This window comes from Delphinapterus leucas, chromosome 15 (genome assembly GCF_059928025.1).
Source record: "Delphinapterus leucas isolate spDelLeu-1000000601 "Yukka" chromosome 15, BTC_Dleu_Yukka2, whole genome shotgun sequence".
NCBI lineage: Eukaryota > Metazoa > Chordata > Mammalia > Artiodactyla > Monodontidae > Delphinapterus > Delphinapterus leucas.
The window spans coordinates 39,837,295-40,717,130 of record NC_143143.1 but is presented as its reverse complement, the minus strand read 5'-3'; the positions used below and the strand labels follow the sequence as shown (position 1 = coordinate 40,717,130).

General features: G+C 46.7%; 2 protein-coding genes, 1 long non-coding RNA gene and 1 other non-coding gene across 10 annotated transcripts; 1 reads left to right on the top strand and 3 right to left on the bottom strand.

Moving 5' to 3' along the window:
• Positions 1-143,445: 143,445 nt before the first annotated feature.
• Positions 143,446-602,459, bottom strand: SLC24A3 (solute carrier family 24 member 3). Of its 5 annotated transcripts, XM_022594224.2 has the most exons (17): positions 601,922-602,459; positions 537,321-537,449; positions 332,719-332,795; positions 271,141-271,215; positions 267,823-267,907; positions 267,374-267,477; positions 199,179-199,253; positions 189,659-189,684; positions 183,088-183,141; positions 178,629-178,762; positions 176,517-176,677; positions 175,488-175,752; positions 169,246-169,412; positions 166,276-166,390; positions 164,579-164,691; positions 145,226-145,291; positions 143,446-143,733 (listed from the first exon to the last, which is right to left on the bottom strand). In XM_022594224.2, exons 1-17 carry the CDS (start codon positions 602,370-602,372, stop codon positions 143,584-143,586), a joined length of 2,247 nt encoding a protein of 748 aa, XP_022449932.1. In that variant the 5' UTR covers positions 602,373-602,459; the 3' UTR covers positions 143,446-143,583. The 5 variants fall into 5 exon arrangements, with proteins under 5 accessions (XP_022449932.1, XP_089752630.1, XP_022449936.1 ...); XM_089896504.1 differs by lacking the exon at positions 143,446-143,733 and having other exon boundaries at positions 143,741-145,291; XM_022594228.2 differs by lacking the exons at positions 143,446-143,733; positions 145,226-145,291 and adding an exon at positions 145,301-158,192.
• Positions 290,465-290,537, top strand: TRNAR-UCU (transfer RNA arginine (anticodon UCU)). Its single transcript has one exon. It is a non-coding gene; the product is annotated as a tRNA-Arg (tRNA).
• Positions 602,460-605,574: 3,115 nt separating the features above from the next.
• LOC115803752 (uncharacterized) lies at positions 605,575-646,231 on the bottom strand. 3 transcript variants are annotated; one of them, XR_016387861.1, is made up of 3 exons: positions 638,219-640,176; positions 637,802-637,926; positions 605,575-611,508 (listed from the first exon to the last, which is right to left on the bottom strand). It is a non-coding gene; the product is annotated as an uncharacterized LOC115803752 (long non-coding RNA). The 3 variants fall into 3 exon arrangements; XR_016387862.1 differs by lacking the exons at positions 605,575-611,508; positions 638,219-640,176 and adding exons at positions 636,758-637,395; positions 640,188-646,231; XR_016387860.1 differs by lacking the exon at positions 605,575-611,508 and adding an exon at positions 636,758-637,395.
• Positions 646,232-839,230: 192,999 nt separating this feature from the next.
• On the bottom strand, positions 839,231-841,470 carry SCP2D1 (SCP2 sterol binding domain containing 1). The gene has a single exon (XM_022594817.2). The coding sequence runs from the start codon at positions 840,979-840,981 to the stop codon at positions 840,511-840,513; it is 471 nt and encodes a 156-aa protein (XP_022450525.1). The 5' UTR covers positions 840,982-841,470; the 3' UTR covers positions 839,231-840,510.
• Between the last annotated feature and the right edge of the window lie 38,366 nt (positions 841,471-879,836).

Here is an 879,836-nt window from a genome sequence, read left to right as displayed (position 1 = left end):
TGGTGGAAGGACGATAAAGGAAACATTAAATGAAAACATGTCTGGGGATCTTAAAAGGGGTTCAGCTGCAGGGGCAGAGCGGGAAGGCACCAAAGCCACAGTAGCCACTGCCAGTTTGCTGAGGCTCTTTCATTATTAGCTGGGGAACAGAGAGGCAGCTGCACTCAAGGGCATTTCAACAAGTGGAAAAGCATAATGACTTTGCAGAGAACTGCATACGTTAGGAAGCAAGGATCTTTGGAGACAGGCACATTTCTGCCCCAAGATCGGCCCCTCCCTTCACATCCGCGGTGGGCTGTGATGACCCGTGAAATTCCATCTCGGAAAATGAGAACGCAGCGCACACCCACCCCTCCTCTGGGGCCGTCACCTATGTTAGTCGTTTCTCCGTGGTTCGGTCCCCTTAAAGGTTCAGAGGTATCTTCCCTGTGATTCTTCTCACTTGGAATCCCATTGGGATGAAGGTCAACCTTCCAAAAGCCTCCTGAGATGACTGGTGAGCTTTCTATTGCGATTCTGCTGACTCTGAGATTCACATTCTTGGGTTCAGCCGCTGAATGCAGCCCCAGCTCCAAGCCCTTTGAAGTTCATCATTTATCAGCGAAGTCCACGGATTGGAGTGACTCCAGAAGGAAAATAGGGTGCTGTCTTCAGAACAAGAAGCAGAACCACAACCACACTGTAACCTTGGGGAACAAATGATTAACTGTTTCAACCCAGAAGCACACAAAGAAAAAAGTACACTTCTTGAAACCAAGCCTAATGCCTGTAATTCTTTTTCTTCCAGACGCTTTCTCTGCAAGGAATCTGGCATGGCATAGCAGTGAAGGAACAGCTTGGGGAGTGCCAAGCCGTTCATTCCTCATCCAGACCTAAGTCCCTTTGTTTTGTTCAGAAATTTTCCGAGTACAAACCCTTTCTGATGATCCAGGACAGGGAGGGAATTTTGCCCATAACAATGGAGCAGTCTGGATTCCGCACGTTTACTATGTTAATTAGCTGCCTGAAAACTGCACACGAACACTTCCACCTCAAGTGGTCCTCAAGGAAACACCCAGTTTGGATTCTGTGCGAGACCAGCAGATCCATCACATTTCTTCCAGAGGATGCAGGTTGTATCCCCGCTTCTTCAGAAGGCTGCTCCAGGATAGAGATGAGAGCAGGTGACAAAGACAGGCGGCCAGGGGCCCCGGCAGGCCCTTCCCACAGAATGAAATCCAAGTGGACAGAACATCACACATTGTTCTAATTCTTAAAAATAAAGCTCTTAAGGGCCCCAAAGAAGTTTGGGTTTCAGGTCTTTCCTGTCGTAGCAATAGTCCTTCCCAAAGCATAGCCTCTGACACCCCAACTCAACTCAGACAGACATTTAATACAATTTATAAGGAGACATTCTTTCCACTTGTGGTTCCTACCCTTCCCCCCAAAGGGTTAGGTTACACCGGTAGTTTCATCCGAAAACCACCCCCAGTAACAGACTAGACCAAGAAACAGAAAAGGTACCGTAGTTGGAGAGGCTGTAAAATTCCTCCAGACTTATACAGTGGAAGCTTGCTTCTTGCTTGGTTTCCCTGGACGGCGGAGCGGATTCTCGAAAAAGGAGCCTAGCACATCCAGTGGATCTTTCCAGATGCTAGCTGAAAGCTAGCAAAAAAAAAAAAAAAGGAGAGAGAGAGAAAAGAAAGCCCTAATGGGACTAAAGGACACTGCAAGCACTTTGGAGCTGCCAAGCCTTTTCAATAACAGCACTGAAGGAATGTAAACGAAGCTGGTCGCTGTGGTCCGGCTAAAAGACAAAGGCAGGAAGTGAATATTCCTGACTCTCCCCCAACACCAGGCTCCCGTCACTTTGGAGGGAGGCTCGCAGTGGCTTCCATGTGGCCCCAAGAGCGAGTGCTGAGGTGAAGTCTGTCCTGAGATTTCAGCATCCAGGACTCACTGAGTCGTCCGGCTGGGCGCCAGGCTGCATGGACTGCCGCTAAGCAGGATGGCTCCCGGCCGGCTTTCCAGCCCATTCCGCTGGGAGCGCTGGGGCACCGCCACCTGGCCCTGGGCTGTGGGCTGGCCGACGGGGCTGGGACACCCAGAGCCTGGTTTTCAGTTCACTGAGCCACGGAGCTAAGTCACTGGCAAAATTCCAGCTGTTGCTCGAAATTCCAGCTTGCCAAATCTGGGCAAGATAGGTTTACATCTGAGATGGACCTCGTCCTCCCCCTGTCCACCCGGATTTATTTAGTCAGCCCATACCCTTCCCATTCCATTCGCCTCAGGTCACAAGTGCAAAGCCACAAAGCAGCAGCAGTAACACTGACACTGGCAACCATGACCCCCAAGTCTGATTTAAAAGAGACTCATCTTGTTCAGGTCACGGGGATTCTCATCACCTGCTGCTGTGAAAGTCGGCCACAGAAGCTTGCTAATCACTCCGTTCTCCCTTCTTCTTTCTAGCAGTTGAATAAAGCGAGGCAAAGCGGACTTCACTTCTTGGTAAACAAGAGCTCATAATCATTTTACAGCCAAACTGACTGAAGTAAAAGAAAGTGACTCACCCCTGGGGACCTGTCAGGTCGAGGCCAGTCCTGAGACAGGCAGGTCACCTTTTTGCCTGGTTCCTTGAGTGGCTCCGAGGACGGCAGGTCCTCCCTCTTTTGAATACTTTTCGTCTTTACTGAGAGGTAAAAGCCAGTGGGGCGGTTCTGTGTCTGGATCCAGGCAAGGTCTCTGAATATTTCCATAATTATCTTTGTATGATCACGGATTTTACAAGTGGAATAGAAAATCTCTATTCCAGCCTCTGCCTTGACAATTCAAGTTATGTAAATTTAAAATTTGTTCTTTGAGCATCTTGTATCACTGCCCAGCACCGATTATCTCTCAATCGTTAAACTTTTTTTTGTTTTTTTTGTGGTACGTGGGCCTCTCACTGTTGTGGCCTCTCCCGTTGCAGAGCACAGGCTCTGGACGCGCAGGCGCCGGACGTGTAGGCTCAGTGGCCATGGCTCACGGGCCCAGCCGCTCTGCGGCATGTGGGATCTTCCCGGACCGGGGCACGAACCCGTGTCCCCTGCATCGGCAGGCGCACTCTCAACCACTGCGCCACCAGGGAAGCCCTTGATAACTGCTTTTAAATAGAGCTAGGAACAATGCTCTTTGTCTTGACCTTCACAAGAGTAAGCAAGGATAATAAAATAATTTTTCTTCTTTTTTTAGGAAGGTGCTCACAGGTGAGACTGTGCATTTCTGCCACTCACAGGATTGGCCTGTAACAAATTCCAGGGGAGGTCCATCCCTTTCGTCCTTGGAAAACAGATGTCTCACAGAGACGCTGCAGAAACTCTGCCACTGCCCAGGAAGCCCAGGTGTGGATATCTCCACCAAAGGCAATGAACGTGCCCTGGACATAGGTGGGCAGCTCTGCTGTTGGAAGTTCCCCCTTCCCTCGGATGGGAAACTGCCTCTCTTACCTCCCACCCGATGCCCTCAGTTTACCCCTCCGGCCATCCAAGAGTTAGCCTCCCGCCTCCTTCTCCTTGCCCCTTGTCCCTGCAGGGCGACAGCTTCTCAGGCCTCAGGGCTGCTGCACTCTGCCCGCCTGGAACAGGGCTGAGAAGGGAGGGGGGTGACCCCCCACAAGGTCATTCTCAGAAGTATGTGGGTTTTTTTTGTTTGTTTGTTTGTTTGTTTGCGGTACGCGGGCCTCTCACTGTTGTGGCCTCTCCCGTTGCGGAGCACAGGCTCTGCAGCCTCCACGGCATGTGGGATCTTCCCAGACCAGGGCACGAACCCGTGTCCCCTGCATCAGCAGGCGGACTCTCAACCACTGCGCCACCAGGGAAGCCCAGAAGTATGTGTCTTTTAACCTCCTCACTTGAAAAGCGCCACGTAGTCAGTGGTCACACCCGGCACTCATGCGCAGAGACCACACGTACAATGAAGCCCCATAAGCCACATTGGCCCTGAACCCGAAGGACACCACGGAGGGAAGCCACACCCTCCAGGGCTCCCCCAGATTTACTGTCAACACGTGAGCACCTGAGTTTATAGCTTTGCTTCCCAAAGTTCTCTGGCCACGATGGTAAAAGGGTCTACACTGGTGGTTAATTTTAACTGGAGGTTATAACCTGGCGGCTCTTGGATGGAGTCTACACTGCAGATACAACAGACGAAGCAACACACTTTTTAACAATTTGAATGAACAGTCTCCAGAGACCCCGAGTCAAAAATTCATGTCCCAGTCATTTATGAGAGGTGACTTCAGGACACGCTGGTCGGGCAGAGGGGATGTGACACAGGGGAGGAAGGGCAGCAGTACAAAGGGCATCACCAAGCAAGCAATCAGCGTGGGTGACTGGGTTGGGAACTCTGAGAGCCAGTGTAGACCATGGCTCAGGTGGTCCCACCTGAGGGGTATTTTTCTGACTCCCCCCAGGGGGTCTTGGGTCACCAGCACCTCCAACATATGCCTGGTGCCGGCAAAGTGGGATCTTGGGGCGAAGAGAGCCCTTGGGCAAAGCTGGCAGTTGGAAATCAGGGCACCATGCGTGGAAATGCCAAACACCCAAGGGATACGGGAAGGTCTTGACAGTGTCTGCTACACCCGGCGGCTCAAAAATATCAGGACATTTTGCCTAAAATGTGGGTGTCTAGCTTCTCTGTCACAGTGAGCTGTCATCCCAGAATGGCCATGGCTGGCTGGCTTGGAGGGTTCTCTCTGGCTGGGATGTGAGCTCCTCCAGTTCAACAGTGCCCACAGGTTTGCTCTCTGTACCCAGACACCCTGCCTGACCTACCACACCCCTCGTAAAGCACCTGCCACGCCCAGCTCCTGCCTGATGTGCAGAGGGCGGTGATTCTGCCCATTCGGTTTTCTCAGCTGACTGGATGACCTAGTGATGTCATATGACCCAGGCTAGTAATTCACTGGCTGTTCTCAGATGAGGGAGAACCTTCTGAGCTGAGAGTCACAGGTTACGTGCTTACCCATGAAACCTGGATTGTGAGCCACATGCCAGCTTAATTAAATGAGGAGCAGATACCCTGAGTGAGCAGATATGAGAAGCCTTTGGACCACGGGGGTGGGGGGGATGGGGGAGGGGAGAGTCTTGAATCTCAGCCTCAGGCTGATGGCTTTGTACTTCCCACCAGGCCTGGCAGTGCCAGGGTCCAGGGCATCTTGTATCCTGACAATAAGGGTCCCCTATTCTTGAGCACGTGGATAGATGTATATTCCCTTCCATCAGATATGCTTTGACCAGAAGAGCTTCAGGAAGATGGCCATGAGTTCTCCAAAGCACGTAGAACTTCAAGCTGTTTATCATCATCTTATCAAATGTTTACTTCAAAGATCTCGGGGGGCCTCCTGCACTGTTGGTGGGAATGTAAATTGGTGTAGCCGCTGTGGAGAACAGTATGGAAGCTCCTTAAAAAACTAAAAATACAGTTACCATATGATCCAGCAATCCCATGCCTGGGCACATATCCAGAAAAGATGAAAATTCCAATTCGAAAAGACACATGCACCCCTATGCTCATAAGCACTATTTACAATAGCCAAGACATGGAAGCAACCTAAACTTCCATTGACAGATGAATGCATAAGGACACACATACACACACACACACACACACACACACACACACACACAATGGAATACTACTCAGCCATAAAAAAGAATGAAATGATGCCATTTGCAGCAACATGGATGGACCTGGAGATTATCATACCAAGTGAAGTAAGCCTGATAAAGACAAGATATCACATGATATAACTTATATGTGGAATCTAAAATATGACGCAATGAACTTATTTACAAAACAAATAGACTCACAGACATAGAAAACAAACTTATGGTTACCAAAGGAGGGGGGGAGGGATAAATTAATCCACAAATTATCTGTGGATTAACAGATATACATTACTATATATAAAAGATAACCAACAAGGACTGGCTGTACAGCACAGACAGCTATATTCAATATCTTGTAATAACCTAAAATGGAAAAGAATCTGAAGAAGAACATATACATGTATATGTATAACTGAATCACTTTGCTGTGCACCTAAAACTAACACAACATTGTAAATCAACTATGCTTCAATTAAAAAAGCAAAGATCTTGGAATAAAGCACACACTGATAAAGGAAAAGCTCCATTAAACCAGAACAGAACTTGCAGATGTCTCCACTGGTGGGGGTTTCCTAAGTGAGTATGAGAGAGGGAGGCCTTTGGACCATCCGAGGGAAGATGCTTCAGTTGTGGGGTGAGGAGGACGGGCAAAAGACACATTTCCCCGTCTTCTATCACGATCCCAAAGGTGTGTGTGGGCTCTGCTGCCTGGGTGGACCTCTTCTCTTTGAAAAAAAAATTAAGTTTCTGGGACTTCCCCGGCAGTTCAGTGGTTAGGACTCCGTGCTTCCACTGCAGGGGGCACGGGCTCCATCCCTGGTCAGGGAACTAAGATCCGGCAAGCTGCGCGGTGAGGTCAAAGAAAAAAAAAATTTAAGTTTCTGACTTAAAAGAAATGGAATTGAGTCGGCTTTTCTGATAAGAGCTGTGGACTGTTGTAAAGATGTTTTTACCTTATTTTAATCTGGTCTCTGTGTCTTCAAGGAAGTTTTAACTCAGTGGTTAATAAGCACAAATATTTTCATTGGAATTATACCAATATCGATCATTTTCATGGAGAAAATATTTTCTGGAGCAAACTCCATTAAGCCATCTTAATTCCTTAATCAGTTTCTTATACAGTGCAGACAACTGTTTAAAACTTTCTTCTGTCCTATTTTAATTTTGTACCTTCTTTTCTAACATAAGAAATTAAAGCTATTGAATATTAGCTTTTTTTAAAAAATTATTTTATTTTATTTTTGGCTATGTTGGGTCTTCGTTGCTGCACGCAGGCTTTCTCTAGTTGCGGTGAGCGGGGGCTACTCTTCGTTGTGGTGCTCTAACTTCTCATTGCGGTGGCTTCTCTTGTTGGGAGCATGGGCTCTAGGTGCGCGGGCTTCAGTAGTTGTGCCTCATGGGCTCTAGAGCGCAGGCTCAGTGGTTGTGGCGCATGGGCTTAGTTGCTCCGCGGCATGTGGGATCTTCCCGGACCAGGGCTTGAACCCGTGTCCCCTGCATTGGCAGGCGGATTCTTAACCACTGCGCCACCAGGGAAGCCCCTATAGTTTTAGCTTTAATGCATAGATCTATGATCCATCTCAAATTAAGTTTTGTGTATGGTGTAAAGCAGGGTTTTTTTTTCTTTTTTTCTTTTTTAACCTGTGATTGCCTTTCTCTGTGGAAAGCAGGGGTTTTAAAGTCCTTATTTTTCCATATGGATACCCATTTAATTTTAAATTTATGGAAACTAGTTTTTAGGGAATTCTGTTCCTTGTAAACTTTGTATCAGAGCTGTGATTGATCGAACAGAATTTTGTCTTCATGAAATGCTACTGATTAAAGTCCCTGCCCTGTAAGGTGGCTGTGGTTATTCTCATTATTTCTATGAAGTCGTCCCAATTTTCCTGTGTTAAATTTTGACTATATATCTTGCAAGATTATTTGATGCCTCCGTAAAATCTTAGTCAATAACAAACATGACTGTGCAGTTTTAGCTGTTGTCAGGTTTTCGTCTACCAGCATAAAATATTTCTCAGACCAAGTATTTTTCACTTTCAAAAACTACAAACAAATGTAACATCAGGTTTGGATCTATCACAGACTATGCTCAGTGCAGCTTTATCTGTTTCATTATGAATTGGCTACATTACTGGATATTTTGTATTTCTTAGAAAATCAGTGAGAAAAGTGAACGTGATTCTCCTCAGGGCCTCTGAGAGTACTCAAGCAACACCCCAGGGAAGGAAAGTGGGTCATTTGCAGAGACGTGGATGGACCTAGAGAGTGTCATACAGAGTGAAGTAAGTCTGAAACAGAAAGCAAATATATAATAATACATGTATGTGGAATCTGGAAAAATGGTATAGATGATCTTATTTGCAAAGCAGAAACAGAGACAGACTTAGAGAACAAATGTATGGATACCAAGGGGGGAAGGGGTGGGAGGGAGGAATTGGGGGACTTGGATTGACACATATACATTATTGATACTATGTATAAAATAGACAACTGATGGGAACATACTGTATGGCACAGGGAGCTCTACCTAATGCACTGTGGTAACCTAAATGTGAGGGAAGTCCAAAAGGGAGGGGATACCTGTATGTGTATGGCTGATGCATTTTGTTGTGTAGTGGAGGCTAACACAGCGTTGTAAAGCAACCATACTCCAATAAAAATTAATATAAAAAAGGAATACCCCAGCAATGGGTTATTATAATTCCAAACTCCATACCATTTATTCTTTTAATATTTTTTGGTTTGTTTAGTAACAACCTATGTCATTAGCTGACAAAAGAGTAAAGAACATACACCAAGTCCAAACGGCTACAGAAAAATGTCCTCTTTAACAGAGCATAACTCATGTTCAGCGTTCTTACTGAAATGAAATAAAATGAAATAAAACAGTCCCAGGTTAAAATGTCATGACAACCGCCTCTATGAAGGAAAAAAAAAAAAAAAAAACGACGTCATCACTATGTAATAAACTAGGGTGGAGAGTGCCTGGAATTTCATGGACTAATTTGCTTCTTTCTCCTTCATTTTGATCCTGCACATGCTGACATCTTTCCAAACTTTCCACTTCACCATTAGAATATTTATCTTCCCCTTTAATCAGTGATATGCTGGAAAATGTCCAACAGCTGGCTTCCTGGGAAATAAAAGCTCCAAGTTTTATCATTTGCCTCCTTTGTCGGGTAAATACTCCCATCGGGGCCAATTTCAAGCTACCAATGTGACAGCAGCGGGCTTGTAGAATTCACGAAAATTTAACAATCAGCTCTAGTGAGCACAGAGAACTGGCTTCAGCTCCCACTGCACCCACTTCACCCATTCTCCACCACAAGGTCTCTGAAGAGGTTGCTTTTACTTGATTCTTCATACACGGAAGTCATACAAGAGAGCAAAAGTAAGAAACGGGATCTCCAGACTGAAGCCAGTGCTTTCTCCATGAAAACACATTATTTGTCCCTAGTAAGACATGAAATATTTCTGGCCATCACCTTCACCACGTTAAATGGTACCATCAGGAACAATGAAGGAAGCTATACGCTCAGTCTGTTCTTTTAGATTTAGGAGGTGCCATGTTTTAAAGGTTGAAGAAGAGAAGAGCTTCGTTTAGCCCACAGACACCGGGGATTCACATGCCTTATTCGGAGTAGTCTCTCCAGTACCGTACACAGTGCCTGGCACGTATGTGCTCAATAAGTGTTGGAAAAGTAAGTGCATGAGATTTTACACACATGTCATTGAGGCTGAAAGGGAGGGTTTTAAAGGAATGGTTTCATCCAAGCAGAAGACGATAGGAAGAACACAGCTTCAGGAACGACAAGGCAAGCTCAAATGCCAGGAACGTGCATTCCATGCTGTCGACCCACACAACATGCTGGAAGAAACGTTCTTTATACCACCTTGAAACATAAGAACATTGGCTTATGGAGCCCATGTGTTCTCCCTGCGACTGGATTTTTCCTGTGGAGTCTGTGATCTGGAAGCCTCTCCTCTCTCTATAACATACAGACCCACTGTTCTCTCCGCATCCTCGGCCACTCATGTCCCTCAGCTCTTTCATTTCTGCACCAACAGAATCCTCAAGAGGTCTCCAGGTGTGTGTCCGAGCTAGCACAGCTTCACTTGAGACCACAAAACAAAAGAAATCCACAGAAGAGATGCCAAACTCCCAATGAAACATAACTAACCGAGCAAGTGGGCTTCTCCGTGTGTTTGTGCACGCACTTGCATCATGTGTTACGGGGATTAGACCCTTAAAATTCCCATCCTTCCTCTTAAGAAGTGGGATGGAGGACAGCTGAGCCTCCTCTGGAGATACCCTCCTTCTAAGCCCACAGATTCCACGTGGGATGCTAAGCAGAAGCGCACCGTCCAACGCCAAAGTAACGAAATACCACGATACCTTCTGTACAGAGTAAGTGCCCCATCAACATGTATTAATACTATCTCACAGCCAGAATCCGTGTTATCAAGGGAGGTGCATATAGGTATAAACAGTTGCTCTCCAAAATAATTTATTACTTTATGTGTCTGCAAAAGAGTCATGGAAACCCACAGAGGTCAGTGAGGTTCTCAGCGATGTCTGCTGCCATCACCAAAAAGGTGGGTTTTGTCTGAAATTGTGCCTCCGAAGTTCGGGCGTGTTTAAAAAGTCTGTCTCTCAGCTGACCAAGGGCACTTGCAGCTTTTGCTGGGAGAGACAAGCACAGACGACTGGGGCATTTCACAAATCCAGTTTCATGTTACTCGGTTTGGCACAAGCTACAAGTACCAAACAGTTTCTGCCGGCTCTGCAGGCTGTCTTTAAAGCTCAGGGCTTTCCTCTCAGTGGTCTACCCCTCCTATCCTCTTGGTCAGGTGTCTGACCCAGGCTTAGGGCACAGAGGCCAGACAGGCAGGCACAGTTAGCGTGGAGGCCAAGGGGGCAGGGGGGCAGCTGGATCACCCTTTTCCATCGGGAGTACTGGCGAGTGGGGACACACTCACATCTGAGGAGAGAGCTTTGGGTCATAATGACAGCATTGGGGTCAGAGTCCTGGAAAAAGAAATCAAAGGTAATGGGGTCAAATGGACTCACGGACGGATGGTCTGATTGGACAGGGCAGTCAATGTGCCATTGACCGTGTCCGGGCTCTCATGCCTTCAAGGGCATGCTGGGCAGACACCAGTATTTTCAGGGCAAGAGGACAAATGGAGACTCAGATGCTTTATGTCTGAATTTTTTTAAGTTATACATCAAGACGACAAGACGTTGTTAACTAAAATGTGTTCTATTCTTCTACCACAACAAATTGAAATTAGAAGGACTTGGAAAGCCTGGTTGCAATTTAAAATGTTCAGACTCTTCAGTATTCTGTGTTGATTGTGGGGACACGGGCCATCCTGAACCTACTCCCTGGCTTGTCACCCTTCTTTTCCCTGGAACAGCTTGGTGGACACCCCAGCCTTCCCGTCCAAGCCCTGTCCATCTCGCATTCCCTCCCAAACCCGCAGCCTATGGATATGTAATAACTACGTCTCCAGAAGCAGAGCCAGCCCTCGGGTGGAGGGATGTGGGGGAAGTCTGCACAGGCAGGGCCAGCAGGTGTGGGGCGTGAGGACAGGGATTCCAAGGAACGTGTATGTGAAGCAAGAGGCATCGGGGGATGCGGGCTCTGGGTCAGCACAGCCTTTGACCCTGTAGACTTCTCCTTCCATGGGGAGGGATGAGGCTAGGGTGAGGCTAAGGACACTACCAGAGGGCAGACTGGGTCATCCTATGGCCCACGAAAGGATGCACACGGGTTCCACCACTGCTTCGGGGCTTCTCCCACCCTCACCTGACCTTCATTTGCAGGTGTGTAAGGCTCAGTCCCAAGTGACCTGAGTTACACCCTTGTGGCACTTGGAGAAAACAGACAAGCTTGGATCCAACAGCCCTAAGGCCTCCTAATCTCTCTCTAGCTTCTAATTCCAGTTTACAAGGTCATGTTCTTTCCTTCAAAGCAGCCCAGCCATCCTGCTTCTCCTCTGCCTTCTCTCCTTCCCCAGCTATTCTGAAACACTGTAGCCCCTTCACTATGGGTCTACCACCCTGGGTTCCTCCCCCAATCCTGTCTTCATCCTAAACCAGCTGCCCTTCTCCTCCCAGCATCCTCACTGCCGAGGTCCAAACACTCCCGGTGCGCACTGACAAATACCTCTGCCCTGTGTCTGAGATCAAGTCCCTACACGCACGCTCACTTAGGGCTCGGGGATAGTCTATGACCCTCTATAATCAGCTTCTACTGACCTCGAGCTACTGTAAATAACAGAACACTGGGCAACGTGCCTGAGAACCCACCCGAGCTGCTTATCTTGGTAAAACAAGGCCTCCCTCTCTCTGGGTGGCTGTAACAGGTCCCCAACAAAGGGGAAGATTACAGGTGAATGCTTTAATCTTCCCGAAGGCCTTATCCTTTTGCTTTTCTCCATGAGGCCGAAAGTGTTTTCGTCAAAGCCGGGAAGATAGTCTATGTCTGCTTCAGTGCAGGGCCAGACCATGCTACTCACAATTCCCTTTGGCCTAACCCAGATCGTAGGGTGAGGAGTCTGGCTATACCAGAGCTATCGTCCCAACGCTGTCAGGACAGCGACCCAATGGGTGTGTGGTATTTTGACCTACAGAGGGATTTTACCCATACAGCCTCATCTCACCTGCCTGCTATGGCATCAAAGGTCCTCCATCTACAAACACGAGGCTCCCCTACAGCCGGAAGCTTCTATTTTAACCACGTCTTCTCCAGGGACCCTGTTCTCAGCGCTCGAGTGCTTCCTTTTCCTTCCTGCTCCCTATTTTTTTTTTAATTTTTATTTATTTATTTTATGGCTGTGTTGGGTCTTCGTTTCTGTGCGAGGGCTTTTCTCTAGTTGCAGCAAGCGGGGACCGCTCTTCATCATGGTGCGCGGGCCTCTCACTATCGCGGCCTCTCTTTGCGGAGCACAGGCTCCAGACGCGCAGGCTCAGCGGCCATGGCTCACGGGCCCAGCCGCTCCGCGGCATGTGGGATCTTCCCGGACCTGGGCACGAACCCATGTCCCCTGCATCGGCAGGCGGACTCTCAACCACTGCACCACCAGGGAAGCCCTCGCGGTCTCTCTTGTTGTGGAGCACAGTCTCCAGACGCGCAGGCTCAGTAGCTGTGGCTCATGGGCCTAGTTGCTCCGCGGCATGTGGGATCTTCCGGGACCGGGACTCGAACCCATGTCCCCTGCATTGGCAGGCGGACTCTCAACCACTGCGCCACCAGGGAAGCCCCCTGCTCCCTATCTTTGATTATTTTCTATCCCTCTATGATTTCACTGAGGTGTACAAAGAGAGTGGGCAGAAGTCAGTCACTCAGCTGGCAGGCTCACGCGTGATCTCTGGATCACAGCTCTTTGTTTTGTCCGCTTCCAATCCAGGAATAAAAAAAAGCAAAACCAAACCAAAAAGTGTTTGTCGGGTCCTCTTACTCCTCCCCCACCTCCTTTTCTGAACTCAGAAAGATCTGCCTACAAAAAATTACAACAAGAAGCACTCCTTTTTGGTTTCTGTCTTTGAAACGCTGACTTTCCACTCAGCATTCCTTTCCCCTGAAGTCCGCGCTCCCGTCTCTTAACGACAACACCAGGTTTGAATTCCCACTTCACTGCTCCCATCAATCACCCCCAGTCCTGCGGGGTCTCTTGTCCAAACCTCAGTCATCTTCCTCCCCACTCCCCACATCCACTCAGGCCCTGGACCGAGGCATCCTCAATGTTTTGGGCATCTTGTTGCTATCTGTGGTCCCCAGTGTGTGTCTGCTACCCTTCATCCCGCGGGTCCACCTCAAGGGAACGGCCCTTTCCAGCATCCCGCTTCCTGTTGCTGCGCTGCAGCCCGTTTTTAGGAACCTAATGTCCATGTTCCCTGGGTGAGTATTCACGGCCCCTTTTCAATCTGTTTCCAGCCTGATGTTCCAACCTCAGCAGTGATGTGTGTGCAGGCCGGCCCTGCCCCCTCCAGAATGGAGCTCCCACAAGAGTGGAGAAGGAGAACATTCCTCACTGGCACCCCCATCCTCGTGGTGTTTCACACCTGACATTTGCACACTGTCACTTCCGGCCACACCGCAAACCTGGACCAGCAAGGTGACGCGGCCTAAGTGGGCAGCCGCTGGCAGGTGAGATTCTGAAGGCATGTGATGCCTGGCGCAACAGCGATGCCTCCCCGGACCCGGCTCCCGGACCGCCCAGATCGGGCAGCTCCCAGGCGCCGTCCTGCGCTGTCTCCCAGGGTCCCCGTGAGATCAGGCTCTAGTCGCCCTAGGGTGGGAGCTGGCTTGACGACACACCCCTTCACCTTTCCTTTCTCACTTCACATCCTCTGACCAGAGGGCGGGCTCAGAGCTCACGCAGAGATGTTGGCCGGGGTGAGCATCGCTGCCTAAACCTCACCCCTCTCTCCTTGCTTGGCCTCCTTGTGACAAGTAACCAAAGGTTCTCTTTGCTGTGAGATCCCGCTGCAGCCACAGGAGATCTAAACCTCGGTTTCCTCTGACTAGCTGTAATGAGAAGTAGCCCAAAGCCATGCCTGCACTTCTTTTTGACTGTTTCTGGGCCTGTGAGCTCCAGGACCTCCCCTGCCCTCTTGTTAGGACAATTAGCCCGCTGCTTGTTTCTGCTCGCTGAATGCCTCCTTATTTGTACTCTGTGACCCACTTTAATATGCTGTTTTTATGTATCCAAAGAGGTAGCTGCTCTAACTTGCAGAGTTCTTGATTCTCGCCATGCTGGTGTGAATGGAAGCTCCTGTGACGCCCATCAGTAACGCATTTGGGGTGTCCTTGAAATATTAAAGTTTGGTCCTTACAAAAAACCGTCCCCCCAAACCATCTGCACTTGAACCCTTATCTTAGAGTCTGCTTCTGGGGGCACCCAAACCAAGACAGTCACAATCACAGACTCACACACACACACATGCACAACACACTTGAACGGCTGCTCGCCCTTCCCTGTGTCCTGTCCCCACTTTCCTGGGATCACCTCCCAGTTAATGACTTCTACACAAATCCTTGTCTCAGAGACTGCTTCACTGGTTCTCTTAGGAATCCTGCTCATTTGGTACGGACTTCACAATTAAAGGAAACATATTTGCCAATATAAAATCCAGAAAAAATACACAAACATATTTGGAATAAAATTTCTATGTCCCTGTAAATAACCAATATTCTTTGTGAGCATAACTTACAATTTCCAGGCAAAAATGGAAACAAAAGACTTACTTTGCAAACGGTTACAAATTTGCAAAAAATTTGTAAGACTTACTTGCAAATAAGTTAAAATGTTATATTACTCAGTGCAACTAATGATAAATCTATTTTAAACGAGGATGTAATTTGTATTACTAGAGAATCTTTTTTTTGTCTAGCCTTTGCAAAATAAATTCAAAGACTAAGAAGTGTCACCAGAGGACAAGTCCTCTCAGGATACCCATGCACTTTGGTCCAGTTCTGCTCCCATCTGACCACAATTAGAGCTTTTAAGAAACTCCTCTGATTTTTCTCATCATAACCCCTTGCTTGTTTCCCCATGGTAATGAGCAATTAATCCCACAATGTAAATAGGCCCTTGAATCAGTGGGGAGCTTTTATGTCATAAGCAACAGAAAACCCAATTCAAATTGGCTTAAGAATAAACAGTCACATCTCCTTATAGATGGCACATTAATTGCAAGAGGAATGATAGTAATCAAACAGTGGAGAAACTAGACCACACCAGGACCAGGTGAGCAAGATGAATACCCCACTGAGGGCAGAGAGATGCTGTGTTCCTCCAGACTCGAGATGAATACAGCATCAATTACAGGGTATCCCAACAGGAGGCAGGGAACCTGAAACCAGTCATAAGGAAACATCACATGAACTCGATAAAGGACTGGCCTGGAGTTTGCAAAAATATCAATGTCATGAAGGACAAGGAAAGGCTGGGGAATCATTCCCAGATTAAAAGAGATTAAAGAGACCTGAACCTCCAAAAACACATGATGCTGGACTTAGAGACAGAAACATGCTATAGAGCAGCGGTCCCAAACCTTGTTGGCACCAGGGACTGGTTTCGTGGACAACAATTTTTCCACGGACTGGGGGGCTGGGGGATGGTTTCGGGATGATTCAAGCACATTACATTTATTGTGCACTTTACTTCTATTATTATTACATTATAATATATAATGAAATAATTATACACCTCACCATAATGCTGACAAGAGGCAGAGCTCAGGCGGTAATGCGAGCGATGGCGAGCCGCTGTAAATACAGATGAAGCTTCACTTGCTCGCCCTCCCACCATTCACCTCCTGCTGTGTGGCTCCATTCCTAACAGGCTGTGGAAGGCTACTGGTCCATGGCCCGGGGGTTGGGGACCCCTGCTATAGAGGACGCAGTTGGGAAAATTGATTAAAATTGGTCTCTGTGGTTTAGAGTAAACTATTGTATCAATGATTAAGCTCCAGTCCTGGATGATAGGACTGCAGGGATATGAGAGAAGGTCCTATCATCCAGGACTGGCGTGATGTCTGCTATCTGCTCTCAGTGGGTTCAGAGAGGATTCAGCCTGGGGATAAAATGGTACAAATTGGTGAATCTGCATAAGTGGTAAATGGGGGTTCTCTGAACCATTCTTGCAAATTTCTTGAAGTTTGAAAGTATTTCAAAATCAAAACTTAACAATCACTGAGCAGTGAAAGCCATTAGGGGACCAAGGGGGCCAAGCCAGTGGCTCCGTGACTTCAACGAGGCCCTACTTTCCCTGGCTTTCTTCTGTCTCCTGGTTCTGCCCTCCTGGGGTCAGCGCTGCCCGTCCTCAGAGTGGCCGGGGTGAACGGGCTGGTGGGGGGCCCAGGCTTCCCACCTCCTCAGAAGGGCAAGTGAGGGCCTGTTCTTCCCTCATGTTTGAGAAACCCTGCTCCAACACACAGAATCTAATCAGGACGCCCCTGGCACTTCGAGCATAAATTCCCTAAACGCTTTGATGCAGCAGATACCCCAGGTCTTCTCCAATTTCACTCGAACCTTCATTCCCATTTCCGACACCCCCACGAGCCAACCCTCACCTGCCACCCCCCGACTCTCTGCAACAGTCCCTCTGTTTCAAATGTCCCCACCCCCCACCACTTGGTAAACACTTTCTGTTCCTCAAGACTCGGCTCAGGGAGCACCTCCTCTACATGACCTTTCCCCGCCCCCCCCAACAAGGCCTTCCCTTTCCTGGTGTCCTCGGCCCCTCCGACAGCCTCCCACGATGTACGAGTCCATGTTTCTATTTGCTACCCACAGGCCTTATGCTTCTGGAGGGCAAAGCCCGGCTATGGTCTAAGGTTCAGAAAGTGCCCACATACCCACAAACCATGGACCCGAGCATCACGTCTGCCCTGACGACACCACGTGCTCCCTGCCCAGTAAAAATCTGTGGAATGATTTGCATAAGTGAATCTGTGAAAGTGCTTACAATAGTGCTAGACACTAAATAACTCACTAAAATAAACCATTACCCAATAAAATACATCTTAATTAGGTTGGGTATTTTACTCTGGGAAGGAAAATTACCGTTATTCAAGCCACATGGAACCACTGAGAAACGCAAGATTTAGCCGAGACGTGGCCACTGCATATGTTCTAATTTCCTGTTTCTCTCCGAGAGGCCACTGTCCCAGTCTGGGTTGGGCAATGCATGATGGGCAGCCCGGCCCTGGCTTAGGAGAAAGACTGTCTTCATTTCATATGGGAAAAAGGGAAATCTCAGAAAAGCCACAAATCACAAATATCACATCGTCAAATGAGAACCGGGGGCAAACAGCCACACTCCGCAATCATCCCGGTGGCCTGGTGGGTGTTAGCTCTTCATGCCCCAGGGGGCCCCACGCCAGACACACGGACATGATGGCTTTTGCAGCTCCTGCCACCGAGCAGAGTCCCTTTCTGGGGCACCAAAGTGCCTCACAGCTGAAAGAGCAGGCCCGCTCAACCAGCGAGATGACTTTTTCAGAGCAACTTGGGAGGCATCACCCTGAAAGGTCTAAATAATCTCCGTTTGATTCATCCCTCATTTTTAGTCAGATCATGGCTCTCAAAAACCTCCCACTGGAGGACACAGCTGCAGCCCCCCATGCCTCCCGAAACTGGGCACGGAGGAGGATACAGCATGTCTTCTGGGCCCAAGAGCATGTGACCTGAATCCACTTGTCAGAAGCAATGGACAAACTAAACTGAGGGTCACTCTGCAAAAACAACTGGCCTGAGGTCTTCAGAAATGTCAGGGTCTTGAAAGAGAAAGGCTGAAGACCCATTTCAGATTGAGGGAGAAAGGACAGGTCAAAAAGGAAATGACAAATAAATGCAACACATGATCCTGGACTGGATCTAAATCTAAAGAAAATTGCTCTAAGTGGCATTACTGGGATAACTGCTGAAACTGGAATATGGACTGTATTGCATCAATGTTAAACTTCCTGAATTTGATAACTGTATTATGGTGACATAAGAACGTCCTTGTTCTCAAGAAATAAACACTGAAGTGTTAAGTAGTACAGAGACGTGATGCATGTAATTGACTCTCAAAACCTCTAGGAAAAGGGCTGTGTGTGTGTGTGTGTGTGTGTGTGTGTGTGTGTATGTGTTTGTAGGAGAGAGAATGATAAAACAGATGTGGGAATATGTTAAAAATTTATTAATCCAGGGCTTCCCTGGTGGTGCAGTGGCTGGGAATCCACCTGCCAGTGCAGGGACACGGGTTCGAGCCCTGGTCTGAGAAGATCCCACATGCCATGGAGCAACTAAGCCCATGCACCACACCTACTGAGCCTGTGCTCTAGAGCCTGTGAGCCACACCTACTGAGCCCGCGTGCCACAGCAACTGAAGCCCGCGTGCCTAGAGCCCGAGCTCCGCAACGAGAGGCCACCGCAATGAGACGCCCGCGCACTGCAACGAAAAGTAGCCCCCACTCGCAGCAACTAGAGAAAGCCCGTGTGCAGCAACAAAGACCCAACGCAGCCAAAATAAACTAAATTTTAAAAAATTTATTAATCTGGGTAAATAAATGGCATACTAGTATTCTTTGTACTACACTTGCAACATGTGTTAAGTTTGAAATTGCTTTAAAATCTGAAAGTACATTCCACTCCCTCGTTTTATAAAATAATATAAAACAAGGTTTTTAGTGACAGTTTAATATTTTTGAAGAGCTCACCGTACAACAATGGAAAACATTCAATTAAACAGAGAGGGCGGGGGAAAGCTTTATTCCATCACTTATACAAAATAAGTTAGTCTGGAAGCACAATTTGATGGGTGAGTGGTTTTTAAACGTTTGAAATTTGATATAAAATGCATTTGTGGGTGTGTGTTTTATTATTTCTTATGCAGTATTTCAGAGATGCAAAAAAGCTTTAAGATAGTATCACACACCTCACCACCCCTGAGCACTCCCTTCATTATATCCTCTTCTCCCTTTCAGAAGTTACCAGAATTCTACCGTGGCTGTACCAATTTACATTCCCACCAACAGTGTACAAGGATGGAGGTTTCTCAAAAAGTTAAAAATAGAACTACCATATGACCCAGCAATTCCACTCCTGGGTGTATATACAACCCCTACCCCACTAATTCAAAAAGATACATGCGCCCCAATGTTCATAGTGCATTATTTACAATTGCCAAGATATGGAAGTAACCTGAGTGTCCATCAACAGATGAATGGATAAAGAAGATGTGATACACACACACACACACACACACACACAATGGAATCCTACTCAGCCATTAAAAAAAGAAAAGAAAAGAATGAGGGACTTCTCTGGTGGTGCAGTGGTTAAGAATCTGCCTGCCAATGCAGGGGACATGGGTTCGAGCCCTAGTCCGGGAAGATCCCACATGCCGCGGAGCAACTAAGCCTGTGCACCACAACTACTGAGCCTGCGCTTTACAGCCTGCGAGCCACAATTACTGAAGCCCGTGTGCCACAACTACTGAAGCCCGCATGCCATAACTACTGAGCCTGTGCTCCACAACAAAAGAAGCCACCCCAATGAGAAGCCTGTGCACCACAAAGAAGAACAGCCCACACTCTCCACAATTAGAGAAAGCCCGCGTGCAGCAACAGAGACACAACACAGCCAAAAATAAGTAAATAAATTTAATTTAATTTAAAAAGAAACAAAATATATCTTAACCTGGGTGATGATAAAATGGGTATATACATATGTAAATGGTATTTACATCTCTGAGGTGCACTTTAAGTTATGTATATTGCACCTCAATTAAAAAAAAAAGAGGGGGGGAGACCTTCTAGATGGCGAGGGAGTAGGACGTGGAGGTTACCTTCCTCCAGACAAATACATCAAAAATACATCTACATGTGGAACAACTCCTACAGAACACCTACTGAACGCTGGCAGAAGACCTCAAACTTCCCAAAAGGCAAGAGATTCACCACATACCTGATTAGGGCAAAAGAAAAAAGAAAAAAGAGACAAAAGTACAGGGATGGGAACTGCACCTCTGGGAGGGAGTTGTGAAGGAGGAAAAGTTTCCATACACTAGGAAGCCCCTTTATTGGCAGAGACATGGGGTGGCGAGGGGGAAGCTTCGGAGCCGTGGAGGAGAGCACAGCAACAGGGGTGCGGAGGGCAAAGAGGAGAGATTCCCGCACAGAGGATTGGCGCCGACCAGCACTCACCAGCCTGAGAGGCTTGTCTGCTCACCCGCCAGGGAGGGCAGGGCTGGGAGCTGAGGCTCGGGCTTCGGAGGTGAGAGCCCAGGAAGAGGACTGGAGTGGGCGGCATGAACACAGCCTGAAGGGGGATAGTGTGCCAGAGCTAACCAGGAGGGAGTCCGGGAAAAAGTCTGGAACTGCCTAAGAGACCATTGTTTAGGGGTGCGCCAGGAGAGGGGATTCAGAGCACCGCCTAAACGAGCTCCATAGACGGGCGTGAGCCGCAGCTATCAGTGCAGACACCAGAGACGGGCATGAAACGCTAAGGCTGCTGCCGCCGCCACCAAGAAGCCTGTGTGCAAGCCCAGGTCACTATCCACCCCTCCCCTCCCGGGAGGCTGTGCAGCCCGCCACTGCCAGGGTCCCATAATCCGGGGACAACTTCCCCAGGAGAACACACGCGCAGCTCAGGCTGTTGCAATGTCACACGGGCCTGTGCCGCCACAGGCTCACCCCGCACTCCAGTTATGACTACCGTACCCCTCCCTCGGCCCAGCCTGAGTGAGTCAGAGCCCCCTGATCAGCCGCTACTTTAACCCCGTCCTGTCTGGGCGGGAACAGAAGCCTGAGGGCAGCCTACACGCAGAGGTGGCACCAAACCCAAAGCTGAGCCCCAGGAGCTGTGCGAACAAAGAAGAGAAAGGGAAATCTCTCCATGAAGCCTCAGGAGCAGCGGATCAAATCCCCACAGTCAACTTGATTTACCTGCATCTGTGAAATACCTGAAGAGACACTGAATCAACTCAAAATCGAGGCAGTGGACTTTGGGAGCAACTGTAGACTGGGGATTTGCTGTCTGCAACTGACTTGTTTCTCAATTTTATGTTTATCTTAGTATAGTTTTTAACGCTTGTTATCATTGGTGGATTTGTTTACTGGTTTGGTTGCTCTCTTCTTTTATTACTTTTTTATTTTAATAATTTTAAAATTTTAATTATTTTATCTTTTCTTTCTTTTTTTTTCCCTTTTCTTCTGAGCCATGTGGCTGACAGGGTCTTGGTGCTCCAGCCTGGTGTCAGGCCTGAGCCTCTGAGGTGGGAGAGTCAAGTTCAGGACATTGGACCACCAGAGACTTCCTGGCTCCATGTAATATCAATTGGTGAGAGTTTTCTCAGAGACCTCCGTCTCAATGCTAAGACCCAGCTCCACCCAACAGCCAGCAAGCTACAGTGCTGGACACCCCATGCCAAACAACTAGCAAGACAGGAACACAACCCCACCTATTAGCAGAGAGGCTGCCTAAAATAATAATAAGTTCACAGACACCCAAAACACACCACCGGATGCGGCCCTGCCCACCAGAAAGAAAAGATCCAGCCTCATCCACCAGAACACAGGCACCAGTCCCCTCCACCAGAAAGCCTACACAACCCACTGAACCAACCTCCCCCACTGGGGGCAGACGCCAAAAACAATGGGAACTACGAACCTGCAGCCTGAGAAAAGGAGACCCCAAACACAGTAAGTTAAGCAAAATGAGAAGACAGAGAAATATTCAGCAGATGAAGGAGCAAGGTAAAAACCCAGCAGACCAAACAAATGAAGAGGAAATAGGCAGTCTACCTGAAAAAGAATTCAGAGTAATGATACTAAAGATGATCCAAAATCTTGGAAATAGAATGGAGAAAATACAAGAAACGTTGAACAAGGACCTAGAAGAACAAAAGAGCAAACAAACAATGATGAACAACACAATAAATGAAATTAAAAATTCTCTAGAAGGAATCAATAGCAGAATAATTGAGGCAGAAGAACGGATAAGTGACCTGGAAGATAAAACAGTGGAAATAACTAGCACAGAGCAGAATAAAGAAAAAAGAATGAAAAGAATTGAGGACAGTGTCAGAGACCTCTGGGACAATATTAAATGCACCAACATTCGAATTATAGGGGTCCCAGAAGAAGAAGAGAAAAAGAAAGGGACTGAGAAAATATTTGAAGAGATTATAGTTGAAAACTTCCCTAACATGGGAAAGGAAATAGTCAATTAAGTCCAGGAAATGCAGAGAATCCCATACAGGATAAATCCAAGGAGAAACATGCCAAGACATATTAATCAAACCATCAAAAATTAAATACAAAGAAAAAATATCAAAAGCAGCAAGGGAAAAGCAACAAATAACATACAAGGGAATCCCCATAATGTTAACAGCTGATTTTTCAGCAGAAACTCTGCAAGCCAGAAGCGAGTGGCAGGACATATTTAAAGTGATGAAAGGGAAAAACCTACAAACAAGATTACTCTACCCAGCAAGGATCTCATTCAGATTCGACAGAGAAATTAAAACCTTTACAGACAAGCAAAAGTTAAGAGAATTCAGCACCACCAAACCAGCTTTACAACAAATGCTAAAGGAAATTCTCTAGGCAGGAAACACAAGAGAAGGAAAAGACCTACAAAAACAAACCCAAAACAATTAAGAAAATGGTAACAGGAACATACATGTCGATAATTACCTTAAATGTAAATGGATTAAATGCTCCAACCAAAAGACATAGACTGGCTGAATGGCTACAAAAACAAGACCCATATATATGCTGTCTACAACAGACCCACTTCAGACCTAGGGACACATACGGACTGAAAGTGAGGGGATGGAAAAAGATACTCCATGGAAATGGAAATCAAAAGAAAGCTGGAGTAGCAATTCTCATATGAGACAAAATAGACTCTAAAATAAAGACTATTACAAGAGACAAAGAAGAACACTACGTAATGATCAAGGGATCAATCCAAGAAGAAGATCTAACAATTGTAAATATTTATGCAACATAGGAGCACCTCAATACATAAGGCAAATGCTAAGAGCCATAAAAGGGGAAATTGACAGTAATTCAATAATAGTGGGGGACTTTAACACCCCACTTCCATCAATGGACAGATCATCCAAAATGAAATAAATAAGGAAACACAGCTTTAAATGGTACATTAAATAAGATGGACTTAACTGATATTTATAGGACATTCCATCCAAAAACAAGAGAATACACTTTCTTCTCAAGTGCTCATGGAACATTCTCCAGGATTGATCATATCTTGGGTCACAAATCAAGCCTTGGTAAATTTAAGAAAATTGAAATCATATCAAGTATCCTTTCTGACCATAATGCTATGAGACTAGATATCAATTACCAGAAAAAACTGTAAAAAGTACAAACACACAGGGGCTAAACAATACACTACTAAATAACCAAGAGATAACTGAAGAAATCAAAGAGGAAATCAAAAAATACCTAGAAACAAATGACAATGAAAACACAATGACCCAAAACCTATGGGATGCAGCAAAAGCAGTTCCAAGAGAGAAGTTTATAGCAATACAATCCTACCTCAAGAAACAAGAAAAATTTCAAAATAACAACCTGACCTTACACCTAAATCAATTAGAGAAAGAAGAAGAAAAAAACCCCAGAGTTAGCAGAAGGAAAGAAATCATAACAATCAGATCAGAAATAAATGAAAAAGAAATGAAGGAAACAATAGGAAATATCAATAAAACTAAAAGCTGCTTCTTTGAGAAGATAAACAAAATTGATAAACCACTAGCCAGACTCATCAAGAAAAAAAGGGAGAAGACTCAAATCAACAGAATTTGAAATGAAAAAGAAGTAACAACTGACACTGCAGAAATACAAAGAATCATGAGAGATTACTACAAGCAATTATATGCCAATAAAATGGACAACCTGGAAGAAATAGACAAATTCTTAGAAAAGCACAGCCTTCCGAGACTGAACCAGGAAGAAACAGAAATATAAACAGACCAATCACAAGCACTGAAATTGAAACTGAGATTAAAACTCTTCCAACAAACAAAAGCCCAGGACCAGATGGCTTCACAGGCGAATTCTATCAAACATCTAGAGAAGAACTAACACCTACCCTTCTCAAACTCTTCCAAAATATAGCAGAGGGAGGAACACTCCCAAACTCATTCTATGAGGCCACCATCACCCTGATACCAAAACCAGAAAAAGATGTCACAAAACAACTACAGACCAATATCACTGATGAACATAGATGCAAAAATCCTCAACAAAATACTAGCAAACAGAATCCAACAGCACATTAAAAAGATCATACACCATGATCAAGTGGGGTTTATCCCAGGAATGGAAGGATTCTTCAATATATGCAAATCTATCAAAGTGATACACCATATTAACAAACTGAAGGATAAAAACCATATGATCATCTCAATAGATACAGAAAAAGCTTTTGACAAAATTCAACACCGATTTATGATTAAAAACTCTCCAGAAGGTAGGCATAGAGGGAACTTACCTCAACATAATAAAGGCCATATATGACAAACCCACAGCCAACATCATTCTCAATGGTGAAAAACTGAAACCATTTCCACCAAGATCAGGAACAAGACAAGGTTGCCCACTCTCACACTATTACTCAACATAGTTTTGGAAGTTTTAGCCACAACAATCAGAGAAGAAAAATAAATAAAAGGAATCCAAATCAGAAAAGAAGAAGTAAAGCTGTCACTGTTTGCAGATGACATGATACTATACTTAGAGAATCCTAAAGATGCTACCAGAATACGACTAGAGCTAATCAATGAATTTGTTAAGTAGCAGGATACAAAATTAATGCACAGAAATCTCTTGCATTCCTATACACTAATGATGAAAAATCTGAAAGAGAAATTTACCCATTTACTCCCATTTACCATTGCAACAGAAAGAATAAAATACCTAGGGATAAACTTACCTAAGGAGACAAAAGACCTGTACGCAGAAAACTATAAGACACTGATGAAAGAAATTAAAGATGATACAAATAGATGGAGAGATATACCATGTTCTTGGATTGGAAGAATCAACATAGTGAAAAAGACTATACTACCCAAAGCAATCTATAGATTCAATGCAATCCCTAACAAACTACCACTGGTATTTTTCACAGAACTAGAAGAATAATTTTACAATTTGTATGGAAACACAAAGATCCTGAATAGCCAAAGCAATCTTGAGAAAGAAAAACGGAGCTGGAGAAATCAGGCTCCCTGACTTCAGACTATATTACAAAGCTACAGTAATCAAGACAGTATGGTACTGGCACAAAAACAGAAATATAGATCAATGGAACAGGATAGGAAGCCCAGAGATAAACCCACACACATATGGTCACCTTATCTTTGATAAAGGAGGTAAGAATATACAATGGAGAAAAGACAGCCTCTTCAATAAGTGGTGCTGGGAAAACTGGACAGCTACATGTAAAAGAATGAAATTAGATCACTTCCTAACACCATACACAAAAATAAACTCAAAATGGATTAAAGACCTAAATGTAAGGCTAGACACTATAAAACCCTCAGAGGAAAACATAGGAAGAACACTCTTTGACATAAATCACAGCAAGATCCTTTTTGACCCACTTCCTAGAGGAATGGAAATAAAAACAAAAATAAACAAATGGGACCTAATGAAACTTCAAAGCTTTTGCACAGCAAATGAAACCATAAACAAGACGAAAAGACAACCCTCAGAATGGGAGAAAATATTTGCAAACGAAGCAATTGACAAAGGATTAATCTCCAAAATATACAAGCAGCTCATGCAGCTCAACATCATAAAAACAAACAACTCAATCCAAAAATGCGCAGAAGACCTAAATAGACATTTCTCCAAAGAAGATATACAGATTGCCAACAAACACATGAAAGGATGCTCAACATTACTAATCATTAGAGAAATGCAAATCAATACTACAATGAGGGCTTCCCAGGTGGCGCAGTGGTGAGAGTCCGCCTGCCGATGCAGGGGACATGGGTTCGTGCCCCGGTCCGGGAAGATCCCACATGCCGTGGAGTGGTTGGGCCCGTGAGCCATGGCCACTGAGCTTGTGCGTCCGGAGCCTGTGCTCCGCAACGGGAGAGGCCACAGCAGTGAGAGGTCCATGTACCACACACACACAAAAAAAACCCCCAAAAAACTACAATGAGGTATCACCTCACACTGGTCAGAATGGCCATCATCAAAAAATCTACAAACAATAAATGCTGGAGAGGGTGTGGAGAAAAGGGAACCCTCTTGCACTGTTGGTGGGAGTGTAAATTGATACAGCCACTATGGAAAACAGTATGGAGGTTCCTTGAAAAACTAAAAATAGAACTACCCTATGACCCAGCAATCCCACTACTGGGCATATACTCTGAGAAAACCATAATTCAAAAAGAGTCATGTACCACAATGTTCATTGCAGCACTATTTACAATAGCCAGGACATGGAAGCAACCTAAGTGTCCATCGACAGATGAATGGATAAAGAGGACGTGGCACATATACACAATGGAATATTACTCAGTCATAAAAAGAAACGAAATTGAGTTATTTGTAGTGAGGTGGATGGACCTAGAGTGTGTCATACAGAGTGAAGTAAGTCAGAAAGCAAAAAACAAATACCATATGCTAACACATATATATGGAATCTTAAAAAAAAAAAAGTTCTGATGAACCTAGGGGCAGGACAGGAATAAAGACGCAGACGTAGAGAATGGACTTGAGGACACGGGGAGGGGGAAGGGTAAGCTGGGACGAAGTGAGAGAGTGGCATGGACATATATACACTACCAAATGTAAAATAGATAGCTCGTGGGAAGCAGCTCCATCGCACGGGGAGATCAGCTCGGTGCTCTGTGACCACCTAGAGGGGTGGGATCGGGAGGGTGGGAGGGAGACGCAAGAGGGAGGGGATATGGGGATATATGTATACATATTGCTGATTCACTTTGTTATACAGCAGAAACTAACACACCATTATAAAGCAATTATACTCCAATAAAGATGTTAAAAAAAAAAAAGAATGAAATTTTGCCATCTGCAGCAACATGGATGGACTAGGAGGGTATTATGCTAAATGAAATAAGCCAGACAGAGAAAGACATATACTGTATGATATTACTTATACATGGGATCTAAAAAATACAACAAACTAGTGAATATAACAAAAAAGAAGCAGACTCAGAGATACAGAGAACAAACTAGCGGTTACCAATGGGGAGAGGGGAGGGGGGAGGGGCAACATAGGGGAGGGGATTAAGAGGTACAAACTATTAGGTATAAAATAAGCTACAAAGATATATTGTACAACACAGGGAATATAGCCAATATTTTATAATACCTATAAATGGAGTATAATCTTTAAAAATGGTGAATCATTATATTCTACACCTGTGACATATATAATACTGTACCTCAACTATACTTCAGTTAAAAAATAAAAAATTAAATTAAAAAGCAATTACAAGAATTCTAAACTTAGTGTTCATCAGTCCCCTATATTTCTTTTCTTTTTTTTTTTTTTGCATTATGCAGGCCTCTCACCATTGTGGCCTCTCCCGCTGCGGAGCACAGGCTCCGGACGCGCAGGCCCAGCGGCCATGGCTCATGGGCCCAGCCGCTCCGCGGCATGTGGGATCTTCCCGGACCAGGGCACGAACTCGCGTCCCCTGCATCGGCAGGCGGACTCTCAACCCCTGCGCCACCAGGGAAGCCCCCCTATATTTCTTTTTATGTTTGTTACATATATGTATATGTGTATATTTTCATCATATTTTTAAAAATAAAACTTTTTTTTTTGGAAACCACTAGAACATCCCAGTGTAGCTGTACCACTTTCCTATCACATTATGTACATGTCACAGTGCTACATGGTTTGTTTGTTTGTTTGTTTTTTGGCTGTGTTTGGTCTTCATTGCTGCACGCAGGCTTTCTCTAGTTGTGGCGAGCTGGGTCTACTCTTTGTTGCGGTGCGCGGGCTTCTCACTGCAGTGGCTTCTCTTGCTGCGGAGCATGGGCTCTCGGCAGGCAGGCTTCAGTAGTTGTGGCTCGTGGGCTTAGTTGTTCCACCGCGTGTGGGATCTTCCTGGACCAGGGATCAAACCCGTGTCCCCTGTATTCGCAGCCGGATTCTTATCCCCTGAGCCACCAGGGAAGCCCAAACTTTTTAAAAGAAATCTGAATTAAGTTTGTGTAACTCCTGAGGTACTCTCAAGGAATATTATAGTTCCAAGGATTATAATCTTAGAATAACTGGATGAGCTAATCTCTCAGGCTCTTCAAAGATACTTACCCAGTGACCTTGATTCCACACCCTTGGAAAGTAACTTGAACACCATGGCAATAATCCATAAAATGTACGTCACAACACACAACCAATGATGTGCTGGGACCAGAAAATACTGGCACGTAGTAGTGACTGTATAAATCTCTTCCCCACTCTGTCTTCAATGCCTTAGTTGGCCGAAATTCACCCTGACTGGAGTATTTACACCACGAAAATAGGCAAGTACTACATACTGGGGTGCTATAAACATTTACAGCAAACCAGAGGAGGCACCTAGCTACTAGGTGCCTTTGATGTAAAAGTTTTTCAGATAGCCTTTCAGATACTCCAAAGGGAAAATGAAGAACTAAAGCTTGTTAAGATTTCATAGCCCAGACAGACTGGTATAGAAAGTGTTAAGGTGAATCCAAATGACAATTTTAGAAAAACTGTCCAAAATATCCAGATATAATCATCCAAATACAATTTACAAATTAAATTTGTCCAGTAGAGGAGAACTCCAAAGATTATAGTTTGACTGCCCTGTAGGACAGTAACTAGTTGGGTCTCTAAGTTGCGAGCCTATTTTAGCAGCCTTGCTTTGAGTTGACGATATATGCGTCAGTCTCCTGTAACCTATTTGGAATTAGCTTGGCCATTCTGCTGATGCTTTCTTAAGGGGTGAAGAAAATCTTTAGGTCATGTACCTTTGACGTCTGCAGGAGAGCTATATTTTAAAAACTCTTTAATGATCATACTTTGACAAAGGAAATACGGGCTGGAACTAAAGAATCTGGTCTTTTTTCTTCTTGTCAAATTCAGTTCTGTCAGCCAAGAGGAGGAGAAGCTTTAGAGAAGTGAGGAAGGAAAGATTCAAAAGACACCGTCTTTGATGAACTGGCCCCTTGTTTACCAGAGCCAAGCTTCATGGTTCTTGAAATGTACCAAGTCTTGCTGTAATAAGAACCAGGAAAATCTTAACCACAAACAGACAGATGTTTTGCCAAAAAGCCTGGTGCCTCTCAGAGCAAACTTAACCAAACAACTTTATGAAAGTTCAGCTGTTAACTCCCAACTCCAGAAAAGAGGACATGAACCCGGCAAACTAAATAGTGCCACCAAGATGGTCCAAAGCCAGGGTAATGTCAATAGTAACTTTTCCTGCCTGTTATAAGCCGTCGGGGTTTTGTTATTATTGTTATTGCCTGACCCCTCTTCCAGGAGACTTTTAGACAATGTTTTCCAATTGATTCCTTTCATTAAAAATTTTTTTCTTTTTTCTTTTTTTTTTTTTGGCTGTGCCTCACAGCATGCGGGATCTTAGTTCCCAGCCAGGGATCGACCCCATGCTCCCTGCAGTGGAAGTATGGAGTCCTAACAACTGGACTGTCAGGGAATTCCCTCATTAAATTTTTTTTTCAAAGATTTTTTTTTTTTTTGATGTGGACCATTTTTCTAAAGTCTTTATTGAATTTGTTACAATATTGCTTCTGTTTTATGTTTTGGTTTTTTGACCCCGAGGCATGTGGGATTTAGTTCCCCGACCAGGGATTGAACCCGTACCCACTGCACTGGAAGGCGAAGTCCCAACCACTGGACCACCAGGGAAGTCCCCCTCATTAAATTTGAATACCACAGACATACTGTATATTTGTTTATACGTTGTCAGATGATCTCTGTGACTTTTTAAATTAATTTTAATTAATTTTTTTTTTTTTTTTTTGCAGTACGCGGGCCTCTCACTGTTGTGGCCTCTCCCGTTGTGGAGCACAGGCTCCGGACGCGCAGGCTCAGCGGCCATGGCTCACAGGCCCAGCCGCTCTGCAGCATGTGGGATCTTCCCAGACTGGGGCACGAACCCGTGTCACCTGCATCAGCAGGCGGACTCTCAACCACTGCGCCACCAGGGAAGCCGTAATTTTAATTAATTTTTAAATTAATTAATTAATTTATTTATTTTTAGCTGCATTGGGTCTTCGTTGCTCGCACGGGCTTTCTCTAGTTGTGGCGGGCAGGGGCTACTCTTTGTTGCGGTGTGTGGGCTTCTCATTGCAGTGGCTTCTCGTTGCGGAGCATGGGATCTAGGCACGCAGGCTTCAGTAGTTGTGGCTCACAGGCTCTAGAGCGCAGGCTCAGTAGTTGTGGCTCACGGGCTTAGTTGCTCTGAGGCATGTGGGATCTTCCCGGACCAGGGCTCGAACCCGTGTCCCCTGCATTGGCAGGCGGATTCTTAACCACTGCGCCACCAGGGAAGCCCTATCTCTGTGATTTATACACAAAAACAGTAGGATTTTTTGAACCCCCCCCCACCTCAAAACCCAGTCTTGGCTTCATGAATTTGAGAACTGCTGAGTTTGAGCTGTCAGTAGGGAAGTTCAGGAGGTAGGTCCATCCACTGACCTGGCTCTTTATGGGGGGACACGTGCTGGAGATAGAAACATGGGAGTTGTCAGCATGTACACATGTGATGGACTGAAGTTCACCCCCAAAATTCAAATGTTGAAGCCCTAACCCCAAGTACCTCAGAACGTGACTGTATTTATGGACAGGACCTTTACAGAGGTAACTGGGTTAAAATGAGGCTGTTAGGGTGGCTGCCCCACGGCAATATGACTGGTGTCCTTGTAAGAAGAGAAGATTAGGATACACAGGGAGAGACACCAGGGATGCACACACACAGAGGAAAGACCATGTGAAGAAGCAGCAAGAGGGTGGCCATCTGCACACCAAGGAGAGAGGCCTCAGAGGAATCTGATCCACCAGCACCTTGATCTTGAACATCCAGCCCCCAGAACTGTGAGGAAATTAATTCATGTTGTTTAAACCACGCACTCCATCTATGGCAGCCCTCGCCGACTAATACAACATGGTAGCCATTGTCATGGAACAGAGGGATCTACGTGGGAGCCAAGGGCAGGTTTTATTTGAAGACATTGTGACTGTTCAACGGAGCCAGTGTGGAAAGTGGGCAGAAAAGACAAGGCCTGGAAGCTTCCTGTTGGGTGTAGCAACAGGAAGGAAGGGCTAAAAAAATGGGAGGAAAATAGGAAAGTCAGCGTTTTACACTTACTATTCTATTTGATCTCCGTGTCAGTCTCGGGATGGAGGTACCATCTTGCCCACTGTCCTACAATTAATGAGCCGTAGAGCTGGGACCAAGAGTCCTCCCCTTCTATGGCACCATATCCATTCATCCTGTTCCTGAGGGTGAAGGCCCAAGGGCACCTCTGTAGCCTCAGCCAGCTCACCCTCCTGGAAGGTGAGTGGCTACTCCCCATCTTGTTCCTGCCAACTTACTGTCCCCTAGGACACTCAGCTCCATTGCTGTTGTCCCAACATTCTAAGGATGAACTCCTGGGATGGCCTGGTGTGCAGCTGAACCACACTGACTCCGTTCGCCAGCTCCCTCCTAGGCCCACAGTCCCCCCACTCCCCTCTCCTTGTGGCTGAGCTTCAGCCTCCTCGCGAGGAATGCACCCAAGCCAGGTGAGCTCCCTATCAACGTGCACCCCTGCCTTCATCTGATATGAAAACTGGAAGTGTGCCTTTTGCTGACACAGATGGTTAAGGGTCATGAGACCCCTGGGTGGAGGAAAACCCCCAGCTGCAGTCAGTGTGGATGTGCTTCTCACTTGGTAGTCAGATTCTGTTTTTACCTTTGGCCCCTTTAATCCCGCTGTCCCCCTTTCGGCCTCACAGAGGCAGCTTTGAAGGCCTCTGGATCATCTGTCTGCCCGATCTTTCCTGCCTCTATGTAAGTTCCCCACAACAGACTTCACAATTGCACCTTACGGAGTTGTCTGCTCCACTTTTTATTCTCAAAGTTCCTTCTCAGTTCGGAGGGTATTATTCAACAGCTCCACCTCCCAACACCTGGCATGGAGGGACCTCCCACTATCATCCCAGGAAAGCCTTGCCGCCCCCATGGCCTCCGGAGTCCCTCTCCCAGCTATGGGGTCTCAGCTCAGCTGCTTGGACCTGAGCTCAACCCACTTTGGGACACGGAGTTGACAGTGGTCCTGCCTTCTCCCCACATGTCCTGTGCCTCCCGCCAACTTCCACTTGGCTCTGTCCCCAAGCCTGGGCAGTTCCATGCCAGTCCTGCCAGGGTCTCACTATGAAAAGCAGACCCAAACATTTACCCTGGACTGCAGGAAAACAGATGAGATCATGGAACTATTGACATTGATTTTTTTTCAGGAAAACTTATGGAGAACAGGAGAGGAGTGAGCGAGGGTTGGGTAGATGTTATTTCAAGGGGAGATTTTATTTCCTGAATATGGTTATGAAAGAATTGTTAAGAGGGTGGATTCTGAGCACTTAGGAAAAAAATGATGGCTGGTAGACATGAGCATGATGTCTCTAAAACATGAATTTCTTGACTTTTTAATGTTTCTGAGCAATAGGTCAGGGGTTGTGAACATCTAAGTGTTTGACTTTATGAAGGAGTTTGACAAGCCTTTCAAAATACTCTAAGAGATACAACATGGGCCAGACAGCAATACAGACAATTGTCTGGTAACCCAACCACAAAGCCTCTAGAATACATTTTTCCTTTGAGTCCTTGGACCAAAACCTAAGAGCACTGGGCCTCTTTCTGCTTCAATTCTACAAATCTGCTGAATTCATCTTCCTGACAACCTCTGGCATACTTCCCGCCTCACCCAGTTGTAGCCTGATCTGACTTCCGTCCTCCCTGATCAAGAAAATATGTTGACTTTGGCATGCAACTGAATTGTCAAGAGAAATTATCTCTAATTGACCACCTCAACGACAGGTGGGCGAAAATTTTTTTAATAGGACGTAAAAAGCAAGAGCCATATCAGTAAAACATTTAAAAGGGGCAAACCATTAAAAAGGGATGGACTTCATTAAAATTAAAAACTTTGTTCAACAAAACACATCATTAAAAAGTGAATATATAGGGCTTCCCTGGTGGCGCAGTGGTTGAGAGTCCACCTGTCGTTGCAGGGGGCGTGGGTTCGTGCCCCGGTCCGGGAGGATCCCACGTGCCACGTAGCGGCTAGGCCCGTGGGCCATGGCCGCTGAGCCTGCGCGTCCGGAGCCTGTGCTCCACAACGGGAGAGGCCACAGCAGTGAGAGGTCCGCGTACCGCAAAAAAAAAAAAAAAAAAAGAATATACAAAGAACTTATATCCAGAATATATATATTTAAAAACCCTGAAAACCAGTAACAAAAAAGACAAAACAAATTTTTAAAGGAGCAAAAGACTTGAACGTACCCTACACTAAAGAGAATATGCAAATCTAAAGCACGTGAAAAGGCGTTCAATGCTATTGCTCATCAGGGGAATCAGAATTAAAACCACAATGAGATACATCCTAAAATACCGATCACATCAAGTGTCGGCAATGACGCAGAGCAACTGGAACTCTCTTTCACTGCTGGTGGGAGTAAAATTTGGTCCAACCACGCTGGAAAACTAGAATATCTACTAATATCTATGCTTACTCTGTAACAAGGAGTTCCACATCTAGGTATACATCTAGGATAAATGAGTGTATGTGTCTACAAAAGGACAAGAATATCCAAAGCAACCTAATTTATAAAAGGTCAAACTGAAAACAACTTAAATATCCATGAACAGGAAAATGGATACAAAAATGATGCTATAGGGCTTCCCTGGTGGCGCAGTGGTTGAGAGTCCGCCTGCCGATGCAGGGGACACAGGTTCGTGCCCCGGTCCGGGAAGATCCCACATGCTGCGGAGCGGCTGGGCCCGGGAGCCATGGCCGCTGAGCCTGCGCGTCTGGAGCCTGTGCTCCACAACGGGAGAGGCCACAACAGTGAGAGGCCCGCGTACCGCAAAAAAAAAAAAAAAAAAAAAAAAAGATGCTATATTCATACTAAGAATAAGTACTCAGGAATTAAAAGGAACAAATTATTGATATATATCACAACACGAATGAATTTAAAAACATTACAATGAGCAAAAGGAGGCAATCACAGAAGTGTATATACTTTATGTCACTTTATGTGACAGCTATCAGAATAGTGGTCGCTCTTATATTCAGAAATAATGTTGACAAAAACCAGCTGGGGTGATGAAGAGGTTCTATACCTTGATCTGAGTGGTGGCTACAGGGGTGTGACGCAAAAAGTTCACTGACCTGTACATGTAAGATTTTACTTTTACTGTACGAAAATCATGTCTCAATAAAAATAATTTTTAAAATAATGAGGGCAGATAGAGGCTAAGATATGCCAGTAAAGGCCTTAAAAATCAATACAAAAAGCGGTCTCCCTTCCTGTTTCTTCCTTACTAGCCATACTGCAGAGTCTAGAATCACTCCACTCAGGGTTCTAGATCCATTTCTTTTTTTTAATATCACTCCCAACTATGAATCTTTTATTCTAGCCCTATCAAATTTCTTGTCACTATACAAAATGTGAAAATACCATGTGTCCACCATTTTTTTCTTACTGAGATTGCCTCTTTTTTTTAATTTAATTTTTTACTTTATATTGGAGTATAATTGATTCACAATGTTGTGTTAGTTTCAGGTGTACAGCAAAGTGGTTCAGTTATACACATACATATATTCACTCCTTTTCAGATTCTTTTCCCATATAGGTTATTACAGAATATTGAGTAGAGTTCCCTATTTCTGGTGACCAATTACTGGAATGCTTTAGTGGAGAAATACTAAATTTGAAAGCTGCTAAGTCACCGGTGACAGCAAAAGGCCCATATTCTACACACCACCCAGTATAGGCTAAACATTGGCAGTTAAACCATGACATGATACTTTCTAATCCCTTAGAATTTACTTCAATCTTACTGAAGAGGTCTCAAAAGCCAGAAGGTTTATCTAGACATACAGTGGTATCATATATAATTTTTCTGCACACATTGAAAGGAAAATATAAGCAAAATAAATTGATTAATATAGTCTTGAAACTCCTTCATAGACAGAGTCTGGTCTTTCAAGAGCATCATTGTGCAGGACCTTTTAAAAGAGTGCTCCCCACTCTTGTCTCTGGGAATGTCTCCCCAGCCTCTGACAATGGTGCAATCTGATGCTTGTATTTTCTTTCCTTTTTTTTATTAATTAATTTATTTAAATTTATTTATTTTTGGCTGCTTTGGGTCTTCGTTGCTGCACGCGGGCTTTCTCTAGTTGCGACAAGTGGAGGCTACTCTTCGTTGCGGTGTGCGGGCTTCTCATTGTGGTGGCTTCTCTTGTTGTGGAGCACAGGCTCCAGGCACATGGGCTTCAGTAGTTGCGGCACGTGGGCTCAGTAATTGTGGCTCGCGGGCTCCAGAGCACAGGATCAGTAGTTGTGGCACACGGGCTTAGTTGCTCCGCGGCATGTGGGATCTTCCCAGACCAGGGCTCAAACCCGTGTCCCCTGCATTGGCAGATGGATTCTTAACCACTGCACCACCAGAAAAGTCCCATGATGCTGGTATTTTCTTGATCTCACAGAAGGGGTCAATGGAAGGTTTTCAGATGACAACCTAGATTCTTATTCCTTCCTCAAATGGTCCTGAAATGCTCTGTGGACTGAAACGTTGAGGCTACAGATGTTCAGTCAGGTCCCCAAGAATAACAAGCAAGTCTGCACACACACAGGAAAGAACAACCACCACATGACCATGTGGCTAGCAGGGACTGCACCATGCCACCAGATGTGATACCCACGATTTCAGAGACATGAATACAAAGCACCTTGTCCTAAGTCACAGTCAATAACTTGAGTGGCTGGGGAATTTTGCATATGCCTTAATTCTCAACAGGATGATCAGCCTGAGGTCAGAGAAGAATAATTTCATTTGTATCTCTAAAGCTATACTTGAGTTGTACCTAAAGGAAGAATGGAGATTCAGGACGATCTGAGGTTAGAAAAGAGTAGTTCAACAAGTTGACATGGTCCCCACCTAAATGGGGATGGCCTGCCCAGTCCCCCTGTGGTGGATATTTTCCTGTAGAGGAGGTGGGAGCCTTCAGCAACCAGACCTGGATCCTTCAGGCCATTCAGATCATCCAACCATGCCCCTTGCTCTGTCTCCATGTTCATAAGCAAAATTTGAATTATGATTAGGTGCTCTCAGTAGGTTTCCTAGGAGAAAAGAATACACAGAGTGGATGGTAAGAATTACCAATCCACAGCATCTTCCGGCTTCTCATTGCAAATCAATCCACTGGCATCCTGGCTTACGGGACAGCTGCATGAGTTTAGCTGGCGGGAGTCCATCTGAGCCGTGACCACCACCTGGACACGCTGGCAGAAATCAACTTGTTCATGCTACCCACCTCCAACTCTTCACACCTCCCTTGGTCCATGCCCTTCGCCACGTGGCCTTGCAGTTCCCCTCAAGAGAGGCAGAGCATATCTCCCTGCACCCTCGACACTGGGCTTGGTTGTATGACCTGCTTTGGCCAACAGAAGCAGTGATGCGGGCACTGGCCTTAAAAGTGCTTGTGCAGTGGGATTTGCGTCCTAACGCACCTCTGTCACCGCATGAGAAAGACACATCCCAGAGAGCCCAGAAGGCTGAGAGGCACGTGCACACCTGAACCAGCCCAGGCCTGGGAGCCACGTCCAGATGAACTCCAGCCAACCTGCAGATGTGACCGCGAGAAGGAAACACTCGTGGTTGTATGCCTCTGAGTTTGGGGGCGCTTTGTTAAGCGGCACCATTTAGATGACAGCTGACTGATACACCTTCCCAGCCAGTCTCACTTTGGCTGCCACAGTGCCACCACCAACACGCAGTCACCTCACCTGGAGCTCTCAGGAGCCCAGGACTCTCTGTCCCTCTGGGTCTCGGGCAGCTGGGTAGGCCTCCCCGGAGCTGGAAACTTTTCCCAATCCCCTTTGACTGTCCCTGTCTCCAAGCTTCACCTTGTCTGGGACTCCAGAAACTGAAAATCCTTCTTCCCCCTTGGACTGGATCCTCCAGTGTCACCTCTGCACCACCTGGACTCCTTCCTCCACCTCCATCTCGTACCCCTCAAGGCTTTCTCTCTGCTGCCTTGCTGCACTGTCCTCTCCCCCTGCCCCAGTTCCCAGCAGGCTTGGAGGTCATTGTCAGAGTCCAGGGTCACTAGGCAGCCTCCCTTCTGGGGGTCATTTCTAACCCCTACACACACTCCCTTAGAAGTTGATCTCAGAGCTGGATATACAGCACCAGGAGCGAGCACCGGGTGAGAAAAGTGCAGGTGGAATTTTTGCTGAATTCAGGGTACCCCACACCCAGCCTCCTAGTAGCCTGTGCTGTGCTTTCAGCCACACCTATGAGTGTGACGGCTGCAAACAGAAGGTAAGATGACCACGGTGGCCAAAAGGTCTGTGAGAACCATAGACTACATCACTCGCGAACTGACTGATCCATGTGCTATGTCCCATCTGGAATCCAGGCAGAGTCCACACCAATGACGGGATGCACAGCATTTCTCCTTACAAACCATCTCTCTTAGGAGAAATGACAGCCTCCCCAAGCCAGACGGATGTGCGGGGACAGTGAACTGTCCCCTCGTCCTCGGGGGCCTCACTCGATTCTGCATCCGTCAAAAGGAGAGCTGGGGGGTGGGGTTAGCTACACAAGACCTGCTCAGCAAACGAAACGGAGTGAGGGTTCTCTTAATGTTAGTTTAAAGATGATGTGGGATTAAGCAAATGTCAGTGGCCTTTGTCCCTGGGCACATTTTTCCGCAGGGCCAGGCTCAAAGCTCCCCAGGGGAGGCTGTGCCCACGGCATGGCCACTTTCAGAGAACTTTGAAATTTACTTTAATGACAACAGTCGCTTGTATAACACTCAAAATAGAGGCAGGAGGAGATTCAGAAAGAAGGAACTTGTTCCTTTCTGATAAATCACAAGGATCAAAGAGGGAAAACTTGGATCTTTAAAAAACTGTTTTTTCTAGTCTCATCCATGAAACTTCACATTTTCTGGAGGCTGCTGTTTTGAGGCATTAAGAGACTTGTATTTTAATATAAAAACCACACAACCCTTGCTTTTTCTGTGCTGTGCCATTATCTGACTCTTGGCAGACTTAAAATTCTTCCTTTTAAAACGATTTCCTTTTGGAGGTCAGCTGAAAGGCCGGTTCAAGCACCACATTGATAGAACTGAACTCTTAAAAGCAGCCATTATGGGTCCCAGTAGAAAAACACTCCGTGGTGCCAGGCTTCCGAGACATCAGGCTCAAACGTGGCTTTGTGTCAACGCAGCTGGATCCACAGGCAAAAAGTTAAAAGACTGATTTAAAAATGTTTCCACTTCTGGAGGCCCCTCTCCCTGCAACTTCGACGCCGAGCAGAAGCAAAGATCTGGGGTAGAAGGATGCTCCCTGTGTCCCGGGATGCCTGCGGACGGAGTTCCTTTGCCCAGACCTCGCCCGTTTTCCAGGCTCTCTCCGTAGATCCCAGCGGGCAGGCACCCACAAGTGCCCTGAGAGCTGGTAAGCATCGAGGTCCAGAAGGGAAAGTCATACCTTTCTGACTGTTTATACTTCACTGAGAAAATCTTAAAACCGTTTATTCATTCTACAGACAAGATGAGCTCATAGGGAATCAGAATTTTTTTTTTAATTGGCAAAATCTGGTGCTTTAAGGACATGCAGCTTTAATACAGCTTAAGATTTTAACATCCACTGAATTCTGTCCCCTTAAAACTCCCCCACATGGCCGGGAGCTTGACTTTTCTCCCTGCACGATACTCCCAAAGGTAGTGACCATTGTACAGAACAAATGGACAGTAAGATAGGGTTACAGATGCTTGGGGCAAAAGCCAAATGATCTGGATGATTTAAATGGTTGACCACTGGTGGAGAACTAAAAAACTGGTTTCACTCTTGTTAAAAGATAAACTGAAGCACATCAAATCGTTTACGAGTTTATTGGGGCAAAAATCGATTCAAGTCGGGCAGCACCCGATCTAGCAGGTACAAGGGGGCTCCGAGGAGTTGTACAAAATGAAAGACTTCCTCAGGTAGAGGGAGCAGGAACAAGGAAGTTAAACCAGGTAAAAAAGTGGGTTGTTTATTGTAAGGTCACTTTCCTTTAGGGGATGGCGGGGGTCGATCAGGTAGGTGACCTCACTAGCGCTGACCACGCGATTCCTTGACTGGTTTAAGATTCCATTTCTGGGAGAGCTGAAACCGTCATTAACTCGGTTTGGTGATGTTGGGCTTCATTTGGGGGCCTGTTGTCTTGTTTTTAATACTCTTAAAGTGGGAAGAGGATGGTCACTGATTGACAAGAGCAGACGCACATCTTTGGCTCTTTTTAAGACAGCCCTTTAGTGTACATATGCACAAATATGCCAGTTATACATAAAGAGCCTGATGTATTTTCAAAAATTAGCACACTAACTTATTTTACAAAATAGAAATAGACTCACAGACATAGAAAACAAACTTACGGTTACCAAAGGAGAAGGGGTGAGGGAGGGATAAATTAGGAGTTTGGGATTAACAGATATACACGACTACATATAAAATAGACAAAAAACAGGATTTACTATATAGCACAAGGAACTATATTCAATATCTTGTAATAACCTATAATGGAAAAGAATCTGGAAAAAATATATGTCTAACTGAATATACATACAGAATATACATACTGAATAAGTGTGCTTTGCTGTACGCTCGAAACTATATTGTAAATCAACTATACTTTAATAAACAAAAAAAGTAAAAAATAAATAGGTAAAATTAATCTCTATTTACCCAACACATCTAAAATATTATCATTTCAGCATGTAATCAATATAAAAAATGAGATATTTTCTCTCTCTTCTATACTGTTTCCAAAGCCTGTGTGTTTCACATCTTAATTCACTGTAGTCACACTCAAGTGCTGGACAGTCCTTTGTGGCCAGGGCCCACTATGGTGGACAGCACAGTTCTGGAACACCCTCTGGCTCTCGGAACCCGGAGCTCCTGCACCTCTACCCCCTGGCTCACCCCCCTGCCAGCCTGGGCTCCTCCCCTTCAACAGCATGTGCCATTCGGCATAAGCGTCCCTGATTCTTTAAAAATGTGAATAGAAGGGCTTCCCTGGTGGCACAGTGGTTGAGAGTCCGCCTGCCGATGCAGGGGACACGGGTTCGTGTCCCGGTCCGGGAAGATCCCACATGCCGCAGAGTGGCTGGGCCCGTGAGCCATGGCCGCTGGGCCTGCGTGTCAGGAGCCTGTGCTCCGCAACGGGAGAGGCCACAACAGTGAGAGGCCTGCGTACTGCCAAAAAAAAAAAAAAAAAAAAAATGTGACTAGAAGAATCACATTCAGAATTCTTACAAGTTTTATTTGTAACACATCCCTGGGACAAAAAAGTGAAAGAACTGCTTATACTCACAGCTTTACAAGAAAAGGCAGAATGAGTCGATGGGGAGTATCAGAACCCTTTAAACTTTGTCGGGGGGAAACGATGCTAATAAACAAGCTAAAATAAACAAACGCTAAAGGCGTCGGAAGAAGGACAGAAGGAAAAGAGGACTTGACGGGCAACCCTTCAGAATATCTTTGGCCATTCAGCCGTGTGATTATTCTATTTAGCAATAACAGAATGTTGACTGCAGGGCAAAGCACGATACTTTTGGTTTGCCTAGTGTTACAGAAACACACAAACAAAGCTAAAGAGCTGCCACTACTTGAAGATTAAGACGCACCGCGTAGCAGTGAATTTCTGGCATCTTTCGAAAAATGACAAGGGCTGAGAACGCAGGTTGGGTGGACGGAACGGCAGGTGCCTCTCGCCCACAGACGGCGTGTGTGCTCTCTAGCGGGCCACAGTCCCCATCCTTCCGGGTCATCACACACCAGCCACGCACCTGTTTACATGACTCCCTGTTTTTGAGTCTGTACCTCTTCAGTAGACATAACTTGGAGACACCAAGATAACTTTTTGGAAGTATGACAGGCTCACATTGAAAGCAATGCAGTTACATCTTATTGGCAGTGGGGAAAACTTTAGCAGGAGTAAAAACTATTATTTATCAGGTTTATATTCTAGTGGTTTCAGTCTTGAGGGGCTTTGATCCTTTAGCTTATATATTGGTAGAATAGCTGGTCCCAGATTCAGAGGCAAGTGATTTTTTTTTTTATCCTTTAATTATCCTAGATGATATAGTGTCTACAGGCAGCTCCCAAGGGCACACGATTGCGATCACAAACTCTTTCCAATATCACTGGCCAAACTGGAAAAACACTGCACCGACATCATTTTTAGAGTTATTCTCTCTTAAATTATTATGGCCTTGGAGTTTGACACACTTGAGGATTTAACTATGATTGACAATCAGGAAACAAACAGTTTTGTCTTTTGGCATCCCCATTTCAGCTATTTGTTCCCTGAATCTTGTTTATGTACCTTTGTCATGTTGTATAGTTATAGTTTATGAGCCACGGCATTGCATGTTTTACAGAACTATGAAATGTGTTCTTTATAAAGTCAACATCTTTTACGTGAAAACATTTTGAGGGCTGAAAGTTACTTTGTCAGAATAATTTTCTACTTCTAACCGGAAGTTCCTCTCAAAAGAACTCAAAGAAAGTGGCTATGCTTCAACATGGCTTGCCATTTTGCTTTGGACATGCTGGTGGGGTGTGGTAGCATAAGGCTGACTGAATCTGTCTTTGACCAGCTGGACAGTCTACAAAGGGACAGCCTCACCCCTCTGAGTCTCAGTTTCCCTGTATTTAGCATGGGGTAAGGCCTGGAGTGGCCAATTCCTACATTACTTATTTACCAGAATTCCTTTCTTCAATTCACCAGAAAAGGGCAGAGCTGCCTTGCTGATGGGGGTGGGTGTGAGGTTGTTGGCTGGGACCCCCACCCCCCTCCTCACAGGCAGCCGTGGCTGTGGCTAGTGGCCGAGTGACGCGCTCATTCCTCTTCCAGGCAACAGAGTTTCTGAACCAATCATCGAAATGGCCTAGGGCAGCACAGCAGCCCCGCAAAGATTCCCCATCACCTTTGTCAGGTGCCTGAACAGCCCTGGACCATCTGGTGATCCACTCTCCCTCCCGCCTTTCTGCTGTCTGAACTTCACCCGTCAAGAGCTTCTCAAGCCCCACCTCCTTCCAGAAAGCTTCCTCAGACACCTGGGATATCCTACCCCCATCTTACTTCTCCCCAGGTCCCTTCTCCACCACGGAGCACTGACGTTACAGGGACCTTAGTGCAGAATCGACCAACGCCCCTGACAGAACCCCACACGGAGGAGGGACAGGGGGCCAGCCGCGCACCTCCACGGTGGGCCCAGCGCCTCCCCTTGATTTTCGACTGTGGGAGGCTCTCAAAGGTTTTGACCTTTGAAAAGGTCCCTTTCATCACACAATAAGCCCCTTCACAATGAGGAAACATCATTGTACCATCGGATCCTCTTCCAAAATGAATATGAACACTTATAGACGACAAAGAGGAGGCTCTGCCTCTACGGGTCAAATCATCATTTCAACAGTGGCCTTTTTATTCCGTAAGCTGGCACACCCTATGAGGCTGCACTGGTTACTCCCAACTCTAGGTTAAGTTATAGATTCACTTCGCTTCAGTGGAGCTGAAAGAACAAAGGCCAACTCATGTTCAAGGCCGTGATGCCAAAAAATCATAACAAAGTCCTTTTGAAAAAGTCCTTACGTGTTATGTATGAGGGACTGGATCCAGCCCGTTCGATCAAATGCCCCCAAAAGAACAGACATCTTTTAGGGAATGAGAGGACCCAGAGAAGAAAGGAGCAAGTGGTGCACAATCTCCACATCAGAGATGGTGGGGACACTCCTGAATCTGACTTACCTTTCAACAAAATACCTTGACCACATTTTAAGATTTTTAACCTGTGAGTTCCTAGAAAGAAAAGCCATCTGTTGCTCTATTGCTTTGGACAAGTCCAGGCACGAGAAGATGTCCAGGACAGGACCTTGGAAAATGTGCACGGAAAAGGCTCGGTCAGGCCCCAGGACCGTGTGCATTTGAGGCTGGTCACTCGCTACCCATCGTGGCCAGAGATGCTCTCCCAGCAATTCAGGGCGTGACTGGATGTGTAAAGACACCTCCTTAATTATCAGAAGGATTTTGGGGTTGGACTCAGGGGCATGGAGACTTAGCCTTGAGAGAGGCCTGTGAATACGCTGTGTCAACAACTAAAAAACATTCCTGGGGACTTCCCTGGTGGTCCAGTAGTTAAGACTCCATGCTTCCATTGCAGGGGGCATGCGTTGCACCCCTGGTTGGGGAACTAAGATCCCACATGCCTCGCAGCGTGGTCAAAAATGAAGTAAATAAATAAATAAAACATTGCTGTAAACTGTGGGGAGGGCTCTCTGTGGAGAGGGAATGATGATGTCTGTATGCTAAAAATCAAAACAGAACAGGGCTATCTCTTCGTTTCAGTTTGTGTCTCTCTAGACATTGCCTGCTCTGAGTCACATCAGGGAAACTCAGGCACCTGCTGAGGAACAGACAAACACCAAACCGCAAACTGCTGCCCAGGTAAGTGCTGAGAAGCCTGACCACTTTCTTCCGACGGGTGGCGCCAGGGGAAAGCCACGGAGACGGGAGCCATGAGACCTGGATTTGGCCGGTTCCACTGTTGCAACCTTGGACCAGGCATGTTCTCTATGAGTTTTGGTCCCTTTGTTCAAGAAATTTGAGGTTGAAACTGCTAGTACTGAAAAACTAGCTTTTAGTGTTTTTATTCCCTTGATTATAGAAAGAATACATGCCCACTGTAATAATCCATGATTCGTTCAGAGGATTTGTGGAAAGAGGAAAACCCTGCGGACCGCATCACACCCGAGGTGGGGAGGGGCCGGGGGACGGGGAAACAGAGATATGAGAAGAAAGCCTAGGGGAGCAGCCAGGGCCGAGGACTGAACTAGAGCCTCCAGGAGAAGGCTGGAGGGAGAAAACGGACCAGGACTTTCTCTCCTCAAACACTGCTCATGACACAGCAGACTGAGTAGCTGAGCAGCCGCTGGTAGAGGAAAAGCATTAGGCCAGGAGACATGTCTGGCTCCATTGTGGAACTGGTTTTGTGACTTTGGGTGGGTGACTGAACCTCCCCTGAGTTTCCATTTCCTCATCTGTAAAATGTAGGCAACGGTTCCTACTGCAAAGTGTGGCCGGGAGGGTAAAATGGATTAGCTCATGAAAGCTGCAGGCAAGCTCTGAGCGTCTACACGGCAAGTCATTCCCACCACGATGGGAAGGAGGCTTTCCCCCACTTTGGCCTTTATTTCCTTCATAAGTATTTGGGCAGCTACAGACCCACAAAAGGGCCTGTGTGCGCAGAGCTTTTCTCACTGGTTATTGTGTTCCTCCCGTGGAGACTGCGTGGTGATGAAGCCAAGAATAAAGCAGACCTGGGGTGAGAACGAGCGGCATGGCACAGCGAGGTGGCAAGCACAGGCCAGCGCAGGATGGGACTTGGGCCCTTCCCACTGAGAAAACCACCTCAGCCCACAGTTCCTGCTGGACTCCTGCTCTTAATAAACAGGTTGGTCCACCTACGTACAGATTAAAAAGGATCGCAGAGGCCTGCCAAGCTGAGCAGCGTGTGCTGTCAGGCCACTGGGAGGAGTTACAGGGACTAGCAGAGGATTGGGTGAGGTCTCCAGGGGTCCAGTGTATGGCGTTGGGTGGCATCCCTGGCGTCAGTGCTCCACCCAGAGCCACAGCCCACATTGGAGAAACAGGCGCTGGCAGCTGGGTGTGCCCAGATGTGCCGGGTCATCCAGTCCACTGTGGCCACAAACAGTGCCAAACTTCCTCAATAGACTTACCCAGGCCTTTGGTTTAGATCTTACCACATTTGGGACTGCGATTTCCCCAGACAAGAAAGAGACATGAAGGGAACAGCCAGCAGCGGACCCCAGGGTGATGCCCCCGGGGAAGGGAGTGGCCTCAATGACAATCTGACCAAAGTGCTGTGAAACCCCCTGCCCTTTGCAAGCACCCACTGTCCCAAAGGCCCCCACACCATCTTCATCTCCTTCCAGTGCTAAATTGCCCATAGATGCATTCCCCCCCACACTGCTCATTTACTCAATTTTTGCTCAAAACATCTTTTTTCTCCTATCTGACTTAAAAGGCAATTGCATAAAACTGTAATTATAAAACTGTGTTGGTGGGCTTACAGTATATAAAGATGTAATTTGTATGACAATATTAGCACAAAGGAGAGGAAATAACTATACAGAAGCAAATCTGTTATATATATATATATATATGTATATATATATATATATATATATATATATATATATAAATAATTTATTTTTGGCTGTGCCACTTGGCATGTGGAATCTTAGTTCCCCAGTCAGGGATCAAACCCACACCCTCTGTAGTGGAAGCACAGCATCCTAATCACTGGACCGCCAGGGAAGTCCCAAAGTTGTTATACATTATTTAAATTAAGTTGGTATTAGTCCAAACTTAATTGTTACAAATTAATATGTTAATTGTAATCCCCAGGGCAAACACTAAGAAAATAACTAAAAAAGAAACATAACAAGGGAATTAAAATGGTACACTAAAAAGTCTCTATTTAATATAAAAGAAGTCAACAGTGTAGGAATAGAGAAACAAAAAGGCATAAGACATATAGAAAACACATAGCAAAATGGCAGATGTAAACCCTACCTTACCAGTAATTATATTAAATGTAAATGGACTAAACACACCAATAAAGCAGAGATGGGCAGAAGAAAAAATTTTTCAGTGATCCAGCTATATGCTCTCTGTGATGGTTAATTTTGTATGTAACTTGACTGGGTTAAGGCATGCCCAGAGAGCTGGTAAAATATCATTTCTGGGTCTGTCTGTACAGATGTCTCCAGAAGAGATTAGCATTTGAATATGCAGACTGAGTAAAGAAGATCGCCTTCACCAGTGGGAATAAACACCATAGAAACTGCTAAAGGCTTGAACAGAACAAAAAGGTGGAGGAAAGGCAAATTTGCTCTCTCTGTTTGAGTCAAGACATTCATCTTCTCCTGCCCTCAGAGATTGTTGCTTCTAGTTCTTGGGACTTTAGACTCACACTGGTACTTACACCCCCACCCCCCAATCTCCTGATTATAGGGCCTTTGGACTTGGGCTTACGTCACTGGCTCCCCTGATTCTCAGACTTTTGAGCTTGGGCTGAACTGAACCACTTGCTTTCCTGGTTCCCCAGCTTACAGACTGCAGATTGTGAGACTTCTTGGTCTCCAAAATAATGTGAGTCAATTTCCTATAACAAATCTTTTCATATATTTATATGTCTGTCTCTGTATCTTATTGGTTCTGTTTCTCTGGAGAACCCTGACTGATACCCTATCTGTAACAGATTCACTTTCTCTTCAAAGACACAAACAGCTTGAAAGTAAAAGAATGGAAAAAGTTATACCATGCAAACAGTACCCATAAGAGAGCTGGAGGGGCTATCCTAATATCAGACAAAATGGACTTTAAGACACAAATTGTTACTAGACAAAGAACATTTATAAGGATAACAGGATCAATCCATCTAACAACAGAGCCTCCAAATACATGTAGCAAAAACTTACAGAATTGAAGGGAGAAACAGAAATTCAACAAAAATAGCTGCAGACTTCAGTGCCCACTTTTAATAACGAACAGAAGAATTAGAAGATGAGCAAGGAAATAGAAGACTGAATGGCACTAGGAACCAACAAGACCTAACAGGTATCCATAGAATGTCCCGCCCAACAGCAGCAGAATACACATGCTTCTTAAGTATATGTGAATATTTTCCGAGACAGATCATATCTTAGGTCATAAAACAAGTCTCAACAAATTCAAAAGGATTAAAATTACACACAGCATGCTCTCTGACAACAATAGATGAAATTAGAAATCAACTGCAGGAGAATTAGGAAATTTCCATTTATGTGGAAATTAAACTATGCACTCAAATAACCAATGGATCAAAGAAGAAATTAAAAAGGAAATTAGAAAATACTTTGAGATGAATGAAAACAAAAACACAACATACCAAAATTTATGGGATGCAGCTAAGGTAGTGCTTAGAGGGAGATTTAGAGTTGTAAAATGGTTATATTTAAAAGACATTAAGCCTTCAAATCAATAACATAAACTTTCACCTTAGGACATTTTTTAAAATAGCAAATTAAACCCAAAGCAGACAGAAGGAAGGAAATAATAAAGATCAGAGTGGAAATAAATAAATTAAAGAATAGAAAAGTTGAGAAAGTTGTTTCTTTAAAACATAAACAAAATTGATAAACCTTTAAGTAGACTGAAGTAGAAAAAGGAAAGAAGCCTCAAATTACTAACATCAGGAATGAAAGAGAAGACATTACTATCTACTTTACATTATTAAAAAGAATAAAAATATTATAGGAGAATATTATGAACAACTATATGTCAACAAATTAAATAACGTAGATGAAAGGACAAATTCCTAGAAAGACACAAACTACTGAAACTGACTCAAAAGAGACAGAGGTAGAATTTGTTTTAAAAAGACAAAAAAAATTCCCACAATGAAAAGCCCAGGACTAGATGACTTCACCCATGAATCCCACCAATTGTTAAAAAATTAATACCAATACTTCACAAACTCTTCCAAAATACAGAAGAGGAGGAAACACTACCTAACTCATTCCATAAGGTCATATTACATGATACCCAGACCAGACAAAGTCATCACAAGAAAACGACAATCCAATATGCATTGTGAATATAGGTGCAAAATTCTCAGCAAAATACAAGCAAACCAAATCCAGTAACATATACAAAGGTTTAAACATCATGACCAACTGGGATTTATCTCCAGAATGCAAGATTAATTCAACATATAAAATCAATCAGTGTACAAGTATTGGCAAAGATGTGGAGAAATGGTAACCCTTATACATTGCTGATGGGAATGTAATTGGTGTAGCCACTATGGAAAACAGTATAAAGTTTCCTTAAAAAAAAAGAAAAAGAACTACTGTGTGATCCAGCAATCCCATTTTTGGGCATGTATCTGAAGGAAATGAAAACAGGATATTGAAGAAATATCTGCACTCCCATGTTCATTGCAGCATTATTCACAATAGCCAGGACATGACCACAACCTAGGTGTCCACTGATGGATGAATCGATAAAGGAGATATTATTCAGTCACAAGAAGGAAAGGAATCTGCTGTTTGCAACAACACCTTAAGGGCACTATGGTATGTGAAATAAGCCGGACAGAGAATGACAAATACTGCATGGTATCACTTATATGTGGGATCTTAAAAAAGTCAAACTCATAGAAACAGAGAGTAGAAAATTAGTTTCCAGAGGCTGAGGGGTGGAGGAAATAGGGAGTGGTTGGTAAAAGGGTACAAATTTTCAGCTACAAGATGAATCAGGGGGACTTCCTTGGTGGCGCAGTGGTTAAGAATACACCTGCCAATGCAGGGGACACAGGTTCGAGCCCTGGTCCGGGAAGATCCCACATGCCACGGAACAACTAAGCCCATGTGCCACAACTACTGAGCTTGCACTCTAGAGCCCGCGAGCCACAACTACTGAGCCCACGTGCCACAACTACTGAAGCCCACATGCCTAGAGCCCGCAACAAGAGAAGCCACGGCAATGAGAAGCCCACGCACTGAAACAAAGAGTAGCCCCCACTCGCTGCAACTAGAGAAAGCCCTCACACAGCAATGAAGACCCAACACAGCCAAAAATAAAAATACATAAATAAATAAATTTATTTTAAAAAAAAGATGAATCAGGTCTGAGGAACTAACGTATAACATGGTGACTATAGTTAATATCACTGTATTCTAGGATTGAAATCTGCTAAGAGAGTAGAACTTAAATGTTCTCATGCAAAGGAAGGGGAAAAAAGAAACGTGAGGTGATGGATGTGTTAATTAACTACATGGAAGGAATCTTTTCACAATGTATACATACGTCAAATCATCATGATGCACACTTTAAATATCTTACAATTTTATTTGTCAATTATACCTCTATAAAGTTGAAAAAAATCAGCCATGTACCATATAAATAAAGGACAAAACCACATGATCATCTCAATAGATGCAGAAAAAAGCAATTGATAAAATCTAATCCATGATAAAAAAAAACACTTAAAAAACTAGGACTATAAGGGAACTTCCTCAACCTGATAAAGAGCAGCTATGAAAAATCCACAGCTATCATACTTAATGGTGAAAGACCGAAAGCTTTCCCCTTAAGATCAAGAACAAGACAAGGATGTCTGCTTTTGCCACTTTTATTCAACATTGTACTGGAGGTTGTAGCCAGGGCAATTAGGCAAGAAAAATAAATAAAAAACATACATATCAGGAAGGAAGAAGTAAAATTATCTTTATTCACAGATGACATGACCTTGTATACAGGAAATCCTAAGGAATCCACAAAAAAAAAACCCAGAACCAATAAACAAGTTTAGCAGGACAGATGATCAGTGAACAGAAATTAATTGTATTTCTATACACTAGCAATTAAAATGAAATTAAGACAACAACTCAAGTTGCTATAGCATCAGAAAGAGTAAAATACTTAGGAATAAACTGAACAAAAGAAGTATAAAACTTGAACAGTGAAAACCACAAAATATCATTGAGAGACATAAGGAAGATATAAATAAATGGAAAGACATTCCATGTTCATGGATTGGAAGATATTAGGATGGCCGTGCTCCCCAAATTGATCTACATATTCAACACGATTGCTTTCAAAACCTTTTTTTTTTTTCCAGAAATTGACAAGCTGATCCTAAAGTGAAAGAGACTACAGAACGGCCAAAATAATCTCAAAGAGAACACAGTTGGAGGATTCAACTTTGAATTTGAAACTTCCCGGTTTCAAAACTTACTACAAAGCTACAATACAAATTATATATCTGATAATGGACTAGTACCCAGAATTTATAAAGAAGTTGTTTTATTCTTACAACAATAAAGAGAGAACTATCCCAATGAAAAAATGGGGAAAGGATCTGAATAGACATCTCTCCAAAGAAGATATATAAATAGTCAATAAGCACATGAAAAGATGTTCAGTATCGCTAGTCATTAGGGAAATGCAAATCAATAACACAATGAGATAACACTTCACACACACTGGGATGGCTATAATCAAAAAGAGGGGTAATAACAATTGTTGGTGAGGATATGGAGAAATTGGAACCCTCACATTGCTGGTGGGGTTGTAAAATGATGCCGATACTAAACAGTTTAGCAATTCCTCAGAAAGCTAAACAGAGTTATCCCGACCCATCAATTTCACTCCTGGGTATACCCCAGAGAACCGAAAACCCTGTGTGCATATTCACACAAAACCTTGTACATGAATCTATATACCAGTATTATTCATAGTAGCCAAATAGTGGAAATAACCTAAATGTTCATCAGTTGATGAATGGATAAACAGTGTGGTATATCCACACACTGCAATATTATTTAGCTCTAAAAAAGAATGAAGTATTGATATATGCTACAACGTTGATGAACCTTGAAAATATTATGCTAAGTGAAAGAAGACAGACACAAAGGTCACATATTGTATGATTCCATTTACACAAAATGTCCAGAATAGGCAAATCCATAGAGAAAGACAGTAAATTAATGGTTGCTAGTGGCTGGGAGGAAGGAGGAGTGCAGGTGACTGCTAATGGTTATGGGGTTTCTTCTTAGGGTGATGGAAATATTGTGGAATTAGATAGGGGTCATGGTTGCAAAACTCTGAATATACTGAAGACCATGGAATCGTAGGCTCTGAAAGGGTGAATTTTATGACATATGAATCATATCTCAACTTTTTAAGAGTAAAAAAAAAAGGAATGGTCTTATTAAAGTTAGGGCCACTGTTCAACTTCGTTGAAGAAACTAGTTAATTAACAATAGCATCTAGTCTATTTGTCCAGGGCAGACCTCTGCTCCTCAAGACACGGAGCAAAGGCCAGCTCATCTCACAACCTCTCACCCTGTGTCGTATGATAAGACCAGTCTTAGACTGACAATGCAGAATCTGTTTAAAAATAAGTTAGAAGGTAACTAACAAAAGTATCTTCACGCTAAAGGAAGAACAGAACAGCCTCCCAAATGAGAGAAGATGTGATTTTATTTTCAAGCTAAAATCTCTGAAAATTTTTTGAGTAAAAAAGAAAAAAAAAAAAAAAAGACCTGATTTTTATGAAGTGACTGTGTTAGCAGCTAAATAAAGTGCTTTCTTTTGCTTGCACCCCCCCCAACTCAAAATGCATTCCAGATGTACTATAGAATTAAATAAACGAGTAATAAAACTAGATGAAATTACAGGCATTCATCCATCTCATCTCTGGATGGGGAAGGCCATTCTCAGCATACACCCCAATCCAAGAAAAACAAACAAAGGAATCAAAAAGGAAAAGACTGATAAATGTAATTATATTTAAAAATAATTAAAGTATCTGTACATTAACACACATCATAAACACAATTAAATGGCAAAGTAAAAGGATGATTTAACATTTGCTAGGAATTTTACAAAAAATAATATATAATTAATTCAAATAAGTCAGTAGAAAAGTCAAATTTCCCAATGGTGAAATTAGCAGAAGTTATGAACAGAAAAAAAAAAGGCATGAAAAAACAGAGTTTAGAAAAGATATGTGGTTAATTGGAAAATGTTGAAACTTGCTAGGAATAAAAATGCAAATAAAACTGACAATGTAAGGCTGTTTCTCACTTATGAAATTAGCCAAAATTAGGAAAGAGACAAGGCTCAAATTTGTTGATTTCTCAGAGCATTTATTTTCCCCTGAGGTATTTTAATTTTCTTTGAACATTTCCCCACGTTTATTGAGTTAAATTCATTCCCAAGTGTTTCCTTTTTTGCTGCTATTAAATGTAAAGGCTTTTGGCTCAGTCAGAACTGGGTTAAAACCCAGCACTGTAAGTTACGGTGTGGACGTGTCTGTGAGAGTGTGTGTGTTCAATGTTCTGTGTTACTCCACCTCTCTGAGGCTCAGTTTCCACATCCATAAAATGGGGACAAGTAGGGCTTTAAGGGAAGTACCTGCAAATGACAAGTGATAAGTGACTAATAACAGTGGTGGGATGGCCATAATGATCCTCTTTTGATATCTTCCAATTCCTCTAAAACGAATATCTATTACTTGCACAGTTATGAGTCTAATATTTTGCTGTTGTTTTCATAATGATATGATTTACATATCTTAGGGTTGCACAAAAATCAACAAAAAATTTCTTTGAGGAAATAGGTTCAGGAAAATTATAGGATGTTACCTATAAATGAAAAATCAATTGCATTATTTAATCTTAGTAACAGAGTAGAAACTGACTATCTTCCCCCATCATAATAGCTACAGAAATTAAATAGAAAAGAATTATATAACTCAATAAATAAGAACCATTTAAAATTATGTAACCCTAATGGGAAAAATGAAGAAAGATTTAAATAACGGGGAGAGAAATCATGGTCTCCTTGTTGGCAGTCCCAAAATACTACAGATGACAGTATTCCTTAATTTAATAGAGATTTAACGTAACTCCAACTAAAACACTGACATAACTGTAAGGAATGAAGCTGAATTCAATCAGCTCAGTTTTTCCGAAGAACAAGCTGGTGATACACAACGAGAATTATAAATCTCTTCATAGCGTAATTTTTAACTTGTTGATTTGAGTGTTGAGGGTAAATCCCGTTAGCTTTGGGGTGATGCTCTGAGGAAACAGTCACTCAAGAATTCACTCTGATTTTATTTAACTGAAACTAGAAAGAAATGGGGAGGGAGGGTAAGAAATCTATTATGCTCAGCATTATCATGGTGAGGAATTTAAATGCATTCGCCATTTTCTTTTTTAGTGCTTATGGTCGAATTTATTGTGGTCTTTTAAAATTAAGGTCTAATTGACATATGACAACAGTTTCAGTTGTACAACATAAGGATTCAGTATTTGCTTATATTGCAGAATGATCACAGTAAGTCTAGTTCACACGCCTCACCATACATAGTTACAGAATGTTTTTCTTGTGATGAGAACTTTTAAGATCTACCCTCTTCTCATCTTTCAAATGTGCAGTACAGTACTGTTAACTACAGTCGCCATGCAGTATATTATATACCATGACTTACAGCTGGAGGTGTGTGCCTTTTGACTCCCTTCACCCGCTCCCCACACCCCACACCCCACCTCCAGCCTCGATCTGTTCTCTATGACCTTGGTTTTAGTTTCTGTTTTAGATTCCACATATGAGATCATACTGCACTTGCCTTTCTCTGTCTGACTTATTTCCCTAAGCATAATGCCCTCAAGTTCCATCCATGTGGTTGGGAATACATTCATTCTTTAATCCACTTTGCCCAGCAGAGCACAGGACAGATTGTGCGGGATGATGACATCATGGGATGACATCACAGGAACAGGAAGTGGCCACGTTTCAACCCATGGTCTGTCCTGAACATGCTTGGTGCGGAGCTCAGATCTCCCTCTGGGTGTGCAGGATGAGGGGACCTGTCTGTCGCCCTGGACAGCCAGACAGCCCGACCCAACCTGCCTGTTCCCAGCACGGTGCTCACACACAGATCAGTGATTGGCAAGGGCCGCCCTTGGCTTCCGTCACCATGGGGGCCACACGGGGAAGCACCATGGTTGATGAGGAGGCAGAGGGAAGGGGGAAACTGTGGCAGGAGCTTTTTTTTTTTTAATTAATTTTATTGGAGTATAGTTGCTTTACAGTGCTGTGTTAGTTTCACCGTACAGCAAAGTGGATCAGCTACACGTAAACATATATCTCCCCTTTTTTGGATTTCCTTCCCATTTAGGTCACCACAGAGCACTGAGTAGAGTTCTCTGTGCTGTAAAGTTGGTTCTCATTAGTTATCTATTTTATATACAGTAGTGTGTATATATTAATCCCAAGTTCCCAGTTCATCCCACCCACCCCCGCTTTCCCCCTCGGTATTGTGACAAGAGCCTTCACTGTGGTTTCCACGGGGAAGACATGGGTGAGAAGGGCAGGCAGGCTTAGGTTTGGCTAGCTTGAATAATTTCAGTGGGCTCCGGGATACAGGCCTGTCCCAGGTGGTCTGCCGCCTGGTCCTGGGGTGATCAGGGCAGGGGGATAGTGGTCCAGGCTGGGAGAGGCCCATAAAGGGGGTGGTGGCGGTGTGGGTTCTGGATGGGTGGGTTTGCATTTGAAAGGTGCTCTCACTGGGGTGAGTGGTTGACTATTTCTAGGATGTTACTAAATCTAGGGTCAGCAAGGCCCCAGCTGTTAATGTGTCAGAACGCAGAAAATACAGGACATGGTTGATGCACTGGCCCCAAACCTGAAGAAAGCTGCTGTACAACCAAGCCTAACGGTCCAGGGCACCTGAGCGGCCCAGGCAACTCGTTATCAAGAGGGCCTGGTCAAACCCCAGTCCTGCCTCTGCTGCCCACCTGTCTTCTTCTGCATCCCTGGGGCCCCAGGCACCAAGTTTCTTACCTCAGTGAAGCAGAACTCCCCATGAAAGCCCGGCCTTGCTCTCAAACACTGTACACTGTACCTGTATATCTGTATCTTTCCGTAAGATCAGAACCCCCCACCCCCACCCCCAGCGCCACAAACCAAGCACACAGGGTGAGAGCTGCACATCCCCTCCAGCACTGCTCTCCTCCACGCCTTCTGTCTTAAAGGGGCAGGTTCTAAATACCAGATCTCTCCACAGCAGTGTGGCAGCACATCAAGTCAAGAATAAGACCCCAGACGTAGAGGATGGACTTGAGGACACGGGGAGGGGGAAGGGTAAGCTGGGACAAAGTGAAAGAGTGGCATGGACATACATACACTACCAAACATAAAATAGATAGCTAGTGGGAAGCAGCCGCATAGCACAGGGAGATCAGCTCCGTGTTCTGTGACCACCTAGAGGGGTGGGATAGGGAAGGTGGGAGGGAGGAGATATGGGGATAGATGTATACGTATAACTGATTCACTTTGTTATAAAGCAGAAACTAACACACCATTGTAGAGCAATTATACTCCAATAAAGATGCCAAAAAAAAAAAAAAAAAGAGTAAGACCCCAAAGGAGAGTCACAGGGGAGGAGCCAGCTCTGCCTTTTAGCAGGTGCATGATGTGGGTGGAGATAATACTACACGCAAGGTTGCTGTGGATTAAACTGGATGAAGAGTGCCTGCACCATTCATACACGAGTTGTCATCATCACCATCACCATCCTCCTCCTCCTCCTCCTCAGTTATAACCTCTAGATGCTGCCTTCCCAACTTATAACATTCAAGACCCACCCTAGAGCACCATCTTCTTAGAAATAAGATGTTGCCAGAGACACGGGTCAGAATGTCAGCTCAGCTGTATGACCTTCACAAGTTACTTCCCTCAGGTTCCTCGTATGTAAAATGAAGATAAAAACAGTACTGCTGGGCTTCCCTGGTGGCGCAGTGGTTGAGAGTCTGCCTGCCGATGCAGGGGACACGGGTTCGTGCCCCGGTCCGGGAAGATCCCACATGCCGCGGAGCGGCTGGGCCCGTGAGTCATGGCCGCTGAGCCTGCGCGTCCGGAGCCTGTGCTCCGCAACGGGAGAGGCCACAACAACAGTGAGAGGCCCGCAAAAAAAACAAAACAAAACAAAAAAAACAACAGTACTTCTCACAGGACAGAAGTGTTAGTCCAGGTCCTCTGAGATGAAGTTACCCAGACAGGATCAACTGTGCAAAGACTGTCTTAGAGGGATGCCTGTGGGAGGCTGGGAGAGCCATCCGGCTGAGATGCAAGTCTCCTCCCTGTGAAGGAGGGAGGGGAGGAAGGGGGAGGGGAGAGGAACACCCTAGAACACTGTGCAGCCTGAGGAAGGCTGGGGAGGCCCCAGGGGTCACGGAGGCAGTGATGGCCGTCAAAGGAGCCCCCCGTCTCTCAGCAATGGGCCTGACTCAGTATCCCTGCTGGGGTCAGTCACTGGCTGGGAAATTCGGTGACAGATTACAGAGCACAGCGGCTGGGCCCTCAGTCAGTCATGTCCCCTTTAGTTGGAAATCTGCACACGTGAAGCCCTTGGAACGGGGCCGGTGAGCTCTGTGTAAGTGGCTGTCATTGTCATGATTAATTATTACCAATTGCCAGACATGGTATCTGACAGTGGAACTAATAAACACATTAAAAAATCTATGTCAAGGATGATATGACATGAAATATTATTATTTAACTTTCTTTATGTATTTGTTTTATCTACTGTAATAACAGTTGCAGAAAAAAGCTCTTATATTTCTTTATCCTCCCTGGAACATCTCCTCTATATACAAGTTCATAGTACACGTTCAATGAATGTCTGCTGAATAAATAATGAATTTAAAATATCAGGGAATGTATACTGATATGATCTTCAGTACTAGATGGGCTTAACCTTATCTTTGAAATAAATTCATACAAGGTTCCCAGTCTGCCCTTCTTAGGAAGGTTATACATAGTTATTTTTCCAATATTTTATAATAAAAATATCAAACAAAGTCGGAAGAATTTTTCAGTGAACACCCATATACACACCGCCTAGATTCTACCATTAACATTTTACAATACTTATTTTATCACGTATTTATCCATCTATCCATCCCTTTCTCATCCATCAATCCATCTTATTTTTGGCGTATTTCAAAGGCAATTGTAGACATCTGTATTCTCCCCTAAATATATATTTCACCATGCATACAATTAACTAGAGTCCAGCCTTTTTTCAGTTTTTATTCTTTTAACGTAAAGTTTACAATGAGATTTTAAATGAATGAAAACGACTTCCAAGCACCAGGACGTTACCTGGTTGAAAGTAGCTGGCAGCTCTTCATTTCTAAGGAGCATTTAATGCTCTGGGTGGGCAGAGCATTTGCTTGGAATGTGGCACTCAGCCTCTGTTTACCTGCTTCTTACAGATGCTAGTCATTGCAAGAAGGATGGGGTCTCCAGGAAGCAAGAAGTTTACGAAGAAGCATCCATGGGACGAATGCCTGTGGCCTCCAGGGGAAGAAAGCAGGAGTCACAGAGGGAGAAGTGCAGCTGCGGTGCAGGTATGGCCAGCCCCACGGGGAGCGAGAATGGTGTGCAGAGCTGTCCTGAGTTGGGCTGAGATGGCTGGGCTTCTGTATCTCTGAGGCCATCAGTCCCTGGTCATGGTTATTGCCCTGACCATGGTGCTCTCTGCAGCTGAAGCGCCCCTGCAGGGGCTGACATTGAGGGCTGCCGGCGGTGGGCACGCCCAACAGCTGGGGGACAAGTCCCTCCTGGAAGGCGGTCTGGTGGCACACCACAGAGTCCACCACACTGTTGACGCCGCACTCATTTTATTTTCTTTATTTGGCAGCATCAGGTCTTAGTTGCTGCACGCGGGATCTTTGCTGCGGAGCGCAGGCTTAGAGCACACGGGCTTAGTTGCCCCGCAGCATGTGGGATCTTAGTTCCCTGACCAGGAATCGAACCCGCACCCCATCCTGCAATGGAAGGCAGATTTTCTTTTTTTTTTTAAACATCTTTATTGGAGTATAATTGCTTTACAATGGTGTGTTAGTTTCTGCTTTATAACAAAGTGAATCAGCTATACATATCTCCTCCCTCTTGCGTCTCCCTCCCACCCTCCTTATCCCACCCCTCTAGGTGGTCACAAAGCACCGAGCTGGTCTCCCTGTGCTATGTGGCTGCTTCCCACTAGCTATCTATTTTACATTTGGTAGCGTATATATGCCAATGCTACTCTCTCACTTTGTCCCAGCTTACCCTTCCCCCTCCCCGTGTCCTCAAGTCCATTCTCTACTGTCTGTTGGAAGGCGGATTCTTAACCACTGGACCACCAGGGAAGTCCCGACGCCTCACTCATTTTAGAGACCCATCATGGGGCAATTGCACAGGCTTTATTCCACAGCAACAGGAAATTCCAGCCAAACCATGTTTAGGGTCCTGGAGTCTGAATTAGCGGCGTGGAGTAGGTTGTGATAAACATTTGCTTGTATTTAACAGCTGGGTGGGAAATGACTCTGCAAAGGGCTGGAGTTCATGGCTGACTCTTCCATCACTAGGGTGTTCCCCATGTGCCATGGGAGGGCACTGCACCTCAGGTAGCAGGTGGTACTCACCAAACTGTGCACCAATGATGTAGCAGAGAGGGACCAGGAAAGGATTTCAGGCTTGTGCCATGTAAGTAAAAAATGATTTGAGACCTGGTGTAAAAACTAATGGACTGGGCTTCCTTGGTGGCACAGTGGTTGAGAGTCCGCCTGCCAATGCAGGGGACACGGGTTCGTTCCCCGGTCCGGGAAGATCCCACATGCCACGGAGTGGCTGGGCCCGTGAGCCATGGCCGCTGAGCCTGCGCATCCGGAGCCTGTGCTCCGCAACAGGAGAGGCCACAACAGTGAGAGGCCCGCGTACCGCAAAAAAAACCCCCCAAAAAAACAAAAAAAAACTAATGGACTGCTAACCTAGATTCAGAGAACTAGTCAAAATAAAACGTGACGCTAGCTAAAGAAGCCAGCAGTCACAGACTTTATACACAATCGTTAGGATTAGCCTTGGCTGAAAAACCAAATGGTCTCATCAAAATAATATTTTACAATGAAAAATCTATCTCCAGTATCTGAATGTCTGTGCACCCCCCCTAAATTCATGCTGAAAACCTCACACCCAAGGTGGTGGAATTAGAAGGTGGGACTCTTGGGAGGTGCTCAGGTCATGAGAGCAGAGCCCACATGAGTAGGATTAGCGCCCTTTTCAAAGAGGCCTCAGAGAGCTCCCTAGTCCCTCCCACCACGTGAGGACACGAAAGAAATCTGCAACCAGGAAGACCCTCACCTGACCACACTGCCGCTGACTTCACACTTCCAGCCTCCAGAACTGTGGGCAGTAAATTTCTGTTGTTTATAAGCCACCCAGTCCCTGGTGTTTTGCTGCAGCAGCTGGACATTATGCTCTACTCCTTCCTTTAAAACATTAAGTCCCTTCCTGAAGTGGACACCTGTCCTTTGTGGATGCCCCTCTGACCATACTACCCACATCGATAACACCTTACAAGATAATTCCTGTCTTTCCAATGGAGAATGCAGAAAATCAAACAACCAAACCCTCACTTCCTGGCCTCCGTGCTGCTGGGATGCAGTCGTGTGACTTAGGTTCTGCCAAGCAGAAGGGCTCCAGAGAGGCTTTGCTGGGAACGGAAGGGGGCAGGAGTAGAGGCAGGGCCAGGAGCCAGGCAGAGCTGGTATGGCCTGAGTGGCAGCTGGGAAGGGGTCCCCTGACTCACCAGCTTCCTGACCCTTGGTAGACTGATTCTGCTGTATCTTTCTGGGAGTCACCTGGGAAGCCCAACCCACTTCTTGATGGATCGCAGGGGCCTGAGAGCTCTGTTCCTCAACGTTTCTTCCTGTATCAACCAGCTAGGGGCGATTCAGTTGTATGCATCTAAAACCTCTGACCGATATATTTCCTGTCACCGACAAGAGTGGAAAGGGAATTACAACCTCTTTTGGACCCAACCTGTTTTGTTCTACTTTATCCATCATGCCTCCTCTTCTAAGTCCTTCCCAGCTAATCCGCACTGCCTGCCCTACAACTCTGCGTCTCCAGACCTGTTCATCTACTCTTCCCTCTTCCTAGCATGTCTGACATGATGTTATCTGCCTGTGCGCTCTTCCCAAAGCTCTTTCCGGTGGCTGCTTCGCATCCTCTGACGGGTCATTTCAACAGCCCTTAGCGTTCGTGACTATGCTGCAGTGATAACCGCAGGTAATCTGCAAGTTTGCAGAGGCACAAATCTGAATCACTAATACACCAAGGCTGGTGAATTGCCTTGGTTTTTCTCTTCCTTCCACCCCAATACCCATCAGTGCTCACATCGGCCAAACCCGGCGGGGAGCCAGTTAGCAAAGGGAGCCCGAGGAAATGTAGCTGGTTGGGTCAGTCCAGTTGCCACACGGAGCAGAGTCAGGGAAAAGCAAATTGGGATCTGGGGCAGTGGAGGCAACGACAGCTCAGCAAAAGGTCACAGGAGGCGGGAGGACCACAAGAAACAAGACTCTAATTAGAATACAACAAAAGGAGGGCATGTTCCGTCATGTTCTGTTGATAAGGAATAGAGTTTTGTTTGGTTGGTTTGGAGAGTCAGTAAGCTGTCTCTGGAAGTCAAGAACAAATAAATCACGTGGTACATATATACAATGGAATATTACTCAGCCGTAAAAAGAAAAGAAATTGCGTTATTTTGTAGTGAGGTGGATGGACCTAGAGACTGTCATACAGAGTGAAGTAAGTCAGAAAGGGAAAAACAAATATCGTATATTAACGCATATATGTGGAACCTAGAAAACTGGTACAGATGAACCGGTCTGCAAGGCAGAAATAGACACACAGACGTAGAGAACAAACATATGGACACCAAGGGGGGATAGGAGGGGGTGGGATGAATTGGTAGATTGGGATTGACATATACACACTAACATGTATAAAATAGTTAACTAATAAGAAAAAAAAAAGAACAAATAAATCTATGCATCTATGCACCAGTTCTCACGCTGGATAAAAATGGGGATGAATCGAGAAAAGTGCTACTGTAACAGCAGGATATTACAGCCACTGCCAAACACAGGAAATGAGTGATTGTTTCTGCTAAAGAAATCAGGAGGAAACATCAAAGACAAAACTGGTGGGGATTCAACTGTGCACACATATTCTCATAGTGTCATTGTGATCAAAACTGCGCCTGACACGTCCTTGACCCAACTCACTGACAGATCCAGGCCTCGGAAGGTTGAGAAGTAGTGGGAGGGGCCACCGGTCTTGACTTACTTCCAATTAACAAGGAGGAAGTGATGGGAGAAGTGGAAGCGATGAGAGAAATGGAAGTGACCAGCACCACGAGGGAAGACACTCATGTCACATTTATGTTCACGACGGCCAGGAATGAGAAACCTAGTCTGGCTGAGAATCCCGTAATTTCTTTTTCTTTCTTTTTTAAAAAAATTAATTAATTAATTTAGTTCGTTTTTGGCTGCATTGGGTCTTCTTTGCTGAGCGTGGGCTTTCTCTAGCTGCAGCGAGCAGGGGTCATCCTTTGTTGCGGTGCACGGGCTTTTCATTGCTGTGACTTCTCTTTGTTGCGGAGCACAGGTTCTAGGTGTGCGGGCTTCAGCAGTTGCAGCACACGGGCCCTAGAGCACGCGGGCTTCAGTAGTTGTGGCGCACGGGCTTAGGTGCTCTGAGGCGTGTGGGATCTTCCCGGACTAGGGCTCAAACCCGCGTCCCCTGCATTGGCAGGCGGATTCTTAACCCCTGCACCACCCGAATCCTGTCATTTCTGAGCAGAGATTCCAAAAAGTTGAAAGGTGAGTTGGAATCTTAAAAAAATGTCCTCCTTTTCAATTAAGGTGAGACGTTCTTGAAAATGGGGTTCTGACACCACAAACACAAATCATTAGTGAAGAGGTAGAAGAATTCCAACAAGCTGCTGTGTCTGCGCCAACAACTTTGCAGTGAACTCACGGCTAGAAAGCACAAACTACGAGGAACGGTTCCGGAGGCAGAGACGGGTCTAAATGAATAATGTCTACAAGCCTAAGACCCAGGGAAGGGAGTCTTGCAAATAAAGCTAAAGAAAACCATCAAAGAACTTTTTAAAGGTGTTTTTGGAACAAGATAAGGTTGACTGGCAGCAGAATAAAAGAAAACAAACCTACTCAACTCCTGTCCATTGGAGTGTTTAATACCCGTGACAGGAGCAAATAAAGAAAGAAGTAAGACTTCTGGGCTGGGAAGAGGAGGCCAGCATTAACAAGCAGGACTGGATCGTCAAGGCCACGGCACCACTGTAAGAGGGCATCTGGGTGTTCCATGGGCATCTCCATTTCCCAGCCTGGAGGGACAACCTGCCGGGCTCTGATTAAAACTAAAATGCACGTGACATAATTTGTGGTCACCATCCAGCATTCACAGGGAATTGAAGAGGTGCTGAGACAAGGTTGGTACGTAATGTTGACCCCTGGTTTCAAAATCAGAGAAGGCACTGGACTCTCCCTTATGAAGATGTGGGCTTCAGGGCCATCTTACGCATGACTTTAACTGGGATTACTGGCAAAACGGTCTATCTTTGGCCAAAAGTGCTCATCCCCAAGGGGGGTCACCTTGGGTTTCTAAAAGACAAGCTATGTCCGCTCAGGGGTGCTCAGAGCAGCTCATAGCTGTTCACACTTGCTATGTTTTTGGCAGCTGTTAGACTAGGAATGGTCAAAACCCGTTAGACACGGATCTGAATTTCAAAAAAGGAGCTGACAAGTAACGATACCTTTTTAGCAAGATGGAAAATTGTGTGTAACAGGATGACAAAACAGCTGTTAAACGTCCACACGCCCAGAGCCCCTAGTTGATAAATCACTATCACACGGGAGCAGGCCCCAAGTTTCTTCCCATGACCGTTCTGTTCAGGATGTTTTTTAAAAAGTTAAATTAGGATAAGGAGTACATCAAGGTTAAACTGACAAATGGCTTAAAGTAGAGAGAAATGGTAAATCTTCTAAGCCAGTGTTTTCTAAACATCAGTCCTGTGTGAACTGCCTTCATAATTCTCACCACATGGGCTTAAGGATTTTCTTTAAGTTGACTCATTTTAAACTTAAATTTTTAAAAAAAGAAGCTATGTATTTGATGTGTTAATTACATTTTTATACAATAAATTAAGTTCATAAGAATTAAAACGAACAATGAAATAAATGTGTAAAAATGCTCATCTGAGTACCACCTAAAAATCTTCTGGGCTATCTCTAGCGGTGTCTGTAACATGCTTTGGTAAAATGGGACCAGGTGACATCATTGGGATACAAAATACCACTCAACTGGCTGAGACAACAGGCTCACAAAATGAAATTTGGTAGAAATAAATGTGAACTCCTGTGAGCAGGGATACAGAAGGCATTAATGGAGCGCATGCTGGGGACGGTGCTGTGGGCCAGGAGCACACGTGAAAGGGACTCTGGATTGAATTGACTCTTCCTGCAAAATGATGGAGATGCCCGAGTCCCTGACGTGCATTTGGGCTCACGGGAGGCAGTTTCTATGTTGCGGCAAGTCCTGCTCCGTGAGTCCCCAGCTCTCACTGAGAATGCGGGGCCCAGCTTTGGTGGGCACCAAGGGTGGGATTCTGCCACACTGGACTGGGGTGAGGTGAACAGAATCCTGGCCACAAAAAGATGAGCTGACAGCCTGGGAAGGTTTTCCCAGGGAAGACTGGGAAGCAGGATAGGATGGGGCAGGCGGGCTGTCTTCTTACAAATAGGTTCAGCCTGCTGGGCTCAGCCTAGGAAGGACCCATCGGATGATCCGAGCTGCCTACAAACAGGATTGGCTGCCCTGGAAGGCAGGGAGCCCCTGATTGCTGGGAAGGTCAAGCATAGGCTGCTCAAGCATTTGGAGCTGAGAAAGGCTTAGTCCTGGACCAAGTTCCCCAGAAGCAGAGGTCGAGATGGGGATTCAGATGTACACGGCTTATTGGGAGTGTCTTTGGGAGCGAGAGGAGCAGAGGGGAAGGATAAAGACCCCAGCAAGCCTGTGTTCGCAGCGAAGTCTAGCCTTGGCCTGACCCCACGGGCAGCTCTGTAGCGTGAACGGAACCGCGCTTATCCCACAGGAGGCAGGGGCCTGCCTTTTACTGTCAGGCAGGTGGCTTGACCTGCCCTGTGAGGTGTGTCCTCCTAAGTGTCACTGAGATCAGGTCTCCGGAGAAGGGGGCCCCTGTGATGCCATCAGAACCCAACACCCACCCCAGCCTGTGAGGAGACCTCGGTGCTTTAGGAAGGTGGCTTTTGCGTGGTCCTCTCCACCTGGAAATGACTGGTGGCCCCTGAGTTTTTGTAACTAATGTCTGAGTTCAGTTTTAAAAAACTGTTAGAGACCATATTTGTCTTCTTCTTGGCCCCTACTGTGTCCCTGACAGCCAGAACTTGCAAAAATCTCTCTTCTCTAAGAGGCTCCTGTAATTGTTACCAAGTCCAAGTCAGGCAGGGGCAGACCCAGGTTTAAGGGGGCCCGAGGCTTATTCTATTTTGGAAGCCCCCTTAATGGGAAAGAATACAAAATTACTAATGCAAGATGCCCACAGTACACTGGAAGGGCTGGGGGCAAGGCAAGCGCCTAGAGGACCCTTGAGTGTTACTTGATACCCCAAAAATCTACGTCTGCCTGCAGTAATTTTTGCCATGTAAATGGAATATTGTACTATTATTTATTTACCTTTTAAAATTAATTCACTTAAAACCAAATATATCTAAACTCATCCTAAATAATAATCATGGTGGTATCTCAATTTGCTGCATTAGTTACATGTATTTTAAATAATCTTAAAACAAATCCCTAAGCTCAAAGAAGATTTATCTTTGGTCCATCTAAAATCATCTCAGGTTCAACCAAAGGGAGACATAATCCCTTTGGATAAGTGGTGATAGGAAACAGTCTTAGATGCTTCGTTCTCTACCCTAGGTTTCATCCCGAAAGAGTCACCTGGAAGGAGCCTAGTTCAGGCCCCTAAAGCAGGACCCTGCTCAGGTCCAGCTTTCAAAGCATGTTTATACAATTACTAACTCAGTCAGTGCTCACCCAGCCGCTAGGAGCGAAGGGAACAAAGCAGGTTCGTCCGCTTACCATCCACTCGCTTTTGCTCAGAGGTCAAACAGCTACGCAGGGAGAAAATCCAACTTAACTCAGTGTCCAGATTTCACAGCATGAACATTTTCACTACCTTTTGCTTCCTTACCATGTTCACTATCAGTCAGCTTTGAGCTTAAGATAAGAAATTCCCCCAATCAGCAACATCTCCTTGCCATGCGTCTGTGACTATTTAAACAGGGAAGGGCTCCCCGCTCCCAGGGAGTCACTAAGTGGGAGGCTTTGAGCAGTGACTTAGTCTCCTTATGCCTTAGTTTCCTCATCAGTAAAGTGGGTATTCAATGAAATAACCTGTGGAAAAGCACTTCTTAGTACAATGCCTGGAATATAGTACATCTTTAATATATGTTAGCTTTTCTAATGATTATTATCAATCACTAGAAATATTTTTTTTTAATTTTAAAGCACGGTTTACTAAGTTCCTAGGCCAAGCTAAGAAGTATCTGGGCAAACAGCCACTTCCTTTTACAAAGTACATTGTGAAGAAAGAATACACTAAATGCACACAAAGTACTTTCAAGTTAAATTATGTAGCCATAAGAATGCATATATTAGCACGAGCAATAGTGACCATCAATAATTAAAACTTCATTCTTCTCATCCAAATAGACGTACGTGGTATTTTGGCATCCAGGATTTATAATTGTGTGTATGTGTCTCTCTCATGAGTGTTGATCAGTGGGCACAGTATCTGCTACAATAAAGGTACTTAGAGAGGGTCATGGAAGGATGGCCCCGAGCAAGACAGCTTCATAGATCAAATCAGAACATTAGTTTAGAATCTATTCTTGGCTTTCAAATTTCCTTATTCCCCGTGTCTCTTCGTACTAATATGGGCTCTTCCACCTATTCCATTGATCCAGCCCCTGAAAATTCTGGCCATTCTTTGGATTCATGATAAGAAACTCATCTGTAAGCTCTGAGAAAACACAGGAAGCCCAAGAGAAAAAAAATAGTGCTGCTATCCCACCAGAGCTTCCACTAGTCGAATCTAGGCGGTTTCCACACCACCACCTCAGTCCTGGAGAACTGGTCGGCTGGCCCCGGACATGTGCTGTACTATTTCTAGTCTGCAAATCTCCCAGGAAGCTCAGACCTCTGAGCCACCTTGAAAGAAAATACACGTGGGTCCATCTTAAAGGATGGAACACAGACTAGAATAAACTCCATGGGCCTAAAGGTTCTGGAGACCATATTCATGAGTAGTCTGAAAACATCCTCCATAAACTTGCAGAAGAGGAATGAGCCTGCTCTAACCTTGCATCCACCTTGCCAGTTCTCTCTTTCCCAACCCATGCACCGAGGATGGGTGTATCTTGGCCGATGATTCATTCAACCATTCTTCTATTTAACAAACATGGTGGAGCATCTACAATGCACCAGGCTGTCAGTGTGAGATAACAGACATATTAAAAAGCTACCCTTGGAAATTCCCTGGCTGTCCAGTGGTTAGGACTTGGTGCTTTTATTGCCATGGGTCCAGGTTCAATCCCTGGTCAGGGAACTAAGATCCTGCAAGCCACACATAGAGTGGCCAAAAAAAAAAAAAAAAGCTACCCTCTACACCCAGACACGTATAGCAAGATCACTGTTAAAACTGAGATTTGTCTGGGATGAAGTGAGAGAGTGGCATGGACATATATATGCTACCAAATGTAAAATAGATAGCTACTGGGAAGCAGCCGCAGAGCACAGGGAGATCAGCTCGGTGCTTTGTGTCCACCTAGAGGGGTGGGATAGGGAGGGTGGGAGGGAGACACCAGAGGGAGGAGATATGGGGATGTATGTATATGTATAGCTGATTCACTTTGTTATACAGCAGAAACTAACACACCATTGTAAAGCAATTATACTCCAATAAAGATGTTAAAAAAAAAAAACCCTGAGATTTGTGACCAGCACAATGGCAACAGAAGATAGAAAGTGTAAGTTCTTCTGAGAAAGACCAGGATTGCTTTACAAAGAAGGCAGCATCGGCGTTGAGCCTGGAAGGATGAGTAGGCAATGGAAGGGATTCCAGGCAGAGAGAAGAGGGTGAGAAATGCCATTCAGAGGCGAGGGGTGAGCAAGTGCTTTGGGGAGACCATAAATCCAATCTTTCTCAGTATTGCTAGAGCCCCAAGGGTTCTGTGGAAGGGGAAGTGGGGTTGCACAGAACAGATCACCTTGTAGGCCAAGCAAACAAATGTAGATTTGACCCTATGGGTGATGACAAGACACCAATGGATACCTCTGAGCAGCAGATGGACATTTTGGGGGGCCAACCAAGTTGGGGGGTGGGAGGATGATCCATGCATATTAAGCATGAGGCATATATAGGTGAGAAATATTTAAGGGGGTCAGGACTTGATACATGTGGGAGGTGGGTAGAGGAAAGGGAGTCCCAGAGAAGTTTCAGGTTTCAGCTGTAGGAAACTTGGGTAGAAGGTGGTAGAATTGATCAAATTATGGCATCCAGAAAAATGGCAGGTGTAGTGGGAGAAACAAAAACAGATGAACTTTAGAGCAGTGGAATGTGAAGAGACCGTGGGTCACCGAAGTGGAGATGGCCGACAGAGTTGGGTATGAGTTTGGAGCTTGGGCACATGGCCAGGGGCACATGACAGCATTAGCATAGGCGGGATGGCTAATGGATGCACGGATGAAATCTGAGGTAAAGCCAGAGGGCTCCTCTAGATCAGAGGACAGCATCACCTGCAGCGATGTTCTGGGACCAGCTCACACCACGTCCAGTTAAGTTCCCGAAATTAAGTCCTGTGAAGCGACTAAAATAGGAAATAAAGAAAAGGCTAAAGAGAACAAACATTACTGGAATCACATTGACACCAACTGCTGTTCCTCACCGTACCAGCCAGGAGTGACACGATAATTACAACTGAACACTCCCGCCTACACTGTTGGTGGGAAGGTACAATAAGTTGGTGCAGCCGCTATGGAGAATGGTATGGAGGTTCCTTAAAAATGTAAAAATAGGGGCTTCCCTGGTGGCGCAGTGGTTGAGAGTCTGCCTGCCGATGCAGGGGACACGGGTTCGTGCCCCGGTCCGGGAAGATCCCTCATGCCGCGGAGCGGCTGGGCCCGTGAGCCATGGCCGCTGAGCCTGCGCGTCCGGAGCCTGTGCTCCGCAACGGGAGAGGCCACAACAGTGAGAGGCCCGTGTACCAAAAAAAAAAAAAAAAAAAAAAAAAAGTAAAAATAGAGCTACCATATGATCCAGCAATCCCACTACTGGGCATATATCTGGAGAAAACTCTAATTCGAAAAGATACCTGCACCTCAGTGTTCATAGCAGTACTATTTACAACAGCCAGGACATGGAAGCAACCTAAATGTCCATTGACAGGTGAGTGGATAAAGAAGATGAGCTACAAATATACAATGGAATATTACTCAGCCATTAAAAAGAATGAAATAACGCCATTTCAGCGACATGGATGTACCTAGAGATTATCATCCTGAGGGAAGTAAGACAGACAGAGAAAGACTTAGTGTCTGTGCCTGCATCGCTTTCTGGCCAGCGCTCAGGCTAGCTAGTGATCCATGATGTGAGCAACAGGCAGGGCTTCTGGACCTGCCACAAGTCACAGCTGAGAGCTGTCAGCCCCAGGGAGCTGAGAGCTCACTGAGCGTGTGGATGGTGGGTAGGGGCTGCTGCCTCTCTCCTGGACGCTGCAGACACTGGTAACAGCTGTGGTGCTACTTCCCAGTGGGGTCCCCAGCGTCCTCTTCCATCAGCACTCCCGGCCTTCAGGTAGAGAGGCCCTACTCTGATTCCACCAGGGAAGAAGGTGAGGTCCGAAGGCTGAGTTACCTCCCCGAGTCCTCACAGCTGGCCAGCGCCGGCGCCAGGGTGGAGCGTGGCCCTCGGGGTCGCCTCACCCGCGCGCCAACCCTTAACTCGTAACTGATCAGGAGGGTTACTGTGCTCTGTGTGCCCCTGAGCTCCAGAGGACCAACAGGACAGGCAACAGCAGAACCTCCAGACGAATGTTCCGCTGTCTCAGGGAAACGGAGCTGGCGATCCTTTTTACTGTGAAGGTTAAGGGCTTATACTCCCTGTATGTCCACCTAATGTTTGGTCAGGCTTTTTGTTTGTGTGACCCCATTCTGACTGCAGGGCCACCGCGCCCGGTGCTCACTTGGCTACACTGTTCGGGGTTGGCCTTTCTGCCCCTTACAAGCTAACAGACTCAAAGAAACTGAGGCCGAGGGCGGCACACACAGTTCCCCAAAGCCACCCCCGGCTCAGACCAAAACGTGATCTCCTGACACCTTGGTCAGTTTATCTAACTGGTTAACCACTGGTCCCTGCCCTTCAGCTGCTCTAGTTCCTCAAACTGGAAGGGGCTTCACTCTGAATCGGAAAATTAAAGAGTTCTCCCGATCATAGAGACCACAGCCACAGCACCCTTAGGTCAGGTGATACCAAATGGAGGGAAGATGGCGACTACACCTGGGGACAGGGGGTCACAAGCTGTCAATCAATGATGCTAAATGGAAGCTGAAACCTAGCAACAGTTATTGATATGATTAAGGCGTGACCTTGGGCATGTCTTTATAAGTCTGGCCTATAAAGCAAAATCCTTTGGCTTGAAAATTTCTGAAATTAGACTCAAATGGATTAAGTGAAAACATGTTGGAGGTAAATAAACCTGTTCCAAGTTTTTCAAAATCACATCAGTATATTGAGATTCAGCCCATCCCCAAACATTACGCACGTGCCACGGGCAAGAGGTTCTGATCAACTCTGACGTCTGTCTCCTGAGGGCGGAAGTGTGCCTGAGAAGCTTCATAACCACATGGGATCTCTGTCTTTCTTAATACCCAATCGTCTGTGTGTTATATTATAAAGATGAATCCAGGGAGTGTGACAAGCCATACACACCCCCAAACTGAGGCCTTATTCCTTCCCCAAAGGAAGACGCTGCAGCCATTTTCATCTTCCTCCCAAAGGCACGGTTGTTGGAGCTGATACCGACCGTGGCACGCAAGGTGCCTGGCTCGGCTGTGACTAATCCATTTCCCAGAGGACCTCGTGGTGTAGTGAGCTCCAGAGGAGGTGGACGGCAATAATCAGTGCTCAGGAGTGGAAAACGCAATGTGATTCACATTAACTAAAAGAAAAGGTCGAGGGAGAAAAAAACAACCAAAAATTAAAACCGCAGGCGCTCTTACACATCAGCAAATGCCACACTGAGCATGTCACTGTGACACGCTTTTTGAAGTCCAAGGAGGAAAAAAAAAGGCAAAATTTCAAAACAAAGCCGAATAAAACCTACTTATGGCAACACTGAACTAGTACAATGCAAAATGCAGTTATATAAAAAAAAAACAAATGAATTCTTTTTAGTGACGCTAGAATTTGTTATAGAAAAAAGGAACCAATACATTATTTTTCACTCAATGTCAAATAGTCCTTTATATACCTTCGTTAACTTTTGTTGAATACTATCAAACTTTAAAATGTTAACTTTTGGGCTCCCCTGGTGGCGCAGTGGTTGAGAATCCGCCTGCCGATGCAGGGGACATGGGTTCGTGCCCCGATCCGGGAAGATGCCGCGGAGCGGCTGGGCCCGTGGGCCATGGCCGCTGAGGCTGCGCGTCCCGGAGCCTGTGCTCCGCAACGGGAGAGGCCACAACAGTGAGAGGCCCGCGTACCGCAAAAAAAAAAAAAAAAAAAAAAAAAAAAAGTTAACTTTTGCTCAAAGTGTACTTTATTTTTGTAGCTAGAATTCTTGCCTCATTATAAGCCTTCTCTCAAGTAGCATCATTTAATTTCTCAATAATGAGTGATCTAGGAACGTAAAACAAAGGAGTGACAGTTGGGCTCCTTAGAATCCAATCAACAAGGAAGTAAAAAATAAACAAAAAAGAAACCTCAAAGCTACTGGGATCAATCGCTCTGGAACAACGGAAACCACTGGAAACAGTGAGTAGAGCCACGGAACTCTGACTTAAAGTAAGAGCCAATTAAGAATCCATGTGGGGACTTCCCTGGTGGTGCAGGTTAAGAATCCACCTGCCAGTTCAGGGGACACGGGTTTGAGCCCTGGTCTGGGAAGATCCCACATGCCGTGGAGTAACTAAGCCCGTGCACCACAACTACTGAACCTGTGCTCTAGAGCCCGTGAGCCACAACTACTTAGCCCACGTGCCACAACTACTGAAGCCTGTGCGCCTAGAGTCCACGCTCCACAACAAGAGAAGCCCCGCAATGAGAAGTCGGCGCGCCGCAACGAAGAGTAGCCCCCGCTCACCGCAACTAGAGAAAGCCTGCATGCAGCAATGAAGACCGAACACCACCAAAATAATAATAATAATTCATGTGGACGCAGATTTTGAGTTTCTTTATCAGTGCGTACATGGATAACTATGAATTTGAATCAGTTATAAGAAAACATGACCAAGCTTGCAAACCATCCAATGAAGTTACTATTTGGATGGGATCTGATGTATTCCCAAGTGGATTTTAATGTCAGCCTACACCAGAAACGGAAGTGTTTTGTGACCACACGAGTTGTCGTGAGCAGTTGTTATAAGCAGTGGTGACGTTAGGAGACAAATTGTCACCTTTTTTGGAAAGCGGCACCAATCAATGAAAAGGTAGACTTAGTCATATGGAAGCACGGAGGGGGGGAGAGAGAAGGAGGGAAGGAGGGAAGGAGGGAGGGGCAACGTAATCATACATGTATGCATGTTCCTGGGAGCTGAGCCCCAGGCAAAGAGTCTGGGTGGGGCCTTAAAATGTTTTATTTTTGTCTGACTTTACAAGTCTGGGAGTCTTCCTGGGCCAAGCTAACCCAATGACTGTATGTTCTGCTGTGTGAACTCCTGGACACACATTTGCAGTTCCCTTTGCCAGTGAAAACAAAACAATATTAGAAGCAGCATTTGGGGCTCAAATGGTTGGTCTCCGCATCTTGCATTTAATGCTACTATTTTCTATTCTGGCCAACTTAGAAACATTTGTAATTGGCCAAGACTTGAAGAGACCATTCATCATTCCAAGTTACCCATCAGAAAGGCATTTCATAAACATGTCTGGTTTTCCATAATTTATTGATCTTATATTTCCACATATCAAAATTCCTAAAACATGCAGAAACCACACTGCAGACAATAAAGACTATGTATTATTTTCCAGTTGATATTTTTCAATATATTTGGTTATAAAATTATGATACGAGTGACACAATGAATCATATGGACTTAAAATCTAATGTTTTTGGCAAATTTAGAATAACTTTATTTACCAAAAAGAGCAATACAAGTTTGTTATAGAAAAACTAGAAAACAAATTACTAACGTAAAGTTTTTAAAACTACAGGTCTATTTGTTAATCCTCTGGAGTACATCCTTCCAGAATTTTTATGAACCCATCTGTCTCAACCTCCTTATTGTGTTGTATTTCATTTTGTAATGCTTATTATAACCTGATATCTATGGTGTATTTATTTGCTTAATTATTTATTGTCTGTTTCTCCCACTTCCATCCATCTATTTCTTCCTTCCAAGAGAATGGAAGCCTCTTGAGGGAAAGCACTTTGCCCCTTTGCTTCACTACTAATCCCCCCTCCCATCCCTACCCCCAGCCTCAAACAGTGGCTGAGTTTGGAGTGGCATGTTAGGAGTTCATAAAGACTTAGTGAATGAATGAAACAATGAACAGTTGATACTCGCTAAATATTTGGAAAATTGAAAGCCGGTAAGTACAGGCCGACATAGCCGGCGTCAAGGAGATGGCAAGTGGGTTGGAAGGTCTTCCTTCTCCACCTCATCATCCTTATTTCCTCTGCTGTTGACTAAATCAGCCCATTAAGTCCTGTTTGAATTCAGTACATTTAGCTACAGGCGTGGATTTGGTTCACGTTCATGATGTGAGAAGTTACAGAAGAAGGAGGGGATTCGGTGGGGGGTCCTACTGCACACAGGTGTGTCTGTTCTCTCATTGCCAGAACGGGGACCGTGCAGCCCTGCCCACCCCTCCAGACCCACAGTGTGACCTGCCCACCAGGCGCCTCCTGACCACACGTGAAGGGGAAGGCTAAGGAGGCTGAGTAACTTCCACAGTAAGGAGAGGAAGGGAGATATTAATAAGCTCTATCATGCATTCCTTTATCCAACATCTGGACACGCTTTAATCACTGATTTCCCACTCATAGTGAAAAAGTGGTCAAGGAAGTATGTCTCGATTTAGTAAAGAGCCATTGTGTCGTTACCAGACAATGACTCCTTCTGGCCAAAGATTCATAGTCTGATCTCTCCCTTCCCTTGAATTATTTTAGCGAGCATGTCCACGCTGAAACAATTCCTGGGTGTACCATCCTGAAGGGGCATGGGAAGGGTGATGGGGGTTAGACTTTTTTTTTAACTTTTTATTTGGAAATAATTTCAGACTTATAGAAAAAATGGCAATAGTCCAGAACACTTACTAGTGAATAAGAAGATAAAGAACCCAACACAAACATAAGGAAAGATTTGAACAGACGCTTCACCAAGGAAGATAACCCACTAGCAAATAAGCACATGAAAAGATACTCAACATCCTTAGTCACCGGGAAATGCTAAACTCACGATAAGATGCGACTATACTTCTATCAGAGTGGCGAGCATCAAAAAAACCTGACCACACCAACTGTTTGTGAGGACAGGAAGAAATCAGGCTCCCATTGTTGGTGGGAATGCAGTAAAAGGGAGCAGCCTCTTTGGAAAACAGATTGGCAGTGTCTTAAAGAACTAAACAAACACTCACCATATGACCGAGAAATTTCACTCCTAAGTACCTACTCAAGAGAAATAAAAATCCATGTCCATATAAAGACTTGTATGTGGATGTTCATAGTAGCATTATTCATAATAATAAAACTAAAATCAATCCAAATGTCTATCCACTGTGGAATGGATAAACAAAAAGTGATATATCCAATCAATGAAATACTTTTCCACAGTAAAAAGGAAACAAACTATTGACATGCTACAGACTCGGATGACCGAGTGAAAGCAGCCAGACACAAAAGACCACACAGTGTATGATTCCATTTGCAAGAAAGTTCTAGAAAACTGTAAACGTTTACTAAAGCACTCATACCTGTACACTTAAAAGGGATGAATTTTATGATGTGTAAATTAGATCCCAATAAAGCTATTTCTATAAATAGGAACCTGTTCTAAAGATCGTTCTGTATTGTGCTTTTTCTCTACTCAAAACTGTAACTTGAAGACAGTTGCATATCATCACAGTAGTTCTTCTACCTTTTTTAGTGGTTGTATAATGTTTCATTGTATGGCTATGAGAAAACAGAAATAAATTAAATAGCCACGCCAAAACAAATGTTCTCGTTTCCCCATTCCATCCAAAGGCCTCAGAGGGATTTAGTTTCCACTGTGCTCAGATTTAAAAGCTACGCGTTCCCTCCTTCCATTCCGCAAACTGTCTGGCACACCCCATAGCAGATGCTAAGGATGCCTCACCCACGCCCCCTCAGCACCCGCCCTCCCATACATGCCATTTTTTCGACTTTAAGAAAGGTCAATGTTACTTTTCTTTAAAAATATCACAAATTACCTAGCTCCTCCAAAATAACCATCCTCTGGTACCCACAGCTCTCTTTGATCCGAAGACTGATGGCAGGGGTACGCCTAGGTGGGCAGGGGTACGCCTAGGTGGGCTGGAAGACCAAAGAGCTATTGCCCCTTGGAATGGTCCTCACCAATGATGGATGGGGGGTTGGTGGATAATGCCCCAGGGTCCTCACTCCCTGGGTGAAGTAACTCTGAGGTGAGGTCACTGCCATCTCCCAGAGCTCCCCGGCGGGCCTGACCCAGCTGCCCACAGTGGTCACATGCTTGTGAACACACCTCCTTCCGTTTCTCGTCTCACCTCTCCACTCCCCCACCATCCTTCCCACCCAGAAGTGACACACGAATTGGCTCACACATCTGGTACTTTCTGCCTTATCCCTATGCATTCACAAAGATAGAGACAAGCCACTGAGTCCACAGGCATTTTAGCAGCATTCATAAGGCGCATGCTTTGCACTGATCGGTTAATTAGAAAGCTCTGTCGGGCCAGATACGGTGCCATCATTCAGCAAGGTCTTATTACTTGCTTGGCCAACATGCAAACACAGTATAAATAACTTACAAGTGTTTGGAAAGACGTACAGGGCCAAGAACACAACAGTCAAGCCACCCTCAGCAGAATGCTTTATGACTTAGAACTCACAAAAAGCATAAAGTGGCAAATTTTTTCCATGCTCACTGGGAAAAAGTCCTGTAAATCTATTGCTGCTAATTCCAACCAACATAGAAGCATGGCTGCCTCTCCAGCTCAACTGTATTTGTGCCAGGCGGGAGAGCCAAGGTATTGATCGAGGCAAAGAAATGACATTTTCACAGAACTCAGAGCATTCTCCCAAAACGGAGGACAACATACACATATATGTAACTGACAATTTATTCATCCCACTGGCTGCTCTTATTTCAGTCCGACACACTTGAGCAACCAGTACGCACTGATGCCAAGTCAAACCATTTTAGGCAGCTGTGGGGAGGCAGTGGGTTGTCACTGAGGGAGCTGGACAACCCCAGACACCTCCCAAGTCCACGAGGAGCAAAGCCGCGGGACCAGGAGGGGCAGCAATCCCCGGGGAAGGTCTGAGCTACCAGAAGTTTCTGCAACCTGAGGCCGTGTAGCTTTTAATAACCACGTCATCTCCCATTAATAACAACTCAGACTATCATTAAAGATTTGAGGCTTTGCCCAGAATTATAACCAAAACTGCCATTGGTAAAGGCCTTTAAATTTCGCCTTGTATTTGCCCAGTTAGGCAGAAGCAGTGGGCTTTCTGGGTCCTGACCAAGGTCAACAGGAGACAACCCCCAGGACAGGCAGAGTTCACCGCTCGGCCTCTTGACTTGGGCTTGACCGTTTGACTTGCGTTATCAATACGATAACATAGAAGCAGCAGTGCAGAGGCCTCTGGGTCTCCACCTGCACCCCCTGCCTCTCCCCTGGTCATGAGAAGAGCTGCCCTGGGCTGCCGCTGTCTGTAAGGCTGGACTTAGAATGCACTCGGGTGGAGCAGGCTTGAGGCCAGACCTTGGTGAGAGGCCAAGCCTAGCTGGACCCAGGCCGGAAACAGTCACCCAGCTGAACCCAGCCTGGATCAGCCACTCCCCTTGCCCTCCAATGTGTGTTGGCCCAACCAAGGTCAGCAGAGCTGCCCAGCTGAGCCCAACCCAGATCAGCCAAGCCCCAGCCAACCTTCACTGCAGGAGCTACACAGATGCTTATTATTAGTTTTTCCACTGCATCTGGGGGCAGTTTGTTGCACAGGAAGAGTTGAGATGCAGAGAACTAAGGGGAAGTTCAGCAAGCCAGGGGAATTCTGCACAATAGGTTCTCCTTCCTTCCTTCCCTGGACAAATGGGGGCAACTTATAGGATATAATTGTGAAATTCACAATTGCTTCAAAAGGTCCCCACGATTTCGCTAGGAACACCCCAGCTTCCGTGTCCCTTGGTGGGACAATTCCCAGATGCCCCCTACATGATCTGTCACAGGTCCCCAGTGGGACTGAGCCCCGGTCACCCACAGCAGTCACCTGCTCAGGCCCCACCCTGAATGGCCTCTCCCCCTTCCCAGCCCCAGCTGCACCCCCTTATGCCCTTCTGTACTGCCCATAGAAACTGCCCATAGAAACCCTTGCACCTGAATTTTCGACTCAAACTAAGACATGGCTCATTTTACAAATAATATCAAGCACTTGAATGTGCCAGGCATCATGACACACAGGTGACTTCACCTCCCTGTACCTCAGTTTCCTCATCTGTAAAATGGGGACAAAACCAGTGCCCCTCAGGGCTGTTGTGAGAAAAGAAAGCATAACGTGCCTAGAACAGGACCTGGCTTGTGCAAAGCCTTTAATAAATGCTACTATTTTCAAGCAATTCCTGCTTCTCCTTATTACCGTCGGGCTTCCAAGCTGCATCCGCCTATTGGAAAGAATGGGTAGCACTGAGGAAAAGAAAAAGGAAAAAAAAGAGAATGAAGAAAAAGGAACACATTCCATCCTCATGAAACCACTTTAAAAGTCTCAGCCAGCTGACGGCAGCACTGCCTTTAACTAAACCATGAGCAGGGCCATAAACGAGCATCCTCCATCGACTATATTTGGTTCAGGGCGTTCTTGTGCATGGAGAGCAGGGGAAGCCTGAGAACCAGAGATGGTACAAGAGGGGCGTCCGGGGGGAGATGCCAGTGGGGTCCCGCTCCTCGGAGCACGTGGCTGGGGCGCACGAGCCCTTCCCAGAGGAACTGGGAGGAGCTGAGTGAGGAATATTTCAAACGGACTCAGCAGTGGCCCGAGGACTTGGGCAGAGGACCAGGCTTGCCCAGCCCCCACCAGAGCATTCCCGGGGCTGCTGTGAAGCAGGGTGCTCAGATCCGGCCTCGGGGGTGGGGTGGGGGCTCAGGACTCTGCCAGGGGAGGAGGCTGGAAATTCCCCACCCTGATTACCCAGGGCTCCTGATGACCTGGGGGAGGGCGGGGTTTCCCCCAGGTAGCTGCTTCTTGCTGCTGCTGAATTCTCTAGGGTGACACCTTCCTAAGCACAGTCCTCAGACCTCAGACCTCCTTCCAAGTAGCGGCCGGGGAGGGGAAGGGATGACACCCCGCTGTCCTGATTACACCTGGCTGGGCAGCCGTTTCTGTCTGACCTGCAGGCCATACAGCATGGCAGTGTTCAGGGCCATGTACCGTGGAACCCAAAGCATAGCCCAGCTTCGAACCCTGCTCCGGCCACCGCCCACCTGTGTGATCCAGGCAAGTTCCTGAACCTCTCAGCACTCGGTTTCCCCATCTGTAAAGCGATGATAACTCAGTCTCAGCCTTCTAGGGCCACTGTGGCAAAGAGATGCAAAACAGATGTCAGGAGGCTGGGGCCCGGCGGTGCAAGGTGAAGCCTCCCTGAAATGCCACGGCAAAAGGGACGCAGCAGACAGACCATTCGACCCTTCCCCTCCCCTCCAGCAAACAAACCCATCAGACAAACACATGCACTTGAAGCCTCAGGGGCAGGAAGCAGGCGGCACTGAGGCTGTCCCCGGGTTGTCGGATTCCGCGCAGGGCGCCTTCTGCTGACTCAGACGTGAAGGCGGCTCCTTGCTCTTCACCTGTGATCTGCCTGCCACCCCCAGCAGACAGAGGGAGAGAAAACTGCAGCAAAGGAAAAGAAACCCTCTTTGCTACCAACTATCCACCCTGTGCTCTGCCTCTATCTCCCCTCCCCCCGACCTGTCTCAACACCCCCTTTTCCAGACTTGGGAGCTGGAGAACTGGGGGGAGGTGTGGCACCCAGGGCTCTTCTCTTCTGTGTCCATCTCAGCCTCTCCTGCTAGCCTCTCCTCTCAATCCAGTTCCATTTTCTCATAAGTTATAAAGCACATAAGGAGTTTCATTTCCACCACCTGCACTGTAGCGCTGCCAGTGTCCCCCGCACAATGCCGCATCTTACTGGGTGTGTGCATTTCCACGGTGGCCACAGTTCTCCACCCTCCTTGCGAGCCTGTCCCTTGCAGGCTTTGCAAACCCTGCCACCAAGGGCTGGAGCCTACTGCTCATGTCTCGGATCTGAAGTGGCCTGTGACTTGCTCTGGCCAATAGAAAGCGGCAGAAGTAGCCCTGTGTCCTTCTCGAGCCCCAGCCTCAAGAAGCCGTGCACGTGCGTCCTCTTGGAGTCCTGCTGGGGGGAGGGGAGCAGAGCAGAGGTGGGTCACCTGGGCCGAGGCTTCCTTCACCTGTCAGCTCCCAGCCAACCAGTTAGCCCAGAAAACCCAGCTAGACCAGCTGACCCAGGTGGCCTGAACTTCCCACCTGCAGAATCGTGAACTAAATCCATGACTATTATTTGAAGCTACTGAGTTTTGGGGGGTCTGTTAGACGGCAAAAGCTGACAGATAGATTAGGCACTAAAAAAAAGATGATTAAGGATTTAAACTTGCCTAACATTTTGCATGCATTCATTTCTCCTTCTTAAAAAACAAAATCCTCGGGGCTTCCCTGGCGGTCCAGTGGTTGGGACTCGGTGCTTTCACTGTCATGGCCAGGGTTTGATCCCTGGCTGGGGAACTAGGATCCCAGAGGCCAAAATAAAAGAAACTAATAGCCTCATATTCTGGTCCTGAGGATCTTCCACCTACTGAGCGTAGGATCCAGTGTTAGACACTCTGGACAATGCAGAGAGAAGAGCTGTCCCCAGTTCTGGAGCTGCTGCAATGCCACGCAGACATGGAACTAAATTCAAGTTGAAAGACACAAGGCCACCGATACTATGAGCAAAGGTCGACCACGATGAGTGTGGACGTTACATGTCACATTTCAACATTCATACCAAAGTCAATTCTCTAATGCTGCACATCTGAAAATATCTTCCACTTGAATAACAACCCACAGAGAAATATCGTCTCAGAGCTCTGCCAGTTCCTGTTATTGTTTAGTTTACTGTTGTCTTTTGTGGAAGTTCTTTGTTTATAAAAGTGAAACCCAAAGATGTTTTATCTAACAGGAGAAACAAAGGAAATGACAAAGAAACCTTGACCTCAAAAGACAAACCTTTAGCACCAAGATAAGACTTCAGTATTTATACCTGGAATTTTGCACTTCCTTATATGCTACCATCATCCTTCTCAAGAAAATTCACACTTAAGGGCTCTTTGGTATTTATTTAACTTGCATTTATTCACTGTCTACTACAGGTTAGAGTCTGTGCTAAAAACTGAGAAATAGGAGACACAGACCAGGCTCTGGCCTCACAGAGCCTGAAGTCAAACAGGGATGACACAGAAACATGATTATTACTTCACATGATCTGAATCTCGTGTAACACGAGCAGATACCACGAATCTAAGCTCTTGGAGGGAAAGCAGGCAGCTTCCCGAGAGGACTGTATGTTTAAAGCAGGATCCCAGGGTTTAACTAGGATTCAAATTAAGGAAAGAGAGTCAAAGCAAACTATGTAAAGCTAGTTCTCCAAAGTTGTATTCTCTGGACCTCCTATTCCAAATGGTTTGCCTTCTCTGAGAGGGCTGTGTTTGAGGGGCAGCAAAGGCCCCAGCTCCCAGTCCAGAAGGAACGGGCCCTGGGGTAGGGGGGGATGTCACAAGCTGGGGATCAGGGAGCCCTGGGTTCCAATCCCAGCTCCTCGTGTGGCCTTGGGTGAGTCACTTCATCTGACTCGGCCTCCTTCCTCTTATTTGTAAATCTGTGTAATGAATGACATCTACCTTCAACGGTGTCGTGGTGGGTTTAAATGAGAGAGCACCAAGCAGTGACGATGTTTATCCTCTCCTGAATCTGGTGTGGGGACAGGGCTCCGTGGGGACAGTTCACTTTGTCCTCACTCCACTTGGCAGCGGTGGAGCAGCTCCAAGGCTGGGGCCTGGCGCCATCAGAAGTCTCCCTCACGTGTCAATGGGGCCCTGGAGGGGCTGTCGGCTGGAACCCCTACTCGGGGCCTTTCCACGGGGCCCGGCTGGTCTCACAGGCAGCCCTGCCCGGAGCGTTGAACGTCGGCTGGGAGCCCCGTACGCTTTGCTGATCTCGGCTTTGAGGTCACTCAATGTCACCTCTGCCGCCTTCCCTGTGAAGGTGGTCGCCGAGTCCCACCCAGACTCAAGAGGAGGGAAAGCAGACCTCCCAGCTTGAGGGGACCCGGCAAGGTTCTGGAAGAGCAGCGATACCACGGTGGCCATTTAGGGAAACTGTGATCCGCCACGGTGACCTATGCTGACGTCCCTCTGATGCTAAGTCCCTTTCATACAGAGATCTATGATTCCATGAAAAAAAAAAAAAGATGAAAAGCGGGCATGGGGAGAAAGGCAAGTGGGGGATGTATGAGAAAGAGAAAGAGGCTTTTCCCTTGGGATGGGGCCATCATCAGGACCATATGCTCTCAGTAATCAACCAGGTTCCTTGCGCTCCCTGGTGGCCCAGCTCTAAGATGAGAATGAAATGAATTAATGCATTAAAGCGTTAGGGCCTGCCACGCAGTTGGCACTCCATAAAGGTGCACGGTTACAGTTTACGCTCTGAGGCTCCTGAGCTGTCCTCATCTTGGTTGGGCCCTGCAGCCACTGCATGATAACAGAATCCCTTAGGTACCAGGAAACAGGTAAGCATCCTCCCTGATCCTCTGTCAGAGAGAGGTCACATCCACAGCAGCGCACCAAGCCAGAGCACACCATACCCCCGCACACTGAGGAACTTGGAAACCAGAGTCCAGGCCGTGGCGCACTGGGCTTCAGTCGTCACTTACCCTTCACGCCAGCATCTCTCACTCCAGCCTCCACCTGCCCAGCATCCTGGAGGGCTTGAACTGTTATCTTCTCCGGCGGAAGCTCAAAAGTCCACATGTCCTTTATCCATCTACAACACACAGAATTGGCCACTTAGCATTTGTACGCATTTTTAAAATGCCACGAAAACCACACGGGGACTTGCCCTTCACCTGGCTGGGAGGGGGTGCTGAGAGGTGAGGGCACAGTCATCCTAGGTGTCTGCGTGGGGTCGGTTCCAGGACCTGTGGATACCAAAACCCACGACGTCCAAGTTCCTTATTATTAAGCTCCATGCCTTGGGCTGGGTTACTCAATAAATATTTATATTTGACTGTACTTGGAGGCCTTTAGTCAAATGCTAACAATCGTTCTCCCCTTTGTTAACACATTGGTGGCTGTGAAGTTTCTTCTCCCAATTAAAAAAATTTTTTTAATTAAAAAAATTTTTTATCTTCACTTTCCAAGGTTCCATGTCTTTTCTCCTGGTTCTCATATCTGGGAAAGTTAAAAGCCAGCCTTTCCTTCATCAAGAATAGCATGCTTCGGGCTTCCCTGGTGGCGCAGTGGTTGAGAGTCCGCCTGCCGATGCAGGGGACACGGGTTCGTGTCCCGGTCCGGGAAGATACCACATGCCGCGGAGCGGCTGGGCCCGTGAGCTATGGCCGCTGAGCCTGCGTGTCCGGAGCCTGCGCTCCGCAACGGGAGAGGCCACAGCAGTGAGAGGCCCGCGTACCGAAAAAAAAAAAAAAGCACGCCTGGGGGGGGATGGATTGGGAGATTGGGACTGACATATATACACTACTGTATTTAAAATAGGTAACTAATGAGGACCTGCTGTATAGCACATAGAATGATGCTACTCAGTGCCCTGTGGTGACCTAAATGGGAAGGAAATCTAAAAAAGAGCGGCTATATGTGTACGTATAGCTGATTCACTTTGCTGTACAGAGGAAACTAACACAACATTGTAAAGCAACTGTACTCCAATAAAAATAAAACAAATAAAAGAATAAAAACGGAGGTGTACGTAGTACGTGAATACAATCGGCCTCCATATTGGAAGTTCCGCATCTGCAGATTCAACCCCCTCGGACAGAAGTTTCGAGAAACTGAACCCACGGATGTGGAGGGCAGACTGTACCTCAAAGGGTCTTTTCTGGGCATCCCTGGTGGCGCAGTGGTTGCGAGTCCGCCTGCCGATGCAGGGGACGCGGGTTCGTGCCCCGGTCCGGGAAGATCCCACATGCCGCGGAGCGGCTGGGCCCGTGAGCCATGGCCGCTGAGCCTGCGCGTCCGGAGCCTGTGCTCCGCAGCGGGAGAGGCCACAGCAGTGAGAGGCCCGCGTACCGCAAGAAAAGAAAAAAAAAAAAGGGTCTTTTCTTCCCATTTTGATCCCTATTCCCACCTCTGGGCCAGGTAACGCAAGAAGGGACTTGCTTTACCAGAACGTTCTCTACAGCCCTATGCCAATGCTCAGATTTCTCAAACTCCAAATAGTCTTCCACGTTAAACAAGGAACTAATCAGCAAGGATGCTGTCTTCCCCTTGAGTTCAGTGACAATTTGTTCCTTTAGCCCTTGCATTACCTCAGCTCCAACAATGTAAACAGTCCTGAAATCTTCAAGTCTAGGATTTGGAGATGGCACAGAATATGAAATTCCCAAATGAGTCCATTTCTTTTTCTTTTCTCCTAACAACACCCTCACCTTTTCAGAATTACCTAAGTGCATGAATGCAGTCATCTTGCTTACAAACAAACAGAAAACAAAACATAAATGCTAGATCAATGCTCAAGTTTCCTTTAGCAATCTAAATGTCCACTGACAGAGGAATGGATAAACAAGATGTGGTACATAACTACAATGGAACATCACTCAGTCATAAAAAAGAATGAAATCATGCCATTTGCAGTAACATGGAAGGACCTAGAGATTATCATACCAAGTGAAGTAAGTCAGACAGAGAAGACAAATATGATATGACTTCACTTATTTGTGGAATCTATGATACAAATGAACTTATTTACAAAACAGACTCACAGACTTTGAAAACAAACTTGTGGTTACCAAAATGGGGGAGGGAAAAATTAGAAGTTTGGGATTAACATACACACACTACCACATACAAAACAGATAATCAACAAGGACCTACTGTATAGCACAGGGAACTCTACTCAATATTCCGTAATAACCTATAAGGGAAAAGAATCTGAAAAAGAATAGATACATGTATATGTATAACTGATTCACTTTGCTGTGCACCTAAAACTAACACAACATTGTAAATCAACTATACTCCAATATAAAATAAAAATTAAATTAAAAAAAGCTCAAGTTTCCTTTGACCGTCACCACTAGTACCTGCAGCCTGCATCCTTGGCACACATGGACACTGTCAGAACTTGGAAGGATATCTTTCCAGATCAATTCTGTGCAAACATTTAATCTCTCTCTCTCTCTCTCTCTCTCTCTCACACTCACACACACACACACATACACACACACACACACGTGTTTCTTTTCTAAATAAATGTTTGTGTCGTCCTGCACATTGCTTATTCCATTCTCAGGATGTCTTATCAGGGTTCCTACAACAGTATAAAAGGATGAACTCATCCTTTTTTTTAAAAACTCTTTCATCAGTATTTCATAGTCTCACTGCTCTGCCAGGCTGTGTAACTGGATGCTGACCTCCTTGCCAGCACCTCCCCTGGTACCCTCCCTAGCACAGGCACACACACCCCCTCCATCATTCCCTGGGTTCACATTTTCTGGCCTGGAATAGCCTCCCTGCCCTCTCCATGCACTTAAGACTCAGCTCTAAGGCCTGGAGGCAACATATTTGATCTTGAATCCCAGTTGAATCTCTCAGACAAGTTACTTAATTGTTACTTACTTGGGTTCCTTCTGTGTAAAGTGGGGTGATTGTAATAGCACCTGCCTCAAAGGGTTGTTCTAAGGGTCAAGTAAAATAACCATGGAAAGCACAGGCCCATTTCAGGTTACTTAGCAAATGCTCAATAAATGTTAACCGCCCCCACCATCACCAACGTCAGTCACTGCCATGATCATCCTCACCTTTTTTTTTTTTGATAATAATTTAAATCCCACTCTCCTCCTTAATTCAGATTTTCCTCGGAACCCCTATTTCACGTGTAGATAGGGCTACTGAAAAATAATCCCAATAAGCTTCAAGCTCCATTTACATCACTTACAAAGTCTTCTCTTTTTAAAAATTATTTTCTTTTTTCGTGGAAAGGCATTTTATTTTAAATATAGCAGTGTGTACATGTCAATCCCAAACTCCCAATCCATCCTTCCCCCACCCCTCCCCCCGGCAACCGTAAGTTTGTTCTCTATGTCTGTGAGTCTGTTTCTGTTTTGTAAATAATTTCATTTGTATTATTATTTTTTTTTTAGATTTCACATATAAGGATGTCATATGATATTTGTCTTTGTCTGACTTACTCCACTTGGTATTATAATCTCCAGGTCCATCCACATTGCTGCAAATGACATTGTTTCATTGTTTCTTATGCTGAGTCATATTCCGTTGTATATATGTACCACGTCTGTATCCATTCATCTGCTGATGGGCATTTAGGTTGCTTCCACGTCTTGGCCATTGTAAATAGTGCTGCAATGAACACTGGGGTGCAGGTATCTTTTCGAATTAGAGTTTTCATCTTGTCCGGATATATGCCCAGGAGTGGGATTGCTGGATCATATAGTAATTCTATTTTTAGTTTTCTGAGGAACCTCCATACTGTTCTCCATAGTGGCTGCACCAATTTACATTCCCGTCAACCGTGTAGGAGGGTTCCCTTTTCTCCACACCCTGTCCAGCATTTATTGTTTGTAGATTTTTTTCATGATGGCCACTCTGACTGGTGTGAGGTGATACCTCACTGTCGTTTTGATTTGCATTTCTCTAATAATTAGCGATGTTGAGCATCTTTTCAAGTACCTCTTGGCCATCTGTATGTCTTCTCTGGAGAAATGTCTCTGTAGGTCTTCTGCCCATTTTTTGATTGGGTTGATTGGTTTTTTTTGATAGTGAGCTGCATGAGCTGTTTGTAAATTTTGGAGACTAATCCCTTGTCAGTTGCATCGTTTGCAAATATTGATATTTTCTCCCATTCTGTGGGTTGTCTTTTCATTTTGTTTATGGTTTCCTTTGCTGTGCAGAAGCTTTTGAGTTTAATTAGGTCCCATTTGTTTATTTTTGTCTTTATTTCCGTTACACTGCACAACGTCTTCTGATCTTTGCTAATAGATCAATAAGAGGTCGGGTTAATTTACTGGCCACTGTATCCAGGTGGGCTGCACAGTCACACAGAGCAAAGGGGCCCAGTGAGGAAAGGAAGCTTATCCTTTCAAGGCACAAAAAATCCAGTGCTTTCTCCATTATATTGTTTCTATTATATTAATTAAGTATAGACAAATAAAATAACTAGGTATCAATACCTTATTCTCATGAGCTTGTACAATTATAAAACCAAGCACAATGACAAATTATATAAGAACAAGAATGTAACCAATATGATTAGAAGTAACAAGATTAATTTAATGTAAGAGATGATGTTGTTTTGCTGAAACTCGTCCCTTGTGACGGGAGTATAGTGGAGTTGCATCTTCTGTGAGGGAAGGGTTAACGGAAGAGAATCAGTCAAGGGTCACCCTTCAAGGTAAGCTGCTGTATGGAGAGGCACCCACACACAGACCACCTGGGGAAATCGCAGACTCTGAGGGGAAGAGCAGGTGAAACTGCTCACACGATTCAAATGATACCAACCTCTCTTCCACTCTCTGTGCTCTCCTCACCCCAACCCACGTGTCTCTGCCTGAACCTCTGTGAACTTCATCCACTTGCCCCACTAGACTGCACTTGCCTTCACCTGGGGCAAAGCATCTATGCCCTCAACCCCCCTGTTCCCTCCTCCTATCCTCCAACAATTCCAATCTGTGGGAAGACTTGGCCCCAAGGCAAATTAAAGAAACACAAACCAGAGGCAGGACTGAAGTTACCTGGCAAGACTTGGCTACAACGCTCAAACCCTGCCAGGGTCGCACCCCTGGCTGCACAGCTAAGAAGGTTTAAGCAACAAAGCAAGCCTCATGGCCAGGTCACACCTGAAATCAATTACAGCAGAATTTCTGGGGGTGGACCCACACAGTCTTAATTTTCAAAGCCCATTGGGTGATTCCAATGTTGAGTGAAGGTTGAGAACCAGTGATCTAGTGATTAATGGCTTTCAATCTCTTTGGACATCTGCCCACAGTAATACAGTTCACATCATGACCCAGACCTACAGGCACACATACAGCACAGAAACAAACATTTTATAAAACAGTACCTAACCCTTACATCCTGATGTTTTCCAGTCCGTTCACTTTTAGTGAAAGCAATGCTGGACATGCCTATTAAAGAGTCATAAGCCACTAGTCCACTAGACGTTATGACCCATAGTTTGATAAACATTGCCTTAGATGACCCAGAATATAGTTAGATGAATTATGAACCATTATCCTTAAAATAAAAACACACTTCAAACATTCCCAAAGAGGATACATGAATCCCTGAGCATAAGTCCATACTTACAGATGCCCATTTTGAAAATCTTCATTATAGTCCACTCTCTCATTTGACAAAACAGGAAAGGCCGAACTCGTATGTCCGTCCACTCAGCGTGCACATACGTCTGTGTACGTCCTGCTTTGCCCGCTAACCATGATTTCACAACTGTATTATCAGGCAGTGTTTTGTCTACTTGAAACATCCTGAAATTATTACATTGTGGACCCCAAAACGTAGAGCTTAATTACGCTGTTTCAATGTGTGCAGAGGTGCTGGTTTTAAGTTTTCCTTTGTCCATACACCCTGGTGCATCGCACAGTATGGAGCATGAAGTAGGCATTTGCATTAATACCTGTTGACTGGGTTTTAGCATTCTGGCATAGATTTCCAACTTGGATTTAACAAAATAGTATACTAGGGAGGCTGATAAACCTATCTGGCCTTACAGAAAAGGGGGTTTGCTATCCCCAGCCATATCTCAATAGTTACCGTGCTCCTAACGTCAGGCTATAGTTGTAGGTATCGGGTGCTCTTGCCACACAAGCAAATTAGAATTCAATGTTGCTTCCAGCACCCATTTTTCACTAATGTCGCTGCATGTTGAAATATTTTAATACATTGTATTAAATAAAATATATTATTAAAATTCATTTTACCTATTTCTTTTAACATTTTTTAATGTAACTCCTAGAAAATTTAGAATATGTGGCTCACATTATATTTCTACTGGACAGCATTTCTCTGTGGAACAGCCCTCAAAGTCTTATGGGCTCCTAGTACTACTGTCTCCTATGCCTTGGTTGGTGTACTTGCTGTATTCTAAACACACACACACACACACAAAGACACATACATACAAAGACGCACAGATGTACGCAAAGACACACAAAGACACACACACAAAGACACATACATATAAATACACACAGACGTACACAAAGACACATACACACACAGACACGGACACACACACAGAGACATACACACAAAGACACAGACACAAACACACATACAAAGACACACACACACAGACACACAAAGACACACACACACAGAGACACAGACACACATATACAAAGACACACACACACAAAGACACACACACACAAAGACACATACATATAAATACACGTACATATAAATACACACAGATGTACACAAAGACACATACACACACAAAGACACACACACAAAGACACAGACATAGACACACACAAAGACACATACAAAGACACAGACACACAAAGGCACAGACACACACAAAGACACACACACACACAAAGACACACACACACACACACACACACACACACACGAGGATGCTCAGCCTAAAACCCCTTACCCTCTGCTGCTACCTCCTGCTCCAATCCAGGCTTTCCTTTAAGATCCATCTCAAAATACAGCAGGTCACCGCGGGTGCGTATGAAGGACTGCCGGCACGCCAGGCACTACGCCAATTGCTTTCCCCCGACTCCCTTACACCATCACAGCAGCCTCATGAGGCAAGCAGCATTAGAGTCTCAACTGAAAGCAGGACAAAGTGAAGTGAGCTGCTTAGCACCATGAGCTGGTCATGGCAAAACCCAGATCTGTCCCCACTGTCCCCACCTTTAACCCCCGTGGTGGCCCCTCCCCCCTCCCCAAGTCTGCTCTGGGTCCCGTGTATCATGTGTCCCTCACTCCTTTGAAGCCTCACTGAACTTGGTTAATACATCTTTGTTTACATGCCTTTCCACAGCGTGGATTACTATGTTGTACTGTCATGATCTTGACTTTGTCTGACCCACACAATTTTCTCTCAAGACCAGGATGAACTCTGCTCTTGCTTAAGTCTTCATGGAACACGGCACTTTGGGACCTCAGTCAGTGTTTGACTAAAATACAGCATATTATATATTTGAATGTCCTCCTCTCACCACCTTTTACAAATAATAAACTTTGGCTGTTGAAAAGGGAATTGGGGAAATTGGTGTGGACGCCCGCTGCCGACAGGCGGAACCTAAAAGGGGCGGCAAAGGAGAGCAGCTGGGCGTCTAAGGTCCCCTCCGGCAGGGTCACCTGTGAGGACCTTCTTAGTTTCTCTCGTTCACCTCATGCTGTCAGGTTGACCCTGTCCTTGACCTTGTCCCTAGAGGGCATCCTGACCCCCACCTACCCAACCACAGAAAACTGCCTGAGAAGAAACTGATGGGGGAGGGAAGGAAGGAAATATGTAAGGAATTAGGAGAGTAATTACGGGTATTTCCAACACACGAACATTTCTGGTAAGTCTAGAAGACTCTAACCTTTAGCTATTTTATTGTCTGAGTGGGCACACAAAAAAGTCAGAATGAAGACCCATAGTCATACCGATAGATAAATCATTCCAAATGCTGGCTTTGCATGAGAATAGTAATATTTCCCAAAACACATCTTCTGTTAACAGTTCTAGGAACATTTATCCCAAGAAATAATTTACTTTTTGGTAATATTAATAGAAGTTACAATACCTATGAAATAAGAATTCAAATTAGCTATATATTTTCTATTCCCTTTCCAAAGACTTTTGGGTAATTGAGAAATTTTAGATTACTTCCGATTACTTTAAAATAGACCTGTCAGTTAACTTTCCTTATGCAAATTTTTCTCACTTCCAGGGGAGGGGCATACCTCCTCTCCTGGTGGGTCATCTCTTACTCTGATGTGTTTTCTTTCAAAGGACAGATCAAGATTTTGTTGCCCTTTGACAATCCAAACCTTAGCACTGTACTAGCTCACTAAATTAGATTTTTTGACCTTTGCTTAAACATGTACGATTAAATTAAATAAGATCTACAGGATTGTTTTAAATAATTTTCTCGAATAAATAGGTTCACTATTATGGAAACGTCTTCTTAACTTCAGAAATGACCAGCATGTCTAGGAATGCAGATACATCCGTGGTAATTCTGCAACCATTTCTGTTTCTATTCTGCCAGTTAGGGAAAGGGCCAGCAGTTCATTTGTTTATTCACTTTAATAAATATTGGCTGGGTTTTGCTCAAGGTCTCAGCTGGACACTGCGGGGACACAGACAGGGCCCTGTTTTTAAATGCGAGCATCTGCAAGAGATGCAGAAGACGAGTGGAGTTTCAACGGGGGAGCGAGAGGAAAGGCATTTTAGAGAAAACCACTTGGCCAAAAGCAGGTGTGCCAAGGTCAGAGCATTAGGATGCCAGTTGGCCTTGGGAAGACTGGGGATGGGAGAGGACAGGCAGTCCAGGAAAGGGCCCGGACCAAGGGTGGGGCTTCCACTGTACAATGTAAACCTAGGGGAGCCACCGAAGTCTGTGTCGGGGTGGGGTGCTGGAGGTGGAAGGGCCACTTAGGGCAGATAATGAAGACCTGAACCACGAACTACGACCTTGAACTAGGAAAGACGGTACCGGACACGAGAGCTGTTACAGCAGGCAACTGCTGTACATGAGGAAGCTCCTAAAGGGCCCCCGAGAGGAAAAGGATGCCGTGAGAAGGAGTTGGTGCAGGCAGGTGACTATTATTATATTTTTGGATAAGTTGAGTCTAAGTGGAAAAGTCCAACACTAGTTGAAAAATTAACAGGAATAAATGTGTATTTCTGTTTCAGCATAGAAGCCCCCTCCCCCCAAACCCACATACACAGATAGAGAATGAAGGACAAGTGGTTAACAGCTGCCTTTGTGATCGACAAGGCCAGGGGTCAAGTTTCCTGTGTGGGAAGCAGGCATCCTGACCGCTGGCCTTATTAAAACTAGAGGAATTGAGTGGGTGTGTGATTATTTCACTTTTGGATGAGTTGAGTCTGAGGTTCCAGGGGCAGGCCGGGTGGCATCCAGAGCATGGCCACTGGACCATTAGCAATGAAATCTCGTTCCAGCCCTCTGTCTGAGGTCACTTCTCTCCATCTAGGGCATTAGGCAAGTTGCTCACCACGCAGCCAGTGGGGGAGCCACCCAACCTTGGGCTTCATCAGAAAGCTTGAGGATGGTACCCATGTTCTCAGTTGCTGCGTTTTTGGAGGGTTACCCCATTGCAGGACAAGGTGAACAGATCTCTCCAGCATTCTCTCCTATCAGTTACTTTTGCCAAAAGCAGTAGATATTTAAAGCTCTTAAACTACAAAAAAGAAAACCTGAAAATAACTCAATTCTTTACCAGTAGAAAGGTCAGTTTGTAAGCTACATCTAGAGACGTTCTGGTTAAAAATTATCCAAAACAAAACCACTACAAAAGGTATTAGGCATAGTTACTCCTTCTTCAAAACAGTCCTTATTTGTTTAGTCACTGAGGCTCCATTCATTCTAGATACCCATCACTGCATAACAGATCCCCACAAGAGTCAGTGGCTTGAAACAGCCATCATTTTATTCTCTCTCTGGTTTCTGAGGGTCTGGAATTCAGGCAGGGCTTGGCTGGGTGGTTCCGGATGAGAGTCCTCAATGTGACTGCAGCCACAGAGAAAGGAGCTGGGGCTGGAATAAAGGGCGGGAGCGGGGGTGGGGAGCGGAGAGACAGCTGGCACAGGTGGAGAGCGGCAGGGCATCTTTCTCTTACTTCTTGTAGGCTCAGACCATGCAGTCTCTTCCCATGGACCAGTCTGGGCTTCCTCACAGCGTGGCAGCCTCAGCATGGTCCAGAGAGCAAGGTTGAGGATGCATCACCTTTTCCAACTCATCCTCAGAAGTAAGGCAGTGTTATTTTTGCCACATTCTACTGGTTACAAGTGAGACTCAAACCTAGCCAGATTCAAAGGGAAGAGATGAGACTTTATCTCCTGATGGGGTGTGGGGTGCGGGTGGGCAAAGAGAACATGTGACGATGGTGCGTCCATCTTTAGAGAAATGAGCCTCCCCCAGTCTAAGGTTAGCTGTGTACGGCAGATGTCACATACAAGGAAAACATCGCCATTCTCATTTCTGAGGTATGTAAACCAGGCAAAGCATTTCTAAGCTGCTTGTCACACAGAGGAGGGGAAGAAACCATCATATCCTTGTGTTTTAGCCCCTTGGCAACTTTAAAGATAATACAACATGTGGAAAGTACTTTGTGAACTTGAAGTTGTCGTGATCATTCAATGCAGTTTGGAAACATCTCTGAAAAGTTTGTTATCTCTGAAATTCTGACATATTATCAAGGGAGATGACACTCTCCTTGGCAAGTTTTATCTTCTTAACAAATAGCACTTGACTTGCCCTTAGAAAGTACTTGGGTATTTCCTAGAGTCTCATTTAATAGAGAACTTGGAAAGTAAAAACCATCACCAAGACTGGCCTTATAAACTGTTTCTCATTGGATGAGACAGTAAGTACAGCTGTGGGCAAGGAATGCTTCCCTTGGGCTGCAGTTTAGGAAAGAAAGTGCAACACAGCAGGTGCCAGGTGATTGGTCAGTCTGCTGTCCTCGGAAGGGACGGTCCCAAGGACAACATTACCGTCTGCAAACTGAAGCTCACTTCTTCTCCTGGGTCCAGCCAACTCTCATTTCACATCTTCCTGGGTTTTGTCCATTTTAGTTCTGATTTTTTAAATCTTTGATTCAAGCTTGCCATACATAAACATACATATACACATACACAAATATATATATGACAAATATATGTACGACAACCTTGAATCAAAAACTTTTAAAAGAAAATGCTTATCTCAGGATATTTAATTAACCAATGTTGGAACACTGCCATTTTCTTCTGCTTTGGGGTATATATGTGTGTTTAGAGAGGGGTGAACATTTAACCCCTGAAACGTTTTGATTCTCACTCTTCTTTTCTTCTGATTGCAGCTCTGCGTGCATGTGGCCTGCGGCATTCTGTTCCTTTTATAATAGATTTTCTTTCCTGGACCGGCAGTGAGCTTGGACACAGACAAGGGACGGGGCCTGGGGTGGCTAACGAGGTTTCTTGATTCAAGCTCGCCCCCTGCTGTTGGTTTGGTGAAGTGCAGTTTCTTTATTGTGTAGTGCATTTCTTGGCGCGGGGGATTCTGATCTCTTTCATCTCTGCAGGACTCCTCCACTGTTCTTTCTCCACATCTTCTCCAAGGGGCAACCTTCCAAGGTTCCCCTTCTGTCTCGAAACCTCGGGTCCCACACGCATTCCAGTATTTCCACCCAGGATGAGGCTTGTCTTTCTAGGGGTGATGTTTTCTGGGCTAGGTCACCACAGGTTCCCCAGACTCCTGTCCTTTTCTCCACATTTTCTCTGCTATCTCCGCCCACTGCTCCGGACAGGGGTGGGCTCCAGAGCTGCCTGGCTGGACTTGGGTGTTTATCTCATTAATCACAGGTAACTTGGAAGTTTGTAGAATTCTGTCTCCTTGAAATATGCACGGCATCTGTAAACAATGGTTTTCTTTGCTCTATTTGTCGATTTGGGTTATTTTTGGGGAAGTTACGCAAAGATATTTGGACGTAAGCAACCAGAATTCTATTGTAACTCAGAGCTCTATATGTCGAAATGCCATTTACTGCATTAAATGTGTCCGTTCTAGCCAAACCTACATACTCTTCACAATACAAGAATGTCTCAGCGCAGCGGTATAGGTAACTTTTTAAACAAGGAACACTTTGTCATCACTAGCATGCTTTCACACACGCACCCACAAAACCAGTTGTTTAAAAGACTTCCTGACAACCAAAGCAGACTGGAGCAAAAATTCTTAAATATCACCAGCTGTCACCAAAACACCCCAACCTGCCCCGACCAGATCGGCAGAGGGCAGAGCCCCTGACACCATCTGCCACCCTGAATGAAACCTCAGGTAGCAGAAGGCATTGGGAAAGCCACATCTGGGTTTCAAGCTGCCCTGGGATATTCAAGTTTCTGCCTAAATTCAGATAATCCTCGGGGTTGGAGGAGGGTGCTCCTGGCCTCGGTGCCAGCCCAGCTCTGACACACCCTGCAGGAGACGCTGTCCCCCCAGCACCGGAGGATGTCTGTGGCTGGGGGAGAGGAGGACAGGCCCTTCCCGGGGGCACGGCAGGCCTGAGGGCTGGGAATTGCCCGCCCCCCACCCCCCCCCCCGCTCCCGCCAAACAGCCCCCATTCAGGCCTGCTGGGAGCAGGCTTCGGAATCCTGGGCCCCCCCAGCGCTCACCCTCAGCAGGGTGACCGAGTCAGGTTGACACCGACCTTGTCCGCAGGCTGATTTGACAGATCACACACCCTGGATCAGCTGCCTCCCAGCACCCCCGCTCCCCTCCTGGTGTTTCCTAGGGTTCCCCGGCCCCAACATCCCCCTCCCCCGATGAGTCACACTTGGACCTCTGCTCAGGGCCTGCTTCTAGAGGCACCCGGAGTGAGGCAGCCTCCTGGGGGAGCCTCTCCTCCAGCCTCCCAGAGCCTCCAGTGGGACAGTCATCGCCCAGGTCAGAGCAAGGAAGGCGGCCCCAAACAAGGCGAGGACAGAGGTCGTGGATGCAATACGCCCGGGTCCGGGAGGCTCCTGAGCAGGTCCCCATGGGAGTGCCGAGCAGAGTCTGGACCACTGGTGGGGCTGTGGCGGAACATTTAAAGGGCGGGTGGTGAAGAGGACCCCCGGCTTTCTCTGACCCGGGCCTGCGGACACAGCAACGTCTCTGTAAATATTTGTGGGAGGGAGGAGTTCAGCGTGAGGGAACCACACTAACGTAAACCCTGTTCACCACGGAAGCCTCTTCCGGTCAGCACTCGAACAACAGGGGAACATTTGTTGATTCCTGATGCAACAGAGAAATCAGGGCAGCAGGCTGAGCTGGAGTTGAATTCGACAGAATCCCTCCCGCTGCCACCGTGGGGCTCTGAAAACCCGACCCCGACCCCCAGCATCCTCTCTGCGGCGAATTCTTGGGTGAGGTCGCATGTGCAAGGAGCTGTCATTTGTGGAGACGTGGACACGGCTCACGGGCGCCTCCCCAGCCCCTCACTCTGCCTCAAGGCTGGCGGGTGCCCCACGTCCCCACCCCACCCATTAGAGGCAAGAGCTGGCATCCCAGCATCCAGGTGTGCAGTGGAGCCCACGAAATACTCACTGAGTGGCTGAGATCAATGCACCTGTTCACCAGGTAGGGGCCACCTTAGTGATTCAGACAAGGACAATCCACCTGGGTCCTGTTTCAGAATAGGCCACGCAAAGCTCATGTCCTACCCAGGAGCAAGGGAAGCATTTTGAACGCAGGAGAGAAAGATGAACATTTACACACAAGATCACCACTGTTTTGAATTCTTGGAGAGATCAGTTCATCAAATCAACAGTTATTTTTAAATTTCATTATTTTACAATAATCAACACTTTTTTTTTTAAAAGATGTTGGGGGTAGGAGTTTATTAATTAATTAATTTATTTTTGCTGTGTTGGGTCTTCGTTTCTGTGCGAGGGCTTTCTCTAGTTGCGGCGAGCGGGGGCCACTCTTCATGGCGGTGCACAGGCCTCTCACTATGGCGGCCTCTCTTGTTGCGGAGCACAGGCTCCAGACGCGCAGGCTCAGTAGTTGTGGCTCACGGGCCTAGTTGCTCCGCGGCATGTGGGATTCTCCCAGACCAGGGCTCGAACCCGTGTCCCCTGCATTAGCAGGCAGAATTCTTAACCACTGCGCCACCAGGGAAGCCCAATCAACACTTTTTAATACACATTTCATGCCTGGCATGGGGTTAAATGCTGGGCACACGGCCAGGAACAGGCAGGCTCCAGCTTGACCCTCCCCTCAAGGAGCTTTGTGAGAAAGGCCACTCTAGTGCAATCAATCCACTGAATATTTTATGACTAATTCTCCTGTAAATATCTACTTTGTCTAATGTGGGTCTGTGGGATCTGGTCACAGAGCCCAGATAAGGAATGCCTAACCATCTAGGCATTAAAACCTCAAAGAATTAAACAGGGCTTTATATAAAATGTGTTCTAAATCACTCTCCCTTCCTTAAGTAAGCAACCTGTCAGGAGAAACGTTAACATTTCTGTGATCATCTGGGACCTTGATCATGGGACCTCTGATGGTCAACAACCTTCAGTGCATAGGCCTGCATGAAGGCTTTGCACCCTTCACTGTGAGGAGCATTATAAGTCCAAGCACAGGTTAGGGAGACTGGCCACAGACTTCCACCTGGATACACCTTTCCCGGAAAAAACAAAACCAAGTAGCACACCATCCTCCTCTCGTCAAAGCGCGGTGAAGGGGATGTGGATGCAGGATTTCCAGGTGATGCAACACTGCTGCTTTTCTAAACAGACCCCCGAAGCCGGGACATGAGCTTCCCCAACCTCACCAGTTCAAAGCCACAGTCGGTGCGCTCTCTCTTGCGCTCTATGATTATATCTGGCAGTATGATAAGTAGGTGATCCAACAGCACTGCGTCCAGCACGGCAGCCCCTGCGGCAGAGGCCACGGCTGCTCCCCAAGCACCCACGTGCCCCGTCTGTTTCTCAGACCTTCTTGCATCTGGGGAGTCTATGGGATTGGGTTCTGTCCAGCTACATAGGGGTGGTAGTTACGTGTGTCCCTCTTAGACGTGGGATTTAACCATCCCAGTCTGCAGCCCCTTCGCCCCTCCTGCAGTGACCTTGTAACTGTGTGTTCCTGATGACTTGCTGCAGTAAAGGACAGCCTGGGGCACTGAGCCCCGACCTGCAGAAGAGCCATCCAACACGCACTGCCAGACGTACACCTTTATGTATTAAGCTCCGAAAGTTTGGGGTTTATTTACTAACCTCTCCAGACAAACGCAACCATCCGGTCAGACGTGCCCTGCGTCTCTCTGTTACTGGGAAACCTGGCGTAAAATGCACGGAGGCCCTGCCCCCCATTCAGGACCTCCATTATCGTCCTTACTGCCCATCAGACTGAACTGTTACGCACGCATAACTCTTTCTAATTCTCTCTTTTGTGACAGGGGCTGTTCTTATCCCCATTTCACACATGAAGAAACTGGAGCTCAGAGACGTTCATTCATTTGCCTCGATACACACAGCTAGCGAGTGAGGCCCCGTCGCTTTACAGCGCACGCTCTTGTTCACCACACAGCACTGCCTCTCCGCCAGCCTCTTGCTTCCGCCCCAGCCATCTCCTGGAGGCTGCGTGCTTCACCTAACTGCATTGCTCCACGGGGGTCCCACGGTGATACTCCTGTCCACACTTGGTTTGACCTGAGATTTATGACACCCTAGGTTCAAAGGAGGGCAGGGCACGGGATGTCTCAGCAAAGAATGAAACACCATGGCCCCTTGTGATTGGACTTTTTGGGAGACAGTGCTTCTTCAAAACCCAGAAATTCATGACCGTGATGGGAAGCTATCTCTGCAAACAGCCCTGGGAAACGACTGCTTCCAGGTTATTTTACTGCCTTCCTTTGAACAGAGCCCCAGTTATATAGCTGCCTCCACGATGGATGAAGTTTCTCAAGAAATATCTTCTCCATTACCAACTCACGCTCTGAATCACATTCCACTCTGGCCCAAGAATTCCATCAATGAGCTTTGGTGTTTTATATTTTCGTCTCTGAATTTTTCGGAATTGTTCTAATTGTGTATAAGTAGATAGTACCTTTATAATCAGAAATGAAAGCTATTATCTATTAAAGAGGGACTCACAGGGAGGAGAAACGCTCAACTATTACACCAGCCGTAACAGAGGTTTTTTAGGGCAAACATTCGGACTCCCGGAGTGGGGTGGGTTTTACTAGGCTTGGACTGGCTTGAGATTTGGTGTCTTCTTTCCCTCGAGGCACAAAATATGCTGGTACTGATCGAAACCAAATCAATCGCACTGACTTGAGCTCTGTAAGCAATAGCTGTGATACTTTTACAAGTGCGGTGTGGCTGCACGGTCTCGGCAGCCAAGGTTTTATTTTAGAAAATCTCTTAAGTGTTCAGGTTTGTAAATATACTCCCATTTCTAGCTTTTGGATCTGGGGATGCTTACTTATCTGGGGCTCTCGGCTTGGCTACAGTTTGACAAGCGCGGCCAAAATGAATGTTTTCCTTCCTGGAAGGCATCACGGGTCCTGGGATTTGGAATCACATTCCTCACTCAATTCCCGGCTTCCATATCTTCTCACCTTGGGACCCCAAGCCAGTGAATCACATCCGCCCGAAGTTCAGTTCTGCTGATCCATGAACGGTGGGAAGTAACCGCTCACCCCAGGATGTAGTAAGAATGGGATGAGCTGACATCGGTGGCACGTCCAGCCCAGGGCCTGGCCCAGAGAAGCTGCCCCATGAGCTGCTCACTCCGTCCCTCCTCCCTTCCACACTGGCCGGGGGCTGGCCGTGCTCAGAAGTGAGCCTCTGAAAACACAAGCCAGAAGTTTCCTTCAACACTGTTCCTCAACATCTGGTTTTGCTGACTGTGTGCTTTTTTGATATCTATCACAATCCTTCAGCTTAATGACTGGAAGACTCAGTAACATAACTGCAAGTGCCCTTAGCTGCAGCACACGATCGAGACTAACTACTGTTGTTATTATTATTGTGAAGGTCATTTTTATCTGGGCTTTGAATGCCTGCTCTCGCTTTGACACACAAGATGCAGCATTTATCTTGTAGAACTGGCTGATGTAGTGAGAATTGAGCCAGAAATCAGACACCCTCCCTGTCCGCACTGCAATCCCCTCCCAGGCCTGACACCGCTTCTTTGGACACAGAATTGCAAAGAACATCACCAGGCAGGTCTCCTTGTACCACTTTGCAGTGACCCAAGTGGATAGATCCTCCGAAACACTGCCATTAGCATTCTCACAGGGTCAACCGCTGCATGGCCCTTTTTTTTTTTTTTTTTAATTAAAAAAAATTTTTTTGGCTGAGTTGGGTCTTTGTTGCTGTGCGCGGGCTTTCTCTAGTTGTGACGGATGGGGGCTACTCTTCATTGCAGTGCGCGGGCTTCTCACTGCGGTGGCTTATCTTGCTGCAGAGCACGGGCGCTAGGTGCGTGGGCTTCAGTAGTTGCAGCACACGGGCTCAATAATTGTAGCACATGGGCTTAGTTGCTCCATGGCATGTGGGATCTTCCCGGACCAGGGCTCGAACACGTGTCCCCTGCACCGGCAGGCAGATTCTTAACCACTGAGCCACCAGGGAAGTCCCCTGTCTTCTCTTTTAAGTTACTTTAAATTTTCTCTTGGGTATTCGTACCTTTTGACTTAATATGTTCCCCAATCCAAATTCTACTCATTGTAGTGTTCCCCAATTCAAGATCCAGCCTCTCCACTGCCGGTCTTCAAGGAACCCTGGAGTCGTGGGAAAGTCGGGAAGCTTGCGCCACCATCCCAGACACTAACGAGGCAGCTCTGTGGCTTCTCTGGGCCTCAGTTTCCTTCCTTGCACCCCAAGGGGCTCGGGGCTCTCCCAGCATCTGCTCTGTGCTCGGGACGTGGCATGGGAAGTCCGCTCCTGGTTTCTAAATCTTGGCTCTGGCCCCACTTACGAACTCTGTGACTTGGGACAAGCTTACTTAACTTCTCAGAGCCTGTGTTTACCCATCTGTAAAATGGGATCAAGGAGCTTACTTCACAAACTATGTGGGGACCCTGAATGGTATGACGTAGAGAAGGTTCCCAGCACAGTGGGAACTACTTTTCTTTTAATCACAGACTTTAAAAAAATTCTCATCAGAAGAGCTCTATTCAACTTAAGGCATTTTTTTAAAAACCATAACCACTCTTGGACAAACCCATAAAAAGATAACTATGAGCAAATCAGTTGTTTAAGGTCTCAGAGTCCAGCTCCGCTGGATAACTGTTTCACTCAGGCTTTTTTCAGGTGACACTGTCCTCTGTGATGTCAAGAGCAAAAAGAACAAAGATGATGCTGTTTTGTTTTCTGGTTTTTTTTTTTTTTTTTTTTTACTTCTTTAATTTGAAAAAATTAGAAAAAGATAAGTTTGAAATTAGAGCAGGTAGCACACGGGAAGCAACAAACTAAAAAGAAAAATCGAAATAGGTAAAAACAACTAAGTCATAAAAGTACAATTTACAGTCTCTCATATCTCATAAAAACAAACAAAAACACAAAATGTCTTTCCTGCTAGATTAGACTTCTTGATCTCTCCAGAAAGGGGACAAAACGCAAGTAGTGATGTGAGATTAAAACCAAACATAACTGTTATTCATCCCAGCAACATCTAAATAAATGGCCCACAGGGCCTCAAACGTGAAGTGTGTGTGCTGTAAGAACCTGGACACATAATTTAACTTTTCTAGGACTTGGTGTTCCCCTTCTGTAAAGTTAGGTGCTAGGATTCAACGATTTTTAGGGTCTTTTGTTATCTAAAGTTCTTTGTCTACGTAAATGCTTATGCAAATTTAATTCACCATCTTGTCTGAACACAGATACTGCACCTGTTTTATAACACCTGTCAAGGAAGCATGTTCGTGTAGATAATTTATAAATTTGTAAATGCCCAGGGGCAATAATACCCCTTGCATTTCTAAAGTTATCACTTCTGTATCAGGAGACTTTATTTTTCCTTTCCAAACAAATAAACATCTATTCAGCTAGACCTCAAACAGAGACGTGGTTTTTTTCTTTTCCATTGAAAATATAGCTTCTATAGCATTATTTGCCTTTCTGGGAATTTCATTAGATTTGGAGGAAAATCACACCCCGTAAGACTGGAGTGTAGCACGTGTCGATTGTAATCAGAGGTCCCAAGTCTCCCAATATTCAATTATGTTTTTGTTTCTAAGAGTGAAATCTGACTTTAAAAAACCGCAAAGTAAAAGCCCAGGGATGCCACAAAGCAAGGCTTTGCTCCCCCTGAGCATTTTATTTGTTTTTTCACAGTACTTTTTAATTCTTGTGGAATGAAAACTGCACCAGAGCCATGAAAGAGTTCATGTGAACAGGAAATCCCCCTCATCACAAAGAAGGCTGATTCTCAGCTGGAAACAAATATAAAGTTAGAGAAAAATATTGGTGAAGTTTCTGCCATGAGTCAAGATGGCTCCAGTTTACTTGAGGGTTTAGTTTAAAAGCGTCATTTTCTGGAATCTCCAGGCTATGTTGGGGGGCGGTGTCAAATCTAATCAACAATTTATAAAAGCCTGTTTAATCCCTGTGGTGTCATTTTATGGTAACTGGAGTGTGGGATTTAAAACTTCCTGTGTGGAGGAAAAAATGTAAAGAAAGCAGAGCTCAGGTTCCAAACGACCTTTTCCTCAGTGAGACTGGGGTTACCCTAACCTGGCTCTCCACTGGTGCTAAGACCCCAGCAGACAGGTGAGCAGGGAGCCATAGGCAGAAGGGGCCCTGGTGGAGTGGGGATGGGGAAGGGGTCCCCTGGGCTTAGAGGGGAAGGAGCTTGTATGGACCAGGCCACCAGTAGTTGGTGTAACCCCACTCCTGGGGGCACGGCTCAGCCACACACTTATTCCCCATTTCCTTGTGTTTCCCCTAGCAATGCCCATCAGCATCCTTCCTTTCCCCGCCTCACCAGGATTTCCACAGCCTCTGCCTGCAACCTCAGCCCCTTTAAAGGCTTCACATTCAAACAGAATGAAAAAACAAACAAAAATCCAAAACACTTTGCTGTTAATGATGGAGAAGGATTAAAGGATGGAGGAGGATTAAAAAACACTCCCTCCTGTTTTTAAGAGCAGAAATAAGACAAGGACGCCCACTTTCACCACTTCTATTCAACACAGTACTGGAGAAGCCCAAGCCAGAGCATTAGGCAAGAAAGAGAAATAAAAGGTATCCAAATTGGAAAGAAAAGAAGAGTTATCCCTGTTTACAGATGACATGATCTTATATGTTAGAAAATCCTAAAGATTCTGCAAACAATTAGAACTAACAAAAGAATTCAGCAAAGTTGCAGGATACAAAATCAACACGCAAAATCAGTTGCATTTCTATACATTTAGAATGAACAGTACAAAAAGGAAATTAAGAAAACAATTCCATTTATAATCACATTAAAAAGAATATAATACTTAGGAATAAATTTAAATTTTTCGAAGGAGGCAAAAGACATACACTGAACACTACAAAATGTTGCTGACAGAAATTAAAGAAGACACAAATAAATGGGAAGACATTCAGCGTTTACGGATTGGAAGATTTATATTAAGATGTCAATACTAACCAGATGTAATGCAATCCCTAGCAATATACCAACACCATATTTTCTTTTGCAAAAATTGAAAAATTCATCCTAAAATTCATATAGAATCTCCAGAAACCCTGAATAGTCAAAACAATCTTAAAAAAGAAGAACAAATTTGGAAGACTCACACTTCCTAATTTCAAAACTTACTGTAAAGCTACAGTAATCAAAACAATGTGGTATTGGCATAAAGACAGACAAAAAGACCCACAGATTAGAACATAAAGCCCAAAGATAAACCCATGCATATATGGTGAAATAATTTTCAGTAAGAGTGCCAAGACCATTCAATGAGGAGAGGACAGCCTTTCCAACAAATGGTGCTAGGAAAAATGGATATCCACATGCAAAAGAACGCAGCTGGTCCCTTAACTTATACCATATACAAAAATTAAAACAGATCAAAGACCGAAGTGTAAAAGCTAAAACTATAAAACTCTTGCAAGAAAATATAGGAGAAAAACTTTAAGACATTGTATCTGGCAATGATTTCTTGGTACGACTCCAGAAGCAGACAACAGAAAAGAAAAAAAAAAAAAGATAAATTGGACTACATCACAATTAAAAAACATGTGTGCCTGAAAGGACACAAGCAATTGAGTGAAAAGGCAGCCTACAGAATGGGAGAAAATATTTACAAAGCATGTATCTGATAAAGGATTAATATCCAGAATATAGACTGAACTTCTACAACTTGACAACAAAAACAAACAACTAGGTTTAAAAATGGTCAAAAGACTTGAGTGAAAATTTCTCCAAAGAAGATATACAAGTGACCAACAAGCAAATAAAAAGATGCTCCACGTAAGTAACCATTAGAGAAAGGCAAATCAAAACCACAATGAGATACTATGTTGTACCCATTAGTATGACTATTACCCAAAAAAACCACACACACACACACACAAAAAAAAACCCCAAAATAACAAGTGTTAGCGAAGATGTGGAGAAATCGGAACCCTTGTGAACTCTTGGCGGGAATGCAAAATGGTGCAGCTGCTATGGAAAACAGTATGGCAGTTCCTCAAGAAATTAAAAATAGAATTACCATATGATCTAGCAATCCCACTTCTGGGTATACACCCCTAAAAACTGAAAACAAATATCTCTTTCAAAGAGATATTTGAATTTGCATGTTCAGAGAAGCATTATTTACCATAGTCAAAAGGCAGAAGCAGCCCAACTGCCCACCGACAGATTAACAGATAAACAAAATGTGGTATTACATGCAATAGACTATTATCCAGCCTTAAAAAGGAAGGAAATTCTGCCACGTGCTACAATATGGTTGAACCTTGAGGACATTATGCTAAGTGAAATAAGCCAGTATTTCATGTGGTAAATACATAGCATTTATGCTGTATGAAATAAGCCAATAAACAAGACAAATACTGTATGATTCTACCTATATGAAGCATCTAGAGTTGTGGAAATCAGAGACAGAGAGTGGAGTGGTGATTGCCAGGATCTGGAGAGAGAGGGATGGAGAGTTATCGTTTAGTGGGTATTTCCGTTCGGAAAGATGAAAAGAGTTCTGTGGATGGAAGGTGGGGATGGATGTACAGCAATCGGAATATACTTCATGTCGCTGAACTGTACCCTTAAAATGGTGAAGATGGTAAATTTTGTTATATTTTACAATTAAAAAAGAAGGGAAAAAAACTATAACCAATCTATTAGTTGAAATTCTTTCTTTGTTAAAGAATTTGATGGTCCACCAGCAATACAGGCTTACAAATAAGAGAGAAGATAGTTAAAGGCGGGGTGGGGCGGTATATGTGCGCCTTCACACCTCCACTGCCGCCCTTCACCCCTTTTCCTATTTCATCAACTCACTGCAAAGAAATTATTGGTAGACTTGAGGGCACAGAAAGGATGGCGGTTTGAGAATGCCTAGGAAAGTGAACTATAAACGAACTATAAACGTCACAAAAATATTTGTGTTAAGTATTTCTATTTCAGAGGGAAATTGTGAAACCAGATTTCCTGAGCATCTCTCCACAGCTGTGGTGGGAGCCAAGCTGGAGGCTCGGACAAGGGAGGCTGGGGGGAACACAGGTTCCCGGATGCACCAACTGTCACACCCACCTGCACAACGGTGGGTCCCGTGATGGAAAGTTCCTCAGCCTGCTGACTCGGAGAATCAGGCTCTGTCCATGGATACACCTGGGGCCAAACTGTTCCAGCCCTGATTAGCTTGACCTTGAGCAGGTCACTCATGCTGTCCAAGCTTCCATCTTCCCAGTGTCAAATGGGCATAAGACGAGTACCCATCTTCAGGACTGGTGCAAGCGCTTAAAAAGACAGTGCATGGTCTGTGCGGGGTACGAGACATGCACAGACTCAATAAAGGCCAGCTCTCACCGTGATGCCCAGTTCAGTCAGCCCTCAGTGCTCTACCGACAAAATCAAGAGGTCTCTTCAGCCCCAAGGCCCTTCTCCATCAGACTCAGAAACCGCGTGTTAGGGGGCGCCAGATGAGCCCCAACTATCAGAGGGGCTCTGTCTGCGGGGGAGATAAGCAGTTAAGAGGAATGAACCAGCAGCAACCCTTGAGCTGCAACATTTTCAGACTCCTGTCACCAGATCAAGAAACATAAAATTCTGCACTTAGGACCATCCTGCTCCATGAGCTAACCCTAGAACAACACCTCCATACCTCTGCTATAGACAATGTCACCCTCTCCTGGATTTAGATATACTAAAACGGCTAACTGTGGGTTTGCAGCTCGAAGCTCTCTTAAGCTCCAGACCCTGGAATCAGTCTCCTTGACACCTCCGCCTGAGTTCCCACTGTCACTGCAAACTTAACACATACAACAGGGGACTCTTCAGTGTCACGCCTTTTCCTCCCAGGTTTACCATCTCCTTCAGTGGCACTTCCGCTAGCCCGAGTGGTCAATGCAGGAAGCCCGGGGCCATCCCGGATGATTTCCTCCTTTGCACACCTCACAGCAAATCCATCATTGAGCTCTGCTGGGTCTTCTCTAAACAGTGCCTCTGATTCTTCCCGAGAACCCAGAGCCGCCCTCTGAAGGATTACAAGACTCTCCCATCTGGTCCCCTCGAGGCCACTCTTGCTTCACTGAAACCCTTTCTGTAACCAGCAGTCAGGGTGATCTTTTTAAGATAAAATCCTATTACAATCGGTTCCACCGAGTGCAGGTGTTGTCACCCGTCCTCTTGAACAATCCCAAGGTTCTCTCCTACTTCAGTGCCGGGCTTCGGGGGGTGGGGAGGGGCAGGCGTTGCTGGAGCCAGTTCAGATGCATTACGTAAGCTGAGTTCAGGAACCTGAGCTCTGCCCTCACCAGTTTTCTGTGAGAAAAAAGAGCGGAGCCTGCAGAGACCTGTGAATCCTGCCCCTGCGTGACAGCAGTGGTTCCACGGGACAGAACCTCAGCGTTTGAACGGAGGAAACTCCAAGGTCATGGTGTTGGTCAGGGGGAAAGCAAGGGCAGGACCATGCGTTTTCTACAAAGCTAAATCTATTCTTTTAATTACATGTAAATATTATTTTATGGTATTTATGTAATATCATAGAATCTTTTTTATTATTTTTAGTGTCACACCCCATGATGTTATTTTTTTTTTCATGATGTTATTTTTAATAGGCTGTGATCAGAATCTGCATTATTAGGAATTTGGAAGTTCTATTACTCATCTCCCAAATCCAGTCATTTGGTCTCTAGCACTCCCTGAGGCAGCAGAAGGAGAAGCTGTGGTTGGTTAAGGGCTGACTCTCCAGGGACCCTGGCACCCAGCGCTGCAGGTTTAACAGACAGCACACCTCCAAACCAGCAGTCGAGATCCACCCACTTCACCTGTCATTTCCTTAAGCCTTCGGCTCCCATTCTCGGCTTCCTCCACTTCTGGGCGGGTGCCGAGGACTCCCTGCCCTGAGAACAAAGCAGGAAGGCAGGAGTGAGGTGATTCCTATCGGGCGCTTTGACCACAGAGTAAACTACTCACCACCGAGAATGCCTGACTCTACTCCTGACCGTGTGCACTGGTCACACTTCTTGCATATTTGATCATTTTCCAACTTTACATCCTGTTATGGGTTGAATTATGTGTCCTGCAAAAGATCAGTGGGGTTCTGATCCCCAGCACCACACAGAATGGGCCCTTATTTGGAAATAGGGTCTATGCTGATTTCGTCAAGATGAGGTCTTTAAGTCCCTAATCCAGCGTGACCCGGGTCCTCATAAAAGGGGCAAATTTGGACACAGACACGTGCAGAGGGAAGGCCATGTGCGGACGCAGAGGGAGGACGTCACTGGAGGATGCAGGTGGAGACTGGAGCCCTGCGTCCTCAGGCTGAGGATTGCCCAAGGCCACCAGAAGGTAGGAGAGGGGCCCAGACCGGTTCTGTCCTTGGCACCTCCAGAGGGAGTTAATGGCAGCTCTAATACACCTTCGTATTTCCACAAAGAGATGCTCTGGAGATGTGATGGGTGTGGCTAAGAGTGTAGGTCCTGGCATTTGACAGAGCAGCTTTGAATTTCGGCTCTTCCATTCTCACACTTTGTGACCACAGACAAGTTACTTAACCTCTCTGTGCCTCGGGTCTACGATCTGAAGAAAAGAGGGAAAATAAAACCACTTCCTGTGTCCCAAGGGACAACCCAGGGGGTAACCATCTCACAGGCGCTCGGTGTCCCTGGCTGATGTGCTCCTCAGCTGGACCTTGAAGCCCTGGTCAGCGGACGCTCATGTCTCACGTGGCCCGTGGCGAGCTCCGTGGCGAGTGGCCCGCGTGGTCGCACAGGCCCTGCATTCAGGAAGGCCTCACTCTTGGTTTAACGCTCTGACACCTCCTTGAAATTTTTCATAATTTTTGACCAGGGCGCCCCCATTTTCATTTTGCATTGAGCCCCACAAATTATGTAGCGGTCCTGCCTGGCCCCTCAAGTCACGTGCGTGGGTTGAAACTTGTCTGTCACCGGGGTTTGCAGGGCGGCGTCCTCTTCCGGAGGACGGAAGCAACTCTCCCGGGTCTGGAGCCTTTATTAGCTGTAAGCATCCCAGTCCCTCGGCCCAGCCCTCCGATCCTTCCGGAGGCTGCATTCAAATTTCCAAATGTCTTTATCTCTGTCTTAAAGTTGAGCACTGCATGTACTTACACTTAAAAAAATCTCTCTTGCAGAAACTTTTTCCAGGGTTTGGGGAAAAGAATCAAGAGAAAGAGCTTCCAAGGCTCGTGTTCTTCCTGATTCCACAGCACGGCCCCCGTGCCCTGGGCTGGTGCAGCCAAGCGGGCAGCGTCTCCGGCAGGAAACTGGAAAGCTGCCTCACAACAGGCGAACTTTTATTTTTAGCCCAAAGGGATATTTTGGCCCTTTAGTCACCCCACCCAAGCTTCACGATTCTTTGTGCCTTCACTATTTAATTCAAGAAGCTTTTATTAAGTACCTTCTATAGATATGCCAGCACTACTCTGGGGACAAACCAGACGAACCCCCGACTTGCCCAGCGCGTGTCAGGTGCGAACAGATGCCGGGAGAACAGAGGAGGGCGTGGGTCGATTTGCTGCTTTTCACGGGGCGGTCAGGGACACCGTCTCTGCAGTGATGCTCGGGAGAGACCAGAGGCAGTGAGGGCGGGTCACGTGGGGATCTGGAGGGAGCCCATCCCTGGCTAAGGAGGAGCCGGACAGGGCTGGGACGGGGGCAGGCTTACCACCTCTTGGGAGGGCGGGAGGGGAGGGGAGACGGGTGCTGAGCCCTGGCCATAAAGGGACTTGTGGGTTGTAGAGAAGGCTGTGGGTTTTACTCAGAGTGAGATGAAAACTGGAAGGAAAGGCAGTGACATGTTTTTAGAAGTCGGCTGTGAGTACCCCGTGGAGAGAAACACTGCAGGGAGGCAAGAACAGAGCAAGGCCATGCGTCAGGCGGACACTGCAGGAATCCACGTAAGAGACGATGGGGGCTTAGAGGTGGTGGCAGTGGGCGGGCGACATGTGGACAGCTCAGGGATACTGCTTGAAGGCAGAGCAGATCAAACCTGCTGAGGGACTGGATGCAAGATATTGGGGTAGGGGGACAGTCCACGGTGTTGAGCCTGAAAACCTGGGAGAATGGAGCTACTGGATGAACCGGGGAAATGAGAGGAGAGGGCAGGACCAGGCGGGCAGGACAAGGAGTCCGCTTGGGACACATCCAGTCTCAGATTCCTACGAGCCCACTGAGCGGAGATACCCAAGAGGCCACTGGGCACGCAAGAGCGGCTGCAGTTTCGGGGAGGCTTGACTTGGAAACCATCGCGCGCAGGTGGGATTGAGAGCAGCAAGGCTGGATGAGATCGCCTAGCGGAAGAATCAACTAAAAGAGACCAAGGACTAAGCCCCAAGGCACTCGATGGTCAGGGATTAAGGAAATGGCGGGGGGGGGGGTTTGCAAAGGAGGCTGGGAAGGAGCCCCCAGCGAAGCAGGAAAAGCGAGGGAAAGTGTGGTGTTGAAAGCCAAGTATATGTAAGAAGGAAGGGCGGGTACCTGTGTCTGATGCTACTGGAAGACGGAGGGAGATGGGGACCAAAAACTGGCCACGGGATGTGGCAACGTGGAGGTCACGGGTGCCCCTGACAAGGTCAGATGGGGTTACAAGACCTTGATGGGAGCGGGTCTAGGAAAGAATGGACGGGGGAGTGGGGACAGGGAACACACCCCTGCGAAAAGGGAGGAGTGGGAGGCAGGTGTGGGGTCAGGGGAAGCTTCTCTAAAGATGGGTGATACGACGGTATGACTGTACCTGGACGGAAGTGAGTCAGGAGAGACGCCAGGAAACTGGTGATCCAAGACACAGAGGGAGCCACTGTGGGAGGGATGTCCTCGAGTATGGGGAAAAGTTGGGGTCCACTGCACCAGCGCAGGGGTGGGCCCCAGAGAGGAGGACAGACGATCTATCCATCGTGGCAGGAGGGGGACACAGCAGGTGCATCCAGGGGCAGGTCTGTTGGTAGTTTCAGGGCAGGAGTCATGGGAGTTCTAATTCTAGCATCTCGGTGAAATAAGAAGTAAGGTCATCAACTGCGAGTTGAGGAGCGCGAGAAGTGCGTGGGAGGTTCTAGAAGGGAGGACTCAGCATGAAATAGTCCGGGGCTTCTTTTTTTCCAAGCCCATTAGTGGGCTGTGAAATCGATTTAGACGGTCACCATCAGCACACTTTAAGTAAATGAAATAGGATAGGGTCAGAGAGAAGGGAAAAGGAAACATCAGAGCAGTGTTAGTTTCTGAAACTTTATCTCCCGTATATATGTGAATGTGATTTTTTTTTTTTTTAAGTCTGTCAAATCTGATCTGAAGAGGAGAGCAGATGGACTGATAAATGGAACAGGAGCCCTTGAGATCAACGGCCAGAAACCCTCAACGCGCCCGTGGTTTTCCAGCCTGTCCGCCTGCCTGGTGCAGACACAGACCAGGGTTTGGATTCAGTCGGGGGAGTCCCCTGAGAGAGACAAGAAAATTAAGGTTTATGCAAAGGAACAGCTATAACCCCAGACCCCGAGATCCAGGCTGAGAAGGACGCAGGTGAGGATGTGACGTGGACGAGGGGCAGTGACCAGGTGGCAGGGTCAATGGATTGTAGAGCATGGTTGTGGCCGAGCCAAAGCAACGCTACAGGAAAAACAAGATTCCACATCCCCTCCTCGAGACAGAGGGCAAGGCGGATCGCGTCCCCTCACCGTCCATTCGAAGACCTTTTCTGTTAAACGTTAAGTTTATTGGAAAATGCTTTATCAGTCAGAGGGTTTTCTCCTTGCTTCTGTGCTGGGTTTTCACATGGTGTGTAAACGTGCTTGAAGTCAAATGGCTTAATAGCTTGGTCCATTTTCCTAGCACTCACCAAAAAATGTTTCCTCAAAGGCAGTTTTGCTAAATTACATAATAATCATGCAGCTGTATAAGTACCTTCAGTTCAGTCAACCTTTAACAACTACTTTGCCATAATTTATTGATTTTTATCTCTGTTTCTAGAATGCTGTTTAATCTATAAAAGCATCAACATCTTTGAGAACTACGAAGTCTTGGTTCTTATGCCAGGCTCTTTTTCTCTCTCTGGAAGAACTGAATACAGCTTACCCTGAAGCCTTCCATACTTTCACGGGATGTATCATCTTTCACGGGATGTACAGAGAATCCCACAGAACAGTAAACAACAACTAAGACCCAGAACTTTAAATGGACTTATGGAAAAACAGAAGTGAAAATGCTACATTTTCAAACTATTCATTTTCTTTTACCCTTACAGTTGATCATTTTTTTTCTCTTGCAATTCTTATTTTAATGGTTTCTTGATACTTACACTAAATGAAAAATACCTTAGGAAAAAACTAAGAAATAGATATTTCTACCTTATATCGATAGTTAAAATTAGATCTAGTGATAGATCTCTTGAGAGCTTGAATCATAATGTTTAAAATCTCATCTCAGAAATACTTGAAAATGATGCGACCTACAAGGGCTTAATTTCCAAAATACAAATAGCTCATACAACTCAACAACAGAAAAACAAACAACGCAATCCAAAAATGGGCAGAAGACCTAAATAGACATTTCTCCAAAGAATACAGATGGCCAATATGCACATGAAAAGATGTTCAACATCACTAATTATTACAGAAATGCAAATCAAAACTACAATGAGGTATCACCTCACACTGGTCAGAATGGCCATCATTAAAAAGTGTACAAATAACAAAAGCTGGAGAGGGTGTGGAGAAAAGGGAACCCTCCAACACTGTTGGTGGGAATGTAAGTTGGTGCACCCACTGCGGAAAACAGTATGGATGTTCCTCAGAAAACTAAAAATAGAGTTACCATATGATCCAGGAATCCCACTCCTGGGCATATATCCAGACAAAACTATAATCCAAAAAGATACACGCACCCCTACGTTCATAGCAGCACTATTCACAATAGCCAAGACATGGAAACAACCTAAATGTCCACTGACAGATGAATGGATAAAGAAGATGTGGTAAGTATATATATATACACACACACACACACACACACACACACACACACACACACACGCACACACACAATGGAATACTACTCAGCCATAAAAAACAAAATAATGCCATTTGCAGCAACATAGATGGACCTAGAGATTATCATACTACGTGAAGTAAGTCAGAAAGAGAAAGACAAATACCATATGGTATCATTTATATGTGGAATCTAAAATATGACAGAAATGTCTATGAAACAGAAACAGAATCACGGACATAGAGAATAGACTTGTGGTTGCCAAGGGGGAGGGGGTTGGGGGAGGGACGGAGTGCGAGGTTGTGGTCAGCAGATGTAAGCTAGCATATATAGGATGGATAAACAACAAGGTCCTACTGTAGAGCACAGGGAACTATATTCAATACCCTATGATAAACCATAATGGAAAAGAATATTTTACAAAGTGCATATGTATGTATAACTGAGTCACTTTGCTGTACAGCAGTGATTAACACAACATTGTGAATCAACTGTACTCAATTAAAAAAAAAAAATCTCATCTCAGACCACGTGGTACTGTCATGTAATTCTGGCTTCTCTGTCGCAACCCTTATTCCAGCTGCTGGGTTCTCAGAAGAGCAGGTGAGTGGTCTCCTTATCTCGGGAGGGTCTGCAGGTTGAATTGCAGCCCCTGGTAGCCATGGGTTTCATTCATCTCTGAAGCCTCCTGTGATTGGCTAGTTTGAAGCAATTCACAAGTCCATGGTCTTACGCTTCCACTGCGGGGCTGGTGCAAACTACCAGAACTGGGGGGGAGGGGGGGAGGGGGAGGGTGACTACAGCACAGAAAAGATGGAAGGTGCAGGTACGAATGCGCTCAGATGCTTAGGTGTATTTAGTGACTGGCCGGGACGGTGAGGATTTATGTTGTCATCTCCTGACAGGATTAAGAAGCTCTTCAGATCTTAAAGTTCCCTGAGGTTCTCAATGTCCCCTGTCCTATACCTCACCAGTCTTCAAGGAACTGGGAGCCAACAGTGGTAGAAACCAAGGGCTAACTATGTCCACGAAGGCTCTTTGCATAGTTACAGGCATCCTGTGATTATGTTGACTATTTCCAATAAGATCTGAGGGCAGAACTGAGGGAAATCAACATGGTGAGGAAGCTTCAGAGATGGTTTCTGGTGAGCCAGTGTGACCACCATGGGCCAGTAAGCCGCACACATTATCCCTCACAGCAGAGGGTTAGTAAGAAACTCCTGTGCCTCGCACCATCCCAAGAAATGGAGGAGGGACCATCTTCCAACCACCCACCCTGCCGGCTTCTGTGGGGCTGAGAACAAGCGTCCCAGGTCAAGGTCTGCGCGGGTCCCTGTACCACTTTCAAACACGTCTTCCCTCCCACCGCTGGCGCCCCTGTCTCTGCAGGAGGACAGCCTTCAGGCTGACGGGCCCTGCTCGGACTGCGTGCGGGAGCCAGAAGCGCTTGGGGCAGCCAAAGACTGACCCGCGAGGGGGCACAACGATGCCTGCGTCCAGTAAGCCTCGGATCCGGCCACTCTCCTGGGTCCCACACTGTCTCCAGAACTTTCCTGTGAAGATGTCCCCTTATCTCCTTTTATAGACAAAGGAAGCTGAGATTCTACTTAGATCAAAAATAGAGCACAATTCCCCGCAGGGCCTGAGCTGTTCCACCCAGGGCAGCTGACGACAGCTTTCCCTCCGAGACCCTCTCCATCTGTCCACACGGTCTGGGTCTTCAGGACATGATGCTGCCCTAAGCCGGCCTCTGCTGGTCCCGCATGTGAAGCACCTGCCTCCCTGGTCTAGGAGCCCTCAGAGGGCCTGGACCACGGCTTCCCTCTCTCCACACTTCACAGGCGGGGAAGCTCGGGTCCATAGTGGAGCCACAGTGAACGACGCATTCTTCCCCCAAACGTCCACACTCCTCCTGGTTCTTGTTCTTTGCACTGGACCCTCCTCTACCCCAAACCCAGTGGATACCAGCTAACACCCACCACCCCGTCCATCCAGCTAATCCCTTCCACTGTGCTCCTGTGACACCCAGGACAGGAGGAAGTGCCCCTTCTATGTGCAACCACGCCACCCTTGAATGGAAGAAGGAGGTTGCTGCCCTCTGCCAGCCCCCTGCTCTTTGACATGACTCCACCCCCAGGAGGTACCACAGTCCCGGGGAAACAGAGTGCAAGAGAGGGGGATGGCTTTTTGGGACGCAAGTCCACCATCTTCTCAGTCGGCTGGCTTTCCAAATAAAGTCACCATTCCTTCCCCCAACAACTCGTCTCTCCATTTACTGGCCTGTCATGTGGCGAGCCGTATGAGCTTGGACTAAGTCACATGAGTGGAACACTGACCACCCTGCCCTGTCCTCACCAGTGTTTGTAAGTATCCCCTTCAAGGCCAGGGGCCCTTCGGGCCGGGAATTACAGAGGGATACCCGCAGAGGTCAGATCCCAAAGGAACCTTGGTGCCCATCCCGGAAGTCAGCCAGGACCCACACCTCCCAGCATCACTGAAACCAAAAGCAACCACATCCCTGCAGGACCAGCCCAGGTTTGTATCTTCTCCCCCAGGCATCCTGCTGCCTAGGAAATCAGTGAGGCCTGAATCTGCCCAAGAAATGCCTACAGGCTCTAATTCAACTACTGGGGGCAGAGGATCAAAAACGATGTCTCAGGTCTTCCCAAATCAGTGGCTAGGCCTAATACAATTCCAAACTAACGCCATGGAATAAAACCAATGGGAAGAATTAAGGCGAACATTGCCAAGAAAATCTGGGGAACAAAAGGAAAGAAAGATAAAGAGGCGAAAAGTGGAGTGGGATTTGCTCAGCCAAATACAGCATGTTTTACAGAGTTGGGGAGAGATGGGTTCATTCACCAAATGACGCTGGGCCTTTGGGTAAACTAGTGGGGACCAAAAAGAATGAAGTTGCATCCTTACTTCACAAACCATCTGCCAAATGATTCCAAATGAATTTCAACAGTCATCTGTAAAACTGAAAGCATCAAGGTAAGAAGAAACTGTACATGGCTCGCTGACTGAGGACGCAGAAAGGATTTCTACGCACAGGAGCCCATTAAAGAAATCCATAGGAAAAGTCCAGGCATTTGACTACATGGAAGGTTAAAGTATTTGTGTGATAAAAAGTCACGAATGCACAGCACTTAGTTGAACAAAGTCTGGATCGTTGAGACGAGGATGGTTGTTTAGATGACATCTCACTTTCTGTCGCCACATGTTGAAGGCAGCCAAACCCCAGGCTGGTTACAGAGATACGGTCTCTGGTTTTGGCCCTGCGGGGTCATGGGGGGGTCTTGGCTGATTTCTGGGGACACAGGGTCCAGGAGCAATTTGACCTGTGAAGGTGCCCCTCCCTAACCATCCAGGAGACACATCTGCCTCAGTTCATTTTTCAAAAATGTTCTTGTACTCAAACCTGAGTTTAAATGCAATGGGGAGCTAGATATTTGTAATAAAACCTGTGGTGATATCTTCAATAAAGGAAAAAAAGATTAACTCAAAATGGATTAAAGCCTTGAACATAAGACCTGAAACCATAACAATCCTAGAAGAAAACATAGGTGGCAAGCTCCTTGACATCAGTCTTGGCAATGATTTTTTGGATCTGACACCAAAAGCAAGGGCAACAAAAACAATAAACAAACAAACAAGGTGGCACTACATCAAACTAAAAAGCTTCTGCACAGCAAAGGAAACCATCAACAAAATGAAAAGGCAACCTACTGAATGGGAGGAAATATTTGCAAATCATATATCTGATAAGGGGTTAATATCCAAAATACAAAAAGAACTCATACAACTCAATAGCAAAAGAATCATACAATCTGATTAAAAAATGGGCAGAGGATCTGAACATTCTTCCAAAGATGTACAGATGGCCAACAGGCATATGAAAGGATGCTCAACATCACTAATCATGAGGGAAATTCGATATCGCCTCACACCCATTAGAATGGCTATTATCAAAAAGACAAGAGATAACAAATACTGGTGAGAATGTGGAGAAAAGAGAACACTTGTGTGCTATTTGTGGGAATGTAAATTGCTGCAACCACTATAGAAAACAGTACGGAGGTTCCTCAAAAAATTTAAACTAGAACTGCCATATGATCCATCAATTCCACTTCTGGGTATTTATCCAAAGAAAATGAAAACACTAACTTGAAAAGATATCTGCACCCCATGTTCACTGCAGCATTATTTACAATAGCCAAGATATGGAAACAACCTAAGTGTCCACTGATGGATGAACAGATAAAGATGCGGTACATATATATAATGGAACATTATCTAGCCATCAAAAAGAATGAAATCTTGCCATTTGCAGCAACATGAATGGACGTTGAGGGCATCATGCTAAGTGAAATAAGTCAGACAGAGAAAGGCAAACACCTTATGGTCTCACTTATATATGGAATCTTACAAACACACACACACAACCAAGCTCATAGATACAGAGGACAGATTGCTGGTTGCCAGAGTTGCAGGTGCAGGGGGTAGGGACGGGGAAGAAATGGGTGAAGATGGTCAAAAGGTACAAACTTCCAGGTATAAAATAAATAAGTCATGGAATGTAATGAACAGCATGGTGACTATAGTTAATAATACTGTATTGCATATTTGAAAGTTGCTGAAAGCAAATAGGTCTTAAAGGTTCTCATCACAAGAAAAAAAATTCTGTAACTCAACAGTGATGGATGTTAACTAGACTTATGGTGATCATTTCACAATACATAGAAATATTGAATCATTAAGTTATATACCTGAAACTAATATGATGTCTGTTAAAAAAAAATTCACAACCTGGGGTAAGCCTGGGCCCTGGCCAATCACAACACATGCTGGCCAGGAACTAGTGGGTTGAAAGTTCCGGGTTGTCCGGCTCATCATCAATGCAGGCTCTTTCTCTTTCCTTCCCTGGACCTGGATGTGGGCTTCTAGGTTCTACCTTGACGCCATTCTGCTTGGCCCGTGGCCTCTCTCTGGGTGAGTTCACCAACTCCCCTGCTCCAGTCCCCCACAGCACCCCCGTGACCCCCTGACTCTGCCTGCTTATTGACAATTTCTATCAGGTAACATACAGGACTTCAAAACTCAGCGGGTTGGAAATCACACTCAGTATTTCCTCCCCACTCTCTTCCTTGGCCACACATGCAGAAGGACACACACACACACACACACGCACACACATCCTCCTCTCACGAACACCCATCCCATCTGATAGGTCCATTTTTCTCAAAGCATTCCTTTCCTTGACCTCTGTGACACCACCCTATTCAATTACAGATCTCTAAATGAGCTGCTTAGATTCTGTGCTTTGGAAACATCTATGAAACAAAATGGAAGATAATTTGCTCAGCACTGGAAACCTAGAAATGTCTCCATCCAAAAGCAGACGGACGTTAAATTCACCCAGCCTGTCTCTGATCACGGCATCACCTTTCCCAAGGCTCCTCCAAACCCACCACTCTCCTCTGAATCCCTGAAATACGAACTCTGGAATCCACTGTTCATCTCCTCTCCTAAATGCAATAAAGCCTGAACAGCCAGGGTTACTGATCTGTGAAAAGTACCTCACAGTGGATTGCAGGCCCGCTCTAATTCAAAACAATTTCAAACAATGGGTGTGTCTGAATTGGGGGCTGCACCTCCTGCAGTGGGGGACCTGGATGACGGATGACGTTAACAGCCCTTTGTTTCTAATCCCAGGCACTCAGACAGTGACCGTCGCTTCCTCTTTATGAGTAAATGTAGACACGGATGCCCTACAGGATCCACAGCTCCCAGGGAGAGAAGAAGGGAGGCAACTGTATATCCCACTCAATGGGTGCCGTCAACCAAGACGAGCCACCATCAGGACAAGAGGCCCTAAGCGGCCACTCCGTAGAAACAGCTGCATCTGAGGGGTTCTCCGGGGAGGCTGGGTGAGCTCTGCCTGCTTCTGGCAGCATGAAGGGCCCACGCTCTCTAGGGCCTGTCTGCATTGTCTACCCAACTCCTCCAGTTCCCTCAGATCTGATCAAACCCGGGAGAACTGACTCGTGTTAATCAGATGCACAGAAGCTGGGGAACCAACAATTTACTCTAAATTTACAAGGGGGTTATTACTGTGCCTTTTAAATGTCCAGAACATACATTTGTTTACTATTCTGCACACCAGTGGGCCTTGAACACTGCCTAGATGTCAGAAGGTTTTGAGTGAACCAAGCAACATTTCCTCAAGTCGACCCCTTAGAACACTGGATCCGGAAGATGTTCCATGGTTCTGTGGCCAAAAGAAGCTAGCAAACATTACATGTTATGGAGTCATCCTAAAGAGTCCCAATGCACATAATGATAATAAAGGCACTGAAAAGTCCTGCAGTGGAAAGCCTGCTTAACTCTAGCATTTCTCTAAAGCATTTTACGCAAGTAACTCTAGTAATTCCTTAGTAAAACTGCCTCCTAAAACACCACTGTGTAAATTCTGCTCTGGACATACACTGCGTGGGATGTGCATCTGAGCAGGGCCACCTCTAGCAAGTCAGCAGTGGTTCAGCAAAATGATTACTGGGCCTGGAGCCCTGGTTCCAACTTTGGTGCTTTGACCTCTCCAGGCCTCTGTTTTCCCACCTACCAAATGGAATTGTTAGTATTGTTGTGAGAAACAACTGAGATATTATCTGGACAAGCATTTTATAAAGCACTGTAAAAACATTATCTGCTGGGATTTCCCTCGTGGTGCAGCGGTTAAGACTCCACGCTCCCAATGCAGGGGGCCCGGGTTCGATCCCTGGTTGGGGAACTAGAATGCTGCATGCCACAACTAAAAGACTCCACATGCTGCAACTAAAGATCCCTCACATGGCAACGAAGATCCTGCGTGCCGCAACTAAGACCTGGTGCAGACAAATAAATAAATAAATATTAAAAAAATAAAATGTCAAGGGCAATAATAGTGACATTAAAAAAATATTATCTGCTAAGGATATACTTATTGCCCTGTAACTCCTCAAAATGCTTTTTACAGGGGGATACTTCTGTTCACTTGTTCAACACCCATTCCTTAAGTGTTAGAACTTGGAGCTGGCTCTCACCCTTAGGAAGTTCACCGTGGGCAAATGGCGGCCATTGCATACTGCTCATAAGTAATACACACCCAAGGAATTCTGGTGCCGTACCAGGGAATCCTTCCCAGCTGAAACCACTAGGAATCTTGAAGGATCATCAGGAGGACTGGATATACGAGGGGAATGGGACACGGAGCAAAATGATGGAATGCAGGCCGTGTGTGCTGCTTGGGCCCAGTTGAGGTTGACCTCCCAGTGGTGACTGCCCTTGGAGAGAGGAGAAATGAGTTATCTGTCTCCTCCAAGCAGTGGGGGAGGATTTACCTCTGAAAAGAGGTATTTCTGGAGAAGGAACTCCTCTTTGTTGTGGGTAGTGGCCCTTGAATTTGGCCAAGGGGAGGAGGACCTCAGGCCGGGAAAAGGGGGCTGCTGGGAAGTTATCTCTAAACAAGCGCATACCACAGACCTGGGAGTCAAACTGCTCCCATCTTCCCCTGCATTGGAGTGGGGAGTCAAGGGTGGACTTTTTAGGGCTCCTTCTCTACTCAGATAACCTGTCTGTGGGACAGTGTCTCCAGACAAAGAGGTCACAGCAGCAGGTTGGTCTTCTCACATCCCCAGACTCCAAATGCTGAAGGCGGAGTCCCCAAACCCCAAAGCTCCTGTCAACCACCAGCCTACTTTCTAGAGTCCCAAATGTGAGTCTCCCCCCCCGGCCCCTCCCAACCCACGGCCCCCGATGCCCTCTGTGGAGGTGCCAGAGCAGGGACTGCACGATTGTTCTAGAGACACGTTGGAAAAGAGAAAATGCCCAACTTTATGTCCACTCGTCAAAATACTCTCGCATATCTGACCTGGGTAAAAAGTTAGTAAGAGTTCCACAGTCTAAAAAATAACTTAAAAGGGATAAGAATCTGAATATATATATATGTGTGTGTGTGTGTGTGTGTGTGTGTGTGTGTAATTGATCACTTTGCTGTAACCTGAAAATAACACACTGTAAATCAACTATATACTTCAATTTAAAAAAATTTCATAGTAAAACCAAAAAAACTCATGACTATATACAAAGTCGGCATTGCATATCTGCTGCATGCCACTGTCAAGCCTCATAAACCCCCAGGTGGGGTCCAGATAAACTGAGGGCGACTGGAAACACTGCTTCCATTGAACAATGATGCAAGGTCATAGGACTTGATGTAAAATGTTGATATTTTGTTCACTGTGGATTTTTTACACGCAATTTGATGTTTTTCAATATCGCATTAAAACACTATTTTTCTTAATGACCGATTTCCGCCAGATGTTTGCTTTTGCTGCAATATTTACAAAGTCCTGTTGGTCCGAAGAGTGCTCTGGGGTTTCCTTGTTGATGACAGCATGTTCCTAAGAAATCCCACTGTGCCTGAAACCCTCAGGCCTGCAAGAAACTACCGCTCCACAGCGCTCGGGTTCGTGCGCGGCTTCCTCTGCTGCCTTAGGAAAGCCCCCACCTCCACCCCCCCCCCCCCCCCGCCCCAGGATCTGAGAGCTCAGAGGAGAAGCAAGGCGCCGGTTAGGGCCCAGGGGGTCGGTCGCGCCCTGTATTTCTTGGCAACACATCACAGGCTTTAAAGCTGAATTCTGCAAACTCCCCGCCGTCCCGCGGCCGTCAAGGGGCGCGGGTGGGTGGACGCTGCGCTGGTGGGAGCCGAGGCCAAGCCCGGGGGGTGGGGGTGGGGGCGAGGAGGCCGCAAAGTGGGAAAGTGGCCCCCTTGCTTCCCGGCAGGAACCCGGGCTCCTCCTCCGCCTGCCATCAATCACCGCGACAACCCCATTGCCCCCAGCCCGGCTTCTCCCCCCGGGGGAGGAAATCCCTAGCCCGAGCGTCCGCCCCGCTCACGGGCTGAGCGCACGTACCCGGTCTGCGCCGGGCACCCAGGCGTGCGACCCCGCTCCGGGCCGCGCGTGCCGGCGCGGGGCGCACTTGACACCCCGTAGGCGTCCCCGCAGGTAGAACTCGACCAAAGTCCCTACCCTCCTCCGCCGCGCGCGCCCGCACCCACACCCCGTGCGCCCGCACCCGCAGGTTCGGCGGCCCCTCACCACCCCCACCCCGGCAGAAGTCCGCTTAAGATCCTTGCCCGGAAGCCCACCCTGCCCCCGTCCCGGCGCCCCCACTCCCTGTTCCCCCCTCCCCCGCCCGTCCCCCAAACCCCCGAGGCCGCTCGCTCGCTCTGCCCCCAGGCCTCAGGGGAGGAGCGTGCGAGGAGCGGCACCCGTGCCTCGAACCCCGCAACGCCCCCGCCCCAGTCTAGGAGTCTCCCGGCGCGCCGGGTGCGGGCACAGGGGGTGGGGTCTCCGCTGCCGCCGCCCCTTACCTCGCGCAGGCCCTCCCCGCAGGTCCCGGAGGCGGGGGCGACCGGTGGCCCCGCGGACTAGCGCGGGGCTGACTTTCCCCGCCCGGGAGGAGGAGGAGGAGGAAGAGAAGGAGGGGAGGTGGAGGCGAGGGAAGGGCTTTGTGTCTGCCTCCCGCCCTCCCTCGGCTCCAGCTCTAGTCATCCCCCTCCCCCAACCGCCCTACCAAGCTCGGGAGGGATGGGGCGGGGGAATCCGAGGGGGCGAGGAAGGCGCCTGCGCGACCGGGGCCCCCAGCGCCCCCGGTACCGCCCACCCTCCGCTGCGGGGACGCGCAGCCTCTGCGCTCACCCGGGGACCAGGGACCCAGGCTGCAGGGAGGAGAGCTGGACCAGGAAGTTGATCTAACCCGGAGCGAACTTGGCTGGCCCGGCTCCCGCCCCGCCTCGGCGCCGCCGCCCGGCTCTTCTCAGTCCCCGGGGAGGACCGGACTTTTGTTCTCGGAGACTCGGCCCAGTCTCCTTTCTATCCGCCCATCACAGGGCAGCACACACGCTTGCACCCCCTTCCCGTGACGAGCCCCGCCGCCCCCCAGCGGACCCCGATCCGCCGCGCGGTCTGGGAGCCCCAGCTGGGGGGGCCCGCGTGGGCGCGGCCCTTTGTCCCGGGTTTGGCCGCGCCGTGTCCCCGCCGCAAGGTGTTTTGCTCGTTCTCGCTGGGTAGGGGGCCGCCTGGGTTGGTTTCTGTGTGTTCAGGGCCACCCAGCCCCGGCCGTGCGGGAGTGAGAGCGGCGGGGAGGAGGGATGTGGTTTGGCTCCGCGCTGGGAAACCTTTATCACCCCTGGGGAGGCGACGCGGACAGGCGGGGAGCTGCTGGCCGGTTGTCGGCCAGGAACCAGCAGTCGTCTTTCTTCCGAGTCGGGCGGGTCCCTGGTGAGCTGCTGAGTTTTCCCACTTCCCCGCTGGGGAGAGCACCTTTGCAGAGAAATACCTAACAGCGTTAGAGTTACCGAAGTAGCTGGTGTCGCAAAAAAAAGACCAAAAACCGCAAAGACACCTGTTTCGGACAGAGCAGAAGAAGGAAACAAACGGACAAAGACCTTATTTTTGCTCCTGTTCTGCTTCAGACCAGTAGCCAAAGAGGCGACTTAGATTTCACTGGTGTCGGCTCTTGTGAATCCTGCCTTCTAAAATCCCCAAATTTATTTTTCATTTGTACTCAGCTCAGCTCCCAAGAAAACATAGCCCACTGTGCTTCTCTTCTGTTCCAAGTCAACCATTCAATAAAGAATTGAGCACCTGCTATGTGACTGGCACTGCTCAAATGTTTGGGATGAGCTGGGGAACAAAAGATTTTTGTTACTGATTAGAAACAAAGATCTCCCTGCCTTGGTGGAGCTGGCCTTCTGGGGGAGTAGGGGCAGAGGGTGAACCATGAACATCAATAAGTTAATTATCTGGGATGGTAGAAGAGGTCAGTGATAGGGAACCAAAGAAAAAGTAGAATAAGGAGGCCAAATAGGGAGGTTGGGGAGTGCTAGTGTGTGGTGCAGCGTGTGGGATCCAACAGGTGGGGTAGTCAGAGGAGGCTTGCTTGAGAAGGTGGGATTTGGGCAGGTGAGGAAGGGAATACCTGGGGAGAGAACTAGGGCAAAAGGCTCTGAGCCACTGGCTGGAAATCGTGAGGGTCTGAGTGGAGAGTGATACGGTCTGGCTATATTGCTGAAAGATGGGCCTGATGCTGTGTAGGAGCGTCTACTGTAAGGGGCAAAGGTGGAAACAAGTTAGGAGACTGTTGAGATAATCCTGGCTGGAGATGAAGGTGGCACAGAGCAGGGTGGTGGCACTGGAGCTGGAGGGAAGTATGGACTCTTATTTATTTTGCAGGTAGAACAGTCAGGAATTCCTCTGCGGTTGGATACGTTGGCAGAAGGGAGAAGTAGACAGAGACAGACCTGGTCCCACATCTCTCCTCCTTCTCTCCCTTCTTCCGCCGGATTGATTGTGTTTTGTAGACAAAGTGCCCCAGGTAAATGCTGAACAGGTATGGCCTCTGCTCATTTCTTCCTGTTATTTCCCCTGTCTCCCTTTCCAGGCACCCTCCTGAAAACTTCCTTCGTCTTGTGGACACAGGCTCAATCTGTTCCAGAACTCGGGGCCCATTTGGCCCTGTCCCCTACCCCACCCCCCACCACCGGAAAACATCTTACTGTAGAGATGGATTTGGGGTTATTCATCAGAACTATTTATTGAGGAGCAACTGTGTATGTGCAAGCACTGTTGTAGGCTCTGGGGCGATAGCAGGGAACCAAAAGATAAAACATTGTGTTCTCCTGGAACCCACGGTCTCATGGGGAGGGAGGCCAGAAACCAGATGAGCAAGGAAAATATGTGACATGGTTGATGAAACGTACCATGGAAAAAAGTTAACCTGGTTGGGGGGGTGGGGAAGAGAGGGTGCTGGGGAGGCTGCGATTTAAGGTAGGCGGTCGGAGAAAACTCCAGGAAAAAAAACCCAAACAACTCTAAAATAACAAGGCTTGGAGCCTCTCAGGGACTTACACTCGGCAGGTTTGGCCTCCTGCTCTGGGTCCCTGGAGATGGCAACGTGCGCTCCAATCAGCGGCAGAGATCACAAGTGCTCCAGGGGTACTTCTGTCAGCTGAGGGCCAGCCAGCCAAGAAAATGTCATTTCTAATGAAGTTATTTCCCTGCCAGAGTAAACCAAGCAGCACTGGTCTGGAAGCACTGCCCAGAGCTGGCAACTCATCAATTTGTTTCTCTCCTCTGTCGAGCAGGGCAAGTCGAGGTGAGCGTCCTCTGCGCACAGAATGACCTCAGAAGAGTGGCTTTGTACTCCAGGGTCTGAGCTGTACCGTAATCACGATAATAATCATGGCCATTCTTTATTTTTTCATCTGCAGTGGTAATGGGTAACATTACCTTGCTCAATCCCCATAGCCACGCTGAAATTAATTGGGGCTTTCTTTGTGACCTAGTATATGATCTATTTTGAAAAAAAATTCCATATTTATCAGAAAAGGTTTACTAAACGCCCCCCGTAATCTAGTGCATACATAGTATATAGTAGTTGTTCAAAACTTTTTACTACTGAACTTGAATTAATTAAATGTGAATTCATCTTTTATCTTTATTTTAATTCTCCATGTCGTTTATTTTTACTATTCTCTTTGCCAATCTCCTGATTGATATCCTGCCTTCTCCCCTACCCACCTTCTTGAATAAAATGGACTTAGGGCAGATGTGTTAACATCTTCCATTTCACTTGGAGTTTTGACATTTTTCTTTGAATGTTCTACCATTCGTACTCTAGCATTTTCATGCTGTTACACAGTATATAAATATTTACGCGTACTATGATTTTACCGTGGATGGCATAGTTATCAGTATAATAAACCTCCTTTGCCCCATTAAGTGTGTTTGTCCTGATTTATTCTGAAATTCATATCATGACCCCTGCTTTCTTTGTGTTTGTATTCATTTAATAAATTCTTTTGTCTATCTTCTATGTTAAATCTTTCTGCATCTTTTTATTTAGATGAGCCTTTCTGAAGCAACTGAATTTTCGGTTATATAACTGAATTTTCTGTTTAAACCCAACTGGTGAATTTGTTTCCATTTTTGCCATTTGTTCTATGGTTTGGGGGTTTTCTAAACCCCTGCCATTTCCTGAGTTCTATGCTTTTGGGTTAACCTGACTGTACTCTATCTCTTCGTAGGTTCTCCAGTCATTTGAAAAGTGTAGTTCTTGTTTTACCCAGAGTAGTTCATTCAGTCCTGTATTCAATTATGATTCTGTTCTGGGTGGCAGGCACAGTTCCAGGCACTGTGGCTATATGATAAATATATGAGCCTCAGAAGAATCTGTACAAACACATGAAAAGAACTCTTATCTCCTCTTTGCTTCCTCGTATATTTCAATTACTTTTTCACAATCACTCTTTGTTCAACCTAGTTTATAAGCACTTAGGCTTAACCACTTTGGGGGTTTTCCTGTGAAGGCCTCTTCCCGTTGCGGAGCACAGGCTCTGGACGCGCAGGCTCAGCGGCCATGGCTCACGGGCCCAGCCGCTCCGCGGCATGTGGGATCTTCCCGGACCGGGGCACGAACCCGTGTCCCCTGCATCGGCAGGCGGACTCTCAACCACCGCACCACCAGGGAAGCCCTGCTTTTAGACTTTTTATTCCTCTTTCTAATTTAAGCATTTTTGCCTCCTGACCCACCCTGGTGCTTCCCCACGAGGCCCCCTGTGATGTGCTGTGCCCCCTTCCCTTGGAAACTGTGAGCGACAAACTGTCTTTTCAGTGGCAGTCCTCTCCTGAGCTGTTGCCTCGCCAAACCTGAATAATAATAAAACCTACATTTTAAACCATCATCTTCCTCACAAAGCCTAAAATATTCACCACCTGGCCATTTATTGAAAAGTCTGCTGTCCCAGACTGAAAAGTACTGGGCCACCTGTAACTCTGAAATCACGTCACTCTTGCCCCAAGTCCGCGTCTTCCTCACCCACCATTTGCTCTGATGTTAGGCTGAAACGGCTTTTGTCAGTTGCCATTGCCAGGATGTTGCCAATTCCGTGGGCACTTCCCTCTCTTCATTTTACCCCACACAAACTGATTTCCCTCATACAATTAAGCCCCATTTTCTCTTGGCTTCTATGCCAACAGCATGTTCTCTGGATCTGCGCCTCCTCCTGGGCTGCTTCCCTTTCTTCTCCTTTGCTGCCTCTTCCTGTGACACCAGACGCCAGCGAGTCCCCCCTCCCCCTCCCGTGCCCCATCTCTATACACATTCACTCTCTCTGGGGAATTAATTAAACACTTCATCTATACCAATGATCATGAATCTGTAACCCCAGCCCTGACCTCTCACATGTTCGACAAACTTCTATACTCGACAATCCTCTTACATCTTCTACGCTTGGGAGGTAACAGCTACTCAGTGTTTTCATACCAAAGTTAGAACTCCTAATTTGCTCCCGTAAAACTCTCCCCAGACTTCCCTATCTCTGCATTTTCCTTAATTTCTTGCTTTTTCTCTTTCTCTTACCTTTTTTCTTCCAGTTTTATTGAGATATAATTGACATACAGCGCTGTATATTGAACAGTGTGCTGATCTGACTTACATACATCAATCTGATACAACAGTTTAGTGAACATCCATCATCTCTTATAGATGCAAAGTTAGAGAAATAAAAAATGTTTTCCCTGTGATGGGAACTCTCTTAACAACTTTCATATGTAACATGCAGCAGTGTTAATTATATTTATCATGTTGTACGTTACATCCCTAGTGTTTATTTATCTTGTAACTGGAGGTTGTACCTTTTGACTACTTTTAGCCAATTCCCCCCCTCCCCCCAACCCCTGCCTCTGATAACCAGAAATCTGATCTCCTTTTTCATGAGTTTGTTTGAAGTATAATCGACCTACAGCACTACGTTAGTTCCTGTTGCGCAACAAAGTGATTCGGTATTTCCATACATTTCAAAATGATCCCCACGATAAGTCTGTTTACAAATCTGTTAACCTACAAAGGCATAACTTTTGCTTTTGCTTTAGTTCGAACTACAGACACATCGATGACACCTTCCTCCTCTCCCCACAAAGCTAACCTGAATCTGTCCCCTTCTCTCCACCTCCATTGCCACCAGGCTAGGCTGAGCCACCACCTCGTCACAAGCCCAGGAGCCTTCTCCCTGGAAAACTGCATCTACTCCTGCCCGCTACGGGGATTTTCTACACACAGCCGGCAGAGTGATGTACTGCAGTTAGAGGGGAAATTTGATCACATTCCTTTCCTGCTCACCCGTCTGGCTTCTCATCATTCTTCAGGAAATCCAAAGTCTTTCTCAAGGCTCACAGAGTCCTCACACTCTGGCCTGTGACCTGGCTTTAACCCCATCACCCACCAGCCACCCAACGCTGGTCTTTCCTTTGTTCTTTGAACACACGGGGCTTATTCCGGCCTCAGAGCCTTTGCAGGAGCTGTTTTCTCTGTGGTCCTTTGCATATCTGCACCACTGGCACAGAGCGCACTTTTGAAGACTTTATAGACCCAAGGATGTTTTTATTACACCCTCACTGTTCAATGACAGTTTGGCTAGTTATAAAGTTCTAGGTCCAGAGTCATATTTATTCAAAAATCTAACTTCCTGGTCTTCTTGATCAGAACAGGCTGTTGAGAAGCCTGAGGTCAGTTTCATTCCTGCTCCACTGTAGGTGGTCTGCTTCTGTCATCTGGAAGCTGAAGAATAATAGCTTTGTCTTCAATGTGTTTGAATTCCACTATGATGGGGTCTGAGTGTTTTCCCCATCCACAGTGAGGTGCCCTATGTACCTTTCCATCTGTAGACTTTCATCTTTTTTAATTCGGGGGAAGTTAAAGACACGCCTTTAAATTTCTCCTCCTCTCCTTCTGGATCTGCGCATTGACTTCCGTCCTCTGAGCCCTTTAACTTCTCCACCTCCCATCTCCAGTCTCCCCCGAGGCCTCCTTGGAGAGGTCCTGGATCACATCTTCCCGTTCATCGGTTCTTTGCATCCATTTATTATTATTATTTTCTCGGCCACGCCGTGTGGCTTGTGGGATCTTAGCTCCCCGACCAGGGATCGAACCCGGGCCCTCAGCAGTGAAAGCATGGAGTAATAACCACTGGACTGCCAGGGAATTCCCGGTATCCATCTATTCCTTATTCCACCTATCATTTTCTGAATTATTCTTTTTCATATAATATTTCCACTTGCTTCCCTTTGGCGTGATGTCTGATTCTTGTTTCATATGGCTAATTTCTCCTTCTTAACATTTTTATCAGGCTTATTTGAAAATTTTGGTGTGGCCATTCCAGTAATTCTGCTTCAGGTGATGTATGTTGTTACATGTGCTGCCCCTTTCTGGCAGTGGTACCCCTCAGGCATGACATTCTGAAGGTACTGGCTATTCTAACTGGTATATGTACTGGGGGAGGGTCCAAGCCTGGCTCCAGGCTGTGTCACTCCTCGTGCGTGTAAGGATCTGTGTACTCGTTTTCTGTGGCTGCATGTCACATCGCCACACACGTAGCAGCCCGACACAGCACACCTGTATCATCTCACAGTTTCCGTGGGTCAAGAGTCTGGGTGCAGCTTAGCTGGGTTTCCTGTCCTGACGAGGCTTCAATCCGGGTGTTGGCGAGGGCTGCGACCTCAGCTGAGACCCCTGCTCCCTCCTATGGATTCTCTAAGCTCATGTGTTTGTTGGCAGAATTCACTCCCTTGCAGCTATGTGGCTGAGGCTCTTGGCTCGGTGGCAATAAATTAAGACCAACCAAATGAGAACAAGGAAAGGCCATTTTTTCAGAGCTTTCAATAGCAAGGGAGTCGGCCACCATTATTTGAGTTTGGCAGAGACTCGAAGGCAGGTAGGGGGTTGGGAAAGCTTTACAGTGGAGAAAAGAGGCAGCTTCAGCTCAGGTGTGCCCGGACCAGGGCTGCTGTGCTGGGGAAGCAGGAGGCGGGCTGACTTGCTGTGAGCATCCTCTGTGGCTTGTTCAGTAGCGTGTTTGGCTTTCTCTGCTTGGTCCCACGTTGGAAATCGGGACAAAATCAGGAGGCTGTCAGTTATTCATCAAGTTCTGGTTGTTTTGTCAAGGGGAGCGTTAACCTTCTCTCCCTTCATACAAAAGTTCTGGGCACTTTGGACCAATGGCTACAGAGGGCATTGTTTGTCTTCCTGGACCAGTGGCTAGAGACAGCGGTCTGATGTCCTACAAGCCTGACTTGTAAATGGGGTGGCCGCTTCCTGGTTACTATAGATAACGGCTTGGTTTCCTGGGCTGGTTGCTGCAGGTTGTGGGTCAGGGTTCTCTTTCTACCTATGGCCTGGCCACTGTCTGTTGTACAGCCGGTCCTCAGCTCCTAGAGGGGGCCCCTGGCACATGGCCTTCTCCTTAGGACGTTCACAACACAGCAATTGCTTCTTCGGGACCAGCAGAGAGCATCTGTCACTCTAATGCGTTCTAACGTCACCGAAAATTCAACTCACTATCAAGTTAAGAAGAAATAAAAAGGAATTTTATTCAATCCAAACTGAAGTTTATAACCTGGGAAGCAGATTCTCAGAAAGCTCTGAGAACTGTTCTGCCTGTTAGAAGTGGAAGGCACAGTCATACACATTTTCGAGACAAAGGATTATACATCAAAGTGACATCCAGATATTTTACGTAAAGCTCACTAAGGACACATAGTCCCAGTAAGCACCTGCAAAGCGAGCAGCACGTCACCGTGGCTCCCTACGGAGCTGGGAGAGAACACTCTTCTTTTAAGAAGTTGCATTGCGAGCATCAGAGGAAAGAAAAAAATCGATCTTTACGTTGGGCAGGCATTCCCATCTTTGAGGAGCTCTGGTTCATGTGTAATTCAGAGGCACACTGCACAGCGGGGAAGGAGGGAGGAGGCCCAAACAAATGCACAGAGAGAATTTTATGTTTAATTTTTCTTGTCCTGCCTTAAAATATAAATTTTAGGGGCTTCCCTGGTGGTGCAGTGGTTGAGAATCTGCCTGATAATGCAGGGGACAGAGCCCTGGTCTGGGAGGATCCCACTTGCCGCGGAGCAACTAGGCCGCGGAGCAACTAGGCCCGTGAGCCGCAACTACTGAGCCTGCGCGTCTGGAGCCTGTGCTCCACAACAAGAGAGGCCGCCATAGTGAGAGGCCCGTGCACCGCGATGAAGAGTGGCCCCCGCTCGCCACAACTAGAGAAAGACCTCACACAGAAACAAAGACGCAACACAGCAAAAATAAATTAATTAATTAATAAACTCCTACCCCCAACATCTTAAAATATATATATATATATAAATTTTATTTCATCACTAGTAAGACGGGGTTTTTTATATATGTTATTATGTATTCACAGGAGTGACAGCCATACCTTTGCCATGTTCTATAGGCTAGAAGCGAGTCACAGTCCTGTGCAAATGGGAGGAGAGGATTACAGGATGGAACTCCAGGGCTGGGGAGCATGAGGCCCTCTGACCCCATGTCAGACTCTGCCTACTGCAGTGGGGGAGGGGAGGGGCCCTTGAGCAGTGCCTCAAGCCCTGGAGAACATTTGTTGGTCACACCCATTACTGGCTTCCACCGAAAACATCCGCGGTCCAGGTTTCATCTTTAAATTCGTAGAAGAAGCAACACTGGGAGAAAACCATTTCCCCCAGGCTCTGCCAGCCCCACCCTGGGGTCTCGAGGAAGGAATGCCCAGGGGCTGCTGGTCCTGGGAGCCTCCTTCCAGGGACAGTCACCACAGCGGGCTTTGGTGCTGCATCCAGGATGCTGGCTGATTCCTGTGGGGAAAGGGCCCATGGCTGCTGTTGCAGGGTAGTGGGGTCCGGGGGGGAGGGGCAAGAGCAGAAATTAGAAGCTTTCTTCTAATTAAAAGTGGGAATTGATCACCTAATCTGCTACCCAGTTCTCTGTCTCTCTAATGATGTAAGTGAAAAACTCTGTTCCCTCAAATACCATCACATGCGTCCGTAGCTTTACTTGTCTCTTCCGTGGCTTCCTTCACATGCAGGATCCCCTGGCTCCTGCTACGGGGTTTCTCGCCCATTCCTCTCCACCATCCGTGCTCTGTTATACACGGGGCAGCGGGGCTCAACCTTGGCCATACATTACACGCACCTGGAGAGTCTGATAAAACCCTGAGGCCCAGGTCACAGCCCTGACCTATTAATCTCTAGGGTGAGGTGCCGGCAACAGCAGCTTTATAGCTATCAGGTGATTTTAATATGTAGCCAAAGTCCTAGAAAAGTCTAGAAGCTGCAGCCTGCAAATCAGTTCTTAGCCTTGCTATACTTGGGGATCACCTGGAAAGCTTTTAAAAAAACACTGATGCCCGGGCCCCAGCACCAGAGGTTCTGAGGGAACTGGTCTGGAGTGAGGTCAGGATTTTCCAAAGCTCCCCAGGTGATGGCAGCATGCAGCCAACGGCGAGAACCGCTGGTCCTGCATCCAGATAGCAAGGTGCCCTCAGGGAACGGGCTTGGTCCTCTGCTCTTCTCAGTAAGAAAAGGGGCATGTGCACAGTTTAAGTGTGATTGATAATGAGTGTGACGAGAACACAAGAGTGTGTTGCTTTTGTCCTGAAAGTTGAAACGATCAAGAATATTAGCTCAAGGATAGATCAGGTTCCCAGCTGTAGTCTAGTTTTCTAAAGGAGCCACTGGAATTTCCCTTTGCTATCACATTCAGCATGCTTTTGGATTTTATAAGTACTGTTAAGAGAACATCCCCCATCTCCTACATCAGGTAGTCACCTTGAGCTCGAGAAGGCGTCCCCAAACGTGCAACGAGAGGTCGTCATCCACTGGGATTGCCGAGGGAGCCGGCCGGAGCCTAAAGGGCCGATCCACTCGGCTGGAAGGAGAGAGACGGAGCAGCCAGGCCCGAGGTGCAGAGCTGGGCCCTGCAAGGCGTGTTGAACAACAAACCCAACAGATCTGGGAGAGGAGACATCGTGTAGAGGACAAACGTCATCTGATGGCCTCGGTGACACTGTCATTGTCAGCCACAGGTTTACTTTTACAGGTGCGTCCTGCTCTGTAATCATAAGTCAGCTTTCTAGACTTTGTTTAGAGGTTGATTCTACAGACTGAACACCAATGAACCACATTAACACTGATAACCGGTGCTAACTCTGCAGCCTCATCACGAGCTAAGATGAATTCTTCTCTGTGAATCCAGCGCCACTATTCCCATGACACTTAAAGGGAAATGCTTCTAGCATCAAGGGCAAATGAATTCTCTTCTCGACCCCCTTCAATGGCTCAAAATTATGCTTCATGCTTTGTTGTATCCATCAGTATCCTCTTATCTGCTTTTATCTTCAATAAATTTATCATAGGTTCAAATTTCCTGATGAATTTCATGTAGATCTCATTGTTTTTATGGATTTAATTCCTCTTGTCCACCTTTACTTTCATTTTAAGAGGACTTGGGGAGGGGAGGGAGAGAAATGTGTATGCTTAGTCTGCCATTTGGAACACGATTTCTAGAAACGTAGTATTTGGATATTAAAGGAAAGGGGGACCCCCGAAGGCAGAAAGAGGTGGAGATCCTTGACTTTCATGTCGGAGAAATGACTTGGAGAGTCTGTCCCATGCCTCTCCCTGAGTTGCTTGGTGGTTGTTGGCAGTCCTTGGCCTGTGGCAGAATAACTCCAGCCTCTGCCTCCGTGGCCATGTGGCATTCTCCCTGTGTGTCTGTATCCAAATTTCCCTTTTATAAGGGCACTAGTCATTGGGTTAGGGCCCACCTGACTCCAGTATGGTCTCATCTTTATTCGAGTATATCTGCAAAGGCTATTTCCAAATAGTGCCACTTTACAGGTTGCAGGGCGTAGGACTTGAACATATTTTGTGTGTGTGTGTGTGTGTGTGTTGTGTATCTCCAGGGGAGATACAATTCAATCTGTAACAATTATCAAAGTAAATTAAAAGATAATCAAAATAGTAAAATGTGACAAATCTTGTTATTCTTTGAACAATAGTATTGTGAAATTTTCCTAGCTTTACCAATAGCTCCAACTTTTTCAAATACAGAAAGACTGGTTTATAAATACCTAGATTACTGAAAAATTGAAAATACATGCTTCTCACCCCTGTTAAGCTCCTAATTAATGCATGCAATCGGAAAAAAGAATGAGAAACACAAGTAGCCCTCTACCATGAACGGCAAAACAAATACAGAGAAAGTGTGTTCATACAAGCATGAAAACAATCAGTGTATCACAGAGGAAGGAATGCTTCCAAACTCATTCTGCAAGGCCAGCATCACCCTGACACCAAAACCAGACCGATATCACTGATGAACATAGACTCCTCAACAAAATATTAGCAAACCAAATCCAACAATACGTTCAAAGGATCATGCACCATGATCAAGTGGGCTTTATCCCAGGGACGCAAGGATGCTTCAGTATCTGCAGATCAATCAGTGTGATGCACGACGTTAACAAATCAAAGAATAAAAACCATATGATCATCTCAACAGATGCAGAAAAACCTTTTGACAAAATTCAGCATCTACTTATGATAAAGTCAGTGTATCTCTTTTAAAAAGGAAGCCAAATTTTGTCTCTTGCTTCATCTTTTTTTTTTTTTTTTTTTTTTTTGCGGTATGCAGGCCTCTCACTGTTGTGGTCTCTCCCGTTGCGGAGCACAGGCCCCGGACGCGCAGGCTTAGTGGCCATGGCTCATGGGCCCAGCCGCTCCGCGGCATGTGGGATCTTCCCAGACCGGGACACGAACCCGTGTCCCCTGCATCGGCAGGCGGACTCTCAACCACTGTGCCACCAGGGAAGCCCGCTTCATCTTATTTTTAAGGTGACAATAATATTTAAGAATGAGCTTCTTTCATAATGCTTTAATTTCTTTCTTTCTGTAGAATCCCTCCAAATAGAAATTAACACTATATTATGTTTCAGTTTTCCACTGTTTTGTGCATGCATCACACTTACAGTGAGAAGCATCACAGAACTTTTAATGCCGTATCCAGCACTTTTCTTTTCCCAGCCCCTGTATGTACTTCCAAACCCCCAGATCCTCAAAATGCCCCTGGGACCAGCTCTACCAAGTCACTGGTTCCTGCAATAATGAGTTAACAATTCTTAGACCTATACTTGTCCCCTTCTTTTATTTTTGCATGAGAGTTATCTTGAAAAACTTTTTGAATGTGTGCTTTGACTTACTCTGTACTTTGACATACTTATGACTTTTTCTCTGTATCGTTGTTCTGGTGGTGGGATATAAGAAGTTATGTGTCAAAGCTCCAATGGTGTGCTTTCTTGTGCCAGGCCCTTGTAGGTCCCCCGGAGGAGGTGACTGACCAAATCCCCTCACTGCTTTGCACTTACATGTGGGTAGAGTCACACAAAATGCCAGAATTAAATACCTCCTTTGTTTTCATCTTGTGCTTTTTTGCAAATGAAAGTCTATGATTGCTTTAAAAAATAGCTACTGTGTAAGGGGAAGAGGGGAGATGAATATTGATAAGAAATCACTGAATCCGCTTTCTAGGGGGCAGGATTTCGAATGGCCTGGACAGCTGTGAAAGAGGCATTAAAACCCATTCCCAGTTGTATTGTTTTATATTTGGGTTGGGGGTGCCACCTAGGGAAAGGAGTAGGGGGACAGGAGGTCCCTAGGGAAGGAAAATTCAGAGGCTGTCTGGGCTAAACAGCCAGAATTTGGCATGCAGAGTAGCTGTGATTAAATTACCCACATGAGATGCCTGAGGAATGTTTTCCTTCTCACTCACACCAGGATGACTGCAGGATACCACCAACACCATGGATGACTGTTGGTGCTCCCCTGGGTGAAGAAATGATCCCAGCCGTCCCATGTTCTGGGGGCTGAGTCATCTGCTCCTCCACTCCCGGCTGTGTTTGCTTCTGGCTTCAAACCTGGGTCCCCATTATCATTTCAAAAATGATAGCCTAGGGGCTTCCCTGGTGGCGCAGTGGTTGAGAGTCCGCCTGCCGATGCCGGGGACACGGGTTCGTGCCCCGGTCCGGGAAGATCCCACATGCCGCGGAGTGGCTGGGCCCGTGAGTCATGGCCGCTGAGCCTGCGCATCCAGAGCCTGTGTTCCGCAACGGGAGAGACCACAACAGTGAGAGGCCCGCGTACCGCAAAAAAACAAACAAACAAACAAAAAGACAGCCTAAATGTCCTCCCGGTGGGACCTGTCCCCACATTCACTGCAAAAAATTGCTGTTATATAAGCCACTCCCCTCCTTTTTCTGTTTTCTGCCCCCTTTTGCTACATGCAATGACTTTCTTTGCTGAGCTATTTTTTTCCTCCATAGGAAATCTCTCATCTTGCAAGTGAAGCAAAATCTTATGGGGCTTAAAAGGAAAACTGTAGAATCAGTACGGGCTTCATTATAGAAAGGAGACAGGCCTGTTTAGTTCATCAGTACCACACAGGAATTTCCAATATTAGCAATACACCTGGCAGCATATCCAAGGGGTCCGCGTCTAAAGAGTGGGGTGAATCTGAAGATTGGGTGAGAGTCACCCTGAGTTAGATCTTGGCCCTTCAATTAAGTTCTCTGTAGTTATTCCTTTATCCAATGAAAATGAGGGCTTATTAGAACAAAAAGATGACTCTCTTGCCTTCCAGATTCACCAGTCCACCCCCAATTTCAAGCGTGTTGTTCCGCATCATCTGTGCCTGTCCCCGTTCGGTACTTCCCGTAGCATCCGCGGATGCCAGCGACAACGCACAGTGACCTCCTAGAAAAGAGTGTGTGTAAATGGCCACGTGTCCCCTGGAGAGCAGAGTAGCATTTACTGGCAGAGCTTCTCAAACTCAGATGTTCGTACACGTGACCTGGGGACCTTGTTAAAATGCAGATTCCGATTCGGGAGGCCTGATTCGAGAGCCCGCAGGAGACGCTGCTGCTGCTGGTCTGGGAAGCACCCTGTGAGCACGGCTGCCCTGAGGCACCCCTCCTATTTCCGGGCAGCCGGCCTCAGGACCCAGGAGATGCTGGGGCAGAAGGGGCGTCTTCTGGATACCATGGAAGAAAACGTACGCTGTTTGTCCACCCAGTCGGCCCCTTAATACTCTCTATCTGCTCTGCTCAGTACTGCAGCCACTAATCACACGTGGCTCTTTTAAAGCAAATTTAAATTAATTAAACAAGATTTAAAATGTTATTCTTAGTTGCCCGGAGCCACCTTTCAAGTGTTCAACAGCCACTCGCTCCTCACAGCCACCATATCAGACAGCACAGCTGTAGGACATCCACATCATCTCCGAAAGTTCCAGCTGACGGTGCCATTCTACAGGAATTCCCCAAATCTCTCGTTCCAGCCAGAGCCGCCAGGTGCAGGCCTAACCACACTTTGAGTAGCAAAGACCTACAGGACACACAGCATTCCTTTTTGGATCTGCACAATAAAGTATCCCAAATGGTCTGATCACAACTCCACGAGCTGTGATTCTGAACCAGGGACACAGGTAGAAACACCAGGTAGCCCGAAACAGGTAACCACATCGCCCAGCTGCGAATGATGGCAGGGGTGGGGATGGGTAGTCCTAAATACACCCCAGGTGATTCTAATGTGGGACCAACGACCACTGCTTTAGGACTGAACTCAGTACCGTGAGCGGCACTGACACACAGCGGGGAGGCCTAGGATTTGTCTTCCGGGCTTGCTGTCAAAATAGACACTCTCCGGGGAGGGGGGCTGGGTCTCCGAACAGTGAGCAGAAGACTTCTCGGTTTGGTCTACTTGCAGGTTTTTAGCGCCTGCATTTTCAGGTGAAGTCTGAGACACAAGATTGCAGCTTTAACAACTATTATTATTTTAAAATTCTAATTGGGACTAAGAAACTGAGGCCCCTGAGCTGCGATGTTCTCACACAGGAGGAGGTGTTTCACAAATATTGAGGGTAAAACTGAAACCTGCCTCGTTTACACTAGTGGAGAAAGGAAAACATTTTTATGGTAACACATTTCTGACACCCATCAGTGTCCCTCTGAAACTACCCTCAGTGTATTCATTGCCCCCGGAACGCCCCCTCACTGGGCAACAGACACTGCCAAGCAGGCCCATGAAAACCACGCAAACGGTTACAATTGAGCTAGTTCATCTCTATGGGGTTTGTGTCTCCAATTGCCCTTGTGTCCAGACCTTGCTGGCTCCTCTGAATTATGCCTTTCACAAGAAGAAGGATGCTATTATGGCCACCATGTCATTATCCAAGAGCTTGAAAGTTGGGTTAGAAACGTTCCCTGTCTTTATTTCATGTATCACAGAACCTGGGTCTCCCGGTACCCCAGCCCTCCCTGTCTGGGGACTTGGTGTGTGTCAGCATCACTGCTCAGCTGGTAACGAGAGTCCTTGAGGAACCCAGCTCTGCCCACCTCCAGGCAAGCGGAAGGGAGAAGTCAGGTCAGGCTGTGACACATGACAAAGTGCCAAGTGAGAATGATCAGGACCAGTGACGGATGACAAGTGGGGGGAGGAAACAGAGGGACCCGGTCTGCTTTCCAGACCACTGACTCACAACCAGGAACTCTCAGAAGAAACAGTGACACATGACGTCACCTCCCTGCAGGGTGTGCAGGGAAACTTACCACTCACCCCGAAAGGCTGTCTTGTCCCAGAATTCACACGTAGAAACTGTGAAACTTTCTGCGTAGCCAGCCCACCCAGGGTAAAATACCACCGGGCCACAATTCCTGCCTGAAACAGATACCAAAATGGAGTTTACAATTTGGAATTGGATTAGATTCCTTTTGAGAGTCATACAAACAACGCTGTTACCTGGTCATCCAAGGCACGTGAAGATCTCTTTTATATCTTCAAACTTCTTGTTCTTCCTCCTAAGGAGTGTGCTTGGTTAACATCCAGTCGGAAGGTTAAATTCCGCCTCCGAGTGTAAAGAGCGGCCTCCATTACCAAGGGGGCTTGGAAAAAGAAGTACCTAACATTCAATTAACTGTAACGTGACACACGTGAGCCTTCCGGTAGCAAAGCTGCCTGGGGAGCTAGCAGTTTACTTGATGGGTGATGCTACCACTTCTTAGCGCAGGGAGAGATTTCCTTGCCTTCCAGGGACCACCCCTGTTCCGGCAGAGCTAAGTATAAAATGTTTTATTTCTGGAAGGGAAGGCTTTGCCTTTCCTCCTTGTCCTACCCGTCCCCGGTTGGGCACAGCAATATCTAAACCCACTTCCTGCCTCTGAGCAAAGCTTTTAGTGGATATAAAAAAATCTGGCTTTTACCATGTCATTCCAGAGCCCAGTGTGTCCACTGAGGGTCCTGTGGATCAGTCAGGAAGTCCAAGTTAAGGTCTGGCCGCAGGCACAGCCATGCCCGTGATGGTCTCACCTGGGAAAGGCAATCATTTCCAGGTGGGAGCTGATCCAGGCCGACTGTGGATGCAGGTTTCTGAGCCCCAGGCAGGATCTCGAGCTGGGGGTGTCCCACTCCTATTTTATAGGCAAGACCACGATGCAGACACGTGCGACAGTCTGAAGCACTTGGGCCATGACGGCCGACGCTGGTGCAAGCCTCTTATTTCTTTTTTGAGTCATGACATCTTTGTTGGGTGGATTTGCATCACAACAACAGTGTCAGATTAGGAACTTATTTAGACATGGTTGTAATGTGCAAGCAGAAGTTTTTGTGTAGAAAATTTCTCCTCTATTCACCAATACTTTGTCTTGTTGGAGTTTAGAACAAAATCTTTTTCACCTGGAATGAAATTGGTGGTTGCCTGCTCACATCTCTCTCAATCTAATACACATGGTGGGTACATTTTCCCCAGAATCTTGGCTCTCCTGCATCTTCAACCATTTGCTTTGATCTGCTTTAGTTTTAATTTAAAGGTTGTCTTTGGCTGGGAGCAGATGCACCCTGCCAGGTGATAGAGAATGTGGGTTTTGAAGAACTGACCATATTTCTATTCCTACCTTCAGCCATTCATAAATCTTCGTGGAAGTAGAAAGAAAAAAGAATTTTGAAAGAATGAAAGAAACAGTACACGTCTGTATGTGTGTGTTTTCCATAAGCTGTAAATCAATGATACTGGTAGATGCTGGTGTAGGAAAAATGTGGCTTAATGGGCAAAAGACATTATTTACACCAGTGGTTCTGAAAGTGGGACCGAGACCCAGCAGTGCTAGCATCTGGGAGTTGGTGAGAAATGCACATTCTTGGGCCTGTCCTCAGACCTACTGAACCAAAAAATCAGGGGCGGGGCCCCCAAATCTGTATTTTACTATGTCTCCAGGTAATTCTGATGCATGCTTGAATTTGGGAAACGCTGATTTAGACAATAAGGTGAGTAAATGCGGGTAAATGCATTTTTTCATGTATGAAGTTGAATAATATTTAACTTTTAAGCAACTGGAGGGAACAATTCAACCTGAAGTGACAATGAATTTTTAGATATTATAGAACTAGTATTTCACAAACCTGTAACCAGTGGACAAAATAAATTCTCCTAACGATAAAGCAGCAGGCATCTGGGTTCAAACCCGTTGGTGGTCAGGGTAAAAGTGTCTGACCAGAGCATAGGCTTAGTACTGTATCTAGCATTTGAAGAATGAACCATCTTCACCAGTCATGGGACAGGGGGGAAATGTCTGACTTATGTATGAGAAAGAAAGATATGAAACTGAGTGGGTACATTTTATTTTCCGAAAAAATTTTAAAAGATTAGTTTTATTCTGAAAGCATGTTGCACATATGTGCATCTCTTTTTAGCAGTAACCTGTAGGCGTGGCTCAGAAGTATCCAGAAAACAACTGTAGGCATCCGGAAATTCCTTGTCAAATTTCACTGCCAGTTTTTTATGCAGTTCTCTGGAATCAGCTACTGGATTAATTGTCCCAACAAACGGGAAGATATATCGCCAAATTCAGCTTTTGATAAACAGGATAAGATGGACATTATGTAAAGAAGAAATGCGATTCATATATATTTTCGTTTGCTTATGAAATGACTTCAGTTTATGCCTTGAATAGCATATGTGCTGAAACTGTCATCTTACATCTTCCCTCTCCTCCCACCTGTTGCGAAAAGAAAGACCAAAACCAGAATGAGTATTAACTACGATTATTCACCATATTTAAAAGCTCTACAACTTGGCAAGAGTGTTTGCTAAACTGAGGTTCAGTAAAAAAGTTAATGGGACTCCTGGGTATATTTTATTAGGGAAATAAATGTCCTGAGTGCAGCAGTAAGCCATCTGAAAGATTCTGGTGGAGCTTTATTACCCTGCCCTGTGTTTTGAAATGAACCACAAAATTCAATGTGAAATCAATCCTGAGGCATAATTTATCTTGTGTACATTTTTGCTATTTCTCTGCTCATCCATGGCCTCAGTCCCTGACTTTTCCAGCATCTCTGGAGTGCCCTGAATCTCTAGATGATGATGCAATGGACACATGGCTTTTTATTTATCAGAGGAAAGTTGGCTGAATCCACCCCATTCCTGCAGCTGGATTGCTATAGACAGCTGGACAACTGGAAAACTTTCAAAGATTCACTGAATTGTTTTCATACAAAGTTTTGGTGTCAGAGAGATGGTGTGTGTGTGTGTATGTGTGTGTGTGTGTGTGTGTGTGTGTGTGTGTATGTATTGAGCAGCCACTGCAGAAAATATCAAAATAAATGAGACATTAATTAGTACGAGATTACACAAAAGCCAACATGGAGATGTCCCATCTAAATACTTCAAAATAGTTGATCAAAATGGGTCAGAATAATTGGATAATTATCTATTAATGGGATAATCATCCTATTTTGAAAAGTTTAAAGTAAATCTCGGCAAGAGCAACGTCACCATCTCTAATTTCCTTCTTCTATTTTTCCCTCAAATTTGACTATCTTCATGAACAATTAGGTAAAGTTCTAAGGCTACCCTTAATTATATTTATTGCAGGTTGACTGTTATTCCTATTTTATATACCACAACTGAAAACTGTCTGGACTTTGCATATCATCACCCCTAACCTCCCTTTTAAAAAAAATATTTAGGCTTTTCTTTGAAGCCTGGGTGCTTAAAATGAGTTCAGACTTGCCGTTTGAGCTATATAGAGTCTCAAACCCTAGCTTGTAAATTTAGGACTAAACTGCAAATGTCAGAAGCAACAGATTTAGGAAAACATAATAAGCAGCCCTCCAGGTCTTTTTGGAGGTAAATATTGTACAAACCATGTACGTATAAAAGTGCACTCTCTCTAGAAAGATGGGGCCACAACTTTCCTTTGGGAAGGGGCAAAGCCATCTGGAAACTTCCCCCATCATGGCCTCTCAGTGTATTCCAGGCCACCTAAGGGCATGTGTGGGGACAGTGACCTTTGGCAGGCCCGGGCCACGTTGAGAACACACTTTCCAGAAAGAGGACATTCTGGCAGTACTCCCTGTGCGGTCAACTAAACTATTTAGGAGGAAGTGCAAGCTTCGGGGTGCACGCCCCCCGCCCCATTCAGGGCCACAGAGATGTCCCCTTGTGCATGAGATCACAGCCTGGGAGTTTACCAAAACGAGCAAATCCCAGAAAACCGCTGAAAGGGTTCCTCTGGTGATACCATCAGGTTTGAGACACTGAAAAAATGTTCTTCCCTCAAATCCATCCCAACCTCTCCCCAGTAAATCCCAGCACAGTGAAAATAGCAACATCAGCACTTCTGCATTGCTGGACAGCCGGCCCAGTTAGAAGCACGCTCTCCATCGACAGGTCAAGACCCAAAGTGCATGGCTGAGATGTGGGCAGAAAGACGCCCGAGGCTCATTTCAGAAAGGAAACCTCCCCAGTTCCTACATCAGCAATCGTGATGCATGAAACATGGAAACAGCCTCGCCCCAGAATTTCCTCTCTGAGAAACGTAGCATGGAACTATGGTTTCTCAAGATTTCACAGCAAATGAGTTAAAAAAAAATACAAAAAAACCCTCAGGCTTTGGATCAAATGTCTTTGCTAAAGACTAAGACTAAAACTAATTAAGACCAGTATGACAGAATATTTAACGTAAAAGCATCTTATGCTTTGTAAGCACCAATCTGCATAATGATAATACCCGCTCCACGTCTAGAGTGTATTTATAAAAAGCACAAATATGGGAGTAAAACATCTTTAGATGTAAACACTCAAAACAAAGCTAAGTTTCTAGTATTTTTCCACCACCTGGCAAGAGATTTTTTAAAATAATTAAATAAAAGGCGGTGCTGTGAATTACCAGCTATGTTTCTTCTGATTCCTATAGATCAGTTATATTGAGTTTCAGGTGGAAACTTGGCTTGTTTACTAATCTTGGTCTACTTTTAGATCCCGGTAATGATTTGTTTGTTTGGTTTTTGGCCGCACATCACAGCATGCGGGATCTTAGTTCCCTGACCAGGGATCGAACACGTGCCCCCTGCAGTAGAAGCATGGAGTCCTAACCACTGGACCACCAGGGAAGTCCCCCATAATGATTTCTTGGGAGTCATCTAGAATATGGCTTATTACGATTACGTGTTACTGTCTTTCTTAAGGTATCCACTTTGGGGAAGTCTTAACTTTCACAGTTGAAAACTAGTAAAATCAGACAGGATGGTTACTTGAGCCCTGCTGGACATCACCGTCAGCTCTGGAACGCTCTTCCTCTCACGTCCAGTTGAAAGAATTCCTAACATAACGTCGCACGTATTCTACAGGACAACAGGCCCAGAGTCCCTTCAAGATTCAGAGGGGACCCATGATTTGTCACCTCGTACCTGCAATCTGCCAGACACGTACCAGCTTTCCATGTGCGTCAACCCAGAAACAGTAAACACGTGCTGACACCATCTTTTTACCTTCCCCGCATCCTCCTCACTCCAGGGGAGAAAGCAAAGGGCACAGCTCAAGGAAAGATACAGAACAGAGAAGTTTATTTTACACTATCCGTCCAAGAAAACAATCGCCGTAAACCAGTGCAAAATGTGTAACAGAATCCATGTGTGTCTTGGCTCTGAGAGCCCGAAGTGGTGATTTCCTCTCCCGCTCCTCCGGCCGGCGGGTGCCCCTCGGCGAACGCCGGCCTCAGTCTGCACCATCGGCAAACGTTTATTCAACCCATCTGTAGCAGGTTATTTTTACAATTCATACCAGAATGTGTACAAGGGACGGGGAAAACCATACCGAATGAATAAGTGATCAGTGCTTAAAGTAAATACATGGGGCGGCACGGGCAAGAATCCACAGTTTCAATAAATACAAGTATAACAAGCATGGGTGGGTCTCAACTCGGTGGAATTATCTGCGTAATAATCCAGCATCAGACAAAACCTAGCAGGGCTGCCGAGCAGTGATTGGCAACAACGTCCACAATAACTTATGCCCTTGAGCGAGTCTGCACTGAACACATTCTGCGGTTTCCAAGGTGTCCGTTCTCTTTTCTCCTTCCTGTGCCTCCCGCCCGCCCCACCCCCGCCGCCCCTCCCGGAAGGGAGCGGTGGAGCTGGGACTGCTGGGCGGCGGCGTCCCGAAGTTAGAACGCTGGCCCTAGAGCCAACGGTCAGGGTCCAGTGTACTCAGTACCGAGGGGCCACGCCTGTGCAAAGTGCGCGTCTCTCCATTTCCCAAGAAACCAGTGTCTGTACCTCCTGCGCGTAAAGCGGTGTTGGCCTCTGGGTCACTCCCTGTCACCCCAAACACCAAGCAAAGAGAACACATCTCAGGGACTCACAGGCGGGGAAGCTCCTGCCGTTGGCTGCCTAGCGCTCTCGGATGGAGAGGTTAACCGGAGCCCCGAGTCAAAGGCCTCTGGCAGGCAGGCAGGCAACAACTATTGCTTGAGAGGCTAGAAGGAACCTGGGGAGAGAGTGATGGTCAAAATGGACAGGTGGGCAGCTATCTCCTTCCCGTAAAACCCTGCGCCCCAGGGAAGGCCTGCAGGGCTTGGCGGAGACCCCCGGGTGTGACGTGTCACGCCTTTGTCCCAGGGCCTCGGCAGCCACTCCTCAGATCAGCACTAAATCCATACAAGCTCCAAAGCGCCTGGGACTCGACCCCAGAGGACACAGCTGGGACACCCGTGGGTCATCGACGGACCCAGAGCCCAGTGAAAGAAGATGCAAGAAAAACACTCAATCTCTGGAAGCAAAGGAAGAAAAAGGGGGATCCCCCAAAGCCAAACAGCCCCCCAGACCCAGTAACCTAGGAATCAGCGCCAAATATAAGGAAATCCGAAACACTCCCTACCATCAATGGACCCTCTCCTCTCTCTCCTTCCACAGTCTAGGGTCATAAATTAGGCTAGTCTTCCATCCAATAACTTAAAAAAGGACGAGGGATGTACTAAGTTTTGCCTGGCTTGGGCCAGTTAGCAGCCAGTTTTTCTAGAATCTCAGTCACTGTTCAAAAATGGAGCTTGAAAATTCACGCGGGTGTCGGAAGTCTTCACGCGGAGGAGGCGGGAAGGCGGAGCCGGGGTGGGGGGCGGGGAGGGGGCCGGGGGCGGGGCGGGGGGACCCGAGGGCGGGAGCGGAGGCCGGTGGGCAGCGCAGAGACCATGCCGCGGGGCCAGACTCTGGCGCCGGGCTCGTATTGCACAGAAGGAGGGGCCGCGGCTGGCGGCGGTCGCGGGTCAGTGGTCCCCGCACATGGGCAGGTTCACGAAGGTGAACACGTTGAACTCAGTCATGATGGAGAAGCACAGGAACACGCCGTATAGGAAAAGGCACCCGCACCCGAGCTTCCTGTCCAGCTGCCACTTGTTCAGGTGGACGCCAAACACCTGCAAGGCACAGAGCGGGGTCAGAGGGCGCGGGGCGGGGCCCGCCCAGTCCTTCTCCCTGGACTCCGCCCCCCTCCCCCTGCTCCCTGAAGCGCGCTCCAGGTTTCCCTCCTGCCTCCCCGATGGCTCCCTCTTTGTTCCTTTTGCGACCCTGTCCCCTCATCCTGACCTCTCACTGTCCGAGGGCGCCGGGGACTCACACCTAGGCCTCACTTTCCTGTCTACGCTCACTCCGTTGCGGGTCTTCTCCAACTCCTCAGCTCTAAGCCCCTCCAATGTTCTGGCGTGTCCAGCGTGGGATTGCTCCTGAACTGGGACTTGTCTTTCCAATGGCTGTCCAGACCTGTCCCCTTGGATGTCAGATAGGTGCTGCAGACTTAAGATGTCTGAACTCTTCCTCCCCAAACCTACTTCTCAACCCTTCAACAACCCAGCTTGGACAGCTGGTCAGTGGTGAACCCCGTCTCCCAGCATTGTAGGGCTTCAGTGAAGCACAGGGATGCCCCGAAGCTAGGAGGGAGCACTCCGACGTCACACACAACTTCCCTACAGGCCTGGGTAATGGGGCTGGTATCAGTGACTACCTCACGGGGTGGGGTGGGGGGTTGGTGAGCTCCAGATGGGAGAATATGTGCGTTAAGCACAGTGTGTGGCCATTACAAGTATAACCCTAAGTCATACCCACCTGAAGAAAATCCTAAACGGCGAAAGAATGGATTTATATGGGTTTTCACTTTTGTGTAAGGCAGTATTTACTTTGGTAAAACCTTGACATTGGACTTGCGTCCTGATGCTGTAAATTACTTCTCCTGCCCTTCTGAATTCCCGTTCTCTAGTATATGTATGTTCACATACCAGGTGTGATTCAATGAGTACTTCCTTGAAAAATTCAGGAGAAAACACACTGCGTCTCTTATTGTGAAAATTCAGTAACATATGTGTATGTTAACAGGCACTTCAAGTGGATCAGTCCATGTGGTGGTGTGAACTTGTTCCCACCAAACGTGTCAGTTGAGCTGGAATATTAAATCGTACAAATGGATGTGATGGCCAAGGTAGTGCAGTGGCATAAAAGTGCACTGTCAATCAAGTCTATTCTCGGTCTTTGAGTACTGGTCAAATCCATGGATTTATGAAGATGTTTAGTAACCTGGAATAGTCAGTTAATTGGGATATAACCTTCCGTCGACTAATCTTGCAGAAAAAGTGGGATCTCCCTTTGGCTTTTGATAAAAATTTGTGTTTGACATGAGATGGACCCAGCTTCTGAGAGGAGGCTGGCTCCTTTCAGAGAGGGAGAAGGCTTTCTCATGGGTTGCCAGGATCCACTTCTGGAAGAAACAGCCATGAGATGGGGCATCTGGTGGCTGACTGTCTCCATCCACCAGAAGGCCACGCCCATCTGGTGTCCGAACAAACTGTAGCCACAGAACCCACGGGGGTGGCGGGGGGGAACATGGGAACTGGAGAGTGGAGAGAGCTGCAGACCCACCGTGACAAAGACGGAGGCCAGGAGCAAGCCCACGGAGTAGATCAGTCCCCTGCTGTTTAGCCGAATCTGTAAGAAAGGATGACATGGAGTCAGGCTCCTGAAAGCATGTCTGCGGAGTGCGGGGCAGTGAGTACCAGTGAGTCCAGGGATGGAGAGCAAACGGCAGCTCCGCAGTAGAGACGGGCGATTTCCTGGACACCCAAGGTGCACCCTTGTCTGGTCCATCCTCAGCCTGATCCCTCTCAGCCTCCAGCAGGTGTCCAGTGACTGCCCCTCGGCCATTTGAATTCTCCATCCTGTGTGGCCTAATTCTTATTTCCTGGGGACCTGACCTCCAGCTTGCTCGACACACAACTTTTAGGGTAAATTTAATAACATGGGTCACGGGAGCAACATTTTGAAAAATATTACTAAACTTTTTATCTCTGTTGCATTCAAATGTCTGTGACCTTCACCCAAACTTCATGGGAAGTGGTGAGTGAGGGCTGCTATCTTAAGCAAGCAAAGAAGAGGAAAGCGTTAACATTCCATTTCTGATACTTCGTTTTGTTTGTTTTTCACAGTAATACAGTGGGGTTAACTGGCAAACTCTGAAGAAAAAAACCAATTTCTGGAATTCTTAGGGAACAGCGCTGTCCAGTACAATTTCCCGCAATGATGGAAATGTCCTACATCTGTGCTGTCCAGTATGGTAACCGTTAGGGACATGGGGCTCTTGCGCACTTGAAAGGTGGCTCAAACAATAGAGGAACAAAAATTTTAATCTTACCTTTAATTAATTCAAATTTACATTAGAAGAACCACATATGAGTAGTGGCTGCAGTACTGGACAGAGCAGATAGAGAGTATTAAGGGGCCAAACGGGCCGACAAAGATGGTAAAGTTTCTTCCATGGTGTCGAGAAGATGCCCCTTCTGCTTTGTCCTGGGTCCTGAGGCCGGATGCCTGGAAATAGGAGGGGTGCCTCGGGGCAGCCGTGCTCACAGGGCGCCCCCCTGACCAGAAGCAGCAGCATCACCTGTAGCCTTGTTAGAAACGCAGAATCTCAGGCCCCACCCAGACCTCCCAAATCAGCAAACTCTGGGGACAGGGCTCATCAACCTGTATTTTAATAGACGCTCCAGACAGTTCGGATGCACGGGAAAGTTTAAGAGAAAGTCCTAAGGGTCAATCCACTTCTGACCTCCAAGCGTCCTGAGGATGGGACTTTGACATTCATTTTTCCCCGGTTCTCTTGGAAGCTCTTATGTGCTGCAGCCAGGTTGGGGGACTACTCCCGACCCCCAGCAATGTACACTGTCCTGCTGGGAGTCAAATGCTCACCTGTGCTCACAGAAAGGAAAATGAGGCAGGTTGATTGATTTCATCACAGAACTAAGTGGTGATTATTAGTAGGAGTGGTTTGGACAAGGTTCAAGGTGCCTCTTGCCGCCCTTGCCCCAGTTCACCCCCAGGTATGGGTATGGTAGCCTGTGGGTGTCTCTGTAGATGGGTGTGTTAGTTCATCTTTTGGTGACAGGACACTGCATGCCCTAAATAGCCAACCCTTTCTGTGGGGACCCAGAAGCCTCACACATCTCACTAAGCAATGTTCTGTCAGAGGGAATGGGCAGGACTCTCCCCTGCCCACACAATCCCTGTGAGCCAACCATCTGCTGAACCCCAGCTGGGAAATTATTCCCATACCATATGCCTCCCGAAGACGAAGGGACACAAATCATATCTCCGTGCCACTAAAGCAATGGGTTGACACGGTGAATCCATCGCAGACAAATGGGAGATCAGCCCCGTCTCAGTCCAGCTGGTAGCTTAACTTCCTGCGGCCCCTCAGCCAGGCTGTGGATAGAGTTTCCCCCTCTCATCGGCTGTGTTAGTATAAAGAGGCCAGCACCCAGGCGTACATCACAAATGACTTGTACTGAAAGAGAGTCTCTTCTGAGCTCTTAATTCTCAACACAGTGTGGATTCTTCCAAGAAGGGGGCCATTGCATTCCCAGCCCAGCTCGCCCTATGAGCGCCAGGCTCCAATCCTTGTCAGCAACGAGGATTGAGTAAAGTGATTTCCTGCCCTTAAGAAACCAAGAGCCAGTGAGAGCAAAAGGCAGAGCAGGACAGTTCTCTTTGGCCAAGGCTTTTCAAAAGGAATCAGGTTCAACCAAAGCTTTGGAACTTCACCCTGTCTACATTCACATAAACTCTCAAAGGACAGTGCTGCTGAAATTGTAAGTCGTCTCTAAAGACTAAAGACAACCAACTTTTGTGGGGTTTCTGAGTATTTTTCACTTTTTCACCTTTTTCTCTGTAGCTTTCTTGGCTAATGGACTGCCACACACACCCAGGGGTGTATTTTTGTTTTTTCATTGTTAGAGACTTGGGCTCTCGACGCCTGCATCGGTTCCTTGCTACCTTACTGAACCCCTTTCCCCATGGACGTGACAGTCAGGAATTAGGGTTCTGTCACTTGCCTCTGTGCCAGCATGAACACCTCCAGCCACTGGAGACTATCGGTGGTTGGAGTCAGGGGTTGGCAAATGCAGGCGATGGGCCAGTTGTGGCCCATCGCCTGCATTTATAAATAAAACTTTATTATAACTCAGCTTATTCATTGACACATTGTCTGTGGCTGCTTTCATGCTACAATGGCAGAGACGAGTAGTTCTGACAGAGACGGTATGGCCCACAGCACTTAATGTATTTCCTCTCTGGCCCTTTCTGGAAAAAGTGTGCCGACCCCTGGTTTAGGGCATGGGCTCCAGACCCAGCTTCCTGCTCAGTCACCCACTCGCTATATAATCATGGACAAGTGACTTAACTTCCCCAGACCTCAGTTTTCTGATGTATAAAATGGGGATGATACAGTTCCCACCTTAGGGAGTGGTTCTGACTACTAACTGAATTAATCCATGTTCAGCTTGAACAGGAGCCGGTGTATAAAGTCCTCAATAAATCTGGGCCATTATTCTCCATCCACTCGTGATCTGCCTGGGCCCACTTCCCTGGCCCCCCAGATGCTACTTTGATACGGTCGTCACCTGACAGCTCCCTGGTCAATGCCTCAGTAGGTGACAAACCCCATGAGAGCAGGGACCACGGCATTTCATCCTCCGCCTGGCACGGGGCTGGGCACAGACCACGTGCTTGATACATAATCGGTGAACGATCAGGAATGCCCTTGAGGTGGCGTTTTGCGTGTGGTTTACAAAAAGGCCAATGCTTCTGTGGGGCAGGGTGGACTGGCCAGAGAGACCCTGGATAATGTTCCAGAAGCAACGCAATCCCTGCCCCCAATCCCCTGTCTCCCTTCCCCACTTTTTTTATGTGTGTATAGCTATTTTTTTTTCACCCAACACTTTATTATGAATGCTTTTAAGCATTCAGAAAAGTTGAAAGAATCAGAGCATCTTATTTTTTTAATGAACTTCAAAGTAACCTAGGACATGTCACCCCCATCACTTCAGCCTGCATCTCACTACACAGGGTTCACTAGTAGTTCACAGCTCTTACTTTTAGGTGCTGTTTCCAGATGGTGAAATTCACAAATCATAATTGCACCATTCAATGTGTTTTGAGAAATGCATACACCCACGTCCCCCAAAGTCCAGCCGTGACGTAGAGCACGTCCATCACCGCAGAAAGCTCTCCTTTGCCCTCCCAGCCAGTCTCACCCAGGGGTAGTCACTGCTCTAAGCTTCTCCATCATACGTTGGTTTAGCCTGTCGTATAAATGGCATCTCACAGGGTGCACTCTTTTCTGCCAGGATCCTTTTACTCAGCATACGATTTTTTAATGTATCCCTTCATGTTTTTCATTGCATCGATAGCTCACTTCATTTTGTTATTGAGGTATCATGGACATCTAACATTATATTAGTTTCAGGTGTACAAGATCATGACTTGATATTTGTATATACTGGGAAATGATCCCCGCAACCAGTCCCCATACATAATTGCAAACATTTTTCTTTCCTGTGGTGAGGACTTTTAAGATCTACTCTCTCAAATATGCTCAGTTCTTTTTTAACAGCGTACGTATATGATGGATTGCTTAATTATTCTCTTCTTGGAGGGCTGCTTCTAGTTTGGGGCTATTGGTGTGTATTGATTTTATAACACAAGCAAAATGAAAAGAGGCCGACAGTGGAGACAGGAAAATGAAGAGAATGAAGACAGCTCGGGACTCCTCCGGGACCTCAAAGGCACCAGCTCACATGCTGGCAGCCCCTCTCTGCCGTCAGTCACTGGTAGCCCTTACCCAGCTGGAGCAATTCACTGCCTCCCCCCATGCCCATCCTCTTTGGGAACACGCAGTTGAGTCAGATGGGGCCCTCACCTCCTTCCCATTTCTACTCTGCCCATCCCTCCCTAGGTCCTTTGCCTCTTCCAAGTTCACTGGGCCCCTGCTGGCTTTATCCCCCAGCTGACGCTGATCTCCTCCTAACTTTCCCCGTGGGGGCCGGCTTCTTACCTCCCCAGCTAGTCCCAGTGCTCTAAGGGCAGATGCCTGGGTCTTCAGTTTTCTGTCATTCCACACAGCACCTAACTGCCCCCCTAACTCCACACACTGTATGTTTAAGTGAGCATCTGCTGGTGATGCTGAGAGAGAGAGAGAGAGAGAGAGAGAGAGAGAGAGTGTGTGTGTGTGTGTGTGTGTGTGTTATGTGTAAGGCAGTGAGGCTGGATGGCAAAGAGCACAACTGGAGAGCTGGGTGGGGAGACTGACCACGGTGAAGGTTGGCTTTAAGCCTGATCTTTTTAAGCAAGAAAGTCAGAGGGCACCAAAATTACCTTTTCCCCCCCAGTGGAGGCAAACATGCATATGGTAAAAGCACAGATCTCAAGTGGACTGTTGGATGAGTTTTGACAAATGCGTGTACCCAGGTAACCCACACCCCAACGAGAATATAAAACATTTTCGTTACCCCAGTAAGTTTCCCTGAGGGCAGCAAATCTTAACCCTCCCGAACAACTGGTTTCTTGGGGGCTTGCTAAGCCAGACAACCTTAGGGTTAGCTAAGATGCTAACCTCTGGAAAAGACTTGGAGCTCCAGCTACACAGTGTGGACCCAAACTGGCGTCTCCCTGCTCTGCCTCAGAGATGCAAAGCCCAGGAAGTGCAAAGGCAGGGAGTCCCCATGGCAATGCCCTTCTGAGAGCAGGCAACACACTCGGATTGCTCAGCTCTGACATTTAACATTGTTTTTATCTCTTGCCTTCAAAACTACGAATTTTCATTCCCCAATTCCCTCTTGGCAGTTGTTGGAGAGGAAACAGGAGGCTGGCTTGTTCCCAAGTCAACAGGAAGTTAGGCTCCGTGGATGTGTGGTTTTTAGTAGGGACGCACACAGAGACCATGACACCCCTAGTTTCCCGTGTGCACGTGGCTCATAAAACAGCTCCCTGAACCCTACACCGTTTGTTTGAGGACCTAAAAAACCCCCAGCCTCAAAGACTCTGACTCTCCCCACATTACAGTTTAAAATCTCTGTATGTTTTGAGGTCAGCTCCACCCAACCAGCAAATTCTTTTCAGAAAAACAAGAAGCCCCTGGATTTTCTCTAATTTGGTTTATAACTTGGAACACATGTGGTGCGTCCTTTGCATTTTCTGACTCGGGTAGTTTGAATACTTGCTTGGGCTTTGGTTCCAAATGGATGTGTCCAGCCGTGACTTTAGGTTGTATAACATCACAGGGCGGGGATCTCTCTCCTTGAACAATTAAATGACATCAGAAAGTAAACAAGCCGACAGAAAAGCAGCACGTTAAAGGCAGCTGGTGCCCAAGTCCCTTCCGTTCCAGAGCACACACACAAACACAGGATTGCACTGAATTGTAGTGGCTACTCCTCGAGGTGGCTTGTTCTCCCTGTAAACGTGAGACAGCTGAGGTTCAGGGCAGTGAAGCTCTTAACCAAGGTAAGATTCTGCTCACCAGCGCGCGGGTGTGGGTTCCCCCGACACATGCAAGCAATTCTGTGACCCCAGCTGAGTGTCCTGCACTTTAACCTGCCGCTACCTACCTGGAAGCCGCAGCAGCTCCCACAGGTTAGGCCTCAGCTCTGCAAGGCTGTACCCGCCTCCCCCTACTTGAGATGCCAGCTGTAAGTCCAGGTTGTCACCTGTGTTTTTGACGACTGGGTTACAGTTAGGGAGGTTCCAAGAAGGAACCTTCTTCTTAGGTTCAACTAGTTTGCTAGAGGGCTCACAGAACTTGGAGAAAACCTTTACCTTACTAGATCACCGGTTTATTATAAAAGGATATAACTCAGATGGAAGTGAGGCACAGGGCAAGGTGTGGGGAAAGGGCTGGGGGCTTCCAGGTCCTCTCGGCGGGGGTGGGGGGGGCAGGCACTCTCCCTGAATCTCCATGTGTTCACCAACCCAGAAGCTCTCTGAACCCTGTCCTTTTTGGGCATTTACAGAGGCCTCATTATAGAGGCACAACTGATTAAATCAACGGCCACTGGTGACTGACTGAACCTCCAGCCCCTCTCTTCGCCCCAGACTTCAGGGGGTTGCGACTAAAAGTTCCAACCCTCAAATCACAGGGTTGGTTCTCCTGCCAAGCAGTCCTCATCCTTAGGTGCTGACCTAAAGTCACCTCATTAACAGAAAAAAAGATACCTTTGTAGCTCTCCTCAGGAAATTCTGAGGGTTTTAGGAGCCCCGTGCTACAAACGAAGAGTAAATGTATATTTCTTATCATAAATCACAGTATCACACACGGCCACGAAGCTGGTAAGGGGTCAAGCCTGCACTCAGAGTCGGCCTTCAGCCTGTAAATTCTAGACTCTTCCCTGCACCTTGCAGGGCACAGGGAAAAAGCCAGAGTTCTCTTCACCTGCTAAGAACTCTCCAAGGTGGCATCTGGGCCTTTGGCGCCCATCCTTTCTGGAAGAGTCCTGAATGCACAGCAAGAACCACAGGTGCCCGTGCAGCAGAGGCCTGGGGCCGCCCCATCCAGGTCCCGTGCTGCCCCCATCCTCTTGCCACTTTGGTGGAGCCAGCTGACTCCCCAGAGCCGGTACTGGCGTCTGTGCCTGAGGGCTCCTCCCAGAACTGCGGAAGTGCCACCCGCCCCACCAATGTCCCTCCAGCTGCTGCCGCCTGTCTTCCTGTCACACCTCCCCGCTCCCTACTGGGCTCTCCTCCTCCCTCCGCCCCCCCCGAATAAATGCCTCACCCCATCCTTGTCTCAGGATGCAGTGGTCTCTGGGGGATCTAAACTTTGATAGACCGTGGGACTGAATCTGCTTCAGGCCTTGGTGACCCAGGTCAGCCCTTTCCTGGGGGGCCGGTAAAGACCCTGTCTTCCCCCAGGTATCATCTCATTTTCCTGAACCAGCACCTGAAATCTAAAGGGCAAGATTCACCTTCAGGGGATTGGGTGGTGTCATGGTAGCCCCCAGGGTCTTGTTAGAACAGCCTCAAGAAGAACCATTCATTGCCATGTCGCCCAACGATCCCCCAGTAACCCCTCCAGGTCTGTGGGAACAGTTTGTATTTAGACGGGCCCTGGCAGTGCCTGGATTTTGCTGGTGTCCATGGTGTCAATACTCCTGCCAAGGTCAAGTGCAAGGTGCCAACCAAGGGTCGGGTGGGGAAGACCTCTGTAAGTCTCTTCTTCCCCTGGGGGTTGGGGCAGCGTTTTCAGTAAAAGGAAACACTGGTCCGGCAACTGGAGCAGCATCCAGGTACCAGGAGCCTGATTCAGGAATGCTCGCTAAAAAGACGAGAAGGAAGATGCAGAAGCATCGAGTACCGACTGGTGGGTTATGGGAGCGCCGGCTGAGTCGGACACAGTTCTGCTCTCAGAGGCGGAGGGAAGATGACCGCCCACGTGACTGCAGAGGCAGTGGACGTGGCTGGGGCAGCTTCCTGGAGGAGGTGATGGCTGGCAGACAGCCGGCCTTGGAAGAAGGACCTTGGGAAAAGCCTTCCTCCACGTGGCCACTCCTTCTGGAAACATTCTCGGGCCCCACTTCCTCCTGGTTCTCCCCCTTTCTGGCTGACCACTCCTCAGCCTCCTTCACTGGATGGTTTTTTCCTGCCTGACATCAGGATATGGTTCTGGGCTCTCTTCTCTATTTACACTTATTTCTTTTAAGAGCTTTATGCTTGAAGACCCACAATAATGCTCTCGCCTGCCAAACGGAGACCTTGCCTCTGAACTTCAGATGCCTTTATCCCACTGCCTACCTGACATCTCCACCAGGATGACCCTCAGACACATGAAACCTAATCTGTCGTAAATGGAACCCTGGGCGCTGCCTCTTAGATATGCTCCCCTCCACCCCTACCCAGGCTTGTCTTCCCCAGGTCACATATTCTCTCTTTCCTACAAATGCTTCATAACTGGTCTTGGGCCTCTGTCTTGTCTGGCTCCAACCCTTTCCCCACGCAGTAGCTGGAAGCTTCTTCCTAATGGGAAAATCACACCACCCCCTTCCTTGTCTCCATGGCCACGGCTCTCAGCGTCCTTGCCCACGTGGCCTCTCTGGGCTCTAGCTGGTTCCTGCCACTCATCCCTCTGCCTCCCCGCCTCCCACCCCCACCCTCTGCCCCCAGGCAGAGGAGCTGTCCTCGGGTCCTTCCGTGCACAGAACCTTCTAGTATCTTGGTCTTTTACTAGCTGTTCCTTCTGTTTAGAAAAAGCCTCTCACTTTTATCTCCTTGGTTTCTGATAATCTCAGATTCTCAGAATAAGTGTCACTTCCTCACATGCATTCCAGGTACCCTGATCCCTGCCACACACAGCCACATGCTGCCATGACTCCCGCATGACCAGCTCTCAGGAGAGCATGCGTCACACTTGGGTTCGGAATTGCCTGTGTGGTCATCTCCTCCCAGAGGCCGGGGCTCCAGGAGCACAGGACGGTGTCTGTCCAGCTCACTGAGGTGTCCCCAGCGATGGCGACCAGCTTGGCACACAGAAAGCAGTCAATTCATGTCTGACCAGAAGAAGGATGAGAACATTTCTGATCACTTCTTTTTACCTCTGTGGATTCTGGAATCAGGGGGGCTCTTGCTTGGAAACAGAAAAAGACAGACACCCTCTACTGCCTCCGTTCATTGCTTCTTAGATTCATTTTACATTTCTAAGCCCCAGCTCAGAAATCAGATTTGCCCTGGCTGCCCGGAGCCTGCCTGGTGACTTTCTTCCTGCGGTTGGAGCAGGCGGAACAGACATTTGTCACCAAAATGGGACAAGAAGTACTCATTTTCCAAACTGACTTTTAGAAATAGTTTTTATTGGGGGCACTTAGGTAGCGAGCTGGCTTCTCAGCAATACACAAGTACTAAGAAATGCCCCAAATCTGTAAAACTGCCTTGGTTCCTTGCTGTCAGATGCCTGAACCTAATCCTTGCACAAAACAGCTGTCTCAGTGGTAATTATCCAAAAATTATGACCTGGAAATCCATCTAGGCAAGATGGGAAAATTGCTTCAGAATTGTAGCAGGTTACCTGCTAGGGTGAGGAGGCCATTAAACCCACACAGGCTGCTGGGTGCCGATGTCAGAGCTACAGAAAGATGTCACGTGGTTACTGAAATGCTAATAGATGGAGGCCCCTGAGTGTCCTTTCGGAAATGACACCCTCTCCCGGGAAAAGCTGGAGGCGGACCTGAGGGAAGACCAAATCGCTCGTGGCCAATAAGCCTCTAAATGCGCTTTTCCATGAACCTGGAGCTATCTTTCCAAGCAACTCCTGCATCTCGGCATGAAGTTACACATTGGTGACCCTACAGTGTGCCTGGGCGCGGGGGCTGGCCCCCAAGGGCCTGATGCAAGCGGCGGAGGGACCCAGGGCCTGGACAAATGGATCATCTTCATGGAAGGATCCAGAGCAGTTCCTCCAACACTCAGATAGAAACCGCTGTAGACTCACCGCTTACTGCAGCCTTAGGCAGTGGCGGTTTGAGCTGCACCAACGCCTGTGAAATCTGGGCGTCAGGAGTTCTCTTCCTTCCCGGCTCCTTCTCTCTTTACATGAAGTTGAAGTGCTCACCGAAGCCTTAATAAGCAGACCCTGTCCTCTCTCCCAGCAAAGACTCAAACTCAGAGGCCCCAGCGACGACCCTCACGCTCCTGGGCGCCAGCCGGGAACGGCGGCCTCTGTGCCACGATTTGCTTTGGCCACGGTTCTCCCTGGCCCAGCGTGAAGAGAAGAAACCTCACTGTCCTCTCTCTGCCTCTCTCTGGCTGTGGGATTTAAGCTCTGAGGCCCTGGGTGCCTGACCTGCAGAAGCGGGCCTAGAACAGCACTGCGCTGACAGTGAATCCCTGACCCTGGCCCGCCTCGCCCCGCGCCCTGGCCTTCCTTCTGTTTTCAGACACAGCTGCCCGGGGTACCCTCTTGTTACAAGGCGCCCCCTGCCCCTCAAATCCCCCACTCTTTTTGGCCACTCACTGATCAGCACAGAGCCCACCGCCCTGGGCAGCGGGTCCAGAGTGACGGGCGCCCCTCACTGTCACATGCCCACCTCACTATCTCCACGGGCTTCTCCTCTGAAGTCAGTAGCCCCGTGTTTGTCCCTCATGGAGTCTGTCTCCCTCGACCCGACACACGGTCTAAGGGGGAGGGGCTGCCCTGCCTTGTTCACTCTGTATTCCCAGTTCCTCACCAAGTTCCCGGCACACAGTACATGCACGATACGCACTGATGCTTGTCTCACTTAGCTGTTGTCAGAATTAGATGAGCCCATGTGTGCATGGCCTCCCTGGAGTTGCTGGCGCATAGTAGGGACTCGATGGATGTTAAGCTATTCTCATTGCTGCTCTGTTTGTCCCCTGCACTTTTCTCAGGTCAGCCTGTTCCTCCCTTCTGCTCTGCTCACATGTCTTCCTCCCCAAGTGAGGTGGTGCTGATGGGAAAGTTAGGATCCATCCACCCATCCATCCAACAACTATTTCTTGAGCACATTCTAAGCACCAGGCACTGTGCCAGGCAGAGAGGAAACAATAAATGAGTAAGACGGGCACAGTTCCTGCCCTCGGGGAGATCACTCCTCTGCGGGAGGCTCAGACAAAGGGGCAAAGTCAGCCTTGATGGTACCTGCTGATGAAAAACACAGCAGCGACATCTGACTCAGGTATGGGAGGTCACAGTGGACATCCAAGCTGATACCCGAAGGATGAACTGGAGAGAGAGACAAGGGGAGTCCTTGCTGGTGGTCCTTCCCTGCTCTGTGAGGTGGTCTGGTTCCAGGGGACAATTTTCTTCGATCCCTAACTTACAGGAAAACCAAAAGACATAGCTTGGTTGGGCCAAATTGGGCCACTGTTTTGGTCTACCATTACTAGACAAAGAGGTAGCCTGCACAAGTAAAGTTTCCCAGAAAATTAAAGTCTACCTACATGCCAGCACCTTGACTGCTTCTGATGAAATTATTTCATTCTTAATTTTGTCTGGATGACTGAGAATGACCACCATGAATATCCATTATTTAACTGGACTGAAATACGGCAACACTCTCAGGAGCTACTGATGTACGAGGATTGCTCGCCTCTGCAATTGAGGAAGTAAAATGTATTCTCTATTTAAACAAGTAAAATGTCCTGCCGTGTGGATGGCGAACGCGAAGTGGACAAGGTTTTACACTCAGGCTCCAGCCACGGGGAACCGATCCGGGTAAATAACTGTCAGACAAAGTAGGGAAGAGAGGGGGCCAACAGGGATGCAGGGAAGAGCTTATGTGATGCTCAGCGTGGGCTGTACTTGGGGGCAGTGCCTGGAGGGATGAGAGGAGTCAGGCGTGTGGGCAGGACTTGGGGGGTCTGCTCATAGAGATTTCCACCCTCTTTGAATGCCCTCTCAATCAAAGAGATGAAACTATCTCAGAAAACTAAGTAAAAAGTAGCATTTTAAAGAATGCCACTTGGATCTGAGGGTGGTTTGATTACTCTGCCCCTCCCCTGATTCAGCTCACCTGGCTGCCTCTACCTGCCTCTTGCCCATTTACATTTTAGCTCTGCTTCAGGATGAAAACTTTTCCTGACAGTGAAGGTTATCACTATTTATTAAACATGGATTCTAGAATACAATGCTTTAACTGCAATATAATCATGGGCTTCCTAACAGTTACTAAGTTTTGAATAGTACTGAAAAATAAATTAACTAGGTTTTTTTCCCCAGAGAATTTTAAAAGTTCAAAATGTAATCTCCTTTTCAACAAATGATGCTGAAACCCCTATATATCCACATGCAAAAGAGTGAAGTTGGATCCCTACCTCACACCATATGCAAAATGAAATCTCCTTTGGTTTCCCTGGGGCTCATGAACTGTTTATAGATTATTGAATTTCTACTTTCAGAAGAGAGGCCTACATTGGACGCTGGTATCCCTGGAATAGAATGAAGATCTCTCTGGCACTGGTTACAGAAAGAGAAGCATTTGGATAAATGCTTCTTTCTCTGGGCTTTTCAACCAAATGTTTTCCCCCAAGAGCACTCTCTTGTGTGCCACGGCTGCTTATAAACCAGAAGTGGCCTGCTTCTTCTCCTGCATTTCCCCCTCAACTTCAAAAATAAAGGCAATCTTCAACCACAGAATTTGATGTGCTCCTTGTACAATTCCAGAAGAATGACCAGACTGACTGATGACCCAGTTATGACATCCACAGATGGAAAACATGAATTTGGACCAGACATCTAATAGGGCCTGAATTTTTGTGTTCATGATATCACCCTGTCACTAGAGTTTGGAACCTGAAAAGGGTGTGTTTTCATGGCTGTGGGTGTTACTGATATGAGAATTATGTTTAATTTTCTGTTCTCTAAAGAGTGTTCGGAGAATGTCAGGAGAGGAAAAGAGGGCATGATTTACGGCAGACGAAGTGTCTCATGGAGTTGGGAGTTCATGTTCAATCAGGAAGATTTCACAGCTGGTAAGAGGCGTTGGTTTACCTCCAGGATGAGCTCTGAGTTTTGTTTTTCAATGGTTTTCATTTCACCTTCCGTGACTGTACCCTGTAATCCCAGTAAAGAAAAAATAAACATAATGGATCTTAGGGACATTGGAAGGATTTGCGTCCCCTGCTCCTGCCTGTTCATCCCTCCTTGGAGAGACTCAAGGTGGTAAAAATCTATTATTCATGGACTGATTTTCCAGGTTATTTAGAGCATAGTTTCTTCTCATCGTTTTGCTGCATGCTTTTTAGCCACTAGAGAAAACAAAAAGTAGTTGAAATTCATGTAGGGCTGAAGTTTACTTCTTCACAACTCTGACAAGAGGAAAGTGGGAAGGTGAAACAAACAGGAATCAACCAGGTGGATTGTTGCTGAACTCAGTGGATCCATACCCAGCACTCTGAGCTGGGTTCAGGGACACAGAAGCCAGGCGGAGTCTGCGGTGCCGATAAAGATGGGATGTAAAGATGGATCAGGAGATGAAATGACAGACAGAACACGCATTTAGAAGAGGCAGAGCCCTTGGAGAGAGGAAAGAGACATCCAAGACCGAGCATGACCATGTAACGACAGAGGGTCACCTGTAGTACGGCCTAGGGAAGTCAGGGTGTGCTCACAGCAGGGCTCTTGCTTGGAGCGGGATACACAGGCTTGAGGCCTGAGCTGAACTGGGTGATAATGGGGAAGGCTGAATGACAGAAACTTTCTCTATCCTTTGCTCAGGCGGCATCATCTTGCCTCAAAAATAAATGTTGAACCAACTTTTTTTTTTTAAATGGCATTTATTTTTTAAATTTTTATTTTATTTATTTATTTATTTATGGCTGCATTGGGTCTTCATTGCTGTGTGCAGGCTTTCTCTAGTTGTGGAGAGCGGGGGCTACTCTTCGTTGCGGTGCACGGGCTTCTCATTGTGGTGGCTTCTCTTGTTCCAGAGCATGGGCTCTAGGCACACGGGCTTCAGTAGTTGTGGCGCATGGGCTCAGTAGTTGTGTCTCGCAGGCTCCAGAGCACAGGCTCAGTAGTTGTGGCGCACGGGCTTAGTTGCTCCGTGGTACGTGGGATCTTCCCAGACCAGGGTTCCAACCCGTGTTCCCTGCACTGGCAGGCGGATTCTTAACCACTGCACCACCATGGAAGTCCCTGAACCAATTTTTTAAAAAAAATATTGGTTTGGAGGGGCACCTTCCATGCCCCCAGGCCTCAGCTTGGACCTGAAGCTTCCCTCTAAGTCATGAAAGACAGCTGTTGGTGAGGCTAGCGCAAGTGCAGCGGACAATTCACTCAAGGCTTCCGTGACATTCAACACCTTTTTCGTGGCTCAGGTATGTACGAGCCCCATCCTGTGTGCTCTGAGGATGCTCATCGTCACCGAGCTTCCCGTGGTGAGAATGTGAAGGGAAAGGCTGTGTTAATAACAAAGGAAAAGAATATGCAGGTGCCATGAAGCTGCCCCTAAACTGCAGGAATGAGATTAGGATAAAATAAAATGAAATGAATATTGTCGTTTTGAAAACTAATGAGGCATGTGTAAAGAGCTCCAAAACATTCGTCTTCTCTACAGCAATTCCAACTCTGGGAAAATAATCAAAAGAAAGAGCCTCAAATGTAAATACAGTTTTGTGGTTAATTTCCGCAGCTCTTTAAACTCTGTAAGACTGATGTACTAAGATGTCTGTGGCATCATTAGTTATCACCGTGGAAACCTTGAAGCAGCATCCGTGTCCAACTGCAGCAGGATGATTAAGTAAATTTTGGCACAACGAGGATATTAAACTGCCTAATAATGATGTTTTTAATGAGACTTTTAAGGAAAATATGTTTGCTGTGTGTAAGAAGTATTTTAAAGAGCAATGTGCAAAACTGTATCGCGTGACATCAGCTATGTCAACCAGCCTAGGAAGAGAAAACTATGCAGAAATGTTAACAGTTGATATCTCTGGATTGGACTATATGATTTTTATCTCATCCTCTAAAGCTGCAGTGTCTCATGGGCAGCCACAAGTCATGTAGCTATACAAATTTAAATTCATTAAAATAAAATAAAAATGAAAAAATTCAGGCCTTCACTTGTTCCAGCCACATTTCAAGTGCTTAAATGTCTCATGGGACTAGTGGCTACTATATCCCACAGTATGGCTAGAATATTTTCATCACCGCAGAAAGTTCTATTGGGCAGGTACTGCTCTAGAGTTTTCTCTAATTAGAATTTCTCTAATTCAAGTTTCTCTAATTTTCTATGAAGACCATGAGCTATTTTTATAATCAGAGAAAAGGAAGAAAAAAGTAAAGTTCAGATTCGTGGACTGGAGGAAAAACCCGAGAGATTATCTTAGGAATGGCAAAACAGAATCAAGGTGACTTGTACTGAAAGGAAGCAGCGAGGCTTTAATGAGGGTGTAAACAATGTGGAAAATACTGCTCTCAGATTAGGTACAGAAAAGATGTGTTAACCAGAAGGGAGGTGGTCCACACGGGACCCAGGAAAAGGAGCTCAGAGGCAGGGTTCGTCAGTGCACTCAGCATGGCTGGAGTGGAGGGGGCAGCTCAGGGCGGCAGAGAGACAGGCCCTACGATATGGGTGGACGCTCGGACGGCAGCAGCTCAGCAGCCCCAGCAGAAGGTTATCCAGCAAATCCTTCCTGTTTGGACTCCACCCTCAACCGGACACCCTGGACTGCAGGACTCATCCGTGTATCCACTCCTTCCTGGGTACACAGCTCAACTAATGACCTGGAGCTCCCTTATAGCTAGATGGGAACGTATGACTTATCTGGACAGTGGGTCGGGGCAGCCAGGACATGGACCACTTCCAGGCCTCATCCAAAACCGATCTGCGCCATCCTCCGTGCCCTTGCCCTCTCGGCTTTCTGAGTGGCCGCTGGAGAAGGACTCCAAGATGGTAGAGCCACCTGATGGAATAAACCTCAATCCCTGAGTTTCTGCTTGAAGCGTCCACGGGAGCTGCCAGGATAGAAACAACTGCAGCAGATTTTGAGCAAGAAATAAACCTTCGTTGGGCTACCCCAGAGAGATTCTGTGGTTATTTGTAATAGAGTAGTAGCAATGCTTATTCTGAGAAATAAAATTCTAACTTGACCTTCCGTGGGGAAGGTATCAATGCAACAGGTCTGGTTATTCAGTCCTGCTTGCCTCCAGCGGAGCCTAGAACTCTCAGGCCGATGGGAACGTGGCCCTTGGAATGTTCTTCATGTCACTGACTGATGATGTTGGTGTGTACACTGGAAATGACGGGGCACACTGGACCAGTTTGGCAGGATGTTTGGCAAGCTTTATGATGTGTACCTGGTGTCTGTGCTGGGAATCTGAGTTTTGTGATCACGGCTGTACATGTTGCAGGAGTGTGTCTACCTGACCAGCCCTCCAGAGAGCCTCAGACTCCATCTCCTGCATGTGGCCCTGTAGTGAGGCAGGACTTGGAAGCCTGCACCTGACCTCTCTGGACTTCTCCTGATGCATCTTATTTGCCTGTGGCTTTTACTCTAAACCCTTTGCTCTAATAAACCTTAGCTGTGACTATGACCTGCTGTTGAGTCCCATGAGTACTCCTGGTGAGTCAGTGAACTTGAAGGTGGTCAGGGGCTCCCCAGATACCTCCTCCATAAGATCTTTCTCCAGGAAAACAGAGCGCAAGTCATCGGGAATAAGTATGCTTTCTATCTGGCACTTGGGTATGTTAGTACCATCTGCTGGCATTCTAGCATATACGTCAAACTCTCGTGAATTTGGTTGATGTGAGTCCATTCATCAGATTCTGACTGACAACAATGGCACTCTTAGGAATCTTGGGAAGATTATCTGGAATCCTGTGACCACCCAATGGTTGATGCTCCTTCAGGTGCCAACCTGGATGACATTTCTTCGGTGTCTCTCTTACATGCCACTTAACGTGTGATAAGATGAAGCAAGTTCACAGATTTAGGACGAGCCGTGAGTGAGGCAGAAATAAAGCCTGTGGAGAGAGATCCCATTTGGCGGCAGTGGGGGGTGGTGGGGTCCAGGGAGGAGTCCTGAATGAAGTGCCATTTGCGACAGACCTGGAGGGAGGAACATCATTTCAAGTGGGAAGAGTGACGGGGAGTATGTGCATCTGAGTCAGAGTCTGCAGGAGGAAAGACTCCAGCAGGGGAAGCGCAGGGCACCTTCAGGGGCTGTGAGTCTAAAGGGTGCTAGCACAGCTCTGTGCAATATCTGAGACAGCAGGTGGTCAGGGGGGCATGGTGTTTCGGGAGCACTGATGGGGGACCATTGAAGGGCTGGCCTCTGGTGAGCACCTGTTTACCTTACGGTCAGCCTAGGCTAAGTGGTCCTTCTTCCTGGGCTTAGGGCCCAGGACTAAAACTCACTCCTGGGCATATACCCAGACAAAACTCTGATTCAAAAAGATACATGCACCCCTGCGTTCATGCAGCACTATTTACAATAGACAAAACATGAAAGTAACCCAATGGACATTTGTCCATCGATAGATGAATGGATAAGAAGATGTGGTACATACATACAATGAAATATTACTCAGCCATTAAAAAGAATGAAATAATGCCATTTGCAGCAACATGGATGGACCTGGAGACCATCATAGTAAGTGAAGTAAGTCAGACAGAGAAAGACAAATACCATATGATATCATTTATATGTGGAATCTAAAATACAACACAAATGAACATATCTATGAAACAGAAACAGACTCACAGACATAGAGGACAGACTTGTGGTTGCCAAGGGGGAGGGAGAATGGGGTTGGGATGGAGTGGGAGGTTGGGATTAGCAGATACAAGCTATTATATATAGGATGGATAAACAACAAGGTCCTAATGTATAGCACAGGTAACTATATTCGATATCCTGTGATAAACCATGATGGAAAAGAACATGAAAAAGAATGTATATATATGTACAACCGAATCACTTTGCTGTACACTAGAAACTAACAGAACATTGTAAATCAACTCTACTTCAGTAAAATAAATTTTAAAAAACTTATTAAGGGAAAAAAATGAAAAAAAAATCAACTCACCCACAAAAAACACAGTAACCTCTAATGGAAAATTGGGTAAAGCGCATAAAGAGATAATTATCCTAAAGAAGAACCCAAAAGGCCAATACATGGAAAAAAGAATACACAGTCTCTCTGGTAATCAAAGAAAGATCAATTAAAACACAGTTAAAAAAAAACTCATGCTGCTGAATCTCTCATAAAAGTCATCAAAAACATCATTTTGTAAATCCATATATTAGGTCAGTTTGAATGTTGTCATTTTTTATTAACTGTCAAACGAGCACCCACATGATCTGGGCCTGCATGTCCCACAAGTGCATGTCAGGCCACGAGCCCCCAGGCTCACTCTGCTCCACTCACCCTGAACCCCTTCCTTCTCTCCAACAGGCCAAGTGCACTGTTGCCTCAGGGCCTTTGCACGGGCTGTTCCTTCTGCCTGCAATGCTTTTGCTCTGCCCTGCCCCAATTTTCCCATGGTTGTCTCTCTCTAGTTATTCGGACTTCAACTCACAGTCACCTCTTGTAAGGAGCCTTCCGAGACCCCCCGAGGTAATGTAATGCGTCCTCTCTCACCACGTCATCCCGCAATTTCATAGTCAGCAGAGAAGAGATCTCGGCTCCTTAGGATGCGTTCTGCTTCCTTCCAACTTCTTGTGCTTATCTTTACCCTTTGGTGAAACCTCTCTGCCAACAGGTAGCTTCAAATGAACCAAAAACATGTGGCCTTTCTGCATGGGTTTCAATTTCATCACCGGACACACCTTCCCTACCTGAAACAGCCATGAGTGAAGTAACTCGGAGACAACCATCATCTGATAAAATAAGCCACCATATTTTCTTCAGAAAATACACTTACTGAAAACACATTACACAGATAGACTGAAGCAACGCTCAGTAACACATTTAGAGAAGCACCCGACACTGGGTTGGGTGTGAAAACTTCAGAGGCATAAATAATACTGTTTTCTTCCAAATACAGAGAGAAATCTCTAACTGTAGTTTCTCCCTCCAGGGTTTTTACGTTTTTCATTGGTTGAAAAGATTCGAAAGAATCATAATGTTTCATGACGTGTGAAAATTATCTGAAATTCAAATTTCAGTTTCTGTACATAAAGTTGGACTGAAACAGCCACGCTCATCCACTTGCCATCATCCGTGGCTGCCTCAGGCCACCACAACAGAGCTGATGACAACTGTGACAGAGACCGTCCGGGTGGCAAAGTCTAAAATATCTACTATCAGGCCCTCCCCAGAAACCGCCTACCAGCTCTGCTCTCAAGTCCTGAATGTTCCCACATGAGCCTGACCTTGCGAGAACCTGACCAGGAGAATTTGTTTTCCCCTCCACGTGAGTGTTCCCACACCTCCTTTGCCCTGAGACACAGTTACGGTGGCCGAGGCCACGAAAAGCAGAAAAACCACTTACATAGGATCCGTAATCCACAGCCAGGGTCTGCAGGGCCCAGGGGAGCCCGAGGCCAATGAGGATGTCAAAAACATTGCTCCCGATGGAGTTGGACACGGCCATGTCCCCCATGCCTGCGAGGACAAGAGATTACCTGAGTGAGGGAGGTGGTCCCTAGGTGGTGCCCTGGCCCCCAATGACTCTCTCGAGCCCCTGGTCTGACAGCCAGAGACCCACGTGCCCGGGTCTCTCCCAGGCCATCCATCACTGTAGGATGATACAGATTGTAAAATAGTCTGTTGAATACACATTTTCTTTTTTTGTGTGCATTCTTTCAATAGAACAGGATGAAATATATATTCTATTGAACCGCTGAGCTTAAATGTAATTTGAAAACCAACTATGGTTCCAAAAATTCTGAAGCATCCTATAGAAAGAAATAAACTCAGCAGTCTATAAAGGGCTCCTGAGTTCACCGACCCACGGTTCACTGAACCCATGGTTCAGTGTCATCATCCATCTGCTCTACGCTGTATCCAATTCTTCTTCTAAATAACTGAGCAACATTAAGGAAAATAATGTAACCAGCAGAATTTCACAAGGACCAGTGGAGGGCACTGTGCTAAGGCTGGGAGCCACAGGTTGTGTTTGCTGAAAACCAACCTCCTCCCACACAAATCAGGCACATAAATTAGAGTGGGGGCTGGGAGGTGCACGGCCATCCAGGGGGCATCCACCTAGGGTGGGGCAGGTAAACTGTGACCTTGGTTTTGAGGGAGGAAGGGTCTGTCATACACTTAAGAGTGACCTCTGGCAGCTGGCACTTTGAGGGGTTCTGCAGTGGGTAAACCTTAGGCTATGGGGTCGGTCCTCTTGAAGCCTCAGTTTCCTCATCCACGAAATGCATATATGATTGTCTCTAGCTCGTAGAGTTATTAAGGAACATCATGTGCTTAAACTGCTCTGCTCAGCTGCGGCACTCGGCAAAGGTTAGCCATTATTGTTTTTATTACTATTTTTTTTGTTTGTTTGCGGTACGCGGGCCTCTCACTGCTGTGGCCTCTCCCGCTGCGGAGCACAGGCCCCGGACGCGCAGGCGCAGCGGCCATAGCTCACGGGCCCAGTCGCTCCGCGGCATGTGGGATCCTCCTGGACCGGGACACGAACCCGCGTCCCCTGCATCGGCAGGCGGACTCTCAACCACTGTGCCACCAGGGAAGCCCTTTATTACTATTTTTTTTTTTTTTTGCGGTACGCGGGCCTCTCACTGCTGTGGCCCCTCCCGCCGCGGAGCACAGGCTCCGGACGCGCAGGCTCAGCGGCCATGGCTCACAGGCCCAGCCGCTCCGCGGCACGCGGGATCCTCCCGGACCGGGGCACGAACCCGTGTCCCCTACATTGGCAGGCGGACTCTCAACCACTGCGCCACCAGGGAAGCCCATTTATTACTATTTTTAATAACAGAAGTAATACAACCTCCAGAGAGGATGTGGGTGCGACCCAGGAAGCGTCTCTGCCTTCCTCGAGGGTAGACCTCTGGCTTGTTTCCTTGTTATTCTGATGCCAGGAAGCCTTTTGACCAGCGTGGCACTGAAGCAGCCCAGTGCTCCTTCCCAGCTGGGATTTGGTGCCCCGCTAACTGCCCTGTGACCTCCCCCCGCCCCCCAAGTAGGAAGTCCTGCCTTCGTGCCCCAGCCCCGCCCCATTCGGGGTCCCACCTTGTCTGGCCACAATGAGGCTGGCCATGCAGTCGGGCACGCTGGTTCCGGCTGCCAGGAAGGTGATCCCCATGATGACGTCAGGAATCCCCAGCGTGTACCCGATGATCGTGACCTGGGAGAGGCGGGAAGAGGAGAGCTGAGGGCTGGCAGCAGCCCCACCTGCCCGCAGACCCTCCCAGCAAAAAGCTGAAAAGTCTGCAATCTGGGCGGTCTCTCTGGGGGCCACGTCTGCTCTCTGTATCAATACAGATGGACGAGGGAACATCTCAGGGCGCAGACGGGGCTGCTGGCAGGGGACGGGGGTGCAGTTACGGAGCCCATGCTCTCCAACCAAAGACTGGCCTCTCTTACTTGTTCCTTTGGGTGAGGCAGGCGGCTTGAGGGAGGAGAAACAGGGTTTCTGGGAAAAGGCAATATAGGGACAGTATCTGAACTCAGGATGTTCCTGGGAAACCCAGAACGGATGGCTGCCATGCTGTGCTGGGAACGCAAGCGTCCACGTCCCATGCTGGCTGCATGATGAGACTTTACAGGAGCTGGGAAGGGGCTGCTCACACCATCCAGCCTTGTAGGAAAAGCCATAAGCAGCTGATTCCTTTCCTCTCTTGCTGGAAGCCTGGGGACGTCACCTCTGCCCACGTCACCCTCTGCCCCACAGTGGCTTACGTTTATCTAGTACTCAGGCACTTCTGTTAGTGCTGAGTGATGCTCGTGGGCTTTAACTTATTTCATTCTCACCACAACCCCAGGGAGTAGGTGCTTATCTGCATTCTTCACACGAGGACACGGAGGCATCGCCCAAGGCCCATGCACTGGGGAGTGGCCTGGGGTGGGGGGACATTCCCACCCAGGCATTCAGGCTGCGCCCGCTAGCGCTGGCAGCACTTCTATTTACACAGGAGGGGCTTAGCTGGAGGAAGAACAGCTGACGAGGAGGCAGTGCCTCCATCCCATTAAATGAGCCCATTCTGGCCCCCAGTTTCCAGATGAGCAAACTGGGAGGAAAGCAGTGGGTGAGAAGGCGTGAGGAGGGGCGAGTGGCAAAAGTGAGTAAGTGGAAAGAGACCCATCCCGGGTCCGCTGGCTCCAGGAGAGGAAAACTTGCAGGAGGTGAACCGACGAGGTCATTGTGGGATGCCACGTGCCCTCCCTCACTTTCTGTAAAATTACAAGAAATGCAAATGGGCTGTGGTAAGTAGCCCACTCCTCCCAGCTCCTCTGGGACCCCTGCGCTGGAGCCTGGCCTCACTCCCTCCCCGTCCAAAGGTTTGGGGGATGTTAGTTAAATCCGTAGGGATGCCTGGCTTGGTCCCTTTCAAACAGGGAATGCACGTCATTTCCATCCGGTGCTGAACTGAATTTGGGGTGGCCTCGGGTTCTCTGCTTTCCCCTCTCCAGGGAGGAAAGTGAGAGCAGAAACACAGCGTTTCTTCTGTCTGTCCTGGAGCCTTTTGTGAAATGGAGCTGCAAGCGTCCTGGCTAACCCTTGTTTTTCCTTTCTCACCCTCAGCGGGATCTCTGCAGGAATTGGTTTGGCTCCATGGGGCTTGGCCTGGGAAGGGGCCGCTGCCCTCACCCCGTTGTTACTGTGGTTACCATGGTTACGGCTGAGGCTGGCGTTTGGGGGAAGTGATTCTCCGGGTGGCTGGACCAGGTCTCAGGGGCTTCTCCTGGTTTCCCGCTTACTCCTGGCCATTTCTCAGGGCTTCTCAGAACCTCCCCCAGAGTGGAAGGAGGCAAACAGAAGGAGGGTGAACCTCGGATCCGTCGGCTACTTTGCGTGTTAGTGGACTTCAGAGAAAACCACTGGGCCGCCTGGAGTTCAGGGACACCAATGCTACTCTCCAAACCTGGCATCCAATGAATGTGTCAAATAAAAACGTCAATGAACACAAGATGAAGGAGAAACCCCTGGCTATAAGACTTGGGTTGAAAAAAAATTATCTGTTTGTCTGTGATGTTGAAGGCATGGGATAATTACGAGTTAATTGTGTCAGGTTTACACGTTTGTTATTACCTCTAAAATAATCTTTTCAGAACCGCTTTTTAGCTCTCGAGTGTAATTCTCCAGAATTTATACTGCATCTCTACGCGATGCTCAAGCATGATTATATGCACATAATTTTGTCATGGCTTTTCATTTCTGCCCAACTCCAATTCTAATGTATTAGGTTCACCCCTCGGTTAGAAACCAGAGTCATAGATGGGAAGTGCACTCTGGGTGGCTGGGTTTCCTGGAATGGCTTTGGGGCAGAGGCTCTTTTGAGCAATGGTCCCTCAATCCATGCCAATCCTTAAATCATTGTTTCAGCTTCAGAAGGGACACTTGAGCATTCACCTGGTCCAATGACTTCATTTTCTGGTTGAAGAAACTGAGCGGAGATGAGGAGTGACTATGATGGATGGGACTGTCAGCCCCCCCATGCCTCCCACCCTTCCTCCACGCTGGCTGCCTGTGACCCTGCTGGACTTTCCACTAGAGCGGGTGGAGTATATTTCCCCCACTCCATGGATGTCGGGCTTGGCTGATGGAGTGTGGGTGGAAGTCTCAAGCCAAGGGCCTGGGAGGCACCTGTGTTTGCTCTTGCCCTCCTGCATTCCAATGATCCACCGTGAGAAGACATTCCCCAGGTAGCCACTGGTCCAAAGAAAATGAGCACACACACGGAGTAGACATGAACCCCACCTGCTGCCTGAATCAAAGGTAACCACACAGGAGCTGGAAGCAGATTGCTTAGCCAGTGCCCTCTAAGATCAGTTACTCTATGGTCTACCTGTCGACATGTGAGCAGGAGCATAAAGTCTTGTGATTCTAAACCACAGAATTTAGGGCTGGTTGTTACGCAGTGTGTTGCAGCGACAGCTGACTGGTACAGTTACTGGGCTGAAACCCCTGCGCCTACTCCCCTCTGGTTGAGAGTATTTCTCTCTGAAGAGATCCGGCACTGCACAGGGTCCTGGACTCACCATCCACACCATCATGTAGGAGAAGGCTGCGATCCACAGCGTGGAGGAAGCGAAGGTCACCATAAACCACTTCTCCCAGCGGGGCTTGTTGCAGTTGGGGACAGTGAAGTACAAGACAAAGCTCAGGGGCCAGGTGAACGCCCATTTCACTGTTTCCAGTTTGCCAGCTGGGAAAACAACAAAGGTGAAAAAAAAAAAAATCAGCGAGCTACATTTCTCTGCTCCACCGTCTGCACAGCTGTCCCCGGACATTTACATCCTAACGGAAGGCCTGTGAAATAAGCCTGACCATGTTGCTCTTTTCCCGGTAGACTCAAATGGCTTTCCACCAGCAACAAAACCAAGCGGAATAAAAAGTTATCCACTGCCACCTGCTACTCAGGCAACTGGAGCCAGGTGGAAAAGGATGAGGAGGATTCTCAGGATACAAACGGGGTGGGGGGAGAGTGAGGGGTCGGGATGGAGGTGGGGGAGGGGAGGTAGAGACCGCCAGCTGCCTCTGGGTCCTTCTCCCCATGGACAGGCAGCTACATCTTCCCAGATTCTAAGGCGTCAGCGGGCACGGCGCCACCTAGCGGAATTGACCAACATCCTCTGTCAACTTGCTGAAATCTTGAAAGACCATCTGAAAGCTCTCAAGGTTGTCAAAACACCACTTGAGTGTCTGCATCCCAAGCTGCTATGGATTTGCAAATCCATAATTGCTTCCTGGCTCTAACTACTTACTGCCATGGACAAGATGATGGATCTGTCAGTGATGACCTGATCCTACCATCTCTGAGTGCTGCCTGAGTGCTGAGTATCAGAGACACCCATAAATGCTTATTTTGGTGACAACATTACCACAAGTTCTTGTAGCCTCAGATTTGAGAAACACAGTAGTTCTCCTTTGGCCATTATTACCATCCTGCTTAAGTGCTAACTCACCTCTAAAAAGAAATATCAAGATCTCCATCTTCCAGAAAGTTCTCTGTGTGCATCCTTCTGGTCAACATCCCACCCCTCTACCACCATAGATTAGTTTTTCCTGTTCACCAGCTTCAAATAAATGAAATCATATAGTATTTTTTTGTGTCTACCTTCTTTTATTTAACATAATGTTTTCTGAGTTTCATTCATGTGTAATTCATTCCTAATTGCCCTGCAGTGTCCCATCCTGTGAATACACCAGGATTTGTTTATCCATTCTTCCGTGGATGGGGTTTGGGTTGTTGCCAGTTTTCAGGTATTACAAGGAAAGAGGCGGGGAGCTTTCTTGTAGGAGTCTTTTTGTGGGCGTGTTTCCATTTCTCTTGGGCAAAGACCCAGGAGTCGAATTGCTGAGTCATAGGGTGGGTGTTTATTTAACTTTGTAAGAAACACTAAACTGTTTTCTAAAATGATTATTCTGTTTTATATTCCCCCCAGAGATAAGGAGGTATTTTTAAAATTACATTTTGAATAGTATGAATAAAATTTATTTTATAATTTTACAATTTATTTTATAATTTTATGCTAGCATCCAGCACTTATTCATACGTCTCTTACCAGTCTCCAAACAGTTTCCTAAAACTATTTAAGAGGAAAACTGCAGAGTAAAGTTACACAACGCCACTTTTGGCCCCTGGTCTCCCTAGACGGCAGGGTGGGCTCTAGGGGGAGATGGGGGCTTTCTCATCAGACAGCGCTGGGTCCAGTCCCCGTTCTGCCGGAGTCGAGTGCCTCAGTTACTTAAATTCCCTAAGCCTCAGTTTCCTCATCTGTAAAATGTGGACACAGAAACACTGAGCTTGAGGGTTGCTGGCAGAATTAAACGAACCATTAGGATAGGGATTGGGGCAACATAAGTTTGCACGTTACCGGACTCAAAACCCTCAGAATCTTTCCTGACTTTCCATTCTTTCATTCCCCACCTCAACTCTGGCCACCTGCCCAGGGAACTCGATCCGTCTGCATCCTCCTATCCCCATGGTCTCTCCCTGGACCAGGTCCTCCATCTATGACCTGGCTGAAGACCTACATTCCTAAGGGGACTCCCAGCACTCTCACCTGCCCCACCTCCATCTGCATGCCACTGACAGCCAGAGTCTCAGAAAGCAAACTGTTCTAGAACCTTCCACTGGCTTCCAGTGCCCTCAGAGTAAAACCACATCTTCCCACAAGGCAAATCATTGACTGGTTTGGCTCCTGTCTGCCACTCCCCCTGCTTACACACTCCGCTGGCTCCAAGCCTCCTTCTGCCTCAGGGACTTTGCATCTGTGGTTCCCTCTGGATAGAGCTTGTGGCTGTGTCTGTCCTGTTGAGCAGGTGACCTCCCAACATAAACGTCACCAGACCCCTCAGATCACCCAGTCTGAGATCCCCTCCCACCCCACTCCTTGCTTTCCCATCACCTGCATTTATCTGCTTCATAGCAAATGTCTTCTATTTGAAATTAACAGGTTTATTTGTTTCCTCACTATTTTCAGTTGCCCCCAAACTAGAATATAAACTCTATAAGAACGAGTGTTTTCTCCAACTTGCTCATCACTCCGTTTTGATGCCACGAACAGTGCAGGGCGCACATCACATGCTCCATACGTATTAGTATCAACAGTAATGACATAGCTATGAACAATCTAATCAGACGGACCAAAGGAGACTATCTGTTTTTGAGAATCTAAGGGCGTCCCACTTACAGGTGCGCAATAAAGCAAAGAGAGCACATTTGTAAGAAAGGGGGGGTCCCTCTCCATGAGCTGCCGTGCATCTGTTCAGATTCAAGGTTTGGAGACGGTGAGTGAACAATGAGCACACTGGCTGTGTCCGGCTGGATCCAGAGCAACCAGGCTGTCTGGGAGTTTTCTGTGAGGGGCTTTCAAATGCTGCACCATCCAGAATACAGCCAGATCCTTGGATCCCAAATGCTTCCTGGAATTCCACACATTCCTAAAGCCTGCACTGTGGTGATAAGGGATGGATCCACCTGGGGCCCTCGGCATCCCCTCACTGACCACCCAGTCCTCCTGATGCCCTCTCAGGGGGAGGGAGAGACAGACAGAGAGAGACAGACAGACAGATAGAGAGAGACAGAGACAGATAGACGGACAGAGAGAGAGAGACAGACAGAGAGAGACAGAGACAGATAGAGAGAGAGAGAGAGAGAGAGAGAGAGACAGATAGACAGAGAGAGAGAGAGAGACAGAGAGAGAGAGAGAGAGAGAGAGAGAGAGAGAGAGAGACAGATAAACAGAGAGAGAGAGAGAGACACTTGGTTCATTTAAAATACAAACCCAGGGCTTCCCTGGTGGCGCAGTGGTTGGGAGTCCGCCTGCCGATGCAGGGGACACGGGTTCGTGCCCCGGTCCGGGAGGATCCCACATGCCGCGGAGCGGCTGGGCCCGTGAGCCATGGCCGCTGAGCCTGCGCGTCCGGAGCCTGTGCTCCGCAACGGGAGAGGCCACAACAGTGAGAGGCCCGCGTACCGCAAAAAAAAAAAACACACCCAATCAAAGTAACAAAGAAACACAAGAATGGGGAGAGAAATGACTTCAATCTGGCTCTGTCATTCTTCAGAAAATAAAACAGAGAAGAAGATGAGGTCAGAGCTATGACTGCGAGAGTTTAGCACATGGTATTGGTGAGGGGAAGTTGCAGGCAGTGTAAGTTCACACCAGTGAGTTTTGAGTTTTTTTCTCTCAGCTGCTTTAAAAATTCTGACTTGACACTGGAAGGGCATTATATCTAGAAAACGGTTTTCACTATCATTAAAAAGGATATGTTTTCTTTAACTTACGGCTCCACTCTGACAACAACAAAACAGAAATTCAGAGTATCTCTGCAACGAGCCTTTGAATGTAATGTAACAAATGTAACTCCTCAAACACACCAAGTGATGCAGAAATGTGCTTTTTATGTGATTTCGAGCACCAGGAGCGTTCAGGTAAGGATCGTCCATCTTTTAGCCAGTTGAAATTTCTGTTTCTGAACAAAGGGGTAAAAACTGTATCCCTTCTTCTTTCAGCCAGTATTTCTGGACATTTCCCCATCTTTTGTTCCATTGTCATGTTGTCTAAATACAGCCTTCCCCGGCTCGTGGTGGGTAGGTCTATTCATCAATTTAACAAATATTTAGTGAACGCCCACTACACCGCTCTGTGCTGGCACCACTTCGGGTGCTGAGGACATAGCAGCGAATTAACAAAACAACACTCCCTGCACCTGAACCTGATGTTGCAGCGATTATGTGACGTTTTCAAAATCAGCCAGAAAGTCAGGGGATGAAGCAAGGGCGTGAGCTTAGGACTCTGAGCACAGAGCACCCCGTTGAGCATCACTCTTCCTAAAAAGCACAGAACTTGTTCCCCAGTTATAGTCCTTTAAAAATTTATTTTAAAAATTTATTAATTTTTAATTTTACTGAGTTATAATTAACATACAATATGATGCAATTCAGTATTTTTATGTCTTATGAAATGGTCACTGCTTTGAGACCAGTTGAGACCATACTGAGTTATATAGTGCTGACCAAGCTTTTTAGGAAGCTTAATACTGTCAGACGGAGGAAAAGTCATTGCTCAGTATTGCAGACCCAGAACTAAGTATATACATTTGTTCTAATTATATAGGCAATAAAAATGCACGTTGTGTTAAAATGGAAAATGTAGAGAAAACAAAAAATAATTTCACCTAGGATAAACATGCTAATATTTTGGTGTATTTTGTTTCAGTTTGTGCTCCAGGGAAGTGTATTTACCTCCATACACGTGTAACTGTTTCTTTCTGTCAGTCAGTAGTAAGAAGGCTTTCTTCTCATGAGAGGTAAGAATATAAGTACAACTTATATGTATGTAGACATATAGATACATATACTACGCATAGGTATATATAATAAATACATGTATGCAACCTATATGTATGTTATATGCACATAAACATGTGTTAATGTAGGTGTATATATTATATAATACACAATATGTTAACTATGTGTAAATATTTGTGTATTAATATACACTATATTAAGTGTATACAGTATATAGAAACCATGTTACATGCACACATTAACTCAATCATACATGTGCACAGAGTACATATATGCACATACACACATACACGCATGTCCTATATATGCGTCTGTTTACACACTCCCACACAGTTACTTACTTGTTCATTATACACACTCTAGTCAAGCCCTGGTGGCAGAAACACAGGGAGCCCAGGCCTCTGCAGGATTCCCGTGGGAGGGAAACACATCCTCACCCAGTGGAGGGGCCTTTTTCAGGCCGAAGGAACTTGGCCTGAGAGGACCCTCAAGGGCCCTCTGCTGGCCTGAGGGCCTCCACCCACTCACCACTGGGACGAAGCGGCCCTGCCCAGGGGAAGGCCTGGCCGGACACTCAGCCCCCAGCCTCGAACGGAGGTTCTGGGCCCGGGAACAGAGTTTCTCAGCAGCTGGTGGAGGACAGGGGGCCACACTCGGACAAGCCCATCCTCCACTTCAGAGGCAGAACCAGGCCCTGACCTAGGCTCCCCGGCGACACAGAGGAATGAAGGTGGTTGGTGGGACCCCGGGCCTCTAGCCCCCGCCACCCACGGTGGCCCATTGAACGGGGATGAGGGAAGAGCAAAGGCCGCCTGGGAGGGCTGCTGGGCCCCCAGGGCAGGCTTTGCCAGGACAGCCTCCCACCAACTGCAACGAGGTGGGTGAAGCCCTTCTCCCCCCAGCACCATGTGCCTGGCCAACGGGGTCACGGGCTTTCCTCCTTAGCTCCAGGGGACCCCGAGGAACAGCTGAGGGAGAGCCTCCTTGAAATGCCCACATTTCAACCCATGACCGAGTGTCACCATCTTGGTCATCTTTGGACCCCCTACAATAGAGTCTTATCCGCTGTAAAAATTAACATAGGGCTTCCCTGGTGGCGCAGCGGTTGAGAGTCCACCTGCCAATGCAGGGGACACGGGTTCGTGTCCCAGTCCGGGAAGATCCCACATGCCGCGGAGCAGCTGGGCCCGTGAGCCATGGCCGCTGAGCCTGCGCGTCTGGAGCCTGTGCTCCGCAACGGGAGAGGCCACAACAGTGAGAGGCCCGCGTACCGCAAAAAAAAAAAAAAAAAAAAAAAAAAAAAAAAAAAATGAACATAAATACTTCTACATCATACAGAGATATTTCCTTGAATTTAAAATCAGAAAGGTCACCCAAGTCAAGGGCATCAACTCAGCAGCCTCAAAATAGCTCCAGACCCCACAGCCCAGCCCAGCCCAGCCCAGACGCGGGACCTCTTACAGGGGGGGTCGAACGGCGTGTACGGCCCTTCCTCGTCCTCTTCGTCCTCCTCGCCCTCGTTCTCGTCGTTCTCGTTGTCCTCGTTCTCATTCTCCGTCTCGTTGCCAGCCTCAGCAACAACGTCGTCCCCCCGCGTCCCGTTCACACCTCTGTCCAGGGCGCTGCTGGGCCCCATCCCGTTCTCCACCGTGTGCTTAATCGGGATCTTGATGGCCACCTCGGATTCCCCATTGGCATAAGCCCTGCTGTTTATCAGTCTTTGTCTCTGGAAAAAGAAAGGCACGTTCTAATACGGCCAGAGGGGCTGCAAGTCCTCACACCCAGAACACCAGCTATTGGGATATTTCCCAGTCAGCTGGCAAGGAGGTGCTTCCAGTAGACTCTGCAGAGAAGTTCTAGGGGACTCCTCAAAGTAATAACCAACTCTGGGAGGAAGGATTAATCTTTCTGACCCACTGGAACTTGCAAATCCCTTCAGAGGAGGATCCCCATGTCTCAGATGGGCACTGCTTTCCTATCAGCGTTCTTGATTCCCTGTGTGCTGGGGTGTTAACGTTTCTCCTCCAGATTGTAGGAATTCCTCAGTCCATATGTGAGAAAGCCATACACATGTGTTTGGATTACTGTATCAATAAGGCTGCTGTTCTGGAGAAAGGAACACCCAGGAAAATTCAGGTCAGAGACTCTGCATTACTTTAAACTACGGTAACCTTGATTTAGCAACTACTTCTGTGCATTCACATCGGAGGGCTTTATTCAGATGGAAGATAAAAAGAAGAAGGTAGGTAGAAGGGATAGAAGAGTTTTTCTGTATAACTGGGAGCTGGACCACGTCTCTGGACATGTGGAGGGAAGAGCAGGGACCAAGATGCACGGCTGGTCCAGAGAGCGAAGATGTTGGGAAATGGCTGCGGGATGTTATCGTGCGAAACACTGAGGTAGGTGCTTCTACCTTCAGACCAGGAAACCTTCTCCCCTTCCCAGTTTCCCACCCCGTCCCTGGCAGATGGACTGTGCTTTCCCAGATACCTCATTGATCAACATGCGACTGGCCATGGAGAGTCGAGTCTTGGGGGGAAAGTGGCTGGTGATCATGATTCGAAGACCAGCCTCAGAGAAAGAAAGCTGGTGTGGGTAGGCTGACAGCAGCTCATCTACCATGATCACTGACGCTTTGCGGTGGAAATTGGCTGGGAAAATTAAAAACATAAAATAAAAATAACATTGATACTAGGAGCAGGAAAGAGATATTCATTCACCTTCCTTCCATTCCTTTCTTTCCTGCTCTCTCTCTTCTTTTCTCCTATCTTCCTTCCCTCCCTCCCTTCTTCCCTCCCTTTTCATCCATCCAATCACCCATCCATCCATCCATCCATCCAATCATCCATCCATCCATTCATCTACCCATCCGACCATTCATCTATCCATCCACCATCCAATCAACCATCCATCCATCCATCCATCCATCCATCCATCCACCCATCCATCCATTCATCTATCCTCCCACCTACCCATCTATCCTTCCTCCCTCTCTCCCTGCCTCCCTCCCTCCCTCCACCGCTTCCTTCCTCCCTTCCCTCCTCCTTCCTTCCAACTATCCATCCAACCATCCATCCAACTATCCATCCATCCTGGAAGGGTTGTCATGATCAAAATTTGAAGAAGAGTTAAAATCTGCTTTCTACGGGGCTCATCGATACCTCTTTGAAATGACCTGAAACAATTTAAGAGTCCTTCACGAACATGGTGAGAATGAGTGATAACATAAGAGAATCCCCCTTTGTCCTCAAAGGATTCTTTTCCTGCCGCTCATATCTGGGGCATAGGAAAGACCCCAATATTCTTTAGTAACAATTTATGTCCTTCAAATGTCAGCAGTGCTCATTCTGAGCTGTTAAAAGCTGCAGAATTGACATTAGTCCAGGTGGAGGACATGGTGGGGGTATGCCCACGTTGCTGCAGCCCAGCCTGTGAGCAGGGCTGCCCGGGGGCTAGGGGTGGGGAGCTGGGCTCGATTCCAGAGGGGGCTTAGGGCAAATCTTGCGTCAGGATCTGCTGGCAGGCCCGAAAATAACTTCCGTCATGGCCCAAGCCCCTCTCTGTGGATGCTGCAATACGAGCACACAGCTCATGGGTACCTGGCCAAGGCCTCACTCCTGTTCTCCAGGCCACTAAACCATGAAATGATCTCTGGAAACACTGACTAATAAAATAGGTAGCTCTCTTTGGTTCCCTGAGAGTATTCCTTTCATGGTTATGAACTACCCTGAAGAGAAGAAACTAAATGAAATCCTTATGTGGGATGGCACTGAATACTCGTAAGTCTTTTTTTCACCATGCATATAATTAGTGAGAAAAGCATATCAAATAATTGATTTTCAAATTCTAATAAGTACCCACAGATTTCAAACTTCGATATGTATTTGAAAATAACCTATAGATTTTCTAATTTCTTTTGTTTTGCCTGAAAAGCAAACAAAATGGGACTGTGAAGAAATAAACCCACACATTTCGAGGGGAAAGTTAAAAAGAAATTAAATGAAAAATGAAACACATTCTAGGCAAACATAAATGATAATTTTCCATGTTCCTCGAAGAAAGAAAAGGATTAGAGAGCACTGTATCATCGCTTTGTGTATCAGCTACTTAATAAGTATCTATTGAATGTAAGCATTACTTTGGGGGAAAAAAGGGTAATTTCCTCTGTCATTTTGCAGCTCGGAAACTGAGCTAATGTAGCCTGAAAGTGAATTTGGATATAATAATACGCTAATAACAACTATAATTAATGGAGTATTCTGCAGACTTTATCTCCTTAACTTGTTACAAAAGTTATCCTCATTTTGCAGAAGAGAAAACTGAGGCTCAGAGAGGTTAAGTAACTTGCTTCACGGTCACTCAGTTAGAATGTGACAGAGTCAGCACTTTGACACCCATGGCCTCCTCTCCTTTACCATCTCCCCACTCTCCGTATATCACCCCCAGCACGTTTGGTCCAAGAACTTCCACTGGCTTTCAGAGTCTGTCCATCACCAGGATGAACCTGCTCCCTGCCCGATGCAGCGAGGGAGGGGGGGAGGCCTCCCTGGGGGCAGGCACACCCTCTGGGGCCTGGCGGGGGACGCAGCCCCCCAGGGTTACCTCTCTTGAGTAGCACCACGGTGGCGTCGCAGTTGCTGCTGTCGTCGATTTCAGCGTTGTTGGCCAAGCCGTTGACCATGTTTCCTGCACCCTTGGTCCTCCTCTCGAAACACTGATGTATGCAGGCGTTGTATCTGGACACGGCCATAAGCGGAAGGAGCCCATCAGCACGGCCGCACCTGCCTCCCCGGCTCCCAGCTCCCCGCAGCTCCCCGAGCCTGGACGGCCTGTGGGGGACCCTGTGCCTTAAGTTATTAGGTTATTATGTTATCCTCCTGTTTCCCCCAGAATATACAACCTGCCCATTTCCCAACTTGAGAATATACGGTAAGTGAAAATAAAGCCAACATCACGTAGATACATAGGGACACACTGCTTTCTCTGCAGAGTCTTCCATGTCAGCAGGGGGACCTCTGGGATTGAGTTCCCTTACTCGGGGTCTGTGCGTGCGTGGAAGGGCTGTTGTGAGACTCAGAGGGATGGGCAAGGTCTCCCTCCTCTGGGCCACGTCCCCAGGGCCTTTGCTGTCAGGGGCATGCTTGGTGGAGGAAGGTCAAGGCGTCACATCCGTCTCTGCTTCTACCCCGGGCTCTGCATCACGGTCCACGCGTACAGGCGGGCTGGCTGTCGAGGTCTCTGTCTGCCTTTGGTTTCCTGAGGTCATAGGCTGGGAGCCTGCGAATGTCTGTCGCTGTTGTGCCATAATTCCAGGTCTGCTACGCCCTTGGCTTTATGAAAAAATTCTGGGCTATGATTCTCCAGAACGATTGAGTGAAAAAGAACCAAAACATTGTGCAGTGCTTCTTCCATGTGTGTTGGAAGGGAGGAAGCTTAGTCAAGGTCCTAGGATGTTCTGGCAGGTAAATGTCCTGGTCCCTTTATCGTTGGTATTAGAAGACTCCCATAGAGGAGTCCTAGGAAACTCACTGGTTTTTAAAATATTTATGACATTTATGAGATGAAAATAAAACTATAAAAATATTTCTGAGACCATTGACAATTTGAACACTGACTGGATACTTACTCGTATCAAAGAATTAGCGTTCTTTTAGTTGTGATCATGGTGGTTAGGTGAAAAATGAGTCCTTTAAGAGACATGCACTGACGTTTGGGTAGGTGAACTGACATGATGTCTGGGGCTTCAGGTCACGTGGGGAGAGGGAAACTGCTAGGGGTGTGGGTGGAGGAAGCTAGCTGATGGTTGTAGGGCTCCTGGCAAGCACGCGGGGTGTGTCATGCTAGTCTGCCGACTGCTTTGCACGGTCAACGTTCTTCTTAATGGAAAGGCCTCCCCACTTTCTTTCTCTCCCCTCCTGATGGGGCTCTAGGGGAGACGTGGTGTTTCTGGCACCTTGACTCAGAATCCACTTTCCCCACAGAAATACTGACTCGCCTGGGTGTTTGCTTTAAAACTTAACAACTGTGTGTTATACATTTATCTGGATTTGGATAATAGGATAATGATACTATGTACCATAGTATTATAAGCGCTTTCTTGGAAGCAAATATTGGTTAATTACTTAACTCTTCCATCGTGTTCCATCCTACAAACACCCTTTCAGGTAGGAAGCATTGTTCATTCTGTTTTTAGAAGCAGAAACTGAGATTCAAAATGACTAAATCACCTGGCCCAGGTCCCATGGCCGGGGCTGCACAGGGAGCACTTGATCTTAACCACCAGACCACACTGCCTCATCTGGGGACCAAACCCCAGGGAAGTGACATCAAGTACAGAAATCAACCCTCGCTGAGGCCGGGTATGCCTCAGGCTCCGGTAAGCTTTCCACCTGTTGGGCCAAACTGGAATTGCTTTATGACCTTCAGACAGAATGTTTAAAGTTATTTCCAAGCCATCTACCCAGGAGGCAGCTGACGGTTCTAATACATGCTGATTTTAACGGCTACTGCTATGTTTTATACTTTTAATTGAATGTTTTAAATTTTGTGCTTGCACCCTGAAGCTATTTTATTGTGAAGCATGCAATTTTATAAATCAGATTTTATAAAACCCAGTGATTAAAGCCTCTGATTATGGAGCGGGATGGCTAAAGAGCAGAGATTTCAATTTAGAACTTAGGACTAGAATTTATGCAGAAAATTCCACGAGCACAGTAGTTGCCTTTCCCCGGTCTATTTGTATCCTGCTGGCCTGAGCAGCTGGGAGGTTGGCAAAGCTGAGGCATCAGCAGAAACACACCTCATTAGCTTCCACACTGGGCATGGTCTGGGGTAGGGAGATTGTTCACTGTGTTATCTTTATGTCCATGTGCCCCGCCGGCAACTCACGGGCATTACGATGGCTCAGTAGAGGGGTACTGTGGTCACAGAATGCACGCTAGCAAAATTCCTCAATCTTCCTTCTTTTTAGATGAAAAACACTTTTTGAAGACCTCCTTATTCCGTGTAGCCCCTGGTGAATTCAGTATGGGACATGCTTTCGTCTAAATTCAGATATAAAACCCTAGATCCACGTTGGGCTTACAGCAGACAGTCAATTCTCTGGAATAATTGACGGATTCCCTTTTCAAAAGGGAATATGAGAGCTCTTGACTCTTTGGGGTCTCAAAGCATCAAAATGTAAAAAAAAAAAAAAAAAAAGGTGAAATAAAACATGCTGAAAGAAGACGTCTAATGTTGAGGCTTCCTGACTGTGGCACCGATCCCCTAGTAGTTTTGTTCTTTGAGAGAAAGAGGAACAAGTTGGCTCGTTCCATCTTTAAAGGCTTTTCCTTGGAATCTAGAAACCGTGGAAAACTTTTGGGTCAGCTCTGGTTTTCATGGGAGCTGATGTATTGGGATGCTTAAATGCAAGGTGTTTGTGGTGAAAGTATCTGGTTTCTTTGTTTGCTACCTCACGGTAACTCCACACCAGGATAAGTTTGGGTAAGGTTCTATTCTATCGGTAGAAATGTCCTCTTCCAGTCACACGACCCAGTTACTGGGTCCACACTGACTGTGGGACAGCTCCTGAGGTGGAAACTGGGTGCTACATTGAGTGGAATGGCAGCAGATGGCTTACAACCCACCCTGGCCATCGGTCAAGCCAGCTCCTACCTTCACTGTTCCTGTGACGTTTGTCAGTGGCCATGCCGATTTCTCCCAACGGGCTCTCGGCCACCAGAATTAATCTTTGTCAGGCCTCAACAGCAAGGAAAACTTGACATGTCAATTGCAGACTGCTACCTGACGGGTCCAAATGGGCAGTTTCTGAGAGCAGTCTGCTGTCCTGCCCCCTAGAGAAGGTGATCACTCCTGCAGTCACATAGGCTGGGGAGAGCATGGACTACCTTAGAGCAAAAGGAACAGCTCCCGTGGGGCAGGAATCTGCAGCACAGAATATCTCTGCACCACTGACAACCTCCTCAACTCCGTGGCACTCAGCAAAAAGATGAACTGGCAGGTTCCAACCACGGTGCTTACATTTTACATTAGAGTACGGAAAACATCAGCGACATAACTCTTGATACAGGTGGTAAGCTGTCCAGACTCCAAGGGGAACAAGCACGCATAATGTAGTGGTTTAAAATACATCCACACATTCTGTGACACTCCTCTCTTCAAAAGGCAAAGTAGACCCGTTGAGTGAGGACTGGACTGAGTGACTCTTTTCTAATAAACAGAACATGGCAGTAGTGATGGTGTGTGACTTGTGAGACCAGATCATAAAAGGTGTTGCTGGGTCCTTCCTGCTCTCTCTTGAATCACCTGCTCTTTTGGAAGCCAACTCCCGGGTGTGGGGACAGTAGAGTGGCCCTGAAGAGAAGCCCACATGGTAAGGAACTGGGGCCTCCAGCCAACGACCAGCATCTACTCACTAGCAGCGTGAGTGGGCCGTCTTGCCCCAAACGGATGACAGCCGCCCTGGACAACCTCTTGCCTCTAATCCCAAGAGAGCACCTGAGCTAGCACCCTCCAGTTCAATTGCTCCTGGATGCTTAACTCTCAGAAACTGTATGAGATAATACACGTTTGTGGTTTTAAGCCATTAAGTTCTGTGGTCATTTGTTAAGCGGCAATGGCTGACTAATGCAATACGAATAACGGAAGTCTGTAGATATTTGATCCATGGTTTTAGTTATCTCTTATCCAGCTCTGGCCCCATCTTCCCTCCACCTATATGGAAACATAACACATTGAGCTTTACCTCCTCTCTTGTTATGAAAGTGAGCAAAAAAACAGCCAAAAGCTAGGCTGCCAGGTCCTGAAGAGGGGCAAGGGTTTGAGGGATTTCTCAAACCAAACCACGAAGCTTTGATTCTATCATACATTTGGGTTGGAAGGGTCTATGCTTTTGCTATAAGTCGAGATTGCATTGATTCCTAGCAGGCTGCCCAGGGAGCCAAGTGAGCCTCTGATGACAGGTACCCGCCCTGTCCCCTGTTCCTCTGTCCACATTATCACATAATGCTGAGCGTAGGAAAGAGTTTTGGGAGAGAAACTAAGAAAGTATTTTACTTACTTCATTATGACAATGTAGATGAGATACATCAGCACGAGGACTAAAGACTCCCACCTGTGGACAAACCAAGAATGGTCAGTTAACAGAAGCCGCCCTAGACAGATGTGCCATACTCCAGGTCCTCTCAGACACGTGTGCGATGCGAACGGCAGCTCAACCTGCCAAGCACGGCAAGCATGAAGCAGACGTGCAAACAAGTTCCACATATTTCCTGGTCTGCAGACATTTCCTAGGCTGTATCCAGGTTCTCAGGATCTTTCTCTTCCTCCCCTACTTCAAAGGAAAATGCTCCCTCTTCTCTGTTATTCGTTCACCCCAAAGAATATTTTGAACCCAGCAAGCCTTCTATAATGTAGCTGAATATAGGGCTATGTGTATAAATCTGACCGCAGCTTAAGCATTCACCGAAACTATTCAGATACAGTTACAAAGGGCAAACTAGAGGAATTGATAAGGGCAACCAAGGGATTGTTAGGTACATCAGAGCAAGACATGTGTAGAGAGAGGGAGACGGAGAGGGAAAGGAAGAATAGTTGGGGGGGAGGGGAGAGGGGGAGGGAGGGACAGAGGGGGAGAGATACAGACACCTTGGGCAGGGAAGGTGCTAGCAGGAAGGATTAGCGTGAACGAGTGGGAAAATGGTCGAGAGCAAGAAAGAAAGAAAAATAATGAAACCTTCTGGAATGTACCTTGAACTTCTGATACTTTGAATATTTCCTCTATTTTCTTTAGTTTAGTAACTTTCAGTTAAAAAGCAAGGGAACTTGATTTCTAGGTTCCTCTTTAGCTGTAGAATTTAATTAGTTAATTGAGGGAGTAATTTTGGCTTTAAGAAAAGGTTCCTGGAGGACGGTCTATGAAGAAATTCTAGCTTATGGCTTTCCTTCGCTTTTTCAAGTTCCATGTCTGGAAACTGATCCTGGGGAAATATGTGATCAAATGTAAAGAGGAGGCACACACAGGGTTTTCACTGCAGTGCTGTTTTATAAAAATGAAGTGTTGGAAAGAAGCAAGGCGGTTATCAGATGAAGGACTGGGTACGTGAGCTATGGTATGTCCACAGGATAACGAGCTACCATGCATTGGCTGAGAATGATCCTGCAGATATGCACGACCACAGAGATGGTCCTCTGTCATCCTGTTCAGTGTTTCTGCAGCATCTGAAGTTGATTGCCCACCCTCTTTATAAGACACTCTCTTCTCCTGACTTCTGAGGGCCACACTCCTGGTTTTCCTCCTGTCCCCTAATTTCTTCTCCCTCCCTTTGTGTCCCCTCTACTTCTTCAGTGTGACCTCTAACGTTCTCTCTAGGTGATGTCCTCTTGTCCTATTTCTGGAAAACCAACAGGCACGTCCACGCCACACTTCTCCCCGCTCCAGGTTCAGGATCCACTTGTCAATACAGCCTCTCCACGTGGCGTCTAGATGCAGGTCGGAACAGAATTCCTAATTCCTATGCCCCAGCTTCGTGTTCTCCAGGGCTTTGCCATGTCAGTGAACTGCACCGTCAAGCCCCACATCTGGAAATAGAAGTGGAGCCCTTCTCTACTCTCCCCCATGCCCGTCGGGACTCTGTGTCCAAAATATCTCTGGAATTGCGGGTGTCTGCCCGCTCCACTGCTACCTCCCTCCCCCACCTTAACTTCAGCCTCTGAACTGCCTTCCTCAGTGCTTCTGGATCCTGTCATTCTTCTGCTTAAGACTCTTCAATTGCTTCCCAAAAGACTTGAGAAAAAAATCAAAGGTGCCCCTCCCTGCAAAACCCGGTTCTTTTTCCTTCTTCCCCCAATCCTCTCGTGTCCCAACCTGGCCTCCTTTCATTTGCACACGGCAAGCTCCTTCCTTCTCCCCAGAGTCTTTGCACTTAACATCCCCTCTGCCAGGAATGCTTTTCCCTTCACTCCTTCGCTGGTCCCTTTCATCCTGCAAATATCAGCTTAAACGTCACCTCCTCCAAGGAGTCTTCCCTGCCTACTCCTCCTTCACTTTCTGTTTGTGTTCTTTAAACCTCTGACCAGTCTGGGATTATCTTCTTTATTTACTTATTCACATCTAATGCCTGTTTCTAGCAGTCATTGGACACCACTCCTCACATCTGATTCCCGCCTGAGTGATCTGGTTTCTCCTTAGATCAGCCTCCCTGACAGAGCGCCCCCCAAGCAGGCACCCCGCCCTCCCCAGCACAGAGCAGCACTCAGCTCATCTGCACAGGTGAGACTTCTCGAAGCGTCAATTTTCAGTTGCAAGACACCTCCAAGGGGCCTGAGCATGGTCCTTATCTCATTGAAACCAATGTACACGTGGCATAAACATAACTGGGAAAAGCGAATTTTTATTCCAGCTTTATTCTGAAGGAAGAGATACCCAAGAGCTGGAGGGAAGTCATGTGATTGCTTAGACGCATTTTTACAGACTTGGTGAGGGGTCATTGGAAAACAAGCCAACGTCAAAGAGACATCCCCATGAGGCTGAATTACATCCAGCACTTGGTGAACAGGTATATTTATACTCTCTCACTCCTTTGTATCTTTTTGATTTTTTACTCAAAGCAAGCCCTTCCATTGCAATATGTAAGAGTCTCTGCCGTCACATTTCAGGGATGCCTGTGGTGGCCGGGTTCCCTCTCCTGCTGGCCTTTCAGGTTTGCCTTGTTGGCACCCAGACTCAGGGCCCACCCAGTGCTTCCTCCTCGTCAGGTGAGGCTCTCTGAGGCCCCTCTGCTTTGTGGCCTGATTCCGTATTTGAGCATCAAGTCTTGGCTTCCTGCTCTTTGGTGTCGCCCCCCAACCGCCTGCCCCCGGGGCCATGAGTATCTCCAAACGACACCGTGATGACGTGTCTGCTCCCCCCTCGTCTCAGACATCCCCAAGGCCACAGCCGAACTGGGTTTTGCATTCTGTGTCCAGTTCTGGAACGGAGGCTGGCAGCCAGGAGGTGCTCAGGAATGTTTGGGACTTGAAGCGACTCCAACTGCAGACCCTGATGTCACACGCTCTTCCCATCTGCCCCTCCCGGCCACAGCCCGCCGCTGTCCTCCAAGGACCTGGGCTTGTGTGATCTGGGTGTGCTTTTCCCTTCCCACAAACTTCCACGCTGAACCACCTACAACTGGCCCTGGATCCTCCTGCCAGAGATTGTTCTTTTCCGTGTTGGAGGGCTATGCCCTGTCACCCCCCCACCCCTCGCCCAGAGGGCACGTCTCTACTTCCTAACCAGGGTCCAGAACCACGAAAGCCGGTCTCCAACACCATGCAGATGGACACTGTCCAGGTCGCGTCCCAGGCTCTCCTTTCTCCCCCAAAGTCACGACTCGCTCAAAGAAGAGACAAAAACAGCACCCTGCATCCTTTTGTTTTCTTGTCAGGCCTTCAGACTCACTGAAGACACATTCTGAATTCCTTCTGGCAACAGTGGGGGTCTTGCTGGGCAGGGTGAACACATACCCTACTAGGTGGCTCTCTGATGCTATCTATGTCAGATGTCTTTTGGGGCAGGTATCTGATGGAAAAGCACCCGACGGATATTCCCCTGCCTCTTCCTGCTAATGGAACCCCACTATGTTGAGGCAGTAAATGGGGACCCTTGATCTCAAGGAGGGTGGGATAAATGATTGGTCTAAAGTTGTAATTCTATTCCCCCCTGGACACTTATTGGTCAAAGCAGACCCAGTTGTGACCAAAGAGATATAAGGTGGAAAGGTGTTCAATGAAACGACATAGCCCCTCTTCTTCCTTCTTGCCTTCAATCCAAACTTGATGGCTGGAACCACAGCAGCCATCTTGGGGTCATTAGGGAAAGGTCAAGAGAAATGCAGAGCCACTGTACTACCTACATCTGGGGTACTTGATATGTAAGAAAAATAAACCACTATTTCTGTAATCCACTGTGGCTGGCTTTTCTACTACCTGCTACTAAAAGCCTTCTGATGGCCACTTCTTGGCTGAATGTGACTTGCTGTGGAATGCTGCTTGAGGAACGGTAAAGGAATCTAAACCATGCATGGTGGGGATCCCTTCCCCTTGTGTACTTGTATTTGACAAGGCTCCTTTCCTCCTAAAGAGTACTTTAGTTTCAAAATAAGCGCAACTGACATTAGTTTCCTTGCAAGGATTTGGGGTGAATTGGTTACCTGCCTTGACATTGCTAGAACATGCTGGAATGTGCTACAACAAGGAAAGGAATTCACTGTTTAAGGAATTATTGAAATACTACTGTGCTTTAATTGCAAGATTGAAGAGTCTGTCTCTTAGGACAGAAATCAGAGGAATCAGCTCCTAGACTCACTCTTTCAGCAAAATCAATACTCATGGGTGGCTGGGTAAGAAAGTTAAGAGATGTGGACAGTAAAAAATATCTTAAAGTTCAGTATATTTTGCAGTCACGTGAGGAGCTGAAATCCCTGGAAATCCCAAAGCAGTGATAGGTCAGTGGTGCAGACTTTAACTTCTCAGCCTCACTCGTGCAAAACGGTCTCCGTCACCCCATCCACATAATAACCATGATTACGTAACAGGTCGGCCGTCTGAGAATGATATTCGGTGCCGTGAAAGCTTCCCCTAGTTCTTCCCGCAGTTTCACCTGTGCATGAGTTATGATTCCAACCCACCCCAGGCTGGACCAAAACCAGCTTGGGAATTTGCGGCTCGTGTATCCGTGGCCCTCCCACCTCCTCCCTCCTGTAGGAGCCCGGGTGCCCAGGCTGAGGGGCTGATGACCTCAGAATCCGGCCTTCAGCACAGGCTCGGGGAGTAGCCTAGGAACCCAGGTTCTCTCCTCTGACATCATAGGAGGGTCAGTCTTTGGAAAGGAGAGGATACAGACTCTCTAGTTCTTGCTCCTTCCCATCTGAAACATCCTAAAGGACACCTTGAGGGTAAGGACTGACACAGGCTTGTCATGAAGCTGCTTTCATTTCCTCCTGCCGTGGTTTTCACGAGCAAAGCCAAGGAGATGTGGAGAGAGGGCTCCTTCTAAGACTGACAGACGGTAAACCACCCGCGGGTCTCCTTTTTTCAGGTTTTCTGCACAAAAGCAGCAGAAAAATTTCTGAGGTCAACTGTGATCTTAACTTGCTTTTCCTTATGGCAGCATTGTTAGCAAAGAGCAGGAACACCGAGCAACACTGAGGCACCTACTGTTTGCTGAGGCGGAGCATTGGTTGTGCTAACCATGCCATGAGTGTGAATGGGAATGCTTCTGCAAGTTTTCTTGTGCTGCACGTAATCCCCAAGGACGTGAGGGGAAAATGTCACCACTCCACGTGGCGACCAGGTCCAGGTGGATCCCACGAAGAGGTTCTTCCTGACCTCTAGCCTCTGACCTCTGACCTGCGGTGTTCCCAGGCATCTTGATCCCTTTCAGCTTGCTGATCACTGTTATTCAAAGACGACTTCCTTCTTATTTTTATGGGTCAGTATAGGGTCTATGCGTCTTAGAGCAAGTTCCCCCAGCTGTCTCCCCCCTTGCCCTCTTGGACAGAGGAGAGAGAGGCGACAGAAGTATCTTAATACCCTGGATAGTGTGTAACGTTTATGGTCCATGTGATATGCTCCCCACCGCCCCAAATTCTGAAAATCACAGAGACATCCTAGGACACAGACATGTCGCTCCAGCAAAGGGCTAGCACTCATTTTGCTGAAAATGAAGACTGCTGGGCTCTGTAATTCTTTTTCTAATTAAAGGTATAATTTATTATTATTATTATTTTCATATTCTTTTCCATTATGGCTTACTAAAGGATATCGAATAGAGTTCCCTGTGCTCTACAGTAGGACCTTGCTGTTTGTGCTTCTTTTTCTAGCTTATTCTTAGCTTTAGATAATACCACGAAAGTCGTTTACCTACAGCATCACAACTACCTGTTTCTGAGGTGTTCTTTCAGAAGAAGTAGGTGTATTTTCACATCACTCTACTTCCGCAGATCAAATATTTGAAAAATGTAACAAGAATGCATGACACACCCAATTTCTATTTCCATTTCAAACACAGTTGACATGCTCAGAACCCATCTCAAAAAAGGTGATTTGGACATTGACCCAAATGCAAATGTTCCCGTATACTTAATTTGGGCAATTTTTTAAATCTATCAAAAAAAATCACTGATTTTTCAGAGCTCTAAGATTTTCTTGAATGTTAGGCAGAACTTTAATGGGTTAAAGGTCACTGACATGCCTTCACCTCTGATTCCTGGGATATACTGAATACATGGTGTTCGGAATATGCCAACGCGGTCTGGACAACTGGAAAAGGTTCATCAAATCTTAACCATGACCTTGCCCATGACTGACTGTGGAAAGGCACAGTTGCCTTACACTGTCTAATCTGGATAAAGACAGCAAGATAACAGGGTCCCCAAAGGAAGCCCACCAGGCCAGCCCAAGGGAAACGGTCTCTGCTCCGTGAAAGCTGATTTAATTTCTTTGTTGAGATGGACAGAGGGTTCCTGAGAAACGCTAGTTGTTCCAAGCTGCCCCAACATTTCTCTTTCTTTCCTAGACCCTGACTTTGTTCTTTACCGTACTGTCTCTACCACATAGCAAGGGGAAATTGGAAGAGGAAAAGAGGTACTTACCAAGAAACTTGTTCATCATAAATGAACTGTGAAAAAAAATAAAAAGGAGAGAAGATTAGACAGACACACACACACATACACATGCACACACATGCTTTATAACTGCATGTTATCCGCCCTTGTGGCTGGCTGGTGGGAATTGGGGCTGGGGCCGGTTTGGGGTGTGAAGCATCTGTGGGCAAACTCCCCTCTGTGCTGGCTTAGTCCCTGGTCAGTGTTCGTGGAAGGAGGTCTTGTTGGCAGACTCGGGTGGGCATCAGGCCATCCCAGCCTTCCTGCAAGTTCTGTCAGAGGATGGAGTGAGAGGGAAGCATGCCCAACCTCGTTATTTGTAGAATTTCAGATCTGGAAGGGGATGCGGAGCTTGGTGGGTGCTTGCAAACATTAGTCACTTACGGGTCCCCTGGAAGCTGTCTGTATGTCTCTGCACATCGTACAGCACCTTCGAGCTTTTATGAAATCACCTGAGCTTCTATGGAGATTAGCGAGGGTCAGAAGCAGTGCAAAGGGCCAAACAGAGACCCTCCCTGATCAGTTAGGAGCCGAAGAAAACACACGACAGGACTGAGTTTAAGTCCTACTCCACATAGCATCTAAGATCACTTCTCATTTTGGGGGAAAAAGTGGTATAATCCTGGCCCTTTGATTTATACGGGAAACGGAGCTGCAGTGAACATGAGTAATTTCCCTGGGGTCGTCCAATTAGCTGCAGAGTTGGTCCTAGAACCCAGCCCTGGCTCCTAACTTCGTGTTCTTTCCATGACACCCTTATTTGCCCAGATGGTATGGTGCTGAAACCAAATGAATGCCCTTCTATTTCATTCAAGTAGGAAGCTGTTTCTTCCCACACTCACAGGACGTGACTGATCTGAGCGCGATCATCTCTGAGCAACTTTCGTTCAGGGGCCCCCTGGAGACTCTCAGGCAGAAGCATCTGGGTGTAGAGGGTGATTACTGCACCCAGGTGGTAAACTCGGCTAACAACGGGACATCGCTTCAGTCCCCGGCGATGACAGTGACCACCAGTTGTGAGAGACACAGAGAAAACCTCAAAGACCAGCAGGTGCAGCTGAAAAGGCGCACAAGAGGACCTCCCTCCAATCGCCCCAAAGGAGCATAGAGAAGGATGAGGAGAAGGGAGCCACCCTTTTCTTTGTAACTCACTCTTCCCAACAAGACACTGACAAAGACATTGGCTTCATCAGTCTTTGCCGCTTTGTCATCTGTCATTATCGGATCCAACAGGGCGGCATTTGGATGAAAATGTCAGACCAGAGTGGGAAGAGAAATAAAGAAGTAAAGGGAACCGCCCCACAATCCAGGCTGGATGGTATGGAATTCATTCCCAGGAAGGCATTCCCAGCCGCTATTACATAATTGCTAGCTTTCAAAAAATCCAAGAAATCATGGAACAGAAGCAGTGATTTAAGTTGGAAAATGTTTTCTATTAATTGAAGTTAATTCAATATCAGTCTTGGGCAGCAGGCTGGAACAATCAATTCAGAGCCACTTAAGAGAGCACAAGATACTAGTAAAGAGTTGATTAGATCACCAATTTAATGTTCCTCTCTGGGGAGGGCAGCTAACACTCCGCAATATGCAAGCAGCTCTGAAGAAGCCTTATTTTGTGCCACCTAACTGACAGGTGAAAAAAAAAAATCAGAATGGGCTTAATTGTACAAAGGATTCCAAAGTGAGAGCAGAATTTACAGGGAACACAATAGCAGAGAAATAGTGAGGCATGCCTGGATGCAAACGTGGTGGGGGGAGGGAACCAGAAACTTCCAAACGACAGAGGCAGCGATGCTGGTCCCTGACCACCTGGAGCCCTGAGGCCTCAGCTACCCTGTGGCCCACGAGTGAACACGGTCTGGGTTTGACCCCGCTGCTTCAAGAGGATTGGGTGGAAACACGAGAGCCTCCAAAAAAGAACAGTAACATTGATAAAAGGGACTATAAATCAGGTCTTTGAGAAAACCTGAATGGAAAGAGGCTTGTGTGTGGTGAGGAAAGAGACCTGCCTGCAGAGTCTGGTGGTGCCTGGAGGGGGCCTCCAGCTGACTGTCACCCACCCAGAAGGAAACCCGCACTGTTCACAGACTGTTCCCCTGGGAGACCACATCTCCGGACCACGCCGACAGAGCATGGAACCGGCCTGTCTGAAAACGTACGACGACAAAGGTGGTGACTCTCACTTGGTGTTGTCGATGGTTAGAGCGGATTTCTTATTCCTTACAGATTTTATTTCATTTGATTCTCCTAAGACGAGTGTTGCACATCCCTCCGTATTTTCATGCTCACTCGGTGAGTAAAAGAAGACAAAACAACTTCCCCACCCCTGCTGGCTGGGTGACTAGGGTAGAAGAGAACCTGAAATCACACGCCTTGCCCCACCTGACACATGAAACTGCGCCCCCAGTTCCAGCCGGTCCCCACTAGGTGGCGCTCACGTCCCGGCCCCGCATCCCAGCGGCCCGGCCCCGGCAGAGATGTTGAGATCAAGTTGGACCAAGTCGCCTTGGCGGCTCCATGAAATCTCCTGGGAGGTGGGCAAGGGCCCCTGGACAGACCGCTTCCTGAAGCGGCCTGCGGCCAGCCCACTGCCATCACGCGGCGGGGTGACGTTCTGGAGGCAGCTCCTGCCCGGTGCTCTGAGATGGGGCCGGGTGGGTCCCTCAGTTACACCACACGCAGTCCCCAGACCTGAGCGCAGCGGTCGGAGGTGCCCCACCCTTTTCCCCAGTGGGATTTTGCAAAGGAGACTTGGGAAAGCAGCTCTCTCTGCTCTGCTGGTTGTGTTTGGGGCGAGGCCTCTATTGCCCCACCCCCCGCCAGGGCCCGCGTGGGTGCGCTGATCTCTGGGCCCCAGATTTGCTGCATGGCTGGTCAGGGACCTGCTCTCTGACCCATATCTGGTTCCTCCAGAGCAACCCCCGGCTTCACGCTAAGCTTTCCACGTGTTCCGCAGACGAGCTAAATGGGAACTCACAGGAGTGAATCTGAAAAAACCCTCTTTTCCTCCAGGCCTCCGCGAAACGTTTGGGTACCATGGAAACCAGCTTTTCAGCGCTGGTGTCTGCTCTAGAATTCTTCCGAGAGAGACAGGATTCCATTAGGCAGGTGAATCCCTGGATGACCGAGCAACCCAGGGAACTCAAGGTGGAACAGCAAGGAACAGACAGCCGGTAGTCGCAGGCGAGTGGGCAGGAGAGGAGAGGCCAGGCTGGCCCCGCAGCGCACGGCGGCCCTGGGCTGGCTGGTTGTAAGCGGTAACCATGGCGCTGGGCGGCTGCTGTGCTGGAGCTGAGACCTCGTAGCTTGTACAGTAATCTCTGGCACCATCAGAATTTTAAGCAGTGAAGGTAAAAGGAGAAAATCAACACCATCATTCTCTTTCAGGAGACTGAAACCTTGAACATCTTCCCCGCGTTGCTGGGAAGGGAAACTACTCCCCCCGCCCACCCCACCCCCACACACACGGCGTAGATGCCCTCAGATGTGCCTACGCTTAGCGGAGCCCAGGCGATTCCCTCTGAGGGGAGGAGTCAGATGGAATACACTGGAAAACAGCTGTGAGGCACAGATACGGTTTCCAATTGAAGGGTAAATCATGATTCTGACATGAGCATCTCCAGCTGGCTGACCTGACGGTGCTGGGGATGCAGGAGGGTAGCAACTAAAGGCAGGGCTTGAGCAGAGCTGGACATCCCATATCAACCTGCAGGGCAGGCCACAGCAGAAGAAACAGTGATGAGAGGACCAATTTAGGATACAGGAGATGACGGTTGTTAAAGCAAAAAGTTATGTTCACTCAGCAGCGCAAAAACACAGGCGAGGAACTAAAATGTCCAAGTTGCTGTCCTCGGGAAAGAGCAAGTCTCCTGGAATCCCATCCAGCCAACCTGATTCCCGGCTCTAGGAGCAAATGCTCGGATGCCCCGGCTCCCTCCCTGACCCCAGCACCACTTAAGAGCAGCCCTGCCTCTTCACTGTGGCAGGGATTAGGGAACAGGGGGCCCCCTGGTTTGTTTGAGGAACTTGAATGTTCTCTCACATCCTTCTGTGTGAGAATCTTCTGGCTGCCAGAGTCATTCCCGTTTTGCTGGGGCCCCGAGACGTAATCGTGAACAGAAGGGCCTCAGGGTCTCCAAACTGGAGAAGAAGGAAGGGCCTGAGGGGAACGGGCCGTGGAGGACAGCGGGCACCAGAGGACAGTCAGCAGGGTACATGTCAGGCACTTTCCTCTCACAGAAAGGGCGAGATAAGGAGATTTAAGATGGAAAGACTTCCAGGAGAGGGAGGCAGACGTTCAGTCTCCAAATGTAAAGTAAGCGCTTCCTCCGGGCGCCCCTGTGAAGGTGGACTTCATGGTAGGTGGGGTAAAGCCAGACTGTACGAGGCAGGTTTTGTTGGCGGGAAAACCTGAATTCTTTGCTGGGCTGATGCAGCTGTACATCTTATCCTCCTGCTCTGGTTGGCCTGAGAGGTTGCAGCTCGCTCACCTTGAGCAAATCCCTGGATTCCTGGAGCCTTGGTGTTGCCATCTGTAAAATGGGACTCCTATCACAGCTGCTTGCGCGGTGGTGAGTATTGAACTAGGAAATCTCCATCGACCGACCCAACACTGTACTTAGTCCCGTAGGAAGTATGGAGTCTATGACTGTTAAAAGTGCCCGTGAGAATGTAGGTATACTTCCTCTGGAAGGATTTGCTCTCTACAACTGTGCTATCCAAGCTGATAGGCACTAGCCACATGTGGCCTCATACATTGAAATTAATGAAATAAGGTTCAGTTCCTTGGTTGCAATGGTTGCATTTCAAGAGTACAATGGCTAAATGGGAAAAGAATTTGAAAAAGAATAGACACATGTATATGTACAACTGAATCACTTTGCTGTACACCTGAAACTAACACAACATTGTAAATCAACTCTACTCCAATATAAAATAAAAATTTTTAAAAAAGAGCTCAAAGGCTCACATGCTTGGTGGCTATCATATTGGACAGTGCTGCCTAGGCTGTCTCCGGCAGATGGGTCAGCTGAGTTGTCTCTCTTTATCAGAGTGGGGGGTTGCACTGAGTGAGAGGGCAGTGTCACCTCGGATGAGCCTTGCTGCTGTGCCGGTGCTCAGGTTGCCCTGAGGGGCCCCCCAACTGGCCCTTCTCCAGGTGGGCAGCCCCTCCTCCCCCAAGCTGCATTTGTGAGCCTGTCTGTTATCTGGAACCTGTCTCAGAGGCCTCTCCATACCCCCTGGAAGTTTCCCTTCTCTTGGTGCTCAAAATCCCCCATCTTGAAGCAGAGATGAAGGGTAAAAATAAAGTATTCCTCTTAGGGCAGCTGTTAGATTGACGATGTAATGAATCATTTGCATTTATGTAAATTACATGATTATGTAAATTACAGTAACATTTCAATAAAAGAGACTGTCTGTCGGGTCTGCTGGAATTTGGAGAAAGAAGATGGGGAGGCTGGAGCTGCCACAGTCAGATGGGGGTGGGTCCTTGGTGTGAGAGACAGCAGCAAGAGTGTCCATGAGGGTCTGCAGACTACCCATCGTGTAGATGCACACAGGACATGCTCCGAAGGACCCAGGATGCTCTCAGAACCTAAACAGCGACACTTCTCTTGCAGAAAGAGACCCAAGTCATGGGGCGAGCTTCCTGGGCCATGTCAAGCTTCTCCAGGGCCTGATGCTTCACTGTAGAGAATGTCACCTGGGCTAAAGGGGGATGCCTGATGGGGCAGGGGAAGGGCGCTGAGAGACAGGCGCTGTACGCTTTTGCAATTAGAACTGCTTTAGATGAGAGCATGTTCTTAATTTCTTCCGCTCTCTATTTATTTTTTCGCTCTCTCTTTAAAAAACAGCAACAACAAACAAACTGGAAAATAGCAGAGAGCAAAGGTCAGGTAAATCCCAGATATCGACGTGAACTGAGTCCCCTGTCTCTAAGTTAACCGTTTGAAGCTCTGTTGGTTTCAGAACACCCGTGCTGTGCTTCTGCTTTTTGGCCTGGGCCTCTACAGCAGCTTCCATGTCAGCTGTTTCAGAATCCAGGTAGTAACGACCCCATCAGCACTCCCTGGACCCGTGGCCCTAAGCCTCCCTGGAGACGTGGTCTTTCCTGCTCTTTGGATCCCCAGCCCTGAGGGACTGTCCTCGGGGCTCCTCCCTGTGGGCAGATGTATTTAGAAGTGGCCTCTGGTCCCATTTAGTCTGGACTTGCCCTCCGGGTGAATTAGCTCTTCATTGCGGCACCTCAGGGGACTGCCTTCTGAACATTTCAGAGCCATAAAAAGGGGGAGAGGGTAAAAAAAAACCCTAATAGTTAAAATAAATTATTCAGATAATTATTGGTAATTATTTGTGGGTAGGAGGAGTGTTCTAAGTACAGGACTTTTCAGTGCCCATTGCAGAGTCCGATGGAGAAGCTTTGTGTTATACAAGGAAAACCCAAAGAAAAGTGATGCTGTTACCATGACATTAGGGAACACATAGAAAGAGGAGACTAGGAAACCTTGACGGAAAGATATGGCGTGTGGAGCAACAGCCTGGGGCTGGCGCACGGAAGAGATCTGTGGACATGGACGAACCTCCTTTGCTAAGCGCTGCTCTTCGGGTATGAGGCTGTTTTGCTCTTCAGGCTGGTTTTAAGTCTCATGTGAAAATGACCCCAAGAACGAACAGCCCTCAGAAATCCAGCCAACCAAGCTGCCATGATCGTCCCCTTTCGAGACGATCCTCGCCTGCAGCAGACGAACATCTGAGGAAATGGTGTCCAACCGTGTTTGAGGTTGAGTTTCTCCAAGCACAGTGGGTGCCGCTGGCATCAGAATCACGGGGGAAGATCCTGGTTGAAGTGAAGCTTCCTGGGTCCAACCCCAGGATCTACTGAATTAGAATCTCTGGTTTGCATGTTTCCAGGAGACATGCTGAGCGTTTCCTGTGCTGCTGAATTTGGAGGAACACCACTTAAAGTAGAAAGAACCGAGACCAAACCCTGAGGACCCAGACGTTCTCTTTTCCATTACTTCCTAACAGTGGAGAAAGGTAATTTTTCTCGAGATCATAAAAATCTAGCCTTGACGTCAGGTCGGTAAATACACAGTCCAATCTCTAGGTCACAGCAAAGAATCACTTGCTTTTGACTCTGTTGCCATCGGAGGGAACACAGAGCTGCTGGCATCCTGCGAGCAGCTGAGTCAGCTCTGATTCATCCCCAGCAGGTGATTGCTTTGCCCAAAGACCCCGCTCGGGTGAGCGTCGCCCACAGCCTGAGGATGCAAAACCGCTTTGTTTCTTCACACGTCATTAGCAACAATTACATTTGTTCTATCTTGAACACGGCCAGATAAATGTGACAGAAGACAGGTTGTTTCACACACGGTCCAGGAGGTGTCTATGTGAAAACAGTGAAACTGACACCAGCAGATCTGCCGACGGGCGCGACAGGCGTGGACGCTGCCGGGTCCGTGCTCCCAGGGGGTCTTGTTTTTTTTTTTTTTCCTTTGGTATACATTTATTTACTTATTTATTTTTGCCTGTGTCAGGTCTTCGTTGCTGTGTATGGGCTTTATCTCTAGTTGCGGCGTGCAGGGGCTACTCTTTGTTGCGGTGCGCGGGCTTCTCACTGCGGTGGCTTCTCTTGTTGCAGAGCACGGGCTCTAGGCGCATGGACTTCAGTAGTTGTGGCACGTGGGCTTCAGTAGTTGTGGCTCTTGGGCTCAGTTGCTCCACGGCATGTGGGATCTTCGACACGGCTCAAACCCGTGTCCCCTGCATTGGCAGGTGGATTCTTAACCACTGCACCTCCAGGGAAGTCCCTCCCAGGGGGTCTTGGACTGCGTGGTTCTGGCTCATCGCCTTGTCTCTAGGAGGGTGGACACCTCCTTCTGGAATTCAGTAAAATGGAGAACTGCGTTCATTGACACCATCCACTAACACGTCTCTTGAAAAATGTAATTTTCAGAAATCATCCTAAACTACCCTGACAGCAGAAGAGCAGAGTACAAGTGAGCCGTATGGGATCGGGCATCCCTGGACAAAGATTCTGCAGGGCGTGTTTGAGCAGTCTGGGCTGGGTGAACAGAGGCTTCTAGATCTGGCGGTGATCGTACCTCTTCCACAGGTACAAGAACATAGAGCTCATAGGTGTCCTTAAGTCTGCTGACCGGGAATTCAACAGACACACTGTGTTTTCAGTCCAACGTGTACGTCGGAGCACTTCTGCCCTTGGGGGGCTGGTCTCAACCCTCCTGATCGTCAATCGCCCCTGGAATGAGGGTGCTGTGGTTGTAAACCCAAGCTCTTCACTTGGAGCTGCTGTTGACTTAACTAACCCATCTGATTCCTTGGGGAAAGTCTTGTATTAAACATCACTTTTGACTTATTTGTATATAGCTTTATAATTAAATCTAATTTATAATTAAGTTAATTATTTGTAATTAAATAATATACAGGTAAGTGCTTTGTAAACAGGTAAGTAAATCCTTCAGAGGATCTATTTCCGTTCTGTGCGTAAGGAAACTAAGACCTGGAGACACTGATTTCTCCAAGGTCATTAGAGCTAGCGAGAAGGGGACCCGGGTTAGGAGCCAGGTCTCCCGATTCCCATGTGTTGTTCTGACTTGCTTCCCTTCTCCTAGACGGCTCGGCTTGCCAAGCTAAGGGATTTGGGTTTGTCCCCACAGGACATGGAGCCGCTGATCATATAAACACAGGACTGGCATTTGCAGGTGTTCTTTGTCGAGACACCGTCTGGACAGCTCTGAGGACTGACCAGGGAGGGGGTGGGCAGCTGTGATTCTACTCGTTACATTAATCCGCAATGAGCTTCATCAGTGCAGGCCAGAGACGCAAAAAGCCTCAAGGAAAACAGGCTACGGGGGACACACTGGGGAGACTTTTACAAAGTGAAAATCCACAGGACACTGATGCCAAATGCGTATGTTGGGAGTTGGGGGGAAGGTCAGTTTAATATCATTCCCAGGCTGGGTAGCTAGGGTAGGAACAGGGGCTGAAATAAAGGAGGAGGGTCCAGTCTTGGGGAAATCATCCCAAGTGTAGAGACACATTGGGTCTGGGGCATGAAGGTGTCTAGTAGAGAGTTGCTTACCCACTGCTAGGGACACAGTGTAGGCGTGTCCACGTGAAGGCGGTAATGGCAACGGGTACTGTGGGATGGGCAGGGCGTGTCCTGGGAGAGTGCACAGAGTAAGGGGGAGAAGGAAGGTCCACACCCAGGGATGCTGAAGGAAGTTACAGAGGAGCCCATGAGGAAAGTGAGTGCCAAGTGTCGGGAGAATCGTAGGAAAACAGCAGGGGATGCTCATGGAGCTGGGGGACCAGAGCCAGCTCCTGTTCTGAGCACCGGACCATCAGGCTGGGGTTCTGAGTGATCAAAGTAGCCGCCTCCACGCACCTGCTCCACTTGGAGGAGCCACACGTCACCCCAAGCTGAGAAGGATGATTGGGAGATAAGAGGCCAGGGATCCAGGCGAGGTGCCCATCACACACTTACCACGATGAGCGCAACCACGGACAGCGTGTAGTAAATGGAGTCCCTCAGCAGGCACCAGGAGGACAGAGCCACAACCTGGAGGAAAAAGGGAGAGGAGGTGAGAAGCAGGACATCGACTGTGCAAGGGACACAGCCTGGCTCCTGGAGCTGTGGCCAGTGATGACCCAGACACACAATCTAGCATTTGTGTCTCTGTCCCGGAGACCCAGGCCATCTGCCAGCTGATAGGAATTTACTTAAGTCTTTAGGCATAACAGTCTGGGTCTCCTGAAAATCGGATGCCAAGATGGGGTTGAACCTGCAAGGACTTCATTAGGGGGAGATGCCCAGGAGAGGAGACCAGGAGTAGGCCGGGGAACCGGGAGGCTGCCCAGCCATAACTCGGGTCTGACCCCCAGGGGAGAGGGAAAGCTGGGTAGACGGACAATCTGAGGCAGGTTCTGCACAGCCGAGCCAAAGTCCCATGTCTCCCAGGAGCCCGCCAGCCTCAGCATCCCTAACTCCACATGGACCATAGGAGTTACCCGACCCTGGGTCCTTGTCAACACTCTACCCAGGGCTGGGCAGCTGCCACCCTTCAGAAGAGGCGCGGACAGTTGATTTGCAGTCTCCCCCCCACTCCCCGCGCCCTCTTCTCTCCTCTCTATTGTATGCCAGGCCTTGTGGGCACTTGACCCCTGGCTTAATCAGAATTTTTAAAAGATTGATTTGCGTATTGATCTGGAGAAAACATTATCTTAGCAGTGGGGAGCTGTCCCTTTAAAGATGTGGTGAATCTGCTGAGGCCAGTGGACACCTTGCTGGAGGATAAGCAGGCTTGGCCTCCTGTGTGCAGACTTCCTGCAGGAGAAGGAGGCCCCTGGTGCAGAAGGAGGGGCGGGGCCCCGCTGGGCATTGTGGGAGGAGGGGCTGCGGGGAGGGGTGGGGGAGGAGAGAGGGGGAGGGGCCCAGGTTAAGATCCGTGCTCTGGAGAAAGAGTCACTTCTTCTCTGCAAATCCTTCAAAGTCTCTTTTGGAGCAAAAGCTGGTATTTTTCCTCTGCTCTGCAGAGTAGGTCCATTTTTGCAGACTCTCCCAAAGGAGCCTGGGAGAGTCCCAGTGCCCTGTCGGAGTTGCTTCCTGGGCTGTCACTCACAGTCCCTCCCACCTCCCTAGAAAAGTGTCAGCCACCCCAGGGCCACAGGACACTTCTAGCTGCCTTTGCCCTTGGCCTCAAAAGCGGAAAAGGACACAGCAAATGCCACCTCTCAGCTGGGACAGTGACAGGCACACGGTGCACCAAAGACAACAGGAAAAGGGATTCCAGGGACAAGGCTGCCTTTGGCACCTCTCCCCTCCCCTACTGCTGTGTGCGGCTATGAAGAAAGGATCAGGCAAAGTCAAACCAGACAGGGCTTTCTGGATTCAAATAACATGAAAGATATCACTTAAATAGAACCATAAATGAATAATGAGGCCAGCTTCTTTTCATTAACGCATTCTTCCACTGCTGTAGGGACACTGAGGTATTTTCTGTTGCTAATTTTGCCTTATATGGATGTGTATTTGCAGAGCTAAGTTACAGATGACAGGGTTGTCAAGAAGAGAACTTGTGCCACGAGAATCACTTTAGAACAAACTTTACCCTTTTATCATCTCTCCTTGGACCGTATAGTCTTAGAACCTGTGACCATCACTTATCGTCTATGGAACAGAACAAATTGGACTAGACTGTTCATTTTCCATCAGGTCATAAAACGCGGTGAATATTTTAAAATTTATTATAGTTAGGCTAATGGACTTAAAACATGTGGCAAATATCAATTCTGAATTTTCTTAAAAAATCACTTGGGCTTTTAATTAAAGATGGCAGATTGAACACATACCAGTACCTTTGCTCTTTCTTGTTGCACTATAACAGGGTAACAGCAAAAGGACTGTTTTTTGTTGTTTTTTTTTAACAAGAGATAAACCTGGGAGGAAAGGAGAATAGAAGAGCTGATCAGAGCAACGAAAGTTTGGAGGCTGAAAGCAGAAGAACAATTGGTCATTCAGCAGGCAGTGGGCCAAGCTCTAGAGGTGATGGTAAATGTGGCCTGAAAACGGGATGACCGTGAGACTGTTTAAGAATTCAATCCCAAACCTCCTCCCTCTCTTCAAGCAGACCAGTGACTGCACATCCCTCACCTTATCAGAAACAGGAGACCTGGCATTTAAAGAAGAGAAGTTCCAGAAAAAGGAGGAGAGGAAATAATCAAATAAATAATTAAAGATTCCCAGAAGTTAAGGATGTGCATTTTCCAGCACAAAGGACAAAATGATGCATACCAATGCACGTCATTGTGAATTTTCAAAAGGCCAGGACCAAAAAATGGTCCTAGAAACTACCAAAGAGAGAAAAACAGGAATATATACAAAGGATCCAAACCAGAATGACATTTTATTTCTCAACCAAAGCACTGGAAGCTAGAAGACAATGGAGGAACGCCTTCAAGATTAGAAAGGAAAATGATTTCAACCTGGAATTCTACACTCAACCAAATTGTTCATTAAGGGTGAGAGAAGACTAAAAATAAAAGTTTAATTATCTCAGAAAAAATGTAATTCCTACGTATCTTTTCCCAGAAAGCTACTGGAGGATGTGCTCCACTAAAATCAGGGAGTAAAACAATTGTTACAGAGAATTATGTTACAATAAACCATTAAACCAAACAATAAAAATCTATCATAATAAGTGAAGAAGATTTCCAAGATGGTGATGAAGGAAGATTCCAAAATGATGGTAAAAGGAGAATCCAAGATGAAATTTTTGCAGCAGGTCAGAAGACTCAGACGAAATGATGCCAGAAGGACAAAACTGATGGAAAATCTTATGATTTTGAACCCACGGAAAAGAGACTGGAGATCTCTGGGAACAGAGCATAGATACCTCAGCAAACAAACAACAAAAAAAAAGACAGTTCTAAACCATGGGGAAAACAGAGTTGCGCAGGAAAGGAAGATGAATCATTACTCATTATTGGCTCAGCTATAAACAGTGGTCACATAGTCATAATAAACACAGCATAAACTACTGTCTAAGCGAATTTATGGTGTAATTGTTTGGGGAGGACAGAGGGCTGGGCAATCGGGGTGGGCAGGGCTGAAAGAGACCTTAACCTTCCTCTTCCACACTACTGTGAAGCCATGGAGCATTCTGGAAACTGAAAAGTCAAGTAACTGCCATAGAAGCACATTATTTGCAGACACTGAGCAAGTGTCAGGAACAACCAAACTAGTGGAAAGTAGCTGCTTCTGAAGGGTGGGACGCGAAGGTGGCTGTCTTTCATAAGCCTTCTGGAAGTGGTTGCCTCTTTAAGCTCTGTGCATATAACTTTAATGAAAACAAAAACTAAAATAAGAAAGTATAATACAAGTTATCCACTTAGATTTACTCCTGCAAGAAATGCACCTCACGCTGAGCCTAGATGTCAAATCTGCATGGATAGTGATCTATTTTTATCTCTTTATAAATAGAATAGTTTTCAATGTATAGACTATCTCCAAATTTCAGCTCCAGATTCAGAGCCTACATTTACCAAAACCAATTTTTAAAAAATTTATTTATTTAAAAAATTTTAAATTGAGGTATAGTTGATTTACAATGTTTCAGGTGTACAACAAAGTGATTCAGGTATATATATATATATATATATATATATATATATATATACATACAAACACACACACGTATATATTCTTTTTCAGATTCTTTTTCATTACAGGTTATTACAAGGTATTGAATATAGTTCCCTGTGTTATAAGCAGGTCCTTGTTGTTTATTTTATATATAGTAGTGTGTATCTGTTAATCCCAAATTCCTAACTCATCTCTCCCCTCACTTTCCCCTTTGGTAACCGTAAGTTTGTTTTCTATGTCTGTGAGTCTATTTATGCAAAACCAATTTTTTCTATAGAAGCAATGAACTGGAGGACAAATAAGGAGGCAAATTAGGGAATAATTTTTTTTTGTTTGTTTTTTTAGGGAATAATTTTTCTCCACACTCTAGAAGGAATTAAAGCATCGGTGGTTCTGCAATATCTATAGTGAAAGCTGTGACCATGACCTCATGTCCACCTCTACCTTCCCTTTCTGTGACCACTAGTCACCACAGTAGTGAAGATTTACCTGACACTTCCTGCAAACAAGAGGACTGGAAGGGTTATTTCATTCAATCCTACAGCAACCCCAAAAGGTGGGCAGTGTCACCCTCATTGACCAGCAATCTGGACCTGACCAAGGTGAAGCCTTGACCACGGTCGTACAACTACCAGTGGGGTGGGGGCTTGGATCTGAACCCAGAAGCCTGGGTCTCACGGCCCTGACCCGACACTCTATGCTACAATGCGTAAACAGAGGCAGGGTAAAAGCAGATACCCATTTGTGACACCTCCCATGGAGATATTTTTTTTCTCCATGACATTAAGCCATTAGGCAGGTGCGTTAGAGATGGTAGCCAAAGGAGGGAAGAGTTGGAGGTGAGAGACCAAAAAGCAGCTACCACAGCTCCATTTAAAAATATACTGCTCTAAAGAGACTCAGGGCAAGTTATCAAGGCAGAAGGAGTGACCACAGTGACAATAGACAGGGATACAGATAGGGTGTGGACATATTCCAGGAGGGAGAGAGTCAGTTAGAAAACTGGGAAACTACTCCATTTAGCTAGCGTTTTTTTTTTTTTTTTTGTAAAAAACACCAATACGGTTCATTGTTTGCTTATGGAATATTTTGCTTTTCCACAGATGTGGATACACTGATGCTTGGTTCTAAGCCACTCTCTTTGCTCCTTGGTGAAGGGGCTTTTATCTCGAGAAGAGGCCAGCAACCATCTGACTCATTCGTTGGCAGGGAGGGATCTGTCAGCACCCCTGCATCAACACGGGAGGGAGGCTCTTTGGCATCTGTTGGCAGGCGTCACCCAACCCAGAGCGGGGGAGATGGTGATGAGAAGACAGTGCTTCCTGAGCACTTTGCGAAGTGAACAGGGGTCCTGGGAGAGAACCAACAGTGAGTAATGCTGCCCTTGACCTCATTAATCAATAATACAGATGGCACAGATTATGAGAGGCCATCCACCGGCAGACTCCTCCATAAATTAAAACCAGAGGCTCTGTTTTCCCCTATAGCTCTAGGAATCCCTCCCAGCTGGAATTTCATCTTATTTCTTTTCTATTTCTGGAGTGCATTTCACTCTTTTTCTATTGAATATATGCAGCTTCTGTTTCCTTCTTATAATTTCATGTAGCTTCAGAGTGGCAAGAGGTGAAAAGAAAAAAAAACAATCCACACTTCCAAAACAGGAAAATACCTTCTCCTTTATTCAAATGTTGAGTGATAATCTGGAATTCTCACTCCTTCCAGGAGGTTAAAATTAATTATTCATGACAAAACGATATATTTTCTGTATATGGATTTGTATTGCAAATCTATATACAGCTATTGCTATATATGGTAATATACACACATACATATGAACAGATAGCATATATAATAGGATTTAATATTTATGATTTTTCTTGATGGAGAATGGAATTTGACATTGCAGACACATTTTAAAAGGAACAAATACCCTCAACCTGTGAGCACTTTGCCTTTTTAAAAAGCCATTGTAGCAGTCAGAACACCATAATGGTTACATGACATAAAACATAAAACTGCTATCGTTTCAGAGAAATGTTATTTCACACAAATTTCATGGAAAAGGGATCTGAAAATCATAACATGAGTTTTGTTCCAAGCTTTTGAGCTGACACAGTTCCTACAGCCAATTCTTATCTCAGGAAAGACAGCCATGCGATGTGGAGCAGGGATGGGGGCTCTGGGGTGTCCCCCACATGGTATGAGGGTGACCGGTGGTGCTAGGGGTCAGAGCAGGTGAGGGAGAGGTCTTGGCACTACCGTCTGTTCCTTATTCAAGTACACTTTCAAAACACTTTGATCCTGGGAAAAGTCACCGAAATACAAATGGCTCCTGCTTTCTGGGAATTTACAGCCGAGAACGGACAGTAATAGGTCGTGATAATTGGGATTGACTTATATACACTAATATGTATAAAATTGATAACTAATAAGAACCTGCTGTATAAAAAAATAAATAAAATTAAAAAAATAGGTTGTGTAAAAGACAATAATAAGCTTTTGCAAAATACAGTGAATGTCCTCTTATTAATCTTTGCAAACAGGAAGAGGAAATGAAGTCATATTTTAAATTTTATTTTTTCTAAGAAAACCCATTCTGAGCTCTAGCTTTACTTAAGGAAGACAAATGACAAGTAAACAAGCTGCTACTGGAGATACATTTAAATAAAAACAAGGCCACATCAGGACCGTGCAGGCACACAGTAGTCTCCCGAATGCTCTTCACTGATCAAGCTGAACAATAACCACAGATGCTCAAATACCTGAAGTGCCTGGGATGCAGCAGTGCCTTCTCAATCATTCAAAACATCAGGTGCAGGAGTTTTCACGTTGGATGTAAGTGTTGCCTGCTAGGCCTTCAAAACTTGGTAGCTCAGACTGTTCTCGCACACATGAGAATTAAGGGGGGTCAGTTCCGTCTTAGGGGAGGACTGCACCAGCTGTGCTCCTGGAGCCCATTGCCTAGTCACCTAGGACCAGTTGCGGGGTCTGCACTCGCTGCCAGGCATTGCTGTGCCAACCCTAGGGACCAGCACTAGGTACAAGCTTGCTGAATAAAAGTAAGGCATTTAGGGTAATTTCATGTAAGCGGACGTGTTAGCTTGGATTTACCCAGAAGCAGAGCCTGAGGCAAGGATTCGAATGCATATGGTTTATTTGAGAAGTGATTCTAGGAAACACTGTTGGGGGAAGTGAGGCAGGTAATGAAAAGGTAATAAGCAAGTCACAGCAGCAGGAGACTGGGGCATGATCCTGGTGGGGCGCTCTGGGGGACCTTGGAGAACATGCCTCTCTCCTGTCTCATCCAAGGGGAGAGGGAGTTGGGGTATTTATCCACCTACTCCCACCAGTCATTGCTTCAGGGCTGCACCTGTATTATTGATTCCCTGGCCAAGGAGGGCCCTCAGACAGAGAAACACAGGTTCTGGCAGGGGGAAGTCAGGCCAGTGGGAACTGAAACGGTAAGGGTGAGGGTCATGGGTGGGGCACCAGCAGTGTCTGCTTTAACCCTAAACATGGATTTACATAATAATCCAATAATCAGAGTAAGCATTCCTAGACACACACACACACACACACACACACACACACACTCACACACACAGAGTTTTGTAAGCCTAAAAATACAACTCGTGTATATACCACATCTTTATCCATTCATCTGCCGGTGGACACTTAGGTTGCTTCCACGTCTTGGCTATTGTAAATAGTACTGCAGTGAACACTGGGGTGCAGGCATCTTTTCAAATTATAGTTTTCTCCAGATATATGCCCAGGAGCGGTATTACTCAGCCATACAAAAAGAATGAAATAATGCCATTTGCAGCAACATGGATGGACCTAGAGATTGTCATACAAAGTGAAGTCAGACAGACAGAGAAAGACAGACATCATATGATATTGCTCACATGTGGAATCTAAAAAGATGATACAAATGAACTTACTTATAAAACAGACCCACAGACATAGAAAACAAACTTATGGTTACCAAAGGGGAAAGCGGGGGAGGGATAAATTAGGAGTTTGGGATTACCATACACACACTACTATATATAAAATAGCATATATATACTATACAACCTACTGTATAGCACAGGGAACTATACTCAATATTTTGTAATAACCTACAAAGGAAAAGAATCTGAAAAAGAATAAATATATACATATGTACAACTGAATCACTTTGCTGTACACCTGAAACTAACACAACATTGTAAATCAACTACACTTCAGTTAAAAAAAAAAAAAATCCCATTTACATAAGGTTCTAAAGCAGAGCATATGGACTGTGCTGTTTTAAGTCTGGAATAGTGTTCCCCTGGGGCCGGGGGTAGCGTCTGAAAGGGCACGAGGGGCTCCTGGAGGCCAGGACTGTTCTCTTTCTTGATCAGGTCCTGGTGACTGGGGTGTGCTCAGTTGTGAAAAGTCATTTAGCTGTACCTATGATGTACTTCTGTGCACTTTTCTGAATCTACGTGGTACTTCAATAAACATCTTATTCAAACAAAACAAAAACGCAATTACAAGGCTAGTTGTTAACGTGAATTTTACGTATTTATTTTAACAGTAACTACTCCATCACACCTGCAGTTGGCTTATTAGTAGACTTGCCAGAAAAAATACGGGACACCCAGTTGAATCTGAATTTCAAGTAAACGATAACTAACTTAAAAGTATGATCTCAAGTATCACCTGGAAGAATATACTGAAAATATATTTGTTGCTTATCTGAAAACTGGAATTTAACTGGATGCCCTATGTTATGTGAAATCTGGTAACCCTACGTATTAGATTTTGGGCATTGGTTAATGACTTAATTTAATTAACTTAATTGGTTAATTAACTTAATTGGTTATTAACTTAATTGGTTAATGACTTAATTGGTTACTTGGTTTTGACTTTCTTCGGATAAGCACAAAATTGGAAGTTTAGTGATTTTGGAATAAATATTCTTAGGATGAGGGGAAAGCTGAACCTTTTCTACATTGTCTACTTATACTGGATATTGACGGCTGTTTTATTCCAGCCATTTGGCTTGCTCAGAGTTTTTTTTTTTTCCCCCCTTTGTTTCTTGTTAATTGTAGTAATTGCCCACATGTTCATTACAATTTGGGGGGAGATTTCTACCACACCAAGACTTTTGCCTTCTCTTGAAAAAAGCCTGAAGACCTGGCAATGGGGGGTTATTCTCGTGCCCCCGTGGAGCTGTCAGGGGAGCCCTTTTTAGGTGGATGTGCATCCTTCAGCCCTCACTGACCCCTCCCCTTCCCTCTATGTTCCTCAGCTGCAAAGGCAAGAGTCAACCACCATGTACTCCTTCCTTTCTGCTACTAATGTTCTCAGACCTGACCCCTTCACTCATTTATTCTGTATACCTGGGCGCTGCCAGGACAGGCATTTGTGCTCCCTAATCTAGAAGAATTATTTTAATTAGCCTTGACAATGCTGAACACACCAGAGGCCATTTCTTTATAACCAACGCTACATTCTGTGCTACGTGTTCCTTTGCACTCACTGGACCCCTTTTCAGAACTGTGTATTAAAAGGCAAAAAAAAAAAAAACAAAACAAAGAACTATAAAGAAACCGATTCACTGAAATCCAGTTATCAAAACATTGAGAACTCAAGATATCATAATACATGCCTCTCTATTAACAAGAGCCAGTAAACTTCCTTATTGTAAGAAATCAGTTGTTTAAGTGTAGTGATCAGTGGGAAGGGTCTGGAGTACCTGCAGTAACTGTAACATAGCATGAAAACAGCTTATGTGTCTACTGGAGACAAAATCCCAGCTCACGTTACCATGGCCTGTTCCTCATGAATAATGAAGTGAGATGTTAAATAGAAGTGGTTAGCAAAAAGAAAGATGTATTTTTTCTCATCAGGTTCACAGGCCCCTTAATCTAGTTTTTGGCAACAGAAGCCCTGAGGCTCTGCCCTTTCTCAGTCCCTGGCTTTTCGACATTTAATTACTTGTCCCTCCACCAGAAGGGGGACGGGAGGTAAGGTGGTTCTCTGTCCATCCTGGCTGTGCCGAGGAGAACTTAGGGGGAGAGGTTGAAGCTAACAGCAAAAACACTGTTCGGGGCTGTCTGTGGATTTCCATTATGTGTGCTTTCTGTTTCATCCGTTATCACAGAGAGAAACTTGGCTACATTTACAGTTTTCCTGGAAGAATTAACGTGGCTCCTACAACATGCAATCTCTTATCTCAGCCCAGTAAGTGCCAAGTGGAAGTCATTCCGCTGAGGACTGAGGAGATGCTCCCTCCACGGCTTAGTGCCATCTCCGCTAGTTACCCAAGTGTGGTCGGGACAGCCTGTTAGGACTGCAGCTCTCAGGACCCACTCTAGACCCGCTGCACCCGAATCTGCCTCTTAACAAGACCGCCGGGGGACCCACATGTGCGTTATGGTGTGAGAAGCGCTGGCTTAGGGGATGTAGAATTTTGGAGTCTGAGTCACACCTGTGACCTTGCAGTATAAACAGCAAGAGACTGGGGCCTGCAGCCCTCACCCTGGGGTGGGAGGTCTGGACAGGATGCAGTGGGCATGGGTCGCCACTTAGGGTCTTTGCGCTAGAGAGCAACTGGGTGTGTCTGAGTTGCAGGTGCAAACTAGAAACACCGCTTGCGTGGGGTTTCCTACTTCATCAATTTCTAGCACCAACCAGGCTTAAGATGCTGGGGGAAACCACCCTTTGGTACAAACCAGGCCAGAACATTCCTGCTCCCTCCCAAGCTCTCGTACTCGACCTATTGAAAAGACAATATAAAGAAATCCAAATCAGTGGTGCTGAATTTATTTTTAACTTTATACCATTTGGGTTAGTAGCCAGATACACAGAGGAGGCAAATATGTCCTCATTTTATCAATTATGAAGCCTAAAAGGACAATGTCAAGCTTGAGGGATCGTTTCACTGTCCCAATCTGTAACAGTCTTGTGCGACTAGGGTCTCCAAAATGGGGTGGGGCTTCTCTGCCTTTGAAGTGCTGATAGAAAAGGAAGCTAATACATATCATCTGAGTTCAGAAATCAGACAGCTAAGACCGTGTATTTGAGTTGAAGCTTCTGGAAGTAAGAACCTGGCTAAAAGTGCATTATTACATTAGCATTTGGTGTTTACATTACCACGATGTTTTCCAGGCTGTCAGAAAACCGGTAATGTAAGCATAAGGGGAAGATGCTCCTTTTCCTTCTCATCTCTCTGGAAATTAAAATGCTGGAGGCAAAGGGGGATGGAAAGACAGGAGAGACAGCTACTTTCCAGTCCACAGGCTTGGATATGGATTTGGAAGGGTCCGTTTCATACCTGGAAGGATCCACATTTCTCTGGCTTCATCAAGTTACAGAGGACAGGAAATGTGGATCGTGTACTTTAAAACGAAGCTTTCTACCTACTGTTTGACGAGGGTTGGAGCTTGCGTCATATCGGGAGCTCATCTGACATATTCTGTGTCCAAAGGAAACGTGGGTGGCCGCCACCGTGGGAGCGCCAGATTGGAAAGGCAGCACTTGTCGCCTCTCAGGTGCGGACTCAGGGTCACACTCTGATCTCGGGGGTGTGCAGTGATATTTTCATACCAAGAAATACTGGTTGCTGCGTCTGTGTGGCTCATCCGGCCCCAGTAGATCCATCAGGCAATTTATTTTAGGTACTTTCTGTGACTCAGGGTAGGGAGAACAGGACGCCCATGAATCAATTCCGCAGCCACGGAAAACTGAACACAAGAAGGTTTCTTTAATGGATGCTTGGAAGATAACTTCCCCCTGCATTAAAGATCTTGAGAATTAAAATACGGTAACATCAAAACACATCTAGACTTGATCTGCCTTAAGCAGTGAAGCAGAGGCTCAGGCAGCCAGTAAAACCTGCCAGCTGACAAAAGCCCCTTCCCCAAAGAGCGGACTAGTTTTTAGCCAAAATCACGGGGAGAGGTTATCTAAGTATTTATGTTAATTTCGCTTTGCAAATGACCGTGTAAATGGAGAGCAGTGAGTGCCTTAGCTGTTCCCAGGATCAGAAGTGCAATCAAGTGCGGTGTGGAAAGTAAAGCAGTAAGGATACGGTGCTTGTCCTGTCTGGAGGAAGCGGAGACATGAGGTGGGCTGGGGTGGGCGTGGGACCTCGCCCCTCTATCTGTGCCTCCTCTCCGTCCCCTGACTCTTCCCAATGCACGGCCTGCAGGCCTGAGCTTCTCCCCAGCCTCGCCCTTCGCGTGCTGTGAGCAGAAGCTCGGCCTGTGCTCATCCTCACGTCACGTCTCCACCCGGAATGACCATTGTTACCCACACCAGCCCCTCAGCAGTGTGCAAGGATCCACGCAAAAGTGTCTGAGAAGATCCTAAGATTCCGGGGTGAGTGGAAGGTCGTCCATGGAGGCATTAGGAACAAAGAGTGGCTTTACCTGGAGTGCCCTGTCTCGTTCCCAGGAAAGAAAAAGCCTCTCTGAACGATTTGGGGCTTTCAGGGACCCGGTATTGGGCTGTTCCCAGGATGTCATGGCCCGCGATGGAGCCCCTTCCTTAACAGCCAACATTTAAAAGTTGGTTCTTATGTGCCAAACGCTGCACCAAGCACTTTACCCGCCTTTTTCCTTCCAATCTTTTACTCTTGACATTTTACAGATGAGTCAACCAAGGCTAAGCAAGGTTACATAATCTGCCCAGGGGTCAGAGTTTGAAAGTGATTGAGCCACACCTTGAACCAGGTCTGAATACCTACGGAGCCCACACAGTCACCCCTTTGCCAGGGATTATTCAACTTAGCTGATCATAAGAATGACCTGCGTCTGTTTGATAATAGATTCTTGGGCCCACCCCAGGCTTTTTGAATCAGACTCTCAACTGTGGCTGCACACTGGAATCACCTGGAAGCTTTAGGAAACACTCATGCCTGGGTCCCACCCCCAGAGATGCTGAGTTAGCTGAGCCAGGCTCTGGCTGGGCCACTGGGATTTTTCAAAGCTTCCCAGGTGATTCCTAACATCCAGCAGGGGTTGAGACCACTGCCCCATCCTGCTACCACCTGTTAGGCTGAAGGGTGTCTAGATAATCAGAAATGAGAAACTACCAGGCATCCCCTGTCCCACACAGTGCAAAAGGAAACCCCACCTATGTGTATGAGATTTTGAGAAGTAACAATAGATTTTACCTATTCCTTATGAATATTTCAGAGCCCACACACTAGCAATGTTGCCATCCATCAGTCTGCTTATAAAGTAGATCTGTTTTAATATCTCTTTTAGATTTAGAATAAAAATTTACTTTGAGGGCTTCCCTGGTGGCGCAGTGGTTGAGAGTCCGCCTTCCGATGCAGGGGACACGGGTTCGTGCCCCGGTCCGGGAAGATCCCACATGCCGCGGAGCGGCTGGGCCCCTGAGCCATGGCCGCTGAGCCTCACGTCCGGAGCCTGTGCTCCGCAACGGGAGGGGCCACAAGAGTGAGAGGCCCGCGTACCGCAAAAAAAAAAAAAAAAAAAATTTACTTTGAGAGTCACATCAGGATAAAAGAAGAAGTGTGGAATTGCTGGGTGTCACTTTTAGCTGGAAAGACTCAAAGGCGGGGGGCTGGAATCATCGGAAGTTTTGTTCACTGGCGGGGCTGGTGGCTGATGTTGGCAGTCAACTGGGTTCCCAGCTAGGGCTACTGGCCTAACCTACCAATGGTCTCTCCCCGTGGCTGGGGCTTCCTCACAATGTGGCAGCCTCGGGGCAGTTAGACCACTTAAATGAGGGCTCTGGGCTCCAAATGTAAGTGTTCCAAGAGAACAGGCAGAAGCTGCATAGCCTTTTATGAGCTGGTCTCAAAGGTCATATAGCTTCACTTTTACTAAGTCACAAGACTGATAAAGTCTAATCATAGTCTGGAGCCTTAAAGTTGGATAGAAGTATTAGCAAGAAAGTTTTAATATAGTTCCCTTCAAATGAAACAAATACTTAATAAAATGTTTATTTAAAAATTTTTTTTTCTGATGTGGACCATTTTTAAAGTCTTTACTGAATTTGTTACAATATTGCTTCTGTTTCACGTTTCTTTTTGGTTTTTTGGCCCCAAGGCATGTGGGATCTTAGCTCTCTGACCAGGGATCAAACCCACACCCCCTGCAGTGGAAGGCAGCCTTAACCGCTGGACCACCAGGGAAGTCCCAGAATGTTTAAATCAAATTTCCTAAGGGCGCATTTGGTTGCCTAAGTCATGCACATGTATACAAATTACTTCCAATCTTGGGAGACAGAAGGGCCATACGCTGTTTTCATCAACTTCTTCCTATTTCTGTCTGATTTGCAATTAACAATCCACTGAAATTTGTAGGTCTTGTGTAAGATAAACTTTCAAATATATAAGTGATGATTATGGTTTAAGAAAATCAAGCAGTACAACTGACTGTGCGTGAAAATAAAAATCTTCTGCCTGCCCTTGCCCTTCACCCCCATCTCAATCCCCAGAGGTAACCATTCTAAACATTTCTGCAATGGGTTATTTTAGGTGTCACAAAACTAATACCATCTAATTTGCTTCTACCTCTATATATTGGTTTCTATTGACATCTCACTATGAAACACGAGAAAAGCAGTAGGGCAGATGGTGAAGACCAGGACCCCTGGCCAGAGTCTCTGAGCTCAAATCCCAGCCCCCACACTCCCAGGCATACGACTGTGGGCAAGCTATTATGTCTGTGCCTCAGCTTTACCATCTTGAAAATGGGGCTAATAACAGCATCCCCCTCCAGGGTTATTATGAGGATCAAATGCATTGATCTATGTAACAGGTTTAGAACTCTGATTAAAGCCTATGTAATAAGAGACAGCTACTCTTGGCGTTTCTCTTCTCCCTTGTTCCTCCTTCTCGCCTTTATACTTGAGTTAGTTCTTCTAGGGGTTATCTTAATGGCTTTATCTCCATATTAAGAAAATTAAATTGCACACAAAAAATTAGATAAGTACTTAAGGGTCTACAAGGAAAAACAGCTTCCTCACCCCTCCTTCTTGCCAGCAGTGTACACTTTTAATTATTTTCATTTTTAGTTGTTTTGTTCTTATTTCCTAATGCCAAATAAAAGGATCACAATAGCTCTTTCTAGATTTATCCATTTTAGATATCATCTATTGAATCCCACTATGAAAAATAAAGATGAACTCATTTATATCTTTCCTTACATCCCCTTATTCTCTTAATATTTGAAAGACATATTATTATTATTTGGGCTAATATATATCTGAAGGTTTTTTCCTCTATTTCACATTCCATTAACTTTTGGAAGTACTTCTTCATTCCACATCAGGTAGAGCAAGAGTGTTCACATCCCCCTTCAGCAACCTCCTCACCCACCTTCTACGTTCTAAACTTCTCTTGGGTATAACTCTATTTTTACGTCGTCAATGTTAAAAACATTTACATTCTAGTCTACCACCATCTTTTAGTTGTCTATGCTTTATCTAAAGGTTGAGTCTAAATGTAGAAAAATAATAAATAGCAGTCACATTATTACTACCAGTGAGTGAATACTCCCACTCAAATAGTGTGCTCAGAACGTAATTTTTTCTTGTGGGTCAATGCCACGACCCACTTGCCATTCAAAAGATAATATTCTTTAGTCAAGATAAAGTAGAATCTATTACCTTAAACATCATCCTTAAAAAATAACTATTCCATATTTTAGTTTGCACTATATATTCACAGTACATTTCTTGCATAGATTTTTTTGTCTTGGAGTTGGAAACTATATTTCTTTCCTTGTTGGGAGACTCAACATGTGCCTTCTTCCCCATATTACCAGCACGTGAAGACACTTACATTTTTTTTTATATGACTTGCAATTAATTCCATTCATCTTCTTGGAGACCTTAGAACCCTCTCTTTGAAAATTTGGAGCATTTCCTTTTTAGACTTGCTTGCTCAGTTGGCTTTTTAGGATTTCTTTTCATTGGACTTCTGTGTTGAGTTTGCCAACTTCTTTTTTAGATTTTACCCTTATTTTGCTGAAGCACATGCTTAAGCAGCTTCCTAAAAAAGGTTAAGTGAGACGTAAAATTCTGCTTTTGCTAGAAAATATTTTTATTTTATCTCCCATTTGATTGTTTGTTTAGCTAACTATAGAATTTTCAGTCCAAACTCATTATCTTTCCTAACATTCAAAGTATAGTTCTGTTGTCTTCTGGCATTCAGTGTTGCCAATTGAAGTCTGAAGTTAGTCCAGTTCCATTCCTTTGTACATGACCTATTTCCTTTCTGAAAATTTTAGGATCTTTGGCTGGATATTTCAACATTTCATGCAGATGTTTCTAAGTACAAGTTTACTTTCATTCTTTGTGTCTGCCACTGCGTCAGCTCTTTCAATATGTGGATGTATGTTTTCCTTCTGTTGAGAGGAAATTTCCTACTATTGTATATTTGTTGACTTCCTCTCCAGTTTCTGCTCTCTCTTCTTCTGGAACTCCAGTTAGATTTCATACTGGAGCCCCCAGATTGATCTTCCATGTTTCTTAATTTTTCTGTCATATTCCCCGTCACTTTTTCTTCCTACTCTGAATGATTCCTGTGTCTCTCAAGTCTGTTGTGCTCAGCAGTATATCAATTTTTTTATTTTAGTCCTTTTCATATTCTTAACATTTGGGAATCACATTGAAATTTTTAAAAACAAGGGGGGAGGGATAAATTAGGAGTTTGGGATTAGTAGATACAAACTACTACATATAAAATAGATAAACAACAAGGTCCTTCTGTATAGCACAGGGAATTATATTCAACGTCTTGTGATGAACCATAATGTAAAAGAAAAAAACATGCAAAATCTTGAAAAAAGTTTTTAAAAACAATTTCTTTTTACCTTTTTATTGATTGCCTAACCCCACACCTTTTAAATACCAGCCTGTTCTGGTTTTATGGCTTCAATATCCTTGTGAAACTCATGAGGATACGAATTACATTTTTTAAAGTTCATTTCTGTCACCTGAATTATCTTTAGTCACCTGGTGGACAGCTGTTCTGTTTGTCCATTTTGATCCTTCCTTTGGGAAAGATCCTCAAATGCCTGATGGTCTTTGGAGGCTTGATCATACATATGAACTAACAGCCGAGTCATATGACAACTAGCCTGAGTCTTCTTTGCAGGTGAACGGGCCTACTTCCCCCAGTTCCTCTAAATGGGAGAGCTGATTGCTAGCTCTGTGAAGGTACATAGGGTGTGCAGGTAAGGCAAGCTTCACTTCAGGGTGTGTGGTCAGTGTTGTAGGGCCCCAAAGAGGGGATATAAGACCTGAGTGTGTTTACCTGACTACTTACTTGATGAGTCTTCTATAATTCTGGACATTGTAAAGGTCCAGTGTTAGCTCAGACTTGGCGTTCTCAGCCACAAACTACAGTAGCAGAAGTCACAAGTCTCCCTAGACAGATCTTCCCCTGCTTTAAAGACCATTTTTCTGATTCTGCCTTGGGAAAGCCAGTAGTCAGTTGATGGAGATGGGAAAGGGCCAACTGATTCACTTGTTTTAGGGTTAGGGTGGTTTTCAAACATGGTCACAAGTTCTTGGACACGCCTCTCAACAGGAGTTGAGCTCTACGACCCCTCCTTGTGAATCCAGGTGGGCTTGTGGCTTTCTGACCAACAGAGTACAACGGAAGTGGATAGGTCACAAGAGGCCATAGAGTGTCTGCTTTATTTTCAGAGCCCTGAGCTGCCGGGAAAGTCATCTGAGGCCCTGGAGCTGCCATGGTGTGAGGAGGCCCCAGCCACGTGGGTGGGTGGGGGGGCACAGGCAAGTTCTCCAGGTGACGTTTCCAGCTGAGCCCAGCCTCAAGTCACCCCATCCAGGAATCTTCCAGATGATCCCAGCCATTCAGGTCACCTCCAGCCAGTACAGTATTTCCAGTGACACTGTGTATCCCTAGTATTTCCTAGTATTTCCAGTGTTCCCACAGACACTGTGGAACGGAGACAAGCCATCCCTCCTGGGATCTGTCCAAGTTCCCAGAGCACAGACTTACTGAGAATTAAATGGTTGTTATTTCACACTACTAAGTTGGGTGGCTAGTTACAGAGCAATAGATGTCCGAGGCGCAAACAGGGTCCTTTGATGAATGACCCAGATAACTCCTTCCCCACCACCTGACTCACACACCACACCCTCTGATTCTGTGCTGGAAGCTCTGATATCTCCTCCAGGACCCAGGACATCCCTCAAGTGCACCCATCTCCACCTTCATCCCTTCCTACAGGTGCTCTGGATGGAAGTTTTCCCTGCTCTGGTTCAAAACAATCACATCTGATTTCTGTCCTGTAGAAGCTCATGCAAGTTTCTAGACTATTCTTGGTGTCTGGGAAACGATGGATTCACTCCCTCTGTGCATCACACCTTTATTTCCACAAGCTTGTAGACAGGGGAGGTAAGCATCCCTCCTGAGAACCAACCAGATAAAGAGACAGATCCTCTGCTCGAAAATGGGCACATTCCACAGCCATCAGTGAATTAGAAATAGCCTATGCCTGTGAGAGAAACATATGCACAAATATGAAAAATGTAGTCAAAGGTCGCTTTTTCTAATTTCAGGGGCTGTGAAATTGATGAGATTACTTTTCTTCTATTTGGTTGGATGTTGTTTTATTTGTTGATTGTTTTTTAAAGAAAACAATTGAAGTTTCATTTACAAGCAATAAAATGCATCCATTTAAAATGTACAGCTGAATGAGTTATAAACAAATATGTATGTCCATGTAACACCCCCCGCCCCGGACCCGGTCAGGACACAGAACATTTCTGTCACCCACAGAAGCATCTCCTATCCCCCTTCCAGCCAATCACTACCTAGTCGATCGCTGATCTGGTTTCGATCACCATAGTTTAGTTTTCACAGTTCTAGAACTTCGTACAAGTGAAATCACACAGTGTGTGCATTTTTGCATCTGCTTCTTTTCACTCGGCATATTTCTGAGCTTCGTCTATGCTGTGTGTATCAATAATTTGTCCCTTTTTATCGTTGATCGTTATTCCATTTGTTTATCGACTGACTTGTCGATGGATATTTGGGATGTTTTGAGGTATGATGATTAAAGCTGCTCTGACTACTCTGGCACAAGTCTTTTGATATAGGTGAGTATCTGGATCCATCTAGTGCAAAGCCCTTCATTTCCTCCTTAGAGGGCCAAGAGTCTCCCCGGCAGAATTCCTGGTGCCAGCTGGGCGACAGGGATCTGTCAATGCGAGACCCATTTTCTCAATTCTTCTATGAAGGACAAAACTCTAGATCCCCGCAGTGAAAGGGCATGAGCCCACCAAAAGTGGTCTGTGAAAATCACAGCCAGCCTTGCTACACTGAAGAAGGTGACTCAGGCATGCCTCGATAATGAACATTTCAAAGAGACAAGCAGCTTCCTTTTACAGCATATAAATTCCATTACCGTGGAGCAAACAACACACATCCCTTTTGACTGGCAGCAACTCAGTACTTAGACCCGGCTATGAGCATAAAAATAAACGCTGAGTAGGGAACTCCAAAGGAAACGGAAGGCAAAGGAGGCTTTTTTTCCTCTTATAAACATGTGAACAATTTTATAGCAGATATAGAAAGGGGTGGGAGGGAGTGCTGGCTAACTTCCTTGAAAAGAATAGCATCACTAGCCGTTCATTGAATATTTACAAGTGCCGGGCACCATCCTAATGACTCTTCTCTACAGGCTTTAGTGCATTTCGTTCCCACGCAGCTCTTGAAGGCGGGGGGTTGTCATGGGCTGAGTCGTGTCTCGCCCCACAAATTCACATTTTGTAGCCCTAATTCCCAGGACCTCAGAATGGGACTGTATTTGGGGATAGGGCCTTTAAAGAGATAATTCAGGTAAAATGAGGTTCCTAGGGCGGGCTCTAATGCCATGTGACTGATGTCTTATTATAAGAAGAGGGAATCTGGGGAATTCCCCGGCGGTCCCGTGGTTAAGAATCCGCAGGGGGCACGGGTTCCATCCCTGGTTGGGAAACTAAGATCCTGCATGCCACACAGCGTGGCCAAAAAAAAAAAAAGTAAAAAAGAAAAAAGAAATCCAGAGGGGGGGACCACATGAAGACACAGCAGGAAAGACCTCAGAATAAGTCAACCCTGCCAACACTTGCATCTCAGACTTTTAGCTTCCAGACGTTTAAGAAAATACATTTCTGTCGTCTAAGCCCCCCGGTCTGTGGTACTTTGCTAAGGCAGCCCTGGCTGACGCATGCAGTGCTACATGATGTTGTCTGCATTTTACAGATGTGGAAAACCGAGGATCACGGTCACCTGCTAAGCTTGTGTACCCAGTCGTGGAGCCAGCTGAGAGACTCCAAAGCCCAGGCTTGTAAGCATTATATAAAAGACTGTTTTTGCCTCAAGGAATACAAATAAAATGGAAGGCGGGCCCCTATCTTGCAGGAGCTTACACCGCCCAGGGAAGACAAACTCCCACGTGGGAGGTAGAGTCTACCCGGCCCGGCTGTCAAATCCAAACAACCCAAGAAGTTCCAGGACCAGGCTGAGCGTTTTTAAAAGACTGTCTAGGACAGCGTGCCCAGAACCGTCCTGCCCTTCACCCTTTGGGCTGGGCTCAGGGGCAACACAAGGGGCTGTTTGATGGTCTCCTGAAAAACCAGACTGCCTGGGGTGGCGGCTGAACAATGGCCCACAGAGATGTCCACATCAGCATCCCAGAACCCGAGGATGTATTAGCTTCCATGCTAAAAGGGACTTTGCAGGTGTCAAATTATGGATCTCGAGATAGGGAGATTTTCCTGGATTACCTGGTTGGGTCCAAAGTAATTACGAGGGTCCCAAGAAGAGGGAAGGAGGGGGGTCAGAGGGTGTAGTGAGAAACATGATGACAGAGCAAGAGGCTGGAGTGATACAAGGAAGGGGCTGAGCCGAGGAATGCAGGTGCCTCTAGAAGCTGAAAAAGACAAGGCACTGGATCCTCCCCTGTAGCTTCCAGAAGAAACACAGACCTACTGATGCTCTAACTTTAGACTTCTGACCTCCAGACCTGTCAGAAGATCAATTTGTGTTGTTCGAGGTCCCTAAGTTCGTGGTACTTTGTGATAGTGGTGGTAGGAAACTAATACACTTGTCCTAGCATGAACCTCGACGTGCCAGGTGCCAGGCGGCCCTGACCTCGACCGATTCCACGCCCAGCAAGGGTTCAAATCAGAGTGTGCTTCAAATTCTTTTCCTGACGTAAAAATGTCCTGCTTTCCTTAGGCCAGCTGGGGTCCCAAAGCCCTGTACCCGAGGCAGTGCCTGGGGAGTGGGTGCCTTTAATGAACCTGCCTCACCCTCCATCTCTCCTAAAAATCCTGTGTGGTTGCCTGTGGTCACTCCCATTTCACAGAGGGGCAAACAGAGGTTAGAACAGCAGAGGGACTCGCCCGAGGTCCGCAGCTGAAAGTGACAGACTTAGGTCCACATTTGCCAGAGTCTGAAGCCCATGTTCCTTGTATTTTTTTAAACTCTTTTTTTTGCAGTTAAATATATATGACGTAAGAATTATCATCTTCACCGCTTTTCAGTGGCATTAGTGACTAATGTGGTCGTTAGTAGGATGTTAGTATTGTCATTTAAAGGCACAAACAATAATTTTGAAACATGGGGCATATTCTTCGGAAACGGCGCTTAAAAATGATTACTTAGTCTTTTTTTCCACTTGGGTAAATCAAATCTTTAACACTTTGAATCCTAGCTATTAAGCAAATGAACGGGATAAGTGAATTTTGTAAATGAATAGAGTATCAATTTGAAGTCACTGAAAGAGTAAAAAAAACGATGTTGTAAGACCATCACCACCATCCACCTTCAGAACTTTTTCATCTTCGCAAACCAACACTCGGTACCCATTAAACGTTCACTCTTCATTCCCTCCCCCAGCTCCTGGCAATCGCCCTTCTACTTGCTCCCTATGAATTTGACTCCTCTGGGTCCTTCATGTAAGTGGGATCATACAACATCTGTCCTTTTGTGTCTGGCTTATGTCACTCAGCATAATGTTCTCCAGGCTCACCCGTGTTCACGCTTTTAACTCCTGCATGACTTCCTGCTGACGCACAGAGAAGCCTTAGCACAGCTGCGGGTGGGGCTGAGTGGATTGGGCAGTACGCAGAGTCGAAATTTACAGAAACTCGGGACCCATTCTTGGTCCTCAAGAATGCTGTAACACTGAATTCTGAGACTGAAGTGTGGTCAGACAGTCCCTGCCTTGCCCACAGAGAGGCTTACTAATTATAACGGAATGAAAGATAATTGCAAAATCCTTCTTTAAGCCCATAATTTTCAACCTACCCTCCCTCTCCACAAATCCCACTGATGCGAGAGTACACAGAATGATGTTTCTACCACATTTATTTCCTCTGCTCTTCCTGATTGTCAAAATGGGACAGAAGGAGAGGCAAGAGGCCTTAGGACGCTATAAAATTTAAAATGTAATTTTAAAAAAGAGGAGAGTTCCTGTATTTTGGCTTATTCTAAACATTCCTGCGAATTGAATGAATTCTTCCATTCAGTTACTTTATTCTTCAGCTACAGAATTTCTGTTTGGTTCTTTTTTAGTAGTTTCTCTCTCTTTGTTGATATTCTCCTTTTGTTCATGTATTATTTACCTGATTTCATTTAGTTATCTGTTTTCTCTTTTAGCTCATTGAGTATCATTGTGATAGTTGTCTTGAATTTTTTGTCAGACAATTCATAGGTCTCCATTTCTTTAGGGTCAGGTTCTGGAGTTTTTTTTTTTAGTCCTTTGATTTGACCATGTTTCCCCGTTTCTTTGTGTGCCTTTTGATCTTCTGTTGAGATTTGGGCATCTGAAAAAAATAGCCACTCCTCCCAGTCTTTACAGATTGTTTCGACACAGGGAAAAATCGTCACCAAGCAGCCCAGTGAGAAATTCTATAGGTTTCTCAAACCTTTTCTGGGGTCGCATCTTCTCTAGGCTTGTATGTGTACTTTCGCAGCTGAAGAAATGTGCCTGTTTCTACTCATGAGCTCCCCTTGGTGTCTGTGTGTGATGCTGCAATCTCTCTGGTGCTGTGGTAAGTCATCGGGTTCACCTTCCTTCTCAGTGGCTCCCCAGGCATCCAAGGTCGCTACTGCTTTCCCTGTCAGTGATCTGAATCAGGTAAGACAGAAATTGGTCCCTTGGGCAGCACCCTAAAAAGCCGGAACACTGGACACACGTTCCACCTTCCTCTTCCCTCCAGAGGAGGGGGCAGTGGGTTGGGAGTTTTCTCCTGATCATACTGCACTGCACTGGAGGGGGATGGAGTATGGCAGGTAAGTGCAATGGACTTTCCTACCTGCCCCAATGCACCTCTTTTTAGCATTGCACTCACCTGGGGCGCTGTGACCTTTCAACTGGCTTTTGAAGTTCTCACAAAGGTAATACATGGTTCATACACCATATATAGTTGTTAAGTTGGTGTCTCATAGAGGAAGGGGTGCCTGGTCCACATTATTGTTGTTAAGTTGGTGTCTCCATGGGGGAAGGAGTGCCTTGGGCTTCCTATTCCACCGTCTTGCTACTGTCACTCTGATGCTTTCTCTACGCATCAATGATAAGAGCATTTCCACTTTTGCAGGTATTTCCTTAAGGTATCTGTTAATTGGAAGCTAACTAAAATTTCCTTTAAAGTTACTTCAAACTTGCTGCTACCTGTTCTAATCCATGTCTCCTTACGAAATCCCGTCTCTTTATCATTACCCAGTGTTTATACTTGTCCAATGACTGTGACAGATAAATATCTCACAAATCACTCAACTGAACATGCTTCTCAAGGGAAGGCACTGTGGGGCTCCTTCCACTGCTCACTAACGTAGTGGAACGATTAAAATAATATTGGTCAGGAACAACCTAGTCCTCTCTTCCTTGTATCTTACAGTGTGGGGTTCCTTTATCTACTTTATCATAATTCTCCTCCCCCAAGAATATTGAATAGTTTTCATTCTGTGCCTTTTCATCCATCCTCAGCCCATCTGCCTCATAAACACAAGAGTCAGGATTCCTCTATGTCCATAAAAGGTATAAGTGGCCTTGAGGTTTCTAGAAGCAGAATGGTCAAAAATCACGTTAAGTCTGTGAGTGCCGAAACTAAGTCCAGGAGTACCTCGTTTTATTGAACTTTGCTATTGTGCTTTACAGATATTGTGATTTTTACAAATTGAAGGTTTGTGGCAGCCCTGCGTTGAGCAAGGCTATTGGTGCCATTTCCCCCACAGCATTATTTTCAAATTAACGTAGGTACACCGTTTTTTAGACATAATGCTATTGCACACTTATCGACGACAGTAAACAACTTTTATATATGCACTGGGAAACCAAAAAATTCCTGACTTACTTTATCATGATATTCCCCTTACTGCAGTGGTCTGGAACTGAACCCTGAAAATCTCTGAGGTCTGCCTGTAAAGGAATTCTCTCCTCTTCCAAAAAGCCCAAATCTTGCAAGGTGGAGATGCTATGGTGATAGTGGGAGAGGTGGTCTAACAAAGCAGAAAACCCAGACGTAACGGAATAACAATAACAATACTTTTACATGGAAAAATGGGGAGATGGTGACTGGGAAGAATGGATTGTGTGCCACCGTACCGCTTCTTAGAAAGAACAGGAACAGGTAGCTTCATCCTTCAGTAGAAGGGACCCCATATGAGTGCCTTCATTCCCTTGGACCTTCCTTAAGTGCCTGTTGCATTCAGACTCCAACACTGACACTGACCCTTGCCTTGCAGGTAACAAGGGAGTTTGAACGGCTCTAATGGGCTTCACTCCTGGTCGACCTGAAGGTCTCCAGTGGGTCAGGCATTTCCTGGTTATATAACCTGGTTGTATAACCTGTAGGTTATAACCTGTAAAGCCTGTAGGTTATATAACCTGGTTGTATAACCTGTATAACCTGGTTGTAAAACCTGTAGGAAGAGTCCCCAGTTAGGAGTCTGGGATCCAAGTTCTTCTCTAGGATCTCCCCTAAGACCTTCTATATGACCTTTTCTCTGTATTCAACTGGCTCTTTGTGACAGCCCATGTTCATTTTGAAAGGCGGGTGGGAGGGAGAAGGATCAAATAGGCATGTTGTGTCTAGTTTTTTTTTGTTTGTTTGTTTTGTTTTTTGCGGTACGTGGGCCTCTCACTGTTGTGGCCTCTCCCGTTGCGGAGCACAGCCTCCAGACGCGCAGGCTCAGCAGCCATGGCTCACGGGCCCCGCCGCTCCGCGTCATGTGGGATCTTCCCGGACCGGGGCATGAACCCGCGTCCCCTGCATCGGCAGGCGGACTCTCAACCACTGCACCACCAGGGAAGCGCCAGATAGGCATGTTGTTAGTAGCTGAAATAAGCAAAGCCTTGTCAGAATTGGAAGACAGGCCTTGGAAGCTAATTTTTTTCCCTCTACATATTTTTTCCCTCTACAATATTGTTTATTCAGAAGCTAATTTTTTCCCTCTACAATATTGTTTATTCTTCCTCCTGATGCCTGGTGGTTAGAATACTTGTGGGTGGAGCAAGACTCCCAGAGTAATTTTATGTAAAGTTTTCAGGTTTTATGTAAAGTATATAAAGTGCTGGCGTTGACAGTTCACAAGGATGCCCTCATTACTTCAGCTTCATGTCTCTTATATTTCCCTGGGAAGACATAATCAGAACCCAGGAGGATAAGACCCAAAACTAATCACTTCCTCTCGACATAAATTGTACTGGTACCCTAAGGATGGATTTGGTTCTGTTCAATTAAACACCCATCTTTCATCACCTATGATGAACAAAGTACAAAAATGGATGGTTTTGAGAAAAAATTGGAATTTCTGTACTCTATGTCTCAGTTATGTCACAATTTTGTCATCAGGAAAAGTGACATAAATAATATTCTTGCTCTTCTTCACTCTCTTCCGAGAATTTAGGAAAGGCTCACTGCTCTGAGCTTCAGATCTCTCAGCTGAAACGTGAAAATGACAACCCTCCTCTTTCAGGACTGACATGAGGATGAACAGGATCAAGCCTTACTGTGGAGTTGGGATGTAGTTGGCACTCAAGAAACATTAATGTACCTTTCATTCTGAATTCCGATGGATTTTTATTGGACTAAGTGACTATTACTAAGTTGAAATATTTTATAAACCCAAGTAACATTAAAAATAATAACTGTTACTAAAACAAATTCATCAACACCCTACAAAGCTATGGTGGACTAAAGTATGGAAAGTGAACAAACTAGTCCCACAGATAAATGGGAAGAGAAATAGAATCCAGCAAATATGGAGAAAGGGCAATCCAAAAGAAATCTGAACCAGATGAAGAGATTAAAAATATCTGAAGTAGGAGAGTGTTGCATTAAAACTCTTGGTGGGATGAAAAGGAAAACTGGGACTCCATGGAAAAGATATATAATTTAAGGAGTTACTACTTGCATGCCAACTGTTCCTGAATAAATATACTGCTGTTGGGATAAAGGACACAATATATCTTTGTAGTCACTTGGCCTCCTAGAAAAAATGAAAGTGTAGTAACTTGTAGTTTAGTGTTACGGTTGCAGCTGTCGTTGACAGCTGTTATGAGCAGCTGCAACTCCAACCCTTAGAAAAGACCTGACAGGTGGTACTGGCTGGGGCTGGACTTTCATGGAAATTGTCTTGGATGAGACCCAGTGAATTGTTGCTGGAGTGATGTTGGATTAATAATGACCGGCTGCCATCATAGTATATTATATAATGTCAAATGCTTTTAAATGTTGACTTACCAAGTAAGACAGGGCATGCAGTGACGCCCCTACTGCATAGGGAGAAATTGAGGAAAGAGACTCATCTTTCTCTTAATTCTACCTGCACTTATACTCTTCGCATCTCAGGTTGACTTTATATGGTAAACTTTGGATGGGGACCAAACCTTATATTTTTATTTCCAATTGTGGAATATATATCCTGGATCTATGTAGTAAAGTGCACATATGACCCTAGATTATTCGAAGCTCTTCCCATCAAAAGGCAGACTCTACTCCCTCCTCCATCCCCAGAATCTGGTCTGATTTGTTGTGCCACTGAATGCAGCAGACATGCTGGGGTGCCAGTTCCAAGCCTGGGTCCTTAGAGGCCTTGAGCTTGGCTCTCAGGAGGAACGCTTCCACCAGCAAGCCGGGGCTAGCCAGCTGGAGAATGTGATGTGCAGCCTTCCCAGCCTGAGACATTAAACAAACGCAGCTGAGAGCAGCCCAGACCAGAAGGAGCATCTCACTGAGCTGAACTCTAATGGCTGACTCATAGAATTATGAACTATGTACAATGGTTGTAACTTTTCGTATAGTTTGTTACACAGCAATAGAGAATGGACATTACCCAGAACTCATACACTGAATCAGGATTCCGTGAGTATGAGCTCACTTTCTCTTTTGAAGATCTGGATAAATGGTCTAGCATAGTGTCTCAGACTGAATTATTGACCCTGATTCTTCACTCTGGAGCAACACCCCATTTCACATAACTTTGCAATTCTTCCTATAAAAGGTGGAATGTACTTTCCAAGTCCTTTGGACACTGGAATGAGATCAGAAGTGATCAAGCCCGTGATCAGTTCTGAGGTCAGTTCTGAGCCTAGAATTCAGAGGTCTGGCATATTTTTCTTACCCTATTATACTTCTGCCATCACCATGAGAAGACCTTCCCTTGAGTAGCTGCTGCTGTCTCAATCGTGGCCCCAGAATGAACAGATATGTGAGAATAAATGCTTATTGTTGCATACAGCTGAGATTTAGGGGCTGCTTGTTACACAGCAATAGCTGACTCAAACACACAGCTTAACTTTGACACAGCCAATATGTCTGTGTCAACCTCCTTCCCAGATAAGTGAGGCACCATTCTAGGCCTGGGTTCCAGGATTCTGGGCCCATGGCCTGCATAGCAGTCACTGAGTGAGTTTAGAAAAAGCTCTTCAGAGGTTAAGGCAAGATCAACCGTGCAGAGTCCTATCAAAGCATCAGAGAGTAGGGCTGGGTGGAAAGGCAGATGCCAGGTAAAGAGGCCTCAAAACAAGAGCTGGAGGCACCTAGTCAAAGCAAGTAAGTTCCTGAAGAAAAATAATAGGAGGTGAAGCCCGAAAAGACTTCCTGAGGCCTTGGCTCTTTTTAGGGAGGTCTATGTCCTGCCTCCTGACAAGAGAAAGAGCTGTTAAGTTAGTTCAGAAAAAGGGGTTTGGGGGAGTTTGGGGTTAGCAGATGCAAACTGTAATCTATAGAATGGATAAACAACAAGGTCATACTGTATAGCACAGGGAACTATATTCAATACCCTGTGATAAACCATAATGGAAAAGGATATTTTAAAAAGAATGTATCTATATGTATAACTGAATCACTTCGCTGTACAGTAGAAATTAACATAACCGTGTAAATCAACAATACTTCGATAAAATAAATTAAAATTTAAAAAGGGGGGGGCTTTTGTGGAGAATTAAGTAAACTCTTCAGCGCTGTCTCTTCCTCCCAAAACACAAGAATGTGACTGGCCAGCAGGGGTCTGCACCTGGTAGGTAGCTCAGCCCACCTGGGTGGATCCAGGTGTGGCCTCTCTTCTTAGGCACATACTCACTCTTCTTCCCCAGATATTCGGCTCACGTTTGGATAGGCCTATTTTCCATCCAGCACGGGGTATCAAGGCAATGTTTGTGCAGAAGTCCTAGAGTAGCTGTCCCACAGAACATTCTGTGATGACGGAAACAGTCTAGAATCTTCACTGTCCAATACGGTCACTGCTATCCACGAGCAGTTCATGAGCACCGGAAATGGAACTGGTATGGCTGAGGAACTGAATCTTAAATTTAAATTAAGTTAAATTTTAAATGTGGCTAGTGGCTGTTATCCTGGACAGCACAATTCTAGAGGGCAGTGTGCTGACCAACCCCAGGACATCGTGAACCTTTAATGAATATTACTCGTTAAAAATGGGAACCTAGGACTTCCCTGGTGGTGCAGTGGTTAAGAATCCACCTGCCAATGCAGGAGACATGGGTTCAAGCCCTGGTCCAGGAAGATCCCACATGCCGTGGAGCAACTAAGCCCGTGCACCACAACTACTGAGCCTGCACTCTAGAGCCCGTGAGCCACAGCTACTGAGCCCACGTGCCACAACTACTGAAGCCCGTGAGCCTAGAGCCCGTGCTCTGCAACAAGAGAAGCCACCGCAATGAGAAGCCCGCACACCGCAAAGAAGAGTAGCTCCCGTGCCGCAACTAGAGAAAGCCCGCGTGCAGCAACAAAGACCCAACGCAGCCAAAAATTAATTAATTAATTAATTTTTTTAAAAAGGGAGCCTACTGATAGGCTCAGCCTCGGCAAAGGGGGCCACGGGCTTGCTGCCTCTCCTGCAGCTCCTGCTTCAGAGCTGAGCACACCGAGCCTGGCAGTCAGCACAGAAATTTAAAAGTCAAATCTCTAGTGCCAAGAACCACGCTTTCTGAGAAAGGTTTTAGGGCATGAGAGTTGCCGCCATCAAAATCAAATGGACGAGAGAAAAATGGGCCTGTGGTTTTCAAGCCTCCAAGGCAAGTTACCCAGAGCACAGAGCGCGCAGCCAATGCTGCTGATGGGAACCCCTTTCTCTTGTTGGACGAAAACTCGGAACTCAACTCAGTGCATCAGGTAGATTCTCTTGTTTAAAAAGGAAAGCAAACCTAACCCCCAAGCCCCCCAGAAAACTTACAGCGAGCTCGTCTTTATGCTCCGGGGCTGGAAAATAACACAGCATGTTTGGAATGTGATGTCGACCTTCAGAGACTCTATTCCCCAGTTGAGCCAAAAGTGTGGTGTCTACACAGACGTCAAGAACGAGAGTGAGAATGTTCTGGATCCCACTCCCTCAAACGGGTTTTCATTTTTCAGCTCTTTCAGATCGGAAACCCTTCCTCGAGGGTGTGCACTGTGGCTGTGTTTCAGGACAAGCAGAGAGCTCTCTCCAGGCACTGGTCACTCACAGACCCTGGACGCTACCCAGACACACTGTCTCAGGTTCCCCATTTGGCATCCTCTGAAGCCTGGTCGACGTTCAGCTGTCAGCAGGCCAGCCTCCTCTCGGCCCATCTCATCCCTCCAGTGGGTCTGTGTTCACTTACCATCTCACCTGCCGCTTGAGGCATCTTCTCAGCATCCAGCCCCAGTGCCCCAGCCCGCACCCAGTCCAACTGCTCTTCTCAAGTTCCTGAAGGCTGGTGGCACTGGCCCAGTGCAGCCCCGAACCCTTCCTGCTTTCTCATCTGGTTCTCTCTCTGTGCCCTTGACCTTGCAAGTGCACAGCAGGAACTCTGCAGGAGCTCCCTAAGGAGAGGTGTCTGGGACCCAGCACCTTAGTGCATTTTCCCTGTTGTTGACGCAAGAAAGGGGCTGCACGGATGCTTGACGTCTGATGAAAGTGACAGGTCTGCATTTGCAACAAGGAGATGTGGCATTTCTGAGCTTCAGCGCCTCATGGTAATGATTCAGCAGGAGCAGACCAGCAGAGAGGAGGGTTTCTGAAGGAAAGGGGGTGGAGCAGGTGGTGCTGGGCAAGACAGACAGAGCAGAAGACGGGAAATGCCCTACAGCCTTGCTCTTTTTTTTTTTAAACATCTTTATTGGAGTATAATTGCTTTACAATTGCGTTAGTTTCTGCTGTATAACAAAGTGAATCAGCTATACGTATACATACATCCCCATATCCCCTCCCTTTGGTGTCTCCCTCCCACCTTCCCTATCCCACACCTCCAGGTGGTCACAAAGCACCGAGCTGATCTCCCTGAGCTATGCAGCTGCTTCCCAGTAGCTATCTATTTTACATTTGGGAGTGTATATACGTCCATGCCACTCTCTCACTTCGTCCCAGCTTACCCTTACCCCTCCCCGTGTCCTCAAGTCTATTCTCTAGTAGGTCTGTGTCTTTATTCCTGTCCTGCCCCTAGGTTCATCAGAACCTTTTTTTTTTTTTAGATTCCATATGTATGTGTTAGCATACAGTATTTGTTTTCTCTTTCTGACTTACTTCACTCTCTATGACAGACTCAAGGTCCGTCCACCTGATTACAAATAGCTCGATTTCGTTTCTTTTTACGGCTGAGTAACATTCAATTGTATGTATGTGCCACACCTTCTTTATCCATTCATCTGTCGATAGACACTTAGGTTGCTTCCATGTCCTGGCTATTGTAAATAGAGCTGCAATGAACATTGGGGTACATGTCTGTTTTTGAATTATGGTTATATATGGGGCATATGCCCAGTAGTGGGATTGCTGGGTCATATGGTAGTTCTATTTTTAGTTTTTTAAGGAACATCCATACTGTTCTCCATAGTGGCTGTATCAATTTACATTCCCACCAACAGTGCAAGAGGGTTCCCTTTTCTCCACACCCTCTCCAGCATTTATTGTTTGTAGATTTTTTGATGATGGCCATTCTGACTGGCATGAGGTGATACCTCATTGTAGTTTTGATTTGCATTTCTCTAATGATTAAGGATGTTGAGCATTCTTTCATGTGTTTGTTGGCAATCTGTATATCTTCTTTGGAGAAATGTCTATTTAGGTCTTCTGCCCATTTTTGGATTGGGTTTGTTTTTTTGATATTGAGCTGCATGAGCTGCTTGTAAATTTTGGAGATTAATCCTTTGTCAGTTGCTTCATTTGCAAATATTTTCTCCCATTCTGAGGGTTGTCTTTTCGTCTTGTTTATGGTTTCCTTTGCTGTGCAAAAGCTTTTAAGTTTCATTAGGTCCCATTTGTTTACTTTTGTTTTTATTTCCATTTCTCTTGGAGGTGGGTCAAAAAGGATCTTGCTGTGATTTATGTCATAGAGTGTTCTGCCTAGTTTTCCTCTAAGAGTTTTATAGCGTCTGGCCTTACATTTAGGTCTTTAATCCATTTTGAGTTTATTTTTGTGTATGGTGTTAGGAAACTATAAGACACTGATGCAAGAAATTAAAGATGATACAAACAGATGGAGAGATATACCATGTTCTTGGATTGGAAGAATCAACATTGTGAAAATGACTATACTACCCAAAGCAATCTACAGATTCAATGCAATCCCTATCAAACTACCAAGGGCATTTTTCACAGAACTAGAACAAAAAATTTCACAATTTGTATGGAAACACAAAAGACCCCGAACACCCAAAGCAATCTTGAGAAAGAAAAACGGAGCTGGAGGAATCAGGCTCCCTGACTTCAGACTATATTACAAAGCTACAGTAATCAAGACAGTATGGTACTGGCACAAAAACAGAAATATAGATCAATGGAACAGGATAGAAAGCCCAGAAATAAACCCACACACATATGGTCACCTTATCTTTGATAAAGGAGGCAAGAATATACATTGGAGGAAAGACAGCCTCTTCAATAAGTGGTGCTGGGAAAACTGGATAGCTACATGTAAAAGAAGTAAGTTACAGCCTTGTTCTTGAGTGTGGTTTCGGAAACAGTAGCAGCAGCAGCACCAACCAAGAGCCGACTAGAAATGCTGAACCTCAGGCCCCACCCCAGACCTCCTGAGTCAGAAGCTGCATGTTAACTACACCCCCAGGGATCCACGTGCACATTAAAATTTGAGAAACACTGGTTTAGAAGTAAACAGACACTTGGGACATACCTAAGGGATAGGAGTCCTACAAAAAGGAACACTTCATTTCACGTTTGGGAATTAGGTATTACTCCTGGAGGGACCAGGACCAACACTGGGCAACTGGTCCAGGACAACAACTTTCTGTAAAAGAATGCCAAGATCCAGTTCCTTATGGGGTGAACAATATGAAGTAGCCTTAGTTAAACAAAACAAAACAAACCCCTCTGTCCATAAACACAGCCTGAGGAAGTGAGGTTTAAGAGCTAAGGGGTACTGTTGAGGGGATGAGTGGGGCTAACTATTTAAGAAGCTAAGAGATATAGGGGAAATGCACCTATTTTGAATCTATTGGGTTGATAATGTCAACCTCAGGAAATCCAGTTAAGCATCCTTGCAGGACTGCTGTCAGAACAGAGAAAGCCACATCTGGACAGATGTCAATCAAGAGGGACCCTTAAGGACAGGAAGTTTGTTGGAATTTTGGGGGGGGGTTGTTAGAAAATATGTTATTTGGCTTCTTTTGTTACCTCCAGACTGTGAGGGTGAAGACTTCTTTTTTTTAATTTGGCCGCACTGCGGGATCTTAGTTCCTCAACCAGGGATCAAAGCCCGGTCCCAGCAGTGAAAGCACCAAGTCCTAACCACTGGACCTTCAGGGAATTCCTGAGGGTGAAGACTCTGGAAAACGAATTCTAAAACAGCCACTGAAGGAAGAGAACAGAAAATCTGAAAGACACCTTTCAAATCAAACCCAAACCAGAAAGAGACTGGCAGCACAGAAAGTTTTATTTTTCAAGTAAGAGACCTTTTCAGGGCCAGTAATATTTTATTCTGCAGGACACTAAGGTAGGGCCCTTGAAAAATGTCCTTGGGCTTTGGCAGCATTTACTCTGGCAGGTGCGATGAGAGCTGGAAGCCCAGCCTTCCCTACCTCTCTCTGTCTGTCTTTGCAACGCGGGCTCAGAATGAGGCCAGAGCTGCAGCTTCCTTCACCTTCCTTCCTCACTCTCCTTTCTCATCTCTCACCCAGGACAGAAGCTCAAGCCTCATTTCTCAGGTAAGGAGTGAATGAACTACCCATCCAGCTGCTCTGCCAAAACAAGACAGAAGACCCAGTAATGTGGCAGCAGGCGGGGTCTCATCTGCTTTCCCCCATCAATGTGCTGGGCGTCCCAGTGACATCCGATGACAGCTGGGGTGGACCTGCAGCTGCCTGTCCCCACCCCACCCCGGTGAACCTCAGCCCGTGGTCAAGCTGTAACGTCAAACAGCTAACGTTCTGGCGATGTCAGTTCTTATTCTTCCCGTCTCTTTCCCTCAAGAATGCCTAATCTCTCAACATCTATAAGGCTTCCCATTATAGAGCACTGCAGAACGTACTGGTTTGAAAGAGCTTTGAACTTGAGATGCTGAAGTGTGATCATTATCTCATCAAGCTTCTCCCCCAAAGAGGACTGCCAGCACACAGACTCTTAAGCATCCACAATTCATCCTTTCTTTTATCCCAAAGGGAAAGGAATCACCATTTATTCTTATTTCTAACATGCTGGAAGCTGCCCTGATGATAAAATGATCTGCTAAGGAGTTGAGGTGACGTGGGGAGGCTTTGCAGGATTATAGCTTAGATGGGCTGGGAGACCCTCAGGTGAGGCAGATTTTGGTGAAACTCCCAGTTACTGAGTTAAGGTTGCGGATTACGGAGTGAGTCAACCAGGGGAGAAAAGTGGTCTAATTCCTCTGAAAATGCAAAGGAGGGCCTTTTGGGGGGAGAGGGGGATGGGCTTTGTGACCTTTTGGTGGGTCCTAAGTGATTTTTTTCCTTCAGAATAAAGTGTCCTAAAACCATAGATATTCCCCACCCTCTGTGTTTTCCTTCTTGATCAACCTTCCAATCAGTTAAGATTTTCCCTTGCTATCATTTAATTTGCACCCATAATTTATTACTCCCAAGACAAGCTATAATGATAACTGGCTTTTTAAGACCAACTGTCATGGCCAGTAAACAAAAGTTCCTTCTGCCAGTTTTCAATAAACTCAACAAAACACAAACATAACAGGTTGTAGAGCTCTTTATCATAGATCTACACCCCAGTGTTCCAAGGGAGGGGCTGCAGCCGGGAGAAGCACCCCACAAGGCCTACCAGAAGTGGCTGGATTTCAGCTAAGTTGGGGCTCCAGCTTTGTCAGTTGAATAACAGGTTACTCCATAATGTGGTGGCATAAACCAGCCACACCCATGTTCACAGACCCCGCGGGTCCACGGTGACCACTTGTCTCTGCTCTAGTGGGCATCGGTTGTGGTGGCTTGAGGATCGGGGCGGGGGCTGGAATCATATGAAATAGGATTGCTTATTCTCATGTCTGGCTTCTGGGCTGGACACATTCAAACAGCTGGGGCAGGAAATCTGGGGCTCCTTGGGCATCTCTCTCTAACCTTGGATCATCTCTCCAGCATGGCAGCTTCAGGGTAGCTGGTTTCTTTCACGTGGCTCAGGACTCCAAAGGCCCATGTCCCGAGAAACTGAGAGAGAGACGGGGGAAAGCCCTACCGCCTTTCTGGACCCATCTGGGAAGCCATGCAACGTCACCTCTGTCTCACTGTGTTTGCTGGAAGGGAAGAACCAGCAAGCCCACAGTCAAGGAGAAGGTAACCAGACTCTATTTTTTTTTTTTTTAGCTCTTAATTTTACATTGGAATAGAGTTGATTAACAACGTTGTGTTAGTTTCAGGTGTACAGCAAAGGGATTCAGGTATACATATACATGTATCTATTCTTTTTCAAGTTCTTTTCCCTGTTAGGTTGTTACAGAATATTGAGCAGAGTTCCCTGTGCTATACAGTAGGTCCTTGTTGGTTATCTATTTTAAATATAGCAGTGTGTACATGTCAATCCCAAACTCCCTAACCATCCTTTCCCCTCACACTTCCCCCTGGTAACCATAAGTTCAGTTCTCTAAGTCTGTGAGTCTGTTTCTGTTTTGTAAATAATTTCATTTGTATCATTTTTTTTTAGATTCTGCATATAAGCGACATCATACGATATTTGTCTTTATCTGACTTACTTCACTCAGTATGACAATCTCTAGGTCCATCTATACTGCTGCAAATGGCATTAAAGAAGCTGTGGTATATATATATATATATATATATATATATATATATATATATATATATATATATATATATACATACAGTGGAATATTACCCAGTCATGAAAAAGAATGAAATAATGCTATTTGCAGACTCTATTTTTTTTTTTTTGCGGTACGCAGGCCTCTCACTGTTGTGGCCTCTCCTGTTGCGGAGCACAGGCTCTGGACGCGCAGGCCCAGCGGCCATGGCCCACGTGCCCAGCCGCTCCGCGGCATGTGGGATCCTCCCCGACTGGGGCACGAACCCGTGTCCCCTGCATCGGCAGGCGGACTCCCAACCACTGCGCCACCAGGGAAGCCCCAGACTCTATTTTTTGATGCGAGAAAAGTAAAGGGATTTGCCGCCACATGTTGAGCCACTGCAGGTGGGCAGGAGTGCTGCCCCGGGGGTCCACCTGCCATGGCTTTACACTTTGGTTTGGAGCAACTGGAACCACTCGGTACTCTCAAACAGTAAAAATAACTGACCACAGACCCTTTCCATTATCTGAGGATGGAGCTGGGCATGTCTTTTCCCAATGGATCTCTAGAGTGAAAAGGCTGTGCCTTTAGAATTCGCTCTGCTTCCCCCCAAAATAACAATTCCTGACACTGTTCTAATTCATACATAATTCATGAGTTATTAACTCAGTTAATCCTCAGAAAAACCCCATGAGGCTGGCGTGATCACTGTGCCCATTTTTCAGATGAAGAAACAGAGGCACAGAAGCATAAAAATTACTTGCTTAAGATCACCTAGTTAGTACATGGTTGTTATGAGCTGAATTGTGTCTCCCAAATTCAAGTGTTTTAGCTCTACCCCTCAGGATCTCAGAATGTGACTGAATTTGGAGTTAGGGCCTTTAAAGAGGTGATGAAAGTAAAATGAGGTCATATGAATAGGCCCTAACCCAATATGACTGGTGTCTGTCTAAGAAGAAATTAGGACACAGACACGCACAGAGGGAAGACCATATGAAGGTGCAGAAGACAGACGGCCATCTCCAAGCCAAAGAGGTCTTGAAGAAACCAGCTCTGAGACACCTTGATCTTGGACTTTGTCTCCAGAACTGTGAGAAAATCAACTTCAGCTGTTTAGGGCCCCCAGCCTGCAGTATTTTGTTATGGTGGCCCCAGCAAACGAATGCAGTGGTGACACTGGAATCTGGACCCAGGCAGCCTGCCTCTGCTGGGCATTCTTATCCAGCCCACTTGGGCGGGGCTGGAAACTGGGAGAGCATTCCTTGGGGGTCTCCATCAGTGACCCTCTTCCCAGTTTCCTCCCTCTGCCCCCTGCAGCAACCAATGCATTTTAAGACAGGCTGGCCCTTCTCCCCTGCACATTTCAAGGGGGATGCTCAGTGCAAATGCTAGAAGAAGAAGCCAATCCAAGTGAGGCAGGAAAAAAGAACACCTGAAAGGAGATCATTTAAAATAGGATGACGGGAGACTTAAAGCTCCCTGGGATATGGCTTGGAAGTCCGAGATCAAAAAGAAAAATCCCATGGCCCCTCGGAGCTTCCCCGCCTTCATTACCCCGCGGTTATGTAACCTGAAGCCTCAGCTGAACCAGGGACCAAACAGTCCCGCTGGGGCACCACCGCTCTTTTGATTAAATCTCTCTTTTTACAGCTGTTGCTGTGACACAGGCAGAAAGTGTCCCGGCCCAGCGGTGGTGCTGAGAGTATGTGGGCATGCGGGTGGTTTGTGATTCAGACCTTGGCTGGCAGACCCCCGCACCCTACCCCCGGTCCTGGACAACCCCTGGCTCTGACCTCGGAGGGGACCCCGAACCGCCCCCCACAGTAAGGCTTGGTTAGAACAGCAGGTTTCCACCCCCATTTGTCCTCCCAGATCTTCCAGAAACAAATGCCATGGATGGCGACCATGGTGAGAAAGAGACCTCAGGGACGAAGCGGGCCCCACTGGACATCTCAGAGTCCCGCAGCTTTGAGACCGGGGGCCACTTATGTTCCTTGCTGGCTGGTGGTGAGCGCAGCGGGAAGAAGGACCTGGACGTTTGGTTGCGACAGTCCCGGGGGCTTCTGTCCCAGCATCTCTGGAAACTCAGAAGTGCCCACGGGTGTGCATGCCCAGATGCACTGGCACGGTCTAGATGCCCAGACAGCATCAGAGGACAGAGTGCGGACGAAGTGGCACAAAGGATCTGCTCTAGAGGAGCCCATGACACCAGCTTCATTTGGAGCTTTGTCCCGTTAAGACTGTAAGCTCTGCGGGCTGGGGCCACGTCCACCTGACCTGCGTGCAATCCAGAGTAGTGATGGGCGACCCAGACGTTTCCCCCGCTGCCAGGCCCGCGAGGACATGGACTTCCCCTGCACGGTCCGCCACAGGCAGGCACTCAATAAATGTCGGATGAATGAAACAGCAGGTGACAGATCCATAGATCTCCCACCCAGTGGGGAGCTTGAAGCACCTGCAGAGGTGGCTTGCTTTCTCCCTTCTCTCACTCCTTGAAGAGGCCCAGGAGGGAGTTCTAAGCTACATAAGCAGCACCTGGGACAGAACCAGGTTTGGGCAACTCGGCTGAAGCAGTCTTCAGGAGGACTGCCATGCCGGAGGGGTGCTGGCATCCTTATGGGTGGGGCTCAGCACTGATTGATCAAAACTCCTCAACAGCTCCTACGCCTTCCAATACCCTCTGAATAATCAGACACTTCCTGGAACCCATTTTCTTAGGGTGATTTGAACATAGCAACTGCATTCCTAGCTCAAGTGCCTACTGTTTCGGTGGCACAGTGGGCAGATCTAGGCCAGCCGTCGCAGAATGGACAGTGGGCCTGAGAACTGGGGGGTCACGGCGCTTGCTAAAATGTTGCCGAGAACTCACCCCACCTCCCCTACCATGCTGTCCCCTGACCAGGTGCATGTGGATGCTCAGAGGTCCTGGGTGGCTCTGTCCAGAGGGTCGGAAGGACCTGCTGCCCAGCTCCAGGGTGAGGTCATCCGGTGGCCTCCAGCTGGCAGCTCCCCTGGGCTGGATCTGCCTCAGCGGCAGACAGCAGCCTTGCCCGAGGTCACGGCCTTCCTGGGTGGTACTCGTTCACTGACTGAGAGACACGCGGTGTACAAAGTGAGCCGTGTTTGTTCCAGAGCTCTTTGCCAGGTCGGCCGAGGCTTCGGAGAACCCGCACTGCAGCCAGACTTCATCTCCCTCCCCCTTCCCTTCATAGGTACTGATCCCTAAAAGCGTCTTTTTCCCCAGAACTCCGTCTTGGTGGGTGTCTCCTTGAGAAAACCCGACTGGTGATAGCATGTCATTAATTCATTTAAAATGTCTAGACTCTCCCTGATTTCATCTCTTCCTGATAGATTTTTTTAAAAAAATGAGACAAAACCCAAACATAAACCAAACTACACCAAACAATAATAAAACCAACTGGAAAAGGAATTAAACCCCCTGGTGGGAAAGATCCTCTATCCCACAGAGGTCTGTTCAAAGATGAAGCTAAAGAGCACATCATCTGTGAGATTAAAGCTTAAAAGATTACGGCTTAAAAAAGGGATTACGGCTTGGACGATGAGCAAATGAGAGGATTCGCTAATCAAAACACACACACACACACACACACACACACACACACACGCACGCCCCCAGCAAATTTCAGTTTGCGTTGTTGGAACCCAGGGGATCATTTGATCTTCCTTGAACACTCCTAGGGATTCAGCCTCAGCCTTCATCATCGGTCTCGGTGTTCTCAGCAGAGATCCAAGTCGAGGATCCATGTGGGTCAACAGAAGCCAGGCCGCAGACAGCTGCAGAGTTGGAGGAAGTTCAATCAGAATCCACACGGCATCCCAAGGGGCCTGAGAGCCACAGACCACGCTTTCCTGATTTGACAGTGTGAGCTGGTCCTCGGTTAACATGAGCCTGCCGTGCATCAGGCACCGCGTGGAAGACAGAGATATAGGAGTGCACGTGTGCGCCCAGTGCCCACAGGCGAGCTGGGCGACCCAGAAGAGCATGTGCAAAGTGGGGAAGAAAAGCAGAATGGGATCCAGAGCAAGGTTCTGAGATGAAGACCAATGTCTGGGTGAAGGGGAGTTGATGGGCCGGCGGCACAAAGGGACAACAGCCTGGAGAGGAAGGGCTTGGGCCTGGCCCTGCAGGAAGTGCATTTAGGAGAAAGATACCGCCTGGGCAAGAGCATAGTCAGAGGTCACCTTTACTGAATATTTATGATACACCTGGTGCCGTTCTAAGTGCTTTACATGTATTCCTTCATGTAACTGTCACAATGACCCCACAAGGTAAAAACTATTAACCCACTTGACAGACAAGGAAACCGAGGCACACAAAATTTAAGTAATGTGTTCAATGTCATGCAGGTAGCAAGTGGCAGAGATGGGATTCAGTCCCAACAGTGACTCCAAATTCCAAACTCTTAATCGCAAGCTTTTCAAGACGCCACTCCGACCAACCCCTACAGTTCTGCAGAATCAGCAGAGACTACAAAGGGCGATTTTCCGCTTGACCGCAGAGCCACATGGGGGTTACCAGACTCAGGGGAATATCGTAGACAGCTTGGGATGTAGAAGTGTCTTAGGTGGCAGTCTATGTTTAAGTCTAAGTTCTAAGAGTTTGGCTGTCAGGGAGACCTCAAATCAAAGTCACTGGTTAGAGGAGTCCCAGGTCTCCCAGGACTACTTAGCATCCCTGGGAGCAGCCTGGGGCAAGCACTGTCCTGGCCCAGATGCTGTGATGGATCTCAGAACACAACTGCCAGGGCGGTCAGTCAATTACAGGCCCACCTCGGAGATATCGCAAATGTAAAAGTTATATTTACACTATACTGCAGTCTATTAAGTGTGCAATAGCGTTATGTCTAAAACTTCTTAATTAAAAACGCTTTATTGCTAAAAATGCTAACCATAATCTAAGCCTTCAGAGAGCTGTAATCTTTCTGCTGGTGGAGCGTTTGAAATATTTCAAGAATTAGCAAAATGTGACACAGAGACATGAAGTGAGCATGTCTGATATGGCCCTGACAGACCTGCTCGCTGCAGGGTTGCCACAAACCTTCAGTTTGCAAAGTATGCAAGAAAGTGCGTTAAAGCAAAGAGAAATAAAATGGGGTACGCCTGTACTCCTACTGCAGTCAGAAATCTGAGATGCACGTTCTCAAGGTCGCCACTTATCCGAAGATGATCGACATTCGTCGGGGGGGCCACCTGCTCTGGCCCTATTCTCACCAACACTCATACCTACCATTTGGAGAAAGACCAGTCTTCACTGGAAACATACCAGATGTAAAATGCCTCCACCCTCATCACGCTATTGAAACTGCTTATCAGATCCATGGACACGTACAACTGGGAGACAGAGAGCACCGTGTGAGAGAATCAAGATTTAAAAAGATGTCAACAGCCTGTACTAAGAAAACAAGGGCAGTGTGAGAGGGATGAATGCAAAAACTTCTCACACCTAAATATAGAACAGGGTGGTGCGTGGGAAAATTACCCATGCACCAGCTTGGAGCTGTTCCAAAGTTCCCATGAGCCAAGAATGAGACCCAGCTGCTACACAGACCGATGCAGCCTCCAGGTGCATGAAAGGGCATTTCATGTGATGGGTAAAAGGTCAATATCTCCCCGTGCCCGGCATCGGTCATGACACACCTAGTGCACAATATCCTCCAGGTATGGACCGCGCGCTGGGATGGACACGTTGACCATGCATGAATGCATGAACATCCCGAGGAGGAACAGGTGTCTTGAGGCCAAGTTCCGGAAGAGTAGTAGGGAGAATTGAGAGAGCCGGGGCACAGTTCCCATCCCAGGTGGAGGGATCTGAGGCTGATCTGAGATCGGGGTTTCATTATTGATTAAACAGGGAAGAGATATATTTCACTTTGGTAGTGAAGGCAGAAATGGGACCAAGGAAGGAGGGAGATTTGAGCCCAGCAGCATAAAGAAGAAGTCTTCCAAAAATTCATAGAAGCACCTTGCAAAACGGTGAGCTTGGCATCACTGAATGACAAGCCACGGAGGATGGATGGACACTTGATTGTGAGATGTGTCCTTCCATCGGTCAGTTGCCAAATGGATACCAAACGCTGTTAAGGCGCTGGGGACACAGCAGGAAGTAACACTGATGAACTCACCTGCCCCATCACACTCACATCCCATGGGAGGAAGGTCTCTAACATATGAATATAGAGTAGATGATATAGCCTGTCCTGTGATGATACCTACTGTGGAGAAAAACAAGAGAAAGTGGATTGAGAGCTCTGGGTGGGGATGTGTGTGACCTTTTCAGCGGGATGACAGGAAGATCTCATGAGAGGTGACATTTGAATAACGAATGAGGGATGTGGGAGCGTGAGCATGGCTGTCTGGGCCAGGAGTTGTCCTGAAAGAAGGAAGAGCAGGTGCAAAGGCAGGAGCTGGGGTGTGTCTGTGAATCAGCGAGGAGCCCAGTGAGGCTGGCCAGAACGGAGTGAAGGGAGGGATGTGGGAGACGAGGGCAGAGGCCCCGGAGGCCACTGTCCAGCTTTTCCTCTGAGTGTGATGGGCCCGAAGGTAGGGCTGAAGCAGAGCGGTGACAGCTCCACCTTAGACCTGCAAACGTCATTCTGGCTGCAGGGGGACCACTGTGGGGCCCGCCACAGCCATCCCGAGGAGGGACGATGGTGACTCAGCCAGGGTGGCCGCTGTGGAGGTGGTGAGAAGTGGTTGGATCCTGGCTATATTTTAAAGGTAGATCCAATAGTGTTTCGTGACCATCTGGACATAGGATATGGGGTATGGAGTCAACTAAGGATGACTCAGCCCCTAAAAAGATGGAGACACCCTTTACTGACGAGCCTGTCAGAGGAGCAGATTTGCAGAAAGAGTCCAGAGCCCAGGCTTGGACATGTCTGAGATGTCCCATAGCTGACTGGGGACAGGGGTCTGGAGTCATCAGCATGGGGTGGTATTTAAAGCCACAGCCTGGACATGACTGTAGAGAGAAAAGAGAAATGGTCAGACGGCAGACACTCTGGTTTTCAGTCCAGTGAGGGTTGGGGGGTGAGGGTGAGGACAAAGCAAGCAAGGAGGCCGAGAAGGGGCAGCGGGGAGAGGGGGGAGAGCCAGGACGTGTGCAGCCCAGAAGCCAAGGGAAGAAAGTGCTTCCAGGAGCGAAGGACTGTGCTAAGTGCCGCGGTTACATCAGGTAAGAAGAGGGCCGAGAGCCAGCTTAGATTCAGGTACTTGGAGGTCACTGTGACTTTGGTGAGAGCAGGTACGGGGAAGCGAAGGGCACGGGCCTGATTCGGGTGCAATCAGGAGCCCACTCGAGGGCTACTCTACTGGGAGAAAATGAGGCCTGAAAACTCCCTGATGTCCCCTTTGAACCCGAAGATTCTAGACTCTTATGTTTTCATTTTGGAAGAAGTTCTGATTTGTGGAGGGCCGCTGAAAAGGAAAAAACGACCCCAATTCCTGAACATCAAAAAAACTTCGAAGAGGGTCTGGCCTTGACCAAAGGCTCAGCAGCAGTCAGATGTATTTCCCCAAGTCTATCCATTCCTCCAGCCGCTTTATGGATGAAAAGGACATCAGTCACTTATGGAAGCTCTTCTGCTCAGAGAGTCCTGATTGAGGAATCAGGAATCCCAGTTAAGGTATCAGATGGATGACTGTTTGCAAAGAATCTCTCGAACAGTTACAGCCACTGCCTCTCCTCTCTCTGTCCCAGGAAGCACATCAGCGATAGATTTAACCTTCACTTTCAAGACTGACAAACAGGCAGAGAAGTGCACAATCTTGCAGTGGAGACAGGCTGGATGCATACAAAGATGCATCTTTTATCCTAAACTTAGTCCATAAACTTATGGAATTAGCAGCATTTTGTGTGTTGATGAGATTTGCCCCAAAGGATTCCTTCCGGGCTGCCAGAGCCTGCTCTGCCCTCACCTAGAGCAGGCTGAAGTGCTGGGGAGTCCCCGCCCCTGCCCCGGGAGGGCAGCCCTCCACCAGGACTAACGGGAATTGATGTGCACATACCCCCATGCCCTCCCAGGGGTCCCCTGTGGGACTGAGTCTCCAGTGTCCAGAGCAGTCACCTGCTTGATAGCACACCATTGGGTGCCTTCTTTTTTTTTTTAATGTTATTTAAAAAAATTAATTAGTTAATTTATTTATTTTTGGCTGCATTGGGTCTTCGTTGCTGTGTGCGGGCTTCCTCTAGTTGTGGCGAGCGGGGGCTACTCTTCGTTGCGGTGTGCGGGCTTCTCATTGCGGTGGCTTCTCTTCTTGCGGAGCACGGGCTCTAGGCGCGCGGGCTTCAGTAGTTGTGGCTCACAGGCTCTAGAGAGCAGGCTCAGTAGTTGTGGTGCACGGGCTTAGTTGCTCCGCGGCATGTATGATCTTCCTGGACCAGGGCTCGAACCAGTGTCCCCTGCATTGGCAGGTGGATTCTTAACCACTGCACCACTAGGGAAGTGTGTGGGTGCCTTCTTTCTCTCCGTGGTCTCTCTTTCCCACCGTCCTACCAGAGTGTCCTGGGGTCCGGTCCCAAACGAATTACTTGCTCTAGAATCTTTGTCTGAGGATCTACTTCTGGGGAATATAAAAGTGGATTTGGGGGGAAGTCTTCAATATCCGGTGTCCCCTAGGTCTGTGTGATTCCTCTTCTTGGCCATCCTTACCAGGAGGAGGATAGGCAGCTGCCTGGGGGACGTACGTGGCTTTGAGCTGTGGATGAGTCAGGTGGGGAGGTGTATGTGTGAACAAGTGGGCAGGGCCCCACCCAGCTCTACCCTCCTGACTCCAGCCCAAGTTTCCTCATCTGTCAACTGAGTGAAGTGGGCTAGAGGTAAGGTCTATCAGCATTAATGTTCTATACCTTGAAGAAGAGAAAGTGTCGCTGAAAGGTCCCAAGGTACCCCTGTGTAAGTGAAATAATACAAAAACCAAAAAGAAGAAAAAGAAAGGGAGAAAAAGGAAGTGGAGGAGGAGAGAAGAAAAAGCAAAGAAAGAATAAGAAAAAAGCACCAACTTTCGGGAAGAGCTTTATTTCATTGGAACGGGAGCGACGGACGGTAGCGAGCTCACAAGGAGAACAAATAAGCATTCTACCCAATATGCAGTACCCAGTTTTCTACCCAGGTTCCCAGTATGCAGTCCAACACTGGCATATTGATGTGGTGAGTGGTTATGACCAAGATGAACAAATGCTCCCTCAACTGATGGCAAACACTGCAAAGTTCATTACTGCTATCACTTCCACCAACTCCCGAGAATACAGAGACACCCACACTGAACACTTCTGGATCTCAAAGTTCTTTTTCAGAGCAAGAAACCTCTCCCATTATTTAAAGATAATAAACATGCGGAAAGCTAGCAGAGGAAAAAGATGCCTACACGTAAACTACTTGAAACGAGAGGAAGTTGCACAAGTAAAAAAAGTGGGGTTTTTTTTGCGGTACGTGGGCCTCTCACTGTTGTGGCCTCTCCTGTTGTGGAGCACAGGCTCCGGACGCGCAGGCTCAGCGGCCATGGCTCACGGGCCCAGCCGCTCCGCGGCATGTGGGATCCTCCTGGACCGGGGCACGAACCCGCGTTCCCTGCACTGGCAGGCAGACTCAACCACTGCGCCACCAGGGAAGCCCAAAAGTTCTTTTTTTTTTTTAATCTTGAGAAATAAAACCTATGGACCTAATGTTTCCCTAAAAATGTATGTTCTAAGAGCAATCACGCCCTGCTTGCTATAATGAACGGAATTGGAATCAAGCATTGCTTGTCCCTTGGTGTAATTTCCCCATAAAATGGCGGAAGGACATGGGATTACAACGCCACCCCCCCCATGCTTTATTTTCCCTTAGTCATAGAGAGAGTCTGGGGGAAAATATTCAAGAGTTTCATCAAGTTTTCCAAGTCTCTGTCCTAATCCTTTAATATTTGAATGATTTATTTTGGAAGGATTCTGGGGCCTGTGTCATCATCCTTGTCTCATTTTCTTCTGCAACTGTGAGATCCTCAAGTATTAACGTCTTTGTGACTGGGGTGTGAACAATTCTCCAACACATGAGCTTCATGAAATCTGCATTTTTATGGGATGTTAGAACGTTCAACAAATACCCATAAACTGGACACAGGGGCTGAGGTAATGGGTGGGAAAAGATGCTATTGTTAAGTAGGGAAAGTTGTATGGGGGGGAGGCCAGTTTTTTCAAGTGCTCTGCTCATTAGTGAATATTGGTGCTTTGGGAACTTTGCCTCCCTGTGCAAACTGCTAACAGCAGGGGCTTGGATAATGAATACTGGATGCAGATCAACGAGGACCCCTGGCTCCATCATACATGATACCCTCTTTCTGGCACTTAAAAGAAGCACATCATCATTCTTCTTTCTTGAAGCCTTATTGTGACATGGTGATTTTACAGAGACAACAAAAGTACACCTGAAACATGCAGCAAGTGTTGCTAATTTGCAAAAAAAGTTACTGAGTTATGCTTCCTCATAGAACGGCATGTGCTGATGGGACACAGACACCAAAGGACCGTCTTGAACTCCTGCTGTAGAGAAATGTGTTGGGATCTTGAAAACTGTACCATTCATTTGGTAATCATTTACCAACCTATAACTTCACATTGTTTGTTGTCTTGACACATATTTACATTTCATAGTGCTAATTAATATTCACATGTTGATGTATTTTCTCGACACTCTCACCCCTGTATCACCATCACCGAAGAAGCATATACCAGAAGAATCAGTTTGGACAGACAGGTTTAGGAGTCTGTTAGAGATGATCATTGGCAGACATGAATAACAAAATAAAACTGAAAAGACTGCTATGGGAGTTTGAAGAAGAAAAGATTATGTCCACCTGGTGAAATCAGGGAAGGCTTCTTGCAGGAGGTGACATCGAATATATACTTGTAGAACAAAAATGACATGCAGTTTCAAAACTGGGGGATGGTGTGGCATGAACAGAAATGAGGAAGGGCATTCCAGCCAGGAGGAACAGCACACGAGGAGGCACTTGAATGAGGTAAGACTCTGAGGCACAATAAGCAGTGGTTCAGTTCTGTTCTAAGTGTGGATGGGTTAAAGCCAGCAAAAACGGGAAATGACCAAGCAAGGTGGGCCTTGCAGGCAAGAGATGAGGTCAAGGGGAGGTTCACAAAGTTTAATCAATGGGAAAATGGATTTGAGGAAGAGAGGAAAAAGAGTAGAAGGACAGGGTGAGGGGTCTCTGGTAGTTCAGGTGCCCAAGAGTGAAGGTCTGCGTTTGGACAGTGTCAGTGGACTTGGAAAGGAAAGGGCAGATACAACAAATGCTGTGATGGAAGAATCGATCAGATTTGACAATGGGCTGGACGTGGAGAGTCTGCCATGAGGTTGAGGCTTAAATTGTGAGCAACAGAAACCAAGGGATGCACTCAAAGCACCTGAAGAACTCGGGTGGGAGGGTGTGACGGCTGACTTTACACGTAGCTTGACTGGGTCACAAGTACCCAGTTAGTTGGTTAAACATTATTTCGGGGCATGAACGTGAGGGTGTTTCCGGATGAGACTCCCCAATGTGGGTGGGTGCCTGGGCCTGAAGAGAATAAAAGGCTGAGGAAGAAAGAATTCTTTCTCTCTGCCTGTCTTCGGGCTAGGAGGTTGGTCTCCTGCCTTCAGACTTGGACTCGGATTGGAACTTACATCGATAGCTCTCGGGGTTCTCAGGCCTTTGGACCTGAGTGTCCTACACCGTCAGCTCTCCTGGGGCCTCCAGCTTGCTGACTCACCCTGCAGCTCTTGGACTTCTCAGCCTCTGTAATAGTGTGAGCTGATTCCTTATGGTAAGTCATATACATATATATATTTGCATATATAGTGTATATGATTTATCTGTTTATATATATACATCTATCCTCTGGAGAACCCAGACTAATACTAATAGTCAATGGGTAGAGTCTAGTCCAAGGTTTAGACCTTGATTTGGAGGCTGTCCCAGAGGACCCAGGTTGGAAAGGTCTGGCAGCCCATTTGCAAACTAAGTCCTGAGGCTGCGAGAAAAGTCAAGGCCAGGGATGGAGAGTGCGGTGCCCAGCAGAGGAAGCTGAGGTCCCGAGACCAGATAGGTCTGTCCCATATGAGGGGGATGGGACTAAGGGCAGCTCTGTGGGGGAGGGATGTGCCCACTGTGGTGAGAGAAGTGAGGATTCAGGAGGAAGAAAGCATTTTGCAGAGCAGAGCAGGTGAAGAGGATGCCCCGTGGGAAGAGCTCACTGGATTTGTGTCCAGGAGATGTTTGAGGAGCTTGAAGGGAGTGGGGGCAGGAGAACAGGCATGGCACAGGTCATAGGTTCTGCAAGAATATCTCCGAGTTGACTCCTCTTTCTGGCGGCTTCCTTGAAGGTTAACTGTCTGGACCCAGGCAGCATGTCCCTCTCTTCTTCGTGCGTATGCATCTCTTTGTAAATTCAGGAAGGGCCCGGAGGGGCAGCAGAGGGGCAGGACCTACAGGTAGACCATGTATAAAGCCCACACAACGGAATGGCCGATGGGGGCTGGGCTCGAAGCACGGCCGCATGGTTCCATTCACAGTGGGATAGTAACTAGCCATGTGCGTGGGCCACACAACCACCCCCTGCCCCACTGAGCATCGGTCCGCCCGTCCCCCTGGTCGTTCTTCTGTGGTTCATGACCCTCCCGGGCTTTCTTCTCTCTACAGCCTCAGTCCTACATGCTCGGTGCCCCTTTGATCTCCCTCCCACACGTGAGGGGTGCACACATGCCCTCTATTTATGTTTATGGACAGAGAGGAGGGTAGTTAGCACCCTTCCTTGGGCTCTAAAAATTCACTCATTAGAGTCTGATGAATACCATTTGCCAAGCAGTCATTCACATTCAAATTTAGTGAGAGGTCTTGGAGCTTTACTGGAGCTTGAAATCCCCTACAGTTAAATGGGTGTTTCTGCATTTCAGCACCAAATAATTTTTAAATACTCTGAGCTATGGAATAAAATATAAAATCAATACCGACTGCCATTACTTCTACGGTCACTGAACCAATCTTTGCCAGAATCATCCCTGCTGTAAGAAGCTCAGTTAGATGATATAAGTTGCCCTGCCCCACGTTGGGAGCTCTAAGGCCTCAGCAAGCAGTACCTAAAACAAGACAAGTCCACACACACACCCCAGTGAGCAGCTCATTCACGGGGAACCCAAGCGGGCAGTCGTTCTCCCCTGCACCCCAGAACCACGTTCAGTTGAGGAGTCTGTTAGCACGGGGCTCCGGGCACGACGCCACAGGCCTGCTTTATCTCAGGACATCGAAGTGTGAGGCTGCCTAGTTCGGACGACTTTCCTTTGCTGAGTTGCTGACCAGGGCCAAACAGCAAGTCTGGGTGAGGGGCGTCATGAGGCCTCACCCAAAGGGGGATTCCAGGCTTTAGAAATGACTATTCCCAGCCTAGGGGTGCGAGCTGGGTGTCAGAACTGGCTTCAGAAAGTGGGCACAGCTGGTCAGAACCAGGAGGACCAGGGAGGGGCAGTCTCTTCCTCTGAGTTGTATGGAATCTCTAGCTGCTGCTTCCAGCTGTCATCGAATGGAGGAGCTGGATCAAAAGCAGCCCAATAAGTAGAATTTGTTTTCCTTTCAAAGCTCTTAAGTTGTACTGTTTTATTTTGGTTTGGCAAGTTCAACAGACTGATTTGTGGGGAAAACTGAAGCTTTAACAATTTGGTGGTTGTAACTTGCCAGGAAGATGTGGAAAAATCAGGTCACTAAACAGAGACTCTGCAGGTAGGTATCAGAAAGCCCATGCTGTAAGGAATGTCTCCCCCAAAGAACACGGCACGTATGACGGCTCTGGATGAGCAAATCTGACAATAATGTGAACGGCAGGCTGTGGGGTTGAACCTTCATCTCTTAATGGCAGTGAATATAAATTGCTGCAAATCCTAAGAATCAGACGACGACAGCTTCCGAAACTCATACATTGCTATGAAGTTCTAGCAGCAAGGCTACATTTTATAGAAAGAAAGGAAGGAAGGAAGGGAGGGAGGGAGGAAGGAAGGAAGGGAGGGAGGGAGGGAGGGAGGGAGGGAGGAAGGGAGGGAGGGAGGGAGGGAGGGAGGGAGGGAGGAAGGAAGGAAGGAAGGAAGAAAGAAAGAGAGGAAGGAAGGAAGGAAGGAAGAAAGGAAGGAAGGAAGGAAGAAAGAAAGAGAGAGAGGAAGGAAGGAAGGAAGGAAGGAAGGGAGGAAGAAAGAAAGAAAGGGAGGAAGGAAGGAAGGAAGGAAGAAAGAAAGGAAGGAAGGAAGGAAGGAAGGAAGGAAGGAAGGAAGAAAGAGGGAGGAAGGAAGGAAGGAAGGGAGGGAGGGAGGGAGGGAGGAAGGGAGGAAGGGAGGAAGGGAGAATGGGTGGGGGGAGGGAAGGCAGGAAAGAAGGAAGGAAGGGGAAGAGAAAAGAAAAGAAAGCAAAGACCTCTTTTGTGGAGAAAGCTTAGTAGAAGTCCTAATTGGAAACAGACTATTTAAGCTGTGGACTAAAGTGATTTTTAAAAATTATAAGAGAAAGAAATAGAAATAAACACAGTGAAAAAGTCTTTAAACATCAACCAGCTGTGGCTGAACTGGGTGAGTACGGAGCTTTAATTAAATCTGATCCATCAAACACTTCATACAAATTGTGACATCATCCCCTTGCTCATTCCATGCTATCTCAGGGTTCCCAAAATCTAGGACCACTTCAGGGCTGAGATGAAGTCAATGAGGTCTGTTGCTTTTTCCTGATACTGCTTCCCTGTCAAAAGTCTGATGCCACAGGCAGCTATGCAGGGAGGTAAGAGCATGGATTTGTCCGTGAAATGGATGTGGGCATGATTCCCTGCTCTGTCATTTGCTGGAAATCCCTGATGTCTGCTTTGTCATTTGTCAAATGGGGGTAACTCTTACTGTATTAGTTACCTACTGCTGTGTAACAAATTACCCCGCAATTTAGCAACTTAACACAATAAACATTATCTCACAGAGTTTCTGAGGGTTTGGAATTTGGAAGTGGGGTTGTTCTGGCTCACGGTCTCACTAGGTTGGGGCCACAGTCATCCGATGACGTACAGAAACTGGAAGAGCTGTTTCTACGGTGGCTCAGTCTCACGGCAGGTAAATTTGTGCTGTTGGCAGGAGGCTCAGTTTCTCTCCACGTAGACCTCTCCACAGGCTTGCCTGAGTGTCCTCACAACATGGCAAGCGGCCCAAGAGAGAAATGGATGCAGAAGCTCTAGTGCTATAGTTTTATGGCCAAGCTCAGATGACACACACTGCCTTTTCCACAATATACTACTGGCTACATGGATGATCCCTGTTCGATGTGGGAAGGGAACCAAAAGGCCTGAACACCAGGAGCCTGGGGTCAATGGAACACCATCTTGTGGACTGCCTACCACCTTTGTCAAATGTCTTCATTTTCCAAACTGGACTAAATTTACCCTGATGTTATTACAAGGAATAAATAAGGAAATGCATGAGCAGAGCCTTGCTCTCAATAAAGCCTGCCCCCTTGCACTAGGATTTGGGGCAACTCTAGTCTGGGGGACACTCAGCTTAGGCACCATGGACAGAGTCCAGGAAGTAGAGGAAGCCCAGCTTTAACAGAAATCTGACAAATTACAACTCAGAAGAGATGGCTACTTAACCGTGGAAGGTGGACCAACAAAGTGCCCCCCCCATGGACAAATATTACAATCTGCTGTTCGTATTAAACCTCCTGACGGCCCAACCAAATTCCAATATTTCCACACCCAAACTGAACTTCCCGATTTAACTCTTGGACCTGGAAATACCATAAACCTTGTTCAGACCAAGTGTTCTGATGCGGGCAAGGGAGTAGAGGAGAACGGGCCCCCGAGTTGGGGAGGCAATCACTAGAGCCAGGGACCAGCTGATCAAGATGCTCACCAGGAAGATGGTAATGCTGAGAATTTGAAGGAGAAACAGGTAAGATTGGTAATAAGACAGTGAGGAGAAGACGGCCAAGGTTAATGTATTCATCATTCAAGAACGGAACAGAGGCTGAGGGGGTGGGAGGGGCACTGAATGGAAGTCATGGAGCTCGCAAGGGATGGCAGGGAGAGGAACGTCGTGGGGAGCAATTCCTCAGGGCCAGCAACTGGGGATCTGGAGCCAACCCTCCTCCACTGCCCCCGGCATCCACGGCTGTGGTGGAGACTCACACCTGGGTGATGTTAGCAAGGTCCGCACATGGCATCTAACACCTGGAGAGATCTCGGGTAACACCCGAATTTCCGATTCCTTTCCACCGTCTGTGACGTCTCCCCAGGGAAAGTGCCCCTAATTATTTCCCTAGAACATGGTCCTGATCGCAAGCAAACCCTTCACCAGGTCTCAGGAGCCCACGCCAGGCCTGCCTGGCCCCCAGGTCTTCCTTTCCCCTGGCCCCTGCTCTCCAGCAGCACTGGCTTTCTCTCTGCTCCCATCACCTGCCTGGAACGTTCTAGATTGTCACGTGGCTCCTCCCTCATACCAGTCAGGTCTCAGCCCCAGTGTGGCCTTGTACCATTTGCCGTGGCTCCACTGCAGCCCCCTCGCTCCCTGCTGGTCACTAACATTACCCTATTTTACTATCATCAGACTACTTCTTTTTGCGGTACACGGGCCTCTCACTGTTGTGGCCTCTCCCGTTGCGGAGCACAGGCTCCAGACGCGCAGGCTCACGGGCCATGGCTCACGGGCCCAGCCGCTCCGCGGCATGTGGGATCTTCCCAGACCGGGGCATGAACCCGTGCCCCCTGCATCGGCAGGCGGACTCTCAACCACTGCGCCACCAGGGAAGCCCTAACATCTTTATTGGAGTATAACTGCTTTACAATGGTGTGTTAGTTTCTGCTTTATAACAAAGTGAATCAGTTATACATATACATATGTTCCCATATCTCTTCCCTCTTGCGTCTCCCTCCCTCCCACCCTCCCTATCCCACCCCTCTAGGTGGTCACAAAGCACCGAGCTGATCTCCCTGTGCTATGCGGCTGCTTCCCACTTCAGACCTAGGGACACATACAGACTGAAAGTGAGGGGATGGAAAAAGATATTCCATGCAACTGGAAATCAAAAGAAAGCTGGAGTAGCAATTCTCATATCAGACAAAATAGACTTTAAAATAAAGACTATTACAAGAGACAAAGAAGGACACTACATAATGATCAAGGGATCATTCCAAGAAGAAGATATAACAATTGTAAATATTTATGCACCCAACATAGGAGCACCTCAATACATAAGGTGAATGCTAACAGCCATAAAAGGGGAAATCGACAGTAACACAATCATAGTAGGGGACTTTAACACCCCACTTTCACCAATGGACAGATCATCCAAAATGAAAATAAATAAGGAAACACAAGCTTTAAATGATACATTAAACACGATGTACTTAATTGATATTTATAGGACATTCCATCCCAAAACAACAGAATACACGTTTTTCTCAAGTGCTCATGGAATATTCTCCAGGATAGATCATATCTTGGGTCACAAATCAAGCCTCGGTAAATTTAAGAAAATTGAAATTGTATCTAGTACCTTTTCCGACTACAACGCTATGAGACTAGATATCAATTACAGGAAAACATCTGTAAAAAATACAAACACATGGAGGCTAAACTATACACTACTTAATAACCAAGTGAGCACTGAAGAAATCAAAGAGGAAATCGTCAGACTACTTCTGTCTGAAATTACGTTGCTGATGTATTGGGTCCTTGGCCTTGTTTACCATCGGTCTTCCCTCCGCTAGACTATAGTCACCAGGAGAACTCAGGGGCCTGTGCTGCCACCATCACCTCCCCAAACGCTGGAGCTACCACTCCGGAAGTACGCACTGATGGAGTAAATCACTAGACCACGGTGGTGCTGTTGGGGCTCGTAAAGACCTCTGCTGCCCTTCAAAGAATAACAGTCACTGGAGTCCCAGGCCTTCCTTGGAAATCCTTACACAGACCTGGAGCGATGGGGCTCAGTGCAGACCCAGAAATGACAGAGGCGAAGGCTGGATGTTTCTCTCTGCACCAGGCTCTGTGGACGGGGCACCGAGGAAGCTGGAGCCGGCACCCCAGGAAGTTACAGCAGTTTTTTCAGATCGTATGCATGCATGGCTCCAAGGCCGTGCCAGAACCCTTGGTTCCAAAACAAACAAGCAATTTAATGAATAAAAAACTGAAAACAGAACGGAAGGGAAAACGTGGACCCAAACTGTGCAAGCTCCAGGAAACGTCTTTCTTCTGACGGCTCAAGGACTTCCTCCTCTCAAACAACGGCTAAGTGGTTTGACAACAGCCAACCTACTGGGCAAACAGGTGTTCAGACCCCCGAAGGATTTGGTCACAGATACGAAGTCATTTTGAACTATTTATGGAGTCTATTGATTCCATCTCTGATGGAGCTTGCTTGATACATGAGCACCAAAAGCCTGCAAACGACCTCAGAAATATCCACTATGGACCCCACTTGCACACTGTTCTTTTCTTTGGAAACAGAGAGACATCAGGGATCCTGAAGTTGGAGAAGTAAAAAGTCTGCGCACACCCTCATCCCTGGCTGAGCAGCCTGGACAGTCCGCGGGCAGAAGCTGCGTGGTGGCCAGGAACACACAGACCAAAACCCCACAGAATTTCAGCCCAGCACTGGCAGGAGGTGAACTTAGCCCCAGCCCTGGACAAACCGGGGCCAGAGACCTGATTATTCGTAAGGCCTCTTCTCCTTCTAAATCACACTTGGCGTCTGTCGAGGTGGAGCTGGTTGGGGGCTGGAGGCTGGAGCTGGGGGCAGGGAGAGGCAGAGAGGGCGGAAGGTGACCCACCGCTGGGGTAAGAGCAACAGAGTTCCTGTCCCCACTCTGTTCACAGCTTTGTGGGGAAGGCACTGAGGCTTTCTCTCAGGAAGGCTCACGGGGGCCTTAGAGGCGGTGCGAGAGATGCCAAAAAGGAAAGCAAACACTTCACCGGGGACACGCCTGACCTTTGCCTCCCTTACATGAGTGAAAACCCATCTAGCTGTCCCCTCAATCTTTCCTCCTCGTCCCTGAAACAGAGTTGATTCCCTTAAAAAAGAGAGAATGGAGAACAAGGGCAGGGTGGGCCGGACACATCACTCAGGGCAATGCCAGCCAACATGGGACAATGAAGGGCTCGCCCTCCGCCGCTTCGTGCTAGGGAAGCTCACGGGGCTGGGTTGGTTTTAGAAGCTGATGAAAGAAAGAGCCTTAAAATCCATCTAGTACTCCACCACATCCAGGACCCTCCATAATCAGGGCAGGTATGAACGTCGTGCAGAAAAGAGTCTCAGTTTCCAAAGGGAGACATCTTGTTTCTCACTTGGAAATACCCACCCTCCCCCGGTGTCACCCGTCTCAGCATTTTCTATAACAGGTTCTAAAACAAAAAGTGTCAAGGATGCCCTGGACATGCCCTGGACATCTAGACCAGACAGAAGAGCTGTCTGACAATCTAGGACAGCCTCTTCCTCCAATCATGAGACAAGTTCTACGACCTTCCACGGGGGCTGGTGGGGGGGCGGTGCTCTGCATTGTTTTGCTCTGCTGGTTTACAGAGTCCCATAGAGATTAAGGACACAAATTCTAGAACAAGCCTGCCTGGTTCTGAGCTCCAACTCTGCTATTCCTGGATGTGTGGTCTGGGGCAAGTTTCCCCACCTCCCTCTGTGGGCTCTGTTTTCTCGTCTGTAAAATGAAGAAAACCAGTATCTACACGATGGTAGATATAAGTATTAAAACAAGTTAATACGTATAATCTTGTATCAACTCAGCTGAGATCCCAATAAAGATTAGCTATTAATCTGAAAACTGTCTTTACTTTAAAATAAAAGTAAATAGAAAAATAGATAGGGGGCAGAAGAAAGTTGTATATTGTTTAAAAAAAGGGGTGGGGAGGAAACGAAGATGCCATGGGATGCTGGGACACCTGTTTTTAGAAGCTGCACATTGCAGTGATCAAGGTAGAGAAAGAGGGGTAAGAAATAAGGTTTACAGTATGATGACCAAGATCTTAAAATGATTAAAGCCAAGGGTCCAATGTTATCTGACAGCTGACCTAGCCCTTGAATCTCCCAGCTGCTGGCTACCATATTGAGTACCTTAATTCTAACAACTGTAGCCATAGCTTGATCTTGGAAAAATAATGACAAACAAATAAAGCCCACGAGGCTGTTTTCTTTCCCGTCTCCCGGGGAGTGGCACTCATGTATGCCCACTACAAGAAAGGAGGAGTTCCCCTCGTTGCCATGGAAAGAGCATCCCCTGTGGTTGAGTCAGGGGAGCGAGAGCCCCAGGCCCACCTCTGCTCCATCTCACTTTGCCTGTAAAAGCCAGACGTTTGGTACATGAGCTCACCTGTTGCCCCAGATGGTCCGTACACTATCTGGAAAGGTTAATGACTATTGTTGCTTTCTCTTGGAGATTCAGGTTGAGGAGGGAATAAATTCTTACTTCACATAAATAAATTGAGATTGGCCAGAATAAAAAAGAAAGGGCCAGAAAAGTATTTTGTTATATTAAAAAAAAAAGCCCCCCAAACCAAAAGAACAAACTTTTCCTTGGTCACCTCCCCTGCTTCTCCGAGTCCCTATTGTCTGATGAATTCGTGGGTAGTGATATGGCTCGTCAGGAACTCAGAGAACCTGGACAACCCCCTGGTACCACAGCCTAGTATGATCTGATGAAATATCCCTGCTTTATCTGGACCGAGGTTGGGCAGGGGGAGGGGCGGGGGAAGGGGACAATGGAAATTATGACGGGTCAAGACACGCCAGGTTACCTGCTGTGGATTTCAGCTGTTCTGATCCGGCTTCACCATATGCAAAATCACGACTACGAGCTCCTAGGTGCCAACTGTAAATTCACAAAGGCTGGTTGGCACGAGACGGGCTCTGCTGTCCAGAACTCAGGTATCCCTGTGTCTGGGATCCTGGAAGGAGCTAATAAGGTCCTTCCCCACAAGTGACACCAACAGGAGAGAGCTGGGGGGCTGCTCGGTAAGGCTGAGCCAGTTTCTTGGTGACAGAAGCCACCCAGCCAAGTAGCCAGTGAGTAACCGGTGGCCAACCAAACTTTCAATTAAAAACAATCTCACAGTGTGTTTCAGTGACCCTACCATGTTTCTGGATCTGACACACCATGGGAGACTTCAGAATATGTTAGATAAAGGGCTGTCTATTCTCTGTAAACAAACTCTCCAAATTTCTCATGACCGGTTTGTTCTCATTTGTACAGTCAGGACCCATGTATATCGCTCAGGACAAAAATCCCAGAATCTTCCCTGATTTATTTCATTCGATCACCCCCATTTCCAATCCACCAGCAAATCCTCTTGGTGTCACCTCCAAAAATATTCTAAATCCAGCAACCACTTCTTATATTTACTGCCCAGATTTCAACTCACGCCTCACCACTGGTTTCCCCACTACCATCTTGTCACCATCGGGTTCCTTTCTCCACGGAATAGTTGGAGCGAACTTTCCCAGAAGATAAATCAGATAATGTTACTCTACAGCTTAGAGCCCTCTAACAGCTTCCCACAGCACCCGAATCCCCACCAGGATCTGTCCCTGCCAGAGCTCTCTCCCAGCCACACCCCTCCCCGCTTCTTCACTAGGCTCCAAGCTGGCCTTTTCTCTGACCCTCAAACACACTGTGCTTGTTCCTATCTGAACACCCAACTAGTCCTTCCACCTGGAACTCTCTTTCCCAGGTCTCCATACGGTGCTACCTTCGTGATTTGGGGTTCCTTGGCGACACTTTCCCTGACCACCTCCCTAAAGCTGCCCCTCCCCTTCCCCTGCAGTTCCCCCATCCCATTGCCCAAAGCACTTCCTTCAAGGTCTCTTCTTCATGCTATTATGTGATCATTTATTGGTTTCCACACTTTGTCTGTGTCCCACAACTGGTCTAGGAGCTCTAGGAGGGCCGGGACCTTTCCCATCCTGCTCAACTCTGTATGCCCTGTTTCTGCACATAATAGGCAGTGAGTGGAGATCCTCAGAACACCAATCAATCTGTTTCAAGACTGTGTCTCAAGTTCTGTTTCAATCCACTGTTTCAAACCACCTGGTCTTTGGGGCACCTGAAGGCAAGTTGTGACATGCACCTACACATCTTCTAATGCCCCAGGCACTGGTCAAATAGCTCCTGGGCGTGTTTGTGTCCAGCTGTGGGGCACCGTGAACTCTCTCTCTGATCCATACAACAACCCTCCCCTTCTCTGGTATCAAGGGTATCGCATCACTTAGTAAATGCATCAAAGACTGACCGCGTGCTCCCCATGTGCGGGCAATACTCTCGGCACTGCGGACAGAGTGGGAACCAGTGGAGGGAGGCTGAGCTCTCAGGGAGTTCACAGCCTGGCACCGCGATTATCTCCCTCACTTCTGCAGCCTCCTCATGCATCCCATTATCGCCAGGCTGGGGGTGGTCAGTGCACACACCTCTTCCTGCTGCCCTTGGCACTGCTCTTTCCTCGCTCTAGCCTGTGAGGTTAGCCCACCAGCCTTTTACAACATCCCAGGGGCAATGGCAGTCTATCTGCTTGGCCGGCATGTTCCTTCTGCTCAAAGAGAAACTCAAATGTTTGAAACAGTGGCTGGAACCAGAGTCTTTCAAAAATAATTTTATTTTATTTGGTGCCATTTTCTTTATGGAGTGGAATTTAGTAGTATTTTCTCACTCCATTACACTATCAATGCTCGCAGAGGGACCTTCCCTGGAAATCCTTTATAAATCAATATCTCTTTTCCCACCCACTCTCTGTAATCCTTACTTTGCTTTATTTTTCTTCACAGCACTGACCACCCCTGGACACGTATACCCTCTCCCTATTCACTATCCCACTATCTCAGACTCTATCCCTCTCTCCATCCATCCACCCATCCAGCCACCCACCCATCCACCAATCCACCCATCCATCCATCCACCCACACATCCATCCACCCACCCATCCATCCATCCACCCATCCATCTACCCATCCATCCATCCACCCATCCATCCATCCATCCACCCATCCATCTACCCATCCATCCATCCACCCATCCATCTACCCACCCATCCACCATCCACCCATCCACCCCATCCACCACCATCCATCCACCCACATCCATCCATCCATCCATCCATCCATCCTACCCATCCACCATCCATCCATATCATCCATCCATCCATCCATCATCCATCCATCCATCCATCCATCCATCCATCCATCCATCCATCCATCTATCCATCCATCCAACCATCCACCCACCTACCCGTCTACCCACCCATCCACCCATCCACCCATTCATCATTCCTGTTGGATATTCAACACCCCACAGCCTGCTCCAACTCTGTCTTTTCTTCACTGGTGTCTCACCAGGGCCTAGAACAGTGCCTGGTACACAGCAGGCTTTCAGAAAACATTTGTTGAATCAATGAATGGACTTACTGCCCAAAGAAGAGATATAATAGACATTTCCCCCAGAACACAATCCATGGATTACTACCGTAGGTTTAAATTCACAGATGATGATATGAAGAAACAAACCACCTTGAGTTAATACTATTATGCAAAACCAGGCTTGTGACTCTAGGTACTGGATAGCCACGGGCCTCGGGGGCCGGTCACACCCAAAGCGTGAAATATGGTCTGTTCCGTCACGGCCCCTGCGGCGCCCTGTGAGGGCGGGGTGGCAGGAGGGGACATGGGGACTCCGGGGGACACCGGGCTGTGGGAAGAGATGCAGTAGCCTTCCTCATCCTCTGCACATGCACGGTCACCACTTGCTAACATTCTGGAAGCTTCCCAGTGACTTTCCACCTGGGATGGAGTTAGAAGGGCCTGATTGGAATTCTTCACCTTCCCTAGTTCTGCAGGCTCTACCTGTGAATTAAGGGCATGTGTGCTGGGGCGGTTGGTCTCTGTGCCCAGGCTGGGGGTGCCTGGGGTCACCTGGCAGTTTCAGGGAACTCAGGGGTGGATTGCGGGGCCCAAGATGCCAGACCCACCGGAACGGAAGTTCAGCAGATGCCACACATGTTACCTTGGGGTGAAGGAGGCATTTGATGGCCCACCTTCCCCTTTTCACCGGGTCACGCGCTTCTGCTTCCTTGGCGAGGCGGGTTTTACTGGGATGGGAAGGTGCTGAGCTGTGAATGGGGAGGATGGCTGTGGTATGGAGGGAGCTTAATGTACGAGACCTCTGGTCCAGATCTCCTGGCGGAGCTGGTCTGGAGGGGGATCTTCCCATTGCTGTGCTTTTAGGACCCCTACAGCCCTAAAAGCCTCCCAACTTAACGGTTCTACGACTGGCAGTTTACGTGGCCTCTCAGAGCCTCAGTTTCCTCTTCTGTAAAAACACTGTCCTCCTCAGAGAGTTCTTGTGAGGACCAAAGGGGTTGATACGTATAAAGCCGTGAGAGTAGTGCCGACGACTAGGGATGCTTGTTAAACAGAAACAATTAACCAAGCATCCGCCAGCCAGATAGGCTTCTGTCCCCGCTCCACTCACCCTTCAGCCCCCGGTTCAGCTGCTCGTGGGGCGGGGGTCTGGCTGTAACCAGAGGCAGCATGGGGGGTGTGGTGTCTGTCTGGGCATGATCATGACAAGAAAATGACATTTGTGCCCTAAAGATGGACCTTCCTCTTGGGGTGGCGCTCAGCTGGGACGGCTGTAAGGTTCTGGGCTCCTTGCACATTGAAAGCCCTCACCAGCACCGAGGGCAGCATTTCCAAGGACCTAGACGGTGACCTGAAACTCTATCCCCTTCGCTCATTTTCGAGGAGCAACGTGAGACTTAATTACACGGAAGGAAGGTTCATCCCCAGCCACAGAGACTCCTGCTGTCCTCCTCATGTTCTGAAAGGATGCATCTCAGGTCTCGTTACTGCTACACCCTTTGCGGGACGAAAGGGAAATGACCTCTCCATTTTCTCCCACACGACTGAAGAGCACCATTTCAGAGGACCTCTCTTGCAAACCCAAATGCATCCAACAAAACTAACAAAACATTGCCACGATCACTTTAAAGCATTTGTAACAGCCCTAGTCTTTGCTGATTTGGAGGTGGAAATGAATTGGACAGAATGTCTCAGAAAGGTAGTTGAGCGTCACGGTACAGACACTGCTGGACCACAGAATGAGAGGGTGAAAACCCCCCTTAAAAATGGGCAAAGATTTGAACAGACTCTTGCCAAACAAGATATATGCATGGCAAGTAAGCACATGAAAATATGTTCAACATCATGACTCATCAGGGAAATGCAAGTTAAAACCGCAACGAGGTGCCACGCATGCTCACTAGAATTGCTGAAATTAAAACAAAACAACTTGGGCTTCCCTGGTGGCGCAGTGGTTGAGAGTCCGCCTGCCGATGCAGGGGACGTGGGTTCGTGCCCCCATCTGGGAGGATCCCGCATGCCGCGGAGCGGCTGGGCCCGTGAGCCATGGCCGCTGGGCCTGCGCATCTGGAGCCTGTGCTCCGAGGCGGGAGAGGCCACAACAGTGAGAGGCCCGCGTACCACAAAAAAACAAAACAAAACAAGACAACTTGAGAATACCAAGTGCTGATCATGATGCAGAGCGGCTGGAATACACATATTGTTGGTGGGAATACAAAAGGGCTTCAGCCACTTTGAAAAACTGTTGGTGGTTTCTTATAAACATACTCACCATATGACCCAGCAATCCCACTCCTGCGTTATGTACCCCAAAGAAATTAAAGCATATGTCCACACAAAGACCTGCGACGGATCTGTATGTGTTTGATCATTTATGCTACATCAGCCCAGGGAACACAGCCATGATACTGCACAGGCTCTGCTCTGTAGTCATTTATCTGCTTTCTATGATAACCAGGGACCAAAAGCTATATATCTGAGGTGGAATCAATCATATCCTTGCCTCTGGGGAGAAGGAGGAAATGGGTGGGTGGTTCTTGAGTAATCTAAGCCAACTGGGTAACCCTAGTTCTGGTGCCACAGTGACTGGTTCAGGGATGGTCAGGTGGCCTGAGTCGGCCCAATCAGATTTTTGTTTGATGATGCCAGGTGAGGGATGAAGGGTGGGGAGATATTCTCCTCCTTCCTGGTCAGTGTGAAATATGAGGCCTGAAACTGCTACAGCCCCCCCTCCTTTTGCACCATGAGGGAAAACATGTATGAGGAAGGGAACAGAGGGGGTTAGTGACAAGAGAATCACAGAAAATGGTGCTGGAGTCTTGATCAAACCATGCCTGATGTCCATTTTCTTCTGTATTTTTCAGACACTAATAAATTTCCATCATTTAAGAGGCCAAGTTAGAGTTGGGGATTTTTTGTTACCTGAAACCAAAAACCTCTTACCTCATCTAGATGTGGGATTTTATCTCCAGAGATCATTTCAAGGAAGTAGAACAAACCAGGAACAAGTACTGTGAGCCAAAGTCAAAGCGAGCACAGGGATCTGGGATGAGGATGCAGAGGCCATCGAGACGGAGCAGCACAGAGCTGTGGGTGACCTTAAAGGAACCCTGGGCCAGGAACAACAGCATATATCAGGGTAAGATCAGGTGGGGGGGCCCTTTCAGGACCTGGCCTTGTGGGGGATCGGCCAGGGAAAAGACACCAGGGAACAGTGAGGGAGACGGCCTCAGGCAGACAGCCAGTCATTGGATGGGGGCATCAAGAGGGGACCATTTATGCTGCCTGGGCCAACTGCCCAAGGAGGGCTGCCTCTTGCCCAAGGTCAAGATTGGTCTGAGAACTGAGCAGAGCTAAGCCTGTAGATGGGGTTCAAGCAGCAGGTACAGCTGCTCTTCTGATTCAGTTGGTCTGGACTAGGGCAGGGGATCCTGCTTTCAACAAGGTCCTCTTGAGGCAGGCGGCCTGCAGATGACACTGGGAGAAACTCTCTTGTCCTGGAATGTGAGAGAATCCAGTGACTGCACCAGCTGGACCTGACCCTGGCCTTGGTCTACTTCTGCACCACAAATTCTCCTCTCCGGCTCCTCACTGGATCAAATGTTATAGCATCCTGCCTCCCAGGTGAGGCCTCTACCCGCACCTGCCCCCTTCCTTTCTCCACAGATCACTCGTTCTCTTCCTTGTGCCTTTCCCCCCCACTCTAGTGGCGGTGGCAGGCCTCCAGCTCCTATTTTTAGATTTGGCAACTAGTGGGGTGAGGTCTTCAGCCTCGCCTGTCCTCAGTCCCTGGTCTCTTGGGGAAACTGGATGCTTCTCAGAACTGGAACTTGATAGGTGATGTGTTTGTTTTTGGGTTTTGTCTGGGGAACAATAAGCCAGGAACCAAGGTGTATAGGTAACGGGGGTGGTCTGTGGACCTCTCACTGTGTTTCTTAGCCTGAATCCCTCATCTGTTTGGTGGAAGTGTAAGCCCAGCAGAGGACGATGCCATCTGATTACAAGAGGAGCTTCTACCTGAGCACTTGCTGGGCTGAGCGCTTCCATCACCCAGCTTGGGTCACCACTATCGTGCTGACATATCTATTCTTCGCTTTGTCCCGAGCTCCTACACTCAACATTTCTAAGGAACACATATGAGCTAAGGGATAATTATAAGAACCCAATAATAACATCTGGAGGTTTTTAAGTCATAAGCTTCCCATGTGGAAACAGAATGGATTTTATAGTCAGCAGATGTGGGCTCAAATCCAGGCTGAACTACTTCATGGTAGCCCTCTGCCCCCAGATACTCAATTCCCTGTCTGTAAATGAGGACGGTACTATCTTAAAAGTCAGGGGGTGTATTTCTACAAATATTTATAAAGCATGTAGTGTGGTGCCTGCAGTTTGGTGAAACTCAATAAATTGTAACTTATTATTTTTTAACATATATAGCATCTATCTGGTTTTTCTTATTTTTTCCATTTCTCTGCTGAAATTACCCATCCTCACTAATTCTTCCCACCTTTCCCTATTTAAGATAGACGGTAGGCAGTTTAAATTCTTTTCTGCCAATTCTTGTATCTGGATCATCTGTGGTTTACTTCTGCTGCTGTTTCCCCTTGGTTATAAGTTTGCTCCTGCCTCTTCTCAGGTCCTGTAAATTTATTGTTGCATCCTGGAAATTATGTACGGAAGAGTGAGAACTGAAGAATAATACTGGTTCTCTTCCCTCTGGAAATTTCCAGCTCTTCTCTCCTCTGTTGACTAAAGGGAGGAGGTGATTATTCACATGTCAGCCTGGGTTCAAATGTCAGCTCACCTCGCCTCAGCCCAATGGCATCCAGCTTCCTAAGGAAAGGCCAGTCTCAGTTCTTATCAGGGTTTGGTCTGGCATTCCAAATTCCCAATTCCCTTTGGGTGCCTCAATTTCAGGTCTCAGGAGAAGGTGGGAGATGGGGCAGATGGAATGATTTCTTTCTGTTCATCGTCGGCCCTCCCTTCACTTCCGTGTTTTTTTTTCTCAACAGATCTGGGGCGGGTGGATCAAAGCATTATTGTCCTGGATCATCTTTCAGACTCCAGGGCATCCCACCTCTCTCCACCCTTGCTGAGGCTCAGCTGACCTGTCTCCACCCAGTGAAGTTCCGGGTCCTGCCGCTCGCCTGCATCCAGACCCACCAGAGCTCCCGTACAATGGGCTCCTCTCTCTGGAAATCAGTTCAAGCCTTTCTTGTCTCCACTGTTCCTTGATATCCATATATAAGGAGGATTTTTACATTATCCAGATTTCTCTTTGTGCTCCCACGGGAGCTCAGGTCTACTGCATCCCAAGCGGAAGCAAAAGTACCTAGAATGCAGCTGTTATTTTGAACATGAAGGGCTTTCCCTATGTGCAAGCCATCCTGGCCCTGAGCTCTTGGGAGGCAGCCTGGCACTGAGGCTTGTCTTCTCCCAGGGAGCTGGAGATGAGACCCACCGGATGGCTTATGTTTGAAGGCTGAGTTTTGAGTTTGTAGCCATGCTTTATGGACCTCACTCATATCTCCCCACCTTTCCCATTTCAGGTCCTTCCAACAGCCAGCCTCACACGTCTCTTTGCTTAGGGATTTTCTCTGGACCCCAAAGTCCATCCTGCCTATGCCCAGAAAATTGGAACATTGGAGAATTCACATCCCTCAAAGGCAGTCCTTAGGCAACGATGGGGGAGGCTGGTGGGTAAACACCCCTGCTCCCTCCCCCTTGGGTGAGGTAACTTGGAGGCCGTGTTCTACACCGTCTCCCAGTCCCCCCAGGAGCAGTCAAACCAGTTGCCCACACTGGGGACTTGCTGGGAACACACTTTCCTCAGCTGCTTTTTCTTCCTTATCTCACTCCCCAACTTCCTGGCTGGACTGTCCTGGGATCACCTTTTAGCTAAACTACTTGAACTTGAACTTGTGGCTTAGATTCTCTTCTGGGCAAACCCAATCCAAGGCAGGTTTCCATTCAGAGGCACAACCTCTGGGTGCTGCCTGGGTTTGTGTAAAGGGGCCGGCACGGACAGGGTGTTAGTTGAAGAAAGGTAAACCCAGCCAAACTTAGGTGGACCTCACCAAAGAACATCAGGCACGTTTCTAGGATCCAGGAGAGCTGACAAGGGGGCTCATCACAGCCTGTAATAACCGGAATATGAAAGTCCGGTATCTGGGATTCAGTTAAACTGTTTACTGTCTGTCTGTGGTTATGCTTTTAAAGCTTAATACACTCTGAATGGTAGATTTAAATTCATAAGTACGTTGTTTTGCAAAACTGGCACGAAGTTCTTTCAATACAATCCCTGAGATACATTAGCAGGTTGCCTCCAGAGCTTGGGGTTCTCTCTTTGTTATTATTTTTTGCTCTTAAATAAAGAAACCTTGCAGGACCACAGCTCTGTAAACGTCTTGGCGGGATGCCAAGAATTTCTCTAGAAGCCACTTTCTAAGAAGCAATTTCCTTCCTGTCCCGTAAAACTCCCCAAAGTACCTTAGGCGAACGCCAAAGCACCGGTTATGTTTGCAAACTGCAAATACAGCAGACATTTAATTCCATCGAATTCATCAAAACCCTAATTGAGACAGGAACTCAAACCTTATGGCTTTATTACTTTAATTTCAGATGGGTAGCAGACTTGGTCACAAGCAGCCCTTCACGCCGGGATACATTAGAGAGAGGCCCACGGGCACTCACTGGTAATTCTCCCGGCAAATGAAAGTGTGGAGCAATGTAAATAACACTGCTAAGTGAGACCCACGACCAGATCTATTACTCAGCTCAATTCCCCAGATCCATCGCTCGCTGTACCTAACGTTCCTCTGCACCAGTGTCACTGCCCGGGAAGGCTTCTCAATAGGTAAGGCAGTGCCTGTGTCTCACAGATTTTTGTTTTCCTCCCACTGACCAGAAAACACAGAGGCAAGGACCAGTCCTCTGAGCTCATTGTTCTACCAACTCGTCCTCCTCTTGATTCTCATTTAGAAGACCTTCTCCCTGACTTTCTTGTCCCTCCTCACCAGGCATCCTGTGGCTGTTCCACTATTTCATTAAAAAGTTCTGTCAACAGCTAGGTCAAATTACTGCAGGGACCTAGGGTGGAATCTAGTGGCAGGGACCCCAGGGAACCTTATTCTTCTGAGAGCTGATCATGGTGTCTAACTTTTATTGAGCATTTACCATGTGGGCCAGGTGTTGCTTGATGCTGAACATGTTATGTTTCATCCTTACAGCGATGCTAGGAGGTAGATGCCCTTGTACCCATCCTATAGACAAGAAAACTGAGGCTTAGAGAGGTAAAGTAACTTCTCCAAGGCTCCACAGTCAGCAAATGGCAGAGTCAGGATTCAAACCCAGGCCAGTCTGATCCCCAGCCTCATGTTCTTCCCAAAACATCATTTTTCTCCCTCTGCGAAGACTTCCGGGATTCTACAAAGGTCTGAAAAAGAGAGCTGGGTGGTCTTGGAGCTCTCTGAGTGGATACAGGACAAGGAAAGTCAGAAGGGAGGGCCGGCCCCCAGAATCATCCCATGGGCTGCTCCTAACACCATCGTGGTGGTTGGTGTTTCTCTCCACAGTCACGTGAGATGAGCTTGGCAAAGACCTTCCCGGGGTGGTGGTGGGGTGAACTGACTGATACCAGCACTTGCTAAAGTTCAAGAAGCAATGTGTCTTTTCTGTTCTAACCAAGCCAGTGATTACCCTCATTGCTAGTAACTTATGAAACACAAATGCATTCAACTCATCTCCTATGTAATTAGTTGCGTGGTATTTACTCGGCACTTTCCAGCCAGTTGTTTCTTTTCTTTACGTTACTTCTCCCCCTTTGGGTCTGACTTTGCATCAGGCTTCAGGTACCAATGACTAATGAACTAGTGACAGCACTAATGCTCATACTGCTAATGGTGACGATGCTAATTAAGCCAGTGCTGACAGCCACAGGCTCTGCAGAACGTGGCTTCATCTCTGGGAGGCAATGAGAGGGCAGCCCGCACAGGTGAGAACCAGAAAGCACAGATGGCCCCGAAGGCAAAGACAGACACTCATTTTTTGCGATACTAACCACATTTATAGGAGATCTAAAAAAAACGCCACATCGTGGGTCCACAAAATCTAAGACAGAAGATAACCGACTGAAAGGATGAAGAAAGAAAATGTTCAGTCTTGCAAGTTGGGTGGAACTCAACTTGCGTATGGACCCAGCTGCCCAGCAGCTTCCTCTCAGAAGTAAGCGTCCAACTGTGGGCTCTGGAGCCGACCCCTGATGAGATCAAGGTGTCGCTCTGCCTTGCTGCCCAGAAGCATCGAACCCACCAGGCAACCCAGACAAATCAGTCGGCATAAGGAAGACAGACAGGAGTGAAAAGCAGGCGATGCAGAGGGCAGTGGTGCCAGGGCGCAGCCGGCATTATAGACTCTGGAGTCTGCCTGAGAGTTGGGTTGAGCTGGGTGCCCCTGGCCAGCTGACCACACGACGAAGGGTCTGGAAGAGGATGTGGGAGAAGGTTTGCAGGAGCTTCCTTAGCCCTGCAAATCAATCAGCTGCTCCTAGCAGGACCTGCATCCTCCCTCCACAGCCAGGAGGCTGGTGGGGTCACCCGGTGCCTCAGTACTCCATGCTGGGGACCCTCGTGGGCTAGTGGCTAGAACTCGCTTTTCCCGGAAGATACAGAGTCCTGGCTGTTTGGGCAGAGAGCTCAGGACTGTGTTTCTGAATAATCTCCCTACGAAGAAACTAGGGCATCAGAGCTGGCCAGGGTGGCCGCAGACCCCCAGCTACCCACTGCAATGCTGCGGGTGCCCAGCAGCCTCATTACTTTGGTGACTTCGGGTGTCTTCCCAAGACTTTCCAAGACGGACGCCAGACGGACACAGGCCCCACAACACCTCCTGGCAGTGGAATAGTCTCTGTAGATACAAGGCAGGCACGCAAAGCCCCTCATGACCCCCAAAGTAAGCTAAAGTGGACACAGAAGTCAAATGCTTGACCGTTGTCGAAAAAGAGAGAACTCGCCCCAAACTGTGACAAGTGCAAACTGTTTTTAGCAGAAAAAGAAAATCTGTCGTTTCCTCTCTCTCTCTCTCTCTCCTCTCTCTCTCTCTCTCTCTCTCTCATTTACTCTATTTCCATTCCTAAGACTATTTTTACATCATTCTAGTTCAGTTCAGTAACATATCAAAATGAGTGTGACACGTTCAGATTCGCAGGCTGGTTACTTATTCACATGGATCCGCGCACTCCACGACCCATCGTCACGGAGACCAAATCATGGTGCCTGGGTTTCCAGTCCCGGCTGGGCCATCCTCCTGGGGTGTGAGACCCCACGTCACCCTGCCCAAGGCCTCTGGCCCACACGTGGGTGTGCTCCAGGGAGACAGGCCCCCGACGCACCTCCACGCTGCCCCTCCCCCTCCCCATGCCACGCTCTGCCGCGGTCTTACCTGCCCGGCGAAGAGCCCACAGACGCCAATGATGCACAGGATGTTAAACACCGCGGAGCCCACGATGGTCCCCACTCCCACGTCACCCTTGGTGATGAAGACGCCTGAAACACAGACCAACATCGGCTGCCTGCTGGAGGGGGCTGCACCCAAGGCGGGTGCAGGGGAGCTTTTGTAAGCATTAGGCTGTTCTCGGGATCTACAGGAAACAGCAGGGGGTTGGAGAGAGCTTGCTAATGTCTGTTGGGCCCTCTGTCCCACAGAACCATTGGTACTGGTTCTGGAACCCACTGATGCAAAGCAAAAGCATCACTTTCATAAAATAAGAACAGCAACCCCAGCGGGTGGGAGGCTGGTGTTCTGCCCCTTGGGGTCTCAGGGTTCTCGTTTCCAGAGGCCCTGTCCTTCAGGGAGAGCAGGGCTGAGACGTTCCCCAGGTGGGCACCTACCTATGACCGATGTGAACAGCTCTGGAGCTGAACTGCCTGCTGCCATGAACGTGGCCCCAGCCACATCCTCGCTGAGGTGCAGGCGCTGCAGAGGAGCAAAAGCACAGGTGAGTCGGGACTCTCCTGGAACGGAGGTGACTGTGACTCCCCAGGTCCCAAGCTCAGTCCATCCTCAGCCTCCCCTTCTTCCCCAGCTCAGCCTCTCCGGCCCACCCCCCCTCTGGGCCACACCTCCTCTCTGGGGCAATATCAGGGAGGGGGCTACATGTTCCCTCCAATTAAAGGCTCTGACAAGATCCAGGGATCCTAAGCCAAATGCCCCCGGGGCTGCACAGATAATGGGGGGATGGGCACGGGCCATGTGAGGCAAGTGGGACTTCACCTCCTTTTTTTTTTTTTGCGGTACACGGGCCTCTCACTGTTGTGACCCCTCCCGTTGCGGAGCACAGGCTCCGGACGCGCAGGCTCAGCGGCCATGGCTCACCGGCCCAGCCGCTCTGCGGCACGTGGGATCTTCCCAGACCACAGCAGGAACCCGTGTCCCCTGCATCGGCAGGCGGACTCTCAACCACTGCGCCACCAGGGAAGCCCCACCTCCGTTTTGAAAGCTCAGTGCCCTCTGTGTTGCAAAATATCCCTAATATCCCTACTTAAAGAGACCCCCAAATACACATTTTTACGTAAAACATTCTGATTTTTTCATCACTATGCTGATGATCTTGGGCTGCATCAGGCTCCTGGCAAGCAGTTTTAGAGCCTTGAGTCTAGGAGGCTATGGAGGCTTTTGGGAGTGGGGAGGGTCACCCTCCTGAAACCCACCCCCATTCGCAATGCAGTCTTGAATCCCGGGGTAGGGGGAGTATGGGGGGTGGTGAGAATGAGTACAAAGAGATGATGAGCCCCGCCAAGATAAGCTACACAATGAACTGTCCAGGTTACCCGGTTTGTTGATCCGAAAGGTGATCTGCAAGAAGACACGTGACACTGAGGCTGGGTAGTGTGGGGAGCTTTTCTGCATCCAGTCCTGATGCAGAAAGGAAGCTGCTGGCTGTCAGGAAAGAGCCAGCTCCCTCCGGGCATCCCCGCTAAGAGTCCCTGGTCCCTCTTCCCAGCGGCACCGCAGCTGCACTTCCTTGCTCAGCCATGGAGGGGCAGCATGCCCTCGGCCAAGGCCACCAGCTCGAATGACCATCAAGAGACTGCCGCCAGAGCCCTACTGAGCATTTTGACCTGGAAACCTGGGTTCCCTCGATCTTGACTGAAAAGCTAAACGTTGCATGTGGTTCTGAGGAGACCCTAAGATGGAGGTGCTGATACCTCAAGGTGAACGGTGTGGCTGGGAGCGGTGCCAGGCATCCCGTCTCGCCGGGCAGGTACCCTAACAGCGCTCACACTCCGTGGCTCGTTTGTCCTCTCCCTGCTGTGTCCGCTCCAGCTCGGGCATTAGCTGTGGACTCCACAGCCGGGCTGATCTCCTGTTCCTCTCACTCCTTCGTTCACTCACTTTGCTTCTTCCTCCTTCACCTCCCCGCCCCTTGCACCCCTCATTCACTTTGGCCCTGGCCACCTGGCACTGGGTGCTTAGAGTCACCAGCTGGGGGGTCTTCCTGCCTCAGGACCCTTTCCATCTATCGGAACAGTCCTCAGAAGCTTTCCCAGCTCCCTCCTGATGCCCCAGCCCCCTCCTGATGCCCCAGCCTGGCGTCCTCAGGGCTCCCCACACGCAGGCACGCTGAGTCCCGCCCCGGGCTCTCCAGGCTTGGTTCACCGGCTCAGACTCTTCTCGGCTTAAATATCCGTCCTTGTAAGACGTTGCCACTGAGACCGCTGCTCCCATCCTGCCCCTGCACAAGCCCTTCCCCCATCCCAAGGCCCAGCCACTCTCTCACCTCCTTTTCCCTCTGCATCTCCAGCTCCAGCGCTTCACCTGCCCCTGTGTCTCACTCGGGAGCTGCCCCGCGTCCCACGGCCCCGCGACGCTGTGTTTCACCCTGATTCCTCCCCAAGGGCTGTGCTCATAGGTGCTATGGGTCTCCTCAATGGAGGAGAACACGTTCTGACAATTGTATGTGCATTTCCAGCACGAGGTCTTAACGTTGCTATTAAAAAAACGTGTGGGACAGAGCGTAGTTCGCTTCACGTGAGGAGTAAACTACCAAATGGTGGATTTCAGAGATCACAGCTGAGCCCGATTACAGGTGCTTCCGTGCTTTCTCCTCTTCTCCGTCAGGCGACCCTGTGCTCACGTTCAATCACTTTGGACAAAAGGCTTCCACGCGGGCCGGCATCCATCTCAGAGACCAGATCACCGATTTTCCTTTCCCACTTCCCACCTCCACTCCCGGGGCCTCTCCACGGTTGCTGTGGCATGACTCTCTTTTATTGCTTTAAGTACACAAAACTAACAGACTTCAGAACGTGGAAGAAACTGCTTCAGCTAGCAGTTCTCGAAGCGTGTCTTCCAGACCACCAGTCTCCACATCACCTGGGAACTTAATAGAAATGCTACTTCTGTTCCCCACTGTCCCCCAAGACCCAGTGAATCGGACACTGGGGGGAAGGGAGGGAAGAAAGGGAGGGTCAGCCCAGGCTGAAGGCTACGTGAAGGAGCAGGCGCTCTGGATGGACAGGAAGTGCATCTGGGGAAGAGACCCCTTCTGCAAAGGGGATTCTGAATTAAAAATAAAATAAAACAGAACGCTTCCAGATAAAGCAAACTACAATTCAAACCAGAAAAAGAGATGAAAGAAGCAAGAGAATGAAAGAGTTCTAGATATGCTAAGTGTTTTCAGATGAAAGGGGTGTAACTTGGCGTTCAGCCTGGCGTTCACCGGGCTTATTTCCTGGTCTCTGTGGCCAGTTCTTTCATCGCCTTGCCTTTCAGGCCTCTGCCTGGAGCGTCTCTGCACATACACGGAGAGGAAGGGCAGTGGAGGTATGGCTGAAGACTTCTCACTCTGTGAGGACCCCACGAATCGAATCACGAGGGAGGGTTACGGCAGCGGCAGAAGGAAAGGGCAGTGAGGAGGATGGAGGAAGTGAGGGGAGAAAGGAAGAGCCAGGCTTAGAAAGCAGGAGCTGAGCACAGGCGGTACCTTGAGTTACGCCCAATGGGGCAGGGACCACTGGCCGTGAGGGTTAAAGTGCAACTGCGGATCTGCACACTGAAATTCTAAGCAGATTGGAGATGTGTTTGCACTAATACTGCCCATGGCTCTGAAGCATGCTGGTGCCTGGCCTTCCCACCCCAGCTGCATGGAGGGCTCCCCGGGACCTCAGTGGGGGAGGATGGAGCAGTACCGGGGCTCAGACACATACCTCACAGATCTTTTCCAAGGAGGGGACAAAGAAGTCATCACACACTATCGCCAGCGCATAGAACATGTACATGGCCTGGAAGAGAGGAGGGAAGGGGTTAAAGTCAGAGTCATGACACCATGTACAAAGTCGTTGCAATGCCTGCCACCTCCCACCCTCCCACCTTGTCCACCTCCTAGGTCCCCAAACACACCACGGATGCCTGCCCCAGGGCCTTTACACGTGCTGTTCCCTCTGCCCAGAACACGTTCCCCCCACATCAACTTGGCTCCGTCCTCCATGTCCTTCAGGTCCCTGGGTTAATGTCAATCAAAGCAAGGGGCCTTGGACTCCCCTCCCTTCCCTTTCTCTTCACCCCCCCTTATTCTGCTTTGTTTTTCTTGACCTATTTTATGTTCGATTAATTTGTTTGTTGTCTCTTTCCCCCTCTAAAAGTCCATGAGGGTATGAACTTCATCTCATTGATCCCCAGCGCTCAGCACAGGGCCTGGTGCATAGTAGGTGCTCAATAAATTTATGTGCAATGAAGGAACAAATAGATGAATACTTCCTACTGAGTTTGTTCACGCTCCTGTTCCCTGCAGGACAGCCCCTGCAGTCTTGCTTCCATACCCTTGGTCAACCACAACCAAGGCATTGCTTGGAATTCTACCTTTGGGCCACAAATCCCTTCTCTACCTTAACCAACTCTATGTCTCCTCTCTAATTAATGAGATCTTATTCGCAGTCCATTGTTGGTTGACAACTCAGCATCCATCCTCCACTCCTTCCTAATAGGACCCCAGTTTTGCTCCCATGTGGAAGGTGGCTCCACCCTTTCCTCCAGGAGTAGATCACCCTGATGAGCCAATCAGGGTGCAGTATTCCGCAGGGATGGCTATTGGTTCAGGGGTGGGCACGTGACCTTGGCTGGCCCAATCAGATGGCAGGAAAGGCTTTACAGTCCTTGCCACAGAGAGTGGGTCCTCACCCTCCAGCTGTGGACCAGGAAGCTGGGAGTCCTGACTGCCATTGGCCAACAAATTGAGACAACTCTGACTTGAGATGAAGTTGACCCTGAGTCAATGTAATGACGTCACTGAGCCATTGATCACATGATCCCTGAGCCACCCCCTGCCTCTGGACTTCATAGCATAACATACTGGCAAACAGGCCCATTTGATTTGGAGTTTCCCTGTTACTTGCAGCCCCAAACTTCTAATGGGCACGGCTGCTCATCCTTCAAGTTCCAGCATCCTCAGGAGTCACTTCTCTCTCGTATTTTGACCTCCCAGCATCTTTTCCTTTGGCTAACTGCTCTGCAGGAAGGGCCTCTATCACATACCCGACCCGCCTCACCACAGGGTATGGGCACAGGGCCCAGGCTGGGCACCGGAACACGCCATTCTCCATCAGGCAGTGGTGGGTGGGCAAGAGGTCTGCAAGGGGCCGGGCAGGGGTCAACAGAGAAGCTGGGAAAGGGGGCCTCTCCCCTTGGAGATAAAAGCACCACCTGAGTCTGCAGCTGCCCTAGAGAGCCTGCCCGAGAGCGAGCTCACCCAGCAAGGAGCCGAACCAAGTGGGAGGACAGGTGGATACACACGTGTGTACACACACACACACACGTGCCCAGTGACACCATGTGGACTCTGGGCCCAGCTCAGCCTGAAACCAACGTGGACTCTCCAATTTCATGAGCTGATAATGTGCCTTTGATACTTAAGCTGATTTGCATTTCTGTCACTTGCAGCTGTCCTTCTAGAAGCCTTCTGGAGCAACTCAAGCATGAGACGATCTCTCTGGCCTCTGACTCTTGGCTGTTGCACTCATTTAGACACTCCTCCCCCTTTATGAACTGGTTCTCTTTTTCACATCTATGTGTTTGGTCTTTTAAACCAGATTGTAAGATTCTAAAGTGCATCTTAACACTTGATTCTGTGGAAGTATCAGACAAGGGGACAGGAACATATGCAACAGGGATATTCCTTCCAAAATGCTGATTATAATAAATTACCAAAGCCTAACAAAATATACCATAGGGGGTGGGTTATAGAAGTAATGATTCATCATTCAAGGAAATACTGTTAACAGGGATTATGTAAATTCATATTTAGTGACAAGGAAAGGCATTTACAATCCCTTGTTAAATAAAAAATGCTATAAAACATTGTGTACAACCTCTTTTTTGTTAAATTATCTATGTATATGAGTGCATACAGATACACACACTTATATATTGATATTTGCATATAAGAGTTTGTAAGACCATAAATCAAAATAGTTTTTCCCTTGGTTGTTGTAACTCTATCTGCACTTTATAATTCCTATCCATATTTTCTGCTTTGTCCACCTTGAATTTGTGTTTCTTATGTGATTTTTGTAGGTGGTGGGAGATTTGAGAGGTCAGGACTCTTTCTTACACTTTTCGGATCTCTGGTGAGCCTGGGAAGCCAGCTATGCCGAGAAGCCTTAAAAAGAACTTTCTACTGATTGGTCTATTCATAAGCTGTACAAAGTTTTTGCCTGTGGGGTGTTTTTTCGGGAGGTGGAGTGGAAATGTCAATTAAAAAAAATTAGTGCTGTATTTTATAGCTTTGTGGGTGAGTCAGAATATACATTCCCAAGTTGCAATGGACTCAAACCCTCTTTTGCCGTATGATTTGGCCGATCCCATATTATGCAGGCTCTATCATTATCTTTGAAGGGACAGCCAAATGCAGTAATTGGAATACAGAGTTACACACATCTGTGGATTAACCAAGAATTAGATAAGCTGTCCGTAGCTGACATACTCAACAGGCTAAAACCCCCAATGCCGCTTACAAGTCCATAAACTCTCTCCCCAAGACCATGTTCCAATATTATGTATTGATCCTGTTTCGAGGCAAGAAGCTCCATCTAACGCATGTCAGCGTCAACACCTGGATTAGGACCAGAAATGAATAGATCTGCCAGGCTCTCTGTGCTTTCAAGGGTGATGACCGTTGAAAGCCAAGTTAGCTGTGCACTAACTGAAAGCTGTGCACAAGGCAGCGTGAGGTGGGGACGCCAACGCTCAGATACCCTGGGACAAAGCTCATCTGACACCCAGGGGCCTGCCAGGCCATGGGGCTCCTTTCCAGCTGCAGAGCACCTCCTGGTATCTGAGGGCGGCATGCCACTTTGCTTACAAGAAACTCTCTTCTAACCATGTTACCCACTGGAAATCGGGTTCCCACCAGAAGAACAAACGAAACAGAACAAGATACTGATGGGGGTGCCATGTGTGTGTCGGGGGCGGAGGGATGTGGGAACTCTGTATCCGCTGTTCAGTTATGCTGGGAACCAAAAACTGCTCTTGAAAAGGTCTACTACTAATAAAAACACAAAAGCAAAACAGCATCAGGGAACAAAACAAATGGACAAAGTCAAACTTGAAGAGGCAGAAGGCCTACTGGAAGTGTGATATCGATGGTCCTGTCACTACCACTGGTCCACGTAGTTTAGAGAATGAAGCATTTGGGGATTAATTTGACCATTCCTATATTTCCAAAGGATATAATAATAGCATCATTGACAAGGATAATAATACCATCACTATTAATAATATTTGCCACTCTTCGTGGGGCCAGTAACTTAGGCCTGCTCCGGTCCTTCTCAAGGACTCTCTCACTCAGTTCTTCTAATTCCCATGGGAGGCAGGGCGTTACGGACCCGTCGCCCAGGCACCTCAGAGAGCATCGTAACTCATCCAAGGACCCTCTCCAGGCCTTCCCATGGGGCCCGGCTGCCGCCCACTGCAGAGGTCGTTTCTGATTTGCTACCCCATTTCCACTTTCTATTTTCAGTTGGAGAAGCTGTCTTCTCCAACCACACAGAGGGAGGGACGGTTTCAGAATCCTAGCCATCCACTTTTGCGGGCTGCTGTTTCGGAGCCACTGCTGTCCTTATTTATTTATTTATTTTTAACATCTTTATTGGAGTATAATTGCTTTACAACTGTGTGTTAGTTTTTGCTTTATAACAAAGTGAATCAGCTATACGTATACATATACCCCCATATCTCCTCCCTCTTGCATCTCCCTCCCACCCTCCCTATCCCACTCCTCTAGGTGGTCACAAAGCACTGAGCTGATCTCCCTGTGCTATGCGGCTGCTTCCCACTAGCTATCTATTTTACATTTGGTAGTGTATATATGTCCATGCCACTCTCTCACTTCATCCCAGCTTACCCTTCCCCCTCCCCATGTCCTCAAGTCCATTCTCTACATCCATAAATATACCATTTACATACAAGTATAAATGCGATCAGCATGAATATGGGTAAACCCTCGCTACCTCTGTATTTTGAGTGAATCCCTGTTTTCCTTTATAAATGAATGGACCACAACCAGTGTTGCAATAAAAGTCTTTAAACATATATCCTTTTGCATTTCTAGGATAAACTTCCAGATGGGGAGTTGTTAGATGATGTTCTTTAATGTTATCATTTTTACAAGGTGCGCTACAAAACACAAGACAGATTGGAAGTCTCAAAAATGGCTGAGCTGACCCAGTACCCTGGGGCCGCCCACATGGAAACTGGTCCACGTGGAAACTGCAGCCCGGCTACAGCAACCAGGGCAGGCCAATGCGGGCCATGTTCTAAAGATGAGTGACAGTGTCTGGAGAGGAGAGGGGCACCTGTGTGAGCTTCAGCTCAAGTCTCAGACCACAGGGGCTTCTCTTCCCCAGGAACCTAACAGGGCATCTGTACTTTGACATCGACCATGTGCTGACACGACCACGGGCCCTGTTTCAGGTTTATGTATCTGCCTCCCTTCTCTTGAAGGGCAGCATCTGTGTCCTTCACACCTTCCTCTCTACCCCGTTCCAAGCTTGCACAGAATGAGGGCCCCACTCACCTGGAGTGAATGGGTTCCAAGACGGGGGGTGCTCACAGAGTAGCTGGTGTCACCTTCGGAAGCTGTCAAGGGAAGTGGCCGAATAGCATGACTGGCTGTCAGTCATCCACACTCTCCCTGCTGAGGCTGTCAGAGGTCAGCTGGCGAGCAGCTCGGCCTCAGACACGGGCGAGCCCCGCTGAGCCTGGCCAAGCTCAACCCAGTTCTGCTGAACCCCAGACACCCAGGAGCTAAATAAATGTTTATTGTTGTATGTCACTGAGGTTTTGAGGCCATTTGTTACACAGCATTATTGTGGCAACAGGTAACAGCTACAACCAAGGTGATAAAAAGAGCCAGAGTGAAAACAATAATAACGAGAAGTAACTTCCAAGAAATCAAACGTTCTTGTTGCTTTGAATGACAATATATTCAGCTTTTCTAGCCTCCCTGGTACTAGCCATGCTCATGTAACACAATTTTGGGCAATGAGAATAAGGGACAGATTCAACTAAAGTCACCCTTTCTTCCTGCCTTGAACTCGGATGTGATGTCTGGAATGCCAGCAGCCATTATGTGACCATGAGACAATAAGCATGACAATACACACCAACACGTTAAGGGGAACAGAGCCCTGAGAACGCCATTCACCAGCCGATCTAATGCCAGAAACCACTTCCCTCCGTACTTCTTACTCTGTGAGAAAATGAATCCCCTATTTGCCTCAGTCACCATTAGTTGGGGTTTCTGTACTTGCAGCCATGTGCCTCCCTAACCGATATAGGGCAGAGAAGATTCATTCCGCTGGGCACGGGAGAAGGAGGTCAGAGAAGGCTTCACAGAGAAAGTGGTTACTGAGCTGGGATCTTGAAAGATAAATTCTATCTCATCAGGCAATTTTAAAGGTTGATTGGGACTAATAAAACTAGAGAACTTTGGTGACGATGGTTAAACCGAAAAATACCTAAGGTAACAGGAAATCGTCATGGCCTGTGGCTTAATGGAGGTGAACAGGCTCTAGCTGAAATGTCGATACACATAAGGACTTCCATACTGTGAGGGCAAATGTATCCCAACAGCATGACATTAACCCCGCCGTTCCATGTGGCATCTACGGTCAGGGCTTTTCACAGACAACTTCCTTGTGCCACATCACCTGCACTCGTGTCGCCCTGTCTTTAACTTCAGTGAAGGTGGTACTGGAGAAGCAATCTCCAGGGGAGATATACAGAACTCTGGCCTTGGTGGAGATCGTTCTCAATCTCCCGGGGAATACGGTTAGAATAATAACCAAAAAAATCGACCTACTTTCCTTCTCTGCCTCTTTCATAGCTTCAAGTGATCATATATGATTACACTTGGTAAAAAAGTTATTTCTTTAAAAACCGTTCTCCCCCCTGACAAGCTTGGTGTCCAGTGGCCCCATAACGTGATGGCAGGACTGACTCATAGGCCCATTCTCTGTCTCTGCTACCACCACGGCCATTGCTCTGAAAGTGCTCACTTCCCTGGTGACTAGAGAGAGAAATCCAGCCTCAAGCCAGACTTGGGTTCTGACCAGGAGGATCTGGGGGTGAGGGCTGCAGGGAAGAGGAAGGTAGCAGATGGCTAGGGGTGACCCTTGGACCGGCCATATTATTCAGGTGCTATTAATTTAGAGAGCTCTACTGCCTTTCAGTGGTCAGAATCTGCCTCAATTTCCTTGAAGACTTGACCGATGGGAGTTGGTGCATGAGTCCCAGCTCCCTTGCCCCCTGGGTGGGGTCCCTCCACACTGTCTGCCTGGGTTCCCACAGGTGAATTAAGCTTAAGGGGCCCATAGTGTTGTAAAAGCTCCATCACTCACCTCTTATTAGCAATTGTCCCTTCTCTGTCTTACTTCCTGCATTCCAAGTGACCCCTGAATTCTTTCTTTTTTTTTTTTAATATTTATTTGGCTGCACCAGGTGTTAGTTGCAGCATGTGGGATCTAGTTCCCTGACCAGAGATTGAACCTGGGTACCCTGCATTGGGAGCACGGAGTCTTAGCCACTGGACCACCAGGGAAGTCCCTGACCACTGAATTCTAATGCTTGTCTCAGGGTCTGCTTCTAGGGCAGCCCAAATTAAAACAAGAGGGAAGTGGGTTAAGGAAGACTGTGGAAGCAACGAAACGCAGTATGAAATCAAGCTGGACCACTCTCAGACACAACTGTCTTCCCAAAATCTAGTGGGGACAGTAGTGTATGTGCCTGGCCGTGAGCTTTTCTGGTTGTAATATAAGTGCCCGACATTAGGCTTTGATCCCCTAATGGATGCCCCCATGCGGCATCCATTCCAAAGGCATCCACCTCAGTAAACACATCGTCAGCTACACAGCTAGATGAGGAGACAGGTGACCCCACCCTGGAAGTTCCCTTTTCAGAAATCCTGGGTGACTCAGACAAGCGACCACTTGAGTGACCTTGATTTTCCCTACCTGCACCATAATTCCTGCTCTTATGTTTTAAATTCGCCAATAAACAGCGACCCAGAGCAACCCTAGACACCCCATCCTTGACCTCAATAAAGGCAGAACCTCAAGACTGTTCTCTCTCTCTCCCCACACCCCCTCCCCATGACCTCACTGTGTGGCCCCGGACACGCCGTGTACCCACCAGGATCTGTGAGTAATAAACCTTGTCTTTTCAAATTTCCCTGCGGATTGTTGCCGAGGTGTCCTGCAATTGTGATAGAGCCAGTGTTGAGGCTGGACTGGGGAAACGTCCACTGGAGCCGGCACTAGCAGTCCGGTCCAGGTGAGTGTATTCCCAGCCAGGGCATTGCTCTCAAAGCTGAGACCGACAGAACATGGGAACGCTCCCCTTAGTTCCACCCCTAGTCCTTCTGTAGTTGGCACCCGAAGGTCTTTGGAACCATTTCCACCTGAAGAGGATTCTCTCGCAGGGACTCAAATGCTAAAGGAAGTGAGTATATGTTAATATACCTGCTCATTGGCATAAACCCTGTAACTATGTTACTTGAAGCCTCTCACGATGCCCAGATGAAGCCCATGGCTGACGGTGTTCTCGGAGGTCAGCGCAACTGGGGTCACTGTCTCTCTCTCCTCTCTCTTCCTCCCGCCCCAGATCCCTCTTGCACAGGGTCCACTCTGAGAGTGCTTCCAGAGTCCCTGAGGACCTCATTTATTTCACTTGGTTGTCAGTTTCTCAAGGGAGTGGGGGTGATAACTGCCATTTCTCCTCAATATCCACTAAAGGCAGGGTCTGGGGACAGGTTTCTGCAGCTGGGCTGATGTCCACGTGAGCCTTACAGGGGCTCCCTGGGGGCCGGGCACACACATGCTCCAATGACCCTCACAACAATGGCTGCAGGACGGGGCACTGGGTTAATCCCGCCTCCTCGCAGAGGGGACCAAGTTCATTAACTTGGCTCAGGTCACACAGCTACTAGGTGGCAGAGGCAAGATGTGAACCCAGCGACCCACCTCTCTACTACATGCTTCTCTCTCTCTCTGTCTATATACATATAGATAGATATAGATACAGATACAAAGATATAGATATGTATAGATATATATTATAAAGAGGTACCTATATCTCTCAATATTTTTTGATTTTTAAAAATTTCATTTTAATTTTTTTATTGTGGTAAGCATGCACAACACAATCTTTACCATTTTAACCATTTTTAAGTGTAGAGATCAATGGTATTAATTGCATGCACATTGCTGTCCCACCATCACCACCACCCTCTTCAGATCTTTTTCATCATCCCGAACTGAAACTGTCTCCATTAAACACTAACTCCCCATTCCCCCTCAACCCAGCCCCTGGCAACCACCTTTCTACTTTCGTAGGAAGTATCCCTAGTGTTTCCATGAATGTGAATACTCTAGGGACCTCATATAAGGGGAGTCTTATTTGTCCCTTTGTGACTAGCTTATCTCACTCAGTATAATGTCTTCAAGAGTCATACATGTTATAGCAGGTGTCAGAATGTCCTACCTTTACAAGGCTGAGTAATATCCCCTTGTACGGATACACACGTTCTGTTTATCTATTCATCTGTCACTCGACATTTGGGTGGCTTCCGCATTTGTGGCTGTTGTGAATAATGATGCTAAGAACATGGTGTGCAAATATCTGTTTGAGTCCCTGCTTGCAATGCTTTGGGGGTAGATACCCAGAAGTGGAATTGCTGGATCACGTGGTGATTCTATGTTCTAGTTTTTGAGGAACTGCCATACTATTTTCCATGGCGGCTGCACCATTTTACATCCCCACCAACTGTGTACAGGGTTCCAATTTCTCCATGTCTTCACCAACACTTGTTATTTTCTGTTTTTTGGGGTTTTTTTTTTTTCATAGTAGCCATCCTACTGGGTGTGAGGTGGTATTATCAAGACACGGTTTGGGGTTTGGTTAATAAGTTCATTTTTGAAAAAGTAAATAAAATCCCCCCGAAGCCCTGCTGTCAGGACAGGAGACAAGTATGACAGCGCAAGAGCAATGCTTCCCGGGTCCCCCGGCAACCCTCCCCGCAAGCATGTGCACACATTTCAAGAAGTCCATTCATTCTTTCCAAAGGAAGAGTCTCCTTTGCAGAATCAGGAATGAAAACTCCCTTTCATCTATGTGGGCTTCCTTCCTTTTCAGAGTATTGCCTAGCAGAAGTCTTCACTGGGCTTACACGGAACAGGCACAGATCAGGGCAGACGGAAAGGAGGACAGTCAAGGCAGGGCTGAGGGCAGGGAGTTGGTGGCGGGTTTGGGAGTCCTTGCCAGAGGCTACTGCCCAGCGCCACGGCCTCAGCTGCCCACAGGGGCCCGCAGGGTGTGGAGATGAGACACATGGATGGGGCAGGGTCTGTGGCTCACTGGACGGTGGACGCCCATCTCAGGTGGGCAGGCTGGGCTCTGCCCTGACCAACGTTGCATGAGAATATGCGCTTAGTACGGCCAGAGCTTCTGATCTGCCAAGAGAGAAGCTGCACATCTGGACTCAGGTAACATCTCTTGATGTCGAGTAATGAGTACAGATGCTCTGCTGCCCCGAGTCTCCCTTTGCTGATTCTGCTCCAGGCACACAGGTCTCCTGGCTGTTCCCTGAATGAGCTCGGCTGGCTCTGCCTCCGGACCCTTGCACTGGCTGTTCTCTCTGCCTGCCCCACTCTCTCCGCAGCTGTCCACGTGGCTCCGTCCCTGGTTTCCTTCAGCCTTTGTTCAAACCTCACCCTTGTGGAGCCCACTGACCCTCCAATGTGCCTCTCCTGCACCCCCCACGCCCCCACTCCTGCTTCTGACCCTGCTCCACCTCCTCTATTTTTCCATTACCCAGATTATCTTCTAGCACACCAGATAATTCTTATTATGATGCTTATTTTATTGTATGTCTCCTTCCTTAGAATGTGAGCTCCACAAGGACAGGGGTCTTTGTCTGTCTTGTCCTCTGATGTATCCCTAGTGCCCAGAACAGGGCTAGCACATAGTATGTGCTCAATAAATACTTCCTGAATGAATGGTTGAATTCAACAATTGTAAAGCACTCAGCCAACCACACGAAACCTGTCAACTGTCAGCACTGTGACCTCAGGTCGGGTCCAACTGCCCAATTCTTTGATCAGGAAAATGGAACACCAACGTGTCTGCTAAATATGTAAGCACAGCATTTTTAAAATAAATTTATTTTATTATTATTATTATTTTTTGGCTGCGTTTGGTCTTTGTTGCTGTGCACGGGCTTTCTCTATTTGCAGCGAGTGGGGGGTACTCTTCGTTGCAGTGCGCGGGCTTTTCATTGCGATGGCTTCTCTTGTTGTGGAGCACAGGCTCTAGGCACGTGGGCTTCAGTGGTTCTGGCGCGTAGGCTCAGTAGCTGTGGCGCACGGGCTTAGCTGCTCCGCGGCATGTGGGATCTTCCGGGACCAGGCATCAAACCCGTGTCCCCTGCATTAGCAAGCGAATTCTTAACCACTGAGCCACCAGGGAAGTCCCTAAGCACAGTATTTGGCATTAAAGCTAAACACAGAGCACTTCACTGGATTCTCTGCGAGCTTAAAGGAAGGGTACGGAACCTAGGTTTCAGAGAGTGAGGGAAAGGGTGTGGTAAGACTATCTGGAGGAGCTGACGCTTATATCACGTCTGAGAAGATGAACATGAGTTAGACAAGCAAAGAAACCAGGACAGAACTGACTAGGCAAGGGAACAGGATGAATAAAACATGGTGTCATGAAATAACACGGTTTGTGCTGAAAACTACAGATTATTTACTATGGCTGGAGTGCAGACTGTGACTGAGGAAGCAGAGACAGATGAGGCTGCAGGAATAGGCTAAAGGTCAGTCTGGAGAGGCTCCTGTACTCTAGGCTGAGGTACCTGGATGCACAGGTGCAGAGACTATCTGTGATGATCAGGAATCACTGTTGACTCTACCGGAAAAACCTTATGATGATGGTGATGCTGAAAGTGCTTTTGATGGCGTGGTGGTGGTTGTTATGGTGATGATGTTGATGGGATGACGATGGGGACAACGACGAAGACGGTGATGGTGATGATAGTGACCGTGACGTAATGATGAGGAGGACAAAGATAATGCTGCTGCTGCTGCTGACAGCTAACGGTTTTTGAATATTGACCATTGAGCACACCGACCATATGACTAAGCACAGAACTGCTTTAAAACTTAATCCTCTCAACTGGCCCATGAGGTAGGTACTGCTGTTATCCCCACTTTTCAGACAGGAAATTGAGGCAGAGAGAATATATGCCCAGCACCAATACAAAACAGAAAGTGGACTTCAACCCCGTTTGTATGACTCCAACCCAAGCCAGTCATGGTTTGAACCCAAATTGCTTTCAGCAGCAAGAGAAGAGATGTGGTCTGAGTGCTCACGATGCTCACCGGATTGAAGATTTCTCAAGACCTCTCATGCTTCCTTGAGTGATTTCTTCCCTTTCTGCCTCTCCGACTTCTCCATGAAACTCCCCCCTCTCCCCTCGCCACTAAACCCTTGTGACATACTCTGTGAGTTCTGAAAACCCCATGTGACATGGGCTAACAGTAGGTTTGTTTGCCAGCACTGGCCTCTTCTTCAGGCTCGTTGAGAAAATGATAATGACCTCTACCTTGAGGATATATTGTAAAAAATAGAGAATTTAACTTTTCTGGAGGACTTTGAAATTCCAACATTTACTCAATTATCTGCAAGATGCTGGAACTCTTCACTTCAAGGTTGGTGAGAAACTGCTTCTTGCCTTAAAGATTTTATTAGTAACCCAAGCCGAGCCTTTCCGAGGCAAACCACAATACAGCAGGAATTTCCATGCCAGAGTCAGAGCTAAGCTTATCGTGCAATGCGGAGCCTTTGAAAGATACCAGGCTGGTTAAAGTTATCAAGATATTTGCATTCTTGCCCTTCTGTCATTTTTTTGTTATTCTCTGTCCAAACACAGTCCTGGGAACTGGTGGGCACCACAGCTGCCAGATAACATCAAACAGTGGATGGCAGGCGAATCCTGGGCAGGCAACCAGGACTTCCAAAAACAGAGTTGGCCCGAGACACGGGTGCTTCAGGCGGGCTTATCATATGGCGCCTCTTCAAACCCATGCTCTTTAAATATTTACTCAACATTTATTTAGTGGAGAGGGGAGGAGAAACTCATCTTCCATTAATAAAAAAATGTGTATAGAAATCAAGCCTCTTACTAATGCATTTCCACTGGTTCAGGCATAGTCAATATTCTGAAAAGTATTCTGCAAAGTCTTCCCCCATTTTTCCGTAATTGCTCTCCTCTTTCAAGTTTCTTTTGCAAAAGGATTACTCTTAAGTAGGCAACTTCTTGTTGGTAAATTCAAAGTTTTAATATCCAATATTTAGGTAGTAAAACACATTACGCATTGTTCAACTTTAAAATTTCAGCTGGTGATACTATTTACAACAGCCAAGACATGGAAACAACCTAAATGCCCATTGACGGATGAATGGATAAAGATATGGTACCTATATACAATGGAATACTACTCAGACGTAAAAGAGAACGAAATAATGCCATTTGCAGCAAACATGGTTGGACCTAGAGATGATCATACTAAGAGAAGGTAAGTCAGACAGAGGAAGACAAATACCATATGATACCATTTATATGTGAAATCTAAAATATGATACAAATGAACTTATCTATGAAACAGAAACGATTCACAGATGTAGAGAAAAGACTTGTGGTTGCCAAGGAAGAACTGTGGTGGCGCAGGGATGGATTGGGAGTTCTGGATTAGCAGATAAAAAGTATTATGTACAGGATGGATAAACAACAAGGTCCTACTACATAGCACAGGGAACTATATTCAATATCCTGGGATAAACCATAATAGAAAAGAATATTAAAAAAAGAATATATCAATATATATGTATAACTGAATCACTCTGCCGTACAGCAAATTAACACAACATTGTAAGTCAACTATACTTCACTAAAATTAAAAAAATAATAAAATTTCAGTCGGTGGGATGATGTGAGTGCTTGCAAAGTACCTGTGATAGAAATAGGCTGGCAGTAGCAAAAAGCAGGAAAATCTGTTTTATTTCTATTATAGGTGGCTGTTTGCTTCAGGTAGAGGGAATCAGCTCATCTGTCTTCAGTTGCGTTGTGCGGGAACCTGAGTTACGCGGCGCCCTCTTGTTTTAGTGCTCTTGGTAGGTCAGTGACTTGAGAAGGTGTTCAGGTGGCCACCCCACAATCTAGCTTTGGGCACCCAGCTGAAAGCCATGGTGATGTGCCAGGTTGGAACCACTTCCTTAACTGCGTGTCTTTACTGTGTCCTCTTATCAGAACTGACCCAGGATCATGTGCTCCGGGAGTGGAAGGAGATTTCCCATTAGTGGTGGAGGGTGACCCTGGGTCGTCCCGCTTGTGATTGGTATAAAGCGCCAACTGGCTGGATGGCTGTGGGTAGGGGTCCAGTCTGGGGCTGTGTGTCTAAGTGGGGCTTAAACTCTGGCCTTCGTTTTATCGCTTAAGATCTAGTGCAGTTAACGAAGCCGGACCAAAGCTTCATATGACAGTACTTCAGTTTCACACTTCAATGACAATCCACTAAAATCACTCCCAGGTGATTACTATGGACTTTTATCTAGGAGGTTCAAAAACTCTCTTGCTAGACAATTAGCTTAGCTGGGCACAGAGGGTCCTTCCCCTGGGCTGACGTGCAGGGTATTCCAAGGAATCCTTTGTACCTGGACAACAGCACGAATGACTGCTGGTCCTGGGTGTCCTTCTTGTGTTCTATTCATGTGGTGTGCCCCTAGAAAGCATCAGGGCTTGGGCTTCCCTGGTGGCGCAGTGGTTGAGAGTCCGCCTGCCAATGCAGGGGACGCGGGTTCGTGCCCCGGTCCGGGAAGATCCCACATGCCGCAGAGCGGCTGGGCCCGTGAGCCATGGCCACTGAGCCTGCGTGTCCGGAGCCTGTGCTCCGCAATGGGAGAGGCCACAGCAGTGAGGGGCCCGCGTACCGCAAAAAAAAAAAAAAAAAAAAAAAGAAAAAAGAAAGCATCAGGTGTCAAAACAGAGATGCTCTCAGAATGTTCTGCTAAAAATCCTCCCCATTGCTGGAGGAACAATACCACCGATAATGAGAAGGGGCCTGACTTTTGCTGCAGTTTGTAGATGCTGACGCGAACGTTAGGAGCTGGGGCTTCAAGGCAGAGAGGTAAAATTTAATCATGTTTTCACTCACCTCCCCCAGGGCTCAGAAAAAGCAAGATGCAGAGTTGCAACTAAAAACCCAAGGCATGGGGTAAAGCACGCTGAAGTACAAGAGAGAGAAATTCCCCTGGGGCTATAAAGGGACTGGAGAACAGTGGCAGCTTTGAGTTTTTGCATTCTCTCCTGGAACCTACAAAGCAGGAATGGAAGAAAGCTGCCGGCCGGTTGCTCCTGTGCTCCCTCCGTGTAAAGAAGTTGGTGGAGGCTGTGATGAACCGCGGTTATGAAGCAGGAATCAGATAGCCTGGTCCGTATCTCAGCTGTGTGACCCAAGGTGAGTGTTTCAATTTCATTAAGGTTTCAGTTTTCCTTGTCTTTAATGGGAAAGATAACAGTACCTACCTCATCTGGTGGTTTGGAAACTAGATAATGCATGCAAAATTCTTAGCATCGTAGCTGGAATGCTGCAAGCCTTCAATAAATGCTGGATAATATTACTGTTGCCAGGGTCATGATTATTTCAATTAACTTGTAAGAAAAGTGGAACCAACTGAACTGAAATGGACTCAGGCATCTTCCTCTCTTCAACTGCATCTGGGGGCCACTTAAATGGAAGCAGGCACTCAGGAAGGGTTTCCTTTTCCTTCCTCCTCTCATAAGAGCTGCTGCCTATCCACGGAAACGCAACCCAAGTTTCATATTCCAACAAACACGTGACTTAGGATTCCCCAGCGGTCAACGGGGATGGCCAACGCAATGGTAAAATCCAACCCACCCCTGGATCCGATGTTAATTACAACTGAAAAGCAGATGGTGTGGAAATCTAGGCCCATCTGTTCCCCGTCTGGGAAGTTTCCCTGGCAGAGAAGACAGAGCCACAAACAACTTCCTCTTGCCCCAAGAAAGACGGGACTTCTGCATTTAAGAAAATATCTTACTGTTTGTCATGATAAGATTGTCTCTGATCTACAGAGAAAACCACAGAAACGTTAGGTCAGACAGCCAACAAGGCCAGGTCAGTGGGACAGCCTCAGGAATGCAGACCACTTTCCCAAGCTCAAGATCTTACCACAAGTGAAGCATTTTGGACATAAGAAAATATTTGAATATGACTTGTGTTCTGGTTGGTAAAACACCCCCACGCCCACCCCAGATATAATTCCAGTTATTAAGTGGCCTGGATGAGGGAATTATTTGATTGGATTCTATTCCTCATACTTCCATTACCTGTCTTTTTAAGAACTGACAAAGAAGTAATTTTCCCTTGCCCTTTCTTTGAAGAAAACAAAATCTACTAATTGAAAGGAAGAAAAATAAACATCATGGCTCCTGTAGGGAATGCCAGTGTCCCTGGGTCTCGTCAGGTGGGGACTTTGAATCCACTGAAAGGAGCTGATAGAGAAAGCATTACCTAATGGACGCGGAAAGCACCTCTCCTCCATTGTATTTCATCAGCCAGTTTGCACCAAACAAGGTGCCTTTGACCGTGGACCTAGAGGGACACAGGGGGGTGTTTACTAGTGGTAATCCAGTGTGTAAAGAAGCGTGTGGTACGTGGAGCAGGTGCTGTTGATGCCCCTTGGAAAACTTAAGACACCCTGGCAGCTTCCTACCCAGGATGGCTTCCTACCTCACCTGGGGCCAGTGGCTCCGTGCGTTTCTGCCTGAGGCCACCTCCAGTGCTAGAGAGCTTTCCTCAGCCCATGGGCAGAGCTGCCTGAAGGTGCCCAGGATAACAACGGCACAACCATCAACAAGAGACAGGAGTCGGGGTCACCACCCCCACTCACAGCCTGCTCAGCCCCAACTGAACAATTCTGAGTCGGGTCTACACTGCTCCCCCAAGATCCACAGTGGGATTAAGCCCAGCTGCTCACCGTGTTAACCAGCTCTTCATATCCCCTTGGTTGGCTCCCCTCCTTTCCCTGTCTTGTCTCCCCCCTCCATTCCCTCGCTTCTGCTTCCAGGGCTTCACCTCAAATAAACTTCCTGCAGCCGGCGGTGTGCTGAAGCAGGCTCGTGCCAGCTCACAAGGGCCAGTTATTAAACTTTCAGCAGTGCTGTAAGTTCACTGGTGTATTGGTAGCTTAAAATTGGTCACGGTGTAGGTATTTACACCATGGAAATGAGCAAACGCTACAAACCACAGCTTTTTTTCCCCAGGAGAGCCAACTGTTAAATGTCTGCCAGTCCACCACAGTCTTCAGCCTGGTCCTTGCCTCCGGGTTTGCTTTGGAAGCGAGTAGCAGGTGCCCCACTGAACAAACCCGTGAGCATTTATGGAACAAAAGAATCAAATTTGCCATGATTATTACAAGCACTCCTTCACTGGCCAAATTAATGATTCTTCATGCACTCAACTATTGGAAGAGGATTGGCTTCTAAATTAAGAGTTAAGGAAGTAGGCAGAGAAACTGAAAGAAAAAAAAAAAAAAGCCAGAAGCTGCTGCCACTTGAAACTCATTCAAGACAAAAACGTAGAAGAAAACTTTGGGACCCTGGGTTACACAAAAATTTATTAGATAGAACACTCAACTTTTAAGGAAAACCAGGAAAGAAAAATATCGATAAAATGGACCACATCAAAATAAAATTTATAAAAAACAACAAAACTTTGCTCTTCAAAGACACTGTTAAGAAAATGAAAAGGAAGGCCACAGACTGGGAAAAAAGTTGCAAAATATATATTTATAAAGTACTTGTATCCAACGTATATAAAGAACACTTAGAACTCAAAAATAAGGAGACAAACAACACAATTAAAAACATGCAAAATATTCGAGCAGACACTTAAAGAACATAAATGAATGAGAAATAAGCTCATTAAAAGATGCTCAACAGGACTTCCCTGGTGGCGCAGTGGTTAAGAATCCGCCTGCCAATGCAGGGGACGTGAGTTTGAGCCCTGGTCCGGGAAGATCCCACATGCCGCAGAGCAACTAAGCCCGTGTGACACAACTACTGAGCCTGTGCTCTAGAGTCCGCGAGCTACAACTACTGATCCCCCGTGCCACAACTACTGAAGCCCATGCGCCTAAAGCCCGTGCTCCATGACAAGAGAAGCCACCGCAATGAGAAGCCCGCGCACTGCAACGAAGAGTAGCCCCTGCTTGCCGCAACTAGAGAAAGCCCGTGCACAGCAACAAAGACCCAATGCAGCCAAAAAATAAATAAAATAAATTTATAAAAAAAAATAACGACTCTTTAGTTTCATAAAGTTAAAAAAAAAGATGCTCAACGTTAATAGTCATTAGGGAAATGCAAGTAAATACCACAATGAGATACCTCTACACACTCACTAGAATGGTTGAAATTTAAAAGACCAGCAGTATCGAGTGTTGGTGGGAAGGCAGGAACTCTCATACATCGCTGGTGGGAATACAAAAAGGTACACGCATGTTGGAAAAATGTTAAAAGATGAACATACACTCACATACCACACCCAGGTATTTACCCAAGAGAAATGAGACCATCTGTAGACACTAAATAACTCTTGTACATGGATGTTCATAGCAGCTTTCTTCATAAGAGCCCTAATCTGGAAACAACCCAGATGTGGTTGGATAAAAATGGTGGTACATCTGTACAATGGGCTTCTACCTGGCAATAACATGGGATAAACTCCCTCTGTATGCAACCCATACACACGACTACAGGGATGGATCTCAAAAGCATTAAGTGATGAAGTTACATCACCAGTAATAAAACATACCAATGTCATCCCTACCCCCCCACCATGGGACATGCTGAAAAGAGCACCAGGTCACAGGGGTACTTCATCTGAACAGGTATAACCTCAACCAAATCATGAGAAAACAGAACACAAACTCAAACTGGCCTGGACTCTTCAAAATTAGGTCATGAAGAAAGACTAAGGATGTGTCATGGATTGAAAGCAACTAAAGAGACATACAACTAAATGCAATGTGGGGTCCTGGGTTGGACTAGAAAATGAAAACCTGGTAAAATTTGAATAAGTTCTGTAGTTAGCTAATAGTACCATACCAGTGTTAGTTTCCTGGTTTTGATTAACTGTATTCTGGTTATAGGAGAGGTTACCATTAGGGAAAGCTAGGTGAAACATACGTGGGAATTCTCTGTGCTATGTTTGCAGATTTTTCTGTAAGTCTAAAGTTATTTTTAAATAAAAAGTTTTAAAAATGGTGATTTTTAGTATGCAAATCATACCTCAATATAGGTGATCAAAAAAATAAGCAGTTCCACATTTCTCAAAATGTGACCTAGAGAGTCTGTTGTTTCTTTGAGGAAACTGAAATGAGGACATGGTAAGCACGGGAAGCTCCATCCTCATGTCTCCCCCGACCCATCTGCTACCTTATGTTATGCTTTAATCAAGCACGACCTGTTTTTCCCTGCTTTAGATACACATGTAAATACATATGTACATGCATACAGACATATACAGACACATGTATTCTGCTTATGCCTTCGTTCAAAAAGGGGGGATGTTACTGCTAAGAACTGTTAAACTTTTTCAACAATAGGATTATATTTTGAAACATTCAATTTAGGTCTAACTTTTTTGGGGAAGAAACCCATCTTTAAGAAAAATGGAAGTGGGCAGGTGGTTTGGGGGATGTCTGTTGAGTTTGAGGTGGTGATGCCAATACATGGACACAATGATGAGCTGGTAGATGTTTAGTAACCGACACTCTGGGTGCAGGGGGAGTCCTGATATGCAGCATTTGCCGATTTCCATGGTATAAGTATCACCCCCATGGCCAATGTTAGGCCACCTCCGTGATGGTGAAGTCGGGAAAAGATGTGCATGGGGGAATTCCCTGGTGGTCCAGTGGTTAGGACTCTGTGCTTCTACTGCAGGGGGCACAGGTTCGATCCCTGGTCAGAGAACTAAGATCCCACATGGCAAAAAATAAATAAATAAATAAAGAGACATGCATGGTTGACTCTTGTGAGCCAGGTGGAGCCATTGCCAGCACACCATGGGACAGATGTGGCTGGTGAAGGGGGCAGGACTCAGTATATTGGTGACTGGGAAAGAGGATCTCACGAGTGTTTGGAGGTGGAAGAGTCCTCTTTATCTGGCTGATAAAAGTCATAGAAAAGTCACGTTGTCACCATCCCAGGAGAGCAAAGAAGACGTAGGGAGAAAAGAACCACAGTTTGCCCTCACGAGTGTGTGAGCTGCAGAGTTAGGAATCATCCAGGGACCCGAGCCCCACGAGGATGCTGTGCCAAGGAAGAGCGTGCTGCCTGCAGACCCCAAAGGGCCGGGGCTCTGGACAAGCCCAGAGGCCTGCGCATCTCGTTGGCAGCACGTGGCAGAGGCCAAAAAACCAATCAGATGGTGGAGAAGGCCCTACATCTCAAGCCACTGGGAGTGAAGGGAAGACTTAAAAACTGGGTTTGGAGAAGTGTGGGGAATATTCACATGTAGTGTTTTCTAATTAGACTCCTTTTCTATAATTTTGGGTTTTGTGGTCAGTAAGGATGTAGCACAGGCCTGTCTGTGCCTTAAGAGAGAAAATGCAACACAGAGGAAGAATGGCATGAACCTAACCACTTGGGAGTCTTGGGGAAAAGCATCCCAACCAGGTGTCACAGACCTGCGGGAGAAGCGAGCTACATCTGAGTCGGCCGAGCTGCCAAGCTGAAACTGTCTTTCCTCCCTCCCTTCTTTCCTCCCTGCCTCCCTTTCTTCCTTCCTTTCAACACATTGGCTACTAAAGCAACATTTTTACACTCTAGCTAAAAGCACTGCCTCCTTCTCAATGTGACAAGATTAGTTAGGGTTTGCCAGAAGAAAGCCCACACTTATTAAGTGGCTTCACTCAGTGGTGAAATTATTCAGCTGACTTGGAATTCTCTGCCCATTTGGGTGATGGGGCAGGGAAGAGGACAATTTAATAAGACAAACTGATTGTTAACACCGAGCCCAATTTCCCCACGAGAACATACTGCTAGTGAGAAAGGAGGTGTATTTTGGAATTTTCTTTATGCTTAAGGCGCACAGTGAAGAATACGAGTGGTGGGCCATTTTCAATGCACGTGGTGTGTCTTTTTGTGCATCTTTCAGGTGGTTGGCATTTCCTCGGCTTGGGTTGATGAAACCATCGGTGTGGTGTATTTGCCACCCAGAGGAGAGGGGTCCCTGAAAGCTCAGGGCAATTCACAATGCCCTCCAGTCATTTACAGAATGACTTCAGGGGCCTTCTTTTTCCCATAAGAGAACTGGTTTGAGGAGGTCCTTTGATGCGCTGATAATCTCCATTTTATAAATAAGAAACTGATGTTCCTGGGGGGATGGACCAAGTCCTGGGCCACTGCATGAGAAGCAGGTCTTGTGAACTCTTTCCAGACCAGTGGTTTTCGGGACACCGCCTGGAGTAATTTGGTGATTATCTGCTGTCCTAAGTTAGCCAGACATCTATTTTCCTTTCCCCTCGTTGAGAATAATGAAAGAAGACATAGTGACCATTCATGAACTGTGAATCTGACAGGTCGGAATTGGATGATGGATTTCTCATCCATCAGTGTTCTTTGGCTTCAGTTTCCTTTAGTTAGGAAGTGTCCAATCACCACCGGGGCCTCCGAAAGAATTCACCTTTGCTGCCGCCGAGCCCCACCAGGATCGCGGGACATTCTCTGAGAGGTGATGTCTCTTATTTATTAGCAGCAAGTACATGGGTTCCTCTCCTCCTGTGAGTCTTTGAGCTGAACAATAAGCACAGGTTTTGCTGTCTTTTTCGGGGATGTTAACAGCTGTTTGGGGCGTTTATTAATGCCAGAGTTTGCCAAGGCTGTGTCGAACTCAAAGCAGTTTTCCAAAATTGTACAGAACTAGAAAACCACACTGCTTTACCTAACAGAAGCAAAAGTATCTGCTTAATCCAAGTACATGAGAGAGCAGCCTTTAGCAATACTGGGCAGGGCCCACCTGAGCTCTCCTGCTAACTATCAGGACCCTTTCTATGTTGCCATCTCCTTCCAAACAAGGTACACTGGCTTTGTCATCGCGGGCTGGCGGAAGTCCTTTCTCGCCTCCGTTTGGTTTCTCCAATGGACTTTCCTCTCTTCACTTGCCCAGTCCGCTGCAAAACCAGGACATGGAGAAAGTCGGGACACGTTCAGAGTTTGCTAACCTTTATCTCAGCTCCGCCTCGCTGCCTCTGGATGCTCTGATGTGTTACTCTGTGAGGATAGGAACTGCTATTTGAGGACCCCGTGCTGTATGCACGGTGTCCTGTGAGAGGCTCTGCATGGTTTCCTACTCAGGTGTAACAGCAACGCCATGAAACTGACATCATCAGCAAGCGCCGTGTTACAGGTGCAGAAACTGAGGCTCATCGAGATGAGGTAACTTGCCCAACGGCCCACAGCAGGAAGCTCACCCCAAGCCCAGCGCGACTGCTACTCCCATGACATTCTCTCCCCACCCTTCCTCTTCCCCTCTCCCTAAACTTTGCTGCAAGAGCATCTAGAGTAGGGCTAGCAAAGAGAAATATAACGTGAGCTACACATACAATTTACAAATTTCTACTTTTTTTTGTTTGTTTGTTTTGTTTTTTTGCGGTACGCGGGCCTCTCCCTGTTGTGGCCTCTCCCGTTGCGGAGCACAGGCTCCGGACGCGCAGGCTCAGTGGCCATGGCTCACGGGCCCAGCCGCTCCGCGGCATGTGGGATCCTCCCGGACCGGGGCACGAACCCGTGTCCCCTACATTGGCAGACGGACTCTCAACCACTGAGCCACCAGGGAAGCCCAAATTTCTACTTTTGAAGTCATATTTTTAGTTCAAAAAAAAGTAAAATACTATATTGCTTATATGTGGAATCTAAAAAAAATGGTACAAATGAACTTATTTACAAAACAGAAGTAGAGTCACAGATGTAGAAAGCAAACTTATGGTTACCAAGCGGGAAAGGAGGGGTGGGATAAATGAGACAGATTGACATAAACACACTACTATATAGAAAATAGATAACTAACAAGGACCTACTGTATTGCACAGGGAACTCTACTCAATACTCTGTAATGACCTGTATGGGAAAAGAATCTAAAGAAGAGTGGATACATGTATATGTATCACTGATTCACTTTGCTGTACGGCAGAAACTAACACAACATTGTAAGTCACCTATACTCCAATAAAAAGAAAACAAGTAAAAATAAGCAAGTGCAATTAATTTAATGTGTTTAAAAAGTGAATATATCCACATGATAATCACATAATTATATCACATGCAATTGATATCAACATATTAATGTGCTATCTTACATTCTCCTTTTCCACACTAAGGGTTTGCGATCTGGTGTGTTCCACACTCACCACACACCTCAGTTGGGACGCGCCACCCTTCAAGGGCTCCAGAGACACCCGTGGCTGGTGGCAGCCACGCTGGGTACGCACAAAGAATGTCCCGTTTTCCATCTTTGGGTTATTTCTTCTCAAATCGCATTGTTGCCGTTGGACCCATTCCTCTGCCTTTGTGATCAACACCTCGGATTCACTGTCTGCCTTTTCTGAATCATCTTCCTTGCTTTCCCACACTGCCGGCTGTTCTCAGGTGGTCCGCCCACCTGCATAAGTTCCCTACGACATCACCCAAAGGGGCACCGGCTTGTCTGGCTCTCTGAATGCGCCCTCTCTTTTATACCCCAACATTTTATATTTCCATGGTGTACGTTCCTGGAAACATCCCAAGGCAGACCTGCCCAGTCAACACACACCCTCTCTCTGCCCCACCCCCCTGGTCCTGGGTGTCGTCTTCACTTGCACAAGATCATTTAAGAGGCTTGGGGTGGCCATCCCACTGTCAGCTCAGGTATGGCATCACTGCACGTTAATGGTTTCATGCGCGGTCCTTTTACACACCTCGTCAGGCATTCTGTTATTAAATATTTACCGAGTGCCAATAATGTCAGAGACACATCCTGAGGGGCTGAGGAAGAGGTAAGGATTATTCCCATCTGGACTCCAGCCTGTTGAAGTTTACACAGCTGTGTTTCAGAGAGGCCATTCTAGCCTTTGATGAGTGAGAGCTCACAGCTTCTGAGCTGAGTGTATCCCTCTCACTGTGAAAGTCACCTCAGTTTCTTGCGATGCAGTCACCTTATAGTATCTGTAATCTGCATACCCTCTCCCCACAGCTTTTAAGCGTTCTGTCAATACCCACTACCACTGCCATCCATCACACACAAGTATACACACACAGGTACGCACAATTACGCACACACAGGTGGACAGGCTGCCCGTCTGCTGTAAATCGCATATGATGTGGCAGAACAACTCTCGAGATGTTAAAAGAAAAGGAAGGGAGAGGCAAGCCAGTCTGGGGTCTCTGCAAGCTCTGAGAACTGTACACTTTGGCTCTCGCCCACCACATGGACATGACAAAGTCCTACTGAGTATGCATTTATGGACTCTGGTAAGTATGTCCCCCTTCTTTCCTCTGATGATGCAAGATGACACAGGTGTAGGCTGTCACCCAATCTTGTCCCTTCTTGTTCACAGAAACTGACACCCAAGGTAGTCGGGAGGGAACCTCCCCAACAGCGAGAGTTATGAGCCCAGGAGAGTGGAGGCGGCCGAGCAAATCCAAACAGGGAATTTCAAGAGGAGGCAGAAGGAAGAAAACCAGATCTTTTGAGATGCTTAACCTCCAGGTCAGAAGTGAATGGAATCAGCTGAAATCAGATGCTGTTTCATAATGAAATTATATCAGGCCCCTTTGCTGGAGCCCAGAGATCCAGCTGGTCAACAGTGAAGGAATGAATCCTATTGGGGCACAAAATAATGGAAAGAAACGCCACTACTGGGGGAAAGTAGGGAGACCTGTTCTATTTTCCTAAACTTCTAAGGAGATGGCCGCGGGAGGAGCAGCTATGCTCTAAAGACCTCAACAATTTGGTGTTGGAATAATGTCCACATCAGTAGGATGTATTGGGTGGTCTTTCCCTCAGCTGGGAGGCAGCTGTGGAGACAGCAACACGACAGGGCTGAGTTTTACTTTGCAGACGCCAAAGCTGTCTGCAGAGATCTGGGGATGTGGGAGGAGAGCTGTTCCTATCTGCTTTTTCCTCTGCTAAAGGGAGAGGCTTAGCGGAATTTTTCTATTCCTGGCTAAAGCCTGAGCCCCAATTTTGTATCCTACGGGGAGAGGATTATTTCCAGAATGTACTAACAATGAGACATTCAAAGAAAGAAAGAAATTTTTCTCAAGATAAATCTCTAAGGCAATGGAAATCTTTTAGGTGAGAGGTAACTAAGTTGAAAATTGTTTCCAAGCCAATAAAAGAGCCAGCAGCAAGGAAGTGAGTAGCTTCTTACACAGTCAGCAAAATCATCTTTCTAGTTTTTGTTTTATGTTTTGGCTTTTGAGATTTTGATATATTTTGAGCCCCAAGAGCAGATCAGGCAGCTGAGGTCAGGCTGTTTGGTCCTCTAGGGAGTGAAGGGAAGGAGGAAAGAAGGTAATAACGTAGTGTCTCAAAAGCAATCCTAGGATTCGTTAGGAGGAAAGTTGAGAGTGTGCCCCACAGGGTGGGGGATCGGCAGGAGAATGGCCTTCCGTTGGAGTCCTTTAGTCCCCAGGAGCCAAAGGAACAGAGGGTTCCCAGGCTAAAGGCCGCCTGTCCCACCAACAAGGGCGGTGTGTCTCTAGAGGTCTCTAGAGGAGACCAGGAGGACGCAGAGTACAAAGAAAAGCAAGACTCATGGTGCGTTATAGCAACTGCACCAAGGAATTTGTTCTCCTACGCCCATCCCGAGGGCAGTGGAAAGTCATATGGATGTGTGATGGGGAAGAGGGAGTGATCATTAATTAAAAAATAATACCATTTCTGTCTTAAGTTTTGGAGATTTCATTATACTATAGATGTGGATGATCTCAACATCCTGACTCTCCATTTCTTGAATTCTTCCCGTCCAAGGGTCTTATCCTCCACCCTAGCTCAGATACCTGTGGAATCACACCATGGTAGACTTTGTCATTATTAATACCTCAAAGCCATCCCTTCCACCCTGATCACTTCCTCCACCTTCCCAGTGTATTCCTCTAACATCCCGACTCCAACAGTCCTTTCCCTAAATAGAGCCTCCATCTTGAAACCACGAGGACCAAAGAGAAGCTTTGCCAGCCAGAAAGATGGCACATCAATTACACTGCAAAGGCACGGCGCTAGCCCTTGAACTGACTCCTGGGAAATCCCTCCCTGGAGATAAATAGGTACCTATGAGTTTAAGCCACTCTTCATTGAGTTTTCTATCCCCTGTAACTGAACACAACTCCAGTGATGCAGGGCCCACCTGAGCCGTGGCTCCAGTTCTCCTGTCCCTTCCCCACTCTCATTTGCTCTCAGACCTCGCTGGCAACTTGGTTCAAATGTACCTACCACGCTCACCTTTACCCTCATTTGCTCTGAATTACTGCCTCTTTTTAAGTTTTTCAGTCCAGTTCCTTAAACTGCTCATGACTTTCAAGGCACTTCCTCTCTCAACCATACTTAGCGATTACCATTCTACACAGGTACAATGTACGGGTCTAGCAGACACAGGGAGAAGGCTCGGAGTGACATCTCCTTGTGCAAAGACCTAACTTCATTTTCACACCATGCTGCTAGGCTTCAAGTTCAAAATAAAAGGTAGAAATGAATTTCCACTTTTCTTGTCCACACGGACATGTGCACATGGGCACACACACACACAACACACCAAACCTCAAGCTTCTCGAATTGTGATTTTGTGGCTACACACGTGGCTCTCAGGCCTGGTCCATAAAGACCTTTCATATCGTGCTCCTCCACGTCTGACCCCTTCTGCTGGCTGCTGCCATGGTCAGGAAGATCTTGGAAGCCACACGTAGAAGATGGCAGAGGCCCCATGGGTCCATGCCTTTGGCTGACCTGGAAATGGGCTAACCCCACTCCTCAAAATGTTGTGTGAGGAGGAGGTGTTTTTTGTTCGGTTTGTGCCATGATGCATTTAGGGGTCTGTGGTAGGCAGAATTCTGACGACCCTGGTGATACACATACACTTTCTTGCAGTTATTCAAACACTAATATAGTTGCTGCTAAAGACAGAATTTGCCTGTATAATTAAGATCTCTAAGCAGGTGACTTTCAGACAGGGAGGTAATTCTTGGTGGGGCTAACCTACACAGGTGAGCTCTTCCTGGTGAGAGAGATTCAAAGAGCGACAGGTACCTGCCTTAAGGACATTCCCCGTTGACGGCTGATGCTTGATTTTAGCCTTGTGAGACACTGAGGAGAGACCCCAGTCACAGCGTGCCTGGACATCTGACCTACGAATGGTGAGAAAATAAAGAGGTGCTGTTTTAAAGTTCTAAGTGTGTGGCCACTTATTACACAGCAATGGGAAACTAACACAGGGTCTATTTGTCACTGTAATTGACCTCCCCTAACTGGCACATTGGCCTATTTACTTCAGCAGTGGACTGCATGTAACATCTCATTGTCAAATTTTTAGAAAATTAGTGATAAAGAAAGCTTCTAATTAATGACACAGATTTTCCAAGGCCGTTATTTATAGTGTCAGTGTATGTGAAAACAAATACCTTACATTGCAGGCCAAGCCTTCTAATTTGTGACCAGCTTGTTCCTTGAAAGCAGAGGGGCCATGCTAACTATGCAACACCAGGGAAGGACAGACACCAGCGGGTCAGAATAGATACGGCCGGATCGGCGCTGCTGAGAAGGGCCGAATGTCAGCCTGGCTTGTAAGCCAACACCTTTCATGCTAGAGCCACATTCTTCCACGTACCGGGGCTTGAACTAATCTGCAGGATGACTGAGAAAGCCATGCAAATTCAGAGGAGAAAAGAATGCAGTCAGAAGAAGTCTAGTATGACTAAAAGTGGCTGGGCATTTTTTGATGATCTGGGAGGGAAGGGGGAATCCTTGACTGTACCACAGCTCCCAATACTTGGTTGTTTTGCTAAACTCTGCAGCGATCGCTACAAAGATGTCCTGATTTCTGGGCTGTGCCCAAAGCAGATTTATCCAATTAGAGAGAGGGTGGAGCTACCACGAGGGCTGAGGTTTATTAGAAATCATGAATCTTCTCTTGCCCTGGCTCTGGGCACCACCAAAGGAACTGCAGTTTTAGCACCTGCATCTGAGCTCGGCTCAGGGTGAAGGGAGGGTGGGGGAGGGAGTTGATTTGGGCCTGGTCATTCACCCAGCTGTGCTGAACAAGCACATCTCTGCACTGGAAGGGGGCTGGGGAGGGAATATGACAGCAGCCATGTCGATGTAGTCACCTGTGAGATTCTGGTTCATTTCATTTCACTCATTTTCGAACAGCTTTATTGAGGTGTAATTTACATACCATAAAATTCACCCACGTAACTGTACAGTTTGATGAATTTTGTCAAATTTTATACAACTGTGCAACCATCACCACAGTCCAGTTTTAGAACACTTCCACCCCCCACCAAAGTTCCTCCAAGTCGATTTGTAGCCAGTCCTTGCTTCTACCCCCATATGCGAGCAACCGATGATCTGCTTTCTATATCTTTAGCTTGACTTTTCTACAAACTTCACATAACAGATCACACAGCGTCTAGTCCTTTGTACCAGGCTTCTTTTGCTCAGCTTAATGCCTGTGGGGCATCCATGATGTGTCAGGCCTGGGATAGGGTGATGAGTGAAATTGACACAGTCCCTACCTTCATGGAGAATTGAGACCAGCAGGGAGACAGATGTTAGTCAAACGATCCCATAAATAGCTGTATAATTACACATTCTGATAACTGCTATCAGAGGAAGGGGCCCTCTTGGCTCACACAGACAGGAGACGTGATCCGATCTGGGTCAGAGGAGGCTACAGAGAGGAGGTGATGTCTTAGCTGAGATCTTAGGGATACACAGTAATTAACCTTACGAAGAGGGAGAACAGACAGCTGAAGGAATGGAAGGAGGTCACAGCTGTGGGAGCACACGGCGGGGGTGCGATGGGTGGGTGGTTAAGGAAGGACATGGGGGGATGCTAGCCTCAGCCTGATCCGGAGGAGGACTCTGGAGTGTGAATAGCCCCAGAGAGCTGTCTCACCCAGAGGCAAGAGCCCATGGGTTAATGGGCAGTAGAAATGGAAAGTAAATAGAGCTGGGTACCACTTGCTTCTCACCCTGTAATGTTCATACGAGTTTCCAGAAGATCTTCCTAAAATGTAGATTCCGATTCAGTAGATCTGGGCGGGGGTCAGAGATTCTGCATCCTATCCGCCACCAGATGATACCCGTACTGGTGGTCCATGGACCGTACTTTGAGCAGCCAGGACCGAGAAGGCCAGGTAGTGAATTCAGCAAGGCAGATGGTACCAGGTTTCCAGGCTGTGCAACTACATGAAGGACAGCTCCAATTTCAGAGCAAGGAGAGTCCATAAAGGGGCCAGGTTTGGGAGGCAAGGCCTGGATTTACTCCTCTGCGCAGACAGCTTGAGAGTGAGTGCTTGTGACTATGCCACAGAGAAGAGAATCTCCGACTGGAAGAGACCTTCAAAATGATTCATCTGCCATTCCTGAAAATGAAGGGAGACCATGCTTCCCAGTTCTTGGAGTTTCCTGCCTTGTGGGGGGCAGGGGTGGGAATGGGATGGAGAATAAAGAGTGATGGGGTAGGGGAACAGGGCTTTGGTTCTTCCAGTAACTTCTGGAAAGCAGCTCTGTTATATATATTGATGAGATTTGGTTTACAATCTATTTCTAAAAAAACCAAAAAACAAAAATAGGGGGAGGAATGAAAGGATTTGGTATCATGCGGCATCAAGAGACTGTGGCCTGATTTTTGGCCGTCAGAGAAAAGTCCTCTTATCATCTTGGCCCCAGGTTCCTCCACAGGCTCAGGGGTGTGGGGAGGGTGTGGCTGGTTCCGCCCCAGCCACAAAATGCTCCTCAACAGCTACATCCTGGGGAAGGCCCAGGGCAGAAAGGCTCAGGCCAGCTACCTGCTTGGAGGATTTTAAGGAATGGTGTTTACTTCTAAGGAAATGGAAGCATCCTACAAATCAATCGGTTTGTATCAGTAAAAGGGAAAACGGAACTTAAACAGTTCTCTGTCTCTTCCAGGAACCTGAAAAAGTACATGCCTCCAAACAGCACTTCATCCCTGCTCCGTGGACATGCTGCAGGCTGTCCCTCGGTGGGGGCAGGTGGCCTCGGGATACACGGGGGGATGGGGAAGGGAGGTGGCAAAGCAGCAGGACCCAGACTCTGCATCTCCAATCCTGTCTCTGAGGGACTCGGTCATAACATCCCTTCTTTCCCAGGAAGGGCCAGGGAGTACGGCTGACCTAGATGTTTGCTTCCTTTCAACTCCACATGGGAGCAAAAGTCGGAAAACAGAAGCCCTTTTATCTGGTCTTAATTAAACACAGTCTGCATAGAGGGAGCTGCTCTGAACAAGGGTGGGAGCAAGGCCAGCTGACCCCAGGGTAGCAGCTCTGACGCGGAGCTCAGGCGTACCTGGTACCTGTATGGAAGCTGGGAGTCCTTCCTGCCAGGGTTGCATTTGTCCCCCTTCCTGTCTGAGCTACTCACCAACTCAGACCTGCTCCCGAGGGCTGCCTAACTGTGTACAGCAATGTGTGGTCTTCCCACCTGCACGGTGAGCATCTCGAGTGAACGAGCCCCTTCTCCTATTCCCCATGCGTATTCCTCACACCCCCGTCACCACTCTGAGCCTAACAAGGGAGCTGTGTGGTTCTTGAACACCATGTGAGTTCGCTCCCGCTATGTCTTGTGTTCATGATGAACACACACAGCCTTATTCCTCCTTTATCCTCAGACCCAGTGCTAGGAGGAAGCTGCAGCCCTCCTTGCCGCTCCTATCCCCCTGCCTGTTCCCCTTGGTGTCCTGCAGGGAAGCTGATCTGAGGTCAGAGTTCAAGTTACTAGTGCCCAGGTTGCTTCACTCAAAATGACCTGCGTGTGTGCCTGCTCCCTTTCTTTCTGTCCCACATGCGTATCAGGTCCATAGTGGTGACTGTGCCACCTCGGCCTTGTGCATATATTTCCACCAAACTATCAGAGTTTGGTGCTGTGGTTGTCAGATGCTCACCTAGTTCTTCATTTTGCTATTGTCCTTTGCTAGGAGATGCCCCCAGATAGGCGGAGTAGGCGTGGTGATTACCAAGCACCCCCATCACCTCCTCCTGGGAGAATTTCATCCTGGGGGCAAGAATGACACCGCTCGGGCAGACTTCCGGTTGCACATCTATGCACAAGCGCTAGGATTTCAGGTGCTCTTTCTATGCTTTTTTTTTTTCCTTTTGAGGTCTCTCGTGATGCTATTTGTGCGCCCTGCCTGGATGGCTAGAATCTCAGAACAAAGAGAAGGAATGAGAACCGTCCCCCTTCCAGGCTGTTCTAGTTTCCCCGCTCCGCAGGAAGACAGGGCGTCGTCTCACCTGGCGGGGTTTCTACGGGGCCAGGTGCACACCGGGCAGCTCTCAGCGCCCCTTGGGGGAGGAGCCTGATATGTCAACACTGTCATTTGGAATCGCTCTCCCAGCCTGTGGCTGGTCCTTTCTGACAACTTCAGATGTGGTAGATGAGGTCCTTAGTAGGTAGTTTTGATTTTGGAAAGTGGTCCAGACTCTCTCGAGGTAAAATATGTGAACCCAGCGGACGGCCAGGCTACATAATCATATTCGCGATGGAAACAAAGAATGAAGGTAACACAAGGACCCTGATTTTCTAGAGGTACTCATATACCCCAAACTCTTCCCCGATAAGGAAGGGCTCTGAAAACGCTTGGGATAAGGGCAGGTCACTGGAATGAATGTGTGGCCTCCAGGACACTGTTCTGCAGAGGGCACAGCTCAGTTCAGTGAGTACATTCTGGAATCTATGTAAAGGCAAACCGTGCTGTTTACACCAGGAATTTCACCTGAGACAACACTGGATTCTAAAGCTCAGAGCTTTGCCGTCCTCTTTGCACAGATACTACCCTTAGGTAACCAGCTGTCCCTGGAAACCTAGTTTATTTTTCAACTTAACCAACACTTACTGGTTGTCGGCTACCTACAAAGCGGGGTGCCTGGTTCTTCCCAGAACACACGATGCAGTGCTTCCTCTATGGCCGCTGAAGATTTCCCATCCCACCCAGGGCTCCCTCCCCAGGGCTCCTGCAGGAGCCTCCGGGTCACCTCTCTTGTTACTCGCCTTTGCATCCCCAGCACCAGCACCTGCTTGGCACATAACAGGACCTCAATAAAGACTTGCTGAATGAATACTTTGTGGGCCAGGTCCTTCAGAGGCTCACAATGACAGCCCAGTCTCAACATTTTCTATGCCCCCGCACTTCAAAGAAACACTCTCTTTCTCTGCAAAAATCCACCAGTGTCCAGTTTTCCCTTTCCTTGTCAGGGGTAGTGACACATGCGCCATCTGCCAACTTCACTGCTCCAGGGTTTCTGTAGAGATAGGAGCGCGATTTCACCTGGGCCTCAGCATTCAACAGCCAGCTCAGGTGTGCCTGCTCTGGGCACTGCCTCTCGATGCTGCCCCCATCTCTCCCCTTCTGACTCCACCTTCCAGCCCAGCTACAGGTCCCCCAAACCGATTGGTTGATTTGACAATGTTTTGCCAGGTGGGATCCCTTGGAGTCTCATTTGGAGGTGCCATTGGTTTGGATCCCTGCCAGACTGTAAACGCTTGGAGGCAGGAGTGGAGGCTTTATCCTCATTCTCTCCCTACTCTCCCGCCCCCGCCCCCACCCCCTGGCAGGGCTGGTTGCCTGCACGTAGTAAGAGTGTCACAATGCATGTTGACTCATCCCTTACAGCTGATGACTTGAAAACCAGGAGGATGTGGGAGAAGAGGAACTTGGATAGACCAGCTGGACACAGCTCGCCTCCCACAGGTTTGCTTGCTAAAGTCCCAACTGGTAAGCATGTCCTCCCCCCCACCCCTTTTATTTTAATGATGCTAACGTTTCTTATTTTTCAGGTGAGCATTTTATATTTTAAGGGGGACGTTCTGGAAATAATGACCAAGTTCCCAAGAAATGACTTTGATGAGGAATGAGACCACGCAACCTAAGACTGGTTCTGAGGTGCGAGGATGCTGGGATTCCAGGCAAATGGGGAAGGGGGAGGGGGAGGGGGAGGTTTCCACATCCTTGGATTACACCTCCAAACCGTCTTCCTGCAGGATGTGTCATAACCAGGGACATCACAAAGTAAACAGTGATACTTGTGAATGAAAGCTTTACATTGACTCGGGAAGGAAGTGGGAAAGAAAGAAAGGAGATGGTTGGGTGGAGCAGGAGACCTATCCCCCAGAGCATAAAACATGTGTTGGGATGGAGAAGGATTAGGGCAGCCTGAACATCTAGAGACGTCTCCCAGTGCACTGCCATTGTCAGCGTTATTACTATTATCAACTCTTTCACAGAAGTCATCATGAGTTTGGTCTAAAAGGAAGGTTTAAGCAAAGTATGTTCACACAAAAGGGAGAACAGAGTAAAAAACTGCTTTTAAATCAGAATGCGTGAGCTAATTGTATGGGGTTTCTTATACCAGCCAGCTTTCAGGTCTTCACCATTTCACGTTCTTACCAAGCATGGTTTTTCAGGGTTATCCCACAAGAAGCAGGGGAGGGGCATGGGAGAGTACTAACTTATTTGTAATTTTTAAATTACTTCAATGTTTATACATTTCAAATACATTTAAAGTGACATTGTTATTTAAAGAGATTTTCTTTTTTTTTTTTAAGATGAAAGTTACTTTATTTATTTTTATTTATTTTTGGCTGTGTTGGGTCTTCGTTTCTGTGCGAGGGCTTTCTCTAGTTGGCGGCGAGCGGGGGCCACTCTTCATCGCGGTGCGCGGGCCTTTCACCGTCGTGGCCTCTCTTGTTGCGAGGCACAGGCTCCAGATGCGCAGGCTCAGTAGTTGTGGCTCACGGGCCTAGTTGCTCCGCGGCATGTGGGATCTTCCCAGACCAGGGCTCGAACCCATGTCCCCAGCATTGGCAGGCAGATTCTCAACCACTGCGCCACCAGGGAAGCCCGAGATTTTCTTTTTATTAACACTTGTCACTGATCTTTGGTGACTGTAACAGATGAATTAGGACTACACTATAAAGGAAAGGAAGGTCAGAGATGTTTTGCTTTTTCCTCTCAGCTTCCTTTACCATTTCTGAAAATAATTTTGGAAATAAAGCAAATCGAATGCAAACTCTTCCCCATTCCTGCAGCACAGAATATCAGGAAATCCGTTTCGCCAGTCTTCATGCACTATTAACCACCCACACGTAACACATGGGATGTTTATTCCTCATTTTGGCACTGGCTTCATCCCTTCCATACTGTTTGGAATGTACAATGTGGAGGAGTTGGTGTTACCGGCCTCTGAGAACCTTCTGGTTTCACATTTCTGTAAAGGAACAGCTTTTGCATTTTCAAGGCAGATTAGAGAATGAGTTTGCATTTTAAATGAGCATTCTGGGCTGTGCAGGTTGTGCCGGAGCAGGACCACCTGAGTCTCCCACACTCCTCCTCCTGGCAGAAGGGACCACCACTTAGAAGGCAGATTCTGGAGTGTGGGAGACCCCAGTTCTGATTCTGAACATGTTTCCTGAGTGACCTTGGATGGGCTACCTGTCCTCTCTGAGCCTTAGTTTCTTCATTTGTAAAATGGAGCAGATTGTAGCAAATATGTATACGTTTTTGTTTTTTTGTTTGTTTGTTTGTTTTGTGGTATGCGGGCCTCTCACTGTTGTGGCCTCTCCTGTTGCGGAACACAGGCTCCGGACGTGCAGGCTCGGCGGCCATGGCTCACGGGCCCAGCCGCTCCGCGGCATGTGGAATCCTTCCAGACCGGGGCACGAACTCGTGTCCCCTGCATCGGCAGGCGGACTCCCAACCACTGCGCCACCAGGGAAGCCCATGTATACGTTTCTTACTGTGTCTGTGTTATGAGTACTGATGTCCATCATCCACCGGTATCGAAAGAAGATGGGTCCAGGGTCTGTGCTAACCACCTACCCACACTGTGAGGCTAACAGCTGTGCCCCTGGCAGCTTGAACTCCTGGAGGAAAAGTGTGAGTAGCAGACCCAGCGAGCTCTTGGGCCATTGGTGTGAACAGCACCCTCAGCCAGCTGAGATCCAGCGTGGGTGTGCACTCCAGGCTGCCGCCCAGGGCTGCAGAAGGCAAGAAGCGGTCTCTGTGCTTAGGCCGCATTTCACCGGTGACTCAAGGATTCTGATTTATGTTTCCTTTGTTATTGTAATGGACATATTATAATCGAACAGTCTGATAAATTTTGACACTTGAATCCACCTATGGCATCAGTAACCAGATGAAGAAACAACAGAACATGACCAGTACCCCACAAGCCCCTCATGGTCACTAACGCCTAAGACTAACCATTATCCTGACTTATATCTGTTTTGTACCTTAATATAAGTGGAATCATACAGTCCACATTCTTTTGTGTCAGGCTCAGTACCCTGGTGTGAGATTCAGCCACACTGTTGCAGGTAGTTATAGATCATTACCATGGCTGTGTAGCCTTCCACTGTGTGACATCAGCACCATTTATTTGTCCCTTCCAATACTGATGGGCATTTGCATAGTTTCCAGTGTTCGGCTATTACAAACGGTGCTCCCATGGGCGTTCTAGTACATTTGGTGCCCACACAATGTGCATTTCTGTTGGGCACAGGAATGGGATTTCTGGGTCACAGAGCAGCCCCACACTGCTGTTCAGCTTCAGTCCTTACTGCCAAATATTAATAGTTTTACTACGCGATTGCATTAATGCATAATTCCACCAGCAGCAGATGGGAGTTCCAGTTGCTCCACATCCTTGTCAACGCTTGCGATTGCCAGTCGTTCATTTCAGCCGTGCCCATGGATGCAGAGTTGGTACTGCACCACGTTTTAAATCTGCATTTCCCTGATGACTAATGGAGTTGAGCAACTCTTCATACATTTACTGGCCATCTGAATTTCCTCTTCAATGAAGTGTCTGTTCACTTCTTTTGCTCTTTTTCTTCTATGGGGTTGTCTGTCTTTTTTCTTATTGATTTGTAACAGATTTTTAATAGATTCTGAATAAGCATCATTTGCTCTGTGTGTGTGTGTGTGTGTGTGTGTGTGTGTGTGTTTTGAAAATACCACTAGGCTTGGGAATGTGCCACTGGGTAATGAAGTGTAAAAAGGAAATAAAAGGATAAGCCTGGAAGGGATGGGGGATGAAGCTAGAACTCGATTCTCTGCTCAGGATAAAGCCCTTAGCTTGGAGGAGGACAAGAGCACGGAGAAGAGTAAGAGGAGAAGTGACAGTTCTGGAAGTCTCTGGGACAGACACAGGGAATTCGGTCTTCGTCTGTGGCTAATGGAATTCTTGCTAGTAAAGTAGGCAAAAAACAAGGAAAAACAACCTTCCTTGAAAATGCCAGTCAAGAAGAGAAAGGATATAAAAGGAACCAGAAGGGAGAGTGACGAGACCCAGAGTCATGAGAAATTAGAACCCCAGAAAATTTCATATAATCTGTAAAATACAGGTGCCCCAAACTTAGCCAAAGGAGGGCAAGCAACTGTGCAGAGCACGTGCCACATTTCCCGAGGGGCCCTGTCTCTCAGGTGCCTGGAAATACGATCAGGATGAGGAACAAAGGAGAAAAGTCCTTCTTGTATAGAAGGTCTGATTTTTATAAGAATCCCTCATCATTATGGGGCTTCTGCAGGGGGTGAGGCTGTGCTAACGAAAGAGAGACCCAGTTTCAAAACTTACAATGTAATAAGGAAGAACCTTTTGTATTCTATTACAAGTTAATCACTAAAAGGATGTTGCCTATAAGCTTAAATTACACGTAATGGCCCATCTCTGGGAACCCTGCCTCCCAGGTAATGAGCATTAAGCTAAAATACCTTTGTTTAGCTCACAGGAAACATCCTGACCAGGCCCACCTGTGAATGACTGGGGGGGGAGGAAGAAATTCACAATCCCCTCCAGAGACTTACAGGAACCAGGAAACGTTTGACTTTACTCCCTTCCCTTTTAGCATAAAAGAAGCCTGAATTCTAACGCAGGCAAGAAGTTTCTTGGGGAGCCACCTTCTCGGTCTGCTGGCTTTCCGAATAAAGTCGCTATTCCTTGCACCAAAAACTCTTATCTCAAACTTACTGGCCTGTCGTGCATACGAGCTGGACTCAGTAATGTAAATGAAAAGACCATTATCTCTCAATGTTGCATTGATGTAGAGGGACATGAACACAGATAGTCCCCAGTGCATTAATATGTGGCTCTTGAAGGGGTCCTGGTATTAGCACATGAACACAGGCATCTCTGCCTTTCAGGAAATCCAAAGTGCTGGAAAGAAAAGGATGGTCTCAGCTGGTCCTCTTCTGATCCGCCCCTGCTTTCTGGCTCCTCCTGAGAAAAGCCAGGGTCATCTCTCTCTTAACAGCCAACACTCACTGAGGACCTGGGGAAATCCAGCGCCGGGCAGTGTTTTATATACATCTTCCATCTAATCCTCACAGCAACCTCACGCTGTAGGTTATATTACCTTCTTGTCTTTGAGGAGGGAATACTCAGCTCAGGAAGGCCACGTAACAGGTACACGGTCTCGCCCGTTCCTCGGGGGAGGTAGAATCCCAACACAGGTCTCCTGCTGCCCACCCGCCTAATACCGTGCGGTCCTGCCCCCACCTGGCCGCTGACATGAGGCGCCTTCTGAAATCAGGGATCCTGCTGTGGTGAGATGGGTGGTCCACCACGCTGCTCCGCTGTGGGTACAAGGGGACCGTGCTGATACCACCCAGCCTCCTGTTCACAGTAGTCAGGGTCCATCAAGTTGCCACAAACACCAAAGAGCGAGGACCAACCCCTTCCTCCAAGAGGAAATACAGGGCCAGGTCCCTGTGGGCCTTGAGTCACAATGTTTTCATCAAAGGATCAACGCAGAACCTTGTTTTATCTGTGTTTCTCTTTAAAAACACCTTATTTAACATATACTGTTGAGTCATTAGCACTGAACTCATGGCCGACAGCACTGTCACTCATGCCTGAATGGAGCTCCTCTAACGTGTATTTTCTCCGTCAGGCACATCCCAGCCTTCACGCGCAGGAAGCCTAGACAGCTCTTTAGCACTGTGCTTGGAGGCAACGGGGAACAGCAAAATCACTCCCCAAAAGCACAGAAATGAGAAAAGTGTGGCACCAAGTGGGCTGTGAGTAGGATGCTCGTTGACAGTATCAGAGCCCAGGCAGGAGGCCGAGTGTTGCCTCGCTCAACCTAAGCTGAGAATGTGTGCGCACAAATATTGATTTGGGGGCTACAGATAAATTTTAGCAAGTAGGCCAATCTGCAAATGCAGAATCTGTGAATAATGAGATCAACTGTGTATTTGTTGGTTGACTGATCCAAGGTAAAGAATCTTCTTTATTAAGTGCTATGCGCTTGAGCGAACAGTGATCTCAAGTAAAATACTGAACCAGGCAGAGCAATGACCATGCTTTCACGCTGCTACAATCACGAAGAGAAAACTTTCTTCCGAAGACTGCAGAAACCACTGGGAACAGCCGTGCAGTGTGTGCACTGCACAAGCCTTTCAGCTGAGGGGAGGGAGCTCCCAGCCTCTACCCAGTGGCTTAGTTCTACACCCTGTTTGGGCTGCTCTGCCCGGGAAGGGGCGCCGTTTTGTCATGCGTCCAGAGACTCTACACGTGCTAGTGGTGGCCTCTCGAAGTGCTCCCTGAATGATTTTCTACAAACTCCCCTGGAGGCCTATGAGGTGAGCAGGGACAGGTAGCCGCATGCTGGTATTCCTGTTGGCAGTCAAGTGGTTTGTCCTGGGATATTCCAAGAGTCACTCTTCCAATGCATGTGCTCCTTTCAAGGCTGACAAACCAAGGGGTCCTCTGGGCAGTATCCATCTGTGTCGTGTTTCCTGTAGGCAATGGGATGGACCAGCAGAGGGCCAAGGCTGCCACCTGCCGGCTCAACTATTTTCCCCATTTGGGGGTTCACTCTTGATGCTGCCATGCCTCCACCATGACTGAAGAAGCCCAGGGCCGTGGATGGCAGCTGGCTGAGGCTGGCACATGGTCAAGTCTCTAACAGACCAATTTCCAACCTGGCCTATGACGATGTAAAGATCTACCCACAGGTGACCAAAGCCCAGTGTTCCCAACAGCCTTCTGTCATTTCCACGCCGGCCTACAGATCCTGAGCAACGTATCTAATAGGATGCAGACAAAGACAAATCCCAAGTCCCAAATGACCCCCATCCTGCCTGTGTGGCAACTGCTGGTGCCTCCAACCTGTGACACCAGCATCCCTGCTCACACTCTCCTACTTCCTGGACGGACACCACGGAGAAACCCAATCACCAGCAGTACCCACTTTCTGACGCATCCAACCCAGGCATCCTCCACCTCCTCCCACTATCTCTCCTCAGAGTCATGGGCCCAGGTTAACCTCCCCCTTCCAGAGATGCTCTGCAAGCTCCTCTGGGCCTGTCCCCCCAGTCCTCTTGCTGCAACGATGAAAAGAACTGAACTTTGTCCTGGAGTGACTGAAGGAGCATTCCTGGTCATCTCTGATTGCTGGACTTTGATGCCTGAGAATCCCATTTTATTGGGAGGGAGAAGTGTAGACTCACCTCCAGTGGGGGCACGGAAAGTGGATTCTAGGGTGGTTTTAGTCTTGTGTAATCTCCATCAGCAGGCCCTCCCGCTCCCGACACCCCAAACAAACATGCCATCTAGTTCCAAAACTCTGTTTCTTTGTTCCGCACACACAGCTTCAACAGGAACCCCAGCCCTGTTCTCCCAACCAAATCACCTCCCCCAAAGACCCTCCTGCCTAGAAATTTGGAAGTCTTCATTTTCTCACGCTCATTTCTCCTTGGCTTTAGATCCACGGGAGCTGCTTTGTGAATTGCCTTTACCAGTAGGATGCAACAGAGGTGACACCATGCCAGTGGGGAGCCGAGGGCAGCTACTGACTGATCTCTTGGGACCCTGTCCAGCTGCCATGTGACTAAACCCAGGCTAGCTCGTTGGAGGATGACAAAACAGGTGGCCCCAGCTGACAGCCCGTCATCTGCCCAAAGCCAAGCTGCCTGGCTGCTGACAACTGATGACAGACACACGAGGACGTCCAGCCCAGACCGGAAGAACCACCTGGTGGAGCCCTGCCCAAACTGTTGACCCACAGAACCATAGCTAAATAAGGTGTTCTTGGTTTAAGCTACTAAAATGGAGGGTCCTTTGTTACACAGCTGAAGCTGACTGATACAACATCATTCCTTTAGTGCTGAGATCACTAATGAGCCCTGAGGGTGGTTAGTCATGGTTACTCAAAGTAGGATGTTAGCAAACTCCTGTAAAATACTCTGTGAAAAGGAGAGTTCTGTGGTCAGTTCTGAAAACCTTGCTATTATACTTTCCATATGGAGATTCATGGCCCAAATTAGCACATTAAAAGTTTGTGAGAAACCCTGCATTTAGAAAATAATCAGACAATCACTTAGCATTTCTTGAACACTTGATTAAAGAATCCTATTGTCCACACAACACCTATGGATATCTTTCTTTCTGCAGTGTCCTGAGAAAACAGTTTGGAAAATGCTGTTCCAGATCAATAAAGGAGTCTTGATTCCCAGCCTGTAGACCACAGATCCGCTGAGAAGCCCGAGTGCTTGTAAGGGGGTCAGGTGTCTACGCAGAGATGGTGGCAGGGTGGTCGCAACACCCCTCAGATGGCAACCAGGCATCCCCACACTACAGAATAGATGGGGGGTGGACCTCAGCTCTTGGCTCCCAACCACGTGGAGGCTTCCATGTACCTGCTGAGATCACAGGACTGGCCACCAAGAGGTGATGTGAAGCGGCCTCTGGAAAGGGCTGAAACAAGACAAGTGCTGCCTCCAGGAGGTGGACGAGCTGCCTGGCAGAGGTCGCCAAAATCCTCTATTTACAGAAAACTGGCACTTTGTAAATACCAAGCTGTGCTATTTATGTAGCTGTTTCTCATCAATATATGTGGGAATTCTGTAATTATCACGAGTGCTCTTCAAAGGCTTCCAGAATCTCAGACACACGACGGTCACAGATAGAGTCGGCTGAGCCCTGCAAACCCCGTGCCCTGGGCTCCTGCTCTTTCACACGGCCTGGCTGCTCGGGTAAGAGCAAAGGGCAGGGCAGGGCCCCGGCTGGAGCTGTAACCAGGGTCTGGCCTGATGGCCCCTCTCCTTGGGGTGTGGATGGGGGAGTAACGTGGGCAGACGGCAGGCACTCAGGGGTCTGGACACAGAGGGATGTGAAGCCCATCCAAGAATGCCCAGCCTGCCCTGGCACTGGACTCGAGGCTGGCGACACTGCCCTGGCAGCATGGCCACAGTCCCCGGGGCTACCCCAGAACCCCCGGGTCCGCTGGCATCTTATAGGAACTGGGAGGTTTCTAGAGCTGTGACCAGAATAAAGGCTTTGAAAACTGAGCAAACGACGTGCTCACTGACCATGCCTGGAGTCCCTTCCAAAATCATCATTTAGGTCACAGCCATGGAAGGGGGCCTCTCTCCCCACCGCCTCTGCTCCGGAGCCGTGCACCTGGGTCCAACCCCAGCTGTCACTCCTGAGCTCTATGCCCTGGGCAAGTTGCCTAACTTCTCAGCACCTCAGTTTCCTCACCTGTGAAATGGGGAAATAATCCCTGCATCCTAGGTATTATGTCACTGACCCTCTCAGAACCTTGATCCATCACCAAAACGGAAACGAGAACAGCTCACGGGAGGAGAAGCTGATGTACACACAGTGCTCTCAGAGCATCTCACCTTCCGTTACCGTGTGATGTTTCTCAGTTCACGTCTTACAAGATGTCCGACCCCTGGGAGGTGAGGACCACGTCCCCGTCCTGCATCGCTCACTTACAAACGTCTCCATAACTATTTCTTTGATTCAACCCGAGATATTTACGCAACGTTGGTCTAAACACGATGTCAGCAATTTGTTCCCTTGGACCGTTTACTCTGCCAAACCTCAGTTTACTCATTTATAAAATGGGAGGATTAAGGGAGGAGGTGTGAGGAAGACTCCGCATGCTCCTCCTCATGTGGCAGACCACCAGCCAATGCCATTCCCCCTCCCCCTTCCCTTCACAGCCTGGAGCAGACCAGCTGGACGCCGTGTTTGTGCATTGTATATTCACAAGTACCGCGGTGCTCTCTCCCGCTCTCCCTTGTCAGCATCTTAATGGGAGAGAAGAAGTCGTAACTACTTGGTTGATTGTTTTTCTGAGCTTCTGGGCAATTCTCTGATGTACCTGGACCACTGGCCAGGTCCACTGATGGCTGAAAAATGACGCGGGGGCATTAGTGGCCTGTTACCCTGGTGGCTGAGCTTCAGCTGAGCATTATCGGGGGACCTTTCTGTCCAGCTCACACCCTGATGCCTTGGGCTCGTGCACAGGTAACGGACTGCAGTATACGGACCACCGGCAAACTGATTCTGGAGTTGTCTAGCATCTTGCCTCTAACCATGAATATTATTTGGGGGGCAGTGGCTCTTGTTTCTCTACAGAAGTCCTGCTCCTTATATGAAGCAGCTGTGGGCCTTTGTTCCGCCCACACTGGTCACGTGACTTGATATAATGCCAGGACCATGGAGATGAGCCTGTTCTCTTGTGACAAGAAGGTACAGAGCCTCCAAGAGTGCCTGGCTGTACCCCAGTGCTGCAGCTCCCAGCCACCACCTGGCGAGTGTCACTTGGACAATAATATCAACGCTTCTTTGTGTTTCCAGGCAGCCCAGGCCTCCTCGGAAGGGGCTGAGTCCCAGGGAATCAGACCGTGTTGCGGCTGACCAGGGATGGACGCTTGAAGTCACTCGTGAGCCCTTTCACATTTTTCTGCACCAATTGTGGATCTTGGAGTTGGACTGAACCTTGAGAACATTTTTCTCATTTAAAGGTGAAGAGGGGCTTCCCTGGTGGCACAGTGGTTGAGAGTCTGCCTGCCCATGCAGGGGACGCGGGTTCGTGCCCCGGTCCGGGAAGATCCCATATGCTGCGGAGCGGCTGGGCCCGTGAGCCATGGCCGCTGAGTCTGCGCGTCCGGAGCCTGTGCTCCGCAACGGGAGAGGCCACAACAGTGAGAGGCCCGCATACCGAAAAAAAGAAAGAAAAAACAAAGGTGAAGAGGCCAAGATCTGAGAAGGGCAAGTGACCTACTCAAGGTCATAGAGCTGGACTGTGGTAGCTCTGGGACAGAATGACTCACTAGCACTGAGCCATCATGGAAATCAACAAGCTTAAGATACTGACCTCCTCACCCAGCCACACTCTCTCTCCTTTGGTGAATGGTGCCATCGCCCATTTACCCCAAAGACAAATAGAGAGAGACCCTCAACTACTCAGACTAACAGAGACTACTCAACTGGTTTGAAGACATTCAAAGCAGCATCGCTCTCCTGTTGATGCCCAGCAACTGCTACCTCTTTGCACCTCGTTATCAGAAATATCACAACGGGAAACACTCTAGCTTCTGCCGTATCTTACAGTGCAGGACATCTCCTTCCCTTCCCATGCTGCGTCTCCATGCCAACACCATCACTAGATCACGTAGAGACAGACACACTCACAAAAGAGCTTTCTCCTTCCTAACAGTTTTTTGTTTTGTTTTGTTTTTTTAAAACAAGGGCCAGCTAATTTTATAAGGGATGACACAGTAAATCATCTCGTTAGTCATACTGAGTTCTTTCTAGTTTGGACAGATTCCTCTCTGAACTGACTTGTCTATTTACTATAGGAAGGGAGACAAGAGGATCCACTTTTTGCCATTTTTGGTATAGAAAAATCTGGTTCCTTTGCCAGCAAAGAGTGGAGCAAAACTTTCAGGCGGCGGGTGGTTAGGGAGTGTTCGCACGTGAGAAACGAGGAGTGTGTAAAAAACGCACAAGATGGCAGGAGAGATGGTCAACGTGGAATCGAAGGAAGGGGTGCACCCAGGTACCCAAGGTGGAACGAGCTTGAAATGTTTAAGGAACATGAGGAAGGTCTGTGGGGCGGAAGTGTGGTGGGCAGGTGGGGGGACATGAATTTGGAGAGGTGGGCAGACCCAGAACATGCAGCCCGATCCCCACGTATGTCTTTAAAGCACTGCCTGGACCGTAAGGTGGAACGTGGACATGAGCGGGGCATGCTGGTCCAGGGGAGGGATGATGATGGCCATGCCAGCAAAGATAGACAGGAGACTGGGATAGAGCCACAGGTTAGAGATGGAATGGCCGGGACTTTCTGATGGGTGGGGTGGGAAGGAAAGAAACCAAAGCTGATTCCTAAGATTCCAACCTGAGCCACTCAATGGACGTCGGCAACGATTTCTGAGATGGCCAAGCCAAGGGGCAAGTGGGTTTGCAGGGGAGAATGAAAGGTTGCTGTCTTTTAAAAACTCACAGCTCCATTTCAAACTGTATTCCGACTCCATGTCAACCTACGGAGGCTCCCTCTTCAATGGAGCTCTGAGTTGCCAAGGGAGAGATTAAAAACAGACAGACATACACACACCCCTTTATTTATCCAGAATCCCACTTTAAGTAATCCTGCCTAAGATGTTAAAATTTCTTTCCTATTGTCTTTTGAAAGAGGGTTACGGTATCCATAGATAAGCATCTGTGTGTGTCACGTGTGCATTCAGATGTGCCGTATGCGCACATGAGCCTGGGGATAAAATTACCCCCTGGGACCCGCCCTCTGCAGAGGAGAGTAAAGGGTTTTGCCTCAAGCCAACTCTGTAAAACAGGAAAGCAATGAAGTCAAATGAAGCTGGGCCTGTGTCCAGGAGAGGATGAGAGGACCCAGCACAAGCCAAGACTGTTGAGCCCATCACAGCTTCAGACGCTGAAAAGCATTCTGCTAACTGCCCAACACACACGTCTGCCTTCAGCCCTGTAGTCCACAGCGCTGAGGAAAAGACAGCTCTCACAAGTTCAAGAGGTGGAAAACATAAATCCTCAGGCTTCTACCCTTGTACGGAGCGCTAATGAAACAGCTCACAAGACAGATTCCATGATTACCTTTGGAGTCCACTCCCGGGCATGGAGCAGGAAGTCCTCAGTATTCTGAGGGTACATCACAAGGATCCACAAAGAGCATCCCAGCCACAGGCCCAAGGATGAGGCCACGGTTGGACCTAACTTGCATTCTTGCTTTGTGATTTCCAGGTGAAAGAGCATTGCATCAAGAAGTCTATTTTTAAACAGCTGCTAGTATCCTTGGGAGAAAGGTGAAGCGCGCCTTAGGAAACAAGACTCTCAGAGAAAGCATCACAGGTGTCCCAGGAGCCGAGGACACACACGTTGGTTTAGGAGTAGCGTAGGTGGGCGCCATCTTGGTCCCCGGCTGACAGTAGTGGGAAGCTCGACGACTGACAGTTTATTCCAAATAGCCTCTAAGCCAGCTCCTTGGGAACGGGTCCCAAATTCCCCAATGAAAGAGGGGGTGCTTACTGAAAGGGCAAGTTACCTCTGGGGGCCCTTGAGGTTCCTTAAAGTGTGAGGACAAGAGAGCGCTAGCGATGGGAACACTTCCGGAAAATCTTCAGGAGCCTCTGAAGAGGGTGAGACACTCTCTGGATCTCAGGGAAAGGGAGGGGAGTGGAGTCCTGGTGTCTGAGACACACAGGCCTGGCTCCTTCCGCGACGTCCCAAACCCCACCTCTGCCCATTCCTTAACTGATAACACATTCGGGTGGTTTTCATACGCAGGCACTGGCTTTGGTTGCTGAAATAATAGCTCGGTAGATCGAGGCCAACACTTCAAGGAAAGAATTTAACTTAATAGCGTAAGGGAACACTGTGGTTGTCATCAATGACATGTTTGTTTAGATGCTACATCTTGGTACAAATGTTCAGAAAGGACGCTGACTCATTGTGAAGTTGGGAAACAGACACAGCTCTGCAGGGGAGAGTCTCTGCTGTTCCTGGATCTCTGCAAAGCCCAAGCCACCTGGCGCCACTGACATCGTGGAGAGAGGCAAGGCACGTAACTGGGGTAGGTGGCATCGGTGTTTTTGCTTTAATCTACTCTCTCCTGCCTTGTACTCTGGGGTATCTTGAGCATTTAACTCAGGACACATCTCTCAATAAAGTCCATTCCCAAAAGGTCATCTCATTATACTCAGGATTGATGGATCGCCCAGCCTTAAGAAGCATCATGTTATTTTCATTGCTTTACTCTTACCCACCAGCCTAGTGGGCAGACCCTACACTCAGTAGCCAAGATATTAAGCACACGTCACTCATTCACTCGTGCACACCCCACGCCTTGGATAAGCTGTCCCTGCATGCAAGGTGCCGTCAAGGCAGCGTGGCCTCCGCTCACTCACACTAACCCGGGGAGGGGGAGAGGTAAGACGCACCGTAAGAGGGCGGCCTGCGTGACACTCCTTGGGAGACAAAAAAAGAAAGTGGCGATTCAGAGCAGGGGCAGATCTGAGCCAGTGAAAATTCCCACTTTTCCTTATGGGAAGTAAGAGAAAGCTTCAAGGAGGAGACGGCATCCAGCTGGAGCTCAGAGGAGGATTCCAAGGAGACCAAAGGTGAGAGCGGCCTGGCCAGGAACTGGGGGCAGGAAGGCCCTGGCATTCCTTGGTGGGTGAGGAAGAATCTGATTTTGTGAGACTGATATATGAGTGCAGAGAAGAAGGGAAAAAAAGACAAATGGCTGGCACATGGACGGTGAGGACACTCTGAAATAAGAATAAGAAAAATGACTAACAATTACCCAGCCCTTTCTAGCACCAGCCTGTGATCTAAGCGCTTGGGAGGATGGATTTCTTTCACCGCCCCACACAGAGGGCTCTCTGATGCAGACACTGTCATTATCCTCGTGTTACTGAAAACTAAGGGGAGGGAAGTAACTTGCCCAAGGCAACGTACCTAAAGAGCCATGAAGCTGGCATTGAACTCAGGCCCTCGGACTGTGACCCAACCCTGCCCCAGCCAAGCTGGCCCTCTGGCCATGGGGACGTTGCTGGCGGGACAGTCCTGAGCAAAGCAGGACCTGGACATCGCATTTGACATGTCAATCTGATGCTTATGGTGCTGGAAGGGAGGGGCCTGAAGGAGGCTGGAAGATCATTGTGATGGTGACTGTCCAGGCAAGAGGTGACCGTAGATGGATCCAGGGAAGAACAATGAAAACGATGGTTAATGTTCTGTGCTTGGCCCTGGACCAAGCACATCACACGCCTTATCTTAACCCACAGCGGAACTCCTATGAGGGCGCGGCTAGCCTTAGCCCCACACGCAGATGCGGACACTGAGGCCCCGAGCATTAAAGACCACACAGGCAGCATGTGGTTTACACTCTCGACCTTCTCACTAATCCTGAGAGACAGTAGGACTAATAGAATTTGTCAAGTCCAAAGTCAGACGCAGGGCCAGAGGAGACGCACCGAAGGAAACAAAAGCCCGGACTAGACAAGAGCCTTGCTATGCCAGAAGGAAAGGAAATGTGTGGGCTGAACAGAAAGAAAAGTGGCTGGGGCGGGGTAGGAGGGATGACACAGCACACCTGAGGGGACATGGCGGGTGCTGGGACTGGGGAGCTGCATGCAGATTCCTCTCCGTTCACTGGATGAGTGATAACATCATTTTTCCACTCCACCCACACACCTCCGTTGGTTCAGACAGACTGTGCAAAGCTGCAGGACAGTCTCCAGCCTCAGGAGTTCCCAGCCGGGTGGGGCTGGGAAGAAGATCTTGAGGGTGAGTTCAAGGTGTGGGCACAGGTGCCAGTTGGCTCCCATCTGGGGTGGCATGGCTGGCACTGGTCTCGGCAGACAGGGAGTGTCCACCATCATCATTGTTACCCACGCTCCTGGAACTCCATCCCGACAACATCCATCTATTGGCTGAGGGCTTCAGAGCAGTCGTCTCCCCCTGAAATGCAGCCCCCAGCCTGTGCCTGACAGGAGGCGGGGGATAAATACCGCAGCTCCCTCTTGCCTCAGTTTGTGTTGTCGTCAGAGGCCCGTGCTCTCCATCAGCTGCCAGTCCCTGAGGGATAAGTTCCAGCGCCTGCCACAGGGTAACTGGCTGTAGCACATACCCTCCACTGGCTGCTTTCCTTCTCTGCCTCATGCCCCAGGGTGGGGTCATCCTCCAGTGAAGCGCCTCCCTGGACCTTGTCTCAGGGTTGGCTTCTGGGGGGCCCCCGCCTGAGACACATGTCTGGGCCATTGGAGCTCTCCTGGTGAAGATCTGCAAGGAGGGAACGGTCCTCAGAACTGGCTGCAGATCTGGGTCCCTGGGGTGCAGAAGCTTCTGAACTTTAAGGTCAGGTTTTTGATTAAACATGAACCCCCTATCTGGAATCTCCGTGTTACACCAGGGGCAGGATGATAGAGGGAAATCGTCATGAAACTTGACAAAGAGCAAAACCACTGAGAACCAACATTTAAAACACAGGGAGCGTTTTCTGAAGCAGGAAGAAATACAATCCTGCAGGCTGTGGAACAAAAACCACAATCACAGAAAGACAGACAAGATGAAAAGGCAGAGGGCTATGTACCAGATGAAGGAACAAGATAAAACCCCAGAAAAACAACTAAATGAAGTGGAGATAGGAAACCTTCAAGAAAAAGAATTCAGAATAATGATAGTGAAGATGATCCAGGATCTTGGAAAAAGAATGGAGGCAAAGATCGAGAAGATGCAAGAAATGTTTAACAAAGACGTGGAAGAATTAAATAACAAACACCTAGAAGAATTAAAGAACAAACAGACATGAACAATACAATAACTGAAATGAGAAATACACTAGAAGGAATCAATAGCAGAATAACTGAGGCAGAAGAACAGATAAGTGACCTGGAAGACAGAATGGTGGAATTCACTGCTGCAGAATAGAATAAAGAAAAAAGAATGAAAAGAAATGAAGACAGCCTAAGAGACCTCTGGGACAACATTAAATGCAACAACATTCACATTATAGGGGTCCCAGAAGGAGAAGAGAGAGAGAAAGGACCTGAGAAAATATGTGACGAGATTATAGTTGAAAACTTCCCTAACATGGGAAAGGAAATAGCCACCCAAGTCCAGGAAGCGCAGAGAGTCCCATACAGGATAAACCCAAGGAGAAACATGCCGAGACACATAGTAATCAAATTGACAAAAATTAAAGACAAAGAAAAATTATTGAAAGCAACAAGGGAAAAATGAAAAATAATATACAAGGGAATTCCCCTAAGGTTAACAGCTGATTTCTCAGCAGAAACTCTACAAGCCAGAAGGGAGTGGCAGGATATATTTAAAGTGATGAAAGGGAAGAACCTACAACCAAGATTACTCTACCCGGCAAGGATCTCACTCAGATTCGATGGAGAAATCAAAAGCTTTACAGACACGTAGAAGGTGAGAGAAAGCTTTACAGACAAGTAAAAGGTAAGAGAATTCAGCACCACCAAACCAGCTCTACAACAAATGCTAAAGGAACTTCTCTAAGTGGGAAACACAAGAGAAGAAAAGGACCTACAAAAACAAACCCAAAACAGTTAAGAAAATGGTAATAGGAACATACATATCGATAATTACCTTAAACGTGAATGGATTAAATGCTCCAACCAAAAGACACAGGCTTGCTGAATGGTTACAAAAACAAGACCCATATATATGCTATCTACAAGAGACCCACTTCAGACCTAGGGACACGTATAGACTGAAAGTGAGGCGATGGAAAAATATATTCCATGCAACTGGAAATCAAAAGAAAGCTGGAGTAGCAATACTCATATCAGATAAAATAGACTTTAAAATAAAGAATGTTACAAGAGACAAGGAAGAACACTACATAATGATCAAGGGATCAATCCAAGAAGAAGATATAACAATTATAAATATATATTCACCCTATACAGGAGCATCTCAATATATAAGGCAACTGCTAACAACAATAAAAAAGGAAATCAACAGTAACACAATAATAGTGGGGGACTTTAACACCTCACTTACACCAATGGACAGATCGACCAAACAGAAAATTAATTCGGAAACACAAGCTTTAAATGACACATAGACCAGATAGATTTAATTGATATTTATAGGACATTCCATCCAAAAACAGCAGATTACACATTCTTCTCAAGTGCTCACGGAACATTCTCCAGGATAGATCACATCTTGGGTAACAAATCAAGCCTCAGTAAATTTAAGAAAATTGAAATCATATCAAGCATCTTTTCTGACCACAACGCTATGAGATTAGAAATCAATTACAGGGGAAAAAAACGTAAAAACACAAACACATGGAGGATAAACAATGTGTTACTAAGTAACCAGGAGATCAATGAAGAAGTCAAAGAGGAAATCAAAAAATACCTAGAAACAAATGACAATGAAAACATGACGATCCAAAACCTATAGGACGCAGCAAAAGCAGTTCTAAGAGGGAAGTTTATAGCAATACAAGCCTACCTCAAGAAACAAGAAAAATCTCAAATAAACAATCTAACCTTATACCCAAAGGAACTAGAGAAAGAAGAACAAACAAAACCAAAAGTTAGCAGAAGGAAAGTAATCATAAATATCAGAGCAGAAATAAATGAAATAGAAACAAAGAAAACAATAGCAAAGATCAATAAAACTAAAAGCTGGTTCTTTGAGAAGATAAACAAAATTGATAAACCATTAGCCAGACTTATCAAGAAAAAGAGGGAGAGGACTCAAATCAATAAAATTAGAAATGAAAAAGGGGAAGTTACAACAGACACCACAGAAATACAAAGCATCCTAAGAGACTACTACAAGCAACTCTATGCCAATAAAATGGACAACCTGGAAGAAACGGACAAATTTTTAGAAAGGTATAACCTTCCAAGACTGAACCATGAAGAAACAGAAAATATGAACAGACCAATGACAAGTAATGAAATTGAAGCTGTGATTAAAAACCTTCCAACAAACAAAAGTCCAGGACCAGATGGCTTCACAGGTGAATTCTATCAAACATTTAGAGAGCAGCTAACACCCATCTTTCTAAAACTCTTCCAAAAAATTGCAGAGGAAGGAAAACTCCCAAACGCATTCTATGAGGCCACCATCACCCTGATACCAAAACCAGACAAAGATACTACAAAAAAAGAAAATTACAGACCAATATTACTCATGAATAAAGATGCAAAAATCCTCAACAAAATACGAGCAAACAGAATCCAACAATGCATTAAAAGGATCATACACCATGATCAAGTGGGATCTATCCCAGGGATGCAAGGGTTCTTCAATATATGCAAATCAATCAATGGGATACACCATATTAGCAAACTGAAGAAGAAAAACCATATGATCATCTCAGTAGATGCAGAAAAAGCTTTTGACAAAATTCAACACCCATTTATGATAAAAACTCTCCAGAAAGTGGGCATAGAGGGAACCTACCTCAACATAATAAAGGCCATATATGACAAACCCACAGCAAACATCATTCTCAATGGTGAAAACTGAAAGCATTTCCTCTAAGATCAGGAACAAGACAAGGATGTCCACTCTCGCCACTATTATTCAACATAGTTTTAGAAGTCCTAGCCACGGCAATCAGAGAAGAAAAAGAAATAAAAAAATACAAATTGGAAAAGAAGAAATAAAACTGTCACTGTTTGCAGATGACATGATACTATACATAGAGAATCCTAAAGATGTCACCAGAAAACTACTAGAGCTAATCAATGAATCTGGTAAAATTGCAGGATACAAAATTAATGCACAGAAATCTCTTGCATTCCTATACACTAATGAAGAAAAATCTGAAAGAGAAATTAAGGAAACACTCCCATTTACCACTGCAACAAAAAGAATAAAACACCTAGGAATAAACCTACCTAGGGAGACTAAAGACGTGTATGCAGAAAACTGTAAGACACTGATGAAAGAAATTAAAGATGACATAAACAGATGGAGAGATATACCATGTTCTTGCATTGGAAGAATCAATATTTTGAAAATGACTATACCACCCAAAGCAGTCTACAGATTCAATGCAATTGCTATCAAAGTACCAATGGCATTTTTTGCCAAACTAGAACAAAAATTCTTTATGTTTGTATGGAGACACAAAAGACCCCAAATAGCCAAATCAGTCTTGAGGGAAAAAAACGGAGCTGGAGTAATCAGACTCCCTGACTTCAGACTATACTACAAAGCTACAGTAATCAAGACAATATGGTACTGGCACAGAAACAGAAATATAGATCAATGGAACTGGATAGAAAGCCCAGAGATAAACCCATGCACCTATGGTCAACTAATATATGACAAAGGAGGCAAGGATATACAGTGGAGAAAAGACAGTCTCTTCAATAAGTGGTGCTGGGAAAATTGGACAGCTACATGTAAAAGAATGAAATTAGAACACTCCCTAACACCATACATAAAAATAAACTCAAAATGGATTAGAGACCTAAATGCAAGACTGGACACTATAAAACTCTCAGAGGAAAACATAGGAAGAACACTCTTTGACATAAATCACAGCAAGATCCTTTTTGACCCACCTCCAAGAGAAATGGAAATAAAAACAAAAATAAACAAATGGGACCTAATGTAACTTCAAAGCTTTTGCACAGCAAAGGAAACCATAAACAAGACGAAAAGACAACCCTCAGAATGGGAGAAAATATTTGCAAACGAATCAACGGACAAAGGATTAATCTCCAAAATATATAAACAGCTCATGCAGCTCAATATTAAAGAAACAAACAACCCAATCCAAAAATGGGCAGGAGACCTAAATAGACTTTTCTCCAAAGACATACAGATGGCCAGGAAGCTCATGAAAAGCTGCTCAACATCATTAATTATTAGAGAAATGCAAATCAAAACTACAATGAGGTATCACCTCACAGCAGTTAGAATGGGCATCATCAGAAAATCTACAAACAACAAATGCTGGAGAGGGTGTGGAGAAAAGGGAACCCTTTTGCATTGTTGGTGGGAATGTAAATTGATACAGCCACTATGGAGAACAGTATGGAGGTTCCTTAAATGAACCAATTCATAGGGCAGAAATAGAGACACATGTAGAGGACAAACGTATGGACACCAAGGGGGGAAATTGGCGGTGGGGGGTGGTGGTGTGATGAAATGGGAGATTGGGATTGACATGTATACACTAATATATATAAAACGGATGACTAATAAGAACCTGCTGTATAAAAAAATAAATAAAATTCAAAAAGAAAAATACATGGAGTGTTTTCTGATAAATTAGAGCATGTAACGGGCTATTTTTTCCAGATTGATTTGTTCAATGTTTGCTAAAGACTAGTTCTTTCGGCTAAGTATCAGTATCTCATTGTGTGTTTAGCTTTAGAACTTACACTTTACAGAGGAAAAAATACTACAAAATTGTAGTCAGTATAGTACTATTATTCACAAATTGGGACTGTTGGCAATGTCATCTCAGAGGAACACAAAAATTAAGTTTGTTTTGTATGTAAGAAAATAAAGGAAAATAAAATAATTAGAGTGGGGAAGGGTGGACCAAGTGATAAATTAGATAAATAAGATGAAGAGAAGCATACAGCAGGCTGCAGGTGTCCAGTCCCCATGGGTAAACGTTTGGTATCTAAACAATGTGCATACTCTCTCCCATCACCATTTGGGGCTCCTCATAAGATCCAATGTGACACTGTCTGCTCCAAAGCTCATTCCCCCCAAAGCTTCTTTCTCTCTTGCGCTGCGTTCAGGACGTGAACCAAAGACACAGTAGATCAACTCGTGTCGCACCTTAGTGTGTGCCTGTCCAGAAGGGGCTGGAGTCTCAGAATTCTGCATCTCCTGTAGCCTCATGGGTTTTAGAGAGGGAACGGATGTGCATAATAATAATGGTAGGTGATATCTCTTCAGCCTTTGCCTCAGAAGCAGAACTGGATTCCAGGATTCCAGTGCAAGTCTTTTAACTGGGAGGGGGGGATCTCAGGAAGACCCCCCTGGAGAAGAGCAGGAAAATGAGTTGGGGAAGAACGGGCAGCTCGTCAAGGTGTGTTATCCAGCAAGATGCTGGATGGGCACCTAGAGCTTATCCCTGCTTGGACAACTGTGGGAGACAGGGTGGCGTTTCCGTGAGCACATCCGAGACACAAGGGAACCGAGGCATTTATTTATTCACCAACCCCTCTCTGTCTGAGGGCTACTTCTGGGGGCTGGTGACTTCCTGGCACATCTGCGCTGCCCTGCATTCTGGTAGAATGGGCTCTGGGGACCAGAAAAAGCCCAGAGTCACGGGGGCTGGATGATGGGGGGGGTCAGGCAGGCACGCACCAGCTGTAAATACTAAGTGGGTACAGGTGGGGCATAATCCAGGCAGCGCCGGATCCTCTGCCAAGAGCTTTGCACGCCTATCTTCACGCATTCCTGAAAGCAGCCAGATGAGATGGGTGCTGCATTTACCTCCAGTGACCGATGGGGAAACTGAGGCTTGGCAAGGTAAAGCAGCTTGTCATGGCTACGCGGCTTATCGGTAGAAAAGCCAGGACTGACCCTCAGGTGGGTTTCACTCAAAGTGCATGCTCTAAACCTCCAGGCTTTATATCCAGCTCCGGGTCCTGGAGAATCAACCACCAGCCAAGCTGTGTGCAGCCCATGGTGCCTAATGGTCAGCCCTGAGTCGTCTGAACTAGGTCTCATGCAAGGAAAGGAGTGAGTAACTTAAGATCTATCGGAACATAATTTACCCTCTTTGTACTAAGCCTCTCTGGACACCAGTTTTAGCTTTGAGTTGACACTGACAAATTAAGGACATGCTCAGCACTTTTCCAAGAGTAAACAGGAAATTCCACAAGCTCCTCTAATCATTTTTCTCTTCCAGGGTGAAATCCCTTAACTAAACACATCTACCTCACCAGTGAGCTTGTGCCAGGGCCTTGCTGAGCAGATCCTGTGGGTCCCCTTAAATGTTAAAACCCCTGAGGCAGCCCCTGTCCCAGAGCCCTGGGCCCTCCAAGACGGGGCTGTCTCCCAGTGGGTCTGCCTCTGGTCCTTTGTGATGGGTTAAGCACAGGTGAGCTGCCCTTAGAGGGATGTGGGGTGGGGAGAAGGTGAAGACTAAAGAACCTAACATTTCCTGAGTATCTACTATGTGCTCCCACTTTACAGATGTGGAAATTGAGGCCAGGAGAAGTTCTGTAACTTGTTCCAAAGCCCCCAGCATGTTGGTGATATACAAACTTTCTCACTCCTAATCTCAGTGTCCTACTCTCTCATCAAACATCCCATCCTGGTGGCCTGGCAGTGCCTTCTCTGCATCCCATTTGTTGGAGCTACTAAATCCATCAGAGGCTGGGGTAAAGGAGCAGCGCCTCTTTCCTGGTGACCTTTTATTCCCGGCCACCTCTGCTTCGTGATTTTGAGTTGACAACATAAGCAAAGGGAGGGATGATGCTGAATTAGAATTCATCTCTAGGCTTTCTAGGGGAGCCCCTTCCACTTGTGGTTATTTAAATTTATATTAATTATAATAAAATTTAAAATCAGACTAACCTCTCAGTCAGACTAACCACACTTCAAATGCTCAGTAGCCACAGGCGGCCAGCAGCCCCCGTATTGGAAGGAGCAGAGAGAGAACACCTCCATCAGCACAAAAAGTTCTACTAGATAGCGCTGGTCTATACAAGTAAAGTTGAGTCTCAGGCCCAAAAAAGCAAAAGGGTGGCCTTGGAGAGCTAAAAATAACCCCTGGGGCTGAGGTGGAGCTTTGACATGCAAAGCTGCCTCTCCAAGTCGGCGCGGGGTGGGGGGTGGGGGTGGGGGGGGGCAGGAAGGGCCCCCTCCACCTCCTGCTGGTACCCGGCCCCTCCATCCCCTGAGAACTGGCTAGGGCATCAATTAGTTTATTCTTTGGCTCTTAACAAAAGCAATCTGGGCCCCAGGGAAGGGAGTGGATCCAGGGAAACTATTTTCCAGATATTATAATTAAACAGATAACTGGAAGCAGCCCAGCCCACAAGGAAATGATATCCACTGAGTGAGGCCCCTTCCAGAGAGCCCCCTCCCCCAGGACTGAAAGGGGATTGGAGTTCGGAGGAGTCAGGGAGAGGAAGGGAGTCCTTCCCACCTGAGATGGGGCTCTCCCCCAGGTTCCCAGGGAGCACATCCAAAGTAGCCTTCACCTCGCTCTGGGTGGGGGGTTAGGTTGGAGTTAGGGTGCAGGCTGCAAAGCCAAGAGTCCCCCTTCAGGATCCGCCCACCCTCCTGTGCTTCAGTCTCCCTGACTGAGGAAGACCTGACCAAGTGTCAGGTCGGCTGGTGACCCATGGTCTGGCAGGAAAAACACGAGGCTTCTGGGGGTTGTGAATTAAGGGACAGTGAACAGTGCGGTTGGGGCGGGGAGTGAGCAAGCAGAGCAGAGGCAGAGGACACCAGGGGGAGCCGGGGGCAGCTCGGGGGCAGAGATGGCCTAGAGGGGGCAGGACAGAGAGAGCCAGGGCACGCAGGCACTCTGCTTGGGCTAGGCGGGCAATGCCGCGACATCAAGGAAATGCAGACTGGACCTAGAGAAACCACAGTTGCAGAGGGAGGACGATATCTGAACAGCCTCACCCTCGAATCCCAATCACATTTCACCACCTCTGTCCCAGGGGCCTTCCTCCGGTGCCAGTTGTTTTCCTCTGCAGCTCTGGGGAGACAGGAGGTCTTCATGGAATCATGAGACAGAAGTGAGCAAGTTCTTGAGTTCAAAAAGCTGATCTGGGAATAAGGGAGAATCTGGATGCAGGCTCACAGAGTGAGTTTCCCCAATTCCTAGACCAGATTAAAAACTTCCGGCGCAGAGAAGGAGGAGAGAAATGTGGACAGGAGCTGGGGGCTTGAGGAGGCCACCAACCTTGGGGATCCAGCCCTGGACACCATCCTATGGGGATGCTGCAGGGACTGACATGAACGGTCCCCGTTGCTGCCCCTGGAGCACCTCCCTGGGCGGGAGCCCTCGCACGATGGCCCAGCACACGGCTCCTGCCTGTGCTTCTCAAACACCCACGCTGTTGGGAGCCCATCTCCTCTCCTCACGTGGGAGCCACTAAAATGGGCACTGGACACTGGGATGCAGTGAGGATGGACATATGGGCAAGGGAGTCCCCCCACCGGACAGAGCTGGCTGAAGGCAGATGGTCAGGGACCTCCTGGTGGCCTGAGCATACCTTTGGCCACCCTGGGAAGCCTGATGTGACCCTAAAAGCTCCTCGGAGGAAGAAGTCTCTTCCGTGGGCACAGAGTGTCTAGGTTTTAGAACATAAGGATGGATGTCAGAAACATTCTCGTTGATGTTTCTTTCCTGGGCTGGTCCATGGGTGGGTCTGAGTCACTGGACCAGCTAGCAGCCCATCTTCCAGACTCACTTAGCAGAATTTGCGTTTGTAAGGCCTCCACGTTCATTTCCAGGAGTGCGATACTTTACCACCTCACACCCAAGCACGTAGAAATCTCTGCCCGCCGAAAGAGAGGAATCACGCTAAAAATGCAAAAAGAAGGCTCAAAACTTAGGCAGAATCCCTTCGAAAGCTAACAAGGCACACGGGGGGCATTTACTTCTGCCGTGGAGGCTGATTTATTAAAGACAGACCAGTCTTGAGAAAGAATCTCAAATATTGATGACTTAAAGCTTCTTCACTGGAAGAGAAAATGTGGAGCCCGGCTCACAATCGCGGAGATTCAGCTGTCTACATGCAGGATGCGCAGCAAAATGTCACAAGGTATTTATAAATCACCAACAAAGCATGATTCCACAAAGTCATCTACAGGCTTGTTTGTCCATTTGGGGCAGGGCCCATGAGTTTCTAGGGGGCACATTTCCTCACAGACCAGGCAACACTGCCTTCAGCATCTCAACGTTAGAACAGGCTGACTGTAAAGCAAGTTCTCAGACAAGTGTGTTTCCTCGGGGATAGGCATTGTTGATAAAGTTACACAGACGACGATTTGCACTCTAGGAAGGAACCCATATGGAAAGAAAGTCGGAAGGACTCTTTTTCTAATGCAGTCTCAGGCCTGAGCATTTCTGACAGCCACAAAACCAGAAAAAGCCAAGGGAAAGCTGAAGTCACAGTGTGGGGAAATTTTAACCAGAAATGGCTACGTGATTTCCACAAAGCTCACACAAAAGAGGGAAATTTTAACCAGAAATGGCTACGTGATTTCCACAAAGCTCACACAAAAGAGGGGAGTATTTGTGTGAAAGGAAAGAAAAAGAGAGGTAAGCTTTTTTGACAAGTAAGATTGAAGGATGGTTTTGGGGAGTCCTCGGAACCACCTGTGACCAGAGGCCAGCACCCGGCTAAACTCAGCAGCTACATGAAAAGCCTCCGGTGAAAAGCAAGCTCACGGGGTCTGTGTGGAAAGGGGTATGTGAGTGTAATCAGGTTTTGGGTTATACTCTGAAAGGCTCAGGCACTCCGGTGGAGACCCCAAATCACTGCCAGTCGGTTCCTGGGGCCCTCTCCCTGGGGCGGCCTGGGGTGACAGGACACAGCTCTGGGACCCTCCCACAGAGGGCTTCCGTCCCCTCACTGGAGGAGGCTAGATGATGAGTCCCCACATCCCATTTATGATGTCCTGAGAGGTGTTCCTCAGGTACCTGCATTCTAGGAGCCCTACTCAAATGGCCCTGAGCCTTCCTCGCTGGACCTCCTGGACCTCTGTCGCCTGGCTGGGGAGCAGACTGCTCTGGGTCACCTCTGGCCATGCCTGATCCAATTCCCCAGGCGAGGAGGGATGGTGACTGGGGGCTGCTTCCCCGCACTTCCAAGCCAGCAGCCGAGTCACCTCTTGGTACCTCCCACCCTCCCACCTTAGTTTCCGCTCACTCCAGACCCCGTGGACTCGAGGGTCTACATCTTCGATCACGGGTTTCTGGTTCCTGCCTGGAATCCCTTCCCCCTTCTCCTTTAGAAAATGCCTGCCCACTTTTCAAACCCACTCAGCTGCCCTCCAGCACTGCGTGGAGCCTTCACTGCGTTCCCACGGCACTGGGGGGACCACGGCCACACTCACACACTGTGGGAGCGGTCCAGAGGTGGGCCTGCCTACAAGACAGCGGGCTCCTGCAGGGTGAGCTGTGTTCAGGCTTTTAGAAGGGTCCAGCCCGGTGCCACCATGTTGCAGGGGCTTGGAGATCTTTCCAGCAGGCTGAGCGCAGGAACCTGTATGTAGCTCCCGTAGCTCTGACTCATGCATTTATCTGTTCACTGGCCACCGAAACAGCTCAGGTTAGCCCTGGCAGCCTTTCTTACAACCAACAACGTTCATCTGACAATTTCTAAGCGCCTTAAATGTGTTGGGTGCCATAGTGGGTGGAGGGGTAAAAAGAACAGTTTGTCTCAGTGCTGAACAATCAAGGACTGAGCAGCTTTTGTTTTGCGACTCGTCAGACGCTGCATAAGGGTTTCTCGTGATGCTCAGGTCCCCCCAGGGGCCTTATACTCTCAAGGGTAGGATAACATAGACTTGCTCCTTGACCCTGGGGAGGCCACCAGCAGGCCCACCCTGACAGGTGAAGAAGAGGGGCCCCTCCTGGGCCGAGCCTGGCCCCGTCCTGCACCTGCCTGCACGTGGACCCCCACTAGGCAGCAGGTCAGGCTTCTCCACTGGGGTCTCCTCCCTCTAAGAGGTGGGTCCGGGAGGAGGCCTGCACAGGCCTTGGCCATAGGTACAGGCTGCCTGGGTGGAGAATTCTGAAATTCCGGGTGCCTGGAGCGTGGTCTTGAAGGGGTGGATGCTGACCTTGTCCCCTGGACTCCCTGCCCTGTGGCTTCTATGATGCAGGGCCCAGGGCCGAGGATGGGGGTCAGAGCCAGTGATGACAAAGTGTGAAGCTGCAGGCTTATGTCCACTCTTTTAGGCACGTGGGGAAAAAAAGCACCTTTAAGCAAAGGGGAGAATTACCCTTGTTTGTCTACTTGGCCTTCATGCCTGCCTGGGATGCACTGCCACAGAGGGCAGAGGCCTTACGGGGACCCTCGGCTCACGGAGGACAAGGCGCACGCACTCAGGACCAGTGGGAGGTGGAGCCCCGCCATCGGCAGATAACCGCACTGCCTTGGGAGACGGAAGCTCGTGCCGTTCGGGCCCGGGCCAAGAGTGGAAGCCTCATCTCTCACATGCCGAGGCATCAGGGCGCTGAGGCTGCTGGGGCGTTCTCAGCCCGGTGACCAGGAAGGCTCCCTGGTGCCAGGGGTGGCAGCTGCCATCCACAGTAACTGCTGTGTGCCTGTAACTGCGCTGAAGGGCAGGAGGCTGCAGAGTCTGCTCTATCGTTTGGTATTTTTAGAGAATGTCTTTGCTGACAGAAGATCCCTCGTGCCTGTTTTTCAGGCAGGGTATTGGCCGGTTGGGGTGAGTGGGGAAAGTTCACCAGGAAGGGGGTCACGCTGAGGGCAGCTTATGCATCCAGAGGGTAAATATCTTACCGGAAGCCACGCACAAAGCAGGGAGCACAGAACTGGGCCCCAACCCATGTCTGGTCTGACTCCAAAGCCCAGGGTGTGCCCACTGACCTACTCAGGTCAGGTGTGGTTGGAAAAGTAAGGTCTCTGTGCCCTCCCCTGAGTCATGGTGTATGTGTGACTGCAATAGAGGCCGCTGGAAATGACGTGTGTGACTTCTAAGGCCGGGCCATTCAGGGCTTCTTCCTTGTCACCGTGACCCTCCCTCTGCAAACCCTCAGCTGCCACGTGGAGCCACGCTGGAGGGGCCACAGCAAGGTGCTCTGGTCAGCAGTCACAGCCGACCTAGTCCTCTGGGCACCGCAGACACAGAAAGCAAACAAGGGAGTGGACGAGCCTTCTTCGAGGGCTCCTCCAGCAGCAATGGCTCCAGCCCCAGCCATCGGTGTCACCACCAGCCGTCCGAATCGTCCCACCCCGGGCCCCGGATCCGGGGGTACAGCATCCCCTCTGTGCCCTTTCTGAACTACTGACCCCTGGAACCCATGAGAAACAGAAAGTGGTTCTTGGGTGTGTCACTAAATTTGGAGACTGTTTCCCAGCAATAAGTAATCAGAACGGAATTAAGAGCATTCCGGGGGAGAGTGAATGCCGCCGAGATGGGAAAGCACGGTGACGGACCTAGTGGAGCCTCTGCCCGGGTCTTTCTGGTTCTGCAGCCACTCCTTCGAGACAGCTTCACCCCTGCACCCTCCCCAAACTCTCCGAATGGGGACAAGGAAAATCAAAGGCCTTCAAGCCACTGGGCCTGTGGACGAAGTGCTAGGGCAGTGGTGGATATTAAGAGCCAGAACACACTTTTATGGACCATCTACTACGTGCCATTACATTTAATCCACGAATTTAACAAATACTTTGGCCCCATCATGTGCCAGGAACAGGTCTGGGAAGGAAGCCACGCACAAAACTATGTCCCTGTTCTCATGGGGCTGGTGTGTGAGTGAGGGTGACGGGCAGTAAGCAAATAACTCTATAATATTATGTCACAGAGCGCTCGGTGCTGTGGAGAAAAGTAAAGCCGGGTAAGGGGAAAGACAGGCAGTTGACAAAGGCTGGTTGGAAAAGGAAGGCCTCCTCGAGAAGGTGGTGTTTCAGCAGAGAGAGCCCAGGCTCTGCCCAACCTCAGAACCCACGCCCTGGGCATGGGTATCAAGGAAAGAAAAATCCAGGTATCTTCCAGTGTACACACCTGTGGCCTCTTAGAAACAGTACATTTGGATACACACTTCCATATATAAAACAGATAAACAACAAGGACTAACTGTAAAGCACAGGGAATTATACTCAACATCTTGTAATAACTTATAATGAAAAGAATCTGAAAAAGAATAGGTACACGTATATGTACACACACAGAGATATTACGTAACTGAATCGCCGTGCTGCACACCTGAAACATTGTAAATCAACTATACTGCAATAAAAACATTTTTTAAAAGTACATTTGGAGATCGCCCTCTATGGGGCTCACAGGCCCCCTACCAGGCATGTGAACAGGAGGGGAGACTCCTCTGAGGGCACCTCTCTGCATCCCGCCCCCCAAGACCCCCGCCAGGCCTTCCCTCCGGCCCTGAAGACAGGGCCACCAGAGGGGTACTTACACAGAGCACGTGGAGGACCACTGCCCCCTGTCTTCTGTCCTCGTTGGTGAAGATGTCATTGGGGAACTCGTGCAGGGCTACAGAAGGGAGAGAGAAAAACAGCTCAGTACAGGTGGCAACACTTTCAGGGCGGGAGGTCTGGGACAGCGCCGCCACCTGGATGAGGAAAGATTACATCTATATGTTCACAAATCTCTAACTGGAATTTGGTGTTTCCTCCAGATAAGAACGGAGGCAACAAATTGCAGCTGTGCTAGAAGCACCCGGGCTCTGCCCCCAGGAGACACGTTCATGATCCTCTGTCCTGCCATCCTCATGGCTCACTCATCACTTTAGCGTGAGGGTGGCTCGCAAACCGCCACCTGCGACCAAGGGTTCGTGAGAAAACACGGGAACCACGATCATGCAGGTCTGTCTTCTAACACAGTGACAACTTCATTGCAGTGGATCAGTCTCCCTCTGTCACCTCACACATCTTGCAAACACTGAAATGTTTTCCCGAGCAGAGGTCTGCAGGCTTCAGGGATTACCCAGGGGTCCGTGGCACACACAGGATCAAGTCCCTGCTCTAAACTGTCCCTCTGTCCCTCCTTTCCTTGTCCCACTCCTGCCCTGGCCTGGGGCCTGGGCCTCTTACGAATCCCTCCCGGCTCTCACTTCTATAACACATTGCCCTCCCCTCCCCAGGGAGTCCAGTACAGGGCAGAAACCACGAGAAACCAGCCTTTCCGCCCACTTTCCAAACCCAGGACGCTGATGATGGCCGCTGCGGGGCAAAGCTAAGGAGAGGGAACCCTGCAGGGCAGGCCTGTCTCTCACCCTCGGGCACCCAGAGCCCAGATTTCCTGTCACCATCCGGCCCACCGTGCGCCTGGACCTGGCCGACCCTGAGCCCCACTCTGTGGTTCTGAAGATGACAAGCCCTGCCCACAGGTCCTTCCTGATGTGCCCTTCGTCTGTATGAACTCTCAGCGCCCGTGGGATGGGTTGGCTGCTGACAGGCCAGGATGGGCAGAGACGGAGGCTCTGAGGGCAGGACGGCCACACAGACTTGTGCAGAGTTGACAAGGGCGCACGCAGTGAGCTCTGCTCCTGGCAGGCGTGGGCCCTGCACTTCGCACCCACTACGCCTCTGACCCGGGACAGAAAGCTGCTGCTCCCGTGCTGTAGACGAGGAACCCGAGGTGCAGCCAGACTGGACACCATGCTAGAGGGTCCACAACGAGGACCACGCACCCAGCAGACGGGCCGGGGCCGCCCTCGTGCTGTGATCCCGGCTCCCGGCATCTATTAACCATCTTACTCCACCCGGTGACCTCTTCCTTCTGCGGGCCCCCTCCAAGCAGGGGACCTGATCTGATCTAAATTCTGCCTCCACACACCAGAGGGAAGCAGGTGGGCTGTTTGTTCCTTTGCATTTCTCTGTGCAGCTGCCACGGGGCTTTTCAGCGCCGGGCAGTTCCCGGGTAAATGTGACAATCCCATTGCTCACCTACCCCCAGAAGTGGAGACTGGTTGGTTGGCCTCGTTAGTGTATCGATCAGGACAGCCGTCATCCTGGGGAAACTGAAACCAGGGTCTGCCCTGTGATGGGCGCCACGCAGAACATTCACGCGTGGGGACCGCCTACCATCAGCGAGGAGGAAGTGGGAAAAGTGAGGGGGCATCGAGGTACCTCTGGTGCTGATATATGGAAGCCAGCTACTTTCATCCCTCCTACCCCACCCTGGCTGAGGGCAGCAGGTGAAGGGAGTGAAGGCCACGGTGCAGGCAGCCTTACCAGTCCGCGTCTGCAAGGCACCCACACCGTGCCAGCTCCGTCATCCCTGCCTCTCTACCAGGACCTGCAGGAATGGTTTGATCAAGGGTACTATGTCAGTATGTGATACATTTATGTTTCGAATCCAGGCATTTTGGTTTTTAAATCCCCTTGGCACTCAACAGTGAGTGGAATGACCATGACCAGGTGGATCCTCTGGGCTTTGAGTTTTGGTAGGGGAGGGTCTCGGCAGAGGTCTGGATGCCCAGCCAACCCTGGGACCTGGCTGGGGCTCTTGGATAGGACCAGGCTGAGGGCTGTGCCCTTGGATGGGGAAGGACCCACAGAGCCCAGTGCTGACGCCGGAGGGGCTGAATGCTGTCCAAAGTCCTGGCCAAGCACGTGTTGGGCGGGGGTGAGGAGGGGACGGGAGGGGGGAATGGGCGTGGGGACCACAGCAGTCTCCTTCAGGCTTCTCTTTCCTTACAGCTCAGGGACCCTCCTCTCTCTCTGGGGAGTGGGAGGCTTGGCAGTGTCCCCGTCTTGATCTGCTCTTCCTGGCCTGGTGCCTGATTCATCACCAGCCGGAAACTCCTAGTCCCCGGTCAAGGGTGTCTCCTCCTGTCGGAACCCATGACTGGCCACGAGAAAATCGGTGAAATTCTCCGTGAGATGATCCCAGTGTAGCAGCGGGGGGGGGGGGGGGGGGGCTGGGGGCTGTGAGCAGAGCAGCCGGCCCTGCCGGACCTCCTCACTGAGCTGAAGGTGGCTGGGCAGTGGCTGAGACAAAGCGTGGGTGTGTCAGGGGGTCAGCTGGGGGGAATGCAAGGCAGTGGAGAGTTAATTAAATGCTTTCAAATTGGTTTGCTTATGAACAGCAACAGACATCTTCTTTGGTGGATCCCAGGCGTGTGGGAAGAGCGGCCAGGAGAAGTATGCCCGGGAAGCCTCACCTGACACGGTTCCCACTCCGAATGCCCCTTCATGGCAGCCCCTCTGAAAACATGCACTGGGCTGCCGGTGAAATTATTACAATGATTTCAAAGAGCTAACGCACACCTTGCAGAGAATACTGCAGGTATTTCACGCTCCCTCTTAGAGATACATCATCTTTTGGAAAAACGTCACGAAAAGAGATTTCTTTTAACAACCTAGCTGGGGCTGTCTCCTCTTGCCCTCCAAGAGATGAGCTTCCTTCATAGGTGGGTCGCTCCAGAGCAGGCCCCCAGACAACAGTTTGAAGGCCAGCAGGTGGCCCCAGGAGGGGAGTGGAGAGGTAAGATAAGAAAGGGAAGGAGCTGATACATAGGCTCAGACTTGCCAGGGCCCCTCTGGGAGCCACTACAGAACATGCCCCGGGGCTATACATGGACCCCCATCCGTCATGTTTAAGGCTGTCTTCAACACTTTAGGGCAGACCCTTAACACTTCTGCACACCTCTGCACTGGCCAAGTCAGGTGTGTTCCTGGGAACAGAGAAGGCCCTAGACAGAGTCACAGGCGCATCAAGAAACCATCCTCGCACGTGGCGTGGTGATGCCTGCATGGTCTGCGTGGTGTCTGCAGGGGATGCCCATGATCTCCATGATCCTCCAAGCGCCCTTCTGAGGGAATGCAAGGGAAGAGGGATGGGGTGTCTCTATGAATAGGAGGAAGGGCCCCTAACTTGCTCATGAATAACTGGCGTCAGCACAGAGCGGCAGGGCGTGGGGTGGAGGTGGCAGAAGGAAGACCCTGGGCCCGGGCCTAAAAGTCTGGGTAAACTGCCGTTGTGCTGTGCCTTCCGAGTCCAGCATGGCAGTGCCTGAGTGTTCAGAGCGCACCACAGTGGGCTGCATTGTAACCTGTTCTTATATTAAGCATCGAATCCACCACGTTAGAATCTTATCTGGCTCATCTGCAAAGGGCAGAAGCAGACGACCCTGGCCACAGAGGATGTGTCTCGGGAGCAGCCCTGTCACCAGAGACCCACGGGGGCAGCAGCTTTGTTGGAGGGACGCCCCCAGTGCTCATGACTTATCTCATCAGCCCCTCCTATGCACCCCACACAGCGTCTACCAGTACCCACGCTGTTATTTCACGCAGCGTTGCTTTGTCCAGGTTCTAAAGCAGTTTGGTATGATGGTGTTTAATCTCCCTAAGAAGGGGTCAGCCTGGGCCCCGGAAAGCGTCCTCAGTAGGGCATCTGGAGCTGTGAGGTTCACACCCAGGCCTCCCACGGTGTGGCCTTTGTCGACGTGTCACTTCACCTCTGCGGGCCTCAATCCACCTGTTGGCCCATCTGAAAAATGGCTGCGGCTCCTCGTCTCCGCTGCCTCTGGTCCACGCACACAGTACGGTCAGTGCATACAGCAGGTGCCTAATAAGTGGCAGCAGGATGAAGAGCTCTGAAGGGAGGGGACTGGGACACTGACCGGGGATGGAGTGAGTCAGCCTTCCCCGGCTGGCCCTACGGTTCAAGAAAATAGCTGCCAGGGCTTCCCTGGTGGCGCAGTGGTTGAGAGTCCGCCTGCCGGTGCAGGGGACGCGGGTTCGTGCCCGGGTCCGGGAGGATCCCACATGCCGCGGAGCAGCTGGGCCCATGAGCCATGGCCGCTGAGCCTGCGCGTCCGGAGCACGCCCCAGAAACGGCGCTTTCAGAAGAGCTGCAGTTGCCCAAGAAGAGTGAACAGAGACAGGGTGGCCCGCTGGACTGGAAGACTCTGCCCAGCACTTCTTGGCTTCAGTTTCCTCATCCGTAAAACCAGGCGGGGCCTGCAGTGCGTCCCGCAGAGCTGATGGCGGTACTGATGCCATCCCAGCCGCCCTCCACTTGGCAGTGCTTCTTGCATCCAAATCCAAAAGAACCAAGGGCGTTTCTTAAGGCCTGAGCTAGGATGCTCACCATTGCTGGGAACTTATCGTCATCCTGGGACTGCTGGTTAGATTCCATGTAAGAACCCACCATGCGGAATCAGGGCTGGGTTCAGATCCCACCTATACCACTCACACGTTATCTTTTCTCCTCTCTGAGCCCACCTCCTTCATCTGTGAGATGAGGTGTGGATGCCATCCGTGCAGTGTTGCCGGGAAGAGCACAGACAGCGTGTGTGAAACACCTCCCGCCATGCTTCCCGGGTACCTATTGCATTTCTTCCTAATTATAATGATGGTGGGATGCTGCCCGGCAGGGGGCCGAGGACACATTCCTCACAGTGCTGGTGTTAAAATCCACCAGTCACCAACTCCTGCCTGCCTGGCCTCTGCGTCTGTTCCTCCAGGGTGGCGTCCGGTCTGAAGGAGCTGCGTGAGTGCATGAGCCTCTGGTAAGTGCTTCCCTGTTCGTGCTGTTGGGAGCCCGAGGTTCCCTTGTCATGTTAGGAACAGCAACACATCCAGCTGAGGGTTCCCCCCAACACCTTCAAAATCCTCAAAGTCTCTTTCTCTCCCCCAATTTTCTTTCCAGCACATCTTGCCAGCCCTGGGGCGGCGGAGGCAAGCAGTGCTGTTCCCATGGAAACCACAGAGCCTGGAGGGAGCGGATTCCCCTTACCAAGGCAACGGCAATCAGCGGGCTGCTTCTCTCTCCTGGCCACTTTCCTGAGGCCTGAGTTTGATGAGTCTAAATGGAGGTTTGAAGGGGATGGAGAGTTTTTTGGGTTTCTTTTTTAATGCAGCAGGGGCTTTCACGGCATCTTTAGACGTACTAATTACGTATTGATCCAATGGAACAGCCCAAAGTGAAGATCAACACACCTGAAAAGGCCAGGCTCCCTTAAAACACCGGAGTGAAAGGAATCTGTGCGGCTGCAAACCAACACAACGCCCTTCTCTCATCCAGGGTTTGTTTTTGTTTTTTTTTTTGTAATTTTTTTTTTTTTTTTGGTGGTACGTGGGCCTCTCACTGTTGTGGACTCTCCCGTTGCAGAGCACAGGCTCCGGACGCAGAGGCTCAGCGGCCATGGCTCACGGACCCAGCCGCTCTGCGGCATGTGGGATCTTCCCAGACCAGGGCACGACCCCGTGTCCCCTGCATTGGCAGGCGGACTCTCAACCACTGCGCCACCAGGGAAGCCCCTGTTTATTTTTTTAATCACAAAATACCCAGAGCATCTTGATTGGCCCCTTGGGGATCGCACCAAGAATTGGGGTCTTGACACTGCCCAACTCCTCCCCTGCAGCAATGGATGACTTCACGCTTCTCTTTTACACGCTTTGATCTGTCCTGGTACTCCCCCACCCCTCGCCCCCATGATGCCTGCTGCTCCCTGGTCCCCTGGCACGAACATTGGGAAACCCAGTCTGCCAGGTGTGGTAACACTCAGCCTCCCACAGAGCCTTCCCGACCCTCTTTTGGTGGCCCTGTCGTACTGTGTGTGTACCCAACATGTGACTTTCCAACAAACTGCAGTCGTACCTTGGACTCTACCACCTGGTGAGCTCCCGGAGGGCAGGACCTCTCTCTGGGCAGCACCCACCAGGTCCGGGTCCACGAAAGAGAATGACAAATACCAAGTGAATGGACTCAGAGAGCGCTTCTCCCAGGACACAGCTTTTGTGTACACCCAGGACAGAATTATTAGCTGAGAAAGGACACTGGGAGGGAAAATTCAATAAAACACCCAACAACTGGATTCCAACTTGGATGGCCTTTCAGCCTGTGGACAAATATCCCATTTCTTCCTGTTCCAAGACCTGGAAGGAGCACACATGTAGGCCCGCTGCATGGTTAGACGGGGCCATGCTGTATGCTTTGGTTAATGAAATGTGAACAACACAACAGGCTGTCTGCCCTTTCTAGGCAGACTTTCACAGCCAGCGTCTGACTCACTACCTTGCGTGCTCTTGGTTAAGCCTTCATGGAAACACCTGTCAGGATGAATCTTCCATCAGCCTGGTCCCTAAGTAACTGATATCAGAATCCCACACCCCTGATGTGCACATTTGGTAGCATGAGTAATAAACAGTATTTGTATTCTTCTTAGCCACTGAGATCTGGGGCTGTTTGTTACCCAGCGTATCCAAGCAATGCAATAGCAAACATGTCCTCAGCATCCCTACAGCATTTTGCACGTGAGGCTTCGAGGCAACCTTTGGTTTCTTATGTCTTCTCCACTAGACTGGGGAAGCGTGGGTAAGGCTGGAGGAAATTTATTCTTCTTTGTATCTCCTATGCCTACCTAAGCACCTGTAATAGACAGTTGCTTAATGAGTGTTCGTTGATCAAATGAACACATTCGTCATGAATGAAGGCCCCTGAATAAAATTACCTGCAAAAGAATCTGTGAAAGTGGATGTATCCACAACTTGAAAAGTTTCAGGCTCACCTCACACTGGTCAGAATGGCCATCATCAAAAAATTTATAAACAATAAATGCTGGAGGGGTGTGGAGAAAAGGGAACCCTCCTACACTGTTGCCGGGAATGTAAATTGGTACAGCCGCTATGGAGAACAGTATGGAGGTTCCTTAAAAAACTAAAAACAGAACTACCATATGACCCAGCAATCCCACTCCTGAGCATATACCCAGAGAAAACCATAATTCGAAAAGACGCATACACCCCAATGTTCATTGCAGCACTATTTACAATAACCAGGACATGGAAGCAGCCTAAACGTCCATCGACCGAGGAACGGATAAAGATGTGGTACATATATACAATGGAATATTACTCAGCAATAAAAAAATAACAAAATAATGCCATTTGCAGCAACATGGATGGACTTAGAGATTGTCTTACTGAGTAAAGTAAGTCAGACACAGGAAGACAAATATCATGATATTGCTTATATGTGGAATCTAAGAAAAGGGGTACAAATGAACTTATTTACAAAAACAGAAATAGAGTCACAGATGTAGAAAACAAACTTATGGTTACCAAGGGAAAAGGGGGGGAGGGATAAATTGGGAGATTGGGATTGACATTTACACACTACCATATATAAAATAGAGAACTAATGAGAACCTACTGTATAGCACAGGGAATTACTCAATACTCTGTAATGGCCTAATTGGGAAAAGAATCTAAAAAAAAAAAAGAGTGGATACCTGTATACGTATAACTGATTCACTTTGCTGTACACCTGAAACTAACACAACATTGTAAATCAACGATTTTCCAATAAAAACTTAAAAAAAAAAGAACAGTTTCAGGCATTTCAGGCTCAGTGAGGCTGAGCAGAGCACAGGGGTACAAGGGGGAGCCTGATGGCAACAGGAGGGTGCAGGCTGCTGTGAGGTCATCAATGGAATTTGCGTCTCATTCTAAGGACTGTCAATAACAATGGAAAATTTATTAACAAATCAAAACTGTGCAAAAAAAAAAAGTACTTATTTAGCCCTTACCATGCATACTCTGGGTACTGTACTTAACCCCAGTCCCAGAAAGATAAAGGATGCACAGTCCTGATCATTGAGGATTTAACAGATGAGTGAACAAAAGGTTAGGCTGGAAGCAAGGGAAGCCTCAACTCTGAAATCACACCAATAATTTAAGCGTCCTGAATTCAAGCACAGAACTAATCTTTATGGAGTACTGTAAATATGTATTTACCACTTTTTCATTGCTTCTATGGGATAGGAATCATTATCCTCAACGTATAGATGAGCAAACCAAGGCCCAAAGAAGGCAAGTAACCAGCCCATGTTCACACCATGTTCATGGAGGAGCCGTCATAGTTGAGGTCTGACTTTCTAGCATGTTGGTCCCTCTGTATTAGAAAAGGCAAATGGACCATTTTTTTTCCCTTGACTTTTAAGGGTGCAAGTCCTCCCTTTCAAAAGCCAGAAATGAAGTCCTAGACTCAAATGGGTGGATGTGTGTGTGGAAGCAAGACGGTGGATAACATCTCTGTGAAGGAGGATGTAACACGGGTCATGGTAACCAGAAGCCTCAGTCTAGGGCCCCTCAAACTATTACTCAAAAAGGTAGCAGAGTCAAATTCACTGACAAAGGTCGTCTCAGCCAAATGCTTATGTGGTGACATTTGCTTAGCACAGGAAGCCAGGGTTTTATAAGAGCCTGAACACCTGGATTTGAAGCCCTCCTTCACCACTCATGAGCTCTGTCGCCTTGGAAAAAATTCCTGAACCTTTTCCCGTCTTAATTTCTCAATGTGCAAATGAGAGAATGAAAACAATAGCAGTTTATACAGTTATTATGAGGATTAATTGTGATGATACTTACGAAATATGCAGAACCTAGAATCAGGTAAGTAATGATTAAATGGTAGGTCCTTTTACTCTATTAAATAATGGAGAAGGAGAAATAGGGGCAGGAGGTGTTTCCCAAGGCATCAATGCCCTGCCCACCTTCCTGGGGTCCTACCATTTTCAGTCTGGGTAACCCTCAGCACTTGCATCTCTTTGCCTGAGGGCTTTCTCCAAAGCTGAGGATGGGAGCTCTGCCCAGATCCTGCAGGCTGGACGAGCTGGAGAATCTCTATGGCTCTTTGCCCCAGGAGAAGCCCTCCACCAAAGTCTGATGGGAGGTGGGTATATAAGTACCCCAGCTCCCTCACCGCTTGGCTGAGAGAACTGAGGAGTATTCTGTGCTGTTTGCTACAGTTCTCAGCGGGATTAAGCTCTAGCTACCCAGAGTGACAACTGGTTTTGTAACACTCCTTTGATTGGCTGCCTTCCCCTCCCTGTCTCTTTTCCTGACTCCCCTATCTAAACCATCTCCAAAATAAACTTGTACTTGAGTTTGCCTGAGGGCCTACTTCTGGCAAATCCACATTTAGACAGAGGGAGCTAGGAATTTTGCAGTCTTGCACCCCTCCATTTCAACAAAGGTTAGTCTTTCCAGCAGAGAATTCATCCATATTCAGGTGAATTTTATCTCCAATAATGGCCTCATTTCCATGCATTTATAGAGAAGTGATGCATCCTGCATTGTGAACAGCAGCACAGAACCACCTCCCTCCTGAACGCAGGTTAGGAGACGGTCTTTGCCCCTTTTTCATGGTGCAGAAGTTGATCCAACACCCATGACAAGCTCCTTGATTTCCACTCCAGAGCTCTTTTTCTCATGTCCATATTGGCAAAAGATTTTAAACAATCATCCCACAAGCTTTTCTCCTGGAAGGGAACAGACATTCTTTGCAACTGAAGAACCCCAGTCATTAGTTACATAGAATTTTGGCCTGGCAGGGCCCTGAAATGTAATTTGATGAACTAGAAACATATTTCTTTATCAATAATAAAACACCAAGGCACCCATGCTGCTCAAGTGCCTGAGCCAGCAGCTACTGTAGAAAATACAGTGATCCCATGAATAATGCTGTGTTCTCAGGCCACAGGCATGGCCGCAGAGGGAAGGAGGCCTCTTTGCAGAGGCAAGAGGCTACCACTCACAGTTGTTGCTCCTGTGGGATCATCACAGCTGTGTCAGTAATGAATTCTTATTAAAGGAAATGAAATATTTATGGTAAATAGCTCTGTGGTGTTCAGAACTTTATGCTCTCCTTGGGCTGCTCTGTTCCTCAAAATGCCCCTTGGTGCCCTTGGTGCCAATGGCAGAGACAGAACATTTGGATGGATGAACTGGGGTCTGACCCAGGTATTGAATCTCTTGTATTCCCATGTCTGCTTCTCGATCCAGAGAAATACAGACCAACAAGTGGGTTTCTGATGTATGCAGAAACCCACTACACGGCTCCAACACACGAGGGTTGGAAAGAATGTTCATTCCTTCTCAGCACCCTTGGAGAGGATGAGCCTAAGTGAAAAACTTTCTTAGGAGAAATGTCATTAAAATAGTTATTTTTGAATGTAACAATTCCCTACAGGAATCTATGTTGAAAACGTTCACTCTTTAAGCATTTATTCTACTGAAGATGAAGTGTGCATGCCAAATGACTGGTAATTTCAAAATCAGTGATTTTTTAAAGTGTTAACTCATCGCATTTCAGAGCTAGAAGCAACCTTTAGTGTCCTATTGGTCTACAGATGGAAAGGTAGTTAGCAGGAGGATTTGGTGAGAAGCACTGTTAAAGTCCTCAGCTTCCCCTTTAAAACCTGCTTTCTTTTTCTCCGTGATGTTATCCCATGATCATCAATTTCAGGGATAGAAAGTAGACCTCATCTCATATGTTCATCAGTTTATTGGTAATGACTGACTGTTAGGCTGCATCTTAGATGGGGTTCATTGTGGTAGAGCATCGTGATCTGCTAACAATGTCTGCCATGGTTATGGGAAAGGAAACGGGGGCATGTGTGCTTCTTATTTCCCTGCACTGAAGCTTTGCTGATAAAATCCTAAAAAGAAAGAATAACTGGCCCTTGTCACTCCTGGTAATAGTGATAACTGTCATTTCCTTTGATCTGCACCTGATTTCGGGTATAATCCATTGAAAAGCTGGAGGGAGATTAAAAGTGCTTCAATAATCAATTCTATCTCAATTAAAAACAACATATTCAGAACTCATACTGAAAAAAAATGTTTCAATATGATCACCCAAATATGCCAAATATATTCAAGCAGATGTATTAGGTGGTTATCCATTTATAAAATATTATCTTGAAATCTAGTCTATAATAATGAAATAAATATCTAAGAAAACTCACAGCTAGTTGTAGGAAGAGATGTAAATAAATAGACAAACTATTGGCTAATTCAGTTGGCAAAATACAAGCTGTATTTACTCTTAATTTAGTATTTGGCAACCCCTGGACTCTCCTTGAGGGAAAAATGAAGATGTTACCTGGAGGAAACCATTTTCCCTTTATGTTACCATACATTAGATACTTTTGACAATTTACCTATGGTTTGGGGTCAAAACACTCAAGGATCTTCTAGATACACCAGAAACTCTTTGAAGGGTAGACTAGAACTCAAGGCTTTTTTTGTTGGATCATTAAGTTTGTGCATCCAAAGTCTAGATTCCAACTATCATGGATCCATCTTTTGGAAAATAACTGTCACTGAATATGAATGAAAATTAAGAGGAGTGTAATTAATCCTAAACAAAAAGTAATTCTTATAGGCATTTCTCTCCATTTTCTTAGCCCATCACTGGGCTCAAGTAGTGGCACATTACAGCTTTGAGTGAAAGAGACTAAATGCCTTTTGATTCCACAATGGACTCTGTTCTCCAACTAGGCTCTCAGGGTATAGACCAAGGGTATATATGAACTGATGACAAAAAAGATATCTTAAGAAAGCCTTGTGCTGTCTTGTATTTAGCAGAGCAAAACTGGCCACAGTTTGGAGCAGGCAGATCAAAGCAAGAGGATCTAGAATCTACTTGGGGTGTGTCTAGTAATTTTTGACTGTATATTCGACTGTACAGATGATGCACTGAGGAGACTCTGGACTCTGCTGTCTTCCACTGAAGAGTGCTGAGTTTTGTTGGAGCAGAAAGTTAAATTAGTGGTGGGTCATCTCTGGTGCTGGTCTTAGGCTTTTTTCTAATAAAGGCTATTTTTATTATATTCTTAGTCCTGATATATGGTCCTTAGGTTTTCAATGGAAAGTCTGAGCTGTTTAAGCAACCCTCTTTAACTTTGGCGACTTGAACTGCAAACTCTGTCTCCCCAGCGCTGGTAGCTACTGAAATCTCTACTCGGCAGTTCCAGCCTTTCAGCTGCTGTTCCCCAGAAAGTGCCTGGAGTTTCCCCGAAGGCATGCATAATTTTGGGGTCAGTCAAGAATTTGAATTTATATGCATGTTTTGGGCTCTCCCTCTGTGAATTCTTCCTTTCTGGGATGTCCCCCAAATTCCAGCTGCTTGGGAGCTCCTCACTCTAATCTCTGATGTCTCAGCCCAATAAGATCACGGGTGTAGCTCTGCTAGAGCTCTATCCCCACACAGCGCACATCCTGGGAACTTGCACTGGGAAAAGCCAATGGGTGTGGCCCTCGCACAGTGTGCTTCCCTTCTCTGAAACATCATAAACCCTCCAGTCTCTGGCTTGCTTTATTTATTCACTTTCCAGAGCTTTTAAACAATTGTTTTTCTTTATTCTGTTCAGAGTTGATAACTGTCCCTACAGGAGCATTAATCCAATGCATCCAATGATGGGAAGTCAAGTCCAGGATATATCCTAGATTATAACCTGCTGCAGAAAATTTCCAGTGAACTAAATGCACGTGACATGTTCCCCAAACTTGCTAATGGCTGCATTAAGTCCTCCATGGAACTAATGCAGCCCGAAATAACTGTGACCCACTGGTAAATAGCACGCTGGGGAAAGTGAAGGGAGGTCACTGGATGGGCTGGCAAGTTATGATGAAAGGGCTGGGAGGTGACCTAATTTCATACCAACTCATATGGTTAAACCAAGCATTGGACTTAGCGCACTCAGTACAGTGAAAGATTCACGAAGAGATCCTGCAGGCTTCCAAAGCCCTCAGCTATAAATATTTCAAGGTCAAGGCCATCCAAAGACGCATCTGTGGCAGTTCTGATGTCTCTGAGGGTGATGCCCGAAGGCTCAGAAGCAAGAAAGTGTGTTAGGAGGCAAAGTGCTGTCAGAACCCAGTTAACAGCCAAGGCAGGGAAATCACATCCCACTTTCCTTTTGGTGTCTGGAGGAATACACGTTCCCCAAAGTGTCAGATTCTGATGTCGCACATGAAGCTGGCAAACTGGAATTCACAGCAATAGAAGGCAGGTGTTTAATAAAGGCTTTCCAAGTCCAGACTAATTTATGAAGCTTCAGAAACAGAAAAGAAAAGTAGGCAGCAAACAAACTTTTGACTAAATCAGGCCATTACATAAAGCACATACAAGCAGTAATGTTTAATATTTTTTTAAAGGAAGAAAAGGAAAATTCTGCTCAGTTCCTGAGTTGGTTGAGACCAAACTCATAAATAGCACAACCTGTGTTAAAAATAAGGCGGAAGGACAGGTTTCACTTTGTTCTGGTGTCAGAACTCCCTCACATTCCCTGTGACAAGTCAATGATTGCTTGCCCCCTTCAGAATCTAGGATTTTTTGTCTTTTCTGGTTAGCTTGTGTCTTTCTATGTGCTTATATTTCATTACAGCGTTGGTTGGAGTTGAAAACAGTCAAAGAACTCCTTAAAGAAATCAACATGATTATTTTGGGACAGGAAGATGCAGAGGGCAGTGGCATAAATTTTGTGATGTAATAAACTTCGTGATGTAATAAACTTCATCATGATGTCACAGAGGCCAGAGGCAGACGTACGCATTTACTGTCATAAACCAGGAAAAATCTTGGGCCCATGTGAGGCAAAGGCTAATCAAAGGCAATGAACATCCTCTCTCCACCCCCACCATCCAAGGACTGTTTTAACACGTACTTAAGGATGTGGGCCTGCAGTTCACCTGGCACGCTGGACAGGTGAGTAGGGTGGGATGACTTAGCAGACTTTCAAAGGATGAAAAAGAAGTTCATATCATTACTTCTTTGACCTTTTCTCATGTAAACACCAAATTTGGGAGCATTTCCTATAGATCGATGGAGAAAATCTACTGAAATAATTTTTTAAAGGAAAGACCCTTTTGATGTTTGAGATATGTATTTTTTCGGGGGTGGGAGGGAACAAATAATATTATTCTAGGATCGACTCCGATGTTTATTTTTCTTGCATCGCTCAAATAAATATGACCAGACTGTCAAACTTAACTGCGTAAAGATCTCTGATGTCCTAGGTAACATGAAGATGAGGAGATGCTTTTTCATCTGAAGATGGAAATGGCAAACTCCTTGGGGGTCCTGGACCAAGGAAACAAGGTCCGGCATAATCACCGGCTAATCTAAGAGGCCGGTGGTCAGGTGCCTACAGGTGGGAGGGCTGGCGAGAGCTGCGTTATCTGTGACCCAGAAGCAGAGCAAATCAAGTGGCTTATTCTCAGTGATTTCAAGCAAATGGTTCTCTCCAAGGGTACAAGGTTCCTCTGAGAATGATTCAAAGACCAAAAAGACTCTGATTTCTTTATGATCACAGATGCATCCTGTAATGCTAGCAGACTTTGCAGGGACACACAGACGTTTCTCCATCCATTTAACTCAACAGTGCACAGCGCATTTGTCACACCCACTGTGCTGGTCTAACTCCGGCACAGGGCAACTGGGGCACGGACCACACAGCCTTGCCCTCCTGGAGTTTGCAGCCCAGTTGAGGAAGCCAGGTGTAAGTGTGCAAACACACAAACTGGAGGACAACAGAAAGCAGGCTATATCCCCAAACGTATACGTAGGTATATATGTGCACACACATATGTGTATGTGTATATGATACGTATCAGTTGCTGAACACTAACTAACCAAAAGGGAGCCGTCTAAGACAAGCAGAACATTTTATCATTATGGTTCAGGACTCTGGGGGTTGATTGGCCCCAGGTAAGTGGTCCTTACCTCCCCACTCACACAACTGCAATGACCTAGCGGCTGGGACTGGAAACATGAAGCTCCCTCCCTCACTGCCTTTCCGGTACCTGTGCTGGGGGGACTCAGACACCAGGGGCTGGAACTGCTAGGGCTCCTGGGTACCCCTCTCTCTTCCTCAGGGTCCCTTCAGCGTGAGGGCTTCTTACACAGGCTCAGAGCTACAAGGCACGTGATTCAAGACAGAGACCCAGGAGGAAGTTGTACAGCCTTTTATGACGGATCCTGGGAAGTCACACAGAGCATTTCTACCACCTTCTGTAGGCCAGGTGCTTACAAAGGCCTGACTTCCCTGATGGGGATGGGGCAGTAGACTCTTTGTCTAGATTTTTGGTGGGGGGTTGGGGGATGGACAAGATTCTGGAAGCACACGTGGTCCTGGAGTTATTGTTGCAGCCATTTGGGAAGATGAACCCTGCCACTATTTCCCTCTGTCTGAAATGATAACTTTATCTATAACTACATTAATAATTTATCTGTATCTACATGAACATGGGTTAGAGAGTAGGTGGTATTTGGGGTCAGGAACTAAAGCGCCCGCGTGAACCAGAGCAGTGCGAAAGGGCTGCACGGGGTGGATTAGTCCTGAGTGGAGCCTTGAAGAAGGGGAGGCCGTTGCGGATGCCCCTCCAGGTGGGGAGGAATCAGAGACCAAGGTGTGGAGGTGGAAGGAGCATAGCTGTCTGGGTTTTAATGAGGTGGGGACTCTTCCATGTGTTTCTCCCTGAATGAAAGCCAAGTTCTCCAGTGGAAACAGTAGGAGCTATTCATGCATGACGAGGTCGTTGCTTCCCTAATGTGACCTTTTCTAATTCTCACGGCTACCCGCACAGCTCTGTGCTTTACAGAGAGGGACACCGAGGCCAGGTTCATAAAGCAAGCGTGCCCCCGAGTCAGGCCCTCTAAGGCAGGCGCCCTTTCTTCTCCACCACAGTAGCCTCTTCAGAATCCACGAGTCAGGGCTCAGCTCACGTTTCCCCAGGCTCACAGGGCTCAAGCACATGCTTATGCAAACCCTAGCTTTGTTTTTTCCAAAAGAAAAGACTTCACCCAGAATCTGAAAGAGCATGTGGAATTGCACTGAATTTCATGGTACATTAGAACCCAGAATGGGACCCGAGACAAAAATTGGTCAGCTTTCCTGATTAGCTGTTTACTAAGCCTTGGGCTAGAGAAACAGAACCCTGGACTGTGTCGAGTCTGGGATTCTGCTCCACCGCGCGCCTTGCAGTGAATAGTTTTCTGCATCCAGGGCTTCCTATTCCGACAGAACAATTTTCTGGCCCCTTCCAGTCCCAAAAGGGACTGGCCCAGCATTCTTGCCTCATGTAAGTGCTGGGAAAGTCTACCTGCATCTTGACTTTTGTCATCGTCTGAGAATGAGCTAGGAGTCGACCTAGATTCTCCTGGGACCTGAGCTACATCCTGATGGAAGGCACGTTGGCACCTTTTGCAGGAGCTCCATCCCAGGGCGCCATCTTATGCTTTGCACATTTCTGGCCATGGGATGCTGGTACCCCCATATCTGCTTTGGTGTGTTGGGACCCACAGTGTAAGATGCAAAGAGTTGGTATCAGGGCTCCCGGAAGATGCCAGCTTACAACAGAGCGAGGTCTGACATGGAGGAAGCACTGTCCTGGCGCAGCTACCACTCCCGTGAACTCCACGGAAAGTCGCTGGGAGGGACCCGAGCCAGCCCTGCCTGTGCTGCACCCGCCTTCCCGTGGATCCGTCACCATTTCCTCACGCCGGCCTGCCAGGGTGTTTCCACCCCCAAGAGCCAGCATCCAGGGCTCCTCTGAGCCAAAGTCTCTGCTTGGCACGGCGTCCCCACCCTCCCTGGTCCCACTATTCGCTCTCCCACCAGTTTTCCAGGGAGCCCTTTCCAAATTACTCTCACATGAGCACTCATGCCATGAGGCTCCGTTTCTGGGAAGCCAGGTTAACCCGGGAACCACACGAACGCTGCTTCTCCCACAAACATCCCCTTGATCATCCCGAAGGAATCCTGCACTCAGTCACCACGGGAATGGGATCCAGGCCACACGAGTGCAGGCTGCAGTGGGGGGGGGGGCAACTTGTTCCCACGTCCCTGGCTGTGCGCATGGCAGTCTGTCGTCCCTTCCTTACAAATGACGGGATCCCAAATGAGCCACACACCTCGCCTGTCTGCCCATCAACTCCGAAGTGGCCTGTTCGTGTTCAGTGACAGGCGTTTCTTCATTGAGACCCCAGCCTGCCTGTGGGTCCTTGCCACCTGAAGATGCACCTGCTCTGAGACATGGGCGGGGAGAAGCAGAGCGGGATGGGGTGAAGCAGCGAGTGGAGAAGCCTCGGAAACAGCTACCCGTGGCCAAAGTTTCCACGGCTGGTGCCACAGATGGAGCCAGGGGCACATCTGACTTGTCTGAGCCATGAGGACTCAGTGGGATCGTCTTCTCACAGTGTCTTCCCTGGTCTTGAACACTTTCCAGACACTTCTACGTTCTCCTGTCACATCATTAAAAAAAAAAAAAAAAAAAAAACTTCTTACCCGGAAGCTCAGATCCAAATAGCCAAACAGAATAGGATTTCTGGTTCTGTCTTGGTCTATTAGAAGCAGGAACAGACTCAGGTGACAACAGAACACGCAGCCCCAAATCTGGGGTGTGTAGAGGATCTGGATATCAGAACCTCATGGTGTGAAAGGAAATGGCAACTTGGGTTTGGGAACGTAAAAAGTTGTAAATTTTGGTGACCATTTCCAAATAACAGAAAGGCAAGTGCTGGACACAGCCTAAGTACGTTTAACGCTGCATAGTATAAGTAAGTGGGTATTACGCGAGAACCATGGTAACGGTCAGGGGGAGGGCCAGGCATATACAAGGGAGAAAAGGCTTGAAAACATCTTTCACACAAAAGGTATGGACCACACACATCTTGGCCAGTCTTGCCTTTCCTGGGGGAAACTGCATTGCTATAAAGTGAATGAAATCAGCTCTTTTTATGCCCTGATTTTTAACAAGCCTGGATGAATAGCTGACTGCTTACGTCCGTGGCTGGCGGTGCTGGGTCTGAGGGAAAAGCTATAATGTTTGACCAGCTACATTCACTTGTGTATCCACCTTCCTCCCCATCCCTCTATAGAACCCATCTGAAACCTGCTAAGGTATGATGGTCTGGAAAGGAAAGTGAACCTCTCACAGACAGATGAGTGGTGCTTCCTTGCCCAGGTGACAAGAACTTGTAGTTTTACTATAACCAGTCCAGGAGAAATCAAGCAGGACAGCATCCCTGTGGTGGGCGCTTTCGGTGGCTACCTAGGTGTCCTCCACTGGGCTGCGGCACCCACCACCCGCTTCCATGAAGGTTGAGGGCATCCTTCTCCTGAGAATTGCCCTCTGCTGATGCGAGACCCCTCACCCTAAACGCCTGGAAGATTAAGTCCTTGCTTCAAGAGCAGTGTGCAGCCAGCCCCTGCCTCAAGGTGGGATATCTCCATGGTGCCATCCATGCCCTCTGGTCCCAGATCAGGCTGAGGCCAGCATGCAGCTGAGAATACGCCTTGGCTGACTCTTCCTCCTGAGCCTGTCTCACTCCCCTTTGCATAAGAACAGTCCATCAATAAATCACTATTTCAGGGGCTTCCCTGGTGGCACAGTGGTTGAGAGTCCGCCTGCCGATGCAGGGGACACGGGTTCGTGCCCCGGTCCGGGAAGATCCCACATGCCGCGGAGCGGCTGGGCCCGTGAGCCATGGCCGCTGAGCCTGCGCGTCCGGAGCCTGTGCTCCACAACGGGAGAGGCCACAACAGTGAGAGGCCTGCGTACCGCAAAAAAAAAAAAAAAAAAAAAAAAATCACTATTTCAGGGACCCAACCCAAGACAGCCTCTTGAGTTGGCTTTTGCTCTCAAGTCTCCAAGGGAATGAGGTCTCTCACTGAAACGTAAAATGCACACCCAGGGGAGAGGTGAGTGCCCGTGCCCTCAGGGATGCCCAGAGCAAGCTTCGCCTCTTTCTCTCCCTCTGAATCACTGCAGCCCAGAGCTGGACCAGTGGTTCTAACTCTTTCTGTTCCGAGCGAAGCCCCAGGCCTGAGCAAAGCTGCAGTCCAAGCTGTGTGCCCTGGAAACCGACAGATAGCACAGAAGCAGATTTCGATTTGGCACCAAGAAACAATTCTGCTTCCTGCCGCCCCCCACCACAAACATCCCTGGAATAATTAAAATTGGGTAGGATTTCCTTCCCCCAAATCTCCCTCTGAAGTGGGATTCTGGGGAGATTTTATATTTTAATAAGAAATTTATTTCCCAGATGATTCCATCACTTGGAAGGTAATGAATTTGGACGAACCAGGCATCCCTGCTGAGATGCCCCAAAGATTAGTGCTCGCATCACCTTCCTTGGTTAATTTTGAACCTCTTGTCCTCTTGGAGTCTGAGCCCCGTCACTGCAGGAGCACTTTGCTATTGGAGGGAGACACTGCTCTCCTCCACGGCAAGGATTTAAAATGTCTAGAAAGTTCCAGTCACATGACTGATTTGGGCAGGAGGGACTGCAGATGGATAACCCCAGGCTCTAAATGTTCAGATGACACAGTTGGCATCTCTGCGGGTCCCACGAAGGCCTGGCGGCTGAGGCTGAGAGGTGCGGACAGATGCCCGTCCAAAGGAAGCGAGGCAACCACAGACCCTCCCTCTCTCCACACAGATCTACACCCCAGGCCCTGGGGACTCCGCTAGGTCCCGCCCAGAAGGAGCGTGAGCTATTTTAACTTGGAATGTGGCAGGCGAGGCCAACGGAGCCACAGCCAAGAGATACAGTGTACAGCAAGCACGCCCAAGAGAGCATTTTCCCAACAAATCAGGTCTCTTCCGAGGAACCAGAGAGGCAGGAGGCACCGTGGTCTGCCCGCAGCTCGCCCCAGGAGAATCAGCCGCATTTCTGCGTGGGGGGGTGGGGGGTGGGGCGGGATGGGCCATCTGTCAAGGCAGTGGATGAGCAGGCGGTGGGCGGTACAGGTGCGCTCCTGGCGCTGGACCCCTGACACCGACTGCTGACCCCTTCAGTGTTCCCGTTTTCTGCTTGGTCCTCTTTCCCTAAGAAACTCCCACATTCTCCACCCCTCCACCCACCCCCTCACATTCCACGAGCGCTTTGCATTTCAACTATTCTGCTCTTTTATCCTGAACCTGGTCCTAAAGTGCAGAAAATAGTCAGTAAATGGTGGTTGCAGGAGATGCATGGCTATTATACAGTACGGTTTTAGTACCTGGTTAACTTATTCGATACAAATTCTGGAGTAAATACTCTGCACCAGGCACTGTATCTGTAAGTAAATAGGCAACGCTTACCCTGTTTGCTTAGCTTTCTCACTTTTTTTTTTTCTTAACATATATACACCTCACTCCATCATGTGCCTTTTCCAAGGTATGCACAGCAGGTGGCCCTCCCTGGGCTTCAGGTCCTCCCAACCAAGATGCCAGAGATGCAATTCGGGATGGTACTGCTGGTGTGACCCGCCCAAGGCGATGGGAATAAGAGTCACTGAGACCACAGACAAAGAAATGGCTCACACCTGTAACTCAGCCCCACACACTGGGTCACCTGGTCAGCTGGTACAGATTCCTGACACCGTGGCGATGAGGTCGGAACCCACCATTTAATTCAGACCTACCTGCCAGCTCCACCAGCAACCACAGCGTCTAGAAAGAATTCTCTGCCTAGAGTCAGAGGTTGGCCATCAAAAATATAAACATTATTGGAAAGATCAGGAATACCTTACTCGTAAATGCCCTCCAAGCTATAGGGCTGTTGAAGTCCATCGCTGGGGGTGGGTGACACTTAAAGAGCAGGGAGCGTGCACGGCGGGAACGCCGGTGTGTTTCCAGGGATGTGTGAGGTGATGCTGGGCCATTCAAGGACAAGCTATTTTTCATGTTAATAGTTATTTTCATCTTATTATAAAATACCCACGTTCATTTACGGAAGAGACGGATATAAAAATCACCTTTAAAAAGAAATAGATTTTTTTGAAAGTGAGTTTACTTTAAGAAAAGTGTAAAGGAAATAATTATCCACGAAGTATGTGGACGTGGCAAACATATAACTACGGAATGCCGGCAACTAAGTACAGGCACCTTGGCCTGGGGATTAAAGGGTCAAATGTCCACAGTGAGTGGGGTCCTATGGCAGCATTGACCTCTCGGATTCCCAGGCTCCCAGATGAGAAAGATGAATGACCATAAGCCCTCCCACGTATTGATCGGGTATGGTGGGCTGGACCCTGGTGGCAGGCCATGCATGCAGCCTGGCAGATGAATGGAATTGTCACCATCGCACAGATGAAAAGATTGGACTCGGGGAGGCAAACAACTTGCCCAAGGCCTCAGAGTTAGAGTCAGACCTAAAACGCGGTTTCCTTTGACTCCAGAGCCCACGCTTTAACCAAGATGTTGTCCTGACCACCAGGAAGCCAGCATTCGGCCCAGAGGTTAAGGAAGACGCATATGACTCTGTCAAGGTCAGAAGGTTTCAGAGTTTCCTCTCATCTCAGTTGACACTTTCAGATGTGGTGCACAGTGCACAACAGTGGGGACCTGCCGCTACCTCTTTGTTTACGGGTACCTAACCTGTCAATCTTAATAACAGCTCTAATTGTATCAATCACTGAGTCACTATTGTCTTTTGGCAAATGTCCCGCTCAGTCTTTTTCAGTGGTTCAAACAGCTGTCTTTGGAGCTTTTTTAAGGTAGTTAATTCTGTCAAGGATAACATGGGAGCACCCAGACATCTCCTTCCCCAGAAAACTAGGTGGTTTAGCAACAAAGCAAGCCAGGGGGACCCCTGGGCTCTGACCTGCCTCTCTCTTGGGCTTAGTGGCTGGAGGAGGATGCAGTGAGGGTCGGGAGACAGCTTCCACTGCCAGCTTTCTTGTGAGTCTGAGAAGAGTTTCTTCCGTGGGGACTCGAGTAGGTGCCACTCTCAATTCCCGAAGGGCCACGGACTGTGCGTTAAAGAGGTGTTACCCTGAGCTCAAGACTGATGGCCACCTCATTACTGTCCACGGGGACAGATGGGAGAAACGTGCCCCTTGTGCTCAAGAGGAGAGTTCATACGGCCAACAGTGAGCAGAAAGCGTGGTTTCTGGGATCTCTTTGGGAGGGATCTTTGGAAGTTTACAGATTTAGAGATAGGCAAGCAATTCAAGGTCAGACGCACACAAATGATACGACCTCTCTCTATTCCCAAAGATAGTTTCTACTTCCTTCTACCCAAAGCCTCCAAGATTGTGCGCTGGATTCAGAAAGAGAATGGGGCAACACTTGACTCTGTTATTCAGTATGGTCAAGGGAATGGAGCACTGTAGAGGGAGCCACCGTCACGATGCTGACACACCGGCTGTTGATGAAAAAGACCGCATGCCACAAAATACACCCAGCACCAACATTTTTGAACATAATTTGATTTTTCTTCCAAGTTCAAAAGACAGTTCAGGACCCACAGACCCTCAGGGCCACTATTAAGCTCAACAGAAGTTAAAAATGTCACTGATAAGCACGCTGGTGTCTCGGAATAGTGATTGTTGGCTGACAGAAACCCGGAACACCCTACTTCTTCTTTTTTTTTTTTTTTTTGCGGTACGCGGGCCTCTCACTGTTGTGGCCTCTCCTGTTGGCGGAGCACAGGCTCCGGACGCGCGGGCTCAGCGGCCATGGCTCACGGGCCCAGCCGCTCCGCAGCATGTGGGATCTTCGCAGATCGGGGCACGAACCCGCGTCCCCTGCATTGGCAGATGGACTCTCAACCACTGCGCCACCAGGGAAGCCCTGGAACACCCTACTTTTAACTTTTCTTCCAAAGGCCCTTGAGCTCATCTGAAAAAATTAATTGGGAAAAAATCCATAAAAGAGCAAAATATGTAAATGGTTATAATAGTATCTACTGAACCTCAGGCATTTAGTAAATGTAAATTACGAATTGAGAACAAAGGATATGACCCTTGTTGAAATTATTACTCTGGTGTTTGCTTAATTTTCTGGAGTCGCCGCCTTATCCTGCCGTCATAATTAAAATGAAATAATATAAAATAAAATGAAATACTTGCCATTAAAAGCTATGATCTTAAGTCAGGATTCTGAAATATGAAAGCCCATATACACTGAGAAAAAAAAATAAAAACCTCATGGAGCCAGTGGGTCAATCATATGGAGAAGGGGGCCCGTGTCTTTATTGATTAGTCCCTGTGAATGGGGCTGAGAGTCTAGTAATTCTCCATCACAACATGGCACAATGCCCTTTTGTCTCAAGAAGTTATAGGAAGCAGGAGGTTTTTGGTTTTTTTTTTTGCGGTACGCGGGCCTCTCACTGCTGTGGCCCCTCCCGCTGCGGAGCACAGGCTCCGGACACGCAGGCCCAGCGGCCATGGCCCAGCGGCCCAGCTGTTCCGCGGCACGTGGGATCGTCCCGGACCGGGGCACGAACCCGTGTCCCCTGCATCGGCAGGCGGACTCTCAACCACTGCGCCACCAGGGAAGCCCCAGGAGGTTTTTTAAAATTAATTTTTACTGGAGTATAGCTGCTCTACAATGTAGTGTTAGTTTCTGCTGTACAGCAAAGTGAATCAGCCACATGTATACATATATCCATTCTTTTTCAGATTTCAGAAGCAGGAGTTTTGGAATGTATGGGTTGTGTAAGGCCATGCATCCGCCCCAGAAATCTTAAGAGCAGCTGAACTATTCCATTTTTCTGAGTGCAGGAAGAGCGAAAACAGCTAGGAAGTATCCAGGTTTCTGCTCTGTGACTGATCTCAGCGACGGCACTTTAGTTAAACTACTCTGCCCATTGGTAACTAGGCTGACATGCAGTTTGGCCAATTTTCCAATGAGCTCGCCCGCAGAGACTTCGGAAATGAGAAGTCTAGGAAAGCAAGCATCACCTGGTGGCACCTGGAATGCAGCGCCGAGCGTCCCAGGTGTTTGCTCCTCTGGGAGGATGAGGTGGGTGGGGCTGGGCTGCCCTTCTCACTCATTTACAGGAGGTGCTTTCTTAGATCTTTCTCTCGATCTGAAGGAGAACAGAACCCAACCTGTGAAGTTCCCTAACAAAGCATCGCCTGTTTTTGGTTTATCTTCCAAGTAGAGGGTCAGTCCCTAACTTCTCAGCCCAATCCTTGAAGCACTCAAGGCAGGAAGAAGGAGGTGTGATCAACCCTCAGAGGTGGGCAGGGAGCAGAGCTGAGGTTAGGGGTCCAGCTCTGCTCCAAAGCCCCTGCCCTCTGGCCTCTGCCTGGCCCAGAGGAGGGAACGGAGGACTGCCCAAGGTCCTGTGATTGCAGCTGTCACCATGGGAGGAAAGCCAGAGTCAACACGCACAGTCACATTACCTCCTCTTCCTTCGTGTAAGAAAGTCTCCTTGGTGATGCTGTCCCCTCCCCATCAGTCTTTGGAGAAGGGGGTACGATGATGGAAGGGTTTGTTTGGGATGTAGTGACATAAACACGCAGAGAGGATTAGCGATACCTTTCCCAATTTAGCCCGAATTTAAAGAAGGAAGCATCCCACCTATATAGCCTTACCGGAAATAAGCAAGCTAAACACAACAGTGGGGAATTTGATGACAAAACTGAAGCAGCAGCTAACCACAAAGAGACATCATTCTAAGAAGGCTTGGAACAGAGCTTCCTGACCTCCGAGAGGCACCGGCATCTTGGCGGTCAGAGAGCATTTTAAAGGTCAGTAGCTAACGGCTTGCCGGGTAAAGTTACTGGGCAGCTGGTGTGGTGTACAGACCTTTGCCTTCACCTTCTCTACCCAGGGACTGACTAGGTTTAGGGGGTGTGATTGACTCAAGATGGAATTTCTTGAAGTCTTCTAATACTGATGCTAAGCTGTGCACAAGCTGGGATGCAGTTCTCTAGAGAGCTCTGTGTCCACCACACGAGTCGCGTATCTCCTCTGAGCTGCAGTCTCTTCATCTACCAAATCACGCAAAAGATATTTTTGCTTTGGAAATTATAAGGTGCTGTTGTCATCATTACTCAGAAGCATTGATTCTGGTGCAAAAGAAGCCAATCGGATTTAGTCAGAGTGCAGTGAAAAAGCAGCAATGATGGAAAAGAACACAATGGACTGTGAAAAGAAGAGAGGGAGAGTGAAGGTGGTGAGAAAATAGAGAGCCCTCCTGTACTCCTGGGAGAAAGGCAGGAGGATCCCCAGTGGCCCGGAGGCCTCCAGACTCTGAGAACCTCTTAGCACATCACAGGGCATTTAATTCTGTCCAAGAGGAATCTATTTAGCATCGGAGCCCTTGGTCCTGATGCCAAAGAAAAGCTGTGAAAAATAGTTAATGCTCTGCATTTACTGAATGGATCTTCCAAATTCTTCTTTGAAGGTATTCTTATCATTGTCCCCATTTTATAGATGAATAAAACTGAGGTTTAGGCATTTAAACAATTGCGTTCAAGGATTTGGAGCCAGGACTCAATCCCCTCTTTGACTGATCCCAGCGTCTATAACTCTAACCACCATCCAAAGAGGCAGGAGTCTCTTCAGTTCCCAGGCTCCCAGTGCAGAATCACATTCTTTTTTTTAAAATTTATTTATTTTTGGCTGCGTTGGGTCTTCACTGCTGCATGCAGGTTTTCTCTAGTTGCGGCGAGTGGGGGTTACTCTTCGTTGCGGTGTACAGGCTTCTCATCGCGGTGGCTTCTCTTGTTGCAGAGCACGGGCTCTAGGCGCACGGGCTTCAGTAGTTATGGCTTGCGGGCTCTAGAGCACAGGCTCAGTAGTTGTGGCACACGGGCTTTGTTGCTCCGCGGCATGTGGGATCTTCCCAGACCAGGGCTCGAACCCATGTCCTCTGCATTGGCAGGCGATTCTCAACTACTGTCCCACGAGGGAAGTCCCCAGAATCACATTCTTTATTGATGCTACAAGGCCTAGGGGGTCTGGAGGGGGGACACTGGAACCCAGGTTTTCTCTTCCAATTCAGCCACAACATAAGCCACACCCAAGTCATCTCTCTTAGATATTTACGTCCCCATGATTAAGCCACTGGATTGACAAAGCATAGGAGAATTGAAAAGAAATAGCACTGTTGGCCCCAAACCAACAGAATGAGGGAGGGGATGCTGTCTGTCCTGGAAGGGGGGTTCTCTCTCTTGAAGTGGGTTTAGGGAGGCAGGGTTTTGGGGAGAAAAAGCAGATCTGTGGCCATGGGGCCCCCTCCACAGCCTGACCTGTTTCCCACTTTCTGGGGCCTCCTCTCTCCCCTCTGGGTGGGAGCTGGGGTGCAGCTTCCTCTGAAGCCCTAGATTCCTTCAGCATGAGCCCTGCTCTGTGCCCTCAAATTGCTTCTCCTCTTTTTTTTTCTTTTTCTCTCACAATTGAAACTCATCTTCCTGCAGTAGGAAAACTCTCAAAAAAGTCTTAAGAGGAAAGCAAGCTGATTTGATAAATACAGATGAAGTTATAAATAACAGATAAAGATATTTATTTTATTTTTTTTTAGGATCTTCCCGGACCAGGGCTTGAACCCATGTCCCCTGCACTGGCAGGCAGATTCTTAGCCACTGTGCCACCAGGGAAGCCCAAGATAAGGATATTCTTTAAAAATCATAAAAATCCTAACCCTCAGCGACCACAGGCGTCTCAAATTGTTACCATCCCCGGCTGAGTGTTTCTGGCCATGTGAGGAGGGCTTTTGGAGCGGGCGGGGGTCTCTACAAGTGGGTGAATCTTGGTGGTTTGGTCTGCAGAGCCGTGGACCAAAGAGGCTTCAGAGAAGCTGCGTGGCCTTGGGCCTCCCTTATCACAGCCAACTCTGAAGAAGTGTACGTTTGTTCGGATGCCTACATTAGGCGTGCATGCACTTGTCTGGAATAGGTAATATAAGCTCGTGAAAAGTAATCTTGCTAGAAGGAATGAAGTCCTCCAATCACCCAACGCCAGGCCCAGCGACAACCAGGTGCCCAACCGGGACCCTGGCATGGATATTCTTAGACATCTACAAACACGTAGGGCCTCCTTTCCTGTTCTATAAATGATAGCTAGTTTTACACAAATGGTAGCATGGTCTGTGTGCTGCTCTTTTCCTTTAACATATCTTGGAAAGCTCTGCATGGGGGCACATCAAGTCGGCTGCCTCATCACTGCCTGGGGCGCAGGAATGACCCATCTACCCAGGGCCCTGGTGATGGCACCTACACCGCCCCCAGTTGTTAGCTGTGCAATTCGGGCCTGCTCTATTCTTACACACACTTCTTTGTGTACCTGGACGGGTATATTTGGAGGGTAAACTCCTAGCAGCTGGCCCTGCAGTTGCAAAACACTTGGCCATGAGCAGAGCGGCCCTTCCCGAAGCCCCCGACACAGTGACACAGCGGCCGCATCTGCTCAGGCCTCGGGGCACTAGGCTGCGTAGGCCCCAGCCTCCTTGGCTGCGTAGACCTGCCGGCTTCTCTCCTGCTCACAGCTGCAGCGACTCCAGTGCCTGCACCAAGGAGGCGGGGTCTTTGGGCATTTGGAACATCGTTTAACCTCAGAGGCAAGAAAAACAGCTGGTACAGCTGATACAAATGCCATCTATCCTTCAGATCCAAATATCCCAATCCCTAAATTTAGGTTTGCTTCAAACACACACACAACTACTCCACGACCCCACAAGCCACTGAAACGTGATAGCCAAACCCTGTGTCCAGCATCCCAGGCTGGCTGCCTCTAGAACTTCTTTTCCATTTGTTTCAATGGCAAAGAACTTTTTCTTTTTTGGTTCCCCTTCCCACTGCTTTGGGAAGCCAAGCTCAGTCAGAAATCTGCCAAGGAGTTATTGCTTGTGAAACGTCAACCTCCACTGCCCGGGTAGGAGGAGGATTATCGGTGACTGAGGGCAGGTGTTTTTGGAGGCCCTGGTCAGTGGGGAAGCTGGATCAATGAGTCAGATCTGATCTGCTCACTGGCTCTGATCTGCCGGGTTCAGCACTCACTGATCACAAGCAAACAAGCTAATCATAAGTAGGTAATTTACTGCTGCAGAACCCTGACGGCAGCCGCGGGCACAGGAGGTGTGCTGACATGTGAGCTCAGCCAGAAGGCCATGCCTCAGAGAGGGAAAGGCCGGGGCCACCCCATGGCCCATTCCCATAAGCCAGCACACTTCCCTTCTGCTGGGCCGGTCTTTGCGCTGCCTCATGAGCCCTGCGACTCAATTCAATGCACACGGTGGCAGAGGCTGGTACCGAATGAGCCCATGCTCGGGGTGTCCTCAAACTCTGCCTGGGGCTCCTTTCTGAAATCTCTGAGGTCCCTCCAAGTCAGCGGCTGGAGGAAATATCTCAGCAAAGGCTTCTCATTGTCTGGAACATTTCAGCAAGGGATGGGTTCTGTCCTCACAGAGGCAAGAACACTCTCCAAATGGGAAAGAAGGGAGACTCTCCCGGGCTTGCTTCATTCATTCATTCATTCATTCACTCAGGTAACATCCGTTGAGCACCTGTTACCTGTCTGCTGTTTGCTAAATCCGGAGAGATTCCTGCCTAGTGATTGATCATTTAATTTCACTAATGAGGGTAAGGTTTCAACTAGGATGAGCACAAGAGAACGCTCCCTGGGGCTCTAGGAGCTCGTACGAGGGGGGCTGTGACCCCCCTTACTACGCAGGGAGGAAGAAGAGCAGGGGTGAGGTAGGTAAGCAGACAGAAACCTGTCCAGGAAGATAAAGAGCCTAGTGCAGCTGGGAGGCAGGGAGACTGACCTGGTGTTTATGCGACTTTAGGAGAGTGAGGCTGGAGGGGGGAGAAGCAGGGGAGCGTGAGGGCATGTGAGGCGGCGGGGGCGATGCTAGACCATGCACCCAGGTGGGCCAGGTGGGAAGTGCTGCCTTTGGTGCAGCTTGATCAGGTTCCATCTGTGGGAGGATCACGCTGGCCGTCACGTGGGGCAAGCGTGGGAGGGTGGAAGCCACATGGACCACAGCACAGCCCAGGAGAGAGGAAGAAGGACAGGCATCCCGCGAGGAGGTGTGGCCAGAAGATTCGAGAGTTTGCAAGGAGGGATGGCCAGCAGCGCTGGGCAGGGAGCTGGCGTGGGGTGTGAGGGAGAGGCGGGTCTAGGAGGACGTCCGGGTCTCTGGCTTCAGCAGTGCGCGGCTGGTTGAGTGGGGCACAGAGAACCGGAAGGGAGGAGGGGCACCCGGTCTGGGGGTGGTCAAGGGGTCAGTTTGGACACGTGGAGTGTGAGGACCACATGGCTCTCCAGGAGGAGGTGTCAGCTGGGTCTAAAGCTCAAAGGAGAACTCCGGGGCAGAGGTCAAATAGGGGAGGCCCTCGAACCCACTGCAGAGAAGAGGTCATGTGGGAAGGTCACCCAGTGAACTGGCCTTACTTTTCTGACTCCCCACGGAGCCCTCTGCACGCCCCCACCCCCGCCATCCCACCAACACCTAACTCCACCCATCCCCAACCAGGCTCACTCTGTCCTCCTGTCTCAGAGCCATGCTGCGCTCTCATCCCGCATTCTCTTTATGGACGGGTAGGACCGCTCCTTCCCCAGGCACCCAGCTGAAACATCCGAGGCTGCCTGGATTCTCCAGACGCTTGATGGCCCTAGACCCAGATCTCTGAGGCCCCCGCTCCCTCCACCCCATCAGACTCTTCTCACCCTGGTGTGTGGATTTCTAACAAGGTCTGAAGCCAGGCCTCCCAGATTCTCACTCTGCCTCCAGCTGGGCATTTCTGGGCCTCAAAGTCCTCACCTGAAATCGTGGCCACTGCCTCCTAGCTAAGCATGGAGGCACGTAAAGTCCTAAAACTACTGTCGGACACACAGTAATTGCTCAATACGTGTTCGTCATCATTATTTTACTTTTTCTTTCAACCCACTTTGCGCACACTGACAGCCAAATCATAGCAGTGCAGCGCCTTCTCTTGAGGGTGATGCCTCAAATACCCATTTTTTCCTCTGGACTCCAACCCCTCATAGGCAGGGACTGTCTCTCATTCATATTTGCCTCCCAAGCTCCCCCTGAACGCACTCAACGCCCTGAACATGATGCTCCATAAGTGGCCGTTCCTCCTGCGCAAGTGCAGTCTGACAAGTCCAGGCAGCTTGTCGGCAGTGGGAAGAACAAGCATTTATAACGTTCCCGCCGAGAACGCAGAGGACTCTCAGAGCCTTGTTATTAAATGGAGTCAATATGCATTTTTTGAATCCTACTGGATTTTTCTTACATAACTCAGTTTTTTTTTTCTTTTTTTTTGTGGTACGCGGGCCTCTCACTGTTGTGGCCCCTCCCGTTGTGGAGCACAGGCTCCGGACGCGCAAGCTCAGTGGCCATGGCTCACGGGCCCAGCCTCTCCACGGCATGTGGGATCTTCCCGGACCGGGGCACGAACCCGCGTCCCCTGCATCGGCAGGTGGACTCTCAACCACTGCGCCACCAGGGAAGCCCCCATAACTCAGTTTTGCTGTTTCGAAGCCTCCCAGGAGGACACCAAGGCCCTGGTGCCAGGAAAGACAGGTCTCCCAGGACCCAGATGTTCCTGAGCAGTAAACTCAGCTCTCAGACTGAGCCCTTTGCCCCAGGGAACTCAGCAAAGTCAACTGTCCCCTTGGGACATTTCCCTTCTCCAAAATCATCACACAGAGTCTTCCCCCAGCTGAGTGTGAGGATAAGGATACGGGGTCTACAGAACGTTCTGGATTCTTCTGTGAGTGGGGTCTCAGGAGCTAAATGCACTAGCTTTTTGACAAAGGCACAGAACCAAGTCTAGAGTGGAGGACCCCACCTCCTATCAGCTGGACCACCAGTGGGGCAAGTCCCTGATTAGTTACTGCAAGTGTACCTCAAATTTGGTACCATTTTTCTGAAAACCCCAAACTCAGGCAGCTGTGTGTCCAAAGGTGTAAGTGTGGTTCCTAAGTCCAAGGTCGCTAAGGTGTGCAAAAATGGGTTGGAGAGGCAAAATGAACAGTGGGGAGTAAAGTACGGCTTCCCATGAGAATCATTAAGGATTTGAGCCCCCCCGCCTCCACTCTAGTCCAAGCTTTCCAAATGAGAAAACGGGCCCAGAGACATGAAACAACTTCTTAGTTCACTCGTCTTAAGGTCAGACACCCAAACCCTCGCATCTCCTAGTAATTCCAAATTTTGCAGATCACACTGTTGAACAAATTCCAGTCTAAAACAAGTGGCAAAAGACAAGCATGATACCACCACCATCAGTGGCTAAGATGTCTTTGTACCTTCTCAGCCAGGCCCCATGATAAGTGCTTTACATGCATTTCCCAGTTTTTGCAACCCCTGTTATCAGTTATGTACCAGCACCATCCCTGTTTTATCGAGGGAAGAACCGCATCCCATAGAGTTTGGGCACCTGCCCCAGTCCCGTTAGCAAGCACGTATGGAGCCTAAGCCCCAGGCTGAATTTTCCTGCAAAACCTGAGATGCTGTTAGTGTCCCAGCCGTGTCCCCTGCACACTCGTGGTCCTCATGCGAGGGGCAGAAACCCTCCACCCAAGGGCATTCCCCCATCCTGCAGGTGGGACCGTGGAGCAGACCAGAAGAGCCGGGGCTGGATGACCCCCGGGGCAGCCCCGGCCACTGAGGGATGGGAGCGGGGGGTAACAAACCCCAGCCTCCTCCTCCGCCACGTGTCCCAGAGCTCCCCAGAGGGGCTGAGCCCCACCGGCCCACAAAAGCTACCTGCTCGTTAACGCACCTTGTACTGATTTCCTTCTCCCCCCTCCCTTCCCCACTGGCCCGCCCATGCCTCTTGGCATCGCCTCCCAGGTAAACCTCTTACTTGCATCTTTGTCCTTGGGGAGCCCAGGCTAAGACAGTGGGAGAGAAGGGCAGGGCCGTCCTCTCTCCATGTCTGTGAGAACAGGGAGCATAAGAGAGATGTTAGGAAAGCCGGTCGGGAGGTGGTGGCTTCCCCCACAAACGCAGACGAGGAGCAATTACAGAGCCAAGAAGAGCCACATGCGACGTGGATCAAGTGAAAGACTTTGGCAACAAGTAATTAACCTGTGGACCTGCCCGTGGTCAGCCGTTCCTGACAAGGGGGGCTGAAACCAATCAGGGGCTGGCGGAAAGGAAGCCACAGGTGCCTGTGTCAGCTCCAGAAGACTCAGAGGACTGGGGCGGTGACTGGTGGACACTGATCTTTCCACTCAGGGGTAGCCGCTGAGCAAACCTGGCTTGGGCTTGTCAGGGGCCTGGGAGAACTCTGCAGCAGCCCAGGAAGCTGCACGCAGAGACAACAGTGTGATTTTCCACAGGAGGAAACAAAAAGTTCTTCAGACAGTGCCTGGGCAATGCCTACCTTCTAAGGAGACTCAACACTGGTAACCAAGGCCGCCCAGTCCCTATTCAGCCATGGGAGCTGACTATGCCAGGCCCTGGGCTGTGTTTTGGGACAGAGATGAACTTGAGACAGTTCTTGCCCTCAAAGTGCTTACAGTTTATGGTTCCTTGTCATGTAATATGAGTGGCCTGACGGGCCTGACCTTTATCTTGCATGAGCATAAAAGCTCTGCAGTGACACACGGCCACAGTAGCTGCGGGCCCAGACTCCTGCTGGTGGAAATGCTCCCCCTCCCCCCGGGGGGGCTGAGAAACACTGCTGGTCCCCGGGAGCGCAGCCACTTTTGGGGCGCACCATAGCTTTCTGAGCTTGACTTGTCAAACCAAACGGATCAAGGGTTGTGGCCCTGACACTCCCTTTTTTTTTTTTTTTTTTTTGCGGTACACAGGCCTCTCACTGTTGTGGCCTCTCCCGTTGCAGAGCACAGCCTCCGGACGCACAGGCTCAGCGGCCATGGCTCACGGACCCAGCCGTTCCGCGGCATGTGGGATCTTCCCGGACCGGGACACGAACCCGTGTCCCCTGCATCGGCAGGCGGACTCTCAACCACCAGGGAAGCCCGACACTCCCCTTTTAAAAACAAATCAGGAAAGCCCCCCAGTGGAGAAGGGGGTGTACCTGAATCCCATGGATATTCTCCATGTCAAATATAGGAAAAAACCATGGCACAAAGGATCATGCCAAGAAGAGCAGCAGCAATACATTCTGTCAGTTGATTTATGGACCTGAATCAGGTCAGAAGGCCAATTCTGAAATCAAAATAGAATCCTAAAGATGCATCTGTTGTTACGGAAAATCAATAAGGCCCTGAGCCTGCACTTCATTTCTCCCTGGGGGTCGGGGGAGGGGTGTGTCATTTATCATTTGCAGGAAGGCTGGGACAGACCAGAGCTGCCATACAAGGTCACCCTCTGGCTCCTGACTCCGGACAGATAATTTCTGGATTCAGACCACTAAATGAAATGCCTACGAATAATCAAGATGACAAATGGCAACAAATGAGCATGACTGAGGCCGTCTTGCTGACACCATGGATGGGATTTCTGAAGGCCGTCCAAGGGAAGGAGTGAATGTCCAGGGACCTGGGCCTTCTATTTCTCTGTAGAGTTTTCTATCTCCCTCTAGAGGCTATTTCCTTTGTGAAAATGACAACCACATTACTTCATTCCCTTCCAATACCTTCCAAGCCTAATATTAGTCATTTACTTCCTTTTGGCCTCACGTCTAAATGCTTTGAATATAGAGGATATACAGAGTTTCTACTGTATTCATGTGCCAGGCTGGCAAATGGGAGGAATCATCAGAGATGCTAATCAAGCCACTTGCCTTTACCGTGGTGTCACTGACACCGGGTCCCCCCTGACAGGTGAGGCCAGGGACAGCTGGTGACCCCTTGGCTGAGAACTCTCCCCCATCCAAGAACTAGGGTCCTTGTGATTCTTAACTCTGTGTTAAGCGCTGTTCTTTCTTTGAAGAGTTCAACACACACGTATACAGTAGAAGAGAAACTCTGTAACTCAAAAATACCTCCAGGTAGCAAATTAATCTGCAATTAAAATCCCTCCTTTTGGTGGAGCTAGCTTGCCTTCAGTTAAAATTGGCAATCTATTTATTCCCTGCAGGTCTCTCCAGCTGCAAACACCTGCCTCTTTCTCCTGCTTTCTTTATTTCTATAAATAGCAGCAGCCCCTACACAGGCTCCGCCGAACAGAAGATCTGGAATCATTTGGCCTCCCTATGCCAGACCCAGCTCATGTCCAGGGCCTTCCAAATCAGGAGGCCTATGTCCTCCACCCATCAGCTCTTCTCCACCGCATGACCATCGGGGGCAGGCCCTTTGGCGGTCCATGTGATTGGGTGTTGGTGACAAGCATGTTTCTCCAGCTCTAATCCTTCCTTTTCCAATCTCTCCTGCTCACTTCTGCTCACGTGGTGACCCTGTCCCCGCTCAACTGCCAACCGAGTGGGACCACAGTCCTTACTGTGATGTTCTACACGCTCCAGTCCACACCTCAGCAGATGCCCTGTGCGCTCATCCACTACAAGGAAGATGAGTCCTTACCTTGCAGTGTTATTTGTGCCTAACTCACAGCTCCTAGAAATCCCATACGGGATTAGCACAGAAGAGTCAGGACAGTGATACAAATAGAGAAAAGGGGGATTAACAAGCATGCACTGCTGGCATCTCTCCTCCAGGGACCGCCTATGGAATTCTTTGTGTTTTGGGAGAAACCCCTTGAGGCTTCCATAATTATGGATGACGACATCCCAAAACCTCCCCGACAAAAGCCACAAGTTCACAACCACAATTCCCTCCTTCTTTGAAGCAACCACTGCCAAGCACTCACCTAGTTCTCTCCAACAACACGTTGTACGATTTTACATATTCTTGATACTAGGCCTTTATCATATCTGTGTTTTGCAAAGATTTTCTCCCAGTCTGTGGCTTATCTTTTTATTCTCTTAACAGTGGCTTTCGCCAAGCCAAAGTTTTCTATTTTGTTTAAAATTATAGTTGATTTACGATGTTGTGTTAGTTTCAGGTGTACAGCACAGTGAATCAGTTATACATATATCCATTCTCTTTTAGACTCTTTTCCCATAAAGCCCAACTTACCATTTTTCCCCCCCATGGCTTGTGTCTTTGGAGTTGCATCTAAAAGATTATTGCTAAACCCAAGGCCATGTAGATTTTCTCCCATGTTACATTCTAAGAGTTCCTCATGTTACGTTCAGGCCTCTATTTTATAACTAAAGTCATTTGCTAAGTAGTCTGAACACCAGGACTGCCTTCAGCTCTGTCTTCTATCAGGTCCAGGATTTGCGCCCAAGGCGAGCTCAGCCTTATCATGACTTAACCACCAACATCTTGGGGTCATAGCAATTGCTCGTCAAAATGGACCTCCAAGAGCCATTCACGCAACCAGTGGCAAGGCCTGCGAGAAAGAGGCTGGGAGGGCAGCCAGCTCTCACTCTGCCGTCTTCGAGTAGAGCGTGGGGTCTGACAGACGAGTGGGACAGGAAGGAGGACCTCACACGTGTGCTCAGGCATAAAGCCAACTGGAGTCTTCCCAAGTAATTTGCCAACCTTCCCACACACTGTTAAAAAGCCTTCCCCTCTGCCTTGTTCAAGGCTGTTTGCTTTGTTAGAGATTAGGCTCACGTCCTAATGTCAGTTTCGGGCTATCTCCTGGGTACCATTTACCTGTCTGGTTCAGTGCTGTGGCTTTAATAAAATGTTAAACACATTTCCATATAGAGTAGGGAAAACAATGTTCCTTCACTGCTCTTCTTCAAAATATTTTCAGGGCTTCCAGTAAAACCAAAAATAAATCTTGCAGATTTTTAAACTGAATTGGAAAGATGATTAAAAAATAAGTTTCCATCTTCTCCCCAAGAAACCTATTTATTAAACTATCTTAATATATATTTAGATACATGTTGACATTTTCTTTACAGAGGTTGTGCACTGTTAAAGTCAATCTTAGTTATTATATTACTAATTTTATGTTATCTGAATAAAAGATTTGGTGTCAAAAAAAAAAGGGCTTCCCTGGTGGCGCAGTGGTTGAGAGTCCGCCTGCCAATGCAGGGGACACGGGTTCGTGCCCCGGTCCGGGAAGATCCCACGTGCCGCAGAGTGGCTGGGCCCGTGAGCCTTGGCCGCTGAGTCTGTGCGTCCGGAGTCTGTGCTCCGCAACGGGAGAGGCCACAACAGTGAGAGGCCCGCGTACCGAAAAGAAAAAAAAAATAGATTGGTGTATCTTCTAAATGGTCACTATCAATATTTGGCGAAGCTATTGATGTCTGCATATTTGTCTTGTACCTGACCATTTAAAACTTTCTTACTAATTTTAAGAGATTACCAGTAGGGACTTCCCTGGTGGTCCAGTGGTTAAGACTCCACGCTTCCACTGCAGTGGGACACGGGTTCGATCCCTGGTCAGGGAATTAAGGTCCCACGTGCCTTGCGACATGGCCCCCGCCCCCAAAGAAAAGATAACCAATAGATTCTTATGATTTTCTAGGTATATAATTACATTATCCTCAAATAACATTCATTCTTCTATTGACAATAGCTACCCACCAGCACCTCTGAAGCGAGCATGTTAAATAAACATGATCAGGGTGGCCATTCTTTATCACGGCTGTGGTTTTTATGGGCCATGTGTGTTTTCTGGTCACCTCCACTGATGACTGTTGGATCAGGGAGAGAGAGTCTTTTCGACATGGGGGGATACCCTTCCCTTTAACATCACATGTTTTTCATATAATGTCTTCTTCCCCCCATGGGGACCCATCTGTACAAAACAGGACACTGACAGCTATTCCATTATTAATCTGTCTTGGCATCACTGAGATCAACTCCTACCTGCTCGTAAGAGAAACTTCTTTTAATGTCCTGCCAAATCTAGTTAGCGTTTCCTTTAGCAGTTCTGAATGCCTAATTTTCCTCCAGGGTGCTCTCAGTTAGAGTCTAAACTCTGGGTTATAATGAAGTTCTAAGCCATTGGAAGTAAAACACCTCCCTCCACCACTGCCAGGCTACCCCGCCCAGGGGCAGTGGGAGAGTCCCCTGAGGACTTGGGGGCCTTCTCGTTAACCCCGCGTAGCAAACGCATCACCCTATGTGCTTTGCTTCAGGTCGGTGCAAACACGCTGGGAACTTCAGAAGCAGCTGACACCAAAACCACCCCAACTTCGGGAGAAAAGGTGGACTCGAGTTTCGACTGTGGCTGACAGGCCCGAGCTCAGTGAGACAAGGAGAAAATCTCCTCTGACAGTTTAATTAAGTTGAGTGACTTTCACTGTTCTGAACAATAAACCCAACCTTTTTCTCTATTAGCAAAAATGACAATTCAGCATCCAGGCCGATTGCTCAATTAATAAAAGTTCATTTAAAAATTCCATCTTTTAATTAGAAGTCTCTGCAGACCCAACTGCCAAATTAAGGACTGATCTGCGTCGAAAGAACAGAGAGAGGTTTTTGGTGCCAAGGCCTGCGCCAGCCCATCTGCCCATCCCTCCTATACCACCCGGGGGCCCGGAGCTCTTCAGTACATCTGCATCTGCAAAGGAGCTCCCAGGCCCTCAGTGGAAGCGAGGACGGCTCCTGGGGGGAGGGTCTTGTGTGGGCTGCACAGATTCTACTAGAAGGGGTTAGTGAGGTCAGGGAGATCTAGTTCAGACCCCGGCACCCCAGCGCTAGTGCCTACGGATGTCACAGGTTGGTGTAGGATGAAAGAAGAAAAGCCAACTAAAGGACTAGGCACAGTCCCAGGAAATGCCCAGGGGAGGTCAGCTGTCATTGGTGTGACGACCAGTGCCACCACTGCTTAATTATTATTATTTCTCCCTGGCAGACAGGGGGATGGACTGTGTGCCAGGAATCTAGGCCTCTGACCTTAGCCAATTCCATAAACTCCCAGCCTCAGTTCTCTTACTTTTATAATGTAAATAAGTAGTATTTGTCTAGCTTGTTCTACAGAGTTCTAAGGAACACGTGTTTTAAAATCCTAAAGGCTAAGAAAAGAAAAGAAAGAAATTATCCCATGGATTCTCAAATTTCATGGAGAAAAAACATTCCCTATACAGCAACTACGCTGAGACTGAAATACTCATATGCCTCAGAATAGCGTTCATTTATATACCAACCCTGTGAAGATGTACCATTTGCTCATGATTTTTTAGAGAAAGCACTGCTTCTGCAGACGATGAGATGCCTGCCCAGAGGTGTGCAAAAGTATCACCTGCAGGTGGTTCGGGGACACACCTGGAGCTGGGCAAGTGGAGATGGGCTGTCTGACCACACGGGGTGTTTACCGAGTTTGAGACGAGAACTCGTACTGACCCCACTATGGGGGAGCCTGAGAGAATTCCACCCACACGAGGTGCAGCCAACGTGGTCATCATAGAGCGAAGTGTTGCGTCCTCTCAGTGAGTTTCCCGGTGACAAGCAGTGATTTACAAACTGAATTTAATCCTGCTCACTGAATGAAGACCACCTGCACATAAAAATATTAAATAATATCCTGAAGAGTCTGGTGGTTGTGTGGCTTTCTGTGCTGCTGAATGTGTAAACTAGAGCCCCTGGGTAAGTGAAACCCTGACCCACCATGTCTCAGCAGCAATATCTGTGGTTCAGAAAAATATCTGTGGCAAAGCTGGGCTTCTGGGGGTCAGAGAGGTGGAGAGAGGCCCGCTGCTAAGTCTGGGACCAGATGCTGTAGGGGCGCCACATGGCGGTCAAGCCGTTTTAACCCATGGCTCCCAACACCTACAGAGCGTCTACACAGGCTGAGTGTTCCAGACCATGGCCTGAAGGCTCCATGTTCCCTCCTCAGCCTTCCTGGGGTCCTTAGGAGCATCTCCCACCACTGCTGACACCTGGGGCCTATACAGATGTGTGAGCGTGAAGCTGACAGGGAGACCCCGCCAGGGTCTGGGAGTCTGGGGTCTCCCAGGCAGGAACATGCACGACTGAAAGGGGTGCAGTGCCCCATCTTAACTGGCTCTGCCATCTTGGGAAGTGCGGAGTTGCAGGGGGCAGCCAGCTACAATCCCCTTCCTCCAGCAGAAAATCCCCCAGTCCTTGGGAAGGCCAGATGGAAGGTCTTGGTTCCCCTAATGAGCCAGAAGCCTGAGATCAACTTTTTGTAAGACCCCCTGGTGATTAATATTGTCCTGGAAGATTGTCTCTCACAGCCCTGGTGAAAAGCACATGTGTTTTAACCCGAGAGACTCATAAACAGGCAGACTGGCCTCATCCATGGAGAAGGAAGGTCTTGAGCTTTGGCTTCTGGCTTGGTTTCTTTCCCACATTTGTAAAGCTGAGGTGGCATCAGTATTGTCACTGTCACCATCAGACTGACCCTTCCTTGAAAAGTCCATGTCCCGCCTCTCACTTCAGGACAAGACAATTTCTCCAGCAGGAGAACACAGACTAAGTGTGTGACACAGACTAAGTCTGCACCAACGTGAAATGCGCCTTCAACTCTGAAATGCCCGTTGGATCCACAGACATGACCACCCATGCATTTATGATGTTCATGACATGGGGCCCCGTGGCAGGTGACAGAGCCCATTACCTTTTAAGTAATAAACATATTGAAGAATTTGCTCAAAGCTCCACCATCTCCACAGAAAAAGCATATGTGCATGAACGCAAAGCATCCACAAACTCCCTAAACTCTCACCCCAGTGCATCCCTCTAGGGATTCATGGACCCCAAATGAAGAACCATTGCTTTATATAAGACAAATATTTTCAGAAACAGTAAGCTAAATGTTTGCAAAATCAAATCGTATGTAAACCGCTAGATTACTTGGTATTTAAAGAACTACATGGCAAATTCCTTTGTAAAGCAACAATCACTCTGTTACAGAGATTTGCAGACTATTATATACGTATTTTGTAGCGTATTTTATATACTATATATATATATATATATATATATATATATACGCGTATATATATATATATATATATATATATATTTTTTTTTTTTTTTTTTTTTTTTTGGCCACGCTGCAAGGCATGCAGGATCTTAGTTCCCCGACCAGGGATCAAACTTCCCCCTGCACTGGAAGCACATTGTCTTAACCACTGGACTGCCAGGGAAGTCCCTATCTTTATATTTCAAATTTTAAAACGTTGCTCTATTTTAAAGGAACAGTGAAATTTTTGGTATAGGTACATAAACTGGTTGCATCCAATCAGTTAATTTTTTTTTTTTTTTCTGGTATGCGGGCCCCTCACCGTTGTTGGCCTCTCCTGTTGCGGAGCACAGGCTCCAGACGCGCAGGCTCAGCGGCCATGGCTCACGGGCTCAGCCGCTCCGCGGCATGTGGGATCCTCCCGGACCGGGGCACGAACATCGGCAGGCGGACTCCCAACCACTGCGCCACCAGGGAAGCCCTAAATTTATTTTTTTTTTAAATTTGAAACATAGCAGCTGGTGGTGGGGAGTGCTATCAAAGACAGCAGGCCACAAGGCAAGGAAACTTTTCAAACTTTCCTGCTTTTACTTCTGCATCCCCACCCTTTCTTCCACCCAGTGATGGGCTCGGTCCATCCTGGACCAGCTCTGAAGCCACATGTTAAACATTCAAAAATTCTACAAGCCATTTGTTAAATTGTTATGACCATGACATTGACCATTGTGGGAGTATCTACACCAAGGAATCGGCAAAGGCTACCCATCACAAACGGGGGCTTTTTTTCTTCCCAGAGCCAGTTTACCAGGCATCCCGCATCTCAGTTAGATAGTAGATACATAGTTAGATACGTTCAGTCAACCTGGAATGTTCACGGAGATAGCGCCTGGCTTTCTGGCTTCCAGACCAAAACCAGAAATGCATTAGCAATGAACCCTAGGGAAGACACTGGTGCCAAACTTGATCTTAATGGCATATTAATCAAGGATGAAGTCTGAAGCCATTTCTGTGCATGTTTTGGGACCACATTCATGGAGTGACTGAAATAGTAGTTTAGAGCGAAGATCGGGCAAAATCGGGGATCTGCCATTAGCGGGGGGGCCAACAGTCACGGCCACACCCAGCGCTGTCCGCCAGACTGCCACGCGCGGTGTCGGCACGGAGGCCCCCCGCCTTACTCTGCTTCTCCCTCTGCTTCTTCAAAGACATCTTGACCCCAGAACATCACAACAGCCACAGAATCCCTGACGTGCCCTCCGAGCCTGACACCTGCTCTGCTGGGGGCTTGCTCCTTCACAGGTATCCCCATGTCTTCCTGAATCCCCCTTCTAGGAGAAATGTACCCTACTTTGAACTTCCATGGTGTTTGGCTGATAGGTATCTTATGTCACTTACTACACTGGCAGTACAGCCTGTGTGTGTGTGTGTGTGTGTGTGTGTGTTCACCTCTACCAGACTACACCTTCCAAAGTGTGGGGGGATGATGTGGGTTTCCCATCACTAACGTGGATGAGGGATAAACAAACAAATGATCGCACGCATTTGCGATCTACCTGTAGACGCAGGGGACACACGGGAGTGGGTCAGTCTTCCCTCGTGTCTGATTTCTGGGATTTGGTGCTGTCAGTGTATCAGCCAACAGTGGTCTTGTCTGTGTGTGTGCACGTGTGCGTGTACACGTGCATGTGTGTACAAAGGAGGGGGAAGAGTTTTGTGTGCAAACTTCACACAGTCATCTCCCAGCCCATGATATGATCCGTATTTTAGCGTCTGAGCAAAAGCTACTCTGGAGAGAGAAGAGCCCTCTCTTTGCAGTTGGATGGTGCAGCCTGGTCTCCTGTTTCAATCCACTCCCTTCTCAGAGAAGGAAGGCCAACCCTAAAACCCCACACTAGAGTCGCTGAGATAAGAGCCCTGCTCAGGGACCCGCCAGGCCTGCTGTCTCAAACTCGGAGCCACATGCCAAGCCACTCCGCCTTGGGAAGCCAGATATATCACTAGTCCTACAGCAGAAAGGAAAGGAAGGATGTTTGGGTGAACCTCTGCGGGCAGGGCTTAGAGCCCCAGTTTGAATCCCCAACTACCAGACAAGGCAGGTCGCGCTGGACTCTCCAAGGTGCTGAAGGGGTAGGGTCGGGATGGGGCCCCTCCGTGCACACACAGGCAACCCGAAGGTCCCTGGTGGGCTGAGAGCACCTGTAAGGTGGCAGAGAGGACGTGTATGTGGACAGCTTCCCCCTTGGCACTGAGATGGGCGTCCCATGTGCACAGGAATCTTTTTAGGCTCAAAGAGTTGGAGTTGGCAAGGTGACACACATGCATGGGCTTGTGACAACAGCACTTTGATTCATCAGTACTCATAAACTAATGGCATTCTTTACCAAACCCAATAAATTGAGGCTTGCTGGTTCTTCTCAAGACTTAATGGAGAGAGACCTCAGGCCAGGTGTGGACATGAAGAGACATAGAAGGCCAGAGCAAGAACAAATCTAGATCAAGAAGTACATTTACTCTCTCAGGTTACACATGAGTAAACTGAGGTGGCATCACATGTCCAAAGTCACACAGGGATGGCCTGGCAGAGCCAGCTGGTCCTCAGGTTCCCTGACGTCCCCAGGTGAACACACTTACTATGTGGATTTGACCGCTCAGGAGGGAAGGCAGCCACGGGGCACGCCCCCTGCTCGGCCCTGAGCCGAACTTTCTTCAACACAGCACGTCGGGTCAGGAGCAGCTGCGAGGCCTCAAGGTTGGGGACGTGTTCTCCAAAAAGCTTCTACAGCGCTAAGTACAAGCCCAGCTCCCAGCCCAGACAGTGAGGAAACTCAAGCATCCCAGAGAGTCTTAATTTCCACCAAAGCTCCCCTCTGCTGCTCTTCCCTTTTCCTCGGCTCCCAGCTCGATCCCTGCTTCTCCGTCTCTGCTCCTGGCATCATCATGATGACGTCAGCATCCCTGGGACAGCCGTTCAGGGCCCTGACCTTTCACTTTCCTGATCCTATCACTTCCAATGTCCAGGTTCTCTGTCCCTCCTAAGACTTGACTCTTGTAATCATGAATGACATCACTAACATCCAACATCCTTGTTATAAGCATCCTTTCTGACCACCACCTCCCAGCAGTCCAGGCCACCTACTCTAGAACCACTTCCCCAGGGCCCAAACCCCCTTTTCACTATCCATCATCTTCGTTTCTTCACTGCCCTTGTGGCCCACCAGGTCCCACTGTCTGTCCTTCTAATCACTCTTTTTCAAATCTCCTAGCCTCCTGGCCCCTCTCGTCCTGTGTGGTACTCAAGTGACAAAACTTCAGACTGTGGTTAAAGCCAACCCTCTACCTCCTATGGGCCACCCCTGAGCAACTGACATGGCCAGAGAAAAATGACACACCTGGGCTAGAAGGGCTCCCCTCAAACGGGGTCACCAAAACCCAAAGGGGCACCCAGGGAGCAGGCAATCTGACTACGTTTTCTATGTAATTTGCTCCCCACTCTTTGGGGTCATGGCTTCATACTTTCTTCTCTCTCCTCAAATGCATCCTCTCCATCAGCTCATCACTCTGCCTTATGTTCAGAAAAATTAGGAGCAATCAGGCTCTCATCTTCCTCCACCGGATCCCAGAGGCACCCATATCCTCTCTCTCCTCCTGCTGTTAAAGTGGAGTGTCCCTGCTGCTTTAGAAGGAGGTCGGGGAATGCGTGTTCTGGGTCTCATCCCCTCCCAGGCTGTCGACAACTTTACCCTCCTAGTCTCCCCTCTGCTCCTGAAACACTGACTCTCCCTTTCTCCTCCATCATTTCAATCAGCAAACAAACAGGTTCCAGAATCTCCATCCAAAAGTGTCTCATCTTAAAAACAAAGCCTTCCCCAGTTCAACATCCTACAAGCTGCTGCCCCATTTCTGTGCTCCATTTTCAAAGAAAAACTTGCAAAAGGGTAAACTCAACTTCCTCATCTCACTTTTGGACTCGGCTACTCTTTGATCATTTAATCCACTCCCCACCCTCCAACCTCCCTCTAAAATGGCTCTTGCCAGGTTGCTATAGACTGAACGGTGTCAGGCATCTCAATGAATGCTTCTCTGACCTTGTTTCCCTGGTGACCACCCTCCTGACCTCTCTTGGTTTTGAGGATGTCGTGCTCTTTTTTTCTTCTTCCCCACTGGCCACTCCATCTTGGCTTCCTTCACTGGTGCTTCTTCTACTGGATCTGCATGGTGAAGGACCAGACGGCTCAATCTCCAACGTCTGTCCAGGTCAGCTCATAGCTCTAAATGCCACCTATAAGCTACGTTTCCAAAATGCATCTCTAGATATGCCAGAAGCCTAGGCACATCTACACCTAGATGACATCCATGCATAGACCATTCAGATGACAGTACATTCGCTATTTCCCCCCAGACCTGTCCCTTCTACCCACACCTCCATCTTCCCTGTCTTGGGAGAAGTTACAAAAATCCACGCAGTTGTTGATCCACATGTTCAGGAGTTTTTCTTGCTTCTTTCCCTTCTGCTCTCCCATCCAAATCACTGGCAAGTCCTCTTCACTGTCCTCTCACATAGGTTACAAGTCTGCCCTTTCTCTCCACCCCTACTGCCATTACCATCTCTTTCCTGGACCACTGAAATGGCATCTTTATTGGTGTCTTGGCTTTCACTTTTGTGCCCCTTGCAATCCATCTCTCCCTCGCCCCGGCCCCCGGCGACCAGAGTGGTCTTTCAAAATTCAAATCAGGTCATGTCACTTCTGTGCTTAAAACATGTCACACCACCCTGCTTATTGCTTTCACGGCAATTATCCCAGCCTATAATTACCTCAATTATTTGTTTTCTTGTCTGTTGTCTACCTCCTCCAACTAGAATATAAGCTCAGGGGTCAGGGGCCCTGTCTTATTCACCACTGTGCCCAGCACAAGGCCAGACACGTAGTATACAGTCACTATCATATTTTTTGGAAAAATTAATAAACACTTGGGGGGATAGGTCTTATCATCTAATCTCAAGTCCAGAACAGCTTCTCGTGGTCAGCAGAATCTCTGTGCATTAGAAAGACAAGATGTGCTTTAAATAGGCCCCAGTCCTGGCAGAAGACAGGGCACTTGGAGAAGTCTATCTCTGCGGGATGTTTTATCGCCCTCAGACACTGAAAGCCCCTAAATATAGGCCAGCCATTAAAGATTCATGAGCTCTCGCTGCAATGGATCAGAGCCATGGAAATCGGAGATTTCCATCATGGTAGACACTTGACATTTGTTCCTAATCATCAAAGGCACATACTTTATTACCTTTTGAGGGAAGGAGGACCAGGGCAATATTCCAGAAGCACAAGAGGCTTCCCTCTGGAGCAGAGAGTATGCTTTGCCCTCTGATGCAAACACACCACACCCACGGGCCACTTCCACTGCATATGGACGATAAGAGGTGGCTCTAGCTGGGTTTCCCTTCCCCATGTCACCGCAGGCATCGTAGCTGCTCACTGCCTTCTTTTCTCAGGCGCATTTGACTTAATCCCCGCATAGGGAAAGTCTGAAGCATCTTTCCTGGGGCAATGAGATTTTCTGGTCAAAAGAAGTATTGTAGGGAGTTGTAGCAGACAATCGGTCTGAAATAACGCAATCACTTGACATTTACAGCAATTCTGCTTGGATTTATCATTTGGGATCCTATATTCAAGAAAAGCTGAATTTCTACATATGGTGAAAATATGGTATGCTTTCTCTCACCGGTAGGATGGAGAATTTTATTTAAGGTTTACCAGTCTACTTCTTAATGGACCTGGGGCAGCTTACAAGGAAATGAAATACATTAGACAAGCTAGGGGAACACAGAAGACACCACCGAAAGCCAGGTGCACCACCCGGGGGCACAATATACGCTCCCCGGTAGCTTCAAAAGATGTGAATTCCTAGGCTGCATCTAGAGAGTCTGGTTTAATTGGCCCAGGGTGGAGTCTGGGACTCAGTGGGTTATTTTTAAAGTTCTCTGGTGATTCTCATATGCTTCCAGTGGTAGAAGGGCCTGTCCAGAAGAAACACAGTTAGATTTTACGACATCTCAGAGATAAACCACTGAGCACTACAGGGCAGTGACTTTGCTTGGCTGTTTTAAGACAACAGAACGGAAACACGCGGTGCCACACCGATTTCATTTTCTGCTCGGGGAGACGGCAAGTTGTTCTGAAGAGATAAGATTTCCTGTTTTCCTGGAAGACCCCAGAATCGAGCATGAACTGACCATATGGATAGAATCAATAATATCACAGGCACACCATCCACTCTGGCTTTGGCGGGATGTGGCTTAACTAAATGTCATTGCTCATTTGCCGGGTCACAGCAAACAAATATGCATTCTAGCAAACAATGTGAGTAAACATCTTATATTTCTGGAAAAAGAAATATGGCCAAGTCCCTCATGGGAGAACCTGTTCCAAGTGGGAAGTTTCTCTCGGAGGACTGGACACTGCCGACGCTTCCACGCTGTTAATGAGCCCTGGCTGGTCACAGCTCTCCACCGCTCCGCCTTCCTGACCTGCTCCCAGGAAAGAATCCCAGATGGAAGGCCATCCAGGAACGCCTACCATCTACTCCACGAACTCTGCCTTCCTAAGTGCGCTTTCCTGTACATGCTCCAGGCCTGTCCAATACGGCAGCCACAGGCCACATGCGGCTAGCTAAATTTAAACTAGTTAAATTTCAATAAAATTAAAACTTCAGGTCCTCCGTTGCACTAGCCATGTTTCAATCACTCAACAGCCGGTGTGGTGGGTGCCGCTGTATTGGACAGGACTGGTGCACAGTATGTCCGTCACTGCAGAAGGTTCTCTTGGGCAGCACTGCTCTGGACCTACAGCATCCCGGCCAAAGTCCCTGCAGAAACACTGAATAGGGAACAAAGAAGTGAAAGAAGATCAAATGTCTAAGTAGCATCCACGATCTCCTGGGAAAAGAAGAACTCATGGTGTGTTTGGGGGCCTTAGTTTCTTAACCTGTATAATGGGCACACTCTCTCCTTTTTTCTCTACGCTTCAATGTACATGAAGCCTTGTCCAAAAGGGAGACAAATTCCTGAGAAATGTACCCTGAACATAGAATATGCTATTATTGTTGTTCATTTTAACAGCTTTAAGCACTAACAAACAGCCCCCAGAAACCAGGCCCAGGAGGAAAAATGACGGGGAGCAAATGAGCGAGGAGAGATCTTCACCTGGTTTGAGACCAGACAGGAATCTGCAGGGTCTATCCTTTCCCAGCTGTCTTCATCCCTCTCTTTGCCCCTCTCTTTGTGAGCACACGCTCAGATGGGCCACACTCCCATACACCCCAACTGGCAGTGTATGTATGTGCATGCACGTGTGTGCGTGTATATGCATGTGTACGTACACGTGCATGCACATGTATGTGAACTCAGGGCCTCAGGAGCCAGCGGTCACAGAGGAGGGTGGGTAGGTCATAGGCATGTCACAGAGCAGCTCTGTGCGGACAGGACGGCCCACCTCCACCTGGGCTGCCCCCCAGCAATCCTGGGAGAGCCTGGTGGGTGACAAGTGTGGCCTGGGCTGCGACCCCTCCCCACAGAACCCCCGCCCAGCCAGGAGGAGCCCCTTACCTCCCTTCCCCATGCCCTTCTCTGCCCTAATTCCATGTCCAGGCCACCCCTGCCAGATGGACCTTCTCCCGAATTTCTCAGTCTGCACACGTAGCAGAGGAGAGGCCGCCCGTCTGCTCGGTCCAGCTTCTCAGCAGGGCGACCAGCGCCGTAAGGAGGCACTCCCGCCCTCGTTGTCTTGGCTGAGCCCAACCACGGTGCCCACCATCTGTGATGGTCCACGACCCCTTGTCTATCCCTCTCCTGTCACCACCTCTAATTCATGCTCTGCATTTGCCTGGGGAGTTGTCTCAGAACAGATCACAGAAAAGATGGTAAAAAGCTCTCCTGTATCTTGGTATTTGTTGATAGAAAAAGAGGATGATGAGGGATAAATGCTTCAGTGGAGGGGTTCTGGCGGTGTTTCTCCACACAAATATGTGAACAGACACCTGCAACATTATTTCATCACGGCTGAAGTGTTCATTGGTGGAGGGATTGTGCGGGACACCCTCGCCCTGGCAAAGAGGAGAGCCAGCCCCATGCACGTGAGCTCACTCAGGAAACACCGTCATGACCGGACCCAGCAAATACACTCCAGGAATTTGGTGTCAGGAAAGGTGGATGCACAAGGATGCAGTGCCGTTTACGATGCAGAGAAACTGGGAGTCAACTAAGTGCCTCACCAGAGAAGCCTAGGGGAATAAACATGGAACATCCATGTAGGGCAACGGCACGCAGTTATTAAACTGCCATGGAATACTTCTCTTTATGTTGACAAGGAGAGGCGTCCATAACACGTGGGCTAAATGAACAAAGACCCTTAGTGACCACCCCTGGAGAGCTCGAGGGTGGTCCACTGAGGAGGATGGTCCCACGGGTCTCACCACTTACTTGGAACATCATCAATGAGGGTGTAGGGGATCTGTCAGTGGTTCCCTCTGATTAACAATGGAATTCTTTAACCAGAATTCCAACTCCATTCACTGCTATTTTCTTTTTTCAAGGCAATGGCAAGAGGCAGTTGCTTGAAAATCAACAAGAGGGGACCTTTTCAGGAAGATGGACGTTGAGAACAGACTTAGCCTGAAAAACTTTTCCAAACACACCTTAGGGAATGCGTGGAGTGCCCAGGAGGAGTCTGGACACCGCGGGGGGGAAACCCAAGCTCAAAGCAGTCAGGAGGCGGGTTCCTCTGTGAAAACCTTGAGAGGAGCAATCAGCAACTTGAACCTGCATAACGGTGCGTGATGGGCCTACGTGAGGACAGGTAACCCGCACCTAAGCAGGCAGCATCACTGGGGTGGGCTAGGCCACGCTGCGGTAATACACACCTCGGGTGGTTCTCATTCACACGTGCCTGGCGTGGGGTGGCAGGAGGCTGAGCTCCCTGGGAATCACTCAGGGCGGCTCCATCTCAACTCCGCCTCCATGGTCACCCCCTCGGGGGGGGAGGAGGACGTGAGGAATCCCCTTCAGCTCTTACAGCGCCCGCAGGGGACAGCACACGTCGCTTCTGCCACGTTTCGTTGGCGGAAAACTTGTCACGTGCCAACCCCTGGCTTCAAGGGCGTGGGATGTGACAGGTAGGAGGGCCAGGACTCTGATGAAGAGCAGTCACTATAAGACGGCAGCGGCGTGGGCGGTAGGACGGGCCGAGTGGCTGCCACCTGCCAAAGACGCAGGGCCCCGAGCGTGCAACCTGGGTCAGGGGCTACAACGGAGAAAATCATCAGCGTCAATTACATCCTTGGTGGGGGAGGGGTCAAAGCGAGAGCCGGCCTCAGGGAGTACGAGGCACGCGCCCGGATGTCAGGGTGGGAGCTGGAGCCCTGAGAACCGGGCTGGAAAGCCTCCCCCTCCGGCAGGCCCCTTGAACGAGGGAGAGCAAGGCACAGCATGTAAGGCGGCGCTGGCCCTCGGGGTGAAGGCAGCCTGCACTTGCGCACGCAGAGAGGGCGAGCAGCCCTGGGTGCGCCTGGATAACTGAGGGCAAGCGCCTCCTTAGTCTTTGCGCCCCGGATACTCCTCGCTGACCCCGGCCCTGGCCCCACTCCTTCCACACTCCTGTTCCGGGGAGCCTTGCTCTGCAGTGATCCACAGACCAGAGCATCAGCATCGCCTAGGAACATGTTAGAAATGCAGAACCTCAGTCCTGCTCCAGACCTAGCGAGTATAATCTGCGTATTGACAGGACGCCAGGCGATTTACAGGCAAAATTAAAGCCTGAGAGCTGTCAGGGCCGAGGAACGGCAGAAATTGCGGCTTGCCTGGTATTCGCTGTCTCTCAGCCGTGCTGGGGCTGGGGGGCAGGGCGGGGTGGGGGGACTGATGTTAGGGAGGAAGATACTCCGAGGGTTCCCAGGTCTCTCTCAGACACAGATCTGAAGATCACAAATCCACACTCAGCTCCCAGAGAGACAGCACATTGATCAGATTAAAATAGCTATTGACCACTTATTAAATATGTAACAAAGCTCACACGCTGCATTTGGACGGAAGAACCACCGCCCTATAAGGTTCTACCCAGTACTAAGAGTTTGTTTAATTTTGCGTGATGTCAATACAGTCTGTGCAATAAAAATCAATCCATACTTACATGGTGTCTCAAATGTACCCAGAACTTAAAGAATAATGTGTCAGGCACATGCCCAAGTTCCCACTCCTGGCACAACTGAAAGATGTGAAGAATGGCAATGAGTAGGTTACTAATACGAGGAGGTCTTGCAAGAAATCCACGGTCTTGCGACTCAACCGTTTTATCTGATGAGCCTTGGATGCGGTGATTTTAGGGGATGCTGGTGACTGGGAAGAAGATGCTGGTGACTATAACAAGACTGGCTGGGATGCTCAGGGTTATGCTCAATATCTCTTAAAATATATCGGAATCCCTTAAAAGCAACCCAACTCAATAAGCCATGTCAATCACCCAATTCAAGTCGAGCAAGACTGATCCATCACCCACCATGCTCACAGCCTCCCACAGGCCGGTGCTGGGACCAGTCCTCCAAAAATGCAGGACAGTCCAAGGACCCCCAGGCCCACGCTGGAGGGGAGAAGTGAGTTCTGAGTGAGTCCGATGATAACGCCAATATTTTAACCACTCTGATGAGCCAAGGCAAGTGTGTTAATTAGTCCTAAGTTCTCGAGCACCTACAGACAACAATTCTTAAGTCCATCAAGTGACTTGACAAAATCCATACAGCTAAAAACTCAGCAATTTTTCCCACTATCCCTGAGGTACAGACAGACACACAGATAGACATGCATACGCGTATATACGTGTTTCTATGTATGTATATGCGCGTACGTGTGATGTGTGTACGTGTGTGTGCACATGCGTGAGATGGGCTGGAAGCCACCCTCTGTGCAAGATGTAGGACGCATGAATCCAAAACTCATCCAGACCTACGACCCAGTGCAGCTCCCACCCAGTCCTGCCAACCCAGAAGTCACGTAGAAAAAGATACTTATGTAACTGCAGAGTGTGTACGATCTGGACTTTCTGAAGGACAAATCTGGGGAACGGATCCATCGCCGCCCCCCAGAAGCTCTGTGATTCGCCTGGGGGCACCTAATCCCAAGACTCTGCCACCTCCAAGCCTAATAGTTGGAGCTGCCACTTTCAATTACCATGGGCTGCAGGTAATTAATTCCTGGAGAAGCCACGTGGGCCTCTCCGGGGACCATTCTGCGTGCTCACCCAGCTGACTCCCTCGCCTCCCTCCAGATGGGACACACGGCAGGCCCGAGTCACAGGCCCAGAGAGTGTCTGTCCTCAAAGGAAGCCTGCGTTGAAGGCTTGGTCCTGTGATGAGTGATGTGCAGCTGTCAGGACGCATGCATCTGCCTGGCCTCCCCAGACAGCCCAGAGAACAAGGTCGGGACAGAACACTGGTAAGCTTCCCCCTTTACACCACTTCTCAAAGCGCCCAGCCATGAACATTTCGGAGGGTGAAAAGCAGTGCTGACTCTCTCCCTGGAGTTCTTTGATTCAGTCGAGGAAATCAGCTAATTAAATACACATTTTCTCAAATAGAATCGAATCAAGCATTTTCATTTGAGCTTAAAAAAGGTAGGCCATAAATAATTTTTAGTTTAGTCTGAATTTGTATCATGAAAAAAAAATATGCTGCTTGAAAATGACCCAGTCTAATTCTTTCATCTGAAAGTTCAAGCCCAAGGTGGTAAACTGATCCGCCCCAGGTCACCCAGCAAATTAAGCCCCAGAGGCCTGTCCTCCTCTGGACATTCCACCACCATGCCTGGAGACTCTGCTCGTAAAACGTGAGGCTCCAGGAAGATCTGGGATCCTGCCACTACGGTTTCCCTTTACATCCCAAACCACATGTTGGTAAGTACTTCATTATTCATTTTTTTCTTGAGTTCAGACGTTTTTCTGGATGCCCTTTGCAGTGTTTCTTTTTATAGCATCAGAGAGCTCACGGAGAAGCCATATCTGGCACACGCCTCCCCTTATATTAATCCCCAGAGAAAGCTCGGGATCTAATATTTAAGCTTCCAAGACATTAAGGAGGGCTCTGCCCAAATTCGCAGTATCATCTTTTGTCACTGCAAACACAGCGGGCCTGCCAGAGTGAACACTGCGGAGCACTTTATGCCCAGGTCAAAGGCCCCCCAAGGCTGAAGGTGCCGCCCACAGCCCCTCTCTTGGCCCTGCCGGCCTGCCTTGCCCAACGACTGGGGTTTGGGATTTGTGGGGTGACAGGATTTCTAAGCCACTACGTGCTGCAGAGCAGCAGTTTGGGAGAGAGTCTGTCACTGAAATGCTGGCCATCTCAAGACAAGATGGCAGGATTTGAAAAAGGGGATGGATGTTCGCTCCAAGAAGAAATGAACACGTGCCTTTCTCTGGCCATAGCCCTCCTCCCAAGGCTACCCAATCATGGGGCCCCAAACAGCAGCATTCCATCAAATCTCATTTTCTAAAGGGTCTTTCAACGTTAAGAAAAAGTTCTATGGGTACAGATGGGGAAGAAGGGATTCATGGGGGACGCTGCACTGCCTGGTGCAGAGAGAACGTGTGAGGTGCAATACACCTACTTGACCTTCCCCAGGGCACTGTAAACGGTCAGCTCACTCGCTTGTGTAAGAATGTCTAATATGGAGTATGTATAATAGGAGCCTAATAAATGTCACTGAAGGAACTGATTATATATTATGGTGACACTCGTCATTTCAGTCTCCCAACCAAGTAGTTTGAATTATTCAGCCTCTGCCTTCATTTGGGCTCCTCCAGAAGCTGACCCCAAGATAAGTAGTTTATCTGGGGAGTGGTCCCAGGAAGGAGTAAGGGAGTGGGGGCATGAGACTTGGGAGGGAAGGAAGCCAGTCCAAGGTGTGGTCATGAGCTTGTGACCTCAGTGGGCAGCTGGAGCTCAATCCCACCGAGGAGGCTCTGAGAGACGAGGCTGAATCACCTTGGAACAGTTCCACAAAGAGACAGGGGAGCTGGTGTTTACCTCCTAACTCCTATACATCACGGGTTGAAGACTGCTACCGGGGTATTAACTTCCAGGCATTTTCGGCTTGCCCTATGTTCCGGCTGAGCACATGGCCACGGCCGGGGAAAATTCTGATAGTTAACCAACCCACCGATGACCCAACTCTGGACCAGACTCTATGGAAGATAAAAAAGAACCAGAGAATCAAAGAGTAGCTGACATTTCTGGCTGCTTCCCCAACACCCAGCTCTCCCCTCCCTCCTCTCCAGATCCCGATTCTGCTCGCATCATGAGTTCTCCTCACAAGCAGGGATTCAGGAACCAATAACGGTGGTTCCATTGTACTTGGATGGGCATGAGATGTGAGGGGGAAGTCTTCAAGGGGGCATTGAGAGTCCGTCTCGCGGAGAAAAAGAGACAGAGCAGGAGGCGGGGAGGGAAGGAAGAGGAGAGGGAGTTGTGAGAGCGATGCTACCACACACACCCCATTCCTAGTAACGCACATCCTCAGCCCCACCTGACCACAGGGACACGAAGAAAACCGGAAGGTACAAGCCCTCTACAGAGACTGCTTTTCAGCCAGAGTGCCCCACCCTGCACTTGTGTAGTTGGTTCTGGGAGCATAGCTGGTGTGGGACTTTGCACTTAACCCTGATTAAATTTCATCTTCTCCATCTGCAGGCTGGGGAGACACTCTCAAACCTTGGTTCTCCCTCACGCTTTGTGGTTACGACTACAACCCTTGGGTCTCTTGCAAATGTGATAATTATGCCTTTTATGTCTTCAGCGAAATTCTTTATGGCTTGACTTTTCTCATTCACTATCATTTGTAAAAATGATGAACTTGCTGGAGTCAAGAGGGCCATGAGAGGGGACTCCTCCCCTGCCCAAGGCCATTAATCACAGTTTTGAAGCAATCTGTCAACCAGCTGCTAACACACCAGCTGTACTCTATCCAAGACCCCTTCTGTCTACCTCATAGTCCTTAATCACTGCCCTGGAAATCCTATCACAAACCAGGAAATGAAGGACCAGTGCAAAAGATGCCCTCCACGAACCTAAAATGCATCATGGGTCAGGGGGTAACAGGTTGGGGACCACACAACATCTATATATCCTCCCCTCGCTGGCCTGATAACGGTTCACTCCTTAGATGGTCGGGAAGTGAGCAGACCAGCTGCCAGCCTCTCCCCCAACCTTGGGTCTGTAAATATCCAATGACATCAGGCCTGTCTCTAAATCCCTGGCTTTGAGCACACTTCTTAACCCCCAGCATCTCCACCTCCTGAACTATGAAATGGCCATGTCACCAAGCTAGCCAGATTTCTGCAAGGAGTAATTCACATAAAATTTGGAGACAGCAGTTTGTAACATGGAAAATGGCTCTGTCCGTGGTGTTGGCGATCTTTTGCCCAAATGATCGCAATAAATGAAGTCTTCGGATACGTTTTTAGTCTTTTTCTAAGGGTAGCCTGAGAAGGCTCTCCATCCCCCAAAGCCCTCTCCTGGGCATTTGTTTTTGGATGCCCTCATTGTTCTATCAGTGGGCAGGGCCTGCAAGTCATCGAGGGAGAGGAAGCAGGCTCAGGTGGGTGTGAGTGCGGGCCAGGGTCCTGCATAAAGGAAAGGAGGCACTGGGCATGGCGCGGGGGACCGAGCACATGGCAAAGACAGCACAAAGAGATGGGGAGCATGTGAGGCAGACATCATGAAGATGCTTCAACCAGAACCTGGATACTCTCCCAAGGTAAGAGAAATAAAAACAAAAATAAACAAATGGGACCTAATCAAACTTACAAGCTTTTGCACAGCAAAGGAAACAATAAACAAAATGAAAAGACAACCTACAGAATGGGAGAAAATTTTGCAAACGATGCAACTGACAAGGGCTTAGTTTCCAAAATATACGAACAGCTCATATAGCTCGACAGCAAAAAAAACCAAACAACCCAATTGAAAAATGAGCAGAAGACCTAAAGAGATATTTCTCCAAAGAAGAAATACAGATGGCCAGCAGGCACATGAAAAGATGATCAACATCACTAATTATTAGAGAAAGGCAAATCAAAACTACAATGAAGTATCACCTCACACCTGTCAGAATGGCCATCATGAAAAAAATCTACAAATAAGGGAACGCTCTTGCACTGTTGGTGGGAATGTAAATTGGTACAGCCACTATGGAGAACAGTATGGAGGTTCCTTCAAAAACTAAAAATAGAACTACCATATGACCCAGCAATCCCACTACCGGGCATATACCCTGAGAAAACCATAATCCAAAAAGAGTCATGTACCACAATGTTCATTGCAGCTCTATTTACAATAGCCAGGACATGGAAGCAACCTAAGTGTCCATCGACAGATGAATGGATAAAGATGTGGCACATGTATACAATGGAGTATTACTCAGCCATAAAAAGAAATGAAATTGAGTTATTTGTAGTGAGGTGGATGGACCTAGAGTCTGTCATAGAGAGTGAAGTAAGTCAGAAAGAGAAAAACCGTATGCTAACACATATATATGGAATCTAGAAAAAAAATGGTTCTGAAGAACCTAAGGGCAGGACAGGAATAAAGATGCAGACGGAGAGAATGGACTTGAGGACACGGGGAGTGGGAAGGGTAAGCTGGGACGAAGTGAGAGAGTGGCATGGACTTATATACACTACCAAATGTAAAATAGATATCTAGTGGGAAGCAGCTTCATAGCACAGGGAGATCAGCTCGGTGCTTTGTGTCCACCTAGGGGGTGGGATAGGGAGGGTGGGAGGGAGGGAGACGCAAGAGGGAGGAGATATGGAGATATATGTACAGCTGATTTCACTTTGTTATAAAGCAGAAACTAACACACCACTGTAAAGCAATTATACCCCAAGAAAGATATTTTTTTAAAAAATCTACAAATAACATGCTGGAGAGGGTGTGGAGAAAAGGGAACCCTCTTACACTGTTGGTGGGAATGTAAGTTGGTACAGCCACTATGGAGAACAGTATGGAGGTTCCTTAAAAAACTAAAAATAGAATTACAATATGATCCAGAAATTCCACTCCTGGGCATATATCCATTCAAAACTATAATTCAGAAAGACATATGCACCCCAATGTTCATTGCAGCACTATTCAGATTAGCTAAGACATGGAAACAACCTGTAAATGTCCACAGACAGATGAGTGGATAAAGAAGACGTGGTACGTACATACAATGGAATACTACTCAGCCATAAAAAAGAATGAAATGATGCCATTTGCAGCAGCATGGATGGACCTAGAGATTATCACACTAAGTGAAGTAAGTCAGACAGAGAAAGACAAATGCCATATGATATCACTTATATGTGGAATCTAAAATACGGCACAAATTAACTTATCTACGAAACAGAAACAGACTCACTGACATAGACAACAGACTTGTGGTTGCCAAGGGGGAGGGGGGCGGGGTAGGGAAGGATTGGAATTTGGGATTAGTAGATGTAAACTATTATATATGGAATGGATAAACAAGAAGCTCATACTGTATAGCACAGGGAATTATATTTAATATCCTGGGATAAAGCATAATGGAAAAGAATATTAAAACAGATGTTATATATGTGTATAACTGAATCACTTTGCCGTAGAGCAGTATTTAACACAACATTGTAAATCAGCTATATTTCAATTAAGAAAAGAACCTCAACACTCACCACCTCCGTCCCCAGGCTCCTCCCCTCCAGCGTTAACCACCCCCAACCACTCTTCACATCTCCTTGGAATCTTGGCAGCTTTTCCTTTGAGACTAGAAGCCAAGGCCCTCCAGAACTTGCTCAGGCTCCTTAAGGACACCGGTGGTTGACAGTGTGCTCTTGTGTCCATCAATATACTCTCCTCTCCAAAGGGTGGGATCAGGGTCGGGATCAAACAGACGCCCCACAGCCCCTCAAGGATGCCCTGCGGAAGGGCGGAGCCTAACACTCCCCGCAGGAGGGTTGGCTGCTGTCCTCTGGGCGTTTCCCAGCCAAGCACCTCAGTCATCCCCAGTGCGCATCCCAGACTGTACCATCACTCTGCACACCCTCCTTTCCTCCCTAATAATCCTTCTCCCCACCGCCTCCCCCTCCCCCACCCACGCACCCTCAGGCCCCATTAGCCACCTGCTTTCCATTTTTTTAAGCTTTGCCACTGATGAGTTCTGACAATTAGAACAGAAATTCTGCTGGGAGCCTGATGGCCCGATAGTAGGTCTTTGATAAACTGTAACCCCACCCTTGGAGAATTCTAACCCTGTTCTTTAAAAAGTACTCCATCTCTTCCCCTTGGCATCTCAAATGTTGGTCTGCGGCTGAAATAGAACTACTGCACATGTGGGATAAGCCCCAAGTGCCTTATCTCTCACCCACAATGCTTCCCTGGAGTGGAGCTGGGCTCCTCTGAATTATGTCCTTGTGCTGGGAAGGGATGTGGCGTGGGCTCCTGAAAATAGCCATCGAGACAATCCTGTCTTATAACGTGGGGACAGACAGAGGCGTGTCAGGAAAAGCAGAAAAGGCTGGGGAAGTAGGCTCTTGGTAAATTTTTCCTTCTCTCCCTTTATTGGGGCTGAAAGCCCATTCTAGCAATGCTAGGAAGAAAAAAGAAACAGAGGAAAAGTTTGATTTTCCTCTGACAGCCTGAGATCTGAGAATCCAGTGGCTTGTGGTCCCCTCCAGAGGCAGGGAAGAGGGGAACAGCACCATAAAGGGATGGAGTCATTAAGAAAGCAGTGGAAAGTTACTTAGCGACAGCTGAACATGTAAGCTCCTGATGACCTTGAGAACCTCCCGGTCCCACGTGCACTTGCAGCCATCACTCACAACGTCTTTCCCTCAGGGGCTGCTGGCCAGCCTTTCATCTGCTCTTACAAAGGCAGGGGATTAGCTCGAGTGTCAAAACTCTCAAGTTTGCACAAGAGACCTCTCCACTGAGCCTGCCACACAGCTGAGTTGTCATCAGCAATGCAGGGGACAAAGAGCTGGCTCTGCTCATAGGGCTGGAGAGACCCAACACGATTGATGAATAGACCAAGTGGACGCCCATGGACAAGATGACCTGCCAGGGGCCAGGCACAGTTACAGGAAGCCCCCCAGAGACACGACCTTGAGTAAGGTCAGGGTGGTCATGCACAATTGTGTAGGATGTGCAGTGCACAAGGGCCCCTGGCTGAAGAGACCACTGGGTGCCTTGGCCAAGCTAAGCTGGAGGAAGTGGTATTTTTTAAAATATATTTTCTAATTCCTTTAATATGTTTTGGTAAATGTCATTGAAGTATTATATATATATATATAAGAATAGTGCATAAATTGAATGCTCCCGGTTTGACTGATTTTCACAAATTTTCACCCAGGTCATCATCATCCAGGTCCAGAAACAGAACACTAGAAGGACCCCCAGAAGTATGCCACCAAAGGGCACCTTTAAAAAATGTGAACCGAGGTGCCCCCTGTTCATTAAGCCAATGCTCCCAAGGCTGTGACCACGCAAGGGACACTTTGCCCAAGTGCTCACAAAAGTCTTCTATAGGCCAGTGGTGTCCCAAGAAAAGTGGCCACTACCCTCAAGACCATACCACATGCTGAAGGGGACAGGCAGGTACCAAGATGACAACCATGGGATGCAGGCCGTGGCCAGTGACGCTGTACAGAGGGCACGGCTGGTGGAGGACTCTCCCTGCTGTAATCTCTGCAAGACAGCTTCCAGGAGTGATGTATGCAGCTCTAATGCCACGGAGCCTCCTCTGCTCCCTCCTTCCCACCTCCCACTCCTGGTCCCCAATTCTATTTCCTGCCATCGCTCCCCCAGTGAACTACTCCAGCCCTTGTCTCGACTCTGCTGCTTCAGGGGGTCCTGAACCACACAGGCAATGTCCCTGAAGGTACCCACCCCAGGGCTGTGCACACAGGGGCTGCCGAGGGACTGCCTCCAGCTTCTCTCTCCCTGCCCAGGATGTGAGGTTCCCCCCGACCCCCATTTAAAAGGAAGAGGAGAAATGCCCTGCAGGCCTCTGCTCTCCCTCTAATACTAATACTTCATTTACTAGGTGCCAGGACCGTGCTAATTTGCTTTGCAGGTTTATCTCATTGAATCATGGACAACATCCTGTGAGATTGGCTCAAGTGTCACCTACACTGTACTAAGGCTTCAGGATGATGTGCTACCAAATGGTGGGGCCCAGATTTGACCTGAAGGTGGTATGAGGTCCAACCACACATCCCTGACCGTGACCATGGGGGCCTCATCCAATTAACCATTGGCACAAACACCGGGATACAACATGGATGTGCGGAACCATTCAAGGCTTGTTCTGGGGAGAAAGGACGAATAATCACCTGTCTGGTGCCATGATTTCAGGGTTCACAGAAGTCGTGCGCCATCCACATGACACTGCTGTAAGGCAGGAGTAGGCTTGCATCGAGCGTCAGCCACGTACCTTCTCTGAAACCCAAGATTTTGTTTTCACTTTGGAAAATGTGGATTACAAAGACAATTTTACACTTATTCCCGAGATTAAAAGATTATGCAAAGTAAGCATCAGTGACTTGTGCATAACAAGCACCCATTTATGGCAGCCATCAGGACCAATGTGGTGATTAGTGATGCTAAGATAAGCTCAGAGCACTGCATCTGGTGGTGTGCCTGCAGCTGAGCTGGGGCTGGGCGTTTGGAGACCAGGTCTGGCCCTCCTGGCCTGGGCAGGACTGCTGGTGACCCTGGATCCTGCATTTTGGAAGGAGGGCGCGGCTGCTACCGTGGGCCTCCCCTAGGACTCAGAACGAGCTAGGTCGGGAGGAGCTGGACGCAAGGGCTCCTGGGTCCTGAGTCACTGTATGGAAGGTGCCTGCTGAGTACTGCATCAGACCTTGCAAGAGTGAGAAGTAACCTTCTATGGTGTTAAGCCGCTGGAATTTGGGGTCTTATCTATGTCAGCAGCTACAGCCACCTTAAGTAATTCAACAATGTGCTTTCTGCTCGTCTTTCCAGCATTATGGGATCCATAAGGTGGGTGTGGATGCTTTCAGGGCCCTCATCTAAGTCACGGGGGAGATGTTGAACAATGGCGCCCTGCAGTAAACCACCAGGCTTGGCCTGGGGGATGCCACTTAACGACAGAGGTGGCATGAGCTGGTGGCAGATGCTGGCAGCAGACCCTGAGCCCTGTGGGTGCAGCGTGGGCCTCAGGACACAGGCTCTATTGTCCATGCGTTTGCCTGTCTGCCGTATGCACTTAAGAGAGCTCAACAGGACCTGACAGAAAATCACTAAATCCAGAGAGTTCTATGGATTTGTCCAAAGCCCAACAGCCTGTTGGTGGCAAAGCTGAAGTCTGTTTGTTGCCCAAAGATCCCCCACCGGAGGCAGACATGCTGATAGAATGAGTCAAGGTCACATGAAGGGCACTCTCCGTTTCTGACATTCACTGCTCAAAGGGCTCGTCCAAGTCACCTGAAGGCAGAGGATAAAAGTAACTCCATCCTTCCCACAGCAATTCCCTGGGACACGAGCCTCCAATCAAACACCGGAAGACACGTCCCTTGGCAACAGTCTTCAGCCAGTGACCAAATCCAGGGCAAACTGTGGACCCAGAATTAACATCTTTGTCCTTATTGCTAGGAAACAGAAACTCGGTAATTATACTGCACCTAATGAGAGACCTGGATCTCCAGACTTTTATACTTTTTTTATCTGTAAATATTAGCTTTCCCATTGAAGCAGCTTACTTTCAATCTCCTGTGCTTTCCAATGTTTAATTAAAAGGCTCCCAGCACGCTCGGTAGCTGCCTCCAAAAGTTGGCTCAGAATAAGCTTTCTTTGCCCCCACAGCCTTTTCCTTCCAGAATGTTCTCCAGGGTCACTGAGCCACACTCTCTGAGAGGCAGCTTGGGGTCCTGGACTGGTGAGTCAGTTCTAGTGCTGAAGCCCCACCAGCCTCACTTCCCACATCTGGAGAGTGGGGATAAAGGTCACAACAGCTCCTCACAGGGTTCTTACATGGACAGAACGAGATCCCAGTACCTGGTACACAGCAGGTGCTCTATTTTTTTTCCTTTTTACATACTTACTAAATAAGTTAAGCCTCAGAAGAGGAATTTTTATAAGAGGTTTTAGCAGATGCTGTTGGTGGGCTGCTCACACCCCCTCACCTTGACCAGTGCAGCACACACCTACCTGACTTCCACCTGCTGACACCTGCACCTCTCTGCCCGAGGGCTCCTTCTGACTGTCAAAGCCAACTTTGTCCTCGGCCAGAAACTCCAGGGGCTCAATGTCCCCCAGGGCCCCTCTCAGCCAATAGCTGACGGGAGTTGTGGATAAACATCCACTTCCTCATTTCTTGTGTGTGCTCTACACCCCACCTCCCATGTCCCCACAGGGACCAAGCTGCAGTCACCCACAGGATTCAAGGACAAGCCACTTGTGTGGCAGTGAAGTCCAGGAAGTGGGAAAGTGAGACAAGGAAGGGAAGAGCGCCAAGAGAGGCTGCATCGTCTGGAAGTTATAACTGTGGTTACAACTGTGGGTCATAACTTCCCTGGTGATGCACCTATCTCGGTGCTCTTCCCTTCCTTGTCTCACTCTCCCATTCCCTGAACTGCACTGCCAAACAAACAACTTGCCCTTGAGTCCTTGACCCTGGGATCTGTAGCCAGAGAAAGCCCTCAGACAAGGAGTGAGTGCCAAGGGAATATGAATAGAGTACCGACAACACCATGTCATATGAAGGACATAGTAAAAGTAATGATGAGAAGCTAGATACTTTCCCCCTAAGATCAGGAACAAGGCAAGGTATCCCCTCTCACCATTCCTGTTCAACATCCTGCTGGAAGTCCAAGCCAATGCAGTAAGACAAGAAAAATAAATAAAAGGCATACAAATTGGGAAGGAAGAAATAAAACTGTCCTTTTCCCCCCCACAGATTAAATGATTGTCAATGTAGAAAATTCCAAAGAATCAACAAAAAACTCCAGGAACTAATAAGTGATTACAGGCATACCTCATTTAATTGTACTTTGCTTCATTGTGCTTTGCAGATCTTGCATTTTTTACAAATTGAAGATCTGTGGCAACCCTGCATCAAGCAGGTCTATCAACACCATTTTTCCGATGGCACTATTTCTTAATTAAGGTATGTACATTGTTTTTTTAGACATGATGCTATTGTACACTTAAAAGACTACAGTATAGTATAAACATAACTTTTGTATATACTGAGAAACCAAAAAGTTCATGTGACTTGTTTTTTTTGCAAAATTCACTTTACTGTGGTGGTCTGGAACTGAACCCACAATATCTCTGAGGGATGCCTGTACAGCAAGGTTGCAGGATACAAGGTTAATATACAAAAGTCAATTGTTCTCCCACATACCAGCAATGAACAATTGGAATTTCAAATGAAAAACACAATACATTTATATTAGCATCAAAAAGAAGAAATACGTAAGTATAAATCTAATAAAATATGTGCAAGGTCTACACAAGGAAAACTAGAAAACTCTGATGAAAGTAATCAAAGAGCTAAATAAGTAGAAAGATATTCCATGTTCATGGATAGGCAGACAGACTCAATATTGTTAAGATATCAGTTCATTCCAACTTGATCTATAGATTCAATACAACCCCAATCAAAGTCCCAGAAAATAATTTTGTGCATATCAACAAACTGATTCCAAAGTTCATATGGAGAAGCAAAGGATGCAGAATAGCCAACATAATATTGGAGAAGAAGAACAAAGAGAGAGGATTGATATACCACCTGACTTTAACACTTACTATAAAGCTACAGTTATTAAGAAAGTGTGATTTTGGTGGAAGAACAGACACATGGGTTAATGGAACAGAACAGAGAATGCATAAATAGATGCATACAAATATAGCTGACTGATATTAGACAAGATAAACAAAGGCAATTCATGGAGAAAAAAGAGTCTTTCCACAAATGCTGCTGGGGCTAGACATCCACACACAAAAAGTAAAAATAGGCACTGACATTACAACTTTCACAAAAATTAACTCCAAATGGATAAAACACCTAATGTAAAATACAAAACTATAAAACTTCTAGAAGATAACATCACATATGAGAAAGCCTAGGTGACCTTGGGTTTGGTGATAACTTTTTAGATATAACACCAAAGGCATGATCCATGAAAGAAATAATTAACTGATAAGCTAGATTTCATTAAAATTAAGAACTTCTGCCCAGCAAAAGATACCATCAAGAGAATGAGAAGATAGACACAGACTGGGAGAAAATAGTTGTAAAAGACATGTCTGATAAAGGACCGTTAATGCAAAATATATAAATAATTCTTAAAACATAACAATAAGAAAGTGAACAACCCAATTTAAAAATGGGCAAAACTCCCGAAAGAAGATATACAAATGGCATATAAGCATATGAAAAGATGCACGACACACTATGTCATTAGGGAATTGAAAACAGTGAGATATCACTCCACACCTATCAGAATGGCCAAAATCCAAAACACTGACAACACCAAATGCTGGTGAGGATGTGGAGCAACAGGAACTCTCATTCACTGCTGGTGGAAATGCAAAATGGTTCAGACAGTTTGGAAGACAGTTTGGCAGTTCCTTACAAAGCTGAGCATATTTTTACCATATGATCCAGCAGTTGCACTCCTTGCTATTTACCTAAATGCGTTGAAAACTTACCTCCACACAAATAACTGTACGTGAAGGTTTACAGCAGCTTTATTCCTAATTGCCAAAACTTGGAGGCAACTAAGATGTCTTTCAGTAGGTGAGTGGATACACAAATATCCGGACAGTGAAATATTATTTAGTGATAAAAAGAAATAAGCTATCAAGCTATGAAAAGACACAGAGGAACCTTAAATGCATATTACTAAGTGAAAGAAACCAGTCTAAAAAGACTGTAGAGAGAGGCATGGACATATATACACTACCAAACGTAAGGTAGATAGCTAGTGGGAAGCAGCCGCATGGCACAGGGAGATCAGCTCCGTGCTTTGTGACCGCCTGGAGGGGTGGGATAGGGAGGGTGGGAGGGAGGGAGACGCAAGAGGGAAGAGATATGGGAACATATGTATATGCATAACTGATTCACTTTGTTATAAAGCAGAAACTAACACACCATTGTAAAGCAATTATACCCCAATAAATATATTTTTTAAAAAAAAAGACTGTATGATTCCAACTGTATGACATTCTGGAAGAGGTAAAACTATAGACACAGTAAAAAGATCAGTGGTTTCCAGGTGCTGGGGAGGAGGGAGGGATGCACAGGGAGAATACAGAGGATTTTCTATAGTCTCAGTAGTGGTGGATACATGGCGCTGCACATTTGGTGAAACCCACAGAACTGTACAACACAAAGAGTGACCCCTAATGTAAACTACGGGGGTTAATTAATAATAATGTATCATTATTTGGTCATCAGTGGTAACAAATGCCCCACACCAATGCAAGATGTTAATAATGGGGGAAACTGGGAGGTGGAGGTGACAGGGTATACGGGGACTTTCCACTCATCTTCTGTAAACCTAAAGCTGCTCTAAAATGTAAGATATCTTAAACAAACACCAAACATATATATGTACATATCCATACATATTATTTTTAGTTTGTAAATGCATTTCTGTTTCCTGGGGCTCTAAGCAGAATGATCCGGTTGGCAGGGCAGGGACTGTGAACAGTGAGACAACACTCCCTCGGCCCTCTGCCCCCCGGCCTTTGCTCCTTCGCTCTTGATGCGCAGGGTCCCTCTCCTGGAGACAAGAGCGGTGTGTCCAGAGCAGGCCGCACGGGTCCTGCATTTGGCACTGAGATGCCGGCTGTCATTACTTCCAGCACCCAGGTGGGGATACCAGGGGCCCAGGAAGATAGATAACTTCACCAAAGTCACAGAGTTTGTCAGCATCAGAGGTGGGATTAGAAAGGGACAGCCCAGGAGGAGGTCAGCCAGTCCCTGGCCCGCTGGGGCCGCAGAAAGGCTAATCGCAGAGGCGATTTCCAAAGTGGCCTGACCAGGCCTCATTACCCAGTCCCGTCTGGAACACTGCAGGGGTGCAGTATGAAATTCCTACGATGAGAGTCTCGGAATCCAGCCAAACTCCGATGCATCCAAGTCACACGGCCCGTGGGCCACGTCTGAGGAAAGTCCTGTCTGAGTCCAACCACAGCCCGGCTGCCACCTCCCCAGTGCTGTGCCTGCCCCGGCAGCCCCCCGCCCCCGACCTGGCCTCACCTTCCACGCATCCTCCTCCGACACCCGCCAAAGCCCTGGTCACCATCACCATTGCCTCCTTCCTCCCTTCTGACCCGGTTTCTCGAACCTGGACTTGCCCCCGTTACTGAATTGTGCTCATTCTGTAAAGAGTTAAGTCAGCCAGCCTCTCCTCCGGGAACTGTTTCTGGATGTTTCCAAGTAAAGCAACCCCTCCTGGTTAAAGCAGTATGGGGATGGCGGTGTGGTCAGCATCTCTCTCCGACTGCATGGTTTGGGAGCCAAGTGAGTGATGCCGAACACAGCTTGCCCTTCGTTAGGGGGGACCACAGGGGCTGGGTCATTATTTTCCTCACGGCTCTGCAGCACATGACTTTGAAGGAGCTTGCCACAATCAGACATAACAGCTCTGTGGACACGTGGGTATTCCTTTTTCTCTGTCCCTGCCCCCTTCCTTACCAGCTCCTCCCTAGACTACAGACAAAAGCCTTCACCTCTGAAGGCCACACAGCACCAAACTGACGAATAGGTGTTTGGCAGGTATAGTGGATGGTCAGATGGCTCTAGGATGATAAAAGTATAGCATAGAGTATGGTTTTGCTCTTCAATTCACATTTGGTATCTCTGAGCTCTGTAATAAGTTAAATTTACCCACATGGGAAGAAACTATGAATGCCAGAGTAATGTCTGGTTTCAATGCCCAAGGATTCTCAGAACACTGTATTTCAGCAAAGAAAACTCTCAAGGTTAGGTCTGATTCTTTTCCCCATATTTGAAAGAGTGAAATATAATAAATCTAAAGGAACATGTACTTCCTCTTATGTAGGAGTAAAATGCCAGTATCCAATCAGAAATCCAGCCACTAACATCACCCTCACCCCTCCACCACCCACCCAAAGCTGGCTAAATGTGGAACCAATGATAGCTCAACCTATCTCTCCCTTTCTGATGCCCAGGAGGATGGAAAGACTGAGTCCTTTGCCCAGTCAGACACTCTGATCCATGAGGCATTGCCTTTAGGAAGTTCGTATTCATTCAGAGGCCTCTGAACTGCCCACCACAAAGACCAAATCCACCAGATGTTCTGACTCTATGTAGACATAATTTATGAACAAAAGAAAAGGAAAATGCAAGAGATCTGGAAGGAAATCAGTTTGGTTTGCTTTTGGTGAATTCAGGCTATTACTAATAACTCTATTTTTGTGAGGTCCTGAGGAGTCACATGTGCCCACAAAATTTGTACAAAATTACATAAATGACATGAGATGTAAGTCATTCACAAATGTTCCACAAGTACATCTCTGAGTTCGAGAAATCCAGTCAAATCGACATGGAGAGGCCTCCCTATTCTCCCAGTATATGATTTTGTTTGTGTGTTTGTTTTCTACAGGAGAAAAAGATGATATAAAACCAAGGGAAAATACAAAGATAAAAATGTGCTTCCATGTCCCTACAAGGCCTTAAACTTACAAGAACATTGCTGGGGATGAGGGAGGCTTGGCCCTCAAGGCAGGGATGGCTGCCCTGTGACATCAATGCAACGACGGGGTCACGGTCCAGACAGGAGCCTCCGTGTGCTCAGGGCTCTCAGGTCTGCCGGTGACCGTGGACACCAGGGAGGAGATGGAAACAGCAGCAGAGGGACCGTCTGTACAGGGGAGAGAGGGCCAACGAGGGGGCAAGAAGCCTTATTTTCAAGGAAGCTACTTCAGATTCCAGAAAGCCAGGACCAAAGGGCATCTTCACCCTGGCTGTGCTCTGGGCGTGATCAAAGGACTTCGGTCAGCCACGGGTGAGGTCTGAAAATCACTCCGTGGGGCACAGAGGCCAAGGAGGGGCTTGCTGTCTACACTGCCTACTGCCCCCCAAACAGGCAATGGATCGGGGAAACCAACTTTAAGGGTCTCCAAGGTCACCTTGCTATATCACTCAGAAACAGTCACTGTATAAACCAGGCCCCCCTGAAATGAAGGCCTCCTTTTAAAGGTTTAATTTATCCTCCTGAAAGTGACGAAAAGCCACTTCATTCTGTCAGACGCCTTTTGTACGCTCAAAGGCCAGCACTGTCCTTTCACAGCTGAGAGCACGGTGCCCAGACGCTGGGGACTCGCCAAGCTCAATCGACTTCCTTTACTCAATGATCAGTTCACGTTTTGAAAACACAGGGCCACTCGGTTCAACCTGGAAGCGAGGAGAGTGCTCGGGGCACGGACGCCAGAGCTGGTCAGGGATACCACTGTGCTCTCCACGGGTTCGGGTTCGCCGGGGAGTGAGGCTTGCGCACAGAATACTGTTCTGAAAATACAGCACTGACCTCCATAAGGTGGCTTCACCGACGTGGGGGGAAGCGGCAGTGGGGAATTTTCTGGAACCGTGGTGTGAGAGGCAGGCATGGTCTGCAGCTGGGCCCCAACAGCAGCGGGGGTGCGGGGAGGGCGGCGGGCAGGGGCAGGAGGATGGAGATGGGGAACAGAGCACACAGAGCACGAGGGCTCACCAGCGCCTGTGTTTGAAACCCGCCTCCCCTCGGACACATGCATCTGCCACAGAGCACACAGAGCAGGTCGAGCCGTGACAGCCCAGATTCCCACCGCCCATCACCGCCTTGGATGTTCGCCTTGCCGACGTAAACTCTCACCCCACACGAAAGGGGGGCCCGGGGCCCTTCCCACCACCTCCTGGGAGTCTCGGGGGCACCCTGTTGCCCTGATCACTTTTCGCTCTTTCCTCTGACTCCGAGGTCCTTCCTCTTCCATGTCTTCCCTCTGCCCTCTCCTCCCCGCGCTGGCACAGCCCATCTGCTCTTGATCTCCCCATAAAACCAACACTCATACGGGGACATTATTCCTCCAGTATTTATTGAGCGCCTACTGATTGACAAGCATCGCAGAGCCACTGACAATATACAGGGGAGCCAACAGCCAGAGACCAGAGGCAAGGAACAAATAAACAAACACTTCAATGAACGACTAAGGTTTATCGTGAGTGCTCTGAAGGAAAAAGGGGTCTCTAAAGGAGAAAAATAAAGCAGGACCTGACTTAGATCAGGAGCTTGGGAACGGCTTCTCTGAAGAGGTGTTTTTCCCCTGGGATCTGAAGGATGAAAAAGAGGCAGCTCCACTCAGCGTGAAAGCGTGAGCATCACGAAAGAAGAGCCACCACGAGCAAAGGCACCAGACCGCTCGGGCCTCAGCTTCCTCCCCGGGGCGAATACAAATGTGGTGTGTCCGTACACGCCCCCATAATAATGGTCCGCACCTCACACAGGGGATGAGGACTCAGCTGACTGTGTCGTGTTCTCAGGACAATATCTGGCACACGGTAAATACTCCATAAATGTCAGCTCTTGTTATCACTTTATTAGTACTGGGAGGACGACCTCAAGCCAGTCTCCTCACCGAGCCCGGGTCAGCACTGGTAGCAAGGAGATGGCAGCAGGTCACTCGGGACAAGGAGCTTCAGGTGGTCAAACTGCAGACCCGAGACACAGGGCAACAAGCGTCTGGGTCAGCTGCCCTCGTCCTTGGAACCAGTATGGGTGACCACGACGATGTACGAGGATAAACCTCTCTTTGTTCTTCTTCTCCTATAAGCACTGACTGTCCCAGCTGGAGGGGACCCTACGATGAAGAAAAGTGTCACCGACTCTCACTGGACACACGAGAAAACTACCATCGCCTTCGGATTCTGAGTCTACACGTTGGCGCCTGGCAGGAGGGGGATCCCACTGGGTCACCCTGTGCCTGGGGAAACAGCTCTCTAAAGCTGACCATGAGCCCTTTCCTCACATAACCACTGCCCTGAAACACCCCCAAAAGGCCCAGCACCCAGCTGTGAACACAACCTCTGGGCAAGCAGATCCTTCTGTATTCCTAACATTTTCAGTGGGCAGGTGGAGCTCCTTCTAAAATACTTCTCCTTGAAACTGTACTCACTGTTAAAATACAGAAAATAAATGGTGACAACAAGTGCCTTTCTTTTCTTTTCTTTCTTTTTTTTTTTTTGCGGTACACGGGCCTCCCAATGCCGTGGCCTCTCCCGTCGCGGAGCACAGGCTGCGGACGCGCAGGCTCAGCGGCCATGGCTCAGGGGCCCAGCCGCTCCGCGGCATGTGGGATCCTCCCGGACCGGGGCACGAACCCGTGTCCCCTGCATCGGCAGGCGGACTCTCAACCACTGCGCCACCAGGGAAGCCCACAAGTGCCTTTCTTAATCAAAATACTTTTGTGTTGTTTGATGTAGAAATATTAAAAAGACATGAAAACCAAAATGAACTTACTTACAAAACAGAAACAGAGTCACAGATGGAGAAAACAAACTTATGGTTACCAAGGGGGAAAGTGGGGGGGAGGGATAAATTGGAAGATTGGGATTGACATTTACACACTACTATATATAAAATAGAGAACTAATAAGGACCTACTGTATAGCACAGGGAACCCTACTCAATACTCTGTAATGACCTATATGGGAAAAGAATCTAAAAAAGAGTGGATACATGTATACGTATAACTGATTCACTTTGCTGTACACCTGAAACTAACACAACATTGTAAATCAACTATACTCCAATAAAAATTAATTTAAAAATAAAATAAATAAAGTGAATGGTAAAAGAAAAGAAAGAAAGAAAAACAAGTCTGCCCCCTCGAGGGCTTTCACAAACAGCACCATCCGACCCTCCTGTTGCAGGCAGGTGGTGCTGGCGGGCCCATGTTACAGAGAAGGAAACTCTGGTATTGGGAAGGTGAGGAAGTGGCCCAAATGTGTCCAGCTGGTACGTGGCTCAGCCAGGATCTGCACTTGGACTTGCATGGTGTGGAATTCTGTTCTCTCTCCATTACAGACTGTCCCCAAATACAGAGGGGCGGTCATTTTGTAGTCATTTTGGCAGAAGCCAATGCCAGAGCAATTGGATCAGTTGATCAAAAAGTACCTGTTGAAAGATGCGCTGAGTACCCCAGAGTGAGTGGCAACGCAAAGGAAAGGGGACTCTTGGCTGCGGCCAAGGGAACTCTGGGTTCTTATGTAGCTTCTAAAACAAAAAATGAAATCACTGCATGCTCTCGGCCCAAAGGGAAGGGGTTCCTTCCCTCCACGTGGGCATCAGTGTTTTCGATTCCCTGCCTACAGGACTCTCTAATTAGGCATGAGCTCCATTTTTTCTAAGAAAAGAGGGAAAAGGTGGGTTCTTAGCTGTAAAGACTGTAAAATCCCTTCATTCTGTAATTAGCCAAGAACAAATAACCACCAAGAGGCAGCAGTGCCACTCGTGTAAGGTGTGCGGAGGGAGAGGCAGTAGGGTGGGCAGGAAGCCACGTGGTAGGAACCATGGACAGCCACCTTCCCTCTTCCTAAGTAAATGGCAAGTTCTCCCAAAAAAGGTCATTCATCCCCAAAGCCAACAGCACAGGCTGCAGCTCTACAATACTCTCCATCTCATCCAGCAATTGAAATGTTATTCCTGCAGTGTAAACCTTCTTGGGCTGAGGCCACCTGGAAAATGTTTACTCATTTGTTTCCCCCGCTCCACCCTGTGCACTGGCACTCAACCCTGTATCCCCTTCTCTCAAAGCTGGCGGAGCCACCCAGGCCTCTCGACTGAGTGATCAGCAGAGCCTGATGAACACCAGGTTTGCCGGCTTCCATGGGAGAATAAAGTTCTGTGATTTCTTTGTTTTAATGCCCATGAAAATTTCCCTTATATGGGGGTTTCTGTGAACACAAATGTAGCTCTAAATCCTCACTCCTCTTGTTTGATAAACCACTGGAATTTCAGCTTGGAGACGTGCACGAATCATGTCTTTTACTTTCTGAATGCTAATGGGCTGCCATCTAGGGCCTTGCTGGCCCAGGAGGTAGGGTCTCTTGCAGGGTCAGCCAACTCCTAGAGCAAATGTGTGGGTAATAAATAGTAAAAATGAGCACACTATTCAAATACGAGCCAATCGATCCAGAGCTCACACGCCGACCACCTCCTTTGTGGAGCTCTTACCCTCCAGGCCACTATCCACCTGCCCTAATCTGGAACCCAGGGCCAGGTACCAGACAACCAGGAGAGTCACTACACCCCAGAGCCTGCTGAAACTAACCAAACAGGCCAAGCCCGAGGCTGCCCACTCTGCCTCTTCTGTTCCTTCCTGTGGAGACCACAATAAAGGCTTTGTCCACAGACCCCCCTCACCTTCTGACTCCTGACCCACCCTGGTGCTTCCCCATGGGGCCCTGCGGGCCTGGCGTGCCCCTTCTCCGGGGAACTGTGAGAACCAAACTGTGTTTTCAGTAGCAGTCATCTCCTGATCTGCTGGTTTTTATCACACCTCAAATTTTCTATAAACATACCTTTTAGTTTAAAGCAAGACAGAAGTCTCTACTAAGTCACTCTCACCGAACTGCACATCCACCTCCCAGAAGACGGCAGAAAAATTTGAGGGCTTCATCTTTATTGTGCTTTTCAAAGAAGAAAACCAACAGTTGTGATTGAAAAAAGAATCAAAGATATGCAGATGCAAGTTTAATACTCTGGCATATTGGAGAAAATGTACCTAAAGTGACCTAACTTTGCCACTGTCTGATTCGAAGGAAAACTCTTGGTGCGTTCCCTCTGGAAAATTCATTAAAATCACTGCAAAAGCATGATTTCTGAGGAGCTGGATTTTGTAACCTCATTAGTTTGTGTAAGAGCTCTCTGGGATTTGACCCACTTTCAACTCCCAAAGTCTGAAAATAAAATATAAATGTTTTCTGTATAAGGATTTGGTCATGTGTCATTAATCTACTAATAAAATTTGGGGGCCATACTGCCCCACACATAACTTAAAATACCTCCAGATGATACGCCATGGAGAAAGCCCATATGCCATTAAATCCTGGGTGGGAGGACTTCCGATTAGAATCCTGAGATTCTTGCACTGGATAAAATATCTACATCTTAACTGGAGCTACCTGAAGGATGGAACTATAGTCTTAAGGTTAGTGAAGATACAGAGAATTACAACCACCACCATTTAAAGAAAATTCACTGAAAGCTTGAAACATTCACAGGGATTTATACTTGCAGTTTACAGCACGAAATCAGTGTTTTACGATGCTTTGCTGAACACAGGCTCAATAACGCATCTGGCTACTAAGAACTGGCAAACCATTCCCCCTATTACGGGGGTCAGCAGAGCTGAACAGGTCTTTGCAGTAACATTTACCCAGTCGGATGAGAGACCCCGTTCCCGACCGAAGACTTCCTTTCACTTTTGTTGCTCCCATTTTTCCTTCACTTATGAATGTCTTGGGGCCTGAGATATGCATGCAGTGGTGGAATCAGATTTCAGCCTGGAATTCTCCATGGGGTCATCTGCCTCTACCTGAATTATTGTGGGCAGCAGAGAAAGCTAGATGGGCAAACTTAAAGATGGTCTTGGGAAAAGAGCAACCACAGACTAAAAATAGTCAGGCACCGTCTTGCCTTCTGTGATTGACGGGGCGCTTTTTTTAACTCTGAAATTTTCCATTGTTTATCAGGATGATCCTTAAGATTACATATACACCTGTTTGATTTCGTGAGAATGATGTCAGGTGACCACAACTCTTCTCACACTACCTGCTTTGGGGGTTGGCGTTTGCTAAGTGCTGTGTTTCTATGGATGTTTCCTTGGCCTCAATGGGAAGACCCTGACCTCCCATCATCCCATCAATGCCTTTTGCTGACCCCAGCCCAATGCCAGGGGAGAGGGGCATTTAGGTCGTCAGGGAAGTTAGGATGACAAAGCCTCTCCCCTCAGACAGGGTCATTCAACTGATCTGAAACCGACAGGGTTCGAACCTGATTTTTAAAGATCCTGAAACAAAATGATTCTACAACGTTGTGCAATGTTTAAAGCCCCCCTCGCCACCCAGCAAGTCCTCCATACCTCCAGGTCAACTGCCCCCTGACTCAGCTTGCCATCCTGGCGTTTCTCGGTGCTGGGAACAGGGGGCCTGCACGTTGCCCAGTTGGCCGTGCAGAGACCGCCCCCCGCCCGGAATTCAGGTGGAGAAAACACCTTGTTAGCAAATGATTATTTGACTAAAATTATTTTTTTACGTGAACATCTTTCTTGAATTGTTGATTTTCTGTTTCAAGTCAGTATGAAAGAGAGCAGGTAACTGCTTCTTCCTTGGGGCTCAGTTTCAGTCGACTTGTTTGCTTTGGGGCCGCGCACCTGGCCGGTAGCTCCCGACCTACCTCGCCCGCTGACTACAGGGCGGGGGGCGGGATGCACGGCCACATCAGCGGGCTCACTAAGGCAGGCCTGTCCCTGGGAGACGTGGGGTGCCCCTGAGGGCCAGCTTTGGCTCGGTAATTCCCTGATGGCCCCGAGGAACCTTTCCTAGGCCGCAGCCCTCCTGGAGGAGGTTCCCGCAAGCCTTCCTCGCCCACCTCCTTCACGCTGCCCCCCTGCCTCCCCAGATCCCCTCCTTACAGGCTTTGCCCTAACAAAGTCCCTGCACTTTCCGTCCCTCCTCGGAGGTTCCCACGATGACCTTGGGATGCCCCATGGGAGCTGAGCCAAGGGCAAAACCCAAGGCCTCACCAGACTCGTGTCAACACTCCCTTTTTGTCGGCTGACCAGCCAGTGAAAACCTTCACGGGTGTATAAAGACTGCTCTGTCCTGACCCTAACGCCCGTGGTGTGGCCCGTATCCTGGCAGAGGTAGCTGACCAGCGGGGTCCTAAGGGCAGGCAGCGGGTAAGGGCCAGGACCTTGTGGAGACCCCACCTCTGGACCAGGGTCAGAGTCAAGGGCAGAGGCCAAGACTCAAAACAGGAGGGATGGGGCAGGGCGTGATCACGCCTGCGTGTGTGCATGTGTGAGCCTGTGCACCCGTGTCCCCGTGTGAGTACGCATCCACGCCTGTGCACGTGTGCAGGCATATGTGTGTACGGTCACAGGCTGGGGTAGGGGGATCTCAAGGGAGCAGGGCTGCCTACCATGGATCAGCTGCGTTTTTCTGCCCTATTTTCCCCATTAACGCTCTCCATGAAGGCTGCGGAAACCCTACAGGCCAGGGCCTGTTTTAAATTTCCACACAAATCACCTGGGAGAGCGGCCTTCACCTCTCCTTCCCCTCCAGCCTCCACATCCCTCTCCCCTCACCCCCTCTCCTTCCTGCCCCCTCTCCTTTTCCTCCTTCTCTCCCCATTCCCCTCCTTCCTCTGGTTTCTTTCTTTGGGCATCGGGCCCCCTTGTCTGGTTGGAGACAGGACCTCCTGAGCGGGGAGCCGAGGGAGGACTGTCTTTAGACATTCTGTCCCCTCTGCTTTCAGCCTCTGTCCTCTCTTCTTCGATGAGCCCAGAGAGCCCACGATGTCTTTGCCACATCCAGAGAAAACCCATGCCCCAGAGCTGAGAGCCCCAGGATCCCGACCAGGGACAGGCTTTACCCTAGCAAGAGCCTAACTGAAGCTTAGAGCAAAGGACACGGCAGGGTGGGTGGGGGGGGGAGGAAGAGACCAAGCACAGCCCCTCTCCCTGGGCCTCGGACCCCAGGGCCCCCAGGGAATGCTTTCATCCCCCATCTGTTTAATCACAGGACCAGGTTTCTTTCTCTAAGCTGTGCACACAGGCTTCCCCACTGCAGCTCTGGATTAAACATGCGAGATGGGCTGTGAGGAGATTCTCCCTGCTTTAGGGGGACCTAACTTCAAATCAGATGACAAAGCGGTCACCAGCCACACAGGCGATGCCTTTTAGGGGTCAGTGAGAAATAAAGACGGAGTGACTGCCAGGCAGCGCTCCTGGGAGGGCACATTTATGAGCCTCCGCGAGGCACTGTCTATAGGTTCTGCCAGCCCAGGGCAGTATCTATGTAGCAGATCAGCGGTACATCGAAGACGGTGCTCATCGAAACTCACAGTCAAGTAAAGGGAACAGCATATTAAAATGACAAAATAAATCCAAGTTCAATTCCCAACTTCCACATGGATGTGTGTCTCCATCCCGGACTGAACCAGACTCAAGAAAGAACAGTATCTCCTGGATATGGGGGCAAACAGAGTAGTGGAGATGCTGTGTATACTTATTACCTTTGCATTCATTTACACAGCACTCCCTACGTTTATTTCCTAGATTTTTTTCACCATAAAAATGAGAGGTGCAGCATTATCTCGCAATACTGCTTGAATAACCCTGAACAACAAGGATGATTCTCTTCTCCTGGAAATCACTAGGTGAAACCACTGGAAACTGGCATTTTTTTGTGTGTTAAAAGTGGTCAAATGTCGGCAGCTTCCCACAGGTCAGCCTCACACCCCAGCCCCTGGGTTCCTTTCTCGGTGATTATAGAGGTAAAGGTGAGATTAGCGGGGGACAGCCGACGTGTTTGCTTTTGTCCACATGCTTCACACCTCTTCCTACATCGGGTGACCTTCAGAGAAGTGACACTCTGGCTGCTGGTAATTACAGCCCTCCAGGGGGGACCCTATTTCAGATTTTTTCAAACAGCATTATATTTCCGTCTAAAATTCTTTGGGGGTAGAGGTGGGTAAAAGAAGCCCTAGAGAGGGGAGGGGGAACTCGAAGATGGAAAGAAAACATCGCACACTTGCTGTAGCCGAGAAAAATCACAATTGGAAAACCATACCTCATCTTTCATACGTTTAAATTAGCCCCAAAGTGTAGATAAGTGTATTTTGTGTTAGTAGCTGTGCGGCTCCGGTAAAACCCTTCCACGCTCACCATCTGGGCGAAGCAGGTAACAGCTCCATTCGTAGATGTGAACTCAGAAGCCATTCTCTTCTCTTCTGCCTCCCAGAGACAGACTGAGGGCTGCCCGTACTGCCCCCATCCCCTCAAAGGAGAGAATTCACAGCTTTGATTAAACTGGAAGCTTCTTTGGGGTCATCAGTATTGGAGGTTTTATCACTTCGAGGAAAAGTAACATCTGTAGCCCAGCGCAGAGGCAGGACTCCACCATCCAGACGTAGAACTTCCTGCCCTTTCTCACTCTCAGGGAGAAGTCCTCAGCCCTTGCTAGTGGTGCCAGGAAGCCTGGTCAGGCACTCATTTCGGAGAAGTCTCTCAGGGCCTCAGGACTCCTCTTCAACACAGAGGTTTAACACTACAGAGAATGGGTCACTGTGTCCAAGTCCACTGCGTGTTCAAGTCAGCAAACAGAAAGGAGGGTGACTAGGTTATACGGGTGTGAAAAGAGCTGTCGGCAGCAGAGGTAGCAGCTGGCAGCCAACCCTGAAGACAGCAGACAGAACCTGCAATCGTCACAACCAGGCCAGGCGAATTCTCTCTTAATTCTACTGAGTTATTAGGAAATGACTACATCACGTGCGCTAGGCAGGGTGAGGAGGTGAGAAAGATTTTAGAAAGATTGCACTCGAATCAATGAAAACCAAAGTAAAGGATAAACCAAGTTATCGCTGTTGAATTGGTGCTTGAAGGAATTTCTCAATTATTTGAGCAATTCAAATATGAGGAGGACGGCAATGCGGATCCCTGATGTGTCCCTGCAAATACGCTAGCTGACGTGTGTGCGGAAAGCAGAATTGCTGACAAGCTTCTAAAAGTGGGATTCGTCCACTGTGAAGTTGTGCATGAACACAGGGGGCCCCACCTTTAGCCAAACATAAACTACGCTGGACATGAAGACACACTTCCAGGTGGAAGATAAGGGCTCCTTTCCAGGAAGCCTGCATAGGTCCCCGAGGAGCACATCCCCGAAATGACCTCCACCTCCTCTGAGTACTCCCAGCCTCCGGCAAACACTTTACCACCCTTGGGTCAGCCCAGGACAGGCCAGTCAGGGGACAAGGACAAGGACAGGTCTCTGCCGGACAGGAGCACCACAGGAACTGCCTACGAGGCCCTCTGCCAGCAGCTTGTTTCATAACCAGAGTCATCATGCTTCATACTGGGACCAGTGGGCATCCTCCTGCCCACATGGGGGCTATGAAACCACGTGTGGTCTGGGAAACATCAAGTCCCTTTACTTCTTTTTTTTTTTTTTTTTTTGGCGGTATGCGGGCCTCTCACTGTTGTGGCCTCTCCCGTTGCGGAGCACAGGCTCCGGACACGCAGGCTCAGCGGCCATGGCTCACGGGCCCAGCCGCTCCGCGGCATGTGGGATCTTCCCGGACCGGGGCACGAACCCGTGTCCCCTGCATCGGCAGGCGGACTCTCAACCACTGAGCCACCAGGGAAGCCCTCCCTTTACTTTTTAACAGCAGTTAGTTACATTTTTACATAATGTGCTCACTATACTTTTCCTCAACCTCCAGACGCCCTTCTGGGTGAAGGACCTGTACATTTAAAGCAGTGGGTCCATGTGTGCATCTGAGGAAGGTAAAATAAATGTACCATTTTCCCTGCGCGTCCAGAAGTTGGGGACACTAGGTGGTGCATGGACTGGTCTCAACCATAATCGTGGTTTTCAGGGCCCTCTTCGTGCCAGGGGCTTATTGCTGCCGGCTGTACCGTGCATGCTCCAGGCTCTGCACATCTCTACCCCAAACTCATGTGCACGTGTGTGCATGCACACACACAGACAGATGCACACACACAGACAGGCTCACACACACACACATGCACAGATGCACATACACACGCATACACGTACAGACACACATACAGGTCCACACAGATGCACACATCTTCTTCCTCCTCCTGTTTCCTGTCTCAGTGTGGACCTCAGCCCAAACACCTGGGAGTCTTCATTCCCTTGTCCTTCTGTTCTCTTTATTCCCTTGCCACCCGCAACCAATCAAGAGCTAAAGCCCTCAGTCGGCCCCCATCCCCACCCCAGTCCCACTGTCACAGTTCAGATCCTGAACCATCACTTGCCTGGACGGCCATGGGGACCTCCTATGTCTGACCTCATTTCCTCTCAAACCCACTGTCCAACAGAACCTCCTGAAAACTCAAATGGTGCAGCTGGACGGAAGGGGACGTGGCAACATCTCACAAAATCACACGTGCCTCTGCCCATCAGTACGCAACCCCATTTTTAGGAGTTTACCTGGACGACGCACGTTCGTGAATTGAAGTAATTCTCCGCGGCATTATTTGCAAGAGCAAAATATTGCAACCAACCAAACGCCCATCCCTCGGAGACTGGCTATATAAACAATTTCCTAAGTACTGACTTTTGAAATGTAAGTTTCTTACATTTCCAAAACGTAAAACTGAAGATGAAAAAGTGAACTCTAATTATATACAGATGAATCTATTTGTACACATTTATAAATTGCACGCACAAATAATAAATTCAGGTACTCGGACTGTACACCCTTGGTGGAATATATTCTAAAGAAGAAAATAACTGCAAAGAAATCTTACCTCTCACTGAGTAAATCTGGTGGTGGTGGTGTTATTGGTATAGTAATCTGTGAATGACTTTGTGGATATTGTAGAATGCAGCAAATAAATGAATGTGTTAATATATTTGGGAACCAAAGTGAAGAAACGGAAGTGGGGGGAAGAACCTTGTGATGAATTGGTATTACTGGCATAAACTTGTAAGTTTTAGAACATATACATTTCCTCACACTCTCTACCCAAAGACCCGGAAGCAATGACATTTCTGTAGTCATGGAGCACAGTCGGTGCCCAAACCATGGTTTCTAATGATTCCTCACGAAAAGGGCTCCTCAGAAAAGAGGTTAATTCCAAGTCTGGGCCATGAAAGTACCAACCTAGGCGGAAATCCCGGAAGTGCTCAATCAAACGGGGATCCATGAGGACCCAGGAGCTGGCTTGAAGGGTCTCCCAGGGGCCCAGTTTGCGACAACCTGGGCATCCACGAGCATAAGAGAGTTACTGAATTAACAATGGCACTGAGACATTGAATATAAAATGAATCCCTTGTCTAAAGTGATGATTTTTAAAAAGTGGGGTGTGTGGGGTTTTCCTGAGAGGATGCCAATCTGCAAATGGAGAAGGAAGGACAGATCTGCAGACCCACCCTTAGATGTAAAGGGTACGACGTGTCTGCACAATGGAGGGGCCTGGTGACACCAAGGGAAGGACTCAGCCGGGCAATGTGGGGACACGCTGGCACCACGAGCCTCCTGCGGTGAGGCAACGGGAAGGCCATGCCTCTCCGCGCGGTGCTTTGGGCAAAAATGTCTAACCCTTGTCTAATTATGAGTGAACGATCACACAGGTCCAGACTGGGGGACAGTCTATACACAAGTGGCCTGCACTCTCCTCTCAACAAACGTTAACCAGGAAAAACCAAACGCAAGAAGAAGTTGGGGGCCGTTCCACGTTGAAGGAGACTTGAGAGCCACATCCCCAGATGCACCATGGCTCCCTGATCAGACTCTACTTAAAGAACAGAAGAGCTGTCAGGTTCATTTTGGGGGAAATGGAGGAAAGTTAACTATGGACCGGATGTCAGATAACACATCCAACGTACCATCAAAGTTCAGTCCTTGGGTGCGTAATGGCATCGGGGTCGTGTAGGAAAACGAACGTGCGTTCCTCCTAGAGACTCACGCTCAAGTATTTAGTCATGACGTTTCTAATCTGCTTTCAAAGAATCTGAGAAAAAAAATACCGAGCGAAGGAGAGAAGGCCAATGGGCAGATGTTAACAATTTGGGAATCCCTGTGTAGGGTGTCCAGTTATTTATTGTACTACTCTTTCAACACTTCTGCAGGTTTGGAAGTTTCACAATGAAAAGTTGGAGAGCAAGAAAGTCTTTCCTCGCCTCCATCGCTCACAGAGTGAAGTCTAGACTCTGACCCAGTAAAAGGTCTTGGGTGTCTGGTCTCCACCCGCTCTCCCCGCTTTATCTCGTCACCCCGCCACCTCCCAAACCCTTGCACCTGTTGCCCCATACACGCCCGTCTGTGTGCACTTCCTCTGTCACATCACACTTTTCCTCCCCACTCTGCCAGGGTTGATGTGGTCCCCTCCACCATTAAGGATTTCTTCCTGCCTTTTCATTATAACTTCTGCTCCTTTAAACTCATCTCAGACAAGACTCCTTGTTGGACAAACGCCTTTTCTGCACATCCCCCCACCCCGCTCCAGGCTCCGGTGTTACCTCTAGCACATCCTGCATCGCGGTGCATAGAAATGAACCCTTGGACATGGGTCCTGCACTAAACAGTAGGCTCCCCAGGGGGAAGTAGCTTCAAATCCTGATGGTACCATCAGGACCTGGCACCCCCAACGTCTACAGAACTGACCGAGCGTGGGAGCCGGACAGGGATGTCTCTGAATACACTGCCCTCTGTACATAGCAGGATGCCTGCTTCCCTGACTGCCCGACTCTGCTCAAGCTCTGGATGATCCTGGGTTGTGAATAACAGCACACGGGGTTCTGGAAGGCCAAGACCGTTCAGTGCCCACAGCAAGTCAGAAAGCGAACCCTGGGAGCAGAGGTAACAATTCTGCACACCCTCCTGCTATTGACACCCAGGAAATCCCTCCCACCTCTGAGGGCTCCTGCTTCACTGCTCTTGGGGAGGAAAAGCACCCCAAAAGTGTGTAAGTGCCTCTGTCCAACCGACCACAGCCAGCCACCTCCTTCAGGCTGACTGGAGGTCTTTTATCACATCGCACTCGAACTCCTGTTGGCTTCCAGCTTCTGCAGCTGGGGCTGAGTGGGTGGAGCAGGAAAAGCTGGAGGAAGGGCAATCTTCCCTCCCGAGTTTGGTTCCTCAAATGTCTCCTTGGCATGGCGTCCAGCTGCCCGGCCCCACACAGAGGAACGACCATCCCCTGCGCCACTCACACCACTTCACTGTGACCCAGAACACAGCACGATCCTCGGTCCGTCCAGCTGCACGTGGGGCGGGGGCTGCCCGCGTCTGCCCTGCGCGTGCTCGGCACACAGTTTATGTGCGTTTTCTCGGGCAGCGTGCACATCCTCATTTTAGAGATGTGTAAACCAAGCTTGGGAGTTGAAGAGGCACAGCAGAAAGTAAACAGGCTTTTACAACCAGGAGGTGACAGAGGCAGGGGCTTCTGAATGGTGAACCTCTCCAAATCACTTATCAATCACTAATCAATTTCATGTAGGAACTCCCAGATTCTACCAGTGGCCTGCAGGAAAAAGGGACTTGCTCACACATGCCTCTGCTAAGTCTCCTTCCCAACCCCGCCCCCCCCACCGCCACCCCACTTAGTGGGTGGGGTTTCATAAAGAAGTGAGAAATTCCTTCCTGATTGCTAAAATAATACTTGCTTGCAAAAGGGACTTCCTGCTTAAGCTTTTAGAACTTTCTCATAAGCTGTGGCTGTTCATTAGAAACACCTGGGGTGGGGGGTATTAAAAGCTCCCCACGCCAGCACTCACCACAGACCAATTACTTCCTTCTGTCGCGCTGGGGACGGGACAGCGGCATCCGTCTTTTGAAAGGCCCCCAGGTGATCATAATGTGTTGCCAAGGCTGAGAACTGCCAGAAACATTTCACCAAAGCTGCCAGGCAAGGGGCAGAATTTCCCCATCTAAGAGATGGCTGCCAAAGATGCCAAACTTGGGAGGACTACCCAGGTGAGAAGCCAGGTCCTGGACATGGAGCAGAAGAGCATCCCTGATTCTTTCTGGGGTGCACCATGCCAGAGGCACCCACGCACAGCCCTAGCTACCTAAGCGCCTGCTCCCCTGACGTGTGACACCTGCAAGTCATCACCTACTGGCCTTAAGCAAGTTCAGCCATGTCAGCCTGCCCTCTCTCCCCGAGCTCCAGGTCTGCACCTTATAAAAGACCCCAAGACCAATTCAGTGCAGTGCTTACAAGCACAGCACGGGAGCCAGGAAGTTTGGCTCTGCTGACCTTGACTCACCATGGAGGTCACCTGCAGGCAGTTCCCTCCAGGTAGGCAGTGTCCCATGTCCCCCCGTCTGCAAGAGGTCTCTGGCCAAAGAGTGGGCTCAGTGGGACCAAGCAGAGGGTCAGAGAGTGAGCATCCCAAAGACTCTCATCCAATGGAGGAAGTGATGGGTGGACGACCCTTCTCCCTTGGAGGGTCATCCCGGAGGTCCCCAGTGGGGCTAAGCCCCCACTGCCCACAGTGACTGGACCCCTGATGCATCCTGCACTGATGCTCCTGTTTCCCTTCCTCCCTCTGTCACCCTGCTTCCTGGGCTCAGCTCCTACACCCAAGCCCTGGTTTACACTCAGCCGTTGGAGGAACCCAAGCTAAGACAACAGGAGGACTTGAGGTCACTTCTCCGAGCCCAGGCTTCTCTAAAAGCTGCAGAAGTGGACAGAGGCACTGCATAAGGAGCTTGGCTCGCTGCTTCCTGGGGGGTGGGGGGCGTAGACAGGTAGGAAAGGTGAGCAGCTTTGACTATATCACCCCGAGCAAGGCTCCTTCACACCCCTCCCCATGGGGTCCTGAGGGGCTGCAGCACTGTCCCACCTGATGGATGGACAGCTGGGTTAAACCTCCAATATCCCTTCTAGGCAGAGGTTCAGGGACTTTTGCTTGGAGGCACCAGAGTACTCATTTAAATGATTAAATCAATCACCTGCAAAAGCCTTTATGCCAGATCCCCAGTCCCTGTGCAAACTGGGTAATAAACTCAGCCTCAGGCTAAAGTTTTCTCTTCTGTTGGGGAGCCGGGAAAAGGAGAGACTGGCCTTTTACTGTCTGGTTGGTGCCAACAGGTGGTGGTGTGTACTTCTATTGGGAGGCACACGTCACTCTTTGTGTCACTCTTTTTGTGTTGTCAGTGACAACCACTGATCTTACCTGGATCCTGAATTTCACTAGGAAACGCAACGGTGAAGTTCTCATTCTTTCCCTTCCTTTTTTTGCTCATTAGCTGAAATCGTTTTATAGAGAACCCTTCTCTCATCAGTTGTTTGGTTACCTGAGGTACAGTTTTACAGGGAAGACAAAATAAATGCTTGATTCTTTCTTGTTATTTACCAGCTTTCAAAATAAGGAATTGGCTCCCTAGCATCTTCCAAAAGTGACCCAATGAGTTCTCCTTTTAAGTGTCATGATGGACTTGTGGTTTGATGTGTGCAGTCCTTATTCTAAGTGCGGCTCAAGTCATCACATCCTTGGCCAGTGGAAACCTCTCCAAAGTGGCTCCTGAGTCCTACAGACGAGATCCGGAATGCAATGTCTGCTTTGCTCTCTGGTTTGACCCAAGTTCCATCTTGTATATTTCCTACCCCAGATCTACAATCAACCACTTCCTCAAGGATCTCTGGTTCTTTTAAAGGGGAATGGTATTTAGAGATGAGGGTCTTTTGAAATCCACTGTAATGGGCACTCAGTGGGTCCTTTCAAAGTGGGCAACTCCCACCTGTGAGTTGGACATTTTCTTGTATTTTTTATTTGATAATTTCTTCTCCTTTTCCATATTCTCTGTTTTTTGTTTGTTTTGTTTCTATAACTCATGTTGATCTGGGTTTTAGATGTCATAGACCCATTCCCTGATTTAAAAAATATTTTCCCTCTACTTTATTCCATTCCACTTTTGTTTTATTCTACTTGATGGGAGATTTCCTCAAGCCTATGTTACTACTCTTTTGTTGAACTTTTTGCTTTTGCTATTAGATGTTTTATTTCCAGGATTTCTTTCATGTTCTCTGAATGTCCCTTTTTATAGCCTGCTGTTCTTGTTCTATGGGTGCAATAAATTCTCTTACATTCAAGGCTATCACTCACCATTTTCTGGATATTTCGTATGTGTTCCATACTCTCTCTGTCCATCCAATTCCCTTCTGTCCTACTTTCTCACTTTGGTTGCTGACTTTCCCCTTTGAATGCCTGATGACCCCTTGTTGTTCATTCATATCTGAGTAAGGCGCTGAAGTGTTGATGGAAAGCCCTGTTTCTGGGGAGGAAGAGGCTGTCTCCTTCTGGGCTTCAGTGCAGACTGACCAGGCAGGGATCTAGCAAATTCTCAGGGGACCTCCAATGTCCACATTAGACTGCAGGTCTTTTAGCTGATGAGTTTCCCCAAAGGCTCCCCCACTCCAACTTCCTGTCTGGAGCGTATAGGTCTGGCTCCCACTGCTGAGTGCAAGCAGGGATGTGGCCATTCAGTATGCAGATTTTCACTTACCCCCCGTTGCTGCAATACGGGGCCACATCCAGCACCCTCAGCTCAGCTGATACCTGAGTCAGAACGTCTCAGGGTCATCTCAGAGAAGGTGCCCTCTGCTCTCTGCTGGGGCTGGGGTGGGGCTGGTTTCCTGACTGTGTGGTGTGGGAGGTGAGGATATTTACAAGGTTACATCATTGTTCTGACAAAGAACCAGCCCAGTCTTCTGTTTCCAGCCCTTCCTCAAGTCTGCGCCTTCATAGGTACTCGGCACCTTGACACCTGAGCCTTTCCAAGGTTCTTCAAAGTGAACCAGCTGCTTTTTGGTTGGCTCCCCCTGGTTCCCATCCTGCAGGGGTGGGGGGTCCAGCTTTGTCTGCTAAGTCAGGTATCGCTCGTCCCTCCACTTGACAGGTGGCAGAACCATGCTGACCCGTCTTATCTGCTTCCGCCGTCTTAGAACTTGTGGATTGATGCCTTTCTTTTTTATTGAGGTATGTTTCACATATAACATTATATTAGTTTCCATTGATGCCTTTTTAATTTATGTTATTATCACATCCACGGGTTTTGTGAAGGAATATATAATGTGCCATATTTAGTCAAATGTCATCTCTGATCTACTTTCTATGCTTCTGCCAGAGGAATTCTTTACAGCAAGCAAATCTGACCATCTTACTTCCTTTTGGACATTCCTTACTGTCTTCAGGATAAAATCTGATTTGTTAATATTTAAGGTCCTTCACGTATTTTTCCCCATCTACCTCTCCAGTCTAATACACATGAATTTCCTTGTAGTTCCCTGGACACCTAACATTCTCTCTAGCCTTAGGCCTTTGTGCATGCTGCCCTCCAGACTGTGCTCTTTCCCATCTCCCCTCACTTGTCTAATTCCTATTCATCCTAAAAAATTAAGCTTCAATGTCACCTACTCCAAGAAGTCCTCCAAGATTACTCCTGTGGATTCTGGGTTGATGGCACCTATGCAAAACTTTGCTACATCACTTGTTGCACTGTGCAGTATCTGTATGTCCCTCCCATTAGTCTGGAAGCTCCTTGCAAGACTCCTTGTGTCTGTTTCTCAAAAACTTAGCGCAGAGCCCAGGAACCAGTAAATGCTCAATATTAATAGAATCACCACGCAGGGGAATGAGTGAATGTTCTTATTTCCAAACCTAAAATTCCTATTTTCCTCTCCTCCTATTTAAGTCTAGGCTCTCAGCAGTGAACTGTTCAAATCCCATCTTTTGCTTAAGTCTCTCTTGCACTATCAATTTACTCTAATCAAGGAGGCATCGTGGCACCAAGCAAAGAGCCATGATTAGGAGTCACTGGGACAGGATGCCAACTTCCAGGTGTCCATGGCCAAGTCCACTCTCCCGACCTCCGTTTCCTCACCTGTGAAACGGGGAGGGGGGGCTTTTATCAGCAAAAGTCTTTTCAGTCAAAGGGAGGGAGTGTTAATTTCCCTCCCAAGGTGTGACTTCCCCCGATATCATTGTCTGGAATTGGGGGTGGGAGGGGAATGGGTCACATGACCTTCCACCTAATCCTCAGGGGATCCTTTGAGGTAGATGCTACCAGCCAGGCCACGGCGGTTAAGAACACAGGCTCTCTGGGACTTCCCTGGCGGTCCAGTGGTTAAGACTTCGCCTTCCAGTGCAGGGGGTGAGGGTTCGATCCCTGGTATGGGAGCTAAGATCCCGTGTGCCTTGGGGCCCTAAACCCAAAACATAAAACAGAAGCAATATTGTAACAGACTCAATAAAGACTTTAAAAATGGTCCACATCAAAAAAATCTTTAAAAAAAAAAAGAACACAGGCTCTGGGGCCTCATTTCCTAAACAAGAATCCAGGCTCTGCCACTTAACAAGCTGTGTATACTATTCTGCTCATCTGTGCCTGTTTCCTCATTTGCCACCGGGCTCCACACACAGCCCACCTCGGGGCGGTGGTGAGAGGTGAGGTGAGTGAATACATGTGAGACATTCAGCCCAGGGCTGATACACAGAACGTTAGCTATTGTGTTTGTCTGTCTTTACGAATGGGAAAACGGAGGGTCAGAAGAATCAGACGTCACCTCCAAGCTCACAGAGCCGTGAGTGAGAGAGCCGCAATTCCAAGGGTCCAGAGCTCAGTCAGGCAGGATGAATAAGCTCTGGAGATGTCAAGTCCGGCGCGGTGACTGTGGTTAAGAACGCTGTAGCGCACCCCGAAAATCTGTTAGGAGAGTAGATCTCAGGTGCTCTGACCCCCGCAAAAGGTGACTCTGGGAGGAGAATGAGTATGTTAATTCACTCGACTGCAGTAACCATTTCACTGTGTATATGTGTCAAAACATCATGCTCTAGACCCTAAATATATACAATTTTTTATTCAAAAAAAAACCCAAAAAAACAAGCCAGGTCTGTCTGACCCCACAAACCCTGGTATACCACCTTTCACACCCAGAAGGAAAGATACCATTTCTTTTAATTTAATACATTAACTTATGGCTGAAATGATATATCCTAGGTTTCCCCTCCTGGAAACAGAATCTGATGACAAATGAGAGCATATTCTCTGAAACGTGTGCAGGGTTACAACACCCCGTGCCAGGAGAAAGCAGAAGACCCTGGACAGGGCCCCAGAGTTAGTTTTGAAAGCCTGTTTTGATTCTAAGTGTTTCTGTTTTTGTTTTTTTAAGTGGAATTTCAAATACCTATTTACATTTTTTTTATAAGGGAAAATGGATGATATGGCTAAAATATTTGTTTCCATCTCTACTTTGATGTAGAGATCCATGGGACTGGGCCCTGGGGTCTGTCATAAGATTTTGCCCACACTATGTGAACAGAGCTGGAATTCCTGAGAAGAAAGAAAAGGGCTGACAGCAGCCTCCCTGGGGGGGGGGGGTCGTGGGGTGGGGGGCGTCATTCACAGCATCCAGGAACTGGCTGCATGACCCAGGCTCAGAGTCTCGATGGTTCTGAAAAAGCACATCACGGCAGGAAAGGATGTGGCCTGAGGTTTCTGTTCTATGTGGAACATTTTAAAAGTATAGGTGAAATCATATGTGGTGATAGTTTCCTATTTTTTTCTATTCATGTTCTATCCTGAGTTTTTCCACGCCATGAAAAACTTTTCACACACATCGTTTTTAAGGCTCTATATTTCATGGAACAGAAAAGCCATACTTATTGAGCCGTTCTCATAATTTGGTGCATTTCAGGTCTTTTGTAATTAGTGTTTTAATAAACCACGTGTCTGTTACAAATGTCTTTGCACACCAACGAGGGCTCACATTTCCGAGGACCTCTTCAAGATACGTTTCTAGAAGCTGACTTTTAGGGTCAAATGACATCCACATATTTTAAGGCTCTTGATGTGTACGAGCCAATTGTTTTCCAGAAAGTCTGTTCTTTGCCTGAGTGGCACAAAACATTCTACCTGACTGCACCTTTTTCTGGACCATCGTCTTAGCATCTCTGTTAATTTGATGGGGGAGATGATGTGCCCTGGCTATTTCAATTTGCATTTTGTTGAACACCAGTGAGCCTGGACGTTTTGTTGTATGTTGATTTGCCATTTGCATTTCCTCTTTGAAGATGTGTTTGTCCTTTACTCGGGTATCTGTTTTGGGTCCTAATGTTTTTCTTACTGATTTGTATGAATTCCTTATATATTAGGAATATTAATCTTCTTGTTCTGTCCTATTTGTTTCAAACATTTCCCAGCTTGATATCTGCTGGTTCATTTTGTTAATAGCGTTACGAAGAGAAATTTTAAAATGTTATGAAGTCACACCTATGGATTGCCTCCACCTTGCTTTCTTTTAAAGCATTTACATTAAACAATTCCAGCAGGGAACCTGACTAAACTATTCCTGTTCTAGGGAGCTACAGGAGAGTGTCACAGAGACTTTGGTTTTTCGTTCTGTTCACTTGCTTCAGAAAAGGAAGTTGCAAATCAAAACACAGTCGTTAGTCTGTACTGCAAAGGAGGGGTTGAGGGAAAAGTAAAAGGTGATTATTGGGTGTCCGAATCCTTGATAGAAACCAAAGCCAGGAACTAGAGGAGGCAATCAGTGTGGCTGGAACCTGCACCTTCAGGAATCTTCCTGGACAGGACTCTGTTAAAATACTAGACACACGGCCAGGCAACTCAAAGGGCCCACCTGGAACTCTCTTTGAAGAGGAGTTGGGAAATTTTTCTAAACTTTCAGTTTTTTCTCCAGTTCTTCTGTACTGTCCTGTTGTCATAAAGACCAGGGAATCTCAGCGTCTGGTGCCATTTATTTATTTATACAACAAATAGTCACTGCATCTTAGCTTTCCCCAAGACACCCCATGAAACATCACAAACGCGTTTTTGCATTTTTCCGTTTTCTTCCTGTGTTTTTAGAAAAGGGTCTGACTTAAAACATCGGTACCTACAGGTCCAGGCCAATTCCCCCAGCCTCAGACCTCTGGGTTTGGCTGCTCTCAATGACTAAGGAGGTGGCCAAAATGCAACAGGGTTGAACACTGCTTCAGGCGCTAACAGACTGTGGAAGGTCCCAGCTGGCCATCTGCTGACCTCCCTAAATCGAGCACTCATACCAAGATGGCGCATTCCCACAGCATGCGTCAAGTTAGAAAGTTCTTTCCCATATCAGCTACTGTGCTCAATCCTGCTTATCATTTATTTTTATCCTGAAAACATTGCAGTGTCTTCAACAGAGGCTAGCTGAAGAGAAGGACACCTACAAAATAATGAGCTGGCCAGTTACTGGGAGAGTCGAGTGGCTAGAAGCCGATCAGGTAATGATTTGCAAGCTGTCCAGCTGTTACTCCACACCCAGGGAAGTGCAGGGGACTCAGGCTGTGAGTCAGTGAACCATTTTTGCAAGATATTAAGCCAACAGAGTATCCAAAGTGAGCTCCCTGTACTGTGCCATGAGCGATCTTGAAATAATTTCCTCTGGTCAGGATGGCCAAGCTGTTGCCTTTGGGTGGCTCTCCCTGCCTCTTTCTCCCCCCACCCCCTTATATTTTCCAACTTGGCATTTCACCCACGAGGGAAATGCGATGGTCGCAATCTTCTTCATTATTTTCCCCATCTCTGTCCTATAGGAAGGTCTTGTCTGTGAGCTTTCGGCTCTGTCTTGCCATCCCAACGAGCGCATTTTTCTTTGTCTGGGTCACTCCCTCTGCCTGAATCATTTCATTAGGCGTGAAACAAAGATGCCCTGGATGAGTCTGAACAAAAATAGCATGAGATAAATTCACAGGCCAAATACTTTAAATTCCTACTTTCTGGGGGATGAAGTCTGCCTAGTGCTATACTCAACAATACTGTCATTTAATACCTTCAAAAGTGTCCCCCACTGTTGCAGAAGAAGGAGAGGTTATGACCCTATGCACGCCCACAGCTAAAAACATGACAAGAACAGGTATGGGGAGTGAGGGGCCATAAGGCAACCCTGCTGTAGCCCACATTGTGCATTTCTTACACCCTGTGAGATCCTGAGATTAACACAAAGGAAGTTCACCAAATACATTAGAAACAAAATGTGGGTATTTTGGAAGTGTCAAGGGAAAGTCAGCGCCCCCAAGCCCAAAGCCACGGTGCGCAGCTGCCAGAGAGAGACTGTATCGGAGGCCAGTAAAGCAAAACATTCGGGTTTTCACTCCTCAAAACCATAACCCACAATCATCCAAGCTGATGGAAAGATGACCAAAGCTTTGAGGGTGAAGCAAATGCCATGTTCCCCAGTGACTCCTCCATTGCTCCCTATTTATTTTCCTTAAGTCCCTTCTACTTCAAGCTCGCCTGACTCACTCCTGCCTTGAAATGAGGCTGTTCCAATGGCCAGAGCCTTCCCCTCCCTGCGAAATCCAACTCACGTCTCGCTACTGACGCCCTTGAAAGATCCAGACCCCAAAATAGGGCCGAAGCCATCATCAAGCTGCTTGGTGATGGCCAAGGCCGCTAGGTCCAACGATACCTTGACGTTTCCCAAACAACCGACTTCATTTTCTTGCCAACGAACATGGCACCAGAGGATGGTGAAGACTCGTGCTACCGAGTGGCGTCTGTTCCCCTAAAAACACCACACTCTCTGTTGAAGAGGAATTTGAAGAAGGACTGTTTCCAGGCACACAGGGGGTGGGCCCTGGTTGGGGACACAGGGGTGATTCACCACATCTGGGAGAAGAGGGATTTGGGAGCACCCCAATGCAAGAATGTGCTTGAGGGTCACGTCACTCACACCATGATAACCCCGGGGCCAAACAGGCTACCCAACACCAGCCAGCAGAGAAGCCACCTTTGCTCGGTCCAGGACACGCCCCCCCAAGAGTCGACCCGACTGGAAGGGATTCAGAAGCAAGTCAGTCAATGCGTGGCCACCGTGAGGGACCAAGGAACCAGGAAGGAGCCACGTGGCTTCTCCCGGACTCCACCTCAAAAGGGCAGAGGTGCTTCCAGAAACACCAGCCACCTCCGCTCCCTTTCACATTCCAATGTCAAATGTGTTATGAACTCGTATCGGTTTTGAAGATGGTGTCTTGCACAGGAAAACGCTCAACACATATTTGTAGAAAGGATAAGTGAATTTGTTCATAGCGTCACCTCTTAAGGTACCTTCAACTCATGGTTCACTGGATGCTTTTATCCCTTTATTTTCAGTGTTTCCTGAGCACCTATTATGTGACAGACAAGATCCTTGGTGCTGGGGCTCCAATGGAGAGCAAGGCGGGATGTGTTTCTGCCTTCGTGGAAGCCACAGACCTGATGGCAACGCTGACGTATAATCTTCTGTCTCGTAGGGGAGGAAGTGGCGTATTCCCGCTGTCCCACCTTTTCATCATTTCACGAGCTGATACATTCTTCTAGTCTTTCCAGATCCAACGTTGTTCCTCTTTTAAGTCTGTCTTCAAATGACCATCACTCTTCCTACAACACAACCTCTGCATCCCTGATCCACGGGGGGCATCAGGCGGGAGGGGGACTGACTCAGGCTTGAAATCAGACCACTCACCTGTTAAAGATGGAGAGCGCATGCACCTGGCAGGGAGGGGGCGCTAAATATTAAAGTACCCGCCCCCCAGCTGCCTCCTTCCCACTCCCCTGCCTGCGTTTTCTCCTCCGCGGACCGTCCTTGCAGTGAAATGGCCTGAGTCTCACACAGCATCTCAGGACAGAGCACAGCAGTTTCTGTTCTGAGACGCACAGCAAAGCAATGCCTTCCTTTTTTCCTTCCATCCTTTTTTATCTTTTGGGGTCACAACTGCACAGCGGATCAGTTTCTTCAAGGACGTTGTCTAATGCCTTTTGGCAAATGCGTGGTTTAATTTCTCCCCCTCTGGGGACCACATCGCTTTGCTTCTTTGTAAGTATTTTTTCTAGGCCTTAACAAGCTTTCTGACAAAGTCTCCTGGCTCCTTGTAAGGCACTTGCTTTGTTCCCCGGCCCCTTTCAACATTCTTCTAAAGAATGTGCCTGTGCTCACCACTCTGTCTTGTCCTATAATTGAGTATCTGTGCGATGAATTTCATCTTAATCCCAGCATTCAAAAAAGCGTCCATACATTTTATTTTTCAGATTGGAGATGTAATGCATGTACATGCAAAAACTGGAAGACGCAGAAAAGTATAAAAATGAAACATAACCATAATCTTACTTTCCAGAGACATCCCCCATCAACATTCGAGACCACTCTATTCTGTATATATTGTGCGCATGTATATATATTTTTACATCATTGTACCACTATTAAAAAAAAGTTTTAGCTCTTTTTAGAAAAACTTAATATAGTATCATTAACATTTTCCTGTGTTATTAACATTCTTCAGAGCCATGATTTAGTGGCCTAATATTTTATACTATGGATCTAATTTATTGCATCATTTCCTAACTTGACACTTGGGTTGTTTTCCCTCTGGGGCTGTAGTTGTGTAAGGAATGTCTCTCCCTCAACCTCTTCTCCAAGCAGACATTTGGATTTAATTGGGCTGCATCCTTCTGACTCAGTGGCTCAGCCACAAACATGCCCTGAACTTTCTCCGGTTTACTGGTCAGAACAGGTACAGGATGTTCTCCTCCTTAGGGCACCTGTCCTGTCCAAGAGCCGCACAGCCCAGTCTGCACCTGATGGGTCCACCCTGCCCCCAGATCCCTCAATGTCAACATGTACGCTCACATTTTTGCTCCCTTCAGCCCACTGAGCCTGGCCCGGCTGCCCCCGCAGGTCTGCCCCGATCGTCTCCTCATTCTTCACACCTGGAGGGCCTGGGCCCGTCCTGGCACCTGGCTTTACAGGTTTAATCCTGTAAAACCTGCAAGGTTCCCTTGGAAGCATCAGCAGTCCTCAGCCTTGCTGTGCCCTAACCCCAAGAAAGTGGAAAGAGGCACCAGGACTTACTCTATCTCACTGACACCCTCTGCCGAGTTAGTCAGGGTGTAGACACCACAACAGAAACACAGCATTGTCAACATTTCCTTGCTGAACTATAGAAGGTTCAGTATATATCCATATATATATGGTTCAACATGGTGGAGAAAGGGAACCACAGGGGGAACTGACATATCTAAATGATTACTCTCATTATTACTGGTGCTGTTGTAGGTTAGATTTCTCCTTTTTTTTTCTTCCCATGCCTGAGATAATTACCAGTAACTAGACTCCTAAAACAGACACTTTTGTGATTCATTTATTCTCCTGGAAGACCTTTTTCTGCTGCATCTTTCCTGCAGTTTTCTTCTGAAGCCAGGACAACTTTGTTGTGTTTTCCCTCCTTTGTTTCTGACATGAAAGGCAGCCCCCCTTTGCCAAGTGGGCTCCCTGGATGCCTGAAGCAGCTGGAGTGAGCACCGTCAGAGCACAGCCCACCCCTTCTTCACTCCCAGGAGGAAGATGGACAGTGGGACGCAGAGAAACTAAAGAATGACAAATGCTTGCCGTCTGAAGGGCACGTCCCACTCTCCCCAAATCTCCCGCCTCCATCATCTCACGGAATGACCACAGGGACCCGTCACTGCTTCTTGGCCTCGGACCTTCTTTAGCAGCTTCTCGGCACCATTGCCCAAGGCTCTCCCAGGACGACCAAGCTGCTCTACCCAGGAAGTCGCTGACAGGAACCAGCCCTGGTCCCTGGGAGCCTCCACTGTCCCTGGATCAACAAACCAAACAAACGCCCACTTTTCTACTGTTTTCAGAAACAGACCCTCTGTAAGAGTCAACAGGTATCTTCCTGGTACCAACCTCACTGGCTGGTAGAAACTGCCCGGTTCACCATCTTGTCAGAGATGAGCAGGAACGAGCCATGATTGATTAGTGGTGTCTGTCTGTGACGGCCGTGGGGGGGATCTGGGACTATTTCACATCCGCCGGCTGCCATCTCTTGCTAGATCCAGCCCCCGCCTTCCCCAAGGCTTGTGCTTGTATCTTTGCTACTTCATACCTTAGAAGTGGGGTGGGAGGTTCTTCTCACATACAATAGATAAAGCAACTAAATAACCTCACCCACGCACTGCCTCACTCCAGCCAGGGGGACTGCACTGGCCACGGAGAACATGGGGAACGCCACGAACCCTGCTGTAGCCCTAGGCCCTCAAATTTAATCATGTCCCTTTCGTGCTGCCTTTTCGCTCTTTCTGCCACACTCCTGGACCTCGACCCTCCTCTGCTCACTGCAGCCATCACTCCATTCTAGTAAATCTGTCACATGTCTTTCTCCCCTGTGAGACGGAAGATCCCTTTAAGGTAGGAATCACATCACATCCTGATTTTGCAGAGTGGGCAGGCAGAGAATGGCTTCTCAGTAAACATTTTTGAGTGGAATTCAACTGGGTCTCCGGATGAAGATCTAAAAGTGGATCGACATATACACACTACTATATATAAAATAGATTACTAATAAGGACCCAGTGTATAGCACAGGGAACTCTAGTCAGTACTCTGTGATGATCTATATGGGAAAAGAATCTAAAAAAGAATGGACATATGTATATGTATAACTGATTCACTTTGCTGTACACCTGAAACTAACACAACATTGTAAATCAACTATACTCCAATAAAAATTAATTTAAAAAAGTCAATTCTCTTAGTCTCTGTATGGACATGAAAGGAAGAGGCAGAAAAGCTCTAAAATTGAACTCCAAGTCCTTCAGTTTCTAAATCAACTTTGCCAGTCCTCTATCATTTCACCATTGTTCTCACATGTAAGCAAAGACAAGAATACTCAGGTGGAATTTCAAAGAGAATGGAATCTTCCGGATGGGGTGTGATTTGGTACCAACATTCAAATACCCTCTCTCTCATACACACACACACACACACACACACACACACATACACACACACACGAATCATATCTATTTAAGAACACTGACATTCGGCTAAAATACTGAGTGCTTTGGGTGATGTCACCCCAATATCGTGGAAGGCCAGTAAGCTTCTCAGTCTGAACTGTTAAGTTTTCCAAATCAATCAAACAAAGAAGGGCAGGTACAAGATTTCAGCAAGTTCCATGAGGCAATTCAAAATCAGGTTTTCAGAGGTTCTTTTTTGAAATTGCATTTGCTGTCGTTGTATTTGTTAATACACACCTTCAGCACAGGAAATCATTCGCTGAACAAACAGGAATATATTTGCAAATCCATGTGTTAAAATGATTTCATTATTTCACCCGAAGTTCTCTCTACAGAAAGAAAAAACACCTAAATTTTATGTCCTGTCTGGTGTGCACACTCCTAATTTTCCTTAGTAGAAATAAAATTTAAATTCTTCAGATACTTCAAGGTTTGGGATTTTGTTTCAAACCAGCTGGAAACAGTGCTGATGCCCAACGTACTACTAGAAATTAGGTAATTTATGTCAGGATGATTTTTTGACGAAAATGTAGCGAAAACAACAATTGTGAAGTGATATGCCGCTGAAATTCTGCTTCCACCATTATGGTCAAACCCAAGGTGCCACTCTGCCTTTTATGTTTCACTTATGTTTTCCATCGATGTAGCCAGGGTACCGATGGCATTTTGGTTACATGTGTCTGTCCCACCTCAAACTGAAAAGGAGTTTGAGGTAGCTAGGACAGAAGGCTGATAGAAGGCTCACCAAAATTTTGTGTTCTCAAACATGAACTGATTTTCCTAGCTGTAAACTTTACAGAAGAAATGGAAAGATGGATTAGCGATTGATGTTCTGGTAGTACTGGTGGGTCCTGGTTTCCTGAAGAGCTTGATGGAAGAAGCACTGAACTGGGAGCCTGGTTTAAGTTATATCCACACTAGCTCCCTACTCTAGCCCCCATGCTGGAGAGGATGCCAGGAGTGGGCCTCAGGGTGACACTGTGACCAAGGTGATGGAGAAATACACCAGACCTTGGAATTAAGACTCCAGACACGCTGGGGGCAGAGGCGATTCCTGACACCCAGAGGGAGTCACGTACAGCCAAGAGTGCACCCCACAGGCAGAGGATGGCCTGGGACACTGGCTAGTAATCAGTGGGGTGGGGGGACCACTTTGGGGTGTGTTGTACCCTCTGTTATCTCTATCCTAAGGACCCTGAGAGAGAAAGAGGAAGAAATGAGTGGGCTTTTAAAAATAAGACCATGTCAGCTGGGACAAAGTGAGAGAGTGGCATGGACATACACACACTACCAAATGTAAAATAGATAGCTAGTGGGAAGCAGCCGCATAGCACAGGGAGATCAGCTCGGTGCTTTGTGACCACCTAGAGGGGTGGGATAGGGAGGGTGGGAGGGAGACGCAAGTGGGAGGAGATATGGGGATATATGTATATATGTAGCTGATTCACTTTGTTATAAAGCAGAAATTAACACACCATTGTAAAGCAATTATACTCCAATAAAGATGTTAAAAAAATAAATAAATAAGACTATGTCCACCCTGATAGGCTTTGAAGAAACCAGGAGTGGGAGGCCACCTGGCTTGGATGCCAGGGGAAAGAACCACAGCTCCATGAAGGGGGACAGCCCTTCACGTCTTCAACTGGTCATCGGTCATCACTCCCATGAGGAGTGGCAGACACTGCGTGATGACTGCCTCATACCTGGAACAGATCACCCCTGACTGTCCATGGGTTGTCTAACCCGACCCCTGGGCCCCATCTTACCATGCGGCAACGCATCAAAGCCTGCCTGGAACTGGATTAAAACTCATACCTGAGTCTTCACCCTGGGCTGACGCAAATGAACAAATGCATGGGGAGGGGCCAGTGGAAGGGCAGGGAAAGCCTGGGACCCCATAGGCTCCTGTTTCCTGGTAACGCCCATCCAAAGTCTACTTTCTCAATCCCTGGACTCAGTACCACTCGGTGACCACTGACTTCTCCACTTTTACCCTCACCAGGGCAAGTGGATAAGGGCATCTTTCTCTGCCCACAGCGCTGTGTCACAAGAACCTAAGGATTGCTACCACTAGAATGGCTGGGGGCTTATCCAGCCCAGGATTTCACTGTCTGAACACAAGCTCAGGAAATTTAGCTCCACAAAGGACCGCGGCCTGTTTTGCTAACTGATACAGGCACATCTAACAGGTCCTCAAAACTAGTTGCTGAATAGAACTGAATTCTGAAAGGGGTTCCAAGGAATCCCCGGTGACAGGCTCAGAATGTTTTCCTTTGCAGTAAAGCAAAAAGAACACACAGCAGCAGTGGGGGGGGGGGGGGGGGCGAGGGCTGGCGCGGGAGGTAGACGACCACCAGTGCTGGTTTTCTCTGCCCTCCTCAAGCTGCCGGGCCTTAATCAAGTTACACACTTGCCTTGAGCCTTGGTCTCCTCACCTGTGAAAAGACAGGAGCTGACTCTGCAGTGTTTCTAACTCTGTTACGTCGAGCCCCAAAGCTCTGCAGAGATGCTTCTGTGGAGGAGATGCACAGGAACCCTGCCTTCATTTTCATCTGTTTGATTAGGAGACGTCCCACAATTTTTCGTTTGACTAAAGGATTCCACTGCTAATGATAAAAGGCAGTAAAAACCACTTGGTCTTTTTGTCGGTAAGACACTACCACCTGACAATATTTATAATTCCTTAAATCTGGCTACACTGGCATCTCATGGTTCCTAGAACACCCCAAAGTCCTTCACTCCCCAGGACCCATCTGCATGCTGTTCCCTCCACCTGGAATGCCCTTCCCTAGCCCCCCACGGCGTCATCTTTGCTGGACCAATTCCTACTTAAAGGTCACTTCCTCAACAAAGCCCCCTGCTGTTCTCAGATGAGTCTGAGGCCCTATTCTTTGTTCTCACAGCATCTGTCCTATTTACTAAGAGTACTTCTCACAGTTAAAATGAACTAAATGGTGCCATCCTTGGTCTGATGTCTGTTCCTCTTGCTAAATTATCATTTCCACGAGGACAGATACTGGGTCTATTTTGTTCACAACTTTGTCCTCATACAGAGCTGAATTCATGTCTTACCCAATAACTGCTTATTGAAGCAATGAATGACCAATTTATAAGATGTTGCATAAAATGCTAAGTTCATTACCATGGGGGTACCATCGCAAGTACTTGAAAAACACCGGACAAGCCAGGGCCAAGGTCATACTTCTCATGTAAAAGTAGAGAAACCACACCAGGCCTTCCCCAGTCCTCTGGTCCATCCTCTGTCTTGTGTGATGTCTCAAAGCTCAAATTACCCTGCGTGCACCTTCCACATCTGGGCTGTCTAATACGGAAGCCACTAGCCACATGTTATTAAGAGCACAGTGATGAAATGAAACGAGAAATTCAGTTCCTCAGTCACACTGGTCACCTTTCAAGGGCTCAATAGCCATATGTGGCCAATGGCTACTGTCCCAGAGAGTGCAGATACAGACCGTTTTACACCATTGCAGAACTTTTTTGGGGGGGTTTGTATTTTTATTAATTTTTATTGGGGTATAGTTGATTTAGAATGTGTGTTAGCTTCTGCGGTACAGCAAAGTGAATCAGTTTTATATATATACACACACACCCACGCATACACACACACATCCATTCATTTTTACATTCTTTTCCCATATAGGTCATTACAGAGTACTGAGTAGAGTTCCCTGTGCTATACAGTAGGTCCTTGTTAGTTCTCTATTTTATATATAGTGGTGTGTACATGTCAATCCCATTGGTACAGCCACTATAGAGAGCAGTATGGAGGTTCCTTAAAAAACTAAAAATAGAATTACCATATGATCCCGCAATCCCACTCCTGGGCATATATCCAGAGAAAACCATAATTCGAGAAGACACATGCACCCCAATGTTCACTGCAGCACTGTTTACAATAGCCAGGACACGGAAGCAACCTAAATGTCCACTGACAGATGAAGAGATAAAGAAGATGTGGAACATTTTTTGGCCAGCACTGTTCTAGCTTCTTAGCCCGACACACGCCATATTTCTGGGTCATCCTGGACCACATGGTCCCCTATCTGGGCTTTACCTTCCTTCCTAACACTGTAACTGGAACTAGTTCACCGCTGGTCTTCTGTGAAAGGACACAGTGAGATTTAAAAAGCTTTCATCTGTCAAAGAAACTAGCTTCTTTGATCCTTTCCTTCTACCCCATAGATTTTCAATGTTCTAGGTCTTTTCTTTTGTTTTTTGTTTTTTTTCCTTATTTTCACACCCTTTGCTAACAACTTCCTTTGGATGTTGGCCCTCTCAGTGCTGCCCCTGGTGTCACTGGGCCACTCCTGGAGGATCTGGCCTCATTCCCTATGAGTCCTAACTCTGGAGTCTGGTCTCCCATCATTTCTGTCCCTCTGGTACTCTGGCTCATTTGTTTCTAAAGAAAAGTTTAGGTTGTTGAATAACAGCTCCGATATCTGGATTCATCTCTCACTTTTCATATAATGCTCGGGAAAAAAATACCTGGAGAGAAAACCTAAGCAAATCTGTTTTCCTGAAATGGACTCTTCATTTTGGGCTTTATTCCTACTGAGTTCATCATGGATTTGATTATTTCGTGATCATTTCCTTCAAGGCTTCTGTCTAATCATTTTTTTTTTTCTGTACGCGGGCCTCTCACTGTTGTGGCCTCTCCCGTTGTGGAGCACAGGCTCCGGACACGCAGGCTCAGTGGCCATGGCTCATGGGCCCAGCCGCCCCGTGGCATGCGGGATCCTCCCGGACCGGGGCACGAACCCGTGTCCCCTGCATCGGCAGGCGGACTCTCAACCACTGCGCCACCAGGGAAGCCCTGTCTAATCTTTAGATTAGAGATTTAGAGTAGTAATTCTTTCTTTCCTCTTTCATAACATCACATTAAAAATGGATTTCTAGGGGCTTCCCTGGTGGCGCAGTAGTTAAGAGCCCGCCTGCCAAGGCAGGGGACACGGGTTCGAGCCCTGGTCCAGGAAAATCCCACATGCCGCAGAGCAACTAAGCCCGTGCGCCACAACTACTGAGCTTGCGCTCTAGAGCCCACGAGCCACAACTACTGAGCCTGCGCTCTAGGGCCCGTGCTCTGCAACAAGAGAAGCCACTGCAATGAGAAGCCTGCGCACTGCAACTAAGAGTAGCCCCTGCTCGCAGCAACTAGAGAAAGCCCGCACACAGCAACGAAGACCCAATGCAGTCCAAAATAAATAAAAATAAAATAAATAAAGTTTTAAAAAAGGGGGGGATTTCTGTCTTAGTTGATTCTGCCCTTCCTGATGGTTATAAATGATCTCATGCAGCTGCTGGCCTTCATCTGGGTTCCTCCAGAAGCCAATACTGAGACAAAGATCCAAGTTTCCAAGTAACACCACTGGATCCCAGAACAAAACTCAAGAATATTTACAGGAATACGAAAACACCCAGCACCAAGCAAGGTAAAATTTACAATGTCTGAATAACCAGTGAAAGATTACCACTCATGCAAAAGAGCGGGAAGATAGGACTCGTACTGAAGAGATAAAGCGATCAGTCAAAACCAACCCCAAACTGATACAGATGTTAGAACTGGAAGGCAAGGACATTAAAACCGCATTCCATAGTTCAGAAAGTTATGGAGAGATATGGAAGATATTAACAAGAGTCAAACTGAGCTTCTCTAGATGAAAACTACAATGTCTGAGGTGAAAAGGCACTGGGCAGGATTAATGGCAGACTGGACATTTCAGAAGTAAAGATGAGTGACCTTAAAGATACAGTAATAGAAACGACCTAAAATAAAACAGAGAACAAAGATATTTCAACACCCCTCTCTCAATAATTAATATAATAAGCAGAGAGAAAGTAAGTCAGGAAATACGAGACTTAATCTTACCCACCAACTTGGCCTAATTGACATTTACAGAACATGCCATACAACAACAGCAGAAAGCATGTTCTTTGCAAGAGCACACGGAACGTTTATCAAAATAAACCCTATTCTGGGCCATAAAACTAGTCTCAATTAATGTAAAAGGAATCAACTTATACAAAGTTTGTTGCCCATCCACAATGGAATTAAATTAGAAATCCATCACAGAAAGATATCTGAAAAATGTCCCAAATATTTGGAAGCAAATAATACATTTCTAAATAAGCCACATGTTAAAGAAGAATACAGAGAAATAGGAGGCATTTTGAACTTCATGAAAATAAAAACATATCAAACTTTGTGGAATGTCACAAAGAGGAGATCATAGCACTATATATCTATACTGAAAAAGAAAAAAAGTTTCAAATCAACCACCTTGGTATCCACCTTTAAAAGATTAGGCAAAGAACAACCTACATACTATTTTCCACAGTGGTGACATCATGTAGCATTCCCACCAACAGTGCACAAAGGTTCCCTTCTCCTGACATCCTCGCCAACACTTTGCTTGTTTGTTTATTTTTATCGTAGCCATCCTAACAAGTGTGAGCTGATATCTCATTGTGGTTTTGATTTGCGTTTCCCTGTTGATTAGTGATGCTTTTCATGTGCCCGTTGGCCATCTGTATGTGTTCTTTGGAGAAATGTGTATTCAGTTCCCTCACCTATTTTCTTAACCATGTTATTTGTGTAGTTTGTTTTTTGTTTTGTTTTGTTCTTTGTTTGCTGTTGAGTTGTAGGAGTTCCCTTTATATTGGGATAAAATTTGGATATTAATCTTTTCTCAGATATATGGTTAGCAAATATTTTCTTCCATTCCATAGACTGCCTTTCCGTTTTGTTCATTGTTTCCTTTGCTTTGCAGCAGCTTTTTAGTTTGTTGTGGTCCCCCAAAAGAATGACCATATGATCCAGCAATCCCACTTCTAAGGATATATTCAAAGGAACTCAAATCAGTATCTTGAAGTGATAGCTGCACTCCCATGTCTACTGCAACATTATTCACAATAGTTAGGACAAGGAAGCAACCTAAACATCCATTGAAAGATGAGTGGATAAACAAAATGTGGTATCTGCATACAATGGAATATCATTCAGCCTTAAAAAATAAGGAAACTCCACCATTTGTGGAAACTGAATGAACGTGGAGGAGAAGATGCTAAGTGGAATAAGCCAACTACAGGTCAAGTACTACGTAATACCACTTATATCAAACTCACAGAAGCAGAGAGTAGAAGAGTGGTTGCCTGCGGCTGGGGGGAGAAGGAAACAGGGAGGTATGAGTCAAAGGGTACAAAGTTTCAGCTACATAACACGAGTATGTCTTAGAGATCTACTGTACAGCACAGAGTTTATAGTTAACAATATTGTAAGGTACACTAAAAATTTTTCTAAGAGGATAAATCTTATGTTAAGTATTTTTATCACACAAAAATAAGAATAAATAAATAAAGAGGGCAGGAGGAAACTTTTGGAGGTGATGGATGGGCTGATGACGTAGACTGTAGTGACTGTTTCACAGATGTTAACTATCTCCAAACTCATCAAGTTGTGTACATTTGATATTTCTGTATGTCAATCATTCCTCAATAAAGTGATTAAAAAAGAACAATTCAAAGTAAGTAGAAGTTAGACAATAATAAATATCAGAGTGGTAATTAATGAAATAGAAAAGAAACACACAAAAGAGCAATAGAGAAAATCGGTGAAACCCAAAGTTGGTTCTAGAGATTATCAATAAAATTTACAAATCAGGAATGAGATAAGTGTCATCAGTACAGATTCTATACACATATTAATAGGATACTAAGTAAATATTCTGAACTACTTCATGCCAATATATTTGACCACTTAGATGAAATGAAAAATTCTTTGACAAACAAGGTACTAAAGCTCATTCAAGAAGAAACAGATAATTAGAAACAGCTCTCTAATAAATGAATTGAATTTACAGTTAAAAACCTTAATATAAATAAAACTCTAAACCCAGATGGCTTCACTGGTAAGTTCTACCAAACACTTAGGAAAGAAGTAATACCAATCCTACATAAACTCCTCCAGCTCCCATACAACTTAATTTATGAGGCCAGTATTAATCTGTTACCTACCAAAACCAGACACAGACATTATAAGAAAAGATAACTATACATTAATATCCCTCATAAACATAAATGCAAAATTATAAATAAAATTTTAGCACATTGAACCAAACAATATTTAAAAAGGATAAAATACCATGACCAAGTGAGATGTATCTTAGGAGTCAAGATTGGTTTGACATTCAAAAATCAATTGATGCAATTCACCATATTAATAAATTAAAACAAGAAATCTATGATCATCTCAATAGATGAATAAAAAGCACTTGACAAAATCCAATATCCTTCTTGATTAAAAAAAAAACTGTCAGCAAACTAGGAATACAGGGGAACTTCTTCAATTGATAAGCAGTATCTAGAAAAATCCTGGAGCTCACGTTTAGTAAATGGTGAAGGATTGGAATGCTTTCCCCCTAATATAGAACAAGACAAGGATGTCCACTCTCCCCACTTCTGTTCAATGTTACAGAAGCTCTAGCCACTGCAATAAGGCAAGAAAAAGAAATAAAAGGCACTCATTGTAAAGATGGAAGTAAATCTGTATTTACTTGCAGACACCACCATCCGCTATATAGAAGAACTAACACAAACAGCTGTAATACATAAACAGCTACTAAAATTTATATTTAATTTAGCAGGCTGCAGAATATAAGATCAATGCAAATATCTGTACACTGAAATTACAAAATATTGCTGAAAGAAATTAAGCTACTAAATAAATGGAGAGATATACCACATTCATGTGTTGCAGGACTCATTATTGTTAAGATGTCAATCCTCTTCAACTTTATCTACAGATTCAACAAAATCCCAACAGGCTCTTTGAAGAAGAAGAAAAAAATTATGGCACTTTAAAGTTAAATTCAGTAATGAAGCCATGTTAGTTAGGAGTCTCAGAAGTTAAATCATAAGCCCAAAGGAAATGATTACCAATGGGAGAAGAGAAAAGGCTCCAATTCTTGAAATAAGCATAAAGGAAAGATTTAAGAGAAAGAATAAAGAAGTATAAAATGCCTGTAAGGTAGGTTACATTCTTCTAAAGCAATATTTTAAGAAAATGGTGTTGATTTCCTCTGTAGGTGAGGGAAAATGAGCCACGTTTCTCACTTCCTACTAGCGTCTTACTTCCTACTGGAATCTCACCTCCTGTGGACCGAGGTCCTCAGACAGCGAAGCCTGTGCTGCAATACTCCTCCTTCTTCAAACTCTCATAAGATTGCATCAAGAACAAACAGCCTTTTCAGCATCACAAAGATAGTTCCAAATTATGCTCTTTACCTGAAGCTTCCAACTTACATAACAGATGCAACAGCCTCACTGTTTTCTCCAGCCTCAAACTTGACAGTCTTCACCTTGTTTCCCTTATCTATTTAACTACCACTTTTTTAAAAAGCACCATCTTTCCCTTTATAACCACCGACATTTTGAAAAAGGCACATATTTTCAAGGTAAAATGAAATAAGAGATAAAGACAAAGCCAGTCAGTCTTTCTTTGGAAGACAATAAATGTTTGTTGTCTAATAAGCTGTTTTCAGGATTTTGTTTTTGTTCAAAGTTTGAAAACACTGCTAAACTCCTGGGCTTAGGTCTCATTTTCTTTCCAAATGCTGTGGTTTCCAACTAGTTTGTTATCTTGATTGGAAGGCTGAGCGTCAAGATTTGCATCTCAAATGATTATTTCATACCTTTGGCAAGAACCTAACTGGTTATGATGAAAAACAAATCATTTGTATTTTGCGGGGAGAAAAACATACGGCTTGCAGAAGAAACTTTGCTAATGAGAAAAAGATAATGTATGATTTAAGAGTTCCAAATCTGTATGTTAAAAATATGCAAGAAAGGGAACAAGGGAAATTTTGAAGAGCGGGGATAATGTGCTTACATTGTGACTGAAAGCACTGATTCTATTGAGTTGGGGTGAAATGCACACATGACATACAGTACATATCGGAGTGTCTCGTGTTTGTTACCTCCAACAGTGACATTAATGATCACTTTCTCATTTACCCTTCAGGCCAAGTTCCCTGCTAAATTCAATCCCACCCTTACTAACACAGGCCAACGTGGATGTATCCTGAAGCAGAATTCAGTTCTGTTGACTGGGATGAAAATGCAAAAGAACATCCATATGCAGGGTTGCCAAGGGGAAGTGATGGAGTCTGCATGCCTACCCCTGGCAAGTTTTTTCTGGCACTAATTACAATGATTTGACATGACTGCATATTTTTTAGACACCATATGATCCTGGCAAACGGAAGTGTCAGTGAAAATTATACTCCATCAGCTTAAACCTTCCTAAATGCCAGGGAAGTAATTTGATCTGCGCTGTGAGCAAAGTCTCTAAAATGGATGCTGCTACTGATCATGTTTTATTCCAATCAAAGGGTTAGAGAATGCATGGCACTTATTTCTTTCTCTTAAACCACTGCGTGTTCTAGACCTACTCTGTCCAATGGTATGTGGCTCCTGAGTGCCGGCACTGTGGCTGGTAAGTGCTGTTAAGTGTAGGAGATTTTGAATAAAAAAGAGATTGTAAATCCCTCATTAGTGACTTTACATTGATTACATGTTGAAATAATACTATTTCAACAAGTAATAAACTGGGTTAAATATTAAAGTTGATTTCACCTGTTTCTTTTACTTTATTTAAGGTAACTATTAGAAATTTAAAATTACACCTGTATCTTGCATTATGTCTCTATCAGGTAGCACCATTCTAGACAATAAAGGTTAATATATCCTATAGACTCACTGCTTGGTCTACTTTAAAGTATGTAGATTTGAAAAGCAACCAAAAAGGGGAGACTATCCTTTCGGTGAATACCACACACATTAAAGTTTAATCCTCTGGGAGCAACAGGTGATGGGTAATTTCCTCTTTCAGAGCAGTAAATGGTCACCATCACAGGCTATTACGCAGCTTATGCGGTGACAACTGGTTCCTGGGGATCCTTTTAATGTCATGTCGCAGCCAAAACGTCATTCTCATTATTAAAAAAAAAAAAAAAAAAAAAAAAAGAAACCACCTCTGGGGCAGGGACGCGGGGAATACCACCCTGGCTGACAGCTAGAAGATGGGAGCCCCCAAACTGGGCCCAGCCCCACTGCTGCCCATCTCATCCCAATACTTCAGCGCATCCACAGACCTGTTCACTGTTTCCCAAACTCCTCGCAGCCTTTCCGTCTTTCTGGAATGCTCTGATCCTCCTTCTCTGCCTGTAAAACTCCTACTCATACTTTAAAACCCAACTCAGATGCCTCCTCCTTTGCAAACCCTTCCTGCTCTGCTCCCACAGAACATTCTCAGCATTTAGTTACTAGAGCACAGCTGGGTTTCCCTGTAATGATTCAATTACTTCTCTGTCTGCTCTCCTTCCATTTGTCCCTTTCCAAGTGCCTACAACATTGTCGGGCCAACACAGTGAATGGTGTGTGTGTGTGCATGCGCGCATGTACACACATATTTTCAAACACACTTGCATAGGAAAGAAAAATCTATAAACCTAATGTAGTTACTCACCAAAATGTTGAGTGGTCAACTCTGGTGGTGGAATTATGGGTGATTTTTTTTTTAACTGCGGTAAAATGCACATAACATAAAATGTATCATCTTAACCATTTTTAAGTGTACAGTTCAGAAGCATGAAGTTTATTCCCATTGTTACGCAACAGATCTCCAGGACTTTTTTATCTTGCAAAACTGAAACCCTGTCTCTGCTACAACACCCCCTCCCCCAGCCCCTGGCAACCACCATTCTACTTTGTTTCTATGAGTGTGACTATTCTAGAATACCTTCATACAGTCTTTTTCTCTTTATGACTGGCTTACTTCTCTTAGCATTATGTCCTCAAAGTTCAGCAGGTGTCAGGACTTCCTTCCTTTTTAAGGCTGAAAAATATTCCACTATATGGATACACACATTTTGTTTATCCATTCATTCACGGTTGGCCATTTCGTTTGCTTCTACCTTTTGGCTACTGTGAATGATGTTGCTATGAACATGAGTGTACAAATATCTCTCTGAGAGCCTACATTCAATTCTTTCGAATATGTGCCCAGAAGTGGGATTGCTAGATCATATGGTAGTTCTATTTTTAATCTGTGAGGAACCTCCATACTGCTTTCCACATTGGCTGCACCAATTTACGTTCCCACCAACAGTGCACAAGGGCTCTAATTATTCTACATCCTCACCAACGCTTGTTATGTTCTGCTTTTTTTAACTGTGGTCATCCTAATGGGTATGAGGTGGTATCTCATTGTGGTTTTGACTTGTATTTCCCTAATGATCTGTGATATTGAGCATCTTTTCATATGCTTGTTGGCCATTTGTATATCATCTCTGGAGGAAGGTCTATTCAAGTCCTTTGCTCATTTTTTAATTGGGTTGTTTGGGGTTTTTCTTGTTGTTGACTTGTAGGGGTTCTTCATATATTCTGGATAGTAACCCTCTATCACATATATGATTCGCAAATATTTTATTCCATTCTGTAGGTTGCCTTTTCACTTAATTGTGTCCTTAGCTGCACAGGTCCAGTGTATCTACTTTTACTCTTGTTGCCTCTGCTTTTGGTGTCATATCCAAGGAACCATCACCAAATCCAATGCTGTGAAGCTTTTGCCCTCCCTGTTTTCTTCTAAGGGTTTTATAGTTTTAGGTCTTACATCATTTAGGTTTTTGATCCATTTTGAGTTCATTTTTGTATATGGTATAAGGTACAGGTTCAACTTCATTCTTTTGCATGTGGATATTCACTTTTCCCATCACCGTTTTTGAAAAGATTTTCCTTTCCCCATTGTATGATCTTGGCACCCTTGTCAAAATCATTTAACTATATGTACAAAGATTGATTTCTGGGCTCTCTATTCTATTCCAGTGCTCTATATGCCTGTCTTTATGCCAGTACCACACTGTTTCAATTAATGTAGCTTTGTAATAAGTTCCGAAATCAGGCAGTGTGAGATCTCCAACTTTGTTCTTATTTTTCAAGATATTTTGGCTATTCAGGGTCCCTTGAGATTCCATATGAATTTTAGGAAGTATTTTTCTATTTCTGCAAAAAACACTGTGGGGATTTTGAAAGAGGTTGCATTAAGTCTGTAGATTACTTTGAGTAGTGTTGACATCCTGCAATTTTGCTGAATTCCTTTTTTTTGGTAAAATCTCTAGGGTTTTCTAGATAAAGATTACATCACTTGCAAAGAGAAAATTTTACTTCCTCCTTTCCACTTCGGATGGCCTTTATTTCTTTTTCTTGCTTAACTGCTCTGGCTAGGACTTCCAGTGTCATGTTCAATAGAAGTAGTGAAAGAAGGCATCCTTGTCTTTTTCCTGATCTTAGAGGAAAAGCTTTCAATCTTTCACCACTGAGTATGATGTTAGCTGTGCATACGGTAAGTTTTATGTTTTCTTTTCTATTAGTTAAGCTATTATATACATATTTTTTTAGTCTAGTAGTGTCTGGTACTGTCCTTCACTTTTTTTTTATTGGAGTATAGTTACTTTACAATGCTGTGTTAGTTTCAAGTGTACAGCAAAGTGATTCAGTTATATATAACTGAATATATATATGTGTATATACACACTCTTTTTCAGATTCTTTTCCACTGTAGGTTATTACAAGATATTGAGTATAGTTCGCTATGCTATACAGTACATCCTTGTTGTTTACCTGTTTTATATACAGTAGTGTATATCTGTTAATCCCAAATTCCTAATTTATCCCCCCACCCCGCTATCCCCTTTGGAAACCATAAGCTTGTAATCTATGTCTGTGAGTAGTTAAGCTATTATATTTTCATTGAATAAAATGTATTGGGTATCTGCTATGTTAGCCACTGTCCTAAGCTGGAAATTCAGCAATACACAAATCAAATCCCTACTCTCATCAAGCTTCTGCTGGGGACGGGGGAAAAATTAACAAGTAAATACCTGATATCAGAGCTTGCAACACATCTCATGAGGCAATACAAAGCCGAAGGTGCCTGTGATGGTGAGGGCTGCAATCTTGGATCAGGACGGCCCCCTGATAAGGGTAACAGAACCACCGGGCCATTTGGGGGAAGGACAAAGGTTTGACTTAATGACTGTGTATTAAGCATGCTGTGGGGAGGGGGCAAAGCACAGAGACGGATGAGGACACCATCCCAAACCGAGGGAAACCTTGAGGTCTGACCAATCGCGAAGGGAAGCACTGAACAGTTGAAAGTGCTGAGGTCATAAGAAATTAATAAGCAACACCTGCAGAAAGCTGTCAGCTTCCGGGTGGAAGCGGTTGGTGGGTAAAACAGGTCAAGAGGGAAATGGTTCTCAAGGTTTCTACGCAGGAGTCAGCAGGGGTAATGAGGAAGTCATGCAAATACACCAGGTTTCACCCGAATGAAGCCCCTAACCCAGCAGATCAGACGAAACAGATAAAATGCAACTGGAAGCCCCGTAGATCCAACACATAAACACGGAACGTCGGTATCGGTACATGCATGGGAACTGATTATTATGGGCATGTTAAGCCCGCATGTGAATTGATTATTATGTGTATGCTATGTACATGCTTATGTCATTTCACAGGATAAACGATCATTCTATTTTTGTCCAGGTGGAAGTAAAAAAAAAAAAAAAAGCTCAACTTCCATAGAAAAATGTTACAGGAGAGTGGGCTCCTCCTGTATCTTTTCTGAATTCAACTGCCTTCAAAATACCACCAGATTTCTCTTCCTGAAGGACAGGGTTAAACAAAGAACTCAAGACCAGCAATGGACTAGCAGCTGCCTGAAGTGATAATATCTACGAAAAATGAACCGGATTAGCCAAGCAGCATCCAGAGAAATATGTATATCATTATGATTACCTCCCATTTATAGACCAGCCTCTTGGGAGGGTGCTGATCAGGGCTGCCAAAGAAGATAAATCAATTCATTCCAACTGGACTTGGTGACTTTACCACTTGCACTCAGAGAATCAGGCTGGAATCACTTTGAAAAGACATCATCTCTCTTCCCCTCTCTATTTAAACAGAAGCCTCTGTCAGAAATGGATGGAAAATATGTTTTGGCAGCCGAGTCAGTGGTAATTGTAAGAGCTGAATGCTCACAATTTTGCAGGCTTTGCCACAGAGACGTGGGGCAGCTGCTCGACTGAGAGCATCGGAGCCCCGAGCAAACGGCAGCTCCATTGCCTGGACCGGCTGCAGCCAAAGAGGCTCCGGCTTGGTCCTCTTCGGCCCGATATGCCATGTTTGTTCACCACTTGATTTCTGGGTGGGAAAAGACAGAACAGGTGACGGAGGGGGGCTGTAATTAAACCCTCTTTTCCCCTCCGCATTTGTGCACTTTAGTTATCTTGTCTTAGTATGTTCCAGAGATTTCTACGTTGCCTGGAAAGGTCAGAGGGAAAGGCACTGCACAGAGAGACTCTGGTCACACCAAGACCCTGGGCAGCTCCCATCAGGAAAGACACGTGAGTCCACATCACGTGTCCACCAGCCACCAGGCCCCCAGGGCACAGGTAACAGCCTCTCCAGGTTCTCCGCTAAAAAAAAAGACGAGGAAGCTGCTTAATTTTAATCACTATGACTCTCAGGGGTAAAAAACAAAACAAAACAAAACAAAACAAAAAAACTCACTTTCTTTTCCTTTTAAACCAATTTTTTTCCCTCCTCCCACTGCGGTAAATTAGACTAATCTCTACGTGGCTTTAATTAATCATATTATCATCATCAACAGTAGTCGAGTTTCTGGAACTTTTCACGGACTCCAATCGTTCATTGTGTAACAACCATCCTGGGGAGAGCTTCTGGTTTTCACATTTCCACCCACAGATAAGAAGTGGCATTTTCTCCCACATTTGCGGGCCCTGGCATCCCGATCGATCAGCCAGAATCACAGCCTTTATGCACGTGGAGTGAATCACACAAATCGCTGACATGTTTACAGAGATGCTGACACACTGAAGAATGCTTCCGGGCCCCCAGGAGAGACCCAGCTCGTGGCAGGAACATCATCTACTGAAGGCAGAGCAGACAACTCAAATGTCACTTGGGTGGTTCCATTTCCTCCAAAGATGTCTTTCCTTGCATTTCTAGTTCAGCACGTCAAATCCCATTGCTTCTTTCTGTGTTCCGTGTTCAACAGGACGCCTGCCCCTCCTGTCACCATGTCGCTAGACAAATGGGGACTTCCGTCAATCTTGAAAATTGTCAAAAAGGAGACACAATAATGCTTTGACTTGCTAGAACTCTCAAGACATTTCTTCCGGAACCTTCACCTCGTATAGGAATGGCTGCTGACCTAAGCCGCGTGAAAACAGTGGAAGGGAGGTGGAATCAGAGCCCCAAGGAACAAAGAAAGAAAACTGAAAGTGGATGCCAATCACTCCTAGCAGAGCTGCCCACCTCTTCCACCCAGAAGAGGGGCCCACGCCTGTTATTAAGGATTTGTGCTTATACAATAACAGAAGCTCGGCACTCACAGGACAGAGCACTCCCCAAGCCGTGCTAGCTTCCTCCCTCCTTCTCAAGTCCTGAAAGCACCCCCTGCCACAGGGTCTTTGCACCTGCTACCTGCTGCTCCAGCTTCCTGGTTATCTGCATAGTCCATGCCCTCTACTCCCATCTTTGCTCAACAGTGTCTCCTCAGAGAGGCCTTCCTGGACCATCTTATCCATCATTCTCCATTCCCTTTTCTTGCTTTATTTTTCTAATCAGCTCTTATTCCCATTGGCCAGATAATGCATTTATTTATTTGGTGTTTATTTACTTATTCACCTCCCCCAACCAGAACATAAGCTTTATGGCACCTAGAAGGTAGTTTTGCTCCGTGTTACTTCTCCAACACCTGTAATAACACCTGGTATAGTAGGTGCTCAATAAACATTTGGTGAAAGGATGAATTGAATGAATGAATAAGTAAATACAATAGGTGGGAGAGCGATGCAGCACATTCCTGTTGGTAATAGTGGTACTAATGTTAATAACAGCCAACATCTATGCAGGACACTGATGAGTTAAGTACTTCTATCCTCCCCTCCCCCAACCCCCTCCCCCCACACCTTGGTCTCTTCATCACCTGGGTGTCTTAACCTATTTTGATCTTAGCCTGGCTCATAATTACAAAGAGTTGGAAATCCTTCCCCAGCGCTCTGTCATTTAAGATCTGCTGCCAAGGAAAACCTCTTACACTTTATTCTGGACGTCAAAGGAAAAACCGGTTTAAAATAGGAACTTAACCTTCACAGCCAAGGTTTGGTGAATGGAATCATTTCAGACATCAGTTTACCTGTCAGCACCATAATTACTCTGTTTCACCCATTAATGCTGTATATGATACTGCTACTCATTCCGGATCCCAAGGAATACTATTCCAGAATATTCCATCCACCCTTCCTTTAATAAATACCCATGACCCGTCCTTCTCCTCAGAGACCACCAGGGACTAAGTCAGCCCAAAGCCCACCATCCAGAGGAAAAGCGAGAGAAGAAAAACAGACGGGCAGAAAGTCATCACTGTCACTGCAGGCTAAGCCTTCCCTTCTAGTCCACACCAGACGGCGGCTAGAGCAATCCTTCCAAATGTGGCTCCAAATGCACCTTGTCCAGATGTGAATCCACCCTGTGAAAGCACTTCTGCGGCTCCCGCTGTTCTCAGAATCCAGTTTGCTTCCCGAACACGACCCACAGAGACCTGCACTGTCACATCACGGCCGAGCCTCCAGCTTCACCTGGAACCCGTGTCCTTCCTCCCCACCCTGCAGCCCTCTTTCAGTTCCTCCAATGTGCCGCACTCCTGACCACAGGGCCTTTGCACAACCTCCCTCAACCTTCACCTGGTCAGTTTTCTTCCTGTAGGTTCCAGCCCCAGGGTCACTTTCTTTTCTATGAACCCTCCTGACCCCAAACCACTGTGTGATCTCACGGTACTGTGTCACAATACTATACAATACTAAACGGGTAAAGAGACATTTGAATATTATTTGATGACCACCTATCTCCCCTATGACAATGCTGTGAGCTCCCCGTGGGCAAGAACCAGGTTTGGTTTTGCTCATTAACTACTCCCCGGCCCCAAGGATGGCACCTGGCAAAGGGCAACCTGTCCCACCAAGATGAGTTAATGAATGGACGGATGAATGAATGCATATTCAATGCTACCCAGCCAGCATCTGGATCACAGGATCACAGGGTTACTGTTAGCAATTCTATAATAACACTAACAAATACTAACAAAAGAAATACTTTATAAAAATCTGAAATATCGTATTCTCCCCCAATCCCAAATCCACACCTGAAGCCATAAGGAAAAAACCATCAGATTATGGTGTGAGTGTGTGTGTGTGTGTGTGTGTGTGTGTGTGTGTGTGTGTGTAGTGGCCATTGATACTATTGTTGTTGTCAGGTGCAGTGGCCCCGGGGGAGAAGGGAGGCTTTTGTATAGACTTAAAAATCATTTTAGACACTACCATGCAGTAGAAGCAGTGCTGGCTGAGTTCCGTTGAGCACCTGATAATCCTTGATTATGCTCCAGTTAATAAAGGTAAGTGAGAGGTGTGTGAGTATGAGCACATGCCCTGGGACCCCTCATTTCTAAAGAAGTAAAAAATGGCACCGCACAGCGCCCGACACATAGGAGGCTCTATGTATACGTGACTGACGAAAAGAATGGGTCCCACTTAAGAGGCACAGGACACATGATCAAATCAGTACCACTCCACCCTGTGGAGCACATCTCCACCACGCATGACTCATCTGCTTGTTTCCGAAAGTCCCTCGGTTACACAGTAATTTTCCAGTTCCAACAATTATGCCTCACCTGCTTGTAGCCATTGTAACCCGGAGCCATTAAGGAACAGGCTAATGTACCACTAAAACACTGCCTTGATTTTTTAAGTCCCCAATTAGGTGGACTCTTGGGGTCTGTAATTAGCTCCCGGCATACATACATACATATATATATATATATATATATATACACACACACACATATATATATATATATACACACACACACACACACATATATATACACATTTTTCTTTCTTTCTTTCTTCCTTTCTTAAGGAGAACAGAGATTTGAATCTCAAGCTTAGGTGATACTGATCACATTTAGTTCTTTTCATGAAAAAAACTACTGATGCCTCTTCCCCAAGACCTAACACTTTATTTCTGGTAACTACAGAATAAGGAAATAGGCAGATGAAGGAAATACAGAATAACTGCAAAATGAAGAAAGACTCAGCTTGGGGGCCCGTGTGCCACATTACCAAGCCCGCCAGAGAGTTCCCGCCTGGGCACGAGCATTCATCTTGGGGAGAAGGTAAAGCAGAAAAGGAAGTTTAAACCTTTGTAAACAATCAACAACAATAAAGAGCATCTTCAACAAAATGACTCATGGGGCCCCAAATTCAAACCTAAACTTTGACATCAGGTCATTTGTTCAACGTGTTACTTCATTGGCTGAATAAACCTTGCCAACCACATTGATCAGGTCTCACCCAGACCACAGGTACTTTTCTCAAAAGCAGTTGGCTGAGTTCTATTTTCCCTGCAGGGATCATTTACAGGCAAAGGCTGAGGGTTTAAAATGGGAGTCTTGCCCTGGCTGTGGACAGCTTCCAGGCCTTATTTATCTCTCCCTCCTTAACAAAAGCAACACAGACAACTTTTTTTTTAACTTTATATAGGCCAAGCTGTACTCCACTACCGGTCCCCGGCACCAAGCATGCCCAGCAAACTCCAGGGGGTGAGAAGCCACTGATCTAAACTGTGGCATCTGTACCTGACTCTTCCCCAGTGTTCTCCGTCCCGAACCTCTGCCCACACAGGGCTGAAGTGAGAAGTTCCAAAAAGAAACCATCCTTTAGACCAAGCTGCTGCAAACCTTTTCTGGAAAGGGACAGGCAGTCAATATTTCAGGCTCGTGGACCAGGGATCTCTGCAGCATATACGAATGGGCGTGTTCCCATACAACTGTATTTACACAAATGGGAGGTGAATGGATTTGGCCCGAAGGCTGCAGTTTGGCATCAGGCATTAGACTCTGCTTCCATCTAATGAAAGGCTTTTCTGAACAACTCAGTGAACAGGGAAAGGCTGCATGGTGAGGACGGAGCACAAACATGAAATCTGAGAAAGGCGGATCAGGGTTCAAAACCCACGTCAGGGCAAAGCACTGGAAGGTCTTTTCACATTTTTGTCAGTGACGAATAGCTTACATGCAATGAAATGCACAGATTTTAAGTGCACATCCAATGTATTCTGAAACATGTTTACATCCACGTAACTAACCCTCAGTCCAAGAAAGAAACAGCAATACAGTCACCCAGTAAAGTTCCCTGGTGCAGCCACAGACCTGACGTCCATCACCAGAGCTCAGTTTAACCGATCTAGAACTGCACCAAAATGGAATCAGGCAGAATGGACCGTAAGGTCTGGCTTCTTTTGCTCAATATTCGGTGTTTGACGTGGCCGTGCTTCTGCTGCCACTTCACTGTCCACACCCCTTGATGGGTGTGTCGCAGGCCACCGTGAGACGTATCGCTTCATCTACGGTGGGGACACATTGCCCCAGATCCCTATGATCAAACTCATTTCAAATCAGAGAGAATAAACACTTCCAGAAGTGCCTAAATCAGAAACAAGCTACTCCACCATTCTCCCTGCTACACTCAAATTTCTATGTGGATCAAAGCCCCCCTTCCCACGTCCCACACCAAAGGACCACCTTGGCTCAGTGTGAAATAGAAAAAAACACACACATTCCCACTCATACATAATCCCTGCTTCACCAGAATCCCAAGTAGGCAGCCCTGGCAAATTCTCTAGAAACCATGAATGTTTCTCCCCCAAGCCTTTCAAACTGCCACGTGACAGACAGGCGAATGGCATTTCCTCCGCTAGACACTGGTCTATGAAACCGGGCTGCATAATTAACACTCATGGTTATCTTTCAATGGCTGCACCTGGCGCTCTTAATTTAATTATCTCTCTGCTTCTACAACCCTCTGCACACTGAGGCCTGCCCCACCTAGACAGCCTGGCCCTGGATCGCCACTGGCCTGCGGGACTTCTCATCCAGCAATAATGAGGAACACAGGGTCCTCTGTCTCGTGGCCAAGTCAGCCGTGAATGCTACTGGACCAGGAGGGAAGTTTTATCTCAAAGAAACGGAGTCAGCTAGAAGCCCCGGTGACAGGGACAGGGTGGACGTCCAAGCATTTCTGCTGAACTGGGTGCGACCGGGAAAAAAAAGCAGCCGTGACCTTTCAGAAAAGCTGGAACACTCTGGTTCTGGGCACAGTCTTTCCCTTGGCTTGTTCCTGGAGGAGAGTGAAATAATGAATTGGGAACAGGCTCCCAGCAAGGCTAGAATGACAGCCTGCTCACAATTATCCACGCTAAGGACCCACAGATAGAACAGGGTCACAAGCAAGCCAGGGAGGATGCTGGCCCCTTGCTGTGTATGATGGTTCCAATTTATTCTCCTTCCTAATTTTTCTATGACTATCATTCACCAGAAAACCAGCAAGCAGCAATCTCGAACGCAGAGAGGCCTCCATTTTTCCTTTCCCTTTTTGGCTTCTTGTTGGAAACTGCGCTTAGCACCCAAAACACTGTTCCTATGCTGGTAGTTCATGAACAACAAATAAGATTACAAACAAAATTGCAGGAAGTATAAATTGGGTTCCACAATGTATTTCATGAGATCTCCTTATCTGCCCACTTTCGCTCACCCTCATATATTTTCTTCCAACGTTTGCTTTCACACATGTGCACACATATACGCTTCTTGTATTGGGTTAGAATGATCCAGCTTCAATAATCAGTTTTAACTAAGAAAGCCAGGCTGTCCTCAACAACTTCTCTTCGTTTCAACCTCTTTCAAGACACACAAGAGAAGCTTCTAAACAGGCCTAAGAATTTTGGAGACCTTGCTTTACTTAAAAAGGTCCTCCCCCCCTTGCATGGCAAATCCTAGTTCATCTCTGCCAAACGTAGAAAACATTTCTCAGGAGACTCTGACGTGTTTTTCTCAACTTCTCTGATTCTCAGGAGTGTTTCAAGGTGGTGCAGAACCCGCCACCACCCCCCATCTCAGTAGTGCTCCCTCTCCTAGCCAAGGCCCAGCCCAGAGGAATAAGGCCTGAGGCCTGGCCTCCTGGCTTGACAGATGGCTCCATTTCCAAGCCACAGCACAGAGGTGGCCTCAGCACACTTGCCACGCTTTGCGACATCTGCAGCTGAATTTGATACAGCCCTTCCTGACAGAATGTGACATCACATGCAGAGTAACCGCAGTAACCTGGTGAACTCTGTCACCTCTCTGGGCCCAGTCTTCCGAGGCCAGAAGCTCTGACAGTGGGGTTTCCTCCTGGGTCTCTGCCGTCCCCAGCTTCCCTTTATGGATAAGAAGCAGTGCTGATCTGGGAGGTGGATGGGGCGTGTGCCAGGGCGTATAGTCACTTTCCTTTCGGTTCAGAATAAAAGAAAGAAAGGAAATTCCCCGACCTTAGCTACATGCTCTGCACCACAGTATTATTAAGACTGGTTGGCCCTAGCCTTGGAAGACAGCTTGGCTTCTCTCTAAGGAGCTCGGTGAGACTTTGCACCCAGAAGGTAGTGGGGGAAACACTGTTGCCCAGATGGGAGAAGCCAGGATTTGGTGCCCAAGAATCTGGGTTTTAGCTCAGGTCCTCACAGAGGCAGACTCTGAGACAAGGATGACGATGCAAGTGACTAACCTGTGGAGGAGGGCCAGCAGGAGTTGGGGACGTGACCCCAGGAAGGGAAGGTGGCCAGTAAAGCATGTGCCGGGAAGCCAGTTATCACTGTGGGTAAGTGGGGCCTAACCCCAGTTCCCGGGGAATTCTCGGGAAAATGCATAGACCACACACCTCAGCGTTATTCTCGCCCTAGGGGTGAGGGAGCTGGGGTATTTATACACCAACTAATGTTCACCCAGGTGCCCCAACCAGAGGGATGAAGAACAGGTACACCAGTGGCCAGGCTCCTGTCAAGTGGTTTAAGGCAGGCATGGAATCCATTTACAGGCATTATTCTCAAAGTATCATCTTTAAAATTCAAACACATTTTAGATGAAGAGCCTAATCAACTCCTGTTTGTTTTAGCCTCAGAAGTGATTCTCCTCCCTCAAACCTTCCAATAAATCAGATCGCTCAGAAGGCTGTCTGAGTTTACTGGCTACACGTACCCAATGAGGGACGGGCAGAGAACCCTGGAGGCAAGGGGGTTGAGACACCCTCGTGGCCTCGGTGGTGGTTTTCCGAGGGTCCCCCAAGATGCGTCCGCCACTCAGGGAAGATGCAAGGGGGACCAACGGGGTTCTACGCAGTTAAGTGACTTGCCCTAGGCTGGCAGCACATCCAGCCCAGGCCCTCTGCCCGGGGCCCCTGGCTTTGTCTCTCTTCCCCCTGGTTCTGCTTTTGGGGTTTAGAGGTCACAACGCACCATGCTCTTCTTCCAATGAGGAAACAAGGTCCAGATTTTCCAAAGGCACATGGTGAGCTGGAGATGAGGGTCAGAGGGTCATGAGTCCCCTCCAGGGCTGGCCCCCTTCTCTGAGAAGCCAAAGTCCATCCTCTCTGTGTCTCTCCCTGAGTCCCAGTCCTTTCTGGTTTCCAGAACTTCTGATGCCATAATCCAATATGGTGCACTGCTCCATCCAGACCCTCGGCTCCCCATCCAACCGCCCGGCTCAGGCCCTGCCTTTGCAGAGGAGGTGACAGAGGGGCTGATGCCGGCGAGACCCAGAGGAGCCCCCGCAAGAGGCCTCTGCTTCTGGCTGGCTTCCCTCTGGCCTTCGCGTAGGGAAAAATTAGCTTGTATAAGTCAGATCCTCTCTCAGGAACCAAACACCAGCAGCAAACAAAAACCAGACCGAAAAGCATCCATTTGAAAAGACAAAGTGGGACAAGGGCAGGGAGCCAATCTGTAGGCCCCCGACCAGAGCCGAGTGCCAGGATCTCCCTTTAATGAAAAGGGACAAAAAGTCACAAAGCTAAAAGATTTCTCTCTCATTCTCATTCCCTCTCTCTCTCTCTTTCTTTCTTGGGAACTAAGTCAGGCATGTGCCCTCTCTATGTAATTCATTTCCCTTGTGGTCCCAACCAGCCCTGGGCCACCACAGGAAATGGTGCAGCACAAGAACTTTCCATAGACAGGTCCAAATATTTGCCTTCTGATGCCACCTGATTAAATCTGTGATTCTGGCTGCCAAGGAGAAAGGTGGAAATTTGCTGGTTGTTCCCAAGTCCCCTGCTCGGTGGTGGTGAGTGCGTGGAGTGAAAGCCCCACGTTCGCTGATTCTCCCTGGGGGCCCATCCTTCCTGGTCTATGTGTCGCAGGGGCCAGTGGGACTCAGAGGAGGGGATGCCCATTTTCTCCAGGAGATTCCACTGCTGGGAAACAGACAGGAAGCTTCTCTGAGGTGGGAGGTTGGGTATGTCTGCCTGTTGTTTTGGTCCTTGTTTCGTTTCACCATTTTCTTAATAAACATACGCATGACATAATTGGGCGGGGACCGCAATGAGGCCAAGGTCACGACCTTTATTCACACATGAGGCTTTTTTTGTTTTTTTGTTTTCAATCTGCTCTTCTTCCTCCAAAAGCATCCCTCACCCTCAGAGGGCCGCCTTGGCTGGGTGCAACGTGGCAATGACTAAGAATGCCAGGGGGTCATGCGCCCGCCTCCTCCAGGGCCTCTTCTGTGCTCTCTCCTGCCTGCCCTCAGTCTCTGGCTCTTCAAGGAAGTAGAAGGTGCCGAGCAAATACAACCGCAAAACAGGAGGGATTTGAGATGCAGAGCCACAGACTTCACTCAGTGTCACGCGCCTGGGCTTCCAGACATGGGCTTAGAACTGGGTCCTGGATCCCACCCTCAAGGGTAAGGAAATCCAAGACCTTCAAAAGCAGGGGCAGCCTGAGGCTTTCCCCCCAGGGGAGGGAGTGTTGTCAGGGAGCCTGCCCCACACTGGGGGGTGGGGGGTGGTTATTACCCACCGCAGGCACCTGGCAAGCCTAGGCCCCTTTTAAGGAATTAATCAGAGAATTCCGTCCCTCTCCCCTCCCACTGCCTTTCTGAGCCACGGCTCAGTCACTGGCTGCCAGGCAGAGGGATCCGATGCCAAGATCTGGCTCAGAGTCCAGGCCGTGATGCTCTTTCCCCCTCAAAGCTCTCAGAGCCTATTCCATGTGGTCTGGCCCTTGACAGACAGCCTGGGGTGCCCCTGCCAACCTCCTCAGTCCCTGCCCCTTTGACTTCACTATCAACATCAATATCTCTTTGCCCAACTGTGTGACGGATGGAATGATGTACACTCCCCTCCCCACAGCCCTCAACCAATGACTAAGGGAGTGGGTGTATATGTACCTCTGCTCCCTCCCCCTCCAGGGCCTCCCTGCCTTCCCTGGCTCACCTCCCAAATTAAGGACCACATTTAAGTCCTTGCTCAGGGCTGCTCCTGGGAACCCAAGCTAAGACAAGCTGTGTGACATACCGGGAAGAACCTCAGAGAAGAGGGAAGAAAGCCCAGACTCTAGTGATTAGGTCTCTCTGAGCCTCTGAAACAAGTGTCACCATCTGTCACGAGGGTCAAAATGCTGCAGGGAACCCAAGCGTGTTATAAAGGACAGGGACCACCACAGTGAGCTGTCGGGCTCCCGATAGTCGAGTGCTGGCTGGACGTGGGAGTCGGGTTCCTTTTCTGAGCAACCAGAGCACAGTGAGGTGAGGTGCTGTCCAGGTGAGATCCCGACTCTGCTTCCTCTGCTCCTGATTCGGAGTCCTGACTTCACGCCCGCCCTCCCCGTCCTCTCGTTGGGCGAGGTTGGCATGAAATTTTTATTCCATCTGACTCGAATGTGGAGAGATGACACCATCCTGCTTCTTGCCACAGGAGGGTGATTTGAAAAGCAACAAATACATTCTCCAACCTTTGCAATCAAAGCGGGGAGCTGGCTGGGGTCCCTCAAAAGGAAAGTCCAATAAGCAGACCGTCAGGCTCCAAACCACAAGCCCCGCAGCTGGCCTGGTAGAGGGAGGAGCATTTCCTAGGGTGGGAAGTGTTTCCATCAAGGTTGTGAGCACCTGGAAAGTTCTGACCTGGGATGGCTTTCTGTCCCTCCCCTAGTATCACAAATGTCTTTCCTGTCTTCCGGGTCTCAAATAGGATGAAGTGTCAAGATGGCAATCATCACAATTGGCTAATATTCACTGTGCTAAATGCTAGGAGGCGAGATCATGCACGACCGTGAAGTAGTGAATTATTTTTAAAAATCAACACGCTTGGATCAGGGACAATTCTAGAATTTTAACGTAGCCATTTTGGAAGGATTTTCACCCACCTCAATGGCTTTACATACTAAAAAATTTTGGAATTGTCTCTTTTAAAAAGTGTTCAATTTTTTCTGATTTTTCAGTGAAGCATAACTTGCACATGGGAAAATGCACAGAAGTTCAGTGTAGAGTTAGTGCATTTCGACAAATGCAGACACCCTGGTGACCCACAACCCAACGAAGGGACAGAGCATTCCATCACCCCCAGCAGGTCCCCTGTGCCCCTTCCAGTCAAATGCAGGTCTCATGCCCTTTACACCTACACCGCTCAGTGTACTTCCCAAGAACACAGACATTCTCTTACACAAGCACTGCAAAACTGTCAAAATATGGACGTAAACAATGATACCGATGCTATGATCGAATCTACAGACCTGATTCATTTTGCTCATTATCTCACTTGCGTCTTATAGGAAAAGGAAAAATTTCTGCACGGGATTCAATCAAGAATCACACACAGCACTCATCTGGACTGTCTCCTTAGCCTCCTCCAAACTGGGACGGCTGCTCTGTCTTGCTGGGCTTTCATGGCCTTGCAGGCCAGATTTTGTAGACTACCCCTCAGTTTGGGTTTGCCTGATGAGTTCTTGTGACAAGACAACCCCGGAAGTGATGCATGTCCTTTCCAGGGCATCCCATCAGGAGGCACGATGCCAACCTGTCCCTATGTTGGGTTAGGATAGGGTCAGCCAGCTTCCTCACTATCAAGTTCCCATTTTATCCTTTGTAATTAGTAAGTATCCCGTGGGAATATACTTTAAGACTATGTAAATATCCTGTTTAACAAGCATTTAGTCACTAGTTGTAGTACTATTTATGGTTCTTGCTGGAAACAATTATGATGCTTGCCATATGGTGATTTTTCTAATTCCACCATCTCTCCTACACAAAGGAAGGGTTATTTCCATCTCATTCACTCATTCATCCATTCACTTATTCAAATGTGAACTCACAGACTCCTATCTTATTCTATGGATTGTAACCTGTTACTGTCATTATTTATTTTGATTTCAAATTGTCCCAGTTTCGGCCAGTGAGAGCTCCTTCCAAAGCTGGCTGCTGTGTCCTTTTGCCACGTCAGGACTGAGAAATTTCTGGACACTGAGAGACCACAGGCCCCATTTTTATTTCAGAAGAGATTTAACTTTTACTAAGTGCTCTTCTTTCAATAAAGCATCCTTTGGCTACACGGTTGGGTCCCGGGGCCAACGGTTGTCATGGCTGCTTGCCCGGGGAGAGAGGTAGAGCGGGGGGCCTGGGACTGCGGAGGGGGTGGGTGGGACCCACTCAGCACCCAGGAGGAGGGCTGAGGCCCGGCTCCGGCTGAAGGCAGTGGCCCACGGTGTGTACACAGGGCACACACCAGCCCCGCAGCCAGAGCAAAACTGGAGAGGCTACCAGTGCAGACACTGGCCACAGGGGTGTGCCAGGAAGGCTGGTGACGCGAGCCAACCTCAGAGAGAGGGACAGGCAAGCAGGGTGCCAGGTTCCCAGCACAGTCTCTGGACCCTAGCTGCCTACTTTTAACTCTGTCTACCCCGTTTTCTCTCCGGCTGGACCTTGCCTATCAGCTTTCACGATCACCACTTAGAAGACTGTTCTCAGTAGAGATACCAGCCAAGATGGTTCTCAGTTTAAAAGGAATCCAAGTTCCCTCCAATAACATTTTTGTCCCACTGACTGCCACCAATGTGTTAGTTAAATGTGTGTGTGTGTACACACACACACACACACACACACACACACGCATTCACATTCCTATTCTTTACTGAAAAACTAACACTTGGACAGCTACCTCTTCCGCCATTTATTCCAAGAGTGCGTGTTTTACCTTTTCTACCCTATGGTGCCACGTGCCGTGGTAATAACTAATTCTTCTTTTGAACCTCAAAGCATGAAACACGGAGCCTGTTCCTCAGCAGATGTCCAGTGATGGATGCTGGTTAATCATGATAAAGAACATTCCAAAACAGAGCAGTTTTCTTAGACAAACATGCTGAACTCACCAATGCCAAGTGGTATGGGCACAGGGCTACCTCAATCTTCCAGATTTGGGGATGTTTCACACCTCTCCCCACCACACCCTCTCCCGAACACAGCCAACAAGGGCAAAACCAACTGGTGCTCATTCCCTCCCTTCCCAGGTAAGGTGCAGCTCAGCAGATGGGAAAACGGAAGGTAGGTAGACCACAGACACTCCGAGAACCTGGGTGTCTTATCAGACGACTGTTTGCCCCATCCTTTCCCTAGTCCAAAAAAAAAAAAGAAAAAGCTCCCGGACACTCCCAGAGTTTTCTCCAATGTGTCCCTAGTGGATGAAGAAGGGTTAAAAAAAGAAAAAAAAAAGCAGGCCTTTCTGTTGAGTCCCCTTCTTTCATTCTAAGCCTATTTGTTAATAATGAAGGAAAGCTCTGTTTCATCTCAGTGAAAATTTCAAGCCTCAATTATCTCAATTTCTTTGCAAAAGCATGGTATTTTCCCTTCTCAGCTTCCAGGTTTCATAAATGGAGGAGAGCCTCCTCTGTGGGGAGCCTGCTCTGGTACCACCGTCCCGAGGAGTTATCCAGGGGCTGAGAAAGAGCTGGCACCGCTCCGGCCACTCTGCTTCCTTCCCTCAGGCTCTGCGCCACTCAGAGTGGCAACCACTAGCCACCTGGGGCCACTTCAATGTAAATTAAATAGAATTAAATAAATTTCAAAATTTAGCTCGTCCGTTGCACTAGCCACAGGTCAAGTGCTCATGGGACGCGTATGGCAAGTGCCTTCTGTGCGATGAACAGTGCAGAGAACATTCTGTTCTGCAGGGAGTTCTCCTGGATGGGGGCTGGCCGATGCCCACCCCCCATGTCAAAGGAGAGGGAGCTGGGTCAGAGCCATGCCGGGACCTCACAGAGCATCCTCTCCATTCACACCCATGGACGGTGGTGGGTGCAGGGTGTACACCTGGGGGGGGGGGCAGGTAAGAAGGGGAGGCATTTGACCTTTATCTTTCTTCTACTGACCTTTCACCTTCCAAATTCTTCCCACTTCATTTCTCACCAAGTTGAAACATTTGCCTCAATACGGAACCTGACCGTTGGTTTCTGTTGTTTTCCTTAACTTTTGATAAAGTAAGTCTGATGTTACCAAAGGTCTCTCTGTGACCAATGATTCCATCATTATTACTCAGGGTTTCATGAAGAGAGGGGCATACGTAATTTGGGGTCCCCTCCAGGACTGGAGAGTTGATGAATACCATGGTTTTTGGAGGACAGAAAAAGTCTAGTCATTAGGGATGTGTGGGGAGGCAGTAGGGGAAGAGAATCTGAATCCACGATCCACAATCACACTCAACAGCCCATTAAAATGAAGGAACTACAGGAAAAGAAAAATTTCCAGAGGTGGTCTTTCTGTATGAAAGTAATTCACGTTGGAGATAATTATTGGCTTAAACGTATGCCATGGGCCTGCGGTAGTTAAAAGTTGTCCTTTAAAACAGTCACAGTAACTTTCACTTCTGGAAGGTTGGGATAACTTTTAGGAACAATTAGATGAAGAACAGAAGACACAACTAACACAAGGGGCCGCCATGACTGCTTTGCCTTAAAGAAGTTAACCTTCCACACTGAACATCAGGACCCTTGGCAACGGAAGGGGAAAAGTGGACACCCTTCCCCACCCTTGCCCCGCAGCCCCACCCCGCTATACACACACACACACACACACACACACACACACACACACACACACACGATGACCCTGTCAATTTGTAGTTTGAAAAAGTAAGAACAGATCATGGGGTGAGTTAAGCAGGAGGGCTGGGAAGGTAGAAAGAGATGGATTTCCTGTTCGAAAGAAGCCCCTGCCAAACCTGGAAGGGGTGAGCAAAGAGACAGTGATTCTTAAGACTTGCAAAGTTTGAATTGGCTTAAATGTAGTCCTTGCCTGGAGGCAGGGAGCAAAACCAGATAATAAATAATACCTGGACCCATGTGTCAGGGAAAAATCATAAAGAAAAAAAAAGGATCTTCATTTTCACAAGGTAGGCCCTGAATCAGGAAACAGGCAACCTTTGCTATGGACATGAGGGAGCCTCAAGGAGGGGCTGGGGGCGGGGCCCTAGCACTACCCCTCACAGACCAGGGTTACTGAGACTAGCCTTGGAAACGAACCACTGAATTCTTCTCATTCTTATGTAAAGTGTGAACAAAAACATCATTAGAAAGACATTACTGCTTGTCTTGACCTATAACCTATCATTTAGGAAGCAACCTTGTGCTTTTCTGTGTATCAGCTCAAAAGAAATCCCCCAGTGCCCCCAATTCCAGCCAGATTCTGCCCCAACTCTTCCTAAAGGCCCTCTCGTACCTGTTCCTCTCCATCCGTGGATCCCGAACTAGGAAGTGCAACCAGGCTCACCCAGAGAGCGTGGGAAAACTCAGATTCCTGGGCCCACCCCGCCCCAGAGCTCCTGACTCAGGAGGGGTGGAGCGGGGGCCTGAGAACATGCATTTCTCCCACACTCCCAGGGAACTGTTGGTCCTAAAACTGCATTTTGAGAAACTCTCGCTGCTTGAGTGATTCCCGTGGTTCCCACAAGTCTGCTGGAAGGAAAGTCAGGCTGAAGAGGCCAGTGGGGGAGCATCCTTCTCGTCTGCTGCCGGTGTCAAGTGCAAGGCCTCCCAGGAGAGCATGTGTCAGCAGCAGCCCTGCCGCGTGCCATGTGGGCGTGTCCTTCTCAGGAGACCATGAGCACCCGCCCAAGGGCCCCTCCGTGGTCTCTGGGGAGCCCCGGGCATACGGCAAGCTGGGCTGCTCCTCTGTTCTCCTTCCACTGGCTGCTCCCCGTGCCATGCCCCCAACAGCCCTCCACTTGGCCCGTTATCAGCCCCACAGATGGCAGCACTGCCCAGAGAACACCTGGGGTCTGGGGCCTGGGGTCTGGAGTCTGGGTGGGTCGCTGAGGCAACGTGTGCTTTACACGTTAACTGCTCCTGAGACGCGGACACCAGGCCCGCCTGAGAGCGTGGCTCTGACTAGTCCTGTTGCCCGTTAGGTTTTGGACACCGGCTACTCTGCAGCCCATGTCCCTCCGGGCCAGGCGTGAGGTTATGACCGCACCCGCAGTACCCACTCTGAAGACGGGAGACCTTCCCACATCAGCCCATCCTCCTGGCCGCATCTGTGTTCCCCCCCTGGATATGCATCACTCAGGAGAAAATGGCATCTTGGCCACAGGGCCCAACGGCCCCTCTCAAGTTGCAAACTGACCCTCGAGGTGTTTTCATTCTCCAGGAACTATTTTTCCTGGCATACGTGTAATATACAAGGACAAAAAATCCTTTGCTTTTTTAAAACATCCAATACAAAATAAGCGATTGTTAAGGCTCCAAACAGTCTGTCATAACTCCCCAGCGCGCTCTAAGAACAATAAGCCCCTTGAGGGTGTGTGTTCTTTGGCCATCGCTCCTCTCCCGGGGTTGGTTTCACTTTGTTCCTTCCATGGTCTCTGTGATGCCACAGAGCACCCTGAATGGGCATCCCCGCCAGACACACACGCTGGGCTCCAGGCTCTCCTTTCAGCACCGGTGGGGCACTCAAACAGTTGACGTCGTTCTCAAGTAGACACTTTTTTCTTCCTTTACGCGGCGAACAAAGCCAGTAGCCAATTCTGGGTGATGAACTTAAGAAGACAGGCAAACCTCCACTGAAACTGAGACGTCTGGGATGGACTGGGAGGTTGGGATTAGCAGATGCAAACTATTATGTATAGGATGGATAAACAACAAGGTCCTACTGTAGAGCACAGGGAACTATATTCAATACCCTGAGATAAACCATAAAGGAAAAGAATATGAAAAGGAATATATATATATATGTGTGTGTGTGTAACGAAGTCACTTGGCTGTGCAGCAGAAATTAAGACATCATCATAAATCAACTATACTTCAATTAAAAAAATTTACATTCTAAAAAAAAAAAACTGAAATGTCTGGCATAAAGCTGTCTAAGACGACCAGGTCTAAGGCAGATGCGATGTCCCAGGGGAATGGTCTGGTATGTAACACAATTGTTCTTCAGTCGCTGTGTGTGGAAACTCAACAGCTCTGGCCAAGGGAAAGGAAGAAAAGAAGAGGGCGTCTGGAAAGGACCCAGGGCCCTTTGGAAGGCCATCATGGTGCCATTGACCCACTGCCAGTGGCTAAAGCAGAAACAGCGGTGGACTCAGAGGTGAGAGTTCAAATCCTCCGTCTCCTTTGGAAGGTCTACGTCCACAGGGTCGGGGTCTGCAGGTCACTGAACGTCTCCAAACACCAGTGCCCTCAGCTGTGCCCCCGGCTTCCTCACCACTGCCTGGTCCCAGGTGGGAAGTGCAGGGCGTGGAGGACAGTGAAGGTCCCGGGGGACGGAGTGAAGAGCAGCCGGATGTGACAATGTGGGAGCTGTCCTCACACCCAGGACACTCCCGACGATGGGAAGACAGTGGCTGGTGCGAACAGTGTGACTTCAAATGATCGGTAGTCGTCCCAGACCAAGCTACCTGGGTGACACGTGTGAGGCTCAAATGTTTAAACATTTTGGAAAAGTCTGCACAAGTCTGCTGTGTAATTTCAGCCTCTGCCTTTTTACCGTTCCCCCATGGATGTTAATAACTTTCAACAAAATTCTTTTCGACCGTCAGCAGTATGAGCAACATCCTCTGTGTCCTGAGACCACAGGAGATTCCAGTTCACTTCATCCTCACACCCTCCCTCTGCTTCCTTTATCATCTCACTAGATTTGGGGGAAGACTGGCTGAAGTAGAAACAGCAGTGGACTAAGAGACACAAGTTCGAGTCCTCCCTCTACTCTGGGATCCCATATGGCTGGGGGTCTGCAGGTAACTGAATGTCTCTAAATGCTAGCCGTCTTCTCTGGGAAACGCGTAAGACAGTGTTCGTTCTGCTTCACAGAAATGTCATGGGGGCTTCGGGAACGGAACTGAGGCAGACAGCTCCACCCGATGAAGAGCCTACTACGTGTCAGGCTCCTTAATGGGCTTTGCCTGCATTATGTGACTTATGTCTTAGGAGAAACCTGTATTTTAGGTCTCATCGTGTGCTTGTCACATAAAAGCATCACGATCGGGCTTCCCTGGTGGCGCAGTGGTTGAGGGTCCGCCTGCCGATGCAGGGGACACGGGTTCGTGCCCCGGTCTGGGAGGATCCCACATGCCGCGGAGTGGCTGGGCCCGTGTGCCATGGCCTCTGGGCCTGTGCATGCGGAGCCTGTGCTCCGCAACAGGAGAGGCCACAGCAGTGAGAGGCCCAGGTACCGCAAAAAAAAAGCATCACGATCAAACAGATCAAGAAATGCCTCCATGGCTACACACACAGCAAGTGGACAACCTAGACAGAATCCAAACTCAGGTGACTCCAGCCCCAAAGCCCTTTCCATAAAACCCCGAAACTGTACGTGTAAAAATGCCCTGAAAACGCTGAAGCCAAGTCAAAGGTAAGATTCAAAGGTAAGATGATGTCATCATCCATGAACCAGAAATGCTAATTAAAATGGCATCTCATGCGTCCTGTACTGTCAGGGAATGAGCAATTTCACTTAAGTGGAACGTTCCAGGTATCTAAAGGTTACCCCTAATGACGAATCGACCTTGCAGAGATTTTTAATGGAAAATTTCCAATAGCAATTACATTCTCTTTTGCTATCTTAAATACACATGGATCCGAATTTTAAGATTTCTAAAAATAATTCAGGACATTAATGAGTATGAGGCATAAAAATGAGATACAATCGAGCAATGTTCTCAAAGTCTGTGATGTGAGTAAAGCAGCCCCAAATGGCTGGACTTGTTCATTTAACAAGCCTACTTTTTGCCAGAATATTTTACTATGAAAATTTTCAAATATTCCAAAAAGTTGAAAGAAACGTTACCCACCACCTAGCCTGTAACATAACATTGTAAAAGGCCTGTTTTATCACACAGGTACCCATCTATCCATTCCTCTATCCATCTACCAATCTGTCTTTTAAAAAATGCATTTAAAATTATATTGCAGAGATTAGCACACTTCTCCCTGAATTCTGCAGCATGCATATCAAATCAATATTTGTTTATGGTACTTTTCTATCAAGATGCAATTCACATACAATGAAATGCACAAATCTTAAGTGAACATTCGCTGAGTTCTGACAAATGAATATACCTTTGTAGCCCAAAGCTCTATCAAGATGGCGACCATTATGACTGCCCCAGAAGGTTCCCTGGCCCCCATCCTAGTCAATTCCACTCTCCCTCCCGAGGGAGTCTACTTTCTACAGGACTTCCTTCTCCTCCCCCTGAGGTCAGCTTTACAAGTGTCAGAGGTTCTGCTTCTAATCTGTGACCTCATTTTATCTGCACTTATCTGGGTGGGATCATGAGAGTAATTCACAGCCACTTTCAGGGAAGTGCGTGGGTCTTTGGGTTGTCTCTTCCACAAGGCTGAAAGGCATTTCCCCCAAGAAGGATTTGGGAGTACGTGATTTTGCCAGCAGCCTGATTTCTGTATAAATGGAGAGCTACCGGACTGTCACAAAGCTTGACCAAGTATCTTTCCACCTGTAAAATCTACTGCTGGTTTGTACAAGAAGAGAACTTCCATAAGGGTTAAGATTTCCATGTGCTAGTATTCACCAGGGTTCTGAGGGACTGGGTTTTGAAGGAAGACAATGGCTCACTCAACTCTTTGGAGACGAGGTGCTGTGACATTCACGTGTTGTTATGTTGACAATCATACGTTGAGATGGCAAGACATTTGCATGTTGAGACATACACAGGTTCACATGTCAACATCACACACTGATCTGTTGTGACATTTGCATGGTGAGATGTTGAGACATGGGTACATTAAGACTGTTGAAACGTTCACAGGTTGCCATCCACACGTCAAGACGTTGAGACGTTCACATGTTGAAATGCTGAGACATTCGTACACTGACATGCCAAGATATTCAACGTTGAGACATTCTCAGGTTGACACACTGACACGTTCCCAGATCCAGATGTTGAGATTCTCACATGTTGATACGTACAGACATTTACAGGACCTGGCGAGACAGTCCCATGTTGAGATGTTGAAACAGCCACAGGTTGAGATGTAAAGACCTTCTCCTTCATCTGACTTCAAACATGATGACCTGAGCCAGTCCCAACACGCAGGTATGGACTCCCTCTCGGCACTATCTTCAACCTCCCTTCCCCGCAGCAGTGCCAGCACCACCCAGGACGTCTCCATGGACAGTTTCCATCCATGCCCATGGCGTCCCGCGTCTCCCTGGCGGAGGCTGTTATCTGGGCCCAGGTGGGTGCGCAGCCTCTACACGGGCAGACAAGAAATGCTGGGGTGACCCTCAACCTATGTGGACAAGATTTGAGGGATAAACACCCCAGTTTCCTCACTTGTCAGTGGCTCGACACCGTCTCCCAGAGGGTCCTCACTGGAACTAAGCCCAGCTTCCTCAATGGTAACATCCCCGACTGGTGTTTCTTGAGATCACCTCCTCAACAATCTATTTGTACCCAAATCCTTGATTTTGGTGGGAACCCTAACTAAGCCATCTCCAAAGCACCAGTCCTGTCTCCAAGCAGACAGTCGGAGAGCAGAATCAGGACCTCATCGGAGGGGACACATCCTCATCCACAGGTGACCAGGTCACCACCTCCTCACCGCACATTTGCTGAAGCCTGTGCATGGGACCTGCTCCTTGAGGACGAGGGGCACCAATGACGGAAATCCATGGAGGTGCCTCACATCCATGACATCCCTCCCGGGTGGAGGACAAGCTCACCCCCCACCACATCACAGGGAAGGGCAGGTTCTCTCCCCCGCCCCCCAGATGCCCATGTGAGGCAGTGGCAACAGGAGTTGACAGCTTTCTTTGGGGTAGGGGGTGGGGAGGGGGGCTCTCACGATGGGTCCCTCCATGGGGAGAGGAGGTGCTGGAGCTCCATGTAGACTATTCACAGCAGATGTCTCCTAGAGTCTCTGGGTGAGCAGGCATGAAGGATGCTTACAGAGACAGAGAAATCTTAGAACAGGGGCAACTTGACTGAATCTCTTACTGGGGGAGAAAGGGTCAAAAAGAGATACAAATGGTGAAACTTCTGTGGAAAACAGTTTGGCGGTTCTTCAATAAATGGGCCATAGGGATGTTCAAACAAAAACTTGTACACTAATGATGTTCAGAGCAGCACCACTGACAAGTAGGCTTAAGGTGGAAACACCCAAATGTCTATCAACAGATGAGCAGATACACAACATGTGCTACAGCCTCACAGCAGAATATTGTTCAGTTCAGCCAAAAAAACAAATGAAGTATTGGTACATGCCAATACTGATATTTACATGTGATAATATATTGATACATGATAATATATATACCTATATTGATACATGATTAGATATACATATATTGATACATGATTATAGATGGATTGTATCTTGTAAACATTATGCTAAGTGAAATAAGACAGACACAAAAGGCCACATATTTATATAAATGATCCCATTTATATGAACTATCCAGAATCAGCACATCCATAGAGACAGATTGGCGTTTTCCAGAGGCTGGGGGCAGAGAAGGGTAGGGATTGATTGCGAATGGGTACAGGTCACCCTTTAGGTTGATGAAAATGTTTCAGAACGAGAAAGAGGTGATGGTTGCACAACACTGTAAATGGAATAAATGCCACTAAACTGTATACATTAAATGGTTAAAGTGATAAATTTTATGTTATACATATTTTACCACACTTTTTAAAAAAGTAAGATAGAAGTCTGTGAAAGTGAACACCTTTGGATTTCTTAAGGGTCATCAGACACTTTTATGAGCTGAAAGGGGCCTCAGAAGTAAGCTAGTCTCTAATCCCATTTAAAGCTCACAAAGGATGCAGAGTAGTTAATGACTTGGTTAAGGCTACAAAGGGAACCAAGAGGAGTCACCTTATTTGCTAGAGGTTGTACTTCTCTTTTTTTCCAAAATGAGGTCACAGTTTACATGGTGGCGATCTGTAACAGGTCATCAAGCACGGAGCCAGAGCTCAGGTGTGATGGGCAGGTGGCATGGGCCCAGGTGTGGTGGGTGGGTGGGATGTGCCCAGGTGAAGTGGGTAGGTGGAATGTGTGTGGCCAATATCAGATTTCAGATGGGACTCATCCCCAGGCAGCCACCCCTGAGCTCACACACCCACCTCCTTCCTCTTACACCACATGCCTCACCTTAAAGGCATTTGAGGTCATGGCACTTGGTCTGGATTACCAACAGGAAAAAACTAAATAAAACTGTCATTACTGGAATTTTAGAAATGACAAATAATAAACAAAAATGATGATACAGTTGGAGCGAGGGGGAGAACAATACTGGCGACTCACAGCTGAGAAGAAGGGGCAAATCTGCCTTAGTTGGACCTACAGTGGTGGTAACTGAAAAGTGGCAAATGACAAGTGACGGTTAAAATGTACAAAAGTAGACATAGCTTTGAAAGCTAAACATCAAACTAATTTGCATGGGCATTCGTCAAAATCAAGGTGTGAAAAAGGCAAGCTACACCAGTTTCCAGGCCAGTGCTCCATGGGCTGCGGGAATGTCGGGCGGCTTTGCTTCCCCTGCTGGTGTCTCTCACCCAAAAGGCAGGGGCCATCCAGGTTCCTAAATAGCAGGAGACATTGAGAAGATAACAGCAGGATATTTGTATCTCTGATCTCAGGGTAGTAAAGGACTTCCTAAACAAGATGCAACATATCAGACAAGAAAAAGAAATAAAAAGAATCCAAATTGGAAAGGAAGAAGTAAAACTGTCACTGTTTGCAGATGACACGATACTATCCATAGAAAATCCTAAACACACCACCAAAAAAACTACTAGAACTCATCAATGAATTCAGTGAAGTTTCAGGATACAAAATTAATATGCAGAAATCTGTTGGATGTCTATATACTAACCATGAACTATTAGAAAGAGAAATTAAGAAAATAATCCCACTTACAATCAATTCAAAAGCCATAAAATACTTAGGAATAAATCTAACTAAAGAGGTAAAAGACCTGTATCAGAAAACGATAAGAAAAATTTTTTTAAAGAAACTGAAGATGACACAAACAAATAGAAATACATACCATGCTCATGGATTGGAAGAATTAATATTGTTAAAATGACCATATTACCCAAGGCCATCTACAGATTCAACGCAATACCTATCAAAATACCAGTGGCATTTTTCACAGAACTAAAAACAAATAATTCTAAAATTTGTATGGAAACACAAAAGACCCTGAATAACCAAAACAGTCTTGAGAGAGAAGAACAAAGCTGGAGGTATCACACTCCCTGGTTTCAAACTATACTACAAAGCTACAGTCATCAAAACAGTATGGTACTGGCAACAAAATAGACCGTAAGTCAATGGAAGAGAATACAGAGCCCAGAAATAAACCCACATTTATATGGGCAATTAATCTAAGATAAAGGAGGCAATAACATACAATAGGGAAAAGACAGCCTCATCAATAAATGGTGTTGGACTAACTGGGCAGTTACATGCAAGAGAATCAAAGTGGACTACTTTCTCACACCAGACATTAAAAAAAACTCGAAATGGATTTAAAGACTTAAATATAATGCCTGAAACTATAAAAATTCTAGAAGAAAACATAGGCAATACTTTCTTTGACATTTCTCTTAGCAATATTTTCCTGGATATGTCTCCTCAGGCAAGGGAAACAAAAGCAAAAATAAACAAATGAGACTACATCAAACTAAAAAGCTTTCGCACAGTAAAGGAAACTATCAACAAAATGAAAAGGTCACATACTGAATGGGAGAAGCTATGTGCAAACGATACATCCAATAAGGGGTTATTATCCAAAATATGCAAAGAACTCATACAACTCAACATCAAAAAACAAACAAACAACTGGATTAAAAAGTGGGCAGAGGACCTAAATAGACATTTTTCCAAAGAAGACATACAGATGGCCAACAGGCACATGAAAAGATGCTCAACATCACTAATAATCAGAGAAATGCAAATCAAAACTACAGTGAGATATAACCTCACACCTTCCAGAATGGCTATTATCAAAAAGACAACAAATAACAAGTATTGGTAGGGATGTGGAGAAAAGGGGACCCTTGTGCACTGTTGGTGGGAATGTAAAATTGATGCAGACACTACAGAAAACAGTATGGAGATGCCTCAAAAAACTGAAAAATAGAACTACCATGTGATCCAGCAATTTCACTCCTGGGTATTTATCCAAAGAAAATGAAAATACTAATTTGAAAAGATATATATACCCCTATACTCACTGCAGCATTATCTACAACAGCCAAGATATGGAAGCAGCCTAAGTGCTCACAAATAGATACGTGGATAAAGAGGATGTGACACGCACACACACACACACGAATACTACTCAGCTATAAAAAAGAATGAAATCTTGCCATTTGCAACAACATGGTTGGACCTAGAGTGTATTATGCTAAGTGAAATAAATCAGAGAAAGACAAATACTGTATGATTTCACTTATATGTGTAATCTAAAAAACAAAACAAATGAACAAATATAACCAAACAGAAACAGAGTCATTTATAAGATAAATAAGTACTAGGGATGTAATGTACATGATAAATATAATGAACACTGCTGTATGTTATATATGAAAGCTGTTAAGAGAGGAAATCCTAAGAGCTCTCATCATAAGGAAAAACATTTCTTTCTATTTGTTTAATTTTGTATCTATATGAGATGATGAATATTCACTAAACTTACTGTGATAATCATTTCATGATGTATATAAGTCAAATCATTATGTTGTATACTTTAAACTTACATTGTGCTGCATGTCAATTATATCTCAATAAAACTGGGAAAAAAACATTTAAAAAAGAAAAACATTTTTAGAAAGACAACACAAACCACAAAGGAATAAAAAATGATGCATCTGACTACATTAAGGTTTAAAACTTCTGTGTATCAAAACCACCATCAAACAGAGAAAAGACAAGCCGTGGACAAAATATAACACTAACAAAGAATTTATATCCAGACTATGTAAAGTTCTCTTACAGTTCATAAGAAACAAACAGGCAAAATTTATGAGTAAGCAATTCACAGAAGAGACCACACAAATGTGGAATAAACTTATAAGCAGAAGCTGAACTTGATCAGCTGCCATAACAAATTACCACAAATCAGGTGCCTTAAAGCAGCAGAAATTTGTCCTCTCACAGTTCTGGGGACCAGAAGTCCAAAGTCAAGGAGTCAGCAGGGCCTCACTCCCTCTGGAGGCTCTCTAGAGAATCTGTTTCTTGCTTCTCCCAGCTTCTGGAGGCTGCTGGTGCTCCTTGGCTTGTGGCCACATCACTCCAAACTCTCTCCATCTTTGCATCACCTTCTACCCTGTGGGTGTCTAATCTCCCTCTGCCTCTCTCTGATACGGACACTTGTGATTGCGTTTAGGGTCCATGTGGATAATCCAAGGTAATCTCCTCATCTTGAGATCTTTAATTTAATCACATCTGTAAAAACTTTACCCTATAAGGTAACAGTCACAGGTTCCAGGAGTTGGAACCTCATGTCTTTGGGGGACACCAGTCATGTCACTCCAGCCAGTAACCAGGGCAATGCAAATTAACGCCACACTTAGACACTTCATCAGACTGGCAGATATTAAAAAGTCTGACAATACCAAGCATTTATGACAATGGAGAACAATGGAAACCCACATCTCCTGCTGGTGACAGTGTAAATCTATCAATACAACCATGCCAGAGAGCAGTTTGGTGGAATCTATAAAAACTAAGGAGGCACATACCCTACCATCCAGCCATTCCACTGCTCGAGAAACACCCACAAGAGTGTTCGGTGTTGCCCTGTCAAGTCAAAAAGCTGGACACAATCCAAACGTCCATCCACAGGAGAACAGCTAACTAAACCATGATGTAGTCTTCCCCACGGGTACCATGCAGCTTTGAAAGTCGGTGACTTAGAACCTCAGACACTGACATGGACAAATCTCATGCATGTAACATCGAGGGAGAAATGCATGTTGCAGAAGGCCACACAGGGTGTGAAATGACTTATATACCAAGTTCAAACACATGCCGCTGATACTTGATGCTGTTTCTGGACATGTACGCTTGTGGTAAAAGCCTGGAGGTACATGTGGAGGTTCACAAACACCCATTTCTAGACACAATGTGGCCCCTGGGAGGCAGGGAACCGAATGCAAACGTGAGCAGTGAGAAATCCAAAGGGGATTTCAAAATGTATCTGCAATAGTTTACTTCTTAGGTGAGCGATGGCTACGTGGATATTCATTATATTATCCCCTATACATCTTTATGTCTCAGATATTTTGTCACAATGTTTTTTTCAACTTAGGAGGTGAGGTGTGGCTGGTAGGAGTGGTGGCACACCAGTGGGAAGGCCTGGCAGGTAGGAGAGTTTGGTCCTAGTCCCAGGGGTTCTTAACCAAGCGGTCTACTGAGGGAATGTCGGGGACCCAGAACAGGAATGAGGAATACATCTTTTTAACTAACTTCTACCTGAAATGCAGCATTTCCTTCTACTTATGAATGTGGGCAGCAAACCACATGGTATATTAGCAATTTCTTTGCCTTTATCACCGATAGCTGTCACGTATTTTCCAGCCCATGACAGTGTGCAGATATCTCAAGATAGCCTTTATGCTCATCAGCGATTCAAAATGCCAGTAGTTATCAGACCCTCCACCAGATCTTGCTATTGAACGTGGGAATAAAGAAGCACATAGATTATTACTCCATCACCAGGTTGTTTATTCACTATGCCCATAACTGTATTTCAACATAGGTAAGATATTGATACTTTCTGTTGCCCTATGTATTTTATCCTGTGTATTCAAAACAAGATCCTTCACCAGACTGCCAACGGGGTTAAGCACCCCTGGAGGAGGAGAGGGGCTGGGGGTCCCCGAGGAGTTGGGTCAGTGGCTACAGACGGTCCCTGGGGGTCCCCACAGCTTCAGGGCAGAGAAGTCAGATATAAAAATCAGATCCCATTATAAGGACGAAAGGAAAGTTGCACTTGTTTATCTCAGCAGGTAAAGAAAACAGAGCCCAGATGAGCTATTTTCAAATGTGCCATCACCCTTATTCCGTCTCCTCTCAGTCTCCTTTTATTGGATTTTACCCAGGGCCTAGCTTGTGAATTGTTCTGAACTCAGACTGAAATGCAACTAGTGGATAAGTCTCTGAGGGAGCCTCCAAAATGAACTGCAACCCAAGTGAAGGCTGAGTCTGTAATCTGGTGATTAGAACCATATGCAGCTTCCTCCCTTCAGGCCGGAAGGATGCCCGGGTGGGGCAGAGGCTCGGGGAGCTGGCTGGTTTCCCTACTCAGCCTGGCTGGGGGTGTGGCCAGGCCTTGGGAAGCCTGACTCCAAGTCACAGGATGCCAAAATGGAAGAGAACACTCTTGCTTCTGGGAGGAAGCAGCCTTGTCCGCCACTCAGAGCCGCCGAAAAGGGGAGTTGGGTCAGTGTTTCTGCCCCACCAGGAAGACGGTGGGGGGTTTCTGTATCCCACTGCTGCCCACAGAAGGAGAAGTGGCGTATCTTAGGAGTGAGGCTGGCGAGAACCTGGCAGGTGGTGGGCCACATATATTTTTTTTTTCCCTTAAATCTACCATTTATTGAGCATTTGCTATGAGCTAGGCATGCTGCTAGGTGCTTTTTAAAAACCAACTTTACTGAAGTATAATTTATGTGCAAGAAACTGCAGCCATTTAAAGTGGACGATTCCATCAGCCCCAAAGTTCCCTTGTGTCCCTTTTGGTGCATCCATCATGGGCCCTCTTGGCACCTATGTAATCACTGATCTCCTTCCTGCCTGTGAGTTTGCATTTTCTAGAATTTTATACAAATGGAATTACACGGTATGTACCCCTTAGTGCCTGGCCTCTTTCATTCAGCATGATGTTTTTGAGATCCATTCACGTTGTTGTGTGTTTTGGTTCATTCCTTTAAGAGCTGAGTAGCAGTCTATTACATGTATGTACCCCTATTTGTTTATCCATTTACCAGTTGATGTATATCTGGGTTTTTCCAGTTTGGGGCTATTATGAATAAAACTGCTATGAATATTCATGTGCATATCTTTTCATGACCATATGTTTTCATTTCTTTGGGTAAACTGCCTAAGAATACAATGGCTGGGTCATATGGTAAGTGTATGCTTAACTTATAAGAAACTCAAGACTGTTTTCCAGTGTGGCTGCACCATTTTACATTTCCATCAACCACAGATTAGAGTTCCAGTTACTCCACATCCTTGTCAACAATTGCCATTATCAGCTTTTAAATTTGAGCCATTCTAGTGAGTGCGCAGTGGTATCTCACTATAGATTTAATTTGCATTTCCCTGATGACTAACGATGCTGTGCATCTTTTCATGAGCTTATCAGCTTATATATTTTTATTACTCAGGTTAATGTAATAAAGGACCCTGCTCAGGGGAGACACTTGCTTCCTCTTTAAGCAGTTTTTACAGTGTAAGTTCTTTATGGACAAGGACCATGTGTCAGTAATCCTTGTGTCTCTCTAGCACAGGACCTGACACCTGGTAGGTACTCAATAAATTAAGTCTGTTGAGAAACTGAGCAAATGAATTCCAGTTAATTCTGGGATGTAATATAATGACATTCTCAGGGCGTAACAGGGTGTTAAACCGTAGGGTTTTCTACACTGAATGGCCCAAGACTTAATAATTTTTTTTGATTGCTGTGATTAAACCATCTCTCCCCACCTGTAGCTAATCCACCTCCCAAACTGGTGATTTGAATATACTGTGGGCTTGTTTGGGAAGCAGACAAAGAAGTTTGCTTTGACTTCTACATGGATGACCATATAAATAAAAGCAAATAGGTCTGAAGGAGAGCCTTAAAGACTTTTAAAAGATGACTTTTGGGAAAAGTGTCCAGGAGATTCCTATGTAATGATTTTCCTCATCAAGGGCTGAGAATCCACATGTTGAAACTGGGGTCCCTGGTGCAGCATTAATTCAGCAGTGAGGTCCAGCATAGACAACTGGGGGCTTTGGGGAAAGAAACCAAGAAAGAGGGATCTAGGTTCAAATCCTGACTCCTCCACTCCTGATTTCTCAGACCTTAGAAAGCTCCTGAATCCCACCGAGGGGAAAACAATGTTGTGTTTGTAGGGCGTTTTAAGAATGAAATGACGGGACGGATGTGGAATTTCCCCATACACCCGCTCACAGCAGCCTCGCAATAATTGCTAGCTTCCTTCCTCCTGAGCTGCCGTGGCCGTGGTGGCTAGTACCACAGCCCCCAGCTTCCAGGGCTAAAGCTGGGACTCTGTCCTCAGAACTGCCCCCTGGAAGGCTGGGTTACCCAGCCCCGGGGATGTCCAAGGACTGACTGATACAAGTACCCTCAGACCCCTAACTCAAGCGGGGACGATCCTGGGTGTGATTTGAGCTACAGGATTCCCCCCCCCTGCCCCTGCATCAGGTCAAAGCTGAGCTTGGCCTGAGAAAGCATCCCTCTTGGCCTCTTCCCCTGCCCTGTCCTGCCGAGAGCTCTCCCTCAATAAAACACACGCTCGTCAATCCCCACCTTCCTGCCCTCCAGGAACCCGAGACATCCAGGAACTTGCGGGGCACCATTTCCTCCTGATGCACTGATGCCAAGGGTACGACTTTCTGAAGCCACACTCTCTGGCCAGCGGAGTGTGAAGGGTCTGAAGGAGTCTTCCATACACTCTGTGCCTGTTAAAACCCACAGAATCTCTGGGTATTACAGTGTTCAACCAATCACCCAGGGGAAATCAAGGCCACGGAGCAACTGAACAAGAGGCACTTCCTGGAGCCTCGGGAGAGGTACAGAAGAGGGCTGCACAAAGACAAACCTCTGGTCAGTGTCAGTGGCATAAAAGACCCTGACAAATACCCCAGGAGAGGAATCTGCGGGGGGAGCTGCGAGCGACCAGCACTGATGCCCAGACGAGGGCTCGTGAGAAGCTTAGTCAGTTAACTCAGGGACACAGCAAACACTGGAGAAGTTCTCCAAGCTGATTCCCAGGCTGGGACACAAGGACAAGTTGGGAGAAGAAGCAGGAACGGACGGGGGTGGCCAGAAAGTCAGAGGCCCAGGATCCCGTTGAGTCACGTCTGGACTCAGATAGAGAACAAGCACCTGAGCCCCGTGGGTCAGCCCAGATGCTGCTTAACCCGCGCTGCAGAGATGAGACAGACAGGGAAGAGCAGGCGTGAGCTGCGACTTCTGAAAAGCAGGCCACGATCCCCCCAAATCTACAGGAGTCAGCCCACACCTGCAGCGGGGCTGGCAGAGCAGCAGTGGGAGGTGCCCCTGACGCCAAGGCCCGGTTTCTGGGGAAGACCGATGAGGCACGGATGCAGGGAAAATGTCTCAAAACACGCTACGGAGGCCAGCCCCGGCCTGAGCCCTTGGGGACCATCGCAGAGAGCCCAGCGTGAAAGCATCCAAGGGAGGTGATGACAGGGATCAAGGGACCTGGGATGACCTGATCAAGGGGAAAGCCGGGGGCATTAGTATGTATAAAACCCATGGGAGGAGAGAAAGGGCAAGAATCCCATCTGTACTTATTGTTAAACATCTTCAATAAGCTGCCACTGGGGCTGGGACAGAGGAGAGTGGAAAACTCAGCTCACGGTTCTCCTCTTTCTTGGATTTCTCTCCAGGTGATGAACAGGTTAGTGCAGTGCGGCACCCAAGACTGACTCACAACCCACAGAACTCAAGGAGAAGCTGTCCTGGAACCCTCCTTTTTTCTGACAATTTCCTAGCAAAGGATACATGAAAGGAACAGGCATATCAAGTATCTGCCTGAATTGGTCTCCCTATTCTAATCATTTATACTAAATCATGAAAATTTCATCTCCTATGCAAATGCCAATCAATCGGCAATGGCTTCTTTAAGCTCTGGGTTGAGCCGGGTATGGTGATCGATTATTGATGTCTGGCAATAGCCGTGGAGGTCAGAGAGCAGCACGTGTGCCACAGATAGGGCCTTGTCTTGTTTAGAAAGTTCTAATTAGTTCAAATGCTCAACAGTTAGATCAAGTTACTTGTATATGTATTTTAAAAAAGAAAACATTTTAACATCATCTAAATACAGTAGCACAAATAATACTGGTAAAAGGAGAGGCAGAGAAAAAGGAAGGAAAAGAATGAAAAGAGAGGACAGAAGGGCATGAATTCAGGAAAGAGCAAATTCAGATAAAAATAAGTCTGTCAAAGAAATTCTGCAAAGTAACTTCAATCTCTTCCACCAAGTTCTATTTCAATTAAATGTTCTTTTTGTGAACTACAGGAAAAAAAATATTTAACATTAAAAGAGTATTTCATATATCAATTCCCCAGCTATAAATTCATTCCCTAGAAACAGCAGAGCTGGTAACTCTCAATAATCCCTGGCTTAAGGTAGAGCTAGGGCCACCAAGAACGTCACCGCACCCTTTTCTCTGGAATTCCTGGAGACCTCCAATTGTGCTCACTGCCTCAAAGCATGTTCCTCATCTGGCTGGGTCCCCAGTTGAACATGTCACTCCCAAGGATTGGCCCTATGACATGAATGAAGCAATCATTCCAGCTAAGAGCTTAGGGACGTATGCCTCACAGGGAGCAAACAGTGTAGACAAAATACCAACCAGATCCCATTGAAGGACGACAAAAACAAAGAAGCCAGAATGTCAGAAATGAAGGTGACTTTGCAGCCATTCAATCTGATATTGGGTTCCCCGGAAGCAGAACCTGAGACAAAGATTCGAGGCAGCTAGTTTACTGGGAGGGAAAGGGAAACCTGATAGTGGGGAAGCAGGATGGGGGAGGAAGGCAGCCAACAAAGGGTCAAGTTATCAAGCCAGCTGGGCTGTGGGGATGGAAGCTCAATCCTCCTGGAAACCACATACAGCACTAGCTCAGAGCCGTCCACACAACAGAAGATGGAGCTGGGGTATCTATACACCACCTCTCATCAGTTCTTGGTTGAGCACTGTTCCCAAGGATGTTCATTCCCTGGAGCTTCCGGTCTGCTTTGTGGGGCAGGTAGAGTGGTCTTCTCGGGCTTTGGAGAACATCCAAACACCCTCAGGCAAAGAGATTCAGGTTCAGGCAATGAGAAGCATGGGCAGTACACATGTAAGGAATAAGGCCTGAGAGACATAATCTGGGCATCAACAGTGTCTGGTACACAAGCCAATCCTCTTAGTGTGCAGAAGGGGACACATGACCAGTGTGGCTAAATATTGGTCTAGGGGCAGAGAGACAGGGTGAGACAGGAGTCCTGCTGGGTCTCCCTACGTGGGGTCCGTGGAAGTGTGCTGGCTTGTTCCTAAGGTGGTTTAGGAAACAGCTTCTTGGAGAAGTAACTCTGGAGATTGTTTCTTGGCCAGAGGGTCTTTTAATTCACCAAATATGTATTGCTCGGCAAAGCATAGGGCTAGTCTGCACAGATGAAGGAGACAGAGCACTTGTCCTCAAAGGGATGTATATTCCAGGGGGAAGTGAGGATGGGTAATGAAACAGATAAATTTCCTGAAGCAAGACATGCTCAGTATCTCCAGGGAGGGAAAATAAATGGTCAGAGAATTTCCCGGAGAAAGAAACTATCTTGTTGGGTGGCCATGAAGGCCTTCTTTGAGGAGGTGATATTTAAGAAGTGTGCCACAGAATGGAGGACACTTTCACAGGACAGGTGGAGAGAAGGGAGACCACTCCAAGAGTGGAGGGTGACATGCGACCTTGCACAGGGGCATGGAGGGGAATAATGATGAGCTCACAGGACAGCAGGAAGCCTGGCGTGCATGTGCCATGCACTCAGGCACGTGCTGGGGAATGGGAGGAGACAGGCTGGTACAAATGATTTGGGGTCCCGGTAAGGGCTCAAGTGCCCAGCAGAGGCACAGCTGTGCCATCTGAGAAGCCAGAGGTATAGCGTTTTGCCAGCCTTGCTAAGGGACAGCTCTGTCAATCCATCAATCAGCATGTTAATGGGCACTGAGGGCCAGAACTGGGGTGGTGACCACACACACAGCAAGAAGCAGATGCAAGCAGGAGATAAAAAGGCAGTTACTGAGTGAGACGGAATATTCCTTATCTGTATTGACCGACAGAACTTTCTGAGATGATGGAAATCATCCATATCTGCACCATCCAACCCAGTGACAGCTCAGCTCCTACCCCAGACTGACTGCTGGTCCACATATGGGAGACTCTACCTCAAGTGCTAAAATGAGAGTGAACAGAACCTTCCAATCAGCTGGGAATTCCCAATTCTCCTTGTAGAAAGCAAATCATCCTCAAGAAGTCGGTCTGAAGTGTGAAACGCCTTTGCCACCCATAAAGGAAGTCTGGAGTGCTAGTGTGAAACTGAAGCCCCACGTGGGGAGAACCTGGCTTCTAGCAGAGCCTGAACAGATGTCCTTGAGGAGCCAGGTCCATTTCCACCTTGTCGTGACCTGTCAGAGTCGCTGTTTGTCATCAACTGGCAGCCCAGCTGCCAAAGATGGACAGCCCTTGACTGGATCAAAGAGAAGCAAGTGTACAGCACCCTGAGAGGTCTGGAGGCAAGGCGAGGGGTGAGGGAGCCGAGTTCCAATGGCTGTCGTCTAACCTCTTTACAGACAGCATCCCCCTTCCCCTTCACAGCCCCACCCTTACTTGGCATATGAGAAGTCTGAAGCTGACTTTTTTCTTAATAGATCTTTACTGGAGTATAATTGCTTCACAATACCATGTTAGTTTCTGTTGCACAACAAAGGGAATCAGCCATATGCATACACATGTCCCCATATCCCCTCCCTCTTGAGAAAGAAAAATGGAGCTGGAGGAATCAGGCACCTGGACTTCAGACTCTACTACAAAGCTACAGTAATCAAGACAGTATGGTACTGGCACAAAAACAGAAATATAGATCAATGGTACAGGATAGAATGCTCAGAGATAAACCCACACACATATGGGCACCTAATTTATGAAGAAGGAGGCAAGAACATACAATGGAGAAAAGACAGTCTCTTCAATAAGTGGTGCTGGGAAAACTGGAGCGCTACATGTAAAAGAATGAAATTAGAACACTACCTAACACCATACACAAAAATAAACTCCAAATGGATTAAAGACTTAAATGTAAGACCAGACACTATAAAACTTTCAGAGGAAAATATAGGAAAAAAAACACTCTTTGACATAAACCACAGCAAGATCTTTTTTGACCCACCTCCTAGAGTAACAGCTTTTGCACAGCAAAGGAAACCATAAACAAGACAAAAAGACAACCCTCAGAATGGGGGAAAATATTTGCAAATGAAACAACAGACAAAGGATTAATCTCCAAAATATACAAACAGTTCATGGAGCTCAATATCAAAAAACCAAACAATCCAGTTAAAAAATGGGCAGAAGACCTAAATAGACATTTCACCAAGGAAGACATACAGATGGCCAAGAGACACATGAAAAGATGCTCAACATCACTAATTATTAGAGAAATGCAAATCAAAACTACAATGAGGTATCACCTCACACCAGTCAGAATGGCCATTATCAAAAAAGCTAGAAACAATAAATGCTGGAAAGGGTGTGGTGAAAAGGGAACGCTCCTACACTGTTGGTGGGAATGTAAATTGATACAGCCACTATGGAAAACAGTATGGAGGTTCCTTAAAAAACTAAAAATAGTACTACCATATGAAGCCAATTTCTAACTCTAGTATCTAAAGTCTGCTTCTAAGGCACAGGCTGGGATGGGGCTCAGCATAAGTCACTCCTGAGTCCAGGGTCTTCTCCTGCACCATATACGTGCCCACAATATTTTTTATTTTGATAATGTCACCCTTTCATCTTCACCCTGGAATCACTTTTTATGGGCAAGATCAGGACTGTTCTAACTTATTTTATAAGTTAACCACTCACAAATATTAATACTTTTAAAACTCCAGACTATAAAATGTTTGCTTTATTTTTTCATTTATTAATAGGCTTTAAGAGAAGTTTTAGGTTTATAGAAAAGTTGAGTGGAATGTACAATTGAGAGTTCCTATGTGCCCCCCATTCCCTCCTCAGCCCAGTTTCCCCTATTATGAATATCCTGCATTAGTATGATGAGTTTATAACAACTGATGAACCAATATTGATATATTATTATTATCGAAAGCCCAGAATCTACACCAGGGGTCACTCTTTGTATTGTACAGTTCTATGGGTTTTAACAAATGATGTCATGTATCCACCATTACAGTATCATACAAAAGAGTTTCACCACTCTAAATATCTTATATATGGGGTTAAATGGTCCACCTATTTATTCCTCCCTTCCTCCATCCCCTGGAACCCCAAGCAATCACTGATCTTTTACTCTCTCTATAATTTTGCCTTTTTCAGAATATCATATACTTGGAGTCATACAGTATGTAACCCTTTCAGACTGGCTTCTTTCACTTAGCAATAGGCTTTTAAATTCCTCCATGTTCTTTTGTGGCTTGACAGCTCATTTCTTCTTTTTGATGAATAATATTCCACCATGTGAATGGACCACAGTTTGCTTACCAACACACATATTGAAGGACATCTTGGTTGCTTCCAATTTGGGGACTCTCTATTCTGTTCCATTAATCTATTTACCTATTCTTTCACCAATATCATAGTGTATTTTTTAATAAACAACAGAAATTTACTTAAATCTTCTTTATTGAGGTATAACTTATGTACAACATTAAATTAGTTTCAGGTGAATATCACACTGCCTTGATTACTGTAGCTGTACAGTAAGGGCTGAAGTCAGTGTCAGTCTGACTCTGTTGTTCTCCTTCAATACTGAGTTGGCTATTTTGGGTCTTCTGCCTCTCTGAATAAACTTTAGAACCACTTTGTTGATATCCACAAAATAACTTGCTGGGATTTTGATTGGAATTGCTTTGAATCTAGTAAAGATCAAGTTCGGAAGAACTGACATCTTAACGCTATCGCATCATCTTATCCATAAACATGGAATATCTCTCCATTTAGTTAGTTCTTTGATTTCTTTCATCACAGTCTTCTAGCTTTCCTCATATAGATCTTGTACATGTTTTGTTAGAGTTATACCTAAGTATTTCATTATTTTGCTGTTAATGTAAATAGTGTTGTGTTTTTAATTTCAAATTCCAATTATTTGTTATTTGTATATAGAAAAGCAATTGGCTTTTGAATCCCTGTATCCTGAAACTAACCATAATCACTTATTAGTTCTATGAGGTTTTTTGTTGATTCTTTGGGATTTTCTCATAGGCAATCATGACTTCTGTGAACAAAGGCAGTTTTATTTCTTCCTTCTCAATGCATATGCATTTTATTTCTTTTTCTTGTCTTACTGCATTGGCTAAGACTTCCAGTATGATATTGAATAAGAGTGGTGAGAGCAGACATCCTTACCTTGTACCCAATCTTAGGGGAAAAGCACCTAGTTTCTGGCCATTACTTTTATTGTTAAGCCTTCCATGTGACATGGAGTAGTAGATACTCCACCCGTATTCCCTTGGCACCCACTTGTCCTTGTCTGAGGGCTTTCTCTGGCCACAGAGCAGGCTCAACCCATTATATGCAGAAGGCCAAGAGTGCTGGGGAGTTAATTCCCCAGAAGTAACCCTCAACCAATGGTGGACATGGGTTAGCTGATAAATGTTCCCCAGTGTCCTCACCCCTTGAGGGGGACAACCTTGCATGTACCTCTGCAGGCTCCCAGTGGTCCCCAGGGGGGTTGAACCCTGTTGCCCAAAGAAGTGACCTACACATTATTATATTGCTTGTTGGCTTCCTTGCCTTGTCTGTTTCACCTCCCACTCCCCTACCAGTGCTTCTTGGGATCACCTCCCAAATAAACTAGTTAAATTCAAATCCTACTATTAGAGTCTGATTCTTGGAAAACCCAACCAAAGCCCAAACCTTGTGCATACGCAAAGCTATAACTGGTAACACTGGTTTCACTCTGTCCACAGGTGTAGAAATTAGGATTCAGAATGCTTGCACATACTGTTCAGAGATGGAATGGCAGTTCTGCTAGAAACTCAGCCAGATATATAATTCAACCTTATTACTAAATTTCAAAAATAATGAGGGAGCAAAACATTAAATTTAAAACAATAAAACGGCACACAAAAACTTTTTCAATAATGTAGCAATACCCTTTATTGTGGCCTGAACATGTTTACTGCTCTCCCTACCATCGACCAATGTACTGTTTATTCACCGAAGGAGGCAGTGCCCACAGATACTCAGCTGATTTCCCCAACCCAGAAACCAAAGCTCAGAAGAGAAGTCCACCATGATTCCTTCCAGGCTCAGAAACCAGGGCTTATTTCCATGACTGTGGACTGAGGTCCAAAATACTTCAAGATCAGTATTGGTTCCCGGTGAGGTCCATGACCCAGTGATTTAGGAAACATGGCAGGGCCAAGGCCCCTTATGCTCTAACATTTGCAACAAGCATACAACACATACTAATCCCCTGTCCCTTTATGGGTGATAAAGCTACCACCAGGCCTGGAAGGCCCTCCATCATTTGGCTTCACTGTACTTATCCAACACTGCTTCCCAATGCACCTTAGTCCTTCTCTGTTCCAGCCAGACCTTGCTGCAAACCCTAACTGGCTGAGCATCTGCATGTGGCCCAGCCATTTCCAGAACAGGCCATGGGCTTTCATTCCTCTATGCCTCCACAAATGCTACTCCCATTCCTCAGGATGGTCCTCCTGCCTTTTCAACTCCTATGCATCCATCAAGACTCAATTCAATAACAACAAAAAAAATAAACAAACAAAACCAAAAAAAAAAAAAAAAAGACCCAATTCAAGAGAAGCCACCACCATGAGGCAGAATTAGTATTTCCCTGAAAAATGCCAACAGATACAAAAGATGAAAACAGAAATACCTTCTTTCTGCCACCAGAAACCCGTTCTTAATATTTGGTACCTATAGTTCCATATTGTAACTTGCTTTTTTGCACCTAAAACATTTATCGTAAATATGTTCCTATGTCACTCAACATTCAACAACCTAATTTTTAATAATTGACCAATATTCCAATGTATGTTTGTTCTACAGTTGAATATGATCTTATCTGATATGTCCAAAGATTAACACTGCCAACTCAGCAGAAATTTATCTTGATGGGTACACCTAGAGCAGGGTATAGGTGCCATGGCTCCGTCCCAGCTTCCCAGAGTACTTGAGCAAGATATAAAGGCAGATTAATTAATGAACCAGCTCTGGCCAATGGCCCAATCACCTTTGTCACTGCCAATATTTTCTGCCTTAGATTTTAAGCATCAGGAGAACAGAGAGCTAATCAGCTTAACTTACTGTATAGGGCATTATATTTCTAAATTATCTGAAACCTGGCAAAAGAAAACCAAACCCACAAAGAGAAATTGGTACTTAACTCTTCTTGAAGGTACAAAGTAAAGTCGGTGCCCCCTCCTGAGTTTCCATATCGACCTGACGTAGACCAATAATCCAATAATAATAACAACAGTAATAACTAATATAAAGCTTTACAGTGCTTTTCGACACTTACTATCTTGTGTACTCTTCACAAACACCCCAAAGGTAGATATTATTAGAGATGAGAAAATGAGAGTCCAGAGAGCCCATAAGTTAGATGAATTTATCTAATGCAGTTAAGGATGGAGCTGAGACTTAGACCTCAGGAGTCCAAGCCCAGATGTTGTGCTCATTTCCACTACATCACACTCCTTCTCCAAGGTCTCTTTTCCACACAGCATGATGAGCACCCCCCAGAACAGAGGGTCCCTGATGTGTGCAAGATGACATGCACAGGTCTACAGGATGCGGAATTAGGGTGGTGTGGACAACCTTCCAGAGAAGGCCGTGTCATTCATTCCACAGAGCATCCTGAGCAGAAGCCCTGACCCCCTTTGCTCTGAGCCATGCAGCGTGGAGGGTGCTCTGGCTCTCGTTGGGCAGACTCCCTGGGTTCTAGCCTAGGTTCTAGCCAAGAATAGCCTTGCTGGTCACCACATCATAGTGGCTCTTGCAGGAAGGGCCCCATCCAGGGCACAGATCTCACAGTGGTCAGTGAGCTGTGTCAGTGAGCTGCAGCCGATGGCTGCAGGCTCAGAAACAGAGACAACGAGAAGAACATCAAAGTTGGTATCTGGAGGTGTCACAGTTCTAGAGGCTAGAAGTCAAAGATCAAGGCATCAGGGGGATTGATTCCATCTGAGGCTGCGGGGAGACGCTGTCCCAGATCTCTCTGCCGGCTTCTGGCTGTTTGCTGCCCATCTTCGGCATCCTTGGCTCATAGAAGCATCACCCCATCCCTGCCTTCACCTTCACGTGGCGTCTCCTTGGGTCTGTGTCCAAATGCCTCCTTCTTTTTTAAAATTTGTTAATTTTTTTAAATTTACCTGTTTATTTTTATTGAAGTATAGTTGATTTCCAATATTGTGTTAGTTTCAGGTGTATAGCAGTAATTCAGTTACATATACATATATACATATATTCTTTTTCAGATTCTTTCCCCTTATAGGTTATGACAAAATATTGCCTATAGTCCCCAGTGCTACACTGTAGATCCTTGCTGGTTGTACAGAATTTTTTCTTTAATTTGTATTGGGGTCTAATTGATTTACAATGTTGTGTTAGTTTCTGCTGTGTGGCAAAGCGAATCGTCTCCAAATGGCCCATTCTTCAAGGGCACATGCTATACTGGATTAGGGTGCACCCCCATGACCTCATCTTAACCTGATTACGTCTGCAAAGACCCCATCTCCTAATAAGGTCACATTCTGAGGCGCTGGGGGTTAGGACACCAACATAGCTTTTTGAGGGACACAATTCAATCCATAACAGACACCATCCTAACCCTAAAGATCTGAGATCACCCCCTGGGTCCTGCCCGTGCCCCATGTCCTAGTGACAAGAGATGGCTGCAGGGTACGTGCAGGGGTGGGGGTCCTGGTGAGAAGGTGGCTTCATCAAACATCCGTTGCTTCATGCACCGTCACAAGTACTTCATTTGGGGATTATTCACAACTCACTTTATTTCTGTGTGGAATCCCTCTGTCTCCCTCTATCCAACCTACCACGGGTAACACATGATGGATGGAACACGTAAGGTGTTACTAACTCAGAGCTTCGTCCAAGCGACTCAGCTCGAGGTCAGGACCTGACAAAGTCTGTCTCCAGCCCAGCCCTGTCCCCACCCCCGACGGTTTCTGATCCTCAGCCCGCAGGGCTTGGCAAACCTCACAGCCCTGGGTTAAGAACACAGCTCTACCCAGCAGGTAGGTCAGGGCGGGGTCTCTCTGAAACACCACGTGGAAGCCAAGTGCAACGTGAACACCAATGTTTATTAAGCCATTTCTGTTTTTTCTAACATGGCCACCCCTTCCCGTAGCTTCCGTGTTCCTAGCCTTTTAGTTTTCCTTAGAAAACAGGAAATATCAGAATTTCTGAACAGCTAACTATGTGAACTGACATTGTGTTCTCCTATAAATTGTTACACGGTTTCAGAGACAGCGTAGGAATAAATATCCCCATGGATTTTCACCAAGTATATTGAGTTACAAGCTCCCTTCTGCAATGCAAACACCCACACAGATGCTGAGCAGGGAGAAAAATAAATGAAACAGCTACCTGGAGACAAAAAATAACTGCCCTCCCCGCAGCGAGGCCCACACGATAAGAATGAGGACTGCAGAGGGTTTTCCAAACCGTAGCCACTGCCCGATGAGCGCCCCACGGGAATACACCAGGGCGGGTTTGATACGACGCTCTGGAAGCATTCAAATTAATGACAAACAGGGTCTGGTTTGCTGGGAGCGTCAGGTCCAAGGATGCCTTTCCAGGATTCAGCAAGCTTGGCAGCCGTCCCTTTGCTGAAGAGAAGCCACCCCCTTCCCAAAAGTCCCTGTGCGAATCAAAAATGACATTTTCATGGCAATCCACGGATGTTTCCACTCAAACAGGGCATCCCAGACCCGGCTTAAGAAAGGAGGTGGAGACCCCTTCAAAGAGGCAAAACTGGGCATATAACACAGACTTAAAAATTGCCTAGGGGCTCACTACACTGGAGTCAGACCCATAAAAATAATCTCGATAATAAGAGCTGTCATCAAGTGAGTGCTTACCCCACACACTGAAGTCAGATGTATCCCAAGCACTAACTCGTGGCATCTCTGCAGCCCCAGATCATAAGCCCTGTTGTTGCTCCCAGCTTACTAATGTAAAACCCGAAGCCCTCGAGGTCAGCATCTTCCCCAAGGTCACACCTGCAGGTGGTGGAGCCGGGTTACCTTGTTCTACTGGCTCCAGAGCCCAAGGTCTTGACCCCCAGCCTCTCAAGGTCAACATCTTCCCCAAGGTCACACCTGCAGGTGGTGGAGCCAGGTTTCCTTGTTCTGTTGACTCCAGAGTCCAAGCTCTTGAGCCCCTCATGCTTTCAAGAGTTAGTCCAACTCCGAACGACTGGCTGAAACTGAAGAGTCAGTAAGATCAAACCAGCACGTCATCCAGGACTGGCGGGTCCCAGAGGCCAAGACGGTGCCCCATCCAGCCACGATTTTCACTTCTCAAGTGGCCTTGGCGGCAGTGAGCAGACACAGCCTCAGGGAGCTGCACAAGGCTGAGACATGGGGGCTTGAGGGCTCCTCTGCAGACGAATCCAAGGGCTGGGGTGCTTGTAAAAACGTCAGGGAAACCCGCTATGCAACCAGCCAATGGGTCCTGAGGTTTGCCGGCCCTATGACATGACAGACTGCGGGAGGCAGACCCCAAATTAACGTCCCATTAAAGGCTCTGCTGGCTCAAGTCTGAGGGAGGACAGGGCAAGGGAGAACTGGGGTTTGCCATGCAGAACTTCCTCATCAAAAGCTTCACTTCATAGCTTCTTTCTATTAAAGGCAGAGATTGTATACTCATTGTCTTAAGATAAAGCTAAACAGTAGTAGCTGAAATATCTGGATGCTTGACAAAACGATTCATTTGGATGAGAGGCATAATGTCTGCAATTTCTTGACTTTTATCATCTTGGTGAAGGGGCCAATATGATCCATTACAAAAAATGTTCCCAGTTCCTCATTCATCCCTGTCCATGCCCCTTCCAATCGGATTCTTCAGCTCATTCCATCTTTGGGGGGAGCTATTCTTTGACTTTGGGCTGTCCTTGGGACTTGATTTGGCCAAGAGAATGTGGTGGGAATGATGCTTCAAGACACATGAGACCACCCTATCCATCCAGCCGCTAGCTGACCACAGGCCCAGGAACCAACTCAGCTGACATCAGTTGAGCCTGACCCAGATCAGTGTCACCACCCAGCTGATCCACAGACTCAGGAGCCACAGTAAATGCTTATTATTTTAAACGCTTGAGCTTTAGGGTGGTTTGTTACACAGCTATAGCTAACAGATACAATAGGGTTCCCAAAGTATGAAGGGAGACTGTTTCCCCAAGACACTCACATGGCAGATATGAGCTTGTTCTGAGCAAGCCATTTCTCCTAGGCCATCATCTTATTTACTAAAATATGCTGCTTCGAGAAGAACTCCCATATATGGACTTTTACTATGTGTGAGGCCCTTGGATAGTACCTGTAGTCCATTTTCCTATTTAATCCTCCCTGCAAAGTTCTCTCGACAGCCACTCATAAGGACTGTGATGTAACATTCTCCTATTCATGAAAAACAGAGACTCAGAGGGGCCAACTGGCCCAAGGCCACACACTGAGTGGCAGATCCAACATGTGACCCCAAGGCCAACTTCTCCCAAGCTCACAAGCTTCCAGAGTGTGCCTCAGAAGTTCTGTCTCTGTAATTCATTAACAGCAATGTGTTGGGGTTAAAAAGTTTGCACTGGGGCCATGTATCAAGTTCATATATATTCTGCAGATTGGAAGTTTCACCAGCTTCACCCAGTCCAGGAGGGAATAAGCACAGGCTCCTCGAACTGCTCCCCGTGCCAACAGGAAGCAGAGATTTTTTCTCCCCGTAAAAAATTCAAAAGAAGAATCTAAGTCAGGGTCCAGAAAACTTTTCTATAAAGGGATGGGCAGTAAATATTTTAAGCTTTGCAGGCCATGTGGTCTTGAATGTGTCCTTGTACCAAAAGAGCAGCCATGGACAACACATACACAACTGGGCGCGGCTACGTCCAGTAAGATTTCACTTAGAAAAACAGGGGTAGTTTGCTGAACTCTAGCCTAGGGGGTAGGGCCAGGGCAGGGGAAATAGGCTATTTAGTGCCCTCCATCCCCCGAGTCAAGAAAAAAACAAGTAAAAGTGTATTAAAAGTCTCTTACATATAAGTGACCTCTGAATCACCCTCTCTTTTCTGTCAGGTATGAGACTCATTGATTCTTAACTGAAGATACTAACCTTGATTGACTTGCAGTGTCTGCCAGGAGTGTCGTGTTAAGAAAGACCCAGAGGTTCTATCTTGGATCCACAAGAAAGAGCACTGACTAGCAATCTCTGCCTTGGGCAAGGGAGGGGAGAAAGATGGCATGAAGTTAGGTATCCCTCACCTTTGTCATTTGTGGTCTATATTGTTGCTGCCTGTTTCCAATAAAAATTAATTGTTGACCATTCAGTCTGCTTTTCAGACAGGTGTGAACAGTCTTCTGAATGCCCTTAACCCAGGGATCTGATTAACATATTCAATCACACCATCCCCAAAGTCAAGAGCTGCTCAATATAATGAAGCTAAAAAGGACTGAACAAAATTGCCAAACCACTACTGTTTTCAATTATAGGCGTCAAACCAAATGAATAATTCCAGTAACCCCCTCGCAACAATATCTACCTGGGCAGCCTTGACCTGGGCGGAGTCAAGCACCAGGCAGTCCGACAGGCATCAGCGGAGGCTCTCAAGTGTGACCCTTCTCTGTGTTCGGAGCTGGGATGCAGAGACATAGAACCTTCCTAGAGCAGTCATTGAAAGACCTGAATTGCATTAATTAGCAATTCTCTTCAGCTGAGCACACAAAGTACCACCTGTGTCAGCTAACAGATGCTGAAAACCTATCCAGCTAAAGTGCAAAAGACCGAAGATTTAAGAGGCATTGAAAATACATCTTTAGGAACCACTCATTATATTCTAGTCATCTTAATGGCTAATTCTGAGACTTTGAGACCATGATGGATTTGTTTCCTACAATTCTATTTAGACCTGCACTGTCCACGATGGTAGCCACTAGCGATACGTAGCAATTTAAATGTGTTTTTTAATTAAAATTAAATAAAATTAAAAGTTCAGTTCTTTAGTCACATTAGTCTTATTTCAAAGTGTTTAGTGGCTATCTTACCATGCAATGCAGGTTATAGAACATGTCGCTCATCAAAGTTCGTTCTATTGGACAGTGCTGATTGAGACTAAAGTAAACTAGTAACTGCTACTAGCACTTCTCACTCTGCCTGAAGGCTCTGTTTCTGGCTGGGAGAGCACCTCGGCTCACGTGCAGGGCAGTCTGGCAGCGCTCAACAAACGACACATGGAAATCAGTGGATTCCTCACTCCCTGGCTCGGGTGACTTGGGGGTGTTCCCCAGGGGCTTCCAGACATGCCCGGTGACAGTGAGCCCCAGCTGCCCATCTGCTGCTGCTCACTTGCTGGGAACACCCCCTGCACTGGCTCGACTGGGTGGGCTTCCAGAGGAACCCAACTAAGACAACTGCCTGGGTCGTTCACAAATCATAAGATGGTCCTATTTATCTTGACATCCAATCTCAGTGTTCGGAAACGGGCTAATTTCACTGGAGAAAAAGATGCTCATTTACGGAGTCAGTATACGTGATCTCCCAAAAGAAGATACCTGCTTCTCCTCTATAGCACTTTTTAATTTTTTAATTTTACTGTGTTGAAATTTCTCAGCTTGATTATTTGCTTAATTGCCAAACCTACCTTTGAATCATTTTAACTGTTTTCCAAAAATCAAACCACCCTCAAAAGACATTTGACCCCATTGAGAAAACCGAAGACATTAAGTCCCTGATTCTGAAAGCTATTCCCAGAGTCCAGCTTAAGGACCTTTCAGCCAATATCAAATCTTTACAATAAGCAGACTGTATCACATGGAAGACTACACGCACCCATGTGCGTGTGTGTTGTCCCCAGTGTGACTTTTTTTTTTTTTTTTGCGGTACGCGGGCCTCTCACTGTTGTGGCCTCTCCCGTTGCGGAGCACAGGCTCCGGACGCGCAGGCTCAGCGGCCATGGCTCACGGTCCCAGCCGCTCCGCAGCATGTGGGATCCTCCTGGACCGGGGCACGAACCCGCATCCCCTGAATCGGCAGGCGGACTCTCAACCACTGCGTCACCACGGAAGCCCCCCAGTGTGACCTTTAAAAATTTGATTTCTTCACGTCAAACCTATTTCTCTTTTGCTGCCTTTTTTCCTAACAGCTTTATTCAAACACAGTTCACATATCACAGAATCCACCCATTTAAAATGTGCAAGTCAACCTTTTTAATATAGTTCTGCACCCACAGATTCAACCAACCATAGATTGAAAATATTTTTTTAAAACTCCAGAAAGTTCCAGAAAGCAAAACTTGAATTTGCCTCACTCTGGCAACTATTTACATAGCATTTACATTGCATTAGGCATTATAAGTAATCTAGAGATGATTTAAAGTATAAGGAGGATGGGGAATTCCCTGGCGGTCCAGTGGTTAGAACTCAGCACTCTCCCTGCCGAGGATCCGGGTTCAATCCCTGGTCGGGGAACTAAGATCTCAGAAGCTGTGCGGTGCAGCAAAAAAATAAAATAAAATAAATAAAAGTTTAAAAATAAAAAGATAAAGCATAGGGAGGATGAGCATAGTTTACATGCAAACACTACACTGTTTTATATGAGGGACTTGAGCATCTGCAGATTTTGGTACCCAAGGCAGGCCCTGGAACCGATCCCCTTCGGCCACCAGTACATTCACAGGGTTGTGCAACCATCTCTTTTGCTGTCTTCTTTCACCATAGATGGTAACAGGCAATGAGATCCCACATTATTCCTTCTCGACGGCCTTGTGACTACATTCAAAACTCAAAGTCATGTTCCCTGGAGGATCATTTACTACCACTGAAGGGTTACAAAAGAGAAAGCAGTAGTCATGCTAACGTTGCTTTCTTCCCCCCCCCCATCTTTCTGAAATTACCACGTTCGGTTATCGATTCACCTATTCATACTGCAAAAAATAAAAATTAGCAAGACTGGACTCAGTTACACTTTGCTCAACAAAATGCAAATTCACACACACACAAATTTATTCTTTTTTTAAAATTCCATTCCTTCCGAGTTCTCTGATTCTTACTGATGCCACAAACCGCGTTGGTGAAATATATAATTCTCTCTTCTTCCCACACTGCTCTACAACAGGCCAAGTCCCCACCTCCCCACAGACACACATACAGCATCCATTTGGGGCCCTTTAAGCCCCCACCAGAACCTGCTTCACACACCCAGATCTGGGCACCCTGGTTGTAGTGGGGGAGTGAGTGCTGTAGAACAAGAAAACCAATGCAGAGGGAAGATAAAAGGGTACCACTCTTCATGACCATCAAAGTATCTGACTAGGACTGTTGACGTCCCAGGAAAATGTCTTCCCAGAGACATCCACCGTCCCGGTGTGTATCTGCCTGCCCCCTAGACATGCACACGCACACACACATGCTCACCACAAACACACGGCCTGACATTTAAAGGTCAAGAGGTGCGCGTGCTGAAGAATCACCCTTGCCCTGGAGGACCCCTTCTCCAGGCCTCCCATTTCTACCTGCTGACAGGATCGCGTCTCAACAAAACAGCCATCCAGCAGCCACAGGAACTCAGTCCCCCAGGCACCTGCAGCTGCTAAAGAAAAAACCCGGTATATCTGACGCCGGGAGCAAAAACAAGGGCTATTTAGAGTGTCCTCCCTAAACTGTCCCAGCTCCCAGACTTCGGGATTCCAGATTCTAGAAAAGTGTTGCTGATGGCACAAAGTAGAAGCAGGTTAAAAGCCTTTATTTCTTTTAAAATATTCCAAGAGGCCTCAGAGTGCCCACGGGACTTATGTCACCTTGTCACCCCTCCTATTTTAGGGGCTCCCGTGATCCCTCAAATACTTCTCTGGAATCTTGGGTGGTTTTCTCCCTGTGGAACGGGGCCTCTTTAGTCATGTTCTGGGTTTCTATTTATTCTTCCCCAACACTCTGGCCTGAAAGTAGCTCAAGAGAAAAAAAAAAAAAAAAATTGGAGAGAGATGCATTCTTGTCATTCTTGGCATTGCCAAAGTCATGTTGGAAAAAGAAGTCTGGTCAATTTTTAGAGTTGCTGAGAGGCACTGAGTGACTGCGCTAAAGACATGTTTTGGTATAAAAGACACCGTGTGCATACACAGTCACCCTGTATTCCAACAGACAGTCACACCAGTCGGGGTGGGGAGGACGGACAAGGGAAGGGATGCCTGGGCTGCCTCTCCTGGTCCTGGTGGGGGCTGCAGATGTGGCCCCCGGGCTTCCTCTCCTGCTCAATGTTTCCCTACAATTCATACTCCAGGAGGTAACCAGAGCGATGTTTGCAAACATGAATTCATTAATGTCACCTCCATTCTTCCGACTTGCCATCAGCATCCACTCCTATTTAGAATAAAGTCCCAACTCCTTTCTATGGCTGGTGAGGCCTCAGATGGTCAGCCCTCCAAGGCTTTGGCTCCTGCCTGTCCCTAATCCCCAGTGCCAATGTCCTTCTCTGTCCCACAGGCATCTCTGTCCTACAGGTGGGTCTTCGCAGTGCCCGGTCCCTCTACCTGGAAAGTTCTTCCCTGGGTGGATACAGCATCAACTCCTTCCCATAGCAGGTTTACATTCCCCTTGCGGTCCCGACCTAAACGAGACCCCTCCCATCAACCCCATCACCACCTCACGACCCTGTTTCCCTTTCCCGTAGCACCAATTACCACCTGACACTTTCTGGTGTTCTTTGTACATTCCTTTACTCTGTCACCTCCCCCAGAACAGAAGCTTCATGAGAACCAGGGGCTTGTCTGCGTGTGTGGCTCACTGCATGGGAAATGGGACCTGACTGATGCTCCATAAATCCTGTGTGAATGGGTGAATCAATCAACCCATCAACAAAGGGGCACTTTTTAAAACTTTTTTTTTCCAGAAGCAATTTCAAACTTATAGAAAAACTGCAAGAATAGTACCTTGAACTCCCATAAACCCTTTATCCAAATTCACCTATTAATATGCTCCCTATTTGCATTATCACTTTATCTATCTATATAATTTCTATCGATATCCATCTATTTCCTTCCATCCATCCATCCATCCATCCGTCCATCCATCCATCAGTATTTCTGAAGTGTTCCAGAGTAAGTTGCACACATCACGGCCCTGTACCCTTAAATACTTCAATGCTTCTTTCCCAACAATAAGGACATTCTTTGACATGACCAAGGTACACTTAATTTCGGTAAGTTTACCACTGATACGATTCTTTTACCCAATCTACTGTCCATACTCAAACTTTGTCAATTTTTCCTCCAGTACAGGATCTGGTCAAGATCTGTACGTAGCTGCCCCATCTGCCCTGCCTCCTCTCATGGGGGGCAGCCTTCCATGACACTGACATTTGTGAAGGACACAATTCCTCATTTAAAGGGGATGTTTCTGGGCTTCCCTGGTGGCGCAGTGGTTGAGAGTCCGCCTGCCGATGCAGGGGACACAGGTTCGTGCCCCGGTCCGGGAAGATCCCACATGCCGTGGAGCGGCTGGGCCCGTGAGCCATGGCCGCTGAGCCTGCGCGTCCGGAGCCTGTGCTCCACAACGGGAGAGGCCACAACAGTGAGATGCCCCCGTACCACAATTAAAAAAAAATAAAAATAAAAAAAATAAAGGGGATGTTTCTTGTTCGGGGCTTTCTGGCGCTTCCTCATACTTAGTAGATTCAGGTTGTGTGCTCCTGGCCAGAATACGATGGAGGCAAAAGTCACCCTTCCTTCTGGAGCATCACCTCTGGACCACCTGGTCTCATTGGTGACATTGACTTTGATCCAATCAATTCCAGTAATCCAGTCAAACATTCTACTGGATTTATTCACTGCAGAGTTACTATATTTTCTCTTGCTATTTATAAGCAATCTGGCGGGGGCGGGGGTACATTTTAAGACCATGTAAATAGCCTCTTCCTCATCAAAACTTTCCCCCAGCTTCTGCATCCCAGATTTGATGACGTTACCTGATTCAATCCTTACTGTGATGATTGCAAAATTATGATTTTCCCAGCCCAGCACCTTCTCTACATTTACCAGTCAGTGTTTAGCATCTACCTCTCCATCTGTTTCTCTATTTGCTTACCTATTTATTGTAAGTATGGAATCATGGATTCTTATTGTTTATACTTCATTCCTGTCCTTATATATTTTGGTGTTCAAACTGTCCCAGATTTGTCCCACTGGAGCCCCTTCAAGCTGAGTCCTACTTAAAGGGAGCTAAATTTTTTTTTTAATTTAAGTATAGTTGATTTACAATGTTGTGTTCATTTCTGGTGTACAGCAAAGTGATCCAGTTATACATACATATACACATTCTATTTCATGTTCTTTTCCATTAAGGTTTATCACAGGATATTGAATATAGCTCCCTGGGCTATACGGTAGGACCTTGCTGTTTATCCATTCTATATGTAACAGTTTACATCTACTAACCCCAAAATCCCACTCCATCCCTCCACCCCCACCCCCTGGCAACCACAAGTCTGCTCTCTATGTCTGTGAGTCTGTTTCACAGATAAATTAATTCGTGCTGTATTTTAGATTCCACATATAAATGATATACGGCATTTGTCTTTCTCTGTCTGACTTATTTCACTTAGTATGATAATCTCTAGGTCCATCCATGTTGCTGCAAATGGCATTATTTCATGCTTTTTTATGGCTGAGTGATATTCCATTGTATATATGTACAACATCTTTATCCATTCATCTGTTGATGGACATTTAGGTTCTTTCCATGTCTTGACTAATTAATGCTGCTATGAACACAGGGGTGCATGTATCTCACTGAATTATAGTTTTATCTGGATATATGCCCAGGAGTGGGATTGCTGGATCATATGGCAACTTTATGTTTAGTTTTTTGAGGAACCTCCATACTGTTCTCCATAGTGGCTTTACCAATTTACATTCCCACCAACACTGTAGGAGAGTTCCCTTTTCTCCACACCCTCTCCAGTAGTTATTGTTTGTAGATTTTTTAATGATGGCCATTCTGACCAGTGTGAGATGTTACCTGTGTGAGTTTTGATTTGCATTTCTCTATTGATTAGCAATGTTGAGCATATTTTCATGTGCCTGTTGGCCATCTGTATGTCTTCTTTTGAGAAATGTCTATTTAGTTCTTCTGCCCATTTTTCGGTTTGGTTGTTTGTTTTTAAAGAGAGCTAATTTTTAAGTACATTCATAAGATCCTGGTTGCCCTTTTTCCCTAAAGTGTGACTTTGGGGAAAATGAGCATTCCCCCATGTCACAGTCAGTTTGGTATAACACACGGCTGTAACAAAATACCATAGCCTGGGTGACTTAAACAACAGATATTTATTTCTCACAGTTCTGGAGGCTGGAGGTCCAAGGTCAAGGTGCCATGCGCTTAGAATCTGCAACCTCTGAACCTCTTCCTGGTTTGTAGACAGTCACCCTCTCAGTGTGAGGGAGGGCTCTGATCTCTTCCTCTTATTATAAGGGCACTAATCCTATGACAGGGGCTTCAACCTCATGACCTCATCTAAACCTAATTAGGGTTTCAACATATAAATGTTGGGGACACAGCACTACAGTCTATAGCAACCCACTCTGAGGCTCTGGACCATAGGGGGCCATCTAACTGGCCAAGCCACAGCTCTGCGAAGTTCCTTCACTCCTCTGGGGTGAAGAGAAACCAGCCCCGCAAAGTCTTAGCACGTCCAAACCCAGAGCCCAACAGACCCTCCTCAGCCAGCCCTGCCCACGGGAATCTTTGGCTGAGAGACACCAGCACGTTGTCCCTGCAAACAGCTAAGACGGTTCCGCACGAAGGCATAATTATGTTTCAAAATACGAGCGTGTGATCTGGTTAGCCCAAGAATCATGCTACAACAAACGCAGGATAAAATGGTTTCTGATGTGTGTTAAGGAGCCCTTTTCAATTAAAATCATGTTTAGAGACTCCAGATTATTAAAGCACAGATCTCAACCAGCTCAAGGGATGTCCAGCCACGTGACAGGCCTCCAAGCTACAGCAAGCAAGATTTCACATATGTCAGATCACAGAAGTCCCTGCAAGCTGCCAAGGTCAAAATCTTGACCTTGAAATGCCACAGGTAAAAGGACAGCACGTACTGTGTATGGAGTGGACAGGATGGGCCAAACAACAGACTCAGGACTCATGAACATGGTTTCAACCACAAACTAACAGACCTAGGTAAATCAGCTGTGTCCAAGAACCATTTCTGGAGTAGAAAATCTAGAAAAAGGGATCTTATCTGTTCCTCAAACAATGACTCTATAGCTCCCGTTGCCTTGTATACTAAATAACAAATTTAATAACAGTACATACAAAATAGCTCTGTGAGGGACTTCCCTGGTGGTGCAGTGGTTAAGAATACGCCTGCCAATGCAGGGGACACGGGTTCAAGCCCTGGTCCGGGAAGATCCCACATGCCGCAGTGCAACTAAGCCCATGTGCCACAACTACTGAAGCCTGCGCGCCTAGAGCCCAAGCTCTGCAACAAGAGAAGCCACCGCAATGAGAAGCCTGCACACCACAACAAAGCGTAGCCCCTGCTCGCTGCAACTAGAGAAAGCCTGCGCGCAGCAACGAAGACCCAACGTAGCCAAAAATAAATAAATTTTTTTAAAAAATAGCTTCGTGGCTATATAATAGAATACAACCAATCAAATATTACAATGATCAAAGTAATAGAACAGGCTTATCTGCTGAGCACTGTCAGATGGTTTATATACACCCAATGAACAGATGAACTAAAACTGGAACTCAAGGATGTCTTACTGTGCATTTCCTGGAGGAATGATGACGGTTTGGATCTGCTAAGGAGACGGAAGGCACATTTGTGGAAGGACGTAGAGAGGAATAAATGTATTAAGTGAAAAAGAAAAAGATTCTGTAAAGTCAACACATTTACATCCAGGTGAGCAGAGACTATTCTACCAGCAGACAAGGATATTGGGTTTTTTCTAACAAGTAAGAATTCTTCTCATTCCCGTTTTTCCTATGAGATACTAGACTATTTCTCTTCACCCTTTTGTAGTAAACCTTCTCAGAAGAGTGACCTATGTGATCTGCCTCCAATTCTCCCCACTCCCGTCCACTTCTGAACACATTGACTCAGGAACTCAGACCCACCAGTAGCGAGACTGCTCTCGTGCATGTCACCGATGGCCTTGGTGTCACCTGATGGATCAGCCATGATCAACTCCCCTGCTCACGCCTACCTCCCAGGTGCTGGGCTGCCAGGACTGACCACATCCTCTGGGCCTCCTGCCCTGTTGCTGGCTCCCAGTCTCCTTTTCAGGCTCCCCGAGGGGCCCACTCTGTCCACGGTCGCTCCGCGGGGGGGAACCTCCTCCATCCCATGGCTTGGAGATGCTGCAGGGTTCCTATAGTTCTTACCTCCAGCCTGACCCTGCCCAGGTGCACACTGCAGCCTCCTCCTCATTCCTGTTACCTGAACACCTAGTGCACGCCTCAAAATTAACATCTCCCCACAGAGCCTGCTCCCCGACTCCTGCAACAGCTTAGGTCAAGAATCCCCAGATTCTCTATTTCGCCCACACACACACCTCTCCCTTCAGGACATCCTGTTGCCTTCAAGCTGGAGCCAAAGCCCAATGTCTCCTGACACCCTCCCTGGTCACCACCCTGCTCGGGGCCAAAACCATTTTAATCATCTCCCAGGTCTGCCCCTCTCCACCCTTGCCCCCTACACTATATGATCAACCCACATTCTGGTCGATCCTTTCAAAACATAAGCCTGGTCCTGTCACTTCTTGGAGTAAGAGGCGGCTTTCCATCCACAGTAAAAGCCAAAGACCTCACTGGCCTCCAAGGCACTAAGTGATGAGGTTGTGCCAGGACCTCTGACCTCCCGCCTCCCTCCCACCTCGTCCCGCTCCTGTCACACTGACTCTGCCCCGTCCCCGCCCGTCTCCTGGACGCATGAAGCATGCTGGGCTCTCCTCTCTGCCTGGAATGCTCATCCTAAGACACATCATGTCTCCAAGGCTCCCTCCTGCCCCTTCTTCAGAGACTGATCGAAAGTCACCTTCTCGAAGATGCACAGAAACCTCTTACCTGGTTCGGTTTTTTTCACAGCACCTACCATTTTCTAGCATCCTTTACATTTACTTGTGTCTGTTTTTTGTTTGTCCCCACGGCTCCTCCCCCACCCTGGATGGACACTCCAGGAAAGTAGGAACCTTTTCTTCCTTGTCCATAGGTCCCAGAACACATAACGGTGACACATGGTGGACGCCCAATAGATACAGATGGAATGAATGAACGTGTCTCTACACAACCTCATAGAAAAGCGGACAGAATAAGGATACACAAGGAGACCATTAAAGTATGGTGAGCCAAGAATGTGCAGAGGGTCCCGAGGCTAGATGCAGACAGGTGCAAATCAGTACCATCCTCAGGACAGGATAATGACGAAGCCCACATAACAACAAGGACCTACTGTATAGCACAGAGAACTACAGTCAGCATCTTATAATGACCTAGAAAAGAATCTGAAAAAGAGCAGATATATATGCGTATGTATAACTGAATCACTTTGCTGTACTCCTGAAACTAACACAACATTGTAAATCAACTCTACTTCAGTTAAAAAAAAACCCACATATAAATGGAATAAACAGTCATGGAGATAGAACAACATGTTCTGTGCAGGTAACAAATCTTGTGACCTCCGCCATCTCGTGCCTTCCACCCATGGCATCTCTACCTGGGGGGACTCTTGCACAGGGAAATAAAAGTAGGTCTTTCTCTTGGTGACCCGTGTGCCCTGACTTTGGGGACAAAGCCATTGTAGCCACCTGCCTCTGCAGCCCTCTCCAGCCCAGCCACAGAGTGGGAGGATGCAGGGAGGCAACCAGGACCCTCTCAGAAGCTGGAGAAGCTGATGGTATCCGCTCAAGGTATCTCCAAGGATCCCGGGCTCCAGCCACCATGAGCGGGCAGGGCTTCAGAAGTTCTCTTCCCATCGTGTGAATCAGAACAGAACAAAATGATCTGATACTTGGTATACTGAAATATTAATAGGATATTTTAAAAATAAAATTAAAGAAATAAAGAAATGTTAATCAAAATAAATGGAGGGAACAGTAAACCTTCACGAAACGGTTAGGCCACCGCTCTCTCCCGGTGCAAAGTCCAGTTCTAGTGAATCTCTAAACAGAAACCTAATTATTGGCATGATTTATTTTTCCTGGCTTCCCACAGAATCCATTTCTATAAAACAAAGGAAACAAGCTTTGTTCTGTGTTTTGGTTTTTTTTTTGTGGTACGCGGGCCTCACTGTTGTGGCCTCTCCCGCTGCGGAGCACAGGCTCCGGACTCGCACGCTCAACGGCCATGGCTCACGGGCCCAGCCGCTCCGCGGCACGTGGGATCTTCCCGGACCGGGGCACGAACCCACATCCCCTGCATCGGCAGGCGGACTCCCAACCACTGCGCCACCAGGGAAGCCCCTGTGTTTCTTTTTTTTTTTTTTTTTTTAAAGGAAAACTGAATGTGTTGGAGATTCTCCCTCTGCCCCTCCCGACCCACTGTCCCTAGGCCCCCGTCCCTGCTCTGAGCCCCAGAAGGTCAGACCCCGCTCCCAGGGCCTCTGGCTCCTAGGTGGATTTGGCCACTGGCAGGGGCTTAAAGTGGAAGGAGAGCATCCAAGGCACTTATTCCCTGTTGCCCTCCCAGCCCAGAGCTCCTGTCAAGCAGCCCCTCCACAGCTCCCAGTGCTGGGGGGCCCTGCCCTCCTCTGCTCCTCAGGCCCAGGCAGTGATGGCCCCTCATTATGGCAACTCTGGGGGCTGCACCATCTCTTGGTCCTCTCATCCTGCCCATTTCTTGGTAAGTGGATCTTTCCTGAAGCTATCCCCGTCGCCTCTTTGGAGCATCCCATCTGTTGTTTCCCAGACCCTGGCTGAAGGAAGAGCTCATGTTCCAAGGGAGGGGCACCACATTCAGAGGGAAAGACACCCCCAACCCCCGCAGTCCTGGCAGCTGCGCATCCTCGGCCACGGAGGCGGTCAGCGGGGAGCAGGGCTTAGAGACTGGCTGTGGACTCTGAAAATGGGCTGAGGCTGCTGTCTGGGCTCCTCTCTTGATGGGGTGGACCCCACTTTGACCTCAAGGCCACCTAAGTTATTTTAGGAATGCAAGAGGATGACGCCCAGGACTAAGAATGAGACAGTGTCATCTCAAAAAAAAAAAGCCCCACCTTCCATTCACCTCCACTAGTTGTCAAAACCAAAAAGTGTGCTCCTGGGCTGTCAACTGCTGGGGCAAAGACTGAAACGTGAACATACAGGGAGGATGAGCTCACTGAACCAAAGTCTGAGATGTTCCCCGGGACAGCATGTGTCACAATATTAATGCAAATATCTGACTGTGTTCAAATCCTTGGGAGAATAAGATCATTGACTTTCCCCCATGTCCAGCTGCATAACAGGCCTTCTATAGACATAGCCTAAGGGCATCTCTTTAATGAATCCACAACTTGGTTTTCTTTGATTAAATGGATGAGTGGAGATGTCAAATCAGCACAGTGTGGAGTCTGGAAAGGAAGATGACCAGGGCAGCCGGGACCACAGAGCTCTGCGACTGTGAACTCCGTTTGTGGGTCTGTAACACCTCTTGTTGTGAATCAGAGAAAACTTTTCTCAAAAGCAGAATTTCCCATCCACCAACTGGAGCAATGAACGTGCCCCATGGTTTTGTAGCAACATGGATGGACCTAGAGATTATCATACTCGAATGCTCTAAGTGAAGTAAGTCAGAAAGAGAAAGACAAATACCATATGATATCACTTATATGTAGAATCTAAAACATTGACACAAATGAACGTATCTACAAAAGAGAAACAGACTCACAGACATAGAGAACAGACTTGTGGCTGCCAAGGGGGCAGGGAATGGGAGAGGGATGAATTGGGAGTTTGGCATTAGCAGATGCAAACTATTATATATAGGATGGATAAACAATAACGTCCTACTGTACAGCACAGGGAACTGTAATAAACCATAATGGAAAAGAACATGAAAAAGAACGTATATAAATGTATAACTGATTCACTCTGCTATACAGCAGAAACTAACACAACATTGTAAATCAACTATACTTGAATAAAATAAATTTTTTTCAAAAGTGCCCCATGATAGCTTCCCTGGTGGCACAGTGGTTAAGAGTCCGCCTGCCGATGCAGGGGACACGGGTTCGAGCCCTGGTCCGGGAAGATCCCACATGCCCCAGAGCAGCTAAGCCTGTGTGCCACAACTACTGAGCCTGCGCTCTAGAGCCCCCGCACCACAACTACTGAGCCCACATGCCACAACTACTGAAGCCCGTGAGCCACAACTACTGAAGCCCGCGCACCTGGAGCCCATGCTCCGCAACGAGAGAAGCCACCGCAATGAGAAGCCTGTGCACCACAAGGAAGAGTAGTCCCCGCTCGCTGCAACTGGAGGAAGCCCATGCACAGTAACGAAGACACAGTGCAGTCAAAAATAAATAAAATAAACTTATTAAAAAATTAGTTAATTAAAAAAATATTTTTAAAGTGCCCCATGGTAAACGTCAAAAGGTTTATAACTTGGATTTGATGATATGTTTGCTGCCCAGTCTCACTGTGGATCTTATCAGTCCTCAAGGAAAACATTAAAACTAAAAATGGTTTCAAATGGATCTGAGTGGAGTCTTAACACCAAGAAAAGCAGCATTCCAGCTGATTTCCCTCCTCTAACGAGGAGGAGGGGCAGTCAAATTAGCCCTCTGACATCAATTTGTAAGTTATCAGCCACCAGGGCAGACAGCCAGATTTCAAACGACTGAAAAAAGAGGAGCCACTGAGTGACCTGGGAAGAGCATTTTTTATTATTCTGAAGTGTTCCAAAGCCAGACTGTCACAGCAACCAAATATGTTCAATAAACATAACCGATGTTTTCTGAGCTCCGATCCTGCACCAGGCATCACGTGGGGAACCCACTGTGCCTGGTCTCATCTGGCGCTGAGAGATCTTGGGAGCAAGGTGGTCTTGCCTCCGACATACTAGAAAGCAAACGGTCCTCATTTAGTAGACTTGTTTGAATGCTAATGATGGTGTTGATGATAATAACACCAATTAAATGGCTGGCTGAGCTGTAAAAAAATAATTCTTAGAACAGAGCAGGAGAAAGGAGTAATTTTCCAGCTAAAGCCAACTCTTCGGCCTTCTTGGCAAATGAGGCCCTGGTTCTAGCTTTTCCCGTGGTTAAGTGTGGTTTCCGCGATCCCTCTGATGGAAGGTTCCATAACACGTGTAAGTGGTTGCAAAAGCCCTCAGCCTTCACGTTACCCTCCTGGTGAAGCCGCGGGGTGGGGGATGCAGAGTGAGAGCACCGACAGAGGCCTAAAGATGCTGCTGGCATCGTGGCATGTGGTCACGTGAATATGCACGTCTAGTCCTGTTAGCTTTACGGGACCTGATCCCATTGCTTCTTGAGGTGCCCTGACCAGAGAAAGTCTTCAATATAAAAGAAATGAACAACCCTGGCAAAAACCCCCAACCTGGGTGAAACCTCCAGATCCTAAAACATCTCCAGGCTGGGCCATCCAAAGGCTTCTGTGTCATCGACCTGCTCACCCTCTACCCACCAGTCAGCAATTTACAGTCAAACTTCGCTCCAGGTCATTCTTTTTACAACACTCTTCTCAATGCTTCATAGGCTGGAAGAATAAAGATGATCTTTCTCCTCCAAGGAACATGCCACTCATCCAAAGAGGTGTCTTTGTGCCCCCGTGTTTTGTGCCTCACTGTCATTTCATCAGCTCTAGCTGACAAGGAGGATTCATCCCGACAAGCTCAGAGAAGGGCTTTGCTTGCCTTTGTGACTTCCACGAGCTCACAGCTGCTGGCTCAGGTCTGCCCTGGGGATGGTGTCAGATTTTTACGACCAATGCTCAGTTATCACAGAAAAAATTGTTATAGTCTAGCTGGATTTCATAGAACAGGTAGGTGCAGGTGGAGAGAAATCCCAGGTCTTTGAAAGTCTAAAAACCTCTGCAGGAAAGAGCAGGGTGAGGGGACTCTGGAAAGTTATCAGCAGACGTGTCAGCTTGAATGGGCTCTGTGGCCAAAACTGGGGCAGTTTGCTCGTCAAAAAAAAAAAAAAAAAAAAAGATGGATCATATGGTAACTCTAAGCTTAGTTTTTTAAGGAACCTCCATACTCTTCTCCATAGTGGCCACACAAATTTACATTCCCAGCAGTGTAGGAGAGGGTTCCCTTTTCTCCACACCCTCTCCAGCATTTATTGTTCGTAGATTTTTTGATGATGGCCATTCTCACCGGTGTGGGGCGATAGATACTTCATTGTAGTTTTGATTTGCATTTCTCTAATAATCAGTGATGGTGAGCGTCTTCTCATGTGCTTCTTGGCCGTCTGGATGTCTTCTTTGGAGAAATGTCTATTTAGGTCTTCCGCTCGTTTTTTGATTGGGTTGTCTGTTTTGTTGTTATTGAGCTGCATGAGCTATTTGTATATTTTGGAGATGAATCCCTTGTCGAACGTTCTGTTTGCAAATATTTTCTCCCATTCTGTGGGTTGTCTTTTCGTTTTATTTATGGTTTCCTTTCCTGTGCAAAAGCTTTTGTGTTTAATTACATCCCATTTGTTTATTTTTGTTTTTATTTTCATTACTCTAGGAGATGGGTCAAAAAAGATCTTGCTATGGTTATGTCAGAGAGTGTTCTGCCTATGTGATATGTGGAATCTAAAAAAAAAAATGGTACAAATGAACTTATTTACAAAACAGAAAAAAGAGTCACAGGTGTAAAAAACAATCTTATGGTTACAGGGGGGCGGGGAAGAGGGGGAGGGATAAATTGGTAGATTGGGATTGACATATACACGCTACTCTATATAAAACAGGTAACTAATAAGGACCTACTGTATAGCACAGGTCAATACTCAATACTCTGTAATGACCTATATGGGAAAAAAATCTTAAAAAGAGTAGATATAGGTATATGTATAACTCATTCACTTTGCTATACAGCAGAAACTAACATTGCAAATCAACTATACTCCAATAAAAATATTTTAAAAATAATTATGATAATGAGTGTTTTAAAAAAGGGGGTAAAAAAGACTCCATGGTGATGCTAAAGGGGGAAGGGCTCATTTTGGGGCAGAAGGCCAGCTCATGTAGAAGAAGTGACTGAATAGGAAAATTACCGTTTTGCAGACCCTGATGATAACTGATCCAGGTGAGGACGATCCGCGGATGCTAAAGCCACAGGGATAAAGGCTACTGGGAAGCAGGGCAGTGAACAAATGCCACATGTCAGTCCAGGGGATGCACCATCACCAACCGATCAGAATTAATTACGGGATACCTTGGCATCATGCCTCCAATGAGATGCGCTGGGAAGGGCACTTATGCAGAATTCTTGTCAGAAACGTCCACCCTGTGTCATATCAGGGCCCATCAGGCAAATCCAGAGCATGGGGCACCCTATGAGGTAACAGGCCCGGACTCGTCAAAATGTCAACAGCAGGAAAGAAAAAGGCAAGAAACTGTTCCAAAATAAGGTAGATTAGGGCTTCCCTGGTGGCGCAGTGGTTGAGAGTCCGCCTGCTGATGCAGGGGACACGGGTTCGTGCCCCGGTCCGGGAATATCCCACATGCCACGGAGCAGCTGGGCCCGTGAGCCATGGCCGCTGAGCCTGCACGTCCGGAGCCTGTGCTCCGCAACGGGAGAGGCCACAACAGTGAGAGGCCCGCGTACCGCAAAAAAAAAAAAAAAAAAAAGGTAGATTAAAGAGACTCAACCACACACAATATGTGAAGCTTGACTAGGTCCCTGATTTTAAAAATAAAACAATAAAAGGCTTTTGGGGACAACTGTGAAAAATATCAATATGGGTAAATATTAGATATTACTGACATGATTTCTTTGACCAGAAAATGGAACTGTGTTTATTTCACATATTGGAAGGGAGCCATATGACACTCTACAGCATCTTTTCTCTGCAGTCCTCTGACACACTTTTAGTTATTTTAGTTATTTTAAACACATTTAAATGTAACAAATGTCTTAGAGACCCAAGGAATAAGATAATCTTATCCCTTAAGATGATATGTATTGATTCCTGGATGATCTGACAGCCTGGAAATAGACATGGCTTTCAATTTTCCAAGACTGAAGTCATTTAGCATGAGCCTCAAATATTTTTTCCCGCTCACATATTTTCAGTATCTATCAATTCAGTCTTTCCTCTGCCCTCTGCTTCGTTACTTCCAAGCCTAGTGTAGTGGCCTGTGCATGCCAATGACTTGGTAAATGTCTGCTCAATACATTGCTAATAATGTTGCATGCTTCTGAGACTCAGGTCTTAATTTGATCAAAACTTTATTTGTATTGTTTTAAAAGGTTCTGAGGTGGCTCTTCCATTTCTTGAGTGGCGTTGTGTTCGTCGATGGGGATGTACATCCTTAGAAGACCAGCCCCCACTATTTAGAGACAAAGAGTCGTGATGTTTGTCTGCAATTTTACTTTCAAATGATTTTGCCAAACAAATAAGTTTTATATGTATATATACATATATATATATAGACACACACACACACATATGTGTAGATAATAATAATAATGCATGTTCAGTGTAATATATTTGGTCTTGGTCCCTGTCCTGGCAAAAAGCTCCTGAACTCTTGGAATTTCCTGAGTGATGGGGGTGGTTTTCTTACTCTTAAGGAGCCCCTTTGGGGCTAATGAGGTGAGTCAGGTGGGGCCCCTGGAGAATCTCAGGATGGAGCTGCTCACAAGAAAGACCAAGCGATTAGAGGGTTGGAACTTTTAACCCCACCCACCAACCTCTGGGAAAGAGAAGGCGGTGTCTGCAGATTCAGCTCTATCAAAACTCCAACAACAAGAGTTGATGAGCTTCCAGGTTGGTGAAAACATTCGTGTATGGCAGGGTGGTACCACCCCAGTCCCATGGGGATGGAGCTTCTGTGCAGGACCTCACCCGTGTACCTCTTCATCTGGCTGTATCTGTATCCTTTTATAATAGCCTTTTCCCACTTTTTGTTGAGATATAATTGATGCATACAATATCCTTTAAAATAAACTGGTAAACATAAGTAAATGTTTCTCCAAGAAGGGGGTGGTAGGAACCTCCAATTTATAGCCAGTGGGTCAGAAGCACAGGTGACACCCCTGACTTGTGACCTGTGTCTGAAGCGGGGCAGCCTTGTGGACTGAGCCCTTAACCTGTGGGATCTGACGCTCTCCAGGTGGATAGTGTCAGGATTTGGATCAAATCTGCAGGACACCCAGTCAGTATCCATTTGGAATCAGAGAACTGCTTCATGGTGCCGGAAAACACACAGAGGAAATATACACACTTACGTATAGACACACAGAGAGAGATCATGCACGTGTGATACCCCCGACACAGGATGTGGACACAGAGCCAGAAATGCTCAGCGTCCGTAAGAGCAGCACACTCGAAGTGGAAGGACCACAGCACGGACTAAATGAGGGGCAATATGCCTCCCAGAAAGACAAACAGATGTCCAGACCCAGGAGCTCCACAATAGCGATTCTGCAACCATCTCCCAAATGAGGTAGAAATCATCTTTGAAGCTCCACGTGGGCACCCCCTCACGTTAATTTCGTAACTCGGCCTCTATGATGTTAGTAAATCACCATATTTTAACTGGAACACAAAACACACGCGTGCACCACCTCCCCAAATGACAGCCTGACTTCTCTGCGCCCGACAAGACTCAACAACGCCACGAACCGGCTGCAGTACAGGACAGCGTGTCGGCACTTCCCCGGGCCAGCTTTCCTTTAGGCACGTTGGGTTCCAGGTGCAGCCTTGACATGCCGGCAGATTCAGGTGAACATAATTACAGGTGAGCAAGCTGGGTGGACCCTGCTTTTCCAGTCCGTCCCTGATGCTGCCCTGGAGCCAGGCAGGCCCAGGAGAACCAGCACCCCCGGGAGTTTGTGGGCTGAAGCTCTGGGAGTCCCCACCGATGCAACCCCCCACCCACCGGCTGCTGCTACCCTTGGCGAGCCCCATGCACCAATTCCTTAGGTGTCAGGGACCCATGCCCCACTGTCAAATGGGCATAGGTGGCTGTGCACACGGTATGGATCGATGTACCTGTTGTGAAAATATCAGAACACTCTGTGCCACGTGGTGCATAACTGCTCCCCCAAACCCCGCCAGCACCCCCAGCACCACATCCCCATGATCCAAATGACAAGAACAGGGCTCTCGCTCCATCCGACACAGCAGCCGGTTCTGATCTGTCAGGGCCGCGCTTGTCACCGCTGAGTATTTTAAACCCCTCTCGCCCTCCAGATATCAGTGCTTCCAGGATAAGGAGTCTACTTTGTTCGTTTCCGCAAAGCATCCCAGCACTTCCAGCAGTGAGTGCAGCGCATCCGCAGATACAGTGGAGCACCTGCAACGGGGCAGGTTTGCGGGAGGGGGCGGAGGTGGGGCTGGGGGGAGCGCACCTGCTGAGGCCGAACCTGCCTTAGAGCCACACCCGCATTTCAGGAGCGGGTCCCAGGAGGCGCTGAGCCTGAAGCCCTGATTGTTCTCTAAGGCGGTTCTGCTGGAAAGTGCTGACTTGAGAGAAATGTTAACAATACCACACACACACACACACACACACACACACACACACACACACACACACAGAATGAGGAACTAAGCCTCTTCCGTCCCTCCCAGTATCTCCCACTCCCCAAAAGGAAGCTGAAACCGCCTGGCAAGTCTAGGGCAGGAAGAGGCCAAGAAGAGCCCTGGGGTGAACTCCTCGACAGCAAACGAGGGGGGCCCCTGGAACAGCTGTGAGGACACTCATGTCCCCAGACCAGGACCCTTTACAGCTGCGCCCTGAGGTCCAGACAAGGCTGGAAACAAAGGGAAGGTCAATATGTAAGCACAGGGGCTGCCCCAAAAGGAGAAAAGAAACCACCTTGGAGATGGGGTATCTCTCTCCCCTCGAGGTGGCTTGTAACTCTGTGAGTGGCCGTGGCATGACCGCCCCTCACCGCTGGTTCTCACCGCCATCCTGCCCTCACTAAAGCCCCTGACCTTCTGGCCTGTCACCAGGGGAGCGAAGTGGGCTCTGACTCCAGGGAAAGTGGGCAGGAGTGAGCACGAGGCACAGGGCCCAGTGCTTGGAGTAGATGGAGTGGACGGAGGAAGGAACCCGGAGCGCGGCGGGCAGCCTCTGCTCCCTGAGACCCAGAGCAGCTCTGACCACCCTGCCAGGCTGCCTGAGGTCACGGGAACGTAAAGGAAGAAAGGTGTCCTGGAAACACCGGCCGGGACCACACACCCAGAAAAGCAATCCTATTTCCCCGACAAGAAGGGAAGGGCGAGAAAGACCCGAAAGGGGTGTGAGCCCATCACAGTGACTCAGGGAGGAGAGGCAGCCCCGGTGGCTCTTCCCTGTCTGCTTTCTATGGACAGGTGCTCCCGGCAGGTCGCGGGTGTGACTCGGGACCCAGGTCTCTCCTACCACTCAGCTGACAGCAGTGACGGTGGGGGCCTTGCGGGGCTGATTGGCCCCGAAGAGCCCTTTTCCCTTTTGCTTCTTTTCTGTAAACACAGCAGGTCAGGGAGGAGTCACCGTGGGAGCAGAGGAGAAATGCAAGCATCACTGAGACAGAAACAAGGTGACTCTGATCCCGTGAAGGAGGCGTCTGCCCAGCCTCACTCGCTCCCCAGAAGATCCAGGGAAGTCCGCATTTCAGAATGTCGCTAAGAGAGCTGGGGGCCCTAAAAGGCTTAAGTCCTCCTCACCTTCTCCTCTGCAACCTCCTCTGACCTCAGGTTGGGTCATAACCCCCTCCCGGCAGTCGGGGTGACTTAGCTTCCCGCTGATTTACGGCTCCCGTCGGGGTGACTTAATCCCAGAGTTTCTGAACTACCGGACATTTTCAAGACTGGATTATTTTTATTTGACTGATATATGACCATAGCTCAGATTACACAGGGAAGCCCTGTCCTGCAAACGGACCACATCCTCGCTCGCGGGAGGCCAGACGCTGATGTCCTCTGTGCTCCACCCCCCACCCCCAAGGCGGCTGCAGGCAGGCTCCCTTTCTTTTTTTTTTTTTGCGGTACGTGGGCCTCTCACTGTTGTGGCCTGTCCCGTTGCGGAGCACAGGCTCCGGACGCGCAGGCTTAGCGGCCATGGCTCACGGGCCCAGCCACTCCGCGGCATGTGGGATCTTCCTGGACCGGGGCACGAACCCGTGTCCCCTGCATCGGCAGGCGGACTCTCAACCACTGCACCACCCGGGAAGCCCCAGACTCCCTTTCTTGATTCACATAAACCCTGGGGACCTGCTTACCTCCTCTGGCTGCTTCTGAGCCTCCATCTCACCTCTCTCCCCAGCTACCTAGGTAGCGTGCAGCGGTAGGACCCCTTACACCCACACTTGCAAATATTTGTGTGCACACGTGAACAAGAGGACTGGGGATTCTGGCTGCGGTGCTACCCAGCAGAGTAGCAACCCTCCTACCAGCAGAGCCACTGGATCCACACAGACAAAAAAATCACCAGCATGCGTGATCATGGTAAAACTATGAGCACAGAGCCCCTCCCGTGAGATCACCATGACTACAGCAGGAGAGAGGGGAGGCCTCGGTCCTGCAAGATCAAGGAGCCGCCTCCAGCCATTGAACCTACTTGGGGTGGAACCGTGACCCCACCTCTCTCCAGAGCGTTCCACTTATTCCTATTTGGTGCTACATGGAAAATCCCTCCAATGCATGCCTCCTACTTTGTACCTGAGTGGGAGTCTCTGATGCTCACCACGCCCTCCGCCCTGAAAACTGGTCCTAAGAGCATCACGCTCTGGAAAACCAGCCCTGGGGCCACTGCCAGGCTGCTGCCCAGGGCCTGCTTTCTATTTCTCATTTAAAACATTCCTCGTCTGGTGGAAAAGAGGCAAAAACAGGTCTACTGGGCGCAGAGGGAACCAACCGATCATGTGTAAAAGTGCAGGAAACAGATACAGGTGTGAGGTGAGCGGCTATGAGCACAGTGACACAAAGGCCCTTTTCTTCGCAAAAAGGCAAAAACGAAACAGATGATCTCCTCCAGCTGGGACACAACGTAGGTGCCCCAAAAGCAGGTGACTTGACTGCCAGCCTGCTTGGCCCCATAACCCATAAAATCAAAGCAAATTTCTCCTTCAGCATTTTATCCTGTGAGGCCTTTGACCAAAGGCCGAAACGCGGTTAAGTGTTTTCAGATGACGCGTGATTCTGCACAGGGCAGACACCACGTGTAAATCACACATCTGATGCAGCCTCCTGCCCGTGTCCAGACACACCGACAGGCCACAGCTTGGCAAACGCCAAACTGTGTCAGGACAAGCCTTCACTGGCACTCCTCCTGGGAGACCGTGGGATGGGCAGTGTGCCTGGCAGTGGGAGGACGAGGCTGCCTGCTCAGCCAAAAACCTTCCACAGCAACACCCTTCAACCAGCGGACAGGGAAAACCCTCACTCAAGCGAAGCTCAAGTGTCCAGAACACTAGTGAAGGTGCTTAGAGCAGCATCAGGCAACAGCTGCTCCCTTACTCCAGCCTTCCTCGGAAAATACTGGCCCTGGAAGCACACCTGCCTGTCTGCAGCCCTGTGGCCCTTGACCCTGCAACAAAACCAGAGGAAAACTCAGGGCAAAGAGTTTTCAGGTCAAAAGCTTCTGTCGTCCTTCAACAGCGCCTGCTTTTATAAAGGGGAGCTGGATACCTGCACAGGTGACTGGTCCATGCACACCATCAGGAAATGCTCACAGAAAGAGGTTTCCTCCCTGTGCCCCGATACCTGAACTTGTATCACTCGGCCCACCTGTGCAGCATCGCCCACCCTCCACCCACCCTCTGCAAAATAGAATCTCCCAGTGAGGGGCAGGGAGGTTGCCCAGCAAGTTTCTAAAGCCCCAGAGGGATTAAACTTGTCAGCGAGGCACCTCCCTGTCGCCAGCTGGAAAAGGGCAGAAGAAGAGGTTCAAGCACAAAAGCGACTCGCCCCACGTCTCGTAACCCCAGGACCGACTCTGAGGGCAGAAGCTGCCACATGTCCACTGGGACCCAGCAGCCGGAACACTGCAGCCACAGGAGACTTCACGCCCCAGATTCTCAGTTCAATCTCAAAATTGGACTTGTCAAGTCAACTAAGAAAAGAAAGGCCTCCAAGAGGCAAGTCCAGGCCTCACCTCAGAGTTGAGATGGGCCCTGGTCCAGAACGGGGCTGGGTTCCAGACTCACCCAGGCTCCTGGGGCCTATTCAGTGCCAGGCAGGTGCAGTGCCCGGGATGGGGGAAACCAGCCTCCCCCCAGCTCTTCCTGGGGAGGCTCTGACTGCCTTCCACCTCGGAGGGTGGCCCGCGGGGCGCTGAGATGCTGAGCGATGGTATAAGCATGTGGCATCTCCTAGTTCACGCAAGGGCTGAAATAAAGCTCACCAGCACCCCAGGCCCTTCCCCATCACATGTGTCACATGCGGTCTGGACAAAAAGGCGAGCAGAAAACAAAAGAAAACAAACCCATCAGGGGTAGCAGTTCAGCAAACAGCAAAATAAAGTGTAAAACGTGTCCCGCCTATGTTTTAACAATCTCTCTCTGCACTTGTGAATTAACAAAAAGAGGTCCTGAAGGATCCTGCCCTCCCAGCCGCCCCGTTCGCAACGACTGTCTCCCTGGAGCTCAGGTGGAAGAGGTGACACGTGCACGAAGAGGAATTTAACTTTTACTCTGCAGGGTCCAATACTGTGTGGATTTTCTAGGCTAAGTGTGTGTTCTTAAATGACTCTTACAATTTAAAAAAGCCAAAGAAAGATAAATAAAAAAGCCAAAGATATAAAAGCTATATATGCTTAAGCTGTTCTAAGCGTCCATATTACTGGACCGTTGGATGGATTCCTGGAACGCCTTCCCCTCCACCTGCCCACATGCCGGGCAGCTGGCCGGCGTCCCGCACACACATCAGGAGTAGGAAAGGAGCCCTTTGCTTAAAGGGAAAACGGAGCCCTGGGTCTTAGCCTCCAGAGCACTCTTCCAATACTGTGACCTAATGGAAGGACAGACATCCATTGCCACTTAAAAATAACCTCATCACCTTCATCAAGTAATCGAGTGCCCTGGTTCGCATCCTGACAGTAGGCTACCTTGAATTTACTGTTCTTAGATTATCACGTCCATTTGCTATTCCAGTGTTTGGAATGTGCATTAGAACACGAGCAGGAAATGGGTGCAAAATTACTCATTACTCAAGACAGAGGAAAGAGAGAGAATCAGAGAAAAAAGTCCTCATGCCACAAACGGAGCCCGGGCAGCCATGTTCTCAGATGGGCCAAGGTTACCCCAGGCGACTATAACTGCCTTTCTTCAGTGTTATCCTTTTGAAAGACGATGCTGCAGAATGAGCTCCGTGCTGATCAGGGCAGCGAGAAGGGAACTGCGTGCTGTTGCTAATGTGAAACAGGCCGCGCTCATCCCACCGCCCACCTCCTTGCACGCGCCATCGTCTTTCCAGGGGTGACAGAATGTAACCGTTGTTCTCCTCTGGAGATGCCTGTCAACTCAAAGACGCCTCCTCCTGGAAGCCTGTCTTCCCCTGCCCCTGCCGTGGTCCTCACCCTCTTCTGGGCCGCTAGGTGCACACACACACCTTCAGCAGAGTGATTGTCACCCTACAGGGAAGCAGCCAGATGTCCCCCATCCTTCAGACCAAGCCCCTCACCCTCAGGAGACGGCCCGCCAGCCCCAAAGTCAGGAGGGGGTGGGTCTGTCTGTAAGTCAGCACCTCGTCCTGATTACCTGTGTGTGGCCCTGGAGTGACGCATCACATGGTGAGAAACCCCTGGTGCACCCGGTAGCCCAAAGCTGCCCACTGTGCAGCCGGTTCTCCTCCGGCCCTGAGCCCTTGAACATGGGTCAGGTTCAGGTCCAAAGTCCTCCGAGATCTGAACTCAAGTTCACAGGAGCATATGTGAGCAACCAAAACCGAGGCTCCAATGGCCCCAAACTGTGGACTTGAGGAAGGAAGGCAGGAAGGGAGGGAGGGAGGGAGGGAGGGAAGAAAGATTACAGAGAGAGGAAAAACAAAATTCAGAGAGAGTCCAGGAAAGCAAATAAACACAGCTTAGAATGAACTCAAAAAAGGCATTTTCCCGGAAGATTTAAAGCCCTTTCCCCGGAGAAGGTGAACACGGCTAAAGAAACAGGTAAGTGTAAGTGGCAGAGTGGGTCCATCTACAACACCTGGAGAGCAGGACTGCAGGGCGGTTAGGTAAGAGCGGACGGCGACATCACGCTCTGTTTACACTCCTGCGGCCCCAAGACTGTGACACGGGTGATGGCTGTCTCCAGCCAGGGTTCCGAGGGTGGCAGCCGTGCACGAGGAACAAGTGGCCAGAGCAGCATGGTTCCTTCCCAGGTAACCACGGGTCAGTCCTGGAGCAGCCTGGCCTGGACCAGACACAGAGGAGACGGCATCCACGAAATCCCTTCCCCGAAATCTTGCACTTCGTTCCTCAAGCTCTCAAGCAGAGCCTCCTGGCTCATTTTTATTTGAAACACAATGTTTGGGTTTTTTTTTTAATATATATACCTTTAACATCTTTATTGGAGTATAATTGCTTTACAGTGGTGTGTTAGCTTCTGCTTTATAACAAAATGAATCAGCTATACATATACATATATCCCCGTGATCTCCTACCTCTTGCATCTCCCTCCCACCCTCCCTATCTCACCCCTCTAGGTGATCACAAAGTACCGAGCTGACCTCCCTGTGCTATGCGGCTGCTTCCCACTAGCTATCCATTTTACGTTTGTTAGTGTGTATATGTCCATGCCACTCTCTCACTTCGTCCCAGCTTCCCCTTCCCCCTCCCCGCGTCCTCAAGTCCATTCTCTATGTCTGCGTCTTTATTCCTGTTGAAACACAATGTTTAACAAAGGGAGAGAGAATTAGTAACTGCTGAACACACGCTAGCCCGGCGCTTAAACTCTCCTGTTCACGTGAATCGTCGGGAACGAGTGAGATTCACGTTCAGGTTCAGCGGGTCCAGGTGGACCTGAGCTTCTGGTGGCCGACAAACCCCCAGCCGTGCCGACACCTCTGTCCTCAGACCGCACTGAGTACCGTGAGCTTAGAACAAGGTGGACCAATGTTAGAAGGGGCAGCATGAAAGCAAGGGCCCATCTGCCCAAGAAACAGAAAATCGGCGATTAGATGCCAAGTCTCCTGGGTAAGGTGGCCGGGAGGTGGAACCAGCTCCCCCAGGACCAAGCAGGCCAGACCCATCCCCCGGGGCTGCCTCTGGCATTGAACCTGGCTCTGCTTCAGGCCCTCAGGACCTGCTGGGCTCTCCCGCTGTGCAGGCTCAGGACTTGGGCAGGTTGGATGCTGTAGCGGAGAGAGGGTGATGCTCTGCCCCACCCCCCTGACCTGGCGGATGACCCGGGATCTTCCCGGAGCACAGGGTGCACGGGGCACAGGCGGGAAGCCCAGCTCTCCTGGGGGGAGGGGCGTCCCTGTCCCTACACCCCCCAAACGATGACCCTACATCTGCTTGTAGACAGCTGAGAAATGAACAAGAAAGGGCCATCTCAGTTTAGCCCACCTACACGGAGAAGAATCCAGAACCCAGTTTCCACTCTCCTTTCGTAGGCCACTCCTCAGGAGGCTCAGGACCCTGCCCCCTTCCAGAAAGCCCCTTGACTCCCTGAAGCTGGCTCAGTGCTTTCTCTCCCAAATAGGAGAGGAAAGGGCAGCTCTAGGCCTGTGCTTCTCAAACTCTGATGTGCACAGAATCACCTGGGGAAATGTTAATATCGGACCCTGAGTCAGCGGGTCTGGGTGGGTGTGAGATTACACATTTCTAACCAGCTCCCAAAAGATGAAGCTGTTCCATTGGTCCCTGGGCTTCACTTTGAGAAGCAAAAGACTAGAAAATGTGCCAGCCACCTGGTGAGGCCCTTCATTTACATTAGTTAATTTAATCTACTAGCACCACCATGGGGTCAGGCACCAACACTCCCCTGACAGATGAAGACATCAACAGTCATTGAGATTAGGAAATCTGATTGAGTTTTGCAGCTAGAATGTGGGGGTGTCTGGATTTCAAGTCTTCACCAATGCTTACATTCTTTTCTCAACAAAATGAGGGCCCCAGTTTATCCCGAGGAAGTCCAATCTACGTTCAGTGCCTTGGGTCTCACAAGGCAAGAATGTATGGAATTTACTTTAGAAAGAGATCAATCAAACGCTTACCATGTTTTTAAATGGTCTGACATTTGATGGGATGTTTCATTTAGTTCATTCAACAGTATTCAACAAACACCTGTTGAGTTCCTAGATGTGCAAGGCTCGAAAAGATGCCTTGATGATACCAGATAAACGAGGTAGTCAGGTCATGATACAGGCTCCTTGACAATGAAATCAAGCCCCTACTGCAGCCCAGTTCCGTATTTTTGCACCCCACCCCACGTTCCAAATGACACAGCTGATTTCAGACATTTTAATGAAAAACGAGCTCAACAAAGGTCTGCAGGGTGCATCAAGTAAAAAAATCTATCCCAACAAGCCCTCAGCCAATGGGGGCTCCAACATCTGCTTTTGGAAGAAACCAGACGCCACCCCTCCCCGCTAGTGGTCTGGAGAATGCAAAGCTGAACTCCAAGGTTGATTTCTGGACTCTCAAAATGCATATGGAAATAAAAGTGTCTTTAGCCTTCTGCAATTTCAAAATGAAACCACGCCCGGTCTAAATAGGAGCTGGAGAAACAAAAAGTCAAGGAGTTGGTAACATCGGGTTGGCCAACACGCCTCGAAAAGACCTTCCCCTTTCAGAGCGTTTATTTGTCCATCAGAAAACCTCATAGCGTGGAAGTAAAATCTGCTTAACATGATCCATCCGCAATTTAAACCACGGTCTGCCCGTTTGAAGGGAAGAGAGCTAACCAGGCCCTCGTCCACCTGGGAGACACTCGTCTGCTTCCCAAGGCCCCTCTTTATACCCCTTGGAGGGAACTCTGTGTCACACAGCTATAATGACAAACAAAGATGACGACATTTCACTTTCAAAATTTCTTGCTTTCCATTAAAATCAGGCACAAGAAAAATGCAAATATTCCTGCGCTGAGTTAGGGTAAGTAAACCAGCAACTGCTTGGTCACCACAGATATGTGATTAGTTCAGAGGGTTCCCGGGCACCAAAGACACGCACCTCTATAATTTTAAGCAGTTGCCCAGAATGAGACATCCCAGAGGAACACAACCTGACTTCGGAAACAGTTGGAACTGTATGTCCTGGATAGAAAAGCACAACTGGCAACGTAATTCACATTCACCTGGATGGGCATCTCCCCGAGTGTTTTTTATGGAATCCTGGACTCCAAGGAAGCTAACAAGAATTACCAGAAAGGGGTTCTGTTACCAAACTGTTTTGGAAAATGTGGGCTTAAACTCAAACAGGTTTCTTCCTGAAGTTCTCAGAGGCTTCGACGTGAAAGTCTCTGAGAACAGGTGGCCCATTTCCTCAGCTTAGCAGCTCGTGGGAGCCCCTCCCCCTAGGTTTGTTTTCCAAGTCAGGCCAGATTGCTGGAAAACGGAACACGTTTTCAGTACGTACCAGGCTGCACCTACTTCTCAGGCAAGTGTCACTATTTGTTTTATTTAAATTAGCCCTATGAGTCTTCGAGCAGGAAGACGGACAACCGAAGGCAATTCCTCATCCACGGAGCTGCCCTCCTCTGACCCATCCCATCTGGGGACCACAGGTGACGCTGGGCTCTCATGGCCTCCAAAGACAGGCGTGCTGTCCATTCATTCATCTCCCACACATCCAAGACGAGCCCACTCTGTCCAAGGCCTGGTGCGGGCTCTGGGAAAAGAGCAGGAACTGTCAGACCAAGACCTGCCCTCAGGATGTTTCCTGGGGTGGATATTCCTCTGCAAAGTGCTTGACAAACAAGACAGCTTGTTCACTGAGGTTCCATCTTTTCTCATCATTGCGGAATTACACAGAAAGAACAACCAACCTTCACATTTCCTCATGAAAGAGGCAGTGTCCAGGACACCCCAAGAAAAAGGGGTGCACTGGGGAGCCTGAGGAACTAACCCCGGGGTGCGGGGGGGGAATATATATATCACTGTAAAGAAAGGTGACATCCAAGAGGTACTAATCCCCAGGCCCTTGGGACCATCCCTCCCCAGGCTTCCTTCCCCGGGGATGTGACAGCCGCTGGCAGTGTTAGTCCTACATGGAGAGCTGCTCTCATCCCACACAGGTCTTCTGCGAACAAATATTGCAAGCAACCGAAACAGGAAGAGTTAAATTTAGAAACACAACTGTCACACTGCATTCAAGAAGTAAAGAGAAAAATAACTCATCAGGTCTTAAAATTCAGTCGGGGCCCAAAGATCCTGGTCCAAGTTTGCAGGGTGTGGATTAGTTAAGAAGCCAAGGCACCGAGGATGCCCAAGAATAAACTTTTCATCACTACTGCACCCTCCTTGACAATCCCATCCTCTCCAAAAACACTCTTTTGTTGGGTAATTGGCACTCTCTCATAATTTTTTTTTTCCTGTAAAATGTTTTGCCGTTAGCTTTTAGATGAGGCATTGCCATACTCATGTTCTTTTAAGAAGAGAAAAGAGCACGGAAGAAGATGACAGCCTCTTGGTGTTCCTGTCTAGCTGTCTGCTTGCCTCCCCGTGGGGCGCAGGGTCAACTGGACCCCGCAGGTGAGCCGGAGGATGGAGAAGAGAAGAGAGAAAACAGGTGGGAAACTCTTAAGGAATGAAAGGATGTTCATCTATTCTATCACAGAGAACCTGTGGCAGAGGCCTGAGAAAGTAACTCTGGTCCTTCTCACATACTTCTCAAAGATGGAGACCCTAGGAAAGCTGAACTCGGCAGAACTTGAGAACAGAGCTGCCACTAACTGAGCCCCGACCCAGTTCCAGGAATGGGGTTACCCTCACGGCACACACTATTCATTAAATAATTATCCCGACAACGGCTCACGATTACTGTGCACTAATTATGCAACAGGCGTCTTGACAGCAACCTATAAGCAAGGAGGCGGGTCCAGGGCTTCTGGGGCCGAAGCTTACACAATTTGGGGGACCCTCTTTATAAAAAAAAGCGTATCAAATTATGAATAAAAATTAAGATAGAAGATCTTGGCAGGGCCCCAGCGAGTGAGGAACCCTGAGGCTCACATTCCTGGTCCATTTGGTCTGGCAGGGAGGTGGTTATCAACAGTATCTGCGCTGAAATACAAGGAGACTGAAATTCCAGGAAGTTACGAAAATGGCCCCGGGACCTCTCCAAAGCGAGTAACGGAGCCAGGTGGCTTCAAGGCCGTGATGCCATCCTCGAGGAGGGAAAAGAAGGTCGTTACTGTCTCAGAAACTCAACCGTCTTTTGGTAAATTTGTAAAACTTCAGGAGTGTTTTCAAAGCCCTCATTTTTAACGGGCAATGAGGAGAGACATGATTAGTCTCTTTTTAAGTTAACTGGTTCCAAAACCTACTCTACGGTGACACTATAGTCAGTTAAAATGGAGAAAAGGATGGGGCCCCTCAAAACAGAAGGGGTCTCTCAGGGACCCTCTGAGCTGGAAGATAAAAGTCACCAGGGCCTCTTGCTGTTTTTGTGAAATGTGGGCCGGCTTCAAGGTGGTGGTAACTAACACTCATCCTGTCTTGTTTGCCCAGGAAGCCACCCTGGGGGGTACAGACAAGATCCCGAGTCCGGGGCAACCCTCCTACCACACAAAGGTCAGTTCTCTGCCTTGAAATACGTGGGGTGACCTCATTTGGCATCAAACATTTACACTCTTCTCTAAAAATGGTCATTTCCTCTCTGGAGCTTTTCTTTCACTTCCTTCAACTTTATCATCTCCTTTCCTGAAGGGACACAGCTGTGGAGCCGTGAGAGAGACCACTGCCTGAGACGGAAGACAAGTCTGGTTCATTCTCTGCCTCTAGTGCCTGTTAAAACCGTGACGCCTTAGACGGGTCACTTAACTGCTGGCTCTAAGGCTCTAAGGTTTCTGAAACTTAGGGTGAGGAAAATATTAATTACCGCCAGCAGGGACCTGAAAACAACGCACGTCTGTAATACCGGGGAATGGACAAATAAATGGCAACAGAGTCATATGACGGAAAACAAGACAGCAGTTCAAATGAATGAACTATAGTGCGTACACAGAGATACCCAAAATATATTTATGGAAGAAAGATCGCAGACTATCAGTCTAGTAAAATAACATTTATGTAAATTTGAAAGCACACCAAACAATATTATTTATTGCTCACATGTACTAATCCACGAGGCAAAAAATTAAACGTTGGTCAACCAAAAGAAGGTTCATGGCTGCTTCTGAAGGTGCAAGTCTGGAGGAGGTGAATAAAGAGAACGTCCACCTGGTCTGCAATGTTGTATTTCTTATAAGTGGAAAAAGACTGAAAGCAAATAATGTTAACATTTATTCATTCCCAGAACAAATATGTTGGAATTTGTTATATTTTCCCTTAGAGTTTTAAAATTTTTGTTCTTTCAAAATAAAATGTAAAAAAAAAAACCAACAACCATCAAAGAAGTTCCAAGGATCCGCTCATTCATTCAATCATTTGTTCAACTAAGAATTAACATCAGCAAATATTTGAGACATTCAGGGAATACTCTAGACGCTGGGGATGTAACAGTGAACAAGACAGCCCGGCTGCCTGCCCACACAGTGTTTACCTCTCTCAGGCAAGGACCGTCACGTGTGGAAATGATGCATCAACAGGACATTCCCAGCTGGAGGTCAGCACAGTGAAGAGCCGAGGTGCTTGGAAGGGGCACCTGGGCGTGGTGGGTTTCACTCCAGCTCCGCCATTCTCTCCCCACTGCCCAAGGGATACCTGACTCACGGGCATGGTAGGAACATTACAGAGACACTGCAGGTAGAACACTTAGCCCAGCCCTGACTCCAAGGAGGCACCTGACCATTGCCCGGTCCCTTTCCCTTGTCCCTGGAAAGAACCTATCTATGGCTTTAAACCCTAGCTCAGGGATGCTGGGTTTGCATCTGAAATAATTATATCCAACACCTGAGCGTGACTGAATCAGGTTCAACTTCTTCACGTGTTGTTCAAACATAACTTTTAAGAGTTGAAGAGGAGATTAATGTTTGGCCCGGAAGGTAACCAGGATAGTGAAGGGGGGTCTCCTGTCACACAGGGGCTGGAGGCAGGATGGGGGCAGCTGAAGAACTGAAGGGAGGGAAACCCCAACAAGGAAGACCTGAAGCTGACCTTACAGGTATGCCATGCGGAACAGGAATATGATTTATGTTTTAGAACTCAGAATGGCTAAAAGGAAGAGGGCTCTGGTTCAGCACAAGGAAGACAACTGTAATAATCACTGCTGCCCAGGGAACAAAAGGCGTCTCACAGGAGGGGGGGAGTGAGCTCCCCGTCACTGGGGACATCCAAGGATACGACAGAGGACCACTTTCCAGTGATGCTGCAAAGGGAGCTCAGGCCTTATATGGGCTGCTGGGCCACGTGATTTTTCAAAGTCTCTGAGCGTTGAGAGTTTGTGACTCTAACTTAACGGTTTTCAGAGCAGATAAAGCAGCCGCGTAGGTGTGCCGCTCCTGCCTGACCCAGGACCTGCTTATTAATCCCTCAGTAGTACCTTCTGTTTGTGGCAACACCTCTGCAAGACTGTCAACGTTCTCTCCCATGCATTTTCACATTTCTCCCCAAGACACTGAAGAAATGGGGGAGCCATTCCTGGGCTGAACCAGGAGAGGTGCACAGCGGGGGGCACATGACAGAGAAGCCCCCTGGCTGGGTGCATGGGGACCCGCACTCCACAGGCCTGAAGCACTAGATGGGGCCGTGGAGCCACACTGCTGCACACCCTCCAGCCGGCTGTTCCCCAGGCAGAGGCCAGATCATGGAGGTCACCACACAAAAGCCAGTTAGGTGTGCAGAGCCAACCCAGGAGCCCAGAGCTCCGGGACAACGCGGAGGGGTGCTTCCCCACAGCAGCTTTCACTGCTGTGATCTCGAGTGATGGAGAGAGAGCAGCTGCTGTACCCCCTGCAACCAGACCCAAACCAGGCCCTTGACCCCCAACCTGCTGAGGTCGGAACAGCTGGAAACCTCACGCCGCCTCGACATCGCCAAGCTGGTGGCCGGCTGGTGACTCGGGGAATCCGAGAAACACGCCCGTCCTTGTCTCTTTCCCCCCAGACACCAATCCCCCCAGACACCAAGACACGATCCTGGGGAGCAAGAAGTGAATCACTGCCCCAGACAAAAGAAGTAGGTGATCAACAGTGGAGAAGTTCTTTAGCAGGAGTTCTTTCGCATAATGACCAAGAGTGACGCGGGTACCAGTCACTATGACTACATAATAAACCAGCCCATATTGGCAGGTTAAAACAGCAACAACCATTTATTATTATGTTTCCTGGTTCTGGGGTGACTGGGCTCAGTTAGGCAGTTCTCCCTCAGCGGGGGTCTCGTGGGTCTGCATCTGATGGAGGCTGGGGTCATCTAGAGGGTGTCTCCATTCACGTCTTGGTGTCGACACTGGCTGTCCAGTATCAGCAAGGCCCTCGATGGGGCCGGAAGCTGGAGCACCTGCCCGTGGCCTCGGTGATGCCTGCACTCCTCCCAGCATGGTGGCCAGGTTCTAAGAGCCACCAGCCCAAGACAATGAGCTGGGTGGAAACTCTATTGCCTTTGATGGCCCAGCTTTGGAGATCACAGAGCTTCTGCCACAGTCCATCTGTTAGAAGTGAATCACGGAGGCCAGTCGTATTCAAGAGGAGGAGAATAAGGCCCATTTCATGTCGAAAGACACATCAGAGCACCTGTGGGCACGTTTCGTTCCTCCTCGGGGGCTACAAGCAATATTTCTCAGCCTTCTAGGGACCTAGACACCTCAAATTCCATGTGGGAATTACCTCTCATTGTGCCAGGCTTTGGGCTGAAGAACATCACTCAGTTGGATGTATTTTTTTGGAAGTCCCACCTCTAGGAATACGAAAGCACGTAGGACCCAAATACCAGGGCTACAGGGTTTCCCACTTTAAATATATCAAGTCACGTTGAAAGATGATTTTGTGCAAAGTATGGATTCCATTTCACACAAGATAGAGCCCAGTGAGGGATTAAATGGTTACCTGAGGATATGGGTATATTGGCTTCTGACTCTGAAGCCAGAAAAGCCAGTGAATGCCCCTAAAATAACACATATGCCAGAGATCGAAGGACGGGCCACGTGTGCACAGTGACACCACATTTCCCAATTTCCATTCAGGGTTCACATTCAGTCTCGACCCCGAGTTTACATAAGTTCCAGCACTCAGGCCCCAGCAACACTTCTAGAAATAATTCTTTTATTTTAGTTGATTGCAAAAGGAAAAGGTCGGCCTGGTGGGCAAAGGCTCTGTTTTCCTGCAGAAGGAGCTTAAGTAGGATTTCTTGGCTTCCCCTTTTCTCAATCTTGACATGTCCTGAGCTTCCCTGAGGTCCCCCAAAGGCCAACGCAGGCACGGAGGCAGTCAGATGAATGATGAAGGGAAGGATGTCTCCTGGTTTTCTCGAAAGCCCTCTGCTCTCGGCGAGGCCTGAAAGGCTCCCTATTGGGCCCACCTAAGCTGTTGCTTGTGGCAGTAGGGCCTGGCAAGCAGTCAGCACTTGTACAAACACATTAAGATACAGTAAAAATGAACGGGATGAATCCAAGGGCTTCTCCTAGCACGACAAACCCATGCACACACAGAGGAAGTGTAGAGTGCCGCTACTTGCCCTTGCTGGGTTAGGACGAGCTTTCCAACCTGTTCAACAACATGAAACCATGCCCTTGGAAACAGGGAAGTAGGTGTTTAGCAATCGCTGTTGCTGCCCTGCTCACCTTCCATCTCCTTAGCTCTTGGGTGCTCACTGGCCCAACTTCTAACTGCCAGCACCTGCCCTCCTTCCCCTGGGGCTGTCTCTGCTCCTGGGCGCTGCTCCACCTGTGCAAGGGGCAGGTTGGGTGTACCAGGGCTTCACTGCACCTGGGAACAGCCCTCAACCAGTGACTGAAAGGAGCCGGTGTATCAATACCCCAGCTCCCTCACCCCTGGGCGGGAGAACATCGAGGTGTCTTCTACACTCTATCCCAGGTCATTAACCCCGTTGGCCACAGTGGTAACTGGCTGATGACTTGCCAGGCGCTGGCCACCCTGCCCTCCCTCCCCTGTCTCACTTCCCCACTCCCTGCTCCCAGGTGTTTCCTGGGCTCATCTCCCAAATAAACTACACGCACCCAAAACCCTTGCCTCAGCACCTGCTTCTAAGAGAACCAGGACTGAGTCAGGGTACTTGACGGTTACAGCAAGAAATGAATGATGGCCCAGGGTATGCCATCCCTGGACAGTCGTGTGTGCATCTCAGAGGACCTACTCCAAGTCAACTTGTGTGTCAGGAAACGACAAGTAAACAAGGAACACCAAGAGACAAACGAAGAAGCGGGCCAACAAAGGGTTCTGCTGGGACAGAGCTTGTCTGGGGAAACAAGGCTCTCGGCCTTTCCAAAGACCCTGACACCCACACAGTTCCCACTTGGGTGCGGGGCTGGTCCCCTTCCCTAACCAGGCATCTAGTTCCCTGTGCAGGTGCTTAGAGAGGGAACCCTTTCTCCCTCTGATGCTTTTTGTGATGAGAAGCATGCCCAGCTCCAGCAAGGAAGGGTGCCATGCTGGCCCCCGGGAAGCAGCTTCCACAGCAGAACACGCATGGCTGTTCACTCAATGAATCAGACCGTTTTGTGGACCTTCATGGCCCTTCTTCGCCCACCTCCTATTATCACTGAATAACTGAATGTGCAGTGTTGCCTGTGGAGAGGTTAGAAGGCCTTAAGGATGAGGGAGATGGGCCCTCCCCTCCCCCCCTCCACTTTCCTTCTTACAACCACAAGGTTGCAGAGTCCATCCAGCTCATGGTTCTGCTCCAGAGGGAAGTGAGAGGGGACATTAGGGACGACTGGCCCTGTCGATAACTAACCTCCCCTGGCCAACCGAAGCTCTTACTAATTTGCCAGACATCACAAAAGTCTCTTTGAAAGCGGACCTAAAATAAGTATCTAAGAAAAGTGACCAAAATCCTACAAGGCACTTCCTGGAGAGAAATGTACCCAACATATTAACATTTGTGTGGAAAGTGTGTCACACGTGTATGTGTAATCTATATGCATACATGTCTATCTGCATGGTGTGTACGTGTGTGTGCATGTATAGTCAAGGAGGTAGCTACACACAGAAACACGGATGAATCTCAAAAACCGCATGCTGCTTACGAAGCCTTACATCAAAGAGCACATAGTGTATGATTCGTGTATAGAAAGTTGTAGAACAGGCACAAAGTAATCTATGGTAATAGAACTCAGAAGAGTGGTTGCGTTGGGGTGGGCTGGGCTGGGGATTTCCTGAAAAGGGACATGAGGAAACTTCCTGGAATGATGGTATGTCTTATATCTTGGTGGAAGCTGGGAGCCTGCATATGTCATCACTCATTGGTGGTACACTTAAGACTTGTAAACTTCACTGTGTATAAATGTTACCCAAAAAGAGGGGTAAATAAATCATAAGCTCTAGCTAATGACACACATGCTAAACCTATGTGAGACGGCGTGTATCTATTTCTGCAAATTACTTCAAAATTCACTAAAATAGGATGGCTTCATGGATGGACACAGGGGTGGAGAGATGAATAAACATGATAAAGCCAGTAGAGTGAAATGCAAATTACAGAACTTAGGTGCTGAGTCTGTGGGTGTTGGCTGTAAAATTCTTTCAATTTCTCTGTATGTTTGCAAATTTTCATAATAAAATGCTGGAGTGAGGGAAAAAACTACCTAAAGGCAAGATTCTTGAGACTGGATGGGGAGAGAGAGGATGCAAAATTTTAACAACAGATGACACTGTGGCGTTGAAAAGACAATAATTCTAGATTCATAACAGCTACTGCTGAGAGACTGTGTACACTTGGGTACCGCTAAGCAGATCCACCAGGCACCACATTATTTGTCCTGGGCCCCATAAAAGGAAACATCCTTCTGTGAGCCACAAACACACAATGATTCCTGCAAAGAGGCCAAGCTTCTGCGTGAAACTAGTGTCAATGATAAAAAACACCTGGCAGAAGGATGGCTACTGCTGTGTTACATCTTTCCTTCCTTTAAATTCAGTATTAAATTATAATTTAACTTAATGAATTGGTCTAGTATTTGTGGTTAAATGGTGCAGGCAGTAGGGAAACTTTATGTTTGTGGAATATGGAAGGACAGTTTGCCCATGGGACACAGATCACCTTGTTTTGGATGAGCTGACTTAAGGCTTGTCCAAAGGGCAAACCCACCATGGTGAAAGGGGAGAGAAATGAACACAGAACAAGCCCAGCTGCTTTCCCACCTTCTCACCGCCCTTTATTTCTTCTTCCTCTATCCGCTGATATCCACTCTGCACACCCAACCTTGCATACTCAGTCTTAAGACCCAAATTCCCATCACTGGTGACTTTTCTATGGATTTTCCCAGGGCAGTCAACAAGATTACAGAATAAGTGGAATTCCCATTCCCCAAGAAAGGCGCCCTGGGAGACAGAGGCTGACACTAACAGGCTGTTCATGTGCCCAACATGTATGCTTTCAAAATTAAGAATATTTTTACTTTCCACCTAGGTATTACAATATTAGTTCAGGCCAGATTGACTTTACTCTCCTCCTAGAGGAGAAGTGTCCATGCCCTAATCAGTGCCTGAGTAATACCCACATCCTCCTATGCATGACTAACTGAGTCCCTGTGTGCGGGACACCTGAGCACATGGTGGGTGCTCCAGAAATGGGCATCCATTCACAGTTGGGTATTTGCCTTGTGCTAAGTTCTTCACACACTTTATTCCATTGACTCTCCATGGCAACCCTTTCTGTTTGTGCCATGAATTATCCCCACTTCGCAGGAGAGGAAACCCAGGCTTGGAGAAGTTAAATGACTGGTCCAGGGCCCCACAGCCCATGGATGTCAAAGCAGGACTCCTCTCCGGGTCTGTAGGACCCTGGACCACATCCCTAACTCCACCCAGAGGTACTTTATGCTTACAGAACGTGGGTATCCCTTACCTTCTGGTTCTCACAATGACGCTGAGGCAGGGTGGGTACTCTGAGTGCCTATTTAGTGACCTTAGACCCCCTTCCCATGCTCCTGCCAGCGTGGCCTGACCCACTGGTCTGCAGCCTGTTCTCCTCCCTTCCTCAGCCCAGCGTCCCCGACCCCAGTGGCATGAGCCCTGAGATCCCGCTGCAGGCTCAGGGCTGGAATGCAAGGTCTTGGCCGGGATGGACAAGCCACTGGGCTGGGCTCACATCCACTTTGTTCTGAGTAAGCTTCTAAAAAAGGCTGCTAATCTTTAATTCAGGGATTTTATTGTTCTATGATAGAAATTTCAGCCACACTAATGGTTTCACACTATATCAGGAACCTCAGAAGCGCCAGTATGATAACCCAGACGTGGACTCATTTAACCTTCCTCTCCAAGGTGGGAAGGGAACCTTGTCATCCCAGGCCAGTCCCGGGGGATGCAAACTGGTGGGTGGCCATGGGAGCCCCAAGGTGGAGGAAGAAACAGGCTACTGCCTGATGCCCAAGTGTGCAGTCAGTGGGAACCATACGCAGCAGGTTAACTCGGACACACCCTCCCCCATCCCTGAGCCACACTGCCCGTCGTTCCTGGGAGCTTGTTGAAAAAGTCTGAGGCCTGGGAGGCTGCTGGGAGCCTCTGGGGAGAGAGGCTGGGCCCTCCCCGGGCCACCTCCTACCCCAAAGCTCCCAGAGGCCATCCCAGGCCTGAGGGTATCCAGATGTGGATGGGAGGGCCGCAGGGAGAGGCAGTCTGTGCCCCGAGGCCCTGCCCTCAGGCCCATGGTTGCCTGTGGGTCAGCCCTACCCCTGGGTCAGCCCCTGCTAAGGAGGGAGGGAGCTGGGGAGGCTCCGGGTGAGGAAGGCAAGGTCAGAGCCACTTAAGGACCAGGCAGAGACATTCCCTCCTGACGCTCATAGACACACATTTTATTTTATTTCTTTTGAATTTTATTTTATTTATTTTTTATACAGCAGGTTCTTATTAGTTATCTATTTTATACATATTAGTGTATATATGTCAATCCCAATCTCCCACTTCATCCCACCACCACCACCACCCCTCCACTTTCCCCCCTTGGTGTCCATACATCGTTCTCTACATCCGTCTAGTTCTGCCTTGCAAACCGGTTCATCTGTACCATTTTTCTAGATTCCACATATATGCATTAATATACAATATTTGTTTTTCTCTTTCTGACTTACTTCACTCTGTATGACAGTCTCTAGGTCCATCCACATCTCTACACATGACCCAGTTTTGTTCCTTTTTATGGCTGTGTAATATTCCATTGTATATATGTACCACATCTTCTTTATCCATTCATCTGTTGATGGGCATTTAGGGTGCTTCCATGACCTGGCTATTGTAAATAGTGCTGCGATGAACATTGGGGTGCATGTGTGTTTTTGAATTATGGTTTTCTCTGGGTATATGCCCAGTGGTGGGATTGCTGGGTCATATGGTAATTCTATTTTCAGTTTTTTAAGGAACCTCCATACTGTTTTCCATAGTGGTTGTATCAATTTACATTCCCACCAATAGTGCAAGAGTGTTCCCTTTTCTCCACACCCTCTCCAGCATTTGTTGTTTGTAGATTTTCTGATGATGCCCATTCTAACTGGTGTGAGGTGATACCTCATTGTAGTTTTGATTTGCATTTCTCTAATAATTAGTGATGTTGAGCAGCTTTTCAAGTGCCTCTTGCCCATCTGTATGTCTTCTTTGGAAAAATGTCTATTTAGGTCTTCTGCCCATTTTTGGATTGGGTTGTTTGCTTTCTTAATATTGAGCTGCATGAGCTGTTTATATATTTTGGAGATTAATCCTTTGTCCGTTGATTCATTTGCAAACATATTCTCCCATTCTGAGGGTTGTCTTTTCATCTTGTTTATAGTTCCTTTGCTTTCCAATGCTTTTAAGTTTCATTAGGTCCCATTTAGTTATTTTTGTTTTTATTTCCATTACTCTAGAGGTGGGTCAAAGAGTGATTTATGTCAAAGAGCATTCTTCCTATGTTTTCCTCTAAGAGTTTTATAGTGTCTGGTCTTACATTTATGTCTTTAATCCATTTGGAGTTTATCTTTATGTATAGTGTTAGGGAGTTCTCTAATTTCATTCTTTTACATGTAGCTATCCAGTTTTCCCAGAACCACTTATTGAAGAGACTGTCTTTTCTCCATTGTATATCCTTGCCTCATTTGTCATAGATTAGTTGACCATAGGTGCGTGGGTTTATCTCTGGGCTTTCTGTCCTGTTCCATTGATCTATATTTCTGTTTTTGTGCCAGTACCATATTGTCTTGATTACTGTAGTTTTATAGTATAGTCTGAAGTCAGGGTGTGACTCCTCCAGCTCCACTGTTTTCCCTCAAGGTTGCTTTGGCTATTCTTTTGTGTCTCCATACAAATTTTAAGATTTTTTCTTCTAGTTCTGTAAAAAATGTCTTTGGTAATTTGAAAGGGATTGCACTGAATCTGTATATTGCTTTGGGTAGTATAGTCATTTTCACAATATTGATTCTTCCAATCCAAGAACATGGTATATCTCTCCGTTTGTGTCATCTTTGATTTCTTTCATCAGTGTCTTAAAGTTTTCTGAGTACAGGTCTTTTTACCTCCTTAGGTAGGTTTATTCCTAGGTAATTTATTCTTTTTTTTGCAATGGTGAATGGGATTATTTCCTTAATTTCTCTTTCTGATCTTTCATCGTTAGTGTATAGGAATGCAAGAGATTTCTGTGCATTAATTTTGTATCCTGAAACTTTACCAAATTCACTGATTAGCTCTAGTAGTTTTCTGGTGGCATCTTTAAGATTCTCTATGTATAGTATCATGTCATCTGCAAACAGTGACAGTTTTACTTCTTCTTTTCCAATTTGTATTCCTTTTATTTTTCTTCTCTGATTGCCGTGGCTAGGACTTCCAAAACTATGTTGAATAATAGTGGTGAGAGTGGACATCCTTGTCTTGCTTCTGATCTTAGAGGAAATGCTTTCAGTTTTTCACCATTGAGAATGATGTTTGCTGTTGGTTTGTTGTATATGGCCTTTATTCTGTTGAGGTAGGTTCCCCCTGTGCCCACTTTCTGGAGAGTTTTTATCATAAATGGGTGTTGAATTTTGTCAAAAGCTTTTTCTGCATCTATTGAGATGATCATATGGTTTTTATTCTTCAGTTTGTTAATATGGTGTATCACACTGATTGATTTGCATATATTGAAGAATCCTTGCATCCCTGGAATAAATCCCACTTGATCATGGTGTATGATCCTTTAAATGTGTTGTTGGATTCTGTTTGCTAGTATTTTGTTGAGGAGTTTTGCATCTATATTCATCAGTGATATAGGTCTGTAATTTTCTTTTTTTGTAGTATCTTTGTCTGGTTTTGGTATCAGGGTGATGGTGGCCTCGTAGAATGAGTTTGGGAGTGTTCCTTCCTCTGCAATTTTTTGGAAGAGTTTGAGAAGGACGGGTGTTAGCTCTTCTGTAAATGTTTGATAGAATTCACCTGTGAAGCCATCTGGTCCTGGACTTCTGTTTGTTGGAAGATTTTTAATCAGTTTCAATTTCATTACTTGCGATGGTCTGTTCATATTTTCTATTTCTTCCTGGTTCAGTCTTGGAAGGTATACCTTTCTAAAAATCTGTCCATTTCTTCCAGGTTTTCCATTTTATTGGCATAGAGTTGCTTGTAGTAGTCTCTTATGATGCTTTGTATTTCTGTGATGTCCGTTGTAACTTCTCCTTTTTCATTTCTAATTTTATTGATTTGAGTCCTCTTCCTCTTTTTCTTGATGAGCCTGGCTAATGGTTTATCAATTTTGTTTATCTTCTCAAAGAGCCAGCTTTTAGTTTTATTGATCTTTGCTATTGTTTTCTTTGTTTCTATTTCATTTATTTCTGCTCTGATCTTTATGATTTCTTTCCTTCTACTAACTTTGGGTTTTGTTTGTTCTTCTTTCTCTAGTTCCCTTAGGTGTAAGGTTAGATTGTTTATTTGAGATTTTTCTTGTTTCTTGAGGTAGGATTGTATTGCTATAAACTTCTCTCTTAGAACACACATTTTAAAACACTGCCAAGTAAACCTCCACCCTGGTGTTTCTCAGGGGAAGATCTCTTAGAAAACCCAGGGACCCCCGAGATGGAGTCTCCAAATGAATGACTATCCATGTGACTCACGAGAAATGCTGAATGGATGAGGAGCCCCCAGCAAGACAGGCCTGGTGCCTTAAATGTGGCAGACACCCTCCGTCTGTTTGTTTGTTAGTTAGTTAGTTTGTTTGTTGAGGGGCAGGAGGAGATGAGGCCCAGCTACCCTCCCCTCGGCCAGACTCCCAGGGCCGGCTGACCAGAGCTGTCCCGGGCGTGCAGGGGGTCTCAGGCCGTGCTCTCAGCCTCGGCTGCACCCCGGCATCACTGGCAGCTCTCCAACCACTGGTGCCTGGCTCCCAGTCCCAGAGACTCGGGTTTCCTTGGCCTGAGATGGGGCCTGGACTGAAATCTCCTCGGGGTTCCTCACAACGCAGTGCACATGCCACGCCACAGGAGCCTAGGAAATCCGGATGGCTGGGCCCCCTCCCCAGAGGTTCTGACCTGCAGGGCTCAGGTGGCGCCCAGGAAGGGGCATTTCTGACAAGCTCCCAGGGCTGCTGCTGGCACTGGTCTGCCCCACTGTGAGAACCGCTGCCCTCAGGCAGTTGAGAGCACTCAGGTGAGGACAGAGTGGTGCCCTCCTGGGGACCCCCATACGCAGATGTGACTTCAGGCTGACTCCGCTCACAAAAAGGCGAGGGGACACAGCCCAGCCTTGGGGCAAGAGGTCAGAAAAGGCAGGAAATGCAAATGCTGGTCCTCGCTCTGCTGCCAGCCAGAGGTGGACCCTAGAGACGCCCCTTCACGCCTCTAGACCTCGGTCCTGGCATCATCAGTGAAACGAGATTACCTGTGGGACAAGATAAATTCCAAATGCATAATTCAAGGAAAGAGCCCCCAGTCACCCCAGGCATGGTGCTGCTGCAGAAGCAGTTCAGGAGCGGGGACCAGGCAAGAATGAACCCCAGAGGGCTGGAGACGCACCCAGGGCCGCATTTGCTCCTTGGCCACAAGGAAGAAGTGGCCATTGCTGCCACAGACCACAAGGGTGCAGCCAAGGAGAGCTGTGGGGCCAGGAGCCGGCTGATGCTCGAGCTGACCCCATGGTGGGTGCCCCCAGCCCCCCCCATCCCATTGCCTGTGGGCTCCACACACAGGTGTGCTCACTCACCACGCGCTCACCTGCGGTCGACCCTGCATGAATGCGTCACCCTCTGACCCAAAGGGAAGCAATTCCAAGGTGCAAGGAAGATTGCACAGGTGGTCTGGACACCCCAGACACTCTGGAACAAGGGGTTAGTCCAGACCAGGGGTTTTCAAGCATTTTTAGAGGATGAAAATTTATTCTTCTCTTAAACAAGACCCCCAAGGATCCTTCTGGTAACAAAGATAACGTGGCCACGATTTATTAAGCACCTACTATGATTGAGGTTTTGCTGTTTTACGAAGCTTACGTCACTCCATGCGCGGGCATCTTAATCTGTGTTTTACAGATGGCGGAAATGAGGTTCGAAGAATTTAGGAAACTCACCTGGCATCACACAGGTCGAAAGTGACAAAAAACTGAGATTTAGGATTTACTCTGGAACCCAAGCTCTTTCCACATTACCGTCAATGACTTCACGCATTCTCAAACACTCACTGTTTCTCCTAGGCTCCTTGCATTTACAAAGAAAAGATGCAATTTGCAAACAGACAGAACTGGGACAATTTCTACCTGATTTGTGATCCTCTCAAGGTGAAAAGAGAATCGAATTGTGTCACCTGACCAGGTGAGAATCATGAAGCTTAAACCAAGAGCTAGGCCAGCCTCAGAAGATGTAAGTTTGGGTTACGATTTCTCTATACAGGGGGTATGCTGCTTTTGAAATAAGATAGGCATAAAGGAAAATTGAGACGTTTGTTTTTTCAATAAGAAACAAGTCTGGAGGGGAAAACTGCTTTCTCTTCTTCCAGGGCACTGGGCTAAAATCCATGTCCCGGGCTCCTAGTTACAAGTGGTCATGGACAGAGTCCTGACCAATGGAATGTGAGCAGGAGGGAGGGTCTGGTCCATAAAACTCAGCTATGCACAGCCCTCCTGGTTCTTTCCCCTTAAAGCAGAGAAGCACAGTATCTTGGAAACCAAGTGTGAGGACAGGGAGCCTCAAAATGGAAGGTTCCAGAGTCCATGGACCACCTCTAGCAGCAAGGCCACCCACAGACCAGAACTTCACATGAGAAAGAAACTTCTTTTATATTACCCCAAGGTCTACAGGACTTATTTGTTACAGCAGCTACAATAACCCTAATCCAGTAAAGAATCTGACACAGATTAAAAAGCAGATCTCAATGAGTTTCTAAGATGTTCCACTTAAGAATGTCAACAGCAATTATTTGAATCATTATGAAAATTACAACTGCAGAGAGAAGTTAGTGAAAGTTATATGAGCTAGGACAATAAAGTAAACACTTTAAAACTTAAAAAAAAAAATCTTCGTTGTTTCCTGGGTTCAAACCCAGGGATAAAACACGGAGGTGATTGAAAATTGTCATTCCTAATATTCTGGAAATATTTGGTTAAATCAAATATAGTATTAAAATTAACTTCACCTATTTCTTTTCAAGTATTTAATGTAGCTACTAGGAATTTTAAAATTACATCTGTAGCTTGCATTATATTTCTACAGGACTGTGTTCCTCTAGATCATGCAAAGGTCAGATTTTCTAGATAATTATTTTGACATGCATTGATTATCCACGGGGGACAGTTGGGGGTCATTTATGCCCTCTGGGTCTCATTGTTTTCAAGCAAAAGGTGAGCAATTTGGACCTTTAGTGCTCTGTAGATTGGTCATGCCCAGCCCCGTGGTATTAAATCAGCTGACCCTGATGTTATGGTTTAAACTCAAGAACAGCCGGATCCCAACCCTGCCTTTGTTCACAACCTGGACCTGGACCAGCCTGCGCGTGCTTGCCACTCCGAGCCTGGCCTCCAGGCTCTGTTCATGGTCCACACTTACCCTTGGACTCACCCCGTATTGCTTCTCTCATCCCCACCTCTGACTTTCCTCCTCTAGGACGCTCACATGTGTCTCTTAGATTGTGCGGTTTCTGGCCACTCCGGTAAACAACCACCTGATCCAGTAAACATTCCTGCACAGCCCCGTGGGGCAAGTGCCCACCAGCCTCTCTGTCCTGCAGCAAAAGGCTCAGGGTGGCTTCCCCACCCCCAGAGACCTCAAACCCTACAAGCCAGGCAGAGGGAGGGAGCCGAGCACTTTATCGGAAGAAAACGAAAACAGAAACAGACTTACAGATCTCGAAAACAAACTTATGGTTACCAAAGGGGAAACATGGGGGAGGGATAAATTAGGAGTTTGGGGTTAACATACACACACTACTAAATATAAAATAGACAACCAAAAAGGATCTACTGTATAGCACAGGGAACTACACTCAATATTCTGTAATAACCTATACGAGAAAAGAATCTGAAAAAGAATGAATACATGTATATGTATAAGTGAATCACTTTGCTGTACACCTGAAACTAACACAATGTTGTAAATCAACCATACTCGAATAAAATTTTAAAAAAAAGAAAGAAAGAAAGGAAATACAGTGATCTCAGAGCGAAGCCCACTCCAAAGCCTATCATTTTAAATAGCTTCCTTCTTCCCAAGTTTCTTTGAAAGAGGCACTCTGAGGAAAAGATCATTTCCTTAAAATATCAAAGAACTAAAACCCAAAAGATGATAGTTTTTCTTCTGAAAACAGACTGAAAAGTGTAGAAAGAAAATTCTGCAAAGTGTACCAATAAATATTCCCAAGAATCCATCTCTGCTACAGTTGTGTACCACCCTCAATATTACATTTAGCTAACTTAATTTTCCATGGATCGAATTTATTCAAAGTTGAGTTTCTCATAATAGGTCATCTGAGTAAACAGTTTCAAATGATATTTGCCAAAAGACAATGTTTCCAGGCTTGAGATGAAATCGCAGTGTCAGGCTAAGAAAACAACCTTAAAAATTCGCAGAGGGCTGGAACGATGGCAGAAAAATTAGAGCCTGGAACTCAGTCTTTTTCATACGGATCTAGAGGAAAAACTTACAAATTTTCACCAAAACCATATCTTGGAGGAGGCAAGGGAAGAATGCCATTTTAAAAAAAAAATCCAAAAAAACCCAACATGTCTTTTTTTTTTTAAACATCTTTATTGGAGTATAATTGCTTTACAATGGTGTGTTAGCTTATGCTTTATAAACAAAGTGAATCAGTTATACATATACATATGTCCCCATATCTCCTCCCTCTTGCATCTCCCTCCCACCCTCCCTATGCCACCCCTCTAGTGGTCACAAAGTACCGAGCTGATCTCCCTGTGCTATGTGGCTGCTTCCCACTAGCTATCTATTTTACATTTGGTAGTGTATACATGTCCACGCCACTCTCTCACTTTGTCCCAGCTTACCCTTCCCACTCCCCGTGTCCTCAAGTCCATTCTCTACATCTGTGTCTTTATTCCTGTCCTGCCCCTAGGTTCTTCAGAACCATTTATTTATTTATTTTTATTCCATATATATGTGTTAGCATACGGTATTTGTTCTCTTTCTGACTTACTTCACTGTGTATGACAGACTCTAGGTCCATCCACCTCACTACAAATTTCGTTTCTTTTTATGGTTGAGTAATGGAACCCTCTTGCACTGTTGGTGGGAATGTAAAGTGATACAGCCACTATGGAGAACAGTATGGAGGTTCCTTAAAAAACTAAAAATAGAACTACCATACCACCCAGCAATCCCACTACTGGGCATATACCCTGAGAAAACCATAATTCAAAAAGAGTCATGTACCACAACGTTCATCGCAGCTCTATTTACAAGTCAGGACATGGAAGCAACCTAAGTGTCCATCAACAGATGAATGGATAGAAAAGCTGTGGCACATATATACAACGGAATATCATTCAGCCAACATGTCTTTAAAGTGGCAGCTGTCATATGAAGAGTGAGCCATCTCAAGGTTGCCACACCCACCAAAGATAGAACTGCCCTGCAGGGCTCCTGGTTATCAAAGAGAGGGAGAGGGAGATGGGGAGGGAGAAGGAGAAGAGCGGGGAGAAGGAGATTGAGGGGAAGGGGGAGGGGGAGGGAGATGGACAGCGAGAGGAAAATGGATGGGGGAGAAGGATAAAACGAGGCTGACAGTAGGACATGGGATTCTGGGAACGCAAAGAAGTAATTTACCAAGGGAAGTGGAGCTGGGCATCTCAGGGGTGGAAGGTTTTGTGAATTCCTATTCTTGAAATTGCCTGAAACGATTGCAGTTGTGCAACGGAAGGGACAGATGGGATAAAGCAGTCCCAGGTCTGTTTCCCAGGTGAGGAAATGAACGTCTGCGAAGCAAGCCAGCCCCATCCCCCAACCGTTCTCAGGACCAGAACACAGGCCACCCCATCACCAGCCTCCGAATCAAGCTCACTCACACCCACGGCATCTCCAGCCAGGGGTTCCGAGAACACAGCCTGAGAAGCCCTGTGACGTCAGAACAGCACTAGGCACGCTTTACAACCAGAGCCAAAGTAATTCCCATCTGTGACCCTGAAACTGTTGCCCCCACGGCCAGCCTGGCCCCCAAACGCTCGGGTCCCCATGTAAACGCTCAGCCTTCGGCACAGACAGAGCCCTGACACCATCCCCGTGAGCACGCCCCACTCGGCGACACCGTCACCAACAGGAAAGAGGCTGTCCCGATGGTTCGCCTCCCAGCCCCACACCGGAGCCTCTGGGAGCAGAACCCCACACCATCCCAGCACGGGAAACACCCACCATGGACAGGGCACTCCGGCCTCTTCAGGGCAGCTGGGCAACGTTTTGTGGCCGGGCCTTGGCTCCCACCAGCTTGGTCCCCTCATCCTCCAGTGGGTTAGGGGTAGAGAAGATGAAGCCCGTTCCGTTTCAACTCAAAATCAGGATCTCCTGAGTGCGCTCAACTTTCTTCATAAAAGATCTGTTCAGTCAAGGGTAAGAGGCAGACTTCTGACAGCTTTCTGGAAAGAGCACCGAGGCAACTGGGTGACAATGTTTTGATGACGTTCTTTTCTGTTTTTTTCTTTTTTTTTGGCCTCATCGCGAGGCATGTGGGATCTTAGCTCCCCCAACCAGGAATCGAACCCACACCCTCTGCACTGGAAGGCGGAGTCTTAACCACTGGACCACCGGGGAAGTCCCGATGACCTGATGACGTTCTTATAGACACAGAGGGCTCCTCAGAGGCACTGAGCTCAACAACACGGGGAGATCTTCTGTTACAAGATGGTGCTTGAGCCGCTCCACCCAGTGGGCCACTGCTCGGGCCTGGGCCGCCTGAGGACTGACACAGACAGGCCACATCTGCCCATCCCCGAGAGGAGGGGCTGGAGGATGTATTTAGTTCCTTGATACTCGTGTGATGGAGGGACAGGTGCCCCCAGCAGACAGTGGGAAATTCGGGAGTGAGGTCCCACTGTGGACCCTCCATCCGCAGCACCAAGCTGGGTACACACACCTGATGACGTCACTCCCAACCCTCACAGCAGCTGTGAAAGGTCGGAATGATCATCTCCATCTCACAGAGAAACACACAAAGGCTCAGAGAGTCTGACTATCTTGCCCTCAGCTTCTCAGCCAAGATTCAAACCCAGGTGAGTGCGACCCCAAGACCCAGGTAAGAGACGGGCTCTCGGATTTACATATCCACTGTATGTCCTCAAGATGTCTGCAACTGAGCTGGAAAGACAGGAGATACGTTCAAAGACAAATGGACATTCTAGACCAGCCTGTCCAATGGACCTTTCTGAGATGGCGGAAATGTGCTATGCTCTGTGCTGTCCAGGAACCACACACAGCCACCGGCTAATTTGATGTGTGGCTAGGGCAACGGAGAATCTGCATTTTTAATTGTATTTCATTTAAATTAATTTGAACTTAAGGGGCCGCTGAATGTCCATATCGGACAGTGTAGTTAGAGATAGTTTCTACCAAAAACATTCAGAAAACAGAACGGTCATAGCAGGCTTCATGCAGGACAGAGGCTCCAGGTAGGCCCTTGATGTGCTAGGATTTGAACAGGACCCTTGTTTCAGGCATGATCATCTTCCCTGTAGAATCTGGTTTGGAGTCAAGGACCCCAGAAATCAAGCCCAGTGCCCGTGGTCGTGGTCCACAGATGAGGAAAGCAAGGACGCTCCTCCCGTGTCCTTGTTCTTCTTGGAACTGCCTTACGCGGCAGCACGAGGAACTCTCGTTTGCCCCCCGCCACTGTCCTCCTGGAGGCTTTCCTCTCCTCCTTGCCCTGTGCCCTCCCTGCCAACACCAGCAGGTGCTGGGCTCGAGCTCTCTTTAGAAACCTGGACATCTTCTGTTCTACTTGTGGGCTGAGTCATTCCTCTCCTGCGATGGCTTTCATGTGCTTTATTCTCTTACACCTGTCACTCTGAGAATGGCATGTCTTGAAACAGTAAACAGCACCACTCACAGACAGACAGCTCCACCACCCCAACACACAATCCCAACTACAGGAAACAGAAGCCCTCCATCACCACTGGCCCTGTGCAGTGCCGGACCCCAATCCCGAGAGCGGGGCACTGTATCTGTCTGACTCCATTCTTTCCCATACGAAGGTACACCCAAGGCAACGGCTGGGCCCCCTAGTACTGAATCTCCCGTCTCTGACATCCCAGTCACCGCCTGTCTACTAGTTGCAGACATGTTGACAACTCTTCGGCTGTAAGACCAGATCAGCAAACAGGGTTCCCGGCACAGCAATGACCTGCCCTTCAGGCCAGGCCCCTGCATGCCCAGCTCTCAGAAGACAGGTGGCTCTGTCTACACAGTGGGACACTTGAAACCTCTGTCCCCAGTTTTCTAGCTCACGCAGCTGCCACATGCTTCACTCTTCCTTCCAAGCATTAATAACAGCCACAGGAACCCTTACATTCTCTAGCTTAAGGGATAGAGATCATGTAGGGTTGTAGGTTGTTTTTTGGCCAGGAGGGGGTCATCTATTTTTAGTTCTTCCAGCTGTGGGAAAGGGAACCTCTATCTACCTTCCCAAAAAAGCGCAGACACACAATTTCACCTTCTGTACTCCGAGGACTAAGGTTCTTTGGGCTGCAATGAAGATGGTGTATGTCCTTCTAAGATGACACTCAAAACGAGGCCGGCCTTTGCATGTGGGATCACTGTGTGGTCGAGCTCACCACACACTTGAGACCCAAGACCCCACCAGGCAGGGAAGGAAGACCCCCCCCCAATATCTGAGAACTCCATGTCAGGGTTGACAAAGTGGCCACAGGCCTGGTACATCCCACAGCTCGCGAGCTAAGAATGGTTTTTAAATTTTTAAAGGATTATAAAAATCTTTTAAAATATACTATAGACGCAGTAATGAGTCTGCAGAGCCTAAAATATTGCTGTCTGACCCTTCCTGGGACAAGGTTGCTGACCCCTGGTCTAAATGAGCAGGACCTCAGCCGTCCAGAGGGTACCTGCCGTTTCCTGAGCTGAGTCCTCAACATTCCAAGTCCTCTTCATCCCCCTATGTTAGTTTTCCCTTTAAGTTCAGAAACAGATATAAAATGTTCTGAGGAAAGGCACGATAGCTATCAAACATAATAGCTGATAAACAAACGTTCACTTCTTCCAAGGAGTTCAACGTCACAGGTGAGGATCTGGTTCAACACCTGTGCCTTTACTGTGACAGAAACAAGGCTCCAATTAACAACCAGCCAGAGACGATTCCAGGCATCAAAGCGAAGACGCCACAGAATGTCCTCACCCATCCTGCTGCTGACTCAGGGATCCTTTGGGTAGCCCCAGCATCCACATTTGATAACGGTATTTTGACTCACCTTCTCCCCCACTGTCCGAGGGAAAGAAAACAGAGGCAGAAACACACCTGAATTGTCCCCTGGGATCTTGCCTTTGAGTTTCTTAGACACCTGCCCCTAAATATCCTCAGAGTCTCTCTGGATTAGAACTCAAAGGAAAAACACAGCATCCAGCTCTTCCTGGGCTTCCACCAGAGAGAACGGCAGCCCGGCCCGCAGCGCGAAGCCCCCAGCGCAGCCACCGTCTTACCTGGTTCAGTGCAGTTCTTGCTGCTCCGCAGCCCTGCATCTTCTGAAGTCAGCGAGTCATTCACCTGCATTAACTTCCTGCCCACGGTCCACTGTCTGTCTTGCCCGATGAGGTCCATGAAGTCAAGGTCTGGGGAGAAAGAGATCACAGCCACGCATCACTAACAGCTGGGTGTCACCTGTCCCCAGGCTGGGTGCCCAGCGCCTTCAGCCATCGGCACTCAGTCCGGCCAACACCCCTTAGACCTCTCACCACCGTCGCTCACCATCCTGCCCCCACCTCCCAAGGGCTTCCTCGGCTCCTGGATCCTACTGGCTCCCACAGCGGCAGCCCTCAGCCAACGGCTGGGAGGGGGCGGTGTATAAACACCTCACGCTCCAGTGGGATGACTCTGAAGTGTGTGTTCTACCCTGGAATCCAGTTTTCTCCACTGGGATGACTCTCCAGGTGTCTACAAGGTGACTCTCCTGATAAAACACACTTTATTGGCCGCTGTCCTTTCCTGTCTTAATTCCCTGCACCCAATAACATGCTGAGAAATGTTGAACAACCAACTCTCCAGGGGAAAAAGTCCTGGTCTTGTATCCACTGGACAACTTCCATGGTGTAAATATTCCCATCATGGCCAATTTCGAGCTACCAACGTGATCTCACTGAACGTGGACTTGGGAAAAAAGGGCACGGCTGGGTCCACTAAGTCAGGGTGACTGGCACCTACCCACCAGCAGCTACTCTTTGACCAGCACTTCCCTGAACCGCCTCCCAAATACACCACCTGCCACTGAACACCTGCTCAGGATCTGCTTCTCGGGGTCACCCAGGCTAAGACACCACAACAACATGCCCAGAGCCTGGGCCAGTGAATCCCACATAACAAGATTTCAGTAAACACGAGATGAGAGCGTGAACAAGGGGAAAGTCGATCACTGAATGCATGACTAGGGCTGAGGTCTCCGGCTGAGATGCCCATGGGGATGGAAGTGTCAGGAGAAAGAACAGAGACGGAAGGGCCCGTTGGGGGAGAATATGGTGGCTTCTGCTTAGGACGTGTTGGATCTGAAGTGTCTGGACCATCCACAGGGCAGCGTGCTGCCCGGGTAATGTGGGTGCAGACACCGCAGGGTGGACAGCTAAGCTACACAGAACATCAGGAGAATCATAAGCAAATACGGAAGAGTATGGCATGTGTATGGATGCAGTTTCCTAAAGAGAAGGGAATGGAAGAAGAAACCATGGGAAACTCAGCATTCCTTCAGAGCAGGTAGAGTCAAAGCATTCAGCAAAAGATCATGAAAGGAAGGAAAAGAACAAGGGAAGTGGTGTCACAGAAGGTAAGCAGAAAGAGAATTTCAAAAAGGAAAAAGTGGCCGATGGCCTTGACTGCCATGGACCAATCACGTAAGACAAATGCAAAGACACAACAGAGCGGGACCTCAGAGGGTCACTGGGATGTGGAAACAGCAAGCACAGATGGCTCTTTCTAGTGGCTTGGAACTCAAGAAAGATGTGACATGAGGCTTTGGCTACCTCTCGAGTGTCCAGAGTTGCTGTGGTCAGAAAATGGATCTAAGAACAAGACAAGGCTCTAATTCATGGGCCCAGAGGCCTTCACAAAAGGCGAGAGGGTGCGCCCCACCGAGCCACACCAGCACAGAGTTCTGAATTGGTCAATGAAGAGCTGAAGGTCATCATACCCTTTCCTCAATTTCCATGGGGATTTTAGTTTCCTAAATGATGTCACTTTCATTATATAATTGGAACCTCATGACAATGCTCAGGAAAGAAAGAGGGAGCCTGGACACTGTCGCTCGGTCCACTGCTGTCTCTCTGACACCTAATCACTGCTGGCTCAGAGGAGGTACTCAGTAAGTATGTGTCAGAGTAACCATTCCCACTTTGTGGATGGATAAAGTAAAACTCATGGAAGTTTCTGGAAATCACAGTGCTTGTAGGCATCTCACCTAAAGCCAACAGGACACACAGTAACATCCATAGCTCACACACTGAGGTCTTCCTCAGTCAAATGGAACCTGCTCCACATGTAAAATTATCAAGTAGCTAATTACAACTTTTATACATTAGCTAGGACAGCCCCTAGGTTTATTCTCAAAAAAATGTAGAAAGTGGGGCCCAACTAGAATAAGCAATAACTTAAGACTCTGAAATACAGAAACCTACATGATGGCCAGATATAGCCATAACTGTGAGGACAATCCCAAAGATATTTCAAGGTCAAAGCAAGGCATCTGTGTAGTCCTGTTCACCTGAATGGTTAATTCTTAGGATTAAGAACAGTGACAAGCAGAGGAAAAAAATTGCAAAAAACTCATAAACAAGGAATGAGGTCAGTTGCCTTAAAATTCAACAGGCAGACCTAAAATGTGAATATTACACCATATCGTTTGTCTCAGGTTGGGTTTCCGCAGAAGCAGCCCCTGAGGACAAGGATTTGAGCACAGGTTGTTTACGTGGGGGGTGATCTCGGGAAGCACCCGTGGTGGGACAGCGCCAGGGAGCCAGCCAATGGAGGTGTGTTTCAAGTCCATTGCTAAAATGGGTGAACTAGCACTTGACCCCTCTGGAAATCTCTGGGGGCCAGTGTAGACGTGCAACTCAGACACCCAAGGGGTGAGGGAGCTGGGGTATTTATCCACCTGCTCTTGGTCTGCCATGGGTTGAATGTAGGCTGTTCCCAGGGGACATTAATTCCCTGGCACTTCCAACCAAAGTGGGCTCTGGTACCCAGCAAAAGGCCTTAGATAATGAGACGCAGGTGCTGAAAGTTGGACGGTGCCCATGTGCACTGAAGACATGAGGACAAAGTGATGCGGGCAGGATGCCGATGGCATCTTCCAGCCTACACGAGACCAACAGATTGGCCGTTCTGCTCTTCTTGTAATCTGGGTTAAAGAAAAGTGCTCTGTGGTGCTGCAGTCCTAACATTCAGGAAGATCCCAATGTGCGTTGTTTGTATAGTGGTGAGCATAGCTGCCTTCCAGGAAGATTCCAAAAATCTGCAAAGAAGCAAAAGCATCCCTTCCAGTGACTTGCAAAGTTCCTGCTTAGGCCAAATTTCCATGGTTCTGTAATTCTGAGAGAAAAGCTGATACCAATTAAGAGATATAAAAATAAAGCCAGCTATTGTAGCAGAAAATTAGAGGATTTTTTTACACGATGATTCAACAGCTTCAGGAATCAGAGACTATTAACGCAGCGCCTCTGGATTCCAAAACCTACAAACGTTTATCTCAAAAAAATATATATGACCACTGACCACTGATATACAGATGTGGAGACCAGAATCTGAGAAAACGAGAATGATGAAAGCAAAGCACTGCGTTCACTTACTTCCCACTGAGAACCATGTGACGATATTACACCCCATTCTCTTTGTCCTCACAAAACTGCTGGTGAGGGACTTCCCTGGTGGCGCAGTGGTTAAGAATCCACCTGCCAATGCAGGGGACACAGGTTCGAGCCCTGGTCCAGGAAGATCCCACATGCTGTGGAGCAACCAAGCCCGTGAGCCACAACTACTGAGCCTGTGCTCTAAAGACCGTGAGCCACAACTACTGAGCCTGCATGCCACAACTACTGAGACCCATGCGCCTAAAGCCGGTGCTCCGCACAGAAGCCACCGCAATGAGAAGCCCGAGCACTGCAACGAAGAGTAGCCCCCACTCGTCGCAACTAGAGAAAGCCCACACGCAGCAACGAAGACCCAACGCAGACAAAAAAAAAAAAAAAAGTCAAAAGAAAAAAACAAAACTTCTGGTAAGGTAGGAAAGGGCAGTTGGTTCTCGGGTCAACTTACCTTTGGAGTAAATAAGTCAGAGTAGAAGTGATCTGCCTAAACTCGGAACCCACCCATGGCCACAGCCACTGCCAGTTAATAATCATCATGACAGCCATTTATTGAGTGTCATGACAGCCATTTATTGAGTGTCTATTACGTGCGAAGAACTTGCCACTCTTCGCCATGTTTCATCTTAACATCTTATTCTGAACTATTAACTCCACTTGCAAATAAGGAAACCGAAGCACAAAAGAGGTTAAAGACTTGCCCAAGGTCACACAGCAAGCAAAGAGGAGCAGAATGGGGATCTGACCAGGATCTGACCAGGTCTAGTGACCCCAAAACCCACATTCTTGGTAGATCCCTGCAGAGGATGAAATCCATCTGGCCATATTACTCAGCTATAGCAAGACAGATCCACTATACAGCCTGCACCTTATACGAGGTGAGGGGTGGAGACAGTCTCACTGGACCTACTTCCCCCAGAAACTATTAGGAACAGTGGCAAGTCAGGAGCATCACCCCGTGAAAGCATCACACACACAAAAGAAAACGGTCCTGAAACCCCACTGGATGCAGGACGCTCAGCTGAGCGTGGATTTCTCAGAGACTCAGCTGGCCCCTTGGTCACAACATGGAGGCTTACAGTCTTGGATTTAGGGAGGAGTGGGTGGGCAGTGGGGAAGGCAGAGGGGATTGGGGGAGGCGCCCGCTGCTCTCCCCTCATCACCCCCGGCTTCCCTGGACTTCTTGGCTCGGCAGGGGATGCTCCTCGAAGCTACACTTGAGCAATGTCAACAAAAGCCCTTGGCCCCCGTCCACCGCGTGCCTGGCTCCGCCTGCCAGGCCCTGGAAGTGGCGAGCTGGCCTAATTAGTCAGGGAGCGGGTGGGGGCGGTGAAGAGGGAGGCAGCGGGCTCACATGTCACATGTCACCAGCTCTGAGCAGGGCGGCAGGGGTGGGCCGTGGAGATAGCACGGCGGCCTGCTGGAGGGGAAGAGGTTCTCAACTTGAGACTCAAGCACACGCACTAAGGAAGGAGAGAGTGTGAGGCTGGGAGCCAAGTTTCCATTACAGAGCTGTGCCCTCGTCCTCTCCTGCTCTCTCCCTCCCTCTCTCTCTCTCTCTCTGTCTCCCTGTCCCCTTCCGCCTCTCCATGATCAGGGCTTGGAAAGCCCAAGGCTTTCTGACCCCAAGAATGGATTTCCTTCAGTGCCCCCTGTCCCAGCTTCACCCTAAGACTAACATGCTTTCTCCCATGTGCACCCTCGTCCCACATAGGGTCCCAGGCCCAGCGGAGAGGTGGAGCTGCCACCCTCTGAGGAGGGAAGGACCCCGTTCAGATGAGGGTCTGCAGACAGGCAGGTTTGCTGCAGCAGCATCAGAACTGTGCCCCTGCCCGTGTGCCCGCAGCCGTCCTGCACCTTCTCACTCCGCGCTACCCCCGGAGTTTCATCCATTTCACTGATGGGGTAAAGCAGCGAGCTGGGACTCAAGCCCAGATCTGACTGCAAAGCCCATCTGTGCGTGTCCCACCTCGTCCCAGAACTCAGGAGCCCAGGGGAAGTGGCCTCCTGGGGTCAGCAGGCCCCCTTGAAGGGTCATGTTAGCTCTCCCCTCCCCCAGATCTGGAACACAGCATTTCTTCTTGAAAACTGGGATGGAGAGAACCACCCAGAGGATCAGGGCAGCAGGTGAGGAAACTGAGTCTTGCAGAGCCTAATGCAACCCTGAGGACAGAAGGTCCAGAAAACTCAGTGAACAGAACAAGTGACAGAGCCCATGGCGGCAGGACCGGCTGCAGCCCTCAGGCCGGCGCAGGCTCAGAGTGCTCAGCAGGGCTAGAAGTACCCCACCCTGCAGTTTACACAGCTGTCCCCACTCCGGGCGCCCCGGGTCTTCACCCCGGGGTCAGAGGGCAGGTTTGCATCAGCCTGCAGCCCTGAGACCGCCTTCTGCAGACTCTCCAGCCAACGAGTGGGGCGCAGCTGCCCCTCCAGCGTCCTCTCCCTACGGCCACCATCCTGACCCCCCACCCGCCGAGATTCTCACCCTCTGTGGGTGAACGGAGGAGGAGGGCAGGGCTGGCCCTTGCCTGTGGATCTTCACACTGATTCTCCAGCTGGAGGAAAAGTGTGGCTCTGAGTGGTTGTGTCCTTGGAAAGGAGCACAGACTGTGGAGAGGCTGCGAGCTCTCCAAACCCGCCAGGAGAGGAAGAAGCCGGAGGCTGAACCTCCTGGGCACTGGGTCCCTCCACAGCCTCAAGCTTCCAGAAAGACAGAGAAGGGCATATCCAGAGAACTCGAAGCTGCGGGGAGGCCACAGACTCCAGGTAAACCTGTCCTCTCTCTGCATCTTCACGCCCTGCCCAGCGGGTCCCCCATCTCCTGCCCTCCGGCTGCGCCATGGCAATCACAAGCCGCAGCTCTCAGGCTGCACTTAAACCGCATCCCAGTGTCAAGGCGCCGCACCTCCACTCAAGAGGAAAACCCTCTGAAGGCTGAGGTTTCTCGGTCCCTCTAATGGGAAGAGGGAACAGTAACCCCTGGCCACCTGCACACAGATATGGGCCCTTCCACCCATGTCCGCCCTCTGCAGGGCTCCTGCACAGAGCGCAAGGTCAGCAGCAGCAAAAGCATCTCCTGGGGGCTGGTGAGAAATGCAGCGCCCAGCCGCGGAGCAGGACTCTGCACAGAGCACAGTGGAGTCTGAGCTGCTGCTCCCAGGCCCCAGGAAATAGCTTCAAGTGTTATTTGCCAAAAGACGATGTTTCTAAGCACAAGAGGCAGAGAGAGGCTGCAGGGCGTAGGCAGAAGGTCCCTACCCAGCACTGCTGGGGTCCCGATGGCGAACGGGAGCAGGCTGCTGGGGCTCTGGGTCACGCTGTGGACCAAGTGCTGTCCAGTCGTGTCCTGCATCCGAGGGGGCCGGTCCCATGACCCGTCCCCCGACGGGAGGGAACGGACAGCCCAAGAAGTCCTGACTGCTGCTGTGCCTCCCCTTCCCTCCTGACACCAACCCTCACAGCCCAGGCCACACACCCTCCCCAGGACACAGAGGCCGGCAGAGCCCATGACAGAGTAGCCTTGGGAACAAGGGCAGCCCAAAGCACCCAGCCCAAAGGCGAGAGTCCGAACTGGCCCCGGATGCAGGTTCTGCCATGGCTGTCGGGCAAAACAAGGCAGGTCTGGTTGTGAGACTTGGAGGCCAAGGTAGGGGAGCCCAGAGAGACCCCGGCTGCTCCCAGGGAGAACCCCTTCCTCCACTCAGCCTTCCTGACCTTCCAGGATGTCCCCTCAGCACAAGGCCCCAGAGCTACTTCTCCTTCAGAGCTTGCATCACAGATGGACGCATCACTGACTGTCTCCGCTGCTCCCCCCACCCTGCGACCCCGACCTGTCCCAGGCTCCAGGAGACTCAGGCTGTCTGGGCTTTTCTCCTCCCTGTGCCCCTCCCCCCGACCCCTGCCTGAAACCTGGTGGGTGTCCAACAGCCACAATGTCACAGCGCTTGCCTCAAGGTGGGGCTGGGGAGTCATTGCCCAACTCCCAGGAAAGACCCCTACGTCTTCTCTCAGGGGTCATGCCCCTTGATTTGAGGCTAAGTTTAAATGACAGGCCTGGGAATTTTAGTGGCAAACCTAAAACAGAACCCAAGTGCTCGGGGTTCCCGGACAAAACTGTTTGCGTTATATAGTCTTGCTATTCAAAGTGTGGCCCCTGGACCAGCCACATCAGCCTCCCCTGGGAGCTTGTTAGAAATGTGGCATCACACCCCCCACGTGAGACTCTGCATTTAAACAGATGACTTGTGTGCACAGTAGGGTCCAGGCAGCTCTGCAGCCCATTGCTGGGCTGGGTGTTTCTTTTCCCATTTGTTCAGACATCAGTCGCTGAGCACCTTCAAGTTCCCAGGACAGCGCTCTGCTTGATCTCTCCACCTCTAAGTTCCGTCCTCAGGGAGCGGGAAGGCCCCTTGCTGAGCACAAGCCCCTGCAGGAGGCGTGCTCCAGCATCCACGGAGCTGGCTGGCCGCCCTGAGACGCTTCCTCCTGCATCTGCCTCGAAAAGCGAGAGAAGACCAGGTCCCAGCAGCCAGGTTTCAGAGCTTCCTCTTTTCCAAACAGCTCCATCTTTCTTCACTGCTCTACTAACTAAAGCAAATGGGTGTGTTCCAAGGACCCTGGGGACTGGGCTTCTGGTCTCAGGACTTCGCCATCTTGGGCATCTGGTGACTTGGGATTCTAGGGCCAGCTCTGTCCCTAGCTGTGGGCTGTTGGGAAGTTGAATCACTTTAACTCAGTTGCTGCATCTGAAAACTGAAGGGCTTGAATAGTCTGACCACTAAAGTCCTTGAGCTTGGATTTTTTTAAAAATCTCGGGGAGAGTTGTGTACCCCAGGAGACTGGGCTATACGACTTACTGAAGAGTGGGAAGAAAATATGAGAACCCCCACGTCTGTATCACGTGCCAATCTTATTACATATTTAATATTTATAATGCAAGCTGACGGTAGCACCAGCACTGAGCCCATGTGCCAGCATGTCCCATAATTAATGTAATAGAAGGGCACTGTCACCCAGTGTAGGCGAGGGGCGTGAAGGCAGAGCGCAGAGTGGATGTGGGGCCCTCCGGGCTCACTTGCTCTCAGAGTGTCCGGCATAGGGCCCTTTACGTGTACTCAGTGAAGCAGATTTGCAGATATTATTTGAGACAGTAAAATCTTTACAACACTATTTTGAAATGAGATGGGGGCATGATCATGCAATCTTTTTCTACCATACGGATGTTCACCGACTATCTTTTGGCAAAGGATTCTTTTAAACTGTTTGAACTTAAAGTTTTAAGTTTTCAGTTCAAAAAAATTCTTTGAACTTAAAGATGAATTACATATTTCTCTCTTACAATAAGACAACTGCTACAAATATGCCCACCTTTTCTGAGAAGACATTGTGGCCACCAGCTAAGGATGCACCTAGCAGGTATATTCAGAACACACACACACACCCTTCAAGGTGACATTTTAACAACCAGGTGAAAAGGCACCTACTTTCCTATAGAAATTTGTTTTATGGAGAGAACACTTTGAAAACAAATATCAAGAAATTGTGTTACCCTCCAAAATTGACAGAAATCAGCGTCTAAAGCAATCATATTTTCCACCTTAAAACGTGGAAGCAGAATTACGTCACCTGATGAAAAACATTCCACACACAAAGAGTTTCAATGAGTTCTGAATCCATTTGTTAAAAATATGTAAATTCAACACCTTCTGAAAAGTAGCATGATTAATTGACTGAAACCAGGAAAAATGCGAAGACGTGAACAAAAGTTTTTGCATAATTGGTGGGTGAAACTGAAAAATTAATGTCTTGATTTAGTAGGTACGGTCTATGATGCTTTTCTTCCATTCGGATCTATGTATCTTGGTGAATTATCTATTTCAGTTAGGACAGCCATTAAATGTCAATATTGAACTGAACCTTAAATGAAAATAAACAGACTTCCAACTGGCTGTTCCTCAAAATATGGAACTAATATTTTCAAAAATGATTTAAATATATTCAATCATGTTGTCCTCAATAAAACAGTACCACAGACTGTAACAATATTAATAATTATAATACTCCAGTAAAATTGAAATGTTTTGCTCTATTAATAAAATCTTTATTTTCTTCCTCTTAACTTTATGTTTCTTCATATATAAAAGTCAGGGGTGGGCCTGTGAGCCATGGCCACTGAGCCTGCGCGTCTGGAGCCTGCGCTCCGCAACGGGAGAGGCCACAACGGTGAGAGGCCAGCGTATCGCAAAAAAAAAAAAAAAAAGTCGGGGTAGATCCAGGTTTCGTGGGGCCCAAAGCTTATGTAATGTTGAGGTCCCTCTTTTCTTTTATTATTTTTTTAATTTTTTTAAAATTTTTTGTCTGCCCACACACCTTGTGGGATCTTAGTTCCCCGACCAGGAATTGAACCTGGGCCCTGGGCAGTGAGAGCACGGATCCTAACCATTGGACCACCAGGGAATTCCCTCTTTCAAACAGAAAAATACAATATATTACAATATTAATTATGCACAATTTCTAAATCAATATCCATTCTCCAATAGTTTGGAGATAGCAGCTTCAGATGCCACATGCTGTTCCAACACCTGCATACGTTTCTTATTTCTTCCATTAGACTGTAAGCTACCTGATGACACCAATTTTTTCTTATTGGCCCCCAGTACTTGCATAGAGGAGGGATTCAATAAATCTCCATCAGGAAATTAATTTTTTAAACTAAACTGGAGTGTGGTGGCTGCACCCCTCCCTGCCGACATCCCTTCTCCCCTAATTTGAATCAACCTCGGAATTTCCTTGAGGAACGACCCCTCCCCCATACCCTGTCTACCTGGTCTGAGTGGAGCATCTCTCACTCATTCACTAAGGGCCTGGCCAATCAAAGCCCCACATCCTGCAGGTCATGATGACTGGTTCCCAGGTGTGCCTGTAACTGAGACAAGCCAATCAAAACAGAGCTCCCAGGAGAGAGCCTAGCCCACTCTCTCCCAGTGAGCTTGAAACTGGAAGGAGGGCATGGATGCTGGGAGTCCAGGAATGCAGCCAGCACGCAAAGGTGAGCAGAGCCAAACCCAGAGCTTTCTTTTCTCTGCAAGGGGTTCAAGTACAGGCTGCAAGGAGTGAAGGTTGGCCCCTTGATGGTGGAGATACAGAGTCTGTGCAACACCCCCCCCAAATACCCAGAGGCCGGCCCAGGCAAACAAGGGAAACCCTCAAATGTCACTGTGAAATTGTAGTAATGATTTAGATTGCAATGCAGCATTTGCCACGTTGGGAGGCGTCCTGGTTTGTGTTTCCTGAAAGCCAAGTCCAAAACAAAGACTTGAGCACAAGTAGTTTATTCTGAAGGGGATCCCAGGATGAAGGAGTGAGGGCACGTGGAAAGCAAGATGGGGAAAGGGAAACAGGAGCTATAAGGGAAGTTATAAATGGAGGAGGTATATGATGGCTGCTGCCATGGCAACTAGGGCACGATCCCACTGGAAGCTCGGAGGTGCACCCAAGATTCCTCCCAAAATTGTCCTCCAGCAGGATGAGGGCTGTGGCTCTCATCACGTCCTGACTGAGGGTAGCCCCAGGAGCATGAACTCCCCCAAACTCCAGGCTGTACTTTTGGGTGGGGCACGTCAGCTCCCACCTACCGGGAACACCCCGAGCCAGAGGGACACGTGGCCCATGCTTGAGGTGGCACCGCCACTGCAGCAGAGTCTGAACCCACACTGCCCTGCCTGCTGCAGCTGCGGCTTGAACCCGAAGGAGGATGGAGGGGGTGTCTCAAGGGACACCCAGTGATGCCAGCTACCGAAGGTAACCTTGGCCTCATCTTGGAAACAGTCTCTCTTGAAGCAAGCGGGAAGATGTGGTTGGTCCAGGGCCACGCGTAGATTTCCTAATGATGTTTTCCTTTTCTCCCTCTTCTCTCACCACGGAACTTGACGCCAGAACTAAAATATCCTCTGGACGCTTCCCAATGAGAGCACAGGACTAAAGAGGGGACAGGCAGTGTGGGTTTCTTTTAGGTGGAGAGTCACTTGGTTCTCACATTTTCCTACTCTTCAGCCCACTGCTTGCAGCTTTCCAAGTTGGAAACTGACGCCCACCACAGGAGCGCAACAAGGCTGAGCAGAGAGAAAGCAGCATCCACGCCCCCCGGCCCCGGGTTTCCATCACGAGTCAGAGACCCACCAACAGGAAGGGGAAGGCAGGGAACGATCCCACGAATGGCCAGACGGGGATGGGCTGACGCATACCACCTTCCAGGCCACCGCCTGCCGCCTAAGCGAAGGCCGGTTTGCTTCTGTCATTTCAGCCCGATGGCAGCACCTCCCCTGCTCTCATCCCATGACTCCCTCCTGGTGAATTTCTATTGATTCAGGATTTGCCTAAGGAATCAGGCTTTGTTTTCTAGAGCCCTAAGAAGAGCAGAAAATGATCATCAAAATTCAGTATTTGGGGCCCACCCGCTACGTGCCTCCGGCCGAGGGCTCCCCATCCCACTCTGTGAGGTTCGTACCGCGCACGCCTGTCTCCCCCTCCGGCCCACTCTCTGTCCCAAAGCCTGAGAGATCCCATCCATCTCAGCCACCACCAGCCAAGGCCAGTAAGTCCTCTGTCAGGGAGCCAGAGAGGAAAGGGGAAAGTGAAAGACCTCTTCCATTGTTTCTAAAAGTGAAGGAAGCAGAGAACAAGGGAGAGACGGTCAATAAAAAGACACACACACACACACACACACACACACACACACACACACACACTGGCTGAGAAGGGGTGATGCAACAAGGGATTCTGGGACCAAGGGCCATATCCATCTCTTCTGGAATCGTGTACTCACATAAGGGAGAAAGGGGAGGGAAGGAAACTGGACCCCTGGTGACATTGCTGGTCCGTTGGTGACACCAGCCTACCTGCAGAAACAACCTCCAATAAATCCCCCAATGCCTTAGGCATTTTGAATTGTCTTCTGCTTTTGACAGCAAGCAGTGTCATGACTGATGTATCAGATGAAACCTTGTGTTAAGATCTAAGTATTGTCCTGAGAAACATCAGACTTCGGTTCAAATTCTGGCTCTGCAGCTTTCCAACCTTATACTGCATGAACCTCTTCCTAGAAGCTGGCCTTACACACATGAGACCTGTCCCAAATACCAGCCTACCTGGACCAAAGCTTTTTAGTAAAGGTGGTGGGCCTATCTTACACCCAATAGTTTGTACCTCCAAAAGTACAAACCACTGGGTATAAGACAGGCTCAATGATGTATTGTACAACATGAGGAAGAGAGCCAATCTTTTATAATAACTATAAATGGAGAGTAACCTTTAATAATCGTAAAAAACCAAAAATTTTTAAAAATAATAAAGGCAGTGAGAGCTCTTCACTGTCCCCCTCTTCAGGGATCCACTACTCGTCAGGTCACCTCAGCATCACCCTGCGGCGTGAGTGACGGCACCTGTTCTCACACATCCCCTTGTCCCCCCCCCGCCACGGCAGGCTGACAGCCCGCCCGAGCAGCCCTCAGCTCAAAACTGCAATAGAGAAGGATGGAAAAGGATGAGGATCCCAAAATAAATCCCCATCTCTCCGAGAGGATTCTCCTCCTCAGAAGAGTTCCTCGAAGCCACAAAAGGCACCTTGAACGGTGTCATTTGACTTACAAGGAGCCTGAAGCCTGTGATGAGCCCCGGGAGGGGATAGAGCCTCCCAGGTGCTTGGGAAGCCTATTCTTGCGGGGCCACCCTGCTGGGATTTTCAATTAGAAACACTGCATCTGTGACTTGAGTTCATCCCATCCTTTCTTTTTTTCTTTTTTATGACAAAGTGAATCAGTTATACATATACATATGTTCCCATATCTCTTCCCTCTTGCGTCTCCCTCCCTCCCACCCTCCCCTTTCTGATGACAGGTGTGAGCTGTCACCACTGCCAGACGATCAGCGGGAAGTCACCGAGTAAGAGGAGTGTGTCCGTCCGGGCTGGGGAGATCACCTAACTCAGGAGGACAGAGCACCTGGCCCCGTGTCCTCCACAGTCAGGAAGCCCGGGGCCTTGGGGCCCACAGAGTCTCCAAAGGGCTGCAGAGGGCAGCGCTCTCGTAGCTTCCATGCTTCCATCTTTTATGAGAAGCAATAAACCAGAAAATTCTCTTCTCCGGAGTCAGATGTAACAGCTCTTTCCACAAATGTCTACAGAGAAAGCTCGAGCTATAAACTGGGACATTTAAAATCTCTGGTTGTTTCTGTTTTTGCTTCAGGTTTCCTTAACTTTACAATCACTACTGCTCTTGCTACTATCACTATCTCTAGACACAATACAGCTGTAACTTCCACAGCATCATGAATGGACCCTCCGTGAGCAAAGCACGCGGGGTGCCATACAGAGGTGCGTGTGAACACGGACTCAGGATGTCTGACTTCCTGCGTGGGCCCACCTCCTGCCAGGTGCCACCGGGGCCCTTGTCTTGCTTCTCGACGCCTCACTCATCTTACAACAGTCTTGGGATGTGGGTGTTCTTACTCCCACCTCCCCTGTGAGAAACCAATCTCTTGGACCCTAGGCCAGCGACTTGCCCAAGGTCCCAGTCCTGAAGTAGATCGCAGGCAGCACCCAGTCCAAGGTCGGCCTGGGGACGTTCCAGGCAGGACACAGATCTTAGATGCCCTCTGGTTTTTTAGCAGCAGAGCCTGGCCTGGCACCTCGCCTGGTAGCTCCCACGCTGGGAATCCTTCCTTTCCCTTTACCCCCCTAAGCTCAGGATGCCTGGATTCCTGCCTCAGCCTCACTAAGATGCTGCTTTGTATAATCTTCCCCTTGACGTTTCCATCTGAGACATGGGAGGGACAGGGCTGGTTTTATAAAAGTAAAACATGGTAGGAGAAACATGGTTTCACTGTGGCAAAGAAAAAGTAGCAAATACTGTGTAGCAGAACGTTAATGGGGAAATCTCGGTGATGGGTATGTGAGTGCTCACTGCACAGCTCCTTCCATGTGTCTGTACGGACAGATATTTTCATATAAAACGCTGAGCGGAAAGTAATGTTGCAGAAGGTCCCAGAGGTACGTGAATATTCATGGCATCCCCTACACAGTATCTGAGAGTGATAAAAAGAAAGATTATTGCAACGCGGCCAAGATCCATGTGTACAGGGAACCCCTCCAGAGGGGGCCGGCAGGGGGCCACTGTGTGGTCCAACGCCTCGGCTGGGGTCCTGCGGCTCAGCCGTGCTCTGCTTCCAAGACCATATCTACTACGCCTAAAAGGCCCCGGGTGGCATGGTACCCACACCGTGGCCGAGTGCATCACAAACACCCATCGTTGAGAAGAGAGTCTCAAGGCAGCGTCCCTTCCGGAACCAGCACACGTGGATGCCTGAGCCTCCGCGCCTGCCACATGAGGCAAGACATCCCAGCTCGTCATCTCCCGAGCCCCACACTTGTTTCACTTCCTCTTCCAGAACCTCGGCCGGACCTATCTTCTCATCGGAGGGGCCTGGAGGGCTTCCCCTCAGTAGCAAAGCTGTATCAGCAGCGTGTCCTCTCTTGGGAGAGCCAGGAAATGACTCGGCTCAGAGCCCAACTGTCTTTGAACAGCTCTATTTCCAAGCCCTCCTCTGGATATCACCCTGACAGGAGAACGTACCTGACTCTAATTCAGTTGTGAAACAGGCCCTATCCCTGTGCAGATGTTAAAATGGAAATCTAGAGGAACGGCATGATCCTTTGGTGAATTACTGCCAGGACGAGATAGGACCTCAACGTTAGTCACTCAGCATCCCACAGACCACCCTAGCCTTTGGAGAATTTTCTGCTCCTGTGCTTTACCCCCCTGCGCAAGCTCCAGGCCTGCTTATTCTTTTCTGGAGGTCTCTGGAAAGCTCAGACTTAGTGGAAAAGCTACAGGAAACCGTTCACCCTCTTATCTTCCTCATCATGACTGTTTCAATGACTCTTTCTCTGTCACTGAATTCAATTAATTCAAAAGAAACCCAGGAACTAAAGAAGTTTCCTCTTGCCTTGTTCCCTAAAGAAATGTTAAAAGTGGTTTTTACAGAAGGACTTCACTTCCCCACGCCCCTGCCCAAACTTTGAAAGGGGCGAGAACAGATCACGGTGCAGGAAGCAGCCCATCAAAGGACACAGGGTGACAGCTGGTGGGAGCAGGTGGCACAGGGGTGCCAGTCTCCAGGAGCTCAAAACTGTGAACACTGGCATCCCTTGTTTAAATGAAAACAGGTACAAAGAGGGTAAAGGAGTTTCAACACTCCCAACAGGGACCTACCCTTGTGCAGAGGCTGCAGAATGCAGAGCTGACAGGGCCTGTGGCCGCAGGGCTCAGAGACTCTTCCAGTCTTAAAGAGGTCATTGAATGAGCAAAGGGGCAAGGCCTAGCTCACAGGGGAAATACAGGCCGTGTACAAGGGCTTTTTTGCACTGATAACTTCCCAGGTCTCGCGGGAGCCAGGTCTTTCCACGAAGCGCTATAACTCTGACTTCTGAATTTCCCAGCACCCAGCAAAAGGCGGGAGAGAGAATGGGCCTTCAATAAATCATTCCCAGAGGACAACTAAAGGAAAAAGACACTTCCCGAGATCATCTTCAGCCCTCCTTGGAGGTGAGACTGGAGGTCAAGTTTCGGGCTTTGACAATGAGCCTTTTAGGGGATAGAGAACACTCTGGTGGTCTCCGGCTGGGCCATAAGGACTTGAGGAAACCAGGCACACGGGCTCAGCCAGGCAACTGTTTAAGCCCTTTTGCCAACCAGAGATTTACTGCCTGTTCCTCTGGGCAGTGGCGGTCCCAGAGTCAATTTTCCAAGAGGAGGATCGATTGAGGAAACCATTGTTGAGGCTCAGACTGTAAATTTTTTTAAACAGCACTGTCCACAGTCACAGATGGCTCTGGAAGGCTCATGGGGGGCAGGAGAAAGTGACAGCCCGGCTCACTGGCTCACCTTACGTGACTCTGCGTCTCCTTCCAGGATTTCTCTCTAAAAACCTATTTTTGCAAATGGTTTAAAAAAAAAGACGCAAATGAACTTTTTTTTCAAGTTGGGTTTTAGCCATGGTACTAGATGAGTCATCAGAAGTCCAAACCTGGGAGGGTTTCGTGGAAGAAAATAATTTTGGAACCAGGAAGGTCCTTTGAGAATGTGAGTGCAGTGCAGTCCAACAGAAATACACTGCAGGCCACGTATGCAATTGCACGTTTTCTCACAGACACATTATAAAAGTAAAGCGCAACAGGTGAAATTAATTTTAATCGTATGTTTCACTTAACCTGATATATCCAAAATATCATTTCGCCATGCAATAAGTATAAAAACTATTTCATCACCTTAATTGAGATATAACTTGCATACCATAAAATTCACCCACTTAAAGTGTACAGTGAAATGGTTTTCCATATGTTTACAGAGTTGTGCAACCATCAATATAATCTAATTCTTCAATATTTTCATCACCCCGAAAACACACATTAGCAGTCACTCTCCATTGCCCCCTTGCCCACTAGGCAACCACTAATCTACATTCTGTCTCTATGGATTTGCCTCTTCTGGACATTTCATATCATTGGGATAACACACTATGTGGTCTTTGGGGACTGGCTTTTTAATTTATTTTTGGCTGCGTTGGGTCTTCGCTGCTGTGCGTGGGCTTTCTCTAGCTGCGGTGAGTGGAGGCTACTCTTCGTTGCAGCGCGAGGGCTTCTCATTGCGGTGGCTACTCTTGTCGCGGAGCATGGGCTCTAGGCGCGTGGGCTCAGTAGCTGTGGCTCGCGGGCTCTAGAGTGCAGCCTCAGTAACTGAGGTGCATGGGCTTAGCTGCTCAGTGGCATGTGGGATCCTCCCGGACCAGGTCTCGAACCCGTGACCCCTGCATTGGCAGGCAGATTCCTAACCACTGCGCCACCAGGGAAGTCCAGGGACTGGCTTTTTTGATTTAATGTTTTCAAGGTTCATCCATGTTGAAGCAGTATCAGTGCTTCATTCCTTTTAATGCCTGAATAATATCCCATTGTGAGGATAAAAATAATCAATTAATCGTTTTACACTCTCTTTTTGTACCAAACCTTCAAAAGCCATTGTGTCTTGTACACGTGGCACACAGCTGAACTGCTCAGTGGCCACGTGTAGCTCACGGCTCCAATATTATTGCAGATCCTGTCATCTTTCTTCAGAAAATTAAATAAAACCCTGGAAGGACAATTACTTGTCCAAGGCCACATGCTGGTCAGTGGCTACATCTCAGTGTGAACCCCAGTGCTGGCCCCATCCGACAGCACCATGCTTTTTCTCCTCACCTACACACTGGGCCATGTAGCGAGGATAAAGATGAAAAGGAACAGGCTAGACAGACATCCACGGAGGTCCACTCTCCCTCCTCAACAACACTCCCTACCTGGTTGGCCATCATTCTGTTTCAACCAGTGGACAGGCCCAGTGGGGCAAGGGTGGGGTACCACCCACAGTCACCCTAAAGAAAGCACCTCTCCACCATCTGGACCAGCTGACTCCCAGCAGAAGTAGCTGCTGAAAGGCAACAAAGGTTAAAGTGATGGGTCACCATGAATAAACCACTCACCTTCCCTGAGACCCTATGACAGAGGGACAATACATACATCCCCTACTTTATGGGGTGCTCATGAGAGGAGATACATACACACCAGGAGGAGAGTCTGTTGGGTTAAGGAGAGTGGGTGAACTTCCACCCCTTAGAAATAATGTTGCCCGTGGATCCCCACCCAGTGAATCAAAGGCATTTACTACTGATGGGAAAGAGCAGATGCATTCTTTCTTCTGTAGATACACACTAATAATGGTTAATAGCAAATACTTCTGTGGCAGTTACGATGCACGAGATAGTCTTCTAAGCAGTTTTCATTCTCACAACCCTTTGTGGAAGGTTTTTTTTTTTTTTAAGTCTAGTTAATTTACAATATTACATTAGTGTCAGGTGTACAACACAGTGATTCAATATTTTTATAGATTATACTCCACTTAAAGTTACTACAAAATATTGGCTATCTCCCCTGTGCTGTACAATATAACCTTGTAGCTTATTTTAGACATGGTAGCCTATACTTCTTAATCCCCTACCCCTATATTGCCCCTCCCCACTTCCCTCTCCTCATTAGTTACCAATAGTTTGTTATCTATATCTGTGAATCTATTTCTGTTTTGTTATAGTCATGCATTTGTTTTATTTTTTAGATTCTACATATGTGATAACATATAGTATTTGTCTTTCTCTGTATGACTCATTTCACTGAGCATAATACCCTCCAAGTCCATCCACATTGCTACAAATGGCAGAATTTCATCCTTTTTGATGGCTGAATAATATTCCATTGTATATATACACCACATCCTTTTGTCCATTCATCTGTTGATGGACAACTTAGGTTGCTTCCATATTTTGGCTACTGTAAATAGGGCTGCTATGAACATTGGGGTGTGTGTATCTTTTTGAATTAGTGTTTTCATTTTCTTTGGATAAATACCCAGGAGTGGAATTGTTGGTATCACACTCCTTGACTTCAGACTATACTACAAAGCTACAGTCATCAGAACAATATGGTCCTGGCACAAAAAGAGACACATAGATCAATGGAACGGAACAGAGAACCCAGAAATAAACCCATGCGCCTATGTTCAATTAATCTACAGTAAAGGAAGCAAGAATATACAATGGAGAAAAGATAGTCTCTTCATTCAGTGGTGCTGGGAAAACTGGACAGCTACATGTAAAAGAATGAAATTAGAACATTCTCTAACACCATACACAAAAACAAATTCAAAATGGATTAAAGACCTAAATATAAGACCAGAAACTATAAAACTCCTAAAAGAAAACATAGGCAGAACACTCTTTGACATAAACTGTAGCAATATTTTTTGGATCTGTCTTCTAAGGCAAAAGGAACAAAAGCAAAAATAAACAAATGGGACCTAGTTAAACTTTAAAGCTTTTGTACAGCAAAGGAAACCACCCACAAACCAAAAAGACAACCTACTGAATAAGAGAAAATATTTGCAAATGATATGACTGATAAGGGGTTAATATCCAAAATATATAAACAGCCCGTACAACTCAGTATCAAAAAAAACAATCTGATTTTTAAAATGGGCAGAAGACCTGAATAATTTGTTTCCACAGAAGACACACAGATGGCCAACAGGCACATAAAAAGATGCGTAACATCGCTAATAATCCGAGAAATGCGAATCAAAACCACAATGAGCTATCACCTCACACCTGTCAGGATGGCCATCATCAAAAAGACCACAAATAAAAATTGTTGGCGAGGGTTTGGAGAACAGGGAACCATCGTACACTGTTTGTGGTAATGTAAATTGATGCAGCCACTATGGAAAACAATATGGAGGTTCCTCAAAAAACTTAAAAAAGAGAGAGATTTTTTAAATTATTATCTGCATTTGAAGATGAAAAGAGTATGGCACAGAGAGGTTAAATAAGTTGCTCAAGGTCACAGAGCTAGTAAGCAGCATGGCAGGCATCTGAACCCAGGCAGTGGGCTCCAGAATCCAGCCTCCTGACACCACGCTTTCCTGGAGAAACCTGGCACATCCAGGGAGCCCAGGTCTCTCCCCACGACTTCTCCTCCTCTTTGTTGGACCCCTGAGGATCTCCCCGCCCATGCAGCACGGTCTCTGGAATCACGCCTTCCAGCTCCAGGGAACATTCGCTTGTGGCCACTCCTGCCTAGATTTCCCATACTAAAGGCATGAGTCAGGAAGACAAAAAAAATGTTCCTTATGAGTTATTATTACTTGTCATCATGCTTGTTGTATGAGCCACAAGGGTCTAGATTTATTAAATTGGAAGGAGAGCTGCTGAGTTTGTTGCTGAGGAATGACAGACTCCACAACACTTGGATTCACTGCTTTTGTCCCCAAAACCATGCTCCCCACCCCCCCACCCGACTGCCTGAAATCCTAGCCCAAGACAGCAAGCAGCCCAGTGCAGGCAGGAAAGGCAGCTTCCCCACAGGTGAACCATCTCTCCCCAGCCTTTACTCACTGAGGATGGAGTGGGGTCCCCATGACCTAACCTCCCCCTGGGATCCCCCGGGGCATCTGGGGTGACCATACAAAGGCAGGCTGGTTGGTGTCCAGTTAAAGACGCAGACGTAGAGAATGGACTTGAGGACACGGGGAGGGGGAAGGGGAAGCTGGGACGAAGTGAGAGAGTAGCATTGACATATATACACTACCAAATGTAAAATAGATAGCTAGTGGGAAGCAGCTGCATAGCACAGGGAGATCAGCTCGGTGCTGTGTGACCACCTAGAGGGGTGGGATAGGGAGGGTGGGAGGGAGAAGCAAGAGGGAGGAGATATGGGGATATATGTATACATATAGCTGATTCACTTTGTTGTATAGCAGAAACTAACACAACATTGTAAAGCAATTATACTCCAATAAAGATGTTAAAAAAAAAAAGAGCAGATGGATATCAGGCTGCCCCGGCGATGTCACCCTGTAAGAGGACACGCTAGGACGGCAAAGGCCAAAGGTCACAATCCTGCTGAAGATTAGCAGATACGTTTAGTTTGGTTCATACAGTGTCGCAAGAGCTCCCCGATTTCATACAAAAAGCCAGATTTCCAGCTTCTTTGGAAAAACCAGAAGACCTGGCAAGGCAGGCCTGAGTCCCTGCCACACAGGCACTTAGCAGGGCACCTCTGCCCCTCTGGATGAGGAAAGCCCTCTTGCCCTCACCCCATTCCCCACCGCTCCATACTGTCCCTCCAGGCCCTTGGGCACAGACACAGACCACGTGCACTGGAGGGAGGATGACGGTGAAGCTCGGCTTATCCAGCAGCCCTGGGTTATCTTTCCCCTTAAGCCAAGCCCACAGCACACCTGGAGCTGGGGCGGCCTGCATCCCTCCTGCTTTGTGATGACACCTGCCCTGCTGCACTCGAGGCCTTTCCTTCTCTGCCCTCCCACTTCCGGGCTGCTCTTGCTATTTAATTCTGGAGAGTCAGAGCTTGTGTTTCTCTCACATGTGAATACCTCATTTCTCCATCCATTCCAGCAGCCTTGAGGAAAAGAACATTTCATATACTTCTCTCGGCTCCTTTTCCCGCCACACTGGGTTGGGCCCACAGTACGCACTTGACAAGGTGATGTGCCTGAGGAGAAGAGTCTGATGGGGAAACTGAGGAGGACCGGGGCAGAGACGCAGGACGTCACACAGCTTCTTGCTGGTGGAACCTGAACCGAGACCTTGGAAGGCCACGGAGCATGAATAGACACGGTTCCTATCAGCAAAGATGCCGATGACTCAAAATTAACAACCATGAGACAACGGAGGAAGTGAATGACAGGTGGTGCGCCCCAAGGGTCTGAGAAGTGCAGAGGATTCCGACCCAGCTGCTCAGAGAGCTCAGGCCCCAGGGGTAGCGCTGGGGCTGTGCCAGGGAGACGCTTGACACGGGATTCGCTGGTATGTGCCATGCACGCCTTCATCAGACCCTGCAGTCTGAAACAATTTCATGCCTCTCCTGCGGTGAGAAGGCCTTAGAAACGACCAAGTCCTCAAAGGAACGAAGGCAGATCACTTACGCTCAACATGTGGGGTTGCTGATTGAACTTCCCAGGACATGACCTGGACCCTGGGACACGTGGACAGACACCCAGGGGAGGGGAAGCTTCAGGTCTGTCCCACTCCTCCACCCACTCTTATAGGAAAGGGCGGATGAGCCCGTGGACCACAGGGGCAAATGCTGCGATGCCGTCCATAAATGATACCATTCTGTCCGCTGCCAGGGTGCCTATTGGACCAGCACTATTGCCTAATCCCCTGGGGAGACCAAGCATCCAGGCATTGCTCCAGATGTTTCCACATGGCCTTGCTTCACTCCGAGAAGCAAAGGACCCACTGCATAATTCTATAAATCTAAATACACACACAGCTCTCATGAGATTGTGAAATCAAGTACCACCTCTTCATGCATCTCTTTAGCATGTAACACAGAGCTGTAAACACAGCAATGCTGAGTGTATGTTGACCCTGCCGCCATACTTGAAGCTCTATTAGAAGATCCGGAGAAGTTTATCATGGCAGCCATGAAAAAAACTGTCGACTAAGAAATTTGGACTTGCTCTCTGTCTAGTTCGCCCAATGCAGTGAGCAAAGCCACACACAGAAGAATGTACCAAGACAACTCAAGGGAAACTATAAGGGGATTCTGGGAAAAAATGTGTCCCTATTCTAATTTAAGGCTTTTTTTAATCTAAGAGGAGAGGTAGAAAGGAAAAATAGAGCAGTTTTTGAGTATCTGCCTATTGGAAAAGATGAATCTGTACCACTCTGTCAGCTAGCTGATTTCAACAGATGACAGCAATGATTAAAATCAGCCCTCTGGGTTAATTAGAGCCTATTACCACAAATACATGGTTACCCTGTCACCACCACTGCTTTTTCTTCTTCCTCCAAGCTTTGGTGGCTAAGATTGTGTTACCCACAATTTCAGGGACTTCCCGAAGCTAAGGGTCTCTTCAAGGCAAAGGTTATCTGAGTTCACCCTGCCTCAGATCTGCCCCTTCCACTGGTGAAAGACTCTTTGGCTCCATTTCGAAGCTAGTTACGTTGGCCCCAAAACTCTTTAGCCTTCAATTCATGGTTGTCTGGGGTAACACTCACTCTGGCTGACATGGTGTTGAGAGGAACAATGCTTGCCCGAGATACTTGTAAAAGATAACAAGGAATTTATTAGGAGCGCTCTGTGTTGTCTTTGATGGAATCGACCACCACCATAAATTTCAAATCCACTGTGCTGGGCTGCAACCACTAAGAATGTAGCCTGGCCACACAGAAAGGCCATTTGGGGTCTGTACGTCCCATGGCATTAAGGGTTCAAAATATAAAGAATCTGGGTGACCTTCTAAAGCAAGGGAAATGGGATCAGCTTAACTTTCTGTCCACTCTCTGGGAAAATCGCCCAACAGAAGCCAGTTAGGGCAGACTGGGAAAGCCCACCCCTCCAGGCCCCCGGGTGAGTATCCCTGCTGCAATGGCCGCCGGCTTCCCCACCCACTGCCCGCAGCTGCCGCTTCTCTGCCTGAGGGCCCTCTCCAGTGCCAGGGGAGGTTAATCAACACAGAAGCAGCTAAGAAGTACAGTCAGCCCTCCGTACATACCCACAGGTCCCCACATCCGCGGATTCACCAACTGTGGATTCCATGAATCTGCATCCATGGATACGGAGGACTGACCGTGCTCCACCATTTTAGATAAGGAACTTGAGCGTCTGTGGATTTTGGTATCAGGGGTGTCCTGGAATGACTCCCCGGCAGATGCTAAGGGACAAGTGTTAGAAGATTTAATTCTGGGGGAGGGGAGGAATGTGAGCAACCCTCCCCCAGTAGGAGATTGGATATGGTGGCTAAACACCCCTGCTTCCTGTCCCTGACGCATATTTCACACAGCCTGCCAGGCGTCCAGGGTTGACCAGTTGTCCACGGCAGCATTCTGCTTAAGATAGCACGTCTTATCAGTGTGTCCTCCCACTCTGTCTCTCTTTCCTCTTTCCCTCTCTTGGAGGAAGTCCTGGCTCGCCTCCTGTGCCCAAGTCCTTGTCTGAGGGTCTGCTTTTAGGGAAACCCAAATCAAGACACAGGCTCAACAGACAGGATTTAAATTCATAATTGTTTTTCTTCCTGTCTGTGGCTTATTCCACCAGGAACACTTAAGCTCTCCCTGAGTTTTCCAAATATAGAAATAGTGAGCAAAGGGAAAATACTAGAAGGAGGGAGGGACACCTTTGTCTCAATAGTAGTGAGAGACCAAATTGGCCTGAAAGCTGCCCACCAGCAGCTATGCTAGTGCCTCCCTAGTCTGGACATCCCTAAAATCTCTCTGCTCACATGACCCTTCAGTTAGGGGCCGAGATGGATTTTCCATTCTAAGAACCATTCAGCATCTTCATGGGCAGCAGCATGGCATAAGGCAGGGAGAATATATCGGTTCTCAGTTAGTGATGTCTGTAATGTGACTAGGATGAGAGAATGGTGGCTAGTATGCTAGACATTTACAATCCTTTCTATACGGAAAAGTACAAATAAAGATTCTGGAATCAGACACACTCAAAACTGAAAATTCAGCTCTACCACTGAAGATCTTGGGCATCTTAATCCACCTGTCCAGGTCTCAAAGATTCCCCAACTGTATAAATGCGGATCGTGGTTCCTATTTTACAGAACTCTTACGGGGATTGCACGTGATGATACATAAAAGCTCCTGGCACACTTCTAACTCAATAAGCATTTGGTTCCCTGCACCACTGGGAGCCAGTGGTGCAGGGAACCAAATTATTTTATGTTTAATAAAACGTATTTTCGATTTCTTAAGCAAATACATTATTTGTCAAAACTACTTAATGTATTTAATGGCAAAGACTCTCAAAAGGATTGAAACATTTTTTTTAAAGCTCTAAGATCATAAACCTCTCCCTCTGGCCACACCTTTCCTCTGGTTAAAGTAGTTTTTCCATGGAATTTAACTCTCCAGACAAAGACATTTGATTCTGAATAAACCATAACACACCCTTTAGAGTGTGGCAGCCATAATTCCCAGCTCAATGAAAAACACAAGAAAGAAGACACTGAGAAATGTGATTGGCTTGGATGACACATACTTTAAATAATTAACCATCAACTATGCAAGTTGAGACGGTGTCCAGTAGTTGATTGTTGGATTTAGAAAGGGGACCATCCCATCTGGCATGCCGAGACCATACCCCCATCTCAGGAACGCGATGCTCCTACAGTGTGTGCATCCCGGCATCAAGACGGTGGGCACCTGTGCCAGTGAGAAGCCACTTTAAAATCTAGTGCAAATGGTGTAAGTGGTGCTCGGAAAAATATGCTGGAAAGTTAGCTGCCAAAGACCAAAAATGAGAGCAATTTAAGGTACTTTCAGTTGCCAGAAAACACGCCAGCGCCTAACAGCACCCAGCACAGATGGACACGGAGCACATAGTTGTCAAAAGACTTAATGATCACCAACCCCCACACATCCCCCCTGCACACATGGCATGTCTACAAGATAAGGTTTGAAAACTATAAATAGGAAGGATGGCCTTCCAGATGAGACGAGACAAGAGGCAAAGATCAAGGGCACGGTGTGTCTCTCCCCCCAGGAATAACCTTCTGAGCATGCCAGCAACAGGTAGTCCTCATTCTGCATGGTTCTTAGCGGCACTAATTTCAGGTGCCACAGTTTAGCTGAATAACACCTGTGACCCAACAACACTGTTCGAGTTTCCGTTACCACGATGTATTAGCCATGAGGAATTGCTAAAAGCGCAAACTCACTGCTAGCTCTTGGGTCCACAGTCAGTATGTAAATAACAGGCATGCCATGATCAGCGGCCAGCACATCACTGTTTTCAGAGCCCACCACGATCAGTCACTGCATCAGTGACTCGGGTCACCAACAGACCGGAAATCGCGTGGTGGTGTTGCCCCTTGTCTCACAGTGATGAACCCATGTGATGTTTTACAAGATGCGTAATCAAAAGAAGGACCCGAAGGAGACATGCTGAGCGAGGGGATGCTGACACTCATGGGGCTGGAGAAACTCGAGAGGTGCAGCCAGAGGAACGCAGAGAAGACAAACTCAGCAGCACAAATGAAGAGAGTGGCTGGGACAAAAAGGATGAAGGTGTCCTGGAGGCAGCGAGGCCAGCGAAAAGCTTCACGTTAAAGGAACTCTTGGAGATGCTTCATGACACGGAACATGCAGAAGATAAAGTACTGGGGGCTGATCCAAACTCAGAAAGTGGTGGAACAGCTCACCAAGGCGTAGAAAAGATGCTCAGCCCGTACTGTCAGCGCTATTTCAACTACTCTTATGTTTCTTTACAAAGAAATGAAACACTTTAATTCTTGATATTTCTAATATTTTTAGTTCAGTGTACGAAATACTAGTTTTACTATTCATTTCACTATACATCTATAACCAAGAGTAAGACAGTTTTCCACGATGTGACAAAAAACTTCAAAGTTCACAAAACCGCCATCATTTTTCTCACTGAGTTTTAAGATTGCTATGGATAGTTCCAGCTTGCATGGTCATTGCTGCCATTCTGTACAACCCTGGCAGGATTAAAGGGATGTCAGGCACACAGAATTCTCTCTAAAAGTAGCTCATAAAGAAGACAAATAGCAAAACTTTGCCTAGAGGTTGGTCCTGATCTCTGCCCCTGGTAAATAAGCAAGATGCCAGCAATGTGGTCAATTTTCTCCAGGACCTTTTTTGCCCCCTCATTCTGGGACTATGCTGTGCTCTGGAACAAAAACGAACAAACAAGAAACAAAACCATTCGGTGCAGGTATAAACCTTTACCATTTATCAAGTACGCATTTGGGGAATGGGCTTCTCCCACTGAATATTCTCAACTATCTATGGTACAATGAGACACTCATCACCTCTATTTATAAAAGAGAAAAAAAGCCTGAGAGAAAATGAAGCACTAACCCCAAACCACACAAGCAGGAATCAGAAACCTAGAACAACAACAAAAAATAACAAATGCAAGCCACACAGGTAACAAATTTTCCAGTATTCACATTAAGAAAGTAAAAGAGAAAACGGAATTAATTTTACTAATTCATTTTAACTAACCCAGTATATCAAAAGTATTATCATTACATTAATCAACACAAAATTATTAAGGAGATATTCTTATTCTTTTGAACCAAGTCTTCAAACCCTGGTGGCCGTTTTCCACTTACAGATCCCTCAATCCACATTCAAGTGCTTGACTAGCTGCCTGTGGCCCTTGGCTACCGTGCTGGACAGGACAGGGAACCATCTTCTGTCTCCAGGAACGAACATTTCTGTGGCTATGGGCCTCATATTTTCATCCACAAAATTACTGCCTTGGCAATTATACCCTTGCCTCCTAAAGAGTGTACTGGGAAAGTCATAGATCTCTAGAAAGAGCTGAAGGCATTGCAGAAATTGGATTTACTTTTTTTTTTTTTAATTTTCTTTTAGTCAGAAAACTATGAAGCCAAGTAACTGAGGAAGGAACTCTGGTGAGGATGGGCATCAAGATGTACAAGGGACAGTTTCTGCACCTAAGCAGGAAGGTGGCCTGGTCAGGGAAACTTCACAGAGGGAGACAGTACCGGAGTGTGGGCATCGGCTTTGCTTTCTAAGTGGTATATGTTGTTCTATTTATATGTGGATGATGAATAGATAGGAAATTGATTTTTGTATATTGAGCTTCTATCCAACAATCTGGAAGACCTTTCTCATTAATTCTAATAATCTGTATTTTTTTAATTAGAAAATCACAATATTTGTAACTAAGTTTCTTTCTTTTTTTGAAGTGATTTCCAAGTTGATCTCAATCTTCTTTTTTTATTGAAGTTGAGTTAATTTACAATGTTTCAGGTGTACAGCATAGTGATTCACTTATACATACACAGATACATATATATATGTATGTGTGTGTATATACCCACACACATATATAGTCTTTTTCAGATTCTTTTCCCTTATAGGTTATTACAAGATATTGAATATAGTTCCCTGTGCTATATAGTAGGTCCTTGTTTGTTTTCTGTTTTATATATACTAGTGTGTATCTGTTAATACCAAATTCCCAATTTAACCCCCCGACCCTTTCCCCTTTGGTAACCATAAGTTTTGTAACTAAGTTTATTTCTTGCATTGGAATGCCTTCACCTTTGACTGTTTTCCTGACATCACATTGGCTATAACCTCAGATAAAAAGTTGATCACAAGAGATAAAGAAAACTCTTGCTTATTCCTAATTTTAAAGGAAGAGCTTTTAATGTTTCTTAATGATTACATACTTATTTTAAGGTTTTGATACTTTTTACCTGCCTGTTAATCCTGGTGTGCAGAGCTAGAAACAGAAATCAAGATAGAAACAGGCAATAGGTTTGAAGTTTTTAATATTTTCCTGTATCTGTGGAGATGATCGCGTTTCTCTTATCTGTTTGTGAGGAAAATCACATTAATGCATTTAAACACATGAATAAATATATTTTAAACTACTGATTACATTTTTAATATTACACAGCTCTCGAGGTTTTCAGTTTCTTCTTCAGTCAAGTTGTTAAGTTACATCTTTCTTGAAAAATGCTAATTTCATCTGAGTTTCCTAATATCTTGAGAGTCGCTCTTTTTAATCTCTGCTATAGCTGTATCTATGCACCCCTTTTCATGCCTAATATTATTCATTTGTGCTGGCCAGGCTTGTCAATAAGTCTGTGTATTTTATTGTTCTTTATGAGGAACCAAATTTTGGCTTTGGTAATTCTATTGATTATAGCTCAGTTTTCTATTTCATTAATTCTACTCTTATTTTTATTATTTCCTTCCTTATAATGCTTTGGGTTTATTTATCGTTCTTTCCTCTAACTTCCTAAACTGAAAATTAACTCATTTATTTTTACTCTCCCATTTTTCTGATATAATAAAATATAATGTAATACAATATAATGTAACATACTATATGTAACAAGGTTATACATGTCTCCCTGATCAAAGAATTTAATCTACATGATGTCAATTCTGTGACATTTTTTGAGACCTTTATTATGGCCTGATACAAGGTAAATTCTTATATATGTTCTATTTTATATATGTTGAAAATAATGTGTATTATATATTTTGAGAATAGTGCTCTATATATGTCCATCAGATAAAACCTTTGTTCAAATCCTCCCTATCCTTAATGACTTTTTAATTATTTGATCAATGAGTCACATTAAGTCCCCTACACACGAACCTTTAAGTTGCGAACTTTCAAAGATGCGAACGTGCATTCACATGTCCCATCACATAAGTTAGTTCACGTGTCTGGCGTACACTGTCACATGCATGCATCCTCTACAAGTGGTTGTGCTTTTGTGTTCTTTACTGTGCAGTACTGTATAGAGTACAGTAGTATAGTATCTTTATTTCAAGCCCAGGATGTCCAGACGCAAGCATAAAAGCAGTGGTGATGTAGTTGGTCCTGCTAAGAAGCTCAGTACTATTGTACTTATCAAGGTACTGTACTGTAAGATTTAAAATGTTTTATTTTTTGTGGTTTTTTAATGTATTATTTCTGTGAAAAGTATTATAAACATATCACAGCACAGTACTATATAGCCCATCGTGTTAGTTGGGTACCTAGGCTAACTCTGTTGGACTTACGAACAAACTGGACTTAAGGATGCACTCTCGGAATGGAACTCGTTTGTATGCAGGGGACTTCCTGTACTTAGAAAATTGTATTACTATCTCTCAATATGATTCTAAATTCATCAGATTCTTCAGTTTCTTCTTGAAAACCATCAGTTTTTGCTTTGTTACTCTGAGACTATTAAGTGCTTAGAAGTTTAGAATTATTACATCTTCTCAGTTAAACATATCACCACTAAACACTGACTCTTTATCCCAAAGAATAATTTTTGCCTTGAAATCTATTTTAATGAATAATAATACCCAATCTTATCCAACCCAATGGTGTCTTTCGGGTAGTGTGTGCTTACATCTATTGGTTTGGAAATCATATATGCTACTCTTATCATTTTAGTAATCCCCATAACTTTTAACATGTACATTTAACTTAATAAACTAATAATATTGTAATCAATCAATATAGTCACTCTTTCTGGCAAAAGTACAAAGACTTAAAATGTTTTTCTGATTACCTGCCCAAATTGATCTACTTACAGGGTCAATATTGCTTTATACAATCTAAAACATTTTCAAATTCTTTATACACACACACACACACAAACACACACACAAACACACACACACATACATTCTGTCATATGACATTCTTTAGGGTTTAACTGTACTTTGAATTTCAGAGAAAACTGTGATGCTTCTTCTAGAAATCCCAGGGTGATTACCAGGGTGAGACTCATTATTTTGCTAATTTCTTGGCATGGGGTTCCAGGTCATGTAAAGAGTCCCAAACCAATTTGGGGCATTTCCATGGTAAGATGTTCTTGGAGAAGACTTGTCCCCGCCCCATCCAAAGCCCAGGTCAGAAGAGACAAACTTCCTAGCATTTTCTTTCATGGTGAGACGTATCATGGTCCCCCTTGTACTAATCAAAGGGTTCCTCTTTCATGTCAGGGTCTCAGAAAACTTCCCCAATCCACTTACACCCCCAGCCTTGCCTTCTCCCTTGTTTACTGAGATAGGTCAACGCCAGCAGAGAAGATGAAGCCGTCAGGGCCAGGATGCTCCCTGAGTATTCCGCCGTCTCTCTATGGACAGTTCCAATGACATCTCTTACTTCCTAATAAGTTCAGCTCGGCTGTAATATTATCCAGCATTCCCTATTGTTTTGGATCAGGAGGGTTTTCAGGTTTTCGTGTCTTCTGGACACCACACAGCAGTCACAATGAAGGGCTTCTCTGGGCGTGTCATTTCCTTCCTGCTTTAAACCGTTTGAAGACTCCCTTTTGCTCTGACAACAGACACCTGAATTCTTTTTTTGTTTTCCCGCTCTACTGAGATATAACTGACATATAACACTGTACGTTTAAGGTGCACAAGAGGATGGTTTGATACACATATATGCTGCAAAATGGTTATCACAATAAGGCTAGTGAACACCTTCATTACCTAATATAGGTGTGTGTGTGTGGTATGTGTATGGTGAGAACTCTCCCAGCAACTTTCAAGCATGTAATATGGTACTGTTAACTATAGTCACCATGCTGTACATTAGCTCTCTGGAACTTATCCATCGTACAACTAGAAGTTTGTACCCTCTGATCAACATCCCCCCATATCCTCCTCCCCCTGGCCCCCGGCGACCACCATTCTATTCTCTATTTCTATGAGTTTGGCTTTTATAGATTCCACATGTAAGTGAGATCACAGAGTATTCGTCTTTCTCTGTCTCATTTCACTTAGCATAATGCCCTCAAGGTCCATCCATGTAGACACCTGAATTCTTGCTGCATCGTAGCACCAGCCCGCCCTGCCTTCCCCCACATCCCTCTGCCCCACTCGCTTCAATGCAGCACGTGGGTCTTTCATGCTCAGTCTCCAACCACCTCAAGGACGTGGGAAACACTGGGCTCCTTGCCTTCATGAACTCAGTGCCGACTCGTTTCTTAGATGCTCTCGGTGATCACTTCCTCAGAGAAGCCTTATCTGGCCCTCCAGGCTAATTCAGGGTTTCCCATTACATGCTCTTGCAGCAACTTCCTTTGTGAAATAAAGTTCATATTTTATGGTAAGATGAGAAAAATCTGCACGTAAAAAATTCTTCTCTGCCCTTTGGCCTCTTCTCTCCCCCACTGTGCACTGTGGATCTGCATTATGCATCGACCAGACTTCCACCATCAGCAGACATACCTGCTCAACCATAAAGCTCAACATTCTCCCAGCACCCACAAGACAACTCCCTCCTTAAAAGATAACGTTCCTCCTTGATCTTGTACAGGGTCACATGACCCACCACGATGATGCTTAAACCTGGATTATGTAAACTGTCAATAACACGTCATTGATGCCCTCTGTCTCAAAAAAACTTCTATAACTGTGCCTTGACTTCTAACAGGCAGAACGGTTCTCAGAGCTTTCTAAGATGCTGTTCCCAGGCTATAATTCTCAAATTTGGCTCAGAAAATTTTTTCCATTTCTTTCTTAGATGGACTGATTCATTCTTCGTCGACACCCCCTAGCTCTTGTCTTGGCTTATGATGACACACTTAACAGTGTATCTCTCTGGTGTCTATCTCCTCAGTGGACCCTGAGCATTGGAGCCCTCACAGCTGGGTCAGGGTCTGGGCTCATGGTGTCCACTCACGGCACTAAAGGAAGACTGACTGAATGACGATCAATGCAGAAGTCATGGCAATGACTCACTGGGGAAGGGAGGGCCTAGATTAGGGCTCAACAAGGCAAGGAAAGGAAAAGTCAGGTAGGAGAGACACTGGGAAGAAAGAATTGACAGCATTTGGTAAGTGGGTGGAAGAACACTTTCAAAGAAGAGCAACATTTCATTAGAACAAATTGGATTATCTGCATTTTAGACATACTGAGTATGAAGTGTAAGAATATTCAGGTGCAAATGTCCAGTGGCAGCTGGAAATGTTGGCGTGGGGTTCCTGAGCAGATTGAAGATTGTGATCATGTCAACTGGGGTGGGGAGGTGTTCTCTGGAGGAGGATGCAGCGTCAGGGGGAGGTGGCTGGGAGAGATGGACACAGCACCTGGGGTGGCATCTTAGGAGCAAATGGAAAGAGGGTGGAAGAGAGGCCAATGAAAGACACAGAGAATAGCCCCCAAGATGAAAAACAGGGACCGTGAAGGGTCAAGAAAAGAAGGGCTGGGTTTCTCACAGCGATGTCAAGGGCTGCAGTAGAGGGTCAAGAAGAAATGCTTTCACAATAAGCCAAAAGAGGCCGTGCAAGCGAAATCCTGTCTGAAGTGCCCCAGTACTCCCATTTTTCATAACAATACACAGCTTTTCAGGATAAACTCCAGAAAGGCAGACAAGATAGAAGCATATAGGATCCCGGGTCCTTTTGAACTGTGAAAAATGTTGGTTTCAATTAAATTATGCTTACAGTTTTCAGAGACTAAAAATTAATGGATGAAGAAATTCGCAATTATTTTGGGGAGAACTGTGTTCTGGAATTACATAGATGTTTCCCACCTCCCACCTCCGACCCCCCAACAGCTATGATTCGGAACCTTCTATGTTATTTGAGCCAATTCATTTCTGGTTCACAGATTCACCATTCCAATGTTATTAATATACCCAGTATCTTATAGATCATATACGTAAAATTATAAATCACACTTTCTACTCATTAATTTAGGTCCTAGGAAACCACACAGGGTAAGTTCAGTAATTCTCTTCCAAGATAACTCTTCAAGTTATTTGGAGAGTAATAACCTTGCTTTAGTATCACAAAAAGACATTAAGCATCCCCAAATGAAAAACAAAAAATTTTTAGTATTGCTACTTATACATTAAAAAGGAACAATAAAGGCACTTTTTGAGTAAGTTTAATGCTTAAAAATTGCACTTTACTAAGAAGAGTATAGGGGAAAATTTGCACTTCAACAGAAAACTAAGCATTGTCTAGTACACACCTTTCCTGGATGTCTGATCCTACCTTTTCTTTGCCCTTGAGTTATTTTACAGCTCTGTAAATTGATAGTGATGCGAAATAGTTATTGCCTACACATGCAAATTTGTTCAGTAGGTTCACCTGACTTCTCTCCCCGAGTGAGAAAGAGTCCAGTTTTGCACATTCATTCCAATCTTCCTGATCTATCCCTGCGTCTGCTCTGTGGATTCTCCTTTGAAGTGTCTGTAACATCTTACCAGATTCCTCATTCCTAAGGAATGGAGTAAAATCTTTAACATGTGTTCATTTTATACCTGTATGAGAGGTCTACCATCTCTGAAAATTATTATTTAACAAGGAGTGATGGAACTTACCCCATGAGTTTAGAAAGAAAATTAAAAACCGACCCATCCTTTCTGAACACTGGACTGCAGAAAATGTCAGCTGCAATCCCAGCTGCTGGCAACAAAGTCTTGGGAAAGAACGGCTCCTCCCCACAGCCCAGGCCTCTGTCGTCCAAACCCCCATCTGTTGGGACACCCTGAACACAACGCTAGCAAAACTGACCTCATCCCACACCTGTCTGTTGACTCAACAGGTGAGTACATGGATGAATGAAGCTGAACACCTACAAAAACTGGGGTTTTTATTTACTCCATCAGGGCCCACGCAGACTGGCTCCTAGACTAAGCTGTCCCCCACTCCCTCTGAGATGTAAACTAACCTTCCTCTCAGATCTGGGACTCCAGGACACCCACTCCCAATCCCACAGGTCACCTCCCTTCCTCCTCCTTTTCCAGGAAATCCTTTGAGTTTTAATTCTCAAAACCTAAAACTCCCAGTTGAGATGAAAGTCTGCAGAGGAGATCTGATAGCATCATGGCACGCAGGGAGATGCTGGAGCCAATCACTTTTCCCAAAGCACCAGTCTCAGGACCTTGACGGTATAACTGGGTCAATCAAAGGGAGCCTTTCAGACCTTGCTGCCTGGTGGGATCAAGTTCACTTATTATTCAGCATTTCTACAGCCCTTAACATTCATTTCTCAGCACCCTTTTGCCAGAGAGACAAAGGGCAGCCATTCTGCAGTAAGATGACCCCCACAGTCCAGGATGCTGATTCACTATTCATCCCGATTGCACTCAATGAGAGCTAAGTGCGCCAAAAGCCCTGAATTCAGAGCCACCAGGTGAGTCTGGAAGGAGCATCTTAGCCAAGAAGGGATGCAGCTGTTACCCACTCATCAGTGCAGCCCTGGGAACCCCAGGCAGGCTCAGCAAACCCACCTGCGAACACTTTCTCAGCTTTTGGAATTCGGACCTGCCCAGACCTGAGTGAGACCTGGGAGAGATTTTCCTCACCACCAGCCCCACCCTCAAGATCGCAACAACGGTGCAACGGCCTGAAGGGGAGCCAGGCCCTCCTGAGAGAGGGTCCCCAGCCTGAGATGGGGCGACACGGGGGCAGTGGGGGCCGGCAGCAGAGCTGTGGTCCTGGTGGTACCTGATGGAGTCTCCAAGGCCCGCTGGGTGTCTGCACAGATCCCAGTGCCTCAAAGCCCACGGGCTAAGCAGAATGCAGGGCTGTCAGCTGTGACAGGCCCGCGTACTTCATCCGCTCCTTTGCCCCCGTGCATGGGCTTCTTGGATCCACATGGTTTGCTTTCTGGAAACGTACTGCGAGGTCCTAGGAGGCTCACAGAGACATGTTCAAGTGGCATGACCCAGGCTGGCGGGTCCGGGAGGCCCGGTTCCCAGGGACGGGGCTGGGAGAGGCGATGGCCCATCACCGGCCAGGTCATGGGGGGTGAAGGCTCACTGTTGGTACCTGCCCAGCCCCCCTGCACCTCGCGGACACCACCCCAGCTGCGGTGAATGGCTCTCACCCGCCCCTTCTCCAGAGCAGCTGCCTCACCTGACAGGTAAGCCCGCACCCCATGCCAGGGGCCACCAGGGGCCAGTGAGTGGCTGATGGGAGCTGTAAAGGCAGCCCCTGTGCCCCCAGACAGGATCGACTCTGGATGTAGCTGCTCTGGAGCTCCCTGTGGGATAAGCTGACCCCAGCTCAGCCTGCCTCCCCCCTCACTCCACTTTACCTACTTCCCTCCTTCATAACTCACTCGCCCGGGAATCGGGACCTGCCGACCAGACCGAGCGGACACCCTGTAACTCCTCCACTCCGCGCCGAGCAGGATGTTACTGCAGGCGGCACCCGGGCGGGCTTCCCTGGTCTCCTGGAGCCTGGCTGCAGGTCTTCACACACGTGTTCAGGCCACCATCGTCCCTGGAGCTCCCAGCACCCGAGAACCAGGAGAGCCCTGGAAACGTCTGCTCACCGAGCGGTTGGTCGACGCAGTTCTGAGGATGTGCATGCTGCTTCCAAGTTCCAGAAGCCTCAGATCCACTCCAGTTAGGGCCGCGGTGACCGATGGAAACGCCACCAGCCTCTGCGTTCAGCTGCAGTTATATAAAACTCAGGTGGCAGCACCAGTCATCACGGGGTGACCCAAAGCCCCGAAAAGCAGCCGTAAGGGCCTCTGATGATTTTCCGGGGAAAATGAACAGATTCATGCCTTATTAACATGGACTTATGAGTCAACAGAACCTTCTCAGACATCGGATGGGTGGAAGAACGTAAAACGGGCACTTAAAACCACCTTCTTCACGCCTCATTAAACTGTCTCTCAGGTCCTGGGAGGGGCAGAAAGGAGACGGAGGAGGTGGACGAGGACCCCCAACCCCAGGGACCGAGGTGCCTCCCAGCGTCCAAGGGGCAGATTCCAGTCCTGGGTTCTGCAGAGGTCAAGGGCAGAGGTGAAGGGCCTACTTACCCAGCCGGGCCGCCCCCCAGCACAGCCCCGTGTCCAGCCCTGGGCCAGGGCCACGTGGCCTGTGGGCCCTCAGGACACACAGCACCGTGACTGAGACCCCTAGGGTCTGAGCTGGCCTCTGAAGACGTCCCCAGGGAAGCAGCCCAAGCGTGGGGACAGTCACCCGCCTGAGGTGCAGCCTCCAGTCCCAGAGAAACGCCCCCAAACAGGTGTCCCGGGGGGGCACCCTGGGACCCTGAGCAGGGACATGGGGTGGGGGGGACAGGGGAGGAGGTGCCCCCGTCAACTCCCCTGAGGGTGCCCAGGCAGTTCCCATCTCAGACGCCATGACCTTGAGAAGACTCTACTGTTTCTCTCCTTAAATGAGCTTTTCCCTGAAGAGCTCCGGTGATTTCAATCACACCGGCTCCCGTGTAATTAACACTCCACTCCACACTGTGACTGCCAGGCTGCATCCCGACCTCAGGAGCTGTCCTCCCACACGGGTGTGTGGAGTATGTGTGCGTGTGTGTGTGTGTGGTGTTGTGCGAGGGACAGGAACACAACTCTCAGAACTGAGAAGTTCTGAGACTCCTCCATCCCAAAGTTCCAACCCCTCCTGGCTCTGCTTTGCCCACAAAGCCTTTCAATCCAACAGACAGGACCACAGAGTTCAAGCTCAATTGTCCACTTTGCTTTAAAATCCAAGGTACACGTTACAAAGGCACATCCACTGTGGAAACCTGCTTATTAGGATCTACAAAAGCCAAACACAGGCACGTCCCAAGACCCCATGATTCCATGCTGGGGGGGCACAGACCTCACCAAAATGCACACGGTGACCACAGAAAGGCAGAAAGGCACATACAAGAATGTTCTGAGCAGCGCGACTTACAAGAGACAAACGCTGGAAATGACTCAAATGCCCACCAATTCTCACCATCGAATACTAAGTGGCCATGATAATGGATAATCTACAACCAGTCACAGTGATGTAGATGGATCTCACAATGTTCAGCAAAGGAATATATACACAGGCTACAGTGAAATAACACAGAAACACGCAAAACTATGCTGTTAGAAGTTGGCTCAGCCGTGACTCCTGGGGTGACCAGAAAGGTCCACAAGGAGGGCTTCAGGGGTGCAGGTCCTGCTCTGTTTCTTGATCTGGCAGCTGCTGTTTAGTTTGTGAAAATTCATCAAGCTATACACTTACGTAGATACACGTTTCTGTGTGTGCATACGTATTTTGAAGTTTAATATACTTTTTAAAGTTTTTAATAGTAACAAGATGAATCACATTCTCTGCACTGAAACCATCCTTGTCATTTCTGACTCGGGTTGAACATAGAAGGCAGCGAAGAAAATGTGGAAGGGGCTTAGACCCTGGAAGTGAAATCAAGGAAAGCAAGACTCAGGCCGGGGCTTAATTCAGGCGCCGTGAGGCTGGGAGGGAAAGCAGGGGTGGGGGTGGGAAACGGGTGAGACGGGGTCGAAATCAGAGCCCCATGTGAGAACTGGGTGACTCACATCTCTCCACCCTGCCCAGTCTTCCTCTCATGCAGGCAGACCTCAACCCAACCGAATTCGGCCACACACTGAGGCTCCGCCATCAATTTCTCGTGCAAATTACCCTGCGTGTGTATTGAGGTGACACAGAACCAGAGGTGGAGGTACCACAAGAGGAGAATGTGTGAGGGGTCAAAGGTGCACCCCAAATTCCAGCCTGGCCCCGCCAATTTCCGGATGCCTCACAGAGACTGGAAAGCTGAGCTCGCAAGTGACTTGAGCAGATGCTGGACCCGGAGAACACAGACTCCCATGCCAGGCCTTCTCCGAAGGTAATTCTCATGAAATCCCTTTGCAGGATGACTTACAGATGGCCAGGCGGGCGAAGGCAAGTGGCCGAGCTGTTAGAGGAGCAGACGGTGTCACCGGCTGACCAAACCAATACCCCATCCGCCACCAAGCCAGAGCTCACCGCTGCTGGGCCAGCAACACTGGACACCACGATTCCTAACCCCACACCCTCCCCTTCTACCACAGAAAGAACTCTGCTTTACAAGAAAAAGGAATGAACGCCTGCCGCTCTGGAAACCTGGAGGGCTCTAAACTCAAAGTTTAAAGAATCCTCCCCAAAAGGGGACCCCGTGTGATCACTGCCCTGGGTGGGTATGAGGGCTGAGCTCATCCAGTGTTTGTTGCGTTGCCATAATTTCTTAACTATCATCGTTTCAGGCCAAGCGTCACATAATATTCGTTTTTAAAGTTAATCGTAGGATTTGGAACTGTCTGGGGAGCTCCCTGGGGAATAACAGCCTAAGGACGAACAGGGGAAAACTCTACTGGCTCAACTATGTTTAAAAAGTAAGATTTACTGGGCTTCCCTGGTGGCGCAGTGGTTGAGAGTCCGCCTGCCGATGCGGGGGACACGGGTTCGTGCCCCGGTCCGGGAAGATCCCACATGCCGCGGAGCAGCTGGGCCCGTGAGCCATGGCCGCTGAGCCTGCGCATCCGGAGCCTATGCTCCGCAACGGGAGAGGCCACAACAGTGAGAGGCCCGTGCAAAAAAAAAAAAAAAAAGTAAGATTTACTAACCTGCAGACACTGAGCTACAGCATCTACCATCCCCAAGGGACTCTCCCTCTCTCCTTCTCCTCACCTGCTTTCCTGGCTATGGGTCTTCTGTCACATAGGTTGGCCTTTCAGTATGCCCTAGATGCTCATTGTAAGCTTTTTTCTTATCAATAAAAATATCGTGGGGGTGGAGTAGAGAAGCTTACCATGAAATATGGGCCAGCCTACTGCCTCTCTAGGGAGGGATGGAGACCCAAAGCTTCTAGAGGCATGAGCTGCTTGCTGCCCCCGTGAGTTATTTTTTGGTCTTAACCCACTTCGCTCACTATTAACACCCACACCCGCCCTCAAAGTCACAACATTCTCCCAAATCACGGTAGACACCTGGTTTCCTAAGCCCTGTCGTAGAGAAATGGAGGCGTTTGCTCTGTAGCTCTCTTTTTACACCAGCCACACCATTGTCCCTAGACACAGTGTTGGATCCTGAACAAAGCAACAGACCCTGGGTTCTGGATCAGCTTCTCTAGGGCAAGGGGCCCTTGGACTCCATTCAAGGTGACCAGGCCATGGAACAGAGCCAAAGGCCTGGGGGTGTTTCATCTGAGGTCAATTAGGCAATGCTTGCTCCATCTGCAAATGGAAATTCGTACATTCGTTCAACAGCTACTTCGTCAACTCTTCTCTCTGCAGAGTAACTCACTATGTACTGCAGGGACGTGGAGGCACTTGAGATCCAGGACCTACCTGAATAGACTTCCCTGTGAAAAGGTGAATAACTGAGCTGGCGACCCCACTGCTTGCTGTCACCTAGTTCACCTCCAGCACTGTGATGGGAAAAAACAATGGAAACAACTCAAGTGTCCAACACGATGGGAAGAGCTAAAAGGCAAAATCATCTCTGTGATATCCGGATGAATGAGTCAGAACAGACAGGAAAACAAGCCACACCAGGTATTTCAAGGGGAGGGAATTTAATACAGAGAATTGGCCGTACAAGGCTGAAGGGGCTGGTGGGGCACCCAGAGATTAGCAACAGCAGGGGGCTGAAGCATCCCTAGGGTGGGAGGGGCAGAGGGAGAAGCAGGTGTTATCAGAGCTCAGGAGCCCGGCCAGGAAGGGAGGGGCTTGCAGCAGGAAGAAAGTCACAGCCAGGGAGGCTGCCTGAGCGGGGGAGGGGAAGGGGAGGCGAGCAGGGAGGGGAAGGAGATTCTCTCTTTTTTCCGCCCGCTCCCGCACTTTCTCCTGCCCAACCTGCCTGGAAGTCAGAGGGCCAGGGAGCTGGGGAGTGCAGCTCCCTGAGATGAGAGCAGAGCAGGGAGGGGTGAGGAAGGCGTCCCAGCCTGCACAGGACACCCTGCCGTGCTATTCTGCCATGGAAAAGGAGGCAGACCAATCTCTAACATTGTTGAATGAGAATAAGCCAGGCACAGAATGAAATACAGACTGAGGTCACTGAACTACAACGAAATACCACCCACTTACTACAGAGAAAGAAAAAGGTACTTAAATGGAGACATGCCCAACCAACTACGGTGTGGCTTCTGGACACGGCTGCAGATACTGGGGACAGACCCAGGGGGCTCAAGACAACACCAGCATTACCTATGATGTCTTAAATTTTCACAAGCAGGAAGTAACCCATGAATTTCTTCAGTAATAACAATTCACTTAAAAAGGTGAATGCACGGGCTTCCCTGGTGGCGCAGTGGTTGAGAGTCCGCCTGCCGATGCAGGGGACACGGGTTCGTGCCCCGGTCCGGGAAGATCCCACGTGCCGCGGAGCGGCTGGGCCCGTGAGCCATGGCCGCCGAGTCTGTGCGTCCGGAGCCTGTGCTCCGCAACGGGAGAGGCCACAACAGTGAGAGGCCCGCGTACCACAAAAAAAAAAAAAAAAAAAGATTTCATTCCTGCTGTCTCCTAATATAAACCTTCATTCTGTGCTGACACTCAGAAGGTTCATCAGAAGAGTGCTCCCAGGCAAGCACACCTCTCACCTCCCTTTCCTCCTTCTTTCCTTCCCACCCTACCTCCCGATGGACTCAAAAACGTTTATAAACCAAACACCAAAGTGAAAGAGCCATCAAGAGACACTGTGGGACCCCAGAAGCCTTTAGGAGCATCCCTTCCCAGGCAGGACAAGATGTGCCCATTTACGGCTTTCTTGGCTCGAGATTGAAAGATGATGTTCTTGCCATCTTAGGCGAAACAACTGTCCAGATCTGCCTCGGAGGAGACATCCTTCTCCTCACAGGCTTAGAGCTGTTGTTTGTAATTCAGTGCACACTGCTGGCGTGTACAACCAGAGGGAGCCTGGGGAGATCCCCTCCCCCACTCCCGGACTGTTCACTGCTCTTGCGAAATTGAGTCAACAGTTAAAATTTTGTTTTTCCTTCTTATTTTGTTATCAGAGGAGCAGTCAGCATGTAGGAAAACCAAAGCAACTGTCAAGAAGAGAAGATAAGGAAAACAAAACGTCTGTTTAAAAAAGTGAAGGTCATCATGTGACATATTTTAAGGCGATGCCTTCATCTGATACTCATAACCCTCTCGATGTGCATTCCAAGTGGGTATTTCTTCTTTGTCATCACTGTCCCATTAACACTCTGCTTTTGCCTCCAGTTCCTGTAGAGGTTCTGGGGATTTCTGATGAGGAAAAATTTTCGGTAGAAGGTCAATCTGAGGTTGAGACAGGTGGGGATGCTTGATGCCAGGCAGAGAATGCCTTATGAATAAATTAAACAAAAATTTAAGAGCCATTCAAAGCACCCTAAGACAGGGACCCTCGTGGACAGAGCTCTATACAGAAACATGTGGAAGGCCTATAACTCCACAGGCATTGTCCGCAGGTCTACCAGTTAGCCCAGGCCTACCGGATGACTACAACCACAGTAATAACTAGAGAGTCACAGTGACTTGACACAGACTCATGCACAACGGTGTTTAATTACTAGTTATCAAATATTTTCAGTAAACCATAATATTTTCAATAGCCAACAATAAATTAATTATACATGTATATATTCAGTGGAGTATTCTACACACTCGATGGAACGTCAGCCAGTCTGTGAAATGGAAATTACAAAACATTGACAGTTCTCTTTATTTAAAGTATGTTAAGTCCCAAAAATGCAACATGAAACATCATATCTATAAGTCAAAACTGCAAAGTACAGCATTGTATTTATTTTACGATGACCACCTATCTTCCTGTATGGGAGGATCATTCAGCGTGTGAGGAATATATAAAAATATTTATGCATATGACTGAACACTAGAAAGAGCATGGAAATTAACATTTGATCCTGGATAATTTTAACTCAATTTCTTTTTTCTTTTTATTTGTTACTTATATAGTTGGCCATATTCCATCCGGGATGCAAAGCAGGTCTCATTTGGTTGGTACAATATCAGTTGGGCAAAAAGAAATAATCCAACAAATATTTATGGAGCTTCTCCTCCATACCAGGCTCTTCCTGCTCCCAGAAAGCTGACGGTCCCACTGTAGGGGGAGAGGTGGCCGCAACATAATGAGAAAACACCTACACAGAACATCAAATGAGGACACAGCACCTGCTCAGGTAAATGCCTGTGTGAGGTGCATACAGAGTCGACCACTCCGGGACTTCCTGTTCGCTTTTCAGAAAGTCAGATCGTGGCCATTATTTGATATGCTGAGTGTATTAGTTTCCTGTCGCTGCAGTAATAAATTCCCACAAACTTAGTGGCTTGAAACAGACCCAAATCTTGCATTTCTGGAGGTAAGAAGTCCAACAGGAGTCTCACTGGGCTAAGTTCCAAGTGTCGGCAGGGCCGTGCTCCTTCTGGAGGCTCTAGGGGAGAAATCCTTTCCTTACCTTTTCCAGATCCCAGGCTGCCCATATTACTTGGCTCCTGGCACCCTTCCACCTTCAAGTCGGTAATGGTATCGCCATCCTAGCACGTTCCCTGACTTCTCCTGCCTCCTCTTTTCATGGATTAGGACCCCTGTGATGACAATGGATCCACCTGGATAACCCAGGATCATCTCCCAGCTCAAAGTCAGCTGACTAGCAACGCTAACCCCAGCTGCAGCCTTAATTCCCCCTTGCCACGGGACGGAACACATTCGCAGGCTCTGGGGATTGGGTCACGGACACCTCTGAGAGGGAGGGGGAATTATTCTGACCACCACACTGGGACAGCTTCTGTTGAACTCCCCAACAGGAAATCTTCAATAACCTCTTTCTTCAGAGATGTTTAGCACAGCGGAAACTACCTCTGCCTATGTGTTAGACTTTGGGCGTGTCACTTTGACTCAAGCGAGGGTACTAGTACCTAGCCCAGGGTTCTGTGGAAATAATTAAGTGAGGTAAAATATGTGAAAGAGGTGTGAACCTGGAAAACACAATGACCAGTTGGTTAATATATCAAGCTACCTGTTGCTGCAGCCCTCTATCCATGAATTAAACTTCTTTGTAATAAACTAGGAATTTTAAGCTAAAATCTGAAAGGCATTCTGGGATATTATGGTAATGAGTCAATGTCATGTGATTCACCCTTTCCTGAGTTCCCGCTGAAAAAAAGTACAGTGATACATAAAGCATGCTGAGTGTGGATGAGTCCCTGAAACACAAGAATGGGACGTGACAGGTGGACCTGGAAAAGCACAGGGACCGCCAGGTGTGAGCCTCTCTCTCAGAAACAAGCTGCTGAAAGAAACTGCTTTCAAGGGCACCCCCATCCCAAGAATACATGTTTCTATATCTACTTACAGACTCCCAATTCCTGGAAATGCAACTCAACCAGGGAAGAAGGGAGGGATGAGGGTATACTGTCTCCTGGAGAACAAGAGAAAAGAAGAGAGACAGGAAGAATCATGGGAAGGATACAAACTGGGGTTGTAGGTTTTACTGCCCCTGGGAATAACTATCAACTGATCAAAATTATATGAATAAAAATCCATCTAAACACTCAAACTACCAGGTAGCAGAAGGTCATATTCCAATCAAAGGTCCTATTCTCTCGACCAAATGAAGGAAAATTAGAAATTGGTATTTAAAAATAGATACATAAAAGCACCCTGACAACTTAGAAATTAAAAAGCACTCCCCTAAATAATTAATTATGGAAAAAATAAAATTACAAGGCTATTTGAAAAGTACAGGAATGACTGCATAACATTTTAAAACTTTTAAGGTGAGTCTAAAGCTGCTCTCAGAGGCAAATACATCATTAGCAGCAAAAAATAAAAACATATAAATAAAACACTTAAGTCGAGATATTAGAAAACAAACCAAAGGAATGAACAGAAGATTTTAAAGAACTATTAAAGCTGTAATCGATGATTCGTAAAATAGGAGAAAAAGCAATACTCATAAAGATACACAAAGATGGATCTTCCAAAAATAATAAAATAAACCAAATACAGTCAGATTTGATCAAGGAAAAAAGAGAAACATATAAGTTAGCAATGAGAAAATGTTATATAATCACCAACAGAGCAAGTTAAAATTTTAAATGCAATGCATAATTCTGTTCATTTAAAAAATCTTTATGAAACGGACATTTCTCTGGGAAAACAAATTACCTACACAGAAAAGTAGCAATGGAAGAAACTGAAAAGTCTGTACAAAATTATCTTCAAGAAACTACAGGCCAGGCAATACTACAAAGTGTTCTTTCAAATTTTAAAGTTACAGATCATTCCCTGCTTCATAAAATATTCTAGAATGTAGAAAAACATGGAAATCATCAATTTGTTCTGTAAAGCAAGTGTAACGATAACACCAAGTCATGACAAAGAAGCTATATGTCACTATGTCATGAATATAAGAGCAAAAACTCTATAGAAAATATGAACAAATCAAATCTAACATCATTTTAAAAGAAAAAAATATATTATGGCTATCTAGGATTTATTTCAGGAGCAGCTTAATATAGATATTTACTTACATCATGTTACATTAAACACTTCAATAAATGTTAACACGGCATTTGACTGCCTGCAACATTCACGGCTGATTTTTTTGAAAATCCTTAGAAAACTAGAAATAAAAAGAAACTTCCATAGCATAATGAAAAATAACTAGATTAACCAACAGCCAACACTAAAAAACTATTCAACTACAGCATGAATCTTAAAAATTCCCTATAATAGCAAATTATAATTTTTATTATTACTTGCATAGCTTAACATTTAAGAATAAAATATAAAGAAGAAAATTAAGAAGAAATTATAAAGAAAAAATATTTCCAGAAAAACATAAAAATAAAACAACAGCAATGATAAGTAATTAATACCAGAATAACTTGCAGAAATAAATGTAAGAAAGAGATAGGGAAATAATCATGAATCTTGACAGATATTTTTTAAAGCCTTGATTGAGTAAAGAAGCATACTATGAATGAGATGAATCAATGCCGTAAAATGCCATATTTCCACAATTTTTTAATAGATTTGTCAAAACCTAGAGGCATTTGGACAAAATTTAACAGAGATTCTAAAGTTCACCCAGAAGGATAAACGAGTGATAACAGCAAATGATTTTTTACCCCCAAACAAGAGGCAAGGAGTCTTGCCCTATCAGGTAATTAACATGTGAATAAACTACAACAATTAATGGGAAAATAGAACCAAACAGACATCACAGAAACTGCTTCTGGTACATAAGAGACTAAGCATGGAATAAAGGGGGCTCCACAGATGTGTGGGTAAAGGAAGTATTATTCAATAAACAATTTGACTGTTAAAACTGTTAATATGTTTAAATCTCCATCTTCTGCTAAGATAAATTTCAAATGAAGTAAAGGGTTAATTTTTTTTTTAATTAAACCATAAAAATGGGGGGGAAGACATAAAAGATTATGTGATATAAATATATAATTGAGGGAATTCCCTGGTGGCGCAGTGGTTAAGAATCCGCCTGCCAATGCAGGGGACACAGGTTTGAGCCCTGGTGCAGGAAGATGCCACACGTCACAGAGCAACTAAGCCCGTGCACCACAACTACTGAGCCTGTGCTCTACAACCTGTGAGCCACAACTACTGAGCCCACGTGCCACAACTACTGAAGCCCACGTGCCACAACTACTGAAGCCCGCGTGCCTAAAGCCCGTGCTCCGCAACAAGAGAAGCCATCGCAGTGAGAAGCCCACGCACCACAACGAAGAGTAGCCCCCTCTCGCCGCAACTAGAGAAAGCCCGCACACAGCAACGAAGACCCAACACAGCCAAAAATAAAATAAAATAAATAAATTTATTTTTTTTAATATATATATAATTGAGATCCTGGATCTGAGAATAAAACAATGAAAAAAATACAAGGGAAAAGAGAGAGCATTTTGACTAGATAAAAATAATTTCTTCTGTATGCCAAAAATCCAGGCAAAACTTATATAAAGAACTCAAACAAATCACTAAGAAAAACACGGTTATCCCACTAGGAAAAAAAATGGAGAACTGACAGGAACAAATTTTTCTCACAAGGAAAAAAATATAAATGACCAATAATGATCTTTAAAAATATTCAGTTTTACTAGTAAAGAAGGCAAACTAAAGCAATGAGATACTGTCTCTCTGCAATCAAACTAAATTCAAAATACATAAAATAACCAGAATAATTCTGGCAGAGAACACTAACTTGAGCACTCTCAAATAGGGCTGTTGGAATTTCTAATTCGTTCAAATTCCTGGAAAGTTATACAGCGGTGTGTGTTAGCCTTTACAACGGGCACGCACTTCGACACTGAAACAGCACTTCTAGGAATCCCACCTAAAGAGTCTGTCAGAGTTTATCAAAGACTTCAGGACAAGAAGATTCATCACAGTGAGGACATGGAAAACACCTAAATATCTCAAAGGGAGGCCTAAAAACCAAATTCTGATATAATCAGAGGGTACAATGTCATAGTCAAAACCATGAGATGGGGAATCAAACAGCCTGAGTTCATATCCTACTTGGCCACGTAGAAATTTTGTGAGCTTGAGCAACTGACTTAAACTCTTTGTGCCTTACTTTTCTTTGAATGTAAAATGGAGATAATAATTGTACCTACTCCACTGGTACAGGTAAAGCACTTAGAACAGTGCCCCAAATATTGAACAGTGTTCAATAAATGTCACTTAATATGTAGTAAGTATTATATATATACACATATATTTATACGTAATATACAATAAATGTCACATAATACTAAAAAATATTGTGATTTTTAATAATATGCAGACATTAAAAATTAATTTTAAAGTTTGATGCCATAGAGAAATGTTTATGATAAGTTAAAAAGCAGACTCCACCAACACTACACAACCTTTTCCAGAAAATAAAAGAGAAGGAAATACCTCCTATTTCATTGTATGGGCCCAGCAAAACCAGATAAAGATAGTACAAGAAAAGAAAACTAGGACTAATATCCTGGGTGATCACAGATGCAAAAGTCCTCAAGAAAATATGATCAATTCAAATCCAGGAAGATATACCATGAAAACCACACCCTTGTCACCCTATTAACCGTGTGAAGAAGAAAAACCATGGGATCAAACCATTTAATGCAGAAAAAGCATGTGATGAACTTCAATACCCACCTCTGATAAAAATTCTCAACAAACTAGGACTCCAGTGTCAAAACATTACATACTGTAGAATTCCATTTGTATGACATTCTAAAAACTATAGTGAACAGAAAACAACGGGTTTAGGGATGGGGGAGGGTGTGATTACAAAGGGATAGTTTGAGGGAATTTTGAGGGGTGATATTTCTGTTCTGCATCCTATCAGTCAGTTCCACTATATGTTAGTTGCTTTTAGTTTTAAAAGCAGGATTCAAGACACTATATACAGTATTACATCAATTTTAAAATATGTAAGGGAGGAAGTATAACACAATGTTGGAAAACACTGAAACTGACCTGTCCTCATGCCCAGATTTATCAAAAGTAGGTTCAATGAGTTTTCTTTCTGCACATACGCCAACAAACATTTGTGATTTCAAACGATCAAACCATAAAATCCCACACAGCAGGTCATTACTATCAGATTTTTCAAAGCCAGGGTTGTTAAGGTCCTAGGAAACTTTGCTTTCTTTGGAACTCATGTTCAAATCACAGACTAGAATCACAACATCAGGGATGAAAATAGTGGAAATCTTGTAAACTCAAAGACCCCTAACAAGAAAAATCAATGGATACTAATTTCCAAAACGACCAATCATTCTCACGGCTGTATGAGGTGACTACCCAGGTAGAAGGTAAGCCAAAATGTTAACTTCCTCCTAAAGCAAGTTAAGAGTGCCCCGAGAACCAATATTTCTGAGTAAACAAGTCTCTTATTTGCTACAGGAAGTAGCTCACTCAAAAATTCCCTCATTTTCCCCATTTAGTGACCACACTGCATGCCATATAATTCCCAGCAAAATGCTGGGAATATATAAATGAGAATTCATATTTCTGAATTTGAAATAATTTCACCCAGGCAATCTGCATTAAATATATTTCTGATGTGACCTTTCTGCTGTTTTTTTCCTAAGTATTTACTAAGCAACGAGTCAGAAAACCAGGGTTCTGGCCCCAATTTAAATTCTCCTTCACATGAGTTTCCTCAAACATAAAATCAGATGTTAAAATACAAGGTCCCAAAGATTTCCATCTCCAATATTCTACAACAGCCAACAAATAATGGTGAAAGCAGTGTTTCAAAGTGCATCTAAACTACTTGGAGGAACAAAGTACTTGAGTGAACTATTTTCACAGAGCATTCATTCGGAAATATTGTGCAAATGACAGAAAAAATTATTCATCAAGGAAACTGTTAGCTAGCCGTGCATGGCCTTTATCTGGCGGTTAGCTCAGGTTACTGTACCTGAAAGTAATCAAACTGCAGGGATTGAGAACCACCCACCAACGTCCGACCTAACTTCACTAATGCAAACTGACCTTCCTTACACTTGTCTCCCCTCCCAAAACTTACAAGCAGTCTTTGGAGTAGAACAACATTACTGGTGGTGGAATTTCCCTTAATTCTTTTTTTTCTTTTTTTTTAACATCTTTATTGGAGTGTAATTGCTTTACAATGGTGTGTTAGGTTCTGCTGTATAACAAAGTGAGTCAGTTATACGTAAATATATATCCCCATATCTCCTCCCTCTTGCGTCTCCCTCCCTCCCTCCCTATACCACCCCTCTAGGTGGTCACAAAACACTGAGCTGATCTCCCTGTGCTATGTGGCTGCTTCCCACTAGCTATCTATTTCACATTTGGTAGTGTATATATGTCCATGCCACTCTCTCACTTCGTCCCAGCTTACCCCTCCCCCTCCCCGTGTCCTCAAGCCCATTCTCTACATCTGTGTCTTTATTCCTGTCCTGCCCCTAGGTTCTTCATAACCATTTTTTTTTTTAGATTCCATATACATGTGTTAGCATACGGTATTTATTTTTCTCTTTCTGACTTACTTCACTCTGTATGACACACTCTAGGTCCATCCACCTCACTACAAATAACTCAACTTTGTTTCTTTTTATGGCTGAGTAATGCTCCATTGTATATATGTGCCACAGCTTCTTTATCCATTCATCTGTCGATGGACATTTAGGTTGCTTCCATGTCCTGGCTATTGTAAATAGTGCTGCAGTGAACATTGTGGTACATGACTCTTTTTGAATTATGGTTTTCTCAGGGTATATGCCCAGTAGTGGGATTGCTGGGTCATATGGTAGTTCTATTTGTAGCTTTTTAAGGAACCTCCATACTGTTCTCCATAGTGGCTGTATCAATTTACATTCCCACCAACAGTGCAAGAGGGTTCCCTTTTCTCCACACCCTCTCCAGCATTTATTGCTTGTAGATTTTTTGATGATGGCCATTCTGACTGGTGTGAGGTGATACCTCACCGTAGATTTGATTTGCATTTCTCTAATGATTAGTGATGTTGAGCATCCTTTCATGTGTTTGTTGGCAATCTGTATATCTTCTTTGGAGAAATGTCTATTTAGATCTTCTCCCCATTTTTGGATTCAGTTGTTTGTTTTTTTGATATTGAGCTGTATGAGCTGCCTGTATATTTTGGAGATTAATCCTTTGTCAGTTGCTTCATTTGCAAATATTTTCTCCCATTCTGAGGGTTGTCTTTTCGGCATGTTTATGGTTTCCTTTGCTGTGCATAAGCTTTTAAGTTTCATTAGGTCCCAATTCTTACTGTTGTTTTTATTTCCATTTCTCTAGGAAGTGGGTCAAAAAGGATCTTGCTGTGATGTATGCCATAGAGTGTTCTGCCTATGTTTTCCTCTAAGAGTATTATAGTGTCTGGCCTTATATTTAGTTCTTTAATCCATTCTGAGCTTATTTTTGTGCTTGGTGTTAGGAAGTGTTCTAATTTCATTCTTTTACATGTAGCTGTCCAGTTATCCCAGCACCACTTATTGAAGAGGCTGTCTTTTCTCCATTGTATATTTTTGCCTCCTTTATCAAAGATAAGGTGGCCATATGCGTGTGGGTTTATCTCTGGTCTTTCTATCCTGTTCCATTGATCTATATTTCTGTTTTAGTGCCAGTACCATATTGTCTTGATTACTGTAGCTTTGTAGTATAGTCTGAAGTCTGGGAGTCTGATTCCTCCAGCTCCGTTTTTCTTTCTCAAGATTGCTTTGGCTATTCGGGGTCTTTTGTGTTTCCATACAAATTGTGAAATTTTTTAGTCTAGTTCTGTGAAAAATGCCATTAGTAGTTTGATAGGGATTGCATTGAATCTGTAGATTGCTTTGAGTAGTATAGTCATTTTCACAATGTTGATTCTTCCAATCCAAGAACATGGTATATCTCTCCAACTGTTTGTATCATCTTTATTTTCTTTCATCAGTGTCTTACAGTTTTCTGCATACAGGTCTTTTATCTCCATAGGTAGCTTTACTCCTAGGTATTTTATTCTTTATGTTGCAATGATAAATGGGAGTGTTTCCTTAATTTCTCTTTCAGAATTTTCATCATTAGTATATAGGAATGCAAGAGACTTCTGTGCATTAATTTTGTATCCTGCTACTTTACCAAATTCTTTGATTAGCTCTAGTAGTTTTCTGGTAGCATATTTGGGATTCTCTATGTATAGTACCATGTCATCTGCAAACAGTGACAGTTTTACTTCTTCTTTTCTGAGTTGAATTCCTTTTATTGCTTTTTCTTTTCTGATTGCTGTGGCTAAAACTTCCAAAACTATGCCGAATAATAGTGGTGATAGTGGGAAACCTTGTCTTGTTCCTGATCTTACTGGAAATGGTTTCAGTTTTTCACCATTGAGAATGAGGTTGGCTGTGGGTTTGTCATATACGGCCTTTATTATGTTGAGGTAAGTTCCCTCTATACCTACTTTCTGGAGAGTTTTTTTGTTTTTTTGCTTGTTTTATTTGTGGTATGCGGGCCTCTCACTGTTGTGGCCCCCCTTGTTATGGAGCACAGGCTCCAGACGCGCAGGCCCAGTGGCCATGGCTCACGGGCCCAGCCGCTCCGCGGCATGTGGGATCCTCCTGGACCGGGGTACAAACCCGTGTCCCCTGCATCGGCAGGTGGACTCTCAACCACTGCGCCACCAGGGAAGCCCACCTGGAGAGTTTTTATCATAAATGGGTGTTGAATTTTGCCAAAAGCTTTTTCTGCATCTACTGAGATGATCATATGGTTTTTATCCTTCATTTTGGTAAGATGGTTTATCACACTGATTGATTTGCATATATTGAAGAATCGTTGCATTCCTGGGATAAACCCCACTTGATCGTGGTGTATGATCCTTTTAATGTGCTGTTGGATTCTGCCTACTAGTATTTTGTTGAGGATTTTTGCATCTATGTTCATCAGTGATATTGGCCTGTAGTTTTCTTTTTTTGTGACATCTTTGATTTTGGTCTCAGGGTGATGGTGGCCTCGTAGAATGAGTTTGGGAGTGTTCCTCCCTCTGCTATATTTTGGAAGATTTTGAGAAGGATAGGTGTTAGCTCTTCTCTAAATGTTTGAGAGAATTCGCCTGTGAATCCATCTGGTCCTGGACTTTTGTTTGTTGGAAGATTTTTAATCACAGTTTCAATTTCAGTGCTTGCGATTGGCCCGTTTATATTTTCTATTTCTTCCTGGTTCAGCCTCAGGAGGTTGTGTTTTTCTAAGAATTTGTCCATTTCGTCCAGGTTGTCAATTTTATTGGCATAGAGTTGCTTGTAGTAATCTCTCTGATCCTTTGTATTTCTGCACTGTCAGTTGTTACTTTTTCATTTCTAATTCTTTGATTTGAGTTTTCTCCCTTTTTTTTTTGATGAGTCTCACTAATGGTTTATCAATTTTGTTTATCTTCTCAAAGAACCAGCTTTTAGTTTTACTGATCTTAGCTATTGTTTCCTTCATTTCTTTTTCATTTATTTCTGATCTGATCTTTATGATTTCTTCTGCTAACTTTGGGGGGTTTTTGTTCTTCTTTCTATAATTGTTTTAGGTGTCAGTTAGGTTGTTGGAGATGTTTCTTGTTTCTTGAGGTAGGACTGTATTGCTATAAACTTCCCTCTTAGAACTGCTTTTGCTGCAACCTACAGATTTTGGGTCGTCATGTTCTCATTGTTATTTGTTTCTAGGTATTTTTTGATTTCTTCAGTGATCTCTTTATTATTTAGTAGTGTATTGTTTAGCCACCATGTGTTTGTATTTTTTACAGATTTTTTCCTGTAATCTCATAGCGTTATGGTCGGAAAAGATACTTCATACGATTTCAATTTTCTTAAATTTACCAAGGCTTGATTTGTGACCCAAGATATGATCTATCCTGGAGAATGTTCCATGAGCACTTGAGAAGAAAGTGTATTCTGTTGTTTTTGGATGGAATGTCCTATAAATATCAATTAAGTCCATCTTGTTTAATGTATCATTTAAAGCTTGTGTTTCCTTATTTATTTTCATTTTGGATGATCTGTCCATTGGTGAAAGTGGGGTGTTAAAGTCCCCTACTATGATTGTGTTACTGTCGATTTCCCCTTTTATGGCTGTTAGCATTTGCCTTAATTATTGACGTGCTCCTATGCTGGGTGCATAAATATTTACAACTGTTATATCTTCTTCTTAGAAAGACCCCTTGATCATTATGTAGTGTCCTTCTTTGTCTCTTGTAACAGTCTTTATTTTAATAAAGTCTATTTTGTCTGATATGAGAATTGCTACTCCAGCTTTCTTTTGATTTCCATTTGCATGGAATATCTTTTTCCATCCCCTCACTTTCAGTCTGTATGTGTCCCTAGGTCTGAAGTGGGTCTCCTGTAGACAGCATATATACGGGTCTTGTTTCTGTATCCATTCAGCCAGTCTATGTCTTTTGGTTGGAGCATTTAATCCATTTACATTTAAGGCAGTTATCGATATGTATGTTCCTATTACCATTTTCTTAATTGTTTTGTGTTTGTTATTATAGGTCTTTTCCTTCTCTTGTGCTTCCTGCCTAGAGAAGTTCCTTTAGGATTTGTTGTAAAGCTGGTTTCGTGGTGCTGAATTCTCTTAGCTTTTCCTTGCTTGTAAAGCTTTTGATGTCTCCGTTGAATCTGAACAAGATCCTTGTGGGGGAGAGTAATCTTGGTTGTAGGTTTTTCTCTTTCATCACTTTAAATATGTCCTGCCACTCCCTTCTGGCCTGCAGAGTTTCTGCTGAAAGATCAGCTGTTAACCTTATGGGGATTCCCTTGTATATTATTTGTTGCTTTTCCCTTGCTGCTTTTAATATTTTTTCTTTGTTTTTAATTTTTGGTAGCTTGATTTATATGTGTCTTGGCATGTTTTTCCTTGGATTTATCCTGTATGGGACTCTCAGTGCTCCCTGGACTTGATTGACTATTTCCTTTCCCATATAAGGGAAGTTTTCAACTATAATCTCTTCAAATATTTTCTCAGTCCCTTTCTTTTTCTCTTCTTCTTCTGGGACCCCTATAATTCGAATGTTGGTCCATTTAATGTTGTCCCAGACGTCTCTGAGACTGTCCTCAATCTTTTTCATTCTTTTTTCTTTATTCTGCTCTGCAGTAGTTATTTCCACTATTTTATCTTCCAGGTCACTTATCTGTTCTTCTGCCCCAGTTATTCTGCTATTGATTCCGTCTAGAGAATTTTAAATTTCATTTATTGTGTTGTTCATCATTGTTCACTCTTTAGTTCTTCTAGGTCCTTGTTAAACGTTTCTTGTATTTTCTCCATTCTATTTCCAAGATTTTGGATCATCTTTAGTATCATTACTCTGAATTCTTTTTCAGGTAGACTGCCTATTTCCTCTTCATTTGTTTGGTCTGCTGGGGTTTTACCTTGCTCCTTCATCTGCTGTATATTTTTCCGCCTTCTCATTTTGCTTAACTTACTGTGCTTGGGGTTTCCTTTTTGCAGGCTGCAGGTTCGTAGTTCCTGTTGTTTTTGGTGTCTGCCCCCAGTGGGTGAGGTTGGTTCAGTGGGTTGTGTAGGCTTCCTGGTGGAGGAGACTGGTGCCTGTGTTCTGGTGGATGAGGCTGGATCTTGTCTTTCTGGTGGGCAGGTCCACGTCTGGTGGTGTGTTTTGGGGTGTCTGTGGACTTATTATGATTTTAGGCAGCCTCTCTGCTAATAGGTGGGGTTGTGTTCCTGTCTTGCTAGTTGTTTGGCATGGGGTGTCCAGCACTGGAGCTTGCTGGTCGTTGAGTGCAGCTGAGTCTTAGCGTTGAGATGGAGATCTCTGAGAGAGCTTTCATCGTTTGCTGTTACGTGGGGCAGGGAGGTCTCTGGTGAACCAATGTCCTGAATTTGGCTCTCCCACCTCAGGGGCTCAGGCCTGACACCAGGCTGGAGCTCCAAGACTCTGTCAGCCACACGGCCAGGTATGTGGGGAGTTTCTTGCCTTTTGGGAAGTCTGAGGTCTTCTGCCAGCGTTCAATAGGTGTTCTGTAGGAACTATTCCACATGTAGGTGTATTTCTGATGTATTTGTGGGGAGAAAGGTGATCTCCCCATCTTACTCCTCTGCCATCTTCAATCTCTCCCTTAATTATTAAAGTTATAATTTTCTAATTAGCTTTATTTGGGGAGTAGGTGATAGGAGTTACTTAACATGACTGTTCCGTTTGTACAAAAAGGTACATGAAGTGTGTGTGGTTATAAAAGGGCAACACAAGTTATCCTTGTGATGTTGAATCAGTCCAATATTTTGACTGGGTTGGTTACAGGAACCTACACAGGTGATAAAACTGGATAGAATGTAATACACACACGCACGTGGGCGCACATGCACTGGAAAAAGAAACGGGAAATCTGAATAAGGTTCGTGGGTTGCATCACTGTTGCTACTCTGGTTATGACATTATACTCAAGTTTTGCAAGAACGTTACCATCGGAGGAAATATACAAGGGATCTCTTTGTATTCTCTCTTACATCGGCAGTGAGTCTACAATTATCCCTACACAGAAAATTCAATTAATAAAAAAGGATATGGTAAAAAACTATGCCTTCCCCCTACCCTGACCATTAGCCATCCCAGGAGGCAACAATTCTTACCAGTTTCATGTGCATAGGAGTTAAAAGAAAGAAAAGGAGGAGGGCAGGAAGGGAGGAGGGGAGGGAGGGAGGGAGACTTCAAGCAGCTTGGGATCGTCCTGCAATGTATCAAAATAAATTGTCAGCTCCTTCATACTCACAGCTGCCCTTGAGTATAGAAGTGTTTCTGCTGAACGACCCCCTACATACACACAACCCCCACTTCATCTCCACTGGATTCGCGAAAGTAACCAGGTCTTTGCCCACAGGACAGGGCACTGGGTGACCCTCCTCTGGGAAATCTCACCAACCCATGATAAAGATTTAAAACTAGAGAAAGGAGCATTGCCCAGTGACATGGCCCAGTCAGATCACCTTACAGAGGCACCATGAGCAGACCCTCCTATGTGCATAGTTCCCAATCCTCTTGTTAATGGCCTCACTTAAATATGAGTAGAGGCCAAAGATCCCTTGACATAAGAAGAAAGCACATAATATGAAAAATAACAACAAACAGACAACAGCAACTTGGAGAGAGTCCATACAAAGAAAAGAAAACCTCGAAAACTACTATTAATATACTTTGGGGGGCTTCCCTGGTGGCGCAGTGGTTGAGAGTCCGCCTGCTGGTGCAGGGGACGCGGGTTCGTGCCCCGGTCCAGGAAGATCCCACATGCCGCGGAGCGGCTGGGCCCGTGAGCCATGGCTGCTGAGCCTGCGCGCCCAGAGCCTGTGCTTCGCAACGGGAGAGGCCACAACAGTGAGAGGCCCGCATACCGCAATAAATAAATAAATATATATATATATATATATATATATATATATATATATAAACACACATACATACACACACACACTTTGGGATATAAGAAATTATACTGTACTGATGAGGCAGAACAGGATGGTACTAAAAATAATTTTCAGAGGAAAAAGGAGCTCTTGGAAGTTAAAAATATGACAGCAAAAATCAAAAGCTCAGCATAAGAATTAGAAGGTATGGCTAAGAAAACCTAAAGAAATTAGAGTAAAAGGATGAGAAAGAAACAGGAGAGAAGAGATAAGAAGATCAGAAGATCAATGCAGGAAGTCAAACACCCAAATAATAGGTAATCCAGAAAGAGTAAAGAGAGAATTTAGGATGGAGGAAATAACAAAAGACAAGTTCCCAGACCTGAAGGACTAAATTTCCAGATTAAAAGAACCAGGCAAGTGTACCCAGGAAAATGCGTGAAAACAGAACCTCAACAGTCATCTAATTGTGATATGACTGAACATCAGGAACAAAGCAAAAAGCACACATGCTTTTAGAGGGGAAAAAACAGGTTTCATACAAAACAATTAAAAACTAGGACAGCGTCAGACTTCTCAGAGGCAACACCAGAGGCTGGAAGAGCCATGCCTTCAAAATTCTAAAGCAAATGTGCTCCAACCCAAACCCTTGATGCAACCTAAAGATCTTCTAAGTGTGGGGAGAGAATTAATATATTTTCATGTCCACAATATCTCAAACCTTTGTTTTGTTATTTCCACACCCCCTGTCTTAGGAGGCACCATGAGTGTGTGATCCCAAAACTGCATACCAAAAATGAAGGAATAAACCAAGAAAGACACATGTGTGAGTTCCAGGAAAATCCCAATGCCCAGGCTACACCCTGGAGCATAACATCACAATCCCTGGGGGGGCAGGATCCAGACGTGAGGTTTACAGTTCCCCGGTGATTACAACAGGCACAGAAGATTGAGACCCACAGAAATAACCAAAGGTACAATTTTCACCCCCATGCATAACCTCACAGGCCTTTATCTGTAGCAACTACTTATAATCTTGACTTTCAATCATCAGCTATATTCCACCTAGATGTCCTACCAGTGATCGAAGTCAAAATGTCCAAAAATGTGTATTTCATGTTCTTTCTTAAAAATGGCACTAATAAAAAAAACTAAAAACAGAGTTACCCTATGATTCAGCAATCCCACTCTTGGGCATATAATTGGAGAAAATGCTAATTCGAAAAGATACATGCACCCCAGTGTTCACTGCAGCACTATGTGCAGCAGCCAGGACGTGGAAACAACCTAAATGCCCAGCAGAGTAGTGGATAAAGATGTAGATGTACACAATGGCATACTACTCAGCCATTAAAAACAATGAAATGATGCCATTTGCAGCAACATGGATGGACCTAGAGATTATCACACTAAGTGAAGTAAGCCAGACAGAGAAAGACAAATATCATTTAATATCACTTACATGTGAAATCTAAAAAAAAGATACAAATGAACTTATTTACAAAACAGAGACAGGCTCACAAACACAGAAAACAAACTTATGGTTATCAAAGGGGCAACGGGCTGGGGGAGGGATAAATTAGGAGTATGGGATTAACAGATACAGACTACTATTTATAAAATAAACAACGAGGTCCTACTGTAATGCACAGGGAATTATATTCAATATCTTGGAATAAACTATAATGGAAAAGAATCTGAAAAAGAATATATAAAAAAATGGTGCTTGTGAGTTCTTGATGTCCACTGTGACGCCCCCTTTCTACTGGTCGCCCATGCCCTTTGTTCTTAGGTCAAAATTCTGCGCAAGAAACCTGTTTGTTACTTCCTGTCCTTCACAACTTCAGTTTCATGTCACCAAAGTGAAAATGACTTCTGCTCAGGCCAAACAATGCAGAAAGCACAAAGAGAAAAATGAAAAGAAAAATACAAAGTTGCAATGCAAAATTCCCCTGAACTAGGTCACTGATGAGCTGACTTTATCTGTTCCCCCTCTCCCAGAAATGAAGAGTGACTGACAAGCAAGAATAATGGCTGGATCTCACCATTTGAATAAGCAACTTGTATGGGTCTGGACAGCTCCAGAAATGACAAGGGCCCTTCCCCTGTTCCCTGGAACACTCAGCTAAACTCTACGCTCTAGATTCACAGGGTCAGGACCAACCTGCTCCATGGTCACGGACGGGTCCAGGCAAGCTGCATTTCTATCCAAGTCTCAAATACCCCTGCACTAGCATTCTCATACCACCTCTCCCCTTTCTACACATGGATCTCGTTAAAAGGCTGAGCCTTCTTTTACCTATTTTTCTATAAGTTTGTTTTTGTTTTCCATTCTTCACCAACCTAATTCCTTTATTTTCCAGGTTCCAGCTTCTCCTGATCACCAGCATCTCCTCCATGCCATGTTGTATTTCTCATTTGTATTTCTCATAATTCTTGAAAGTTAGCTGTTCAATGCCTCTCTTCCCACTAAAGTCTGAGCATCACGAGGATACTCTGGGTATCCGTCTCAGACACAGCTGTCACCCCGGCCACGTGTTTACTGAATGAAGGAGAGAAGGTCCCTGTATCTTACACTGGTCGGGTCTGGGAAGAAACTGCTGTTAAGGGAGTTTCATAAGGGACCGTTTACAAAGGTGGGGGCAGGGCTGGGAAGACCAGTGAGGGAGGGTGAAGCCCCCAGGACACACAACAGTGAAGAGCATCACCAGCCCAGGGATGAGGATGAAGAGAGAACAGCAGGTAGACTGAGACCTAACAGGAGGAGGAAGTCTGGAAGATGCCATCCAAGTCTGGGAAATCATGACTCCATGGTTTAAACTGCCCAAAGATACCCATCACCGCTTCACTCACAGAAAACCTTCTTCCACTGAATCCTCAATCCTTGAAATTCTCAAATCCCACACGAGGACACCATGTTTGAGACCACTGCAAACGAGAAACAAAAACCACTGCCAAATAAGCTCTACAGAAACTGAAGGCAGGAAGAGGCGAGAAAACTCGAATTCCCTTCTTGGCAGGACTACCCATTGGCTCTGCGACTTCAGGGACATTTTCTGAACTCCCCGGACCTTAGTTCCCTCATTAGAAAAGTCTACATACTGTTATTTCCCCCTCTGAAATTGTTTTGCTCAAGGAAGAGAAATCTCCTTAAGGAAAAAGAGCGTTGCCAAAATCCTATCCTATCAGCCAACTTCCACCAGGCCTTGGAATCCTTAGCAAATGGCTGGTTTTGCAATTCTTTTGGCTTTGCCAACCCTCCAGGGTAAAAAAAAATCTTCCCACAAGGATTTAAGGCTCACAAGGGGAGGAAATCTTTGAGAAAAATCTGGGTTGATGAGCAGCTAAGAAAAGCCAGGAGGAAGGAGACACATCTATATATGTTTAGGCAGAAAATAGAAAAGGTTGAAAAGGAATGTTTTTCTAAAATACTGCTTCTATGAAAGCAACCTTCTGTTACTCCTTTACTCCCGAGTCAACTGAAAAAGGCAGTGTGATTCCCATTTTCTATTCGAGTCCTCCTAGGCTGGGGCTAGGGATGCAGAGGCACACAGCTCTGATGCAGGCAGGCTTGAATTCAAACCCTGCCACTTAATGAAGTGGCTCTGATCGAGGCTCTCACCTTTCTCAGCTCAGGGCCAGTCCATGAAAAATGGGTAACAACACTGAATGTGCTGGATTGGAGGCAGAATTAGAAGTCATGAAAATACAGTGTGCCTGTAAGTGGGCCTCTGATATGCAGTCGCTAGGTTTTATCACAGGCACTGTCGCTCAGACATCAAAACAGCTTCCGTACTTAACAAATGCCTTTTGAGCATCTACTCTGGGTGGTGTGATGGGGTGACAAAGGTGAGGAAAGGTCACAGGATCCCTGACCTCCTGGAGCTTAGACTCTGGTGAAGAGTAAGCAAAGAAACACATAATTGCCAACAAAATGCTACAAAGGTAAAACAGAGTGTGTTCAGAGAGCAAACAGACCAGTGGGGGACCTGGTCTAGTCCGGAAGCTCTTGGGCCTGGAAGTGAAGGATGCAGGCTGAACTAGCTGGGGTGTTAACAGTGGGACCAGCAGGCGCTAGAGGTCTAGGGCCAGAAGCATCCCCCTTCTGAGGAGCAGAAGAAAGGCCTTAGTGGTGATGCACGGACAGGGGAGGGCAGGGAGGGAAGAAAGAGCTGGAGAGTCCAGCCAGGCCTCCCAGGAAGCCACAGGAGGGACCGAAAGGTCATGGTCAGGGTCTTCTGAGGGGCAGGGAGCCACAAAGCTAAATGCGAGCTCTCAGCTCTGCAACTGAAATGTGCAGTTCAAATCCCCACTGCAGCCGCTCTTCAAATATCATCTCTGGACCCAACCAGGTAAGGCGAGCAGCATGATTGGACGGTATTTCAATAGAAATTGATGCGCACATATACATGCACATATACACACATATACATACGCACATGCATACACACATGTATGTGCACACATATATACATACATGCACATATGCATACATGCACGTATACGTACATATACATACGCACATATAAGCATACATACATACATATAGATGCACATACACGCATATACATACACACACGTATATATGTGTGTGTGCATATATGTATGTATTACTTGCCTCTTACCATCTTGGGGAATGTCTACAATCACTCCTAAGTTATCATCCTTTTAAGATCCTGGTTTTCCAAAGATGGCCACAACAGCATCTCCCATCACATGTGCTCACCTTACCATGTATCCTGACAATCCTCCATGGAGTAAGTGGTGGCATCAATGTCCCCTCTCCTCGAACTCGGGTTGACATGTCACTGCCCTAACCAACAGAAAATAGTGGCAGTGACACTGTGCAACCCCTGAGGCTGACACATAAAAATGCCAGGCACGTCCACCTTGTTCTCCTAGACCCCAGCTGCCACGCTCTGGGGAAGTTCAACCAAGGCATGTGGAGAGGCCATATGGAGAGGCCACACGTAGGTGTTCCGGTTGACAGCCCAGCTGAGGATCCAGCCAACAACCCTCATCAACCCCAGACATGGTAGTGATGTTGCCTCCAAACGACTGCAGACCCAGCCACCAAGTCCCCCAGGCCTTCAGTGTCTCCAGCTGAGGCCCCAGACATCATGGAACACAGGCATCCCCGCTAGGCCCTGACCAAGTCCCTGACACAAAGTATCCTTGAGTAAAAACATGGAAGAGTCATTTTACACCACTATTTGGGGGTGATCTGTTATGTAGCAACAGCAACTGAGCCAAAGAGTATCTCAAAGTTTATACGTATATACCTGTGTATGACTGTCCTTCACTATTCACCACCCTAGGGACCTTTAGGAGGGAATGTCTAATTACTCCCAAGTTAGGACCTCTGGGCTTTGTCCACACCACTTACGGAAAAAGAGGACCAGGTTTCTTACTGCAAAGAAAAATTAAACACTTTTATTAAACTACTCAAAACATACAAAGTGATCCATTCACACTGCAAAAAAATAAAAGAAAATCGCGTTAGCAAATCTGACACCTTATTTCAACTGGCTCTGAAAACAGATCAAAACCAAGACCTTCATCAACAACAACTAAATAGGGCACCGAGGGCTCTTCTTTCCTTGTCCACCACTGGAAGCTCAAGTGTCTGCAGCTTCAAGGAGGCAATGCATAGAAAGGGGACTTAGCCCAGGGCCTGGCACTTAAGAGCCTGCCAAATTCCGGTTAATATTATTATTGCTTTTGTTGTTGTGGGAATTAACATTTTTCTTGATTCCAGCGCTAATTCTTCCTGACTTAAGCTTAACAATGCTCCTGTCCCATCTGAGCAGGAAAGAATCTATACTGAGTTTGGTTAGATGTCCTGAAAGGGATCTCCGATTCCATACAATTAGAAATGTTATACAAGATTATATAACATAACTTCCACACATCTCTATTCTGGTTTGGTAAAAGAACTGTCCTTTTTATTTAAAAAAAAGAAAAATCAATATATGTTAGAAAAGAGGCTTCTGAGAAATAACAATCACTGCATGGTTTTCAAGGTGAATAAATAAAAATATCACCTTTGATAATTATGAAGCTACCCCCCTATGTGGTTATATAAATATTACAAAGCTGCACCCAGATTGTGGCATGAATACCAGGGGACACAGGTGGGATCAAAGAGCCAGGTCACCTCAGGTTGGTTTCTTCCTCTGCTCCCCAACTGCTGTGTGACCTTAAGCGAATCACTTGGCCTCTCCAAGTCACGGTGCCTTTAATACAAGGCTAAATTCCAAACACTTTAGCCATACTGAAGGACCCTCAAGTACAGCATCCCCCACGTTTCCGGGGTAAAAGTCATTATTCAGGTGGTTAAGTCTGCTGAATGGCAACCCCTCAAGCAAAATAATCACTTGCAGATTCACACACGTTAATCAGTATCTTAAAAAATTATCTCGAAAAACCTGGGCCTTGCGAAATCTTGCTGCGCATCGTGTAATGAAATTATCAATATCTAGTGGAAGAAAAGGTGATCTGAGACAGAATTACAACTAGTATGCCATCCGCCGGCCCGATGGCACACACTCCCCCCACTGACGTTCACTGTTATCTTCAGTTACTGGGCTGGGGGTCTTCTCAAGCGCCACATGTATGGGAGCGGGTGGAGAGGCAGAAGGAGAATGTGGATGGGGACTCCCTGGCAGTTCAGTGGTTAGAACTCTGTGCTTCCACTGCAGGGGGCACGGGTTCGATCCCTGGTCGGGAAACTAAGACCCCGCATGCTGAGCACATGGTGCGGCCAAGAAAAATAAAATAAAAGAATGTGGATGGAAGGAAGGAGAAGACAGATCAAGGGAAGGTATGGAGGAAAGGGCTGTGCATGAGTCCCTAACAGGAACATTTCTGTCCGTCTCCAAATGACATCTAGTCACCAAGTTTCAAGCTTGCTGAGTGTCTGACACCCCCTCCCTCCGAACATCCCAGCTTTCCCAGGGCCCAGGGAGCCCCCTGCCACTGACGGACTTAACCATCTGGGTCACATCCTCTATCCAGAAAAATGTCTTTTGTAGCCTTGAAAGTGGTGGAATTCGATGGCTCAGAGAACCCCAACCTGCAGGAAAATGGCCGGCATGTAAGTGATTTGGAACCCCCCTTTCCAAAGGTGGCATGAAGTACGGACTGGCTTTGCACTCATCAAAACTGAGAAGATGAAAAGGGGGTTAATGAAAACCCTCTTTCTGAGAATCAGCCAGGAACTGCTTTTGACAGGTCTGACTCTGCCCTTGGAGAGGTCGAGCCTCCCTCACCCGGCACGGTCACCTTCCTGATGGCAGTCCTCATGGCCAGAGAGTCTGGGATCCAGGAGAAGTGGAGAGAACCCGGGAGTCTCAAGGGCTCCACCGAAGACCAGGACAGGCTCTCTCCTTTTACCATATATGCTGAAGTCAGCTAAGACCTGGACCAAGACCGACCATCTGCTTTCCCCACCAGGCACGAGACAGTCAACTGGGGGAGGTCCCTATTTTAACTGATAGCACCCTTAAAAATATTTGACCATCACTATCCAAATGCCTTCATTCTGCACTTCGTAACACCTTGTATTGGAGCTCCGTCTATCTTAACACCAAAGCCTGTATCTGGAACTGCTTTTCCTCACGACCATTTCCATGGCTGTTTTCCCAGGAACCGTGCCACTTGAATGGCCGGGACATAAAACCGTTTTACAACAGTTATTCTTCCAAGACTTTCCTCCGTTTCTTTGACAGCTGCACACCCAGGCTCCAAACTCTTTACCGTGGACAACTGTTCTGAGCACATTCCTCCACCAGGTCTATTTCAGCTCAAGAAAGGCCAAGGACAAAAATAAGACAAAAGTTGTGGGTAAAGGGGGCTCCCACCGCAGGGCACCCTGAGAGCAGTGAACAGAATGAGGGACAGTCCAGCCTAATGGCTTCTTCCCCGGCTGCAAGTCCACAAAAGGGATCCGTCTTCCCAGCGAGTGGTCAATGGAAGAGAACCAGTCCCAAACCCTAGCCGGGGGCCAGCACTTTTTTCCTATCAGGAGTTCCCCGCACCTGTTTTGGAAAGGCGGGGATGGAGCTTCCTACCCGGTCCATCCCGCCTGAGAGGTTTCGAGAACTGTATGCTCACCAGTCAACCAGCCCTCCTTCCACAAGCCAAGGAGTACTCAGGTGGTCACGGCGCACAGGGGCCCAAAGCTCACCAGGACAACTTTATTACTGGCCACGGGGCACTCGTTTAGGGGAACCGTCCCCGCCGCCGCCCCCAGTCCCTCCAGCTCGTGGCAGGAAGGGCAGAGCCGGGAGGCACAGGTGAGGGTTCCCAGGGCAGCTAGGCGCCCAGCGTGACTGACGCGGCCCCACCGCGTGGTCCTCGCCTCCGGGGCCCCCTCCGAGGGGCAGGGGGGCGTCCTCGGCCCGGCACCCCCGCCCGCCGGCCCGGCCGGGGAGCCCGGCACCGCCGGAGCCGCAGCGCCCACTCGGGGCGGGCGGCGAGCACTCACCGTCGTGGTCCTGCATGCTCGACAGCGACCAGAGCAGCAGCGCCACCAGGGCCAGGAAGCCTATCTGGCTCAGCAGAAGGTCCCTCCGGCGGCTCCGGCGACGCTCGCGCTCCTCCTCGTCGGGCGACGGCATCCTCTTCGGGCGGCAGGGCAGCGGCCCCGGCTGGGGCCCCGGCGGGCGGCGGCCGCTCCGGTCGCGGGCGGCCGCGGCGGGCACGGCGGCTGGAGGCAGCTCCGCGCTCGGCGACGGCGGCGGCGCGTCCTCGCTGCGCTCCCGCCCGGCGGCCGCCGCCTCCTCTTCTTCCTCCTCGCGGCCGCCGCGGGTCTCCCGGTCTTCGTCCTCGTCGTCGCTGTCGCTCAGTCCCTCCTCTTCCTCCTCCTCCTCCTTGTCGCCGCCGGCCCGCGCCGCAACCTCCCGGCGCTCGGGGTCCCCGTCCTCCTCGCGCTCCATGGCTCCCACGCTCGGCGTCCGCGCTCGGCCTCGGGCGGCGGCGCGGCGGGGGCGGCGGGGGCGGCGGGGGCGGCGGCGGGAGGCGGGGGCGGCGGCAGCCGAGGAGGAGGAGCGGGGAGGACCGGCGGGAGGAGGACCCGCCGCGGGCCAACGCGGCCGGCGGGCGAGGCCACCGGGGCTGCTCCGGCCTCGCGGGCTGCGGGAGCGCGTCGCGGGGCCGTCCGCCTACTCCATGGTCCGCGCGCGGGGCCGGGGCCGAGCGGGGCCGAGCGCGCCGGGAGCTCGGGGCAAGGCGGCAGCCTGCGGCGACGCGGCGGCTCGGGCTCGGGCGCGGGCGCGGGCGGGGGGCAGCGGCGGGGACGCGGCGGCGCTGGCCAGCCTGGCGGAGAGGGGGCGCGTGGGGAGGAGACTGAGCCGGGGAGGGACCCCCGCGCGCGGTCCTGCGCTCGTGCCGGCGCGGGAGGCCCCCTCTCGGGACACACGCGCAGCCCAGAGGCAGCTCTCTGGGAAAAAGGGTTCGCCCGAAACTTTCGGAGGAGCCGAGCGTCTCTCCGGCCCCGTCCCCACCCTGTGCCCGGAGAGGGGCGCCGCGAGTGCGCTTGGGTGCGCGCGCCCGGCCGCCGCGCTCGCTTCCTCCCGCGGGCCTCCTGGATTTCCCTCCGCCCCCTTGCGGGGATCCCCCCTGCGCGCCCGGCTCGGGATCTGGAACAGGACTCCCCGGAGGCTCTTGGCTCACTGAGGATGTCCTGGCTCCCCCCTCTGGCCCGGGCTCACACTTCACTCGCGATCGTCCTGGACCAAGCCCAGGGCTGTGGCTGAGGGAAGGTGGGCAGCTGGCCCTGTCCCGGGTCAAGGCGGCCCTAGGGTCCCCAGCCAACCTCGGGAGGAGGCCCCTGCCTGCCCCCACCCCTGAGGTCAGAGCCCTAATCCCCCCACTCCTCTGCCCCCAGTTCTGCTCCAGCCGTCACCTGCAGCCCTGCAGAAGGTGCCCCGTGCAGAGAGGACACCTAGTGGTCTCAGGCACACCCACCCTCCTTCCTGGGGTTTCCGGCTTCCTCCCTGGTACCTGGCTTGGGCTGCTGGTTGGGATGGTGGATCTAGCCCCAAGGAGGAGGTAGGGCTGAAAACAGAAGGGCTTGTTCAAAAGAGGATCACTGAAATCCAGGTGACTTTCTCCATGGAGTCCGGTCATATCAGGAAATCTAGCTGCATGCAGATGGCCAGGGAGGTGAGGAGGAAGGAGGGAAGCTCTGTACAGGTTTCTCCACTCCTAGGTCTTGGGAGGACCCACAGAGTCCAAATGTGTTCCCACCTGTAGGTGACCTCCTGGCCCACGCCTCCCAGATGACACCCAACAGCATCTGGGGACAGCAGGTGATGGCAAAGCACAAAACAGTCCTTCCCGGGTGGCTTCCTTACCACAGAGGGGTCATTTCACCCAACAAGCCTGGAAGATCTCGCTTCCTGGGCGTTATCATTCCTTTACTCCTTTCTCGGCCTGGTGTCTTCCGGGATGCACCTCTCCTACGACCCCCTTGTGGTTGACCCTTCACTCCCACTCTGGTTGGTTACCAGGTACCGAGGAGGATTTAAACCGTGGAAGTTTGCCCAGGCTGAAGGCGGGGGAGGGTGGTTCTCCGTCAACATTCAGAGACATAGACAGGGAAGTTTAGGAGCTTGGAATACTGTCCTTTATTCAACTAACTGGGAAAGACACTCAAATCGCTTTTTCTCGTGTAAATAGGAAAACTAAAAGTGAGAGAGGGAATCTGGAACTAATTGGGTTAGGGAATGAGCCACAGGCACAAGGAATTGTGTAATCTGGGGGTGGGAGAGGTGTCGGGGGAGGGAGCAGGAGGGAGGAGGGGAGAAACCAGGAGTTGGCAATTCCCTGGAAATGCTCTCCGCACCTGCACTGATGGGAAGAAAGGGAGGAAGGTTGGGGGAGGGGAGGGAGACAGAGATGAGAGATCACTCCCGGGGTGCCTAGAAATGATTTTTAGTTCATATTCATTTTGACAGGTTTCAGAGCAAAGTGGGGTGTGGCAGAGACAAAGACCCCTGAGAAGCCAACCACTCAGAGAAGAAAAATAGGCACTTCCGGTCCCCGGCCTGACAGCACCTTCGGCCGGTGGGTCCCTCACCCGGCACAGGGATGGCTCCCCACGCAGGAGGGAAGCACCCCCTCCCTCCAGCAGGCATGCTTGGGGGGCGGGGGTAGGGTTGGGGGCAGCAGGCTGTCAAGTCCTCTGGCAGCACTGGAGGAGGGAGACAGAACCCCCCGTGGGCTCCTTGTCCCAGGAAAAGTTATTTTTGTCCTCCCTGCCCTCTCCCAGTCTCTGGAAGCTCCCCCAGGAAACGGAATTTTGGAAGGAACGGGAGCTCAAATAACTCATGTGCTATTTATCTTTCACCATCAGGAGCCTCATCAATCCCGAGGCAGCTTTTGCCTTTTATTTCTTAATCTGTTTGCATTTGATCTCACATTTTGTGCAAAGAGCCTCAGGGAGAAAATTCCAGGCCCTGATACATTAGTCTGAGAATTCGCTTGCTTGGAAAGAGAAGCAACACCCCAAGATGTGCCAGGGCCTGCACCCTTCCAAGAGCCATGCACGGCACCTCCTCGGCCTGGCACCCTGGGCTGGATGCTGGGGTCACCGTCCATGCCCCCGGTTTTTACCTCCTAAAATCATTCCAATTTTAGTTCCATGCAGAGACTTTGGACTGGTTATGAGGGCACAGAAGTGGTTTGTCTTTCTCATCGCTCTGCCTCCGTCACCAAGGACCACATGCACGTGCTGATGTCAGCCCAGTGAGTGAGGCCCAGGCCACCAGGGTCTTCTGTGCCCTCCGGCCTCATTCCCAGGCTCCAGCCTCCCCTGCCAAAAGCGCCCAGACCTGACGGAGCAGTTTCCACAACAAGGCAGGGTTGTGCCTCTATAACACCAGACAATGCCAGTTGTTAGACAAGCCACCAATGGAGAGGCAGGAAGGGACGGAGGAGAGGAGAAAATCAGGGGAGCCACTTGCTTGGTGAGGCAACAAGTCAGCCTCCTGACTGTGGCCGCCTCTCACACAGGGAGACAAAACCCGAGCAAAGAGGACAGACGCTAAGTGTTCACAGAACACCTCCAAACACAATAAGGCCGAGTGTCGGTGGATGGGAGAACAGGGAGAGACTCTTGCATGGGTGACCCTGGGACAGCCCTCGGGTGTGGCACCCCCTTCATGTCTGCCTGGACACAAACTCCCAGGCCTCCCATCTCAGGCCTGGTCTGGTCAACATCAGTCACTCAGATGCCAACAAAACCCCAGCTTCACCAAGCGGCGCCTGACCACTTATCCCTTCCCCATCCTTGTTTGATGCCCTCAACAAAAAGCTGGTAAAACTGCTCCTTTAGATGCTTCCTGAGCTGTCGGCATTTCAAAGACCACAAAACGTTCACTCCTAGTTGTGGGTGCATGTGTCCACACTCCAGGTCAGGAGGTGTGTGAGAGCACCCTCTCAGCAAGGTGGGGCTCACGGGATTTTTTAATAGTTCAGTTAGACATGGACTTAAAAGAAACTACTTGTTTTATTTTTTTTAATTTTTATTGGAGTATAGTTGATTTACAATGTTGTGTTAGTTTCACGTGTACAGTAATGTGAATCAGTTACTTTATAATTGTTTCCAATTTTTATTTATTTTTTTTGCCCAATGATTGGCATTTGTTGAGTGATTTTGACTCACTACATGGATGTGACTGTAGATATTTTTTTCCTAGTGGACCACTGTCATAGTCAGAGCTGCCCATCATCTTTTTTTTAATTTATTGAAGTATATTTATGTATAATAACCCGCACACAGCTTTAACATTTAGCTCAATGACTTTATCTATGCATAGACAATGTACTTAGGTTCCAGATCATGACTTAGGACGTTCTATGCCCCCCTGAAGTCCCCCTCATGCCAACCCCCCACCAGGCGATAACCCTCTGAAGGTAACCCCTCTTCCCGCCTCTCTCTCACCCTGGGTCATGGGTGCCTGTCCTTGAACTTCAGGTGAACGGAGGCAGCTTTTGCTCCACCTTGTTTCTGTGGGATCTTTCCACACGGTGTGTAGAGCTGTGATTGTTTCTTTCTCGTGCTGCGTAGGTGTAGGTTGTTTTTTACCTGATGCTTCAGCTCCTTTCCAAGTTTAGCGTAAGCCAAGAATAACCAAACCATTGCCTCTGGATCAGAGACAAGTGACCTCCCAGATTGGCTCGTTTTAGAAGGAACTTCAGCTGAAACTGAAACAGTCATGGGCTGCTTCTCAAACCGGTTACACCACCCAGGGGTAACTGCAGGACAGCCGGTCACCTGGCAAACTTAGGGGGTTAGGCTTTTCAAGACAAGCCTAGAAGAATTCCTAAGGTGAGCATAAAATTTGGAGGCAGCTTTTAATGGAAAAAGCACAACCCAGTTCATGTACATTCTTTCCATCCCCTGTTTCTTCTAAATGGGAGGAAAGTAGAGTTAAGGTACTGTCAGGAAAGATTCCCTCCCCTGCCCCCTGCCCCACCCCCACTGGGGCAGAGCCATGGAGGATCCTTTCAGTCCAATGTCGGTAGACATAAAAAGTATAAAAAGTACAAGGGATCTTGTTAATAACATCCATTCCCAGCCCATCCTGAGGAAATGGGATTCAGGAGGCCTGGAAATCTCCATCATTCAGAAGCTTCCAGGGATTCTTCTGTGTTCAAGTTTGAGCTCTGTTGTTCAAAAGAAAGGGACAGCTTGGCATGTTTTTTTGGTGGATCCTGGAGAGAAAATCTAAAAAGGAAAAATATATTACCTTCCCCCTTTTTGTCAATATTTTTAACTGACTTATTTTGGTTATTTGGAAGAAATAGAGAGTAAACAAGCATATCCTATAGCTATGACTACATCTGTCTCCTGTTTCACACAAGTGCTATTAAAAAAAAAGTCCTATAAAAAAAAAATCCAAAGCCAGGGAAAATAATAAAGAGATTAAAATTTTAAATCCTCAGAGGACAAAAATTAAGCATTCACAATTTGAGCAATTTGCTCATTCTATCAGAATCATTCGGAAAGAAAACATGTATGTAAACCCCTCATTTTATTTTGTCACTGTAAACTAGGGCAGACAGGATGCTGAGTGTGGCAGGGGGAGCTAAAAAGCGCCCTGGGGGCGTATTTTTGTTAACATATAAATATTAGGCTTAGGAATCCTGTTTTCAATCAAGAAGACAGATCTGTAAAACGTTTGATCATTTTTAAGTTTCAAAACTCATCCTGATAGACTACAATATGTATCTTACATGGCAAAAGCAAGCTGCATTATGAATTGTATAATGTCATTTTTGCCAAGTTAAGCAAAATCACTTGAGTGTATGTCTGCAGCAATGGTTACTTCTGGAGGTGGGCTTTCAGGATTTGGGGTGGAGGTTAGTGAATGAGGAGGGACTTTCACTTTTATACTGTTTTTTATTTTTAGAATTATTTTTCTGGCATCAGCAGGTCCTATTTTTCTAATTTAAAAAATAAGGAACAATTAAAAGAATCTGTTCATGTGTAAGTAGTTAAGACAAGTTGACTTAAATTAAGGGAACTGACACAGTCTGATACTGGCCCCGCCTGCCTGCGTGAGCCATGCTCTCAGCGCTTCTCTGGCTGCCCTACGCCCCTTCTGGTTTCTGAGGGGCCGGAAGATGGCCGAGGAGGGCAGCCCACCCTGGGGGTGGTCGGCCTTTGCAGGAAGCCGGACTTGTGCATCGAATTGGTCCACAGATCTATGTGCAGGCCGTTTCTTCCCTCGATGATAACTAGAAAGATGATGGCAGCCCTTCCTCGGCAGGATGTTTGCAGCCAGGAGGCCTTCTGAAGACACACAACGTTCAAAAGAAAAAGATGCCGAAGTCAGTCGCTCTTTTCATTTTAACAGCCCTGTGTTATCCGCGTGAGGGTCCCCACCGCAAACCCCGCCTCCCCTACACCTGGAATCTAACCGCAGATTGGAATTGGATTCAATTAATGCCCAGCTCAAACGCCAGTGTAACATCCTAAGAGTTGTTCACACATTACCCATCACCAAGTCCCTGTCACCGGAGAAACCCGGAGTCAGGTTCTGAAACAGTGGGATGGCCCCACCACCACCGTAAGGTGCTGTATCCGTTTCCTTATCTGGGTTCATCCCCGCGCCGCCCAAGGTGAGGTTGACGGTCCACACCGCCGGCTTGGAAAAGCTGTGGCGGCGCGCCCCCTGGTGGCGGTGGTAGACATGCTCCTGGGGATGTGTTTGCTTCCACCCTACGGGCAGGGCGTGGACTGGTTCAGCTTCATCTCAGACTGAATCCAGTCTCTTTCCTTCCGAGTTTCTGCTCCGGCAACGCCTGACATTGGGGTGACTGGGGCGTCACACGCAGCACTCCCTTCCTCCAGACTTTGTTTCACTGGAGAGAGTTCCTCAAAATTTTGCTATCGGTTGTAGTGCCTGAAGGTACTTAAACGTTTCACTTGTTTCAAACTAAATCCACTTTGAAAATGTACACCTGCAGTAGACAGGACTCATACATAGTGTGTCCTTTCCAGCCATTTAGGTTCTTGCCACTCACAATGTCGTCCGTGGCAGGATCATCTCCTGGGAACTGGTTGGAAATGCAGAATCCCGGAGCCCACTGCGCGCCTGCTGCGTCAGAATCTGCATTTTAACAAAATCCACAGAAGATTGCTGCACACGTTAAGATGGAGAAGCATGGACTCGGTTGGTACTTCCTCTTAGATGAGATGACTGGGACTTCATAACTTCCCCTAGTTATGGCTAACTACAAATAATAACTCTCAAGATGGCATGTACCATTTTCTTTTGTTCAACTTTACGTGTCTCATTTGCTTTTAAACACTTCTTAACTATACAAAACCAACAAAACCAAATTCCTAATGTTTGAGCATTTAAATTACTCTACAAGCAATAGATTCTTAAGTCCCTAAGGAATAAAAATTCCAGCTACACCATTAAATGTTCAGCTGTGAATAGCGAGTCCCTCCAATCTGGAAAGTATTCCAAAGAATTTCTAAGTTAAATCCCACGCCTGTCGTAAACTATGTGAGTTCAGAACACCACCAGTGTACGATGCATTTTAAACACAAAACAGGGTGTAAATTAAACTTTGAAAAAGCAGCATGAGAATTTGAGAATACAACCTTACGTTGGTATGGTACTTTTTATTTTCTTTCAAAATGTTTCCACCCATAGTCTGCATTAGTTATATTCTCATTAGAATATTATGTCCAAAAATATCAAGTTTTTGAGTAGAATGACAAAAAATGATCAAAGGAATGAAAAAAATAGTCCTTTGACATGCTAAAAATTGTGTGCAATGTTTTTTCTAACTTTTTATTTTGAACAAATTTTAAACTTACAGAAAGTTGCAAAAATAGTACGATGTCCTTGTAGACCCCTCTGAACTTCCCCTAAGGTTATTACATCGGGTATCTATAGTACAATAATCAAATCTATAAAATTAACACAGGTACAACACTACTAACTAAAATACAGACCTCATTCAAATGTTATCACTTTTTCTTCTAACATCCTTTTTCTGTTCCAGATAGAATTATCCAGTCTCCCAAATTCCATTCAGTTATTTTTTTTCTCCTTAGTCTCCTCCAATCTCTGACAGTTCTTCAGTTTTTCCTTATCTTTCATGATCTTGACACTTTTGAGTACTGATGGTTTATTTGTAGACTGTTCCCCAATTTAGGTTTGTCTAATGTCTTCTCATGATTTGCATGAGGTTGAACATTTTTGGCAATGAAATGATGGTGAATTCTCAGTGCATTATATCAAGGGAGGTAAGACTTTGAAACTATGTGAACTTGTTTCTCCTCAAAATTTCACCCATTAATTTTAGCATCCATTGGTGGATCTTGTCCCCAACAATGATTATTGTGGTATTCAACCATTTTATAAAAAGTTATTTACCATTTCCCTGAGGTATTTAATAAATACTGGAGGAGACTGAAGTGTGTATGAGCAGGCTGGGAATTTGAGAAGGGAGGGGGGCTATGTTCAAATAATAAATGAGGGGCAGGGACAAAAAAACAAAAGGGCCCCTCTACATGTTGTAGTTCTATCCTATCTTGGAATCCCAGGGAGCTGCAAGTGCAACACTCAACTTCAAGATCTCCTAGATAAGATTTCACAACCTCTCCATAGATATGAATCTACCAGTTACGGAATCAAGGATTATAAGACTTAGAACTGGCCTTTAAAGGACAAGAATGCTGTTCAGAGTGGGAAAATCTAATAACTAACTGCCTACATGATCCCAAACCTAGGGTTAGTAAAGTGCATAAGTCAAGCTGAGGTAATTATTTACAATGAAATAGATGGCATTTTTTATTTTTAAGTCATCCATTTTTTTGTTTAGTATTAACAAATTCTTTTGATAGACATCTTTTTTTCTTTGATCACTTGAAATAGTTTTCCTGGAGAAGTCTTTGGTCAGACTTACTGGATATTATGCTATTGGTGACCAATTTGAAAACCTCATGCTTCAAAGGTGTTTGGTTTTGTTCTTAAAACATGCATTCTTCTCTCTTTGTATTTAAGAGAAACCTCAGAGGCACTGAAGTTACAACAAGGGCTCCTTGCTCCACATGTCAATCATGTTTATTCCTTCCTAAGCAACAATCTCTGGTTCCAAAACCGTGAGTGAATATTTTGCTAGAAACAGGGCTGAAAGGAACCAGGAGATATTTCTGGGTTTTCCAATGATATGTAGGATTAGGAGAATGTCAAAACCCCCAGGAGCCTTCTTCCTTAATCATAAAAATTTCAGTTTCTTCTCTCTAAGATAGAGAGCTATTATATCAGCACTCATAGTGGTATACAGTTAACAGGAAACTCAACTTTCTGGTAGGAGGAACTGCTAACCTCTCCCATGGTGGTCACACGCACAAAGGCTTTTGATCTTTGTGAGTTCCTCGTTATAGTAATCATCACATGTAATACGATTACTGAGACGTTCTACTGTGCTGCAAAACCTCACCTGGGCAGTGTTTCACCGGCTCTCTAAAGTTCCATGAGCAGAAGAATTGTAAAGGGAGTATGTCCAAAAATCTTTCCCTCCGTAACAGCAATGCCAACACTGGGAAAATAATTAAAATCAACTTTTTCAGGACTCTGAAAATTAACCAGCAATCTTGGGGGAGGGGCATTTAGTCAAGAAAAAATGACTGAAGCTAAATAAGAAGAGCAAGTTTCGCAGCATTTTAACTTGCCCTGTTCCCACCCCCATGTCTCAGCTCCACTGTAGCCTTAAAACAAATAGCCCACAGGCACAGTGAGAACAAGCAGCCTAGCAGCCAGTGGAAGGGGCAGTGGTCATTATTGGACATGCCTGGTGGTTCAGAGAAGACCTCTCTTTATTTGACCTGACTTAGAGTTCATTAAAGACAAACAGCTTCCTACCTGTGGAAATTTGTTGAAAACAATCAGTGACAACTGTTTAACATCATAGCTGCCTATGGCAGTGAATAACAGAAGGGACAAACATTAGGTTAACCAAAAGCTTAGAAACAAACAATACAGAATGAGATGTTCATAGAGGGCTTTGAAAACTTCCAGTATTCCTGGGACTGTGGAAAGCCACACACATGTGTAGGACAGTGTGCATGCCCAGGGCTGTACCCATGCTGTGGAATGACCCAAGAAGGCCCTGAGTTCTCATTTCTGGCTGACTTGAGGCTCTGAGCAAGTAGGAGGAGAAGGATAAGTCAGAGCTGTAAACTTCCTAGTGTTGAAAGACAAAGAGGATACTAAAAGCAGTAAGAGAGCAGTGACTCATTACATGCAAGGGCAGCTCAGTAAGATTAACAACTGATTTCTCATCATGAATCATGGAAGTCAGCAGGCAGTGGGATGACAAACTCAAAGTGCTAAAAGAAAAGCATTGTCCACCAAGAATTCTATAACCAGCAAAACTATCCTTCAAATATAAAGCAGAAATTAAGGCATTACCAGATTTTTACAAAACAGGAAACTCTTCATTAGCAGACTTGCTCTATAGGAAATACTGACGGGATTCCGTTAGGCTAAAATAAAAGGACACATGAGAGTAACTCAAATTCACGTGAAAAAATAACAAGCATGATAAAGATAACTACATAGGTATATATAGAAGACACTATAAATGTATGTTTGTAACCTTTTTATACTAAATGTTTTAAGAGACAGCTGTATAAAGCTATAGCTATCTGTGTTGAAGGTAACACAATGTATAAAGATGTAATAACAGCACTGGGGGAAGGAATGGAGTTATACAAGAGCAAAATTTTTATATACAACTGAATTTAAGGTGGTATGAATCTGAGATATTGTTAAGATGTTAATTATAGTCCCCAAAACAATCACTGAGAAAATAACTTTTTCTAAAAGTAGAATAAATGACAAGAAAATGAAACCCTAGAAAATATCTATTTAACACAAAATACTCCAATAATGAAAATATAGAGAAACAAAAACATCAGACATATAGAAAACAAAAAGTATAAAAAATAGAAAAATGGGAGAAAAAATTGCAAAATGACAGATATAAATCCTACCTAATTACATTAAATGGAAATAGATTAAACTCTCCAGTTCAAAGGCAGAGATGGGCAGAATGGATGAAATAAAAAGTATCCTTCAATTATATGTTCTCTATAAGGGACACACCTTAGATTCAGAGGCACAAATAGGTTGAGACTGAAAGGGTGGGAAAAAGATTACCATGCAAAAGTAAGAAAAAGAGAGCTCAGTGGCTGTATTAATATCAAATAAAATTGACTTTAAGGCAAAAAAATTATTACTAGAGACAAAGGACATATTATAATAATAAAAAGTGTCAATCCTTCAAGAAGATATAATAATTGTAAATGTATATGCACTTAACAGCAGTACCCAAAATACATGAAGCAAAATATGGCAAAAGAGAATAAAGAAGTAGCCAAATCAAAAATAATAGTTGAAGACTTGTGTAGCCCACTTTCAATAACGGATAGAACAACTATAGTGGACATAAACAAGGAAATAAAAGATGTGAACACTATAAGCTAACTACACCTAACAGACATCTATAGAACACTCCACCCAACAACAGCAGGAAATATATTTTTCACAATTATGCGTCCAACAGTCTCCAGAATAGACCATATGTTAGGATAAAAACCAAGTTTAAACAAATTTAAAAGAATTAAAATCATGAAAAGTATGTTCTCTAACCAGAATAGAATGAGATTAGAAATCAATAACAGAAGGAAAACTGGGCAATTCACAAATAGATGAAAATTAAACAAGGCACTGCTAAATAACCAACTGGTCAAAGAAGAAATCACACACACACACACAAAATAGCAAACCCACTTGGATGAAAACACACACACACACACACACACACAAAAGCATAGCTAAACTTATGAGATGCGACTAAAGCAGTCTTAGAGGGAAATTTACAGCTGTAAATGACTATATTTTTTAAAAACAAATAAAGAAATCAGATAAATAATCTAATATCTTACCTTAAGAAACTACAAAAAGCAAAAAGAGCAAACTAAACTCAAAGCCAGAAGAAGGAAGGAAATAATAAAGATTAGAGTGGAAATAAGTAAAATTATGAAAATAGAGAAAAATCAATAAAACTAAAAGATTCTTTTAGTTCTTTGAGAAGATCAACAAAGCTGATGAACCTTTAGCTAAGCTGACCAGAAAACTCAAAAAGGGAGGACTCACATTACTAATATAAGGCACGAAAGAGGTGATACTGCTACAAGCACCACAGAAATACAAATCATAAGGAAATACTGTGAACACTCGTATACCAAGAAATCAGATAATCCATGTGAAATACACAAATTCTTAGAAAGGCACAAACTACCAAAACTGACTCAAGAATCAATAAAATATCTGAATAGACCTATAACAAGAGGTAAACTTAGTAATGAAGAAACTTCTCACAAAGAAAAGCTCAGGACCAGATGGCTTCACAGATGAATTTTGCCAAATGTTTAAGGAAGAATTTTAATGAATGCTTTACAAACTCTTACAGAAATAGAAGAGGAGGGAAAATTTTACAACTCATTCTATGAGGCCAGTATTTTTCTTTTCTTTTTTTTCCGGTACGCAGGCCTCTCCCTGTTGTGGCCTCTCCCATTGCGGAGCACAGGCTCCGGACACGCAGGCTCAGAGGGCATGGCTCACGGGCCCAGCCGCTCCGCGGCATGTGGGATCTTCCCAGACCGGGGCACAAACCCGCGTCCCCGGCAGGCGGACTCTCAACCAACTGCGCCACCAGGGAAGTCCCTGGGCCAGTATTGTTCTGATACCAAAACCAGACAATGACATCACAGGGGGAAAAAAAAATCTTTGAATATAGATGAAAAAATCCTCAACAAAATACTAACTACCTGAATCTATTGACATACAAAGTGGATTATACACCATGAGCAAGTGTAAATTATCCCAGGAATACAAGATTGGTTTGACACTCAAAAATCCATTTGACAAAATCCAACATTCCTTCATGATAAAAATACTCAACAGACTACAAATAGAAGAGAACTTCCTCAAAACAACAAAGGGCATCTATGAAGAACCCTATGAAACATCATAATAGTAAAATACAGAAGCTTTCCCTTTAAGACTGGGAAAAAAGAAAAGGATATCTTCCCTCAAAGCTTCTATTCAGCATGATACTGGAGGTCCTAGCCAGGGCATTCAGGCAAGAAAAAGTAATAAAAGGCACCAGATTGAAAAGGGCAAAGTATTTCTATTGGCAGGAATCTGCACGAAAAGTATTAAAGCTAGTGACTGAGTTTAGCAAGGATGCAGGATACAAAAGCAACATACAAAACTCAACTGAATTTCCATCATCATAATACACAATTTGAGAATAAAATTTTAAAACAATTCCATTTACAATAGTTTCAAAAAGAATAAAACACTAGGAATAAATTTAGCAAAACAAGTCCTTGGAAACCCACAAATCATCACTGAAAGAAACTGAAGAGACCTAAAGAAATGGAAAGACAGCCTGTGTTCATGGATTGGAAAACCTAGTATTGTTAAGATGGCAGTATTCTTTAAATTGATCTACAGATGTAAAGCCATACTTGTTAAAATTTCAGCTGCCCTTTTGTAGAAATTAACAAGTTGATTCTAGACTTCCCTGGTGGTGCAGAGGTTAAGAATCTGCCTGCCAATGCAGGGGACACGTGTTCAATCCCTGGTCTGGGAAGATCCCACATGCCGTGGAGCAACTAAGCCCATGTGCCACAACTACTGAGCCTGTGCTCCAGAGCCCGCGAGCCACAACTACTGAAGCTCGCGTGCCTAGAGCCCATGTTCCGCAACAAGAGAAGCCACCACGATGAGAAGGCCGCACACGACAATGAAGAGTAGCCCCCTCTCGCTGCAAGTAGAGAAAGCCCACGTGCAGCAACGAAGACCTAACACAGACAAAGATGGAAAATAAATAAATAAATCTATTTTTAAAAAAAGGAAAAACAAGTTGATCCTGAAATCTACATGGATATGGGCGTCCAGTTTTCAGTTCAGCATATAAGGAGATTGGAAGTTGTCACTCTTTCCTAACAATTTGACTTATGTCTTTTAACATAACATAACTGGAAAATCGACAACTCTTTTCAGAACCATTAAGAGAAGTGAGGTCACAGGGCAAACTTTTGGCCTCAAAATTAAAGAAACAGACAGGCAAATATAGAAAATCACAACTTACCAGAGCAGAAATCCCTGAGCACAAACCTTGAAGGGACCCAGTACCAAGGTAGAAAATACAAACTGTAATTGATGAACCACTGGAGGCTCAGGGTGGACACGTCTGAGAGTTAAAAAGTCCAGGGGGTGGGGTAGTCACAGGAGGGATCTTACACTTTCATGATTTTTACCTCCTGGGGCTTGACTAGATCTTCACAGTGATACTGAATGAAAATCTCCTCATGCTTCTAGCATGGGGAGGGGAAAAGGAGCCCTTTGAAATATGACAGAGCATTCTGTTCTTCTTAATCAGGCTTGTCCTCAAGAGAAACGATTTTATCAGAGCCTAAACTATTGGGGATTTATCAGAGCCTAGACAACTCAGGAAATACCCAACTCCACCCCACTCTAGCCATCTGTCCCACCTAAGACAGTGGGGGGCGGGAACTGAGGAGCACTTACAAAGGTCACAGGTCAGAGACACAGGACACTGAAAGACCGAAGCCTAATCACAGGACTGTATAATGCTTCCCCTCCCCTTACACCTCACCACCACTTTACTAAAGGCCTATTTATGGCAGTTCTATTTACCCAGGATATCGTGCCTATCCAGAAAAAATTACAAGACATACTAAAACACAAAAAATGCAGTTTGAAGAGACAGAATGAACATCAAAATCAAACTGAGTATGCAAAAGATGTTGGAATTTTCAGACCAAGTTAAAACAATCATGATTAATACAGAAAGCGCTCTAATGTATAAAGTAGAAAACATGTAATAACAGATGGGCAAGGGAGCAGAGAGACGGAAATTCTAAGGAAGGATCTAAAAGAAATGCAAGGGATTGAAAACACGATAAAAGAAATGAAGAATGCTTTTGATGAGCTCACTAATACACTGGACGCAGCTGAGGAAAGAATCTCTGAACTTGAGGATGTGTCAGTAGAAGCTTCCAAAATGGAAAAACAAATAGAAAAAAGACTGGAAAAAGTCACAGAACCAAATATCCAAGAATTGTGGGATTACTACAAAAGGTGTAACATACACATAATGGGAATACCAGAAAGATAAGAGAGAGCGAAAGGAAAAGAAATATTTGAAACAATGGTGACTGATAATTTCCTCCAAATTAATGCTGGACACCAAATCACAGATCCAGGAAGCTCAGAGAACACCATGCAGGAAAAATGCCAAAAAACCATCTAAGACATATCATATTTAAATGTTAGAAAATCAAAAAGAAAGAAAAAATTTGAAAGAAGTCAGACAAAAAAACACCTTACCTATAGAAGAGCACAGATAAGAATTACATCTGATTTCTCTTCAGAAACCATGGAAGCAAGACAAGAGTGGTGTGATATATTTAAACTGTTGAAAGAAAAATACTCCAACCTGGGATTTTGAACACTAGAGAATTATCCTTCAGCAGTGTAGGAGAAAGACTTTTTCAGACAAATAGAAATTGAGGGTATTTATTCCCAGTAGATGAGCCCTGCAAGAAATGTTAAAAGAAGTTCTTCAGGGAGAAGGAAAATGATATAGTTCAGAAACTTGGGTTTACATAAAGAAAGGAAGAGCACCAGAAAAAGGATAAGTGAAGGTAAAATAAAAACTTTTATTTTTCTTATTCTTAATTGAGCTAACAGACAACAGTTCATTAAAATAATAACAGCGACAATGTACTTGATTGTGAGATATATTAATATATATGTGAATTACTGTCATAATGAGCAATGATACAGGAATGAACAGGAAGATTAGGATTATCTTGTTACCATAAGATATTTTCACTAACTGTGAAGGAGGGTAGCATTATTTGAAAGTGAATTTGGATTAGTGGTACATGTATATTACAAACTCTAGAGCAACCACCAAAAGGAGTATAACTGATATGCCAAGAAAGGGAAAAAAATTGTCATATAAAATGCTAACTAAACCCCACAAACATCAGAAACAGAGAGGAGAACAAAAATAGGAACAAAATAACAGAGCAACGAATAGAAAACTATAACGAATATGGTAGATCTTAACCCAACTGTATCAATAATCACTTTAAAAGCCAATGGTTTAAATATAACAAATAAAAGAGATCGTCAGGGTGGATCCTCAACTATATGTTGTCTCTAAGAAACACACTTAAAATATGAAGATATGCATAGATTAACAATAAAGAGATGGAGAAAGATATACCATGATTACACTAATAAGGAGAAAGTGGAGTAGCTGTATTAATTTCAGAGCAGTCACACTTCAGATCAAGGAAAGTTATCAGGGATAAGGAGGGATATTACATAATGATTAAGGGGTCAGTTCTCCAAGAATATGTAACAAGCCTTAATGTGTTTGTGCCTGACAACAGAGTGTCAAAATACACAAGTCAAAAACTGATGGAGGTGTAAGGAGAAAGAGATGAATCCATTATTATGGTTGGAGACAACACCCTTCTCGCAGAAATGGACAGATCAGCAGACAGAAAATCAGTAAGGACGTAGTTGAGCTCAACAGCACCATCAGTCAACTGGGTATAATTGACATCTATTGATTACTTCATCCAACAAGAGCAGAATACACATTCTTCTCAAGCTCACATGGACATTCACCAAGATAGATCACATTCTGGGCCATAAAAAACACCTTAATGAATTTAAAAGAACAGAAATCACACAAAGTAAGCTCTCAGACCACAGCTGGATTAAAATAGAAATCGGTAACAGAAAGATAGCTGGAAAGTCCCCCAAATATCTGGAGATTAAACAACACATTTCCAAATAATACATGAGTCAAGAAGAAATCTCAAGAAAAAAATCTTTTTCAATGCTTTGAACGAAATGAATATTAAAATGCAACTTATTAAAAGCTGTGGGATACAGTGAAAGCAGTGCTTACAGGGAAATTTATAGCACTGAATGCTTACATTTAAAAAATAAGAAAAATCTAAAATCAATAATCTAGAAGCCTTCCACGTTAGGAAATTAGGAAAAGAAAATGAACTTAATCCAAAGGAAGCAGAAGGAAAGAAAGAAAAAGAATGACAGCAGAAATCAATGAAATAGAAAGCATGAAATCAATAGAGAAAATCAACAAAATCAAATGAGCTCTTCAAAAAGATCAATAAAATCAGTAAGCCTCTAGCCAGGTTGATTAAGAAAAAATGGAAGAAGAAAAATGATTAATATCAGAAATGAAAGAAGGGTCATCACTACTGATCCCCAGGATATTAAAGGGTAATAAAGGAACATCATGAACAGCTCTATCCCCACGAATCTGATAATCTAGATGAAATGGACCAATTCCTTGAAATGTGCCAAAGTTCACACAAGAAGAAATAGACCATCTGAATATGATTATATCTATTAAAGAAACTGAATCAATAATTAAAAACCTGGGATTTCCCTGGTGGCACAATTGTCAACAATCCGCCTGCCAACGCAGGAGATGTGGGTTTGATCCCTGTCTGGGAAGATCCCACATGCTGCGGAGCAACTAAGCCCATGCACCACAATTACTGAGCCTGCGCTCTAGAGCCCACAAGCCACAACTACTGAGCCTGTGTGCTGCAAGTACTGAGCCCACATGCCTAGAGCCCGTGCTCCACAGCAAGAGAAGTCACCACAGTGAGAAGCCCGCGCAGCACAATGAAGAGTAGCCCCCACTCGCTGCAACTAGAGAAAGCCCGCACACAGCAATGAAGACCCAATGCAGCCAAAAATAAAATAAATTTATTTTTTAAATGTTTAAATAATAATAATTAATAACCTTCCAAAACAGAAAATATCACACCTGGATGGATTCACTGGTGAAGTCTATGAAACATTTAAGGAAGAAATTATACCAATTCTCTATAATCTCTTCTAGAAGATAGAAACAGAGGGATGACTTTCTAACTCATTCCACAAGGCCAGCATTACCATGATACCGAAACCAGACAACTACTTTACAAGAAAGGAAAACTACAAGCTGATATCTCTCATGAATACAGATACAAAAACCCTCAAAAAATATTAGCATATCAAATCCAAGAATGTATAAAAAGAATTATACACCATCACCAAGTGGAATTTATTCCAGGTATCCAAGGCTGGTTCAACATTCAAAAATAAATAAATAAATATAATCTTTCACATCAACAAGCTAAAGAAGAAAAATCACATGATCATCTCAATAGATGCAGAAAAATACTGAACAAAATCTAACACCGAATCATGATAAAAAAATATCAGCCATTTAGGAATAGATGGAACTTCCTCAACTTGATAAAGAATATCTACAAAAAACCCCGAAGCTGACATCATACTTCATGGTGACAAACTATAAGCTTTCCCACAATGATCACGAAAAGGGCAAGGATGTCCACTTTCACCACTCTCACCACTTCTCAGCATAGTAGAAATCCTAGCAAATGCAATAAAAAAGAGAAAAGGAAATAAAAGGTAAACATATTGGGAAGGAAGAAATAAAACTGTCTTTTCCGGCAGATGTTATGATGGTCTCTGTAGAAAATCTGAAGGGATACACAACAAAAATCTCCTGGAAAAAATGATTATAGTAAGGTTGCAGGATACAAGGTTAATATACAAAAGTCAATCACTTTCCTATATACCGGCAATGAACAAGTAGAATATGAAATTCAAAATACAATAGCATTTATAGCACTCAAAAAATTAAAAACTTAGGCATGAATCTAACAGAAATGCATAAGAACTATGTGAGAAAACCACACAACTCTGGTGAAAGCAAAGAACTATATAAATAAAGAGATATTCCAATATTCTTGGATAGGAAGCTCAATATTGTCAAAATGTCAGTTCTTCCAAACTTCATCTATGGATTCAATACAATTCCAATCAAAAAACTCAGCAGGTTATTTTTTGGATATTGAAATACTGATTTCAAAATTTATATGGAGAGGAGCTTCCCTGGTGGCACAGTGGTTGAGAGTCCACCTGCCGATGCAGGGGACACGGGTTCGTGCCCCGGTCCGGGAAGATCCCACATGCCGTGGAGCGGCTAGGCCCGTGAGCCATGGACGCTGACCCTGCGCATCCGGAGCCTGTGCTCCGTAATGGGAGAGGCCACAACAGTGAGAGGCCTGCGTACCGCAAAAAAAAAAAAAAAAAAAATTTATATGGAGAGGCAAAAGACCCAGAATAACCAATACAATATTAAAAGAGAAGAATAAACTCAGAGGACTGATCGCACTCAACTTCAAATGCCTGATGCAAGATATAGAAGTGGCACATTAAATAATTTTTGATCTTTTTGAGTATAGCATTTTTTAATTCAGCAAAAGGTTTTTATAATATTCTTGAAGGAACTTTGCACATAGGATCCATGGCTTCATCTACAGTTACTGAGAATGACTGCAATCTAAAACAATTATCTTAACATATTTTGTTTACAACTTAAGCTCCTATTAACTCAAAAATTTAAAGAATTTTCTTCTTAAGGCACTTGGGATTCTGTTGATTTGAATTTTTATAAGTAACAACAATGTGTCTCACAATCTTCAAAGTATTTCTTCTTTCTTTTCTTTTTTATTACATTTGGATTGAAGATGTTTTATCACAGTTTTTGAATCTTTTTCTTCCCTGTGAATCTTGAGGTGGCAAAGTTAAAGTTCTGCTTTTAATCTGTCATCATAAGAAATAGAGAAGTCCCATATAAGACTTTTTCTTGTAGTTTATATGGCATTAAGTAACTAAAAATGAATACAGTTCATAAAGTTAATTTCATTTAATGCTATGGATGCTGGTACAACATTTTATTATTATTATTTCCCTTACAATTATATTATTATTATTGACTGAATTGTGTCCCTCCAAATACACATGTTGAAGCTCTAACCCCCAGTATGGCTGTATATGGAGATACGATCTTTAAGGAATAACTGAGGTTAAATGAGGTCATAAGAGTGGGACCCTAATCCAATAGGGTCCTTATAAGAAGAGGAAGAGGTACTTTCCTGGTGGTCCAGTGGTTAAACTCCGAGTTTCCACTGCAGGGGGCACGAGGTCAGGGAACTAAGATCCCACATGCCACATGGTGCAGCCAAAAAAAAAAAAAAAAGAGGAAGAGACACCAGTAGCACATGTATAGAGGAAAGGCCATGTGAGGACACAGCAAGGAAGCGGCCACCTACAAGCCAGGAAGAGAGCTCTCACCAGAAACCAACCCTCTGGCACCTTGATCTTGGACTTTCAGCCTCCAGAACTATGAGAAAATAAATTCCTGTTTAAGCCACCCAGTCTTTAGTATCCTGTTATGGCAGCTCAAACATACTAATACAATTATTATTCAAATTGTTATAAACATTTGCTCAGAAAGGATAAAAAGGCTGGCCATATTACAGTTATTTAGCTAAAACCCTCTCTTTTAAAAATTCAAATAATTACCAATCTCTTTTCTTGTTAAAATGTCTGAAAATACTAATTACTTTTATACATAAGTTTAATGACTCTCAGTGATCGTTAATCACTACAACACTTTACTCTTATAACAATAAATATACATTTGTGGACTAAAAAAATTTACAACCTAAAATCTGAGAGTTATGTTTTATTCGGCGGACATATGTTTTATTCGGTGGACATTCTTAGGACTTCAAGCCCAGGAGGCAACTTCTCAAGTAACCCTGAGAAAACTGCTTTGAGGAGGGGAATGGGGGAGCCAGGATACATGGGAGTTTTGCAACAAAGGGCAGGTAGTCTGAACATCAAAAGATTGTTAATTAAAGAAAACAAGACATCTCAAGTTAAGGAATTTAGCGCTTTTCTATATATGCGAAGATGCAAGAGTCTGGGTTCACTGAAATCTTTCTTTTGATATGCATCTCAGCTATCTATGTTTTTACATCCTGAGTTTCCTCAAGCTGCACCCTTGGAGTGTGGCTGCAGTCTGATGGCTTCTAGATCGCAGGTATTCTTTGTTTCCTTCCTGAGTTCCCTCAGGGCTCACCCTGGGGTGTGGTGAGAGGGTGGCTGCCATGGCTAACGATGACATCTTTAGTTTACTGATAAGGCAGGCAGTATTTTATTTCTCTTATTAATACCTTCTTATAAGTAAAGTATTTATTCTTCAACAGAATTTCAAAATTTGGAGACTTTTCGCTCTAAGCTACAGCTACATCTGAAATGCTTGTCTATATCTGGAAATAAATATTCAAATATGAAAGATAAATCTAAAAGACGTGTCTTATTCCAATCAGCATTGGAAAAGTGGCATCATTTCTGATTAGATATGTGGTCTCTATACAATCACATGATCATCGATCAAACACAAGATAGGGTTACAAAATAGAGTGGTGAAATAGATGAATTAGACTATTTAGACCTCCGAAGATTACAACCTGGAAAAGCCAAAAAGCAAAGCAGAGCCTAGTATTGAGGTCAAAGCTAAACTTTGATGTATCCTTACACTTTGTGCCCACATTTCCTGTGAAACCCAAATGAACTCAAAATGCCTAATAAGCACTAGCAGACTAGAGGCTCAGATCTTTGGGGGATGCAAAGTCACTTTTAGAATATTTTAAATTTACGATCTGAAAAGTTTTATAGCTTTGTTAGGGTGTCTATTAAAAAAAACAAACAAACAAACAAAAAAAACGGTACAGCATTTGAACATTCTGTATGGAGCAAGCTCTCCAAAAGCTTATTCTCTGAAGTTTTCAACCACAGTGTGCCTGACCCTCAGATCTACCAAGGACCGACTGTGTGCCCTAGCCACCTCAGAAGGGAACGTATCATTTCTGTGACTGAGTCAGATCCTTACATGGGGATTAGATGACAGCTTTACTGAAGGAGTACCCTTACTCTTGGAAGAGCACAGGCTACTCTCTGGGAGTCTAGCATGATGGCTGTGACAGTGTATTTTTGACAAGTTGTATCTTCTTTTTCATTTAGTTCAAAATAGTTGTAAATTTCTCTTGAGATTTCTTCTTTCACCTGTGTGTTATTCAGAAGTGTTTTGTTTTGTTTTTTTAATTTCCAACTGTTATAGGATTTGGGGGCTATCTTTCTGTTATTGACTTCCAGTTTAATTCCATTGTGGTCTGAACATACTTTGTATGATTTATATTCTTTTAAACGTGTTAAGGTGTGATTTATGACATAGGACATGGTCAGTCAGTGTAAGGGCCACGTAGGCTTGAGAAGGCTGTGTATTCTGCTGTTATTGGAAAGAGTGTTCTATAAATGTCAAGGTGACTGATGGTGGTGTTCAGATCAACTACGTCCTTACTGCTTTTCTACTTGCTTTGTCTATCAATTACAGAAAGAGGGGTGCTGAAGTCATCAACTGTAATAGTGGATTTTTCTATTCTCCTTGAAATTCTATTAATTTTTGCCTCACATATTTTGATGTTAGATGCATACACACTCAGGATTACTATGCTTTCTTGGGAAATTTACCCCTTTATTGTTTTGTAATGCCCTTATTTATAGCTGACATTTTTTTCTTGAACTGAAGTCAGTTTTATCTGAAATTAATGTAGTTAACTCCAGTTTTCTTTTGATTCATGTTAACATGATATATCTTTCTCTATCTTTACTTTTGACTTTTATGAGCCTTTGTATTTAAAGAGAATTTCTGGTGGACAAGGTATTTTTGAATCTTGTTTATTCATCCACTCTGACAATCTTTGTCTTTTAGATTTGGTATTTAGAACATTCACATTTACTGACTACTGATATAGTTAGATTAATATCTACCATGCTTATAACTGTTTTCTATTCATCACATTTGTTTTTGTTTCTTTTCTTTCTTCCCCTCTTTCCTGCCTTCTCTGGTTTTAATTAAGCATTTTATACTATTCCATTTTCTCTCCTCTCTTAGCATACAGATTATGTTATTTAAAAAATTTTAGTGGTTGCCCTAGAGTTTGCAATAAACATTTGCAATTAATCTAAGTTCACTTTCAAATAACTCTTCAAATAACTCTACCATCACTTCACATGTAGTGCTGCTACTTTATAACAGAATACCCCCAATTCCTCCCTCTCATCCTTATAACATTGCTGTCCTTCATTTCATGTATCCCTATACTATAATCACCCAATACTTTGTTACTATTATTTAAACAGTTATACTTTAATATCAATTAAGAATAAGACAAATAGGTACTACATAAAACTAAAAAGCCTCTGCATGGCAAAAGAAAACGTCAACAAAATGAAAAAGCAACTTACAGAGTGGGAGAAAATGTTTGCAAATCATATATCTGATAAGGCATTAATATCCAAAATATAAAGAACTCACAACTCAATAGGAAAAAACCCCCTAATAATCTGATTTAAAAATGGGCAGAGGTACTGAATAAACATTTTCCCAAAGAAGTCATACAGAAGGCCAACAAGTATTTGAAAACGTGCTCAACATTGCTAATCATCATGGAAATGCAAATCAAAATCACAATGCAATGGCTATCATCAAAAACACAAGAAACGTGGGAATTCCCTGGCGGTCCAGTGGTTAGGACTTGGAACTTCCACTGCTGGGGCCCAGGTTCAATCCCTGGTCTGGGAACTAAGATCCTACAAGCCACGGGTTGCAGGTGGAGGGGTGGGGAACCACAAGAAACAACAAGTGTTGGCAAGGGTGTGGAGGAAAGGGTACCCTTGTGCAGTGTTGGTGAGAATGTAAATTGATGCAGCCACTATGGAAAATAGTCTGACAGTTCCTCAAAAAAATAAAAATAGAACTACCATATAATCTAGTATTGGCACTCCTGGTTATTTATCTGAAGGAAACAAAATCAGTCTCTTGAAAAGATATTTGGACTCCCATGTTCACGCAGTATTATTTACAATAGTCAAGACATGGAAATAAACTAAGTGACGAGCGGATAAAACAGAAGGAAAAGGCAGCCATAAAAAGAGAAAGAAATTCTGCCATTTGAGAAAACATAGATGGACCTTGAGGACATTATGTGAAGTGAAATAAGTCAGATAAAGAAAGACAAATACTGTTTTATTTCACTTATATGTGGACTCTAAAACAAATCCAACTTACAGACACAGGAAACAGACTGGTGATCGCCAGTCTGGGGGTTGGGGGTCTGCAGAATGGATGAAGGTGGAAAAAAAGAGCAAGAAAAATGAAAGTTTTTATTTTACCTTCTTAAAAATTCCTCCTCGGATGCTTTTCCTTTTTTAATGTATATCCAAGTTTCTGACTTATATAATTTTCTTCTTCATGAAGAACTTTCTAAACATTTCTGTCTGGACAGGTTCACTGGCAATGAATTCCCTCAGTTTTTGCTTTACTGAGAAAATCTTTATTTCTCCTTCACTTTTGAAGGATAATTTTGCTTGATATAGAATTCTATTTTTTTTTCTTTCAACACTTTAAATATTTCACACCATTGTCTGCTTGCTTGCATGGTTTCTGATGAGAAGTCCCCTGTAATTCCTATCCTTGTTTCTCTATAGATAAGACCCCTCCACCCCCCACCCTGTCTTCTTTCAAGACTTTATCATTGGTTTTCTGTAATTTAAATATGGTCTATCTAAGTGTAGTTTTTTTTTGGTATTTATCTTGGTGTTCTCTGAGCATCCTAGGTCTGTGGTTTTGTGTCTTTCATTAATTTTGGAAACTTGTCTGTCATTATTACTTCAAATATTTCATCTTCATCTTATTCTTTGTCTTTCTTCTCCTTTTGGTACTCCAAGTGTGCATATGCTATAACTTTTGGAACTTCCCCACAGTTCTAGAATATTTTGTTCTGCCTTTTTTGTTGTTGTTATTGTTCTTTTTTCTCATGTTAGTTTGGGAACTTTCTACTGGCACATTTTTAACCTCTCTGATTCTTTCCTTGGCTGTGCTGAATATACCGATGAGCCCATTAAATGCTTTCTTCATTTCTATTACAGTGCTTTTGATTTGTAGGATTTCCTTTTGATTATTTGTTATAGTTTCCATCTCTCTGCTTACATTATCCATCTGTTCTTGAGTGTTGTCTAGTTTTTCCATTACAGCCTGTAACATATTAATCATAGTTATTTTTAATTCCAGGGAATTAAAAAGCATCTGGTTCTAATGCTTCCTTTCTCTCTACAGGCTGCGTTTTTTCTTGCCTTTTAGCATACCTTGTAATATTTTATTAAATGTTGAACATGATGTATTGGGTAATAAGAACTGAGGTAAAAGCCTTTAGTGTAAGGTTCTGTGTTAATCTGTCTAAGAGTTGGGCTGTGTTTAATGTTTGCTGTAACTGTAGATGTCAGAGGCTTCATATTTGTCTGGCATCTTTGTTTTTATCTTTCCTGTTGCCTTTGGGCTCCTTGAATAGAGTCTGTGCCTTGCAGCTCTATCAGCTGTAATCCAATGTTATACTGGAGCCCTATTGATGTGGTGCTAAGGTGCTGGGGAGAGGAAGCGTTCTGTAATCATTTGTTTAAATCTCAGTCTTTTCAGAGGCCTATGTCCCTGGGCTGTGACCTTCACAAGGGTTCCTTAGCTTTTTTCCCCTTCCCTTAGGTTCTGGTAAAATCTTTCCCCCTCAAGAGTAAGCATTTGCTTTGGAGAACTCTCTGGGCATATTTCACAATGCTTTCCCCTCCTCCTGTCATAGCCGTGAAGGGATCTTTCTTGGCTTCATGATAAGAACCTGGTAGGGTTCCTGAAAGTAGGTCCTCAAAAGCGTGGGCCCCCACCAAGACTTCAGACTCCAGAAGTTTCTCACTCTCAAGCTAGTCCATGCTCACCTCCAGCAATTCATCAAAATCATCATGTAAGTGTTTCTACCCATTTATGTCTCCAGCACCTTCTGCTCCAGGTAAGCAGAGTCTCTGTGTGCACTCACCATCTCTCCAAATTCGGGGGTGGTAGTTTACCCTCTGATTTCAAATCCTTGATGGGTCTGAGAAAATCTGTTTATTTCCAGTCTACTCAGAATGTTTCTGTTGTAAGAACAGGAGTGATGACTTCCAAGCTCTTTACATGTTGGAGCTGAAACCAGAAGTTCTGAGTCTATATTTTTGAAGTAATGGAAAATCTAAACCACCTGGGCTTAAACAACAAGGGAATTTCTTTGCTCGTGTAACTGGGTGTTTTAGAGGTAGTTCAAGACTTACGTTTGATTTGATCTCGTGGCTCAACAACGCTGATAAGAGCACAGCTTCCTTTCATTTCTCTGTTCTAGCTCCTCAGTAACCATCTGCAAGCTGTCTAAAATTTCCACGCTATGTGCTCCCTCTGAGAAAGACCAACTCTTCCCAGTGCTGAAAAAAATATCTTTGGTTTCTATCTGGATCGAACAATCCCAGGTCACGTGTTCATCGTATACGTTAGCTATTGCCATGAAATGCTGTGTGATAACCACACCGTCTTGGTGCCATTTAACAATGAGCGTTACTCATGTGGCTGGCAGTCATCTGGAAGAAGACCTGCTAATGTCATCTGGGCTCACTCCTGCGTCTGCAGGTTGGTGGGGGTGTGCTGATGTAGGCTGGGTTGACCAGATGGCTCTACTTTAAGCCAGGAAGACTCTGCTCCACCTCCCTCACTCTCGTAGGCTCTGAGGCTGAGTCATGTTATTGTCATAGAAATGGCAGGGGTGCAAGAGGAGAAATGGAAACAGAAAGCTTCTTATGGTCTATGTGTGAAACTGGCACTATGTCCATTCTGCCCACATGTTGCCGGTCAAAGCAAGTCCCAAGGCCAAAATCAAGGGGCAGGAAAGTACACACTGCTCAGGATGAAGCCATGATGAAGGTGTAAATATAGGTGAAGATTGAGGTTAAATACTCAATCTATTGCTCTCACAAGTAAACCAGCCACTGTTTTCACAGGAATTCCAATGCCTCAAATGACAAGGACCAGTCAAAACCCAGGCCTCGGAGCTGCTGATTGATTTGCACTGTATTTGTTTGCTAGGGCTACTGGAACAAAGTACCGCAGACTGGGTGACTTAAACAACAGAAGTTAATCTTTTTACCTTGGCCTACAGATGGTCATTTCTCCTCCCTGTGTCTTTACGTGGTCTTCCCTCTGTGCATGTCCTTTTCCTAATTTCCTCTTCTTACAAGGACTCTAGTCATATTGGATAAAGGCCCACCCCCTGAAAAGTAACCCAAAATGCCCATTGCATAGAAGGGACTGAGGAAGCAGCACTGTGGGTAGGCACACCCCAGACCACAGCATATACCACCAGGAACATGGCTGGGTCAGCCCTTATCACAAGGTGTGAGAGCAGGATACTTCTTCCACCCCAGGGGGATGTTGAGGGCTGTATTCTGCTGTGATAGGAAACACAAGCCTTTTACTCTCTGATGGCTGCTGGAAGTCCCTCTCTAGTGCAAAGAATTCTTTTGCCATGTATTTATGTAAGAAGATAGAAAAGGACTACTTTGATTATTACATCAAAATCAAACAGAGTTGGCAATAACCCCCCCACAAGGAATCTGGTGACCTCTCAGCCAATTTCTTGGACAGGCTCCACATCAAGCATGACTGGATGGCGGCCCCCCATTGGCATCTCTAAAACAACACAAAGCTTACAGGTGAGTGACGCTTTTCTTGGAACACCTGAGCCATTCCTTCCTAGTGGTGAGCAGCAGTAATGCACTATTAAGTACCATCATGGGTGTTTTTAAGGTAAGCTCAAGGTGAACAGGTCATGAAAAGTCATCGTTGTGAGCACTTGTGACTGGGGGCAGGGGGTCAGTGCATCCATCCCTCTGTATCTGCAGGGGATTGGTTCCAGGACCCACCCAGCCCCATGGATACCAAAATCCACAGATGCTCAAGTCCCTTCCATAAAATGGCATCGTACCGTCAGCCCTCTGTTTCTGCAGGTTCCACCTCTGTGGCTACTGAGGGCCAGCTGCATTCATGTGCTAGTCTATCCTGGGGACCACCCTTAGCCATCCCTGTGGAAGAGCCAATGTTGATGGACTCACAGGATTAGTTTGCTGGGGCTGCAGCACCTAAGCACCACATGCTGGGGGGCTTAAACAATGGAGGTACATTGTGTCACAGTTCTGGAGGCTAGAAGTTCGAAATCGAGGTATTGGTAGGGTTGCTTCCTTCTTATGACTGTGAGGAAAACTCTGTCCTGTGCCTCTTTCCTGGCTTCGGGTAGTTTGCTGGCAATCTTTGGTGTTCCTGGCCTTGTGGATGGATAACCCCAATCTCAGTCTCCATCTTTAAGTGGCATTCTGCGTGTGTGTCTCTGTGTCCAGATTTCCCTTTCTTATAAGGACACTAGTCATATTGGATTAGGGCACACCTAATGACCTCATATTACTTTAACTAATTACATCTGCAACTACCCTACTTCCAAATAAGGTCACATCCTAAGGTACTGAGACTTAGGACTTCAACACATGAATTGGGGTGGGGGGGTTACGATTGATCCTATAAAAATATTCAAGGTACTCATTAACCATGTAGACTCTATTTCTTATAATTAACACCAATATAGATTAGTAGCATCAAATCAAAAGGATATGAAATAGTTGGGCTTCCCTGGTGGCGCAGTGGTTGAGAGTCCGCCTGCCGATACAGGGGACATGGGTTCGTGCCCCGGTCCGGGAGGATCCTGCATGCTGCGGAGTGGCTGGGCCCGTGAGCCAAGGCCGCTGGGCCTGCGTGTCCGGAGCCTGTGCTCTGCAACGGGAGAGGCCACAGCAGTGAGAGGCCCGCGTACCGCAGAAACAAAACAAAACAAAACAAAAAACCAAGAGTAGATACCCTTGACTTGCTCCTGATCTTAGCAGGAAAATATCCAGTTTTTCACTATTAAGTATGATTTTAGCTGTTTTGGTTGGTTGGTTGGTTGGTTAGTTGGTTGATTTTTGTTGGTTTTTTTTGGTGGGGGGCACACTGTGGGGCTTCTGGGATCTTAGCTCCCCAACCACAGATAGAACCTAGGCGCTCAGTAGTGAAAGCTCAGAGTCCTAACCACTGGACCACCAGGAAATTCCCTAGCTGTTTTTTTAAATAGATATTCTTTTTCAAATTGAGGAATTTTTCCTCTATTCCTAGTTTTCTAGGCATTTTTATCATGGGTACTGGATATACCCATGTCAAATGCTTTTTCTACATTTAACACGATCAGATTTTTTTCTTTAGCTTGTCAATGTGGTGAATTGATTTAATCAATTTTCAGATGCTGAACCAGCCTTGCATATTGGGAATAAATCTCACTGGTCATGGTGAAAGAATTGTACAAAAGAATTGTACAAAAGAATTGTAATTCTTTTTTATGTATTGGATTCAATTTGCTAATATTTTATTGAGGATTTTTGCATCTATGTTCACAAGAGACATTGGTCTATAGTTTTTCATTCTTGTAACGTCCTGTGTGATTTTGGTATTAGGGTAATGCTAGCCTCATAGAGTCAGTTAGAAAGTATGCACTCTGCTTTCACTTCCTTTAAGAAATTGTAGGAAATTGGTGCAATTTTTTCCTTAATTATTTCGTAGAATTCACCAGCAAGGCCATATGGGCCTTGTGTTTTCTGTTTTGGAACATTATTAACTATTGATTCAATTTCTTTAGCAGGCCTTTTCAGATTATCTCTTGTTCTTTGTGTGAGTTGTGGTAGACTGATAGATATGATAGATGTGGTTGACTTATTTTTAGACTCATGAAATGAACTCAAGAAATTGGTCTATTTCATCTAGGTTATCCAATGTGCCAGTATAGAGTTATTCATAATATTCCTTTATTATCTTTTTAATTTCCATAGGATTAGTGATAGCTCCTCTTTCATTTCTGATATTAGTAATTTTTATTTTTTTTCTTAGTAAACCCAGCTAAAGGTTTATCAATTTTATGGATCTTTGCAAAGAACCAATGTTGGGTTTTGTTGACTTCCTCTGTTGAATTCCTATTTTCAACTTCATAGATTTCTCTTCTAATTTTTATTATTTCTTTTCTTTTGTTTATTTTGGATTTAATTTGGTCTTCTTTTCTAGTTTCCTAAGGTAAAAGATTAAATTAGAGATTTTGGATTCTTCTTTTCTAATACAAGCATTCAATGCTTTAAATTTCCCTGTAAGCACTGCTTTCACTACACCCCATAAGTTTTGATAAGTTACAATCTCTTTTTCATTTATTTCAAAATATTTTAAAATTTCTCTTGAGATTTCTTCTTTGACTAATGAGTTATTTAGAAGTATGGTGTTTAACCTCCAAGTTTTTGGGGTTTTCCAAGTACTCTGTTCCAGCTATGTCTGTTATTGAATTCCAGTTTAATTTCATTATGGTCTGAAAGCATACTTTGTATGATTTTTATTCTTTTAGATTTGTTGAGGTGTGTTTATGTCCCAGAATGTGGTCTACTTTGGTGAATGTTCCGTGTGAGCTTGAGAAGAATGTGTATTTTGTTCTTCACCCACACCAAAAGCATGAGGGTATTTTTCTCTGATCTTCATAGTGAGAATCTCGTAGGGCTCCTGGAAGCAAAATTCACTCAAGTCTGAGGACTCCTGCCAAAGACCCAGAGTTTTTAACTCTCAGACCTGCGCACACTGAGCCCCACAGAAATTTGTCAATTACAGTTCCGGTTTTCCTACTTCAGTACTGGTTCCTGTGGAGTTTTCTGCTCCTGGGATTCTGCCCAGTAAGTTGTGATTCTCTGTGTCTGGCAGTCCCTTCAGTTTTGGGGGAGAGTGGTTTGCCCTGTGACCTGGATCTAAGAAGAGTTGTTGATTTTCAGCTAGTTCAGCTTTTTCCTTGCTGTGAAGACAGGAGGGATGGCTGCCAAGCTCCTTACGTGCTAGACCAGAAAGTGGAAGTCTCACTCTGAGGCTTTTAAAATCTCTGCGTGTCAGTCTTATATCTTATCTGGATTGATGTTTCATCATGGCAGTGACCACACCTTATTAATAATACCATATAATAGTTTTCAGTGCTCAGTATATGCCAGACATCATATTAATAAGTACTTTACATATATTACATTTTGTACTACTACTACTAATAGCTAACATTTAATAAGTGTTTTCTATGTCCCAGGATCCATGCTAATACCATCTCATTTATTTCTCTTAATCCTTTCACCCCCAAAAACCAAAAACAAATCAAAATAAAGTGAAACCAAACAAAACCTGGGAAATAAGAACTAGTGTTAGCTGTGACAAAGCGAGAGAGAGGCATGGACATATATACACTACCAAACGTAAGGTAGATAGCTAGTGGGAAGCAGCCACATAGCACAGGGAGATCAGCTCGGTGCTTTGTGACCACCTGGAGGGGTGGGATAGGGAGGGTGGGAGGGAGGGAGATGCAAGAGGGAAGCGATATGGGAACATATGTGTATGTATAACTGATTCACTTTGTTATAAAGCAGAAACTAACACACCATTGTAAAGCAATTATACCCCAATAAAGATGTTAAAAAAAAAAAAAAAAAAGAACTAGTGGTAGAGATGGGGAACCGAGGTTCAGAGGGCTGGGATAACTTGCCAAAGTCCCACAGCTAGTGAGTGATGTGGTCCAGGGATCCAAAGCCAGACGTGTCCGACTTTAGAACCCAGGCATCAACAACTAGGGCATACTGCCTCCAGGTGGATTTGGTTCTATCCTCCATATGGTGTGTCTTGTATGACAAGCATCCCAAAAATGTCTTGACTGAGTGGCTCTTTAGAACAAAATACTTCCAGCTGTTCTAAAGTTTTGAAGCAGCTCTAATTAGTATAAGCATACCTCTGAGATCTGTGTTAAACTCAGGAAGTCTGCTGCCGGGTGTGTATGTGATGTGCCACTTGAAATGAGCTGCCACTCGGAATAAAAGGAAAGGAGTAGGCATGCTTCCTGCCTTCGAAAGATCACGGTCACAGTGAACAGTTAGAACATTCAAAGAGAACGTTCAAAGATTCTGCTTTCATAGGGCAACTCATGAACATGTGCAAATGAAAATAAATACTACATGCACAGTGTGAGGCAGTGGGAAAAACATTGACTTGGCAAAAACCTAACAGACTTGGGTTTTGAAATCGTTTCTGCCACAACTATGACTCTTAAAACTTGGAGAACATTTCTTAACCTCTCTGAGTTTTGATTTTCTCACCCATCCAATGAATACAATTAATGTCTGCCTCCTAAGACCCAAATGAAAACAATGCATCAAAAGAACCTGTGACAGGGGAATTGAATAAATATATGTTCTCTGGCTTTTGTATTCAAGGACTATAATTTGGGGGTTTACACCTTGTGATAGGAAATGTATGACTTTCATTTGGATGGACAGATCAGATCCCATGATCCTGAGAAAGTTATGTAACCTTTCTAAACATCAATGTCCTTCCTTTTTTTTTTTTTTAATTTGACAAATCCCTATTGAACATCTACTATGTTTTAGGCACTGGACTAGGCCAGCAGAGGCATGACCAACACAATCCCTACCCTCTAGGGGCCCACAGTACTTGTCTGTAGGTACACTCATAGGGCCCCGTAGGTGCTGAAGGACAAGAGATGCTGTGTGTAGCATACTGCTGGGCACATGGCCATTTAGTCTGCATCGCAAACCTAGTCCATGAAAGATGGAAGGATGCCAAAGAGACGGTTAGGGGGTCTGTACTGGTTTTCTGTTGCTATAACGAATGACCACAAACTTAGTGGCTAAACAACACAGTTTTACTATATTACAGTTCTGTGGGTCAGAAACCTAACATGGATCTCACTGGGCTAAAATCTAGGCATCAGTAGCACTGCATTCCTCTCTGGAGACTCTAAGGGGAGAGTAAGGGGAGAGCTGAATTATGTTCACCCCAAATTTATATGTTGAAGCCCTAACCTCCGATGTGACTATACTTGGAGCTAGAGCTTCTAGGAGGTAATTAAGGTTAAATAAAGTCATAAGGGTGGGGTCCTAATCCAATAGGATTAGTGGCCTTGTAAGAAGAGGAAGAGAGAGAGATCTCTCACACTGTGTGCACATACCAAGAAAAGGCACCCCCTACAAGCCAGGAAGAGGACTTGGTCTTGACTTCCAGCTTCCACAACTGTGAGAAATAAATTTCTGTTGTTTAAGCCACTAGGCTATTTTGTTAGGGCAGCCTGAGCAGACTAATATAAGGAGAACGCTTTTTTTTTCTTTTTCTGGATTCTGGAGGCTCTTCCATTCTCTGGCTCATGGCTCTCCTCCCCCAGCCTCAAAGCCAGCAATGTCACATCTCTCTGACCACAGCTGGAAAGGTGCCCTGCTTTGAAGTGCTCATGTGACTAGATTGGACCCACCTGGGTGATCCAGGAAACTACCCCCCCATGCCAAAGTCCTCAACCCTAATCACATCTACAAAATTCCTTCTGCCTTTGAAGGCGATACCCACAGTTTCCAGGCACTAGGACGTCTTTGGGGAGCCATTGCTCTGCCTACCACAGGGTCCAAGGGGGTCTGTTTGGAGTTGGGGCACAGATTCTGGAGCAACATCTTAGAAGTGCACAGAAAGAGAGATGAGAAAGTCATGCCTTGTATTTCCAGGGCACCTGTATGGCTGCTTCTCTCCCACAGAGAACATACTCAGCCAAACAGGAAGTCGTCTGGCCAGACGTCTTCCCCCCAGACATGGTTATAGTGCATGTTCCCCAAATACTGAGAGTTACCAGCTCTGGTTTGCTGGTGACTTTTCTATAGCATATACTTGTTTCTGATCATTGGTAAAAGATACCATAATTTTCAAAACGCTTGTAATGGTGTCCTAATGTCATGGGGTGTTCCAGGACAAAGTGAACCCTAAGATTTTCTCCTGGTATTGATCTTCCTGTGGTCACCTTTCCTGCCACATTCTATGCCTGAATTCTGTCCCACCTTCCTCATCGAAGCACCTACCAACGAAAGCTTCAAAATTTCTATTCTTTATTATACAGAGCTCTAATTTTTTTTTACTTTAAACTTAAAAAAAAAACTTAAAAAAATACCTTTCAAACTTCTTTTAAACTTTCAACTATTCTCAAAGGGACATCACCTTTCAAAATCAAATACACAGTATTAGTTTCCTAGGGTTGCTGAAAATAATTATCATGAACTGGGTGGCTTAAAACAACAAAAATATATTCTCTCACAGCTCTGGAGGGTAGAAGTCTGAACTCAGGTGTGGGCAGGGCTATACTCCCTCCCAGCTCTAGGGGAGGACCCCTCCTTGCCCGTTCCAGCTTCTGGGTTACCAGCAATTCTTGGCATTCTTTAGTTTGTAGACACATCCCTGCCCCATTGTCACATGGCATTTTCCCTGTGTGTCTGTGTTTTCTTTTCTTATAAAGACTCCAGTCATTGGATTAGGATGCACCCTAATCCAGTAGGACCTCATTTTAGCTGGTTACACCTGCAAAACCCTATTTCCAATTAAGGTCACATTCTGAGGTTCCAGGTAGACATGAATTTGGGGGACCTTATTTAACCCCATATATACACTCATTATAATTATTTAACTAAATTACAGAATGGCTCTCCCTTACAAGAAATTCTGACTTTATCCTAAGCTAAGTGGCTCAAACTGTAGCCAGTCTTGAAAAAAACACTTTTATTCTCCCCATAATCCTAAAAAAAACTGATTTAAAAGTCTCTGTCACTCTCTGACCTAGAAGTATTAGAATGTGATTTTTACTCTCAGGGGGAACTCAACACCATGGCCCTTTAAACTGGGCTTGAATAAATCAATTGCCCATGCAGTGTTCTCGGGGGGGGGGGGGGGGGGGGGGTTCATTGTTAACCTAATGCTGATGTTGGGAGTGAGAGGTTAAGTATTCTTTGGGGGAATGTGAAGTTGTGTTCTAACAGAGCTGTGCCTGTAGGATTTGTTACTTAATTGGGAGAAACGAACATGTTCCCAGCATGGATCTCAACTGCCCATATCATTGCTGTGCTTCTGAAGGTAGGTGTCGTTTTCTATGAACAGGTCAGGAGGAGTTAATGTGAGCAAGGAAAACAGTGTTTACTTCATACTTGATGAACACTGACGACTAACCAAACTGGGCTAGGAGAACCCAACATGTTTCGGGGGGGTCCATCCATCCCCTGGTATCCCAAAGCCTGGATAGCAGTGTGTCTGGATGCTGGCCTGCCGTGTTCTGTAACAATGATGTCATGAGAGGCACGCAGCAAACTCACACTCCTGCAAGTGTTTCCCTGCAGGTTGTTCACACTCTAAACCACTGGAAAGAGGTCTACACTGGACGGAGCACATCACCTGGGAAGACAGGACTTACGCTGGGATGAGAAGACAAATGTCATCCCCCTCTGGGCCATGTGGTTGCTGGTGCCCGTGTGCTGAGCGGGTGAGAGGGCGTCCCCATCAGGGGAAGGTGAACTGGCCCCTTAGGTCTGGCAGCTGATGAGACTAAGGCGGGGGGAACATCCATTAGTTACCCCCTAGTGGTTTGTGCTTTTTTTTTTTAATGAATCTGAATATTGTTGGACAGGACGTGGGGTCTTTTTGCCACAGTCACCACAAGTCCCTAATGCTTCACTCTGGCCATAAACACTACCTCTTTGTTACTGGCAAGCTGACTTTTCAGCTTACAGTAGCTAAACTAATATTGATGGTCACATTTTTAAAAAGGCACCCTGTGTTACCCACCACAGACCGATTAAACTAGAAGACATCTTGCCCACACTCCTGCTTCCAGACAGACCTCAAGCTATGATTCTTGTAAAGCTCAGGTCAAGGGGGGTCCTGTCCCCAGAAGTCCCACATCAGAGTTCCAGGAAGAGTCTTAAAGGAGAGCAACCCAGTGGGCACATACCTTAGGCCAGTCAAGAAGACAGACAAGGGGACTTCCCTGGTGGTCCAGTGGTTGGGACTTCGCCTTTCAGTGAGGGTGGTGCAGGTTCGATCCCTGGTCGCAGAGCTAAGATTCCCCATGCCTCGCTGCCAAAGAGCCAAAACATAAAACAGAAGCAATATTGTAACAAATTCAACAAAGACTTTAAAAATGGTCCACATCAAAAAAATCTTTAAAAAACAAAAAAGAGAACACGCAAAACTCATTTCTTGGTGTGGATTTTGAGCTCAGCTAAATAAAACATTGTGCAAGGCCACACATGAACACGCTCCATACTCAGGTGGGGAAAGAAAGTGTGGCTTCCTTATTAACAATAAGAGAATGAATCTCCCTAGGGAGCCTCCCTGCCCGCACCCCTCAGGGTAACCGGGAACCAACCTTGACAATGAACAATAATTCTGTCTTTGGGCTTTAGCCGTCTCCTTCAGTTCATAATAGTCTCCTTCAGGTAAATGCTCAGGTCTTTCAAATTCTGCCTCTCCTCCTTCTATTCCCTGAGATGGCACCTGGGAATGAGGAAGTACGTATCTTCTCTTGGGAACACTGCGGTGGGGGGAGTCCCTGTGCAGTTGTTCATGGAGTCCCCACGCTGGCCGGGGGTGGGGAGGGGACAGTGTCCCTGGTAGTATCCCTTCTGACGTCTCCAGTTGTGAATCTCAGGGTTCAGCAAGCTTCCATACTTAACCTTGGCCGTCTCAGCTCTTGCTGGCACGGCGTGTGCACCTGTGGTCTGTCCTGCAGTCAAAACAGTGCTGTGTTCACTAAACATTTCCTTTACCTCCAGGGCACACAGAAGACTGCATGTCCCAGCCTCCCTTGCATCTGGGTCTGGTCATATGACTAGTTCTGGCCAATGGGATGTGGACGGAGTGACAGATGCCCCTCGTGAGACTGGTCCTCAGCTAAGGAGACCAATCAGTTATTTTACTCCAGTCACCATGTCCCCCATGGTAAGCTGGCTGCAGCACCATCGAATCCTTTCCACATCCCTCCATGCAGTGTAGAACTTAACGCATCACTTCCTTGCTGCAGGGAAGACAAGGAGAGCCTGGAAGCTAAACTCAAGCTCGCTGTCTAATCAAAGCCTCTGAATTTTCTCTGTGTGGGTCCAGAGGGCCCTGTGAAGCAGCTCCTTCCACGTTTCTAAAGGGACGAGTCAAATGACCTCAGCTTTCAGTTTTGCCCTCAACCTATCCAAGAATTCAACCTAGAGAGCCGAGGTCAGGACACTTGTATCTCACCCCTGCTTTCCCATGTAACAAGTCTACAAATTCACATTCAAAGAAAGCAGCTCGTCCACAGGATCCCAACACTCATCCTACCAGGTCTAAGCTGGTCATTTCTAACTTGAACCAAAATACTGAAGAATCCCCTTAACTCGGCATGTTTTGAATTAATGGCTAGCCTTCTAAATCTCTGTTCCTTCTCAGGTGTTATGTGGTGTTTGAGGAGGGGGCTTCTTGCTGATGGAGGGAGGGAGCTCAGGTCCATGCGCACAGGTCCAGGTCCAGCTGTGGCTCCTCTGCCTCCTTGGAGAGGCCCCTAGTTCACTGTTTGCAGTGGAGGCTGGAATTGTGTCTGGTGAGTGTGTGGTCCAGCTCTGGGCCCCGTCAGAGCCTGGGATCTCCTCTCTTGACTTAGCCTCCCAACCCAGCCCTCTCTGTTGCTAAAATCTGTTTGGGACTCACATTCAGTCCCCAGCCTGGGTGACTTTCCCTGCAGCTCTTGGCTACGAGTCACTTTGCCCCAACACAGCAACCCCTCTGTCAGTTTCCCAAGGCTTTACCACTATTCCCCACCCTCGGAGCTCAGGGGTCTGCCTAGATCCTTACGTGGCGCCTGGGTATCAAGGGCTCAGGGAAGTGCTAACTCGAATTCTCTTCTCCCTCTTGGCCTGATCAGAGGAGCTCTCACTCCATGTGGGAAACATGGCCAATGTTCTCTGCTTCTAAGTCTCCCCCAGTCTAAGGCGGAGGAGTCAGGACGTGCATCTCACCATCTTCCCCATCACCACCCCTTCTCCTTCCCACAATTCCCTGGGGGCTCTCATTTCTACTTCCCATCAGCCGGGATGTCAAAGCCTCCTTCCCAAGGGGGGTCTCCACCTCCCCCTCACTTGGCTATTTTTGCAAAATTGTTGCTGTGTAATATACAGGGAATAGAAATAAAAATCTTACTGGTTTTTCTTACTTTCAAAACATTACTCTCCCACAAGCATATCAATGACACTGAAGCTTGAACCAAAGATCCTGATTATTTTACTAAGGAAAGAATGATTTATTTCCCTCAATGTTTCTGTTCTGATAAATATAACATTTCTTAGCATGCCCCACAAACTCACACTTACCTCCAACATATTCAGTGACCCCTCACCCGTGCAGGGAGCTCTGAGTGTGCAGCTGGTCCAGGTGGTCTGCCATCCCCCTGCTGGACTGTCTTCATCTGCTCACACCTCCTCAGGGACCTCCTGCTTTGCCCACCCTCAGAACATTGGCACACAGCCTGGTGGTACGCAGGGAGTCAGTGTTCCCAGCATGATGGCTAATCCCCACGTTGGGGGACCAGTAACCAAGAGCCTGCAGAAAAGTATATTTCAAAGTTTAAGTACAATTTCCAGGTGTTTCTAAAGCCCAGAGCTTCCAAAGTTTTGAAAAATTAGCATTCTGTGAATGCAATTAAATCAGTCGGATGATCACCTGCACATTTTTGCTTTGTTCTGTTTTGTACTTGGTGGCACAGAAAAGGATTGCCACCCCGCAGTGATTCTGAACTTCCAGCTTTCTCTGTTTGATCCATGTTCCATTTTCCCAGGCTACACATTTTAGCAAGATATTTTTCACAAGAGTAGAGCTGAATAATCTCCCTGCCTTTTTCTCCTAATCACTTCCTGTGCCTGTAGGCACTCATGAGTCACTGCTCTGCATGGGTGCCCTCACGTTGCTCATTCATCTTGAGAAGCATCCCCCTGCAGCTCCAGGTTCATTCGTTTGTATTTTATTTCACAAAGGCCACTTGTGCCCTGGGCCTACCTTTTATTTTAATTATAATTTTTAAAAAAACTAAGTCAAAGACTGGACTTGCATCCCTTTTTCCTTCTTAATTACAGGTGCCCATAGCTTATTACCTAAGATGCAAGGGGACAGGGGGAAGAGTGTGAACTTTGGGAAGACACAGACCTGAGTTTAAATTCTGGCTTTGCTATTTATCAGCTGTGTGACCTTGGACATGTCATTAAACCTCTCTCGGTCTTAGATTTTGCAGGTGTAAAGCAGCAGTATGATGCTATAGGCAGAACGCTTCTCTTTCTGCCAGGTGGAAAGAAGCTCACCGAGGTTGGGACTGCAGATCCCACGTGGATAAGAGAGGACCACTGTGGCTGTCCATCAGATTTGTGTACAATGTAAGCCAGGGGGCCAAACGAGCCTTAGCCCAGTGACTCTGGGGATATTGGTAAGGAGGGAGGTGGTCCTTTCTTTGGATGAGACTAGATCTTGTTATCTCTGGGTGTGAAAGAGTGCCCATCTTGGTGAGTGTGCTTGCTTGGATGTAAACAATGACCATTGATGGCTGCCAGCATCACAAAAACAGAGGCGCCAGATAACAAGGGCCCCCAAGGGAGAGCACACCACCATGTATGAAGTACAGGAATCTGGTGAGCCTCTGGACCCAGAAGCCAATTTACAAGAAATACAGGGGACAGAGGAACATGTTAACACACACCACGGGGAGACAGTTAGTGAAATCCAGACTGTGGTCGGTTCTACAGAATAAAAGATCAATTTCTTCAACAAATAAATTGCAAGGAAAAAGTATGGAGGGGGTACCTACAAAACAGAGAATTTAAATAGTTGTCAACCAGCATGTAGCCCTTACTTGGATCCTAATTCAAACAAACAAACGAAAAACTGTTAAAAAATTATGATATGTACAATAAGTGGAAATTTGATCAATGACTAGCTATGTGATGACATTAAGGAATTATTGCACATTTTTGAGGTGTGATAATTGTATAGTGGTTATTTTTTTTAAGTTGCGTTTATTTAGAGATACTGTGTAGTAAAGAATTTAACCCTGCCCAAAGAGAGATCTGGCTTTCGTCCTCTGCTTCTAGGAGGTAACCTCTCAACACTTGGAATGTCATGCCTGAAAGGAGGGTCTTCATTTAGGGTGGGACTGGCCACACCAGAAAGTCTAATAATGTGATTGTGAGGGGCTTTGGGTCATGTGGTAGCAATTCAGCCTCCTGAGGCAAAGGGCTTGAGACTGAGCTCAGCCACATGGGCAGCAGACTGTGGAGCCCAGTAAAGACCCTGGACCCCAAGGCCCAGGCAAGCTTCCCATGCACTCCGTGCATGTTGTCGCATGTCAGTACCAGGAAAGGGAGGCTGTCCATGACTCCATAGGGAGGGGGCAACTGGCAGCTCCATGTTCAGAACTTTCCTGGACCCTGGACCTTCTTCTTCCCTTGGCTGATTTAACCCTTTGCCTGAAATAGACCATAACCATGAGTATAACAGCTTTCTGTGAGTTCTGTGAGTCCTTCTAGTGAATGATCACACCCGAGGATCATTTGGGGAACATGCCTCTCTAGTTTTGCAGGGGAGGTCAGAGTGGTCCCATGTATATTGCCTGCCCTTAAATGATGCAGATACAGACTGCACTATCTTGAAGTGAAAAGTAATAATATGATGGCTGAGGTATACGGAGCAGAGTGCAGAACTGTCCATGGATTGCAGGCCATTGCATGTCCTGTGGTTCCTACAATAAACAGCTAGTCTGTTTGGGGAAACCTCCACAGTTCATGTGATAGAGCTCCTTCCTCCCGTAACCAGTGCCCCATTAGGACTCCGGGATCCACTGGCTTCTCTTGATTCCCAGGTGGAAAGGGGTCCATGGGGGTGGCCTCAGTGCGTGGGCACCAAGCTAAGGCTCCAGCACAAGCAGCCATTGGTCCCAATTAGCCAGGACTTGGTGACCAGCTGGCTGCTGTTGAGGAAAGGTCCTCTCTGGACGTCCAAGGACAGCTGACAAAAGCCCTGCTGCAGGTCACAGACAGTGCCTGTTGGATGGAGTAGGGTGTGTGTGGTCGCAACAAGTGGCTCCCGGTGCTTGAAGGAGGCCCTTGGGGAGACTGTGCTGAATGTTGGGGTGCTTTGCTCTGACCAGCATCTGCACCCCTTGTTCTGTCTGGAAATCCCCATTGTGACAGCACTTGTCTCCCACTAGAGAGATGATAAAAGACCAGGTACTCCCCCCCTCCCCAGTGACGGGTGTCTGGGCATGACCTCAGAAAAACCGGTCCTTGAGTCTGGAGCCAGTGACTCAAGGAGGCAGGAATTATTTAGATGCCATTCTGGCAGCCAGGGTGGGGGTGTTCAGTGTTATTGCAGTGCCAGTGGCAATTCCAGATGAGAAAGCTCTAGCCTCCAGGGTGGCAGTGGTGGGGCCCAGGCCCAGCACCCAGGTCTCAGGGTGGCTGTAAGATGCAACCTGGCAGTGGGGGTCCAGCCTCAGTATTCAGGGCTTGGAGATGGCCGTGGCCTCAGCACCTGCATCCAGGGGCCACATAGATGACAAAGGCGTCAGCTCGTGCCTTCCAGTCTCCAAGGTGGCAGCAGTGGTGGAGTCAGCTCATGCACTCAAGGTCTAGGGTGTCAGCTCATGCGCTCAAGGTCTAGGGTGTCAGCTCATGCGTTCAAGGTCTAGCATGTCAGCTCATGCACTCAAGCTCTAGCATGTCAGCTCATGCATTCAAGGTCTAGGGTGTCAGCTCATGTAATCAAGGTCTAGGGTGTCAGCTCATGCATTCGGGATCCATATCTCATCCCAACCAGGCCACTCCTTTGACATGACCTTGGCTAACAGTCCAGCCTCCTAAATTCCTTTAGCTTCTTCCCATTTTCTGATCATGGTTCCATGCTTTCCTCTTGATTTGATCAGTCAATAACTTCCTCTACTCCTTAATTTAACTGAGTTTTCTGTTTAACCAAGACTCTGGACCAGTTCCATAGCCCTTTGCTCACATTTTTCTCATTTCTGGCCCCGTGTCCCCATCGAATCCTGTCTGCCTCCTCTGGGGTCCACTGGCCCCTATGTGTCTCCTTCTCCCTGCATCTCTCCTGACCACTCCCATCGGAGCAAATCTTCCAGGGTCTGTGCAGAGGAAGTCCTGTCTCCTCCAGACCTCAGATGTTTCACAATGCTACTTTGTAAGGGCGCACACTTTTAAAATTAAGGCAAGAAAACTCCCTTTCTCTGCTTTAGAATGATCAAAATACACCCCCAAGCACATAATGGAGTAGATACTTCAATGAGGGGAAGCAGGACAGAGAAAAACTACCTGGAAGAAAATAATTGGTCTATAGAAAGACCTGTGTGTGAATGTTCATAGTAGCTTTAGCCCAACAGCCCAATACTGGAAACAACTCAAATTTCCATTAACAAAAGAATAGATAAACAAACTGTAGTCTATTCATACTATGGAATACGACACAGCAACTAGAATGATAGAATTATTGCTACACACAATGAGATGGATGGATCTTATAAACATAATGTTGAAGGAAAGCAGACAGACAAAAGAGTACATAATGACAACTAACTGCTGAACAATCATCGACAGGAAGACACTGGAACTCACCAAAAAAGATACCCAGGAGAAGCCCCAATTAGGTGGTAGGAGAGGCGCAATCACAATAAAATCAAATCCCATAACTGCTGGGTGGGTGACTCACAAACTGGAGAACACGTATACCACAGAAGTCCACCCACAGGAGTGAAGGTTCTGAGCCCCATGTCAGGCTTCCCAACCTGGAGGTCCGGCAACGGGAGGAGGAATTCCTAGAGAATCAGACTTTGAAGGCTAGTGGGATTTGATTGCAGAACTTCAACAGGACTGGGGCAAACAGAAACTCCACTCTTGGAGGGCACACACAAAGTAGTATGTGCTTCAGGACCCAGGGGAAGGAGCAGTGACCCCCATAGGAGACAGAACCAGACTTACTTGCTAGTGTTGGAGGGTCTTATGGAGAGGCAGGGGGTGGCTGTGGCTCACCATGGGGACAAGGAGCCATTAGCCTCACAAAGAGCTGGGTAGGCTCCAGTACTGGGTGGAGGCCAAACAACCAACAGGGAGGGACCCCAGCCCCACCCATTAGCAGACAAGTGGATTAAAGTTTTACGGAGCTCTGCCCACCAGAGCAACAGCCAGCTCTACCCACCACCAGTCCCTCCCACCAGGAAGCTTGCACAAGCCTCTCAGATAGCCTCATCCACCTGAGGGCAGACAGCAGAAGCAAGAGCTACCATTCTGCAGCCTGTGGAAGGAAAACCACATTCACAGAAAGATAGACAAAATGAAAAGGCAGAGGACTATATACCAGATGAAGGAACAAGACAAAACCCCAGAAAAACAACTAAATGAAGTGGAGATAGGCAACTTTCCAGAAAAAGAATTCAGAATAATGATAGTGAAGATGGTCCAGGACCTTGGAAAAAGAATGGAGGCAAAGATCAAGAAGATGCAAAAAATGTTTTAAAAAGACCTAGAAGAATTAAAGAACAAACAAATAGAGGTGAACAGTACAATAACTGAAATGAAAAATACACTAGAAGGAATTAATAGCAGAATAACTGAGGCAGAAAAACGGATAAGTGACCTGGAAGACAGAATAGTGGAATTCACTGCCGTAGAACAGAATAAAGAAAAAAGAATGAAAAGAAATGAAGACAGCCTAAGAGACCTCTGGGACAACATTAAACACACCAACAATCACATTATAGGGGTCCCAGAAGGAGAAGAGAGAGAGAAAGAAAATACGTGAAGAGATTATGGTCAAAAACTTCCCTAACATGGGAAAGGAACTAGCCACCCAAGACCAGGAAGTACAAGGAATCACAGAAAGGATAAACCCAAGAAGAAACATGCCAAGACACATAGTAATCAAATTGACAAAAATTAAAGGCAAAGAAAAAATTTTAAAAGCAACAAGGGAAAAATGACAACATACAAGGGAACTTCCATAAGGTTAACAGCTGATTTCTCAGCAGAAACTCTATAATCAGGAAGGGAGTGGCACAATATACTTAAAATGATGAAGGGGAAGAACCTACAACCAAGATTACTCTACCTGGCAAGGATCTCATTCAGATTCTATGGAGAAATCAAAAGCTTTACAGACAAGCAAAAGCTAAGAGAATTCAGCACCACCAAACCAGCTCTACAACAAATGCTAAAGGAACTTCTCTAAGTGGGAAACACAAGAAAAGAAAAGGACCTACAAAAACAAGCTCATAACAACTAAGAAAATGGTAATAGGAACATACATATCGATAATTACCTTAAACATGAATGGATTAAATGCTCCAACCAAAAGACACAGGCTCGCTGAATGGATACAAAAACAAGACCCATATATATGCTGTCTACAAGAGATCCAATTCAGACATAGGGACACATACAGACTGAAAGTGAGGGGATGGAAAAAGATATTCCATGCAAATGGAAATCAAAAGAAAGCTGGAGTAGCAATACTCATATCAGATAAAATAGACTTTAAAATAAAGACAACAAGAGACAAAGAAGGACACTACATAATGATCAAGGGATCAATTCCAGGAGTATATATAACAATTATAAATATATATGCACCCAACATAGGAGCACCTCAATATATAAGGCAACTGCTAACAGCTGTAATAAAGGAAATCGACAGTAACACAGTAATAGTGGGGGACTTTAACACCTCACTTACACCAATGGACAGATCATCCAGACAGAAAATTAATAAGGAAACACAGCTTTAAATGACACAATAGACCAGGTGGATTTAATTGATATTTATAGGACATTCCATCCAGAAAGAGCAGATTACACTTTCTTCTCAAGTGCACATAGAACATTCTCCAGGATAGATCACATCTTAGGTCACAAATCAAGCCTTGGTAAATTTAAGAAAACTGAAATCATATCAAGCATCTTTTCTGACCACAACAGTATGATTTTAGAAATCTATTACAGGGAAGAAAACGTAAAAAACACAAACACATGGAGGCTAAACGATACGTCACTAAATAACCAAGATATCAGTGAAAAAATCAAAGAGGAAATCAAAAAATACCTAGGGACAAATGACAGCAAAAACACGACGATCCAAAACCTATGGGATTCAGCAAAAGCAGTTCTAAGAGGGAAGTATATAGTAATACAAGCCTACCTCAAGAAACAAGAAAAATCTCAAATAAACAATCTAATCTTACACCTAAAGGAACTAGAGAAAGAAGAACAAACAAAACCCAAAGTTAGTAGAAGGAAAGAAATCATATAGATCAGAGCAGAAATAAATGAAATAGAAACAAAGAAAACAGTAGTAAAGATCAATAAACCTAAAGCTGGTTCTTTGAGAAGATAAACAAAATTGATAAACCACGAGCCAGACTCATCAAGAAAAAGAGGGAGAGGACTCAACTCAATAAAATTAGAAGTGAAAAAAGAGAAGTTACAACAGACACCACAGAAATACAAAGCATCCTAAGAGACTACTACAAGCAACTGTATGCCAATAAAATGGACAACCTGGAAGAAATGGACAAATTCTTAGAAAGGCATAACCTTCCAAGACTGAACCCGGAAGAAACAGAAAATATGAACAGACCAATGACAAGTAATGAAATTGAAACTGTGATTAAAAATCTTCCACCAAACAAAAGTCCAGGACCAGATGGCTTCACAGGTGAATTCTATCAAACATTTAGAGAAGAGATAACACCCATCCTTCTCAAACTCTTCCAAAAACTTGCAGAGGAAGGAACACTCCCAAACTCATTCTATGAGGCCACCATCACCCTGATACCAAAACCAGACAAAGATACTACAAAAAAAGAAAATTACAGACCAATATCACTGATGAATATAGATGCAAAACTCCTCAACAAAATACTAGCAAACAGAATCCAACAATACATTAAAAGGATCATACACCATGATCAAGTGGGATTTAACCCAGGGACGCAAGGATTCTTCAGTATATGCATATCAATCAATGTGATACACCATACTAACAAACTGAAGAATAAAAACCATATGATCATCTCAATAGATGCAGGAAAAGCTTTTGACAAAATTCAACACCCATTTATGATAAAAACTCTCCAGAGAGTGGGCACAGAGGGAACCTACTTCAACATAATAAAGGCCATATATGACAAACCGACAGCAAACATCATTCTCAATGGTGAAAACTGAAAGCATTTTCTCTAAGATCAGGAACAAGACAAGGATGTCCACTCTCACCATTATTATTCAACATAGTTTTGGAAGTCCCAGCCAGGGCAATCAGAGAAGAAAAAGAAATAAAAGGAATACAAATTGGAAAAGAAGTAAAACTGTCACTGTTTGCAGATGACATGATACTATACATAGAGAATCCTAAAGATGCCACCAGAAAGCTACTACAGCTAATCAATGAATTTGGTAAAGTTGCAGGATACAAAATTAATGCACAGAAACCTCTTGCATTCCTATACACTAATGATGAAAAATCTGAAAGAGAAATTAAGGAAACAATCCCATTCACCATTGTAACAAAAAGAATAAAATACCTAGGAATAAATCTACCTAAGGAGGTAAAAGACCTGTACTCAGAAAACTTTAAGACACTGATGAAAGAAATCAAAGATGACACAAACAGATGGAGAGATATACCATATTCTTGGATTGGAAGAATCAATATTGTGAAAATGACTATACTACCCAAAGCAATCTACGGATTCAATGCAATCCCTATCAAATTACCAATGACGTATTTTACAGAACTAGAATAAATCATCTTAAAATTTGTATGGAGACACAAAAGACCCCAAATAGCAAAAACAATCTTGAGAAAGAAAAACGGAGCTGGAGGAATCAGACTCCCAGACTTCAGACTATACTACAAAGCTACAGTAATCAAGACAATATGGTACTCGCACAAAAACAAAAATATAGATCAATGGAACAGGACAGAAAGCCCAGAGATAAACCCATGCACCTATGGTCAACTAATCTATGACAAAGGAGGCAAGGATATACAAAGGAGAAAAGACAGTATCTTCAATAAGTGGTGCTGGGAAAACTGGACAGCTACATGTAAAAGAATGAAATTAGAACACTCCCTAACACCGTACATAAAAATAAACTCAAAATGGATTAATGACCTAAATGTAAGACCAGACACTATAAAACTCTTAGAGGAAAACATAGGAAAAACACTCTTTGATATAAATCACAGCAAGATCTTTTTTGATCCACCTCCTAGAGTAATGGAAATAAAAACAAAAATAAACAAATGGGACCTAATGAAACTTAAAAGCTTTTGTGAAGCAAAGGACACTACAAACAAGACGAAAAGGCAACCCTCAGAATGGGAGAAAATATTTGCAAATGAATCAACTGACAAAGGATTACTCTCCAAGATATATAAACAACTCAATATTAAAAAACAAACAACCTGATCAAAAAATGGGCAGAAGACCGAAATAGACATTTCTCTGAAGAAGACATACAGATGGCCAAGAAACACATGAAAAGCTGCTCAACATCACTAATTATTAGAGAAATGCAAATCAAAACTACAATGAGGCATCACCTCACACTAGTTAGAATGGGCATCATCAGAAAATCTACAAACAACAAATGCTGGAGAGGGTGTGGAGAAAAGGGAACCCTCTTGCACTGTTGGTGGGAATGTAAATTGATACAACCACTATGGAAAACAGTATGGAGGTTCCTTAAAAAACTAAAAATAGAATTACCATATGACCCAGCAATCCCACCACTGGGCATATACCCAGAGAAAACCATAATTCAAAAAGGCACATGCACCCCAATGTTCATTGCAGCACTATTTACAATAGCCAGGTCATGGAAGCAACCTAAATGCCCATTGACAGACGAATGGATAAAGAAGATGTGGTACATATATACAATGGAATATTACTCAGCCATAAAAAGGAATGAAATTGGGTCATTTGTAGAAACGTGGATGGATCTAGAGACTTGTCATACAGAGCGAAGTAAGTCAGAAAGAGAAAAACAAATATCGTATGTTAACGCATATATGTGGAACCTAGAAAAATGGTACAGATGAACAGGTTTGCAAGGCAGAAATAGAGACACAGATGTAGAGAACAAACGTATGGACACCAAGGGGGAAAAGTGGCGGGGGGATAGGGGTGGGGGATTGGGATTGACATGTATACACTGATGTGTATAAAACGGATGACCTATAAGAACCTGCTGTATAAAAAATAAATAAAATTAAATTAAAAAAAAGAAAAAAGTACATAATGTATGCTTCCATTTACGTGAAGTTCTAGAACAGGCCAAGTTAAATGACGTTAATATAAATTAGAAAGTGGCTGTCTGTGGTCTTGGAGAGGTGGGAATTGATCGGGAAGGGTGCAAAGAAACACTGATGGTGAGGAAAATGTTCATTATCTGGAAGGGGGTGTGAGCTACACAGGCATATACGATTGTCAAAACCCAAGATCTGCAGGTTGCGATGAATATAAATTATGACTCAAGGTCTTAAAAGACAAGGCGGGGCGAGGCAGGGGCCTGGGGTGAACTTGCCGTCTCACTGTGTTGGCTTCCTGTCCAATCTGCCCACTTATTGGTAGATTACAAAATAGAACATTTCCCAAGGACTTCAAGGTCTCCCCGTGCAGCAGAGCCCATCCCAGCGGCCAGAGGACTGTCTTCTGACAGAGCGGGGGAGCTGGCTGTCAGACGTGAACGCGCCCTGGGCATGCAGCAAATTGGTGAAGAGCCCCTCGGGGTTGTGGGTGAGGCAATGACGGGAGCATCTGCTGCAGTTAATCCCTCCTATGTCACCTGCCACCATCGCCCACCCCGAAGGCTATGACGATCCCAGGCAGTGATGGAAAATGTCTGAGGGTGAAGGTCACGCCCTCTATGAGCGCAGTTGCTTTTCAGAGTCAGGTTGTCAGAAGCCCGCCTGAAACCTTTAGGGAGTAACAGAGAGGGAGGAGGTGGAGAGAGGAGGGGAAAGGGGGACAGAAACCAAACAAGAGGTCCCCAAACCTGAAAGACAAAGCAACAACAACCAGACGCTAATGCCGAGCGCAGACAGTCCCGGGCCGGGATTCTCGTTGCCTCTGCACAAGCCTCCACTGAAACACAAACACCCTGTGGAGACAAGTGGCACATACATGGGCACACGTGTGCATGCACACACGCATACTCTCTCATTCATCCAGCAGCCTGGCTGAGTCTTCCCCGGTGACCGTCCCGTAAGCTCATCTCCAGGTGACACCTGGCTGGCTCTTCGTGCACACACAGCACAGTGGAACCGGGCGGAAGGAGGACTCCCTGGGGTGGGTAGCATCACATTTTAAGTGGACAAGTTCTATTTTCGGAAGGAGGCGGAAGTAGCCAGTTGAAGGCTTTTACATATTGCAAATCACGAAGGTTTCCCTGTGCACCCACGGGGGCTGAGCTCTGGCGTTCGCCCGATGTAAGCTTTTAGTCATTCTTGCTTTGGCCGACTCTTAGTGAATTACTACTAACAACCGCCAAGTCGGGTGGGAGGGGAGAATTCCCTTGTTGGCTGAACTTTAAGAAAATAGGCCTTCTTACTGCCTCTGGCAGAGATGAAAGAGTTTCAATGTGATCAGGGACGGGAGAATGTGTTGGACAATCTCCTGAATCTTCTTACTGTTCCTAAATGAAAACCCTAAACAGGTCCAGTCCCATAAAGCCTTACAGATAAGCCTAAGGTTGTGTGTGTGTGTGTGTGTGTGAAGGTGTTTTCATGCCTTAAATTCACACATTTTTAAGAATCTCCTATTTTGCATGCCCTACCCTCACCCGCTTCCATGGGGATCTCTGCTCCTAGCCCCTGGTGTATGGCAGCAGACCCCTGTCCCCACCCCAGCTGAGTCAGGACACACACACACAAGGGTGTGGGCACGGGCCATGTGATGGGAAAAGCCTGGGTACCAGGCTAAGGCATGAGGATACGGATTGCGTGGCTGGCAATAGGATGTATTCAATGTGCACCTGACCCACTCCTCCTGCTGGGGCCCACCATCCCATCTGTGATTGCGTGAGATCACAGCCTGGGAAACAGCAGGGCTCTCAATGGGGACTAACTGACACGAGGCTCCGGGTTGGGGGTGGAGAAAATGACATACACAATGCGATAAGCCACTGGCCTCTCTCACTCCAGCTGCTCCCAGGTTGATGTCGCAGGTCTGGTTTTCTACCTTCTTCCTGGGTTCATTGAACAAAGTGTTGGGCTGCCTGCCGGGCTGACAACATGCAGGAGACCAGGGGTCCCCCTGCCCTTAAGGAGCTTTGCCATCTTAAATAAGCAATGCAAGAACAGAGGGGTGTGCTGGAGCTTTCATGAACACGTCTTTGTCTTCTGCTGAAAAGCTGGTACAAATAGTCTAAAGCAAACAGGATTGTTCAAGAAAAGCAGCTCTTGTTGGCTTTCTCACTGGAAAACTCCCCACGGGTCCTCCCAATGGCCAGGCCTCCATGGGCTCGGCTGCTGCTAGTACAGCCCACGGGAGGTTGGTTGTCTGGTTTCTTGGGCATCTCATTGCCCTTCTCTCTCCCAGGCCAGAGCATTCACCTCTCTGAGAGGTCAGTTCTCCACAGTTCTAGGTCGGCTTCCCCTTCAAAAGAAGGCATCAGGCAGGCCAAGGTTAAAGAAAAAGAAAAAAAAAAAAGCAGGGAAAGAAACAATTTTTCATAGTCCAAAGGTGAATCTTAGAATTCAAGAGGGAAAGAAAGAAAATAAAACGGAAGCAAAGGCAATGTCAGTTGTTCACAATGGAGAGGCACATGGGAACTTGTCTCGCACACTTTCCTGCACATTTAAAATTATTCTCAGGGACTTCCCTGGTGGTCCAGTGGTTAGGACTCCGCGCTTTCACTGCCGAGGTCCTGGGTTCGATCCCTGGTCAGGGAACTAAGATCCCACAAGCCACATGGTGTGGACAAAAAAAAAAACCAGTTTTTCATTAATGGTGAAACCTTTTTTCTTAGAATGAAGCTAGACTAACACAACATTGTAAATCAACTATACTCCAATAAAATTTTTAAATAAATTAATTAAAATATTAAAAATCATTAAAAATTTTAATTTTATTAAAATTTTAAATTATTAAAAATTAAAATTATTCTCAAATGAGAAGTTTGCCCAAAAGTAAACTACAAGAGAAACAGATCATCGCACCATGGCGATTAAGAGGCTCTGGAGTCTAATACAGGCGGGTTTGGGTCTCTTGGCACGTGACCTGGACAGGTCACCTGTCCCCTCTGGGATCCAGTCCACCCAGTGCCAGCAGTGCTCTCTGCGGGGGGCTTAGGGCAGAGTTACTAAGATCGCAGTGCCTGGCCCAGAGGAGGGGCTCAGGAAAAGCCCACTCTTACCCTTCTGAATACTAATGAGCAGGCGCTTGGAGAGAGCTGGGACCCCACCCGTGAATCCCTCTAATGGGGGTCGGGGGGGGGTGAGGCCTCTAGGACCCGCACCTGTGCCCAGAAATAAGATGATTTTCTGTGTGTGTGTGACGTGTGAAACCAAGAGAAGCAGACATATAATCTACCATGAGCTTGGGAAACCGCAAATCTTTGTTCTAAAAGAATTCCGTATATGAATAACTATACTTCCTAGCTGTATGCAAAGTTAAGCTGAGCCCAGCACTGTCTAGAGAAGGCCAGACCCTTAATACGTGTCTCTGTTTTCCAACACAGCTACTGTCCGGCTCCGTTGAAGGAAAGAGTGGCTTTTCTTTTCCTTTTAAGAAAACCCCTTTAATTCCCTGGGCTGTTTATCAGAGCCAGAATTAAAAACCTTCCTTAGTTCTTTTCTTTGAAACTGAATCCTCTTTCCCCCTATACACACTGACTGTCCAATCATGAAGCAAGTTTATTTCAGAATTTAAAATGAGCATGCAATGAATGATCTTACTCTATAAAATGCTTATAAATGTATATAATATAGGATAATACTAGCTTTAATCAATTCTCTCTCCCAAGGTAAACAGGCATCCTAATTCATGTCAATAGTACTCCTTTCCTTGAAAGTCTTATGAATCTTTAAGGAAGTGAAGGAACTGGGAAATAAAGATGTCAAAAGCGCTGGATGTCTCTGGATAACAAAGTGTGAGGAAATTTTGGAGCTGCTGATCAGGATGGGGCTGGGAATAGAAGGTGCGACAATAGCTGGAAGCTGGACCCCACACTGGGAGAAAAAGCTGGAGACCTGTGTCATAAAACAGGAAATGCAGTCTTCAGTTTAGGCTGGCGTTTGTCTTCACGTTAAGGTAGCATTTGACTCAGGCCTAAACAAATGGAAGTTTTTTTGTGGTTTTTTTTTTTACATGACAGTAAGTCCAAATTTGACGTTCAGGGATGGTCTAGCTGCTCTGTAATGTCCTCAAGAGCAAAAATTCTTTCTGTCTTCCTCAGCATGTGCTTTTTTCCCCATTATGGTCACAAAGAGGCTGCTGTACCTCCAGGCATCCCAATCACCTCCCAGGCAGAAAGAAGATAAAAGAACAAAGGAGTCAGGATATGGTGTCTCTATTAGGAAAGCAAAGGCTCACCCTGTTAGACAGAGTGTGTCACACTCCTAGCTACAAGGGAGTCGAGGAAGTGACTATTTTCAGTTGAGCATGTCACCACCACAAGTTCCGTAATTAACAAAGGAGGAGGAATGGCTATTAGGGACGAGGCAGGTCTGCCACAGTGCTGCTGCCCCATGGGCCCCCTAAGCCCCCAAGGTCCTGCAGTTAAGTGCCTGCAGAGACCTTGCATGGGTGATTGGGTGGTGGGGACAGAGGGATTGAGCCCCGTGTCTGTACAGGTGCAGAGCAGGTGAAGGCAGCGGCCAAGGGAAGTGAGCTACAGCTCTGCTCAAAATTCCCTTGGAAGCAAGAGCACAGAGCTAGACATGAGCATGAAAACACAAAGCCTCTGGGAGGAGACGAAAGAGGAAACTGTGTCTGTTGGTCATTACTTTGTCATTATTGTTGATGGTGTTAATGATGCTGATGGTAGATAGATAATAGACAGAAAGATGACAGATAGATAATAGATAACATCTATTGAACGCTACTACATTCTTTGCACTGTTCTATGTGCTTGTTCTATTTTATCTTAATTAATCTATCCAAGAAATAAAAGAAAATTATCCCAGTTTTACCAATGAATGCCTGGAGGTTGAAAAGGTTATTTTCTTACCTTAGTAACCTAAAGTTCTCAGCCCCATTTGTACATGCACTGCCAAGGCTTAGGCTCCAGAATCCGCCCACCTTATCCTTGCCTGGCGCTAAGCCCCTGCCTTCCTACAGCAGCCGGCATGTAGCTCTGACACATGGTACCTTGACCTTAATTGATGTTCTGCTTGAATCCTGGAGGAGACCCACTTCCTTTTCTCCCTCTGAACATTTAACCTCTGATGAACTCAATCTCACAACAGAGTGGTTTCCTTGCACACATCAATTAATTTATCCTCAAAACTGCCTCCACAGGGATGGGAAGTAGACCAGCCTGAATGCAAGTGTACAGGCTCCCAGCCATCTCTTCTCTTTATCTCATCCCTAACACTCCAAAATATTATAGAAGGAACACAGGATGACTTGTTCTAGCCGATTGGCAATGCCCTTAAGTAATCAGCCTGCTTTTCCTGAAGGAGAGGAAGAAGGAGAATCTAAGAAAGGAAAAGACTCAGGAAAGCTTCAGAGGGTAACATCATTGCCAGAGCATTCAGTGGCCAAGGAGAGGGAGACTCCATCAAAGTCCACACTGGGGCCTGACTGGACAATTTACATGAATCACGGAATTATAAAATCAGCATCATTTACCAGCCAACTAATCAAACCCTCATGCATGGGCTACTTCCCAGGAAGAGGCAGTGGAGTTTCACTCCAGTGCCCCCTGACACCTGCTGGGGTTACTTTGGGCCTCAGTTTCCTCGACCATAAAATGAAAAATGTGTGATTCTAGGGCTTCCCTGGTGGTGCAGTGGTTGAGAATCTGCCTGCTGATGCAGGGGACACGGGTTCAAGCCCCGGTCTGGGAAGATCCCACATGCCACGGAGCAACTAGGCCCGTGAACCACAACTACTGAGCCTGCGCGTCTGAAGCCTGTGCTCCACAACAAGAGAGGCCGCGAGAGTGAGAGGCCCCCGCTCGCCACAACTAGAGAAAGCCCTCGCACAGAAACGAAGACCCAACACAGACAAAAAATTAATTAATTAATTTTTTAAAAAATGTGTGATTCTAGTCTAGTTCTACACGTCTATGTTCTTCCTAGAGCTTCTAAGTTCCAGAAATCTGTTGCTACCCACTTGGCCCAATAAATAAATATTTGTTTGTCCTGGTGCACAGATGTAGCCAGCAAACATGGTCACGGGTCTCCAAGAAGTTAGCAACCCTATTTTTGGAAGGATAATCCCCAGCTGGGGTGTCAAAAAAAAAGGACAAATCATCAACTAATAATTCAGCCTTCGGTATTTCAAACACATCATAAAATGAACGGCGAGGGATTTTATAGACTCGGGTTGACGGAATCTGCCTTATATGCAGAAGACTCCAAACACATCATAAAAAATAAAAACGACCTTGCCAAACTCATAAATAAACATCTCTAAGTGCATCTTGTTTTCCTGGTGCATTCTTCAATTTCGCTGGCCAAAGTGGGTTCGTGATGAAACCTGGATTTCACAACTTTTGTTTCAAATATTCCCGGCATCACCAGGGAGGGTTGGCTTTCAAAATGAACACTCAGGCATTTGGTGGGTGACAGGGTAGCAACAAGCATAGTCATAGCATTTCCCTTGTAGGCCTTCTACATCTCGACCTTCTTTCTCCCTCCTGCCACAGTGCCAGGCCCACCAGGCCAGAAATTCAAGAAAAACCCGGCGGGGTAGTGCTGGTAAGAAAAGCAGAATGCCATTGCCGAGGCTGCTGTTAGTACCCAGCTCACATTCCCTCGAGACTTACCATTCTCATGTATGTCAACTCAACACCTTCCAACTGTAAGAGGCTTTGCCAGACCAAGAACCTTTTCTGGTCCCTGGAGCCCTGTCTGCCTGGGCACTGGAGGCTGGAAGCGCCAGAGGAAACGCTCTCTGGAAGCAGTCTTAAACCGTTAGCAGATAGGAGTAGTGGACAAATGTCCCAGCTTCCCCGCACCTTGGAGAAGTCAACTCTGAGGCAAGTTTCTCACTGTCTCGGAGTTCTCCAGTGGGATGGCCCCCCAGGTGCTCAATAACACACAGGCTGTGTTTTTTTTCCATTCTCTGTCTCACTTCCCTGCTCTCCTATCAGTACTTCCTGGGATCACCTCTCAAGTAAACCACTGACTCCTTGGAAGCTCAACCTAAGAAAGCCATTCAGGGTAGTTTGAAAGGTAATCACATTTTTACATGCATACACATTCAGGCATAGACATGTATATATATATACAACTTTTCCAGATAAGATTTAAGGGAGCCCCACATTACTGATTGCAGTGAGATCTAAAAAAAAAAAAAAACATAGCTGATCCTTCAGGAAATTACATCCTTGCATTACACAGTAGTTCCTTTCATTTCTTTTTCTTATTGCAAAAGCGATAAATGCTTATCACAGAAAAAATTAAAATATAGCTAAGCAAATAGGATAAAATTTAGATCATCAGTAATCTTAACACCCAGGTTGGATCACTGTTGATATTTTGGTAAGCATCTTTCCACATACAAGGATGAATGTGTGTGTGTGTGTGTGTGTGTGTGTGTGTGTACACATGCTCACAAACAAAATCATCTTGTTTACACTGTTTAGAATTCATTTTCTTCCATTTAACAATGTCTTAAGCATCTTCCACATAAATATTCTGCAGCTACTTCATTTTAATAGTAGAACAGTTTTCTATTGTACAGGACTGCCTTAGTTCATTTAATCAATTGCCCTTCATTGGACACTCAGGCTGACATTTCATGTTTAAAACAGACATCAGTTCTGTTGAGCCTCTCCACAACACTATGGAAAGTTCGGGTCAAGCAGAACAGGGACTATTTGACAGATGAGCCAGCCGGGGCCCATCTCATAAAGGAGGCAAGAGTAAGACGTATGAAGCATTACAAGAACTATTAAGTACTAAACTCTGTGTAACTGAAGATGCCAAGTTACCCCCTACCCCGCACACACCCCTTTAATGAGGCCTCCATTCATGCACCCCCAGATCAATGGGTGTCATGCCATGTCACCCTAATCTTTTGGGTCACCATTGATTGAGTGAGGATGGACCCCTGACCCAGGGTGGAGTGGTCCATTGGCTGGCCAGACTTACGGCTTGTGTGCCCTGGTTCAAAAGGGTAAACTGGGTCAACCAAAGTCTTCTCGTCCCAAGAACTGGAACCAAGAGATTAAGAGGAAGGTTTCTGGTCAGCTGTGGGTGCAGTGCGCATCACGAGTTGAGGACAGGGGAGCCATGGGGAAGTAAAGATTGGGTAAAAATAAGAGAGAAACAAATAAGGAGGGAGCAGTGGGGTGGAGCTGGAGATTCAGGAAAGGCCAGCTCCCTTCTCAGAATTGACCCATTCACACGCATCCTGAAGCCTAGTCATTCAAGCCATGCCTATTCCTTCCTGAATTCTTGAATAAATTTCCCATAGACTACCTTTATTTTGTTATTTCTTAACTTGAGCTCACTTGAGTGTGAATCTATTCTTCATCAATGAAAGATTTCTGACTTGGATGTAAAGACTACAGACCTATATAGACAGGGGAGTCAGCAAGTGTTGGAATCACCGGAGATATTCATGGCGGAAGCAAGATGTACCCAGGCCTTAGGAATGTGAGGGGTTTGGATGGTGGCGATGAGTCAGAAGACAGGCAGGGATGATGGGGCAAGCTCGGCAGGTCTGAGGGAAGGTCCTTGCGAGTTCCCACACCAGGTCCTTTTGGAAGAAGGAGGGGTATGGGCAGTTGGGGAGGAAGAGCCTCAGTGAAGACGAAGAGAGACCTCCGGTTCACGGCAGAATCCCTAAACAGTGTGAAGAAACTAAATGCCCAGGGAAGAGCCCACCAGCATCACCTGATGGCTAAAACCTGGAGGGCGCTGGTCCCTCTGTCTGGGTGAGGAGTAGCTTAGGAAGTGAGGTGGTGGGAGAGAGGAGTAGAGTCATGCATCCTGGACACCTGAGACCTGCTGTGCTGTAGGTTACCCTCCCCCACTGCCTAGGTTTCCCCACCCATAGGATAGAGCCACTGTACTTCTCTTCCACCACTCACAGCTCACCTGAAATTCCTCCACTAATTACATATCAACCCTGCTAAATCCCCATCCTGGTGCCGGAAAAAGACTTCCCAGAATTAAGGCACCCCAATCACAGGGAGATCAAAGAAAGTAGCACAGCTTTGTCCTTGAGAGCATTAGAAAGTCAAGGACGCCAACATTTCTGAATGGGAATAATGTCGTAATGGAAAATTTCTAAGGTAGCCAAGGAAGTTCATAATGCTTATGGGCAGATATTGGTGGCAAGAAACACAATTTCTTCAAATCCCTTCAATGTGGGTATTATTAACAACGTAGGAACGTAAGGCACTGCTCCCCCGGGAAAGTGAAAATGTGTGCCTTCACCCACTGCCAATCAGTCAGTCATCAATGAATCAATTAAGACTTAGACTTGGTTTCCAGTCCCAGGTTTGTCATCATGAACGTAAGTAAATCATTCCCCTCTTGGAGTGGAGGTGGGACCAGGTAATGGTGAAGATGTCACCCAGGGGGAATGTCCCACTTCTCCTAGTCACCCCTGAGCACCGGGCTGTGCGCTGGTGCAAAGCCAAAAAAAAGTGAATTGAAGTTGTTGGGGGAAACCCATTACCCGCCCCCCCTTCGCTGGTGCTTCCTTGAGAGACCTTGCACACACCTGCCCACAGGGGGCAGCACACAGCTGACCCCTCTCCTCCCCTCCCCCTCCCCTGTGCCCCTTGGTCCAGCTCCACCAGTGATGAGGCTGCTGGTATATTTGATCCCTCCACTGTGCCCCATCCAAACTCCTCACTATGGACTAGAAGGCCCCAAATGACCCAGCCCCCCTCCCCGGTTGTCCCCTCTTTATCTTTTCTTGTCGCCCTCTGCCCTGTCAGGCAGTCACCCTGCTCGTCAGGCACACAAAGCCCGCTCCTGCCTCTGGGACAGTGGCCTTGTTGCTCCAAGACTCCCAGCATCTCCAACATCCTTCTTGTACAGCCAGTCCTGCTACAACACGGCCTACGTCTTCCTGAAAGTCACCGAGCTGTGCAGAATCATGCCATCCAAACCACAGGGTTTACAGGGCCATGGGCCTGGGGCACAGCATTCAAAACTGTCAGTGACGCATTAAAAAAGATTGGAACCTAATAAGAATGGTGGCCCAGTTTTGCACATGTGAGTGGTTGAGAAATACATAAATATGACCATAACTGTGTCCCTTAACCTAGAAAAAGGCCTGAAGTTTGCTTGTGGAAGTGGACGTCGGCAGGGTGGTAGCTTGGGATTACTGTGAATGGGGTGGGGGGAGGTTTTCTGGAATCGGACAGAGGCTGATCAGGAGCCATGCACAGGCACGGCTGGTCACAAACGCCCTGAGCCCAGGAAGCCGGCAGGTGCTGGAGGCCCACGCGTGTGCCTTGACTGTCTTCCTTCGCAGCTCAGTTCAGCTGGGTGCAGTTTTCTGTGTTGCCCCAGTGTCTTTGCAAATGAAATCACACAGCAGCAAATGCAAAACGTGTTTCCTAATATACCAATCCCACTGGACGCAGTCACATTCCAAAACAAGCATGATAGCAGAATATCCCAGGTTCAGCGGCTACCCCTTCCGGCAGCCTTCACCCGCTGCCCAGTCAGAAGGGCCTCTCCCCCCACCACCACCCGACACGGGGCTCCACTCCCTCCTCTGTACGAGTGTCAACATCTGAAAGCATCTTGAATATTTACCTGCTTGGATTTTCGTTTTTGGTTCCTCCTCACTAGCCTCTAAGCTCCACGGGGGGAGGGATGCTCCCCCAACCCCATCCAGCACCTGTGTCCCAGCACCCCCATCAGTGTCCTGCACAGGGTAAATGTAAATAATAAATATTTACTTATGTATTATTTATTTATTTGGCCACGCCTCTCGGCTTGCAGGATCTTAGTTCCCCAGCCAGGGATCGAACCCATGCCCCCCTGCAGTGGAAGTGCAGAGTCGTAACCACTGGACCACCAGGGGATTCGCAACAAATATTTAAATAATACTTAAATTTGTGTTTCTCATCACATATGAGAAGCCCCTGGGGAAAGGGTATATGCTCAGCAGTGCCGCCCCCCTCCCACCCCAGCCCTTCAATAAAAGTCAGTGAGAAAATCTGATTTTTTTTTCTACCTTCAGATTTGTCCCAGTTACCATCGCTGCATAAGAGATTACACCCAAAGGAGAGAATAAGACAACCATTTCGTTAGACTCTTGAATTCGCGTAATCTGAACAGAGCCCAGGGGGCTGGCTCGTTTCTGCTCTGCTACGTCTGGACCTCGGCTGGGGGGACTTGAAGACTGGGAGCGACTCCACAGCGGGGGCCCCTCATGGTTCTGGGGCCGCACCTGGGATGCCTCAGGACTGGGGGCTGCCTGCCGGAGGGCGCCCCATGACCCCTGTGTGTGGTGCGGCTTCCTCACAGCATGGTGGACTCCGGGAAGTTGACTTCCTAGCATGCCAGTGCACAAAGAGGGAGCCTGGGTCACCTCTCACGACCCAGCTTCACGAGTCACGTAGAGGCATTTCTGCCAACCCTGTTAGTCAGACACCGTCACAGCTGCGGAAAAATTTCTAACGTGCTGCCACAAAGATGTTCGGCCCTGACCCATGGAACCTATGAGGATGACAGGTATCACTCCCATGGTTAGGTCATATTAGACAGAACAGGTGACCTTAAGATAGGGAATTATGCAGATGGGCCCAATCCAATCACAGGGACCCTTAAAAGCAGAGACTGCTTTGGCTGATGGAAAAAGAAGGAGTCGGCGAGATTAAACATGGAGTGCAGAACTTCCAAACCAATTGAAGGAGCTTAAAAAAAAAAAAGAAAAGGAAAAGAAAACAATCCAGAAAAATGGAAGCATAGAGAAAAAAGAAAAACTGGACAAGTAGAAACCGTGAAATTAGATGGTATACGGTCTAGTCATTTAATAGACAGCCACAGAATAATGCAAACGAATGAACTCAAAAACAAAATGCAAGAATCTCAAAAACATAGTCTTAAGGGAAAAAGCAAGTCACAGAAGAATAGATAGGTACGCATCAAATTTTAAAGTGAAAAATCATGCAGAATTAAACATGTTGATTACGGATACTCACATGTGTAATAAAAGTATAAATAAAAGCAAGGTTGGGATAAACAGAAAACCCAAGGTGGTGATGACCCCTAGGAGGGGCCGGAGGTCGGGAGGGTATGGGAGGGCCGCATAAGAGCTTCAAAGAAATTGTTAATATTTCAACACTTAAGCTAGGTGGTGAGTATAGGATCTCATTTGTGACTCTTCTTATTACAAAACTTATTTTGCATGTATTTAATTTTAAAATTTAAAAGTGAAGAAAGAAATGGAAATTGAACAGATGATCCTAAACCCACTTTTAAATAAATTCAGAGGGTAAACTTATCTTTCCCAAGGACACCTGTGTGTGAATCATCACTACAACCAGAACCGAGGTACCCTAATTCCCAGGTACCCTAATGACATGGTGATGCCTCAGCCTCCCCAACAGGTCCTAAGTGTCTGTGATGTGTCTGCATAGGGGCATGGACCAATTAAAGTGGGAAGTGTTTCAACTATATTCTTTAAACCTAAAGCTTTATTACTTTTGAGTCAAAATAGTCGGGATTCCCTATTCAGATTTTTCAACATCTCAGAGATGCAAAATTCTCCAAGTACATTTTAACTGAGTTATTTCATTTCTTAAAATAATGAAGGGGGGATTCCCTGGTGGCGCAGTGGTTGAGAGTCCGCCTGCCGATGCAGGGGACACGGGTTCGTGCCCCGGTCCGGGAGGATCCCACATGCTGCAGAGCGGCTGGGCCCGTGAGCCACGGCTGCTGAGCCTGCGCGTCCGGAGCCTGTGCTCCACAACAGGAGAGGCCACAATAGTGAGAGGCCCGCGTACCGCAATAAAAAAATAAATAAATACATAATAATGAAGGGCCTTGTGTGATGTTGAGAAAGCAGTGGGTAAAATGGAGTCTAGATGTTTAACGGTGTTTGGTGGGAAAGTTCGTCGCATTACATCGACTGAGAAAGGGGCGAGCTCCAAGCACAGCGTAACAACGCCACTGGGGTGTGGTCCTGCAAGCTCAGCCCTCCAGGAGGAACACATTGACGCTGACCACCGCCCCCCCGGATGCCCCCACTCCCACACCTGCCAATTTTGCAGAAGTCTGGTCTTTTCCCAGGACTCCACACCCCTGAGCACAGGCCCCCACCATCCACATCAGCCAGGAAGGGTACATGAGGCTGTAGAGGATGCTGCTTACTGCTGACGTCCGGCCTCACCCCTCTGCCTCTGCCATGCACCAGACAGCAGGTGACTCTGCCTGCAGGTGCTCTCTGGCCCCCTGAGCCTGCTCAGCCTGAATGCTTTATCTCAGGGATCAGCTCACTTAAACCTCACAATAACCGTGGGAGGCAAGGTTATTCCCAACTGGCAGACAGGAAAACTGAGGCTCAGAGAGGTTAAGTAAATTGCTTCAAGTCAGCCAGCCCATAGGGATGTGCCAGAAATGTAACCCAAGAGGCCAAAGAAAACCTTCCAGACCTGAGTATGTGTGTCCTTTTCTCCCTCTCTTTTTGTTTTTTGTTTTTGTTTGTTTTTTTCATTCTGATATTGTCCTAAAAAGTCAAGTGGTTTTGTGTTTCTTTTTTTTATTTCCACTTACATGATTTTTAAAAATTTTTTGTTGAAATGTAGTTGATTTACAATGTTGTGTTAGTTTCAGGTGTACAGCAAAGTGATTCAGTTATGTACATATATATAAATATATTCTTTTTTTACATTCTCTCCCATTATAGGTTATTATAAGATATTGAGTATAGTTCCCTGTGTTATACAGTAGGTCCCTGTTATTGATAGTTATCTATTTTATATATTGTAGTGTGTATATTTTAATCCCAAACTCCTAATTTATGTTTCTTTTTTATTAAAAAATTTTATTGTAAGAACACTTAGCATGAGATCTGTCCTCTTATGTTTTGTGCACAGTACATTACTGCTGACTGTAGTACAAGGTTGTAGAACAGGTCTCTAGAGTTTATTCATCTTCCTTACCTGAAACTTCAGGCCTGCTGACTAATATCAATAACTCTTCACTTCCCCCTCCCCCAGCTCCTGGGAACCAACACTCCAGCCTTCAGTTTTATGGATTTGACTATTTTCACTACCTCATATACATAGAATCATATATTTGTCCTTCTGTGACTGGTTTATTTCACTGAGTACAATGACCTGTTGCATATTGAAGGATTTTCTTCTTTTTTAAGGTTGAATAATATTCCATTGTATTTATAGGACACATTTTCTTTATCCATTTATCTTTCTAGGGACATTTAGGTTGTCTCCACATCTTTCCTATTGTGAAAAGTGCTGCAATGAACATGACAGTGCTAGTATGGGCAGACCTCAGAGATACTGCAGGTTCAGTTTCAGACGGCCGCAATAAAGGGGATATCACAGTAAGGGGATATCACAGTAAAGGGATATTACAGTACAGGGGATATCACAGTAAAGGGGATATCACAATACAGGCAGTCACATGAATTTTTTGGTTTCCCGGTGCATATAAAAATTATGCTTAGGGAGGCTTCCGGGAAGATGGCGGAAGAGTAAGACGCGGAGCTTACCTTCCTCCCCACAGATACATCAGAAATACATCTACACGTAGAACAACTCCTACAGAAAACCTACTGAACGCTAGCAGAAGACTTCAGACCTCCCAAAAGGCAAGAAACCCCCCACATACCTGGGTAGGGCAAGAGAAAAAAGAATAAACAGAGACAAAAGAATAGGGACGGGACCTGCACCAGTGGGAGGGAGCTGTGAAGGAGGAAAGGTTTCCACACACTAGGAAGCCCCTTTGTGGGCGGAGACTGCGGGTGACCGAGGGGGAAGCTTCGGAGCCACGGAGGAGAGCGCAGCCACAGGGGTGCGGAGGGCAAAGTGAGGAGATTCCGGCACAGAAGGTCGGTGCCGACCGGCACTCACCAGCCCGAGAGGCTTGTCTGCTCACCCGCCGGGGTGGGCGGGGCTGGGAGCTGAGGCTCGGGCTTCGGTAGGAGCGCAGGGAGAGGACTGGGGTTGGCGGCGTGAACACAGCCTGCAGGGGGTTAGTGCACCACGGCTAGCCGGGAGGGAGTCTGGGGAGAAGTCTGGACCTGCCGAAGAGGGAAGGGACTTTTTCTTACCTCTTTGTTTCCTGGTGCGCGAGGAGAGGGGATTAAGAGCGCTGCTTGAAGGAGCTCCAGAGACAGGTGCGAGCCGCAGCTAACAGCATGGACCCCAGAGACAGGCATGAGACGCTAAGGCTGCTGCTGCCGCCACCAAGAAGCCTGTGTGCGAGCACAGGTCACTATCCACACCCACCTTCCAGGAGCCTGTGCAGCCCGCCACTGCCAGGGTCCCGTGATCCAGGGTCAACTCCTCCGGGAGAACGCAGTGCGCGCCTCAGGCTGGTGCAACGTCACGCCGGCCTCTGCCACCGCAGGCCCGCCCCGCACTCCGTGCCCCTCCCTCCCTCCGGCCTGAGTGAGCCAGAGAGCCCGAATCAGCGGCTCCTTTAACCCCGTCCTGTCTGAGCGAAGAACAGACGCCCTCCGGCGACCTACAGGCAGAGGCGGGGCCAAATCCAAAGCTGAGCCCCTGGGAGCTGTGAGAACAAAGAAGAGAAAGGGAAATCTCTCCCAGCAGCCTCAGAAGCACCGGATTAAAGCTCCACAATCAACTTGACGTACCCTGCATCTGTGGAATACATGAATAGACAACGAATCATCCCAAATTGAGGAGGTGGACTTTGAGAGCAAAGTTTATTAGTTTTTCCCCTTTTCCTCTTTTTGTGTGTATGTGTATGCTTCTGTGTGAGATTTTGTCTGTATAGCTTTGCTTCCACCATTTGTCCTAGGGTTCTATCAGTCCTTTTTTTTTTTTTAATTTTTTTCTCTTAATATTTTTTTATTTTAATAATTTTATTTTACTTTATCTTCTTTCTTTCTTTCTTTCTTTCCTTCCTTCCTTCCCTCCTTTAGACAACGAATCATCCCAAATTGAGGAGGTGGACTTTGAGAGCAACATTTATGATTTTTTCCCCTTTTCCTCTTTTTGTGAGTGTGTATGTGTATGCTTCTGTGTGAGATTTTGTCTGTATAGCTTTGCTTCCACCATTTGTCCTAGGGTTCTATCCGTCCGTTTTTGTTTTTTTTAATTTTTTTTCTCTTCATAATTATTTTTTTATTTTAATAACTTTATTATATACTATCTTATTTTATTTTACTTTATCTCCTCTTTTTTTCCTTCCTTCCCTCCTTCCTTCCTTCCTCCCTCCCTCCCTCCCTCCTTTCTTTCTTTCTTTCTACTTCTACTAATTCTTTCTTTCTACTTTTTCTCCCTTTTATTCTCAGCCATGAGGATGAAAGGCTCTTGGTGCAGCAGCCAGGAGTCAGTGCTGTGCCTCTGAGGTAAAAGAGCCAACTTCAGGACACTGGTCCACAAGAGACCTCCCAGCTCCACATAATATCAAATGGTGAAAAACTCCCAGAGATCTCCATCTCAAGACCAGCACCCAGCTTCACTCAACGACCAGCAAGCTACAGTGCTGGACACCCTATGCCAAACAACTAGCAAGACAGGAACACAACCCCACCCATTAGCAGAGAGGCTGCCTAAAATCATAATAAGTCCACAGACACCCCAAAACACACCACCAGACGTGGACCTGCCCACCAGAAAGACAAGATCCAGCCTCATCCACCAGAACACAGGCACTAGTCCCCTCCACCAGGAAGCCTACACAACCCACTGAACCAACCTTAGCCACTGGGGACAGACACCAAAAACAACGGGAACTACGAACCTGCAGCCTGCAAAAAGGAGACCCCAAACACAGTAAGATAAGCAACATGAGAAGACATAAAAACACACCGCAGAAGAAGGAGCAAGATAAAAGCCCACCAGACCTAACAAATGAAGAGGAAATAGGCAGTCTACCTGAAAAAGAATTCAGAATAATGATAGTAAAGATGATCCAAAATCTTGGAAATAGAACAGACAAAATGCAAGAAACATTTAACAAGGACCCAGAAGAACTAAAGATGAAACAAACAACGATGAACAACACAATAAATGAAATTTAAAATACTCTAGATGGGATCAATAGCAGAATAATTGAGGCAGAAGAATGGATAAGTGACCTGGAAGATAAAATAGTGGAAATAACTGCTGCAGAGCAGAATAAAGAAAAAAGAATGAAAAGAACTGAGGACAGTCTCAGAGACCTCTGGGACAACATCAAACGCACCAACATTCGGATTATAGGGGTTCAGAAGAAGAAGAGAAAAAGAAAGGGACTGAGAAAATATTTGAAGAGATTATAGTTGAAAACTTCCCTAATATGGGAAAGGAAATAGTTAATCAACTCAAGGAAGCACAGAGAGTCCCATACAGGATAAATCCAAGGAGAAATACGCCAAGACACATTTTAATCAAACTGTCAAAAATTAAATACAAAGAAAAAATATTAAAAGCAACAAGGGAAAAACAGCAAATAACACACAAGGGAATCCCCATAAGGTTAACAGCTGATCTTTCAGCAGAAACTCTGCAAGCCAGAGGGGACTGGCAGGACATATTGAAAGTGATGAAGGAGAAAAACCTGCAACCAAGATTACTCTACCCAGCAAGGATCTCATTCAGATTTGATGGAGAAATTAAAACCTTTACAGACAAGCAAAAGCTGAGAGAGTTCAGCACCAACAAACCAGCTCTACAACAACTGCTAAAGGAACTTCTCTAGGCAAGAAACACAAGAGAAGGAAAAGACCTACAATAACGAACCCAAAACAATTAAGAAAATGGGAACAGGAACATACATATTGATAATTACCTTAAATGTAAATGGACTAAATGCTCCCACCAAAAGACACAGATTGGCTGAATGGATACAAAAACAAGACCCATATATTTGCTGTCTACAAGAGACACACTTCAGACCTAGAGACACACACAGACTGAAAGTGAGGGGATGGAAAAAGATATTTCATGCAAATGGAAACCAAAAGAAAGCTGGAGTAGCAATTCTCTTATCAGACAAAATAGACTTTAAAATAAAGACTATTAGAAGAGACAAAGAAGGACACTACATAATGATCAAGGGATCATTCCAAGAAGAAGATATAAAAATTGTAAATATTTATGCACCCAACATAGGAGCACCTCAATACATAAGGCAAATACTAACAGATATAAAAGGGGAACTCAACAGTAACACATTCATACTAGGGGACTTTAACACCCCACTTTCACCAATGGACAGATCATCCAAAATGAAAATAAATAAGGAAACACAAGCTTTAAATGATACATTAAACAAGATGGACTTAATTGATATTTATAGGACATTCCATTGAAAAACAACAGAATACACATTTTTCTCAAGTGCTCATGGAACATTCTCCAGGATAGATCATACTGTGGGTCACAGATCAAGTCCTGGTAAATTTAAGAAAATTGAAATTGGATCAAGAATCTTTTCTGACCACAATGCTATGAGACTAGCTATCAATTACAGGAAAAGATCTGTAAAAAATACGAACACATGGAGGCTAAACAATACACTACTTCATAACGAAGTGATCACTGAAGAAATCAAAGAGGAAATAAAAAAATACCTAGAAACAAATGACAATGGAGACACGACGACCCAAAACCTATGGGATGCAGCAAAAGCAGTTCTAAGAGGGAAGTTTAGAGCAATACAATCCTACCTTAAGAAACAGGAAACATCTCGAATAAACAACCTAACCTTGCACCTAAAGCAATTAGAGAAAGAAGAACCAAAAAACCCCAAAGTTAGCAGAAGGAAAGAAATCATAAAAATCAGATCAGAAATAAATGAAAAAGAAATGAAGGAAATGATAGCTAAGATCAATAAAACTAAAAGCTGGTTCTTTGAGAAGATAAACAAAATTGATAAACCATTAGCCAGACTCATCAAGAAAAAAAGGGAGAAGATTCAAATCAATAGAACTAGGAATGAAAAAGGAGAAGTAACAACTGACACTGCAGAAATACAAAAGATCATGAGAGATTACTACAAGCAACTCTATGCGAATAAAATGGACAACCTGGAAGAAATGGACAAAGTCTTAGAAATGCACAACCTGCCAAGACTGAATCAGGAAGAAATAGAAAATATGAACAGACCAATCACAAGCACTGAAATTGAAACTGTGATTTAAAATCTTCCAACAAACAAAAGCCCAGGACCATATGGCTTCACAGGCGAATTCTATCAAACATTTAGAGAAGAGCTAACACCTGTCCTTCTCAAACTCTTCCAAAATATAGCAGAGGGAGGAACATTCCCAAACTCATTCTACGAGGCCACCATCACCCTGATACCAAAACCAGACAAGGATGTCACTAAGAAAACTACAGGCCAATATCACTGATGAAGATAGATGCAAAAATCCTCAACAAAATACTAGCAAACAGAATCCAACAGCACATTAAACGGATCATACACCATGATCAAGTGGGGTTTATTCCAGGAATGCAAGGATTCTTCAATATACGCAAATCAATCAACGTGATACACCATATTAACAAATTGAAGGAGAAAAACCATATGATCATCTCAATAGATGCAGAGAAAGCTTTCGACAAAATTCAACACCATTTATGATAAAAAACCCTGCAGAAAGTAGGCATAGAGGGAACTTTCCTCAACATAATAAAGGTCATGTATGACAAACCCACAGCCAACGTCGTCCTCAATGGTGAAAAACTGAAAGCATTTCCACTAAGATCAGGAACAAGACAAGGTTGCCCACTCTCACCACTCTTATTCAACACAGTTTTGGAAGTTTTAGCCACAGCAATCAGAGAAGAAAAGGAAATAAAAGGAATCCAAATCGGAAAAGAAGAAATAAAGCTGTCACTGTTTGCAGATGACATGATACTATATATAGAGAATCCTAAAGATGCTGCCAGAAAACCACTAGAGCTAATCAATGAATTTGGTAAAGTAGCAGGATACAAAATTAATGCACAGAAATCTCTTGCATTCCTATACACTAATGATGAAAAATCTGAAAGTGAAATCAAGAAAACACTCCCATTTACCATTGCAACAAAAAGAATATAATATCTAGGAATAAACCTACCTAAGGAGACAAAAGACCTGTATCCAGAAAATTATAAGACACTGATGAAAGAAATTAAAGATGATACAAATAGATGGAGAGATATACCATGTTCTTGGATTGGAAGAATCAACATTGTGAAAATGACTCTACTACCCAAAGCAATCTACAGATTCAATGCAATCCCTATCAAACTACCACTGGCACTTTTCACAGAACTAGAACAAAAACTTTCACAATTTGTATGGAAACACAAAATACCCCGAATAGCCAAAGCAATCTTGAGAACGAAAACTGGAGCTGGAGGAATCAGGCTCCCTGACTTCAGACTATACTACAAAGCTACAGTAATCAAGACACTATGGTACTGGCACAAAAACAGAAAGATAGATCAATGGAACAGGATAGAAAGCCCAGAGATAATCCCACGCACATATGGTCACCTTATCTTTGATAAAGGAGGCAGGAATGTACAGTGGAGAAAGGACAGCCTCTTCAATAAGTGGTGCTGGGAAAACTGGACAGGTACATGTAAAAGTATGAGATTAGATCACTCCCTAACACCATACACAAAAATAAGCTCAAAATGGATTAAAGACCTAAATGTAAGGCCAGAAACTATCAAACTCTTAGAGGAAAACATAGGCAGAACACTCTATGACATAAATCACAGCAAGATCCTTTTTGACCCACCTCCTAGAGAAATGGAAATAAAAACAAAACTAAACAAATGGGACCTAATGAAACTTCAAAGCTTTTGCACAGCAAAGGAAACCATAAACAAGACCAAAAGACAACCTTCAGAATGGGAGAAAATATTTGCAAATGAAGCAACTGACAAAGGATTAATCTCCAAAATTTATAAGCAGCTCATGCAGCTCAATAACATAAAACCAAACAACACAATCCAAAAATGGGCAGAAGACCTAAATAGACATTTCTCCAAAGAAGATATACAGACTGCCAACAAACACATGAAAGAATGCTCAACATCATTAATCATTAGAGAAATGCAAATCAAAACTACAATGATATATCATCTCACACCAGTCAGAATGGCCATCATCAAAAAGTCTAGAAACAATAAATGCTGGAGAAGGTGTGGAGAAAAGGGAACACTCTTGCACTGTTGGTGGGAATGTAAATTGATACAGCCACTGTGGAGAACAGTATGGAGGTTCCTTAAAAAACTACAAATAGAACTACTATATGACCCAGCAATCCCACTACTGGGCATATACCCTGAGAAAACCATAATTCGAAAAGAGTCATGTACCAAAATGTTCATTGCAGCTCTATTTGCAATAGCCCGGAGATGGAAACAGCCTAAGTCTCCATCATCAGATGAATGGATAAAGAAGATGTGGCACATATATACAATGGAATATTACTCAGCCATAAAAAGAAACGAAATTGAGCTATTTGTAATGAGGTGGATAGATCTAGAGTCTGTCATACAGAGTGAAGTAAGTCAGAAAGAGAAAGACAAATACCGTATGCTAACACATATATATGGAATTTAAGAAAAAAAAATGTCATGAAGAACCTAGGGGTAAGACAGGAATAAAGTCACAGACCTACTAGAGAATGGACTTGAGGATATGGAGAAGGGGAAGGGTAAGCTGTGACAAAGCGAGAGAGAGGCATGGACATATATACACTACCAAACGTAAGGTAGATAGCTAGTGGGAAGCAGCCGCATAGCACAGGGAGATCAGCTCAGTGCTTTGTGACCGCCTGGAGGGGTGGGATAGGGAGGGTGGGAGGGAGGGAGATGCAAGAGGGAAGAAATATGGGAACATATGTATATGTATAGCTGATTCACTTTGTTATAAAGCAGAAACTAACACACCATTGTAAAGCAATTATACTCCAATAAAGATGTAAAAAAAAAAATTACGCTTACACTACACTATAGTCTATCAAGTGCAGTAGCATTATGTGTAAAGACACAATGTACATACCTTAATTTTAAAATAATGCTATTTGGAAAATTATGCAGATAGACTTGCTTGAAGCAAGGTTTCCACAAACCATCAATTTGTTTAAAAAATGCAATATCTCCAAAGCTCAATAAAATAAAGAATGCCTGAATCTCTTTAAGATCCTCATTTCAATTCTTATGGGTAAGTACTCAGAAGTGCGATTACTGAATCATATAGAGTTCTATTTTTGATTGTCTGAGGAACATCCATACTGTTTCCATAGTACTTGCACCATTTTGCATCCTTACCAATGGTGTTCAAGAGTTACAGTTTCTCCACATCTTCACCAGCATTCGTTGTCTTCTGGTTTTTTGATAGTAGCCATCCTGACAGGTGTGAGATGATCTCTCATTGGTGGTTTTCATTTTCATTTCTCTGAGGATTCATGGTGTTGAGCATCTTTGCCTATACTTGTTGGCCATCTGTATGTCCTCTTCGGAGAAACGTCTATTAAAGCCCTTACCCAGATGTTAATCAGGTTATTAGGTATTTTTTGTTATTGAGTTGTATAAGTTTTTAAATATATTTAGGATATAACCCATTATGAGATATATAGTTTGCAAATATTTTCTCCCACATTGTAGGCTGCCTTTTCGCCCTTATTTCCTTTGCTGTACAGAAGCTTTTTAGTTTGATGTAGTCCCACTTGTTTATTTTTGTTTTTGTTGTCAGTGCTTTTGGTGTCGTATTCATGAAATCATTGCCAAGACCAGTGTCATGAAGTTTTTCCCCTATGGTTTCTTCTAGGAGTATTACAGTTTTAGGTCTTACATTTAAGTCTTTAAATCCATTTTGAGTTGATTTTTGTGCATGGTGTAAGATCAGGGTCCTTTTTAAATAACTCATTGAAGTGGCAACAGTACTGCACATGTTGCAAAAAGTTTGAAATAACCTCTTCCCATTTGCTTCCAAGAACAATTCTGTATTCTAATATTCTGAATAAACCACACCAAACTCAGTCTGCTCTTTGATATAAGAACAGTCTCGTCTTCTTGTGGTAGAGTGGGAAGATAATAGGATTTAGTGCAGAAACACCAGAGTTTTGATTCCCGCTCTGCCACATCCTGCAAGCCCCCAAATGGACAAAACACACAACCTGCCTGAAGCTCAGTTTCCTCACCTCTACAATGGGGTTAAAGATACCCATGCGACGGGATGGTTTTGAGTGTGCACATGGTTAAATCAAATGATGTAAATGTTAAAACAGTAAAACACTATACAAATAATAATGGTTTATACTATTGTTCCTTAAGAACCGTCATGTAACATGAGGGTTTAAAATGCAAGTTTTGGAGTAAGGCATCACTGAGAGATCTGGGGAGATCTTGGGAAATACCTTTACCTCTGAGCCTACATTTTCATCTGAAGTAACCCCCAGCCCCTATTGAGTGAGATATGTCTGGAAAGGCAGGTTGACCAACATCCCTGAAAAAAGATGGCTTCAGTAGCAGTAGGATTTACAGTCTCTGTGTGTCTCTGTGGCTTTACACACAAATTTGATGACTGGAATTTAAAGGCATGATATAACCATAATTTCTAGCAGCCAGGAACTCAGGGTGACACTCCAGGGAAAAAACAAAAGCCAGCTTTCCCCCTCCCATGCTCAGAGGCTTCAGCACTGGGGCTCTGAGCTCCCAACCTGAGTGGACATGTCCGCATCTGTCATACCACCCTGCCGTCTAGCATGATGGTTAGAGCACTAACTTCATCACTGAAAGTCTCAACAAATGCTTTTAAGTAAGTACCACGGAGACATAATGATGCTGACAGCTTGTCCACAACTCTGAATCCAGAGGCATAACAACATTGGCTCCAGCTCCCTGACCCAGGCTGACATCCACGTCTGTTTGTGACACCCACATCTGCATCTTGGATGTTTAGGTGAAAGATTTCTGTTAGCTGATGACCCATTGTGAAGTACTGCATGCCCTTCTACCTCTCTCCTTTAATGATACTGCATCCCAGGTGTGCTGTAGATAAATCAAGTCTGGCTTTTTCATTGTCCAGCTGAATTACTCTAAAGGGTGTCTACTGATACATAAATCTAATCTACCTTTTTTTTTGCAGTGTGTAAGGAGGCATCCAATCTCAAACTACACTTGTCTATTTTTGCCCATTATTCCATTGTAGAGAGAGTCTGTAACAATTATTTATGCATAACCCTGCAGGCTTTAACCTGAGGCAGGTTAAACCAGGTAATGCACAGCTATCGTGCTGATCACTAGTCCCCTGAATACTGGAAGGACACGCTCTGAACATCCCTGGAGTGTTCCCGCTGAGCCGCTCTCTCTTCTCTTGGCCATCATGGCATTTCCAGACTTCCGGCTCCATCTCCCCAACTCAGAGAGCCCACCAGGTTCTGTCTGCCCCCTACCCCTCCGATGGACCCCTCCTCTGTTTAGCTGCTGTGATATTCTCTCCAGACTGTAAGCTGGGGTAACCATGGATCTCACCTGGTTTCCTATCTCTCACTATCCTTCATTTCTTGGTGACAGATGTCTTGACACCACTTTTCATATATTCTGTCCATTTTAAAAAAATGTTTCAGGCGGGAGGGTAAACCTGCTCCCTGTTCCTCCATCTTGGCAAAAAATGTAAGTTTCTTTCATTGATTTTTGTCTAATTCTTGTATCTGTGGACAACGTGTGGTTGCAATTGACAAGTGAGTATGGTTCTATTACGAATGCTGGTGGATATTTCTGTTCACATTAATAATAAGACAGAGCTACATGTTGGAACGCCACTTGCTCATCAGTGATGTGAGCAACTTCTTTGCTGGAATGAATAATAGTTTTCAAATATTGGAAAAAATGGCTTTTGAAGTTTTGTACTATTCACAGTGTAGCAATTACAGACATGGCACACCTTTAAGTGTAATCTACCTTATTAATATTTTCTCCATCACTTTCTTAAGTCTAGCCAATCCCAAACAGCAAACCAAACCCTGTTTTGCTTACTTCCATGGTGTAAATATTCCCACCATGAATGACCTCAAGATACCAGTGTTACGTCACCGAATGTGGTGTTGAGAAAAGGTGACAGTAGCCACATGAAATGGGTATTTCCACCGTATGGGTCAACAGACGTAAATAACCCCAAGAGTATTGATAATAGCAAAATAATTGGGAAGTAATGAGTAGAAACATAGTATATTTAATTGTAAGTTTACACAATTTAATTTTTAATAATGGCTTACAAAATTCCTGAAGAGCCACCAAACGGCCCATGTGAGCTAGTACAAGCCCTGTTTGCCCATCACTGGATGTAGCCTATGATTAGGCCACAGACAAGGGTCACAGCTCAGGCAGGCAGACACACACTCATCCTTGGAGAAGGCAGTTCTTATTCCTGCATCTTGCAGGGGAAGTGTTCGTTTGCCTAATGAAGAAGGTGGACCAGGGCAACTGGCTGGAGGGAGCCATGCAAGCAGAGCTATTGGTCCCAGCGTTCACCTCCCCAGCTTCTGAGAAAACTTCATGACTCAGACAGGCACTCTGGGCTCTAATCTCAGTCTCGACTTAATGAGTGTGGCCTGAGGCATACCATTTCACTCTTTGTGTCTCAGATTCTCCAGTAGAACCTGTCTCACAGAGTTGTGGTTAGGAGTTATTGTGTCAATGCACGTTTAAGTCTTGAAAAAAGTGCCCGGCATGTAGGCACCAGGAAAGAAGTAGCCGATGTTACTATCACTTTTATACAGCCCCATCCCAGAGAAAGCCCTTTCTTGTCAGCATTCTAGATTCATCCTGATCCATTTAGTCCTGACTTTCACTTCGAAGACCATCTAGAGAGAACACAAAAGCCACCTCCTCTTTCCCTAAGAACACCCAGGAAATGAACCCATTTTTCCACCTCCGCAGCACAGCGGGTGGCAGGGCGGACCCATTCAGGCGTAGCTCCTCCCAAGGCTGTGTTCAGAGACATCACCACGTTGGCAGCTTGAAATCAGCCATAGTGGGAATGTTTATACCCCAGAAATTGCAAACACTGCAAGTCGGGGCATTTTCTTCCAGAGAGCTGGCTGTTAAACGTTGCTCGACACATCACTGCTCCTTCTTGTAGCCTACCTAACCTAAGCAGTTTCGTTTGTTTAATGGAAGGGCTGCCTCATACTTCACTTGGAGAAAATCAATCTCTCTCTAGCAAAGCAGAAAAGGAAATAATGTAGCCTGTCCAATCCTATTACCAGAACACAGTCCTACCAAAGGAATGGGCAAATTTAGCCTGAGGCAAACATTTCTCAGGGTGCTTTTGGAAGCAAGTACACAAATTCAAGATAACCTCCTATCTAACACATTGCCATTAATGTTGCCTCCTCTGGAATTAGCAATTTGCAGAGTGCAACTTGGAGAGCACTGCCTCAAGAGAGGTCATGATGAGAGCACATCACGAAGGTACCAGTGACAGTTTTCTGGGCCCTTTCACAGCCAGATAGCTCCTGCCAGGCTCCCCACTTGAAGAAAGTGAGACCCAGAAAGGAGAGAGCCATACAAGATCTCCAAGTTCATCTGAGGAACAACCCCAAAGCAGCAGAAGAAGCCACCTTTAAACAATTCTCTCTCATAAGTTCGAGTGGATTTCTAGAAGGCAGATCTAAGACCAATGAATGGGTGTAGTAGATTGCATTATTGGCTCCAATTCTACCCCCCACCTCTATGTTCATGTCCTTTGCTGTATGCCTTGGCAATCTCTCCCGCTAAAGAGGAAGATTATTTCCCTGCCACCTTGACTTTGGGCTTGTCCGTGTGACTTGCTATGACCACCAGAAAAGGCAGAAGTGAGCCTGTGCCTTAGGAGCCTTCAGCCATCACCATGAGGAGAACATGCCTGGCTAGCCCACTGGTCTAAGGAGTATGAAAAAGATGTAGAACAGAGAGCCCAGCCGTTGTAGCTTGATGCTGAGCCATCCCAGCCCACCGGTAAGAAGCAGAACTGCCCAGCCAAGTTCAGTCTAGATCAGCCAAACCCCAGTCGACACCAGACTTGAAAGTGAGCCCAGCTGGGATCCTCAGAGCCACCCCAACTCATGTGCACGTCGCTGTTATATGTCTCCAAGACTCTGTGGTTGTTTCTTTGTTTGTTTTATTTTTTTATTGAAGTATAGTTGGGCTTCAATGTTGTGTTAGTTTCAGGTGTACAGCAAAGCGATTCAGTTATACATACATATGTATCTATTTTTTTCAGATTCTTTTCCCTTCTAGGTTATCACAAAATATTGAGTATAGTTTCCTGTGCCAAACAGTAGGTCCTTGTTGGTTATCTATTTTATATACAGTAGTGTATATATGTTAATCCCAAACTCCTAATTTATCCCCCTCTTTCCCCTTTGGTAACCTCTCTATGGTTGTTTTTAAGGCAGAGCTATTATAATAATAGCTAAGTAAAACAAGCGGCGAGAAGAAAATTATTTTTCCCTTGTAAATTATCAGAAACAATGTCGAAGTTGAAAGAAGTTGAAATCATGAAATCTTTGAAGGTTGAAGCTGACGTATTCATTTTGCCATCTCCAAAGCCTACTCCGCTACCTGATACACACCTGGAGCTCAGTATGTGTTTCTGTGTGCCTGTTTGCATAAAAGCGATCTTTGTAAGATACCTCATCAGGCAGAGCATTTCCTGTCATTACAGAAAAGCAATACTGCTTGTATTTCATGTTTAGAGTACAGCAAGAGGCATTTTTTATTAAGTGGATAAATTAATCAGGACTTGTTCACGTGGAAGTGACTAAACATTGAGTCAAACCAACTTATCTGCTGGCTCACAAAGTTTTAGTGATAGACCAAGTTTGGACCACCTTGTCAGCACCCAGACTGCCCACCCCGGGTTCTGGATTGTTCTGTGGGAACCCAGCCCTATGCTTCCTCCAGGAGCAATGGCTTAGCATTGGCTAATTCAGTGCTCATGGCAACTTTGTAGAACACAACCACCGCAGATAACAAGAATTGATTCTGTGTGCGCGTGCGTGTGTGTGCTCACTCACTCAGTTTTGGTGTCTGATTTCTTGCCTTTGGCAATTTCGAAGCCACAAATTAGAAGGCACCCAGAGCAAAAAGTGACCAAAAAACTTAGTCACACAATAGGGGAAGCCACCCAAAGCCCTATACACCGACTCAAAGACCCAGGGCCTACAGCGTTCGAAGGAACACACATTGTGGACTTCTTACCATGTGCAGGGCCCTCAGCTGGGCTCCCCAAGTGGGGCAGAGGGGGATACGGCAAATGCCTGCCCTGGAGGAGCTTATGTCCAACCAGAAAGACAAGGTGCCTGCACAGACACTTACTATGCAGGGAAGAGAGAGGTCAGCACCACGTGAATGATATCCTCAAAATAAGTACCTCCATGGGACAGAGAGGGGAGGAAGGGGACCACTTGGCTAATTCACTGTGTGACCCTGGGCAAATTGCTTTGTATCTCTTTGGTCATTCGTTCATTCAACAAGTATTTTTTGAGCACCTGCTGTCACCCAGGCTATGTGCTTGGCACTGTGATTTTTTTTTTTAAAGATTTCTTTTATTATTTATTTATTTTATTTATTTATTTTTGGCTGCGTTGGGTCTTAGTTGCGGCATGCCAGATCTTTTGTTGTGGCGCACAGGCTTCTTTCTAGTTGTGGCCTGCGGGTTTCAGGGTGCGTGGGCTCTGTAGCTTGTGGCACTCGGGCTCTCTAGTTGAGGTGTGCAAGCTCAGTAGTTGTGGCACGCAGGCTTAGCTGCCCCACGGCATGTGAGATCTTAGTTCCCTGACCAGGGATCAAACTGTGTCCCCTGCACTGAAAGGCAGATTCTTTACCATTGGACCACCAGGAAAGTCCCGGCACTGTGATTTTTAAAATGGATTTGTGATTCAAATTTGAATTAGAGTTGCATGGCAAGTTCACCAAGCCTCAGATTTAGGGGCCAAGTTTGCAGACGGTGACCTGAGATTTGAGCTCCTCAAGGTCCAAGGTGTCCCCTAGAGCTGTCCAGTGGAGTGGTCCCGACCAGTCCCCACACTCAAGGTCAACAGTGACCTCTGTGACAGGAAGCATCACACACAGAATTTTACTCAGAGAGGTTTGAAATAGATCCAGGTCTTTCTTCTGGTTTCATTGAAGAGACTGAAGTGCCTCTTACTGGGGAATGGATAGAGTTGTGGGGGGTGGTTGAGCTCTAACTGATTTTTGTACTCCTGAAAAAAAAGTGTGCTCCTAGTAAACAACGCAGCTCCCACCTGCCCACCGGGGTAATTCAGAAGTCGTAGTTTTGCCTCAAACTACCATTAATAAAGTGGTCACTGGATTCCACCACGTCTACTTCCCTTGGATATACAGTCAACCCTCCCTATCCATGGGCTCTGCATTTGTGATTCAACAAACTGCAGATGAAAAATATTTGGGAAAATAAATCCAGAAATTTCCAAAAGCAAAACTTGAATTTGTCAGATTCCAGCAACTATTTACATAGTATTTCCACTGTATTAGGTCTTACAAGTAATCTAGAGATGATTTAAAGTGTACAGGAGGGTGTGTATTGGTTATATGCAAATACCACGCCATTTTATATAAGGGACTTGAGCACCTGTGGATTTTGGTGCCCACAGCAGTCCTAGAGCCAATCTCCCTTGGGTCCCAAGGGACAGCTGTAGTTTTCTCAGTAGCCTTGTGGGCTCGTAGGGGAGCCTGGTAGAAGGATGCAGTAATTCTGTGCTCTTAGTTATGTCAGGTCTCAGAGACTTCAACCTTAACTCCTGACATAAGACATCAGGAAGCTAGTGGATCAAGTCTGGGGGAAAACAGTACAGAAAAGCACTAGATTTCAGCCCAGAGGAGGTCCCTCACTTGATTTTTGGGTAAGGTCACTCTTGCTTTCTGCTTTCCTACAACCACTCTCTGAGTGAATGTGTATGTGATAGAATTTGCTGGAAAAACGAAGGCTAGGTGAGTAGGAAAAGAGAGAGGAAAGGAGAAAGACATGAACACTATCACCTTCTCCTGACACCTCTCACAGCCCCACCCAACCCCACGGAGCTGCTGTGGTGAGTCCTCTCCAAAGATGGCTCCCCAGTGACCCCCATTCTGTGGCATTCATATGCTTGTGTATCCCCACCCTTAAACCTGGGATGGCCCTGAGACTCACTTTTTGACCAACAGAATGCGGTGGAAGTGAGACTCTGTGAATTCCACAGCTTGGTCATAAAAAGCCTCACAGCTTCTACCCAGGTTTCTTAGAACACACGCTCTGGGGGAAGCCAGCCAAGATGGTAAATTCTAAGTACGCTGAGACTGCCATGCTGTGAGGAAGCCCAAACTAGCTATGGAGAGACAGACAGACAGACAGACAGATGGCCAGCCCGTCCCCAGCTTCTCCAGGCATCTACCTGAGGCACCACACCTGAGAGTGGAGAGGCAGGTTGACTGCAGGTGTTCAGAAACTCCCCCTTAGCTACCTCAGCATCAGAGTCGGACACAAGGTTTAAAATCGATGGGAAAGCTCGGGACATGGGGAGAGTGTGACAGAACATGCAGGCCGTAACGTCATTCCCTTTCCTCCTGGGCAGCTGGGGGAACTGGGTATCAGCCAAGGGGACCACAGCCAGTTCCAAGAGGCAAGTGCTCAAGCAGCCTCCTGCTGTCCCTCGTACGGTCTCTGTGAGGCAAGATCAACTTCTGCTGCGTGGCCGTTGGCACGGCAGGACCACGGGTAGCCCCTGACTTGCAGGGAAGCTGGCATAACAGAGGGATGAGATCAGGCAAGGGGATGCTGTGAGGGGCAGAGGAAGGCAACATCTGATGCTCCCTGGCCTCTGGTGCCATAGAGTCAGCCACCAGCCTCGGCCAAGAGCGCTGGTTCTGAAACAAAGGAGATGCTCCAAGACTTGGTGCCTCCTTCCCCTGACACAGCAGGTCTCCTATGAGCAAAGTCTCTCCTCACCAAAGCTAAACAGCCTTCAAAACTATGTAGCACAGTGAGTCCCACCTATAATAGTACCAGCTGAGAATCTCCCTAAAAATCATAAAATGCCAAGCCCTGACCACCCCCAGACCACTCAAATCACCATCTCTGCAGGAGGCCCGGTCTTGGCACTTTCTGAAGGTCCCCAGGGGCCCCCAGCAAGCAACCCAATGTGGGAACCACGGACTCAGCCATATGAGTTCTTGCAGGACAGGCACGCCTCCTGAGCAGGTAATTTTACCGTTCAGAGTTGGACATTAAGATTTATGTATAAGGATGGACATCACCACAATACTTATATTAGTAAACATTTGGAAGCTACGTAAGTGTCCGTCAGAGGATTGGTTTAATAAATTATGGTTCATTCTGTGATGAAATATTATGTAGTATGTCAGGGATGTACATAAAGAATATTTTAGGTCATGAGAAAATGCTCATGTTATGTGATATACAACCCTAACTTTGTAAGCTATATACACTTAGGTATATAAGTTTTAAAAAAGTTTAATAGGGACTGTAGTACTATTTCTGACCCCTAGAATGATGAGTGGTTTTTTTTTCCCCTACTCTTCATTTTTTATTTTTTATTTATTTTTTTTTTTTTTTTGCGGTACGTGGGCCTCAAACCCGTGTCCCCGACATCAGCGGGCAGACTCTCAACCACTGTGCCACCAGGAAAGCCCCTCCCCTATTCTTCTTTGTACTTGTTAAGCTTTTTCAGTTTGCAAGGGACATGGTCGTGTTAGTCAGGGGGAGGGGGTGGAGAGGAGGATTATATACAAGGAAGAAAAAAAGCACACAGTAATTTCAGACTCCCCACAGCCAGCCCTCAGCAGACTGGAGGACACGCAGGAACGAGGCCATTCAGGGTAAAACGAGCTCAAACACTGGGAGGTGGTCCCATGGCCCCACTGACCAGTAGCCACTAGTCTAAGGTTTCGCCATTTTGGTGAGACACTGCTCTCTGTTGCTGCTTCTACTCTTCCTGGGGTTAACAACCCGTTGTGTTGTCTCCAGTGTGAACTGAGCAAGGGCAGGTGACAATGAGGGGGGTGACCAGCTGACATCCAGGACCAGTCCTGTTAGGCAGGCTCCCTGGGTCAGCTATTCTACTGACAGGCTGCTCTGGGTCAGACCCTCATCCTTGCTCCAATCAGCCGAGGCTCCTGTTCGGAGACGCGTGGGAATGCTTCCCAAGCCCATCATCCACGGCCCAGGGGTTCCTGTGAACCGTTTCCTAGGAAACGTTCCGGGAAAACCTAGCAGGGGAATGGAAAGGTGAGACCAGTGTGCAGCATCAGCTGAGCCCCATGAAAGGGCTCTGACTCCCTCCATGGGGGGTCAGGGGAGGCAGCAGAGTTGCCCGAATCATGGGGGTGGAGGCAGAGAGGGCAAGACAGGAGAGCTAGAGTGTCTAGACTTCCACACCCATCAGTCATTGGTCAACGACTTCTGGGTCTCCGTGTGCCCTTGACGTGAGGGTAGGGCGGTCGGTCTACCACGAGAGAGGCATCGGTGCCGGATGCCAAGGGATGTGAGCAGACCACCACATCATGTGTGCAGACGGTCCAACTGGAGCCGGTCATAAAGGCCACAATGGGGTCTTCCTTCTTCCTTTACTGGGGTACTCTAGGTGCTCCCAGAGCTTGCCTTGCTGCCTTGGAGCTGTTACATCCTGATCTTTGGTAGAGCAGCACTCAGGATACTGTTGGTGGTTCATGGGGGGGGGGGAGGTGAACAATGACGCGACTGCTCAAGGATGTCCCACCCCTGGTGGGACAGAAAGAAAGATTCTTCAGCTCCAGGCAACTCTCCTCATTCCTCGCCCGAGGATGTTCAAGACCACGCTTCCTTCCTTCCCCCTACATCCTCCTCCTCAACTTTTACCTCTGTTGGAACATTATTCACCACAGCCAGGTGGGTGTTCATTGAACCTTTTCTTCCATTTTCTTTTCTAAGCACAGATAATTTTGCACGTCAAGTTACGATGTGGGGGTAAATATTGTAATTTGGCTCCAGGGATGTTACACATAATGTGGTTTTTGTTTCCTCTGCCTCACCAGCTAAACAGAGAGCATTGTATCTCCTCCTGGAGGGGTTTGTAATATTCTGGAGGAAACATAAATAAGGTTTTTAATTTTAAAAAAATCACTTCTGAGCCCTGCTGGTAGCACCCCTCGTCTTCTGAATAGCAACATTATTTGTGACATCCAGTGGCAGGCAATTCAGCCTGGTAGTCACGCGCCAGCAAGGCATATGCTCCAATACCGTCATGAAATGACGAGCAACCCACGATCGAACAATCAAACGTGGAACTTTGGGCTTCCCTGGTGGCGCAGTGGCTGAGAGTTCACCTGCCGATGCAGGGCACATGGGTTCGTGCCCCGGTCTGGGAAGATTCCACGTGCCACGGAGCCGCTGGCCCCGTGAGCCATGGCCGCTGAGCCTGTGCGTCCCGAGCCTGTGCTCCACGACGGGAGAGGTCACAGCAGTGAGAGGCCCGCGTAACGCAAAAAAAAAAAAAAAAAAAAACGTGGAACTTTTATTAGCAGATTAAACAGGAAGCATTCTCCAGAGGCTTCTCAGTCAACAGAGCCAATGGTTATTGCCCATTCACCTTTATGCTCGAAAAATGATCATCTACATGTGAATTCTCACCTTGCTCCTGGAGGGGAGAAAGCAAGTCACAGCAGGCTGACTTCTCCCCCCTGCTCCCACCTCCCCCCCACCCCCGCCACCCGCTGGAGGAAAACATTCCAACAGAGCAAATGAATGAGGTTGCCTAATGTAAAAAGGCCACCGAGTGGGACAGACAGAATTCCAGTTCGGGGCTGACCCTGTGCTTCATGAATGCCTTGTGGTGGTGATCTATACTGAGATCTACATTAAGTAGGTGGAGTTTGGGTACCAAAAAAGCTCCTGGGGAGAAGCAAGGGCTTCTCCCCAACTGATGCTCTAAAGGTCACCTCTAACAGAACCCAGAACATCCAATGAATAATTCAAAAATCGGCTTCCATTCCCTGCAAACCTGCCAGAGAACTGGGGCAAGGGTGACTGAGCAGCCCGGGGCCATGAATGGATTTTATGATAAATAAATAATCACTCGAGAGAGCATGTATGGGGTGTCCGGGATCTGTGCATGCACAGGTGGCTGAAAACAGGAAACAAGAATTGTGTCCCTTCCTCTCTACATTGAAAGTTAGCTCCTGGCAGGAGGTGGTGAGGGGATCCCAGCTGGTGACCTGGGTTCAAGTGTGTCTTTCCTGTTGCCCGGCTGTGTGCCTGGACAAAGGACCTCCCATTCGGTTGCCCAAGCCCTGCCCTTCGCCATGAAGCTGAGTGCGCCTTTCTCTAGGAACTGGCTTGCAGAGAGCAGACAATGTTTACACTAAGGTTTAAGGGATGCTGTGATTTAAAAAGAAAAATTAAGGCACCCGGGAGGAGAAGTAAATACATTATTCTAAACTTAATTAAATAGGCTTTATTTAGTACCTGCCAGGTGCAATGTATCGAAGGGAATATAAAGTTTAATAAATCTCCGATTTCAGGGGGTTTATGATCCCGGAGGGTAAAGTAGTTTGTGAGTGAGCCAGTGAAAGGCAGAACATGGGGAGGGGGACGGCGCCCGAACACAGCCTCAGGTTCACCGTCACAGAACAGGAGAGGCAGTCCCCACGCAGGGCTGACTGACAGCCTCTGACCGAGCACTTCTGACAGTAAGAACAAATGCTCTGCATACTTCCTGTGTGCCCAGGACCTCCACGAGGACCTTACCTCTGCTAAGTCATGAAATCTTCACGTCCACGCCATAAAGAGGGTACCACCATTATGCCCACTTCACAGATGAACAAAACGAGGTGCAGAACGCCGTCCTGTCCTGCCAGGGATAACCTTCTCTAGGATGACTTCTTGGATCTTTCTGTCTCTTTATTTTTCTTCCTGCTATGGCACTTAATTATATCAGCCTGGACTCCGCACAGCAATTCACCTCAACAAATATGTATCAGATTTTAAGGGCGTACAAGACAGGACAGCACAGGGTCAGAAAAGACCAAGGTGGGGACCCCACCCTCAAGGAGTCTATGGTCCAGCAATGAAGATGAACTTGGATATAGGCTCAAATCGAATTCACAGTAGAACTCCCCCTGTGCTGGGAAAAGGGAAATATAGTTTAATGTTAAGGATGGATTTGAAATGATGACCAGAGATGGTGCTTCTTTTTCCCTATTTTTAAACAAATAATAATGTTTTCTTTCCCCATAATCATGATAGTAGGAACTCACTGGAAAATATAGGGAGAATAAAGAAGAAAGTTAAAATTATTCATAATCTCACCATCCAGAGAAAAACATTACATGTTGATGTATTTCATGCTAATCTCTCAAATCTACAAATTGTCTTTTTAGAAAAAAATAGCAATAGAATAATACTGTTTATGTAATTTTGTATCAACATTATATCATGAGCACTTTCCACTGTCACTAAAAATTGTTTGACACATAATTTTTATTTTTTTAATTTTATTTATTTTGGGGTGTGTTGGGTCTTCGTTGCTGTGGGTGGGCTTTCTCTTGTTGCGGCGAGCGGGGGCTACTCTTCGTTGCGGTGCATGGGTTTCTCATTGCGGTGGCTTCTCTTGTTGTGGAGCATGGGCACTAGGCGTGCAGGCTTCAGTAGTTGTGGCACATGGGCTTCAGTAGTTGTGGTTCACGGGCTCTAGAGCGCAGGCTCAGTAGTTGTGGCGCACAGGCTTAGCTGCTCCGCGGCACGTGGGATCTTCCTGGACCAGGGCTCAAACCCATGTCCCCTGCATTGGCAGGCAGATTCTTAACCACGGTGCCATCAGGGAAGCCCAAAACATTTTTTTTTTTTTTTTTTTTTTTGCGGTACGCGGACCTCTCACTGTTGTGGCCTCTCCCGTTACGGAGCACAGGCTCTGGACGCGCAGGCTCAGCGGCCATGGCTCACGGGCCCAGCCACTCCACGGCATGTGGGATCCTCCCGGACCGGGGCACAAACCAATCTCCCCTGCATCGGCAGGCGGACTCTCAACCACTGCACCACCAGGGAAGCCCCCGACACATAATTTTTAAAGGCTACATAACATGCTCATGCATGGACATGCCACAATTCACCTGTTTCACTGTTGTTGGCTATTTACATTTTGCCGGGGTTTGCTGTTAAAAACAATGCTGCAGTATCTATTGTTACACGCTTTTCTCTTTTCCTCAGATCTTGCGTGGAATCTGCCTTCTGTAAAAATGGTTAAACAGTTGTAAGAAATTACAAAATTTCTAACGAAACCTTATTCGTTCTTGTTATTTTGGCACTGCTGCTTTAGGAAAACCAAGTGTTCTAGTCTATGGATGGGCAGCCCAGTCTCACAGCCACCACCTGCGCCCAGAAGAATCTGCCTTCTCACCCCACACACCATCTTGTCAGGTCCATTGGCCACAAGGTAGATGCAGGGCCATCCTCCTAACGCCATCTTGCCATATAGCAGCCAAGTGGCCACGAGTAGCTCCATTTATATCCCAAATATCAACAATCCAAGTGAAAAATGCATTTCCTTTGGCCAGTAGTCCCCCAAACCTCTCGAAATGAGCCGTGTTGGTACATTTTCAGTCATGTGTCAAGTGTGTATTGTTTGACAATCATGAAGGTCAAGGAGATGAAAATTCTGACTGGCAAGACCTGTGCCCTGATTTCTTTCTTGACTTCCTGGCCGTGTCCTGTGCACCATTTACAAATAGGTAGGCCTGACCCAAGAGTTTCTAGCTATGCCACTTTTATGTTAAGGAACAGTAAAATGGGCCAGGCTGGAGCAGACCCAACCACCAGTCTTTTGGGATAACTCTACCAGCAGCTCAAATTCAATCTTCCCCCAAACAAATCTGCCTTCCCCGCCGAAGCATGTGCTTTCTCCTGTGTCCCCTTGTTCCTGGAAGCCATTACCATGTGTGGGAGACCCTGTGCCTTAGCTCACCTGGATTCCATTTATCCCCTTCTCCTTTGCTTGCCTCTACATTAGAATCTGAGAAAGCTAAAAACTTAATCTCCTAGCAACTCTCACTGCTTCGTGTGGTCATACCAACACTACTGGCTAATAAGATATAAGCAAGTGGTGGCCGGAGATGCGGCAGCCATCTTGTCATTATAAGGACCAGCGCCATACACTAAGGAAGGAAAAGCATAAAGGAAGAAGGACCCTGGGTCACAGATGATGTCTCAATATGCTGAACTAATCCGGGCTGCCCAACCTCTAGGCTTCCTCTCACATGAGACAAATAGGCCTCTACTTTTTAAAGTCACTATTACTTGCAGCCAAATGTAGTTCCTAAGAGACGCACACTCTTCCTAGTCAACTAGAGAACCTCAGAGTTTCTTCATCACTTCCCAGAGTTACTCCTCAGCACTGTTGACTTTACCTCTCTGGGGAAAAAACTAGAAACCACAAGAAACCAGATTTTAGGTGGAATACAAACAGTGAAACTGTCCAGGTGTGTCAGCTTTGCATGGTGGTGCTCTATGACAGATCAAACACGGACTTATTGGGAGGTTCTAAAACAACAGACTCAAGTCGTAGAAGGGTAATTTGTTACATTAGTGTTGCTAGAAAATGTTAAGGTCCTTTCCACCTTTTTTCTTTTTTTTTTTTTTTTGCGGTACAAGGGCCTCTCGTTGCTGTGGCCTCTCCCGTTGCGGAGCACAGGCTCCGGACACACAGGCTCCGGACGCACAGGCTCAGCGGCCACGGCTCACGGGCCCAGCCGCTCCGCGGCACGTGGGATCTTCCCAGACCGGGGCACAAACCCGTGTCCCCTGCATCGGCAGGCGGACTCTCAACCACTGCGCCACCAGGGAAGCCCGGTCCTTTCCATCTTTGAAATAATAAAATCATTCAATTAAAATCGCCAGGCAGCATCTCTAGCCATGTAAAACAAAACAAAATATTGTTACTTATGACCCAAACTGCCTTAAAGAGAATGGATGCTGTCAGGGGAAATTCTTTGTCTGCCCTGGATGTAGAAATGCATTGTGAAGCTCTTATAGGAGCAGAAGCTGCAGGCAGCTGAGTGACCTGCTTAACAGGGGGGAAGACTGTGGAGAGAAGGGAGGACGGAGAGAGCATCCAGTGAAGCTGTAGGACGGGCAAGTCACGGAGGAGCCCCAGGCAGCTGAGCGTTTGGAAAGGACTTTGAGGAAAAGGAATGAAGACACGATTAGATTGTTTGTGGTGTGATCCATTAGGCAACGTCTCCCCAGCTCTTTAATAACATCCTCCAGTGTTTTGTGTGAAGGTGACTTTTAAACTGAAGCAGGGATTGAGTTTCTCCCCTGGACAAGCACGTGCAGGAAAATAGTTGATGCAACAAAGCAGTGACCCCAGTCCAATGAGGCCACCAGAATTTGAGCATACAGGGAACCCACAGACATCTTGGGGTGGTCTTGGGACATCAACGAGCCATGGGTTTGGGGTCCAAGGCAATTTTAAATATTTCAAGGTCCAGGAGGCCCCAGCTGACACGAAGTCTTTATGAGATAAAGAGATGACTGTTCTCTTGAATAACATGCACCCTGCAAAAGATATTCTATGTGAGCAGATAAGCCGTGCAGCAGACCAGTGAGTGTTTTTATTTACTATCTTTCCTCTTTATCTAATTCTCTGTAGCCAAAACATATGAGTGAACTTGGATCGAGAGACCTGTAGGAAAAATGTAGGAGGAATTCTGATAGGAATTCCAGAAGGAAGGATCAGAGAAGATGGAAAGGAATAAATAACCAAAGAAATGTGAATAGAGTATTTATCTGCACTGAAAAAAAGCATGCATCTTGAGACTGAAGAAAATGCTAAGTAAGCATGGTAACTTTATAAGTATGATAACTTTAAAATCACATCTAGACCTATACTGGTAAATTTCTGGCCTATAAAGATGAAGAGGAAAATTCTAAAAGCTCCCAAGGCAAAATAGCTATTAAAAAACAAGAATAGAAGGGTCATAAAGATCTTAGGCCAGACACAATCTCTAATGCCATGAAGAAAATGATTGATATATTTGACTACATAAAGACTACAAATTCCTGCCTTTTGCTATTTATTGAAATCTAAAATAAAGCAAAACTATATATTTATTTGAGACACATATACATAACTAAATAAAAAGTCTTGAAGAGGATACTAAGCAGACTTAACTGGGTGTACCTCTGGAGGAAGGAGGAGGAGCATGTGAAAAGAATTTTCACTGTTTTTATTGTGTATTCGTCTGAATTGTTTTGAATTTCCATTAGAAAAAAACTGCTCTATTACTTGGAGTTTTTTAAAATATAAAAAAATCATAAAAATAGGCATTTCTTTGCAAAGTAACAGATAATGAACTGCTTATATTTTCATCATTCATTCATTTATTCCACACATATTAACTGGGCACCTACTATGTGCCAGGCATTATTTTAGGCACTAAGAATACAGCTGCAAACAAAATAGACAAAGTCCCCCGCCCTCATGGTATTTTACATTCTAATGAGTAGAGGTAGACAATACAAATTAATAATAATAATGATAACTCACTATCAGGTGGGCAGTACTAGTATCTCCATTTTACAGATGAGGAAATCGGGGCACAGAAGGTTAAGCAATTTTCCCAAGGTCGCTGAGCTACCACATGATGAAATCAAGCCGTGCGACCCCCTGGTATGTCTCTGGGGTCCATGCTGTTAAGCCTTTTGCTCTGTGCTGGGGTTTGTCAGGTGGCACAAAACCAGACACATAGGGCTTCTCTGGTGGCGCAGTGGTTGAGAGTCCGCCTGCCGATGCAGGGGACACGGGTTCGTGCCCCAGTCCGGGAAGATCCCACATACCGCGGAGCGGCTGGGCCCGTGAGCCATGGCCGCTGAGCCTGCGCGTCCGGAGCCTGTGCTCCGCAACGGGAGAGGCCACAACAGTGAGAGGCCCGCGTACCGCAAAAAAAAAAACAACAAACAAAAAAAACAGACACATAGATCAATGGAACAGAAAAGAGAGCCCAGAAATAAACTCACACACTTATGATCAATTAATCTACAGCAAAGGAGAAAGGAATATACAATGGAGAAAAGATAATCTCTTCAATGAGTAGTGCTGGGAAAACTGGACAGCTACACGTAAAAGAATTAAATTAGAATAAATTAGAATATTTTCTCACTCTAATTACAAAAGTAAACTTAAAATGGATTAATGACCTAAGTGTAAGACTGGAAACCATCAAACTCCTAGAAGAAAACATAGGCAGAACGCTCTTTGACATAAGTTAAGTAATATTTTTTTCAGATCTGCCACCTCAGGCAAAGGAAACAAAAGCAAAAATAAACAAATGTGCCCTAATTAAACTTAAAGGCTTTTGCACAGCAAAGGAAACCATTGCTAAAATGAAAAGACAACCTACTGAATGGGAGAAAATAATTTGGAAATATGACTGATAAGAGGTTAATATCCAAAATACATAAACAGCTCACACAACTCAATAAAATAACCGAATTAAAAAATGGGCAGAAGACCTGAATAGACATTTTTCCAGAGAAGAAATACAGATGGCCAACAGGCACATGAAAGGCTGCTCAACATCACTAATCATCAAGTTAATGCAAATCAAAACCACAATGAGACACCACCTCACACCTGTCAGAATGTTTATCATCAAAAAGACACAAATAACAAATGTTGGTGAGGGTGTGGAGAAAAGGGAATCCTGCTACACTGCTGATGGGAATGTAATTTGTTGCAGCCACTGTGGAAAACAGTATGGAAGTTCCTCAAAAAACTAAAATTAGAACTACCATATGACCCAGCAATTCCACTCCTGGGTATATACCTGAAGAAAACGAAAACACTAATTCAAAAAGATACATGCACCCCAATGTTCATAGACGCATTGTTTACAATAGCAACCTGTGTCCATCAACACATGAATGGATAAAAAAGATATGGTTACATACAAAATGTACTATTACTCAGCCATAAAAAGAGTGAAATTTTGCCATTTGCAGCAACATGGATGGACCTGGAGGGTATTATGCTTAGTGAAATAAGTCAGGCAGAAAAAGACAAATACTGTATGTTGTCACTAATACGGGGAATCTAAAAACATAAAACAAATGAATGTATATAGTAAAACAGACTCACAGATATAGATAACAAACTAGTGGTTACCAGTGGGGAGAGGGAAGTGGGGAGGGGCAAAATATGGGTAAGGGGTTAAGAGGTACAGACTACTATGTATAAAATAAATAAGCTACAAGGATATATTGTACAGCACAGGGAATATAGCCAATATTTTATAATAACTTTAAATGGAGTATAATCTGTAAAAATATCGAATCACTGTTGTACACCTGAAACTAATGTAATATTGTAAATCAACTATATTTTAAAAAAAAGAAAACAGGGGGACTTCCCTGGTGGCGCAATGGTTAAGAATCCACCTGCCGATGCAGGGGACATGGGTTTGAGCCCTGGTCTGGGAAGATCCCACATGCTGCGGAGCAACTAAGCCCGTGTGCCACAAATACTGAGCCTGCGCGCCTAGAGCCCGTGCTGTAAGAAGAGAGGCCACTGCAATGAGAAGCCTGCCCACTGCAACGAAGAGTAGCCCCCGCTCGCCGCAACTAGAAAAAGCCTGCATGCAGCAATGAAGACCCAATGCAGCCAAAAAATAAATAAATAAATTTATAAAGAAAAAAAAAGAAAACAGAAGCCACCTGTTATGGACTGAATTTTGTCTCCCCAGAATTCATATACTGAAGCCCTAACCTCAGACTGTGACTGTATTTGAGATAAGGCCTTTAAAGAGGTGATTAAGTTAAAATGAGACCCTTAGAGTGGGCCCTCAACCAGCCTGACTGTGTCCTTATAAGAAGAGGAGATTAGAACACAGGAGAGTCCCCAGGGATGCGTGTCCGCAGAGAAAAAGCCATGTGAGGACACAGCTAAAAAGGCTGCCATCTGCCAGCCAGAAGAGAGGCCTCAGGAGAAACCAAACCTACCCACACCTTGCTCTTGGCCATCCAACCTCCAGAAGTGTGAGAAAATAAATTTCTGTTGTTTACGCCAGCCTGTCTATAGCACTATGTTACGGCCCAGCACTGAAGCACCACGATGGAGGAAATCCTCTAAGAGGATAGTAAGAGCTGAGAGTCTGGGCTCTGAAATCAAACCGTACTGGATTAAGACTTTGGCTCTGTCTCCACTCAACCCCGGTTTCCTTGTCTGTAAAATGGGGGTAACCATGCCAACTTCATGGGGCTATTGTGAATAGTAAATCACTTACTGTGCCAATCAAAAAAAATATATATATATGGCCCAGTGATTCCACTTTAGTATGTACCCAACCAAAGACATATACAAGGGTATCCACAGCAGCTTTATCAATAGGAGAATGGATACACTGGGGCATCTTCGTATAATGAAATACTACACAGCAATAAAAACGGACCCACTATGAATACACACAGCCACATGGACGAATCTCACAGACATAGTGTTGAGGAAAAGACTCCAGACACAAAAGTATATGTGTGGTGTGACTCCATTTATAGGACATTCAAAACAGGAAAAACTAATTGATGGAGATGGAGGTCAGAATGTTTACCTGTGGGGATGATTGACTGGGAGGGGGAACCAGGGATACTAGGGATCCAGGAGGGCCGTGAATCTTGATCTGGGTTCTGGTTATGCGGGTGTGTACACCACGTGCTATGGAGTGAATCGCATGCCCTGAAATTCACACGGTGAAGCCCTGATCCCCACGTGACTGGATTGGAGACGGGGTCTTTATGGAGGTAATTAAGGTTACATGGAGTCATAAGAGTGGGGCTCTGACATAATAGGATTAGTGCTCCTGTAAGAAGAGACCCCTAAGGCTCATTCTTCCTCTCTGCTGTGTGGAGACACAGCAAGAAGGTGGCTGTCTGCAACCCAAGGAGGGCGCTCTCACCAGCCATGGACCTTGCTGGCATCGTGATCTTGGACCTCCAGTCCCCAGAACCGTCAGAAAGTATGTGTGTTGTTTAAGCTGCTCGGTCTCCGGTATTTTGTTATGGCAGCCTGAGCTGACTAGCACAGAATACCACAAGCAGTGTTTTATAGACCGATACACTCCTAATGCACTTTAGGCACATTAGGTATGTTATATCCCAACGGAAAATGTAAAGAATCCTTCCAGGCATCACCAAGGAGAAATACCTGAGCCAGGTAAACAGCTGACGTTTCTGGTGCCTCTCCTGGATCTGAACATTGTGCCCCACATGAGCCACTGCCGTGGAACATGGCACCTGGCTGGCCTGGACCTCTTTCCAATCTCCCAGAAGGATGCTGGGCTAAGGAGGACGGCCGAGCGGGAGGGGGGTCCCACTGCCCAGAGTCAGCCAGGCCTTCCTTTTCCCTGGAGGAGGCGGCCCGGCTGTGAGGGGGGCAGAGCAGGGCAGGAGATGGCCTCTGCACTGCCCAGGCCAGTGACCGTGGCCACGCAGTGGTGACGTGGCTTCTGTCCCCACAGCGTGTGAAGAGGAGCACTGCCCAAACGAAGGGGCGGGTTTCTCCACAGCCGACAGGAAGGCCACCTCAGGGGCGGGCAGGTCTACGAGGGGCCACGTGACGCTGAAGGCAGAGCTGCTGACAGGCAGCGAGACCCACCCAGATGCTTCTGAACTGGGCAAGCGCAAAAGGGGACGCGAGATGCAGTGTGACGCAGAGCTAGCACAAAGCACAGAACAATCAAAGCGGACGTTACCGCACGGCCTGTCTCGGGAGAAACACACTCTTCTTTCCTGTTCTGCTCTCTTCAGGATCTTGGTATGTTTCATTTTCATGCCCCAACCTGACCACGTAACACCACTTTCCACTGGAACCTGCTTTCCAGGAGAACTTCTTTAGAAGAATCCTAGTAAACCTTTATATCCACACTGCCCACAGGTGCTCCCACTTCTTCTAAAAATAGGAAATGACTTCCAACCAAGAAATACATTTCCGACAGCCGACACAAACTTAGGTTTTGCTCAAATATTCCCCATGTTTGGGTGTACACTGCATTAAGAAAATCCAAAGAAAAAATTTATTCACTTAGAAAATATTTAGGAAATGTTTACAGTGTAGAAGCCTCTGTATCCAAATCTACAAAAGGTATCTATAGAGAGTGAACACTTATTTAAAGATTCACTGCTAGGTTTCTTTGTGCGTTTAGGAGCTTATTGATTATTAGCTAACTGAGTGAAACATTAGGAGGATAAAAGATGGAAAAAATAAACACCAGACTGGTATCAACTGAGATGAAGGCATTACTGATAATGTAAGCCAATGAGGAGGCGAGATGTTATTTTCAATAGGTTGATTTATACATTTTTTCAGAACACATTTTTGCGAAAAGTGGGGTATAGCTATGTGCAATGTCAAAACCATCCTGTCCCATCCAGTGAAAAGTCCTTGATACTCTTATATTAAAAGGAAAGTAGTTTCATTTTATTAGTATTTACTAAATTTAGCCACATTATTTCCTATTAATCATCATTAGGAGACAACAGTGTATGAAAATCACTTAAAGTGCCCACCTTAAAGAATTACACTTTCTCTACTGTTCCCAACAACCAATGTAGACCTCCTGTTACAGTCCAGCTCCAACTGATGCTATGAAAGTCAGAGGTTGTGCGAATAAGGATAAACGCTCTATTTGGTCATTTCCCTAAATTTGTTCCTACTGGTGTTAGTGAACAAAAGAAGATGTGCCGAGGGTTGAATAAGTCTGATTAAACCAAGTTAGAGGGCTGTTTTATTGCAAGACATCTCAAAGCCTGGATGCACTGATGTTCACGCCGAGTCTCACAACGGGAACGCCTTGCGCGGTGTGGGCCCAGCTAACCGGGCCCACAGAGCATCCTTCACAGAGCACCTTGGGGACCAGCGGTCTATCAGAACACACCCTGAGGCGACCTCTTCTGTCTGAAAATGTCCGGAGAGACAGTTGCTGTAAAACGAACGCCCCTCACCTTGGGCTTGCTCTGCCGTGGGTGGTCACCATGCTTCCTGACATGATAGGACAGAGTGAAAGGCTGTCTTTTCTGGGACAGCCTGGTTTCCAGTTCAGAGGCTATGAGGTATAAAGTGGGTGTGTCCACCTGTGCTCTCCGGGACATCACCTAACTCTGACCTCTGTCCTCTGAGCTTGGCATCTGTGATCTGGGTGTCTCTGCCGGGGCTGCGGGGACTCCTGTGGTCAACGAGAGACACGGGCTAGGCACAGAGGTGAGGATGGAGGCCAGGGTGGATCAAAGGTCCCTCCTGCCCTCAGAGGTGGACTGGAGGTACTAGGGGGGCAGGGGTCCAGGCAGCAGCGAGACCTGGCGGAGGAGGGCTCAGCAGAGAGGCGGAGGACAGGGGACAGGAGACGGTCACTATGTGTTAGCTTCAGCTACGGTTCTGCAGTGATAACAAACAAAGCTTAAGTCTCAGTGGTCACCGGGGAGGAGGGGAGGGGCGAGGAGATGACACAAACTGCCTGAGGTCACAGCCATGTGGCCCAACTGCACCGCCACATCCTCTTAGCCAGCCTGCATTTCCCCAGGATCCAGACATTGACCAGCACTTTAGGAAATGCTCAATAAAGTCTTGTTGACCGAACAGTTCATCATTGCTGGTTTTCAATTAAATGTATTCCCTTTGCTATTTCCCTCAAACATGGACGATATAATTCCAAAATAATGCAGCAGGTCACTCAGAGCAGGCAATTCCAGGGAAAGTTCAGTCACACTAACTGTGTGGCCTGCCATGAATAAAACCTACTGGATTAACTCTTTCTCTGACCCTCTGGAGCTCGTACACACAGGCCTCAGAGCTCTACTTCCCCATCCCAAACACCAGTTAGTCCCCTGCATCCTGCCAGCTGGTCCCCAGTGGCAGACATGGATTCAGTTCACCACTGATGAGAATAACTTAAAGCAACAAAAGAGGGAAAACAGAGATTCAAGAGTTTCCTATTCATTACGCAACCATGCTTAGAAGTTAATAAACGTAAAAAGTTGAGAAAATTGAGAATGAAATAAAAGAATGTGACTATTTCTCAAAACCCAGAAAGTGATGAACTGTTCCAGCACAATTACCCAAGGACTGAGAAACTGGTACAGTCTGAAACTCAGGCTCATACACTGAGCAGATTTCCCCACCATCTCCATCAGCTAGGGGTAATCCAGTTGTATCATACTTATTCTAGACCAGAGTGGGTGGGGGCGTGGGAATGGGGGAGAAGAAAAAAACTACCCACGGGAAAAAGCCATTTTCTTGGGAGCCCTCTGGTGCATTTTTATGCTGGTAAAAGATGTTCATTATTGTATAAGAAAACGTTTTTCAGTTTAAAAACCAGTGTTCCCCAGAGCACAGGCTCTGCAGTAATTTGACGGAGGTCTCACACTGTCACAATTAGCATGACTGAGTGATTTTCCAACTTGCATAATGTCTTGGGAAGAAGGAAAAAACAAAACCCACCCCCAAGCTCATTGCTCAGAAACAATCGCAAGGAGGGCTGTTCCCACCCCTGCCGCCTTCTTGGGCCTTAGGTGGTTTGCTGAACCTGGTCTCTGAGACTCCAGGCAATGCCTCGGGGGTGGTACAGGCTCTGCAAAAGGGCCTCCTCTCCTGCCCCCTAGTGGCTGAGAGACATCAGCGCCGACGCCCCTCTGGGTGTACCCCCAGGGGTTTCCCTTAGTTTGCAGGAACTCACTCAAGCCTCCTCGCAGCAAATGTTCATTGCTGAATCCCCAGTGCCTGGCACCGTGCCTGGGGCAGAGTATGGGGTCAACAAATATTTGCTGAATTAAATTAAACGATCGCACATATGATGCCCCACACAGGGTAATCAGAGAAACGTAACTAACAGTTCCTGCCTTCAAGGCACTTACAAACTAGCTGGAGACATGAGGAGAAACACAGGACGTCCACAATTTTCCCAAACCACGCCAGTCTGGCGGTCTTTCCAGGGCTGAGAACCTGGGCAATAAAACAGTCCCAGGCAGAGCCTTCACCAGCAAACCACTGAAACTAACCCACTTTTCCCCTTCTACAGCAAAGATGGCTGAGCCTAGCCTCTGGGGACAAGAGCTATCTCCCCTCTCCCACCACTCATCCTGCAGCCCCCAGCCTCACCCCCACTGTGCTGAGACCCCTTAATAAAACCATAACTGTCGATTCTGCAGTTTGGCAAGGTGCAGGGATGACGCACAGATGACTGGCGGGGTCCGATGTGTCCCTGGGCAGTGCGGGGACAAAGGAGCACAGGTGACATCCATTGGAATCTCACTGTGATTGACCTGCACTATCATATCCAACTTCCTAACAACACCCCCCGGGGGGGAGGGTCACTCTTTTTCCTAATTTTCAGAAGAGGAAGTTGAATCTCCCTGAGGGTTTGTAACTTGCCCAAAGTCATACCTTCCAGGACTTGGCAGATTCTGCCTTCGAACCCAGGATTTTCTAACTCCAGAGCCATGTTGCTCTTTGGCTCATTCTATAAAATTTGCCAAGAACTGCTGCCAATCAAGCTTCCCCAAAATTTCTCTGTGAATCCCCCGGGGGTTTCCACGTCCACCTGGCCGGCAAGCCAGCTGCCCAGGTGTGATTCTCAAGAGACAAGAAGTCAAATCAAATAACTGCTCCCAGGGTCCCTGCTTTGTGGTCACGGAGGAATGGGCCACCTCCATTCAGTAGTGCTTTAAACAGTGATGTAAAAATGCGAACACTGCTGGAAAGGCCACGGGGTACCTCACGTGGCCCCGACGATGAGCCGGGCTCCACGTGACAGCGGGAGGGGAGGCGGCCACAAGAGCCTGGAAGTGTGAAAACATCAGAGACCAGTGAGAAAGTCTCGGAGCAGGGGATTCCATGGTCCAGCTTGTGACTCTCTACCCTTCTCCAACAGGATCTCCCCCAAAGGTGGCGGGTATGGACAGCATGGATGACCTCCTTAGAACCCACTGGCTTCCGTGTGGCTTCAGCCAATACTAAATACCGCAGCAGTCAGCTACCTGGTGGAAAGTTGACTACGTTGGGCTTTCCCATCCTGGTGGGAGCAGTGCTTTGTCCTCACAGGAGGGTTGCCATCCTGCCAACAGCACTTCTGCCAGACCCACTGTGCTTGAACTTTGGAAATGTCTGACCCATTGCCATGGTTTCACAGACAACATTGCTTCTGCTCAGAAGGCATGATTTACTACAGAGGAATTGTGGCAAAGGGCTCACACCCACGTGGAATTCACTGGTCGTTCCACGTGCCCATCACCCAGAAGCAGCTGGCGTGACAGGCACTGGAAAAGCTGTGCTGAGGGCTCAGGCGCAGGACAGCTAGGAGACAGCAGTGTATGAGATTGGGGTGCTGTTCTGTACGATATGCTTTAAACCAGCCCCCAATACGCAATGCTCCCTCTCCCTGAGGCCCTGGCAACCACCGATATTTTTACTGTCCCCATAGTTTTGCCTTTTTTAGAATGTCATATAATTGGAATCATACAGTATGTGGCCTTTTCAGACTGGCTTCTTTCACTTAATAATTTGCATTTCGGTTCTCTCCATGTCTTTTTGTGTCTTGAATAACAATCCATTGTACGCATGTACCACAGTTTATCAATACACCTATTGAAGGACATCTGTGTTGCTTCCAATTTTTGGCAATTGTGAATAAAACTGCTATACAACTTTGTGTACAGGTTTTTGTGTGGACAGTTTTTTTTCTTTTTTTAACATCTTTATTGGAGTATAATTGCTTTACAATGGTCTGTTAGTTTCTGCTTTATAACAAAGTGAATCAGCTATACATATACATATATCCCCATATCTCCTCCCTCTTGCATCTCCCTCCCACCCTCCCTATCCCACCCTTCTAGGTGGTCACAAAGCACCGAGCTGATCTCCCTGTGCTATGCAGCTGCTTCCCACTAGCTATCTATTTTACATTTGGTAGTGTGTATATGTGTGTGGACAGTTTTCAACTCCATTGGGTAAATACCTAGCAGCACAATTGTCAGATCATATGTTAAGACTAGGTTTAGCTTTGTAACAAACTGCTAAACTGTCTTCCAAGGTGGCTGTACCATTTTGCACTCCTACAAGCAATGAATGGGAGTTTCTGCTGTTCCACATCTTCACCAGCAGTTTGTGTTGCCAGTTTTTTGAATTTTAGCCATTCTAATAGGTGTATAATGGGATACCTTTGCTGTTTTAATTTGCAATTCTCTATGTATGAGGTGGAGCATCTTTTCATATACTTACTTACTATCTATATATCTTCTTTGATGAGGTGTCTGTTCAGATTTTTTTTTGCTCATTTTAAAACCAGATTGTTTATTTTCTTATTGTTGAGTTTTAAGAGTTCTTTTTATATTTTGGATACAAATTATCAGCTATTTGTTGTGCAAATATTTTCTCCCAGTCTGTGACTTGTCTTTTCATGTTTCTAACAATGTCTTTTGCAGAGCAGAAGCTTTTGATTTCAATAAAGTCTAACTTATTGGGTTTCTTTTTCACGGATCGTGCTTTTGATGTTTTATCAAAAAACTCAACACCAAACGCAATGTCACTTAGATTTTCTCTTACGCTTTCTTAGAGAATTTTTATAGTTTTGCATTTTACTTGTAGGTCTATGATCCATTTTGAGTTAATTTTTAAGAAAGGTTTAAGGTCTGTGTCTAGGCCTGAATTATTCTCCCAGCTGGTCCTTCTGTCCTTTATCTGTGCAGAAGCCTTTTCTCCAGGCTCCCTGAACTTTGACGCCAAGACTCAAGTTCCTGGACTAATCTCAAGCACGTGGACTAATTTTCCAGCACCTTGTTCTAGTGCAAACCTCCGCGCCTAAAACAGGGATTACAAGTGTCTGGGGAGAAGTTGGACTTCAAGAACTCAAAGGGCACACAGAGAAGGAGCAATGACTTGCAAATGTTGAGGCAAGATGGAAAACCAACCTTCCTCCTGTGACAGAGGTAAGAACCCTGTTTGGCGAGGGAGGTTCTCGACGTGGCCCTACCATTTTGGCCTGAGTGACCTTGAGCTGGTCATTTCACTCTCCAAGACCGTAAATGAAAAGCTTGGACAAGATCCTTGGTGTTCTGATCTCAGCTCCCCAGAGCCCCCAAACGGACCTGAACACTGGCCCCGGGGGCCACAGGGAGGAGCTGGGAGGGCTCTGGGAGACCCTGTTCCCGCCGCCCAACAACTCTGCCCTCATCTGTCTCAAGTGTTTGTGCTTCTAATTTACCCGGCATTTGGAGAAGGAAGATGGCAGGTAAAAAAAAGCAGTTGGAAAAACCACTGCACTAGATAGATCTCTGGTACCCACAATTTATGTCAAGAAAGACGGAATACAATTATTAAACACAAAAGGACACCCAAATGTCCGGGCCATTCTTCAAAGCTTCAAGGTCAACTGTCTGATGACTACTCCAGAAGAAGCGCTGGCTGAAGGTTCCCTGGAGCCTTAAGGAGAGCCTGGCTGATAGACGGATTACAAAATTGCGTCAGTGCGCCTCGTCCACTTTAACACTTGAGTAGGAGCGTACAGTGCCACCGTCTAAAAGAGCTGGGTAACGTGGGGATTTCAGACACCACAGGGATATGCAGAGACCTAAAGCGCTGAGGTTTTGCTTCGAGGCCCTCAACACGTACCAGGCGCTACCGATGCACAAGGCCAGCCCTGTCAAGACCCGGACTGCAGGCCCGCAGTTACAGCAGCGGAGCCCAAGTGTTAGGGACCCCGGCAGGCGGGAAAGTGAAAGAGAAGTAGCTGTGGGCCTGTAGTGTGGGATTAGAGGGAAGGGGGAAGGTGAGTCTGGGCTTGAGGGCGGGGAGAAGAGGCGGGACCGCAGGCCAGAGGACCCTGCAAAGTACGTGGGCAGTGGGGGGCTCAGCAGCAACTCCTGTCTCTGCAGACGGCCAATTTGTGGGGGAAAAAAAACCCATGTAAGTAAGCTCTGTCTTCATGGTCTTCATGTTTTTATTTTTCATATTTTTTAATATTATTGAAGATATATAGACAGGAGAGCACACAAATGACTGTTGTATTCCTCAAAGAACTCACACAAAGTGAACACACAGGTGTAATCAGATCAAGAAATGGAACGTCCCAGCAGCCACCCGCCCCTCCTGCCCCAAAGCCTCCCTAGGCCCGTTCCAGCCTCAGACCATGGCCCATCCTGCCTTCTAACACCATCAGTGAACGCTTCTTCGTTTCAGACTTTATGTACTTGGAGTTGGGCCCAGGAATATGCACTCTTTCATGCCTGCCTTCTTAAGCTCAACATTATGTTTGCAGATCCATTCATGTTGTGACATATGGTTTCATTCTGTTCATTCTCATTGCTGTGGGACTGCACTGGCTACGTACAGCACAAATTGGTCATTAATTCTACTGTTGATGAACAGTTGTGTTATTTCCAGTTTGGGGCTTGTATGAAAAACACTGCTGGTAATGTTCTAGTACAAGTCTTTTGATGCACAAATGTATGCATTCCTGGTGGGTTTATTTCTAGGAGTGGAATTGCTGGGTCGCACTATATATATAAAAACTACATCTAATAGAGATGCAACTTCCACCAGCAGTGCCTGAGTCTATGGGCATTTTAGTTTGTAACTACAAAATCACTGAAGTAGAAGGAAGAGAAAGAGAAGAGGAGAGGGAGGGGGAGGAGGGGGGAGAGGAGTGGAAGGGAAGGAGGGGGAGGGGGAGGGGGAAGAGGAACTAGCAGCAGTGACCCTGTAAAAAATGTAAAAGTGGCCTGTCTTCCCTCTTCAGGTCACTTAAGTATGTCAGGGAAGATAACAAAAGCTTTGCCCTTTCTCAAAAGCTGTGAGGAAAAAGCACAGCTTCTTGCTACAGGAGCCTGGCTTCTGGGGTGGTGATGGCGGGGGGGGGGGTAAATACTGAAGTATCTGATAATTATTGAATTGTCTGACCCTCCCAGGGACATTCGACTCCAGCAAGTGACACCACCCCTGGGCCCAGGCACTTCTGCCCTCAGGGTACCGACGACTCCTTCTGATGTGTGGTTTAGGGCTACCCCAGTATAGTCAGCAAACTGGATTGAACCAGCAACCCCGGCGAGTGATGGCTTGGTGGCTTGGCTGGGCTCACAGCCTACGGAGCAGGAAAGCCTTAGCGATTCTTCTCATTGACAGGACTCTGACAATGATGGAGATTCACAGCTAAGCCTCGGTAGCTGCTACCACGCATGGGGGCTGTGGACCCCAGAGCCAAGGTGAAACCTTTCGGTTTGCTGGTTGTGTACACATTCTACTTCCTTCTCAAGATTAAACACGCTCTCTACCCAAGCGCCTCTGCTGACAGCCTTCTGGGTGTAAATGGTATGAGATGTGTATATCTGATGTCTGTTTCAAGTTGAAAGGAGAGCAAAAATAAGATTATATTTTTAGAAGCTGGGAGAGACAGACTGGGTGGGGTTGAGAATGAAAGCAAATTCCAGAGACCAAGTGAACAGATGCTTTTCTTAAATGCAAATAGTCCGTCAAATCACGGGGAAGTTATGTGCTGTTGGAGGATGGACTGCAACAGAGTGTTTGGTCCCGTCCGTTCCTTTTCTTCGTATTCCTGGGAAAATTCAGGAGAGATAGTGAAAATCTTAAATCAATTAATTTTTAAAAAGTTGGTCTTCCATCTGGTTGGAGCGGAGTCCAGCCTGGTGTCAAGAGAATGGCTTTGGTGAGTATGGCAAGAATTACTGTTTCAAAATACACAGACCCTAAATGACAGAGAACAATGGTATTTATTGGTGAGTTTGATTATCCACCTTCTCATCTACATTTTTGGCTTCTTGTTTATAGATCTAAACAATTGAATTTTTAAAAAATACTTATTGAATTCCTTCTATATACAGATGCTATACTAAAGTATACGAAGTTTCCAATTAATGGAAGAATCGTAGGTGAATAAGAGAGATGCCCCTCTCCAAGAAAACTGGAGTCCAGTAGAAGAGACAGGCGTATGACCCCTGACAACACCAGGTAGTAAGGAGGGATCTACATGGGCGGTTGTGAGATGTGATGGCAAGAGCGTGGGCTTCGGAGCACCCATCCTGTCTTCCTGTCTTTTTTTTTGTTTTATTTTGGCCGCACTGAGCGGCATGCAGGATCTTAGTTCCCCAACCAGGGATCGAACCCGTGGCCCCCTGCAGTGGAAGCCTGGAGTCTTAACTGCTGAACCACCAGGGAAGTCCCAGTGCCCACCCTGGCTTAGTCTCTAAGCATCTGAGGACGTGGGGGATTCCTGGTACTTGGTTTCACGGCCAAGTAATTCTGAGCAGAAGTGCTTGGAGAATGGTGGTATGCATCCAGGTGCTTCTGGGTTGACAAATCTTTGCAGAACTTAGGGCAGCAGAGCACAGGGGTCCTTGAGGCTATGTTAATGCTGAGCACGCTCAGACCTCACGTTCAGAAGTTTATCTGCCATCATTTTGCTGTGATACTCCTTAAGGACCTGCAGTCCAGCTGTGTCTCTGCTGGATTCAACAGGGCTTAGTTCCGGGTTGCAGGTTGGGTTTGGTTCTGCCGCTTGACTTTCGTTCTGTAAACCAGGATCAAGGCACTGCAGCTCCTTTACAGGGGCGTCCTCTTCTGAATGAGTCAGGTGCTGTTGCAATGAGGTTGCATAACAAATAGAGCCATCTCCCACACTTTCCTGGGAATCCATGTCCACCTGGCTTTTTGCTGTTATATAAATCAACACTTCATAATCATCCCCCCTCCACAATTTCTCAATTCGCAATGAATATTTGTATGGTGACTCAAAAAAGACAAAGAACCAGTGATTTCCAAGATGAGGTACCGACACCCCAGAAAATAGGGCAGACACTTCTCTGGGGTATGGAAAGAAAATATTTAACTAATTTAGTACTTAAACCTATACTTACATATTTTTTTCAAAGACACAGAAAAGATTTCAGCCTTCTAATGGTTACTCCATGGAATGACATAGCTTCTTCACTAGATCCATAGTGAATCCATAGATCCATAGATTGGATCCATAGATCCAATCTCATGTCCCCAGAGATTCTGAAGGAAGGATGGGAATTTTATAAGGCAAAGGGGCTAGTGGCGATTTTTACTTATCTCAAATAAGCCTATTTAAAATACACATTTATATCTACTATTACTTATAATAGATGTAACCCTAAATTATATTTTGTCTGAGGACTTCTTTGAGTCTTTCTCATCTGGAGTTGCAGAAAATTAAGTCCTAATGCCCTAAAACATCAACTACTAGCTAGTGCTACATCTTCCTTGGAGAAACTCAGAAAAATAAATCATTATCTGTGGGGCTTACTTAAATTGAGAGTGGCTGAATGAAGCCAACCTGTTTAGAAAGACATTTTTTAAAGCATGACAAATATTGATATTTGTAAGAAGATCAAATATCATAAGAAGACAAATATTGGTATTTTTTCATTGATATTTAAAGTCTCTGTCCAGAGACTTTACAAAATTTCAAGAATCTTTTTATTCGTTAGTGATGGACAAAAAGTCACTTAGCTTTGGAATAATACTTGCCCTCCTACAACAATAAAAAATGACTAAAATAATGCACAGAGGACAATATGGTCACAAACTAAAATTCATAACTTTGTAAGTAGACACTCAAAGAACACACCACTGAAGAAACAAGCATTGGAACAAGCGTGGCAGTGCGGGAGGTTGTAAACAGATCAAACACAGATGTTTCTAACAGGCTTTAGCGTCTGGGGTTTGACAGATTGGTTTCAGTCATGAAATCTACAAGAGGTACTTTTGGAGAGGAACTACAGTAAAGATGTGCAAGGAAAGATATACTCTTGACTACTGAGATTTTTGTTAAATACAAGGTCTTATGAGGTTAAAAAAGGATTCTGGGGTAAGGCTGCCAGGATAATGCAACATGTAAGACACACTCATTCACTGCCTCATTCATAGGCGAACTCCTACAACAAGTTTGTTGCAGCCAGAAGTGTGCCAGAGCTATAGGATGTCAGTAATACGGGCAGACTTATAAGATTAAGACCTTTAAGATGAAGTAGAATGTTTACCATACTTCATAATAGAAGGAGATTATGATGAACTGAATGTTTGTGGTCCCCCAAAATTCGTATGTTGAAGTGCTAACCCTCAGTGTGATGATATTTGAAGGTAGGACTTGGGAGGTGATTAGGTTTAGATGAGGTCATGAAGGTGAAGCTCCCTTGATGGGATTCGTGCCCTTATTAAAACAAAGCAAGAGGTGTGAGAGCTCGTTGTCCCCATGGGCACCCACCACAGAAAGTGCAGAAGCACACAGCCAGGTGGTGGCCTTCTGAAAGCCAGCAAGCAGGCTCTAAACAGACACTGAGTCTGCCTGTACCTTGATCTTGGACTTCCCAACCACCAGCACGGTAAGAAATAAATTTCTGTTGCTTAAGCCACCCAGTCTGTGGTATTTTGTTACTACAGCAGCCTGAGCAGACTAATGCACCCACTTTGAAACTTGTTTGTGTCATATGCAGCTTCTTGTATGTTATCTCACAGCAAAGTATTTAAAAGATGTGACAGACTTAAAGATGAGCTATATACTTTACTTTTACAGAAAGACAAGTGTTTCAGATTTGCTGACCTTTCCTGAGATGACAAGTGGCTGTCGCTATTCTGCTATCTGACAAATATTTCTATTTAAAAGAAGCTCCACACGTGTCCAGTCAAAGTAAAGATGATATTTAAACAAAGAGTGAAAAGAAACTGCTTTTTTAAAGAGAGGTGTGCTATTCTTATCAAAGGTGTTGGGATATGTTCCCAACATTATGTGACTTTTTTTCCATCATGTGTGTTAAGTGTAAAAACTCTACACCCCCCACACTCTAAGAACTTGGAACAGCATTTTATAACCTTTTCAACAATCTTCCAAAGACTGTCACTGGCTTAGAAACAATTTGTTCAACATAGACAAGCACAACACCTTCTGATGAGTTTGCAAGAACAACTAAATGTCATCAAGGAGGAATCCAATTTGCTAGAAACATTTCAACAAAAGTCTTTGCAAAGTTGGTGGACAGACTGAAAGTTGTGTGTTGTGATTTGGTAGGTTTGGCCCACACTGCATTTATTCTATTTAATTAAACTTAGTGTGAAATTGCTACTATTAAACTAGTTTGGACCAATAAAATTGGCAATTTCATATATATATATATATATTTGTGTGGCATCTAGTGGCCCAGAGTCCCGTGACTGCCCTGAGACAGGGACTTGGACCCCACAACCCATCCATCTCCACTCAGGTAAGTTAGGAGTTGGAGACCATAACTGGGACTCTGAAGAACCAAGGACCTTGTGCCTCACTTGCTGATGGACCTGGGAACTGCAGGACTTGCTAAATGCCTCCAGCACCTAAGACAGAGAAGAGGCTGTGATGGTGTTTGGAGGTGGGGCCTTCGGGAGGTTATTACGTTTAGATGAGGTCATGTGAGTGGGGCCCTATGATGGGATTAGTGCTCTCATAAGAAGAGGAAGAGACAGGATAGCTCTTGAGCCTCTAAGTAGTGGGTCAAGATAACCTCAGAAACCCTGTACACAGTGATAGGGAGACAGAGATCCATCCAGCAGCTGGGTTGAACGAGGACACAGTGATGGAGCTGGAGGTCTGGGAGGCAATGACCTGCATGAGTCAATGACCAAGGGCCACGTGGAATGAAGTACATGGTGAGGGAATAAGAACAGAGAACGGAATATGTCTCTAAAAAGGAAAACCCAGCTTTCCACCTGTGGAGGGAAAATCCCAGTTCTGCCTTATAATGTCTTTCTTTCCTGTGAGTCTATTTTACACACAAAGCACTTCACTTCTGATCACTAGATGTGTTGAGGCTTTTCCCCACACCGAGCAATTCTCTGTGACATCGGCTGGTGTCCTACAATTTTACTCAATTCTAACACTGTCTGCCTGGAGATAGCCTGGAGATCCCACAGGTCAAAGGCTCAGTCCCACGAGACAGCTCCCAGCCCACCTCAGAGACCAATCACAGGCAGTAGGTCCCCAGGTGACCCACAACTTCCATCCAATTTGGTGACAAATCAGAGGGTCCAATGACCTCCTCCTCAGGTGCGATTAATTTGCTAGAGCAGCTCACAGAACTCAGGGAAACCCTTATGTTTACCAGTTTGTTAAAGGATATGATAAAAGCTACAGATGAAGAGCCAGGGGAAGAGAAACACGGGGTGAGGTCTGGGAGGGTCCTGAGCACAGGAGCTCCTGTCTCCATGGAGTTGAGGTGTATCACCCTCCATCACATGGATTGTTCACCAACCCAGAAGCTCTCCAAACCCCAAACTTTGGGGATTTTATGGAGGCTTCACCATTTAGCTATGGTGGATCACTAACTCCATTTTCAGCCCTTCTCCCTTCTCCAGAGAATGGAGGGGGTGCTGAAAATTCCAAGCTTCTAATTGTGGCTTGTTCTTCCCAGTGACCAGCCCCCACCCAGAAGCCACCCAGTCACCTCATTAAAACAAAAGACCCTCCTATGACTCAGGAAATTACAAGGGTTTCAGGAGCCCTGTGTTGGGAACCAGGCCCAGAGACCGATATATGTATATTTGTAATCACAAATCACAAGATCACAGCCTCCCTTTACACCTGACCTCCGGACACTTTGGACCTCTGCAGCTTTCCAGAACTGAGACGCAATCTTGAAGTAAAAGGAGGAGAAACCCTGAAACAACCAAGCACAAGTTCCCACCGCCCAACCAAATGCAAAGGAGAAATTAATTCAGTTAAAGACAAGTTAGGGGGCTTCCCTGGTGGCACAGTGGTTGAGAGTCCGCCTGCCGATGCAGGGGACACGGGTTCATGCCCTGGTCCGGGAAGATCCCACATGCCGCGGAGCGGCTGGGCCCGTGAGCCACGGCCGCTGAGCCTGCGCGTCCAGAGCCTGTGCTCCGCAACGGGAGGGGCCACAGCAGTGAGAGGTCCGCGAACCGTAAAAAAAATAATAAATAAATAAGAGAAGTTAGAGGAGGTCACACTTGCTCACCGGAAGTGTGCTTGACATTGCAACACTTCCGTGGACTTCAGCCCCCGCGGTAGAGGCCCCTTCTCCCAATGGAAGTGTTCCCTCTTCCATCTTGAACAAGAATTCCTTGGGAGCAGAGATTAAGAGGACAATAGGGCATCTCCCCACTTCACTAAGAGCTTTCACAAGATGCCTTTGGCTTGGAATCCGAAGGAAAAGAAATGTGATTCTGAAGCAGAGACAGGTGGGTGGGCCCGTATTTGTTCAGGTACCCCAGCTTTATAGCGGATGCTTCAAAGTTATCACGTCTCTTGGGCTAGCCTTACCCCGGCCTTCAAATTCTGCACAATAAATGCAGCCCTTGATTAGAGCAGACAGCTTTGGGGGAGATAAAAATCAGGGCTGTGGGGCTTCCGCAGATCTTCCCATCTTTCCTGGCAATGTTTCCACTGGGGAGAGACGAGCACCAAGGGGGCCGTAATCAGAAGTACTGATTCTAGTGCTGAAAGCATTTTTCATCAGTCTCCGAAATTATATTTCTCAAGCAAGGAAAGCAAATAGGACACACTTTCTTGTTGATTACAGCTATAAAAATGAATGCGGTGTTACGCACCATGGATGTTCAGGCAACTCACTTTTGTCTTCTCAAAATACCTTCCTTGAGGTACCCCTGCTCAGGTTGGAAAACTCAGGTGGATGCTCTGTGAGCTCCACAGCCAAAGCACATGTGCTCCAGTGCAAGGATTTTGCAAGTAATTTCTGGGACATTTCCTGATTTTTTTAGGGGCTTCCTGTGTTACTGAGTCCAAGCTTGCTCTGCTTGCCACACAACAGGCCAATAAATCGGAGATGAGGTGTTGAGGCAAAGAATACGACTTTATTCGGAAAGCCGGCAGACGGGATGGCAGACTAGTGTCTCAAACTAACCGTCTTATCGGGGTCTGGATGCCAGTTTCTTTTATAGAATCAGAGAGGGGAAGTAAAGTAAAAAGGCAGACTAGACAGGGAGAGGCAGGGAGGAAGTAAAGTAAAAAGGGCCATCAGTCTTGCAAAACATCTCCTGGAATGGCCAGCCTCCAGGAGGGGATGTGTTAATTTCTTCTTTCTTGCAGCCATTCACAGGTGGGTAGTGTTCCTGAGGCAGGCCATTATGTATGATTATAAAAACAAAAGCAACGAAAAGCAAAGGCTAAAGTCGAAGAAACAGATCCAACATGGAGTCAAAACTGGCTCTTCCCTGTTACACCTGGAAACACAAGTTCATGACAAATCGGTATATGTGCTGGGTGGCAGCTACCTTGCCCTTACCAAGTTGATAGGTGACTGAGTAACTGGAAGTGAGTGAGGTGATGGGGACACAATGGTAAATGAGATGAAAGCCAAGCTTCTGTTGACTTAGAGTCTATCAGGGAATACAAACACAGAGACTAGAGTCTATCAGGAAATACAAACACAGAGACAAGTTCCTGCAACCCCACAGAAGGAGAGCTGGGAGAGCAGGAAGCACTGGGTGTTAGAGAAACACAAGGAGGAATCTTACAGACGTGAAGATGATGTCTTCCTAGAGGAGGCTAAATGGGAGTTCCTTAGCAGGCAAGTAGAATGGACAAAGGTTGAGAGGCCTGTGAGGTTTGGGGGAAATCCGCAAAAAATCTCAGTACAATGGAGGAGGTACATGGGATTTTTTTCCACCAAGGTTTATGGAGGTGTAATTTACATGCAATAAAATGTACCATTTTTGAATACTACTCAGCCATAAAAAAGAATGACATTTGCAGCAACATGGATGCAACTAGAGATTATCATACTAAGTGTAGTAAGTCAGAAAGAGAAAGACAAATACCATAAGATATCATTTATATGTGGAATCTAAAATATGACACAAATGAACTTATCTATGAAACAGAAACAGACTCACAGACAGAGAAAACAGACTTGTGGTTGCCAAGGGAGAGGGGGAAGGAGAGGGATGGACTGGGAATTTGGGGTTGGTAGATGAAAACTATTACATTTAGAATGGATAAACAAGGTCCTACCCTATAGCACGGGAAACTATATTCAATATCCTGTGATCAACCATAATGGAAAAAAAATATAAAAAAGAATGTCTATACGTGTATAACTGACTCACTTTGCTGTGCAGCACAGATGGGCACAACACTGTAAATCAACTCTACTGCAATAAAAGAATGTACCCTTTTGAGTGCACAGTTCTATGAGTTTTGACAGCTGTAACCACCACAATCAAGATACAGAAGAGCTCAGTCACTTCTAATTCCCGCCCAGTGCCCCTCTGTAGCCAGCATCCTCCCCGACTCTCAGCCCCTGGCAACCACTGATCGGTTTTTCTGTCCCAATGTTTTGTCTTTCCCAGAATGTCGTAGAAATGGAATCATATCATGTGTAGCCTTGTTACGTCTGTCTTCTTTCACTTAGCATAATGCATTTGAGATTCATCCGTGTTGTTGTGTATATGTACATGGATTTTTTATGAACTCAGTTTAAGACTATAGACATTTGACATTTACACTGATCATCTGATCCTAAAAATCTAAATTGTGATAAAGTTTTAATTACTAAGGAGAATCTCAGAGGGGATTCTGCAAAGATGGCTGCTTACATGCATGGATATTCACTTCCCTTCCCCATCTTCCAATCTGGAATAACACAACTAGCAAAGTACAACCCAAGATCACTTTCAAAAAGAAGGTCTTTGCCTGCCCCCATTCACCCTGCTGCATGTGGTCCTTAGAAAGCCTGACTACTCCACAGATTAACGTGAACCTGAAGGGGTGATGCACATGGAAATGCAATGACACCAGTCCCTGTGGATGGGGGGGGACTGTGAGTTGTCCCCAAAGAGACCCAGAGACAGAGAGGTTTCTCCCATTTTCCAGCAGAGTGAAGAGTTTTCCAGGTTTTTCACCACCACCTCACTAGAGCAAACATAGCCAGTTGAAACACCAAAGCTATAACCTCTACAAATTCTAAGGGAATACCCACCCATCAACAGATAAATGAGAACCATTTTAAGAGAGAGGTGCTTACCCTCGGCTGATACACTGGAACCACCTGGGGAGCCTTAAAAGCTACTGATGCCTGAATTCCATCCCCAGAAATTCTTCATTAATTGGTTTTACTGTGTCCCGGGCTTGGGGATTTTTAAAACCTCCTGGAGTAATTCTCACATGTGGCCAAGGGTGAGAATCACCAAATTAAGGAAATTTAGCAACCTGAGAGAGAAAACTAATGAGAACAGTTTTATCAAGGAGAACAGATGACTACTATCAAAATAGAGCTAATGGAAGAGACAGATGATCTTAAACAAAAAGCAAGTGAGAACTCCCAAGAACATTCAATTTAACACTGAACAAAAAATTTTTCTAGAACTTATTTCTGAAATTACAAGTAGACCAACTGAGAAGAAGTAGCCTTTGTAGAGAACCAAATTACTCTTTTGGAAGGTCAAGTGGAAGAAGTATTTTATAAATGTGGAATTCATAAGGAATAAGAAAAGAGACTTGGAGGACAGGCCAGGTTATGTGAATAGTAAAAGTTTACTAGAAGGGAAAAGGGGAACAAATGAGAAAGTAATAAATAAGGAAATCATAAAAGAAAATCTCTCCAAGAAGAAAAAGGTTTTGAGTCTTCAGGTTAAAGGAGTGACAGAGGAGCCCCAAGTAAAATTAATCATAATATTTTAAAAAGCCCAAACCTCCCATATATATTTTCTGATGAAATTCCTGAATTCCAATTATGGAAAAGAAAATATTACATGCTTATAAAAAGAAATGACTGATTACTTCCAATGGAAAAAAAAGGGCTGGCATCAGCCACCTTGCCTACAATACCGGAGGTAAGACTATGGGAAAATGTTTAAGGGTGACTGAATGAGGGCAGTATTCCAAGAATCCAACACCCAGACACAAAACCAATATATGAAGAGACGCAGAATTTTTTTCTATGGGAAAAAATGTGTAATTCCTCTATCAAACTATTCCAGACCATAGAAAAAGATGGAAAATGTACTAAATCCATTCAATGAAGCTACCTTAGCCATACTGGCAAAAACTTAGGTAGGATGTACAAAAACAGAAACAAAACAAAACGCTACTCTAGGTTAACTTTATTTATAAATATACAGGCAAAAAAATGATCAATGAAGCATTCAAGGTTGAATTCATTGGTATATTAAAAGGGTGATAAACCATGACTACAGAGGATTTATTCCAGGAATGTAAAGATGATTTAATTCCCAGATAAACACTTTTGTTTTTAGTGAATAAGTTAATGTCACATGGAATTTGGGCAATATAAGTCACAATCCCAACAGAATTTTTTGTAGCTATAAATGAGGTGATTCTAAAATATATAGAGAAAGGCAAAGGAACTAGAACAGCCAAGTCATTTTTCAAAAGAAGAATAAATTAGAGGAGTCACACTGCCTGACTTTAAGACCTACTTTTAATAAAGCTATAGTAATTAAGGCAGTAGAACAAAACCAGAGGCCAAAAATAGACCCACTCAAAAAAGGCCAACTGATTTTTAAGAGACTAAGAATAGCAAAACTGAAATGCAAAAGCAATTAAATGGAGGAAGGATAGTCTTCTCCACACGCAAAAAAGAGGAATCTCCAACCTAAACCCACACCTTATACAAAAATTAACTCAAAATGGATCATAATTCTGAGTGTAAAATGTAAAAGTATCAAACTTTTAGAGGAACTATGGAAGAAAATCTTCATGACCTGGGGTTAATCGAAGAGTTCCTTGACATGGCCTCAAAAGATGAACCTTAAAAAAAAAAGTAATGAGAACTCTCAAGGATATTCAATTTAACATAATAAGTCTTGAACTGTATTCACTAAATGATGGTACCTAATATACTTAGGGTCATTTTAAATGACTTTTTTTATTTTATTATAGTGCCATACAAAATAAAATGCTTGTTAGTTGCTTTGGGGAAATACTTTTTCTTTCATCATTTTTATACCCTCCTATTCCAATTATGCTTAGGACTTTTAAAAGGACTGAATGTGGAATTTTAGACAATGCCTCTTTAGCATTTGCTAAATGTGATTTGCTATAATCATACTTTTCTCCTTTACATTATTCATGTAATACATTATGTTAAAGATTCTAGAATAGGAAATGATTTTCCTGTATCACTATGGTTATTCAACATTGTTTTGGAGGTTTTTCCCTAATGCTTTAAGATAAAATAGGACTAATATGAAAGAGATAAAAGTAATTTCACTTGAAGATTATAAGCTTGCATACTTAGACACCCCCTCCCCCCAAAAGAACTCTGCTAACAAAACTGCTAAAATTACTGAGGATTAAATAATGTGGTGATATAAAAGTATCTGGTGGAGTTTGTTTTTTTTTAACATGTTGGGTACAGACATGAAGTGTTTTGATTTTTATTTAATTATTATATTAATTAATTATATTTATTTAATTATAGGCTTCAACAATATTCTGTTGAAACTTCCTTTCCTCTGCCTTTCATTTGGGTAGCACCCACAGCTTTTTGGTCTCTTTCAGCAACAAAAATATTAATCTGGTCTAGTTAAGTGTTAAAATTATACAGCAATAGATAACTGATCCATTTACGTACGCTCCTATACAATACTCAAAATATTCATTTTACATGACTATATTCCATATGATACTATTTATATACCATAATTTAATGAAATGTTCCCTAGTTTGGGTACATTGGGGCTATTTCCAATGCTTGGCTATCAGAGATCATCTTTTTAGTATACTTCATTTTTAGAGCTATTTCCTTGGGATAAATTCCCAAGTATGTATGTATGTATGAACAGTTAAACATTTCTTTTTTTTTATAAGAAGGCTGTACCAATTTGTACTGCTATGAATTTAACAAATATTGGTTGAATCTTTCTCTCTTCCCACTCTGGGCAGATTATTACAACTGTATTTTATCATCCTCTTTATCTTGTTCCTATTTGCTTTAAAAAGAAAAGGCAAATGCCCAGCGGTCAACAAGGATCATCATTATTGATCCTTGTTGATCCAATTATGTAATTCTTGCTCAGCAAATGTTTGAGTTAGGACCTGGCTAACAAATAGTCATAGGGGAAGGGGTCTGGATCTTTTGTTCCATCCTAGGTAGAGGGGCTTCTATGGCTGACAATACTTCTGGTTGAACTTAACCACAGACTTTGCTGTTGGAGTGTTCCTTATGAGTAAAGGAGTAGTACAAGGGGAAGGGGTCACAAGGGTACTTTTCAGTAATGAGGGAAGTATGAGAGTGACCCCCAAAAGGCAAAAAAAGGACGCAGGGGAGGTTCCAGTTTGGGGTAAAATGGAGTAAGTACATTCCAGCTTGTTCTTAGCACTGGGTGCAGCTACAGTGTGCACCAGAAGGCATAGAGTGGCTGTTTGAGGACTCTGAAAAGGAAACAGTGGCGAGCAGATTAGGGAAGACTAGACTTCAAGTGCCACTGGACTGGCAGTGATTTACCATTTTCTTTTCTTCCAGGGTTCTCTGGCCTGGATTCAATGCCACCTAAAACCTAGATGTGGGCATAGGCATAGACAAGAGAGCTCCAGAAGAAGCCTCAAGTCCTGGCTTGTAGAGTGGAAAAAAGAGTCTCCTAACACTCAGAGAGACCACGGTAACCATGGAAACCCTCCCCTCTTTGTTCTTTTTTCCATTCTCTCACAGTCCAGCTTCTAAAAGATCTGGTGCCAATAGAAAAATCACAGGGCCTATAGGAGCCCAGAGCTCTGAGGAAGAAAACTTTCCTCACCAATTGGAGAAGCTGTGATCCCAAGTGGGAGGGTGAACCCCGTTGCTTCTTTTCTTTCTGTCCTCCTGCTGAGTGACCCCAGAGAATGGTGCACTCGGGGGAAAGGTGTGGCAGAGCAGGGTAAATAAAGAGCCAGGTTTCTGGCTGAAGGACCACAAAGGGGAAGCTCCAGGAGAACTAAGTACTCCAGGAAAGTACTAAGGAAGCCACAGCCAGGGCAGAGGTCAGGAAAGTAACCACCTACATTGGTTATGATTCTTGAGCTTAGCCATAAAGCTGTACATGCATAGATCTGAAAATGAAAAGCATACCATAGACTTCAGGAACAGAACCGTTGGATAGACCACACCCAGATACCAGATGGGACTGGGTAAGCATATGTGGGACAGATGCAGACAGCACTGAAGGGATTTGAAAGTGTGACTGACACTGAAAACATAACTAAAGAGGCTGGTGAGAACTTGTGGCTTGAAAAGGTTGATTGCCTGGTTAAATAAGAATATCAACATTCTATTTATGATTTTTAAGGATCCATAGTTTCATAACATAAATATTCAAAATGTCCAGGATACAACCCCAAACTACTTGACATAGGAAGAACCAAGAAAATCACAAGTCTTAGTGGAAAAGACAGTCAACAGATGACAATGCCAAGATGACACAGAAGTTGGAATTATCTGATAAAGACTTTTAACAGCTATTATAAAAACGCTCCAACAGTAAGTGTGAACACTTTTGAAATAAATCAAAAGATAAGAAATCTCAGTAAAGAAACAGAAGCTATAAAGAAGAGCCAAATATAAAACTTATAACTGAGAAATACAACAACTAATTTTCTAAAAGTCACTGGATGGGCTCAATGGCAAACTGGAAGTGACAGAAGAAAGAATCAATGACCTTAAAGGCAGATCAACAGAAATTATAAAAACTGAACTACAAGAGAAAAAGATTGAGAAAAAAAAAAAAGAAGAGCTCCTCAAGGATCTGTGAGAGAATACTAAGAAGTCTAACACTCATGTCATTTAGGTCTCAAAAGGAGAGTGAAAAGAAGGCAACACAGAAGAAGATGTTTGAAGAAATAATGGCTGGAAATTTCCCAAATTTGATGTAAGAGATAAACATTCAGGGCATCCCTGGTGGCGCAGTGGTTGAGAGTCCGCCTGCCGATGCAGGGGACGTGGGTTCGTGTCCCGGTCCGGGAGGATCCCACATGCCGCGGAGCGGCTGGGCCCGTGAGCCATGGCCGCTGAGCCTGCGCGTCCGGAGCCTGTGCTCCGCAACGGGAGAGGCCACAACGGTGAGAGGCCCGCGTACCACAAAAACAGCAACAACAACAAAATAAAGCTCTTTTTTTAAATTGCCGACGATATCAAATGCTGGCAGGGATGTGGAACGTCATTACAAGGAGCAGCACAGGATGGTTCAGCCACTCTGGAGAACACTTCGGCAGTTTCTTACAAAGTTGAACATGCACCCAGTTAAACATGACCCATCTTTCGGCATTTACCTTAGAGAAATAAACATTTTATGTTCACATAAAAAGCTGTACACAAATGTTTATAGCAGTTCTATTCATAACCCCCCAAACTTGAAGCAATTCAATTCAGTGGGGGACTAGATAAACAAACGGGCACATTTATACAATGGAACACTACTCATTAGTAAAAAGAAAAAAATAATGAACTATTGATACTTGCATTAACTTGGATAGACCTCAGGACCATTGTGCTGAGTGAAAGAAGCCCATCTTAAAAGGTTATTTAACGTAAGATGCCATTTATTTGACGTTCTCAAAAATGCAAAACTAGTGATGCAGAATAAATCAGTGGTTGCCGGGGGTTAGGTGGAAAAGAAGAATGAGACTATAAAAGGGTAGCATGAGGGCATTTTAAGGGATGATGGAACCATTTTTTATCCTGATCGTGGCAGTAGTTACAAGAATCTACAGACATGTTGAAATTCATAGAATTGCGTGTCCCCAAAAGTTCATATTACTGTATGTTAATTTAAAAATTAAAACCAAAACAAATTTAAAAACCAATACATAAAAGCAAAATAAAATTAAAAAAAAAAAAAAAGGACCCAGGACAGAAAGGGAAGGGATGAGAATTCACCTAACAGCTTCAAGGCCAGCAATGCACTGGTAAAGCAAAGGAAGCTTCTAAGTAGGATGTACACAGACCACACAGGTGTGCCTAACAGGAGATGTGAAAGGTACTGCCCCGCAGCCACATGGCAGCCTATGTGATGGACGGGATGCAGGATAAAAGACTGGACGTCATCCAGTAAGGTCACGTGACCAGGAGTTGGAAGGCAAAGTGGAGCCATGATTACAGCTGCATTCTCAGTAGCGTTTCACTACAGCTGACAGGTAGGAGGGGGTCTGGACCCTGTTCATGGTTCCCTCTCCAGCACCTGCAGCATGTCAGGGAGAGAAGAGAAGGAACCCTTGTGTGTGTGACACACAGAGTGAAAAGGCAGCAGAAAGTGAACCAAAACAAGAGCTACTCAGCCTCTGTGACCCCAGACACCCCTCTCCTATAAGAAGCCCCTCCACCAGGGCCCTGCCAGCCCCCTGAGAACTGGCCCAAAGACTGAGTCTTGGGCTGGTTTGTTACTCAGCGACAGCTAACGGATACATGTGGGGAAGTGTCGGGGCCCCCGAGAGGAGAGGGCGTGGATTCGCCTTCCAGCGCATCTGCTCTCTTCTGAGAGGGAAGGGAGTAGGTACAAAAGGGACTCTGGCTCCTAACTCTGGCATCTTTCACTCGCCTTGCTGCTCCCCATGTTTCCCTGACGGTGTTTAGTCACAAATGGGTATATGGGACCAGCTTTCCCCACCCTGCTTCCCCAGAAGACATTTTCACACGTTTAGTTTTACAGAGGAAACAGTCACAGAGCTGGAATTTGCTTAGGAGGGGTCAATGTGCTTATGAGGGATCAATACTGTAAAGGAAAGCAGAGGAAGCAGTATTGGGCAGAAGAGCAGTCACACCGTGAGGCAGGCCTATCTGGCGGGGAGTTCTGGGATGATTGGTGCCTTCCGAGCTGCCCCAGGTCTGGCTGAAATGACCAGCCCTCCACTCCCCACCTCGTTCTGTCACTGGACACCAGATGTAGGTCATCCCTGCCAAGTCTGGAGGCTGATTCGGGCCTGGCTGCTTTCAGGCCTTGTTAACGGCCATGCTGTTAACTCTGCTGCTGCACGAGACACGGCCCCTCAGCCCAAGCCCCCTCTTGGCCGGTGTGTGACTGCGATGGGCCCCTCCATCAGGCCAAGGCCCAGCTCTCCCAGGAGCCTGAGAATTGGCTGGCAGCTCTCTGCGCGAGAGCAGTCGGGCAGATGGGGAGGACAAAGCCCAGCCCCCAGGCTTTCATCCAGCCCAGGCCACTGGCCCTCTGCCCACCCCCACGTCCGCCACCCCCAGGGGTGCACCTCCAGCTCAGGGCCAGTGTCCCAGGTGCCGCCGAGGACAGTGGCCACACAAGCAGACGAGCGCTCTTGGAGGGCCTGGAAGCGGGCCGCTGGCCCTGGGTGTCTGGACTGGTCCTGGGGGCACCAGAGCAGGGGCTGCTTTTGTCCCGGTTCTGGGGAGGGGGCCCGTGTGCCAGCCGCTGCCGGGAGCCCGACAAGGGGCAGCCTGGGCCTTGCCGTGCAGCCCAGGGATGCCGACGGGCGCCCCGTCTCTCAGGAGGTGTTTTGCAAACTCCACTGCCCACATGTCAGGGAATAGGCCTGTTGCCCCGGCAGTTAATTCGCTAACCGAAATCTGACATCCATCCCTGAAGGTGGTGGGCTCAAAGCCTGGGCAGGAGGAGTATGGAGTGGGGGGGGGTGGGGGGCGAGAGGCTCCCCTAAATTACAGTGGGGCCGTGACAAAGAGCCCGCTGAGCCCAGAGATTTCTATCTGAAACCCGGGCCGTCCCCGACAAGCTGTGTGAATTTGGGCAAATGCAGCCACCCTTTCACATGAATGAGGCTTGTGAAGGTCACGTGTGCTCTGGGCGGCTTCCTGCAAGGACAGGGGACTTCTAGGTCATTCTCCTCCCTCCTCCCCTCCCTCCCCCTCAATTAGGCCTCAGTTAGGAGGAGAAACAGAGACAGATGATGTCTCAGGGGTTCGGGTCCAGGCAAGTCAGAGATAAGCTGGAAGCAGGACCCTGGGAAGCTCCAAAGGACCCCTAAGTGAAGTCTGTGCCTCACGGCGGAAAATACTATTCAGCTGAGACTTTAAACAGCTGTTGCATCTGGGGCTGGAAGGGCCTGTAAAAGAGAGGCCGGGCCACCAGGCGCGGGGCTGAGAAGGGTGCTGAGTCACCCACGGGCTCTCGGCATCACAGCGTCCTAGGAGGCCCCTCAGAAGCCCCTGGTTTTGCTCAGGCCTTCCTGAGAATTCAGAGCCGTGTCCAGCCTGTCACGTGCCCTCAGCCGTGGGCAGGTTATAAGCAAGCTTTATGCCGCCTCAACATCCTAACAATTCAGTTCTGAAACTCGGGGTGCATCGGGATCGCCTGGAATGCTGTCAGACCACAGACTGCCAGGTGTCACCCCTGAATCCTGACTCAGAGGGCCTGGCTGGGGCCTAAGAACTCACATTTCTCACAAGCTCCTAATAGATCCTGCTGCTGCTGCTCGAAGCGGCCCCGTGGAATTCCAAAACGTTCCCGGGCAAAGCCCGACGGCGTGGGCTGCTAATGCAGATCACATCCGTGCCCCTTGTGCGGGGAGCTTTCCAAAATGCAGACTCTCAGCCCTGCCGCCACCCCCACAGCTATCAAATCCGAATCTGTACTTGAAAATCCCCAGGTGATTCACGTGCATTTTGAAGTTTGAGAAGCACCGATCTCGAGTTTGTCCCCAGGGGCCACATCACCAGCTCCCCAAATCCAGAGAAACCTGGTAAGCAGGGGTGCTCCTGTGTTCTATATACATCACCCGGGAAGCTGTGTGTGTACCTTCAGAACTCCCAAGGAAAGCCCCAGTTTGCCCTCTCCCCATCCAGTGACCCGGCTGAACCCACCAACCTGAGACCATCATGTCCCTCATGCCTGGATGGAGTTATACCCTCCTCCTAACCGGAGCCTCGTGCAGTGACCTGGAACATGGACTAGTACACACTAGAATCATCCAGGTAGCTTTACAATCTCTCTGCTGCCCAGGCCACACCCAGGATCACATCAGAAGCTCTGGGGTGGGGCTCAGCTGTCGGGGCTTTAAATGTGCCACGTGATTCCCGTTGGAACCAGGAAGCCCCACGGTCGTCTATCCCCTCCCCCCATCCTGACCCTCCTTCATCTCTGCCATTAATTTCGACTCTGGACTCTCCCGATGGAAGGATACCGTGGGCTTCCTGCCAGAGGCAACGGTATTCTGCACACAGAGCAAATCTAGTTATCTTTGCTGAGTTTGCAAAACTGCAAGAGGGCTACAACCCTCACATTGTTTTAGCCTCGTCTAATTTTTCAGCAAAACACTCCTAAGTTCAAGCAGCAGCTGTCAGAGCATGGCTGTGATAGCAACAGAGGCGGCCAGGCCGGTGACATCCAGGGGCCTGAGGCCAGAACCAATTTCTCTCGTGCCAGCCCCTATTTCAGCGGTGGCATGCCTGCAAGCATCCTCGCTGTCAGTGCACAAAGTCACTTTTATGTTGCCTCTTGCATTCTTCCAGAAGTCACTAAGGAGAAAGATTTGAAGGGAATTGTTCGGTTTCAACACAGATTTTACTGCAAATGTCCTTGGATCTTGCCAACAATTTTGTGCAGTGAGCAAAGCACATCTTATGATTCCTGTCTGTTGTGAGCTGAATGGTGGCTTCAAAGATACGTCCGATTCCTAATCCCTGGGACCTGCAGATACGACCTTACATGGCAAATGGTGGGATTAAATGAAGGATCTTGAGAGAAGTGGCTTTTTCTGCATTATCCTGAGCGTCCCCCGAGTTCTGCCAGCTCGGAGGCCACCTGCCCTCCCGGGCTGAACAAGGGGGTTTCGGGAGTGAGGGGTGGCCTTGCTTTAGGACCTGCCACCCTCTCTTCCCCTCGGAGGAAGAAGAGGCCAGGACAGGGGGTCAGGGCCCAAGGGGTGTTGGGGTCCTCAGCGTGGGAGCCAGCTGCTTCCCCGTGGCTGTTCCGCGCCATATCCTGACTTGAGTTACAGCAATTAGTCGGTGGTGAGAACAGGAAACCTGCCAACTCGCGTATGTTCTCCCCAGCCTCTCCTTCCCTCGCTCAGCAGGCCATGGGACGGACGGAGCTCCAAGACCCAGAGCCACGTGGCAGTCACTCCCCCAGACCTGGAGGCCTAGGGGCAGGAGGGCCCACCTCCCAGCCCTTCCACCCGAATCCCTGGCACCATCAGGATGGGTGGTCCCACTCCTCAGTCCTCTGAGGGCTGTGCCACGACACCACGTAACAACCGAGGGCCAGTGGGATGGTCTAGAAAGATGGTGACAGTGTCTCTTCATGTGAGAAATGCCCAAAGCTGTCTCTGTGTGGTCTGCAGTGCAGTGACATCGCGGAGGTCAGATTTCACTGCCTAAACTGCCAAACAGTGAATCACCTCTCAACCTTTTGTTTGTAAATTTAAAAGACCTGGCAGGTGCTACAAAAGGCCACAACCAGCAAGCTCAGGGTCTGGGAAGCCATCGGGGTGGTAAAATTAGTGAAGACAAGATTCTGAAGGGGAGTTATTCTCCGCTCCTGGCGGAAGTGATGCCGGGTTGGGGGAGGAGAGACTTTTCACCCCAATTCTTCCATTGTCTGGTCCTGAGATAAGTTTTACCGTGCTTCTTCTGCTCCTCGGTTTGTCCAGCTATGTAACGGGTACAGTCATTGTGAGGAAATTTCAGGAGGTAGGGTCTGTCGGTGGCTGGTTTCTTCAGTCCCATCTCAGCTCTGGGCAGAAGGTACAGAAGACGTAGAATTCTGGGTCCCTGCCCTTGAGGCTTGGAAGAAGTACCTGTTCAAAAGAAGTGTCTGTAATGATGTTCTTTTAAACTTATTTTATTGAAGTACAGTGGATTTACAATGTTGTGTTAATTTCTGCTGTACAGCAAAGTGATTCAGCTATACATACATATACATACTTTTTCATATTCTTTTCCATCATGGTTGATCAGAGGATATTGAATATAGTTCCCTGTGCTATACGGTAGGACCTTGTTGTTTATCCATCCTATATATAATAGTTTGCGTCTGCTAATCCCAAACTCCCACTCCATCCTTCCCTCACTCCTCTCCCCTTTGGCAACCACAAGTCTGTTCTCTATGTCTGAGTCTGTTTCTGTTTTGTTATATTTTAGATTCCACATATAACTGATAACATATGATATTTGTCTTTCTCTGGCTTACTTCACTTAGCATGACAATCTCTAGGTCCATCCATGTTGCTGCAGATGGGATTATTTCATTCTTTTTTAAGGCTGAGTAGCATTCTGTTGTATACACATACCACATCTTCTTTATCCATTCATCTTGTAATGATGTTTCTAAGTGAGCATCAGAGTCCCTGGAGGGCTTGTGGAGGCAGGCTGCTGGGCCTATCCCAAGGCTCCTGATGCAGGGGGTCTGGGGAAGACGGAGCCTAACACACGCCCACACGGTGCTGATGCCACGGGCCCGAAGACCACACTGTGAGAGCCACTGGAGAGCAGAGCTCAGAGTGGAAAGACCTGGACTTAGCCAGAACACTGGGGAACTTGACCGCCTTCCTCACTGCTTCACTGGCATAAACTCGGGGCCACGCGGCCGGTGGGGGATTCCTGGGAGCGATTCTCGTGGTGTTTCCACGCACAGCCCAGGGTTCCCCGCACGGTGTTGCTTCTCCTCCATGGCGATGGGGCCACGTTATTTTATTTCCAGTCCATCATGGACAGTTTTGTAAAATACAACATCACAAGTGTGGATGCTACAGCAATGTTGAAATGCCGTCAAAATTTCTAACTGCTCGTCTTGTCACCAACTGGTACCAGTGAGTTCATGGCCTGACCCTGGCCTGTGGGCCACTTGGAGGGGCCACCTAACAACCTCGCCAACCCAAAGAGGTCTTCATGTGCCCACCCCGGCACTGGCTGAGTGGACGTTTCCTCTGGAAGGAGGAAGTACCCTCAGAAGGAGGTGTGGACCCACTGGAGAAGGACCAGGGGAGACTGCATCATTGTGTCCACTCACACCAAGGCCGGGAGTGGAGGGCAGGCAGACCCCACCTCTGCACCCCCCAGGCCCGCCCTTGTGGCTTCGTCCTCCTCAGTTAAGATAGAGGGTTCTGGAGGCTGCTGAGGAGAAGCCCTAACGAGATCCCCTCAAGAGGAGCTAAAGCCACTGTGGCTGCATCCTCTCTGTCCAGCTCCCACCCTGCACCCTCAAGCTGGGCCTGTGTCCCAGAGAAGGGTCAGGCCTTACTGGCCAGGAGCTGCTGCCCCCAAGGGCCCCTGTGACCACAAAGTCTGCCTGGGACCCCAGCACTCCTCTTCCTGGGCCACCGCGGACACTGACCAATCCCTCAGCCCAGGGAACCGGGCGTCCTTGGCAACGACATGTGAGCCATGGCCCCAGGAGACCCACAGGAGCCTGAGTCACCATGGAGACGCCACGGGAGGCCAGCTGTGACCCTGAGTACCTTGCAGGGAGCTCCCTGAAGCCGTGGGGCCCACACTGACCGTCGCTCCTAGCATCTGGGCCGTGTCTGGACGGTGGAGAGAGCGTGGAGAGGGAGGACGGCAGCCAGAGCCGGCCGAGGAGCGGGAGGCAACACTCCTCCAGAGAGCAGGGCAGCCGTGCCCATTTTCCTCTGATTTTCCCTGAGCATATGTCCAAACAACCAGCCTCCACCTCCTGCCTTTCACTGGCCTGGACAACACTGCGCCCTTCACTTTGGCCTCCCCTGGCGTCCAGTGTTTCCCCAGTGTTCTCCAACTCCCTACTTAATTGCTAGGCACATAGGGTCCCAATGTGAACCAACACAGGTCCCACTCTGGGGGCACTTAGGGTCCTGGGGCTGTACCTGTCAGCTACTGCTGCATAAGGAATCACCCCAGGCTCAGAGGTTCACAGACCACACCCATCTGGCTTAAAAACACCAGCTCATGATGCTGTGCGTGAGGAACTGAGACAGGGTCCGTGGGGCAGCTCGTCTCTGCTCCGTGTGGCGTTGGCTGAGCCGCTGGCCTGGGCTGAGGACGGAGATTATCCTGCTGGTGTCCAAGCTCTCAGCTGCGACCTCCTCACAGGAGGCTGGATCCGGAGGGAGAGCCAAAGCACAGCTTCAACAGTGACTGAGGCCTGGGGCCCATTTCAGAGGTTCCACTTTAACTGGCCAGGGGCACAGCCCAGGCGTCGGGAAGTTCAGCCTCTCCAGGAGATTCTCTGGTGAGTGGCCAAGGCTGAGAACCAGGCTTTGGCCCCTCGGACCCCCAGTGCGGTTCACAGGCCAGCAGCAGAAGTGCCCCTGGGGGTTGTTGGAAATGCAGAGCCTCAGGCCCCTCACAGCAAGGGGGGCACTTCGACGTGAGTGGAACCACAACTGTCATTGAACGATGGGGGGTCCAGCTGGGAGGAGCCACGTGGGAGCCGTGGCTAGAGCTCCGTGTGTGAGCCTCGGTCTCTTTAACCTTGGGCTCCGAACGGCAGTTCCCCAGGTGACCCCACGGAAAGGCGTTCCCAATACAGCAGAGAGCCGTCGGGAGAAACAAACAGAAATAGCCCCGATCATTAGAAGTACAGGCAGAGGAGTGGGCAGGAGGCAGACCATTGGTGCTGGGGAGGGGACACAGGTGACCAGGTCATTTGAAGGGAATTCTAGCTGCCCCCTGCATCTCTGTCTCTGTTTGTAAAGCAGAGCTGGCGGGCCCCAAATTCCTGAGCGTCTAGTCCTGCTTCTGAGGATTTCTGCAGAAAAAGCACACTCCCCTGCGGATGGGAGCCTGCTGGAGTCTCCCCTGGCCCTCACCCCAAACCCAACTCACCCCAGAGTCCCACCCTAGTGTCTCTGCTGCACGCCCAGCCCCTGCCCGAGGGCAGCTCTCCCACACTGCTCTCCTGCCCACGGAGATTCCCTCCCGGTCTCCCTGTCTCCTCCACCCCAATCCAGCTGACACACAGCGGCCCGAGTCGTCTCCCGAGAAGCAAGCCCTTGGTGATGTCACCGTGTCACAAGTCCACACTGGAGCAGAGTGACACTTGGCCTCCTTGGGGTGGCACGTGAGGTGGGCCACACCCTGCTCTCCCTGCCGCCCAGCCTGTCCCTGGCATGCCACTCTCGGCAGATGCTTCAGTTCCAACAGGGGACAGTGGTGTGGCATTTGTGTCCCTAGGCCCAGCTTAGGTGGCACTTTGCCTAGAAGCATCTCTGACACAGGGGCATCTCGGGAGTGCCCCCCACCCTCCCGGCCAGCCTCCATTAAAGCCCTGTGTCCGCCTTAGAACGACCGTGTCCCATATGGATGCCACGGGCCATATGCGACTGAGGAACACTTGAAATCAGCTAGTCCTGGCTGAGATGTGCTCTCAGGGGTAATAGGTACACCACGACTTGTGCAAAGAAAGAATGTAAAATAGCTTATCAAAAATCTTTATGTTGGTTACATGTGGAGATAATATTTTGGATCTATTGGGTTAAATAAAATATTTTATTGACATTAATCTCACCTGTTTCTTTTTACTGCTTTTAATGTGGACAGCAGATAATTTCAAACTGCTCCTATGCTTCCCTTTATTTCCGCTGGAATGCACCGGTCTAATGGATTTTCCTCCCCCAACTCCTCTTTGCTAGTCGTGACCTAAGGCTAACTATTTAACTTCTCAGACACTCAAGTCCCTTCTCTATAAAATGTAGGCATTATTGTTCCTGTCTTTTAAGGTCGCAGTGAGAAAGAGAAATCGTGCATCCAGCGTATCATAAGATCTCTATCAGATTAACATTAATTGTTATACAGAATTAACAGTTACAACGACCTTGGTGGTCTCGGGGTCATATTCACTTAAGGTACAAGAGTCTCACACAGGGTGTGACACACAGTATGTGCTCCACGCGTGGAGTAAAACGGGAGAGGAGGGCATGAGTCGTGGACAAGAAGTTGATTCACTTGCAAAAGCCCCAGTCCTGGTAGGCGCCCCATCAGGGCAGGACCGCCTCCCTCCCTCCTCCTTGGGGGTCTACGTCCGGATCCATCCCCCTCTGGCACCCATCTGTCTGAACAGCGCGCCTGCAGCCTCCAAATCTCCTTCCGTCGAGTTCCCAGCCTGTTCCAGAAACTCTGACCCTGGCCGATGCTTCCAGAGAAGCGCTCCCCCCACGGCTTCTGCAGGGAGCCGCCTCCCCAGGAGCCGTGACTCATTCTGCCAGTTTCTACTGTGGTCGAGGGCAAGTGACCAAACAGATTATCTTTTCCAGCTCTTTCTGGGACCTTTTGAGAAACGTCCTGGTCTCCAAACCTGAATTTCTAAACCAGCAGCAAATCATTCTGGATAAATGTGAGTCAGTTTGATCCCTGAGTAAGAAAAGCCCAGAGTTCGTCTGTGGAAACTTAAACGCCATTGTTCTGACACTCGTGTGTGCAGCAGACGTGGGTACCGGCCCCTGTGCTGCTACAGCCGTGCCTTTGGAGAAATCCTGCCTTTGCGCTGCAGATGCCCTTGGGATTGGCTTTGACTGAGTTTGCCACATGGCACTGATGCTCTGTCGAGGTCTCCCCCTGCCCCCCAGCAAGGGTCGCAGGACTCCAGGTCAGGCTGATATTCGGGCACGGCCCAGTCCGCACTCTACGGCCACACCTTCTGGACGTGAGTCCTGAAGCCCTCTTTCTGGGAGTCTGGACATCAGCGTTGTTGGCAGAGAATGAGAGTCACAGGTTGGAAAGGTTGGTGGACACGGCAATCAGGAAGCAGGGTGCATCCCCCCGGGGCCAACTGCAGCCTCCACCAGGGACAGAGTGAGGGCTCAGGACCACATCTCAGGGCCACTGGGGGCCGTAGGAGCCACTAGCCTGACCACCTACTCTACTTGTGAGAACACTGGAGGCCAGAGTCGGGGAGAGACCTGTCCAAAGGTAACCCCACAGGGCTGGTCTCTGGACTTCTGACCGGGCCCTACCAGGGCTCCTTGTAACAGGCATGTGTCAGGACTTGGATGAGAAGCATTCTCAGCGCCGGCTCCCGTTGACCAGCACATGGCTGAGGGTAAACGGGGCCACCATACAGTTCTCACACCACCTAAGATACGTCATCAGAGACGCGCGGATCCGACTAAACCTTATTGAACCAGTCACCGCTGGCAGCACCCAGGCTCCTCCCCGGTGGGACGCTCTGAGGACCGTGAGGAACACACCTCTGGATAGTCCATCTGAGATATGGGGGAGGGGCACACCCCCCACCCTGTCCCCCAGCGGTCAAGGCTGGACCAGGCGTGTTTGCACCAGGAGAGCTGAGCATCTTAACCTGATACCACTGAGGGGAGGCGTGGCCAGAACGCCCCGGCAGGAGCTCACGGTGGGAGCGAAGGGTGTGAGACACATACTGTGTGACCCGTACTGTGTGACTCTGCTTGAATGACACGCCCAGAAGAGGCAGGTCAGGAAGCAGATTAGTGGTTGCCGGGGACTGGGGGGAGGAAAGTGAGAACAGAGGGTACAGGGGGCTTTGTGGGTTGAGGGAAGTGTTCTGGAATTAGATGGTGGTGACTTTAAGGACAAAGTCCTGTAAGGGAGCAGACGTGCGGCATACAAGACAGTTAGTGGTGCTGTGTGTGCAGTGCCTGCCTAGAACCCTAGAGGAGCTGGTTCTAGCAGAGAATACAGAGGGGCTTCCTGGAGGAGGCATCCAGAAGTACAGAAGAGTGGGCATTGCACCCTTTTCTCTACAGAGAATCAGGAACTGCACAGTTAAGAAGTTACTGGGGGGCTTCCCTGGTGGCGCAGTGGTTGAGAGTCCACCTGCTGATGCAAGGGACATAGGTTCAAGCCCTGGTCCGGGAAGATCCCACATGCCGTGGAGCGGCTGGGCCCGTGAGCCGTGGCCGCTGAGCCTGTGCGTCCGGAGCCTGTGCTCCGCAACAGGAGAGGCCACAACAGTGAGAGGCCCACATACCGCAAAAAAAAAAAGAAGTTATTGGGGTACAAGTTGCAGCAGTGGCTGCTGAACCCATAAAATCCTCCTGGGGTGCAACAGTGCCAGAGCTCCCACCCCAGCTTCTCTATAACATCTGCCTCCCCAACAAGACTTCGCTCAATTCCTGAAACGCGCAAACTCTCATCACCTTCTCAAACGCCCTTCCCTCTGCCTGGAACGCTGTTCCCGCCGCTCTTCTTCCAGTTTAGCCATATTTTCCCCTGGGTCTCCTCAGCAAGCACGCTCCCCCCCCCATATACGGCCCCTCCCATCCTTCTGTCTCACACACACACCACACTTGTAAGCGTGTATCTGTCAGCTTGTTCACCTGCAGCCTCCCCAGGCAGACTGCAAACTCCATGCGGGTGAGAACAGGACTGTTTGGTTGCGCCTTGCATTCACAGCCCCTAGCACAGTGCTGGGTACCCGGTCTGCCCTCTGTAAGCAGTGCTGAAAGAGTAAGTCCAGGGATGAATGAATGGCCCCAGCCTTGGGCCTTAGATCTGTTCTAATCTCTGATTCACTTATTGGCTTTTTCTGGTCCTTAATCTAATTTTGCCCCCAATCATTAATTTTCTGGAACCCATCCCGCTTAGTAGTAGCTTTCTGCCACCTTCTACTGGCCCTATTTGTTACCCCAGCTACATCACAACCCCACTGGGCCACGGCTTCCATCATCCACCTGGTATCATTCTGCCCTGCAAATCTCTTCCCCCTGGGGCTCAGCACCACCAATTAGTAATCAGGCCAGCCCCCTACACAGGCTGCATTGCATCAGAGGGGACAGGGAAGGAGGGGTTTCTCAGAGCTGGGACAAAAGAGCAACGCTTCACAAGCCACAGAGAGTCTCCAAGTGCCAGAATCCTACCCTCCAGCCTGGAGGAAACCACACGCACCAAAATACTCACACTTAGGAGAGGGTTTCACCAGATTTGGCAAGGTCATATAATGTCATCTCACCAAAGCTGTCCCAGAGATCAAAGAGCATCCAGGGAGACTGGCTTCTCCCTGGAGACACCGGAAAGCTTGACATTTGGGAGAAGAAGGGGACAGGACAGGAAGGGAGGTGAGATTTTGGACATCGGGCTCCCCCCGCTGAGGTGGCTTCAGCGACATTGTCCCCTAGGTTGTGTCGTCGTCTTAACAAACACAAAGACCATGTGTCACGTCTACAGACAGCCAAGAGGATGTTACACGGAGTTATTCAACAGGACTGCAGAAAGCCGGGCTTCACTTCGTAATCAAACGAGGGACGTCTCTCATGTCCAAGGCCCCTATATTGACTGTCAGTGCCAGCGGCGCTGAGAGAGGCCGCAGCTCACCCCCACAGCCGTCTTCCTGTAGGTCTTTCTGGTAAAAAGAAGGCAGAGCTAATGCGTAAGTTGAGCCATTTCAAGGGAAAACTATGGAGCCCCAGCCAGTCACTTATTTGGCCTGAGAAGCAAGGAAAGGCCATGATTACTGTTCTTTGCTTGCCTCCTTACGTGCTGGAATTGAATTAGTTTCTGATCTACACAAGTACATCAGAGAGACCTGAGTTCAAGCCCTGGCTCTGCCACTCACTAGCTGTGTGACTGTGAGTGAGTGACTGCACCTCTCTGTGCCTCGATTTCTCATCTGTAAAATGAGGATAATAATAGTAGCTTTTCCAAGGGGTAGTGAGAAGAATAAATGAAGTATAATTCATTCTCCATTCAACAAGTATTAATTGAGCACCTACTATGTTTCAGACACCATTCTAGGTGCTCAGCGAAGAAAAACACCAGTGAAGAAAACAGACAAAGATCCTTGCCCTTGCAGAGCTTGTATTCAGATGTAGCTAGATTAACGATAAGCAGTGAACCTAATAAATAAGTACACTATATAGCATGGTAGACGGTGATGACTGCTACAGAAAAGAGAATGTAAGGCGAGCGAGGTGGAAGAGAGATGGCCACATCTCCCTTCCTACACTAACCCCAGCTCCTGTATCAGTACTTCCCTTACTGACTTGCTTGACAAAGAGAATAGGGTAGAGTGTGATATTCTGGGAATTCAGGGGAAGATCAGAAAAGTTGCAGCTTCCACCTGGTCCCTAGAACAACCTTCCTGGGGTCCCCAAGCCGCAGGTTGGAGAGGTCACATGCAGTTGCTCCAGTCAACCGCCCAGCTGAGCCTTGCCTTCCAGCCACTCCTGCCAAGACATCAGCTTTGAGAAGAAGCCACCTGGACCCTCCAAACCAGCCCATCCCCGAGCTGACGACAGACCAGACGGATATCGGTGCAGAGCAGAGGAATACTATGGAGTCAGAAGTCGATTCATGCTAGAGAGATGAACACAGCTACCAAGGCTGACCTGAGCAAAACCTCTTTCAGCCTGAAATGAATCAAATGCCAAGAGGAGCAGATTCCCAAAAGGAAACCTAAGTAGCCGAATCCAGAAGATGAGAAGTCAGCTGTCCATTCACTTAGTGCACGGAGAGTTGCCATCCTGTGTTCACAAAGGCACCAGCAATGTCGGATGACTGGACCCTGGTTTTATTTCAGCCTTTTCCCTAAAACTCAGGGTGGTCCCACATACCTCTTTCCATTTTGCCTCCCACCATGGAGGTATTGTACGGGGCAGGCGAGGATCCAAGCACTTTCCACTAGGGTCCAGCTAATCAGCGGCACCCCTGGAGTTCCATCGATTGCACACGTTGGAGGAGATGGCAGTTAACCACACCCACCTGGACACAGGACAGCAGTGCCCCCTCTGCTCTGGAGCCTACGGAATCTGGGAGCAGCCATGAGTGCCTCTTGCCGTCCAGTCTTCCATCCGTTATGCTCCTTCCTGTCATGTCTTTTCCCACCCTGCTCTCCATTTCATTCTGTCTGTGTCCTCCTTTCTTCTCCTCCCCCCCGCTTCCCATCTCCTCACACCCTGGGGCCTCACCCCCACTTTGAGCAAAGCCTTCCTCATTCTATGTTTCTATTTTCTCTGGGATGAAATAGGACCAAGTGCAGACACGTCCTTGAACATCTCATCAGGGAGGAAGGATGATACACGGCTTTATAGAAGAAAGGAGCGCAGGTTGCCTCGATTACTCCCCTGAGGAACCTTAGAACTCGGGACGTTTCAAATCGACACAACAGAGCTGCAGGCAAGGTCACCCGCAGCTGTTTCCATACAATCTGGGCTTTAACCAGCTCTTCTGTCCCCATCACGGGAAGCTCCTACCCGAGAGCTCTGGCCTCTTCCCTAAATGGCAAGAACGAGGGCTGCTGGTCTCCCGAGCACAGGGGGATGAAGGAGGCACCACAGGTGGTTGCTCCTCCCCCAGCCTCCAAGATGCCAGAATTGGCCACAGTGGCCAATGTTTGGTGCGCGCACACACACGCACACGCACACACACAGACATGCAGCCGGGACACACTCACACCCTTGAAGCTTGGATAGACGTTCCCCCCAGCGGTGGCTGAAATCAGACATGGACCACTTCGTGTTCTTGGGGAATGCCATGAGGCTGTCTTTCAAGAACAAGATGTCTCCCCTTAAAATCACATATTTTGTTATCAAAAACCCTATGAGAAATGGAGGTGAGACCCTTTGGGCACTTTCTTCATGCAGAAGCACTTACCCCCTGGACGTGCCTTTGATGTCCTCGCAGGCTGCCCCGTGCCCACTGCAGCCACTCTGTACGCCGATTCACACGTCAGCACCGAGGACCCCCTCCTCCAGTGCCTCCAGGACCCATCGCAGGCTGGAACAGGCAGGCTGACCCTGCCGCCTCTTGGGCACAAAGCGCCCCCTTCCTGGGCCATCGGCAGGACGCATCGCAGGCCCTGCCTGTCCTCCGGGATGTAGCTCAGCTCATCGGCGGTGAAATGTGAGCACATCCTGGCCGTGGGACGCTGGGCTGCGTCTTGCCTTCACTTCTGAGCTCAGGTCAGTGTAAGCAAGCTGCGGCGAGCACGGCTTTTCCAGCTGAAACTCTCAGACTCACTTGCCATAAATTCTTCGACTTGGTTCAGAGAAAGGAGAACGCTTTTTCCCATTACCACTGCCCTCAGGCAAGATTTAACTTTTCAGAGCTGGTCTACACAGGGGCTCGGAGAACACCATCCCTGGGTAACGGTGGAGTGCAGTGGCAGGATGCAAAACTGTGTGTAGCATGACAGCAATTCCGCTAAACGTAGAGAGAGAGAGAGAGAGAGAGAGAGAGAGAGGGAATCACAAGATGTCAAGTGATCGAGGGTCCATGCTTGACTTGGGCCCATGGTTCTCCAAGTGCGCTCCCTGGACGGGCAGCAGCTGCATCCCCTGGGGACTCAGTAGAAATGCAAATTCTCAGTTGCCTTCCCGCCCTACACTTACCGAGTCAGAAATTATGGGGCTGGAGCCCAGAGATCTAGGAGATTCTGATGCAGGCTCACATTTGAGGACCACTGGCTTAGGCCAGTGGGTCAATGGGTCAGCCATCACTCACTGTGCTGGGAGCCGGGAGGAGACAGAGCTGCTGCCCAGGGACTGGTGGGAGGGAGGGTAAGACAAGTGATTACAGCAACTAAGTACCAGGGAGGACGGCCACATGGGCAACTCAGACCAAAGTAAGGGCCCACAGGAAGGCAGGTGCTAGAAGCTTCACAGGAAAGAAAAATCGAAGGGAGGGAGAGACAAAAGAGAAAAAGAAGGGAGGCTGAAGGAGAGAAAAATCAAAACAGAATAGGAAAAAAGAAAAAAGGAAGAAAGAAGTCCAGGCAGCTGGACGTCCAGCTCCGGAATGTCCTTAGTGATTCAGCAGCAGCCCCAGGCGCGCGGCGGTAATTCACACGGCTGATTTACAGGGCAAGTGCAGCGGGGGTGGGAAGCTTTAGAGCCTCCAGGCAAATGGAAAATGGGAAACCCAAACATTTCCGTTCTACTCCTCCGTCGGTAACAAGCAGCAAACATCTCCCCTGCGCCTCCACACCATTAGTAGAAAGGATGTGAAGCCTCGGATGCTAGAGTTTTGATTGCTACGAGTAGCGAAGCTGTGAGTCAGATACGGGGATTTTCCTAAGCAGACATTCCATTAAGAACATTACGGACCTCTCCCGCGCCCCCTCCAAAGGCACACTTTATTTATGTTCATATATGGTGTTGTTTTTAATCCTCTACCAAGTTCCTCTCAGAGCTCCCCACTTTGCAGTGCATTAGTTACCACGGAAACGATGAGGCCCCAGTGGGGTGGGCGTAGCTTAATTAACGGATGGAGAAAGTCATTTTGTGCAGTGGCTGGATCATTCTATATATATATGTATTCATATATATTACATTAAAATAATTATAAATATACAATTATGAAATCCAGGACTTTAGGGAAATTCTGACAACTCAAGGAACTTTCCAAAGGAAAGAGTACACACAGTGAAGGTAAAAGGCTAGGAATGTGGAAGAGCCCAGCACACTACCTGGGCCATATGTTGTAACTTGGCAATAAAAAGAGAATATCGGGTGAAGGACCAAAAGGCCAGAATGGAAAGAACGCTGGCATGGCAGATGGGGGAGCTGGATTCTCACCCCGGACACGTCCCTAAGTCTGCACATCACTGCCTGAGTGACCGAGACCAAACGACTTCATCTCTCTGAGACTATTTCCTCATCAATTGAGAGGACCAAACAAAGTGTCCTAACCCCCTTTTCTGTGTGCACATCCAAAGATTCCAACCTTGCTTAGTCAACGGTCTTATCGTTGTGTGTAGAAGACTAGCATCTTGGGGCAAGGGGAAATCCATTCATCCATTCACTTATCCATCCAACAATCACTTCTTAAGTATTCATGTTCGGCTAGGCTCTAATGCTGGATGAATTCTGCAGAAAGTTCAACAGTTAAGACTTCTGTTGAATGGTATTTTGGGAATACAGAGGTCTCATAGCATGGAAGCATACTGGAACATAGTGCAAACATGGCCTTTTTCTCACTGGTCAACTCTCATATCTTAGCCAGAAACAAACACAGAATGGACCCCAAAGGACAGTTCCACAACTCCATCATCCAGGCATTGGGCCCCACGTGCTCAATTCCTTGTGTCCACTTTAACAGACCTATTGAGGTGGTGGAATTTATCTTCCTAAACTATATACGTTTCCCTCTGGAACTCAAATATCCTTGCTTAAGAGACAATCAGTGGGTCCTGCATGGCTATCCAGAAGTTCAGCATTAAAGACACTAATCTGAAAAAAAAAAAAAAAGAGACACTAATCTGGTCTAGAAATTTCCCTGGGTATGTGTTTGTTTGTTTCTGTCCCTACTTTATCCTCTCTCAAAGACCACAAATGAAAACTGAGGCTAAAATGATAGTCCAGATTCAAAGGTTATTTACTGGCAGTAAAATTCCTTCTGTTTTCCAAGAAGGACATCCCAGGGTTTTCTGTCTGGCAGGGTTTTCCCCAAGGACTTTAACCAAGAGTCCCTGTAAAAACCAGGGTGGTTCAAGCAAACGTCAGCTGCCCGACTGTTCCATTTGTTCTCGACAGAGATGCAGGCAGCAGTGGTCCCTATTTATTAAGGGTCTGTTATGGGTTGTTCGGTGGTGATCCATTCCAACCTGCTCCACCATCTTGCCAGACGGGAGTTGTTTCCTCCATATCTAGGTGATGCTCAAGGAGAAGGAGTGACACACGCCTTGTCACGTAGATAGTGTGGACGATGCCAGTCCATGAGATTTCAGAGCACAGGGCAGTGCGGACAACAGTGTATGAGTCCGCAACAATGCTCTGTAACAAAACACCCCCAAATGCAGTAGACTGAAGTAACAGTTGTTAATAATTATGTAAATATTTATTTATGTAAGCATTATTGCTCCTGGGTCTGTGGGTCATCTGGGTCTTTCTGCCAATCTCAGTCGGGCCTGCTCACGCATCTGGTCAGCTGTGGGTTGGCTGGCTACTCTCAGCTGGACTCTCATGGTTGTCATCATGGCCTCAGCTGGGATGAGGGAGGATGGGACCATGTTTCAGGTGTAATGCTCCGCCAAGCAGCTCAGGTGTGTTCTTACGGTTATTGCAAGAGAGCAAGCCCAATGCATAAGCACTTTTCCAGCCTCTGCTGCGTCACCCATCACATGTGCTAACAACCCGTTGGTCAAATCAAGTCACATGGCCGAGCCAGGCATGGGGGTGGAGGTGGGGGCAGAAGGCTCTGCCTACAGTGAGAGGAGTGAAAAAGTGCATCATCAATGCAAGTAACCCACCAGAGTGGATCTCACATCCCCCGCACCCTTTCCACCTCCATGGATGAAGGGAACATTGATGATGGGACTTTTTTATTCTGTCTCTTTTTTTTTCAGAGCAATATTTAACATTATGACTTTCATCTGTGAATAGCATTGAAAATAAGCCTATATTCTAAGGAAGATGAAAAATGAAAATTTCTTGGTTAAGGTATAGATGAAAGATCTGAACAGGATCTAGCTTTTAAAAAATTACACAATCTTGAAAACGAATAATGTATTTTTGTTTTCCTCTAAGGCAAATCCAGGATTTCCTTTGGACCTAGCTGGGTCTAAACAAGGAGCCAGTATCCAAATGTGAATCCTTATAAAGTCAGATATTTATACAGTTTCCAGGAAGACCAACCAGCCACTACAAATGAACTAACTTCAAAGCAACCTTCTTTATAACCTTCTAGAGTAAGGATAAAATATAAAGTTTTCTAAGGAAGAGAAGAAATTAGTTAAACCACAAGGCCTGGGTTATTTCTCCTGGGTTACCTGATTAAAACCAACGATCCCAATGGCTGGGCCAGTTGTGATTTTATGACACTCACATGCTCGCGTGGCACCTTGCCCTCCCAACACCAAACATCTGAATGTTCTGAGCATTTTATAGACCAAACATTTGGATGCTTGACCGCATTTTTCCATTTTCCGTTTGGGAAAGAATGAACACAGTCTGATGTTTGTCTCTCAGACTTCCTAAGAAGATGACCTTGGATGCCTTAGAGACGGCAGCAAGCCGAGCAGCACAGACTGCCAGGACTGTCCTTACAATTCGCCACCTAAAAGTCGTCCATGTCAGGTAGTCCAGAGAGTTGGAAAGGAAACTAATGCCAAAGAAATAAAGAAGGAATTGAGAATTTAGTACATGCCCACTAAGTGCTGGGCACTTTTACCTCTATTGTCCTAACCTAGGACATCATCAGCTCCCACTTTCTATGTCAGGAAGACGAAGCTCCATGCGGTGCATGACTCACTCAGACTCGCACTGCAGCCTTGGCTGTCACACAGACGCCATCTTTCAAGTATCTAATTAGACGCACACAAAAATCAGGTTGGAAGAGTTGTGAACACGGTTATTCCAAGAGAGCAAGCTGCAACGTATAAGCCTAAACCTCTGTCTGTTGTGTATGTGTGGCCACAGGCACCTGCACCCATAGCCCTGCTCGGCTCTGCACTGTCCCTGGAAGCATCCTCTGGACAAGTTACGGTGCCAGACACACTCTCCCCCGGAGCAACCATGTTCTGAGAGCTGACACGAGAAAACAGAAGGCTCTCCCTCCCCAGACACCACCCTTCACCCCTAAACGCCAGGGTTGCTACAGCTGCTGTTTAGACTCTGAGATCTGGTTCACAACAAAGTTCCCAACAGCAAAAACTCACACATTCAAAGGGAAAAACCATTCCACTTGAGCTAATTCCCTTTTCCATTGCCAGCAGTATCGCTGGGAGAACACGAAAGAGGATCAGAGTGATAGGGTTTGAGAGGACAGAACAACGGTCTGTGCTGCCCAGAACTCCCCGCCTGCCTTCAGCTCAGGAGTTGATTAAGCAGCACATAAATCTGGACCAAATAAAGTACCAGATCTACACCTGGAATCAACCAACAGAAAAAACCGGGCCTCTCCAGTTTGGTTTCATTTTCAACAGGAGACTGTGATCATTTTACTTCCACCTGACGTGACAAACACTTGACTCCTGTCCTTTCCTCCCAGGAACCGCCCCCTGATGTTGGGGAGAGTGTTTTTAGGAGACGACCTCATTCTCCTAGACGGTGTCTGGCCTGAGCCATCACAACTCATCTGACTGACTTCACAGGAATTTCTTAAACGGAGTTGGCCTCTGCCTGCCTCGTTGTCAGAGAGGCTGTGATGAAAAGAGCCCCCATCTTCTGGAGGAACGTTACAAGCACCCAGGTGATCGGCCGTGCACCCGAGACCCAGCAGCCCTGCCCTCTGTCTGTGATGGGTCAAAGGGGCAGCTGTGCTCGGGGAGCCTGGCCAGTGACTGACACTGACGCTGCACACGTCTCTCCCCAAGTCAGACGGACCACGAATAATCGTGAGAAACCAGGAATGTCACTTTGCCTCTCCAAAGTCCAGTTTCCTGAGCTGCAAAATGGAAAAAAATATACCTGAGTCACAGCAGCATGGAGAGGGTTCAACTCCAAAACTAACAAAGTGTTAATTATTTGCCTTTTTTTCTTGAGTAGACAAGACTGGGGGTGACACTGAAGAATGATGGTGTTGGTCTGATCATAGTAACAGCCACCATTTGGGAGCCAACCCTGTGCCAGGCATTGTGCTGGACCCCTCCCTCCCATCCCTCCCATCCCTCCCTCCCTCCATCACCACAGCACAGCATCTTAAAGGACTGTCCAAAGGGTGGTTTGATCTGTTATTGGAAAAAGATAACGATTTAGTCATGTTGGGTCACCCAAGTGGAACTTCCTGACAGAGGTCATTGGGATGGATGATGCAATAAAGATTGGGACCCAATCCTCCCAGGAGTTTAACTCCTTCTTGGGGCCACAGACTCCTTCTGGATTCAGGGTCAAGTGAACAATCTGCTTTCTTAGAATGGATAGAATGTCTGACTCCCAATGGCAATATGTTTGGACAGAGACCAGCTTCCTCAGAGGATTCGGTGTTAGGCACCTACCCTGTGCTTGGCAGTGTACCAGACATTAGAGGGCTTTAGAGAAGTAGAAACCTGCTCTTGGGGAGTCCAGATCCATCCATCCATCCATCTATCCAACCAATCACTCATTCATCCCAATATATTTATTCAGTTCCCATTATGTATTTAGATCTATGCTACGTAGAGTCAGAAAGGGCTGCTGCCTTCCTGGAGCTTACATTCTAGTTGAATTACCCTTAGGATGTACTTACAGAACAAGGGAAGATAGATTAGGATCAACAGATTGGGAGTTATCCGCCTAATAGGAGAATATTAGTCAACCTTTCTGTAAGGCAGTCCAGTAATGGGTATTAAAGGCTATAACATTTTATTTTCCCATTGATCCAGAAAAACTACTTCAAGAAATGCATCCTAAGGAAATCATCATATATGGAAATCATCATACATGTGCTTAAAGATTTACTAATAAAGTTATTCATTGCAATATTGCTTAGAATAATTTTTTAAATTGGAAATAACCCACCTTGCCAATGAGAGATGAGCTAAATAATGGTACATTCCCACACTGGAATATTGTGTGATCATTAAAGATTATGTTCTATACATATTGTTAAGTAAAAGTGTAGAATAAGACCTTACTTTGATTTTTAAAAATAATATGGGATTATATAGATGGATATAAATATACCGAATAAAACTGGGTCATCTTTAGGCTTTAAAATGGCTGTCATTTTCAAGCCAGAATTGAAGAGTAATGCATATCCAAATATATAATTAATATTGGATATATCTGAGCATTAAGATTTGGTGATATTATTTTCTTTATTTACCTATTCATATTCTTCTTAGATTTTCATAAGTAAACGTGTTTTGCTAAACAAGGAGGAAAAAAGCTTTTCTTAAATGGTAAACTATACTGGACACTGTAGCAGTTAGAAGTCTGATCATTTTCCCTGAAGGAATCACCAAGTCCCCAGTGACTATTGTCAGAGACCCTTTGGATAGGCCCAGGACTGCTGTGATGTCCCCAGATGTCTCAAGAGCATCACATCTTCCTTAGTGAAACACAGAAACCCTACAGTCTCTTTTCAGCCAAAAATTCCCATCTCCTCTTCTTTGACTGAGATTCACCCACCAGCCACAGAAATGACAGGCTGGGGAAGGGCTGCAGAAGGGCTGGGGTCCTCGGTAAAAATGTCAGTCTTACCCACTCGACTTCGGTCTTTCTCACACACACACACGCCCACACACGCAAGCACGCATGACTGCCATCACAGTTCACCACGTATGGCTATGATACGACTGTATCTTGAACATGCTACGACCCTCCCCAGATGCCCTGACCGTGAACATGACGAGGGCACACTCACATCACTCCAGGCTGGCACCTGGTGGTGGAGGTGCTCCTGCATCTCCTCCATTCCTGTGGGATGTGCCCAGAGTGGTGTTTTCCTCATGTAAAGGAATGAACATCCCTGTCTTCTTCTGCTCCAGCCCCCTGTGGGTCCTTGCCCATCACTGTCGGTGCCCCACCTTCCACAGTTCTGCAGACCCCAGCTCCCAAGGTGCCAGAGCAGTCCAGGATGCCGTGCTCCCGTGGTTGGGCTACATCTCATGGCCTGGACTCTGCAACTCTGCAGCCTGTGCTCGGCAGCTCACAAAAGTGCCCCCTGGGAACCGTCTTTTGCCTTTCGTCTCTGGCTTTCCCCCTGGGGATTCCGCACAGTCCCAGAGGCCGCGTGGGGACCGACTCCCTGCCACTGCCTCCCCTTGTCTCTCCTTCTCTTCTCCTGCCAAACACCCTCCTCTTCTTTCAACAACGACCCCACACAGAGTGCACAGGGACTCGTGCAAACTTAGGTTGGGATGTCCCCCAACCACCCTGGTGGAAGGGAGTGCTCGCCAGCTCTGCCCCGTGAAGAGCCCCCATCACACCATCATTAGCCAGTGCATCTCTGGATCTGCATAGGTATCTTCACCGCAGACTGGAAGCTTGGGGCCACGAGGAGCATCACACCACAGACCTAAAAGCAAAGATCTGTGTGGCAAAGACGGCCAAATGGAGGTGGACCGTTATGACGCCCTCCAACAAGACAGGGCAGAAGGGACACTGTGTGATGTCCTGAGTCAAGACACAAAAAGTAACTCAGCTGCCAGCAAGGCGGAAGCTGTCTTTCCCTTGGGAAGTGAATCTTCGGAACTCCGAGCCTCACGGCAGAAGCCTGGTTCCTGAAGCCACCATGCGGAATCGCTCCGTGGAGGGGATGGCAAGCAGAGACAGACACCTGGGTGTCTCACGTCTTCCCATCACCTTCCGGACACGCGTCGTGAGGATTTCAGCCTTGGCCTCTGATGTCCTCAGGCTGACGCCGTGGGAGCAGAGATGGGCTGCCCGCCAAGCCCTACCCTCCGAGTTGCAGATCTGTGAGCAAAATAAGTATTGTCGTTGTCTTAAGCCACTGAGTTGCAGGCTGTTTGTTCTGCAGCCCAATCTGCAAAGCCTGGGCTCTGAAATTCCACGATCCCCGAGAACTGAGGAGCCCTTTCTCTTCCACCGGATGATGGAAAGTAAATCGTTAACCCTGGTACGACGGTATGTATTTTCCAGCCACAGGGTGAGTGGATCGGTCGCTGAGTAGAGTGTGCCTGGACGATGTTCGGCCCAAGCCCCTGGCCGAGGGGACTCGCCATTGCCATCGAGACAGGAAGGCTGGGGGCTCAGGAGTGGCTGGCAGGTCAGGAACGGGTTTTGGGGTGTGGACACCAGACACCTGTTAGACATCTGAGCGGAGAGGCCACGTTGGCAGCTGCATAGACAGACTTGGAGATGAGGGCTGAGGTCTGGGCTGGACACATAAATTTGTGGGTAAAAGTGCGTAATAACCCCATTAACCTGGCAGGTGCCTCTACCTCCCTCGGTAAAATCATCACTGGGCTCGGTTAGTTGACAATGAATCCTATCGGCAGCCCCGTAGGATGCCTTTCTCGGTCCTGGGACAACCCTGTAGAATTCCTGTAGCAGGAAACACTTCCAGGTCTACTCAGCTCCCAAATTCTCGAGCATAGGGCTGAGCCTTCACCCTCACCACTGTTTCTCCTTTGTTTACCCCGATCGGTCGCTTGTCCCCAGCCTAGTCTCTTAGAAGCTCCCCCAGGACGGCTGACATCTGTGAAAGGCACCAGCAAAAGGCCATTTCCTCCCCTCCATCCCCCTGCAGAATCAGCATCCCATTGGCCTCAGGCACCAGCCTTTCCATATGGAGGCCAAGGACCCTGGGGACGGCGGGAAGGTTGAGCAAGCACTGTCCTTGTGCAGCTGGGCTCAAACCAAAGATTGGGTTACTTTCTGGGATGCTCTGGGAGTGCTGGACCAGCCTCTCCTCCTACCAGGCCCCAGGCAGGGTGGGGGTGGGGATGGGACTCAATGTTCCACAAATGAAGCAGAGAGCATCTCCTCTGAACAAGTGTCATTTGGATCGAGCCCCGGTCAGTGACAGCACCTGCCACACCTGGACCAGATGATGGGAAACCCCTGCACGCCACCCTGCTGGCACCAGAAGGAACATGCCTTTTCTCACGAGCCATCTGGACACGCTTTGGGGCATATCAGGAAAGGACCTGGATCTGCACCTTCTCTGGTCCTAGGAGCTGCTGAATTCTCATGTTTTATGGGAGATTTTCTCGTCCAAATAGTCCCAGGCTTCTGAGCGGGAACACGGTGCGTCTGCCTCAAACCTTTGGCCTTTGGACACACGCCCCAAGTCCAGCCAGCAAACCTTGATCTAAAACAGCCTGGGCTGCTGCCCGCTACCTCCAGCGAGATGGAAAACAAGCAGCTGGACGATTCTGTCTGAGAGAGAACAGAGGGCCAGGGAAGTGCTGGGAACATCGCTCCCGACTCCCCACGTGAGCTCTCCCACAGCCTCCATTCTCCCCTGATGGAGAACACGGGTCCCCTCGTGGCATCCTACCTGCTCCCCTGTGTCTATCTCATTTCTCAAGAGTTCATGTCGGGGGTTCTGGTTCCCTCCTGAGCAGTTTGAATCCCAGCTTCCCATGAGCTTTTGTTTATATTTGTAAATAGCTTTAATCCTTTCCTCTTTTTCTAAAAGTGTTTTAGGCCCCATGTGTATTGTTTACTTCAGGGCAGTCAAGTCAGAATTTGGCATGGTGAGGAAATTCAAACTTGCTCTGCCCTGTAGGATGAGAGGGGACAGGATGGTGTGGTAGGAACTCAGCACGCTGAGAGGTGGGAGGAAGTCTCGAGCCGGCTCTAGGACCCCAGGCAGAGTTCCAACATTGCTGAAGCCCTGCTTCCTCTCCTGTAAGATCCAGGGGAGCAAATTGAAGTGCTCCCCCAGGTAAGTAAGGGCCCCTGTGATGTGCTGAGCTGAGTGCGCTGTGCCAGCCGTGCACACACCTCTCCCCCCTCCACCCAGCTCTCTCCTACCCGCAGTCCTTCTAGCCCCAAATGCTGGATGGCGCAGCACTGCTCACAGCAGCCAAGACCTGGGGACAGCCTACATGTCCATCAGTGGATGAGTGGATGAAGAAGACGTGGTACATATACACAACAAAGTACTATTCACCCATGAGAAAGAAGGAAAGTCTGCCACTGGCAACAACAGGGCTGGAGCTTGAGAGCATTGTGCTGAGACAAGCCAGACAGAGAAAGACAGACACTGCATGGTACCACTTATATGTGGAATCTAAAATAAAAGAGTCAAGTTCATTGAAACAGAGAGTAAAAAAGTGGTTGCCAGGGGCTGTGGGGTGGAGGAAGTAGGCAGAGATTGGTAAAAGGATATAAACGTCCAGCTGTAAGATGCATAAGGGTGAAGCTCTCATGTACACATGGTGATAGAGTTGAAAACGCTGTGTTGTATAATTGAAATTTGCTAAGAGAGGAGAACTTAAATGTCCTCACACATTAGTAATTACTAGTAATCACTGCTGAGCAGAGGCGCACCCAAGCAAAAGTCTCCAAACACCTTCTTACTCCCAGGTCCTACATCCGCCCCCCATCACCCCATCTACCCCCGCATGAGGCCTGGCTTGGAGGGAACAAGGAGGTTTCATCCACCTCTGAGAGAAAATTCTTGCGATGCAAATGGACCTTGGCAAGAGGGACCTACATGGGCGGAGACTATTCCGTCCACATGGCTTCAGTCCGCAGAGCAAACACAGCGAGATGATGCTCGAGGCCAGGCTGGCGCCATTCCTGAGGCCAAGAGAAATGGTCGAAATGAAAACCAATAGCAAGGGGGCTCCATTCACTGAAGAAAGAGCCATTAAGTGCCCACTGAGCGCCAGGCCCTGAGGGTCCAGAAGTAGACACAATAGGCTCAGGGTTCCAGGAGATTGTATTCTCGTGGGAGAGAGGCAGGCAGTAAAGCAGTAAACAGAAAACATGTGTCATGTGGTGCTAAATTGCTGGGGAAGAAAAATAAAGAGAGGTCGGTCAGCGGCGACTGAAGCAGGAACGTGAGCTTGAGTCCAAGCTGGGAAGGACGGGCGGGTCCTGAGGGCCAGCTGCCCAGGGTAAACACCGACGGCCGGGCGCTGGGACAAAAGTCATGGTCTCTGGGGGGTGATGCGGGGCCCTGCATCCCCAGGGCCACCTGTCCTAACATTTGGGAAATCGTCATCATAAAACTGAGGGACACTGGCTCACAGCTGTGTGCCACTTGGACATGAGTGGTTTGGCCTGGTCAGTACCTTAAGAATTCCTTCCCTTCCAGGACTGTCCAGTCTGCCCAGACAGAACATTCCCTGTCACCCTACAGCTGCAACATCACACATTATGTCACCTGCCTGCCTCTGCAGGCTTCTGAGCTCACAACTAACCCATCATTGCTTCCAGCTGATCCGGCTGACTTTCCCGGCAGCAGCCACATGGGAACCACCCAGGGGACTGGTTAAAACTAGGGATTCCTGGAGCCACCCTTAGAGTTTGGTTCTGTGGGTCTGGAGTGAGAATCTGTGGTGGATGTTTGCAGTAATGCCCCCCTGCCGTGGGCTCACAGCTCATATCCACGACCTGTGGAGGTCCCGCCCTACAAACACCCTGGGCTTGTCCCTGTGACTTGGTTTACCAATAAGACATCAGCAAACATGACACTGGCAGAGACTTGAAAGGCGCCTGTTCTTTGTGGCTCATCCTCTGGCTTCACCTACATCTGGGGCTCTGTGTGAACAAGCCCCAGCTGACCTGCTGGAGATATGTGGCCCAGCTGCATGGGTCGCCCAGCCAACAGACTGCCAACCACCAGCCACGTGCAGGAGGCCTTCCTAGACAAACCAGGACTCAGTCCACCTGCAAGCTGACCATGGTGCCTAAGTGAACCTACCAAGATCAGATGAGCAGGCACAGAGCAGAAGACGCCCCATGGAATCATGAGCTAAATACATGGCGGATGTTTTAAGCCATTAAGTTTTGAAGTAGGTTGTTACACAGCAAGGGCTAACTGATACAAGCTCCCAGAATCTAATTTTCTAAGCCCTCCAGGCGTGGCTGACGGTGCAGTTGTGTTTGCCTTCATCACCAGCACCTCCTGCCTGCATTTCCTCCAGATGTCATCACGTGGGCACAGCGGGGGCCCTGCTGAGGGAGCAGGCATGGTGAAGGGGCCTGGGGCCCCTGCACTGAGACCTTCTTGCTCTCAGTTCCCAGAGACAGTGGGGTCTGGGAATGTTGGTCTGGCCCCACCAATGACAGAAAGGCTTGGCATTTTTCAGGTTAATTCCAGACACAGATGATATAGGGGAACCATCAGGATAAATAGCCTCAGAATAGTTCCGTGTCAGATGTGGACACATAGAAGGTATAGTAGGGGACACTCAGGTCTTCTGTCTGTTGGAAACCTGAGCCTGAAGGAGACCAAATCTGCCAGGACAGAGATACAACATCCCTGCAAGAGATGGCTGGGCGCCAGAGGAGCACGGGCTCTCCCCGGCGAACAGCAGATACCAGTGTGTGGGAGGAGGATGAGCGGCCAGAGAGTGACCATGACCTGCCCCTCCCCTGGGCCCCTCCTCTCTACAGGCCCAGCCGGGAAAATATCCCTCTCACGTTTCACAACTGGAAAACGAAATGCATTCAAAAATCTGGGGAAGAAAGATGGCTTTCCGGCAGCAAAGTTATTCTCCTGGTCAGTGCCCTAAATATTGGAATAAGAGTGTAGGACTTGTGAACCCAGGGAGTGCCGTGCCTTCAGGCCAACCCCCTCTTCCGTGAGGGACCTGCAGACGCCCAAGGGCAGGGCTGCCTCTGTCTCCCTCATGTTCTTGCCTGAGGTCCAGCCCTTGGTCCCATTGAGAAGCTCTTCCTAACAGCCACAGAACTCTTGTCAATAATTGGCTTTTTCTCCTAGACTAAACATTGCAATGACAATTCTATAAGACGTCCACTCACACACACACACACACACACACACACACACACAGTATTCATCTGGGGAAATACAACTGAGAAAATGGCTACATGAGCAAAATGATTTTAGAGAATGCCCTTCCATCACCAGGAGCGGCTGTGTGGCGGAGGAGTGGATGCGTCTCTGGATGGGCGCTCCTGACTCAGCTATGGAACCTTGGAGCGGGCGCTCCCCCACCTCGCTGTAAAATGAGGGCCGGGCTGCAGGAAACCTGGAGCCGGGTCCCCCTCTGCTTCCCACTATGCAGGGGTCCTGCCGCGAGCTCAGCCTGGCACGACCAGCCCCAGTCGAGCTGCCCACTCACAGTAATAGGTAAGGTGCAGGTAAGGGTCCTCCGTGGCACTGACATCAAAGAACAGAGGCTCGAGAGAAATCGGACCATCAGACTCTCACGTTTTCCTCCTCTCTACAATGGGGCTGCCTCTAGCACCCGCCTCGGGGGTAGTGGGGACTCCCTGAGGTCAAGGCTATAAGGACGGGCGTTCAGGGTCTGGCGGACAGCCATCAGCTACCGCGGCTGCTCACAGGGGTCGGGGAATCAGGCTCCCACCTGGAAACACTGGTCCCTGACAGTGGCCTCAGGGCCCTTGGATGAGCCGTGGGTCCCCTCTCCCCTCTGACCCTTCCAAGCGGGAGTTTAGTCCTGTTCAGTCAAAATCTCTCAAGGGTCTTCTACAAGGGACACAGAAGTGTCTCTGCACACAAGACAGAGTCTCTGCACAAGTGCCTCAGTCCAGCAGGAAGCCCCGACACCCAGTTCAACGGGGCAAGAGGCGTGCCGACGGCCACGCTGAAATGCACCCATGGGCACACTGCGTACAGCTGCCCAAAAGGCGCCCTGGTGCCTGATGCTCCAGGGCTGAGTCTTCACGCTGAAGCTGCTGGTGCCCCCAGCCCTCGGGCCCCATCGGGACTCTGCGGGCACCTTGCCTGGCATTAAAATCACTGCACCACCCGAGAGGGAGAAGAAATCACTGTCCTGAGACAGCAGCTCCCAGCCAACACCGGGCAGGAAGCGGCGGATAGACACGTGTGCAGGGCGGCTCGGAGGTGAGGTGGAGCTCTGGGCGCCCACCAGGCACCACCTCCTTTCATCCACTGGTGATGCTGGGCTGCACCCCCGCCGGCCACCTCCTGCCACTGCCTCACTCCACCTTCCAAATAAGCCACTTTCTCTGGAACTCTTGGCTGGGGTCTGCTTCTGGGGGGATTCGGCTCAATCAAAGCCTAGCTGTTGTTTCTCTCCAGCACCATGCAGACCCTGGAGGCCATGAATCTGTCCTTCCATTCCTCCCCCTGCAGGCCTGGCTCCTCCGCAGCGCACCCCAGCCCTGCATCAACCTCCGTGGGATGTGAACCCGTCAGGTCACCAGCATCTCCTCGTCTGCCTCACCTGCCTAAACTGTGAGAGCGTTCACGTCAGAGCCACCCCTGGGTTTGCTCCTTCCTCTGGACCCACCCTGGAGGCTGGCGTCCCCTGGGCTGAGCCTCTAGAATCAGCTCAGGACACTGCCCGCCCAGCACTGAGCCTTCGCGCCGTCCCAGCACCTCGAAACCCCTGCCCGACCTCCTCATCGTCAGCTGGCAGCTGGGGAACAAGTCCAGGCCACAAGTCCAGGCCACCCGGCATGGTTCTGGGTCAGCATCTAGAACTCCAGCCCAGGGAACTCATCCCTAAGCCTGGTCCTCACGTCCTCAGCTCCTGACCTCCTGCCTCTCCCCACTGGCCATCGTTGCACCCGGCTTGACGGCTACTCTTGTTTTTCTAACCTGATGCCTGCGGGCATCTTCTCTTTGAGTCTGGTCCCAGGCACACTATCTGGCTGTGAGGACAGCAACAAAGATGCTATTTCTGATCTGGTGGAGGATTCAGGTAAGTGCATGAGCAATTACAACCCACTGTGACAAGTTCCGAGGCGGGGAGTCCAGTGCCACGGGAGCCCCGAAGGGCACCGAGGGTGACGTCAATGCCCTAAGAGCTCACCAGGGCAAGAAGGGGTGGGAGAGGCGTGTGAATGGCCAGGAGCAGCATCTATAAAGACTAGACGGGAGAAAAGACTCTTCGATGAACTCCATGCTGCAGAGCTGGGACTTAGCAGTAGAGCCTGACAATACGTAATGATACATCCTCCCTCAGCTAAAACAAGAATTTAAATATTTAAACTTGTGGGTGGTCAGTTCACTAGCAAGCTTTGTTTTCTCACGGGACTCCTACCTCTGAGTTCCTCCTTCTGCATCACTCCATCTCTGCAGGGGATAAACACCACTGCCCACAGAACAATTTGGAAGACATCAACCAAGGTGCAAACAAGTCTAATTCAGCCCTCTGTGTGGGCTGCACCTACTCTGAGCTCTGGGCAGCTGGGTTCACGGCTGAGCTTTCTGCTCTGAGTAAAGGCAGGAGGCTTAGTGAATAGAGGGTAAAACCAGGGGGTGGAAACCTGCACCTGACCAGCTCTGCCAGCTCCCCACCCCAGGCAGTGATGGAAAGTTCCAGAAGAGAAGGCTCACTAGCCTCACCTAGTCCACCAGCTCGAAGGGCTCCAGCTCACCTCTTTGTGGGGTTGCCTTGTCCAGCCAGGACCCAAGTCCCACCCCTCAGGGATGGGGCCGGGAAGAGACTCGGGGGATCTGCCCCTGTCTAGACACTGGGCCTTGAAGAACTTGCGTGAATTGGCCTTCTTTATCATCATGTCTTCTCTGAGTCCTGTCAACCCAGTGGGGCTGGGGTGGGAGTGGGGAGGGTGTTTGCTGAGGGGAATAAAAGGAGGGTCTCAGAATCTGGAGAGGTGGACAGGAAGGGACAGGAGGGGGGTGGGAGAGGAAGGCTGGCGTTGGAGTGATTCACGTTGGGAGAGATTGACAGAATCTGAGAGGCACGGAGGTCTGGGAGGGTGCTTTTGTGTGTGAGTTGACACTTGGAAAAAGGAAAGTGTCCCTATCCACCCCACCCTGACACACACACACGTGCACACACAAGCACACATTCCCTCTTTGCCCCTCCCCACAACCCTCCCGCACAACATGGTTGCCCTCATACCAACGAGGAAACTTACACAGTCCCCCAAGCTAGTCACCTCCCCGAGGGCACCTTCTAAGTCACTGAAGAAGGAGATTATGGAGATGCCTTGTCCAGAAATGCAAAGAGCAGATTGGATGTCAGTTGTCCAGGTGAATCTGGATGCAGTCCCACTGGAAGGATGGAATGGCCATGCCAAGTTCTGCCTAGTACCAGGGTTTCATTAAAAAACAAACAAACAAAAAAACTTCTTTAACCTGAGTCTCTTTAATGGTCATTTGTTCCACTAATCCCTGGTCCTCTAGTTGTCTTGGGGAAGAATGTGGGACGGGTTGTTGCCCCCATATCCCATCCCCACCCCATCTTTAGAAAGATGGAGTAAAGCATTCGACGCTCCCTGACGTCTGTGTTTTCCAAATGCCACCCATTTCCACGTTCTCCCTCCAAACACCCCACAGCATCTCATCCTCAAGATCACAGGCGAGATCCCTCCCGAGGCACATGTCACATTCCTTGTGAGGGAGTCCTAGGGTGTGGGGAAGACAGAGCATCACTGCTGTGTCTGTGCCCACGGAGGACGGGGGCACAGACCAGTGGAGGAGCAAGAGGCAACTGGGGAGGAAAATGGAGCCACTCTCAGGTCCACTGCTTTTACACACCAAGGACATCAGCAACTTTGTAGGAAACGGAACACCATTTCCCCCGGGGCTTCCCTCAATCAACCGTGTGCGTGTGCCGACCACCTAACTTCTCACACTGTGCGTGTGTGTGTGTGTGCATGTGTGGATACATGTATTAATTTATCTGTTTATTAGTAAATTCACACTAGAACTAGAAGACAGTCTAGAACTGAAAGAGTCGAGAGCAGGGCACAGTGAACACCAGTACTGGAGCCAGATCCAGCCAGTTGTTGCTTTTTTATAGCCTACCAGCTAAGAATGGTTTTACATATTTTAATGGTTACATTTTAAAGGGTTATATGAATACCTACATCGTAGTCTCGATTTTACCCATTGGCTGGCAAAGCCTGAAATATTTACTCTCAAAAACATTTGCCAACCCCTGTTCTAGAACAGTGACTCTCGGAGCCAAAGTAATAGGCAGGGAGAATGTGAACATCAGAATCTTTGGGTGGGGCTTTCCTGGCAGTGCAGTGGTTAAGAATCCGCTTGCTAATGCAGGGGACACAGGTTTGAGCTCTGGTCTGGGAAGATCTCACATGCCACGGAGCAACTAAGCCTGTGCACCACAACTACTGAGCCTGTGCTCTAGAGCCCACGAGCCACACAACTACTGAGCCCGCGAGCCACAACTGCTGAAGCCCTCGCGCCTGGAGCCCGTGCCCCGCAACAAGAGAAGCCACCGCAATGAGAAGTCCGCGCACCGCAATAAAGAGTAGCCCCCGCTCCCAGCAACTAGAGAGAGAGCCCGCACACAGCAAAGAAGATCCAACGCAGCCAGAAATAAATAAATAAATTTTAAAAACAAATAAATAAATATATACACCTCCACAAATAAAATCTTTGTGTGGGAGTTGGGATGCACTGCGTAGTCGGAAAAGCATATTCTAGCCCCGTGATCAAGGAATTCCAGCTGTAGACGTAACCTGGAGAAACACTCCGCATGTGAAAGGAAGATCGTAGCCACATTGCTCCTGACGTTAATGAAAAAAGGGAAATTGAAAACTAAATTATGGTATGTTAATATAATGGAAATCTGCACAACAGCAAGAAAAATAACCCAGACCTAGATGCATGTCACTATGAGCAGACTTCAAAAATATAAGCGTAGTTGAAAAAAGCAATTGCAGAATGATCTATATATTTTGAAACCGATTGTATAAATTTACAAATAAAAGTTCACAACAATACTATGTATTGTTCTTACATACATATGTGTGTATACATATATATATATATAAAACGTACATATGTGTGTATACATATATATATATATATATATATATGAAAAGATGTCAAAAATGGACTGTAGGAATGTACACCTAACTTCCACATTTTTGCCTCCAGGAAAAAAGGAGGGAAAGCAGGGAGGGAGGTGAGAAGTGGGATGAAACCGTGGGTACCAAGGGAATGTCAACTGTACCAATAATATACATTCTTACACACACCACACTTACTCACACACAAAAAATGAAGTAAAAAGGATAAAATGCAAATACAAGTTCCGAGTAGTTGGAAGACAGGTACCTGTCTTAATATTCTTATCTCCAAATTCACAGAGTGTATGCTAAAATTACCATTGTTTTGATTTGCTCTTTCCCACTACAATTTACTTTGAAATTCTAAGTGACTAAAGAACGGTGTGAGGCTTTTAGTCTAACCGAAGGGAGTGGATATTTAAAAATTTGAGAAACACTAACCTGAAGCAGTGGCTTTCAATTTTTTTTTTTTTTTGCGGTACGCGGGCCTCTCACTGTTGTGGCCTCTCCCGTTGCGGAGCACAGGCTCCGGACACGCAGGCTCAGTGGCCATGGTTCACGGGCCCAGCCGCTCTGCGGCATCTGGGATCTTCCCAGACCGGGGCTCGAACCCATGTCCCCTGCATCGGCAGGCAGACTCTCAACCACTGCGCCACCAGGGAAGCCCGGTTTTCAATTTTTAAACCAACTTCATTGAAGTATAATTTACATACAACACATTTCACCCATTTTAACATACAGTTCCAAGAACAAAAACACTAATTCAAAAAGATTGACACACCCCTATGTTCATAGCAGCACTATTTACAATAGCCAAGACATGGAAGCAACATAAGTGTCCACCAACAGAGGAATGGATAAAAAAGAGGTGGTACGTATATACAACGGAATACTACTCAGCCATAAAAAGAACAAAATTTTGCCGTTTGCAGCAACATGGATGGACTTGGAGGGCATTATGCTAAGTGAAATAAGTCAGACAGAGAAAGACAAATACTGTATGATATCACTTACATGTGGAATCTAAGGAATACAACAAACTAGTGAATATAGCAAAAAAGAAGTGGACTCACAGGTATAGAAAACAAACTAGTGGTTATAGGGATGGGAAGGGGCAGCCAGGCAGGTAATATAGGGGTGCAGGAGTGGGCGATACAAACTATTGGGTGTAAGACAGGCTAAAGGATGTATTGTACAACACGGGGAAAATAGCCAATAATTTGTAATAACTGTAAATGGAAAGTAACCTTTCACAATTGTATAAGAATTTTAAAAATGTAAAAAAACAACTTGTAAAGAGATGGTATAGATTAATAGCACTAATTGTGCAACCAAATATTATGTTAACCAAAATAAACCATTATGTAATTGCCTTGAAATATAAACTGAATAAACTCTTCATCTCAAAAAAAAAATATATATATATATACATTTCCTTTAGTTTTGCCAAATACACACAACACACCGTGAAACAACCACCACAATGAACACACAGAACATTTCTATCCCCCAAACCTCTTACCTCCTTCTGCTGATCCCTTCCCCAACCCCCGGCAACCATGGATCTAATTTCTGAGTGGATTTCAATTTTTTTTTTCATAAAACGCTTCCTTCAAGCAGCCATTTGTAGGGAAGCCCAGGAAGCGAACTCTGTGAGGTCTGAGCTGTGCTGGATGGAATGGGGTGGGGGGTGGACAGGAGTGCCAACCCTGTCTGGAAACCACAGGAGCTCAGCCGTGGTTTCCTACTTCCTGAAAATGAGCACCACTTTCAACGCAGAGCATCTCTCATACCGCACATGAGAGCAGCTGCCCTTTTATTACGTCTTGAATGAGAAAACACCTGTATGCAGATAGAGTCATTGGCCCATCACGGTCTGGAGGGCATCTGTTCTAAGAGAATTTAGTCCAACCTCTGATCTTACAGACGAGCAAACTGGGACTCAGCTTTGAGGAGGCATTTGCCGGAACTCACACAGCTGGAGGGTGTGAATCAGCCTGAGGGGAGGGACATCTGGTCAACCCCGTCACGGACTCAGCAATTCCAACTACATGCCTGATCCCTTCCGACTGCACCACTCTGCCCCCAGAAGTCAAAATAAATGTGCCTACTGTCCCCTCCCAGGCAAGTGGTACCCCAGAATGCTGAGTGCAGAACTGGGATGGGCTTCACTATCCCAAAGACCGTGGAGAAATCCAGGAGGTGACTTTTCCACAAATCAAAAAGGTGGCCAAAGAGTTGTCTGCCTTTCAGGTGCGCTGGTCAAACGGTACGAGTCACAGTGCAAAGTCAAGGAACAGGACCCAGTCCAGTGTCCTGTGTATGACAGACATTCAAATAACAGCTGCCCCACTTCCGCAGAGTACGTGCAAAGTCTCAAGAGGACATTTCTTCCCACCCTAACAACAAGGGAAGGCCAGGAAACCTACAAAAGTGTAATTTTTTTGAGTCCATCAGAGAGTTGAATGTAGCTGAGTGAACGAAATTCCAAAGGATGGAGGAGAGATGGGACACAACCTGTCTCACCTTCGTCCCCGCCCAGCTGCCTGACAGAAGTAGGTGAGCAGAAATCAGCTAAAATTTAATGTATTCTGGAAGTCAAGTGTGGATCAGCATGTCAGTTTAGAATTACTGGGAGTCCCAGACACAGTGAGAATACACAGTCACTCACAAATTCTTTGCCACGGGCCTTCACCCATGGGAAAGATGGGTGCAACAAGCATCCCGCTGCCCCTCCAGTCCAGGCCCCACACCCAGCCCAATTCCCACACCCTCCTTCGGGTGAAACAATGACTTTAAGCTGCTGGAGTAGGGAGGAAATGCTCCTGAGACCAGAACCTTTGCACCAATACAGAGCAGAGGTCTGCTGCTGCTGGGGGAGGGGCAGGAACGTCTCTCCCAACCAAGATTCAACACAGAAAAACGCTGCAGAGTTTGATTTCCATGGGGGTTGGGGGGGGGGCGGGAGATGTGCTGATAAATCACTCTGAGACACACAGACTCCACCGAAGCCCAAGGCTAGACCCTCCCCAACATGAGCACCAATCTGTTACTGGGGGGTGTCAAGATCGTGGAGAACTGACCACACAGGTGTCACTGAAAGCTGAGTGTGGAACAGGAACCCTGCCCCCCAAGCTCTCCCATCCCTACACTAAGCCCAAGATAACAGCAGCCCACTGGTGGAGGAGTCTGAAGCCTGTGGTGTCCTGGAGGAAGCAAACTCAAAACCTACGTAGAATAACTCAACCACCCAGGCTGACTGCCTGACAGGAGAGGCAGGCCCTTTTCTGAGCATAAATATGATTTATTTCAGTCTTGACTGTCTTTCTACAGACAGTGTCTGGCATGCAATCAAAAATTTTGGATACACAAAAAAAGCAAGAAAGAGCAACCCACTGTAGAGAGATAAAACAACCAATAGAATCAGACTCAGATGACTCAGACGTGGGAACTGTCAGACACAGACTTTAAAATAACTATGATGACTACATTGAAAAATCTAATGGGAAAATTGAACATGAATCTAATGAACCAAATGGGGACATGAACCAACAGGGAGTTTCAGCAGAGCGGCAAGAAGAGTCATCTGGAAGTGCTAGAAAAGTAAAATACAATTCCAGAGAGTAATTCTTTTTCTGGCCTTATTGGCAGGCTGGATACGGCTGAGAAAGGAATCAATGAACTTGAAGATAGGTCAATAAAAATTATACATACTGAAACCCAGAAAGAAAAAAAGAGGGAAAAAATGGAACAAACTGGCAGAAACTGTGAGACACTCTCAAGAGGACATACATGTAATTGAGGAAAAGAGAGAGAGAGAACCGAACAGAAGAAATAGCTTTTTTTGTCCTCCTTTATGGAATATTTCTTTTCCTCTGGCTGCCTTCCAGTTTTTATCTTTGGATTTATCAGCAGTTTGTCTACGGAGTGTGTGTGTGTGTTTTGTATTTTTCCTGATCTGGTTACACCAAGCCTCTTGCTTGTGCTCTTTAGACAATTCTTGGTCATTGTCTCTTCAAGTATTTCAAGTACTGGGATTTGCTTAAAGAAATGAAGAGTGAAAAATGGTAAAACTGAAGGTAAATTCGAAGCACATATTTTTATAGAATAGTTTTGGTCTCAGATGAGAAAACATATTAAGCTGGTAACAATAGAGGCAGGAGCAAACAATAGTGGTGGGTCTTCTAAGTATCAGTAGTAACAATTCTATTCTAGACATTGCAGAGATAGTCAAGCCCACCACCTAACCCACTGCTCCCATTCCTTCTCATTAAGTCCCAAGGGCCCATCGCTCATTATGGTTCAAGAGATCATCAGAGGTTGTCCTGTTCAAAGTAGAGGATGCCCTACATCACATCTACTCAGCCCACCTCTGATTCTAACCTGCTTCACGGGCAGTTCCTTGAGAGCACAGACTCACCTCTCACTGACAGCTTCTCACCTCTAGCCCATTCCACCAGTGTATCCACTTTTCCACCCTAGAACCTTCTGCAACAGGGGTCCCCAACCCCCAGGTCATGGACTGGTTAGGTACCGGTCTGCGGCCTGTTAGGAACCGGGCCGCACAGCAGGAGGCGAGCGGTGGGCGAGTGAGTGAAGCTTCATCTACCGCCCCCCACTGCTCGCGTTACTGCCTGAACCATCCCCCACTCTCCCTTCTGTGGAAAAGTTATCTTCCACAAAGCCAGTCCCTGGGGCCAAAAAAGTTGGGGACTGCTGTTCTACAACACTACAGGACCCTCCAAAGCCCAGCACCAGAGCAGCCAGGATGGCAGGGAAGTCAACACCCTGGGGGCTACCCACAACCATGAGGGCATGAGAGGCTGGTGGTAAGTGCCCTGGCCTCTCATCCTTCAGGGGGACAAGCTCTATGCTTCTCAGACGTCTTAGCACAATCGAGCTCTGCTTCTTACAGTAGCACACCCTCATCTTGATTCTTTCTCCTCCCCTGTCTCACCCTCCTGCCTCCTGGGATGATCACCTCCCAGAAAATTATCTGCACCCAAGCTGTGGTCTCAGGCTCCACTCTAACCAAGACAGATTCCGTTACTGATGACTCAGGACCTCAGCACTGTCTGGCTGCATCAGCCCAGAAAGAGCCCTTCTTGTTGCCGCCAGGCCCACCAGGGAACAGACACGTGTGCCAGAAAGAACCACTCAGCTTCATTATTCTGAAGAACAAGCCAACCGCTAATGCTAGGGAGAGGGAGGTGGCAGGGTGAGTGCCGCCCTCCCAGGGACCGGTTATTGCTCTGCATTCTTTCCACTGACATGAACACCCAGAGGAGCCGAGAACATGTGGTTGAAGAGCCAACTGTCCTAGAGTTGTCTTCTTCCCAGGCCTCCATCAGACACACGCAAGTACACAGACACAGTGCAGTGTCCTAAAAGGGAATCTTCTGTCATGTCAAATCATGACAAATTTATGGCAGGTTTTGGACCTGGACTGTCCTCAACCCATCTTTCTACGCTTCTCAGAGTGGAGAGTCAGGGCCATGTGCCCCAGAACCCAATGACCCCCACGACTAAAGGCAGGCAAGGCACATGACAAGCCCAGCCTGGGAGCAGTTCCCCAGGCAGCTCAGCCAGCCAAGACCTCCCCACTCCCTGTGCACCCTGACCCCTGTGGTGAGTCACCTAGCCCCGCCACCAATCCATCAAGAGAGAAAAGACAGCCCTCTCCCTTTTAGGAGCAAAACATCTTCCTCAAAGCACTGGACTTGGGGCCATTCAGAGACTCGTGGAGGGCTTCCCAAGGACACAGTAGGACAGTTTAGAGCTTCGCAATTCTTCCAACTCCAAGCTAAACCCCATGGAGAGTCGCTTGTGTGCAAATAAGGCACCAAGTGAGATACAGAGAGATTTCAGTCTAACGGGAAAAATGACACCTAACAGCACAGGAAGATGGTGCCCATGGGCTTTTTCAAAAAGGGTTTTCAGGGACTTCCCTGGTGGCACAGTGGTTAAGAATCCGCCTGCCAATGCAGGGGACACGGGTTCAAGCCCTGGTCCGGGAAGACCCCACATGCCGTGGAGCAACTAGGCCCGTGTGCCACAACTACTGAGCCTGAGCTCTAGAGCCTGCGAGCCACAACTACTGAGGCCTGCGCGCCTAGAGCCCGCGCTCCGCAACTAAGAGAAGCCACCACGATGAGAAGCCTGTGCACCGCAACGAAGAGTAGCCCCCTCTCGCTGCAACTAGAGAAAGCCCGCGCACAGCAGCAAAGACCCAACACAGCCAAAAGTTATTTAAAAAAAAAAAAAAAAAAGGATTTTCAGTTAGTAACTCCCTTTAAATTTCATGATACACCAGAGGATAAAAGTGTGACAGGTGCAACAGGGTATAACTATGGACCCAATTTTCAAGTGGAAAACTGAGTTAACAGTGTCCCAAATCCAGAAGTAGCAAAAGTAAAATCACTAGGTTAAGAAATAGCACTTAGTAAGAGTTTCTTGTGCATATTAAGAACAGTTTGCAAACTGGGAGCTTTCAAATTTAAAACTGATATGACGCTCAGGGGCGTGACGTTACAGGATGGTTTATAAAGCGAAAATGGGGAGATTGTTTCATCTTTACAGTAATGGATGATGACAGTGGGGGTGTCCAGGTGGCAGGGGGTTGGTTTCAAGTGATTATCTGATACATTTTTAGGAAGGTGACCTAGTTTTCTTTTATGATTCTCAGAGACATTTATAAGAAATAGCCCAAGTATAAGCTAGATTTAGTTCTGCTTATGTGGCTTATGGGAATTCTCAGCTCTGGTCTCCATTTTGTATTTAATTTTGACAACAGACACTAAGAGACCTAAAGACAAGTGAGAAGTTTAATGAAGGTCCAAAGCGTGTTTTTTCCTATGGGAAGAGAAGCATTCTCTCTGAGCTCTGCCCATGCTCCTGGAAGCCCCAATCTAAGAACGCACCTCCTTTTATAAGGTCGAGCCAAGATGGAGAATCTGTCTGCTGCAGGCACCTGCTCTGGCCTCGAGCCCCCAGGGAACAACTCACTCAGCAGACATTAGGGACCCACACAGAACCCCAGTCATGACATTACCTTTAAAAGCCATAGAACTGCTTTAAAAATATATATATATCTGAAGCTGAACCTCAGAAAGGTGCCATGATTAAAGATGGGAGGAGATCTAGACTCTCCTGACCCTCTCCGCTTTGAGGATCACTCCTCTAAGGCACCCTGAGGTGTTCAGCTACATCACCTGGGCCTTTCCAGTCTCGAAAGATTTTCCAGCTCAAAGATCCACATCTCAGCACATTCCCAGGCTGAAATGAAGGTGCTGCAAGCTCCTCAGCCTTCCTCCATGGAGAGGTGGGGGGACTGCCTTAGTGACCGGCCTGTCCAAAAGAACGGGGCAAAAATGATTTTCTAAGACTTCGGAGCTGAGGTCATGAGAAGCCTTTCCAGAGAAAGACAAATATCAGGTATCTATTATATGCGGAATGTAAAAAAAAAAAAAATACAGATGAACTTATTTACAAAACAGAAACAGACTTAGAGAGCGAACTTATGGTTACCAGGGGGGAAGGGTGGTGGGGAGGGATAGTTAGGGAGTTTGGGATTGACATGTACACACTGCTCTATTTAAAATGGATAACCAACAAGGACCTACTGTATAGCACAGGGAACTCTGCTCAATATTCTGTAACAACCTAAATGGGAAAAGAATTTGAAAAAGAATAGGTACATGTATATGTATAACCGAATCACTTTGCTGTACACCTGAAACTGTCACAACACTGTTAATCAACTCTACTCCAATATAAAATAAAAAGTTAAAAAACAGAATAAGAAGCGCTGCAACTTCTGCCTGGGACTCTCATTCTTGGGTTGCTCCCACCTGGAGCCTGGCCACCATATTGTGAAAGTCCCAAGCCACGTGTAGAGGCCACACACTGGTGCTCTAGTGACAGCCTCAGCTGACAGCCACGTGGATGAGGCATCTTGGATGTCCAACCCCGTCAAGCCCTCAAATAACTGCAGCCCAGCCCCATCCGACAGCAACTGCGCAAGAGCATGCCTGCCCAGACAATCCCAGCCAACCTGCAAAAGCATGAGAAACAGTCATAAATTATTGTTTTAAGCCACTAAGTTTTGGTGTCATTTTTAACCAGCAAACAGATAACAAGAGTCCGCGTACAGGGGATATTGGTAAGAACCAAGTTCCCTGCCCACAATAAGGGGCTGGTTCCCATAATCCAGCTGCCCCATCCTTCACAGCTCCGCGTGCCTCCTGGGGGGACTCCTTGCTTCCAAACTCCTATGGAATGCAGCAAGTGTACAGCAGAGTCGGGAGGGCCTGGGGAGACCCTCAAATCCAAGAGCCTTGTTGTGCTAAGAACCTGAAGCTCAGAGAAACAAGGGATAAACGGGTGACAAGGCAGGGCTGCACGCTGGCGCTCCTGTCTGTCCTGTGCTCCTGCTGCTTCCTCATCTGTCCTGGAATGGAGCCGGCAGAGTCTTGAACACAGATTCTGCCATGCTCATCTCCTTCCCTGGCAGAGTTACTCTGAGAACCACAGGAATGCTGCTCGCCTGAGACCTCAGAATTCATCTGCTCTCCACAAGCTCATCTCACTGCCTAGAAGGGCAGTCTGCCAAACGATGCCTCTTCAAATTTGCTCATTACACCCGCTTTGAGCATCTACCATGTGCCAGGAAAAGAGTTAGGCGGAGACATAAGGTACATGAGCAAAAATAAAAGAGCCACTTCCCCGAAGCGATCAGCCTAGGACAGGTTACACACACAATCTGCCTCAGCTCCATGGGAGGAGTCCTCCAAAAGCATTGTCTGTGACGTGCCATGGGGTCACCAGTGGGCCACTTCTGGGAGAGCAAAGCAAGGCTTCACAGGATGGAGCTCGCTTTGAAGACTAAGTAGGAATTGACAAAGCAGGTATGGGATGAGAGTCCAGGCAGAAGGAAGGAGAAGACAAAAGTGTGAAGGAGTCCAACTCCAAAGTATGCCTCTGACCTTCAAATATTTTGTACGGCATATGAGTCAGGGTCATGGTGGAACAAGATGGGACTGAGAAGCTGAGACTGGGCAAGGCAGGGCTCAAAGGTCAGGTAAAGCATTTGGCATTTCATCCTGCAGGAAAAATCATACACTGTACACCAAACAGTAACGAGCCAGGTTTGCATTTCACAACAGAGACTTTGGCAGTGAGGAGAATAGATGAGAATGCTATTAGTCAGCTCTTGCTGAGTAACAAATACCCCAAAATGGTAGTGGCGTACAACAATAAGTGTTTATTTCTCACTCTTGTATACACCTGCATTTTGGCTAAGAACGGCTGACCTTGGCCGGGATTGTCTGGGCTTGGCTCCAGACAATGCGTGGGGTTCAGTTCTGCTCCATGTACCTTTCACCCATCTTAACCAGAAGCTATCCTGAGCACTTTCTCCTTACAGAGATGGCAGAAGTACAAAAGGCAAGCCCAACAGCACAAGCACATTTCAAGCCTAGACTCTGGACCCACAGAAACTGTGATATAAGAAATTCGTGCTGTTCTAAGCTGTTAAGTTTGCGGTAACTTGTTATTCAGCAAAGAAAAACGATTACAGACCCCAGTCCAAGGGGCTGATAGTCTACAGTGAGTATAGCAGTTACGGTATAACATCATTGAGGACATGGGTTCTTTATCTCCTTCTGCTCCACCTTCCTTATCACATGACTTCCAGTTTCATCCATGGCTTATCCTCATGGTCCAAGATGGTGGCTTAATCTCCAGCCATCCTATTTAGATTCCAGGTACAAGAAAAAGGAAGGAGAGAAAGACCAAAGAGGCATTTCCTGGCCATTTTCCCTCTACTTTAAGAAACAATTCTAGAAGTCCCATTTTCCACTTATTTTTCAATAGCAGAACTTACTCTCTCCAGTTGGAAGGAGGTTGAGAAAAGTAGCTGAACACAACTGCTGCTCTTATCATATAATCCAGAAATTATACCCCTTGATATTTACCAAAAGGAATTAAAAACTTATCTCCACACACAAACCTGCCAGGAATGTTTATAGCAGATTTATTCATAATTGCCAAAAGTTGGACGCAACAAAGATGCCCTTCAGTGGGTGAATAGGTAAATAAACTGTGGTGAATACATATGGTATATTATTCAGCACTGAAAAGAAATGAACTCTCAAACCGTGAAAAGACATGGGGGAAACTTAAAACCATATTACTAAGTGAAAGAAGCCAATCTAAAAAAAAATCTACATACTATTTAATTCCATCTATGTGACGTTCTGGAAAAAGTAAAACAAGGGACACAGTAAAAACAATCAGTGGTTGCCAGGGGTTGGTGGGTAGGGAAAGGGATGAACAGGCAGAACACAGAGGATTTTTAGGGCAGTGAAAATACTCGGTATGATACCACAATGACGGATACATGTCATTATACATTTGTCCAAACCCATAAAATGTACACCACCAAGAGTGAAGCATAATGCAAACTATGGACGTTGGGTGATTATGAGGTGTCAGTATAGGTTCATCAATTTTAACAGATGTATCATCTGGCACGACGTATGGAGGAGGCTATGCACTTGTGGATGCATGAGGTATGAGAGACATTTCCCTCAATCTCCCCTCAATGTGCTGTGAATATTAAACTGCTCTAAACAAATAAAGCCTTTAAAAAAGCAAAAACAAAAAAACTTGGTACCTCGACAAAGACAGGAAGCACGGATATTAGGTAGATGTATATTGGGAGGTATATTAGTTTTCTATTGCTATAAAACAAATTACCACAGACATAATGGCTGGTGGTGTTTCTGCTGGTATCACATCCAAAAAGCAGCAGGTTTTTGATGAATCCCTCGTATGTTGTTGGGATTCACTGCATTAGACAAGAGATTCTCCCGCAGATCTTTCCCAGGTAATTCCATCCCTATTTTTGGCTTCTGTTGAGAGGACTGAGGGGGTGCATGAGTCAAAAACCTAACCTCTTTAGAGAGCCCCGTGTGTCACTGAAAACTGTGCTCTTTTCTTCCTCTGAAATACTAGCAAAAGCTTGCCTTCTTTCCAGAGCACACTTTCCCAGCAGTGGACCTTCTAAGTTTGGTGTCTTTTGCAATCTGGATAGGTTAAAAATTTCTCAAATTTCAAGTCCTTATTCTCTTTTATTTAACAATTCTTTTCTTCAACTGATCTCTTTCTTCTCAGCAAAAAGGAACTAGGTTGTGCTTTTAATACTTTACTCAGAAATCTCTTCAGCTAAATATCTAAATTCATCCCTTACAAGTTCTGGTTTCCTTTCAAGTTCTACGACCGTAGGACAAAACTCAGCTAGGTTTTCTGCCACTATGTAACAAAGGTCCCCTTTCCTCCTGTTTCCAATAACGTGCTCCTGTGTTTCCTTCTGAGCCCTCACCAGAAACACCTTTAATGTTCAGTTTTCCACCAGTGTTCTGTTTATGACAATAGAGGTATTTTACAAGACAACACGGGCTTTCTCTTTCATGCTTCTTGCTTTCTCCTGAGCCCTCACATCCATATTCCTACCAACAGTCTTTTCAAGGCAACCCTGACCTCTTCTATCATGGTCCTTTCAGCTTTTACCCATCACCCAATTCCAAAGCCACTTCCACGTTTTTTGGTATTTGTTACAGCAGCACTCCACCTCCAGGTACCAAAATCTATATTAATTTCCCATCGCTGCTGCAATATATTACCATAACCTTAGTGGTTTAAAACAACAACAACAAATTTCCTCTCCTACAGTTCTGGTGGTGAGAAGTCTACAATCAACAGGGTAGCATAAGTGGTATTCCTTCTGGAGGCTTTAGGGTAGAATCCATTTCTTGCCTTTCTCAGCTTCTAGAGGCTGCCTGCATTCCTTGGACCATGGCCACCTTCCTCCCATCATTCCAGCCTCTTGCTTCCATCATATCTCCAACCGTGAGCTCTGCCTCCCAAGCATAAGGACCCTTGTGATCCTGTGATTATATTGGGCTCATCCAGATAACCCGGAATAATCTCCCCACTCCAAGAGCCTCAAGTTGATCGTATGTGCAAAGTTCCTTTTACCATACAAAGGGATAGAGTCACAGGTCCCATGGCTGAGGATGTGGACATCCTTGATGGGCCATTATTTAGCTGACCAACAGTGTAATGATGACCATGTGACTATGCATTTGCCAAAACCCATGAAACTTTACAGTGCAAAATTATGAGGGAAAAAAATCAGACAAATCCCAATAGAGCAGCGTCCTACAAAATCCCTTGTCAGTCCTCCTCCAGACTGTCAAGATCATCAAAGACAAGGAAAGTCTGAGAAACGACCACAGTCACAAGAAGCCTAAGGGGATATGATGAACGTATTGTGGTACTTGGATGGGATTCCGGAATAGAAAGAAGACATTAGGTTAAAACTAAGGAAATCTAAATAAAGTATGGGCTTTAGTTAATAATAATGTAATTGTGTTGGTTCATTATTGTGACAAATGCACCACATTAATGGTAAATAATAATAGTGGAAACTGGGTTTGGAGTACTTGGGAATTTTGTACTACCTTTGTAATTTCCCTGTAAATTGAAAACCTCTATAAAATTAAAAAGGTTGTTTTAGAAAAATAATAGGGAGCTATTCAAGTGTTTCGACTGGGGAAAGTACCATGATAATCCCGGGGCCTGAGAAAACAGTGCATTTGGATTGGAAGAGGAAATGACTGGAGTCCAAAGAATCATGTGGAAGCCACTGTGGTCGGTGATGATGGCCTTGACCAGGGTCCATGAGAGCTGTCAAGAGGTTATGAATCCCTGGATTTACCCCCAGCACCACCAAGGATCATGATGAAGTAAGTCCATGGGACCACATCTCACTTTGGGTACCAGGCTCCTTGGTTAGATGGATTGAAATAGCTGTGTGTTTTGAGCTCAAAACAAATATGAACAGGTGAACAGACAATCAAAAGACCAGCTGTAGCTGTTCAGCAGTCCACGGTGTAATGAACCTAGAAACTTGGTCTCAACAGATGCTCACATAAGAAGCCCGTGAGTCTTCTTGAATAGCTGAACACTTGGGACAGATAACCCAAGGTTTCATCCAACCCTAAAACCCTCTTTACTGTGACTCTGGCTTGTACCATTGTTCTTGAATAATACCCTTCAGCTGTCTCATAAAACATGTCCCAGGCTTGTTTCTGAAAGAGACTAAAAACCCCAGCAAAGCAAGTTTTGGTTAAATCCATTTGGCTTTAGTGTTCAGCTCCCCGCAGAAATCCAGGTCAGTCAATCAGGATGCAATTTGTTGAAAGCCTGCCTTTGGGAAAGAAGCATCAGCCAACACAGGGAGAGAAAAGAAGGGCAGGTGTGATGGTGGTGACCTGCGTTTGCAAAACGGAGCAGTCGGCCACTTGGCTAACATGGGGTATTTTGAAGTAAACATGTGAAATTGAGCAGTTTCCCGGTTTCCGTCAGCTGAAGATTAGAAGACAGAAGTCAAATGCAGGCATTTTTTTTCCCTCCACAAATGACAGGCAGTGTTCAGAAAGCTCTTTGTAAAACATCATCGGATGGCTGGGGGTTACAGACAGTCTTCCCTGCACCTAGGAAACAGGGAGATCTTCCGGCCCTATTATTTGGGCATAAAGTACGGATAATCTCCAGCTCAGGAAATCCGTAAGCCCCTCCCCCACAACAAGCAAACAAGCACATATCCAAGTAAAAGAGACCAGGAATGAAATGAATGTGCTGACGTTGCTGGGGGTAGGGAGGATGGGTGGTATGGTGGCTGTTTTGGGGGGTATTTTGTTTGGTTGGTTGTTCTGTTGTTCTGTTTTTGTTTTGTCTTGTTTAATGTTTAGGCATTCCTCGTGTTTCTGTAACCAGCACAGGGTTTTACTCATCAAAAGCACTCCATAAACCAAGGTCAGTAATGGCCCAGAAGACTCAATTCAACGGTTTACAGGACACGAAGACTTTGCCAACAGCGCCCCCTGCAGGACAGGTGGAGTGCCCGTCCCTCGGGTCCAGGGGAAAAACAAGGAATGAAAGAGAGTCTTTAGACCACGGATTTCTCTTCAAGCAAGAGCCAATAGCCCAGGGCAGCCCTGTTCCTTACCCTGCCCCCGCCCCCCATCGGGGAAAGCGCCTTTGCCCGAGCCCAGATGGTCCCACCCTATTCAATGCTCACCTGCCTCATTGGTGGCTCACTCAGCCAATTATCACAGAAAACAGAGGAAGGGGCCAAAGCTGTGTGCTTTATGTGACCCAGACAGTGACAACCTTTGATCTTTTTCTTTAGAAAAGATTACCTGCATCTGTTTATAAACAGCTGCAAAGGAAGCATTTATGTCCCCAAAGGAGGGGAACAGACCGCAGGCAAAACAGGGACACTTTCCTGGTCCATCTCTCTTCTGTTTCAGTTCAGAAGGCCGCCTTCTGGTATCTGGCCTGTTGGAAGAATCTCGTCCCAGTGCTGCCTGTGATTTTACTGTTGGAGGCTTAACTGCTACTAAAGATAAGGACGTCTGACCCAGAGCACTGGGGAGAGTCTTCTGTTTGCCAAAACCCAGGGACTGGAAGAAAGACACCATCTATGTTTTCAGGTCAGTGACTGCATCAAATTCTTCTCATCACAAACTCTGGAGCAAGGCAGCTTCTACACATCCTAGCAGGGTGATGGGCCCTCTAGAAGATTCCATGATGTCACCTCCCCGAGGAGCCAGGTTCTTTTTATGCACAAACCAGTTCTAAGAGAACTGCGATGCATTACAGCTGTGACTGACTGCCCGAAGCCCCCCATCAGTGCGTCCATGCGTGGCTGCCCGTCTTGTGGCTGTGAGAGGGCAGCGTGGCCTGAGCAGCAGGGACTGGTGACACAGGGATCTCACTGATCTTATTTTACATCCTGGGGGGCTCCTGGTCTGCCCCAGTCAGATTTCTTCCTTCGGCTTCTGCTTGGATGACCCAGGAGGTGTTTTTCTTTATCATCCTGATGACTCATCTGTATTCCTGTTTCTATGAACCAGGACCAATACTAAAAAGGTTTTGTATTAATAAATAATACACGAATGTAGGTGGGTCACATATAGTGCATTCTACTCAGATGGATTTAAAAAAAACAACATACTCATCACTTCCGGAGACTTCTGCTTTCAGTAACAGCAGGCTAGCTAACTTAGGCAAAACCTCCCCGTAAAATCCAACTTCTTAAAAGCACCAATTTTCTAACAAGGAATAGCAAAGGGTGACCCTCTGTTTGCTGGTACTCTCAGCCTGGGTGCTAATCATGTAAAACACTGGACAGAGGATCCAATTCTACACAGAACAATTAAGTTCACTCAGAGGTCAGCTTCCTTGGGCATGGAGTCACTGTGTCACTGCATCACAGTGCGAAGCGGTAACTGACAGTCACAATGGTGAATGTGAGTCAGCAGGGGAGTTAAACCACATAGACACGCTGCTTAAGAGTCACCTGCTTTAGAAAGACTTCCCTCCAAAATGCTCAAAACTGGTCATGGCGTAAAAGTTGTCTGGACATTTAAAGGCATATATGAAAGATGGATTTACATGAAATGCCATATTCTCAGAGAATAGTGGCTAAAGGAGGTGTTTCTGTTTGTTTTTTTAATCAGTGACTACAAACCATATCTTGAAAAATTTACAAAATCTGCACCATCATAATGACCTCCGCAGCCAGCTGAGGACCCCTGGGAATCTTCCGGTGACAGCTCCTGTTCTATATACATCAAAGGACGTTGTCAACCAACCACTGGGGAAGCAGCCTGCAGGCCAGTGTCCTTCAGGAACCAAGCCCACTCCTGGCCAAGCGCCCACCCCAACCTGGCCAGGTAACACAGGAAAGGTACAGGTCCCCAGATCTGCGCACGGGGCCCGCTCGCCCAATTCAAGAAGGGTGGGAAGGGAACAGACACACCCTCGTAATAGTTGTCCCCACCTGCACACAGGTGCACAAGGGGCTGCTGGTGAGCTTGCTTCTTAACTCCTGCTTGGCCCTTATCAACCTAAGCTCGGGGTTGGACTCGGAGGGTTAAACTGAGCCTTCCTGGAGGGTGTTCTGAGTGATGCTTCGTTAGCCACCCACCCAAGTAAGAGGCCACCACCTTCCCAAGACACTGTAAACATGATTCTGCGAAGAAGGTAGAAAGTGATAGATTGACAGATGTGGGTAAGACATTAGCAGGCATAAATACAGAGAATTCTAGCGCATTTTGCTTAAAGATGGTGGGGTTAATGATTCATCGTGTTCTTACAGAGAATTTGTCACGATTCCTCAGCCAGTCCAATCCTCTGTTGACTGTGATGCCTCCTGAACCTGGCTGCTCCCTGTCCGAGCCGCACTGTCTGGTCCCTGGACTATTCCAACAGTCTCCCGATGCATCCCCTGCTTCCTCTCTTGCTTTCTGCAGCCCATTCTTCACTCAGCAGCCAGTGATCTTGTTAAAGCACGAACAAGACCAATCACTCCCCTGCTTCAAGCCTTCCAAAGGCTTCCCATCACTTAGAATGAAATCCAGAACTTTCGCTGTGGCCTCAAAGACCTTACCTGCTTTGGCCCCTGTTGGTCTGCCCTTTGACACATCTCCTAACATCCTCACCTTAGTCACACTGTCCCGGGCGTCCTGGCCTCCTTGCCAGGCAGGCCGTGGACACATCAAGGCTGCTCCCACCTCAAGACCTTTACCACTATCGTCCCCTCTGCCTGGACGCTCTTTGCCCAGGTACTTTCCTGGCTGGATTCTTTTCACCACTCAGTTCTTCACTGAACCATCAACTCCTCAAAGAGGCCCTCCCTGACTACCCTGGCCAGAAAATTAGCCCCTTCCCATCCATCCCCTTCTATGACATCATTTTATTCTGGTTACTTGGTAGCCCGTAATAGTTCCAGCAATTATCTTGCCTATCTGGCTTTTACTTGGGTTTTGGGGGGTTTTTTTTACTCTCTTCCTAAAATACAAACCCCCCTGGTCTGTCTTGTTCTGCATCTCCACTATCCAGACAGCACTTGGCACAGGGTAGGTGCTTAAGAAGTACTTATTGAATAAATCAACCAGGTTTTTTTAGACTCCGGAAGACATGTCATTTGAGCAGTTACATTGGCTGCAATTTTGTTTCAAGAGGATAAACTGGGCCACAAATTTGGTCTAGGGTTTATTTGGCTGTCTGTTAATCGTTTACCAATCTGGGCCAAATCTGGAAGAAAAATATCAAAGATTCAAAGTTGAAACATTTTCTCATTCCTCTCTACCCCTTTAGACATACTCCTCCCTTCCTCCCCAAATCTGAATTTGCTTAAACATTTAAGCACAGCATCAGGTTGGCCAGATCCAGGCAGGCAGCACCAGGTTCATTACAGGTAAATGCGTTTCTTGTCTTCGGCATCTGCTCAAGCAGTGGCTCTCTAAATTGAGCATCATCAGAAGCACCTGGAGGGCTTGTTGAAACACACATTACTGGACCCAGTGGTGTCCTGGAGCAATTCAGAACTGCTCCTTAAAGCCAATTGTTATACTTGCAGGAACTTTGCAAGCCAGTTGTGAAACACAGTTATCATTAAAAAATAAATCCTAAAAATGTTTAATAAAGAAATTATGGTTTTTAACTATATTAAAAGCATTTCCTAATTATTTTACTTCATGTTTCTATTACACTGCCCTTGAGGGCATCTATCCATTGGATCATGTGGTGGAAACAGCAAAAAATGATGCATTGCTGCACCCCTCTGCCTAATTTCTCATTCAGTGGTGTCATGAACTTGGCCATCAAAGAAGTATTTACACCACAGAAATGGGCAAAGGCCACAGGTCTGGACTTGGCGTGTTATTTTGTTGATTGTCTAGACTTAAGAAAATGTTGGAGAATTTTTAATAATACAGGTTAAACTTAAACATGTCAGCCTGTAGCTATTGCCTTGTGAAGAGCAAAAAAAACAAAAATAAATTTTAAAAATTGAAGAAACAGTCTTCCAGTATTTGTATTTAAAAACCATTATTGATTTGGCAAAGACGTTACTCGTGTCATGGACAAAAAGTGACATTCTAACGTAACATATATCTTCATTTCTTTCACATTCATCTTACTCCTCAATCTAAACAAAAATACCAAGCAACATTCACATTGCAACTACACTTATTCATCGATTGCAACCACAGGCTGTCTCTGATACAAAAGTTGCGCAAAACTCAATGGAAGTATTCTGTGAAAATCAATTTGCTGCATGAAATTTATAACAGGGAGTGTCGGATATTATATTATTATCATTTCTAGATTGTGTGTTAACTATCCTATATACCTGTAAAATTTATAATAAACTTATATACATAAATATTTGCATTTTATTCAGAGAGCAAGTTGTTAAACTTTACCAGCACACCATCGGCTGGGCCCCAACACTGGAGCCCCAGATCCAGCAGGACTGAGGTGAGGCCCAAGAACTTGCCTTTCTAAAAAGTTCCTGAGTAATGTTAGTCCTGATGTTCTGGAGACCACTCTCGGAAAACAGAGAACGTCTGGCTTAAAAGTAAAGGAGACTTAAAGCCACAATGAGACATCACCTCACACCTAGCAGAATGGCTATCATCAAAAAGACAACAGGGCTTCCCTGGTGGCACAGTGGTTGGGAGTCTGCCTGCCGATGCAGGGGACACGGGTTCGTGCCCCGGTCGGGGAAGATCCCACATGCCGCGGAGCGGCTGGGCCCGTGAGCCATGGCCGCTGAGCCTGCGCGTCCGGAGCCTGTGCTCCGCAACGGGAGAGGCCACAGCAGTGAGAGGCCCGCGTACAGCAAAAAAAAAAAAAAAAAGACAACAAATCACAAGTGTTGGCAGGGATGTGGAGAAAAGGGAGCCCTTGCACACAGTTGGTGGGATTCTAAATTGGTGCAGACATTATTGAAAACAGTATGGAGGGTCCTCAAAAAATTAAAAATAGAGCTACCATACAATCCAGCAGTCCCACTCCTGCATATATACACACACACACACACACACACAAACACACACACACAGGAAAATGAAATCAGTATCTTGAAGAGATATCTGCACCCCATGTTCACTGAGGATGGATGTATCAACCATCTTGATCTTGGTCATCATTCTGCAGTGGGCTGTGCGTATCAAATCAGCAGATTGTACACTTTAAATATATACAATTATATTTGTCAATTATTCTTCAATAAAGTTAAAAAAGCAAATTGTGATGTATTATAAGTATATATTGATATTACACATTGAATTTGAAAGAATAAGAAAAATAATGTAAAATATCTCGATAATTTTTAGAGTGATTTCCTGTTGAAATGATATTTTGTACATAATGAATGAAAATATATCATTAACATTAAGAAAAAAAGGAAAAGGAAAGCAGGCTTCCTTCATGGGTCCTCCTATTGACGGGCAGACTATCCACTATTCAGTCCTCAGATATGTTATCAACAAATATTGACTTTTGTTGCAGGAGATGTTACAAGTGAATTCAAGAAGTCAATATTTGCTCAATAGATGACAGATCTTGCGACAGAACAGTGAGAGGCACCAAGTCCATCCAGCCGGAGGTCAGCTCAGCCCCTCGACATGAAGGGAGATCAAAGGCTCAGGCAACAGATTGCCCCCCATTAGCCACGTCACAAAATTCCCGCTATTGGAATCAATCCAAAAAGACCTCGCTGATGTGCAATTATTTTGCCTGGGAGGGTAGAGACAGTAACTGACTGCAAGGCTATCCTCTACAAAACCATCTGCTTTGCTCCTGCAAAAAGCCAGCCACCTCTCCTCCTACACACTTACACCTGCTCATCAAGAGACTGGTTCCTTCAGTTAACTTGTTCCCCTTTCTTTATGGACCTCAAATTCACAGAAGCGCATCAATCCTAATACTAGTCTTGAGAGAGCAGGAGTCTGGAGACGCACAACCTGGATTAGAACTCCAGCTCATCTTTGTGATGTTGGGTTACTTACTTGAGCTCTCTGTGCCTCAGTTTCCTCGAGGAAATGGAAATAATAATAATCCCTCCCACACAGGTTTGTTTCGAGAATTCAGTGAGTTGATGACATTAATAAAGCGCTTATCTGGCATATGAATTGGCATTAACCAGGTCAATAATTGGTCTGTACATTTTAATTTATATTATTATAATGTATATTATTTTAGGAATAGAATATAATTCACAGGTGTGACTACAGCATGAACACAAGACCCAAAATGTTGACAATAATTTACACCTACCCGTGTGCTTCTCCCCCCTTCTACCCCCATCTTTCCACAATTGATGTAACCAGCGATTTAACATCTGCTTTATCTTACATATAGTTTTAACACATATATATTTCTAAAAATACGTTGTTTCACTTTGATTGCTTTTAATTTTACTAAAAGTATGTCATGGTGCATGCTATTTGCTGAGACTTTTTAAAACTCAGTATTACATTGTTGTGTGTAGCTATAGTTTAATGTTTAGTTCAGTTTGGAGTAGGCTCCATCACTCCAAAGTAATGCTCTAAAAATTCTTTAGTTTGAAAAAGTGCCCAAATTGTGAAGACTCAATTGGAAATTACAGTCAAGATCCTGCTGCTTGCACTCTTACAGAAAAGGGCAATCTGGATGGGGCAGACTCAGTATACCCTCGCTTCGGTTGTCTCTAAGGTCTTACTCTTCCCCTTATATCTGCAAATGATGTCCCCATCAGGGGTTGTCCCCATCCGGGAGGAACAGCTGCTGGACCCGATCCCCACGGCCCTCGTGCCCCTCGTCCTCATGTGAAGTCCCCTAGTCAGCCCTGCTCCTGGCCCAGACATCCTCTGGCCAAGGATGACCCAGGCGAGATGGAGGCCAGGGGTGGGCAGGGTGAGGAGGGGCGAGGTGGGAGCACGCACAGAGAGGGCAGGGCACAGTGGTCGGCCACCCTGGGGGTCTCGGGACAGCATGAGAGCCCCTGGTCTCTGAGAAGAACAGGGCGTGGGGAGGCTGAGATGGTGTAAAGACAAACTTAGCATCGATCACAGATTTGCCCCGTAACAATCCAGGAAAGAAAAGGCAGTGGTTAGAATTATTCTGACAACATCCCAAAATGTACCTGGGAACACATGTTTCGTAATAACTCTAGAATCACAAACTGCCTGAAATTACCATCTTCCAAGCCAAGGTGACGTGGGAAAGTCTTGAGAATGTGTTTTGATCCTCAGTGGGGTCTTCGACAGAAATACCAAGCGATCCCTGGGCTCCTTGGGATCGGGAAAACAGTCCTGAATCCTACATGCCCCCTCGGAAGCTCACCCATCTGCCCGTTCCCACAAGCTGATGTCGCTAAGGAAACTGACCAGTAGGGACACAGTGACTCACTGTTCTGAGGCTTGAGGATGAGACAAGCTCCAGCTCCTTCTTGTATTAAATCGGGTTTTTGAAGCATTGATCTGCTAATACTCCTCAGTGTTCTCTGAGCCTCCCACCAGGAGTCCCTCCAGAGGCAAACATTAGCAGCCTTGGATGGCAGAGGGCAGTCCCTAAATGGTCAGTGAAAGTGGGGAGGGGCGGGGGGGGCAAAAGAGAAGGTCGGATTGAACCCCAAGTAAAGGAAGGACAACACAGCTTCCAGTGGGGGGCATCCCCTGCGACCCCGCCCTGACCTCTGTGCTGACCACATCCATCGGATTCCAACCAAACCCAGGTGTGCAAGAAGGGAGGGGTTAGGGGCCCGAGGCCGCTCAGGGAAGCACAGGCATCATTCTCGTCGGTGAAATGAGCAGGTTGAACCAGAAGGCTTGTGAGAGCTCTACCAACCCTTTCTACGGTTCTGCGTTTAAGGCCACATTCATCACACACGCGCGCGCACACACACATCACATTCTTTATTTCTAGTCAGTGTCAACATTCACCCAACTACCTGGGATCAAAAGTTCTGTGTTGTTCTCTCTGCTTCTCTATTACCCCCAGCATCTGTGGCATTGAAAGGATTCTAACAATAATGATTAGATGATGATACACAACGTTGCAAATCAACCATACTTCAATTAAAAAACAAAACAGAAAATAAAGTAATGATGACAGTAATAGCCTTTATAGTAATCGTATATGCAGTATATCTATGATAGCAGCGCACACAATTATATAGTATTCTATATATAATAGTAAAATACATATTATTAAATATATTAAACACAATTATACTATAGTAGGTTATATGTATGTTATAATAGTAGTATTTATTATAATAATTAAATGTATAGCATATATAATAGTTCTATATAGCACATAAAATACATACATACTATATGTGCTGTATAATATATACCTGATATTCTTTATACTGCATATACATTCATATATACTCTACACATCATGTGTAATATAATAGCAGCTTTGGCATAGCACTTACTATGTATTATGTCATAACATAACACTTACTGACTCATCTTATCCTCACTACAACTCTGGAGGTACATACTACTTTTCCTGCAATTCAACAGCTGAGGAAACAGGCACAGAGATGTTAAGTGATTTGCCCAAGGCCACACAGCCCGCAAGCCACAGAGCTGGGATTTGAACTCAGGCAGCACAACGCTAGCATCCTGGGCTCCAGCGGTCCTGCTCGGGCCCCTCTTCTCCAGTCCCTGCGTTCAGACACTTGGCTGCCCCTGCCCTGCCCCGCTCCCTCCCAGCCATCCTCCCAGCCATCCTCCCGCCATGGCCAGACCTGCCCAGGCTCTGGCCCCGGGCACTGAAGCTTCTCCACAGGCAGAGCCAACGGCTCCTCTGGCCTTAAGCCCACCCCCTTCCCCCGCCCCTCCCCCCTCATTGGTCCCACAGTGGGTGCCGAGACTGCTGGGGTCCCCAGGGTCCTCTCCTGCCCCCAGCCCTCCCCGTCGCCCCACCCCCGTGCTCCTTGTTCCACTCTCACCAGTAGCCTGCAACCCCCGCATACCCCCCACCCTGGCCTGACTTCCTGGACTGGGCTCCCGGTCCCCTGCTGACTCCGCACCTCCTTGGCCCACGTGGCCAACACCAAACCCACACTTGCCTACGAAGCTGGGCCTGACCCACCGTCCCTGCTTCCACCGGCAGCCCTGTCCACCTGTTCCCCGACTGGAGCCTGAGAGTCGCCCTCGACCCTCCCCGCTCCTTCACCTTCCACGTGCGAGCCTAACAGCTTGTCTCCAAATACCCTCTCTTCCTGCCCCACGCGCTCCTCTCTCTCCTCCCCCCTTGCCCGGTGGGCCTCCACCCGCCGAGGCCCCAAATGGCTGTAGGAACTCAGCATGAGTCTCACTATGTCCCTTTATGCCGAAAATCCCCTGCAGGCTTAGCACAACTGACAAGACTTTCCCTGGCAGCTCATTTCTCTGGGTCTCTCCCATCACTCCCTTCTTTATATTTTATGCTCAAATAAAACTTTCCCCCAACACCCCCATCTTCCTGCCTTTACTAAGACTACTCCCCAGTATGGGAGAGCCTCTCAGCCCCTCAGTTCCCTAGTTAACACCATCCATCCATATCCCCTCCGGCACCATCGCAAACACGTTCTCTCTGACCCCCAACTTTTCCCCAAAAGGGAGCAAGAGACTGCAGCCAAGCCAGTGTATATTCCATTTGGCAAGTTGAGCCCACGTGACCCTCCGAGATGTAGGTAAGCTTAGCTCCAAACCCAAATTTCACAGCTTGGTGAATCCAGCCTACTATCTGTGGTCCCCCCCAAATGTCTGACCTCACATCACCGTGGTTCCCTCCCCATCCCGCCTTCTCCAACTCTCGCTTCTCTTCCCACAGCCTCCAAGATGGCCCAGTGGTCTCCTGGTGTTTGCACCTTTGTGTGGCTCCCGCCCTGTGACCTCCGAGACTGGCCTGAAGCACTTTGGGTGCCCTCTCTCTCTCTGACCCCTCGCTGTGGCGGGAGCCTGTTGAGGGCAGTCAGATGGACAGGCCACGTGGTGAGGAACCGAGGCCTCCTGCCCCCGTCAAGCCTGGACAGCACCAGACTCTGAACCAGCACCTTCCAGCTAAGCCCCTCAAACTGTGCAAGATCAAGGCTGTGCGAGAGAAAAGCTACTACGTTTTGGAGCCGTTTGCCACGCAGCAATAGACAACTAACACAACTCCTCCACCCACAGTGACACAGCAGGAAACTCAGCCGCATGTGCCCTCCACAGGAAATCCAATGACACCAAGTGTGTTTTACTGAATATTTGTGGAACTACAGGGGCAGAGAATTAGAAACAAAGCATGTAGTAGCTTTCTTTCCTGTTGGCTGTTTCCTTCCCCTGAGAACTCCCACCTTCTCGAGACCCACATGTGGCCTCCACGCCATGTGACATCCTCTAAGACATCTAGTCCAGCCTTCCCCTCCCTATCCCCATTGACTGGCATGTCACCTCTTCTTTACAATGAGGTTGCACTGGGCACACTGCTCAGTAAGCTTCTTTCTCACTTACTATATCATATATACCCTCCTACACTGCTGGTGGGAATGTAAATGGGTGCAGCCACTATGGAGAACAGTATGAAGGTTCCGTAAAAAACTAAAAGCAGAGCTACCATATGATCCAGCAATCCCACTCTTGGGCATATATCGGGAGAAAACCATGGTTCGAAAGGATACCTGCACCCCAATGTTCACTGCAGTGCTGTTTACAATAGCCAAGACACGGAAGCAACCTAAATGTCCATCGATAGATGAATGGATAAAGAAGATGTGATATATTTATACAATGGAATACTACTCAGCCATAAAAAAGTGAAATCTTGCCATTTGCAGCAACATGGATGGACCTAGCGATTCTCATACTAAGTGAAATAAGTCAGACAGAGAAAGACAAATATCACTTATATGTGTGATCTAAAATATGATACAAATGAACTTATTTACAAAACAGAAACAGACTCACAGACACAGTAAACAAATTTATGGTTACCAAAGGGGCAAGGTGGGAGGGGGGAGGGATAAATTAGGAGTTTGGGATTAACAGATACACATTGCTATATATAAAATAGATAAACAACAAGGACCTACTGTACAGCACGGGGAACTATATTCAATATCTTTTAATAAACTCTAATGGAAAAGAATATGAAAAAGAAAAAAAACATATATATCTTTCCAAACCAACAAATCCTCTTTTATAACATGTTTTCAATAATTGCAAACTATCCCATTGTGTATGAAAACACCAGAATGAATTTACCTGATCCATTTTGTGCCACATTTTAATTATTTCCTGTATTTATAAAAGACATTTCAGTGAACATCCTTGGAACTAAATCTTTGAACAGATCTTTAGTAACTTCCTTAGGCTCAATTTCTGGACAAATAAAGGTTAGGAAATAGTGTTTTGAAGCTGTTAAAGCTTTTGCCATTCATTGCATCACTGAGCTCCAAAAATGACTGTACCATGTTCGTCTGAGTGGGGCTGCATTCCCATTGACATGGCAGATTATTCAAGTATGTTTCTGAAATGCCCGCCCTCTGTAAAATGTTGTTATTTTAAAGCCGGGTTCTAAGTATTATTTGTTACAGTTGTGAGTGAACTCATTTTTCATATTTTATAACTTACTATTGCTGGTATACAGGAGAATTACAGATTTTTTTCCCCCTATATTTGACTCCCAGCCATATTTCTGAAGTCTCTTACAAGAGCTTTCTGGTTGATTATTTTAAGTTTTCCAGATAGGAAATAGCACAATTGGTAAATAATAATATCCTCTGTAAGTCTTCCCCTCCAAATCTCAATCCTCATTATATGTCCTACTTCACTGGTTAATGCCACATAAAGCAATACTGAATTTCAGAAGGGACTGTGGTAATCTTTGCTTGTTTCTGACTTTAATGAGAATGTCTCCAATGTTTCTCCGTTTAATGTGATGTTTCCATTTAAGATCAATGTTTTAATCAGTTAGCAATTTTTCAGCTGTTTTCAGTAACAGAAAACTAAACTCAAACTGGCCTATGTAGTAAATTAGAAGCCCCCCCGGAAGTTCAGACAAGGCTTGATCTAATCCATCATCTTATGTCCAAGGCCTCTTCCTCCCCTGGTCCCAGGACGGCTGCTTGAGGCCTCTCAGGGCTGCGTGTTTTCTTGTTCACGTATAACAGAAAGAGAACATCTCTCCAGGTAGCTGCTTTCCCAGGTGCCAGAAGCAATATCCTTATGTCACACTGGCCCAATGGACAGTCACTTACTCATTCCTAAACAGCCACTGTGGCCAAGTGGACAGGTTATGCTAACTGCTTAAGTCAGTTAGAAAATAGTCATGGAGTGACCCTCAAACCGTAAGTGTCCCTACTACTACCTTTATCAAATTAAGGATCCATCCATCTCTTTCTATTTCAAAGAGTTTTATCAGAAACAGAGATTGACAGTCGTCAAATGCCTCTTCAGCATCTATTTTCTCTTTCCTTGCGTCTTTCTTAAGATAATGATAATTGTTTCTACAGTTCAAGATCCTCAAAGGTGATTCTTCCCAGAATTTCTTGCAATGCTTTGTAGAGCTTTTTTCATAAGAGGTGTTCAATAAATATCTCAAAAGTTTCAAAAGACAGTCCAGCTGGGATATGGCCTCCCGGGAACCTCGTAACTAACAGGGGCCTCCAACTGCCTAAGAGGTCTATATGAGTCTATGGGACAACACATTAGCTTTAAAAAGGTTCACGTTGAGGGAATATATATATTTTTTAAAGGTTAATGTTGTCCCAGCCTGTAATGCCAAGAACATTATGAACAGGTTTTGACTCCACTCTATCCTTTCAACCTGGTTTCTACCCAAGCTGAGCTTAGTTTCCTGCACCACGTCCTATGGAAACTCTGCCTCAAAGCTCCTGCTACCCGTGCCACTACGTGTCCTGGTTATTTATGAATTCACCTCCCCTTTAAGCTTATTTAGGTTAGGCTTTCTGTATCTGACTTGCATTTGTGTCAAGCGTAGCATAATACTTGTGTTTGAAGATAACATTTACTGGAAATTATTTTACTCAGAAACATTTAGAAATATCACCTTTCTAGCCATGACTTTCTAGGTCACTGGCTGGGCCTAAGCAAAACATTCAATACATGAGGGATAAAACGATTTTAGTTCTATTTTCACCTGGATATCACTGTATCCTTGGCTCTCCTGGGGCTCACTGGGAAATACTTATACGTGGTGCCTTCTGTTGGATCGAAGTTTTAATAGGGTCGCTGTTAAGTTTCATCTATCAAAAACATTTCTGAAACTCAAACCTGAGTTTGCTGGTAGACACTGTAGGTGGAGACACTCAACTTTTACCATATCACCACTGGGCCAAGGTTGCTTCAGGTTTAACCAGCAATAAATTATCAACTGAGAAGTGGGAGAAGCACGCACGTCACTGGCAGGACTGCATGGACGTTGCTTAAGCCACTGGCCAAAGTCTGAAGGTGGAGGTCGCTCTGCATGTCCATTATTCTCTATGTAGAGCTATTTAGAAAGATAGTATTTCCCGGGCTTAGGACCTTGCACCGTGTCTCTGACGGTAGACATTGCATGAATCTGAATCCTCCTGGGAAACATAAGGCTAAAATGTATTCCACAGTCGTCCAATGTATAACTGCCATTTCGATCACAGCCATGATAAAGAAGCATGTGCGCTGGGGCAAATAGATGATGGTAGATGTGAAAATGTGACCCTAATTAGCAAACGTGTTTGTACCTCTTCTTGTTTCTGGAGACCAGCTCAAGTTTGCTTCCTTTGATGGAGCCAAAGACAGGTGGGGAATTATATAATCATTGGATACATTTTGGACTGTCCATTTGAACATCCCAAATGGTGAAATAAGATTATCACCGTCCCAATAATTTTTTAATCCAACCATTGCCTGAACCTGTCTTAGTTCAACCCCAACCCCTGCTCCTTTTGCCCAAGTTTAAGGCCATGTGTTCCCTCCCAGGCTTTTTCAGAATCACTCAAATTTGTACAGTCAATAGACCCACAGAAATCGGAGCTGCACTGGACCTCAGAGAGCCTCATTCTACAGACGAGTGCCCAGGTGAGCATCCAGACAGACCAGGTAGCTTACCAAAGTTTACACACCTGGTTAGTGCCCGATGCAGCACCGTAAGTCTGGCCTCTCCATCCCAAGAGGAGCATTCTTTCCATGGGGCCTCAAAACTGTTATTTCAGTTTGCAAGGGCCCCATCCGTCACTAACAACATTTGATCAAGTCAGAACAGGTGATTTTGCCACTGTTCTCCTACCAGCCCAACGTGGATTCTTTGGAAAAGTATCCGTGTGATTTTGTCTATTACACATGAAGCCACATCTGCTGACAGAGATGATAAGCCATTCACTGGGGGAGTTAAACTAATGTATCATTTTATATTCACAGCTATCCCTGGGACTATACGTGGTATTGTTTCCACAGTATTAATCGTTCTAACCTTCTGAGAACATAAAACAGGTTAAAGTTAAAGTTCTCCCCACTGGGTTCTATAAAAACAAAATTTGCTAAACATTCTCAAAACCCAATTCACTGGAAGTCCAGGAAGAAAAGATATGAGGGTTTTAAGCAAAATTGTTTCCTGTTTTTACACCGTAGAACAAGGAACTTTGGTTTGTATGGGACCTTGTCAAGAGACAGGCAGAGGCTGGCTAACATGATCCCAAATGTTGGGGTATACCTTTTCTAGGGCAATTATGTTTTGAATTGTCTACTGGTATGGTTTGGTCCCCCTTGAAAAAGATGGTTGTTCTTGGGGTCAATTGCCCAGGAAGGAAACTAGAGAGAGAACCCGTATGTCTCTTGCTTTTAATCTCTTGGCTTTGAGGAGTTGAGACATCCAGGTATGTAGGACTCAGTTACAGGGGCTAAGATGGTACCTACCATTAGGGGATAGAAAGGCATCTCTGAGAACCTCATGAAAGCTGTGGACCCCATTCCCAGAAAAATGCACAGGCACATAAACGTTCTATTACAATTACAGGGCATCAATGGACCTTGCTGAAAGTCATCCGTGGATTCCCCAACGTCCACCCAGGATCTGATATAGCAGCAATCTGGGGCCTAAGAGGAGTGCATCCTCTGCAGAGCAACCCAAGAATAAACTAAAACAAAACGAAACCAAAAAACCCACACCTTATAGCCAGATTATCTAGGTTCCTTTCAGTGTATATTTCCATTTTACAATCCGGAAGACTTTAGGAAATTTTGTTGAGTGCCAGACTTTTTCAGATATCCAATTAAGGGGAAGGGCTGCATCCTTACTCAGGCCAGAACGTGGGTGAGAAATCTCCAAGAAGAAGGTTACTTTGGGGAGGACAAGATCTGGGCTGTGTGGTCCAGCTACCCCGCACCTGGAGGACATGCTCCTTGGACAACCTGGGGTTTGTTTTTCTATTTAGGAAGATGCACGTGCTTCACAGTTGACTGTGAAATCTCATGACGTCGGTGAGGATACTTGGACAGTACAAGCCCAGGCATCAGAGGCTGCAAGATCATCCTCGCAGTTTGGTCTTGCTTTCCTGAATGACCTGCCTTTCGTGCAGGGACATCTGTCTCTGCTTCTGCATCTTGTTTCAGTCTCGCTCACACAAAATGAATAGAAGCTAATGTTAAACCAGAGACAAATACTGGATGGTACCACATGTGGAATCTGAAAACAAGGAAAAGTTGAACTCACTGAAAGAGAGAGTGGAGCGGTGGTCGCCAGGAGCTGGTGGGTGGCGGAAATGGGGAGATGCTGGTGAGAGGGTACAAAACCTCAGTTATAGGATGAGTAAGTTCTGGGGATTCCGTGTACAGCACAGTGACTATAGTAATAATACTGTACTGTATACTTGAAATTTGCTAAGAAAGTGGATCTTAAGTGCTCTCACCACAAAAAAGGTACCTATGTGAGGTGATGGAGGTGTTAATTAACTTGACCTTGGTAATCACTTCATAGTGTCTACATGAATCGAATCACCACCTTGTGCACTTTAAATATATAACATTGTATTTGTCCATTATACCTCAATCAATTATACCTCAATAAAGCTGGGGGGATAAAAGAAGAAAAAGGGAAAAACCCTCCCCCCCCCGAAGTCCACTCTTGAACCTGCAGTAGCTCCTGGGCAGCAGCAAGCTGAGTTAGTCACCCTCACCTCCTGGGTCTGAGGGGCGGAAATGAGTTACCTAAAAAGCTCCTTTCTAAGGAGGAGGTATCTCCCCACAGCTGTCCTCAGAGTAGGTCAATAACACGTTGAATTTCAGGAAAGCATCTGAAAGCTGGGGCCCCAAAGTGAAATAGCAGAGGTGACAACAGTCCTGGCGACCCTCCCACGGGGAGGGAAAGGGAGGGGGTGAGACTTAGGCAAGGTTGGCACCAGAAAGACCTAGACATGGGTTCCAAGGAGGGACTAACATCTGCCAAGGATCCTGCAAGGGCAGAGCTGCTTTCCAGGACTTGGAAGGTGCAGGGGTACAAGTCAGGTCACCACAGCAGGGACTCCAAGACAGGAGACGTGACAGCGCCTGCCACGAGTACTTATGTGCACAGAAAAAAAAGGCAGTGCCTTTAGCAGAACTGGTCAGAGAGACCACCAGGGAAACTTGAGAACACACCCAGGAAGGTAAGGGGAGCTGGGCTGGTGAGCCCCTCGTGGGGTCAGAGGAGAGAGACCAAAGCTGGGAACCGGGAACCACTTCATGAGAGACACAAGGAAATGAACGTCTTCTCAGTGCAAGTCAAGTGTGGTTGAGTCTCAAAACTAGACTATCCCATGTATGACATCCTCCTTAACAAATACTCCTGGTCCCAGAAAGGTTTAAGGCCCGTGGTAGACTTCTCACCAGTCTTCCTTGATCTGCAGTCAGACACTAGTCAGAAAAGATGAGGAAGAAACAAAGCTCCCTTCTGAGTGTGGGTGTCTCAAGATTCCCAGGATTAGCCAATACCACTGCATTCAGAGTCTACCCTCTGAGCAAAACCTCAATCTTATTTTGAGTTGTGAGGCAATTTCTAATAACAGAAATCTATGCTTGACTCATCTCCCCCACCAGGAAAGATGCAGGGTGAACATCTGTAGGGTCCCGGTTGTCAAGGCTCGGCAAGGCCTCGTAAAACATTGACCCTTAGAGCGAATACTATCCTTGCCTTTGCACCTGGCACCAATGGATCATTGCATGATATTTAGTACATGTCAGACTTTTTCGGCTTCTTCTCAGAAGCCGTTCCACATGGAGCTTAGTCTTCTCGAGGGCTTTGTGGGGAGCCAGCAAGAACAGGTGAGGTAGACAGGAGGCTGCTGGGAACACTCTGTCCTGTTTGGGACGTTTTGTCCTCTTCTGATGCTGGGGTTTGCACATCCTTCCCAGAGGTTGTTGCATTGACTTTCGTCCCTGCAGATTCCTCGAAGGGACCTTCAGTCTCCACTCACACGAAACTCCCCTGAACGTTCTCAGGGGTTGTCAGATTCTAAAGGAAGCCCGATCTGTTCTTGTCCGCAGTAAACTGGTCCTCTAAGTTGAGCTGATTCTTCATGGAGGTTCAGGCTGCTGCTAAAACTGGATCCATGATTTTAGTTCCTTTTCCTCTTAACCTTGTTTGCAAAAGATATGATGCATGTTATGTAAAGCATTTGATTGTGCTTTCTGACCTGTGCCTGAGGGTGGGAATTGAACATGAGTACCACTTAACTCTTCAGTTCCTTTGAAGATTCCACTCTGCAGGTGAAGACTTGGCGCGTGGGTGGCTCCAGTTTTTACATATTTTTGGATTGAATTTCACCTAGTGCTTATGGCACCAACGGCAACATAGCATTTATAAGAAAAAGCAAATGAAATTGTAAACAAGTGCGACAAAATTGAAATAGGGAACGTCAGTGTGAGAGGGGATTCGCAGAGTTTTGAAATTTTTGTTTTGCAGTTTATTTTTTCTTATCTTGCTCCATGTAGAAACTTTTAAAAGTACTACGGAAAAGCAGGGGTAGGGGTTGGGGTGAGGTGGGGAAGGCACAAAATTGTCTCATATTTCCACCATCCGGACGCAATACAGCTCCTCTTGGCCTATTTCTTTGCTGGCATTTTTCTATGCATTTTGAGCACAGTTGAGATAAAACTATATATAGCATTCACCATCCTGTGAATATTTATGTAATGAACAATTTCCGATATCATTAAAAGTATAACATAAATATTATTCTTAGGAATCACATAATATTCTACCGGCTGAATGTTCCATGATTTACTTAACCATTGCTTTAATGACAGGTATTTACGTTTTCAGCTTCTCACTTTGTATAAATAGACCTGCAGCGGCCATCTTTGAATCTCTGGCCATAAATCTGGGCTGTGCTTAGGATTATATATTCAGGAAATATTCTTAGAAAGAAATTTATAGGGTCAAAGGAAATGGACATTTTAAATACTCTGGATTAAATGCTGTGAAACTGCTGAGCTGCTTGCTTTGGAAACACGTGGACAGAGCAAGGGGCCCAACTGCCTTGACACTAACAGATCTGCTCAGCTGTCTGTTATGCAAGCAGAAGGGCAGGATCTACTCCCCATCCTGTGGGGGTGAATCCATTGAATACAGAAATTATTCCATAAACAGAAGCTATAATTAGACTTTCCTGCATTTTCCAAGTTTTCTACAGAAAATTTATAATCAGGAAAGCGGCTGTGACTTTATAGAGCTGCACAATGAGGCCACCGCCCTTGCTTCTCAAGCAATAAACAGAAGGAGAAGCACCATTACCCACCCAGACCCAGCACACCTGATGTGGTTTATAAAGCCCCCTCCAGAGCATTTCCCTAAGGGAGCCTCTCCACTACTGCTTCATCTAGGCAGCTCAGGTATCATCATTGTACAGACGAAAAGACTGGGCTCCCTCAAATGTAAGCATCTTACTGAGGAAATGGATGAGAAAGCCTGGTGGCCAACCAGGATCTGAAAGAACTGATGTTCTTTGTTTTCAGCTTCTTTAACTTTATCTTTTTCTTGTTTACATGAAGTCTACGTGCTGCTATGGAAACAGAGTCTGGGTAGGCCCCAGCGTAGCACGAAGCTGAAGACAGAACAAGTGCATCTCTGCTTAATGCACTTGAACTTTGCCTGGCGAGGGGCTGGCTGCGTTCCTGAGTCTCCTTTCCTTGAGCTTGAATAACATGAGGGTGGGCTGCTCTTTGTAACATGTTCTCCTCCCCACTGGGGAGACGTGATTATTGGTATTAGGGTCACAGTTGCCAGTGGTTAGGATACAGGATAGCCCCGGGGAGGGACAAGGGATTATCACTGCCCAGTGCCCACAGGGACCCCAGAATGATGATACAAAGTGTCCATCCACTCAGGTATCCTTCTCTGATGGGAAACACTGTAATACCTAAAATGTGTACGGTCCTCTCGACTCCTTCAGAGACGAGGCAACTTCTTACATTTTGATCCTCACAGCTGCCCGGTGAGGCCAGTGTTGTTACTACCTTCATGCACAGAGAGGACACAGAGGCAGTGTGTGGCTGGAGCTGGCTGGATGCTCTCCCTGAGTACTCCAGAAGACCAGCTCTCCCAGACTCCTCCACAGTTAGGGCTAGGGCCAGATGCTTGGCTCTTGGCTAGCAGACTGTGGGCAGAATGACAGAGCCATAAGATCTCCTAGGCCATCCTCCAGGCTCTCTAGTGACATGAAGAGGATACAGTACAGGATTCCAAGGAAGCTCTAGAAGATAGAAAAGCCGCCACATGGAAGGAAACTGGATCCCTGCGTCATGATGTGGAGGAGGGCCACCTGACATTCACTGGACTGTAATGGGAGTGAAAAAATGAACATTGACGATGTCAAGTTGTACGATGTGAAGACTTGTTTTTAACCGCAGCATTGCCTGGCCTAGTGTGACGCATACAAACTGCTTGGCTCAAGGTCACCTACGAGTGACGCTCAGTTTAATACCATCCTCCTGTAACCCCCGCTGTGGCGCCTTTAAGTAGGATTAGGAAATTTTGTCTCCAATATCTTGGCAGCCCATCTCCGCTTCATGCTGGAGTGTCTGGAGGCTGGGAGCTGGAATCATCTGACTCACACACCCACACATTTCTGGAGATTGATGTTAGCTGTTGGCTGGGACTTAAGCTAGGACTGTTGGCCCAAAAAGCCTAAATACGGCTTCTCCGTGTGGCCCCTCTACCTCCCCACAACATGGTGATGGAGTTCCATACTGGGCATCCCAAGAGGACCAGATGATATCACTTTTTATGTTCTAGCCTCAAAAATCACACGGTGTCACTCCCAACATAGTCACAAGCCCACCCAGATTCAAAGGAATCTGAGGTCCCACACCTCAGTCTCAGGGCATCTCAGGGTGGCAGCCATCTTAGGAAATACAGCCTGCCATGCGTGGCTAACAAGACACACGGAAACAAGAAGAAGCCTGGGACAAGAGATTTGGTCACATTTCCCTTTTTTCTTTTTAACAAGAAAAAAAAATGTGTGTGTGTCTAGAAATTTTCTATAAATGTTCACAAGAAACAGTTGACAATCATTTCCTCCAAGGAATGAGACTGGAAATCCAGGGTGGAAGAAAAACTAGATTTTCATTGTATACCTTTTTATGGTTTCTCATGCACTTGTGTTATTTTCATAACACTAAATAGAATTTTAAAGTGACAAATGGGGATATTCTGAGTTGCTTATACTCGTTTTCCTTTTTTCTCTGTTGAAATCATTAGATTCTTCTGGAGGCCAACCAAATGATGCAAAGGAGGAAAAAGAAAATTTTTTGATTTTCAATGGACACATCAATTTTCATTTTGTACTCACTAGACGACAATTTGGCAAAATCAGAATCACATTCACACATGTAAGAAATTCTTAATTTCTCTCCAGCAGCGGGTAACCACCTGGGTGTGCGTTCCAGTCACCTGGAGAGCTTCACGAAACAAGATTCCCAGGCCCTACTGCTGACCGGTAACATCAGGGCCCAGAATCTGTACCTTAAAGCTCTCCCACGTGATTCTGATACTGTCAGCCCAGCCCTGGGCTTTTGAACTTGGCTAGAAAGAACACAACTACTGGTCCTGGCTCTAGGCGGGGATCCACATGGACTCCAGCCCTGCTATTCCAGGTGTGGGCCACCTGAGGTTGTTAGGGAGGCAGTCTCAGGTCCCACACCAAAGCTACCAAATTAGAATCTCCATTTTAGAGAGATCCCTTGGTGATTCTCAGGCATGTTAAAGTGTGAGAAACACTGATGCAAAGTATATAATCCCAAGAATAGGGAACAAAACAGACAAAAAGTCCCATCTTCATGAAGCTTATTTCACGTGGGGGAGATAAACAGTAAATGATAACAGTGATAAGTATTATATATGATATATTTAATGATATAGATATAATTTATTTATATAAGTTATATATAAATTATATGATCAAATATATATTTATATATAAATTATATATGATATAGTATATACGTATGTATATGATCACCTATATATGATATATGTGATATAAATGTAATTTATTTGTTTAAATGTTGTATGCAACACTGGTGATTTTGAAAATAACCAGTGGACATTTGCCTTAAATTTTTAAATGACATGTTAGATGCTGGTCAGTATTAAGAAAGAGGAAAGGGAAGGTGAGGCATACACTTGCATCTTTAGAGCAGGAAAGAGCTCACTGGAAAGCTAGCACTTGAATAAAAGCCTGAAGGAGGTGAGGGAAGGGGTCCTGTGGAAATCTGGTGAAGAGGATTCCTGGCAGAGGGAACAGCCAGTGCAAAGGCCCGTGCAGTGAGCGTGAGTCGGGAGAGGGCATTGCAAAGACTTTGTGAGAGTGAGATGGGGGCCTGGGTGGGCTTTGAGGAGCAATGACATGATCTCACTTATGTTGTCAAAGGATCCCTCTGGTTGCTGCTGGAAAATATACTGTGGGGCAGCTGTAGACACAGGCGCCCTGCACAAAGCTACTGCAATAATCCAGGAGGGAGTCAGTGTGGCCCAGAGCAAGGGGGCTGTGAGAACTGGTCGGACGCCCCCTCCTGCTCTACACGGGACGTTTGTGACAGCCCCTCTCCCCACCTCCAGGGGCGAAGGACAGAGCCGGCGTTGTCTGTGACCCCTCCGAAGTGTCGCGTGGGCCACGCGGGGAAGTTATGCAAAGCACAGGGCATGAGTTTTAAGATAATTAAAGCTGTGTCTCATTTCCCATCAGCACACGCTGCTTACGAAGGCATTATCTGGCTGTGTCATTTGCAAAGGTTAACGTGCCGTGTGATTTTACTCTTCTGTTTAAAGTGCCATAATGGTTGACAACAGGGGAAATTAGAGCCCCTGCGAAGCACGGAAGTCATAAAAAACACAGCTTAGTTTCCAGCAAGGTTTAGAAGAAGACCCTGGGTGACTCACACACAGCTTCTCTTTTCACTCATTCAGGAGCTGAAGGTCTACCATTAATCTGTATCGGCAAAGATAATGAAGTAGCACAGTTCTGGGGGGGCAGCCAGCCTGGAGGAGCCGGCAGGGAGAACACAGGAAGCAGGAAGCATCTCCCTTACGCTGTACCTACCATCCCACGGATGGTCTCACTGCTCCCACACGCTCATTATAATGTTCTTTCCCTCAGGTTCACCTGGTCCAAACCCATCTCTCAACCGCCAGGGAGCATCCGGATCATCACCCTCCTCTGTCTCGCGCCCTGAGGTTGGCGCCGAGAGTCAACAGGAAGAACCCTTGCAGAGAGACCACAGGAACAGTTGCCAAAGAGCTGCCACCATGGTGAAGGAAGGGGGTGCACACATTTGCCCAAGTGAAATGGGTGAGGCTGCCCGAGACAGGAAGACGCACAGACCCACAGGTGCTGACAATGGACTCGTGCTGTTCCCTCCTTTCGCCACTAGAAGGAAAGTGAAGCCTGGGAAAGCGGAGTGACCTGCTCAAGATGACATGAGGGGCTGGTACCCGAACAGTGAATTAAACACCGAGCCCCTTCCTCAGGACACCGGGTTGATTGTGTGTTTTGCGGGACTAGCTTCCTCCAAGATCTGTCAAAATTAGCGCTTCCCTGGGGACCCTAAATGCTAACGCCAATGTCTGACTTCACAACCTCACTTTCCATCGAGAGGTATTATGAGAAAATGCTATCCCCGTCCAGGTTCCCACGCCTCTCCGGTGACCCCCCCTCCCCCTCACCTTAGGGCGAGCCAGGTTTGTCTGCTTCCTCCACCTCCCCAAGACAGAGGCTGAGTCCGATTCCGTTATCCTTGCTCTCGGTGTCTCTGCTTCTCAGTTCTGGGGGGAGGGTGGGACGAACGGGGTGGGGTGGTGTGCTGGTGCGGAGAGAGCGGAGAGGAGGGGCAATGGTCTTTCTTACTCTTCAGCCTAAGACTGTCTCTTTACCAAACCCAGCATCAGAATACTCAGGTCTAACGTTTTCCTCGAGTCTTCGTTTCCTTTATGAAGGTTCCCACATCACAGAAAACATATTTCAAGTAAATCTGTATGCCTCTGTCCTGTTCATCTTTGTTGAATTTTCAGACCCAGCCAGAGACTCTAAGAGGGTCAAGGAAAACTTTTTCCTGCCCTACACTCCCTCATACTTACTACGGTCTAAAATACTAGAGAAGGACTTCCCTGGTGGCACAGTGGTTAAGAATCCTCCTGCCAACGCAGGGGACACGGGTTTGATCCCTGGTCCGGGAAGATCCCACATGCTGCGGAGCAACTAAATCCGCATGCACAACTACTGAGCCTGCGCTCTAGAGCCCGCGAGCCACAACTACTGAAGCCTGCGTGCCTAGAGCCTGTGCTCCGCAACAAGAGAAGCCACCGCCATGAGAAGCCCATGCACCACAAAGAAGGGTAGCCCATGCTCGCTGCAACTAGAGAAAGCCCACACGCAGCAACGGAGACCCAACACAGCCAAAAATTTAAACCGTTAAAATACTAGAGAATTATCACATTCCTTATATTAATTGCTTCCTGTCTATCTACTCCCGTGAGAACACAAGTTCCATGAGGGCAGGGATCTTTGCCTGGTTTGTTCACTGATGTCTCAGAAGCATCTCTGAGCTCGGCATACAGTAGGCACTTTATGAATATTGGATACATGAATTAATGATGCCTTCATGATCCGTCGTTTGCATGTTTGCGAATATTTCTTTAGGAGATAGACCGATAAGTGAAATGGCTGGGCCAAAGATGGACGCATTTAAAATTTCAATCGACACAACCAAATTGTACTCAAGAAAATGTAACCAATTTCCACTTCCAACATCGAAGTATGGGTATCTGCTTCCTCACCCTGGATAGTAACTCATAAAATTCTTACATTGTTTTAATATGGGTTTCCCATGCATACGCTGGTGAGACTGAACATTCACTCTTGTATTTATTAGCCATTTATATTTCCTCTCTGAACTTATTATCTTTCAGTATTTGTAACAGGTTAAACGTTTTTTTGAGAATATTATAATTTTTCAGGAAAAAACTGTCCAAGATTTGAGAATGGTTAAAAGAGATCCCTGGGTCTCCCTTCACTGGCTACCTGGGCATTGCCTTGGCATGATCAAATTCTACAGAGGTGTATGCCTTTAACTGACTTGCCATTGATTAGGCTATATTACATGCCTGTAGGGGTAGCAGTTAAATTAAAGACAGCTAGTAGCAATGTAAATGGTTCTTGTCTGCAGCGATGCAAATGGATTTTGTCCCAGAGAGAATATAACTCTCTGTAACTCAAATTCTGATTTGAATCTGTTTTAACTGAGTGGCTCCTTCAATAATTAATGAGCTAAATAAAATCTCGGACATGTATTCATTTTATATTTGTATGCCACGTTTCTAACTTCTTGAAAAATTATACCTTAGCCGACTTTCCCTAGTCAGCATGAGGAATTCAGCTACCCTTGGGGTTGGGGACCAGGGAGGGGTTTTAGAATTATCTACAGCGGTGATACCAAGAATCAATGTTCAGATTCAGACATTTCCTGTGTCTTTCCTGATTCCACTTCAGAGTTTGGGGGTGGGAGTGGGGAAAGTGTGCTTCGGTTTGGTTTGGTTTGGTTTAAATCATCATTCTTGCGCATCGCATTTTGATAAAACGTGCAGCGTTCCCTTTGGGCAACGTTCTAATCTTACAATGGATTTTTCCTTTTTCTTTAGAGAAGAGCTGTTCTGTGAGGTTTGAGTTATGACAAGATAATGGCCTCCAAAGCCAGGCTTTGTGCAGAGAAAAGGGGATTTTCTAAATTCCTTCATCTCCCTCCCTCAGGAGTCTGGAGGACCTAAGAGAGGACCTTGGAGATGGGGAAGAGAAGGGAGGATAGTTCCAGCTGAGAAAGGAATGTGTTTAGTTTAACTGCTCTGGGTTGTAGGAGCTGAGACATGTATATAAACTGGGGGGGGAAGCCAAAGGCAGCAGAACCTCAACCTCGCTTCCCTTGCAGACTGTGGAAGGAGCCAGGCCCCCGCGCTCACCTGCGCCCCAGCAGGGGTGGCACACCCAAGTCAACCCAGTGTGCAAGGTGGCCGAGTGCCAGGCAGAGGAAGGGGGGATGGGGCAAGGCTTGAGTTAAACTCTCCCAAGCAGCCCTCAGCTCCCTGGGAGATAAACAATGAATAAGTTTTTCGTGTAACTGTAACAGGGAAGAGCCAGTTTTGACTCCATGTTGGATCTGTTTCTTTGACAGATCCTTTGCTTTTTGCTGCTTTTGTTATTATTTTTGTTGCTTTTGTTATTATAATCATACAGAAAGGCCTGCCTCAGGGAACCCTGCCCACCTGCCAGATGGCTGCAAGGAAGAGGAAATTAACACATCCCCTCCAAGAGGCTGGCCATTCCAGGAGATGTTTTGCAAGACTGATGGTCCTTTTTACTTTACTTCCTCCCTGCCTCTCCCTCTCTATTCCGCCTTTTTACTTTACTTCCCTCTCTGATTCCATAAAGGAAACCAGCAACCAGACCCCATAAGACGGTTATTTTGAGACACTAGTCGGCCATCCTCTCGGTCACATTCCTTGCCTCAACACCTCGTCTCCAATTCATTGGCCTGTCGTGCAGCGAGCAGAGCGAGCTTGGACTCCGTAACATAACTGTGCACTCTACAATTTTCAAGATGCGCAACATTTGGGACATACTTATACTAAAAAATTATTATTTGTTGTTTATCTGGAATTTGAATTTAACCGGGCATCTTGAATTTTATCTGGCAACTCCACATGTGGCAGGGCTGGAACCCAGTTTCCTGCAGCCTCTCCAGGTGGCTCGCTCACCTAACGCTAACCCTAACCCTAACGCTTCCTCGTAGTAACAGTGGCAGGATGGCCCACATGGCTTGAGAACAGAGCTAGACCTCGGGGGAAAGGGGACATAGCAAGTGCAGTAGTGGGGCCTGGTGAGCCAGAAGGGGCCCCAGGTGTTGACCAGGCTGAGAGAGACAGCGATGCAGACCTGAGCTGCAGAGGCCGATGGACACGTGGCACCTGGAGAGTCATCAATATAAGGACTGAGGCACTGTGAGGGAGGACCCAGAAGTCAACAGGTAAACCCTCTGCTTGTCATCATCATGAGGCCACACAAGCCACCCTTTCACTCACACACCCAGCTGCACCTTAGGGAGGAGGGAGGTAGGGATGGAAGATAGAAAGTCTAGGCATTTTACCCAAGTGAGACTGGCATCAACCTAAAGAAACCACGTGATGTACTCGTTCATATTAAGCTTCCTAGAGTGGGCAAAATCACAGGGCCCCAATTGGAGAGAGAAGACCAGGCATGGAGAAATAAAGTGGAATATATTGATACTTTATCTCCACTTCTGAATGTATGGTAATTTTGTGATTCACTCATTTTTACATAGCATTGTTTTATCTTTTTTATGATTGCTTTTTGGAGTGCCTTTCACAGTATTAATGATTTAACTGCCCGATGTTACAGATATTTTCTGGTCATTACATTGTTGTAATTCAAGGGTTTTGTGCTACCACTTCTGCAGTTTTAATTTTCATGTCATCCATCAAAAACTACCAATTATGCCTTATGCAATTTGTGTCTTGCTTAAGAAAATTCTCCTATCTCAAGATTATTAACAAATGTCCCTATATTTTCTTCTAATATGTTTATAATTATTTGTACTTTTGGCTTCTAATTTATTGTATATAATAGACATGACGCATATCATGATTTATCAATATTTTATAGCTGATAATGCAAGAACCCTGTAATACACTTCATCATACACTTTCTTAAAACCCTGTTTGTATTGTATGGGTTAATTCAGTGAGAACTGAAAAATAGACAGTATAGAAATAGCATGGCTCTTCACTTACTCAAACTGGTGACATTTAATAAGAATTTATAATTTTTTCATGGAGAACTTGCATGTTGTTACATTTATTACTAGATACTTTTTAGTTTTATGGCTATGGAATCTTATTTAGTATTACATTTTCTAATCTATTATTGGAAATGTTGAAGAAATCTTTTGATTTTTTTATGTTGATCTTATGCCAGACCACTTTCTAGAAATCTATCGTCATTTGTCACTCGATTTTCTTTGATTTTCTAGGTAATCGTATCATCTCCAAATGCCTCATTTTTGCCTGTCCTATTGGATTGGCCTCCAGTACGTTTAATAGTAATGTTGATTGTGCTACTTCTGTCTTGTTCCCAACTTCGATGGGAATGCTACAGGTGTTTGGTAAATATCAAGATGCTATGTCAGATGTGTCAGTAGCTCGTCAACCCATAGTATCAGCAGCTACCTGGTACACTACCCTCTTTCCTGAGTACCCATGCTCTCTGCTCCCACCTGCCTGCTACACTTGGCTGCTCTAGCAATACGCCATCAATCACCTGGACGGATGACCCCAAGAACTCCTCTCTCTCTGCCTCCCCAACCTCAAGCTTGGAGCTCTGCGGGAGCCCTCAGGCAGCACCCCTGGACTGCTCCCACCATTTAAAGAATCTCACCTGCACGTGGCTTGATTAGTGAACTTCACTTTCAATCTGATTTCATCTCCCTTCTGGCTTTCATGCATTCCTCATAATTTCAGGTCCATGAAGGGTAATACGGGTTATACTTGCAATTTTATAGAGGTGTAATAGATGTGTTTTATGTCTTTACTGTAATTTCTAGAGATCTAGTGCAAAAAGGGGCATGGTTCACAAGTGTACACATTCTAGTAACTTTATCCAATCTCCCTCCTCCCCTCTTCTCCTGACACAGGCTGGGACCTGGGACCTGGGAACCTTTGCTGCAGAGCTTGCACCTGGACAAACACCTCCGCCAGCAACAAAATACAAAGAAACTATGAGTGACCAAAAATAACTGTGTGCATATGCAGTTAGGGCAAATTATGGACAAGACACAAAAAGACCAAAAACCCAGCTGCCACTTCTGAAGAGCTGGGAGCAAAAACAGGGTGTTGGGAGCAAAAGCAGGGAACTGTGCATGCCCCCTGCACTCACCACCACCAAATGGGTGGGCAAACCACCTAAGCCACTCCTCTGGCCTGACCCCTGGACCTGCCCCTACCCTCGCCCCACGTAAGGAACCCCCTCACCCCCTCGGAGAATGAGCAGGGGAACCTGTTACTTGTTTTCACTCCCTCCTGCTGCAGCAGGGGCCCCAATAAAGCCTTGCCTGTATTTCTTGTCTGGACCCTTGTCAATTTCCCTCGATTAAGGAACGCCAGGGACCCTGGCTGGTAACACTCCCACAAAAGTCACTTTCACCCCTTCATCAAAGGCTCCCACCACTTCTCAGCATGTTATCGAGAACTTCTGGTACTAGACACATTTTCTGATGTCTCTAGAATGAAAAAGGCTGGGCTGGTTACTTATGGTGCTGCTCTAACTTTGTCCTCAAAGTTACCTTCTCAATCAGCATAGGTCCAAAGAGAATGTTAAAAGAAATGAATAAGATTTCATGCTGATGGCTGAGATCATAAAAGTCCACTTTAGAAGCTCACACAAGCTGAGATGTGAGCTCAACTAGGATCTCACAGAGAAGTTTTAAACATCATTGGGATTAAAATTGCCCAAGAAAAATGCCCTCATAAGTCTTTTGGCAATTGACTGTGCTACCCAAAGGACAATAGTACTATTACTTCTGGTTATTTAGAACCACTTCTGATCTTAACAAATCATAATTACATATTGCCTGACTTTTTTGATGCACATCTGCTGTTCTATAGGTCCCCTGGCTTGGTCTGATTTGTTTACTCGGAGATCATTTACCAGAAACAGTTCAGTCCCATTCACTTTTCTCTCTAAGGAGTCATGGAAGAGTCAGTCTCAGAAAGAGAAACTAAGAAAAGACAAGGGAGCTAACAAATTACTTTTACTCACATGCACCAAAAAGTGTTGGTCTCAGATGTGTAAACAAGTGGATTTGTAAGATTTAAGAATCTTCCCTAATTTGCTCTGATTGGAATCATCCCACTGTTGGCTTTAAGTGTTCAAATTTGACAGTGGAAACAGCTCAGAAATGACATGGCTGTGGAGACTGCTGGGCTCGAGGATGGGGATGCTAGCTTTTTGGAAGACTGAGTCATGACTAGAAACAGACTTTCAAACCCCTGGAACAGTGAGCCTGAAATTCATCTCCAGCACATTAAGGAAAAGAGGATAAGTTCCAACAGACATGACCAAGACTTTGCTGCCACCTACCCTCCATACCTAGATCTGGCCTTGCCTCCAAATGCCACACAGCAACCATGCACCCTCTTCGATCCACAGAGCTACCAAACAGTGCAAAGTCCCGATTGACAGAAACCTGAAGACACTACAACACTCAGAGTGAAGGTAGAGGCCGGGAGAGAGCAGGCACGGAACTTATGGGACATCCCACAGCAAAGCCACCGGTAACTTACCTGCATCCGGACAAGTAGACCCAGAGTGGACTCATGCTCCAAAGTGCAGTGATTCCAATTTGCCTGATGCTAAAGGAGAATGTCCAGATGCAGGATATCAGGGTATCTGGTTTTGATTGTTTCATCTTGGGTTGGGATCCCCTAGAAACCGACCCTGAAATGAAAATTTGAGTGTAAGTAGTTTATTTGGAAGGTGGTCCCAGGAAGTACCGCTACAGGGAGGAGGAAGTCAAGCCACCCAATAAAGGAGGTGGGATGGACTGAGACATCCTGTGGGCAGCTGAGGGTCAATCACGCCGAGCAGTCAGGGAGACGGCGTACGACAGGGCACAGAGCTGTCCCAACTTTGGGACAGGGGAGAGGACGTGGGGTGTGTACCCAATCAAATACCAGCATCGTTAGGGCTATTCCCAGGGACGCTAACTTCCGCCTGCCCACCTTAACCAAGCGTGCCAGAGAGTGCCCTCCAGTGGAGAGCTGGAGGTACTTGCAGGAGGCTGCGCCCAGCACGCCCGAACAGTGACAGGGAGGGCAGATGGGCAGGGCACTAACCACCCCCCCCACCCCGCAACACTGCGAGATTTGTGAGCTTGGACAGCTGGGTTTTCCAAGCCCTGAGTGATACATCTACCCTGGTCTCCTCCTGGGATACAGCCCAGCACCATTTCTTGGACACTGCAGTGGTCTTTCTCAGGCCAAGTTCACCTGCTATTCGGCAGCCTCCCTGGTCAAGCCCATAGTCATTGGGGTTTCTGTAAATGGGATTGGCATCTGTAAGGGAGGAAGAAGTTTTCCTTGACTCTCTTAGGGTCCTTGGCTGCCTCCAAAAATTAAACTGACAAAGCCAGATTAACAAGAGAAGAGCATACACATTTTTTTGAATTTTCACATGTGCACGGGAGCCTTCACAGGAAAATGAAGACCTGACGAAGTGGCCAGAGCAGGCAGCTTTCATACCTTGTCAATGAAGAATCAATACATTTGTGATGAATTGACCAGACAGAGGGGTTTGGGTGAGCACGTGGTGAAGACACAAGTGGGAAGGTGAGAGTGGGTTCAGCAAAGTTTGTTTGCAGATTTCTTGGCCCCAGTTCCCCATCTCTGATGCTAAAAATGTCTCCCTTCCTCCTGGCACAGGGCGGGCATCTCTCACACGGGAGTTTTCTGACCTATTTCAGGGAAGAAGGGAGGGCAGGTGGGGGTGGGCGTCAGAGTGGCCTTCCTGCTTCTGCCGCTTCTCTAACTCCTCCAGCTGGGGAGCTTCCATATGCCAAGGTGCCATCTTTTGGGTAGCGTGTCCTGAACCCCATCGCATCAAATAATAAAGTCAGTCCCCAGAAGAAAACCCTGCCCTGCAGAACCAGGGGGAGAGGTGATTCCAGATATTCAACCACAGCTTTCGTTGTTACATCATTTACAGATGGTCCTATCACTCATGAAATTACCAGCACTTCTCACCCAGCTGCGGCATCCGTCCCCAGATGCGGCTCTGGCCTCCAGCACTCCACCTGGGCTGTCAACTCCTGGTGGGATGAGATTTCTGGAGCCCAATTTCATATGTGCCACTCTTGATTCCAAAACTTGTCATGGCTTCCCATTCCCTGAAGAGTAAGGTCCAGTCCCCTGAGCCTCCAGAGCCCACACCCAGCCTGGCTTCTCAGTACAGGAGCCGGCCAACCTAGCCACTGACACACAGATAGACTGTGTCACCTTCAATACCCTCCCCTTGGAACACCCTCCCTCCATCTCTCCGCCCAACAAAAATCTCTCATTTAAGGGACAAGTCAAAACTTGCCTCCTCCAGGAAGACTTCCGAGATCACTCCAGCCCACCGGGCCCTTCCTCTTGAGTCCCAGAGACAAGTCTCATCTGCACCACCCATGTGAACTTGGAACACGTTTTGTGCTGGAGCTTTTTGTCCTTTTATATAAGCTTTCGTAGTCCACAGGCATGATGAGGCCCCGGAGGGAATGAGCAGTGTCTCACACTTCCTCCGGCTTCTCCAAGCTCCTAGCAAAGAGCCGGCAGACACGTGCATTTTTATTGAAGCTGCTAATGGGAGATGAGACCCCAGCAGCCTTGTGTCTGACACACACCTGGGCTCCCTTGGCCTGGTTAGTGCCAGGATGGAGCAGGCACTCAATACCTGCTTGCTTGGGGAATTAATTAGTTTACCAGTTAACCTCTGCCCTTGGCATTGATGGAATCTTAAATAAAAGCATTACTTAGGGGCTTCCCTGGTGACGCAGTGGTTGAGAGTCCACCTGCCGATGCAGGGGACACGGGTTCGTGCCCCGGTCCGGGAAGATCCCACATGTCACGGAGCGGCTGGGCCCGTGAGCCATGGCCACTGAGCCTGCGCGTCCGGAGCCTATGCTCCACAACAGGAGAGGCCACAACAGTGAGAGGCCGGCGTACCGCAAAAAAAAAAAAAAAAAAAGCATTACTTTGTCCTCATCCAATCGCCTCAGAGCTTTATTCAGATTTTGTGTTTTTATTTAGACCTCTCCACCTGCTCAAAAGGTCACTCTAGGCCCCCAAAAGTACCTTGCAAAAAAGAATTCTGTGACGTTGTTTTTATTTTTCCCTCAATAGAAAATAACCTTTGAAGGGAGAAAGCAAATTAGGTGGCTTTTTAATTTCCTTCTTTGGAACTAAAAGCATGGAAATTTGGTATACTCAGGATCTGGCATTCATGGTTGCCATGGTACCTCATCCTTTGAGGGGGTGGAGGATCTTCCCACAATGCAGTTCTCTACAGACTCACAGGGACTGGGCAGATGGAGCACATGCAGGACCCTGTGCTGCTCATCTCTGTCTGCCCTGTACTGAGCAGGGGGCTCAGCAAAGGTGAGCAAGTTGGTCCCAGATCACAGCTCGTGGCCCATTTTACATCTACAAGTCAAGGAGAGTGACTCTGGGAAAGCAGTTCTGTGCACAACAACGTGGTGACAAATAACAGAAATGGGCTCAAGCTAGCATCAGTAACACAGGAGGCTCGGCGTCAGGTTCCAGGGAGTCCTGAGCAAGAATGGCCGGGCCAGGAAGGGCTGGAACGGAGCCCTGGATTTCTCTTCACCCTCAGCCTCCACTTGCCTCTGTGTGTGGCTGCATCCTTCTCTTTGAGCCACTGGGCCTCCCCCTTCCCCACCACCCTCAGAGACAGACACAAGCACAGTTTGGGCTCAGTGTCCCATGCCCCCTACTCACACACACCCCAGTTTGATCCACTGGGCCCTGAGAGGTGGGGTCATATTGGGCAAATATGGCTGACACAGGTCACCTCTGTGGATGAGGGAGGTGCTTTAAAGAATTCACCGTGGGCTGCAAACACACCGCCAACATGCATCTGTTAATATAACAGACCTCCTGCAAAGGAGTACCTAAGGAGCAGCGTTAGGGCAGGTTAACTAGGATAACGGGAAAACATGCCCCAAATCCCCAAGTGCTAACAGAAAAGCCTCATGACTCAAGCCCATTTATAAGAGAAATACAGCCCATCTAAATGATTTGCTCCTAGCGGGGATACTGGAGGAGGTGGGATTTCTTCTAATGGTGTCTCTGCCGAGTCGAATATTGTTTTTGTGACAAATGTATTTTCCATCGCCTTTGAGTTGCTGCCAGTGGGTAAAGCAGGCGGGAAGTTACAAAAGGTGGGTGAGTCATCTCCCAGTGAGCTCTCCCCATCCAGCTGTTGCAGGAGAGGCTTGTATTCTCTCTCTGTCACCCTATGCTTCCTGGGCTCTGACACATCCCGGGCCCAGGAGAGCAACTGGGAGCCTTGTCACGTGAGCCCAGGCCCAGAAAGATTCAGTGTGAATCTCCCAGTTACACAATGCTGCTCGGCAAAACAGTGACTTAAAACAACCGGTCAACTGTTTTGCTCACAAATCTGCAGTTTGGGCAAGCTGCGCTGGGACAGCTCATCTCTACTCCACGTGGGGCCGGACCAGGCCGCTATAATATGACTCACTCCCATTATTCCCAGGCGGGGCTCCTGTCCCCTGGGAGTTCAGCCAGGTGTGGCCAGGTGAGGCCAGCGGCCTTGCCTCCTCTCCCCCGGGCACCCCCAGGCTACTGGGCTTCCTCACAGCATGGCAGCTGGGTTCCCATAGCAACACCCCAAGAGGCCGGTGAGAAGGAACGGCCTGGGTCTGAAAACTGGCACCGCAGCACTGCATCTGTATTCTCCTGGTCAAGCAGTCATGGAACCAGATTCAAGGGAAGGGAAGAGAGACCCTACCTCTCAATGGGAGGAGTACCAAAGAATTGGGGGCCTTGTTTGAAAATGACCACAGCTACTACATATAGGAGATGTAAGTGTGGGAGATTAATCCTGGCAGGGTGAAAGCTTGGCTCTGCTCTTAGACACTACTCCCCAAGGTCACATCGGCCTCTTCCCACACTCTCACCCCCAGTCCATCCCCCTCCTCTACCCTGGGGATCGCAGCAGTCCCATCCCACCCTCATCCCCAGCCCAGCCCCTTCCACACTCAGTGAGGGCTGAAGGCTGGACAGGCCCGCTGAAGGCTGAGCACTAGCAGGACGGCCGTCGGGGGAGGGATCAGAGGGGTGAAAGTTCAAGGGGAAGAGCTTTCTCAGGCAGCCCCGAGTTTGCATCCCAACGTGGGGTCCCCAGGGGTCCCAGGCAAAGGCCCCACGTGGGTCGCAGGAGCTGGGACAGACTAAAGAGCAGAGAAGCTACAGCTCCAGCCCAGCATAAACTCTGGACGTCTCATATCAGGGGTGAGCTGACGTCTTCTGGAAAGGGCCGGACGGTAAACAAAGTGAGTTTTGCAGGCTACCGATGGTCTCTGTCAGCTGCTCCTCTTTGTCCTTCTAAAACCCTTTAAAAGTATAAAGCCGGGCTTCCCTGGTGGCGCAGTGGTTGAGAGTTCACCTGCCGATGCAGGGGACACGGGTTCGTGCCCCGGTCCGGGAAGATCCCACATGCCGCGGAGCGGCTGGGCCCGTGAGCCATGGCCGCTGAGCCTGAGCGTCCGGAGCCTGTGCTCCACACCGGGAGAAGCCACAACAGTGAGAGGCCCGCGTACCGCAAAAAAAAAAAAAAAAGTATAAAGCCCACTCCTTGCCTATGGCCCATGCGTCATATGACGCCAGCAGGATCCAGCACACAAGCCCGGCTTAGCCCCTTGCTCTTCCCAGTGTGGTCCAGTGGCCCAGCAGCATCACCCGGCAGCTTGTTAAAATGCAGAATGGCAGGTCCACTCCAGACTGAGGTAAGTCCTTGTTTAGACCAGGCCTCCAGCTTCCCCCTCCTGTGCTCCCCACGTGTCAGCCTGGCTAAGGGGAAGCCCTCTGTTTCGGCCTGTGCCCGGCTTCCCTCCCACTACCAGGGGGACAAACCAGACCCCACAAACAACAGCAGGGAGATGATTCTTCCTCTAAACATGATGAAACCAGACTCTCCTCTGGCTTCTCCCAAGTTTCCACCAAAATGTCTATGAAGACACAGAGAATGTGGAAAATTCACGCCACCACCCTCACGGCTTGAGAACCATCTGCCAACTGTCAGCCCTCTTCCCGCAGAGGCGGCGGGATCTGCGTCCCCTGCCTGGGACCCTGGCTTCACCCCAGGGACTCGCTTGTTAACAGAGACAGCAGAGATGCTGAGTCACTTCCAGGCCAGGCGGGAAAAGTCCTGCAGCTCCTCGGGGGTCCTCTTGGGATGCTCACTCTGGGGGAAGGGGGCAGGGGTGGGGAGTGAGGACAGCTGCCATCTAAGAAGTCAACCGCCCCGATACCTCTGAGCTGAAGAGGCCGCCAACCCAGCTCAGCTCCCAGGTGGCGGCGACGTGAGAAGGCCTCTTGGACTTGGCCCAGATAAGCCCCCAGGTGTCTGCGGCCCCAGCTGACATCTGGTGGGGGCAGGGTGGCAATGGTGGAAAAGGAGGAGTTTCCTCTGGGCTACAGGCAGTCTGTGAGGAAATGGCCGCAGAGACGGAGGGATAGTCACACCCTGGAAGCCAAATGCCTTGACCTCCAGCTGAGTTGTAATCAAGAAGCCCCCAGAGACAAAATGAGCCTTCTGTTACGGAACCATACCTGGTAAAAGTCAGCTGAGTGACACCAGGGCTGTGGTAAAGGAAAATACAGCATTTATTGCAGGGCGCAGAGCAAGAAGTACCCAAGCCTAAGCTCAGCCATTAAAAAGAATGAAATCATGCCATTTGCAGCAACATAGATGGACCTGGAAATTATCACACCAAGTGAAGTAAGTCAGACAGAGAAAGACAAATACCATATGATATCATATTGCTTATATGCAGAATCTTAAAAAAAATGATACAAATGAACTTATTTACAAAACAGAAACAGAGTCACAGATGTAGAAAACAAACTTACAGTTACCAGGGGGAAGGTGGGGGGAACGGATATATTGGGAGTTTGGGATTGACATGTACACACTACTATGTATAAAATAGAGAACTAATAAGGACCTGCTGTACAGCACAGGGAACTCCACTCAATACTCTGTAATGACCTATATGGGAAAAGAATCTAAAAAAACAAAGAATGGGGGGCTTCCGGGAAGATGGTGGAACAGTAAGACGCGGAGATCACCTTCCTCCCCACAGATACACCAGAAATACATCCACACGTGGAACAACTCCTACAGAACACCTACTGAACGCTGGCAGAAGACCTCAGACCTCCCAAAAGGCAAGAAACCCCCACGTACCTGGTGCGCGAGGAGAGGGCATTAAGAGCGCTGCTTAAAGGAGCTCCAGAGACGGGCGCGGACTAAAAGCGCGGACCCCAGAGACAGGCATGAGACGCTAAGGCTGCTGCTGCCGCCACCAAGAGGCCTGTGTGCGAGCACAGGTCACTATCCACACCCCCCTTCCAGGAGCCTGTGCAGCCCGCCACTGCCAGGGTCCCGGAATCCAGAGACAACTCCCCCTGGAGAACGCACGGCACGCCTCACGCTGGTGCAACGTCACGCCGGCCTCTGCCGCCGCAGGCCCGCCCCGCACTCCGTGCCCCTCCCTCCGTCCGGAGTGCCCCTCCCTCCGCCCCGGCCTGAGTGCGCCAGAGCCCCCGCATCAGCGGCTCCTTTAACCCCGTCCTGTCTGAGCGAAGAACAGACGCCCTCCGGCGACCTACACGCAGAGGCGGGGCCAAATCCAAAGCTGAGCCCCGGGAGCTGTGCGAACAAAGAGGAGAAAGGGAAATCTCTCCCAGCAGCCTCAGAAGCAGCGGATTAAAGCTCCACAATCAACTTGATGTACCCTGCATCGGTGGAATACCTGAATAGACAACGAATCATCCCAAATTAAGGACTTTGAGAGCAAGATTTATGATTTTTTCCCCTTTTCCTTTTTTTGTGAGGGTGTATGTGTATGCTTCTGTGTGAGATTTTGTCTGTATAGCTTTGCTTCCACCATTTGTCCTAGGGCTCTATCCATCCGTTTTGTTTTTGTTTTTGTTTTTCTCGTAATAATTATTTTTTTATTTTAATAACTTTATTATATTTTATCTTATTTTATTTTACTTTATCTTCTTTCTTTCTTTTTTTCTTCCTTCCCTCCTTCCTTCCTCCCTCCCTCCTTTCTTTCTTTCTTCTACTAATTCTTTCCTTCTACTTTTTTTCCCTTTTATTCAGAGCCGAGTGGATGAAAGGCTCTTGGTGCTGCAGCCAGGAGTCAGTGCTCTGCCTCTGAGGTGGGAGAGCCAACTTCAGGATACTGGTCCACAAGAGACCTCCCAGCTCCACATAATATCAAACGGCGAAAATCTCCCAGAGATCTCCATCTCAACACCAGCGCCCAGCTTCACTCAACGACCAGCAAGCTACAGTGCTGGACACCCTATGCCAACCAACTAGCAAGACAGGAACACAACCCCATCCATTAGCAGAGAGGCTGCCTAAAATCATAATAAATCCACAGACACCCCAAAACACACCACCAGACGTGGACCTGCCCACCAGAAAGACAAGATCCAGCCTCATCCACCAGAACACAGGCACTAGTCCCCTCCACCAGGAAGCCTACACAACCCACTGAACCAACCTTAGCCACTGGGGACAGACACCAAAAACAACAGGAACTACGAACCTGCACCCTGCAAAAAGGAGACCCCAAACACAGTAAGATAAGCAAAATGAGAAGACAGAAAAACACACTGCAGATGAAGGAGCAAGATAAAAGCCCACCAGACCTAACAAATGAAGAGGAAATAGGCAGTCTACCTGAAAAAGAATTCAGAATAATGATAGTAAAGATGATCCAAAATCTTGGAAATAGAATAGACAAAATGCAAGAAACATTTAACAAGGACCTAGAAGAACTAAAGATGAAACAAACAACGATGAACAACACAATAAATGAAATTTAAAATACTCTAGATGGGATCAATAGCAAAATAACTGAGGCAGAAGAATGGATAAGTGACCTGGAAGATAAAATAGTGGAAATAACTACTGCAGAGCAGAATAAAGAAAAAAGAATGAAAAGAACTGAGGACAGTCTCAGAGACCTCTGGGACAACATCAAATACACCAACATTCGGATTATAGGGGTTCTAGAAGAAGAAGAGAAAAAGAAAGGGACTGAGAAAATATTTGAAGAGATTATAGTTGAAAACTTCCCTAACACGGGAAAGGAAATATTTAATCAAGTCCAGGAAGCACAGAGAGTCCCATACAGGATAAATCCAAGGAGAAATACACCAAGACACATATCAATCAAACTGTCAAAAATTAAATACAAAGAAAACATATTAAAAGCAGCAAGGGAAAAACAACAAATAACACACAAGAGAATCCCCATAAGGTTAACAGCTGATCTTTCAGCAGAAACTCTGCAAGCCAGAAGGGACTGGCAGGACATATTGAAAGTGATGAAGGAGAAAAATCTGCAACCAAGATTACTCTACCCAGCAAGGATCTCATTCAGATTTGATGGAGAAATTAAAACCTTTACAGACAAGCAAAGGCTGAGAGAGTTCAGCACCACCAAACCAGCTTTACAACAACTGCTAAAGGAACTTCTCTAGGCAAGAAACACAAGAGAAGGAAAAGACCTACAATAACGAACCCAAAACAATTAGAAAATGGGAATAGCAACATACATATTGATAATTACCTTAAAAGTAAATGGACTAAATGCTCCCACCAAAAGACACAGATTGGCTGAATGGATACAAAAACAAGACCCATATATATGCTGTCTACAAGAGACCCACTTCAGACCTAGAGACACATACAGACTGAAAGTAAGGGGATGGAAAAAGATATTTCATGCAAATGGAAACCAAAAGAAAGCTGGAGTAGCAATTCTCATATCAGACAAAATAGACTTTAAAATAAAGACTATTAGAAGGGACAAAGAAGGACACTACATAATGATCAAGGGATTGATCCAAGAAGAAGATATAACAATTATAAATATTTATGCACCCAACATAGGAGCACCTCAATACATAAGGCAAATACTAACAGCCATAAAAGGGGAAATCGACAGTAACACATTCATAGTAGGGGACTTTAACACCCCACTTTCACCAATGGACAGATCATCCAAAATGAAAATAAATAAGAAAACACAAGCTTTAAATTATACATTAAACAAGATGGACTTCATTGATATTTATAGGACATTCCATCCAAAAACAACAGAATACACATTTTTCTCTAGTGCTCATGGAACATTCTCCAGGATAGATCATATCTTGGGTCACAAATCAAGCCTTGGTAAATTTAAGAAAATTGAAATTCTATCAAGTATCTTTTCTGACCACAACACTATGAGACTACATATCAATTACAGGAAGAGATCTGTAAAAAATACAAACACATGGAGGCTAAACAATACACTACTTCATAACAAGTGATCACTGAAGAAATCAAAGAGGAAATTAAAAAATACCTAGAAACAAATGACAATGGAGACACAACGACCCAAAATCTATGGGATGCAGCAAAAGCAGTTCTAAGAGGGAAGTTTATAGCAATACAACCCTACCTTAAGAAACAGGAAACATCTCGAATAAACAAACTAACCTTGCACCTAAAGCAATTAGAGAAAGAAGAACCAAAAAACCCCAAAATTAGCAGATGGAAAGAAATCATAAAAATCAGATCAGAAATAATTGAAAAAGAAATGAAGGAAACAATAGCAAAGATCAGTAAATCTAAAAGCTGGTTCTTTGAGAAGATAAACAAAACTGATAAACCATTAGCCAGACTCATCAAGAAAAAAAGGGAGAAAACTCAAATAAATAGAATTAGAAATGGAAAAGGAGAAGTAACAACTGACACTGCAGAAGTACAAAAGATCATGAGAGATTACTACAAGCAGCTCTATGCCAATAAAATGGACAACCTGGAAGAAATGGACAAAGTCTTAGAAATGCACAACCTGCCAAGACTGAATCAGGAAGAAATAGAAAATATGAACAGACCAATCACAAGCACTGAAATTGAAACTGTGATTTAAAATCTTCCAACAAACAAAAGCCCAGGACCAGATGGCTTCACAGGCGAATTCTATCAAACATTTAGAGAAGAGCTAACACCTGTCCTTCTAAAACTCTTCCAAAATATAGCAGAGGGAGGAACACTCCCAAACTCATTCTACGAGGCCACCATCACCCTGATACCAAAACCAGACAAGGATGTCACAAAGAAAGAAAACTACAGGCCAATATCACTGATGAACATAGATGCAAAAATCCTCAACAAAATACTAGCAAACAGAATCCAACAGCACATTAAACGGACCATACACCATGATCAAGTGGGGTTTATTCCAGGAATGCAAGGATTCTTCAATATACGCAAATCAATCAACGTGATACACCATATTAACAAATTGAAGGAGAAAAACCATATGATCATCTCAATAGATGCAGAGAAAGCTTTTGACAAAATTCAACACTGATTTATGGTAAAAAACCCTGCAGAAAGTAGACATAGAGGGAACTTTCCTCAACATAATAAAGGCCATATATGACAAACCCACAGCCAACATCGTCCTCAATGGTGAAAAACTGAAAGCATTTCCACTAAGATCAGGAACAAGACAAGGTTGCCCACTCTTACCACTCTTATTCAACATAGTTTTGGAAGTTTTAGCCACAGCAATCAGAGAAGAAAGGGAAATAAAAGGAATCCAAATCAGAAAAGAAGAAGTAAAGCTGTCACTGTTTGCAGATGACATGATACTATATATAGAGAATCCTAAAGATGCTACCAGAAAACTACTAGAGCTAATCAATGAATTTGCTAAAGTAGCAGGATACAAAATTAATGCACAGAAATCTCTGGCATTCCTATACACTAATGATGAAAAATCTGAAAGTGAAATCAAGAAAACACTCCCATTTACCATTGCAACAAAAAGAATAAAATACCTAGGAATAAACCTACCTAAGGAGACAAAAGACCTGTACGCAGAAAATTATAAGACACTGATGAAAGAAATTAAAGATGATACAAATAGATGGAGAGATATACCATGTTCTTGGATTGGAAGAATCAACATTGTGAAGATGACTCTACTACCCAAAGCAATCTACAGATTCAATGCAATCCCTATCAAACTACCACTGGCATTTTTCATAGAACTAGAACAAAAACTTTCCCAATTTGTATGGAAACACAAAATACCCCGAATAGCCAAAGCAATCTTGAGAACGAAAACTGGAGCTGGAGGAATCAGGCTCCCTGACTTCGGAGTATACTACAAATCTACACTAATCAAGACAGTATGGTACTGGCACAAAAACAGAAAGATAGATCAATGGAACAGGATAGAAAGCCCAGAGATAAACCCACACACATATGGTCACCTTATCTTTGATAAAAGAGGCAGGAATGTACAGTGGAGAAAGGACAGCCTCTTCAATAAGTGGTGCTGGGAAAACTGGACAGGTACATGTAAAAGTATGAGATTAGATCACTCCCTAACACCATACACAAAAATAAGCTCAAAATGGATTAAAGACCTAAATGTAAGGCCAGAAACTATCAAACTCTTAGAGGAAAACATAGGCAGAACACTCTATGACATAAATCACAGCAAGATCCTTTTTGACCCACCTCCTAGAGAAATGGAAATAAAAGCAAAAATAAACAAATGGGACCTAATGAAACTTCAAAGCTTTTGCACAGCAAAGGAAACCATAAACATGCTGAAAAGACAACCCTCAGAATGGGAGAAAATATTTGCAAATGAATCAACTGACAAAGGATTAATCTCCAAAATTTATAAGCAGCTCATGCAGCTTAATAACAAAAAAAAAACCCAATCCAAAAATGGGCAGAAGACCTAAATAGACATTTCTCCAAAGAAGATTTACAGATTGCCAACAAACACATGAAAGAATGCTCAACATCACTAATCATGAGAGAAATGCAAATCAAAACTACAATGATATATCATCTCACACCAGTCAGAATGGCCATCATCAAAAAATCTAGAAACAATAAATGCTGGAGAGGGTGTGGAGAAAAGGGAATCCTCTTGCACTGCTGGTGGGAATGTAAATTGAGACAGCCACTGTGGAGAATAGTATGGAGGTTCCTTAAAAAACTACAAATAGCACTACCATATGACCCAGCAATCCCACTACTGGGCATATACCCTGAGGAAGCCATAATTCAAAAAGAGTCATGTACCAAAATGTTCATTGCAGCTCTATTTACAATAGCCCGGAGATGGAAACAACCTAAATGTGCATCATCGGATGAATGGATAAAGGAGATGTGGCACATATATACAATGGAATATTACTCAGCCATAAAAAGAAACGAAATTGAGCTATTTGTAATGAGGTGGATAGACCTAGAGTCTGTTATACAGAGTGAAGTAAGTCAGAAAGAGAGAGACAAATACCGTATGCTAACACATATATATGGAATTTAAGGGAAAAAAATGTCATGAAGAACCTAGGGGTAAGACGGCAATAAAGACACAGACCTACTAGAGAATGGACTTGAGGATATCGGGAGGGGGAAGGGTAAGCTGGGAGAAAGTGAGAGAGTGGCATGGACATATATACACTACCAAACGTAAAATAGATAGCTAGTGGGAAGCAGCTGCATAGCAGAGGGAGATCAGCTCCATGCTTTTTGATTGCCTGGAGGGGTGGGACAGGGAGGGTGGGAGGAAGGGAGACGCAAGAAGGAAGAGATATGGGAACATATGTATATGTATAACTGATTCATTTTGTTGTAAAGCAGAAACTAACACACCATAAAAAAAAAACAAAGAATGGATACATGTACATGTATAACAGAATCACTTTGTTGTACACCTGAAATTAACACATCATTGTTAATCTACTATACTCCAATATAAAATAAAACTTTTTTTAAAAAATCAAGAAAAAAAGATGAGTGAAGACTGAAAGCCTGGTAATGTGCAGCCGGGAGATGGGCGCAGCTCTTGGGAAGACTTGGGGATTCTGGTGACAGGACCCTTTCTAGACACCCACAATGTGAAGTGGTCGCTAAAGAAGGCACAGCCGGGCTTCAACCTGAAGTCGGAGGTGTCTGCCTGCACGGACGCTGTCAGACTCCACCCAGATGGCCTCAGAGCCCCCTCACCATTTGCTGTGGGCTGAACTGTATCTTCCAAAGTCCAGAGGTTGAAGCCGCAATGCCCAACGTGACTGTATTTGGAGATGGGAGGTGATTAAAGGAGGTGATTAAAATGAGGCCGTTAAGGTGGGGCTGTAGTCCAGTATGACAGGCATCGCTATCAGAAAGGAGACCCCAGGGGCATCAGGGCGCAGAGGAAAAGTCAAGTGACAACCCTGCCGGGAAGAGGGGTGTCTGCAGGCCATGGAGAGAGGCCTCGCCAAAGCCAACCCCACTGGCATCCTCCTCTTGGGCTTTCAGACTCCAGAACTTTAAGCAAACAGATTTCTGTTGCGTAAGCCACCCAGTCTGTGGCATTTCATTGTGGCAGCCCTAGCAAACTAAGATGCCATTTCTGTGTGCCCACCCCCCCTTCGGGGCCTTACGCTTCACGGGTCACACCTGGTACTTATGTCATCCAGCGCCCTTACGCTTCGGGAACCACGACCCGCATGAGAGTTTAGATGCCCACCCTGGTGCAGGGCACTCAAGCCCTGCTCCCTGGCCTTGAGGTGGGACAAACCCTTGGTGCGGTTCCCCCTCCAGAGCCACCCAGGGGCTCAGCCTGAGACTGGGGCTCCACCTGAAATTGCACACTTACCCCTCACCAATGTCTCCCCCAGAGTCCTGCCCGAATGAAACACTGGCTCACAGCTCGTCATCTCAGAGGCTGCTTCCCAGGAGCCCCACGCAAGACACTGGCTCACAGGATGTGTCCACCCAGCGTCCTAGATTCAAGCCACCTTGACACCCGCACTCCATGTCGTACTCACCCCCGATGGAAGACAAGAGTGCTGCCCGTCTGCCGGCTCAGACTCTGGGTTTCTGGCTGCTCACACACTTTCAGCCGTGTCTCTGTACTAGCAAATGTCTCAGACCTGTTCTTTGAAGCTTAGCAAGGGTATAATTGCTCAGGTTCCCCTCCTGGTCCCCTCTCAGATGTCAGTAAAAACAACCTGGCCTGCTCAAACCCCCCTTCAAGGGCTGTCCCCCTTCTTGGGGACCCTGCTTTTTAAGAGACCCTTAAAGGGGGTTGGGGAGGGAACCCAAGACTTCACAAGGAGCCTCAGTTTAGCTCCCCCCCAGAAGCACACCCTGAGATAAGGACTCCTGTGCAAGCACTTTATTTAGGAGGTGATCCCAGGAAACAATGTGGGGTGCATGATATAGGGAAGCTCGGAAGAGTAAATTGTGCAGCAGCTCACTGCTGTGGCTGCCCGCAGCTCCACCCAGCCAGGGACATCTGAGGAACAGGGGAGAACTCACCCCAAGCTTTCCACCCAGTGGGCGGGGTCGCTGAGGAATTTCTACAGCAACTCCCATCCCAGAGAGCAGTCCCTAGTGAGTTGAGGGCTGTTCCCAGGGGCTGTGCCGGTGGGCACAGGTGGCAGACAGGTGCCCATGGCCACGCAAAGCCCTCGAGTACCGGGATCTGGAAGAGGGGCTGCAGCACGTGGACTGAGGCGACACAGTTGGGGCGCCGGCGGCATCTGGTACCTGAGGGATGGGTTTAGGAACTGACATTGTGAAGCCAGGAGATGAGAAGACATAGGTGGGATCTACAGTCAGGAAATTCGAACTAGAGTTTTCCTTGCTAAACATCCTGAGCTGGACAAGTCACTTCATTTCTCCAAGCATCAGTTTCTGCATCTGAAAAGTGTGGGTTAAAAACAACCATCGCAGGGGGAAAGTCTGAGTGATAGCAGGATGTTTGCCTGGTCTCAAAACATCTCCCCACGAGACACGTATGCATTACAAGGGGAAAATGGCCACTTTACAACGGAGAAGCCTGGCAGACAGCACTGTAACAGGGTGATCAAAGTCATCACTCCCCGTAATGAGACAGATCAGCGTCCCACGCTTCCTGGCATCACGCACTGAGAAGACTCACCAGCACGTCTGTACATTCCTGCCAAAAATGCACAACTTGAGTCTCATCATGGGGAGACATCAGAGGAACTCGGAATGACGAACGTTCTACAACATAATTGGCCTACACTCTTCCAAAACGTCGAGGTGATGAAAGACAAAACGTCTGAAGTCTGCTCCCGACTGTGGGAGGTTTAAGGGACCTGGCAACTGACTAGTGTTTGAGCTAGGATTTTTTTTATTTTTCTGCTACAAAGGATGGAAATCCAGTGATGCCTACCTACATAATAGTATTCTCTAAATGTTCAATTTCCTGATTTTTATAATGGGGTAGTGGTTCTATAAGAGGATTTTTGTTTTGGAGAAATATACTCTAAAGAATAAAGGGGTAAAGAATAAAGCGGCAGAGGTGTATTGTGTCTGTAACTTATTCTCACAGTCAGGAAAAATATTCTTACACCTTTTCTGTAGATGTGAGATTGCATCAAAAGTTTAAAGTTAAGGGCTTCCCTGGTGGCGCAGTGGTTGAGAGTCCGCCTGCCGATGCAGGGGACACGGGTTCGTGCCTCGGTCCGGGAAGATCCCACATGCCGCGGAGCGGCTGGGCCAGTGAGCCATGGCCGCTGAGCCTGCGCGTCCGGAGCCTGTGCTCTGCAACAGGAGAGGCCAACAGTGAGAGGCCTGCGTACTGCCAAAAAAAAAAAAAAAAGTTTAAAGTTAAAAGAAAAACAATAACCACCTCATGGCACTGCTGTTGTTTTTTTAAAAGATGAAGCCATTGCAACTCCTCCCTCTACAGAGTGCACCCGCCCCCCCCTCCCCGCCCAGAGACTCCTGCATCCTTTCCCCCTGTCACTCCCCTCCCCCCAGCACTCCCAGGGCCCACTCCACCCCCACCTGCTGGCCGTTCTGCCTCTAGGTCCCTCCCACCCTCAGTCCCCACCATGGCCAGAAAGACTCTTCTAAAAGGCAAATCTGACCTTATTTAAAACCTTTGCATGCCTCCTCCTTGCTTATAGGGCAAATTCCAGGCAAATAAGACCCTCTGAGCCGGGCTGCAGCCCATCCCTCGACTACCTGCCCTTCCTTGAGCCCAGGCTTCCACAGCACGAGATGACCAGATGACCGGGTGGCCAGATGGCCAGATGAACAGATGACTCACCAGGCTGTTTCCCACCTCCAGTCCTTTGGACGTGCTATTCCTTCTTTCTGGAAGACTCTTTCTCTCTTGCCCACAAAGCTTTCACCAAGACCCCCTTCAGCATCACCACCCTAGTCTCCCTGACCCACCAGCCCACGCCCCAGACAAAGCCAATTGTCCCTTCTGCCGCACGAGCGTTATGCCTCGGCTTCCTCCACAAACACACCTGGAGCAGGTGGGAGTCTCAACCCCCAACTCAGACAAGTGTTAGAGGATTTTTTTTAACATCCCAGCTCCCTTCCCCCTTGAGGACAAAAACTCTTCTGGTCTTTTCTACACCGGCTGACCGTTTCCTCAGTGGACTCAAGCCCCAGCTGCCCACAGTGGCGGCTGAGTTGATGACAGGCTCTCTGGTGGTTGCTTTCCCTCCCTTGCACGACCTCCTGACTCCCCTCCTGGGGTGCCCTTCATTGCCCAAATGAAGTACTTGCACTTCAGTCCTTATCTCAGGCTCATCTTCTGGAGGAAACAAAACTAAGGCCGACAGCATATCTCAGTGATGTTAGTCCCCTCCTTCTGTCCACATAAACTGATGACCATACAACCTGGCAAGTTCCCCTCTAATGCTTTAATCTAATGGTGTAATACCAGGGGACTCTTCATTTTCTTTTCTATTCTAGCTCTTTGGGGAACTCTTCAGGGGACTCTTCATTTTCTTTTCTATTCTAGCTCTTTGGGGAACAAATGAGGTGTAAAGGAAAGTACACGCTACTGTCCTCATATTCGTGGGTGTAAAAATCTTTCAGATTTTGTATTTCAAATTTGAAAATATCAAGAACAAGTTACCCACCTTCTACACTCCAAGGGCTGAGATTAAAAAAAAAAAAAAAAACTATTAACATAGTGTGTGAGTTCATCTTGGGTGACTTTTTTTTTAATATACTTTATTTTCAGAGTTTAGGTTCACAGCAAAATTGAGTGGAAGGTACAGGGGGTTCCCAAATACCCCCTCCTCCCCCCGACATGCCCAGCCTCCCCCACTATCACCATCCCCCCCCTCCCCGAGTGGTCCATTTGTTACAGCTGATGAACCCAAATTAACACATCATAATTACTCAAAGTCCATAGTTTACATTGCTGTTCACTCCTGGGGTGGTACATTCTATGGGTTTGGACAAATATGTAATGACATGTACCCACCATCATAGTATCATACAGAATAGTTACTTTCCTGAAAATCTTCTCTGCTCTGCCTCGCCATTCCTCCCTTTTCCCTAAGCCCTAGCAACAACTGATTTTTTTTCAATTGTCTCCATAGTTTTGCTTTTGCAATAATGTCATATAATTGGAATCATACAGTATGTGGCCTTTTCAGATTGGCTTCTTTCACTTAGTAATATGCATTTAAGTTTCCTCCACGTCTTTTCATGGTTTGATAGCTCACTTCTTTTATTGCTAAATAATATTCTTTTACCTGCATGTACCACAGTTTATTTATCCATTCACCTACTCAAGGAAAACTTGTTTGCTTACAAGTTTTGGCATTTATGAATAAATCTGCCATAAACATCCATGTGCAGGTTTCTGTGTGGACATGACTTTTCAACTCCTTTGGGTAAATACCAAGAATGAAATTGTTGGATTTTATGGTAAGAGTGTGGTTAATTTTGTAAGAAACCACCAAACTCTTCCCCAAAGTGGGACGCACCATTTTGCATTCCCACCAGAAATGAAAGCTATTGCTCTGAATCCTTGTCAGCATTTGGTGTTGTTGGTGTCCAGAATTTTGGCCATTCTAATAGGTGCATAGTGGTATCTCATTGTTGTTTTAATTTGCATTTCCCTGATGACATAAGATGTGGAGCATCTTTTCATGTGCTTATTTGCCATCGGTACATCTTCTTTAATGCGGTATCTGTTCTGCTTTTTGTCCCATTTTTAACCTAGTTGTTCATTTTCTCTTTGAGTTTTAAGAGTTCTTTCTATGTTCTGGACAAGTCTTTTATCAAATATGTCTTTTGCAAATATGTTCTCCCAGTCTGTGGATTATCTTCTCATTTTCTTAACTGTATCTTTCACAGACCAGAAGTTTTTTTATTTTAATGAATTCCAGCTTATCAATTATTTCTTCAACAGGTCTTGCCTTTGGTGTTGTATCTAAAAAGTCATCACCATACCCTCAGCCACTTAGATATTCTTCTATGTTATCTTTAAGAAGTTTTATAGTTTTGCATTTTACATTAAGGTCTATAATCCATTTTGAGTTAATTTTTGTGAAGGGTGTAAAGTCTGTGTCTAGATTCATTTCTTTGCATGTGGATGTCCAGTTGTTACAGCACCATTTGTTGAAGAGACTATCTTTGGTCCATTGTATTGCTTTTACTCCCTTGTCAAAGATCAGGAGACTATATTTATATGAGTCTATTTCTGGGATCTCTAGTCTGTTCCACTGATCTAACTGTCCATTATTTCACCAGTACCACACAGTTTGATAGCTGTTGCTTTATAGTAAGCCTTGAAGTCAGATAGTATTAGTCCTCCAACTTTGTTCTTCTCTTTAAATATTGTGTTGGCTATTCTGAGTTCTCTACCTCTCCACTCTCCACATAAACTTTAGAATCAGTGTGTTAGTATCTACAAAATAACTGGATTGATACTGTCTTAAATCTATAGACCACGTTAGAGCTGACATCCTGACAGTATGTCTTCCTACCCATCTAGTTGGATCTACCATGTTTGTTACTGTTTTCTATTCATTGCCCTTCTTCTTCATTCCTATTTTTGTCTTCCACTCTTTTTCTGCTGTTTGTGGTTTTAGCTGAGCATTTTGTATGACTCCATTTTTCTCTCCTTTCTTAGCATACTAATTATACTTCCTTTTTACTATTTTTTAGTTGTTGCCATAGAGTTTGCAATATACGTTTACAACTAATCCATGTCCGCTTCCAAATGACACTACGCTGCTTCACGGTAATTAATGCAAGTACCTTATAATAACAAAACATTCTTAATCCTGCCCTTTTATTCCTTGCTTCATTGCTGTTATTCGTTTCACCTTATATAAACTCAATCATTGGCTATGAGCTTTACAAGTGCTCCTCAGTTTTTTTGCCCACCCTTTAGGTGATGCAGGGTGGCTAGAGAGGGCTGGGGTTTGGTATTTCCCTTCCCCCAGTTCATTTAGGCTCTCATAAAACCCCAAAAGATTGGGTTCTGGTAAAAAATAGTGTCATTTGAGTGCAAGCCTTGTTGAGAAGAACAGTACGCTCTGGCATATCTCAAAACAGTTCCTCCTCCTGAAGGGATTTTTGCCTCCCTTCTTCACTGTGAGAACCTGGTAGAGCTCCTGAAGGTAAAACTCACAAAGGTGTGGGATTCCTCCTCCCCACCCCATGATTGCCCCCTCCTGGAGTTGTTTTTATTTCTCAGACTTGTCCACACCGAGCCTCTGGTAATTCATCAATTACAGTTCAGGATTTCCTACCCTGGAACTGGTTCCCATGGAGGTTTCTGCTCCAGTAAGTTGTGATTCTTTGTATCCACCTGTCTACCTCTGCAATTTGGAAGGAAACAGTTTGCCCTGTGACCTCACTTGTCTGACAAATCTGAGAAGAGTTGCTGATTTTCCAGTTTGTTCGGCTTTTTACTAGTTGTTAAAATGGATGACTTCTAAGCTCCTTACATACCAGACCAGAAACCAAAAGTTAAGGTTAATTTTTTTCAAAGTCAAAACTATGATTCTCATACAGTTATAAAATGAATACATATCAAAAATTTACTTAACTCATCGATTATGAGGGAACCAGTGAGATACTATAATTGGCTCAAAAGAGAATTCAAGAAAACACGCACATACATAGACAATATAAATCCTGAAATGAATTTTCAAAGAGGTACAAAACTGGCCAATACCCATTGGGCAATAATTAATTGCATCTCCATCAGAAACAATTTATTTATATTTCTGAGGACAAGAATCATTTGAATTACTATAGTTTTGCTTAACTTACAGAGCTGTAAAGTAGCTCAAAGACAATAAAAGGTGAAGATAGTCTGGAAGGGTACCCTAGACAGGATACTCAGTGATCCTTCTCAGCAACTCCAAAGTCTTCCCAATTTTTCCTGGAACAGTCAAGTAGATAACTGATTCTATTTTTCTATAACTTGCTTTAATTCCTATTTGAAGTCCCCATTCAGCCGAGATAGCAAAAACGTTACCTCAGTCCATTTGGGGTCACTTCCTCTCTCCCATGGATAGTATCTAAGTTTTGGGGGTTAGTGCCATTACTGGAGAAAGGGTTTTCTGGTCTTCAGTGTCGTCTCTCCACCCTGAAGGGCACTAAGGTAAACATCGGACTGTGCACGTTGCCATGGAGACATCCCTTATTCCCATCAGTGGCTCCTTTAGGTCTAAAAGTTCTTGATGCTATTTCAAGTGCCCTTTTTAGGTACATATAAGTTCATCCTCTGGGACTGTGCCATGCTGAAGTGCAGGAAACTCCGTTTGGACATCCAAAGCCTGGTCTGCCCAAACGTTAGTGGGCCCATTTCTATCCTGGGGACTTTCTGAGCCCTTCCCTGGAGGCAGGCTCCAAGACCAGCCTGTTCTTATAGTCCACACAACCATCTGGAGGCTCTGTCACCTCCCTAGGACATGACCCAGGAGGCAGGACCAAGAACCCTCTGTGATCCATCCCTGTCCCTCTCTCCTGTTCTAGAAATCCTTTTCTAGTCTAAGGGAAAAGGGAAAATACTTGCTCCTCCCATGAAGTGTTTTCCTAAATCTTTAACCCACTCCCCAAAGTATCTAAGCCTCCAAAATTCATGAGCCAATAAGAGAGACTTTTCTTTTGTATTTTTTGCTGCCCCAGTCCTCCCCTGAGTGTGGAGGGCTGGCTCAGGAAGGAAGGATAAATGCACCGGGGAGAGATATTGGTTATTTCAAACATATTGTTCCACCACCCGTGTATGACCCCCTGTACAGGGACTGTAAGTCACCTCTGATTCCCACAGCACCTGGCACAGTGCCTGCACACAGTAGGGGCTCAATATGGGCCAATGCACGTGGTGGTTAGCAGGGTGGCATTTAATTAATGTCAGTTTCCCAAAAGGAAATCAATGGACGTTATGGTTTCGAGCAACAGCTCTGGAGATGTATAAATGGGGGTTCAAATCTTAATCCTTCTATTTTTTCGTTGCGAGATTGTAGGCAAGTTATATGCCCTTGCTAAATCTCAGCTTCTTTACCTTAAAATGAGGGAAACAGTCCTGAATTCACAATGTTGCTATGAAAATTCAATGAGATGTTATATATGTTATGCACTTAGCACAATGCCCGGCATGTAGTAGGTGCCAATAAATGCTGGTTATTGTCACTGTTATCACCATTACTCAGACTCTAATTATTCTGTCCAGGACCTAAGCTGCTCAGATCCTCTGTAATCGTGGGTTCCTATAGTGAAGTGGTGGCTGCTACTGAGGAAAGAGTCCTGGGATGGCATCATCCTATTTACTGTCCCCTTGTCCAGGTAAGAGAAGCCTCTGATGGACTCCCGGAGGTGAGAAAGCCCAGCCTCTACTGTGCTGTGGCCACAGTGGAGACAAGTCTGTACCCCAGTCTCACCACGGGGCACAGACACAGGCAGCCTTGCCAGCTGTCTGGTCAGAGGTCCCATGCAGCAGCAAACTGCAAAGGGCACAGTTGCCAAAAACCAGGCGTGTGCACCTTGAAGCATCCACCTGTATCTAGAGAGAAGGCCCATTTTTGAGACTCTAAAATCGGGGCTCTGCCCAACATGAAGCACAGGGAAATAGATAATGAGTCGGTCAGTTCCATTTTGAGAAAATTTGGGCTTACGTCTCAGATATCTCTTGCTAGTAAAATCCAACCACTGAGATATGAGTAGAGTAGACGTAATCCTTTCCTAGGTCAACTAGGTAAGACAGGAAGCTGAAACCACAGCAACAGCTCTGAAGCTTCACCCTGCATCAGAACCACCTGGAAGGCTCCTTGAAACACACTTTTCTGGGCCCCAACCCTGGAGTTTCAGATTCCATAGGTCTGGGGTGTGTGGTTACCAGATTTGCTAATAAAAATAAATGACTTTAGATTTGCATTTTAGCTAAACAATAATTTTTTTTTTTTTTAGTTCTTAGTCCCAAATGTTGCATGAGACATACTTAGACTAAAAAAATCATTGTTGTGTATCTGAAGTTCTCATTTTACTGGGCATCCTGTATTTTGTCTGGCAACCTATGGGGTGGGTTGTGGGGGGTACATTTGCGTGTCTACAAGTTCCCAGGTGATGCTGTTGCTGTGGTCTGGGAACCACGCTTTGAGAACCACTGAACAACCCAGACACCCCCTTCAGCAATTTCCAGTTTAGCTCTGAGCACTACTGGTTGGAGCTTCCCACCCTGGAGGCAAATACAGAGGTATCATAGATAACTTCAGGTATCTGGGCATTTGCCTCCAGGGTGGGAAGCTGGTGCCAGAGGGCCAGCTAAAGTGCCTTTAGCAGCTCATGACTGTCCTGGTCACTGAGAGGTGGATCTCACCATTTAACCTAAAAGATTATAATAATTTCAACAACAGTTAATCCTCTAGGGACAGAGCAAATTTGATTTTTCTTGGCTAAGTTTGTGCAGACTTCTTTGGAAACTGGCCCTGCTGGCTTTGAGGGAAGGAGATACTGATTTCCTGGTAACGAGGCGCTGCTCCTCTGTATTTGGAAATCAATCCTTACCTTGGTTTCCTGCAGCAGTGCTGTTCTATGCGCTACATGCTTCCCCCTGCCTTGGCTCAAGACCACAGGTACAGAGAGATGCAGGGGAGCCCCGTAAGTCCTTCTTTATTTCTGTTGGCCGAGCGGTTGTTTGCGCTTTATACTCATGCCCAGGACCGTGATCGAGGGAGAGTTGCAGCTTGCTATGGGGGTAGTTCTTGTCATTTACGTTCCAGATGAGCAACTGCTGTTTCCCATTGACTGTATGTTTTTATATGCGGAGACCATACATAAGACAAAGAGTAAAATAAAAAGAACGCAAAAGAATACATTCAGGTGAAATCAACAACTAAGAATACATTCAGGTGAAATCAACAACTATTTATTGTGATTACAAGAGCTTGTGATTGTCCTGCCTCCTCTCCTGTGTTTTTCTCAGTGATAGTAGACACTGGCTTTTTTTTTTTTCTTAACATCTTTATTGGAGTATAATTGCTTTACAATGGTGCGTTAGTTTCTGCTTTATAACAAAGTGAATCAGCTATGCATATACATATATCCCCATATCCCTTCCCTCTTGCATCTCCCTCCCTCCCACCCTCCCTATCCCACCCTTCTAGCTGGTCACAAAGCATGAGCTGATCCCATTTACCCTGGGTCCCTCTGCCAGAGGTGCTAATTTAGTTGGTCTGGGTGTAGCCTGACCAGGGGGAGTTTTCAAAGCTCCCCTGGTGGTACAATCACTTTAGCAAAATGTCGGGCAGGATTTGCTGCAGTTGAAGTCCTGACGTCGTGACTGCTGCATCCCTGCTCCCGGGGGAAGTACAGGCTTAGTTTCCCACGAGCCTCTGGTCACAACATTGCTGCCAGCCGATCAACACATAACCTTGTGTTATGTGTGTTTCTGTCTCAAGACACCTATTTTATACATGCAGTTGACTCCTTAGCATTGAACTCACAGCCCACGGCACGATCGCTCACGCCCCAGCCAAGCTCATTTAACACACGTGATTTCTCTACGAGGCACAGCACAGCCTCTTGAGCTTAGGAAGACAGACAGCACTTCAGCCTTAGGCTTGGGGCCGTCTTAAACATTGAAATCACCAACAAAAAGCACAAAATGCACAAAATGTGGCACTAAATAGACAGTGAAAAGGCCAGTTGTTTACAGTCTGAGAGCTGAAACAAGAAGACAGGGCATTGCCTCGTTTGCCCTCAGCTGGGAGGGCAACTCAAATTTTCCACTGCTCCACACATGCCGGCAAATGACTGCAAATGTGAGTGAGTATTGACTTCCCGGGCTACAAATCACTTTAGCAAATAGGCAAATCCTCAGCACAGAATCTACAGATAACTAGGGCAGAGTGTACATCTGTCCTCAGCCCTGGCGATCCACTCCACTGCTAGACCAGAGAGCGCAGGTCCCCTAAAAGGTAAGTGCAGAATGCTCACGGCAACTTCCTCAAAACAGTGCAAACACAAGGAGACACGAGGAGTTGAGGAACAAATTGTAGTCATAGGACCTTGATTTGGGCACGATGCCCGCTCGGCAATGAATGGTGTTGAGCTATTTACCATCCTGAGGCTGGTTTTCCACTTTCTAAGTCCCCGCCTCATAAGATCGTGGGAGGGGGCTTCCCTGGTGGCGCAGTGGTTGAGAGTCCGCCTGCCGATGCAGGGGACATGGGTTCGTGCCCCAGTCCGGGAAGATCCCACATGCTGCGGAGCGGCTGGGCCCGTGAGCCGTGGCCGCTGAGCCTGCGCGTCCGGAGCCTGCACTCCACAATGGGAGAGGCCACCAGCAGTGAGAGGCCCGTGTACCGTAAAAAAAAAAAAAAAAAAAGATCGTGGGAGGGATTGGATGAAATGTGAAATTACTTTGTGCAGCAGAGCCGCACTCTTATAGACAGAAGATTCCAAAGTCGAGCCACTAGGTCAAAATCATGAAGGGTCATAACTGGCTAAAGGCTGAGAAGTGTTACTGTGTGCAAAGCCCTTAAAGGGCTTCCCTCACTTGTCTGCCATGCTGGCTGGTCCCTGGTTACCCAGATAGTCCGACCACAGCCAGATTGGAAGAGGTCCAAGGCCATGTGGACGGATTGCCTCTGAGTCCCCACAGCCTTAACATTCTGGCTTGGAGAAAAGCGCACATTGGGGCAGTATGATCATCTCAATAGATGCAGAAAAAGCTTTTGACAAAATTCAACACCGATTTATGATAAAAACCCTCCAGAAAGTAGGCACAGAGGGAACTTACCTCAACATAATAAAGACCATATATGACAAACACACAGCCAACATCATTCTCAATGGTGAAAAACTGAAACCATTTCCACTAAGATCAGGAACAAGACAAGGTTGCCCACTCTCACCACTATTATTCAACATAGTTTTGGAAGTTTTAGCCACACAATTAGAGAAGAAAAAGAAATAAAAGGAATCCAAATCAGAAAAGAAGAAGTAAAGCTGTCACTGTTTGCAAATGACATGATACTATACATAGAGAATCCTAAAGATGATACCATGGGAGGGAGGGAGACGCAAGAGGGAAGAGATATGGGAACATATGTATATGTATAACTGATTCACTTTGTTATAAAGCAGAAACTAACACACCATTGTAAATCAATTATACCCCAATAAAGATGTTAAAAAAAAAAAAAGATGATACCAGAAAACTGCTAGAGCTAATCAATGCGTTTGGTAAAGTAGCAGGGTACAAAATTAATGCACAGAAATCTCTTGCATTCCTATACACTAATGATGAAAAATCCGAAAGAGAAATTAAGGAAACACTCCCATTTACCATTGCAACAAAAAGAATAAAATATCTAGGTATAAACCTACCTAAGGAGACAAAAGACCTGTACGCAGAAAATTATAAGACACTGATGAAAGAAATTAAAGATGATACAAACAGATGGAGAGATATACCATGTTCTTGGATTGGAAGAATCAACATTGTGAAAATGACTATACTACCCAAAGCAATCTACAGATTCAGTGCAATCCCTATCAAACTACCAATGGCATTTTTCACAGAACTAGAACAAAAAATTTCCCAGTTTGTGTGGAAACACAAAAGACCCCAAATAGCCAAAGCAATCTTGAGAAAGAAAAATGGAGCTGGAGGAATCAGGCTCCCTGACTTCAGACTATACTACAAAGCTACACTAATCAAGACAGTATGGTACTGGCACAAAAACAAATATAGATCAATGGAACAGGATAGAAAGCCCAGAGATAAACCCATGCACCTATGGTCACCTTATCTTTGATAAAGGAGGCAAGAATATACAATGGAGAAAAGAAAGCCTCTTCAATAAGTGGTGCTGGGAAAACTGGACAGCTACATGTAACTGTATGAAATTAGAACACTCCCTAACACCATACATAAAAATAAACTCAAAATGGATTAAAGACCCAAATGTAAAGCCAGACACTATAAAACTCTTTAATCACAGCAAGATCCTTTTTGACCCACCTCCTAGAGAAATGGAAATAAAAACAAAAATAAACAAATGGGACCTAATGAAACTTCAAAGCTTTTGCACAGCAAAGGAAACCATAAACAAGACCAAAAGACAACCCTCAGAATGGGAGAAAATATTTGCAAATGAAGCAACTGACAAAGGATTAATCTCCAAAATATATAAGCAGCTCATGCAGCTCAATATCAAAAAAACAAACAACCCAATCCAAAAATGGGCAGAAGACCTAAATAGACATTTTTCCAAAGAAGATATACAGATTGCCAACAAACACATGAAAGGATGCTCAGCATCACTAATCATTAGAGAAATGCAAATCAAAACTACAATGAGGTATCACCTCACACCGGTCAGAATGGCCATCATCAAAAAATCTACAAACAATAAATGCTGGAGAGGGTGTGGAGAAAAGGAACTCCCTTGCACTGTTGGTAATGCACAGAAATCAAGGAATGTAACTTGATACCGCCACTATGGAGAACAGTGTGGAGGTTCCTTAAAAAACTAAAAGTAGAACTACCATATGACCCAAGAATCCCACTACTGGGCATATACCCTGAGAAAAACATAATTCAAAAAGAGTCATGTACCACAATGTTCATTGCAGCTCTATTTGCAATAGCCAGGACATGGAAGCAACCTAAGTGTCCATTGACAGATGAATGGATAAAGAAGATGTGGCACATATATACCATGGAATATTTCTCAGCCATAAAAAGAAACAAAATTCTGTCATTTGTAGAGACGTGGATGGACCTAGAGACTGTCATACAGAGTGAAGTAAGTCAGAAAGAGAAAAACAAATACCATATGCTAACACATATATATGGAATCCAAAAAAAAAAAAAGAAAAATAGGTTCTGAAGAACCTATGGGCAGGACACGAATAAAGACGCAGACGTAGAGAATGGACTTGAGGATATGGGGAGGGGGAAGGGTAAGCTGGGATGAAGTGAGAGAGTGGCATGGACATATATACACAACCAAATGTAAAATAGATAGCTAGTGGGAAGCAGCCGCATAGCACAGGGAGATCAGCTCGGTGCTTTGTGACCACCTAGAGTGGTGGGATAGGGAGGGTGGGATAGCGATGCAAGAGGGAGGAGATATGGGGATATATGTATATGTATAGCTGATTCACTTTGTTATAAAGCAGAAGCTAACACACGTTTGTAAAGCAATTATACGCCAATAAAGATGTTAAAAACAAACAAGCAAACCAACAAAAAACTAAACACACAATTACCATATGGTCCAGAAATTGTACTCTCGGCATTTATCCCAGAGACATGAAAATTTTTGTTCATACAAAAATCTGTGCATGAATGTTCATAGCAGCTTTATTCATAATAGCTAAAAGCTAGAAATAGCCCAGGTGTCCTTCCACAGGTGCACAAACTGTGATACATCCACACCATGGATCCTGCTTACAATAAAGAAGAATAAATTATTCATAAACCAACTTGGATGAATCTCCAGGAAATTATACTGAGTGAAAAAAAGTCAGTCCCAAAAGTTACATATTGTATAATTCCATTATAAAAATGGAAAACAGACTAATATTTGCCGGGAGTTAGTGATTGGGGGAGGGGGGCATCTGGGAGCAATGGGAGGGAAATGGGAATTGCTATAAAAGGGCAACACAAGGGATCTTTGTGGTGCTTGAAATGCTCTGTATCATAAGTGGGCTGGTGGATTCACAAGCCTACGTGTGTGATAAAATTGCACAGAACTAAACACACGTACAAATGAGGACAAGAAAACTGGGGGAATCTAAATCAGAAGGGTGGGTGTGTTCCACTGATGTCAGTACCCTGATTGTAACATTGGACCATAGTTTTACAAGGTGATCTCATTGAGAGAAACCAAATAAAGGGCACACAGGATCTCTGTGTGTTCTTTCTTACGACTGCACGTGAATCTACAATTACCTCAAAATTAAAATTTTAATTTATAAAAATGATACGAAAAAGAACAGTTGCATATTAAAAAGACTGATTCAAAACCTTGGAAAGAGAAAATATAGCTGTGGGGAAAAGCACAATAGATGAGACAACCTCCACTGGACAGAGTTAAGGGGATAAGTGAACTTGAACCCTCAGTGACCAGGAAGATTACCTAGTTCAGGACGTGAAGACTCAGGCGTCTGCAGGGGTAGGAAGCCTCAGAGTGAGTGAAGTGGGATGACCAGGGACTACGGTGAACAGAGAGGACACATCCTTTCTAAAGAGGCATCCACTACTCACCTCCAAGATGTTTTTGCCAAGCAAGGAAGCAAACCCATGTCAGATTTTCCAATTTTTTTTAGAAAACAGTAAAATCTGAAGTTTAATAAGAAATCTTCCCATTTTTAAACGTTGGCAACTAATTGAAAAATTCCAAAATGTTATGCAGGTCAAATAAAATTAACTGACTTGTATTCAAACTTCAAGCAACCAGTGTTCAATCCTCTGTCTAGTCCAGCTCCCCTTCCCTCCACTCCATCTGTGTCCTACTCATCCTCCATGGCTTAGCAAAGGCTTCATCTCCTCCTTGACCCTTCTCTGATTCCCACGCTGGGCTAAATGCCTTTCTCTGTATTTATGTAGCCCACCCCACCTCCTCACCATTCCCTGTCTCCCAAGTATTCGTCCCACTGTGTTGAAATGTCTGCTTGCCTGAGAGCTCTGTGCAGCCAACTGTGGCCACAATAATGCTGTGTAACAAATGGGTCAGCTAGGAAAGGCTGGTCTGGATTGGAGGCTCTGCTGATCTTGGCTTGGCTTGCTTCTGTGTCTGAGTTAAGTGGGGGTCAGCTGATCTGGGTGAGCTACAGCCAGCTTGGTTCTGCTCCATGGGTCTCCCATCCTCCTCCTGGAACCAGGGGGCATGCACTTTTCATGGCAATAACAGAGGGCAGGAAGGAAACCTGCCAAGTCTTGCTCAGAAGTGGTACCCGGTGATTTCCGCCACATTCTGTGATCCCAAGCAAGTCAAGGGCTGGGGAAATAGAATCTTTCCCCACCTCTTTAGCGAGAGGGGCTACCAAATCAAACGCCAAAAGGGAGGATTATATACAGAGCAGGATAAAGAACCAGGCCAATAATGCTGTCTGCACAAGCTCCTGGGCTTCGCAGCCGCGACCTATGCATCTCGTATCTCCAGAGCCTATCACTGGACCAGGTATCAATACATAGTAAGTGCTTAATAGGTTTTCTGAGTTCAGGATAGAACAAATGAATGAGTCAATAAATAACCCTCTCTCTTACAGATGAGGAAACACTTCCAGTGAGATGCAAAAAGTCTTGCCCAAAATTACACAGTTTGTGGCAGATTCACGAATAGAACTCACATCTTCTGTCTCTTTCCACCTTTGAGAGATGCTTGGAGACAAAACCACCTTGGCCTGGTGCTCACGCCTCTGCACAGTGGGTCTGCAGAGGACTGCTGTCTGGGGTGGACACCTAAGGCCAGCTCAGAGCTCCTCCACAGCAGGGTCCTCTGGGTGCAGCTGCCATGATGTGAATTTGCCCCTAGATTGGGTCTGGCTAGCTCCCTGCTCACCTCTTGCATAAAACAGGAAGAAGAGGCACTGCTATGCCTGCAGAAGCAGCACAGAGCCAGATGATCCGGCATCACTGTTATCTTCCCTCCTTACACGTTCCTGTCCCCATCAGGGGGTTGGAGGAGGCTGCTATTTCTGGGCAGTTTCCCACAGGTTGAAATTTGCGTTTCTAATCACTATTGCCACTTGCTGGCCTCCCCTTATTAACAGTTTCATCCATGTGAGTATCCTGTGTTCCTGCATCCTGAGGCTGCTTAAAGGTGGGATTTTATTTGTCTGGAAAACTCAAGCCCCTTTCTCCTTTCAGAGGAACTGGTGGCCACGGTCTCACCAGTGGGGAACAAGGTGGGAGCCTAAAACATTGTGAAATCCCCCTCTGTCATCCACAACGAAACTCTAAGAAGGAAAATAAGCCTCTAGACCCTTTTCTGGGCAAGCTCTGAAGCCAGGGAGATGAGCACTGAATTTCCAGGCTCCCAAGTCAATAAAAATAAACAGGAAAGTTCCCCTGGGGAATCGTCTGAGCCTTTTTCTGAATGAACCCTGTCCAAAACACAAACAGACTTTTTTATAGGGGTCTCCAGGCGGTGCTTTAATGGAGCTGCAGTGAAGAACAGAGCATCCATCCACCAGTGCTAAAGCATATCCCTGGGCAAACCCGGACAGTCAAGCAGAAAATTAGGCCTTTGCTCCGTCTTCTGTCACAGGCTGGACGCCTGTCAGTTCAGACCCTGGGCTCACCCTGCGTGAGGGGGTTAGGACTGGAAGGGGGAGGCCGCACAGACACCCCCGCCCCTGGGGGGCTGCTCTGATGCTGACTAGATGGTGAACACACCCACAGATCTCCCGGGTCTAAAGTCTGATAGGACTTTTTCATTCTGCTCCAGAAAGCTCACTGAGCTGTGTTCCTAGGTTTACTTGGGTGGGGTGTGGGGAGTGGAGCCATGTCATCCGTTTACATGCAGTATTTCCAGAAAGGTGAAGTAAAACCAAGCGTTCAGACACAGGTCACAATCCGTGATCACGCAGTACCATTCTGGAAAGTCACGGTTCTGGCAGATGGCAAAGCCAACCTGCAAGCACCTGAGGGGCTGTGGCATTGCCTCGCATCTAAGACACACTTGTTTTCCCATCTTAACAGCTCTGAGGGTGAGATGCAGCTTATTATCAAAGGTTTCTGACAACCACTTCCTGACAACCAGCAGTCATATAGTCGCTGTGGCCTGTACATGTTTGAATGTCAAAAGCACCAGCATCAAAACTTGCAAGGCAATACCCGGCTGGGGTTGGCACGAGAGGAAGGGGAAATTTGTGGTCGGCAGCCCTCCCAAAGCGGGGAGTGGAAGCAGGCCAGCTTTCCCTGATTGCAAAGCCAGCAGGAGAGCCCCAGACCAATGGCTTTCAGTTCTCGTGTGGATGATACTAAGAATCGCTACATCAACAAGGCTCTTGAGGGCACTGGGATGCTACTGTCAGGGGGGAGAGGGGACCGCAGGAATCAACAATTTGGAGTCGAAAGTGAATCAGAAAAATCAGACTCTGGATGTTAAGAAATTTAGAACACATTAACCAATTTGTTTATGTTCACCCAAGAGTAATAGATGATAAAATCTTCATGTAATTGAGTCTGAACATGTTCTTTCAATAAGTTAAAGATAAATTCTAAGGGAATTCCCTGGTGGTCCAGTGGTTAGGACTCGGTGCTTTCACTGCTTGGCTCCGGGTTCGATCCCTGGCTGGTAACTGAGATCCCACAAGCCGTGCGGTACAGCCAAAAAAATAAAATAAGCAAATTCTAAATAATAAGAAAGCAGGATGCCACGGTTTTAATTGTGATGTTTTCCATTCCTTAGTGAGACATTATGAAAAGGTGCCCTTTAGGATTAGATTGGGTTGAAGAAAGCACTATTTCCTGGGCTTTAACAACTCCAGATCCAAGCTCTCACCCCATCACAGCGCCCCAAACAGGGCCAAAGTCAGGCAGAACCTTGAACCGCAGAGTCTGTGGTCAAAGTCCCCACCCTCACTTTTTGGCACTTCCCTCTCCCTTCCTCCTTAAATAGAAAAACACTTACCTCAGATACCAAGTGTCCCTGGATCCCTGGTCCAGACAGGTTCTTAGGAAAAGTCTTCTGGCTTTCTTCTCTCTGGGCACAGACGACTTAGAAGGCTCAAGAGACATGCCTCCCGGGTACTTGTATGTTAACAGTGGGAAAGGAAAGAGCCTCCAAGACTGGGCTTCAGTTGGAAGGGAAGGCTGGGGTAGGAGGGGGGGTTGGTTCTTACCACCACCCCTTGAAATCTGGCCCAGTACAGGAGAGAATGGAGTAGCCATGAGGACACATGGGCAGTGTGGGCAGCTGGAGTGGGATGGATTTGAATTTACAAAAGAAACATCCTTATTGCCCTCAGTTCTAAGCACGTGCTCTAAGTGTTTCAGACAACTTGGAGAAATCTGCATGCTGGGGAGATTGGTAGAGGGGAAGCAAATCTGGAAACTACCCTCCAACAGTAAAACGGATACATAAATGTCGGAATATTTGTAAGCTGAATTACGGTGCAGCTAAGAGGAGGAAGGAGCCAAAATGTGTACAGGAAACTCCTTTTTAGGGGAAGATCGGAGGCACACACAATGCACTCGGCAACCGCTGACAGCCGCACTTCACAGCCTCAGGGAACCCATGGCCATGCTGCAGCCACTACGTTTGCCCACGCCGTGGCCCCTGTGTCTCCCAGCCAGTCTTGGCCCCCTTCCTCCACACCCTAGGAGCCAGATTTAACAGCAAGGGGTTATTTATTCCATCAACATGGACGGAACACCTGCTATGACCCAGGTCTGTGCTACCTGTTTGATATAATGTGACAGCAACCTTCTGAGGCCAGGAACACGACCATTTTACAGATGGAGAAGCTGAGGCACAGAGGGGCACAGGGCTTATCCAAGGTCACAGCTGGGCACAGTGATGGAGCTGCTGTTCACCCTGAGTTCCATTCCTTGTTAGCAAGTGCAACCTTGATTTCCTACTTATCTAATACTGCATAATCACCAGCACCCCCCCCCCAAAAAATGGCTTAAAACAATCATTTGTTGTGCCCAGAGTCTGGGGGCTAACTGGGCTCGGCCGGGTAGTTCTTGCTCAGAGAGATGCAGTGTTTGCATTCCTCTCCAAGGACTCCTCCCTGGGAATCTGGGGACCCCTGAGCATTGCTCCCTGGTCTCCCCATGTGGGGTCTCCCACAGGGTGGCAAGACTTCTCCCACAAGGCTGAGCAGGTACGAGGCCCTGGCAGAAGCCTAGGAAGCCACGCTAGTCACTTCTGCCACATTCTATTCATTGAGGCGGTCACAGGGGCCGCCCGCATTCAAAGCAGGGGGACCTAGATTCCACCCCTCCGTGGGAGGAGCATCGAAGAATTTGTAGGCATGTTTCAAAGCCACCACAGCCTGTCCATCGTAATCATGGACAGTGACAATAATTATTGTCCCAACATGCCACTCTCTTTCCCCACCTCTGACTGCAGGAAACACACTTCCCTACTTCTGGCCTGGGTTTGGCCCTGAGACTCGCTGTGGCCAGTGGGATGTTACCCAGGGATGTGCACACAGGATCAGTCAGGTCTGCTCTCTGTGCCACTGCCACGGGGAAAGCACGCCCGGCTGGACCAGCCCGCTGGTCTGAGGAGAAGGAAGAGGAGAGGAAAGACAGAAGGAGCAGAACCAAGTTCGCCTGGACTATCGGCCCCATGGCCAACCTGCGGGTCTGTGAGAATGAACCGCACCACATCAAGCCACAGAGCACTGAGGTCACGTGATGCAGTTTTTGTGGCTGTAAGTAAATGGTATGCTGCCACGCAAAAAAGACACTGGAGGGACTTCCCTGGCAGTCCAGTGGTTAGCACTCTGTGCTTGCACTGCAGGGGGCATGGGTTTGATTCCTGGTCAGAGAACTAAGATCCTGTAAGCTGCACAGCACGGCCCAAAAATAATTGGAAAAAAAAAAGACACATTTTTTTTTCAAAATAATTGAAAAAAAAAAGACATTTTCTGAAGGACCACCTTCAGAAAGAATATTTGGAGATGTGAGAAAGCCTTATGAATAATGGAATGCCTAGTCAGTTGCCTTGAGCTCTGATACTGGCTATTTCTTTTAAAAAAGAGAAAAGAAAGGAAAGAAAATTTAATTTGTTCTTTATGAAATAAACTTCCCTTAGAAAAAAGACTGCTTCTGCATTCCTGGTTCACTTACACCACCCCATCCCGCTGGGCCTGCCCCCTTCCAGGACCCCAATTCCCTCCCAAGATACATGGGAACTAGCTCAATGAGACGAGGGTGGAATCAGAGTTAGAGAACTTTCCATCTTGAAGGAATGTGAAAGGACGCTTAATCCAACTCATCTGATGCCCCGGGAGAAGAGAGACTGGAGCCAGAGAGGGCAAGTGACCTCCTGGTGGTCACATAGTGAGACTGGAAACCAGCCTGAAACAGAGCTCAGGTCCACCTTCAGGAGTTCCCCTGGAAAGCTGGTGAAGCCCAGCGAATCACGGCAACCACGGCCCTGCGTCCTTCAGTTCTTCTCTAGATTTCCTTTTACTCAACTCTGAAAAGCAAACCCTGGATCTGGTGAATTCCAAAGTGCTGTTTAGCTCTTTACACCATTCTGTGGGAGGAGGTCAAGGACACACAGCCCTGTTTTCAAATCCCAGCTCCACCCCGACCTTGTGCCCTGGTGCAAGTCACCTGGTCTCTCATCCCACCCCCACCCCTGTGACCCACTAGGCAGAGCGGGTCCCTCCCATGGCCACTTGCAGTTCAAAGGCACTCAATGCAATAAGCTTTCCTGAAGACCTCCTGTAAATCCCAGCTCATGTAGGTCAAGACCAAGCTTTCCACAGGGTTCACAAAGGATGGTGGGCTTTCCTTTTACCAGCTGAGAGCAGCCCCCTGGCATGGACAGTAGCTTAAACACAGCTTACAAACCGTTCTATCTTGAGGGCTTTGAAACTGCGCAATTCCTGCCCACCTTTAAGTTCTTGGTATTCATTTTACATTTGGGTCCTAAAGTGAGACTTTGTTATTATTTTTATATTAAACTATTTCAGAATCACATCATTCAAATTCATGTAAAAGTCACCAAAAGTATACATAATAATATTTCAAAGACGTCCAACTAGTCATCATGGAGATAGACCCAGAACTTGGTTGGTCTATTTGCACTTGATTTACAGTTGTACACATTGTTTGTTTTTAGTCACATGCGTTGGAAGTGGCAGGGCAGCACCATCACCTTTTTGAGGCCTGGACCTTGACGGGGCTTCACCCTCCTGAAGCAGGGGGAATCGTTTCAGGACCTCTCCCAGCAGAGGTGACAAGGAATGAGGTGATACGTGTTAGGCATGCAATGTAGTACCTGGCACATAGACCAATGTGCCCTAAATGCCACCTCTTACTGTTATCACTGAGCTGACCTCCCCTTTCCCAATTACCTTCCAAATACCGAGTTTATTTTAGAATTATAAAGATCCAAGGGAAGTGGGGATTGGCTGGGATCATGCCCGCCATTGTGGGGTTGAAGACAAAGAAGCCCATTGAAGAGGAAAAGATAACGTCACAGAGCTGGTTGGCCGTACAACCAAGATGCCACCAGCATCCTCTGACACTGCCGCCCACGTCCCACTGCCCCACGGGGCCAGCCTGCCCACTGCCCACCACCGCCTTGCTACATATTCATGACCTTGAGATTCCTGCAGACTCGGAAGATGGCGCCACTGGGAACACAATGGGGTAGCTTTCCTTCTTCCCTCGGCTGTTTCTCCTCTTGAGTCTATTAGGGACCCATTAGGCCGTGGCCTGGACAGACACTGAAACGAAGCCTTCCATTTCCTGGAGCAGAGTCTTGGGTTTAGGTCTTTTGGTCACTGTCCCTCCAGTGATGTCATAGAGCCACCTCCATCGTGAGGGTCACCATCAGAGCTTGGAGGAGTCTGGAGTCACAGATCTCAAGATAGGGGAAAAAATTAAATCTTTCTGGAAATCCCAGCTTTCCAGTCTTTGGACCCTGTTGGAAAGGGTCATCCCCCAACCCAATCTTCTCTTCCAGAAAAAGATAAGGCCAGCCAGCATGGCATCCAGATCTTAGCGGACATGTCCCAGCCTCAGACCATATGAGGATGACAGCAAAGTCCCGGCCCCAGCCTGAGGGCCATGCTCTGGCTGCCTCCTTCTGTCCAGGCTGCTTCTTTGCCATCCAGCTTCCTGCCACTGTCCATCACTGACTGCTGTGCTCCAGTCCCACTGGCCTGGTCTTCTGTTCCTGGAGCTTATCCCGCACTGCCAGCCACAGGACATTTGCATGTGCTGTTCCTTCTGCCTGGAGTGGTCTCTTCTCTGCCCCACCTCAAGTTACCTCCCATTCACTCCCCTGATCTCATTCCTTGTGAAGCTGCCCTCACCACATCCAGCTTCTCCTTCGGAGCCCTCACCACAGTATGTAGCCAGGCACCACACCAGAAGTTCCCTGAGGACCAGAGATGTCCATTCTGCTCACCATTGCATCCTTCATACTGGGTGAAGGGCCAAGTGGTACAGTACGTAGTAGGTGCTCAGCAATTATTGCTGATGAATGAATACATGCTTACAATGGGCTGTCACTTTTCCTCATGTGAAAAGCAGGATTCCAAAGGAAGGGGTAGTCAGGGGAGAGACACTGTCCCTGGACTTCTTCCTAACTCCGGACTTGTCCTTCAAAGTCCCCTAGAATCGCACCCCAACCAGCTCGTGTTTCAGACTCACAGTCTTCAGAGGAGTTCTGAGATCGCAACCCTAATAGGCTCTGATCCTGCTTCGCAAGCCTCTGGGGACTCAAATAAACTTGCTCAGCTGAAAAGCGAGGGGAATCCTTCATCAAAAGAATTCCTTCAGCCGTGCTCTCTATTGGCGAAAAGAAAGAGAGAGCACGCAGCTCCAGTCCTTACTGGCTCAAACCTTGATTAATATATGTAGTTCCCTGGAAACGAGCATGAACGGTTCCAGAAAAAAGTCTACCATTAACTGCACTTAGTCTCCTCAGGCTACGAAACAGCCAAGAAAGCCACTTAGGGATGAGGCAATTTCTCATTAGTTCTTTAAGGGAAAACCTCTCCTCAGTAGGAAACGTTCCAGGGGTTGCCAGATGGAAACATGGAACTAAGCACCATACAACGGCCCAGGGGGCCAGCAGCCCTGCATCACAGTCTCTTGCCTGGTTCTTCCCCGGTCCGCATCGCTATAGCCCCTCCAGGCCCCAGCCCCACCGAAAGCCAGGGTCCCCTGCGCAGCCCGCTTCACAGGCGCCTGCAGACCCCGTCGTGGGCTTGGGGAGCCTCCAGCTGTTCTTGGGAGGTAACTGAACACCCATTTAATTACACCGCAGGGCCGTATAAACGTTGTGCTCCACAAAATGGCGCGAAGCAGGTATTTTTAGGAGGTCACAGGTGTTTCTTGTGATTATCCAAGTCGCAGGTCTGGAAGAAATTTCTTCCCCGAAGTAAAGGAAAAGAGCAGCTCCAGCATGTGCTGTGGGGACTCTGCGTGGCAGGTGAGCACCGGCTCGACTCCCTCCTGCCGGCAGAGCTTCCTTCTGGGCTCCAGAAGGTGGGGTCCAGCAGGTGGGGTCCCAGCCTATGGAGCAGATCAAACACCAAACGAGCCAGACGCCTGACCCCAACACGGGCTGCTTCTCCACCCTGGACTTGCCCTGCCTCCCAACTCAGGCTCTGCCAACACTCATGAAGCGCCCGCTGGGTGCAAGACGCCATGTGGTGGCTGTCACTGAAAACTTGGATGAGACGCTAACACACGCTAATGTGTGTGATGGAGGGGGACCTCTGATCACACAGACGTACAAGGAGGTTCACAGCAGCCCTGGTGGAAATTGCCCCCAACAGGAAACAATCCAAATACCACGGACACCGCTCAGCAGTAAAGTGAATGAACCATAACGTACCGCAAACACGCCCGGAGCTCAGACACAGAAGGGAGAGGAAGATGTTGGGAGGAAGAAGCCATTTACTTAAAATACAAAAGCAGGTACCACCATGACATCAGAAGTCAGAACAGTGGGCAACCTCGAGGAGGGAGGAGCAGTAGGGGCGTGAGGGGGGGGTCTTGGGGTGCTGTCATGTCCTATTTCTCAAGCCAGGTGCTGATTGCAAGGGTTTGTTCCATTCGGGCAAGTTTGTGTAGGCTGCACACTTGGGGCTTGCAGACTTCTCCTGTAACAGGTATATTTTAAAATAAATAAATAACAGCAATGTACCCAAGGTCCCACAACTAGGAAGTGGCCAGAATGAGACCCAGCCCCAGGCACCCTGGCCCCAGAGTCCAGGCTCGCACCCACATGTCCTGCTGCCCTCATGAATCAGAGCCCCCAGTGCTGGGGTGCCTGGGAGTCAGCACCCGCCGAGGTCCCTCTCTGGGTTCCGCTATCACTGCCCCCTGTCTTCTCCAGCTGACCGCAGCTGTCTGAGGGCTTCCTCGGGTGCCTGGAGCCCGCTCTACCTGGGAGTCAACACCCCCGTCCCAGGAGCAGCCCCCCACCAGAGACTGAAGGGGCAGGTTGAGAAGCCCACACTGCCCTGTCCTGGGTGAGAGGCTTGAGCTGCGTCCCCAGCATCTCCCCGGATGCCCCATGGGACTGAGCCCCAGCCAACCACAGTGGTGGCCTGTTCAGATGCAAACCCTGTAGCTCCTGCCTGGTCTCACGTCCCCACACCCCGACTGGTGTTTCCAGGGACCACCGCCCACATGACTCTTTGTCCGGGGTCTGCTCCCTAAGCGGCAGACTCAGGCAGCCCTGCTCAGAGAGGCGCCCCGGGCCACCCCGTCCCCTCGGCACAGCCCCCATGTGCTTCTCTTTTCATCTTACTCACTTTCTGAGGTCTTGTCTGGTCACTTACTGTTTATTGTTTGTCTCCCCACCGCCCACATCCGAGAATAAAATCTCCGGGAAGGAGGCCTCTGGGCTAGCTGGCCACTGTCCTCCAGCACCTGGAACCAGCGGCGACTCCCAGAAGGTTGGATGATGCGTGGGGTGAAGGAGAAACGCACTGGTCCTGACCACTCAGGACCAACCCCAGCCTTGTGAATAATGGTTCACACCCGCTTAATATCGTGAGTGCCCAGCACATGACAGAGGAGCTCTAAGGTCATTAGATGAACAGATAAGTCAGTGAACAAATGCAACCTGGCGGCTCACTGCTGAAACCCCAAACCTGCCCCAACTCAGACTCTCCAGAACGGGAAGCTCGCCTCGTTGCTGGTGCTGTCCTGGATCTCGTGTGGATGGCTCCACCCGTGGGAGCTGAGGCTGCCCGGTTCCCATTTGACGGGTGGAGAAATCAGCTGCGAGGCAGTGGGGCCCCCACTACTCCGGAATCTCCATCTGGTCTCCATCCCAGCCTGGGCACTCCAGAGAAACCTCCACAGACCACGAGCCATTTGCTCCATCCCCTCCTGGCCCCAGGCGTGGCCAAGCCTTCCCTGTGCTGAAGGAGGTGGCGTCCCGGGGAAGCTCTTCTAGCCCAGGGCCTGCCCTAACTCCTTCCACCAGCCTGGCCTTGGCGTGCTTTTCGCCTCTCTGATCCCCTTCCAAGGTAGTGTCGTCTCCTTGAGTTGGAAGAGAGTGTTTCTTCCACTGCATCTCAACGCTGAGCACAGAGCCCACTCAGGGAAGATGCACCGTAAATGTCGGTGACACGAATGAGCCATTCCACCCCTGAAATGGTAAGATCTCAATAAGAGGTTGTACTGAGTTCTGACAGCCTGCAGGCCTCTCCGTGCACCACCTGCCCAATCAGAGAGAGGCAAGTCCCCGGAAAGCTGAAGAGCAGGCTACGAACAGGTGATGAAGAGCCAGCTTCCGAGGATGCTCAGCATCGGAGCCGACACCCACATCTCAGGGCTGCTCCTGGAGAGAGCCCCTCACTTCCATACCAGCTGTCCACGGTCATCACCTGGCGCTGAAAAACGGCTCACGAGTGTGGGTTTCCTTACCATCCACATAAAATTGGGGTGGGGGCATTCTCCCAGGAGAAAGATTCCTTGCCTCTAACCAAAAAGTGATTTAAAAAATACTTCATCAGGCGGGCTTCCCTGGTGGCGCAGTGGTTGGGAGTCTGCCTGCTGATGCAGGGGACACGGGTTCGTGTCCGGGAGGATCCCGCATACTGCGGAGCGGCTGGGCCCGTGAGCCATGGCCGTTGAGCCTGTGCGTCCGGAGCCTGTGCTCTGCAACGGGAGGGGCCACAACAGTGAGAGGCCCACGTACCGCAAAAAATAAAAAAATAAAATAAATAAAAAATACTTCATCAGAATAGATTTTCTGTCTCCTTTCATGCTCAGGCAAATAAATGCAATACTCTTGGCTATGGGGAAAACTGGGATGCCTGTTAGTGAACCTGGGACCCTTCAGAGTCCCTCACTCTCTCCTGCTCCCACGTTTGCCGACTGCAGAAGTACCTGATTCTGTAGCTCTACCTGGTGATTCCTGCTTTAGAGCCAGGGCTCCCTCTGAGAGCTGAGACAACCCATGTGTAGTCCCAGAGGGACTGGTTACTGATGTCAACTGATCAGGACTGTGGACCCAGAGGGAGGGCCCAGTGCCTGGCAGGGTCTTCGCATCCTCCCCCTGGAGCCCATCACACCAGGCACTCCTGTGAGGCCTCGGGCAGACGGAGCCCAGAAGGACAGAAAGATCAGGAGAAGCCACAGGTACAGGCATCTCCCAGCCTGGCCCACAGCTCCTGAGGGTTGCAGGACTGCTCACACAGCGAAGGGAAGTAAATCCCTCTCCAGGGTAGAGGAGTCCATTTCGCATCCTTCACTTGTAAAGCAGCCCATTGTGAAATTCTCCCTAAAGGACACAGGCGACTATGAAAAAAGTTTCAGTTGGGTAAGTCAGGTCTAAACTTTGACCCTTCAGGTGGTCATTCTTTGAAAAAGAGATCTATGTGTTACCTTTTGGAATAAGTTAAAATGCACGGTGGAAAGGAACATCTGAGACCAGCTGCCATTCCCGTAGAAACAAAAAGGTGAGAGGTGGAACATGCCCATTGGGGTATGTGCACATCTGGAAGAACACACAAGAAGCTGGTAACTGCAGGGGCCTTTGAGTACAAAAGTAGGAAAAGGGGGTCAGGAGAAGTATGAGAATTGAATTTTCTGTGTGCTCCTTTGTACCATTTGGAATTTTTTCCACATGTGTGTGTTTTTTTTAATTTTTAGGGAGTTTGTTTATTCATTCAACAAGCAATTTTGGCATGTACAGTGGGTATCAGGCATTAAGAGAATGAGATAAAGTGAAAGCACGCCAGGCCCTGACTGATCCCCGTCCCCAGGGGCACTGGGGGGTGTGCTGTCGAGCCCCGTAACCTGTCATCCAGGCTGAGACCCTCTGGCCAAGGGGGTTCCACCAACTGAACATCAAGTAAAGACAGCGGTGTGAAATGAGACTACCCTGGGCCACCAAGATATCTGGTTGACCCAGACAGGATAATGCCCACCCATAGCCAGAACCCAGGGCTGGTAAAAAGGGCGGACATAAGAACGGTGGGAAGATGACAGCTGGATCAGGGCAGCTTCCTGGAGGAGGATCTGAAGGGTGGGGAGAACTTAGATGGTAGGTTCAAGGGGGAGACAGGCAGAATTCGGCCCCCAGGAAGATGTTACACCCCAATCCCCCAGACTGTGGATATGATGATACGTCATACCCATGAACACACTACTGCCTGTCTCACGGTGGCTGCTACAACAAAACCCTGTGGACAGGGTGTCCTAAACAACGGGCATTTATTTCTCCAGTTCTGGAGGCTGGAAGTCTGAAGTCAGGTGCCACAGGGTCAGGTTCTGCTGAGGGCTCTCTTCCCGGTTTGCAGGTGGCACCTTCCTGCTGTGTCCTCACATGGTGGAGAAAGGGAGCGCTCTTGTGAATTTGGGCAGAAGGGGGGCGTAATCGTTTGGTCCACATAGCATTACCTTACATGGCAAAATGAACTCTGCAGGTGTAATTAAGGTTACTGATCAGTTGACATTAAGAGAGAAGATTATCCTGGATTACCTGGGTGGCCCAGTGTTATCACCCACATCCTTTAACCCAGAGGCAGAAGAGTTCAGAGAGATTTGAAGCCTGAGATGGACTCCTCGTGCCACTGCTGGCTTTGCAGATGGAGGGGCCCTGTGGCCAGGAACGTGGGTGGCTTTCAGGAGCTGAGAGAACATCCCTGGCTGACAACCACGAGGAACTGAATGAGGCCACAACCCAGAGGAGCTGGATCAGATCCTTCCCCCAGGCCCCAGATGAGCACCTAGCCTCACCAACACCTTCATTTTAGGCCTGCGAGATGAGACGGAAGCAGAGAAGCCAGTGCCCCCCTGCAGACACTGTGAGAGCCTCAACAGTGCTGATTGCAGCTGCAGAGCTGGTGGTGATTTGTAGGAGGGCACTAGGCAGTAACACGGGGTCGCTCCGTCAGGGTGAGGGTGAGGCCCATACCGCGGGAGCTGAGGTCACGTAGGCAGGTACCCATGGCACCCCAGCAAAGCAGGCCCCGCTGGAGAAAACAACAGCATAGTCTCGATGGCAGGGGGGCTGCCAACACAGCCTGGGAGGCAAGGAGGCAGAGCACAGGGCAGGGCCTGGCCCGGCTGGAGGGCCCATCCCGGCCCCCGGACACCAAACTTGGCAGGAATAGGGCCCAGTGTGACCAAATAACACAACTCCTCAAGAGAATCCAGAAATCCGATTTTTGTATAAAATATTCTCATTCAAACTTTAAAGACACTGTGCTGGCCAACCTTGTGCAGAACAAGAAACACAGAGACGTGTGTCTTGAACCAGATGTGACCTTCTGTGTAAGAGAAAAGGCAGAAGGGCCCCGAGCATGGGCCTTTTCAGGAGGCAATAGGGACCCCCCTCCCCTCACTCAGAAGAGAATGGGAATCCACACATGTGGAAGACCCACCTCTCCCAGTGACCGTGCGGGGGACCCACTCCCAGCCCCCCAACAACCTGACGTTTTCAGGGCTACGGGCCCATTTCCAGATGAGGCCACTGAGGCCAGAGCGGTTCATTTAATCCCCTGTGATTACATGGATGTGAGGTGGTGACTGGCTTGAAACTACGCTTCTGATTCCAAAATCTGGGTCCGTCTGGCTGCTCCACGTGGCATCCTGGCAACACGGGATTTTTCTCTTTTGATTGCACAGGGGTTTGCTGTGCGTTTCCCGAGGCCTGGACTCTCCTCCCCTCACTAGGAAACCAGCCCCCTCCTCATTCAAGGCTTGGCCCTCCTGTCCAGCTCCTACCACGGCAGGCGCCCCTCCTACATCCCAGTCTTTCGGGTTCTGTCCCCACGGCCCGCTTGTAGCTCAATCTCTCAGCTTCCCAGCTCTGAAGTCCTGAGGAAGGAACCTAACTGGTTTGAGTCATGTTTCTGTCCCAAGTGATGATGGGTCACAGGTCCCTTCCAGCCTGTGGTCAGATGCCAGTCCAGGAACGACCCTCTGTAACCCCTCCCATCCTGACTCCCCTCCCCACCCCCTCCCCAGCTCCAAGCAACCCCGTCTTAGGACCAATCCCCAGAGGTACGAAGAGGACCGCTCAGGGAACAGGCTCGGGCGAGCCATGTCCCTAAAAGCAGCCCCCAAACGCCTGCGCAGCTGTGCCTGATGCTTCTAATACAGCTTGAACAGCGGGGCCTGGACCAGGTAAGGTAAGCGTGGAGGTCAACGGTATCTGATATCATCTGAAGCCTCTGAGATGCCCACCATGGCCCTGGGTGGGGGCGCTGGCAGCAACACCATACTGCTCACCCCTCCTCACCTGCCGAGTGACCCAGGTGAGCCAAGAAACTAGGGGGTGTTCCACGTCCCCCACCCAAACCGTCAGCGACTCCTGACCACAGCGCTAAGCGTCAACTCAACAAATGGTCTCTTCGCATCCCTCTGAGAGGATGAGATTTTGTCAGCAGTGAGCGCTCGCTCTGCCTCGTTCCGACATGGAGAACTTAGGGAGCCTGTGTGGGGGCATCAGGTCAGTGAAAGTGGAAGACAGACACACGATGAGGTCAGATGACTCATACCCAGAGAAGCATTAAGTCTTAAATTCTCTTACAACAACTTCATTTTGAATGAAGGCAGGAGGCTTTTAAAACAGTGTTATTGAGTTATACTGATACATAATAAGCTGCCTACGTGTATATAAAGTGCACAATTTGATGTTTGACCTACATATACACCTGTGAAAACATCACCACAATCAGGACGTATATCCATCACCCCCCAGTTTCCTCATAGCCATTTATAATACCCCCCAGCCCTACCCACTCCCCATCCATCCCTGTCTCCTGGCAACCACTGATCTTCTTTCTGCCACTACAGCTGGCACTCTCTACTATGTTACGTAAACAGAATCATATGGTACATACTTGGTTTTCTCTGGCTTCGTTCACTCGGCACAGTTCTGACATCCATTGTGTACTTGTGCCCACTTCAAAAACTCATCCCGTTTCATGGCTGAGTACTATTCCAGGATACGACAGACCATGATTTGTCCATCCATTGATGGACATTTGGTTTATTTACAGTTTGGGACAATCACAAATACAGCTGCTGTGAACATTCACGTACAAATTTTTGTACTTGGGAAAATGCCTAGGAATGGAACAGCTGGATCGTTTGGTAGGCATGTGTTATAGATCATGGCCATTTTCATGGAGCTCCCATGCAGGTTTCAGAGGGTCCACACTGTGTGTATTTAACCTACAAGATAAGGTACACACTGGTCACATGGGAACAAATGATCCACACACTCACAAGGAGGCCACATCAGGCTGCAGCCACTTCATTCCAGTCCTCCCAGTGTATGGAGAGGGTTCCCAGCAGGGAAAGTCTCCCAGCATGACCTCTGATTTTGTAAGATGCTCTGAGCGGGGCTTCCCTGGTGGCGCAGTGGTTGAGGGTCCGCCTGCCGATGCAGGGAACACGGGTTCGTGCCCCGGTCCGGGAGGATCCCACGTGCCGCAGAGCAGCTGGGCCCGTGAGCCATGGCCGCTGAGCCTGCACGTCCTGAGCCACAACGGGAGAGGCCACAACAGTGAGAGGCCCGCGTACCGCCAAAAAAAAAAAAAAAAAAATGTTGTGCACACAAGCTCCTGACACTCCAGAAATGGCCCACAGGTGGGCTGTGTAATCTGCCTGCAGCAGATCTTTATATGATGGCAGTATCGTGTGGGTCTAGAGTAGAATAGTTATGATCAATACCGAGAGCTATGCATGAACGGCAGGAGGCGTTCTGCAAGGGTGGTCCCACCAGCATCACCCGGGGATGCACATCTCCCCAGTCCAGACCTACAGAGTTGAAACTCTGAGGGGGGGTCCAGCAATCTGGGCTTCCAGGCAATCTGAAACATGTTCTGGTTTAAACACAAATAGCCTAGAACATCGTTCAAGCCCTTTGACTCTCCTGGAATTAAATCCATCAGAAGTCACACTACGCCAAGAGTGCATCTTCTCGATGGCCTCACTCCATCCACACAGCTCTGGAACCCACCCTCTTAGAACGCTGCCACCCGCGTTAAGGTCTCCTCGAAGAACCAAGCTACCGACTGGAATGCAGACCTGCACAGTGGTGGTTACCACTTCTTTCCCAAAGCACCAGACTCAAAACAAAACAAAAGTCCCAGGAACTCAATCACTGGACCATTTAAATCCAACCGTCAAAACCACCCATTTCTCTACCTGGGGCTTTCACCCTAGCATATTATGACATAAATGAACCTAAGAAAAGAAAAAGACAAAGATTTTAGATGATACACTCCAACACTCTTTACTGCTCTAGAACCCTCGCTCCAAATTTACACATCAGCAGAAAAATTGATTAAACTTGAATAGGAAGAATTGGAGAAAAAATATTGAATACTTTTTGTTTTAATCTTCAGCTGAAGCGTGATTTCCGCTCAACATTATAATCGGAGGGAAGTGCTGGTCATTTCCTTGGTATTTTTGCAGGCTCAGTACTTAGCCCAGTCTTTGAAAACCCTCTCCAGCTTCTGGCCAAGCAGAACTTTGCCGCTCACTTTGAGCTTGCCAGCAAGGAAAGCCTTCTGAGGGTTCATTTTGCCCAAAACCAGCGCCATAAAGACAGGCTCCGGGATTGTGAAGACAGTGTCCGCTGGGAGCCTGGCGGGTCCTGGATACATGCTCCCAGAGCCATTCTTCAGATCAATGGTCCACTGCAGAATGGTCTTCCCATCCTTGGTGATGTCCAGCTGAAAGATGGCATTGACTTTCTTTACCAGCTGGGCCCCCACTTCTTTGATGTGATGACTGATGTCCTCAAACACAGGGAAGCTCTGGAATTCTGACAGCGCTACAGGGTGTGGCACAGTGAGTTCCTGAGCTGGACCCAATTCCTTGAGCTGGCTTGCCTGAGGCCCATCCCCTGCTTTGATCTTGAGTTGACGGTCGATTCTCTTCCACATCTTACTGTGCTGGTCCTCTTGACCTTGCCAACTGGTTTGTAAGCAGCTGTAGCCAGATTAATATCCACAAGTTCATATTGTGACATAAAAGGAGAGGCCAAGTGGGGAATAAGACTGGTTTGTGTGCCGCAGTCTTATTGGCCAAACAGATGCTAAAATGTGACATGGGGTGAGGGCTCAGACAGGTCATTGTGAGGCAGCTCCACACCACCACCCCCCAAACCACAAGGTCCCACAAGCCCAGCCCAGAGAGGTCTGGACCCCATGTTGGGAATAAGAGAAACTGGCCCCAGAAGGTTCTTTGGTGACATGAGCTCTGTCTTTTCAACTCTTTTTTTTTTTATTTAATAAATTTATTTTATTTATTTATTTATTATTTATTTATTTTTGGCTGCATTGGGTCTTCGTGGCTGCACGCAGGCTTTCTCTAGTTGCAGCGAGCAGGGGCTACTCTGTTGAGGTGCGCGGGCTTCTCACTGCGGTGGCTTCTCTTGCTATGAAGCTCAGTAGTTGTGGCAAGTGGGCTCAGTAATTGTGGCTCGCGGGCTCTAGAGCGGCAGGCTCGGTAGTTGTGGTGCATGGGCTTAGTTGCTTCGCGGCATGTGGGATCTTCCCGGCCCAGGGATCGAACCCGTGTCCCCTGCATTGGCAGGCGGATTCTTAACCACTGCACCACCAGGGAAGTGCTGTTAGGGTTTTTAAAACTCAAACTGGTTCTCTCCGCTGCCCTCTCTCCCTCGCAAGCCTCACTCTGCCTGGCAGAAGGGGTGCTCCCTCTGTCAGTATACATAAACAAATAAAGACTCCACTTTAATGCTTAGCTTTGTGACCTGTAACAAAGAGAATATTTAACATTGCAGGTGTCAAAACAGACTAGCTTGAGTTGATAACCTAGACAATAATAACTCATTTTTCCCAGAGGGTACAGAGTGAGAGGCTGTCAGAATCAAATAGTCAGTAGAAACTAGAAGTTTAGACCAAAGAGATTCTGTAAATAAGAAAGTTGAACACAAGCGTTGAGACCAGCACCGCCCAACAGAATTTTCTGAGATAATGAAAATGTTCAGGGTCTGGGTTGTTCAAAGCGGTAGCTGTTGAGACTCACATATGGCTAGTACGACTGAGGAGCTGAGTTAAGTTTACTTAGCTCTAATTAATTTAAATTTAGGTAGTCACATGCGATTACCCATCAGCATCCTGGGAAGCAACCCCAGCATCATCCTAACTGTTGTAAAGAAGTTACATGGTCATCTAGGGGATGCTGCTCCATCTTTAACCACTGAATTACACCAAACTCATACGAAAATCTCTTCCCAAAACCCCCAATAACTCACTTGAGACTGTTACCTATATGGAACAGAGACCAGCTCCCATTGGTGGGATCTGGTTCAGGTGGGCACCCCATTTTTGGACAAGGCTAAAGGCCTAAAGACGCACATACGTACTTAAAATGGTCCAGTAACATTTATTTTTAAATAGGACACAAGCATGCCTAAGTGGGTGATTATTGGGTAACTTCTGAGTGAAAGTGTATAAGGTATGACTGCCTGTAAAGCCAACATATGTAACTCCTTCAGACAGCCCATTCAGCTGTCCCTGATGGATAAAAGGTGTCTTCGTTATCAATTGCTGTGATAACGCTGCAGAACCACCCCCAAACTCAATGGCTTAAAACGATAAGCATTTATTGAGCTCATGATTTAATGGACCAGCAATTTAGGATGGGTTCAGAGCTGTAGAGAAAGCCTCAACTTTCTCTGGGACTACCTAAATAATCGTGAACAGAATGTTGGTGGAAATATGGGCGGTAAAGGCCATTCTAATGAGGTCTCAGACAGAAATGAGGAACACATTATTGGAAACCAGAGGAAGGACCATCCTTGTTATAAAATGGCAAAGAACTTGGCCGAACTGTGGCCATGTTCTAGTGTTCTATGGAAGGTAGAACTTGCCAGTAATGAAATTGGATATTTAGCTGACGTGATCTCTAAGCACAGTGTGGAAGGTGAGGCTTGGCTCCTCCTGACTGACTGTAGCAAAATGTGAGAAGGCAGGAACGACTTCAAGATAGAATTCATAAGCAAAAAGGAAGCAGAGCTTAAAGATTTGGCTAAGAAAAGCAAGGGAAGGGTGATCCTAAAGGCAATTCAGAGACCAAGGCTGCCTCCTTGGTTTCAAAAAGGGGGTGAATGCCTTGTTTTCAACAGGCCAGATGGCATCTGCCCAAAGTAGTGGGAGTGGGATCATCTAGCACAGCCCTGGGGGTGAGACCCCTGCCTCTGAGAGCTATGGAGACAGCACCTCTGCCCCAGCGGATCTGGGACTATTACCCAGTCAACCTGAAGGGCAGAGCATGGAGCCAAAGAGAGCATTGTACTCCAGACTTAAGATCCCATAGTTTGCCTTGCCAGGTTTTGGATTTGCTTGGGACCCATACCCCCTTCCTTCTTCCCCCTATTTCTCACTTTTGCAATGAAAGTGTCTATCCTATGCCAGTTCCATTGTTGTATTTTGGAAACACATAACTCGTTTGGCTTGACAGGTTCACAGCTGGTGACGGATTCTGCCTCAGAATGAACCATATCTTGAGCATCACTCATATCTGATTTAGATGATATTTAGATATAATTTCGACTTTAGAGTTGATGCTGTAACAAGCTAAGATTTGGAGGGGTCGGAGAATGGAATGAATGTATTTTACATGCAAAAAGAACATGAATTTTGGGGGATCAGGGGCAGAATGTTATGGGTTAAATATTTGTACAACCCCCAAATTCACATGCTAAAACCCTAACCTCACCATGTGATGGTCCTAGGAAGTGGGAGGTAATTAGGATTGGATGAGGTCATGAGGGTGGGGCCCTCATGAGTGTGATTACTGCCCTGAGTCACAGGAGACCTTGCTTCCCCTCTCGGCTCTCTAACATGAGGATACAATGAGACATCCACAGCCTGCAACATGTAATGGGGCTCTCCCAAGAGGCTGGCACCCTGATCTGGGACTTCCAGCCCCCAGAACTGTGAGAAGTAAATTTCTGTTGTTTATAAGCTATCCAGTCCATGGTATTTTTATTATAGCAGCCCAAGCTAAGACAGGTGTAGACAAAGGAAAGGGCAAAGATCAATAATGATATTAATAAACTACACCCACAGGAAGACAGTGCCAAGCCCTGGAAGCCTTTCTTTCTGGAAAAAAAGTCACTGAACTACACCAAACTCATGCACAAATATATTTTTAAAGTCCCAGTAACTTAGACTTTTAAATATATAGAACAGAGATCACCCCTTTCTTACACTCCCAAAAGGCATCACTGGCCAATGTAAGGGCTTCTTATTTTAAGAAACAGCTAAAGGCCCAAAGACAGGCAAATACTTAAAATAAAACAGTTATACTTATCTTTCCATATGCCATATGTATGTCCAAGTGGTAACTTTTTTTTTAATTAGATAAAATGTGTAAGTTATGCCTGCCCATAAATTAATAAAACTGATTTGAACAAACAAAAACACAAAGTTTCTACGAAAAGCAGTGCACTTTTCCAGTGATGTTGACATTATTCAGAATACAATACCTCTTTTATAAACACTGTCAGAAACAAAAGCCGTGTTCTTTTACTGTCCTACACCATCTAGAATGCTTTCAGCTACAAGCACCAAAAACAGCCACAACTCAACGGGCTTCAACAGTAAAGGGAATTATCTCCCATTAAAGAAGTCCTAAGGCAGGGCTAGAGGGACGGACCACCAGGCAGGCTCAGGACCGGGGTTTCCCAGGACACAGGACCTTCAGTGCTAAATCCGGCAAGTCCCAGGCAAGCGGGAGGCGTTGGCTACTCCAGGGTTGGTTCCTTGAGCAGCTCAATGAGTCTTCAAGGACCCAGGGTCCTTCCTTCCATCATCCTGCTGCACGTTCTTCTAAGGCCAGTGACCCTTGTGGCGGCAACACTTTGGGGCTACATTCAGTAGAACAACAAAGAGAGCCATTTTCTCCTACACTTCTCTCTTTACCGGAAGGGCGTATTCTCCCCAAGTCCTTTGGCGACTTTGCCCCCATCTCACTGGCTAGGACGGTGTTCCTTACACTTACCAGGATCAGCTTAGGTCTGTGGCTAGAAAATGTCACCTGCCAGATCAGTAAACCAAGGATGTCGTGGCCATCAAGCCCTCAGCCACTACAGCCAACTCTGACGGTGCACCCTGAAGGGATTCAGGATGGAGAAAAGCAGGATAACCACCCTAGAGAGCTGAGGTACATATCAAAGGAATGATCTCAGGATCTTCCCATACAAAGGAAAGCAACTAAATTCCTTAACTTGAGGTGTCAGGTTTTCTTTAATGAACAGTAACCTTTTGATGTTACACTACCTGGTTTTATTGGGTTTGTTTGTTGTTGTTGCAAAACTCCTATATATGCTGGCTGCTCCCTCACCTCTTCAGAACAGTCCCCAGAGCCAACTGAGAGGCTATCTCCCAGGCTTAAGTCCTCAGTTTTGTCCACCAGATAAAACATAATCCTCGCTTTTAGGTTGTGCATTTTTTTTCAGTGGACAGGTTCACCAAGTCACCTTTGAGGCAGGACTCAATCAGCTTTCCCTAACCTCCTGGCTGCGTGGAGGAGCGTGGAACCCAATCGGCGTGTTGGGAAGGAAAAGGGAGAACCAAGAGTGAACACTGCGCATCCTCTGAGGAGGGTGTCTCCACTCAGGAGACCACCGAGGGGCAGGGGTAAGAATGGCACAGATCACGGACCTGTTAGAGAGATGTGACCTTCCCCACGTTGGGTAAGGAGCTGGCTACACAGGGGCCGAGTCTGAGAGCAGCGCGGCGGCAGCCCATCCCAGACACTGGGGAAGTGGTCAGCGGCAGAGGAAGCCCTTGCCCACGAGGCAAGCCAGCCGGACCCGGGATGCTCCCTCGAGCTCAACGGCACCTGAGCACCCGCGCCCACCTTTTTCCAGTAGAAAGACACACATGTTGCATCACTTTTGTCTCCCAAGGCTCCCACGAGGTCAGTGCCCACGCTAACCCCAGAAGTCTGCAGGGAGGGGAATTCTGGGAAATGTAGTTCCAGCTGCGCTAATTTGTCCAAGAACAAAGCCGGAACCATGCAGTGTGCTTTGAGTTTTGGAAACAGCCTAGTTAAAATCTCAAGCTAAGTCTAAGGGATAAAGTGGTCCAATAAGCCGAGCACTGGCATTTAGTTATTGTGGAGGAAATGCCGCTTTATTCTTATTTTCTTTCCTTTTTCCCCACTCACTGTTATGGATTGTGGTCACCCCACCAGAGCAGAGGAAAGTAAAAAGACAACTCCCACTAATGCACAGCTTGGACTGGATGTGAGACCTGTGAAGGATAAACTGCTGACGACCCCCTGGAAAAAAGTCAGATGCAATTAATCGTAAGAGCTGGGTCGGCCCCTAAGTTTTCCTGAACTCAGCAAGTCAAAAACACTGTGCCTATGGGACAAATCTTCGTAAATTCTCTCGGCAGTTTTGAAAGATTTATCAATGCGAAACTGGGAGGGGGGTGGGGGTGAAAACCAAAGAACAAGATCTCTGACAGACAAGCATGAGTGATGCCTGTTTTGTACAAGTCTTTAACAGTGGTTACCACAACTGTATACACGTAACAGAAGCCCAAATGTAAAGAGAGTCTGCAAAGATCTTGTAATTATTCATTTAAAAATGAGGACCTGATTGGGACATCCCTGGTGGTCCAATAGTTAGGAATCCGCCTTCCAATGCAAGAGACATGGGTTTGATCCCTTGTCAGGGAAATAAGATCCCACATGCCATGGGGCAACTAAGCCTGCACGCTGCAACTACTGAGCACATACACTCTGGAGTCCACACCACAACTAGAGAGAAGCCTGTGCAACACAACAAAGATCCCACGTGCCACAACTAAGACATGACACAGCCCAAAACTAAAATAAATAAATATTTTTAAAAAACAAATGAGGACCTGGGACTTTCCTGGTGGTCCAGTGGGTAAGAATCCACACTTCCAATGCAGGGATCCAGATTCGATCCCTGCTCAGGGAACTAGATCCCACATGCATGCTGCAACTAAGAGTTCACGTGCTGCAACTAACAGTCCACATGCTGCAACTAAGAAGTCCACATGCAGCAGCTAAAAAGTCCATATGCTGCAACTAACAGTCCTCAGGCCACAACTAAAGATCCCACACATGGCAAGGAAGATCTCGCGTGCTCAACTAAGACCCGGAGCAGCCTAAATAAATAAATATTTTTTTTTTAAAAATGAGGACTTTTACTGATAGACACAACAGGAATGAATATCAAAGATGTTATGCCAGTACCTCCCATCAGGAAGCTTGCACAAACCCCTTAGATAGCCTCATGCACCAGAGGGCAGACAGCAGAAGCAAGAAGAACTACAATCCTGCAGCCTGTGGAAAAAAACCACATTCACAGAAAGATAAACAAAATGAAAAGGCAGAGGACTATGTACCAGATGAAGGAACAAGATAAACCCCCAGAAAAACAACTAAATGGAGATAGGCAACCTTCCAGAAAAAGAATTCAGAATACTGATAGTGAGGATGACCTAGGACCTCAGGAAAAAGAATTGAGGCAAAGATTGAGAAGATGCAAGAAATGTCTAACAAAGACCTAGAAGAATTAAAGAACAAACACCTAGGAGAATTAAAGAACCAACAAACATAGATGAACAATACAATAACTGAAATGAAAACTACACTAGAAGGAATCAATAGCAGAATAACTGAGGCAGAAGAACGGATAAGTGACCTGGAAGACAGAATGGTGGAATTCACTGCTGGGGAACAGAATAAAGAAAAAAGAATGAAAAGAAATGAAGACAGCCTAAGAGACCTCTGGGACAACATTAAACGCACCAACATTTGCATTATAGGGGTCCCAGAAGGAGAAGAGAGAGAGAAAGGACCTGAGAAAATATTTGAAGAGATTATAGTCGAAAACTTCCCTAACATGGGAAAGGAACTAGCCACCCAAGTCCAGGAAGTGCAGGGAGTCTCAGGCAGGATAAACCCAAAAAGAAACACGCCAAGACACATAGTAATCCAGTTGACAAAAATTAAAGAAAAATTATTAAAAGCAACAAGGGAAAAATGAAAAATAACATACAAGGGAACTCCAATAAGGTTAACAACTGATTTCTCAGCAGAAACTCTACAAGCCAGAAGGGAGTGGCACAATATACCTAAAATGATGAAAGGGAGGAACCTACAACCAAGTTTACTCTACCTGGCAAGGATCTTATTCAAATTCGATGGAGAAATCAAAAGCTTTACAGACAAGCAAAAGCTAAGAGAATTCAGCACCACCAAACCAGCTCTACAACAAATGCTAAAGGAACTTCTCTAAGTGGGAAACACAAGAGAAGAAAAGGACCTACAAAAACAAACCCAAAACAGTTAAGAAAATGGTCATAGGAACATACATATCGATAATTACCTTAAATGTGAATGGATCATATGCTCCAACCAAAAGACACAGGCTCACTGAATGGATACAAAAACAAGACCCATATATATGCTGTCTACAAGAGACCCACTTCAGACCTAGGGACACATACAGACTGAAAGTGAGGGGTTGGAAAAAGATATTCCATGCAAATGGAAATCAAAAGAAAGCTGGAATAGCAATACTCATATAGATAAAATAGACTTTAAAATAAAGAATGTTACAAGAGACAAGGAAGGACTCTATATAATGATCAAGGGATCAATCCAAGAAGATTAAACAATTATAAATATATATGGGGCTTCCCTGGTGGTGCAGTGGTTAAGAATCTGCCTGCCAATGCAGGGGACACGGGTTCGAGCCCTGGTCCGGGAACATCCCACATGCCGCAGAGCAAGTAAGCCCATGTGCCACAACTACTGAAGCCTGTGAGCCACAACTACTGAACCCGCGAGCCACAACTACTGAAGCCCACGTGCCTAGAGCCCGTGCTCTGCAACAAGAGAAGCCGCCACAATGAGAAACCTGTGCACCTCAAAAAAGAGTAGCCCCTGCTCGCCGCAACTAGAGAAAGCCTGCACACAGCAACAAAGACGCAACACAGCCCCAAATTAATTAATTAATTAATTGATTGATTAATTAAAATATGTATATATATATATGCACCCAACACAGGAGCACCTCAATACATAAGGCAAATGGTAACAGCTATAAAATAGGAAATTGACAGTAACACAGTAATAGTGGGGGACTTTAACACCTCACTTACACTAATGGACAGATCATCCAGACAGAAAATTAATAAGGAAACACAAGCTTTAAATGACACAATAGACCAGATAGATTTAATTGATATTTATAGGACATTCCATCCGAAAACAGCAGATTACACTTTCTTCTCAAGTGCACACAGAACATTCTCCAGGATAGATCACATCTTGGGTCACAAATCAAGCCTCAGTAAATTTAAGAGAACTGAAATCATATCAAGCTTCTTTTCTGACCACACGTTATGAGATTAGAAATAAATTGTATGGAAAAAAACACACAAAACACAAACACATGGAGCCAAACAATATGTTACTAAATAACCAAGAGATCACTGAAGAAATCAAAGAGGAAATCAAAAAATACCTAGAAACAAATGACAATGAAAATACGACGATCCAAAATCTATGGGTTGCAGCAAAAGCAGTTCTAAGAGGGAAGTTTATAGCAATACAATCCTACCTCAAGAAACAAGAAAAATTTCAAATAAACAGTCTAACCTTACACCTAAAGGAACTAGAGAAAGAAGAACAAACAAAACCCAAAGTTAGCAGAAGGAAAGAAATCATAAAGATCAGAGCAGAAATAAATGAAATAGAAACAAAGAAAACAATAGCAAAGATCAATAAAACTAAAAGCTGGTTCTTTGAGAAGATAAACAAAATTGATAAACCTTTAGCCAAACTCATCAAGAAAAAGAGGGAGAGGACTCAAATCAATAAAGTTAGAAATGAAAAAGGAGAAGTTACAATGGACACTGTAGAAATACAAAGCATCCTAAGAGACTACTACAAGCAACTCTATGCCAATAAAGTGGACAACCTGAAAGAAATGGACAAATTCTTAGAAAGGTATAAGCTTCCAAGACTGAACCAGGAAGAAACAGAAAATATAAACAAACCAATCACAAGTAATGAAATTGAAGCTGTGATTAAAAATCTTCCAGCAAACAAAAGTCCAGGACCAGATGGCTTCACAGGTGAATTCTATCAAACATTCAGAAAAAAGCTAACACCCATCCTTCTCAAACTCTTCCCAAAAATTGCAGAGGAAGGAACACTCCCAAACTCATTCTACGAGGTCACCATCACCCTGATACCAAAACCAGACACAGATACTACAAAAAAAGAAAATTACAGGCCAATATCATTGATGAATATAGATGCAACAATCCTCAAAACAAAAAGTTATGCCAAAAGGCTACATAGTATATATAATTCCATTTATATGAAGTTCTAAAACTGGCAAAACTAATCTGTAATGGAAAAAAATCAAAATAGTCTTTCCTCTGAGGCGTGAGGATGAGATTAACTAGAAAGGGGCATGAAGAGCCTTTCAGGGATGACAGGTATATACATCTGTCAAAATTCTCTATGGAGTAAAGTGTACTGATACCTGCAACTTGTTTTGAAATGCATTAAAAAATAAGATGGACTGATGGATGGATAGATAGACATGTAACAAAACAAATACAGCAAAATGTTAATTGTAGAATCTAGGTGGTGGGTATATGAGTGTTCATGATTCAGCCCAGTATTGAATTGTAGATAGATGCTAACATACTGACCCGTGAAGAAATGGGAAAAAAGCTGTTAGAAAAGGATTCATAAAAGTTATGGTCAATTAAAAAGAAGATATCCACAGGCAGGCCAGACATTCAGAACACACAGTGTGGTTCATGCTATTCCTTTTTAAATATATGAAATACAATCACCCTGTTGAATTCAGTTCCTCTCACAGTTAGTAGGTGCTTGTTATGTGATGAGTCCAAGCTGAATACTGGCAAATTTTGTCCACAGCACACAAAGAATCTCTCTCTACCTATTCTCCATTCATCAGCCCTGTATCAGTCAGCTCTAACATAATGTGCTGCATAACAAACACCACAGAGCTCAGAGGCTCACAGCAATAAGCAATTATTTCTTGCTTACATGGTTGCAGAGAGGCTAGGGATTGGCCAATGTAGGTGGGGTGCTCCATTGGGCTAGGCTGCTGGCCCTGAGTGTCTCTCACTCTTCCTGACCAGCAGGCTCCTGGGGGCAGGTTCTTCTCATGAGGAAGACCACAACACAAGAAGGCAAGACCTCCTGCACAAGTACACGCCAAGACTTTGCTCACATTTCTGCTAAAATTCCATTAGCCAAAGCAAGTAACACAACCAATCCAAATAATCACAGGCCGCCCCCAGATCTGGAAATGGAGGATTCACCTCCAGCTCTTTATTTATCACTGCAAGGGATTCTGGGGCTGCTTCGGTGCCAGTGTCTCTGTCTGCTTCAGTGGCCTCTCCACATCTTCCACTGTGAAGGAAAAACAAATCTCGAGTGTGTAACTACACCAGTTCAAGTGAACTGTTCTATTTTGCCTCCAGCTTCCCTCAACGTAGAGCCCCAAGGGGACAATTACAAACATTGGGCCAAGAGAAGGAATACAGGGCACTTGTTTTTCTGCTGTAGGAGAAGTCAATTAGAGTTTCCAGTTTCCACTGTTAAATGTCACCCTTTTACAACATCTTGGAGGAGAGCTGGCAGTCCTGTCCTTAGGGAGAAAGAACTCTTTCAAGGAAAGGCTTATTGTCTAAAGAGACACAGAAGGGTCCAGAGATTAAAGGACCCTCTCAGGCTGTCTGAATTTCCCAGGGCTCTCGGTTTCTATTTTGAGCTGAACATTTGGCTACCCTGTAGCCTCCAGTGAGCCTTTTTAGCCTCCCTGCACCACTTTTGTACTGTTTGCAAAAAGAGATAATAAACCTTGCTGCTAGGTAATGCATATAAAGTGCCCCGAGGAGCTCGGAGGGGAGGTAGGCTTCTCAAAGGGAAAGCTGTCAGCATGTTCTCTCCTGATGTCCGGATATTTTCAGTGTCTGGTACCCCTCATTAGAGCATCTGGTCCTTCCTCTGAGAAGTCAGACAAAAGCCAGAATAAATGGAGCAGAGAGGCTTCCTTCTCTCGCCTCTGCTGCAAAGGAGATGCATCAAATTGAGTGATGAACAATCACTCTTCTTCACTTGCTAACACTCTGTGCCCTGTTTTCAAATTAAGGAGCATGTTGTTGGCATGCCTGAAAGGTTAAACACTCCCACTTCGTTGCTGCAGCCACTAATTGGTGCTTTATCACAATTTCTGTGCGGGGAACTTCCTGTCCTCAAAACCCTTCCTCCAAAGAGCTGGGTGAGACTTTGAGAGCATCTCGCATTTCTAACGTTAGATTATAAATCTCTCTTCTGCTTGCAGGGTGGTGTTGCCCCTAAAAAGACCCCATCTGTTAATTGTCTGCAACTTATTCTGAAAGGCACCAAAAAATAAGAAGGGTTGGTGCATTTTTAATTTTTAAAAAATTATTTTAAAATAATTTTTCCCCTTTTCAATTATAGGGGGATTCATTTTCTCCCTCTCTTGGTATTTAACCCTTATTTATAGAACAGGAACTTTGGACTTTTCCAAAGTATTAGGAGGCAAGGAGGTGGCAGCTGGAACTCTCATAATGCCACCAGCAGCAGCGCCAAACGGTTCCACTCTGGAAAAGAGGTTTCAGTATCTAAAATGGTTAGGTATTTTTGTTGGATATATCTGTACAAGTGGAATTGCTGGGCCCCAGATGATATTTCTAGGGATATAGCAACCAGAAATACCTGCATTTTGTTTTCAAAAAAGACACATATTACAATGTGTTGCCAAATCTGGCAACCACCCATACGCTCATCAACAGAAGAATGGGTAAATAAATTACAGGGTATCCACAAAGTAGGATACTAAACAGCAATGGGAATTAACAATCTACATCTATACACAACATAGTGAAACTCGCAATCATAATTTTGAACAAAAGAAGCCAGATTTCCCCCCTGCCAAAAAGGAGTTCATACAGCTTCCAGAGGGCTGGTAATTTTCTAATTCTTGATCTGGGCGTTTTACATGAGTGTCTTTCATTTGGGAAAATGTACTGAGCCATACATTTATGATGTGTGTTCTTCTCTACAGGTATATTATGCTTCAATGAGAGGTTTTAAATATTTATGCACACAGAAAAATTGCCTGAAAATCAGAACAGAAAGTATTGGAGGAAAGTGTCCACCTAATCTTCCACTCTCCCTCCCCACTCCTAACTGTGGGAAAAGCAGGGCCACGGCTGACTGGCGGTGAGGAGGGAGCAGGAACCAGAGCTACACAGATCCTGGGTGGCCCATTTTCCCCAGGATCCCAAGCGCCGCTCTGATCCCTCTGTCTTGACTGCCATAACTTGAAACGTGAGAGGCAACGATTCTTTTGCCTGGCCAAACCAGTGGACCTGCTCTGCAGACCCAGGTACCACTGCTCATGGGCAACTCAAGTCCAGAAGGGAAGAAGCAGGAAGCCCTGTCTGGCTGTCGCCCAAACCACATTCTCTGGTCCAGGGCTGCCAGCAACAGAGGTGCTACTTTGACCTCCAATTCCCATTGCTTGCATCAATTTCTCAACTGATTCCAAAGATGGAAGGGGAAGACGCATGATTTATTATCACCCCCTAAACTCAACAACATTTTTCTCAGTAGTTAAGAAATGAAGACAAGAATTAATGTATTGTTCTTCTTTTATGGAGCATTAAGACCAGAGGCTGTGAGTTCCTAATGGATCCGAGGAGATGATGCCTACCCCTTTGGAACAAAACCAACTGGGTAATTAGAAAAGAAGAATGAGATTATCTAATCTCTTTCCTGTAATATTTCCCTGTATTAACAAGAAACTGCTTCTCTGGGTGACTCCTGAGATGGAGATTTAGAGGTTTCGAATGTAGTGTCAGAGGTCATCCCATTGCTGAGTTAGATGTCCCAGGCACCAACTGCCATAGATGGAGGAAACGGGGCCACAGTAGTTTTCAGCTCCTCCCATCAAGAAGTGAAGTCCGTCTCTCCATCCCTGCGGTCTGGGTCTGGCCAAGTGACTTGCTTTAGACAGTGGGATGTAGCGACTGTAAGACAAACAGGAGCTTGAAAAGTGCCGCACAATTGGGCGTGCCCTATTGTTACTAGAACCATTCCACCACCACGTGAGGAAGCCTGGGCTAGCCTGCCCGAGGATAGGAGACTGCATGGATTGAGGCCCCAGCCATGGTGGCCAAGGCCCCAGAAATACACATGAGATGCCTAGACCACCCAGCCCCAGCTGAGCAGCCCATGTGAGAAGAACCGCCTAGACAACCCACAGAACCATGAGAAATGAACAATATGTGTTACCACTCCACACCTATTGGAATAGCCAAAATCCATAACGCTGACAACACCGAGTGCTAGCAAGGATGTGGAGAAACAGAGAGGCACTCTCGTTCATCGCTGGTGAGAATGTGAAATGATACAGCTACTTTGGAAGACAGTTTGGTAGTTTCTCACAAAACTAAACATACTCTTACTGTATGATCCAGCTATTGTTGGTATTTACTCAAATGAGCAGAAAACTACGTCCACACAAAAACCTGCACTTGGATATTTATAGCAGCTTTATTCATGATTGCCAAAACTTGTAGCAACCAAGATGTCCTTCAGTAGGTTAAAAAATAGACTGTGGTACATCCAGACAATGGAATATTACTCAGCACTAAAAAGAAATGATCTGTCAAGCCATGGAAAGACATGGAGGAATCTTAAATGCATATTACTAAGTGAAAGAAGCCAATCTGAAAAGGCCACATACTTTATAATTCCAGCTATATGACATTCTAGAAAAGGCAAAACAATGGAGACAGTGAAAAAGATCAGTAGTTGTCAGGTCTCGGGCGTAGTGGGGACTGAACAGCTGGAGCACAGAGGATTTTAGGGCAGTGAAACTGTTCTGTATGATACTATAATAGTGGATACATGTCATCAATTTGTCAGAACCCATTGGATGTACAACACCAAGAGTGAACCCTAATGTAAACTGTACACTTTGGGTGACAATGATGTCTCAATGCAGGTTCACTGATTTTAACAAATGTACCATCTTGGTGGGGAGTATTGATGCTGGGGGAGGCTATGCAGGTGTTGGAGCAGGAGTATATGGGAACTCTCTGCACTTTTTACTCAGTTTTGCTATGAACCCAAAACTGCTCTAAAAAATAAAGTCAATTAGGCTTCCCTGGTGGCACAGTGGTTGAGAGTCCGCCTGCCGATGCAGGGGACACGGGTTCGTGCCCTGGTCCGGGAAGATCCCACATGCCGCCGAGTGGCTGGGCCTGTGGGCCATGGCTGCTGAGCCTGTGAGTCCGGAGCCTGTGCTCCGCAACGGGAGAGGCCACAGCAGGGAGAGGCCACAGCAGTGGGAGGCCCACGTACTGCAAAAAAATAAAGTCAATTAAAAATAACATGTGTTATTCTAAGCCACTAAGTTTTGAGGTGGCTTGTTACACAGCAAAAGCTAACTGATACTCTGGGTCAAACACTGAGTGGGGAGGAGAATCAAGGGGAATCAAATCTGTCACCTCAGCATCACAAACACAAATGATGCGAAAACACAGGAATAAACAGCCATCGTGGAATTCAGGAGGGAGTATAGCTGTGCCTGTAGTTGGGCAAGTTAGTTAAAACCAGATGACAGGCTGGGTCTGACATTTTACAAGAAGGACACACTTTACAGGCCCCACTGTGTGCTGTTTTAGTCTTTTCCTTACTGTTAGGGGGACGGACTCCCTCCACTGAGGCCTGACAGTAAAATTCCTTTTTCTGGAAGCCTCAAAGGTGAAGCACAAGGTAATGAATGCAATTCCTATGTTTACTTTTAAAGAGGCAGAGTATGGGCTGCTCGGACCTGAGCGGTTCAGCGCGTGCCTGTCCTCCAGTCACTGGATCCCAAAGGGTCTGGTTGTCAGCACCAAGGAGGGAAGAAAAGGTAACAGGAAATATTGACATGATGGACTACCCAGAAGTAATTTATTTGATCCTTTGGAATGAGTGACGTCACCACCCCTCTGCCTCCTTCGTCACCCACCTTGCCTTCTATTTCCCCCGTCCCTGCCACACACACGCACACACACCAGCAAACACAACACTGCACTGGGTCCTAGTCCCTTTGTAAAAGACCCTGACACCAACAACCAAGGATTTCTCTGGGCATCAGGGATCATGTACTGAGAATGCTGCCTTGGATGGTGATACAAGAAAATTCCCTGTGGATGAAAAGCTGAAGCCGGGCAGCTGAGGTCAGACGCCAGCCCCAGCAGCTGGGAACCCTCATCCAGTTCTGCAACAGACTCTGGGAGTCAGGGGGGACACTGGAGGGTAGCGTAGAGGGAAGGAGCACAGCTCATTAACAGAGGGAGCTGGCAATGGTTTCAAATTAGCACCGTCTCCTGAACTGATAAGAATTCCACCAAGGCCGTTAATTAGCTGCTAACCATATGCCTCTCTTCTCTGAATGTGCTTCCTGATTCAACATGAAAATGACGACTAAATTCCAGACTGGTCGTGGGCTTGAACTTTCATACCTGAGCTGCTTTATTCATAGTCTCCTCCCACATTCATAGGACAATCCGGGATGTGAAGAAAACTGTCCTGGACAGTGATGAGACAGCCCTTCTTCTTCAAGGAGAAGACAGGAACAATTAGGGAAGTTATGTGCACAGATTTGGAGAGGTTTTCTAGTTTAAATCAAACAATACCTTGAAGACTTCCCTAAATTCTTCATCTGTGACCATATAGGTCAAAAAATGAGGCACTGGGGAGGGATGAATTGGGAGGTTGGGAGTGACAATATACACACTACTATATATAGAATAGATCACTAATAAGGACCTACTGTAAAGCACAGGGAACTCTACTCAATACTCTGTAATGGCCTATATGGGAAAAGAATCTAAAAAAAGAGAGGATGTATGTATATGTATAACTGATTCACTTTGCTGTACACCTGAAACTAACACAACAGTGTAAGTCAACTATACCCCAATAAAAATTAAAAAAAAAATGAGCTGGACACAAAAGACCTAAGAAACATGCTTTTTTTTTTTAAACTGCATTTCAAGCTTTATAAAAATGTGTGTGTGTGTGTGTGTGTGTGTGTTAATGTCTTGTCCCCATCCAAAGTCACATTATGATATTGGATCATTTTTAAAAATTATATTCCTTCTTTTACCAACGTCAATAAAGTGCTGACAAAACCAGGTGTCGGCAAGAAGACAAAGCAGTTGGAATTCTCATACACTGCTGATGGAGGCACAAAACGATACAGGGCTTTTCGCTTTCTTTTGCTTTCAGTGGGGGACAAAGAGTCTGCTGTTCAACATTTACACTACAGCACTGGGGAGCTAGTGAGAGTTTATATCGGGCAGCGTTCTTAGTTGCAGACAACAGAATCCACTCAGCCTGCCCCACGTGCATCTATTTGGATGGGCTCCTCCAACCTCCAGATGAGAAAATGCTACGTTTAAGTTTCTGTCACTTTCTACCAGAAACTACTTCTACCAGGAAACTGCTTCCCCATTTGCAAGTATGGCAGTTTTAAAACATGACCCTAAAATTATTTGATGCTCCCTTCAGGGAGAGAGTGGGGACTGTTTTCCCTTCCTGTGCATCTGGGTGGGCTTATGACGGCTTGGAGCAATAGACAATGTCAGAAATAAAGCTGTTTGACTTCCAAGGCTGGATCAAAAAAGGCATGCGGCTTCACTTTGTGCACTGGACACCAGAACTTGGAGCCTGAGCTGGCCCATAGGAAGGTCAACATGTGGAAGCCGCCATGTTATGAGGAAGCCCAACCACGTGCGGAAGCAGAAGGGGAGTGTCAGCTCTCTCAGTCTTCAATTCTTCCTGCTTCAGGCACTAGACATGAGAGCAAAGGAGCCTTGGGATGATTCCAGCCCCCAAGTGTGGAGTCACCCCTGCCCCAGCACTGAAGTCTTCCCAGGGAAGGCCTTAGAAATCAAGGAGCAGAGACAAGTTATCCCTGGCATGCCCTGCCTAACTTCCTGACCCACTGAATCTGTTAAGCATAATAAGATGGTTGTCTTAAGCAGCTAAGTTCTCCGGTAATTTGTAAGTAGCAATAGTAACTGGAACGGCAAGCAAGCCCGTGTACAGCAGGGCGGTTACGCTGAAGCTGCTTGCACCGCAGGCAGAGTCCTCGGGAGCCGCCCGGGGGAAGGCATCTGTGGCCCCTTTTTTGAAACATCTGAACCGTGGCAGGGGCTGGACCTGGGTCTCAGCAAAAGAAGGAATGTGGCAGTCCTGCTCTGGCACGTAAGACCATCAATACACCCAAAGTAACAGTCAGCACAGCCGTGTGTGCACATCACCAGGTGAGACCACCTGGAGTGCTGAGCCCTGAGCCAAAGACTCTTGAGGGTGGGGGGCAGTGGGAGAAGATCCTGTCTGGTTCTGTTTTTCAAGGGCTCTTTTGCTCTGACCCAATAAACATAAAATTGGGAAATCTCTAGAGAAGAGACTCCTTTGTACTTTGGAGAGAGTTTGAACATTCTGGGCTTCCCTGGGGGTGAAAAATGCTACAAAAAGTCCGTTTCTCTTTTCATTATAGATAGTACTCGTGATTTTAAAGTCTGTTAAAAATGACAACTAAAACATGGTTTGGGCATTTGCAATTAGATGGAAAAAAGTGTTTATTCATGCGAAATCAAGTAAAGAGGCAGTAATGGTGCAGACAGATGAGACCACAAGCTACTCTGCACAATTCCTCAGACGGTAGACTTGCAGCAAGAGAGATTCCAGAGGCTACCTCCTCTGGGTAGTTGCTCCAGCGCCCAATTTTGCCCTGACACAGCTCGTTCAAACTGGATCTTCATTCTTAGGTAGCTCGAACCATAATTATTCATTGATCCTAATGCATCGGTGGGGTTCAGGGCACCAGTGGGCTCCAGCAGCGCTTCCTCCCTTCTCCCCACAGGCCTGCAGGAGGCAAGGGCCTCTGGCTGCCTCAATGTCCTGTGTTTGCTCTCCTGACCCTCCCTCACCTCTGTAAGAAGTCCTTTCATTAAAGTCTCTTGAAGCAGCTAAGATGGACTCTGTTTCCTCACTAATGCTGTAGATGAACAAAATCTTCGGTCAGTGCAGAGTTTAGAAAGCCAGGTAGTCTTTCTGACAAGATTCTCCACGAGCTTCCCCATCACTGAGTCACCTGGTTTTTCAAGAGAAAATGCCCTGTGGATTGGACCACTCATCACTTAGGTATTGTGTTCAGCTGCAAGTAAGGGGGAGAAAGCAATGGCTTAATAAAAAAGAATGAAATAATGCCATTTGCGGCAACATGGATGGACCTAGAGATTATCATACTAAGTGAAGTAAGTCAGAAGGAGAAAGACAAACACCATGTGATGTCACTTATATGTGGAATCTAAAACATGACACAAATGAACCTATCTACGAAACAGAAACAGACTCACATAGAGAACGGACTTGTGGTTGCTGAGGGTGGGGGAGGGATGGATTGGGAGTTTGGGATTAGCAGATGCAAACTAGTATATATGGATGAACAACAAGGTCCTACTGTAGAGCACAGGGAACTATATTCAATATCCTGTGATCAACCATAATGGAAAAGAGTGTGAAAAAGTATATATACATAAACCGAGTCACTTTGCTACACAGTAGAAATTAATACAACATTATAAATCAACTATACTTCAATAAAGTTTTTTCAAAAAAGCAATGGCTCAGATAAAGGCTTGGCAAACTTTCTCTCCAAGGGCCAGATAAGATAGTAAATATTTTAGGCTGCAGGCCACTCAGTCTCCGTCACAAATACTCATCTCTGCCACTGTGGAGTGGAAGCAGCCACAGACAGCACACAAAAAATGAATGTGGCTGCGTTCCAATAAAACTTTATTTACAAAACACAGGCAGCCAGGCCAGTGGTTTGTTTCTCTCATGTGATAAGAAGGTCGGAGGTGTGCGGTTGTGGCGACAGTTCAGCAAGGTGTTCGCTGATTCTGCATCATCTGAAGGCTCCACTGGGCAGGAAGATCCGTTTCCAAGGTGGTTCATTCACGAGTGGCAGGTTGGTGCTATAGCTGGTTCCTTTCCTTGCGGGGACCAAGCATGGGCACTGCATGTTTGAGTGTCCTCATACCATGATGCTTGGCTTCCCCAAGAAAACAAGGTTGAAGTGCAATGCTTTTCTGACTTACCCCTGAAGTCCTACATCGTTAGTTTTGCTTTGTTCTACTGATCACACAGGTCAGTGAAAGAAGGACACACAAGGGCCTGAATACCAGGAGGTGACAGTCTTCAGGGTCCATCATAGAGGCTACGTACCACACCACCCGGGAAGGCTGCATGGCTACAGTACACATCTCACACCTGGACAGCAAGCAAAGGAGAGGCAGGAAGAGACCCAGCATCTCTGGGGAGGAGGACCTGCTGTGTGTCAGCTGCCTCCGAGACACTTTTCTAACCACCACTGTCATCCCCACGGCATCTCTAATGAAAGCTGGGAAAGCCCAGAACTGAGGAAGCCTCCTCTAGCATATGGAGCTGACCAAGGTTAAGGGCTCTTTGAAGAACCAAGACTAAAGTGAAGTAACAGCTTTCGGAGGTATCTTTGGACAGAGATTGGCCTCGGGTCCCTACTGTGAACCAGGCTGACCCTGGATGGCCCAGTTCCTCGCACTCTCTCCACTTTGATGTTCAGAACCGCCTTGACTTCACTTCTGGGGCAGCTGCCTGTGCGACTGGTAGTTCTCAATCCCACTGCGAGAGCTTCTAAGCATTCTCGGTCCCTCATCTCAACCCAGACTCACTGAGTCAGCATCTCTGGGGGCAGGACTCAGGTGTTTCAGTCCTTTCACTCTGATGCGGGGTCGAGCTTGAGAGCCGCTAGCACAAACACAAGATCCCTTTCAGTGAGGCTGGAGACAGAACCAGATGTTTGGCAGCTACATCATACTTGCAACTCATCTGTCGCTTGTGGTTTGCTAAACCCCAAGTTCATTGTTGCAGAAACTCCTCTTCACCTAGATCCTGCCTGGCCTGTATTTTGCAAGTTTTATTTCACTCAAATAAACTTGTTTAACTGTATTGCATTGAAAGTGGGCTCTAGGTTCTGGCATCACTCAAGGCTCTCCTTTCAGGTACAAATTTGCCTTTTTTTTGTTTTGTTTTGTTTTTGCGTTACGCGGGCCTCTCACTGTTGTGGCCTCTCGCGTTGCGGAGCACAGGCTCTGGACGCGCAGGCTCAGCGGCCATGTCTCACGGGCGCAGCCACTCCGCGGCATGTGGGATCTTCCCGGAGCGGGGCACGAACCCGTGTCCCCCCCATCGGCAGGCAGACTCTCAACCACTGCGCCACCAGGGAAGCCCCAAATTTGCCTTCTTGATGAACTTGACTTCATCTCCTTTGTTGGCAAATGTCCTGTCAGGAGCACAGCATGTAGCACTCCCCCAGCAAATTTCTGCTGAGAACTTACCTGCCACAAACCTCCTGGCAGCTCTCCCATCCTGTGTGATTTCTCAAACATTAGTAACAACTTCCCTAGGGTCGTAAGAGCAACTGCCTTTCTTGCACAGCCTGTGATGGCATCTTCGGCCCCACCTTCTACCCTTTACATCTTCCTAATCTACTTACATTGTTCTAGAAGACCAGTCATTGTTCTTCTGGACAGGACGCAGAACAGGAACCTAGTGGTTCTGCCTCTTCTGGAGCCAGATGACCTCATTCAAATACTAGCTCCTGTCCTGAGTAGCCGTGTGTCCTTGGACAAGTGACATAATGGCTCTGTGCCTCAGTGTCCTACCTGTAAAACGCGGGTTCTACTAGTATTTTCCCCAGAGGGTTACTGTAAGTTTTAAATGTGTGAGCACATGAGATCTGCTTAGAGCAGTGCTGGTATCTAAACAGCACTATGGAACTATCACCCATCATCACCATCATCATTACCACCACCATCGTTAATGTCACTATTACGATTACTATCACAATTATTTCTCCAAGCAGTGGAGCTACTTCTTTCTCACATCTTTTTTTCAGGGTTGGGGGATGGACTGAATATATTTTTAATTTCTCTTCTTCTACTTGCCTTAAATTTAAGTTACTCTTCCTTCTTTAGTTTCCTAAGATGAAAGCTTAGGTTATTAATTTTAGTTCCTTCTTCTGTTCTAATATATATGCATTTATGCTATAAATTTCCCTCTAAGCACTGCTTTTGCTTCCTCCTACAAATTTTAATAAGCTGTATGTTCATTTTCATTTAGTTCAAAATACTTTTAAATTTCTGTCAAGACTTCTTCCTTGACCCATGAATTATTTAGAAGTATGTTGTTTAATCTTCAAATATTTGGGGAGTTTCTACATTTTTTTGTTGTTGTTATTGATTCCTAGTTTAATTCATTGTGGTCTGAGAACTTTGTACGATTGCTGGTCTTTTAGATTTAAGATGTGTTTCATGACCCAGAATGTGATCTGTCTTGATGAATGTCCTATGCGAGCGTGAGAAGAATGTGGATTCTGCTGGTGGTGGATGGAGTATTCTGTGAACGCCAATTAGATGAAGTTGATTGATAGTGCTGTTCAGGGCAACTCCATCCTCATTGATTTTCTGCTGGCCTGACCTGTCAGTTTCTGACAGGGGGATGCTGAAGTCTCCATCTCTAATGGTGGTCTGTCTATTTCTGATTTTAGGTCTATCAATTTCTGCCTCACATATTTTCACCATCTGGTGTCAGGCACATACATTGTAATGTCTTCTTGGGGAAACGACCCACTTACCACTAAGTAGCACCCTTCTTCACCCATAATAACTTTCCTCATTCTGAAGAAATTAACACAGCTACTCCAGCTTCCTTCTGGTTAGTGTTAGCATGGTATATCTTATTCCATCCCTTTACTTTTAACCTATCAGAGTCTTTATATTTAAAATGGGCTTCTTACAGAAAACATGTAGTAGTTTCTCTAGAGTTTAAAATATACATTTGAAACTAATCTAGGTCCACCTTCAATTAACAATACACCACTTCACATGTAGTGCAGGTACCTTATAACAGGATTCCCAAATCCTCCCTCCCATGCCTGGTGACACTGTCATTCATGTCACTTATCCATATGTTATAATCACCAAATGCATTGTTACTATTATTACTTTAAACCATTAACCTTTGAGATCTCTTAGAGACCAGGACAGAGTCTTTAGATTTGCTTCCAATGCCAGCAGTCCAGTTTTAGAGAGGGAAGTGAGACGTAAGCTCCCTCAAATACAAGGCTACTCCCAACCCTCTAGAAAGCAGGACTTCAATTAAATATCTAAAGGCCATCAGGTATCACAGAACTCGGATGTCAGCTACTCAGGCCCCCGCATCTTACAGATGAGGAAACTACGGCCCACAGCGGGGAAGTGATCTGCTCCTGGGCTAGTCTGGAGGAAAAAGAAGCTACAGAAAGGCAGCCTGATCCTAGACTGAATCCCGAGTGAAAGTGTAGCAATAAAGGACATTACCGGGTGTCATACTGTGGTTTATAATAAGAAGTATATATTTGGTCTTCAGCACAGAGCTCCTAAAACCGCTGGAATTTCTTAAGTGATAAGAGCAACAAAGGTCTCTTTATTATGTTAGTGAGGTGACTTTTGGACCTCACTTAAGGATCTTGGGGAGGGGAGAGGGGCTGCAGGTTGAACCAATCGCCAGTGGCCAGTGATTCAATCAACTGAGCCTAAGTAATGAAGCCTCCATAAACCCCAAAAGGACAGGGTCTGGAGAGCCTCAGGGAGGTTTGGGGAGAGTGGCGAGCTCGGAGAGAGCACGGAAGCTCTGAGCCTTTCCCCACCCCTTGCCCTGTGCATCCCTGTTCCTGAGTTACATCCTTTCATAATAAACTGGTAATGCAGTAAGTTAAATATTTCTCTGAGTTCTGTGAGCCACTCTAGCAAGTTAATTGAACCCAAGGGGTGGTGATTGGGACCTCTGCTCTACAGCCTGTCCATCAGAAGCACACGTGACACCTGGACTTGCACATATACAAAGGGGGCAGGGAGGAGTGATAATGCAAATGGGGCAAAATGTCAGCAATAGGCAAATCTGGATAAAGGATATAAGGGTATTTTTTTGCACTATTCTTACATTTCTGTAAGTTTGAAATTATTTCCATAAAAACGGTTTAAAATGTAATCCTTTAAACCATTTATTATGATAGGTTATAATCCCAGGGAAACCCAGGGATCTTTCTCCATGTTTCTAGTTTCTTCATATCACTGGCCCCAAAATGCCAAAACATAGTTTATTTTTTGTTAATATAGACTGCTTTTCTGAGAGGTGGGTTTACTGAAAGGGGTTATCATCCATCTTGGGGAGGGGCATCCGGAATATCGTGTGTGAGGGGAAACAATCCCTCTCTGTTCAGAGCCAAAGCCTTCTGGGGTTGGGAGGATTGTAATTATGCCTGAGACCTTGCTCTCAACCAAAGCACAGCTTGGTCTGTCCTTCTCTGGGACTCACCCACCACCCCCGGGCAGGGAGGGCCTCCTCTTTCCCTGCCCTTACTTAGAAGCGCCCCATCTGCAGGAAGTACTGAGAAACGCCAGGAGCACATTCTTTGCTGTCAGTTGTCCACGTCGTATTTATGTTTCTTCCAGCAGCAGTAGTTGCGTCCACGTGCACCAGAAGGAAACCCGGAAACTGAAGCCCCCGGCAGGCCTCTCGTGGCCCCCTCGGAGCCCAGTCCCCGACCCCCCCTCCCAGCCCCTCCTCCCCTCGCTGCAGACACAGCCCTGGCTGAGCAGCTGCCGTCCTGCTGCACGGGGTCCTGGGCATCATCGCCCTGAGCCTCACAGCAATGCCAGGCGGGAGGCACAGCCACCACACAGACAAGAAAGAGGCTCCGAGGTCCAATGGCCTGACCAAGGCACAACCGCTAAGAACTTCTATGACATGGGAAGCCAGACCTGGGGCTTCTGCCCAGACGCTTACAGCCCCTCTGCTCCACCTTCTACAAATGCTGAGCTCTGGGACACCACTGGCTTTTGTCACCTCCTGCCCAGGACCCCCCAGGACGGCATCCCCTCATTATGCCACAAAGAAGGCAAAGCCTCCTCTGTGGTTGGCCCAGATGACAGAGACAAGACCCTGATACCAAAGCCCATTTCCTCTGAATCCCACCAAAAATGGTCCAGAACCTGGACTGGTGTTGCCCTCAAGATACTGCCCCGATTTTATTGAATAACCTGCTCATGGATCACAGGAAGACTCAGATGGGAAAGACTTGCAAGGTCTTGGATGACGGCTTCTGTCCAGAGAGTAAATCTCCCTGAGGTTCCCAGGGTGCTCCATGTTTCTCCAGGTTCGTGCTCCAGATGCACCTTTGTATAAGCTGTCCGCTGATGCCTGAGCAGCGCCTGCACATCCCCGACCACCAAGCAAGCTGCCCGGCAAATGCCCCTCAGAGGTCACTTCCCCCGAAAGCTCTGGAAAGCTTGCTCAGCCTCCTCCAGACCCTGGACTGAAGCACTCGCCACTCTGCTCTGCACACCTGTCTATCTGTCTGCCCGTCTTCTCAGCAGACAGGGCATCCTGGGATCAGGGCTCAGTTACATCATCTTTGTGTGCCTGGAAACTAGGACAGTAGCTGACATAGACGGCTGAACGAATGAATAAACAAAGCCTTGGGCTCAAGCCATGGACAGTCTCTATTTCTTTGATCTAGAGCAAGTCGGTTTCCTTCTTGATCCGTCTCTGGCTGTAGCACAAGGTTGTTCCAGCTCAGGGGTCATGTCTGCAAAGGCATTTTTAAACGTAAGATACTATCCCCCGTGCATTATCTTTATAGTTTAAGGGAAGGAGGGTGTGGTTAAGGAGCTTTGTAAGCAGAAAGTGCACTGCAAGGTCTACTACCCCACTGGTTCTCAGCCTCGCCGCTCACTGGAGTCGCCTGGGGAACGTCATAGGCTTGGGACACAGCTTGGGTACTGGGATTGTTAAAAACTCCTCAGTTGACTGTTCTAGAAAGCTAAGGCCAAGAGCCCCTGGTAGACCCAGAGATGCTTGTTACCCTGGTGCGTACCTCTTGGGCCTCCTACCTGGACAGGTGAGGGCAGTGGTACTCAACGCTTAGCTGTATCAGCACCAGCTGGAGGCTGGTTACAACATAGGCTGCCAGGCCACACCCTCGGTGTCCAATTCGGCAGGTCAGGGGTGGAGCCCGAGAATCTGCACTTCCAGGAAGTTCCCAGGGGGTCCTGATTCTGCTAGTCTGGGGACCCCACTTTGAGAACCATTTGGTTAGAGAAGCAGTTCCCAAATCAGAAACACACCACGTGCCAGCTCAGGTGCTGAACTGCCCTCGCCGGAATCTGTTTTTATAACCAACTCAACAAGTGACCGTGACCAGCAGGTGGATTTGGGAACCTCTCCACTGCCTGATTCTAGTCTGTGCTGCTCCGGGGCTGCAGGGAACATTGCCCTGGTCCACAGAAAGCAGAGGCTGAGAAGACAGACTTGTCTGTTTAATTTTAAAAAGGGCAGCCCTGAAGCCTCATATGGAAAACCACTGACTGTACGTTCACTCCGAGTGATGTACAGGTGGCCCTTGAACAACCAGGGGATAGGGGTGTCAACCTCCGCACAGTCGAATATCCGTGTGTAACTACAGTCAGCCCTCCGTATCCGTGGTTCTGCATTCGCGGATTCTGCAACCACAGATCATATTTACTATTTTATATATATATAGTATTTACTATTGAAAGACATCCCTGTGGAAGTGGACCCGTGCAGTTCAAACCGGCGTTCTTCCAGAGCCACCTGAATCTGGGGTGCCGGCACCTGCCAGGAGGCTGTCTGAGCCCATGTTAGGGGGTAGACACGGCACTCGACCCAGGCTCCTGGCATGTGACCTTGGAAACCGGTCACCTTCGTGCCCCCCACGTGACAGAGCAAAGATCCGGTTGGATCCTTTTGTCACTGAAATATGCTATTATCCTCCTCCCCTCCTAGTAGGAAACTAAGAGTTAACTGGAAGGTCGATGGAGCAAATATTGATAGAAACGTCTACACAAATCATCCACAGATCTGGGGAAACCCTAATGGAGTGAGGGTCACGATGAGAAACTTTCATCTTTAAAAAAATTGTTCAAGCAATAGAAAATCACCTGTTTCTCTGTGAGAAGACTAAAAATACTAGTTAAGATGGAAACTGACTTCCCGAACAGGTGACCATCTCCACGTACATTTACTCATTTACTCCACAGAGTCATGGCCCTTGCCCAGGGCTGGGGCTTCCTGGTGAACAAGACAGATGGATCCGCCCTTGAGGAGCCTGCAGTTCAGTGGAAGAGCCTGACAGCAACCAGGCCACACACCAGGGAGTGGACTGTCCAGCTTCACTAAGCGCCAGAAGAAAAAGAACAGAGTGCTGCTCTTAGAGCACTGGTGGGAGGGACAGGGATCCTCCTGAACACTGGTGCTCACAGAGGCCTCTTGGAACTATTACAACTGAGCATGGACCTGAAGCTTTAGAGAACCCAGCTGGAGACAGAGTAGAATTCCAGCAGGGAAACAGCATGTGCAAAGGCCCTGAGGTAGGAGGGAGCTTGGCTCAAACGCAGAAAACAAAGGTCAAAGACGTTAACAGCAAAAAGAACAAAGGGGAGGAGTGGGAGGCGAGGTCTGAGAGCAGAGGGAGTTGATGTAGGGTGACCAACCATCCCTATTTCCTGGGATGTCAGACTTTCAGTGCTAAGACCAGGAAAAACCTGGACTAACTAGAACACACTGGTGATGCTGGAGGTGAGGTCAGAGAGGGTGAATGGAGGGGGGGCGGGGGGCAGAAAGCCAGGTGGGCACAAGGCACTGGGAACTTTACAGACCTCGATAAGGAGGCTGGAGCTGAAGCCAAGGAAGGTTTTAAGTTGGGAAGTGGCTTGTTTCACATCATTCAGTGCATAGACAACAGACTGGAGGGAGTGGGCAGGGAAAGCAGGAAGCCTGTCAAAAGTGGTCATGGTCGTCCGGGTGGGAGCAACGTGGACCAGTGTGACAGTGAAGATGGACAGGGGGCAGCGAACAGGGCAGAGGCAAAGCTGCAGGGCCAACTGGGCAACTGCTAAAGGCCCCAGGAAGCAGAGAGCCCACAGACAAGAAGAAACAGCCTTGTTGCTGATGTGGAGAAAGTTTTGTGGTCTGGACAGAAGACCAAACCAGCCACAACATTCCCTTAAGCCAAAGCCTCATCCGAGCAAAGCCCTAACTCTCTTCATTTTATGACGGCTGGGTGAGGTGAGGAAGCTGCAGAAGAAATGAAGAAACGAAGAAACGTTTGAGGCTGGCAGAGATTTCATGAGATTTAAGGAGAGACGCTGTCTCCGTGACATAAAACTGCAAGCTGAAGCAGCAAGTGCTGAGCTAGAAGCTGCAGCAAGGTCTCCAGAAGATCTAGCTGAGATCATTAATGAAGGTGGTTACACTGAACAGACTTTCAATGAGATGAAACAGCCTTATATCAGAAGATGCCTTCCAGGACTTTAGAATCTAGAGAGGAGAAGTTTACTGGATATTTTAAGCTCACTGTTGGGATCCTCTGCTCAGAAAAGAAGATTCCTTTCAAAATATTACTGCTCATTGACAATGCACCTGGTTACCCAAGAGCTCTAATGGAGATGCACAATGAGATGAATGTTGTTTTCATGCCTGCTAACACTATATCCATCTGTAGCCCATGGATGAAGGAGTCATTTCTACTTTCAAGTGTTAGTATTTAAGAAATACATTCCAAAAAAAAGAAGAAGAAGAAAGACATTCCATAAGGCTTTCACTGGCATAGATAGTGATTCCTCTGATGGATCTGGTCAAAGTAAATTGAAAACCTTCTGGAAAGGATTCACCACTCAAGATCATTAAGAAATTCATGATTCATGGGAAGAGGTCAAAATATCAACATTAACAGGAGTGTGGAAGAAGCTGATTCCAACCATCATGGATGACTGAGGGGTTCGAGACTTCAGTGGAGGAAGTAACTTCAGATGTTACAGAACATCTGAGAACAGGAGAACTAGAATTAAAAGTGGAGCCTGAAGATGGGACTGAATTTTCACAATCTCAGGATAAAACTTTCACAAATGAGGAGTTGCTTCTTATGGATGAGCAAAGAAAGTAGTTTCTTGAGATGAAGTCTACTCCTGGTGAAGATGCGGTGAAGATTGTTGAAATGACAACAAAGGATTTAAAATATGACATGAACTTAGCTGATAAAGCAGCTGCAGGGTCTGAGAGGCCTGACTCCAATTCTGAAAGAAGTTCTACTGTGGTTAAAATGCTATCAACTAGCACTGCATGCTACAGAGAAACTGTTCGTGACAGGGTCAACTGATGCAGCAAACTTCACTGTTGTCTTATTTTAAGAAAATAACTATGGCACCCCGGTCTTCAGCAACCACCATGCTGGTCAGTCAGCAGCCATCAGCATGGAGGCAGGACCCTCCATGAGCAAAAAGATTACAACTTGCTGAAGACTCAGATGACGGTTAGCATTTTTTTAGCAATAAACTATTTTTTAGCTAAGGAATGTACTTTTTTAGACATAATGATATTACACACTTAATACACTACAGTATAGTGTAAACATAACTTTCATATGCACTGGGAAACCAAAAATTCATGTGACTAGCTTTCTTGTGATGCTCACTTTCTTGCAGTCAATTTATTATCAAGAGGCTATAACAATTGTAAATATATATGCACCCAACACTGGAGGACCTAAATATATTAAGAAAATACTAATTGATCAAAGGGAGAAATAGACAACACAGTAAGAGTAGGGGTCTTTGATACTCCCACCTTCAACAATGACAGATCATCCAGACAGAAAATCAATATGGAAACACTGGACTTAAACTACACTTTAGATAGTAATGAACCTAACAGACATACACAGAACGTTCCATCCAACGGCAGCAAACTACACATTCTTCCCAAGCACGCAAAAACATTCTCCAGGATAGATCATATGTTAGGTCATAAAACAAGTCTTAACAAATTTAAGAAGACTGAAATCATATCAGGGATATTTTCCAACCATAATGATATGAACCTAGTAATAAATAACAGGAGGAAAACTAGAAAAATCACAAATATGTGGAAATGAAATAACACACTTCTAAAAAGCTCATGGGTCAAAGAAGAAACCAAAAGGAAAATTTTTTAAATCTCAGAACAAATGAAAGTGAAACACAACATACCAAAACCTATGGGATTCAGCAAAAGCAGCTCTAAGAGGGAAGTTCATAGCAATAAATACCTACTTAAGAAAAAAGAAGGACCTCAAATCAACAACGCAACTTTATACCTCAAGGAAATAGGGGGGAAAATAAACCCAAAGTTAGCAGAAGGAAGGAAATAACAAAGATCAGAGCAGAAATAAATGAAATAAAGACAAGAAAATCAACAGAAAATATCAATAAAAGTCAGAGCTGTTTTTTTGAAAAGGTAAAACTGACAAACATTTAGCTAGACAAAAGAAAAAAGAAAGAAAACTCAAATAAAACCAGAAATGAAAGAGGAGACTTTAATACTTTTGTATACCACAGAAATACAAAGGATCATAAGAGACTATGATCAACAATTATATACCAGCAAAACCCTAAGGACTCCACCAAAAAACTGTTAGAACTAATAAAGAAATTCAGTAAAGTTGCAAAATAAAAAGTCAATATACATAAATCAGTTGTCTTTCTACACACAACAAACTATTGGAAAGAAAAATTAAGAAAACAATCCCATTTATAATGGCATCAAAATAATAAAATACTTAGGAATAAATTTAACCAAGGTAGGTAAAAGGACTATACATTGAAAACTATAAGAGACTGATGGAAGAAATTAAGAGAGACAAATAATTGTATAAATATCACATGTTAATGGATTGGAAAAAGTAATATTCTTAAAATGTCCATCTACCCAAAGCCATCTATACATTCAATGCAAAATTCCATTGGCATTTCTCACAGAAATAGAAAAAAACAATCCTAAAATTCATATGGAACCACAAAAGACCCCAAACAGTCATAGCAATCTTGAGAAAGAACAAAGCTGGAAGCATCTTACTTCCTGATTTCAAACTATATTATAAAGTAATCAGAATGGTATGATACTAGCATAAAAACAGACACATAGACCAATGGAAGAGAACTGAGAACCCAGAAATAAACCTAATTTATGTATATGCTTATAAAATATGTTCAATTAATATTTGACATGGGGGCTTCCCTGGTGGCGCAGTGGTTGGGAGTCCGCCTGCCGATGCAGGGGACAAGGGTTCGTGCCCCGGTCCGGGAAGATCCCACATGCCGCGGAGCGGCTGGGCCCGTGAGCCATGGCCGCTGAGCCTGCGCGTCCGGAGCCTGTGCTCCACAACTGGAGAGGCCACAACAGTGAGAGGCCCGCGTACTGCAAAAAAAAGAAAAAATTGACATGGGAGCCAAGAATACTCAATGGGGAAAAGAGTCTCTTCAACAAATGGTGCTGGGAACACTGGATAACCACATGTAGAGAAAAGAAATTGGACCCCTATTTTACACCACTCACAAAAATTAACTCAAAATGGATTAAAGACAAATATAAAAGCTGATACCATAAAATTCCTGGATGAAAATATAGGTAAGAAAGTCCATGGTATTGTTCTTTGCAATGATTTCTTGGCTATGACACCAAAAGCACAGGCAAAAAACCCAAATAAACAAGAGGGACTAAAACTAGGAAGTTTCTGCACAGCAAAGGAAATGATCAACAAAATGAAAAGGAAACCCATTTAATGAAAGGAAATATTTGCAAACCATATATCTGATAAGGAATTAATAGTCAAAATATGTAAGGAACCTATACAACTCAATAGCAAACAATAAATAAGTAACCTGATTAAAAAGTGGGCAAAGGACCTGAATAGACATTTTTCCAAGGAAGATATACAAATGGCCAACAGGTACATGAAAAAGTGCCCAATATCACTAGTCTTCAAGAAAATGCAAATGAGAACCATGGGATTTCACCTCATACCTGTTAGAATAACTCTTCCTAAAAAGAAAGAGATATCAAGTGTTTGTGAAGGTATGGAGAAATGGGAACCCTTGTACACTGTTGATGGGAATGCAAATTGGTGCAGTCACTATGGAGAACAGTATGGTGGTTCCTCAAAAAATTAAAAATAGAACTACCACATGATCCAGCAATCCCACTTCTGGGTATATATCTGAAGGAAACAAAATCAGTATCTCAAAGAGATACTAGCACTCCCACATTCATTGCAGCCTTATTCACAATAGCCAAGATACGGAAACATTAGTGTCTAGAGATGGCTGAATGGATAAAGAAGATGTGGTCAATATACACAATGAAATATCATTCATCCAAGAGAAAGAAGGCAATCCTGTCATCTGCAACAACATGGAATGAACCTGAGGGCGTTATGCTGAGTGAAATAAGTCAGACAGAGAAAGACAAACACTGTATGATCTTAGATGTGGAATCAAAAGAAAAGTCAAACTCCTAGAAACACGAAGTAGAACGATGGTTACCAGGGGCTGTGGGGCATGGAAAATGGGAAGACTCTGGTCAAAGGTTACAAGCCTTCAACTCACACCTGTTAGAATGGTTATCATTGAAAAGACAAGAAATAACAAATGTTGGAGAAGATGTAGAGAAAAGGGAACTCTATAGTTGGTGAGACCGTAAACTGATGCAGCTACTATGGAAAACAGTATGGAGAGTCCTCAAAAAATTAAGAATAGAACTACCATAGGATCCAGCTATTCCATTTCTGAGTATTCACCCAAAGAACACAAAAACTCTAATTAGAAAAGATCATACACCCACTATGTTCACTGCAGTATTATATATAATAGCCAACATATGGAAACAACCAAAGTGTCCAGCAAAGGATGAATGAATAAAGAAGATGTGAGATATATATATATATATACATATACATATATATATATATATATATAAAGAAATGAAATTGAGTTATTTGTAGTGAGGTAGATGGACCTAGAGTCTGTCATACAGAGTGAAGTAAGTCAGAAAGAGAAAAACAAATACCGTATGCTAACACATATATATGGAATCTAAAAATAAATGGTTCTCATGAACCTAGGGGCAGGACAGGAATAATAAAGACACAGACATACCATACAGAATGGACTTGAGGACACAGGGACGGGGAAGGGTAAGCTGGGACGAAGTGAGAGAGTAGCACTGACATATACACTATCAAATGTAAAATAGCTAGTGGGAAGCAGCTGCATAGCACAGGGAGATCAGCTCAGTGCTCTGTGATGACCTAGAGGGGTGGGATAGGGAGGGTGGGAGGGAGATGTGGGAGGGAGGGGATATGGGGATATATGTATACGTATAGCTGATTCACTTTGTTATAGAGCAGAAACTAACACAACATTGTAAAGCAATTACACTCTTATAAAGATGTTAAAATAAATAATAAAAGAAGATGTGATATATATACATAATGTGGTACACACACACACACACACACACACACACAAGGGAACACTACTCGGCCATGAAAGAGAAGGAAATCCTGCCATTTGCAACAACATGGATGGACCCTGAAGGTATTGTGCTAAGTGAAGTGAGTCAGACAGAGAAAGCACATATTCTTGATACGTGATTTCACAATATGTGGAATCTAAAAAAACAAAACAATCAAAATAAAACAAAAACAAACTCATAGGTACAGAGATCAGATCAGTGGTTACTAGAGGGGAAGAAGGTTGGCAGTTGGGTGAAATGGGTGAAGGGGCAACTGGATGGTGATGGGCGGTCACTAGACTTGCAGTGGTGACCACTTTGCAGTGTATGCAGATGTCGAATTGTAATGCTGGACACCTGAAACATACAATTTTTTAAGAAGTGTACAAGCCTTCAGTTATGAGATGAATAAGTTCTGGGGATCTAACGTACAGGGTGGTGACTATAGTTAATAATTTTGTATCACGTATGTGAAATTTTCTAAGAGTAGAAGCATTCTTACCAAAAAAAAAAAAAAAGATGGTACCTACATGAGATGGTGGAGAAGGGAACCCGAGTTGCAAGCAACAGAAGTAAGAGAAAGAGAAGGTCCTGGTGCCACTGTGTGATGCTCAACAGGCAGACATCTCCTCCAGGCCTCGGTGAGCTCAAACCCGGGGCCCCAACAGCAATGCATGCACAACGGTGCGCACATAGACACATAAAACGGAGGCAGCAGAGGGAACAATGGCTGTGATCGACCCCAGGAGGACAGTCATCTGCTAAAGGAGCAGAGGTGACGATGTGGCTATGGAGGTGATGGGCTTGCTAAGTGCCTGCTGTCCTCCCAAGGCTGGCACCGCTGAGCTGGGGGAGCGAGTCCGCCGAGACACAGGCCGACCAAGCCTCCACTTGCCCTGCCTGCTCCTGAGGCCCAGGGTTCCTTCCTGTAAAGGAAGCCTGGAACGCATCTGTAGATCAGTGCTGTCCTTAGAACTTCCTGCAATGATGGAAATGCCCTCTAAGGGCCCTGCCGATACAGCTGCCACCAGGCACACGTGGCTACTGAAATGTGGCTGCTGAACGAGGGCCTGGATTTGTATTTGAATTAATTCGGTACATGTGGCCAGGTGGTCACTGTATAGGACAGTGCAGTTCTAAAGTTCTGACACTCTGGGTAGAAACCAAGAGACTTGGGGACACCAAGAGACTTGGCATTGCTATCTCTTCCTTTAGTTGAAGGTACTCTTTGGGAGAGGAAGGCGGCCCTGGGCTCCAGCTCCAGCCTGCAACATTAGGACTGCACGGCCGGGACCACGGGACCTCTAACCGGGACTTTAAGGTAAAGGGGGGCATGGGGCCAGAGAAAGCTGTGACACAACGGATGTGACACAGAAAGAATATAGAAGAAGCAGCCCCATAATTTTCCAAGGAAATTAACTGGGAGCAGGCCACGGTCCTCATGACTTCATGCCTCCCACTGCTGGTCACCATTAGGCTGTGGAGATTAGAAGGAGTGGGCCAGGGGTGGGGGGAGAAGCACCCAGAGCCACAGTGAGGGGGACTCACACCTGCCCTCGTCACCGGGTCCTCGGACCACCCACAGACACCTCCTTTGTCCAAACCCAACAGCAGTCAGCCTCCGGGAAGAGCAGGGTGGACAGAGCAGAGAGGGCACGGAGGCGGTCTGTCTTGGAGGCGTCACCAGGCCCGGTGGGTCACCTGGGGATGGGGTTCAGGGACCGGCAGAGGCTGACGCCAGCTGCCACTACTGCTCGCTTTTTACTGTAAATGGGGTGAGATCTATACCCTTCACAGCTCTGGCCAGCTACCTCGCCTCTCCAAGCCTCAGTCTGCTCATCTGTAAAATGGGAAAATAAAGGGCTCTGGTGATTACAAGCGGTGACACATGAAGGGCTTAGAATAGCTTCGGTCATGGCTAAGTGCTCACTTTAAGTTAGTTATTTGTTTCAAACTCAAAAAAGGCAAAATGAACATCGGAAAAGGGGATATGGGGCCCTACGGTACGTCGAGACACAGACTAGGTTCTCTGAATGAAATGAAGTTTCAAAATTCTGAAACAAGCTAAATATGCAATTAAGGAACAGACTTACCACTGATAACTCTGGAAAAGATTCTGAAAAGAAGAGAGGGGACAGAAAACCAAACATGTCCAAAATCCCAGTTTCAAAAAGATGGATTCCAGACACATCAGGCCAGTTAGATGTATACTCCTGAAAATATTCTAGAACCAATGATGAAAGAGATCGTCTGTGACCCAGTGGAAAAGAACACAGCGATCATCGGAAGACAGCATGAGTTCACAAGTAGGTTGTGCTGTACTATTATTTTTTGACAGGATCATTGGATTAATCACCAAAATACTGTGAAAATAGTGTAGCCTGATTTCGGCAAGAGCGGCGACATGGGGAGGAGGAGTGTGGGGCGAGTGAGAACATAACTGATGCATCTATTGATCTGTAAGAAGATCTCGAACAGGGTGCCAACTCCGTGCTACGCAGAGCATTTAGCCGAGACCTGGATAAGGACAGAAAACTCATCTGAAGATGAAGCAAAGCTGGAGGAATAGCCGGGATGACACTGGGGCCCAAGAGGCCTGCACCCAACAGGAATACAATTAAGTTCTTCACTGGGGATCTTTCACTGGCCAGACAGTGATTACATGGGATACATGTGGGGTTTTAGTCGTCTGCAGGCCTGGTGTGAGCCAAAGAAGGGATGCAGCCACTGCGAGAAAGCAGCTTCCATCACGTGGGGCTGAGTCATCTCCGAGACCTGCCTGGTGTGCCTGGGGGCGCCACCGGGAGGCCCTGTGCTGAGCGCCCGGCGTACTCTCTCCTTTAACCCTACAGCCATGCGCCAAGTGGACAGACGGGGGATGAAGCTCAGAGAACAAATCACGTGTAACTCCAAAACCAGAGAGGTGAGCTTTCTGATTTGTCAGGCTTCTGCCCTTTTTCAGCCCCGCACTTTCGGAATTCTTAAAGTTGCAATTCATTGCTGATTTAGGTCTTTTAAAAAATAGAGTTAAAGCACCTCATCTCAGAAGACATGGACTAAATATCAAAGGTAGAGCCCCCCACTGATGGTATCAGAGATGAAGACGGAAAATCAGTTTTGAAGGGAGTCGGTCTCCGGCCGCTGCCATTCATGTTCTTATTCTCTCCTGGGGTACAGAGGCTAGTGTGTTAAATTTTTAGAGGTTCTGGTAAACAGAACTTTAAATTCTCATTAGCAAAATATCTTCTAGTGATGGTATTTCAGATTTGTTAAACTCATTTTTGATAATATATTCCATACTTGTAGGGGGCCTTAAAATAACTTTTCTGTTTTTGACTCTTGTCCGAGGGGCGGTGGGTTAGAGGCTCCGCCATGAAGCTGGCATTGTACTGGGGTGTCTGTTGGAGGGGCTGCAGCTAACAGCTCCTCTGCAGCAGGGAGGTGGGCTTGGCCCACCTTCCAGAGGAGCTGAGACCCTCAGGACGAGGTGGGGCTGGCCAGGGGGAGGGGGAGAGCAGGGGAGGTCCAAACCACCACCAGCAGGTGGGCAGCCTGGACTCGGGGAGGGGGCATGAGGGGCCGGGCACAGGCAGAAGAAGGCTGAGCGGAAACAGACCCCTCGGGGGCAGGTGAGCCAGCCACTGCCACACGTTCAGGCCTCATCACTGTCCATCTTCTCCAGGACGATCTGTTCTAGTTCTTCAGCAGTTTCTCGCACAATGTGGCCTTGAGAGTGACCTTGACAGTGAGTGCAGCTCTGCCCACTGGGGAGACAAGGTCTCTGGGCAGCTGGTCTCAGCGGACCTGGGGTGGAGTCCCAGCTGCACTGCTGACCTCCGCGTGACCTCGGCATGGCTTCTCTGTTCTCTCTGCCAGTTGGCAACCACCTCCACTCGGGATGCCACCCGGCAGAGAAGATGCCTTCATGAGGACCACTGAGGTGTGGTGATACTGTGGAGTGTTCGGCCCTGGAAGGCGCCTTTATTTGGTCTACGTTTTGTGTCGCCAGAAGAGCTTGTTCTCCTCTAAAGTAAACCACGAAACGCAAGATTAAACAGCCCCTGCCAGCCAGTGTTGTCCGGCAGTGCTCTGTTTAAAGTCCCAGGCCTGAGGTCTGCCAAGACCTCTCAGGAAAGCCATACATGGTACGATTCTCTCCCATCCTCATTCAAGCGATGTTTTAATGGACAATAAACAGCGAGCTTTATAAATAAGCAGAAAGGAGGAGTTGGAGATGTTGGGAGGGACGTGAAGACTGGGAGTTCTACACTCTGCAAGCAGAACTACACCCCAAATCTAATTTTAGCCATTTGTCCCACAGCAAGAGTTGGAAATGATCTTCAGGAGGAGAGTGAAGGGAGCTGGGGGAAGGGAGAAATTAAGGACCTCTTTGACGCAGCTGTGGATGTCATGGGGTTTCTTCCTGAGCTTTCATTTTTTCCTTCATAACCTTGCCTTGTGGTTAGATCTGACCCTCGCCAGCCGGTCTTTAGTGTGTACACGCTGCTTCTCTGTGGCTAGGAGTTGAAAGTGACCTTCAGGATGATGCAAAAGCCTCCTTCCATCCCATGCTACAAAAGTAGACATCTACCATCTTCCCTGCATACTGTGAGGGAGGGAAGGTTTTTAAAATACAGTCAGCCCTCCATACCCGCGGACGCGAACCTGCCGATACAGAGGGCTGAGTGTCCCACATCATTTTACATAAAGGACTTGAGCACCTGCGAACTTTGGTGTGTGCAGGGGGTCATGGAACTCCGATGAAAATAAATAAAAACTCCCGCCACACATAAGTAGGCTCATAACTTCTGCTCCAATGCTCTCAACATCGTCACCCCTGTTGAATTGTGTTGTTTCATTTATCAAGACAGCATCTGTGTTAATGACACCTACACCCATTGCTCCCAGCTTTGTTTCTAACCCAGCGTCTCCTCCACGTCCTTCAGACCTTCAGAGTTCTGGTTTTTTCCCCTTGTCTCCCTTTACCTTTTTCGGACCTTTCAGCAAGTTGACGACACGCTGCTACTCACACTCCGACGTGTCTGAGTCCCCCTGAAGTGGGATTCGTGAGCCGGGGCGTGAGCGACGAGGGTCATGTTTCACCACCGTCCACACGTTGAGCATGCGGGCTCTTCTCTCTGTGCGGTCCTCTCGCCCATCACCCCACGACAGGCTGCATCTGCTCACTGCGCATGAGCCGCTGGCGATCAAACGCTGTGGCAGGAAAACGTCTGACAAATCTGTTCAGCAAGTCCACCACCCTACAGCTGAGTTTACAACACTGGAGATTCAAGTAACTTTAGCGTGAATCTGAATTCACTCTGTAAAAGCCAACATAGACCACGGAAATGGGAGAGCTCCCCGGACCTGAGTGCCTGTGAGCTGGGGGAGCTGACCAGGCTCTGCATCCGGGACGGCGTGATTTCACACCGAGAGGTTTACGCCATCGAGGATTCTACTGGACCATCTGCATCGGGTCAGAATAAGGCAATTTGGCAAACCCCTTTCCGGCTGTGTTCCAAGTACTTGAATGTACACTGGAGATGTGATTAAAGCTTTTTTCCCCTCATATTTTTTAGCTATGTTCTTATCTGAAGCAGACAACTGGGTCAGAATAGAGGGACTCAGACGTTATTACAATGTCACAGATCGAGTGTCAGCATTGCCACCCTGAACACGCCCCACCTTGTCTGGTCTCAGAAGCTAAGCAGGGTCGGGCCTGGTTAGTACTTATATGGGAGACTGCCTGGCAATAGCCGGTGCTGTAGGCTTTAAAAAAAGTTTCAGCATTACCAAAATGCCAAATAAGGACGTCTCTTCTATACTTAGACAAGAAGTACTTCAAGAGAGGATAACTATATAAGCGTTAGTATATTATAGATATGTTATATAAATGTATATTACGTATGGCAATAGATATATTACTATTGACATCCCATAAAGTCTAAAAATGATCACTATCATTGTACCACTAGATCAAAACTAACTGAGAAACTCTTTGCTAGAATGTGCTTCTTTCTTCATGTTACTGTGGGGACTTGGATACACGGACAACCATGCAGCTCCTGGAAAAAGGGCAGCTGTGTGGTCCGACATGGTGAAGCCTCTCCCCCACGTCCCAAAGGTAGATAAATCAGATGTTGAGCCGCACGCACGTGGTATCAGTCATCTGGCCTTTCTGAAACAGGATTCCCTTCCCACATAC

Bases quoted from the DNA above. Each gene is read 5' to 3' on its own strand.
- SCP2D1 (XM_022594817.2), bottom strand. From the start codon at position 840,981: ATGTGGAAGAGAATCGACCGTCAACTCAAGATCAAAGCAGGGGATGGG.
- SLC24A3 (XM_089896504.1), bottom strand. From the start codon at position 602,372: ATGGAGCGCGAGGAGGACGGGGACCCCGAGCGCCGGGAGGTTGCGGCG. The intron at 271,216-332,718 runs GTAAGTACCCCT...CCTCTCTTCCAG, and splicing joins TGGTCCTCCACGTGCTCTGT to GCCATGTACATGTTCTATGC. The intron at 145,292-164,578 runs GTAAGTGGTTTT...CCTTTCTTACAG, and splicing joins CTGTGGATTACGGATCCTAT to ATTCGGCTAAACAGCAGGGG.